Source organism: Macaca mulatta, chromosome 6, assembly GCF_049350105.2.
Source record: "Macaca mulatta isolate MMU2019108-1 chromosome 6, T2T-MMU8v2.0, whole genome shotgun sequence".
Lineage (NCBI taxonomy): Eukaryota > Metazoa > Chordata > Mammalia > Primates > Cercopithecidae > Macaca > Macaca mulatta.
Window position 1 is genome coordinate 155,334,244 of NC_133411.1, and position 1,145,266 is coordinate 156,479,509.

At 39.6% G+C, this 1,145,266-nt stretch overlaps 6 protein-coding genes, 4 long non-coding RNA genes and 1 pseudogene across 24 annotated transcripts; 4 read left to right on the forward strand and 7 right to left on the reverse strand.

Moving 5' to 3' along the window:
- Window positions 1-233: 233 nt before the first annotated feature.
- TCERG1 (transcription elongation regulator 1) lies at window positions 234-63,018 on the forward strand. 9 transcript variants are annotated; one of them, XR_001445592.3, is made up of 24 exons: window positions 234-309; window positions 7,788-8,013; window positions 8,970-9,122; window positions 10,694-11,141; window positions 15,318-15,560; window positions 20,102-20,164; window positions 21,296-21,496; window positions 22,376-22,488; window positions 23,229-23,317; window positions 29,889-30,049; window positions 31,229-31,285; window positions 31,402-31,468; window positions 32,526-32,576; window positions 33,973-34,108; window positions 34,921-35,010; window positions 44,102-44,220; window positions 50,088-50,238; window positions 54,886-55,050; window positions 55,343-55,525; window positions 58,566-58,745; window positions 59,415-59,498; window positions 60,672-60,772; window positions 61,585-61,678; window positions 61,950-63,018. XR_001445592.3 is itself a non-coding variant. In XM_015141130.3 (23 exons), exons 1-23 carry the CDS (start codon window positions 251-253, stop codon window positions 62,149-62,151), a joined length of 3,342 nt encoding a protein of 1,113 aa, XP_014996616.3. In that variant the 5' UTR covers window positions 234-250; the 3' UTR covers window positions 62,152-63,018. The 9 variants fall into 9 exon arrangements, 5 of the variants coding, with proteins under 5 accessions (XP_014996616.3, XP_077793442.1, XP_001101428.3 ...); XR_013394936.1 differs by lacking the exon at window positions 32,526-32,576; XR_013394937.1 differs by lacking the exon at window positions 20,102-20,164.
- Window positions 63,019-64,638: 1,620 nt separating this feature from the next.
- Window positions 64,639-67,697, reverse strand: GPR151 (G protein-coupled receptor 151). Its single transcript, XM_001101607.5, has one exon. It carries the CDS (start codon window positions 67,618-67,620, stop codon window positions 66,361-66,363), a length of 1,260 nt encoding a protein of 419 aa, XP_001101607.1. The 5' UTR covers window positions 67,621-67,697; the 3' UTR covers window positions 64,639-66,360.
- Window positions 67,698-125,561: 57,864 nt separating this feature from the next.
- On the forward strand, window positions 125,562-186,546 carry LOC144329574 (uncharacterized). Its single transcript, XR_013394940.1, has 6 exons — window positions 125,562-125,804; window positions 176,730-176,981; window positions 177,456-177,579; window positions 184,117-184,304; window positions 184,589-184,843; window positions 185,032-186,546. It is a non-coding gene; the product is annotated as an uncharacterized LOC144329574 (long non-coding RNA).
- Window positions 159,287-623,457, reverse strand: PPP2R2B (protein phosphatase 2 regulatory subunit Bbeta). 4 transcript variants are annotated; one of them, XM_015141148.3, is made up of 11 exons: window positions 623,161-623,457; window positions 440,359-440,552; window positions 418,638-418,722; window positions 265,553-265,650; window positions 262,568-262,733; window positions 255,615-255,727; window positions 216,783-216,960; window positions 204,381-204,545; window positions 169,970-170,139; window positions 162,739-162,830; window positions 159,287-160,004 (listed from the first exon to the last, which is right to left on the reverse strand). In XM_015141148.3, exons 3-11 carry the CDS (start codon window positions 418,672-418,674, stop codon window positions 159,725-159,727), a joined length of 1,299 nt encoding a protein of 432 aa, XP_014996634.1. In that variant the 5' UTR covers window positions 418,675-418,722; window positions 440,359-440,552; window positions 623,161-623,457; the 3' UTR covers window positions 159,287-159,724. The 4 variants fall into 4 exon arrangements, with proteins under 4 accessions (XP_014996634.1, XP_077793443.1, XP_014996620.2 ...); XM_077937317.1 differs by lacking the exon at window positions 623,161-623,457 and adding an exon at window positions 440,949-441,064; XM_015141134.3 differs by lacking the exon at window positions 418,638-418,722.
- Window positions 271,162-272,267, reverse strand: LOC144341356 (keratin, type II cytoskeletal 8 pseudogene; annotated as a pseudogene).
- On the reverse strand, window positions 477,087-482,436 carry LOC144329575 (uncharacterized). The gene is made up of 4 exons (XR_013394941.1): window positions 482,322-482,436; window positions 481,275-481,289; window positions 480,725-480,813; window positions 477,087-477,314 (listed from the first exon to the last, which is right to left on the reverse strand). It is a non-coding gene; the product is annotated as an uncharacterized LOC144329575 (long non-coding RNA).
- Window positions 623,458-638,983: 15,526 nt separating the features above from the next.
- On the reverse strand, window positions 638,984-648,296 carry LOC144329573 (uncharacterized). The gene is made up of 3 exons (XR_013394939.1): window positions 648,119-648,296; window positions 647,921-647,998; window positions 638,984-641,044 (listed from the first exon to the last, which is right to left on the reverse strand). It is a non-coding gene; the product is annotated as an uncharacterized LOC144329573 (long non-coding RNA).
- A 109,951-nt stretch (window positions 648,297-758,247) lies between these two features.
- LOC114678938 (uncharacterized) lies at window positions 758,248-794,241 on the reverse strand. Its single transcript, XR_003730582.2, has 3 exons — window positions 794,023-794,241; window positions 769,412-769,650; window positions 758,248-759,838 (listed from the first exon to the last, which is right to left on the reverse strand). It is a non-coding gene; the product is annotated as an uncharacterized LOC114678938 (long non-coding RNA).
- Window positions 794,182-945,940, forward strand: STK32A (serine/threonine kinase 32A). Of its 2 annotated transcripts, XM_015141155.3 has the most exons (14): window positions 794,182-794,504; window positions 798,510-798,657; window positions 836,679-836,734; window positions 837,802-837,953; window positions 881,216-881,389; window positions 900,373-900,410; window positions 909,614-909,703; window positions 919,671-919,768; window positions 928,792-928,908; window positions 931,293-931,418; window positions 933,209-933,337; window positions 941,561-941,625; window positions 942,004-942,077; window positions 942,485-942,684. In XM_015141155.3, exons 2-14 carry the CDS (start codon window positions 798,606-798,608, stop codon window positions 942,544-942,546), a joined length of 1,233 nt encoding a protein of 410 aa, XP_014996641.1. In that variant the 5' UTR covers window positions 794,182-794,504; window positions 798,510-798,605; the 3' UTR covers window positions 942,547-942,684. The 2 variants fall into 2 exon arrangements, with proteins under 2 accessions (XP_014996641.1, XP_014996639.1); XM_015141153.3 differs by having other exon boundaries at window positions 942,004-945,940.
- A 2,954-nt stretch (window positions 945,941-948,894) lies between these two features.
- On the reverse strand, window positions 948,895-1,063,956 carry DPYSL3 (dihydropyrimidinase like 3). 3 transcript variants are annotated; one of them, XM_001102251.4, is made up of 14 exons: window positions 1,063,088-1,063,956; window positions 983,623-983,711; window positions 977,269-977,453; window positions 974,549-974,713; window positions 972,136-972,197; window positions 971,157-971,237; window positions 967,251-967,319; window positions 964,135-964,255; window positions 960,268-960,424; window positions 959,399-959,540; window positions 957,797-957,967; window positions 955,713-955,892; window positions 953,640-953,802; window positions 948,895-952,213 (listed from the first exon to the last, which is right to left on the reverse strand). In XM_001102251.4, the coding sequence occupies exons 1-14, from the start codon at window positions 1,063,466-1,063,468 to the stop codon at window positions 952,125-952,127; spliced, it is 2,055 nt and encodes a 684-aa protein (XP_001102251.1). In that variant the 5' UTR covers window positions 1,063,469-1,063,956; the 3' UTR covers window positions 948,895-952,124. The 3 variants fall into 3 exon arrangements, with proteins under 3 accessions (XP_001102251.1, XP_077793445.1, XP_014996642.2); XM_077937319.1 differs by lacking the exon at window positions 1,063,088-1,063,956 and adding an exon at window positions 1,012,783-1,013,049; XM_015141156.3 differs by lacking the exon at window positions 1,063,088-1,063,956 and adding an exon at window positions 1,012,155-1,012,292.
- On the forward strand, window positions 957,153-957,568 carry LOC708644 (large ribosomal subunit protein eL42-like). The gene has a single exon (XM_015141157.3). It carries the CDS (start codon window positions 957,186-957,188, stop codon window positions 957,504-957,506), a length of 321 nt encoding a protein of 106 aa, XP_014996643.2. The 5' UTR covers window positions 957,153-957,185; the 3' UTR covers window positions 957,507-957,568.
- Window positions 1,063,957-1,145,266: the final 81,310 nt, after the last annotated feature.

The following is a 1,145,266-nucleotide window of genomic DNA, read 5'->3' on the forward strand; positions in this document are numbered from 1 at the left end:
TGCTAAAATCACATTTCCCATAAAGCCCCCGAGCCACCAATCAACTGGCTGTCTTCATACCGCTTTCAAAGTCGGCGGGCCCCTTGCCCAATAGCAAGGAAGGTACCGCCCCCATCTCGAAGATTGATGGAAACATTAACCAACCACATCTCAGGCCTCTGCTATCTCCTCCTCTCTTGTTGGGGATTGACGATTTTTCTAGCCAATAAGGGACGCTGGGTCGGCGGGTGGATGAACGCGGCCCTCTGTAATGGCGGAGCGTGGCGGGGACGGGGGCGACGGTGAGCGATTCAACCCGGGGGAGCTCAGGTAAGGGACGCTGTCCTCCCTCACATCTCTGCTCACGAGAGCCCCAGGGGCTAGACCTGCCATGTGGAGATCCGGGGCGGACGGTGGGTAGCGGAGCCGCGGCCGCCCTGGGCCAGGACCGCATGGGGCTTAAGAAGGGGGAAGGGGAAGGTGGCTTGAATGAGAGCCGGGCCCGGGCTGGGCCAGGGCCTCCTGCGGGTTCTTCGGCTGCTTCCTCGTGCTTTCTTGGGGCTCCGCCGCCCCTCGCGGCCTGCGGCCAGCCGGCCGGGCCCGGTGCTCCCGCCTTTGGGCCCCGCCTCAGCCGCGTGTCGCCTCCGTCTCGGCCGACCAGTCTGTCTCCCGGCCGCGTTCCGCTGCGGGCCTGGTTTTCCTCATCGACGTCCCTGCACTTCGCAGTTACTTCCCTTGTACCGCTCGCCACTTCTGGCTAAGCCTTTTCCACGCCCTCCCCGGCCATTTGGGCTCCCCACGTTTGCCCTTTCATTTCATCCCCCTCATCGCTTGCCTTTCTTAACTTCAGTGGCTTTTCTTCCTTTTTTCATCCCTTTATTCCTTATTATTCTGTAGTAGTGAGTACCAACAACAGTAGCAACCGCTTATTAGGCACTTACCGTGTGCCAGTAAACCGTTTACTTAGGTTTGTCTCATTTAATCCTCAAGACCACCTTTTGGAGTAGTTGCTGTTAACATTTTGCAGGCCACAGACCAGAGGCATCTTCAGTTGTTACTCGCCCATCTTACGGGTGAGATAACAGCCTCGTGGAGGTTGAGTCAGTAGAATAAGATTGCATAGGCGGATTTGTGGCTCCAGGAAGTGGCTTGAACTCAGGCAGTCAGGTTTCAGAGCCTGCAATCCCGATTGGCATTCTATTTGTCTACTACTCGTGCCATTTCCCTGACCAGTGCAGTGACCTTTTTTCCCCTGGAACCTCAATGCCTATGAATTTGTAATTAAAATTTGGTAAAATAAGAGTGACCTGGAGAAATCTTTTGGTCAGTGGTTTTTGAGGAAAAGAGGTGTTATGCTTTATGTGTATATGGTACTTTTTTTTTTTTTCTGTATGGGAGAAATGGCATTTCGGATGTTCACCTCCTATTCTGAATTGTGCTGTTGTCAACATTTGAAAATGAAAAAGAGCAGTGTAGATTATGAGGACTCTTGATACTGTCTAGAGCTTAAGATGAAATTGTGTAAGGAAATGGGTATTATTATTCAAGGTTTTAGAAGAGGAAAATGCCTTTCAGATTCTGCATGGCCACACACACAAATCCCTACCTTGGCAGAAATTAAATTTTGTCTTATTTCAGAGACACATCTGAAATCCTTTAAACTCCTGATGTATACAGTATTAATGAGTGATCAAGGTGAATTGTCAGGATCTTCCAGTATTAGCTATGCCAAGCTTATTCTTGATTTCGGTCTTAAAGGGAGGTTACTTAGCTAGTTTCAGATGGATTTATTAGGGAACATTCTTTTGCATTTTAGAAAGTATCTTTCTAAAGCTTTTAAAAACATCCTTATTAATAAAGCCGTTTAGACTTTATTAATGTTGCACAACTGATTTGAATAGGGCTTTAATTTGCAAATGAATGTGCCCTGTTGCAAATATTTTATACCGTAGCCTCTTGGATTGGAACTTGCTTGCAGAGCATACTGTACAGATCTTTATTTTAGCATTTGTCATGAAATTAGGTGTGTATGTGGCCTCTCTGATGGCAGAAGTTGGGGCTTAATTTTTGCATTGTATTTGTATCCTGAATGTACTTCATGGTGTGTCTGTTATAACCTCCTGACAAATGAGATATTCTGTAGTTATGTTGTAAATAAATGAAGATAGGAGATTTAAAGATACTTCACTTACTGGGCCAACATTTATTGTGTACTACGTGACAGTTGCTGGCAGTAGTTCCCTGAACCAGACCAAAAAAAGACGTTTGTCCTGCAGGAGCTTCCAGCTTAAGTAAGAGCCATCTAAATTGTAAATGAAATCAACCACATCAGATGATTAAATCTGCCTGTAAGTGTGAAGTGACTTACACAAGGTCGCTGGTAGTTGGCAGGGTCTGGACTAAACCTCAGGTCTCCTCAATCACAGTTTATAGAATTCGCCCCTCATATGTCAGTAGCATCTTTTTATTTCTTGCCCCTCCAATTAAAATATTGTCTTTAGCATTGGGGAGATTGCATATCTGGATAGAGTACTTCTGTTATAGAAAAATACCTTATGTTTGTATTTCCGTGATCTTGTGAAATATTTTTGTTATTTTTATTCATGCAAGTAGGCTTTTGTTATTCAGAAAGGTTGTAAGTGGTAGGAATATAAACCACAATAGATGGAAAATTTATAGACATTCCAAATGCCATTAAAGTAACTTCCAGAGTCATTTGTGTAGATCCTTTCCCTAGGGCCTTTGTTTACCTATCAATACTTAAGATACTTGCAATCTAAATTTTCTTATCTATAAAATGAGAATAAGAATATTCTGGTGTTATCACTCACTAGCTGCCTTAAGAAAATTATTTTTCTGTGCTGTCATTTCCTCTGTAAAAATGGTGCCAAACTTACCTTATTGGGCTGTAGTGAGGATTAAGAGTTAATATGGGTAATGTCTGTGTAACCATACTGGTATATAGGAACTTTACTATCATTATTAAAACAATAATGTGTTTTAATGTGTTGCAACAGTGTACTAAAGGGAACTATATACTAGTGGCTAAAGATAATTCAGAAGTAAATGGGAGATTTCTTCATAGCATTTATCATAATTGAAAACTCAAATTGAGAATAATGAGCTTGAGAGGGCCTGGAGAGGCTAGAAGTGGGAAAGCAGTTTGAGCTGACATTTAAACTTGAGGCTGAATAATGAGACGGAGCTAGTTATGTGAAAATCTGGGGAAGAACATGCCAGGCAAAGAGAACAGGTGCAGAGGCTTCAAAGTAATAAACTTGAAATATTTAAAGGAAAAGACTAGAATTTGTGGAAAGGTTAATGTGGGCCAGGTAATACAGAGCCTGATAATAATTATAGTAATAATAGCTAACATTACTAATATTAATACTATTTAACACTTCCCAGTACTATTACTGTACTAATGTTACAGAAACAGTAATAATAGCTAATAACTTAGATAACACTAAGTGCTAAGCACTATTCCAAGTACTTTATTAGCTCATTTAATCCTCACTGCAGGTTCTGGTGAGGTGGTTGTGATGAAGCAGTATGACATGAAGAGCCCAGCCCATGTTCTGTGCGTAATTAACATCAGAAAATGGCAACTTTAGGCCATTCAAAAAAGGAAATTATGTGAATTTTGTCACCATTTTAGTGGCAGACTTTTGAAAACCATCCCAAATTAATAGTGAAATGCCTTTTACAGATAAACACTGCTAGGTTTTGTGGGGGAATGAAAGTAATGATAGTTGAAGTAGTTTACTATGTACCAGGTACCACTCTAAATGTTTCACTGGGATTATCTCATTGAACAGAGATATCAGATACCTTTTCTGTTCCTCACTCATTCACATCTGAGGAAGCTCAAGACTCAGAAATTATGTAACTAGCCTGACAACAAAAGACAGAGTCCTAACAGAGCTTTTTTATGGTTCTGGATCTTAAATACTTAACTTCAAGCTGTAACCAGGAAGTATGAAATTGTAGAGAAATGAATACTGTAGACTTTTTGAAAAAAAGGAGAGGCAGATGGAAAGAAAATCTAAGAGTAGGGTACGTTATTAACTCTCAAGCCTGAAACAGAGTGTCTTTCCTTGGTGGTCAACTTTTTTTTTTGCCCTGAAAGATTGGACGTTCCTTCAGTAACAGTGGCCTCTGTCTTTTGGGGATGCATATAATTTGAAAAAGACCTTTTGACTATTTTGATGCAATCCATATTCTTTCTTTTTTTTTAGACAATGTCTTGCTCTGTCTCCCAGGCTGCAGTGCAGTAGTGTGATCTTGCCTTAGTGCAACCACCACCTCTCAGGTTCCTGCTGTTCTCCTGTCTCAGCGTCCCGAGTAGCTGGGATTACAGGCAGGTGCCACCACATCCGGCTAATGTTTGTATTTTCAGTAGAGAGGGTTTCACCATGTTGGCCAGGATGGTCTCAAACTCCTAACCTCAGGTGATCCACCCACCTTGGCCTCCCAAAGTGCTAGGCGTGAGCCACCGGGTGGCATCCAGCCCACATTCCTTTTTAACTCATATTTTCTAACCTTTGGATTGTAGGATCATTTGCAAATTTGATTAAATATACTTGGTATAGTAGTTCTGGACTTGTTTACAATCCTGGTGTAATCCTTGTTATGCCAGGATTGTAAACAAGTCCAGAAGGCAAATTAGTTTTTTTTTTTTTTAATTTTTAAATTTTTTTTGAGACTTGATTCTTGCTCTGTTGCCCACGCTGAAATGCGGTGGTGCAATCTTGACTCACTGCAACCTCTGCCTCCCGAGTTTGAGTGATTTTCATGCCTCAACCTCTCAAGTAGCTGGGGCTGCAGGCGTGCACCACCATGCTTGGTGAATTTTTGTATTTTTAATAGAGGCAGGGTTTTGCCATGTTGGCCCGGCTGGTCTCGAACTCCTGGCTTCAAGTGATCTACCCACCTCTGCCTCCCAAAGTGCTGAGATTACAGGCATGAGCCGCTGCTCCTGGCCTAAATTGGTTCTTTATTAGGTTTTTTTTGATGTGTTTCAGAATTGAACTATGATGTGGTAAATTTAGAGAAAGTTCAAAGGGTAATCTATAAGCAGAGGGTTGAAAAATGTCAGAAAGTTGAAAGAGCCTGGTAAGGAGAGACTATAAGAATGATTTTTTTCAAATATGTAAAGAATATAAATGTTAATTCCTCTCTTGAGGACAGAAATGTAGATTTTTTATGTATAATGTAGATGTATAATAGCTACTGGGAATACCATGATAGGTAGTCAGTTTGGGTACAGTATCACCTAGGTATTCAGTGGTTCATGCAGCAAATACTGATATTAATATTTATTGAGCCCTGTTATGTACAAATCTCTGTGCTAGGGATACAAGAGTGAACAGAATTCCTACTCTGAAAGGGGCATTTGCCTGTGTTTGAATCCTCTATTTTGTTTATTTATTTATTTTTGAGACAGACCCTTGCTCTGTTGCCCAGACTGGAGTGCATTGGCACAATCTCAGCTCACTGTGACCTCCACCTCCCGGGCTCAAGCGATTCTCCTGCCTCAACCTCCCAAGTAGCTGAGATTACAGGCGTGCAATACCAGCTATTTTTTTTGTATTTTTAGTAGAGATGGGTTTTCACCATGTTGGCCAGGTTGATCTCGAATTCCTGACTTTGAATGATCTGCCTGCCTTGGCCACCAAAGTGCTGGGTTTACAGGCACAAGCCACCATGGGCCACCTGAATCCTGGCTTTAATACTGAACCAATTGTTTGGCCTTGGACAAGTGACTTCTTTGCTTTAGTTCTTTATCTGTAAACTGAGATTAATAGTATCCATCGGGTTGTTTTGATGATTAAAAGACTTAATATTTGAAAAGAGCTTAGAGTAAGCACTGCCTTGCTCATAGTAAGCACTTTTAAGAGTTAATAATTCTTTTACAAAAGCACTTGGGGGAAGAGATAGATAATACTATCTCATGTGACATTACTTATTTGCTTAAATGCTGTGGAGAAAATACATAGGGTGTTGAGAGTGAGAGGTGGTGAGGTAGTGTGCCCTACAGGGAAAGGCTTTCCCTTTAGATAGTGACTACTGATCATGTCCTAAGTTACCCCCTGCCCCCTTTAAAAAGTTTGGAAGTAATTTCAAACTTACAAAATGTCGCAAAAATAAAGCTAGAGTGTATTCAATGTTAATATTTTACCTTTTCTGCTTTACTATTTGCGTGTACACATGCCTCCTCTTTGTTATTCTGAACTGCGAGGGTAAGGTGTACCTATGGCTTTTTACCCCTCAATACTTCAGTATTTTCTAAGAATAGAGATACTATTTTACTTAACTACAGCCTAATTATCAGCTTCATAAATTTGTAATAATACTTTAATATGTTGTGCATATTCCAGTGTTGTCAGTTGATCTGGTAATGCCCTGTATGGCGTTTCCTCCTGTTATTACAGAATTCAATCTAGAGTTAAAATTGTGTTGTTATTGGCCGAGTGTGGTGGATCATGCATGCAATCTCAGTACTTTGGGAGGCCGAGATGTGCAGATCGCCTGAGGTCGGGAGTTCGAGACCAGCCTTGCCAACATGGTGAAACTCTGTCTCTTATAAAAAAAAAAAATTGTGTTATTGTGTCTCTTTAAACTTCTTTAATCTGGAGCATTTCCACGCATTTCTTTGTCTTTTATGGATAACACTGACATTTCTGAAGAATACACATCCCCCTTTTAATAGAAAGAACATTCCTTCTGGCCGGGCGCTGTGGCTCATGCCTGTAATCCCAGCACTTTGGGAGGCGAAGGAGGGCAGATCAGGAGATCAAGACCATTGCCAACATGGTGAAACCCTGTCTCTACTAAAATGCAAAAAAAAAAAAAAAATTAGGCAGGCCAGGTGGCGCACGCCTGTAGTCCCATCTAGTTGGAAGAAGAATAGCTTGAACCCGGGAGGCGGAGGTTGCAGCGAGCCCAGATTGCACCACTGCACTCTAGCCTGGCAACAGAGTGAGACTTGGTCTCGAAAAAAAAAAAAAAGAAAAGAAAGAACATTCCTTATTCTTATTCTGAGTTTGTCTGATATTTTCCTCATTATTAGATTGAGGTTATACATTTTTGGCTGGAATAGGTGATGTTGTATCCCTCTCAGTCACACATTATTTGTCCTTCTTAGATGATAATTAGTTTTGATCACAGGGTCCAGGTATTACCCAATTTCCTTATTACCTAGAGTGTTTTGTTTTGTTCATCCTTTCTTGCAACTTTAAGCAGCATGTGGGTAAAAACTTTAAGATCATCCAGATAACCCCCTTGTCTAAATTTTTGCCTAGACTCGGCATCCCTTGATCATTCATCCAGACTAGATCATCCATTGACGTAAGTTTTTTTTTTTTTTTTTTTCTGAAATGGGGCCTTGCTCTGTGACCCAGGCTGGAATGCAGTGGCATGATCTTGGCTCATCGCAACCTCCATCTCATGGGTTCAAGTGATTCTCCTGCCTCAGCCTCCCCAGTAGCAGGAAGTACAGGCGTGCGCCTCCATACCTGGCTAATTTTTGTGTTTTTAGTAGAGATGGGGATTCACCATGTTGGCCAGGTTGGTCTTGAACTCCTGACCTCAGGTGATCCTCCCTCGGCCTCCCAAAGTGCTGGATTACAGGTATGAGCCACCGCACCCGGCCCATTGATGTAGTTTTTATCATGATGGTTGCAAAATGATGACTTTCCAACTCCAGTTAGACTTAAGAACCTTTTAAATTTGATGTAATTAGAGATCAGTAGCTACATTTTTGTAATTTTAAGAAAGAAAAATTTATTCCTTGCTCTCCCATGTAGGATGGCCCAACAGCAGGCCTTGAGGTTCCGAGGTCCGGCTCCCCCACCAAATGCAGTGATGCGAGGCCCACCACCTCTGATGCGACCTCCTCCACCTTTTGGTATGATGCGAGGCCCTCCACCACCACCACGGCCCCCCTTTGGACGTCCTCCTTTTGATCCTAATATGCCGCCAATGCCTCCTCCAGGAGGGATACCTCCACCTATGGGCCCTCCACACCTCCAGGTAAAGAATGTAGAGGTTGCCATTTCTTTGTTAGCATCATTATCAATATTATATATGGGTTTTGACTTAAAAACTTATATTCTTAAATAGTTTCAGTTTGTAGGAAAATGGGAGCTAAAGAGAAGATCCATATATTAATATGTTTCTTCTAAATTAGTGGTAGCAGTAATTACTAAGGAAATTCACAATAGAACTTTAAATGGTGATAGAGAAGTATATGTATAAAACCAGGAGTCAATAGTTTTTACTTACCTTTAGCTCTGTGAATTGGCTTTAGTAATACATCTTCTTTGTGGGAAATGAAGTTTGAAATCTTAAGATATTTTTGAGTGGAGAAAATTTGTTTTCAATGATATATGTTGCCAGCAAGTCTAAAAATATATGTATATATATTCCTGAGTAGTTATTGTCCCCAGGAAAGTGACAGCAAACACATCTTATAAGCGCAGTAGAATTTTTTTTCTCCCCTGCGGGGAAAAGTAGGGTTATCTTACTATTTTTGAGAAAGATTTATTAGGGGATTTCTTTAAATAAAAACACTTGTGGTATTTTAACCTGTGGCATATATCCCTCTCCATTGTATCCAGACTTGCTGTCTGAAGTGAGGTCATGAAGGTATCAACTCTCGAATGTCTCATTTTGGGATTGTATTTTTTTTATTTTTTTTAAAAAAGTAATCCAGCGCTGTGTGTGTGAAAAGCAGAACATATAGAAAGGAGAGAGCAAAATTCAGTGACGGTGTTATAACCCACAGTTGACCACTATTAGTAGTTTGATGTGTTTCTTTCTAGTTCGGTAATTTTTGTTGCAGACATTTTGCTTCTACGACAGGTGAATGTATTTGAATAGACTATAAAACTAGTTTCTCTTACAGTGTTTTACTTTTGAGTAGAATTCAGTAATAATTTGGAGGAAAAGTAATTAAAGTGACTGTTACTGTCCTTGTGAATTAACAGAGACCACCTTTCATGCCTCCACCCATGAGTTCCATGCCTCCTCCTCCGGGTATGATGTTTCCACCAGGAATGCCTCCTGTGACTGCTCCTGGTACTCCAGCACTACCTCCTACGGAGGAGATATGGGTTGAAAATAAAACTCCAGATGGAAAGGTAAATTATAAAATATAATTTAAGTTGTCATTTTTTTGACAGAGGAGTAAAAAAGAGTTCTGGCAGATTGAGATCAGTGATATTGTCAATTAAGAATGAACCTTGGGTAAGCAGGGAAATGGGGTAAGACTCCAGGAGAAGCTGACTGGATTCGATTTTTGTGCAGCAGATATAAGGTTGCCTGGAGTGCTAACACACATTTACCTGTGATTCTGGAAGCTTCTGGTCACTTTGGTACCATCTGCCTAGCACATACTAAATTTCAGGCTCCTAGAAGGAAAGCAGGTGTTCAGCATATACTGCATTGTTTGCATAACTGGTTTAGGCACATCGAGCCATTCTTATCAGTAAGGGAATGTCAACCCTCCTGAAATCCAAGTTCTCAGACTACAGATAAGGGCCAGCAGGGCTTTCTATGGATAGCTGTCTCAGGTCTGTTATGTTAAATTTCTGCATATAACATGGGTTTTCCTTTGGGTGTTAAAAATACAATGTGCTCATTGTAGAAAATTGGGCTGTGGGGAGGAATTACTTATTTTTTGTTTTGTTTTGTTTTGTTTTTGTTTTTTGAGATGAAATTTTACTCTGTTGCCCAGGCTAGAGTGCAGTAGTGCGATGTTGGTTCACTGCAGCCTCTACCTCCAGGGTTCAAGCAATTCTCCTGCCTCAGCCTGCTGAGTACCTGGGGTTACAGGCACCTGCCATCATGCCTGGCTAATTTTTGTAATTTTAATAGAGACAGGGTTTCACCATGTTGGCCAGGCTGGTCTCAAACTCTTAACCTCAGGTGATCCCACCCACTTCGGCCTCCCAGAGTACTGCTGGGATTACAGGCGTGAGCAACTGTGCCTGGCCCTAAGTTATTTTATTTTTTATTTTTTTATTTTTGAGATGGCTTCTTGTGCTGTCACCCAGCCTGGAGTGCAGTGGTGCGATCTTGGCTCACTGCAACCTCTGCCTCTTGGGTTCAAGCAATTCTCCTTCCTCAGTCTCCCGAGTAGCTGGGATTATAGGCGCCCACCATCACGTCTAGCTAAATTTTTGTATTTTTAGTAGAGACGAGGTTTTACCATGTTGGCTAGGTTGGTCTCGATCTCCTGACCTCAGGTAATCTGCTTGCTTCAGCCTCCCAAAGTGCTGGGATTACAGACGTGAGCCACTGCACCTGGCTATTTTTTATTTTTGAGATGGAGTCTCTGTTGCCTAGCCTGGAGTGCAGTGGTGCGATCTCGGCTCACGGCAACCTCCACCTCCTGGGTTCAAGTGATTCTTTTGCCTCAGCTTCCCGAGTAGCTGGGATTACAGGTGCCTGCCACCATACCTGGCTAATTTTTAAATATTTTTAGTAGAGACAGGGTTTCAACATGTTGGCCAGGCTGGTCTCAAACTCCTGACCTCAAGTGCTCCACCTGCCTCTGCCTCCTAAAGTGCTGGGATTACAGGCATGAGCCACCATGCCTGGCCCTATGTTATTTTTAAATAGCTTTAAAGATAAAATATGGTTCCATTATTGTTTTTAATAATAATTGACAGATTTTATGATAACCATTGATTTTTTGCTTCCACTGCAGGTTTATTATTATAATGCTCGGACACGTGAATCTGCATGGACCAAGCCAGATGGAGTTAAGGTTATTCAGCAATCAGAACTGACACCTATGCTTGCAGCCCAGGCCCAGGTTCAGGCTCAGGCCCAGGCTCAGGCCCAGGCGCAGGCCCAGGCCCAGGCCCAGGCCCAGGCCCAGGCGCAGGCGCAGGCGCAGGCCCAGGCGCAGGCCCAGGCCCAGGCACAGGCCCAGGCCCAGGCACAAGCTCAGGCTCAGGCACAAGCTCAGGCCCAGGCCCAGGCTCAGGTCCAGGCCCAGGTCCAGGCACAAGTACAAGCACAAGCAGTTGGAGCTTCCACTCCTACGACCAGTAGCCCAGCACCTGCAGTATCCACTTCAACGTCGTCATCCACCCCTTCCTCTACCACTTCTACCACAACAACTGCTACTTCAGTTGCGCAGACAGTATCAAGTGAGTACCACCCAGCATGTGTTTTTATATAGGGGCTAGAGAGGTGAACCAGTAGGGGACTACATTTCATATTGATCCCAGTGTTTCTGGTATTATCCTTTAATACCAGAATTATTTAAAGTACATTTTTGGCACTAAAACTTTTGGGTTAGAGGAAAACAGGAATTTATATTAATAGGAGGAAGTATTTGCCCAGTTGCAATTCATGAAGCTAAGTTGAGAAAGTGCAGAGTTAGCTGTTCCGCTTGGCCAATAGTAATGCCGGGCATTGTGGGCTTGCAAAATAAGTGTACGTCTTGGTCCCTACCTTACAGAGTTTCCAGTGTTCCTAATCGAGGAGGCAAGAGTAACACATGTGAAACAATTAGATATTGGTGTGCAAAACTATACAGTGAAAAAGATGTAAGAATTTGGGAAGTGGAGAAACGAGTGGGTGGACTATATGGGTATTTATCATGAAGGAAACAGAGTAGGGTTTAAGTAGGTTCACAGGTAAGGAAAGGATTTTCAGATAGGAGAAGCAACATGAATAAAGGTTAGGAAAATGATAAGTGTAGTTTATGGGGTTTTTAGGAAACTTCTGAGGTGAGAGGGTTTTATTTTGAAGGGTCTTAAGAACTAGGCAAATAGGTAAGACAGGTACCGGGGGTCTGTATAAATGCAGTATTTTGCAAGTTTTTTTGGTGTTGGTTTTTTGGGTGGTGATGAAATCAGGGAGGTTTATTAGGAACTTCTCAGTAATCTCTTTTAGAGTAGTTTCTAGACTGGGATGCGAGTAGGTAAATTGAGGAGTTGCCATAGAAGGCAGCAGTCAGAAAGGCAGGAGAATTTTCAGGTATAAACTCACAGAGGCTCAAAGAATAGATCTTTTCTGAAAAGGTGAGAGTTGATTAATAGCAGATTTCAGGGATGAAGAGAGGGACACAGCTGTTAATTGGCTTAAAAGATTGTCATTAATATGAAAATATTGCTTTCTTTTTGGGAGGTTTATTTCTTTTTTTCTTTTTGTATTAATATATGGATATTACTCCTTACTCTGCAGGTTGAGACTAAGTCCAAAAGTACTTAAATAATGATTTTTAAAAATTCGATTATTTGTTATGACACTTGTCTGAAGATACACAGCTGTTCCTACAGTTTGATTATAATTTGTATTATTTTACTACCAGGATAATTGATAAGAATCAAGAAAAAAATGTGGGTTTTTTTGTGATTACTTCAGGGACTTGGGAATTATTAGTGTGTAAGAAATACGTATAAGAGAGAAATTAATTCACATTGGCTTCAAATTTGAATTTATTTTATTGATAAAAAGCAACTGAAGAAGTTAAGTAAGGTACATATAATACGGGGATAGCCTTTAAAGATCCTGTCAATGGTTTTTAGATAGTTTGTGGGGGAAATGTACTGAACAGGAAAATGTGAATAGTGTTTTACAAGTCTTTGCTTTTGTAGCTAAGGTGAATTTTGATATGAAAGTATAACAGTCATACTAGCTAGTTTGTTAAGGGTCTTTACCTTTTTACAGGCTTAGTGCCTCCCAAACCTCTGGCAACGCAGGAGACTACCAGTTTTTATGGGGGACCTGTGGCAGTAATGGGAGAAGGGGATTAATAAAAGCAATGTAGTTTTATGTGGAGGGTCTGTGTTGCTTAAATTGTCTTTCCTGCGTTCTTAGAAAGGAGAAATAGTAGTACTTCATTTTGTTTTAAGAAAAGTGATTAGCTAGATAACTTAACCATACTATATGTAGTCCATTTCTGTTTTCAGAGTGGTGTGTCAGTAAGCTCATAGCTGTCTTCTGTCCTGTTTGTCAGTTTTGCTTTATTCTTCAGTGATTGGAGGACTTTATTCCCAGAAATATAAAATAGCAAAATCATATTCTTTTTACTGCTTTTAAACATCAATTTTGATGTTGTCTACATATTCCAGTGTCTGTTTTTATTTTACTTGATTCAGTATCATAAAGCGTTGTCATACTGCAGTCTTAATATTTCTCCGTTTATTATATATAGTCACTTGTCTTTTTTAGTTAAGATCTGAGACTGGGTTAGTGTATTTTGAGGCCTAGTGCTTCACTAGTCGCTTTAGCAAATGAAGTTAGTAGGAATTTACCCACTGAAGTCTTAGATACCATTCTCCCAGTTTCCCATTATTTTATTGCTTTTGTTCTTTTCCTGTCATGACTCATGGCTACTAATCAAATTCAGAAAATGCTGTGCTGGAAAGTAAGAGAAATGGGTTGAAGAAATATTTTTTTGTCATCTCCATTTGTGTTCTTTTCCACTTGAAATTTGATGCCCTTATTTATTTTCCTGACTATAGTAGTTTGGATCACAATTTTAGCAATTATCTGAATACTATAATAATATTTAAGTTTTAATTTTCTGAACTACAATATAGGTCTATGGGGTAAATGGGACTAAAAATTAAGAATATATTTTAATCCCAGTTGAGCATAAACTCAGTTTGTGCAAATTCGTGAAAAATGACGAAGAAATCCTACTTCTCAGGGAAGTTGGGAACAATGACTAGATACGTTTTCAGCCATTATAGTGGATTACAAATGCTAAATGGTATATGTATGGGACTGGGCAAATGTTGCATGTACTTTGTATTTTTCACACTGTTATAAAATTATATTAATATGATACTGTACCCTAAGGCTAGGTCTATGCTAGACCAACAATTCATTCCTGGGCCCCTGAAGATACTTGTTTGGCCCTGCTGTCTATTTAGCCAAGGTGAGTCCCTCATTAACAAGTATGAAATTGCTCACATCTTCCCAGCCTAAGTGAGTTTTTCATTATTAGAAGCTAGAAAAAAATACTGACAGATTTTGTTGTCAGTTGGATTATTGGGTGGTTTGTATTAAACAGTGTGCTTTTGTTTAGAACAAAATTGGTATAAAGATTGGGAAAGCACTGTTTTCATTTTATTTCATTTGACAAATTCATTCTTAGTCCAATACAGGTAGACATTTTTTTCTTTACATCAAAAAAAGATGAAGTATTTGTTACCAATGAATTACCAAAATGAATTTTATTTTGGAACTAGACGGGTTATGAATAAATTACAAAATTGTTTTGTAACATGTGAGAATTGAAACTTTTTGAAAAGTATAAAATAAGGATTTTAGTTTTTAGTTTGATTTTAAATGCAATTGCTAGGGATAGAATGTTTTATTTTCGATATTTAAAAATAATGTGTTAGCAGACCCCAAATGATCCGGAATTTCACATTTTCCTGGTCTCTCACAATGGAAACCTCAGTTTTTTTCATTTTTTAAAAATAATGAGAGAAACCTGAGTTGTTTTTGATTCCATTCATTCATATCCAGTTAGTCATTAGTTATTTGCTTATCTTTTTCTATTCTTTTCTTCCTATGCATCTGTGAGGTTAATTCATCAAATGAAACCTGTTTATTACTCTTCCATATAGGAACCTTTAGTTTTCTATATACCCCATTTACCTTCACGAAGTCACACAAATAATGCGAATGCATTCTTATAAAAAGTTCAAAGTCTAACAAAACATATATATTAATAGTAAAATGTGAAAGAGGCATACACAGAGGGTAACTACTGTTAATGTATTTTAGCTTGTATTCTCCTAGATCATTTTCTCTATATTACTTCAGTTCTGCCCTTTTCCTACCCAGTTAAGGGCATACACCTTAGCCTTTTGTTCAAGGCTTTCTAATTTCTGCTTCTGGCCCACCTTTCCAGCCACACATGGTTTTGTTGGTATGCCTACTGTTTCACTCATTAACTGCTTGCCTTCAGTTTTCTAAACAATTCCTTTTTGTTCTTTACCCTTTGCCTTCATTCATACTTTTCTCACTAGTTTATTTTTTTCTTCTTCCTCCCTCCTGCTATTTTCCTTGTTGAAATCTTAATTTTTCAAGGCTCAGCATCCCAATATAATTTCTATACCCTCTCACAGTTAGAAATGTTCTTTGGGTCTTGATTTATACCGCTATGTGTTTATCACATTTTACTTTGTAAATTTCATTTAACTATTTTCAAGCTTCTCGAAGATGAGACCTTTTGACAGATTTCTTGCAGTGCATAGAATGGTCCCTTAAATAGTTAAATTACTGAATGCGTGAATGAATGAATATAGTAAAATGATTTATGAAGGAGTGATACATGTTTTTGTTTTATCTTTTATCAGCACCCACAACACAAGATCAGACCCCAAGTTCTGCTGTTTCAGTTGCCACGCCTACAGTTAGTGTTTCAACTCCTGCTCCTACAGCTACACCTGTGCAAACTGTTCCCCAGCCGCACCCTCAGACGTTACCTCCTGCTGTTCCTCATTCAGTACCTCAGCCAACAACAGCAATACCTGCTTTTCCACCAGTAATGGTACCTCCGTTTCGTGTTCCCCTTCCTGGCATGCCAATTCCACTTCCAGGTAAACCAACAGATTATAATAGTCTTTCCAGCTATGTTTTCATATTGTCAGTTAGTTTGTTCTCATGTGTCTGTTGCGTTTGAAATTTGCCTTGAATCTCACCTGTTTGAAACGTTTTTGAAAGATTCATGGCTAACTGCAATATTTTCTCTTAAGTTTTGGTAAATGTCCTTTTTTTGTTGTTGTTTACATGTCCTAAAATTAGAGCCACATTTAAAGCTACACTTATTTTGAATAATGCCCTCAACGAGTTAAAAATGATCATCTTTTCATGTAAATAATGTTCTAAATGCAATATTTTTGAAGGGTTAAGTCTATGAAGTTGAGAAATCACGTCACAGTAGCTTACACAAGTTGGGTGATTTATGTACAGTGCACTGTTGTAAGCACGTTACATGCATTAACTGCTTTAATTTTCACAACCATCTTATGAGATAGGTACACAGACAGGTTAAATTACTTGCCCAGCATCACATAGCTAATAAGTGATGATGCTGAGATTTGAGCCTGTGCCCTCCACATCCAGAGAGTAAGCTCTTAATAACTATGCTTAGTTATTAAGAAAAAGCTGAGAAATTTTAAGAATTTAAGAAAATATGAGTGACTTAACTATAAAACAATTCATGTAAAACAGGAACTAGAAGGTTCCCTTGTAACAGTTATGAAGTAAAGCATAATGTGCATAATTTAAAAGTTTAAATTGTTATGGTGAATTAATGTGTTATATTGTCTTAAGAGACGTCATTAAAACTTCTGAGAAAGAATTAAGAAATATTGTGGAGTGGAACTCTTACCACAGGGTTTAAAAATGATAGTGTTGGGCATTCCAAATTTGAATGCATTAGTTTTTGTCAAACACATTTAATCCTTGATCCATGGTTCATTCTCCTTGTGTTATAGTTGAAAGTTTTGGTACCTTAGAGAGGTCAGGTTCACAGGGCTAGTTTGTGGCAAAGGCGAATAGAACTTAGGTGCCTTATCTCTCAAGTTCACATTCCACCCACTTATTGCTACTTTTTTATACTTGTTTCTGTGTAAGAATAGAGTTGTGATACATCTGTTTCTTAGATTTGCATACATCTTAATTATCACTATTGCACTGGTTGTCTTTTTCTTTGTGACCATTCTGAAAAGGACACCTTCAGATATACCTTGTCAAGAAAGAAACTAAACATTTCAGGTATTTTTTTGATTTGGAAAACCTTTTATACATTGTTGATGTAGTGTTAGATAATTAAATGCCCATTATGTGGTGTTTAAGAAATTCAAATCGTTTACAAAGAAGAAAACAAAAGATGTTTTTTCTACTGTTAGGGATTATCCCTTTTCTAGATTAAATTTAAGACAAGCAGCTGGATACTTTTCTCTATATGTAATTTTTCTGGGAAAACTAAATGATAGATGGAGAATAGCTTGATATTTGTCACAACCTCTTTTTGTAATTTTGGTCTGCTTTAGGGTTAAGGACAGTATTAAGACCAGATCGTGGATTCTGAGTGATCCGAAGGAGCTGGGGTTGCTAATTTTGTAGAGAGAAGATTGAGAGGTAGCATGGTAATGTTTAAGTATTTTGAAAGGCTGTCATTTGAACAACTTTTGCTTTTCTTTAGAGGTTCTTAATTAGGACTAATGGATGAAAGGTACACAACAGCAAAATTTATTACTATAGAAAGTAGAAGTTTCTCACAATAAAATCCCTCTGGCTCTAGCTTCATTTTGATGTCATATTTTCCCCTGTTGCTTGCTCCATCATTAAAAAAATTTGGACAGGTGGTGGTGACCATTTGAGTCACCTAATGAAGCAATACCTGTGAAGTTTGGCAGTAGAAAGCATTCAATAAACAGCAGCCATTAGGGAATTTTGGGGGTCGGTTGGAAGAGAACTTGAATTGGATAGTCTTAATATTTCTTTGGAGAGAGTGAGTGTCATAAAGTGATATATTAGGCCAGGCACAGTGGCTCATGCTTGTAATCCCAGCACTTTGGGAGGCCGAGGCAGGCAGATCACCTGAGGTCAGGAGTTCAAGACCAGCCTCAACATGGAGAAACCCCGTCTCTACTAAAAATACAAAATTAGCTGGGCGTGGTGGTGCATGCCTGTAATCCCAGCTACTTGGGAGGCCGAGGCAGGAGAATTGGTTGAACCTGGGAGGCGGAGGTTGCTGTGAACCGAGATCACACCATTGCACTCCAGCCTGGGCAACAAAAGTGAAACTCCATCGCAAAAAAAAAAGTGATATATTAGTATCAAATATTAGTTTGTTTATTAAGACTTTTTGGTATTAATATTTGTTCTCTTTTCTCATTTTCCCTTTTAATTCAGTCCTACAAGGTGTTTAGTAAAAAACAAGGACAAAGGAGACTTGTTTTTCTCTTCCCCAAATCTTTGGTTATACAAACAATGAGATCTGTGTCTCCTGGTTTTTCCCTTTTAATTCAGTTCAGCAATAAAGTGAACGGGAAGGATTTGTATGTAATTTGTGTTGGAGGCTTAATTTCTTTTTGAAATAGCCTTGTCTGGGTTCAATGAGGATGATTGAGGAAGGGATAGTCAAACAAGATGAAGGGAAGGAGTGGAAGAATTAGGTAAAATACAAAAGTAGGGAGTGGAGTTTGGACATAAATAGGTCTAGGATTATAGGATTTCTACTTCTAAAACTATAAAATTTTATCTGGAATTTTGAGAAACTTAACTGTCAGTGACATTGGAATCATCCAGAATCCTGAAGGGAATTTTCTCATTTCTTAGATGATAATTTGAGGACAGAGTTGTAGGAAAATTGAACAAATGCTCCCTTTAAGAAAAAAGGTTAAAAATTTAGATTTTTATTTTGTGAGTATTCACAATCTGCATGTAATCACCTTGAGAGAAACTTCAGTGTATCTTTTTAGCATGGGAAGAAACCCAGGACCTTTCTATATGGTCTGTATGTTGATAGTCAAATAGAAGAGTTCTGCTAGCCCAACTGGTTTTCAATAATGGTGGTTAAGCCTACGTATGAATAGATTTGATTTTCTTCTGCATAAGTTGTATAGTTAAAATTATTTATTGGAAGGCGGTTTTGGAGAACAGTCTTTAAGAGTAAAGTTCATATGTTCATAAGAATTGAATTTCCTGTGCTGAGTTTAGTAGGTTCAGTGCTTCTGCAGATGGCAATATTTATACTAATTAAACTTAATACATGCTGTAACTTCGTTAACCAAATGAATTTTTCCATTGCGTTCTTTCAAGATTAGGGAAAATAAAATTATACATATAACTTTATTCAGCATGCTTTCCTCATCCAGTGTTTTTATTTTAGTTTAAAAGTTAATAGAAAGTTTACTTTAAATATTCTTTATATAAAATAGTAATTAAGAAATAAAGGTACTTTTCAATAATTGACACTATTTTTGTTTGCGTGTGTGAACATAGTTAAATTTTATACAAACCCAGGAGTTTAATTTTACTTTTAGTCTCAGAGGTAGGAAAAATTTTTTTCCTGTCCTTTAGTGGGGAAAATAGTTTATTGTTACTATTTTTAATTTTTACAGGGTACCAAACTAAGCTTAGTTTTTTCAGCAGAAAAAAATAAAAAAGTAAAAATTATTGACCCTATACTTTTCTTCAGACTTTGGCCTTTTCCTCTAAAAGTTTTTAATTTCCTCAGTTAATCAGTCTTAGTTTTCCAGCTTTTCATTCTCTTTTTAAAAAGTCACCATTGTAATGCATCATGATGAGTCTTCATTCTTCTAAGAACTGTACATAATTTTCATTATTTAATACAATTACTACTTCTTTAGTCAGCTTAAATGATAGAAGTTTTTGCAGCTATCAGCCCATACAGTCATTAGTGGTATTAAAGGGGCTGAATGTTTCTTAATGTTTAATCCTGCTTCCACAGTGTTCCAAGCCCATGGGGTTCCATAGAGCAGGCACTAAACATGGATATTTTGGCATTAGTGAAATGCTATCTTCCTCTTCATCTTTGCCTTTCTTTTATTTAAAGTATTGTTTGCAGTGGAATATTTGGATCCATCTCATACCTTACTTTCTTCCTCTCCTCACCAACCCTAGCTTATTCCTTTTCTACTTCTGCATGGTTGTACTCCATGCCTCAGCTCCTGCATGTAGTTTCAACTTAGCAGCAGCATAGAGAAAGTGTCTTGTCGGTGTCATGCTGCATCTGCCTTTTACTGGTGTCTGAGCAATGGCAGCATGGGTTTGATGTCCTGTGGGAAAATGACCCACCTGAGAATTTGTTATGTATGTGTAATGAAGGGGCTTTCTTTTGTTGAATTTAAACTCTTGAGACTCCTTCAATATATTCAGAGCTGGTTTGATAAAAAAGGTAATTGATGCTATCATTTAGAATTAGTGTCATTGGATTTGGCAGCACTTCCCACAAAATGTCAAACAAAAAGAAATTTTACTCCATTCTTGGTCTTTTTCATTGGAAATAGCATTCTAAATTGTAGTGGTAAATTATTTCCCTGAATCCCAGTGGTAGCCGACATACAATGGCAGCTTTCCAACGTATGCTTGCTTATCCATTTTACAGGTGTAGCAATGATGCAAATAGTCAGCTGCCCGTATGTAAAGACAGTCGCTACCACCAAGACCGGTAATTTTTAAAACCATCTTAGTTTGTTTTGTCTGTAAGTTGGCATGGTAGTGAATGTTGTTGTTTATCCTTTTATTTATTTTTTGCCCAAGTAAGTGGATTTTTTTATATTTTTCTTTTTAATGAGCAGTATAAATGCAGTTGTCATATTTGGCCAACACTTAATTTTCCCAATTGCCTGTAGTATTAGCTTCTTTGGTTCACAAAAACAAATAAGGTCAGATCACTTTGTATCTTAATTTATGTAATAAGTGTAAACAACTTCATTCTCATATTCATAACATTTAATTTTATTTTTGATGTGTGTTTTTAAGTTAAATATAAAAAAATCATTTCCATGTGTAAAGTGATGTGATTATGCTTGCATGCTAGTGAGTATATGTGTGTGAATACATGTGTATAGTATACATTTTAAAGTTATTGAAGTAAGATAACTACCTGAAACTTAAATTTTAGTATAGGATTTGAGGACTTTTTTTTTTTCCAGTTTTGATTCACATATCCTTATTTTAATAGTATTTTACTTATATATTACCAACTTATTTAGCTGTCTTGTAAAAAATGTAAATCTTGGTTTGTCTTCTAAAAAGTAGACGAGCTTTGCTTTCTCTTAGGAAAAGAGTAAACAAAGGGTATAAGGATATTTGAGTTAATCATTCAGAGTTGATAAACTCAGTCATTTGCTATAAAACTGAGAATATTCATACCCTTTTAGTTACCTTAAAATTAAAAATAATTTTGCCTCAGGAAATATCTGTAGTAAATATGTTTGTTGTCTTCATTAGAATTTGATGTTATCTTTATAAAAATATATTTCTATTCATAAGTAGAGAATATACCATGTTTTTAAATATTTATTATGTTAAGATTTTTTCATAAGTGAGACCCAAATTTCTGACTGTTTTTAAGGGTTGAATTTCTGTGTCTAATTGAATTTAGGCATTAGAACTAAAAATCCAGGGAAATAGAATTAAGTGGTATTTATGTCACCTTTTTATATGATTTTTGTTTTGTTCCAACTGGTCCATTCATTTATTAATATTTAATAGAAAGATTTAGCTCATATTTTAGAGGTTTATTTTGTATTGCAGTTTGATGCTTGGATCTAATTTTTTATTATTCTTTTTTTAGGTGTATTGCCAGGAATGGCCCCTCCTATCGTACCCATGATACATCCCCAGGTTGCTATTGCAGCTTCACCTGCAACCTTAGCTGGAGCAACAGCAGTTTCTGAATGGACTGAATATAAAACAGCAGATGGGAAGACATATTATTATAATAATAGAACATTAGAATCTACCTGGGAAAAACCCCAAGAACTAAAGGAAAAAGGTATATAGTGGTTGTAATGACTTGGGAAATAGTATAAACTGTAATAAGTAGAATGGTATTTAAAGTTCTGAGTTAATTTCTTTTTAACATATTTGAGGGATTTGCTAATTACACAGTCGTTGGATTATTTTTACTGAATTGATAAATATTTATTTTAAAAACTAGTTCTACTTACATGTTATCATTTTTTCCATCTGGAGAAATTGTTATACATATGTACATATGTATGTACATATTTTTACTGTTAGGAATTTTCTAATTATATTGCATAATTATTGTAATCATTATTGAGATTGATAATACAGATCGGGAAGGAATGTGTTTTTTTATGTGTTCTGAAGAAAAAAATTTAGGCCCTTAGAATCTTAGATGTAGAAGATTCATAATTTTTTATATCACAAGCTCCTGTTATTACTGTTGTTTTTAAAATTTGGGACAGAGCCTCACTGTGTTGCCCAGGCTGGTCTTGAACTCCTGGGCGTAAGCATTCCTTCTGCCTCAGCTTCCCAGGTAGCTGAGATTATAGCTACATGTCAGTGTGCCCACCTCATCAAACCCCTTTTTCTGTTCCTAAGTATCTTAGTATCTTATCCCTTTTAGCAAAATAAATGATTGCTACAAATGATATATGAATGACCTGAAAGATTTAATGTCCCTTCAAAATCAGTAGGTTGTCTTCAAATCAGAGAGTTAACCTGATTGGTGTAGCAAGGTATTTGAAGTTGAGCATTACATAAGATTCAAATCAAAGATATTATAAAGAAGGACATTTTATGTTTATGGTTAATACTTGGGAATGGAATATTTTAATTGCTTATTCTCTGAAAGTTCTTAGAAAATTACATCAAAACCTTTGACATTATCTTAATTTTTTAATAGAAAAGTTAGAAGAGAAGATTAAAGAGCCAATTAAAGAACCCTCTGAAGAGCCTCTGCCAATGGAGACGGAGGAGGAGGATCCTAAAGAAGAGCCTATAAAGGAGATAAAGGAGGTAAAGGGCCATGACCCATTAACCTGGGAGCCACATTAATTGTTTCCTACAGCTTACTTGTATGTGAGTATCTATTTGATAGATTTAAAAATAATTGTTATATATTTGATCTCTGAAATTTTAGGTTTCTTGCAAGTTCTTTATTCAGTTTTTTCTTTGAAAGTGTCATTAAATTACTTCTTGTACTGAACTGAGACCCATAGAAAGACAGGGCCTTGGACCAGAGCTTGGACCTGATCTCTAACCTTCTGACTTATAAACTGACTGGTATTTGTTAAAATTATAAGTGTAACTTCTTATTTGGAGAATGTTAGATGTATTTTATCTGTCCTTTCTGCTCTTGTGTTCTTGCATAGCCAGATCCATGTATAGCACTAAAGGAGTTTTTTATTCAGTGAAGGACCGTGGTAGTCAGGTTTTGGTAGTAGGAAAGTTAGCAGAAATAAGAAACAACCTTAAATGAAGAGGTCTGTACTCCATATCTGCTCCTAAGCACATGGTTAGTGAGTCTATAAGATAGGACCAGCTGCTGCTGCTGGGTTCTGCTATTGTGAAATTCAGCTCTTTCTGTGGGGTGAAGATTTAGAACTTTCTTAGAAATTCCTACTCAGAGTCTCCTTTCCTCATTCTAGCAGCAGATTTTGTGTTGATTGCACTTTGAGCTGTTTGCCTTCATACTTTTGTGGAACATTCAGGTATAGTTAATGTGATACTAATTAGAATAATCTCATTTCTTGTAGGAGCCCAAAGAAGAGGAGATGACTGAAGAAGAAAAGGCTGCCCAGAAGGCAAAGCCAGTTGCTACTGCTCCTATTCCTGGTACTCCGTGGTATGTATTTGGCTCAAGTAGTAATTTTTAAAAATCATACTTGATTGTTACATGGTTTCTTTTGTAGAAAGGAAAAGTACTTTAAAAAGTGTATGTCAAATATGTTTTTATCTACTGAATATTTCGGCCTTTGTTTGTTGTATTTGAGTTATTCAAAACTGAAGTGCAATTACTACAAGTGTCTTCCTAGTACTCTCCATTAATGTGTATTCTTCATAATTATAGACATGACCACTGTGAGATCCTGAATCTACTTTTTGTTTAAAATATTTTAAATTTGTTTTTGCATGTTTACTCACTATGTAATTACATTTATAGAACTGTGTAAAATTATGTCTTTCAATCTAAGTATGGCATCCCTCATTTTATAGTACTCCAGTATCTTGTGCTTCATAGATACTGTGTTTTTAAAAATCTAAAGTTTTGCGGCAACCCCATCATTTTTTCAACAGCACATGCTTATTTTGTGTCTCAGTGTTACATTTTGGTAATTCTTGGGATATTTCAAACTTTTTCATTATTATTATATCTGTTACAGTGATCTGTGATCAGTGATCTTTTATGTTACTGTTGTAATTGTTTTGGGGTGCCACAAACCACACCCATGTAAGATGGTGAACCTAGTTGATAAATGTGTGTGATCTAACTGTTCCAGCGATCAGTTCCCCATCTCTCTTCCTCTCCTCAGGTGTCCATTTTCCCCAAGACACAACAATATTGAAATAAGGCCAATTAGTAGCCCTATAATGCCCTCAAAGTGTTCAAGTGAAAGGAAGAGTCAACATACCTCTCACTTTGTGTGTGTGTGTGTGTGTCTTTTTTTTTTTTTTTTTTTTTTTAAAGACAGAGTGTTGCTCTGTTGCCCAGGCTGGAGTGCAGTGGTGCGATCTTGGCTCACTGCAACTTCTGCCTCCTGGGTTCAAGCAATTCTCCTGTCTCAGCTTCCCAAGTAACTGGAATTTTAGTTATGTGCCACCACGCCTGGCTAATTTTTTGTATTTTTAGTAGAGATGGGATTTCACCGTGTTAGACAGGATGGTCTAGATCTCCTGACCTCGTGATCCGCCCGCCTCGGCCTCCCAAAGTGCTGGGATTACAGGCATGAGCCACCACGCCCAGCCACATACCTCTCACTTTAAATCAAAAACTAAACATGATTAAGCTTAGTGAGGAAGGCATGTCAAAAGCCAAGATAGCCTGAAAGCTAGGCCTCTTGGGCTAAATAGCCAAGTTGTGAATGCAAAAGAAGGAAATGAAAAATGCTGTTCCAGTGAACATAAGAATGATAAGAAAGCCTTATTCCTGATAATGGAGAAAGTTTGAGTGGTCTGGATAGATTATCAAACCAGCTACAACATTTCATTAAGCCAAAGCCTAATCCACAAGAGATGCCCTACCTGTCATCAGTTCTGTGAAGGCTGAGAGTGAGAAAGCTGCAGAAGAGTTGGAAGCTAGCAGAGGTTGGTTCATGTGATTTAAGTAAGAAACCATCTCCATAACATGAAAGTGCAAGAGGAAGCAGCACGTGCTGGTGTAGAAGCTGTAGCAAGTTATCCAGAAGATCAAGTTAAGGTTATTGATGACGGCAGTTGCACTAAACAACAGGTTTTCAGTGTAGATGAGAAACAGCCTTCTATTGGGAGAACATGCCATCCTAGGACTTTGATAGCTAGAGAGAAGTCACCCCCTGGCTTCAAAGGATGGACTGACTCTCACCATCTCTCTGGTGACTTTAAGTCGAAGCCACTGCTCGTTTACCATTTTGAAAATCCTAGGGCCCTTGAGAATGATGCTAAATCTATTCTGCTTGTGCTTTATAAATGGAACAGCAAAGCCTGGATAACAGCATATCTGTTTATAGTGTGGTTTACTGAGTTAAGCCCACTGTTGAGACTTAATGCTCAGAAAGAAGTTTGTTTTTTTTGTTTTTTTTTCTCAAAATATTACTGTTCATTGACAAAGCACCTCTTCATCCAAGAGCTGTGATGGAAATGTACAAGGAGATGAATGGTGTTTTCATGCCTGCTGACAACATCCAATCTGCAGCCCATGGATCAAGGAGTCATTTTGACTTTCAAGTCTTATTACTGAAGAAATACATTTCATCAGGCTATAGCTGCCACAGATTGTGATTCCTGTGGTGGATCTCGCAAAGTCAATAGAACACCTTCTGGAAACAATTTACCATTGTAGATGCCATTAATAACACTGGTGATTCATGGGACGAGGTCCAGATATTAACATTGACAGGAGTTTGAAGGAAGTTGATTCCAACTCTCATGGATGATTTTGAGGAAGTGAAGACTTCAGTGAAGGAAGTCACTGCAGATGTGGTAGAAATAGCAAGAGAACTAGTATTAGAAATGAGCCTGAAGATGAGCCAGAATTGCTGCAATTTTATGAGAGAACTGTAATGGGTCAGGAGTTGCTTCTTATGTATGAGCAAAGAAAGTGGATTCTTGAGATAGAATCTACTGGTGAAGATGCCATGAACATTGTCGAAATAATAAGGGATTTAGAATATTACATAAACTTGGTGGATAAAGCAGCAACAGGGGGCTTCCGTTCTGATTAATGCCAAACTTTAAGAAAGCTCTACTGTGGGTAAAATGCTGTCAAACAGCATTGCATGCTACAGAGAAATCTTTTGTGAAAGGGGGAGTCAATTGATGTAGAAAACTTCATATTTGTCTTATTTTAAGAAATTGCCACAGCTACCCCAGTTACCAGCAACCACCAGCCTCATGAGTCATTAGCCATCAAGAGATTGAGGCAAGACCCTCCACCAGCAAAAACATTATGATGCGCTGAAAGCTTAGATGATTGTTAGCATTTTTTAAGCAATAAAGTATTTTTAAATTATGGTATGTACATTGGTTCTTTTGGACATAATGTTATTGCACACTAAGTAGACTACAGCATGATGTAAATATAACTTTTGTATATGGTGGAATACAAAAATTTTGAGATTTACTTTATTGCAATATTTGCTGTATTTTGGTGGTCTGGAGCCGAACCCACAATATCTAAGGTATGCCTGTCTACTTCTTATTTTCCTCTTATCTTGTTTTTCCCTTTTCTTTCTTTTGCCACATCAGTGCTTCCTTTCCTGTTCCTGCTCCAACTTATTTAATCTATATGCAATCCACACTTTGCAATGATTTGGCTTGTTTCAGAAGTCTTGTAATGTATAGGTTCCCTTCTAACTTCTTTTCCTTGTTTTTGTTATTGAAGAAATAAATGTTTTTCCTATAGTGTTCCCAAATCTAGATTTGTCCCCATGGTACTGTCTAATAGGGTCCTCCATGGTACTGTTTAATACAGGGTCCTCCATTCCTGAATTTCCTACAGACAGGCAAGCAGGTCTAGAAGTGTGATCAGATTCGAATTTAATCTTTTTGGCAAGCCTAGTTCATAAGTGATGATGATTATTGCATAGATCAGAGGTTTTCAACTAGGAGTAATTTTGCCCCTAGTGGATATTTGGCAATGCCTGGAGACATTTTTGGTTGTCAAGCCTTGGAGGGTGTTAATAACATCTAGCAGATAGATGCCAGGGATGCTCTAAATATGCTGTATGCACAGGACTGCTCCCAACAAGAATTGCTTCTCTAGCCCAATATGTCAGCAGTGTGAGATTGAAAACTCTGGCCAAGATCAGTTAAATCAGTAACCCATTTATGCTGAAGGTTGTGCAAATTTTTTGTATGAAAAAGCAATAGGATATAAATCCCACAAGCTTAGCATTCCAATAATGGAACACTAGGCATAACCGCATGAAGGGTTGAAAGTAATGGTAATGTATTTCTTTTATTCCCTTTTCATTTATTAACTGGGATGCTTATAGAGAGATACTTCCCCTTATCGCTGTTGGTCACTTAGAGGTACAAATTGTATAGGAAGGGAAGGGCTTAGCAGTTTTCAGAATAATGAGTTGGTTTGAGTGTTATTAATTCATAGATTTAAATATATTTTCTATGTTTTTAATCTATTACAGTTTTTATCCTTATTGATGTTTAAAATTGTCTCCTCTTTGGTCAGGAGAAGGCTCTTGCAGCTGACTCTTTAGGTTTTTTTTGTTACAATCCTCTATAGCTTCCCTGCTTTCCTCTATGACAAGACATTCTAGGCTTATCTTGTATATTTCCTATCTCAGACCTAGATTCAGCCGTTTCTCTAGGGGGCCCTTGCCATTTTTGTGGGAATTGGATAGTTTGCAACTGTATTAGTCATTATTTTTAGACTTCTTTGGTAGACACCGCTGGAAGGTACCCACATTCAAAGATACAGCATGAGTTCATAGCATTACTTCCCATTTAGATCTACCTCAAGATTTTTATTGAACCTCATCATCTATCTTCGGTATCTCATTTCTTGCTGAAAATACTGTTTCTCAATGATAGTGACCTAATCGTTTGCTTTTCTCACACATGTCACTGAGTAACAATACCAAAACTATCACTAACAATATGATTACTGAAGATAGTTTTTGTTGTTGTTATGTTTAGGGCATATCACTGTAGGAATGCATAATCAAATTACTGTGTTTTAAAGGCACTTGGAATAATTGTTTTCTGTATAATTTCTATATAATTATTCCACTGACTGTTACACAGGCTCATTAAAAAAAATAATTATGGAAAATATTACCTGGTTTCAAAGTTATGAAAACAGTCTGTATTCCAAGAATATATTCCTGGGTTGTGGTTTCTCTGTTTGAGTATTGTACGTGAAAAGCTGGTAACCAACTCCAAACCCCCTCAATTTGGAGCTTCATGGTCCTCACTAATTTTCAGACTTGGGGTCTGTTCCCACTTCCTCTGTTCTTCAGATGAGATAGTTAATTATTGATTTTTTATTTTTATTTTTTAAGTGACAGGGTCTTGCTCTGTCACCCAGGCTGGAGTACAGTGGCATGATCATAGCTCACTGCCTCAGCCTTCTGCCTCCTGAATAGGTGGGACTATAGGTGCACACCATCACACCTGGATAATTTAAAATTTTTTATTTTTTGTAGAGATGGAGGGTCTCACTTTGTTGCTCAGGCAGGTTTCAAACTGCTGGCCTCAAGTGATCCTCCCACTTCAGCATCTCAAAGTGCAGGTGCAAGGAGTATGGGTGTGAGCTGCCTTGCCCAACTGATCCATCTTCTAATTCACTGATTGTTTCCTGATGTCTCCATTCTGCTCTTGAGCCAATCCAGTGAAATTTAATTTCAGTTATTTTTAATTTCTAAATTTTCCTTTTGGTTGTTTTTTTGTAGTTTATGTTTCATTACTGAACTCTTTTCATTTATTTTAAGTGTGTTTTTCTTTATCTCAGGGAGGTCTGGTTATTGTTGCTTTAGAGTTTTTGACTATCAACATAGGAGGCTTAGTCTGATCATTTCAACTTGTAAGTTACCTTGGACTTGACAACTGTTGAATAACTTGATAATCAGGTCATATAGACTTAGTTTCTATTGGAGTTTTAGCTGCCATGCTATTGCAACCATGCCACTCTGCAACCAGGGATTATGCTCAGGGCAGAGCTACGAGGTGGGTGAAATGGGAGATTTACTCCCTTGCAGTTGTTTCTCTAAATTTTGACTGTCCTCCCTATTGCTTTATGTTTGTCCATCAAGACTGTACAGAGTCTGAATGTAGTTGTGTTTTGTTTTTTTTCCTTTTTTTTCTTTGAGTTTTCTAATTGTAATTAACAGGACCAGTGGGTTGTAGTAGGTAGTGTACGATGCCCTAGTGCAATTGATACTTTACTACCTTTTTTTTTTTTTTTTTTTTTGGTGAAACTGGGTCTCACTTTGTTGCTCAGGCTGGAGTACAGTGGTGTGATCACAGCTTACTGCAGCCTTGACCTCCCGGGCTCAGGTGATCCTCCCTCCTCAGCCCTAAGTAGCTGGTGCAACCACATCCAAGCTCGTGCAACCACATCCAGCTAATTTTTTTAATTAATATTTTTTGTAGAGATGTGGTTTCACCATGTTGCCCAGGCTGGTCTCAAACTCCTGAGCTCAAGTGATCCTCCTGCTTTGGTCTCCCAAAGTGTTAGAATTATAGGCCTGAGCCACCGTGCTGGGCCTTCCCTTTACTTTTTATTTTAGATATAATTAGATCTTAAAGTCTTCATAGAATGTTGCATTTGAGTTTGTAGTTTTGGTTTGTTAAGAAATATTAGGAACTATAGTAGGTAGGATGCTATATCTGTTCTTTAGCTTTAGAACTGCTTAATAGCATTATTGTTGCCATTAAACTCCTTCTTTTTGATAGTTTAAAATTTAGTACTCTCAAATTGAGTGTGCAAAACCAAATTCCTAAGCATTCTAATCCCTGATCACAAATTGCTTTGCATTTCTTGGTTTTCTCAATTAATATGTTGATCAGTTATTTTTACTTGAGTCATTCAGTTATCTTGTAAAAACCACATTTGGTTCTCTGTAAATAACTATTGGTAATAAGAACATGTCGTTCTTCAGTACCCTCATCTCCCCACTTGTAACAGGCTGAAAGTAGAAGTCCTAGCTATAAAATATGTTCCGTAACATAAGAGAATGATATTTTGAATCAATTCTTAGGTGTGTTGTTTGGACCGGTGATGAGCGGGTCTTCTTTTATAATCCCACCACTCGTCTTTCTATGTGGGACCGGCCTGATGATCTGATTGGCAGAGCAGATGTTGACAAAATTATTCAGGAGCCCCCTCATAAAAAAGGAATGGAAGAATTGAAGAAACTAAGTAAGTTTTAAATTAGGAACTTATCCACTGATTTTAACGTTCTTTTATATTTTGATAGAAAATGTGGAGGTCACTTAGCAACCCTTTATTTTTCAAAGAATATAAGCAGTGTTAGAAAAAAGAGACTGCTATCCTAGTTTGAGTGAAATAATAGAGATTAAAAATATGGAGAGAATTTGGATAAGACTGTGCTTTGTAAAATATGTGTGTCTTTGATTTATTGTCCTACTCAAGATTTTCAGTTAGTCCAAGATATGGTTGGTAGTGTTGCTACTTGCTTAGTGCTTATCAGTACTACTAAAATGCTCCTCAGTGGGCCTTTTAGCACCTTTTGTGACTAGTAATATATTTCTTGAAATAATACAGTACAAATTTTTAAAAAATAAAAAATCTCAGTCTTTTGAATTAGATGGTAAGCCCCTTATATTCCTGAGACTAGACACCTAAACCTTACTAAGATATTATCTTTTAATCTACCTCATATTCAGAGGGCATTCCAATATATCGAGTACAATTATTTGTACGTAATTTTTGTTGTATATTTCTTATTGGTAATTTGCCATTGTATTGATATGATTGTGTTTTTATAGAACTGTGGCCCCCAAGTGGTATAGAAGCAAGATAAATGAATTATTACTACTTCTAATGAAATAAATCCTAATGTGTATCATTTATAGTCATTGAGACATTTTCATGCATTGTATGTATGCTGAATTATAAGTGATTTCTGAATCAGTGCAACTTTGCCTGTCTGGTGCTGAAGGTACTTCAGCAATACTTGTTTTATAGGTATGATAATAATACTTTATGGTATTGAATGATGTTGGAACAATATATGATTTGCTTTTGTTTTTCATGAATTTGTTTTTAAATATTTGATTCATTCATTTGATAAATACATTAACATGCATCGTTAAAAGGTACTATAAATACTGAATCAAGAAAGCTTTATTTTATATATTTGTAAATTTAAGGTTTAGGCAAGAAGCATTTCAAAATGAATTGAATTTAATGTAAAGGGAGGATAGGGGAAGTATAGAATTATGCTTTAATGGTTTATAAAGGGATGAATATTAAGAGGTGATTAAGAGGTGTTATATAAATAGTAATTTTTAAAAAGAAATGTTTGTGGAATATATGCATATGACTTTGTAACAATATTTGAAATGTTTCTGCCAGGGCACCCAACTCCGACAATGCTGTCGATCCAAAAGTGGCAATTCTCTATGAGTGCAAGTGAGTGAACTGACTATAAATTGCAGCTTCTTTTTAATACTATTAAAGCAAGTGTTCTGGTAGTGATTAGCAGAAGGATTCATGCCTAAATATTTTAATTAAATTTTGTCTTATAGTTAAAGAGGAACAAGAATTAATGGAAGAAATTAATGAAGATGAGCCTGTTAAAGCAAAAAAACGGAAGTAAGTAATACATACAATTTGATTGAGGTAGATTATATCTTTTAAAAGTTGATTTGGTAATAATTTGTGATTGGAAGGGACAGGTAATGTGAATGTTGTTAGGAGGCATGATTGCTCTCTCAGGCCTGATAGTAAATAGCTTTGTTTTTCATTGTAGAAAGAAAATGTGTCCCTTTTTTTGCTAGATTTGTAAAAGATTTGGGTATTCATATATGTATTATGAAGTCAAATGATAGTTTTGGAATTAATTCTTTTTGGAAATTTATTAGTTCTCAATTTTATAAAAAGTTCGTTTCCTCCCTTATTTAGACCCCAGTAGATACCATTCCAGAGATCTCATAAAAACAGACACAGAATTCTCCCTCTGTATATGGTTATCTTGTAACTTTACCTAGTCCTTGAGTCTGGTCATTACTACTTGGTGAGGAGTGAACCCATAAGCTTAGGAAGTGCTCTGCGAGAAAGAGACTGCTAAGAAGTAGTGGCATTGGCTTGGCCAGTGCTCTAGAGTTGGGTAAAATGTAAATGTTATGGTGGGGGGAAGGATGGGGTAGAGGGTATGCATGTATGGGGAATGGGACCATTATTTAGCAGCAAAAAGGAAAGTTTGAAGACATTAACAGGAACTGGTTAATCGTAGTCCTTATCTGAAAAGGACAGATTGAATGCAGCCAAATTATGGCAAATAAATCAGTAAGACAACCCCTATAAAGGGTAGTTCTTTTTAAAAAAATTTCTTTATTGGAAACAACATAAAAGATATGAAAGAATCACTCATAATTTATCAGCGTAACGTAGCTATTCTGATTTTTGCAATTGACTTTTTAGTTCTTGACCAAATGTAATTTTTATTAGTTGTAATTAACTGATTTTGTGCTTTTTTAAAACAAAAAATACCTAGAATAAGACATTTGTTTTGTTAATTATTATAAATGACTGTATTCATTCTGTTTATGTACCATTATTTTGGATGTTCCTACGATGTTAAACTTTTAGGTTGTTTTTAATTGTTTGTTCTTATAGACAACTCTGTAAGGTTTTTAACTGCTTTTATCAGGAGAATGTCAAAGAAGTCCTTTATGTGGATTGCCCGAGCTTCTCTATTTAGGTACAAAGCTAAAAGCCTATTTTTCCTGGCTTAGTTTTTCTTTTATTTCCTTTATTGAGATAGATAGTGATAGTTTGTATTGTGACATTTTCATTTAGTATAGTTCTATAAAGGTTATTTGTTTTCATTAGTTATTATATTTCTTGGATGTCTTAACTCTTAACTATTTAAATAGTTTTAAAATTATTATTATAAGAGGGTATATTGTTTGGCAAATTGCTTTTACCTGTTTGTTTTGTGCATATCTTAGGTCACAGACTATCTCGCTAAGTTCCTGCAGGTCACGGACTATGTCTTCTATTTCTTTTGATTCATTCCCTAAGTTGCTAAGTACCTCTCACTTGCATTTGTGGGTTAGCCTTAGTTCCATTTAAATTTCTGGGGCTACCTACAGTTCCCTGTATAGCATGCGTTTGAATTTCCACATGTTCTGTTGTCCTGATTCCATTAAGTTTGCATAGGGAGTAAGAGCCAATTTTAAAAATATGCTTAGCAGATCATATTTAAGAAGGAAGATCTGCTGAAATATACACCCAGATATTATTGAATTACATACTTTTTTGGATTATTTACATGAATGGGCCTTTTTCGTAGTGCATATGTTTGAGAGGTGCCATGATTCCATGTTTACAATTTCACTTGAGTACCACACAGAAACAGGGTTGCCCTTACCCCTGAGGTGCATTTTTGGAGGAACAAGAAGTAGTTTAGTCATTGATGAACAGTTCTAATTCCACCTAACTACTCCTGGGCCCATGTTGCTCTCTGGGACCTGTCCTTCAACTTAAATCTCAACTTATCACCCAGAAAGTGAGTAATAAAAAGTCAGGTAGGTAAGGTATATATCTTACATATTCACTTGGCCAAGATTGCAGATATTTTAGTTTTATTTTTAAAATAAATGTTTGAGATTACTAAAACATAATACCAGTTAATACCAATTTTTATTAGATTTTACAAAATATGTATTTATAATGTAAAACATTTTGGAAAATACTGTTTTTTCTATATTTCAAGAACTAAAAAAATTATATTCTGTGCTGTTTGATTCTGACACATAGAGGTTTGCTGCAGTGTTAAACTTTTTTTTTTTTTTTAAGTAAGATTGTTCCCTTTTTATGTTATTAACCAGTGTCAGGGAGAGACAGCACATTAAAGGTGTATTTTTTTTCCTAATAATGTAGCCATTGTAAATCATTAGAAGCCCATTTTAATTTTGTTATTATGAAAGTTGTTTATTCCTTAGAGTTCATTTGAAATCCTCAATATAATTTGTTTTTGCCAAAAATATGCTGCTCAGTAGTGAGTCTTGAAAATTCCTTTGATTTTAAGATTTCTAATAAGATCTGAGAATTAATATTTTGTCAGTTGATGTCTTATATTTTATTTTTTATAGGAGAGATGATAATAAAGACATTGACTCAGAGAAAGAAGCTGCCATGGAAGCTGAAATTAAAGCTGCCCGAGAAAGGGCCATTGTCCCTCTGGAGGCTCGAATGAAGCAGTTCAAGGACATGCTGCTAGAGAGAGGGGTCAGAAAACAATCTTTGGGGGAGATATTTCTGTTTTGTATAAGTAATATAAATATGTCTTGCTAAAAGGTCAAATCTAAGGTTAGTGCTCATGTTATGGGGGGGGATAAGGGGATTTTTAAAATTACTGTACATTTTTTGCAACAGCCTTTTTCTTGGCTAATCTTATCATATTTAACTAAATGCCATTTTACTGTCCTTTTAAGTACAAATAACACTTAACATTTATTGGGTCATTAAATTGTGGTGAGTAATATAAGACGAGTATTAACATTACAGAATGGCGGACTGCTTGGGATAGGTAAGGTATACATGATTATTCTTCCTTTAATATCTTCAGAATGGCTTTTGTTAAAGGAGAACTGATACTTTGTGATATTATTATCTGCAATTTAATTGAGAAGGGATTTCAACTATTTGATTATATTCACAGATTGATTTGAATAAGTAAAATTGTTCAATTTTAAATCAGAACATTGTTCACAAGATTGGAGCAAGCATGAGAAATCAAAATACAAATCTTCAAGGCTTTTTCTGATGTACTGATTTTTAAAATGTCACACAGTAGTGGTTATTTTAATGAGCAATTAAGTGTGTGTTACTTCTATATAATATAGGAATGTTCAGAGCCAATTAGTGTAGAAATTTGCTGTTGCTAGCCTCCCACTGCTTGTCATTTATTAGTGATGGAAACTTCAGTATGGTTTTATGTCTCCTTTATAAACAGATATCCTGTAGATTTCAAGCAAAATTATGACCTTTATATTTATAGAGCAAACTTAATTATGAGGCAATACATTTTTATTTTAAAGGTGTCTGCTTTTTCAACATGGGAGAAGGAGTTGCACAAGATAGTTTTTGATCCCCGGTACTTACTTCTCAATCCTAAAGAGAGAAAACAGGTAAAAGGAAAATGGCATTAACTAAGAATGTATATCTCTTGCCAACATAGTTTTTAAATTATGAAGAATAAAGTACCATCCCTTTTTTTTCTGATACAGCATTCAAAAACATAGTCTTGCATCTTAGAACATACTGTGTGTCTATGTGTGGACATTTCTACCTCAAAATTCTTGGATATTTTTGTCCTTATGCCTCAAACACCTAGGTTATGTGTAGTATGGTTTTAAAATTGATTTCAAATGCTTTTACTAATTTGCTTTTTTGGGCCAATGATGCAAATTTAGAGTAGAAAAATAGCAAAATACAGATGAGTATAAAGGAGAAAAAAAGGCCACTGTAATCCCATCCAGTAGATATGACTACCATTGAACATTGGTTTATTGAATACCGAACAGCCTTCTTGATCATTATGTGTTAGTATTTACATATATATGTGTGTGTGTGTGTCCTGTAGATTGTACTGGAACATAAGTTTATGTCTCATACACAACTACACATACAAAGTTCACATCTAAGTAGCATCTGTTAAAATATCTGTTTTCATCATAAACTCAGAAAAACAGGGTCCCTGTTGAATTAGTGCTGCTTTTTATTCCCATAATGATTCAGTGACATACCATTTCATGGTTGCCTCTTCTAAAGCATTGCACACTTCCAACTTACTTAATTTCTGAATTACCTGAACTATCCTGACACTGATCTCCATAAAATGGTGAGTATATGGAACCATTTGCTATAGTGCTGTTAAGCTGTAAGATTTCATTTGGTAACAGTAGTGCCCATCTTTGATATTTTTACTATAACAATTAGAATAATTCTTCACACGGTGTGTGCCATTATGCATGTAGGTCTAATCATGGACTTGATTGAAGGGAGAAAATTTACAGTGTGCCAGATAAGTATTTTAGTACTTGGAATAGAAAGACATAACTTCCTTAATGTATTTGCATCTGCATTTTAAGCTTTGTGTCTTTTTTAAAAAACAAAAAAACTCTGTGTGCATTTTTTATTCTCATTTCAGTTTATGGCCCTATCAAAATTTATAAATTAGCCTTGATTCCTTACTTTTCCCACTGCTCCTTTACAGTCTTATCAGCAAATCTATAATCTACCTTCAAAAAATTTTCAAAATCTCACCTTTTATTAATAATCATTTCCCCCATTAACACCCTAATCCAAGCCACCATAAGCAACCCTTATCTGTGTAGCCTGTTGTTGATCTCCTTCATTCCATCTGTTGTTGTTCCTCTTTAGTCAAGTTCTTTTTCCACACGGCAGCCAGACTAATTTTAAAGTTTAAGTGATATTAAATTAAGTCACTGCTCCCTTGCTTAAAACTGTCTAGTGCTTTCCATTTCATTGAGGATAAAATTGAAGTTATTTTCATGGTCTCTAATATTCTACATATACTTATCCCTGTATACCTCTTGAAGGTCTTTTTTAGTGTTTGTTGATTATAGCCACACTGGCCCTGATATTACTTGAACAAGCCAGTCATTCTGGTATTTTGCTATTCCTTCTGCCTGAAATGTTTTTCCTCTAGGTGTTAGCATAGCCAGCTTCATTTCATTAAGGTACTTGTCCAGGTGCCTTCTAATCAATCTAAGTATTATCTCTTTGCCTTTTCTAATTTCTTTATAGTGCTCATGGCTCTAATTATATAAAATTGTGTTTTTATTATCTGTCTCTTCCTCCTGCAAAATATAAATTGTATGAGGATAAAAACTTTGTCTTCGTTGCTTTATTTGTGGTGCCTGGAACAATGCCTAATCTAAATATCTCTGAAGTCTTTAAAACTTTTATGACATATTCCTCCTGGTACTGAGTGTTATAGTGAAATTATAAGTAACATATTGAGAACTGTAGTTCTTTCCCAATTTTTGAAGCATTCTATGAGCTGATGGTGCTATCTCCTTAATAGAAGTACATTTGAAAAGAGAAAATATTCTTCTAGTGTTCTGTTTTCAATAAAATCTGTAGTTAAAAGTTCTCATGCCATTTATTTATTTATTTATTTTATGTATTTATTTATTTAGAGATGGAATCTTGCTCTGTTGCCCAGACTGGAGTGCAGTGGCGCCATCTCATCTTACTGCAACCTCTGCCTCTTGGGGTTCAAGTGATCCTCCCACCTTAGCCTCCCAAGTAGCTGGGATTACAAGCGTGCACCACCATGGCCGGCTAATTTTTGTATCTTTAGTAGAGACAGAGTTTCACCATGTTGGCCAGGCTAGTCTCGAACACCTGACCTCAAGTAATCCACCTGCCTTGGCCTCACATGCCTTTTAAATAGAATTCTTCTCTCAACAATCAGAATGTAAGAACTGAGAAGAAGTAGTAGTTAACATTTGGTGTTTAAAAATAAACACGTTTTTTGAATACTTGGTTTTATTATTTGCATAAGAGTATAAAGTGAACAACCAGAAAGGTGCTAGGTTACACATTACACATTTGCACTTTGTAATTTCATGTTTGCAGTTTGTGCTTTGATTTAGAAAACACTAGTAACTTCACTGGAAATGCCTCGTAATATAAAATTATATTTCAGTTTTCCTTTTCTAGTTATTTGTAGATTTATGCACATGCTATATCATTATAAAAGATATATTTTATATAATTGTAACCATAAATTTTAACTTAGAATTTTCCTTTGATAAAGGTCACTTAAGGGGTCTGAAATGTTTTTGTTTGTTATGACAAATTTTAATTGAAAACCATTTTTCACAAAAACTAGACCATTGCCATATAGGATGCTACTAGGTTCTGACATAGATAGTAGTTATGCTAATAACACTTTAAAATAAGTTCTCTCTTATTTCAAAATAAACATTTTAAAAGCTTTTCCTCTAAGAACTGGAACGAGACAAGACAGGATACCCACTCTCACCACTCTTACTCAACATAGTACTGGAAGTCTTAGCCAGAGCAATTAGGCAAGATAAAGAAATAGAGGGTATCCAAATTGGAAAGGAAGAAGTCAACTTGTTTCTTTTTGCAGATGACAGGATCTTACCTATAGAAAAACCTAAAGATGCTACCAAAAATCTCTTAGAACTGATAAATTCAGTCTGGGCGTGGAGGCTCATGCCTGTAATCCCAGCACTTTAGGAGGCCAAGGCAGGTGGATCACATGAGGTCAGGAGTTCAAGACCAGCCTGGCCAACATGGCGAAACCTCATCTCTACTAAAAATATCTCTACTAAAAATGGAAAAATTAGCCAGGCATGATGGCGCATGCCTTTCATCCCAGCTACTTAGGTGGCTGAGGCACGAGAATTGCTTGAGTCAGGAAATGGAGGTTGCAGTGAACCGAGATTGTGCCATTGCACTCCACCCTGGGTGACAGCAAGACTCTCTCGAAAAAAAAAAAAAACCTGCTAAACTGATTCAATAAAATTACAGGATACTAAATATCCAATACAATAGTGTTTCTGTACACAGTGAACTAGCTGAAAAATCAAGAAAGCAATCCCATTTACAGTAGTACCAAATAAATAAGATAACTAAGAATAAATTTAACCAAACAGGTGAAAGACCCCCATAAGGAAAACTTTAAGACCCTGATGAAAGAAACTGAACAGGATACAAAGGGAAAGACATCCCAAGCTCATGGATCAGAGTAATTAATATTGTTAAAGTGGCAGTACTCCCCAAAGCAATCTACAGATTCAGTGCAGTCTCTATCAAAGTACGAGTGACATTCTAAACAATGTCACTGGAAGAAAAAATCTGGCTAGGCAAGGTGGCTCACGCTTGTAATCCCACCACTTTAGAAAACCAAGGCAGGAGATCACTTGAGGCCAGGAGTTTGAGACTGTCATAGCGAGATTTCTCTACAAAAAAATACAAGCACTAGCCGGGTGTGGTATCGTGCACCTGTAGTCCAAGCTGCTTGGGAGACTAAGGCGTGAGGATCACTTGATCCAGGAATTTGAGGTTACAGGGAGCTATGACTGCTACTGCACTCCAGCCAGGGCAACAGAATGAGACCCTGTTTCAAAAAAAAAAAAAATTCCTAAAATTTTTGTGAAACCAAAAAAGACAAAATAGCCAAAGCAATCCCAAGCAAAAAGAACAAAGCTGGAGGTATTGTAGTACCAGACTTCAGAATGTGCTAGAAAGCTGTAGTAACTAAAACAGTATGGTACTGTCATAAAAACACACAGACCAAAGGAACAGAATAGGGAACTCAGAAATCAATCCATGTATTTATAACCAACTTATTTTGACAAAGGTGCCAAGAACACTCACTGTGGAAAGAACAGTCTCTTCATTAAGTGATACTGGGAAAACTGGAAATCTATATGCAGAAGAAATGAAATTAGAACCCCACCTCTTACCGTATTTGAAAATCAACTCAAAATAGATCAAAGACCTAATTGTATGAACTGAAATGAGAAAACTACTAGAAAAAACCATCGAGGAAATGATTCCAGACATTGGTTGGGAAAAGGTTTTACAAATAAGACCTTAAAAGCACAAGCAAGAATAAACAAATGGGGTTATATCAAAACAATTCTCCATAGCAAGGGAAACAACAGTGAAGACATCCTACAGAATGGGAGAAAATATTTGCTAACTACTTATTTGACAGGGAATTGAATGTCCAAAATGTACGAGGAACTCAGTCATCTCAACAGAAAAAAAAAATCTTAACAAATGGGCAGATGATCTGAACAGACATTTCTCAAAACATACAAATGGCCACTAAATATATGAAAAAATACTCAACATCACTAATCATTGGGGAAATGCAAATCAAAACAGCAGTGAGGTGTCTCACTCCAGTTAGGAAGGCTTATATAAAAGAGGAAAAAATAACAAATACTGGCAAGGATACTCAGAAAAGGGAACTCTTTATATACTGTTGGTTAGAACTTAAACTAGTATATCCATTATGGAAAACAGTATGGAGGTTCCTCGAAAAACTACAAACAGAGCAATGATATGATCCAGCAATCCCCCTACCAGGTATGTATTGAAAGGAAAAGAAATCATTGTATTGAAGAGATACCAGTACCCACATGTTTATTGTAGCACTGTTCACAGTAGCCAAGATACAGAATCAACCTGGGTGTCCAATAACAGATGACTGGAAAGAGAAAATGGGGTTTCAGCCACAAAAAAGAATGAAATCCTGTCATTTGCAGCAACATAGATGGAACTGGAAGTCATGTTAAATGAAATAAGCCAAGAACAGGAAGATAAACATCCTATGTTTTCACTCGTGGAAACAAAACAAAGTTGATGTAGTAGAAGTAAAAAGAAGAACAGAGGCTACTGGAGGCTGAGAAGGGTAGGGAGAACTCGGAGGATAGGAAGAGATTTGTTAAAGCATATATAATTAAAACTAGATAGGAAGAATAAGTCCTGGGGTTCTGTAGCACTGTAGGATGACTGATTAACAGTAATAAGTAGTTTTGAAGAGCCAGAAGGAGGATATTGAACGTTTTTCCAACACAAATGATAAATGTTTGAGATGGATATGCTAATTATCTTGATCTCATCACTCTACATGATATGTATTTAAACACGTTTCGATTGTACATATATTGAAACACAGTAACCCCATGCATATGTACAATTATTATTTGTCAGTTAAAAAAAATAAAGCCCTGCCCTTGAACTCCAAGAGAAAACACCAAAATAAACTTTTTGATACCTCGTTTGTTATTCAGAGCTTTTTAATATTGACAGTATTACAGTATGGTACTGTGTTACCAACACGATTACTCGGAATTGTCAACCATCTAGGCCACTGTTACTGAATAATTTGTCATTGAATCATTGTGAAATTAAAAATATGAGAATCAAATAATGGAGACATTTTTAGTAAACGTATTTGGAAACATATAGAAAAGATAAAACCATAAGTGAAATTTCACAAAATGAATATATCATGTTCAAAAAAATGGAACATTGCAAGCACTCCAGAGCTCCAGAGCTGCCTTGAAGGCTTAAAGGGCATAGCCCTTTAATATACATTTTTGTTCATGCCTATAAAAGTGAACTTAACAATTATTTTTAAAATTTACTCATTTTCATTGTATTTATTATGAAATCTTGCTCATGAGTTGAGGTTATGAAAATAATCACTTAACATAGGGAACATAAGGCCAAGTGTATTGGGAAGCATGACACAAATAATTAGGAGCAACTTGGAAGCATAACACAACCCCTAATTTTTTATGAGATTTTTATCTTAGAGAGTGATTTCTAACCTTGGTCTAGGGTAGCACAGCAGAGGGAATATGAAGTTCTTTCTAGATTCTCAAAGGAAAGTGAATATAAATTCCCTTGAATTTTATGTGTCATTTAATACTTTTATTTAAAAGTAAGTATATACTGAGAAAAGAGTTGGAAACAACTTTCTCCCTCTCTTCAGCATGCAAGTACTTTCAAAAGGTTTTCTGCAGTGCTATACTTAGAGGAAATTGAAGATGACTTATATGTCTAGCAGGGGACTGGTCAGGTAATCATAGATACAGTAATCTGTGGAGGATATGTTCCAAGTCCCCCCTCATCTGTGGAGGATATGTTCCAAGACCCCCAGTAGATGAAGATTGGTAGACATACATGGATTGACTTGGGAAGATGTCGAAGGTATTTTGGAACATTTTGTTGTACTTGTTACAAAGATGTTTGTAGACCTGTTCCCTACATAGTAAGTCTTTTCCTTTTTGTAGCTTCTTGAGAGAATGTGCAGGGAAAATTCATTTGAGGCCTAACATACTTGGAAAAACCTTCGTTGTACCCTTATTTGGAATTGTTTGGCCAGCTAAAGGCATTGCTCTGCTTCTAGTGTTCGTTGTTTTTGAAGCCATTCGTGTTCCTTTATATGAGAATCTGTTTTTTTTTTCCCTCTAAGTATGTAGCTCTCTTAGTCCTTAGTATTCTGAAATGCCATAGTGGTGTTTTTCCTAGAGGAAGGGTCTGTTGTGCTGGGCACTTGGTTGACCTTTTCAATGGGAAACACAGCTCTTTTAGTTATGGGAAATTCTCTTGTGTTAATTTTTCTCTGTTTTTTCATTCTGGGACAGAATTTGAATTTGCTTTTGTGGATTGGTCCTTAAGTTTTTTCGCTTTCCTGTTAATTACCGTTATCTTTTTATTTAACTTTTTAAATAATTTCCTTGCCTTTATCAACCAAGTATTTAGATTTTTAAAATTTATTGTGTCTTTTAATTTCTCGGAGTTCTTTTATGTTTTTTGAGGTTTTTCTTATGGGTGCATTATCTTAGCTCTGTGAGGTTGTTTAGGAACATTTTTTTCTTTTAAGTTTTTATTTTTCTGTATAGTTTCTGATTCCACTAAGTTTGTTCTCTTTAGATGGGATTTTGCCATGTTGCCCAGGCTGGTCTTGAACTCCTGAGCGAGAACGATCCTCCTGCCTTGCCCTCCCAGAGTGCTGGGACTTACAGGTGTGAGCCACCGCCCGGCCTGTTTGGGTGTTCTTAGTGTCTAGGTGGGCCCTCGTGCTTTGGGGCTATGCTGCAGAGTGGTGGTTCTCAACCACAAGCAGTTTTGCCCCCAGGAGACATTTTTGTCACAATTGAAGGGAGTGCTGCTGGGATCTAGTGGCTAGTGGCCAGGGATGCTGGTATACATCTTGCTGAAAACATCAGTGTGCCAAGGTTGAGAAACATGCTGTAGGGTGAGTTAGGCTGGTTTGTTGAGAACCCCTGGAGTCCATTGTTTTAGGCTGGTCAGATTCCCAATAAAGACCTACTCTCCTGGCTGGAGGGCACAGATCTCTCTGCTTTGGATCTGAGAAAACTGTTTCTTAGTATTTGGTATGTGTTTGGTTGATCTCCATGTTTTTAGTTTGGTTTGCCTTATTCGCTCCCAATTCAGGTTCCCCCAGTTCAAAGACACTCTCTTTTATTTTCTAGAGCAGGTGGTCAGCAAATTTTTAAGTCAGATAATTTGTATTTTAGGCTTTGTGGGCCATATGGTCTCTATTGTAACTGTGTAACTGCTGTTTAAGTGTCAGGTACCTATAGACATACGTAAGGGTCTAAGCATTGCTGTTCAGTTAAAGCTTTATTTATGGATACTGTCATTTGAATTTTATTTAGTTTTCATGTGTCATGAAATTTTCTATTTTTCCCCTCAACCCTTTAAAAAATGTAAAAACTATTCTTGCGCTGTATAAAAACAACCCGTAGGCCATAGTTTGCTAATTGTTTGCTTTAGAATAGTCACTTGCCTTTTACATTCAGAAGTGGTAGTGCCCAGAAACATTAAGTTGGTGAGGGAATCTAGCAATTTAACAACTTACTAAATAGCTTTTCATCCTTAAAATACTCCTTATTTTAGCTATACCCCATCCTCACCTCCATAGATATTTGATGCTATGTATTCTTGAGTTGTTTGAGGAGATTCTGGTTTCAGAAAAAAAAACTTGAGTTGCCTTTTTGTTTTTCTTGACTGCTAGGTTATGTTGAGTGCTCTCATATCTGTCACGTGTCGTTTTCCGCTTGTCCCATCAGCTTTGCAAGTTGCTGGGGTTTTTTTCCTCAATTCCTTATTATTGTTGGTTTGTTACTTAAAAAAGAAGTTCTTCTGTCATTTTATAGGGTGTGAAGTAGGCGGTAAATAGATGATCAGTTCATTATCTTGACTATATTAAGTGGGGGAAATATAGAATAAATGAAAAGCATGATTACATTGTAGTGAAAATACTTAGGTCTTAAGAGAAGCACAGAAATAAAATATACTACAGATTCCATACCATTGATATTTCTTTCTAAAAGGGATTTGGGAAGACTGTGATTTCTCTTACGCATTTCTGAATTTCTTGAAATGTTTATAATAATCATGTATTTAATTTATAATCTGGAAAAAAATTAAAGAGGGTTTTTGCTGTTTTCTTTCGTTCTTGAAGCCCTTTAAGTAGAGAGCTGTATGCTTGTGTAATATTTCAATGAAGCTTTACAGTGAAACTTGGTATAGATTATCTGTGTATAATTATCTACAGTTAATATATTTTTCCTGGTATAGTTTGGACAAAGACATTGTCCAATAATTTGGTAGTTAAATTACCTATATGAAAGATTGACTTGTCAAATTTGTTGATTTTTGTAATAGGTGTTTGATCAGTATGTAAAGACCAGGGCAGAGGAAGAACGCAGGGAAAAGAAAAATAAAATAATGCAAGCCAAGGAAGATTTCAAAAAAATGATGGAAGAAGCAAAATTTAATCCAAGGTATGTGGTTTGTTTCCCTTAAATATCAAAGTGTATTTATTTTCTCCTAAGATCAGTTTTTAAAAATTAAAAAATACATATTTTTTGGCTATTTGGGCACTAAAAGCTCCTTATTTGATTATCGGTTTTTGCTAAAATTTCTAATCTTTATTTCTTACTTGTTTCCTTTAGAGGAATCCTAAATGCTCTAAGAAAGATACCTTTGATTTAAGTGCTTCCCTGGGGGAATAAGTTCTTTAGAAACTAGTATATGATAGAAAATCTGTGCCCCATCTTTGTAAAGATTTATACATACTAAGTTGCAGAGGAAGAACATTATTTTGATTAAATTGAAGTGGTAAAGGACCTTTTACCACTTCAGTTTCAAAATTTTCTAAGTGTCTAGAAATGGTTGTGTCTGACATTTTCAGTTGATTGATAATATGTATTAAATACATATAATGGGCTAAAGACAGTGAGACATTTTAAATTTATTTGCCTAACTTTATAATAATAGTTACTGGATATCTTATGTGCTTATTTGCACTTTAAAACATGTATGTCTGCATTTATACATACATGTAAACATGACTGAAAGCATACAGTTTTTTATATATGCATACAGATATTCAGTCTTCAGCACAGGTAGTTTGATTTAGGTATTTATGTGATACCTGTTTTACATGAGATAAGCAAATTAGGTAGCTCACCCAAGTGAAGCTGGGATTTCAACTAGATTTCAGTGTTGCACAGAATTGTATAGGCAGGGGGAATTGCTCTTATTTATGACTTAGACGTAAGAGTAATGGTGTTAGGTTACTGTGAATACTTCAGTATTCTAAAACTGTCGAGTAGAATCATGGAGTCTCTGGTTAAATGGCACTTACTATAAAGGTTCATCTTATATAAATAGTTAATTTTGTCTGTGGAGGTAGGAGTGATGTTGTTTAAGAAGGTATGTTTAGTATTACAGTTTTGTATTTGAAATATGGTATTTAAGTTTTAGAAATAAAAGCTAATAGAGTGTTTGTGATATTAAGAATGTAATATTCTTCAGGGGTAATAGAGGTTCAGACTTTCCAGGGAGTCCCTGAGTTATTTCTGAGTCAAAAGAATGAGTGAAATCATGGGTCAAAATAGTTGAGTCTGTGTTATAAAAGACTTTTGGTGGGGTGTGGGGGGCAATTGAGGACACTTGGTAAGAATTGGATATTTGATGTTATTAGAGAAATAGTAATGTTCTTGGGTATTGTGATTATGGAGGAAAAAGACTTTACTCTCAGGAGTTGCATGTTGAAATATTTCTAAGTGAAGTCTTAAGATGTCTGCAGCTTATTTCCAAATCATTCAGCAGAATATATTTATTAAAACTCCATATGGGTCTATGAATAATTGAAACTCCAAAGAGGTTTCCCTTTAGTAGATCTGACTAAGTCTTACCATATCATAGTACTCTACTGGTGTTCTTTTCAGGCAGGTAGAATTGTTGAAGTGATCTGTACTACGCAGGTTACTTCATAAAATGAAACGATCAGGCACTAAGGGCATTGTCCTGTATTGTTATATTGATATATCCAACTCTGGCATATAAATTAAGACCATTTTTAGTCCTAGAAGAATGCAAGGAGGAAAAACTTTAATATGAGAAAATATTGTCTGTTGGCCTAATTTTTTTTTTTTAAGTGGGAGAAATATTGCAGAACCTTTTAGTAGAGCTAGTAAATATAGAGCACCAGAGTTTGTTCCTACGGGCAAGAAAGGGGGAAATTACTGAACTGTGCGTGTGTCTTGTATGTCTTTTTTCTTTTTAATGAAAATGTAAGTCATACCTCCCGTGGTCGGTTTCTTGTCACTACTATCTCCCTGTCACCCACCACTAACCGTTACCCACTTCCCTCCAAAATATTTTTTATCCTGTTTGTTTTAAAGTAGTTTTTCACAATTAAGAAACAAGTCATAAGAAAACATCTCCATGGGAATCTAATGCTAAAGGTTCACTTTAGTCTTTTCTCATAAAAAGTGTCAGGTATTTTACCTGTTACCTATAAGTGATAGAAGTAAGTCTAAAATAATTCAGTTATCACTTTACATATTGATTTTCCACTTTTTGAAAGGTTTTTTCTTTAATCATAGTTTATTCTTTAATCATAGCAATGCAGGTTGATTATCCCTTATCCCAAATGCTTTAGACCAGAAGTCTTTTGGATTTCAGATTTTTTTTTTTTTTTTAACTTTGGAATATTTGTATTATACTTACTGGCTGAGCATCCCAAATTCAAAAATCAGAATTGAATGTCTTGTTGGCACTAAGTAAGTTTCAGATTTTGGAGCATTTGGATTTCAAATTTGGGATGCCCAACCTATACTTGCTTTTTCTATCTTAAAATTATAAAGCGAAGTGCTTAATTTATCATGAAAATAAAACATTTAATGGACTACATATGATCCGTTTTCTGGAATATACATTTTTATTTTACCATGCCATTTTATTATTGTTATGTATCTATTGTTCAAACCAGATTTGCAATATATTCTTTGTTAAAAATGTTGAATTAACGTTAGATATTATGATTAGTATTGGTTGCATACAAAAGATTGTTAGAATCTAGCCTTGGTCAGCAAAGCTTAAAAATAATAAATGCTGGTTGGGTGTGGTGACTCACACCTGTAATCCCAGCACTTTGGGAGGCCGAGGCGGGTGGATCATGGGGTCAGGAGATCGAGACCACCCTGACTAAGATGGTGAAACCCAATCTCTACAAAAAATACAAAAAAATTAGCCGGGCATGGTGGCACCTGTAGTCCCAGCTACTCAGGAGGCTGAGGCAGGAGAATGACGTGAACCTGGGAGGCGGAGCTTGCAGTGAACCAAGATCACGCCACTGCACTCCAGCCTGAGGGACAGAGCTAGACTCCGTCTCAAACTCAAAATATATGTACATATATGTATATATATAAAATAAATAATAAATGTTAGCTGTGAGGGATACTTTTAACCTTCAGTTGATGTTTTAAATTCAAAATTGAGATTAACTGGCCAGTTTTTTGTTTATAATTAAAAATATAATCTTTGTTGTAACACATAAGAGAATGGTTTATTTTTGCATTTAAATAGCTAACTAGTTTTTGAATGGGCTAATCTTTATTTTTTTCTTCTAAAACCATGCTAAGTATAGGCTTGTTAATTATAAGAGTAAATTCTTGACTGGGCACAGTGGCTCACACCTGTAATCCCAGCACTTTGGGAGTCTGAGGTGGGTGGATCACAAGGTCAGGGGTTTGAGACCAGCCTGGCCAGTATGGTGAAACCCCATCTCTACTAAAAACACAAAAATTAGCCGGGCGTGGTGGTGGGCACCTGTAGTCCCAGCTACTTGGGAGGCTGAGGCAGAAGAATTGCTTGAACCTGGAGGCAGAGGTTGCAGTGAGCCAAGATCGTGCCACTTGTGAAAGCCTCAAATATTTAAAATATATACCAAATATATGAAAGCTTTATAATGCCTTTTATTTATGGAGAAACTTCTTTTTTAAAACGTAAAAAAGGCTTTATTAGCCTTTTATTAGCCCTCATAAGCCTCATCCTTTTATTTAACCTGTTTGGAGTTTGCTGAGCTTTTTGAATTTATAAATTGATGTTTTCCATCAAATTTGGGAAGTTTTTGGCTAGTACTTTTTCTGCCCTCCTTCATTCTTTCCTCTTTTGGGATTCTAATCACACATATATTAGTGTTTGATATTATCTCACATGTCCCTGAGACTGTTTCCCCTACCTCAGTCTTTTTTCTGTTTCCTCTTTGGATTAGATAATTGTTAGTGATCTAACTTCATATAATTGACTCTTTATTCTATTGTCAACTCTGATGTTAATCCTATCCAGTTAATTTTTTTCATTAGTTTTAGGTTCTTTTTATTATTTTCTGCATCTGTGCTGAAACTCCTTATTCATTCATTTTTAGATCATGTTTTCAGTTCTTTGAACCTGTTTTTCTTTGATTCTTTCAGGGTAATAATAACAGTTTTGTTTATTTAGTTATTTTTTTTTAAGAGGCAGAGTCTTGATCTGTTGTTCAGGCTAGTATGCAGTGGCTCAGTCACAGCTCACTGTAGCCTCGGACTCCTGGGCTTAAGCAGTCCTCCTGAGTAGCTGAGACTATATGCGTGTGCCACCATGCCCAACCAATTTTTAAATTTTTTGTAGGGACAGAGCCTCACTGTGGTGTTTTTTTGTTTTGTTTTGTTTTGTTTGAGACAGAGTCTTGCTCTGTCACCCAGGCTGGAGTGCAGTGGCGTGATCTCAGCTCACTGCAGTCTCTGCCTCCTAGGTTTTTCTCCTGCTTCAGCCTCCTGAGTAGCTGAGATTACAGGCGCCCACCATTACTCCCAGCTAATTTTTTTTGTATTTTTAGTAGAGACAGGGTTTCACCTTGTTGGCCATGCTGGTATTGGGACTCCTGACCTCAAGTGATCCACCTGCCTTGGCCTCCCAAAGTGGTGAGATTACAGCCATGAGCCACCATGCCTGGCCACGCTATGTTTTTTTGTTTTTGTTTTCTTGATAAAAGGCCTTGCTCTGTCATCCGGGCTGGAGTGCAGTGGCACGATCTCGGCTCACTGCAGCCTTTGACTCCCAGGTTCAAAAGATTATTTTGCCTCAGCTTCTCACGTAGCTGGGATTACAGGCATGAGCCACCATGCCCGGCCGGAGTCTCACTCTGTTGCCTAGGCTAGTCTGAAACTCCTGGCCTCAAATGATCCTCCTACCTTGCCCCCGCTGAAGTGCTGGGATTGCAAGCATGAGCCACTGCACCTGGCCAGTAATAGTTATTTTAAAGTTATTGTCTACTTATAGCAACATCTGGACATCTTGGGTTCAGTTTCTATTGACTTCAAAAAAATTTTTCTGTGGATCACATTTCTTTGTATATTTAGTGATTTTTGATTGAATATTGGACTTTGTGGCTAATTAATGTAGAGACCGTGGAGTCTGTTACCTTTCATTGAAAAGTGGATGTTTTTGTTTCAGTAGGCAGTTCATTTACTGGTTGCCACCTTTAGGCTTGACTTTATGTTAGTGTGAATCTCTGAAAGTGTAATATGTTTCTTTTAGCCTTCCAGCTCTGTTTTCCTTGTGGATCTTTTGTGGACTTTGTTGGCCTGTTCCTATTCTCCCTTTAATACTACTGACTCTGTCTATTATCTCTTCTATTTTCTTAATCCTGTAGTAGCCTGATGTAGAGAGTGATCTTTCCCTGCTGTTACACAGCGTGGCCTTAGCTGTGGACTCATGGGTAATCGCTAAGGCGGATTTTTCTTGGGTACCTTCTCTTTACAGATTCCTCTTCACCCAAGCTCTAATCTTTGCTTCCTCCAGTTCATTAAGCCTACGGTACTCTATTTGGACTTGAGCTCTCTCTGCACCTCATAAATTTCCCTTTCAGGCATTTCAGTCTTACTCTTTCTGTTGTCTACTCCTTGAAGTCAGTTGTCTCATATGCTTCTGTCCAGTTTTATAGTCGTGTATGGAAAGACAGCTAATCCAATAAAAATTTTTCTCTTATGGCTGGAGGCAGGACTCAGCTTCATCTTAGAGTAGAAATTGATGAGCTCTTGTCTCTTGAGGCATGCAAATTCTTTACTCTGTGATCTCTCTTTTTTTTTTTATAATAAATATTCTAATTCTATGCTGATAGCATACAAATCCCTTAACCACATTTTTGCTCTTTACCTCTTTTTACTCCTTTCTGAAACCTAGTGTTCACTGTTAGGTAGATGTTGAGTCCCAGTGTCTCTTTGTCATATACTCTTGTTGGAAAAATGGTATCTTCTGCTATGCCTTTATACAAGCAGAAGTAACTGCCAAAGTTAGCACACTTGTAATTTTGTTACAGAGCAACTTTTAGTGAATTTGCAGCCAAGCATGCTAAAGATTCAAGATTCAAAGCAATTGAAAAGATGAAAGACCGAGAAGCCTTGTTTAATGAGTTTGTGGCCGCTGCTAGGAAGAAAGAGAAAGAAGATTCGAAGACCAGAGGTGAGAAGGTAAGATGGTTTTAGTTCCAGTGGTGTGATTGATGGGAGTGTGAATGGGAAAGGACTGTGCTGGTGTTAATGTGTCTAACCTTATCCATCAGCATAAATAATAGGACCTACATGGACTGTTCTTTTAGCTTTTATAATTATTTATGTATGTATGTATTCTATCACTTTACTTACGTAATGCTTATTTTAGTAGCTTCACTAAACTATATACTTTTGCTTTAAATTATATTAATATTAAGATGCCTGGTAAACTCAGAACGGGTTGTTAGGACTGCCTGCTTGGTGGTGCCTTCTAAGATTTCAGGATTCTTTATAGGTGGTAATATTTGAATTTCAAAGAGCTTCTTTATCTTTTTTGCCCTCTAAAAGACAGCATTTTAGTGACTTTCTAATCTTTCAGTAAACATATCTTACATATAAATTACTGCTTATCAGAATTAAAGGTCAGCTATTAAAGATGAATGAATTCCAAATGTCATTTGATAGCAGCGTCAGGAGTGGAGAGGAGCTTACCACTGGGGAGGCAAAGTAGTAGGGAGATGACCCCAGTGGTGTGTGAACCATCAAAACATGCAGCCACTTTCCTTAGTGTCCCGGTATGCTTTGTGAATGTAGAAAAATAACCTCTGGAGCCTAATCATTCTTGACATTTACAATTACCTCTTATTCTAGAAAGTTATAATATTACAAGTTCTATTAAGGAATGTTGTTTGAAAGTAATGCTACTCCTGGGAAGAAGTCTCTTTGATTCAAAATAGTAACAGTATTAGCTAAAACAGCTTTTATCAGAAATATCTGAAACTTCCTAATTATCCAACTTATTTGGCTTCCAAGTGAGTTTTCCAGAATTGTTTCACTGTTTACTTAAAAAATGATTATGCTTCTCAGAGGAAATGTGTAAAATCAAATTCTACTACATAATTTTATATGTTGAATTAGAGTCATGTTAATGAATTATTTGCTACTTTTGACTTTTAGAATAACCTATTTAAGAAAACCAAGTAAATAAGTGATTGTTTGATTTTGTATGATTGCTTTTATACAAATTAAATGTATTTATCTTTGCATTTGTAACTGATTTTCTTTTTCTAAACACTTTTTTTTATAACTATTTTATGTATTCTGTTTTATAACAAGTGGATAGACTTTACAGTTTTGTGCTGTGCGGCCTGTCAATCAGTTCAGTGACAGCTGTCAATCACTGACACGCAAAGTGTTATGGGATTCCCTAGTGAGGAAAGAATTGGTATCTCTGTGTGGTGACTTTAGCCTCCCGCAGTTCCGGTACTTTGCATTTTTTTAGTCTTTTTTCCTTATGAAGTGATGAGAATTGTGCCCAGAATGTGTTAATTTAAAAAAAGAAATTAAATAGATATGGCATCTAAATTAAATAAATCTAATATTTAATATATTCAGCTTTATTTTATTTTGACTATAAAAATCTTAATTCTCTAAATTACAGGTTTGGCTTTATACCATTACTAGATTAAAGAAAAAAAGGCAGGAAATTGCTAAAGTGAAGCTTTCTCAGCCAATTTAAAGAATGCAAAATCAATGACTAACTAGGCCATCAAAGCAGAAATCTTTAAAGTAAGGGTTTAAATATAGTGGATTTTATATTCACATTTTGAGCACATTTGGTTTATGGGGTTTTATCATTTTTCTTTCATGACTTCCACTGTATTGTTTATACTGTTCTTAAATATATTGTGTATACTTAAAAAAAACATCACATTGGAACTTTGTAATTAGATAGCAAGAGCAGTACCAGTAGCATGGTATTAGAATTTATTTCCTTGTTCTTGTAATTCTCCAGCTGGTCTTTGTAGCATTATGATAGTTAGAATACTGAAGGTTTAAAACTAATTTTAAAACCAGTTTTGAAAACCTGTGAAGAACATTGACTTCTGGTGAAATTCTTGTTTTTCTTAAGTAACGTTTTCAAGGTAAAGTCATTCTCACAGTAAGAGCATCATTTTCATGTAGTTTTAACTACTAGATTTCCATTTTATTAAAAAATGCCTTTAAAAGTCTAATTATCAGCCAGGCGTGGTGATTCATGCCTGTAATCCCAGCACTCTGGGAGGCCGAGGCAGGAGGATTGCTTGAGACCACCCTAGACAATATAGCAAGACCCCCATCTCTACAACAAAACAAAAAAATAGCTGGTAGTAGTGATGTGCTTCTGTAGTTCCAGTTACTCTGGAATCTAAAGTGGGGGAATCGCTTGAAGCCAAACGGTCAAGGCTGCAGTGAGTTTTGATGGTTCCACTGCACTCCAGCCTGGACAACAGAGTGGGATTTAAAAAAAAAATTATTTTGTTTGCCAAAGTAGCTATTCTTAAGCTATTTTATTGTAATATTATAACCAATTTTTATAGAATTGTGGTTCAAATACTTTACCTTTTATATAGCACATTTGAGGTTGTACGTAATTGGAGTTAACACACTGTTACGAAATTGACATATTTTTCTCTTCCCTCTCTTTTAAATTTCCTGTGAATAAATTATTTTCATTATAGTAAGGAATGGGGAGAATAATAAGGCCTTGAATTGCAGCTAATGGTAAATGACATTTTTTGACATTTATGCAGCTGTCAGGCAATTGTTCTCATACTGATAGCCTTAGTAAGCCATTTATAACCTGTCATGGTAATGTCCACAATGAAAGGAAGTTAAAGTTTAATTTTATTTAAAGTTCACTTGTTTATACATCACACATTTAAAAACCTATATGATAATCCTTACTTTATAGGTTTCATGTCTAACATATGAAAATTGTTTTAAGCTAATACAAATTCCTGTGGCTTAGAAAGATTCCTATTTGATATAACTTGCATGTTTTATTTAACATAAATTTTGTAAATTTTGCCTTCCAGTTGTCAAATGCATCTAGGAATTTGGTATTCATCATGTCAGATAAAAAATAGACAAGATGAACAGAAAAATTTAAGTTACATCACTACATCAGGTGGTTTCTTAATCACTGTCTGGAAATACTGGGTTTATGAGTATTTCTTACTAGTTCAAAGTGAAAGGCCAAGTTTAGTAGTGGAGAAATCCACAGCTGATTAGCTCTTGTCTTTAGAAACATTTCAGATGCAGATATTCTCTTTCTTAAAACCTTAAAAGTATTTTCCAGAAAGGACATCAAAGTCACTTTTTTTTTTTTTTTTTTTTTTTTTTTTTTTGAGATGGAGTTTCACTCTTGTTGCCCAGGCTGGAATGCAGTGGTGTAGTCTCGGCTTACTGCAACCTCTGCCTCCCGGGTTCAGGCGATTCTCCTGCCTCAGCCTCCCGAGTAGCTGGGATTACAGGCACCTGCCACCACACCCAGCTAACTTGTAATTTTAGTAGAGACGGGGTTTCACCATGTTTTTCAGGCTGGTTTCCAACTCGTGACCTCAGGTGATCCACCCACCTCACCCTCCCAAAGTGCTGGGATTACAGGCATGAGCCACCGTGCCTGGCCTCAGTCTCACTTTTAATCCTCCAGTAGGAGAAATGAAGTTGTAAGGGGAAATGATAGTGTTAGACTAGGCAGAAGGAATGATTCATATATTTTTGTGCACACACATTTTAAATCCTGATTCCCCTGATCAGGTGGGAAGGTCCATATTCAATTCCTACTGGAAGGGAGGGGTTCTTAATATGGTCAGAATCCTTTGTTGAAATGACCTTGGTTATCTTGGGTATCTTCTGTGGTAGAAGTACAAAGTAGTATACGTGGGATTAAATTTTAAAACAATTAGGCCCTCAGACGTACATAAAAATATCTCATTTACTCCTTTCCTCACCTATTTAAATAAATAAGAAATACAGTTTTGGAGAGGGGTTTTAAGTAGTTGTATATGTTGATACTGAAGGATTAATGTTTAATACCTTTGATATAATGTTATTAACTTGGTATTTCAGTTGAGTATAATACTGGATAAACACTTACATTCTGAGTTTATAATGGTATAGGCATACATGTTTAATGCTAAAAAGTATAGATCTGAATGCAATTTTTTAGTAATGGTTAATTATGAACATAGAAATTCTATAACTTTCTCACATATCAAGGTGTACAACTGCCTTTTTTCACCAAAATACAAATTTTTACCCCATTTTGATTTTAGACATTTGACAGTGTAAGTTTGTAATGACTTGCAGTGATTTTTAAATGTCTTATTAATTTCAATGGCCAAAATTTTTATCCATATAATTTTTTAAATAAATCATTTTTACCATGTTGATATCAAAGTATTATCAGCTCATAAGCCTGACTCTTAGCTAAAAATAAATGCAGCTCGATGTAAATTTATATTCCCTATGAATACATGGCAGTTCTGAGATCTGAAGTTATCAACAATCTGAAAAAGCCTTTTTCTATATTTGAATAATTTCTTTATAAAGTATTATTTATCTTGAATTTGGCAAATTTTAGATGAAAGCTTATATGCTTGTTGATGTTTACATTTCTAGTAAAAGAACACTTCTGATCTTTTACTGTAATTCATTCTACTCTAAATGCCTGTATTTTAAAAGCTATTCTCATATTTAAGGTAAGTGAATTTTTTTTCTAGTTGTAAATATTTAAGATATGATGAATTTCTCATGGTACATTATTTTCCCTCCCATCCCACTACCTGTTTCAAAATACAGATTAAATCGGATTTCTTTGAACTATTATCTAATCATCACTTGGACAGTCAGTCTCGATGGAGCAAAGTAAAAGACAAAGTAGAAAGTGATCCACGTTACAAAGCAGTAGATAGTTCATCAATGAGAGAAGATCTTTTCAAACAGTACATTGAAAAAATAGCCAAGGTAACTGTTGTGTTTACTTGTATTGCTTTCATTGAATAATACAATTCTAACTTGTGTTTAAGGGTATATGTTGTTGGGGATTTTTCTATTGGGGGTTTGGAATTTTTCTTGTTAGTATTCTTAACATGAGAGTCTACTCGATTTGGAGACGAGAGTGTTTAAACACACAGTGTTTAGGTATATTCTGGGCAAAAACTAGATTTGGAATTTTTTATTTGGCAAGCTGGTTATTCTGTAAAAACATACTTTGATGGAGTTGGTAAGAAGGATAATGTAATTTTTGCTTTTACAGAATTTAGACTCAGAAAAAGAAAAGGAGCTTGAAAGGCAAGCCCGCATTGAGGCAAGCCTTCGAGAACGAGAAAGGGAGGTTCAAAAGGCTCGTTCAGAACAAACAAAAGAAATAGATCGAGAGAGAGAGCAGCACAAACGAGAAGAAGCTATCCAGAATTTCAAAGCTCTTCTGTCTGATATGGTATATGTTAATATTTTACTTTTTTTCTCTAACATACTGGATATTGGAAATTTATTATATTACTGTTATGAATATTTTAATGTTACTCAATTCTGAGGGAGATAATTTGCTAAATTATAAAGCATTTAAAAATTGAATACTTGGTATTAGTACTGTTACTATAGGAAAAAACCCTAGTTATTTAACAAATTCAGAAGTTAGGCATTTTGCACATATGGAAAGTCATAATCATTTAGTCTCACAACTTTATTATTTATCATTCTTGATGAAAGTCGACATACCACACACTTACCTGCCATAGTGAGAAACAAAATGTGCTGAACACAATTTAACCTTCTTGTTGATGATTTAGGGCCATCATTGTGATGATCAGTTATACTTGTAGATGGTATGACATTGAGGACTGGGGGTGTAACTGACCCCAGGAGATACCCTGAAACTTTGTTGTAAATCTTTCTCCCTTACCCCTCCGGGTTGTTGAGGTATGTAGGGTTTTTTGTCCCTACAGTGAATGCCCCCAGACTACTGTCCTACTTGCTAATATTTTTTGGAGTTGGGGGTGGCTTCTCTTTGTCACATCTCTCCTATGCTATTTCTTTTCTCTTTTTCAGTGGAACTTTTTACTCTTGTCACTTCTGATTTCTTCCCTTGCATCTGTTTCTTACTCTACCCAGAGGTATCCAATCTTTTGGCTTCCCTGGGCCACATTGGAAGAAGGAGAATTGTCTTGGGCCACACATAAAGTTCACTAACATGGCTGAGCACGGTGACTCACGCCTGTAATCCCAGCACTTTGAGAGGCTAAGGCGGGCAGATCACTTGGGGTCAGGAGTTCAAGACTAGGCTGGCCAACATGGCAAAACCCCGTCTCTAGTAAAAATACAAAAATTAGCCGGGTGTGGTGGCGCGTGCCTGTAGTCCCAGCTACGTGGGAGGCTGAGGCAGGGGCATCACTTGAACCTGGGAGACGGAGGCTGCAGTGAGCCGAGATTGTGCCACTGCACTCCAGCCTGGTGACAGAGTGAGACTCCGTCTCAAAAAGAAAAATGTACGTTAACACTAATGATAGCTGATGAGCTAAAAAAAAAAAAAAGACAAAAAAAAAAAGACAAAAACATCTCATAATGTTTTAAGAAAGTTTATGAATTTGTGTTGGGGCACATTCAGAGCCATCCTGGGCTGCATGTAGCCTGTGGGCCACGGGTTGGACAACCTTGTCCTACACCCTAGACAATTATAGTAGTTTCCTAATTTCTGTCCCTACCTCTAACATTCCCTCAAATTTATCTGTTCTATTGCAGTCACAGAAATCTTCATAAAAAACGAATCTAATTTTGTCACTCTCCTGGTTACTTGCAGGGGATGAAGGTTCTCTGTACTCCCAGCAGTTTCCTGCAGGTCACATTCAGCCTCCTTAGCATAATATAAAAGATGGTTCATTTCTTACCTCCCACCTTCATATTTCCTAAACACCTTTGCTTTCTTCACTTGCTCCTTGAACTGTAGCCTTGCTGAACATGCTTAATGAACCATACCATCCTTCCATTGCTCATGGCAGTCCCTCTACCTGAAATGATTTGGAAGTGTTCCTGTTGCAGTGACACACTTTCTCGTTCTTCAAGGGTACGCTCAAATATCTCTCCTGTGAGGCTACTCCTGACCCATCTAGGCAGATTCGATCTCACTGTTCCTTAGACCACCCTTCTGCTCAGCATATGACTCTGCAGCACTTATTACCTGTACTTGCAGTTATTTGTTTACATGTTTATCCTTTTTGGTTTTTTTGTTTGTTTTGTTTGTTTTGAGATGGAGTCTCTGTCACCCACCTGGAGTGCAGTGGCATGATCTTGGCTCACTGCAACGTCTGCCTCCTGGGTTCAAGTGATTCTCTTGCCGCAGTCTCCTGAGTAGGTGGGACTACAGGCACGCGCCACCACACCCAGCTAATTTTTGTATTTTTAGTAGAAATGGGGTTTAGCCATGTTGGCCAGGCTGGTCTCAAACTCCTGACCTCAGGTGATCCACCCGCCTCCCAAAGTGCTGGGATTACAGGCGTGAGCCACCGCGCCTGGCCTTTTTATCCTTGTTTTTCTTCAAGTGAGCTCTTTGAAAGAAGGGATAGCGTCTTACTTATTTTGTAATCTTACTGTGAAGCATGGTATTTATCTGACTTGTATTTAGATGCTTGGTAAGTGTTGGTTAAATAAATGTTTTTATCTTTTTCTTTTCTTACCTTTCTGTCATTTTAGTCTGTGTTTCTTCACATTGGCAGTAGTGTGGCTTAACTTTTAATGCCATTACCACCAATGAAGCATATCTTTTTGCTGGTTGGTGAGCCAGCGTGACCTGTTATGCCTTCTATTATGCTGTCTTCTTTTTAAAAATTGTTTTGAGAAATCATAATTGTATATACTTACGGGGTACAGTTGCTGTTTCCATATAGGTAGATAATGTGGAATGATTAAACCAAAGCTGTTTAACATATTCATCACTTTGTTTGCTTGTAATTTTTTGTGGTGAGACATTTGGAATTTGCTGTCAGTTATTTTGAATATAGAATACATTATTGACTTTAGTTAACCCTGGTGTACAGTAGATCTCAAAACTTATTCCTGCTGTCTCTCTGAAACTTCCTTATCTTTGACAAGTAACTCCTCATTCTCTCCCTCGTCCTGTCTCCTACCCCCTAGACTTTGGTGACCGTCTATCTACTCTCTATTTCTATGAGTTCAACTTTTTCGGATTCCACAAATGTGAGACTATGCAGTATTTGTGTTTCTGTGCTTGGCTTATTTCACTTATATTCTCCTCTAGGTTTGTCCATGCCACAGATGAATAGAATTTTCCTCTTTTTTTTAAGGCTGAGTAGTACTCCATTGTGTATATTTATTACATTTTCTTTATCCATTTATCTGTTGATAGACACTTAGGTTGATTCCGTATCTTGGCTATTGTGAATAACGCTGCAGTGGACATGGAAGTGCAAATAGACATTCAGATAAGTCTCTTTGGTGATATATATATAATTTTTTCTCTTCAGGTACGTTCTTCAGATGTGTCATGGTCTGATACTCGTAGGACCCTCCGAAAAGATCACCGCTGGGAATCTGGATCCTTATTGGAAAGAGAGGAGAAAGAGAAACTTTTTAATGAACACATTGAAGCACTTACCAAAAAAAAGAGGGAGCACTTTAGGCAACTTCTGGATGAAACTTCTGCGGTAAGAGTCTCTTATTTTTCTCATTTTAATCTGGATGAATCTTTGTTAGTAATTTCTTAAAGCAAAGCATTGATATGATTTTTAGTGTCATGGTCTTTAGATTCATTACTGGAATTCGTTATATGACAATTCTCTGATTTAAAAAAATTATGGTATTCTTAATTATTTAGAAATTCCTATTCTTTCTAGTTTTCACATTCATAACTGCTCCTATAGTAATTCAAAATGTCCTTAGCTGTGTGGTCAGTGATCCCTCCTGATAATAGATTTAGCAAATTTCTTCTTTTGATCCATTTTCAATTTGGTACTGTGGCCTCTTGTTCGGCAGTTTGTACGCTTTGTTATCCAGGTTTTGTTCCTTTTTATCTGCTCTCTTTTTGGTGATGGTTTCTTCAGAAGTTACGATGTTTGCCCATGTAAATACAGGGTTTGCAGGTGATTGTCTTAGGCCACCTTGAAAGTATGGCCATGAAAATAACTCTTGTGGCAAGCCAACAAAAAGAAATTGCATTAACGCTGCTTCCCTGTCCCTAACTAGTCCAGTTACGCTTGGGCATTACAAGAGATCGCAGGTCAGTGTGTAATATTATGTACCATATGTGCTGCAGTTTGACCCCCTAAGTAAAAGTGAGTTGTATTTATGTTTTTTATTCACATGTCTTTTCAAAGATTACCTTAACATCCACGTGGAAAGAAGTAAAAAAAATCATTAAGGAAGATCCTCGGTGTATTAAGTTCTCCTCCAGTGACAGGGTAAGAGGATTTTGTGTCAAGATTTACTGTCAATTTATAAATACTTAAATATGAAGTTGATTGTTTTAAGTGAATTACTTTTAAGTGTATGAGAAATGAATCTGATTTTTAAGTTCATGTTTTGTTTCTTGCATGATAAATTAGCAAGAGAGTACAATAGAAAGTTTAACATTTTAATGCTTGGGGTGAAGCTTGTATTTTAGGATCTTAGAGGTTTAATGAAGCTGTAGTTTTATTTTAGTCAGGTACCACTAGACAGACATATTTAGATTTAGGCTGGCAATTGGTACCAAACTATGAAAGCACTTGACTCTTAAGCCTGACTAACAGAACCCTGTAACGAGATCGCTAGTTCTCATATGCTTCAAGGTCTGAAACAGTGAATGATGTTAAGAAAAGTGTTGTTTACTATAGTTCATTTTATCCCTAGGCCTTTTATTTGTTTTCTTTTACGTCATTCCTCTTTCCTGGTTGGTTTCTCTAGGTCTGGGCATCTTTTATAAAAACTCATAAATCTAATCTTCTTCCCCCTCAAAGTCTATTGGATTGTAGATGTTTGGACCATAAAATATGCATGACTGGGAAAGAGGGGTAGACCCAGTCTCAGTTTCCAACTTTTCTGACTGTTTAGAATTGATAATAAAGTATTTTTTAAGTCCAAAGAGTTTATTCATCTTATGACTTTTGGCTTGCCAGAAAGCTAAATGCTCAGTACTGTGTAAGTTAAGTTTTGAGTGTTAACCTACAGTTGCTGTATCCACAAATTACTGTTTTTGTTCTTGAAGTTAAAAATACAGTGTGCAGGAAGTGAACACTTAATCCTTAATATCCTTATTTTTAAGTGTCCACTTCATGAGGTTATTATGAAGATTGAAGTAGATGATCCTCATAAAATGCTCAGCAGTGTAGCGCATAGGAAGTTCTCAAGTTTCAGCCACTACTAATTTATGATTCCTCATTCTTTCTATATGCCACAAAAATGAGCATTGCAGATTATGTGATTTAATGAATTTTATATATGAACAAAATGTACCCTGTTGCCTTTTTCTTTTGAAATTTGAATTTTATTATGTGACCTAAACATTACTGTTTAATAAATAATTGATGTTTATTTTGGAATTAGTGGGCTTTATTTCCATAATCTTAACTTTTTTTTTTTTTTTTTTTTAACAGAAAAAACAAAGAGAATTTGAAGAATATATCAGAGACAAATATATCACAGCCAAAGCTGACTTCAGGACGCTTTTGAAAGAGACCAAATTTATAACATATAGGTGTGTGCAATGAAATGTTTCATATTGGCAGTCATTCTCTTTACTAGTCTTTACTCTAATGGTCAGAGCATTCTTTGCATTCACACACATTATTAATTTTTAGGGATAAGAAGATGCCAACTTCTGTCCAAAGTCAAATACAGCCCATATCTACCATACTTTTTTTTTTTTTTAAAGAAAGGGCCCAGATGTCAATTCTTATTTTGTGTTACCCACCCATCCAGTTTTTAATACATACCTTTTTTTTTTTTTTTTTTTTTTTTACTTCACTGCTTTTTTTAGGAATACCCTCAACTACATAAGAATTGTATTTCATGAAAAGTCTTTTAAAATAATCTTTCACTATCAGTTCTTTGCCTCCTCTGAAGACTATTCAGTGTGGTTAGATCATTCTAAAGCATGAAATCATCTATGTAAGCTCAGCATAAACATTTTTTTTTCCCCTCAAAGGAAAGCATTTTGCTGGGTACATTTAAATGCAAATTGTAAATTATGAAATTAGAGCCTATAAAAAAGATTTCTCTGTAGCAAACCCACCCCTAACAATTTATCATCAGGAAAACAATTTTGCATTGCTTAACCAGTCAGTATGCAGGAAACCATTTTTGTTTCATGCTCCAGCTTTTCTTCTTTAAGAGAGAAATTTGAAACATCTTAATAAAGGGTATGTGCACGGGAGGCTAGATAGTGCTGAGGGTGTGGTTTTTAGATATTTTGTCATTTGGATTTTTTGGTCAGGATCCTTAATGTTTTGCATCAGCTTGGGCTTTTAAATTAGATGTGAAGTAAGACTTCTTTCTACATTTTTATAGTTAATTTAGTGAAAGATGTGAAAGTGAAAGCTTGTGAAAGATGCTGGGATTGGCAGCCCCGCAGACTGAAGTCCTCTGTTCATCCACAGAACAGGTACAGCACGGGCAAGATTTACCCACCCACCCTCAGCCCTGATCTGGAGGGACCACCACTAGGGGTGGGAGGGTAATTCAGCTTCTGAGGCCCTTTCACTCCTTGGAGTCTTTGCTGAGGCGACTTACAAAGGTGACCACTGCAGTGAAATTTTTCTTAAAAAAAAAAAAAGTGGAAACACAATTAGGAACTAGATGGACATTTCCAGCTCATTTCTGAAAGACCTGTGAACAGCCGTCAGTAATTCTTGGACTTCTTTTTCTTATTTCAGATCCAAAAAATTAATCCAAGAATCTGATCAGCACCTGAAAGATGTAGAAAAAATTTTACAGAATGACAAACGGTATTTAGTACTGGACTGTGTGCCAGAGGAGAGGCGTAAACTGATTGTGGCATATGTTGATGACCTGGATCGCCGGGGTCCACCCCCACCACCTACAGCATCAGAGCCCACGAGACGATCAACAAAATAATTCTAAATACTCTTCCACAGGGGTATCTATTCAAAATGCTTGCATGAGCCAATTTTCAGGTTTTTACATATATGTGCATTAGTCAACCTATTGCAAAACCATCTGACAAACAGAAGGAGAAGCATTTGTGAACAGTTTCTGAACAGAACACTTTGGAAATATTTATGCTTTTCTTTGTGTGGCATGACTGACATACATACTCAAATATAGGCTGTCTCTAGTAAATCTTAAAATCTTGAAGCTAAAATTCATCCTTTTATGAGGTGTGGAAGTCAGTGACTTGGTGACGTTCTTCCTAGCAGTGTTAATACATGCAAGAAGTAAGAGCATTTGTGGCTTGAACTTGCCAGATGCAAATACTACAGACTCCAAGAAAACCTGAGTTGGGGTTTGTTTTGTTTTGATTTTTTTTTTTTTAAAGCGGGTAAAAGAGAAGACACTGAAAATTGAATTCTTATCTTCCAGAGGCTACGATTATTATAATGGACAATACTTTTACCTTTGTCTCTAAAGATCAGATTAGTTTTATTTGTTCACTTACGTGCTTTGATTATCCCCTCTGAATTATAGACCAAGTCTTGTTGTTTAGCCTAAGAGAAGATTTATGTAGTAATTTCTTCTCAGGTATGGAACCACGGTCATAACTAACATGTTGGCCAGAATAGAACCACTGGTTAAACATATTTTATTCACCATTAAGTGATCTTTATCAATATTCTGGATTAGACAACAAATTACCTTTCTGGGTGTTTCTTGTAAACTATACTCCTGTTTGAATGTTAAACTTTGTTGCTAAAGTTTAATTTTAAGATGTTTGAATGTTCAGTTTATGTATTTGAACTACAATAAACCAACCCTTTTTATATATCTGTATTGTATATGATTATTGTTACTTAATTTTTAAGAGCTTATTTTAACCTGATTTTTAAAAAAGCAGCAAATAGAATTTCGCACAAAGTAAGTTGACTCTAAATCTTAAGTATTACCTAGTTTTTAAAGGTTTGAATATAATTAGTATTTGCAGTATAAAAAGGAAAGAATTTGTAGAGAATCATTTTGGTGCTCAAGTCTTTTTAGCAGTGCCTTATTGCCTCAAAGCAAGAAGATGCTGGGATTTTTTTTGTTTTTGTCCTTTGTACTGTATGATGGTTTGCACCTTTTTGGCATTCTTTCAACATGTGTGCATCACACCATGAATCGGTTCCAAATTGATATATCTAGCTTTACCTCCCGAGTTGAAAACAAATCTTTTTATTTTATCCCCTCATAAATTGCTCGCTTCAGAGTGCCACATAAATAAATGTTTAAGAAAATATATATATTAATAGAATAATTTATTTTCCATTATCTTTTACCCACTATGATTGTAACAAATCCTAGAAAGAAGGAATACCAACAGATCTGTGTTTGTATGTTGTGTGTATAGTCACAGACACACGCATTCACATTCATGTTATATAGTTCTTAGCTTAAATCTATTAAGTATCATAGAAATTTTGTGAACTCTGTATGTAGGAACCTGGCATTGATCAGACTAAGGTCTTCAGCTATAAAGTTGATAAACAGGATATGTTTTTTCTTTTAATTCGTACGAAGGATCTCACTGTCTCCTAGGCTGGAGTGTAGTGGTGCCATCATAGCTCACTGTAATGTTGAACTCCTGGTTTCAGTGATCCTTCTGAGTAGCTGAGACTGCAGGAATGCATTACCGCATTACCATGTCTGGCTTTTTTTTTTTTTTTTTAGAAATGGTTTCACTCTGTTGCCCAGGCTGGTCTCAAACTCCCGGCCTCAAGCCATTCTCCCACCTCAGCCACCCAAAGTGCTAGGATTACAGGTGTCAACCACCACACCTGGCCTTGTTTTGTTTCCTTTTTTCTCTTTCTTTGAAGTTCATTTTATAAGTTCATTGAGTGATTTTTAAGTACTCTGAGGAATGAAACTGAAGTGCTTGCCAAGAGGAGCACAACTATAATGTAGTATGTAGAAATATGACTGTCTCACAAGGGTAAAGTTTCCAGAATGCCTTATTTTGTTATTCTGAATTCCACATAGTATTGTTTGTCCACTTACTACATTGTTTCTCATAGTAGAGAAGTGAGAAGAAAACAGTTTGGTGATATCTGTTCTAATTTCCTACTTTTATCTTAAAAGTATCTGCTCGGGATTGAGCAGATAAGACACAAATCAAACTTCTCTAAGCAGATTTTTTAAGGGATCAAGTCAGGACTTACTTTGTGTATCAGGTTCTTAATGAAAGGTTCATTGTGATTACTCTTTGTTCCAGTGTCTGCATCTTGATTTGGTGCTTGTTAGCAAACTCTGAAAATAAGTTCACTCTGAGACATGTTCCAGTGTTAAGGTCAAATGGCCCCATAAAGCTCCATTGTTCCTAATAATGATTTTGGAATGATAATTCAAGACAAAGACAGCTTTAAATCTCCAGAAACAATCTGAAGTAAAACGTAATTTTATTTCTTTACAAGTTTAAAGTGTCAAACCCTGGAAGCTTACATCCTAAGTTTACTACATATAATGAACATAAAAACTATTAATTCAAATAATCACAGACAATGATAATCCTTTCTGTAACTACCATATCACAAAACAATATTTTGGATTCTTGGGTTAAATTTTACTGTATTTGAATACATGAGCTTTACATAAAATCTGTAATGAAGGAAGTAAAAAGAATATAGCCCTACCTCCTGTGTTAAAAAGCAAACTATGACCACTTATGAAAAAGCAAAGAATCCGGAAACCCATACACAACATAAAAAACAACATCTTTTTTTTTTCCATAACATAATTCTTTATATTTCAGATTCTGCATTGCTTCGTTTGCCCTAAAGGCATTTTTCTGTTCTGAGGGAACCTTTCAGTGAAAATACCCGAGTTCTATAACAAAGTAATCAAGCATCATGGACGAATATCATTATACTTAAAAGGGGAAGAAATGTATCATAATCATGTTTTACTGGGTGTGTTTTACCTTGCCATAAAATGAATGGTTATTGCCTATTACTCAAATTTTACCATATGTCTGGGTACACAGTTTTACTGCTTTTCTTTCTGCATTGCCCTTATGCTTTTTATTTTGTATTCTTAACCAAATTCTGTCTTGTGTTTGTTGGATTTTCTCTTTTTAACATCAATCTCTTTCTCAGGTTGCTCGATTATTTTTATAACTTAGAAATCCTATAGTATTTTAAAAGTTGAGTAGGGTTCAAGTTCAGCGTTATGGGTGAGGGTAAGTTTAGTACCATTAACAAGAAAGATCACCATCTCCATCTTCTATTTATATTTGAGGAGTAATCTATACCTATATCATTAACCATGGTTTATCTTGGGAGAAAGGAGATATTAAGAGGAACACATTTCTGCTTATAGAAAAATAACTGTCCCACATTCTGGAAGTGAAGAGAGGGCATTTTTAAAGTACTTTTTCCCCCCATATCAGACTATTGAAAGTCATTGGAAAGCTGCTAAAATTCTCAGAAACTGAAGACTCATTCAGGTAGCTTTAAAAAGTTCACTGAAGCAGGCTTTAGTATAAGTTGGAGTTTATTTAAACTTAGCCAGAACCAGCCATGGGTTGAAATTAGTCCAGAATTGGAATCAGGTGCTGTTTCTTTTTCTTTGACCTTCAGTCATGAACATGATGATACGGACTTTTCATCAAGTAAATTAACATTTATTAAGTAAATGAAGATAACTAAAATTTATCATTAATGTGTTAAAAATCTCAAGTGAAAGTAGATTTTGAGCTTTGGTTATGTGAAATACAATTTGGTAGGTAAAATTAGGACTAGCAGGTCCAGGATGAAACTGAAGGTAGAGGGGCTCAGCTTTGACAGAACCTCTACTCCAGGCTCCTGCCGGTCCACTACAGGGCTGGTCCTAGGGGGTACCCAGTGAAACCATTGTGAACAAATGACAGAATAGCCGGGCTATCTAATCACTTTGACAGCAACATCTTTAAACAATTAAATTGTTTGGGAAGCCAGGTTCTAATTCTGAAACATAATTATCTATTCTAACATGGTTCTCTACTTACCACATTGCACATTTGGAAAGTGTAGATTGTGGAATATTTTTGTAATTCCTAATGGTAATAATTGTATTACAGTTTGTAAAGTCAGCAATATTGATAAGCAGCAGTACAAGTAAATACAATAATCACAATTTGTTTTGCTTTGAAACTGAAATCTATTTAACACCTTCCCCTGTCTCTTGATCTTCATGTTCCCAGGGGATAGGGTCATTGTCCTGTACAGAAGGGACTGTGTCCCTCTCATGCCAAAACTGCTCTACATCAGGAAGGACGGGAATCTCTGCCTTCTCAGTTTTCCCTTTGCCAGAGGAAGGAGAGCTGGGTTTCTCTTTTTCTGGTATGGATGCTGGGGATTCTGGAGATGGAACCTTGTCAGGAAGACCCTCTGAGTTGCCAGCTGGTATGTCCTGCGACTCTGAGATAGCTGGAGGTTTTTTGGTTATCATCCATTTCCATACACCTTTCAAGCCTTCCCTGAACTCCTCTGACATCACAAGAAAAATAAGAGGATTTGCTGAAGAGATGGAAAACATCAGGACTTGAGACAGGGCTATGAACCCTTGTGGTGGGGCCGGGCCTGCAGCCTTCAGATGCCATACCCACAGCCAAGCTACCCACTCGGGGAGCCACAGGAGAGCAGAGGTGATGGCGATGCTCAGCAGCATCACTGTGACTTGCTTTGAGCGTATCTGGTTTCTAAGATTTTGAGTCTTAGTTCCTCGTTTTTTACATTGGTCATAAGCTCTCCAGAAATAAAAGCTTGCAAAAAGTAATGGAAGGCCAAATGCCAGGAGTGGGTAGAGCTTACCAAACATTGACATAAACTCTTCAGCCACAGCTGGTACATCCACGAGGCACATTTCCACACCTTCATGATGCCTGATGGTGCTAAAGAACCATTCTGGCAGGGGTAACAGGCTGGCCACAGTCCAGATGGCCACCAGCACGGACCAGATGGTGTAGTTATGGATACTCACTTGCTTGGCCGGGTCACTTGCATACATGAAGCATATTTTGGCCACCACAACGATTGTCAGGCTCTTGGCTGCCATGCATGTGTGGATAAACCAGTCAGAGGACTTGCAGACAAACCAGCCTAGATCCCAAACACTTCTGGAGTATGCTGTAGCTCGGACAGGTGCAGAAAACAGCAGGAGAGAGAGATCAGCCAGGCTGAGATTCAGAATCAGGGAGTGGATCATGGATGGCTTTCCTTTCCAAGCATTGTGAAGGAGGATGCCAATCACACACAGGTTTCCCACGAAGCCCACCAGGCAGACAGCCACCAAGAGAGCCGGGATGATGGTTCTCCAGTCCTGGGAATCAGAGGGCATGTACCCTCCGGCAAAGTGGAGATGAGCAAAGGACACATTCATGCTGCTGGAGTTAGAGTCTGCAAAGGCAGCTGCCAGCATCACTCTTCACAGCTTCTTACAGAAGTTAGCTTCTTATTTAGGTTTGTCTTCCTGCCTGGGCTCTTTTGCATAGGAAATAAGTACTGCGTCGTCAGTGTCAAATGACACCTCTGGATCCTCCCCTTGCTTATTTCCTGAGAGCAGAATGTGGAAGGAGGCTGGCTGTTAAGCTCTTCTCTGCTGCATACAATATACTTGTGACTGTACTGACTGTCAGATAGCAGGACCACATGGCTGCTGCTCATTAGCAAGTCTAATACCAAATCGTCAGCCCTGTGGAGTAATACAAATATACCCATAAATGATGAATGAAGAGAACATACATGTAAGTGGCGTATGTTCCTTGGGGGTCACTAGAGCCAGTGAAGGCAATTATTTTCAACCAGCTGTTCCTAAAATCTTGACTGCAGTCTGTAATTTAGTGAACACTACATCTGAACCAAGTTCTTTGAACTTCACCTGATGGCCTGATCCAGTGGGTCTGGAGTAGGACCCACGAAATCATTTCTAACAAGTTCCCATGAGACTCTGATGCTGCAGGGTGGGAGACCACACTTTGAGAACCAGTGTTTTAAACAGAACTAAAGCTTCCCCCACCCACTCTGCAGAGATGAGCTTCCTCTTCTTTTCCCCAACCCTTACAACCACCTCAGTCCCATCAACAGCTGGCTGAGATCAAACACAGCTGGATAATGAAAACAAGTTAGAAGTCCTATTAAAAAAAATCTAATTATGGATGACTCTCAGTTTATTATGAGTTTTTAGAGGTAATTTTAGAGCTCCAAATTAGAACTGCTTTACATACTAATAAGACTTTTCAACAAGTGATGGTGATGAAGGCAACTGCATGATGAATTAAAGCTGCTTTTCAGAGAGCATTCCTAGAGGATTTACCATGACAAGAGAAATGAAAGAAAAATCAACAATATCTATGTGGAAGGCATTTAAGATTTTTTAAAAAATTATATTTTAAAGTTGGTAAAAATAATTTTGGGCTGGGCACACTGGCTCATGCCTGTAATCCCAGAATTTGGGGAGGTGGAGGCGGGAGGATTGCTTAAGGCCAGAAGTTCAAGACCAGACTGAGCAACAAAGTGAGACCCCTGCCCCCACCTCTAAGAAACAAACCAGGCATGATGGCGTACACACTCTATCTAGAGACAGAGTGATCCTCTGTCTCTAGAAATAAAAAATTCTCAGATAAGATGATTTGGTAGAACTAGCCTTGAAATTTTAAAATAAGCAATGGATACTCTGGGGGGATTAGAGGAGCTCGAAATGTTCAGAGAACGGTGTTTGGGGGTTGATATGAAGATACATGCTACACTGAGTGTGGCTAGTCAGAAAAGCTAAACATGATATACAGGAGAGTATGCTGCTGCACTCAGACCTCTGGATTCTGGTACTGTGCTTTCATCAATTTTTCCCAACTAAGGAAGGGTCTAACGTTTTAAAATTCTTCAGTGTCCTAGAACTCAATAAATAAGTGCTGATCAGTATAGCTATTGGGACAGTGGTCAGTGGTGCTGGATTTCTTTGTTCAAATTTCTATTTCCGTTTGCTTTCCTTCCTTTTACCTCTGGGAAGTAGTTGTTCCTATAGAACAGTAAATTGGGGCAACACTTTATTCCAGCAAGGCACAGTAACTCCCAGTAACTATTTAAGGATGAAATATCCTTAAGTCTCAACAAGCATCACTTTCGGATGTGAAGAGGCCCACACTGTCTTACAGGGAAGAAAATGGGGGAGGGAGCAGAGTAACGTTTTGCAGATTAAAGACTATGAGGAAGGTAGTTCCACTTGATGTATGTGGAAGAGATTCATTCAGAACCAAGAAACAAATATACTACTTCACATTGTGGCTTATATATTCAAGATGATGATATTCAAGGCTCCCGAAGCTATATAAGACAAAAAGCTAAATGGGTTCAAGCCACCTTTAATACCATGGAAATTTGATTCTTAATAGACAATTGAGGGAAACTAAAGACTGTCATGTGGCACTTCCCAAATCTATTGGTACTGACTCAGGGAAGCATCTCCTGGTGCTCCAGCTAGAGACAAACTGGACTGAATGAGAATGAACTTTCTCCACTCTTTTGGGGGAAATTTATTTTAACTTTTTATTTAAAAATAATTGCTGCTGGGCACGGTGGCTCACACGTGTAATCCCAGCACTTTGGAAAGCCAAGGCGGGTGGATCACCTGAGGTCAGGAGTTCGAGACCAGCCTGGCCAACATAGTGAAACCCCGTCTCTACTAAAAAATACAAAAATTAGCCAGGTGCGGTGGTGCACATGTCTGTAGTCTCAGCTACTTGGGAGGCTGAGGCGGGAGAATCACTTGAACCTGGGAGGCGGAGGTTGCAGTGAGCCAAGATGGTCCCACTGCATTCCAGCCTGGGTGACAGACAGAGACTCTGTCTCAAAAAATAGAAAAATAATAATTCCAAATGTATAGAAAAAAATGCAAGAAGAGCACAAAGAATTGCCCTATATACTTCATCTGAGTTCACCGATTAATTATTTATTGAGACAGAGTCTTACTTTGTTGCCCAGGCTGGAGTGCAGTAGCGCAATCTTGGCTCACTGCAGCCTTTGCCTCATGGATTCAAGCGATCCTCCTGCCTCAGCCCCCTTAGTAGCTGGGACTAGAAGTGTGCAACACACCATGCCTGGCTATTTTTTTTTTTTTTTTTTTTGTATTTTTAGTAGAGACAGGGTTTCATCATGTTGGCCAGGCTGGTCTCAAATTCCTGACCTCAAGTGATCTGCCTGCCTCAGACTACCAAAGTGCTGGGATTACAGGCATGAGCCACTGCACCGGCCCAGGTTCACCAATTATTAATATTTTGCCACATTTGCTTTTTTTCCCCTCTCTCTTTGTATATACACATATAAATGTACATACACACATATATAAATATGTATTATAATTTTCTGAATGATTTGAGAATTACAAATAAGTTTTCTTCCTAGATTATCATTAACCACAATAATCAAAGTGAGATTATGTGCTTGTAGCAAAAAGGAATTCTCGCCCTCGGCAATCCTCATTACTCCATTTGTCTTAGTCCACCAGGATGCTGTAACAAAATCCTATAAACTGGTGGCTTAAACAACAGAAGCTTATTTCTCACGGTTCTGGAGCCTGGGAAGTCCAAGATCAAGGCATTGGCAGATTTGTTGTCTGCTACTTCCTGGTTCATAGATGGCCATGTTTTCCTTGTGTCTTTACAGGGTAGAAGGGGTGGAGGGGTGTTCTCTTGCGTTTCTTTTATAAGAGCACTAGTCCTAATTAATGAGCGCTCTGTCCTTATGACCTAATTACCTGCCAAGGGTCCCACCTCCTGATACCATCACCCTTGGGCTGAAAATTTCAACATGTGATTTTGGAGGGCATATAAAGATTCAGAGCATACTATTCAAGTTTCACATTTTACTTTGAATATTAGCACTTGTACATCTGAGTATCTGATGGATGTTATATGTAGCTTGTATCTACATTTTCCGCATTTTAAAATTATTTCTATATAAAGGATAAATGTAACTAGCAAACGTAAAAGAAGTCTTTATTTGCATTATAAGTGGAAGTTATTTGAATCTTTGTTTATAGCATATCCACTTAAAATATAGAATTCAGTTGTAGGTGTGGTGAACATTTGTCAGGTTTTCTTATTTTTATTTATTTTGGGGAAGTGCCTAGTATCTGAACCTCTCCTGTTGGATAGAAGGGATTCTAAGGAGAAATGATATGGACGGGGTGGATAGAGCAGAACAATTAAAAACAATTGAGAGTATTTGAAATGGAAACTGGAAACAACCTCATCCCCCCAAAATGCTGGAAACAACCCAAATGTTTATCAGCTGGTGAATGGATAAACAAGTGGCTACCTTCATACCATGGAATGTTATTCAGCAATAAAAAGGAATGATAAATTCTACAATATGGATTAACAAAGGCACTATGCTAAATAAAAACACCCAGACAAAAACAACAACAACAACAAAATACGGTAAGATTCCATTAACAGGAAATGTCCAGAAAAGGCAAATCTATAAAAACAGGAAGTAGAATAGTGGTTCCCTGGGTCCCGAGGTTGGAAAGGGGAGTGACTGCAAATTGGAACAGAGGATATGTTTGGGGTGATGAAAATGTATGATTGCATTTTATGGTATGCAAATTATACCTCAATAAAGCTGTTTCCAAGAAAGGAGTTATTTGGGATGGAGAAAAGGTAAAGAGCAGATTTCCCTGCTCTTGAAATGCTGAGTAGCCTCCAGCCGAATGGATATTCTATTCTGAGACTTTTTAATTTATTTTTATTTTTTCTGAGGGCTTTGTTGCCCAGGCTGGAGGGCAGTGGCACGATCTCAGCTCACTGCAACCTCAGCCTCTTGAGTAGCTGGGTCTACAGGTGCCCGCCACTATGCCTGGGTATTTTTTTTTTTTTTGTATTTTTAATAGAGATGGGGTTTCACCATGTTAACCAGGCTGGTCTCAAACTCTGGCCAAAAGCAATCTGCCCACCTCGGCTTCCCAAAGTGCTGGGATTACAGGTATGAGCTACAGCAGCCTATTCTGACTGATTAAAAAAAATAGTTTATGAAGAAAGAGACTGTGGTCTAGAGGGACCAAGTGAAAGGACAGTGCTGGGTGAGAAAGGGTACGAGGGGAGCAGGAGAAAGGGAGACTCAGAATGTTGAGACAAAAAATTTGCTGGGTCCCTCTGATGCCTAGTGTCCCTGGCTTGAAATGGTCTTTCAGACGAGACTTCTCTAATTCCACACTTAAGCTAAGGCTGTAGCCACAAAGCAGCTGCCAACCCTAAATGTCCCAGCTGTGTCCCTTTCCTGACACACATACCACTCATAGTGATGTTGCCAGGAGGTAGGCTTTGGATATTGAGAAGTAGTCATCAAACAACTGAACATCTGAGCTGTAGGCATACACACACACACACACACACACACACACACACACACACACACAATTCTGCTTTATACGCAAGTTACAGGGCACCTCAGCCAGCTTGATCTTCAAAAGAACCCAGAAAAAGCAAGTTTGTGACCAGACTTTTAAGTGGCTTCTGGTCAAAGCAGGGCTAAGACTGACCTCTTACTAGGGCTGGGCAAAGTTTACCCTGTAGCTTATTTCCAGAGAAGGGGTAATAACAATGGCAGTCATTTACTGAGTGAGTCATAAGCTCCACCTTCTGAGCTGAGCATTCCAGGCACTTGGACCTTCATGACAACTCCTGGAGATGCGTACGATGACCCTTATTTACAGATGATGACATGGAAGCATAGAGAAATGCAGTATCTTGCCTGTGGGTCTGTAGATCACACAGGTAGTAGATGATAGAGTTGGGATGGAAACTTCCGGAAGTCTCACCCCAGAGCTGTTCTCCCAGGGGTTTCCATCCCAACTCTGTCATTTACTACCTGTGTGATCTCTTCCATGATCCTGCCGCACCAAAGCAGCTGTGGGCAGTACTGTTCTTTAAGAAGTGCAGTTCTCACGTTAGTATAGTTTAGTTCAACAAGCATTTATTGAGCCTTTGACACTGAGAATATAAAGTGTATGTACCTCCTTTCTTAACGTGAATGCTTTCTGAGCTATTTTCTCTGTGCCAGGCACGATGCTAGACTCTGGGAGCCCAGGATCATAAAGGGTCCCTTTATTTGAGGAGCTACAATCTAGTAGGAGAGATGAATAAACAAATAAGACATTTCAATGACAGTTAAATTTTCATTGAAGAGTACTGGCTGCTGTGGATGCCTGGAAGAGGGATGCCTGGTCTAAACCAGGAGCTGGGTCTGGTGGGAGGGTCAGGCAAGGGCTCCCTGTTAGAAAAGATACCTAAGCTGAGACCTTAGTCATGCACCCACTTACTCATCTCTGCGAGAGCCTTTTGAAGCTTATTGTTGTGTACTCAGTACCCCTGTATTAGACGCACCAGAAAACAGCTATTGCTTATCAGAGAAGTTAGCGTTGTTTATTTCAGGGCTTTGAGAGTTAACATCTTTTTCTACCCATAAGTTTTCAGGCTCTGAACATGGCAGGTGAAGCGCCTGGTGAAATAGAGTGGATTCAGCTGAGCTTCACCAACCAGCTGCAGTTGGCTAGCAGGCCTAAGTGTTTGAAGAGCGTACCTCAGTTCCCTCTGTGGACGCTGCACGAGTGAGCCCTCAACTTTGCAGTTCTGCACCAGTTTTACTCCTACATGCAATGTTGAAAAGGCCATAATATACAGTTAGTGTTTCTTTCTTTTCAGACTGCTTTGCTTTGCTGAGCCTTCCTTTCTCTAGTCCCCAGGTTGTGCTCCTTTTCGGACTACAGTTATTTTGTTTTTGTGGAGTATCTTTGGCTGAGGGACCTTCCTGAGTGACATGTCCAGGATTTAGTGTCTGGTGTCCTGGAGTGCCGTTCCAGAATACAGGTGCAAGCCAAGTGATATTCATCTCTAAGGTAAGTGTCTGCATAGGTATGGCTGGGTCTGAGTGGCTACTGCTACAAGAGACCCCCTTCCTACTTTTGCTTTTGGTTATGTAGCCCTGAAGTCCTGCTGTAGGAAAGATGACGGAAGAAGATTGATTGTGCTGTTAGTTACACGGTGGTCAAGTCTGGAGATGTAGATTATAATTTTATCATGTTATTTAATTGATAAGCCATTTATTATTGATTTGCTTATGTTTTCAGACTTGATGGTTACCCTGTAAATTCTAAATTCCACAGAACTGGGTTTGTGAGAGCCAGGTACTTGGAGTTGGGAGATCTGAACGCTATTTCCAAGCAATGAGACTGTTAAATCAGAAAGAGTCTCTTTTGAATGATCTGGGTCAAACTTTTATATTCCACACGTGGAGACAGATGCTCTGAATGTGAGAGTGACTTGTCCTATGTCAGCAAGGCCCAAGCTGGCGTCCAGGAATCTCAGCTGCCAGGTGGATGCATCTTCCTCTCCACCCTGTCTTGCACTTTTTTCTGCCAGGTATTTTTTTGTTTTTTTTTGTTTTGTTTTTGGAGGGAGGGAGTCTATGTTAATAACTGCTCATTTAAACTTTATGGAGAACAAAATTTGGACATAGATGCGATGGCTCTTTGGAAAGCAAAAGGTTAGTAAGAACATAAGGAGATGACTGTATTGCGATAGCTTAGGTAGAACTTTATTTTCTTGAAAAAATCCTTCATAGTCATATCCGAACACAACTGTGGTTGATATTTTGATGCACTGCATTCTTTTAGCTGCCCCTTTTCATCCCAAGAGTTTTTAAAGTTGTTGTAATAAAATAATAATTGCAGTTATGATTTTTGTTACAATACAATGAGGGGCCCTCATTGGCTCTAGGGTCAGCCAAAAAGACCCTAGAGAGCTGGTGGGGATTGATTTTCTCCACCATGAAGATGACATGGTTCCCTAAAAAGGAGTACATTGTTTTAAAAGAACAGATATTTCAGCAAGTAAAGCGCTAAGATAGGGGCCCAGGTTGGCTAAAATCTAGTTTAGACATAATAAGCCCATCCCCGGCTACAGGTGTTTTGTTTTTGTAGAGTATTGCCTGCTTTAAGTTCTTACTAAATGATGGGTTCTATTATTTAGGGAAAAACCTAGTTGTTTAAAAAAAAAATCAAAATTCCATTGTCATGACAACCTTGTACATTGAATTTTGTCATGTTCTTTTGTTTGAGAAAACAGCTTTATTGTGATATAATTCATATACCACACAATTTACCCATTTAAAGTGTACAATGGAAGGTTTTTGGTATATTACTCTTTTCGTACCTTGCCCACCTTGAGGAGCCAGTGTGCTTGTGATGCTCTCTTCAGCACCAACGAGAGCGGTTTCCATGACTACAGAATCCAGCAGGTGGAATGGCATCTTCATACATGTTGCAGACATCCTAGGGCCAGATGAGTTGGGGAAGGAATGCGCAGTATTCCAGTTCCAACTCTAACTTCATAGCTTGGCGGCATGTTAAGAAAGGAGCTCCATTGCCTTCCTTGGGCCCCCAAATTTGCCTGCCTTAAGTGCAAAAATGCTTCTGAAAAGAGAGCATCTCTGTGAAGGGGAGTAATAGTAAAACAGGATTTTAGGTGTCATGTGAGGAGCCGATGAGAATTGGTAGACCAGTGAGTCTTAGTCTTTGGTAGAAATATCTGGAGTGTTGGTTAGTCTGACAGTCTCCTCTAAAGATAAATGTCCAAACTGAAGAACTCTTCAATCATTCAACAAGAATCTATGAAGCCATTCTAGAAGTTATGGGAAAATCAAAGATGTGGGACTAAGGTCCTGTCAAGTCTTCAAAGCCACTCTGGGGAGAGAGGATGGGCTTTGGTGAAATTGTCATCTGTCATGTTGCATAGGAGGATATGATTAGAAATGTAGTAAAGCAAGTACCAAATTCATGTCATGGGCCAGAGGTGTTCTTTCTTTAATTGTGAAAAAAATATTTTCAGATCACATCTCAGGCAAAAGTCCAGTGTCTGCAATATATAAAAGGAGAGCTATATAGTTTGAAGCAAGCGTTGGAGTGGAATCATGATCCCATTTTCCAAAGCTTCCTCACTTACTGTTGTGGCCCTTGAGGAACCTCCCTGAAATGAATTAATATTAACATATATGAATCACGGATAGACTCTAGAAAGAGGTTTAAAAGCTCAGAAGCAGGAGTTTATCAATTGGTCAGGGAAGGCTACGTGGGAAAGGTGAGATGTGATACCTCCCAGATATCTCTCTGCATATTTTCAAATACATTTTATATACATAATGTAATTTTGAAAAGATCCTATTAGATGCCATTGAAAATTTGATTTTCTTCTTATTATGTCATAATTAACTTTCTGTGTTATCAATACAGATCTACATCTTTCTTTCTTTTTTTTTTTTTTTTTTTTTGAGACGGAGTCTCGCTGTGTCACCCAGGCTGGAGTGCAGTGGCGCGATCTCAGCTCACTGCAAGCTCCGCCTCCCGGGTTCACGCCATTCTCCCGCCTCAGCCTCCGAGTAGCTGGGACTACAGGCGCCTGCCACAACGCCCAGCTAGTTTTTTGTATTTTTAGTAGAGACGGGGTTTCATCATGTTAGCCAGGATGGTCTCGATCTCCTGACCTCGTGATCCACCCACCTCGGCCTCCCAAAGTGCTGGGATTACAGGCTTGAGCCACCGCGCCCGGCCCAGATCTACATCTTTCAAATGGCTGTTGAGAATTCTTTTTTATGAGAGACAGAGTATAGGCTGGGGAAGAAGGGGCATGCTTTAGGATCTCATGTCTGCTCAGAACCAGCCTCAGCAATTATTTTTTCAAAAGAACTATCCTTGCACGTAAACACCAAATGACACTGGAGATCATTCAACTTGCTTTAAAACTTGCTGTAGCTTTTGCATTTTCTACGTATGTGGACACAGGAGCTACATGGAGAGTTGAAACATGTTCAGGCTTTATTTGCATAATCTAGTTCAAGCTCTTTTCTTACCCAGTCTTGAGCAAGTGATAAATATGACAGCATCTACTTTTGGGCAAGGAACTGTCAGTAGGTCTTCAGCAGTCTCTTAGAATTATTGTTCCTGGCTTTTTTTTTCTTTGTGTTGAGAATACCAAAAAAAAAAAAAAAGTATGTGAATGGATATGTTAATTAGTTTGATAGTGGTAACCATCTCACAATGTATAATATATGTATAGTCTGGTTTCTGTATCCATGGGTTCCTTGTATGTAGATTCAACTAACCACGGGTTGAAAATATAAAAAAGAAAACTTGTCTGTACTGAACATGTACAGACTTTTTGTCAGTATTCCCTAAATAATACAGCATAACAACTATTTACATAGTATTTACATTGCATTGGTTATTACAAGTAATCTATAGATGCTTTAAAGTATATGGGAGGATGTGCATAAGTTGTATATAAATACTATTAGGTTGGCACTTTTGCAGCAACCTAATATATACCATTTTATATCAGGGACTTGAGCATCCTCGGATTTTGGTATCTGAGGGAGGTCCTGGAACCAATCCCCAGCAGACACTTAGGGATGGATGTATATTAAAACATTATTTTGTACACTTTGAATAGATATAATTTTTGTCAATTACACCTTCATAGAACTAAAAGCAAAGGTTTAAAAATTATTATTAATGTAGTTCAAATAGTGATCATAAATATCCTGCCCTTAAGGAGGGCTTACTAAGTACCAGGTCCTTTGTATACCATTCACACAAACTCTAGGATTTAAACACTTTCACTGTGTCCATCTTCCAGATGAAAAGAAGTAAATGCAGTAACTGATTCTAAGTCATGAGGCCTGCAAGTGATAGGCCTGGAATTTAATCCCAGGCAGTCTAGTTTTGGCATTTAAAGCACTAACTTGTCTCTAAAATAGGATTTCTTTCTGATATGTGCAATACTACCAAATGAATTATCCAAGGGAGGTATGAGATCAGCTGCTGCTGAGTGGTAGAAATGTATATAAGAGGATGCTGAGTGGTTATTTCACTGGTTGTACCGAATAAAACCCAGACAACTCATTTGAGTCTTCTCTCATCCGCAGCCTTATTTACTGTAAAAATAGTAGTTTGGGGCCAGGTGCTGTGGCTCACGCCTATAATCCCAGCACTTTGGGAGGCCAAGGCAGGTGGATCATGAGATCAGGAGATCAAGACCATCCTGGCCAACATGGTGAAACCCCGTCTCTAATAAAAATACAAAAATTAGTCGGGCATGGTGGCATGTGCCTGTAATCCCAGCTACTCGGGAGCCTGAGGCAGGAGAATCACTTGAACCTGGGAGTCGGAGGTTGCACTAAGCCAAGATTGCACCACTGCACTCCAGCCTGGCGACAGAGCAAGACTCTGTCTCAAAAACCAAAAACAAAACAAAAATAGTAGTTTGGTAAATAATCTTCCATAGATGTCTTTCTAAGAAAACTTTTTTTTGAGATGGAATCTCACTCTGTTGCCTAGGCTGGAGTGCAGTGGCATGATCTCGGCTCACTGCAATCTCCACCTTCTGGGTTCAAGTGATTCTCATGCCTCAGCCTCCAAGTAGCAGGGATAACAGGCATGTGCCACCACACAGCTAATTTTTGTATTTTTGGTAGAGGCAGGGTTTTGGCATGTTAGCCAGGCTGGTCTGGAACTCCTGGGCTCAACTGTCCTCTTTGGCTTCCCTAAGTGCTGGGATTACAAGGGTGAGCTACCACACCTGGCCTAGATACCTTTCGGCATGCTTATAAATACATTATTATATACACGTATATAATTTTGGAATGAGAGTCTACTAAATTTCATTGTAAATTTGCTTTTACAAGCAGCCTTGCTTCTTTTCATTAAGTTCCACCCTTCCTTGCTTGGGATAAATGGACCAAGGAAGCTATTTTAATCAACTTTTAAGCGATTCAGTGAAAAAATTTCGTGTTCAAGCTTGTTGTAAAATTTTTATATATTTAGTTCTTCAACTGTTTATAGTGGAATTACAGCAAAATCTGAATTTAATTAAGATGTAAAGAGATAGGGCAGTGTGAAAAGCATTTTGCTTCTTCTTTTGATCTAAAAAAATATTTTCAAAATGCCCTAGTTCACTTTACTTAGTTATCTTTCTTTAAACTATTGAATACCCCCTGCTATAGGGTCATCATTCTGAAGATGATGGTCACCTTACGGGTTATGCAGGGGAGCTTCGATGCCAGTTCATGCCTGTAACTTGTGTGTAGTAGTTGTGTAAGTTGCGTACAGTAGCTATGGCTACCATAACAAAGTGACACAAATTGGGTGGCTTAGGAAACAAACACATCGTCTCACAGTTCTGGAGGCTAAAGTTCAAGATGAAGGTGTCACAAGTTCGGTTCTCTCGGAGAGCTGTGGGGGTATGCCTGCTCCATGCCTCCCGTCTAGCTTCTGGGTGTTGCTGGCAATCTTTGGTGCTCCCTGGCTTGTAGATGCATCACCCCAATCTCCACTTTCATCTTTACATGAAAGCAAGATTTTACTTTACACGGCATTCTCGCTGTTTCCAAATTTCCCATTTTTATAAGAATACCAATTATATGGGACTAGGATCCACCTAGTGACCTCATTTTAACTTGATCACCTCTGTAAACACCGTATCTTCAAATAAGGTCACATTCTGAGATATTGGGAGTTAGGACTTCAACATAGGAATTTTTAGGGGAATGTAATTTGATCTATAACATTGTGTTTTAGAATGAAGCTGAGTCACTTAGTGATGTCCCTGCTTCTCGTAAAAGGCAAGTCAAGGCAGGGAGAGAGGGAAGATATTTGATAAATCAGATAAATCAAGGTTTTAGATTTTTCTATTATTAACATAGTGGAAGCAATGGAAGTCTGAGGTATGGCTCACAAAGAGTACATAATCTATACAGGTAAAAGGAAGCCATTGATTGTATGAGGTAGTGTAGTTGAAGATGTCTGCAAACTTTCAAGTGTCAGACACATGCATGATTAATGACTGCCAATGTGTTTGTGCATTTGCAAGGAATATGACAAAAATATGAATGAAACCAGGGGTCCATTCAGCCCGAAATCCTCGTCAGTGCTCATACAGTATGTATAACTTTGCATTCTTATTTTTATTTTCCTCGTTTCTATTCATTTAAAAGAATATGTTTATGTAATTGTACAATTCCACAACTCTACTTGAGATACTGCTGCCGAGTCTGAACTGTTGTAGTGGGCACTGCCCCCTTGTGGTAACTGAAAATGCTGATCGTTCAGCGATGGAGAAAACCTGAATTTGGTGTTCAGAGGGCAGTTTGTGGTCTCAGTGAGTAGCATATAAAAGTAGAGGTTGAAAGAAAGCTAGGGACTATTGTTGAATGGGACATAGATGGAGCTATTGAAAAATATTTTTAATTAGCATAAGCATATTTGAGTGTTATAGGCAGAGGAAAATGAACACATAGATAAAAAATGGTTCAGGATGCCTGTGAGAGAGGAGGTGTACAACCCTCTACTAAATTGTGGTTTCAGTACCAGTGGCGTCGGCACAGCTTGGGCACTTGTTAGAAATGCAGAATCCCAGGCCCCACCCGAGACCTCCTGAATCAGAATCTGAATTAAATTTCAGATGAGTCATCTCCATGGTGACGTGTGAGATTCCCTGGTGTACAGCATAGCAGAAGTGTTTGGCACATGGACCTTAGACTTACTGGGTTGGAATCCCAGCTCTGCCACTAACTAGAGTGTGAATTTGGGAAGTTATATTTTTGGGCCTCAGTTTCCTCAACTACAAGTGAGGAATGATATTAATACATTTCTCATGGGATTCTTGTAAGGTCACCACCACCACTACCGTCACCATCATCGCTAATGTTTAATGAGGGTTTACCACATTTCAGGCAATGTTGAAGCACCTTTCATGAATTCATTAGTGAGATTGTGAAGGATAAACACCTGTCAGATGGTACGTGCTCATCAAATGTTAAAAACGGATGTTTTTGAAACAGACAGGAGACAGGGAAATACTGGGTAGAAGAGGGCGGTTCTCTGGAAAATGCCCCACTCTCAAGCCTAGAAACCTGCAGCCTTAGTGGGAACAGGCATTCCTGCTTTTTGTGCCCAAAAGTTGCCTTTTGGCCTGCCAAGACCCACCGCATCCTGTACCCATATAAACCCCAAACCCCAGGCTCCACAAGCAGCTGAGGAGAGGAACAGGAGAATGGCAGAACACCATGGCAGAGAGAAGAGAAGGAATGTCTGAACACCGAGAGGAGTTTGGCTGGGGATGGTCAGAAAGGAGATCAGCCGCTGGATGGCCAAACTCCAGGGGAAGATCATCTTCCCACCCCATACCCCTTCTAGTTCCCCATCCATCCCACTGAGAGCCACCTCTACCATTCAGTAAAACCCCCACATTCATCCTGCAAGTCCCTGTGTGACTTGATCCTTCCTGGGTGCCGGACAAAGACCTGGGTACCGAGAGAGCACTGAGTGGTTTAACACTTAAGCTGTCCATGGATGGTGAGGCTAAACTTGAACAAATGCCAGGCCCACTTGGGCTTTGGGAGTTGCAGTCACCCACCCTTAGATGCTACCAAGGGGCCAGAGCCCAGGGGCACTCACTCTGGCTCCTGCACCTGCATATCTGTGTGCTTCCCCTCCTGTAAGGGGTTTGAGCCCACAAGCCACACCCCTGTCCCATGTCCTGTGAGAGGGGTCGGGGAGCTCTCCTGTTTCACTTTTGGTTATTATAATCGCTATAAAGCATGGTCTTTGAACAAGTAAATTGGAATGGACTATCTCAACTGAGGAACTAAAGACTGTGGCTTTGGCAAGCGGAGGTGGGATGTTGAGGCCTGTTGGGAGTAGTAGTTTTGAGGGCTGAATTCTGAACCCTGGACCCACTCTTTGGATTACTGATTATTGCAGAAAGGATGCTTTCTAATGAAATCAGTTTTCAGCTTGCTTAATCTAGTAAAGAATAAGAAAACTGCTTAAAGTTGTGGTTCTCACATATTTTGGCCTTAGGACCCCTTTAGACTCTTTTTTTTTTTTTTGAGACGGAGTCTCGCTCTGTCGCCCAGGCTGGAGTGCAGTGGCCGGATCTCAGCTCACTGTAAGCTCCGCCTCCCGGGTTCACGCCATTCTCCTGCCTCAGCCTCCCGAGTAACTGGGACTACAGGCACCCGCCACTTCGCCTGGCTAGTTTTTTGTATTTTTTAGTAGAGATGGGGTTTCACCGGGTTAGCCAGGATGGTCTCGATCTTCTGACCTTGTGATCCGCCCATCTTGGCCTCCCAAAGTGCTGGGATTACAGGCTTGAGCCACCGCGCCCGGCCCCCCTTTACACTCTTAAAAATTATTGAGGATCCCAAAGAACTTTTGTTGATGTGGGTTGTATCTATTAATATTTACCTTATTAGAACCTAAAGTTGAGAAAAATTTAAAATATTAATTGATTTTAAAACAATAGTAATGAATCCATTATGTGTTAATATAGGTAATATTTTCATTAAAAACAACCACACTTCCTAAAACAAAAACATTTAGTAAGAAGAGTGATATTGTTTTATGTTTTTGCAGATCTCGTTAACATCTGGCTTGATAGAATGGAGCTGGATTCTCTTATCTGCTTTTGCATTCAATCTGTTGCAATATCACATATCCTGTAGCCTCTAGAAAACTCTACTGTACTCTCATGAGAATGAAAAAGGCAAATAACATTTTAGTATTATTAGAAAATGGTTTTGGCCAGGAGCAGTGGCTCATGCCTGTAATCCCAGCACTTTGGGAGGCTGAGGCGGGCAGATCACCTGAGGTCAGGAGTTTGAGATAAGCCTGGCCAACATGGTGAAACCTCATCTCTACTAAAAAATATAAAAATTAGCCGGGCATGGTGGCGTGTGTCTGTAATCCCAGCTACTCAGGAGGCTGAGGCAGGAGAATCGCTTGAGCCCGGGAGGCGGAGGTTGCAGTGAGCTGAGATTGGGCCACTGCACTACAGGCTGGAGACAGAGCGAGACTCTGCCTCAAAAAAAAAAAAAAAAAAAAAAAAAAAAAAAAGAAAAGAAAATGGTTTTGATTTTGTGGTCTCCTGAAATGGTCTCAGGGACTCCCAGAAAACTAGGAGTTTAAAAGATTAAAGCACCCTCATTGTAAGCAAACATATGTGTATTCTCAGTTTTCGTGAATTCAGATTGTTCTTATCCACTGTGGGGTTTACCGTGCCACCACAGGAGTCTTTGATTAGGGAGCACTTGACAATTGCCTTTCGATTTCCAGTTCAGCTGCAGAAAATTTGCTTGGCGGCCGGGTGCGGTGGCTCAAGCCTGTAATCCCAGCACTTTGGGAGGCCGAGACGGGCGGATCACGAGGTCAGGAGATCGAGACCATCCTGGCTAACACGGTGAAACCCTGTCTCTACTAAAAAATACAAAAAACTAGCCGGGCAAGGTGGCGGGCGCCTGTAGTCCCAGCTACTCGGGAGGCTGAGGCAGGAGAATGGCGTAAACCCGGGGGGTGGAGCTTGCAGTGAGCTGAGATCCGGCCACTGCACTCCAGCCTGGGCGACACAGCGAGACTCCGTCTCAAAAAAAAAAAAAAAAAAGAAAAAAGAAAATTTGCTTGGCTCTTTGGTTTCTTTGGCTGTTCCTGCTGCTGGTTGGGAATGTGGTGATTAGCTTGCAGGGTGAGATCAAAGCATTGATTAACTTTCATGTCATGTTTTATCTTCTAGACAGAAGACAATGGTAGTGAAAAATAGACCAGAAATCTCTCTAATTGAGTATTTGTCTCTCAAAATACAGCTTTCAAAGAGTATTAAGGTGGAGTGGGCTGTAAAATATTTGCATGCAGATTGGGAATGCCCTCTGAGGTGGTGATTTCTCCCTGCTTGGAGAGTTGTACTTCGCAGTAACTCAGTGACAAAGGGCCTCCTGTTTTGTTTTGGCTCCTGCGATGACTATTGTGAGCACCGCGCTGCAACAAGAAGTTTAAAGCCACAATCTTTGGGACAGCTAAATGCAGCGCAGCTCATGAAAACTCTGGGACCAAATTAATATGCTTTAATTTGGAAAATATGTATTGGGAAATTATTTAATACATAAAATATTTTTGGGAAAGATTAAAGCGTTGTTACGTAAATAAAGCCATCCTGAATTCTCCTCAGAAATTTAAAGTATAACCTGGGGGTGGTGGTTTGTGCCTGTAATCTCAGCTACTCTGGAGGCCAAAGCAGGAAAATTATTTAAAGCTAGGAGTTTGAGACTAGCCTGGGCAATATAGTGAGACCCCACCTTAAAAAATTATTTAGATATATAGAGATATATATAAATAAATTTATGTCTATTATATATAGATAGATATAAATTAGCTTGATGTGATGGCGCACACTTGTAGTCCCAGCTACTTGGGAGGCCTAGATGGAAGGATTGCTCGAGCCCAGAAGTTTCAGGCTGCAGTGAACTATGATCATGCCACTGAATTCCAGCCTGGGCAACAGAGATTGAGACCCCCTCTGCCCCAGCCCCCTCAGAAAATCCAAAGTGTAATAAGAGAGAAATTTTTAATTGATGTTTAGTGTCCCCATTAACTTTTTTTTTTTTTGAGACAGAGTCTCACATTGTTGCCTGGGCTGGAGTGCAGTGGTGTGCTCTTGGCTCACTGCAACCGCCACCTCCCAGGTTCAAGTGATTCTCCTTGCCTCAGCCTCCCAAGTATCTGGGATTACAGGCACTTACCACCACACCCAGCTAATTTTTTTTTTTTTTTGTATTTTTAGTAGAGACGGGGTTTCACTATGTTGGCCCCACTGGTCTTGAACTCCTAACCTCGTGATCTGCCCGCCTTGGCCTCCCAAAGTGCTGGAATTACATGCATGAGCCACTGTACCCGACCTCCCCATTCACTTTTAAGTGGTATCCTGTTAAGGTCAAATTTTGTCTTGTCTTGTCTTCTTTCTTTTTTCTTCTCTTCTCCCTTCCCTTCCCTTCCCTTCCCTTCCCTTCCCTTCCCTTCCCTTCCCTTCCCTTCCCTTCCCTTCCCTTCCCTTCCCTTCCCTTCCCTGCCCTGCCCTGCCCTGCCCTGCCCTGCCCTGCCCTGCCCTGCCCTGCCCTGCCCTGCCCTGCCCTCCCCTTCCCTCCCCTCCCCGCCCTCTTTTTTTCTCTCTCTGTCTCCCTTTCTCTCTCTCTTTCACTTTCTCTTTCTCTCTCTCTCTCCCCCTTTCTCTCCCTTTCTCTCCCTTTCTCTCTCTCTCTCTCTCTCTCTCTCTCTTTCTTGCTTTCTGACAGTCTCGCTCTGTCACCCAGGCTAGAGTACAGTGGCATGATCTCAGCTCACTGCATCCTCTGCCTCCCGGGTTCACGTGATTCCTGCCTCAGCCTCCTGATGACCTAGAATTACAGGCATCCACCACTATGCCTGACTAATTTTTGTATTTTTAGTAGAGACGGGGTTTTGCCATGTTGGCCAGGCTGGTCTCCAACTCCTGACCTCAAGTGATCCGCCTGCCTCCGCCTCCCAAAGTGCTGGGATTACAGGCGTGAACCACCGTACCCAGCCTAGTTTACGTTTCTTGAATACATATCATCTGATGCTGGAAGGTCAGGAATATGGATAAAGAGAACTTTGGTTTTTAGTGGCTGATCTATTTGCAAGTGGTAACAGGCCTGAATAACTTGGTAGTTTTCTACAGTTGCACAGATTTGGCCAAGAGAGGGCGGCAGAGTCCAGTAACTTGAGAGCACAAATGCTGTGTAACCTGCGTGACTTCGTGCTTAGCTGGTGTGGGTGGTGGAGACCTTAGTGAACTGGAGAGGGGATCCAGGTCTTGAAAGGACTGGCTTGCACTTGGTTCTAGCTGATAGTTGCCTGTGGAGAGAAAACCCTAGTGTTGCAGGGTCGGAGCTTATGATTTTTCAAGAGATGAAAATATTCCAGAGTTCTTAGTGAAATTTTCTGATTTAAAAATGTTACTCAGGGAGAGAGAACATTAGGACAAATACCTAATGCATGCAGGGACTAAAATGTAGATGACGGGTTGATAGGTACAACAACCAACCATGGCACATGTATACCTATGTAACAAACCTGCACGTTCTGCACATGTGTCCCAGAACTTAAAATGAAAAAAAATATATATATATATGCATTAAAGAAGATAGATTATTTAAAAGCTTGGGGAAAAGAAAAACAGAAGCTGTTAGTGGGCTGAATTTGACCTATGGTCTGCCAAGCCCTACAGTATCCTAGGAATATTATCGTTGGCCCAGACTTATTTGTCTCTTTGTATAAAAGGACATTTCCATAGCATTTCTTTAAAAGGGAGGAGAGGGGAATACTATAGAAAACAGAGGTAGAGCTGCTTTAACATTTCAGGGGAAATTCATGCAGTCTCCATTGGGAGGAAAATTTCAAGGTGTTAAGAAATTTGCAGTTTGGGCCAGGCGCGGTGGCTCAAGCCTGTAATCCCAGCACTTTGGGAGGCCGAGACGGGCGGATCACGAGGTCAGGAGATCGAGACCATCCTGGCTAACACGGTGAAACCCCGTCTCTACTAAAAAATACAAAAAAACTAGCCGGGTGAGGTGGCGGGCGCCTGTAGTCCCAGCGACTCGGGAGGCTGAGGCAGGAGAATGGTGTAAACCCGGGAGGCAGAGCTTGCAGTGAGCTGAGATCCGGCCACTGCACTCCAGCCTGGGTGACAGAGCGAGACTCCGTCTCAAAACAAAAAAAAAAAAGAAATTTGCAGTTTGGAATCCTGAAGTATAATAGAGGTTGACCTGTTAGACAAGAATTTTCCTCCATGCAATAAATTACTTTTTGAGCATTTATTACAAATCCATCACTTTGCCTACTGCTGTGGGCAGGATCACACACTGCAGGTTTTGGGGGATTGGTTGACTTTTAAATATTCTGTCATGTTTCCCTGTAACCACTTCCACACTTGTCAGTATGGTTTCTTGACTTTTGATTTGGGTACTGTAGTGACCCTCTGGCTATACCCAGGATTTGCTTTCAATTCCTGCTGCAGCTGCCTCTTAATAGGCCTATCTGCCTGGATGCTGGTCTCCCTCAGGATTGTCCTTTCTCAGCACATAGAATCCACAGTCATCTTTTCAAAACTCAGATCGGATCAAGTCTTTCCTACTTCGGTGTTCCTCTCTTTTACTCTTAAATCCTTCAGTGGCTTCTTATCACACATTAGGTTAAAGATACATAGCTTGGGCTGGGCGTGGTGGCTCACGCCTGTAATCCCAGCACTTTGGGAGGTTTAGGTGGGTGGATCACGAGGTCAAGAGATCAAGACCAGCCTGGCTTTCATAGTGAAACCCCATCTCTACTAAAAATACAAAAATTAGCTGGGCGTGGTGGTGTGCCTGTAGTCCCAGCTACTTGGGAGGCTGAGGCAGGAGAATTGCTTGAACCCGGGAGGCGGAGGTTGCAGTGAGTTGAGATTGTGCCACTGCACTCCAGCCTGGTACCAGAGTGAGACTCTGTCTCAAAAAAAAAAAAAAAAAAAAAAAAAAAAAGAAGGTACCTGGGAGGCTGTGTGAATGGATCACGAGGTCGGTAGATTGAGACAAGCCTGGCCAACACAATGAAACCCCGTCTCTACTAAAAATACAAAAATTAGTTGGGTGCAGTGGCGAGTGCCTATAATCCCAGCTACTTGGGAGGCTGAGGCAGGAGGATCATTTGAACCCAGGAGGCAGAGGTTGCAGCAAGCCGAGATCGCGCCACTGCACCCCAGCTTGGGCAACAGAGCTGGACTCTGTCTCAAAAAAAAAAAGATACAGAGGTTGGCCCATGCCTTTTCCTCCTGATTTTTTCATCTTTCACTCCAGCCACCTTGACCTTGTGTTTACCATGTTTTCTTCCACCTGGGAGCTTTGGAGCAAAACTATTTTAGGTACCGTCCTCCTCCCAATAGTGCTTTGATTAGTGTTATACAGGCAAAAAGTTTTGAAGGTACATGACAAGAAAATTGAGTGAAGATGATGTTGACAAAGGTGTTTCTGAGTTAGGATTATTCTTTATCATTTATTTAGAGCCATGAGGGAAAAGGTAGAGAATATTGACAAACCAGGCACTATAAAATTGGAGTTAAATCTGTACTGATTATCTTATCAACATAAAGTTGACTTTTTTTTTTTTTTTTTTTTTTGAGACAGGCTCTCGCTCTGTTGCCCAAGCTGCAGTGCAGTGGTGCAATCATGGCTCACAGCAGCCTCGACTTCCTGGGCTCAAGTGAACCTCCCACTTCAGCCTTCTGAGTAGCTGGTAGTACAGGCATGCACCACCAGGCCTGACTAATTTTTTAATATTTTGTAGAGATGGAGGTCTCCCTATGTTGCCCAGGCTGGTCTCAAACACTTGGGCTCAAGTAGTCATCATGCCTTGGCCTCTCAAATTGTTGGGATTACAAAGATGAGCCACCATGCCCAACCTAAAGTCAAAAATCTAAGTGCTCTCTTAAAAAGAGCAAAAAAACTTTCCTGTATCTTCAGTGGTTGGTTTTGATAGTTACCTTCCAAGGATTGTGGGCCTACAACTTTGAAACTACTAATATACAAGGAAAACATCATTTGTTAACATGTTTGTTGAAGGAAATTGCTAAAGTTGTGATATTAATCACAGATCTAACATATTAGCTTACTGATTCTTTCTGTAATAACCCAAATAATAAATTTAAAAATAAATTGGAACAAAACCCCAACTTCTCATGAATCTCATATGCACCTTCCTGCTCCTAGTGGTTTAGGTGAACACTGTCCTAGATTACTTTCTGTGATGACGGAAGTGTCCTATATTTCCACTGTCTGATTTGAAGTGTGGCTAGTGCAACTGAGGAACTGAATATTTAATTTTATTTAGTTTTGTTTTAAAGCTATTGGCTACCCTATGGAATAGTACAGGTACAGATTGCCTGGTTGTTAAGAAAGTATCTGAGGCCAGGCATGGTGGCTCACACCTAATCCCCAGCACTTTCAGAGGCCAAGGAGGGCAAATCACCTGAGGTCAGGAGTTTGAGACCAGCCTGGCTAGTGAAAACCCATCTCTACTAAAAATAAAAAAATTAGCCGGGTATGGCCGTGCACGCCTGTAGTCCCAGCTACTCCGGGAGGCTGAGGCATGAGAATCACTTGAACCTGGGAGGTGAAGGATTGCAGTGAGCCAAGATCATGCCACTGCACTCCAGCCTGGGCAACAGAGCAAGATTCCATCTCAAAAAAAAAAAGTATCTGAAAGACTTTCCTTCTTTGGAATTTATGTTTGCAAGTCAAAATACAGGGGAGACTGTAACAGATTAGTTTCAAAGCACCTTATTTCATCACAGGGTGCGTTTACATGCAGGCCTCACAGCCTGGAATATGATTCTTTCCATTCTTCCTCAGAGTAACTCCTCCTCATCCTGCAGATCTTTGTTCAGGCACTGATGCCTCTGGAAAACTTTCCCTGATATTTCACATAAGATCAAATCTCCTATTAACAGCACCATGCCTATCTCCTTCACTAGAGCAAATTCATATGTTGGAGGGAATGACGCAATGGAGAAGGAAAGGCGGATATGTATGCTGGGGTCTTGGCCCCCTAGTGGAGTGGGGAAGTACAGAGGGCAGGGGATCCAGATCGCGTGGGTGGGAAAAAGACTTCAATGGGGAGGGTGGTCCTCTCTTGTCATGAGAAAGCAGAGGCAGCAGAAGGTGTAGGTGTAGGGGAGGGTTTTGCATTTGGAGGTGGTGACGGTGGGAGTTGCTGTCTGGCTCCCATTTTCTTGATTGAGTTGGGGAATAGGGGTGTAGGGGGATGGTGGCAGTGAGGCCCTCAATTAAAACGGGGGTTGAGGGTGGAAGATTTGAGGAATTGGGACAGATTAAGACCTGGTTGCTCTGAAATAGCAGAACGGCATTTGAGAGTGGGGATGCTGACTTAAAATGACACTAGCCTGCCTGCTCATGTAGCACGTCTGGCAAGGTGTGGCTTTGTAGGTGTGGGCATAAAGCAAGGTGACAATTGGGCTATTTAGGGTTGCGGTTTTGCCAAATTTGGGAATGAATGAGGACAGACACGTTGAGAGCGGGAAAATTTCCTCGTCATTTTTATCCCACTGTCGATATAGCCAAGGCTTCTTCCTGATCTGAAGTTGGTGAACATGAGTTGAATGTGGAGTTAAAATTTTAGTGACACACCCCACATCCTTCTACCACTGCTCCATTCACTTCCCATGTCACTGTTATTTGAGGAAATACCCCGAGCAGCGGAATGTGAAGTGTGCTTTCTTCCTGGGCTCGTGGATGCCATAAGATGGAATTGTACCACATCCCTTGTGACACACAGGGCTACCGAGCATCCTGCTCACCTCTGTCACTTCCGTACCTCTCCCTCCCAACTTAGAAATACTGATCATGAAAGAGAGAATAGTTCTTTGACGGGAAGGTGATTGAACCTCACCTTTGCCTTCTGGGGCCTCATGATTCGATGACTACAAAGCCCTGCACATAGCTCCGCTGAGGTTCTTTTTTATCAGGAAGGAACCAAGTTTATTGCTTGTGGGATGGTTTTGGTGGTCAGTCCACAGGTGAAGCGTCTCTGATGCGAGTACCCAGCTGACAGTCGGGGTAAGAGTCCCCTGGGGAGGTGGTGGCTAAAATGGCCCATCCAGTCGTTTGTGGCTTCTACAAGGTGCAGTGAGGAGCGGCACTGGAGTCCCTGAGGTCCTGAGCCCCTTCAGTGGCTGCTTTGCCAGCTGTCTCTTTAATTTAAATGGATATTTCTTTTATTTTAAAATCAGTTTTTAGTTGTGCAAATGAATTCTCCTAAAAATTTAAACATGAAGATGGAGCTAGAGCTCGATTTTCCTTGGACTGCTCCGTATAATTGCAGTCCTATCCTCTTGTCCCGAAAGGTAACAACTGATGTTAGTTTAGTGCGCGTATTTGCAAACTGTTGGATTTGCCTACTGTATGATTTAGGATTACCTTCAGCTGCATATGATAGGAAAATCTCTAATAACACTAGCTGAAGCCAGTTAGAAGTTTTTTTCTCAGATAAAGTCTGGAGACAGGCAGTCCAGGGCTGATATGGTGACTCCACGATATTACCAGCGATCTGGGCATCACTCTGCTACCCTTTGTTCACGATCTCCACCCTCAAGGTTGCCTCCTGGTTCAAAATGGTGATGAAAGCTCCAGTCATTCTATCTGCATCCCAGGCCAGATGTAGAAAGAAGGGAGGGAGCCTTGTTTGCATTCACTTCTAATTACATCTCACTGACCAGGGTTCAGTCATACAGCTGCAGTGGCTGCAAGAGATGCTGGGAGCTGTTGTCTTTCAGCTGAATTCATTGCTACAACAAATAAAATTGTAATTCTATTATTAAATAGCAGAGAGAAGGCAACTAGCAATCTCTGCCATGTAAACGTGTGCACAAAAGTAATAGCATTAATTTTACACCACACATATAATTTGGTAGCTTGTTCTTTCCAGCACAATGTGTTTTAGAGATCTCGGACTATTAATACACATAGTTCTACATTTCCTTCAGTGCTGCATAGTATTTTGATTATGAAAATATAATTTGTTTAGCTATTTCCTCATGAGCTAATCATTTATTTCCAACTTTTCCCTGTTAGAAAATGGTACTGTAGTGAACACCCTTAAATATTATTTCTTGTGCACACATGGGTGTCATATTCCAGAACAGATATTAAGTGAAATTGGGCTGGGCACGGTGACTCACGCCTGTAATCCCAGCACTTTGGGAGGCCAAGGTGGGCGGATCATGAGGTCAGGAGATCGAGACCATCCTGGCCAACATGATGAAACCCCATCTCTACCAAAAATACAAAAAATTAGCTGTGTATGGTGGCGGGCACCTGTAGTCCCAGCTACTCAGGAGGCTGAGGCAGGAGAATCGTTTGAATCTGGAGGTGGAGGTTGCAGTGAGCCGAGATTGTGCCACTGTACTCCAGACTGGGTGACAGTGAGGCTCCGTCTCAAAATAAATAAATAAATAAATAAATAAAATTAAAAAAAAAAAAGAAAGAAGTGAAATTGGTAGATTGAAGTTCATGCACATTTAAAAGATGTATTAAAAATGCCTCTTGGCTGGGTGAGGTGACTCACACCTGTAATTCCAGCACTTTAGGAGATTGAGGCAGGTAGATCACCTGAAGTCAGGAGTTCGAGACCAGCCTGACCAATATGGTGAAATCCCATCTTTACTAAAAATACAAAAATTAGTCGGGCATGGTGGCGTGCCTTCTGTAATCCCAGCTACTTGGGAGGCTGAGACAGGAGATTTGCTTGAACCCAGGTGGCGGAGGTTGCAGTGAGCCAAGATTGCACCACTGCACTCCAGCCTGGGCGACAGAGACTCCTTCTCAAAAAAAACAAAAACAAAAACAAGCCGGGCGCGGTGGCTCACGCCTGTAATCCCAGCACTTTGGGAGGCCGAGGCGGGCGGATCACAAGGTCAGGAGATCGAGACCACGGTGAAACCCCGTCTCTACTAAAAATACAAAAAATTAGCCGGGCGCGGTTGTGGGCGCCTGTAGTCCCAGCTACTCGGGAGGCTGAGGCAGGAGAATGGCGTGAACCCGGGAGGCGGAGCTTGCAGTGAGCCGAGATCGCGCCACTGCACTCCAGCCTGGGCGACAGAGCGAGACTCTGTCTCAAAAAAAAAAAAAAAACAAAAAAACAAAAACAAAAACAAAGAAAAAACCCCTCTCAACTGGCTATAGTATTTTACACCCTCTCTCTCCCCATCAGCTTGACAGCTCTGTCTTACTAACTTTGCCTATATTTAATTACATTAGTATGAAGTTTTATTTATTTATTTAATTATACTTTAAGTTCTAGGGTACATGTGCACAACGTGCAGGTTTGTTACATATGTATACTTGTGCCATGTTGGTGTGCTGCACCCATCAACTCATCAGCACCCATCAACTCATCATTTACATCAGGTATAACTCCCAATGCCATCCCTCCCCCCTCCCCCGTCCCCATAATAGGCCCCAGTGTGTGATGTTCCCCTTTCAGAGTCCAAGTGATCTCATTGTTCAATTCCCACCTATGAGTGAGAACATGCGGTGTTTGGTTTTCTGTTCTTGTGATAGTTTGCTGAGAATGATGGTTTCCAGCTGCATCCACGTCCCTACAAAGGACACGAACTCATCCTTTTTTATGGCTGCATAGTATTCCATGGTATATATGTGCCACATTTTCTTAATCCAGTCTGTCACTGATGGACATTTGGGTTGATTCCAAGTCTTTGCTATTGTGAATAGTGCCGCAATAAACATATGTGTGCATGTGTCTTTATAGCAGCATGACTCATAATCCTTTAGGTATATACCCAGTAATGGGATGGCTGGGTCATATGGTATTTCTAGTTCTAGATCCTTGAGGAATCGCCATACTGTTTTCCACAATGGTTGAACCAGTTTACAATCCCACCAATGGTGTAAAAGTGTTCATATTTCTCCACATCCTCTTCAGCACCTGTTGTTTCCTGACTTTTTAATGATTGCCATTCTAACTGGTGTGAGATGGTATCTCATTGTGGTTTTGATTTGCATTTCTCTGATGGCCAGTGATGACGAGCATTTTTTCATGTGTCTGTTGGCTGTATGCATGTCTTCTTTTGAGAATGTCTGTTCATATCCTTTGCCCACTTTTTGATGGGGTTGTTTGTTTTTTTCTTGTAAATTTGATTGAGTTCTTTGTAGGTTCTGGATATTAGCCCTTTGTCAGATGAGTAGATTGCAAAAAATTTTCTCCCATTCTGTAGGTTGCCTGTTCACTCTGCTGGTAGTTTCTTTTGCTGTGCAGAAGCTCTTTAATTTAATTAGCTCCCATTTGTCAGTTTTGGCTTTTGTTGCCGTTGCTTTTGGTGTTTTAGACATGAAGTCCTTGCCCATGCCTATGTCCGGAATGATATTAGCTAGGTTTTCTTCTAGGGTTTTTATGGTTTTAGGTCTAACATTTAAGTCTCTAATCCATCTTAAATTAATTTTCGTATAAGGAGTAAGGAAAGCATCCAGTTTCAGCTTTCTACTTATGGCTAGCCAATTTTCCCAGCACCATTTATTAAATAGGGAATCCTTTCCCCATTTCTTGTTTTTGTCAGGTTTGTCAAAGATCAGATGGCTGTAGATGTGTGGTATTATTTCTGAGGGCTCTGTTCTGTTCCATTGGTCTATATCTCTGTTTTGGTACCAGTACCATGCTGTTTTGGTTACTGTAGCCTTGTAGTATAGTTTGAAGTCAGGTAGCGTGATGCCTCCAGCTTTGTTCTTTTGACTTAAGATTGTCTTGGCAATGCGGGCTCTTTTTTGGTTCCATATGAACTTTAAAGCAGTTTTTTCCAATTCTGTGAAGAAACTCATTGGTAGCTTGATGGGAATGGCATTGAATCTATAAATTACCTTGGGCAGTATGGCCGTTTTCACAATATTGATTCTTCCTATCCATGAGCATGGTATGTTCTTCCATTTGTTGGTGTCCTCTTTTATTTCACTGAGCAGTGGTTTGTAGTTCTCCTTGAAGAGGTCCTTTACATCCCTTGTAAGTTGGATTCCTAGATATTTTATTCTCTTTGAAGCAATTGTGAATGGAAGTTCATTCCTGATTTGGCTCTCTGTTTGTCTGTTACTGGTGTATAAGAATTTTTGTGATTTTTGCACATTAATTTTGTATCCTGAGACTTTGCTGAAGTTGCTTATCAGCTTAAGGAGATTTTGGGCTGAGACAATGGGGTTTTCTAAATATACAATCATGTCATCTGCAAACAGGGACAATTTGACTTCTTCTTTTCCTAACTGAATATCCTTTATTTCTTTCTCTTGCCTGATTGCCCTAGCCAGAACTTCCAACACTATGTTGAATAGGAGTGGTGGAGAGGGCATCCCTGTCTTGTGCCAGTTTTCAAAGGGAATTTTTCCAGTTTTTGCCCATTCAGTATGATATTGGCTGTGGGTTTGTCATAAATAGCACTTATTATTTTGAGATATTTTCCATCAATACCGAATTTATTGAGAGTTTTTAGCATGAAGGGCTGTTGAATTTTGTCAAAGGCCTTTTCTGCATCTATTGAGATAATCATGTGGTTTTTGTCTTTGGTTCTGTTTATATGCTGGATTACGTTTATTGATTTGCCTATGTTGAACCAGCCTTGCATCCCAGGGATGAAGCCCACTTGATCATGGTGGATAAGCTTTTTGATGTGCTGCTGGATTTGGTTTGCCAGTATTTTATTGAGGATTTTTGCATCAATGTTCATCAGGGATATTGGTCTAAAATTCTCTTTTTTTGTTGTATCTCTGCCAGGCTTTGGTATCAGGATGATGTTGGCCTCATAAAATGAGTTAGGGAGGATTCCCTCTTTTTCTGTTGATTGGAATAGTTTCAGAAGGAATGGTACCAGCTCCTCCTTGTACCTCCGGTAGAATTCGGCTGTGAATCCGTCTGGTCCTGGACTTTTTTTGGATGGTAGGCTGTTAATTATTGTCTCAATTTCAGAGCCTGCTATTGATCTATTCAGGGATTCAACTTCTTCCTGGTTTAGTCTTGGGAGAGTGTATGTGTCCAGGAAATTATCCATTTCTTCTAGGTTTTCTAGTTTATTTGCATAGAGGTGTTTATAGTATTCTCTGATGGTAGTTTGTATTTCTGTGGGGTCGGTGGTGATATACCCTTTATCATTTTTTATTGCGTGTATTTGATTCTTCTCTCTTTTCTTCTTTATTAGTCTTGCTAGTGGTCTACCAATTTTGTTGATCTTTTCAAAAAACCAGCTCCTGGATTCATTGATTTTTTGGAGGGTTTTTTTGTGTCTCTATCTCCTTCAGTTCTGCTCTGATCTTAGTTATTTCTTGCCTTCTGCTAGCTTTTGAATGTGTTTGCTCTTGCTTCTCTAGTTCTTTTAATTGTGATGTTAGGGTGTCAATTTTAGATCTTTCCAGCTTTCTCTTGTGGGCATTTAGTGTTATAAATTTCCCTCTACACACTGCTTTAAATGTGTCCCCGAGATTCTGGTATGTTGTATCTTTGTTCTCATTGGTTTCAAAGAACATCTTTATTTCTGCCTTCATTTCATTATGTACCCAGTAGTCATTCAGGTTGTTCAGTTTCCATGTAGTTGAGCAGTTTTGGTGGATTTTCTTAGTCCTGAGTTCTAGTTTGATTGCACTGCACTGTGGTCTGAGAGACAGTTTGTTATAATTTCTGTTCTTGTACATTTGCTGAGGAGTGCTTTACTTCCAACAATGTAGTCAATTTTGGAATAAGTGCGATGTGGTGCTGAGAAGAATGTATATTCTGTTGATTTGGGGTGGAGAGTTCTGTAGATGTCTATTAGGTCTGCTTGGTGCAGAGTTGAGTTCAATTCCTGGATATCCTTGTTAACTTTCTGTCTCGATCTGTCTAATGTTGATAGTCGGGTGTTGAAGTCTCCCATTATTATTGTATGGGAGTCTATGCCTCTTTGTAAGTCTCTAAGGACTTGCTTTATGAATCTGGGTGCTCCTGTATTGGGTGCATATATATTTAGGATAGTTAGCTCTTCCTGTTGAATTGATCCCTTTACCATTATGTAATGGCCTTCTTTGTCTCTTTTGATCTTTGATGGTTTAAAGTCTGTTTTATCAGAGACTAGGATTGCAACCCCTGCTTTTTTTTGTTCTCCATTTGCTTGGTAGATCTTCCTCCACCCCTTTATTTTGAGCCTATGTATGTCTCTGCATGTGAGATGGGTCTCCTAAATACAGCAAACTGATTGGTCTTGACTCTTTATCCAATTTGCCAATCTGTGTCTTTTAATTGGACCATTTAGTGCATTTACATTTAACGTTAATATTATTATGTGTGAACTTGATCCTGTCATTGTGATATTAGCTGGTTATTTTGCTTGTTAGTTGATGCAGTTTCTTCCTAGCATCAATGCTGTTTACATTTTGGCATGGTTTTGCAATGGCTGGTACCAGTTGTTCCTTTCCATGTTTAGTGCTTCCTTCAGGATCTCTTGTAGGGCAGGCCTGGTGGTGACAAAATCTCTCAGCATTTGCTTGTCTGTAAAAGATTTTATTTCTCCTTCACTTATGAAACTTAGTTTGGCTGGATATGAAATTCTGGGTTGAAATTTCTTTTCTTTAAGAATGTTGAATATTGGCCCCCACTCTCTTCTGCCTTGTAGCATTTCTGCTGAGAGATCTGCTGTTAGTCTGATGGGCTTCCCTTTGTGGGTAACCCGACCTTTCTCTCTGGCTGCCCTTAACATTTTTTCCTTCATTTCAACTTTAGTGACTCTGACAATTATGTGTCTTGGAGTTGCTCTTCTCGAGGAGTATCTTTGTGGCGTTCTTTGTATTTCCTGAATTTGAATGTTGGCCTGCCTTACTAGGTTGGGGAAGTTCTCCTGGATGATATCCTGAACAGTGTTTTCCAACTTGGTTCCATTCTCCCCCTTACTTTCAGGCACCCCAATCAGACGTAGATTTGGTCTTTTCACATAATCCCATATTTCTTGGAGGCTTTGTTCATTTCTTTTTCCTTTTTTTTCTCTAGACTTCTCTTCTCACTTCATTTCATTCATCTGATCTTCAATCGTTGATACTCTTTCTTCCAGTTGATCAAGTTGGTTACTGAAGCTTGTGCATTTCTCATGTATTTCTCATGTCATAGTTTTTATCTCTGTCAGTTCGTTTATGGCCTTCTCTGCATTGATTATTCTAGTTATCCATTCTTCCATTCTTTTTTCAAGATCTTTAGATTATTTGCGCTGGGTATGTAATTCCTCCTTTAGCTCTGAGAAGTTTGATCGACTGAAGCCTTCTCCTCTCAACTCGTGAAAGTCATTGTCCATCCAGCTTTGATCTGTTGCTGGCGATGAGCTGCATTCCTTTGGAGGGGGAGATGCGCTCTGAGTTTTGGAATTTCCAGCTTTTCTGCCCTGCTTTTTCCCCATCTTTGTGATTTTATCTGCCTTTGGTCTTTGATGCTGGTGATGTAACAATGGGGTTTTTGGTTTGGGTGTCCTTTCTGTTTGTTAGTTTTCCTTCTAACAGTCAGGACCCTCAGCTGCAGGTCTGTTGGAGATTGCTTGAGGTCCACTCCAGACCCTGTTTGCCTGGGTATCAGGAGCAGAGGCTGCAGAAGATAGAATATTGCTGAACAGTGAGTGCTGCTGTCTGATTCTTGCTCTGGAAGCTTTGTCTCAGGGATGTACCCCACCGTGTGAGGTGTGAGGTGTCGGTCTGCACCTAGTGGGGGATGTCTCCCAGTTAGGCTACTCAGGGGTCAGGGATCCACTTCAGCAGGCAGTCTATCTGTTCTCAGATCTCAACCTCCATGCTGGGAGATCCACTGCTCTCTTCAAAGCTGTCAGACAGCTGTCAGACTCCACCCAGAGGTGGAGTCTACAGAGATAGGCAGGCCTCCTTGAGCTGCAGTGGGCTCCACTCAGTTCGAGCTTCCCAAGGGTTTGTTTACCTACTTAAGCCTCAGCAATGGTGGGCACCCCTCCCCCAGCCTCGCTGCTGCCTTGCAGTTAGATCTCAGACTGCTGTGCTAGCAATGAGGGAGGCTCTGTGCGCACAGGACCCTCCCGGCCAGGTATGGGATATAATCTCCTGGTGTGCCGTTTGCTAAGACCCTTGGTAAAGCACAGTATTAGGGTGGGAGTTACCCAATTTTCCAGGTGTTGTGTGTCTCAGTTTCCCTTGGCTAGGAAAAGGGATTCCCTTCCCCCTTGCGCTTCCCAGGTGAGGCGATGCCTCGCCCTGCTTCAGCTCTCGCTGGTCAGGCTGCACCAGCTGACCAGCACCAATTGTCTGGCACTCCCCAGTGAGATGAACCTGGTACCTCAGTTGAAAATGCAGAAATCACCCGTCTTCTGTGTCACTTGCGCTGGGAGCTGGAGGCTGGAGCTGTTCCTATTCGGCCATCTTGCCGAATAGGAAAACTATGAAGTTTCAAACACTTCATACTGGCTCCAAAGAAATGCCTGCTGAGACGTAAGAGTTTGCCACCAGACCCATAAGTTCATTTTTAACATAAAACTTCAAACATCCTGTCTATGAATTAATTTTATCATTAACTTTGCTTCTAATTTGATGTAACAGTCTATTTTACAGCCACAGCTTGATCATCATTGGAACAGGATTTGTGTCCGTCAGAGAGAACTGTGTGCTGCAGGCCTATGACTGAGCACTGATATTTACTGAAGGCTTACTGTAGGCCGACACCCTTACATGCTATGTGCTTTCCATTGTTATTGTTGATCTCCTCCTCAATAACTGTGTGCTATTTTCCCCATTCCCAGAGACAGAAACTGACACATGAGGGAGGTTAAGTAAATTGTCCAGGTTGCACAGGCAGAAAACAGTAGGGCTTGGACTCAGACCCAGCTAACCAAGGTCTCTTTACCACTCTGAAATACTGTATCTGCCTATGGTATTTCAATGTGAGATGCATAAACCATTATTGAGTCTTTCCACCTGCAAAGCATGCTAATAACTTGCTGTGCGTATGCCGAGAGTAGGGAGGGGGACAAAGGAACCAACAAAGCAGGTGAAGAAGATCTTAGTGTGGCCCAGTGATTGCCTTCCAGATCTAACTTCTAGCTGGTGAGAGAGTGTGCACAACTCACTCTGTACTTGCTATAATGCTGTCTACCAATAATGACCTTCCATGTTGTAATGAAAACTATGTGTAATTGGAATTTCTGGGGTGAAAGGGTCCTCTTGCATGGAATGAGGTAGGTTGGGTCAATTTATGGAGAAGCCACCATCTGCAAGAGCCTTCTAACTCAGCTCCCTCCTTTCACTTTTGTCCTACTTAACAGTCAGAGTGATCTTCAGAAACTAATATCCCTAAGTTCTTTTTTTTTTTTTTTTTTTAAAGATGGTCTCACTCTTGTTGCTTATGCTGGAGTGCAATGATGCGATCTCAGCTCACTGCAACTTGGGTTCAAGTAATTCTCCTGCCTCAGCCTCCGAGTAGCTGGGATTCCAGGCACCCGCCACCATACCTGGCTAATTTTCGTATTTTTGGTAGAGATGGGGTTTCACCATTTTGACCAGGCTGGTCTTGAACTCCTGACCTCAGGTGATCCATTTGCCTTGGCCTCCCAAAGTGCTGGGATTATAGGCATGAGCCATGGAACCTGGCTATACCCCTAAGTTCTAATGACACTCACCCTCTCGCTGGAATATGCTGGTACTTGTTACCACTTCAGAGTCTTTGCATTTGCTCTTTCTCCAGAATGTTCTTCGTGGAGACTTCATGGCAGGCTTCCAGTCACATGCAGGTGTTGGCTTAACTTTTCCTTCGAGTGGTGGTCCCTCACATGTTCCTGTTATTGCAGCTAAAGTCCCCCAGCCACTCTTCTTTTGTCCCTTTTTAGTCTCTTAACAGCATGCGCCTAAATGTTCTTGCTTGTTATGTCTATGTTTCACGTGCCTGCTACACCAGGACACGAGAGCATGGGCTCCTCTAGGCAGACCCCTTGTCTTGTTCACGTTGGTGTTCCTGCCCAGGACAGAGCCTGGCACCATCAACCCGTGGGGCTCCGGCAGATCAAGGCTTAGTTTACTTGTAAGTTTGTTCCTTAGACTCTGCTTGTCATTTACAACGTAGAGGAAAAGTAATAATATGTATTACAATAAAGAACTATTAGGTGCTAAACATTGTGCTAGCTACTTGACCTATATGATCTCACTCAAAGCTCACAGTTCCCATTGTGCAGATGAGGAAACTGAGGTAATTAGTGTAGTCAGAACTTGAGCCTAGATTGTCCCTCTAAAGCTCTTGCCCTTCTCACTGCTCTATAATTCAGTGTTGCTAGCAATTTTCTACTCCTGGGATGCTACAGAGTCGGGTTCTTTAAAGATCCACAGGCAAATAGTTCCTTACATAAAAAATATAGGGGTGGAGTGAGGTGGGGGGTGGTGTTATCAAGGCAAATGCCTTCAAGAAACCCTGGACGCAGTCTTACCCCACCCTTGGTAAAATGCAATGACTCCCTTCTTCTTGGTGTTTGGGTTGTAGTTAATCTGATATTTATTTCAACCTTTTACAGGAATAAAAATAAGAAAGCAATCACACATTTTGTTGGTATCTTTAGAGTGGGCGGCACGGCATCTGCCCTGCTTGGCTCCCGGGTTACCCTGTTTTGCCACTAAGTACATTTTCCTAGACCGGCCCCTCTTGGCAGGAGATCACACATGTGTTATGTTGGTGTATTTAAAAAGTGGGTAATTCATTTGTTAAATGAATACGGCAATTATTAATTTCAATTTATCCTGTTTATTGGGAACAGCTGTTCATTAACATTTATTTAACTGCTAATTTTAGAGCCAAACTAATTACCTCAAACAGCGCAGTGGTGTCCTGTATGGAGGAGTGCTGGCTCTAACTGCCCTGTGTGACAGAATAAGAGCTAGCTGGCCCTCCTGGGTGCTGTTCTGCAGGTGACCAGATGGGGGCTCACCTCAACTAGAGATCGGACTGCAGGCTGCAAACAGGTCCGTGGGGCAGAAATCTATCTACAAAGTATCTTAAGGCCAGAGTGCCAAATCGTCCCCAGGGGCCAGGCAAGTCGTAAAAGTGAATGAAATGGGAAGATGTAAGAACTTACACCGCCTCACGGGTCTTTGTTCTATTACTTTTTTGATCAGCATAAAGGTATAAGAATCTTTACAGCAAGAAAGACTATTTCAAGCATGATGATAAATATCAGTGTCCCTCACTCTGAGTTTCCAGAAGACATTGTTGGGTTCTTTAAAGATCCATGAGCAAATAGTTCTCTAAATAAAAAATATAGGGGTGGAGTGTGGTGGAGGGTGGCGTCATCAAGCCAAATACTTTCAATAAACGCTTGGCACAACCTTATCGCACCCTTCTTCCTGGCGTTTGGATTGTAGTCAGTTAGCTGTTTATTTCTACCTTTTACAGGAGTAAAAATCTACCTTTTACAGGAAAATAGGTGGGCACAGTAGCAAACTGGAGAGCACACAGTTGGAAGGGAGTCTGGGGGGTCAGTTGGGGTCAGGATGGGGGGTAAGGACGTGAGGATTGGCAGCTGCTTCTTAGAGGAGTCAGTTGTTGTCAGCTGGGAAAGTGGGACCGTTTAATTTTTCAGGGGAAACCAAATACATGGATTTTTATGTGGAATTTCTTAAATTTTAGATATTAGCTCAAATTTTATTTATTTATTTATTTTTACATAGGGCCTTGCTCTGGCACCCAGGTTGGAGTGTAGTGGCATGATCATGGCTTACCTTGACCTCCTGGGCTCATGGGATCCTCCTGCCTCAGCCTCCTGAGTAGCTGGGATTACGGTTGTGGACCACCATGCCTGGCTAATTTATTTATTTAGTTAGTTATTTTGTAAGTACAGGATCTTGCTTTGTTGCCCAGGCTGGTCTCTAACTCCTGGGCTCAAGCGGTCATCCTGCCTCAATCTCCCAAAGTGCCTGATAATGAGCATGAACCACCATGCCTGGCTTAGCTCAAATTGTAAAAGTATACTGTGTAGAATAGCAAAGTACATCTGTGCTTGAGGCCTGCCCATTTGCAGCTGCTAAATGAAAAGTTTTCTCTGTGGGTAATACTCAGGTGGCTGGTGAATAGACATGTCTTCTGAGGCCAAATCTAATTTATTTGGCTTTCAATCATTTTTTTTTTTTTTTTTTTTGGTCTAGACAATTGTCTCTCTTACTAAAAAAATTAATGTTAAGCAAAATTCTTAACATTTCCATGCTTCATTTTCCTTATTTTTAAAATGAAAGAGTTGGATTTTGTTTGCTTACTATTAATCTACAACTTTAATAGGACTTGAAACTATGCAAGAAACACAAAACTTACAGGGGACATTAAAGTGATAAAGCAATTTTTATGTAGGAGTCATTTTATTAAATACTTTGGATCTTTTATTTTTTTTTTCCTTTCTTAAGGGCAAATCCCTTCTTCCATAGACTAGACCATTGTCAAAATGCAGATCCCCAGGTCTCCACAAGTCTGACTCTGTATGGTTGGCATCTGGTGGTAGGCACCCCAGTGACCCTGATGCAGAGGGGTCTGGAGCACACTTTGAGGATTTGTGCTAGATTTTGTTTGTTGGCACTCAACATCTGTTTCTATCGCTGTGTGTGTCCCCAGACTCCTCCATCACAGGGACCAGAAGGCCGAAAACGCACACTCCCCTGACCCTTTGGCCACTAGGATTCTAGATGCAATGTAGATTCTGGCAAGGAGAAGCCCTTGAGATTTTGAAGGTAGAAGGAAGACAAAGGTCATTTTTTTTTTTTTCCGGAGATTTTGTGCTGCTGATGTGTGTGAGTGCTGGCAGCAGCTGGGCTCCAGGTTCACTCTGTGTTCTTTAGCTTCACGGTGTGGGGAAGCTGTGGCTTCAGCAGTAGCGGTAGCCACAGAAGCCTCAATGGCCTGGCCTCCTAGTGACAGTCACTGCTCCTGTTGTCTGGGTGGTGGCTGTGGTAGTTTATAATCTGGAGGTCAAACCCTGTTTCAGTCAGCATAGGTAAAGTTCTGCTGTGGTAATAAACAACCTCCTAATTTTAGGTGGCTTATTTCTCATTTGTGCTGTGTGCCTACTGTGGATTGCCTTGGGGCTGTGCTTTGTGTCGCCTCACTGTAGGATCTAGACTCATGGAGCAGCCATCAACTAGGTCTATCAGGCTAGAGGGGTGCAGAGGCCTACAAAGACTGTGCTGGCAACTAAATGGTGTGACCTAAAAGCAAAACATGTCATCTACTCTCAAAAATCAATGTTCCCGGCCGAGCGTGGTGGCTCACACCTGTACTCCCAGCACTGTGGGAGGCCAAGGTTGGTGGATGACTTAAGGTCAGGAGTTTGAGACCAGCCTGGCCAACATAGTTAAACCCTATCTCTGCCAAAAAATACAAAAATTAGCTAGGTGTGGTGGTGCACACCTGTAGTCTCAGCCACTCGGGAGGCTGAGGTGGGAGAATCACTTGAACCCAGGAGATGGAGGTTGCAGTGAGCTGCGATTGCGTCACTGCACTCCAGCCTGGATGACAGAGTGAGACCCTGTCTCAAAAATCAATGTTCCCAGCAGCACCCAGCACCCAGCACCATAGCATGAACTCAGGAGGGTACTATAAATGCCCATGAATAAGGACGATGGTTTGGAGATCTTATTGCTAGGAAAAGGAAGCTCTGCAGTACTTTATACATACAGAGGGAAATAAACAGAAGAAATGTATAACCCTACGAGGCAAGAAAAGTCACATGTCTCATTCAACCACAAAGGGGCTAGGAAGTGTTCTCAGAAGGCGGAGAGCTGGAAATACTTAGTGACGACTACTTATGACTCCTACGAAAGCCTAGAAGCAGCCTTTTATATTCCATTCACTAACTCTTCCAGTGATTTTGCAAATACCTAATCTCCGAATCAAACCCCATTCTACTCAAGATATCTAGAGTGGTTTTGTTTCTTGCCTAAACTCTAACCAGTAAATAGACATTACCTTATACTTACACTATATATACTATCTTGAATTTGTGTTAGCTAACACACTATTTTAGATTATGTTAGTTGTAGTATCTTTTAACACCTCTTTTATGCCAACAGGAGTTAAATCAATGACTAAAGTTTGAAATACCCTTATCCCCGTCCATTAGCAGGCTTCTGCATCCATTCAATTTGCTACCTGCTCTCTGCAATTATATAGTCTCTTCAATGAAAAGCTTATTTATATTTGTTCAAAGTAGCCTGGGTTTGTGGTTTTCTCTACCAAAGAGGGCTCAGTTGTGTGAATGCTGATCTAGAAGTACCTTTTGGGGTTGATTCCCAGGTTAATAGGTCTGCTGAATTTTACTAGCTTGCTCCTAAATACACATCCTTACCAGTAAATCAAATTAACCTCTTCCTTTTCTCTTAGTTCTCCCCCCTCTACTCTTACTCTCAGTGGTGCCACCATTTTGCTAGACAGGCTTCATATATCAGTTTATTGGGAATGACTGCTAGGAGAACTGTGAGAAAGATTTCTGGGACCTGAGAAGAGGAATGTGGAGATCAGTCATTGTTGTCCATGAGTACAGGTGGATGGAAGTTGGCCAACTTCATCAAGTCTTCAGCTGCAACCAAACTGGATTCCTTGCTGTTCTTAAAGACGTCTTTCTCCTTTCTCTGACTTTATTTCCATCATTACATCTCCCTGGGCTATATTTCTTCACTTTCTTACCAATCCAATTTCTATTCCCCCTTAAGACCCATTGAAAACTTTATTGATTTATCATGGATCTTAGCCATTTTTATTCCCCACACAATGTTGAGTTCATAGTTGCTAAATAAATATTTGTTCACAGTTGCTAAATAAATATTTGTTTAATGAATAAAAAATGACTTCTTTTGTTGCCTTAAACAGCCTAGATATTTTTTTCTTAACTATTTATGGATTGTTTTGTCTTTAAAGTTAGATTGGGTACCATTGAGGGGAGGGATGAACCAGACCTTAAACTCATTTGTATAATCTTCATTGTCTTGCCTATAGAGACTTAAACAATACCATTTCCATTTGAGAATTTTTGCCCTGAAGATTGTTGGCACACCAGGGGTGGGTCTAGAAATATATATACTTATCAGACTATTACTGATGATAATGTTTGGAGACTTTGAATTTCCTAGGAAGGAGGGAGGGTAAGGAAAGTTAGATCACTGCCTGATAAAATATCCTTTTTCCCACCTAACCCCATCCACTCTTCATCTAGATACCAACTCTCATTCTTCAGTCCCCAGCCTGTTTGTCATACCTACTTAGAGAAGCAGCTCTAGCTCCCCTGTAATAGCAATGATAACTTTTACTACTTTGAATTTCTTTGGACTATCTTTTTCTTTTTCTAGCCTGGAAACTCCCTGAGGTACCTGGCTGCCTTTGTTCTTTATTGCATCCCCAGAACTCAATGCAATTCCTGGCAGATAGCAGACATCGAATAGTTATTGTTTGGATGAAGGAATGACTATCTAGTACATTAACTCTGAACTAAATTAATTTTTTTTTTGGCTGGGAGTGGTAGCTCGTGCTTGTAATCCCTGCACTTTGGGAGGCAGAGGTGGGAGGATCACTTGAGCCCAAAAGTTTGAGACCAGCCTGGGCACCATAGTGAGACCCATCTCTACAAATAACTTAAAAATTAGCCAGGCATGGTGATGCGCACCTGCGGTCCCAGCTGCTTGGGAGGCTGAGGCAGGAAGATTGCCTGAGCCCAGGAGGTCAAGGCTGCAGTAAGCCGTGATCACACCACTGCACTCCAGCTTAGGTGACAGGGTGAAACCGTGTTTCAAAAAAATTATTTTATTTTATTTTTATTTTTTTTTAGAGACAAGGTCTTGCTATGTTGCCCAGGATGAGCTCAAACTCTTGGGCTCCTGCCTTAGCCTCTTGAGTACCTGTGATTATAGGCATGCATCACTGTGCCTAGCTTTAAATAAATTTTGATTAATTCCATAATTTAGCATTATTACTATTACAATTTGGATTACAATTTGAATATATTAGGACAGATCAAATATTTAGCGTGATGGGGAGTGTGGAATAGGATATCTCTAAATAATTATATATTCTACATTATAATAACCTTTAACTTGACACTAAATTTTTCTTAATTTCACCCAATACTAAATATGACTTCATTTTCGGGGATTGGGGGAAGCCTGAAGGCCCTTCTGACCCTTCCAAGAGCCCAGGTTCATCATTTACACACCATCCTATACTTTGACTATGAGGAAGGACCATGCAACACAAAGACAGTTTAGAACTGCCAGAGGCAGCTCACATCACATGCTTTAAAGAGAACCATTCACCAGCCAGGAGAATCTCTTGAACCTAAGAGACAGAGGTTGCAGTGAGCCAAGACTGCGCCACTGCACTCCAGCCTGGATCATAGAGCAAGACCTTGTCAAAAAACAAACAAATAAAACAAAAACAAAAACAAAAAAGAAACAGTTCTCTTCCTCTGTGATATCAGTGACTTCAGGACTACAGTTTTCCAAGGTACTATATTTCACTTTTAATTTCAGCTATAAGTCATTGACTAATATGACTTGAACCTATGGTGAGATTTCTACTCTTTAAAAAAAAAAAAATCCCCCTTGTACATAGCAGAGAGATGCAAAGAATTAATTGACATGTCAGGCTTCATTTTCTGCATAGTTACACTGAGCTAATATTTAGACTTCAGCTATATTTTTGATGCAAACAATGTGCAGCCATACTCATGTCCTTTTTAAATTACAAGGTTTGAGCCTGCATATTAGCCCCGGGAGGACCTCCGATCCATCTTTCTTATACATGAGACTTGAGGCAAGTCATTAAAACAGAAGAACCCTCACATGCAGAGCTGAGGAGCCTGCTCGTGGTGGAGTAGAATCTGGAAAATGAGAGGGAGGAGCTGGCATAAGAGCACCAGTTTTGTTCTAGAGCAGGGGTTCCCCCTTCTCTGCCCAAGTATCCAGGCTGACACTGGTTTTAAGGGTAGTTCATGAGTGGCCTTGATATTCTTGGGTGTCATTCTTCAGAGACACTGGGGCTGTATGTTGAATGTCTATAGTTCTACCCTCTCCCACGACCCCCATCATGAATTCAGCTAAAATGAGTCTATTTTTATCATCTGCCTGTATCATCCCTGGTGGCCAGAATGGTAGTTGTTAAAAATAATGCTAATTATAGCAATAATAATAGCTGTCATTTACTGGCCATCTGCTACATTCTAGTAAGTTGCCAAGGGCTTTCTGTGCATTATCTCATTTATCCTTCACCACAATCCTGTTGTCACAGACATTTTTCTTTGTGGGGAGAGTTGCCTTTGTGTGCATCTTCATGAGCATCTCCCTTTGAAAAGGAATCTAGGTGGTGCCCTACCTCCAGGGGTGCCCCGCCTTTCCTCTCCTACCTCTAGCAGACAGGTTAGCCTCCCAGACACCTGTGTTGGATTCTTTGAGCAGGAGCCAAGACATAAAGGGCAGAGGCAAGGGGCGGTAGAGTCCATCTGTGCTGCCGGCAGCAGCATCTGGACAAATATTCTTAATGCCTAGCCTTCAAGGCACTCGTGGCTCCTGCTGGCTTTCCATGCATGTACACCTGTGGTTCTATAGATTCTAGGAAGTTCCTTTTTTTTTTTTAACCTGAACGCTGTTGTTTGCAATCAAGTACCTTACCACATGTGTGAATCAGGTACATTATTATCTCTGTTTTACAAGAGAGAAGACTGAAACTCAGACAAATTAAGTAACTTGACCAAGGTCACATATGAGTATGTTGCAGGGCTAGGACTCAACCCACAGACGTCAGATACCAGAATCTGATTCTTCCACTGGCCTCTGCCAAGTTAATGGACTCTTTGCTCTGTGTACCTGGTCCATCAGACATGGTTACACATCTGAGAAGGACAACAGGATAGCCTAGTCTTCAGAAAAGACACATGACTAGGTTTTGTTTTCTTCATTTAACAAGATAAGAGCTGCCTTGATTTTTCTTTACCCAGGTGGATCTATTAGATTTCCTTTCTTGAGACCCTTTTCCACCCTTTTAATGAACCAAAGGATTGTAAACCCATGAGTGATTGTTTTAAATTTTATTTTTACACCCCAGCAAGCTAAGAACCATGAGTGATTTTTAATTAAACACCATTTTTTTTTTTGGTTCTTGAAATCTAAAGCTCCAATTAAAAATAAGAAACCACAACTGCATTAAACTTCATCACTTGAGCCCCAAGTCAGCAAGCAGCTATAAAACAGTGACACGCTGGAGATGAATTGCATGCATTTATCAGTAAATGGAGCTATGTATGCTAATGGGCTTCAGCTTGGGAACTGCAGGCCTGGCTGCATCAGACTGGTTAAAAGCTCAATTCATTAATAGGAGCCCATGAAGGATTGACTTGTAGTGTCTAATGCCTGCTCCAGGTCCCACAAAAGCAGCTGATTGTGTGCCTTTGCCTTTGGAAGGAATTTTGCAGAATTGTGGTTGTGAGGAGCTAGGGTTGAGTGGAGACTTCCGAGAAAACAGGATCACACTGACCTAACCAAGGCATGGGAGCAAAAAACTAGCACATATCAAGTTCCTGCGTTGTGTCAATTACTGTACTAAGAATTTTATATTTGTTAGTCATTTAATTCTCAAGGAAATTTTTTGATATAGGCAGATACAGCCCATTTCTTTCTTTTCCTGTTTTTGAGATGGGGTTTTGCTCTTGTCTCCAGGCTGGAGTGCAATGGCGCGATCTCAGCTCACTGCAACCTCCGCCTCCCAGGTTCAAGTGATTCTCCTGCCTCAGCCTCCCAAGTAGCGAAGATTACAGGTGCCTGCCACCATGCCTGGCTAATTTTTTTTTTTTGTATTTTTAGTAGAGATGGGGTTTCGCCGTGTTGGCCAGGAGATCACTCCTGACCTCAGGTGATCCACCCGCCTCAGCCTCCCAAAGTGCTGGGATTACAGGCATGAGCCACTGTGCCCATTCCAACCCCATTACTTATAGGTAAGGAAATTGGAATTCAGAAGGGTCAGTTGCTGAAGATTACAGAGGGAGGAATAACTAGGGCATGAACCCAGTTTTGACTCCAGAGTTATCTCCCATGACCTTGGCAGGGTGCATTATCTCACTGGACCTATTTTGGGGTAGGGAATCTCTAATAGTCAAAAGATTCATTAGCATGGGCTTTGAAGTTAGACAGACCTTGTACCAAATCTCTTCCTGTCTGTATGCCGTCTGACAAATAACCTCTTTGAGCATCAGTTTCTGTTCATTTCAGGGGATTTTAGCAAGTTTTCATAAGACATAAGATTGCAACAACATATGGCACAGTGTGGGACACGTGTTGACAATCATTGGTTGTTGATACTCAATGATTGTTGATATTGCTGTTTTTTCTTACTCATCTTGCCTTTCAGGGTTTCTAAAGTACTTCAGGGTTTCTCCTCCTAGCTCAAAGTTCTCCAGGCTCTCATCCTCTTTCGTGGGCATTTATAGTATCCTCCTGTGTTCATGCTGTGGGGCTGGGTGCAGCCAGAAATGCAGTGGGAAGGGGACTGCGTCGGTTAGGACTTTATTTTTTTCTTTCAATTGCACATGATAGAAAATATAATTCAGACAAATTTGAGCAAAAATGATCCTGAGTTTAGGCTAGAGAATACGTAATAAAAAGTTCAAGAGTGGATTTGGCTTCAGACTCTGCATGATCCAGGCTCAAACGGTGTAGTCAGCACCTGACTTCTCTCTCTCCTGTGGCTGCTTTTGCTCTGTGTTACTTCAGTTCTTCAATAAGCTCTCTCTCAGGGCAGCAAGATGGCAGCAGTTCCCATTCTACCTGTTCAGCTTCATGTTCTGGGAAAACGTGAGCTAACTCTCAAAGGTCCTAGGATTTGCTCTGGATGGCTGAATCAAGTGTCCCCACCCCCATTGCCAAGCCCAGGATAGCTGGTGCATCCACTGGCTTTACAGAGGTGGGCTCCACCCAAAGAACTGGATAGAGAGGGAGGGAGGGGCTTTTCCTGAAAGGAATCATGGTGGGTCTTCTCAAAGAAGGTGATAGACGCTGGACAGCAAATATAACAAAAAGTTGACCACAGGAGCATGGTCTCTGTCCTTTGGATACTTACAGTCTAGAGCAGGGGCCGGTGGACTCTTTCTATAAAGGACCAGATGGTAAATGTTTTAGGCTTTGTGGGTCATGTGGTCTCTGTCAACTACATCATTGTGGTGCAAAACAGCCGTAGACAATGTGTAGACTAATGAGCAGGACTGTGTTCCAATGAAACTTTATTTATGGACATTGATATGAATTTCATATCATTTTCATGTGTCATGAGACATTCTTCTTTTCATTTTCTTTAATGAAAAACATAAAAGCCATTCTTAGTTTGCAGGCTATACAAAAACAGGCAGCAGGCTGGATTTGGCCAATGCCCGGTCTAAAGGTAAAAACAAACACTTTTCTTCTGAGTCCCATCTCCTCCCATCGCCACATCTATTTATCTCATGTATTACTTGTGAAAGGGGGAATTAGCACGGGCTGTTGGAGCATTTGGTGAGGATCAATTGCTCAAGGTTTGGTGGATAGTGAAACGTACAGGGTTCCAAGTCACTGAGCAGTTTTGTGTAGATTCAGTTTTGTGGCCATCCGAGATTATTATGTTGGATACATTTATGAATTCCTTTGCTTTGTAAGTCCTGAGAGATTTGTTAGTCAATCAGCAAGCTTTTTTTTTTTTCTTTTTTCTTTTTTTTTTGCCTGCCAGTGGGTCTTCTATATAGCCAGAGGGGGCAGACAGAAAGTGAAAACTCTGATCTACTCAGTCTAACTTTTAAATGTAACCAAAGTAAAATTCTTACTCTGAAAAGGGGCATGGGTATTTGATAGTAAAAAAATTCCTGAGCTCTTTCTTTTTCATGTGTTTGAGCTTGGTGGCGGCAAAATAAAATAGGGTTGAAATTCAATGAGATTGGCATTTAAGGCTGTGCCCTAGAGATGCTTTGCAGTGAAGTTTTCCCTTCCACAGTAAAATTTGAAAAATCAAGATAATATATTATGTATAATTTATTGTTTTAAAGATTTTTTTAAATCCCGAGACTATATCTTTCCTACCTTATTATTTTTCTTTTCTAAAATTATAATAAAGGTAGGGGGTCATTTTTTAAAGGTAAAAATAAAAATAATTCCCAACATTGGGAATTCCATGAAATTTCCATGTAAATTCCATGAAATTCAAAGGTCTAAAATACAAGAGCAAGGTCAACATTTTTAGGTCATATATCTTTGTATATATAATTTTTGAGCAGGAATCCCTAGCTTATATATATTTATTTATAAGTCATTTATTACTAACTTCATATGGGTTAGATATTACTAAAGCATAATATGTATGTTTTAATTAAAATAATAAATACTTCCATATTCCAATGAACTAATTTGCATTTTAGAGGCCATTGGTTTGATTTAGACAACAAGAACTTATAATTTAACAAGGAACCTCTGAGCTTTGAAGAGTCTGAGAAAACATCTCTCCAGGGCCACCTATCCTGGCATCTTTGATGGGCTTCAGATCATTTATGACCCTCTGGGATCCTATGCAAAATGGTTTATGTATTTTCATTTTTCTGGAGTTGAGTCCACTGCTTAAATAGATTCTCAAAGAGTAAGATGTGCTGACTAAAAGACAAAATCACAGATCTAGTGGAGCTGCTCTATAAAGACAGAAAAGAGGTAAATTGCCAGGATCAAGGCAGTAAAGTCAGAACTGAGGTGGATTTTTGCATTTGATAGAGTTCCTATTTCATTGCTTTTAGAACCGCTTAGATCTCTCAGTTTCTATCTCATTCTTTCGGTATTAGAGATTCACAAACAACTATGTAATACCTTGCCTTATTGTAATGTGGATTTTTCAAATGCTAAGCATATTTTATTGATAGACAATTTACATAGAGTAAAATGCATGAATCTTAAATGTACAGCTTGAGAAATTTCAACAAATATAAACATCTATGTAAGATCACCCAAGTTGTAAAACAGAGCTTTCCTATCACCCAGAATCTGCCCTCATTTCCCTTTGCTGTCAACCCCTTCCTCATGCCAGAGGCAATCATAATATGCTTTCTGTCAGTGGAGATTATTTCGTCTGGTTTTGAATTTTATGTAAATGGAATCATAAGGTATGCATTCCTTTTTTTCGTGACTAACTTCTTTCAACATAATGCATTTGATAGTTATCCAAGTTGTTGCATGTAGTATTTTTTTTAATTGCTGAGAGGTATTATATTATTTGGATATACCACAGTTCATTCGTTTTCTTGCTAATAGATATTTGGATTATTTCCATCTTTGGCTATTGTGAGCAATGATACTATAGACATTCATGTATGTCCTCTTGGGAACATACTCAGGAGTGAAATTTCTGAGTCATAGGATAGGTGCTATTTAACTTCGTTAGAAACTGACACATTGTTTTTGAATGTGGTTGTACCATTTGATATTCCCACTAGAAATATGTGAGTTCAAATTACTCTGTATCCTTGCCCACATTTGGTATTGTCTCTCTTTTCAAATTTGGCTGCTCTGGTGGGTGTGTTGTGTTCTTTTCCTCCCCAGTCCCCATTTTAACACTTCTGAGGTTGAGATGTTTTTTAGAGTTAATATCAAAAGAAACTTCCTAGCTGGAGTTAATACCAAAAGAAACTTACTAGGCAAGGAAATGAGTAGTGACAGATAAGAGGCTGTCTTTGTTCATATTCAAGCTTGGAGTTCATAGAAGGAATCTGTTCATTGATTGTCACCTTGGCTGAGAGATTTGTTTGGCAGCATGATTTAAGATAAATGTAAATTAAACATGATATCTTAGTTCATTTGTGCTGCTATAACAAAATGCCACAGACTGGGTAATTTATAAAGAATGGAAATTTATTTCTCAGAGTTCTGGAGGCTGGGAGTCCAAGATCAAGGTGCCAGCAGGTTTAGGTTTGATGCGAGCCTTGTCTCTGCTTCCAAGTTGGCGCTTTGTTGTTGTATCTTCCAGAAGGGACAAACACTGTCCTCACATGCTGGTAGGGATAGAAGGGCAAAAGGGTCTAAGCTAGTTTATATTGCCTCTTTTATAAGACAGTAATCCTTATAATTAATTGCTTCTCAAAAGGTCCCTCCTCTTAGGCATTAAGTTTCAACACATGAATTTTGGGGGAACCTTCATACCATAGCATGTGGATATCTCATTGTTGGTTTAAATGTCTTCAGAAATTCATATTATTGTGCAATATTGAATCAAAAGTTATCGTATATATAAATTGCTATACATTGCAACTAAACGCAGCAGAATTTTCAAAATGTTTTAGAATAGTTGATAGGGTTTTCTCAATTCTGAGAGGCTGGTTTGATAATTCATGTGCTTGAACTTCTGGTTGACTTTAGAAAGAAGCTAGTAAACTTCTAGTGGCATATATGTAAGTTAAGAAAAATAGAAATAATGAGTTTAACCAAATAGGAAATGAAAATGCAATCTTACTATTCTTTGATTTTCTTGAAAGCATTTCTAAAAATTGTACATTTGAATGACTTCAAAAGTAATTCAAAAGTAATGAAAGTAAACAGTTATCTCTTGCCTACCCTGTCTCCTCCCTGGAAGCATCCAGTGTTAGCAGTTTCTTGTGTAAGCTTTAGGAGATGTTCTATATAAATACAAGCAAATATGTATATTTTCTCTCACCTCTTCTTTTTCATTTCTTTTTTAAAAATACAAATGAAAACAGGTATACTGTTCAATACTCTACTTTTTTCATTAAAAATATATTTTCATTTACTATAACATTTTGCTACTATTCTTAAAGTAGTGTCAAAGAGTGAAGATTACAAGTGTGAATCTGGGAAAGCTACGTGTTATCACAACGCCCACAAAATTGCCCAAGGCCAAAAGTAATTCAGAAGAATCTTTAATCTCTGAAACAGGCTAAGTACCAAACCTTGCTTGGTTGGCTCAAGAAGAAAGAGTTATATTGTTATATGAGTAAAGGTAGACAGCTGTAAGTTAAAAATCACGTACCTTTAATGTAATCTTACTTTTTTCCCATTGAAATGTTGCTACTTTGTTGATACGCACCTCTATTACCTTGGGGAAGATGAAATTTCTAGGAGTCCTTTTCTAGGTTCACTATCCAAATATTGTCTATTTCTGGTGTAGTGGTCCTGGAACCCTTTGAAAAACTGGTAAAAGCTGTGGACTTTCATTCCAGAGAAATCCATGTAGGTAGAGATACATTTGACTTTGACTTTAGGGGGTTTATAGACTACCCAACGCTCATTGGTGGCAAATTTCCCTGAAGTAAACACTTGGTTCTGATCTGACTGAAGAATAAAAATAGTTTGTGTTCTGTTGGAAGTTTTAGTAATAAGCCTATTGTTTTCAGAAATTTTAGTAAATAAAAAGTTGATTGCATGGGGAACCTGGCACTAAACCATTTGTAGATGACCTACTTCTGGGTTGGGGTTTTGTATGTGGCAGAACAGCTTCCTTGCTGTGTCCTATTGAAAGTCAGCCCTCAACACAAGGGTTTGTAATTTTTTTTTTAAAAAAAGTCTTTCTAAATTAAAAAAAGTAAATTGCAAGTTTTTTGAGGGCACATGTTAGACTTAATCAGCTTACGAATGATTTCCTTCTGCCATTTCCTCCCAAAATAATGTATTTGAGTTCGATCACTGTATTAGTCTGTTTTCATGCTGCTGATAAACCCATACCCAAGACTGGGCAACTTACAAAAGAAAGAGGTTTAATGGACTTACAGTTCCAAATGGCCTCACAATCATGGCGGAAGGCAAAGAAGGGCAAGTCACATCTTACTTGGATGGCAGCAGGCAAAGAGAGAGCTTGTGCAGGGAAACTCCTACTTTTAAAACCATCAGGTCTCATGAGACTCATTCACTATCATGAGAACAGCACAGGAAAGACCTGCCCCATAATTCAATAATCTCCTACTAGGTTCCTCCCATGACACATGGGAACTGTGGCAGTTACAATTCAAGATGAGATTTGTATGGGGACACAGTCAAACCGTATCATTCTGTCCCTGGCCCCTCCAAAATCTCATGTCCTCACATTTCAAATCCAATCATGCCTTCCCAACAGTCCCCCAAAGTCTTAACTCGTGTCAACATTAACTCAAAAGTTCACAGTCCAATGTCTCATCTGAGATAAGGCAAGCCCCTTCCACATAATTATGAGCCCGTAAAATCAAAAGCAAGTTAGTTACTTCCTAGATACAGTGGGGTCCAGGCATTAGGTAAATACAGCCCTTCCAAATGGGAGAAATTGGCTAAAATTAAAGGGCTACAGGCCCCATGCAAGTCTGAAATCTAGTAGAGCAGTCGAATCTTAAAACTCCTAAATGTTCCCCTTTGACTCCAGGTCTCACATCCAGGTCATGCTGATGCAAGAGGTACGTTCCCACAGTCTTGGGCAGCTCTGCCCCTGTGGCTTCGCAGGGTACAGCCTCCCTCCCAGCTGCTTTCGTGGGCTGGCGTTGAGTGTCTGCGGCTTTTCCAGGTGCTCAGTGCAGGTTGTCAGTGGATCTACCATTCTGGGGTCTGGAGGACAGTGGCCCTGTTCTCACAGCTCCACTAGGTGGTGCCCCAGTAGGTACTCTGTGTGGAGGTTCTGATCTCACATTTCTCTTCCACATTGCCCTAGCAGAGATTCTCCACGAGGGCCCTGCCCCTGCAGCAAACTTCTGCCTGGGCATGCAGGCATGTCCATACATCTTCTGAAATCTAGGCGGAGGTTCCCAAACCTCAATTCTTAACTTCTCTGCACTTGCAGGCTCAACACCATATGGAAGCTGCCAAGGCTTGAGGCTTGCACCACTTGAAGCCATGGTCTGAGTGCTACATTGGCCCCTTGCAGCCACAGCTGGAGCAGCTGGGATGCAGGGCACCAAGTCCCTAGGCTGCACACAGCACAGGGACTCTGGGCCCAGCCCATGAAACCATTTTTTTTCTCCTAGGTCTCCGGGCCTGTGATGGGAGGGGCTGCTGTGAAGACCTCTGACATGGCCTGGAGAAATTTTCCCCATTGTCTTGGGTATTAATATTTGACTCCTCATTACTTATCCAAATTTCTACAGCAGGCTTGAATTTCTCCTCAGAAAATGGAACTTTCTTTTCCATTGCATTGTTAGGCTGCAAATTTTCAGAACTTTTATATTCTACTTCCTGTATAAAACTGAATGCCTTTAACAGCATCCCAGTAATATCTTGAATGCTTTGACACTTAGAAATTTCTTCCGCCGGATACCCTAAATCATCTTCTCAAGTTCAAAGTTCCACAAATCTCTAGGGCAGGGGCAAAATGCCATCAGTCTCTTTGTTAAAACATAACAAGAGTCACCTTTGCTCTAGTTCCCAACAAGTTACTCATATCCATCTGAGACCACCTCAGGCTGGATTTCATTGTCTATATTATTATAAGTATTTTGGTCAAAGTCATTCAACAAGTCTCTAGGGAATTCCAAACTTTCCTACCTTTTCCTAGCTTCTTCTGAGCCCTCCAAACTGTTCCAACCTCTGCCTGTTACCCAGTTTCAAAGTCACTTCCACATTTTCAGGTGTCTTTTAGCAGCGCTCCTCTCTACTGGTACCAATTTACTGTATTAGTCCAGTTTCACACTGCTGATAAAGACATACCGGAGACTGGGCAATTTACAAAAGAAAGAGATTTATTGGACTTATAGTTCTGCTTGGCTGGGGAGGCCTCACAATTATGGCAGAAGGTGAAAGCCATGTCTCACATGGCAGCAGACAAGAGAAGAGAGAGCTTATGCAGGGAAATTCCCGTTTTTAAAACCATCAGATCTCGTGAGACTCATTCACTATCATGAGAATGGTGCAAGAAAGTCCTGCTCCATAATTTAATCACATCCCACCAGGTTCCTCCCATGATACTTGGGGACTATGGGAGTTACAATTCAAGATGAGATTTGTGTGGGGACATGGTCAAACCATATCAATCACTTAGAAATTTTATACACAATCATGTAATTGTTAAGAGCATTTACTGTCAGAATGTCAGTGGGTAGGGGAGTTCTATGATTTGAATGAGTCCCCCAAATTTTATGTATTGGAAACTTAATCCCCAGATTCTTATGCTGATTGAAGGTAGGGCCTTTGGGAGGTAATTAGGATTAAATAAGTTCATCAGGGTGGAACTCCCCATTATGGACCTAGTGGCTTTATAAGACAGGAAGAGGGACCTGAGTTGACACACACACACTCTTGCCCTCTTGTTCTGTGATGTCCTCTGCCATGTTATGATGCAACTAGAAGGTCCTCACCAGATGCCAGCATGGTGTACTTGGACTTCCCAGCCTCCAGAACTGTAAAAACTAAATTTCTTTTCTGTATAAATTTATAAATTACTCAGTCTTGAGTATTCAATTACAGCACAGAAAATAGAATAAGATGGGGAGCAAGATCAAACTCTGTTCTGCCACTTACTTAGTACAGGACAATTTAATATTTCTTAACTTCACTTTTTTCATTTGTAAAGTAAGGTTAATAGTACCCTTCATGGGGTGGTGTAAGGGTTATATGGGACAATGAAGGTAAATCTGTGAGCACAGTGTCTGGCACAAATAAGAGTTCAGTTAATGTTATCTGTCAATTCTGTCCTAATGACTAAGATTCTTAATGTTTTGGAATTATTTTAGATGACTCTATATCACATTCATCATTATTTTAAAAGATAGGCAATTTGATCACCTTGAGACTAATTGAGAAGTTCAAGATCCTAGAATGCCAAGTGACAAAATTATATAATAGTTAGAAACATGAAATTGGAATTCTATTGGCCACTTGGGGGAATGGATTTTATAGGTATACTAGAAATTTTAAAGTTTATAGAACAGAATAATTATTGTAACAGTAACCTCAACATCTTGTATTCATATGTATTAGTGTTCTCACTGCTAACTTCTTACCTCCCATTACTGTTAACCGAATGGGTTAAAAGGGATTCTATTTATAAAAGCAAGCTGAGAAATTTCTAACATTATAATACATGCTTGTCTTTGGGTTGGTCTTATAATGTCTGATAATTCTTTTCTTTTTCTTTTTTTTTGAGATGAAGTCTTGCTCTGTCACCCAGGCTGGAGTGTAGTGGCACAATCTCAGCTCACTGCAACCTCTGCCTCCCAGGTTCAAGCAATTCTCCTGCCTTAGGTTCCTGAAGCTGGGACTACAGGCATGCGCTGCCATGCCTGGCCAATTTTTTGTATTTTAGTAGAGATCAGGTTTCACCATGTTGCCCAGGCTGGTCTTAAACTCCTGAGCTCAGGCAATCCGCCCTCCTTGGCTTTCCAAAGTGCTAGGATTATAGGTGTGAGCCACCGTGCCCGGCCAATGTCTGAGAATTAAAAGAGGTCTTACCAGTATTCATCAAAACTTAGTTTTGGGAAATTTATTCACATTTACCCAAGATTCACTGAAAATACCATGTCCCCCTAATTTAGTAGATTCTCCCTATCTTTCTTATTCTAAAGACAAAACTTGTCCTGCAGGTCATTTTACTTTTTTTTTTTTAACCTAAACAGGGAGCAAGCAGTCTTTAAAATTAGCAGACCTTCTAAAAATTAAGCAGGCTTTTGCCAGGCTCAGATTGTTTGTGTATGTGTGTGTGTGTATGTGTGTGTGTGTGTGTGTGTGTATCTCTGTATGTGTGCATGTATTCATATATGAATGTATACATCTCCGTGTGTATCTTTTTGTCTGTTCCTAAATCTATTTTTTTTCAGTCATTTTATGGTTGAGAAAAGGTACTAAGAAAAAAAGGTCTGAGAAGTCCATTCATCACTGGGATCTGCCTCTCTGCCTGGCTAGTGACTCCCCAGAGAGTCTTAACAAGGTGCCACTGAACAAAAGTTCTTCTCCCCCACCCCAAAACAATCCTGAAAACACTATAATTTGAGGCTATTCTATCGTCTTCATTCCCAGGCTCTGCAGGACCTCCCCTCCCCCATTCATCTCTAGGCCCATCAGGTTTGTGGGCAAAGGAAGCATTAAAATGGATAGATTGATAGCCTTGTGAACACATCTATCTTTATACGTGTTGAATATTATGTCAATTATTCATCATTCAGAGATATCATTGCAGGGAAAAATCACATTAAGAGGAGTCAGGAAAACTAAAGGTTATAAATTCCAATCCAGCATACTCCCTAGTGGCTCTGGAATTCGGTGCTGGCTCCTCTGTGGTGGTCTCATTGGAATGCACGAGTGCCAGACCTTCTCTTAGGGATGTTTTATCCCCAGCCTCAGCCCCCATCAAGCATAGAGGTGGAAAAGGGTGAAATGAATCTGTAAACACAGTACTTCTACGTTTCTTCTTAATTCTGCTATCACCTTGAGTTTGATATGTGTGAAAAATATATTTTTCTCTCAGTTGACTCCTCAATGAACTATTTTCTACAGCCCTAGATTATACCAAAAGTGGGCAATTGACATGGCAAGTGGTACAAGGTAAATATTAGAATGGTTGGCAGACAGATTCTAATATTCTATATCTGGTGGGAGGGCGCAGATTCTACCCTAGGCAGTGACTCAACCTCTCCAAGCCTGACCTTCCTCATTTTGTGATTTAGGGATTATACTGACCTCAGTGGCAGGTAGTGAAGAGTGAATTTGAAAATCTAGATTGCTGTAGCCTTGTAGTATAGTTTGAAGTCAGGTAGCGTGATGCCTCCAGCTTTGTTCTTTTGACTTAGGATTGCCTTGGCAATGCGGGCTCTTTTTTGGTTCCATATGAACTTTAAAGCAGTTTTTTCCAATTCTGTGAAGAAACTCATTGGTAGCTTGATGGGGATGGCATTGAATCTATAAATTACCTTGGGCAGTATGGCCATTTTCACAATATTGATTCTTCCTATCCATGAGCATGGTATGTTCTTCCATTTGTTTGTGTCCTCTTTTATTTCACTGAGCAGTGGTTTGTAGTTGTCCTTGAAGAGGTCCTTTACATCCCTTGTAAGTTGGATTCCTAGGTATTTTATTCTCTTTGAAGCAATTGTGAATGGAAGTTCATTCCTGATTTGGCTCTCTGTTTGTCTGTTACTGGTGTATAAGAATGCTTGTGATTTTTGCACATTAATTTTGTATCCTGAGACTTTGCTGAAGTTGCTTATCAGCTTAAGGAGATTTTGGGCTGAGACAATGGGGTTTTCTAAATATACAATCATGTCATCTGCAAACAGGGACAATTTGACTTCTTCTTTTCCTAACTGAATACCCTTGATTTCTTTCTCTTGCCTAATTGCCCTAGCCAGAACTTCCAACACTATGTTGAATAGGAGTGGTGAGAGAGGGCATCCCAGTCTTGTGCCAGTTTTCAAAGGGAATTTTTCCAGTTTTTGCCCATTCAGTATGATATTGGCTGTGGGTTTGTCATAAATAGCTCTTATTATTTTGAGGTACGTTCCATCAATACCGAATTTATTGAGCGTTTTTAGCATGAAGGGCTGTTGAATTTTGTCAAAAGCCTTTTCTGCATCTATTGAGATAATCATGTGGTTCTTGTCTTTGGTTCTGTTTATATGCTGGATTATGTTTATTGATTTGCGAATGTTGAACCAGCCTTGCATCCCAGGGATGAAGCCCACTTGATCATGGTGGATAAGCTTTTTGATGTGTTGCTGAATCCGGTTTGCCAGTATTTTATTGAGGATTTTTGCATCGATGTGCATCAGGGATATTGGTCTAAAATTCTCTTTTTTTGTTGTGTCTCTGCCAGGCTTTGGTATCAGGATGATGTTGGCCTCATAAAATGAGTTAGGGAGGATTCCCTCTTTTTCTATTGATTGGAATAGTTTCAGAAGGAATGGTACCAACTCCTCCTTGTACCTCTGGTAGAATTCAGCTGTGAATCCATCTGGTCCTGGACTTTTTTTGGTTGGTAGGCTATTAATTATTGCCTCAATTTCAGAGCCTGCTATTGGTCTATTCAGGGATTCAACTTCTTCCTGGTTTAGTCTTGGAAGAGTGTAAGTGTCCAGGAAATTATCCATTTCTTCTAGATTTTCCAGTTTATTTGCGTAGAGGTGTTTATAGTATTCTCTGATGGTAGTTTGTATTTCTGTGGGGTCGGTGGTGATATCCCCTTTATCATTTTTAATTGCGTCAATTTGATTCTTCTCTCTTTTCTTCTTTATTAGTCTTGCTAGTGGTCTGTCAATTTTGTTGATCTTTTCAAAAAACCAACTCCTGGATTCATTGATTTTTTGGAGAGTTTTTTGTGTCTCTATCTCCTTCAGTTCTGCTCTGATCTTAGTTATTTCTTGCCTTCTGCTAGCTTTTGAATGTGTTTGCTCTTGCTTCTCTAGTTCTTTTAATTGCGATTAGATCTTAGAGTGTCAATTTTAGATCTTTCCTGCTTTCTCTTGTGGGCATTTAGTGCTATACATTTCCCTCTACACACTGCTTTAAATGTGTCCCAGAGATTCTGGTATGTTGTAACCAAAACAGCATGGTACTTGTACCAAAACAGAGATATAGACCAATGGAACAGAACAGAGTCCTCAGAAATAATACCACACATCTACAGCCATCTGATCTTTGACAAACCTGAGAGAAACAAGAAATGGGGAAAGGATTCCCTATTTAATAAATGGTGCTGGGAAAATTGGCTAGCCATAAGTAGAAAGCTGAAACTGGATCCTTTCCTTACTCCTTATACGAAAATTAATTCAAGATGGATTAGAGACTTAAATGTTAGACCTAATACCATAAAAATCCTAGAGGAAAACCTAGGTAGTACCATTCAGGACATAGGCATGGGCAAAGACTTCATGTCTAAAACACCAAAAGCAACGGCAGCAAAAGCCAAAATTGACAAATGGGATCTCATTAAACTAAAGAGCTTCTGCACAGCAAAAGAAACTACCATCAGAGTGAACAGGCAACCTACAGAATGGGAGAAAATTTTTGCAATCTACTCATCTGACAAAGGGCTAATATCCAGAACCTACAAAGAACTCAAACAAATTTACAAGAAAAAAACAAACAACCCCATCAAAAAGTGGGCAAAGGATATGAACAGACATTTCTCAAAAGAAGACATTCATACAGCCAACAGACACATGAAAAAATGCTCATCATCACTGGCCATCAGAGAAATGCAAATCAAAACCACAATGAGATACCATCTCACACCAGTTAGAATGGCAATCATTAAAAAGTCAGGAAACAACAGGTGCTGGAGAGGATGTGGAGAAATAGGAATACTTTTACACTGTTGGTGGGATTGTAAACTAGTTCAACCATTATGGAAAACAGTATGGCGATTCCTCAAGGATCTAGAACTTGATGTACCATATGACCCAGCCATCCCATTACTGGGTATATACCCAAAGGATTATAAATTATGCTGCTAGAAAGACACATGCACACGTATGTTTATTGCAGCACTATTCACAATAGCAAAGACTTGGAATCAACCCAAATGTCCATCAGTGACAGATTGGATTAAGAAAATGTGGCACATATACACCATGGAATACTATGCAGCCATCAAAAAGGATGAGTTCGTGTCCTTTGTAGGGACATGGATGCAGCTGGAAACCATCATTCTTAGCAAACTATCACAAGAACAGAAAACCAAACACCGCATGTTCTCACTCATAGGTGGGAACTGAACAATGAGATCACTTGGACTCGGGAAGGGGAACATCACACACCGGGGCCTATCATGGGGAGGGGGGCGGGGGGAGGGATTGCATTGGGAGTTATACCTGATGTAAATGACGAGTTGATGGGTGCAGCACACCAACATGGCACAAGTATACATATGTAACAAACCTGCACGTTATGCACATGGACCCTACAACTTAAAGTATAATAATAATAAATAAATTAAAAAAAAAAAAAAAGAAAATCTAGATTGCATAACTCTGAGTCCCCTCACCTCATAAAGCTGCCTATTTTTTAATGCCACAGTTTGTGGGAGGGACACCGAACTCTTCTTCAGAGTTTCTGAGGGTTCGTGGGTGAGGTATGTGTGTCTCTGGAGGGCTCTGTGCTGTGGATGGTTCTTCTGGAGGCCTGGTCTGGCAGGTGCTGCTCTGCCTCCCTGTCTTCCTTCCTACCACTAGATGTGACCCCTTTACTCCATTTGCTCAAAGAAGCACCAACACAGGAACCATCTAACCATCTGTTCACTCAATAAATACTCCTTGCTCCTTGCATGCCTACTACATGCTACGGAGGAGCAGCTGTGAACCAGAAGGAAGCCTCTGCTCTTGTTGAAGCCTGCATTTCAGTGGGAACGATGGAAGGCAGGCACATGGGACATTTCAGGTACCAGTGGGTGCTGTGAGGGTGATGATGCCACGGAAGATGGGTGGGATGGGAGGTCAAGGAGGGCCCTTCTGAGGATATGACAGTGGAGGTAAAGAAAGAGCCAGTTATGTGAAGATCTGGGGAAAGAGTGTTCCAGGCAAGGGAGCTGTGAGTTCAAGCCTGTTATGATAAAGAGACGGGGTCGTTCAACAAACAGGAAAGGAGAGAGTGTGGCAGGAAAGTGTGGTGTGAGATGATTAGAGAGGTGTGCAGTCTAGAACTAAGAGTTCATAAGAAATTTGAATTGTATTCTAAGTACAGCTGGAGGATTTTATGTAGATGCTTGACATATTTTGATTTATGGTGGTGGTGGGAAGGTCACTCTAGCTGCTGTGTGTGGACTAGGTTGTAGTTGTGGGGAGGAATGGGAGCGGGAAGGGCAGTTGGAGGCTCCTGCAGTGGTTAAAGTGAGAGATGATGGTGGCTTGGACCAGGATAGTTATCAGTGGTATGATGGCAATAAATAGATGGCGTTGTGAGTTTTTCTGGAGGCTCTGGAATTTGGTGCCAGGTCCTATGTGTACTGAGAGAATCCACCCATGGATTCAGTGTGGGCAAGAATGGAGTGAGGGAAACTGAGGATGGCTCCTAGGTGTTTTACAGGTTTTAGGTTTTGGCTACCCTCAAATCTAGAAAAATCTGGCAATTTTGGCTCACATAATATATCAGCCTTTTTCTGCCTTGAGGATTTTCTCATTAGCTATGTCTCTCCATGAGCCTCTCATCTCTTCTATGCTCTAGGCTTTCTCTTCTTAGGTTCTCTGTTTTGTGGGCTGAATATTTTTGAGCAGGGATGGCATTATTTAGAGCCTTTTATTGGTAGCCTACTGAGTGCTCAAACCTGTGCTAGTCCCTATAGGGAATATGGAAAGACTTCTTGGAGAATTATTATGCTAGTGTCCATTGTGGTGTTCCTGGCAAGGGCATTCTCATATTCCTATGACCACAGAGCCTCCCCTTCCCCTTTGCCCTGAAGATTCTCTCATGGGACTAGTGTTTCATTGAATAATATGTTGGTTATGTGTAGCATGCTGGTTATGTGTAGCATGCTGGCTATGTGTGGCATGCTGGTTAGGAGCTCTAGGCTTAGGATCTTGGTTCTGTCCTCTTTGGTTGCATGAGCTGTGCAAGCTGCTTAACATCTTTTAGGCTAACTTTCCCTATTTGTAAAATGGGAAACTGACTTCCTAGGGCACTTAGGAATATTTTAAGAGATGTCATATAGGAACTGGCAGATACATGCTCAATAAAAAGTAAAGTAGCTGGTGTTGCTGCTGTTGCTTTTACTGTTGTTTTTATTGACTTGAATAAAGAAATCTTGCACCTGTTAAAATGAAACACTACATGGTAGCTCCTGATATTTTGCCATACTCAGCTGGTGATAAGAATCAGATAAGCCAGTCATTTGAATAACTATGATTTATTGAATTCTTACCATGTTCTAAGTTCTTTATGTATACTGTTTCACTTAATCTTCATGACCATTCTAGGAATCAGGTTCAATTGTTATTGCCCTTTGATAGATGATTAGGGCAATGAGACTCAGAGGGGTTAAATAATTTGCTAAAGGCCACACAACCTGTAAAATGGCAGAAACTGGGACTATCCAACTCCAAAGCCCACGTTCTTAGACATTAGGGGCTATTGAATGAAGTGTGTTTGTGTATGGGGGAATTTAAGAGAATATCAAACCATTTCTAGAGTTCTACCCAATATTGAGACCTTGTTTAATGTAAGGGAACTCTGACATTCTCTTGATTGAATGCTCTCCCCTTCATAGCAACTTCTTCTGCAGCTTCCTTGCCCAGTGCTCCAGTATTTGAGGTATGCTTGATGGTTCTGAATTCAGATTTGAATCATGTGTCTGCCTGGTTTTTGTGCCCTTGGACAGCAAACTTAATTGCCAAGCCTCAGTTTTCTTCCCTTTTTTTTTTTTTTAAAGTGGGTACAATGGTATCTATGCCACAGGCTTGTGGTAAAACTTAATCTGATGAGATCTGATACATGCTGATGTTTATTGGGTACTTAATATTATTATTAGTGAAACCTGGCCAAATATGACTCTTTGATGAATGTATATAATTTCAGGGAGTTAATTTTACTAAAGTACTTGAAAATGTTGATTGATCTAGTATACTTTTATTTCATAGACAAAGTATAGGTAAAGTCAATAACAGTTATTTTAGATTGTGTGAATTCTAGGGTAGTGGCATTAGAATGGAAGTTTTATTTCTTTTAATTGGACTAGAGCCGCCATTCCATAAATCTATTGCACATCTTAAGTCACCCAGTGCTCTTGCATTCATCTTTGTTCTTTGCTTGGACGTCAAGCAGTCTGCCTGGAGCTGGTTAGAGAGGCCTAAATTTAGAATCTGCCTACCTATAAATAAGGTCCAGAAAGATAGATGACTTTGGTCACCTGAAACGGATATTAGAAAACACATACCCTAAGCTATCAAGGGAATGAGAGGGAGGGTGAGAGAGGCATGCCTAGGGAGAGGAAGGACGGGGCTTAAAAGGAGGGGTTGTGATGGATTGTTCAGCACCTGTAAACAAAGAACTGTGCCTGGGGCTCTCCTGGCGGTTGGAAATCCAGCCCAAACATTCAATGACTCAATCGTTGTTCAGCTTGTTTAAGTCCATGCCATTTGTATATATGATGGGATTTTATGAGACATTTTACAACAATTCCCCACCACTGTTTGGGGAAATAATGTCATAAGATTCAACCTTCTTTCTTTTTCCGTTCTGAGATGGTTTCTCAAAAAATAGCTTTTATGTGCCCTTAGCAGTTGGCTACTCTCAGTTTCTACTAAGAAATACAGGCCGACCTCACTGAGCAGGGGGCCCTTGTATTTGATTTTCAGAAGAGCACATGTATTTGTTGCCAGGAAGCAACAATGTCTGAACCAGACGCTTCTGGGTGACCAAAAGAAAGACTCACCTTATTGGTTTGTTATTCTTTACAGGTGGTTAAGGGGATGAGCTTTGTAGTAAGATGCATTTGGATTCATGCTCTTCCTTCATGTCTTCCCAGCTCTTATCTTGGGCAAGTTAGAAACCTCTTGGAACTTATTTGTCCGTCTATAAAATGGGGATAATAACATTATCTCATAGGTTTGTTGTGAGGGTATTTAAAATACTTAGCAGTGCCAGGCACAGAGTTAACCCCTTAATAAATGGCATTGATTATAATTATGAGGCTGTCTTCTCTGCCTCGCCTTTCTTCTTGTCTTATCTAGTAGTTTTGAGTGGCTGGTCTGTGTTTCCTTGTCATATATGATTTCCTTCCTTGCATGTATCACTCTCTGAAACTATCTTATTTAAAAATTTGTTTGTGGTTTCTCCCCTCCCACTATGATGCAAGCATCATATGGCAAGCCTTTGTGCATCTGCTCATACTTGTCCACTCAGGGAGAGCACTGAGTAGTCTCTCCATACACAATTACTGACTAACTCCCCTAACTGTTTCAGTAATTTTTCTTTCTTCTCCATGATTCCTGTATTAAAAAACCATTTTATTTTAGAATTGAGGGTCTAGGCAAGGATGAGAATCAAAAGGTGATCATTGTTTTGGATTGGTTTGAGGTGGAATCTCAGGTTAGAAGAACTTCTTGGGAAAACTAGGATGAAGACGACTGGGGCTTTCCCCTCCGCCCCTGCCAGAGATTGGTGTAAGTATATTCATTAGGATTCTAGTTTCAAGGCCCATAAAATTCACTGAGCAAGCTTAAGCAATAAAAGAGGTGTTCATTGTAAGGACTCAGGAATGTTTTTTTGGAACTGAAGGGAATGGATGTCATCAGGCCCCAGGAATGGGCTGGAAATAAGAATTTTTTCACAAACATCTGCTTCTGCCTTTTCTCTCTGCAGATCTACTTTTGCATCTCTAAAACCCAGCGTTTTGCAAACTATTTGTGCTAAAACACAGTAAAAATGAGTTATACTAAAATGAAATAAAACAAGCCCTGGTTTTTTATTATTAGATTCCGTAGACATAAAATTATTCTGTCGAAGTGCTATAAAGGTTCTTAAGTGCTTCCTTACTCTCAGTTTCTGTCCTTAATTCCTCGTGGACTGGTAACAGATGGCTTGTAAGCAGGCATGACTGCAGTTTACGCAGCAAGTGTGGATTGCTACCCCTCATGCTCAGATCCACACCCCTCCACAAGAAACCAGACCAAACGGAATGGTAATCTTTTAGCCTGCAAGTGTGATTCAGGCTTTGCTCAATGGTCTTTTATAATACTCTGGTCTATGCAGCTATGGCCACTAGGTGGGGGCAAAGAATAAAAACATGGCAGCTAGGGGTGTGTCCTTGTGGGGGCGGGGGAAACACGGTTAAGGGCTGAGCCAAGTGGACACCTGAAAATGGGTCTACATAGGGAGATTTCCAGCACTACTGATTCTATTTCTTCTGAAAACACGTCATGAAAAGACTTCTGATGCCAGGTGCAGGGACTCTGGGAGGTGACCGAATGTGTGGCTGTGAACATGGAGGGGAGAAGTCATACGCTAGTTTCACAATTCTCACTAGTGTATTTTGAGAGAGTTCCCATCACATTTACACTCTCTGCCAGCCTACTCCTATTTCTATATGCAAATATTTTTCGAGCACACAACTTCCCAGATCTCTGGCACAAACTGTCTAATGCTTCCCTTGCAGATGTTTTATGGATTTATTTTTTATCTTATGCCAAGGAATTGAAATGTCCAGTTGAGATTTGGTCAAGTGAAGGCCCAGATCTTTTCAGAATGGTGGTGACAATTTCAAGAACCATTTGGCATCTAGGGGAGATTCCTCGAGTGAGTCCTAAGTGAATTTGTCAATGCTCTTCCTTCCTTTACCTAAGAGAAGGGTACAGAGGGGTAGCTGACATAAATATAGGCCTTGGTTATCATCGATACTCCTCTTTCCCAGCTTTCTTGGAACAAGCTCGTTTAGCAAGCAGATACCTGTAAGACCTGGAATTGGTACACTAATGGAAAGGCTTTGGTTTAAGAGACTTGGGCCCATTCAAGTCCAGTTTAAAAATGCAGAAAGTTACTGTGATATGGTAATTGCATGGATGAACTGTAAGCCTTTATAGATGAGTGATCAAGAGTGTGGAATTCAAACTGGGCATGGTGGCTCACACCTGTAATCCCAGCACTTTGGGAGACTGAGGCAGGCAGATCACCTGAGGTCAGGAGTTTGGGACTAGCCTGGCCAACAAGGCAAAACCCTGTCTCTATTAAAAATACAAAAATTAGCTGGGTGTGGTGGCACACACCTGTAATCCCAGCTACTCAGGAGGTTGAGGCAGGAGAATCCCTTGTGGAGATTGCAGTTAGCTGAGTGGAGGTTAGCAGGTGGAAGTTAGTGCAGTTAGCAAGTGGAGGTTAGTGAGTGGAGGTTAGTTCAGTTAGCAGTTGGAGGTTGCAGTTAGCTGAGACTGTGCTAATGTACTCCACTCTGGGCCACAGAATGAGACTGCATCTAAGAAAAAAAAAGTATGGACTTCAGGTTGAAATCTTGTCTCTCTATTTGTGTGTCCTTAGGCAAGACACTGGCTTCTCTGAGCATCAGTTCCCTTAGCTTCAAAATGGGCATAATCATTTCGTAGAGTTTTTGGTAACTCACTCAGCAACTATTTTGTTGAGCACTCACTAGCATCCAGATACTGGGCTAACACTGAGGGTGCAGTAGGGAACAAGAGAGAAATAGTTTTGCCTCGCATAGGACCACAGGACATTATAGCAGAGTAAGCTTTGAATAATAATAATAATGAAGTAATAAATTAAAGTACTGTGATCAAACGTAAGATATGGTCAAGCACAAGTGTCAAAGCCCATGTGTCAAATCTTTTAGCAATCCTGATTCTGATTTGACTAACATCTGAATAATATTTACTATTTAGAGTTCATAATCCTCTGAAGCCAGCGTTGTCCACATGTCAATAGAATTTTGCTTATGGATTTGTTTCCTTACTCAGTTTTCCTATGTATTCTTTATGTGTAATCAAACGCATCATTTACTTTTTCTTTTTTGAGACAGAACCTTACTCTGTCGCCCAGGCTGGAGTGCAGTGGCACAATCTCAGCTCACTGCAGCCTCCACCTCCTGGGTTCAAGCGATTCTCCTGCCTCAGCCTCCCGAGTAGCTGGGATTACAGGTGTGAGCCACCACGTCCAGCTAATTTTTGTGTTTTTAGTAGAGATGGGATTTCACCATGTTGCCCAGGCTGGTCTCCAACTCCTGACCTCAAGTGATCTGCCTGCCTCGGCTTCCCAAAGTGCTAGGATTACAGGTATGAGCCACCGTGCCTGGCCCATTTACTTTTTCCAGAAGCTTTTAAATCAAGAATGTGAAGGAAAAGCCTCTACTGAGAGATAATAAGGCCAAATTCATCCATTTGCTTGTTTGTCCATTTGGTGTTTATGGAGTATCTTTTGGTTGTTTGGTACTGAGGACATAGAGGAAAAATGACCACTTTTCAGTAGGGGGACAAATAGTTAAATATGTAGGTGTCAATATTGTGGGGTTAGGCATCGTAATAGAAATTATGAGAGGTAGAATTCTTTTGTGTGTGTGTGTGTGTGTGTGTGTTTTTTTTTTTTTTCTTTTTCTTTTTGGTAGAGAAAGGTCTTTCTCTCTTGCCCAGGCTGGTTTCCTGGCCTCAAGTGATCCCCCTGCTTTGGCCTCCCGAAGTGCTGGAGTTACAGGTGTGAGCCTCTGCACCTGGCTGTGGGAGGCAAAATTCTGAGATGGCTCCCAAATTTCCTGATGCCTTGGTGTGTGCCCTCCCCCTTGCATCTGCATTCCCTTCCTCTTGAGCATGGGCGGGACTTGTGAACATGATGGGATATTACTCCTGTGTTTAGCGTACTAACCAGTTGACTTTGAGTTAACAAAAAATGGCGTTATTCTGGATGAACCAGACCTAATCAAGTGAGCCCTTAAAAGGGACTGAGCCCCTCCTGAAGTCAAAAGAGAGTCAAAGTGTGAGAGAGAAACTTTCCTGCTGACCTGGAAGACACAGCCTTCGTGAGCTCTATAGCTGCAAGAAAATGGTTTATCAAGTTCCATGTTAGCTTGAAAGAAGACCCCAGATCTAGCAACCTTGTGAGCAGAGGATTTAGCTAACCTTTACTCAGACTCCTGACCCAGGGAAACTGTGAGATAATAAGTCTGTGTTGTTTAAAGCCACTAAATTTGCAGTAATTTGTTACACAGCATAGAAAAATGAATACAGAGGTATGTATAGATTGCCATGACAGAATGACCTTTCTTAATTGTACAAACAGATCTCTGCTGGACTATGTGGGACTGTGAGTCAAACTGAAACTTCTGGATGCAGGTAGATGGTGCAATTTGTGACATATGAACTGTTGGTAGATTAAGGTCAATGGCAAAGAAACCAAGCATTTGAAGACTATTTCATGGATTATATATTTGTATGGTTTTAATTACATTAATATTTAATAATTGTATGTGTTCCATATAGTGCTGGGTGGGGGTAAAGGCAAGAAATACACAGATGTGTAACACAGACCTTGCCCTGAAGATGCTTGTTCTTTATTCAAGGAGACAATTGTGTCAGTTGGCTACATTACAATAACTCCAAATGGATATCTAAGCAATTTACTGGGAGAGTTTAATTCAGTCTGAAATGAGTTAGAGAAGCCTTTGTTTGTTGCATTTGAGCTAGGGCTTGAAGGATGTCCCCACTGATGCTGCTGGTTGCCTTTGGAAAAGCCATTTCCTCCTTCTTTCCTGGAAGATCTCTGATGTTTCTTGGGGGGATCTATGTTTCTCCAGCATGACTCACAGATTGATCTTGTTTGGCCTAAACCATGGGGTGGCTGACTGGGCCAAGCAGTTTGCCACGTGTTTTTGTAAATGAAGTTTATTGGAACAAGTCACTTAATGGTTTATGCATTATTGATGACTATTTTTGTGCTACATGGGGAGAGCTGAGCAGTTGTGGCAAAGCCCATATGGCCCACACAAGCTAAAATATTTACTATCTAGCCTTTTACAGGAAAAGTTTGTTGACCTCTGGTGATATGGTTAGGCTTTGTGTCCCCACCCAAATCTCATCTTGAGTTGTAATCCCCAGGTGTTGAGGGAGAGACCTTGTGGGAGATGATTGGATCATGGGGGTGGTTCCCCTCATGCTGTTCTCGTGATAGTGAATGAGTTCTCATGAGATCTGATAGTTTTATAAGGCAGTTTTCCCTGATGTTTCCTGTGTGCTCACATTCTCTCTCACCTGCTGTCATGTGAGATGTGCTTGTTTCCCCTTCACCATGATTGTAAGTTTCCTGAGGCCTCCCTCACCATGCAGAACTGTGAGTCAGCCAAACCTCTTTTCTTTATACATTACTCAGTCTTGGGCAGTTCTTTATAGCAGTGTGAGAACAGACTAATACACCTGGTCTAAGACATCATGGTAATTTCAAACCTCTTTTCAGTGCCTGATTTAGGAGTGGGAATGCAACACAATTTGGCCAAGGAAATAGGATGGGATCATTGCTGGGGTTTTTTTAATTGACAAAAAGAGGCTTTCAAGAAGTTCCTGCTTCTCCTGCTAGATGTGTTTTTGACTGGATGTGATATTTCAAACTGCTAAAGATTTTGTGACCTTAATGAGAATTAGCCTGAGAATAAGAGCATGTACTGAGGATGTCAGATTGATACATTGAAAATAACTTTTGTCTCTGATGGTGTCTTTGAGCTGCCAAATTAACCATCTCTGGAGCCATCTTATCTCCAGACGTTTTGTTCTGTGATGTAATAATTTTCAGTACTGTGCAAGCCAGTGGAGCCAGGGTCTTCTTACTTGCAGTCGGCATCAGTCATAGTGATTCTGATTTCATTGATTTCAGTAAATGGGGAAGGAGAAAAGGATGTTACAGGTTTAAGAAACAGCATGAGCAAAGTCCTAAGGCATATATAAATATGGCTTGGCTGGGTATAGCAAGTATTTGCAGGACAGGTAACAGGGTGTATGGGGGGAAACACTGGGAAGCTTGGAATCAGATTATAAAAGAGCTAGAATGTGAGACTAAAGATTTTAAGATTTTGGAAATTTATGAGCAATAAAGTGTCATTGGAGCTTTTTGAGGAAGAAAGTCCCTTTTTCAACTCATATTTTAGGAAAGTAACTGTAGATGCAGTGTAAAGGAGTGGTCCCCAACCTTTTTGGTACTAGGGTTAAGTTTTGTGGAAGATTATTTTTCCATGTGAATTGGGTGGGGGAATGGTTTCAGGATGAAACTGTTCCAACTCAGATAATCAGGCACTAGATTCTCATAAGGAACATGCAACCTAGATCCCTTGCATGCACAGTTCACAATAGGGTTCTTACTTCTTTGAGAATCTGATGCCTCAGCTGATCTGACAGGAGGTGGAGCACAGGAGGTAATGCTTGCTTTGCCCACTGCTCACCTCCTGCTGTGTGGCCTGATTCCTAACTGATCCCAGTACTGATCTGTGGCCCAGGGGCTTGGGGACCCATGGTGTAAAGAATGGATCAGAGTGGTGTAAAGTATAGGTTAGTGAAGATAGGCTTCCTTTTACTTCACTGAATACCAGTAGCCTAGAGCAAGACCTCTAGCTAGAGCAAGTCATTAGCCACAGCGTGGTCCCTAAAACAACAGTACCAGAATCACCCGGGAACTAGTTAGAAATCCAAATTATCAAGTTCCACACCAGAACAAGTGAATCAGAAACTCTGGAAGTGGGACCAAGCAATCTTTTATCTAGCCTTCCAGGTGATTCCAACACACACTCAAGTTAGAAAACCACTGCTCCAGACAGTTCATAGACAGCTGTACAATTACTAGGGAGGCTTTCCTAACAAAGTGATGACATCTATATTTATCTGAGAGGAAGGTACACACCAGAGTAGTTTTTCCGGGAAATTGTAAAGTATTTTTACCATGTGGGTTAAGAATTGGGGTTTTGGAATATTGCTAGCAATACACTAATTTGTATTTTTGAAGAAAAGAGAAAGTATTCCTGTCTTGTGCTGACTTTCGAAGGGAAAGGCTTCCAGCTTTTGCCCATTCATTACGATATTGGCTGTGAATTTGTCATATGGCTCTTATTATTTTGAGGTATGTTGCTTCAATACCTAATGTATTGAGAGTTTTAAACATGAAGGGAATTTTATTGAAGGCCTTTTCTGCGTTTATTGAGATAAGCATGTGGTTTTTGTCTTTAGTTCTGTTTATGTGACGAATTATGTTTATTGACTTGCATATATTGAATCAGCCTTGCATCCCAAGGATAAAGCCAACTTGATCATGGTGGATAAGCTTTTTTATATGCTGCTGGATTTGGTTTGCCAGTATTTTATTTAGTACTTTTGCATCGATGTTCATTAGGGATATTGGTCTGACGTTCTCTTTTTCTGTTGTTGTATCTCTGCCAGGTTTGGGTATTAGGATGATGCAGGCCTCGTAAAATGAGTTAGGGAGGAGTCCCTCCTTTTCAATTTTTTGGCATAGTTTCAGAAGAAATGGTACCAGCTCCTCTTTGTAACTTTGGTAAAATTCAGCTGTAAATCCATTTGGTCCTGGGCTTTCTTTGGTTGGTAGGCTATTTATTACTGCCTCAACTTCAGAACTTGTTATTGGTCTATTTAGGGATTTGACTTCTTCCTGGTTCAGCCTTGGGAGGGTGTATGTGTCCAGTAATGTATCCATTTCTTATAGATTTTTTTAGTTTGTTTGCACAGGGGTGTTTATAGAATTCTCTGAGAGTTGTTTATATTTCTGTGGGTTCAGTGGTGATATCCTCTTTATCATTTTTTTATTGAGTCTGTTTGATTCTTCTCTATTTTCTTCTTTATTAATCTAGCCAGAAGTCTATCTATTTTATTGTTTTTTTAAAAAAACTGACTTCTGGATTTGTTGAGTTTTTGAAGTTTTTTTTTAATGTCTCTATCTCCTTCAGTTCTGCTCTGATCTTGGTTATTTCTTGTCTTCTGCTAGCTTTGAAATTTGTTTGCTCTTGGTTCTCTAGTTCTTTGAGTTGTGAAGTTAGCATGTCGATTTGAGATCTTTCTAGCTTTTTAATGTGGGCATTTAGTGCTAGAAATTTCCCTCTTAACACTGCTTTGGCTGTGTCCCAGAGATTCTGGAATGCTTTCACGCCATTGTTGGGAATGTAAATTAGCTCAACTACTGTAGAAGACAATGTGGTTCCTCAAAGACCTGGCACCAGAAATACCATTTGACCCAGCAATCCCATTACTGGGTATATGCCCAAAGGAATATAAATAATTCTGTTATAAAGATATGTGCATGTGTATGTTCATTGCAGCACTATTCACAATAGTGAGGACATGGAATCAACCCAAATGCCCATTAATGATAGACTGGTTAAAGAATATATGGTACATATACACCATGAAATACTATGCAGCTATAAAAACGAATGAGATCATGTCCTTTGCAGGGACATGGATAAAGCTGGAAGCCATTATTCTTGGTAAACTAATGTAGGAACAGAGAACAAACATCGTTTTTCTCGTTCATAAGTGGGAGCTGAACAATACAAACACATGGATACAGGGAGGGGAACAACATACACTGGGACCTGTTGAGGGTGGGTGAGGAAGAGCATCAGGAAAAATAGCTAATGCATGCTGGGCTTGATAATTAGATGATGGGTTGATAGGTGCAGCAAACCACCATGGCACATGTTTACCTATGTAACAAACCTGCACAACCTGCGCATGTACCCCAGAGCTTAAAATAAAATAAACAAAAAACCTTCACATTAACACCTGTGGAGTACTACCTGATGGCTTGGTTTTAAGTCTATTAATAGCTGGCCTTGTCATCTAAGTTGAAAGGGCTTACAAAAATCTAAACCACTTTGAAATAAATAAGGTGAATGAGGGTCAAAAAGAAACAAAAACAACAACAACAACAACAAAAAGAAAAAGCAAAGTATTAAGGTTCTTGGCTCATTTGTATTCTGAATTTAAAAGCCCCTTACTTCATGAATGTAAAACACATCAAGTTAATTATTCCATTGTTTTTCCACCATAGATTAATGACATTACATACATCAGTGACACTGTACATTTTAAAGTCTATTAATTTTATCACTTCCTGGGTCAGAGGAGAAACTTGTTCTTTAGCAGCCTCTGCTGACCTCTTTCAGGAAAACATTTATTAAGCACCTTCTTGAAGAAAGTCAGTTTGTAAAGATAAAAGAGCTGTAGAGTGCTCCTGATATGGTTTGGCTGTGTCCTCACCCACATCTCATCTTGAACTGCAATTCTCATAATCCTTACATGTCCTGGGAGGGACCCAGTAGGAGATAATTGAATCATGGGGGCAGTTTCCCCGCATGCTGTTCTCATGATAGATAGTGAGTTAACATGAGAGCTGATGGTTTTATAGGGGCCTTCCCTCTTTGTTAGGTACTCATTCTCTCTCCTGTCACCCTCTAGAGAGGTGCCTTCCACCATGATTATAAGTTTCCTGAGACCTCTCCAGCCATGCAGAACCATGAGTCAGTTAAACCTCTCTACTTTCTAAACTACCCAGTCTCGGTTATTTCTTCATAGCAGCATGAGAAAGAACTAATACAGCTCCCAAGTTTGTCTGCAAAGTATATGGGTTTGAAATAGTATGGGGACTCACAAGTGAGGAGTTAGAAAAAGAGACCACGCACCTAAGAATGTCTAGTATTTTTGGAAAATTTTTATCTATTACAAAAATATACTAGGAGGATGTTTACAAAGCTCATTAATATTACTGGGGATCAACTCTTAGAATTCTTGACCTAAAGCAGGGATAGAGACATTTCATTTTGCATGCTGACTTTGATGGAATAATAAAGATTGCTTAGAGTCCTGTTTTTGGGGAAAAACATGTCTGAGGCCCTCTCTGGGCCCAATGAGCGAGAATGCTGTGATTGATTGATTTCTGTGATGGGTGCTGAAATGAGAGAAGTTACATTATAAGCGTTAGGGGAATTGTCATCCCTGCCTTAATTTCCCTCATTTAGTCAGATGGGATGACTTCAGTTATAAGACAGAAAATCAACTCAAAATAAGCATAAAAGGGAATTTATTATCTCAGGTAACTAAACAGGCTGGACTAACGGCTTTTAGTTCATTTTGATCTGGGACTCAAATAACATGGGACTGGGCTTCTGTCTCTTGGCACCTTCGATAACTATCATGATAATAATGGTAATAACAGCTAACACATATAGCATTTCAATGTTTCAGATGTTTTTTATAAGCACATTACATTTACTAATTCACTTAACCCTCAAAATGAGTCTATGAGGTAGGCAGTAGTATTATCACTTCCATTTACAGATAGGGAAAGTGAAGCATAGAGAGATTAAGTAACTTGTTCAGGAATGTGCAAATGATGGACTGAGCATTACAATCCATGTAGTCTGTTTCTAGGCTCGGTGCGGTGGCGGCTCACGCCTGTAATCTCAGCACTTTGGGAGGCCGAGACGGGTGGATCACGAGGTCAGGAGATTGAGACCATCCTGGCTAACATGGTGAAACCCCGTCTCTACTAAAAATAGAAAAAAACTAGCCAGACGTAGTGGCGGGTGCCTGTAGTCCCAGCTACTTGGGAGGCTGAGGCAGGAGAATGGCGTGAACCCGGGAGGTGGAGCTTGCAGTGAGCCCAGATCGCGCCACCGCACTCCAGCCTGGGCGACTGAGCAAGACTTGTCTCAAAAAAAAAAAAAAAAAAAAAAAAAGAAAAGAAAAGAAAAGAAAAAAAGAATCCATATAGTCTGTTTCTAGAGGCCATATTCTAAACCAGGCTTGGGCAAACTATGTCCTGTGTGCCAAATCCTACCTGTGCTCATTCTTGTAAAAAATTATTTTAAGTAACTTTAAAATAAATGTATTTGTTTGGAACACAGTCACACTCATGTATATATTGTCAATAGGTGATTTCGTACTGCAGTGACAGAGTTGAGCTGTTATAACAGAGACTGTATGGCCTGCTATATTAGTTCATTCTCGGACTGTAATAAAGAACTACCAGAGACTGGGTAATTTATGAAGAAAGAGGTTTAATTGACTCAGAGTTCTTCAGGCTGTACAGCAAGCTTTAATTGACTCACAGTTCTGCAGGCTGTACAGGAAGCATGGCTGGAGGCCTCAGGTAACTTACAATTATGGTGTCAGGTAAAGGGAAAGTAAGCACAACTTACTGTGGTGAAGCAGGAGAGAAAGCAAGCAAAGAGGGAAGTGCTACACACTTTCAAACAGCCAGATCTTATAAGAACTCGCTATCATGAGATCAGGAAGGGGGAAATCTACCACCATGATCCAGTCACCTCCCACCAAGTCCCTCCCCCAACATTGGGAATTACAATTCAACATTGAATCTGGGTGGGGACATACAGCCAAACCATATCATACCACCCCCTGACCCTTCCCAAATCTCATGTTCTTCTCATGTTTCATAATACAATCATGCCTTCCCAACAGTCCCCCAAAGTCTTAACTTATTCCAGCATTAACTCGAAAGTCCAAGTCCTAAGTCTCATCTGAGACAAGACAAGCCCCTTTTGCCTATGAGCCTGTAAAATAAAAAACAAGTTAGTTACATCCAAGATACAATGGGGTTGCAGGCATTGGGTAAATGCTCCCATTCAAAAAGGGAGAAATTGGCCAAAATGAAGGGGCTAAGGCCCCATGCAAGTCCAAAATCCTGCAGGGCAGACATTAAATCTTAAAGCTTCAAAATAATCTCCTTTGACTCCATGTCTCACATCCAGGCCACACTGATGCAAGGGATGGGCTCCCAAGGCCTTGGGAAGCTCTGCCTCTGTTGCTTCACAGGGGACAGCCCCCACTGCTGCTTTCTTGGGCTAGAGTTAAGTGCCTGCAGCTTTTGCAGGCACACAGTGCAAGCTGTTGGTGGATTTACCATTCTGGGGTCTAAAGGACCATGGCCCTCTTCTCACAGCTCCCCTAGGCAGTGTCCCAGTGGGGACTCTGTGTGGGGGCTCTGACCCCACATTTTCCTTCTTTATTTCCCTTCTCCATGAGTGCTTTGCCCCTGCAGCAGACTTCTGCCTGGACATCCAGGCATTTCCATACATCCCCCCTGAAATATAGGTGGAAGCTCCCAAACCTCAACTCTTGCCTTCTGCACACCTTCTGCACAGGTCCAACACATAGAACCCACCAAGGCTTGGGTCTTGCACCCTCTGAAGCAATGGTTAGAGCTGTACTTTGGCTCCTTTTAGCCATGGCTGGAGCTGGAGTGATGGGATGTAGTGTACCACATCCCAAGGCTGCACAGAACATCAGGGCCCTGGGTCTGGCCCAGAAAACCATTTTTCCCTCCTAGGCCTCCAGGCCTGTGGTGGGAGGGGCTGCCGTGAAGGTCTCTGAAATGCCTTGGAAGCATTTTCCCCATTGTCTTGGATATTAACATTTGGCTCTTCTTTGTACAAATTTATGCAGCCTTAAATTCCTCCCCAGAAAATATTCTCTTTTCTGTTGCACGGTCAGGCTGCAAAATTTCCAAACTTTTATACCCTGCTTTCCTTTTAAATATAAGTTCTAGTTTCAGGTCATTTCTTTGTTTATGCAAATGGAATAGGCTTTTAGAAGCATCCAGGCCACATCCTGAACACTTTGCTGTTTATAAATTTCTTCTGTCAGATACCCTAAATAATCTCTCTCAAGTTCAAAATTCCACAGATCTCTACAGCAGGGGCACAATGCCACCAGTCTTTTTGCTAAAGCGTAGTAAGAGTGACCCTTCCTTCAGTTACCAATAAGTTCCTCATCTCCATCTGAGACGACCTCAGCCTGGGCTTCACTGTCTGTGTCACAATCAGCATTTTGGTCACAGCTATTCAACAAGTCTCTAGGAAGTTCCAAACTCTTCCTCAACTTCCTATTGTCTTCTGAGCCCTCCAAACTCTACTAACTCCTGCCCATTACCCAGTTCCAAAGTTGGTTCCACATTTTCAGGTATCTGTATAGCAGTACCCCACTTCTCTGGTACCAATATTCTGTATTAGTCTGTTATCTCACTGCTACAAAAGAACTACCTGAAACTGGTTAATTTACGAAGAAAAGAGGTTTAATTGACCCACAGTTCTGCAGGCTGTATAGAAAGCATGGCTGGGAGGTGAAGGGGAAGCAGGCATGTCTTACATGACCAGAGAATAAGGAAGAGAGAACGAAGGGGGAGGTGTACCAACTTTCAGATAATCAGATCTCATGAGAACTCACTATCACAGGAAGAGCAAGGGGGAAATTAGCTCCCATGATCCAATCACCTCCCACCAGGTCCCTCCCCCAACATTGGAAATTACAATTTGACATGAGATTTGGGTGGGGACACACAGCAAACCATATCACCTGCAAAACTTAAAATACTTACTATCTGCCCCTTCATAAGAAGAATTTACCAACCTTTGCTCTAAACCATTGTGCTATGTTGAATTCTACCATTCCTAGGCTCCACATGGTGGCAAGATGGCTGCAGCTGCTCCCACTCCTAATCCTTTTCTTTTCACATTCATAAAGAACATACCTAGTTCCCTGATTCCTCAAATGAAGCCCTGGAATTGAGTCTTGCTTGCCCTGATTGGCCTGATTTAGGTCATCACTACACTGCCCAGCCCTGCTGCTCCATCCCTGAAACTAGGAAGGAAGTCAGCTTCATTCATGGTTTGTGGCTGGAAGTCAAGAAAGAGTGTTCCATCCTAAGATGACATCTAGAGAGTTCACTGTGGGAAAAACATCAGAATTCTGGGTAGTAAAAACAAATACTGATTGTATTAATAATGGCCTATTTAGTGCATTTGTTTATTTAATTACATGAATGTAAATATTTGATGTAAATGGAAAAATTGGATGGAAATATTTCAGTAATGTACCCAGATGGCTATGCAGGAAGGCAACATTTCTACCCCCATCTCATGAGAGGCCGCTTGCTAATTAGTGGCTATTCTTTCTAAGGATTGTCAATAAAAAGATCATTGAAAGTGGAAGAGTGAGAAAGAATTCTGAAAGGAGAGAAGTTAAACCTTTCCCCAACTGCTAACTTTAGCACTGCTTCCCTTTCAGTCAAAGCTGCTGCAACCTTTGTAACTTTCCTTTATTCTGTTACGTATGCATTTCTTGTTTCCTCATCTTGTCTAGCTGCAAATGTGGCACTAACTTAGTATGTTTTTCATGACTCACAGTGGTCATAAATACACTGTCCTAGGTTGTGATGCAGTGAGGCGTTTCAGGGCTCATGACATGCATTTGGGGCTGTTTTCCCCGAAAACCCTAACTCATGTTGTTAGGGTGTTTGGTCCCTGTGTTAACCTTTTAGCTATCTTTTTATGAAGTATAATACACAAACAGAAAATCACAAAGAACAAATCTAGAACTTAATGAATTATCATAAGGGGAAAATCCTTTAAAATGGTAAATTTGTAGCATGTCAGCCTCCCTGAAGCCCCTCTAAATCCCTCCACCTGGTCATAGTCCCTTCTTTCCCTTAGAGACAACCACTGTCATTAATTCTAAAGTAACCACTTTCTTACTTTTCTTTACAGTTTTACCACCTAAGGACAACCCTAAACACTATCCTCCTGTTTTGCATGTTTGTGAATTTTATGTAATTGTAGTTGGAAAGCATATATTCTTTTGTCTGATTTCTTTTTCTCAACCTCATATTTGTAAGATTCATCAGGTTGCTGTGCAAAATTATCATTCATTCCTTTTCATTGATAGCATTCCATTTTGTGGGAAGAACATATTGTTTTGTTCTACTATTGATGGTCATTTGTATTTTCTAATTTTAGGGTTTGCGAATAGTGTTTCTATGAATTTGTCTCCTGGGGTACATATATGTGCATTTATTGGATACATACTTAAAAGTGGGTCATAAGGTATAACATATGGTATTATATGTATTGTCATATATTATTATTGATTGATTTGATTGATTTATATATTACTGGATTATAGAGTCTGAGTATCTAATATTACTAGGTAATACCAAAGAGTTTTCCAAAGTGTGCTGGGTTATAATCTTGCCAGCAGTGTATGAGAGTTCCAGATATAACGTGTCTTTGCCAACATTTGTTAGTGTCAGTCCTTCTCATTTTTTATGTTCATTGATTCTTTTGAATATTGTCTTTTGTGAATTGCCTTCAAGTCCCATACCCACTTTTCTACCAGGTTTTTTTTTTTTTTAAATATGATTTGGAGAAACTATTTTTCAAAGAGGGAGCTCTATTTTCTTATCTCCCATCTCCATGATATCTGTTGCTAATGGTCCTTGTACCTGTGATGCCTCCATCTCTTTTGCTTTGGGTGGTCTCCTTCCCCTGTATCCTGGGGTCCTCTCCTCATTAACATATTCTGATTCTGCATTTTCCCTGTGTCATCCCCTCCGTGAAGGCCACCACACACTGGTGACTAACTCTCCATCATATTCAGTAACATCCCAGCGAAGGATCTTTTTATCTTGATGCCTACTGGGGGATCTCTCTTCACTTCTCTGCTCCACTGGCTTCTCAAATCCAGTATGTCCACAATTAGACTCTTTGTCTGTGTTTTCCTCCCCCTTGAACCTACCACTGTTTCTTTATTCTCCATCTCTGTTCATGCATTTTTAAAATTATCTTAGCTACCAATCCAGGCATCTTAATCAACTTCTCTTTCTTAGCACTCATCAAATCACTCTCTAAGTTTTATTGATTTTACTTCTTCAGTTTTTCCCTCATCCCTGGTTCTGGCTCTTAAAATCTCTCTCCTGGACCACTTCAACAGCTTCCTAAGTAGGCTCCCTGCCTTCAATCTTGTCCACTACAAATGTATCATTTACACAGTTGCCAGAGTGATCTTCAAAAATGTGATCCCAACAACGACAATTCTCTTATAATCTTCCAGCAGCACTCCACAGCTTGAGTGAAGTCTAAGCTCTCTAAATGGCCCTCTGCAATCTGGGCCCTGCTACTTCACCAGCACTCGAGAGGGTCTTAGCCAAAAGTCTTTCCTTTCAGCAAAATCAAACTGCTTGTGCTACTCAGAAAGAGATAGTGCTTCTTAACCATTGCTCATGTTTGCACTCCCCTGATTGGCCCTGGTCATCTTTGAAGGTGGAATTCACTTTCGTCTCCAGGGGATTGGATGTTCTAACTCTGTGTACCCATAATAACCTATGTATATTTCTGCTGTTGCATGCACCATGTTGTATTTAAGTCATCCGGTTGAGATGGCATTCCTATTAGATGGTATTCCTTAAGGACAGGGATTGTACCTTGTTTGTAGCTTACTCTTGTACCTGTGACATATGAGCAGGTATGGAATACTTGGTTGCTCAGGTGATCTGTAGGAAGGCAAAATTATATCATTTAATCTTGTGGGTAAATGATATTTAATGTGGTAGATAAATGCAGTGAGCCCATTTGTGTGAACACGGATGTCAGTGAGGCTTGGTGTGAGGCATTTCCCCCAGGGCCACTTGCAGACCTGTCTTTGAATGGTACACCAGGCAAAAATGCTGAATGTTCCTAGGTCGGAATTAAAACTTCTTATCAAGGATGTCGACTCATTGGTTTTAGGCACATGGAAAAATAAAGACAACAATAACAATGAAATAAAACTTATTTTAGAAATTCAAAAGACCTGGTTTCTATCCTGGCCTTGGAGTAATTCTTCATGTAACCTTGTGAAGTTGTCACCATCCTTCTGGGTTACAAAAGTGCCTGAGTAAGTTGAAATGTCTCCAAAAGCAATAATGTTTAATTACTGCTCACCACCTGGACAGTTATGTAATAATGAGCCTGTAAAAAAGGAAGTCATTACAATCTTATGTGGAGTCATATAACCTTATTATCAACCAGGCCAGTGGAGCCTTAATTTGTAAATAGATCCCCAGTCCTGATGTAAAATGCAATAAAAAATTTTACAATCTTTGCTTCCAGGTTGGGTCCTTATGCAGCTGGGAAGCATCCTCCATTTCTACAAGAAGGATAATGAATTCCGAGCTGGTTCCCTGAGAGGAAAGAAGCCTGTTAGTGGGACATTGAGGCTGTGTGTGCGTGTGTGTGTGTGTGTGTGTGAGAGAGAGAGAGGGGTCACACTAGGAAGAATTTATTGAATGCTAGAGAACATGGAAAAGCTATAATTACTGTTCTTGGTGAAGCCTCCCCAGAGTCTCTCTTGGGACACAGTGGGATTCATTCGAGAACAATGGAGTTAGTGAATCATCCCTGTGCTGGTCAAAGTAAAGAGCTTCTTTGAGTGAATGGTCCATTCCTGAAATGGTACTTCATTTTGTACTTTGAAAAAATCAGCTTTTTGAGCTGAACTTTCTTGTTCCATGATGGACACTCTCTCAATTTCTGTGATATTTGATCTTCAATGAGTATATTAATTCTCGAGTTTCAGCTGATTCTTTCATCAAGAAACATCACAAATTAGCTCTATTAGTCTGTTCTTGCATTGCTATAAAGAAAAATCCGAGACTGGGTAATTTATAAAGGAATGAGGTTTAATTGGCTCACAGTTCCACAGGCTGCACAGGAAGCATGGTGCTGGCATCCGCTCAGCTTCCGAGGAGGCCTCAGGATACTTATAATCATGGCAGAAGGCAAAGGGGAAGCCAGCGTGTCTTACGTGGCAGGAACAGGAGCCAGAGAGACAGAGGGGAGGTTCTGTATACCTTTAAATAACCAGATCTCGTGAGAACTTGCTCACTATCACGAGAATATCACCAAGAAGATGGTGCTAAACCATGCATGAGAAATCCACCTCCATGATCAAATCACCTCCCACCTGGCCGCACCTCCAACACTGGGGATTACAATTTGACATGAAATTATGGCGGGGACGCAGATGCAAACCATGTCAATACGTAATTAACCTTTCTGCCTTTTCAAAAATAATATGAATAATAAGAACTATTGTCCTTCTTGTCAGGGAGGAAATGAGGGGTTTAATAAATGGATCCCACCATTAAATAAATGCACCATTGACCACCTTCTGCCTTTTTCCTGTTAGAGTCCAGCGTAGACTGAAAGGCCATCCCACAATATATTTCAGATCAGTTCTGTGTTGTGGCTAGTATGTAATATGACTGACTTGACTTTCCTTTACTGAGAAATAGATTGTCTTTAATATGCAACCATAATTGTTTGCTGTTCTCTTTATATATTCAGGCTGAGTCTTCATAAGCTACCTGCATTTGGAGTTGAAAACCAATGGTCTATATGAAATATGACTTTCAATTATGCCACAGTCAGAAGGCCACACGGGGGGAAGTCAGGTTTATCTCATTGGAGTGAATTGGGCATGTAGAATAAAATCCAGCATTCACTCAGCACACAGCCCCACTGACCCTTTTGTTCGTCCCCCTCCAATTTATTGTTGTGTTTCCCAGCTGCCCACAGAGCTTCCCCTGCAACATTGTGGACACCCAGGCAAATGAAAATGCCAGTCTTCTCCCATCCCTGTCTTGCTGTATTAGGCATGTGCTCAGCTCTGAAAGATTTCTTTGGGGAACTGTCTTGCCTTCCCCTAAGAACATCTAGGGGAAGGTTTCTCTCACCTCTTATTTCCAAGTGGGAGGGTTGAGAATAATAGCTCTTGTCACTTCCCTTTGCCTTGTTATGGGGAATATTTAGTGCTGCAGCCTGGGTGTGGGGGCAATATCTTGGATGTGATAATGTTGCTCCCTGCATCAGTGAACATGGTATTGATTGTAAGCTGTCAACCTTTCTGCATGCTTGGCAGGGTCCCAGAAGGCTAACTACTGCAGGGAGGGTAATGCATCAGGCAGGGACACATACGCTCTATTAACTAACACTGCAATCTAAGTTTGATCGCTTGCTCTTAACACATCTTGGCTCACTGGCTCTCAGTTTTTTCTTAATTCCCTGACTCCTCTGAGCAGTCCTGTGATGCTGCTTGTATCTCCATATATCATTCAAACTCCCAGGGGCATGCTGCTCATCTTGTAAGCTTCCTGTGGGCAAGTGCTGTGCCTGACTTCCTTACACGTTTATTTGTTCATTCAACAAAAGTTTTGAGCACCTACTATGAGCCAGACAATGTTCTGTGCTCTGGGGATACAGGAGTGGCCTAAACAATGATGCAGTCCTCATGGAACTAAGGGTGGTTGAGAAAGCGTCTCTGAGGAGGTGACATTTGAGCTGAGTTTATCACTATCTCCCCTGTGGCTGGACTATAAGTATTTGCTAAGTTATGGAAACCATAGCTCCTCATCTGAGTGCCTCATAGCCTGGCTGTTAAAGAAGCTCCTGATGTGTGAACCTCACTAAGTCCACGCATTATTATTATTTTTCAGATCATGCATTACTGCCCACTCACCTTACCATGTCTCCTTATTTCTCTTGATCTGCCTTCCTGCTTTTTACTAATCAGTCACACCAGAGTGTTGTGAATTCCATATATATATATGGAATATACATATGGCATATGCTGTTTTGCCTCCACTGTCCTATCCTAATATCTGGAATATGCTTTTCCTTTCTCTTCCCCTGGATAACTCACTCCCTTTATCTTTCAGATTTCACCTTGCAAATCACCTCCTCTGGGAAGCTTCTGGTCTGGATGAGGTGGTGCTCCTTTGTGTTCTCCTGGCACCCAGACACACCCGTCATAGTGCATATGTTTTATAGGATTAGCAGAACTGTAGCAAGAAATGTGCACTGAATGCATATTTGTGGGCCAGGCACCCTTCTAAGAGCTTTGTGTATATTAAATCATTTAATCTTCACAGCAATTTTATGAGATAGATGTCATTTTTATCCTCATTTCATCAATAAGAAAATCGAGGCACAGAGAAAGGTTGTCATTTTTCTAGGTTGCTCAGCTTTTAAGTGGTGGAGCTCAGATTTTAACCCAGGCAGGCAGGCTGGCAGGCTTGGTATCCTGGGCTCTTGATAGTCCACTGCCACCATTGCCTGTGAGTTTGTCTGCACCTCCCGCTGTCTGTGACCTGTGTGAAGATGGAGCTGTCATTGCTGCTTCCACAGACCACCCTGGCATGGGCTTGGCAGGCAGTACATGAACAATCATTAACCATTTAGTAAATGAATGAATGGATGAATGAATGCATGAAATTCACCCAACTGAGCAGCCGTTTAGAGTTCCAAAATGTTGCTTTTCCTTTTACCAGTGAGGCAGCACCCCCTCCCTTCTACTCCAGCTTCCTGAGTCTTCCATGACTCCCACAAAAATGTATTACCCTGGCTGGAAGGGAGTGCATCCCTAGTCAACCAGAGCAAGAATCACGGCAATCATGGCTTGTTCCTACATTTCTGGGTTTCTGTCAAAGATGAGTTCTGAAGAAGTGTCCTCTTCACTCTCTCAAACCAAATGCAGCAGCCAAAATGATTGGAGTGACAGCTGAGAGGGCTTGAGATGGGCAAGCAGGAGCTGTTCAGTGGGAGCTGTTCACCCAGGAAAACCCAGGTTGACTTTTTGGGGAATGAGCAGCAGGGGTGGGAAGGCTGGGAGTGGACTGGGATCTGTCTTAGCAGTGGCTAAGCCCCTGCTTCTGGCCTGACAGTGATCATTGCTTTGATTGTAGCTGAGGCAGGAATCAGCAGAGATGGCAGATCACGATGGTTCTGCCACTGGCAGTTTAACCAATGGGGCATGGAATAACTAAATTGGGGGACAGTTAATCGGTCATAATAAGGTCAAAGTCAGGAATTGGAGACCTGTGAGCCACTTGACTTTACTCTCTGCTTTGATGACAGACCAAATTTGTATTCTTGGTCAGCTGTCAGGCAATGTTTAGTCACAGAGAAATGGTGTGTTTGTGAGTATCCACGCTAGGGAAAATAATCAAGCCAAGGTATCTCTGCATTACCAATCACTGTGATAGAAGAGGTATAGGATCTGCAACAGGATAGATCTAGATAAAACTTCCCGCTAGGTCATTTAATGCTTTGAGTCTGTTTCTCACTATAAAAATGGAATAATACATCTACCTATCAGGTGATTACAATGATTTAAAACAGTGCCTCTCCCAATGCCTGTCATTACAATAACTGCTCAGGAAATATTGGTTTCCTTTTATTCTTTCCATCTACTATTTACATTTAAATACAGTGCTAAAAATAAGGTTTAATAAATATTTGTTATTGGATGAGCAAAAGGAAAAAGGGGTAGGCTAGTTCTACTATGTCGAAAATGTGTTTCTAATGGAAGGAGAGAAACGTTGGCTTTCTGTTCCCATGCCGTATGGATTTTGCTTCATATTCTGGTATATGTTGGTCTACCTATTGGAAATGCTGTATCGGGGGCGGAGCAAGATGGCCGAATAGGAAGAGCTCCAGTCTCCAACTCCCAGCGCCAGTGACAGAGAAGACGGGTGATTTCTCCATTTTCAACTGAGGTACTGGGTTCATCTCACTGGGGAATGCCGGGCGATCTGTGCTGGTCAGCTGCTGCAGCCCGACCAGCGAGAGCTGAAGCAGGGCGAGGCATTGCCTCACCTGGGAAGCGCAAGGGGGAAGGGAATCCCTTTTCCTAGCCAGGGGAACTGGGACACACAACACCTGGAAAATCGGGTAACTCCCACCCCAATACTGCGCTTTAAGCAAACAGGCACACCAGGAGATCATATCCCACACCTGGCCGGGAGGGTTCCACACCCACGGAGCCTCCCTCATTGCTAGCACAGCAATCTGTGATCTACCGGCAAGGCAGCAGCGAGGCTGGGGGAGGGGCGCCCGCCATTGCTGAGGCTTAAGTAGGTAAACAAAGCTGCTGGGAAGCTCGAACTGGGTGGAGCTCACAGCAGCTCAAGGAAACCTGCCTGTCTCTGTAGACTCCACCTCTGGGGACAGAGCTATAACAAACGCAGCCGAAACCTCTGCAGACGCAAACGACTCTGTCTGACAGCTTCGAAGAGAGCAGTGGATCTCCCAACACGGAGGTTGAGATCTGAGAAGGGACAGACTCCCTGCTCAAGTGGGTCCCTGACCCCTGAGTAGCCTAACTGGGAGATATCCCCCACTAGGGGCAGTCTGACACCCCACACCTCACAGGGTGGAGTACACCCCTGAGAGGAAGCTTCCAAAGCAAGAATCAGACAGGTACACTCGCAGTTCAGAAATATTCTATCTTCTGCAGCCTCTGCTGCTGATACCCAGGCAAACAGGGTCTGGAGTGGACCTTAAGCAATCTCCAACAGACCTACAGCTGAGGGTCCTGACTGTTAGAAGGAAAACTATCAAACAGGAAGGACACCTACACCAAAACCCCATCAATACATCACCATCATCAAAGACCAGAGGCAGATAAAACCACAAAGATGGGGAAAAAGCAGGGCAGAAAAGCTGGAAATTCAAAAAATAAGAGCGCATCTCCCCCGGCAAAGGAGCGCAGCTCATCGCCAGCAACGGATCAAAGCTGGACGGAGAATGACTTTGACGAGATGAGAGAAGAAGGCTTCAGTCCATCAAATTTCTCAGAGCTAAAGGAGGAATTACGTACCCAGTGCAAAGAAACTAAAAATCTTGAAAAAAAAGTGGAAGAATTGATGGCTAGAGTAATTAATGCAGAGAAGGTCATAAACGAAATGAAAGAGATGAAAACCATGACACGAGAAATACATGACAAATGCACAAGCTTCAGTAACTGACTCGATCAACTGGAAGAAAGAGTATCTGCGATTGAGGATCAAATGAATGAAATGAAGCGAGAAGAGAAACCAAAAGAAAAAAGAAGAAAAAGAAATGAACAAAGCCTGCAAGAAGTATGGGATTATGTAAAAAGACCAAATCTACGTCTGATTGGGGTGCCTGAAAGTGAGGGGGAAAATGGAACCAAGTTAGAAAACACTCTTCAGGATATCATCCAGGAGAACTTCCCCAACCTAGTAGGGCAGGCCAACATTCAAATCCAGGAAATACAGAGAATGCCACAAAGATACTCCTCAAGAAGAGCAACTCCAAGACACATAATTGCCAGATTCACCAAAGTTGAAATGAAGGAAAAAATGTTAAGGGCAGCCAGAGAGAAAGGTCGGGTTACCCACAAAGGGAAGCCCATCAGACTAACAGCAGATCTCTCGGCAGAAACTCTACAAGCCAGAAGAGAGTGGGGGCCAATATTCAACATTCTTAAAGAAAAGAATTTTAAACCCAGAATTTCATATCCAGCCAAACTGAGTTTCATAAGTGAAGGAGAAATAAAATCCTTTACAGATAAGCAAATGCTTAGAGATTTTGTCACCACTAGGCCTGCCTTACAAGAGACCCTGAAGGAAGCACTAAACATGGAAAGGAACAACCGGTACCAGCCATTGCAAAAACATGCCAAAATGTAAAGACCATCGAGGCTAGGAAGAAACTGCATCAACTAACGAGCAAAATAACCACTTAATATCATAATGGCAGGATCAAGTTCACACATAACAATCTTAACCTTAAATGTAAATGGACTAAATGCTCCAATTAAAAGACACAGACTGGCAAACTGGATAAAGAGTCAAGACCCATCAGTCTGCTGTATTCAGGAGACCCATCTCACATGCAGAGACATACATAGGCTCAAAATAAAGGGATGGAGGAAGATTTACCAAGCAAATGGAGAACAAAAAAAAGCGGGGGTTGCAATACTAGTCTCTGATAAAACAGACTTTAAACCATCAAAGATCAAAAGAGACAAGGCCATTACATAATGGTAAAGGGATCAATTCAACAGGAAGAGCTAACTATCCTAAATATATATGCACCCAATACAGGAGCACCCAGATTCATAAAGCAAGTCCTTAGAGACTTACAAAGAGACTTAGACTCCCATACAATAATAATGGGAGACTTCAACACTCCACTGTCAACATTAGACAGATCAACGAGACAGAAAGTTAACAAGGATATCCAGGAATGGAACTCATCTCTGCAGCAAGCAGACCTAATAGACATCTATAGAACTCTCCACCCCAAATCAACAGAATATACATTCTTCTCAGCACCACATCGTACTTACTCCAAAATCGACCATGTAATTGGAAGTAAAGCACTCCTCAGCAAATGTACAAGAACAGAAATTATAACAAACTGTCTCTCAGACCACAGTGCAATCAAACTAGAACTCAGGACTAAGAAACTCAATCAAAACCGCTCAACTACATGGAAACTGAACAACCTGCTCCTGAATGACTACTGGGTACATAACGAAATGAAGGCAGAAATAAAGATGTTCTTTGAAACCAATGAGAACAAAGATACAACATACCAGAATCTCTGGGACACATTTAAAGCAGTGTGTAGAGGGAAATTTATAGCACTAAATGCCCACAAGAGAAAGCAGGAAAGATCTAAAATTGACACTCTAACATCGCAATTAAAAGAACTAGAGAAGCAAGAGCAAACACATTCGAAAGCTAGCAGAAGGCAAGAAATAACTAAGATCAGAGCAGAACTGAAGGAGATAGAGACACAAAAAACTCTCCAAAAAATCAATGAATCCAGGAGTTGGTTTTTTGAAAAGATCAACAAAATTGACAGACCACTAACAAGACTAATAAAGAAGAAAAGAGAGAAGAATCAAATCGACGCAATTAAAAATGATAAAGGGGATATCACCACCGACCCCACAGAAATACAAACTACCATCAGAGAATACTATAAACACCTCTACGCAAATAAACTGGAAAATCTAGAAGAAATGGATAATTTCCTGGACACTTACACTCTTCCAAGACTAAACCAGGAAGAAGTTGAATCCCTGAATAGACCAATAGCAGGCTCTGAAATTGAGGCAATAATTAATAGCCTACCAACCAAAAAAAGTCCAGGACCAGATGGATTCACAGCTGAATTCTACCAGAGGTACAAGGAGGAGTTGGTACCATTCCTTCTGAAACTATTCCAATCAATAGAAAAAGAGGGAATCCTCCCTAACTCATTTTATGAGGCCAACATCATCCTGATACCAAAGCCTGGCAGAGACACAACAAAAAAAGAGAATTTTAGACCAATATCCCTGATGCACATCGATGCAAAAATCCTCAATAAAATACTGGCAAACCGGATTCAGCAACACATCAAAAAGCTTATCCACCATGATCAAGTGGGCTTCATCCCTGGGATGCAAGGCTGGTTCAACATTCGCAAATCAATAAACATAATCCAGCATATAAACAGAACCAAAGACAAGAACCACATGATTATCTCAATAGATGCAGAAAAGGCTTTTGACAAAATTCAACAGCCCTTCATGCTAAAAACGCTCAATAAATTCGGTATTGATGGAACGTACCTCAAAATAATAAGAGCTATTTATGACAAACCCACAGCCAATATCATACTGAATGGGCAAAAACTGGAAAAATTCCCTTTGAAAACTGGCACAAGACTGGGATGCCCTCTCTCACCACTCCTATTCAACATAGTGTTGGAAGTTCTGGCTAGGGCAATTAGGCAAGGAAAGAAATCAAGGGTATTCAGTTAGGAAAAGAAGAAGTCAAATTGTCCCTGTTTGCAGATGACATGATTGTATATTTAGAAAACCCCATTGTCTCAGCCCAAAATCTCCTTAAGCTGATAAGCAACTTCAGCAAAGTCTCAGGATACAAAATTAATGTGCAAAAATCACAAGCATTCTTATACACCAGTAACAGACAAACAGAGAGCCAAATCAGGAATGAACTTCCATTCACAATTGCTTCAAAGAGAATAAAATACCTAGGAATCCAACTTACAAGGGATGTAAAGGACCTCTTCAAGGACAACTACAAACCACTGCTCAGTGAAATAAAAGAGGACACAAACGAATGGAAGAACATACCATGCTCACGGATAGGAAGAATCAATATCGTGAAAATGGCCATACTGCCCAAGGTAATTTATAGATTCAATGCCATCCCCATCAAGCTACCAATGAGTTTCTTCACAGAATTGGAAAAAACTGCTTTAAAGTTCATATGGAACCAAAAAAGAGCCCGCATTGCCAAGACAATCCTAAGTCAAAAGAACAAAGCTGGAGGCATCACGCTACCTGACTTCAAATTATACTACAAGGCTACAGTAACCAAAACAGCATGGTACTGGTACCAAAACAGAGATATAGACCAATGGAACAGAACAGAGTCCTCAGAAATAATACCACACATCTACAGCCTTCTGATCTTTGACAAACCTGAGAGAAACAAGAAATGGGGAAAGGATTCCCTATTTAATAAATGGTGCTGGGAAAATTGGCTAGCCATAAGTAGAAAGCTGAAACTGGATCCTTTCCTTACTCCTTATACGAAAATTAATTCAAGATGGATTAGAGACTTAAATGTTAGACCTAATACCATAAAAATCCTAGAGGAAAACCTAGGTAGTACCATTCAGGACATAGGCATGGGCAAAGACTTCATGTCTAAAACACCAAAAGCAACGGCAGCAAAAGCCAAAATTGACAAATGGGATCTCATTAAACTAAAGAGCTTCTGCACAGCAAAAGAAACTACCATCAGAGTGAACAGGCAACCTACAGAATGGGAGAAAATTTTTGCAATCTACTCATCTGACAAAGGGCTAATATCCAGAACCTACAAAGAACTCAAACAAATTTACAAGAAAAAAACAAACAACCCCATCAAAAAGTGGGCAAAGGATATGAACAGACATTTCTCAAAAGAAGACATTCATACAGCCAACAGACACATGAAAAAATGCTCATCATCACTGGCCATCAGAGAAATGCAAATCAAAACCACAATGAGATGCCATCTCACACCAGTTAGAATGGCGATCATTAAAAAGTCAGGAAACAACAGGTGCTGGAGAGGATGTGGAGAAATAGGAACACTTTTACACTGTTGGTGGGATTGTAAACTAGTTCAACCATTATGGAAAACAGTATGGCGATTCCTCAAGGATCTAGAACTAGATGTACCATATGACCCAGCCATCCCATTACTGGGTATATACCCAAAGGATTATAAATTATGCTGCTATAAAGACACATGCACACGTATGTTTATTGCAGCACTATTCACAATAGCAAAGACTTGGAATCAACCCAAATGTCCATCAGTGACAGATTGGATTAAGAAAATGTGGCACATATACACCATGGAATACTATGCAGCCATCAAAAAGGATGAGTTTGTGTCCTTTGTAGGGACATGGATGCAGCTGGAAACCATCATTCTTAGCAAACTATCACAAGAACAGAAAACCAAACACTGCATGTTCTCACTCATAGGTGGGAACTGAACAATGAGATCACTTGGACTCAGGAAGGGGAACATCACACACCGGGGCCTATCATGGGGAGGGGGGCGGGGGGAGGGATTGCATTGGGAGTTATACCTGATGTAAATGACGAGTTGATGGGTGCAGCACACCAACATGGCACAAGTATACATATGTAACAAACCTGCACGTTATGCACATGGACCCTACAACTTAAAGTATAATAATAAAAAAAAAAAAAAAAGAAATGCTGTACCATGCTTTGTTGAGCAAATTGAGTTAAAATTCTGCTTAGATGACACATTCTGAGAACCTTTTCTTATCACACATTGATTAACCATTTCTTCCTCTGCATGATTTCTGCCCTTCGTAGATACCTCATTGTAAATATGTTTACAATATGCAAGTATGCACTTTCTCCTATGTGAGTGTTATCTCTTGGAGGGCAGGGGCCAGTGGTTTAAACATCTCAGTAACTCCAGCCCCTTGTCTAGAGCCTGGCTGCCTGACACATCCCAGGCAATCAATGAATCTTTAATTCATTGAGCTTATGGGTCATTACTGGGACTTGTTTTCTGATCAGTAACTTCCATCTACATGCATACACACACACACACACACACACACACACACACACACATAATGTATGATGGGGATAGTGGATGAGAACTTTGACTAAAACTGCCTGGCTTTGTCACTTGTGAACTGTGTAAATTTGGTTGTCATTCGTCTTTGTTTCTGTATTTATCAGAACAACAATAGTATCTGCATCTGGAGTTTTAGGGGTAAATAAGTCAATACATGTGAAAAATGTAGAACAAAGCCTGGCTTATAATAAGTGCTCAATAAATGTTAGCAACTATTGTATGTTACAGCTGTATTTTAACAGCTCTGGCTTTACAGTCAGATACCTTGAGTTGGAGTCCTGGTTCCATCTCTCTCTGGCTTTGTGCCCTTGGCTGGGTTGACAACTTTAGTCTATTGAGTCTATTTTCTTATTTGCAAAATGGAAATACTAATGCCATCATGGGGTCTGGGGGAGGAGATAATGAGATGAGGCATGGAAAGCAATAGTATATTACCCATCAGTGTTGTTGCTATTATTATTTTATGGTGCTTTAAACTTATCAAAACAGTTATAAGTAAATGGATTTCTTGTTCTCCTAATAACAATTCTCTGAGCTAGGATAGATGTCTTTCTGGCCATTTTACAGGTGATGATGCTGCCATAGGGACTGTGAGTGGGTAGCTTAACTTCCTTGGTTACCAGGAGCAGGACCCACGTTTCCTGTCTCCCAGTCCCTTCTTTTTTCCACTGACCAGGTTGGTTGCTCCCTTGGAAACCAGTCCCTGAGAACTGACTTAGAAATACAGGGGAAGAGGTGGATGAAGGCATGTTGGATGCACAGTGGATCAGGTTGCAGTGTGAATGTTTCTCAGTGGCATGTCTAGATTTCCCCTATCCAAAGACTAACCAGGCCCGACTCCATTTCACTTCCAAGATCAGACGAGATCGGGTGCGTTCAGGGTGGTATGTCCAACGACTGTCAGGGGATTTGTTCTGGAAGGGGGGTGGCATTATTGAAAACACAGCAGCTTCATCCACACATTCATCACGAAAGAGGGGAAATTAGTAAGGGTTCCACCATTCAGGCTGTGGACTGTAGTGTCATCCCTAAATCCTCATTATGAGACCTACCAGGGCTTTCTTGATCCCTGCAGGGCAGCTAGCAAAGGGACTGAAAAAGAAATGAGGTCCGGGGTGGGGAGGGGAGGGAAGATTTAGGCAGTTGCTCTGTAGGCTTGAAGGAAGGGAAATTATGGCTTTTTAAGTCCTTAGAAATTGGGCATTTGAGGGTATACCTTTTATTATAATGGACCCTAGAATGTTCAAAGGAAGCTTAGTGGAGATAGCTGACTTATTTCATTGGGCCACTGAGCTAGCAGAATTTTAGCTTCATCTTTGTTCCATCTTACAATTGTTCCATCTTATATATGCTGGTTGCCTAATAGATGTTGATTTGGTTGAATTAATTACAAGACCAATGAGAAGTTTAAAGGTGCTTTTTTTTTTTTCAATGGAAGAATAAAGGCAGGAGCCAATCTTTAAGGAGTTAAGAAGCAACTTGATTCCCACTGCCCATCCGCCTATGTATATCCCACTACTTGATGCTGGCTAATGTCTTCCTTTTTTGTTTTTTCTAACTAATTTTCCTCCTCCTGACAGAAGAGCATGAATGTCTACCAAAGTTTAGCTTTTTGCATTACTTGTTTTTAATGTCACGAACTGAATGTTGCACGAGGATGGTTTTGGTAAAAGCCAAGGATGGCGTGGCTTCCATTTTCCTTAATTCAATGGACACCCTCCAGTTGTAATCTAATGGCTCTTACCAAGCAGCAGGCCTTGCAGGGTAAAGTAGTACAGGGCCCTTAGAATCGAACCAACTGTTGCAAGGTAGCAAATCAGGCTTCAAGTAGTTTTCAGTGTCAGCTGGAAAACAGACTGACTTCTATGTGCCACTAAGAAGTATTGCCAGTACTGGGGCTGAAAGATCACACATATAAAATACCTAGTTTAGTACCTGGTAAAGAACAGGTAATTTGTGAAACATCGTGGTGGCTATTGCCCCCTGAGGCCTAATCTCTAGGGCTTTCCCCTCCTGTTCCTGTCCAGGAGTCTTGGGTGTTTGCTCTAATGCATCCTTTGCAGGGGATGGAAGAGAGGATGGCTGCCCTCTGCTCTTTTTTCCCTGGAAACTCATCCTACTCTGGGTCTCAGTTTGTACATCTATGTGCTAAAAGTGTTGGACTGGTGTAGGGGCTTTTATTTGGAATTCACAGATAAACTGCCAAGGGGCCTATGAACTCCTTAAAGCATGACAAAAAATTATTCCTGTGTGTGTTCTGGGCGGCCCTGGTGACTCTATCATCTTTGATGCACCTGAAGGCGTAAATATTCCGTCATATCGGTTACTCGGGGGCCCAAAATTTGATACACATGCTCCTGGTGGTTCACAAAATGATTTCAGGTGGTATGTGGGTGCATGTTTGTTATATTGATAATTATGTGATTCATGTTATGGAAAAAAACCTAGCATATCACAGTTGAAATTTCATGCATATTATTTCTTTGGAAGAGGCTAAGTCTTGCTTTTAAGAAAAGGTGACTTAAAAAAAGTTACATGAATAATAGTACAAATGTGGGTTGATTCTTAAGTTTGAGATACAATGATTGGTCCCCACTCCCGACCCGGTACAGACAGAGGAGCTGAGTCTGGAGAAGTGGAGAAAAGGCCATAAAGAAAGTTGGTGGTAAAAGGCCAATAACCCAGTGGCCTTCTGCAGTATCATCATTCTCTATGACTGGCAGAAGTTTCTGACTCTCTCATGTCTCTTCCAAGAACAATGTCCCAGTCAGGCCAGAAACCTTAGGCACTTTACTTGAGATGCCTAAGGAGAGGCTTTCCTTGCAGGAAAAACGAGTAATACTGAGAAAGTCTCGTCTTTTTTCCCATGCTCCCTCAATTCTGAGATGTACTTTTTCACTTTTTTTTTTTTTTTTTTTTTTTTGAGACGGAGTCTCGCTCTGTCGCCCAGGCTGGAGTGCAGTGGCGCGATCTCGGCTCACTGCAAGCTCCGCCTCCTGGGTTCACGCCATTCTCCTGCCTCAGCCTCCCGAGTAGCTGGGACTACAGGCGCCCACAACCGCGCCCGGCTAATTTTTTGTATTTTTAGTAGAGACGGGGTTTCACCGTGGTCTCGATCTCCTGACCTTGTGATCTGCCCGCCTCGGCCTCCCAAAGTGCTGGGATTACAGGCGTGAGCCACCGCGCCCGGCCCTTTTTCACATTTTAATGTTCCTGAAATTGGGCTGCATCTTACAAAACTGTTTTTACCTAAGGTGACAGTTATTTCCTTGCCAAAAAGCTATTAGTAAATGGATAGTAGCTTAGAATTGAGACAATATGATTCTTTCACTTTTTTTTTTCTCCTCCAAAGCAAATTACACTTGAAAGTCAGGACTTCTAATACATCTGTAAACTGAAAGAAAATTTCCCTTTCCATGAAAAACTCTCATCTCAAACCATTTACCCTGCACTGAATGGAAGTGAGGAGAAATGAGTCATCAATGCAGATGTAGCGATATTAACCCAGACCCAGCTTTCTGGACTCCACCCATCTACACTCCTCTCTAAGTTTATAAATCCTTTGCATATATTTAGTGCCTTTCCCAGGGGTATGCCACATAGAACCTTCTGGAAATGGCTTTCTAGAAGTTATAAATCTGGATCCTCAACAGGGGTAAAGGATGAACCATCTTCCACAGCTTCAAGTGGACTTCATTCACTTCATGTCACAGCTGCTTGATTTCTCCACAGTTCATTTCTGTAGAAGACAGCCTTCTGGTCTGTTTTTCCAGATGGCGAGCTTGGGGTGAGTTAGAAGTGCCTGACTGGACTTTACAAATCAGCATTTTTATTGGCTATTTTTGTTCTAGGTACAATGGAGGTTGATGGATTGTTACTTTTGGTTACCAAAACCAGGAGGAGGGGAGGGAGCTGCTTAGGAGAAACACCCAAAAAGAACAGACCAGCCTTTCTCAGGGACTCAGGGGTGGTGGCACTGCTTCCAACTGCTTCATTTAGAATACCAGATAATAAGCAACCAGGACTCGGCCTTTAGAAGTCAATGGAATAAATAAGCTGGAAAAGGTTGAAGAGAAAAAAGCCAAGGAACATGTAAGTAGAGGATTATATGGAGCCATTTAAGAGCACAAAAAGCAAGGGTAACAAGGCAGCAGATGGAATTTGGCCTCGCCTGGCCCTGCCAAGCTCACTCTGGGAAGCACTGTGTCGAAAGTGCTCTCTTTCTGTCCCCTGAAGCATTCAAGTTTCCTAGCCAAATTCTCAGGCTGTTTCTATGGAGTTTACAAAAAAAGAGCATAGCAGGGTTGATGTGCCCTTTCCTCGTCATTCTGCATCCTCTTCTCAGCTTCATGCAATAAATCTCTGGCTTAAATGAAATTGTTCAAAGGAAAATGGAAAATAGAAAAAAAAATGGTGGAGGGGCAGGAGATACTGACTAGTTCTGGTTTTTCACAAAACAAGAAGAATTTGTCTAAGAGTAAACGGTGTTTATTTTTTGTTGTTTTTTTTTCAATCAAATGGAATTGCTTAATTAAAAAAAACTTATTTCTTTTCTCCTTAAATACTACAGACAACCTCATTTTATCGCAGCAGACACCTAGGAACAAAACACTGGACCCACCAGAGAAAACTGGGCAATAAAAGCATCAGAAGTTCAAGTCAACTATGGAAGAATTACTGTTAGCTGGCAGCTTTCAATTCTAAACAGAAGTGTCCCAAACCTATTGGGTTTGACAAAAGTTTCTTAGAACTGGGGAGCTGGGAATGTTGGACTCCTTTTAATTCTATTCCAATCATTTCCTGCATAGGGAAATTAAAGTCAATGCATCAAATGAAGACCCAAAGAAACATTTAAAAACTTGTTTGACTAGTATTCAGTATGTGAGATTATTAAGTAATAACTTGTCCACCTAGTTAACCTTGTCCTGGAATATATATAGGTTATTTGTAGCCGCCACTGCTATAATATTTTCTGAAGGATGCCAAGCTGTATGCAAGATCTTTTTGCTAAAGTCCAGACTGTCGACACTGATCTCGTCTTTTCTCCGCTTGCCCCCCACACACACTTTTCTGGGTTTGAGGATAGCCCGGGGCTTGCTGTTTTCCCTCGAAGCCTCAAGGGTCACATCACGCTTGGTGTTTCTGTCGAACATCCTAAAGAAGTTGTTGTAGGAGCCCGTCATGATGACACTGCAAGATAGAGGGGAAAGGGAGTGACCGAGTGTTATGGAGAAAGGCAATGACGTATCTTCATTGTGTCGTCTTTCTAGAGCAAATGATACCATGTTATGGGCAGCTTATGACACCATAGGTTTTACTAAAAACAAAAACCAAAAAGTGAGAACAGGCTCTGCAGTGTGATTGTTGGCTTTTTTTTTTTTTTTTTGAATCACTGAACGCAGTGAGCTTTTTGGCTGGGTTTGGAAATGAGGGATGGTGAGAACTGTCCCTGTAATTTGCTTTTGCTCGGTAGATTCCTTTTGGTTCTTTGGCTCAGTAAAGGTGTCCAGTGGTTTTAATGATCCCAGTCCTACCTACCTCCCATCAGGAATGTGAGACTAGAATGAGGTTTGTTGAAGTAGACACATTTTTGAAAACAATAAGCAGTTGTACGTGTTTAAGGCTTGGCCACTGTCAAGGGGGCTCCTGGACGTCTGACCTCTAAGGCTTTATGGCATCGGTGCGGTTGGGGGAGAGATGCTGGTGGCATCGTGCATGAACCTGGGGCGTATCGTTTCCCTTGCCGAGAACTAGCTCTGAATTCAGCCTTTTTAGAAAACTCATCTACAAAATGGATGTCATCATGGTCTTATCTGGGAAACAAATAAGAAAATTCAAATTTTAAAAGAATCTGGGATGGAGAAATAAAAAGATTTTATATGGTTTTTATTTCCACATTTAATGGACAGATGGGTTCCACATTTTTACAAGAGTTATCCCCTCTTAGGCATAGCTGCATTTGATCAGGAGAGTGGCGAACACCCAATGTCTTCCAGAGGCAAGGTACTCAATATTTAATGGTGACATTTCAGACATGGTGACAAGCTGAGGTGGGGAGAGAAAGATTCCTTGGGCCAGGGCATCTGCAAGTACCCCAAGTGCCATCACACAGCAGTTCCCCTGGAGGGGCTGGCTCCCGCTCACTTCTGGGTGGAGCTCTGACTGGCTCCTTAAGATGGGAGAGCAGGAACTCTCATCCGTTTCTCAAATTATTTGGGATGTATAGAGAGGTGAAGGAAAAAGCTGACAAGATTGGGCCACAGCAAGGAGGATGTGTTTTTGGGCATGTTGTCAGCTGTACCAGGTAAATTAAGCAAAGGTTAGATTTTGTTACTCTGGCCCATCAAACTGATGCTGTGAACTGTGTCTGTGTCCTTGAGTGGACTGTTATTACCTTGTCAGGCAGGGCACTGAGGGCTTTGCCTCCATGATCTCGTTTCAACTTCTATTATCCCATAAAAGGGTTTTACAGAGAGGTAAGTAATTTGCTCAGTGTCACATTGCTAGTAGGTAGTAAAGTCCACCCTTAAACCCACATATGGTTGACTCTGGGGCATAAATATTCAGCCGGTTGGCCTCACTGCTTCCTGTGCTTTGACGTTCGCTTCCCTCCCATGACCCAACTCATTTTTAAACAAGTAAGAGATATTATTTTCAAAAAAAAAAAAAAAAGACTATCAACCTTATTTGAAAGAGAAATTAAATTTCCCAGTTGTAATGTTATAGAAAGTGTTGATCTTAGGATTCAAACTCTACACTTGTTACTTTTGCTTCTACTACTTACTACTTTATGAGGTTGGGCAGATTAATTTATCTTGCTAAGCCTCAGTTTCCTGAACTGTAAAATGAGAATGATGAAAACAATCTTGTTAGACTGTGGTTGGGATTAAATAAAATGATGTGTATGAATGTGTTTGGTGTATAGTAGGTGCCTAATAAGTGTGGTTTTTGAATCAAGGCTAAGATAGAGGAAAAATCTGAGCAATAATAACAGATATGTAAATAATAATATATGAATAAATCAATACCTATAAATAAAGAATAAAATGAGAGGGCTGGCTTCTTTTCCCTGTGGGGGATTTTGTTCATATGTCACAGTTGCTTTGCTCTCTGTCCTATACCAACTGGTCAGTGTGACTTGGGTCCTTTGCCATGTGGGGACTCCTTCCAAGCCTGCTAAGGAGGGGATTCATTTTGATCAGTGGCAAAGAAAGCCAAGAAACAGGTTGAGTGTGAGAGAGATGGTTTGTATTCACTGAAATCTTGAATGTCTGAATGTCCTGCCATAATAGAATTTCTATGCTTTCAAACACTATAATTGGTGCCACCTTCATCAAGGAACGAAATCAACCCCTGGTAGCTTGCACTTAGTTCTCATGGAAGTCAAAGAATCATTTGTATCTGTCAAACTAAAAATGAACTATTGGGAGGTATTATGAAGTACTGTTCAAATCAAAGGCCTTAAAATAGTAATAAATCACTTTGAGGGAATGTGATAAATGAGGTCGACTAGAATTCAGTTAATGAACCACCAGGACCATTGGCCAGGTCTCCACTAGCAGCTTCAAGGGATAATTTTTGATCTGGAAAGCCCACTTGGCAGTAATCTGAACTGTTCAGGCTGGAATTTGCTGGTGGATAAGTGATCTTCATTTAGGCATGTTGACCTAGTGCTGGAGGTGTCTTGTGTGAAAAAGATAGGACTTTCTTATTACCATTAAAGTGTTATCTGTGCCAGTTCAGAAACAGGATTCAAAGGCCTTACTATATCCTTCTCTTCTTTCCAGGCCTGACATTATGCATTTCAGCCAGGTTTTGGAGCCCAATTTTGACCTCCCTTTGGCTGTACTCTACTTAGGATAAATTGCCCGAGCCTCTTCAAGACAACCTTTGGAAGGTTCTTCAGCTACAGAGCCTTTCTTACCTGTCTGACCCATTCCACACACACTCAAATTTATCAAAAATGCAGTCATTTTCATAGAGGGAACACAGCTTGCTGCGGAGGTAGTCATGAACCTGGAAAGGAAACATATCGAGAAGGTCAGTTCTTATTTTAAACAGTAATTATTTCTGCAAACACCTCCTCTTCTGATGTGAGCTGTTAAATCTTTCATTTGTACATGCTCCTTGAATCAGACGGCCCTGGATCTGAACCTAGGCTTGGCCCTTTCTAGCTGTGGGACATTAGGATGGGTTGATGAGTTTCTCATGTAGCTGATATGGATTAATTAAGCTTGCTTGTATAGACAGTGGCATCCAGTAAGACTAAAGAAGTAGATTCTCATTTTCTAAGCTGATTTGCTCACAGGCATTAGAGGTCACCATTCATCCAGTCTTTTATTCAACAAATATTTACTGAATACCTGCTATGCATTTGAGATGCAGCAGTGAGCCAAATATCCTTGTGGTGCTTTCCACCCAGTGTTACGTGAGAGACTATATAACCAATTAAATAAATAAGACATTTAGATGGTGATAAAATCATAGAACAAAAGTGTATGGAAAAAGAGCCTGGGAGATCTTGTCGGGGGTGTATTATTTTATACAGGGCAAGTAGTCAGGGCTTCACTGGAGGAGGCAGCATTGGAGCAGAAGCCTGCAGGAGATGAATGAGCCACAGTGATGTCTGGGTTTGGGGTGAGGGGAAGGCTCTCCAAGCATAGGAAACAGCAGACACAAAGGCCTAGAGGCAGGAATCCTGGAGGGAGTGTGGTTGGGGAGTGGTGAGTAAGCAGCTGGGGGAGAGGATGATCAGTTTACATAGGCTCTTTATTCTGAGGAAGAAGAGACTTCACAGAAAGGATTGCTGAATCTGCTGTGTTGCAATGGATCCTAAAGGTACAAAGACAAAGGCAGGGAGACCAGTTATAACCTGAGTGATAGATGTTGGCTTGGACCAGGGCATGAGCAGTGATGGGGACTGGTCAGATTCTCCTTTTGTTTAGAGAAAGAGCAGATAGGACTTGGGTCAACTCTGAGGTGTGGAGAGAAAAACAGGAGTCAAAGATGACTACCTGACCTTTCTCCTGAGCAAGTGGAAGGAAGCGGGTACCATGTTCACTTTTGGGTACAATGGTTTAGAGATGTCTACATGTGGAGCTGTCAAGTAGACTCTGAGGTAAAAGGTGCCGTCCTGGAGTATGTGGAGATTCTTTCCTGGTTTTTCTTAACCATGCTGCTGCTTTCACTGGAAATCAACTGAGAGTGAGCAGGAAGAGAGGAATGGTTGGCAAACAATGTCAGATTTCTGGAAGGCACCAGGGGACACTTGACATTGTTGAACATGTATGTCAAATAAGGCTGATCAAGCATAGTTGAATATTTTTCTCCAGCTACACTCAGCAACTCAGATGTAGATGCCAAATAGATGAATAAAGTTCAGAGAGTAGTAGCCTGGGTTCAATGTTTCGAAGGTAATCCTTCCTGAACCCACTAGCACAGAGTGGCAATAATAACGGGCATACCCAAAATGCTGGCTTGTCATTATTAGCCAGGTGCTTTATCTATCAAAACCTCATTTCATCTCTAAAGCCATCTTATGATGCAGGTCCTTTCATTCTCTTTACTCTAATGGAGCATGAAGCACAGAGATATGACATCATTTGTCCAAGATCACACAGAAAAGAAAGTGACAGAAGGGGAGGGAACTGAGCCCCGGTATCAGGCTCTGGAGTGCACACTCTGAGCTGCACTAGCAACCTGCCTCCAGCTTGCTCTGGTGGGTCCTCAGTCCTTGACAGGAGCTGTGATAACGAACTCAAGTGAGGTTGAGAGAGAAGGAGATAGAACTAGGTGAAAGCAGAGGGAGGCTACCAAGGGTATTGGTGTTTAACTTTAAGTTAAGAGTGATGATTCAATCTCTTTTCTCCTGCAACTGTGGCTCTTTCTCTTCCTTTGACTCCAACAGTTCTGCTGGACGCTGAGCTTCAGGCTCAGTTGTGTGCTTAGTCTTGGGTAAAGGAACGAGGTCAGGCTCATCCTATGTTCCATTAGGTGTTTTGGGTATTTGAAAAGCTCTGAGTTATTTGGACAGAGGAAGTTATTTCTAATTCTGCAAATTAATTTTCCCCCACCTTTACTCTCTCACTCCCAAACAGTTCCAGGCCTTGTCAGGGTAACAGCTTCAGTGCTTTGGTGACAAGGGAATACCCCTCTGGCAGTGCTGTTGGCATTGTTAGGTGCATTTGGGGGCTGCAAGGGTGAGGCTGTGTCCTGCCCTAACGGAGGCATCTCTGCTATAAACTACTCACTCACCTTCCCTAGGGAGCACAGCAGTAAAGGTTTATAAACCTGGCAGTGGTAAGATTTTTAAGGTCTAGTTCCATCTGCCCACTTTGTGATGAACCTTTCCTCATCTGTCACCATTCACTTTTGGCATTTTGTCTTATTACTCACCTGCGGTGTTTCTGTAAGTGTCAAAATGTGTGCTTTGGAAGTCACGCCCATTAGCAGGAATGACATTGCTGAGCACTCTGTAAATAATTCTTGAAAGATAGAAGTTGGGATAGACTCAAGGGAAAATCTAGTCTGAACCATTATTTCTCCTCCACCACACCTAAGGTCTGGGTAGCTCCTACCTGCCTCCAATTGACAACATTGAAAGAAAAAGAATGTCTACTGTGAAGTATGCTGTATGTATGTTTTGTTGCATAGAAAGAAGTCTTCTTAGGCAAACCAGAGGGACCTTTTTCTACCAGAGGAAAGAATAAGGTAAGATGTACACATGAGCAACCTCTAGAGCATGGAGCAAGAGAGACTTTAAAACTCATCCTGTTTAATGTTCTTTCTTCATGTTCCTAATATGACTTTTCTATGATCCTATTAATTTGTGCATGGGATTTTTGACACTAGACTGAGTGTCCCAATACAGTGTTTCTCATTATTTGTGGGAGTCCAGTGTCATACAGTTAGTGGACTGCTATGAGGCAAACAAAGAGCCAACTCTGTCGGTCCATTCTTGTATTTCAAGTGTTGACAAACTTTTTCTCCAAAGGGCTGGATAGTAAATAGTTTAAGCTCTGTGGGCCGTATGGTCTCTGTGACAGCTACTCAACCCTGCCATTGCACATGGAAGCAGCCGTAGAACATATGTAAGTGACTGTACATGGCTGTGTCTTAATAAAATTTACCTGCAAAGACAAATAGGGGGCTGGTTAGGAACACAAGTTGCAGTCTGCCAGCCCTTGTTCTATGGGAAAACTTGAAAATAGCTAATCATACTTAAGTCTGCAGCCTTTTATTCATGGAAACATGATTGAGATCTGTGAATGCATGTATGAAAACGTATAATAGTAGCATTACCTGTCTCCTTGCTCAGGGCAGGCATTATTGACTGATCACTAAATTCTTTCCCACTGGACCTCACAACCTATCATGGTGTTCTGGAGGCTCACTGAATCAGAGCTTGTTTACCATCTTTAAATTACTTCATGTAAAAGTTAGATGGCTGTGCTCTAAAACTAGCTTTGTCCTAAATCTCCTCTTCCTAGTTAAGGCTCCCCAGCAGCCACACTCAGGTCCTAGTTCCCACTGCTCTTTCTTTTGCATTAAGGATGCGAATACTATCAGGTTTGTCTTATGCAGCTGGAAGAGGACACTGTGGTGACTCTAGTCCTGGGCTAAAGATGAAGGCTGCAAATGAAAGCTTGGGGGTAAGTGATGTGGAGCCAAGCCCTGAAGTCAAGGTAGGATTCAGGAGACAGGAACACTAAATAATAGGGAATATGATGGACCACAGGGGAAACAAAGCTATCTCCACTACATATATGGCTGTGAATTCTGGCTCCCAAACCTTTCTCTAGCACCTGCTGGAACAGAGTCATCAAAGTCTTCAACCTCCTCTCTGAACCTTTCCTTCTTCTTCCTCTGACTGGAATTTGGATCTCCTCTGAAGACACTCAAGTGGTAGCTAGAGTTTTGCTCTCACTCCACATGCCAATGTTGGGTAGGTAGGCTCCTTGTTGCTCCAGACAACTATTCCTATTTAAAGTCCTCAACTCCTTTGAAGTCATGCCATCAAACTAAGCTTCCTGCTACCTGTCCTTCTTTTAGCCATCAAAAGTTCTGAGTCCCTAATCCTTATTCCTTGAAGCAAGTTTGCATCTCTGTCTCTCTTCCATTACTATTCCTGTCACTATTTTTAGTTATTCGAGCACTCTAGTCTCTCTCTTACTCAGTCTCATCATATTCAATGTGTTTTGTCCTTTGCTTCCTTGGTCATATTATGAACCTTGTCATTGCTATCCCTGTACCTGTCATTGCTATCCCTGCTGCTGCTGTTAACTCCTGTCTTTTTAGTTCACTCCTTCTAGTATCTTGATTCTATCAATCCTTAAAATTCATTATTTCCCCTTTGCCCACCTTCGACTCAGCAGTACATCATTACAATCATTCCTTTAGCATATATATTCAACAAACTTGCCTTTCTTGCTCTCTCTTTCCATTGTACTCATTTGGCACAACTCTATCACTGGTTAAATCTTACTTTCTACCCTTTCTTTACCTGTATCAAGCAGGTGAATGTGGCTGAGAAGAAACATAATCATACAGGTTAATCTCCCTTTAAATCAATTATGTAAATTTCAAGTGGATCCCTGAGCAACCCTACCACCCTACAACATTTCTCTTTCTTAGATGAGTACTTTACCCCTTTTCTTTCTTCCCATTCAGCTAATGACCTTACTACTTATTTTACTAAAGAAAACACCTACATGTTCTCATCACAAAATTCACAAACCTACTTCATCTATATATGAAAACTGCTGTCATTCCTTTGACAGATGAATTATCTATGCACCTTACCGTCTACAGCCAATTCTGCAATGGACTGCATCCCCCACTGGCTTGCCTCAAGGGCTTTGTTCTTTCAGTGGTCTCTCTCTCTAGTGGCTTATTCCTATCAGCAGAAAACATGCTGTAATAACTTCATTCAGCCAGAATCCCTTTTCAGCTACACTTCCATTTCTCTGTTCTCCTTCAGAGTAAACTTACTGAAACAGTTGTCTGTCCTCATTATGTTATCATCTTCAGTTTCTTAAACTCACTCCAATTGGACATTTATTCACACTGCTCTACTACTGTTCCTCTGTCATTCAGGTTACTGGTAATCTCCACTTACTAAATCCAAGTTCGTAGTCTTCTGTACTTGATTCAGCAAAGCATTTGGCAGTCGATGACTTCCTTTTCCTTAAGACATTTTCTCCACTTGGCTTCCTAGTCACTCCTCTCATCTCACTGGCTAGTTTCCCCAAATCTCTCTTGCCAAATCCTCTTCCTATTCTCAACTAGGTCTTATTTTCCGACCTCTTCTTTAATTATACTAATTGCCTAGAAGGTCTCATTCAGTCCTATGGCTTTAAATACCCTCTATATACTTGTGAGTGTCAGGTTTATATCTTGAAGCTAAATATATCCAGACTCACATTGAGCTGTCTACTTGCTGTGTCTGTTTGGATGTTAAACTGGTTTAACAGAGCCAAAACCAAACTCTCGATTTTCTCATCTAAATAAATTGGCAACTCTACTTTTCTAATTGTTCAGGACAAAAATTTTGGAGTAATCCTTGGTGCTTCTTTCTTTTCCTGTTACATCCCACATCAAATTCGTCCTCAAACCCTATTGCTTTTACCTTGGAAATATATGAAGAATCTGGCTATCTTCATTGCTAATACACTCATCTAAGCTACTATTTCCCCTTGCCAGAATGTTATAACTATTCTCCTGTCTCTTCCAATGTCCCTCCCACAGTTTCTTCTCCCCAGCGCAACCAGAATATTAATTTAAAAATGTCAATGATGAAAATGATCTGGAATTAGATAGTGGTGGTTTCATTAAATTGTGTGCTTTGAAAGGCCGATTATTATGATATGTACATGATATCTCAAGGAAAAAATGTAAGTCAAATCCTTCTGTATAGAATCCCCCCACTTCTTTTTATCTAACCCCAAATAGCTTAAAATAGGGTTAGTTTATCCCCACCCCACTTGATCTTTGCTTTCATTATACTCTTGCCTGGATTTTGCTTCTTTAAGTCCTCTCTACTTCAAAGTCTGGTCTTCCTCTTTCAACAACACCACCCTAAAAAATGCCTTTCCCTTTGTTTCCTTGCATTTACACCATCTACCTAACACTTAAGTTCAAAACTTCCAGTCTTTTTGATTCCTCTCCCTGTACATTTGATCAGTAAGCAAACCTCACTGACTCTTCATCTTACCCATCCTTCCATCTGCACTCTACCATTACCAGACCAAATTGCCATCATCTCCTCTTATCTAAATTGTCTGTTTGGCAAACTGCAAAGTGAAACACACTGTAAAAACTAAAACTCACAATGTCATTTCCTGGTGTAAAACTTTAATGGTCCTCCATTGTACCCAGTCCACAGGCAAAACAGCCTACTGTACATTACCAGGGCCTAGTGATTGGCCCCTTACCTCTATCTCCAGGCTCATCTTTCTGCCTTTGTGATTCATATTCAAGGTATAAGCACCCTGAACACACCTCATTTCTCTTGACACCAGGCCTTTGAACATACTATGTTTTTAATTATTATACTTTAAGTTCTGAGATACATGTGCAGAACATGCAGGTTTGTTATACGTGTGCCATGGTGGTTTGCTGCACCCATCAACCCGTCATCTACATTAGGTATTTCTCCTAATGCTATCCCTCCCCTAGCTCCCCACCCCCTGACAGGCCCCGGTGTATGATGTTCCCCTCCCTGCGTCCATGTGAACACATTATTTTAAGAGTATGCATTTCCTGACTAGTTCATGGCAGTTAAGACTCAGTTTAAGGGTCACTTCTTTGGGAAAATCTTTCTCACCTGGCTGGACCATCTCTTGCAGAGATGCACACTCAATTCCTTGCTCATCATCTGCCTTTTCCGTCAGATGGTAAGCTGCATGAGAGCAGGACCATTTGTTTACCTCTATAGTATCCATTCCACATGAAGTGCTCAGTCCATATCAATTACATTGAATTCTAGCCTCTCCACATGCACCTTTATCTTAATTATAGCCTGTACCATTTTACTGAATGTATCACCATGCACTGCCTTCCATTTTTCTGCATTGTAAACCTTTGGAAGAAGGGGTTGGCTTAAAAGCTCATGAAGGCAATGTTCCATATACCTATGGGTGCCTGGGGTTCTATACCTGGTAAGTCTCGATGGGGCGGTTTTCCATGTTGAGATCCCAGACTTTAACGGTCAAATAGTCCCTGGTCATGATATACCTCCCACTGTGGCTGAACTTCACATCCGAAATTGAAGAGATAATTTCAGAGAAAAATGATCTGTTGCTTGGATCTTCCGGCTCTTCAAAAACTGCAGAACAAAAGCAAAACAAGACAAATTTAGCAATCCTTATCAACTGACTCTAACATGTTTGGACTGGCTAGGAAGCTAACAGTGTAACTGAGAGTCTTCCTTAAGTAGGGCTGGTGTCTGCAGAATGTAAGTTGCTAATAGAGAACTGTCATCTCTCTGGTAGCGGAAAAGCTGTCATTAGTTTCTGGATTTTAATTCTCATGGAAGGACTGGCATGGGACCTGTCCCGTTCATAGATCTGGCACTGACAGATCTATGCATCTAACTCTTTTTCTGTTTCCCTTGGTATCTGGGTGTCACTGCATAAAACCTGGAGTCATCTTAGATACTTAAAAAAATTTTTTTTACAGCTTTTAGTGAGATAAAATCCACATACCACAAACTGTAAAGTGTAGAGTTCAGTGGTTTTCAGTATAATCACAAAATCATTGCTATAATCTAAATTTAGACTATGTTCTTTACCTCCCCGCAAAAACCCCATATGCATTAGCAGTTACTTTCCATTGCCTGCTCCTACAGTCCTAGGTAAACACCAATCTGCTTTCTGATTCTCATTCTGGAAATTTCACACAAATGGATTCATAGAATATATGGTCATTTGGGACTGACTGGCTCATTTTACTTGGCATAAAATTTTTAAGGTTCATCCATGTCGTAGCATGTATCAGTTCTTCGTTCTTCCTATGGCCGAATAGTATTCCATTGTATGAATATACCACATTTTGTTTATCCATTTATCAGTTGATGAGCATTTGAGTTGTTTCCACTTTTTAGCTGCTAGGAATAACAGTGCTATGATTATTCATATACAAGTTTTTGTCTGGCCTTATGTTTTCATCTCTCTGGTTGGCTCATGGTGTTTAACGGTGGGACTTTGGCCAGGTGTGGTAGCTCATGCCTGTATTCAGCACTTTGGGAGGCCTAGGCAGGAAGATCACTTAAACCCAAGATTTCAAGACCAGCCTGGAAAATATAGGAAGACCCCATTGCTATAAACAGTGAGCCAGGCATGGTGGGGCATGCCTGTGGTCCCAGCTACTTGGGTGGATGAGGCAAGAAGGATTGCTTGAACCAAGGAAGCTGCAGTGAGCTACTATTGGGCCACTGCACTCTAGCCTGGGTAACAGATCGAGATCCTGTCTTCACAAAAGAAAGAAAGAAAAAAGGTGGTGCTTTCTTGCTGGACTGCCTTGGGTCTAAGGTCAGCCTGTCATTTACTTGTTGTGTGACCTTAGGCAAGATACTTCTCTGTGCCTTAGGTCTCCTTGTATGTAAACTGTAGCTATGATGTCTTTTTAAAATTAACAATATTTCCAAATTTGTATAAATCTAATGGGTACAAATGTGGTTTCATTACATGGATATATTGCATAGTGGTGAAGTCTTGGCTTCTAGTGTAACCATTAGCCAAATAGTGTACATTGAACCCACAATGTCTTCTGTGTGAATTGTCTATTTGCTCTGATATCCAGCCTCTTATTATCTCTCTCAATAGCTTCAGCTAATTTCCACTTACAGGAAGAAGGCATGGCTTCTCAGTATGTTATCAGAGCCCATCATAAACTGTCTCTAATTCTTCTTTCTACCTCGATTTTAAGTTGGATGTATAGAGTATATCTCCATGTTTCCCACTTCTATTCATTGCCTGATTCCTTCTTCATGGATCCAGATACTCTTTGATTCATATACCTCATCTGCTACATATTATTTCACCCCAAATGATCTTTTCTTTTCTCTGAAGCCCTATCATACTTGGTCTGCCCATTTATTTAGTATTTGCTCAGGTACTCTCTTACAATGAAACTATCATTTTTCACATTATTATTTTAACAATTCATGAGTTTGTTTTATCTCTTCAACTAGGACATAAGCTTCTTGAGAACAGGATTTTGGTCTTATCTTCATACTCAGAGTCTTGCTCACAAATGTTCAGTGAATATTTGTTGCTTCACTGGAGCCAAAGCCAGATAAATTAACAGATTCTTTGCCTTCTGGGTGCTTAGCATGTATAGTATTAAGTTGAAACATATGCAGTTGCTGACATTCAATTGTTTTTGACCTACAAAGATGGCAATTGTGTATGGTTAAACCCAACAAGAGTTTATATCACAATTTCAGGCTGAAACAAACACTGGCCTGCAGGTTGCTGAGTTAACTCATCCTCCAAGACTACTTCTTTCCTGCCTGGTCAATGCACTGACATAGTCAGTAATGAATTCTGTATAAAGAGCCCAAGCATATAATAAGTTACATTTCAAACCTTGCTGAATTAAACTGTGAACTAAGCCAAAATGTTAATTTTCACAGGACGATTGAAGAGAATAGCAACAAAAACCCTGATCAATCGAATTGAAATTGCAAATTAAGAAAAGAATCATTGAAACAGAAAAACATGGCTCATTACAGCCTCTGACCCAATGTCTTAGTCTGTGCCCTCATCTTTTGGGCTTCAGCTGAGTATTAGTGAAGGCCCCAGGATTCTGATTGGTATCTTCGTAGTTGAGAACTAGATGGGAAGAAAATTTTCACATTAGTTTCAACTAACAGCCATCTCAGTACTGGGGGCTTGGAAATTCCAAGTAAAACACCTGACCCAGAGGCAGTAAAGTGGATGAGCATAGCAAATTGTGCTCTGGAATCATCAATTCCTGCCTCTGTCAGTTACTAGCTGTGATCATTTTATTTAGTACTCCAGCTTTAGTTTTCCCAGCTGCAAAATGAGGAGCCACATTGCTTGGCATATAAGCTTGGTACATAGTACGTCCTCAATACATGCCATCACTATTTTCATTTTCAGTATGCACTGCTTCTGTGCTGGCCAGTCATATCTTATTCATGAAGACTCTTGAGAGTTTGGGACCGAGGAGTACAGAACTTGTGGACTATTTAAAAGACATAAAGAATGTTTACATTTTCTCTTCTTTAAACTCAAATCTATTTTAAAATGTTAAAATCGACAACAAAATTGTATATATTTATGGTGCCTTTTAATGTTATACATAGGAATCTGTTTCCCAAATACTTGGCATGTTGGGAGGCCAGTGTAGCAACGCTGTAAAGCCTCAAAATGACACCTTCACAAGATGGATGTGAAATGAAAGATGACAATTCTTCAATCAACCCACCACTATTTATTTGTGGAGTGCTGGCTTTAGGTAGCACACAGAGGGCAAGGTACAGATAATATACTGGCATAGCACTTTGCAGTTCATGACACATCTATGTATATTCAAGTTTTAATAGCAACTCCAGGAATTATTTTCATTCCATGGGTAATAGCATTTAATAGTATTAATAATTACTGTTGATGGGAAGCTTATAATACTGCAGACCCTGTGCTTTACATGTTTTACTTCATTTAGTTGTTAAAACAGCCTATAAAGTAGGAATTATGATTCCTCATTTTATATATGTGGATAACTAAGGCACAGAGAGGTTTTGTAACTAGTCCAGGGACACACAGAGGTAGAGCTGCATTTTGAACTCAGATCTGTCTGACTTCAAAATCTTTGTTCTTAATCATGATGCCATGTACGAGACCTTGCTGAGCATTCGTTTATAAGTTAAGTGTCTTGTATGCACAGGCACACATACATGCACAATACAGTATATTAGCTAGAGTCCACAAATAAAATACTTTTTATGTGTGGGATGGATATGTGCCAGGCCCTGTACCAAATGCTAAAGACACAATAATGAACAAGACAGATCCAGCACTACTCTCAGTGAGCTCACAGGATAGAGGAGGGGATACATGTTTAGCAATCACACAAATGTGGTTACAGTTGTGAATAAGTGAGATTTTACTGTGTTATCAGAGGGAAATCATGGTGCTATGGAACTGACTAGTGGAAGGTAAATGGAACACCAGTGTGCATTCCATAAAATTTACTTCTCGTGCTCCCTCCAATATCAGACATTTGTTGACCATGTAGTACAACAGTATCTGGTGCCTGAGTGATAGAACTCGAGACAAATCAACACTAGCATTTCTCCCGGAGACCCTTGGCTTGGCATGGCACTAGAGAATCTGCTGACCTGCAAGGTTTCCAATTAGCTATCAGAAAATAGAGACATTGAGAGGAGAGGGAAGAGAACTAAGGGGAAGACAAGAAGAGCTTTGCTCCCTTTGTGAGGAAACAGTCTTGGTGAGAATCCTGATAGCCCAGTCCTAGCCACTGGGGGTATGTCAGGTTCACCAACAGAAGCGTATGTCTTGGAGACCCCAATAGTAACAGTAACAACAATAATGACATTTGCTACCACTTCTTGGTCCTCAAGCTTTGTATACATTATTGCATTTAATGCTCACACTTCTAAGGAAGGTACTATCCTCTTCTCATTTGTAGATAAGGAGACAGACCAGGAGGAAAGGTTCAGTAAGTCACCCAGGATCACGCGGCTAGGCAGTGGCAGAGATGGGCTCTTGACTCTGCCCATCTGTCACACCACCTCCACAACTGGGCCTTGCCTTGCTTTGTCAATATTGTTTCCCTGTTCAAACAAGTCAAACTAGGATTCCTCACATTCTAGATATACCTTGTATATTCCCACTTTTGTGCCTCTGCTGCTCCTCACCTCTTCCTGTGCCCATCCAGGTACACTGGAAAGAACATCAGACTCAGGGATGCTGGGCTGGAATCCAGGCTGGGCACAAGTCCAGGCTGGCTTTTGATAATACCTATTATCTATTGAGCTTTTGTGCTGTGTGCTCTACATGTATTAACTCATTCACTATTCATAGGTATTAGTACTTTCTCTTTTCCACAAATTAGCCTAATCAGTCAACTCAGGCACAACTCACAGCTAGTAGGAACAGAGCCAGAATTTGAACTCAGTATACTTCCAGCTTATGTTCTTAACCTCTGTCCTACTCTCTCATCTGCGTGGCTTTCAGCACTGTCAGCTCTCTGGGCGTTTCCTTCTCCGTAATAGGAAGGAGTTAGGGTTGCCTACTAGGTCCCTCCCAGCTCTTAGATTCTAAAATCTATGAAATTTCACTGGCTTTTCAATTTCCCTTTCCTAATCCCCACTACTCTAGGTAGCCTTTCCAAAGTGACTTCAGAAAAATGTTCAAGCTGTGATATGTCAGGCATTCCAGATTCCAAGGTCAAATAAGCTTGGGAAACCTTGACAATTTTGGGAGTTGACAATGCAATTACCCTGTTGTTGGGGCATTATAGAATGTTCAGCAACTTGTCTGGCCTCTACTCACTAGATATGCCCTGCTGACTCCATCTGCCCACATGTGGCAACCAAAAATGTCTCTAGATATTGCCAAATGTCCCCCGGGGGCGTGACTATACCTGGTTGAGAATCACTGCTTTAATCCTACTTCAGAGTATTATTTGATCATACCTTTCTCCCCACTCCATTTTATTTTTATTTGGCAAATCATTTGCAGCTCAGTGTTTAGTACAGGCTTCCTCAGAATACACTTTGGGTTATATTGCTATAGTCAAAAGCAACTGAATACTGCCTTTAAAATTCCATAGGCTATCTTATGTGCCTTGTGCAGATGTGTTTTCTGTTATAACGTGTACAGATATGAATACATCTCCATGGAGCTATAAGTATCTTGTGTGAGCCCTGAAAGGGCTCAGATGACTGGATAAATAAGGTTCTAGGGAAAATCTTGAATTCAATAATTCATGAATTCAAAAATAAGAGAAGGAGTTAAGAAGAAAACTGCCAACTTTAGAGAAAGCTAAAGTGAAACAGCATTCATTACAACTGGAGCAAGGGCAGAAAGGAGGCATGCAGAGAGCTGGTTGTGGACTCTGGGGATAGGAGAAGAGAGAGATTAGGTAACCATAGGTGCAGGCTGTTCCTGGGCACGGCTCCTTTCTCTTGACCTTACACTGGACCTTGATTAATTGCACAGGAACTCATGCCCATGTAGAGGGGTTAGGAGGGGTCCAAGGCCACTAACAACTGATCCTGAAGGCCAGGACATCTAAGACATGCTGGCTCTGTCTTAGATGGTGTGGTGACTAGCAGTACACGTGGTTCCAAACTCAGTGGCCTGGGTTGAAACCCCAGCTTTGCTGCTTATAAATTATGGAGCTTTGAACAAGCAGCTGGACTCCTTCCAAGCTTCATTTAATGGAGATAATAGTAGTACCTATATTCTAGGGCGGTTGTAAGGATGGATGAGATCTTGCTTGTGAAGTACTTAGCAAAGTGTCTGTACCCAAAACAACAGGGACGGCAGCCATAATGCAGAAGTAGGCATTGCTTAAGGCAAGCTTGGTGTGCAATGAGTCCAAAAGCCTAAAGTGTTTTTCTGTTTGAGGCAGATCTTAAGAAACAGTTGTGATACTGATGTCTAAGTCTTCTGTCTGGGCTGTGACACAGACATGTACTAGTTTGTTTCTGAACTATCCCTTGAAAGACACCGTCCTTGGTCCAAGTGTCTCATTTCAATGTCACCCCCACCCTGGCTGTGATGACGCGGGCAGATGAGAGTGAGAGTCCAGGAAACAAGCCAGGGGGACATGAGGGTCCACTCATGATGAAAAAGGAACTGCCTCGGAATCATGCACGGGGCTTTAAATTGCTCACTTCTGCTGACATTTCTTCTACAGGGAAGCGCAGCTGGCACGTTTTTCCGTTTGGAGACATGGTTGACAATTTCTCCATAATGGGGACACAACTGGCAATTTTCCTACAGAGTGAGGCAGATGGCAATTTTCCTTCAGAGATATGCAGGCAACAGTTTTGCCCCTGGAGAGAAAAGCCTCGCCGATTGAGATGCAGCCAGTAATTTTTACTATACAGAAGACACATCCAATAATTTTGCCCAATGAGAGAAACGGCCAACAATTTTCCCACAGAGGGTAAGAACTCGCTCGGACTGACAATGCTGGCCTTTATCCAGCTGAGGACAGTGAGAGAAGAGGTTTAAGATTTAATTAGTGGCTACTGTGCTACCAGGGGCCTAATGACATAGTCTCCAGACACGGATTGGAGACTGCAAATTTAGATCGTATTAAGACTCAGATGAAGGATTCTGAATTGGCAAATAATGAAACCAAGTTGCTTAACCCTTGCAGTTTGCTTTTCATATAGTCCTCAATTAATTCAACAAACAATTGTTTGACAGTGACACTTTAACAAGACAAGGCATACAATGCACAGTGTGATGAAGCATGAGAAGTTAATCTAGAAGAAATTATATTGGCCCCTAAGTTCTACATAACTTTTCAAAATAATTCTGCATCTACTATACTTCTTTTACAACATGTCTTTTAACAAACTAATTATTCAAAGTTAAGAAATAATGAATCAAAACCTTTTTTTTTTTTCCCCAGACAAGAAAAACTGACCAAAAATTCACAGTGGGGAGAAGTGAGGAACAAATGGGCTGGTGTGACAAGAAAAGACTTAATAAGAAGCTGAGCCTTAAATGATCAATAAGCACTGGATAGATAAGAGGTTAGTACATATTTTAGGCTTTGAGGGCCATTTGGTCTCCATTGCAACTGTTTAACTCTGCCTTTGTAGTGTGAAAGCAGCATAGACAATATGTAAACAGATAAGCATATATTCCGCACGAAGGCTTTGCATATGGACACTGAAATTTCAATTTTGTATAATTTTTATGTGCCATAAAATACTATTCCTTTTTGATTTCTTCAACTATTTGAAAATGTAAAAATATTATTCTTTGCTAGAGTTGTAAAAAAGAAAAGTTTTGAGCCAGACTTGGCTGTATGCCATAGTTTGCTGAGCCCTGATAATGGTGTTTGAGGGGTAGGAGGGGGCATCCTATCTAGACAGGTGAATCAGCATGAATAAATGCCTGGGGTGATCAATGCATTTTTGTGGGACAATGGGCCCCTAGGACTGATAGCACCATGAGATCACGTAGAAAGGCTGGAAGATGAGATTACTTCTTAAACTGCAAGTTGCTTTCCTAAGTTACGTCTCTCAGGCTGATACATGAGAATGGACTTAGGAGTCAGACATATTGGGGCTAGAACCTGGGCTTCGTCATCTCCAGGTTGGATTGTCTTTGTCAGTTTTCCTTATCTTGTTAAGATACAGCATATCTGTAAAATGTAGACATCAATATCTTATTTGCATGGTTATGAAAATTAAAAGAGATAAAAGCAAATAAGACACGTAGCACAGGCCAGCTGTGGTGGCTCACACCTGTAATCCCAGCACTTTGGGACGCCGAGGCAGGTGGATCACGAAGTCAGGAGCTCGAGACCAACCTGGCCAATATGGTGAAACCCCGTCTCTACTAAAAATACAAAAATTAGCTGGGTGTGGTGGCACGTGCCTGCAGTCCCAGCTACTTGGGAGAAGAATCGCTTGAACCCAGGAGGCGTAGGTTGAAATGAGCCAAGATCATGCCACTGCACTCCAGCCTGGGCCACAGAGTGAGAATCCATCTCAAAAACAAAAACAAACAAGACATGTAGCACAGTGCCTGGTACACTGTCAGAAGTCAACAAGCCCATATCAAACATTTAAAGAAGAACTAATGTCAATTCTACTCCAACTGTTTACAAAAAATAGAGGAGGGAATACTTCCAAACTCCTTCTATGAGGCCAGTGTTACCCTGAAACCAAAACCGGACAAAGACACACCAAGAGAACTATAAGCCAATATCCCTGATGAATATTGATACAAAACCCCTCAACAAAATACTAGCAAACCAAATTCATCAATACATTAAAAAGATCATTCATCATGACCAAGTGGAATTTATCCCAGGGTTGCAAGACAGTTCAGCATATAAAAATCAATCAATGTGATACGTCATATCAATGGAATGAAGGAGAAAAACCCTCAAAAAACTGGATATAGAAGAAATGTAACTTAAAATAATAAAAGTCATATATGACAGAGCCACAGCTAGTAGCACGCTGAATGGGGAAAAACTGAAAGCCTTTCCTTTAAGATTTGGAATACAACAAGAATGCCCACTGTCACCACTGTTGCTCAACGTAGTACTGAAAGTCCTAGATAGAGCAATCAGACAAAAGAAAGAAAGAAAGAAAAGGCATCCAAATTGGAAAAGAAGTAGTAAAATTATCCTTGTTTGCCAATGATATGATCTTGTATTTGAAAAAACTTAAAATATGCCACCAAAAAACCATTAGAACTGAAAACAAATTCAATAAAACTGCAGGATACAAAATCAAGATACAAAAATGAGTAGAATTTCTATATGCCAAACAGCAAAGAATCTCAAGAAATTAAACCCATTTACAACAGCTACAAATTAAAAACCCAGGAATTACCCAAAGAAGTAAAATGTCTCTACGATGAAAATTAAAAAACATTGATGAAAGAAATGGAAGGGGACACAAAAAAATGAAACGATATTCCATGTTCATGAATTGGAAGAATCAATACTGTTAAAATGTCCATGCCACCCAAAGCAGTCTACAGATTTAATGGAATCCCTATCAAAATACCAGTGACTTTCTTCACAGAAATAGAAAAAACAATCCTAAAATTTATATGAAACCACAAAAGACCCAGAATAGCCAAGGCTATCTTAAGCAAAAAACAAAACTGGAGGAATCACATTAACTGACTTCAAATTATACTACAGAGTTATAGTAACCAAAACAGCATGGTACTGGCATAAAAATAGACACATACACCAATGGAACACAATTGAGAACCCAGAAACAAATCTATACATCAACAGTGAACTCATTTTCAACAAAGGTGCTAAGAACATACACTGGGGGAAAAGACAATCTCTTCAACAATTGGTGCTAGGAAAACTGGATATCCATATGCAAAAGAATGAAACTAGATCCCTATCACTCAACATATACAAAAGTCAAAACCAAATGGATTGACGACTTAAATCTAAGACCTTAAAGCATGAAACTACTACAAGAAAACATTGGGGAAAGTCTCCAGGACATTGCACTGGGCAAATATTTCTTGAGTAATACCCCACAAGCACAAGCAACCAAAGCAAAAATGAGCACATGGGATCAAGTTAAAACATTGCTGCACAGCAAAGGAAACAATCAACAAAATGAAAAGAGAACCCATAGGATAAGGAAAAATATTTGCAAACTACCCATCTGACAAGGGATTAATCACCAGAATATAGAAGGAGCTCAAACAATTCTATAGGAAAAAAAATCTAATCCATTAAAAAAATGAACAAGTGATCTGAATAGATATTTATCAAAAGAAGACATACACATGGCAGATAGGCATACAAAAAGGTGCTCAACATCATTGATCATTAGAGAACTGCAAATCAAAACTACAATTTGATGTCATCTGACCCTAGTTAAAACGGCTTTCATCTAAAAGGCAATAATGCTGATGAGGATGTGGAGAAAAGGGAACACTTGTACATTGTTGGTGGGAATGAAAATTCGAACAACCACTATGAATAACAGTTTGGAGATTCCTCAAAACACTAAAAATTGAGCTACTATATGATCCAGCAATCCCACTCCTTAGGTATATACCCCAAACGAAGAAAATCAGTATATTGGAGAAGTATTTGCACTCCCATGTTTGTTGCAGCACTGTGCACAATAGCCAAGATTTGGAAGCAACCTAAGTGTCCATCAACAGATGAATGGATAAAGAAAATGTGGTACTTATATACAATGAAGTACTATCCAGCCATAAAAAAGAATGAGATCCTGTCATTTGCAACAACATGGATGGAACTGCAGGTCTTTATGTTAAGTGAAATGAGCCAGGGACAGAAAGACAAACCTCACATATTCTCACTTATTTATGAGAGCTAAAAATCAAAACGATTGAGTTCATGGAGATAGAGAGTAGAAGGATGGTTACCAGAGGTTGGGGGGCAGGGGGGAAGTGGGTTAATGGTTAATGGGTACAAAAAAATAGAAAGGATGAATAAGAACTAGTATGTGATAGCACAACAGGGTGATTATAGTCAATATTAATTTAATTGCACATTTAAAAATAAAGGATTATAACCAGATTGTTTGTAACATAAAGAATACATGCTTGAGGTGATGAATATACCGTTTACCCCAATGCGATTATTACTCATTGCATGTGTGAATCAAAATATCTCATATACCTCATAAATATATACACCTCTGTACCCATAAAAAGATGTCAACAAGTTCCAGTGTCACATACCATTCAAACAACAGGTATTGAGTACCCAGTGTGTGTAAAGCACTATGATAGGTGCTAGGGTTACAAGAGTGAGCAAGAGAGATACTGTGCCTGTGCTTCCTCAACAAAGAGTGGGCCTTCTTATCTACCACGGCTGGGGCTTCCTCTCATCTTTCTCTCTTTTTTTTTTTTTTTGTTTTGAAGTGGAGTCTCACTCTGTCGCCCACGCTGGAGTGCGGTGGTATGATCTCGGCTCACTGCAACCTCCGCCTCCTGGGTTTAAGCAATTCTGGTGCCTCAGCCTCCCAAGTAGCTGGGATTACAGACGTGAGCCCCCACACCCAGCTAATTTTTGTAGTTTTAGTAGAGATGGAGTTTCAACATGTTGGCCAGGCTGTCTCCAACTCCCGACCTCAGGTGATCCACCTACCTTGGCCTCCCAAAGTGCTGGGATTACAGGAGTGAACCACCGTGCCCAGCCATCTCTTGAAGGAAGAAAAGTTGCTCAATGAATTCCCCTGTAGTAGGTAGAATAATGCCACTACCCCCATCCCCAAATAAGTCTACACCCTAATCCCTAGAACCTGTGGCTATGTTATGTTACATGACAAGAGGGAATTAATGTTGCTAATCAGGTAACCTTAAGACAGAGATACTACGTTAGATTATCTGGGTGGGCTCAGTGTAATGACCAGGGTCCTTATAAGTGAAATAGGAAGGCAACAGGGTCAAAGGCTGAATAACCCCATTGAGAAAGACAAGACTGGTCACTGCTGGCTTTGAAGATGGAAAGGGGCCATGAGCCAAGGGAGGCAGGCAGCCTCTTGAAGCTGGAAAAGGCAAGAAGCCATTCTCCCCTAGAGCCTCTAAAAAGGAGCACAGCCCTGCTGACACCTTGACTTCAGCCCAGTGAGAACCATTTCTGACTTTTGACCTCCAGAACTGTAAGGAAGATAGTCAATATGTGTTATTTTAAGCCACTAAGTTCATTAAGTATGTGATAATTTGTTACAGCAGTGTTAGAAAACTATCCTCCGTCAGTCAACAAAGGGAGGGCTCAAAGTCCATGAGTTCCCCCTTCAACTCTGCAAAGCCGCTGTTATTTCCCTGGCCCCAGGGCCAGCTCCCTTTCAGCACCTGCCCGTATCGAGTTGGACAGGGAAGGCAGGCCAGAGTGGGCTGCTTCTGGGCACAAGCCATGAGAGTTTCACCATTTCCAAGGGAGCTGGTGAACCCCAGCTCAGCAACCCTTTCCTCCCAACATTCCTGCTTCTGCCACTGCTGTACCCATAAGCTGACACAGTTCAGAAAAACCAGAGCCCAGCAGCTGCAAAGGCAGAGCAAGCCAAACTCCTCAGAGACATCAGGGCTTAGCAGCAGAACATGAAACAACCTGCAATCCTACCATGTGCTAAATATTTGAATCTTTCCAAAGCAGTGCCACTTTGCGTTCAGACATCTACAGTGACTCTGTATGACTGACCGCCAACAGTTCTATTCCCTTGTCCTGGTTCAGGGGCTCCATATCAAGCCCTAGGTCAACATTCCAATATTACTCTCTACTTCATTCTTCTCAAATGCTCCACTGAGGTCTGACCCGTCTAGTCATCATTTGCACCAGAGTTGAAGAACTCCTACCTCCAGGGGCCAGGCAGGTAGTGAAATAGGTGACACATTCATGGGTAGCAATAGGGAACAGCAGGGACTGTGGCAAACTAGAGTGTCCACACCCCATAAAAGGGGCAGTTTCCACCTGAGGTCAGGAGTTCAAAATCACCCTGGCCAACATGGCAAAACCCCATCTCTACTAAAAAAAAAATTTACAAACATTAGCTGGGTGCGGTGGTAGACGCCTGTAATCCCAGCTACTCCAGAGGCTGAGGCAGGAGAATCGCTTGAACCTGGGAGGCGGAGGTTGCAGTGAGCTGAGATCACACCATTGCATTCCAGCCTGGGCAGCAGAGCAAGACTCTGTCTCAAAAACAAAACAAAAACAAATTAAAAAAACAAACAAACAAACAAACAAAACAACAAAGGGGCAGTTTCCACTCTGCTCCGGCTGAATGCGGCCATGCAGAAATGGGGCGCCAGCATATCCAGATTGTCTCATTTATAAAGTCTAAATTTTTTTTTGAGGAACTCTGATTTTTTTTATGTTAGCAACTAACTAAAGAAATTTGAGTGTGTGATCAAACCTACGTCCTCTGTAAGCTATGCAGGCCGCAGCCTGTGACCTGATTGACTCCCTGCAATGATGATGGTGATGTCTGTGGTGCACTGGCATGTGCTGGGCCTGGATCCATGCTCCTTCCCTACCCTCTCCCTGCTCCCCTGTTTCTCTGGCTCCTATTCAACCTTCAGGACTCACTGTCTTTTCTAGAAAGCCTTCCTGGACAACCTCAGCCCATTGCATCTTTTCCTCTTTACTGGTTAATTTGGCTACCCTCTAATCTTCCTAATATTTTTAAATATTATTTGTTCAGGATTCACAATGACACAATGAGTTAAGAAATTTTAGTTCAGGGAATTGGCCCCACAGAAAGGCAACACCAGTGATAACAAGAGCACCTGTTACCTGCCAGGCACCATCTAGGGTAAGAATTATCTCTATTTTATGGCTGAGGAAACAGAAGCTTGGAGAGACGGGGACCCAAAGGACCATATGGTCCCTGAGTGAGCACAGCATTGGAAGGCTCATTATCTGTGGGGTTAGAACTTTCTTACGAAGGAGCCTCAGCTGGAATCTGATCTAAAGAAGGGGGGAGCAAAAACCTGTGTTTGGCTTAGGGTTCGCCTGTCAATCTAAAGACTGAATTTGGGCTAATATCTACAGACAAGTTCATTAATTGTAGGTCTGTTTGTCCTTCTTTTGTGAGGAATAATCATTTATTAGCCAAGCGGGACTGGTGCCTTTTTGAGAACTGTCATTCTGGAAAGATATTGATTGAAGGAGGCCTCTGAGCACATTCTCTCCAGCAGGCAGCCGAAAGGGAGGTGGCTGCAGTCCAGACAAGATGATGAGTTGGCAGTGAGCATCTCGACAGGAGCCTAATGAAGAAATCTGGTAACAGCGACGGCTGGCTTTATGAGCACTCACATTTGGTCTTTCAATCTCTGCAAGGTTGGTGAGTGGCAAAGGTATCTGTGGGCCTCTACCTCCCATTGTGGAATTACACATTCCTACAGTCAGTGGGCTCTGGGAACCCAATGGCAGCATCCCCAGGCCCCTGGGCCCACTCCACACATCACAGGCTAGAGACTTCTTGTCTGCCTCCTTTCTCATGTCTCTCCCCAAGAGATAGCATGCTCTCCCCTCCCTCCTTCCCTCTCATAATTTGTTCCCAACAGGTAGCTTTGTGCAGCTACTCCAAGAGAAGCCTGAACTCCCTGGGGAGCCTCTGCCCAGGTGGAAGAGACCTCGAGTGGCCATTATTAGGGGTGATTGCTGGGAAGCTGGTTGCCATGGCACCGCAGAGGCCAGTGCTGAACTCCCAAGCTGTCCCCGTTTCCCAGGCTGTCTACATAATCACTGCAATGAGAGGCACAGGCACAGAAAGGGAGAGAGGAGCAGCTTCCCGCTGAGTGATCTCCCTGCAGAGCAAGGTGAGTAGTTCATGGCTGAGTACGACAGTCCATCTTGGCATGGGCCAAGCACTGCCTGGAGGGACCCTGGTGTGGGCTGGTCACTGCTTCACTGTCTTCTCATGGATCCGGCACTATGCCTCTGTGTTCCCAGGACTGGTTTTCTACAGGAAAACACTGCTCCTAATCCACTGACCTGTTTCTTAAAGGTTCTTGGAGTTTGCAAACATCGAATAGTGACAGTCTTCCATCTGCCAGGCGCTGCACTAAACTCTTTATGGAGACAAAGAAATGATGCTCAGAGAGTCATTTGCCCTTGGTCACAGGCTAAGAAGAGGCAGAGCTAGGATGTAAACCCAAGTCTGGCTCTACGGCATCTCATATAGCATCATTTTTCCTCCAGTCCCCTGACTAGAAAGGGTGGCCCCTTCAACCTGGTGCTAAGAACAGACACTGGCAGCCCCACACCTCTGAGGGCATGGTTCCAGCAAATAGAAATTGGACTGGCAAGGATTAAACCGCGGGTTTGGGCTTCATTAGCTATGTGATCTCACCAACCACAGAGAATTAACCAGAGTGGAGCCATCTCTTTACCGACTTAACACAATGTAACAGGGGCAATGTGGAGAACAGTCAGTGAATTTATTGAGCACCTACTACCTGCTAGGCCCTCCCACTGGCTCCAGACATACCATCAACATGTGGGCTATCCTTCTCTTCAGCAGTCACTCTAGAACTTGAGGCCACTGTCCTCTGATGCAGAGAGAAGATACATTTTATAATCACTGTAGACAATAAAGGCTTTATCTGTTAGCAAGCCCTTTTGCTTAATGACTTGCTTATGGGAAAGGAGATACAGGTTGTACTTAGTTCTCATTTTGCACTTGGTTAGAGAGTAAGAGGCCTTTCCATCTCCACTGCTGCTCAGGTACTTCCTCCCAGTGTACTCTAGCACTCCCCCAGCAGGTTCTGCAGAAACACAGACCCCAAGGCCTGGACAGACTCTAGCAGAAAAATATTTGTGTTCCTCTGTGCTCTGCCTAGTACGTGGCTTCCCTGGCTACCTCTCCAACAGGCCTGCGGAGGCAAAGATCGGAAGTGTTTGTAGGTATTATCTATTAACAACATTCAACTTTAGACCTGGGTTCAATCTCCCTCTACCTTTGCCTAGATCTTTGACTTTGTGTAAACAACATGCTTTTTCTGGGCCCAATTTTCTCATCTATAACCCCAAGTTTCTGAATTGTTTTGATAATAAAATACTAAAAAATATTGAGTGTTTACTGTGGACCAGACATTTCACTGAATCTGCACAACAATCCAGTAATGCATGTTCCATTATTGTCCCCATTTTATAGAGGTAGACACTTAGGTGTACAGTGGGTAAATCCAAGGAGTTAAGTCCAAGTTACACACACCTGGGCTTGTCTGATCCCAGAACCAGCACTATTGACCACTATGATATACGACCTCTTTCTATCTTCATTAAAGCCAAGTTTCCAAGTCACAGGAATCTCACGAATACCTATAACTGGCCTTTATAACAGTTTGCAGGGGAAATTTACAAATTCTGTGGACTCTCAGATTCATGTTTTTAAAAAGGCATTTATGAACTTCAACAGAGCATCTGAAAGCCACCTAGTGGCTGGAAGTTGTTCAGTAGGATTTGAAATTCTATAAAAGGCAAAATCGTTCCCATATTCCAGGCTCTGCTTCATTGCTCCCTCTCCACCTTCCACCACCCCTTGATATTCTTTCTGAAAAGTTCAGTTGGAAACAATCACTTTCTCCTTTGAACTTCTATAGAGCAAGGTTCTCAAGTTGTGATCAAGACACAAAAGTCAAGGGGCAGAGCACCACAAAATATTGTGACATTATCTGTAAACTAGTTTATATGTAACTCAATATACCATTTTGTACTGGGGTCTGTTATATAGATCATACAAATTTCAGGAAAACTTCCAGGAGAAAAGTTTAACATTGAGACAATTCTGAGTTTTAGCTTATAATTCATAGCCTTAGTGTATTCTGAGATACGTATCACCTTTTATCTGATGTTAGATTTCATCTCATTCACTCATACATTCAGTGACTACAATTTAGTATCCATGAAATGTCAGGGATGGCCTTTGGAATCTTCCAGTACTTAATAACCTCCCTAGGGGCAAGCAACAGTACATTGGATTAACACACATTTGTAGTTTTGTGGCTCCACAATGACACGAACACAAAAGATTCTCAATAAACAGAAACTGAAAAATGCTACGCATCAGAACTTTTGGGTACACATAGGATATGCTGAGGACAAGAACATTTGAAATCACTATTTCAACAGTCTAAAACAATATTCAGCATAAACACTTTTTAGTCAGCATTTTCTCTTTCTGATGATGGGAATCTAAATTTCACATTCAATTGAAAATGAACTTTATATTAGAAACATTTCATAATTTTATATTCTCTTGTCCCACCACGGTAAGTGTACAAAGGCAGTAATTGCATAAGTCTGTCTATCTATTGTGCTTAGCACAATACTTTGTTAACATTTATTGACCAATTCATTGCTTTGATTTCACAGTCTTTTTCCTAAGCTTGATGATTCTATTTTTCTCATATGTAACTCTTCAATGACAATTTCACTGCATTACAGACATTTTCAAATGGCACAAAAATGTCAGAATATGCTATTTGACCCTGGGCTTAAGGATGCCCATACATGAGATCAATCCTATTTAAATCTTTATGTTCAGGTTAAAAATAGAACATAAAGGCAAGTATCATTATGAGCTTCATGGGGCTAGCATTCCCCTGCCCTCTGCTGTCTCTGGTCTGTGCTTGATAACGATGGAAGGCCAGCAGGTGCTTTGAGTAATTCAGCAGATAAAGAGACTTGCACTGATGGGGCTGGAAGCTGCTTGAGTGGACAGCAGATCTCACAATTCAGTTATTGATGCTACCTACTGAGCTGTCAAAATAGGATTATGAGAACTGCATGGGGGGCTCAAATTAACCGATATACTTAAACATGAGTCAATTACACACACAAGAGATCCCCCCTTCTCCATCTTACAGGGCCATGCAAGTCGTGAGGGTCATTGTATGCATTATCTGATATAAGAAAAAAAAACAATCATTGTCAGTGTTTCAGACTCAATGTTTTCTAAACCCTGATTTCCTCAGCTGCAGAAAGGAAGAGATACTGCAAACTTACTGGGTTTTCAGGAGGATCAATGAAGATAAATCAATGAGAAGGGGCTCTATAAATAGCAAAGGGCTAAACAGCAAAAGATATCAATTTTTACCATTTTATGCCTTTTTAAAAACATGAATCTGAGAGTGCACAGAATTTGTAAATTTCCCCTGCAAACTGTTATTGTTAACTCACTCTGTGGCGCCTTAATCTAGATGTGTGCTCAGACCAAAAAGCTGGGAGCTGTCCTTGGTGCTGTCCTTTACTTCACCCTCTACATCTTTTTTTTTTTTTTTTTTTTTTTTTTAACAGTTCTATTAACTTTACACTCAAAGCATGGCCCAATCAATTCAATCTCACCATTTCCGCTGTCACCATCTTAGTCTAAGCCATGCTCATCTCTTGCCTGGAACATTTTGATAGCTTTCTGACTCTTCTTCCAGTATCTACTCTTCCTCCTGATGCCTCATTCTTAAATAGCCATAGAGTGATATATTAAAAGTATAATAAATCATCTTCTTTAAACCAATCCTGGATTTTCTCTTAATACAGTAATATCCAAACTCCTTACCATTGCCTACAGGTCTACCCCCTCAAGTCCTTTGCATGGAATACAATGTGAATGGGGGCTATGTGTTGTGCAAGGGGACTGCCTGCATGTAGCTCTTCCTGCCTCCTCTCATGCTGTTCCTCCTTACGGTACTCTACACGGCCCAGCTGGTGATCCTTCTGCCCTGTGACCTGCCAAGCATAGTCCAGATTCAGAGCTGCTGCATTTGCTGTTGCTTCTTCCCCTGAAATATTTTCACTAAATCTCAATCTTATTTATGTGTGTGTTGTTAGATTCCTTCTCCTTGAATAAAGTGCTGCAAGGGCAGGCGTCACTATTTTCCTAGTGCCTGGAACAGTGCCTGGGACATGTGAAGCAACAATAAACATGTGTTGAATAAGTAAGTAGCCGTTGATTACCATTACTTCATGGCCTCCTCTTTCTTTTACTTTGCCTGCAAACAACAAAACTTATGTTCTAGTTCTCCAATTTGTAAAAATATTGCAACTTTTAAAATCTTAGTCCATATTTGTTTAATTGCCATTTTCCCACTTGTGGTGCCTAGGAATGTAATTTAATTTTAACATTAATGGAACAGAACAGAGCCCTCAGAAATAATACCACACATCTACAGCCATCTGATCTTTGACAAACCTGAGAAAAGCAAGAAATGGGGAAAGGATTCCCTATTTAATAAATGGTGCTGGGAAAATTGGCTAGCCATAAGTAGAAAGCTGAAACTAGATCCTTTCCTTACTCTTTATACAAAAATTAATTCAAGATGGATTAGAGACTTAAATATTAGACCTAAAACCACAAAAACCCTAGAAGAAAACCTAGGTAATACCATTCAGGACATAGGCATGGGCAAAGACTTTATGTCTAAAACACCAAAAGCAATGGCAACAAAAGCCAAAGTTGACAAATGGGATCTAATTAAACTAAAGAGCTTCTGCACAGCAAAAGAAACTACCAGCAGAGTGAAAAGGCAACCTACAGAATGGGAGAAAATTTTTGCAATCTACTCATCTGACAGAGGGCTAATATCCAGAACCTATAAAAAACTCAATCAAATTTACAAGAAAAAAACAAACAACCCCATCAAAAAGTGGGCAAAGGATATGAACAGACACTTCTCAAAAGAAGACATTCATACGGCCAATAGACACATGAAAAAATGCTCATCATCACTCACCATCAGAGAAATGCAAATCAAAACCACAATGAGATACCATCTCACACCAGTTAGAATGGCAATCATTAAAAAATCAGGAAACAACAGGTGCTGGAGAGGATGTGGAGAAATAGGAACACTTTTACACTGTTGGTGGGACTGTAAACTAGTTCAATTGTGGAAAACAGTGTGGCGATCCCTCAAGGATCTAGAACTAGAAATACCATTTGACTCAGCCATCCCATTACTGGGGATATACCCAAAGGATTATGAGTCATGCTGCTATGAAGACACATGCACACGCATGTTTACTGCGGCACTATTCACAATAGCAAAGACTTGGAATCAACCCAAATGTCCATCAGTGACAGACTGGATTAAGAACATGTGGCACATATACACCATGGAATACTATGCAGCCATAAAAAAGGATGAGTTCATGTCCTTTGTAGGGACATGGATGCAGCTGGAAACCATCATCCTCAGCAAACTATCACAAGAACAGAAAACCACACACCGCATGTTCTCACTCATAGGTGGGAATTGAACAATGAGATCACTTGGACACAGGAAGGGGAGCATCACACACTGGGTCCTATTGTGGGAAGGGGGTAGGGGGGAGGGATAGCATTAGGAGATATACCTAATGTAAATGACGAGTTAACGGGTGCAGCACACCAACATGGCACATGTATACATATGTAACAAACCTGCACGTTGTGCACATATACCCTAGAACTTAAAGATAATAATAAAAATTTAAACATAAGTTAAATATAACAAGGTAGGTATTTTATTATTACATGTGTGTGTGTGTGTGTGTGTGTGTGTGTGTGTGTGTAATCTTAATGCTAGAAATGAGCAGTGAGTCAACTACTCTTTAGTGTTAGCTTTTACATCTGTGTAAAGAGAATTATCAGATGCAAATTTATCAGATTGAATGACTATGGTTGTTTTACCTCTAAAAGCATTTCTTTAGCACTTTCACTGTCCTAAATGGTAAGGAGGTTTGAGAAAAGAGTCTAGCCATAATAATGGTCCCATCTGTGAGAGAGACCAAAATAGAAAGAGGTAATTAAATGTATGGTTTTAAGTGCTCTGAGAGAGGGCATTTAATCCTATTTGGGTCCAGGAAGTCTTCCTGGAGGAATATGCCTTAACTGAAACTTGAAGAATGATGGCTCCCCAAGGATGTCAAAATCCTAATGCCTGGAACCTGGGAATATCTTAGCTTCCATGGCAAAATGGAATAAAGATTGTGGATAGAATTATGGCACTAATCAGCTGACCTTAAGGTGGGGAGAGTATCTTGGATTACCCAGGTGGGCCCACTGTAATCACAAAGGTCCTTGAGAGAGACAGGAGAGAGAGAGAGAGAGAGAGATGTGATGTAAGAAGGATTCATCTCCCTGCTGCTGGCTTTGACAATGGAGGAAGGGGCCATTAGCCATGGAACGTGGGCAACCTCTGAAAGCTGAAGAAAGTGAGGAAACAGTCCCACCCAGAGCCTCTAGCAGGGAACACAACTTGATCAAAACCTTGATTTTAGACAGTGAGACGAATGTCAGACTTCTAACCTGCAGAACTGCATGATAAGTTAGTGTTGTTTTAAGCCACTACATTTGTGAGAATTTGTTACAACAGCCATAGGAAGCTAATACAAAGAGAAAGAGGTACACTTTGATTTCTCTGTGGAGGGAAAAAATGGCTGTTACAAGATTATACATAACAATTGTATAATAAAATTCCCACCTTGTTATGATACTTGTGTGAATGTTAAAAGATTAATTCCTTGGCACTACAAATGGAAAAATGGTCATAAAACACAGACTTAGATTTTAAAAGTTGCAACATATTTACAAATTGAAAAAATGGAAGATAATTTTTGGTTTTTATAGGCAAAATACAGAGAAGAGGAGGCCAGCACCCTCCCTAGACTCTAACAGGCCAGTGTCTCTTTCTGGGGAAAATATTTCTGGGCATTTCCTTGACTGGGTTCTCCTGAACCTAGAATTCAGGATGCTGCCAGGTGCCTGTGGCTGCTTTGCTAGTTACAGCTTGTTACAGGGCACGATGACAGGTAAGCTGGCCTAGGATGTCCGAGGCCAGAGCCATCTATAACCCCAATCTTTCCCATTCTGCATGTCTTAGGGGCTGCAGCCATGTATGTGAGACAATTTTGGCCTTCACTGCTTTCTCATTCAAGACCCCAAGTGAGGGAGAGGGCAAGACTTGGGAAGGTGTTAACTACTAATGAATGACACTCACTTCCAAAATTAATAAGCCTTCTGGTTCTTAGCAAAATCCACTCAACTGTATTCTCCAGGATGACTAATTGACAGAACTGGTTAAATTAATCAAAAATGGAAATGAGGATGGAAGAAGGGGGAAGGGATTCTATTTTTACTTGATGGCTTGGGCACTGCCTGCTCTGTTAATTGCTGCTAAGCTTGAATGGGATAGAGCAGCTTCAGACATGGGGGTGAGGCGGGGGTGGTGGTGGTATCAGTGGATTCTGCTCCATGCAGCAAGGCTTTTGGCTTTTCTCCAGAGTGGGGAGTGTGTGTCTGTGTGTGTTTGCAATCCTGTCATCAGGCAAAAGCATTTTAATAAAGGACCTTGTCTTTTTAACCTAACCAAGCTCCTCTGAAATAAATACTGTTAATTATGCCCCAGATCAATACTGAACCCCTTTTGGAAGATGTGCCAAATCTCAGGGGCTTTAAGATTCATTGCAGTTGCTGTCTTAGCTGATGTCTTTGGACACATTCCATCAGAGACCTGGGGAATGAGCCACAGGTTTATTAGGGAGCTCTAGCGGCTTACTTACCAGGGCTTGGCAATTAAGTTTGCAGATGAGGGTGAAGAATGAGAGTGGATTTTATGTTCTGTGTAATGGCAGAATTAATTCTGTAGTTGAAAATTGTCAGGCTGGGGAATCCAGCCAAATGGGGATTGTATAAAATGGACTCTTGTGAAAATTATCCTTCTGGATTTTAGAAAAACATCATGCTCTTTATCCTGTCAGATGCCCAGGAAAGGAATAAATCTTCTGGAAGCAGACCGACATGGGTTCAAATCTTAGGTCCTCCACTGTGATCTGGGGCAAGTTTCCTCACCTCTCTGTGCCGCCTCTGTAAATTAGAGGTACTAATACCAATCTTCATGGGTTGTTGTGAGAATTAAATGAGATACAGAAATGTTCAAAAATAGCACCCTCCCCCTCTACTACACCCACCTGGAAGACAATGAAATTTCTGATTTGGATAGTTGGACTGGACATCAAACTTTGCCCTCTTCTTGTTGGAACTCGGGCTTTTTCTCCAATGACTACACTGTTCACAGAAATATCTCAGATTTTTTTTTTTTGAGATGGAGTCTCGTTCTGTTGCCCAGGCTGGAGTGCAGTGGCACAATCTCAGCTCACTGCAACCTCCACCTCCTGAGCTCAAGTGATTCTCCTGCCTCAGCCTCCTGAGTAGCGGGGATGACAGGTGTGCACTACCATGCCCAGCTAATTTTTATATTTTTAGTAGAGACAGGGTTAAGGTATTAAAATACCTTATTGGTCAGGCTGGTCTCGAACTCCTGACTTAAAGTGATCTGCCCCCCCTCGGCCTCCTAAAGTGCTGGGATTATAGGCATAAGCCACTGCGTCTGGCCTAACATCTCAGATTTTAAGGTCTAAAGTGCTTATGCCATTTGCCCCTCAGCATGAAAAAGTCAGACTGCCCCTGGACAGGAAGGCTGCTTTGGTGTCATCTGAAGGAGGGGATTTCTGTGGCCAATCCTTGGGTTGCAGACTTGCCAGTGCAGAAGGGCCTTGCTGCTAGAAGAGAGTGTCTACAGGCAGCGAACTTGCTGGTAGAGCCAGTGCAAAGGATTGGTGCTGCAGGGCAGCTCCATCGCTACTGCTGAGGGGAACCCTGGCTCCTTGCCTTGGCCCTCAAGACCTTCCCTGGCCAGATTCAGCTTCTGCAATTCCCCAGCACTAGACATTCCCTCTCAACAAGATGGAAGCTCGAGGGGCAGGTGAGGAAGAAGGAAGGTCTGCCCAAACCACAATGGAATTAAGATGCTACTGCAGAACCTACCCTGTGCCATTACACACACACGATTGATTGCATTCAGCAAACGTGTACTGGGAACCTACTATGTGTCAGGCAGTGTGCTAACTGCTTTTACTTTAACTAATTAATGGACAAAGACTTCCATGAGCCCACATCCTATGATCACTTCCCCCGTCTCATCCTTCTTGCCCTCTCAGAAGCATTTGACATAGTTGATCCTAATGTATTTCTAAATCACTGTCTTCTCTCAGCTTACATGTGTTGGTTTTCTGCTCACTTCCCTGGCAGCTCATACTTGATCATCCATAAAAACCACCTCTTTCTTTCCCCTACCCCATTGGTAAATGTCGGTGTGGCCTTTGCCTCATTCCTGGGCCCTCAGTTATTCTCTAACCATACCTTCTGCCCTAATTGACATTATCCCATCCCATGGCTTAAAATAGCCATGACATGCTCATGATTCCTAAATTTATAGCTCCAGCTCAGACCTCTCCCCAGACTTCCAGACTCATGTTATCTAATTGTCTGCCAGACTTCTCTAATTGGATGAATCACAGACATCTCCAATCTGGACACATCCAAAAGAGAATGCTTGGTCTTTCCATGCCAAAACTGTTCCTTCCCCAGTCTCCTCATTTCAGTATATGGTACCATACAGTCACTCAAGCACCAAACCTATCAGTTATCTTAGATTTTCCCTTTTCCATCACCTCTTCACTGCCAATCTCTCAGCAAGTCCTCTTAGCCTCACCTCCTAAGGGGATCCTGAATCTGCCCACTTACCACCACTTCACTGTGCCCACCCTGGTCAGAACCATTATCATGTCTCCTCCAGACTGTGGCAACAACCTCTAAATGGTCTCTCTGCTTTCCAGGCCTGGCACCCCTTGTCTGAGAACTCTTTTAAGGTCATAAACAGTATTCACTTCCTTCTTAGCACGATCTCATGGCTTCCCATCTCACTTACAGTGAAATCCAAGTGCTCTGCTCTGGCCCATAAAGCTCTCCATGATCTGGCCCCAGCCTACCTCTCTGGCCTCACTTTCCTTTTCCCCTCCCTCCCTTTCTCCCTCCCTGTCTTCCTCCCTCCCTCTCTTCCTCCTTCCCTCCCCTTTTCCTTTCTTTTCCTTTCCTTCCTTTCTTTTCTCTCTCTTTCCTCTGTCTCTCTCTTCTCTCTGTCTCTCTCTCCTCTGTCTCTCTCTCCTCTCTGTCTCTCTCTGTCGCCCAGGCTGGAGTGCAGTGGCACAATCTTGGCTCACTGCAACCTATGCCTCCCAGGTTCAAGTGATTCTCCTACCTCAGCTTCCTGAGTAGCTGGGATTACAGGTGTGCGCCACCACACCCAGATAATTTTTGTATTTTCAGTAGAGATGGGGTTTCACTATGTTGGCCAGGCTGGTCTGGAACTCCTGGCCTCAAGCAATCCGCCTGCCTCAGCCTCCCAAAGTGCTGGGATCACAGGCATGAGCCACCATGCCTGGCCGTGGCCTCACTTTCTGCACTGTCCCTAGCCTACTTGTATTCATCCACTGATCTTTTTTTCTATTCTTTGAACACACAAGGTTGCTCCTCTGTTAGGGCCTTCACACTTAGATGTTGGCTTTCTCTTTGGATCCCTCTGATAACAGGTCTCAATTTAAAGGCTTTGCCACATACCACTACTTCCTGACCCTGCTAATTTTCTTACAGCCTTTTTTTTTTTTTTTATCATGTCTGAAATGACCTTGTTTATTTGTACATTTGTATGTTCTCTCTCATCCTGCCCCACAAGAAGGTATGCTCCCTAAAGGCAGAAACCAGCAGGTGTTTAACCAATCTTAGTTGAATAAGTGGTTTTTGGTGTTTTCTTGAAGAGCTACAGGTGGTCTGGCTCAAACCTTAACTTCACCACTTGCTCCTTGGTGGCCATAAGTGTATCTTTCCCCCTTTTAGCTAGTTGCCTCATCTCTAGGATGTGAATAATGGCAGTATGTACTTCATAGGGTTGTTATGAAGATTAAATGAGCTCATGCATGTATACTTGGCTTACTTCCTGGACACAGTAAAATGTCATGGAAGTTAGCTGTGAATCAGGCTGTTGACATTACTAGTTTTATGATTGCTGCTGCTCTTCCTGCTCCCACTCTTAAAAGACACTTGTGGTAGGGAAGCAAGATAATATCTTCACTCCAACCATAACATGATGCTTATACTATGCACCAGGCATCATTTTAAGGCTCCATGGGTGTTATTTAATCCTCACAAGCACCCTACAAGGTAAGCACTTCCACTACCCATATTTTATAGGTGAGTAAGTTGAAGCACAGAGGTTAGGTAACCTGTTCAAGATCGCCAGTTAGGCCATGGATACAAGCTGATAGTGGCTGCTCAACTATGTTGATTTTCCTCCTCTGTTTTGACCCAGTCCCTGAATTAACTCACTACTGTCAGCTTGGTTTGACAGAGGGAAGAAACAAAACAAAAATATCCTGGGCTGTGCTTACAGGGAACATCAACATGCTGGGCTCCTCACTGCCTTGCCTCATCCCAGTACCTATGACAGGGGCTGCTGGGATGTGCAGGGAGTTTTGATGTTTTCTGCTATCTCTACCCTGGAGGTAAGGTGCCCAGTGGGGCTCTTCGGTCATTCATCAACTTTCTTCAAGTTATAGAAGTAAAACAACAACCTTGGAGGGAATCTAGAAAATAAGAAAAATGCCCACATTTCATGGCCCCTGACCTCATCCCTTTCATACAGCCTCTGCTTGTCTTTGCCCACATATACTTATCCTGACCTTGCTGCATTCATGGCGAGATTGTCATTTCGTATGCAGCTTTAACATTCATAAGCATTTCTCCACTTGCTACACCTTTGTGTCCCCAGGTCTTTGTCAAGTCAAGTCTCTGAGACCTTTCAAGGTATCCCTTTTTCCATTCCCAGTCCCACTTGAGGATTTCACCTGCTTTTATGCTGCTAAATCACACCCTACTTATTGGGGAACCTCTCCCTTCAAGATTGGCTTTTTATTTTTTTTATTTTTTATTTTATTTTTTTTCTTGTATCTTTATTTTATTTTATTTTATTTTATTTTTTAATTTATTTATTATTATTATACTTTAAGTTGTAGGGTACAAGTGCATAACGTGCAGGTTTGTTACATATGTATACTTGTGCCATGTTGCTGTGCTGCACCCATCAACTCGTCATTTACATCAGGTATAACTCCCAATGCAATCCCTCCCCCCTCCCCCCTCCCCATGATAGGCCCCGGTGTGTGATGTTCCCCTTCCTGAGTCCGAGTGATCTCGTTGTTCCTAGAGAAGCAAGAGATTGGCTTTTTAATAGAAATCAGGTACCTCAATGCCTCTAAAATCAATTAAAGTCCCCTTTGTTCAGAAAGAAAGTGTTCTAGCACCACATGAAAGCCTCCAGGCATCACTGTCCTAACACACATGGACAATCCCGCCTGGTGAAACTGTCGAGACCCAATGCACAGGTTTCTATCATCCTGAACCTTTGGTCCTTTATCTAGTTTCTCTCCTACCTTTAATAAAAGTTATGCTTATTGTGTGCTTCAAATGTGTCAGGGGCTGTGCAAGAGCCCTGTGTCCATGACCTCTTTGCCCTCTTACCTCCTGCAGGAAGGTGTCAACATCAGCACCTGCCCAGGCATCTGGCAGCAATGAGGCCCAGAAACAATGTCTGGAACTGCTGGCTCCAGGGCTTGTGTTCTTGATGACTTTTATCTCTTTCCTGGCTGAGTTGTGTCGCCCCGCCTCGCCACCCCATTCATATATTGAAGTCCTAACTCCCAGTACTGCAAAATACAACTGTATTTGGAGATAGAGCCTTTCAACAGGTACTTAAAATAAGGTCAACAGGGCCGGGCGCGGTGGCTCACACCTGTAATCCCAGCGCTTTGGGAGGCCGAGGCGGGCGGATCACAAGGTCAGGAGATCGAGACCACGGTGAAACCCCGTCTCTACTAAAAATACAAAAAATTAGCCGGGCGCGGTTGTGGGCGCCTGTAGTCCCAGCTACTCGGGAGGCTGAGGCAGGAGAATGGCGTGAACCCGCGAGGCGGAGCTTGCAGTGAGCCGAGATCGCGCCACTGCACTCCAGCCTGGGCGACAGAGCGAGACTCCGTCTCAAAAAAAAAAAAAAAAAAAAAAAAAAAAAAAGGTCAACAGAGTGGGCCTTGATCTAATAGGACTGGCGTCCTCATAAGAAGAGGAATTTTGGACACAGACACAGATGGAAGGTGATGTAAAGACAAAGGGAGAAGACAGCCATCTTCAAGCCAAGGAGAGCAGTGTGGAATTTATCCTTCTTTCACAGACCTCAGAAGAAACCAACCCTGCCAACACTTCATCTTGGGCTTCCAGCCTCCAGAACTTTGAAAAAATAGTTGAATTGTTTAAGCAGTGCAGTCCATGGTACTTTGTTGCAGCAGCCCTGGTAAACTAATGTGCCTTTTTTCACTTGTCTTTTCCTATCTGCCTGCCTTTCCACCACAGATGTTCTATGAAGTCCCACCAGGTGCTATATAAATGTTGTACAAATTCAGTAATTACTGAGATAAAGTCCCTGTCTTCATAAAGATTGTATTCCAGTCAGCAAGACAGAGGCTAAGTAAAGCAAACAACTATAATGGAGGCTATGAAAGAAATAAAGAAATAAAATAGAGTGATGAGATCGAGAGATGGTAGGTACAGATGGGGTGGACAGAGAAGTTAACTCTTAGGTAGTGACATTTTCTCAGAAACTTAAAAAGTCAGTACAGGCCAGACAGGTAGGGTGCGTGGTGGGAGAGCATTCCAGGCAGAAGAGCATGTGCAAAGGCCCAGAGGTGGGAAGGGACTGGATGTATGGAGGTGCAGGAAGCAAGCCAGTGTGGCCAGGCTACAGGGAGCTGAGCCTGGAGAGGTTAGCAGAGACCAGATTTATGGGGAATATTGGAAAGGAGTTCAGGCTTAATTCCTTTCATTCCCCAGGTTGGTGTCCATTACACCTGGCCAGTTTCTTCACCCAGACCCTGATACTCATGCATGGAAAGGGAAAAGCATAATCCACTCTACCTAAGTGCTGCCACCATCAGCACCCTATTGTTTCAGGCATCTAAACTGCAAACACAACCCTTGTCACTACCGCCAGAAGTGGTAGAAAAAAATAGGCGAGGGAGAAAAAGAATCATCCCTTCCAACCCCCGCTGAGTATGCAGAGTGAGGGACATATGGAAATTAATAAATGCAGCTCTGATAACGTGGTTCTCCTCGGCAGTTTGATTAAATGCTGATGGTTATTAAATACCCTCCTTCTCAGTGCTCATCTCCGAAAGCCAATGTTGCTTTTCATTTTGAACTCTGATGAACTGTCTCAATTCCGATCGCACACCTCAGCTGAACTGCGGTCGACTGCAGGCTGCCATTTGAGGAGGATGGAAAAAATCAATATGAAATGTCAGGCTAGGGGTCAGATTGAACTTGTTCTCCCAGCTGGCAGGAGCTGGGGCCCGTAGCCACAGCAGCTGAACAAAGGGAGATGTGCGCTGAAGAAGGTTGGTACTTTGGAGGAGTCGGGAAAATGAATTTCTTTTGCGTCTTAATTAGATTAGTAGGCTGGCAGCTTGCAATTCAGAACTCTGTTGGTGTTGGAATAGGGAGTGGGAGGACAGGGCTGGGCAGAGGCCTGAAGGCCAGTAGTTGGCTCCTCAACCTCCTTCAGGACGGTCACCAGGGCTTTGCTTCTCTGGGGCTGTGTGGGGCTGAGGCTGGAGGGAGAAGCAGTTCTGGGGCTCCCTGGGTGTGTGGCTTGACCGGCTTCCTGCTTCTGTATGACTGCATGATTCTTCCCTGGGCTCTCCCCATCCAATTCTCCATCCTTAAGTCTCAGCTCAGCAGCCACTGCCTTGTTGAGTCCTCATCACCCCTACTTGTACCAGCACATGCCTCTCTCTTATACATGTATTGCAGTTGTGATACTATATTTGTTTCTATTCTCTAACTAATACATCTTCTCTCCTTAGACAGTGTGGTTAGTGTTATACATCAGATTGACTGGGCCATGAGGTGCCCAGATATTTGGCTAGAAATTCTGGGTGTTTCTGTAAAGGTGTTTTTGGAATAGTTTAACACTTACATTAATAAACTGAGTAAAGGAGATTGTACTGTCTACTGTTGATGGGCCTTATCTCATCAGCAGAAGGCCTGAAGAGAATAAAAACGCTGACCCTCCTGCAAGGGACAGAGAACTCCTCTGCCTGACTGCCTTCGAGCTGGAACATTGTTTTTTTCTCCCCTTGTTTCTGGACCTGAACTGAAACACTGATTTTTCCTGGGTCTTCAGCCTGAGGGCTTTATTTATTTTTTTGAGATACAGTCTTGCTCTGTCGCTGAGACTGGGGTGCAGTGGGGCGATCTCAGCTCACTGCAACCTATGCCTCCCAGGTTCAAGTGATGCTTCTGCCTCAGCCTCCCCAGTAACTGGGATTACAGGTGTGTGCCACCACACCTGGCTAATATTTGTATTTTTAGTAGAGACGGGGTTTCACCACATTGCCCAGGCTGCTCTCAAACTCCTGACCTCAGGTGATCCACCCGCCTCAGCCTCCCAAAGTGCTGGGATTACCGGTGTGAGCCACCGCGCCCGGTATCTGATGGCTTTTAGACTAGAACACCACCAGCAGCTCTCGTGGGTCTTCAGCTTCATGGCTGTAGAGCTTGGGACTTGTCAGCCTTCATAACCATGTGATCTAATTCTTTATGATAAATCTTTTTACTTACACACACATGCCCTACTGGTTCTGTTTGTCTGGAGAACCCTAATACAGACAGTGAGCTCTAAGAGGGAGGAAACCAGGTCTGTTTTTGCTCACCCTTGTGTCTCCAGAGTCTGATACAGTACCTGACATAAAATATGTGATTAACAAATATTGATTAAATAAATAAATGAATGAGGCCTCCTATATCTGGCAAGAGGGTTGGGGTTTCGAACATTTTGCGTATGCAGGCCTGGAACCGGGAGAATCCTGGGTGAATAATTGTGATAACTGCTGCTGTCATTTATTGACTCCTTTGTGCCTGGCAGAGGGAGGGCTAGGATCTCACACACATGAAATTTAGTTCTTGCGAACAACCTGCCCTATGACGCTGTCCTTAATATTTCTACTTTCAGATGAGGAATCTGGGGCTCAAAAGAATTAAATAACTTGCTTGAGGTCTTGCAGGTACTGAGTGTCAGAGCCGAATTCTGATTCCAAAGCATCTACTCTAAATCACTCAAGTTTTTTTTTTTTTTTTTTTTTTTTAACTTTCAAGTTCAGAGGTTCATGTGCAGGTTTATTACATAGGTAAATGTGTGTCATGGGTTTTTATTGTGTGCAGTTTATTTCATCATCCAGGTATTAAGCCTAGTATCACTTAGTTATTTACCATTCTAGTTTTGAAAGCTTCTAAGGCCCTGCCCTTTTTCTATCTTGTGTTCAGGGTTCATCAAGCTTCCCAGTCAGTTGATTCCCCAACATCCAGAACGCACATGGATCTGTCTGACTCCAAAGCCGAGGCTAGTGTCAGTCACACCGGGCTATGGGGATGCCAGGGCTTCCTGTGCCATCCCTGGCCTCCTTCCTGGGTTGGTGGCCCAGAAAGCCCAGTTCTGCCTTCACTCACCAGAGAGGCCCTGCTTCCTTAGACAGTTCATGTCACCTCACCCACAGCATGTCCCTCACTGAATCCCAACCCTTCACTGTCTCTGGGAGGGAGTTAGAGACTTTCCATCCATCCCCATTCCCACTTGTTATTTATGTCTACCCTTAGGCACACATTTATTAAATATTTCCTGACCCCTGCTTATATGTCAGGGGGTCATATAATGTGACCAAATCAGATTCAGTTCTCATCCTCAAGGAGTTTACTATCTAGAGGGGAATGACATTGAACAATTCATATCACATACATGTATGATGAATGCCAACCTTTAATGTCACTAACATCATTTATGACACCCATAGTTATTTTAAAAGAAAATGTTCATTTTCCCCCTTCTCTTTCTTTGGATTTCTATAGCCACCATTCTTTATCTAGGTTCCAAACTATCCTCGCATTGAGACTAAAGCAAAACCTTCTAACTTTCATACCTTTCTTCACATGACCACTGTGTTAATCTTCCATAAAACACAATTATTATTAAATCTGCTGTCTAGCTAAATGATCTCAAATTACTTCCCACATACTAGAAACTGTGCTTCTCCAAGTAGGGTACCTGTGTATATCCTTGCGGGTTATGAAGAGCGGAGGATGTGGGGTATACTAGAAAGTATAGGAAACCATATGATAAATGTTACATCTTTTAGAAATATCAACTTTGTTTAAAATTTGAGAGTGGGGGATAGAAATGTAATTATTAAAGTGAAAATAGATATTATATGGGGGTGAAATGTAAAACTCACATGAAATTTTAGAAAGAAAAGTAAGGCTTCAAAGAAAATCTGTTGTGGTCAGCACCTCCCCCAGGGTCGCCGGTCTCTGCCAGGCATGTGCTGTTTTACCTTTGCTGGTAGGTTGGGCCAACCCAGAGCACACAGGGGGAACAGGATTCCTCTCTGTGCCCTCCTTCCATGGCAGCAGGGCTCATGGCTTGGCCCCACCACAACTGTGTTTGGTAGAACAGCTTAAGAAGGTCTGGATACTATGGGAACCAGACTCTGGGTATAAAATAAGTACTCACTGAATGCATGAATACATGACAGCATAAACTTTGGAATCTGATCTTCAAGGATCAACCTGATATAAACCATCATCCCTATTTAACCTCATTAACCCAAGATTCCCCTTTCCCCCAAGCCTGACACTTTTTATTTAACACTCTTCAAAAGTTCCATTATTTTAGTAACTTCAGAATTTTGCCCATTCTGTGCTTGCTGCCAACAATACTCTTCTTTCTGTTTCCCACCTAACCAAATCCTACTTGTACTTCAACAGTCATCTACTCAGCCTCTGCCTTCCCTGTGAGGTCTGTTTCGAACATCTAAACCCCCTCTGAATGACCTAACCCATAATTATCTCCACCATTCACTTGAGTATTAAAACTGAACTGCCTTATACATTGTTCCTGAAATGCTTCTTGGGTGCATCTTGCCTCATTAGCCAAATTTTAAATTCCTTGAGCATAGGAAATAAGTCTTACCTTTCCACTGTACCACTCAGAGTTCTTTATTGTAACAAATACATTGTAGATACAAGAATATCATGCTGTATCTGTGACTGAATGAATTGTAGTTTAGATCAGTGGTTCTCAACCGGGAGTAATGTTTTCGCCAAGAGGATATTTCACAATGTCTGGAGATATTTTTGGTTATCATAACTGGGCTTGTGTTATTGGCATCTAGTGGGTAAGGCCACAGATGCTGCTAAACATCCTACAATGTACAGGACAGCCCCTTCCCCGAAACAAAAAACTAGGTAGCACAAGATTCAATGGTGTACTGTTAAGAAGTGCTTATCTATATTATAGTGGCTTCCTAACCTGTCTCCTTGTTTCTTTGTTCTCTTAGCCAGAATTTAACCTTTATCCTTCTGCCTTCTGTCTGAACAATTTCCCTAACAACTAATTCTGATCATATTACTCCTCTGGTTACTATTATGGCCGTTCACTGACTTTGATGAAAAAAATTCGGGTTTTAAAAACCATGGTCGTTACGATGTGGCTCTGGCATCCTATAGTCACAATCTCTCCAAGAAGCCACCAGTTCCTTCCCCCAGCTGCTGTTCTAGATGCCTTTTATGTTCTCAGCCTCCCACACAGTTCAGCAAGTACTGTTAACTTTATTGCCAAGATTGTGCAGTACTGTGCAGGTTACATGGATTAAAAAAAAAAAAAAAGATGTGTCCAGAACCCATCTACCCTCTCAATTTCCACTCACTTCTTTGTCTAGGCCACCCTTCAGTGGTCTCCTAACTGGTCTCCCTGCTATTCCTCAAAGTCATTCTCCCCATGGCAGCAAGCATGATTTCCTTAACACATAATTTAGATCACATCACACTGTTATTTAAACCCTTTTCTGATGAAGGTCATGTCTTATTTATTTTCATCTCTGGATGTTTTGGAATCGAACGTGAATGTTCATCTTTACTGAAATATAAAATACGGAGCTGACTCCCACTTGTAGTTTCTTTTTTTTTTTTTTTTTTTTTGAGACGGAGTCTTGCTCTGTCACCCAGTCTGGACTGCAGTGGCCGGATCTCAGCTCACTGCAAGCTCCGCCTCCCGGGTTTACGCCGTTCTCCTGCCTCAGCCTCCCGAGTAGCTGGGACTACAGGCACCTGCCACCTCGCCCGGCTAGTTTTTTGTATTTTTAGTAGAGATGGGGTTTCACTGTGTTAGCCAGGATGGTCTCGATCTCCTGACCTCGTGATCCGCCCATCTCGGCCTCCCAAAGTGCTGGGATTACAGGCTTGAGCCACCGCGCCCGGCACTTGTAGTTTCTTTACTCCTAGTGTGTCTGGTGTAGAAAGGGAGATCATAAGCTTCCAGGCCCTCCCCCTGCATGTTGGAGCCAGTGGCCATGTCCCCCCACCTCCCTTCAGCGGCTACTCACACTTGGTGTGCCTGTCACACAGGGCAGATGCCCGCATGTCACACAGCCGGATTGTCCCTTTGCTGCTGCTGTACACGAAGGTGTTGCAATGATGGGGATGGAACTCGGCTGCTGTGATCACCTCCGTGAGCTCCTCCATGTTGGCTGGCTTAATGTCCACGATATCTGGCACAGACGAGTCAAGGAAGAAACCAGGAGAAGGAGGCAGGAACTTGGGGAAGGGTAGAATTAGCAATGGCACCATCTTACATTAGTGTAATATGTCAAGATTTGCTATGCACATGCTGGATCCTCATCATAAACTTGTCCCAGAGAGATGAGCCTCAGGAACTTTAACAGCCCAGGGTTACCCAGTAGTCAGAGGCAGCATTAGAACTCAGGTCTCTTGACTCCTCATTTGTGTTTTATCCTCTAAAAACATGTAAAAGACATCCACTCATGACTAAAGTTAACTGCTTGTGCAATCAGGCTAAAATGTACCAAGTTGCAAAGATTTTGCTTCTCATTTTATAATAATGATTAAGGTACTAGTCCTATTATAACCAAATAATTCATTTTGTCTGATTCCTTAACTGGATTCTTGGGCTGGTAAGTGATATCTATAATAATAGAGTGCACACTCTCTTTCATGAAATCCCTAAGCCCTTCTTTATAATATGTTGATGATAATAATAATAGCTGCCACCAATAATTTAGCACTAGCTATAGGCCATTCACTGTGCAAAGCATATCATGTACTTTATCTCATTTAATCCTTACAAGAACTCTACATATCAGCATTTTCCTTATCCTCATTTTTTCAGGGGTGGAAACGGATGCTCCAAGTGCATAAAGTAACTTGCCTCAAGTCACATGGCTAAATGACAACACTAGGATTTCATCCCAGGTGCAAAGTCTGTGCTCTTTCATAATTGTGCAACATTTCTTTCATGTATGATATATAAGACTTCTAGTCTCTGTAAGTTGTGATCTGCTTTTCAGCTTGTGAGGGAGTTTTTAAGTATCAGAAAGAAGCCATCTAGTTGGAAATTTTTAGGGTCCCATGGAAAATATCCTTAGTTTTATCATCTGGGTTTTTTCTTCTCAGTATTTCCCTTTCTGATCAAGATTTATACCTCTGTTTTTTAAAGACTATATCCTTGTATATTGGAATGAAACATTTACTCTTTTATTTATGAAGGTGACTCAATGAAAACAACCCCCTTCTGTAGGATGTCTGGCATGAGTGAAGGAGTGGGTTTGTACAGATCTCTTCACACCTCCACTCAGAGCTTGGGGGATCAGGACACAGAGGGGCCGAGGCACTGTCTGAGGACCCAACAACATCCTGCAAAGAACGAGCCTTGTGATGTGGATGCTGCTACACAGTAAAGCTGACAAACAGGACTCCCACTTTTCCTAGATTTTTCCCACTTGTGAGCCACCTTTGTGATTTTTGCCCTATCTGTGCATCATCAGGTAGTACGTTTTACTTGACATTTTTCTTTCAGATCAACTTTAAATTGATTCACTGTTTTCTTTACTTAGCTTTATCTAAACAGTAACCCAATATTCATAAAATCATGGGTTTAATAAGGTAGCTATACTTTAAGTAACATGCATAAAGATCAATATATTATATATTGCATTTGTGTGTATATATATTATATATAAATTATATATATTATATATATTATATTTTATATAATATATAAAATAGTTGCAAATGAGTGTACCAGGAGTTTATGCACCATATTTTGGACAACAATGTATTGAATCAACAAGCAATAACTTGATATAACTGCCCCATTAGACTGAGATGGATGAAAGTCTTGCATGTTTTTCATTAACCTAGTAGCATAGTCCCCTCCTTAGAGTTTAGATGTGGTACAAGAAAATGCACTGATATTTTTAGTCCCGCTAGCACTAACAAAGTAATATCTATGATCAAACATCACCTATGCTCCTGCTACAACATTTCAACATGCAATTTGTTGCAACAATGGCTTTGTATTTGGTTGTGCCTCTTTCCCATTTATTATCTCTTATAAACCCTGTTGGGTTCTTTCTAAAATTGGCTTGAGACTGAGCTAACATGTTACTACAATTTCTCCCACCAAACACAGATGCAAATATTACTTGGGTCTCCAGGGCATGTGGGTCTCCTGGCTTCACAAAATACTACCTTTCAACTCAACTTCTGCCAGAGTTATAAATATGATTGCAGTTAGCACCACATGCTTTGGAGCAGGAGCCTGTGCCCCTCAGAAGGAGGCTCTAGGCTGCAGCTCTGGTGCTCTCTCAGCCACTGACCCATGCCCTGGGCTCTATGGCCATGACATGGCGTTGGGTAAACAGAGGTTAGCGTTCAGCTGCTGTTAGATTTCTTCATCCTCCAGAGCAAGCCTTGATACCCCACAGTGCCAGTGAACATGTTTCTCTTTTCTCAAAATAGGGAAAGAAAATCTGGTGTCAGCTTTCTCAACCTCTACCAGTATAGCTCTAAAAACAAGCTGAACTGGAAGGGATCTTCGCTGTGTGGGAGGGGGAGGTGCTACAGCTACAGTTATTTTTTCCCACCTAAAAATAAAGCCCCAAAGTCAGAATGTGCAAAAACAAAGTGCCTAAACATGTCTATGAAACCAGGAACATCCTCCGCCATCAAGGACGCCAGTGGGGCTGTGCCCACAATATCTGCCTAGAGCTGCCATCTCTGGATCTTTCCTTCTCTCACTGGACCTTCCAAGCCTACCCACCTCCCAGCCCTCATCCCCAAGCCTTTGGCTTCCTACCCCCGGCAGGTCTCAGTCTTCCTTTTTGAGTAGAGGGTTTGTTTAGTTTGACTCAAAGGGGTTCCAGGAAGAAACCACGATTATCCCTCTTTTTAATCACTCTGAATTTAAGAGAAAGATATGGCCAGTAGCTAATGCTGATCAGAGGCCAGGTCTGCCCTGTGCTAACACTTTCCATGTGTTGTCCCCCTTGCCCCTCGTCTCAGCCTTATGAGGGCAGAACTATTAACAGCTCCATTTTACAGCCGAGGGAACTCAGATACATTGCTTGAGGTTATGTGACACAGTGGGCAGAGCTGGGATTTGAACCCAAGCTTGTCTGACTCTGGAGCCTGGGTTCTTTCTCACCATGCCCCTCTGCCTCCTTTGAGGAATGGCCTCACAAAGCTGGCCAAAATGTGACAATTTTGGTTCTCTTGAAAAGACCCCCAGCTAATCTGAGAGGGCAGCCCCATCTCTTCTGGCTTTAGGCTTGTGCTCTCTTAATTTACCTACCACTTTGGTGACTGAATTTTCCAGAACCAGAATTTTTATGTGCTTTAAGATTTTGTTTTTTTTGAAGCAGAATTTGGGACAAAATCCTGACAAGGGATTGTTTGGATTTTTACCTGTTGGAGGATTTGGTGAGTTCTAGAAACATTTGAGAGAAGTCTAGTTGCTAAAAATTAAATGACTTATGGTGATGATGGGAGAGGATATTCGACATCTGTATCCTCTAGAAACCCGGGCATTTTCCCCTGCACGGCTCTAAAGGGCAATCCATGTTTTCAGCATATGTAATTTTGCCCTTCATGTTGGGAGGGAAGGAGAAAGAAGATGAGCAACGCGTGGCTCCATGTGTAATCTTGAAAATGGAATGATGCATTTTGACAGTCAATTTTCTTTTTTTTTTTAATCCTTTAGAGTTCTCTATCCAAATTATGTCCCTGTTGTCCCAAATAACTAGATGGCAAAAGCAAAACAGAGCATTGAATTCATGGCTAATATACAACCCCGACAGCCAACAGATTGCTATTAAATTAACCCTGGGGCTTGACAGATCTGTTCTTCTTGACCTGACCGCTTACGGCATTTCTTATTAATGCTGAGCCCAGGCAAATTACATCTGCTAACAAAAGGGGTTAATCTGGCTCTCTGCTGGGACTCTGGAGGTAGCTCTGAGGACAGGAGGGGGCACAGCCAGCTTGGCAGCTGAGCTCCATGCTTGGAAGGCAGAAGAGGGGAAGGTGAGGGCACCGCTGTGCCAGGCAGTAGCCTGAGGCATCATTTAAAATAATAATTGAAGACACCAGGAGGTCACTCCTTAAGGGATCCACTTCAAACAAATGAGAAGCCAGAGCCATAAATGGTTCATCAGCGGTGGGATGAGGGAATGGAGAGGGTCATGGCAGGATGGTAAGAGGTAGCATGGGGGCCATTCAAATATCATTTCCTAATCCCAAGTTTAGAGAAAGCTTTTTATGAAAACAAAAGTCCAGTGTTATATTAGAAGAATATTGACAACTGAAATAAATATACAGAATAAGGAAGTGATTAGATGAATTTTTATATATCTCCTTACATTGTTTTTGCAGTGAAATTTCCAAGTCTGTAAAAAACCATAGTGCACAAAATTCTAACGATAGTATGATGATGTCATTTAAAACTTATACTCTGAAAATGATGAGCTAAATGGGAAGACACCAAAACATTAGTGATAGTTCTATCAGGGTGGGTTTATGAATGGTTTTTATTTTGATTTCAATGATCAGTACTATTTCCACATTTTCTTTTAATGAAGTTGTATTTCAGGCAGGAAAAAATCTTAGGGCCAGGCATGGTGGCTCATGCCTGTAATCCCAACAAGTTGGGAGGCCAAGGGGGGTGGATCATTTGAGCCCGGGAATTTCAGACCAGCCTGGGCAACATGGTGAAACCCTATCTCTACCAAACATACCAAAAATTAGCCAGGTGTGGTGGCATGCACCTGTAGTCCCAGCTACTGGGGAGGCTGAGGCAGGAGGATTGATTGAGCCTGGGAGGTTGAAGCTGCAGTGAGTGGTAATCGTGCCACTGCACTCCAGCCTGGGTAACAGAGCGAGACCCTATATTGAAAAATAAAACAAAAACTTAGGATACGTTCCATACTTAACATGTGTATTATTTTGGGTAAGGAAACTTAGGTACAAAGTATATACAGTCTGACTATGACCACATAAATTACACACACACACACACACACACACACACACACACACACAGACAGAGAGACAGAGAGACAGAGAGAAAGAGAGAGAAGGGCCCATTTTCACTCATTTATTTCTTCATTTATTCTACAAGTGTTTCCAAAGAATCTACACCCTGACAGTACTCTTCTGGGTGCAGGAGATACAGTAGCGACCAAAGCAGACCCCAAACCCCCTGATCCATGGAGCCTATATTCTAGTAGGGAACAGTCAATAAACAAGGTAAATGAGTGTAATACACAGTATATTAGGCAGTGATAACTACTAAGCAGTAAAAGCAGGACAGGGAGCAGGAAATTATGTTTCTATATGTCCTAGATTGAATAGAAGGAAGGTTCTTGGCGTTGTATGTTCCCACTCATAAGTGGAAGCTAAGCTATGAGGATGCAAAGGCATAAGAATGACACAATGGACTCTGGGGACTCAGGGGGAAAGGGTGGGAAGGAGGTGAGGGATAAAAGACGACAAATTGGGTTCAGTGTATACCGCTCAGGAGATGGGTGCACCAAAATGTCATAAATCACCACTAAAGACCTTACTCATGTAACCAAATATCAGCTGTTCCCCAAAGCCTGTGGAAATAAAAGATTGTTTTAAAAAGAAAAATGCATATGGTATAATCCCAACTATATACAAAATAAAATAATCTGTGAATATGCCTGATGTATAAATGAATAGAAAAGTGTGAGAGTCCATATCCTAACCTAGGCGAGCTTCCATAAGGATCACGTAGCAAATATTTTCAGCCTTTTGGGCCTTTGTCACAACTATTCAACTTTGCAGTTGCAGCAGGAAAGCAGCCACAGATAATATGTAACTGAAAGGATGTGGCTGTGTTCCAGTAAAACTTTACTTACAAAAACACTTCGGGATAAATTTGGTCTGGGAGCATAGTTTGCCAACCCCTGTTCTAACCTTTTAGCAGAGTAAGAGGTGAATTGTTTATTGCTAAAGTAATTTACCAAAAAATAACTTGTATTAATGTATGATTTGTATTAAATATAATATCAATAAAGGGAATGTCCTAATGCAAAAAAAAGTGGATTAGGAACCTGAACTTCTTTCCTTAGGAAAGTTGCAAAAAAAAAAAAAAAAAAAAAGAAGAAAGATTCTTGGGTAAATCAGGAGTTTTAAATTGTTTTTGGCTCTTTAAATTTCTTTTATTTTCCCCTGAACCCACATTGTTGAATTAGCTAGCATTAAGTTAAAACTGTGATGCAAATCCAATGTATAGACAGCAAAATTGGTAGTGAGATTATTGGTCATTTCATTTTCCCCAAATCTCTACAATGAATACATATTATTAAACAAAGAAAGCAAAAAGCATTAAAAATGAGCAGTTTTCCTGGCTTAAAATCATCTTTGAGAGAGTTGGGAGACCAGGAACCTCATCTCGATGGGTAAAGTTCGAGATAATATTGTGAAAAAGATTGTGATGGTAACAAAATGGGGCCCAGAGATTGGGATTCAGTTTTGATTCTATTCCCATTTTGCTAAGAGAATTTGGGAAAGTCATTTTCTCTCTCTGGGTTCCTATTTCTTTGCCTATAAATGGGTATAACCCTATCAGCCTCTAAGAATTTTGATTATCAAACAAGATAATGGGAAAGATAATTTATTAAGTAGTTTTACACTGGTGTGAATATTCCTCCTTCTGAAGGAAACACATATTTCTCCAAGGATAGGGTTTATATGCATTGCCTTTATGAGGTGACTTTCATATGCCTCTGTCCCATTGCTGCTGATTTTGCTAATACTGACATGCATATTTCCCCAATTCCTGTCTAAGCCAATTGAGGATAGGAGAGCCAAGTAGGACGCTTTTCTGCAGGGCTGAGTATTATAAACATTGGCCAAGTTGAAGAGTGGAATCTATGTTTACCAGGGTAACGTGCCCACATTCAAAAGCAGCTGAGGCTTTTCATATCCCACTTAAAGTCTGCCGATACAGAAGGTAGAAAATAGTAATATCTTTGTGTGAACACAGCATATTTGTTTGATGAGTTTGATTTCCTTTTAGGGACATGAGTTGCTTTGAGGTCTTTTTTTCTTTCCATGGTCTAAATTTAATCTTTGGATATTAAGCAATGATTATGAAGCATAAAGATCTTATTAGCTGAAAGGACATGTTGCTTGATGATGAGACACTGGAAATCTCCAAAGAGGACTCCAAGGGATATTCCTCTCTTAAGAGCTTAAAAAAAAGCCAATGTGTAAATATTCATGGAGTGTTTGCCAATTCCTAGGCTCAGTATGAGGAGACTGACAAAGAGACACATGGTGTCATATTAAATATGTATTGGGCAGGGTGAAAGCCACTGAAGCAACAAGAGGGGAGAAACTTGTACTAGACCCCACAGCTCCCCTGGAAGCCTGCCTGGCAGAATCCCACTGAATTAAAAGGAAGCTGCTGTCCATGTTAGTAATGAGTGCTAGAACCTGGAAGCCAAGAGTTGAGGCTATGTGGTCCCTTAATTAGGGAATTGACTCTAACAGGGCCTCAGCGTGGTTGACAAATAAAATGAGGCTGCTATACAGGGTTGTTAGGACCAAGGTCAAAGTTGAAATATCCCTAGAGTCCAGTTGGCTTCTCCCAGATAATTCCTCTGTCTCATGTTCAGAGACTGGACTTCTGAAAGGTGAAGCTTCTGCTACCATTCCCAGCCTTGCTTACGCCATTCTCCACTTCACTCTCTGGGCTTCAAAAATAGTGGCCTTCTTAGAGTTCCTCCAACACGTCATACTCTCTCCTGCCACAGGACCTCTGTACACACTGAACACCTCTCTCCACACCTCTTTGCCAAGTTAGCTCATACTCTTCCTCTTTCAGATCTTAATCAATTCTTCAGCAAAGCCTTCCCTGGTCTATAGCAGGATTTTAAAAAATGCATTCATAGAACCATATTCCCTATCTTCACAGAAATTATCTCAGTTTGTAATTATATACTCAGTATATTTGATGAACATTACTCTGAAAGTGGCAAATTTGTTTTTTCTCATTTTCTTGCCTGGCACAAACTAGGTGCTCAATTTATCGTTGTTGAGGGCTAGTCTTTATTTTTACTTGTTATGGGTCTATTTAATAGATCCCATGTTGGACAAGGTAAGAACTCAGGTCAATTCATTCTTAGTCCTAAGAAAAGAGTTCAAAGGATTCTAGGTATACCATAGTTTTCATAAAGAAGCAACACCTTTAATATAAATTTTCATTTATTGCTATTGTCTCTTGTCCTAGAAAACTACTAATCTATTAATGACTTATTATGGTCCTGATGTAGTTAGCCTATTAAGACCAAAGTTTGATTGTTTATGTGAGAACCTGTTACACAAGACAAGGACAGACTGGCTACAGATGGAAGGGAGAGAATTCATGACCAGGTATCATGAGGTTTAGCAATGCCTTGCTCTGATCTGGTGCTAAACACAAGGCCCTAGACCTCAGAGTTCCTGCAAACATCTAGTAAGTAGAGGGCGACATCTTGCAAAGGACACCCAACTGCAGAGCCAAAGGAAGTGTCTAGAATTGAAAAGATGATCCAGATAATAAATTTAGCAGAATAAAAGCTACCATTCTAATGTTCAACTTTTCTAGTTTCCTTGTTTCTCTCCGTAATTATCATGATTGTGGTAGTCCTGTTTACTGAGCATTGGCTTAGCAAGGTGCTGCCCTAAATGTGTGCGTGTGTGTGTGTGTGTGTGTGTGTGTGTGTGTGTGTGCGCGCGCGCATTTCATTCTCATAATCCTCTTTGATAGAGCTGCTTTCTACAGATGACAAAATAGAGAAATGGAGGCTTGGATAAATTAAGAAACATGTTAAAGCTTATACAGCCAGAAAGTGGTAGGGCTGGGTGAGAACTCTGTCACTTGTTGGATTCTAAAGACTGAGTTCTCAACCATAATGCCAAAGTCACACCAAACGCCAGTCGCAGGAAGTCATGACTTTTTTCTAACCATATCTCCAGATCACTTGTCTCACTATTTACTCAATACTTTCCATATACTTACTTTGTAATCTAAATAGATATTGAATATCTGTGAAATTGTAGGATATGATGGTTATGTTTTTTGACATTCATTAAATAAATACATCAATATAAAAACCAAAAAAGTCTATGTATTGCTTAGAAGCACGTTGCTTATCACTCCCAGTAGTAGCCACACTATGCTTTGGGAATCCCACATTATGCTATCCTGAACCATATTTCTTCTGTCTCCTTTGTGAATAAGGGGTGTTGTGGAAATGAGACTTGCCTGGTGGCTGGTATTTTTCTGAAGCTGTTTTGAAAGATGGCCGCTTCCTACCCTAGAGGTGGCTATACTTCAGTGATGAGAGGCTCAGTGCTTAGGGCGGTCTGGTTGAAAAGAACTATATAGATATCACTTATCATCATTCTCATGATGACAATGATTATTTTACATATGGCTGCTTTAAGGGTGAATGGCACGGTCTCATTTGTATGCCAGCATCTGGCAGTCTGTCACACATCTGCAGAATATAACCTAAACTGCACTATTAATATTTCCCCTTTGCATTCTCCCCAAGGCATCTGTCTCCCAAAATGCCTAAAGAAACTCCCCTCCCCCCTGAAGGCCTAGAGGCAAAATTCAGAAAACATGTCACCTAGACTGGGGAAGCAGAAGCTCAGAGTGACAGCCAGCTGAGCCTGAGCAGATTTCTGGCTCTTGGAATAGATAGAGAGAAAGGGAACCACCACCCACACTCATTCTATTAGCAGCTGCACTGCCAGGCAAAATCTGTAGGCAGGCCCAGACAGCATGTGGAGTCTGTTCCGTGATCAACAAAAGATGCCAGGCATGATCCTGATGGTCAGTTCTCATTGCCTCCAAATATATCTCATAATTGCCACTACCTGATTAAAGCTGCCTTCCCTGAAAGCCCTTGGAGACTGTTGAGTGCTCTCTGTGGTGGAGACTAGCTAGCTGTGTACCAAAACCGGGTCTTTTTTTTCCTGGGCACACAGCCAGACTACATTTTCCAGGCTGCCTTGCAGTAAGAGGTGGCCACGTGGCTGAATTCTAGCCAGTGGAATGTATGCTTTTTTAGAGCCTGGCTCAGAGGAATCTCCCACTTGTGATCTTCCATGACCTTCCCTTTTACAGTCATGCTATAAACATGGTAACATTGGGGAGCTGCAGATGAAAGAGACCCGAGTTTCCAAATTACTGATTGGAGGAGGCTGCCTGCTGATGGGGATCATCAATATTAGACTTTACAGGAAAATAATCTTTTATTTGTTTGAGCCATTATGGGGTCTATTCTATATACAAACTTTTGGAGCTTTACTATAACTCTTAAAATTAAATTTCCAGGTTAGATTTTATGATCAACTGTCTACTGGATAGCTCTACTTCGATGCCCTACTATTATTTCGAACTTGACAGGTCCAATAATTTTCTATGTGTCAGAGTGTTCCACATACTGGAAAACAGCAATAGTTCATACAAAACCCTTGCTCTTGTAGAATTTACATCCTAATATGAGGAAACCAAAAATACATAAATAAAAAAATTTTAAATCATGGTAAGTACCATGATGATAACAGGGATAAAGAGTTATTGGTAGATACTAAGAGTTAATGGGAAAAAGTACCTCTGGGGCCTGAATAGTGACATGCAGCTAGCCATGTGAATGCTAGGGGCAAAATTTTCTAGAAAGATGAAACAGCAAATGCAAAGACTGGAAGAATAAGGTTTACTTAGGAACAGAAAAGTGATTAGTTGGCTGAAACAAAGTGAATTAGGGAAGAGTGACATGACTGGATATCAAAGATGGAGACAGGTTCCAGATCATGTAGAATCTTATAGGCCGAGTTAAATAACTTGGATTTTATTCTGAGTTCAGTGGGAAGCTACTGGAATTTATTTATTTATTTTTTATTTTTTATCAGGGAAGGAATGATATTTGAATTACATGTTGAAGGGTCTGTACTGTATAAAAGAGCAAGAGTGAATGGAGACCAGATGAGATTGCTGCAGTCACAGAGGTGAGAGACAACAGTGGCTTATGCTAGTGTAGGTAGGTAGGAGTGGAGATAGGGATATATGAGTTGATTTGACATATATTTTAGAGGCAGGGCTCATGGATAGATGGAGTTAGAGTAGGGGAGGCTGGTAAGTGGAAAAGAAAACTCCATATTGATACCTAGGTCAATTGTTCAGTTGCCTGAGTTGTTCAGTACCATTCCTCATAAATCTCATGCCTCAGGTTTGTGAGGAATGGAGCACATGATAGGTATTCAATAAATGACCAATTTTTACTATGAAATAGAGGGTCAACATAGTGGGGGTGAAAATACCGGCCCAGCTATTTGGCATTTTTTTTTGACTTTTCTATATATTTTTTATTTTTATTTATTTATTTTTGAGATGGAGTCTGGCTCTGTCACCCAGACTGGAGTGCAGTGGTACAATCTCGGCTTACTGCAACCTCTGCCTCCTGAGTTCAAGCGATTCTCCTGCCTCAGCCTCCCAAGTAGCTGGGACTACAGGTGCATGCCACCATGCCTGGCTAATTTCTTTTTTGTATTTTTAGTAAAGTTGGGGTTTTGCCATGTTGGTCAGGCTGGTCTTAAGAAATCCTCAAGAAATCCACCTACCTAGGCCTCCCAAAGTGCTGGGATTACAGGCATGAGCCACTGCTCCCAGCCGACTTTTCTATATTTTAATTAAACAGGAGATAATGATACTTACATTACAGGGTTGTTTTATCAAATATGTCCTTGGGGGTAGAAGTTACTAATATAAAGAGGCATGATAGGGGATTGAGAATTGTTAGTACAGTTCTGTTTCTGGATGTCCATGCTGGTTATAGGTGAGTTCAAGCTGTGAAATTTCATCAAACTGTACAATTATAATATGTGTACTTTTCTATAAGCATAATATACTTCAATGAGGTAAAAAATGTGATACTATACTTAAAGTTCCCAGTGCAAGTGCTTGGAACTCAATAAATATCAGCCACTATTATTTTCACTCTTATGATATAATGGAAACCAGTATGTCTGTGGTCCATGCAGTCCATACAGATTTGTGAATCCTTTAATAGAGAAAGGAACAGAGAAAGAATCTGAACTCTAGGGTCTTATCCTATTGTTGATAAAATCACCTCTAATTTTAATTCATGGCACATAAATGCCTCCCTATGAAGGAATTGATTCAGAGTCCCAATCCAGAGCCAGCCCTGGCTCGCCACTTGTAATAACAATATTTCCCTAATTTTATTGTTATGATTAAAGAGTCTCATAGGTGCCAGCACATTTTCAAAGGGGCAAGTTCTCCACAAATGCTAGATGTTGCATTTCTATTCCATATTTTCCCCAAGCCCACTCGTACCTGAATACTCTTGATTCAGGCCAGTTGATTCTTGGTCACAAAGAAAGGATACTAAAACTTTGATTGGTTATTTCAAAGTTCCATAGGTTAATCCTCAGGTCATCAGCGGACATGTAGGTTTCATAGTCGCTGTTGACGGATATGGAGTTGATGTGATATGTGTGTGCGTTGGCAAATACTCTTCGCGGGGTGGCTTCCACCATCAGGTCCATGGGTCTCAGGACAGGCACCTGGGATGCAAGAGAAACAAATCACTTCAGAACCAAAGATCTTCCATAGGAAAAGAGTTTGCATGCTAATGTCATTTATTATCACACACAAAATAATAGCCGCATTGAAGAAACTCCAAGTTAAAGAAGAGGCTAATAACAAATCACACACTGTTCCTGTTCCTTTCTGTTCCTCCTCTTTCAAAAGATATCAGCATCACTTAGCCCTGATGGAAAATTTCATTCTTTATAAATTCTAAACATTTTTCTAAGCCCCTCCAGGTAGCCTCATCTCAGGGGAACTTGGCTTCCATTGTGGAGTCATTACCTTCCAGAGACATGGTTCCATTTTTTTTAAAACATGAAATTTATTTTAAAAAGGAAGTTGTGGGAAAATTTTAGAAATGTCTAGTTCAACTTTAATCTAAATTTATCTTTTATGTCTTTTCATCTCATGCCTTTGGAAGCCTACACCCATTCCTGGCTTTGTCCTTAATCCTTAAGGGGATTTTGAGAAACTTTAGCATCACCCAAGACTCTAATAGTCCAGATTCAGCCACTAATACATAGGGAACCCAATGACATCTGATTGACCTGAGAAAACCTTGGTTTATATTTGCCTTAGAGTGCGAATCAGGTAGTGTCCACTTTTACATGCAAAACTGTTCCAGCTTGGACATTAATGATATGGTCACCTTACTGAAAAATAAAAACTTCTCAGTAAGTATTTCTTGAATGAGTGAGTGAGAACACATGATTAAATGATTTCTGTCTGGTGGGTCAGAGAATCGACAGCTAAATAGTCCCCCATACATGACTGTCTTTCTGGCAAACGTGAACAAAGACCTATCACTCTTCCTCCTTTGAGTTCTGGGTGAACTGGCTCCAAAGAAAGAGAGTAAGAGCACAAATGCCTGAGAGGGAACAGACTTAAAAAAAAAACACCAAAGACAAAGAAAACCCCACAACACAGGTGTGGTCCCTTAATAGAAACAAGATAATAAAATACCCAAAGCTATTTTCTTTTCAAGCAAATCATTTTCTTGCAACTGAGCCCCGACTGATTTGATACCAGGTGGCAGATTAAGACTTTGACTTCTGGATTGGCTTCAACCCAGGTGGCGAGGAGAAGAAAAACAAAAGTTAACTTTTCTGAAGTGCAGTCACCTCACCAACATAACATAACCTTTTAGAAAAAAGAATTCTCCCAGTGCAGACTTGAGGGACTTTAACTCACCTATGAGGGAGTTTTTAAATCAAATCAATGATTCAGAGGAAACACAGAATTCTAGACAGATGTGGTACTTGATAATCCAGAAACCAGAGGTGACTTGAGGTGTGGCTGGAGAAGGGTCAGAGGTCCTCCGAATACTAGGAAATGGAGGGAAAGTCTTTGTGGTCCCCCATCCCAATTATGGATAATGGCCCTATAGCTTAAGTGTGTGTGGCAGGGACTGGGAAACCAGGGTTCTGATCAGATTCACCACTAACCAACAGGCTATGAGGTCTGGGCAACGAACCTATTCCTCCTGAGCTTGAGCTCAGTCGCACTGTCTGCAAAACAGTGACTGTGCTCCCTGTGCCCTCACTATCACAAAGGGTGGTTTGGGGTTTTGTTGAGATGATCTGACCTCCAATGTATCCTCCTACCCACTCTTTCAACAATATTTACTGAGTGCCACACAAAGTCCTGGGGGGTTCAACTGGTGAGCAGAACCAGACACAGGTCCTGGCATCATATACCTGTTCTTGTCAGGGGAGATAGACATAATTAAAAGGGCTAGGTGTGCAAAAGAGAGGATATACTGCCAAGAGGGATTTAACCTGCTCAGGGAGGACTGAAGAGGCTTTCCTGAGAATGTATGAGTGTGTTGGAATGGGAAAGATGGGTAGGGATTTAACCAGGCCAGGAGGGGAGTGGAAGGGAGAATGTGTCTGAGGGATGTGCAAAGGTCCCATGGTAGAGGTGAACAAAGCAAGAGTGAAAAACTGATAGGTCACTGTAGTTGAGATAGAAGTAGTGATGGGAGCTATTGTGCGAGATGAGGTGACAGGGTAGGTAGGAAGCAACACCCCCCAAAAAGTTTTGCCATTATTCCAAGTGAATAGGGTAAAAAAAGGAAAGGATTTGCAATGATTGTGGTATAATTAAATCCAGGTTTTGATTAGATCAGTCTGGATGTACAATGGAAAACAAGTTAAAGGACGAATGAAGTAGAATTTTTAAAGGGAAGATCATATACTCTTGGACATCAATTAAGGGCGTGCCTGAGTTAAGGCATTGTGATGGATAAAAATGTGACTTTGTCCTCAGAAACTCTACACCGAAATATTTACTGGGCATTTTCTCTGTGTCAAGCATTCTTCATACATAATCTCAGGTAATTCTTTCAAGAGCTCTGTGAAATAGGTACTCATACAAAGAGAAAACTCAGGCACAGAGAGGCTACACCACTGGCCCAGGGTTGCCCAGCTATAGGAAGCATAGCTAGGTTTAATTCGGGGACTGGAAAGTGCATGTTCTTTCCACTGCACCACACCACATTGAAATATCATACAGGGTAGGAAGTGATAAATGCTCTGAAAGTGACATAAATTGCCAGGAGAATTTATGGAATAACTAGTTACTGGTAGTTATAATGGTAGCGGTATTCATAGTAGTGCAGTGGTTAAGAAACCTCAATTAGGTGTTGTAGGTGTTCACGGTATTTGAACAGGGCATCTGTTCTTTCAGAAATGTGTGCCATGCTTTTATAGTTTGTCACAAAGGAGCTCCCCACCTGAAGCTTTTGGTTGCTACATGGTTCCTCTGCCGTCAGGAGGTACCAGAGCTCAAAGCAGAACCCCAAAAGTCACAAAAGAAATAGAATCCGCAGGACTTCCTGTGGCTCCTCCTAAACTCTTCCCTGGGCCTTCTCGGTTAGTGTACATTGTCTGTAGAGATTTCTTGTGGCTGTGGCGACATGGAAGGGAGCATGCAGCCAGGAATAAGAGGTATTACAGAGTGGGAGCTGCCAGCCCACAGCTTCAGCTTAATGTGATGGGCCTGCCTGCTAATTCAGGCTGACATATTCCATGATGTACCACTTAATGGGGAAAGGCTCCATGTAGGTATCTGGGGATGGAGCCTCTAATGCTTTGCCCAGATAAGACAGGGGGAATGGAGAGCTGAATGCCGCTCGTGGTATTCCAACATCAGTACCAGGCCTACGTAAAGGCTTGTCTGCTGCCCAGTGACTCTCCTCACAAGGACAAAGAGGAAGTTTGGTGGCTCAAACAGGACAGGATGGACTGATTAGGAAACCACGTTGACTGTGTTTTTCTTCTGCTCTGGCCACATATTCCTTTTGAGGCCAGGCAGGAAGAAGATCTGGACACTATTCTCTGAGTCAGGCCCACAGGCAATTGTTAGGGCTGTTTCTGGAAACATACATGGAGAGCTTTCTGTGCCAGTCGCTGCGTTTAGAATCCCTGACTCCCTGCCCCACCCAACTCCAAGGTGTTATCTCCTCCAGCGCCCTCAGTAACTAACCTTTCAAGCTAGATTCCTCTGTTTGCCCCATTTTACAGGGGAGGTGAGGGGAGGTGGAGGGAGGTGGAAGGAGGTAGAGTATCCAGTCCAATGTCACACAAAGTATAAGCTGGGGGTTGGGATCTGAAGCCAGTTAATTTGGTTCCTGAATGAGCACACCTAGCCACTACTGTGAATGAAACTATTAGGTTGAAATACAAAACTGCCATTTTTGCAAGTCAAAAATTGTCAAATATCAGCAATCTCATGTGGTTTAACCTAACACTTTGGAAAGGTTCTGTGGTGTATGGATGTGACATCAAATCAGGGAACATTTTGGCTTGGAGGGACCCTTAGAGCCTCTTCGTAGGACATCATCTGTGTGTGTGGTGGGAGTCTTATAGCGGGAGGCCATAGTGTCTAAGCCTCTCCTCCTTCATATTCTTGGTATTATATGCTTGCATCCTCAATAATATGCTGAAAGAACTATTTCTGTAGATAAGCAAAGTGTGAAAGCGAGTAGCCAGGGCAGTTCTTGAAATCTACAGATGAGAACATTGAGGTCCAAGAGGTGAAGCACCATGGTCACCCTTCCAGTGTTGCTTGCACAGCCTAGGTCTCTGCTTCCTGTCCCAGACTTCTGCTCCCACACACCATCTGCCTGAACCATCCTCCACAGGACCAGAACCTCTTTTTGTCAAATGACAGAAGCAGAGCCAGACAAAATTCAGATCAGGCCAGGACGTCTTAATTCAGTTCAAACTTTGTCTGAGCCACCTCGGCAGAGTCGTTGATGGGGCTAGGACAAACACAGAGACAAGGGACATGCCGCATGAACAGCGCTCAGTCCTTGGCCCTCTGAGCGGCCAGTCCTCGGCCTACCTGCAGGTGGTTCTGTGTTGAGCAGCTGGAATTCAGTGATGTCCCCTGACTCAGGTGCTTCACCCTCCTCTCTGGTCCTGGTTGAGTTTCAGCTCATTCTCCTAGGCTGCTTTCAAAGGACATGCATCCCAGTCCTGTGTCTTGCCTGGACACCCAGTATTACATTAGAATATCAACCAAATAATGTACCAGCCCCAAAAGAGCAGCCGGAATCTAATCTGCAATAAAGCTTACAGAGATGTATTTCAGTTGTAATATTCCTGGGGAGCTCTTCCCCCCAGAGAGTGGCACGGCTTCCCCCGTCACTTCAATCAGCCCCTGCTCAAATGTCACACCCTCAGGGAGGCCTTCCATGACCATCCCACCTCAAATCGCACAGCCTCCAGTCTATCCCCTTCCCAACTGACTGCTTAGAGTGTTTTAAACACTTCAGCAGTTCCTCAGTGAATTTTTGTTGCTATCCTATGGTTAACTTGGTAGATGTTACAATCGCTATTGCACAGATGAGGAAGCTGAGGCAGAAAGGTGAAGGTGTCTGAAGGCTTGCAGTGAGTCTGAGGCAGGGCGAGTGCTCAGGCCTGGTACTCCTTCCACCCCTTGACTCAGCAGTCTATGCCCTTAGTCGCTTAAAGCACACTCAGATGCTTGGGAGGGAGACAGCGAGGGCGATCACGCTGCCATGGAGGTCATCAGGCACTGCCCAGGCAGTATCAGCCAAAGGGGTCCTGCCTGGGGATCCCAAGGTAGACCTCAGAAAGGAGAAGACTATGAAGCTAGGCAGGGCTTGAAGGGTGAGTGGGAGGTCCCCAAAGAGAGGTGGGGATGGGGAGGGGAGGGAACTGGGCTTCAGTCAGAGGGACCAGCATTGTGCAAACTCAGAGGAGAGACAGCAAGGTATACACATACAGATGGGTGACTGTGCTTCTGTGGTGAGGTCAGTGATTAGTTATTCATTCAACAAATACTTATTAAATCCCTCCTCAATAGCAGATATGTTATAGGGGCTGGGGCCACAACAGTGAACACTCTGTGGGGTATAAGTTCTTGTGTGTATGTGTACATGAGGAAAACCTGAGTTGGGTAAGGGACTAGCAAGCAGCGGGTGTGCTCTTTGAGGTAGGGTGGTCATAGAAGGCCTCTCTGAGGGAGTGGTGTATGAACAGAGACCTGAATGAAGTGAGAGAGGGAGTCATGCAGCTCTGTGGGGAAGAGCACTCCAGCCGGGGGGAACAGGAAATGCAAAGGCACTGAGGTTGGAGTGTGCTTAGAGTACAGGAGGAACAATAGCAAAGAGCTTTTTTTCTCTTTTTTTTCTTTTTTAAGAAATGGGGTCTTGCTATGTTGCCCAGGCTGGAGTGCAGTGGTGATTCACAGGCATGATCCCACTACTGATCAATATGGGAGTTTTCACTTGTTCTGCTTCTGACCTGGGCAGGTTAACCCCTCCTTAGGCAGCCTGGTGATCCCTCACTCCCGGGAGGTCACCATATTAATGTGAACTCAGTGTGAACACCCTATCAGCATAGGGTACTACAGCCAAGGACTCCTGGGCTCAAGTGATCCTCCTGCCTCAGCCTCCTGAGTAGCTGACTACAGGCACGCGCCATTGTACCTGTCAGCAAAGAGCTTTTATGGCTGGAGAGGAGTGAGTAAGGAAGCATGGCAGTTGGAGAAGATGTTGGATCAGTAGTCAGGGCCGGACCAGCGTCTTTGCTGTGAGGGTGAGGAAAGCTCAGGGAGGCGTGAGTGGCTACCTGTGAGTAGCTGCCTGATACGGGACTCTATCCTCCCTCACCATTCCTTCTGTCTCTGCCCATCTGCTCTGTCTTCCTCCCCCAGGTTCTTATTATCTTTCCTGCCTCTTCTCTTGTGAAATACCAGATCATCTTTCACTTCCCAGAACCCATTTACTAACAAAATGAATGTTGCTGTCATTTGGCTTATTTGGTGACCACACCAGTCATTCTTCACAATCTTCCATGACACCTAAGTGGGGGTTGGCGGGTCACGGTGCCTTGCTTCAGAGACATGCAATTAAAGCAGAGTAGAGCCCTAGAAAACAGGAAGCCCCCGAAGCCTCCAGTTTAAAAAACATCTGTGAAAAGGCACAGCAAGGGGAGGCCATCGGAGGACTCCCCTCAATGCGCCTTCATGAGAGGAGTTTTTCACAGAGAAAAAACAACAGCTGTGTTTACCATGGCAACTTCCAGCAGCCCAGTCAATTGACAGATTCAAGGCAAGACTCGGAGAAGAGAGAAGAGATGGCCATTCAGGAGATAAAGAACAGGAAAGATGACGTCATGGAGAAGGAAGAAAAGAGAGATGTCTGTCTGTAAGATGTGGATGGATTGTAGCTGTTCAGTAACTCTAGGTCAAATCTCATTGACCTCAACAGACAAACCTTTGAATACCATTGCTTGGTACGTATAAGCATAATCAATTTTGTTATGGAAGGAGCATCCACGTTCTCCTTCCTAAAATCAGATCTTCTCAGGAGTACCCACAGCGTAGGTTCTCCTTCCTTTTGCAAAAGAAAGATGTAGAAAATGTTCCTTAACTTGTCCTGAATCTTACTAAGGTGTACTATGCAATTCATAAACACTTCTGAGAGGGACAGTTGCATGACACTTTTAATCAAGGCCCCATAGACGTCCCTGTCCCCAGCTCATTGTGATATATACAACATAATCAACATTATAGGGTCTTTTGAAAAAATTGGTATCAATTTAAATCCACACTTGCTCCATATCTCTTGTTAGTGTTCAATAGATACTCCCCATTCCCCTCCCCAAATAATTGAGATTACTCTACATTTAGACTGACTGTATATATCAAGGTCATGGGGTTTGGTGGGTTCTGTCTCATCAATTAGGAACTGCACATAGGAAGGTTATAACCACACACTGGCCCCAGATAAAGCCATTGACAAACATTTATTGAGCATCTACTACATGATGATAAGTTGCCACACAGAGTATCCTTGAGAAGCTTAGGGGAGGTAGGCAATATGTAACCCCCTCCCTCTTGTTACTCAAACCATCCCTTTTGGGAAGGCTGTTTGATCTAGAAAAGACAAAGATGACAACAGAAGTCCTGGGTGTCCACCTCATCCTAGGTATAAGGAAACCCTGACCCTGGTGCTCTGGGACCACAGGTTTGAGGTCCAGTGGAGAACCTGAGGGTGAATATGTTATCCCATCTTGAGGCACTAGATGGTAAATCTCTCAGAGGGGCTTGGAAATTCCAGATTCCAGCCTCACTTCAAACTTATCACCTTGCCTTTTCACTGGGCTTCCTTCAAGAAACAGCCTTCGTGACTTTTTAGTAACAACTGCCATAGGTTTGGGATAAAGCCAATAGCTAAGGGGCACCCAGACTTCATTTTCAAGGAAGAGGGAGTGAGTTGTCATAAAAATGGGAGATCATTGGGTCCTCCTGTAAATATCCTAATTCCAAAGAATACAGCTTGGTGGTACAGAGCAGCTGTCCTCAGTGAGAATACTGTTCCCTCAGGAACACTAGTGGTGGATGACTTCCTAAGAACTATGTGAAAAAGTTTTAAGGAAATTCATTTCTTCATTCCTAACTTCCATGTTCTCCTTCCCAAAATCAGATCTTCTCAGGAGTACCCACAGCCTAGGTTCTCCTTCTTCCTTTTGCAAAAGAAAGATATAGAAGATGTACCTTAAATTATCCTGAATCTTATCAAGGTGTACTATGCAATTCATAAACATTTCTGAGAAGGTCATCTGCATGATACTTTTAATCAAGGTCCCATAGATGCCCCCATCCCCAGCTCATTACGATATGCATTTCTAATACAATTTTACTTTTTATATTTAGTCATCATTTGTCAGAATTATATGTTTATGTTGTTTTGATGTATTATGTTCTATTAATAGTCAAAGCAGCAACTAAACCCAGAAGATAATTTTAAAGTCTTACAGTCACATATTCATAAAAGAAAAAATCTATTTACATCTATATTTGTTATAGAAATGATCAAAAAAGCTTTTAACATGATTTAGGGGAAATGCAGTAAAAATAGATGTTTGAAGAAGAAAAAATAATAATATAAAGCTTCTGACTTAAAAACATTTGTTCACATATTCTTTTAGTGGGTTTTGGTGAGTATTCAGTAATGAGGTATTTAAATCCCACTGGCTGCAATAAAAAGGTGATATAAAAGTTTTAAACTGCTAACGGTTAAAATACTCTGAAATCACATTTTCTGCAATTATTTAACATTACAATGGAAATGCTTAGTTGCCTACTTTAAAATGCTCAGGAAAGTACATAGTTATTCAAAATTCTAGAGGCACACAAGCACACAATTTGAATGGTATAAGAGGATTTTTGGAGTTATGTGGACTTGGGCTTGGATCCTGGCTGTGCTAATTACTAACCATGTGGCCTTGGGCTTGTTGCTTAGTCTTTCTTGATATCAGTATTCCCTTCCTTAATGTTGGGGATATGTAACACCTTCAGTAGCACTGTTAAGAGAACTTCGCACAAGGATTGACACATACTGTCTAACGAAGAAACATTCATGGAGACATGATTTGTGCCAGGATTGTCCTAAGCACTTATGCACATCATGTTATTGAATCTTCACAATGGCCTTATGAAGTAGGTACTAAGATCATTGTCATTTTATGGATGTAACTCCTGAAGCAACACAGGTCATGAAGTTTGCCCACAGTCATATGGTTGCCAAGTGGTAGAATTGTCCCTGGATGTCGGCTGTCTGGCTCCAGCCCCTATGGTAGCTATTAGCATTCTTACCATTAACTTCCAATTGTAGAAAAAAATGGTTCATTCTGAAAGATTGCCTGGGGAAGATTTTCTGACTTTTCTATATTGACTATGAGGTTTTAGCATCTCTTCCATCCACCGAGGGAGTTCAGTCATGATTATACAACGTAAGGTTGCTTAGGAAAAGTAGCTAGGGGAATGATTGGTCATTGGATACCAATTAACTTTATTGAGAACTTAAAAAGCTGAAAGCTCTCTTGGTTAGGAGTTTTGCAAATAGCTCCATCCTCATTGTCATGAAAATCTTGAACAATATGGACGCTCATCCAATTATCAAAGCAACCTGGGGGGCAGAGTCTGGCATTGTGTGTACCCATTATTGAAGGGTAATGCGGTGTAACAAACCAAATCGAGTATGTACGACGACTGTCAAATAAAATAAACCACTAACAAATTAAATTACTTTTCATTTTCAGTAGGAAGAATGCCAGTCATTTTTCATTTTAAAAAATATGCATCTTAATTCCATTTTTTAAAAATGTGAAGAGAAGCATTTAAAGGCCTCTTGTGCTATCTATACTGATGTTTATTTTCTATAGATATCTTTCTCCTGGTTCCGGGGCATTTTCCCTCAAAGAATTAGTGGAGCGTTAAACCTCGCTTTGGTCAAAAAACCTGTTTCTTCCATGGATCAATGGTGGATGGAGTTCAGAAAGCAGGAGTGATAGGCTGGCTCTGGCTTACAGTGACATATCAGAGCTGTTGTTTCCAGAATGAAACTGCCACTCACCAGCACCCCGCCAAAACCCCCTGGGAATCCTATCCAAATAATATAATTTTGAGATTTCCCTGCTCACACCCTTCAACAGCCTCAATATGTCCCTAATTTCTTCTTTTACTGGCTTTGTCATATAGATTGAAATAAGCCTGAGAAGAAAAACCTCTTTGAACCAAGTCAGGCTTTGTGTTTCAAGTCATTAAAGATCTTAGAATTATATTCTTTCACTTGACAAACATTTATTAAGTGCCAATCACTGTACTAGGTAGTATGTGTACAGAGTGAACAAAACAGATTAAGGGGTAGAATTTCAAGTCTAACACGGAAGAAAGACACTAATGTCTCTAAGTAAATGCATTGTTATAAACTGTCACTGATGCTACAAAGAGATGTATATTGTTTCATGAGAGAAAGAAATAGGGGCTCTAATTTAGATTGAGGAATCAGATAAGTTGTTTGTAAAGAAATGACAATTCACCCCACAAAAGCAGGGCCATAAGCATTCAATCCTCTAAATCAGTGTTTCTCAATTAGGAGCTATTTTGCTATTGGGCAGTGTCTGGAGATATTTTTGGTTGCCACAATAGAGCGGATGTTACTGGCATCTGTGTGCAGGAGCTAGGGATGTTGCTAAACTCATTTTGATGAACAGGGCAGCTTTCCCTGAAACAAAAAATTATCTAGCATAAAATGTCAACAGTTCCAAGGTTGAAAAACCCAAGTCTTAAGGACACTCTCCTGGAACACAGTCCAAATCTAGAGTGGATAGAAGAAACCAAGTACTAACTTCCACAATAGGCCAGCAATAAGTTTCAGTTCATGAAGGTATTTTGGATTAAAAAGTACTTCATATACATAGATATATTATATACATATATACATAAATATATGCAAATATCTGTGTTTAATATCTATATTTCAAAGACATATAAAATATATATTTGAAAGACTTATCCCCTATGGCCAGCTATAAGAATAATATATAATGCATAAAAGCTGCCTGGGAAATTAATGTGTATATTTTCAATTCAATGCATCAAAAATGGTTTGCATGGCAAAAAATGTTCATGCTCTTTGTGTCTTTGACTTCTTTTGGCCTGACTATGAAAAGGAGAGGAAAGATACCTTTTTCTCAGAAGATAAACTCACTATCTAATTACCAACTCATGCAGAAACCTGTAATTCTGCCAGTTTTATCTTATTTTTTTCCCCAGACACTTACTTTTTATGCCAATATCACTATTTTTTAAAGTGTGTTTCCCTGTTCACTGCCTTTCCTGTTATCTCCTTTGATGTTTTACATTGTGTAATGCCACAAGAAAAAAAAGAGACATTTTAAAATACCCCGGTAGAGGAAAATTTCATTTAACATTTATAGCTGGGGAGAGTGGGTTTGGGAGAGGCAGTGGTTTAATTTTTGGTTAGTTTGGTTAGGATTAATCACAAAAATTGTTTTTGCTGTTTTTTAACTGGTATTGATGAAGTATTACTTTTTCCTATCATTAGGATACTTATCACTGAATCTTTGATCACCGAAGATTGACCAAGCCTCAGAAGTATCACACTGCATTCTGTCATTTATTACTGTGGAATCTATAGAACTAAGAAGATAAATACAAATTTGATACTAACTTCAAGAATCTTACAGCTGGAAGTTACTTGAGAAGTCATTTACATTAAAAAGTTCTGGATAAACACAAAGATGCATTTCTAAGAATTTAAAAAACATGGCCTTTCGTAGATATCCATAGCATGTCAGTTCTGCCTCCCACCAACAGATGGCAGTAGTAATTACTAGCAGCACTTTGATTTAGAAACAAATTGACTTAAGATTGACATTTCAGGGTTGCACTGTCTGATTCCCAATCTTGGCCGAGTATCAGAATCAAATAAGACCTCTTGTTAAAAACTGATGTCTGCCCCCCACTGGCGTGCTCTTTTGCCCTTCTGCTTCTGCCATGGGGTTATGTGGCATGAAGACTCTCACAAGAAGTTGGCGCCCTGATATTGAACTTTCCAGCCTCTGATACTGTGAGAAATAAATTTCTTTTCCTTATAAATTACCCAGTCTGTGGTATTCTGTTATACAAACACAAAATAGACTAAGACCATGGGTTTAAAATGATTTTTATAGTTCTATACTGATTGAAGGTTTTTTATGTTAATTTAAAACATTCTGATTATGTTTATAATCATTAAAAGGAAATCACTTATGGAAGATAAAAATGACAGGAAAAGGGTTACTATTTATAATATACAAAGAGTTCATGAAAATTAGTAAAAAGACAAACAGCTCAATAAAAATACGGGCAAAAATATGAATGAAAAATTCAGAAAAAGGGAAAAGAAAATGACCAAGACATAAATAGAAACATGTCCAACTCATTAGTAAAGAGATACAAATTAAAATTTTTAAAATCTTTAATCTTATAGAAGATTAATCTGATGAATCTTTTAATTTTTAAACTTTGCTCATAAAGAATTTACTATATGCCAGTCACTGTTATAAGTCTTAAAACTATTAATTCATTTACACTCATAACAATTTTATGAGGTAGGTATTCATATCATCCTCTTTTTACAGATCAGCGTATCTGAGCCACAAAGCAGTAATGTGTCCTAGCTAAAAGCACACAGCTAGTACTTGCTGGAGCTGAGACAGGTACTCAGTATTTCCAGCCAAGGGAGTCCTAACTCTAAACCACTACACTATGCTGCCTCTCAGTTGGATGTATAAAAAGAAAAATATAACATCCTATCCTGGAGATGGAATAAACAATGAACATTTACTCATGGAAGCATAAACTGCAACAAGATTTTCAGAAGGGAATCTTGAAGTAGCTGTTAAAATAATCTACACGTCTTTTGACTTAGTAAACCCTACTTTAATGAAAACTATCCTATAAAAACATCCCTATATAACAATATACAGGCATGTCCCAGAAATACTGCAAGTTCAGTTCCAGAACAACACAATACAGTGAATATTGCAATAAAGTTAGACAAATTTTTGTTTTCCCAGTATATATAAAGTTATGCTTACACTATACTGTAGTCTGTTAAGTGTACAACAGCATTATGTCTAAAAAAACAAGGTACATATCTAAAGGAAAAATTACTTTTTGCTAAATAATATTAATGATCGTCTGAGCCTTCTGTGAGTCATAATCTTTTTGCAGGTAGATGGTCTTGACTCAATGTTGATGGATGCTGATTGATCAGGGTGGTAGTTGCTGAAGGTTGAGGTGGCTGTTGCAATTTATTTTACTTTTATTTTTAATTTTATCTTGTTGTTTTGAGATAGAATCTTGCTCTGTTGTCCAGGTTGGAGTGCAGTGGCACAATCTTGACTCACTGCAACCTCTGCCCCCGGGTTTAAGCAATTTTCTGCCTCAGCCTCCCAAGTAGCTGGGATTACAGGCACTTGCCACCACACCTGGCTAATTTTTGTATTTTTAGTAGAGAGACGGGGTTTCACCATTTTGTCCAGGCTGGTCTTGAACTCCTGAACTTGTGATCCACCCGCCTTGGCCTCCCAAAGTGCTGGGATTACAGGTGTGAGCCACTGTGCCCAGCTGGTTGTTGCAATTTTGAAAAAACAACAATTAAGTTTGCCATATCGATTGACTCTTCCTTTCATGAAAGATTTCTCTATAGCATATGATGGTGTTTCACAGCACTTTATCCACAGAACTTCTTTCAAAATTAGAGACAATCCGTTCAAGCACTGTCGCTGCTTTATTAACTTTATTAACACTGCTTTATTAATATTGACGTGATATTCTAAATCCTTTGTTATTTCAACAAGGTTCACAGCATCTTCACCACAGTACATTCCACCTCAATAAACCACTTTCTTTGCTTATCCATAAGAAGCAACTCCTCATCTGTTAAAGTTTTACCATGAGGCTGCAGCAATTAAGACCCATCTTCAGGCTCCATTTTTAATTCTAGTTTTTTTCTATTTTTTTTTCTATTTCCACCACAACTGCGGTGACTTCCTCCACTGAAGTCTTGAGCCCCTCAAAGTCATCTACGAGAGTTGGAATCAAATGTTTCCAAACTCCTATTAATGTTGATATTTTGACCTCCTTCCTTAAATCATGAATGTTCTTAATGGCACCTAGAATGGTGAGTGCATCCCAGAAGATGTTCAATTTACTTTGTTCAGATCCATCAGAGGAACTATTTTTGGTAGCGATAGTCTTTCAAAATGTATTTCTCAAATAATAAGACTAGAAAGTCAAAAATGACCCCTTAATCTATGGGCTGCAGGATGGATGTCATTAGTAGGCCTGAAAACATTAATCTCCTTGCACTTTTCCATCAGAGCTCTTGGGTGAGTAGGTGCATTGTCAATGACCAGTAATATTTTGAAATAAATCTGGTTTTCTAGTCAGTAGGTCTCAACAGTGGGCTTAAAATATTTAAGTAAACCATGCTGTAAACAGATGTGCTTTCATTCAGGCTTTGCTGTTCCATTTTGAGCACAAGCAGAATAGATTTAGTGTAATTCTTAAGGGCCCTAGGACTTTCAGAATGGTAAATGAGCATTAGCTTCAACTTAAAGTCACCAGCTGCATTAGCCCCTACTGAAAGGGTCAGCTTGTCCTTTGAAGCTTTGAAGCCAGCCATTGACTTGAAAGTCCTAGATGGGATCTTCTTCCAACATAAGGCTCTCTTGTCTACACTGAAGCTCTGTTGTTTAGGGTAGCCACCACCACCCATGATCTTAACTAGATCTTCTGGATAGCTTTCTGCAGCTTCTACATCAGCACCTGCTGCTTCACCTTGTACTTTTATTTTATGGAGATGGCTTCTTATACCTCATGAACCAACCACTGCTAGCTTCCAAATTTTTTACTCTGCAGCTTCCTCCCCTCTCTCAGCCTTCATAGAGCAAAAGAGAGGGATTTACTCTAGGTTAGGCTTTGGCTTAAGGAAATGTTGTGGCTGGTTTGATCTTCTATCCACCCCACTCAAACCTTCTCCATGTCAGCAAGAAGGTTATTTTGCATTCTTATCATTTGTGTGCTCACTGGAGTAGCATTTTTAATTTCCTCCAAGAACTTTGCCCTTGCATTCACAACTTGGTTAACTCTTTGGCACAAGAGGCCTAGTGGTGGGCCTATGTTGGCTTTTGACATGTCTTCCTCACTAAGCTTAATCGTTTCTAGTTTTTGATTTAAAATGAGAGACCCAAAACACTCCATAAGAATTCCAACATTAACATCAGAGATTAATGATCACAGATCTCTACAACAAGAATAATAATGAAAACATTTGAAATATTACCAGAATTATGAAAATGTGGCACAGAGACATGAAATGAGCACACGCTGCTAGAAAAATGGTGCTAATAGATTTGCTTGTTGCAGGGTTGCTACAAACCTTTAACTTATAAAAAAAACATACTGTCTGTGAAGCACAATAAAGCGAAATGCAATAAAACAAGGTATGGCTGTATGTCTAAGAATATGTATTGTAGCACTGTTAGTTATAGCAAAATCTAGAAACAATGTGAATATCTATTAACGGAGGAATGATTTAATGTCATAGCTTACCTATGCTTTAGAATATCTGCAGCTCTTTCAAGGAAGGTAAATTGGCCTGGAGGGATGTTTATATTACTGAGTAATGTGTCTAGTGTGATCTCAGTTTTGTAAACAAAACAAAGTCATATCTATCCATTCATTAATATTAAAATACGTATTCATAGATACAGAGAAAGGTATGGAAAGACACACACCAAACTAGCAACCTTAGTTACCCTGAGATATGGAACCGTAAGTATAGTATTATTTGACTGGATTCTATAAACATGCATTGCTTTTGTAAGAAAAGGAAGGGAAGACGTCATGTTTAATGTTTTGTCAGGGCAGGATTCTTAAGATTCTTCAGTCTCCACTGGACTCTTCTTGGGAAAACTTAAGAATCTCTAATGAGCACAACTTCCTAATTCCTGTGAGCTTATATCTGTTTTCCTGAACTGTCCACCTGTTCCCAGAGTGGACAGGGAGTCAGCCCACTCCCTTTCTCTGCACAATGGCACTTCAGATACTTGAGGACAGCTCTCAACCCATCTCCTCTCCAGTTTGATAGATTATACCAAGACTCAGCCTCCAATCTTCACACTTCAATAATGGTTAGGGTCACTTGGCCTCCACAGATGCTTTGCTCCACTGAACACAATCTACCAGTTCAGAACACAGGCATTTATTATTCCAAAGAAGACATGTGCTTTCTGTTTCTGTACGTTAAAACAGACTTCCCTTTGTAATCATCCATATCATATCATCAAGTAAAATTCCCAGGTCTTTTTTCAAATGAAGTAATATACCAAGTTGAATCTATTCTATACTATTGACTGTTTTGAACTTGAGTGTGATTTCCTAACCTCTCCTCCTAGATCTGTCACTTTCTCTTAAAATACGGAAGTAGAAAATGGTATGTGTGTGAATGTGGGAGATGGTGGTAGGAATCTACTGAACAGTAGGTTCTGAATAATTGGATTTTTCTGTCTAATAAAGGCTATTGATCAGAAGATGAACAAATGAGTTAGGGAGGTGGAGAAGACAATGGCAATGTTCTGAATTCAGGCTTGAGGGTGGGAGAGACCTTAAATCTTCTCTTCCCCAATGGCTGAGCTGAATTTGAATGTAATGATTCTAGAAAATAAATTGTTATATGAAGTGGATGAAGAAGAAATAACTCCAGAGAGGAAGGTTTGCTGGTTCCAAAGAGAGAGAGCAGGAATAGGCGCACACACACACACACACAAAGGAGATAAACAGTAAACAGGATGGGATGAGCAAGAGAAGAGAGTATCTGAGAAAAGAAGCAGAAATAAGACTCTATAGAGTAAAAAGATGCCAAGCTTTCAGAAATAAAAATGGAAAAAGAGAAGAAAGCAGAGAGGTGAAGTAGTAGTCTAGTCTGGGCTCTTTAGATTTTAAGAAAAGAAACCTTCCTAAACTTACTTAAAAAAACCCAAAAGGATTATTGAAGGATAGAAAAATATTACAGATCGAGACAGAAATGGAGCATATGAAATAGAACAGGGACTTGGCAAGCTGTTAGGAACCTCGAAAAATATGCTTTGTTTTTCTGTTTCTCTCTTTGTCTGTCTCGCCTAGGGGCCACCTGGTCTCTTAAACGCCTTCTCTCTGCATGTCTGGCCCTTTCTCCTCTTTTTACCAATGACTTCATCTGTTTACCAGTCTGAATATGGCCTCCAATGAGTCACTCCAGCCCAGATTTTATAACACTTTCAGCCCAATTGCTCAGTGCTATCAGAAAGGAGAGAAGGAAACAAGCAGGCAGAGAAACAAAGTGGGAAGAAGAAAGCGTCAGAGCCCTCTAATTGGGTCTCATCATTGTCCCTTGGACATCCCATATTCATAATCACATCCACACCTTTTCCTAGGATATTCCTTTGTTCACTTCACTTCTATCCACCCATCCATATCCCTAAATCATCCCAGAACCCGACTGCTGCAGTTAACAGAGCTCTTTTCATTCCTCCTTTCTTGTATGTACCCACTATGATGAAGAATAATTGTATACTTTTAAGAGTCCTAAAGAAAATGATTAATTCTCTAGCTTCCTTCTTCAACCTGTCACTATTTTGACAACCTTCCTGGAATCATTTTGTAACTTGAGCTCCTAGTGTTTTAATCTAGATTTCTAACAGTGTCTTGTACAAGGAAGGCAAAGCACAAGTGGTCACTATTCCCTAGCTAGAAATTTTACTTGGTTTAGAATGTTATAATTGCCTTTCAATCTTCTTTAGGCAATGAACCCATTTATGTAATGCTCCCTTATAATTTCCCCCAACTTTCCTACCAATCTTAGAAGTGCTATGAGGCCTTTTCATGGCAATCACATTCTTTTTAAAAACTAGATCCTCAAACCATATTAGAGTAAGAATCTATCCTGAACTGAAGAAAATTAGGTAATTACTTCCTCTGGAACAACGCACTGTTTGGGGTGACTTACACCTGGTCTACTTTTAAGTAACACTTTTATGTTATTCACTAAAACCCTGAGATCTTTTTCTGCAACTTTACTTTGGCTGTGTTTCCACTTTCTACAAATGAATGGTTGAGTTTTCTCTCCACATGTCCCAGCACTATGCTCTATCCTTTTAGAACTCTGAATCCTATCTATTCCCTTCAAGTTTTCAAGGTTGCCATCCATTTCTGTACTGCTTTCTGACCTCTTTGCCCCCAAATGTTGTGAACTGCATTGCCATAGAATGGAAGGAAGCAGGGCATGGGTGGAATGGATGGAGGTTATTGCCTTTGAGGACTGTAGACTCCATTAATTCATTTTCTTCCTGAAGGAAGGAATATAAATTATTTTCTCCAATAGCCAAAGCAGAGGACCTCCTTTAAAAACCATCAAGCTCTGAGGCTAACAGAAAGGAAAGGAAAACCTAAAAAGAAGGGAAAACTAATCATAGAGAGGGGAAAGAGAACAAATGTGCAGTTCATTTAAAATCACTGTAGTTGAACATCAAATTATGGTACCTGACTTCCTATTTTATATTCTATTGAGTATTTATTTTGCCTCTAATCTAGGAATATAATTATGTACTGAATTGCATCACATATGCATTTAATATGTGAATTCAACTATATATGCTTAGAATAAAATGAACAAAGGAAGGAAACAAATTTAAATAATGGGTCAGAGGTCCCAGTGAGTATGAGATGGGGGAGGGGAGTTAATCTGCTTTTTCTTCAGACCGACGGTGATGGGTGGATCTCATCTCTGAGCATCGTGGGATGTTGAATAAGTTACTAAGGTTTAAGGAAGTGTATTTTTCACAAATGGCCCTTCATATTGTTTGCATAGCTTATATTCTACATTATTCTTTATATCCTATATATTTATATGTATATATTATTCTATATAGAGTTTATAAATACAAACAAATCTTATGGGTGATTTATGGGATTTTTCAAGAGTATTTTTACCAAACCTGGTACTTGCTTTATGGGATGACTTTGGAACCTAACCTCTGTAAAACTGCCACTTTAATGACCTTTTTAAAAGCGCTTACTGTCCCCTGTATGCTTTACATACGTTACCTCCTTTAAGCTTCACAAAGTCCTGCATGATTGATACTATAAATATTTTACAGACTTTAAAGAGCTGAGGCTCAGTGAGGTTAAATGACATAGTAAGTCATGAGGTCCTCAGGATCAGCAGAACTAGGATTCAAATACCATCTGAACCTTACAGAGAATGCTCAATACCATGGCATTTTTTTTCTGGTGATGTTATTATATTTTGAGTATAAGAAGATTTATGGATTATCTAGATCTTTAAAAATGAATTCCTCTTGTATTAGAGGGAAAATAAGGCTGGCTTCAGGCTTCTCTCTGCAGTAAACTCAATGTCAGAATCATAACCAAAAAATGTTCACAAAATTATGACACTTTTATATCTTTCAGGTTGTAATTTAGCATAGAAGCAAAGCTCATAAGCAGGCAAAAACTCAGTGAACACAGTATCTATAAACACAGTATCTGTATTATTTTCCATCATATCCTTGGCATCCAGGACACAGGACATTATGCAGAATAGATACTCAACAAATGTTTGTTGAGTGAATTTAAAAGAATTTAAAAACAAAATCTGATTTTTCTCATTCAGAGATTCCTAAACCAGTTTTTTTAAAAAATAGGAATCACCTGAGAGTTCTTAAAGAGAAGTAGAAAATACAGACTTTGAGATGAACTCAGTTGGTCTGAGGTAAGGTTTAGGTATACTGATTTTTTTTAAAAAGCTCTCCAAATAATTGAGGGAAAATTAGAATAGTGCTTTCTAAAACTCAGTCCTAAAAACCCTTCAGATTTTCTTGTCTTATCTGTTTTACCTGTACTATTATTTATTTAGTAATTTATTTATTTATTTATTTACTTGAGACAGAATCTTGCTCTGTGACCCAGGTTGCAGTGCAGTGGCGCAATGTCAGCTCACTGCAACCTCCGCCTTCCGGGTTCAAACAATTCTCTTGTTTTAGCCTTCTGAGTAGCTGGCACTATATGCATGTGACACCAGGCCTAGCTAATTTTTATATTTTTAGTAGAGACGGGGTTTCATCATGTCAGCCAGGCTGGTCTCGAACTCCTGACTTCAAGTGATCCGCCTGCCTCAGTCTCCTAAAGTACTGGGATTATAGGCATAAGCCACTGCGCCCGGGGCCCACTTAGTATTTTCTTTAAACTGATTTGCTTTTAGTTAACTAACTTTACTTTCATAGGGAACTTTACATTACTGTAATACATGGAAAACCAGTTTTCTATGAATTGTCATAAAAGAAGAAAATTATAAAAATAAATACAATAAAAATTGTTTTTAAATTCTAGCCAGATATAGTCACCTGAAAAGACAGAGTGTAAGGTCAGTTCTCAGTTTAAAAAAATCAAGATTTGTAAGTGTTATGAGAGGTTAAAAAATATTAACATCAAAGTGAGACTTTGGGCTTGATGTAATCATAATAATTTATAAAGCAGGACAGAAAGGAGTAACTTCCTCAATTATGTGATTCAATATTACGTAGAGTTGTGTCTTGTATCAACAGAAACACATATCCCAGACTTTGGGAATCACAATGATGCACACAAAGGTGGTATGTTAGGTGATTCATGTACGTTGATTTTAAATATTTATAGAAAATGTACTGTGTCAGGCAAAATATTGGGTCTTGAGAATAGAAAAACATGTCTCTTTCCTCAGGTTGTTCAATGTTATTTCACATACCTTCTCTCAGTTAAGAACTGCTAAATGGTGGGTTTGATGAGTTATTTGCATAAACAAATAGAGCTGGGATTCCTGGCTGGACATTGAATGCCTCTGTCTCTCACCCATGTATAACTGCAGCTTTCAAACCTAGTAAAGGGCAGGATTGTCTTTTATGTTTGCTTCCTATAATCATGACACAGTAGTGTCTAATACTTACTGTGGGCTTCCTGTGTGCCACTTCATCAAACACATTATGTAATTTATCTCATCTAATCCTCACAAGTACTGCATGAAGCAGATACTATAAGTGACGGCTGACTTCACTTCTCAGATGAGAAAACTGAGGCACTGCTATAAAAGGAGACATTATCCATCCCAGAGAGCACGAAACTACATCCTCTGTTTTACCTGACTGGCTTTTCTTCTATTGTATTACCTGCTACTGCTATTTAAATCCCATTTCCTTATCCTGGTGTGATCAGAAAAGGAGCATGTGACTCCAAGGGTGGTCTCATTAACTTCTGGTTATTAAAGAGGAAAATGCGGAGGACTTGGAGGCAGGTACAGATGGGGACTGTTGGACTAAGCATTATGTTAAACGATAAGCAAAACAAAGGGAGAGAATAAAGGGAATATTTCACTAGAGGTTAAGAGAAAAATAATGAGCTCTTTTTTAAACACAAAAGGAAAATGTAAGTGGTGAAGACGGAAGCCAGGCTGCTGGAGCTTGGCAGGGGGTAATTTATTGATCGACAAGTAAGAATGTGCCAAAAAGAAAGACATAGGGAAGCAAAATTATTTGCTGCCGCTTTCACAATGGGAGACATCCAAGGAGGCAAGAGGAGATGTAAATTTCCCAGGGGAAGATTATGAAGCAACATTCTTGTTTTCCAGTCCTCAAAAGGCAAAGCATTGGTTTTTGATGTTGAACAAGGATCAAACCACACAACTGCCCCTGGGTACTGACGGACATCTGAAGCTGTTTGGGGTACAGGAAACAGAGACTAAATATTCCTGAGTCTTGAGTAGTCAGAGAAGTCCTGAATTTGCTCAGGGAAGGGGCTCAAAAGGTTTTTGTGGATTCTCCTAGAGAAAGGGGTAGAATCTGGACTTAGAGGCAAAAAAAAAAGCTCTCGAGGATACTGCTGGAGACACGGGGGTGGGGGGAATGCTTGAAAGACACAAAAAGGATAAGCAGACTTTGTTCGCATGTTCCAGATTAAAGTTACATTATCTATCCCAACAGAGAAAACTGCTTGCAGAAACTGAGATGGATAAAGACAGCTAGGGAAAACGGACACCATAGTTTGGTTCAGCATGCAAACAAATAAAGATGGCAGACCAACCTCCCTCCCTCTATAAGTAGTACATGCAGCTGTTCTATTTGAGTATTCATTTAACACTTTCTTGTTAATTTCCAAGTTCTATAAAGACTCTGACTCACAACTCTCTCCAGCGATTTATTTTTTCCTTCACGAGAACTCTCTAGTTTAAAATGACATTCTATTCTAGATATATTTATAGGCATGTAAATTTTTTTGTCTTGAAATATAGAAAATGGGATAAACCCAAATCTTGAGTTATGACACCAAATATAGGGAGGCATTTTTATTTTTTAAGGTTGCAGGGAAGCTAAGTTTACAGACTGTTTGGAATTTCATTCTCTCAACATATATGACACTTGCAAATGCTTCTGTTCATACATTTTTCTTTCTTTCCTAGAAGGGACCAATGCCAATAAAGCTCATCTGTCTGAGTTATGGTTTTTTCCTTCTGATAATCAGCAAGAATTATGCAAAGGCACAGTGTTGTTATCAAACAGAAATATAGCGCAATCTAATTCTACCTGATAATTTGGCATGGCACATTGTTTTTCCAGAATCTATCTTACCACAGATGCTGGCAGGATGATTTTTATAGGAAAGCAGTCCAATTAAGAGGGAGATTTCTGGAAAGTCAGAACTAATGTCTATGTTGTATCTGAATTTGCAAATGTTAAATGGGTTAATAATGAACTTGTGCTGGAAGAAAAGATATTTTTTTCCCTTTTTCCCTGGTCAAGACAGAGGAGAAAATATCAACAGAACTTTTTGGGGGGTTGTTTTTATTTAAGGAAAAGTAACCTATTTAGAAGATTTTTTTTTTATTGTTACTAGAAAATAAAGACAGAAAATCTAATATTTGATAGTGGATCCCTTAACCTGAGGGGAAATCCATGGCCTAGGCTGAGAATTCTGCATTTTTGGTGACTAATGATTGAAGCAGAGAATCTAAAGGAAGATTCGAAACTAGACTCTTGACTTTAACAGCTTTCCAGACAACCGTAGCTGCCATCAGCCCAGAGGCCACTCACATAACTGCAGCTTCTTCCCTAGAAAGGAATGACTCTTGAGCATATAACCTTTCTTAGCTCAGCGAGAACTTGAAAGTTTACTGATTTTTCAAAAACAGGCATTAGAGGGTGAACTCACTTACCTCCTTTTATCCCCAGAATCTCAAATGACGATTTATTTTTCATCACCATCTGATCCGCACTTGCAGAGTTTCCCATTCTCTGGGGAACTTCCTTCCAGTAAGGGATGGAAATAATCACTAAGAAGTCTTACATGTTGAGATCAGTATGTCTTAGGCAAATAAACTCTGACCATACAACCAAGTTAGAAGTCTCTTCCCTCTTATGTGTTCTTTTGTAAATGTATTCTTCTGTCCAAAAGTAGCAACTGGAGTCTCCCAGTTATCTCTCTGTTCTGAGCATTCCTGATTTCCATCTTGGAGCTAGCTACCTATTATTGAATGGTTAGTGCTAAAAGCCAGATACTGTGCTAATATTTTTTTCTGATAACAAGTCCTATGAGATACTTTAAATAATATTATCCCTCCTTTTTGATGATAAAACTGATATGTTGAGAGCTTAAGTAAAAGATTCAGAGTCATACAAAGACAGAGCTAGGATTTGAACCTGGAGTTGTCACTCTAAAGCCCTAGACTCTCTCCCATAATGATTCCAACTATGGGATTTCTGCCCCTATTAGACAATAAGTAGAAATAAGTCTGCCCAACATTTCTCCTGGCAGTAAGAACGTTTTGCTCACAATTTTGAACAAACAAATAATTATTTTGTTTTATTTTAAGGTATCCATGTGACTCATTCCCTCAGCTTCTACATCCCTTTGTGTACTGTCTTGATGCACTTTTAGGGTCTGTTTGTATGTTTCCCTTCTGATCCTAAGGAATGTAATTGACAGCTCATACATCTTGGGTTGTGTTGTAATTTTGAGAATATGCTTCCCTTTAAAATATACCAATGTGGAATAAAAGGTCTCTTCTATCATTGGCAGCAGGAATATCTGGGCTGGACAAACACGTGGCTCCCTTTCAATGTAGGTGCCACTCACCAAACTCTCTCTCAAAAGTTCTGGGAACTGAGCTTACATCTATTCTGAAGAATGAACCAGTCTCCCCCAGAGTGTTATCTACTCTGTCTAGTGTAGCCCAGAAGAAGCACAAGACTTAGTATTTCTTGAGTTTTGCTGTACAAGTTAGTAGTTACTCAGTGTTGGCGCTTCTCCAACTAGGATATTTCAGGTTCTCACATTCTGCTAGATAATTGGTAATATTATTATTATTAGAGACAGAGTCTTGCTCTGTTGCCAGGCTGGAGTGCAGTGGCGTGATCTCAGCTCACTGCAACCTCTGCCTCCTGAGTTCAAGTAAGTCTCGTGCCTCAGTCTCCAAGTAGCTGGGATTACAGGCATACGCCATCACACCCAGCTAATTTTTGTATTTTTAGTAGAGACAGGATTTCACTATGTTGGCCAGGATGGTCTCAGTCTCCTGACCTTGTGATCCAACCGCCTCAGCCTCCCAAAGTGCTGTGATTACAGGTGTGAGCCACTGCGCCCAGCTGATACTTGGTATTTTAAACAACATAAATTGTGATGAAAATCTGGGTACTGCCCAATCAACTTAAGCTTTTGAATCTTTATTGAGCATCTTTGGACTTGCTATCTTTCATTTAATCTTATTTTGTTTTTATGTTCCCGCCACTTCACTATAAATACCCTGGTATCCTGGACTGTGGGATAGCAGGTTAGTTGCAATTGGTCTGTCTCAGAGATTTTTGCCCAGTGAATGAAAGGAAAATGGCAACAATAACAACCATTATGACAGTTACAAAGTAGAGAAATCTAGGATCAAACATATAGCAAGTACAATACTAAGCATGCTCCCTGTTAAAGTCTGGGAAAGCCTTAGTGGCTGTTAATGTTAGATTAGCAGTAAACGCTGTTAGCAAATGCCATAGAAACAAATTGCCCCTTGCTGGAGCCAGTGGGCATTTGTCTCTGTCATTCCTCTGGGCATGGGGCTCAGTTTTCTTTGCAGGGACAGCAGAGGAAATCCTGCTTCGGAGGAAAGCAGGAGCTCTTTTTTATGGTTCTGCACTGTTAACCAACCTCAGTCACTTTTCTCTCTCTCTCTCTGGCCCACTGCTTGCACGGAAAATTGAGGTAATGATTTATATGTCGTAAGCAGTTCTGACAGGTGCACTCTATCTTGGCTTCCTCCTGCCCCAGGACTAATCGGAAGCTTATCTTTTCCTTTGTGTAATAGGGAGCTGTCAGGTTCTATGACCCTCCAAACAATTCAATCACTCATGGGCAGATTCACCTTGGAGGGAGGACGCCTTAATATTGGAGAAATCCGGTGGAGGCCATGCCCTGACATGTATCGAAACAATGGCAGCCGGGGGCTAGAGGGCAACATGGCCAAACTTACAAAATGTCATTTGCTTCCTAAATTTAAACTCTTCTTCCAGGAACTATCTAGGTGGCTTTTCCACCTTGGCGAACATCCTGTCTTCGGTACAGAACATGTAACTATCTGGGCAAAGTAGGGCTGTTCCAAAAAATGACCTGTACTGAGAAGTGAGGGCTTGCATTGCTCATGGAGAAAAAAGCGAGTTCCTTAACAAGACCTGTGGTGCCCAGCATGATCTGGCCATAAGCTGCCTCACCACCTGCATCTTACTGGTACCACACATCCCCTGCACTCAGCATTCAGCCACCTGGGCAACTCCTTCCACACTGTGTTTTCCTGTGTGACTTCCTACCTGATGGCCTTTGTGCATGCCACCTCCTCTGCCTGGAACATTCTTCCTGCTCCTCTTCTTACCTTCCTCCTGCTGTGGTTTAAATATTAATTGCTCAGGAAATTATTCTCTGCTCTCCCTGAAAAGATCAAATTCTTCTTATAATCTGCTCTCCTGTACACCATGCACCTTTCCTCTAGAGGCCCCATTACATTGTCAGCTTTACATTAGCAGCATTTTATGCATGTTTTTCCAACCCAAAGAGACGGCTAGCTCCATGAAGGCAGGAACCATATCTTTCATGTTCACTTCTATAACTCCAGGGCTAATCATACTACCTGGCTTACAGTAGGGACTTAATAAGTGCTTGTGGAATTAATTTTTTAAAATGCATAGCAAGAAACCGACGTGGTGCTTATGTTCTTAATTGGTTTGACCGCCAAGTAGTGCAAGGGCATATCTAGTTGGGACTGGTGTGGTGGTCACCTCTGAGTCCATCTGCATAGAGGATTTTACTATGGGAAGGAATAATGATAACCAAGTGTGGCTTTGTTTTGTCACTTCTATCTTAATCTCTAACCTTATAACTCCTGAACTCCTGCCCTGTTGTCTGCTTTGACAATCTTATGTTTCCCTCATAGGATGCTTTTCTTAGATGCTCTTTGAATCTGGAGAGCCTATGATTTAAAAATTCAAGCTTTCAGAAGTTTCTAAACATCTGTATATTTGATATTGAACTGGGAAGATAATTGGACAGAGTTTTCACCTTGTGTCTGGATGTTTTCGCATTAAATAGTCAGTGTCCTTATTTAATTGAATGTTGCAGAACTCTCACTCCCTGAAAATAATGAGACGATGTGAGATCACAGAGTACAGAATAAAATGTTGAGAAAGAACTCAGGCAGTTTCTAAATACACAATGGGATTGACTGTAATGTTAGGCAGGGCAAATGAAGTTGATGTCGTCACTATTTTTTTTTTTTTTTGCGGTACAGGATTGCTTTATTTTTTACATTAATGGTATCATGCTATAATCTTATACTTTAAAAAAAATTTCCTGTCTCTCTCCCTCCTTTCCTTCCTTCCTCTTTCTGAGACAGGGTCTCACTCTGTCACTTAGGCTGGAGTTCGGTGTCCTGATCTCGGCTCACTACACCAGGCTCAAGCAATTCTAACCACCGTAGCCTCCCAAGTAGTGGGGACTACAGGCATGTACCACCATACCTGGCTAATTATTGTATTTTTTATAGAGATAGGGTTTCACCATATTGCCCAGGCTAGTCTTGAACTCCTGTACTCAAGTGATCCACCCACCCAAGCCTCCCAAAGGGCTGGGATTACAGGCGTGCACCACCACTCCTGGCCCGTTATGACTATTTTCAAACCAAAGATTCCTAGCCACTGGATTACAAATCCCTTGAGGGCAGAGACCACACATGTCCGTCATGACTATATGTATGGAATCCTTTTTAAATAAGTAGCAGGTAAGATTAATGTTAGGTTAGACAGAAGGAAACATTTGTGAACAGTGATTGGTTTTAGATTGGCTGATGGTTCTTTTCTGCTTCAAGAACTCTCTAAAGTAGGATAAAGCCTCCATGGCTCAGATGGTTAAAAGCCATTGCTGTTGGGAGGCCAGGTAACACGGTGGTGAAGAATGAGGCATCTGCAGTTAGAGAGGCAGCAGTGAACTGTGCTTCTGCCACTTGCTAGAGGACGGACTGCCTCCTCCACATGCTGGAGTTTCCTCATTGTGAAACGGTGATCATAGCTCATGGGGTTAGCAATTACACTAGCAAACGAGCAAAGTTCCTGATACAATATCAGGCACTAGTATGTTTTCAGTTGATATTAATGAACTTGAATGTCAAGAGGGAAGTGCTAGTAAGAATCTTATACCATCAGGTGATTCCGTGACTGGAAGGCAGTAAGGGCAGAATGAAAATCTTGCCAGAGGGTAACTCCTGTTCACTGATCCAATTCCTTCAGCCAGCATTTCCCAAAGTGAGGTCTACTGCTGTGCTACTCAAAATAGACTGATGAACTGTTTATTACTGGTCCATAACAAGGTATAGGAGCTCAAGCCAAAATCAGTGCATTGCTTCATCCATTGAGAAAGTCTTACTATGGAAAAGTAAAGTGTCAGCTGAAGTATGTAGTGGCTTAGTGGCACACATGACTCATATTCTGGTGCAAGCTCCTTAGCTCATTGTGTACTGGCACGGGCCAAGGACTGCATTTGGAGTAGAATGTTCTAGAGAACAGTAATCCTCTGAATTGAGAAAAGAGTTCTTCATGGTCAAATAAGTTTGGGGGAAACCGCTTCGTGCCACATATCTTTCTTGGATTTGATACTGCATATTATCATATTAAAAGTTCTCAGAAACCCTGAAGTAAATAAATTTGCTTAAATGTGTTTAGCTAGAGTTTCCCATATTACTTGAGCCAGAGACATTTGTGAGACAGAGTATGCGTATGCATGTGTGTACCACTGCTTTTAACAGTTTTCTGGTAAAGAAAATAAACTCATCTGATCACAGCAACAAACTACAAGAGCGTGACCCACCTTTCTCCATCCAAACAAACACAAACCTAACACCTTTCAGGTAGAAAATTCCTTTCCTCGTTGCTAAACCATTCTAAGGAAACCAGAGAATAAAATATATTTTTCTGTTGAAAACAATCTTCTCTAACATGAAACCACCCTTGTAAGTAGTTTTCTGCAACCAAGATCTTGTTTTTATGCATCAAAGACAAGATAGTATCTTGCTATGCACACTACCCCTAGGGAAATATTTAAAATATTTTTCTCTGGTAAGGACTGGTATTTAAAATGCTTACATCAATGCATCAGTCGAAGCCCGGCTTGCAACATACTAGGATCAAAGTGATCATGTCCTCTATTGAGTTGGATTCCAAATCCATTTGCACTAATTATTTTCTACAAAAATCCTAATGCATAATGAGGAGAGGCCCTAGAAGTCCTCTACTGATTTCAAATTAGTTCTTTGCATAACCTAGTAGTAAAAAGGGATCTAGGCATGTATTTTTGATATCCTATTAGTAAAGTCTAGTTGAAAAATAAATAAAAGTCAGCTCTTTACTTTGTTAACATTTTTAGGCTTCTTGAGCAATGCCCTGCTTGGGTACTGTGTGCCATGTCCATGCCTGCACACGCCCACACATGCACGTGTAGTTTCGGGTACCAGAGACACACCCATTGCTCCAGCAACAGTGAGCTCACACCTCAGAAATGGGACCTGGTGTGGGGCGAATATCTTTCCCATTATGCTCATAATTCAGATAATTTCATCTGAAAAATTCAGAAAATAAAAGTATTCTCTCCTTCAATCATCCAATTACCTTGATTTTTCACTTCCTTTGAAAAGTATACAGAGAGCCCTTTAAATGAAAAGGTGGGAGAATCACTCTAATAACTTCTCATTTGAGAAAATCCTATCTGGGTCAGTGTGAATCAGGTTGGAATAGTGACAAGATCCTTACTTGCAAAGCCCTAAAAAGGCCAGAACTCTGCCCTGTCAACCTTCCCACATCTCTGAAATTCAGACCATTTAACAACCAAGTTTAGGGGAAGACAATGTGTCAGAGCCTAGAACACTACCAGGCTTTATGGCCAGGGAATCTCAAGGTAAATGGCACCAGAGGCCATGGAAACATCCAGATTTGCTTCTGTAATGTGATTCTTTTCTTTTTCTGACACGAGTGGACTTCTCAGCTTGCCACTGCCATTGAGTGTACATATGGGAGGTGTCTTTTATTGGTTCCTATCACATTCAAGAAGCCATGGACACCTTCCAAAGGGTTTGGGAGCAAAAGACAAAGAGAACTCGATCCTAAGCCAGGTATAGGGTTCTGCTTATATTTACATCTATGTTGGATCTAATTACTACACGGTAAGTGCAGCATAACAAAGGTACCTTTGGGAAGAAAGAAAATATTTTATTGTCAGTGAATACACTCTGAATGCAAGGCAGCTTAGGAGAGTCAGTACAAAGGCAGATTCAAAGCATAATGAATTGCTTGTCTCTAGATGTAATACTACTTTGAACTTTTCAATATACTCATCATGCTTTCCTGAAACTCCTAGTCTCTAGGTAAAAGACACGATGGGAAAAAAGAGGAGAAAGGGATTAACATAAACTAAGCATAGGTACAAGATATTATGCTAGATACTTCAACAAGTGACTTTATCAGCCCAACCTCTGTAAGAAAGTATAGTTATTACTTTGGAGTCAGCTTTCACCTGGTTTAAAAATATGGCTGTGCCACTGAGTAGCTATAGGCATGAGCATATTGCTATAGCTCTCTAGATCAAATGTCCTCATCTGCAAAATGGGGATAACAATAGTACCCACTCCACAGATGGCCGTCTGGGCATAGTGAGATGGTACCTGCCTAGCAGAAGGCCTGGCACAAAATACATACTTAATAAATGTTTGCAATAGTGTTACTCTTATAGCACACTGGCAACTAAGTGGGCTGCCCCCATGACTTGACCAGGAGTAAGAAGGGGAAAGAAGTTGAGTTATAAAAGGCACTAACAGCTCACAATCAATCACAGAGTCATCATGGATGCTCATTCTAAATCAAATCACTTGCTTAGTGTAAAGGCAGTCACGTTTTGATAATAATGTTGTCCTCAGTCTAATCTATATAGAACCTTGAGGTAGGAGGAGACAAGAGGAAAAAGGAAGGAATTTTAAAAATCAAATCTGAGAATCTCTACTTTTGAGTAGAGAGATCGTTATGCCAAAGGGTCTCAAATCCAGCTGATCTTCAGGATGGTCAGGAATATGGCCGAGTGATACAGGTGGGTGCCTTGGCCCTACTCCTGGAGATTCTGAGTCAGTTGGTTGGGGATGACTTAGATGTTCCCAGAGTCTGATGATCATCCAGCTTTGGTAAGCCATGACCTAGTTTCATGTACCCTTCCTACCCCGCCTTCTCCCAAAATAAAATAGAAAGCCCACCTATGCCCAAGGCACCAGTAACTTTTACAATCTCCTTGCAAAGTTGTTTTCCAGCCCCTGCTTACTCATATGTGTTTTGGCTTACACTGAATATTCAGATGCATATACTAAGCATTCTATTTTAATATAAGAGGCAGGACAGCAGCATTTAGAGTCATAAAGACATGCACTCAAGTCGAAGCATTACCACTTACTAGCCGTCTAACCTAAGGCAAGTTCTTTAACTTCTCTGGCTTCAGCTAACACATCTCTACAATAAGGATAGTATCAGTGACTATGTTACAGGTTAATCTTGAAGAGTAAATTAACCAATGCATGCAAAGTGTTCTTGGAACATTAGCATAAATGTTAGCTGCTCTTTTAATTCCAACTGAAGCTGTTCCTTTGGCTAACATGGAACTCAATTACCATCATGTCTCTGAACATTAGCCAAAAATATTAGCCAATGAGCAGAAGAGAAACATCCCCAACCCTCATCCCCCAAAGGCGAAACATGTCAAAACACAAAGGCTTGTCAGTGAGGGTAGTGGCTGAATTCTCGTAGAGGGCTTTCTGATCCCGTAACTGAAACCCCATGACACAGACAGATACAATCAGATAATGATGGCAATCAATAATGATAACAGAAATTATTATTTATTTTCATAAACACAGAGTATGTGCGTCCCACTGAGTTACACACATCACATGCCAGTCTTCACTTTCGGGGCAGTCAATCAATGAGAGATCTTAATATCCACCCACTGAGGCAGGAGGGGGAGGATGGAGCGAAGGTTGAGAAATTACCCGCACCAGAATGACACATTCACAAAGTTAATCTAATCCAGGAGCTGTTGGTGCCATTGCAAGCCTGTGAATATGGAATAGGCTTGATTGATTTTTCACTGCAGTAGCTAAACACGCCATTGTTATTTGCAACAAATGTAAGGAAATAAAAGATGAAACCATAAAAGGATTGGATATGAAGCTCCCAGAGCAGCAATAAATCACAAAATGAAGTCTAAAAAAATTAAAAATGGTAGAGGAAGGCTGTATCTATGTCCTAAGAGGCCTCAGTTATCAAAGCATATACCGAAAATTAAAACCTAGGGCAGTAAAGGCTGATCCTGACTCAACCAATAATTTGCACTAAATCTGGCCTGGGGTTCCCCCTTCTCACAGAATGAGTATCATGACATAGGTACCTCTGAAGGAGCAAGAAAGCCTAAAGGCTGTGGACAGACAGAACATGCTTCATTCCTAGTTCTGCCTCTTTCTAGCTGTGTGACCCTGATGAGATACCTGGCCCCTTAGAGCCAGTTACCCTCTTTTATAAATGGGATAATCACATCCACACTACTAGAAAGAAAGAAATGGCAATGCACATCCTGCATGCCTCAAAGGATCCTTGGGAGCCTCAAATGAGATGTCCAGCGTGAAAGCCCATCTACCTTCCAGATGCATCATGGAAACTCCTTCCTAATCCTCTGTCTCCTACCTTTGTGCTTCTTCTGAACTGCCATGGTTATCATCTGGCTTTTCTCAGGACAGTTATCCTTCTCCATGATTTCTCAAAGTGTGGTCCAGAGACCACCTGCACCAGAATCACCTGGGCATTTTCTGGGAGGGGCCCTGTCAAAGATGTCATTTTTTTGAGTCCAACTCAAACTTTCTAAACCAGCATCCCTAGTGATGAGGTCAGAAATTATATTCTAGGCAGAGTCCCCGGTGACCATGAGGCACATGATCATTTAAGAACCACTGATTGAATTCATTTTATGTTTCAGCCACTCGTAACTTGTCTCCTGCATTCCCCTTAAGGACAGAGAGTGTGTTTCATTCATCTTTGTAAGAACCACACTTTCTGGTGCATGCTTAGTACAGTGTGTAGCCTCATAGGCACTAACTAAGATACAAAATACATGGAAAAGTCCTGCACATCAGATGTTGTCATCCTCACTGTTGTTTAAATCAAGGGCCATGCCATTAAATAGTCCTAATAATAGTGAGGAACAGGAGCTCTGGGGTCAGACAGACCTGGACTCCATTCTTGGCTTTGCTGTTTACTATCTGCAAGGCCTTAAGCCAGTACTTACCTCTCTGAGCCTCTGTTTATACATCTCTAAAATGGGCAGGATGCCTAAGTCACAGAATGATGATAAAGAATGGATATCAAACAGCTGCGCCCCAAGCCTGTCACTAAGAAGGGTTGAACATGCATAGTTGCTATTATTAGTAAACCTAAACCAATAGTCTGTTTAATCAGTTCTCTAGGAAACAAATCAAGTAGTTAATTAAGCTGTTTCACTCAGAGGATCTCTCTTTGGGAAAACTAGCTGGTCTTTTCAGTCAACCTGCCTAATCTCATGACCTTTTAGCAATGGTCCTCAAGAAGTCCTCATTCAGGAGTCAGAGCTGGTAAAACTGAATGCCAGTTGGCCAAGTGTCTTAGACGGTGCCTATGGTTGTGTCCAAATCACCACCAATGGGATTGGCTAACATCAGGGTCATTTTAAGTGGAAAAAGTTTAGTTCTGGAGAGTCATGAGACTATGTGTGTCCTGTGCCGAGAGGAAGACAGAAGCAGTTATTGTGTAAAACATGATGTCATTTGACCTTTCCTCTAAAAATCAGGGCTTCCCTTGTGTACCCACCCTGTGGCAGAAGAGCCTCTGCAGCCCTCAACCCCCGCCTACCGTTCCACCAAAATCAAGCTCATATGTTAAGAAAGCTTTGATAAAAAGCTCTGAGAGACATCAATCAATAATAAAACATTCCTGCCCCATGTTCAGCAATTAATATTTTCTTAAAAAGCAGAACTGTAGAGAATAAGAATGAAAAACATCAGATATGGAGTCATGTGGACGAGGTTTGAATTCCAGCTCTTCCATTTTCTAGCCATGAGATTTTGGGCAAACTTCTTGGCTACTCTAAAACTTGGTTTCCATTTCTGTGTAATCTGTTCACTTGACAGATATTTACTGAATGCCTACCATGTGCCATGGATTGTTCCAGGTGCTGGAGCTGCAGGAGAGAACAAAACAGAGTCCCTGCTTTCATGGAGCTTACATTTTACTGGGGGTGGAGAAGAGGCAGACAGCGAAGAAAATGCTAGACAGTGACAAAAGCTAAGCAAAAAAGGGCAGAGAGAATGAATGGAAAATGTGTACGTGCTCTTTTCCATAGGGATACCCTAGGAGGGCCTGTTAGGTAGTACTTGAGCAGATACTGAAACGCAGAGTAGGCTATGGCTTCAGATGATCTGGGGAGAATAATAGAACCTACCCAAGAGAGGTATAATGAGGACTATGTGATATTAAGGATATAAAATCTAGCACCTGGCACATAGGAAGCACTCAACAGATGGTGGCTATAATTATTTTTATTTGACGTAAGTCATGTTTGAATAAAATTCATTAGAAAAATTGAATTCATCACATCACCTTCATTTTGGGAAGGTTATGACAAGTCACAGCTTGGGAGCTCATAACTTCTAGACTCTATATTTATAATAGGTAAAAATGACTATTTCAACCTGGCCTAGGTTCCCAGGGCACTGGCAGCTGATAATAATGAGAAAAATAATACCTGCAGTCTCATCCTACAGGGAGAAGTATGCTAAGTGTGATTTCTCACCACCCAACTTCCATTTCAGGCTGATTAAGTCACTTTAATGGTGAGTTCCCATTACCTAGAAAGAGCTCTGAGGGTCTGTTACTCCTGGGCAGTGGGAGATTGGGGAAGAATGGCATGGAGGGTCTTGTGAAGTAAAACTGCATAGAGACCTCAAGCCCTTTGTTTCTCCACTGCTGAGGTCAGAGATCTGGAAAGCCAATGTGTAAGTGTGTGTATGTGTGTGTGGTGGGGGGAGGGGACAGTGGTAGGGGGGAGTCATGGTGGGAGGGAGGGAGAGGAAGAGAAGGAGAGGAAGGGAGGGAGGGAGGGAGGGAGAGAGAGATAGATAGATAGATATCAATCGATTGATCCCCTGACCTGGAATAATAATGGCACTAATTATTAAGACAAACATTTCAAATGCCCAATTGTATATGTCTAAGAGCCCTAACTCTTGATTTTTAGTCCCAGTCCTGGAATAACCAGTTGAGGGATACTGGGTAAGTCATTTTCCCTCTCTGAGGCTGCATCGGACTGAAGGGCTCAGATCCCAGACCAAAGTAGATTAAGGCTTGGTTCTCAGCCCTGCATGATCTTGGGTATGCTACTTAACTGTTTGGAGCCTCATCTGTTAAATGAGCTTTTTAACACCCTTTGAGATAGCTAATGCAGATATAGAGTGCAGCATGGTGCATGGGATATGACAAATGATCAATAAATGCTGCAGACCAGCATTTCACCTGCTAAATACCTATCCTGCCCTCCTCACTGGCTATTCTGAAGATGAATCAAGGGACTAGGTAAGAAAATGCTTTGCAATATAAATGGTACTTTACAACTGTAAGGTGTTATTATTAAATTATCACCATGATTATTGCTTTATGTTATGATATTGAGCAGGGGATATAGTTTTCATAGACATGCTTCTCATAGGCTCTTTTGGTAACGAGATTGATTTTGAAAGGCTGTCTTACATGAAAGATACAGTCACATTCTTGCTTTGAAAAGCTGAGTCTCTCAGCACTGAAACAGAACAGGCACATTACACAGTGAGGATTAATTAGCTGTCGGGCATTATTAAATGTTCTCACTCTCAATACCCACATAGAACTGGAAACTATGAAAGTGAGCAAGAAGTAATCATAGTACAGGGAAGGGAAAAAAAGACACAATTGCTGGCAATGCATATTTCAAGAGGTAAATTATAGTCTGATTAATATCACGTCAGCTCATTCTCTGTTTGGAGTCATTGTTCTGAATCTAGTCTTCAGGGTTGCCTGCTTTTTTTTTTCTTCTACCACTGGGATCAAAAATAAAAGGAAGCTGGACTTTTCAGTGTTTAAAGAGTGCTGTGGTGTGGATGTTTACACTGAAATGCAGGATATTTGAGAACCTAGGAAAGGAGAGGAGGTAAATACAGATACTGATATTTATAATCATATAGCAAATATAACATGTCTCTCTAGATTATTTGAGAATTTTCAATTCTCAAATAATTGAAAAATAACAAAGGTTCATAAAAATGATAGCTCGAATGTGTCTTAGGGATGCTGGAGTCCAGTGACAGCAGACCCCCCTTGTCTCAGCCACCAGGGGCAAGTGTTGAAAATGCAGATTCCTTTGGACCTCCTCTCTGGAATGGGTCTCGGGAATCTGCATTTCCCGGTCCTCTGCTTGGCAGCTTAGAAACTAAGCTTAGAGGGAAGAAGGATGATTCATCAGTTAGTTTACACAGCTGGTTAGTAAGAAAGCAAGAACCAGAGCTGGAATTTTCCAACTCCCAGCCACACCTCAGGGCCTCTTTCTCTGTTTCATCTGAAGTCCACTTCATTGGCATCACTGGCTTGGCATGGGGAGGATCTCTGCTCTCGTGGAAACTGAATAGGCCTTCTCTGCTTTTTATCATAGGGATGGAATTCTCCCAGGGTTAAGCACAGATATATGAAATCCCATAGGATGCCATGGACAGTAGGATTCCACAGTGGGGTTTACAGATGGCATCTGAGAAATTCCATCCACATAGCAAATAAGGGCAAGGTAAAGTCTGGGCGTTAAGTTCTTGGTATAAGCTCTAAGTGGCACTTAATCCAGTTGTTTTCCCCATAAGATTACCATGTCTCAAGGGGCAAAAGACAGTCTTATTCCTGCTATATTGCCAGTACGGTGTTTGCCACTTAGTAAATATTGGTGAGTAGTTTGTAGAATAAATACAGCAGTATAAAAAGTATAAAAAGAAAAACAACTGAATTGTCTCATATTAATAAGCCCACTATCAGTAGGGGGTAGTAATAGCCATAGTGATGATGATGTTATTAATACTAAAATAACAGCAGGAAACTAACATTATTGAGTGCTTTTTGTGAGCCAGCACTACACAGGTTAAGCTCTTTCTTACACAAAATAACTTACTGAATCCTCACAACAATTCCAGGAAGCAGTGACTATCATCATCCCTGTTATACAGATGAGACTTTGGAGGCACAAGGTGTTCAAATATAGCCACGTGCCACATGATGTTTTGGTCAATAACATTGGTTCCATAAGATTATAATACCGTATTTGTATTGTGCCTTTTCCATGTTTAGATATGTTTATATACACAAATACCATTGTGTTATAATTGCTTGCAGTATTCAACACAGGAACATGTGTACAGGTTTGTAGCTGAGGAGCAACAGGCTATACAATGTAGTCTAGGTCTGTAGTAAGCTATACCATCTAGGTTTGCATAAGCATACTCTGTGATGTTTTCACAACAATGAAGTCACCCAACAATGCATTTCTCAGAATATATTCCCATCATTAAATGATACATGACTGTAATATGCCCAAGGTCACTATTGGAAAGTAATGGAGCCAGAATTCTAAACCAGACTGGACTGACTCAACAATAATACTCTTCACTACTCTACTTTCCAGCCTCCAAAACCCCTGCACATTCAGAGCATCAAGGTTGGGTTTATGCCAAGTCCACCCAGTCTGATAAAGTGGACTTGAATGGAGGTTCTTCAGAGTTGAAGGCATAGGCTGATGAGAGGAAAGAGAGTCACCAATGCTTGTGAGCTCAGAAGCAGCTCAACTGAAGACCATGTACCTATTAGTACAGGGTAAACACCTAATAGCCTAGCACGGTGGTCAGCAGAGAGTCTATATTCAAAAAGTAACTGCTGAATAAGCAGATGTATGAATAAATGAATTATTAAACAAAAAAACAAGTGAGCTAATCAAGCATACAATGACCATCTCATTTTGACTTTCAAACATAGGACAAGAACCTCTTTTCCTCACATCTGCTTCACTGTCTCCCTTCTTGCTTTTGGTCTTTAGCAGAGTTGCTGGTGTCTGAAATCACATATTTTACACAGTTTTACAAGTCCATTGGGGCTAGGGCTATCCTAACATGTGCCTGCTTTACTGCTCACATTGAACGTGTTCATAACTGAGCTCATCATCCAGTCCTAACCCACTTTACCTTACATCTAGAGACCCTTCCCTTAAAAATTCCCTTTGAGAAATCTGTTTTTAATGCCACTTTCCTATTTGAACTTTTCTGGTCTCCAACAACCACAGATAATTTCTTCCTCCTTTGATCAAACTACAACTCTCCAACACTCTCTCAATGAATTTATCTTACTATACTTAGTGCCATAATCATTTGTATATTAGTCTTACAACTCCTCTTTATCAGACTATGTATTTCTGAAGAACAGGAAGGAAGCCTCTCAGACTAAGAGTAGAGATCATATATTGAGGACCAGCCATAGAGGAAGGGTTTTCCATCCTTCTTGCATTTCTTCCTCATAAGTCCACGAGCAGTAAGTACTGTGCTCACCATTTTGCAGATGGAGAAACTAAAATTAACTTGCATGGTGAAAGCTCAAAAAGGTTAAGTGACTATTGAGAAATTTGGGTAAGTGGCAGAATTTGAAGCCAGGTCTGTTAGATTATTAAGTTTGTGTTCTGAATCGCAAGACTGCAACTCGCCATCTGGGTTCTCATCCCTGTACCTTGAGTACAGAAGGTGCTCAAGACATTTTAGATAATGTGAACAACAGAGGCTAAGATTATAGTAACGTCTGGCAGTGGCCATGTGGGCAAGTCTTCTGGGACAAAAGGAAAAGCATGGATCTGTAGTCATTAGAAGGCTTGGCACCTTTCCTGCTTCTCCATCTGCCACCAGAGAGACTGGGGTAGGCTGAGTCTCTGCCTACGTTCCCTCACTGGCCCATTATAGTTGCAACCCACAGTAACAACCAGCATGTGGCCAACCTTAGGAGACCTGCCCCTGACCGTGGTGGCCAGGGCAACCGTGTGCACTCACCCTCAGGGTTGTGATGGTGGCAGGATCTCGGAGCCGACCCTCCTCATCTTTCAGATTGTAGCCTTCTGGCCTCTTATCACGCTCGCTGACTTTCCACAGCTTCACAGTTTTATCTGCAGTGGGCAACCAGATTAAGTCAGAATTATAGTGAAAAGCAAGCTCATAAGGGAGTTTTCCTGGGGGTAGTGGGGAGAGGAAGAGGTAAGGTTGGAGAGAATTGCTACAGAAGCTGGCTCACGTAAAGGGTTGCCGTGCATAAATCCCTTGTCATTTGAAGGCAGAGCTCATATTTCAAAACAAAAACATACATTATGCTGGGACAAATGGATTTCCCTGACAATGGGCTCTTAAATCTATAGCGTATACCTTAATTTAGCTCATTCCATAAAAGCATTTATTGAACATTGAATAACAAGAGTAGCGACATACACAGAGCTTACGATGTAACTAAGAATTTTACATGAAAAAGTTGTTTAACAGTCATAACTCTGGAAGTAGGTGCCATTATCTCTATTTTAGCATCTCACCTCACTGACACATCGTCCTTACCATGTCCTAAAAGGCCCTTCATGACCTGCCCTCTCCACTTTCTCCACCTTTCTGACCTCCCTGTCCACCCTCTCCCTGCTCACTCACTGGGCTCCTGCCACGTGGCTTCCCTACAGCTCCAGGTACACGCTCAGGTTACTAAGCCTTGGGGCCTTTGCACTTGCTGTGTCTTCTGCCAGGAAAGCCCTTTACCCTCTTTTTCATGTAATTCGCTTCTTTACTTTTCTCTTGCATTTGCATCCCAACCTTAGAGAGGCTTATGTAAAACCTACCTAAAAATGCTGTCCTCAGAACCAGTCTCTATCTCCTCTCTGCTGCTTTATTTTTCTTCATAATACTTTTTACTACCTGACAATCTGTTGATTATTTATCAAATAACTATCTGTCTTGTCTCACTAGAGTGTAAAATTGTTGAAGGTAGGGATTCTATCTCCCTTGTTCATCACTGTACCACCAGCACCCAGAACAGTGCCTGGCACATAGTAGCTGCTCAACAAACATTAGTAGGGCAAATGAACAAATCTTATCTACCTACATAGTGCATATTTCTATCAATATTCAGGAAAATAAAATGGTAAGGAGATACATTGAAATGCTCCTTTCCTTTTGCTGCCTCTATGGAGTCTCCAGCTGGAAACTACCTTTCTCAGCTTTGTACTGCCCCAGCACTTTACACAACTTGATGACACCTGTCATTCTCCATAGCATTGAAACAGAGAACTCCTATCCCTACAGAACTTCCATGAGAACTCCCTTCCCTACGCGTGTCATGCAGGCCAAGGAAATGAGTAAAAAGGGCTAAAGGATCTGTGGAGCTGGAATGGCATGCCCTACATGCAGGCTTTTAATTAATTAATTAATTAATTAATTATTTTTTAGACGGAGTCTCTCATTTTCACCTAGGCTGGAGTGCAGTGGTGCGATCTCAGCTCACTGCAAGCTCCGCCTCCCGGGTTCATGACATTCTCCTGCCTTAGCCTCCCAAGTAGCTGGGACTACAGTTGCCCGCCACCATGCCCGGCTAATTGTTTTGTATTTTCAGTAGAAACGGGGCTTCACCATGTTAGTCAGGATGGTCTTGATCTCCTGACATCGTGATCCACCTGCCTTGGCCTCCCAAAGTGCTGGGATTACAGGCGTGAGCCACCGCGCCTGGCCTAATTCAATTATTTAAGGAGACAAGATCAGGCAAACAAATCATGTCTGCTGGCCACATGCCTTAGTGGGCTTTCCTTATCAGATCCAGTGTACATTTTTTTATACTTGTTATAACATATCTTTTTGAAGGCAGAAACTTGGTTGCCTTATTTGTATCTTCCTCTGTCCTGCACAAGGTAGGGTTTGGAATTAGACAACCTTGGGCCCAATCCCCATTCTGATGCCAGTCACATGACCAAGGACGGGGATTCCCAGGCAGTGGGTACATAACCCTTCCTCCCTTCCTCCCTTCCCTCCCTCCTTCCTTCCTTCCCTTCCTCCCTTTTTTCCTTCCTTCTTTCTTTCCTTCCTTCCTTCCTTCTTTCATTCCTTCCTTCCCTTCTTCCTTCCCTTCCTCCCTCCCTTCCTCTCCCTTTTCTTCCCTTCCTCTCTTCTTCTTTTATTTTTAATTGAGATAGGGTCTCTGTCGCCTAGGCTGGAGTGCAGTGGTGTGATCATGGCTCACTGCAGTGTCGACTTCCTGGGCTCAGGTGATTCTCTCATCTCAGCCTCCAGAGTAGCTAGGACCACAGTCGCATGTCAATACGCCCAGCGAATTTTTGTATTTTTTATAGAGACGTCATTTTGTCGTGTTGCCTAGGCTGATCTCAAACTCCCAGGCTCAAGCAATCTGCCCACCTTTGCCTCCCAAAGTGCTAGGATTACAGGCATGAGCCACCACACCCAACCATAACTAGTATTTCTTAAGCAACAAATAGGATTGCCAGATTTAGCAAGTAAAAAAGTACAGAACACCCAGTTAAGTTTGAATTTCAGATAAGCAAAAAAAAAAAAAAAAAAAATTAGTATGAGTATATCCCTCAGAGTTCAATCTTACAAAGAAAGATGGTGCCTCAGTTTCTTTATTTGTAAATTGGGGAAACAGTATCTTCCTGATGGGGCTCTGATGAGGATTAAATAAATCACAGCATGGAGAGTGTTTAACACAGTATTAGGCTTCTAATAATGGTCCACAAATGACAGCTTTTATTAGAATTAGCAAATTGGGCAACTATTCTGCCATAATAACATGTTGCTCTGACAGCTTTAGCTTCATCCCTCGACGATGTCAGCACATCCTATTTCTTCTCTGTAACACTGTCGGGGAAGAAAAGCCGTCCCTCTGGGAATTCCTTCCTCTTTTGCCCCTTGCTTCATTCCTCCACTTCTCCTCACCTGACTTTTCACCACCACCTCCCAATTCTCATGCCTTTGGGAGGACAGATCTTCTAAGTAGGAGATGTGGATCACAGTACCATTCGCCTTGAAGCTGCCAGAAACAAATGCCTTGTTCTTGGAGGTCTTAATGCACCACATTGTGAAGTGGGCTTTCAGCAGCAAATAAGTGCCCCATTTTCTTGTATCTGGGCATCACTTGGGCTGCTCATGTCTGACACACTGGCAAGGCTGCTAAGTGTATGATTTGTGCGCTCTGAATTGTGCAGTCACCCTGGCTTGTGCAGGAGCAAAAGGAGATCCTGCTGCATACCGAACTGCTTTTTAGGGTGAGAAAATGAACATGGGCCATATTTATACAGTCACGTGACTAGCTCTTGATCAGCTATGGCTTAGAACATCCCCACAATTTTAATAGCAAATTTTTTTTGTTGCGTGGATTTGGAATGTATCCTATCCCCTTTGCAAAGTTAACATTGTATATTTTTCTTATCATGAATGATAAATTGCTATACAGAGAAACAGAGAAATCATGCGTATAACGTAAAGAATAAAAATCACCAACAACTTCTCAGTCAGGGACGATCATCATTAACATTTTTCATAAATCCTTATAGTACTTTTTCTATGTACTTTGGGGGTAGAATCCAAATCTATAATATTGCCATACAGATTTTGTATTTTCTCATTTTATTTCCTTCTTTTTGTTATACAAGTGGTACATGGAATGGTTATTCAAGTAATCATATTGGAGGAGGGGTGGGGGAAAAATAAAATAAAATAATAATAAAGGTAAAAAAAAACTCCCTTAATTCCACTAGAGATATCTATTACACAAATTTTGTGTTTTTTTATATTTATGTATACAATTATGTAACTGTTTTTAGTAAACTTAATATGACATACTTAGTTTATAGTATGCATTTGCCTAATCATATTTATCTATACCAACATCTATCCCTGCAAATATACTTATAGGGATAGAATGTATTATGTATACTATAACATAGTATATATGATTTATAATAGTGAGAATTTGTTAACAGCTAAAGGACTAATAGTAGGAGGCTTACTAGTAAACTACAAAAGAATCATGTAAGGAAATACTATGTGGTCATTATGGTATTTTAGACTAACAATTGGGAAGATATTCCTGTTATTAAGTGTTATATTAATAAAAACCTGGTTACAAAAGAGTTTGCAGAATATATCATATTTCTGTTAAGAAACAAACAGATTTATTCATGTCTTTTTGCTTTTTTCTTTAAAAGACTTAACAGTTGTTCTCTCTGGATGGGAACACTTTTATTATTTTTGTTTTTCTGTATTTTTTTTTTTTTTTACAATGAACATGTACTAGTGTCATAGTGAGAAAAACAAATTCAGTGTATCCCCCCTCTCATTATAGGTATTAAAGTAGAAAATGAGATAAAACAATGTGTTTTTATGTGGTAAATAATTTGAGGGTCTAGATTCACAATTGAATTGGTTTTATTTTTTATTGAAATTGTAAGGTTGAAAATATATTCTAGCAGAAAGTAAAATTGTTCCTAACTATAATAAGATAAGCAGTATATTTTCTTAGAGATAATTGAAGGTGAATTCAATGCAATTCCCCATGGTTGGGTTGCCTGGAGTCATTCTTGACTTTATTATCACACTATTTTTCTTGACTCAGTGTCTTGAAGCTTTGTGAATAAAAAAGTCTAAGGAACATGTGACTGTTAATATGAGTAATGACTTTTTCTTTCTTCTTGCGGGTTCTCTGGGTAGTTTATCATCACTTGTGGCAGCTTTTAAACACAATCTTATCATCTATCTTCATTTTCTCTTTTATACAGTAATTCCAATTGTCTTCCATTAATTTTTGCATGTTAACCTATTTGGCCTAAGGGGGATTCTCAACCTCAATATTAGTATAAAAAAGAAAATTACATAAGAACATGGGAATTTTTCCTAGAAGAATCATTTTGAGATGCTGTTGGCATATGAAACAGTATCCCAAATGGGAAGATAATATCCTTGTTAATCAAAAAACTATTTAAAAACTCAATTAACAGAATATTATGCTATATAATTAATCTTCATTGCATTTCACTGATTTTTTTCCCATCCTCCCCAACAAAGTAGTTAATAAGTCCTTGAGGTTTTTTTTTTTTTGAGATGGAGTCTTGCTCTGTCGCCCAGGCTGGAGGGCAGTGGAGTGATCTTGGCTGACTTCAAGCCCTGCCTCCTGGATTCACGCCATTCTCCTGCCTCAGCTTCCCGAGTAGCTGGTACTACAGGTGCCCGCCACCACACCAGGCTAATTTTTTTTGTTTGTTTGTTTTTTTAGTAGGGATGGGGTTTCACCGTGTTAGCCAGGATGGCCTCGATCTCCTGATCTCGTGATCCGCCCACCTCGGCCTCCCAAAGTGCTGGGATTACAGGCATGAGCCACCGCGCCTGGCCAAGTCCTTGAGTTTTAAATGCAATAATCAATAGGCTAAATTTGATCATATAAAGTAAGTTAGCTATAGAAGACAATCAGACATTTTTCCTCTGCTTGAAGTAAGTCAAAATCATCATAAGTCTCTTTTATTCCGAGTAGTGTTGAATCTGCAAAGCCTGTTAGTGAAACTTAAATAGCAAAAGTAAAAGGAAAGAAATTGAAACAAATTTATGTGGTTTGGCTTCCAAGAAATCAGGATTGCAAAACGTAAACAGAACAATAAATACAGTTATGAGAAAGAATCAAACTACCTGGAGTCTGGAAAAACAGATGAGTAGAGATCTGGTCATGAGGAGATGAGATATGCTTGGATAACCCTAAACCGGTTGCATCCGAATTGTAATTTTTTAGACTTCTATGCTGGCTTTATATTTGAGAGATTTGGCGTTCAATGCATTAAATAACTTCCCCCTTTTTTCCATGACATTAATATGAGACTCATTGTAAAAACTTTACAAATTAAAATGACAAAAGGAACAAATTGGCAAGTTACCCATACTGCACAAAAATTAATCATGATGAACCTTATGTCGTATTTCCTTCCAGTCTTTAAAAATATTCATGTATGTTTGACCACATTATTGACATTTTATTTTTTCACTTGAAATATGAACATTTCCCTTTCTTTTTAAATCCCTTGCTTCTTGCTTCTCGATTTAAATTAAAATGTATATTCCTCATAGATTCACATGTGAGATAAAATGAATCATTCTCCAACTCATGTTCTTGGGAGAGGGTGTTTAATTTTTAAATATGAATCCTTTTAATTGTTATGCTATTCAGTTAGCACCCTTTAACATGTGACTTTATGCCAAGTTGTTTTGAGCTTAGGTGGTTTCTTTTAGCAAGGATTTAAGAACCTGGAGGTTAGGTAATTCCACTGTATGAAGACTTACCCAGTGATTATGTAATTTGTCTCTCTATTCAATACCCAACATCCTCTCTCTCTGACCTATTTATGTCAACTCCTCTTCATCCAACAAATGGTGTTAAGTATGGAGGGAGATAGGGAAAGAAACCCTTTCTTGATTTTTTTTTTTTGATAAAGTCCCTATCTCTTCTTGCCTTGTGCTCCTATCTTAGAACTTAATTTTTGTCAGAGAGACACACAGCCATCTGCTTTGCAGACCCTAAAATATATTCAGGGATTAATAACTTCTATTCAATATGCCAACCTCACAGAGACAACATGTTGAGTTTCCTGAAATGTATTCCCAGAATAACATTCAGTGAATCTTAAGACAGGAAGTCACCTTCCAAAAACACCTGCAAATCATCTGCAATAGTTGCAAACTGCAGATAATGGGTCTCACATAATTGGGTCATAAATTTAATATTTTAAAAAACAATAGTTACTATTTAGTGAGGGCCTAATCTGGGTGTGCCAGGCACTGTGCTAAGCATCTTGCAAATGTTATTTCTAAGTTTTTCAACAGCCCACACGGTTCAAAGGAAAATTGAGGTTAAGAGAGATTGAAATATATAGTTTGGCCGACTGTATCACTGAAAATACCAAACAGGAAAAATCACTTCCACCTACCATTAGTAGACAGAAGAAAGTAAGCTGCATTCTGCTGGGGGAGCCATCTTATTTTATTGATTTTTTCTTCTATTTCTAAACTCTTCAGGTAATCGAACTCGGGTTCATGGCTCTGGAATGTGCTGTAAACATTGTATTCACCCCTACGATGAACCTGATTTTTACTCTGTAGGAAAGGAAAAAAATACACAAACGATTAAATCATAGTAGCCAACTGTAAAACTCGCCAAGCCTCTCTTTTTTCTAGCAGTCATTGGGGGTGGGATGAGGGCAGGGCCACTAGCACCTCTGAAAAAAAAATATAATTATACACATGAACTTCTGTACTATCATATAGTATATATAAATGCATACATAGAAATATATTAAAATAGAACAAAATTTTAAAATCAATATAAATAGAAGTTCTAATATTTTCTTTTTGCATCCTAACAGATGGTGCACTCACCCATCAGAGTGAGCCATCCCACAGTGGCATTCGTAAATACTTACATCGAGCCCTTAAAGAGACTACAAAGTTGTAGCATCTGTGACTTTCATTGGCCTTGTAAGATCTCATCTGATTCTCATGAAATCTCTGAGGTAGGTGGGGCAAGGAAATGGACAAAAGAGGCTCAGATATTAAATGACTTCCCCTGGGTCTCACAGCTCATAAGGAGCAGATTTGGGCATCAGATATGCCCCTGCTACTTTTTTCTGTTTTTCTTTCCAACATGAGTGACAAAGCAGACAGGAGCTCAGGGATGCTACCTGCATCATTAAGGAATGATGAGATTTTACCTCTTGGCTTTCCTCTAGCACTGATTATGCAATGAGCAAACAGCAGGGACTACATACATGAGAGAATTAAACACAAGGGCAAGGGTCTGCAGAAACGGGAAGAAAAAGAAAAAAAAGGAAGAGAAGAGAAAAAACAGAATGTGAAAGAAAGAAGGAGAAGAAGAGGAAAGCGGAAAGGGAAGTTTTATTTCAGGTATTTTAGGTCCTTATTACCAAGAGCTTCGAGATGCAGGCTTTGAAAAACTCAAAAATTCAAATATGAGTCTTATTAAACGTTTGTTATAGAAGTTTGACTCTTAATAAAAGGGTTAATTTCCAACTGTGTATTTCTAGGTGGATATAAAATATCCAAACCCAAATCTCAACTTACTGACCAGCGAGAGTGCTGAACCCTGGGTGTGAAATGTATTTGTGCGGACTCTCTGGTTGTGTGCCTCCTAAGAATTCACTCCTGGAGTTCACCCACTGAAGTCAAAAGCAGGTCTGTCCTAGATGACGTCACATGGGTTTGTTTCTCAGATTTAGTGCTCATTTTAATCCCAAGACTGGCCACAAAGCTTAATGCTTAATTGCAGGTTCTTTATCCTCATTGACATTTATTTTTTTATTGAACAAAACTACCCTGCTTTAGAAAATGTGTCCCCCATCATTCCACTAATGAATCAGGCTTCCCAAATATTTCACTAAATTAAAATAGGTGAAACCTATAAATAGCTAACAGAAAATGTAGAGCAGAATATTACTGGCAACATGCTGCCTTGGGTAATTTATGCTAAATAGCTCCTCCGGTTCCTCTTTATCATCACTGCGAACCTAATTGGGTTTTTTTTTTTTTTTTTAAAGAAAAAGCTGGAAAAGGAGGTTTGAAAATCAGTGTTCAAAAGACTTTAAATGCTGACATACTTGGTACTATCCTGCTCATTTGCAGAGAGAGCCAGTCCACCTTAACAATACATTTATAAGAGTGTTGATTTGCTACCATCCAAATCAGACTGTCAAGTGTGTGTAGTATGTGCCAGACCAATTAGCACTAGGCAGCTCTGGAAAAGCAGGAAAAATTCCAGGTCACGAAGAGCTATTAGTTTCTACTTGCCAACCACATTTTCGTGTTTCCAGGGCCAATGGAATAGGCTGGTTGCCTGATTTAATGCTGAACACTTGAATTTATACGGAACCCCGAGGGATTACGATGCCCTTATAGAAATTAATTGCAAATAATGTGCAATTACCAAATATATCACCTCTAAATGAGGCTTTCCTTTTTTGAGGGGAGGTGTAACGCAAATGGCTTTGAGGCACAAAGCAGGCTTTAAATTGCTAGGGAAGTCTCTTGTGAAACCTTCCTCTCACACTGGGCCTCCCTCACGCTTCCTGAGTGCCCAGTGAATCTCAGAGGCAGGCAGTGGCAGATGGGAGAGTTACTAGAACACAGACTGGCCTGCTGGAAGCTCCAAGACCATGCCAGGGGAGGCCAAGGAAATCAAATTGGGCCATAATTCCATTCTGACAAACAGAAGCAGACACCAAAAAACTCAATTTATATGAAAAAGAGAAACAATTCCTAGTGGAACCCGTGTCTCAGGAAGAAATGGGTTTATGAGAGTCACTGGAAGTTAGAACTCCTGCTCAGAAATGGTCGTATATGTAGCACTGAGCTTCAGGAGCCTCTGTGTCACCTACAGTGATACTGTGATGTGTGTCATATGCTTTACTCAGATGCCAGTTTGTGGCCTTTAATCCCTTTGGTGAGGCGAGCTATCATTTTCTTCTCTCCTGTCCCAAGTTGTCCTCTTCACATCTGTTGGCAAATAAACCATGGTTTTTTTTTTTTCCTCCTACATATTCTGGCAGCACCTGAAATCAAGGGAGACTGAATTTCAATGGCTCTATGACAGATCCCACTGAAAATGGAGGAGTTATGCTCAACAAGCACCCATGGAATGTTGCAGGTCAGGCTAGCAGTGAAGTTGTTTTGAAGGTGTAACATCCAGACTTAGAAAGATAAGGCCATGCCCAGAAAAGGCTCTCTTTTACAGGGCTTTTATGAGTCTGAATGTAGAATTCTTGATGTTAATGACTTTTTGGCAGTTTTTAGTTTTCGAGCAAAGCAGCAAGGTTAAGGGCGACACATAAGGATTAAAGAACAGTAGGAGGCCTCCTTTAAAAAGAGAAGAAAATGGGCATTTTGCATTCACCACCACTTACCTCCTGCTCTCGTTGAAATATTACAACCCGACCCCCCTTGTCCCCTGTCGCTAGTAATTCTCCCGTGTGGTTGAATTCTACCGTAGAGATAATGTCAGCTGCAAAGAAGAAGACAAAGGCAATTTAAGTAACTGCACACTTACTTTGAAAGGATAGATAATAGACATACTTTTCTGTGCATTTAAGGGCTTAGGGCTTCGTCTCTGCAGTGGAATTTACAAGGATATTATGTTCTGGGTTTTTAAATGCCACCAGAAGTGGCACTTGGGAAGTAAATTTCCTAGATGCCCACACTGACCTGTGGTCTCCTGGAACATCTGGAGAGAATAAAAGGGAAAAGCACATTTAGACCCTTTTTTAAGTAAGAGAAAATTAACTTCATGATGGCTGAAGGAAATGGTGATTTTCTTTGATGATTTCTACCAACCACACACCCTTCATGCACCCATGGCCTTTACACCAAGAATCTTCCCCACACAGGCTTCAGTTGTGGCTATTCAAATCAGTCCTGGGGGCTCTGATGAAGCAGGGTTAGGACGCTTGAAGCTCAGTCATGGAAAATGGAGGAACAGAGCACAAAGAAATAATTGGGAAAACTCTGCCAGTCAATAATTCAAGGAAGGAACTGACGAATGCTCCAGCTTGGCCCGTGCCCCTTCTTTTTTTATGAGCCCAATGCATCCTTTGGAAGAGCATGCCTTATTTCAACCCCAGGAGAAGGGTGCTGAGAAAACAAGGTCACAGGGGCAGATAAGTGAGGGCAATTTGTACTCTGTACTTCTAATCAGAGAAAATGCACAGGCACCAGGAACTCAGATCACAGATAATTGCTGATGGAATGCCAGCCTGCCAAGTCTTTCTTCCATGCTGGTTACCCCTGGAGGAACATGGACAGGTAAATTACCTATGATTGGATTTATTAGGGCTATTTTTAGAAAAATGTCAGAGGTTAATTCCCCCACAATTATTCCCCTGCAGGGCTCCAACAATTGCTACCAAGAGTGCAAATGAGTTATACAAAAAAAAAAAAAAAAAAAAAGAGGAGGGGGAATTATGACTATGGCCTTTGACAGGAACATTCTGAAGGTAATGTCTATGTAAGGAAAGCAAAGGGGAAACAGTGAGGTGGAAAACTAAGGCAATTACCCCTGAGTAATTCTGATCTCAAATCTTACTCTTATATCATCATTTCAGGATTTTCTTTGTATGCCTGATTTGTTCAGGTAAGTAGTGTAAAATTCTCCACTTCCCATATAACTGTTCTTTTCCATGTATGAAAAGGCTCCTTATGGTTATTCATTGTGCAGAAGTTAACAAAAATAAGGTATAAACCTTGGTCACTTTCAAGCTAGACACATTTAAAAGAACAATTCTTGATTTCTTGTTTTGACTTCTTAGATGATTGATCTCATAGATAGGAAATTCAAAGCCCTACAGGGCCACAAAGTAACACAAGTGAACTAGAAAGACCACGTATGTCTCCTTTAAAGGGACAAGTGGCTATTTAGCTTAAGCTGATTGGGGCCATGATTGCCTGTATTGCCATGTATTGCCTGATGTTTTGATTTTTTAAGTATATATAGGAAGCTGGAAATGAAGACTTTTATGCAAAAATCTCTTAAAGTTTATACATTGGCAAGTATTTTTTTCAATGCCATGAGAATGAAAAAATAATCATATCTGTGGGCTGCATATGATTTGTGGGTTATCAGTTTATGACTTCTAGTGTACAGAGTCTTCATTTGGAATAGGCTATCTCATTCCAATACTGATGCTCTTAACTAGAAATCTAGTTCATTTTCTCAAGAAGGCTCCTCCAGTGAATGCTACCCTTAAGGAAACACAAAATAAGCAATATGGTTACTAAGTTCCAGATGTAAGTTTAGAAGGTCCATTTATGTAACCAATGCCCATGAATTGAGAAGAAAGAAAGTCCAGCCAGTGAGAAAGTCAGACACCTCAAGTGAGTTATTTGACCACTTTCCTTTGTTATAGTTTGCCCATCTTAGCAAACCACTCCCATGTTTAGAGGAGAGAAGGCATCTACTTAACATTTGCAGTTGCCTCAGATTGCCCTGCTTGAAAGCACCAGTGCTAAGTTATGCTTCTAACACTAACCACTGCTTCTGACTTTTCAATGAGTGAAAAGTCAAAGGGTTATTCATGGGGCTTCCCAATTTGGGTAGAGCCTAAAGCAGGCATGGCTATTGCTTTTCACCTTGGTCTTTGGTCCGGTACAAAGGCTGGTCCAGTTCAAGGCTCTTGAACTGCTCAAATACTCACATTTCTCAGAAAGAAAGAGTAGCAGGAAATAATGAGAGGGTGGTGGGAACCAGGCCTGAGGTTTACAATGCTCAGCTCTTGTCTTAGAGCTATGTTCTAAGGTTCTGCTTACATGCAGTCTATGCCCTTTCAATGGACAGTGACTAATGCAGAACACTAGAGTTCTGGGTGGGCTGCAAGGGCCTTACAATGAGAACTAAAGATGGGCCTTTCCTTTTGGACAAGTTGGGTATCAGAAAAGAATTAAGTAGCTTTTTCCAACGTGAGCTCTTGGCTCAGTTGCCAAGAAGATGCTACTCCAAGGACAACAACACTTGCTTTCCCAGGGGATGACACATACATTTTCCTTCTTCCTAGACTCTGAAAATGTCTCTACTCTCACTTTAAGGTCCATGCAAGTCAAAACAAGGTGGGATTCAAGTGCAAGTCAAAGTCACATGATTTAAGCCAGTATTATTAGAATTCTGCATTGTGGAATATTAGGCATTGTCCCAGGTAATAAAAATATTTCCTTTGTTTTCCAAGTGTTATTATTCTTCAATGCTATGTCTCCCTCAAGAACCTTGTAAGAGAAAGGGTGATTTGCATGGCAGGATTCTGAAATCCCTTAGTCCTCTTGCAGAGACCTTACCTTTATTTTAATTCTACTAGCCAGCTGCTCTGTAAATGAACCTGTTTATATCATGCTATTGTCTACTTCCCTTCAGAGAATATGCCATGGCAGCTCAGGTTAATACTTGTTTTGAACTTTCATGTTTCCTGACTCATTTGTCATTGTTAAGCCAGTAGGTATAACTGGAATACTTTACTGCCCCATCCATCTCTGCATATCTTCATCTATGACTGTTTAATAATTGATGCAAAACTCATGAATCACTCTACATTCCAATTTCAAGATACGGAAACTTCTGATACAAATACTCTTCTGTTTGCAGCATGCTCTTTGGTAAGGCATTTTAAACTGGAAAATATACTGCTCAAGACACAATAATTTTGAGATATGGAAATAGGATGTAGTAATAGTAAGGTAGCAAGTTTAGAGATAATAACGTCATTTGAAATCATGATCAACAGAAATCAATTCATCGAGTTCAACACGGCTTTCACCTTTAAATTATAAGTTTATATGACAATTCCACATTTCATTAAATGTTCAGCCTAATCATGCTGTTGATCAAGAAACTATATGAGCATTTTTCCTCTGTTCTATATAGATGTGGATAAAGTACACATTGACTAAAAACAAAAGCCAGAAACAGCTAGAAAGGTCAAATGTAGTTAAGACAATTTTTAAAGGAAACCCTGGGTAGTGTGAAATTTGCCCGGCTCCACATCTATTTGTGCTGATTTAATTTCCACAAGATGGTGGCCTGGTAACCCCATTTCTAGCTCAATAGGCACTATTAAGGCTTTTTTAAAATCAATCTCAGCATCCTACAAAAGTTCTAGACTGGTAATTTCATACATAAAGTATTATTTACCTGAATAATAGATATTGATTTAACAGTGATACTCATGTGAGGCTAATGATTGTGAGGCTTACAGAAACAGAGGAATCTCCTAGTTCATCCCTAGTCTCTTGCAGTATCATGCTAGGCTGAAGTCTATGCAATGCCAGAGAATTGAGTTGAGGCAGGCACCTGGATTATTAGGTAATATACAGCTCACGTAGCAGGGTGATATTATTAGGTGATATACAGCTCACAGACTGTTTTGAGAAAATGGAGACTCAGTTTAGACTTAGGATCTAAACTCAAAGTCTACAGATGGAATATCTTACTGACCAGGTCACTAGCATTGACCTCTCAACATCAATCATAGAGATGGAAATGAAAGGGTAATGCAATTTAGCTTTCGGAGCCCATTAAATGTTTTATCTTTCATCTAAGAAACATTTGGTAGATAATATCATAAAGTCATTTACCCTACTTGCATCAGCTGACTAGTTCTGCCCACTCAATACTTGGCTTTATTTCTGATGATTGGATGGGGTTTTGGTAGTTTTCTCCTTCAGCTAAGACAAGAATGGAAAATATAATTCATAGTGAATGACGATGGTGAAATGATCATAGTTACCAGGTTTGTGTTGAGAAGGTTTTGCGGGGTCACTTCTAGGCTGGGGTGCCAAGATTAATGGGTAATGAATCTGGGTGGGTGGTGGGGGAGGTAGGATGTGTATCATTTGTCATACCAGCACAGAGGCTTCTAGCTAGACCGGCAATGACTACTTTGTGGATCATTAAACAAACGGGATTCTCAGGCGTCCTGATGGGAATTACACTTGTTCCTCCCCTCCATATAAAACTGTAGTCTGCTTCTTGGGTCCTGGTTCACGGTCCAAAGTCAGCATCCATTTTCTCTGATAAGGTTTATTTTGCTAAGTTTTGGTAACGGAAATAGTGCATTTGAGTATATTTTCCACAAATAGGGGGTTGGGGAGGGGACAGGAAAGAAGTCTGGTTATGGCCAAACCCAAATACTCCTACTGGGATTATGCCAAGATGACCTTGTTGAAAGATGTTAATATGTCATAAAATTTATAAAATAATCAGTCAATAAAACAGTTTATGTCAAATGATTGCAATTTTGTCAATGTGTTTTCATTTCAGAATATATCTTTTCTTTCTTTCTTTCTTTTTTTTTTTTTTTGTTTTTTTGGCAGAGCTAGCTGAGGTTTTAATTTTGGACAGAAAAAACAAAACAAAAAACAATTGAATTGTTTTGTAGCTGGAGGCATGGACAAGGGGCGGGGGTCTCCAGGCAGTGAACTCCCCCGCGGGTAGGCTGAGGGCTAGGGCTGAGCCTCAGGTGAGTCTCCTGTTCCCTGTGCTTCCTTGTACAGCGGCCTCCTCAGGTGAATCTCCTGTTCCCTGTGCTTCCTTGCACAGCGGCCTCCCTCCTGGGCTCTGGGGCAGCCGCAGGAGCGGCAGGTGGGAGGGGCTGCCGCAGCTGTTCACTTGGGCAGGAAGTCAGAGGACGCCAGCTTCCCATCGCGGGTCTCAATCTTCTTCACAACCACAGACCTGGTGGAGCTAGTGCGGCTGAAGGAGCTGGAGGCTGCGCCAGAGTCAGAGCTGGAGCCCAGGCCGTAGCTGAGGCCAGAGCTTGCGAGGCCCCCATAGGCGGAGCTCACACTACCTGCATAGCCGCTGGTGGTCTTCGTACGGATACTCATGTTGTGCATCTTCCAGCAGCTTCCTGTAGGTGGCGATCTCGATGTCCACGGCCAGCTTGAGGTTCATCAGCTCCTAGTACGCACGCAGCTACTGTCCTGCTTGGCCCGCTGAAGGGCGGCCTCCAACTCGGACAGCTTGGCGTTAGCATCCTTAACGGGCCAGCTCCCTGTGCTGCTCGGCATCTGCGATGGCGACCTCCAGGGAAGTCCTCTGGCCTTTGAGGCCCTCAATCTCAGCCTGGAGCTGGCTGATGTTCCGGTTCATCTCAGAGATCTCAGCCTTTGTAAGACGCAGGTCCATCCCAGCCAGCGTCTGCAGCTCCTCATACTTGATCTGATATACGCTCTCGGCTTCAGCGCGGCTGTTGTTGGCCATCTCCTGGTATTGTACCTTGACCTCAGTGATGATGCTGTCCGTGTCCGGTGAACAGCTGTTGTCGGTGGACAGTACCACAGACGTGTCCGAGATCTGGGACTGCAGCTCCTGGATCTCCTCTTCATACAGCTGCCTGAGGAAGTTGATCTCGTCAGCCCTTCCAGGCAAGACTCCAGCTCTACCTCGTTAACGTAAGCTTCATCCACATCCTTCTTGATGAGGACAAATTCATTCTCCATCTCTGTACGCTCATTGATCTCATCCTCATACTTCTTGAAGTCCTCCACCAGCCCCTGCATGTTGCCAAGCTCCGCCTCCAGCTTCAGCTTCTCCTGGCTCAGAGTCTCCAGCTGCTGCCTAAGGCTGTTGATATAGCTCTCCAACATGTTGTCCATGTTGCTCCCAGCCTTCTTCTGCTGCTGCAGGAGGCTCCACTTGGTCTTCAGCATCTTGTTCTGCTGCTCCAGGAACCGTACCTTGTTGACAAAGGAGGCAAACTTACTGTTGAGAGTCTTGATCTGCTCCTTCTCCTGGGTGCTCACAGCCTGGATGCTGAGGTTCACCTCCAGGTTAAGGGGGCTCAACAGGCTCTGGTTGACCAGGCCGGCAGTGATGCCTCCCATGCCACTGGCCCCACCATAGGCCACCCTGGAAGCTGCTGCTGCCCACGCGGGAGAAGCTCAAGGAGATGATGCCGACACCAGGCCCACTTGTTTAGGAGCAGCTGCAGAAGGACCGGGTGCCAGAGGTAGACACCTTGTAGGACTTCTGCACCCTGATGGACATGGTGGAGGCAGGAGTGGAGGCAGGTGGGCTGAACTAGGCGGAGATTCCAGAAGAAGTGGAGAAGATGCTTCTTGGTAGAATATATCTTGTCTAACAGGTAAAGCAATATGTACACTTACAGAAACTTCTGTTAATGACAAGGTGGCACTTAACATATAAAACTAAGTTTCCTTTACAACCGGACTCTCCTACAAGTAATTGTTAATGACTATACATACATACACACACTCTCTCTATAGACAAAAGTTTATCAAGGAGAATCCAAAATAGTACTGTTTTGGTGTAGGACGTACATAATTTATTTACTTATGGTCTTTTTCTAAATCTTCAGTATTTTCTATTTTTTGCCATAACCATAAATACTTGAACAATTTAAAACTTGTAAACAATTTTAATTGGTTTTCAAACTGAATGAAAGATTTTAGCACTTAGCAGCTTTAAAACTTTTTAAAAATTTAAAATTTATATATAGGCTGGGCACAGTGGCTCATGCCTGTAATCTCAGCACTTTGGGAGGCTGAGGTAGGTGGATTGCTTGAGCTTAGGAGTTTGAGACCAGGCTGGGTAGCATGGTGAAACCCCATTTCTACCAAAAAAAAAAAAAATAGCTTGGCATGGTGGTGTGTGTCTGTGGTCCCAGCTACTCGGGAGGCTGAGGTGGGAGGATCGCTTGAGCCTGGGAGGCGGAGGTTGCAGTGAGCCAAGATCATGCCACTGCATTCACACCTGGGCGACAGAGCCAGACTTGGTCTCAAAAAAAAAAAATCTATATATCTGTATATCTATGTATATATGTGTGTGTGTGTGTGTGTATCTATGTGTGTGTGTGTGTAAAATTCACTTTATGTGGCATCCGGTTCTACAGGTTTTGACAAATGCATAGAGATATATATCCATAACCACTATCATGATATAGAACGATTCCATTTACTCCAGAAAGTTCCTTCATACTGTTCTTTTTAGTGGACAATTCTTCCAAAGGAAGTAAAATTATGGGAATAAAATGAACTGATAGATATAAGAGCTTCTAAGAGTTAAAAATGCTGTGTAGATACACAGGTTTAACACTACTGATCTCTATTGATATGACTCAACTTGATTTGGCACCAATAATTATTTTCTTAGTACACAGAGGCAAAGATTTTTTTAAATCTTTCTGTCTAGATGTTATTACTATTTGGGATTCTGTTTGAGTGGTATGGAGTTAAAAAAAATCCATCAATACACTTTTGCCAACCTGCACCCAAACTAGGTTATCCATTAAGTATTCTACCTTTTCACCTATGCCCTTGTCTTTAAATGGAACTATGTTTGAGTTCCTGATTCAGTAGCATTACTTTCTTAACTTGACACTGCTTCTCACACTCATTTAGTTTGGTCCTAAAGACAGAAGTAGTGAATACACAGTTCTGATTACACGTACCATATGCTTGCTATCCTTGACCTACTGTGCATAATACATACTTTCTGTTTGATCCAGAATTGTTTCCTCTGTCATCCAACCAGTGTCTGGTATTTGGATACTGAATCCTTTTCCTTTCACTTAACTAATTCTGTGCATACTGGTTTTATCTTCAACCTGGTGCTGGTATACTTCTTATATGAAATAATACAGATAGAAGGGTCCAATAGCTCCAAGTCCCAAGCTCTTATCACAATGGCTGTTTCCTACTTAACCATAAGTGCAGTATTAAAAAATAGGCACTGCTTAAATGTCAGTCTGACCCTGTAGATCAAGCCCATTAATGGCAGGTGATGTGTCATGGCAGATACTCTTCCTTGGCTACTCCTGTTCAGTGTCTTTCTTCCTTGCCTGCCTCCTACTGTTCCACTGTAGAGGTTGGGAAACCCACATACTTGCTTTTTAGCCTCCCTTGTGGCTAGGGGTAATTGTGTGACCCAGATCTGGCCATTGAGGCATATAGGAAAGTCTACTGGGGAAACAGGAGGGGACAGAGATTCTGGGAAAGAGTTTTCTTCCCTGAATAAAAGTAAGTAAGTGAGGGGAGGCCTTCTGACCATACTCTTCCTTGCTTCTTGCCTTTGTTTGTAATTAAATGTGTTCATAATATGTGGGGCTGTGGCAGCCATCATCTGACCATGAGGTAATAAGCCCATGGACTTTAAAAGGCTAAGAAGCTGAGTATGACAGATGGGAGAATGCGACAATATCTTTGATGACACTGTTGAACAACTAAAACCTACCTTAAGACCGCCTATGTCTGAAATTGTTGGTTTAAGCTACTGTTAGTAAGTTTTCTGTTATAGTCAACTAAATTCATGCTACTATACCTGTCTTTCCATCTTTTGTTTTCCTTATAGCACTTTGCACAGGGCCAGGTTATTAATGCATGTTGAGTTGGAAACTCCCTTGCCTTACAGTATCTCTGCACAAACTCTCACATGCACATTTCCATTTCACTCCACCACACAACCAATTTTCCTTCCCACTTACTTGATTCCCAGTATTAAGACGATTTGTGCTTTTCCTCCTTCCTCTGCTGGTGTATTATTTTTCAACCATTCAAATATGAAAGCAGCTTACTGGGATAGAATGCCAACCCCAATTTATTCATGGTGCTCATTGTAAAATTATGACTTCACAGGGACCTAGCCACACCCTTTTTAGGAGCCAAGCTTTCCCTGCTAATATGCAGGAAGCCCACCATGCTTGCTGAGCTGTGAAAATCCAGATGGTAGGAAGCAGGTGAGTAATGAATGCCATGCTGTTCCCATTAAAATGCACACAGCTTCCCCAGGCTGACCAAATCTCCAACACCAAACAGGTTTGAATCAACCCAAGGACATGTGGGTTGATAAAGATTGCCTTTTATTCAAAACAAGTTCTTGCAACATAGAAGCCTAGAAGATAAAATTTTCCCATAGTTGAAACAAAACTTGCCTAAAGGGCAAATGAGTCTTAAAAATTATACGTCTCTGAGTACAGAAAAATCCAGTGGGAAATTGATAGCAGTCCAGACTTGCCTACACGCCTGTGTGGTTTACAGTGGAATCTGCTGTCAAGGTGTTTACCATCTGTCACCCAATCTTTCAAAAAGCAGAGGAGTAATTAACTGCTCAGGCAATACAAACTCTGTCAATCATTCGGTTCTATTATCCGCACAACATGGGACATCTATGACTGACCCCAAAGTCGGCAGGACTCCAGGTCCACAATGAGAAAGCTCTCACATCTGTGGGGAAATGGGAGTTCTTGGGCAGGCCCTGTGTTACCCGCTACCCAAACACATATATTATGGCATCTGGCACATGTTTGGTCAGAAATTTTGCTTGCCAGATGCTTTGAAGTCAGTAAGACATGGTATTGACTTTGTGGAAGCTAAAATTCCCCATATTTGGGGACTGGCTCAGGTATCACTTCCTTAGGAAGCCCTGTGTGACTTCTTTTAAGCCCAAGACAGCTCCCTTTATTATGCAGCCTCATTGCTCCCCATACTTTGCCTTTGTAAGTTATCACCACTAATCGTTAGCATTTATCACAATGATATTAGAATCATTTAAATGCCTGTTTCAGCCTCTTCATCATAAACTTTACAAGGAACTTGTTCACCACTAAACCCTCAGTGCCTAGCTGAGTCTCTTAGTATATAACAGATGCTTCTCAATCTTTTTTTTTTTTTTTCTATATTCACAAGTCATCAAGCAATCAATCTTTTTTCTTTAGTGGATCACTGAATGAGAGCTGAAGAGAGCCAGTACCAAAGTGGACAAACATATAGAGAATGGATAACCCTAAACAAAGTACCAATAATCAAAATATGTATGCTGGATAGATGTAAACATTTACTTAAGATGTGAAGGAAGAAAAAGTTTTCATTTGAAATAGTGAGTGTTTGATGATTTTAGAATGAGATACATTGCTCAATAAAGAATAGATCTTGTCCTAAAAAGCCTCTGCAGCATTGGCAGGGATTCAGAGTCCTATGAATAACAGGAAGAGAAAGCAGATGGGTTGGGGGAAAGAGGATATCCAGATAGGGTGCTACTTGGGAGAGGGCATGGAGGTGGTAATAAGAAAGCCAGAGTGGATGAGCAAATACATCTGAGATGAAAGGATTCAATTTAATGAACACCTATTATGTGCATGTCACTGGGCTGGGTACCAGGGATATAGTAATAAATAAACACAACTGGTACTTGCCTTTGTGAAACTCTCAGTTTAGAGGACTGGGAGGTAATGGGATATTGGGATACAATTACAATGTTGGAGGAAGGTTGTTCAAAGATTCTGATCATAGAGATTTTTAAGTGAAAGATTTTTTTTTTTTCCTAGAGGGAAGCAGGAAGTCCTTACCAGAACTCAAGGAAACACATCTCAGCCATATCCTTGCATGCAATAAATCTCTTTTATTTCTCTAAAGGACAAATTGAACACTAAATACAATGCATTTTTTTTGTTAAACTGTAGATGGGCCTATAGAAATGAATGAAGAATATGATAGGCAAGGATTTGATTTTCTTCCTTCTAAAACATGAGGTCCTGATGTGAAACAAAATAAATATGTTGCTAATAGTTCACAAGGTATTATTATGTTATGATGGTTTCTCAATGGTCTTAGCAAATAAAATGGAAAGTATTAGAAACAAGTGTGCCAATTATAATACCATGAATCATTTAGTATTTTTTTCTCTCTCCCTCCCTCCTTCTAGTTTCTGGCTAGGAGTTGTGGTATTCTGAAGAATATTATAAAGTATACTCTCTTTTGGATAATATGCATATTTTAAAGCACTGAATGCAATACTGTACACACAGTAGGTAAAGAGTAAAATGCAGAATGAATAACCTAGCATTGATTTTCATCAGCAGCAGGACCCAATCTTTAATAAATATTCTTCAGGATAAAGGCAGTATAGTAAATACTTGCTGCTTTTATCTATCCACTGAAAATTGGATATTTGGAAAATCTATTATATTTGACTTCATGGTCATGTAGCAGTTTAGATAACAATGAATAATATTAAAACTAGAAAAGTCAGGAAATACTTAATGTTAATAGGACATGAGGGCGATCTGGTTGCAACATCTGTCACCCCATTGATTGCCAGGGTTGATTTGGATGATCTGGATGGCTAGGCAGGTGTCTCCTTCCTCCCTCACCACTCCGTGTGCCTCCCTTCCAGAGCTGCATGATGGGTTGAACAGCACAACCATCCCCAGTAGAGGAGGACTGGTCTTTGGTCAAGGGTATACGAGTAGCTGCGTTCCCCTGCTAGAATCTCCAAACAAAGTCTCAAGATTTAGGGTTAATCAATTCATTCATTGACCCGTTTATTCACTCAACAAATGTACATTGAACATACCAATTATGTGTCAAGTACTGTTCCAGATATTAAAGAAATATCAATTAAAAGATGATAAGAGATTTGTCCTCATGGATCTTACATTCTAGTTGTGGAGAAAATACAATCATCAATGAGCATACTAAATTACATTTTATGTTGTGTACTATGGAAAACAAATAGAGTTGAGTAAGATGAACAGGACTGGTATTTGAAGGGAGGCTGCAATTTCAATAGGGTGGTTGTGACAGACTTCATGGGGGAGAATTGAAGGAGTGGAAGAGTTCACGATGCAGGTATCCTTAGGAAGAGTGTTCCAAAGAGATGAAACTGACAGTGGAAAGACCTTAAGAGGGTAATGAACATGTGTTAAGGGATCAGTGTGGCTAGAGCAGAACAAACAAGGGGTAAATAGGTAGGAGACATGAGAGGTTCAGATGATATAGAGTCTTGTACAACACAGCAAGGACTCTGTTACTAAAAGTCAAATGAGCACAACAATGTGAATGTATTTGATGCCACCAAACTGTATACTGAAAAACAGTTAAAATGGTAAAGTTTATGTTATGTACATTTTACCACAATGAAAGAGTGAAAGGGATAACTGTTGGAAGGATACTAAATAGATAAGTGATGTGCTTTTACAAGACTCAATTTGGCTACAGTGTTGAGAATAGACCGTAGAGGCTGAGGTAGAATTGGGGAGCGTATTGAGATAATCAAGGGGAGATAAATCATGGTGTAGGCTGTGGAGTTGAAGAGAACTGGTCATTTTCTGGATGATATTGCAAGTTGACCTGTGAGGATTTGCTGATGGATTGATTATAGGGTTTGAAAAAATAGAATCAAGGATGATCCCAACGTTTTTGCCCTCAGCAACTGGCATGTTAGAGTTGCCATCACTGAGAATTTTGTGAGTAAATCAGGCTTTTTGGGGACCAGATGTTCAGTTTTATGCATGTAAAATGCTAGAGGTTTGTAAGTACAGATGTTGAGGAGATAACTGGAAATAAGAAATTGGAGTTCAGGAGAGGGGATTGAGCTGGTGATATAAATTTGGGAGTTATTAGCATTCAGATAGTGTTTAAAGCAACAAGACCAGACGAGGTCTTGGGGAATGAGTACATTAAAATAAATGAAGGACCAAGAGCCGAACAGTAGGGCACCCCAGCACTGAAAAAGCTGGGGGGAGAAGAAGAAAATCCCAGGAAGAAAACAAAGGGAATGACCAGTGAGATAACAGGAAAATCAAAGACATGTAATGTCCTGGAAACCAAGTTAAGTTCAGACAGGTGACCAACCATGTCAAATACTGCTCATAGGCAAGCTAAAAGTTTAGAGTAAAACTTTGAGTTTAGTACTGTGGAGCTCACTTTTAACTTTGAGTAAACTATAGTTTCTATGGGATGGTGGCCATAAAACTTAATTGGAGTAGGTTTCAGAGAGAATGAGAGGAGAGGAATTGAAGATGGTGACTATGTACAACTCCTTCAAGGAGTTTTGCTGCAAAGAGTTGCAAAGAAATGAGGTGAAAGATGGTAAGGAAAGTGGGATCAAGAGAGTACTTTTACAATATCATAGAAATAACCGCATGTTTATATGCTGATGGGAAAGTTCCAAAAGCCAGGAAAAAAATAACAATGAAGAAGAAAGAAGGTGGAATTGCTGAATGAATAAAAAAATAAATGTATGGATGAACAGGCCAGGAATGAGGACTGGTCACCACCAACATTTGAAATAAAATCTGTACAGGTTCAAATCCTACCCACAGCCAAAATCTGAATAGTAAGAAAAATGCTATTGAAATCTTCTCTCCATATAAGGTTTAACAGGATTCTTAAAACATTTAGTATTGCAAGAATTTATCTCATATATCAGCATTTCAGAGATCCATGTGATTGTTATGAATAAAAGACTACTTGATTTTTTTTTGTTTTTTCCTCCTTACCTTCTCTCTCTCTCCCTTGACCTCACACCTCTTCTCTCTTTTCTGCTTTCCACTTATCTCTCCCTCTCTTACCTTCTCCTTTTGAAGCTGAGAGCAGAAAGGACTCTGTTCTTTTAGCTACCTACTATCTGCGTACCAGGCAGAGGGCTGCTAACTCATATACACTTTAAAATGATGAGAAATCTACTACAAGATCACTTCCACATGGGTAGGCTGACCTCCTTTTGGCCTTCCTTAACTTTCACCAGTATCCTTAACATCTTATAGAAACAAGTCTGTCAGAGTGGGGGAAAAAAATGCTACACTCTCATCCTTTCCCTGTGCAAGATTTACAGACACGTTGTAAATGGTCAGACCCAGGTGATGGTGCCAGGAACTTTCCAAGTGATTTGTAGATCTCCCTTCCAGGACGTCAGTCTTTAATAGAAAACTCTTTTAGCTGCACATTCCTTTACTGCAGTATGACTACAGGAAGAGAATTGCAACTGTCATAAAGAAGACTCACTGAAATTAACTAGCTATTGACTTGGCCTCAAGACATTTCAGTGTAAGAGAAACACCAGCACTGCACAGTTTAGAAAAGCATAGTTTTTCTTTGAAACTACCATTTATTGAGTTGGTCTACTGCAAGCCAGGCATAGCATTCGAGCCTCTATATACATACACTCTCTTTCTAAATCTATAGATCCATCGTTATACGTTGGATAACGACTTTGGTTATGATCTGTGCTTTGTGTTTTACGTTATATCATTTAATTGTCACTCAAACTCCATGAGTTTTAGTATCTTCTCCATTTTTCAGATGGGAAAATAGTGACTCAGACAGGATAAATAACTTGCCCATGTTTGGAAGACCAGTCATGGAGCTGGGATTTAAACCCAACTATAGTTCCAAACTTGCTTTGCATTCAGAAACTGCGTTTTATGTGCTGCTTCTTTTCCCTCCACCTTCTATTATTTCTTGTTCCTATTCTCTTCATCTACTATCTCTTCTTTTTTCTATATAAATTCTTTTTTCATCTTTCACTCACAGTTACAGGTTTTACTTCTTAAAACGCCAGTGTATCTTCTGGGCTCAACCTTCACTTTTCCATCCTTGTCACGCACTTCATCAAAGTTTAACTCCTCAGACTCTCAAAGCAAATACAATCTTTGCTGACCAACTGTTCACGCCATTTCATTTATCTAATATATTATTGTCATTAATTGTGCCTGCTGACATCTCATTCTTTGAGACAGCGTGTCCCTCGTGGGCAAGATCTTCTGCATTATTATAGTGGGAGGACCTAGCATAGGGATTGGCATCTAGTAGGTTTGCAAAAAACACTTGTTTACTGACTGAATAAAAAAGTAAATACACAAATCCTTCAAGGCCAGCTCAAATGTCAACTATTCCATGAAGCTTTTCTAAGCTTCATTGATTGGAAAAAAAATTCCTTCTTCCTCACAACAACTGTAACTCTTTGTACTTTTACGTGTGATCCATGACATTGTCATTTACATGTGTACTTGTTCTATTTTCCTAACTGAAATGTATTTCATTAAGGACAGAATTCCTATTTTACTCAATTTTGACTCTACTAAGCACAATTGATGTTTGATGAATAAAAGAATGTAAAATCTGAACCTTTCTCTAGTAATACAATTTAGCTCTTAACCTTTTTTAGGAGATCTCGGACCTCTTTGAGGATCTAATAAAAACTGTAAATCCTTTCCCCATAAACATGCATGTACTTATATTTGTGAAATTCTGCATCTTATTTTCACAGTACTTCTGAACCTCTGGATCCCTAGTGGGATCTGAGACCATCACTCAGTACTACCCTGCATTCAGACCTTTGCTTAAACAATTCTTCAATCTGGAATTTATCCTCTTAGAACTTATCCTGTTTCCCTTCCCTTCTAACATGCAGTTGAAAATTAGTCTTTTCTAGAAACCAAGTAAAGATAGTTTACATTTAAAACTTCACTAACTTAGCTGGCATCTTCTTATCAGGCATGACTCATTTCTATTGGATTATGCTATAAATGTTAATAGATGGCTCGAATATACTTTGTGCATGTGTTATCTGTTTAACTAGATTATAAGTTCCCTGAAAACAGAATAATATTTATTTCTTTAGTAGATAGCATCTTTTTCAGTACCTAGGATCGTATTCTGTGCATAGCAAACATGACATAAATGGTTCACAACTGAAGATTTAGGATTCTCATGGGGACAACTGACTGTGGGATTGTGTAATGCACATGACAGCTCTCTGCTTAGCTTAAAGTCACACATGTTCCATTTTTTGCCTACAACTTATTATTATTTTTAATGGTTCATTGCTATAGGCTTATAGCCTGGGACACCTCTGAAACAAAACCAGTATTTGAGAAATCTAGCACCAAGGCCATTTTCAGAAATGCTTTCTCTAGGAATAGCAGATAGGAAAGGAGTAAAAATCAGATCACATTTCCATACCTCCAAGGACTCTATTTTTGGGTAACATTTCAAGTACTGAGTCCAACAACCTAAGTTATTGCCTTTGGAGAATATGAAAAAGCTTCAAGCTTGAAAAAGTCTGTAACTATTAAATGCATTGGCAAAATTCCTTTCTCTCCAACACACACCGTAGCAGGTTTCTAGCACTGATTGTGATGCATTGTTTTCTGCAAAGTTCTTGGGGAATAAAAAAATGACATGTCAATATTTTATCAGGTAACAGAAGGAATCAAACCATTAAGCACTGAAGATATAGACTCAACACTGGCCACAACCTCAAATATACCTCCTGCTTCTTCAATTGAACTTGAATCAACAGTAAAATGTACTAGACACCATTTTGGGGAAGCTTTGGGGTAATACAACCTTTGGTAAGTTATCACTAAGAAAACTTTGCAAACGAGTCCTTTCCTCCCTCTCAAACTATCCCCCGACCTCCTTCCTTACCATTTTCTAGCCCCACTTTTGCTTTCAGGATCTCATAAATTTCCTGCTTTCCCCCTTACTTTGGGGAGACATGCTGTGCCTAAACTACTCCCCATCCTCCCTTTTCCTTAGCCAACATCTCTTCATTTAAAAAAATGTCAGCTTGAACAGCAGCACTTCTTGAGAGTGGACTTTTCTGACAGCCTATTTTAAAGTCTTCACATTGTTCTTTATAGTACTCGATCCTTTTCCTTTAATGCGTCTACCAGAATTCATCATTATGTATATTATGTATGTGTTTTGAGTGTTTATTGTTAATGTCTGTCTCCCTTGTAAGACTACATAATTCACAAGAATTCATAATTCACAGGAATCACAGCTGATTTTTTTTTTTAACCAATGGTATTCTTGGCCCCTAGCCCAATGTTTGACACACAGTAGACATGCAAGCAATGTTCAGTAAAAGTATGGTTTTCTAATCCTCTCTCTGCAAAAAACACAAAGATTACCCTGGCATGGTGGCACACGCCTGTAGTCTCAGCGATTCAGGAGGCTGAGGTAGGAAGATAGATTGAGCCCAGCAGGTTGAGGCTGTAGTGAGCTGTAATCACACCACTGCACTCCAGCCTGGGTGACAGAGTGAGACCCCGTCTAAAAGAAAAAAAAAGTATGGTTTTCTAGAATATTTATTAATTAATATTTGTAGCCTGATCATTTGGATTATATCCTTTGATGTTGTTCTTACGCACACACATACATTCAGTTTTCAGTTGAATTGAGTATAGCTGAACTATGAGATCATGAAAATTTGAAAACCAATAAAGTCCACATTTGCTTCATTCTAGTTAATAAGGTCTATGCTGAGCTAATCATATACATGATAACACAAGCATTATAAAATGTGCACACACCCTTCTGCTACTTAAATTCTAGCCCTTGTCTAAACCAGTCTCCACCCTTTCAGTTTGCAGGAAGAAAGGCAACTGAACACCAGAGACTGGGTGGGAAGATCTTGATATGCCAAGAAGTCTGACCCAGTGAACTATTTCAGTCACATACGCAGTTTGAATTGGATTGCCCGATCCCTGAGAAGGGATTTCTGGATTAGACAGTTCATTAGAGGCTGAGCCAGCTTCTAGGGCTTGTCGGTCTTTGCTCTGCATGCCTGGAATTAGCAAAGTGACACAGTGAAGGCTGCTTGAGTGACAGCTGCCAGTGAGTCACATAAAATAATGGCTGAAACAGCAGCTACTCAGAGGCAACAACCACACCTGCAGCACAGAATCCCAAGACGAAAATGAGATTTGGTGTCTGTTGAAAACTATTTACTGAGCACCTTCTATGTGCCTGACCTAGGACTTTGTCTTGGGAAGTAATTCTAAGAGTTGATCAATAGCAGTCTTGTAATCCCGGGTTAAATTATAGCTTCCACATTTACTAGCTGGCAAATCTTGGGTTTATTATTTAACCTCTCTCTCTGCCCCCTACTTATTTAATCTGCAAAATGGAGACGATATTATGTTGAGGATTATGTGCATAAATTTATGCAAAGCACTTAGAATGGTACCTGACACGCAGAAGCACTAAATGTTAGGATAGTATTTTACCTAGAAGTAACATAATGAATGGTTAACTTCAGGTGTCAGAAATATACCATTCATCTCTGTCATTTACAAGTGATGTGCCTTTGGGCAAGTTACTTAGTTCTCTGAATCTCAGTTTCTTTATCTGTAAAATAAGAATAATATTGGTGCCATTTTGGAGGGAAATTATGAGGATTAAATGAGATAAGGATGGGGAGGAGCTTAGCATGATGCCTGGCACATTGTAGCTACTCAATATATATAATTTGTTGTTATTGTTCCCAGTGGATCACTCATCTGGATCCCAGATAAGGCAGAGCAAGTCTCCACAGCTCCACGTCATAGGACCAAATAGCCCAGAGGATACCAGTTGCAGTGGATAAGTCATATCTGACAAGCAGATTTATTTTATTTGGACTAGTTTATTAACATTGCAATATTAGCCCACACAAAGGTTTCCAATATTTTGAACAAGTTTCTACCATCTAAAAAGTATAAAGTTTCATTTTAAACAATTGAGATTTTTCAGTTTCTTTAGGAAAATAAAGATTGGCAACATGGAGCTGGCATTCCCATATGGCCATTACTAGCTTGAGTGGGGAAGCAGCTGCTCCCTTTAGAGGGGCATAGGTCTTGAAGTTACTCACCTCCTAACATTTCCTAGTGTACCCCCAGCCTTAGTGTCAAATGCCATCTCCCATTTACCCTCCTGAGGTTTCCCTCTACCTCTCTGCTTTCATCTTTTATGCTACTTTGCATCTGTAGGCAGCTGCTGGTCTTTACTATTGAGTGGTATCCTCTGCAAACTGGTACTTCTCTACAGGGCTGCCATGCAAGGCAGCAACACCTTTATCCCCACAGTCTTAGGTCATTTATCAGCACTGCAAGTGCACATGTGGAATGAAAAAACAGTCAAATCACAGCTAAGGGCTGGCCTAACCAGTAAGCTGAGCACATTCTTGGAGGACAGCCTCTTATCCAGAAGTTGACTGCATGAATTCACTATTCACTCACCCTGAATCTTCTCCAGTTTCATTTAGACTGAAGGTAGAGGATATGGGACAAAGGATAGGGGTACTATACAACAATGCTTTAAAGCTTAGTTACCTAAAATATATCTTATGGACCATTAGTTCCTTAAGATGCTGTTTACTGGGGGGAAAATGTTGAACACTGTTGGGAAATAGCTCATACATTGTCCCTCATCTTGGGGATTTATCTGGGTAAATATTGAGTCGTCCTGTCAGAAAGAAGTTCACCCACAATTCATACATTAACAGATATTTGCTAAGGACTTATAGATATTCATTAAGATTTTATTAAGGACTTGCCTGGCACTGTTCGTTTTGGTGCTGGAGATTCAGTATTGACAGTCAATATTAAATCTGAATATTGACAGATTCAGTTCAGACAATCCTGAACTCAGGTAACTTATTCTAGTGTGGAGTAAAGAAGACTTCACTCTCTTTCCAAATTTATCTGACTATAGAATGCTACTGAAAAATATTGCTTTATACATAGTGCATAGCCCCTTGCAAATCTTATCTCTAGAGACCTTTCATGATAAAGGAATGATAGAGATTTTCACTACGGTGAATACATAAGAGAATAAGACCACTCCAGAATGTTTTAGAAATAGATAATTTATTTATTATTTCTTGAAAAGTCAACCCACCAGGGCAGTCTTAATTTGGAAAGAACCACAGCCTCACCTGGGGACTCAGGCCTGGCAAAGTTTTCCAAGAATATCACATGAAGGGTTAACTTGACATTTTCCTCCAAACTGGAGCTGTTTTTCTCTGCCTCTAATCTGACCCAGTTGGAAATGTATTTGTTTTTCACTATTTAATCTTCTGCATCACCCACTGTTGATTAGATTTAATTAATTTATGTTTCTAATGAATTTAGAAACTTGCAGTGCTGTAGCAGGAAAATTTTCAGACAGCATCTGGCCACCAAATGGATTGATTACCTTGTCTGCAAAAGTCTTTCAAACATCTGGGGCCTGATTTTGTGAAACATCCAGAGGCTCTTTCAAAGGTAAGAAAACCCACACAGAAGAATCTTGAGGGGAGAAAGAGAGAAGGTGCTAGAAATAGGTAGGATTCTCTTTGATTTGCAAACCAGGATGCTGGCACTCTCCCAACATGAAATCACATTTTGCTGCTCGTTGGCACAGTTTCAATGGCACGAAATAGACTGATCTGAATCTATTTTGTTCAACATCATCGGATTCCACCAGGCCCAAGCCTGGCTGCCGCCCTGTGAACTTCTTTGGCACTTCCTCCTGTGCGGAAGCTCCCAGTGATCATTAAGGCGAAACATTTACAGAAATCATTTAGAGAGAAGCACTTTGCTCTCGTTCACTCAACAAACATTTATCAGGAGCCCACTGTGTGCCTGGCACTGAGCCATGCATACCTGTTTAGTAGCTCTTGCAACAACCTTGTAGGATAGGTAGGTACTGCTCTCCCATTCTCATAGATGGGGCCAAGTAATATGTAAAAATAACAATAATTATTAAGGTTAACAGGAACACTACTAATATAGGATGTAGAGATATGCATACTCACACAGCAGGCTCTGTGTGAAGAACTTTACATGCATTCACTCATTTAACCCTCACAATAAAACCATAAGGTGGATGTCATTATTACCACCCCCATTTTACAGATGAGGAAACTGAGCCACTGGAAGCTTATGTTAACCCAGTTAGCCTTTGGCAGAACCAGCCTTCTAACATGGACAGTCTCACTTGAGAGCTTTTTGCTATAAACCACTCGACTTTACTACCTCTAAATACTATTTACTGAAGACCTGCTATATGTTAGGTACTATCTTAGGGCTTTTACAACATTAGATTTTAATGACATTTACACCATATGCAGTGGGTGCTATTATTGCCAGACAAGAAAACCAAAGCCTAGAAACATTAAGTAACTTGTTGAAGTCACAAAGAGAGTCAGTAAGACTTAGGCTAGGGCTTACTTAACTCAGGTCTGCGGGGCTACAAAGGCCACTTTCTGCTTACTGAGTTATCTGCTGATGAATGAGAGAAAAAATGAGTGTTGGAAACTCAATAGCTTCTCAAAGCTGCCCCAGGAAACAAACTAAAAGTCAGAAGAGGGGGTAGCCTGGCTGCTTTGCACAGCACAGTTCAGCCCAGTCCAGAAAAGGGGAAGCTAAAAAATATGCTACAAAGAATGAGAAAACAGCTTCATCTAACAGAAGTAGGTGAAAGATGTTAGAAATCTTACTGCCTGACTGGTTTTTCTGGCTCAAGTTCAAAGAGAAATGACTGACAAGCAGGTGGGTTGCCCACAGTATAAACAATAATAAAAAAGCCCACAACGCTGAACATCTGAAATTTTTTGCAATGTTGCACAATCAGGTTAGTGCCTGATACATAGTGTGAAACACAATTATATACAGTACCAGTGTTGAAGAAACCCAGTTTGACATGGTTCTTGTGATAGAATATAATTACTAAGTTTGGCCATTTCTTTTGATTAAAAAACATATTTTCTTTGACTTCTTTCTTGTCTGCTGCCACTAACTAAACATGAACAGGTCCTTGCTCCTCTTTGTGCTTCTCTGCCTGGGACCATCCTCATCTCAGTCTCCCCTTTCATCTGGCTAATCTCTATTCATCCTCGATCCTCAGATTTGTCATCTCTTCCTCGACTTTCCTATTCTGGGTTAGATGCCCATTTTAAGAACAATGTATATTTCCTCCTACTATAGCATTTACTACACCATAAGATAACTGTTTATTTGTTGGTCTCCTCATTGAGAGAGCATATGTTGGTTACCACTGTATTACCAGTGTATGAGTATGGTACATAATAAGTGTTCAAAAATATTTAATTGACTGGATGAATGGGAGTGAACCTCATAACATCCTCTTGTTGGTCTCCCTGTTTGAAACCTCTCACCTCCACACTTTGTGCTACATCCCATCAGTCATTCATCTTTCCTTTAAACTTTCATAGTGTCATTTAAAAAAAATCACTTCCCTTTGAATACTCACATAAAAGTTGGAATACTGATAACCTCTGGGCAAGAGAGAATTAAGTAAGGGTGGGCAAAAGAAAATCTTACGGAGTCCTAAAAGTATCCTATACCTTTATGTGGGTATGGGTGACATGGTTGTATACATGTATAAAAGCTGAATACAAAAGAATAATGCTCCTTACTGTAAGTAGTTAACATCTCAGAATAAACACACGAATCCTTTGAAAGGTCACTTGCGTTGATAGGATAAAATCCAACCTCCTTGCCCCAGTTTTCATGGTTCTTTACTGATTGGACCAATGGTCAATGTACTTGTTCAAACTCACTTTTCTGACAAAGGGCTAATATCCAGAACCTACAAAGAACTCAAACAAATTTACAAGAAAAAAACAAACAACCCCATCAAAAAGTGGGCAAAGGATATGAACAGACATTTCTCAAAAGAAGACATTCATACAGCCAACAGACACATGAAAAAATGCTCAACATCACTGGCCATCAGAGAAATGCAAATCAAAACCACAATGAGATACCATCTCACACCAGTTAGAATGGCGATCATTAAAAAGTCAGGAAACAACAGGTGCTGGAGAGGATGTGGAGAAATAGGAACACTTTTACACTGTTGGTGGGATTGTAAACTAGTTCAACCATTATGGAAAACAGTATGGCGATTCCTCAAGGATCTAGAACTAGATGTACCATATGACCCAGCCATCCCATTACTGGGTATATACCCAAAGGATTATAAATTATGCTGCTATAAAGACACATGCACACGTATGTTTATTGCGGCACTATTCACAATAGCAAAGACTTGGAATCAACCCAAATGTCCATCAGTGACAGATTGGATTAAGGAAATGTGGCACATATACACCATGGAATACTATGCAGCCATCAAAAAGGATGAGTTTGTGTCCTTTGTAGGGACATGGATGCAGCTGGAAACCATCATTCTTAGCAAACTATCACAAGAACAGAAAACCAAACATCGCATGTTCTCACTCATAGGTGGGAACTGAACAATGAGATCACTTGGACTCAGGAAGGGGAACATCACACACCGGGGCCTATCATGGGGAGGGGGGAGGGGGGAGGGATTGCATTGGGAGTTATACCTGATGTAAATGACGAGTTGATGGGTGCTGACGAGTTGATGGGTGCAGCACACCAACATGGCACAAGTATACATATGTAACAAACCTGCACGTTATGCACATGTACCCTACAACTTAAAGTATAATAATAATAAATAAATTTAAAACAAAACAAAACAAAACAAAAAAAACACATGCCTTGATCTTCTAACAGGTCCTGAAACCCCTCTCACTCATTCGCATCTCTGTGTTTAAAATCATGTTTTCTTTCCCTAAATGTTCATTTCTCTTCCTCCCACCTTCCAGAAGCTCCTCCCCGTCCTGGAGGGCCAGGACAAATTCATCCACACAAACTCAACAGATCCACAAATCTCATTAATCCCTTTTTTCTTTGAACCTTTGACTATTTTGTCTGTTTCATTCATTCATGCCAACATTTCCTGAGGACTGTAAGTTCCTTGAAAGCAGGGATGTTATCTTATTTTCAATTTTTATATTTAGGACAGTGCCTGGTACAATGGTAGATTCTCAATTCATATCTGTTGTGAAGATACCAAGGTCCTACTTACGTGTCCAGATCCCAGGCAGTTATAAGCCTGTACAGAGATTAAAAAGGCAGGTTGTCTATGTCCTTGATAATGAAAACATAGTGGTGTTGTTAAGCCCATGGACTGAGGATTCCCACATGATTTCAATTCCAGGTTTTGCAACTCACTGGCTCTGCGATCCAGTGTATTCGATGGCCATCCCCAAAACTCAATTTCTTCATTTGTAAAATGGGGACTCTCATAGAGTTTTTTTGAGGGTTACATGAGAATATAAACATTTATTTTATTAGTGAGCTTTTATTGTTGCTTTGCTAAATAATACACAATAGCACCCAAATAAAAGCTTATGCTCTTGATGTTATAATGCAAAGAATTCAGCATAGTGATCGACTCACAGGGAAAACTGAACACATGGTAGCTATTCTTGTCAGAGCTATTATAATACAATGTATAGTTGCAGTGAGAAAAATCTATAAATTAGGAGGTAAAAATGTAGAAAGCAAGAAGAGTGGGCTCATTGTTAGATATATACATGTGCACACAAACACAGAGTGAATCTAATCTACCAGAAGTTCCTTAGGGAAATTCCATCACATCCCATTAACACGGTCCCAAAGGCAGGAGCTGCGCTGATCTTGACATATTTAATATCTTTGAAAAAATTCTGAAACCATAATCATCTCAAAATGGTATACAAACGCAAGTCTATCTGGGAGTTACATGCAAACGCCTTGTACCTTAGTTCTAGCTCACATAATTCTTTAATCATCACAATTCCTAGTGCTTCTCTTCAAACTTTTGACCTTAATAGGATTATTGACAGTTAGGAAAGGGAGAACACTGCTCAATAGGGGTTTGACAGTCAGGAAGGGAGAACACTGAGGAACAAGTTCTCAGTGTGCTTTTACACACTCATTTAAAAGACAACAGTTTCATAATTCTAATTCATATATACTTCTATTCATGTAATCAATAATTCATAGAAATTCTTCAGCAACATTTTTAGTGACAACAGAAAGGGTAAAATATTTCTTCTCTTCCCTTTGCCTTCCTTTCTTCACTTAGTCATGCCTGGAGCCTGGAGAGCACAGAATTTCAAGAAAACAGTTTCCATGGTGATTCTTCCTTTGAGTACCCGACTGTATTTTGCTCTTTCTGGAGTGAATTAATGCTTCTTACTGCTTTCATGCTAAATATATTGCAGATTAGATTTGATTTCCTCTGCAGTGATGTAGTTTTATTGCGAAAATGGAAAGTAAAAACACAGCATGAAGAAACTATGTATTTCTGCCACTACGCTATCAGAAGGCAGGAAAAAAACCCATTTTAGAAAAAAATAACCAGCCATAGGGAAATGGATGCAAGTATCTGGAAGCTAGGATATGCATGCATGCATCTAAATGTTGGAAAGCCTGCCTTAGGAGATAATGATCTTAATTCTTCTATATGTTGAAGGTGTTATAAGTTGACCATAAAACACTGAGTTACAAGACATGCTGATTTTTAGTGTACTATCCTCTTCTCAGCACAGAAAATATAGATTATATAGAACAAAGAAATCTTCAAACCTACAATATGGCACTTACTTTATATTTTATTAAGGAGAGCTTTGTTTCCTACTAAAGCTAAATAACTGGCCTTCTTTGACTTGTTAAAATAGTTACATGACCTTCCTAAGATTCCCATAGCAACGTGCATTTCCTGACAGAACTTATCACATGTACTTACTATCCATTATGCCCATCTTCCTCACTAGACTCTAGAAGGGCAGGGCCCATGTCTGTCCTGTTCACTGTTGTACCCTTGTGCCTAGCATGGCACATGGGAAGCTGAAAATTATAAGAAAACTATGAAAGCTAACTCTAAGGCGCTGAGGACTTTCTTGTAAAGCATCAGTGGGCTGGTGTGTTGGATAGAGATGGAATCTCATGTACATTATAAATACTGAAATCTTAGCAGCAGCTATTGGTTTTGCTAGTCCTACCTGGAGCCTTGATCATTACTTGTCTTCAAGGCATTAAAGGGTTAAAGGGAAGAATCCATCATGCCAGAGGAGGAGGAACAAAAAGCAGGCACCATCCTGTGAAGTCTCCTTTTCCACCACTGCATTCCCATCCCCAGAGCCTGGAGCCAAGCACTTACTAGGTGCCAAACAAGCAGGAAGAAAACCAGGATTTTGGCCAATTTAAGCCAACTAGGGAGTATTCAGCATCTATGACAAACTAGATATGACTGTCCTAGGTGCTGCTGAGGATGAAGAGTGGAACACAGGACTTTTTGGCCCTAGTGAGTTTATAGTCTCTTTTGGGATAGTGCAGAAGGGGAGTATGGCCAAGTATAAACATGCACACATACCCTGATTATTAACAATAGTGACAATTAATATTTGTTGAACAACCCATTAGGCATTCTTCTAAGCACCATGTATGCACGAACTCACTTGATCCTCATAGCAAATTCCTATTATTTTCATTTGACATACAAAGAAATTGAGACTTTGAAAGGCTAGGTAACTTGCCTAACACTCTAAAACCAGTTAGTAGTGGAGCTAAGATTCAAACCCACACAGTCTAGTCCTTGAGTCAATATCTTAACAACAAAACCATTCTGAATCTCAGGCTCGTGGGATCTGATCTGAGAAATCTACTTTACAAAGGATTTCCTATAGTCTCTTTTGCTGTATAAATTATCAAAAGTTGGTTATGTTTATAAATGCTTCTGGGGAATCATCAGGATGCATAGAGGGCCATATACAGTTCTAGATTTCAAGAGGAAACCCAGTTCTGTGGCTATGTAAATGTTAGATTTGAATGGCTCTGTAACTAGGATACACACCATGATGAGATTTCTCGTGGTTCAAGGAGGCGTTCCCATAAGAAGGGACAACTGAAGGATTGCTGAATGCTAGGTTTCATCCTATAGAACAGACACACTCTAGTGTTTTGACGCCCTCTACAAAGGGGTTCTTTTGGAACTTCATTTTCTAAACTACCCTTCAGGAAATTCAAAATTGCTCAGCGGTATGCTGAATTTGATTCCATAGAAAACAGTGACAAGAACAAGGTCTCATTGTATTAGCTCATAGATATTTCCATTCATTCCAGAGTGTGGATTCCTACAGCTATGTTAAACATTTATTTGAAAAAAAAAAAGGACAGGAAGGATGTGGATGAAGTCTTAAAGGGTAGGATTATGAGAGGTTTTTTTTATTTAAAAATTTTATTTTTAATTGATGAATAATAATTGTACATATTTATGGGGTACAATGTGATATTTCAATATATATTTACATTGCAGATAGATTAAATAAAACTAATTGGCATAACTATTACCTCATATTTATCACTTTTTGTGGTGAGAATATTTTAAAATCTACTCTTTTAAGTGAAATAATAAACACTGGAGACTCTAGAAGGTAGGAAGGTAAAATGGGATGAGGGATGGACTATTACCTATCAGGTACAATGTACTCTATTTAGATGAGTGCACTAACAGCCCGGACTTCACCACTAGGCAATATATCCATGGAACACAACTGCACTTGTACCCCTAAGTCCAAAAATAAAAAGTTTTTAAAAATTATAAAAAATAAAATACCCAAAATCTACTCTTTCAGCAATTTTGAAATATATAATACATTATTATTAACTATAGTCACCAAGTTGTGCAGATCTCTAAAACTTATTCTTCTTGTCTAATTGAAATGTTATATGCTTTGAATAACATCTTCCCATACCCAGTTGCTCCCCATTCACCTATCTCAACCCCCAACTCTGACAACCAGCCCCTGGTAACCACCATTTTACTTTATACTTCTATGAGTTTGACTTTTTTTAGATTCACATATAAGTGAGATCATGCAGTATTTGTGTGCTTGGATGGAGTTTAAAATTTTACTTTTGCTCTTTTGAGATAATTCTATTTCTCAGTTTTCTGTAATAAGCATGTATAAATTTAAATACCACAAAGTAACTCACTTTAAAAAAACTGTTTTATTTTCTCTGAATATGATTGCCAGGGAAACACTTACTCTTTTTTTTTTTTTTTTTTTTTTTTTTTTTTAGATGCAATGATTCCCCAACCAAAGGAAAGCAAGGACAGAGAATGGAGAGATACCAATGTAGCAAATGTTACCTATGAGAGCTCAGAATCATGAAGGGGGAAAATATTTTCTTCTCAGTATTATCCATTCCACTGTGTGACTCCTATAAACAGAATATTTTTAAATAAGACCTTTCCCCCATGTTTAGTAATAAGAGGGATTATCGCTTATTAAGCAGCAAAAACATTGAATAGGTGTGTTTATTTTTTCTCCCAGAAGAGAGAATGGGCTCAGAGATTATGTTCTTTACACGCTCAGAGTCACAGAGTTAACAGATCTCCATGGGTCTGCTGTACTCCACATCCTGTAGGTTAATACTTTGCTCTCCTGTCTTCATGTGGAGCAAAGTAATACTCCAACAGTTGGGAAGTGATATGGTTTGGCTGTGTCCCCACTGAAATCTCAACTTGAATTGTATGTCCTAGAATTCCCACATGTTGTATGAGGGACCCGGGGCGGGGGGTTAATTGAATCATGGGGACCAGTCTTTCCCATACTATTCTTGTGATAGTGAATAAGTCTCATGAGATCTGATGCATTTATCAGGGGTTTCCACTTTTGCTTCTTCCTCATTTTCTTTTGCCACTACCATGTAAGAAGTGCCTTTGCCTACTACCATGATTCTGAGGCCTCCCCAGCCATGTGGAACTATATAAGTCCAATGAAACCTCTTTTTCTTTCCAGTCTCGGGTGTGTCCTTATCAGCAGCATGAAAACAGACTAATACAGTAAACTGGTACCAGGAGTGGGGTGTTGCTGATGAGATACCCAAAAATGTGGAAGCAACTTTGGAACTGGGTAACAGACAGAGATTGGAACAGTTTGAAGGGCTCAGAAGAAAACAGGAAAATGGGAAAGTTTAGAACTTCCTAGAGACTTGTTGAATGGCTGTGCCCAAAATGCTGACAGTGATATGGACAATAAAATCCAGGCTGAGGTGGTCTCAGATGGAAATGAGGAACCTGTTGGGAACTGGAGCAAAGGTAACTCTTGTTAAGTTTTAGCAAAGAGACTGGTGGCATTTTGCCTCTGACCTAGAGATTTGTGAAACTTTGAACTTGAGAGAGATAATTTAGGGTATCTGGCAAAAGAAATATCTAAGCAGCAAAGCATTCAAGAGGTGATGTCTGTACTGTTAAAGGCATTTAGTTTTAAGAGGGAAACAGAACATAAAAGTTCAGAAAATCTACAGCCTGACTATGCAAAAACCCATTTTCTGGGGGAAAAATTCAAGCTGGCTGCAGAAATTTGCATAAGTAGCAGGAGCCTAATGTTAATCCCCAAGACCATGGGGAAAATGTCTCTAGGCCATGTTAGAGACTTCGTGGCAGCCCCTCCCATCACGGGCCCAGAGGCCCAGGAAGAAAAAGTGGTTTAAAGGACTGGGCCCAGGTCCTCATGCTATGTGCAGTTTAGGGACTTGGTGCCCTTGTATCCCAGCTGCTCCAGCTGTGGCTGAAAGGGGCCAATATACAGCTCAGGCTGTGGTTTCAGAGGGTGAAAGCCTCAAACCTTGGCAGCTTCCATGTGGTATTGAGCCTGTGGGTACACATAAGTGAAGATCTGAGGTTTGGGAATCTCCACCTAGATTTCAGAAGATGTATGCAAATGCCTGCATGCCCAGGCAAAAGTTTGCTGCAGGGGCAGGGCCCTCATGGAAAACCTCTGCTAGGGCAGTGTGGGAGGGAAATGTGGGGTTGGAGCCCCCACACAGAGTCCCTACTGGGGTACTGCCTAGTGAAGCTGTGAGAAGAGGGCCACCGTCCTCTAGACCACAGAATGGTAGATCCACTGACAGCTTGCACTGTGTGCCTGGAAAAGCTGCAGGCATTCAATGCCAGCCCATGAAAGCAGCCAGGAGGGAGGCTATATCCTGCAAAGCCACAGGGGCGGAGCTGCCTAAGACTCTTACATCAGTGTAACCTGGATGTGAGACCTGGAGTCAAAGAAGATCATTTTGGAGCCTTAACATTTGACTGCCCCTCTGGATTTCAGACTTGCATAGGCCCTGTTACTCCTTTGTTTTGGCCAGTTTCTTACATTTTGAATGGCTGTATTTACCCAATACCTGTACCCCCATTGTATCTAGGAAATAACTAGCTTGCTTTTGATTTTAAAGGCTCATAGGCAGAAGGGACTTACATTGTCTGAGATGAGATTTTGGACTGTGGACTTTTGGGTTAATGCTGAAATGAATTAAGACTTTGGGGGACTATTGGGGAGGCATGATTGGTTTTGAAATGTGAAGACATGAAATTTGGAGGGTTCATGGGCAGAATGATATGGTTTGGCTGTGTCCCCACCAAATCTCAACTTGAACTGTATCTCCCAGAATTCCCACATGTTGTGGGAGGGACCCAGGGGGAGGTAATTGAATCATGAGGGCTAGTCTTTCCGTGCTATTCTCATGATAGTGAATAAGTCTCATGAGAGCTGATGGGTTTTTCAGAGGTTTTCACTTTTGCTTCTTCCTCATTTTCTCTTGCTGCCACCATGTAAGAAGTGCCTTTCACCTCCCAACATGATTCTGAGGCCTCCCTGGACATGTGGAACTATAAGTCCAATTAAACCTTTTTCTTCCCAGTCTTGAGTATGTCTTTATCATCAGCATAAAAATGGACTGATACAGGGAGATTATACTTATGTCATTAAAAAGACAGGTGGTCAGGGAAGCCTGAATGGGCATGAGGAGTCTGACCAGGAAATGTAGCCAAAAGATATTCTCTGCATTCCAAGAAGAAACTGATGAGGCCTTTGAGGCTCACAGTAGAAAGGGTTAGAGAGGAAGATTCAGCTATGTACGAGGTGTGAGTTTGGAAAGAAAAGCACAGATTAGATGTATCTTCCTGCTGAAGCTACATACAACACACCAGGTGACTCCTTTTCCAATCTATGCTCTATCAGCTAATCCAACAATCATATTTTGATATTCTTCTCATAAATAAAATATTGCATGTGTCACAAAGACATGCCTGACAGGAGACTGTACTCCAAGTAAGTTAGAATGAATGGAGACAAAAATGGGATGTTTTCAGGTATATACAATTATTGCCAGTTAGGCACTTAAAATGGCTGCAAAATCTGTGGTACTGCTGGGTACCTGATGCTTGCTGCAGCCTCAGGACTCTGATGCCTGGACTTTTTCAGGGTCTTATAGTATCCATTGGCTTTCTGCTTATAGTGCTAATGAAAAATTAAAATTATTTTTCAAGAGACCTTAACTATACTGTACTATGAGTACTTTATGTGGCAGAGAGAAGGCCAACTTGCATTTCTGTATATGTTTCTCCTCTCCCTCTTCATTTTCCATGGCTTCCTGTAGAGTTTAACTGAGTAATTAAGAGCTTGGGCTTTGAAGTCAGATGGATCTGAGAGTCAAAGCACATTTCTGCCATCTATTAGCTTCAAAACCTTGGGAGAGTCAGTCACCCTCATTCTCAATTTCCTCCTCTGTACAACAGTGAAGAAAATCTTTCCGCTTTTCATGAAGGAGGTGTGCAGATGAAATGAGATAATGCAAATAAAGGAGTTAGCACACTGCCTGGCATCTGATAAATCCTCAATAAGTTTTAGGAAAACAACATGACACAACTGACAAGAATTTGGACAGAATAGGTATGTTCATTGAATTTTTTTTGTGTGTCTTTCCTCTATGAGAAGTTTGCCATCTCATCATGAGGTCATATTAATTTCTCTATCTATATTGTTGGCTATAGCCTTTCTTTTTGACCCGAAAGTTAGAAGCATAAATATCTCCCACTAACTTGATGATTAAGATAGGGTCCAGGAACTCCTTCTCCGTTTATGGTTTAAAAACAACCTTCTGAAGAGATTTTTGATGGATTGCAGGGATATTTATGGCTCAGGCCTCCTGGCAGAGTCCTTGATGCTGACTCATTCATTACCCCAAGAAAGGAGGAGGCAGTTGAAATCATCACTCATTTATTCTGCTTCTCACTTATGGTGAAAGGTCAAAGGTAAGTCACTCCGCATAGGGCTGAGTATGAGAATCAGAATTTCAATAACTTCTTTTGACCACAAGAGAAAACAGTATTTGTAATACACATACATTCATAAAAATGTTTGCAAGGACCTCTTTAATACAAGTGCTACAGCACTGAAAAATGATAATATTTAGTCTGAAGCCTCAGGCTTCCAGCTGCTAATACACAGAAACTATGGTTTTTCCACAGAGCAAGTGAAAACCAAGTGACAGCTGATGGAAAGGGAGGATGGACAAAAATAGAAAGAAGGCATGATGTGGAATTTCCACAGTGACTATGGCCTTGAAATCAGGAACAAAGGGCAATCTTGCAGAGGTATAAGAGGAAATATAAAGGTTTTGTAAAACAAACCTGGAAGTGAATTCCCGTTGAAACCATGCTCATGGTAAAACATATTTTTACCACAAACAATAACAGCATTAATAGCACTGTGGCCATCAGACTATATTAGGCAACAAATACAACATCAATAAAATTTTACTGTATGTAAAAAGCCTAGGAATATGCAAATCAATAGAAGAGGAAATACTAATAAGGAACAAGTATTTGAGTACTTTGTGTCAGGTGCTCAGTTACAAACTCTAAAAGCATTCTTTCATTTACCCCTCAAACAGCACTATGAGATTGATTCTACTTCCATATAGACTCTGTAGCTGGGGCACTCCAGGTTTACAGATGTTATACAACTTGTTCAAGACCACACAGTTAGTGAAGGAGACCAATTCTAAAGCCCATCTTCTGCTATTGCTGCTTCAGCAAAGTTGTGTTGGAAACAACGCTATCTATATGCTATAAATTACTGATACACACTCACTGTGAAAATTATTTTTACATACTCAACATTACTCTTGGATCTAGCTACAGGATATAAGAGAGAATACGGGCCAAATTTGGACTTCTAGGTTACCATGAACTCTCAGCATCACTTCCTTTACAAATGTAAATCAGTGGGAGGTGCTGTTCCCACAATCTGGTTACTCATTCTACCCTAAATATGCAGTAACCCACTCAGTGCAAGTTATGTGGGAACATGGGATAAAACTTCCAGTATTTCCAAAGTACAGGGCTGGGTGGTCAAAAAGCAATGGCAGTATGGGATTGCTAAAGGTTAGTTGGGGCAATGCCAACATAAATAGTTTTGCAAGATATAAAATTAATTGGGGGTGAGGGGCTTCTTCCAGTTTCAACATAGCAGATACTCCAACAGAGCTACCCTTGGCCCATATTTTAAATAAATGAATAAACTTTCTAATTGTAAATATTCTAAGTAAGTGAATAGAAGGCTACCCATAAACATCTGGCTTTCAGTAAGAAGCATGTGAACTAATACAAGTAGATTTGCTAAAGCTTGAGACCAGAGAGATAAGATGACAGGACACTGAATTCCCATGTTAAAGTTGTTCTAAGCTTGGGCCAGAGCTTTATACAAAACTTCCCTCAAAGTCTAGAATTAGCAACCAGTTTGAGAAGGCCATAAGTAGATCTGGGGCAAGGAAAACAAAACCACACACAGACACACACACACACAGAGACACATACACACACGTCATTTATATGGTAGCATAGGCTGTAATTACTATCATGGGTGAATTCAGCTTACCAGGACCCTACTCAAGGTCTTTGCAATATACAAGCTGGAAAGTACTGATTTTGTATTGAATTTGATTCATGACAGTAATAGCAGCAGTAGTAGTAGTGGTGGTGGTAGTAATAGTAAACAATAATAACAGCAGTAGTAGTAGCAGTGGTGGTAGTAATAGTAGTGGTAGTAATAACAGCTAACATTTATTGAGCATTTCCAGGAATTGTTTTAAGTGATTTACATATATTACCTCATAGGGTTGTTGTGAAGATAAAATGAGTTAGGCTTTTTTTTTTTTTTTGAGACAAGGTCTCACTCTGTTGCTCCGGCCAGAGCACAGTGGCATGATCACAGCTCACTGCAGCCTTAACCTCCCTGGCTCAAGCAGATCCTCCCACCTTAGCCTCCCAAGTAGCTGGGACTACAGATGCATGCCACCATACCTGGCTAATATTTTTATTTTCCTGTAGAGATGGGGCCTCCCTACGTTGGCTAGGCTAGTCTTGAACTCCTGGGCTCAAGAATTCCTCCTGCCTTGGCCTCCCAATGTGCTGGGATTACAGGTATGCGCCTGGCCATTAGCCATTTTTAACAGATGGAGAAACTGTGTTAAATGCCCTATATACAAGATCTCATTCAGTTCTCACAATTACCTATCTACTTTATTATTCCCACTTTGCAGGTGAGGAAACTGAGGCACAGACTGGTTACTTATGGTCCTACCACTCAATAGGTTAAAGAACTGGAATTCACTTCCAGGTCTGCTTGATTTCAAAGCTCATGTTACATTACAGTTTTGGTATCAGTATTACCCCTCATCCTGGCCATGTTCCAGACACCCCACCCCCTGGCCATGCTTCTCTCTCCCACTCTGCCTGTCCTCGTGAGATTGAGATGCAGCATATTTCAAACTGAGACCCTCTGCTGTCAAATGGGATAAAATCAATGTCTACCTCAAAGTGCTGGTGTGGCAACCAAATCCTATAATGTATAGAGAGGATTTGCATGGTACTTTCCATATAAAGACCTGATGATATTTATGTTTTGGAATTCTATTAGACTGGTGCAAAAGTAATCGCAGTTTTTGCAATTACTTTTAATGGCAAAAGCTACAATTACTTTTGCACCAACCTAAATCGCCACTTTCATTACCTTCCCCTCTCCCTGCCAATAGCATTCCTTCCAGGGATCAGAAGGAAGCTGAGGATGAATTTCTCTAGGAGAAGAAGTAAGAAGGCCAAGGGTTAATGTGTAAGAGATGAACTGAGCTAGATGAGAGGAAAAGGAGAGGTGGAATTGCTTTGAATTTCATTGGTAGGAACCCCGATCTTTTTTATTATTTGTATAAATCACTTGGCTGTGAAGACACCACAGGCCAAGCCTCCGAGTGTGCCGATGATAATAAATTGGGTAGCACAATAAATAATGGGTAAAACCAGGCTGCCAAATGAAGAAGGATTTAGATCATTTAAATCCCAGGCTATGAGTTGTCAAATCCAGTTTAATACTGATAAGTGTGGGATAATAACTCTTAGCAAACAGTCCCCTCCCACCAAAACCCCCCACTACAATCCTTCCACTCTCTTCTCCCACCCCTTGCAAACAGAGAGAGAACCCTGAGGGGATTTGCAGAATGAAAAGGGATGGTATATACTGACCAGATATGAGCCCAGGTTATTACATAATAATCCCAGATGCCTCAGCTTGGGCTGAGAGCAAACAGGAAGAGCTAATAGAATGCTGCAAAGTTCGATTAGCTGCAAAGGAGATTCTAAATCAGAGCAGGTTTTATACGATTAAATTGGATGGGGGAAAAAAGAGTCTCACACTCGGGTATAATGGAAAAGTGGAAAGCATAAGGGAAATATAAAACCATGGACATTGCTGGAATGGCTATGGAGTGGCCTGAGGGTAGAGTCAACGCTGAGGGACACTTGTCAAAACAAGAGACAACTTAGTCAGCAGTTCTCAGTAGCTGTGACTGTTCTTACAAGACACACACCCACATTTAGAGGTATAGCAGCAGGATCCTACCTGATGACACTGAAATTTCAGGAATAAAGAGTCATCCATTGCTTCATTTGATGATGATGATCTATTTCATTCACTCAACAAGCATTTATTGAATACCAAATATGTGGTGGGCATTATTATTTATGATTACATAAAACAGGCTGTGATGGTGACTGATATACTTTGGCTGTGCCCCCACCCAAATCTCATCTTGAATTGTAGTTCCCATAATCCCCACGTGTTATGGGAGGGACCAGGTGGAGATAATTGAATCATGGGGGCAGTTTCCCCCATCCTGTTCTTGTGATAGTGAGTTAGTTCTCATGAGATCTGATGGTTTCATAAGCAGCTTTTCCCTTCACTGTGCACTCATTATTCTCCTTCCTGCCTCCATGTGAAGAAGGATGTGTTTGTTTCCCCTTTTGGCATGATTTTAAGTTTCCTGAGGCCTCCCCAGCCATGCTGAACTGTGAGTCAATTAAACCTCTTTCCTTATAAGTTACCCAGTCTTGGGTATGTCTTTATTAGCAGTATGAGAACAGACTAATAGAGTGACAATAACTAACAACTGGGTGTTATGCCCTGCCACATGTTTTACATGCATTTGCTTCTTCAGTCATCACAGAAATCTTCTGATCTAGTTATTATTATGAGTAAACTGAGGCCTGGAGAGATAACTAACTTGCCCAAGATCACATAGGAAGGAATGATGCTGACATCCAAACCTCACGTGTCTAAAGCCCATCTGCTTTAACATGCTTCCAAATGAAGAAGTGAATCATAGCAGCCATCGTAAGGCTTGAGGACATCTCTGCCAGCTTCCTCCCAGCCCCCAGTACCACCCCCTTTCCTAGGTGTGTACATGGGTACATTCCACAATTGGTATTTGAACTAAAGTGAATGAGAATGTTCTGACTCTGGTGTAATCTGGTAATTACTGTTAATACCACCATGAGGGCATGAAAGCAGCTTTGCTTTCATGCAGCTTTGTGTTTTCATCCCTGCTCAGTCATTACCTAGTGGTATACATTTCTGGATCACCTTTGGCATCTCCAGTTTGTTCTTTTTAGAACCTATAACGTACATTTCCTCTCTAACCCAGGACTGTTGAATAGAAATAATGTGAGCCATATATAATTTTTAATTTTCCAATGATAACATTTAAAACATAAAACAGGTAAAATTAATCATATACAGCATTTTATTTAACTCAATTTATTGAAATATTATCCTTTTAACATGTAATGAATATAAAATATTACTGAGTTATTTTACTGTCTTTTTTTTCATGGTAAGTCTTCAAATCCTGGTGTGTATTTTATACTTACATCACATCTCAACTTGGACTAGCCACATTTCAAGGGCTCAATAGCTACTGTGGACTTCATATTGGCAGAGAGCTTTGGCTGCACTGTGAATGTTCATTGACCTGTCCTGATTAAATTATAGGAGCTGTGCCTTCCGGTAGCATTTATTGAGTGTCTACTTCATGCAAAGACCTAGAGTGGGCATTTTGATACATATTATGCTTCATCTTGCCAGTAGCTTTCCAAGAAAACATTGTTGGCCCCAAATTACAGATAAAGAGCCTGAAGAAAGTGATTGGAAGCTCCAAGATTGTAGAGAATATTTACTTTTACCTCTTTAACACTTAGCACATTGCCTTGCACAGAGCATGATTCAACAAATATCTATGAAATAAACGGAAGGTTACTTGTCAAGCCTGCAAAAGAGGTGGAATTTGAATCAGGTATGCCTGATTTTAAAGCTTGTACTTTTTGATCCATTCCACTTTTTTTTGCCACATTATTTCTTGTCAGTGTGTCATAATCCCTAAGTAATATACAGTGATTACACAATGCTTATTTAGTATATAAGCCTTTTATCCCAGTGAAAACATTTATAAATGGGAAACTCTTCAGTCAGGTGTTATATTTATGGGTATCACCATCTTCTTTCAGTGTATTTGGTTTAACAAATAGTTGTTGGAGGCCAGGTGTGGTGGCTCACACCTGTAGTCCCAGCTACTTGGGATGCTGAGGTGGGAGGATCATTTGAGCCCAGGCACCACTGTACCCAAATAGTTTTTATTTATGTAAAGACAGGGTCTCAACTATGTTGCCCAAGCTGGTCTTGAACACCTGGGTTCAAACAATCCTCTTGCCTTAGCCTCCCAAAGTGTTGGGATTACAAGTGTGAGCCACTGTATTTGGCAAGAAGTGCATCTAAATAGAATTTAGAGAAATCAGGGGAAGCATACTGGAGAAAGCATTCCAGACCTAGTGTTAAAGGACAAATGAGAGTTGGCCTGGCAAAAGGGAAAAGGATGGGGAGGAAAGAATGCCAGGGATGGGGGACAACTCATATAAAGACTCATAAAGCATGGTACATTTGGGGACCAACAGAGATTTCAATGAGATGGAAGCATGGAGTGCCAGGACTGGGCAAAGGAAGGACACATGTTCAGAATATACTAGAGAAGTAAGCTTGAGGTTCATGAGGAAGGTCTTTGTGCATGATAGGAAGAGGATGCATCAAAGATTTTAAGGAAAGATGTCACAATTATAATTTAAGAACATTTTACTGTAGCCCTGCTGTGTTTCAGGTACTTCTCATATTCCATGATCACTATTTATCCATCTACTTCCATTTCTATCCTGAGATCCTTAAAACAAGGGTTCCTATGTTTCTCTTTGTATCCCCAGTACCCCAATGCAGTGTCTGCTACATAATTGATGCTCAATACTTTTTTTAATGAATAATGTCTGTGGGAATCCTTTCTAGACCTGAGGGAATTCAGTCTGCTGAGGACATATTATCAGGGAGTATCCTTAACCTAGATTCCTTGGGCCTCTTGAAAATACTTGGAAAAATGTGGGTGCAAATACATGCATTCATTTTAGGAATGAGAGATTATCATTTTCATCAGATTCTCAAAGGAACCTAAGACCTCACAATGATTACAAAGCACTGAATAAATGGGGATCCTTGGGAAATGTTGGGAGCCCTCTCTAGCTAGAAAAGACTTCTCAGAGGTGAAATGCTAAATGATGGTTCTCACCAAAGGTAGAAAAATGAATAGGTGAAATGTTGATGTGACCTAACTTTTTCCAAGTGAAGGAGGTGTACAAGTGATAAAAGAGAACAGCTCTGTGGTGACAAGATAATGTTTGCAAGAAAAAAGAATCTTGGAGATGGCAATTTCCCTTATGTCTCCTAAGTTATTAAGAGCACCTGGTAGCTACCCAGACTTTAAAGAAGAGTGCTCCAGGTAGAGGTGTAAATAAGGAGCTTTGAAACCACCGTGGGAAGAGGCTGTTGTAAATGAAGAACTCTTGGAGTCACAGAACTCAAAGAAAAAGTTGTTATCGCTGGAAGAAAAAGGTCTTGTGGAAGCTACCGCCCTCTTTCTTTTCCATAAATTTGGGTCTGCCAAATTAATATTTTTAAATGAGATACACACACACACACACACACACACACACACACACACACACACACAAAGTTCTTGACAGATGCCATTAAAACATAAAACATTTAGGGCAATTCCATCTCAATGCTGAAAAAACTGATGATTTTTACTCACACTGTCTGATTATTTTTTCACAATGAGCATATTTTTTCACAGATGAACATGAAGAAATTTCACTTTGAAAAAATGATGGTAGGATAATAATGCAAAAATTAGTGTTCTAAAAGAAAGGAGATCACAGGAGGGCAGAGTGCTGCTCAAATTATGTCTCATAGGCCACGAAGCTCACAGTCACCAAAGGAACACATTAAAAATGCAGATTCCATCCCAGCTACTCAGGAGGCTGAGGCAGGAGAATCGCTTGAACCCAGAAGGCGGAGGTGGCAGTGAGCTGAGATCGCGCCACTGTACTCCAGCCAAGCGACAGAGCAAGACTCCATCTCAAAAAAAAAAAATGCAGATTCCTGGGTCCCACCCCAGTTCTACTGAATCAGATTCTTTAGGAATGGGGATCTAGGCATCTGCAATTTGAAAAATTCCCCAGGTAATTCCTATGCTTATCAGAGAGATTTTGAAAAAACCTAGTTGATAAGGACAGAGCACATGCAGTAAGGAAGATTCTCATCTAGCAGGCAACCCCCCTTTCTCCATGTACATATGTGCCTTGGACACTAACAGAGTACAGGACAGAGATGAGCTTAATACAGCGTCTTAACCTAATGAAAATGATTTTTTCCACCTTCTAAAACATTTTCTTATACATTAAAAAATGTACTTATAATCTGAAGTTGGACATGTTGGTGTCAGGGGAAGGTATAAATTATGAGCTGACAGTGCTGCATATTCATACAAATCCTGCCTTTCTAGGAATGGAGGGTGAAACACTCATGGTGTCCTTGTAGGTGTCATACTTCTTGGACACCCAAGGATTTTTCCACTCTCTCACCCCTCTACAGGGCAAATGGGAATTAATAGCTAGGGGTATAATGCGAGGGGCGACTGCCTCTCAGGAGGTGGGGACAGAACTCAGAGCTCTGAGAATCATGCCATCTCAAGAAGGACTGGCTCACCACCTGTTAGGTTTGTGAGAGCTGTCACTCCTGCCTGTGCTGGGAGGCCGGATTCTGATACTGAGAGTACACAATTTTAGGCCACCCAACTTTTAACGTAGTCTATCATGTCATATTTGATAGATCCTTGAATGTCATCCTAAATTATTTTTGAAGCAGAGTAGAATAAAAATATTCTGGTTCAACAGAATATTTTTGGTTTTGACAGATCGATATTAGCCTAGTTTCCAAATATAAACAGGTGAACTGAATGGTGTTTCTATGCTTTTAGGTAAGAAATTATATTTGTGTGTGTAGGAAGACTCATCTGGGTCTGTACCTCACTGGTGATTCTTCATGGAGGTAATGGGATTTCCTTAATCGAACCCATTAGACTATCTTCTTGTAATTATCTCAGGGGCCAATCTGTCTATGTAATGGGCTCTGGAGGAATCAAACCTTCACGTTCTTACAAAGGAAAATGTTGTCTATGTGTCAGAAAAAAAATGTTTTGAAGAATTACTGGCTAACCATCTCAACAGCTGCCCGGGGGGGAACTTTGCTGTGATACTGCAGGAAATTGTTGGATTTGAGACTATATTGCTCCAAAGGGTATTTCTTTTTTTGTGGGCTTTTTAATAAATCTAAAATGCGTATGACGCCAGTGACGCGGGGGACTCCACACCATCTGGTGAGGTTGGGCAGGCCGCTGCCTGCCTGCTCACTGTATGAAAGGATACCAAAATCTTACCATTGGAGAGACTGCCAACACTCTGGATGGCTGGGGTGTAACTAATGACTAGCTCTGCTGCCTCACTGGATTGGGCTGGCCAGTTGTTCTGGATCCTCTTACCTGAAACATTAATGCCTGAATATGGTGGCTATGCCCAACAGTTCATCATTACTTGAAGATATTCACACTGTGCATTGATATTCTGATTTCTTCACTTCCCTACTTTTTCCTATTTTTGCAAATTTTTAATTCTCTGCAGGGTAGAGAATAGATTTATAGTAAAAAGGAAATTATGAAAAGCTAACAAATAATGAAGATACAATAGTAAATGATAATAATTATTATGGGTTGCATTGTGTCCTCCCAAAATTTGTATGTTGAAGTTTTAACCCCCAATATCTCGGCATGTGAACTTATTTGGAAATAAGAGTCATTGCAGAAGTAGTTGCAATGAGGTCATTAGGGTAGGTCCTAATTCAATATGACTAGTGTCCTTATAAGAAGGGGAAACTGAAACACAGAGTTGGGTATGCACAGAGGGAGAACAGCACATGAAGGCGATGAAAGCGAAGGCAGAGGTGGGATGAGGCATCTGCGAGCCAAGGACTGCCAAAAATTGCCTGAAGACCAAAGGAGGCTAGGAGAGGGGCCTGGAACAGTTTTTCTGTGATAGCCTTAGAAGGGAGCAACCCTGCCAACACCTTGATCTTGAACTTTCAGCCTCCAGAACCGTGAGACAATACAGTTCTGTTATTTAAGCCACCCACTTTGTGGTACTTTGCTATGGCAGCCCTAGCAAACTAATATAGTAATACACAAACCAGGTCCTATGCTAAGCACTTTGCTTATATCATTTTACTCTCTTTAACGACAGTCTTTTGGTCTGAAGATTGTCATGAATTATTGATGGATGGAATGGCTAGGTGGGTGGAAGAAGAATTATTTTCCTTCTCTTTTCACCATTCAAATAGGGTTTTTCAACATATGCTGGACTGAAAGGACTTGGGCAGTGATGCTGGATTTATAAATTCCCTTCATGTGTGACTTCACTAGAAATTTATAAAACTATCATGTGAGGCTAAAGGAAGGCATCATGTTCAGCACTCCCCTCACTTGTGATACATAAAAGATATTCTTTACAAAAGAAGGAAAAGGTGAGGTAGCTCCTACTCACCTAATGAGAAGGAATTGGGATTAAATGTAGCTTAGTGACTTTGATGGCAATTTTTGCTTCTGGACTAAATGTTATGACCTTCTCCATCCCCATGTCTAATCCAATTCAAATTCCTCAAGCACTAAGACTCTATAGTGCTTTAATTTTATTATTATTATTTCCTTTTAAAACTTATTTCATTTCCCTCCCTGTTAAGTTGATTTTCCCCAAGCTTCCTTTCAATAGGCCCTTTGTAGTATAAGAAAGAAAACAGGCACTAAACGCTAATGCAGAAACAGTTACACCAAGTCATAAGCTAAAATGTGCCTCAAATATGGCCACAGAATCATTGAGCAAATATTGCTGCCAATCAATCCGCCTCCATAGTGAGTGGTTTACAGCCAGGGTTACCAAGATTAAAACTAGAACCAATGACGTGCAAAAGTAGGCCCAACTGACCTTATTGATTATTTCCCACTGAGAGAGAATCACAGATTAGCAGGCAGAAATCAATTCAACTGCATTAAGTTAAGCCAAGTGTAGATTTATTCATACCATGCCTGGAAATTATAAAGTGGCAAAAAATTATTTAACTATATCTAGTATACATAGTAACTTACAAATATATATTTACATGCATAGATGCTTTCTCCTTCTTCCTTTTCATAATATTTAAAAATCTGAAATAAAATATAGAACATAAGGCTGTTCCTACATTTTCCTCCCACACCACCCCCCACCCCCACCTTTTAAATAAAAGAGGTTATTTGTGAATGCTCTTACATGGCTACTTCAGCCACACCCCAGATTTCAGGATGGAGTGACAGAGCAGATACAGATATGTCTCTGCAGCCAAAGACGCAATGAGAGCCATTTGCTCTTGAGGAAATCATCATTTTTGGCTTTTTAGATGAAAAGAGCTTGGCCCTTAGGCTTCAGTGCACCGTGGGGAACACAGAATTCATTCTCTTTCCTCCTCCAGTGACAACACACAGGCTAGGACTGAAGAGAGCTTTCAGAATGAACAATGGGTGGAAAACACTGCCGTTCCAGCAGTGAGAAATGTGAAATTCCACTCCTACCCTCACATGTGTCACCAGGGAGCCATCCTGTGTGCTCCATCAGCACTGGGATATAAGCCAGGCAATCATTTGTACTCAGGGGCTCAGCCTTAACCTAAAAAATCATCAGAAGAGCCTAAGAGGGGTTCCTCCTCATTCCTCATCTGAGAAACAAAGAACAACACATTTTACTGCAAGAAATTGTTTGTGGATCTGATTGAGAATAGCTTAGAGCTTGCTTTTCCTTTAAGCAGGCTATCTACTTCTTAGTCTGCCTAGCCAGCTAAGATATTTATCTCCTACTTTCATGGTCATTCACAGCCACCCAGAACTTTTAAATGTATCGCTCAGGGTCTCTGGGGGTGGCCTGTAAAACAACAAAAATACCTTTATCAAACACACCATAGAGATCAGGCAGTTAAGAGACCAAGGGTCAAATTTATATTCAGTTTAGAATATAAATTGTCCATTCCCAGTTCAATAGGAAAATACACAATTGACCAAAACCCTTTAGTTGCTCAAAGCTGGGCACTGTGGCAATAGAAGAAACCTGTGTCTTTGCAGCTCAGTGTCAATCGTCCTGACTCGTTTCCCCCCAACTCTAAAATGTGCAGAGAGAGAGACTGTAAACATGGAATGATGTGAAGAACACTGGGTCAGCCAGCAGGCCTGAGTTCTTATCCTAGTTCTACCACTTGGTAACCCTGTGCCCTTGAACAAGGTCTCACTCTAAAATGACACAGTATTTCAATCAATATTCCAAGATTTTGAGCTTTTTTGTCCATAAAAATGGGATCTAAAAAAGATCTGATTTGCACGGTTGTTATAGGAGATCTAAAAAGAAAATAAATATAACAGCATTTTGTCAGCTGTTAAGTGAAAGATCAAGGCTAGTTATTGTCATAGGGATAAGAGAAAATTCTTTAAGAACTTACTATGAGCAGCCTGGCACAATTATTAGGGTGCTCTAGATTGGTAAGTCACTGAATCTCTTTGAACTTCAGTTTCCCCACCTAAACTGCTTGCCTTCTGGTATGAGGAGAAAATGAGGTAAAGAAAGTATGCTTTAAAACGATAAATTTTCGGTCAGGTGTGGTGACTCACGCCTGTAATCTCAGCACTTTGGGAGGCCGAGGTGGGTAGATCACGAGGTCAGGAGATCAAGAGCAACCTGGCCAACATGGTGATATCCTGTCTCTACTAAAAAGACAAAAATTAGCCAGGCATGGCGGTGCACGCCTATAGTCCCAGCTACTTGGGAGGCTGAGGCAGGAGAATTGCTTGAACCCAGGAGGTGGAGGCTGCAGTGAGCTGAGATTGTGCCACTGCACTCCAGCCTGGGTGACAGAGCGAGACTTCATCTCAAAGAAAAAAAAAAAGATAAATTGTCCTAGAAATGCAAGCAATTATTATTTAGAGAACTCATTTTGACTTTTGGCATTATGATGCACACACTGTTAGTTCTTGGCTCAATGACAGATTTTAATTGGCCTGGCTATGAAAACCTTATAGTGCTATTATGTGCTACACCTGTGATGGCCATGCAGCGTGTTAATCAAGACAATTAGGTTGGGGACGCAGAGAACGGTTTTCCACCACTGTGCATAATCCCCCTCACTTTGAGAGGGAAATTAACAGCTGCTTTATGGTCTCTCATATTATCTCACTTTCTTGGAGAGAGATCCCAGTCAGATCCACCTTGACTAAACAACACCTATCACTGATGCCTGGGATGACACAACATCTGTATTAACTTTGACTTTGAAACAGCTTTTGGACTGGGAGTTTAAAAAAAAAAAGTCATATGTAGCAATCATTAGACAAAGCAGCCACTGGGTGATAGCCAAAATCAGAGGCCAGAAAGTTGTTCTCTTTCAAGTGACATATTCCAGAGGAGAAAGGAACAGGAGGATGAGCAGATCAATTTAGCTCTCAAAGTATTTATTCTCTAGCCTGCAAAAGGAGAACAGGGCTTCTAGGACAACTCTGCTCCTCAATTTCTCACTGCAGTCATAACATCTTTTGGAATTTTCTTCCTTGCCCTACCCCTGCTATCCCCAATTCTTCTAAGAAGCATGAGAAATATATTTCGTTGTTTGGATTTCTTTTCACTCTTGGGCAAAGCAGCTTGAACTGATAATCAGTGATTTTAAAAAGCAGCGCATCTAAATGGTGGCTGTTTGCTAATCATAACATTCTGAGTTTACATGCATTTATCTCATTAAATGCTATGAGATAAAGGTGCTGTAGGGATACTTAAACTCCCATTATGCAGTTACCAAAACTGAGGCTCAGGAAGGCCAACCTAACAAGTTCATATGGTAAGTTCAAATTTTTGTTCGGGTCTCTTGGCTCCAGGGCTTTTCTATAACATCATGCTGCATATCATCTGTGGAGGAAGAATTATTCAAGGGCTAGGGACTAGGCTCAATTTATTTCTGTGCCTCCAGTACCTACAACAGTGCTTGTCACCTTCTAGGTGCTTAATGCGGAATTCAATTTTAAGAGGAGCTTCCCAAATTGCTTAATATCTTTAGAATACCAGGAAAAAAAAAAAAAAAGGTATCCCATTCCTAATCATCTCTGCCATTGCTGAGTCAGAAAAAATGGCTCGTGTCTCCCAATGGTAGGCAGTTTAGCTGTGAGACCATCCTGGACACATAGGTGTGGATAGCAGCAGATGGATCATTCCAACTGGAAAGGTCCCAGTAGAGCAGCTTTGGGCCTGAGTCTACTTTGCTTTGCTCTGGAAGAGGCCAAAATGAACTGTTCAACCTGTAATTCCCAATTTATGTACCAAAGCACTCCAGGGCATCATGACAGACTCACAGGGATGCTGCAGGATATTTTAAATTTTGAGTGAACAATAGTGATATTAAATCTCTGTCAGACAGTGTGAGAATGGATAGCATGAGGGAACTTACCACTTCAACATTAGTGCATGGTATATTCCCCTTAATTACAAAGTATTTTTGCAAAGCTGGATTTTTGGTAGTTAATATAATTAAAAACAAGCACTGCATCAAAATCAATATGGAGGAGACAATGAAGGTGACAGTATTCAATCTGATTCCAAGGTTTGGGAAGCGGTACAGACAGGGACACATAATTCATTGTAAGCAATTGTAGTTAAGAATGAAATAGGCCGGGCACGGTGGCTCACGCCTGTAATCCTAGCACTTTGGGAGGCCGAGACGGGCGGATCACGAGGTCAGGAGATCGAGACCATCCTGGCTAACACGGTGAAACCCCGTCTCTACTAAAAAATACAAAAAAAAAAAAAAAACTAGCCAGGCGAGGTGGCGGGCGCCCGTAGTCCCAGCTACTCGGGAGGCTGAGGCAGGAGAATGGCGTGAACCCGGGAGGCAGAGCTTGCAGTGAGCTGAGATCCGGCCACTGCACTCCAGCCTGGGTGACAGAGCAAGACTCCATCTCAAAAAAAAAAAAAGAATGAAATAAAATTATTTCTTCAATTTACGTTACTATGTTTTCAAACAGTTACTAAATTGTTAGTGCAAACATACTTATTAAGTAGTCTGAACCTAACTACTTAGTAAACAGAACTGTTGTGAATTTTTTTTTTGGCCCAAGAACAACATGAAAAAAGTTAGGAGGATACTAAGGGTGATATGAACTGAGGTACTTGGGGAATCTCTGCTCTACACAAAGCATGGTTTAACCTGAGATGTTCCAGGGCTGAACCTGCCTCTGGATTCTCTACGTGATACAGTGACAGCAACAAAAGCAGCTCCCATCTACTGAGCTCTTCGCCAAACACAGGCGAGCTCTTAAGCATTGTAACTGCACTACCTCATTTAATCTCCAGAGCACTGTGAGCATGGGTCTTTTATGATCCCCATTTAACAGATGAGGAAACTGAGGCCCCAAGAGGCTGCCCAGGGTCATTTAGCTAGTAAGTGGCACAGCAGGAATTTAAAACCAAGGCTGGTTGGTTTCCAAGGCGTGTACATTTTTTTTTAAAGAAAAATTAAGCTTTTAATTTTGAGATACACATGCAATTGTAAGAAATAATAGAGAGTTACTATGTAACATTCACCCAGCTGCCCCCCACCACAATGGTAACATTTTGCAAAACTATAGGACTATATCACAGCCAGGATCTGACGCTGATACAGTAGAGATACAGACAATTTCCATCACTATAAAAATCTCTCCTGTTGCCCTTTCATAGCCACATCAATTTCCCTCCAGTCCCCACCCTTTCCCTCAACCCTGGCAACCATTCATCTGTTCTCCATTTCTACAACATTCTTGAAATGATGAAATCATAAAAACGGAGAATAGATTAGTGGTTACCTGGGGTTAAGAAGAGGTACACCCAATAGTACATAAGCTTTTGGAATTGGCTTTTTTTCCACTCAATATTTTCTAGAGATTCATTCAGATTGTGGATTGTATCAATAGTTCATTCCAATTGCTGAATGGTATTCCATGGTATGGACGTGCCACAGTTTCATGTGCTATTTACCCAGCTAAGGACATCTGGGTTGTTTCCAGTTTTTTGGTAATTATGAATAATGCTGCTATAAACATTGTGTACAGGTTTGTATACAGGTTTTTGCGTACACATACTTTTTTTATTGTTTCAAGACAAATACCCAGAGGTGCAATTCTTGGGTCATATGGTATTATAGTTTCATGTTTTAGGTTTTTAAGAAATTGCCAAGTTGTTTTCCAGAACTTTTTCCCCAGAATATTCAGAAGGTACCTTTTACATTCCTACCAAAAATATACGAATGATGGACTTTCTCTGCATTCCAGCACTTGTACTGTTACCATTTCATTTTTAGCCACTGTGATAGATATGTAGTGATATCTCATTGTGCTTTAATTTGTATTTCCTTAATGACTGATAGTGTTAAACATCATTTGCTGTGCTTATTGGTCATCTGTCTATCATCTTTGGTGAAATGTCTCATTTCTTTTGCCCATTTTCTAATTGCATTATTTCTTTTAATGCTGTTTTGAGAGTTCTTTATATATTTCGGGAACTAGTCTTTGTCTGACATGTGGTTTTCAAGTATTTTCTCCCAGCCTGTAGCTTGTCATTTAATTCTCTAAACAGAACCTTTTGCTGAGCAAATGGTTTAACTGTTATGAGATTCAATTTATGGACAGTGCATTTAGCATAAGAACTCTTTGCCAGCCTAGATCCTGAAGCTTTTTTTTTTTTTTTTTTGAGACGGAGTCTCGCTCTGTCACCCAGGTGGAGTGCAGTGGCACAATCTTGGTTCACTGCAAGCTCTGCCTCCCGGGTTCACGCCATTCTCCTGCCTCAATCTCCCAAGTAGCTGGGACTACAGGAGCCTGCCACCAAGCCCAGCTAACTTTTTGTATTTTTAGTAGGGACGGGATTTCACTGTGTTAGCCAGGACGGTCTTCATCTCCTGACCTCGTAATCTGCCCGCCTTGGCCTCCCAAAGTGCTGGCATTACAGGCATGAGCCACCGCACCTGGCCAATTTCCTTTTTTTTTCTAAGAACAAAGCTTCACATTTTACATCTAAGTCTGTGATCCATTTTGAGTTCATTGAGATTAGGTTGAGATTAATTTTGTGCCTATGGGAGTTAAATTGCACCAGTGCCATTTATTGAAAGGCTATCTTTCTTCTATTGAATTGCTTTTGCAAGTTTGTAAAAAAAAAAAAAAAAAAAAAAAAAAAAAACCCAAAAAACTGAGTTGAACATATTTGTGTTGGTTTGTTTTGGGATTCTTTACGCTGTTCATTGATCTATGCCTCTATCTCTCTGTTAGTATTACAGTCTTTCATACTATCGCCATATAATAAATCTTAAAATCAAGGAGACTGATTCTTCCCACTTTATTATTCTTTCAAAAACGATTTTTAGCTATTTTGGTTCCTTTGGCTTTCCATACACATTTTAGAGTAGTCAGATCTGTATTTATAAAAATCTTGGTGGGATTTTAATAGCGATCACATTAAACCTATATATCAATTTGGGAAGAATTAACATCTTTGCCTCGTTGGGTAGTCAAGTCCTATGCCTTTATAAACACTTGTTTATTTTAGGAGAAACGATGGTCACAAATTCAGTTGCTCAAAAGAGGCCCCATGTACCAGGTTTAAGAACATGCAGCCTTCTTGTGATAGTAGACTGGATACAGAATATTTCTACTGTAAGAAAACAATAACTTAGTCAGATGTTAAATGACAAAGAACCCTTGACCTCAGCATTAGAAACATAATAAGGAGCAGTGGGGATTGTGGCTTGCTGGAGGAAAGCCAGGTCCCCTATGAATGGAGCAGTTGCTACTCAAGTCTTCTCATTGTTAAGAACATGGGCACAGCATTGCTATGGCTTATATATTTTCAACATAAGCCAAAAATCTATTTTTTAAAAAACCTAAAATGTTGGCACCTAGTTTGAATTAACATAAAATAAAACAGTTCAAAAACACACGTTGGTACACTGGATCCAGCAGCCTCTCTGTGGTCTCAGAATTAGAAACAATAAAGGAGGTCCCCACCCTCAGGGAACATACACTCCAGCTGGCGCAGCAGAGAGACACCACAAAGCAGCACTGCCTGCTCTCAACAGTGGGAGCTGAAGAGCATGCAGGAGGATCCTAAACTCTGCCCTGGGAGGTCAGGGATGGCTCCCCAAGGAAGTGGATTTACACAGCAACTCCAAGGAGAGACATTTGGAACCAAGGTGTAAGCACATTAGGAAAGAGTAAGAGATACTTTCCAGAGAATCCAAATCGTGGCATGAGGTAGTCTTGGGAAGGTTAATTCAGTTGATTATTCAACATGTGCTATTTAATCCATTGCCTCCAGAGCAAACATTGATAGGATTAAAGAACAGTACGGAGCTTTACTTCTGGGCATCACAGAACATAGTGGGGAAGAGGTCATAAAGTTCAGTGTTTCTCCAAGTGTTATGTCACCTGTTGGGAATTACAAAGCAAAAGCTTCCCAGAGGTGAACAGTTTTCTGATGCTCTTGGAAGAAAATCAGAACTCCTTCTAATTACTCACAAGGTCCTGTGTAGTCTGGCCCCTGCCTGCATCTTTAGCCTCCTCTTCTCTCCCTATTCCTGTCTTCTTTCTGTCTTTCCAGCATACTATGACTCAAGGCCTTTGCGTTTTGTCATTCTTTCATTTGTTCTTCTCTTTATTCAAGAACTATTGATTGAATAGAAATAGGTATTCTAGGTATTGGGAATACAACAGCAAACAAAGTCGACTCAGTTCTTACCCTCATGGGGTTTACATTCTAATAGGAGAGAAAGACGCACATAGATAATATCCTGCCTTGTGTGATGAGTTCTATGAAGAAATATTAAACAGTGTTAAGTCATAGGGAATAATGGTGATTGCCCCTAGAGGGTGGGGGCAGGTCTTCTGGTGAACATATAAGCAGAATTTGAATGAAGTATGGAGCACAACACAAAAGCACATGGGCTTTTCCAGAAAGAGGAAACGACAAGTGCAAAGAGCCTGATGCAGGAGCACATTTGGCCTATTTGTGGGTAGCAAGAAGGGGAGTGTGGTAGGGCAGAGGAGCAGCAGGAAATGGGGGTAGAGAGGAGGCCAGATCATGTGAAACTGCAGGCCTTGGTTAGCACTGTGGCTTTTACCCTCAGCGTAGGGAGGAGCCACGGAGACATGAGTTGACTTACAGAGAACAGATGGTGGATAGAAACCTGTTACAAGTTTATTAGAAAAGTCCAAGTGAGAGATGGCAGCAGCTTGGACTAGTGTGGTAGCAGTGAGGGTGGGGAACGGCTGATCAGCTTGAGATACTGTCAAGGTAGAGATACAGGGTTGCCTTGCACTTGCCTTGGAGTATGAGAGGAAGGAGTCAAGAACGACTCCGGGACTTTTGCTCTGAGTAAGTGATGCATTTATTGAGATGAAAAAATCGGTGCCTGTAACATCACAATGTTGGCTCCTGATCATGATTCAGGTCTCAATTCAATGTCTTCTCTTTGGAGACATCTTCCCTGACCACCCCTCATCCTATCAGCACTGCTCATTTTAATTTTATTTCTCAGGACTTAACACATATCTGAAATTATCTTATTCATTTTATTTGACTCATTTATCATCTGGATTCCCTACTGAAATTCAAGCCCTAAGAGAATAAGGGCCATGACTGCTTAGTTTATTGCAATATCTTTAGAACCTAATTCAGTGCCTGGATCTTGAATAAGATCAGTAAAAGTTTGTTGAATGAGGTTTGCAATGTGTGAGATAAGTTAAGTCTCCAGGTTTTTTTTTTTGGGGGGGGGGGTGTGTGTTTGTAGTTCTTTTCAGAGCAATTAGTTAATGGATTAAATAGTATTGATTATCTGTGGCAGGCACTGTGCCAGACTCTAGGAAAACAAAAGTGAGCAGAAAAAAAGCATCGTCTGCAGCCTCATGGAGCTTCCAGCAGCCTGGCAGAGCCATAGTAAATAATCTCACAAACAGACTTTCACTGTGCTAATAACTCTGAAGGAAAGATACGTGGAGGTATGAAAGTGTGTAATCTGGGGATCCAATCACTTTGGGGAGCACAGGTGAAGCTTCTCTGAGCTGAGATCCACAGGAGAAGCCACTGTGGGCCTCAGGGACCTCTGAGAATCATAGATGCTGTGGCTATGAATTCAAATTTTTCATGGAGCTTCTTGTGGGAAGAAACACATTTTGGCAAAAGCAGAACTAGTACAGCCTTCTCACGCACTGGTGCTCAGCTGGGTTCAGAACCTGGATAAGACAAGCAGCTGCTCCATGAGAGAACTAGGGTTTTGCATTTATCACGACACATGTGGGTAAAAAGGGAATGCTACCTACTTAACAGGGCTGCTATGAGAAGGAAAAGTTATTGTTCATGAATACTTAGCACAGTGTCTGGTATACAAGAAGTGCAAAATGCCTGGTAATAATTATCATCAGACTTCAAATTTGTGAGGGTATAATCATGTGACTACTCTCTCACACAGAGAATAGACAGCATAGAACCTTACACAGAGTAGGACCTCAATAAATGTGTATTGAATAAATAAGTACTGGTTGCCTTGATGACACACCATTTTGAATCTGACCAAACATTTTGACCAAAGACGGACACAGTAAATAAGTAGAAATGAACCAGGCCAGTTCCTTTTGTGTGGTTCAGCTGTCTCAGCATTGGTAGCTGACATTAATTATTGATATTACAAGGAGGGAGATTCTTGCCAGCCAAGGACACTTGGCAGCTTGAATGTAAGGAAGTCGGTCTGATGCTCGGTTTTAAACTAAAAATAAGTGAGAAGTGGGAGGACCCAGAGGATTCGATGATTTTATGCATCAATAGTACTTGCCATAGGAAGGCTCAGTCAGAGTCTGGGAATAGCTGCTACTGAAATGGCATTTTCCTTTGCATCGAAATCCACATGCTTCATTTGTGCATGTGACTTCTCAGCTGCTACCATAATAGAGGAAGTGGCTTTGAATTAACACTAATCAACCTGAATCTCCAGGGGCACCTTGTACCTGAAAACCTCCAAGTCCTTTGTAAACAGCAGTTAAGCTTTCCTGTCTCCCGAGGGATGAGCTTCTGGATTTTTGCTTAAATCAAGCAGAATTGTATGAAAGAGGTTGCAATTATGAGCAAAGTGGGTGTCAGACAGGATAATTTCTCATCAGAAACCCAGGCTTGAAAAGGGCCAAAAATAATCTGAAAGTCCCCAAGATATTTTGCCCACCAAAGTTCTGCCACAACCCCCCCAGGTGTCAGGTGAAGGATGATTGGAAATTAGAACAGCCATTCTGGAGGGCAATTTAGCCATAATTGTTATGACAAGCAGACCCTTCAACTCAGCAATTCCGCATCAATGCATTTTTACTAGAGAAATCCTGGCACAGGTGCTGAGGAGTAGGCAAGTACCCCCACTGTTATGTCTTCTGCAGAAGTGAAAGTCTGAGAGTGATCTCAAGGTGTACCTATCAGGAAGAGAATGATTAAATAGGTAGTGGAATAGTATGCAGCAACTAAAGAGAATGAAGTTGACCCCCATGTATTGTCGTGGAAAACTAAGATTGTTAAGTGAAAAAAGCAAATTTGCAGAAGCATATGTGCACTATGCCATATGTAGTGGTTTTAAAATACATACAGAAGTTCTTTGATACTCTTTCCCTTATGAGATGCAGCTTAATTCGCCTCCACTTGAGTTTGGGCCAGACTTAGTAACTCATTTCTAGTGGATAGAATATGGCATAAATGACAAGGTGCCACTTCCAAGACTAGGCAATAAAAAGGTATTGTGGCTTCCTTCTTGATCTCTCTCTTTCATTCTTTTACTCTCCCATCACTCACTCTAGAGGATGCCAACTACTGTGTTTTAAGAACACTCCAGGAACCCCGTGGAGAAGCCCATGTGGCAGCCTCCTGTCGATAGCCAGTGATGGACAGAAGACTCCAGCAACAGCTGTGTTGGTGAGCCATGATGGAAGCACATCCTCCAGTCCCAGTCAAACTTCCAAATGACTGTAGTCCTGGCTTAGACCCTGACTACAACTTCATGAGAGACCATGAACTAGAACCTCTCAGAGCTTAGTGCCCTTGGATTGCTCACTCTCAGAAAGTGTGAGAGATAGTAAATATTTGTTATTTCAAGACACTGTTCGTGGCAGCAATTGATAACTAATATATCATTTATATAAACATAAATTTTTAAATAAGTTAACAATACACACCCAGAGACAAATGTTTAGAGAAAGGTCTAGCAGGAGATGTGCCATAGTGATGAAGGGGTTACCTCTGAGAAGTGGAGAGGAGAGCAATGGAGGGTGGGGATAAGATTAGCTTCACCTGTTCTGTCTCTATTTTTGTTATACAAGCATTCATACATGCATAACTGACTAACTGACATAATTTTAAAAAGCACTAAAAGGGAAGAAATAAAATGTAAAATTCCACTACTTTGGAATTTCATGGCAAGTAAGATAAAGCTGAGGCTTACCTTTGATCATCTCCAAGTAAAAGGGTTGCTTAGCAAACTCATTTAATAATAAACAAGGTTATCGGTGGAGCTCTCCAACCTACTTAAGAAAGCCAACTGTCAGTTACTCTTAAAAATCACCTTAGCATAAGTCATATATAATAAATGATCATTTTTACTCATGTTTCTTATCTATTATTAAAGCAGGTCAAAGAGACCTTTCTTTGGACAACACCAATTGGCAATATTTGTATTCCCAAAGACCATCAAAATTCTTTTGAAAATGACCAAGATAAGCTCTACTGAAAAAGCCAAGTTACATATTAATGCACTGTGGTTTTATCAAATGGTTTAAAAATCAAAGAGGTTTTGTTGTCAGGTAAGGTTATGCAAAAGGTATTTTAAAAGTAACTTTGTATTGGATTTCTTTTAGGCTTGTGCTAATTTGTTTTTCAACTTCGAGCCTGGAGGTCTGCATCATTTAATAGCAGTTCCGAGGCAAGGACCCTCATCCTCGTCTGTGGCTAGACTGGCTGCAGGCACCAAAGCTTATGCATTTTCAGTGGAATTGGGTCCAGAGCTTAGCTGCAAAATGCCTTCTGGGTGACTGACCAGAAATTCAATCACAGCACATTCATTTCAAAAATCCCTTTCATGTATCATTTAAAAGCAGCCTGCATACTTATATTTGCATATCTGACCCTGGATTTTGGAAACGCAGGAGAAGAATGGATTGCTGTTTATTTTTCAGGATGATAGGAAGGAACAAACCAGAGGCATTTCCTTCTCTTGACTACTGAGTAGATTTAGTACTTGTGAAAGATTCTGAACCAGTAGTTTCGTAACATAAGCTGCTGTTCCATAGAGCTTGGGAATAAGAATAACATTTATAGGGGATTTTATACCCTACAAAGTGGGTTACCATTCATTGCCTCATTTAATGGGCAGAGGGGCTCTTAATTATCCTTTCTGATGAGTGGACAATGATTCTTTCAATCCCAGCATCTGCAGAGATTACTCTGGTTTCCTTTCATATGGACATACTAAAGAAATAATGATACTGCATGCTAGCTTCCCCAGCCTGGGAAAGAATACACTACAGCATATGTGAGGTTTATTATTTTCCCCATGCTGCAGTGTGTATTCCAATTTTCTTTCGATTAACTGAAAAGTATATGTGAATCTTCTCTGCAGGAAGACAGGAAAGTTAAAAGGTAGCCTCTGGGATGCCTGGATTTGAATCCTAGCTCTGTCATTTTCTAGCTGCAAAGTCTTGAGCAAATTATTTGTCTGTTAGATATTTAAAAGCATTTAACTTGTCAGTTTTCTCGTCTGAAAAATGGGGTTGATAATAATAGTACCAGCATCACATGGTTTCCATGAGAATTAAGTGAGTGAATTCATGTCGTGTACTTAAAAGAATGCCTGATGCATAGTCAACGTGCAGTGACTGTTGTTAGTATGTGCAGTGAGGTGCATTTTAGCCTGGATGGGTAACAAGACACATCCACCATTTATTCAATTACTGCACAGCTCTCTGCCAGGTAGGCTCAAGCTCCAAGGATATGTCAAATGTGGTTCCTCTCCTTGCAATACTTACATGCTGGTGGAGGAGGCAGACAAAATCAAGATTAAGGAGGGTAGACAATAGAGAGTGGAGCTAGAGAATGAAGCTCTGAGTGAGATGGGGTTTTCTTTTATTTTAGTATGTGAAAGGCCAGCCTTTCAAAATACGTGGGGAAGAACAGTCCTAGTCAGGGGAAGATCAGGAGTGAGGGCCTGACAGAGGAGAGAGCATGGCAAGTGTGAGGAACTGACAGGCAATGGAATTGGAGGCTGAGTGGAGAGGGAGGTAGGCAGGTTGCCCAGGCCATGGTGGAGCATGACAGTTTTGTGCTGTGTACAAAGGGAAGCCACAGAAGGTTTAGAAGCAGAGGGGGGACATGGTTTTATATAAATTTATGACATTTAGTACAAACTTAACATATATATAATTGTATCACATATAAATATCTATTGCATACACATATTTAAAGATAGTACCGGCTGCCGTGTAGGTTGAGGATTATGGAATGGAGGGACCAGAGTAGGAACACAAAAATAGAAGAAAGAGACACATACCAGCAGAGAACTACAACTGCTTTGGAGTTTAAAGGAAAATGGGTGGAAGGCGAGAAATGAAAGCCCCATTTGAGGTGACTTTGAAGAGGACATTGTTTTGGACATGCAGGGGTGTCTGGAAAACATAGATGGCCTCACTAATTGCTATGTATCTTGCACAGAGGACATAGGGGTCTTCCCCGGAGTGACCGAAATTTTATGTATGGATCTCTGAAATCTGTACATGTGTGTGATATGGAAGAAGGAAGGAATACAAGAATATGGCTTGTTTCGCAAATCACACTGGTACTTAGACTATCCTGTGGAACCAAACTGCAAGAAAGTTCCAGAAATAACCAGTGACTTGATCTGCACCCAAGTGGAACCCTTTGCCCTGACATCACCTTGGCTTTTGAAGGCCAAGAAAACCTACAGGGTTTAAACTTACATTTTCCATAAAGCTTTGAGGCCAAGCGGAACTCTTCCATGCACTCTGATGACTTGGTCGCCTGAAATGAAGCTGAGTAGACATAAGGAGATGTCCAAAGGAAAACAACCAAGGAAGGACATGAAACCTCTCAGCTACTCAGACCTGTCCAGATATAGAGCTTGGCATTGCAACGCTATTCCTCAGCTGATTTTGCTCACATCATGGTTCTGTTTATGTGATATTCTTCCTGACAGGCCACCCTTTCCTCTCAACATTAACATCAGTGATGTCTGCTTTCTCTGGAGTTACTCATACAAGCATTCTCCTTGGCTTAGAGATTTACAAATGATAGATAACCAAAATTTCAATGACTGCCCAAAGCCTCAATCTGTAGCAGCAAAAGCAACAGGTGAACTAGCACCAGAGGAGCTAGGTTTCAGTTTCGGCTCTACCATGAAACAGCTTTGCGATTTGGGGCAAGAACCCTCATTCTTTGAATTTCAATTTCCTCTTCGCTAAAAGTTACCAACATTTTACCTCAAAGGCTTGTTCTGAGGATTAATTATGACATCTGTCCAAGTATTTTATCAAATTAATAAAATACAAATACGACACTATCATGATGAAATAACAGCAAATGTTTACATGACATTTAAAAATATTTAAATATTTTCACTTGCTTTATTAGTGAATTGCTAAGAAATATAGCAATTCACTAATATATGAAATATAGCCAGTTCACTAATGAATGAATTCCCCCATTAAGTTGGCTCCATGAGGGGCCGCAAACTTTGTCTGATTTTTCCTTATCCTGAATCCTTAGCATCTAAAGAAGTACCAGTACCTACTAGGAGCTTAATACCTATGTGTCAAATGAAAGAAAGGAAGAATGAACAGAAACCTCTCTGGGGGAATCGAGGGACACTGGTTTGCAGAAGACAGAGAATATCTTCTGTAAGTCATAGGAATAATCCTGAGCCACAGAAAAATTTAGTTATCCCACAAACTAAAATTTCACAGCTACATTTATGATAGCACAGGCCTTAATCCTGTCTCTACACACCCCTAGGTTTTTCTACTTCCTATCCCTGCCCTCTCTTACCTGGAATTTTCTTTTCCAAATGGAATTAAAACCTAATGCTTTCCTAATGCAGTCTTTCAGTTCTCTTCTTAAGCCATCTGCTCTTTTATCTACAAAAACTTATTTATTTTATTTGAAAACTTTTAATTAGATGCTTCCAGGCAGTGGCTGAGTTAAGTTTAGAAGCTTCAAGCTTGTCTCATACTCAGCAGCTGCAGTAAGGAAATAAGGCTTATGATTTAAATTCATTATTATCTCCATGTTGATGTCATTTTCTTTTCCTTTGCTATTGCATTGTTCCAGGAAGTTACATAAGGCTTAAGAACCACCAGACTAATAATATTGCTTCTTAGAAATGACCTTTCAGGGAATTTTCCTTATGTGATCAGATGCTGGTAAAGCTATGATAATAAGTAATATACTTCCCCTCTACCTCACCTTTTATCTGAAGATTACTGAAAGCTTTACAAACATTAATTAAGCCAACCTCATAACACTCCGGGAAAAAGGAATTATCCATCGCAGAAAACTAAAACTGAGTTTAAAGGCACATTACTGACATATTTAGAGTCAGCCAATCAGCAATAAAATTCTGATTGTTCTGTCCCCCACCTTCACCCCCACCTCCCCTGTGGGGTTAAGAAACTCTTACTTATCCTCCAAGACTCTGCTCAGGTATCACCTCTAGAAAGTTCTCCTTGCCTCCACCTTCCAAGTTGAATTAGGTGCATCCCTTCCTGTTGTACTCTCAACATCTTCTGCAGGTATCTTCATCTAACTCATTACAATTTTTACAGTTTGTATTCTTGCTTATCTTCCTCCCTAGACTTCAGTTCAATAAGGATATGCATTTATTTTTCTCACCAAGGACCTACTCACCGGGGACATGCACAAATTGATTATTTTAGTTTTTCCCAAATCATCCCATAGTCTGGCATGTAGACAATGTTCAATATATGTTTGTTTAGCTGGACAGGATTCCTGTTTTAGGCATAAAGCACACTTTCAAGAATATGGCCCAAAATCCCTTAGCTTACAATTTAGTACCAAATTTTTTTTTTTTAACGAAATATTGTAGGGTGAGGTTTTCTCACCCCAATCTGCTCTAATTTCTTTGTAAAGCATACAAACTGGTACGCCGAATAACTCATGGTTAACACTGGCGCGGATCACATTGAATAAAACAGCTTCTGCTGTGTTTGCCTTACAGGTGTTTTCAGGACCTACAAGATTTAACGCTACACATAGTGCCTGGGACAGTGACTCACACACCCTATTTTTTATAGTAACATATATTAATGAAGTGTCCATATAGGTGGCTCTGATTGGCAAATTCATTTCTTCCCTTTGTTTTTTTTTTTCATTTGTGATGAAGGGTATAAGGACAGGAAGTGATGGCATCATAATTATTTTGAATCTACATTAATTTATATAAAAGAGCAAAACATTTGTCAACTCCAGTGCTTTAGTTGTTGTTAGTAGTTATTGTGATAAGTCTTACAGTTACATGATGTGCCAATAGTGTAATACAATATCATATTTGTGCCTTCCCATCCTATGACACAACTCCAAAGACAGAGCATCTGACAATCTTAAATAACTCTTGGGTAACAAGAAAGGTGTGTTTGAAGCTAAATGTGCTTTTTATATTATGTAAAAATTAAATGATACTTGCATACAAAGCATTTAGTACAGCATGTAACACATAGTAAACACTGAATAAATTCAGCTGTGTAATCACATCAATAATTACTATTTATTAAGTGCATGTTATATGTTAGGAACTATGCCAAGTGCTTTATACGTACCCTCTTATACTCCCGGCAACCCTATAAGGTATTGTTTTAATCTCTATTTTGCAGATGAAGGAACTGAAGTATATGGAATTTTTATAATTTTCACTGCATGGCTAGTAAGTCGAAAATTAAGCTTGTCTGCCTCCAGAGTTCAGCAAACTATACCGCCTCTATTTAAGCAAACGAGCGGCATTTATGAAGTGTCTTTGTGGCCACCATGTGCTATTATGGGATGAAATGAACTCTCTGCTCTCCGGCAACTCATAGCCTTGCTGGAAAAGACAGGCAAGATACACCCAGGTGGAAGATGTGAGGTGATAAGACAGTATGTGATGAATTATCAAAATAAACAATTTAAAGCAAATATGTTCTAGATTTAAAGGAGGAAGAGACTGAGGAGCTGCAAGTCAGAAGAGACCTTAGAAGTAAAGGTGTACCTGGAATTATTAGTACGGTCTGCATACTCTGCTGTGATTTTGTGGGTGAGGGATGCATTGGAAATACCTGGCTCAGGGGCAGGGTGCTTTCTCAGACTTCACTCTCACCCACCCTTGACTCACATGGTTGAAAAATTGCTGTTGAAGTTTACCAGGGGTATGAAGAAAATATTTGAGGGTTGTAACTGTCTGGATTTTGTAGTCAGATTGCCTGCGCTCAAATTTTGGCCATGTCTCATTTCTTTTTTAACCTCAGTTTTCTGATCAATAAGATGGAAAATAATAATTACAGTATGAGAAGATGTTTGTAAAACACCTAGCATGGTGCCTGGTGTGTAACATGTTTAATGTGTGACAGTTAATTTAGTAGTGTTTTCCTGGCTTGACGAGGGATAAAAAAAGATGGGACTCGCTAATCTAGGATGTTTGTCAGATAGCAAACTGCACTGAGCTCTCTACAGAGTGTATGCGGGAATGATGGCAGAGAAGGGCTGGAGAAGGAGCTGACAAGCACTACATTTCCAATCTGTCTGGGGACCTAAACCTTCCAGCCTGAAGACATCTTAGCATCTTAGCCTGACAGTATTTCTTAAACAGCTCTGACTCCAAATGGCCACCCAAACATAATGGAATGATATGATTTCATACAACATGCTCTTGGGACTGGTAGAATTCCTTTAATGAACAAAACGTTAAAGAAAAAAGTTACTGATATTGGCTAAAACAGAAGAACAGCTTACTGCAGAATATAGAATAATCTTTCATAGATTTTAGGAAGCGACAATAAGCAATTATGAACAACATGGGTTCAATGGGAAGACTACGCTTGAATTCACTCAATTCAACATTCTCTGAAGGCATCAGTTTCCCCATCTATTAAATGGGGATGAAAATAGTATCGAAAGCTGCACAGAGGCAGTTATGAGGATTAAAAGAGATAGTGAATATAAAGCACATAACACAGTGCCAGGCATACAGTCAGCACTCAGTTCTGTCCGCTACTCTTACTATTCAAGGTGCTGTGCTAAGATTTTGGGTAACAGAGGTGAAAAATATCTAAGCATTCTCACAACAGTTTTTAGTAGTTATTTCTTACATATCTACGTACTCTTTGGAAACAGAATTCTGGTCTAATCCATTCTATTCATCTCCATATATCCAGAGTCAGGCACAGAACTTGAAGCACAGCATGTGCTTAATAATTGTGACTTGAATAAATAAATATGGATGCACAGCACCCAACCATCATGTTTAAGAAATTCACAGGAGTGAAGAGAGGCACCCAGACAAGTAATTATAATGCAGTGTAATTGTTGTGGTCAAGAGGCTGTGGATTCACAGAAGGCCTGGGTGACTAGCATCATTGTCCTGGAAGCAAACCAGACCAAGTCCAGGTCTGCCCTGCTTCAGGCTAGTAGGTAATAAGGAACATGTGTGGAATATCACCAACATCTGACTATAGTCACTTAGAGTTTTCTAGTTGAGCCTCTGTCATTTGGCTAATGTGCCCCGCACATCAGTGGAGTGACCTGTGACCTGCCTGGCTCCAAGAGCAGCTCTGTGAGCCTGTTTTGCTAGATTTCTGCCTGGAGCACTTGGCCATAACAAAGTGGAGAGGAGAGAAATCAATAACAACCTGAACTGAACGTACACTTAAAACATCAGCCTTCAACTCTGGAATCACATCCTTGTCACTGACATCCAAAGTGCTTTGGCTCCATGACCTGCTCAGGGTCTAGTAAGCAAACATGAAGAAGGAAATGGAAATAGCTCCAGGGCACAGACAGGGAAATGTGCTATTTGATAAACGGGAACCCACTGAGGGGCAGTTTCCTAGTGTACAGGACAGAAATAATGCAGTTGGTTCAGAGGCTGGTTGGGGATCTTCCGGTATGTTTCTCAACCTCTCTGAGCCTCTGGCTTCCTGTTTGGAAAGGATGATGATGATAATAATCTTACCCAAGAGTGGTATGACTGTTTTGGCAATTCAGCGAGCATTAATGCATGTAACATACCCAACACATGAACTGACTCTTGGCTGGTGCTCAATAAATGTTAGCTTATTACAACTGCTTTTCTACTGCTCATAAGGAGATAAGCAAGACCAAATGCAGTGAAAATAGTTTATTAGCCACACAAATAAAAGCTACAGCAATTTAGGTTTCCCACAGTTTGGTTAAAAGAATGCTTGCCAAGCACCTGTCATGTGCCACCTGCTGTGTTAAGGACTGGGGCCCCAAAATGAGTAAGACAAGGACCCTTCTTTCCAAAAGGTCTTGCTCTGTCTCTCAGGCTGGAATGCACTGGTGCTATCATGGCTCACTGCAACTTTGACTTTATGGGCTCAAGTGATCCTCCTGTCTCAGCCTCCCAAGTAGGTGGGACTACAGGCATGTCCATGCCTGGCTAATTTTTATATTTTATTTTTTGTAGAGGTGGGGTCTCATTATGTTGCACAGGCTAGTCGTGAACTTCTGGTCTCAAATTATCTTCTTGCCTTGGACTCCCAAAGTGCTGGGATTACAGGTGTGAGCCACTGATCCTGGCAACAATTTTAATATAATTATTAAAAGAGACTTCACAGAAAAGATAAATGGACAGGTGGCAGAACACACAGAGAGAGGAAACCAGCTCAGCACAGAGAAGATGGAAGCTGGTTTGAGTCTGAAGGACTTCATGGAGCCGGCCCCATGAAGGAAAGTGGAAGGGGCACTCCAGGTGTGGGCTGTAGGGACCTGAGTCTGGAGTGGGGGTGGGCAGGCACCAGATGACAAAAGCCCTGTGGGCCCACTTTTGAAGGAATTTCCCTGAGAAGCCAGGAGCCACTGAAGGTTTTTAAGTAGGAACAGATTTACATTTGGATACATCACTTTGGCTTTAGGGTGGAATGAAAATTATTATTTCATAATAAGAGTATTTAGGGTGCTACTTCTTCATTTCTTTCCAACTCAAGCAAATACACAAGTCTATAGCCTCTTCTGGATGACTCAAGTCAGTAATTATACAATCAAACATAACTTCTGGACCCTAAATCATTCCCCTAACGGATAAAATGTTTTAAGCAGGCATCTCTCAGCTCTCATGCTCCTTGTCTCCCTAGAGTCCTTATCCCCTGATCACATACTTGTCTACTTCTGCTGTACCTGCAAGAGTGAGTTCATTACTCTCCATTATACCTCTCCATTCAGTCATAGGCAACCTCAGTGAGAATGTCACAGGTCCCAGCCCTTTTGGTGTCTGCTACAGTTAAGATAATTTAAGTTCTTCTAATCTCAAGAGGTGATCTTGCTAGCCAAGAGATGTTTCTTTGTGGATCATCTCTATCCCTCTAGAGAGAGAGAGAGAGAGAGAGAGAGAGAGAGAGAGAGAGAGAGAGAGAGAGAAAGACACACACACACACACACACACACACAGAGAGACATACTCTGCCTTATCTAAACCATCCTAGCGGATCTTCCTAGTTATTACTAAAATATTAAGCTACTTGAATTGTATGTCATTGCAGTACGATTAAGAATTTAATTATTCTCAGGTATAAAAAGAGTTAATAAGGCCAATAATTAAACTCTTGGTAGAAAACACATAGTTGTAAATAGAGGTTTCAGAAGAATACGTAGATTTTGTTGAAAGTGTGTCATACATATTATTTTATGACAAATGTATCTTTTTTTAAGTTCCAAATCAATGAAGATTTCTTATATGCTGCAGAAAATTTAACATCAAAATGTAAAAGGTTGCTTGGAAACACAGCTGTAAATAATAACTGTATTTCACATTCATAAATTATAAGATATCGTTTTCATATGATATCTGAATGCTTTCAGATCCCTTAGCTAGACTGAGCACAGGAAATCCACGTCTAGGCAGTGTGTGTTTTCACACCTTGTACTAGGGTAATTTTCAGAGTCACTACCATTCTGGTAAGAAAGTTTCATAAGGGTTTTAAACAACATATGAGAAATAAGGAAAATCTATCTCTTTCTCCTTATTCCTCTGAGCCTCGAAGTTAAGCCTGCATTGGAAGAACAGTACACAGAACATGGAAGGAAAAACATCAACCATATACTACGAGAAGTGGCCAAAACCGTTTATGTTAGCATCTGACTTATTATTGATAACATCTAAATTGACATGCTAAATTATAAATAAACTGTGCCCAGCATGAAATAATTAAGACCATGCTTTCTTTCTTAACACCTACTACACTGGCTCAAATACTTCTATACAGATTCCTCCAACACGGCACACATTATATTTAGAACTTGGTTTTCTCATCAGATTTGTAGAGAAGACAGTTAATGCATATTTTGCACCACAGGAAGTGATTGGGGTAAGCTTAATATCATAGGAGATTTTGAATTTAGACAAAGAAACCCATTAGTTCTCTCAAACAGCCATCAGAGAGACTTTAATTAAGTCACCCTGACACACGTATGCCTTCCATTGGATCACGATTTCTCATGCTGGTAACTTTCAAGCCCAGAAGAGAGTCACTTTGGGAAAGTGTTTAAACTGGTTGTTTTGGACCGACCTTTTTAGACTCTCCATTTATTATCATTTGGTGATTAAAGAATTAAGATGGTGATACCTAAACATGTTCTTTTAAAGGAAAATAAGTATCCTTAAATCATTAATAGTTGAGGAAAAAAGAGCCAATGGCATCTCTCGAAAAGCCCTCCTTATACTTTCTGTAATGTGCTCCCAGCTTAAATGCATAAAGATGTCTTTGCTAACTTGAACTGCTCAGGAAAAGTTACTGTACCACATACTTAGTAGTCTTTGATGTATTTTGCTGATGATAAAGAATCAAATTCCATTCTTCCCACAAAAATGAATTCCAGTATTTTTAGGTTTAAAAAAGATGTCTGGGAAAAAAAAGAGAAAATGTCTCTAAATTAGCATTCGAGATGAATTACCATTTTCCAGAGATATCACTCCCTACAATATTCCACCCCAAATAAACAGGAGGAAGAACTAAATCCCTAAGCAAGGAGCGAGTGGGGAGTGGGAAAAGGCTCCACGCAGGTGAAAAGAACCAAGTTAATGTCTGACCAAGACGGAGGTAAAAAAACACATAATTCCTTCTGATAACATAGCAGCTATTATTATAGCTAATGTTGTGCTCAGGACTTTCCCTGAGTAATTTCACTAATTCTTGTAAGTACTTCATGAGGTGATTTCGATTATTTATACTTTCAAATGAGAAAACAGGCTCAGAGAGGTTAAGTTCTCAAAGTCACACAGATAGCAAGTTCTTGTCTTAGCTTCTGGAACAGTGAATGCTACCACACCTCCCTGGGCCCTATGGCACCATAAAAAAGCTTGGCAGAAGGCCGGGCATGGTGGCTTATGTCTGTAATCCCAGCATTTTGGGAGGCTGAGGTGGGAGAATCACTTGGGGTCAGGAGTTCAATACCAGCCTGGCCAATATGGTGAAACCCCATCTCTACTAAAAATACAAAAATTAGCCGGGTGAGGTGGCGCATGTCTGTAGTCCCAGCTACTTGGGAGGCTGAGGCAGGAGAATCACTTGAACCCGGAAGGCAGAGATTGCAGTGAGCCAAGACCACACCATTGCACTCCAGCCTGGGCATAGAAGTGTCTCAAAAAAAAAAAAAAAAAAAGTGCTCAGCAGAGACAGTACCAGCACAGATGATCTTAGGTAGCATTAGTTTCTCCTTGCATATGTCCAGACTTCACTAAATGTTTAGGTCAAGAAGAAAATCACAAAACAGGAATATTTGAGTGTGTAAAAGTGGCTCATGTCCTTCAAAATTTGAACCCTGAGGCCCACCCCTTGTCTCCTGTTTGGGGAGTCCAAAGAATTCACAGACACATCAGTCATTAATCTGTAAGCAAATTTCATTTAATTCATACTTTGCCTGGGGTTAGCAGTCCACGGTCAGAAATGCTCCTAGTACCATGTTCCTAAGACTGTCTGGCTCTGCAGCTGGTTCTTCCTTGGTACAGAGTGAATCTTTCAGTAGGAAGTGTTTCTAACAAGTTCCCATGCTGCTGAAGCCAACACAAAGCCAGAAGCTTTGAAATGGCTGATGTTTAAATTATGACTCCAATACATACATACATACATACATACATACATGTATGTATTTTTAGTAGACTTTTTTTAGAGCAGTTTTAAGTTCACAGAAAAATTGAGTACAAGCTATAAAGATTTCCCATACACTCCCTGCTTCCACACATGCACAACCTCCCCATTATCAACAACCTCCACCAGAGTGGTTCATTTGTTGCAATCGATGAACCTCTATTGACACATTATTATCACCCAGAGTCCATGGTTTACATTAGGGTTCACTCTTGGCATTGCACATTCCAGGATTTGGGCAAATGTAGAATGACATGTATCTACCACTACAGTATCATATATAGTAGTTCCACTGCCCTAAAAATGATCTGTGCTTTACCTATTCATTCCTCCCTCTCCCCAAACTCTGGCAACTGCTGATCTTTTGACTGTCTCTATAGCTTTTTCCAGAGCCATATATTTTTTGAAACAATTACCTGTGGTCCTCTGGGGAAAAAGAGCTTCTCAGAGATTCACAGTGAGCACTGTCATTTTAAAGGCTCTGAAAACTCTAGCGGTTAACAATTGGTTTTCTTGACATTTTTTGAAACAGGGTCTCACTCTGTCACCCAGGTTGGAGTGCAGTGGCACGCTCACAGCTCACTACAGTCTCTACCTTCCAGGCTCAAACAATCCTCCCACCCCAGCCTCCCAAGTAGCTGGGACTACAGGTGAGTGCCACCATGCCCAGCTAATTTTTTTATTTTTTGTAGAGATGGGGTTTTGCTATGTTGCCCAGGCTGGTCTTGAACTCCTGAACTCAAACAATCCATCTGCCCTGGCCTCCCAAAGTGCTGGGATTACAGGTGTGAGCCACCATGCAAGTCCTAAGAACTGGTTGTAATTTTGTTGTAGCCAATGCTTCTCAAGAACTTCCTGGGGGTGAAACAGTTAACAGTTTTATTCCCTCCTCTTCTCACCATCTCCACTCTCACTCCCCAGCTCAGACCAACCTCATCTCTCACTGTCCACTGTCATGGCCTCCAAATCTGGTCTCTCCATCCAGCTCCTGCTTATTTTCCATCCTTTTTCCTCTCAACACAGAGTGATCGCTTTAGAATATAAACTGGCTTTCCACTGCATTAAGGTAAAATCCAAACTCCTTCCCATGATCAATAAGGTCCCATACCATCGGATGTCGGACCTACATCTCCAGCTTTGACTTTTATTATTTTCTTCCTCATTATCTGCAAGTCTCACTGGCCTCCTCCCAGCTCTTTCCTGTTCCTGGAGATTTGTTGTTGTGTCTGCCTAGTGTTTCTGAGACTTTTTACGGCTCCTCATCCTTCAGGTGTCAGCTTAGCTATCTTACTATCTTATCTTCAGGCAAAGATTTGTTACTGTTTTTTTTTTTTTTCTTTTGAGACAGAGTCTCACTCTGCCTCTCACTGAGACTGGATTGCTCACTTTAACCTCTGCCTCTCAGGTTCAAGTGATTCTCCTGCCTCAGACTACCAAGTAGGTGGGAAAACAGGTACGCGCCACCACGCCTGGCTAATTTTTGGATTTTTAGTAGAGGCAGGGTTTTGCCACGTTGGCCAGGCTGGTCTTGAACTCTGGGCCTCAAGCAATCTGCCTGCCACAACCTCCCAAAGTGCTGGGATTACAGACCAGGGAAAGCTTTTGTAACCACCTAAATAAAGCACAACCTTCTCCCTTGCCCTTCTTGATGTTACTCCCTATCACAGTTTTCAAAATGTGGTCCCAAAACCAACAGCATCAGGAACATCTGGGAATTTGTTAGGAATGCAAGTTCTCAGGCCCCACCCCAGACCTGCTGAATCAGAAATTCTGGGGTGTGGCAAATCCATGTGTATTAGTAAGCCCTGCGGGTGATTCTGATACATGCTAAAGTTTGTGCAGTTCTATGGCAGTATACTGTTTATTTCCTACATGTTTATCATAAACTATAATCGTTTCTTCTTTTTATTTAATGCATTTGGCTTTTCTCACTAGATTTGCAAGCACTGTAAGGATCAGCAATCATTGTTGAGGTACAAGACAATATCTGAGGCTAATTAATATTTGCTGAATGAAGGAATGACATGGAACATACCTTGGAAAATACTGCTTTACATAGGATCTATATTAGCTTATGACTAAACTTCAATTGCTGTGAACCACCTTACCAATATTTCTCTCCATTCATTTATTCAATATTTATTGACATATGTAATATGCTAGGCACTATCCCAAATGCTATAAATACAAACATGAGCAAGTCTTTGTTCTGAAAGAAATTATAGACAAGTGAGATTTAAAAACAGGTAAATACACAATTATTTTATTCTGATAAGTGTTATTATAAGGCCTAGAAAAACCTATCAAAAGCATTAAAAATACACACATACTTGTCTTTGACTAGTTATTCTAGTTCTAAAAATTAATTCTAAAAAAAACCCAGGGACGCATACACAGATTTATCAAAAGGATGTTTGTCAGCATTATTTATACTAGCAAAAAAAAAATCAGAAATAACCTAAATGTAAAAGAATGGAGAATTCGGCCAGGTGTAGTGGCTCATGCCTATAATCCTAGCACTTTGGGAGGCCGAGGTGGGCAGATCACTTGAGGTCAGGTGTTCGAGACCAGCCAACATGGTGAAACGCTGTCTCTACTAAAAATACAAAAATTAGCCAGACGTGGTAGTGCACACCTGTAATCCTAGATACTCGGGAGAGGCTGAGGCAGGAGAATCATTTGAACCTGGGAGGCAGAGGTTGCAGTAAGCCAAGATTGCACCACTGCACTCCAGCCTGGGTGACAGAGTGAGATTCCATCTTAAAAGAAAAAAAAAAATGAAGAATTCAAAAATTGTCCTAGACATAGGTCAGAACACTAAAATATTATTGCAATTAAAAAGAATCCTTAATGATATGAAATTGTTCACAATATACTACTAAGTAAGAAACTAATATATTTAATTCTATATAAAAATAAATATATTGGGAAAACGTATTAACAATGTTAACAGAAATTATTAGGTGGTATGACAACAGGTAATTTAAGGCTTCTACTCTTATGCTTCTCTTTATGTCCAAATGTTCTGCAATGCACTATGCTACTAAGAGAAAAATGTTAAGGGCAACAAGTCAGAGTTGAGGGAGCAAGTAAATCTGCTATGTGGGTTGGGAGGTATCATCACGCAGGAGGTGTCATCTGAGTTGGGACTTGAGAATGCATAGGAGCTGTTATCAGGAAGAGTTGTCAGTAAAGCAGGATTCAGGGAAGTGCTGAGTGCCTTTGGGGGCCAAAAAATAGCTCAATGAGGCTGAAACAGTTGCAGAGGGGATTTGCAACTCTACACCAAATTTAGTCTACAGTGAACAACCTATTTACTTTCTCAAAAGAAAACAAAGTTCCATATGGACAGTGGCTTTCTTTTTTAATCAAAATCAGAATTTACTTATGCATGATGGGCCGTCCATGCTCCACCAGGCTTTCTTCTTAGCATTTTGAAAAGCCACAGACAGCTTTCCTGCTGCATAAAGAATGATACAAATAAATAGAAATTATAACAAGGTTTCACTTTGGCTGGCTGATTATGAGATAAAATCAGATGGAAGAAGGAGGAGGAGGATATATCTTTATATCTTAGACCCAAAGCTGCCAGTGCCAGAATTCTAGAAGCAGGCCTAATCCCATGGTCTGGCTCTCATCAGTGGCCAAGAAGACTGAATGAGCAGTGAAATACCTCTTTGATGCTTGTTCATCACTCAGCACCAGCACAGAAATTTCAAAGGCCATGTTAAGTGACTTGACAATCTGGAGACAGATGATAAAGTCTCAGCTTGTGATCACTGAACACAATAAATCCCTTATGAACAGGTGCTACTAATTTTTTAAAAAAGATGCATCTTGTGCTGTCAGTCATTTTTAGATCAGCTACAAGTGAGCCTGTTGACCTGAGGCATACTCAGATTGGGCTAAAATTCAGTAAAATATGACTCTTGAGAAGGATACATGTGATTTAAATAGATGATATTGCCCCAGAGATGCCTTCCATAAGTGTTACAAACTCAAGTGTCAATAGAGTAGTGGCAGATGATGAGCTGTCTTCCAATATCAGTCCTTCCCTTCTTGAACAATAAGAAAGTTTTAGCTGGGCACATGATTAGGTAGAACATTTGCTACATTCTTTTGCTATGACAGACATGTGAGAAACTCTCCAAATGATTTTTCTATTTTTCTTGGATATATAGTTAATCCATGTTTCCCAGTCCCCCACTGCAGTTAAAAGAGGGCATGTGACTAATTTCTAGCCAATGAAATGTGGGTGGGGATGAGATACCCAATATCTTGGCCCATAAAAACTATTCCAAGCTCTTTTCACTTGCAGTAGAAAGGAATCCACAAATCTACAGGAGGTCACAATGTGTGTAACTTCAGAGGCACAAATATTACTTCAAAAAAGTCATCTTACTGAAGCACTTGCACATGTACACAGAGAGTCATTTTCATGGGTCTTCACTGCAGCATTGCTTATACTAGCAGAAAATTGGAAACAACCTGAATTACATCTATAGAAAAATGGTAAAGCAAATTCTGGAATATCCATACTAAAAAATACATGCAACTTTTAAAAAGTTTCTATATGGGCTATCATGGAAAGATCTCCAAGACCTATTGCTGATCACAAAAGCAAGCTGCAGGATAATTTATTTCTCCCCTAACACAACAAACATTTATTGATGATTTATATGTTGGGTACTGTTTAGGGAGTGGGGATAAAGTAGTGAACCACACAGACAAATATCCCTGCCTATATAAAACTTACAACACATAGAATGTATATTTTAATATCCTAAAACTATATATTAGTTAATAACACATATATACTTCTTTCTAAATACAGAGAGAAGATCCAGAATGATACCCACCAAATTGTTCATGGTGGTAATCTCTAGAGAGCAGAGTGGGGTCAAAGAGGAGATAACAACTTTTTTGTCTACATTCTTCTGTGTTGTTTGCATGTTTATAGGAATGCATTTGTGAATTTAAATCCTTTCTAGTGGAATGCATTCCACTAATGCAGCCAAAAAACTGCTCTTCAGGGGCCTAGCCATGGAACTCCTCAAGGGCCACCACCATTGAAGGATGAATCATGTCTCCACTTTCCTCAACTAGTGTGTCTTCATCTGCTTTATTTATTTATGCCCGTGAGGTTTCTTTTGATCAAATGTTTCTGTGGCCACAAACATTTAAGAACAACCAACATTGCTCATAATCAGAAAATTAAAATACACAAAGGAATACGGATAGAGATCTCACTTGGGCATAACACTAGACTAATCCCGTATCATTTAAGGGTTTTGATTGTCTTACTCTTTTGTTACTAAGGCTCCTCTGCCTGTAAAGGACAAGATTTAAGCTTTTCAGATATCAAATAGCACACAATAAACATCACAAATGAGTTCTGATGCGGAAAATGCATTTTCAAATAGAAGAGTTTTTGTTTTATTTTATTTTAAAATTGTGTTAGCACCTAAAAGACCCCTGTAATAGTGAAGATAAAGTTAATCCAGTAATGCATTTACCATAGTAAACCTCCAGAACAGAAACACATTACTTCCCTCTGATGGAATTTTAAATCAGCGTAAGGGATTAAACAGTATTATCCAGCTGATGGAGAGCGACTTGGAAATTATGGGAAATGGCCATATTGCATAGCCGTTTGCGTTCCAGGAATTCCGTTTGGACCTTCCATGATTAATGTCTGATATAATTCTGGGGAGCTGGTGTCTTTTCTCCTTTAACTTTTTCATTTCATCTTTTCAAAAGGCTTGCACAAAGCAGAGCCAGGCTTCATGCTCTTCTTTCAGACTGTGGTTTATTATGATCTAGATTTGAATTAAAGCAGTGGAAATGGCCTCACAATTCTACAACTCCACTTTTAGTATTTGGTTGAAACAGAATTCATTCTCCATTGTATTAGCACATGCACAAAATAATGAATTATGGCCTATCTACAAAAATAAACATTGTCTGACAGATTATAGGGTGAGTGGATTGGATGATACAGAGCCTGAAGGTAATCAAAGTTCATTCCTTCTTTTGCCACCTTCCCTTTCAGCTTGCTTTCCTGAGCAGCAGTGTTTGAGAATTGTCTCTTTTTTTTTTTCTGTACTTTTAAATTAAGGCATAACTCAACAGCTATTTCAGATAAAATGGTCTCCCCATTGATCCATCTTTTCCTGAAATATTTTTACCATAGGGGCCAATTTTAATTGCCGTGAGTTTTTTGTTTAATTTGAATTATTTATACAATTAATCTGTTTTTCTTAGCACTTATTGACAGCCTACCTTCACAGACCACCTCTTCTCCCAAATACCTCATCCTTTTTTCTTCCACCTGTAAACATTCCAACTGTAACCCATCATAATAGGTAATGTCAGCCACAGAAGGAAATAAGGTATCTTAGTATCCATAAGCAAAACAAGAGAGAAAACTGTATATTTTGTAGGCTTGGTGAATTCTGTGGACTTATAAGCCTTGGACTAATCCTAAGCAAAATTAAATCTTTCTTTGATTTTCCTGGACACTCTAACTTGATGAATGACTTAACTACTTTGTGTTTCAGTTTTCTGAAAATTGATAGGATAAGATGATAATACCTATCTCATGGGGTTGAGAGTTGAGTGAGATGATATAGGAATCTATTTCACATATAATACCTGGCATGTGGAAAGCATTTAGTAAATGGGAGTTATTATTGCTGTCATTATTATCACTATCAGCAACGTGTTTTTATCTTAAACTGACCAAAAAATAATAAAGTCTGAGAACCAGGACCAAATGTCAGAAAGGTTCTTGGATCCAGATGTTAGTAAAAATCAAGGAAAACCTCCCTAATGATGAGAGAGACAAAAAAACTGGGGGATTGTATACTAACATTACTACTGAGTTTACAGAAAAATAAAATGGATGTAAGAGAATATTATAAAGCTGGGTATGGTGGCTCACGCCTATAATCCCAGCACTTTGGGAGGCTAAGGTGGGCAAATCACCTGAGGTCCGGAGTTTGAGACCAGCCTGGCCAACATGGCAAAACCCCATCTCTACTAAAAGTACAAAAATTAGCTGGGCGTGGTGGTGCATGCCAGTAGTCCCAGCTACTTGGGAGGCTGAGGCAGGATAATTGCTTGAGCCCGGGAGATGGAGGCCACAGTGAGCTGAGATCATGCCACTGCACTCTAGCCTGGGTGAGAGAGCGAGACTCTGTTTCAAAAGAGAGAGAGAGAGAGAGAATATTATGAATAACTGTATGCCAACAAATTGGGTAACCTAGATGAATTGGACAAATTCCTAGAAACACAGACATCACCAAAATTGACTTAAGGAGAAATAGAAAATCCAAGAAGACCTGTATCAAGCAAGGAAATGAAATCAGTAATCAGAATTCTTCCAGAGAAAAGCCCAAGACTAGATGTCTTCACAGATGAATTCTACTAAATATTTAAAGAAGAATTAATACTGATCCTTCTCAAACTCTTCCAAACAAAAACAAAAACAAAACACTTTCTTAATTACTTTATAGGGCCAGCATTACTTTGATACTAAAGTCAGACAAAGACAACATAAGCAAAGAAAACTACAAACCAACATACTTTATGAATACTGATGTAAAAATTATCAGCAAAATACTAGGAAACCAAGTTCAACAGCATATTGAAAGGATTATACACCCTGAGCAAGTGAAATTTATCCCAGGATTGCAAAGGTGATGAAATGTATGAAAATCAATGAGTGTAATATACTACATTAATAGAATAAAGGAAAAAAAAAACTATGTGATTATCTCAATTGATAAAGAAAAAGCATTTGACAAGATCTAACAAATATCCTTTCATGATAAAATCCTCAACACATTAGAAGTAGAAGGGAACATCCTCACATTAGGAACAAGACAAAGATGCCTGCTTTTATCACTTATATTCAACATAATAATGAAAGACCCAGTCAGTGCAATTAGGCAGGAAAAATTTTTTAAAAAGCATCTAAATTGGAAAGGAAGAAGTAAAACTATCTTTGCCTACAGATGATATGATTTTACATTTAAAAACCTTAAGAACACACACACACACAAATCTGTCATAGCTAATAAAATGAATTCAGCAAAGTTGCAGAATACAAATAAACAACAAAAAAGTTGTATTTTTATGTACTGGCAATGAACACTCTGAGAGGGAAGTTTATAAAAACTCTGTTTACAATAGCATAAGAAAGAATAAAATTCTTAGGAATAAATTTAACTAAGGAGGTGCAAGACTTGTACATTGAAAACTACAAAACATTGCTTAAAGAAATGAAAGACAAAAATAAATGGAAACACATTCAGTGTTCATGGATGGGAAGACTTAATACTGTTAAGATGATAATGCTGCCCCAATGTGGTATGTCTATTCAAAGCGACACACAGATTCAATGCAATCCCTATCAAAATCCTAATGGTGTTTCTTGAAGAAATGTGAAAACTGATTCTAAAATTCATACGGAATTTCAGAGGACCAAGAATATAAGAATAGTCAATACATCTTGAAAAAGAACAAAGTTGGAGAACTCACATTTCCTAATTTCAAAACGTACTTACTACAAAGCTGTATTATTAATCAAAATGATGTGGTACTGGAATAACAATGGTTTTATATAACAATATAGAATTGAGAGCCCAGAAATAAACCATCATCTCTATGGTCAAATGATGTTCTACAAGGGTGTCAAGACCACTCATTGAGGAAAGAACAGTCTCCTCAACAAATGGTGCTAGGAAAAAACTGGACATTCATATTCAAAAGAATGAAATTGGGCCCTACCCAAATATAAACAAGAAATTAACTCAAAATAAACTACACACTTCAATTTAAGAGCTTGAACTACAAAACTGTTACAAGAAAATGTAGTGGCAAATGTGTATGATGTCAGATTTGGCAATAGATTTAATATGACACCAAAAGCACAGGTAACAATAATAAAAATAGATAAAATTGGACTTCACCGAAATGAAAACTTTGTATATCAAAAGACACTATCAAGAGAGTGAAAATACAACCCACAGAATAGGAAAAAAAATTTTGCAAATCATACATTTGGTAAGTGTTTAATATCCAGAGTATAAAAATAACTCTTATAACTCAACAGCAAAAAGACAAACAACCCAAATAAAAAATGGGCGAAGGACTTGAATAGATGTTTCTCTATAAGAGATATACAAATGACCAATATATACATGAAAAGATGCTCAACATTATTAATTATTAGGAAAATGCAAAAAATACCACAGTAAGACACTGTTTCACATCTACTAGGATGGCTATAATTTTTAAAAAGGAAAATAAGTATTGTCAAGGATGTGGAAAAATTGGAATCCCCACACATTGCTGGAGGGAATGTAAAATAGTGCAGCTTCCTTCCTCAAAAAGTTAAACACAGAGTTAGGATATGGCCCAGCAATTCCACTCCTAGGCATACATCCCAAATAATTGAAAACAGTGACTCGAATAGATACTTATATACCAATGTTCATGCAGCATTATTCACAATAATCAAAAGGTAGAAACACCTAAGTCTTCATCAACAGAAGAACGAATAAATAAAATGTGGTGCATATGTAAATGAAATATTATCCACGCATAAAAAAGAATGAAGTTCTAATACATGGTAAACATGGACGAACCTCAAAAATATTCTAAGTGAATAAAGTTACACACAAAAGGACATATATGATTCTACTTGAATGAAATATCTAGAACAGGCAAACTCATAGAGATAGAATATATAGTAGAGGTTACCAGAGACTAGGGAAAGGGAGAAATGAGAAATTATCATGTAATGGGTGCAGTTTCTGTTTGGGGTAATGAATATTTTCGGAAATAATGGTGATAATTGCACAACACTGTGAATGTAATTAATGCCACTAAATATGCAGTTGAAAGTGGTTAAAATGGTAAATTTTATGTTATGTATATTTTACCACAATAAAAAGGTAAATTAAGAAGTCCATTATAAACATAATTGTTGGCATTTGTAATAGCACCGTAGAAGGGAACATCCTCACATTAGGAACAAGACAAAGATGCCTGCTTTTTCTATGCACAATTGAGAAAAGGAAAAGTGGCCCTTATAAACTGGAACTTAAACATATTTTTGGCCAGATAGCTAGGACAGGCAAAATGCAATTGGTTAGATTGTTTGTATCAGTTCTACCTAAACATATTAATCCATGTCTATAAATGTTTAAAAAAGTGAATGCACTGTTACAAGGGAGTAAAATTCCCAGCACTGAATATACTAATAAAAAATTGTATGGTAGCCCAGCAGGGAAATTGTAGAAGGAATTTATACACATGGCAGGATGTTAGACAAGATGAGGGTCTCAAAGGCCTTCACTTTTTAAGAGTTTAAACTTCTATGAGAATTGTGTACAACTAGAAACTTTCCCAAGGTTAAACAATTTTCCTTTTTCCAGAGGCAATGGAAAATGGCAATTTGGGTTCTTGCATTCCTGATAAAAATTTACCGTTCTAGTCTGGTGATGTCTCTACTGAAAATATTCTTTCCTATAAATCTCCTGCCTGAAATTTCCATAGAGCTTATCAGGTTTCATAAAGCATATCACCTTAAAATGGATTTTAAAAATTCAGAGTGGAACAGATTCCTCTATGAAATTGTAATATGGAAAATAAAGTTCTCCTAACCCTAATTGTCTTCACAGAAGTGTTTCCAAGGAGAACACCCAGGGATATGACATGAGTAGGAAGACCATAATAAAGATGTGAATGTAATTTTCACACATGCTGTCAACCTCAAATATACAGCCTACTCAGAGGCAATTTGGGTAAAAATTGTCATGGCTATTGCCAGTGTTGTCACTTCTTGATTTTTTCCTCCTAGGGACTGTGTCTTATTCATTCTTGGTCTCACTGATGGTGCCATAGCACCATGTTTCAGGCATTCAGTCAAAGTCTCTTGAGTTGAATTTTCAGTCCTCCTAGATTTCCTGTATCAAGAGTTTTTGATAACAAAGGGGATTGTGAAGAGAGGAGATGGGTCAGTGACTCAAACTTGTAAAGCAGAGGTAAATGGCACAGTCATCAGAATACATAACTGGGCCACAGAAGGCACATTTAAGTAACAATTTGGAAAACTCAGAATCTAATCAAACACATCTGTGCTTTATATTCTCTACCTGCTGTCTTGCCTAAAATGAAGATGCTTAAATCCCCATTAGTGGGGCAGGGCTGCCCATCTATGGAAAAACAGAACCGGACTCCAATCTGCTTTGTGTGTCTTCAGAACAGCTGCCAGCTGATCAGAAAACATTTAATGTGGGGGATCCAGTGTGGGGCAGGATGAACACAGCTGGTTGACACAGCAAGCAGTTAGAAACAACAACAACAACAAAAATGCCATTTGATTCGTGGGCTGAGCCAATCCATCTGGGAAATCTCTCAAAGAAAGTAGCTGGAAATGACATTTCAGCTCTGATTTTCCTAGTCAAGTCTGCACCTTAAGCCAAAGACTCAAAAATAGCACTCCATCTAGATGGTGTAAACACAGTGACACTTGAGTCTCTTCACTTTGGTCTTTCGAGAGTGATTTTAACTCTTTCAGAGATAACATGGGAGACTGAAGGGGCTGGGTGCTGGAAACAAGACTGTCCACATCTTGTTTCCAGAAAATGGATTACTCTGCTGGCGGCTGATTCTTGGATTTCCTATCATGAGATCTGAACCCTGGGCCTGATGTACAGTGAGGCGTGCGATTGGCATTTGCAGAAGCCTTGACATCCACACTGCAGTTCATGATTGGTGTCAGACAAAGAAGCATATTAAATGACTGCCGGCCCGGTGATAAGGCCGGTTATTACCGAGGTGTAGTTTCCCCAGGTCTAAAGACTCATAGTGGTGCCACTGAAGCATGCTGGGGAGAAGATAAAATTTAATTAATAATTTCCTTAGAGGCCAACAGTCTATTACAACTATGTTCCTTGCTGTTCTCTGCAATGACCTTATAGCTCATAAACATTATAGATGCATGCTTGGTCATAGTCTCATCCCCAGGTTTAATTTATGGCTCAGGTTGCATTGTATAATTAGCTAGTCCAAAATGAAGGTTTTCAGATGCTGAAAACATTTGAAATAGACTCTGCATAAGGTCGGTGTGTGCCTCCCTCCCTTCTGTTCAGTCCAATGCCTGGCATACATAGTGTAAATTCCTAGATTAATAATACACATATGATGAAGCTGGGGATGAAGGTGAAGTCTGCTTTTGAGTTACATATAGGGGACAAATTTTGGTTTATGTTAGATTTGGAGATTCTGGACACTAAATTAGGTAGCTTTTTTGTATTCCATAGAGTACCTCAAACTAAGTATTTTTAGAAACACAAAATTGCAAAACGATGATGTAACATGGGGTTAGATTTTTCTCTACTAGAGTAAAACACTTGTTTCTTTGTATGTGACTACAATTTACTTTTGAGCTATTATGTGGCCAACACTTTGTAGAGCTGTGGTAGAAACAAACAAACAAAAAGCCTCAATTGTCTCTGGGATTAGTGCCTCAAAATCAGAGAAGTAGTACATGTTTAATAAATAACTGTTGAATGCATGAGTCAATGAATTGACTGTGGGATATTTTATACATTAAATTATTTTTTAAAATGGGCAATGTTTATATGGTCAGTAAGGTAATAATAAAGTAGATTAAAAATGATAGTTGCTATCTTCCTAAAACTGAGAACCAATGTTTGCTGAAGGCCTCCATCCAGGCCCTGTGGTACGAAGAATACAGAGAATACAGCAGTGAATACTGATTCAGGCTTTAAAGGCTGACTGTCCAACAGCAAAAGTGACTCCCTCAACTTGCCAGAATCAAGCCCAAACTCTAAGTATTACATTTTCTACAATTATGTTTGGCATATTCCCCTTTCCATCCTATGCTATATCCAAATTAGATGGGCTTTGTTCTAGTGCCTGGCCAGAATACAGTCTGAAATGCCTGTTGAATATATAACATAAAAAGAAAACTAATCACTAGGAATCCTGTGCTGTTTGCTGTTGGTGACCCCTCTGGTTAGATATTCTTCCTCAATTGCTAGTCCATGACAACTCTCTCTGCCTGTTCTTCAAGATCTACTTCAAATACCAGAACATAGAAGTGCATTGTTGGTATTCATTTCTTTCGATCACTCAGTCACTCATTTGTATATAAATCACCTCTTTCTAAAATGGCTAAGGCATCACATGTTAGAATTGCACGGAAGGAGAGGAGTATCTATGCTTTGTGAAGATATAGTTTTCAGTGCCAAAGCAAATCACTTTATTCCAATTCTCATCCACATTCCAGACAATGATGAGATCAGTTAATACAGTTAACACTATTGACAGAGCATTTATTATTTGCTCTGGACTATGTAAACTTCTTCATATATAATTATTTCACTTACATACACAATGCCACTATGATTGATATATATATATATATATATATATATATATATATATATGTATTATTATTCTCATGTTATAAGTGAAGAAACTAAAACAGACAGACTAAGTAAACCTGCCCCAAATCACATCATAACAGTAGTGTGAGTATATCAACCCAGGTCTAAGTCTAAATCTTTGCTCTTAGCCACTACATTATCCTGCCTCTCTCATAATTCTCAACTAATGACAAACAGATGTGAAAGTATGTCTATTGAACTGTATCCTTGAAGAAGGCAACTTGAATATTCCATTTGCCTATCTGATGCCAACGATCCAAATTTGTGTAGTCACTCAACCACCTGGATATTTAGTTTACGTTAACACAGAAATCTGGATATTTGAAAAACTGTGATGCTCAAGCAAGCATTTCAAATCTCATCTAAATTCCTAGCTTCATATAATACCCAGGCAAGGCATTTTTCATGAAAACAGAACGTAAGAGATCTGAGCTAAGAAAAAAAAAAAAGACAAAATTTTAGACAAGAAGTATGTATTGCTTAATCAATACCAGTGGGAAAAAATGAATTTTCCTGTAGCCTACCACAACATTTCACAGAGTCACAGTTGTCCCAATGTGATACTTTATGAAAACAGAATATTTCAGGATATTACAACCAGATTAAATCCAACTGAAAGTCAAATAAAGGAAGAAAGATGCTAGGAATGAAATACATTTTGGATCCATCCAGATTCATCACCAACTGATATGATTTGGATCTGTGTCACCACCAAATCTCATGTTGAATTGCAATCCCTAAAGTTGGAGGTGGGGCCTGGTGAGAGGATCATGGGGGCAGTTTCTGTTGAATGGTTTAACACCATTCCCCTTGGTACTGTTGTTGGGATAGTAAGCTCTTTGGAGATCTGGTTGTTTGAAAGTGTGTGGCACCTCCCCGACCCATGCTCCATCGATTTGAATAGTGGCTCCCCCTTTGCCCTCCACCATGATTGCAAGTTTCCTGAGGCCTCCCCAGGAGCTGAGAAGATACTAGCATCGCACTTCCTGTACAGCCTGCAGAACTGTGAGCCAGTTAAACCTCTTTTCTTTATAAATTACCCAGTTTCAGATACTTCTTTATAGCAATGCAAGAACAAACTAATACATTATCCATTGTCATAATTGAACCAGAACTCTCCTATGGCTATTGAGGATCTTAACATGTTGTTTCAAATAAAAATAAAGACACCATTCTGAATCCTCTTTACATTTAGAATATGCCAGTTTCTATATTCATCCAGGAAACTCAGGATCTAAGTTTCCCCTAAAGCAGCTGTTCCTGGAGTGTACCCACCAATTTATAAAGTTATAAAGTCCAAAGAGATGGCCCACAGAAATTCACTTCAGCCTGACTGATGACTACCTGATTCCTCCAGTTACTAGCAAATTTTCCTGTTTGCTCTCTCTTGATTTTTAATTCTTGCACAAGTCACATCATACATAGCAAAGGATATAATATTCTTCAAACCTAATACATCAGTACTCAATAGTTGTTTTTATCCTTGCCCATGTTTTTTTTTTTTTTTTAAAGAGTTGATCCATAGTTTTTCAAGGTATGCTTCATGTATGGTGACTACCTTGGTGTCTGAACTTTTCTTGGTTATTTCAATATATAAAAATGCCTGAACTTAATTGAAGGGTGAGAGAGAGAAGAAGGGAGAGGAAACAGGAGAAGAAAGAAGGAAAAAGAAAGAAGAGAGGAGAGACAGAGAGAAACAGAGTGGGAAGGAAGGAAGGTAGAAAAGGAGAGAGAGAAAGAAGGGGGAATGTGGCTAAAAATGTAGATACTAGATTGTCGTAGATTGGATATGGAAAAAAATATTTTAACTTGCTATCACATACACTGACTCAAATTCTGCTTTTAGTGAATTTCCCCAAAATATGAAAAGATAAGTAGGTATAGGAAGAGTTTTTAAGAACATTGAAAAAACTAAAAACCATAAAATATCTGAGAATAGAGGATAGGTTAAATGAATTAAGGTTAATGTGATGGGCTTTATAAACTACTGAAAGTCACATGACATAAGAGTATTTGATGACATACGTGTGATCTATTCCTAATACAGAAGCATGCATGGTCATAGTCTCATCCCCAGGTTTAATTTACGGCCCAGGTTACACTGCATAATCAGCTGGAATAAAATGAAGATTTTCAGATGCTGCAAACATTACAAATTCTGCATAAGTTATAGTGTGGTATAGCATAAGCCCTGATTTCATTGAAAAGATATATGCACTGAATAAAGAGATAAGAATTTCCACAAAAATCTTCATATAACATACCTTTGGGTGCTTTAAGCATCCCTTGTTCTGGACCTGTCATTTTCTCTTCAGTTGATAAAATAGCATAAGTAATTTACACTTTTTCTACTTACGCTTTTTGCATCTTCCCCATTTTCCAAAGTCCATACAACTTTTATAATCAGGCAAACATCATGCTATTTAAAAAAACAATTAATATCAGAGGCTGTAAATTTTTTTGACATTCCTCTAACAGAAAGCACCCAAAAGGAACTTCTTGGAGGTGGATGCTTATCTTTGCAATAGTCAACAGATACAAGATTGCAGACGACGCATTTGCAAGTCTCCAACAGATGTTATGAGAATTTCCCACGAACTGGAAATGAAGCCTCTGAGGAACAAGGACTTGAATCACTAAATATCAATTCCACCCCAGAGCACTGCAGAAATTTTGCTACTGTCTGATGAGGAGGATAGGAGGAGCAAGAAGGCTGTGCTTCTGCCTCGGAGAATGACATTATTAACTTATCACATTAGAATATCAAGGAAGATAGGAGCATGCATATATCTTTCTGTGTGTACCTGTCTATATTAGCTTAGCAGGTAATTCCCAGACCTATAAAACTTGGCACACAAAGGAAGCAGCAGCACCGAAATGGTGAAGGATTGATCGGAGTACCCCAAAATCTTATGCAATAAAAAGAACCTCAGCTGATTAACATTTTACCCTTTCCTTCTTTAATTGTAAATAATAACATTGAATGTTTCGGCCTATTTTTCCCCAAAATTGTCTCCAACTTCTAGTTTTTTTCTGTAAATAGCATGCATGATGTGCAAAGGTTTTCTTGGTAAACAGCTATAGAAACAAAACAAAACAAAAATTTAGTCACAACTAAAAGTGCGAGAAGAGGACAGCCTCAGTCCTCTAAATGACTGGATTGGATTCTGACATATTTAAAAAATAAATGTAGTTATTATTTTAAAGTCAAGGATGTTTCCATATCACCTAAAAATTGCTGTGAATGAAAATTCTTCTGGATTTATTTTGATTAAGAAATATATTGGCTCTTATAACACTGATGGGAAAATTTATTCAACATAATATTCCTTGGGATGATTAGATATTTTTACCCCACTACAATCTTATTTATTCTATTCACACCTTTAGTAAGTATCACACCTTCTCATAATAGTAAATCAGAATGAATATCAATTAGCACTGGAATTCTAAATATATACAATCTATAATGTATATAATATTAATATATACACTCTATAGGTTGGTCTTAAATGTACTATTAAAAGTGCTAGTTCAAGTTCGCAAACATACCAATACAATTTCTTTTTGTCTGGATCTCAGCTCTTCAGAAGAATGACTGCCCTGTTGATTTTAAAACATTGTTCATTTTTCTAGTTAAATAAATATTTCCACATCAGAAAAGAAGGTTCTATGATGTTAACTTTACAGAATATCAGTTTCCTGGTGAGTTCAGAATCAGACATGCTTGACTTGTCAGAATCATGAAATTGTAGGATTAGACATACATAAGTTAGATACAAATTTACAAAGGAATAAAAGAGATGAAGAATCAACTTTTGGACTGTATGATTGCAAACAAAAAAAGCAAACAGAGGCCGGGCGCGGTGGCTCAAGCCTGTAATCCCAGCACTGTGGGAGGCCGAGACGGGCGGATCACAAGGTCAGGAGATCGAGACCATCCTGGCTAACCCGGTGAAACCCCGTCTCTACTAAAAAATACAAAAAGCTAGCCGGGCGAGGTGGCGGGCGCCTGTAGTCCCAGCTACTCGGGAGGCTGAGGCAGGAGAATGGCGTAAACCTGGGAGGCCGAGCTTGCAGTGAGCTGAGATCCGGCCACTGCACACCAGCCTGGGCGACAGAGCAAGACTCCATTTAAAAAAAAAAAAAGCAAATAGAAAATAAGAATCACCCAAGAGTGCATCACACCCATGGAGAATAAAGTGCAATCATAGCACTCTATTTTACTTAGCAATAAATAAAAAGTAAATTGTTTAACTATTATTTACTGCTTTTGAACTTTAAGAGATAACTCATTGAATAAACCCTCAACCTTAATAGTGGTTACAAAACAGAATATAAACACAATCAACCCTGACAATAATAAAAGGAGAAGAGTATAGAAAAGGAGGAAGGAGATGGGAGCTAACATTCCCCTCTAACACAGTGAGAAGTCAAGATAAAATAGTTGACCTGACACGGTGTCTCATGCCTGTAACCTGAGCACTCTAGGAGGCCTAGGAGGGCAGATTGCTTGAGCCCAGGAGTTCAAGATCAGCTTGGGCAACATAGTGAAACCCTGTCTCTACAAAAAATACGAAAATTAGCTGGGCATGGTGGTGCACACCTGTAGTCCCTGGTACTTGGGAGGCTGAGGTAGGAGGATCACTTGAGCCCAGGAGGTGGAGGCTGCAGTGAGCTTTGAATGTACCACTGCACTCCAGCCTGGGCAACAGAGTGAGACCCTGTCTCAAAAACAAAGAAACAAAAAACAAAAACAACTTAATAGCTTAAGTTGGTGAAACAAGAAATAGAAGTTTCACAGTGACATTTAAAGCTACAAAGGCAAGCAACAGAACTAAAATAATAACTAGTAAAAATCCGAATGGAGTAATTTTTAAAAAGTCGGATAAGTTATGGAAGTAAATCCTTATTTTTCACAGTGAGGAGTTAATAGAAATATATTAAATGTATATATCAAGAAATAGCGATATATGCATGTTCTTACTGATATGTGGGAGCTAAAAATGTTGATCTCATGGAGGTAGATAGTAAAGTGGCAGGTACCAGTGGTTGGGAAGGGCATAGGGAAGGGGAGAATAAAGAGAGGTGGATTAATGGGTACAAAAATATAGTCAGATAGAAGAAATAAGTTCTAGTGTTCAACAGCATGGTAGGGTGAGTATAGTTATCAATAATTTATTGTATATTTAAAAATAGCTAAAAGAGAAGATTTGGAATCTTCTCAACATGAAGGAATAATAAATCTTTGAGGTAATGGATATCCCAAGTTACCCTGATATCATGATTACACATTGTATGCATGTATCAAAATATCACATGTACCCCATAAATATGAACAATTACTATATATCAGTACAACTATAATAAACCAAAGGAAAAAAAGAATCACTCAAGATATGTAGGATACTATTGAGAAGGACTCATTTCAAGGGTCATTTCTGAGCTTTAGGATAACTCTAGACCCTGTCCCCCACCCCACTTTTCTGTGATACACACATCAGGAAACACTACTTTAAATGCATTATCGTGGTTCACCCAGGCTGCCAAGTGAAGTGCTCCTGGAGACAGTCAGCCAGGTGCCAGTTATGAAGTTGGCACCTTCCTGATTATCCCACATCCTGATAAGGAAGACAGATGCTGCCACTTCCTGAAACCCCTGGCTGTACCCACCTGGGCCTCCTGACAACCACCAACTATCACTGAAGTGCTGTTCATGGGGGCCAGGTTACTTCCAGACAATTTAAGACATTTACATTGCCCTCTGCTTTCTCTGAGCTCTTAATTTATAGCTTTTTTAGTCCTTTGACCATATTAATCCTTCCTGGTATCATTTGGAAAGAGATGATATTGGTTTGATTCTCTCTGGCTCTCCCCACAACCTCCCAAACTGGTAAGGAAAAAAATGAAGACACATTTGGTTATGATGTGATCTAGCAAGTTCCTTTTTATTACAGATCAATCTTTAGAGAAAGACAAAGTCTCCTGAAAGCAATAAAAAGGTGAGGCCTCTAAAATTTTCTTTAATTCAATCATCTCAGGAAGCTTTTCTTTATAATAAAGCTAACAACAACTCTTGTTACCTATGCTTATAATAATTCCAGTCAAATGCATAAGGCTTTAGGGTTTATCTTGTTCATTTTTCATAATAAATCCCTATTTTACAGATAAAAAACTGAAGCATAGATTTTCTTACGGCCATGTGGATCTTTAGTAGAAGATGTGGGATTTTAACTTTAGATTTGTCAAAAATCAAGCACACACAAAAATAGTGCTTACAACTGCCTTTTATTTTCCTTGCCATGGCCTTTATTGATGGTTGCAAATTCAGATGCCAGGCAGATAATCTCCATGAGGGGAGCAGGCTGGAAGGGAAATATGGCAGCCTGGAATACTCCTACAGGATCTACAGGGCGATCACTATTGGCCAACCCCAGCTAACTGTGGCCATGAAGGCTGTATGTATACACTGTGGCCACAGGATCAGATTTGTCAAGGGAAGATAGATATATAGATTTTTTTAACATTTAAAAATTATATGTTTTTCAAATATTGGCAACTCATTTAAAATATTTTAACTGGCTGAACAAAAGCCGTCTGTAGGGAGAGTTCATATCTTAGGCCACCAGAGCTCTTCTCTCGTCTCCTCTCTTTTCTCTTCTCCTCTCCTCTTTTTTCTCCTCCCCTCTCACCTCTCCCCTCTCCCTTCTCTCTTGTCTTCTCTTCTCTTTCTTCTTGAGATGGAGTCTCACTGTGTCACCCAGGCTGAAGTGCAATGGGGTGATCTCAGCTCACTGCAACCTTTGCTTCCCACATTCTTGCCTCGGCCTCCTGAGTATCTGGGACTACAGGTGCACACCACTATGCCTGGCTAAGTTTTGTATTTTTAGTGAAGATGGGGTTTCACCATGTTGGTCAGGCTAGTCTCGAACTCCTGACCTGAGGTGATCCACCCACCTCAGACTCCCAAAATGCTGGGATTACAGGCATGAGCCACCATGTCTGGCCTATTCTTTCTTTCTTTAGGCTCAAATCTTAATAGGTGTGATAATAACATGCTGCTTCAATGAAACACTGCATCTTTGGCTTTTAAATTTCTCTCTCTCTCTACTTATAGTTAAGGAGTTGAGTGACAAATATCTTTCTTGTGTCTGCTTTCAGAGGCAAAGTCAAAACTGAGCAGGCTTAGTGGAAGCCTGATTTTCCAGCTGGAAATGAGAATCCCTCTCTCTATCTCCTCCAGGCTATTGTGTGAGTGTTTGTGCAAGTTGCCTCTACTTTTCTCATGTGGTTCGGCTACATAGTGTCTTCTGAGTCTAGCTATATTTTGTCTTGGAGGAGGAAGAAAAAAAATTCCCTGTTAGACTCCAAAAAATATAGCTCAGCTTCAATCTTCTCTGCCCAAATTTTGGAGATAATGGTAAATTCCACACTCAATAACTACATTTTTTTTTCTTTAGCACACCCTGCTTTAAAGAAGAAAAAGTGGGGGGACAGTAACTTCCAAAGTAGGGAGGTTTAGGTTGGACAGAGCAACCTACAATCTTAACATTAAGCAATTTGGAAAATTACTTTAAAAATCTACGGTGAGGCTGGGCACGGTGGCTCATGCCTCCCAGTACTTTTGGGAGGTCGAGGTGGGCAGATCACCTGAGGCCAGGAGTTCAAGACCAGCCTGGCCAACATGACAAAACCCCATTGCTACTAAAAATACAAATATTAGCTGGGCGTGGTGGCGCATGCCTGTAATCCCAGCTACTTGGGAGGCTGAGGCAGGAGAATCACTTGAACCCAGGAAGCAGATGTTGCAGTGAGCCGAGATGGTACATCATTGCATTCCAGCCTGGGCGACAGAGCAAGGCTCTATCTCAACAACAACCACACACACACACACGTGTGTGTGTGTGTGTGTGTCTGTGTGTGTATATATATATATATGGTGAAGGGTACTCTTTAAATATAATTCTTTGGGTTATAATTAAACACCCTGCAACAACAGAAACAAAACTCTCTGCTTTGGGGTTTTGACTCACATAGGCCTCTAAATTCATCCCTCTTAGTTTCTTCCAGAGGCCTTAGCATCAGTAAATCAATCTTGCTCACTGTTGTACCCCAGCACCTGGCACAAACATTGGCAAATATTTGTTGAATAAATGAATAAAATGAAAGAAAGGCTCAGATCAGTTGGGACCAAGATAACATCTATGCAGTGATTTATTCATTCAAATATGTTGGAATGAACTCAGGTCCCTAAGGAGCGTGCTCCAGGAACAAAAGGTGGCCACTGTTGAGATCACTGTGAGGTTTTTGTTTTGCTCTGTAAGGTGGAATCTGAGGGCAACAGCTGATTGTGTCTTGATAAAAGAGTAGGAAGGAGGATTTCTGAGTGAATATGTGGGTGAAAAGGAAAGAGAAAATAACCAAAACTTGGGGGGCAAATGAGTAAGACTTGGAAAAGAAAAAAGATGTTGGGTATGTGACATAACCCCTTCAGTCTCTCCATAAAACTTTCAGTAACATGTTCACTATCATCAATGATTATAGAATTGAGTAACATGGTCAGTATTATTAATATAGCTATCACACATGCTTAACATAGAAAAGCAAATACAAATACAAAAATACAACAAAATCTTTAGAGCAAACAGTCTCAGGTGAAACAGCCAAATAAATAAAACCTTATACTGCAACATGAAAATCACTCAAAGGTACTCAGAAAACACTGTTGATTTACACAAAGACATTTACTGAACATTTACTATGTGCCTGGTGATGTTGTGGTAAACGACACAGTCACGGGCATGGTCCCTGCCCTCAAGGAGAGACAGGCAATACATCTAAGAAATAGGACTGTATCAGTGATGGGGGCTTTGAAGGGAATAAAGAGGAGGTGGTATAAGATAATGATAATGGATTGGATTTAATATTAAATAGGTGGTCAGGGCTGGCCTCTCTGAGGAGTGACAACTGAGCCTAAATGTGAAGGATAAAAAGAGGCCAGACATAAGAATGTCTGTGGATGAAGCTTTCCAAGAAGAGAAAAGAGATACGTGCAAATGGCCGGATGTAGCAGATGGTCAGGCAGGCAGGGGCCAGATCAGGGAGACAGAGAATATTACTAGGTCTGCAAGGATAATGGGTAGAGAGGCAAAGTCTCAGGGAAGTTGACTGAAATGCAGAGGTAAAATGTAATCACAACACAAGGGCCTTGACATGCCCCATCTCTGGGGGAAATGTTCTCAAACACTAGCCCTCCAGGGGGCAGGAAATAATGTAGTCTAGTTAATTGCCCTTCGGGACTGCTCTGTGTATGAATGTAAAACTAGGGATTATCCAGCCCCAGATGCAAATGAAAAGGGCACAGTGGGTCACTGGTTTTCCTGAAGACTCTTCTCACTTGAGGTAGAAGTGAAAATGCCAATTACCCTCATTTCTGTGGAAGGGAACTGGGAGAGGAGAAACACCAGAGAATTGTGCTTCCGATTGGCTTGAAAATCATAACAACCACCCCAAAATTAAGAGAACAGGAGAAAAAAAAAAAAGCCCTTTGCTCTTGGGACCTTAAGTGATTAGAAAGAGTTGTTATTTGGCTGATTTTCACACTTCATTAGCATATGCATGATTTAATGAGGGAACATGCTGGGGGGCTGGCACTGGTGAGGGCAGCTCTTTCTACCCACAGACTAGAAACTGGGGCAGTAGCATTGGGAGTGCTTAATTATGCCAGCAAGGCAACAGAGATCAGTGCACAAAGGGGGATGAGCATATGATGGGGCCTTGGAACAAGTACAGAAAGATACCCCAATGTCTGTCTTCACCTATAAGCACACCTGCACTGAGCCATAAGGCAGCACTGCCTAATATCCCTCCCAAGGATAAATCCGCCTGTGATAAACCTCACACTTTCTTTTTCTTGCCTCAGACACCTACATTTTCTTCTCTGAAAATCCTACAATGGCAAGAAGAGTGAAGCATTGTATTATGATTGTCCACATTCATTTAGCATTGAAGAGAGGAGGAAGCAAGTGGGATAGTGTTTTGGGGGCAGAATAAAATGAACTCTTGAGGAAGAGTCAGACCTTCACATTTTAATTCTGAACTCTAGTAGAGTAGATACACGAGTGGAGCAGAAAGGACAAAAGTCACAACCAATGCTGCAAATTCGTCAAGGTTTAGGCTTTCTTTTCCTCCATTCAAAACACCCCAAAGGAAGATGAAAAAGAAGAAAAGGCAAAGAGAGGCTACCTGCAAAGGAAGGACTCAACTATGCCCAGTCACCTGTCTTTTAGGAACTGTTTCTCTACTTGTGTCCTTTGGAAGGACATATATATATAACACAAAAAGTAAGGAGTAGAATGGTGCGGGTCTTTTTGAAAAGTGGCAGGGAATTTTATGACTATCACACCATATCTTACCTTAGTACCACGTGCAATGTCATATAACTATCATGCTGTTATATCTTAGTCCATTGGTCTATTCTGAGATATTTTGCCAATCTTTTTCAGCTTCTTATACCTCCTCAGTGTCAATTTCCCCTTTTTCTATTAAGAAAATATTATTTTTTATTTTTCAGTCCAATCTGCTGTCTGTCTGTGTGTGTGGTGTGTACACGTGTGCGTGTGTGTCTGTACAGCTTAAAGGCCTGAGCTAATTGGCATATTCCCTGCCCCTGGCAACAGTGATTGGTTCAGGCATTAAAAAAAAAATCCAACTTGGACCAATGAGAGTTGGGTCCAGATTTTCACTGCTACATTGAGAAGATTCCAACATATTACTTTTACTCTCTTCACACTCACTCCTCAAAGCTCTCCAAACATGTCAAACATTTTCATACCTCTGTGCTTTTGCAGATGCTATTCCACTTCTTGAATGAATGAAGAAATCCATCAGTTCTTCCATATGTTATTTTGGCTTGAATCCCCAAACCTTACGCTACCATATTTAATTTAATAAGCGTACACTCACTACTATTTATTATACCAGACCACTGGCTGTCTCCCAGCAACCCATTCTTTTCTTCTTTTGCCAATAATCCCCTGACTTTCCCTTTTCTTATCCTCAAGTAAAATTTGAGAGGTGCTGATTCCTCCCTCCACATGACAGTGAGGTCTTAATTGGCCTAATTCATCAGGTATTCCATCTTACTGAACATAGGGAATAGATTTAGGAATAAGAACAGAATCCAAACACAGCTAATGAGATGTTAGGAGATGTTTCCTAAGGATTTAAGGAGATGTGGAGCCCTGCACTATGGCAGACAATTTTCCACCACAGAGAGGCTAGAACAGCTGCTGGGTCTACATAGAAATCAGAGGACAGAGACTATTGAACCCGGGTGACATAGCTAGGCTCTAGATCAAGCCTTACCCAAGACTAGTGCTCTTTAGAACTTTTAAGGTGTGTGTGCCTAATTTTTGATTAAGCAAATTTTTAGTAGAATTTTTTAGCCTGTTTAACCAAAAAATTCCTGGCTAATACAGTGACAAAATGTTTAATAGTTCAAGAGCCCAGCCCAAAACCTGTGGGAAATTATAAACTATCTTCTAAGTCAATGCCACATTGTTCATGCATTCATCCATTCAACATGTAGTTGACCACCACTTACTATATGCCAAGTACTATTCTAGGATGTTGGGAGTATAACAATGAACAAAACAAACAAGTGTCCTTTTGAAACACAGATTCTGGTGGAGGGAGATATGTAACAAACAATAAATAAGTAAAGTATGTAGTATGTTAGAAGGTGACTATGGGGAAGCAGTAGAATAGGTTAAGGCAGATCAGAAAGGCTAAAGGTGCAAGGGGACTGCAATTTCAAATAGGTACTCGAGAAAGGCTTCATTGAAAAGACAACACTTAAAGATTTGAAGAAGCAAGGAAATTGGCTATGCAGATGTCTGGAAGAAGAGCAGCCTAGGTAGAAGAAACTGCCAGTCCTAAGGCCTTCTGGGCTGAGGAGTTCAAGCAGCAGCAAAAAGACTATAGGACAGGCAGAAAGCAGTAGGAAGTGAGGTTAGAGAATAAACCAAAGGACAGATCATGTAGGGTCTTGCAGGCCATCATAAGGGCCCTTTTTTTACACTGGGTGAGGTGGGGAGTCATTGAAAGATTTTGAACAGAAGAGTGACATGATCTGACCTAATTTTTTATAGGAATCAATATGACTACTGTGTGGAGAAGAGACTTGGGGGTCAGTGGTAAAAGTGGAAGCAGGGAACTGCTACAACAATGTATGTTAGATACTTGTTTGCATCAGCATGGTAGCAGTGGAAGTGATCTAAAAAGATTAGATTCAGGGTAGATTTTAAAAATAGAGCCAATATGATTTTCTGATGCATTACATGTGGAGTGTGAATAAAGAATGACTGCAAAGTTTTTGGCCTGAAGAACTAGAAGGATGAAGTTGTTATCAACTGAGGAAGGGACAGTTGTAGGTGAAAAAGGTTTATTCAGGAGATGAATAGGAGTTCAGTTGGAAATATTAAGTCTGTGATATTTTATTAGACATCCAAATAGAAATTTTGAAGCAGCAGTAGCATAAGTAAATCTGGAATTCAGGACTGGACTAAAAACATGAATTTTGGAGTTGTTGACATATAGATACTATTTCAAGTCACAAGAGTAGATTAAATAATAAAGGGAGTAATTGTAAATAAGAGTGGATCCAAGTACTAATTCATTTAAGTCACTTATTTAATCCCTATAACTGTGTTAAGTCAGTTGTTATTGTTATCCTAATTTTACAATTAAGGAAATTGAAGCTTATGGATGTTAAGATCACACAACAGCTTGGCCAAGAGCATATATGCTCAACTGCGTATAAAGATATAAATAGCTGAGCTGGGACTGAAACCCAGGCAGTCTGACTCTAGAGACTGTGTTCCTATCACCCAATATTGCTGCCTATTCCCAAGTGGAATTTATAAATCAGCTGATACATGTTTAGGGTTAGAAATAAGGAGAGTATAAAGGACCTAAGAGTGGGCAACAGAGCTAAAAGAATTCAGTTCCCTGTCTCTAGGGTTATAGTGAGTTGCAACTACAATGCTGAGACAAAGGTAAGGGCTGAGGTGTCTAAACACAGGGAGACCAGTTTGCTCAGTGGTCCCCACACTTAGTCACATTCACTAGATGCAGCTTTCTAGGTGATCATGCCTAGACATTGATTCAGTAGATACTGAGTAGAGCTCAGAAATTTCATTTTGACACATGTCTCAGGAAATTCTGAACACTTTTTGAGAAATGCTACAATAGAAAATAGACTTAGTTTGACTCTGTCCAATAACTCTCCATCCCCAAAGACCAATAAAAACTGGCCTTTATCTTAACTTCACAAATAGGATTGTGACCGAAGAAAGATATCTGCAAATGGCTAATGACTATAGCTTAGCTTGGAAAAATAGTTTGATACTCTTTATGAAGGTCTTCAGTCTTCTTTTGTCAACCATAATCAATTTCCTACTTGAATTGAAATTGATCTTCTTTTATTTAGTCATGTTAGTAAACAAAATAATCTTGAACTTTGCAGAGCAAATGGTAGGTCTGCACTAATCACTCATTGAAAGTGTGTGAGAAATTTACATCTTTCATTTGTCAGTGGAGACCCAAGCTTATTCAGATAACTTTACCTAACGATTGTTGTAATCAAAGTGTAATAGCTTTTAACTTATGCTAACAAGTGACTATATGTACAATAAACTGCCAAAGCAGAGCTATAAATAAAATGGGTTGCTATGAATGCCCATTTCCTTTTTAGTTCTGACTAAATAGACAAGTACAGAGCTTCTCAGAAATGCGCATATAACTCCAATAATTGTACAGTTGAGTAAGCTCAGAAAAACATGGAAAAAAGAGCTGATATTTGCTTCTAATTTGGTTTGAATCAAAGGTAACTGCACAAATGATTTCCTTCAATACCAAATGCCATTACCAACTGTTTGCACATCCTATTGGTTTATGTTTTTACTTAGGGTTTTGAAAACAGTCCTTATGAATTGTCTCTATTTTAGTGATATGACTAATCATATTAATATGGTGCAGTTTTATTTTAAGAATTTTTTCCAGAACCACTGACTCATCCAATTTATTGGTTCCACTGGGAGGCAATCAAATGGGACTGGACTAATTTCTAAAACAGGAAAACCAAGACAACAAATAGTGGTTTCTTCCTCCTACACCCTACTTTTTTGAGCAAAATGAAAATATGGGGGCAAAGAAGAAATAATTTCTTAGTCACATTATGTTAAATGTTTACACAGCAATTTAGTGTAGTGATTAAGAAAATGGGTTCTTAGTTGCATGGTCATAAGCAGGTTATCAGTTTCTTTATCTCTAAAATAGTGTTGCTGAAAGTACCCACCTCATAAGGACTGTTAAGGAGATTAGATAGGCTCCCACTTCTGGGTATATATCCAAAGGAAATAAAATCACTATCTTGAAGAGATATGTAAACTTCCATATTAATTGCAGCATTATTCACAATAGCCAAGATATAGAAACAACTTAAGTGTCTATCAACAGATTAATAAAGAAAATGTAGTATGCATGCAAAATGAAATATTATTCAGCCTTAAAAAAGGAAATCTTCCCATTTGCGACCACATGGAAGAACCTAATACATTATGCTAAATGAAATGAACCACACACAGAAAGACAAACACTGCATGATCTCACTTATATGGGAAATCTAAAAAAGTTGAATAGAAACAGAGTAGAAGGGTGGCTACCAGTGGTTGAGGAGTGAGGTATTCAGGAGCTGTTGGCCTAATAAATTCCAGAGACCTAATATACAGTATGGTGACTATAGTTAGCAATGTGTTATATACTTGAAATTTGCTAAGAGTAGATGTTATTCTCATCACATATGCACAAAACAAGAAAAAAACACAAAACATAACCATGTGAGGTGATAGATATGTTAATTAGCTTGATTGTGGACTCATTTTACTAGGTATAGTATATCAAAACATCAGGTTGTGCAACTTAAATACAAACTGTTTTGTCTCAAAGCTGAAAAAGTCAATTTACATGACTAAAAAATGGAAGATTAGATGGAATAACGCACATAAAATGACCAGCACAGTATCTGGCACATGATAAATTCTTTGTTATCATTAGTGACTATCATTTTTATCTATGCACATTTTTAATCTATGCTCAACTGGGTATAAACATGCCTGCAAATAGACTATCCCCACTTTTTGTCACTTTGCATTCCACTATTGAACTCAGCTGCCTAGTTACTGCCTAATAAGCATCTCTGTTTCACCTTTTCCACTGTAGGCATTCAGTGTGTTGCTGCTGACTCAAACAATGGTACACCAACAGATAACACCCATATAAAAATGCCATTGCAATGATCTGACATTTGAGGAGGATTTTTAAATTCTGTGGCGTCTTCTTCTTATCCAATTGGGCAATGAAAAAAAAACAAAGGGTATCTTAATGATGGGTCCGTGTGTGCTCCCATATGTCCAAGTGTATAAATATCTGTTCCTCGAGTCATCACAAACAGAAGTCATCACAAAGGATAGAGTGAGCAGAACTTAAAACCACCCACCTGGCCTGACTATGTGCAATGCAATTTTTACCAAGTGATAAGTTTAAGTTATTATGAGATAGAACACCACTTCCTTGGCATCTGACTGCTCTAGTAGCTACAAATGGCAAAACATTCTTCTTCTTTTAATTTACACTCACAGAGTGCCTACAATGTGCCATATACTGTGCCAAGGGCCCTGGGGAAAGGAAAGGCAAATAAGACAAGATCTTTGAGCTAAAGATAAGCAACAGAATATACTATTTCTCCAATACAAATACCTAGCAGAGGACCTGGCTCATAATTGATGATTAATAAGGATTTGCTGAATGAACAAATGTACAATTTGGGAAGTCCTATTTACAAACCTAGGGTAGAAAAGGAAACTAATCAAGCCAAATTTAGGAAGCCTCTGTTCCCAGTTACCACTGCCAAAAATCTTTATTTGTTTTGTAGCTTCTAAGTCTGGCCAGGAAGCACACGTTTTTTTCTTAGTTAGGCCATTGATTCCTAGTGAGTACCATCACCTTGTGATTACTGCTACTAATTAAAGTACACTCTGAATTTTATAGTAGTGAGAGTGACTTAATATACCACCATTGGCAATGGGAAGAATCAGTTTGATTTCACCAGCCTGTGACCCCATCCCATAAGTTCTCCACCTTTTAAGGTGGAAGTAGCAAATCAGCTAAACTCTTCCAAAAGTTTGGGGAGTTGACCGTTTGTTAGCTCTCAACGTTCCCACTGTGTCCTCACAGCATGAAAGTGCTCCACCATGATCCATACAATAACAAGCCCTGTTCCACTGTAATCAGCAGAATAAAGGGCTCTCACATACCCCCTTTCAGCTATTATTTGTAGTGTGACTACAATCCTGCTTTAGCTTTCAAGACACTCAAGAACTTAAGGATGCACCATCTGTGGATTCTTGTCATCACATAAAGCAAATAATTGCTTTTTAAAAAATCCATGCCACTATTGCTAATTTTTTCATTTCCACAAGCTATCCCACTAAACAACCTCTGGGTATTTACATAGTGTATTTGATTATGCAGTGGTTTTGTGTGTATTGAACATTATACAGTGAGTCCATGTATCCTGAACTCACCATCTGGATTTTTCAAACCAACTTGCCTGCTTTCTTTTATTTTTAGCAGGAGGATGATAACACCCATCTTTCTGGCCTCTGGAGGGATTAATACTCACAAAAGCTGTAAAGCTGAAAGACACTGGATCTGTGCTGAGTACGATATAACAAGGTATATTTGTAACCTCACGCTTAAAGAGACCTATCAACCAGGCATCTCCGACTACCAGCAGCTAAGCACATTATTGTCATCAAATGGTATTTATTGAACATGCAGTAACTGTCTGGTGAGCTCCAAATTAATGGGGGACTCCTGAGACCTAATTTTAAAACATTATCTCCCTCTTTGTTATCTGTATTTGTTTGTTTCAGAGCCTGACATGTTAATTGGGGCTCAGGACTCCAACGCACAACTGCAATTTTCCTTTTGAAAGCAAGAAAGCGGCTGCCTAAAGACGGCTGGCTTAGCTCCTGGAGTTCAGAGGTTGGCAGGGTGCTGTGCAGCCACAAGTGCCAGTAAGTGCCATGAATATGGCAGAAAACTGGAGCTTGTCTCAGGTACAGGCTGAGAAATAGACAGACAAGCCGTCAATCTCCTTTCAGAGTCTCCCTTCCCGTAACTACTCCATCCGAGACAGGCATTTGTCTTATTTTTAGTCTCCTTCTCAGGAGCTTTCCATTTTTATCCCTAGTATCTTCAGGGACTTGGTGAGTCTGGTTTTGAGCCTCTAATTGGCTTTTACCCTCTAATTCTTTTTCATTCCCCCAGAAGGCAAATTGGCCCTCTCCTTGTCTACTTTATCCCATTTTTTTTCACTTGGTTGCCTCATTTTGTTTTTCATCTTCTAAGGAGACTTACCCTCTTCTCTCCCTTCACATATCACTGGAGATCTGTCAAGCCTGCTGTAACCCTGACTTCCCCAACCTTCCCCTGATGAAGCCTTCCCCAGCTGGTAATTTATTTATCTAATCCACAGCTTCCACAGTTGGTTTGGATCTTCTCTGTAATACATTCTAAGATGATTGGTACCCATTGATAGGCGTATTCAGAAGATAAATCTTCACACACCATACAACACTCACCAGCATACTGAGCCTAGAGCAGGAGCTTAGATTATTCTTAGACAAATGAATGCTATCATTTAAATCATATAAGTACTTTATAAAAAAAATGTTTTACTGATGATAAAAATCAACACCTAACATAATCTAACTGTGCTTTAATACTGAGAACAAACAAAATTATCAACAGTAGCAACTAATATTGACTCAGCACTTAACAATGCTCCAGGCATAGTGAGGTGCTTTGCTTGGATTATCTCTTTGAATCCTATCAATAAGTTGATGAGGTAGGCACTAATATTATAGAAGGGAATTGTAGCTTCAGGAATTAACTTTCTCCAGGGTATACAGCTAACAAATAGTAGATCTGGGAATCAGGTCCATGTCTGTCTGACCTCAGAGCTTGCTATCTTAGTCACTTCACTTCTGTCTTCTTTTTCCTTGTGAGCCAGTTTAAAAGGATCTAGTCAGGCTCAACCAGAGTGACTCTGGGAATTTATAAAACATGTATATAAAAATAGGTGACAGATACACTGAGTACTCTGAGGTGACTTTTTTATTTCTGTAGAAAATGTCCTCTGATTCCCATTCCAGGGCAGCCAGAGCAAAGCAATGGCCAAAGAAAGTTTACTTACTCCCCAGTTCTTACATGGAGTAATGATTTCTTCACTAAACAATGAAGAGGCCAATCTAGGTTCTCAGAGCAAATCTTGTTTTCTAGCAATCAACATATTTCTCCTTGTCTTTGACTTAGATGTTATTTGCACTAGCCTAATTTAAATTGTTAACACAGTACAGTTTTTAACAGAAAGACAGAATGAATATGAAAGATTTGGGCTGCTGCTGGTGGTAGTGGGGAGCTCTATTTACTTTTGGTTAAATGCCAGTACTGTAAGAGTCCAAGGTCAGTAAAAGAGGTGTGAAACCAATTAGGGTTTCTCAGCTTCTGGCTGCTGGAAGATATGCATATTGCACACCCAAAATATACAGTTTTGTAAGGAGGTATCGACAGGCTACAGTCACTCTGCCATGCTGCACAATGGCATGGTGCCAATCCAGCCTGAGACAACACATGTCCACTCATGAGCCTTGGGTTAAAAGTGCTGCAACCCAAAAGAACAGAGGTGAACAAAAGAGATTCAGCAAGACTGGGAATGAAGCACAAATCACAGATAGAGGAGATCACCATCAAAAGCTTAGGAAAAATCTGCCAAAGCTATATAGCTCTCTGCTAATGACTATGATTGTAATTTCTGCATATTTTAACAGATGTTCTGTTTATAAAACTGCAAATGAATTTAGGGGTTATGAATAAAGCCAGGAGGCCCTGGAGATGTTTCTTTGTATGATTAACTGACCACAGGCCATTTGTTTTACAACAAAGATGCTCAATGATCCATAGTCCATGATTTATACCAGCCTATGTATACTAATGGCTGATGTCTCCATGGTACTTCTCATTAGCATCAGAAGGGGGATTGGAGGGAAACAGATTATGGGAATAGCTCTCCCATTGCTCAACACGATAGTTCATTAGTGGGTGTGGAATCGATCCGAAAAAAAACCTAAGAAGATAATCATAAGCTGAAATTTGAATTATTATAACAATTAAGGAAGCCAATTCAATGATGAAAGGAAGAATATGGCTTTTTATAGCTCTAGCTCCGTGCATCTTGACAAACTGGAAATGAGAGGATATTCTGTAATTTCCAAATGGAAGATGAATTATAGTAAAATTTTGAATAATAATAAACATAATGTTACTGACTTGTACTGAGTACCTATCTATGGATCAAGCATTCTACTGGGTAATTTATATAAATTATCTCACTTCATCCTCACAACTGTGTATTATAAGGATGCCTGTGTACTGGTACCAGAATAGCATCAAGGTTAGGGGCATCCCAGGCTGCTGGCTATTTCTTTTCTTCCTCAAGACCCTTCTTCTTGGTGGGCACTCTCTAATGCCCTCTCTACCAAATGAATTTTCTCTGCTTTCTAATAGTCACTGCGCCTCATTACTTCACAGCTCAGACTTGATCTCATAGTCTCATTTCATCTTAAGTTCTCAGAGCTAAATACCCTGATGGTATTTTCTTCTAGTCTCAACTCCCAAGAGAAGAAATCTGATAGACTCAGCTAATGCTTTTTTGGGGGGCTGGGGGGGACTAGTTCACATAAAAAGTCATAAGCCCATCTATCGATTGGCTACCTTTCTGTACTCCTGCCCTTCAGTCTAATTAACTGCTTGGATGTGGTAGGAATGACTCAGGGTTCAAGATAGGGGGCCTCTCTAAGGAAGTGAAATTAGGATCTCCAAGAGAGATCCACATTCTCATGTTCATTGCAACACCATTCCCAATAGCCAGATATGGAAGCAACCTAAATGTCTGTCAACAGATGAATGAAGAAAATATGGTATATGTGTACATACACACACACATATATATACACACATGTATTATATATAAATACACGCATATATACATACATGTACATATACACACATGATATCTTAGTGTATACACACATATATATACATGTGTGTATATATACATGTATCCCATACGTGTGTACACACGTATGTATATATGTGTGTATTCACTGGGATATCATTCAGTCTTTAAAAGGAAGGAAATCCTGCCATTTGCAACAACATGGATGAACCTGGAGGACATTATGCAAAGTGAAATAAGTCAGATGCAGAATGACAAATATTGCATGATCCCACTTATATGTGGAATCTAAAATAGTTAAACATAAAAACAGAGTAGGATAGTGGTTACCAGGGGTTGAGGGGGTGGGGAATGAGAATATGTTGGTTAAGGGGTACAAAGCTTCAGTTAGACAAAATGAATAAGTTCTGAAGATCTGATGTACAGCAATGTGACTATAGTTACCGTTATTGTATTGTAGACTTGAAATTTGCTGAGAGGGCAGATATTAAGTGTTCTTGCCATATATACACAGAAAAAAAGGTAACTATGTGAGGTGACATATATGTTAATTTTACTGTGGCTAATATTTTATAACACATACATCAAATCAAGTTGTATATTTTAAATATACACAATTTTAACTGTCAAATATACAATAAAACTAGAAAAAAAATAGGGCCTCTCTATAACCTTTTGAGTGGAGACTGGAGCACAGCAGATGCCCTTGAATGGGGAAATCACCATCAGTAAATCCAGTTCATGCTGAGGGTGATGGGAGGATACAGGCTGTGGGGTCAGGCCGTCTGCCTCTGCCTCTTATTGGCTGTAGGACCTTAGGCATTTATGTTAAAAGACTGAGCTTTATTCACTCACCCATAAAATGGGAATATTACAATTACCTACTTAATAAGGGTGCTATGAGAGTGAAAGGGATGTACAAGTGCTCAGCACAGTGCCTGGTGCAGAATCCACACTTAACACTGGCTATTATCATAATCCTATTAATACATTTTATTAATAACAAATTATAACTGCAATATAACAACTTCTCCAGAGCTAAGCCCAAATTCGAAGATGAACTAGTGCTCCAAGTGGCCCCACTTAACCATGCTGGAATGAAAGGGAGGAGCAGCTGCATGTGTCTGTCATTCAAATCAACGGGGTAATTCTGTTTTTATTGTGAACAGACAAAAGCTGTGTCCTCGGCTGGGTCCAAATGATGAGATTCTTTATGACTAACTGAGGTGGAGGTGATATTCTCAGACCTTCCTGAATGACCCTCACAAATACCCAGTGGTTCTTGGAGCTTAAGGAGTAACATCTGACTCTGAGGAAGTCACCACAAATTTCAAGCTCTAGTCCCAGTTTCACCCCCTCTTTTCTCACATCCAGAGTCTTATTTCCCAAATTTGCTTTCCCTGCTCTCTCTAGAATGCATCGGATCCTTCCATTGGAAATGTCTGGGTCAGTACCCAACATCTGGCATAGCTATCTCCAAATTTGTTGGATAATTAAATTCTATCCAAGAACTCAACAGGGGGGTGGCAAATGAATACCTGAGGGCACTGCCTGGCTTTGGAATTTTGAGTGCATATTATCACTATTTGTGTGTATTTGTGAACACAAAAGAATTAGTAAGTGCTCCTGAAACATCATCTCATTCCATCTGTTGTCAAAGTTCACATTAAGCACCAAATCCAAGGGAGCATAATGAGTTATGTGAAAATGAACTTGTGCTTGGAATTTCAATATCCCCAGGTGATGCAAATAGGCACATTTCAGCTTGTTCTGAAAAATCCCAAGCTCTGGGACCTGAACATATGGTCCAAGTTATTTAGCCAGATAAGACATGGGATTTCCTACAAGTAGGGTTTTGTCAGCAGGTTGGTAAACAGTTTTTCCTCAGCTTGGACACTCCAAATCATGGTGGGGGTGGGATAAGGATATAGCAAGGTCTTTCCACAAAGGACATGTTTATAAAAAAAGGAGATCAAGCCTTTAACTTGTGCCCCAAGGCTCAGAAGCCAGCACTAGTTAGTTATGCAAGTATTTTGAACCCACAGGACTTCTGGGGTATTGGAAGGAGTCCAACCTGGCTATTAGAACTAAGCTTCAGATAAATTTTACTCCCGTCCTCACTATCAACATTAATAAAATGTTCAAGGAGCTGGAACCAGAGCCATAAGGAATGTTCACGTCAGAGAAAGCAGGATACACAGGGAGAGGAGGAGTGAAATTCAGCTTATGAATTGTTCCCTTCATATGCTCCAAATGCTACTTCTCTCTCCAAAACATATTTATTCCATAGAGCACATGCCTAACGCCATCCACATCTAAATGCTTTACAACTACTATTATCTCGCTGAAATTAGAACACTTTTTAAGTATTAGGAGATCAAATCCCCAGGCAATTATAATGTAAAATTTCCCTGCATCGTGTATTTCTCAGTGCTGTCTGAAACCCGACATTAGAACTACGTAAGCCCTAGCAAATGCCTCGTGTCGGGGAATGTTCTAAGACAGTGCTGGGGATTATCAGCCACATTTGTTAACTTTAGTACAATTTAGACACTTTTAAAGATAAAGGTCATTAATATTTTAACATATCATTAAATTTAAATTCAGAACTGAGAACTGTTATAAGTGAGAATCTAACCAGTTTTAATTAGGCATTTAATAAAATTTATTTATGTTAAGAGAAATACTTGGTATCGGGAGAAAAAACACAATAGAATGAATATTTGAAAATATTATATTCTAGCTAAGTCATGTGGCTTTAAGTCATCATTAGCAGACCTAGCAAATTAAATTTTCAAAGCCCTGTGACATGTGCAGCTCCTAAAAATGAAAGGAAACTTAAGCCAGTCACCTGGGGTAATGGTAAGGAATACGAGCCCACGTTAGGCATCCCTGTGTTTAAGCCTGCCATTTACAAACTATGTGGTTTTTGGCAAATTATTTTGCCTCTCTAGGCCTTGGTTTTTCCATCTGCAAAGTAGGGGGAAATAACAGTGCCTGCTTCATGCAGTTATTGTGAGGAAATCAGGTGATAATTATATAATTAACCGGTCGGCGGCAGTGGCTCATGCCTGTAATCCCAGCATTTTGGGAGGCCGAGGCAGGCGGATCACAAGGTCAGGAGATCGAGACCATCCTGGCTAACATGGTGAAACCCCGTCTCTACTAGAAATAAAAAAAAAATTAGCCGGCCATGGTGGCTGACTCCTATAGTTCCAGCTACTTGGGAGGCTGAGGCAGGAGAATCACTTGAACCTGGGAGGCGGAGGTTGCAGTGAGCCGAGATTGCACCACTGCACTCCAGCCTGGGTGACAGAGTGAGACTCTGTCTCAAAAAAAAAAAAAAAATTATTATAATTATAGCTAACATTTATCGAGCCCTACTTCCTATGCACTGGGCATTGCTACAGGCATTTTAATATACATTATTTAATCCTCACAATAACCCAATGAAGTAGGCACTTTCATCTCTGTTTTTAAAGATGAGAGGAATCCAATGCTTAGAGAAGACCCATGACTTGCTCCAGGTATCACTACTAGCATCTGGCAGACCCGGGACTGGAACCCAAGGCCATCTGTGTACAAAGTTCATAGTTCTGTTGCCTGCCCTCTCCCCTCCATCCCCTCTACACCTGCTCTGATCCATTGCCTTTTAAATTGACTATATTATCAATAACAACATAAACACCTTGAGAGCCAGGGTTGTGACTTGCTACTCAACAAATATTTGCCAAATGAATTACTGACTCTTCTGATGTTGTTTAGAAAGACAAAATCAGAATCTGTTTAGAAGCAATGAGGAGTCCCTTAGAAAGCTTAAACGGAAGGTAGGATGGAGACTGTGGATTTTCTGATATTATTATATATTAGACATGAATGTCTTCAAACTGGAACAAAAACTGATAAACAGAATAATTGCAAAATATGTGCCAATGGCCTTGAAATCAAAAAGGAACAGGTCACCTGAGGAAAAGCATGTTTAACGCTTCACACTCCATGATGAGTCCTCGAGAAGAAACGAGGCTAGGCAGAAACAAGCCAGCCTAGGTGGGGCTTCACATCCAGAAGTGAAGAAAAGCATTCTAATCTTTGAGGGGAATATAACTTCTCAAACTCCAAGAGTTGCTTTTCCAAATAAAGCTGTTGGGTCCCAAGATGGCAGCATAAACAACAGCAATTCTCCTCCTCAAGCTGTGAGGTCAGATTTTATGTGCTGGGAAGAGATTAACTTTATTGCAAGGAGAAGGATTTAATTGCAGAGAGTGATTAGCCGAATGCTCAGATCAATAGAATGCAGGTCAAACTGTGCTCAGAAATATCCATGGGTCTTATTACATAGAAAGTTGAGGACCCAGAAACCATTTGGGGACCCTGAGCCATTTGCACATGAGGTCATCTGCAAACCTTTCCCTAGACTGCAGAAGCATTCTTTTCTTTACCCAGCAATGATGGCATGCTGACTCAAGGAACATTCGCCCCTCCCCCCAACTCTTGGAATTAGAGAAAGTCAATAAAACAGCTGGGATCCTTGAATGCTGTTTTCAAAAGTAGAGAAAGGATCCTGCCTGGTCTAGCTCTTTGTTGCCTAATTGCAACAAAAATCAATGGTTTTGAAAACTGAAAGCAGATAGATCATTCCTCATTTATCCAAGATATTTGAGCAGAAGATGGAGTGACATTGTCTAACATACTTTAATTTTCACTCCAGCCAAAGCCCTCTTTATTCAATGAGTTCTGTGTTTGCGTTGTTCTTATGAAGAAATTCATAGATAGCAATGGAATATGGTAAAGCAGATGAGCCTGTAGTACAAATTGCACCTTAGGAAAAAAAATGGAGTGGTTTAAAAGTGGTATTTTACATAAGTGATACCTTACTGGCTAACCAGGCATCCCAACAAGTTGAGACTGTGCAGAGGGGATGTGGCTTAAGGGGAAGGCTGTGTTTGCCAACTGGGAGCTCTAAATATGTTGCTCCACTTGTGATCTACACCTGACAAGCAGAGGCCCCAAATTCCCTTAATCGTTGGCAGCTCAGTGAGTCTGACTTCCTAGTTCTTATCAGTGAGTCTGACTTCCTAGTTCTTATCATTTATTTCCTAGAATCCAAGTCATATGATGGAAAAGACCTAGAAAAGTGTCAAATCCCTACCTTGGCGACTAAAGCCGATAAAGAAGTAACATCAAGAAAAAGGCCAACTCTTTCAGAATTTTCTGGGAGGCTTGCAGGTAACATTTTACTCATCCTGAAAATACATTTGTGAGATTTGGTGGATGACAAAATGAACTGAGTGTGCCACTGAACAAATGGAGAAGCTAGAGAGACAGTGTGTGTGATGCGCACATACATACATGTGCACAAGCAGAAACACGCCTCTATCCAAGGTCACCTAGAGTCAGTGATGAGGCTACGACTTGGGCTAAGTTTCAATCTCTCCCACCAAGTTGTTTTAAGAAACTGTGCAGCTCAGCCCTACCAAGGAAACATTTTCTTTTCCCTGACAGTTTGATACTTCATTTCCACCTTTCCTACTAAGAGCTGTCATTAATTTTAGGCTCCCTAGGAATAAAACATACCTCCAGGAAACAGATTGTGTATAACCTTTAAGGTATTGCTCGGCTTGTAAAATGGCTCTAGAATCTTTCTTGCAATATAGAAAAAAGAAAAAAAAAAGAGGTACCTGACTCTTTCTATTCCTTCATGTTTTTTGCTGTGTGGTCTCCTATGCAGATTGACCCCGAAGTCCTTATAAAGGCTTATGTTGTTGGCCATCATCATATCCAGCCTGGAGCTTTCCCAACATTAAAAATGAAGCAACAGAGGTGCTGTGATATAATGGAAGGTACTCTGGGAGAAGAGTCAGCATATTTGAATTTTTGCTCCAGTTTAACTAGCAGTCACCAACCAGGATAGTATGAACAAGTGGAGTAATCTCTGCCTTTTGTTATCCTTGGCTGACAAATGGAAAAAGGACATGACAGAATGTCGTTTTGCCAACTGCTGAGTGTCACGTGATGCAAGAGACTGCCGCCACCTGGGGAAGTACAAAAGTGCCCCCGACAGGGGAGCAGGCAATAGGGGACCTTAGTTTTAGCTTTGGCTCTACTTCTCATTGTCCCATTCATTACCTTAGGTCTACCCCTGTGGGTCTCCATTTCCCCATCTGAAAAAGAGGGTATTGGTCTTATGACCTAGGTGCTCTGCAACCTTGTTACTCTAAGTATGGACCCTAGACTAGGAGCATGTGGGAGACCTGGGGGCCTGGCAGAAATGCAGAATCTTGACGTCCACCCAGACCAACTGAAGCAGAACCTGCATTTTTTCAAGCTTCTCAGGTGATTTGTTTGTACATGAAAGCTTCAGAATCACTGGTCTTCAAGATCTCTTCCAGATTTTTCATTCTATAATTATACTGTAAGTGGTCCAGTGTAGTGCACTGTCACAGAACATCTATTTCATGAGAGTGGCATAACTTGCTATTCATGGCTAAGGAGGCATGGTAGTATTTTTTTGCTTATAGGTGCACTTCAGCATAGTCACATGAGACCAGTCAGTTCTTGCAGAGGAAAAGTTTGTCTTCGTTCTTCCATATCTTTTCCTCTCTGATCACAAAGCTCACCAACACTGATATCCAGACGTGGGTTTTGATATACAAGATGATCATATTTCATATTAAAAGATAATGTCAAAGTTGCTAAGATTAATAACTTATGCCAGGCACAGTATTAAGTACTTTCATACAGACCTCATTTCATACTTAAAACAGCCCTCGGAGTAGGTTCTATTGTTATCTTCATTTCACAGATGAGAAATGTGGATCTTGGAGATGTAATTTGCCCAAATTCCAAGCTGGAACGTGACAGAGCTGGGATTTGAATATAGATCTGACTCACACCAGAGTACGTGCTTAACTACCAGGGATATGCCCTCTCCAACTTCTTGGTTAAATCTCCTGGGGTACTTTCTTTTCCTTTCCTTTTCTCTTTCTTTTCTCTTCTCTTTTTTTCTCTCTTCTATTCTCTTCTCTTTTTTCTTTTCTTTTCTTTTTTCTTTTTTTGAGATGGAGTTTTGCTCTTGTCGCCCAGGCTGGAGTGCAATGGCACAATCTCAGCTCACTACAAACTCCGCCTCCGGGGTTCAAGCGATTCTCCCACCTTAGCCTCCCAAGTAGCTGAGATTACAGGTGCCCACCACCACACCCAGCTAATTTTTTGTATTTTTAGTAGAGATGGGGTTTCACCATGTTGCCCCGGCTGGTCTTGAACTCCTGACCTCAGGTGATCCGCCTGCCTCGGCCTCCCAAAGTGCTGGGATTGCAGGTGTGAGCTACTGCACCCAGCTATCTTCTCTTAAATATTCTCACTCCACCTTTGTGTCCTCACATCATTCTTGCTATTGCAAACCCAGTCATACAATATTTTAGGTTGGTGCTGTCCAATAGGTTAATCAGTAGCCACATATAGTGATTCAAATTTAAATTAAAAACTCAGTTTCTTATATGCACTAGATGACATTTCAAGGGCTCAACAGTCATATGTGCCTAGTGGCTACCATGTTGAATAGCACAGATATAGAACATTTCCATCATCAGAGCAAGTTCTATTGCCTAGTGTTGTTTTAGAGAATCCAGTTGCTGAAAACTATCACTCTATCACTGGCCTTGTTCTGTCTCACGGCTTCTCAGTATTGAAAGCTCTACTGTTAAATGCACACACTTAGAAAAGATACCTCAGAGCCCCATTCACTAAGACGTAAGAGGCTGTCTGGAGAGGAAGAACTGACCAATCCTGAATAGCCAACAAACTGGGAGTCCTAAAGCTTGACCCTGACTTCAAGTTCAAAGACAGCATCCCAGAAGCTGGGGCTCTGGCGTGTGTTGCCAGCCTTGCCAGCCTTGGCTCTTATGATTCACTGTGACAACTCTTCATTTCTGTCAGGGGAAAGAAAGTCCAACTGGGCAAGTTTTATTTCCTCTCTGAAATAAAACAGAATTGACTTGCCAAGGTATGTGCAGGGACATCCACTGTGGGACCTTAAATTACCTGGTAACACTTCTAGTCAATCCCACTTTCATGTTGGAGTTTGCAATCAACATTTATCTCTATAAGACAGACCATCTGCAGGTTTCTAATACCATTTTTATTATTACCTTGTAAATGTAAAATCCTCGAGGCAGAAATGCCAGCTGCTAACACTGGTGTGTGTGTGTGTGTGTGTGTGTGTGTGTGTGTGTGTGTGTGAGCACCCACTTCTCCAGTGATGAATGTCCTTGGGTCCTCGAGTTTCCAACAGCAACAAAAAGACATACCAAGGACTTGCCTAGAAATGGTGTATTGTATGGATCCAATGTCAGAGGCTTTGGGGGTAGCTTTCTGTAGTAGATCCACTGACACAGAATGACCTTCCCTTTCTCCGCCAGGGTAAAGCCTTCTATGTGGCTGTCAGCCTTTCTGCTTTGGAAATTAAGGCAAATAATGGAGACAGAAATTCTTGCCAAATGCTCACAAGCAGACACTTCACAGCCGTCTCTCTGACAGGTATTAATAAACAATAGTTATCATTTATTGAAGACCCAACTTTAATTTCTCTGCTAATTTAGAAATTCATCAAGCCTCTACTAGAATAGTTCTGGGTCTCAAAGAGCAGCCAAACCAGTGAGGAAGGCAAGTATTTAATCTAGTAGGCACACAAATAAATGTATATTAATTGTAATAATGGCTGGGAATGAAAAAAATAAGGTGCTATGGTAGCAATGAACAAAGGAGGCCTTATTTAGAAGCAGTGGTCAGAGAAGACCCTCTCTGAGGAAATGACCTATCAGTTAAAACTGGAAGGATGGAGCAGCTAGCCTGCAGCCAGAGCTTCGTAAGCAAGGAGTGGGCCACGAGGCTGTGGGCACACAGAGACCAGATCTTGCAAGGTGAGCCTTGGTAAGGAGTTTGCTACTAAGAACAATGGGAAATGATTGAAGGGTTTGAGGCAGCAGGCTGACAAGTGCTTCATGTTTTTAGAAGATCACTCTAGCTAAAGTGTGAAGAACGGATTGGAGGTTACATGGAGCAGAGAGTGGAAGCAGGGAGACGGGGTAGGGGCTCTGTAGTGCAGGTGGGAAATAGCAGTGACTTAGACTCACATCATAGTACTGTGGATAGAGATAAGTGAAGAAATCTGTGAGATGTTTTGGGGGAGTACAAAAAGGACTTGCTAGCCAATCTGTTGTGTGGGGGTAGAGTAAGGAAAAATCAGGAATCAAGGATGACTCTCAAGTTTCAGGCTTGAGAAACTGGTGGGTAGTGGTACTGTGTGCCAGAACTGGTTTTGCATTCATAATTTGCAAGCCTGATAATTAGCCTTGTTAAAGTCAGGTATTGTTACTAACATCTCCCTTTACAGACGGTGTATTAGTTCGTTTTCATACTGCCGATAAAGATATACCTGAGATTGGGCAATTTACAAAACAAAGAGGTTTAATGGACTCACAGTTCCACGTGACTGGGGATGCCTCACAATCACGGTGGAACGTGAAAGGCACAACTCATATGGTAGGGGCAAGAGAAGACAATGAGAGCCAAGTGAAAGCGGTTTCCCATTATAAAACCATCAGATTGTGTGAGATTTACTCACTAGCATGAGAACAATATGGGGAAAACCATTCTCATGATTCAGTTATATCCCGCTGGGACCCTCTCACAACTGGAGGGAATTATGGGAGCTACAATTCAAGATGAGATTTGGGTGGGGACACAGCCAAACATCAGATGGGGAAACTCAGAGCAAGTAATTTGCCCAAAGTCACACAGCTGGTGAATCATCCAGCCAGGATTTGAACGCTTGTCTATGAGCAAAGTTCGTGTATGCTCTTTCCTTCACCTTCACTACCTCATGACTGCGTTTTCTCATTCACTGACTTCCAGTCTCTATGGCTCTTATCTTTTTTTTTTTGTTTTGAGATGGAGTCTCGCCCTGTCGCCCAGGCTGGAGTGCAGTGGTGCAATCTCAGTGCAAGCTCCACCTCCCAGGTTCAAGCAATTCTCCTGCCTCAGCCTCCCAAGTAGCTGGGATTACAGGCATGCGCCACCATGCCTAATTTTTGTATTTTTAGCAGAGACGAGGTTTCACCATGTTGGCCAGGATTGTCTTAATCTCTTGACCTGGTGATCCGTCTACCTTGGCTTCCCAAAGTGCTGGGATTACAGGCATGAGCCATGGCACCTGGCCATATTGCTCCTATCTTTATTAGTCTATCTGTGTGTGTGTGTGTATATATATCTACATATATATACTATGAATGAAGCTATATATATAATGTGTGTGTATATATGTATATATGCTATATGTAGAGTATGAAGCAGCGCCTAGAGCATAGGAAGCACCTAATAAACCTTAGCCTTTTAATATACACACATATGTGTATGTGTATATATATCTACATATATATATACACTATGAATGAAGCTATATATAGTGTGTGTGTATATATGCTATATGTAGAGTATGAAGCAGTGCCTAACGCATAGGAAGCACCTAATAAATCTTAGTCTTTTAATAATCATTTAAAAAACACTCTCTTGACACACAAACACACGCACCTCACATACCAATTCAACTTCTACACCAACAATTTTGGAGTTACATTATTTGGACGCATGTTTTTGAAAATGTCACTAAGAATGAATATTACCTTATGCCCAACCTGAGGAGCAGCTTCTTCAAGCACAGTTTCCTATAAACTTTGTACCAAATAGTATGCCCCTCCAAAACCAACAGGCTCTTATTTGTAGAAGTCAAGTGAAAGCAACGCTTAGAGGTATGAATCGCTTGGTTCCATGGAGACAAATCCAAGTGGGCACTGGCAGCTGCCCAAGTCCTCAGTGAGCTGAAGCAGGCCACATGGGAAGATAATTTTAAAAATTTCTTAGCATCAATAAAACACCTCCTTTTTAAGAGCTCCATCTCCTAATTCAAAGTTGAAACCTTCTATTTTCCACTGCTCTGCTCCGCTGCTATTTCAGTTATTAGAACACCTGCCGTCTGAACGAGTTTGCCTCCCAAATAGCTGAATAATCAAAAGATGAGGAGACTTGCTTAAGCAGCAGGAAGGAAAACTGGTGAAAGAAAGAAAGGGTTGACGGGCAGCAAGAGGAGGAGAATCCAGGAACACATGGGACAGAAATGGAGAGAGCAAGCAGGAGGGGTCCTGGCAAGGTGGCAACAGTTTAGACCAGGACAGGAAGTGGTAAGAACAGAGAGGAGACAACACCACACTCAGGAGAAGGCAGAAAAAAAGGGAAGTAAAATTGCTAAACCCTCTCACTTGAAGAATATCTATAAGGCAGTTATCATTATTGTGGCAGTTAAAGCCATGACTTGGGACACATAGAACAGGGACTGAAACTGTGCATACAAAATATGCACTCAGTAAATGCTTTATAATAGATTATGAACATCAGAATGGGAGTAAAACACTCCCTCCCTCAATAAATACTGAAGGAAAAAAAATGCTAAAAACAAACAAACAAACAAAAGCCCTCCATATCCTACGGTCTTTTTTTTTCTCTTTTTGGGGGAGACAATGTTAGTTTTCTAATTTGTCAACTTCTTCAAATGCTGCTGTCTTCCCTAGTAGCTCTTCTACATGAAATCCAAAGATGACAAGTCCTTATGTTACAGTAGGTAACTAGTCAAAAATGAACAGAGTAGGAGAGGGCTCCCCTGCAACACACACCAGGAATGTCAGGAGACCATCAGGTGATGGTCAGGCAGTTGTTAACTCTCTCTAAAATAATAATTGGTTACAGTCAGTGCCAGGGAAAGGCACCCAATAGATGGGAAAGTCTCCCAATAGACAGAAACATCTGAAACTGGTGATCAGCAGCTTCCTGGTAAGATCTCAGGAGTTGCGTGAGTGAGCTCAAGCATGCGCACTAAGGCAAAATGGCAGATGACCTCCCTCTAGGAACACTGGACTGGTAAGGGGAAAACCATCTCAAGTGAGCATGTACCCAAATTTAGTAAACACACTGTGCATGTGGTCCCCCCCAAGTGCTGGCAGGCCACTGCTCATGCAGACAGCCCACCCCAAGGGAAGAATCAGGAAAGAAGTAACGCAAGACCCCAGAGGTATGACAACACGGAAAACCCCAAGTCAAAAGCCAAACTGCGCACTTGATCTCTCAAGTTGTCTGCTTGGCCCTCTTCCAAGTGCACTTTACTTCCTTTCATCCCTGCCTTGGTCTCTCCTTCTGTCTTATGCCCCTCAGTTGAATTCTTTCTTCTGAGGAGGCAAGAATTGAGGTTGCTGCAGACCTGTACAGATTTGCCTCTGGTAACATACTTTGGTGCCACATGACTCAGATGCATTCCACTGCTAACACTTACAGTAGAAGGAGACACAGAAGCCATCTATCCTACTTCTGCAGAGCTGGAATCTCCTCCATAGAACCCCTGATGGATATGCATGTTGGCGCTGCCTACACTAGTCTGCTGGGGGAAACCCAGTGCTTCCAGCAAGGTCCATTCTCTTCCTTGTGAACTGGATTATGAAAGTTCCTCCTCTTAACGAGCCAAAACACTCTCTGCTGTTAACATCATCACTGGTCTTAAGACCTTTTGGAGTTAATTACAGAAGCTGTATTTCCTCTTCCAATGTATGTTCATTCAACACTCCTGCACACACTTTCACTGTATGCTTATTGAGAGCAGAGAGGCCATCTGTTAGGTTAATTTTTATCTTAGCAGGCTGCACAATACTTGACACACAGTAGGTGCTCACTAAGCATCTGAATGAATAAATGATTCACATAATCAAAGGATTTAGAGTACCTACTAGGGGTGGTAAACTAAATGCCTTCAGGAGTGAACGCAAGTGAAATACATAGGAGGAGCAGCGTGGCTTGTAGCTAATTGAGGAGTGAATGTTCTGCCTAAAGGCATTTGAATTCGAATTGTTTAGAAGAGTTGATTAGCTGGACAAATCCTTTTACTGTTGGGTTGCAGCCTGCAGGCTCCTGGTTTGTGACTCCATTTTAACCTACCCCCACCTTTCTACACACACACTTTAGGAATCTGAATAGTCTCAATTATATTCTTTACAAATGCTAACTCATGCTTAGAACATCCCTAAGGATAGGGATAGCAAGATCATCAAAACTCTTCATTATTTAAAAATCCATTACTTTGAGCTGAAAGCTGCTTTTTTGAAAATTTTCCCAATTGCTCCTAGTGGTGCCCTTTGAGGGTGGCAAAATAAATTGACTTCTTTTCTGTTTGATTTCCCTGCAAATATTTGAAGATATTCACCACTCCTCCAACCTCACTAAATCTGCTCCAGATAAAAGTTCTTTCAGCTATTCCTAATACCAAGATTATGAAACCTCCACCATCCTGACCACTCCACTATATCAATATTCCCCTCCAAAGTGTAGTGGCACACACATACAGTATTATTAATAATAGTGGGCTCATGCCTGTAATTCTAGCACTTTTGGAGGCTGAGGCAGGAGGATCACTTGAGACCAGGAGTTTGAGACCAGCCGGGGCAACAAAGCGAGACTCCAGCTCTACAAAAAAATTTAAAAATTGGCTGGACATGGCAGCACAAGTCTGTAATTTTAGCTACCAGGGAGGCTGAGGTGGGAGGATGACTTGAGCCCAGGAGGCTGAGGCGGCAATGAGCCACAGTTGCACTACTGCACTCCACTCTGAACAACGGAGTGAGACTATCTCCAAAAACAACAATACTGCAACATTTTGGAAAAGATCTAAACATATGACAATAAAAATTTAGTAAATTTTGGTCATCTTCTATAATAGAGTTTATGCACCTATTAAAAATTATGCTAAAGAGCATAGAAAAATGTCCATATCAGAATATTAAAAAAAGATATCACATTACAAAATGATGCATTCAACATGATTTCAATTTTATTTAAAACTAATTTGAGTAGAAAACTCAGAATGAAGACTGCATGGTCCAAAAATTACTTCTATAATCAAATAAAAACACAGGTTATTTTATTAAATATGATTTCAGAAATTAAAAATTTAAGATTGTAGCTCCTTTAACACTGAAGAGTCTTATGTCAGTTTTTAAAATCAGAGACCCATATGGGGGAGCTGATTCCAAAATCCATGTTCTAATTCCTTATCCCTTCTCCCCGAGATTTGAATACAGTCAGTTTGGGTGGGGCCTGAGCATATTTTTAAAAAGCCTGTCAGGTGATTTTGATGAATACCAGTGGTTAAGAATTAAACTAGACAGATTTCTATCAATGCTGCCAAACAACGTACACCTCTTCTTGGCAGCTGCACGACTTTTTGACTTCCTCTTGGAGTTAACCAAGACCCTGGAGGCTTGTTGTGATGAGCATTGCTCTCAAGGGCTACTCCCCTCCCTGTATGCATGCAGGTGGCTTTGTAAGACCTCAGGAAAGATACTGGCATTGATCCCCACACAATCCATGTTATTACATTTGGCCCATCACCTACAGTGTCAAGATCTTTCTTTTCTGCCTTCTCCTTCCAGCTGTGAGTCATCCTAAAACTCAGCCAGAATGACATTTCAGGTACTTATGCAAATCTCCTCTTTCCCAAGGTAAACATTCCCAATGTCATTAACCAGAAAGCCTAAGACATTTTTCTCTTCCCCACAGATTTGGACATCTGGCCTAGGTGCTCACCACTTACGACAGAGATGCTACCTCCATCCCACCACCACCATTTTAAGAAACTTTGATGATAAATTTATGTATATGCAAATAAAAATTGCATATATTTATAGTGTACAGTGTGATTTTTTAATATATATGTGCACTGTGAAATAAATCAAGCAAATTGGTATTTCCATCATCTCACACGATTTTTTTTTTTTTTTTTTTTATTGTGAGCCTTTTCCCTTTTAATGTAGATCCTGGAACAGGATTTGAAAAGGCTTCTTTTGTTGCATAAAAGTCTCTAGTGTTTTTAATGACTAAAGTAACATAGGCTTGTTGTAAAATATTTTTCAAAAATGTATGGAAACATGTAAAATAAAAGTCTCCCCCATTTCCAAGCTCATTTTCCCAAGGCAATCACTATTCACAACTTAGTGGTATGCTCTACTTTACATCTCTCATCTAGGCTCAGTTTCATTTCTTTGACCAACAGTCAAATGTTTCTGCCACCCATTTCATAACAATAATTTTTTGATGCCAATTTAAAATTATCAAATCAGTTCATGACTCTGGCTCCCATAAAACACCATCCTCCCATTTGCTCACACTGCTCCACCCTACTTCCTTTTCTCCAAAGTCATGGATCCCTTTCCACCTCGTGGCCTTACCTATGCTGTTTTGTCTGCCTGGCAGGGCTGCCCTATGCCCAAACCTTACCTTTAAGATCACTTCTTCAGGGCAGCCTTCCCTGATCTTGTCAGACTAGATCAGGTTATCCCAGCACGGCCTATGATGGCTCCATCACAGAGGAGCCATCCTACTTGGAGTTTATATGCTCCTTTTGTGACTATTTGATCAAAGTATTTGATCTTCACCACTAAATTTTAAACTCCACGAGGGCATGGAAAGCTGTTTTGATAGATGCTGTGTCTGTAGCTCTTAGTACTGTGTCTGGCACATCAGACAGCCAAATGATATTTGTTGAATAATTAATGAAATAAACTACAGAGACATTCATCTATGCTAAAAAAAAAAATCAGTGAAAAAAAAAAATCACAAGGATTTTTATAATGCCTCCAACTCAATCTCTGCTCCCTCTACTTGGTGGTTGATGGGCATTTTCTCCTCACTCTCATTCCATATAATGAGATGTCCCCATCCCTGCCCCAAGATTTATAAGTCACTGAGCTCTTCTTGAAAACATCTTGAAGGAACATCACCAATATTCACCCCATTGTTCCAAGGGAACTCACATATTTTGAGCACTTTACCATGTGCAGGTTCTATTCCCCTGCATCTTAGGTTATGTAATTTTCTCAGTGACCCATGAAATAGTTTCATTATTTCCATTTTACAGATAAGAAAACTGAGACTCAGAGAGACTAAGTAACTTGGCTAAGATAATAGAGCAAGTAACGGTAGGGATTTGACATTAACAGGTTAATAGAAAGGATGCTGGCCTGGACATGAGGAGATGTGAGTTTTAGTCCATCTTCTTCCATGAATTCCTTGGGTGACCTTGAGCCAATACTTTAATCTCCAAGTTTTGACTCCCCGATATAAAGATAGTGTCTGAAGAATTGGCGCAAGGCCTGCAAAAGTTTCTGACCAAGGATAAAGTACAGCATGCTGTAAAGGAGATCATCCTGCCTCTTTCCCCTACCCTCAAGAACCAACAGATGGCCTTCTCTGCATTTGAAAATCGAACACTCCTACCAAGGTCAGTTATGCCTACAAATCAGTGCAGGCTTTCTTCTCCAGCACAAAATCTCCAGCTGAAAATCAGCTCTAATTCTTTCTCTTGCTCAGGCCTTGCTCTGAATAATATATTTTGAAAATGAACTATTTTGGGGCCAAGAATCTGTAAATCTGAGCTGATTCATCACTTTCACCACCAGGCTGCTGCTCTCCTGCATCTTCTGTGTTGTGAGATAAAGATGTTTTTCTTCATTAACAGTTTATCAGTGGGCTATGTGGAGAGTTCTCCTTTTGTCATGATAAGATTCTCTAATACTACAAACCCTAAGGATGAGCACATTCTCAAGAAATCAATCTGGAGTAAATAGAACACTGGGGTGGCATGGGGGTATGCAGAGAGAGACACAATCACAGGACAGAATCACTGAAATGGAATACAACATGGCACCTCTCTTTGAATGTGGAGATTGCAAAGTGTCAACTCCTGACCTTCCTAACAAAAAAGACAGGGAGGTGAAAAAGGTAATTCCAGAAAATGTACTATTTAAAAACTAGCTCCAGCTAGCTTTGGAATACTTATTGTTTCCTCCATAAGATTTAGCTTTCTAACTATGTTTTTTTTGTATGAATGTATATTAAAATGAATTTGATTTTTTAAAAGAAATTACAGAGATACCCTTAAAAACATACTAGGCAGGTTTGTCAAAAATTAAAAATAGAACTACCACACGGTCCAGCAATGCCACCACTGGGTGTATATCCCAAGGAAAAGAAATCAGTACGCCAAAGAGACATCTGCACTCCCATGTTTACCGCAGCTCTGTTCACAATAGGCAAGGTAAGAACTGACCTAAGGGTTTATCAACAGATAAATGGAGAAAGAAAATGTGGTATGTACGTATAATACAATGGAGTACTATTCAGCCATAAAAAATGAAATTCTGTCATTTGCAGCAACATGGATGAGCCCAGAAAACATTATGGTAAGCCAAAGCCAGGTACGGAAAGACAAATAGGCACATAATCTCACTCATATGTGGAATCTAAAAATGTTGATCTCAGAGAAGTAGACAGTAGAATTGTGGTTACCAGAAATAGGGGATTGGGAGAGGTTGGTCAATGGGTACAAAGCTACAGTTAGATGGGAGGAATAAGTTCTGGTGTTCTGTTGCATAGAAGGGTGACTATAGTTAACAATAATATATTGTAATTTCAAAACATCTAGAAGCGGGAATTTTGAGTGTTCTTACCACAAAGAAATGATAAATGTCTGAGGTGATAAATATGTTAATTACTCTAATTTGATTATTATACATTGTATACATGTATGGAAACATCACATTGTACCCATATAGGTACAATAATTATGTGTCAATTAAACATTAAAAAATTTTAAACACAAAACAAAACAAAAACCATGCTAGGTAGAATGGAGCAGCCAGTTAAAGAATAAAAGCAATTGGCATGGATTCTCATTTGTGGATAATTGAGAATTGGCCAGTAGTTTCCTAGGGGCAGAAAACACTCCTTCAGAAAACCTCCTGTGTTCAGTGGAATTTTAAAATGCAATATAAATGAACAATGTAATCACAAAAGCACACCACTGCAATATTATACATAAAAAACGCTATGTTGTTTGGGGATGTTTTCTTCCCATTACTCTTCCTCTAGGCTATACCTCTACTGAGCTCTAGACCATATTTCCAAATCCACCTGCAACACTGACATCTCCATGTGGACGTCAGGCTGCTCAAACTTACTGAGTCCTAAATTGACCTTCGCCTCCTCCTCTCTCCAAATCTTCCTCTGCTGCTACTTTCTTCATTTAAGTTCCTAGGACTCCATCCATCAGATTGCCAACCTAGAGACCCAGGATTCATTCTGAACACCTCTCAGCTGCACCATTGACCTAGATAGAAGCCCTACTAATTCTATCTCAAAATATCCCTCTCATAAATCTCCTTTTCCACTCCATGCCCTCTGTACTGCGCTAGTCCTGTTCCACACCATCTCTCACCAAGATTAGTGCATCGCCTTCTAATAGGCCTCCCTCCTTCCATCATTCCACCTCCTTGACAGTGGCACATTCAGCCACACCCTGGCTTCTCACCAGGTCACTCACCACACATCACACACAACACAACCTTCTCACATACTAAAAAATATCCACAGAGAAACACACACAAATATACAATCTCCAACACCAAAACATATATATATATCCCCACAGACAACATGTGCTTACACACATGTACATGTACTATAGCACAAATCCTCAAATACATCAACTTACCTGCCATCCCTGAATTCCATACTCTTCTCTCCCATTTTTAGATGTGTGTTTAGGCTATTTTTATCTTCTGAGACGTCCTTTCTTCACTGTCATACCACCTATTAATGTCCCCTTGAAGCTATGATTTACCCTTGTAGATCAAGCTCAAAGCATGAGCCCACCCTCCCATGAAACCAGCGAAGCATGGCTCTCCCTTCTCTGGCTGTCACAGCACTTTGTGAATGTATATCACAATGTACTAAGAAGGTTTGCTACCCCTGCCTCTAGGCTTAGCCCTGGAGTCCTAAAAAGCAGCAGAACTTAACAGCACAGGCTTTGGGGGCAAACAGAGTCAGGGTGAAACCTCAGTTATCTCTTACTAGCTTGGGAAATAAACTCCCTAAGCCCCCGTTTTCTCACTTCAAAAAAAGATAATATCACTTATTTAATATAGTTGAAATCAGAAATAAGTGAAAAAATTCTAACACCCAGTTAAGACTCAATAAAATGGCAACTATTATTAAAACTATTTAGACCTCATGTGCCTAGTACTCTGCCAAAAAAAAAAAAAAAAAAAAGCTTAATTACATGAATGGATTTAGCTTTCAGCTGGTTCAGTGTCATAAAAAGCATATTCAAGTATGATGCCACATTGTAAATTCCCATTTATGTAAAGTAAGCAAAGGAGCCACTAATATTCATATTCACATTTTACCAATGGCAAAATACACATTGAGAACATAAGTAACTGTGCTGAATCCACACTGAATCCATAGCCCAAGTAAGACTAGAACTCAGCCTTTGAGTGTTATTTCCATGTAAAACATTGTCTCACATTTCAAAAATGAGTCCATCTAAAAATGATATAGCTATCCAATCATTTGTACTATGCTGTGTACTTTTCCTAAATATGCTTATTTTACAAGAAAAGAAAGTTGGTAAAATAACAAATTGGTAAGATGCCAGAACAAGGACTGGCTCCCCAATTTAGAGCAGAGCCTTGCAAATGAGGATGAACATTTGAAAGAGCGATCTTCTGGAAAGTATAACTCAGATTATATAATTCTCTTGTTTCTAAGCCCTCCAGTGATTTCTCCTTGCTCTCCAAATAAAATCAGCCGTGTTTTCATGGCCTCCAAGCCTCCATATGGTCTGGATCCTGCCTAATTCTCATATCACTGTGTCTTTTTCAGTCATTATACTCAAGTTGCACTGGTCTTCTGTTTCTCATGTTCTCCACATTCATTACTGCCTCAGGACCTTTGCATTTACTATTTTCTCTCCAGGAAGTACTCATTCCCTAAATTTTCTTCATTTTTGGTATTTTTTTGTTATTTAGGTTGTCCCGTCAAGAATACTTCTCCATCTATTTGTTTACCACCCACTCTATGTATTTAACTTGTCCTAATCGCTCCATACCATTTATCAACATATAAAATTCTCATTTGCTTTGTGGGTTCTTCCTCCCATAGCATATTACTAGAAAAGAGAGAAATCTTGATCTTGCTCACTTCTCTATGACCAATACATGAAACAGTGATACATAGTAGATATTCAGTAAACATTTGCTAAATGAAGAAATAAGCTTCTCTTATCACCACTAAAGCACCAAGATGAGTCTTTCCATGCCTTTGTCATCTAGATTTATATAACCTCCTTAAAACTAAAAGCAATGCAGTTCCCAAATTTAGAACTTGTAGGAAGAAGTGAGCAAATTGTAAACATCATTCTTACATCCTTGAGAACAAAAGACTTTTGTTTTTATTCATATTTAAGGAAAGCTGAGTTTTTTGGCAAAAAGGACTGTCTGGAGACACTCCCTCCATGTGAACCAAGAGGTTACACATGCTTCTTCTCCAATTTAGAGTTCAGCCCCCTGTTCTGGTTTCAATCTGGAGATTTTATCTGACAGCCTGCATATCACTGCCTATGGTGGACTTGCTCTGTGGCCACAGTTTACTTAGACGGCACACCGCATAATGAGCAGAATGTGCACTGAGAGGGGAAGAACAGATTTTCCAAGTAGTCTAATTTCGAGAATTAACTTCAAAATTATCTGGTAACCTCATTCCTAATGTCATAGTACCTCGTCCACTTTAAAGTTTAAAATCTTGGAAATGGATTCAATCATCCATGACAAACATATGTTGTTCTTTTCAAGCAAAAGTATGAAATAGTTCTTCTAACTTTCTGAATTTTCCTTCTAATAACTTAAAAAAAAACAGCCCCCAGTAGCCCACCTGTGTGTTAACAGTGATTTTTACAAAACCTAGCAAAACAGAAGTTCCTTTTTGCCTCATTTCAAGTTAATTTGAAAAAGAAAAGTTGGCTCAACCAAACCTATGCTGTAATGGTCCTTGCTTACAAGTCAGCAAGTATCATCTGAACGCTTAGGGGTAGCACTGCATTTCCCTCCTGGATCCCTGGTGGTAGACGTGCATGCAAAGTGAATGCAGGTACAAACTCAAGTGCTCTCCCAACAAGTTTCCACTGTCCTCTTCATTTATAAGCAGCGAAGCCACAAATTCCCCTCTATCAGATGCCACAGGAAGCTACACAAAGTAGGATTGGAAATGTATATATGTAATTCTGTCAAATCTGATAGCAGCATAATTTACTGAAAAGCAGAAAGCTTATTGAACATGAGGCTATTTCTATTCCAAAAGCCTAGAACATAGAGTCAGTCTTATCCTCCCAACCCAGCCTTAAAAATCAGATGGAGATTCATGACATGGAAAGAATCATGGGGAAGATGTTCACATTCATAGTGAGGTTGCCTCAATTTGTGTTCCTCATGACCATCTCTAGTTTTCAGGCCAATAAGGGGAGATACTGCTGGTATAGCAGCCATGTTATATGATTTTCAATTAATTTGTGAGTTAGTTCTTTGACTCTCTAGGGCACCCTCAATAGCTACAGAATTAGCATCTATGGCTTTTCATTTGGTTCTTATCATCACAGAAGAGGGTTGGCCATACACAGAATAGTTGAGTTTTGGGGGAAAGCGTTGGGTAAGAGGAAGGGAGTGTGCACTAAGAAAAAGTAGACTCATGACACACAACTGTGGTAGAGTGGTAATTTTTGAAATGGGCTTTGACAGAGATAGAAAGAAAACTGTATGAAAACACTTCACAATAATTAATTGAGCCTCTCCTAGTCCTAAATTAAGAAAAATGTAAGAATCAATAAGTTGGGTTTTTTGTTTGTTTTTGTTTTTGTTTTGAGTTGGGACTGGAGTGCAGTGGTGTGATCTCGGCTCACTGCAACCTCTGTCTCCTGGGTTCAAGCGATTCTTCCACCTCAGTCTCCTGAGTAGCTGGGATTACAGGTGCCCACCACAACACCTGGCTAATTTTAAAAATATTTTTAGAAGAGATGGGTTTTCACCATGTTGGCCAGGCTGGGCTTGAACTCCTGGCCTCAAGTGATCCACCTGCCTCAGCCTCCCAAAGTTCTGGGATTAGAGGCATGAGTCACTGCACCCAGTCAAAAATCAATAATTTTAAATGTTTCATACTTATTGACATTAATGAAACCTCCTGAATAAGCATTTAATGCAACTCCGCTGATATTTTAAATTTACGTTCCTCACATTACAAGGTCAGGTCAGTTCCGCTGGGTTTCACAGACCTGATGTTATCACACAGACAAGACTTTGTTCATGCTGTGTATGGAACAACCCTTCAGAGGGTTGCTGAGCTGTCCATGGTGCTGGGAAAGCAGCTGTTTCTCCTCTTTGGTTCAGCAGGAGACACACATTCAGAAACGATGTGTTATTTCACAGTGCAGTGACCCACACTTCCACGTTTATTTGGAAAAAGAAAACACATAGTATCTCCTAATATTCTGCTTTCCTAACAAGCTTTGATTTGTTTAGGCTACCTCAATAAAGTATCTCCTTTTACTCTTTTACCCTTCAGATGTTAATAACCACATTGAGGTACATCAATTTGCACTTGCTTGCATTTCTATTTGTATCATTGCACTTGCTTACATTTCTATTTGTATCATAAGTGTTTTTTCTTTCCAAACAGACTATAAGTTTAAGGGTTAAAGAAATACTTATGGACTGATTGAAGTAACTGAATTCAAATTTAGGCTCCTCTACCTATTAGCTGATAACCTGGTTGAGTCAAGTTACTTTTTCTGCCTCAGTTTCTTTAACTGTAAAAAGAGGTGATTGAAAGTCACTAACTTTTTGGAAGCGTTAAATGCAGTGGTATATTTTAAGGTATTTTGCAAACTGTGACATGCTAAGACAGTGTGCTATGACATGCTATTAAAGCAAGCATTTATCATGCCACATTTTTGTTGTTGGTATCACATGTAGTAAGATATTCTTGAAAGAGCATGAATAGCATTAATAATTGAAGTTTTTGTTGTCTCCTCCAATTCAGAACAGGCCTACGGGAATTAAGGACCCATCTCATGCCAGGAGAATCTTAGGAGTTATAGACATAAGGAGAATAGAATTTCACTTGAAAGAAAGTAGAGAAATGTAGAAGCTGTAAAATTTATATCCCATAAATAATTCAAAGATTAATACCCAAAGTCTCAGTCATCTCTAAGCTCATCGTCATTGCCACCTCCTCAGTACTTGGCATTTCTTTTTTAAAAATGCCCCAGTCATGGTTTAATCTGAACACATTCTCTTTAAAGTAAATGATCTAGGAATAATTAAATAACCTGCCTAACATAATAAAGGGTGGCAGAGACAAAACTTGACATCGAATTATTCTGAATTCAAAGCTCATTCTCAACCATCATGTCTACAGTCCTCTAAATCTAAATGAGTCTTTTATGTATAGGTTAATTTAGGAGCTGGCCAAAACTTCTTGGATCCCTTATTCTAAAGTAGAACTTTTGAGAGCCCAAGTCTAGCATTTTAGAGACCACCCTGAAAATAAGGTTTTTCAGGAGGAAGGGGATAAAAGAAAATTTGCTTTGTGAATCTAACCCAAGATAATTTCCAGTTTCCATGATGCAACAAACCAGAGGTTGGACAAGCCCCTGGAATCACAAGAACACTGACTTACCACTTACCAATTTACCGAGTCAGTATCCATGAACCAACTAAAACTTACTTTTTGTGCAGCATAAAGAAATTCAATTAAAATGTATTCTGGTGGAAGTGTTTTTCAAACCTCAGCAACTTTAATAATTACACCATTTAAAAATTGCATTTAGTGCCATTACATCTCATCTATTTAAATCCTTCCCATTCTTAAAGATCCAGTTGATATTCCCCTTCCTCCGAGAACACTCACAGATGGCTCCAACTTACAGTAATTTAATCTTTCTCTGCATACATATCACTTCTGCCTACACCATACATCTGTCAACAAATCACCTATTGCCCTGGAATATCTGGTTTTTTTTTTTTTTTACATTGCTATCTAACAGATTTTTAATTGGCTTTTCAAACCTATACCTTATGTCTTCAACCTTACTGGAACACTGGCTCATCACAGGTGCTTAATAAATATTTGAACTAAAGTTAGCACTTACATTTTATTGAAACTGCTTCAGTTTCTGCTTCCTCCCCATTCTTTTCCCCCATTTTAAGTCCACAAGGGTATAGCTACTTTTTCTGTCATACTCACTACTGTATCCTTGGGACCAAGCATATCATAGGGGCTTATGTGCATGATTGGAATAACTACAGTAATAAAAATATGAGCTAGCTGAATTGTCAGGGATTACTGCACCAGCTTGTAAACCCCCTACTCCCAACCCTCACTCTGTGGCTATTAGGAGAAATTTTCAAATCTCTAGTTCAAGGAGATCAACTATGCTCCTAGGTGAATTTATATTTCAGATGAGAATCACTTTCAAAGTACTATTGGGAGATTTTGTTTGGAAATTCTGTTCTCAGCTATAACAAAAAAATGTAGCACAGACCATAGATCAAGGCATAGAGTAAGGTAAACTAAAATATGAATAAAAGGGAAAGAGCACCCAGAGCACATGAGTTAATTATTTTAGAAATGTCTTATGTAAAGGCTGAGGCATTGTGCTTCAGCACAGAGCTGAGAAGAAATTTGCATGAACCCTTTCAAGAGCTTGCAAGCTGTCCTAACTCCATCTATTTATGTGTTTTTCAGGAATGTTTACTGTGGTAGATGTTAGGGATAGAGAAGTGAACAAAACCAATATAGTATTGCCCTCATAGAATCCACATTCTAACAAAATGAGAAAATAAAGGAAATTTCTCCAATTCATTTATACAATAAGTATTGACTCCATGCACAGCGTTGGGTTTCACTTTCCTGGCTTTGCTGCTCTGATATTACTGAGGGTAGAACAGATGACACAAGTAGTTAATCTGATTTAATAAATCCTTTAATTCTCTTGGTAAATACTGGGAAGGAAAGGGGATAATGGAGAAAGAGGGCCCAGAAATAGACTTTAAGCCCTTTTTCCGTCGTCTTCCTACACTTTAGTAATATTAAGACAGTTCCTTGAGAAAGACAGCAATCTCTGCCTTGCTCAGGGGAAAAAGAATTGGGAGTCTCCATGGCCTAGTTGGGGAGAGAGAGAGAGACAGAGAGAGAGAGAGAGAGAGAGAGAGCGCAAGTGTGTGTGAGAGAGTATCATATATGCTTTCTTTCATGGTGGTGTCCTGGCTGCTGTAATAGTTGCAGCTCAAGGAAGTTAGGAGCAACCCCCTCCTGCATGATCATGCATTATCTCCATGAATTCTACCATCCATAATGCACATTCTCTAGTTCAAGGTTTTATTTTCCCTTTTCTTTGTTGTAATGGAATTTTCTATTATACCCTAAAATATTACTTTTACTTAAAAAAAAAAAAAGACATTCTCTTGCTGTTTCAGATGCAGTTCTTAGATTAATACTCAGATCCATTTAACATCATAAAAGAGAAACTTCTGTATCAATGACCAAATCAGTGGGTGAGATCTACAAACTAGAATAAGGGCTGGTGCATTGCTTTCAGAATGTTCCTTATTTATAGATAGCTTAATTGCATTAAGTGCCAAAGAATGTACTGCTTTCTTTGTAATGAGTTTTTATGGTCTTAGTGTTCAGAAGCTCAGATTCCATCTGTGACAGCAGAATGTTGTAGAATTCAGCTATTAATAGCTGCTGGTACACACTTACTCAGAGCTAAGAGGCCCAAGGCTGTAGAGACAGCCAGATGGAGATACCAGAGAGTGACTGTATGGACAAAAAGGATGATCTTTTTCCCCTCAACACAAAACAGACAACACTAAAAACACGGCAATCCTGTTTTATTGTAAGCCAGACTCTCTGAAGAATTTCCCTCTCTTTGGAATTCTCAGGTCTGGTCCTAAATCACATGTGATTTATCACTGTTTCTGATGTTCAAATAACTCCTTACACAGGTTATAAAATCAAAGACATCCAGATGAGTTAACAACCATGATTTAGTAAAATGATGCCAAGTAATCACACAGAAAATCAGGAATAATACAATTTGGCTATTATTCAAGGAAAAATAAACTTTGACAAAGGACAGTCTTTTGAATCAGGAATATTTTCCTTAACATAGAGAAGAACGGGCAAGTGAGCTGAATAATACAGACCTTTTTATGGAAAGAAAAGATTTTTTTAAAAAACCTGCTTAATGTGATTTAGAGTGATTATAGCTTTAGTTCATCTTCATTCTAGTAAAAGAAAATTATACTGCAAGACAAGGGTGACATGGCCACCATATTTAATGCCATTACATTAATGAATGATTCTTATGGGCCAAAGAACACCAACTCTTTTTTTTTTAATATAATATCCTGCTAAGTAAATAAGAAAAAAACCTATTTTTAAATCTGTGACTCATTGGTAAATTGAATGGCTAAGTTATATTTTGGTGGGAGTACAACTGTAAGTTGCCAAAGAAATGTGGGTTATATGCTTAAGCATAGAAATATTAATGGGCATGCTTGTGTGCAATGAAAAATCATATTAAAAAATGGGTAAGTGTTCAGCACATTTTGTTTCATTTGCAACATGAGTAAAATCACATTGTTCTTGTGAAGTCAAGCACAGCTAAAGGCAAGAGGTACAGATAAGGTGGGGCTGGAATGGGGAACCCTCTGCTCTCATGCTTTAAGGAAGTTTCTGGCAAACAGAGAATGGTATGTTAAGTACTTGCTGTGGCCATTTCATAGAGACACCATATAAAGAATCCTGCAAAGCAAAACTGACTTATGTAAAAGAGGCACAGGGTTACAGTTTTATACAGGTGGGTAAGAAAACCAGGATGTCTCAAACTATCCAAAGAATCTGAAGTCCATCCCTACAGACTTCCATTTTTTCATGTAACTACCCCTACTTTGTAGGAAGGACGTTTTTCTTTTTAAGTCAAAAACAGGCCTAAAATTTTGGTAATCTATTTTCATTGCAGGCAAATTGGCAAGTAGTTTAGGTTCTAGAGTCACACTCATTGTGTTTCATGTTTGCCTCTTACTAGTTGTGTAAACCTGGGCAAGTTTTTTTTAACTTGGTAAGCCTGTATTTTCTCAGAGATAAAATAGGTAGCGTGAGAGTATCTACATCATAGGATTGTGAGGATTATGTAAGATATTCTATGGAAAACATGTAGTACAACGGCTAGTATACAGTCAATGTTCAATAGATGTTTCTTTTTTATTCTTATTTTTGTTATTTATTTACATTTTACTTTATTACTGCTATATGTAAAGTGCTTCTAATATTAGAGAGATCTGAGTTTGACTTCTGGCTGAGAAACCATGATGAATCTCCTTCAGTTTACTCATTTGTAAAATAGGGCTAATCATAGGTGTGCCATAGGAATGTAATAAGTAAACTAAATAATTTAAGCCACACGTTTAACACAGTATCTGCCACAAGCTAAAGCCTATAAAAAATTAGCTATTAGGACTTCAATCGTAGTCATATCCACTCAATGAGGTTAATATGACACTTACATGTGATCATGTATATACAGCCCAACCAACAGTATCCGAAACTTAACAAATATTACCTCACTCTTCCTCCATCTTGGTTAGCGACCTGCATGTATCACATAGTATTTTTAACCAATAGTATCTTCTGTGTATTGGCTTTTTTTTTTTTTTTTTTGAGATGGAGTCTCACTCTGTCACCCAGGCTGGAGTGTAGTGGCACGATCTTGGCTCACTGAAACCCCCGACTCCTGGGTTCAAACAATTCCTGGCTAATTTTTGTATTTTTAGTAGAGATGATATTTCACCATGTTGGCCAGGCTGGTCTTGAACTCCTGATCTCAAGTGATCCACCCACCTCGGCCTCCCAAAGTGCTAGGATTACAGGTGTGAGCCATTGCATCCGACTTGTATGTCAGCTTTAATATTTATTGGTCTCCAAGTTCATTAGGTGACTTGCTACCATACTATCATTTCACAAAACAATTGTGGTACAATCGTGTATTGCATAACGACGTTTCAGTTCATGATGAACCAATGTGTGATGGTGGTCCCATAAGATTTTAACAGGGCTAAAAATATTCCTATTGCCTAGTGATGTTGCAGACATCATAATGCCAGAGTGCAGCACATTACTCAGGCGTTTGTGGTGATGGCGCTGTAAACAAACCTACTCTGCTGTCAGTTGTATAAAAGTAGAGCACATACCGTTATGTACAGTATGTGATACTCGATCGTGATAATAAATGACTATGTTACTGGTTATATATACTATGCTTTTTATCATTATTTTAGAGTGTACTCCTTCTGCTTATAAAAAAAAGTTAACTTTTATTAAAAAGCCTCTGGGTTGCCAGGCACAGTGGCTCACGCCTGTAATCCCAGCACTTTGGGAGGCTGAGGCAGGTAGATTACCCGAGGTAAGAAGTTTGAGACCAGCTTGGGCAACATGGCGAAACCCTGTCTCTACTAAAAATACAAAAATTAGCCGGGTGTGGTGGTGGGTGCCTGTAGTCCCAGCTACTCGGGAGGCTGACGCAGGAGAATCACTTGAACCCGGAAGGCTGAGGTTGCAGTGAGCCGAGATTGCGGCACTACACTCCAGCCTGGGGGATAGAATGAGACTCCATTTCAAAAAAAAAAAAAAAAAAGCCTCTGGGTTGATAGGTACAGCGAACCTCTATGGCACACATTTACCTATGTAACAAACCTGCACATCCTGCACATGTACCCCAGAACTTAAAATAAAAAATGTTAAAAAGCATCAGGTTAGCCAGGCATGGTGGCACGTGCCTGTAATCCCAGCTACTCGGGAGACTGAGGCAGGAGAATCCTTGAATCTGGGACGCAGAGGCTGCAGTGAGCAGAGATTGCGCCAGCTTGGGTGACACTCCAGCTTGGGTAATAGAGTGAGACTTCGTCTTTTTTTTTTTTTTTTTTTTAAAGCCTCAGGCTGGTCTTTTAGGAGGTATTCCAGAGGAAGGCATTGTTATCTTAGGAGATGACAGTTCCATGCATGTTATTGCCCTTGAAGGCCTTCCAGTGGGACAACGTGTGGAGGTGGAAGACAGTGACACTGATAATCCTGACCCTGTGTAGGCCTAAGGTAACATGTGGTTTTTGTTTCTTAAGGTTTAACAAACAAGTTTAAAAAGTAAAAAATTAATGGGAAAAAGCTTATAGAACAAGGATATACAGAAAGATAAAAATTTTGCATAGTTGTGTGTGTTTTAAGCTAAATGTTATTACGAAACAGTCAAAAAGTTAAAAAAATTAAAAAGTTTATAAAGTAAAAAAGTTACAGTCAGCTAAGCTTAATTTACTATTGAAGAAAGACTTTAAAAAATAAATTTAGTGTAGCCTAGGTTTACAGTGTTTATAGCAGTGTACAATAATGTCCTTGGCCTTCACATTCACTCACTAGTCACTGACTCACCCAGAGCAACTTTCAGTCCTGAAAGCTCCATTCATGGTAAGTGCCCTATACAAGTAAGTGTGGTATTTTTACTCTTTTTTTTTTTTTTTTTTTTTGAGACAGAGTTTCACTCTTATTGCCTGGGAGTGCAATGGCGTGATGTCGGCTCACCACAACCTCCGCCTCCCGGGTTCAAGTGATTCTCCTGCCTCAGTCTCCCAAATAGGTGGGATTACAGGTGCCTGCCACCACACCCAGCTAGATTTTTGCATTTTTAGTGGAGATGGAGTTTCATATTGGCCAGGCTGGTCTCGAACTCCTGACCTCAGGAGATCCACCTGTCTTGGCCTCCCAAACTGCTGGGATTACAGGCATGAGCCACTGTGCCCGGCCATTTTAAATCTTTTATGTCATATTTTTACTATGCTTTTTCTATGTTTAGATACACAAATACTTACCATTGTGCTATGATTGCCTACACTATTCAGAAGAGTAATATTCTCTACAGGTTCATAGTCCAGGAGCAATAGCCTATACCATATAGCCTAGGTGTGCAGTAGGCTATACCACCCTAGGTTTGTGTAAGTACACTGGTGTTCACACAAGGATGAAATTGCCTAATGGCACACTTCTCAGAACATATCCCTATCATTAACTGATACATGACTGTATGTATTAATATTACAAGCCCTTTGCAAACTAGATAGGGAAGGTATTTCATTCTCATTTTCATGCTTTAGTTAATATCAGAGAGCCACCAACTTAAAATATTTCCACATACTTCCAGCTGAAACTGCACAGGCTGCTTTCATTTTCTACTTAGTTTCTAACATTATCATTTCTGAAATTTCCACATTAGCTCATCACTTCAAAATGCCTTTAATACCAATATATCAAGTCCATCATCAAACAGATCATCTTATATATTTGTGCAATGTGTGAGGCTCTAAGTGAACACTTTCTACAAAGGGAATTTTTATCTACATCCCCAAGTAGAAGAGAGATTTTGCTGTGCAACTTTCCCTCTCATGGAAGGTTTACTAATAATTTCATTGTCATCTTTAAGTCTTTCACTAGTCACAGCAAGAGTACATGCAAGGATCTAAGCAAACCAAGTTCTTAGGCTGCCTTGAAACAAAACCTGTCTGTACCATCATACTAAATTCCCCCAGCCTGTTTCAACACTGGCAATGAAAACACGGCATTTTTCACCTTGACTTTGCTTTCAATGTGACAAGGCAGTGTCTAACTTCAGGGCATTTGGTGGTTATGAAACCTTGACACCTCACCTACTGTGGGAATGACATGTTGAAACCGTTTCTCCATTCTCCGAGGCATTTTTATATTAAGCTCTGGTGAATGAGTAGTAATGAGATGGTCCTTAGAGCATCAGGTGGGCCGTGTCTCTTCTTTTTCTGTCTCTCTCCCCCTGCCCTTCCCCGTCCCATCCTCCTCCCCCACCCCCAGCTGCACAGCTGACATTTATTAATATTGATCCCCTCGTCCCCTAACAATCAATAGCTGGCATCCCCCAAAATCAAATAATATTCAATGTGCAGAGCTGTATTTGTTTTCACATAACACTGCAGGGAAATTAAAGATAACTCATCATGTGAATCAGGTTATCTCTTTATGATTAAGAAGTGACTGCCACTTCCATGCTCATCCTAGGGGTTAGCTAACGTTGTTCTAAAATGTCCTGCGCAAACGCTCTTACTACTTATCCAATTACATTAAACTATGGATTGTCTAATGATTCTTTGGAAAAATATAATTTTATGATACCTTGAATGCTAAGAAGGATACTTGTTATCCATGATAAATTACTTATCTTCTAACAATAGAAATAGTAACATGTATTAAGGGCATACACTGTACTAGACAAGGTCCTAGGTGCTTTACGTACATAATCCATTTCATTCTCATAGTAAGTCCAGGGAGGTAAGTACCATTATTATTACTCATGTTTTATGTAGAGGAGAACAATGACAGTCTGATAGAACGGGTGACTTGACTAAGGTTACAACTAGTTAGTGGCAGAACTGGAATTTAGAATTGTCCTGTCTGAAACAAGAATCAAAAGTCTTAAACACTGCCTTTCTTGGTGAGTTGAATTATATCAAATGACTTTTTTTTTGTTTAGTTATAAATATTTCACTTGTCTCACCTCATCTAGCATCTTTGTTATTCAGGTTATCAAGGATCACAACGCTAATTGGTGCTCTGAATGATAATGACTGCATTTCCCATATGAAAAGTTATACATGTTTATTATTTTTCCAAAAGTTCAGAGTCTTTGGATTGTGTTTTGTTGTTGTTTTTCTCTTTAATTTTAGGTTCTGGGAGTACACATGCAGGTTTGTTACATGAGTAAATTGTGTGTTGCTGAGACTTGATATACGATCCCGTCACCCAAGTAGTGAGGATAGTACCCACTATGTAGCTTTCCAATCCATGCCCTCTTTCCATCCTTTCCTTTCAAGCAGTCCTCAGTGTCTATTTTTCCCCTCTTTTGTGTCCATGTGTATTCAATATTTAGCTCCACTTATATATAAGAACATACAGTATTTGGTTTTCTATTCCTGCATTAGTTGACTTAGGATAATGGCCTCTAGCTGCATCCACATTGCCGCAAAAGACATGATTTCATTCTTTTTATGACTGTATTATTTTCCAGAGTGTAAATGTATCACATTCTTTTAGTCCAGTCCATCACTGATGGACACCTAGGTTGATTCTGGGTCTTTGCTATTGTGAATAGTTCTGTGATGAACAAACAGGTGCATGGATTGTGTTTTAAAAGTGGATTTCAGAAATCATAATGAAAGATAAGCTCAAAGATTTATAAGGATCTATTTTCTCACTTGTAGTTACACTCTAGCAGAAAAATTTTGATGACTTAATAATTCAATTTAATAATAAACAATGTATATTATTTTTTCACTTATATTTTGAGGGAAATATTAAAATATTTCCTCAAAAATACATCAAGAAACATACTGAAATTATGAAATATGGCCAAGTTAAATCAGAAATGTCAGTGAATGTTTTGATTTCTCAATCTACCACTTTATGAGGAAGCACAGAGCCCACTTCAGCAGGTCAGTTGGCCTGGGCCCCACCCTCACAAAGCGTGTTGAATTCTAGCAAACATGTACATCTTTGGTTTGCCACCTGTCCATACTGAACTTGGAGCGGAAAGATCACTGCTTCACACCCCTCCTTTTCCTCAAGTTTCCAAGTCTCAGAGAATTAGAACACTGTATAAAACCTTAGAACTCAGTGTATTCCAGCTCTCGGTCTACTGATAAAGAAACAGAAGCTCAGAAAGGTAGTCACAGGACCTGGGCCATCCAGACCCAGGTTCCAGAGCCAGCCCAACCATCTCCTACTATCCCATGCTTCCTCTCCAGCTTATGCTGTACAGTACAGACATTAGTAAAGGATTCATCATTTGTAAATAAGGCTGACGATGTTCCCTCCTCTCAATGTCGTTAACTAGAAACTACTTTATTGTAAAGAAAACAGATGCTACTAATTCTGCATCAACGACATCTTGGACATTATGCTAATGAGAGCCTAATGATCTGGGTTGGCATCCCAGTTCCACCAGTTTAAGCTGTGGGACCAATTATGAAACTTTCTGAAGCCTGAGTTCCATTATTTGCAAGAAGGAGATGATAACACCACCAACCGCATCGGGTTGTTGGTGATACATATATATATGTAATAATTCATACAATATACCTGACACATAATAAATATTCAATAACTATTACTTTATCTTATCATTTGCTCAATTGTAACAGAAAATTCCCTATAAGGTCTTCAGAGTAATTCTGCCTACTATCCCCTCCTCATTCAGCTGCCAACAAACTTACTGTAGTTGATATGTCACTGGTTACATTTTCCAATGTTTGAAAAAAAATTCTACCTCACTTCTCATCCTGACCACACACATACCCCCCATCTACTTGGAGTATAAACTCCTGGGAAACCACTTACAGTGGACACTTTGGCTGTGGCTCCCCACACTCTTCTCAAGGCTCTTCAATATTGGGATGCATGGCAAGAATTACATTTATTTTCTTACCTCTTTTGTTTAAGGTGCTGAGTCAGATTGAGAGATGGCACTGTCCCACATTGCAACGAACTGGACTCCACTTGTATTTTGTAAAGTTGAGCTGGCCCGGCTCAGCTCCTAGAAGAGTGCTGTTTGCCTGCTTTTTCAGGATGAATACTTTAGCAACTGCTGCTCCTCCTGTGTCTGGACTCAGCTTTCAGGGAGGCAGAGACTTTGAGGTTCTGTGGCTTTGCCTAATGAACGATAACCTGGTCTCTGTCATTTTCAAAATGCAAACATTTGTGGGACTCTGAGACCTGTTCTTTGTAGAAACAAGTCATTGCCAAAGTTCAGAGAGATAGCTACAGTCACAGATGTAGTTTTAGGATATATTGATTAGCTTTCTGGCTAGATCCTTTTAATGTAATGGGCATACTATCTTGATGAAAGAAGTTGACTTTTTGACAATTTGCAGCCATGGAACTTGCCTTCTGCATCAAAATCATTGGAAGATTATGTTCCTCTGAAGTTCCTAATACCTCAGAAAACAGCTCCTGTCCATCTATTCATCTGTTCATTCAACAAATATGTATTGAAGACTTGGTTTAAGGTGTTATGGCAACAACTAGCAGCATCAATAATAATGAGGAATAGTATCCTGGAAGAGTTTAAAATTTAGAAGCAAAAATAATCCACATGACAACTACAGACAGTTCTGACTTAGGGTGATTTGATTTAGGATTTTTCAACTTTACAATGATGCAAAAGTGATACACATTCAGTAGAAAATGTACTTCGAGTATCCATACAATCATTGTTTTCACTTTCAGCACAGTATTCAATAAATTACATGAGCTATTCGAACTTTAAAAGTAGGCTTTGCATGAGATGATTTTGTAGTAGATGAGTTGTAGTCTAATGTAAGTTGTTCTGAGCCCATTTAAAGTAGGCTAGGCTTAGTTATGATTTTCAGTAGATTACGTGTATTAAATGCATTTTTTGACTTAAGATATTTTCAACTTAATGATGGGTTTATTAGGATACAAACCTGTGGTAAGCTGAAGAGCATCTGTATAGTATGTTAGAAAGTTGCATAGGGATGGGAGAAGAAAGATGTGGTTATAAGGTGGCACAGGGAAGTACTAAGACAGCACTGTTCAATAGAAATAAAATGTGAGACATGTATGTGGTTTAAAATGTTCTAGCAGCACATTAAAAAGTAAAAGAAAATTAAGGTAAAATTAATTTTAATAATACATTTTCTCAAACTCAATGTATCCAAAATATCATTTCCACATGTAATCAATATTAAAACATCATTGATGAGATATTTTATATATTTTTTGTACTAAGTCTTCTAAATCTGGTGTGTCTTTTACACTTGCAACACATCTCAAATGAAATAGCAACATTTCACATGCACAAGACTCACATATCTTCTGATGGCTATCTTATCAAATAGCACAGTTCTAAGAAGTTCAAAATGGGAACAATTGCCTCTAAAATTGATGAAGGTAGAGAAGATTGGTATCAGAGAAACTGATTTAGGAGGGACCTGGGGATCTGAGCTGAGTTCTGGGGCATGTTTGTTCCGTAGCATCATGACCTACACGGCAATGTCTTTCTTCTAATACTATTTTATGAGCCCCTGGTAAGTAGGCTCTGTGTTCATACTCCTAACAGTGAGCCCCATATGCCCCTGTCTTATGGTGTTAAAGAAATCTTTATATGTTGAATGAATAAATGAAAGAAGAATTTAAAAAATAGTTACCTACAGCTCGGCAGACCCTGTGTTGGTATTTGCATATAGTCTCTAATACTTATATTGTGATAAACTTTCAAGGAGCTACTAACATCACCATTTTATAAGAGAGAAATGTAAAGTACAGTGTGGTTAGGGGATTTCCCAAGGTTACAGAGTTGGAGGGAAGGAGGGAGGCCAGGCTCATGCCTGTAATGCCAGCACTTTGGGAGGCCAAGGCGGGTGGATCACTTGAGGTCAGGAGTTCAAGACCAGCCTGGCCAATATGGTGGAACCCTGTCTCTACTAAAAATACAAAATTAATTGGGCATGGTGGTGGGTGCCTGTAATCCCAGGTACTTGGGAGGCTGAGGCAGGAGAATCGCTTGAACCTGGGAGTTGGAGATTGCACTAAGCCAAGATTGTGCCACTGCACTCCTGCCTGAGCAACAGAGTGAGCCTCCATCTCAAAAGAAAAAAAAAAAAGAAAAAGAAAGAAAGAAAGAAGGAATGAAGGGAGAAGGAAGGGAGAGAGGAATGGGACAGAGTTACATAATGGGAAGGAGAGCATACAAAAACAAGAATGAGTATAGACTAGACAGAAGGGTGAGCTACAAAGAGAGTTAAGAAGATGATATACTAACGCATTTATGATTAATAAGTACTAATTTGTCCCTCAAATCTTAAATAGTTCCTCATATATTATACCTTGGGCCTCTCTTCCGTTTCTCCTGACAAGGTTTTCTTGAAATAAGAAACAAAAACAAATGACTACCTTCCCAAGGCAAAGGGTATTTTGGGAAGTCAGAAGCAGCATTAGAAGTTTAGCCCAATCTTCCTCACTACAGACTCTTTAACATTTCTGAAAAGTGAATGTCCATCCTCCCTGTGCGAAAATCATCTCCCAAGACAGTCCCTGCCACTCTTTCATAGGCTGAACACTAGAAAATTCATCCACATACTGATTTCCAACCTTCCTTCCTATAACTTCCAGTTAGAAGCTTGTTCTAATTGTGCCTTCCTAAATACTCTTCTTCATTCAGATATCATGTGCCTACTTAGTCTATTTGATCTCGTGGGGGTGGCAGGAAGGCAAACATTACTTATGCAATACTCAAGTCAAATAAATATGGACTCAAACTGAGTCCTAAAATGTATATGCAGCTGGGTGCAGTGACTTACACCTGTAATCCCAGCACTTTGGGAGGCTGAAGCAGGCAAATCACCTGAGATCAGGAGTTCGAGACCAGCCTGGGCAACATGGTGAAACCCTGTCTTCACTAAAAATACAAAATTAGCCGGGCATGGTGGTGTGTGCCTGCAATCCCAGCTACTCGGGAGGCTGGGGCGGGAGAATTGCTTGAGCCTGGGAGACGGAGGTTGCAGTGAGCTGAGATTGCGCCATTGCACTCCAGTCTGGTTGATGAGCAAAACCCCATCTCAAAAAAAAAAAAATAAATAAAAGAAATAAAATGTATATGCAATTTCTAAAAAAATTAAATATCATGTCTTTGTGTCATCTGGGAGGTAAGTGTAAGAAACAGGGCTTGGCCCTATAAAATTTAATATTAATTTAATATTATCTCATTTTTACTTAAGAAATGGACTTGCTAAACCTGCTGACCATCCCAAAAAATCATCAGCAACTTGGAGAGTCAGCTTTACATTACAAACAAGTCTGAAAACTGGAATGATAAAAACATGATGAAGTTCTAACCTGCTGACTTCTTGGCTGTGTTTGGACAGCCGCGACTCCCCTGCCGTCCTAAAGGGGCAGAGAATATAATACAAATAGTGCCACTATTTCTACATTATTCATCCTTCTTTCCAAACATTTATTTTTACTTCCTTAGGGTATGGGGAAGAGCATGTTCTAACACAGTTGTTCTGAGTTGTTGCCAGGAAGTCAAGTGTATCTTTAGCATCATCTCTGGGCAAATAGTACAAACAGAGGAAAATGATGTTTGAGGTCAAATGTTGAAAATTTGAGTCTTGTGTAGCCTGAGCTAAAAGAGCAAAGAGCTAAAATGAAAAGTTAATTATGTTGATTCTGTTTTTTCCTATGAGAATTTCTATTTAGAGGAACAGTGGCAGTGAAAAGAGGATGGGCTTTAAGTACCAACAGCTTTGGGTTCAAATGCAGGCTTATCAATTGCTGCCTGATTGAGTACCCTTGAATATACATAACAAACGTTTAATTAAGTGACTTCTCTGTGCCAGGCACTTTGTTCTTACAGAACTTAAAGTCCAAGTAAGTTACCCCTTGGAATCTTTTTTTTTTTTAAACATCAAAAAGAAAATATAATACTATATGTGGGGCTCTTATAATTAAATGAAATAACATATCTAAAATTATAAAGTCCAGTGCCTAGCATACAGTAGTTGCTTAATAAATCTTAGTTTCTTTTCCTTGTCTTCCAAATAACCAAATTAATCTCTCCTTTGAGTCAAATTGTGATTTAAAAGCACAGCTCTAGTACATAACTAAAAATAAAATCAACAGACAGTTCCATAAATCTAGACACTCCTAAAATACCCAAAGGGGTTTGGAGGTCCATCAGCTGTGACAGGCAGACTTCAAAAAATCAGACTCAGATACTGCCCCATTCAAATAGTTCTCTTTTGACTCCAATTTGTTTTTATACAAAACAAAAATAAACTACTTTTCATTTTAATTATCAGCCAGCAAGTATAGTATATGTAGCACAGAAATCAAAGCTATAAATGATGCTGAAGTATCAGAACTGCTCATTCAAAAACAATCTATTCATTTTCTGTAATGTGTGAGACATTGTGATGGTATTAGAGTAATAAAAGAAAGAAACATGTCCTTAATCTGATGGAGATTACTCTGCAGTAAGGGAGATATAACATATAACTTTAGGGAGGCTAAACAAAGAGATGAAACAAGACAAACATGTATTGAACGTTAGTGGCCAATATGCTGTATTACAACCATTAAATTTTGAACTAGAGTCTCTAATGTAGGGATTCAGGAGAGGTGACAAAGTCAAGGAGGCTTTTTGGGGAAAAAAGTGAAATTTGAGCTGAGACACTTGAAGCTTATGGAGGATTATTCAATGTCTTCTATTATTCCTGTGCACAAAAATCAGATGCACCAAAACTCAAAGCAGAAGCCAGCTATAATAATGCCTTCTCTTTCTGAATGCATGTAGTTCTGCATGAACTACTTCATTATTCACTAGTACAAATTTTACTTGGGTCCCATTTCATCCAAAAGGCAGCATTAACTACTCTTGGTAAAAGGTAACAGGTTTTTATATCTTTGTAGAGATTTTAAAGAAGCTGTTCAGTCCAACTAGCTTCCACTGTCTCACATACACACAAAAGAAATAAAAGAGAAATAAAGGAAGTGAGGGAGAAAATGCACTATTTGCACTTTCTGGTTGTGAAAATTCCTCATTCCAACCTCCCAAACTTCCTTATGGGCAGGACATAATCACAACCCAGACAGTGGATGCTTCCCCTCTTACTACCCAGAAATGGGAGATAAAGAAAATGTGGCACATATACACCATGGAATACTATGCAGCCGTTAGAAAGGATGAGTTCATGTCCTTTGCAGGGACATAGATGAAGCTGGAAACCATCATTCTCAGCAAACTAACACAAGAACAGAAAACCAAACACCGCATGTTCTCACTCATAAGTAGGAGTTGAACAATGAGAACACATGAACACAGCAGGGGAACATCACACACCAGGGCCTGTTGTGAGGTGGGGAGCTAGGGGAGAGATAGCATTAGGAGAAATACCTAATATAGATGATGGGTTGATGGGTGCAGCAAACCACCATGGCACATGTATACCTATGTAACAAACCTGCATGTTCTGCACATGTATTCCAGAATTTAAAGTATAATGAAAAAATTTTTAAAAAGAGAGAGATTTGGTATCAGAAAGCTTTTAAAATTTTAAATTGTACTTGGACTGGGCAAACTTCAGAGGTGAGTCCTCTGAGACAGGGATTCGTCTATATTCCCTAGCCACATCATTGTGAAGCCAAAACAAGCACATTCCATTCTTGGCATGGAATACAACACCCTCCCCTTAAAGTACTGCATATTTATCTTCAGTTAAATTGTGCACATTTGTTCACTCCAACCTTCACCTTCTTCAATCTGAAGTCCTTGATCAGCCACTGAGGAATCAACTTCATGGGAATTCATAATCTAAAATTATATGCCTGTTGTACATTTACAGCTTTCTTCAAATTCTCCCCGGTGGAGAGAAGCCAGAGCTTTAATCAAATTTTCAAGGGGTTCCATGATTCCTTCCCACCCCCACACATCCCCCAAAGTATAAGAGCCTATATTCTAAATCTGCCAGGGTCAACTTGCCATTTATTTCATTTCCAAATAACCATACTCTAACCATAATTCAAGAAAAAGGAAAAAAAATAAGACACACTTGAAAAAAATATCTCTATGCTTTTTTTTCTTCAAGTTCGGGGTACATGTGCAGGATATGCAAGTTTTTTACATAGAAAAACGTGTGCCATGGAGGTTTGTTATACAGATTATTTCATAACCCAGGTATTAAGCTTGGTATCCACTCATTATTTTTCCTGGTCCTCTCTCTAATTTTACCTCTCCTCCTCTGGTAGGCCACAGTGTGTGTTGTTCCTCTCTATGCGTACATGTGTTCTCATCATTTAGCTCTCACTTATAAGTGATAACATGCTGTATTTGGTTTTCTGTTCCTGCATTAGTTTGCTAAGGATAACGGCCTTGTGATCTGGTAATAACAACTAAATACTGTTAGAAGGTTTGTCTCAGAGACAGTCTCAGTAAATTATATTAAAATAATTTTTAAATGAAGATTTTTTTTTTCTGTTCTAATATTTTAAAATTGGCCGAGCGTGGTGGCTTAAGCCTATAATCCCAGCACTTTGGGAGGCCAAGGCGGGTGGGTCACCTGAGGTCGGGAGTTTGAGACTAGCCTGACCAATATGGAGAAACCCCCTCTCTACTAAAAATACAAAATTAGCCAGGTGTGATGGCACATGCCTGTAATCCCAGCTCCTCAGGAGGCTGAGGCAGGAGAATCTCTTGAACCTGGGAGGCAGAGGCTGTGGTGAGCTGAGATAGTGCCATTGCACTCCAGCCTGGGCGACAAGAATGAAACTCCATCTCAAAAAAAACTTTAAAATTATCCAGGTTCCAGGATCAGTGAATAATGATCAATTTGGGTCTTGATTACATCATTTTTTCTTCAATATCTAATGACACGTTGTGAGATTCATTGTATGCCTATTGAACACTATACAAGCTGAAGTACATAAACCCAGTTACTTTGAAGCTTACAATCAAATTGCTTTACCAATAATGTATAATATACAACAACTCCACCCTCTCTTTACCCTGTAGTGATAGAGTAGATAAGGTTTCAAATAGCCCCAAAGGAAACTTATTCCCAATGAGCTTAGACCTTATTTTATACATTGCTAAAAGAGGGGTTTGTAACAGATTGGTGTAGGATTAGAATAGTCACAGGTGTTCTCTCGCACAAGAGAAAAAAGTACAAATTAGATGATATCATCTCAAGGTCTATTTTGGCCACAAACTAACCCTTCACTTCTCAAACCCTCTGTTTATTCTTCTATAACTTGGGAATGGTTCTACTTGCTTCTTTTATCTTACAGAGTTATCATGAGCCTGAGATAATGATTTCAAAAATATACTGAAACATCCAAAATGCCAGACAAATAAAAGGCTGTCTTCTCTCCTAGCTTCCTAGGATTCTTGCTCTTTCTCCACATACACAAACTGTTGGCAGGACCCTCAGCAAGACGTCATCATGCACCTGTGAGCATTCATGTCAGGAACAGCCAACCATTTATCTGGAAAACCAGAAACCACAGAGAGGGCAGAAGACCTGCATGCCCAGCTCCATTCTGTGCAACTTAGTTTTTTGAAAACAAATTTAAGATTCCATTCAGAAAGCACCCTGAACACTGAAAGTATGCAATTCCTTTACAAGGAGCAGCTCAACAAAACCAGCTGGGTTTAACAACCCCCTTTCTTCTTTTCTTCCCAGCACTTTGCATCTATAAATCAGTATGTTGTCATTCCAGAACTTTTACTACCTTATTCTATCTTTCTCTCAATAACCTTGTGAGATTGCAGAACTTTCTTCCAACTTTCGCTTATTGCATTTTTACCTTTAGCCTACACAGTGACCTGAGGTTAAGGCAGTCTTCTTAATCAAGAAGCCCCTTCCCTGAAAGCTCTGTAGATTTCACAGCCCTTAGAATAACATTCCAACTCCATTCCACAGCTTACAAAGTCCATGAGATCCGGCTTTTGTCCATTTCTTTATCTCACACCACTCTCTCCTTCCCTTGCCAGCCTTCAGCCACGCTCACTTTTTGATTCTTTGCATACACAAGTCTCAGGGCTCTTGGACATGCTATTTCTTCTACTTGATCAGCTTTCCCACCAATTCTTGTATGGCTGACTCATTTTCATCCTTTATCTCCCAGCTTATGTCATCTGAACTGAAATCATCTAAAGCCATCTCATCATTGTTATCCAGCATCTCAACCCCTCTTTTGTTTTCATCATAGCATAATTTATGACTATTTCTTTTTTCTTTTTGTTTCTTTTTTTTTTGGAAACGGAGTCTCACTCTGTTGCCCAGGCTGGAGTGCAGTGGCACAATCTTGGCTCACTGCAAGCTCCACTTCCCGGGTTCATGCCATTCTCCTGCCTCAGCCTCCTGAGTAGCTGGGACTACAGGCACCCGCCACCACGCCCCGTTAATTTTTTGTATTTTTAGTAGAGACAGCGTTTCACCGTGTTAGCTAAGACGGTCTCAATCTCCTGACCTCGTGATCCACCTGCCTCGGCCTCCTAAAGTGCTGGAATTACAGGCATGAGCCACCGCGCCTGGCAAATTTATGACTATTTCATTTTCTGTTTCATTCGGGTCTCCTCCATAAATGTGTAAGCTGAAGGACAGACACCGTGTGTGGTCAGCTCATGATTGGAGCTCCAATGTGTGAACCATCACTCGTGCTAACATAGTTGATGCTCCATGACCATACAGTGAGTGCTCGAAAAGTATACATGGAGTAAAATAGGCAATTTGAGTATGTACACTAAATTCTGTTTCCCATGTGCACATACTGGAATAGGAATGTTGATTACCTTGTTTTAAAAAAGAATTCCTCCAGCAAGTATAAATCTAAACTACTTTTGACTAACTTTGGGAACTCCAGACCTGCACTGTGCAACACAGTAGCCACTAACCACGGGCCATTATTGCTCACTTGAAATGACACCAGTCTGAATTCAATGTGCCGTAAGTGTAAAATATACACTGAGTTCTGAAGACAATATGAGAAAAAGAATATAACATCTCATAATTGTCATTTTGATTAGATATTAAAATAATATGTTTGATACATTGGATTAAAACATTAAAATTAATTTTATCTGGCCAAGTGCAGTGACTTGCGACTGTAATCCCAGCACTTTGGGAGGCAGAGGTGGGTGGATTGCTTGAACCCAAGAGTTTGTAACCAGCCTGGGCAACAAGGCAAAACCCATCTCTACAAGAAATACAAAAATTAGCTGGGCATGGTGGCATGTACCTGTAATCCTAGCTACTCAGGAGACTGAGGCAGGAGAGTCACTTAAACCTGGGAGGCGGAGGTTGCAGGGAGCCAAGATCGCGCCACCACACTCCAGCCTGGGCGACAGAGTGAGACTCCATTAAAAAAAAAAAAAAGTTGGGCATGGTGGCTCACGCCTATAATCCCAGCACTCTGGGAGACTAAGACAGATGGGTCATGAAGTCAGGAGTTTGAGACCAGCCTGACCAAGGATGGTGAAACCCCATCTCTACTAAAAATACGAAAATTAGCTAGGCATGGTGGCACATGCCTGTAATCCCAGCTACCCAGGAGGCTGAGGCAGGAGAATCGCTGGAACCAGGGAGGTGGAGGTTGCAGTGAGCCGAGATCATGGCACTGCACTCGAGCCTGGGTGACAGAGAGAGACTCTGTCTCAAAAAAAATTAATTTTATCTGTATTCTTTTTTTTTTTAAAAGTAGCTACTAAAAAATTAAAATTACATATGTGGCTTGTGTTAGATTTCTATTGGAGTGATGCTAGTCTAGAATACTCCTCTATTCCCTCATCATTTCAGAGTTAATCTGATTTTAATGCTTATTAATTTTTCTTAAACTTGCCTATAATGGTATATATTGAGGGTGAAAAATATTTAGAAGTCTCAAAGCCACTGCCTTAAATTCTTATGTTATTCTACAGTATTCTTATCTCACGTAGATCTTAGAACATTGTCCAAGTATCATCAACTATAATACATCAGACTATTGGGTGGGAAAATATCTTCATACAATTTTAGAATCATTATTTACCCTACTGTTCAAATCCTTTAATTCTAATTCCATCTATTAACCATCATTTAGGCCACCGTAATCTCTCAACTGATCTGTACAACTGAAGTAGCTTCCTAACTGGTCTTCCACCTCTATCCCATTGTTTTCCAACAATAGACAGTGTAAAAGTCTTACATGTTGCCTTCTTGCTTGACCTGCCTGTAGTTGTCCACTAACCCCAGAATAAAGTTCAAATCTTCAATTCAGCCTTTAATTCCTGACATAATACAGACTTACTTCCTCCTCTTGCCTACTTCCTCCTCCTCTTAGGCTCCTCACTCCAGTCATTCTGAACTCCACTGTTCTGTAAAGGTGCCATGCTTCTTTTGGTTTTTGGATTTTTTTCCTTTTACAGAACCCATATCCATTACTCTCCTTTTATCTGGTCAACTTCCACTCTATTCTCAGCTTAAGGTTAGAAGTAGCAGGAATGTTTGGTACATAGGTGTCTGCCTTGCAAGGGAAAGCATCTCCTGGCCTCCGGGAACCTACCACGGGGCTTGTGCTCTGTAGGTGGTGGATGTAGAACACAAGCCACATGCCCAAACCTAGTCATGCACTAAGTAGTCTCCACGATTCTCCCACTGAATCCTCACCACAAACCTGTGAGCAGACAGCAGCAGCAGCAGCATTTAAGTACTGTGTGCCAAGACTTGTTCCAAGCACTTCAAATATATTTTCTCAGGCTTCAAGAAAACTCCTTAAGGTAGGTACTTATTATTTTCCTATTATATTATTCTCTTATTATCCCATTCACTGATGGGGAACTAAAGCCCAGATGGATTTAGTAAATCACCCAGCCCCATAGCAGGGGATACGAGCTCCTGTGGCTTGGCTTGGAAGCCTATGTTGACTTGTGCAGGTGTTATCACCATTTTAGAGATGAGGAAATGAAAGCTCAGCAAGTTTAAGGAATTTTCCCAAAGTTGTCAAATCAGGATTTAAAAGACAAGTTAGATGCCACATCATGTTTTTCCCAATAGCTGTCCATACTCCTGTCATTTTACCCGTGTTATAATTGTCTACCAACTTACTGGCTCCCCCCACTAGACTGTATTTTCTTATTCTTTAGGGTTTGTTTTTTTAAAAATCTTAATAGATTTTATTTTTTAAAATAGATTTAGATTGACAGAAAAATGCAACAGATAGTACAGAGAGCTCTTCTATACCTCTTGCAGTTTCTCCTATTGTGAACATCTTATGTTAGTGTGGTACATTTGTATAATTAATGAAGCAATATTGATATGTTATCATTAACCAAAGTCCATAGTTCATTCAGACTTCCTTAGTTTTCTAATGTCCTTTTTCTATTCTAGGATCCTACCCAGGATGGTACATTACACTTAGTTGTCATGGCTCCTCAGGCTCCTTGAGGCTGTGGCAATTTCTCAGACTTACCTTACCTTTGATGATCTTGACAGTTTTGAGGAATAGTAGTGAGGTATACTGTAGGATGCCCCTCCAGTGGAATTTGTTTGACGTTTTTCTCATTATTGAAGAACACAGAGATAAAGTGCCATTTCCATCCTATCACATCAATCAAGGGTATCTACTATCAACATGCATTATGTTCATGTTGGTCTTGATCACCTGGTTGAAGAAATGTTTGTCAGGTTTCTCCATTGTAAAGTTACTCCCCTCTCCTCCAAACTGTACTCTGTACTCTTAGAAAGAAGTCATGATGTACAGCCCCATCCTTAAGGCATAGGGAGCTATGCCAACTTGCTGTCTTCCTCAAAGGTATGTTATTGGAACAATTTATTTGGAGTTCTGCATGGGAGATTTTCTTCTTCTCTCCTATTTATTCAATCATTTACTTATACCAGTATGAATTCATGGATATTGATTTTATACTTTGAGATAGAATTCAATGCTATATTTTATTGTTCAGATTGTTCCACTTTGGCCATTAGGAGCTCTTCCAGTTGATTTCTGTGTCCTTTTGACATAGCTCCATCAACGCAGGCTTTTTTCCTTTTTTTTTTTTTTAAGTGCTTCTTTATTTTCTGGTTCTATAAGAGGCTCCAGACTCATATATTTCCTTTGCTAGTAGTAGCATCAGACATTTCTCCAAGAATTCCTGGTTCCTTTTATTAAATAATGGTTTTAGAAATCAAGATCTGGGTGCTAGTTGCTACTGGGATGCCATCTCTTTTAGGCCCTCTCAGCTGACACAGAAAGAAATATATGTGTGCATACAACCCTATGTATGTCTACATAAATATTTCTGTATGTAGTCACTTGTGTATATATAAAGTTAAGCAGGGGTTCTTGTTGATGTCTCTAACTTTAATTCATTACCACATGTAGCATTCTAACATCCTCCTCTTGCTTATGTGTCAATTCCCACTCCACTAGTGAGAAACGACTGTAAGCTTCTTAAAGGCAGAATTAGTGCTTTAGTCATTGCTGTATCCCAAGTATAGTGCTTGGCACATATAATGTACATGTTGACTTACTATTGAATTTACCCCATAATCTCAATTCTGGAAGGGACTACAGATAAATTTGCAAATGTTACAAAATATGGATTTCAAAGACTAAAATCACAACAATTTATTAGGGCAAACACTACAAGAGGGTGCACTAACAAAGGTCTGATTTAAGTGCTTTTATCCAATCCAGTGAAGGGAAAATGACAGTAATACATCTAAGTCATGCAAAAAAGGATTCAGGCTTCCCTGAAAAGGATTCAAGTGGCATAAAATGGTTTGTTTCTCCACAGCAATTTACATTTATTAAAATAGATAATAGGCATAATCATTGTCAAAACAGAGCTTCTACCCTGTATAATGTCTTAATACATCCTCGAAGTTCCTGACAAACAGGCACAAAGCCATGGCAGATTAGACTCTAAGTGGAGGATCACTCCAATAGCACAGCAGAAAAACCAATCTCACACTTCTAGGAAGGAAAATAAGACCTGAGAACAGCCTTTGAAAGTGGAGGGTAAAGCACAAAGAGAAAGGTGCTAAAGTGATACATCAGCTGGAAGTATAACTGGGCTCTAACGTGACACTCTGCATTAATGATGCTAATTTATGTCTGGGTAAGGTATGTGCATGACATAGAGGAATTTGAAGAGGTCTGTATTATACCACGGAGGAGCTCATCTTGAATCTTTTTCCAGGGTACATGCTTTATGCAGGGACTGCTTCACATGGGCATATATTATGTACATTTTGTGTCAGCTTCATGTGAATAAGGCACGTGTCTCTTTAAATCTATTCTAGACCCTTTCCAATCTATTCTTTGTACTGCAGCCAGAATAGTATTTTTGAAAAGCAAACTTGGTCACTTTCCCCAATCTTCCCCACATTTAAACATTTTAATGGTTTCCTATTACTCTTAAGATAAAAAGTAAAAACGGCTCATATATTTTTGCAAGACTCCGCAAGATGTGACTTCTGCCTAATGTCCACCCTGTGGGAACTGAATCCACACTGGCCACCTTTCACTTCTTTGAACACACACAGTCTCTACTGCTACTACCATAAAGCCCTTGTACATGCAGTTCTCCCTGCCTGGTCATCTTCCCATCCCCTCTTCAACATAGCTAACTCCTATGATGACTTTAGGATTTAGCAATTATTCTTTCACCAGGGAAGCCTTCTCTGTCTGGGTCCAATAATCCTCTTACTACACATTCTCAGAGTACCACTAACTCTTCCTTAAGAGTGCTTGTCACAGATGCAATTGTACATTTATGTTTATTATTCTTTATCAATATATTTCCCCAGAGGGCCTTGTCACTCCATATTCCTGGTACCTAACCCCATACCTGGCACACAATAAGTGCCCGATAAACATCTATCAGGTAAATGACTGAAACATGACCACACAATCTATCCATACCACTGTAAAGACTTTCCAGAATATTAAAATTATCTTTGGATTCAGAAGAATATGTCATTTCACATAATAAATTTGATTGGTCACCCCAAGGATGAGTATAATAAATATCACTGCCAGGCTTTGGTAGTTTCCAAATAAACAGGAGGTCCTTTTTATCATATCGAAATATTACTCAGTATTACATACAAGTGGACATAAGAGGACACGAAGAAACAATCTCATGCAATAAAGGTTCACAATGGTGCCGATCATCTCCTAATTCTGTCCCTAGAGATCTGTTTATCAAGTAATTTTGCTTTATTTCACAATATCCCAAATGCTACTATTGGCTTTCAAGCTCCCACCATTGGGCCTGGATTTCATTCAACATTCAACAAATATATACTGAGCATATTTACCAGATTCCAAGCACTGTGTTAGAACCTGGGATACACACTAGCCAAGAGACAGGTGCTCACCTTCAAGAAGAGAGGATAACCAACATACAAATGAGTAAATAAAATGACTGCTGATTGCTATTAGTGCTAACAAGGAAAGAGATCATGTTCCACATGAGTTCCGTGTTCCATTGCTGTCCCCCTAGTGCTTGGCACATATAATGTACATGTTGACTTACTATTGAATTTACCCCATAATCTCAATTCTGGAAGGGACTACAGATAAATTTGCAAATGTTACAAAATATGGATTTCAAAGACTAAAATCACAACAATTTATTAGGGCAAACAGTACAAGAGGGTACACTAACAAAGTTCTGATTTAAGTGCTTTTATTCAATCTAGTGAAGGGAAAATGACAGTAATACATCTAAGCCATGCAAAAAGGATTCAGGCTTCCTTGAAAAGGATTCAAGTGGCATAAAATGGTTTGTTTCTCCACAGCAATTTACATTTATTAAAATAGATAATAGGCATAATCATTGCTTCATCATGATTTTAAGTGATCCAAATGCCTCACTGGGATAACCTGCATCATTATTGCTTTGTGGTACGAGGTGGATCACAGTCTTTTCTTTTTACTTGATGAAGGATTAAATAATTTTCTGTTTTAATGCCATGGTTTCCTTTAAGAATTGAAATATACTCACTTTCTCAAATTAAATAAGTGTAGGCAAAACACAAGGTATACCCTTTCTAAGGAGTCACTATAATCCCTCAAAATCTCTATTGTCAGCTTTGATGCACCCCAAAAGATCAAAGTGCCTTGCTCTCTAAGATGCATATCTCAACAGAGCAGCTGTTACATTTCAAGAGATTCTTCATTTTTTTTTTTAGTGATAAGCTTACAAGTAGTAGTTAGTGGTACAGGAAATCTTACGACACCTATGGAGAAGTTGTAAATTTTGCAGATGGGGTCAGTACTCTCTGGATAATCATTAAAAGTCTTGAGGTCTAGGAGAGCATTTGGAGCATAATTTGACCTCAATTATGTGTTACATGTTTGCTGAAGAAATGGTGATGCTTTGAGAAAATTAGCTATTTGAAGCATGAGACCAGAGTGGAACTGAAAGAAAAAAATTAAAATTAAAGTGGTTCACTTATCAAAAAGCAAAGCCACAGAGAAAGGGGACCAATAACAGCATCCTCTTCATTCCCTTTTGATTAAGGCTGCAGGCTTATGAGGGGACAGGAAGCTGGGAGAATCTCAAGATAGGAAAATGCAGTCCTCAAATGCCACAGCTTAAGTGGAATGCTCCAGCCTACTGTCTCCAATGGAGAAGAACAATCTACAGATTGACAAAGCCCTCTGTTTACACTCCTGAACAAATAAACTAATTGTGCCTTTGTTTTTAACCTAACAAATCATAGCCTGACTACAGGTCATTAGTTACCATTAATATGTGAAACTGTTTGCATTTCACTAGTATATCTGAATAACAGTCTTGCCTTTCACACTAGCTCAGTCAAGTTTCCAAAAGGAAAGCCCTGTTATCAGGCCATGAGCAGGACTTAAATTAACAATTAGCCTCTGGAATTGAACTATGATGCAGAAGAATTCATTATTTTGATTCATTGTGGTTCCACCTACTGTAGAACCAGTCTTTGCCTTTGTAGTGGAGACATGCTCTTTGTGCCAAAAGATTGTGTGACCACCTCTCTCCAAACATTCTCAACAATTCCCAATGACTGCTAATGTGTTGGCCAGCAACATGGACCTGCTTACAGGACAATTGTACAGACTGTCCTAAGTTCACAATACGATGGCTGATTAGAGTTGAGATAAATGCAGGGAGCACACTGGGAATTATCAGAAACATAGAAGTGACAGGAAAAAGGTCTATTTGGCAAAAAAAAGTGGAGGCAGAGTAGAGAGTATGTATACCTGAGTGAACCTGGTAATCTAGAATTTTTTAAAGTGCAATTGGAGCTTTGGATTATCCGCATTAAGAGGCAAGAGTCTTCAAAGGAATTGGATAATTGCCAAGCCTCCATTTCATTTTGTGCTGAGCAGTCACAGAGGGGCATGGAGTGATTAACAGAGATTAAAGATCTTAGGAATGTTTGAGAACTTTCTAACATAGCAGTTGCCATTTAGGAGCAAACCCATGGTCCATCTTATCTAATGTTCTGTTGCTTCAAAAAATGTCCCCTAGGAAATGCCACTTTTGACTACTAATGTGTTGAGGTCATAGAATTAGAGGCATTGCTAACAAATCAAGAAATGGCAGCCCATATATTGCTGCAATCATTTTTACTTTTTATTCTGGACTAGCTACCAACCACATGATTCATGCCCCAGTTTAAAATGCAGAATGATAGTATAGAGTTCCATGTAGTTTAAAAAGTCCTTTCAATCCATTATCCTGCTCATCTTTTATCAGCTTATGAAAGCTAGATTATGAATAGTATAGTAATAGTGCGAAACACAGGTTCTAAGTTAAACTTGTCTGTTTTCAAATCCTGGCTTTTCTACTGCTAATAAGGTGACTTTGAGCAAGTTTCTTAACCTTTCTGAATTTCTCTTTGCTTATCTGTGAAACAGATAATAATGGTGCCTACCTCAAAAGGTGATTTCAAAACCCTAATTAGGTAACTAATGCATGGAAAAGGCTTAGTACACTACATGGCACATAATAGTGCTCAATACATATTAACTGCTATCATTTTTTTCCCACCAGCGGCAGTATCCACTATGGCCACCATCTCCATCTCCCACAGAATGATAAGGAAAATAAAATATCTAAGATAGACTTTTTCCTAAAGTCACCCAATTACTAAATAACTGAGGTGGGACTAACCGTCGTCTTGACTACCATTCTCCCTGCTTGGAATACTTTTCATTCTTCTTCCCTCCTCCTCAGCCTTCAGGTCTCAGTTTAGCCATCTGCTTCCTCATGAGCCCTTCTTATGTCATTTCACAGTCCCTTGTACTTCCTTCATCAGAGAACCTCTCATTCTGCATTATAATTGCCTGTTGTCCTGCATGTGTCCCCTACTAAACCACAAGTTCTTTAACGGTAGAGACCAGGTCTATATATTAAACTTTTGCATCCCCAGCGCCGAGTACAGCATCAGACACATAGTAAGTGCACAATAAATACTTAATAAGTAAAAGGATGGATGCCAGACTCTTTATTACCAATCTGCTGACACACATTAAATTATTATTTTGCACTGGAACGGATTTTAGAAAAGCAGAGAGAGCCCTACATGGCTTCATGTCTTATACTGCTCTTAAATGATCATAATCTCATGTCAAAATTCAAGGCAATTTTAAAAATACATAATATGTTACATATTTATGGGGTACATGTGATATTTTATTACATGCACAGAATGTATAATGATCAAGTAACAGTACTTGGGTTATCGATCACCTTGAGAATTTATTATTTCTATGTGTTGGGAACATTTCAAATTCTCTCTTCTAGCTTCTTTGAAATATGCAATACATTGTTGCTAACTACAGTCATGTACTCTATCAAACATTAGAATTTATACCTTTTATCTAACCGTATATTTGTATATATTGACCAACCTCTTTTCACCAAGGCTGTCTCAAATTCTAATAGATTCAATTTCTGAAGAAAGTAACTAAACCTGTGAAAATGACACCTTGAAGTGACTCTTAACATTCTATTAAAACACAGTCGTGTGTATACACACACACTCACCTTGTACCTCACACTTATCACTAAGCTGTGCATAATGCTTATATAGTCACCAACCCTCAAAATTTGGAGAAGGGCACTGTCTTTGTACTTTGAAGGGATTTTTTAGAAACATTTGGACTTGATGAGGCACGGTGAAAAGCAGATATTTATCCTGGCTATTCTTCACAAGAAACTCCTGAAATTTGGAATCTGAACTGTCTCTCACAGTTTTTATGTTTTTAGAAAGTTTGAGTCTGATATAACACAAGTCATAAAATTTGACCAAATAACAAAATACTTTTTTCTCCCTCCATCTTGGAGGAGGAATAAGGGGCATAAAAGTTGGAAGCTCCAGGGAAATCTACTCAAAGCTATTCAGTTTCATCTCATTAAAGCAACATCATCAAGGGCAAACCAAAAAAAAACTCAAACCCCAATCAGTATTATATTAAAATGCACTGAAAGTGTTACTTAGTTGGTAGGAATGAAAAAAAAAATCGTACATTGAAATTACAACAGATATAATTCAATTGGACCAGACAGCAAAAGGTAATTTTTCAATAGCAAGGGAAGAGCTGAACTCTACCTCACATCACCAACATTATTTAAAAACAAACCCTGCTCTTTTATTATTTTATATAAAAACATTAAGAAACGTCACCTGCATGGAGTCTATATAAATGTATAATGCTAACATTGCATAGTTCCCTTAGGACACAAATGCCTCACACATCTTTATCCATAGTCTGGTGGAGAATATTCACAAACATATATGCATACACATATGCATACACATACACAATATACATACACATACACACATACCTGCTTTTTGTTTTCTTCCCTTTTTGATCTGTGACCACCTTTTACATTTCATTAGCTCTATGATAAAATATTTATCTAGAGCCTTTTTCCCCCTTCGTTCCTTTTATTAAAGGGAGCTCTTCTCTTCTGAATGTTGTACTCTTTGATCTGTCTCAGGGTTCATACAAACTCTGTTACAAACTCCACCTCTAAAGAGAATCTCTGATGATTCTTTTTCTTAAATCAAAATACAGTTCTTTTGGATTAAATTTTATTTTCCATTACCACAAAACATAGCCAAATGTGGAGGCTGTAAAGCTAAAGCCTCACCACACACTGTATTGAGAAATGAATAAAAAAGCCTAGCAGAAGCCTCCATGCTGCTTCATCCAAATCAAGTGTAACTACTTAGGAGTTAATAATGAAAGGACTTTAGAATATTTGATACAGATGAGAAGTTGTTTTTTCCTACACAGTGATTTCTAGATCTATTTTCTCATTGGAAATTACCCGTTCAGTGATACTTTTATTTTTCGTTATATTCAAAGTAAGGTGCCCATATTGTCTTTCTTTGCCTCTTGACCCCAAAAGCTCTTTTTCTTTGTTTGAGCAGTTAATACATTTACCTTGTTCTCTAGTTTATTCGACAAACCTAATATCAATAAAGCAGGCTCTATTCTTGTTTAGCCAACACTTTCTCTCCTGGTAATTTTATAACCAATGATAATGTATCATCCCCATGTACATTTGGTCAAAATATGCTCTTGTTCTTAAAACAATAAATCAAATTATGCTTCCTATGTACAATAATTATTTTAAAAATGTAAATTAACTTATTTGTGTCCCACGGAACAACTTTTAAGCAATTGGAACTATTTAACACTTCTATACTGCTACTTTATCAAGAAGAGTAGGTATAAATAATAATACGAATACCTTTATTTCCATAGGTGTTTTCATCTGGATAATTCATGCTTCATTATTGTGCCACTATTCTCTGTCTTGGGTTCTCCCTTGGCTCCTGTGACAAACATGGGGTTCAGATCCAGACTCCAGGAGGTAGCGATGCTTCAACTTTTGGTAACATACAGGTGCATTTACACACTCTCTACATACCCCCTACCATCTCTTTGGGAGAGTTTGCTCCTGGCCCGTCAAAATCCAGGCTAACAAGGTAACACAATCAACACTGTAAAAGCTCCCTTGCCTCAGCCCCATCGACCTGAAATGAACTGTTTTCTCGCTTGAGAAGACAGACGTAGAGCCGTGGGTCTCAAAGTGTTGCTCGTGATCATCATCAGCAACAGTAGGATTACCTGGGAAACTGAAAAAATCAAACTCACAGGCCTACAGACCTATTCTAAGCTTGACGGGGTGGAGCCTGGAAGTTTGTCTTTAACAAACACGTCAGGTGGTTCTAATAATGCACGTTAAAGTTTGAAAACAGCTGCTGTATGGCATCTAGGGAGTTTTGAAGAGGCTGTAGTGATTAGGAGGGCTGGCTTCATATAGCCAAAGCGGGGTCCTGTGGACAGGATACTCAGTGTTTAGGGTAAGGTTTTATGGTGCAGGGCTAGGAGCAGTGGGTGAAAGAGAGGATGCTCTGGTGCAGAACAACTTTTATGCAATAGGAACTATTCAGGAGCAGAAGCAAGTCACCTCACTCATTAGAAATAGCCCCCTTTCTCTGAAAGAGTTCAGAAGTTAAGAGGTTATACCCTATGAGAAGCTATGAACAAGGTAATATAAGAAGAAATATTCAAAATAAACATGTAAGATTAAAAAAAAAGGCCTTAATGGAAAGCTTCAACATACCACTAATATAGAAAAAAAGGTTCATAATTAATCCATTATTGTTAATTTTTTAGTATCTTAAAGTTATTATCCTTAAATATCCTGATGGTGCATGGAGCAGATAATGAATTTTATTTTCCTCAATGCTTTATTTCATATTCAGAAAAAGGCAGCAGTTTGTTTAGATTGACACAAGAATCCAACCTAACAGATTATGTTTGTTATTTAAAGGAGATCAAATCACCACCAGCCAGTACTGATACTGGATCAAAGATTAAGGTTAGTGTATTAACTTATTTGTCCTCTGTTTTGTGAACAACTGTCTTTCAACAGTAATATCTTAAGGCATATACATAAGTGTACTAATATTAATGAAAATACAGCCTAATATCATTTAGCAATTACTACCTACTATGTTCCTGGGACTGTCCTGAGCACATTACAGGCACTGTTACTTTTAATACTTACAATAGCCTTATGAGGTTAAGCACTGTTATCTTCATTTCACAGATGAGGCACCTGAGCTTAGCGAGGTTAAATAACTTGCCCAAGAACTAGTAAGTGATGGGGCCAGGATACAAACCCAGTCATCTCCGGAGTCTGTTTTCTTGACTACTTTTTTTCACATTATTCTAAACTCTAGGGTTGGGAGCGTAAAAGTGCACATAGTCCATTGCAAATAATGCTTATGACCACTTAATTCATCTAAAACTACTAAAAACAACCAACTACTCATTGAATGCTTAATCTGTGTCAGGGACTGAACTAGCCATATACAAGTATTATATCACTTAATCCTCACAACAACCATGGAAGGTAGTTACTACTATTGTCTTAGGTTTACATAGGGTTAACTGCAGTAAGAGGATTTAAGTAATGAGCTCATCTTTTTATCAAAGATTTCACTGCTTACATAATAAAATGGAAATGAGGCAAAAAATACACATAATACTCAGTAAATGTTGCTTTTCTGTCCTTATGTTAGTTTCTGGGGATCAGAATCGTGTTGGTGATGATCAATCCATTGTTTTTACCTATTTTCTTGCTGATTCCAAATGGTAGATATCTGTGAGTTAGATATTTGGGCGCAATATACAGCCATGACATAGAACTAAATCCATTGGCTTTTTCTTTATTATCACCAAAACCCTAGCGCTTTAAGGCTTGCACCACTGTCCAGGAATGTGGTTCCAGAGACTCTTCCACTTGGCAAGAGTAACAATGAGTGACTTTAGGAATGAGACACAACCCTGCCTAAGCCCCAAAATCAAAGGTGTAAGGCACACCAAGTTGTTCCACCCAAAGAAACTTGTGCTAAAAATGTTAGTGGTCAATGCCTTACAGAGAGTCAGCAAGCAGATGCACTTTTTTCCAAGACTGTAAGATTTCATCTAGTTAGGAGTTTATTGATTTATCTCATATTCTGATATCACAGAAAGAGCTTGGTTTTATGAATCAGTCTCTAAACCTCAGTCTTCTCTCCACCATAAACTGGCATGTGATCATAGGCAAGTTGATTAACTCCACTGGATCTCAGTTTTCTAACTGAGAAAATGAGAAGAAAGGCAATTTACTCTTTATGTTTGTTGTGCAGAGTAAACAAGAGCTGTGAAAATACTTTGCAGAAATACAAACCCCTCCACAAGTACAAGATGGCATTACCACTTTATATAACTCCTTCCTTGCCTAATATTTAGCTGCTAATGTATCAACCTGTTTGGTGAAGTTGGTTTACTGATGAACTAATTTAAAAGCCAGAGGAAGGGGGAATTCTTTAGAGTTGAAAACTATCAGCAGTGCCAAAGACAAGTGAACTATTTGATCAGTTGTTTTGATGGTTAAGAGAGTAAAATATGACCTGGGTAACCAAATAATCTGCATGTTGCAAACCCCTGTGACATGCAACTTAGAGATCTAACAATCCTGCACATGTACTTCTAAACCCAAAACAAAAATCTTATAAAAAGAAGGAGTCAAGAGCCAGTAAACTTGGCAAACCCCCAGATAAGTTCATGTAGGTATGAAATAGCCTGAGAAACCTTTCTGTGAAAGCAACGAGGAATATCACTAAACTACCATGAAAATGAACAGTACATAAATAGCAGCTCAACAACATGGGCTCAATGTAGCAAAGATGCCTTTGGGTTTCTATTCAAATTTCAAGGTGCCAAGTCTCTTGCTTGTCTACATTAGAGAGTAGAACATGGCCTATCTGTAGATTAAAACATCAGGGAAAGGAGGTAGTATGAAAGACAGTTTTGTGTAAGGAAAAAAGAGAAATTCTATCTGAAGTTTACCTTGGAGAGATGAAGAAAATATGGTATTTAGCACTATTAAGTATTTTTACATCTTATTGGAGAGATTCAACCAAAAGATATAAGAGCAAAGACACAAAAATCAGGAAAACAATTTTTTTTCTGGTGATTTTACCTTTATCTTGGGCTATGGTTTCCTTTCAAGGTATCTAGCAGATTAAAATTGCTTTGTGATGTGACACCACCATTCTGCTTTTCCTTTTATAGCTCTCATCTTGAAATGTTTTATAGGTCCACACAAATAGGTAAAACAAAAGCAATCATGCTATTTTAAGTATACATTCTCCCTGGGCCTATGAAATTTAGAAAAACATATTCACTCTTTCAAGTTGCTAGTTGTGGCTTGAACTGATTGCTTGATTAATCACTCAAACTCTGGCTCTAGACCATCTTAACCATGTTCCCTTTTCAGTATACCAAAAACAGAGGTCATGAGGTTGCTTAGCTCATGAAACCAAGGAAGGAAATCAAGCCTTTGACACAGAAAACACACCACACTTTCTAAAGCCAAGATCGTCTCATGAGTGGATGGTAGTATTCTCCCATGTTTCTCTGACAAAATGTACCTATACTCTGTCACTAACAGCCTCATTGCAATACACTACACTTGCCCAGCTGCCCCATGCGCAGACCTCTCCAGTAGGTCTGATAGTCACTAATCCACTGATTAAACATTTTAAAACTGGCTTTGGCAAAACATGCCAGAAATTCCTTCAGGGTCTGTGTCAATAAACACAGACTGAAATCTTTCATGTGCAGAGGGGCTGGCTCTGACTCACTGGCTCTAGGACATTTTTTCTTAGATGGGTTTTCCATCATTGCAATTGATTTTCACTGACTCATCCAGACCATTGCTTAGTCCCCCTTATAAAATGATTGACTGAAGTAAGAGATACCGTCTTACCTTTCTTGTTGCAGCCAAGAGGTAAGGACCAAAGGGGCTATAAACCTGAGGGTCAGGCTCATTGCCAAAGCCCTTTCACCTAGATCTTCAGGTGAGAGACCTTAAAAAGGATTCTTACTATAGAATCTGACAGTCAGTGTTCACTTATCACTCCTCTTCCAGCATTCAAACTGATTTTTTTTTTTTTTTTTTTTTTTTTTTGAGACCGAGTCTCTGTCTCCCAGGCTGGAGGGCAGTGGCGCGATCTCAGCTCACTGCTACCTCCACTTCCCGGGTTCACGCCATTCTCTTGCCTCAGCCTCCCGAGTAGCTGGGACTACAGGCGCCCGCCACCACGCCTGGCTAATTTTTTGTATTTTTAGTAGAGACGGGGTTTCACCGTGTTAGCCAGGATGGTCTCATTCTCCTGACCTCGTGATTCACCCACCTTGGCCTCCCAAAGTGCCGGGATTACAGGCGTGAGCCACCGCACCCGGCCGTCAAACTGATTTTTATTTGAAGAATTATTAATGTGTCTTCAAAGTAAAAGGAAGAACTCAGGTGAATATTCACTACATTGAATCCCAGAGACGAGTCACATTAGTAGACACTCCATGAATTGCTTCTCACAACAATGGCAGCCTTATTGTTTTTATTACATAAACAATGTATATATTTATTTAAAACTGTCATACATTATAGAAAATGTAAAAACAGTAGAAGTTACTTAAAATTTCATCAGCCTGAGCTATCAATACATTTTTGTAGCCATTTTTCCATGGAATTCTTTATCTATGCAAATAAAATTTTATATAACATAAATCATACTTTACATACCCTTTTTATCGTAGATGAAGCTACCTTTCACTTTCTTTAAAATACAGCATTTTTTCTTTCTTTTGGCTTGCTGCTTTCATCCCCCTTATAGCCAATATTAATAAACTTTCACATAATTTTTCTTATTGATATTTTCATGTAATAACTCATGTAATATGAATGAAGCTTCATTTGCTCAGTAAATACCTGCTGAATGGTTAAATAATGAAAGAACACACACGTAAACACATAAGTGAATGAAAGAACAAATAATCAATTATGATCTTAATTAGCCAGTACAGTTTCTAAGTGATTGCAGAAATCCAAGATCACATCTCTCCTGCATCTTTTTTTTTTTTTTTTTTTTTTTTTTTTGAGGCGGAGTCTCGCTCTGTCGCCCAGGCTGGAGTACAGTGGCCGGATCTCAGCTCACTGCAAGCTCCGCCTCCCAGGTTCACGCCATTCTCCTGCCTCAGCCTCCCGAGTAGCTGGGACTACAGGCGCCCGCCACCTCGCCTGGCTAGTTTTTTTGTATTTTTTAGTAGAGACGGGGTTTCACTGTGTTAGCCAGGATGGTCTCGATCTCCTGACCTCGTGATCCGCCCATCTCGGTCTCCCAAAGTGCTGGGATTACAGGCTTGAGCCACCGCGCCCAGCCTCTCCTGCATCTTTAAACTTTAGCTGGGGTAGGAGGACCTGGCTTTACGTGGTTCAGAGAGATCTGCAAGTCTAAACTCCCAAGAAAAGAATATGTAACTGGCTGCTGTCCTAACTAGAGAAATGCTATTAATCTACTCTCAAACTGAAATCAAATTAAAAAACCATTTACTAAGCACCTGTGTGCCAAGAACCGCACTGTCCTTTGTACGGTAAACTAGAGGGAAAGATGTGGTCACTGTCTTCCTGGAGTGTATGTCTTGTTGGGGAGATGATGTGCAGGATCTATGTCTTTAGGTCTAGGTATCTGAACTTGGACCTCAGTTGCCACATTCGTGAAATGGGGAAAATATCTATATGCTCATAGGATTGCTGTGGCGATCAAAGAACTTGAAGAATTCAGGAAAAACTTCACAGGAAAATGTGGACTGGAGGCAGGCCTTGTAAGTACCAGGGAAGGGGAAACAGCACACAGAGAGGCAGGGAAGCAGAAATGACCTGGAGTAGTCAGGGCCCAGCACAAGCCAGTCTTAATGCTTTGAAGATCAGTTAGGAGAGACTTAGAAGATGCGAGGAGGACAGGCAGGAAACATGAAAGTTTATAAGCACAGGAGAAAACTGTGAACAGACTAATCTTCTTAAAGGGTCAAAGAAAGGAAATTTTTTATATTTTTATTTTTTTTGCCTTTTCAGCATTTGCCAACGTCTGCATCAAGGCCATTCATGTGAGTGACTCAAAGGCGACCTGCTTGTCAAGTAATTGGAAAAATTTAAAAAAAAAAATTAAAAAAAAAAAAAAACCCTGGCTTGCATAGTGGGCTCAAATCCAAGTTTCTAAGACTTATAGGAAAAATTCTGATCGGAAAATTTCCATCTCAAATTGTGCTGAGGAAGCTTAAGGACTGAGTAAGCATGTTGGCAGCCGAAGTACAATACGATAATCAGACTGCTTTTGCTTTTTTTTTTTTTTCCTTTTTTCCACAGTGCACAGAGATTTTCAGGTCCGGGTGGGTGCTTAGCAACCTATAGAAAAATATATCTTGTTCACAAATGGAGCTGCACCCAAAACTTCCCTCTGTATCTGTGACCCTCTGTGACCAGAGGGTCCTGACTTCTAAAACAGTATGTCAGTTTCACCCAGGCTAATCCTACAGAATGGGAAAAGGGATTAGAAGTTAGTCATTGCAGGAGATGTCAGCTGGAAGCACTAAACTGTCCTAATCTCTTCTGATAGTTCAGGGTTCTAGGGAAGCTCTTCTCTGCTTGTCATATCTTCTCCTTTTAAACTAGCACCATTAATGAATTCCAGGAATCATGTCCCTACGGATCTGTGCTACTCTAATTAATCCCACCTACATTTGGCTCCAAGACAGAAGAAGAAGAGGATGAAAAGTAGATTTTAATATTGCACCCCCAAATCTCCACTGAAACTTGGAGTTTCTAGAAGATGCTTTAACACTTTTAGTCCTCTGAGAAGGCAACTGGGTCACCTACTAACCACCACAAATATTTATCCATTAAACTGCCCATCCATCCATCCATCCATCCGTCTATCCTTGTAAATTTTATGTGCTACCCTGTGTATAATTTTTAAAATATTGTATAAACTTTTTTAAATTAAAAAATGCCTCAAAGAGCTTAATTTTTTTTTTCAATACCCCAAGACACTTCAGAGAGGAACAATGTTCTAAATAAATACTCAGGCCAACTGAATTGAGATTTCAAACTGACTCCCAACTGTAATCCCCAAAGACTGCTGAAATGCAGACAGCCAATATACTTTGACAGTGGACTAAAAGTCACTCACTGAAAATATGGATAGAACAAAAGGGAAAAGGATCATAGCAATTACAAAGGTATTCCTTGGGACAGAGATTTCAGAAGGGCATTTATTCTTATCATCTAGAAATATAATCGTTCATACCATTTAATCCAGTAATCCTGCCTTTAGAAACTTGTTCTAAAAAATAACCAAAGACATGACTTAGAGTCATGGTATTATTTATCTATTTCACAATTATTACAGCAATATTGGAAATAATCTAAACTTCCATCATTAGGTGGCTGGTAAAATTATGGTTCAACTATAGAATGTTAACTACAGTGGTAATTTATAAGATCTGCACTTTTCATTTAGATTAAACAATAGTGCCAGTTTTGGGAGAAGACTAGAGATGTCTGGAAGTCACAAGTCAATGATAGCTAAAGTCTAATTTTTTTCAGATTTGCCTGGGTTCAAATTGCGTTCAACCACACATAGTATTAACCAAAAAAAAAAAAAAAAAGTTAGCACAGTTTTCAGAAATGTCAAATTTGTACCCCATGAGAGACTAGCTCATTAAACAACCATCCTGGTTGTCATACTGGGGCAATCATTCTTTGAAGTTACCTACTCACCAGTTTGAAGAAAATTAACATTTCTGGGTCACCAGGTTCCATATACTCATCTACAAATGATGCCCTGGAACCATGAAAGTAATTTTATTTAACATAGGTGGGCAACTGAATCCCAGGGAACAAACTACTCACCCATGTGCTTAATGGCAGAGGCTGAGAACTGAGCCTGCCACTCCTCTCAGAAAGGGTCCAAGTACCTGGAGCTTTGGGGGGTAGAAGGGCAATGGCATCAAATTAAGATTCAATGGCTGTATCTTTATGAATTTTTTTCTGATCTTCACCCCACGTAAGTTCCCTAGGATAAACTTAAGCACCTTGAAAATTTGTGACAATGTGAGGTGGAGCAAAATATGCATAGAACAAATGTAGAAAACACCTACAGTAATTACAAAGGTATTCCTTGGGATAGCCATTTTAGAAGGTAATTTATTCCTATCATCTAGAAACATAATTGTTTATACCATTTAACCCAGTAAACTACTTTTAGAAACTTGTTCTACAACATAACCAAAGACATGATTTTGACTCTATAACATAATCAGATATATTATTTACATATTTCAGAATTATTATAGCAAATACTGAAAACAACCTAAACTTTCATTATTAGGTGACTGGCAAAATTGTGGTTCAACTATAGAATATTATAGAAAATGCTAACAGTTTGCGTTTGGGGCAAAAGCAAACAAATAAACCCTATATAGGATGCTGTTTTGCATATAATTCTAGCATTCTCCATTCATCTCTTTCTCACACACACACACACACACACACACACACACACTGAGTGAGCCTGGAAGGAAATATAGCACATCAAAAATGTTTATAATGATTGTCTCTGGCATAGCTAGAAGGAAATTTGATTTTCTCTTTTAGACTTTTCTGTACAGTCAAAATTTTCATCAATGAACATGTACTTTATTCTCTTAGAGGATCTCTTCCTTCTCCTTTAACAGGTTTCATATTCATATTCACATGTGTTCTTTTAATGTATCTATTCCCAATAGAATGCAAGGTCTGTGAGAGCAGGGTCTACATTTAATTTTTTAAAATTTTATACCTAGGTTTTTTAGCATAGTGCCTAATATATAATTAATATTTTTAAAATAACTGCTGAGTGAACTATTGGACAGACACTGATTAGAAGGGATATGACTATGTGTGAGGACTCTAATGAGCTGTCAAACATTCTGTTACATCTCTAATCTCCAGCTCACTTGTTAAAACAACATGCCATCTTCCTTGCATACTTTTGCCTCCTAGCATCACACAAGACTCTGCCTCCAATGAGGAAAGCCATTGCCACCCCTCTCTACCTGCCAGCATCCCACTAAGGCCCCACCTTCCCACTTAACCACTTCTGGTGAGGTGAGCTTCCCTCTAGCACTTACTGCAGCGACTCACTTGCAAGATTAACATTGTTTGGACCTCTACTAGGTTCCCAGTACTTTTCTAGAATGGGGGTCAGCAAATGATGGTCTACAGGCTACTCCTTGATTTTGTAAATAGAGTTTCACTAGAATACAACCATGCCCACATACTACAATGGAAGAATTGAGTAGCTGGGACAAAGGCTGTATGCTCAGCAAAGCCTAAAATATTTATTATCTGACCCTCTACAGGAAAAGTTTACTGATCTCTGTTCTAGAATATCGACACATTTTTATAAAATGGAGATAATACCAAAGTTTCATTCTATTAGGATATTCGTAGGCAATATGAGATCCAAAGTATATGTCCAAAAACTTTGTACAGAAAAATTACTGTATTGTACCTCAGTTTGCTCTTAAGAACATATATTTTTATATCAGACATACCTGCATTCAAGTCCTGGATCTGCTGATTGATGCTGGGAAAAATGACACAAATTCTCTAAGCCTCAGTTTTATCATCAGTAAAGTAGAAATCTATTTTCTCTTTCACTCCATAAGTGTGTAATGAGTGCTTTTTCACCAGATACTATACTAGGAGATGGATAAACAATGGTGAATAAGATCTAAAGTCTCACCTACTTCAGCTCTAATTGTACATACTTTTGACAGTTGTTGTGAAGTTGAAATTTTATATATATATATATACACACACACACAGATACATACATATACACACACACACATATATATGCACACACAGGCATCTATATAATATATACATCATATGTAGTATACCATAGATACATAATACGTAGTATATAACATAGAGTACATCCGGAATACTTAACCTGATTCCTGCTACATTGCAAGCACTCAGTATATAGTGGCTCTTCCTCATCATCATAATTACAGCAGAAGTCCTTTTAACAGACCTCCAAGTAGCTGACTCTCCAAGAAGAAAAAGTGCCTTCCATTCTTTCTGTAAAACAGGCCTACAACATCCTTTATAAGTACTCACAGCTAATTCAGTAGGCTAATCTCTGGTACATAGGCACACTTCTGCTCCTTCAGGTTGAGTTGCATATTTACTGAGAGTCATTTGTGTTTGTTTCCAAGTCTCCTGATGCCAGTTATACTTGTTATTTAATTAAATATCATGGAAGGTGATGAGAGGAATAGTGTAAAAAAAAGGATGGTTGTTTCATATGAAAAGTCAGTCGAAGAATTTCAAAAGACTTGACAAAGAATCATCAAATTAAAAGTAGGAGATATAAAAATTGGGGAACAATCATAAGAATCTAGAAGGATTCTGTAGTAAGATTGCTTCTGTGATATCTATGGTCTTGTTCAACCTTAAGGAAATCAAAATTGGACATGGTCTTTGTCATTTGGGGTATGGTTCATGCAAGAAAAATATTACAACCCCCAATCACCAATCCATACTCAAAGGTAAGGCCTTGATTCTTCATCTGGCCTTTCATTGAAATTAATAAATTTAAATGGCATGTTATTTTTTGTGACTCCTTGCCTTAACTTTTCAAGTTTACTGTCAACTATTGGTCCCAGAGAGGGATTCTTTTGTATTTATTTATTTATCACATATAAATAATAACATGTTGCCTCATCCCCTGCCATATTTTTGTAGGCAAGAAAACATTCAGCAAAATGAAGTGATCTGCCCAAGGCCACAGAACTAGCATAGCCAGAGGTGTGTCTAGAGCCAGGTGGGCTCTGATTCCACCACCTTGGCTGCCTCATAATAATAGAGAGATAAACAGGACACAGTTTCACACACCCTGGCTTCTGTGGTTAATTATGTTTTGAGAAGAACTGAGTGTCACCTGCCCAAATAGATGGAGAGATGTTTGAGAACAAGACAATAGTCATACTTTACCATATGCCCCAGCACATCCTACATAGCACTTCGCAATAAATAATTTTTGTTTGAATTGTTAAATTTTCTTTCCTATTTTATAATAGTGGAAGAAATTGGGGCCTTCCTGGTTTCAGAAAAAGTTACGTTCCCTTGGAGTTTATAACCCGCTCCATGGAGTATAAAATAGCAGGAGAGAAATTCTATTGTGCCTGTCAGATCATGTCATTGAGAGCTTAACCTCATCGATTGGCACTTGCTCTTCCCCATCAGTGTGGCAAGATGAGCAGCACCCTGCTCACCAGATGGTTATTTGTTCCACCAGCCACCTTTGCTGCATCCCTGATTCACTCCAGCCCAGGACTGTCTCCAGCATTCATGCTGCAAGGCAGCTCCTGCCAACAACTTTGCCAAATGGCTCCTCTCAAAGTCATGGCTGCCCAGACAGACTGGCTCCTCCATCTGCAGCAGATTTTGGCAAAGAGAAGTTTCTCTTTCTGGCTCTGCCTCTTGGCTGCACCAGAGCCTTCTTGCCAGAAGGATGATTTGACCCTGGAATTTCTGGGGTCATTTAAAGCCTATGGCTGTGTTTTCCCAGTCTCACCCCTGAGTTGAACATAGAACATACCAAAGAGACCTAGATGATCACAAATACAGAAATGATGCCTCATAGAAACTTAGAGTCAGAAAAGCCTACTGTAGAGAGCATGCCTTCCCTCCCCCATCTTCAACCTCATTATAGTAGATTAGGAAACTGAAGCCCAGAGAGTAAAAGTGACAAATTATGGTAGCAGGACTGGAATCCTACCCAGGTCTTCTGACGTGCATTCCACATTACTGTTTACGATAGTGTATTTTGCCTTTCCATTTTCCCCCAGTTCATTTTCAAATCCTTGGTAGAAATTGGACTCTTGTATTGATTGATTCAGAAGAATATTTTTTAGAAAAATGAATCATCTTTTCTCTATCAACATCATAACTGTTCTTTTAAACAGGTGTTCATTTACTACATTGTGATGAATTTTTGCCAAGTTTAAGAATACAGGGTTTGGAATCAGACAGACCTGGATGTGACTTCTGTTTTACTCACCCTTGTGTCACAATGGACTAGTAATAATATTATTTTGCTTTAACTTTTCATTTAAAGGGGGATAAGAACAGTATCAGCCTATACAATTAAATTGGACTACATGAGAAAAATATTTTAAGGCTCAAAACCTGTACTAAGGCCGGGCGCGGTGGCTCAAGCCTGTAATCCTAGCACTTTGGGAGGCCGAGACGGGCGGATCACAAGGTCAGGAGATAGAGACCATCCTGGCTAACACGGCGAAACCCCGTCTCTACTAAAAACACAAAAAAATTAGCCGGGCGAGGTGGCGGCACCTGTGGTCCCAGCTACTCGGGAGGCTGAGGCAGGAGAATGGCGGGAACCCGGGAGGCGGAGCTTGCAGTGAGCTGAGATCTGGCCACTGCACTCCAGCCTGGGCGACAGAGCGAGACTCCGTCTCAAAAAAAAAATAAAAATAAAAAATAAAAAATAAACCTGTACTGGCACACAGAAAACCCTCCATAACTACCAGCAGTCATTATTAATTATTAACATTCAAATCCACAATGGTTTTGGGAGACACAGTACTGGGCACATATAAATAGGTAGGTCAGGTATTCTCATTCTCTGCATTAGCAAATTCAGGTTCTTTAGTTTACATTACTGATCCACAGTTACACAGAAAACAAATCGAATACCAGAGATTTCTAATTTTTTCTTGCCGTTTTGCTAAGAAATGGGAACTGTCATCTCAGCTTTAAAGATAATAAAATCAGGAAGGAGAACATTTAAACAAAAACACATATACACATAATCACTGCAGCATCTTATGTAATATAAAAGCTGGAAACAATTTTCTATCCACAGGGAACTACTAAATAAACTGTGGTACTGTCATACTATAGAGCACTGTGCAACCATTAAAAGGCATGAGACAGATGTAGGTGTTCTGATACGGAAAAATCTTGAAGGCATATTACTAGTAGAAGAACAAACAAATTGCAGATAAAACAGGCAGTGTGTACTCATTTATGCAAACATCCTCCCCAACTATATATCTATACCTGTATATTTAAATGCATGAATACAAAGATGGCTCTGAGAAAGTCTACCAACTACTGATAATGGCAACCTTTGGATAGGAAAGTGGGATGGGCATGGGATGGAGGGTGACTCATGCTTTATCTACTTATCATGCTTGAATCCTTTTAAGTAAGAAAGAATGTAGTATTATTTGACTTATAAATAAAAACATAAAGGCAGAGGGAAATGTGAATTGCAATAATGCAGTTGGAATGAACCAACAGACCTCCCAACTTGAGTGTCTCTAGCCTTAACCTGACTTCTACAAAGCTACATGAACAATGTTAGTCTCACTGAGTTTCCTGTGTGGCTCTCCCACTGTGGTAAGGTCCTTCCTGGTGGTATTTTGTACTTAGGGACCCAAGTTCTATCTTTTAGACCACCTGGGAACTCTCAGCAGCATCTTGCTGCAATATTCTGTATTAGAGACATTTACAGCTTTGCCAGCCTCTACACCCTTGTGTGTCTGTAGAAGGACACCAAGTTGATGCGTCTACATTAAGTGGAGGAGGCGGCCTGTCATTCTGTGACCACTTCAGGTTCATTACTTAACAAGGATCCATACCAGTGTGATAAGCAATGCTTGATGGAGGAGGTTTTCAGTTCCCCAATATTATGGATCAAATTGTACCCCCCCTTCACCCTAATCTAAATGTTGAAGCCCTACCTCCTAGTGTGACTGTATTTGGAGATAGGTCCTTTAAGGAGATAATTAAGATTAAATGAGGTCATAAGGATAAGGTCTTATGGGGCTAGTGCCCTTACAAGAAGAAAAAAAAAATGCCAGGGATTGCTCTCTTTTCATACTTGCACACAGGAGAAAGGCCACATGAGGACCCAGCAAGAAGTTTGCTATACATGGGAGGACAGAACTTACCAGAAACCAACCCTGCTGGCACCTTGATCTTGGAATTCCCAACTCCAGAAATGTGAGAAAACAAAATTTCTTTTGTTTAGGCAACTCAGTATGTGACGTTCTTTTAAATGCAGTCTGAGCTGACTAATACACCAAGCACAAAGGCCAATACACCTGAAACACATCCTCCCGCAGGTAAGGTACTCTTCAGCACACTCTGTCCGACAGACCCCATCCTTCTCAGGTTAAATCCTGTTCATAGAGGCCCCACTAGATTCCTAAACTCCACACATCTTTTTTTCCCCTTACACACAGACCCCTCCTTCATTTAACATTTGTTGTAAGCAATCAAGTCTTTTAACTCTAAAGCACAGAAGTGAAAGTCTGACTTCCCCCTATACATGCACACACCCCTTCCCACTACCCAGGATGACCCTTTCTCCAAAGAAAACTATGAACATTAAATATTAATATTTCCCACTATTAACTCTTTCCACAGTGAACTTGGAGAAGAACTCAAAGGTTCCTGGGTTATTTCTGACAAAGTCCCTAGTGAACTTATAAAAATAATCTGTGTTTTCTGTGATATAGTTGTATTGGAGCTGACGTTCAGCCTGATTCTAGACTTCTATTGGAGAGGCAAAAGAAGGAAATTTGGTGGTAAAGATGACAAGTTGGGTGAAAGCAAAATCATCTTCTTATTAATGGAAGATGAGGAGAACCAGCTGGATAGCCACTCTGGCCAAAGTGAGGCCTCAGACATCCACATATTTGTGTGCAAAAGGACATCTGCCATCCCACAGCTGCCTCTGTCATACTCCTCTTGCTGTGGCCCAGGCAACTATATGAGTTGTCATGAGCTGGGGAGAGTGGGTGCCTAGATGGCCCAGTGGGATCATCTCAGCTCAGCCCGGGAGCTGCATGCTTACTATTCTACATCAGGGATGAGTGACATGGAGAAGGCTATTCAAAAAACTTCCAGCTAGTTCTCACATCTTCATTGCTCAATTCCAGAAACGCTTTTTTTCTTTTCTTATTATAGAACAGAAGAAATCTACAGGAGTAAGTCAGCTAAGGATTCTGTTACTGGGTCGGATAATTCAGCTCCCTCCCAGTGGGATAATGGAAAAGGCCCAGAGATGTGCACTGCTGTGCTAGGAGAAGAAGATGGATCAAGTAAATCCAGCAGCACTGAGTAGGCACCAACGGGATATATGTGGAGGGTGGAGCAAAACTTGCATTTCCCCAAAAGATCCTGAGCAGCATGGGTGGGCAAAGAACATGTGCCTAGAATCCACAGAGTCATGGGCTCTAATCTGGTTATGCCACTTACAAGTGAGTATGTTTGTAATACATGTGTGTTTGTTATGCAAGTTCCTTTGGTTCTCTGTACCTCGAAATTTCTTATTTTAAAAATGGGGTTAATGCAACCATTCTCTCTGGGTTGTTGAAAGAGATTAAATGAGTAAACATAAGAAATACCTAGGAAAATGCCTGGGATAGACTGTACTCATGATACCTTAGTTTCTTTCCCTCAGCTAAGTGTCTAAATTGGACCCTTATTTCTTCTTAAATGCAAATGCCAAAGTCTAGGAATGTCAGTCTACAGCTGTGCTATTTTCATTGGGCATTATCAATATTTTGACAGGACTGGCCTAATATTATTCACCCCAGGATCATTGGTACATTTCTGACCAGCACTCATAAATGGCTTGGGATTGCCCCTGGGGACCTGGATGCTAATAATGAATACTTTCTAGTGATTTTCAATGCATTCTGGTTATTATGTTTAGTAGCAGAACATTTCCCATCCCCAGAAAGGTCATTTACAGTAGTGTAAGGCAGCTACTTCTCACCTCGCATTTCAGGTTTCTCTGAGAACAGTGGAGAGCTCAAACATTCATCCATATGCATTGGAAATAGCATTCTGATCTGGCATTTGCATACAAATACCAAAGCAACTTAAGGAACTATGAGGCAGCTCTCCATCATATGACACTACCCCCTTTTATTTTTTCAATGCCTTCCCAGCATCTTCACATCAAAAGCCATTCTCATGTACTTTCCCAGCTTTATTCATCATACGTTCCCTTTTTCTTGAATTTGTGTGGAATGGAGGATGGAGGAGGAACCTTTACTTCCTCACTTTTATTCTCTGTGGCCCTAAAAACCTAATGCATTTCCCAAATCACTCAGATCTTAGGTTTGGAGACGCTCTAAACTGAACTCATCCAAGACTGGACTCTTCTTATCCTACCACATTGCTGAGAAATGGCCATATATTATAGTATTACTTGAATAATATCAGTGTGTAGTTAGTTATGCTTACCAAGGCCCTATTCTATTGTGAGGTACTTTTTTGCTACAATTTCTTCATACCAAGCCAAGATCCGCTTCCTTGTACTTTCTCACTCATTGGTTCAAGTTTTGCCCTGAAATGCTCTTATCTGAGGCATCTCATCTATTCATACAGTTTTAAGTACCTTTAATATGCTGGTGATGTTTAATCTAAAATTTATTATCTAGTCCAGGTCTTTCTTTTGAGCTTCAGACCCAGAAATACAATTGCCTACTTGCAAGTCTCACTGTGAAACTAGATGTCTCACTGTCTTCTCAAACTAATCAGTTTTCAAAGTCTGTTTCCGCTTTCAGTGATGAGCCCCATTACGCATCCGTTTTCATGGCAAAATTCTGGGAGTCATCCTTGACATAACCTTCTCCATCTGCACCCAATCATATCAAGTAAGTGCAATGCATTCTTTCTCTATTATGTATCTTAAATCCATCTAATTCTCTCCATCTCTACTGCTGCCACCATCCTGGAGCACACCATGACCTCCTAATTATCTCCCACCTTTCATTCTTTTTCATTACATGCCTGGCTCTCTAACTCCTACATAGCAGCCAGACTAAGCTTCTAGAAGAACAAATCTGATCATGTTTCCTTCTCCCTTAATGACTTTCCATTCATCTTTGGATAGAGTCCAAACTCCTTGTGGTCAACAAGGCTTGATGTGATCTGGTCCCTGAATACTTCTCCAGTCTTTGTTTCCCCAACATTTTATTATGAAAATTCAAACGGACTGCAAAGTGGAAAAAAATTACAGTGATTATCCATAGACCTACCACCTTGATTTAGTCATTAACTTTTTTTTTTTTTTTTTTTTTTTGAGACAGAGTCTCGTTCTGTCACCCAGACTGGAGTGTAGTGGCGTGATCTCGGCTCACTGCAACCTCTGCCTCCTGGGTTCAAATGATTCTCCTGCCTCAGCCTCCTGAGTAGCTGGGATTACAGGCATGCACCACCACAGCCTGCCAGTGATTAACATTTTATACTTGATTTATCATATGTCTATCCATTTACCCATCCCTGTATCTTAGCATTAATCTTTCTTGCTTTTGGTACATTCCAAAATGAACTGCAGACTCCAGTCTCATTTTTATCACTCTTTTCTCTGCTCCTAGCCATGGTCATCTTTCCATTCCTTGGATCAGTTAGGCTATTGTATCGCTCTGGGCTATTGTACCTATTGTCTCTTCTACCTAAAATGTTTTCAGGTCTTGTTAATTGCAGATTCATCCTTTGGTTCACAGCTTCAGCTGTCTGAGAGACTGTCCTTGAACTCCCGATCTAAATTAGATTCACCTTTCCACCTTATGACCCCAAGCATCTTCTGCCTTTCCTAAATATCACTTGTCACAATTGGTAACTATACATTTATTTGCAAAATTATTTGTCTAATACTGTCTCCTCTGCTAGATTGAAAGATCCATGAAGACAGAGACCTTGTCTGTATTGGAACATCCTGTATCACCTCTGCAATATTTGTTGAAAGAATTAAAGGCAGAATGAATCAATAATTGAAAGGAGCTACTTGTAATAGTAAACTTGTTCTTCCTTTAATATGTATAAACAAGACAGTTTTTTTAAAAAGGCTTCTGAGGGAAGATGGAACCCACTTGTTGCCAGAATATAACCAGCAAGTATATTAAGTAATAATAACAACTATAATGAATTAAGGGTAGGCTTTGTACTAGGCATATCCCAAGTGCTTGAGTGCTTTCTCTGCATCAAATAATTTTTCTTTGGCATAGGTTCTATTGTTATTCCCACTTTCCAGCTAAGGAAACCAAGAACAGGGCAGTTATTTTAAAATACCCCATCTATGTAGAATATTCATTCTATCTGTGGCCCCATTTGAAAGTAGAAGATTAATCTAGAAAACTCACAGGCTGCTATAATGGAGACAGGGTTTTACTTGGCTCTAACTGAAGCCTAAAAATATAGCAGGAAACCCATATATAGAGAGATTTGAGAGATGAATCCCTGGTTAGGAATCCTGGATTTCCATATCTTAAAAATAAATAAATAAATAATCAAATCATTGTGTTGACTTTATTTTTGTGGGAAATTTCAACCCCACCCAAGGCCCTTCCTCTATATAACCCCATACACACACTTCATATTCTCCCTGCAAAGGATTTTATGCCTGATGGCAACACAGCTTACACACCAAGATAAAATCATTGCAATCTTTCCCATAATAAGACCTGATTGGAAGCTAAACGAAAATGAAGCAGTGCAGAATTTCCTAGTGGGAGAACCTAGCCTTCAGACACTGGCTTGAGTTTGAAGACAAGGTTTTCCATTCAATGTGTGACTTTTGGCAAATTGGTAACATCTCCAGTCCTCAGTTGCATCAGTTACCTTCTTTGAAAATGGAAATGATAACATCCATTTAACAGAGTTTAGATATATTGAAATGCTATACATGAAGAGCTCAGCACAGTGCTTGGAACATAGAAGATGCTCAAAGATGTTAACTTTAAAAGAGGAGGAAAGATAGGGAAAGGTAGGGGAGGGCAGTAACTTTCATGCTCAGAATTTTTAAAAAAAAGTCCTAGGAAATTTATTTATTAAATGCACATCATGCATTCTTCTGAGAGAGACAGAGAGAGAGAAAGAGACTGAGAGAGGGGAGCTTGGGTGAAAGTGTCCTTTAGCATTTGCATTGCTCTTAGCTGGATGAACTCGCCTGCAGCCACCACTTACAATGCAAATTGAGTTTAGAGTCCTTCACACTAACTACACAGCAAAAACCTTTCAGCTTTAAATAGAACACTGCAATGTGGAATGATCTGAGCAAACGGAAGAAAAATTCAGAAATACATGTGAAGGAGATATTTTGGAGGAAAAAAAGAACAATCTGACATAACTGAGCAGATAGGAGGAAAATGTAGAAATATTAAAGGAAACAGAAAAGCAAGATCTATAGAAGGAGCTAGAAGCTAATTCCCCACCCAGTAAGTGGGTATAAGTTAATAAGGGGGAAGAAAACTTGTGGGGCAAGTCCCCAGTGAGGATAATTTTAACAGAGTCTTTTGATCTGGTGCTCTTTCGAGGTATACTAACACTTCTTAAGGTATTCATTGGAAGAACCGGGACTCTTCCCCCTCTGGCAATAAAATTGCATGAATCTTCCCTGAAACGAATAGGTCAAAACCATAGGGAACTTCTTGCTCTATCTAACTTCTGGTATTTACATCGTTTAAGTTCTCTTTTCCTTTTCTTTCCATACCTTCTCTAAGATCAGATTTTAAAACCTGGAAGCTTCTGTGAAATAAAGGTTTGTTAGTTTTAAGTGTGTTTATTATGTGTATATGTTTGAGAAAGAGAAAGAAATCTGAGAGGTTGATTCTCACATACCAGAAAGCTCATTGCTATAAACTCATATCTAATTGTTGACTACATGAACCTAGATATTCTATCCAGAATCAGAGTTTTCAAAAATGGAATAAAAATAAGAACAAAGGTAATATCCAGGGCCCTGAAAACAATAAAAGAATGCCATTTTAAACTGATTTCTTCACTTCACAGTTGACACTCCTATACACATAGCTCCACTCTGGTCATTTTCTCAGCTTGCTAAGTTTCTCTTGCCTGCATAATGTAATATACAAGAAAACACGAAGGCAGCTGTCTTTCTTTGTGGTTACAAACAGAAAGAAATTTACCCCCCAAAGCCAACAGATCCAAGGCCAGCTTCTCTCTTGGATGACATGCTTAGCTACAGAGTTAGTCATATGCTATCAAGTCACTGAGTCAGTGACAAAGCACTAAGATTGAGGGAGAACATCTTGCAATCAGGTTGCCATCATGCACAGAAAAAGAATCGGTAACTATGGTGCTCTGGATAGGGGAGAGATGGACTGCACATCTTAAAAGCCATCTCTAAGCTCCTGGAGGCCAGAGCTTACAACTCTGCTTTATCTGTCTAGCACCATGGGCATACTGGGCTTGATGCTCTCCAAAAATGATGGCAAATTGAGAATATACTTTCAATAGCACTGGGCATTCCTTCTATCTAGAACTTCCAGGGATGTTTATAGAAGATGCCACCTTTACCCCCAGATGTGTGTGTGTCTTTTTATTTCTTTCAGAGTTTGAACTATTTTACTCCCCCATCACATTTCTCTAGTAGTCTTTTGATTTGATTAAATATTACAGAAATGTTAGCATCCAAGAATAATAATTTTAAATGAATACAACTTGCAACATTGTCCTAAAGAACTTCCACATACATTTTCTCGCATGGATATTACAATGTGATAATGCAACACTTTGTAGGAGTGGCTAAGGATAAAAGGCCTACAGGTAGAAAATGAAAGCAAAAATGCAAAAGTTTTGGCATTGGGGGGAAAAATGCCTCTACTCTCTATTCACACACAAAAGGAAGAATGAGATTCCACCTGCTGACTTGCCCTCCCTGCCCGCACAGCACTAAGGCTTATGTCAGAACAAGCTGGGAGAGAGGGAGAGACGACAATTTTACCTCTTGGCAAAGCTCAGCTTGCTGAACCCTCTTGCTTTCTGCTGGCTGTTGATTCAGCAGAAACTACTGCTGCAGAATTCATAATGGTGATTTTTAAAGGCCCCACCGATCGCGTTGCTCGCCCCACGTGTCAGCCTCATTCGCTGGCCGCTAGAGCACTATTTCCCCAGCCACCTTTTTATTTTTGCTAATGCACTTCCAAAAGGAAAGAGACGTTCGGCCGTTTGCAAAGGGCCTTTGGGGTTTTGATTGTCTGAGCAGGTAACCTGGCCGGCCGGGGAGATGAATGGGCAGGAAATGAAACCATGCCCTCCCTGCAGCCACTGAGAGACATAACATCGTTTCGCTCAGGGAGGGGGTACCAAGGTCCTACTGGGCCCCTCCCTTCTTATCTCCCCCCAAAACCCCCGCAAACATCTCGGGCAAGGGATCATCTGCCTTCCTGGGGTCATCTTTCTGGGCGAGAGCCCCACCCTGAAAAGCCTAATCCCTGAGGGCCATTTTAACTCCCGTGGGCGCCGGGTCCACCTGCTGCTGAACGCCGGGCTCGCCTCGCGGAGCCCGGATGGATGCGGGGTGCACTGGCGGCTGCCGGGGCCAGCCGAGCCCCCGCCCCAGCCCCAGGGCGCGGAGGAGTCTCCGCCACTACGCGCCCAGCTGCCCACGAAGCACAGTGATCCGCAACTTGCGCCCGGCCCCAACGGCGGAATGCGGCGGGGCTGGCGTTACCTTCGGTCGCATAGCTGTGGTCGCGCAGGAAACTGTTGTTGATTTTGCGGGTATCAATGTCCTCCTCCATTGACAGCAGGCTTACTTGCGTGGGAACCAGAAGCCGGCAGACAAGTATCCATGATCCCTCCCCGCAGCCAGTCTCACAGGAGAGGGGGGCAGGGGAGCCAGTGGGACTGCACCATGGTCCGAGCCTGAGGAGGAGACGGGGAGGCGGAGAGAAAAAAAATAAAAACCCGGCAATGGAGCTGTCACCTCCTCCACTCGGGTTCTGCGAGGCTGCGGCGGCTCCTCCCGCGCGGTGCGCTCACTCCAGCTCCAATTCCCAGCGAGGATGCTGCGCCTGCCTCCGCTGCCTCCGGGTGCCAAGATGCGCCGTGCCCCGAGGGGTCTGGTCCCGCCCGCCCGCCCCGGAGGCTCTCACAAGCGGGTCTGGGGAGATGCCCAACAGGTTCCCCTCGTTGGCAGCCGCTCCAAAATGCAAAAAAAGATCCCTCCTCCCCCTGGGAGAGCGGGCAGCCGCGACAAAATGGTGCCTTTCTGGACCCGAGCTGCAGTGGCGAGATGGCAGGGACAGGATTCAGGCTTGCCTGGCCGGAATGAGGGTGCTGGTCCCACGGGAGGGCGGCTCCGGCAGGCGGGGGTAGGGAAGCTGGCGGGGAGCTGGGCAGGGCGCTGCGGCCGGCGCCAGCGCACTCACCCTCACACCCACACGCGCGCACTCGCAGCTGCTGCTGCTGCTGCTGCTGCTGCTGCTGCTGCTGCAGGAGGCTGGAGGCGGCTGGTGCATTAAAGGCGAGGCTCCTCCCAACCGCGTCAGCAGCCCCAGGACTCTTTCCCAGCAGTGGTGGTGGCCGAGGCAGAGGCTGCGGTTGCTCTTTACTGCAGTGGGGCGCATGCAGCCGCGAATCGGCACCTGGGCAGCAAGCGACTAGCTTGCAGGTTCAGGTGGAATGCATAGACGTGCTCTTCCAACCTCCTCCCCTCTCGCGCCACTCAGCTAAGGGCTGCATTTACGCTAGCACCCAGAGCCCCTGGCTCACTGCCCTTCTCCGAACACTTGCACTTGAGGACAGAAAAGAGAAGTAGGTTCCTTTGGATAGTCAGGAAGTCTACATCCAGGTCCCTTTTCCTCACCCTTATATGATGCATGTGGTCCCTTGGTGAATTTAAAGGGCGAGGTTTGGAGCTGGAAGCTTCAGAAAGAGAGGAGAGAGTGGAAAGCGCCGCTCAGAGCCTATCTTAAGCCCTCCACTAGGAATAGGAGGGAGAGCAGGGGCCAGAACTTCGTAATTGCTTCCCCCATTCCTAAGAGTCAAAATATCTTCTAACTATAGGAGGCTGGTGTTCAATAAAGCATCTGTGTCTACACAGGTGAAGGAAAGCACGAGACTAGTAAACAGGGTCAGTCTGAAAAAGTCCACTCTCCCTTGCCCTTTGCACTTCGTTTTGGACAAACTATTGCAGCCCCTCCATTAGGTTTTGCTTGTGCAGGAACACCTTCTATTTGCTCTCAGCGTGGAAGGTACACTGAAGCACAGGAACATAAGCATAAGAGCCCTGTGCCCACAGAGAGCCACTGCTACCCTGGGGGAATTTCGGGAATCCAAATAATACAGAAAAGAGACCTGTCTTGCTACTTCAACTAGGAAGAAATTATAGAATTCCCTCCCCACCCATGTTTTCCCAAATTTCAAACTCTACTTTTGCAAGAAAAGGAGAACATTATTGTTATGAAACAACCAAAAACACTTAATGAAGCAACTCAAATCATTAGAAAGCTAATTTGGAAAAGACATCAACCCCAACCACTAGAAAGCCAATTTGGAAAGGACATTTCCTAGGTTTCATCTTGTAGAAGGTATTCATTTCAATGGGTATCACTGTAGGGAGAGACATCAGCAAATGTCTTGCTCAGTTAAGCTCTACAAGTTTAGCTAGATGGGCCCAGAGAGACCTATGAGTTAATTATATACATACAATGCTTCAGCTAACACAATTTAGAAAGTATTTGAAGTTCAAAAAAATGGAAAAACAAGTCCTTAACTGAGGTTGGGAATTGTCATTAGATTTCCATGCAGTATGGATACTTCTGGTAGATAGAAAATTACTTTGTCCTCATCTCCAGAAAGTGACTGCATATCCGTAGGAGAAAAGAGCAGAAATGTTCCTTGACATAGTGTGTGTGTGTGTGTGTGTGTGTGTGTGTGTGTGTGTGTGTGTGTGTGTTTTGGGGGAGGGGGTGGGGGGAGTTCAGTTCAACTTTCAATAGATTCCATTTTATTTTCATCTGGTGGTTAAGGCTTATGCACTTGTTTGTTCAAAATCCACATTTAAAATTTTAGTAACAGGTGAAGACGGGTACAAGTTGATTTAATCCACTTTAGTGCCAGTTGTCCTGGCTTGTTCTTCCATGGGATGAGCTGTATCTATCACCAAGGTTCCAACATCCAGTCCTTTTGTAGTTACACATTGCAGCTTCTCTTGGATATTGGCACTATTTGGAGTAGGAGCAGAGTGAGGAAAAGCTACGTTCATCTCTTAGTGAATCAAAATGATGAGAAGACATTATGCCTTCAGTTGGAACAATCTTAAATTGTTTCAGGAGGCCTTGGAATAGTATTTGGGAAAATTTCCCCCTTGTCTTTCTGAATCATGGGCTAGATTGGGACAGAGCTGTGCGATGAATCAGGTAGGCCCAGGCTCATTGGCCAGGCTGTGCTTGAGAAATTTTCCACTGTAACCAATGGGGAAAATGTCCCTTCCACAGATCAAGCCTCTGGATTTATTCATTTTTTTTTCACATATCCTGCAAAATTTCTCCTGCGTTTATTCAACAGTCCAGGCATTTTTCCTAAGACACAAGTTCTGAGAAGGCAAATTGGATAGGTCTCTATTGTTTAAGTAGATTTCAAGGTTTCCGTTTGGCCAACTACTCTTTTCTAATATGAGAGAACTAGCTCATCCACCCAAAACCAAGGGGGGAAAAGCTGTTGGCTCTGTGCTTTAACACAATGACATGTGGTGAAGGAGGTAAGGGAGTGAAAAGAGCCCTGTGCACCACTGTGGAGATGGGGGGTGTGGGGGAGAGTAGGGGAGATGGGAGTAGGCTGCAGAGATCAGTCTTCAAAAGACTCACTGGCCACTTCTCTATTCCTCTAAAATGTCAAGTTCTTTCCAATAGTGGTGAGCACTTCCGCATGCTATGTTCTATGCCACTTCCTCACATCTTGGCATTCAGCCTCTCAACTGTCCCTGCTTCACTGAGGCCTTCCCTGACCACACCATAGTCCCGACCTCTGGTGTTTTCTGTGTTCACATTTTTTCTTGGCCTTTTTCATGACCCACAGCATTTTATAATATTTGTTTACTTATTATTGGTGGCTATTTTCACTAGATCTTTTACTTTTGTTTTCTTATTTTATTTTATTTGTTTTTTTGAGACAGAGTCTCGCTCTGTCGCCCAGGCTGGAGTGCAGTGATACGATCTCGGCTCACTGCAACCTCTGCCTCCCGGGTTCAAGCGAGTCTTGTGCCTCAGACTCCCGAGTAGCTGGGACTACAGGCATGCACCACCAGGCCCAGCTAATTTTTGTACTTTCAGTAGAGCTGGGGTTTCACCATGTTGGCCAGGCTGGTCTCAAACTCCTGACCTCAGTGATCCACCTGATTCAGCCTTCCAAAGTGCTGAGATTACTGGCGTGAGCCACCATGCCTGACCTCACTAGATCTTTTCTGTTGACTAACTGGCACTTAGTAGATGCTTAATTATTTTTGTTGGAGACAAACATTTCTTAAACAAATGAATAAATTGCTGAATATCCTACTTAAATATTTAGGTTTCATACCTCTAACCCCCATATTAAAATTATCTGTTGTGAGCTGGAAATTTTCTAGCTCATAAGCTGTATTCCTATTGAAATAATTGTTTTGATTTATTCCTGTATGCATATACACGATCAAAATTTACCAAGCACTTATGTAAAGAATTATTCTGGCCAGGGGCGGAGGCTCACACCTGTAATCTCAGCACTTTGGGAGGCCGAGTCGGGTGGATTATGAGGTCAGGAGATCGAGGCCATCCTGGCTAACACGGTGAAACCCTGTCTATACTAAAAATACAAAAATATAGCCGGCATGGTGTCATGTACCTGTAGTCCCAGCTATTTGGGAGGCTGAGGCAGGAGAATTGCTTGAACCTGGGAGGCAGAGGTTGCAGTGAGCCGACATTGCACCACTGCACTCCAGCCTGGGAGACAGAGCAAGACTCCTTCTCGAGAAAAAAAAGAAAAAAAAAAGAATTGTTCTAGGTGCCAAGGATATAGATTTATATAAAACAGAGTTTCTTTCTTCTTAGAACTTAAATTCTATCATCTAATTTTAATAACATGAGCTTTCTTAGAAATACAGCAAATGCATTCTATATCAACAGACTATAGTGCAATGTTAAGTGCCAAAGCTTCAATATCATTCTCTGTCACTTATTTGTGTGTTTTCAAGCAAGTTACAAGATCTCCCTAAACTGTAGTTTTCTTATCTATAAATTAGGAAAATGAATAGTATTTATTTCATAGAGTTATTACAAGGATTAAATGAGATAATATGTGGAAAAAATACATTGCTATTACTTTGAGTATTTACTTTCGTCATCATCACCACCACCAATGCTCAGCAAATGTGCAAGTACTTAACTATGTCAGACACTGGGATAGGATCAGAGATTCAGCAACATCAGTGTATAAGATGTAGTCGGTCTCTGATGTCATGGAACTTAGTGTCTAATTTACAGTTCATGTAAAAGGAGCCATAGTCTTCAAAGGAAGCAGCAGAGGGAACTCTGAAAGACTGACATATTTCAGGCTTATGCTTTACATAGAAAAGGCCAATTACAATTACACAGCCTTCTTAAGTTACCCAGCTCAATATGACAGCATGTGGACACATTTTTTTTTAACCACCCTTGTCATGGTCCCCTCCCCCAACACTCAACATACCCACTTATCCTTCCTTAGGCTAATGCTTCCTACACGGGAACCTTTTAGGTCATTCTGTCCAATTAGCACATTAAATATCTACAATTTTATTAAAACCTTTGACCTAAGCCAGTCTGGAGATTCTTAATAGAGGCTTTAGATGTCAGACAGTCCTGGTTTGTGTCCCAGCTCAGGCATTTATAAATTTCATGACCTTTGGTGAGTAATTTAACATCTCTGAACCTCTATATTTGCAAAATGGAGGAAAACAATAGTTGCTACTTCACAGGGTTGTTGGGTAGCTTCAGAGGTAACCAAAGTGCTTACTCCAGGTTTGGCTCAGAGCCAGGCTTCACTAAAATGACCCTTCTTCCTCCTGCAGTACTTCATGAGATCTCCCATTTGCAGAGAATTGGAGAGATGCACTCCAAGTCAATTGTTCATGTAAACAGAAATGACCTAGAAACCTCAGTTTTACAGCCTATCAATCTGTCTTAATGAACAACTAGAAACTGGATACATGAAATTTTATCATCTTGCAAAAAGTCCTTTATAAACCATGAAGTCTTATGCAAATGAAAGGAATCGGGATTATCTTCTCTTGACTTTGACATTATGTATGTGCAGACCTAGTCACATTTCTCTGTTGTGGAATCATATGGACTTTCTCTCTATGATCACTAAGCACCAATTGCACAACTCTCTAAGGTGGTTTACGTGCTGACTGTCCAGAGAATGACCTCTTGAATTTCTAACAAGTTTGCAATTCCTGTTTGTGCATGCTACAACATGTAATACCACATAAGTGATCCTTTAATGTGGCATTTAACCTGAGAAAAGAAAACAAAACCTCTTGTCCTCAAAGTGTCGTATTTATTCTAGACTCTGGACTCTTAATGGATTTTACCATGTAAATGTTTCTGCAACTGAAATTCAAGTACAAAAACTTATGAAAATACACAGTGGTACACTGAAGCTGGTAGGTACTGGCTATTGAGAGCTGATTTTGCTGATCACGCACATCTCTTTCTAGTTCTGCTTTGAGAGACATCATGTTGGTAGTTTAACATCAGAAATCTGCCATAGTTATATAATGGAAAAATTTTTTAAAAATACTATGTAAATTCAGGGTTTTTTTTGAGAGCCAGTTGTTAAACATTTACCAGTCTAGCAGTAGAAACACATTACTTGCTGATATATCTTTCCCCTTATCTCTGTTATCCGTGCAAAGTCCTCTTCAATTTCTGTATAATAAATCTCCCAAGTTGTGTCAGTTCCAGAGCATTCCACCATTCAACCAAACTTCTGCCATAATGTTAAATAACTCTTGAAATCCTACCTATCCCTGAAGGTTTCCCATATCCATCAGAGGAAATTTGATGCCTTTGCCTGATCCTTTCCAGGCTGGTTATGAAATTACCATGGTAGACTTGTGAGTGATTGCTTTTATAAGGGTCCTAGACCTAACAATGTAGGACTGTTTGGCCACGCCCACTCTCAAGGAATCATTCCTTTTGACTATTCAGGTTCTATTGTGACCCTACTCTTGTCCTTGATTTGCCTCAATACTAAGCAAAAATATCCACTGTGCATTATTTCATTGACAGCTGTTTTACTTGTCTAGTGAGGATATTGATGTAATGGGGAAAATGTTACAAAACTCAAGAGTCTAGATCTGAGAGCATGAGATAGAATATCTTCTTGTACCTCTTATCAATCATTGGTTTTAGAGTTAAATTTAGTCTGTCCTGTGCAAGAAAGTTTTAGTTTACAGTGTATTTGTTAGGTATAGGGTGAGGATTTCCAAAACCAGTTTAGCAACACTCCAGGGACATACTTAGTACCTGATTACACTGCTCAAAGTAAAATTGTAGTATGATTTAAACAAGAATAAATATTGGGAAATGTCTTTCAAACCTTTAAAAAATATTCCAAGAAATAACACTTTACAGAATTTATTCTAAGAAAATAGCCATGGATGGGGGCAAAAATTTAGCCATAAAATTATTTCTAAAGAACATTGCTTACAATCATGAAAAACTGGAAACAACTCAAATGCCCAACAAAATAATTTGTTAGGCAAATTATAATGAGTTCATATAATCAAAAATTATTGATTCATTCATATAATAATAATAGCTAACATTGAGCATTTCTTATGTACTAGGCACTGTGGTAAGGGCTTTACTTGCACTGTCTCATTTTATTCTAACAACAGCCTCTATACAGTAAGTATCATCTCCATTTCACTGAGGCTAATAGAGGTAAATAATATACCCGAAGTCAGACAATTGAGAGCCTGGCTCTGCCCCATGATCTGTCTCTACACTCCATGCTCTTAACCACTGCGATTTGAGCTATTGTGAGTGTGTGTGTGTACGTGTATGTGTGCACGCGCGCGTATGCACGTTGTGCATGTGTGTCTATTGCAGGGAGTTTAGGTCACAACAGAATCACCTGGAGGTCTCTTTCCAAAGCACTCACCACTAGACTCTTACTTGTCTCTGTTAGGGATGAATATTCTCTCAGTTGAAAATCACCACAATTGTGTTGGTGAGGATGTGGCAAAAATCAGAACCCTCAAATCTTACATTGCTTGTGGGATTGTATAACAGTGCAGCCACAAATAGTTTGCCAGTTCTTCAAAATAATAAGCACAGTTACCATATGACCCAGCAATTTCACATCTACGCATATATTGAAGAGGATTGAAAGCATGTGTTCACACCAAAACTTGAACACAAATGTTCATGTAGTAGTATTATTTATAATAGCCAAAAAGTGGAAACAACCCAAAATGTCCATCAACTGATAAATGGATAAACAAAATCTTATATGTCCATATAATAGAATATTAGTCAGCTATAAAAAGGAACGAACTATTGAAACATGCCCCAACACAGATGAAACTTGAAAACATTATGCTAAGTGAAAGACACCAGACACAGAAGATCACATATTGTATGATTCCATTTCTGTGAAACATTCAGAATAGACAACTGCTTAGATAGAGAAAGTAGATTGATTAGTGGTCGCCAGGGACTGAGGGTAAAAAAGAAAGGATGTGAATGACTGCTAAAGGGTTCAGGATTTCTTTTGGGGGTGTTGAAAATGTTCTAAAATTAGGTAGGGGCGGCCAGGAGAGGTGGCTCACGCCTGTAATCCCAACACTTTGGGAGGCCGAGGCGGGCGGATCACGAGGTCAGGAGATTGAGACAACCCTGGCTAACACGGTGAAACCCCATCTCTGCTAAAACTACAAAAGCATCAGCGGGGCGTGGTGGCGGGCGCCTGTAGTCCCAGGTACTCAGGAGGCTGAGGCAGAAGAATGGCGTGAGCCCAAGAGGCGGAGCTTGCAGTGAGCCCAGATTGCACCACTGCACTCCAGCCTGGGCAACAGAAAGAGACTCTGTCTCAAATAAACAAACAAACAAACAAATAAATAAAAATAAAAATAAAATAAAATAAATTTGGGGCAATAGCTACACAACTCTGAATATAATTGAAAATCACTGAATTGTATAGTTTAAAAGTTTGAATCTTATGGCATGTGAGTTAGATATCGATAAAGCTGTTATTAAAGATTAAAAATTATCACTATCATAAACCACTGTTACTTATAGGGAGTATGGAGTATGCTATATCCTTAAGGTATGGTAGTGTAGAAATGCTTAAAAGTAGTGACAAAGATAGATGTTCATGATGTTTAAAAAATGATAAACCAAAATAAGCCAACTGCTACAATTTTTTGGTTAAAAAATGTGCATATGCTAAAAGGAATGTATCAAAATATTAGCAATGGTTATGTGTAGTTTTCTTTTGTGTTCATATTTTTGTTAAAAACATTTTTAGAACATGCATCATTTTAGTTTTTTTTTTTTTTTTTTTTTTTTTTTGGAGATGGAGTCTCGCTCTATTGCCCTGGGTGGAGTGCAGTGGCGCGATCTCGGCTCACTGCAAGCTCCGCCTCCCGGGTTCACGCCATTCTCCTGCCTCAGCCTCCCAACTAGCTGGGACTACAGGCGACTGCCACCAGGCCCAGCTAATTTTTTTTTTTTACTTTTAGTAGAGACGGGGTTTCACCGTGTTAGACAGGATGGTCTGGATCTCCTGACCTCGTGATCTGCCTGCCTTGGCCTCCCAAAGTGCTGGGATTACAGGCGTGAGCCACCGACTCCGGCATCATTTTAGATTTTTTAGATTATCATTTTAAACTTAGTAAAAAAAAAATAATAAGTATTTTTTAATTCCATGAAATACTTTTTAGGATGAAACTTGTATAGAAAAGATTAAACCATTTTCTTCACACCAGGAAGTCAAGAGACACATGAAACAATTCTGGTCACATATAAAAACATATATGTGACCAGAATGTATAGAACAGCTCTGTGCAATAGAAATATAATGCAAACCACATTTGTAATTGTAAATTTTCTAGTTTCCACATTAAAAAGTGAGGAACAAACTGATGAAATTCATTTTAATATATTTATATTTGAATTTTTTGAAGATAAAATTATGTTATTTAATCTGTCAAAATATATTTTCAATATATTATCAATACAGAATTACTAATGACATATCTAAATTCTTTTCTTATGCCATATCTTTGAAATCTGGTGTTTTACACTAAAAGACCTCTCAAAACTAGCTACATTTCTAGGGGTTGGTAACCACAGTTACCATATTGGACAGCAGAGGTACAATGGAACTATTTCAAAATTTTTATTCCATTTGCAAAAAGAATTTTAATGTGTTCTTTAAAAAATAAATTTTTATCTACTAGGACCTTGAATGTAATGCTAAAACTGAACTAAATAACATTAATCTGATGAGCCTCAGAGCTATTTAAAGTTATACAAACTGAAGATGAAAATATATATAGACATACCTGTATATATATTATACAGAATAGTAATTTTTGAATCCAATCTGCATTTTCCCCTAAAACTAGTAAGCTGAATAAATAAAATACAAAAAGACCAGGATTCTAATAGTAAGATGATACCACATAACAAACTCAGACAAGAAAGATGTAATATATTCTTCCATCACTGTAATAGTTACCATCCTAATAGGTCAACTATTTAGTTCAACACCTGTGTCTTCAATTCCAGCTAAGAGAAGAAGCCAAATAGCCAGATGTCACTGCCAAAAAGGGAACTTTCATATCTGGGCATCTGGACACTATTATAACCAATGAAGGTGGAGAAATTTAAAGGTATAGTTGGTAGGCATCTAGTAGAGAACCATTAGTAGTCTTTTAGATTGTACTGGAGAGTAGAATGTTGTGGTCACATGATCAGTGGATTAATATCTGAGGACTTATTGAATTAGATATTCCATTGTCTTTAACTCATACATGCAAACAGTTCGTTTTGTATGCAATTGAGCACTCTCTCCTTCCTAATACAGTTTCTTCACTGATTCCTGGGCACTGCTCTCTCTTTATTCTCCTACTGCCTCAGTGTACACTCCTCAGGCTCATTTGGTAGCTCCTCACTGCTGTGACCTCTAAACGTGTAACTACCCTAGAGTTCATAGTTCAAAGTCCACAGTCCCACAGCTTACCACTCACATAACAACAAAAACCTAAATCTGAACTTTAAGCATAAACCTCTCCCCAGACCTCCAGAACAATATCACCAGCAGCCAAGCTGATATTTCACGGGGCATCTACAGGGCATCTCAATCCCTAATTCTGCCCCACAATACCCTGTCCTACCCTCCTGTTCCAGTCTCTCATTCCCATCTTTTCAATCCTGCCTGCTCTAACTTTGAAATATGTCCAGAATCAACCACTTCTCACCATCTCCACTGCTGCTACCATGCTCCAACTATCATCCTATCTCACCAAGATTATTTCAATAGACTCGAACCAGTCTCTGATCCTCCTTCACCCCCAACCCCTACAGAGTAGTTTCCAAGCAGCAGGCAGAATGGTCCTTTTAAATGCAAATCACTTCATGTCACTTCTGCTCAAAGCCTTTTATTGGCTTCCTACACATGCAGACTAAAACTTTCTTAAAATGCTGGAAAGATTTAGCTCCAGCTATAGCTCTGTCTTTTTTTTTTTTTTCACTTATCACCTGCCGCACCACCAAATTTCACCTCCCCTCCCACCACCACCACTCGCTATAGACATGGAAGGAAGACAGGACAGGAAGACAGGAGAACATTCCCATTCCAAGACCTTTGCATCTTATGTTCCCTCTCTTTCAGACACAAGCATAGCTCAGTGCTTTACTTCTTCAGGTGTCTGTTCCAGTATCAACTTCACTGGGATACCTTTCTCGACTACTCTGTATAAAATAAATTAGCACCTCCATCTCTGTCCATCACTCTCTATCCCCATATTGCAACTAGACTGTATATATTTATTTGGTTTTGGTTATTATACCAGTAGAACATAATTTCCAGGGAGACAGGAACTATTTTGTTCCCTGCTTTATATGCAGTACCTGGAACAGTGCCTGGCACTACTAGTTATGCTAATATATCTTTTGAAAGAATAAAAGAGTGTATATGTGTTTGTTTAATAATAAGGATGAATCATGAAGGAAAATTAATGAACAACAAACCTAGAATGCTTATGTAGTAAAGGATTTACTCTTGCCCAAAGAGAGGCCCTAGGCTTCTTGGAGGTAATCTGTATCATATATGACAGCAATGTCTTTGTTTAGGGTAAGGACTGACTCCAGTGGAACTTAGGGTGGGGGTGGCAATACCAGAATGACCATGTGACTTAGGGTGGAAGCTTTGGGTCACATGGTTATCAGGGGACCTGAACACTAAGTTCAATCATATATATAATCAATGAGTCCATCATGTCTACCTAATCAAGCTCCAATAAAAACTCTAAATACAAGGCTCAGGTAAGTTTCTTTGGTTGACAATACTTTATGCATATTGTCACATGGCAGGAGGATAATGGCAGGGAGGTAATGCATGAGGTCAATGGCAAGAGGGTAATGCCCCCTGAAGACAATTGAAACTTTGTAAGAGCCTCTCCCAGGCTCTGCCCTATGCATCTCTTTCTTTGGTTGATTTTAATCTGTATCGTTTCCCTATAAGTCATAACCGTGAGTATAATCACTTTCAGTGAGTTCTGTGAACTCTTCTAGTGAATTATCAAAACGAGAATAGTTGTAGAAACCCTCTGAATTTGTAATTGGTGTCAGAAGTTAGCGCAGTTTTGAGGATTCTACCCTCAAACTTAGCAGTTGTCTAACTCCAGGCAGTGCTAATCATACATCTGGCAAAGTTGAAGCTAAAAAGTGGGCTTAGAGAGCATTAGGTCTAGCCCATCGTTTTATTGATGAGGAAAGCCTAGAGAAAAGATGCGACTTGCCCAGATTACCTGGTAATTTGGTGACAGACAAGCATGAGACTTGGTGTCCTGAATCCCATGATCACATCCGCACACACACAATGGTTCTTCTTAACTTTTGTTTTGTGGCATATGCACCACTTTTTCTTAAGAAGGTTAATACAAACTTATTGGATAATTAAGTTGGCTTAACTCTCCAGTATTCTAAGGTCAGTGTCAAGGGGAGAAATTACCACTGTCTTTCAAATTACCAGTGTCTTTCAAAAGACACTAGGGCCAGCCCTGGACAAAATTGTAAAGTAACACAGTTCCTCTTTTCTCCCTTGCCTCTGCTTTTAAGCCCTGTGATGGGCCAGGGAAATGCTGCAGGAGGAGCTGTATCAGTCCTCCTGAGCCACAGCCGTAGAGGTCCGGGTGGAAAGCCTTTATGCTCAGTTCTATTACCTTTAACTGGTTCTATTATCCTTCACCTACACCATCATGGTCTGCCACACTCTCCTTCTTTGGAGGAAATCTGAAAAGTATAGGCAGCTTTAGAAGCTTTAGGACACAGCACATGGTAAACTTAGCTCATCATGTGGGAAACATGTTGACAAATTCAAGGCATTATGCAAAGAAGGTTGTCATTCTGGCCATTACTGTACTAGTGTGATAAGTTACAGAAGCCAGAATTCAAGAGTTAGATGGACCTTGAACTTGTAAGCAAGGTTGTATATATTTTAAAACTCAATAAATATTTATGGAATAAATATAGAGTGAAAATAATGATATTAAACATCCCGCAAATAGAGACCTTTGCAATTTACATTTGGCATCTGACAGCCCTACAAGGACTGAACAAAGGATGAAAACCCAAGTTCATAAATTTACATTTGAAAAGTACCATAGGCCCTGAGCCGTGACTTCAACATTTTAGGATCATAGATCCTTTTGAGAATTTAATGATGGTTTTCGACTCTCTCCCCAGGAAAACAACAACAGCAACACAGTTTAGAGCACTTCCTGCTTCCAAATGCTGACTCATTATGTCTATTTCACAGATAGGAAGAAGAAAAGAGAGAGAGAGAGAAATAAATAAGGCCTGGGTCCAAAGAAAGGTTCAAAGTTGAGTGCAAGTTTAGAATTACAGTGCTCTCATGTCCCCAGCATATTTTTTCGTACAGAATACAAGTGGCTCTTACAGATACAGCACTTAACTGGTAATGATATAAGTCCAGATGTGAGTCTCCTTTCTATGATGGGTCAGTAAAGTGTAATAGGCAAATGGCTAAAGGCATGACTTTTGAGAACCAAGTTGCCTGAGGTCGAATCTTTACTGTGGGCAAGTTTCTTAATCATGTTCTGGTTTTATCTCATTTGTGAAACAAAGATAGTAATAGGATCCACTCATAGGGTAGTTGTAAAAATGGAATGAAATGCCTAAAGCAATGCATGGCACATAATGCACACCCAATAAATGTTCACTCTTGGTATTAGGCGTTGGATACTGTCATTTTTATGAACACTCTCATTGTCTACATGGATGCTGGATTTTATTCACTTGTGTAGTCTTCATCCTTGAATTATGTTAACAGATTTGCTCTTTTTTTTTAAGTTAACTAAAATTAATGGTTTCATTATAAAGGAGTATGAAACTTATGTCAGTGGGCTTCTAATGGAGGCATATTCATTCAACATCAAATTTTTATTACCTGCCTACTATGTGCTTAGCACTAGGCTTTCTAGTTGCTTGTAAGGAGCTCATGACTTGATTGCAAAGATAACTGTTACAATTTATGTGCAAATAAGAGACCAACCAAGTGTGAACTAACCACAATGTAAACATGTAGAGGCATCTAGTGGAGTGAGAATAGCTTTGAAAGTTAAAATAGATGAGTAGAATACCTGACCTAGGCCTTGAAGCAAGACTCACTACATAATTTGTACATAAATCAAAAAAGGGGGAGTCTTTTGTTCTTAAAGTATTTGGAATTTTAAGACAGCAACAACAGAGCATTAAACCAAGCACAGGACCCTTCTAAGAGTGGGTCTTAAGCCACTACACATGTCATATGCTCTGCCTTGAAGGATGGGAAGACTCATGGAGAGATTACCGACATTAGCAGAGTGACACTTTCCAGACTGTCAGTCATGCCATTCACATGCCTCTGTGTTCTTTCTTGTACTTTTTCTCTGAAGCAAAATGTTTTTACTTACTTTTTCAACCCATGCAAACCCCACCTATCCTTCAAATCCCAGCTTGAGTCTGAGTTCAGAGGGAACACAATGGAATAAAAAGAGCCCCAGACTTAGAAGAGCAAAGGTCAGTTCTGCATTCCATCAGCTCTGGAACTATGAGCAAATTCTCTTCTCTCATAGTGGGTTTGCACACATGCCACATAGGGGCATCAAAAGGCATCAGAAATGCAAAAGAGGTTTGAAATAATAATTCCTCATATTGACAAAGAGCTTTATAATTTTCCTGTAAACCCTTCCCTAGCTTCTACAGACTACAAATAGCACTTGCTGAGTGTCCAGTGCCTGATTAAAACATACATGCACACACGGACGTGAGCACCTGTCTGTCCCTCCCACCACCTCTCTCTACTTAGCATATATGATTTTTCTGTCTTATTATCTCATTTAACTTCTTAAGATCTTCAGGCCTTCAGTCTTTACCCCTTCCAAGTCACCCTCCTCACTAAGTCAGTATGATCTTTGTAACTTATGGCTCCTCACTGCCTAGTGTAAAGTTTCCTAAATCCAATGGCACAGAATCAGTGTCTTTTGAGGTGTTTGTTAATCAGTGTTCTGGGAAAAGAAGTGCAGTTTGAAAAAAAGCCTCATGCTATAGTAGCCCTCTGCTGTAGGTTTCCAATGCACATGTAAAACCTCTGAGAAATCCTGCCTTAAAAAAGTTAATTTAACTTTGTTAAAATCAGAATTTTCCATGTTAATTTGTCTATATTTACATTTTATACAATACCCGTGTTCTGCAGAAATGTTTTGTCAAATGCTGGCCTGCACTCAGACATTCTGCTTGTTTTATAGAACCTCTAGAATCTATTCCTAACCTAGGTTTCTAGTTCGTTTTCTGTTAACCCCTTCACAAACCCTGTGCTGCAGAAACAGTGGGCCATTTTCAGTTTCTTGAAGAACTCTGAGCTCTGCACCTGTTGTGCTCTCCGCCAAGAATGTCTTTCCTGTCACTCGTCCATCCATTTATCCCCCAGTGATGTGTTTCTCTTCACTTAAGACCCAGCTCACTTGCTCTGTAAAGGCGTCTCTGACATTTTCAGTAACTACTGTCTCCTACTTCCAGTGGTTAACTCTTCTAAAGAACTTCATATATGAAAATGATTCCTGAGCTTTATTGAATGCCTTCTTTGTGTCAATTGTTTAGCTTTTATTGTGATGTAGGCAAACATCTAAGATGATTAAAATAAGGTCTACTTTACAGATTAATAAATGCATGGATTAAGAAACCCACTTCTTTTTCTGCCTTTTGAGTGGTGCCCACCATCCACCTAGTAGACCCATTCCAGAAACACAGAAGACATTTTGAAAATCTTCCTCTACCCTACATCCAGTCAGGTGTCATGTCCTATATATCCCAGATTCCTAAACAACCTTAAAACCTGTCCATAGGCCAGGCGCTGTAGCTCACACCTGTAATCCCAGCACTTTAGGAGGCTGAGGCGGGTGAATCATTTGAGGTCAGGAGACCAGCCTGGCCAACATGGTGAAAACCCATCTCTACTAAAAATACAAAATGAGAACACATGGACACAGGGAGGGCAACATCACATACTGGAGGCTGTCGGTGGGTGGGAGGAAAGATTGGAGAGAGCATTAGGACAAATACCTAATGCATGTGGGGCTTAAAACCTAGAAGACAGGTTGATAGGTGCAGCAAACCACCAAGGCACATGTATACTTATCTAACAAACCTGCACATTCAGCACATGTATCTCAGAACTTAAAGTAAAATTAAAAGAAAAAAAAAAATTTAGCCGAGCATGGTGATGGGTGCCTCTAATTCCAGCTACTTGGGAGGCTGAGGCATGAGAATTGCTTGAACCCAGGAGGCGGAGATTGCAGTGAGCCAAGATTGCACTGCTGCATTCCAGCCTGGGCAATAGAGTGAGACTCAGTCTCAAAAGAGCAACAACAACGGCAACAACAATCTGTCCATATCTATCCATGTACACTGCTACTAAGTTAGCCTGGACAAGTATCATCTCCTGGCTGTGTTCCTGCAGTAGCTTCTGAGCAAATATTCCATCTCCATGTTGCCACAAGTGTGATCATTTCCTAAAGCGCAGATCTGATCATGCCAATTGCCCTGCTTAAAGTTCTTGAGTGCCTTCCCATAACTCTGAGGAAAACAATCCAAGGCCCTTAATACTACGTAATGGATCTTTAAGGATTGGCTACTGTCTGCCTTCCTACCTATATTTTGTTATTAATTAGGACCTCACAGTCTACACAAGAAACTTTGCAGAGCCTATTGTGATTTATAGGCCTTGCCAAACATTCTTTCACCTCTGGACTTTATTTTTATGCTTCATTTTGAGACAAGATCTTGCTCTGTCACCCAGGCTGGAGTGCAGTGGCACGATTATGGCTCACTGCAGCCTCAACCTCACAGGTTCAAGCAATCCTCGCACCTCAGCCTCCTGAGCAGCTGGGACCACAGGTGTGCACCACCACACCCAGCTAATTTTTGTATTTTCAGTAGAAATGGGGTCTTCTCATGCTGCCCAGGCTGGTCTTAAACTCCGGGGCTCAAGTGATCCACCTGCCTCAATCTCCTGAAGTGCTGGTATTACAGGCATGAGCCACCACACCTGGCCTGCCTCTAGACCTTTGTACACACTTTTTCTACTTCTTGAAATTATCTTCCTTCTCCTCCTAACTCTGCTAATTCATGAGCTTCTTAAATGTAGGCCAAGGATAGTGCTCTTCCTCTAGGGCCCATAGCATCTTGACATTTTTTTCTCTCCTGTAAGATCTTTGGGGCTGGGGCTATATCTTAATCACTCTCTTATCTGTACCTAATATAGTGCCGGCCCTAGAACTGGCATGGAATAGTCATTTATTGAATGCCTGAATGAATCAAAGAATGAATAAATGAGTAAATGAAAGCAAAACTAAAAGGACAGCTTGGGGTACTACAAGAGAAGGAATTTAGAGCTTTCTTTCACACATCCTCCTGCCTTTGTCCTTTATGTCAAAATATGTTGTCCTCCTTTCACTTCCCCAAAAGCTCCATGTATGCTCCACTTGAAGAGCCTTTGCATCTTCCGGAGTGTTTCTTCTTCATTCACCCACAGTTAATATCTCTTTATCCTTCACATTTCAGATTAGTCATCTTTTCAGGAGGAAAGAATTCTTGCTGATGCAGATGAGTTGGCCCCCTGCAATACTGCTCTCAGCACCGAGTGTCTCCTTCATTACTTTCACCACAGTGTAGCTCTATATCTATGCCTATGGATGTTCATTTAGCAAAAGTTTCCTCCAATAGACAGTAAGCTCATGAAAGAATCATGCCTGTTTTTTATTCACTATTGGATTCCCAGTGCTGAAGTACAGACACACAAAAGTTTGTTAAATGGATGCATGAATTAAAAACAGTAGTTTTTAATCTCATCAGCGGTTTTTTGTTTGTTTCATCACCGTGTACGTGCATAGTAGGGTTCAGTATATAAGGGCTGTTTGTTAAATGAAAGACTATAACTGATTTCTTGCCCCAGTTTATAAGCAGTTGTTAACTAGTATGGTTGAGATAAAAAATTTTGTTTCTATAAATTTAGTAATATTTGCATATTTTCATACTATTTTGTAATATGTTTATGGCTTCTCTCGAAATAAATGTCAAAAGAATTCCATCTGCCCAGCTCCTGGACTCCAACTCATTAGGCAAATAAAGAGCCACAAAGTCCATCTCCACCACAGGAAAGGACAATAGCTGTAATTCATAGATTCCATAATGTGTACATAATTGGAAGACATCAAAATCTGTCATGTCACAGACTAGTCAGTGATTCTTCAGTAAGAAATTATGAAAATCGCAAAACAAACGTTCCAAAGGGGTCATTACTGTTTGACAATTCATCGGGCTAGATAATATTGTCTAAGTGATCGCCTGGCTCTGTTTGACCTTAAATGAAAGCAGAGGAACTGAGAAACACATTAAAGAAAGGCTATGCTTAGGCTTTTGGAGTTACACAAACTTTGATATGTCTGAGAAGAAGTGCTTTTTTCCCCCATAATTTTAAGAAGAGGGTAGGCAATGACATTTTAAAGCCTGTTTACCTCATAATCAAATCATCCGCAATTTGATAGGTGCTTATCGAGTGCCGGGTATTATGCATGTCTTTATGCACACATTAACTCTGTCTCTCGCGATCACCCCGAAGGAGGTATTATTAACTATCACTGAGGCAACTGAGACGCAGAGACCTGAACTATCTTAGAGAAAGTAGAACGTGACTGATGTGGGGCTCAAACCCACTGTTACTTGACTCTACTCAATAATGATTCCACTTACATTTCTCTATGCAAATTTCTGTTCCAGCCTTCTACTCAGTAAGTACACACTAGGTATTTGTCAAAAAGAATCAAAGTGCCATAATTCCCATAATTATTTGAAAAGAACACCTAAACAGTCACCAGGACGACTTTTTCTCTCAAAGAATCTATTCAGTTTGAGATGCCCTGTCGTGGTGAGATCTTACAAAACGATAAATAAACCCTTAGACATTTTGTTGTTGAATTTTTAAAGCCCATTTCTTTCTTTCTTTCTTTCTTTTTTTTTTTTTTCGGTGATTCACTTTCCTGTTACTCAGAACATTATACACCTACACACATCAAATAAAACGGAATATTCCAAGATTTAAAGGCGTTAGTGGGGGTTGTCAATACATGAAAGCAGAGAAGCTGTTTAGTGTAATTGGGGAAAAGTGGAGGCTCAGACTGTCAAAAAAAAAGATAGCTTTTCTACTTTAAAACTACAGTTTCAGGATATAGAAGTGGACCATCTAAGAAATGCTGGCTTAGCCTCTTAAGAAGGTAATGATCCTCCTTGATTTAGAACAAGCAGAAAAAGAAAATTAAGGTCAATGATGAACTGAGCATATATTTGTTATCTCCTTTTCCCAAGATCTCTTTAAAATGATAGTAAAGAAGCAAAGCAGATACAGCCCCAGAACAATGAAAAGAATATAAAGAGGGTCATTAAGTGAATGATGCATATTATGTGTTTCTGGGAGAAGACAGGTAAGTGGAGGAATGATGACAGATTGAGGGCACAGCTAAGGAGGGCCCCCATCTATCTTGCAAAAACCTAGGGAGAGTTAGGATTTAGAAATGCCAAAGATGATGTGGGATGAAGGGTGAAAAATGGAGCGGGTGTGAAGAGGGATTTACCTGCCCCCCCATTCCCACTGTTCAACTCTTCTCATCACACCCTGGGAGGATACAATAAAAAGTTCTTCATTTTGAAAGAAAACTAAAAGGGTCTGGGGTGGACTAAGGTCACGAGTGTGGGAGTTGGGTCTTCAGAGCAAAGCGTTCTGCATTTTGGCATTAGGGACTACAACATACAAGGTAATCTCTGTGCCTACTCACTGTATAATGAAACTCACTAGTTGGTAAGTCCTATTCATATTCATTTGACAGTTCTACTGATTCATTCTCACATATGACCGGGCAAAGGAAGATTATCTAGTCAATTGAGTAAAATCTACAATGTGAGGGGGAAAAAGACCAAGATAAACAAATATAAAAACACATACTGAATCCCAGCACTTTGGGAGGCCGAGACGGGCGGACCACGAGGTCAGGAGATCGAGACCATCCTGGCTAACATGGCGAAACCCCATCTCTACTTAAAAAAATACAGAAAAACTAGCCGGGCGAGGTGGCGGGCACCTGTAGTCCCAGCTACTCAGGAGGCTGAGGCAGGAGAATGGCGTAAACCCGGGAGGTGGAACTTGCAGTGAGCCGAGATGCGGCCACTGCACTCCAGCCTGGGCGACAGAGCAAGACTCCATCTCAAAAAAAAAAAAAAAAATACTGGAGAAAACAGATACTTTTAGGGCCAGAAATAAATAAATAAATCCTAATTTGTATGTGCAGAAACATTTAAAAGGAGAATAAATCTACAATTCAAGAACCGAATGCTATACAAAGAAGGAAAACAGAGAATAAGAAAAAAACCATGCAATTAAAAAATATGGCAAATTTGTTTTTAAATTATTAGAAGGTTAAAATATACAGGTCAAGGAAATCTCTTAAAAAGTAGGAGAGGCTGGGCACAGTGGCTCACGCCTGTAATCCCAGCCTTTGGGAGGCCGAGGCAGGTGGATCACCTGAGGTCAGAGGTTTGAGACCAGCCTGGCCAACCTGGCAAAATCCCTTGTCTACAAAAAGTACAAAAATTAGCCGGGTGTGGTGGCGGGTGCCTGTAATCCCAGCTACTCAGGAGGTTGAGGCAGGAAAGTCTTTTGAACCAGGGAGGCAGAGGTTGCAGTGAGCTGAGATTGTATCACTCACTCCATTCCAGCCTGGGTGACAAGAGTGAGACGCTATCTCAAAAAAAAAAAAAAAAAAAAAAAAAGGAGAAAAAGATAAAGCCAAAATCAGAGATATTAAAATTAGGAAATTATGCTGTGAAGCCTCATATCCAATTAATAGAAGTATCGGGTAGAATTAGGAAATCAAAAATAAGGAAATTATTAAAGAAATACTCAAAAAGCTATTTCCCAATTGAATAAAATGAGCGTTTGAGATTAAAAGGAGCCCTTTGTGTGTCCATATTGGTCATTTTAAAAGACCTACAACTACATAATCATTGTGAACACTAAGGATACAAAGAATACCCTAAAAGTTTCCTGGGGAAAACACAGGCCACGTCTATGTTAGTAACTATCAGATTGTCACTGGAAAATTTCTTCAACATTGGTCCCTAAAAAACAATGAAACGACAACTTCAAAGTCCCATGAAATAATGACTCAAACAAGATTTCTATACTCAACCTACCAACTGACTGAATGGCTGGGGCTGGGGAACTTGAAATTTATTGAGCCATGCACTTCCTTTGCTAGATGCTTTATTGTGATTGTCAACACTCCTTTAAAGGAAACATTATTTTTGCCATCCACAGACAAGATCCACTAATAGGTCGACCCAAGGAATAAGTGTCAAAAATAAGTGTCACAGTCAGAAAACACACCTGAGCCAATCTGCTATTTTTCTTCCAGAGTATATCACTAGGTCTTTGAACACACAAAGGCAGGCCAGCTCATAGGGCATAGAAGATACAATATAGAAATAGGGAGAACCATTCACTCCTGGGACTTTGAGGCAAGGTTAGACTGTTGCCATATGCAAAGGAGCATTAGGTCATTGTTGCTACCTTGGCAACTTTCAAAGGTTAGTGTTCCAGCTATATTTTCTTTCTTTTCTTCTTCCCTTCCCTTCCTTTCCCTTCCCTTCGTTCCCTTCCCTTCCCTTCCTTTCCTTTTTCTTTTTTTTTTAAATTTTATTTTATTTAATTAATTTATTTATTTTTTTAATTTATTTATTATTATTATACTTTAAGTTGTAGGGTACATGTGCATAACATGCAGGTTTGTTACATATGTATACTTCTAAAACACCTGTACACATCTTGTAGCCTGGAGCTTAAAATAAAATTTAAGAAAAAGGAAAGGTTTGTTACAAGTATACATACGTATGTACATACATATGTATACTTGTACATATGTATGTACATATGTATGTATACTTGTACATATGTATGTACATATGTATGTATACTTGTACATATGTATGTACATATGTATGTATACTTGTACATATGTATGTACATACGTATGTATACTTGTAACAAACCTTTCCTTTTTCTTAAATTTTATTTTAAGCTCCAGGCTACAAGATGTGTACAGGTGTTTTAGACATGAAGTCTTTGCCCATGCCTATGTCCTGAATGGTACTACCTAGGTTTTCCTCTAGGATTTTTATGGTATTAGGTCTAACATTTAAGTCTCTAATCCATCTTGAATTAATTTTCGTATAAGGAGTAAGGAAAGGATCCAGTTTCAGCTTTCTACTTATGGCTAGCCAATTTTCCCAGCACCATTTATTAAATAGGGAATCCTTTCCCCATTTCTTGTTTCTCTCAGGTTTGTCAAAGATCAGATGGCTGTAGATGTGTGGTATTATTTCTGAGGACTCTGTTCTCTTCCATTGGTCTATATCTCTGTTTTGGTACCAGTACCATGCTGTTTTGGTTACTGTAGCCTTGTAAATTATGCTGCTATAAAGACACATGCACACGTATGTTTATTGCAGCACTATTCACAATAGCAAAGACTTGGAATCAACCCAAATGTCCATCAGTGACAGATTGGATTAAGAAAATGTGGCACATATACACCATGGAATACTATGCAACCATCAAAAAGGATGAGTTTGCGTCCTTTGTAGGGACATGGATGCAGCTGGAAACCATCATTCTTAGCAAACTATCACAAGAACAGAAAACCAAACACCGCATGTTCTCACTCATAGGTGGGAACTGAACAATAAGATCACTTGGACTCAGGAAGGGGAACATCACACACAGGGGCCTATCATGGGGAGGGGGGAGGGGGGAGGGATTGCATTGGGAGTTATACCTGATGTAAATGATGAGTTGATGGGTGCAGCACACCAACATGGCACAAGTATACATATGTAACAAACCTGCACGTTATGCACATGTACCCTACAACTTAAAGTATAATAATAATAAATAATTATTGACAGTAAAAAAAAAAAAAAAAAAAAAGATGTGTACAGGAAGTGAAGTTTGTTACATAGGTAAATGTGTGCCATGGTGATTTGCTGCACCTATCAACCCAACACCTAGGTATTAAGCCCGGCATGCATTAGCTATTTTTCCTAATGCCCCCCATCTCCCTGCTCCACCCCCACACAATGGACAGTCCCTAGTTGTGTGCTGTTCCCCCCTCCCTGTGTTTATGTGTTCATGTCATTCAGCTCCCACTTATAAGTGAGAACATTCAGTGTTTAGCTGTCTGTTCCTGCATTAGTTTGCTGAGGATAATGGCTTCCAGCTCCACACATCCCCCTGCAAATGACATGATCTTGTTCCTTTTTATGGCTGCATAGTATTCCATGATATATATGTACCACATTTTCTTTATCCAGTCTATCATTGATGGGTATTTGGGTTCATTCCATATCTTTGCTATTGCGAATAGCAGCTATATTTTCTTATGTAAATATAGCTGAAGATATTTTACAAATTGAGGCGCACCCAATTTTGAAGTTGAATATGACCAAGAAGCTTCCATTACAAATATTTAACTCATTGGTGCTAACATAAAATATCTGTACAAATAAATTCAGCCAGTGGCTTACTCCTGTAATCCCAGCACTTTGGGAGGCTGAGGTGGGAGGATCACTTGAGCCCAGGAGTTCAAGACCAGCTTGGGTAACATAGTGAGACCCAGACTCTACAAAAAATTAAAAAGAAAAATTAGCCAGGTGTTGTGACATGCACCTATTATCCCAGTTACTTGGGGGACTGAGGTGGAAGGATTGCTTTATCCCAAGGAGGTCGAGGCTTCAGTAAGCTGTGTGATCATGCCACTGCACTCCAGCCTGGGTGGCAGAGTGAGACCCTCCCTCAAACAAACAAACAAAAACCAAAATACAAACTCCCCTACATTTCCTGTGCTCTCTATTTCAACCTATCTGTTGAATCTCATTTACAAACTCATGAAACAAATATTCATTGTACCTGAGGTCCTAGATGCTATGTCAACAACACAAATTCCCTGTCCTCATGAAACTTTCAGTCTAGGAAGATAATGAAGAGAATTTGGTGAAAGAGAAGAATGCAAGCAGGAAGAGGGAGATTTACTTGGTTAGAGTGGTCAGGAAAATACTTTCCATTGAGGTAACAATTCAGTCGATTCAAATAATCCAGTTATGTAATGGTTGGTGTGATGGGTGGTTGCATTAGAAGGAAATGGAATAGTAGTGCAAACACCTCAAGATGGGAAAATGCTTGGAAGGTTCAGGAACTGAAACTGTGCCAAAGTAAGTGAGAAAAAGGATGGCCAAAGATGAAATTGGAAAGGTAATTAGAGCCATAACTCACAGGGCCTGTAGGCTATTGTAAGAAATTAGAAGACAACTCAAAATGTGATGAAAACTGAAGAGCTGAAAACAGGAAGGACATGAACTGATGTATGGTTGTTTGTTTGACTTACCCGAAGACCTGACGATGTGCACACTCCACTGGCGTCTCAGAATCAACAAACACAGACATCATCTTCCTTGCCCCCAATGTCTCCATTTCTTTCTATTCCTCTCCTCTCCCCATGCCTTTCTTTCAAATATTTATTAAAAATCAACTCTGTCAAAATACTTCCTGAGTCCCTATAGTAGTCAAACAGCAAAATACTGTCATCTCAGCATTGTTTTATTTCCTCACCCACACATTCAATTAACAACTACATCCTATGAACTGTTTTGCAAAATGTCTCTCAAACTCTGCCTAGTTCAAGCTTTTATTACAACTCATATAATATAAATAATAATAGCAATAATAATGTTGCTACTACCCACAATAATTATTACAACTACTTCTAATACAAACAATGCTTACTATGGATCAGGCTTTGTTATATGCATTTTACATAGATTAACACACTTAATTGTCACAAAAATCCTGAGGTCTGGCTCTAGATACACAACCACACATGGCCTTGTTAAAGTGCTCTTAACTGGTGGTCTTTTCTCTGTCCTTTTTCTAATTCATCCTACTCATTTTATTGACAGACTAATTGTCCCCATACAAAGATCTGATCAAACCAAAAGCCATCTGTGGTTCCCCAGTGCATTGAGAACAGCATTCAAACTCCTTAAGCTGATAATCATCCTCCCAAGATCTGGTCCTAATCTATACTTCCCAATTCAGAGCGTACCTCTTCTCTACACATAACAAAGTTTTGCTACACTGGAATCAGTTTATTTATAATTATCTTCAATGCACCAATTCTCAAATTGTGGTATGAGCACCTCTAGGGATCCCTAAAATTGCTTTAGGAGGTCCATAGATCAAAACTATTTTCATAATGCTAAGATGTTATTTGTTTTTGTAACTCTTTATCTCACGAGTGTACAGCAGGGTTTCCCAGGCACTCTATGATATGATATTACAACAGACTGCAGAAGCACATATGAGAATCTGTCTTCTATTAAGCAAGATGTTAAAGAGATTTATAAAAAACATAAAGTAATGCTACTCTTCTATTTTGGGGGATATATATATCAATTTTCATAAAAGTATATCATTAATGTTAATATGTAATGAGTTTATTCTTATTTTTAACTGAATTAATAAATAATTTAAGTGTCAACAGAAATTAACCACATTAATTAAATAAATTTGAGGATCTCAATCACTTTTAAGGTTATAAGGTGGTCCTCAGAACAAATGGTTTAAGAAACACTGTTTTTTGGTTGTCTTTTTTGCTTTTGTTCTGTTCTGTTCTTTCTTTCTTTCTCTCTCTCTCTCTCTCTCTTTTTTTTTTTTTTTTTTTTTTGACAGGATTTCACTCTGTTGCCCAGGCTAGAGTGCAGTGGTGCAATCTTGACTCACTGCAGCCTCCACCTACCAGGTTCAAGCAATCCTTTCACCTCGGCCTCCCGAGTAGCTGGGACTATAGGTACATGCCACCACAGCCACACCCACACCTGTCTAACTTTTTAAATATGTTTTGTTGAGATGGGGTTTTGCCGTGTTGCTGGGCTGGTCTCAAACTCCTGGGTTTAAGTAATCCGCCACCTTTGGACTCCCAAAGTGCTGGAATTACAGGTGTGAGCCACCACGCCCAGTCAAAAGAACCACTGTTCTAATGCTTAAGAGTACATGCTTTAAAATCAGATTAACCTGGAGTTCAACTCCTTGCGATACCAGTGATTTTTTGACCCCAGCAAAGTTAAAGTTGTATCAGAATACTCAGTTTTCTCTACAGCAAAATGGGGATAATAATTACTGACCTTATAGGGTAATATGAACAAAATGCTTAAGCCAGAGTTGGCACACAGTACCACATGGTGCCAAATGATAGATTCTTCCCATTTCATGACTAACATAATGATCATTATATTGTCATCTTCTAAATATGCTCTGGGGTCTCCTGGCTCAGAGTAATTAGTGATATTCTTGTCTCTGCAGGGATTGTCTTCTCAGAGACTTGTCTAACTACAGAGAGCCAACTGTAGTAGGCTAGTATTTGTAGAATAAAGACATCACTCTCTCTCTCACTCCTATAGAACAAGAAAGACCAAAGTATTATACTTGTTCATGAGTTTCTAACTCATGAACTGTAAGAGTCTGGTGCCTAAGAGGGAGAAAAAAATTTTTGAAGGTCAAAAGCTTGCTTTTAAATACTGATCCCCAGTTCCTAAAAGATTGAAAGGTTAGTAATTATTCTGAGGAAGAAAAAGAAAAGAATGCAAGTTTATTATATAAGAACATTATTATGAAAGGAAACCAAAGTTTGACCAAATGACAGAAAGTAGGACAATCAGTAGGCTTAGTCTAGAGATTAAACATTCACTCAGCCTCTCATGAGTCTTATCAAGCCCATTCCTGAGGTAGGAGATAACTGATGGAAACTACAGGAAAGTTGTGGAAAATTCCACAGACAGTATTGGGAGCTTGTTCCCCAAGTCCTGAAGTATAGCTCAGAGAGGTTGTAAGCTTCTTGGACAAACCTCATGTCTAACCAATATGGTGCTTGAGTAATGGTTGTAACCACTGATCATACAGACTGGCTGAAGACATCTGCTTGAAGTCTTGTAGCCTCAGTATAGAACGAAAGAGACTGCTAAAAGTAGCTTCAGCTCCCTGAGAGAAAAGCAGAAGCAGTTAAGAACACAGTGGTGAACCCAAAGGTGCCAGGAGTCAAAATGAGAACATGGACATGGTACTGGAGGTCATGGTAACACATTTAACAGCAGCAGGTTAACATTAATATCAGGAACCAGATACAAAAAAGTCACAGAAAACATACACAAAACATGTTTGCTAAGTAACTTATATTCAGCCTATTTAAAACAACTTTTACAAATCAATAATTAAAAGACAACCTGATAAAAATGGAGGCAAAATATCTGAACAGAAACTTTTTCAAAGGATATATATGAGTGGCAAATAAGCACCTGAAAATAAGCTCAATATTATTAGTCATTAAGGAAATGAAAGTAAAAACCACAGTGAAATACTATTGCATCTCTACTAGAATTGCTAAGACTAACTATATCAAGTGTTGGTGAGGACATGGAGCAACTGGGACTCTCACACATTGCTGGTGGGAGTGGAAAAGGGCACATTGGAAAATATTTGTTATTCCCCTATAAAATTAAACACACACCATTCAATCCACTCCTGTGTATTTATTAGGAAGAAATAAAAACCTATCTCAATCTACTCCTGCATATTTATTAGAGAGAAATAAAAACATGTCCACACAAACATTTGTACTTGAATGTTCTTTTTTTAAGTTTTAAATTTTTTTATTTCTATAATAGAGATGGGATCTCACTATGTTGACCAGGCTGGTGGTCTTGAACTCCTGGCCTCCAATGATCCTCCAGCCATGGTCCCACCTTGACCTCCCAAAATGTTGGGATTAAAGGTATGAAGCACTGTCCCTGGCCTGAATGTTCTTAATTTATAAGAACATTTATAAGCTTTATTTATAAGCCAAAAACTGGAACAGCCCAACTGCCTACCAACTAGTGAATGGTATAGTACATAAATACAATGTAATAGTACTTAGCAATTAAAAGAAACTCACTCCTATTAAATAACCTATACATAAATCTCAAAATCAATGTGGTAAGTGAAAGAAATCAAACAAAAGGCTAAGTGCAATCTGATTTTATTCATGTAACTTTGTAGCAAAGTCAAAACTATAGAGTCAAATGGCAGATCATTGGTTGCTAGTGCCCAGTGGTGGTAGGTTGGGATTGATTTCAAAATAGCAGGAGACAACTTTTGGGGATGACGGAAATGTTCTCTGGGCTATCCAGTATGGAAGCTCCCAAATCACATGTAGCTACTGAACTTTTAATTACATATAATTTAAATTAAATCAAATTTAAATGGAAATAAAATTTATAATGGAAAGCTTGTAAGTAGGCTTGAAACAACTTGGACATTTTAACCTATTTTTTCAACTGTGAATTTTATATGTTTTAAATAAAAATTAAATATTTCTAGTGAAGATATATTGTCTGAGTTGAGATATGTTGGAAGTGTAAAATACACAATAGACTTCAAAGAATTGATGCGAAAAAGAGATAAAATAGTTCATTATTCTTATATTGATTCTATAACAAAGTGATAATATTTGAATATATTCAGTTAAAGAAAATATATTATTAAAATTAATTTCATCTGCTTCTTGTACCTTTCCCCATTTATTTATTTATTTATTAAAGACATAGTTTTGCTCTTGTTGCCCAGGCTGGAGTGCAATGGCATGATCTCGGCTCACCACAACCTCTGCCTCCTGGGTTCAAGTGATTCTCCTGCCTCAGCCTCCCAAGTAGCTGGGATTACAGGCATGTGCCACCATGCCCAGCTAATTTTGTATTTTTAGTAGAGACAGGGTTTCTCCATATTGGTCAGGCTGGTCTCGAACTCCCGACCTCAGGTGATCTGCCCACCTTGGCATCCCAAAGTACTGGGATTACAGGCATGAGCCACCACGCCTGGCCTTTTCCTTTTATTTTTAATTGACACATAATAATTGTGCATCATCACATTTATGGGGCACGCAGTGATATTTCAATATATGTATCTTTCTTCTATTTTTTGAAAATGTGGCCACTGGAAACCTTTTAAATTATGTAGGTGGCTCACATTATATGTCTTTTGGGCAGTACTGTTCTACCTCATGACTGTGGCAGTGGTTACAACACTGTATGCCCTTGTCAAAACATATTGAATTGTACATTTAAAACTAGAACATTTTTTGAAATGTCAATTGCACTTTATGCAGCTGATTAAATTTAATGAGACAATCTACATCTAGGAAGACCAGATGAGTTACACTGTAGCAGGAGATAGGACGAGTAACACAGGAAGGGGGTGCCGTAGGGACAGAGGCCTATAGGGAAGACCAGGAAAGGCAAGAGGCTCCTTGGCTGACTGTGGTGACGACAGAAGATAGGGCAGGATGCCATTCCAACAGGGAAGAAGGAAAGTACAGGAGGCTTTTGTGGGTATAAAATGGAATGTTTAGAGCCTAAATTATCAGCTTAAGTCTGAAGACGATTGGATAGGCATGAATTGGCTAAATTACATTTTTTTTCCATCAGCAGACGTAGAAGTTAAAATCTAGAAATAAAGCTGCATTTTTGCACAAGTGAGCTGGTGGACTATTACGACTACATATTTTAAGCCATCTATGTGCATTTTCCTGAAGCTCAGCTCAAGCAGCTCCTCTCCCAGAGCTTCTCCAGGACATTGGTTAAAATGAATGTGTTCCCATATGAGTGTTCCCAAAGTTCAGCTTATATTCCTATTATGGAAAATTTCATCTACCCAGGAGCCAAAGAATGTGGATTAATGTCCTTACAGAAGGGCAAAGTCTACAACAGCATCTCTGTGTTGCCTGGTCATCATCAAGTTGGAGAAGGGGCAAAGTACTAGGTGTACCTGAACATCCCTGCAAGAGGCCAGCCCATCAGCTGTAGTGTGGGATGCACTATGCCTCACACTGTTTAAGTTCTCTACTTGGGAGAAACCCCCTTTTCCATTATCCTGTATAAATGTTGTTGATTTGTCAAGGCCCAGCTAAGTTTTTGTCTTTTCCCATACCACTTTCATTTTCTACTACTTTGAAATCCTACACTACTTTATTATTTAGCAATTGTGAGTTGTTCACTGTTGGGTCCTATGTGTTTATTCTGTCTCCTCAACCAAATGGTGAGGTTCTTGGGGGCATGCCTTTCATTTCCGTAGTATGCAGTGCTTTCTTAGCCTTTCAAACTGGCTGATCGAATGTTGGCAGCATTGAATTCCCTAGAAGGAAAAATCATGTTGTTCTTCCTTATTAACAAATATGATCATAGAGAAAAACTGCTGAGCAGAACAGCAGCAGCAACAATTTTATAAGCTTACCCACAGCCACGTTCTTTATATTCATGCTCACATTTTGTCTTCTAAATCAAACGACCTGATACCTATAACCATGCTTCCCCAAGTGACTGGAGGCACCCCAGGGCACCACAGCGAACTTACAGGAAAGCCAAGACAGATTTTAAATTTTTGAGGGAAACGCTTCTGTGATACACCATATAAACTATTAGCTTGAAGTAGATCACAGTTGCAACATTAGAGTGTACTATATGTCAGATCTTTGTAAAGGTTGGCTGTGATGACAACTAAGTATGGTGCAAAATTCAATATGGAAGAGAAAAGTCTGATTCCAAGTTTCAAGGAACTATGTAGCAATCAACAGCCACACACATTCCACTAGTAAGTACTTGGTGTTTACTTAAAAATTAAATTATTGTTTTTTTCTCTCAATATATATATTTCAAAAGACTTCTAAATTTTTTGAACATATATTTGTATACAGCTGTTTGGGCCTAACTACTTAATAAAGAAATTGTTAGATTTTTTGTTTTTGGCATAAGGGTGTGTTAAACAATTACTGAGACACTAAGGGCTCCATGGACAGAAAAAAGTTTAGCAATCTGCACCCTGTAAGGCTCATATCATTGTTTTCAGGTAGTAGTTGAAGAAGCTGATGACCTAGAGTGTCGAGAAACTTCCCAAGGGCCTACACTAGTCAGTGTCAGACCTGGGATTCAATTCCAGCTTCCCCTCAATATAAAACTTATGCTTTCTTTCTTCTTTTCTTTCCCTCCCTCCCTCCCTCCCTCCCTCCCTCCCTCCCTCCCCAGGGTTTTGCTCTGTTGCCCAGGCTGGAGTGCAGTGCCCTGATCACAGCTCACTGCAGCCTCGAACTCTTGGGCTCAAGCAATCCTCCTGAGTTGCCTCCCGAGTAGCTGGGATTACAGGGGTGGGCTCAACTCATGTTTTTAATCCTGGGTTTACTTTAAGATCCTTCAGATCAGCTTCTGGAGGCAGTCACCAAAGGGAAAGCAGATGGTCCATGGAGAAGTAATAGTGGGAGAAGATTTCCCCTGCGGCTAAGAGAGGGCAGTGGGAGGTCACAGAAAGTAGCAGGGTGAGTGACCCTGGCTGTTTCTGACCACCAGCTATTACCACAACATAAATTTACACTGAGGAATTAAGAGACTAACTAGGGGTCCCATGGGGAGCTCATCCATCCTCCTGGACCATGACATTCCGCCACACTAAAATCAGAGGGAAGAGTGGTTAACTTATCAGTAAGTGGAGCAGTTCTTGAATTCAGTTCATTTGCTTCTGGGATATTCTTGGATTTTTATTCCAACCCCAATACACTTCAAGGAATGACAATGTGACCCTTTTCTTGTCCTGATGATCTGGAAGCATTTTCCTCACCATTATGCACATATTACTACCCTCTTAAGAGGTCAGTAAAGCTCTTCATTTCAAAACCTGATTTATTTGCATTCATAATCTCCCTGTTAGCTAGGCAATCTGCATAATAACCTGGCATGAAATATTTTTAACCAGGATTTCCAAAATGTAGAAAGAAGCCCTCATAATAATGGAAGGCATTAACTATCTTAAACAGGAATCCATTTACAGATTAAATTTGCCAAGAGGTCAGCTTGCAGCTGCCACTGTGTTGCAAGCCCACGTGTCCTCTGTGTCACATCCTGTGACATATCTTGAGAAGAGTCAGGGTCTTTTCCAGTCTGCTGGTTCTCTGTTTCAATTAGAATAGATTTAAGAGTCCCCAAGCTCTGGTTTCTAGGTGGCCTTGCACAATATTATTAATAATTCAATCATACCTACGCTGATAACAGATTACATTTCTACCATCCCACAAAAAAGCCCAAACAGATTAAGGACTACCCCTATGGCTAATTTCTTTAGCAGTTTCATATCTGATTGACATCCATTTATCTAATTGCAGCTAGAAGATTTAATTTCCATTTCATTGGCTTAAAATTAATGGGAAAACCCTGTTTATTTTTTAAATATTTGACTCATCCTTTCTCATCTCCTGAATAATGCTGAGATAGTCCATTCTATGGGATGGATTCTACAATATATCAGTTTTCAGCTTGGCTGAAATGAATTCTCTGAATTCTCTGAATTCATTTCAGCCAAGCCTAGCTATTTACAACTTGAAGTCTAACATAAAATTTAATCTTTCATTGCAACTAATTTCATTTTCTCACGAGCCTAATAACAAGAAGGGTAGCAGGGTGTTCATTTAGAATTTCAAAAAATTTTACTGATAGAAAAAAATTTGAAGGCTATACAGCTATGGATGCAAAAGCTAGTTTGATCATTTATGAGCTACAATGCCCAGAATAGGTTACTTAACCCAGATTTGAGGCAAGGGTGAGACAAGTGTAGTGCCTCAAGTGCAAGATTTAAAGGAAGTACTCACTCTTGGGGTTATGCAAGGTTAGGATAGCACATGTACAAACATGCAGTGAATACCTTTATCCTTAAATTTTGTGCCATATGGCTGTCGCTTCCTTCACTCTAGTCCTGGGAAGATCTCTGACCATTAGTTGCCTCGTCTGCAAAAGGGTGATGGTAATAGCAATCTTCTTCATGGTGGTATAGTGAGGATAAAATGATACAATACACTTAAGCACTTAGAATATTGCCTGACACATAGTAAGCACTTAATAAATGCTCCATGTTACTATTAATAATATATTACACTGTATTATACAATTTGATCGTGTTACTATATTCTTTCAGCAGTTTCTTATTTTTTTAAGAAAATAGTATAAAATCATATTTTTAAAAGAATATAGTATAAAATCATCAGCATGTCCCCCAAACCTAGCATAATCTGGCTCCATGTACTTCTCTGTCAATATCTTCTAAAGCTCTCCCTGAAAATCTCACTGGTCTTCCTTTGGGTTCTTAAATAATTTATGTTCCATATTCATCTACCTGTCACAGGGCCTCTGCATAGGCTGTTCCCAGTCTAAAATTATTTTCCATCCCTTTTCATATAGTTAACTCTTCCTCATCTTTTATATCATAGTTCAATCATCATTTCCTTAGGGTCCAGATCAGTTCTGTCGGACACTTTTTTTTTTTTTTTTTTTTTTTTTAGATGGAGTCTGGCTTTGTTCCCCAAGCTGGAGTGCAGTAGCATGATCTCAGCTCACTGCAACCTCTGCCTCCTGGGTTCAAGCAATGCTCCTGCCTCAGCCTCCTGAGTAGCTGAGACTACAGGTGCACACCACCACGTCTGGCTAATTTTTGTAGTTTTAGTAGAATCAGGGTTTCACCATTTCGGCCAGGCTGGCCTTGAACTCCTGACGTTGTGATCTGCCCACTTCGCCCTCCCAAATTGCTGGGATTACAGGGGTAAGCCACGGTGCCCAGCCTCTTGACTTTTAAAATAAATCACAGTTGGTACTTACGGATTTATTTTTCTGATTATTGGATTACTGTCTCCCTGTGTCACTAGATGCTAAGTTAGTTCCAAGAGAGCAGAGACCTTTCTGGTTTGGTTGGCAATTTATCCTCACCAGAGCAACATGCAATCAGTAGGTGCATAACAAGTAATTGTTTAAAGAAGGATATAAAAATAATATTGCCACTGGTTATCCTGGCCAGGGACAAGGAAGACACTACATCATGTGGGAGACTATTGCCTTTTGTATTAAGAGTTCTTACTGCTTGTTTTTTCTCATAGTGAACCCAAATACCTCTTCCCTCTATATGGCCACACCTAGGTCCAATTTTATTTCATAAGCAACCACTTTCTTTGAATATTTTATGAGTTCACAAATACTTGTCAAGTGCCTAGAATGTGTAGCACACTAGGTTTAGTTGGGCATATACAATGAATAAAGGTACACTTCCTATACTTAAGGTTTTTTCAGCACAGTGGAGGGTGAATCACATGCACAAAGCTCTGATTTAAGAAAGTGTAGAGTGTATATTAAGTTCCCTAAGAGGCCAGATGCAGTGGCTCATGCCTGTAATCCCAGCACTTTGGGAGGCCGAGGTAGGCGAATTGCCTGAGCTCAGGAGTTCGCGACCAGCCTGGGCAACGAGGTGAAACTCCGTCTCTACTAAAATACGAAAAAATTAGCCAGGCGTGGCGGCATGTGCCTGTAGTCCCAGCTACTTGGGAGGCTGATGCAGGAGAACTGCTTGAACCTGGAAGGCGGAGGTTGCAGTGAGCCCAGATGGCACCACAGCACTCCAGCCTGGGTGACAGAGTGAGGCTCCATCTCAAAAAAAAAAAAAAAAAAAAGAGAAAGAGAAAATTCCGTAAGAGAGGTACAGCATACCCTAAAGAGAGTAATCTTATCATCTGAGGAATCAGTGGCCACTTCCTGAATGAGGAGATTTTTCTGAGGTAACATCTGAATAATGAGTGGGAGGTATACACATGAAGAGTGGTGGGGAGACAGTGAGCATTCTGAAAGAAAGAATAGAGCAGGGATACTTAGGCATTATGCATACTCGCAGAGTTGACATATCCATGATCTCTTGTTCTTTCAACTTTCCTTTTCTTTCTTTCTTTCTTTTTTTTTTTTTTTTTTTTTTTTTTTTTTTGAGACAGAGTCTCCCTCTGTCGCCCAGGCTGGAGTGCAGTGGCGCGACCTCCGCTCACCGCAACCTCTGCCTCCCAGGTTCAAGCAATTCTCCTGCCTCAACCTCCTGAGTAGCTGAGATTACAGGCATGTGCCACCACACTCGGCTAATTTTTTTTGTATTTTGAGTGGAGACAGGGTTTTACAATATTGGCCAGGCTGGTCTTGAAATTCTGACCTTGTAATCTGCCCGCCTCTGCCTCCCAAAGTGCTGGGATTACAGGTGTGAGCCACTGCACCAGGCCTCTTTCAACTTTTGATTCATTCATTCATCTGCTTATTAATTCATACCAAACACTAAGTAAGTCTCTTCAATGTGTCAAGTACTACCTTCATATGGGAAAAAAACAAGTCCAAGCTCTTCTGGGGATTATATGCTGGTAAGATCAAATCCTATCGATAGCCAAGAAACTCTCACCTAACTTGCAGGAAATGTTGTTAAAAACACCATGTGTTCAGCCCTGTAGGCAGATACTTGCCTAATGCTTTATTTCAGGCTTTTTTTGGAATGCAGTTGTCCTGAGGAGGCCCTGTCTGCCCATGCAGGTAAGATGTTCTGAAGACAAGAATGAGTTTATATTTGGCGGAAAAGGTCTATTTGCTATGATTTTAGAAGCATAGAGTCAAGTGCTTAAAACACAAAGAGTGCCAAATAAATGTTTGTCCTTGTTATCATTATTATTACCTATTCAGGATGTAGGAGAAGGCAGAGGAAAAGGACTGATGCTTTGGAAGAGGTAGTCTTCACGTGCAGCCACCTCATGTTTAAGAAAGGCAGGGAGGATACTCTCTCCCATTACAGTGCCTGGCCATCTTAACCCACAGTTTCAAAATAGCCCTACATCCAAGGCAGAAACATGCAAGGAAGTTCTATGCTTAGTAAAAATGGAAAGAAATAGAGGCCAACATATAGTTCCAGTAATGACTGATATTCTATTTATATTCTAGGCTTCTTTACTTTTTGATTTTCTCATTTTCAAGGTTTTTTTTTTTTTAAACATCACATTAAAACAGCTCACTCAGTCTCCTGATCTCCAGTTTGCCTTGAGCTGAGGACTCCACAAGGCATGGTTCTTGGTTTGTGTGTTCATCTTTATTTTGAAAAACATAAACTGAATTAAGAGATGGAAAATTTGAGGAATGCTCTCTAATACCATAAATATACATTGACTACTGCCCAGTCATTCAACTTTAAGGACTAAAAGCTAAACTCTTAAATCCTTTAGTGAATTAAACTGTAAGAAGGGATACTTAAAGGTGATGGGACTATTTACTTCCCATTTACCTCCTACGTTCTACTAAAATGAACCTAGCTCAGTGCTTTTCACTTTTTACTTATGTAGCCTTTGGTAGGATTTTTGTTCTGGTCAATCCAACTTCAAATCTATGAGGTTATAAGGAATCAGCAAAGAAAATGACATATGGTGGAGAGCAGGTGGCTTTGAGAGGCAATATTAACTATGTATATATGAAATCACAACAACTATAAATATTTAATTTCCAAGGTTTGAAAGAGAAAAGAGGGTTTCTTTGAAAGTGGACTTTAATGCATATGTAAATTAATTACAACTCATGACATTCATTATTTCAGAAAATGATGCAATAATTTAAAACCAATATTGACAGTTTGAATGTTACAATACTTTTAAAGATTTATTGCTGTATATTTTTGCTTCCTATTAAAGAAGACCTTCTATTATGAGCAGGATGAAATGCAAAATAGAGGCCACATGGTTTCTGTTTGTCAAGCTTGTGTAACTTGGACTCAGAGGAGTTCATCCATGGCGTCCTTTGGGAAGCAGTGGTTAGGGTGGTGGCAGTTTACACAGTTATCCCACTGCACTGCATCCTGGTATGTCATTACAGCCTATGTAAAGATCACCTCCAAAAGTTAATGACTTGTATGATTTCCTGGACACCATACTAATCTCTGGTGATTTTCAACCTTAGTATGTATCTATATTAACAAATTTGATCTCCTGACATAATCAGCTTTTAAAAGTACTTAAAATCTGGGAACCAATTAGGCATTCACATGGTATAAAGGAGCTATTGCTGCAAAAAGTGTTGTTGTCCTGGTTAGCCCTAATTTAAGGATGAGACATGAGTAGATGGGAACACGGGCAAAGAATAAAGGTCATGTGTTGATGAATAAAAATAGCGTTGGGTTTTATGAACAAAGCCATTTCTTTGGCTACATGATGTAGACAGCAGATTTGGTAGCCCAATGGAAGATCCAAGACCTAGTGGGAGTTGGCATATCTTTTGTGGTACAATTTAGGGCCAAGATACTCTAAGTCTCTCTCCAGCTCAAATGGATCTCCCCGACCAGTCTTCCACTTTCAGCATTAGAATCAACAGTGGCTTCCAAAAAGGTCATTTTCATAAAGATGTTCTGGTTAAAATGCACACATTAGAGAGCTAAAAAATCAAGATGTCGTTTTTTTCTCTTTTCTTTTATTCTCCATATCAATTTTAACAGAAGATTCAAGGTTTTATGTACTACATTGCTCTCAGATATATCCTTATCTATCTTCAGTACGACCAGTCTGGTCCAAGCCACCATCATCTTTCATCTGGGCTTGGTAACACCCTCCTCACTGGTTTTCTTACATCCCAATTTTGCCCCTTGAAATTTGCTGTACTCTGCCAAATAGCCAGAAAAAAATTTTTAAAAATGTGAATCAGATCATGTCATTCTTCTACTTAAAATTCTCCAATGTCTACCCCCTGGACTCAGAGTAAAATTCAAATTGTTCACCCTGGCTTCAATGCAAAACATTCTTCTTATAGCCCTTTGCATGCCCACCTCTCTCTCATTCATACATCATCTGCCCCTCCTACTCAATAAATCCAAAGAAGTCATTCTACCTATTTACACACACACACACATACACACAAACACGTACACATGTGTGCAATTTACATACCCCTCCCCCATTGCTATTCCTTCATAACAATTGCCACTTGTGAAATTTCAGCACTCCAGGCATTCATCCCTCTGTCCTGAAGATGTTGTCCCTTTATCCTAAGTTTAGTTGTCATACTCAGGTGCAGATTTAGAGAAAGAATCATTATATTTCCTTAATGACTGACTCATAGATTCACTGGCCTTTGTTCCTTTCCAGGATACCATTCTATTTGGTTTATATATTATGCTACATTCTGAGTCACTGCAGCAAAAATCACTGTTGTTGGGTCCTTCTTCTCTGCCCAAATTCTTGTGCTTGCTTCCTCCTTGCTAATATTTAAAAATCATTAACCAAGACAAAAAAAAAATCAAAAACCAAAAAACTTCTCCATTTCAACACTGTTACTACATCTTTCTCTTCTCATCCTTTTTTGCAATGAAACTCTTTTAAGAAAACTTACTGCCTCATTACTCTGAATTCTCACCCTCCAGGGCTGATGGAAAAGTCATGTTTTTAGAAACTGGACTTGTAAGATGCATGACTTTCACTTTGGGGCGAGCTATGTTTCCCGTTAAACTAAAAGCTCCTTGAAGACAATGCATTAGTATAGCATCTCTAAAGAAAATAAAAAATTGTATCACTTTGAAGAGGTTTGCACAGCATCTGACCCATGGTTTGTACTTAAATATTGGTTTTGAAACACCACAGTAACCACAACAAAAAGGTGCAAAGGGTTAATACTTTTAAAAGGCATTTCAATTTTTGAGTTATTCAAGTTCTTTTCAACCCAGAAGAGTGAAAACAAGGAAAATCCTAACCACACGTTACTACCTTTTTTTTTTTTTTTTTGACTGCTCAGAGAAAGTTCTATCTCTTTGAGTATATAGTAGGTCTCATTATATATTTAATCAAATGATTTCAAGTATGCATGCTGGGCAGAGAATGAGAGAGAGAAATAAAGCAAGTGATTTTCCTTCATTCTTCTTTATCTGTCTTGGTTGCTGTCATACTCCTACAGCCAAACCCAATATCTGACACATGACTGGTACCTGAGACATGTGAAATAAATGAATGAATGTATGCAGCTAATACATGACAGAGTATTCCAAGCCAGGTTTTTTCTGATTAAAAGCCCGTGTCCCACAACCAAACTGTATTGACTTCCCTCATCCATCTGAGTGAGTTCATACTCACTCAACTCCAAACAACAGCTCCAGATCCTTGCTATGTAGTTGAGGGTTTAACGTTTGATCTGTAGACTATGCCAGAATAGCAACTCTACAGGCTAAAAGCTCAGTAGTTTCAATTTTGTGACTTGTAATATGAAAAAATGTTGGGCACTGAATTAAACATTTATTTAGAAAATTAAATTAAACCAGTTTGCATATCATGGCAGCCACTGATATAGCTCTGCCTTTTAATAGCTGTGTAACTTTTGATAAGTTACTTAACATCTTAATCATGAATTTGCCCATCTAAGAAATGGGCTTACAAATATAAGTAATTACCAAAGATATCTTTGTGAGAAGTGAAAAAACAAAGGTAAACTGCATAATATGTGGCACATAATCAGGCCTTAAGTGAAGGTTATAGTAATTATTACAAATAATCCCTACATTATAGGAATTATTTGGGTTTCTGAAAAGGTGGCTTGGCAGAAAAGATGAAAATCTCTTCCTTTGAGTCTATTTGCTCATTTAAATTTAGTGGCAAAAGCAAGCTGCATCATAGTTACTCCTGTAATAACCAGCGACATGGGCTCTACACCCTGCCTGGCACAGGCTGCCTTTGCTGTGCACTGTAAAGCCTTTACCAGGCCCAATGCAGTGGGAAGCACAGAGTGGGTGCTCAAGAAATGCTTGTGTCTTCTGGTGCCACTTTTTGATCCTTGCTGTATACCCTCCTCAACTGCCATTATCTGTGTTTGTGCTTTTGTCACCAAGTGCCTGCCTCAGTAAAAGGTCATTCCTTGTATAGCATTATATATGAGCCTCAGAGCCAAAAAAAATGTTTATTCTGCTCATTGGTGTCTATCAGTTTAAGAAATCCATTTTATAAGTAAAGATCTTCATTGATAGAGAGGTGCAAAGTTACGCCCAAGGGCACACAATTAATGGTAGAGTTGGTTCTAGAACCTAATTGACCTGGTCCCTTCACATTTTTTATGAATAAGATGGGTTACACATAAATAAACAATGTATCTTCTGCCTCATAGTCAATATTCTAATACCACAGTGGCTGACAAAATCAAGCATTTCAATTCTTTAGTCCAATCTTATTTCATAATCTATCTGTAGCAAGTTCTGAGGTGAAGGAATGTGAGCAGGCTAATGAACTTAGAAATGATAAGTTTTGCTTTCCTCACCTTTTACTGAGTCCTGTTGTTTTATTTGCTACCCAAGGAGGCAAGGTATTTATTTCACAGTAAAATGCCAAGCAATCTGACATCTCCTCCTGGTTAAAACAAAGTCATCTCAATGCAGATGGATACATGTCATTATGCAAGCTATCTGCTTTTCAGAGCTGCTGCCTCAAACTTCCTGCAGTAAGATGTCCCCTCATACTCCCTGCAGTTCCCCACCCCTGGCCCTGGCTTTCCTTGAAAACATATAATCTTGTCTACCTGCATTTTTGTATGTTTAGGCTCTAGCGAAGAATCCATTATGAAAATGACAGAACTGCCCGAAAGAATTATGACTTCACTGCTTAACAAGCTGTGAATTCACTGTGGAGGTAGCAAGGCAGAGAAGCAAAGAAACAGGAGGAAGAATATACCTGAAGGAAAACTCGCCTTGGGCTTCGCATTACTGCAAGTAGAGAACGGTTTTCCCAGCCTTTCAGGATTTACATGTTTCCTCCACCACAAACTACTTAAGTTTCTATCCATAGTGCGGGGCAGGATTTTTACCTTTTACCTAAAGTTGGTAATACTAAGAATGATGAAGTTGATGATAATGACAGTTTGAATTTATTGAGAGGTTAATAGGTATTAATAGTAGGCTAAGCATATGTGCATATTATTTTATTCAATACTCACAACTTCTCTATATAGCACTCCCATTTAAATCCTTTAAGGACTTCCCATTGCCTTTAGGATAAAGTCCAAATGTTTTAACACAGTTTATGAGACTCTCTAAGATTCCATGAACTTTCGCCTCTCTCTCAACTTCATCTAACACCACTCTGCACCTTTCTGGAATGGTCTGGTCTCATCTATACTTTTGGTTCTTCCAGTGTTTATACTTTGTCTTGCTTATAGGCCTTTAAATACATTCCCTTGTAACCACATTACTCCTACTAGTCACCAGATTATCTCATACCTCCCTTTAAGACCTTACTATTTTTTTCCTAGAGAGGCTAGCTCCAACCCCTAAGCTAGTTAAGTTTTCCCTGTTGTTTGCTTCCAAGGTTCATTCATGGTTAAAAAAGAGGAAAAACTCTTTTGTAACTCTATACTTGAAATGACTATTTAAATATGCACCTTTTCTGTGAGATTTAACCTCTATGAAGGCTGACACCATGTCTTCTAATTCACAGTTGTTTCACTAGCCTCTAGCTGAATGCCTGACACAGAGTAGACTTTGAATAAATAATTAGAAATCAATCATATGCAAAATCTATATATGAATGTTCCCATTTATTAGATGAGGAAACAGGTTAAGAGGAGTTAAATAACTTGCCCAAAGACATAGTTAGCATACGGTGAAGCCAAGCTTTGAATCAAGAACTGATGTCAAAACTCATGTTCACAATTACTCTCTAACACTGTCTTCTCCAAATTCCCTCCAGTTATCACAGGAAAAATAAAGTATATTTCTATAGGATATGTGTCTTACAGAAAAATTTGGTAGAAAAAGCTCCCAGGATTCAGGGACGTGATCTTTTTCCCATCTGATTTCAGAACTACATAAAATAAGCTGGATGATTTAATATCTTTCTGCACCCTGGGCATGATGGTATACCTCTCCAAAATCTGGTTTCTGCTTCTCAACTATAGGTGGTAGTGGATAATAGGCAACCTATAGCTACAGCTGTTAGTCCTTCCCACCGATCAACATGCAAAAAGGAAAGTGAGTTTCTCACATTCTAGAGAGATGTTGCCCAGGCAACAAAGACAAAGCCAGAGCAACAGACCACCCAGCTGAGAGAGGCTCTGTCTTCCGCACATCCTCCCATACCAGTGCCTACTTTTGTGGGGCAGCAGATGACTATGTTCATACACCCTTTTAATGGGGTGCCCCTGAAGGACTCACCTGCCCCAACTGGACACAGTTGGCAAAGACATCTCCATGAATAGCCCAAACAACAGCTCCAGATTCTTGCTATGTAGCTGAGGGTTTAACGTTTAATCTGTAGATTATGCCAGAATAGCAACTCTACAGGTGAAAAGCTCAGTAGTTTCATTTTGTGACTTGTAATAAGAAAAAAATTTGGGCACTGAATTCCGTCTCTACTAAAAATACAAAAAACTAGCCGGGCGAGGTGGTGGGCGCCTGTAGTCCCAGCTACTCGGGAGGCTGAGGCAGGAGAATGGCGTAAACCCGGGAGGCGGAGCTTGCAGTGAGCTGAGATCCGGCCACTGCACTCCAGCCTGGGCAACAAAGCGAGACTCCGTCTCAAACAAACAAACAAACAAACAAACAAAAAACAAAAACCATTTATTTAGAAAATTAAACTAAACCTGTTTGCATATCATGGCAGCCACTGATATAGCTCTGCCTTTTAATAGCTGTGTAACTTGACAAGTTACTTAACATCTTAGTCATGAATTTGCCCATCTAAAAAATGGGCTTACAAATATAAGTAATTACCAAAGATATCTTTGTGAGAAGTGAAAAAACAAAGGTAAACTGCATAATATGTGGCACATAATCAGGCCTTAAGTGAAGGTTATAGTAATTATTACAAATAATCCCTACATTATAGGAATTATTTGGGTTTCTGAAAAGGTGGCTGAACAGAAAAGATGAAAATCTCTTCCTTTGAGTCTATTTGCTCATTTAAATTTAGTGGCAAAAGCAAGCTGCATCATAGTTACTCCTGTAATAACCAGCGACATGGGCTCTACACCCTGCCTGGCACAGGCTGTCTTTGCTGTGCACTATAAAGCCTTTACCAGGACCAATACAGTGTGAGGCACACAGTGAGTGCTCAAGAAATGCTTGTTGAAGCTGTCAACCATGGGCCGTGCAGGCAGTTTAAGGCACAGTAGGCATCTGGATCTTTAAAGGAAATGGTACTGTTCTAAGAGTCATTAAATGAGTTCTTCAGGGAGGGCAGTAACAATGTGCCATCTGATTGCTTTGTTCAGAAGTACTTTCCAACTGAGTTAACCTACTAAAGACGCTGTTCTTTGCTGCATAACCTCATGACTGCCAGTCCCTGCTAGGAAGTGGCTTTTCATGATGGCTTGCTGGTACATGTGTACATGGAAGGAAGAGGCTGGCTACAGGGGAGAGAGCCCCAGAGCAGAATGAAGCTCCTGCCAACCTGCTCCAGCACGCTGCTCCAGCACACTGTTGTGTCCTTTTATGCTGTGTGTGTGTGTGTGTGTGTGTGTGTGTGTTTGTTTGTTTTGTAGGGGAGTGTGTGGGTACATCTGCAGTACCCCCTACGTTTGAAAAACAGGTCTGAATCTCATAGAATTCTATTAGAAAATCATTCCTCAAGCATAACTTAATTTTCTGAAAGTATTTTATCCTTTCACAACCAAAACCTCTTTGGAGAGAATTAAAATGGAAAAATGTGTAAATAAGTACATCTCTAAATTAAACCATTTCTGCCTGAGCAGACCTAATTAGCCTTTTCTAGGGTGCAGAGTACAGTATGTTGTCTCTGGTCTTTGTTCTTCAGTAAAAGACTTTCTGAAGTCTTCAGTAAAAGACTTTCTGAACTCTAGAAAACTATTCTAGAGTGAGTAGCCTCCAAATGTTAATTTTGCAAAACTAACACTAGTGACTCATTAATATTTGTAAATCATCTAGATTTTGCTATTTTGAAAAAGAAACCCCAAGTACTAATTAATAAAAGATATCATGTCTTATTAACGTTCACATAGTAATTACCAAAATCACAAATTCATCTGCTAAGTAGTCAGCAAACAAGACAAATGACTGTGCTCAGTTGAACAGATTATCAAATACCTTTGGGAGTACAACCTAATAGCCCCAACTAAACCATGAATCAAGCAGCTACTCCTTTTGCTACATGGACAGGCATAACAATTTCATCTCTCATGTGAGGCGGGTCAGAGCAGTGGAGACATCCAGCAACTCGCCTTCTCTAGAGCACACGTGCTTATGCAAGTGTCAGTGTTGCTCATGTATCTTTCTCTTACAACCTTTTACTGACACTTAAGATTTCATTTCTTAGCAAGACATGAGAAAAGACTCGAAAGATGTCACCTAAAGTTAGACATCATCCTGCTAGCTTCTGCATGTAAAATACATATTGGTGAGCCTTCTCAGCTCTCAACATGGAGAAGAAATTTCATCTTCCTGTGAACTTCTATATCAGTTCATCTCTGCTTCTCTTCTGACACTCATTACCTGTACACATTCCACACCTCCTCCCCTAGAAAGGCATCTCAAGAACACAGACCATGTCTCACTAGCCATTCAAGTATAACAACAAGTACTACTACTATTAATTAAGATACCTACCATTTCTTATGACTATAAGTGTGCAAGTAACTTGGATGAATGCTTTAATTTATTTAACTTTTATTTCTTCTTGTCATTTAATATTTACAACAGCCACTTAAGGTAGGTTTATCCTCACTTTACCACGAGGCAACTGAGGCTAAAAGAGGCTGAGTGACAGAACTGGGATTCATCCCTAGGTCTGAAAGATTCTAAAGCCTTTGCTAACCTGTATGCTAAACTGTACCTATGCTAAACTGTACCTATCTAATATGGTGCCTAGTTGAGGGTTAAGTACACAGCAGACATTGATAAATGTTGGTAGAATGAATGAATATCTTAATATCAATTAGCTTCTGCATCCCCTTGGTAGTTAAGATTAAACCTTTGCAGTTTCTGCTTTTCTGTTTTCTTCCAGGTGTGCATGATATCAAGGATTATTGTTAGTACTGGGTATCAAAATGAAAGCTCTCCTTACCTTTTTTATATCAGAAAATAAACACCTCTCCAGGACTCTCCCTCCTAGTTCAGAGTCTGCCAGGATGATATTCACTATTGGACACATTTGATGGCTTTTCATTTGTATTGGTGTTACTCACATGTTGGAGTAAGCTAGATGGTAGGAAGCAGCCTAATGTTCTTGGCACCTCCTCCCAGCTCTCTTCAACATCCTAGACTCTATAGCACATGGGGCGGGGAGCTCAGGGTCTGGTGGCCACTGACTTCACAATAGTCAATGTTTCCTATTGGTGGGGTAATGGGCTTTTGCTAGTTTAACCCTCTCAGTACATAGCATTCTCCCACTATCCTGGTAACAGTACCTTTACCATACAGCCCATGGGCTTGGAGGAAGTACACCCTACTCTCAGTTCTAGAGTAGAACTCTGGGTGGTTTAAGCCCATCAGCACATCCGATTGGCTTTGCTGCAGTGATTAGTTCAAATAAGAAGACTCAGTTCAGGCCAGTGAGAAATAAGGAGGTGTTTGCTGGGGCTTCTGGGAAAAAATGCTTCCTGCCTCAGAGAACTACGAGGGAAGAAGTTCTCTCTCCCTGTGGGAGATTCATGTAGAATAATAAAGATCCAGAAGGTACTGGAAATAATTTTGGAAGTATAATGGAATCCAGCTTTAGGAGTAAGCGAAATGTCATAGAAAGCCAAGAAGAAAAATGTAAAAAAAAAGCATTTGATGACATAGGTGAGCCATGTAATCAAGCCTTGCTCCAAGGCTTTGACAGCTCCAGGTGTTTCAGCTACATGAGAGTCTACATTTCTTCTTTTCTTTTTTTGTTTAGCCAGTTTTGAGCCAGATTTTCTCTGACTTGACACTAAAAGATTCACAATATACCTAGGTGACAACTTTGATTGTTTCATGCTCATCCTCATATTTACTTTCCTTTTTTCCAGAAAAACAAGTATGACAGAGGTCTGAAGGACCAGGGGGGATCACTTACTAGCACATCACAAACTTGAAGCAGGCAAAATGTACCTGTCAGAGCCTAAGTAGAACCGGATTGCATGATGTATGGCAATGATCTTCCAGAGTGCTATCAAGAGTATTTGACACTAGTGAACTGTGTTTGAGTCGATTCTCTCTATGGCAGTCACAAAGCCTAATTGTGAAAACATGATGAGATCATTGCGCAGTTAGATCATTGCACCATTGGCATTCCTAATAAACAGATCAGCTTAGCCCAGCACAATCCCTAGTGGGTTTGTGGGAAACCCTTCTTGGGTTTCACATATATTAAACATTTTCAAATGAATTAATGAATGGTAGGAGTGCAAATTAATTCAGCCATTATTGAAGACAGTGTGGCAATTCCTCAAAGACCTAAAAGCAGAAATACTATTTGACCCAGCAATCCCATTACTGAGTATATACCCAAAAGAATATACATCATTCTATTATAAAAGACACATGTGCACATATGTTTATTGCAGCACTATTCACAATAGTAAACACATGAAATCCACCCAAAGACCCATCAATGATGGACTGGATAAAGAAAGTGTGGTACATATACACCGTGGAATACTATGCAGCCACAGAAAAGAAGAAATGGTAGTTCGTTCCTTTGCAGGGACATAGGTGGAGCTGGAGGCCATTATCCTTAGCAAACTAACACAGGAACAGAAAACCAAATACAGCATGTTCTCATAAGTGGGAGCTAAATGATGAAAACACATGGACACATAGAGGGGAAAAACACACACTGGGGCCTTTTGGAGGATGGAGGGTAGAAGGAGGGAGAGGATCAGGAAAAATAACTAATGGGTACTAGGCTTAATGCCTGGGTGATGCAATAATCTGTACAACAAATCCCCATGACACAAGTTTACCTATGTAACAAACCTGCACTTGTACCCGTGAACTTAAAATAAAAGTTAAAGAAAATATCAGGTACTTAGATAATGATGTTCTTCTCTGACACCCCCGTGCTGTCTTTGCTTACAAGAACAATTGCAACTGAAAAGCACAAAGTCAGCACAGATAAGGGAATTACAGGTTTCAACGCAAAACCATCTGCACCAAAGTATAATGGTAGCTGCCTGAAGTTGAAGTAACACCTTGGATCTGGTCTCTTGGACTTCTGGTTGTGAAGGATGGGCCCTTCCCAAGTACTGGAGATTTTGGGTACAAGAATAAGAAAGGACAGGACAACAGGGAGGCACCAAAGGGGGTTTATCCAGAGAGTGAGGAAATGGTATACCTCTTGCTTTTTATTAGGGCCAGCTTCAAGGATGAACAACTTGCCTAGTCACACAGGACCCTGTGGTCAGAAGGGCCTCCTTTTTTAGCCTTATGATCTGCTTTCACCATCCTGAAATTTGAAATACTTTTTGAATAACGGCCCATACATTTTCATTTTGCTTTGTGTCCAGAATTATGTAGGCCATCCTGCTTGTTATAGATTTTTAGTTCCCTCTTTACTAAAAATCACAAGGAGCAAAAAGAATAACAGTTCTACCAAAGACCTGCCTTAGATTTTCTGTCTTTTGTCTTTCTACTTGATTGCTTTCTTTGTTTTGAATAAATATTTTTAATGTGCCATTTAAATTGTCCCCTTAATTTACTATATTTTCATGTTATTTTCTTAATAATTGCTCTAGGATTACAATATACATTTTATTACTTTTTAAAAAATGTTTAATTACACTTTAAGTTCTGGGATACATGTACAGAACATGCAGGTTTGTTACATAGGTATACACATGCCATGGTGGTTTGCTACACCTATCAACCTGTCATCTACATTACACATTTCTCCTAATACTATCCCTCCCCTAACACCCCATGCCCTGACAGGCTCCAGTATGTGATGTTCTTCTCCCTGTGTCCATGTGTTCACATTGTTCAACTCCCACTTATGAGTGAGAATATGCGGTGTTTGGTTTTCTGTTCTTGTGTTAGTTTGCTGAGAATGATGGTTTCCAGCTTCATCCATGTCCCTGCAAAGGACATGAACTCATCGTTTTTTTATGGCTGCATAGTATTCCATGGTGTATATGTGCCACGTTTTCTTTATCCAGTCTATCATTGATGGGCATTTGGGTTGGTTCACAATATGCATTTTAATGTATCATGATCTTCTTTTGGTTAACAGTAATTTAACTCCAGAAAATATAAGAACTTTGCTCCAATATAGTGCCATTCCCACCTCCCTCCTTTGTGCTATTACTATCCTATACACTAAATCTATACATGTTACAAACCCAATACTACAATGTTAAAATTATTGTTTCACACAATCCTATGTCTTTTAAAGAAATTGAGAAAAAATATATTTTATGGAATCTTTTATACTAACTCACATATTTATCATTTACAGTGCTCTTCATTTTTTTCCTGGGGATTTGTGTTACCTTAGAGTACCATTTCCTGAAGGTCTTCCTTCCTTCGGTACATCTTGTAAAACAGGGCTGCTAACAATACATTTGCTCAGTCTCTGTTTATCTGAAAATGTCCTTATTTTGCCCTCATATTTGAAGGATAGTTTTGTTAGATACAGAATTCTTGTTTGACATTGTTTTCTTTTTGCATTACAGATTTGCCATTCTTCTTCCTTCTGGCATCCTTGGTTTTAGATGAAAAGCCAGCTTAATTGCATGGGTGCTCGCCTTTCTATGGTGTGTTCTATTCTTCTTGCTGCTTTCAAGATTTTCTCTTTGGATTTGGTGTACAACAGTTTGACAATGATGTGTTCAAGTGTGGATCTATTTGTTTATCCTGTTTGGGTTTATTTGAGCTACTTGGGTATATAGATTAATTTTCTAAAAAGCCAAATTTTGGAAGTTTTGGCCATTATTTTTTCAAATAGGGTTTTTGTCCCTTTTTCTTCCCTCCTTCTGACAGTCCCCTGATGTGGTTGTTTTTGTGCTTGATCTTGTCCCACAGGTTTTTGAGGGTCTGTTAATTTTACTGCAGTCTGTTTTCTCACCATTCTCTAGATTGAGTAATTTCTATTGATTTATAGTTCACTGATTCCTTCTTCTCTCTCAAAGCTGTTGTTGAACTCTCTAGTGAAATTTTTTTTTATTACCGTTATTGTACTCTTCAGTTATAGAATTTTCACTTGGTATTTTTAAAATAAATTCAACATCCTTATTAAGAATCTATTTGTTGATCTCTTGTTACCCCACTTTTCTTTCATTCTTTAAGCATAGTTTGCTTTAGTTCTTTGGAAATATTTATAACAGCTGCCTTGAAATTTTTGCCCATGAATATTTGGTAACACAGAGTTTCTATTAACTGTTTTTCTTTTCTTGAGTATGGGCCACACTTTCTTTTCTTAAAAATGCAACATTTAAGATAACACATTGCAACTACCCTGAATTCTGATATTTTTTTCCCTTGATGGTGGCTGTTGCTGGTATTTTGTTTGTAACTTGCCTGGACTAAATCCGTGAAATCTGTTTCCCTAGGCTACTAATGCCTATGCTAGTTTAAAATATATATACATTCCTGATTTTATTTTTTATTTATCTACTTTTTTTTTTTTTTTTTTTGAGACGGAGTCTCGCTCTGTCGCCCAGGCTGGAGTGCAGTGGCATGATCTCAGCTCACTGCAAGCTCCGCCTCCCAGGTTCACTGCATTCTCTTGCCTCAGTCTCCCGCGTAGCTGGGACTACAGGCCCTGATTTTATTTTTAACCTTGGCTTGCTAGAGTTTGCTCCTGTGTCTGTACAGCCTTAGTGGTCAGTTCATGATTGAACATCATTTATGTTCAAACACCTTAAACCACTAAGGTTTCCATCCTTTGCCCTTTTTTACCTATTTTCAGGTAGAGGAACATATACAAAGTTCAGGCTCTTTTCAAGCTCCCCTGAGTCTGGTATCTGCTGGACTTTTTTGAGTCTCCTATGCACATACATTGAGACTTTGTATTAACCAGAAGCATATAAAGGGCTTCTGTCCCTTCAGTCTCCACTGCCCATATGCACAGCCTCAGCCAGCAATATGCTGTCTCTGACCACAACCGCAACTTCAGGCTGCTGGAGCCGATGGCCCTTCCAACTCACTCCCGTCCAAGATGATCATTTCTATTGACAACTTTGCTTGGTGTCTGCACTGCCCAGCTCTTCAAACTGGTTGAGTCTCCTTCAACATCTACAGAGAAGCTACTGGTCATCATGGCTTGCTGTACGTTGGCAGAACCTATAGGCTGGGTTGAGGTGGATGAGAGGAGGCCTAGGTCAGAACATCTCAGATTCCCAGTGTTTCTGAGTGATGTCCCATGCTTTTAAAAAAATAAACACTTCTCAGATTGTCACAGGACTTTGGTTGATTTCCAGAGCACAAATAGTTGAAGTTTCCAACTTTCCATAGCTCTATCACTGCATTTTGGGAAGAGGATTTACCCAACCTCCTCCTAGAGTCATGGCTAAAAGTCCACTCTTTGCCTTGGGTTTTGACTTGTCTCTCTCTTCTTCCTTCATTGTTCCCCTTTCACACACTTAAGTCCAACACATGCTAGTGGCTCTAGAGCAATAAAATCTTTCTTGTGTGTGTAAGATAACTTCAGCAACAGATTATTTAGTACGATTGATATAAACCACACAGATTAACTTGCAGCAAGTCAAAAGCATTCAGTGAACTCTCTAAACACTGCTTGCCATCTATCCTCAGGCTTGTGGCCTTTCCTGCAGGCAAGGAGTGGCGGATATCTGATGCTGCCTGCATGCTGTTACACCTGTCGCAACTCTAGCACACATCACTAAACGACTGTGACTTTCTTCCCCACTAACCCTAGACATGGTCTCAGAATCTTCCTCAGACAGAACTCCAGGCAGCCATTATGTGGTTCAGAAGATGAGACCTCATAGTCATACCTTCTTCTTTTTTTTTTTTTTTTTTTTTTTTTTTTGAGATGGAGTCTTGCTCTGTCACCCAGGCTGGAGGGCAGTGGTGCGATCTCGGCTCACCACAACCTCTGCCTCCCAGATTCAAGCGATTCTCCTGCCTCAGCCTCCTGAGTAGCCAGGATTACAGGTGCCTGCCACCATGCCTGGCTAATTTTTGAATTTTTAGTAGAGATGGGGTTTCACCATGTTGGCCAGGCTGGTCTTCAACTCCTGACCTTGTGATCCACCTGCCTCGGCCTCCCAAAGTGCTGGGATTACAGGTGTGAGCCACCATACCTGGCCACCTTCAAGTCCCCAAAGCTGAAATGTATAATTCATCACACTATCTGCTGTGCTTCCACATATCAGTCAAGGCTTGGGGTTGGTTTCCTGAGGAACATGTCTTTTTTTACTTGTGCCTCAAGCTCAGCTCCTGTGACAGTTTTTCTTCTGAACATTTGCACTTACTCCTTTGGTGATTTCATCGATTTTCATGATTTTAAATCCCATCCATTTATTGGCCCTTTTCAGGTTTATGTATTTTTTAGATCAGATCTCTCCCCCAAACTCCAACTCTCTACATGCCATCTCCACTTAGAAATCTAATGGACACCTCTAAGTCACCATACCCAAAACTGAACTGTTCCTACCTGGGGCGTCTTCAACCTATAGGCTTTCTCCATCTTGACTGATATTCATTCATCTGCTCAGATGCTCAGAGCAAAAAAAAAAAAAATCGATTTATTCTTAATTCTCTTCATTCTCTCTCATACCATCAGGAAATTCTGCTGGTTTTACTCTAAAAATAAATCAGAACCCTGTGCCTTCTTACCACTGTCACTGCTACCATCCTAGTCTGAGAAATACCATCTTTCACAGGACTATTGCAACTGATTTTACTACTTCTAACTTTGATCTCTCATATTCCATACTCAACATGGCACCTAGAGTGATCCCTAAACCTTGGTATACTATACTCAACATCGTAGCCAGAAAAATCCTTTCGAAAAATGAGGCTGATAGTGTTAGTTTTGTACTCAAAACATTCCGGTGGCTTCCCATTTCGCTTAGGGAAAAAGCCAAAGGTTTTCCAGTGACTTACAATACTCTACATTGTCTGTCTTGCCACCCTCTTCAATTCACTTGTCTTTCACTACACTGCCTCTTACTCCTTTCCAGCCTTGCTGGCATCCTTAATGCTTCTGGAAAACATGATACTGGCTTTTTGGAGCCTTTGCATTGGCCATTTTCTTTTCCTGAAATCCTTTTCCTTCAAATATCCAAGTGACTAATTCTCTCACTTCCTTCAGGTCTTTGCTCAGATGTTACCTTCTCAATGAAGCCCACCTTGTATTTATAATTGCAAACCCTATCCTTCCCATCTGTGTGTCCCCACTGCCCCCCTACCTCTCTCCTTCCACATCCCTCTCACTCATTCCCACATTTCTATTCTTTTCATAGCATATTACTTTCTACTATATGATTTACTTATTTTCTATCCTTAATGTTTGTCATCTGTCTCCTCCTTCTCTAGAATGTAACTCAAAAAGGGTGGGGACTTTTGTTCAGTGACATATCATTTCACAGTTTCTAGAAATGTGCCTGGCACATAACAGACATTCAAAAAACATTTGTTGAATGAACAAGTCAGCGGCAGATCTATGGTTCTGATATAGTTTTAGAAAACATGCACTGAATGTGAGAACACTTTCCAAAGAAATGTCAGGAGAAGCATAGTTAAAAGAAATGTCAAGAGACTCCATGAAAAAGAAGAGTCCATGACAAAAAGAAGAAAAGAAAAAAAATGATTGGGAAATGATGGATATAATATAGTTATCTTGGTGAGTCATGCGGTACATTAGCATATTAAAAGTTATGAGAAGTCCTACAGGAAAAAATGGGCTTAATTTTATTATTTTAAAAAAATTCAACACAAGCTCAAACTTCAAAAAAAAAAGATTTCTATATCATATTGTATAAATAAAATAAGGAGCAATTTTGCATGTGGGCTCTGGAGATAGACTACTAGGGTTTATATCTTGGCTTGCCATTTACAAGAGTTATTTGATGTCTCTAAGCCTCAGCTCTTTTATCTGTAAAATAAGGTAGTATGTATATTACAGGTTTGGGGTTAGAATTAAGATAATATAAGTAAACAGTGCCTAATACATGGTAAGAACTTCCACAATGTAAAAAATTAAACAATGATCTAAATGCCTGTGATCTGCCAGTTATTATCCCTGACTCTGGGGATACAGATTAGAAATTGGTCCCTGGTCTCATGGAATTTATGTTCTGCAGGCAGAAGACAGATTAGAAACACATAAACCAATAGATGAACATTTTCTGACAGTGGCACTATTATGAAGAAAATAAATCAGGGTTATGTGATGGAAAGAGTGGAATGGAGGGCTGCTTCAGATTGAATAGTCCAGAAGGATTTTCAGAGAAGAGGATGCTTATACTGAGAGCTGGTCAGTGAGGAGCCAGTCAAGCAAGGGTCTCTCTGGAGGAACAGCAGCACAGGCAGAAGGAACAACAAGGACAGATGTGTAAAGGGAGAAATAAGCTTGGCTTGCTCAGGATTAGATAAAAAGTCCATGTGGCTGGTCAAGTACTGGAGAAAAATAGCATTTTTTTTTTTTTGTAGCTCTAAATAACACTAACCCCTCTGGGTCTTTATTTGTGGGATGACTTTTCAATTTATAATTCTTTCTTGGGGGAAAGAAAAGAGGCTCTGGAGGGATTGTGGCAACCCCTGTGGTCTGGAGGGAAAGAGAGAGGCAATGATCACAGTTCTATGATTCAGGGGGAATTGACCAGCCTGTTTTGAATAGGCTTCCCGGGTTAAAGTGGTAATCTTTTCTCTCCACCATTCACAAAAAGGACAGTGGGGTTAGGTGGACATGAAGTGTCAACTCAGAGGATAGGGGAATATGAATTAAAAATGCAGAAGAAAAGGCTTGTACCTGGGACTCACTGACGTTGTGGTTTCTCTTGAACCCCATGTTCTCATTCTCGTTGAAGCCTAAGTTCATTTATCTTTGTCGATATTAGAATTTTATGTCTAAAATTTGTTTTTTATGTATTCTCACCCCACCTTTCTCTTTTTTGGAATGCAGAGACTAGTCTCTTGGTGTGGCTAAACATCCAGGAGAATGCTCAGCAAATACCACATGGTATTACTTTTAACTTGCAAAAGCTTAATTGCTCACCATATTATAATTAAGTCCTTTTCCATACGTAAAGTCCCCCTCACATGTCCAGAGAATGTAAATTCTCACTGGTGTTCATTTGACCTTGCCAACTAGCCTGAATATTTTGTTCTCTATTGTGCTAAAGATAATTTTTTTTAGTGCTCTTCTCAATGACTATAGTTGAAAGGAGGAGAAAGTGATATCTCTGTAATGCAAGCCAGAGCCTTCCGCAATAATACATTGGCAAGTGGCAATGTGATGAAAATGTTTTATGTGGGCATGCTTTTGTTTCCCATCTTAGTGTTTCTGAGTGCAGATCCAATCTGCTCGTTATTCTTCTGCTACACAATGGGAAATGGAGGTAAGAAGATTGCTGACCTCCCTGCAGCTTTGAGACAAAATTTCTTGACTGCTAGTTCACAATAGGCCTTCTTGGAACCATCCAGAAATAGCACCCTCTCTCAATAATCTCTTCTTTCTAGATGGGCAGTGCTGTTTTGATCAACTTAACCGCAGTCAAGGGTACCCTACAGCACCAATTCAAAGATTCGGGGGTTGACTGTTTGCCTATCGAGATTTACTCAGATGTCATCTTCCTTCTTTCTTGGCTTTTGAGGCATTTCATTATTCCTAGCAACTCCAGTCGAGGGTAAACATGAGACACTGGGAATAAAATTCAAGCCACTTTTAGCTTCTTATTAGCAGGTATGGGAAAAACCTGGGAGTAACTTGGGTGGATGGTAGAAAGGACTGAAATTGTCCAAAGTGAGGTTTGAGAAATATCTATGGGTTCTAATTAGCCCCACCTTAGCTTATTCTTTCCATACCATAGTTCACAGTGAGTTGACTATAAATGGAAAACACCTAATAATTCTCTTAACTAATAAAGAAGTTCCTTTCCTATATAATGTAGAAGACTAATTTAGAAGAGAATTGTGTGTGAGTGCACACATGGCATATGTGTGGATGCATGCATATGTGTGAGTGAATGGATGAATCCAGACATTTTCCCCCCAGCCTCCAGCAGCAAATCCATGTCTGGTCATCAGCAATAATCTGGACTATTTCTCATCATTCTTCCTGAAGCACCAGGAGAATTTCAAACTCTTTGACCCTTCCTTAGCATGCTTGAACTGAATTGTTTAGATTGGCCCACCCATTTATTCAGTAACTATTCACAACACATCACTCCCTTTTGTTTGTTTTCCTTAAAGTAGAACAAAATAATCTCCAGGGAACTGGGATTCTCGAATTCAAGGCCTATTGTATTCTAGGGTTTATCAAGTTATCAGCCTATCCCTCAGCTTTCTATCCTGGTTTGAAAGGATAATTTGAATTACCTCATAAATTGATATGGTTTGGCTGTATCCCCACCTAAATCTCATCTCAAATGGTAGTTCCCATGATCCCCACATGTTGTGGGAGGGGCTCAGTGGGAGGTATTAAATCATGGGTGTGGTTACCCCTATACTACTGTTCTTGTGATAGCAAGTGAGTTCTCAGGAGGTCTCATGGTTTTAAAATGAGCTTTTCCCCCTTTAGCTTGGCACTTTTTCTTGTCTGCCACCATGTAAGATGTACCTGTGCTTCTCCTTTGCCTTCTGTCATGACTGTGAGGCCTCCCGAGCCATGTGGAACTGTGAGTCCATTAAACTTCTTTCCTTTATAAATTACCCAGTCTTGGGTATGTCTTTATTAGCAGCATGAGAACAGACTAACAGACAGATCTTCGGACAATAGATTCCATGAAGAGACTGAAGACTCTAGTGGCCCAGGTAGCTGAATCTTCTCCCAGCTTTCTTCTTCTTTATATACATTCCATTTGTGATCATGATAAACAAAGTCACAGAGTAGTGAGAAAAGGAAAACTAACTACCTAGTATATGCAGAGAAATACCAAATGCTGAAGTAGATCAAGAAGACTTCCTTGAGTAAGGGGGCAGGAGGAGAAAACTATATCCAGCAGAGATATTACAGCTGTGGAGGTATCAAAGAAGCCTTGAGAATCTGGAAGGGCAGCCTAGGAAACAGTGTTTCTTTACCTGTACCAGCACTAAGCATGCTAAAATATCCACGTGGGAATTATATTGTATGCTGTTTTAATTAAAGCTGTTTGTATTCTACCTTGGAATTGTTACTAATTCTGTTTGCTCTTTGAGAAATTCTTATTTCTTTTTAACATCCTTTGCTTTGGCAGCTGAGATTTCAAGTAACAGGGATTGGAAAATAATCCCATGTGTTTCCAATTGGATGAATTTTTTGGTTGTAAAGTTATTTCCTAAGACTTTTTTTTTTCCAATTAACATATTAGATCCTTGAGGAGTATCCTGGATAAATGCCCAAGTTGCTCTTTGGTTAAGTAGAATAACACAAAGGCTGTATCCAGGGAACCCAATCCTCTGATTACAGAGCAGGTCAAAGCTGCACCTTAATTATTTCTTTAAAAAATCAAAAATTTTAAAAATGATTATTAGGGAGTTTTTATTCCCATTCTCTCTCAGATAAGTATTTTGGCTAATGCGCCTGATTCTTGAGAAAAAAACAAGAGAAAAAAATAAAACCTATTATCAACCACACTTGGGATACCATTAAGGGCCACCTCACTTTATTCTGAAATTTCTGCTTCAGGGAGATTACCAAGCATCCAGAGAGAAGCAGAATGATACCCATTTAAGAATGTGTGACCTATTGTGACAAACGGAGGTTCTGAGGTGTCCTGGAATTAGAAGAGGTAGTTTTTCATAAGTGGAAAAAAAAAAAAAAAAAAAAAAAAAAAAAAAAAAAAAGCACATGTTGGGTGCCTGGGGAGGCTTTGGCCTCAACAAACAAACCTGTAACTTTTCTAGGTTTAGCTGTAGCTTAACATTTAAAACTAAATATTTGAAAGTTGTATCCAATTTCCTCAAAGCTAAAAGAGAAATCAGAGAGCAAACTTTTTTTTTTTTAATTGAAAGGTGTTGCTTAGGTGAACAAGGACTATTATTCTAACAGCATAAAGCACTTTCTTCCAGATCACCAACTGATAATGTTTGTAAATAGGTAGGGGTAATCTGAATGTAGAATAATGGAGAAGATAGAATTTGCCTTTGGTATGGAAAAATAGATGGGAAATTATCACTCTTCTACTGCAAAGCATTCATACTCCATCAGTTACCACTGATTAATTTATGCATTTATTTATTCTCCCTACTACTATTTATTGAACTTATGTTAGTTTCTAGGCATTGAAGTTTCAACAGTAAATCAGACAGACTTAGATTCAGTCCTCAAAGTTCTTTTTTTTTTTTTTTTTTTTTTTTTGACGGAGTCTCGCTCTGTAGCCCAGGCTGGAGTGCAGTGGCCGGATCTCAGCTCACTGCAAGCTCCGCCTCCCGGGTTCACGCCATTCTCCGGCCTCAGCCTCCCGAGTAGCTGGGACTACAGGCGCCTGCCACCTCGCCCGGCTAGTTTTTTGTATTTCTTAGTAGAGACGGGGTTTCACCGTGTTATCCAGGATGGTCTCGATCTCCTGACCTCGTGATCCACCCGTCTCGGCCTCCCAAAGTGCTGGGATTACAGGCTTGAGCCACCGCGCCCGTCCTCAAAGTTCTTAAAGTCTATCTGTGCCTCTCAAAATTCATGCGTTGAAATCCTAATCCCCAAGGTGATGGTTTTAGGAGCTGGGGCCTTTGGGAAGTGACTAGATCATGAGGGCAGAGCTCTCATGAATGGAATTAGTGCCATTATATAGTAGGCTCCAGACAGACCCTCATCCCTTCCATCATGTGAGGTACAGCTAGAAGGCACTGTCTATGAGCCCGAACACAGGCCCTCACCAGACTCCAAGTTTACCAGCACCTTAACTTTGGACTTTCCAGCTTCCAGAACTAGGGGAAATAAATTTATGGTGTTTATAAGCTACTCGGCTTATGATATTTTATTATAGCCATCTGAATGGACTATGACACTATCTAATGAAGGACACAGACAATGATCTAAGATGTAATTATGCCATGTAATCCATGCCAATATGGGGGAATGCCAAGTAGCTCTGGGAGCACTTAGCAATGCCACCTAGCAATATGTGGGGATGGTGGTAGGCTGTCAGGAAATACATTTCCTGAAGTGGCATTTTAGCTGAGGTCTGAAAGTGTGAGCCAGGTAAGAGAGGATTGAAAGTAAAGAGGGCAAGAAAAGAGAAAAAAAGAAGTTCTCATAGTCTGTTGGAGATTCTAAAAGAAGTTTGGTATGTCTTCAGTGTAAAGTTTGGAAAAGGGTGGTAGAAAACATGGCTAGAGCGGGGAGCAAGCCTTAAAGCTGTGCCTATTTAAGACCTAACTTCTGAGGTCCGCATATGCTTGGACTCAGATAGAGCTGGGTTTGATTTCCAGTTCTGATCTTTCCCAGCAACTTAGGCAAGTTATGCCACTTCTAAGCCTCATTTTCCTTATCTATGTAATGGGGAATATACCTACTTCATAGGATTGCTCAGAAAATTAAATGATGAAGCATATCTGTACCTGGCAGATGGAGCATATCTGTGCCTCCCATATCTCAATACATGGGAGCTACAGCTGTTGCTGTTACTACAGTCAAACACAATGGCATTCCAACAAGGAATAATGTATCAGGAAAGTAAGCCCTGCTACCATCAGTTTAGCCATCAGCAGAGCTACATATATTGACATTTTGGGGTGGGGTAACTTCCTGATGGGTCTCAGTATCTTATTCTTGTCAGAGTTTAGCCCCGTCCTTTGTTTCAAGAAAGCAAAGATTTCCCTCTGTAAGCAGTGGAGTCATTTGATACAATGGTTCTAGGCATTGTGCCCATCCATTATTATACTTTGTCCTGGTCATTCATGCTACCTAAGAAGATGCCTAAATTATCATCCCATTCCCCCTCTGAGTGGGCATAAGAAGTAAATGAAATAAACTAATGCAGTGGTTGCTAATATCCATGTTACCTTCTTTTTATTATCAGCCTTAAGACTCCTTGTAAGCAGGAAAAGAAAAGGAAAAAAAAAACCCTAGACAGTTATGAAGGATGGTTTCTCAAAAAAAAAAAAAAAGATATGTCTATTGAGATTTTTACAGTCCTTTGGATTGCTTTTCACATCACTAGACTCAAACAAACAGAACCTCTCTGTACACAGAGCTAGTAGGAGGACATGCACAAAGCACTAAAGCTCTCTCTGAGCCAAAAAGAGATGCCTGTCATCTCATTTCTTTTAGCCCCTACGGCTGTGGGCTTGGTTTTTCTATGTGAACACTCTAACACACCTGTACTGAGAATGTATTCCTTGCCAGGTAACTGGGGATCATAGAAATAAAGGACATATTCTATGCCCTCCCGGGGTCCTTGGTCTGTTATGGGAGACACACCAGTGAGCCAGTATTATTTGTTTTCAATGCTGTCTAATGGACAGTCTCTGTGCTAAATGCTTCATATGCTTTATTAGAGTCCTCCAAACCATTCTTCGAACTGGACAGTATAAACTTCCATTTGTGGATAAAACAATTGAGATTTAAAAGTGGTTACTAGGCTGGGCGCGGTGGCTCACGTCTGTAATCCCAGCACTTTGGGAAGCCAAGGCAGGCGGATCACCTGAGGTCGGGAGTTCGAGATCAACCTGGGTAACATGGTGAAACCTCTACTGAAAATACAAAATTAGCCAGGTACAGTGGCACCTGCCTATAATCCTAGCTACTTAGGAGGCTGAGGCAGGAAAATCGCTTGAACCAGGGTGGCAGAGCTTGCAGTGAGCCGAGATTGCACCATTGCACTACAGCCTGGGTGACAGAGTGAGACTCTGTCTCAAAAGAAAAAAAAAAAAAAAGGTTACTAGTAACTTCCCCAAAGATAGGTAGTGAGTGGCAGAGCTGGGATGGGGCTGGGGCAGTCTTGCTTTCGCACTTTATGTCATGCCACCTCCTCACTCCTCACAGTCTGTCAGTGGGTTACTCTGATATGTGTTATTAAGGGGTTACTTAAGTACTAAGTACTGTGGAAGAACTGTGGGTCCACAGAGAGGAGGGACTTTTGACAGAAGGCAGAGAAAGAGAAAGATGGAGTCAGAACAACTTGCCAGGGGAGGTGGCCTCTGCTCTGAGGTTTGAAGGCTGATCAGGGGTTGGCCATGTAAAAGCGTGAGGAAAGGAGACATCCTTTGAGCTAGAGTGAGCCGCAGTTACACCTTCACGAGGCTTAGAGAACAGTATGTCTTCAAGGAGCTGCAGGTCGCTCGGTACAGCTCTTGGTTATCTGCAACAATAGAGGGAATGTGCGGGACAGATGATCCGAAATGTATGTCTGTTTGCCTTCTGTATGTAGAATGTTTTTATTTATTTATATTCTGCTTTGTTCCACAAAGGTTTTGAGAGAAAATTCATTATGTGGTTTTTATGCAGTGACCTTCCTAATTAAGTTTTTCTCAGCACTGTCATGTTCGTCTTTGTATTCCCTGAGCCATATGCAGAGAGACTTGAATAAAAGTTGAATTGAATTTACATACTTTGAGCATTCTGTAAGCAGTTAGCAAGGGCAACTGGTCCCAGAAGCTTGTGGGTGGGAAGGAAAAATTTTACTGGGCCAAAACGTAAAATTGCTTAGATTGAGGTACCGTATTTCATGGAATCCAACACACTATTGATTATAGGGTATGCTGTTATTAAACTCGAAGTGCTATTAAAAAAGAAAAAAATCCTGTTCATTAAATTACAGCACAATATAAACTCACTATCTATTGCAAGATGTACTCTGATTTCAGATATATTAAATGCGAAAAAAATGTGTCTTTAAAGAGAAAATGCATGGTGATGATATTAACCCTCACCCAAAATAGTCAGAAATTCTAAAACGTACTGATTCCCTGGTTGACATGAGAGAAAATGAGAAGTCTTACATATTTCTGGATGGCAATTTGCCCAACAACCTAAGCCCAAAAGATTCTGCAAACTCTTTGACCTAGCAATTATATCTCTAAGGCTGTGGGTTTGGTTTTTCTATGTAAAATATAATTAAAGTTAAAAAAATACTAATTTAAATTTTAGAAGTTATATTGCATTTTAAAAATCAGGTAATAAAGTATTTGTTATACAACTACTCCTGTGAAAAAATATATTTACATTCCATGTTTACATAGGAATTAAAATCTTGAATGACATATACCAAAATGTTGACAGAGATTGTCTGGATGAAGCAATTTTGATTGATCATTTTATGTTCTAATTGAAAAACTACTAGCTAGATATAAGCTTTTTTCTTTTTTTTTCTTTTGGAAATGAAGTCTCCCTCTGTTGTCCAGAATGGAGTGCATGGAGTGCAGTGCCATGATGTCGGCTCACTGCACCCTTCGCCTGCTGAGTTCAAGTGATTCTCCTGCCTCAGCCTCCTGAGTAGCTGGGACTACAGGCACATGCTGCCATGCCTGGCTAATTTTTTGTATTTTAGTAGAGACCGGGTTTCACTATTGCCCAGGCTGGTCTGGAACTCCTGAGCTCAGGCAATCAGATATGGGCCTTTAAGTGGACAATACACTTGTGAATACTGGAAAATTAATTCCCTTGTCTTAGAAACTTTATTTTTTTATGAAGAAGTCTCCTGAATCTTTCCTGTCTCATAAATGAGTCTGTCCAGGCTCCAGGTGGTTCCAACTGAGGCCCTGGTTAAAAGGGTGTGAAAAGATTATTTGATTCCCAATAGGAAATACAGCTTTATCACCTGGAATTTTCCCTTAAAAGCTGATACCTAAAAGGAGAAAATAAATATTTCTACCTCAGGGTGCCAGAGGGTCTGGGGGATGAGATCTTTATGATGTAATCTTGGTCTGGGGCAAAGCGTGAGACCCTGAGCACATGCAAGTCATGTTCTAGGTCCTGTGAGTGGGAAAGAGGGTGATGGGCAGAAGTCAAGCTTAGGCTTCAACTTTTGCTATGCCTTAAATGGTAAATCCTCCATCTCTAAGAACCACACTGCTACAAATTCACAACTTTTGTTTTGTAAGTCATTCAAAATTCTTCATAAATGTTTTTTCTAAAAGACAGACTTTTTGGTGGCTTAGACTCCACTTTAAGGGGAAAATGCAACCCTGACTATATCTATTTATGAGGTGAACTGGACCTCCTGCTTCATAGAGGAAACATTTTTGAATGGTCAAACATAGTATTCCTGCTTGAATAGGAAAAATTGTAACTATGCATTTGGTATTTGTATTTTATCCCCAAATTAGCGAGTTGCCTTTTTGACTTTTTTTCTATGTAGCTTTGTATTTATGTATAGCTTGCTTTTAAAAAATAAGCTATTCTTATACTTCCCAACATTATATACCTAACTGTTCCTTAAAGTTCAGCTCATGTATGAATTTTATTTTGCAATCAAGTTTTATTTACTTGCTTATAGAGTTTGGTTTGTCATTGCTTTTTGTCAGCTCTGCAAGGTTTGAACCATTTGTAACCTTTGAATATTTATATAGTATCCATCTATCTACATCTATTTTTATATAATGTATGATAGTTGTAACCTAAAGAGTAAAACAAAGATTTCAAGCTCCATGGAAGTCTAGGTCAAGAAGAGATGAGTTAGCATTTGGCAAATGAAAGTATTCTAGTGGGCATCTACTGTCTGTCTTTCCTACATCACTTTCCTCTTTCTCTGGATAGCAGAACTCCATGTTGACCTTTCCACTCCACTTTGTCTTCATAGAGTTACAAGTCTCAGTGCCCTGCCCTCCTGGCTGCAGATTCAGGCCTGGATGATCAGAGCGCCACATCTACTTGGCCAGGATAGTTGACTCAAGTGTGAACACCTATTCCAAATCCAACAGAGGACTCCTCTGGAATATTTATATATGGACACAGAGAAAGGAGAATTTTTCTCCTCTTTTTTGCTTTCATTCTGGATTGCGAGCCATAAGAACACCAGTCAGGAGTTATACCTACTTGTTCTGGCCAGATGGAAGACATCCAGATGGAAGAACATTTGCTAGGAAAAAAAAAATCATAAGGCTACTGCCCAAGGAGAACATATCTAAAAAGGGAGCACAGTGACAGACACATATTTAATAAGCCCTTAGAGACTGGATGCCACCTCTACCCTTTGATTTCCCAACAAAATCCCTTTTCTTTTTCTTGGTATAAACTTGATAGAATTGGGTTTCTGTCATGTGAAACTGCACAAGTGCTTGACTAATCCTTGATCCCTTAGTTATCTTCCAAATCACACTAGGTGCATACATATCCTCCCCATGCATCCACAGTTGGCTGTGTTCCACTGAATTCCTTATCATATGAGCATCCAAACAGGTATGATTTTATTAAATTAGTATTACTGTAGTTACTCTAAAGAGAATATGAGCGACTTCAGCCTAGTATTATACTTTCCTTAAGCTGTAGCCTTCTCCTAGAAGTATTCCTTGTTGAGTAGTTCTTTGCCCTAGTGTTCAGACTTTAGTACTGGACTAGGATGTTTGTCCACCCCTGGTGCAATTAAAGCCTCAATTTTACATTGCTGAAGACCTAGCACAATCAGAAGGAATGTTTCCTGGAGACTTGTCTTCTTGGTTCTCAAGATTACCAAAGGGCATTTTAGAAAGAAAATGATTATGAGGCTACATGAAATGCAACAAGATTTTATGGCAATCAAGACTGACTTTAGAAGGCAGCTGGAAAACAGGACACTCCTCCTCCCACCCTTTCTCCTCCCCAACAAATGCCATATGTCTGTTCACAATGCATTCTGGCTCACTGCTATGTGGTTGACCTTCGATACTGAAAAAATGCCAAAACACTTGGGACCTAATTTTCCTTTCAGCTCATTGTTATAGTCACATTTAATATGGTTGAGGGAAAAAATGAAAATTATGACAAGCCAACCTGAAATTCTTTAAAGTAGTCCATCAATAAGACAGATCTCTGGATACTTCATAATATTTGTGATGGTTCAGAGAAGGAGGAGTCTTTGGGGCCCTTGAAAAATGATGCTTCTGTTGCCTAGGGATGTATTCAGAACCACTTCAGCATTTATGTCATCTGTAGAAAAACTAAAAAACACTAGGTTGGTGCAATTACTTTTGCACCTGCCTGATAGAACCTTTTCACTTCCTTTTTCTATGAGCATTTAATTCAATTTCAGGTTACTATATTGGATGCAGAACAGTTGATAGAGGAGTTTGCTATTCCATGTATGGCATAGTAGACTGAGGAGACTTTTTATTGCATCTGTATAGTAAGTGAAATTTCCTCCCCAAATTAAAATGGCTTTTGTGTTGGTTTCTTAGGGCTGCTGTAACAAAGTACCACAAACTAGGTGTCCTAAAATGACAGGCATTTATTCTTTCGTGGTTCTGGGGACTAGAAGTCTGAAATCAAGGTATTGGCAAGGCCAGCCACCCTCTGAAACTGGTAGAGGAGAACCTTTTATTGCTTCTTCCAGCTTTTGGTGTTTGCTGCCAATCTTGGCATTCTTTGGCTTGTAGATGCCTCACTCCAGTCTCTGCCTCCCTGGTTGCATGGCCATCTTCTTCCTGCGTGTCTGTCTTATGAGTACAACATTATGTTGGATCAGGACCCACTCTAATTCAGAATGATCTCATTTTAACTTGATTTTTCAGATTACATGTGCAAAGACTCTTTTCAAATAAGATGACATTCCGAGGTACTATGAGTGAGGACTTTAACATATTTTGGGGAGAACATGTTCAACCCTTAACAGCTAAATTGTTGCCTGACTGTAAAACTAATACATGCTTGTTGTAAAAAAGAGAGGTATAAAGAAGAAATTAAAAATCATCCAGATTCCTCCCACCAAAAATAACCATGTTAACAATTTGGTGAAAGTCTTTTCAAATATATCTCAAAACAAATGTTGTTTTTCTTACATCGGCAGGAATAAGTCAAGTTCAAGGACAGAAGCAGTTAAAGATGTCTACAGTTTTGTGTAGATTATAACAAATGATGCTGTGATGTGTTTTTTTTGTTTCTCTTTTTAGTTGCACTTGTGCAATTACTTCTTTAGGATACATGCTTAGAAATACAATGTCTGTGTAGAAGAAAAATATGCATTTTTATACATATTATCAAGTTATCCTCTAGGAAGAATGGAGTAACTCCATTCCCACCAATAATGCATAAGAACTCTTGTTTCTCCTGCCTTCTTTGTCCTGTAGATTACAAGTATTAGTATGATATATGTTAAAAACTTTAAATTTATGAATATTTCTATGTTCTCCTATATGAAATTTTAAACCATGGTATTTCTTTATTCTTAGGTAATAAACATGAATGCATTTTTCCCCCCCTTGAGATAGAGTCTGACTCTGTCGCCCAGGCTGGAGTGCAGTGGCGCGATCTCGGCTCACTGCAAGCTCCGCCCCCTGGGTTCAGGCCATTCTCCTGCTTCAGCCTCCTGAGTAGCTGGGACTACAGGCGCCCGCCACCACGCCCGGCTAATTTTTTTTTTTTTTTTTTTTTTTGTATTTTTAATAGAGATGGGGTTTCACCGTGTTAGCCAGGATGGTCTCGATCTCCTGAACTCGTGATCCACGCCTGGGCCTTCCAAAGTGCTGGGATTACAGGCGTGAGCCACCGCGCCCGTCGCAAATCCATAATTTTAATCTAGTATTTTCACACTTTGATAAATGTCTAATTCTGACCCATCCACAACATGTTTTTAATACAGGGTATGGAATTGCAATCCAGAGTTTCAGAATGAACTGAGTTTTATTTCTTTATTAAGTCACTCTAAAAATTATATTGTTTGGGAATGTGAATGAGAAATTTAGTGTGTTTCCTGTTTGCCTTTCCAAGAGATCAGGTTTGTTTAATAAAAGGCTTTGTACTAATTCACAGAAAAATGCATACTCTTCAAAAAGTAATCAGGGACATAATGTTGAGCCATGGTAATAAGCAGTACTTTTAGCTTCCGTACTCATAATTGAATTTATCAGCATTCTTGCTGTAACTAAACCCTTTTCTCTACCATTCAGCCTATGAGGTTGTAAGAAAGCAAATGACATTATAGGGTTAATCTTGACTCCATTTTAATGTGTTTTCTTTAAATTGCAATCTTGGCACACTTGGGCCTTTTGATTATCAGTAGTTCAAATTATTTGCCAACCATCTTTCAACTCTTTAGAATGGGCTTGATGTTAAGACCCCTGGTTTAGAGAGGCACTAATATTTTTTTTTATAGCAGAAAAGCATAAGCTCAGAGAGAAATATTCTTTCCCCAGAGAAAATCTGTAACGAGTTATATGAGAGGCTCCAAATCCAGCTTACTGAAACAAGCACTGTTTCCAGATAAAATGAAGACAATATCCCTGCATATCTCTTTCCCTGATCCTTCACGTGGATTCACTATTGAAGAACACTTGCTCCCAAAATACACTCTTCTTCACACTGGCCTTTTACTGCTAACTTTGTATTGGATTGGTGGGTGATTCTGTCTATTATTTCGACCTCACTGACATGTGTTCAAGGAGAGGTAGCCCCAACACCTTGTCTCAAGTGGATGACATTTCCTGTCAGTAACTTGCTATTTAGCTACAGAGACCAGCCTCCTCATCCTTATCTCTTTAAAGGAGTAAATGAATACAAATTAAAGTTTTAATCTCAGACTGTAACATCAATGGTGTTTTCACTACAAGTAGTTCCATAATGGTCTCATTACTGCTCCTAAGTGCAATACGCTGAGACATCTAAATTGCCGAATTGCCACTACATATATTCTTTGAGAAAAGGTATCCAGGTAACCATGGCAATTGTGTCTCCAGGCAGGATGGGAGTGGGGTGGGAAACTATTTCATTAATTGAAGGGAAGAGACTGAAAAGAGATTTTCAAGCTTTAGATCAGAGAGAGAAAAAAGAAAAGGTAGATCTCACAACCTTATTTTGTTTTCATTATTAGATTACGCAACCCAGGGAAACTCCAAATGATTTGAAAGGTGCAGAGAAATCATAAGATTAAATAACAGCAGCATTCTTAGCCTTTCCACATTATTACAGTGGTTGACCTGTACCAGATTTTATTTGGTTGGGTTTTATATAGTTTGATTGAAACTCGATATATCTCCTGAGAAAGCAGAATTGTGTCCCACGATTTAAAGAGAGAGAGAGAGAGAGAAAAAAAAAGGAAGAATACTCACAGGAGTGTGAAGACTGTGTAGGTGGTATAAGAGCTCTATTTATTTCAAGTTGATAACACCTGAAAGGCTGATTTTATCAGTAAAATTCATTTGCAACCTTTCTTCCCTGCCCTCCCTCCACCCTTGGTAGTCCTCAATCTTTAAAACAATTTATTAAAGGTAAAGAAATACTGTGATGAAAAGAGGGCATCTGGATAATAGAGAAGAAGAAAACAAATGTCTGATCTGGTCTCTCAGAGGTGTCTAATAGTTTGTTTTCATTGAAAAGGTATTGCAAATTAGTGATTAGATCAGCTTCTGTTATTTAACCAAAGATGCCCTCTTGTAATTTACTGTGTTGACTCTTTGACAAATATGTTCTAACTTAAGATTTGCAAAAACTTCATTTACACAGATAGACAAACTGACTTCTAGTATACGTTGGCCATAGTTGTGGAATTATTTTTCAAATTAGGCCAACATACAGCACTTCAGTGACCCATGTTAAATCTCTGTAACTCCTGATGAATACCTGCTTTGTACTCCCCACACACTATATTACCTAGTTAATTCAGGAAGAAAAATAGAAGACATTAAGTGCAACTATTACCAAACAGGGAAGTGAAGACTTGGGTATGTTCTTCAGGTTCCTTCCTCAACGTTTAAATCCTCTTTTCATCAATCACTGGGAGAGGTAATGGAGGAAATTTTATTTACAGAAATGAGGAAAGCAACCTAAAACTGGGTGGATAATTATTAACCAAATGGATTTTATTTTATAACAAACATTTCTTTTCTGCCAAACAGATTTTTATCTTGGAAAGCAAATACTTTTCCAGAATTGGGCCAGAAATCATGGTCTGAATTGTAATAGTCATTTGGTCACTGTCCAAGTCCAATATATTGACTACCTTGCTCCCCACTGCAACCCAGAGGCTTTTTGTAACAAGGAGCTAGAGTTATGCTGCTGTAGCAGCTGCTGATGATGTTTTTTAAGGGCTGTGTGCCCAGGGTGCACCCACTGGAGAGGCAATGGTAAACAAAAATAGCAATTTGTTTTCCTAAAGTTTAGAGGACAGTGGGGGAAAGCATTTTCAACCTTGTCATCAGGGATAACATGGTTTTATATTGTGCGCACATGAGTCTAATTTTTGAAGACAGACAATCATTGTGTAAGGCAATTCGATTTGAGAAAGAATGTTACTGATGGTATGCAAGAAGAGCCATTGTTTTCAAGAATGAGCTGTGTGTCAGATCTGTCTAATAGCCAGGTGTTACTATGGACCCCTGCCTAATGGTCAGTGTGTCATCAGCTGCTGGCAACTCTTACCTTATAAAGACAAATACTGGGATTGTGCAGAGCCTGAAGGGTGACCAGAGGCTGAGTGAGATTTCTTACATTTGGGCTGTTGATTCTAATTCACAATTTAGTTTCTGAGCCAAGCCAGCCATTAGTCACGTGAATTCTATAAAGTGATTTATCTAAAATCTCTTTATCCCTGCATTCCCTTTTAGACACTGTACCGCTTAAGCAACAGCCTTACACAAAAGGACATACAATTAGCTAGTAGCACATGTAGCCCAACTACCCCTGTGCACACTGAAGCAATCAACTTGTAACAGTACCAGATGCAGAGAGACAAGTCTTCTTTTCCCATCTTTCAAAGGTGGCTCTGATATCTGTCTTCCCCCGGTCCCCCCACCACTGCTTGGAGTATGATAGGACACCAACAAGAGCTCACTTGCCAAGTGATGCTTGAATTCATGGTAATTGCTCCTCCTTCCCAGTTCTGGGGTGTAAGTGAGAGTCTCTCGTTGCAAGTTTCATTTTCAAAAGGCAGTGCAATCAATAGTGTTACTTTTCTGAGCCCCAAGTCTGTTGCTTAGTCTCAGCATCTCTAATGACTATGGGTCTATTAGCATAAGCTAGAACTGTAAGTGGTGAATATTTTTATTATCTAAAATTACACTAGAACTGTTAGGCCAAAAGATTACAATTTGTCACTGAATGTGGATGTATGGAGAATTGTATGTAGAGTATATAAAATCTTTTCTATGTCTAATTTCCATTGCAAATTGAGAAGCTAACCAGAGGTCTTGAGGAAATAACATAAATAAAACATGGCTTCACTACTGTAAATGCTCAATTCATGTCAGAGGAGGCCAAAGCCATTACAGAAGGATTGTTTCCATCTAAACAATTCCCATCTCACACACTTCCCCTCTAAAGTGGCTGCCAATAGGACGGGAATTGGGTGGATGGGGTGGGGGTGGGGGTACCTGTTTAGACAGCTTTAAAAAATACTCAACAGAGAAAGCCTGAGTGTTCCTCAAGAAAGTCAAAGTCAAGGCTCAGTCCTGCATCTTGTTTTATGTTGAACATCCTCACAACTGAAGGAAAGACAGCAACCTGCTCTTCAGTTTTAGCCCCAAAGAATCAGAGATCCACACAAAGTTGGTAACCAGACAAAGCTCATTACTAAAGGTTTAGGAAAAAATTCCATAATATGAGGCAGATGCCTGGATTAGTTTACAGACAATATTCAAGATCTCTCAAAATATGAACTTCAACTTCAGTGGATATTTGTCATATTTCTGCACAGCATTTATGCTCTCTTCTTGTGACAACAGCACCCTAATTCTACTTTGGGGTCTAACTCTTCTTTATTCTGCCTGCATGTGCTTTGCGCCTACTTCATAATTTCCAAAGGCAGAACGTGTGGTTTAGACATCTGTGCATTCTGTCCTCTAGTGATTGGATTGGGATCAACAGGGACCACCATGTGACTCAAATTTGGTCAATCAGTGTCAATGAAATTCATTTCCTGTTTTCTCTGGAACTGTTGGAGAAGTGGACTGTCTCAGTGGCTGAGCTTGGTGCTTTGTGTAATGAGATGATTGAGGCTTGCAGCTGCAGTCAGAGAACAGAGCCAATGGGACAGAAGCCAAGTTGAGAGGCCAGAAGAAAGACACAAGGTGCCTAACTAAACACATGGTTCAAAGCCTTATATACCTGGGGCCAGCCCTATTTTGTGACTTCGTTTGATGAGGCAATACATTCTCTTGTGGCTCAAATCACTTTGGATCAGACTTTCTGTGAGAGATCTAATGGCTATATGCACCTTCCTCACCACTGTCCTTTCACATCTGACCATCTACCACTTCCTTCTTTGGAGCCGCTGTAAGTGAACTTGGCTTAGCCACGCAACCCTGTGTTCTCATGAGTCCATGCCTTTGCTTATGCTATCACTTCACAAGGAATGCCCTTGCATTCTCTTCTTTTCCTCAAGGCCAAATCCCACTAATCACCTTTCATGTTCAACCCAATCACCTTCTCTGTAAAGGCATTCCTAATGAAGTGGTGGCATAAGCAAAGGCATGCACTCATGAGAACACAGGGTTGTGTGCCTAAGCCAAGTTCTCTTCCTTCATATTTTTCCCCTACTCCCCTCAAGGCAAAATTTAAAACTTCCCATGCTGTGTTAATATAACCATTTCCCTTACCCCATATAAAGCCTTAACACTTTACGCAAATGCTTTTTGAGACTGTCCATCTCTCCCATGAGGCTTTAAGATTGGGGACTATTTTGTTTATTCAACATTCAGAGGCAGGAAACATTGTTAAGGGCATGAGTTGTCTTTGGATGCAGACTGTCTAGGTTTAAACACTGGCTCTGCTACTTCCTAGGGTGTTTGGCTTAAATATATTACCTATTCTGTCTGTGCCTTGGTTTCCTCATTTATACAATGAGGGATAATGTTAATACCTATTTGTCTTATAGGTTAGTTGGGAGGATAAAATGACTTAATGCATGTGAAGTCCTTGGTACTGTTTCTGGAAGATGGTAAAATTTCAATAAATATTAGCTATTATTATTATATTTCTAGTTTCTAATAATGCCTGATGTACATACACAAAAATATAAATGCAACAATGAAAAGAAGGCTTAAATTCTTTAAGTCTTATATATGAAGTAGAGAACAAAGGGAAAAAAAGAAATAACTTAATCTTTATAATTTTGTTTTCTTAAATTCATGTGTTCCTATGAGAAATCATGAATCATTAAAGATAATTTGGCTAATTTGGGGAGATTTGTTCATATTCATTCATTTGGTGCAAAAACTTCTATTAAGAGGGCATTATGATTGGATGTGAGAGTTAAAATTAAGATAATATCCTTCCTTTCAAGAGGCTCATGGTTTAGTAGATACATTTGACAGGTAAGTAAGTATAATTGGGCGAATGTGTAACAACAGAAGTATGCACACATACCATGAGGGCATAGAGTGATGTTTCCCGAAACTGCTGTACATAAGACTCACCTAAGGACTTTGCTAAAAATCACAGAATCTCAGAAGAGGCACCCATGGAGCTTCTGAAACACTGGGTTTGGGGTCATGTATCTGTACTTGTAACAGAGCTTCATGGGTAATTCCTGGCCTAAAAGACAGGATAATAACTTTTTGCCTGAATAGGTCAAGGAATGCTACATGGTGAAGGTGATACATGTACTAGGTACTTACAGATAATTAGGAGTTTGCTAACATTTGACATGAGTGGTACTATTAAGCTTCAATAATAGTTTTTTTTTCTTTTTTTTACAATCAACAAAGTGAAGAGACAACCAACAGAATGGGAGAAAATATTTGCAAACTATCTATCCAACAAGAGATTAATAACCAGAACTTATAAGGAGCTCAAACAACTCAACGGGAAAAAAATCTTAATAATTTGATTTTAAAAATTGGCAAGAGCTCTGAATAGATATTTCTCCAAAGAAGACATACAAATGGCAAACAGGCAAATGTAGAAGCGCTCAATGTCATTGATCATCTGAGAAATGCGAATCCAAACTACAATGAGATATCATCTCACACCAGTTAAAATAAAAACCAGTTAAAATGGTTTCCATCCAGACAGGCAATAACAAATGCCACTGAGGAAGTAGAGAAAAGGCAAGCCTCTTACACTCTTGGTGGGGATGTAAATTAGTACAACCACTATGTAGAACAGTATGTAGATTCCTAAAAAAAAACTAAAAATAGAGCTACCATGTCACCTGGCAATCCCACTGCTAGGTATATTCCCAAGGAAAGGAAATTAGTATATCAAAGAGCTATCTGGACTCCCATGTTTATTTCAGCACTATTCACAATATCCAAGATTTGGAAGCAACCTAAGTGTCCATCAACAGATGAATAAAGAAAACATGGTACCTATACACAATAAAATACTATTCAGCCATAAAAAAGAATGAGATTCTGTCATTTGCAACAACACGGATGGAACTGGAGTATATTATGTTAAGTAAAATAAGCCAGACACGGAAAGACAAGCAATTGAACTCATGGAGACAGAGAGTAGAATGATGGTCACCAGAGACTGGGAAGGGTAGTGGGGGTAGGAAGAGTGGGGATTAATGGGTCCAAAAATATAATTAGATAAAATAAGTAAGAGCTAGTATTTAATAGCACAACAGAATGATTACTGTCCACAATAATTTATTGTACTTTAAAAAATAGCTAAAAGTCTATAATTGGAAGGTTTGTAACACAAATAAATGATGAATGCTTGAGGTGATGGATGCTCCATTTATCCCGATGTGATTATTGTGTATTGTATGCCTGTATTAAAATATCTCATGTACCTCATAAATATATATACCTATAATGCACCCGTAAAAATTAAAAATAAAACATTTTAAAATCAGGCAATCAGGGAACTTTGAACATGATAGATAATTTATAATATTAAAGAAGTACTGTTAGCTTTTTAAAGCACCATTAAAAGTTGAATATCTTTGCTGATATCACTGCCAAAGACAGAGCACAGAGCCTGACAGTTGTTCCACTTATCCCAAAGAATGTCACATTTTAAAAAAAATTTTAAGTTTCAAGTTGGCAGCACAGTGAATCACCTGGAAAGCCCTTGAAATATGGTGACATTTGGGGCCCATCCCCTGAAGTTCAGGTTCAACTGCTCTGAGACAGGGCCAAACATCAGTACTTTTCCAAGTACTGACAGTTCTTTTTAATGCTTTTAAAAAGTAGTGACAATAAATATTCAGCCAAAGAATCACTGTTTAGGCTGTACATAGTATCCCTAGAAAGACTCTAAGTGCTGGACCTAACATCACAAGTTGTATGCTCCCAGACGCCAAGACAGACCAAGTCTCTTGCTTGAATAAATGTCAAAAGAGGGTGACTAAAGTCATGGTATAATTTCCAAGGTTTACATTGACAAATTAATGCTGTTAGCACAAAATATGATACAATAACATAGGTATGCCACTTACCAGGTAATTAACAGATATATAAGACATATTTAATTCTTAGTGCCAAAAAATTTTAGACAATATGGATAAAACATTAAAGGGTGTAAATGCAGTCATCTTTCAATCCTGGTAGTGCAGTACTATGATGGTATACAACCTCAGGTAGAGATAAGGTCAAGCATCTAAATTAGAGATTTTTCATGATTGAAAGGCCCAGGCAAATGGCCCTTTGATATAAGTCCTCTACCTACCACTTGGCAGTTCTTCAAATTCACTCCTGGAGATGAACTCCAGATTTAAATAAAGCATTATTTCTGAGAACGGGACTCTGGAATCTCTTTTTTGTTTGTTTGTTTGTTTTTAATCTCAGCTTTATTGAGGTGTAATGTATAATAGAATGTACAGAATGTATGCATTTTAAGTGTACAAATGATGAGTTTGATGAGTTTTGATAATTATTATACCCAGGTAACCAGTAACCACCAACACGATTAAGATATAGAACATTTCCATTCCCTGTTGAAAGTTCCTTATGCCTTTTTTATTTTTTAAATTAAGTTCCAGTGTGTATGTGCAGGATGTGCAGGTTTGTTACATAGGTAAATGTGTGCCATGGTGATTTGCTGCACCTATCAACCCATCACCTAGGTATTAAGCCCAGTATGCATTAGTTATTTTTCCTGATGCTCTCCCCCATCTCCCAACAGATCCCTCCCAATAGGCCCCAGTGTGTGTTTTTCTTCTCCTCGAGTTCATGTGTTCTCATTGTTCAGCTCTCACTTATAAGTTAGAACACGAGGTGTTTGGTTTTCCGTTCCCATGTTAGTTTGCTGAGGATAATGACTTCAAGCTTCATCCATGTCCCTGCAAAGGACATGATCTCATTCCTTTTCATGGCTGCATAATATTGCATGGTATATATGTACCACATTTTAAAAATCCAGTCTATCATTGATGGCCATTTGGGTTGATTCCACGTCTTTGCTATTGTGAATAGTGCTGCAATGAACCTATGCATACATGTATCTTTATAATAGAATGTTTTATATACCTTTGGGTATATACCCAGTAATGGGATTGCTGGGTCAAATGGTATTTCTGGTTCTAAATCTTTAAGGAATCGCCACAGTGTCTTCTATAATGGTTGAACTAATTTACATAGAATCTCTGTTTTTTTTGTTTTGTTTTGTTTTGTTTTGTTTTGTTTTTTTTTAATATCCTCAGTGACTTAACAGAGCTGATCCACCCTGGCATTTGAGGATCAAGGAAATTTATAATCTTTAGCACTTTTGTAATGCTGAGATTCTACAAATAAAATTCTACCTATCTGAGTAAACTGAAAATACTATTATCATGATCTTCAATACCTTCCCATGGGAGTAAGGGAATAATTCTCCCTTTCTTTCTTGCACTATTGATTTTCCAAATTCTTTCTTTGGGGTGACCAAGTCTTGCATAATGATCACTTACTATTACAAACCAAGATACCACCATAAAGTACCCCTGGTGATTTTTTTCTCCATTCATTCACTCTTTTTGACAGACAACAGCATCCTGATGGGGCACCTCTTTTCCATCACTGTGTGTGATCTTAGTGAGGCTGTCAGTCAAGATGCCTTGCATGTGATCCAGGCTAAAATGATCACTTTGTCTCTCTCAAGACTTTGAACGCTGAGCTGAGCTACACAAGGATGGGGAAAAATGTTGGGGTCGATTAATTCCTGGAATAGCCTTCAGATGAGACTATCAATTAGAGACATAGACACTCTAGCTGCCCAGTTCCAACCCTTTCTCAGCTAGATTTTCAATGTGCTGAACTACCTATGTTCTGCCAACAATGTCCTGTTTTGCTAACTTTAGCCAGGATCAGTTTCTGTTGCTTGCAACTGAAGAACTCTATAAGATACAATGTTATAAGCAAGGCAGTAATACCATCTGTATAGTCTGGAACTGCCGGATCTGGTCTGGTGATAAATTATTGCTAAGGTGGGTGGAAAGCATGAAGGAGTGAGATTATGTGACTAACCTTGGCTGCTAGGTATGTGAGAGTTGTAAGCTTAAGGAAATGGATGACCTGGATGGTTATCCACTTCAGACAAAATGTTAGAAAATGAATAGAAATAGCAGATAATAAGTGAGAGGGATAGGGGACTAAAATCATAGTAAGTTTAGTCAGATAGTTGCAAAGTTTCAAAATAAAACCTATCTCTGAAGTTAATGGATAAAATATGTCAAAAATGATAAACAATATTTAGAATCCCTGGCTTCACAAGCCAAAAGCCAAATGGCTGATACTCAGTTACATGCCCTCCTGCTAATCAGAACAGAGCACTGAGTTATAAACTAGAAAATGTAGTAAGAAATGCACATGAATCTGCATCTGAACAAAACTACTGATTGTGAATAAATCAGCAATATGGCTTCTGATAAAGCATTTACTCTTCTCATTTGCTTGACCTGTAGCTGTAGCATTCAGAATACATACACATATACTTACACAGACATACCTATATTTGCAATTTATAATATGTTTGAAATGTAATACTACAGTTCATTTGCAAGGCTGCTACCAAGGCATATGGAGTATAATTTTATCATCCAGGGCACAATGGATACACCAGCTCCAAACATAGAACTCACTGAGTTGCCATATATTACTATAGTACAAGCATTTTATTTCAAACTGATGGGAACCTCACATAAGTTAGGGGAGGAAAGGCAAAAATGAATTCAGAGGTGTTAGTGGAGTTGGTCCAATACTTGTTATTTAAGTGACAAAAATATATAAATGATACAAAATTGAATTTTCTAAATTGCCAGAAGAAAATGAATCCCACCAAGTGAAGAAGTGAATATAGCATAATGGCCAATGTTTATGGAATACTTAGCCTGTGTTAAACATTGTACTGAGCCTGTCAATAAACACAATCCCCATTAATTTTATAACAATCCCATGAAGTAGTTATTATTCCTATTTAACTGTTAAAAATAGGTTTCAGTGACTATCGGCTACTGAGGATGTGTCCAATGCCAAACTCCTAGGTAAGAATGCATACCTGTAAACACAAATGTGGATATTTTAATAAGACATTCAAAGTCAGAAAATAGGTAGAGATGTATGAAAAGAGAATTAGTAGCATCAACTAGTTTGGTTGTTCACTAAGAAAGAACTAATGTCTCCAGTATTTCTAAATTGGGATATGAATATCTACTAATTGGTATCTGTGAGGTAGACTTGGGGGGCAGGTGTGCTTGCAATTTGATTTTCCCTATAAATACCACATTGTGCCAGCATTTCCCTGTAGAAGACAGGATCACATAGTTTGGTTTTACCAAGAAAGATCTTTTTTTTTTTTTCAATTTGGGGAGCCATCAGAGCCAGTCTCTCTCCCTCCTCCAAACCTCACTCCTGGAAGGTGTTTTCTTGGTATTAGTTCTCCAGGACCTCAAAGTATATAAGGATACTTTAGTAAAACTACTGCCCTGCTAAAATGGAATGACTAACATTGAAATGATTCCCATGTCAGTTTTAAAATAGATCAGTTGGACCTCCAGAAAATGTATGAATTGAAAAGACATGCTTCACTTAGAATAATAGTCTCCAATCTCATCCAGGTCAGGAATGGAAAACCATTCCTGGGAGCTAATCTATGAGGATATAAAGGCATAAGAATGACACAGTGGACTTTGGGAACCCAGGGAGAAAAGGCGGGAAGGGGGTGAGGGATAAAAGACTACAAACAGGGTGTAGTATATACTGCTTGGGTGATGGGTGCACCAAATCTCACAAATCTCCACCAAAACACTTACTCATATAACCAAACACCACCGTTCCTCAATAACCTATGAAAATAAAAAATTAAAAGAAAGGAAAGAGAGCCCAGATCTTTAGAGAAACACACACACCAGTACGTATGTGTGTGTATGTATATATATGTATGTGTATGTGTATATATATATGTGTGTGTGTGTGTGTATATGTTGAGTTGAGGGTATAGTGGCAATGATGCTATTGAGTGTTTCCTTCACTTAGTTCTTACCCCCAAAATACCTATTTTCTAATCAGTAAAATAAACCAGGTACAATCCCATAGTGTAGGCATTTCCAAACTTCACTGATCATTAGAATAAAAATAGCCAGAGTTTCTTTGAATGCTTACTGTATAGGAAGAACCATGATGAATAACTTATCTGCCCAATGGTCCTCCCAAGTAGGTATAATTTCCCTCTTTCATAGATGAGGTAATAGACCCAGTCAGATTGAATTATTTGGCCATTAACTCATCTAGTGAGAGTGAAAACCATAATTTAAACCTAAGCAGTCTTTACCAAGAACTCATATTCTACCAATTGTGCTAAAATATAGTATACTATTGTTGGAGCCTAGGGATCTGAATAATTAAAAGCCCCCAGATGATTCTTATGCATCCAGCTCAATACTGGTCCAAGAATCCACTGGTAAGTATTTGATGTGCATATCAATCACCTACAGATTTTGTTAAATTATAAATATTGATTCATTAGGTCTAGGTGTGGGCCTGAGAATCTGGATTTCTGACAAGCTCCAGGTAATGTCAATGCTGTTGGTTCCTAAACTACATTTTGAATAGCAAGTCAATAGGGCACAGCACTCAGTTATACAATGTTTTAAATTGTTCTGTAATGAAAACCATAAGTTATGTCCCCAGATAAATTGGAAGCACTGAAGTATCAATTGTACAGTGTCTCCATACCCTAGTAGTACTAGACCCATAAAAATTAAGCCATTCAAATAATGCTTGGTAAGTAATTCTCAAGAGAAGTGCTATTCTGACTCTTTTTAACATCCAACACAAGAAGAACTGGAACAAAGGGGCTTGCTTACTTTCAGAGTACAGGTGTCCTGATTTACTTCTGCATGGAAGAGGTTACAGATTCTGTCCCTCCGTCTGGTCACTTGATAGGTTGTCATTAACAATAGTCTTTCTATTACATTTTTTTTTCCCTGAGACAGAGTCTTGCTCTGTCACCCAGGGAGGAGTGCAGTGGCATGATCTCATCTCATTGCAATCTCTACCTCCCAGGTTCAAGCAATTCTCCTGCCTCAGCCTCCCAAGTAACTGGGATTACAGATGCCCATCACTGTGCTGGCTAATTTTTGTAATTTTAGCAGAGACATGTTGGCCAGGCTGGTCTCGAACTCCTGACCTAGTGATCTACCTACCTCAGCCTCCCAAAGTGCTGGGATTACAGGTGTGAGCCACTGAGCCTGGCCCAATAGTCTTTTTTCTAAGAAGTCTAAGAAAATATCTATGAAGGGATATTAACAAAGTCATTAGAAAGCAGAACAAAGGTAAAAGACACATGTTCTTTGGGATTAAAAAAATTAAGTGCAAAAAACCCCACAATTTTCTCCCATCAAAGTTCCATTTAATTTTTTTCATATTAGTTATTACAAGGTTTTTGCACAATTTATTCTCCTTTACACTTTAATCTCATGAATGGAAAAAACTTTGCCTGCATTCTTGACTCCCATGCTCTTTGTTCTCCTATCTGATTCCCAACTATGTGGAACTGTCATCACAGAAAAATAATTGCCCTCGTCACTCCCCAAAAAGCTTGCACAAGATTTTATCCACTTCTGTTTGACCAAAGATTAGTCTTTTGATCTTGGGGAAAAATATATCCAACTCAGTCAGCCAGCTTTTGAAATAACTCAGGATATTGTCATCATGCATAGCTTAGAACCACTTCAAACTCAGAGTGCGCTCCATCTGTTTCCCTAGGTCCCCCCATGCCAAATACACAGACCAGTCCATAGACTTGAGATTCTACCTCTTTCCAGAAGACAATATGCATATGTATGTGTATATCTGTCTTAGCCCATCTGGTCTACTATAACAAAGTACCATAGACTGAGTGCCTTAAACAACAAACATTTACTTCTCACCGTTCTGAAGGCTGGGATGTCCAAGATCAAGGGGCCAGCAGATTTGGTGTCTGATGCGGGGCCTCTTCCTGGTTTTCAGATGGCCATCTTTCACGTGTCCTTACATCTTTACATGGTGGAAAGAGCAAGGGAACTCTCTGGAGTCTCTCTTTTGAGGGCATTAATCCCATTTATTAGGGTTCTATCTTCATGGCCTCATCCCCTCCCAAAGGTCCATCTTTTAATACCATCACATTGGGGGTTAAGATTTCAGCATATGAATTTTGGAATACGGAAACATTCAGTCTATAGCCATATCCTAGAGTTTCTAATACATTTTGGAACTCAAATATTTTATTATTGGGAAGACATAAATCACCAAGTCTTTCTCCAAGTAAAACATATTGCCCAATATTTTACCACTTGCAGTAAATATGTGCCTTGCCCTCTAGAGCTGTGAGCTTCAAAATGGAGTGGACATACGCTACCCAGGTGAGTCTTATTTAAAAATGCAGATTTCTAGATTCTATGCCCAGCAATTCTGATTTAGGAGATCAACAGTCAGACTTAGAAATCTACATTTGCATAAGCATCCCATGTGGTCTTGCTTTAGAAGCTCATAGTTCAGAATGAGAGACAGCCATGTAAACAAATGACTGCAATCCGACATGATAAATTGAATGACAGAAGTGTGTACCATGCATAGTGCTAGCTGTAAGCGGTGGGGGCACAGTAGGAATTCTACTTAGTTTAGAGAATGATGTTAGAGGGTTCCTCAAATAGTGTATTTAAGTTGAGCCTTGAGAGAGCAGGGAAAATTCAGCAGGCACCAGTTGATGCGATATAAGCAAATAAATACATCTTTATTTGCATGATTGTTGGAGATAAAGTTAGGGGGCAGCGGGAGCAGGTATAGGCACCTGACACAAATGATTATGTAGGTTGTACTCTACTCAGCTTTAGGGCACCAGTCACACCATAGTCATCACAGTTTTGTACATTTATTGCAATTACTTTCTGACCTATGGTAACACTGTATCTTGAAGAAATGGTCTCAGTTTCTAAGTTGTGTGAAGACCAGTGGGCTAGTGGTAGGTCTAGAGGAGTGGAAGTGGGAAGATCATATCCCTTGTTCACAGTTTACAGTCTCACACATATCACTTCACAAGGAACACAGGGAATCCTGCAGGAAGAAAATACTATAATTACAGCCTAGGTGTTGACTGCATGTCAAAAAGATGTATCTGCTCAAAATATAAAGTGAACCTAGGACTGAGAGAAAAGGGTCAGATAATGAGGGAAGTAGGAAAATCTGAGTTGGAGGAGGATCATCAAACACCTATTTTTTTTTCCTTCTCCAAATGCTGGTGCCAAGACATTAATCAAACAACCCATATCCAGTGTTCTTCAGATACAACAGCAAGCAGCCATTAATTGCAGATCTCCCGAAGGCCCCACCCTTTCAAATTCCAGGCACCATCTATGAAGAGAAGTAACTTTTATTTTCCCTTGAGGATATTCAGCTGCCACTGTCTCTAGCCCTTATCTGGGTCCTTGGAGCCCTTTACTCTGAATTGTCTTGATATTCATTCCAAAGGCTTCAATCCCAGAGAGATCTTTCCATTCCATTTTAGAAGGAAATATCACTAGTTGATCTGCCTCCATGAGCACTTTCTGGGTATGGCATATTTTCCTTCTAAGGAGAGATGAGGAATCCATAAAATTAGTGTTGGCCATCTTACCTCTGTAACCACTTATTACTTTATTACCATAACTACACCAAATAATATTTATTCATTACTCTTCATGTGCCAATTACACTAAATCTGTATTTTCATGATTTTCATTTCATCCTCACAAGATTTCCATAATGTAGCCATTATTAAACCTCATTTAGAGAGAACATCAAGATCCAGAGAGGTTATGTAACTTATCCTGAATCATGTAGTTAATAAACACTAGAGCCAGCATATAAACTCAAGACTGTCCAACTTGAAAGGCCATAGTATTAGTCAGTATATGATACTGCCTCCGATCTCTTTCCTTCAGATCATGAACTATATCATTACAATCTTCCGAGTGCCTTTGTGTGAACTTAGCTCTTTGTGTGTATTAACCAATTTAAACCTCACAACAACCTTATGCAATGGGTTCTATTGTTTCCATTTCAGAGACGAGAAAACTATGGCACAGAGAAATTAAATCATATTCCCAAGATCATCCAGTTAGTAAGTAGTTGGAGGTGGGATCCAAACAATTCAAAAAAGCTATTGAGATCTTATTTCACATGTTGTTCTTACATAGTAGCCTTAATCCAATCAAAGCCAACATTTTTGAGGTGTTTTAATAAATATCTAGGAAAATATACTGATATCCAGATTTACAATTTAGTTCAGAGGGAGAGTATAGTAGAAACCCAGAAATTTTAAGTCTAAAGTCTTTGCCTTCAAATATGATAGTCCTTGGAAACTAAATAAAATTTTATGGTAAATAATCAAAACTTCCCTACCTAACATGCCTTCTTGGCATTAATGTTTTCATTCAATTGTTCAATGATGGATGTGTGTTTACTGAGTGCCTGCACCTTCAGGGACTGGGGAATCCAAGGGGATTGACACATAATCCCTGCCTTCAAAAAGCTTACAGTCTGGTGGAGACTCAGAAGAAAACAGTGATTGTAGTATAGGTATCAAGTGCATGATTAATTGGGAGCTCCATGAAGAGAGAGCCGCTGCCTTACTCTGCTTTATCTCCACCCAGCACCTCATCCATTGCCTGGCAGAGTGAGAATACAAATATTTATAAATGCATACTTGAATAAATGCATGCACTGTGGTGGTGCTGAGGAACTGCAGGGAGGGTTGGGGGGCAGGAGCTAAGTCAGCTGGGGATGAGACAGAGAGGACAACGGAAAGGCTTCTGGGTCCTTGAAGAGAGGCTTGAACTGTGTGCAGAAACTGAAGAATTTAGCAGCAGTAAGCCAGGTGAGGGAAGAGGAGAATGGGAGAGACAGACAAATAGACAAGAACACTGTAAGTGAGCTGTGAGGCTGATGATGGGTCTGTCTATGCAAGGCTTTCCAGGTTTGGCTGGGGGAACATACAGAAAGGAGAACCAGCTGACATACTGAGGAAGAACAAGGGAGACTAGAAGCCCAGTAGGAGACGACAATGAGAGACTCAAGAGGTCAGCAGGAGACAGATCATATTTCCCAAGCTAAGCATTTTGAACCTGACTCTGAAAGTCATGGAGGAGCCATTGATAAGTTTTAAGCAGTGAAATGTCATGATCACTTTTAGCTGATTGCAAAGTTGTAAACCCTTCTTTCCTAACCCTCTGTAGGGATGGCTGTGTTAGATAATACTACATTGTTCCAGGACTTAATGAGTAGAGGTCATCTACCTCCAGCTGTGTTTTAGCCCTACCTGGCTATAATTCTCCCTCCTAGGTTTTTACTCAGATTCCCTTGGCTCTATTGAGAGTATCTAGGATAGTCCCTAGTCCTTTTTTCTGCTACAAAAGGCATTTCATCACTCAGATACTATCTGGTTACATGCGTAAAGAAAAGACAAACACACACTCTTTTTCTTTTTCTTTTTCTTTTTTTTTTTGATGGAGTCTCGCTCTGTCACCCATGCTGGAGTGCAGTGGCACAATCTCAGTTCACTGCAACCTCTGCCTCCTGGGTTCAAGCGATTCTCCTGCCTCAGCCTCCCGAGTAGCTGGGGTTACAGGTACGGGCCACCGTGCCCAGCTAATTTTTGTATTTTTAGTAGAGATGGGGTTTCGCCATGTTTGTCAAGCTAGTCTCAAACTCCTGACCTCGTGATCCGCCCACCTCGGCCTCCCAAAGTGCACGCTCTTTCTTTTTTTTTTGAGGGGGAGTCTTGCTCTGTCGCCCAGGCTGGAGTGCAGTGGCGCGATCTCGGCTCACTGCAACCTCCGCTTCCTGGGTTCATGCCATTCTTCTACCTCAGCCTCCTGAGTAATTGGACTATAGGCGCCTGCCACCAAGCCCGGCTAATTTGTTGTATTCTTTAGTAGAGACGAGGTTTCACTGTGTTAGCCAGTATGGTCTCGATCTCCTAACCTCGTAATCCGCCCGCCTCGGCCTCCTAAAGTGCTGGGATTACAGGCGTGAGCCACCGAGCCCGGCTATGCACGATCTTTTAAATAAAAGTCACTCAGAGTTTGAGCAGGACAGAAGACAGAAGTACAGTAATTAGAATGGAAAATCATTAGACCTACATGAAAATGGACCAAGCAATGTAGGCAAACCTAAACAAATTAGACTCTGAGCTCTGGCCAATGTGTCTTTCAGGCAGGAGATCAGCCCTAGATCCTAGATGACAGATTTTTACATATTTGAGGAAAAGTAGTAACTTTCCAAATCAAATAAAAAGACAGGCATGATTTCTAGCATGCTGAAGCTGCAAGCCCTTTTTTGTTGTATAAGGTACACCTCACAGCTCCTCCCTGATGCTTTAATTTATATGATTTATAAAACCAATGTATGCTTATTGTAAAATTCCAGGAATAGAGAAAAAATAATTTTTAAGTAAAAATTATTATTCTTCATCCCACTGGAGTCAACCAAGCTTAACATTTTTATACAACTCTTGCCTCAGCTTTTATCCTTTTGTGAAAACAATATTATTGTTATTACTGTTGTTGTTTAAAGAAATATTACCTTAGTTGTGTGATTTGCTTTTTTCCAGTTACACTGTGAATATGTATTTACATTATCATTTTTAAAGCACACAGAGTATTACATTACGCAGTTGTACCATAATTGTATCAATATCGTCTTCATAAACACTTAAATTGTACAAATAACAACAACAAAAAAAGCTTAGGAAGGGTGAAGGCTATGATGAACACCAGTGTAGCTAAATCTCATGTTTCTATGACTATTTACTTAGAATAAAATTCAAGAAGTGGAATAGCTGAGAGTCAAATGGCATGCATGTTTAATGCCTGGGCTACACAGTGATGAATTGTCCAGAGAGCTTGTATCCATGTACTGTTTCACCAAAAAAGTGTCTGTTTTGCTCTGTCTGTAGCAACTGTAAATATTATTTTTGATTCTAACTTTTGCCTACCTGATGGGTAAAAAATAGCACCACATTGTTATTTTAATATTTTATTTCTTTAATTACTAGTAAGCTTGAACACCTTTCTATATGATTATTAGGCATTTATTCTTTTTCATAAATCACACTTTCTTATCCTTTCCTCATACTTGTTTGGTGAAGCTTTTTATATATTAAGAGTATTAACCCATTGAAAACCCATTTTATAGCCTGAATATTATAATTTGGTCCAGTCATCTACAGAGAGCATTCAGCCCAAAGTCTGCCCAATATCAGTACTAGATATTTAAGCTTAAGGAATCCATAGTTAGGAAGACATTGGTCCCCCACGGAGGAGCTTTTTTCAAAGGAATGGATCATAAACCAAAAGGGATTTTCTATGGTGTCCCTATTAGTCAAACAAAGTGGTCTGACCCACTTTAGCTTTGGCAATTCCTGGTGCTTGCTTGTGTGTGTTCCCAGAGAACAGAATGAATTAAGGAGTCACTATCTAAGGTGTTTTCAAGAGAAAACACTTTGGCAAAAGCTTATTTAGCTAGTCTGGGATTAATTTTCTTAAACGACAAGTTACAGCTTCAAAAAGAAGGGAATGAGTTAATAAACTCTTTGCGACATCCCTGCCCCCATACTCCCATTTAGTATGGTCTTCTGAGTCTGCACATGGTGGGGACTCTTCTTTCCACATGTGTATTCTGAGCCCTGGAAACACTCAGGCTGTGAAGCGCAATACACTTGTTTTTTCCCTTTGGGTCAGTTCAGATTGATCATGTCAGCTCTTTTCCATTCCCTCCTCTTTGCTTCCAATGTTTCCCTTCTCCTTTGTTCTTCAGGAGAAGGGAGAAGAATTTGGTAGACAGAGAGAGAGAGAGAGAGAGAGAGAGAGAGAGAAAGAGAATGTGTGTGTATTAAAAACAGATAAGGAAGCAACCGGGTATGGTGGCTCATGCCTGTAATCCCAGCACTTTGGGAGACCAAGGTGGGTGGATCACGAGGTCAGGAGTTCGAGACTAGCCTGACCAACATGGTGAAACCCTGTCTCTACTAAAAATACAAAAAGTAGCTGGCTGGGTGTGGTGGCACGCACCTGTAACCCTAGCTACTCAGGAGGCTGAGGCAGGAGAATCGCTTGAACCTGGGAGATGGAGGTTGCAGTGAGCCAAGATCAGGCCATTGCACTCCAGCCTGGGGGAAAAAAAACAAAAAACAAACAAACAAAAAATAACAAACAAACAAACAAACAAAAAACCTTAAAGCAAAAGTCCTTGGAGCCAATACCAATTGATGACCAATCAGAGATACCATTTCAGAATTACAAGTATAACCTTATTTGATTCTTATCACCCTCAAGTTCGCTTTGGAACTTGCCAAAGGCCCAAAGCTAGACAGTGGCAGAGCTGGGACTCTAACTCAGGTCTCAATGACTTCAAACTCATTTTTACGAGATTATGTGTCTCGTAAGTCACCATGCCTGCTACCTCTTGCTTTACAGGTGAGTGAACCAAGGCCCAGTGGACTGACCAACTGGCTAAGGCACTCAGACTTTCTTAGAGGAGCTGAGTAGACAACACAGGCCCCTTTACTGTGCCGACTCATCTTTGAGATGATGATGCAATTCAACAAGAAAATATTCAATGTGTACAAATTCGATTGGGGCAATTATTCAAGAACAAATAGTAGAAAGTTACACCTCAAGCTCTTTGCTTAGCTTCTCATTTAGGGGCATTTCCTATGAGTCCTTATACAACCCTCTCTGGTGGTTATAACCTGGTATCAAATCAAATCAAATCAAAATCATCAATGCAGGCAATCATTGCATGAGATTTGCTGTCTTCATGGAGGTTTTGTGTAGTTAAACACTGGGCTGACATCGCCTAGGGAATTTCATGTGAAAATTCCTCCCAAACATTTTTCTTCTCGGAGTTCCTATTCTTAGTACCACCAGGGAGTAGGGATCTGGAGGGTGAAGTGAGGTTTATCCCTCTTTCCCCTTCTCCCGTCTTGCTCTCCGCCTCACCACTCACTGGTTCCTGCCTGAACTTCTAGGTTAGTCCTCCACTCAACACTTGGAATTTCTTATCCTTTTGCCCTACAGAGAACTTAACTGTGTTACTCGAGCATTTCCTTGGGGTCCCAGGTTTTTCCCCAAGGGGTTTATCAGCAATTATTCTGAACATATATGGCACCTTCAATTTCCTTTCTTCATCTTTTCCCATAGAGAAAACTATCCCAATTTTTACATAATGTTATTATCTCCATTTTAAGAAGTCTGAAGTTCAATTAGAGTAACTTGTCCACACACTGCTAACACCTTGCACAGCCGAAATTCAAATCCACATTGGTCTGACTCCTAAAATTCTGGCTTTGTTTAAAGACATTAATTCTCTAACTCATTGCATTAAACTCTTACTATCTCTGCTAATTTCTCAAATATTGTATAAAAGGAGTTGTCCTCCAAAAAGAACAATTGTAACAGCTTGACCTTTCAGATCTCATTCAGAAGGCTCTTACAAAGGCAGCTCTCTAGTATGAATAATTTACCCTTCTCAAGGCTGAATTTCCTCGGATGATACTTGACCTTCTCCAGGCATGCAGGCCCTCCAAACGTAACCCTTAAGTCGGTAGGACACTGGGGTTCAAAGATAGTTTTGCCTTGTCCATTGCTCAGTGAAGCCATTCCGAAGTATGCTCCCCAAAACATTTATCCTATTATCCTATTAAACATGAGATTCCATGACCAAATATGTTGGAAAACTGAGAAAACAAAAATTAAGTTGGTGTTTCCCAGTTGCATTCCATTAAACACTGTTGTGTGAGCTGTTCATAGATCTGACGGTCAAAGAAAAAAAAAAGAAACAAAAATCAAAAAAACAGTTTCAGGTTAAATAATCTTGGCAAAATCTAAATACTCTAATTCCCTTTTGGGAGATTTATGATAAACATTAGCATATTAAAGCTTCCAGCAAGTCCTGCTAAATAGTTTGACTTGGAACTTCGCAGATTTTTTTAACTTCAGGATTTTATTTTCTTTTTTATCTTGCAAGACCAGCCCACAAGAGCCCACTCTGGAAAGGCTTCTGGTTTAAGTTCTCAGCTCCTGTATTTTTCTTTTCTTTGTTTGTTTGTTTGAGACGGAGTCTTGCTCTGTCACCAAGGCTGGAGTGCACTTGTGCGAACTCGGCTCACTGCAAGCTCGACCTCCCGGGTTCACGCCATTCTCCTGCTTCAGCTTCCCAAGTAGCTGGGACTACAGGTGCCCACAACCATGCCCAGCTAATTTTTTGTAATTTTTTTTTTTTTTTTTTTTTTTTTTTTTTTTTTTTTGAGACGGAGTCTCGCTGTGTCTCCCAGGCTGGAGTGCAGTGGCGTGATCTCGGCTCACTGCAAGCTCCGCCTCCCGGGTTCACGCCATTCTCCCGCCTCAGCCTCCCAAGTAGCTGAGACTACAGGCGCCCGCCACCACGCCCGGCTAGTTTTTTGTATTTTTAGTAGAGACGGGGTTTCACCATGTTAGCCAGGATAGTCTCGATCTCCTGACCTCGTGATCCACCCGCCTCGGCCTCCCAAAGTGCTGGGATTACAGGCTTGAGCCACCGCGCCCGGCCATTTTTTGTAATTTTAATAGAGACCGGGTTTCACTGTGTTAGCCAGGATGCTCTCGATCTCCTGACCTCGTGATCCGCCAGCCTCGGCCTCCCAAAGTGCTGGGATTACAGGTGTGAGACACCGCACCAGGCCAGCATATCCTGTATTTTTAAGGGAGTTGACAAAGGGTCCTCTTTTGGGAATCTGGGCCTGGTCCTGCCATCAATTATTTGGGTGACTGTGAACAAGTCACTTCTCTCTGGGGCTCAGTTTTCCCATCTGTTAAATGAAGACAATATACAATTTTGTCTCTAACTTCCCTTCCAGTTCTAGCACACCATCACCTAAACATATAGGAATTGATGGGGACACACACCAGAGTATCATGACAAACTGTGCGTTTATATTTTCTTAATCTCATCCTCTTAATTGAGGCCCAGAGAGGAATAACTTATTCACAGTCACTCAATTAGTTTGATGGCAGAATCAGGCTTAGATTCCCAAAAGAAAATCATCCACTAGCTCCCTTCAAAATACATATGATGAAAATTTAAGCCATGTGTTTGTTTTACCCAGAAACCAAATAATAATCTTTTTCAAGCTATAGAATTCTTAAACATATAAATAATTTGTCTCTATCTGCCAGTATATCATAGAAGGTCTTCCCCGGAATCACACTATCATTTACTTGTTCAGAACGCTGAGGTTCTCTCTGATTAGCCAATTTTCAGGATAATGGGAAAGCGCAGAGAGTGGTTCAGGTGAACTGCAGTGGGACCTCAGGCAAGCAACTTTCCCTTTCTGTGACTTGTTTTTTTCATCCGTAAAGAAGAAAATAATGACAGTGTGCCCTCCATTCCTCTAAGACACCTTGTCAGAACTGTCAGTCATAGTCAGAAGACTCTGCTGCTATGTGCCTGCCCTGTCCTGAGGTGTCAGCAGAAGTGTCATTGGCCCCGCTTGCTTTGCATCAGTTTCCAGGTGGGTGCTGCATAAATCCTCCACTTGGTAGTATGAATACTAGTATTATATGGATACAAATATAATGCCCTAATATCAGAGATAATTTACTTTGCACTAATGACACTTATCTTGATAATAATTCTTCTTAAAATCCATAGCAGGACAGCATGATGGTTAATAGCTAGGCTCTGACATCCGATAAACCCAGGTTTGAACCCAGCACTGTTACTTACCAGCTGTGCATCCAGGCAAGGTGTTACTCGCCGATCCTCAGATCCTTCATCTATACACTGCAAAGCTGGTACAACAATGCAATGCAATAATGTTTGCAAAGCTCTTTGTACATTCCCCGGGCATATAATATGTGGTCGGTTATGGCAATTAAAAACATTATCTATTTCAGCCATAAAATGCAAGAAGATTGAGAAGAAAATTGCCACCATACCAAAGCCAGGAATTGGAATCCTGTACAGCCATTAGAAAGGAAAACTGTAGTTGGTGCTCTTAGCAAATGGTCCTTAGGCTGCCTGCGGTATTAGCGCTGGCCAGAGGCTCGTTAATGTTGTCATTGTTTATTATTGAACACTGCCACCTAGTGGATATATTGGACACATGCAGGTAAGGAAATCGCGGAGGTTGTGTCAGGTCAGCTGATCACACATGGTAGAGGCTGTTGTGTCCATCTTGTCCACATTGATTTCAGCTTGTTGACTTGCAGCCATGCCCAGGGAGATATTGGGGTGTTCCTGTTTATGCCTGCTTAGTGGGAGTAATGTCACCACCCACATAGGATCAGAAATTTCTAGGGCCTAGAATTGATCTTTCAATTTCAACAAGCATGGTTCCCCTTTGCTCAGCATTATAATGCCATATCTTATTTAATCCTCTCTTTTGAAATCCTTATTGCAGTTTCACCCATTTTACAGATTTGAAAGCTGAGTCTCATAGAAGTGAAGCAATTTGCTGAAAGTCACTCAGTTCAGGTTTAAAACCCAGGTCTTGTATAAGTTTAAAGGTCTGGCTCTTTTCACTGCAACATACTGCCTTCTATTAGATGTATGGATAAAAAAGAGCTTTCTTGATTCAGTCCTGGAAACCCAGGCCTGAGTTTTGGTTAAGCCTTTGTAAGAAGCCTTTCTCCCAAGCTAAATCTCAAGTTGGTCTTTCTTGTAGCCAGGTCTTCATTGGTTTCTAGACGTCTCCTGCATCTCCACTTCAAAGACAAAAACTAGCTGCAATTTATTGAAGATTTTATTATGTGCAAGTGATCTCATTTAATCCTTATAACAGCCCTGTAAAATAGGTTCTGTTGATATTATTCCTATTTTATCAATGAGGAAACTGAGGCACAGAGAAGTTAAGTAATTCCCCCATGGTTACCCGGATTCTAAGCCAGAGCCCTGGTTTGAACCTAGGCAGGCAGTTTCCTTCCAGGATACACTCCTAAGCACCAGTGGCCACCCTAGGGGGCTATATCTGGGACATTCCCTTAGCTGCCATCAGGTAAGGGAAGGTTCTCAGAAAACCTCAGGGGCAGCCCCACTCAGTAAAGCACTTCCCAGAATGTTTAAGCTCAGAAACTGCACTGAAGTCGGAATAAATAGGGATGCCAGGCATCCTGCAGCTAGCCCTCCTCCCTCCCGGTTTGCAGTCCCAGCCTACGGTTACTCTTCAATTAGTTTCCATCTGTAGGAGCAGCTATTCCCTAGGGGTACATGGGCCAAAAAGAGAGACCAACTCAGCCAAGAACCAAAAATATCCTCACCGCAGCAAACAAGCTAGTGATGAAGAAGACGAAAATTTTCCCTTCAAGGTCTGGACATTTCTCAAAGACATCCCACTCAGCTTATATAAGCCGCATGCACCACTAAAGGAAGGCAACAAAGGCCCCATGAATCTAGAACAATCCTGCCAATTATGTGTTAACTGAAAGTCATGTAGGGGCTATCCACATGCCCTTTGGGAAACCTGACACTGTACTTATTGAATTGTCTTTTCTGGATCGCTGACCTGGGCAAAGGGGCTCAGGCAACACTCAAAGGACAGTGGCAAAGTCATTCCACATTCCATGGGTATCAATTCAGAGTTTCCACCCTTTTTTGAACCTTTCCTCCAAAGAAATAGTCAGTGATGGTGTTTAGGGACATTCTGGGCTTCCTTGTATTCATTAATTCATGTTTTCATATGTTTATGTATTGTAAATTGACAAATCTTATCTTGAATATATATTTGCTAAGCATCACCTCTGTTTCAGGTTAATGCCAGGTGCTGGGAACACCGAAGTGGGTTAGACACAGTGGGGTGCTGGTAAGTGATGGCCAGCTGGCTCGCTATGTGTCGGGCTGACATGAATGAATGTTGGTTGCATTTTCCTTTACATTAATGAATAAGATAAGATTGAAATTACGAAGATCTACATCAGTGTCACCTGTTAATGACATGAGCTACTGGAGCTACTTCTTTGCTGAATTGAAGAGAAGAATTATTTAACTTTTTGTGTTGTTCACAGATACTATGACACACTTTAAAGTTTAATCTGCATTATTAACATTTATTTCTCCATCAGTTTCTTGAGTCTAGACAATTAACTAACAATAAATCAAGCCTTGGTTTATAGCATTTGCCAATCTTCATGTGCAAATATGACCATCATGGCCAATTTCAAGCTACCAATATTTTGCCGCTAAGCATGGAGTTAAGGAGAGATGTAAAACATGAACGTATATTATCTCAAAAGTATAGATTATAGTACAATCTTGTAATTAGGAAGAAATGAGTCTTAGGCTTTTATTATTTTCATTTTAAATATACTATATTTACTTCTATAATTTGCTATTTTATAATGGCTGTGCTTAACAACCAGTTCAAAACAATCCAGGACATTTAACAACTGGCTCCAGCCAGCTGGTATTTCTCAACTCCAGCACACTACTGGTTAGACATAGTCTCCTACTTGAGGAAGTTTACAGTTGAGTTGGGGAAAAGCTCTCATAGTGTGAACTGCTTTGTAAGAAGTAAGATCAAGATGCCATGGGAGCACTTGAAAGGCAGATCCAACCAAGAGCTGGGCTTGAGGAAAGCTTTCTGAGACAAAATTATCTAATCTGAGACCTGAAGAAAAATAAGTATTAACTATATGAAGGGTGGAAAGTGGGTTCCAGATGGAGGAAGGCCCTGTGCAAAGGACTGGAGTGAAACCAGACCACAGAAACTTTTAGAAATACACAGTATTTCATTATGGCTTGAATAAAGTGCTGAAGGTAAGGTGGTCACATCAGATAAGATTAGGGGGAGGAGAGTACAGAGCCAGCACATATAAACCATATTAAAAATAGTTTGTCTTAAGGATGGTGAGTACTCACTGACAGCTTACATAAGTGAGGGCAGCCTGATTGGATTTCTCATCAGATCATTCTGCCCGTGGTATAGGAAAGAGAGAGACTAGACAAGGCTATAGGGTACTGCAGCCATCCAGGAGCGAGATGCAGGTTGCCTGCCTGGTGGTAGTGGCCACAGGGACGGCAAAGAACAGAAGAATCAGGAGTCATTTAGGAGGTTGTGCCTGCTGGACAAAGTGATCTATTATTTGTGTGTATTTTGGGGTAGAAGGAGTGCTGAGGGAAACAAAGTCAAGAATGATACTCAGATTCCTGACAAAAGCAACAAAGTAAATGAATGGGTGGAAATGGTGGTAGGGAAACAGGTAATTAACCTGAAGGATGATGAGTTCTCTTTTAGACAGATTACATTTATCTAAGTGAATGTTCAAGTGGAGATATGCAGAAAGCAGTTGAATCTATGTCTGAAGCTCAGGGCACCTATCTGGGCTGGAAAATGAATTTCGGAGTCTTGAACACATAGATGCTAACTGAAACCACGTGTGTGGATGCAATCATCCAGGATGCATCAGAATCACTGAAGTTTCTGGGTCATTTACTCCACCAGCACCGTCCACCCTCTTTACATCCTCCCACTGTTTTAATCATTACTGACACTCTATAATGTAGGTATACTTATCATTCCCATTTTGCAGATGAGGAAACTGAGGCATAGAGAGAACGACTATTTCCTCAAGACTCCTCAGTAAGTGGCAGTGCCCAGATTTGAAACCAGTGAGTCTGGCACCAGAACCTACACCCTGAACTATAATATTAGTCTGCTTCTGTGTCAAAATACACAGACTAACGAGGGAAGACCACCAGCTGGGTGCGGTGGCTCATGCCTGTAATCCCAGCATTTTGGGAGACCGAGGCAGGCGGATCATTTGAGGTCAGGAGTTCCAGAATAACCAGGCCAGCACGGTGAAACTCCATCTCTACTAAAAAAATATAGCTGGTAGTGGTGGCGGGCTCCTGCAATCCCAGCTACTTGGGAGACTGAGGCATGGGAATTGCTTAAACCTGGGAGGCTGGAGGTTACAGTGAACCAAGATCATGTCACTGCACTCCAGCATGGGGGACAGAGGAGACTCAGTCTCAAAAAAAAAGGAAGAAGAAGGAAGAAGAAAAAGGAAGAAGGAAGAAGAAGACCAGAAGGTTAGACCCTTCAGAAATGAATATTTAAGTCACAGGAAGAGGAATTTCCAAAGGAGATGGTAAAGGGAGGTGTGGTGGTGGGGAACTTGTGGCTTGTAAGATCACCTTCTTAAAAACTCCCTCACCACAAACTAGGCAACTTAGGAGTTGCCCCGTAAAACTTACAGTCACATTGAATTTACTAACAATCTTTTCTAATCATAAAAAAAATGTGTTTTTTTTCTCTGTAGGAAAATTAGAAAATACAGAGAAGAAAATAAAAATCACAGTATTCAACTATTTAGAAATAATGGTGGTAACTATTTGTTGTATCTCCCCCTTCAGACTTTTTTTCTATGCATATCAAAACAGAGATCCCTTCAAAACATTTTTCAAAGTGTTATTTTAAAATTATATTTTATCATTTCCAAAGCTGCACAATTTAAAATCAGGATTTATCTTATAATCAGTGGTATTCTACAGGTTAATGACAACTTTTTATTCTTAGTTGTACAAAGAATGCTGCATCTTTTCATTAATAGCATCAGAGATTTGGTGCAATGTGGTAGGTCATATATTTATATCTTTAAAAATTGAAAATGTGCTAAAAGGCACACTGGAAAGAGAAAGATCTCTTTCCCCCTCGGCATATTCCAGTGTTTCTCCCTGGAAACAGATATTTTCCAGCTGCTTGTCTACCCTTCCAGATGTGTTTAATGCACACACAAGAAAATATAACATGTGTCCCCTTCTCTTTAAATACATGGTAACATACTCTCCACTCTAGGGCATCCTGGCCTTTTTAAAAACTTAACACTCTATGTTGGAAGTTTATTTTCCAATTGCAAATTTTACCCTGAAAGAATGCGCCACAATTCATTAAGTCCCTAGTGATGTGAAAGTTATTTCCAATCTTTTTCTATAATAATGCTATGATGAATAGTCTTTTTATTTTGCACATACAGCAGTATATCTATTAAATTTCTTGAAATGTAACTGCCGAGTCAAAGGATAATTCAGTTGTTATTTTGAAGATATTGCCAAATTGATCTTCTTAAATGTTCCAATTTATACTTCTTCCAAAAATGTATGAAAGACTATTTTCCTACAACATTTCCAACATATTAGGTTATCAAACTTTTTATCTTTGCTGTACCTATAGGCAAAAATTACATCTTTAATATACTTTTTTATTTTGGAATAATTCTAGATTTTATAGAAAAGTTGCAAAGATAGTACAGAAAATCCTTGTATATTCCTCACTCAGTTTCCCCTCATGGTAACATCTCATATCTCCATGGTACACTCATCAAAACTAAGAAACTAACATTGATATATTACTATTACCTAAACTTCTTTTTTTTTTAAGTAAAAATAATAGAAATTACTTTAATTACTATTAATAGCAGTCTTCTAACACTTGAAAGACACATTATCATTTCAGTTATTCTTCCTGGGAAATTTATTTTTTTATTATTTTTTTATTTGGATTTTAACAGTTTTTCTGCTAATATTCCTGGATCCCATCTAGGAGGCAATATTGTGTTTAGTCATCATGTCTCCTTAGTCTCACCTGGTTTCTGACAGTCTCTCAGTCTTCCTTTGCTCTTCCTGACCTCAAGTGTTTTGAAAAGTCCTGGTCAGTGGTTTGTAGAATGTCTCTCAATTTGGGTTTTTCAAACATGTGTCTTATGATTAGAATGGTGTTACAGTTTTTGCAAGGAACACTTCACAGGTGAAGTTCCCTCCTCATGTCATATCAGATGGTAGGTGATATCAACATGACTTATCACTGGTGACGGTCACCTTGTGGATTTGGTTAAGGTAGTATTTGCCAGATGCATTCGTGGTAAACTTACTCTTTTTCCCCTTTGCACACACGTATCTCTGGATATGAGTCACTAAGTCAAACCCAAACTCAAGAGGGAAATGTTGGCTGGGCACGGTGGCTCATGCCTCTAATCTCAGCACTTTGGGAAGCTGAGGCGGGTGGATCACCAGAGGTCAGGAGTTTGAGACCAGCCTGACCAACATGTTAAAACCCTGTCTCTACTAAAAATACAAAAATTAGCTGGGTGTGGTGGCGGGTGCCTATATTCCCAGCTATTCAAGAGGCTGAGGCAGGAGAATCACTTGAACACGGGAGGCGGAGGTTGCAGTGAGCTGAGATCCTGCCATTGTACTCCAGCCTAGGCAACAGAGTAAGACTCCATCTCAACAAAACAAAACAAAACAAAAAATAGGGAAATCTTAGTGTAATTATAATTAGCATTTATCTTTTTTTTTTTTTTTTTTTTTTGAGACGGAGTCTCGCTCTGTCAGCCAGACTGGAGTACAGTGGCCGGATCTCAGCTCACTGCAAGCTCCGCCTCCCAGGTTCACGCCATTCTCCTGCCTCAGCCTCCCGAGTAGCTGGGACTACAGGCACCCGCCACCTCGCCCGGCTAGTTTTTTTTTTTTTTTTTTTTTGTATTTTTTAGTAGAGACGGGGTTTCACCGTGTTAGCCAGGATGGTCTAGATCTCCTGACCTCGTGATCCGCCCATCTTGGCCTTCCAAAGTGCTGGAATTACAGGCTTGAGCCACCGCGCCCGGCCCATAATTAGCATTTATCTTATAGGTAAGGATATCTTTTCATAAGCTTAAGGACCATCTATACTTTCTGAACTCTCTTGATATTTTTCTGGTGAACTTTTAATCAATTTTATTTTTGTCAATTGTTATGAGAAATAAGCCTTTTCTCTGTAATGCAAAATAAGAACTTTCACCCAGTTTATCGTTTCTTATTTTTTCTGTTCTGTTTTTGCCATATGGATTTTAAAAAATTTATGTAATAAAATTTATTAGTTTCTTTTATGATTTGTAATTTATTTGTCACAGATATATTACCTATTTCTTGATGATTTTAAAAAAATGTTCTGTGGTATCCTTTTTTGAGGATATGTTATGTCTTTGATCCACCTGGAGTTTATTTAGGTATAAAAATGAGTAGGATTTGATTCTATTTCTTTTTCATGTGGTTACTTGGTTGCCCTAGTAGCAATTTATGGACTATTTTCCATTATTTTATTGATGAGCAATAGATCATTTTGCCAGAAAAATGTGTAGGGGCTTCAGCCCTGGACAATTTAAATTCCCATGTTCTTTCCATAGAGACAGATAAAGCAAAGCAACACAAACTCTCATATTTTACGTTATTGTTCACATAAATTGACCTCAATATCTCCAGGCACAATTTCCATTTTGAGCCACTGTTGGCACGTTGGGCTACCCTTTCTTTGACCTTACTTCAACAGCAGCTGAAGGGCAGCACGGCCCCCGGCCATAGCTAAGTGTCAGATAAGGGTGCTGATCCTCAGAGTCACACTGGGTTAGTGGCATTACTTTATACTTAGAGCTACAAAATTGGGGTTATGAGAAGAATTCCATTGCTTGTAATTCCTCACAAATAACTCAACCCCAGTTTGGAGATAAATGGCCACTTGATTATATGAGGGGAGATAGTATTTGAGGCTAGGATTCTTTAAGGTGGTACATAGGCACACTGATGACAGAGGTAAGTGGTACAACCTACTTATATTTTTAAAACATCTTTGACAAGGTTCTACATCAAAACTAAATGAGAAATACAAGCGTCCATGTTCTTGGAGAGGACAGTTCTGTCAGGGTCAGTCACTACATTAGCGAAGGGAACAATGCGCATAGATAATAGGCACTCATCTGAGAGGACAAGATTTGCAAAACCCATAGGGTAAGGAATCCTTGTTCCCTAGAGTTCCATCCTAGGCCCATCCTTCTTTAAAATCTGAAGAAATAATCTGGGGGCAGATGAACAAAATGATAATTTTAAGGTTTTCAGTGTTATTGATTTGTTTTCTCCAGAGAGTAAAGAACTAAGTAGATTAAGTTAGAAAATAGTAAACTTTTGTAGATCTATTTGGAATCTGGACAAGAAAGTATCATTTGAATTTAAAGGTGAATAACAGTACTAATGCATATTTTAAAAGAACAAAAAAGTCAAAATAGACAGAAAATAAAGGACTCTGTTCTACAGTAGGTGTAGTTCACACTACTACTAATGCACTAATAGTACTTTCTGTGTGCTATATACTGTTCTAAGTCCTTTAACATACATTGATTTATATAGCCTTTAAAACCAGCCATGAGGTAGGGTTCATTATTCCTCCCATTTCACACATTAGAAAATGGAGGTCCAAAGAGTATGAATAACCAGTTGATGGTCACACAGGTAGTAAGCGGCAGAGGTGGGTTTGGATAGGGCAGAGGTGGGTTTGGATAGGGCTGGGGTTGGTGGCCTGAATCACTGGGCTTGCTATCTTCCTAGGAGGGCTCTGTACAACTCAGGCAACTGTCACATTGATTCATTTCTTCACTGGAAGAGCTGGGGGTAAGTCACATTCATCTTTGTGTTTTCAAGTTTAGCATAATCCTAGGCACAAACTACATGCTTAATAAATTAACAAATTTTGGCCGGGCGCGGTGGCTCAAGCCTGTAATCCCAGCACTTTGGGAGGCCGAGACGGGCGGATCACAAGGTCAGGAGATCGAGACCATCCTGGCTAACACGGCGAAACCCCGTCTCTACTAAAAACACAAAAAATTAGCCGGGCGAGGTGGCGGCGCCTGTGGTCCCAGCTACTCGGGAGGCTGAGGCGGGAGAATGGCGTGAACCCGGGAGGCGGAGCTTGCAGTGAGCTGAGATCTGGCCACTGCACTCCAGCCTGGGCGACAGAGCAAGACTCCGTCTCAAAAAAAAAAAAAAAATTAATTAATTAATTAACAAATTTTGACCACTTAAAGTATAATTTTAAAAATGTGTATGGTGAAATAAAATTTTTTTTTTCTTTTTTGAGACAGAGTCTAGCTCTGTCACCCAGGCTGGAGTGCAGAGGCGCGATCTCGGCTCACTGCAAGCTCCCTCTCCCGGGTTCACGCCATTCTCCTGCCTCAGCCTCCCAACTAGCTGGGACTACAGGCGCTCCCCACCACGCCTGGCTAATTTTTTTGTGTTTTTAGTAGAGACGGGGTCTCACCGTGTTAGCCAGGATGATCTTGATCTCCTGACCTCGTGATCTGCCTGCCTCCGCCTCCCAAAATGCTGGGATTGCAGGCGTAAGCCACCGTACCCAGCCTATTTTTTTAAATTTTAGAAGTTTAAAAACTTTTGCAATTGTGATACAACACATAGAATGTACCATTTAAGTACAAAGTTCAGTAGTGTTACATAAACTCACATTGTTGTTCAACCAATCACCAGGACTTTCTCCTCTTGCAAACTGAAACTTTATATTCACTAAACATCTCTCCATTGCACCCACCCCCAATCCCTGGTGAGCACTACTCTAGCTTTATTTCTATGAGCGTGACTACTCCCTATACCTCATATAAGTAAAATCATATAGCATTTTTCTTTTTGTCATTGGTTTATTTTGCTTTGCATATTTTTAAGGTCCATCCATGTTATAGTATGAATAAGAATGTCCTTTCTTTTTAAGAATGAGTAATATTCCACTGTGTGTATATTCCACATTTTGTTTATCTATTCATCAGTCCATGGACATTTGGGTTGCTTTCAACTTTTGGCTATTTTGAGTAATGCTGCTGTAAACATGGGTATACAAATATGCTTTTAATTTTTTTGGCTATATATCCAAAGTGGAATGGCTGGATGATATGGTAACTCAATTTTTAATATTTTGAGAAACTGTCACTGTTTTCCATAGCGGTTGCACCACTACAGTGCAGAAGAGTTCCAATTTTCCCACATACTTACCAATAATGATTTTCTTATATTTAAATGACAGCCATCCTAATGGGTGTGAGGTAATACTGTGATTTTGATTTGCATTTCTCTGATCATTAGTGATGTTGAACCTCTTTTCCTATGCTTGTTGATTATTTGTATGTTTTATTTGGCAAAATATCTATTCAGGTCCTTTGTTAATTTTTTAAATTGTTTGTTATTGTTCAGTTGTAGGAGTTCTTTACATATTCTGCATATTGATCCCTTATCAGATATATAATTTGCAAATATTTTCTCCCATCCTATAGGTTACATTTTCACTGTATTGTGTCCTTTGATGCACGGAAGTTTTTAATTTTGAAGTCATCCAATTTGTCTATTTTTATTTTTGTTTTCTGTGCCTGGTATCATATCCAAGAAATCATTGCCAAATTCAATGTCATAAAGCTTCTCTCCTAGGGTTTTTCCTAAGAGTTTTATTTTTAAAAAATTATTATTATTATTATTATTATTTCTGAGACAGAGTTGTGCTCTGTCTCCCAGGCTGCAGGGAAGTGGCATGATCTCGGCTCACTGCAACTTCTGCTTCCCGGGTTCAAGCTGTTCTTCTGTGTCAGCCTTCTGAGTAGCTGGGACTACAGGCATGCACCACTATGCCCAACTAATTTTTGCATTTTTAGTAGAGATAGGTTTTGCCATGCTGGCCAGGCTGGTCTTGAACTCCTGGTCTCAAGTGATTCACTCACCTTGGCCTTTCAAAGTGCTGGGATTGCAGGCATTAGCCACCATGCCCGGTCAAGAGTTTTATAGTTTTATGTTTTCCATTTAGGTCTTTGATTCATTTTGAGTTAATTTTTATACATGGTACAAAGGTAAGGGGGCAACTTGTAATTTTTTTCCCCAGCTAATTAGCCAATTGGCACAACACAATTTACTGAAAAAGAAGGTTTCTTTCTATCAATCTGTAACATTATTTTGTTCATATATCAAATTCTAATGTATATGCATATATTTCTAGACGTTCTATTCTGTTCCATTGAGCTATTTGTCTATTCTGGTGCCAGTGCCATATGGATTTATTTAACGTAGGTTAATTTTATGTTCTGAGTAAGCAGGCAAATGCCCCCTCACTATTATTCTTATTTAAAATTTTCTTGGTGACTTTCACATATTCATTCTTCCTGAAAATTTTACTATGAATTTTTAGACTACTCTTCAGCCACCCCATCAACACCTTCCTACCCATCACTCCCATAAAACTAACTAACAAGCATAGAGATTAAAAGAACAGGATTGACATTTTATAGTATTTGGATATTTCTCTCTATATATGTTTCTCCAGTAGTATATCCCATTTCATCTTTGTCTTTGCTACAGGTCAAAAAATCCTGAACAAAACAAAAAACAAATCTGGAGTCATTCTTGAGTGCCTTCATTCTTTCATACCCAATGTCTAACACATCAGAAAATTTTATTAGATTTAGCCTTAAAAACAGTCATCATGTTTCACTCCCCAACAAGGTCCAAGCTCCCATTATATTATCCCTGGATTATTGTAGTAGCCTTTACTTTAATAACCTCTTTTTCTTTTTTAGAATTGGGGTCTTGTTCTGGCACCCCAGGCTGGAATGCAGTGGGGCAAGCATAGCTCACTGCAGCCTCGAACTCCTGGGCTTAAACAATCTTCCTGCCTCAGCCTTCTGTGTAATAGTCTCTATTATTATTATTGTTATTATTATTATTATTATACTTTAAGTTCTGGGATACATGTGCAGAACATGCAGGTTTATTACATAGGTATACATGTGCCATTGTGGTTTGCTGCACCCATCAACCCGTCATCTACATTAGGTATTTCTCCTAATGCTATCCCTCCCCTAGCTCCCCACCCCCCAACAGACTCTGGTGTGTGATGTTCCCCTCCCTGTGTCCATGTGTTCTCACTGTTCAACTCTCACTTATGAGTGAGAACATGTGGTGTTTGGTTTTCTGTTCCTGTGTTAGTTTGTTGAGAATGATGGTTTCCAGCTTCATCCATGTCCTAGCAAAGACATGAACTCATCCTTTTTTATGACTGTGTAGTATTCCATGGTGTATATATGCCACATTTTCTTTATCCGGTCTATCATTAATGGACATTTGGGTTGGTTCTAAGTCTTTGCTATTGTAATAGTGCTGTATAAAACATACATGTATGTGTGTCTTTAGAGTAGAATGATTTAAAATCCTTTGGCTATATACCCAGCATACCATTGTCAAATGGTATGTCTGGTTCTAGATCCTTGAGGAATTGCCACACTGTCTTCCACAATGGTTGAACTAATTTACACTCCCACCAACAGTGTGAAAGCATTCCTATTTCTCCACATTCTCTCCAGCATCTGTTGTTTCTTGACTTTTTAATAATCGCCATTCTAACTGGCATGAGATCATATCCAATTTTGGTTTTGACATGCATTCCTCTAATGACCAGTGATGATAAGCTTTTTTTCATGTTTGTTGTCCACATAAATGTCTTCTTTTAAGAAGTGTCCATTCATATCCTTTGCCCACCTTTTGATGGTTTTTTTTTTATTGTAAATTTGTTTAAGTTCCTTGTAGATTCTGGATATTAGCTCTTTGTCAGATGGATAGATTGCAAAACTTTTCTCTCATTCTGTAGGTTGTCTGTTAACTCTCATGTTAGTTTTTTTTGCTGTGCAGAAGCTCTTTAGGTTAATTAGATCCCATTTGTCAATTTTGGCTTTTTGTTGCCATTGGTTTTGGTGTTTTAGTCATGAAGTCTTTGCCCATGCCTATGTCCTGAATGGTATTACCTAGGTTTTCTTCTAGGGTTTTTATGATTTTAGGTACGACATTTAAGTCTTTAATACATCCTGAGTTAATTTTTGTACAAGGTGTAAGGAAGGGGTCCAGTTTCAGTTTTCTGCATATGGCTAGCCAGTTTTCCTAACACCATTTATTAAATCGGGAATCCTTTCGTCATTACTTGTTTTTGTCAGGTTTGTCAAAAATCAGAGAGTTGTAGATGTGTGGTGTTATTCCTGAGGACTTTGTTCTGTTCTATTGGTCAATATATCTGTTTCAGTACCAGTACCATGCTGTTTTGGTTACTGTAGGCTTGTAGTATAGTTTGAAATCAGGCAGCGTGATATCTCCAGCTTTGTTCTTTTTGTTTAGGATTGTCTTGGCTATATGGACTCTTTTTAAGTTCCTGTGTAATAGCCTCTGAAGTGATAATCTTGCATTAACTTCATCCCTGTAAAGTCTATTCTCATTACAGCAGACAGGAAAAATCTTATTAAATGTTAGTTCATGCATATCACTCTTCTACTCCAAACCTTCCAGTAGTTCTCCATTTCACCTGGAGGAAAAGCTGATGTATTTAAGAATGGCTTCATTTCTCTCTTTTCCCATTTCTACTTACTCTACTTCAGTAACGTTGGTCTCCTTGCTATTTCTCCAATGCTTCTACCTGAGTGCCTTTCCATTTGCTGTTCCCTTGGCTGGAAACACATTTCCCTCAGTTAACTGCTTGGCTTGCTTTTTTACCTTCTTAATGTTTTTGCTCATATACATTTCCAAGAACATCTCTGGCCCATCTATCTAATATTGCTTCTCTGTCTCAATATTTCCTTATTCATCCTTTTCTGTTTTCTTTTTCTCCATAGAATTCATCATTTTATAAAATTCCACACAATTTTCTTATTTACTTTCTGTTTCCTTCCACTAGAATATAAACTCTGTAAAAGCAAAGAAATTTACTTATTTCATTCGCTGCTATATCCTCAGTGCCTACAGTAGTAACTGTCACGTAGTAGATGTTCAATAAACAAAACTTAAATGAACCAACGAACTAATATTGAATCTTCCCACCTTGAAACACACACATACACACACACACACACACAAAATAGTCCCCCTTTATCAACAGGGGATATGTTCCATGACCTCCAGGAGATGCCTGAAACCACAGATAGTACTGAACTATATGTGCAAATAACATATGTAATGTTTTTCCTCTTACATACACACCAATGATAAAGTTTAATTTACAAATTAGGCATAGTCAGATATTAACAACAATAATTCATAAAACAGAACAATTATAGCAATATACTGTAACAAAAGTTATGTGAATGTGATCTCTCTCAAAATATCTTATTGTACCCTACTTACCTATTTCTCAATGCGATTGACCACAGGTAACTGAAACTCCAGAGAGCAAAACCATGGCAGATAAAAGGAGAAAATGGTACGTGTGTGTGTATATATACAAACACAAATGCAAACTTGTTTTATTTTTTAATATGGCTTGGTGGTTTCAACTTTGAGATATCCACAAAATTGAATTTAATTTTTAAATTTAATTCCATAATTTATAGGTGAGATAGATATATATTTATTGCTATGGAGAGATGCCAATGATATATTTTTATGAAAAAAGAAATTCAGAACAGTTTGTAGAGCATGACTTCATTGTGATAAAAATAAAAGTGTGTGCATATATCTACGTTTCAGAGTAGACTTTCCACATCTCCAACTCCTTTCCTAGAGTTGGGCATATACTGAAGATAGGGTAACAGAAGGAAATCTTATAATTCAGGGAAGGAGCCAGAAGTTCTCTGAGCACAATGAAGCAGAGATGGTATTCAAAGAGAAAATCAATTAGCAGGATAAATGCTTCAGGTTTTTTTTTTTTAATACGTGAACCTCTGTCTCCTTTATACCATCCCTCTCCTCCCTGCTAGTCTCATCCAGAAGGGAAATCTGATGACTGACAACCCAGCCCAGAGATTAAGATTAGGAACAGAGCTGGAAGAAACAGCAACAAGGAAAAAGAAGAGAGAGGAAGGAAGGCTCAAGGGAGAGAATGGAGGCTCCCTTGCCTGAACTAAATGTGAGTTGAATCCCTGTTCACTGTGGAACTAGATGGGCTGGGAAAGATTTGAACATTAAATAGATTAATCTCTCTTGTTTTGTTATGTATTCTAATTTTATGGTATTGTGGTCTCTGTTAAGTTGATTTACAGTATCTTTTGCATCTAATTTGAGGCTTTATGTTGTCAATTTTTGGAATGTTTTATACATACATGAAATAATTGCTTTCTCTAATGTATAGATACAAGATTCCATATACATACATGTTTGTTACATGACACTAGTTAATTGCATTATTTAAAAACTCTATATCCTTACTAGTTTTCCGTGTTGTAACCTATCAGTTTCTGAAAGGGGGGGAGGACCTTTAAACATTTTTTTTTTTTTTTACACAGATACTCAAATTCAAGAAACGATGAATCCCAAAACGAGTAAATAAAAAGATATCTACATCTAGAAAGGACTCAGTGAAACTTCAGAACATTTAAAATACTGTATTTCTTAATCATTTTTTTGTTTGTTTATTGTATGTCTCCCACTAGAATTTTAAGCCCCATAAGGGCAGGCAGGAAATTCTGCCTATTTTGTTCATAGTACCTGGCACATAGCAGGCACTCTACAAATATTTGCTAAAGTAATGGATTCAGTTCTTCCCCTGCTTCATTCAGGGTTCAATTTTCTTCTTACTAAAGTTCATACTTCAATCCCTCTTTTAGGGAGAGTCTTGGGTGGTACATTTTCTTAGTCCTCACAACTAGAAGTTTCTATTTTGTTTTTACTCTTCAATGAGAGTTTAGCTGGGTAAAGTCCTATATAATGAGTTAGTTTTTTTTTTCTTCTTCAGCAGTTTGAATCTATCACTTAATGAAATTTTTTCTGCCTTTAATGTTTTTGAGAATTCAGTTGTCAGTCTGATATTCTTTGGAAGATAACCAGTCTCTTCTCTCTTGGAAATTTTGTTTAATTAAATATCTTTTCTTTTGAGATAATTGTCGATTCATAAGCACTTGAAAGCAATAATACACAGAGAATAATTGTATCATTTTCCCAACTTATCTCAATAGTAACTTCTTGCAAAACTATAATATACTATCACAACCAAGATATTGACACTGATACAATAAAGACATAGAACATTTCCATCCCCACAAGGATCCCTATGCTGCCCTTTTACATCTACTTTCCTCCCACTTGAACCCCCTCCTTAAGTCCTGGCAACCACTCATCTGTTCTCCAATCCTATAATTTTGTCTTTGCAAGAATGTTATAGAAATGGAATTGAGAGATACAATATACAAACTGAGACAATGAATATGCAATAATAATAGAACTCTGACTCACAACCTCTGTGGCAACTAGTCCAGAGGTCAAACCCCAACCTGTGCAGCAGTCGGCCCAGATGGTCAGCATTAGGTCAGTGATGGAGTTTCCTTATTTTTTGTTCCTACTTCCAATTTAGGACAAACCAGGGAAAACCAAATTCTTCCCAAAGTAACCATATAAAATACTTCACTTCTAACCAGTTCTTACCTTTATGATTTTTTTCTTCTTCCTTGCTTTGGGCTTATTTGCTCTTCTTTTGCTAGGTTCTTGAGGTAGGAACTTAAATTACTGATTTGAGGTATTTTCTTCTTTCTAATCTATAAATTTGGTGCTATAAATTTGCCTTTCATTTGTTGCCAGGTCCCACAATTTTTGATATGTTGTAATTTTATTTTCATTCCATTTGATATATTTATTTTCCTCGAGACTTCCTTTTTGACCCATTGATGAAGTGTGTGATTTTCTTCCCAAGTATTTGGAGATTTTTCTGTTATTTTTCTGTTATTGATTTCTAATGTAAACTCCATTTTGGCCAGAGAACACCCTCCATACGATTTTAATTCTTTAAAATTAGATGACGTTTGATTTATAGTCCAGGTTATGGTCTAGGTCCCACAGGTACTTGAAAAGAATGTGCATTCTGCTGTGCTTGGGTGTAAGGTTCTACAAATGTCAATCAGATCCTGTTGGTTGACAGTATTACTGCATTCTTCCACATCCTTGATGTTTTCTGTCTAGTTGTCCTATCAATTGTTAAAAAGGGGTTGTCGACGTCTCCAACTATAATTAGAGACTTGTCTATTTCTCCTTTCAATTATATGAGTTTTGCCTAACATATTTTGCAGCTCTGTTGTGTGGTACATATGCACTTAGGATTGTTACGTCCTTTTGATGAGTTGATTCTTTTATCATTATATAATGTCCCTCTTTGTCTCTTTAAATTTATTTGCTCTAAAGTCTATTTTATCTCATGTTAATGTAGCCACTTCTGCTTTCTTCTGATTAGTGTTCATATATCTTTTTCCATCCTTTTACTTTTAACTTGTCTATATTCTTATATTTGAAGTTAGTTTCTTATAGACAGCCTACTATTAGCTTACGTTTTCTCAATTAACCCTGCTGATTTCTGTCCTTTAATTGGTGTATTTAGATTATTTAGATTCAATTAAATTTTTATATATTAAGTTTTAAATCTCTCATTTTATTTTTATTTTTGTCTTTTTTGGTTCATTTTCTTTTTCTTAATTTCTAATGGGCTACTTGAACATTTTTTAGAATTCCATTTTGGTTTATCTATCATGTTTTCCAGAGCATTTTTTGGGGGGGGCGGTGGGGGGAGACGAGGTCTCACTCTGTCCCCCAGGCTGGAATGCAGTGGCGCCATCTCGGCTCACTGCAAGCTCCGCCTCCCGGGTTCACGCCATTCTCCTACCTCAGCCTCCTGAGTAGCTGGGACTACAGGCGCCCGCCACCACGCCCGGCTAACTTTTTTGTATTTTTTAGTAGAGACGGGTTTCACCGTGTTAGCCAGGATGGTCTCGATCTCCTGACCTCGTGATCCGCCCACCTCGGCCTCCCAAAGTGCTGGGATTACAGGCGTGAGCCACTGCGCCTGGCCCAGAGCATTTCTTTGTATACCTTTTTAAACATTGATTTCTCTAGATATTACATTATATGAACACAACTTATCATACTCTCCCGGGGGCGTCATTTTCCCAGTTCTAGTAAACTACAGAAATCTTACCTCCCTTTACATTACTTTATTCTCCCCCATTTATAACTGTTTTAAACATTTCCTCTACATAAATTTAGAACCCCATCAAACATTGTCATAATTTTTGCTTCAACCATTAAATATAATTTAGAGAACACAAGAAAAAAAAGAAAATCAATTGTATTTACCCACATTTTTGTATATTGTCTTTTTTCTTCCTTTTTCATAAGGTAAGATTTATTCTTTTATCATGTTTTTTCTCTTTAGAGGATTTCTTTTAATCATTCCTTTAGGGTTGATTGGCTGGTAACAAATTGTCTTGTTTTCCAAGATCCGAAAATGTCTTAATTTTCCCTTTATTCTTTCTAAACATTTTTATTATAAATTAATAATTTATAATTAAATATATTTATGTGGTACAAAGTGATATTATGATTTATGAACACAATATAGAATAATTAAATCAAATTAGTTAATGTATCCATCACCTCAAATACTTATCATTTTCATAGTGAGAACATTCGAAATTTACTCTCTTAGCAATTTTGAAATTTACAATATATTATTAACTATATTGAACATGCAGTGCAATAATTATCCAAAAAAGACCAGCACCCAACTAATTTCTCTTGTCTAACTGAGACTTTGTACGCTCTATCATCTCCTCATTCCTCCAATCCCCTACGGTCTGGTAACCATCATTCTACTCTCTGCTTCTATGGGTTTGATAATCTTAGATTCCACATGTAAGTGAGAACATGTATTTTTCTGCACCTGCCTTATTTCACTTAGCATAATGTTCTCCAGTTCCATCCATGTTGTCACAAATGACACTTTTCTTCTTTTTAAAGACTAAATAGTATTCCATGATGTATATATGCCATATTTTCTTTATCCATTCATCTATTGATGGACACTTAGACTGATTCCATAACTTGGCTACTGTGAATAGTGTGGTAATAAACATGGGGCTGCAGACATCTTTCTGACAAACTGACTTTAATGTTTTTGTGAATATCCAGAAGTGGGATTGCTGAATCATATGGTAGTTCTGTTTTTAAATTTTTGAGGAAGCTTCATACTGTTTTCCATAAATTTAAATTTCCACTAGCAGTGTATAAGGGTTCCTGTTTCTCCACATTCTCATCAACACTTATCTTTGGCTTTTTTTTTTTTTTTTTTTTTTTTTTAACAAAAGTCATTCTGACAGGTGTGAGGGGATATTTCTTGTGGCTTTAATTTGCATTTTCCCAGTGATTACAAATGTTGAGCATTTTTCATGTATCTGCTGACTATTTGCATTACATGCCTTCTTTTGAGAAATGTCTATTCAAGTCCCTTGCTCATTGTAAAATTCTGTTCTTTGTTTTCTTTCTATTGAGTTGTTTCAATTTCTTACATATTTGGGATATTAACCCTTTATCAGATGTATAGTTTACAATTTTTTTTTTTTGAGATGGAGTTTCACTCTGTCACCCAAGCTGGAGTGCAGTGGCGTGATCTTGGCTCATTGCAACCTCTGTCTCCCAGGTTCAAGCAATTCTTCTGCCTCAGCCTCCTGAGTAGCTGGGATTACAGGCATGCACCACCACACCCAGCTAGTTTTTGTATTTTTAGTAGAGACGGGGTTTCGTCATATTGGCCAGGCTGGTCTTGAACTCCTGATTGTATGATCCGACTGCCTTGGCCTCCCTCCCAAAGTGCTGGGATTACAGGTGTGGGCCACTGCACCCAGCCTTAGTTTGCAAATGTTTACTTCTCATCCATATATTGTTTCTTTACATGGTTAGTTGTTTTCTTTGCTGTGCAGAAGCTTTTTAAGTCTAATATAATCCTATCTGTTTATTTTTGCTTTTGTTATATGTGCTTTTGGGGTCAAATTCAAAAAATTATTGCCTAGACCAGTGTCATGTAGTTTTGCTTCTATAATTTCCTCTAGTAGCTTTACAGTTTCACATCTTACGTTTAAGTCTTTAAATCATTTTCAGCCAACACCATAAAGCCCATATAGGATAAGCCCACAGCTAACATTATACTCAAAAATAAAAGATTAAAAGTCTTCCCGCTAAGATCTTGAATAAGACAAACATGTCCACTATCATCACTTATTATTCAATATAGTATTGAAAGTCCTTTGTCAGAGCAATTAGGCAAGAGAAACAAAAAAAGGCATTTATATAGAAAAAGAAGAAGTAAAATTGTCACTGTTTGCTGACATAATTTTATATTAAAAAATCCTAAGACTCCTTCAAAAAACTGCTAAACTAATAAACAAATACACTAAAGCTGTAGGATACAAAATCACAAAAATTGGTAGCATTTCTATACAAAAACAATAAACTACACAAAAAAGAAATCAAGAGAACAGGAAAAGGTAGAGCAAGATGGCATAATAGAACCTTCTGACAAGTGTCCCCCAACAAAAACATCAAATTGAATAATAATTCATGTAGGACAACAGCTTCACAAGAACTAAAGAAATCAGGTGAGATAGCATACTACCTGGTTTTACCATATAAACAAGAAGAGGCACGTTGGAGAGTGGAGGAAGGACAGTCCCACATTGCCTGCACACTGCTCCCCCAACCTTGGGCAGTACAGCACAGTGCAGAGAAAGAATCTGTCAGCTTAGAAGAGAGAGAGAAAAGTGTGTGTCAGGCTTTGCATTGGAACTTAGTACCAACTTGCGGCAGAAAAATATAACATAAAATAGAAACCTGCAGCTCTTGATTCCAGGCCAATATCCACAGAGGGTGTATTTAGATCTATCCCTGGGTAGAAGGGAATCTCCTGCTCCAGCTGGAAGAAATTGAGCCCTGGAACACTTCACCACTGGCTGACTAAAATGGCCCCAGGTCCTGAATAAATTGCAGTGGAAGGCAAGCTGTAGTGACCATGGTTCTTAGGCGAGTCATGGTGCTGCACTTGTCTGGAAGGCCATCGCTTGGGGTGCAACTCAGTGTGACATCAGCTGTAATAGCCATAGGAGTACCTGCATCTCCTCTTTCCAAACTACAGACAGTGAAACACAGACAGAGAGGTACTAATTCTACGTGGGGGAAGGAGATGGAGGAGTATAAGGACTTTGTCTAGGCACCCAGTATCAACCCCACCACACTAAAACACAGGGATGAGAACACCACAGCCTATGATGCCAGGATGGTACTCCTGGATGGTGCTTCCAGACCTACCTCAGGCCAGATGGGAATTCACTACTGTGGAGGGATAAAACTGAATCCTTGCCAGCTTTACCACTGGCTGACTAAAGTGACTTTAGGCACTGAATAAATATCAGTGTCAGTTATCGAGCTTTGGGGTTTGGGCAAGCCACAGTGCTGCACTTGTCTGGAAGGCCATGAGCTTAGGATGTGACCTAGAGTGGTGCCAGCTGCAGCAGCCATGGGAGTGCCCACAATACCTCTCCCTAAACTCTAGGCTTTGCAGCATAGAAAGTCCAGTTGGGAGAAAGACAGAAAAGTGAGGAACTTTACCTGGGAACTCATGGAGCTCTCCCTGATCTTCCCCAAGTTCACCAGGGCTGGGGACCTTGTAGTATGCAAGAGAGTTACAACACACCTGAGTTTAGGGTACCATGTAGTGCCAAAATGGCTGCAGTGAACAGAGGCCTAGGGAACTCAACAGTCAGTGCCCTTTGAATTCCTGGAAGGCCCACTGAAAAAGGATAGGTACAAACAAGGACAGATTGAAAAGACTAAAGCAAATAACTAATTCTTCAATGCCCAAACAGCAACAAACATCCACAAGCATCAAGAACAATTAGGGAAATCTGACCTCACCAAATGGACTAAATAAGATACCAGTGACTGTCCCTGGGGAGACAAAGATGTGTGACCTCTCAAACTGGAAATTCAAAATAGCTATTGTGAATATGCTCAACAAATTTCAGTAAAACACAGAGAAGGAATTCAGAAATTTATCAGAGAAATTTAGCAAAGATATTGAAGTATTAATTTTTAAAAACCCAGAAATCCTGGAGTTAAAAAATATGGATCAATTGAAAAGTACAGTAGATAGTCTCAATAGCAGAACTGATTAAGCAGAAGAAATAATCAGTGAGCTTGAAGACAGGCTATTTGAAAATACACAGAGAGGGAAAGAATGCAAAAGAACAAAGAACACTCATGAGCTATATAAGATAGTATCGAAATAGCAAATATAATAGTCATTGCCCTTAAAGTGGGAGTAGAAAAAGAGAAATGAGTGGAAAGCCTATTTAAAGAAATAATAACAGAAAACTTTTCAAAAGAGAAAGATATAAATAGGTGGGGGAAGCTCAAAGACCACCAAGTAGATTCAACTCAAACAAGACTATCTTAAGGCATATAATAAACTCTCAAATGTCAAAAATAAGGGGAGGATCGTGAAAGCAAGAGAAAAGAAGAAAACAACATATAAAGGAGCTCCAATATGTCTGGCAGCAGATTACTCAGAAAAACAACTTATAGTCCAGAAGGGAGTGAAATGATATATTCAAAATTATTTTAAAAACCTGACAACTGAGAATACTGTATCTGGCAAAGCTATCCTTAAAACATGAGCGAGATATAGACTTTCTCAGACCATCAAAAGTTTAAAGACTTCATTACTAACAGACCTGTCTTACAATAAATACTAAGGAGAGTTCTTCAATCTGAAGGAAAAAGACACATGTGTAACATGTGCAACAAGAAAACATCTGAAGAAATGAAATTCATTGACAAAAGTGTATACTGTAACCACTCATATCTTTAGTATAAGTACTAAAAGATAAAACTACTAAAAATAATAACTATAATGATTTGTTAAAAGATAAGCAATATAAAAAGATGTAAACTGAAATATCCAGAAGACAGAATGCAGGGATGAGATGAGTTAAAGTAAAGAGTTTTATTTTTTGTTTCTTTTATTGTCTTTGCCATTCAAGTCAGGTTATCATCAGTTTAAAATAACTATACATTGTTTTTTGTAAGCCTCATGGTGACTACAAAGCAAAACCTATAATAGATAAGCTAAAAATAAAAAGCAAGAATTTAAAACATACTGCCAGAGAAAATAAACCTAAACGAAGACACTAAGAGAGGAATAAAGGAATAGAGGAGTTATAAAACAATCAGAAATCAACAAAATGGCAGTAGAAAGTTCTTTCCTACTTATAATAACCTTGAATATATATGGACTACATTCTCTACCTAAAAGACACAGAGTCACTGAATAGATAAAGAAACAAAACCCAACTATATGTTGCCTACAAGAAACTCGCTTCACCTATAAAGACATGCATAGACTAAAACTGAAAGGATGGACAAAGATACACCAAGCAAGTGGAAACCAAAAGAGGGCAGGAGTAACTCTACTTATATCAGATAAAATAGACTTTAAGTAAAAAATAATTTTAAGAGACAAAAATACTACCATATAATGATGAAAGTTTCAATACAGCAGGAGGATATAACAGTTGTAAATATATATGCACCTAACACTAGAGCACCTAATTATATACAGCAAATATTAACAGACCTAAAGGAAGGGATTGACTGCAATATAATAACAGTAGGAGACTTCACCCAATTTCAGCAATGAGCAAATCATCTAGACTAAAAATCAACAAAGAAACATTGGAATTAAACTACACTGTAGACCAAATAGACCTAACAGATATTATAGAACATTCCACTAAACAGCTGTAGAATACACATTTTTTTCAACTGCACATGGAACATTCTCTAAGATAGAATGCATTTTAGGCCACAACACAAGTCTTAACAAATGTTACAAAATTGAAACCCTATCAAGTATCTTTTCTGATAACAATGTGATAAAACTAGAACAATAACAAGAAGAAATTTGGAAACTGTTCAAATATATAGAAATTAAATGACATGCTCATGAACAACTAATGGGTCAATGAAGGAAACCCAGAGCTAACATTACACTGAATGGGCAAAAGTTGAAAGATTTTTCTCTAAGATGTAGAACAACACAAGAATACCCACGTTTACCACTTTATTTGGCATAGTACTAGAAATTCTAGCCAAAGCAAGCAGTCAAGAGAAGGAAATAAAGAAATAAAGGGCATCCAAAATTTAAAAAGAGGAAGTGCTATTGTCCCTGTTTGCAGATGACATGACCATATACGTAGAAAATCCTAAAGACTCCACTAAAAAACTATTAGAATTAATAACTGAACTTAGTAAAGTTGCAAAATAAAAAAATCAACACAAAAATCAGTAGCATTTCTATATGCTAATAATGAACTATCTGTAAAAGAAATCAAGAAAGCGATTCTATTACAATAGCTACAAAAATGCTAGACATAATAACCAAGGAGGTGAAATATCTCTATAATTAAAACCATAAAACGTTAATGAAAGAAATTGAAAAAGACACAAATAAATGAAAAGATATCCTGTGTTCATGGATTGGAAATATTAATATTATGAAAATGTCCATATTACCCAAAATAATCTTCAGATTCAGTACAATTTCTGTCAAAATACCAATGATATTCTTTCCAGAAATAGAAAAACAATCTTAAAATTTATGTGGAAATGCAAAAGATCCTGAATTACCAAATAAATTTTGAGCAAAAAGAACAAAGCTGCAAGCATCACACTACCTGACTTCAAAATATACTACAAAAGTATAGTAACCAAAACAGCATGGTACTTATAGAAAAACAGACCAATGGAACAAAATAGAAAGCCCAGAAAGAAATCCATGCACTTTTAGCCAACTTTTTTTTTTTTGCCAAAGGTGGCAAGAATGCACATTGAGAAAAAACAGTCTCAATAAATGGTGGTGGAAAAACTAGATAGTCACATGAAGAAGAATGAAACTAGACACTTATCTTTCACTATGAACAAAATGAACTCTAAATAAATTAAGACAAATACAAGGCTCAAAACTATGAAACTATTAGTAGAAAATATAGGGGAAATGCTTCATGAAATTGGAGTAGGCAAGGATTTTTTGAATACTGCAAAAGCACAGACAACAAAATAGACAAATGGGATTATATCAAGCTAAGAAACTTCTTCACAGCTAAGGAAACAATCAAGAGACTGAAGAGTCAACTTATGGAGGGGTAGCTGCAAACTGTGCATCCAACAATGGATTATTATTCAGAATATACATGAAACTCAATAATTCGATAGCAAAAAAAGAAAGAACAAAAAATAAATAATAGGATTAAAAATAGGCAAAAGATCTGAACAGACATTTCTCAAAAGAAGACATACAAATTGCCAACAGATATATGAAAAAATCTTGAACATCATTAATCATCAAGAGAATGCAAATCAAAGCCACAGTGAGATGTCACCTCGACCCAGTTAGAATGAATATCATTAAAAACACAAAAAATAACAAATGCTGGTGAAGATACAGACAAAAGGGAATGCTTGTACACTCTTGGTAGGAATGTAAATTAGTACAGCCATTATAGAAAGCAGTAGGGAAGTTTCTGAAAAAATTAAAAATAGAGCTACCATATGATCCAGTAATGCTATTACTGTATATATATACAAAGGAAATGAAATCAGTATGTTGAAGAGACATCTGCTCTTCCGTGTTTATTGCAGCACTATTCATAATAGCCAAGATAGGAAATCAACCTACATGCCCATCTACAGACAAATGTATAAATCTATGTGGAATCTAAAAAAGTTGATTTCACAGAAGTAGAGAGTAGAATAGTGATTACCAGAGGCTAGGGATGGGAGGTGGGAGAGAAGAACCAGGAATGGTTGGCCAAAATGTACAACATTACAGTTAGGCAGAAATAATAAGTTATGGTCATATATTACATAGTAGGGTGACTTTAGCAAATAACAGTGTAGTGTATATTTCAAGATAGCTAAAAGAGAACATTTTGAATGTTGTCACCATAAACAAATGAAAAATGTTTAAAGTAATAGATATAATGCTTTACACCAACTCAATTATTATACAGTATATACAAGCAGTGAAACATCAACTTGCACTCCCTAAATATGTACAATTATTATGTGTCAATTATAAATTCTAAAACTAATTAATCAAAGAAGAAATCAAGAGAACAATCTCATTTTACAACAGGTACAAAATAAAATAAAATACTTAGGGATAAATTTATCTAAGGTGGTAAAAGACCTGCAAACTGAAAACTACAAAATATTTATAAAATAAACTGTAGAAGACACAAATAAATGAAAATATTTTCCATATTCATGGATTAGAAATATGAATATTGTTAAAATATTTTTTCTTGACAAAGCAATCTACAGAATCCATGGAATCCATATCAAAATTCCAATGTTAAAATTTTTCACAGAAATAGAAGAAACAATTCTAAAATTTATATGGAACTAAAAAAAATCCCAAATAGCCAAGACAATCATGAGCAAAAAGAGCAAAGTTGGAGTTATTACACCACCTGATTTCAAACTATTGCTTAAAGTTATTTTAATCAAAACAGCATGGTACTGGCATAAAACACACATGCAGACTAACAGGATAGCCCAGAAATAAAATATTCATGTATAGTCAATTGATTTTTGACAAAGGTGCAAAGAATACCCAATGGGAAAAGGAGAGTTTCTTAAATAAATGGTGTTGGGAAAACTGGATAGCTACTTTATTTCTAAAAGATATTTTCATTGGATATCATAGTGTAGTTCTCTTTCAGCACTTGAAAAAATGTTGAGCTACTTCCTTCTGGCTTCTGTAATATCTGATGCAAAATCCATTGTCATATATACCTCCTTGTGTGGAAGGAGTATGAGTTCCTTGATACTGCTTCCCACATGGCCTTCAGCGCTACTCTATGTTGGGGGGAGGCCTTGTTTCTGCTGGGTGGTAGTGAAAGTTCTGACTCTCCATTAGGCCTCTTATAACATACCCCTAACAGAGAGGACAAGGGGCACCTAATCACCGCAGCGGGGTTGGGGGAGTGGAAACCCAGCATCATCCTCATATGGTTTGCACAGACACTTCAGGGCAGGGGGCTGTCATTACAACATAGTTGGGATAAAGTCCTGGCTTCCCACATGGAATTCTCTGATCTCACCCCAGTGGGATGTTGAGATATTTCATTACAGATTTTTATAGGTGAAAGCATAGGCTCTCCACTCAGCCTTTGCTGGCACAGGTACTATTGTAGATGATATTATATGTGAGATCAAGAAAAGCTGTGGCAGCTCTGTCTTCAGGGAACATCTGAATTCTTTATTCCGGTGATGAAAAATCTTTTTTTTTTTTTTTTTTTTTTTTTTTTTTGAGATGGAGTCTTGCTCTGTCACCCAGGTTGGAGTGCTGGAGTGCAGTGACATGGTCTCGGCTCACTGCAGCCTCCACCTCCCAGGTTCAAGTGATTCTTGCGCCTCAGTCTCCTGAGTAGCTGGGACCACAGGTGTGCACCACCATGCCCAGCTAATTTTTGCATTTTTAGTAGAGACAGGGTTTCACCATGTTGGCCAGACTGGTCTCAAACTCCTAACCTCAGGTGATTTACCTGCCTCAGCCTCCCAAAGTGCTGGGGTTACAGGTGTAAGTCAATGGTCTCAGCCTTAAAAACAAATTATTTTTGAGACACGGTCTCGCACTGTCACCCAGGCTAGAGTGAGGTGGCGCCATGTTAGCTCACTGCAGCCTCCACCTTCTGGGTTCAAGCAATCCTCCCACCTCAGCCTCCCTAGTAGCTGGGACTACAGGCTGCTCCACTACACCCGGCTAAGTTTTGTATTTTTAATAAAGATGGGGTTTCGCCATGTTGGCCAGGCTGGTCTCAAACTCCTGACCTCATGATCCACCTGCCTCAGCCTCCCCAAGTGCATGGATTACAGCCGCTGCACCCAGCTGATGATGGAAAATCTAATAAGGAATATACAGTATAAGCGTCAGGATACGAGTTTGACTCTATAAATTGCTACTGTGTGATACTGAGCAGAATTTGACTGTTTCCAAGCCTCAGCTTTCTTATTTGTAAAAATGATGGCTATAGTAATTACCTTACAGGACTGCCTCCTAGCTCACAACAGGGGCTCAATAAATGACACTTGCTATCATCATCATAACTGTCATCATTGTCATTGTTACATTAACTAGAAATATCCAGCGCAGTTTTTTTTTTAAATAAGTGTAAATCACATATAAACTAGATTATGGCTCCCTATGTTAGGATACTAGCATAGTTAGTAGCTGTTCTCTAAGGATCCAGAACTGCTATTCAAGCCAGGAGGCAGAAACAGGCCCCAGAGCTATGTGTGACCTGCAGAAAACTACTTCTCATTAAAACCACTGTGTTTTCCCTCGGGGTCTGGACTCACTTCAGGAATAGCTAAGCAAGTTGTGGCTTCTTAAGGTCCAGGCAGACAGTCAAAAAACCTCTTCTAGCCATTTGGCTCTTACTTGGCTGTGTCCCAGCTGGGCCAGATGGGCATGTGACAGGGCAATGGTCCATTTCAACAACTCAGTGCAGCTCCAGCAGGCTTTTCTTACACCATATGTTGCTGGAGCCAGGCAGCAACCTGGTGAGATAGTGGGGACAAGGGTGAAGGCTCAGAGAGGTAATAACTTGCATAACCCAGCAAATAAGTGGGTGGCTGAGTCAGGAGGCGACTCAGTCATTCAATCTATATTTGGTGAGTAACATTTTAGTTTGGCTTCCCCCAGAAGCCAGCTCTGAGTCAAGGATCTGGTTGAGAGTGGTGTTTGTTTGTTTGTTTGTTTGTTTGTTTTGTTTTGTTTTTAATGGGAGGTGATCCCAGGAAATATTGGTAGGGGAGTGGGGAAGTCAGAAAGGAACAGAAGGCCCCCAGTGAATAATGAAATCTTAAGAAGTTTAGTACAGGGGGCCACTGGAGTTTAAGCCTCCATGTAGAGCATATAACTCAGGCTTATCCCACTTTAGGGTGAAGAAAGCTACTGTAGTATTTTCCACCAACCCTGACAGTCCTTGGTTGAGGCTGCTCCCAGGAGTGTTAATTCCCTGGGGCCTGTGACTCTTTGCCTCCAAGACCCGCTCTGCCCAACACTTCAGATGCTGATGTTTGGCAGCCAGGCAGGCATGCGTGTGAATGGTAAGGAGTGAGGCTGTGCGCAGGGCATTTACTTTAATGTGTCACATACTCAGCACTGTGCCAACTGCAAGAGATGCAGTGGTAGTCAAGACAGACATAGTTCTTGCTCTTATGGATTTTATTATTGAATGGGAAAGACCAAAAAGTAAATAGGCAATTACAATGCAGGGTGATAAGAGCTGCAATGATGGAAGTATAGAATTCTTGGGAACATATATAGGAGGAGTCCTTGTCCCAAGACTGAGGTGGGTGCAGAAGAGAGTCCCCAGAGGCAATGGTATATTAATGATTTAAGTCACCACTGTCTTACCTTTGAGTTTCCACAATTTTATTCCCTTTGTACAAAATACTTTAATCTCCATCTTGAACTGGGTGTCTAATACATATTATTCAAGCCTTACATTACATGTCACTTCTTCACAGAGATTTTTCTGAATCTTCCCAGTGGGTTTTACTTTCAAACTATATGTTTCCATAGTAATCAGTATTCATATTAAGATTAAATAGGAGCAGTGCCTGCCTTTTTAATTGTTGTATCCCCAGTACTTGCCCAGTTTCTTACACATAGTCAGTTATTATTTGTTGAAAGAAGGAATAAATGACCTGTCTATAGAAAAAGCTACACTCTGTGTTGAGGCTGGGGCCACAAGGAAGTGTGCATTTTAATTGGGGGTGTAACCACTGACAGGCTCTGCCTTTTGAGAACTGATTCTCTGTGGCTGAATGTGCAGGTTTGAATTCAGGAATGATATGGGCATTTCTGAGTTCTCTAAAGCAAACAGTAATACTCTGCCAAAAAGTGGAAAAGAAATAAAGGTTATTTTTAGTATCCACCTCCTACCTTCCCACAGGTTCAACTCTATATTTCCTGCATTGCTACTACATGCCAGGATTGTGTTTTGATTACTCAGAAGAAAGTTCTATGCAACTTCCATTCTAGTGAGCAAGACGGTGAACCTCAGAATACATAAGAGATAAAACATTCCCAAGATGATAGGAGTAAGACCAGAACAGGGGAAATATCAGGAGTCACGAGCAAAACACAAGGTGGGCAGGCACACAGGAGAGCAAGATTTCCCCTTCTTGACTTCTTAGAGGTAGCAGGAATAATTTGTTACTGTTGGATGTGTCAGAAGTTCCCTAAGGTTTTAAAACCAGCAATATAAAACCAGCAATTATATAGGCCAGGCTTCAATCTGTTCTGAGGCAGAGTTCAAATTTCAATGCGCTAGTCATGATAAAAAATGAAAACACTCAATGACAATTTTTGTGAGTGGTTGGGCAGGAATAATTGGAATCCTGGAATAAGGATAAACAGTCACTCAGTTATTTTTCAGGACCAAGGACAGTAGGATGTGTGTACAGGTGGGCTCAGAAGCATACGCTCATGCAGATATTAATTAAGCCAGGCCTATGACAGATTCACAGATAAAATGCTCTCAGGTCATCAGAGAGGAAAAAAATTATTTCTAATTGGCAGAGGAGGAAGCCTTCACAGAGGACAAATGGGGCTTGGCCTTAAATAACTGGAAAAAAAAATTTGATTTTAAGAAGAAGTTATTATGGGGTGTAACTTAGACAAAATCAGAGTGTGAAAGTGTAGGGTATAATTAGATAATTAGGGACTTACTTCTAAGTTGTGCAGTGTGGGTGGGCTATATTTGCATGGAAGAAAGTGTAAGGAAATAAAAGTGAAAGAGCAAGGTGGATTTAAGGAAATGGAGCAAACTCAGCACCACACTGAGAAGATGGGATTGTTATCCTGTTGGCACTAGGTAGCTCCTGAAGATCCCTAAATAGGAGTATGGCTTGCCCATAGAGAATTCTTGTGGCTGTATGGAAGTCTGACTTCAGTAGGGCCAGAAAAATGAGTTAGGAGGCTAGAAGAACAGTGACAAACAGGGCCTGGACTTCAGCAGTGGCAGGGGTAATGGAAAGGAGGAAACTACTGATAAGTCACTATGGTGCCTGGGTGAGGACAGAGAGAAACAAGTGAAAGGCAATCCTGAGGTTTCCAATCTGGGGCCCAATGGATGGTGTCATTAACAGCAAGGAATTCAGGAGGGATCCATTCTCCCTCCCACTGTCTCCTCTCCTCACTCCATGTCCCACCAGGCCTCACACTCCTTGACCTTTCCAGATCCCCAGATTCTGTCTCCCTCCAGGCCTGCCCTACTTGGTCAATGCCAACCCCTCTGCCCCACTGTCTTTAGGCAGACTGGCTTTATGTCTTTGGGAAGAATCACTTAACCTCTTTGACCTTCCATTTCTACCTTTTAAAATTAGAAGACTCAAACATGGGATTGCACCCACTCTAAAGTTCTATATTTTTTTCCAGTTTACTTCTGCCAGTATGAAATGTACTCAGTTGTTAAACATTCAGAGTATCCCCATCTTCTCACCAGGTACTGGCATTTTAAAAAGGCATAGTGCCTCACCAAGAAACCCAGGAACAATGGTGGGGTTTCACGGAGCAGCCATGGAGATAGGTCTGAAGAAGAAGGGGATAACTTGGATTCAGAGGGGCCCTTCTGATTCTCAAATCCTTTTCCAGAGCCACTCTCTACTCTGATCCCTGGTAAAAACACTTGTGTCTATCAACAGCAGCAATGGTATGAATGAGGGAATCCAGCTGGGCTGCCTGCACAAGGCAGTAAGCCCTCCAGATAGACATTCTGTATAAGACTGACTGAGCAAGCACAGCACCCATGGACATGGCCTTTCAGCTGTGCCTTACACATCCCTGACAACTTCATTTCAAGTACCAAACCTGAATCTGCTGAATCAGAAACTGGCGATGGGGCCCAGCACTCTGCTTTTTAACAAACCCTGCAGGTGATCTTGATGCCTGCTAACATTTGAGACCAATAAATTAAAAGATGGAGTAATAAAAGGAAAAACACTACTCCTAAATAATGCATGAATATGTTCATTATTTTAAGCTAACAGCAGACTCAGTAATATAATGTGGTAAAATTTTTAGAATGGATAGAATTTAATTTTTGTGAATAAAGTAGATATTTCCACAAAACCTAGCAACATCTCTATAGACAAAGGAGGAAAGAAATTACGCAGAAACCTTAGGTAAAAAAAATTCAGCTACTTAAGCAAATATAAGTGCTGGGTTTTTATTTACATCCTCTAAATGCGTAGGTTCCAAGACCTACTCTTTCTCTTTTTGAAAGCAATGTGAACTTTGATTTAAATGAAATCTAAACTGAAACCCCAAAGGTACAACAGATAATTGAGTTATACTCTAGTGAAACAAGTCGGGGTCAGATCTCTGCCTCCCACTCCTTCTCACAAGGGTGCAGAGAGCTCCAGGCAAGGCTCATTATAGCAGAAAATAACTTTAAGTCCCTCTTCACTTTACATACCCCATACAAAGGCCACAGGGAAAGTATCATATTCCTGGGACAGGCGCTTTAATTAATATGAAAATAAAATGTGTTTTTGTTGAGATTGTGTTTTTCCCCAAAAACTGAGAGTTAAGAGAAGTGAGGTGAACCTTTCAGGGAGCACAATTCAGGTGTGCACAATGAAAATGCAGGTGCTTCAATCATCTTTGCAGCTGGGAGACTGAACCACCTGCCCAGGAATGTGCTCTTAGTAAATATCCTTAATTGAGTCAGACAATCTGGGAAGCCTGTGAAACTGCCAGCCCAGGAAGTGGGAGTGACTCAGTCTGCGTGTCTGTTCTGTTTGGGCAGATGCAACTAAATAAGTGGGCTTTATTGCTTCAGAGCTTTTCCTGAAAAGAAAAGCCCACCTGTATTTGCACGCACATTTGCAGCCTTCTAGAAAAACAGAAACCTGACTTGCCAGCTGTTCAATCTTCTCAGAACTCTGTGAGTCAAGTCTCCTTTGGAAAACATCCAGTTTTACAGAAGTGTTCAGCCAGAAGGGAGTTTAGGTAACTTCTAGTCCAGTGGTTTTTCGAACTATTTTTGTTTTAGTAACTAAACTCTTCTTTCAAAAGAAATTACCCAGAAATAGATTAAAATGACTTTATTCCACTTGCCCCTTCAGCCTTCTCTTTTTTCCCCCTTATCACTCACTGATCCTGAGGGATTTAGCAAAACCTAGTTTAAAAACCACTGATTCAGTGTTTAAAAAAACTGAAGCCCAAGAAGCAAAAGGCCTTTACAAAGGTAACAGGGGTAGAAAGTTTCAGAGCCTGGATTAAAAAGTCAGTCTCTGGTTTTGAGATCTTTCCTGTGCAATTCTTCAGGCCCATATAATTGTCTATTTGGCTGTTCATTCATTGTTTAGGCAAATGTTTATGAAACACCTTTTATGTCCAAGCACTAGCTAATTGCTATGGACTCAGTGATAAACAAAAGAAGATAAGGCTCCTGCCATCACAAATTCTACTGTAGAATAAAGATATTGATTAAATGGTCACAGAAATAAATGTAAAATAAAGAGGATGATAACAAGGAAGGTGGTAAGAATGACGTCTAGCTTATGATTTGTGGACAGTGTCAGTGAATATTACATTAGACCAGATCTGAATCCTCCCACGTTTGCCAGCCCCCTCATTCTCAGCCCTGAATGCATATTACACTCTACTTTGGATTTAAAAAAACAAAATACCAATACTCAAGGCCTATCCCCAGAGATTCTGATGAGGTCTGGGTATTGGTCCTTTCCCAAGCTCCTCAGGTGATTCTCACAAGCCACTAAGGTTGGAAATTACTGCTGTTAGCAGTCCCTCTCAGGGGACCTTATGTGACTTCTCTATTTGATTGTATGACACCAGGAATAAACAGAAGCAAAATGATTCGTCTCCCAGAAAGGAACAGATTCCCAGGAAATCCTGGTAAATATGGCATAGAACATATTACTGACCACACTTCGTCAGTTGAATGGGTGGGGAGAGGTGCAATAGAATAGAAAGGGCCCCAAACTCACAGAGAAATCCTCAGATGTGCTGCTAACATGTCCTCTTCCCATGTGTCATATGAAGGCATTGGGCCAGACCAATGGTTTACATACCACATGTAAAGGCCACAGGGAAAGTCTTGAAACTTGAACTTACATCAGCATCACCTAGAAGCTTTGTTCAAATACAGATTGCTGGTCCCCACCCTCAGCCTCTGATGGATGAGGACTCAGATGGGACCTGAACACCTGCATTCCAAAAAAAAATTGCCAGGTGCTGCTAGTGCTGCTGATTTAGACACCAAGGCTGTGATGACAGTGCCTTTAACAGACAGAGGGAATCCAAGAAGAATCTATTCTTTAAGATAACTATCCTGTTTTATTTACATTTGATATTTTATTTATCACAAACCTTTGTATTACTTTTGATTCTTCTAAATATGGCATTAGGATATCGTTTATCATAACTACTGAGCTTTTTGGCACCCCTTTACATTTTGCACCTAGGATGAGTGCCTCATTCATTTGATTCTAATCCCTGTTGTCGGGGGACCACACTCAATCATTGAACTAAATGACCCTCTAAGGGCTCTTCAAGTTTGAACTTCTTTAAACAGAGGGGCAGTAGGGATGGCGATAAAGAGAAAAAGCTCTGGAGCCAAGCTCCTTGTTCATGCTCCTGTAAATGTGTTCTGCCATTTACAAGCTATGTAGCCTTGTGGAAGTTGCTAGCCTCTCTGGGCCTTTGTTTTTCCATATCCATGAAGTCAAGATAATATTAGGTTGGTGTCCGGAGTTTCTTCCTTCTGGTGGGTTTGTGGTCTTGTGACTTCAGGAGTGAAGCCGCAGACCTTTGCAGTGAGTGTTACAGCTCTTAAAGATGGTGCATCCAGAGTCGTTTCTTCCTCCTGGTGGGTCTGTCATCTCACTGACTTCAGGAATGAAGCTGCAGACTTTCAATAATATTAGGTTGGATCTAGGTGTTTTTGCCTAGATCCCTCGCATGCACAGTTCACAATAGAGTTCATGCCCGTATTGTGAACTCTATTGTGATCAGTAAGTATTAGGTTGGTGCAAAAGTAATTGTGGATTTGCCAATTTTAATGGTGAAAACTGCAATTACTTGTGCACAAACCTAATACTTACTGATCACATAGGTTTATAGTAATTGAGATAACACCCATAGAGTACACAATGTGTGGCTTTAGCAGTGAGCACCATCAGCAAGTGTTGCTTGGTTGAATCATCTCCTGAGGGGTTTCCCTTCTGATTAAGTTCACACTGATTTCTTCAAAGCCTAAGGGGAATCTTTATGTTTCTTCAAGGCAGCATATTATGAATCAAGTTACACAGCCTCTTGGTTTTCCTGATTTTCCAATTTGTCCATTGTGGGTTTGCATTTTCTTTATTCCAAAGAGGTAGTGAGAGGTAAAGCCAGCTGGGCTTCTGGGTCAGGTGGGGACTTGGAGAACTTTTCTGTCTAGCTAAAGGTTTGTAAATGCACCAATTAGCACTCTGTAAAAACACAACAATCAGCGCTCTATGTCTAGCTAAAGGTTTGTAAACACACCAATCAGCACTCTGTAAAAACGGACCAATCAGCACTCTGTAAAAGGGACCAATCAGCTCTCTGTAAAATGGACCAATTAGCAGGATGTGGGTGGGGCCAAATAAGGGAATAAAAGCTGGCCACCTGAGCCAGCAGTGGCAACCCGCTGGGGTTTCCTTCCACGCTGTGGAAGCTTTGTTCTTTTGCTCTTCACAATAAATCTTACTGCTGCTCACTCTTTGAGTTGGCACTATCTTTATGAGCTGTAACACTCACTGCGACGGTCTGCGGCTTCACTCCTGAAGTCAGCGAGACGATAAACCCACTAGGAGGAAGAAACAACTCCGGACGTGCCATCTTTAAGAGCTGTAACACTCACTGCGAAGGTCTGCGGCTTCACTCCTGAAGTCAGCAAGACCATGAACCCACCAGAAGGAAGAAACTCTGGATGCATCTGAACATCAGAGGAACAAACTCTCGACACACCATCTTTAAGAACTGTAACACTCACTGTGTGGGTCCGCGGCTTCATTCTTGAAGTCAGTGAGACCAAGAAGCCACCGGAAGGAACCAATTCCACACACATTTTGGTGACCATGAAGGGACCATTGCCTATTGCCAAGTAGTGAGTACCATCAGACCCCTTTGGCTTGCTATTCTGTCCTATTTTTCCTTAGAATTTTGGGGCTAAATACCAGGCACCTGTCAGCCAGTTAAAAGCAACTAGCATGATTAAATGACATGGGTGACAGGCTTTCTGGGGAATGGCTCTCTAACAACCCCCGACTCTTCAGATTTGGGAGCGTTGGTTTGCTTGGAACCAGCTTCCGCTTTTCCTGTACTTCTGGGCTGAGCCAAGGGTCAACAGAGAGGAAAGCCATTCAGCTCTGAGGTCCCGACAACAAGTTGGTTGACCCTGTGGCCATGAGCGGAACTCTCAAAGTCATGTCACCCAAGCAACACTCACCCACCTATCCTATCTATCCTGACCCTTGCCTCCTGGGTCCTAATGCCTGTCAGACAAACTTCCTCTCACCTCTCTTCTCTGAGGCTAGTCCTGCTTCTAAAAATCACTCCCTGCCTCTGGCGCTTTTCTAGTTTCTCCTATAAGAATGATTTCTAATATAAATTCCAGGACTCTGTTGCCTTCTTTAGGCATCTAAGGCTCACAAATCAGAAAGACATAATTTTTGCTAAAAGCCCTATCATAGGGGGGACTATCTGGAATTTTAGGATCCTTCCTCAGACAAGCAGCCCTAAAAAAAATTATTCCTGAATCTAGGATATGGGGAGCCTCAGAAATTGTATCCTTCCTGTTCATATAAGTGAGGACAAAAGGCATCACTCTTCCAACTCTGGAGATCCCTTCCCTCCCTCAGGGTATGGCCCTCCACTTCATTTTTGGGGCATAACATCTTTACAGGACATGGGTAAAGTCCCAATACTAGCAGGAGAATGCTTAGGACTCTAACAACTTTTTGAGAATGCATCAGTAAGGGCCACTAAATCTGACTTTTCTCAGTCCTCTTTGTGGTCTAGGAGGAAAACTAGTGTTTCTGCTGCTGCATCGGTGAGTGCAACTATTCCAATCACCAGGGTCCAGGGACCATTGCAGGTTCTTGGGCAAGAGGTGTTTCTGCTGATGCATTGGTGAGCACAACTATTCTGATCAGCAGGGTCCAGGGACTGTTGTGGGTTCTTGGGCAGGGTGGGAAACAAACCAAAACAGTAGGTGGTTTTGTCTTTCAGATGGGAAACACTCAGGCATCAAGAGGCTCACCCTTGAAATGCATCCTAAGCCACTGGGACCAATTTGACCTGCAAACCCTGAAAAAGAGGTAGCTCATTTTTTTCTGCACTATGGCCTGGCCCCAATATTCTCTCTCTGATGGGGAAAAATGGCCACCTGAGGGAAGTATAAATTACAATACTATCCTGCAGCTTGACCTTTTCTGTAAGAGGGAAAGCAGATGGAGTGAAATACCTTATGTCCAAGCTTTCTTTTCATTGAAGGAGAATCCACAACTATGCAAAGCTTGCAATTTGCATCCCACAGGAGGACCTCTCAGCTTACTTCTATATCATAGCCTCACTATAGCTCCCTTTCCTATTAATGATAAGCCTCCTCTAATCTCCCCCACCCAGAAGGAAATAAGCAAAGAAACATCCAAAGGACCACAAAAACCCCCAGGCTATCGGTTATGGCCCCTTCAAGCTGTTGGGGGGAGTGGAATTTGGCCCAACCAGGGTACATGTCCCCTTCTCCCTCTTTGATTTAAAGCAGATCAAGGCAGACCTGGGGAAGTTTTCAGATGATCCTGACAGGTACATAGATGTCCTACAGGGTCTAGGGCAAACCTTCGATCTCACTTGAAGAGATATCATGGTATTGTTAGATCAAACCCTGGCCTTTAATGAAAAGAATGTGGCTTTAGCTGCAGCCCAAGAGTTTTGGAGATACCTGGTATCTTAGTCAAGTAAATTACAGAATGACAGCTGAAGAAAAGGACAAATTCCCTACCAGTCAGCAAGCCGTTCCCCGTATGGATCCCCACCGGGACCTCGACTCAGATCATGGGGACTGGAGTTGCAAACATCTGTTGACCTGTGTTCTAGAAAGACTAAGGAGAATTATGAAAAAGCCCATGAATTATTCAGTGATGTCCATCATAGCTCAGGGAAAGGAAGAAACTCCTTCTGCCTTCCTCAAGCAGCTACAGGAAGCCTTAAGAAAATATACTCCCCTGTCACCCGACTCACTAGAGGGTCAACTGATTCTAAAAGATAAGTTTATTACCCAATCAGCTGTAGATATCAGGAGAAAGCTCCAAAAGCAAACCCTGGGCCCTGAACAAAATCTGGAGGCATTATTAATCCTGGCAACCTCAGTATTCTGTAATAGGGACCAAGAGGAACAGACCCAAAAGGAAAAGCAAGATCAGAGAAAGGCTGCAGCCTTAGTCATGGCCCTCAGACAAACAAACCTTGGTGGTTCAGAGAGGACAGAAAACAGCAGGCCAATCACCCAGTGGGGCTTGTTACCAGTGTGGTTTGCAAGGACACCTTAAAAAAGACTATCCAGTGAGAAACAATCCACTCCCTCTTCCATGTCACTATGCTGAGGCAATCACTGGAAGGCACACTGCCCCAGAGGGCAAAGGTTATCTGGGCCAGAATCCCCCAACCAGATGATCCAACAACAGGACTGAGGATGCCCTGGGCAAGCACCAGCTCATGTCATCACCCTTGCTGAGCCCTGGGTACGTTTAACCATTGAGGACCAGGAAATTGACTTCCTCCTGGACACTGGCGTGGCCTTCTCAGTGTTAATCTCCTGTCCTAGATGACTGTCCTCAAGGTCCGTTACCATCCAAGGAATCCCGGGACAGCCTGTAACCAAGTATTTCTCCCACTTGATCAGTTGTAATTGGGAGACTTTGCTCTTTTCACATGCCTTTCTTGTTATGCCTGAAAATCCCATGCCCTTATTAGAGAGGGATGTATCAGACAAAGCTGGAGCTATTATCTACATGAATATGGGGAACAAATTACCCGTTTGTTGTCCCCTGCTTGAGGAGGGAATCAACCCTGAAGTGTAGGCACTGGAAGGAACAAACTCAAGCTCTAGTCTTAAGCCTTACCACAGGATGAAACTTTTCTTTGTATGTTACAGAGAGAGCAGGAATAACTCTTGGGGTCCTTACTCAGACTCATGAGACAACCCCACAACCAGTGGCATACCTAAGTAAGCAAATTGATGTAGTAGCAAAAGGCTGGCCTCACTGTTTACGAGTAGTTGCAGCGGTGGCCGTCTAAGTGTCAGAGGCTGTCAAAATAATACAAGGAAAGGATCTCACTGTTTGGACTACTCATGATGTAAATGGCATACTAGGTGCCAAAGGAAGTTTATGGCTATCAGACAACCACCTACTTAGATATCAGGCAATACTCCTTGAAGGACCAGTGCTTCAAATATGTATGTGTGTGGCCCTCAACCCTGCCACTTTTCTCCCAGAGGATGGGGAACCAATCAAGCATGACTGTCAACAAATTATAGTCCAGATTTATGCCACCCGCGATGATCTCTTAGAAGTCCCCTTGGCTAATCCTGACCTTAACTATATACCGATGGAAGTTCATTTGTGGAGAGTGGGATACGAAGGGCAGGTTATGCCATAGTTAGTGATGTAACTGTACTTGAAAGTAAGCCTCTTCTCCCAGGGACCAGCACCCAGTTAGCAGAACTAGTGGCACTTAGTTCCCAAGGCTTAGAACTGGGAAAGGGAAAAAGAATAAATGTGCATACAGATAGTAAGTACGCTTATCTAATCCTACATGCCCATGCTGCAATATGGAAAGAAAGGGAGTTCCTAACCTCTAGGGGAACCCCCATTAAATACCACAAGGAAATCATGGAGTTATTGCACTCAGTGCAAAAACCCAAGGAGGTGGCAGTCTTACACTGCTGAAGCCATCAAAAGGGGAAGGAGAGGGGAGAACAGCAGCATGAGCTGCTGGCAGAGGCAGCAGAAAAGAAAGAGAGAAAGAGACAGAAAGTCAAAGAAAGAGAGAGAGAGGAAGAAACAGACAAAGAGAAGGAGACATAGAGAGGAAGAGACAGAGAGACAGAAAGTCAAAGAAGGAAAGAGAGGAAGAGACAAAGAGGGAGTCAGAGAAAGAGAGAGACAGACAAATAAGAAGTCAAAGAGAGAGAACGAGATAGAAGTAGTAAATAAAAAACAGTGTACCCTATTCCTTTAAAAGCCAGGGTAAATTTAAAACCTATAATTGATAATTGAAGGTCTTCTCTATAACCCTGTAACACTCCAATACCACCTTGTTGTCAGCGTAAACAAGGGCATAGCCTGAAATCACTGAGGCCACTGACAACCCATAGCCTTCCTATCAAAAATCCTCAACCCAGGAGGTTTCCTAACAGGGGATCTAAATCTTAATTACCATACAAAGGTCCAACCGCATCTAGGAGGAACTCCCTTCAGGACAGGATGGTTCCTCCCTGGCAATTAAGGGAAAAAGATACAATGGGTATTCAGTAAGTGATAAGGAAACTCTTGTAGAAGCAGAGTTAGGAAAATTACCTAATAATTGGTCTGCTCAAACATGCGAGTTGTTTGCACTCAGCCAAATATTAAATTACTTACAGAATCAGGAAGGAGCCATCTATACCAATTCTAAGTTAATATGGACTGAACGAGGTCTTATTGATAGCAAAGGATAGTTGAAATCTAAAACTTACAAGATTTTCAACAAAAGTAAAGTTTGCTTAAAAAGTTAACAGTGTAACATGTATTATCCTAACTTCTAATCTTATGGAAATCAGACCCTATCTGTGCCCCTCTAAGCTCAAGTCCGTGAGCACAGGGCCATACAACTAATACTGGTAGTAGGAATATCTACTGCTACAGAAACTGGAATAGCAGGTTTATCTATTTCATTATCCTACTACCACACTCTCAGAGGATTTCTCAGACAGTCTGCAAGAAATAACAAAATCTATCCAGGAAGGATAGTAACTACAATTCCAAATAGACTCTGGCAGCAGTGACTCTCCAAAACCATCGAGGCCTAGACCTCCTCACTGCTGAGAAAGGAGGACTCTGCACCTTCTTAAAGGAAGAATGTCGTTTTTACACTAACCAGTCAGGGATAGTACATGATGCCACCTGGCATTTACAGGAAAAGGCTTCTGAAATCAGACAACTCCTTTCAAACTCATACCAACCTCTGGAGTTGGGCAACATGGCTTCTCCCCTTTCTAGGTCCTGTGGTAGCCATCTTGTTACTTGCCTTCAGGCCCTGTTTTTTTAACCTCCTTGTCAAATTTGTTCCCTCTAGAATTGAGGCCATCAAGCTACAGATGGTCTTACAAATGGAACCCCAAATGAGCTCAACTAATAACTGCCGAGGACCCCTGGACTGACCTGCTGGCCCTTCCACTGACCTAAAGAGTTCCCCTCTGGAGGACACTACAACTGCAGGGCCCCTTCTTCTCCCTTATCCAGCAGGAAGTAGCTGGAGTGGTCATCGCCCAATTCTCAACAGCAGTTGGGGTGTCCTGTTTAGAGGGGGAATTGAGAGGTGAAGCTGGCTGGGCTTCTCAGTCAGGCAGGGACTTGGAGAACTTTTCTGTCTAGCTAAAGGTTTTAAACGCACCAATCGGCACTCTGTGTCTAACTAAAGGTTTGTAAACGCACCAATCAGCACTCTGTAACAACGCACCAATCAGCACTCCGTGTCTAGCTAAAGGTTTCTAAATGCACCAATCAGCACTCTGTAAAAATGGACCAATCAGCTCCCTGTAAAATGGACCAATCAGCTCTCTGTAAAATGGACCAATCAGCAGGATGTGAGCAGGGCCAAATAAGGGTATAAAAACTGGCCACCTAAGCCAGCAGCGGCAACCCGTTCGGGTCCCTTTCCACATTGTGGAAGGTTTGTTCTTTCGCTCTTTGCAATAAATCTTGCTGCTGCCCACTCTTTGGGTTCGCACAACCTTTATGAGCTGTAACACTCACTGCGACAGTCTGCGGCTTCACTCCTGAAGTCAGAGAGATGACGAACCCACCAGGAGAGAGAAACAACTCCAGATGTGCCAACTCACTGCGAAGGTCTGCGGCTTAACTCCTGAAGTCAGCAAGACCATGAACCCACCAGAAGGAAGAAACTCCGGACACATCTGAACATTAGAGGAACAAACTCCAGACATACCATCTTTAAGAACTGTAACACTCACCGTGAGCGTCTGTGGCTTCATTCTTGAAGTCAGTGAGACAAAGAACCCACTGGAAGGAACTAATTCCAGACACATTAGACCATAAGGTTAATATAATGAAATGCTGAATCTTAAACTAAACTCTTTAGAAAAACAAGAAAAACCTTTGGATCAATTCTTATTTATTGAACATCAATGAAATAAATGTACCTCCCAAAGAGGCCAAGAATCACTCCCATTTATGTTGAGGGACAAAAATATTTGTATAAAGAGGAAGCAGAGAATGACATTCATTGGATCTTGAGAGGGAAGCCATGATTTGTGTAAATGTAGTGACTAGTTGTCAAATTTTTAAATAAATTAGTGCTCCCAACTTACAGACTTTTTGTCAGGGCTCTAATTTCTTTAGAAAGCCATGTGAGATGAAGGGAGGGGTTTTCAGGGGGGAGGAAACATAGGCACCCCAATGTCTATTCATAAATCTTCACCCTGGTGTCTATGCTGTCTTTCCTTATGCCTGCCACTGATCACCATTTGTCCTAATTAAATAGGACTTTCCACTGTTTGCCAACATACTCTGTAAACCTACTCTCTTCTGCATAGGTCGAGATGTTTATCCATATAAAATGGGCTTCCATGCTTCTTCATATCAAAATCTTATTCATGCTTTGAGATCTAGCTCAAGAATCACTTCTTCTAAGTAGCCTTTCTCAACCCCACCCCCCACTCCCATGTCCCTGTGGTTGTTACAGGGGAGTCAGCCTCCTTTGGAGCATACCTCAGATGTTTGAGGGTTTCTATTTCCACACATCATCTTTCATAAGTTCTTTATATCCCACTGAAGGAGCTCAACTCTAGTTTCTGTATTGTTGATTGTGAAACTTTAATCACACAAAATAACAGAAATTTAGGTTCTGGCCAGAGAACCTGATCATTCTGCTACTCAATTCTTATTAAAAGCAACAGTGTGGGAAGTGATATTCACATCATTCTTAGATTGCACCATTTGGGCCTCTTTACTGATCTGTGCTTGAATGGTGTGTAATCTGTCTGAACTAAGAAATATTATTAAAATGATCCCCATAAAACCCATTGCTGCATTACTTTTAGAAAGCGCTTAGAAAAAAACCAGTCATGTGCTTTTATTACCCGCTGGAGAAACTGTTCTCTTGATTGAAGATCAAGAAAAACTGCACTATTTCTAAGCAACTGGTGAGATTTCATCATGTTGATAGCAGTGAATCCGGTTCTGTTTTCCTCTTTGCCCTGGCTTGGAAACAGCTTGGAGTGAACATTGAATAGAATGTTTTGACGTGCATTTTTATACTAATCCCATTCCTGGCTTCACATTATTTTTCTAACTTTGTTTACTTTTTAGTCTCACGCCTATTTATTTTTTTCCCTTTTGCCTATATACTTCTGTAAGACACTTTAAATCCTTGTGTGAGTGAAGTAGGGGATACGTACTTAGATAATTCATATTTCTTTGAAGGCAGATAATCTACCCTCTTTGTTTTGAAAGCCTAATACTTAATCTAGAACTTGACATATTGTATACAGTTTTAAAAAGAATAAGATGAAGGATGAGGTGGAAGGAAAGATTAAGTTTATTGGCAGAGGTATCCACATCCTACTTTTACATCTAGACAAATGATGGGAAAACTCAAAAGATTTTTTTCTTTAACAAGAGATTTTTTTAGGACATGCAAGCTACACCCAAAATTTTAGAATATCTGCAAACCTAAAGATACCACTTCACATGTTTTCAATTCATTTTAATATTGCACAGATTTTAAGGTTACATATAGATATTTTGCATATGTAGACATGACCACCAATTTAACAACTACCCAAGTGTAAAATTATTGTTAAAGTGGTTATTTCCTAACTTTCTGAGGCACATTTATATATATATATATATATATGTATATATACACACACATATATATACACACACACATACACACACACACACACACACATACAAACACATACATATATACACACATACACAAATATATATATTTGGTTCAAGATATAGGACCTGGAGATAATTTAAGCATTTTTTATACTCACTAGAACCATTCTAACACAGAGATGTTTTGACCATTAAACGAGATGAGAACGCACTTTGTAAAGTTAAGAACCTTAATCAAGAGCAATGTGATGTGTGCGTACTCATAAACACACACTTTACAAGGGCATTCATTTATCTGTCAGAAGGAAATTCCAATTTCTGTAGTTGACATAAAAGGGCTATAAATGTGGTGCATAAAAAGCACACATACACAAACACAAACCCAGCAATACATAAAAACAAATTAACAGTTGTTATTGCGAACATGAACTACTTAGAGTCAGTTAGACTAGTGATCCCCAACCTTTTTAGCACCAGGGGCCGGTTTTGTGAAAGACAATTTTTCCACAGACTGGGGCAGGGTGGAAGGGGGAATGGTTTGGGGATGGTTCAAGTGTATCACATTTATTGTGCACTTTATTTCTATTTTTATTGTATTGTAACATATAGTGAAATAATTATACAACTCACCATCATGTAGAATCTGTGGGAGCCCTGAGCTTGTTTTCCTTCAACTACATGGTCCCATGTAGGGGATGATCAGAGACAGTGACAGATTATCAGGCATTACATTCTCATAAGGAGTGTGCAACCTAGATCCCTCTCATGCACAGTTCTCAATAGAGCTTACACTTGTATAAGAATCTAATGTCTCTGCTGATCTGACAGGAGGTGGAGCTCAGGCAGTAATGCAAGTGATGGGGAATAGCTGTAAATACAGATGAAGATTCACTTTGCTTGCCCGCTGCTCACCTACTGCCCTCCTGCTGTGTGGCTCGGTCCCTAACAGGCCATGGATCGGTAGTAGTCTGTGGCCTGGGAGTTGGGAACCCTGATCTAGACTCCTCTATGTCTCTAACACTTACTCCACAGCCAGTTGGTCCACACATCTGGCCACTCCCAACCTATTCTACAGCTGCCACCCTGGACTGAGCTGCCTCATGGCCAGACTCCCTGACATTGCTCTCATCGCTACTCAGACATTCTTCACACAGAAGCCAGGGTTATCCTTCAGAAACCTGACTCAGGCCTTGGCACTTCTCTACTCAAAGCCCTCCAGTGGCTGCCCATGTAACTGAGAGAAAAAGCCAAAGTCCTTGCCATGCTCCCTTCCTGTGACCTTTCTGGATGCCTCTCTGACTACTGCCCCTTCTTCAGCCCACTCCAACCACTTGGCCTCTTTACTGTATTTTATATGTGACAGGCACACTCATGGCCTTTGATTTTGTTCTTTGTGCCTGGAATGCTCTTATCCCAAGTTTTCACATCATTTATTTTCTCATCTACTCTATGTCTTTGTTTATATGTCATGTTCTCAGTAGGACCTTCCCTTACAGCCTTATTTAAAATTATAAATTCCACCCCCATCCCTACGTAGGAGTTTTCCATTTTCTTCCATTGCTTAACTTTCATCTGTAAAAATTATCACCCTTTAACATGTCATATATATCACAATATATGTCACAAATAAACTATATGTAACTATATAACTAACTATATAACTTACTCTCTATGCACAAAATTATTGAAAGTATTATATAAAAGTACCTCAGGCTATGTGTATAAGGAATATACAAAACAAAATGAATTTCATAGACTAGGTCCTATCACCAAGATATTTCATGATATATTTGCAAATATTCCCAAATTAAAAAAAACAAAATCCAAAATCCCAAACACTTCTTCCAAGGATTTTGATAAGGGATATTTAACCTATATATAGCAGCTGATTGGTTAATTGTCTGTCTTCCAACTAGAAGAACTCCAAGAGGGCAAGGATTTTTGTTGTTTTTGTTTACCGAGGTTTCCTAGTACAGAAAACAGTGCCTGACACAGAGAAGGTGCTTAATAAATGTTTGTCAAATGAATGACTGAACCACCTCCAGACTCTCCTTTCCCTGATTTTATAGACCACGGTGTATTATTCATCGCATATCATTGCCCTGTTCTAAAATTCTCATTGAATTTATATGACTCTAAAAGGAAGTTCACCTTGCTTAGTTGGAACAATGTGAACCTCCTACATGAACCTTCTACTGACATTTTAATTTTCTTCATCGCTATTCTTTTGCTCCATTCAAACTGATCTCCCTTGCTTTGCTTTGTGTGTGCTATACAGTTTCCCACCTCCATATCTTTATTTGCCTATCTGAAGGTCCAAGTTTTACTCATATTTCAATGCCTAAATCAAAAGCCATCTCCTTCATGGAGCCTTCTCTGATTCCTCCGGCAGGAAACCATCTGTCTCTGCCTTCTCTGAGTCTTATGGTTGGCTGACTCTCATAGCACAACACAGTATTGCAGAGAGCATAGCTACGGTTAAGCATAAATTTGCATGCCTTCACAATGTGACCTTGAGCATGTTTCTTAACTCTTGAGTCTTCATTCTCTTAACATAAAATAAGAATGCTAATATAGTTAATATATTCTTTTTTAAAAAATTTATTTATTATTATTATACTTTAAGTTCTAGGGTACATGTGCATAACGTGCAGGTTTGTTACATATGTATACTTGTGCCATGTTGGTGTGCTGCACCCATCAACTCGTCAGCACCCATCAACTCGTCATTTACATCAGGTATAACTCCCAATGCAATCCCTCCCCCCTAATATATTCTTAATATAATATAAAATAATATAATATACATTCTTAATATAAAATAAGAATGCTAATAGTTTACTTGCAGTATGATTTATGAGATTATTTGAGATACTGGAAATGCCTTATTTTTTCAATAAATAGTATCTATTATCAGTATCATCACCATCATCTCTTCCTCGAAATACGAGTATATTATTTCCTGTTAAATTGTAAGTTTCTTAAAAACAGAATAAATGTCTAAGTTGTCTCTACACATACATAGATACTCAGTAAATATGTGTTAAGATAATTTGAGAACCAAGACCATGACTTTGTCCCCTAAGTTAAAACAAAAATACTTGCTAAAAAGTTAGCCCAGCACAGAGGCCAAGGCAGGTATATTGCTTTGTCCCAGGAGTTCAAGACCAGCCGGGGAAATATGGCAAGATCCGTCTCTACAAAATTTTTTTATAAGTTAGTTGGGCAGGCGTGATGGTATGCATCTGTAGTCCTAGCTACTCAGAAGGTAGGAGAATTGTGTGAACCCAGGACTTCACGGTTATAGTAAGCTATGATTGCACCACTGTACTCCTGCCTAGGTGACAGAGCAAGACTCTCTCAAAAAAAAAAAAGATGATAGCAGTTTTTGTGGGGACAATCATCTTCTAACAAGTAACTCTATTCCTCTATGACTTTGTTTTACTTCTAAGATGTTGTTAGCATAGAATTTGAAGCTTACTAACATTAGGTTTTCTTATTTTATTTCCTTGTATATAAAAAGGACTTGTAGTTAAAAAATATCAACCCAAGCTTTTCTAAAATAAGTCTGAGAAAACATAAGGGCAAGGAAGAAAATAAAAGAGTAAAAATAAAATAAAAAAGATATGGGCCTTGCCATTGAGGAGACAGTCACATATACAGATACATTGTGAAATCAATATATGTAGTAAGGAAAATAGAAGCAAGCCTAGGGTACTTTGGGAAACACAAAGGCAGTATATTCAATCCTTCTGCATTGGGAAAATATTTTCTAGAGAAGATGGAAGCTGAGCTAAACTACTAGAGATGAGTGAAAACTAGTCAAAAGAAGGTAAGAGAATGAGAATTCTATCCAGGTGAAAAATATGTCATAATCAAAGGCAAGAATACTTGAAATCCGAAATAGCATGATATATGCCAGATTTCATAAGCATTTAGGCATGATTACAGCTTCTATTCCAGAGCAAGGAGTGGGAAAATGCAAAGTTGGAGAGAGAGTTGTTGGCCAAGTTACAGAATATCCTAAATGTCATACTCTAGAGCTCTATTTTGCAGGTAAAGGGGAAACTTGAAGGATTTTAAGTGGGAAAGAACATGGTCAGATTTAAGTTTTGGATAGATTACTCTGGCTGCAGGGTAGAGGTTAGATCTGAGGAATACAAAAATAAAGGCAAACAAACAAAAATGCACGTCAGGGTTACTGAAAAACTCCAAGCTAAAGAAATGGAATGCCCAAGCCAGAGAAGTAGGATAATACAAGAGGCAATGGAGTCAAAAACCATGGGCAATAGAATCAGCAGGATTTGGTGATTGGTGTATGAACGGGCTTGGAGGAAGGAGGAACCTGGGTTTCTATTTGGATGACAGTGCAGACAGTGATGCTAATCATAGGACATCTTTGAAGAGAAAGAGCAAAACACAGGCTGGGCATGTGGGAGGGAGATGACAGTTCAGTTTCAGTCACACTGGAACGTCTGTACTTAGCATTTTAACCTTAGGGGAGGGAGAGAGTTGAGCTGGAGATAACATTTGTTTTCATTATAATATAGAGTGGTTCAAACCATGGGAATGTGTAAACTACCTCAAAGATGAAGTTTACGTAGAGACCAGAATTCTGGTGAACACAGCATTTAAAGCAGAGGAGGAGGAGCCTACAGAGGAAGCATATTAGGAATGCAAAGAGAAAGAAAAGAGGAAAATCAAATGAAAATTTGTTGAAGCTAAGTGGGTAGAGAATTTCTGGAAAGAGGGATTGATCAATGGTATCAAATGCAGGTGCAACATAAAGTACGATACAAGCAAAAAAGCATTTATTAGCTTTGGCAAAAGGCACTGTAAATTAGGTTTAGAGTGAGAAGGAAAACAAGACAGGGGTAAGCCTGCCGCTTGAAAAGATGATGTCATGTAAACAGATGACAGTGAAAGAGAAGCTTCCAACATTCCTGTTGCTTATCTATCCTGACAAAGATACAGATCTTCAAGCTGGAAAGGTAAAGCAATTAAGGCTCAAGATAAGTTAGAAGATAATAAAGACTGGACCATGTAGTTTTGCATGTAGGAAATCTTCCAGGCCCAGATGAATTATAGTCTGGGACACACACACACACACACATGCATGCACACGTGCACACGCACACACACACATACACACATACACACACACACTTAGAAAGCTTTAAGCATCATAGATAGAAATGTCAAAAATGCTAAGAGGCTATAAGCTAACAAAAAGAAAAGGGACCTCAGAAAACTTGTCAAATATATAAAGTACTATTATACGGAATAGAAAGAGTAAATTTATTTTGTATGACTTCAAAACGCAGAACCTAAATAAAAGTGTAGAAATTTCAGAAACACAGATTTCCACTGGAAACAACTTTCTACCATCCAATCATGACATAGCCACTATGAAAGGCAGTGTTTTCCTGTCTTGGAAGTATTCAAGATAAGGTTGATGGCCATCTGTTAGAACGGACAGTTGGACTTGATTTGGAAGTGTCAATGTCCAGTATTCATGCCTTCATCTCTCTTTAAAAGATCCCATTTTAATTTTTTTTTTAAACAACACCTTTCCTTATTGAGCTTAGAAAATCGAATATATTTGTCATCACTGGATTCTATTATTTCTAAGGTCCTTTCTGAATAGGAAATGTTATGTATCTAGATTCTAGAAAATACAGTAAATGTTGGTATAATGATCAGAAAACCAGCTTAGTTAACTAAATTATTTGGGACCTGGAGAGGACTGGAACAGAGTATGAGTTGGTGTTGTGTTAGTTTCATTTGTCATGGGACCCCTTGCAGGAGAACAAGGGTTATGGATTGAATTAGGCAGTGCTCCATGCTGGCTTTGGACTACCAACTTTTTAAACAAATATTTAGTGATGTCCTCATGGTGCCAGACCCAATGCTAGGTAAACTACTGTGGTAAAAACATGTAAAGACAGACATCAGGCAAACTCAGAACAGAATATGATGGTGGTTATTATTTTAAAAAACTCCCTCTTGGCAAGTTAAAATGAATTAGAATGATCAAAAGCATTAGCACTGAGTTCTTGCTTTGTATAGTTCAGCCTACAAATCAAATACTGTTCTCTGTTTATTACTGCAAGATCATAATTCACAAAGGAATGTTCAGAGAGGTCAGTATTTATGACTACCCGAAGTGTTTCATTTGCAAAAATTATAAATGGAAAACCTGGCACTTAGTTAGAAATGTAGATCTTCTGGTACATAAATTTGCCCCATTGATTTTTATGTATTTCTTAAACTGCGCACTGTTGATTTCAGTATTGTTTTGGAACAGATTGACCATAAATATTTAAATAACTGCTGTTCAACAATCAAAGCTACTCAAAACAGTAGCTGTTTGAAGGTACAACTGTGATCTACTGAGGTCAAGAAAAGCAAGTTAAAATAGAAAAGATTCAGAATAAATTGTTACTTGCAACTGTTCTATCAACCAAAACAGAAGAAAGTTAATCAGATCATCCTTGCAATTTGTTAATACCAAAAGTATGTTTAGAGTGGAATATATGTATAAAGTATCCACCACCAACATGAAAGTGGGAGAGAAGGAAGATTTTAGATTTTTCACAATGACCTGAATGAAAGGATGGAACCACGAAACCTGGCGAAGTGAGATCTAATGCTGGCCAAATAGTTTAACTTTGCTTTTTTGTTTTGCTTTTTTTTTTAAAAAAAACCTATCTATTACTTTGAAAGAAGATATTTTAAAAGCATAGTGTGCTTTACATCCAGGGTCTATACCAAAAATATAGCAAAGTGGCTCTTGTCTTAACAACTAGTCTAAGAAATATTGTCCTATGTGATCTGAATACCTACTCTTTCCATTATAGCATGTTAAGAGATGTTAAAGCCATCACTTAAACATGATTTAAAATATTTCCCAGGAAGCCTTTTTCAGTCTCCCAGGCTAGATCTGATTCTCCTGTATGGGAGCTACAGGAATACACTGCTCATATCTTCTTTCAAGGAAAACATGCTGTGAGGGATGACTGAGCACAGCATGGGTACTAGATCTGGCCATTCCTTATCAACAGAGGATTTATCTAGAAGGCAGTCTTTCCTCTGGGGCTTCCCATTAACCTAGCCTAGAGGTTCTCAGAGCCACATTGAACTCTGATGCTCTTTCTACTCAATCTTCCTTCATTCACCCTCTCCTCATAAAGATGTTAGATTTGCATCACTTTCTATAGCTCTCCTGACTCAGATTTTCTCTCTTTTTTCCTCTATAGTCATTTATTCTAATAAATCCTGTAACACATTCAATTCCATCTTGGTATTTGATCCTGGAGAATCAAAACTGACACCCCATTGATGTATCCTCAGAGTTGCTTGTACCATTTATTTAAAGCACACATATTTTGTAATGATATATTTATATGATTATTTAATAAATAATTTTTGTCCTATCAGACCATTGACTTTCATTGGGGTAGGAAGCATGTTGACTTCATCCCTAGGTCTACAAAACTACTTAGAAATTCATATGTGATAGTTATCGAAGATGGCCGAATAGGAACAGCTCCAGTCTCCAACTCCCAGCGCGAGCGACACAGAAGACCAGTGATTTCTGCATTTTCAACTGAGGTACTGGGTTCATCTCACTGGGGAGGGCTGGACGATCGGGGCTGGTCAGCTGCTGCAGCCCGACCAGTGAAAGCTGAAGCAGGGCGAGGCATCGCCTCACCTGGGAAGCGCAAGGGGGAAGGGAATCCCTTTTCCTAGCCAGGGGAACTGAGACACACAACACCTGGAAAATCGGGTAACTCCCACCCCAATACTGTGCTTTAAGCAAACAGGCACACCAGGAGATCATATCCCACACCTGGCCGGGAGGGTCCCACACCCATGGAACCTCCCTCATTGCTAGCACAGCAGTCTGTGATCTACCGGCAAGGCAGCAGCGAGGCTAGGGGAGGGGCGCCCGCCATTGCTGAGGCATAAGTAGGTAAACAAAGCTGCTGGGAAGCTCGAACTGGGTGGAGCTCACAGCAGCTCAAGGAAACCTGCCTGTCTCTGTAGACTCCACCTCTGGGGACAGGGCACAGTAAACAATAACAAATGCAGCAGAAACCTCTGCAGACACAAACGACTCTGTCTGACAGCTTTGAAGAGAGCAGTGGATCTCCCAGCACAGAGGTTGAGATCTGAGAAGGGACAGACTCCCTGCTCAAGTGGGTCCCTGACCCCTGAGTAGCCTAACTGGGAGACATCCTCCACTAGGGGCAGTCTGACACCTCACACCTCACAGGGTGGAGTACACCCCTGAGAGGAAGCTTCCAAAGCAAGAATCAGACAGGTACACTCGCTGTTCAGAAATATTCTATCTTCTGCAGCCTCTGCTGCTGATACCCAGGCAAACAGGGTCTGGAGTGGACCTCAAGCAATCTTCAACAGACCTACAGCTGAGGGTCCTGACTGTTAGAAGGAAAACTATCAAACAGGAAGGACACCTACACCAAAACCCCATCAGTACATCACCATCATCAAAGACCAGAGGCAGATAAAACCACAAAGATGGGGAAAAAGCAGGGTAGAAAAGCTGGAAATTCAAAAAATAAGAGTGCATCTCCCCTGGCAAAGGAGCGCAGCTCATCGCCAGCAACGGATCAAAGCTGGACGGAGAATGACTTTGACGAGATGAGAGAAGAAGGCTTCAGTCCATCAAATTTCTCAGAGCTAAAGGAGGAATTACGTACCCAGCGCAAAGAAACTAAAAATCTGGAAAAAAAAGTGGAAGAATTGATGGCTAGAGTAATTAATGCAGAGAAGGTCATAAACGAAATGAAAGAGATGGAAACCATGACACGAGAAATACGTGACAAATGCACAAGCTTCAGTAACCGACTCGATCAACTGGAAGAAAGAGTATTAGCGATTGAGGATCAAATGAATGAAATGAAGTGAGAAGAGAAACCAAAAGAAAAAAGAAGAAAAAGAAATGAACAAAGCCTGCAAGAAGTATGGGATTATGTAAAAAGACCAAATCTACGTCTGATTGGGGTGCCTGAAAGTGAGGGGGAAAATGGAACCAAGTTGGAAAACACTCTTCAGGATATCATCCAGGAGAACTTCCCCAACCTAGTAGGGCAGGCCAACATTCAAATCCAGGAAATACAGAGAATGCCACAAAGATACTCCTTGAGAAGAGTAACTCCAAGACACATAATTGCCAGATTCACCAAAGTTGAAATGAAGGAAAAAATCTTAAGGGTAGCCAGAGAGAATGGTCGGGTTACCCACAAAGGGAAGCCCATCAGACTAACAGCAGATCTCTCGGCAGAAACTCTAAAAGCCAGAAGAGAGTGGGGGCCAATATTCAACATTCTTAAAGAAAAGAATTTTAAACCCAGAATTTCATATCCAGCCAAACTAAGTTTCATAAGTGAAGGAGAAATAAAATCCTTTACAGATAAGCAAATGCTTAGAGATTCTGTCACCACTAGGCCTGCCTTACAAGAGACCCTGAAGGAAGCACTAAACCTGGAAAGGAACAACCGGTACCAGCCATTGCAAAAACATGCCAAAATGTAAAGACCATCGAGGCTAGGAAGAAACTGCATCAACTAACGAACAAAATAACCAGTTAATATCATAATGGCAGGATCAAGTTCACACATAACAATCTTAACCTTAAATGTAAATGCACTAAATGGTCCAATTAAAAGACACAGACTGGCAAACTGGATAAAGAGTCAAGACCCATCAGTCTGCTGTATTCAGGAGACCCATCTCACACGCAGAGACATACATAGGCTCAAAATAAAGGGATGGAGGAAGATTTACCAAGCAAATGGAGAACAAAAAAAAGCGGGGGTTGCAATACTAGTCTCTGATAAAACAGACTTTAAACCATCAAAGATCAAAAGAGACAAAGAAGGCCATTACATAATGGTAAAGGGATCAATTCAACAGGAAGAGCTAACTATCCTAAATATATATGCACCCAATACAGGAGCACCCAGATTCATAAAGCAAGTCCTTAGAGACTTACAAAGAGACTTAGACTCCCATACAATAATAATGGGAGACTTCAACACTCCACTGTCAACATTAGACAGATCAACGAGACAGAAAGTTAACAAGGATATCCAGGAATTGAACTCATCTCTGCAGCAAGCAGACCTAATAGACATCTATAGAACTCTCTACCCCAAATCAACAGAATATACATTCTTCTCAGCACCACATCGTACTTACTCCAAAATTGACCACGTAATTGGAAGTAAAGCACTCCTCAGCAAATGTACAAGAACAGAAATTATAACAAACTGTCTCTCAGACCACAGTGCAATCAAACTAGAACTCAGGACTAAGAAACTCAATCAAAACCGCTCAACTACATGGAAACTGAACAACCTGCTCCTGAATGACTACTGGGTACATGACGAAATGAAGGCAGAAATAAAGATGTTCTTTGAAACCAATGAGAACAAAGATACAACATACCAGAATCTCTGGGACACATTTAAAGCAGTGTGTAGAGGGAAATTTATAGCACTAAATGCCCACAAGAGAAAGCAGGAAAGATCTAAAATTGACACTCTAACATCACAATTAAAAGAACTAGAGAAGCAAGAGCAAACACATTCGAAAGCTAGCAGAAGGCAAGAAATAACTAAGATCAGAGCAGAACTGAAGGAGATAGAGACACAAAAAACCCTCCAAAAAATCAATGAATCCAGGAGTTGGTTTTTTGAAAAGATCAACAAAATTGGTAGACCACTAGCAAGACTAATAAAGAAGAAAAGAGAGAAGAATCAAATCGATGCAATTAAAAATGATAAAGGGGATATCACCACCGACCCCACAGAAATACAAACTACCATCAGAGAATACTATAAACACCTCTACGCAAATAAACTAGAAAATCTAGAAGAAATGGATAATTTCCTGGACACTTACACTCTTCCAAGACTAAACCAGGAAGAAGTTGAATCCCTGAATAGACCAATAGCAGGCTCTGACATTGAGGCAATAATTAATAGCCTACCAACCAAAAAAAGTCCAGGACCAGATGGATTCACAGCTGAATTCTACCAGAGGTACAAGGAGGAGTTGGTACCATTCCTTCTGAAACTATTCCAATCAATAGAAAAAGAGGGAATCCTCCCTAACTCATTTTATGAGGCCAACATCATCCTGATACCAAAGCCTGGCAGAGACACAACAAAAAAAGAGAATTTTAGACCAATATCCCTGATGAACATCGATGCAAAAATCCTCAATAAAATACTGGCAAACCGGATTCAGCAACACATCAAAAAGCTTATCCACCATGATCAAGTGGGCTTCATCCCTGGGATGCAAGGCTGGTTCAACATTCACAAATCAATAAACATAATCCAGCATATAAACAGAACCAAAGACAAGAACCACATGATTATCTCAATAGATGCAGAAAAGGCTTTTGACAAAATTCAACAGCCCTTCATGCTAAAAACGCTCAATAAATTCGGTATTGATGGAACGTACCTCAAAATAATAACAGCTATTTATGACAAACCCACAGCCAATATCATACTGAATGGGCAAAAACTGGAAAAATTCCCTTTGAAAACTGGCACAAGACAGGGATGCCCTCTCTCACCACTCCTATTCAACATAGTGTTGGAAGTTCTGGCTAGGGCAATTAGGCAAGAGAAAGAAATCAAGGGTATTCAGTTAGGAAAAGAAGAAGTCAAATTGTCCCTGTTTGCAGATGACATGATTGTATATTTAGAAAACCCCATTGTCTCAGCCCAAAATCTCCTTAAGCTGATAAGCAACTTCAGCAAAGTCTCAGGATACAAAATTAATGTGCAAAAATCACAAGCATTCTTATACACCAGTAACAGACAAACAGAGAGCCAAATCAGGAATGAACTTCCATTCACAATTGCTCCAAAGAGAATAAAATACATAGGAATCCAACTTACAAGGGATGTAAAGGACCTCTTCAAGGAGAACTACAAACCACTGCTCAGTGAAATCAAAGAGGACACAAACAAATGGAAGAACATACCATGCTCATGGATAGGAAGAATCAATATCGTGAAAATGGCCATACTGCCCAAGGTAATTTATAGATTCAATGCCATCCCCATCAAGCTACCAATGAGTTTCTTCACAGAATTGGAAAAAACTGCTTTAAAGTTCATATGGAACCAAAAAAGAGCCCACATCTCCAAGACAATCCTAAGTCAAAAGAACAAAGCTGGAGGCATCACGCTACCTGACTTCAAACTATACTACAAGGCCACAGTAACCAAAACAGCATGGTACTGGTACCAAAACAGAGATATAGACCAATGGAACAGAACAGAGTCCTCAGAAATAATACCACACATCTACAGTCATCTGATCTTTGACAAACCTGAGAGAAACAAGAAATGGGGAAAGGATTCCCTATTTAATAAATGGTGCTGGGAAAATTGGCTAGCCATAAGTAGAAAGCTGAAACTGGATCCTTTCCTTACTCCTTATACGAAAATTAATTCAAGATGGATTAGAGACTTAAATGTTAGACCTAATACCATAAAAATCCTAGAGGAAAACCTAGGTAGTACCATTCAGGACATAGGCATGGGCAAAGACTTCATGTCTAAAACACCAAAAGCAACGGCAGCAAAAGCCAAAATTGACAAATGGGATCTCATTAAACTAAAGAGCTTCTGCACAGCAAAAGAAACTACCATCAGAGTGAACAGGCAACCTACAGAATGGGAGAAGATTTTTGCAATCTACTCATCTGACAAAGGGCTAATATCCAGAACCTACAAAGAACTCAAACAAATTTACAAGAAAAAAACAAACAACCCCATCAAAAAGTGGGCAAAGGATATGAACAGACATTTCTCAAAAAAAGACATTCATACAGCCAACAGACACATGAAAAAATGCTCATCATCACTGGCCATCAGAGAAATGCAAATCAAAACCACAATGAGATACCATCTCACACCAGTTAGAATGGCGATCATTAAAAAGTCAGGAAACAACAGGTGCTGGAGAGGATGTGGAGAAATAGGAACACTTTTACACTGTTGGTGGGATTGTAAACTAGTTCAACCATTATGGAAAACAGTATGGCGATTCCTCAAGGATCTAGAACTAGATGTACCATATGACCCAGCCATCCCATTACTGGGTATATACCCAAAGGATTATAAATTATGCTGCTATAAAGACACATGCACACGTATGTTTATTGCAGCACTATTCACAATAGCAAAGACTTGGAATCAACCCAAATGTCCATCAGTGACAGATTGGATTAAGAAAATGTGGCACATATACACCATGGAATACTATGCAGCCATCAAAAAGGATGAGTTTGTGTCCTTTGTAGGGACATGGATGCAGCTGGAAACCATCATGCTTAGCAAACTATCACAAGAACAGAAAACCAAACACCGCATGTTCTCGCTCATAGGTGAGAACTGAACAATGAGATCACTTGGACTCAGGAAGGGGAACATCACACACTGCGGCCTATCATGCGGAGGGGGGAGGGGGGAGGGATTGCATTGGGAGTTATACCTGATGTAAATGACGAGTTGATGGTTGCAGCACAGCAACATGGCACAAGTATACATATGTAACAAACCTGCACGTTATGCACATGTACCCTACAACTTAAAGTATAATAATAATAAATTAATTAAAAAAAAAAGAAATTCATATGTGATTTATAAATATGTATTGAGTGACTATATGAATTAAAATATAGTGATATTACTATACTATCATCAAAGATTTGGGGGTTGCATTAAAGAAGATGAAAAAAAAAAGTGGTCACAATAGACTTTAGCAAGAGAAGGAGACCAGGAGGGTTGGAGAAAGAAAACAAAAGCTGAAAATAAATCAACAGTGCTTGAAAAATTGCTTGACTATATCTTTCTGCTTATAAGGTTTTGATAGGAATTGACAGAGAAGGTATATTCAATACCGCAAGGATCTCAGAGCTCAGATTATAAGAATCTGGTATAATATACTTGTTTTAACTTCTAATGAGAACAGTACTGATGAGCCCAGTCAATATTAATCATATTCTTGAAGTTCATGCATTTATATTCTTAACTGAAAAATGAAAACATTTTCCAAATCAAACCAAGCAAATTCCATGAATACCAAGGGCTTAGGAAAGTATTTTAGTTGGAGAGCTGTATAACTAAAGTTTCCAGGTGTATTATGATATTCTATATGCTATATTGTCATTAATTCTTATAGTCATGAAAAATTTGCAAACTTCTTTGACATACAGAATTGGTAGTGTAAGTTAACAGAAGTGGAGTTGAAACAGTATGTTTCTGACTTTTGTTTCTGATCATGGTGGGGTAACTGGTACCAGACTAGCTCTTCCACTGTAAACAACAAGAAAACCATTGCTGTACAAAATGCAGGAAAGACATTCCTATTTTTGAATATCAAACAATGAACAACAAGGAACTGTAACCACCTCGAAAAGGAAAACAAAAAGACTTAATTGCTCTTTCAGTTTGAGGGCATTTGATGAACCCTGGGGTACGAAAGGGGCACCCAAGGAAAACATGACAGTCTTGCTTAGCTGAGGAGACAGAGACAATTTCAGGTAGTTTCATGCAACCATAATTGGAGGCAGATACTAGAGAGGAGAGAGTAGAGAAAGAGTTTGAGAAATCTGCAATAGAAGTCTTATTGAATCTTTGGTTGAATATTAAGATGCACATGTGCAGTGTGAGACTCCACAGGCTTGGCAAAGAGTGACTATCAGTGAGCCTAAAATACTGGGGAGGTATAAATTAAACAACTATGAGAACCACCCCAAATTGAGAGAGTTTCCACCTGAGATGTTGAGGGGAGACCCAAGAAAGGCTATACCTTAGCAGCAGGGCTAAAATAGCCACAGGGTGATAGCTAATCTAGATTCATTCAAGCAAAGTTTGCAAACAGGCCTTAAAAGGAGCATGATTATTAATGAATAAATTAACTGCTATCAGAATGAAGTCCAATTTTTTTAATGGGAGACATCTAGATAACAACATAACATTAAAAATATTCAGCATCAAATAAAAATTTCTAGATATGCAAAGATATGATTAAGATTAAAACCAGTCAATAGAAACAAATTCTAAAAATGGTAAGGATGATGATATCATTAGTCAAGCACTTAAAAAATCTATTAAGATTATGTTCAATGACATCAAATAGAACATGAAAATATTGAGGGGAGAAATGAAATCTATGAAAAAATACCTAAAGGAACTTCAGTAGTTAAAAATTACAGTGTTTGAGATGAAATTTACTGGATGAGCTTCAAAAAAGAAAAACAATAAAATTGAAGATGGGGTATAAAGTATTCAAACTAAAACATAAAAAAGTGGCTAAAAGATAAATGAACAGACCATTAGTGTTATGTAGGAAAATATCAAGTCATTGAACATACTGCAATTGGAGTTCTAGAAACAGAATAAAGGGTGGGCAGAAAAAATATTTACAGAAATTACAGCTAAAATCTTCTGGCCAAGCGGGGTGGCTCTCTCCTGTAATCCCAGCACTTGTGGGAGGCTGAGGTGGGTGGATCACGAGGTCAGGAGATTGAGACCATCCTGGCCAACACAATGAAACCCTATCTCTACTAAAATTAAAAAAAAAAAAAATTAGCTGGGCAGGGTAGCACGCACCTTAGTCCCAGCTACTTGGGAGGCTGAGGCAGGGGAATCACTTGAACCTGGAAGGTGGAGGTTGCAATGAGCCGAGATCACGCCACTGCACTCCAGCCTGGTGACAGAGCAAGACTCCATAAAAAAAAATAATAATAATTTAAAAAAAATCCAAATTTAATAAGAAAATAAAGCCATAGAACTAAGAAATTCAATAAAATTTGCTTAGGATTAAATACAAAGATAATTTTTCTAAGGAGCATCATAATAAAATTGCTGAAAGCCAAATACAAAGATAAAAATCTTAAAAATAGGGGAAAAAAGTCCCTTATGTACAGGAATACACATAAGAATTACCATCGACGTCTCATCATAAACAGAGCAAACCATAAGATAATGGTAGAATATCTAGAGTGTTGAAATAAGGAAAAACAAAACTCAGTCTAGAGTACTAGAACCAGGGAAAATATTCTCAGATCCCTCAAAAATGAAGGCAACATAAAGAACTTTTCAAATAAGAAAAAAGTTCAGTGAATTCATTGTCATGCATAAGATTTTAGATGTGAATTCATATCTAAAGAATGAGGAATAAAGGAATGACAAAAATTAGAAATGATAAGATGTCAGTAAATATAAAAGATAATTTTCTCGTTTTTAATTTTTCTAAAAAAGCTAATTAAAGCAAAAAAGAATAACAATGAATTGTTATGCCATATGTACATATATTATATTTATACACATGTGAATACATATATTTATACACATATGTATACATATATCATGCGTAGAAATAATAATCAGAAAGGGAAAGATGTGTTGTAAGATTCTTACATTACACTTAAGTGGAATAATACGCTGCGATAAGCATATTATAAACCCTAGAGCAACCACTAAAACGAAAACCAAAACAAAGAGGTATAGCAAGGAATTCAATAGAGGACATAGTATGCTAAAAATAATTACTATGAATGAAGTCAGAAAAAGAAGAAGCAAGGAACAAAGAACAGATGGATAAATAGAGAAAATAGCAAGATGGTAAATTTAAAAATGGAATGAGCTCACCAATTAAAAAGTGTAGATTGACAGATTGTATAAAAATGTTAGACCTAACTAAATATTGCCTAAAAATATATACTCCAAATATAAAAACATAGGTAAAAAGTAAAAGGACAGAAAAAGACATATGATGTAAACAATAACCATAAGAGGGATATCTTAGTATTATATCAAGCAGATGGCAGGCTAAGCTATATTGCCAGGGCCAAAATGGGGCATTTCATAATAACTGATAGGTAATTTTATGTGTCAATTTGAGTGGGTTAAGGGATACACAGATAGCTGGTGAAACATTATCTCTGAGTGTGTCTGCGAGGGTGTTTCTAGAAGAGATTAGCATTGGAATCAGTAGACTGAGTAAAGAAGATTACCCTTACCAATGTGGGCTGGCATCTTCCAATCCACTGAGGGCCCAGACAGAAAAAAAAGTAGAGGAAGGACAAATATGCTCTCTTTCCTGCAGATGGGACATCCATCTTTTGCCCCCAGATATCAGGGGGCAAAAAAGTCCAGGTTCTTGGGTCTTCATCTCCAGAACTTACACCAATACACCACAGGCCCCTCCAGTTCTCAGGCCCTGGACCTTGGACTTGGAGTTCCACCACTGGCTCCCGTGGTTCTTGGCCTTTGGGCTCAGACTGAGTCACACTACTGGCTTTCTTTATTCTCCAAATTGCAGATAGCATATCATGGGACTTCTCAGCCTCCATAATAAATCCCCTCCTATATCTATCCATCTATCTATCTATCTATCTATCTATCTATCTATCTATCTATCTATTTATCTATCTATCTATCTATCTCCTACTGGTTCTGTTTCTCTGGAGAACCCTAATACGCTGATAAAAAGGGTCAGTGCATCAGAAAGACATTAATATATGAAATGCATATTGGCCCTATAAAACAGCTTCCAAAATGTAAATAAAAAACTAACAGAAGCAAAAGGAGAAATAGACAAATCCACAATAATAGCTGGAAATTTCAACATTCCTCTCTCAGTAATTCATAGAACAAGTAGAATGAATATCAGTAATTATGCAGAAGACGTAAACACTTTATTATCCAATTTCACTTAATTGACATTGAAAAACACGACACACAACACCTAAAACAGTACACATTTAGAAAAAGTGTATGTGGAATATTCACCAAGAGATCATATACTGAGCTACAAAGTAAGGCTCAGAGAATTTAAAAGGACTAAAATCATACAGAGAACACTCTCTGGTCACAAAAGATTAAATTAGAAATTAATAAAAAAAATAGAGCCGAATGTCCTTCAACATTAAAAATTAAACAGCAGATTTCTTTTTTTTTCTTTTTTTTATTATTATTATACTTTAAGTTCTAGGGTACATGTGCATAACGTGCAGGTTTGTTACATATGTATACTTGTGCCATGTTGCTGTGCTGCACCCATCAACTCATCAGCACCCATCAACTTGTCATTTACATCAGGTATAACTCCCAATGCAATCCTTCCCCGCTCCCCCCTCCCCGTGATAGGCCCCGGTGTGTGATGTTCCCCTTCCCGAGTCCAAGTGATCTCATTGTTCAGTTCCCACCTATGAGTGAGAACATGCGGTGTTTGGTTTTCTAAACAGCAGATTTCTAAATAACGCAATGGCTCAAAAATGTCAGAAAAGAAATTCAACAATATTTTAACTAAGCAATGATGACAAAACAATACATCAAAATTTATTACTTGCAGATAAAGGCACACTTAGAAGAAAACTTATAGCTTTAAATGCTTATGTTAGAAAATATAAAAGTTTTAAAATCAATGATCTAAGCTTCTACCACCATAAGAATCTGGAAAAAGAAGAGCTGAGCAAACCAAAGTGAAGAAAAGGAAGGAAATAAAGATAAGAGCCAGAATCAAAAATGGAAGCACGAATAGGCCCTTTGAAAAAAAAAAACAATAAAATTGATTAACCTCTAGTTGGACTAATGAAGGAAAAAGAGAAAGAGAAAAAAAACAAATTGACAATATCAGAAATGAAAGAAGGGATCTCATTATAGGTCTTACAGAGTTTAAGACAAAAATAAGTTTAAGAAGAAAATAACCATTTTATGCTAATGAATTTTCCAGTTCAGAGGAATAGACAATTTCTAAGATACAATTTAACAAAACTGATATATAAAGAATCTGAAAATTCCTATGATCTACTAGAGAAATCACATTTTTAATAAATAAAAAATCATCCCCCAAATGTGGATCCAAATGGTTGCAATGATAGATTCCTTCAAATATTTAAGAAAGAAATACCAATCTTACATAAACTCTTTCAAAAAATGGAGAAGGAAGAAACAATCCCCAACATGTTACAGGAGGCAGCCATTACCCCAATGCTAAAGTCACGCAAAGACTTTACAAAAAACAAACAAACAAAACAAAACAATACAAAACAAAACAAAAACCCAAACTAGGAGAAAATCTTTATAACCTTAAGTTAAGCAAAGATTTCTTAGATATGACACCAAAATATGATCTATAAAAAAGACATTAATAAATTGAACTTCATCAAAATTAAAAACTTCTGCTATGTAAAAGATACCACGAAGAGAATGAAAAGATAAACCATAGGCCATGAGAAAATATTTGTAAATCACATACCTGATAAAAGGACTTGGATCTAGGATATATAAAGGACTCTCAAAACTCAATTACAAGAAAGCAAACAATCCAACTGAAAGATGGGCAAAATATTTGAACAGACATTTCACCAAAGAAGACACAGAGGAAACTAAAACTGGAAACAGATATGGTAATCCATAACAAAATGTTAGCATTTAGAAGTAAGCAAATAACAACATAAAAAGATGCCCTGCTTCCTTAGTCATTAGGGAAATATAAATTCAAACTGCAGTGAAATACCACTATACTCTTAGTAGAATGAGTAAAAATAAAAAGACTTTCTCTCCCAAGTGGTAGTGAGAATGCTGAGGAACTGGAACTCTCATACATTGCTGGTGAGAATGTAAAATGGCACAATCACTTTAGAAAACAATTTGACAGTTTCTTAAAATGTTCCCCTATCATATGATCAAACCATTTTCCACCTAAGTACCTACTCCAGAGGGAAAAAGGATAGATCTCCATATAAAGAATTGTCCATGAATGTTCATAGCAAGTGTATTTATATAATAATAGCCCCAAACTGGAAACAATCCAAATATCCATCAACAGATAGACAAAGTATGGTATATCCATACAATGGGACACTTCTCAGCAACAAAAATATTGAACTATTGCTACACATGGTAACATTGATGAATCTCAAAACAATGATGCTGAGTTAAAGAAGCCAGGAAAAATACATACTCTATATATTTATGTGTATAAAATTCTAGAAATTGCAAACTAATCTATAATGGCAGAAAGAGGGCTAGGGAAAGGGATGGATTACAAAGAGGCACAAGAAACTTTCTGAGGGTAATAGATATTTTCATTCTCTTTATTAGTGATAGTTTCATGTGTATATATCTCTCTATGTATGTCAAAACTTATGTACTTGTGCATTTTATTATGTACAATTTACTGTATGTCAATTATACCTCAACAAAGCTGTTTTAAATAGACACCTATTTAAATAAATATTTCTCAAAAATATACAAATGACCAATAAGCACATGAATAAATGTTCAATATCTTTAGCTACCAGGGAAACAAAAATTAAAACCATGAAAAGATACTACTACACACTCACTAGAATTCTTAAAAACAGTGGCAATTGCAAATGTTGGCCATTACGTGGAGCAACTGGAACTCTCATACACTGCTGATGAGCGTGTAACTACTTCGGAAAATAGTTTGGAAATTTCTTATAGTACTAAATATCCACTAACCACATGACCCAGCAATTCTACTCCAATTTAGTCAGAGGCAATCAAAGCATGTGTTCTCAAAAAGCTTTGTAAAACACAGTTCCCAGTAGCTTTTTTCATAATAGAAACTGGAAACCACACAAATATCTATCATCAAGTAAAAGAATAAACAGATTTTTGTATATTCACACAATAGAATACTATGCAGTGATAAAATGAAGGAACTACTGACATGCAATAGCATGGATGAATCACAAGAACATTTTGCTGGAAGAAGTCAGACAAAAAGGAACGCATACAATACAAATCCATTTATATCAAGTTCTATAAGGATAAGCCAACATATAATGATCAAGTCACTGTGGTTACACAAAATTGTAAATGTACTAAATATCACTGCATTGTTCATCTGAAAATGGTTAATTTTATGTTGTATGGATTTCACCTCAATTAAAAATTAGTGGGTCGGGCGCAGTGGTTCACGCCTCTAATCCAGCACTTTGTGAGGCAGAGGCTGGCAGATCATGAGGTCAGGAGATCGAGACCATCCTGGCCAAAGTGGTGAAGCCTCGTCTCTACTAAAAATACAAAAATTAGCTGGGCATGGTGGCATGTGCCTGTAATCCCAGCCACTCGGGAGGCTGAGGCAGGAGAATCACTTGAACCAGGAGTCAGAGGTTGCAGTGAGCCAAGATTGCGCCACTGCACTCCAGCCTGGCAACAAAACGAGACTCGGTCTCAAAAAAAAAAAAAAAAAAAAAAAAAAATTGGTGTGGTTGCCTAAGGAGATTCACTGTAAATGGTCACTAAGTAATCTTTTTGGAATGATTGAAATGTTCTGTATCTTCACTGTGGTGATGATCAATGGGAGTATACATGCGTTAAAATTCCTTGAATTACACTCTTTAAAATGGGTGCATTTTATTGCATGCAAATTATGTCCCAACAAAGTTCATTAAAAAATACATTTTCTCAACTTCACTTTCAATTATGGGTGCTTAAGTGTCTCATTTGGGCAATGAGAGATAAGAGAAGTCAGTGGCTGGGGCTTCCAGGACATCTTTTTAACAAGAGGCAACTCTGCTGGCATGGATTTTGTGGCTTTTGTCTGTACTTCAGGCAGACGAGAGCCTTGAAATTGACTTTATCAACAGTTTTCCATGCTCTCTGACTGCTGGTCAGGTTTAAACTATAGGAATTTCCAAGAGGAGATAAGAGGGAAGGTGGAAGATATTTACACACACATATTCTTTTCGGCAAGGTCTTCAGTTGGCTTTGCCTCTTAACAGAAGACCTTGGCTCCTTTAGAAGCAAAGAACTCAATTAAGACTTCTCATTTTTAGGATTCAGTAACCTCTTCTCCCTTCTTGATCCTGCAGGACCAAGGCTAATAATGATTTAGCTCCTGGTTACTGTACTATGCTTTTTAAATTGAAGAGTAACATGTATACAGAAAAGGCATTAAATGATTTTTTTTTCACCCATGTAACCACCACCTAGATCAAGAACTAGAACCAATACTCAAAAACACCTTTGGATTCCTACCTCAGTCATTCCCCATTTTATCCCAAAGCAAACACTATCGTGACTTCCGATATTTTGTTTTTGAAATGTATATCAATGAAGCAATACAGTATATTTTCATTCCTGTAAGCAATCCCTTATATAAATATCTCACAATTTACTTGGTCATTCTATTTTTTATGGATATTGAGTTGTTTTCATTTAGCGTTATTATCTACAGTACTGCTATGAACATTCTTATACATGTCTTTTGGTGAATATATGTATGTGTTTCTCTTGGATATATACTTAGTAGAATAGTTGGATTAACTGTATGTGTATAAGCAGTTTTAGTGGATTTGCCCATTTTCCAAAGTGGTTGTGATAATTTATACTCTCACTGGTCACATATGAGATTTTTAGTATCACAATATCCTTAACCACCATTGGTATTTTTAGTCCTTTTAATTCTAGCCATTCTGATCAGTATGTAGTGGTATTCCATTGTGGGTTTAATGTGCATTTTCCTGATAATAGAATTGACTACATTTTCAAGCACTTATTCTCTTTTTTGAAATGCCTGTCAAGTCTCTTGCCTATTGTTCTATTGAGCTGTCAGAGTCTTTCTTATTTGTAGTTCTTTATAATCTGATGTCAAGTCTGTTGGTAGTCACCTGCTTTGCTAACTTATTTTTCTACACTGTGGCTTGCCTTTCCAGTCTCTTAACTCTTTTTTTTTTTTTTTTTTTTGATGAATAGGAAAATTTAACTTTAATGTAGTCTAATTTATCAATATTTCCGTTAATGATTATTATCACTTTTTATGTCATTTTAAACATTTTAACCTACCTAAGGTTTTCAATATTTTATGTTATCTTCTAGAAAATTTAGTATTTTATTTTACACATTTTAAACATTTCATTTGAAATTGCTTTATGTGCCTGTGGTAGGGACCAAGATTATTTTTCCCCAAATAATTTCAAAATTTCTCCACACCGTTTATTGAAAAGACCACATTTTCTCCATTGCTCTGTAGTGTCATCTTTTCAAAGATTGGAAATCCACATAAATGTGTGTTTCTGGACTTTATTATATTCCATTGATTTATTTGTTTGTCCTATATCTGATACCCAGTATTTTAATTATTGAAGCTTTATAAGGTATCTTAATAGGTGGTGTTCCAGATTGAACTGTGTCCCCCTGCAAATTCATATATTAAAACCCTAACCTCCTAATGTGACAGTATTTGGAGAAAGGGTCTTTAAGGAGATAGATAAGGTTAAGTAAGGTTATAAAAGTGAGGTCCTAATGCAATAGGACTGGTATGCTTATAAGAAAAAGAAAAGATGCCAAAAGTGGGCACACATAAGGGAAAGGCCATGTGAGGTAACAGCAAGAAGGAAGCTGTCTGCAAGCCAAGAAGAGAGGCTTCACCAGAAACCCACTCTGCCAGCACCTTAATCCAGCCTCTGGAACTGTGAGAAAATCAATCAATATTGTTTAAGCCACACAATCTCTGATATTCTCTTATGGCAGCCCCAGCTGACTAATATAAGTGGTTAATTCCTGTACTCTTCTTCCAATTGTGTTGGCTGGCTTCTTGCCCTTTACATTTCTATATAAATTAAGAATTAGCTTTTCATTTTCCACAAAAACCATCCTGACATTTTTATGAGAATTGCATGTTGCTGTAGATCACCTAGGAAAGAATAAACAACTTTACAATGTTGAGTCTTTCCATCTGTGAACATGATATATTCCTCTAGTCACTTGTCTTCCTTACTTTCTGCTAATAAAGTTTTTTGGTATTGATGTTTTGAGCCTCTTTGCTTAGATTTATTCCTAAGTATTTGATATTTTGTTGCTCTTAGAAATGATATAACCCCCCAAAATCATTTTAAATGTTTGTTGTTATCATGTGAAGATACAAGTTCAATTTACATGTTAATTAGGTATCTGAACACCTTGCAAAATTACCTATTTATTCTAAATAGTTTGCCTATAAGTACTTTCATATTCTCTATGAAAATATCCCATTAAAATGTTCCCTTCTACCTGTAGCTTGCTGAGAGATTTTATCATGCATATTGATAATACAATTTTTAAAAATTCAGTTCTAGAACTAGCCTTTTAGTCCATTTACAATTAATGTAACTACCATAGGTTTATTTGTTTTATTTTGGCCTAGGAATGTATTTTTAACTTCTGAAATTTCCCTCTATTAGCTTGTAACTCATGAATTACTTTACCATTTTAAAAATATTGGTTGCACTAGAAATTACAGCATATATCTATTAATTATTAAAGTCTAATTTATATTAGCTATCTTACTACTTTCCCCAAAGTGTAAGAGAGCTTAAAAACTTTAACTCCCTTAATCCCTTCCTTCTGTTATTTGTTATTTTTGTCCCCTGTTTTAAACTTTACATGTTATTATTTCTGTCATTTTTTCCATCAACTTACAACACTTTTCATTATTGTTCACTCACTTCTGTATTTTAAATGCATGTTTCTCCTTGCAATAAATTATCTCATATTTTACTCATTTAAAAACATCTTTATTTTGCTTTTATCTTAAAGGTTATTTTATTAGATAGAACATTCTAGAGTGGCAGTTAGCGCCTTTCAGCATTTTAAAGCTGTGACTCTACTGTCTTTGGGGTTCCATAATTTCATTAAAAATTCAGCTGTCCAACTGTTTTTGTTTTAATGGTAGTATGTGTTTGTCTCGAGTTTTAAGATGTTGTTTCATTTCTTAGCAGTTCTACTATGATGTGCCTAGGCATAGTTATTTTTTAAAAAATTTATCTTGACTGGAGTTATAACAGTTCTTAAATCTGTAGTTCAATGGTTTTCATCAATTTTAGAAAAATCGCAGTCTGTATCTCCTCAAATATTGATATGGCTCATTACCTCTCTGTCATACTTCTTGGACCTCAATTAAAAATATGTTAACCTTTTTACTATATCCCATGTATCTTTTGGCTTTTTTCTCATTTTCTACGCTTTGTATTTAGGCACACAGACCAATGGAAAAGAATAGAGAACCCAGAAATAAACCCAAATACTTACAGTCAACTGATCTTCGACAAAGCAAACAAAAACATAAAGTGGAGAAAGGACACTCTTTTCAACAAATGGTGCTGGGATAATTGGCTAACCACATGTAGGATAATGAAACTGGATCCTCGTCTCTCATCTTATACAAAAATCAACTCAAGATGGATTAACGACTTAAACTTAAGACCTGAAACTATAAAAATTCTAGAAGATAGCATTGGAAGAAACCTTCTAGACATTGACTTAGGCAAAGATTTAATGACCAATAACCCAAAGCAAATGCAAGAAAAACAAAGATAAATAGCTAGGACCTAATTAAACTACAGAGCTTTTGCACAGCAAAAGGAACAGTCAGCAGAGTAAACAGACAACCCATAGAGTAGGAGAAAATCTTCACAATCTATACATCTGACAAAGGACTAACATCCTACAACAACTCAAACAAATCAGTAAGAAAAAAACAAACAATCCCATCAAAAAGTGGGCTAAGGACATGAATAGACAATTATCAAAAGAAGATACATAAATGGCCAATAAACATATGAAAAAATGCTCAACATCACTAATGATTAGGGAAATGCAAATGAAAACCACAATGTGATACCGCCTTACTCCTGTAAGAATGGCACTGGAACAGAGGTGTGTCTATTTTGTTTGGTTACACGAGTAAGTTCTTTAGTGGTGATTTGTGAGATTTTGGTGCACCTATCACCCAAGCAGTACGCACTGCACCATATTTATAGTCTTTTAGCTCTCGCCCCTCTCTCTCTCTTCCCCTTAAGTCCTCAAAGTCCACTGTAGCATTCTTATGCCTTTGCATCCTCATAGTTTAGCTCTCACATATCAGTGAAAACACAGATGTTTGGTGTTCCATTTTTGAGTTACTTCACTTAGAATATAGTCTCCATTCTCATCCAGGTCACTGCAAATGCCGTTAATTCATTCTTTTTTATGGCTGTGTAGTATTCAATCATATGTATATATACCACAGTTTCTTCATCCACTTGTTTATTGATGGACATTTGGGTTGGTCCCACAATTTTGCTATTGTAAGTTGTGCTGCTATAAACATGCTTGTGCAAGTATCTTTTTCGAATAATGAGTTCTTTTCCTCTGGGTAGATACCCAGGTGTGGGATTTCTGGATCAAATGGTAGTTCTACTTTTAGTTTTTTAAAGAATATCTACACTCTCCATATTGTTTTTCATAGTGGCTGTGCTAGTTTACATTCCCACCAGCAGTGTAGAAGTGTTCACTGTTCACTGCATCCATGCCAACATCTACTTTTTTAATTTTTTGAAAATTATGAGACCATGCCATAGTGACAAATGAAAACCTTAGGTTAAGAAAACAAATATTAAATACTCAAATTAAGAATGCAATCAATGGATTTAAAAGCTGCTGTACTATAGAAGTAGAGAAGATTACTGATCAGGAAGTCAGGCCAATAAGTATTTGGTCCTGGGCCTCCTTCTATTTTCAATTTCTACTTTTTCTCTTAATAACCACCCAGGCGCATGGCTTTAACTACCATCTACACCTCTCATTCTGTTCTCTTCCCAAAACTCATGGCCTATTTGATGTCACTCCATGGATGGATGATACATAGCTAAAGTTAATTTTACTCAAACAGAACTCTGATACCCTTGAATAGAGGCCCTTGAATATCTATTCTAATGTAGCAATCCAACAGTTACTAACATATTCTCCTATCCCTATTTTGTCATAGTAGTTTTAGGTGCCTGATATTTTGTTGTATTTCCTTTTTACAGTACAACTTCCCCCATTAGAACATAAGTTGCAGGCCAGGCACGGTGGCTTATGCCTGTAATCCCAGCACTTTGGGAAGCCGAGGCAGGTGGATCACAAGTTCAGGAGTTCAAGACCAGCCTGGCCAATATGGTGAAACCCCGTCTCTACTAAAAATACAAAAATTAGCCGGGTGTGGTGGTGGGCGCCTGTAGTCCCAGCTACTTGGGAGGCTGAGACAGGAGAATTGCCTGAACCCGGGAGGCAGAGGTTGCAGTGAGCCAAGATCGTGCCACTACACTCCAGTCTGGGCAACAGAGCGAGACTGTGTCTCAAAAAAACAAAACAAAACAAGCAAACAAACAAACAAAAAACATAAGTTGCACTGGAACAGAGGTGTGTCTATCTTGCTTGCTACTGTATGACCAGTACTCATAACTTAGTCTAGAACATAGTAACAAATATGAATGACAATTTGTGGAATGAACCTGAGAAGATACTCATAGCTAGACTGTACTTCCTTTTGCTTAGATGACTTCTGACTGGAATGGGGTTGGGAAGGTTGTAGGTGGTTTGGGATACAGACAGATGGTGGATTGGGAGGTGATGCATCCTCATTCTTTGCTATCTATAAGCCTACATAGCAAGTCAAGCCTTCATCACAGGGATGCCACTCATATTTCCCGATTGACACCATACTTAAACTTATCCAATTTACTAGCAATCCTATCAACTCTGCCTCCAAAACAATTGATCCAATATCTATTCATTTCTTTACAGCTTCTCTGCTGTTGCATTAATCCAAGCCTCTGTCCTTTCTTGTCCACCAACTGTGATAGCCTCTTATTGGTATTCCTGCCTCCTACTCTTGTTTCCCTATCATTTATCTCTACACAGCAACCAAATAGCTTAAAAATAAAAAAATTAAGTCCTTGACCTACTTTAAACTGCAAAGGTTTCCTATTACACTGAAAATAAAGCCAAGTTTCTTATCATGGTGTTTAAGGCCATATATGGCCTGGCCCCTACCTTCTATACTGACTCTGGCTTCATCATTCTTCCTCTTGCAAACTAAGCTCTAGCTACACTGCTCTGCTTTCTTTTATGCTAACAGAGTAAGCTCATTACTGCTTAAGGTCCCTTTTACTTGCTCTTCACTCTGTCTAGAAGATCCTCTCCCCTGATTTTTATATGGTTGATGACCTCATGTCCTTCAAATCTTCAGCTTCCTGGACCACCATATTTAACGGCCACTCAGTATTTCATTATCACACTATCCTGTATTATCTTCTTCACAATTTTTGTAGCTAACCCAAGTTATTTATTTAGAATATTTTTCCTATTATTGTTTGTTTTATTCATTACCATTTTCCCAGCATCTAAAATAATAGTGACCCATAATAAAATAATGACCCATAGTAGGTCCTTATTACTTATCTGTGGAATATTGCAGTGAATGACAATGAAAGGAATATACTCTCAAGCTCTCACACCACTGCTCTTCTAAATGTCACTTCTTTGGAATGAGTCCATGTTTATTTTTTCTTTACTTAAAAGGAAATAAGTAAAGTTTAAAATCCATGTTTTTTTTCCTTTGCCTATACCCTCTCTCTTCTTATAGAACTATTACATATTTCTTGTAATAATAATGATTGTATATGTTCAATTGACCTTTTATTCCTGTCAAGGTGCTAAATTATCTCATTTATTTATTACATCAACCCTCTGAATTAGATCCTATTATAATGTGCACTTTATAGATAAGATGTATGAGTTTTGGAATGTTTCCATTAGTTTCTCAAGACCACAAAACCAGGTAATGATAAGAAAGACTTTGAATGACTGATGACTGAAACTTTTTTAAACAACCCATTTGGTAATCAGTGATGGTGGTAGAAGGGGGAGATGTGGGGCAGGGAGGAAGAGGAAGGGAGAGAGAACACTTTATATCATGACAGCCAGATGAAACTTTGGTAGCAAACTCTTAACTCGGCTCATTTAACATCATTCCCAGAAGGAAGGTGCATTAGTTCGTTCTCACACTGCTATTGTATAAAGAACTGCCTGAGACTGGGTAATTTATAAAGAAAAGAAGTTTAATTGACTCACAGTTCTGCATGGCTGGGGAGGCCTCAGGAAACTTACAATCATGGCAGAAGGCGAAGGGGAAGCAAGGCACATCTTACATGGTAGCAGGAGAGAAAGAGAGAGAGTGAGGGGAGAAGGTGCCACATGTTTCAACCATTAGATCTCATGAGAACTCTATCACGAGAATAGCAAGGGGGATTGTGTCCCCCATGATCCAATCACCTCCCCCTAGGCCCCTTCTTCAACATGTGGGGATTACAATTTAACATGAGATTTGGGTGGGGACACAGAGCCAAACCATATCAGAAGGACAAACCAAAGTCAGGTCATTCACTCTGAATCCCTTTGTCTTCTGTTAGAATAACCCTCTAATAAGTAGACTCTAAAGACTTTGAGTTCAGGAAAATCAGAAAGACTGACTTTGCTAGACCATTTAATCTTGGGGCTTAGCTTGACCCATTTATTCTGTTATCTAAGAAACAAAATTACATGCAAAGTAGAAAGTCATTTACATCTGCCAAGAAGTTTAGTTTGAAATAGGAGAGAATGGAAAGAGAAAAATAGTTAAGAAAAGTCTTAGGAAGATAAAAACCTCAAAGACCAAGAGTCTGTCTTTATATAACTGCAAATGTTTTGATGAAAACTAAAGGAAAAAAAAAAGGTTGTGTCTAGATAATTGATTAAAATTTTAATTTTCTACCTGGTTATTTGGTACTATAAAAATATAATCATACTAAATCACTTCACAAAGTGTTGTAATATTTGTTGCTTTTTCTCAATGAATTTTCTTAGAATTTTCGTGTTCTATATTAATATTTTGTGGTATAAAGTACAGTGATTATTTTTTTAAATTTCCAACTTTCATTTTAAGTTCAGGGATACATGTGCAGGATGTGCAGGTTTGTTACACAGGTAAAAGTGTGCCATGATGGTTTGCTGCACAGATCATCCCATCACCCAGGAACTAAGCTCAGCATCTATTAGCTATTTTCTTCTTGATGCTCTCCCTCCTCCCACCCTCCACCTTCCAACAGACCCCAGTGTGTGTTGTTTCCCCCCATGTGTCCATGTGTTCTCATCATTGAGTTCCCACTTATAAGAGATAACATGCAGTATTTGGTTTTCTGTTCCTATGTTAGTTTGCTAAGGATAATGGCCTCCAGCTCCATCCATGTCTCTGAAAAGGACATGATCTCATTCCTTTTTTTGGCTGCATAGTATTCCATGGTGTCCATGTACCACATTTTCTTTATCCAGTCTATCATTGATGGGCACTTAGGTTGATTCCATGTCTTTGCTATTGTGAATAGTTCTGTAATGAACATGTACATGCATGTGTCTTTGTAACAGAACAATTTATATTCATTTGGGTATACACCTAATAATGGGATTGCTGAGTCAAATGGTATTTCTGCTTCTAAGTCTTTGAGGAATTGCCACACTGTCTTCCACAATGGTTGAAATAGTTTACCTTCCGACCAACAGGGTAAAAGCATTCCTTTTTCTCTGCAACCTCACCAGCATCTGTTGTTTTTTTGACTTTTTAATAGTAGCAATTCTGGCTGGTGTGAGATAGTATTTCATTGTGGTTTTGATTAAATGCAATTATTTTTATGCATTTGGAGAATTAACCCTGCCCTTAAAATCCATTGAAACATAGCATTAGAAAGACATTTTGTGAAATTTAGTAATGGCTTAATTTGTGTCTAGATTAGCAAGTGATGGAAACAGCAGAGAGGAAGTATGAAAAAGAAAATCAACAAATTCTATTAAGCTATTGAAATGTGTCAGAAATTTTGCTAACCACTACATGAATTAGCTCATTTAATTCCACATTAAACCTATACAGTCTTATCATGACTCAAGTTTTTAGATGAGCAAACTGTATGCCAGAGAGGCTAAGTAACTTTGCCCAAGTTAGCATGCAGTAGAGCCCAGGGAACCTGGGCAGTCTAATGACAGCTTAACCACTCCAGCATACAACTCTTGAAGGAACCCACAGTAGCTTCAGGAAAAAAAAAATATTAATATGTGCCTAAGATAGGCAAGTCACAGCAACAGGGGCAGTGGAATCAATTGTCTGAAAGAGTCTATACCACAGGCTTATTTAGGTAACCAGTATTCAAATCAGAAAGAGCTAAAGACAGAGTGACTTCTGGCATTATGATCCAAGAAAAACTTAGCTACATGTGAGTAAATTGTTAGGCAAAAAAAAGGTAGGATGGGAACTTATCCTTGAATCTCTGAGAGAGAGAAAGGGGTGTATGTGTGTGTGTACATATATGTATATGTATATATAGGTATGTAATTGTAAATATACATATGTACAAATATATACATAAATACATTTGTGTACTCAGGTTCTTTGTTTCCTAACATTCATTTTGGTGCCGAATGAGAATTTTACATTGGGATGTATGTGTGTGTACAAGTATGTGTTGAGTGAGCGAGAAACTTTTGTGTATCATGGGATATGTATCTATGCCATCTGTAGAATGGCATAGAATAGTACTGAAAACCACCAATACCCTAAGAGTGGTGTGAGGAGGGATGAGTCAGACCGGGAACAGCATTTCCTGACTGCCCACTCACAGGCACATTGCCAGAAGGTTTTATTTATTCTCCAGGTTCTAGTCTTCAGATTCATAAGAACAGATAATATTGATTTTTATGAGAATTAGAGTGATTAACCACAAGACTGTACTCTCCAGGGACTCTCTTTTATTTACCCTTGTTTACCAGCATCTAATACTCTGCCTGGTATAAAGTCAAGACCTAATAAATGTTTGTTGAGGGAAAGAGTAATAAATTTATGTAATGTTTTGTATTTATTAGATCAGTTCCTGTTGTAGAGTCATTGCCCTCCTGGGTTACGGAGAAACTGGCACTCAGATTGTGTTATGGGATACTTTTAGAACCAAGGTTCTTTGACCCATTAACAGACCCACTTCCTGGTATATTTTTTAGGGGTATATAGAGACATAAATTCAATAAACAAGAATTTATTGAGCTCTATTATTTGAACACTATCAGAGGGAACTGGGGATGGCTCATTGAACGAGCAGGCCAAATCCTTGTTCCCATAGAGCTTACATTCTTATAAGTTAAGCAACAAAATAAGTAAATGCATAACATGAATGGGTGATAAAAGCTATGAAAAATCAGGGAAAGGAGAATGAGTTTGATGGAGGAATACTATATAGTGTCCCCTGGGGACAGAATTCTCCAGGGCCTAGAATCAATTTAATGAGAATTTTAAGTGACATTATTAAATTACACTAAATACTTCCTTTATTAAATTACATTGATAACTTTTCAAAGATTTCAACTGCACCCAAATTATAAAGTTCTTGGGAAACTATTTTCTACTTTATGTTTAGATTTCTGTTCAATGAGTAGCTGGTGGGACAAAAGGATGGCAACAATGATCAAGAAAATAAACTTCTAGAGGAAACAAGGAAGGAATTATAATAGCCAACATATTTTGGGTACTTTCCCTATGCTGGTAAACACTTTATGTTCATTATCCTAGTTTATCACCAAATGATTTCTGTGCAATAGGATTATTCTTATCTCCCTTTTATGGCAAACAAGGCACAGTAAGATTCCGTAAGTTGCTCAACATCACTTAGCTAGTAGGTAGAAAATCCAGGATTGAACCCAGGTGGTCTGATCTAGGGCCAAATTATTCCCTTGTAGGATTAAGTAAACTGCCCCAGAATCCAAGTTTTCTAACTACTAAGATACACTGCTTCTTTTAAAAGTATAATGAAGTAGGAGGGCTTAAGTATTTGAGATTATTATTTTTTTTAAACAAAACTGCAATCCCCACCATGAAAAGATACAGTATTCCACGATGACCTTTCTATTCTTTGAATACTATATTGAATTTATTCTAGCCTTTGTCCAGTCCTCTGTGCTTGCAGTTCCCTCTGCCTGGAATGCTCGCCACTGGGCTCTTCGCGTTGCTGACCCTTTCCCATCAGTCAAGCCTCAGTTCAAATGCATCTCTTCAGAGATGCCTTCCCTGTCTGCCCAATTGCTGGTAGCCCATCACCCCTCAGTCACTACCATGATTTATCCTGTTGTTATGTTCTTCCCAGCCCTTATCACTATCTTAAAAGTTACTGATGTTCCCCATGGCTATTTTCCCCTACTAATATGCAAATGCCATGTTGTGGGTGGCGGTATTCATTGTAATTGGTCCAGAACCTGACCTCTGCCTGTACATCACAGAGGCTTCAAAAACACTGAAGAAATGAATGCTGTCCCTTGGGTCTGAAGACCCAGATAGATCCCAGCGGGCTCTACTTCTGTGCAGGATCATGCATCTGCCCACTATCCTGTGCAAAATTAGAGTACAAGATGGGAAAAGAGATATCTGCAACTGGGGCCTGAAAAATACTTACCAATAAGCACCCAAATGAGCCACAACTGCTCAGAAACCTACCATGGAGACCATCTATGAAGCCTACTTGCAGGAGGACCAATTTGGAGTCAATTTCTGCAGTTAAATGTATGTAAGTTCATCGTTTCAATTTTATCTGAATCTCCTTGTTCACGTCTTGTTTTTAGTTCCTACCTTAATTTGGACCTAATGCTTGTCATGATTAATCAGCCATTTCCTCCCACCAGAATGTAAGATGAGAGCAGAGATCCATCTGTGTTCTACAGCACTGTATACTCAGTGTCTAGAAGCATGCTCAACACATAGTAGGTGCTCAAGTAATACTTAATAAAGGGATGAACAAATGGCCCAACACTAAATTTCCTCTGTAGACAAAGGCAGGTGGAAGAGCAGAATGAAACATTTATTGAGTCCCTTCCAAGCCCCAGGCACTGTTTCAGATGCTTTTATGTATCTTATTTCATTTGTTTACCCTGTTAAGTGGCAAGCTTTGAGAGTCTCACTTATAAAAAGCTAGAATTCACAGAGTGAAGATGCCTTTCTTCTTCCTTGCCATAAAATTGGGTCTTGCTGGGCAAGTGGGTTTTTAAATGAACACTGGGTATCACTGGAAGCCTCAAACTTTAATCAGTTTGGTGAGGTCTGTGCCATGACCTGATAATGCTGTTTCCAATAAATAATTATTCAAATAAATAATTTTGTATGATACCCTAGCATATCTGAGGATCAACAGAGAATTGTAATGAGAGCCTTGGCCACCACCTCACCTATAGGATCACTTCCATTTATCATCTCAGCTCTAATTTATCTGAATCAAAGTTTAAAACACAATTTCCAAACAGAAGACTAGAAATAACTGCAAATAAAGTGAATTTGAAGGAGGCTGTTCCCAGGAGGTACAGAAAGCTTAGCGTAGGTCAGTCAGACAGGGACAAATGCAAGCTGGCACAGGGTCATGCTTGAGATTGGGCTGGAGAAATTGTAGGAGAACCAGTTCATAAAAAATGACTGTCCCAAATCCCCAGCCCTGAGCTCAAAACACTCAGACTTGGCCCATTACTTAGTGATGCTTCAGGGGCTCAGTGTGTGCAAACATGTAACATGTGCCCTGGCCCTGAATTACCCTGTTAGGTGCTCGGTGTGAGGAAGGTAGCACTTATGAGAACATTCTTGAAGGCTTAATAACAGCGGAGAGTCTTTTCAGCTCATTCTGTGTGTAAATAGGGCCACTTTCAAAGAAAGATGAGTTTCCTTTAAAAAAAAAAAAACTGTAAAATAATAGTGCCATTACACATGCCTCCCTCAGCCATTTAAAAATACCTTGAGGCTGGTTCTCTCCTGAGGGCTTAACAAGACACATGCTTGCCATGTAGTCGGTTCTTTATAGTGTATCCTTAAGGTGTTTTTCCCTCTTCACAGAGCTGCTACTCAGGTCAGCACATTGTTCTAAGGTATTCCCAGGAACGTCAGAAACAGTCAAACCACTTTGCTTGTAAGTACAGAGGCCAAAACACCACTGTAGAGTCCACAGGCTGGTTCAGTCCTCGTAGTTTACACTAATTCTCTGTGTGGTTTTGGGTAGCTCACCCGTGGTTTTGGGTTAACCTCTCCGCAAGATGGTGGGCAGGATCTAAAAAGGGCTTCCATGTCACTTCCAACTCTGGCTGTCTGACTTGATGAGGACTGTCAAGGGCCAGTGGGTGCCCTCCTTTCCTCACAGGCTACAGCAGCCATCTAGAAAATAGCTCTGTATACAGGCAAGGGAGAAAACTGACATCGTTCCTTTGCTTCTGAGTTCACCTGTAACATCCTTCCTTTAGCAGGTCTGCAGCTATGCTCTCTCCAACTGAGACTTAGAGAACTGGGCATTATAAACAGCACATATAATCCCCTTTTCTCTACCATCGTTGTTCCCTGGTGCTAAGTCCAGAGTTTCCATACCCTGAACTAGACATGGAAGAAGAAAGGAGACTACGCAAAGTTCAGCGGTGCCATTTTTTTTTTTTTAAACTTTGTCATCCTAGGACAAAGTTTCTTGAAATATTATGCTTCGGGTTTTTTCCTCAAAAGGCACTGGGGTACTTCTTGAAGATGGTGATTCTTGGGCTCAGCTCAGGATCTACTGATTCAGATCTTTAGGGGGCTGTAAGTCCCCAGATCTTCATTTTCTTTATTTTTATTATTTGCTTTTCATTCATTTGTTTAACTCTTTTCTAGCATATCTTCATGGTGTCTAACACCTCAGTGACAAAGCTTTGTTGATGACAGTGTGGGGGATTGCTTTGAGATCTTCTAATTAAAAGTGCTCTGGGACTACCCAGATTTTCGGTTACTGAGTACAAATCTGCATTTTAAGCCAAATACTGTAGATAATTCTTATTTATGGTAGCTAACATTTGGAAACTACTGTCCTAGAAAAAGGGAGACCAACTTTTAGCCTTTTGCTGCTACTAACCATGATGATTATTCATTCATCCAACAAAGATTTATCATTCACTACTATATGCCAGGTATAACAATGAGCGAAAACACAAAGAACCAGTTCTCACGGAGCTAGCAGTCTAGCAAGAGAAAGAAATGATAAACAAATACATAATATGTCAAGTAGTAAGAAAATATAGGGAGTGAGATGAAGGGTAAGTGGTGGGAGGTACGCTTTTCAGACAAAGTAGGCAGGAAGGCCTGTATGTAGGATGATTGTGCAAAGACAAAAGAAGTGAGGAAAAGAACCATGCGGCTGAGGGAAGAGCGTTCCAGGCAGAGGGAGCCACAAGTAGAAAATCCCTTTCCTTTGCTATGACCTGGTGGTGTTTTGGCCTCTGTACTTACCTGCAAAGTGGTTTGACTGTTTCTGACATTCCTGGGAATACCTTAGAACAATGTGCTGACCTGAGTAGTAACTCTGTGAAGAGGGGAAAACACCTCAAGGATACACTATAAAGAATGGACTGCATGGCAGGCATGTGTCTTGATAAGCCCTCAGGAGGAAACAGAGGTGTACATCCCCCAGGAGAGGGGATGTACGTGGTCTGTTTGAAGAACAGCAAGGAGGCCAGTGTGGCTGAAGTGAGGTGAGTGAAGAGGAGAGTTAGAGGAGATCAGGGGCTAATATCTTGTAGCTTGTTTGCATTATTTCTAGGCTGCAGAATAATACTATACAGTCTGGATTGTGGAACAATGATTTGCGGTGATAATATGTTATACACCTGTTTATTAGTCTTTTGTCCTTATTTATGCTGTAACTCCCTGTTCCTGGCTGAACTCCTAAGACAACCTAAAATAGGTCTTTTGCTTGAGAATTGGGGCAAAGAGTAAGAAAGCTTTGGGAGGGAGGTGCTGTGGACTAAACTGTGTCTCCCTGCAAAGTCATAGTTTGAAGCCCCAACCCCCAACATTATTAAATGTGGCTGCATTTAATAATAGGGCCATTAAGGAGATAATTATGGTTAAATGAGGTTATTAGGGGTGGGACCTTAATTTAACAGGACTGGTGGTGTTTTTGCAAGAAGAGAAATGCAGAAAAAAGACCGCACGAGGACTCAGTTTAGAAGGCGGTCATCAGCAAGCCAAGGAGAGAGGCCCTAGGAGAAACCAGCTTGCTGGCAACTGGATCTGAGACTTCAGCCTCCAGAACTGTGAGAAAATAAACTACTGTTGTTTAAGCCACCCAGACTCTGGCATTTTGTTATGGCAGCCTTAGTGAACCAATACAGGATGGTAGGGCCAGGAGGTCTTCATTTAATTATTCACCCATTTACTTCCTCAGTCTTTGCTGCATGCCCAGTATGTGCAAGGCACTGTGCTACTTCTTTGCATGCATTATTTTATTTAATCTCACAGCAATACTGAGGTAAATTTTATGACCATCACCTTACAGATAAAGAAACAGAGGCTTAGCTAGGGGCAGTCAGTTGGCCAGGGGACATGTTGGAGCTTTTATTCAAATGCAGGACTGTAACAGTAAAGCCTGTGTTTTCCTTCCATCTCAGAAGTGGGAGAACAGAGGTGTGGAGTCAGCCTACCTGGGTCTAAATCCCACCTCTCCTGCTTGCTAACTATGTGACTTTGGGCAACTTAATTATCTTTCTGGGCCTTGATGTCTGCATCTGTAAAATGAGCACAATAAATGCTTTCCATTAACTAGGCTGTAATTAGCACTAAGTGAGCTAATACATTAAAACACTCACAACAGGGCTAGCCACCTAAATGCTTATTATCACCCTGAAGTCATAGGGCCCTGCTTGAAGGAATTTGAAATCTTTCGGCTGTACAGAATATGAAAACTCTCCTCATTCTCATGTAGAGTTTTCATGTGGAAAGGGCCTCAGGTTTCTTATTTGGTAGTTCCAAGAACTAGATTTCAGTGCAATGTAAAGACTTAGGCATACTTGGCATTGTCCAGAAGTAGAATGGCCAGGTTTGAGAGGGGGTGATCTGTCTGTTGCTATCTGGTCAGGAGTGTTGCGAGGAGGTTCAGGGCTCCTGTGAAGGACTGGCATAGAAGAATTCAGAAGTCTTCTCTTGCATAGGAATTTTATAATTCTTTCTAATGGGATGGGAATAGGTGTGCTACAGGACTGGCGCAGCTCTGCTTTCCTTGCACAATATCTTTTCTTTCTTTCTTTCTTTTTGTTTTTGTTTTTTAAACTGAATTGTGTTGCCTTTAGACAGGGCTTGAACTCACAAATTCACAACAGATAGTATCATGCTTTTTTTTTTTTTTTTTTTTTTTTTTGGTTCATGCTACGTGCTTAGCTTCTGCAGGAGTTTACATTTGGGGTTCCGACTCCCATGCTTAAACATCCTGTCATCTGGGTTATAGGACAATGAAAAGATTATTAATTAAGGTAGATGTGGCATCCTAACCTTGGCTTGTAAGAGTGACTGTTGGTCAACTCCCCTGAGAGGGCTGCCTTGCTGTTTCTATAGGAATATATGCAACTGAGCATATGCACAATTCTTTCTGGAGGCTTTGACGCAGCAGCTATATCTTGCTGAATAAACATGATATGAAAACATTCTTAGTGGTTCTGTCCTAAGACTGCCTTTCCTTTTCTTCCAAACATCATGCTCTTGTAAGTGGTCTGCCTGGAAGAGCACACTCACCCCTATGCCTGGAATGTTTACTGCTACTTCCAAACAGAACAGAATGTGTTTCTGCCACTGCTCATTGAGAATAAAAAATTCTTTGTCTGGATGTCAAGACAATAAACAGGTTTCCATGTTTATAAAGCAGTTCTATTCAGATACAGTCACAGATAGACATTCAGGAATTTGAGGGCACACCTACAGCCATTTACAACTCTACATAATGTAACAGTAAGGAGTGTTTCTAGTGACCACTTATCTCTGTTTTGTGTGTTCTACCCCTTAAAATATATTCATGTACTGCATAATGACATTTTGGTCAATAACCAACCACATATACGATGGCGATTCCATAAGATTTTCAAATTGTATTTTTAGTGAAGCTTTTCTACGTTTAGATATGTTTAAATATGGAAATACTTACCATTGTGTTACAATTGCCCACAGAATTCAGGACTGTAACATGCTGTACAGGTTTGTAACCTAGGAGCAATAGGCTATACCATATAGCCTGGGTGTGTAGTCAGCCCTATGATCTAGATTTATGTAAGCACAGCCTATATTTCCCCAATGATGAAACTGCCTAACATGCATTTCTCAGAACATATTCCCATCATTAAGCGATGCATGACTGCGTGCTAATCCGCTCTTAGCTCTTCTAATGTATTTTCCTCACAGCAGTCACACAAATCTTTTCATGCAGCAAATATGATATTTTCTTTTTTTAAAAATGCACACCCCTTGATAATTTACAGTTGTTCTCTGGCTTAAGATGAAACTCTGTAATTTACGTTACAGAGGCACACAGGGTCACATCACTTGATAGGCTCATTTCCACTGTACCCCATGTTGGTCTCTGTGCTCCAGCTACAATGACTTTCCCTCAGAATCTTGCTTTCACCATGACCCTCTGGGGACTGGAACTTGCAAATGTACTCTCCTTTGCCTAAAATATCCTCTCTCTCATTCTTCCTAGTTAAGTTTGACTCATCCTTCAGATCTCAGCTCAAGTGACACTTCTTTAGGGAAGCTCTCCTGATCTTCCTGTGCATAACAAAGCCTCATTAGATCTTGTCCTAATGTCATATCCTCTCCATTGCTGCATTTGTCACAGTTTACATTAATTTATTAGGTTAATTTATTTGCCTACCATAATAGCAGGAGCCATACCTATTTTTACTACCTGTGAACCCATCGCCCAGCTAATATCTGACACATAATAGAGATGTTCTTTATGTGTGTGTTTGTATTTTTTGAATAAATGAATAAATAAATGAATAACTGCTCTTGCAAGGCAGTTCACAGAATACTGAATTTGCTCCCAAAATTTCCCAAAAAGTGACATTCTCATGTATCAACAATAAGATCCAGAGCAGGCTTTCATACATATCTTCAAAGTCATACATTTATTTGCCTCCTGTTTGCTTTTTCTACTAACTGTGCTTTTGCAGACACTTTTGAAGATAAAGGCCTTGGCCCTCTCAGCCCATCTTTTCTCTCAGTTCAGTCTGCCAGTGAAGAAACAATGACTCAGAAAACTAATGAGCCAGTCTCTCTAACGATGGCAGTGATTTCACTGCCGGTGATTTTTCTATTAGATTTATAAAATTGAGTCAAAATGAAGGAATTGCCTTGGGGCACAAAAACCAAAGACAAAAAATAGATCCCGAAACACAAATCAAAACAGCACTGATCAGTGTGTGTTACAGGCAAACACCAGTCAAGGTGATGCAGGTTGAAAGAGTCAAAGAATGAAAACAGGAGCCTCTTTTGCTGGGAACAAGCAAAGTGGGAGGAACCCCAGATTTGCAATTGAAGAAGCTTGATGTCATGCTGGTAAGACCCAGACCTGTCAGTGTAAGTACAGGTGCCATCTATTAGGTGGCTACCAGGCACATTGCATTCAATGTCTTGATTCTTACAATTAAACATGAAAAGGAAGCATTATTACTTCTATAAAGTTGAAAAAAAAACACTCAGAGGATAAATCACTATAAGTCATAATTAAAACTCTAGTTTATCTGATTCCAAAGTGAAAGGCATTTGCAACCAAATATTTCATCTCACAAGTCCTCCCTCACTCTTTTCACCTGTATAATGTGGATAATACTATGCAGACTTGGGATAATCATCCTCCTGTGATGACACAGGGAGAATGCCTGGTGCTCAGTTAGTTTTTATTAAACTTGAGTATCTGTCCTCCCTCTGCTGAGTTCCTTATGGATTATATTAGAAACTCCTGAAAATGGGTTACCACTTCTAATTTAATATGGGAAGATTTAAGAGGGGGATATACTTCCCAAAGCACATACCCTTAATCTGATGCCAACATCACCAAGTTTCATTATATTGTCGTTTGACTCTGAGGCATAGCAGGATTAGTCAATTTCTCAAGGGGATATCACGTGTGAAGAGGACTGGAATCTAGATGACTCTGAACTGCAGGCCCAGAATTCTTCCTATCACCACGTTGTATCAAAACACACAAATGTAGAGAGGGATAGGGAGAGATTTGTTAAAGGACACACATTTATAGCTGGATAGGAAGGATAAGTTCCAGTGTTCTATACCACTGTATGATGACTATAGTTAACAGTACTATATTAGCTTCAAATATCTGGGAGGAGTATATTAAACATTTCTAACACAAAGAAAGGATAAGTGTTTGAGATGATGAATATGCTAATTACCCTAATCTGATCACTGTACATGGTAGGTGTCAAAACATCACAACATATGCCATGAATATGTACAATTATTTGTCAATTTTTAAAAAGTTTCTTAAACTCCACCCCCCAAAATGTACAAAGGCCAAGAACTGATTTCTGGGGCCTCTACTAATATAAAGAGTATTAATAATAGCTAATTTTTATTAAGCTCTTAATTTGCACTGGGTAATGCACATCTACTTGGTATGAATGATCACATTTACTCACCAAAGCACTTGTCTGATATATACAACATTTCCCTCCCTTTTTATAGATGATAAAATTAAAGGCCAGGAAATAAAATGACTTTCTGTATATTAGGTAGATGTTTTCGCCAATACCTGAATATAAACTCTTGAAGCAAATTCACAGCTACCTTGAAGCAAATAAGTGCTCAACATAGTTTCACTGAACTCTTAGGTAGATGACAGTGCCTTGATTCTTCCCACGGCAGGTACTTTTCTGCCAGATATCAGAAGCCTTCACCAAAAGTAACCTCTTTTCAGCTGCAGATTTACTGTCATTTTAGAGAGATTTTCTCCCAGAGCCCTTCCCTTGAGCTTTTAGTATATTTCTCTAGGCTGGCCATTGCTGAGTTCTTACCTCTGACTGTAGAGAAGATTCACTTGGGGAAGCTTAAAAACTGAGATTCCGGGGGCCCAGTTCCAGGGGATGTAATTCAATAGGGCTGTGGTAGAGATAGCTCTGTGTATTTGCCGAGGTGATTCCCATGCATAGCCAGGGTTAAAACCTGTTAGAGTTGTGTGCGTACGCCTTTTTCCCTCTTGCTAGTCACTGTACCTTAAAGTACAGATGAGTGTTTTTTTTCTTTTAATTATCCATGTGCTAAGAACAATGCCTGAAATGTTGTAGGCAGTCTTGTAGGGCAGCAGAGAGCCTGGACTCCGGACTCAGGCAGTGTGGGTACACACCCTGATCTATCACATTTTGGCTGGGTGGTTTTTGATAGGTTACTCAGTCTTTTTGTGCCTTATCTGCTCATCTGTAAAATAGGGAAAATGAATAGTACTTATCTCATAATATTTTTGAGAGATAGTAACTGTAAAGTACTTAGCACAAGGCCTGGCAAGTAATGAGCCTACAATAAATGCTAGCTTTGTAGGTAAGCAAAACATTTAATGGACTATCCTTTGTTATTGCTGTGGTGAATGCAGTGGGAAATACGAAAGAAGAATGTGACGCCCCATTCGTTGACTATTCACAGCCATTATGCTAGGTGTTTTACAACACTTTTTTTCACTCTCATAACAATACTTCGATATATTATCATTAGAGAAGGAAATACACCAGTTGAGTAATGGAAGGTCATCCAGCAGGTAATTAAGAGTGCTGAGATTGGAATTCAGGTTTGTCTAGTTTTGAAACCCATTTCCCCCACTTTATTCCTAAGACTTAATGTAAACATTCCCTCATATATTCGTGCTTTCAATCCACAAATATTTATTATATGTTTGATATGTGGGAGAAACTGTTCTGCCTACTGGAGATATAGAAATGTACAAAACAGAGAAAGCCTCCGCATTCATGTCACGTACATTCTATAGTGGGAAAGACAGGCAACAAACAAGTTAAGAGATGTATAACAGGTCAGGTAAAGATAAGTGCTATGAAGGAAAAATAAACAGGGTAAAAGTAACCGGGGGTGGGAAAGGAGGCAGAGAGAGAGAGAGAGAGAGAGAGAGAGAGAGAGAATCTTGAGAGAAAGGGAGTGAGCATGTGTGTGTGTGATATTTTACATAGGAAGGCCAGGAAAGGATGCTCTGGTGAAGAAACATTTGAGTGATGGATGTGATAAGATGCAATTGGATTCCTGATATTTTTAAGAGGTGAAGCCCAAAGGATTTACCACAGAATAGGAAGAATGATATGAGAGAAAGAAGGAAATTGAGGCCGGCTCCAAGGTTTTTGGCTTGAGTCTCCAGGAGAACAGAGTTCCCTCTTACTTCCTAGGCTGGAGAAGAATTCTGCACAAACAGGGTTTTTTTTTCAGGAGGGAAATCAACAGGTCTGTTTTGAGGTCTCTACTATGCATCTGATTGGAAATGTTGGCTAGGAAGCTGGACGTACAAGTCTGCAGTTTAGGGGAGAGATTGGAGCTGGATATAGAAATTAAATCAATGATATATAAGCCCATAGGAGTGGATGAGATCACTTATGAGCAAGTATACGTTAAGGAGAGGACTGATTCCTGGGCTTCAATGTTTACAGGTTAGGAAGATGATAAGGAACTGGCAGGGAGTCTGAGACTACAAGGGAGAGAGAAACAGAGAGAAAGAGTGCGTCTTGAGGCCAAGACAAGAAACCCCTTCAGGAAGGACAGAGCAATCATCTGTCGGTGTTGCTGAGGGCTGCAGTGGGAAGAGGACTGGAAAAGCATGACTGAACTCTGCAGTGTGGTGGTCATTGGTGACTCTCACAAGTGCAATTTTGGTGGCATGATAGAAAGCGCAAATCAGAGGAGCAGTGGCAACAGTGAGTGTGGATGACACTTTCAAGACATTTTTCTGAAAAGAGGAGCAGGTGATGGGGCAGCAGGTGAAGGAAGATACAGGCTCGTGAGATCAGTGTTTAAAATGAGATGATTTATAGCATGTGTGTGGACTGTAAAACATGACCCTGTAGAGAGAAAAACCTTGGTGCTGGCAGAGTGGGAACAAGTGCAGGAGTGATGTGCTTGGGTAAGACAGAGGGGAGGTGACCCGGCTTAAAGTGGAGACTTGGCCTTAGATAAGAGCAGGGATAATTTATGCATTGTATATACAATTCAAAAAATATGTTTCAGACGTAAAGCGATATCAAACAATGTAAGGTTTTTGCCTTACTTAATTCTTACAATAACTCCTTGAGTTGAACATTACTATTTCTATGTTACAGAGAAATGCTGTGCGCACTTGGAAAAGACTTTAAATGTAGGTGTGCATTTATAAGATGAGAGAGATGGATGAGAAAATGAGTAGTCAGGGAAAGCTGTGGGTGGATGTGCGTTTGACGTGGGCTATGAAGAGTGGGTTGGTTCTAAATATGTGAAGGGGACTGAGAAGAGAATTTCAAACACTTGAAAAATAAGAATCCATAAATATGAAAAAGGCACAAAATATAGTAGTAATGAATCCATTCTTAGCATGTACCCTGGAACCAGACTGCATGGGTTCTAATCCTAGCCCTTGCATTTAACAGCTGTGTCAACTTAGACTAGTTATTTAACTTGTCTGTGACTTGGTTTTCTCATGGATAAAATGAGGATAACAGTGTTGACCTTATAGAATTGTTAGGGACACACACACACACACACACACACAAACACATCCATACCTACATTGATATACACATGGTAAAATTGTGCCTAGCAAATAGTATGCGTTCTATGTTTTACTTATTCTCGTATTATTATTATTTATAATATAACAAAGAATTAGAAAAATATGATGCTATTTTTCCCTCTGTGTGTGTGTGTGTGGACTTCCAGCAAACACGCTTCCAGTGTCACTAAGATACTTGCTTTAAGATATGTCCTCCTCTTGAAGGAGCATTGTTGATAGAATATGGGTCAGTTTGTTTATTCACTCTCCCATTGAGTCCTTCATTTAAGAAGGATTTCTTGAGCATCTACTCAGAGTCAAGCTCTGTACTAAACCAGGATGCCAAGACTGAAGATGAGTAGGGCAGAATTCCTGTGCACAAGTTGCTGCTGGCCACTCAGGAGACAGACATGTAAACAGACTGTTTCAATGTAATCTGAAGGCTGTTCTCATACTCAGAAGGAAATGTGCAGTGTGATATAAAGATTAAGAGTACCGATTTGGGATTCAGAGAATTTGGACTTGAGTCTTGGCTCTACCACTTCACTAGCTGTGGTCCTGAGTAGGTTGCATCCGAGTCAGTTTCCTCATCTATATACATGGAGATAATGGCGTTTAATAAGAGAGACTGTTGTGAGGAGCAAATGAGATGGCACAGGCACAGCCCTTAGCACACAGCCAGTGGTCCACAGGGTCCCTGGTGCGGAAGCTGCTGCTTCTTATTTCTTCTTTCCACTCTCCTTGTGGTTTGTGTGACTCATAATAACAACTTCATTTTTGGAGTTGTTGAAGACATCTTCCTAGAAAGACTTGACTCAAGCTGAGTTTTCAAGCATGGGGAGAGATTTGCAGAATGGAAATGAGAGAAAGACAATTTTGGGAAAGGAAGAAGCACATGGCAAGTCATACTACCCTTGTCCCTTTAGGAAAAGAAAGTGTCCCTACTGATTTGTTAGATAACAATAACAGGCCCTCCATTGCCTGGTGCCAAATTAGATCCACCAGAAAGTATCAGGCAAGGTTCCTTGTACTTCACTGACTCTCTCTTTTCTGTTTTGTTTCTTTTTTTTTTTCAGATGGAGTCTCACTCTATTGCCCAGGCTGGCGTGCGTTGGTGTGATCTCGGCTCACTGCAACATCTGCCTCCCAGGTTCAAGTAATTCTCCTGCCTCAGCCTCCTGAGTAGCTGGGACTACAGGTGCCCACCACACCCAGCTTAAATGGCTTCTTTATAGCTATGATTGGAATTTTGTTTCTGCAATTCTGATACCACTTCTGTGGATGAATCCTCCCCTACCAAGGGGAAGGTGTTATGTGCTTCGTTAATGAGGTCCACAGAGAAGGAAGTCAGTCCAATCCTCTTCGCAAAACCCTGATTATGGATCTGCACTATTTGGTTGCCCTGGCTTCTGTTTGTATCTTCTTATTTCAAGTTAAAGAACACTATAATAAAACTAGTTCCTTAAAGTATGGTTACAGAAGGCTCCCCAAGCCACAATGATAAAAACAATTTTTGTGCATGTAGGTGTGAATGCTTTTCAGAATATTTTTCACATATGGTTTTGGAAATTTATCCATACAACAGCCTTGGTATTTGTCATCTTTCATTCAACAAAAATTTACTAAGCACCTATAATGTGCCTGGTATTGTTCTGGTTCTGGAGGTGTGACAGTTACACATGGGTCCTGCTTCCAGTGCAGCAGGGAGGCAGACACTAACAAAACAGTCACATTGGTTTCCCCATAATGACAAATTAGCGTAAGTGCTTTGAAGTAAGAAATCCAGTTCTTTAAGAACTGTGATCAGCTGAGGGTCAGGATTGCTTCTGAGCTTGAGCTGAGAGTTGAAGGTTGGAATTTACAAGGCAAGGGGGCAGAAGGAAAAGAGAAGCAGCCCAAAAGTCTATGGTGGGAGGGAGAATGTTGAGGAACCGAAGAAGGCCTGTGTATCTGGGGGTCAGGCAAGATAGAGTGTATTTGACACCAGTCAGGAAAGTCAGGCAGGGTCAGAATATGCAGATCTCGCAGGCCACAAAACCACAGAGAGGTTTCAAATGTGAGTTTTTGTGTTTTAGAGTGTGTGGTGGTAAGATAATCATATTTTTAAAAAATTGTTCTGACAACTACATGCAGAACCAAATCTCCATCTAATGGATGAAAAAGCAGGCTTGAGGGCTCAGAGTGAGGGAGGAAAGGGAAAAGGAACCAATAGTTGTGAACCATATATTGTTGATTTACCTTATATACAAATCTGTTTCTATATATGATGTGCTTAGATAATGCCTTTGATACACTAAATACAAGTGAACGCTGGTTATTACTATTATTATTATCACCCTGGTATTTCATTCTGAATGTATTTTTTTGCAACTATCCTGTGGAGTATTGTTATATATATTTTAAAATGAGGAAACTAAGAGACGTTAAATAACTTCTCAGTATCTCTCAGTTAACATGTAACAGAGCTAAGATTCAAAGCCTATGGCCTTCCTGAATTAAAAAAAAAAATGATAAAGAGAAGTTGGGAAGACAAGCCAAGTTTTCTAATTAGGATGGTTCTATCCCCTAAGAAGCCCAGAAATTGTTGAAACTCTTAAATTTGTTCTAGAGTTTCTCTTAAGGAGATTGTTTGGGTTATTTGTATTTATTTGACTTTCACAGAGATATTCACACATTATTCATTCTGCACCTTTTCAAATTAATAAAATGTGAAGTTCACAGCCATATTTTTTTCTAGTATAGACTACAGGGTGACACGATTGCCAATGATATAAACACACACACACACACACACACACACACACACAAACACAACCTCAGGCGTATTCTGATATTTTTTTCCCCAGACAAACTTTAAGTAAGTATAACTAGTTTCTGGTGACACAGTGATGTGTCTGAGGAAACCACTCATTGCTTAAGGTAATGTGAAAAATAAAGCAAACTTCAATATCTAAGAAAACACATGGGCATGGGACTCAAAAACAGACGGCACCTATCATGTGCAGAGCATTACAAAGAACTTTATTCAATGGTCACATTTCATCTCAGCATCCTTGTTATAGCTAAAACTGGGCATAGAGCAATTAAGTGACCTGGCACTGCTTCCTTGGCACCTTGGCACATAACTCATGTCTTTTCCACTGTGTCCCAGAGCCTCCTCCATGATGTTAATGTTTGACAAATGCTATTTTCCTTACCCATTGTCTTTATCAGGTTTACAACAAATTTAAATACATGCCATTCTACCCTCCCATCCTGAAATCTGGTGATCGTGGGTGAAGCAGAAATTGTTTTGACATAAGCAAAATGGGGTTTCCATTTTAATGAAATAAATCAGTGAAATTCAATTTTCACAAACAACTTTAAAAGTTCTTGTTGCAGTGGTTTTTTTCTGTATGATATAGGATGTTTCGTCTGATTAATACACAAGACAGCAACTGAGTAGACCAAGAGTTTAAATTTTCAAAGTCTAAGCAGGCAGGAGAGGACAAGAGAACCAATCAGAAATACAAAAGTCATCTAGGCAGTTTCTCTATGGCTTTAGATCTTTAGTATTGGAAAAGTTCTCCTGGAGATTTTGGTCCCTGCCATTCTTCCATTCCTCTCCTCCCCTCAATATGGATAAGGACTTACTAAGTTTCTCTCCACGGGGAAGAAAAGATTTCTCAGTGAACCATTTCCTTTTGCCATCAATACATTTTTAAAGGGAAATATCCAACTGTAAAAAAAAAAAATCTACGAGATATCAATGTCTAGGAAAAATACCACCCTCAGTCTCAATTCAAGGGTGATCCCAAATGTTAACTCCCTTTCCTGAAGGTACTAATAAAAAATTACCTTATGGTATAATGCATGCTTCCTTCATTTTAAACACACAGCGCCCAATCTCAGGATTCTACTTGGAGGATGAAGACAAGAGTGAGTTTTCGGAAGAGGCTTGTCGCCAGCTCAGTTCCAAGACAGTGTGGCTAGACATGAGTTGGAGTCACAGCACCTCACCATCCTCAACCCTTTTCAATCAAATACCACTAGCAGGACAATCCTTAAGCCTTAAAAATGCCCAGCCAGTTGCTTTTCTTGAAATTGTTCTTTTTCTAGGATATGTCAGATCTAAAACACAGGCAAATCACATATAGAAGGCATATAACCAGCTTCTGACTATAGAAATGTTGAATTCTGCAGTGCTTAGTTGAAGGGGAATTGCCAGAATGTTTGCAAGGCACACATACACGTATGCATAGCATGCTAGGTTAGAAGGCAGCAGAGAAGGTCCCCAGAAAAAAACAGGAACTGGGGAAGGTGTAGAAGGCTCAGCCTACCCTCTCTTTAAAGTATTAACTTAGGACCCCCAGAAACCACATTTCCTGTAGGTGCCGAAAGTCAGCTGTGTTCTTACTGCTCTGTAACCCAAGTACAGACTCCAAGTGAACCAGTCCAACAATCAACAGTCCCTAGTGATGTACTAAGCTAATTCTATTTTGCTAATTGCTTTCTTGGGCATGGACCAAGTTATCAAACAGACAGTGACAAAACAGAGAGCTCGGAAAGATGTATGTGGCAGCACCTACTGATTTTTTTTTCCTTGACACGAGTTCCAATGACTTGTTTGCATGGTAAATGAAACAAGGAAAATTGGCAAAATATTTCTGAGTTATTTTCCAATTAGCTGTGTCAGCTTTGAGATTACCTTTGCAACATTATTCTGCTTTTCAGAAAACACTTCCCTTTCCTTGTACAAGACAGACTGATTTTAGAAGCAGATCTAAGTCTGTCGGATATAAGCTTTTGCCAGGAATGACAGTCACCTAGTAGCTACAGAAAGCAGCATCAGCAGAACCTGTGGGAAGTCAGACATCAGCCCACTTTTCCCACCCACCCACCAAGATACTCTCCCTCTCTGGTCTGTACCTTCCGTGTGGCAGCTGGAAGAAAGGATGGTGTTCGGAGGTCTGAAGATGTAAGGCAGGTAACGAGAGAAGCATTTCATCTTCCAAATAAAAAATAAAAATCTACATAAAAAAACAGTCTCCTGAATCCATAAGGATTCTCTCGGCCTTTTAAGCTGGCTACATCACCAATATGTTTATGTAGGTTCTTTCCCAGATTTGCAAAGCTGGGGTGCCCGAGGAATAACTGGCGATGGGTCCCATTTTGCCATCAGCGCCAGGAAGCACTGCCTTACATTTCTGCATGCAGCTCAAACTCAGAAGCCCCCAAGCAAGCCGGGATATAGCCTCTTCATTGGCTGAAGCTCCTCCGAGCAGGATTTGCTGAGTAAGTCAGTCCTGCCTGTAAACACACGCTGAAATGCTCTGCCTGAAACCTCTACCTTTTCCCATGTGGTGAGTTTCTCTTTTCGCAAGAGAAATCCAGCAGGATATGGGAGTAGTGAGGATAAGTGACCATCTCTTATTTAGCTGAAAGATCAGATGAAACAAAGACAGCATAGTGTTCCGCCCTGGAGAGAGATGGCTGTTAAAAGGAGCTACCCGTAATGCCATGGATCTCAGGAATATTAAAGTACAGTGCAATGAAATGGGTCTCTGTCCTTGCTTAATCTAGATTTAGTTCTATGTTTTAAAATACTAAAGCCCAAACAATAGGACCATTTATCATTTAGGTGAAGCCCAAAGCTGGGTTGAGTAGTCGGTGACAGAGGGCTAACACAGACAGATTCTGTGCTCCACTGCTGCCTCTTTCTTCCCCTGCCAGCCTTAACCGCGAAGCAATAACTTAGTTCTGAGTTATTCACTCTCCAAATAGAAAGCCACAACACAGGAAGAGAGACTAAACCCAAAGGAACTGACCCTTCATCAATCCATGTACCCTGATGGCATTAAAAAACATGGAAAAACTAAGTTGATCCAAGGATTACACAACTTTACCAAAACTCTGAGATTTCAAATGAGAGAGAGAGAGACACACAGAGACAGACAGAGACAGACAGACTGATATTATTTAAGGACATGACCAACCACAAGGTATAAGTAATTTGGGATGGGGAATTGGTTTGGTTTTGGCCCATGAAATAATAATGACTTTGGAAACCCTATCACTGGAAGGCAAGAAAGCACAGGGCTTCAGTTTGGGGTTTATAAAATCTGTCAAAGACACTATTGTATATAATGAAGAGGAAGAGACAAATGTCCTTCATGCTGCATTCAGAGGCACAAGGAAATGATTTAAATGTCCATAAAAGAAAACCAACATTTTCCTGAGTAAGATTTTTAAAAATAAAATAAATGTGTTCCTTGAAAATCTGATGGAAAAATATTTAAGCCTTTATGGGCTCTCTTCCTTACAAAAATACTTAACTCAGCATTGGAGAAATGTGCTGGTCTCCCCAGGAGGGAAAAAACAAAGTCATTAGAGTGCCAGAACAGCCCATGGTCATGTCAATCCATTCCCCCACCAGTATGCCACTTCTCTGGCTCTCGGACTGTTATGACATGATGACAAACTGCTGGCGGAGTCGGGCCAGTTAGTTCTGCAATAATCATATAACCTCCTTAGACCCAGGACTTCGCAAGGTAGGGCCATCCTAAGTAAGGTGCTGTTTAAACATTGCCTAAGTGGTCTGGTTTGTTTGCGTGAGTAATTTCAAACTCGCAACACAAGAGTATATGCAGGAGTGTCTTCTGAAGAGATACTTCATATCTAACCTCTGGCCCGCAGGGTGAGAGTGGAAGGAGTGTGGGCTTTGGGTTCAATTTGACCCTGACAGTTTACATTCCAGTGCATTCACTTGGTGGCCAGGTAGAAATGAACAAACTTTAACACTGCAAACCTCAGTTTCTCCATCTATAAAATGGGAACAATAGCAAGGTTTTCCTCATGTATTCTTGAAAGAAGTGAGACAATAAGCATAGAGATCTGGCACATTGCAGGCACGTGATAAGCTACCAGTGTTGCTGCTATTAGCCTTCTCTGAGCTTCTGTGCCATGCACCAACCTAAGAGTAGTGGAAGAGGGGATGTGCTTAAGAGGAGTGATGCTGCAGTTAGACAGCCAGGGTTTAATCCTGCCTTAGACATTGACTTACTGTGTGATCTTGGGCAACTTACTTAACATATGTCAGCCTCATTACAGGCCTAACAAGGACAATAATAGAATCTTAAATGATATTGTTGAGGACACAATAGGATAGTTCATATAAATGGCTTAGCTCAGCGTCTAGCACATTGTAAGTGCTTCCTAAGTTTAATTACTATTGTCTATAAGAGTAGTACCAGCCCTTAATTACGGCATATTACTTTATTTACTTACCTATCTTATCTAAATAATGAAAGTTCAAACTCTTGAGGGGAAGATCAATGTCTAATTCATCTTTATATTCCTTCTTCCTCACCCAGTGCCCGCACAAAGTAGATAGTAAATATTAGGTGAGTAAGTGAATGGATGAATGGATAAATCAATATATATAGGTAAAGCTTCTGGAAGATATTTTGTACTTTTTATGTGTGTGTGAAGGTCCTTTACAGCACAAATGAAGTGGATTTGAGCCTATCATAAAACTGGAATAGATCATTCAAACAAAGGCATTATGGAATTTTTAGATAGACATGCTTCAACTTTAATTGTGTATTTCAGTCTTAAATAAATGGTAGGCACTTAGTGAATACTTTCTAAGTCAATAGTAGGCACTCAGTAATTACTTCCTGAGTGAAAAAAAGACTCACTGAGGATTATAGCCATGGCTATCCGCAAAGAACTCAATAAAAACAAAACAGAACAGACAAAATACTGTCTTCTCAATTAGAAGCAAAAAAAAAAAAAAAAATGAGACTAGAACTCATGTCCCAAATAGGCCTCTCCAAACCAGCCAATACCTCTTGACCTCAACTGAAAATATGTTTTCAATTCAAATCTTAAATGATTGATCTAGTGTAAGGCCTAGGCACCTATCTACTCACATGCAGAATGGGCAAGAGGCAGAAAAAACAAATTTGAAATTTCTTTGGACAGGTGAATCTGCTGCAGGTAGTTTGCACTGCACCATTTGAACTGCTTCAGTGTGCTTCTTGTCTATTTGATTCTCTCAACAATCCCATTTTACAGAAGAGAAAACAGGCTGAGGGGATATAATAATTCATCCACAAGAGATCCCCTATTTCCGCACTGGAATCACCTGATGAGCTAGTGAAGAATGCAGATTTCACAGTCCTCAAGCCAGTGGATCCAGATTCCCTGGGGATAAGAAGTGATTCTTCCTTGAAAGTTTGAGAACCTCTGGAGTAAGATGTTTAATTTCACACTCTGGCTTGACAAGTTTGGGTAACGGAAAGTTTTCCAAATACCTTTGTCCTAAATCACGTATCCAACAATTTGTTGCCACCCTGATGATGTGTCAGGCTGAGTGATGGGGACATAGGATATGAGATACCACTGCTGCTCTAAAGAAGTGCATATTCCAGAAAAAACAGATGAATGAACTGTTTTAATACAGCCACATATGGGCTATGACAGCAGGAAGAGGATATGAAAAGATTCTTTGGGATTATAAAGCCCCAAAAGGTCAATGTTAGAGATCCATGTTTTTGCATTAGGCATTATTTATAAAAAAATAAACAAAAAACACCTCCTGTTAAAAGGCAATTATCTTACTGGGAGGCATAGCAAATGAAGAGTTAGCAGTCATTAACTCTGTAAGTGGCATTAGTCTCTGATACATCTAATGTCGTCACAGATAAGAGCAGGGTCACCAGGAGAGGAGAGGAATGGTGTCATTATAAGGAGAAGGGAGGATCTAAAGCAATGGCAGAGGTTTCTGGAGGGAGAGCCGAAGGGCAGAAAGAGGTCTCTGAAAGGGAAACCAGGAGCCTCAGAGGAAGGAAAGATAAAGGTGACCCATTTAGGTGCCATGTGAGAAGGTCCCTTGAGTGTGGCAGAGCAGAGTCCAGAGACAAGAAATTTCTCCAGATGATTTCTGCATGTCAGGTTCTGACAGTGGCAAACAAGCAATTAATTGGGAGTTTCTTGAATGCTGTGCTCTGGACTAGGCTGCTCTAAGCTTTTCTTTAGACTGACCTCCTGGGAGAGCAGAAGCAATCATTTCTGCCCGCCAAGTCCAGCTGGAGCCCCTGCCTTTGGGCCAATGGACTTGGAGTCTCCTAACTGCCTGTTCTCACTGGTTCCAGTCTTGTTGCCTACCTCATTGAAGCCCAAGTTTTACAGAAAAGTTACCCTGATAATTCTCTTTGTATGTTTTTATAACCTCCTTTGGGGGAAGGTTCATCATTACAGTTTTACATTTTGCTATGAAGGAAACTAAATCCCAGGGAAAAAAATTAGCTTATTTAATATTAATCAGGATGAGTCTGCCCAGGTTTTTACTCTTAAGTCAAAGCAAAGCAAATTCCTACTCCTTCTTCAAATCTTAAATGAAGTGCTACATCTCCAAGGAGAGGTTTCTTGACGCCTCAGACTGGATCAAATCCCCCTCTTACAGACTCGCACACACCATGTTCCTCTTTTAAAATACTCGTTCCTTATTGAGCATATTTACTGAGCACCTGCTTAGGCCAGGCACTGCGCATAGTGCTAAGGAATCCATAGTAAACATGACGATAAAACACCTACTCTCAGCCAGGTGTGGTGGCTCACCCCTCTAATCCCAGCATTCTGGGAGGCCGAGGTGGCTGGATCACTTGAACTCAGGAGTTTGGGAGCAGCCTGGACAACAGGGTGAATACCCATCTCTAAAAAATATACAGAAAATTATCTGGGTGTGGTGGTACCCACCTATAGTCCCTGCCACTTGGGGGGCTGAAGCAGGAGGATCACTTGAGCCTGGGAGTTTGAGGCTGCTGTGAGCCATGTTCACACCACAGCACTCCAGCCTTGGTGACAAAGTAAGTGAGACTCTCTCTCAAAAAAAAAAAAAGAAAAGAAAAAGAAAAAAAAAACTACTCCTCTTCTTTGGGTATAATAACCATTCCCAACATATACAACTCATGAGCTGCTGTGAGGATTAAATGAGGTAATCCAGTAAAGTGCTTAGAATTCTTTAATAATTGCTGTTTAGTATCTGACACCCTGGCCAGACTCTAAGTTACAAGAGGGTAAAAATTTGATTTTTTTTTCTGCTGAATTCTGAGATCAAAGTTTGCCGCCTGGAGCATAACAGGAGTTTGATAAGTACATGCTGGATTGAACTGAGCTGAATTGAGTTGAACTGAAGAAAGAAAATTCTGACAATTTCCATCACACTTCCTACACCCACTAGCCAGTGTGTGAAATTCACAACTTGTTAGATTCTGGCCTGAAAGAAAGAGGATCCTCTTTGTGGTTAATTCATTTATCCATTCATTCATACAATATAATATTTTTAGCAGCTATTAAATGCCAGGCACTCTTCTAGGTGTTGGGGATACAGCAGTAAATAACATATTGAGGTTTAGCTCTTTGAGCTTATATTCTCAAAGAAAGAGGTAGGCAATAAACAAACATTACATCAACAAGGTTATTTTAGGTGGTGAAAAGTAGAATGAAGGAAATAAAGTGGACCACGGATTAGAGAGTGACTGCTTTGCTTGATGGTCAGGGAAGGCTTCTTGGAGGAGGTGACATTTGAGCTGAGGCTGAAAGACAAATTAATGGCCAAGGAATGGGTTTGGCCCTCTCATTTACCCCACTATAGCCTGCAATTTATCCTCACAGAGATTTCCTCTTCTAATTTAACTAACTACCTACATATTTTTTAAATAGTTTATTTAACATTTGTTTCACTGCTTTAATATAAGCTCTAGGGGAACACGTAGTGTGTTGTCTTTCTCACTCGTTGCATCCCCTAGACCTTGCAGAGCAGTCAAGAGTGAGTTGATTCATATTTCTGATTGGCAGTCTGCACTGATGATTCAGCCAGTTCTCTTGGCATGTGACTAAAGCAAGAGAGAGGTGGGCAGCTACAGATAAGACTGAAGAGGACTTTGAAGATGGGGGTCGGCTCCATTTAGAGCAGCTGCTACCAGGCAGCAGGGGGAGAAATAAAGCCCAGTGCCTCACAACAGAAGATTTTGGCTCTCATTAAAAAGAACGAAAGAAGGAAAAGCACAATAAAGCCAATTACGTTTTCCACCAAATTTTCTATAGTAACACTCATAGTACCTAGAAAGAGTAGACAAATAATATCTCCTAATTTATAAAGGGAAGTCAGAGCAGGTAGGCAACAGGGTTTTGTTTGTCTATTTGTTTTGCTTCTGAGCCATGGAAACATGATTTGATTTTAACAGATGATGATAATGCAGTCATGTGCTTAATGACATTTCGGTCAAATGTGGACTGCAAATATGAAGGTGTCCCCATAAGATTATAATACTGTATTTTTCCTGGACCTTTTATATATTTCGATATGTTTGGATACACAAATCCTTATCCATTGCATTACAACTGCCCACAGTATTCAGGACCGTGACATTCAGGACTGTACGGTGTTGTAACCTAGGAGCAATAGGCTGTACCATCTAGGTTTGTGTAAGTGCACTCTAGGATGTTTGCACAATGACAAAAATTGCCTAATGATGCTCTTCTCACAATGTTTCCCCATCATCAAGTGATGTGTGATGGTAGTAGTAATAAGAGGAAACCCAAATCTATATTCATCTGAGTTCTTCATTCATCTGAGTGACTAGGTTCCAGTTACTCTGCTAAGTGCTATACCTAGAATATCATGGAATCCTCCTGAAAAACCTATATTAAAGTAAATATCATTATTTTATCTGTTTATAGATGAGGAAGTTTACACAGGGACATTAAATAAAGTCAACTGCAAACAAGTGGAGGAGGTAAGATTCCAGTAAAGGCTTTCCGCTCACCCCTCCCCTCAGGCTGTCCCATGCCACTGTGTTCTCTGAGTTGCCTGATCTGAACATTATCTCCCCTACAGTCTCGTATAGGACATGGCACCAAGACTGAGACCAAGATTTTGTATCTACTTATTTGGAACTTGTGGGTATTTCATTAGGGTTGGGCAAATTTACCTCTGACCTATTTGAAAGAAAGGGTTTGCTAATGACTACCATAATCACGTAGAAGAAATCTAGCCAAATCCGCACACGTACCTATCAATGCCTCCAGAGATCCAACGTGTGTTGAAAGTTTGCTATTCCTAGGACATGGTGCCAAGGACTGTGAGATTAGATGCATGTATAGGCATATGATGTAAAAGGGAGGGAGGGAGGGAGAAAGTGGGGAAGAAGAGAAGGGGGAAGAGAGGAAGGAGAGAAGGAAGGAAGGAAAGGGAAGGGAGATAGGAAAGAAATATAAAATTAAGTAATAAATATATGAATATTACAGAAGGGCCAAAAGAGAGTAACAGATAAAGTGCATAGTAGAAAACTCTCGCACCTAAATGGAACATTGGGACAGAATCCAAGAAGGCTTCCTGGAGGTAGTGGCATCTAAGATAGGCTATGAAGGAGAAGAAGAATTTGCACGTAAGAAGATATAAGTGGGAAGAGTCTTCTGGTAAGAGGTAACAGTATCAGTTTTATTAAAACAGCTCAAATTCGCTCTTTCTCCTATTTACCACAAATTAATAGAATTATAAAAACATATTTTAAATATATAAAGCAGATTTCAGCTGCTGTGTTTGGGCTATGCACTTATTAGCTCTCGTTTGGAAATAGTGGGCTTTAACATTTCTTGTCCAAGCGAGATAAAAAATGTTCCAATTATTCAGTCTACATAATGCCTCACAGCCTTCATAAAAAGAAAGCATTCCAAAGCAAATCCCGAATGTGTTTCCTGTTCTGCAGAAGAAAAAAAAATTGTCCTATCTGCTTCCTTCCCAGACATCTCTGCATTTTAATTAAATCATGAATATTATGAAAAGGAACCAATATTCTGATATGAAACAATATTTTAAAAGGATAACTGTGACTCTGATATCTATTTTGACCTTAGAGCCTTCCCCAGGATTAGGCAGCGTATTTCTTTTTGGACAGATGAGAACTTCAGAGGATTTGAAAGGAACCCAGGACACGAATCCAGGTGGCAATATCTTAGTTTTCTGACCCGTAGGCTACCCCTTAGAGATACAGAGTAGGCACTTGAGTAATTGGGTTTAATGTCTTTTCAAGAAAACACTTTTAACCCAGCTTTCCTCTTGATTCTGAGAGGCCGTAATAGTAAATCTTTTAGGAGGTAGCAGGGGAGAAAATGCTGTACCTGTTGTTCTTACAGTAAGGGACCAGATCTGCTCATTCAGGGAGGACCTTCCCCTGGGAGTGTCACACGGCTCACAGCAGCTTGCACGAGGGTTCTGTTTGGCCTGCAGAGTATTATATTTTCTAATTCAAACTTCATGCCTTTAAACAGGGTATGTACTCACCAGTTCCTCTACATCTTGATTACGTTTGGAGAGATTTACACAATTACCTTTTCCTTTGCTGTTTCAGTCTATGAGCTTTGCTTTATGGCAGGGTTTCTCAACCTAAGCACTATTGATATTTTGGATAAGGTAATTGTTGTGTGGTTATGTGGGGGAGATGGGGCTGTTTTAGGATGTTTAGTAGTGTCACTGTGCTCTGCCCAATAGATGCCAGTAGCACACCTCCCATCCCCCAGTCAGGACAATCCAAAATGCTTCCTGACATCAGTGAACATCCCCGGAGGTGCAAAATTACCCTCCCACACCCTAGATTGAGAATTACTGCTTTACAGCAATACGGCCTCAGAAACCTGGGCTGTGATAATGGACACATTAACTGCACATTAGGCAGCATAATGAGGGTAAATAATATTTTGATTAGAAGAAAGGTGAACCAAGATCTGTGCGTAATTCTTCATACCTTAGTTTCCTCACCTCATTCTCCCACAGGTCTGGTATATAAATCAAAACAATCTAGTATATGAAATAATATTTGTAAATGTGTTTTGAAAACGTAACCATATAAGGTTGTTACCATTTGGTCTTACCTAGATCTTTAGGCATCCACTGATACCGGCACATTGAAAAATGGCAGCTCTATTTAAGGATAAATCATTTAAACTAGAAGGCATTCCATAAACCAAGTGCAGTGACAAGGAGTTGAACTTAGCAGTAAGAAATGTCACCTTGGTCACGAGAATGAATTTTCTTGGAGTCTCCTGTCTTCTTGGTATTTCTTGCTGATTGGAAAGCTAGTATTCTTTCATTTATTTAATCATGCATTTATTCAATATGTATTTGTTAAACATTAGTGTATGCCAGGCATGGTGCTGGGCACTAGGAATGCTTACACAACTTGTAGTTGTATATGAGGAAGTAGCTGTAGCAGACTTGTCTTCATGCAGAGTATGGACTAATAGAGAAAACATACAAGGAGCAAGAAAATGATAATGCATTTGGCAAGTGTATGATGGAGAACATTCAGCATCTTCTACGAGGGCCACCGAGCTCAGAGTTCAGGGTTAAGAAAGGCTTACTTGGGAAAATGAAACCAAAACTGAGATTTGAATGATGAACCGGGGTTGCCAGAAAAAGAGAGTGTGAAAATATTTCTGGCAAAGGGGATAGTATGTGTGTAGTGCTGGAGGAGGGGATATGGCATTAGAGGACACATGGAACAGAGAGTACATGAGGAGAATGGTGAGTGAGGCTGGGGATATCCCAAGAGCAATGAAACCTAATGAAGCTTTTTGGGAGGCAAGTGACATATGTACACACTGGAGATACTACTCTGGATACAGTGTGAAGAACAGACTGGAGGTAGTCAAGACAATAAGGAGAGTGGGAGTAACCCAAAGAGGCTGCTCCAATATCCAGAGAAGAGAAGATTGTGTCCAAAGTAACATAGTGGCAATGGGGTTGGAGCAAGGTCGAGGGATTGGAGATACTGACCTATTTAGAGAAAAGAGGGAAAATGGCATATGACTTAGTGATAGAGTGCATGAGTATGGGTGTTCAAGGAAGTTAGGAAGGCAGAGCCAAGAACGATTCTTGGGTGTTTGGGAGGGCTTTTGGAGGAAGCAACTGGAGTTAACTACAGCCATTGCTACTATTGACAAAAATGAAAGAGTTTATGGGGCGCCTGGTGAGTGTGGGTCCATGAGCTCAATGCCAACAAGCATTATCTCCTTTAAATCTTGTTATACCCCTGTGAGATAGGATGTATTATTCTCAGGACTCCAAGGCTCAGAATAACCTGTTCCAGGACCCACACCTGGTAATAACAGGGTCCTGATTTGGGCTGGAATCAAACCCGACAGACTGACTCCAGAGTCAGGTGGTTAAGCCTGCTCTCTTACCCACCACACAGAATATTATTGATTCCCTTGAATGTTTACCTTCTAGGTTTAAATCATAGGTTTTCTGGTGACTAAAGATAGTTTTGGAGGAACCATTCAATCATTTAAGCTCTTCAAATCTCAGTTTCCTCTGCCAAAATCTAGGTATTGGGATATCTCCTTTACAGGGCCTATGGAGTGAGTAAGTTAGTGCTAACACTAATAATGACAGAGCAAGCATTTATTGAATGCTGACTGTATTCCATGCTGCATTGTAAATACTTTACATGTATTAGCTAATTTAATCCTCACAAGAGCCCTGGATGTAGCTTCAATTATTATCCCCATGTCATAGATGAAGAAACTGAGGCACAGATACATTAAATACCATACTCATATAGCAGATTTGTTGGAATGCAAACCTGGGTGAGCCTTTTTGGAGCCTGTGTTCTTCACTACGGTGTCATGCAGCCTCTGCTAAAAAGTGAGACCTTAAAAAGTGCTTGACACACCAAGAGCCTAGCACCTGGCATGTTAGATGTGCTCGGTGCTGACTATCATTTTTCTTCAATGTTAAGTTTATCGAGTTTTCAATAAGTGCCAGGCACTGTAATAGACAAATAAGATAGACATAGCTCCTGTCTTAATGCCTTTCTTAGACTACTAGAAAGCCATTTCTAATCATGATTTTTTTTTTTTTTTTTTTTAAATATCATCAAGCCTCCTTTGCCCACGAGAAACTGGGAAATGTCAGCAGTTTCTGAGGAAGGCTTTAAAGAAGGCCAGGGAAGCCAGGGTTCATCAACAGCCAAATACACAGCCTGAACCACTCTGCTGTTGTGATTAGCCTGGGTGTTGGCCAAAAGACCACACCAAGGCCCTTGGAGGGCTACTGTCTTTCCTCCTTTCGTATTTGTGCATTTGATCACCACCTAGGTTAAAGAAAACATCTGGCTGATACAATAGAGGTAGAAAATGCTAACATCTGCTTGGTGGTCAGGAGGTTTTTATTTTTAATTGACAAAAGTTGTCTAAATTTATAGTATACAACATGGTGTTTAAACATATGTATACATTTTAGAATGGCTAAGTTAATTAACATATGCATTACCTCCCATACTTATTATTTACTTCTGAGAACACTAAAAATCTACTCAGCAATTTTCAAGTATACAATACTTTCTTATTGACTACAGTTACCAAGTTGTACAGTATATCTCTTGAATTTATTCCTCCTGTCTACCTGAAATTTTGTATCCTTTGTATCCCCAACCTCCTCTTACCCCAACCCCTAGTAATTACCACTCTGCTCTCTGATCTATGAGCTTGACTTTTTTAGATTCCACAGATGTGAGATCATCTGGCATTTGCCTTTCTGCGCCTGGCTTATTTCACTTAACATAATGTCCTCTAGATTCATCTGTGTTGTCACAAATGACAGGCTTGCTTTCTTTTTCCAGGCTGAATAATATTTTGTCTTTCCACCGGAAGGGATATCAAAGAGACTCTTATCCCATAATGCCACAGGGGAATCTGAGTGGTGGAAACATTAAGTGGTAATGTGGAAGAGGAAACTCATAACTTCATTGTGTCTGTTTCACTTTCTGTACTCCACCTTCTCCGTCTATAAGTGGGCAGATCTTCCAGAAAAGATCTCCCAGTTTCCTTCAAAGGAAATTCCTTCAAATTCCAACATGCTATGAATCTAAGTGTTTAATCGCACAGTTTCCTATTTGCTCATTAACATCATGTGGGTAAATAATACTTGGATTAGGTGTAAGAAGTGGTAATTAATTGTTCATGTTTGTTGATAATGTGGAGACAACTTGCTGTCTGTAATTTCCTTCCACTTGCTCGTAGAACCCTCTACAGGTGTTTATTGCTCTTCCCAAAGATGAAGTGTAATCGTTGTGTGGACCCAGGTGTAAATAATCTTTTCAGTAAACACATGGATCTGATGGCCATTTTAAGTTCATTTAGAGAGCGTTTACTAAACTTAGCAAATATTAAACATTAAAAAAATAATGATCTGGGTGGTAGAATGACGAGTCATTTTTATTTTCTTGTTATCTGTGTTTTCATTAGCATCACAGCTAACATTTACTTAGCATTCACTCTGTGTCAAGTGCTGTGCTTTGTTTAGATTATTTTATTTCATCCTCATGACAAGCCTATGAAGGAGAAACTACTATTTTCCCATTTTACAGAGGAGTAAAGTGAGTTTAAATCAAAATAAAGTTATGCAATCTATTCAAGGTGACACAGAAAGTCGTTTCATTGGGATTCAAACCCAGGCCATCTGTTCATAGTTCATTCTCTTAACTATGGTAAAGTCTTTCCAATGCTCTCAAGTTTCTGTTAGAAACACAAAGAGTATTACTTTATGTGAAAAAAATGCAAGTTTTTAAACAGTAATATCAGAGTTGTTTTTAAAATAAAGCTTGTTATTTATTTTTTTCTGTTTTAGTTTCCTGAATTTGGTTTAATCTGCTATTAAAGAGCAATCTTTTTAAAAGACATCTTCAGCATGCTGTAAAATACTTTTTAGAAAAATATTCTCTCTCAGGTATGTCTGATGAGAAGCTGTGCTTTACATGAATCATTGACTGAAAAAAGAAGAGGCACATAAATTCTGAAGCATGTGTGAATGGTAAGCTGTAAAAAATTGCCATCAGTTTTCCTTGGAAAATAGGGACTTAATATCAATATTTGGAAATCATTAGTGCTTGAATATCATTGGTATAGACCTGTCAACATAAAATTACCTGGTATATTTGATTAATGGTGTAGAGTGAGACGTGCACATGGACAAATGACTGTGCCATAATTTTGGGAAAGGTTGCTTTAAATCGTAATCAGAAAAATCACTCATGAAACAATAGATAATAATGGCCCTTAAGAAACAGCTAATAAAATTATGGAAATATCATCCACAGTAAAAACTAAAATGAGAAAACAACAGATCTTATGTTCCCTAAACTGTAAGCTGAAAGGACATGGTCAGGTCTCAAGGCTGCCAAATTTAAGTGATCTCAACAATGCCTTGAAAATTGCTTTTAGGCACTGAACAAAACTGTAACATTTACAAATTCCAGTGGTGATCCTGGGCAAAGATAGCACAGTGAGCTTCAGACCACAGACAGGATTTTACTACGAGAGGGGAGGTATGAAGACCTCTACGTTGGAAGCAAAAACAAAACAAACAAAAATAGTTGAGTTTAGAGGTGAGGTTGAATTTTCACAATACAACTATAAGGAAGATTATGTTACTGAAAATTCTCCATTGAGGTGAAATGCCCTAGGATTTAGGTCCTAAAACATCAGAGTACTTCCATGCTTAGAATCCTGAAAGCTTCCCATTGTACCCAGAATAAAACACAATTATTTACCATGGCTTTACACACCTGAACTTGCCTCTGCTTCCCTCCACGACTTCAACATAGACACTTCCCCTACTGACCAATCCAGGCATCCTGGCCTTCCTTCTGGCCATGCCTGGATTGCTTCTGTCCAGGGTCTTTGCGCTTGTTGTTTCCTGTGTCTAAACACTGTTCCCATGGGTTTTTTGAACATGGTTTCTACTCATTATTTGGGTCTTAGCTTAAACGTCACCTCTTCAGAAAACCCTTCACAGAAAAGCCCTCTAATAATGTAGCATTCCCCATTCCCTCATTTAGCCACTCCCACATGAGACGGAGTCTTGCTCTGTCACCCAGGCTGGAGTGCAGTGGCATGATCTTGGCTCACTGCAACCTCCACCTACAGGATTCAAACGATTCTCCTGCCTCAGCCTCCTGAGTAGCTGGGATTACAGGCGCCTGCCACCACACCCAACTAATTTTTGTATTTTTAGTAGAGACGGGGTTTCACCATGTTGGTCAGGCTGGTCTTGAACTCCTGACCTCATGATCTGCCTGCCTTGGCCTCCCAAAGTGCTGGGATTACAGGTGTGAGCCACCGCACCAGGCCCATTTTATATTCTTTATAGCATATGTCATCATTGGAAAATATCTTGTGTCTTTGTAAGCTTGCATTTTCCAGTGTCCACCTCTGCACTAGAATGTGAGCTCCATTAATATCACAGACTGTGGCTATTTCGAGGGCTGCTGTGTTTCCAATACCTACTGCCCAATATATATTTACTGAATAAATGGATGAATAAAATTCAACATCCTTAACTCCAACCAAATTGGTATAAAGTTAGTTATACTCTCTTTTTTAAAGCTCTATATGATAGACTAAAAATAAATATACTAAGAAAAAGGCATAATGCTTACTGAAACCTTGAGCAAATAAACAGGAACCACCCACAATGTCCATGTGCTTAATTATTTATTCTTGGCTTTTAAATTCCATTAACTAACAACATAGGCAGTAAGTAGGATGATGCTGAGCCTGCTTAATGAGCAACATTTACAAAAAGGCAAGTGCTCTTCTCACACACCTCAGGCCCCAGCTTCAAGACAAGTCAGTCTAGAGAAGCTTGGTGTCTGGATTTGCCTGAGCCAAATGTTTAACCAAGAACAAGCCAATAACTCACCACCCTTTGCACAGCGGTAGCAATAGAACTGGTTAAGCCTTATCTGTCTCTTTTTCCTGTAGCTGATACTATTGTTGGACTACTTTGAATCGCATCCTCATTCCTTGCTGCAAAGCCTAGATTTTGTTGTGGCATCCTCCACTCAGGGATGATGATCCCATTCCAAACTCGGATGCAAGCCTATTTGTATAAAGCTAGTTAGGCTAATCCCATTCTCCTTGCCAATGGATGGCTTAGAAGTGGGCATCTGCTGGGAGGTGGAGATTGCAGTGAGCCGAGATCGCGCCAGTGCACTCCAGCCTGGTGACAGAGCGAGACACTGTCTCAAAAGAAAAAACAACAACAACAACAACAAAAAACAGAAGTGGGCATCTGACTTAGACTGTGGCAAAGGGGACATCAAAAGAAATTTTCTAGGGATATTGGAGGGAAAAGGTTTCTTTATTTTAAAAAAAATCAGAATGTCCTTTCACTTGATGTTGTTGGTTTATCTGAGTGTGACGCCCAGAATTGCATGCAGCAGTTGTCTTGGGACAAAGCTGACATTCCAAAGACAGCAAGGCAGGGAGATGGAGAGGATCTGAGTCCTCTATGCTGCGCTTCACCTAGGGAATTCATCAGCTCGGGGGCTCCCCGCCTTGTGACTTATGTGAAACGCTGGATTATTGCAATAACCTTTCAACCGATTCCTGCTTCTGACAGTGGTCCCTTAATCGAGCTGCTGCTAGAAAGAGCGTTTTTCAACTAGTGGCTCTCTATTTCATTCAGGCAGGAGTCCAACTATTTTTAATGGGTTATAAGGTCCCCGTCTTGCATCTGTCTGCCATGATCTGTCTCCATCTTTCACAACTTCTTCCTTTGCCTACTCAACTTCAGATACACTGGCCACAAGTCCAGTCCTTAAACATACCGGATGAGCTCTTGCCTCAGGGCATTTGTACTAGCTATTCCCTCTATCTGGAACTCTACTCCCCAGATATTCACATGACTTTTTTTTTTTTTTTTTTTTTGCCTTCTTCAAATTGTTGCTCAAATGTCATCTTTTGCATGAAATCTTGACCATCATATTTAAAAGAGAACACCATATCCCTGCACCCCTGTTGGTTTATTTTCTTGCATTTATAGCCTCATATTTTATATTCCACTTGTTTATTACATCTATTATTTAGCCCCTCCACTATTGAATCTCCAGTGCCTAGAATGCCAAGCACATAGTAGGTGCTCAGTAGATATTTGCAGAAGAGGTCATTCTTTTACTGTTCCAGATATTTTGATAGGAGTTTTCTGTTGCAAGTGAAAGCATCTTGAAAGCATGATGGATTTCCCTTGAGTTGCCTTGATGTCCTGTGCCCTGCATTTTCAAGACAGTCAACCGTATCTTAAACTTACAGTCAGTGCGTCTAGCGGAAGATGAGCAGTAAAAAAATTGCTGGTGTAGGATTCAAAAATTTGCCTTCTGGACTCTATAAGACCTTGGGCAATTTAAGACTTATTTCTAGCTGCCTTCACCTCCTCATATTTATGAAGAAAATTAGGTCTACTATCTATAATATCTATACTATCTTTTTGTCTGCAATGCGGGATTATAAGACCGATTCTAGTTATCTCCTATGGATTATAGGATATATATGATCCATATATGTTAAAGTTAGAAAAGTTCTGTGTATCTATAATGGATTGTTTTGAATGAGCTATTTTATTCTTTAAAAATATCCGTTATTGTTGTATTAACAGTAATATTGATGTTTTTTGGTTGGTTGACATTTATTAGTTACTGAAGGCTATATTCATTCAATAAATATTTATTAAGCCCCTGCTTGGTGTCAGGTTACTTGCCAGGAGTGCTCTATCACAGTAGTTGAGAATACCAACTCTGAGGTCAGACTGGTGTGCAAATGGATATGTTGTTAAACTTTCTGAGTCTCAATTTCCTCCACCGTAAAATGGGCTTAAGCTGGCACCTGCCTCATATCTTAGTGTTGCAGCAAAGGTGGAATGAGATAACATGTTGAAAGCAATTATTAAGGAGTCTGATCTCATGAAGCCTGATTAAACAGAATTATCATTATCATTACTTTACCCTGGCCAGGTATTGTGCAGCACTTTCAAAGATCTTATTAACATATCCTTTCATCCTCCCAAGTTGGCGATCACCCAGGGAACCTGAGCAAATAGCACAGGAGAATAATTGAACCATGAATAAAATGTGGGTCTATGTACCCAGAAGTCCTAGCGAATTCCTGTTTCTACTTTAGGTCTCAGATTGGCTTCCAGTCTAGCCAATCTTACTCTAGCAAGCCTTCCCTGCTCTGTTCCCAGTGTGGGTTGGGTGACTTACTCTTTTTCTAGTACTCTCCACAATCACATTGGATTGTCATTAAAAACCATGTGGTGATGCCCTCAGGAAAGTGTACAGTGCTTAATGGAGGGGAGCAACAGTGTTTTGTCCATGACTGACCTCATCGTCCAGCCCAGTGCCTAGCACATACTAGGTGCTCCATAAATATTTGTTAATTAAACACATTTCAAGTGATTGGCATTAGGGAAGAGGAGAAATAAATAGTCACAGTTCTTTTCTCTTTCTTGGCTAGGAAATATTTAATTACCTAATGCTTACAAAGAGAACAGGATGTTTGCCTTCAGTGTTATGCAAAGAACCTGCTTCCCTTCCTCCAGCTTTCACTTCTCACCAGCCCACCTGCAGAGTACAGCAAGCCTTCTCACATCAAAACATTCTGCATCACAGCTGAGAAAAAATGCTTTCATCTTGCACAACTTGTTCCTAATCAGTCCAATTTTTCTTCTGGCAGATTGGAGCGCCATGCAAAGTGAAGTTGCATAGGAAATTCCCTTGTAGCCTACTGGGTGCAGAGAAGAGATCTCCACTTCTTTTTCACACACAGAGGAAAGGTTTTCACTCCCTTCCGTGCCCGAGGCAGAGAACTCGGCTGCACAGTATCTCACATTTATTGGCATTCTTGTTTCCTTTAAATGCACTCAAAACACCTGCAGATTTTCTGTCTTCTCTGCTCTTAGAATAGCCCTCTGATGTAAGGAAAGAAAGAACAGAATTTCTCAAAGTGCCTCTTGGATCAAACTATTAGAATTGTTTGGGATGGGTCGGGTGCAGTGGCTCCTGCCTGTAATCCTAGCACTTTGGGAGGCTGAGGAAGGTGGATCACGGGTCAGGAGTTCGAGAGCAGCTGGGTCAATATGGTGAAACCCCGTCTCTGCTAAAAATACAAAAAACAGCTGGGCGTAGTGGCGGGCGCCTGTAATCCCAGCTACTCAGGAGGCTGAGGCAGGAGAACTGTTTGAACCCAGGAGGTGGAGGTTGCAGTGAGCTGAGATCACGCCACTGCATTCCAGCCTAGGTGATAGAGCAAGGCTCCATCTCAAAAAAACAAAACAAAAATAAATAAATAAAAATAAATAAAAATAATTATTTGGGATGCTTGTGAAATATGCAGGTTCTTTGACTCTGTCCCAGACCTAGTGAATCAGAATCTCTAGAGGCAGAATCTAGTAATATGCATTTTAACATCCTTCTCAGGGTATTCATATGCACAATAATGTTGGAAAATCATTTAGTATCCTGTCTAAGATCACTAACTGGGTAGCTGAACCAAGTTTAAAGTGAGGGATTATCTGATTTCAAATTGGTGCCTAATTAAAAATCCCCTTGAGTTGTTGATTTAGAAAGCTTCTGTCCAAAAAGACAGGATTCCTTCTTCCCGAAATGGGAATTCTTCTCAGTGCCAGCCCTTCACCCTGTATTCAGGAGTGGGAAGAGCAAGGCAAGTAAGATTCCGTTTTCTATCATTTAGGCTAAGATCTATGGGGTGAAGTTACAATTATTGTAACTAAACATCTAAACATCTAAGAAAGGTTATTTGTCAATCACGGACTTCTTTCTATAAAATGAGGTGAAGGTCACAAGTCTTTATACTGTTTTGAGACAACCCAATTGTTTTTTTTTTTTTTTTCTGTTGACAGCAAAGAGTCACAATCACTGAAAGAAAGCTGAAAAACCATTCCTATAATCCTCGGATTACTTAAACATCCATGCAAAATGAAACATTATTGCAAATGTTATAGAGGATTCCTCTTTGCAAGGAAGTCACAGGTGTTGGCTTTTACTTTAGGGTATATGAAATACACCTCACATCGACAGTCACATTGATATTTTTCTCTCATTAGAAAGCACAATCGATAGAATGCCTCATCCTTCCCTCTACATGAGTGATCTTTTCAGAGGGAGGGAAGGAAAAAAATGTTATGCCCATGTAGCAAAACAGAATAAATATCACAATTATTTCCCATGAATAAGATGAAGTGACCTGTGTTGACAGACATCAAAGAACTGCAGAATGAGGAACAAACAAAGCACCCTAGAATTGCAGTATCGGAAAGAAAATGGTTATATGCTGTAGTTGGAATAAAAACAGAAACCGCACCAGATAATTCTTTTTCCCATGTACAAAATCAGACACCAACTCTCAAGAAGTTGTCTGATATCGAGTGGGCAATTTCTCCATATAAAGTACTTCTAATGATGAAATAATGTAAAATTTCATGCAATGAAATCATATGTTATATGAAATACGCCTGCTAAGCAAATCAAATACAAGCATTGCACATGGTAAATCAGAACCTTTAAATGTGTAAGTGTCTTCCAATAACTCAACTAAGTCAACAATGTTTTTATGGTATCCTAACCACCAGCATATCAGTGAAAGTTTAGGTCATCAAAATTGTTTGTTGACTGCATGTCCACATGATCTGCATAAGTTATGTGATCTCATTCAGTTCAATGGTTCCAAACACCATCTGCATGCTGAGGCCTCCCCAGGTTCTATCTCCATCTCTGAGACTGTCTCTCTAAGACATATATGTGACTCATAAATATACATACAACTTCCTTCTTGATGTTTATACTTTGTGCCTCATAGCTACTTCATATTAATTATGTTCAAAACAAAGCTCATGATTTTTCTCCCCAAATATCTTTCTTTTTCAGGTTTCCTGGTGTTAGTAACTGGAGCCCACCAACCACCCAGTTGTTCAAAGCTAAAGCCTGAAAACTATCTTAATTCCTTAATTTACTTCTCCCCTAAAATGCAGCCTATTGCCTCCAAAACAAGCCTGGAACCTGTTTTCTCTTCATCTGCACCTTCTCCGCTCTAATAAAGCCACATTGTCTCTCATAAGACTTCCTATAAAGCCCAAGGAATGCTATTTTTGAGAATGTGTCCCAGTGACATAATCACAGTAGCTAATTATGATTACTAAATCATGTCTATGTGCTATGTTGTTTAAAATATATGTCTAATTATATTATCATAAGAGTTCTTCAAGATAGCTCTTATTATCCCAATTTTACATATCAGGAAATAGAATCATGAAAAGTTTGAGGCAACTTACTCCATGCCCATAAGTAGTGAAGCTAAATTTGAACCAGGTATTTTTAACTGTGAAACATATGCTCTTAATCACTATATCACACTGCTTTTCCTGGATAAATGTAAAGATTTTACTATTAGGTGTTCATAACAATGTTATAAATATTGAAAATCTAGGTAAATAAAACTAGGGTATATGTACCTCTTATTATACGAAAGATGATCCTATACATTCTTAAGTAAAAACATCAATTTACAAAATAGTATTTCCATTATGACTCCATTTTGGTAAAAAAAATAATATGGATATTGTTTGATGTAAATTAAGCAATTCCTTGCACAGTATTTGATACACAGTACTTGTTTCTTGACTGAATCAATTAATGACCATATATGCATAATCAAGAGGTTAGAAAAATATACCATAAATTTTTAACAATGCTAATCTGTGGGTTGTAGGTTTCTGAATGACATTTATTTTCTGATTTTTATTGGTTAAATTTAAACTTTTCTACACTGAGAATATATTGTTTTAGTAATCAGAAAAATAAAAGAATAAATGTTATGGTTTTTAAAATTATTTAAGGTTTGTCTTGAATGTTTTCTTCCCACAAGTCTATTTTTCTCCACCAAATGTGTGAGATTCCTACCTCTCTGGTAGTCAAAGCATTGTAGTCTTTAGCCTAAGTACTTTTATCTGCAGCTCATTTTACCTTGTGTTTATTTGATGTGATGCTTTACTCTTCCAGGCCATACTCTGTCTCCTCTTCAATGGTGCATTTCTTGAGAACTTGGACTATATTTTATTTATCTTTACAACCTTCTTACTTTCTGAGACAGTACCCTGGATATAGTAAGCACTCACCAAATGCTTATTGTCGAACTCATAGTATAATTCACTTAAAGCCCTATAGAATAATTTGACATGTGAAAAAATTCTAGTCTACTACTTGATACCCAAGATGTACATAAGTATCTTGCACCAAGATGCAAATTGAACATTTTATAACAAGCTATTGGTAATGGTCTGATATATATTATATATAACATATATTATTATATATGTATTATATGTGTTACATATATTAATACATGTGTGTTATATATAATATGTAATATATATTTTATATGTATTATATATATAATATTGTATATTATATATGTATCACATATGTATATTATACACATATATGTATGCATATATAATATATACACATATATGTATATGTGTATACACACACACACACACCCCCTCCTAGCCCTTATAGCCATAATGGGTAACTATACTATTATCCCCATTCTGCACATGAGGAAAACTGAAGCATGGAGACATTAGCTTGCCAAGGTAACTAGCTAGAAAGTGATAGAACTGAAATAGAAAAAGCTATTAATAGGAATAAGTAACATGGAAGGGAAAGCTGAATAATTTTTATTGACTTTGATTGTATAGAAAATTAACTTGGGTAGATTATGCCAATTAAACCAAAGGAAACCTGATTTTTAACGAGTAGCAAGTGAAAGTCTTTTATTAATTCACTCAACAAATATTCAACTTCCATTGAGGCAGTGTTAGTGCAGGTTAAATGACATCTAAGATATGTTGGCTAGGGAACCTCCATGCCAGTGGCTGTGTGTTTGTGACTAACCTAATTCTTCTTTTAAAAAAGTTTCTCCCTTTATTCACTATTTTAAAGTGCATTTTCCAAACAAAATAGGGATCGATTGTCATTTTGATCCTGACTCTGACCCAACTAACAGTCAGTTCAAGCAGGCTACTTTTGTATTATGCACAGTAAACATTTCAACCTATCTTCAGTTCACGTGTATTCATAATGATCATCTAAGGGCATGTGTGTAAAATGCACGTTCCAGGCCTTCATTCCAGACTACTAAGTCAGAGTCTCTATTTTCAAAACAATGTTTAAAAAGCAGGGGCTTTGGAGTCCCAAAACTAGGTTTGAAAACTGCATCACCCATTTATAAGCTATAGTGCCTTTGGCAATGTACTTAATATTTTTTGTTTGTTTGCTTGACTTCAATATCCTCATAGGTAATGTGGGATTAAAAATTCTTACCTGTCATAAGGTTTTGGTGAAGATTAATTTAGAATGAAGGTCTAATTATAATAATATTTATAATAATAGCTTACAAATATCGAGTACTTACAAAGTATTGAGCACTATGGCCAATGCTGTATCTGTATTATCTTAATAATTTGTCTTAAGCAAATAATAAGTCTGCAATTGGTAAGACCTATAGTTACAGCAAACACTCAGAATTCTCATAATTGATGGGAAGCCAGTCACAAGGACAAGATTTAAGATTTAAGTGCAGAGTGAGAGAATAATGGATTACTTGGAACAAGTCCTCTAGCTTTGTGATGCCCAATGCTAGTCCACTACATTAGAATTAACTGGGTAAACTAACACACATTGTATCACCCTGACCATTGAAACTCTAACTTAGTAGCTCTTGGAGACCTGGGAGTCTCTATTATTTAAAAAGTTCAAATGATTTTGAATCATGGCCAAGATTTGAAACAATGTATTCACTTGAGCTTCCTTTTCTTAAGATCCATGAGGTTAGAGAGTAGGTCATTTTTTTTCTTTCCTTTTTAAAAAAATTTCTAATGTCTAGCACAGTGCTGTCATATAGAAGACACTCAAAATTCTTTTTTTTAGGTGACATAAAATGGGATTGATAGTTTCTATCTGTCTTCATAGGGGCTTTAGAAGGATCTTTTGTAAGGCTCTATTTGACAATTCATCTCAAAAATAGAGGATGCTATATACAAATATAATATTAGATCCAGTAATCCCACTACTTGGTCTATATTTACAAAATAAAATCAGTACATAGAAAAGAAATCTGCTCTCCCATGTTTATTGCAGCTCTAGTAGCAATAGCCAAATTATGGACACAAGCTAAGTGTCCATAAACAGATGAATAGATACATACAGTTTTATATATATATATAAATATATAAAATATTTGTGGCAACATGGATAAACATGAAAGGCATTATATTAAGTGAAATAAGCCAGGCACAGACAAATACCACATTTTCTCACTCATATGAGGAACCTAAAAAAGTCGATCTCATAGAAGTAGAGAATAGTAAATAGTGGTTACCAGAGGCCTGGGGGGTGGTAGGAAGATGGAAAGAGATTGGTCAATAAATATAAAGTAATAGATCTGAGGAATAAGTTTTGTTCTTTAGCACGGTAGGGTGAGTAGGTTAACAATATCATATGGTATATCTCAAAAGAGAGAGAGGATTTAGAATCTTCTTACCACAAAGAAATAATAAATGTATGAGGTAATGGATATGCTAATCATCTTGGTTTGATATCATTACACAATATACACATATTGAAACATCACACTCTACCTTATAAATATGTGCAAACATTGTGTCAATTTATTTTAAATATAATTTTATATAGATTTATTTATTAATTTATTTTAGTGTGCTTTCTCCTACTTTGTAAACAGAGTATTTGGTTTTTGGTCACCCACTATTAGATTCTCTACAAAAGAATTATAGCAAGATTGTAAATAAACTACCTTTTCCAAATTACTCAGATTAATTTTTGCTCAAATCATTTTTTACTCAGAATTGAAGTGCTACAGAATGACCTGAAGTTCACATGCATTTATGCATGTTAGTTTGAGTATAGTGTTCAATCCTGTCAACTGTTCACTTCATCATTCTTTAAAACTAGTTTTACACCTGTGTTATACCACATCTAAAATCTAAACCTACCATCAAAGCAGCAAAATCTGTTTCAGGCAAGCCCTACTGCATTCTGCTAGAAGAGCTAAACCATGATTTAAAACACCCAGAAGTACTATTCTAGTTCCTTCCAATTGCCTGTCATCCAGTGTTTTGTAATGCAGACACCCTTAGGGAGAGTCATGGGGGTCTCCAAGCCCAGGCTTATGAAAGAAGAAAATAAAGAAAAATAAACAGTTCTTCAGGAGGAGGAAAACTAATGCATTATCCCAGGTAAAGGGCCCTGGAATAGGAAAGTCTCCTGAGAACCAGAAAGGCAATTATATGCTAAGATTGGGATTCAATGTTCCCATAAGTCATATGACCAGACTTGAATTCTTCAGTCTCCCTCCGCACTTCATGTATTGCCAATGGTCCTCCACATAGAATGGAAGGGAGAGAATTATGGCTGACAGTCTTAAAGTGTTTGGACTCAGAATTCTACAGCGCTGATGACCATCCTGAAACAAGGCTTGCCTACTTTAGCCTCTGTCTCTGCAAACCTATTTTACTGAAAGTTCATTTCAGTGCTGCCTCATTGGTAGGAACAAAATAAATATCAACAGAAAAAAAAAACCAGGAGATAAAGAGAGAAAGAAATTATTAAATCTATTTCTAGCTTAGAATGCAATTCTAGGGTGTGTGGGGACTTAGATTCGTGAAAGCAAAGATGAAAGTGTTTAATTTTGAAACCAGCACAAACTCCCAAGGAGGCAAGGAAAAGGGTATGGGGATTTCTCCTACCTTCTGTGGTCCCAATCTCGATAGTGCCTTTCACTTGACTGAAGCACCATAGTGTGTCCTGGGTGAGTGTCCCAATTCCTGAAAGCAACACAAGGAGATACTTCAGGTTAGGTAAGAGCTTCCAGTTGTTCTTAGGAGACCAACAAGAAAAGAAATATATAGCAGAATCTATGCATTTCTAAAAGGAGACTTGCACACCAGGTATCATCTCGTCAGAGAAGAGACCCTAGTGAGTCCTGAGAGAATGGTCAGTCTGCAAGTACCACGTCCTGCTGTGAATCACTGCTCTGTCTCCTCCGTCTGACCAGGCCAGGACCAGTTTGAACTGGAGCAATTGGAGTTTGTTCCTTCTCAGGCCCTGGCAGCGTCTTGGAGTGGTTACGAAGGGCTTGCAGTCATCCCCTGTGTGACTGGCCCTTTTCACGGGAATACTAATGCTTTTGATTGTTTTCCTTCTGTGATGGTGGGGAAGAGAAAGAGGCAGTTCGTTAGGGGGTGAGAGGAAAAGAAAGGCAACATTTTTTTTTTTTAACTGGGCTTCACAGCTTGCATGGTTGAGTGGCCAGTAAGGGGTCAGATACCCAGAGCACTTCCATCTCTCTTGTTCACTTCTTGACTGCTTGCCAAAGTCAGGCTGACTGCAGAGTAGGGAAAAACAAAACAAACAAACAAAAAAAAAACAAAGCTGGGGATGAGGCGGGGTGGCTCACACAGAGTTGGGGCGTCAGTTTCTGACAAATGTGGCCTATTTTGTTCCAAGAGGATTTTTGTTTCAGATCCAATTGGACACTTGATGGGGCTAAACCAGTGACTCCTGGTTTCTACAAATATATGTAGCCAATACGTATGGTAATACATATACTAAGAGATATTCTAATTCCTTTACATATTCAAAAGAGTCCTTTACAGACACTTCTGGATAGCAGGGGTGCTAGTTTTCTTCTCAACAGCATGAACTTCCCCCTTCAATTCAACTGGGTTTTAAAATTCAAGAGAATATTGTAGAATCAAATTTTGGAAGATGGTATGAATTTAAGAATGATTAAATCCAGTGGGAAAAAACTCACAAAATTTCAAAAACGAATTGACCTTTAAAATGCACAGGGAACTGAGTAGTCATTTTCATTGTCAGCCACAGATTTGTATTGAATTCCTAGATGGAAACCTTCATTCGCTCAGCCACATGAGAGGAGAATTGCCTCTCATATGCTCTTCTCAGTGTTGTTGACAGGTTATTTGATGGAAGTATTATAGAGTCATCATTAAAAGTAGAGACTTTGCACTTAGGCAGGGTTTCTAATTGGGCTCTGACTTGGGATAAGTTTCTAAGCATAATGAGACAGTTTCCTCATCTTAAATGGCAATAAAAATAGTACCCATCTCTCAGAGTTGTGGATATTGAATGTGATTAGCACAGTCAAGAAACTTAAAAATGGATATTATTATTAGTAGTAAAGATTGATTCGAAAGGGTTTCATAGTAAAAAAAAAAGACGAAGAATATTGGCTGAGAAAATTTCAGACACTGTGCTAAGCACCTGACTTAGAGCAGCTTTATTCTTACATAAATCATGGGGAGGGCATTATTATCATCCCCATTTTACAGGGGAGGAAACTGAGGCTCAGGAAGTTTTGGTAACTCCCTCAAGGTCACACCTAGTGCATGGCAGAGTTGGAATTTCAATCAAGCCTGTCTGAGTTGCAGTATTCCCAGTGTGTAGAGGTTGGATACCCATTTGACAGTTTGGGCCCTTTAGCCCAGAGAGGCTTCACAGCAAGAATCTCATTTGGAAGGCTGAGCTGGAATACAGTTTCTGATATCAAGTAGTAAAGTATCAATGTCTTCTTTAAGATGACACAGGGCTAAAAATTCCTAATAATATTAGCACCTAGAAGGGGAGAAGGAAGACCTTTGGCAGCATTTATTCGTGTATAGACAGACACAGCCACAGTGCTGATCCTTGCTTGTACTTTCTGCTCTGGCCTTGGATTCCAGCATCAGATATTCTTTGACAGGTTCTTACCCTTCCTTGTGAGTTGTCAGTGACCCTCTCTACACTGAGTCAATTCTGCTGTTGAGATCTGAGACCACATCTGTCTTAGGGAACATTAGCTATAGATGAGATTTCCTGCTGATTTTTGTCCTGGCACAGTTCCTGTATCACTAGTTAATGATTCTGGATGTAGATGCTGTTTCTATTTTCACAAAACATGTACTTTAAAGCAAGAAACTCTGAAACACACACTTGCATACATACAAACCTAGGCATATTTAAATATGAGCCTATGTCTAGATATTTGTACTACTTTAGAGAATTTTAGCTCTAGGAGGAACCTTGCTTATATGTGAAATTAATTTATTTCACATCTGAAAAACCCAAATCATGGAAGTTACTGACTTGGTGAATTCACAAGGAATAATGTGACCAATTTACATACCAATGCCAGTTCCTGATGCTTACTCCTAGACAGGGTTGCCCAGAGGCATAAGCTCGGTTGATGAGAGTTGGTTGATTACTGTGAGGGTTCCAGGCAGCCAAGATATCGTCAGTGATTTTGTCCAAGGCAGGCTTCCATTGGACCCAATTTCTGTCTCCCACCAATATTATTGCCAAATGAGGGAATTAGTGATGCAAAGAAAGTTTGGAACATGCCATTTCTTTCCTAAAAGTGCTAAGCAGCAGCTGAAAACACAAATGCCTGGATGGATTAGGATGTAAATGAGACAAGCTGTCCAGGTGTCAGATATTCAGTGATTTGACACTTGATCTCAGTCTGTGATCATCTCAAAAGCAGTAGGAATGAAGGAACTGGAGGATTCAGGCTTTGCCTGAAGGTCAGCAGCTATTCAACTCCAGCTAAAAGTTGCCATGAAAATTTTCAGCCCAGTGTGACCAGATTGGCTAATGTTTTTCAGAAGAAGCCAGAAATCTGGATTATTATGAGAAAAATCCAAATGTTCAAATAACTCCACATTTTTAAATGTTGTCAATAAGTTCAAATTAGAACACTCACACAGCACAGCTCACACAGCCTAGGGCAAACATCATATCTGCGGGCTGAATGTTGTCTTGGTGCCACCAATTTGTAAATCTCTGGTTAGAATATTTGTGCTGAAAGACACTTTAATACCTAGCTCATGCTTACCATTTCACAGATTAGGAAGTGGGACCCTAGGAAGGAAAAGAACTCACAACACCATAATTACTTCAGTTGCAGACCTAGGACACCAAGGGGTCAAATCCCATTCTTATATCAGATTCTCTTTTACCACCAGGCTACCTGTCATGGTGATGTTTTGGCAAGATATCTATCTATATTTAATGAATTCTCTTTGGGGAAGTGTATTTCATTGCTAAAGTCGGATGATTGGGAGAATTACACTAACATAGAAAGGAAAACTTGTTTCTCTTAAATGGCAGACCTTGACAGCTTCCCTAAACCCCAGTGTTAAATGACACATCAGTGGCTATGGCAATGGTGTCCACAAGCAACATTCCCTACCAGGAGGCTGATGCAGATCCAGTGGCTAAACATCCTGGAAGGTGCTCATGCTTTTCTCCTTCTCCACAGCTCAAAAGGGGGCCGAGTCTCACCTACTGAATCGTTGGAAGCACAGCCCACAGATAGCATGTACCTATCTCATGTCTAGGATCATGGAATAGAAAATTTCTGAATCTGGTCACTCCTTTGAGATCACTTGGTCCAACTGCTTCATTTAAAAGCAGAGGACACAGAAGCCCAAAAGGAGCATGGCCACACAGTGAGTTAACAGCAGAGTTGGAGCCAGCCCAGGGCTCTGATGTCCTGCACAGAGCCCTTCAGAGTTGAGGCAGCCTTTGTCCTGCCTCTTTTGTGCCAACTCAGCTTTGTGAATACAATGAACAGAGAGTGTGACATGCAGCAAATAAAGCTCCTTATTGATTGGGAGGTGACTGTAAAGAGTTATTTTCAGGGGCTTTGTGCTAGCAGTGTGCTTCTCTCCGCAGAGAGAGGGAGAGGGAGAATGAGAGAGAGAGAGAGAGAGAGAGAGAGAGAGAGATCCTTGCCCAGAAAAATTTTCTCTGAGAGAAGTCTAATTTGAAATTGATTATGTTATAGTCTATAAATGTATATTCACTACATAGAAAGAGCCTTAATGGTGCAATCCTCTCTGTTGTTACGAGGATACCACAATAACTTACGGCAGGCACTTAGTGTGAAATATGAATGAATGTCTTGCTGACACATCAGTCCCAATTTGGTGTAGAAATTTTTCTATCTAGGAAGCCGAATTTCTAAAAGGAGAGACGTAGGTACTCCAGAGACAGTTAAAAATAAGGACTTCAGACTTCAGTGAGAAAGAGAGGCTTTTAGTTTTCACTTTCCACCTCTATACCCTGTATATTGCTTGATATTTGACAATTGCCACTGTGTTTAGTAAAGACAGGCCACTTGTGTGTCCCCAATTTGCCAGAGAGCTCATATAGAACAGAAACAAGCAGAGATAGTAAGCACATCAGGTTTTAAAGTCAAACATTTCCTTTGCACAGGATCCACCATTAGAAACATTATGCAAAAACCATCACTGGATCATTTTGCTGGGTGTAGTTCACTGGAGGATTTCAATTGGCAATCAGAAAAATTGTTAATTGGCTAAACTGACCATCACGACAGTGCATTTATTGGAAGAAAGAGAAGGGAGGTGGAAGGAAGTGGCTACATTTGGCAGATTATTAAGAGGGTAGTATTAGGGATTTGTGGTGATTTGCAATAGGAATGAGGAAGGAAAGAAGACGTGAAGGAATCTTGGACTATTGGTGAAACAGTGGAGCTACTCTATTGAGCTCTTGATCCTATATCCTAATAATTTACTGAATAAAGGAAAGTTTTTATACTCTCAAAAAAATAATGATGCTGCAAAGTTTCTCATTAGAAATCTCACCCTATTTTACCAATCAAAGGAAATGAAGGTGCCTAATATCCTCAAATAGATCCGTGTAAATATCTGTATAGTAAATACAGAGAAAATGAGAAGACACATTATTTCTTGCCTAATGCATCCTAGCACACCATTCTGGAGTGTAATTCAAAAGTATCCAAGATTGAAAGATTGTATTTTACTCTTCTCCATATATACAATAATTATTTTGTGATAGTGTTCTACTATTTCTAGTAAGGTTTTAATAAATAGTTAATACGGTCCTTTCCACCCTCTCTTTTTAAAAAGCTTTCGAAGGTATAATTGACATTTAATAAATGGGAGATACTTAAGGTGTGTAATTTGACAAGTTATGACATATATACTGTCACCTTGAAACCATCATTGCAATCAATATAATAAACATAATCAATTACCAAAAGATTCCTCATGCCTTTTTTTGTTTTTTGAGACGGAGCCTTACTCTGTCACCCAGGCAGGGTGCAGTGGCTTGATCTCGGGTCACTGCCATATCTGCTTTCTGGGTTCAAGCGAAGGGGCCTCAGCCCTACGAGTAGCTAGGATTATAGCCACACGCCACCACATCCGGTTAATTTTTGCATTTTTAGGAGAGACGAGGTTTCACCATGTTGGCTAGAGTGCTTTCAAACTCCTGACTTTAAGTGATCCACCCATCTCGGCCTCCCAAACTGCTGGGATTACAGGCATGAGCCCCCACGCCAAGCCCTTTTCATAATCTTTTTTAGCCCTTTGTTTTGCCTATACTTCTCCTTCCTCCTAATCTCAGGCACCTCTGATTTGCTCTGTATCTATATATTAGTTTGTATTTTTTGTAATTTTATACAAATGCAATCCTATGGTATGTACTCTTTTTTTTTTTGCTTCCTTTGATGAGCATTGAGATCATTTCCTGTTTTTGCATGTATCAATTATCAATTGTTCATTTCTTCTTATTGTTGATTTACATTCCTTTTTTTTTCTTTTTTTCTTTTTTTTTTTTTTTGAGACAGAGTCTTGTTCTGTTGCCCAGGCTGGAGTGCAGTGGCGTTATCTCAGCTCACTGCAACCTCCACCTCCCAGGTTCAAGTGATTCTCCTGCCTCAGCCTCCTGAGTAGCTGGGATAACAGGTGCATGCCACTGCGCCTGGCTAATTTTTGTATTTTTAGTAGGGATGGGGTTTCACCATGTTGTTCAGGCTGATTTCGAACTCCTGACCTCATGATCTGCCCGCCTTGGCCTCCCAAAGTGCTGGGATTACAGGCATGAGCCACCACACCAGGCCCGATTTGCATTCCATTATATGGATATATTATAGTTTGTTTATTCATTTACCTTAATTTAGGTTGTTTTCAATTTTTGGCTATTACAAACAAAACTACTAGAAACATTTGTGTATGCTTTTACTTTTCTTGGGAAAATACCTAATAGTAGGATAGCCAGGTCATATGATAAGCATATATTTAACAATTTTAAGAAATGCCAAAGTGCTTTGTTTTTTCCAACTTATTTTAGGTTCATGGGGTATATGTGTAGGTTTGTTACATGGGTAAATTGCGTATCACTGGGGTTTGGTGTACAAATGATGTCATTACCCACGTAGTGAGCATAGTATCCAGTAGGTAGTTTTTGAAACTTCACGTTTCTCCCAGCCTCTACCTCCAAGTAGACCCCAGTGTCTTCTGTGCCCACCATTGTGTCCATGTGTACTCAGAGTTTAGCTCTCACTTGTGAGAATATGTGGTATTTGGTTTTTTCTTCCTGTGTTAATTCACATAGGATAATGGTCTCTAGCTCCATGTTGCTGCAAAGGACCTAATTTTTTTATGGCTGCATAGTATTCCATAGCATATATATACCATATTTTCTTTATTCAGTCCACTGTTGATTGACGTCTTGGTTGATTACATGTCTTTGCTATTGTGAATAGTGCTACAATGAACAGGTGCACATGTCTTTTTGGTAGAACAATTTATATTCCTTTGGGTATTTACCCAGTAATGGGACTTCTAGGTCAAATAGTAATTTTGTTTTAAGTTCTTTGAGACATCTCCAAACTGCTTTCTTTCCACAGTGGCTGAAGTAATTGACATTCCCACCAGCGGCTTATAAGCATTCCTTTTTCTCTGCAACCTTGGCAGCATCTGTTATTTTTGACTTTTTAATAATAGCTATTCTAACTGGTGTGAGATGATATCTCATTGTGGTTTTGATTTGCATTCTCTAATGATTAGTGATGTTGAACGTTTTTTCATATGCTTTTTGGCCACATGTATGTCTTCTTTTGAGAAGTGTCTGTTCACGTACTTTGACCATTTTTTAATGGGGTTGTTTTTTGCTTGTTAATTTAAGTTCTTTATAGATTCTGGATATTAGACCTTTGTTGGATGCATAGTTTTTGCATATTTACTCCCTTTCTGTAGATTGTCTGTTTACTCAATGGTGTCTTTTGCTGTGCAGAAGCTCTTTAATTAGGTTCCACTTAGTCTATTTTTGTTTTTGTTGCAATTGCTTTTGGTGACTTCATCATGAAATCTTTACCAAGGCTTATGTACAAATGGTATTTCCTAGGTTTTCTTCTAGTGTTTTTATAGTTTTAGGTTTTATATTTTAATCTTTAACCCATTTTGAGTTGATTTTTGTATATGTGAAAAAGAAGGGGTCTAGTTTCATTCTTCTGCATACGGCTAGCCAGCTATCCCGCAACCATTTATTAAATAGAGAATCCTTTCCCCACTGCTTGTTTTTATTGACTTTGTCAAAGATCAGATGGTTGTAGGTGTGCAGCTTTATTTGAGTTCTCTAATCTGTTCCATTGTTCTACATGTCTGTTTTTATACCAGCAGCGTGCTATTTTGGTTACTATATCCTTGTAGTTACAGTTTGAAGTTGAGTAGTGTGATGCCTCCAGGTTTGTTCTTTTTGCTTAGGATTGCTTTGGCTATTTGGGCTTTTTTTTTTGTTCCATATGAATTTTATAATTTTTTTTTCTAATTTTGTGAAAAAATGTTGTTGGTAGTTTGATGGGAATAGCACTGAATCTGTAAATTGCTTTGGGTAGAATGACCATTTTAACAATACTGAGACTTCCTATCCATGAGCATGGAATGTTTTTCATCTGCGTGTATTGTCTCTGACTTCTTTCAGCAGTATCTTGTAATTCTCATTGTAGAGCTCTTTCACCAACCTGGTTAGCTGTATTCCTAGCTATTTTTTTCTTTATGTGGCTATTGTAAATGGAAATGTGTTCATTATTTGCTTCTCAGCTTGAATGTTATTGGTCTATAGAAATGCGACCAATTTTTGTACACTGATTTTGTATCCCAAAACTTTACTGAAATAAAACTTTTTCAAAGTGATTGTGTCACTAGTATGTATGAGAGTTCTAGTTTCTCAACATCCTCACTAATACTGTATGGTCAAAATTTTTAAGATTAGCCACTCTACTAGAAATGCGTGGTTTGCTACTGTGTTTTCAATATTCATTCCCCTAACTATCATTTTTGTACTTATTTGCCATCTATATTTCTTCTCCTTCTTGCCTTGTTTTATTGTCTAAAACCTCTTGTAAAAATTTTAATAGAAGCAGTGCAGTTAGGTATCCTTAATTTGTTCCTGATTTGAGGGTAAAAGCATTCAGTTTTTTAACATTCAGTGTGATGTTAATTGTAGATTCTTCACATATGGGTTTATCTGTTTACCTACTTAAGAAGTCCCATTCTATTTCTAATCTATTAAGAGTTTTTCTCAGGAATACTTGTTTGATTTTGTCAAATCTTTTTCCTGCATCTAGTAAGGTGCTCATATTTTTTCCTTTAAAAATGTGTTTATGTAGTGAATTACATGAATTGAACTTTGAATGTTAGAGCAATCTTGCATTGGGCTATGGTGTATTATCATTTTCTATATTGTTGGATTCTATTTGTTAAAATTTTATTTAGAATTGTTACATTTATAAATAAATATATATGTATATTTATGATACCTATAAAGTAATAGGTATTAAGGAATGCTTACCCCATAGAATAAACTGGGAATTATTTGCCCCTCTTCAATGTTCTGTAAAGTTGGTGTATAATTGGTGCTCTTTCTTTCTTAAATATATGAGAGAATTCACCAGTGAGTCATCTACGCTTGATGTTTCTTTGCATGTGCTTTTTAATTATAAATTCAATTTTCTTAATAGACATAATATTTTCAGGTTATCTGTTTTTTCTTGAGTGGCTTTGGTAATTTGTGTCTTTTCAAGGAACTTCTGCATTTCATCTAAGTTTTCTAACTTACTGTTATAATGTTGTTCATAATATTTTATTATTATGCTTTTAGTATCTGAAGAATCTATAAAGATGTACCTCTTTCATTCCCAACATTGGTATTTTGTGTCTTTTATCTTTTCTTCCTGATCAATCTGGCTACATCTTCCCAAAAAACAAGACTTTAGTTTTATCGATATTCTCTATTGTTTTTCTATTTTCTATCTCACTGATTTTCTCTCAGATCATTATTATTTCATTTCTTCTGCTTATTTTGGGTTTCATTTTGTTTTCATTTGGTTTCTTAAAGTAAAAACTGAAGTCATTGATTTGAGACACTTCTTTCCTAATGTAGGCATTTAGTGGTATACATTTCTTGTAAAGTAGTGGCATGCCATAAATTTGGATATACTGGGTTTTTATTTTTATTTATTCAAAATAATTTCTAACTTTCCTTTTGAGTTTTTCTTTGACCCTTGATTTATTTAGAAATATGTTATTTACTTTTGAAATCTTTGGGAGACTCTCCAGACATCTTTCTCATTTTAATTTCTAATTTAATTCCAATATTGTCAGAGAACATGATTCGATTTACTTTTTAAAAATTTTACTGAGACATTTTATGGCCCAAAATATGGCTTATCTTGGTAAATACTCTGGATGCGTCCAAAAAGAATGTATATTCTGCTGTTGTTGAATGTTCTGTAAAGGCCAATTAGGTCAAGTCAGCTAATTGTTTGCTTAAGTCTTCTGTATCCTCACTGGTTTTCTGTTCCATCAATTGTTGCAAGAGGAATATTGAAGTCTTATATAATTTGGTTTTATTTTTTCTTTTCACTTCAGTTAGTTTTTTCTTTATATTTTTGAAGTTCTGTTGTTATATGTATTAACATATTTAGCATTGTTATTTTCTCCTGATAACCTGCTCCCTTTATCATTATGAAATGACTTTCTTTATCCTTGATAATATTCTTTGCTTTGAAATTCACTTTTATATTAATATAGCCATTGCAATTCTGTTTTGATTAGCATTAGCATGGTGTACCTTTTCCCAATCTTTAGCTTTTAACCTATTTGTACCTTTTGAAGTTTGTTTCCTGTAGGTAGCATAGAGTTGAATTTAAAAAAAAAAAAAAACCCAGTAAATATCTTTGCCTTTTAATTGAAGAGTTTATACTATTCACATTTATTGTGCTTATTGATATAGTTAGATTTAAATTCATCTTATTGTTTTTTACTGTGGCACCTTTTATTGTTCCCTTTTACTGAATTCTTTTGGTATATTAGGTTTTTTTTTTGACTTCATTTTACCCACTTTTCTCAGTATTGAGCTACAATTCTTAGTGTTATTGTTTTAATGGTTGCTATAGGTTTTATAGTATTTATCTTTAAATTACCAGTCTGTTTTGTAGTGATTTTATATTACTTCATATATAGTACAAAAACTTTACAATAGTATATTTATTTTTTCCCCTTCCCATCTTTGTGATGCTGTGCAGTCTTCTGGCAACCCAAAGAGAAAGGATTACAGAGACCTCAGCCCTGGTGTCTTTAAGCCTCGGAGCAAATATGGCAATTGCCTCCCTCTAGCTTTTCATGTGACGAAGAAACAACAACAACAACAACACTTCATTTGTTGAAGCCACTGCTTAGTCAGCTACAGCTGAATCCAATACCCCATATGCAAATGGAGAAAGGGGATATTATCTGTGTATAATTAAACATCATTTTTATTTCTTTCACAATATAAACCAAACAGTCATTTTTAGGTTTTGAAAAGGTAAATCAGTTCAGTACAATCCATTTTCCTCATCCTCTGTCTCACCACTTTCAACCTTCAACCAAAATTTCAAGTATCAAAACACAAATAGCACTATGCTAGAATTTATGTACAATATAGTTACATCTCTGTTTATGGACTCTGAAATCCTTGAGGGCAAGATCTGTGTTTTATTTATCTTCATGCCTTTAGAACTGAAAATATATCCTGGCATCTATTAGATCAGGAAGTTATTATTTGAATTACAATAGGAGGAGAAGCAGCTCTTCAAACCCGTAGTACAGGCTGTGTCCACAGGATACAAAACCAGTGGTCACATATGTGATATGACAGGCAAGCAGAAGGGAACCAGAAGAGAGGACCAGCACTTTGTCATTGTACCAGTGTCTTGCTCCCTATAGTCCAGGAAACATCATGTGGCTCTACAGGGACAAAAGTGTGTCTTCTGGGTGCCTGAAGAAAACTACCTTACAAAAGGAAGCCTTGATAGATGCTTTAGCAAATGCTCCTCCACTTACAGCATTTTCTGCCTCTTAGCTACATTTCACCAAAGACAGCAATCATGTGAAAATATAGTTATCATACTTAATATGGATACTTTAAAATGTTTCACTTAAAAATGTCTCACTTAAAATGGATACTTAAAAATGAATACTTAAAATGGATACTGAATCATAAAATACAAGCCAAACAATGGCATGCCCATTTAATTTTGTTTTCTACTGTAATGATGATTCACTCATCAATTGCCTCAGATCTGGGGATATGGTATTTTCTGGCCCATGGAGTCAAAACTCAACAGGAACCAGCAACAGCTCAAATCAGATTTCTTCTTTTGCCTGTACATAAAGGTTAGACAAGTTATTGAGGCATGAAACTCCCAAGTACTGCGCCATTGACAACTGAAATGGTCTAAGTGTGAGATCATACTTCTGCCTGAAAACTTGCAAGAATATCTTTGGCATGGGTGTCAGTGAGATGATCAGATAAAATGGGGTCAATGAGATCAGGAGATTTTGACATTGTAAATTATTTTGTGTTTTGTGATTTTGTATATTGGCAGCCATTCTCTTCAAATTACAGACACATACTCTTAAGAAAAGTTGCTCACAGTGTGCAGTCTAGAGTATTTTAAGTAAATCGGAAAACACTAGGGTTGAAAAACCCAGTTTTCCTGCAAGTTAGAGGGATGGATTTACAATGAGGATTTTAAAATGAAGGTTGAATTTGCAACCATTCATTTTCCACAAGCATGCCTAGACCACCTGATAAATAATACATTTTTGTATTATGCTTATAAAATATGCAAATGGGTAGAATTTGCAAATAAGTGCCTTGAAGAATTTTTAAAACTTCAGAAGTAGCCTAATCCTAGGATTTGCAGCCTTCTTATTTGTGAGGTTTTTATTTTATTTTGTGACAGCAGCCATCAATTCAATTAAACTATATGGAAAATAAAATTTGGTTGTTTGTGTTTCTTTTCCTTTCTGAAAGAAGAAAATGATAAAAAAATTTGGCAAGATGGGAAGTAAGAAGCAATTTGCAAACAGGGAAATCAAACAGTGCCACATCAAAATAAGAGGGAAGGAAATCCAGCAGCTAAGCAGGTATAGCCTTACGTGTTATCTCTGTCCTTCACTCTCATTCTCTTTCCTCGTGGTGGAAAAATGTAGATATGATTAGAAACTGCAAAGTTAGAAGCTAAAATAATGCTCTGACAGCAAACGGAAGTGCAAGGTGAAAACTCAGAATCTGTAGGCATGGAAAATACTGCAAGAGATGGCCATTTCAAATATACTTCAAAGCAGCCTCTGGCAGGCACCCAAGAATAATAGGTAAGCATGATCAATATTAGCTTCTTATAAAATAAAGCTACAAATCCCCATGATATATATGCCCACAGAGGTAACACAGATTAGAAACTTGCATACAAAAATGCATGAACAAGACTGCTGAATTGCCTTTACACGACAGACACGTTTCCCAACCCTGCAGCTACTATCTGTTGAGGACACGCTCTGTGCTGGGCACTGAGATAAGCACAACTCAAATAGTCCTCACAACAGCCCCACGGCTTAGGTGTTTATAAGCAAAGAAACTAAAGCACAGAGAGGTTCAGGGGCTTGCCTGTGGCTAAGTGTGGCCAAGCTGGAATCAGAAATCAGATCTGACTGAGGCCTACTTGAGGGTGGAGGATGGGAAAAGGGAGAGGAGCAGAAAAAATAAGTATTGGGTACTAGGCTTAGTACCTCGGTGATGAAATAATCTGTACAACAAACCCCCATAACATGAGTCTAATTACATAACAAGCCTGCACATATACTCCTGAACCTAAAATAAAAGTTAAAAAAAAAATAAAGAACCCAAGAAAGAAAAAAAAAAAAAATCAGGTGTAGCGATCCTAAAGCCAGCCCTTATTCCTCATGACATCTTCATCAGGTGCCTCTGTGGCCAAACAGCAGGCGGAACATCTGTGACCCCAATTCTGTCCTACAGGTACAACGGAAAGTTGCTGGTTAAAAGAAATCTCAGGGATCCTTTAGCAAATGAAGCATTCATTAATAATGGTAAGTAAGTAAATTCAGATTTTTCTGAACTCTAAATATAGGCCAAGTACAAGAGGTGGCAGTCGAGAGGGGCATTATGGAGAAAATGCTCGTAGCCCATTTTTCAATGACCTGAATTTCTCCCCTCACATGTTCGTTCTTTCAGGCCACACAGTTCCCAAATAGAGGTAAACCTCTTTTCTGGCTGAAGCCCTGGTTACTGGAAAGAGTGTCTTCTGAAATGACCAGGTGTGGGGAAAGTGTCAACGTGACTAGACACCTGGCTCACCTGTTGAACACGCCCCAGTGAACCAGATTCAGGAGAATCAGCAGGGAGAGGGGCTTCTGGGGGAAGTCCCAATATGCAGGACATGAGCTGCTTTCTGTCTCCTACAGTTTTGTGCAAAGGAAGATGCGCGAATAACAGACAGTAGGAAGGACAATGAAAACAGCATGAGAGATGAAGTGGCTGAACGTCATCGGAATTGTGCCCATTTCTCCAAGCTTTTGGGCGAATGTGGTACTGTTTCTTAATGCATCATTTATTTGTCTAATACATCATTCAAATATTTATTAAGGGCCAACTATGTTCAAGGCTGCGGGGATATGACAAACAAGGATGCTGTTTTTATGAAACTTACATTCTAGGATAGACAGATAGACAGTGATGAGATAGACAATGGCAGATAGACGATGACGAGATAAACATATATATGAGTTGTTAAGTAGTGGTAAGACCTATGAAGACAAAAGAAACTAGTTGAGAGGAATAAAGTGCTACAGGGATACAAGTTTTCAAAAGAAAGTCAGGTAAGTCTCCTCTGAACAAGCAACATTTGGATAGAGGCCTAAAAGAAGGGAGTAAGTGAGCCAGACAGCTAGGAGAAGACATCCCAGAGAGAAGGAACCATCAGTGTGAAATCCCTAAGGCTGGTATGTGCTTGTGTCCCAGGAACAATAAGGAGGCTGGAGTGGCTGCAAAGAGGCAGGAGGGCAGCAGTAGGAGACAAAGACAGAGAGGCTACGGTGGCAAGCAAAGCATGTCAGATAGGGCTTAAACACTCAGGACATTATCATTATAAGAATTTCTACCTTATTCTCTGAATAAGATGAGAAGCCATTGGGGACTTTTAAGAAAGAAATCACTCTGGCTTCTGTGCAGAAAAGAAACAAGAGTGAAAATAGGGGGGGGGGGGAAAGGTCACTAGGAGGCTAGTGCAATAATTCAAGTGAGAAATGGACCACAATGGTAGCAGTGAAGATGGTGAGGAGTGTTGGACATTGGGTACACAACAAAGGCAGTAGTGAAGAATGATGCCAAGATGTGTCAGCTTATATGACTGCAAGAATGGAGTTATTTACTGAGGTGGGGACAGGCAGGTTAGAAGATATTTCATTTGTGTTACGTTTTAGGTGTCCGCTGGATATGAACTAGGCGTTACATAGCATCACCCTGACACGCTGTGACCCCTTACTCTGTGTAAGGTTTCTATGCAAAAGCTTTCTGACTTAATAGGATGTCTGAATTTGATTAACATTTATCTTCCATACCGGAGTGCAGTTTCATGAGAGCAGTGGCTGTTTCGATTTCTCTCTGTGTATTCCTGGCACCAAGCACAGTGCCTGATGAAGTAGACACTCAGTGACTAGCAAATGGATGACCGAATGAATGAGTGAAGAAGTGAGCCTTCCCGAATGAGTGAAGAAGTGAGCCTTCCAACTCCATACAGAACTGGACCAACTGCTTCCACATTCATCTTGGTCAAGTCTGATTCCCATTGGTGGCATGACCGATGGAGATGCCCCTGGCATCAATGCCTCCTCTTTCCCTTTGGTCCAGGTCAGACCTTCAATTCAAGGTTCCTAAATGCTGATATTATTTTATTGTTACAAAGTTTAGTAGAATATGAAAAAAATACACTTTCTTCATAATATTATAGATTAATTTCCTCAATGTTATGCCACTATGGCTGCCTAATCTTAAATTTTCCATACAGGTCTACTTGAAAATTTACTCTAGGGTTCCTTTGTGAACTCATTCAACCTGCCAGACCATCCCAGCTCTACAATGTGCACCCCCAGCATCATACTCTGAAACTCCCTCACCCTTGTGCCAGCTTTATTTGTAGTCAGAGTAGTTTGTGGTCTATACTTTAGCGCAAGGAAAATGCTACTATCCATTTCCCAAGGCACAAGTTGATATTATGCTTAAGAGTCCAGCACAAAGACGCATTTCTCTGCATTGACTTTCCCTTTTCATGAGCTCTTCAATAAAATGGTTTAACAAACGGAGCCATTACTTTCAATTAATATTTATTCAAAACAGAATGATCTCTATGTGACTAGGTGTACCTGGGAAGGATGGTTCACATAAAGGCATTTAGAATAAAAGTCAGGAGTGGAGTCCTGAAGGGGCAGTTTGAGAGCAATAAGGTAGACCTCATCATTTCCCCAGTTGGTAGCCCAGCCTACATAAGATATAGGTATTAGGCAATAAACAGTGTGATTCCTGGTGTTTTTAAAATACCCTCCATCTTGCTATTTAGAGGCAAAGACATGGGAGTCAAGTCATCATCCATGGTTGACACACTGGCCAGCCTTTATCTAAAGAATGAAAAGGGTTACATGGTCAACTAAGTTGGGAACATTCTGCTTATCTTTCTCTTGGATATTTACAATGGACATTAGCAGCTTAGACGCAGGGAGACGTCTTAGATTTTAGAACTCTGCTTAACCTTGTTTAATGTAACATTTTGACAAATCTATCTTTGTCACTAAATGTCTTTAGAAACATGGCATTCTGTAGAAGATAATTTATAAGAGGCGGAACTAACTCGCTCTTCTTGGAAGTTAATAGTATGAAAGGAAGGAAGCTGCCTCATATACCGAAGAGTGTAGTCTTTGACCAGGTTCAAAGACATGGGTTCAATTCAACACTAACCTACTTACTGGCTTTGTGGCCTCAGGTGAGTTACTAAACCTTTCTGTGCATCTATAAATTGAAATTCTATATTGGTATTTAAATCTAAGCATTTTACCTCTAATGCATGTAAAATATCTTTATATGTATTACATATTATCCATGTTTTTATAATCTGGGCTCACCTTTGCATCTTTGTCCTTTCTAGGACTCTGTTTCTCCCTTGATCATCATCCCTGGTTTAGAGTAGACAGATGTAGTAGATAAGAGCAGGAGCATTGGATTAAGATACACTTGAATTCAGTTTTTCGTTCTGCCATTTACTAGCTGTGTGGTCCTGGGCAAGTTACTTGAACTCTATGGGCCTTAGTTTCTTTATCTGTGAAACAGAACTGCAGGGAGGATCAAAATAGTTAAAGCACATACAGTGACCAGCAGGGGGCCTACTTCAGAGTAAATGGCACAGAAAAAAGCTGTCCCAGGATTCTGGTTTTCATTTCCTGTCTCCACACTTTTAATCTCTGGCTTGGCTGTGATCTCTTGACTTAATCCCATTGCTAAGCACATTTGATCCTGGGAGCTAACGTTCCTGACAGTGGAGTCCAACAAATCCCTCTTCCATTTCCATTCCCAAACAGTAGCTTCCTCCCTGGGGCAACTGGTGCTTATAATTTACTTCCAGATCCCTGGCCCAGCTGCAGAGAAAAAGAACAGACAATGATTTCTCTTCCCACAGCCTCCCACACGTTAGTTTTCCCTGCATGTCTGACGTTTGACTTCTAAGTGCCCTCTGGCTGTGATTACTCAGGCAAACTGAAGTGGACAGATGGAACAATTATTTGGAAAGCCCAACCAATGGAAAGCAAAACAAAAAGACAGAAAAAGAAAACCCTACACCCAACTCTGCAGTTGAGAGGAAAGAGTTTATTGGTTTAAATTATTCTTATTGCCTGCTGGCATCGATTGTATTTTCCAGGTAATTGGTCAGCTCTCCCCATTCGTCTGTCTCTGTAGAGAAATGATCTTTTCTTAGATATTGGCACTCCAGGTAGCCCTTTCTTGTAGGAATGGATGTGTTTGGGCAAAGCTTGTCTAAAAGCAAAATTTTAAAGTGACTCTGATCAATTCATTGGCTTTCATGATAAACACAAAAGATGTTATATTAATGGGAATAAATGGATCTCTGAAAATGACAAGAAATCAAACTTTAGAAGAAAGCATACTTACAAAATCAAGTACTTGAAAAATTTCTGAGAAAACTATAATTAATGTTTCATAGTTCTGGAATCAAGCTGACTGATTCCATTTCTGGCTCCATCACATTTTTTTCTGTGCAAACTAGTATTAATATAAATTATTTAGCCTCTGAGTTTGTTTCCTGGTCCCTTCAGTAGAGATAATAGCAGTACTTACTCATAGAGTAATGATTAAATGAAATAGCTGTGTAACTGCCTGCTACATAGTAAATTCCCAGTAAATGGTGGCAGTTATTAATAAGTTATTTATCAATAGCCTTATGTTTCAGGCTATAAAAGTTAAAGATGGAAAAACCTGGAACCCCAGATGAATGGCAGCTCAGGGTCTTTGTGGGGTTTCAGCTCTTATTTTTCTGGTTCAATTCACAGACTGCTGAAGCTTCAAATTCTCTGGAGCACATTTCTGTTCAGTGAGAGGTGCCTATGTATAGGAGACCATCACGTAGTAGTTGAAATTTGTTCATTTTTCACAAATATGGCGAGAATCTGATTCAACGCCAGCTGAACAATGAGTGTAGATTTGCTGTGGCAATGACAGGCCCTAATTGGATCTTCAATGCTGAAACAGCTATCTGGGTAGGGGAGCTGGGTAAAGGGCACATGCTTTGGCCTTCCCTTGGTGCCGTCCTGCCTGAGTTTAGGAGGCTATGCTGCATAACTTAAGGTCGTGTGAATTGTGTTTCAGACTTTCTTCCATTCTGGAATAGAAATCAAAGGCAGACTTTGATGGCTTATAGCCTAAATTGTTCTCGCCCATGCAACAGGGTCAGCCACTGTGTAACAGAGGTCAAAGACTTTTCCTGAAAGATAATAAAAAATATTAATAGTAACTACCACATATTGAGTATTTATCAGGCACCCATCTAGATGTTTTACCAGAATTACTTAATTCCTAAAACCACTTTCTGAGGGACGAATTCTTATTAAGTCTACTTTTCAGAAGAAAAAACAGGCACAGAGGAGTTAAGCAATTTGACCAGATCACATAGCTAGTGGCTGGTAGTCTGGATTTGAATGCAGGCCTTTGGATTCCAAAATCAGAAGGCTTAATTAACCACTCTGTTATCTTTTATGAGATCTAGTTTCCATCTGGGGACAAGTTGAAACACCTGTTTTTCTGGAAAGCCCTTTGCCGTGGTGTAGGGCCACACAACCAATCCACGAGAGCCTGCAATGAAATCCAGACTAACCCCAGGTCTGTCCTAAATAACAATGAGGAAGATGATTGATATTTAACAGAGGTAACAACTACGACAATTTAGTGAACAAGTTCCGCACACCAGCTACCATACTCAGCACTTGAAAATTCACACAAGTAACCCTCACAGAAACTGCCGCTCTGGCGACTGATAAGCCTGCATTTGCATCTAACTCTGCCATTTAGCAGCTGTGGAACTTTCAGTAAGCATTTAGATTCTCTCTCTCTCATTTTCCTCATTTTCAAAAAAACAAAATTTGGTGTGAGAATTAAATGAGATAATGTGTGATAGACACATGGTGCCTAGAAGATGCCAGGCCTCAATAAATGTTAGCATCACTCTTACTATCTCTTTTCTACAATATGAAGAAATACAGTCTCTTGGAGAAAGTGGATGAACTGAGCCTTCATGCCTAACAACGTCTGTTTGTAAAATCTGGGTCAGTTTCAATCCAAAGCTGAATGACTCTTTCCACTTGACCCATGGCTCTCACACAAGGCCACCTGTCAGAAACAACTGGAAGACATGTTTAAAATCTAGAGTATTTGCTCCCATCCCAGGTGATTCTGATGCAGCGGGAGTGGACTTTTCAGCTGCGCTGTTGCAGGGCCCAATTGGGGTCCACTGCTCCGGCTCTGGCCACCACCTTGGTCTCAGGGTCCCATCTGCCCTGTTCCACCTAAGGGAGTGTGTCTATTATCAGTGACTGCAGAGAACCCTCTGACTTAGCCTGGGCTGCCATTACAAAATATCATAGACTGGGTGGCTGAAACAACAGAAATGTATTTTATCACAGTTCTAGAAGCTAGCTGGAGTCCAGGTTCAAGGTGCCAGAATGGTCAGTTTCTGGTGAGGTCACCTTCTTGCTCTATGCTCACTTGACAGGTCAGGGGTGGGGAAGCCAGCTCTCTGCTCTCTCTTTTTATAAGGGCATTAATTCCATCTCGAAGGTCCTATCTTCATGAACCAATTATCTCCCAAAAGTCATATTGCTAAACATCATTTTTGGAGGAAAACCATTCAGTCAAAAGCATCTTCCTAATTAATTTAAGATGTTCTCCTTTTCCATTCTACTTCAGCAGCAATAGTCTTTAAAAAAATTAAAAGATATTGGCATAGCACTTGTTTGCTGGGCACTGTACCCAAAAGACTATTTATTTATTTATTCACTACTTACCCTTGGTCTGCCTTCAAAAAAGTATATAGGATGTCTTCTGGGAATTTAAAATCCTCCCAGGAAACACTGAACAAGAACTCCTGAGATCGTACCCTACAGAAAAGCAGGGTCATTTTCCTGTCTATTGTTTTCATTGCCCTGTTGCTATTGTTATTCACAGAAATGTGGACATCTGCCCCTATAGCTAATACTCTTCATTTCTCCAGTCACCCTCTCTTCTCTGCTTGCTCAGGCTTTTGTTGCAGGGCACAGTGACTGAGTCATCAGCTGGCTCTGGTCTTCATGTGCCTCAGCAGACGCAAAGGGCAGCATCTTTGTCTTAGCTGGTGATCTGAATAATTCCCATCTCTACGTTCCTGAAATTAAAATGATGATGATGATGATGATGATAGCAAGTAGCCTTCACTAGTCACTTAAGGTGTGCCAAGTACAATTTTATTTAATCCTCACAGCAACCCTAAGAGCTCCACTTCTCATCCTGCAGAAGTGAAAGCTGAGGCTTAGAGAGGCTAGGTATGTTACTCAAAGTCATACACAGTGAATAAATCAGGGAACCATGGAGACAGGCACTTTCTTGTTTCTGCCTCTGATCAGATTGTTTTCATCCCTTCAATGTTCTCTCCTATTGTATTTCTCTGATATATTGGCTTAGAAATAGGGTGTCTCATTGGCCAGGTTTTCTACATCATGGAGGTGATGTCAATATACAGGGGGGCTGATAGGGAATGTCAGTCAACATGAAAAATTCAACCATCACCAGTCTAGGGAGACAATAGAGTAAAACAGATTCCTAGACCCAAGTCTCATTACTACATTTAATATTAAAACTGATTTCAGGAGACAACCACTGGGATAGTTGAAAAATTACAAATACAGTTTAATAAATGCTCTCTAATTTTATTTGTCACATATTAGAATTGGATTCAGAATCTAAAAATCACTGTTAAACTGAAGAATCTGAAAAAGCAGAAGGTCCAAAACAAAGTCAAATAGACTCAATTTGATTATATTTGATAAACATGGTTTGGTAAGAGGTGTTTTCAAAACATCATTGTCCTATCCAATGTGTATTTACCAAGTAAAACACATAAACTGCACTCCAGAAAGCATTCAAATTTAAAGACACTAATGCATCATTTCTCCAGCATTTGTTACCCAAAATTCTTTTGCAGAAACAATTCTTATGGAGTATTATTGAAAACCCATTCTCCAGAGGAGACTGACCCATTTCTCACTGGCATGATAGCCTCCCCGCTACAGGGACACTCGCAGTGACTGTAGGGCCCTAAATGATAGCTGGTCCAGTGTTGCCTCTGATGCAGCCTTTAGAAGCCATATCCAAGTTGAAGTCTGAAATATTCTTGTACCTTTATAGATATCTATACATACACTGAGTGGTAACTTTTTAGAGGTAGAAATGGAACAGAATAGCATAGTGGTGAAATACACAAGTTTTGAGATTTGACCCCATCATCTCAGTCTTGGGCCTTGTATCTAGAGTGAGGATATTAGTGATATTCACTTCCTAGGGCTGTTGTGAGGGTTATATAAGAAAATGCCTATATATCTCTTAGCAAAGCCACCAGATAGTGAGAACTAAATAGTAAGAACCATGTTTTTATTACTACTGTAACCACTATCAATACCACCATTTTACTGCCACTATTGTTACTATACCATCATCCTATTACCATTACTCCTCCTCCTCCTCCTCTTCCAACTACCACCACTACCCCCATGGCAACTACAACTACACTATTACTATCCACCTTAATACACTTTTAAAATGTCTTTTCTACATCCTCATTTTCTTATGTGTTCTTTTACTCCTTCTATTTATAACAAGAAATGAAATTGTTTTTCCTTTCAAAGGAGTCACTTGAGACTGGAACATCGATTTATTTGAGCAGGTGTGTGTCAGTGTTGCTGTGAATAAAAGGCTCCAATATGCTCTGCTGACATATTTCATGAAAAAAATGAAGTGTGGGTTGTACATAAATTCATATTTTCAGCTCAAGTCCCACTTCCTTTCAAAAGCCTTTGGCCCACATTGATGTCTGCCTTCTCTGAAACAGCAATCATTATATTCTCTAATTCTTCCATGTTTGTGAAACTTATTTCCCCGATCAATAAGCCACCTGTAGGCAGACTTTAATACCATAAACATAATAGGCGTTCCACAAATATTGATATGTGAAGATGGTATTGAATAAGTCAAGACTCTGAGCCCTATAAAGATATTTATTTGCTCATGTAACCTAAAGTCCAGGGATAGGTCAGGGACAGCAAGGTCTGGGGGCTCACAAGTTGCCATCAGGGTTCAGTCTCCCTCTCTCAGATCTGCTTCCCTCTCTCAGATCTACTTCCCTCTGCTATTTCCAGGTATGCTCATACCTTGTGTTAGAGGGCTGTGCTCATATTCTCACAGCAACAAACGCAGTAGAAAATACACTTTCCCTAGCTGCTCTGCCCCCCGGGTTCATGCCATTCACCTGCCTCAGCCTCCTGAGTAGCTGGGACTACAGGCGCTTGCCACCACGCCTGGCCAATTTTTTGTATTTTTAGTAGAGACAGGGTTTCACCGTGTTAGCCAGGATGGTCTCGATCTCCTGACCTTGTGATCCACCTGCCTCCGCCTCTCAAAGTGCTAGGATTACAGGCGTGAGCCACCGCACCTGGCCTGTCTCATGTTCACTTCTAATGCAAAGAGAAAAATATCTTTCTCAAGATCCCATGAGAATTTCCTGACTTCTCACGGGCTCAAATTGAGGTTTGTATCTATTACTGAATCAATCACTGCCCAAAGTAATGGCATACACTGATTGGTTTAGGTCTCGGGCACATGCTCCATCCCAGGGTGGATATGGAGTAAAACAAAGCACAGGTCCAAAAATAGAGAAGGGGTCATTCCCAGAGGAATATCCGATCTGGAGTCAGGAAGGGAACTATATACTGGGTTCATGGAAGCAGCAAATGTGAAACATGCCTCTCCCTTTAGATAATGTGTTTACCTATCATCTTGGCCACAATGCCTAGTATAGTGCATCACATATGCTGACAAGATGCTTAATAAATGTTTGCTAGAGGGAGGGAGGGAGGAAGAAAAGTATTCACTATGCTAGATGAACCATTGATTTGAAACTTGTAACAGTTTTGCATGCATAAGTCAACCCCATCTAATACATATTTGAAACGGGATTTGGAATTTCAGAATATAAAGTTACTCATTAGTGTGATTAGCTTCAGCCTGTGCCAACTAGAAGTTTTCCATAAGCATTAGCTCTTTGCTTTCTTACTTGAAAGGTTTCTTGGTAAAAACACCAGGAAAGAAATAATTCATGTCTGAATATGGCAAAAATTCTTAGCTCTTGGCTCCTGGAATTATACATTGAGCCCTGGAGCCATACGATGGAAGAAATACAGCCTTTCTTTTCTTCTTCTTTTTTTTTTTTTTTTTCCTTGAGATGGAGTATCGCACTGTCCTCCAGGCTGGAGTGCAGTGGCGCAATCTCGGCTCACTGCAACCTCCACCTCCCAGCTTCAAGTGATTCTCCTGCTTCAGCCTCCCAAGTAGCTGGGATTACAGGTGCCTGCCACCACGCCCAGCTAATTTTTTTTGTATTTTTAGTAGAGACGGGGTTCCACTATGTTGGCCAGGCTGGTCTCAAACTCCTGCCCGCCTCGGCCTCCCCAAGTGCTGGGATTACAGGCATGAGCCACAGCACCCGGCCCCATTTTTTAAAGAATTTTAAATTGCCCCTTACAGAATCCGCTGGAGAACTGATTTAGCAGGGCCCTGTCGAGGTAATTTACCTTCCATTTTCAGCTCTACTACACTTTTGGCCCAATGGGTTTTTAATGGTAATAATGGTCTCTTTGCATAGGGGGTTAATGACAGAGTAAAAATAGAAACTAACCCCACTCCAGTGTTGTTTCTTCTAATAAGGTGCCATAAATATGATATGAGGTTCATTCTTGTCTCACTTTTATCTGAACATGAACATGTGCTATGGTTTGAATGCCCCCTCCAAAACTCCTGTTGAAATTTAATTGCCATTTTGACAGCATCAAGATATGGGAATTTTCAGAGGTGATTAAGTCATGAGGGCCCTCATGAATAGATTAATGCCATTATTGAGGGGAGTGGGTTACTGTGGGTGTGGGTTCCTGATAAAAGGATGAGTTTGGCCACCTTCCCCTCTCTCTCATACATACTTTCTTACCCTTCTGCTTTCTGCCATGGGAGGATGCAGCAAGAAGGCCCTCACCAGACGGAGCCCCTTGATCTTGGACTTCAGAACTGTGAACCAAATAAACCGCTGTTCTTTATAAATTTCCCAGTGGTGTTCTGTTATAGTAATAGCACAAAATGGAATAAGACAACATGGGAATTAGATATTATAAATTCAGAACCATTGATTTTCTTATGCCCTGTCAAAGCCACTTAACTCTCCTTGGCCCTTCACTGTACTGCTCATCTCTTCCATTAGCTACGAACGAGAGGTGAACTTAGGTCCCTCTGACAAGGATTAATGAATCAATACCAGTAAATTCCTTCCAAGACTGAATTCTTATAAGTTCAACTTTTTTTCTTCTAGAAGGAAAATTGCCCACGTTCAATATACTTTTTATTCAAAATTAACTTGAATTAATTCTGTCTACTCATGAAGTTGGAAGCTAAGAAAAGCCACACTGTTGAAGAGTCAGCAAAGATGTGTTTTAGAATTTAACATCACTGGTAGGTAATATCCTATTTGTATGATAAAAACTGAATTTTGGGCTGGTAGCAGTGGCTTCTGCCTGTAATCCCAGCATTTTGGGAGGCCGAGGCAGGTGGATCACCTGAAGTCAGGAGTTCGAGACCCGCCTGGCCAACATGGTGAAACCCCGTCTCTACTAAAAATACAAAAATTAGCCAGGTATGTCGGTGGGTGCCTGTAGTCCCAGCTACTCAGGAGGCTGAGGCAGGAGAATCGCTTTAACCTGGGAGGCAGAGTTTGCAGTGAGCAGAGATCGTGCCATTGCTTTCTAGCTTGGGCAACAGAGCGAGACTCCTTCTCAAAAAACAAACCAAACAAATTCTCACCTATAGAAACTTAGCTAGGGAAACATCAAAACTCTATAAATTTTTATTTTTAAGGTAACTATAACATCAGTATTAGTTGCTAGATGGTTTGGTGATAGGCTACTGAGTGAGGTGGCTGACCCATTTATATAGTAACAAAAAGAAACAGATGAGAAGTGGGAATTACACTGAAAAAGGCTCGAAATGATGTTACTGGCTGCTAATTTATTTTTTAGCTTAATATACTCCACTAGACACAGGACATCACTCTGCTGAATTATTGTTTGCCACTGTCGTTTTTGGAAAGATTCAAAATTGTTAATCAATGTTAAGTGTGAATGCTTTGACCAAACAACTTTAATTAATTTTCAAGGGCTCCAAAGACTACTTCTGGCTTGATGTAGAAAATTTAGGAAAAGAATAATGGATGCCACTAGATGTCTACTGAAACAGAAATATATGGTAGTAGATTTTGTACAGAAATGGGCTTCAGGATACAATAGGAAATAAAATAAGCATTTGTCAGTGTATGAGATTCTGAAACTTGCTGCAAACAGAAATGATATAGAAAAAATGAAGACTAAAATAAATATGTTATACAAGAACAATTTCAACATTTAAAACAGATAACAGATTTTCCTAATTTTCAGAGTAATAAATTTTCATCAAATACATTTTGGAAAATTCTTAAACATTTCAAAAAGATTAAGGCCGGGCGTGGTGGCTTATGCTTATAATCCCAGCACTTTGGGAGGCTGAGGAGGGAGGATCATCTGAGGTCAGGAGTTCAAGACCAGCCTAGCTAACATGGGGAAACCCCATCTCTACTAAAAATACAAATATTAGCCATGCATGGTGGCAGGCACCTGTAATCCAAGCTACTCAGAAGGCTGATGCAGGAGAATTGCTTGAACCCCGGAGGTGGAGGTTGCAGTGAGCCGACATCGTAGCATGGCGCTCCAGCCTGGGTGACAGAGTGACAGTCTCAAAAAAAAAAAAAAAAAAAATTAAAATTATCTAATTCCATTACTCAGAAATAGTCACTTTATTTCAGTATTTTTTTCTTTCATTCTTACATGCATTTATTTCTTTTTTGAAAACTCTTATTAAGCCTTTAGGAAAAATTTGGAAATTCAAGGGAATATAAAGAGATTTAAAAATCATTCATAATTCTATCAGCAAGCAGTAACCACTGCTAATATTCAGAATATATTTGCTTCTAGTATTTTATTATGTATTTTTGCATAGCTTTCATATAAAATTCTGTCATTTTGTTTCCCTTAAAATTGCAGCCATGCAAACCAGCAATTCCAGTTATGGGTATTTATCTCAGAGAAATGAAAACTTGTATTTAAATAAAAGCCTTTACATGAATGTTCATAGCAGCTTTATTTGTAGTAGCCCAAAGGTTTAAACAATCCTAATGTCTTTCAATTCTGAAAGGTCAAACTGTGGTATATCCATGCCATAGAACACCATTCAACAATAAAAAGGAAGAAGTATTATACATGCAAAAACTTGGATTAATCTGGAGTGTTATGCTGAGTCAAAAAAGCCAATCTTAAAAGATTAGCTACTGAATGTTTTTATATAAGATTCATGAAATAAATTACAGAAATGTAAAGTACATCACTGGCTTCCAGCAGAAGTGGGACAAGGAGGTGCTGTTTCTATAAAAGGGTAGCAGGAGGGATACTTATGATGGAACTGTTCTACTGTTCTGTACCTTGACTGTGTTGGTCTTTACATGAATATAGATACATGTTATAAAATTACACAGAAATAAGCACACACACACACACACAGTAAGTACATGTAAAACTGGGAAAACCTGAATGTCAGTGGATTGCATCAATGTCAATTTCTTGGTTATAATATTACAGTACAGTTCTACAGGTTGTTGCCATGGAGGGAACTGGGCAAAGCATGTATAGAAACTCTTTGTAGTATTTCTTACAACTGCATGTGAACCTACATCTATTTCAAAATAAAAAGTTAAGACAAATCAAAATGAAATCAAAATACAGCATAAGCATTTTACCATATAAATACAATTTTAGCTGGGAACATTCTCAGTAAACATAATTTTAATGCCTATATAATATCCTATTATTGAAACATTATTTACCTAATAATTTCCCTAATATTGGATATTCAACATTGAGATGTGTGCTACATTACCATATCACAAATATCAGTGCAAAGAAGACCTCTGTGCATAAAACTGTATCTCATTTCTAAGGAAATATTTTTCCTTAGAAAATGAAAAAATATTTTTCTCAGAAAATATTTCATAAAGTCAGTGCTGGGAGACATTAATAGTTGTAATGCAAAAATCAGATCATATGGTTAAATATATTTGGAAAACAGCTTTGTTCATTCCGGGAATTAGTCTTTAATAGACAAGTATATATTGTGAATCATCTAGCGGCAATAATCTAATCAATGTTTCCAAAACTACTGGCTCTGGAAAACCTTATTGCAGAATAAAGATGATTGCTAATTCTTCAACTCTACTCCCCATACTCCCTGATTCTAAGTGGGCTCTGTGACTGCTTTGATCAGCAGACTACTGGGGAAGTAATGCTGTACCAGTTTCTGGGCACAAACTTTAAAAACATGGCAGACTCCATATACTGTCACTTGAAACACCCCTTCGGGGGAACCCAGAAGCCATGTAAGAAACCTGAATACCTTGCAACTGCCACATTAGCCCAAGATGACTATGTGGAGAGACTGTGTGGAAAGAGGAAGATGCTCAGCTAGCACCAGTTGGCCCAGAAACCACAGCTCAGGTATTAGACAAGTGAATGATGCCATCTTGGACACTTTAGCCTCAACAGGAACAAATGGATGAAAACCAAAGAACCAAGCCAACAACCAGAATGAAGACTCCAGACATACTTTGTCAATGAAGCTTTTCCAGACATCTCCAGCTATTTGAGGCAACTCAACAACGCCCGAGTCTTTGTGGAGCATAGATGAACCATTTCCACTATGCTCTGCCCAAATCCCTAAACTATAAAATCATCAACAAAATAAAATGATTGTTTAAGCCATTAAATTTAGGGTTATTTGTTACACAGCTACAGATAACCATTACACTTCGTCTTTATTGTCATGGACAGTACAACACAGTGTTTCAGATCATTTGGCTTTACAATCAGGGTATCAAAATTGTGTATAATTTACTAGTGGTGTGATTTTGGGAAATTAAATTCCTTAAAAGAGTTTCTGCTTTGGTAATATGGAAATAATAATCATACTTATTTTACAGAGTTGTAATAATATGATGAGACATCTGTAAAGTGTTCAGTACCACATCTTGTATGTAGTAAGAGCTCAGCAATAATTTAATCCACTCCATCACTGGTCAACTAACACCATGTTGTACAGAAGAGGAATTACTATATTAAGGAATATGAGCACATTTTTGTTAAACTTCCTTAATACAGATGTTCACTTTTCTATCTCAAATGTATGCAACAGTTTGTACTCATTTGTGTAGTATGAAAGGTTGAGAAAAAGTTTTTATTTTAGAACGAGGCTTGACAAAGATTTTCTGTAATGGACCAGACAGTAAATATTTTAGGTTCTGCAGGCCAGTTTCTATTATAACTAGTCAACTCTGTTGTTGTAGTGTGAAAGCAGCCACAGGCAATTTGTAAAAGAATGGTCATGGTCTATAAATAGACCTTATTTATAAAAGTTGAGGTAGGCTGAATTTGCACTGAAGGATTTAGCTTGTCAATCTTTGTTCTAGAGGTTGGACCAAGAGCGTTTTCAGCCTATTGAGAATATGAGAAATTCTGTCTAAAATTTAATACTCTACATGCCCTTGTGGGATCTGCTCCTTCGAGACAAACTGGCTACTTTGTTAGGCATGTACATGAGCATCCAGAGCAGCTTAGCTTCAATTTTACCATATTACTTTCTACAAGATTAGCTACATCAGCTTCTTCTACAAACTTTAATTGGTAATGATCTATGTACAAGGCATAGATACTCTAGTACTTGGTTAAACTTGCAATTACGAAAGTCAGCTTTTTTCTTGAAGCAAAAGTGATTTGGATTCTTTTTTTAAGCACAAAGTAGATATTCAAAGCTAACTAAAGCAGTAGGCATAATCACTAAATATAGACAGTGGGCTTCGACAGAAAAAGGCGTGGGTTAGAAAAGAAAAGACCCGAGTTCTACTGCCAGTTTTAGCTTGTAACTAGCTGTGTGACTTTGGGGAAGTCACACCCCTGGGCCTCAGTGTGCTATAAATTTATAAAATGAGACTAATAATTCCTTCCTTAGCTGCTGCATAACATTTAGAAAAAATAAACAATGCCACATGAAATTTATAAATCTCATATTGTAATGTAATGAACTATTTATTTGTCATCTTCCTAGTTAGAATATGAGCTTCTTGGGGACAGGGGTTATACCTTATGGATTTTTAAATACCCGTTTCTTGATATAGTACATTAGCATACTCAGCACTTATTAAATGTTGGCAAAATGAATAGTTCAGTGGATAGATGAATGAAACAGTTTGTAAACTTAATACTTAAGAGCAGAAATTAAAATGAGGTTTATTATCATGAAGCAAATCAACACATTTTGGAAAAAAAATCTGAAAAAGGATCAGCACCATTTATACTAGTAATTTCCCTGTGCCATCTTCTTTGAATCCCTGACATATGAAAAGGCTTCACACAACAAATGAATCACTGAAACTTGCTGTCAGTCCGCTTTTGTTCTGAGAGTGAATAGGGGCAATAGGGGCATAGATGTTGGCCCCATCTTTAAACCAAAAATGACTAATTTTTTCAAAAGTCATATGTGCGACTGTCATCTTCAGCCCTTGAAACAGCAATGGCAGAAAAAATATGACTGTTGGGTGTTATGATCAAAAGTAATATTACTTTGAGAAACTTAACTTAAAACAAAGAAATATATTAAACAAGCACCTGTAAAGTTAACTCAGTACAATTTTACGCTTCAAGACAATATCATGTAGAGGAGCAGACTTTTTAGCCTTTTGAACAGTGATACATCTCTTCATTGGTCAGATAGGCCTCCCTTGAATAAAACAGCCTTAGAAAGCTTTGGAATTCTCCACTTGTTGGCAAATCCACGGGGCTGAAGTATCTGTTGCCATGAAATTTTATATCCAATGTAATGAACTGATCAACAACTTGCAAATAAGTGTTTTTCAGAAAAGATCTTCTACATGAAAAAATCTGCATGGGTGTGACTGTTGAGTAATGGATGTGCTTAATAGAATGGACACTAATTTTAATGCAAATGGTTTCTTTGGCAATAGTGTGGATTTTAATGTCTTCAAATAAGAAGGAGGTTGCATTAGCCTTCCTTTTCAGGGCTGTCTGTGGCTGCACTGATATTACTGTGGAAAGAGTAAATAGTCAGGTAAAGATTGGCAAAGATTGTTGTTAATCAGAATGACTATTTCTCCCCTGAAAATGCAGGAGGGAAACATTATTCCCTTCTCAACTCCTTTCTACATAGTAGAGTTGCTGGCTACCTAAAGGAAAGAGGATTTGTATAGAAACTGATTTTCTTGACCAGCATAATTTTGCAAAATTCTGGCTCTAGATATTTAAACTTTAATTCTCCTCTGGAAGAAGCAAGCCATAGGATAGACTCAGTAGTGCCTTTTATTTGTTTGTTTATTTTGAGACAGAGTTTTACTCTGTCACCTAGGCTGGAATAAGTGGTGTGATCTTGGCTCACTACAACCACAGCCTCCCGGTTCAAGCAATTCTCCTGCCTCAGCCTCCTGAGTATTTGGGATTACAGGCATGTGCCACCACACTCAGCTAATTTTTGTAATTTTCGTATTTTTAGTAGAGATGAGGTTTCCTCATGTTGGCCACGCTGGTCTTGAACTCCTGACCTCAAGTGATCTGCCCACCTCGGCCTCCCAAAGTGCTGGGATTACAGGCGTGAGCCATCATGCTTGGCCGGTAGTGCCCTTTTGTTGTGCACATACACATCAGTCTCCGGGACAGAAAATTAAGCATACTTGGTCTTGCCCATCCTTGTTCATCCAAATGTACATGATTCTAATAACAGGCTGTATTTTACAATTTCTTTTTACCCAGACACATTTGACTTTTACAAAAATTCCATAATGTAGATAGAATATATGTTGTTATCTTTGACTGAGAGAAAAGTAATCAAAGGAGGGGAAGTGTCTTAGAGGAGCTATGGTAATTATCTCACCACAACCTATAATTCTCTGATTTAAGTGAAAATTTACTGAATGGCTTTAAGGAGTGAAGCACAGGACTCATTTATTGTGTCTACAGCAGATTCTTGGGTGTCACACTTAGTCACTTCTTTCCACTCCTTGCTCAGGTACAATTTACTCTTCTCAATTTCACATTGCAAAACCTGAGGCACAGAATAGTGAGTTGCTCAAGGTCACACAACACAATAATGACAGACAGGTAATGCTATTAATATATTTAAACCTACTAGTAGAAATCTCAAGCTTTGCTTCTTAATATTATAACATTTTCACACACACAGCGAAATTGAAAGAATTTTACACTAAACACCTTGTATTATGGGTCTCCAATGAAATAGAATCCGTATGATATATAGATACACAGAAAAGGAGAGAATATACAAAGATATCTACATACAGATTTATTATGAGGGGTCGACTCAGATGATTATAGAGGCTGAGATGTCCCAGGATCTACCATCTGCAAGATGGAGTCCCAGGAAGTTGGTGATGTAGTTCCAAACCAAACCCGAAGGCCTAAGAATCAGGACCACTAATGCCTAAGGGCAGGAGAAGATGAACGTTCCAGCTCAAGCAGAGAGCAAATTCACCCTTTCTCTGCTTTTTCATTCTGTACAGTTCCTCAACCTGATTCCCACCTGCATTAATGGGGGCAGTCTTCTTTACTCAGTCTAAAAACTTAAATATTAATTGTATTGGTTCTTTCTCACACTGTTATAAAGAACTACCTGAGACTGGGTAATTTATGAAGAAAAGAGGTTTAATTGACTCACAGCTCTACGGGCTTTATAGGAGACATGCTGGGGAGGCCTTAGGAAACACAATCATGTCAGAGGTTGAAGGGGAAGCAGGCACAATCTTTACATGGCAGAGCAGGAGAGAGAGAGAGAGTGAAGGGGGAAGTGCCACACACTTTTAAACCATCAGTTCTCAGGAGAACTCACTCACTGTGATGAGAACAGCAAGGGGAAATCTGACCCCATGATCTAATTATCTCCTACCAGGCCCCTCCCCTGACACATGGGAGTTACAATTTGACATGAGATTTGGGTAGGGACAGAGAGCCAAACCGTATCACTAATCTCTTCTGGAAACACCCTGACAGACATACCCAGAAAAAAAATGTTTTACCAGTTATCTGGGCATTCCTTAGTACTTTTAAGTCAACAAATATAACTAACCATCACATACCCACATACTAACCCATATACCATTAGTGTTTTGCTAAATTTGTTTTAACTTATATCTATTCAGTTATCTATTCCTCTATGTATTCACCAAATCATTTTATTTCCTGACACATTTTAAAGTGAATTGCAAATATTGGAATGCTTCTTCCTAAATATTCACTATGCATATCATGCACTTCAGCTTAATATTTTTATTTAAAATTACATACAATAAAGTCCACAAATCTAAAACTATACAGTAAGCCCTCACCTCATGTTGTTGATAGGTTCTTACAAATTGACTTTCAGTGAACCAACATACAGCAAGTCTTCAAATAACATCGGTTTGTTCAACATGGTTTTGTTATAATGATGATGAGGGGAAAAACTGGTTTTGTTACTTGTTTCACTTAAAGTCACAGTTTCCAAGAATTGATGACATTAAGTGAGGCCTTACTATTCATTCACAAAGTTTTGATAAAACTAAATACCTGTGTAATACAAACCCCTGTCAAGATACAGAACATTACCTTTATCCCAGAACATTTCTTTACACACCTTCTTAGTCAATAGCCTCTTCCACCTTCCCATTACCAGAGGCAACCACTACTTCAAGTTTTTTCACCTTACAGTAATATTACTTGGACTAGAATTTCATATAAACGTAGTCGTATAGTATGTACTCTTTTCTGCAAGCTTTATTTCACTCAGCATAATGTTTCTGACAGTCATCCATTCTGTTGTAGATGTTAGTAATTTTTCTGTCAATTGCTGAGTAGTATTTTATTGTTTGAGTATACCAAAGTCTGTGTATTTGTTCTTGTATTGATTAACCCCAGAGCTACTTCCAGTTTGGGCTATTAAGTATATAGTTGCTAAGGCTTCTTGTACGTGTCTTTTGCGAACTCCTATTTTTCTTTCTTTTGGGTATGTATTTAGTTATATAAGAGGTAGTGTGAACATTTCCAAAATAATTGTATCATTTATATTTCTAGCAGCAACGTATGACAGGTCCAGTTCCTCCACAACTGCATCAACATTTAGTGTCAGTCATCTTCATTTTAGCCATTCCAAATGGTATATATTCATTTCCTATAGTTGTAATTCTCATTTCCCTCATGATTAATGAAGCTGAGCACTTTCCCATGTGTTTATTGGCCATTAATATATTTTTGTCAAGTGTTCAGATCTTTCAATTAATTTTGGTGGGGGTGGTATTAATAGGGCCTAGATATCAGCCTTTTGCCACATACATGTTTTGACAATATTTTATCCTAGTTGGTGGCTTTTCTATTCATTTCCTAAATGGTATCTTTTGATAGGCAGTTTTTCATGTAGAAGAATTATAATTTATCTTTTTTGTTCTTTCATGATTGTTCCTTTCTGTAGTTTTCCCAAGAAGTATTTTGCTACTCCTGAGTTAAGAAGATACACCGCTATGTTTTACTCTAAACTTTTATATGGTTTATACAGGAGTTGAATTTTATTTTTTAAAATGGATATTGTTATTTCTACTTGGTTGGTGAAAAGACTTTTCTTTCTCCTTTACTTATTTATTTATTTTTACTGTTTACATTTGAAAAAGTAAGCATCCATGAGGATTTCATTCTAGGGCCTGCATTCTGTTCTACTGATCTATTTGTCAATTCTTCCATTAATATTACAGTCTCTATTATTATATAAGTCATGAAGTCCAGTAATGCAAGTATTCTAACATTGTTCTTTTTCAATATTGATTTGAATTAAGTCCTTTGCTTCTCTATATGTTTTAGAATAGCTTACCAATTTTCTAAAAAATATATGCTATGATTATAACTGGGATTACATTTTATCTGTTGGTCAATTTGGAGATAAATAACATTTTAACAATATGGAATCTTCAAATCTAATCTATGAATATTTAAGCCTTAAATAATTTCTCTCAGCAGTGTTCTGTAGTTTAATTTTCTACTACAGTAATTTGTTTTTTATTTGTACAAATTTATAGGGCACATATTAAATGCAAGTGTATATAATGCATTGTGATCAAGTTAGAGTATTAAAGGTGTCCATCATCTGAATACATTTTTGTTAACTATATTTATCCTACTCTGCTGTCAAATATTGAATTTATTCATTCTACCTAACTGTATGTTTGTACTCTCTAACCCACTTAGCTTCATCTTCCCACCTCTCCACAACCCACCATTCCCAGTCTCTGTTATCAATCTTTCCACTGTCTACTTCCACGTATTCAAATTTTTTAGGGCCCACATATAAGTGAGAATATGCAATATTTGTCTTTTGGGGCCTGGCTTATTTCACTTAAAACAATGACCTCCAGTTCCACACAAGTTACTGCAAATGACATGATTTTAAACTTTGTTATAGACCAAATAGTATTCTATTTTGTATATATGCCACGTTTTCTTTATCCCCCATTCATTCATTGATGGAAATAGGTTGATTCCATATCTTTGCTATTGTGAATAGTGCTGCAATAAATATGCAAGTGCAGAAATCTCTTTGATACATTAATTTGGGTAGATATCCAGTAGTGGAATGACTGGTTCCACTGGTAATTCCATCTGTAGTTTCTTGAAAAACTTCCATACTATTTTCTGTAGAGGCTGTACTTGCTTACATTCCCACCAACAGTGCATAAGAATTCCCTTTTCTTTGCACTTTCACCAGTATTTTTTATTTTGTTTCTTTTTAATAATTGCCATTCTGACTGGGGTAAGATGGTTTCTCATTGTGGTTTTGATTCACACTTCTCTGATGATTAGTGATGTTGAGCATTTTTATATACCTATTGACTATATGTTTTATTTCAAGAAATGTCTATTCATACATTTTGCTCACTTTTTAATAGGATTATTTGTTATCCTGTTATCTGAGATCCTTGTGTATTATAAATATTAGTCCTCTGTTGGATGAAGGGTTTGCAAAGAGTTTCTCCCATAAAACAGGTTGTCTCTTCATCTGTTGAGTATTTCTTTTGCTGTGCAGAATGTTTTCAGTGTAATTAAGTCCCATTTGTCTATTTTTCTCTTGGTTCCCTGTGCTTTTGAGGTCTTAATCACAAATTTGTCTAGACTCATATCCTGGAGAGTTTTCCCTAGATTTTCTTCTAGTATTTTTACAGTTTCAGGACTTGTGTTTAAGCCTTTAATCCATTTTGAGTAAATTTTTGTATATGATGAGAGATAGGGACACAGTTTCATTCTTCTGAATGTGGTGATCCTATTTTCTCAGCACCGTTTGTGAAGAAGGTATCCTTTCCCCAGTGTAAATTCTTGTAGGTTTTGCTGAAGATGAATTGGCTGTAAATATGTGGCTTTATTTCTTGGTGTTCTATGCTATTCCATTGATCTCTGTGTCTATATTTTTGCCAATGCCACGCTGCTTTGGTTACTATAGCCTTCTAATATGTTTCATATATCTATATATGTGTGCATATGTGTGTGTATATATGTGTTCATGTATGTGTATATATATGTAAATATGGTTTTATATATATATATATATATATATATAGAGAGAGAGAGAGAGAGAGAGAGAGAAATAATATATATTCCTCACGAAAGCGATCCTCCCACTTCAGTCTCCCTAGTAGCTGGAACTACAGGTGTGCACCCGATGTCTGGCTAATTTTTTTTTTTTTTTTTTTTTTTTTTTTTGTAGAGATGGGGTTTTGCCATGTTTCCCAGGCTGGTCTCAAACTCCTGAGCTCAAGCAATCTGCTCACCTCAGCCTTCCAAAATGCTGGGATTACAGGCATGAACCAAAATGCTGGGATTACAGGCATGAACCACTGTTCCTGGCCTACTATCTATATTTTTAAGTAAATAATTTAATTTTCTTGCATTCAAGGTTATCATTGATACGTGAGATTTTGTTTCTATCCTATTGTTGTTTTATATATTGTACCTTTTTCATTGTTTGTGCAGTTTGGTAGATTTCTTTAGTGGTATCCATTTGAATCCTTTCTCTCCTCCTTTGCGTGATTGCTTTACCAGTGAGTTATGTATTTCGATGTGTTTTCATGATGGTAAATTTTGTTCTTTTGCTTCCAGGTTTAGGACTCCTTTGAGCCTTTCTTGTAGGGTCAATCTAGTGGTGGTAATGAATTCCTTCAGCATTTGCTTGTCTGGGAAAGTCTTAATTTCTTTTTCTTTTATGATGGATAAATTTGCTGGATATACTACTCTTTCCTTTCAACACTTTTTAAATAAATTTTATTTTATATTCAGGGGTACATGTCAGGTTTGTTATATAGGCAAACTTGTGTCATGGGGGTTTGCTGTGCAGATTATTTCATCACCCAGGTATTAAGCGTAGTACCCATTAGTTATTTTTCCCTATCCTTTCTCTCCCCCTACCCTTCACCCTCCAATAGACCCCAGTGTGTTTTGTTCCCCTCTATGTGTCCATGTGTTCTCATCATTTGGCTCCCAATTATAAGTGAGAACATGTGGTATTTGGTTTTCTGTTCCTGCATTAGTTTTTCTGAGAATAATGACCTCCAGCTCCATCCAGGTTCCTGCAAAGGACGTGATCTTGTTTTTTGTGGCTGCATAGTATTCCATGGTGTATATGTACCATATTTTCTTTATCCAGTCTATCATTGGTGGGCATTTAGGTTGATTCTATGTCTTTGCTATTGTGAACAGTGCTGCAGTAAACATATGCATGCATGTGTCTTTATAATAGAAAGATTTGCATTCCTCTGGGTATAAAACCAGTAACTGGATTGCTGGGTTGAATGGTATTTCTGTTTTTAGGTCTTTGAAGAATCACCACAATGTCTTCCACAATCGTTGAACTTATTTACACTCCCACCAACAGTGTATAAGCATTCCTTTTTCTCCACCACCTCACCAGCATCTGTTATTTTTTGACTTTTTAATAATAGCTCTTCTGTCTTTTGTGAGATAATATCTCATTTTGGTTTTGATTTGCACTTCTCTAATGATCAGTGATGCTGAGCTTTTTTTACATGCTTGTTGGCTTCATGTATGTCTTCTTTTGAAAAGCGTTTTGTCATTTGCCCACTTTTTAATGAGGTTGTTTTTTTTCTTGTAAATTTGTTTAAGTTCCTTATAGATGCTAAGTATTAGACCTTTGTCAGGTGCATAGTTTGCAAAAATTTCCTCCCATTTTTGTGAAGGTTGTCTGCTCACTCTGTTGATAGTTTTCTTTGTTTTGCAGAAGCTCCTTAGTTTAATTAAATCCCATTTGTCAATTTTTGATTTTGTTACCATTACTTTCGTCATGAAATCTTTGCCCATGCCTACATCCCGAAAGGTGTTGCATAGGTTGTCTTCCAGGGTTTTTATAGTTTTGGGTTTTACATTAAAGTCTTAATCCATCTTGAGTTAATTCTTTTATATGATTTAAGGAAGGGATCCAGTTTCAATGTTCTGCATATGGCTAGCCAGTTATGCAGCACCATTTACTGAATAGGAAATTCTTTTCTCATTGCTGGTTTTTCTCAGGTTTGTCACAGATCAGATATTTGTAGGTGTGTAGGTTAATTTCTGGGTTCCATATTCTATTCCATTGGTCTACATATCTGTTTCTGTACCAGTACCATCCTGTTTTGGTTACTGTCACCCTATAGTGTAGTTTGAAGTCAGGTACTATGATGCCTTCAACTTTATTCTTTTTGCTTAGGATTGCCTTGGCTATTTGGGCTCTTTTTTAGTTTCATATTAATTTTAAAGTAGTTTTTTTCTAGTTCCATGAAGCATCTTAATGGTAGTTTAACAGAAATAGCATTGAATCTATACATTGCTTGGGCAGTATGGCCATTTTTACGATATTGATTCTTCCTTTCTATGAGCAAGGAATATTTTCCCACTTGTTTATGTCATCTCTGATTTTTTGAACAGTGTTTTGTAGTTCTCCTTGTAGAGAACTTTTACCTCGCCTGTTAGATGTATTCCTAGTTATTTCATTATTTTTGTGGCAATTGTGAATGCGTTCCTAATTTAGCTCTCAGGTTGACTGTTGATGTGTAGTAATGCTAGTGATTTTGGCACATTGACTTTGTATCCTGAGACAATGCTGAAGTTGTTTATCAGCTTAAGAAGTTTTTGCGCTAAGACTATGGGGTTTTCTAGATATAGAATAATGTCATCTGAAAACAAGGATAGTTTGACTTCCTCTCTTCCTACTTGGATGCTCTTTCTTTCTTTATGTTGCCTGATTGTACAAGACTGGGCAATCCTTACCCAGGATTGGCCAGGACTTCCAGTACTATGTTGAATAAGAGTGGTGAGAAAGGACATCCTTGTTTTGTCCCAGTTTTCAACAGAAATGGTTCCAACTTTTGCACATTTAGTATGATATTGGGTATGGGTTTTTCATCCTTTTTTATGGCTGCATAGTATTCCATGGTGTATATGTGCCACATTTTCTTAATCCAGTCTGTCACTGATGGACATTTGGGTTGATTCCAAGTCTTTGCTATTGTGAATAGTGCCACAATAAACATACGTGTGCATGTGTCTTTATAGCAGCATGATTTATAATCCTTTGGGTATATACCCAGTAATGGGATGGCTAGGTCAAAAGGTATTCCTAGTTCTAGATCCTTGAGGAATCGCCACACTGTTTTCCAAAATGGTCGAACTAATTTACAGTCCCACCAATGGTGTAAAAGTGTTCCTATTTCTCCACATCCTCTCCAGCACCTGTTGTTTCCTGACTTTTTAATGATCGTCATTCCAACTGGTGTGAGATGGTATCTCATTGTGGTTTTGATTTTCATTTCCCTGATGGCCACTGCCCATCATCTAGGTTTTAAGCCCCACATGCATTAGGTATTTGTCCTAATGCTCTCCCTCACCTTGTCCCCCATTCCCTGACAAGACATGGTGTATGATGTTCCCCTACCTGTGGCCATGTGTTCTCCTTGTTCAACTCTCACTCATGAGTGAGAACATGTGGTGTTTGGTTTTCTGTTCCTGTGCTAGTTTGCTGAGAATGATGGTTTCCAGCTGCATCCATGTCCCTGCAAAGGACATGAACTCATCCTTTTTATGGTTGCATAGTATTCCATGGTGTATATGTGCCATATTTTCTTAACCCAGTCTATCACTGATGGGCATTTGGGTTGGTTCCAAGTCTTTGCTATTGTGAATAGTGCCACAAAAAAACATACGTGTGCCTGTGTCTTTATAGTAGAATAATTTATAATCCTTTGGGTATATACCTAGTAATGGGATGGCTGGGTCAAATGGTATTTCTGGTTCTAGATCCTTGAGGAATCGCCACACTGTCTTCCACAATTATTGAACTAATTTACACTCCCACCAACAGTGTAAAGGCATTCCTATTTCTCCACATCCTTGCAGGCATCTGTTGTGTCATGACTTTTTAATGATTGCCATTGTAACTGGCATGAGATGGTATCTCATTGTGGTTTTTATTTGCATTTCTCTAATGACCAGTGATGATGAATCAACTTTTTATCATATGTTTGTTGGCAACATAAATGTCTTCTTTTGAGAAGTGTCTGTTCATATCCTTTGCCCACTTTTTGATGGAGTTTTTTTCTTCTTGTAAATTTGTTTAAGTTCCTTGTAGATTCTGGATATTGACCTTTGCAAAAATTTTTCCCATTCTGTAGGTTGCCTGTTCACTCTAATGATAGTTTCTTTTGCGTGCAGAAGCTCTTTAGTTTAATTAGATCCCATTTGTCAATTTTGGCTTTTGTTGCCATTGCTTTTGGTGTTTTAGTCATGAAGTCTTTAACCATGCCTATGTACTGAAGGGTATTGCCTAGGTTTTCTTCTAGGGCTTTTATGGTTTTAGGTCTTATGTTTAGGTCTTTAATTTTTCCATCTTGAGTTAATTTTTGTATAACGTGTAAGGAAGGGGTCCAGTTTCAGTTTTCTGCAAATGGCTAGCCAGTTTTCTCAACATTTTTTTTTTTTTTTTTTTGAGAAGGAGTTTCGCTGTTGTTGCCCAGGCTGGAGTGCAATGGTGTGATCTTGCCTCACCACAACCTCTGCTTCCTGGGTTCAAGGGATTCTCCTGCCTCAGCCTCCCAAGTAGCTTGGATTACAGGCATGCACCTGGCTAATTTTGTAGTTTTAGTAGGACAGGGTTTCTCCATGTTCGTCAGGCTGGTCTTGAACTCCCAACCTCAGGTGATCCACCTGCCTCAGCCTCCTAAAGTGCTGGGATTACAAGCATGAGCCACCATGCCCTGCTAACAACACCATTTATTAAGGGAATCCTTTCCCCATTGCTTGTTTTCATTAGGTTTGTCAAAGAACAGATGGTTGTAGATGTATGGCATTATTTCTGAGGCCTCTATTTTGTTCCATTGGTCTATGCATCTGTTTTTGTATCATTGCCATGCTGTTTTTGTAACTGTAGCCTTGTAGTATAGTTTGAAGTCAGGTGGCATGTCTCCAGCTTTGTTCTTTTTGCTTAGGATTGTCTTGGCTATACTGGCTCTTTTTTGGTTCCATTTAAAGATGCTTTTTCTAATTCTGTGAAGAAAGTCAGTGGTGGCTTGATGGGGATAGCATTGAATCTACAAATTACTTTGGACAGAATGGCCATTTTCACGATATTGAATCTTTCTATCCATGAGCATGGAATGTTTTTCCATTTGTTTGTGTCCTCTCTTATTTTCTTGATCAGAGGTTTGTAGTTCTCCTTGAAGAAGTACCTCACATCCCTTGTAAGTTTTATTCTTAAATATTTTATTCCCTTTGTAGCAATTGTGAATGGAAGTTCACTCAGGATTTGGCTCTATGATTGTCTATTATTTGTGTATAGGAATGGTTGTGATTTTTTCACACTGATTTGTATCCTGAGATTTGCTGAAGTTGCTTATCAGCTTAAGGAGTTTTGGGACTGAGATGATGGGGTTTTCTAAATATACAATCATGTCATCTGCAAACAGAGACAATTTGACTTCCTTTCTTCCTATTTGAATACTTTTTATTTCTTTCTTTTGCCTGATTCCCCTGGCCAGAACTTCCAATACTATATTGAATAGGAGTGGTGAGAGAAGGCATCCTTGTCTTGGGCTGGTTTTCAAAAGGAATGCTTCCATCTTTTGCCCATTCAGTATGATATTGGCTATAGGTTTGCCATAAATAGGTCTTACTATTTTGAGCTATGTTCTATCAATAACTAGTTTATTGAGAATTTTTAGCAAGAAGGGGTGTTGAATTTTATTGAGGGCCTTTTCTGCATCTATTGAGATAATCATGTGGTTTTTGTCATTGGTTCTCTTTATGTGTTGGATTACATTTATTGATTTGCATATGTTGAACTAGCCTTACATTCCAGAGATGAAACTGACTTGATTGTAGCAGATAAGCTTTTTCATGTGCAGCTGGATTCAGTTTGCTGGTATTTTAATGAGGATTTTCCTATCTATGTTCATCAGGGATACTGGCCTGAAATTTTATTTTTTTTCTTGTGTCTCTGCCAAGTTTTGGTATCAGGATGACGCTGGCCTCATAAAATAAGTTAAGGTGGAGTCCCCCTCTTTTCCTATCGTTTGAAATAGTTTCAGAAGAAATGGTTCCAGGTCCTCTTTGTGCCTCTGGTAGTATTTGGCTGTCAATCTGTCTGGTCCTGGACTTTTTTTGGTTGGGAGGCTATTAATTACTGCCTCAGTTTCAGAACTTGTTATTGGTCTATTCAGGGATTTGACTTCTTTCTGATGTAGTCTTGGGAGGGTGTATGTGTCCAGGAATTTATCCATTTCTTCTAGATTTTCTAGTTTATTTGTATAGAGATGTTTATAGTATTCTCCGATGGTAGTTTGCATTTCTGTGGGACCAATGGTGATATACCCTTTATCATTTTTTATTGTGTCTATTTGATTCTTCTTTCTTTTCTTCTTAATTAGTCTGGCTAGCAGTCTATGTATTTTGTTAATCTTTTCACAAAACCAGCTTCTGGATTCATTGTTTTTTTGTTTGTTTGTTTGTTTGTTTGTTTGTTTTTGAAGGGTTTTTTCTGTTTCTATCTCTTTCAGTTTTGCTCTGGTCTTAGTTATTTCTTATCTTCGGCTAGCTTTTGAACATGTTTGCTCTTGCTTCTCTAGTTCTTATAGTTATGATGTTAGGGTGTTGATTTCAGATCTTTCTCGCTTTCTGATAATTTATAGCAGCTGCTATAAATTTATTGCTATAAATTTCCCTTTTAACACTGCTTTAGCTGTGTCCCAGAGATTCTTGTAATATTGTCTCTTTGTTCTTATTGGTTTCAAAGAACTTCTTTATTTCTGCCTTCATTTCCTTATTTATCCAGTAGTCATTTAGGAACAGGTTGTTCAGTTTCCATGTAGTTGTGTGGTTCTGAGTGAGTTTCTTAATCCTGAGTTCTAATTTGATTGTGCTGTGGTCTGAAAGACTGCTTTTTATAATTTCCATTCTTTTGCATTTGCTAAGAGTGTTTTACATCCAATTATGCTGTTGATTTTAGAATAAGTGCTATATGGTACTGAGAAGAATGTATATTCTGTTGATTTAGGCTAGAGAGTTGTATAGATGTCTATTAGGTACACTTGGTCCAGAGCTGAGTTCCAGTTGAATATCCTTGTTAATTTTCTGTCTCATTGATCTGTCTAATATTGACAGTGGAGTGTTAAAGACTCCTGCCATTATTGTGTGGCAATCTAAGTCTCTTTGTAGGTCTCTAGGAACTTATTTTATGAAACAGGGTGCCCCTGTGTTGGGTACATATATATTTAGGATAGTTAGCTCTTCTTGTTACATTGATCTCTTTACCATTATGTAATGCCCTTGTGTGTTTTTTTGTTTTGTTTTGTTTTGTTTTGTTTTTGGTTTGAAGTCTGTTTTATCAGAGACTAGGATTGCAATCCCTGCTTTTTTTGAGCCTATGTGTGTCTTTGCATGTGAGATGGGTCTCCTGAACACAGTACACCCATGGGTCTTGAATCTTTATCCGATTTGCCAGTCTGTGTCTTTTAATTGGGGCATTTAGCCCAGGTTGCATTTAAATGTAATATTGTTATGTGCAAATTTGATCCTGTTATCCTGATGCTAGCTGGTTATTTTTCACATTAGTTGAAGCAGTTTCTTTATAGTGTCGTTGGTCTTTCTATTTTGGTGTGTTTTCCAGTGGCTGGTACCAGTTTTTCCTTTCCATATTTAGTGGTTTTCTTCAGGAGCTCTTGTAAGGCAGGCCTGGTGGTGACAAAATCTCTCACATTTGCTTATCTGTCAAGGATTTTATTTCTCCTTCACTTATGAAGCTTTGTTTAGTTGGATATGAAATTCTGGGTTGAAAATTATTTTCTTTAAGAATGTTGAATATTGGCCCCCACTCACTTCTGGCTTGTAGGGTTTCTGCAGAGAGATCCACTGTCTCTCTGAAAGAAGTCTTCTCTCAGAGAAGTCTGGTCGGCTTCCCTTTGTAGGTGACCTGACCTTTCTCTCTGACTGCTCTTAACATTTTTTCCTTGGTTTCAACTTTGGAGAATCTGATGATTATGTGTCTTGGGGTTGCTCTTTTTGAGGAGTATCTTTGTGGTGTTCTCTGTATTTCCTGAATTTGAATGTTAGCCTGTCTTGCTAGGTTGGGGAAGTTCTCCTGGATTGTTGGGATTCACTCAGGATGTTGGCAGAAATATTAAAGAAAAATATTAGGGAAAGTTATAAGGAATAGTCACAAACTTTTTTGGAAGGCTTAAAGGTTATATAGCTTGTAATATTTGAACAGGCTGAAGGTGGCTGGTTCTTACCTTAGAGCATTAGGTTATAGGGTAAATGCTAGGAACAACAGAGGCTTCCCCAGTTAAGTCTGTTTACCCTACCTTCATTAACTAACCTTTGAGACAGATGGCCCTCTGGATGTGTGTGTTTGTGTGGGGGGGGTTATCATTCTTAGAACTATTCTCTTAACTATGTTAATTATCCACAAATGTGTTTACTCAAGCTTCTGTTGTTAATTGTATACTAAATAAATGCCTGGAGTGGGAGCCACTCAGGGCCGCAGCTGCCATTCTTTACAGGACTCTCCTTGGAGTCTCTGAGTGGCCTTGACCCTCAGCTGGACTGGCGAAGTGGAATATCTGTATGTTAGTATACATTTTATTCATCTGTCATTTGGATCAGGGTCTGCGGGCAGACCCTCACAGCTAATGTCCTCTTGTGAGGAGCAATACCTTACTGGATAATATCCTGAAGTGTGTTTTCCAACTTGTTTCCATTCTCCCTGTCACTTTCAGATACACCAATCAATTGTAGATTTGGTCTTTTCACATCGTCCCATATTTCTTGGAGGTGTTCTTTATTCCTTTTCATTCTTTTTTCTCTAATCTTGTCTTCACGCCTTATTTCACTAAGTTGATCATCAATCTCTGATATCCTTTCTTCCACTTGATTGATTCGGCTATTGACACTTGTGTATGTTTCACAAAGTTTTTGTGCTATGTTTTTCAGCTCCATCAGGTCATTTTTGTTCCTCTCTAAACTAATTATTCTAGCTATCAGTTCCTGTAACCTTTTGTCAAGGTTCTTAGCTTCCTTGCATTGGGTTAGAACACGCTCATTTATCTTAGAGAACTTTGTTATTACCCACCTTCTGAAGCCTACTTCTGTCAATTCATCAATCTCATTCTCCATCCAGTTTTGTGCCCTTGCTGGAGAAGAGTTGTGATCATTTGGAGAAGAGGCACTCTAGTTTTTGGAATTTTCAGCATTTTAGTACTGTTTTTTCCTCATCTTTGTGGATTTAGCTACCTTTGATCTTTGAGGCTGATGACCTTTGGATAGGGTTTTTGTGTGAGGGTCCTTTTTGTTGATGTTGATGTTGTTGCTTTCTGTTTGTTTGTTTTCCTTCTAACAGTTAGGCCTCTCTTCTGCAGGTCTGCTGCAGTTTGCTGGACGTCCACTCCAGACCCTGTTCACCAGGGTGTCACCAGTGGAGGCTGCAGAACAGCAAAGCTTGCTGCCTGCTCCTTCCGCTGGAAGCTTTGTCCCAGAAGAGCACCAGCCTGATGCCAGCTGGAGTTCTCCTGTATGAGTTGTCGACCCCTGTTGGGAGGTCTCTCCCAGTTAGGAGGCACAGGGGTGAGCAACCAACTTGACGAGGCAGTCTGTCCATTAGCAGAGCTGGTGTGCTGTGCTGGGAGAATCCCTCTTGTCAGGATCAGCTGCTCTCTTCAGAGCTGGCAGGCAGGAGAGACTGCATCTGCTGAAGCTGCGCCCACAGTCACTGCATCCCCCAGGTGCTCTGTCCCAGGGAGATGCAAGTTTATCTGTAAGCCCTTGACTGGGGCTGTTGCCTTTCCTTCAAGAGATGCCCTGCCCATTGAGGAGGAATCTAGAAAAGCAGTCTGCTTCTCCAGAGAAGCACTTTGCTGTGCTGTGGTGAATTCTGCCCAGTCCACACCTCCCAGCCTCCGTAACACTGCCAGGGGAAAACCTGCCTACTAAAGCCTCAGTAATGGCAGATGCCCCTCCCCCAACCAAGCTCAATTGTCCCAGGTCAACTTCAGACTGCTATGCTGGCAGCAAGAATTTCAAGCCAGTAGTTCTTAGCTTGCTGGGCTCCATAGGAGTAGGACCCACTGAACAAGACCACTGGGCTCCCTGGCTTCAGCTCCCTTTCCAGGGGAGTAAACAGTCCTGTCTTGCTGAGGTTCCAGGCACCACTGGGATATGAAAAAAACTTCCATAGCTAGCTCAGTGTCTACCCAAACAGCCACCTAGTTTTGTGCTTGAAACCTAGGGCCCTAGTGGTGTAGGCACATCAGGGAATCTCTTAATCTGCAGATTGCAAAAATCATGGGAAAAGTAGTATCCAGGCTGGACAGCACAGTCCCTCACAGTTTCCCTTGGCTGGGGGAGGGAGGTCCTTCCAGGTCCTTGAACTTCCTGGGTGAAGTGATGCCCCACCCTGCTTCTGCTTCCTCTCTGTGGGTTGCACCCACTGACTAACCATTTCCAGTGAGATGAACTGGGTACCTCAGTTGGAAATACAGAAATTACCCACCTTCTACATTGGTCTCGCTGGGGGCTGCAGACCAGAGTTGTTTCTATTTGGCCATCTTGGCCCCAATCCCAGCTTTTTAAACTTGGAACCACATTCAACATATACATTTATTTGAAAAGACTGACTGACATATTACAGGATTCAGTCTTCCATAGTACATGGTATATTATTCTACTTAGTCATTCTTTATGTCTTTAAACAGGTAATAGTGCTTTGTTCACACATAGTCTATACTATTTCTAGAGTTATCTCTCATTTTTTGTTGCTCTAACAATTTTAATTGGGATTTTTAAAGTATTTTTTTGGTTCATTTCTAACATGAAACATTTTGGGTGTTATATATTTATTTGAATAGTTACTATTTTATGACAACAATCCTGTCCTGTGCCAAGAGATTTTTCCAACATTTATAACCATAATTCCTGTGTCATACCTAACTGCACTGACAAACACATTGAGAACGGTGTTAAATAATCACTATCGTAAGCATTTTTATTTTGCTCCTAATTTTATCCAAAATGATGAAGCCTAGCCATTTAAATTTTTCTTCACTGTATTAACTTTAGACATTTATCTACTGAGGCATGACTTTGAAAGATGAGGACACTGATTGATTTGCATTTCCATTTATCTCTTTCATGCCAATTTATTTTCTTATTAATTTTATATTATTGATATTTTAAATCATTGCTTTCTATTCTGTAGGATAAAAACCTTAGCCTTCACAGTTGTTTAGCCATAGGATTTAGTATTTGCTGTCTTTACAGATCTGTATTTTAAATTCATCTCTCTACTGGCTGGATTCTATAGTGAAGTTTTTGCAAGACAGGCTCATGAAAGTTTGTATTAGTTTGCTAAGGCTGCCATAAAAAGAACAGTCATGCACTTGCATAATGATATTCTGGCCAACGATGAACTACATTTATGACAGTGGTCCCATAAGGTTACAATGGAACTGAAAAATTCCTATCACCTAGTGACATCATAGCCATCAAATGTCATGCATTACTCACATGCTTGTGGTGATGATGGTATAAACAAACGTACTGCACTTCCAGTCTATAAAAATATAGCACAGGAAATTGTATACGGTACATAATACTTGATGATGACAACCAACAAAGTGTTACTGGTTTACATATTCACTCTACTATTCTTTTTATTATTATTTTAGAGTGTACTCCTTGAACTTATTTTTTTTTTAAGTTAACTGTAAAACAGCCTTAGGCAGGTCCTTCAGGAGGTATTCCTGAAGAAAGCGTTATTGTAGGAGATGACAGCTCCATATGGCTACTGGCCCTGAAGACCTCCTAGTGGGACAAGATGCAGAGGAGGAAGACAAGTGATATTGATAATCCTGATCTTCTGTAGGCCTACACTAATGGGTGTTTGTATGCTAGTTTTTAACAAAGAAGTTTAAAAAGTGAAAAATAGTGAATAAAACATTTTAGAAATAGGAAAAAGCTTATAGAATAGGGATATAAAGAAAAGATTTTTGTACAGCTGTAAATGAGCTTGTGCTCTAAGATGTGTTACTACAAAATACACAAAACGTTTTTTAAAAATTCAAAAGTTTATAAAATAAAAAGTGAAACTAAGCCAAGAATAATGTATTACTAAAGAAAAATATGTTTACAAATTTCGTGTAGCCTAAGTACACAGTATTTATAAAGTCTACAGTAGTGTACAGTCATGTCCCAGGCCTTCACATTCACTCACTGACTTCTAGCCCTGAAGTTCCATTCATGGTAAGTGCCTCTACAGGTGTACTGTTTTTCATCTATTATACCATATTTTGGCTGTCTTTTTTATATTTAGGTATGTTTAGATGCACAAATACTTACCATTGTGTTACTATTGTCTATAGTACTCAGTACAGTAATGCCCTGCATAGGTATGTGGCCTAGGAGCAATAGGCTTTACCATATAGCCTAGGTGTGTAGTGGATTGTTCTATCCGGGGTTGTGTAAGCACACTCTCACGTTTGCACAACAATGAAATCACCGAACACATTTCTCAGAATGTATTCCTGTCATTAAGTGATACGTGACTATACCACAAACTGGGTGGCTTAAAGAACAAAAATTTACAGTTTTTGAGGCTAGAAGTCTGAAATCAAGGTGCCAGCAGGGTCAGTTCCTTCGGAGGAAAGTGGAGGAATGATCTGCTACAGGCATCTCTCTTCATCTTGTAGATGCCCATCATCTCCTTGGGTCTCTTCATATCATCTTTCCTTTATGCATGTCTGTCTCTATGTCCAAATTTTTCCTTGCTATGAAGACACCAGTCTTACTGGATTAGGGTCTCACCCTACCCCAGTATAACATTATCTCAATTAATTGTATCTTCAGTGGCTCTATTTCCCATAAGGTCACATTCTGGGATATGGGGGTTAGGATTTGAAGGTATGAATTTGGTGGGGGTTGGGGGACACAACCCACCTAATAACAGAGCTGCATTGCCCATGGCCATGCATGTTTACAAATATTTTCCTGTTGGGCAATATATAAGTGGTAATTTGGGATCCTTTTAAATTCTTGGATAGCTCTTTTCTATTCCTCTTCCCAGGACTTTGCCCACATTATTCAACTGTCATCTGGAACTGATCATTGCTCTGAATAAGACTGACTTGAGATGTGCAAAGGACTCCTTCTTTAACATTCAGCTTCTTTTCTAGTTCATCTCCTAGGTACTAGTCATTTTCTATCCATTTTTTTTTCCAGGAGTATGATGTACCTTCTTAATATACAAAGTTATATCTTCCTCTTTTCCAGAGAGAATGTATTTTACTTTCTTTCCCATCACACCTTTGAATACCTGTTGTACTCTGTACTTCTGCAGTAACTACTGACCATGTATTTGTTCCCCTTGCTCATTTTCTAAACATGGCATCTTTTCTCAACACACTTTTATTTTTACCTTTTACTCTTTGTATTATTGGTTGTTTTAAATAGCTTGTCCTTCAGGTGACTATTTTTTCAGCAGCATCTATACAATTTCATGCTATTGCCAATAGGGGTCTCAATTTTGGAATAATTTTGTCTTCAACTTCTTTTCTCAGCTGTGCTAGCTCACTTTTATCTCTTTCTCTTGTCTCTTCTACAGATCTCTTTTCTCTCTATTTATTTTGAATTTTGTATTTTTAAGTACACAGAGAAGGTTATTTCTAAAACTTTCTTGTGTTAGAGGCCAAATGGCTAAAGCAATCCTAAGCCAAACGAAACAAAAACAGAGCTGGAAACATCACACTACCCAACGTCAAACTTTACTACAAGGCTACAGTAGCCAAAACAGCATGATACTGGTACAAAAACAAACACATAGATGAATGGAACAGGTTAGAGAACCAAGAAATAAAGCTGCACACCTGCAACCATCCAATTTTTGACAAAGCGACAAAAACAAGCAATGGGTAAAGGACTTTCTATTCAATAAAGGGTGATGGGATAACTGGCTAGCCATATGCAGAAGATTGAAACTGGACCCATTCCTTTTACCATATACAAAAATCAACTCAAAAGGGATTGAAGACTTAAATATGAAATCTAAAACTTTTTTAAAACCTAGAAGAACACCTAGGCAATACCATTCTAGACATAGACTTTGGTGAAGATTTCATAATGAAGTCTCCAAAAGTAATTGCAACAACAACAACAACAAAAATTGACAAGTGGAACTTAATTAAACTAAAGAACTTCTGTATAGCAAAAGAAACCATCAACGGATTAAACAAATGACCTACAGAATGGGAGAAAATATTCACAAACTATGTTTCCAACAAAGGTCTAATGTACAAATCTATAAGCAACTTAAACAAATCAACAAGCAAAAACCAAACAACCGCATTGAAAACTGGGCAAAGGACATAAACAGACACTTCTAAAAAGAAGATATACTCACAGACAACCAGCATGTAAAAAAATGCTCAGCATCACTGATCATTAGAGAAATGCAAATCAAAACCACAATGAAATGCCATCTCACATTGGTAAGAATGCCTATTATTAAAAAGTTCAAAAAACAAAGCAAAACAAAACAAAACAGATGCTGGCAAGTTTGCAGAGAAAAGATAATGCTTATGCACTCCCAGTGGGAAGGTAAATTAGTTCAGCCACTGTGGACAGCAGTTTGGATATTTCTAAAAGAAATTAAAACGGAACTATAATTTAACCCAGCAATCCCATTACTTGGTATGTAACCAAAGGATTATAGATGACTCTACAAAAAGACGCATGAAATAATATGTTCAATTGCAGCACTATTCACAATAGTAAAGACATGGAATCAACCTAGACACCCACAAATGATGGATTGGATAAAGAAAATGTGGTACATATATGCCATTGAACACCATGCAGCCATAAAAAGAAGAGTGAAATCATGTTTTTGCAGCAACATGGATATAGCTGAAGGCCATTATCCTAAGTGAATTAATGCAAGAACAGAAAACCAAATGTGGCATGTTTTCACTTACAAGTGGAAGCTAAACAATGAGTACTCAAGGACACAACGGTGGGAATAATAGACATTGGGGCCTACTTGATAGTAGAGGGTGAGGGTCAAAAAACTACCTATTGGGTACTATGCGTATAAACTGTATGACAAAGTAATCTGTACAGTAAACAACAGTGACATGTAATTTACCCATGTAACAAGGGAATGCCTGCACATGTACCTCCAGAACCTAAAAGTTGAAAAAGAAAAATTAAAAAATTTTTATTTTGTTTACTGAGCTAATTCTTCTTCTAAATGTGGTCTTCAATGACTGTTTATGTGTGCTCTTTTCTTTTTTTTTTTTTTTCTTTTTAGTGGTTGTACAGGGTCTTACATTGGTTTTTAATTATTACACATTGGTAGGCCAGACCACCAGACTTCCTTTTTATTTTTTTCTCTAATTCCGCCCCCCTGTTATAGGCTGAATTACAGGTCCCTCTTCTGTGATCCCAACATGCTCTATGTACTTCCCTATCATTGCACTTTTTACATTTCTGCAATCATTGCCTTGTGTTGTCTGCCTTTTCCACTGTTAGTTCCTTGATGTGGAAACCACCATTTATTTACACCTCTCAGAAACTATCCAGAGCTGTGCTTTCTAATATGGTAGCTACCAGCTACATATGTCTACTGATTACTTGAAATGTGGATAGTCAAAATTAAAATGTGCTGCAAAATACACATTGGATTTTGAAGACAATATGACAAAATGATATAAAATATGTCATTAATAATTTGTCATATTGAATATATACCAAAATTTTGAACCTATTGGTTTAAATAAAATATATTAAAACTAATTAGGCCTGTTTGTTTTTAATGAGGCTACTATGTAATTTATTAAATGACACATATTTACTTCTTTTGAACAGCAATGCACTAGTGTTCTGACACATAGAAGGTGCTCATTAAGTCTTTGCTAATAATTAAGTGATTTCAAGGTATACTGCAAAAGCATCCTTTTTGGTTTGCTTTCTTTGGATTTCTCTCTTAATTTTGGATAGGCCACTAGTGGAGGAAGAGGAGATAACCTAGTGTGCTTGTACTGTAGTTCAGAATGCTGATGGCCAGCTAGTTGGGCCAATGGACACATATCTTACTAGCTATGTAACTATGGTCAAGCTACTAACCTCTCTGTGCTTTATTTTCTCAAGTATAAAATGGGGATGGGGATGACAACAGAGTGTTGAAAGAATATAATGAGATAATTTTATGAGCCATTTCACAGATCAAACTCTGCTTGGCATGGAATAAACGCTCAGCACATGTTAGCTTTATTACTTGTGCCATAGCTATTATAGCTCCCTGGTAAAATGTAGAGAGAACACCTCATTCATTGTTCTGTCAAATTCTGTAGAAGGCCAGAGTAGAGAATTACTGTCTCTGCATCCTGAGCAGTTAGAGGTTCCTTGGCAGCAAGATGTGGGGACAGTGTCAAGGTCTTAGGAGGCCAGGCATCCTGCAGATAGACGGCAATCTGATGACTCTTCCTGCCAGTTCTGGGACCTTCATACACAGACAGCTTCCCTGCCTTGGGCCACTGGGAGCTGAGCATCTGGAGAATAGCAAACTTGATTAGCTTTAAGCAAGAAGAGCACAGCAGAAGAAATAACGGTTGTAAGCTCTAAACTTACAAATTAAAATATGGAAGGCACTGTGGGTCACACACACAACTTATTTATAAATTACGCTTTCCAATTGAGTTTCCAAAATATGTCTGTGCAAAACTGATTTTTGACCCAAAAAAGCAAAATGGAGGGAAGGGAGGTAGACTTGGCTCCATGTACATTTAATGCATCTTGAAATTCACCGGCAGACTCTCTTTTTCTTTCATCTCTTGTAAGTTGGCCTGGGCTTGCAAATTAAATGCCTTTCCATTCAGATCTGTTCAACAATCAAATATGCCTGCACACTTGATTGTTCCAGGGGACTGATGGAGTTTTAATGATATTTTCTGGCACTGACTGCTAGCAGAGATTCTTGAAGGCAGCCCTCATGCAGGTCAAACAGTAGAAAAGGTTGGGTATTTCTTGGCCTTTGTGCATTTCTAGAGATGTTTTAGTTCTGAATATAACCCTGGTGCAGAATAGACCCAACCAGCATAAACAGAAGAGCTGTGGCATTCCTGAAAAGAATGTGGATTTCAAAGCCAAGGAAACTCAGTTTAGAATCCCAGTCCTAGCACGTCCTAGCTAGTAATCACAGAGGCCACTTCTCTTTCAGTCTTAGTTTTATAAGCTGTAAAATGGCTACAATAATAACAATCTCACCTTCTGGAAGAAGACTAAATGAAATAACATATATAACACTTCTACCATAAGACCTGATACGCAGTAGGGTCTCCAATATGGTAGCAATTGTGTTTTGTTTGTGACTAACAAGAACTTTAAGAAATAAATATGCTCCTATACTGTCTACCCCTTACAATGAATCATACATAGTAAGCAGGAAATGTTTTAGCTCTACCTATTAGGCACTAATATCTCATTATTCAGTATTGAAATGGATCATTTATTCCATATTCAGCTAAAAAAAATCTGTATTTATACAATTATCAAGCCTCTTTTGAAAGCAGAAAACTGACAGCTTCTTGATAAAAGGAAGAGAGACCGTCTCACATCTTTCTTTGTGAAACTTAAAATCCTGTTGAGGAGCAAATAACATGCTCCCAATATTTCTTACATATTCTGAGCAATTTAAGCTTTTATCATTGAGGTATAAATTTCCATTCTGCTTAATTTTGAGATTCACAGAATGAATTTTTTTGAAATCCCAGCCCTCGGTCTTTAAAAATGTCACATTATATAACTAATAAGGAAAAATAGGGATGAGAGAATTTTCACATGTCATTTTTATTCTATTCACAGTGGAAACAAATTTAGTCTGAGTGAGCCTAAACATGAATACAGAAGTGCTTCAGCAAAGAAGAATTTAACTGCTGTAAAGGGGTAGTAACATGCTATATTTCAGAAGTTCAAAGCTACCCAAACAATGGCATTTTTCTAGTTCTAATGGTTTTTATTTTCCTTCTTTCTTAGATTATAACAAAAAATGAAGTGAGGACATGTATAATTCAATAATTTGATCTGCTGCTTCACATAATTTGTTATAATCCTAATAACAATAATCCAATAGCAATGATGATAATAACATTTAAAACACTGAGTATGCCTATGATTCAAGCACTTTCTATACATTCTCTTTTTAAATACCCACAGCAACCTTAATGGCTAAAACTATTAAAACTGAATGATTAGGAAGTGATGGAGGCAAGATATGCTAGGATTTTATCCTGTTGCAGAGAATGCATTGCTTTGCTTCTAGAAAGTACCTATATGGGTATCAAAAAGAGAAAAATTAGAAACAGAATTGTTTTGATAGATTCTTAATTATGTAGATGATTTGTGTGTTGATATGTTGGGTCTTCTTTGATAAGCAAAATGGACCTGAGTCAGCCATTAGTGCTATTTCTTTGCCTCTCTGTGCTTTAGGGTTGGATGGCAATTGCTAATACTTCAGCAGTTTGTGGGTTCTTCTCCCCATCTTTATAAATCTTGTCCCTGCTTCTATGAAGAATACAAGCGTAGCACCCACACACTGAGAATCAGAGCTGAGATTAGCTCTGAAATGCCACCTCCAACAGTTTGTTTCTTCCTTTGGAGAAAATTGAGATACGAAGGCGTAATGGGTGCAGTTGTCAATGTTCCAGACAGTTAAAGACAAGCAAAAATGTTTCTGATACTTTGGAGATGGTAGGAATATTCCACTATTGATTACTTATTTAATAATAGATAAAAGAAAAACTGTATCATAAAATTGTCTTAATCTACTACAAAACAGGGATTAATTGGAACGGTACTGAAAGGTAAATGAATTGTGTATAGAAAAACAGACTAAAAATGCTTTTTAAAATAAGGAGAGGATTAACCAAATGAAAAGGCAGCCTGAGTATTGGGAGAAAATATTTGCAAAATCCATAATATATGAATAACTCACACAACACAATAGAAAAAAAAACAAATAACCTGATTTAAAAGTGGACAAAGGACCTAAATAGACATTTTTTTGCAAAAAAAATATGCAAATAGCCAATGGGTATATGAAAAGGTGCTTAATAACATCATTAATTATTAGAGAAATGTAAATCAAAACTACAATGAAGGGTGATTATGAAAAAGACAAGAGATAATAATAAGTGCTGGCAAGGATGTGGAGAAAATGGAACCTTTGTACACTATTGATGGGAATATAAATTAGTGTAGCCATTATGAAAAACAATATGGAATCTCCTTAAAACATTGAAAATAGAACTACCATATGAACCAGCATTCCCACTACTGGGTATATACCAAGAGGAAGTGAAATCAATATTTCGTAGGGATATGTGAACTCCCATGCTCATGGCAGCATTATTCACAATAGCCAAGATATGGAAGCAACCTAAGCATCCATTGACAGATAATTAGATAAATAAATTATGTTGTGTGTGTGTGTGTGTGTGTGTGTGTGTGTGAGCGTGTGTGTGTGTGTGACGGCATCTTCAAAAAGTTCATGGAAATGCATCCTAGGAAAAAAACTATGAGTGGATTTCAATTTTTTTTGCACCAAAATTAACTGATACTAACTCGTTATAAGATGCTTCAACAGGATGTAGTTTGAGGCACTCATAGAGATATTAGTTTGAAAACAGGCCCTAGAGGACAAGATGAATTCTGCTAAAGTTGAAGCAAGAATAAACATCAAATTGTTGGTGAAGCTTGGGTGGAAGAATGGTGAAATTATTGATGGCTTATGAAAAGTTTATGGAGACAATGCCCCATGGAAATCAGCAGTTTACAAATGGATAACTAGTTTTAACAAGGGATGACATGATGTTAAAGACAAAGCCCACAGCAGCAGACTGTCCACATCAATTTGCAAAAAATAATTCTGTTCATTCTAATTGGAGAGGACTGACAACAGCAGAAATAGCAGCCAACACCAGAGACATCTCAATTGATTCAGCTTACACAATTGAAGTGAAGCAATTCCACTTGATGGGTGCCAAAACGATTGCATCCAGTCTAGCTTCAGATAAAAAGCAGATTTTGCTTGCTTTCTTTTTTTCAAGACGGGGTCTTGCTCTGTCACCCAGGCTGAAGTAAGGTGGTGTGATCACAGCTCACTGCAGCTTTGACCTCCCAGGCTCAAGTGATCCTCTTACCTCAGCTTCTCAAGTAGCTGGACCACAAGTACATGCGGCTGGTCCACTGGCTGGCTTGCTTATTTATTCATGTATTTATGTATTTATTTATTTATTTGAGATGGGGTCTCACTACGATGCCCAGGCTGTGCTCAAACTCCTGGGCTCAAGCAATCCTCCTATCTTGGCTTCCTAGAGTGCTGGGATTACAGGCATATGCCACTGTACCCAGTCAAGAACAGAGTTTTCAATAGAAATTTTAAACAAGTGGGATCAAGATCTTGAAGCATTTCCCCAGATAACTGTACCAGGAGATGAAACATGGCTTTGTCAGTATGATCCTGAAGACAAAGCACAAATCACACCAATGTCTACTAGGAAGCAGAAATGTCTACTCAAAGCAAAAGCAGATTGGTCAAGAGCAGAGGTCATAGCACAGTGTTTTGAGATGCTCAAGGCATTTTGCTTGTTGACTTTCTGGATGGCAAAGAAATCATAACATTTGCTTATTATTAGGGTGTTTTGAGAAAATCAGAAGCTGTAGCAGAGAAATGCCTGGGAAACCTTCATCAGAGATTCCTTCTCCACAACAATGCTCCTGCTCATTCCTCTTATCAAACCACAATTTTGCAAGAGTTTTGATGGGGATTCATTAGGCATCCTCTTTACACTCTTGATTTGTTTCCCTCTGACTTCTTTTTGTTTTTCTAATCTTAATCTTTAGAGGGCACCCATTTTTCTTCAGTTAATCATGTAAAAGAGATTGCATTGACATGATTAAATTCCCAGGACCCTCAGTTCTTTAGGGATGGACTAAGTAACTGGTATCGTTGCTTACAAGTGTCTTGAACTTGATGTAGCTTATGTTGAGAAGTTTATATACATTTTTATTTTTAATTCCATTCCATATACTTTTTGAAATCTGTTCATACATAAAATGGAATACTATTCAGCCTTAAAAAGGAGATCCTGCCATTGCCACACATCGATGAACCTGGAAGACATTATGCTACACGACATAAGCCAGACACAAAAAGAGAAATACTGCATGATCTCAATTGTATGTGAAATCTTAAAAAAAAAAATGTCAAATGCATAGAAACAAAATAAAAAACTGGTTACCAGGGGTGGAAGGTTGGGAGGAAATGAAAAGAGTTAGCTCAAAGGATACAACGTTGGAGATACGTAGGTTGAATGAGTCTAGAGATCTAATGTACAACATGAGGACTATTATTAGTAATATTGCATTATATTCAGAATTCTTGCTAACAGAGTAGATTTTGGGTGTTCTGGCCATACATCCAAAATGGTAACCATGTGAGATAATATGTTAATTTACTTGACTATAGTAACCATTTTATTATGCATAAATATACCAAAACATCATGTTGTATATCTTAAATATATACAAACATAAATAAAAATAAGAAGACTGTAGTCAAATTCCTTCTTGCCTTTAGAGACTAACACACCACTTATTCTATCTAGTAACTTATTCATCCCTTCTTTAACTTAGTATTTAAGGCCACCTCCCCTTGGTAATAAGGAATTAGTCCCCCAAGGAGATTGCAAGAGCCACAGAAGGGCAATTGGTAGCACAGCAGCGTTAACACCTGACAGGTTTGGTTAGGCAACTCACTGGTTGTACAACCTTAAGCAAGTTACATGACCTTTTGAGTTTCAGGTTTTTTTTCTCATCAGTGGGAAAATAATGGCTAGTTGGTAGGTTTATCATGAGGACTGATGAGCTATGATGTTTGTAAGTCCTAAGAAAGTGCCTCATACAAAACAGAGGCTCAGTAAATGTTAGTTGTTATGATGATTATTCATAATATCTTAAACCTCAGAGTCTACAATTTGTCTTCTGAAATTACAGATTTAGCTCAGGTATTGGATCTTAGCAAATGTTCAATGTATAACCCATTACTGTTATTATTGTCGTTATTCTAAAACCTAGACTTAGTGAATTTACATTATAAAATAATTACTATTAAGTATATATGATTATACTAAATATGAGGGATGACATACGGCACTATAGAATTCAGTAGTTGGTATTAATTGAATATTGACATGGGCATGTGATATGGATGGTATCGGGTGAGTAGTAGCTCAACAGCCAAGGCTTAATGAGTGTTTATTCTTTGCAAGTGTAATACTAAGAATTCTAAAATGTCACTACATTATTTATTGATCCTTCAAATAATCCTTGAAAGGGATCGTTATGCACATTTCATATATGAAGAAATCTGAAGCTTAGAAAAGCTAAGTAGCTTGCTGGAGGTTCACACTTGGATATGGGCAAGCCGCAGCTCAAATTCACTTTCATCTGACTGCAAAACACTTGTCCTCAACCCCTAAGCCAGTGACTCAGAGTGAAGTCACTTGGAGCTCTACCCTGTCAACAGCTGTGTGTTCTTTGAAGGATATAGGAAAATTACATATGTATGCAGTGACCCTCTGGAAACTGGAAGGAATGGAGAAGTCTGAGACATTGTCTTAATTCTTTTTATGATAGTCTTATATTTAGACTCTATTTCACTAATACAGCCTGGGCTTTCCACAAAATAATTTAAGATAATGAAGTTTCCCTGCAGTAAATATTCATCCCATTAAAAATAACTGAACACCAGAAACAGAACAGAATAGGAACTCAGTGAATGCACTGGCATAATGACAGACACTGGGAGGGACCTGGCCTTCACCAGTGTGCCATGCTGCTTCCTTTTGTTGAATGCCTCCAATGAGAAGTCCGTGGAGTGGCAGCCCCAGTAACTGGTTAAGAATTCAGATTTGGGGGCCAGATGCAGTGGCTCATGCACATAATCCCAGCACTTTGGGAGGCCAAGGTGGGTGGATCACTTGCGGTCAGGAGTTCAAGACCAGCCTGGCCAACATGGTGAAACTCCATCTCTACCAAAACTAAAAAAAATTAGCCAGGCGTGGTGGTGGGCGCCTGTAATCCCAGCTCCTCAGGAGGCTGAGGTAGGAGAATTGCCTGAACCCTGGAGGCGGAGGTTGCAGTGAGCCCAGATTGTGCCACTGCACTCCAGCTTGGGCGACAAGAGCGAGACTCCGTCTCAAAAAAAAAAGAATTCAGACTTGGGAGTCAGGCAGAGTTGAGTACCAGTCCCAGGCCGGACACTTATTGAATGTACAGTCTTGAACAAGGATTTAACTTCTCTGGGGTTCCATTTCCTTATCTGCAAAATGTTTATCTTTATCTATTACCCTTATCTGTCTCTTTGGGGTTTGTGAGCATTAAGTGAGCTAATGCAGGTAAACCACTGGGCACCATACCAGATGGCAGAAAACACTCAATGGTGGTAGCTGGTCGTGTGGTAAATGGTTTTCACACAGGGCTGGTTCCAGCACAGATATCCAAATACAAACAAGTGCTGCGTAAATGAACATTTAAAGGTTAAGTACTTAAACTGAAGGTGTAAAATGTTCAATGTGAGCTTATGTTTTCCTGTTAGTTCTATTCTTTGCTGAAGCTAAGGAGGGATGGCAAGGAGCCACTGGTGTTTGTATAGGGGAATCTCATTTCCTTTAGTGCAGGAGCGTGTTCATATCCAGAACCACCCCTCGCTATGGAAGCCAGCACAGCCAGACCCACAAAGCCCCTGAATGTTTAGCAACTTTCCAAATCTTGGCAACAAGCCAGAGAAAAGGATACAGCTGAAAATAGCAAAGGTGGAGACCCAAGAGGCAGTGGGGTCACTCCTAATGCTGAGCAAGTTTTTAGCAATCTTATCTGCTGTGCCCCCAGCATCTTTTCTTTTGTTAAAAAGCTGTGTGGCAAAAATAATGCTGTCAGCAGAATGCAGAGTGCAGTGAGTCCGACGTAAAATAATGATTCCATTCTCTAAAGGCTCATGGTTCTTTACAGTCATTGTATGCCACATTCTTTTGAGGCTGGAAGTTGACAGGTAACATTAGAGGGAGGAAAGGGAGAATTAATTTGCTTAGTCTGGACTGCTATTGAGAACCTGGGCTGTGGATTCGGCTCAGCTACAAAATCAAGACATAATGTGCATGAGCCCCTTTGTGAAGCCCTGGCCTCAGTTTCTTCATCTTTGAGATGAACAGTTTCTAAAAAGGAGTTGAGCTCCATGAAGGCAGGGCTTAATGAATCCTTGTTACCTACAGTAGGGCCTGACACACAGCAGGTGTTGAATAAATCAGATATTATTGTTGTCAAACTAGCAAAGTTAAGAGGACCCGTCACTTTGCTAATGAGACTCCCTTCTATGAGCATATCTAAGAAGCTAGGAGTCAAAAACTAGCCAAGTAACCCTTTAAAAGAAGTGGCGCTGCCTTGCCAAAGCCAGGCTAATACTGCACGCAGACTACACAAGGGCCAAGATACCCAGCCCAAAGCTGAATGAATCCTTCTTAGGATCACAGGGTCATGAGGAGCACTTGAGGTCCTCCTTCTCTGCATCACCATCAGAGCATCTCCACTGAACAAGAAGGCCGGAGTACTTGGAGGAGGCCCAACTGTTAGCAAAATCCTTCACAGCTTAGAAACAACTTATCATACACTGTCTTATTTGGTACTCATAGAAGTCTTGTGAGGAAGGGAAGTGGGTGGTTTATCCAATGTAGGATGATGAAACTGAAACTCAGACAAGGTATCCTCTTGATCAAAGTTAATTCATTGGTAAGTAGAACAGCCAGGAATTGAGCCTGCGACTTTAAACTCCAAGGTCCCAGCATTCCATAGTAAGAAACTGTGGATTCCCATCTGTTCCCACACTATGCTCAAAGATTCTGTGTCCTGAGCAGAACAGTAATTCGTAATAACCAGCATTCATTGCTCCTAGCATTACCAGATACTGTATCTCAGGCACTATTCTCAGCACATTACATGTGTTAACACATTTCATCACAGCAATGCTATGAGGCAGGCACTATGTTTACTCCCAATTCAGAGATGAGTGAAGCACACAGATAATGAAGCAGCCTGCCAGAATTTACCCAGCTACCAAGGGAGGCTGTAGGTAATCAGGGAATCGTTAAGTCCCTTTCTCCCACTCATGAGAGAGTGTCTGGGAGGTTGGGGTTTAGGAAGAGCCCCTCCATCTTTAGTTCACCAAAATGTGCCTAGGGAGTCCAAAGAGGTCTGACTATGCTTGAGGATGGAAATTGGCCAGCGTCTGTCATCTCAGGTTTGCGGCTGCCAACACCAAGGGGATATATTCCCTTTCCTTTGCGGAGTCATGCATTGTGTCCTCCTCTATTTCCAGCAGCTGTATCCTTTCATTTTGCCAAAACTTTTCTCACTGATTAAGGCAGAACCAAGAGAAGAGTTGGTCTGGGATTTCCAGGAGCCTCTACTGTCACTGGCTCCTCTGAGTGAGGATTAGATAGCAAAGATAGGGCAAGGAGAAGGTAGGGCCATTAGAAAACCCACCTATGGTTTTCAACCACCTACCATGTGACAAACACTGAATTAGTTCATTCACTCATTCAAAATGAGTTTACTGAGCACCTATTATGTGCCAATCTGACTGTTCAATATTAATTAATTTTAAAATAGCATTGGTCATCTATAAATACCAAGCCTGAAAATAGGCATTATGCATGAGTGATGATGGTCATGACAAAAATAATATTAAAAAGTTACCAGTGTTCTAAGGATATGCTATTTAATGATTTCATCATCATGACTCTGTAAGACTACTACTATTACTATTTCTATTTTATATACCATAAGAGATACGGCTAGAAAAGTTTAATAAATTAGCAAATATCACACAAGGGGTAATTTGTAGAGCCTGGATATCTATATATCCAATATATCTATATATCTAAGATAACTAGAACTCAGTCCCAACCTTAGGGAAGGCTCAGTCATTGTAACCTATTCACTCCTCACAACAACCCAGTGAGATAAGCAGTACCATTACTTGCATTGTGGATTATGCCTGTTTGATTTTTACAATTTCAATTTTAAGTGCTTAGTGGGAAAACCATACATGAAACACGCATTTTTCATAGAGCATGACCTCTACTGGCCAAGCAATTTTTCAGCAGATATTCAATGAAATAACAGCCTTTTCCAATGCTTAGGTTTACATAAAATCATACCGAATATACTTTAAATGTGATTCAATTTCATTTAACAAATGAGAAACTGAGGCTCGGGGAGCTTAAGTGACGTTCTCAGGCCCCATTGCTAGTAAGTGGCAAACCCAGTTTGTGGTCTTTATACCAAACCACACTTGCAAATAGACCTGTGGAAAACTTAGTTTGTAAGGTATCTGTAATGCTATTTGATTATATCTTTCTGGGGAAGACAACTCTTTATTCTCATCAGGCTCATTACAAGTTTTAGAGATTTCTGATCAACTCTGAAAAACTGTCAAAGCCAAACCCTGGTTTTGGTTTTCTGTGCAAGCATTGACAAAAATGTACGTATTTGCTGGGCAATAGACATTTAGGATCTGTCCCAGGTGCTGGTTTGGATGCCTGAAGTAGAACACTACAAGCATAATGGAGAAATCCTGCATTTGTACATTAGCGTCCTTGCAAAGTATAAGGAAATTAATGTGTTCTTTACAAATACATTTTAAAATGACAAATTATTGAGGAAGTTGGCAAGCTTCAGAGATGTTCTCAACAGAGCTGTCATAGCAGGAAATACTCATAACCCACTCTTTGGTGCCTTAACTGAAGAAAAAATTTTTGCACAGATAAACTTTTCTCCTGGGGCATGACTGGCATTCTGAGCACAGACATGCATGTGTGAACTTGAGATATCGGGCAAATCTTTTTAGCTCTCTGGCCCTCAGTTTCCCTGTTTATTAAAGGGGAAAATATAGAAAGAAATCTTTCTATAACATTTTCTGGGATCATGGACTCAGGAACCTCTGCAAATCTAAACAAAATTCAGAGTCTTCTCTCCCAAAATGTGTAAATTTTTATGTTTCATAAGTACACAGGCCCCTGAAGCCCAGTAATGGTTCCCCTAGATGTCTATGAATCCCAAGTTTAGTCTATTTCTAAATTCAGTTTTAGGGGAAATATGTATTATTTCTAACAATCAAAGTTTTGGATTTATTTTATGCCTGGGCAGCCATCCATTCTTGCTCCTCCACTACCAAGTGACTTAGCAGCTTATGTCAAAGTTCTAAGGGAAGTCTTTCAGATAAATAGATGTGTGCCCAGGACTAACAAAGAAACCAGCTCCTTCAGTACTTCCTTCCAATATTTAACTTTGTGAAAAAATAATCCTTTTAGTGGGAAGAGCTGCTCTACCAGGCTCGAAGAGGGTATAAGATTACTAGCCTAATAACTTTCAGGAGTAATATGCTCCTTGATGCCAACTGATTGTTGCTGGGAGAACTTAAGTAACTATTTTGATGCTCTTCATTAAAGAAGCAGTTATCTGGCTTTTTATTTGGTCAACTAATATGGCTTGAGTAATCATTATATGCAAGTATTTGGGAAATACAAAGATGATTCATTAAATGACCTTTTCCTTAAACACATTACAAAATTTTTTTTACTGGCCTTACTAATAATTCCAAAATCATATGTTTTGCAAGTATTATTTTGCTGCCTATTGTTTTTCACATTGCCCTATTTCCATGTACATTTCATGTATGTAGAGGTATGTGTGCATTGGAATATTTATGTGTTTGTGAGTTCATGTTCCTTGCAAATTTATCTGTAGGAATTTGGGGAGGGTTTGACTTGAGGTTGCATTCTTTTAGAGAAAAACTGCATTTCCTCTCTGGGTATATTACCTGTATAGTACTATAGTATCGTACTGATTTAGAAGAACTCTTTTATCAAATTTTTCTTTGGAGATGTTTTATACACTACAAGCAATATACATTTGGCCACAAACCCACATAAGGACTAACTTGGAGTTATGAAAATCTCAAGAAAATGTTTATATATTCTATTTTTCCCCTTCATTCAGTACTGTTTCATCTGAACACTGGGTTGATTTCTCATTTCCCCTTAGTTTGAAGATACAGCCCTTTGGGGATCCCTGGAGTTGGGATCTCCTATTTGATTCCCAACCTTTTAAGGGTTGTAGACTTTATCACCTGTTCATTGTGCAAGTTTAAAAATGGAAGCTCAATGTCACCATTTTTTCTGGAGATCCCTGCTGGGATTATTTCTGTTTGCCTTCATTTTTCCTCTCTGCAGTTTCCTGCTATCATATGACTTGTAGTTTATCTAAATTATTCCAGCATATAAAGTGATACATTGCAAATTTGGATGTGTGCATACATTTCATTCATACCTTCAGGATAGTTACATCTCATTTAAAAACCCTCATCATAAAGCCATAACCCAGAATTGATTCCTACTAGCAATTCTTCTTGTCATAATATATGTAAGAGCCATATTCAAATTATGATCTAGGACCAGCAGCATTAGCATCACCTGACAGCTTATTAGAAATGCAAATTTTTGAGCCCTTCCATGAACCTACTGAATCAGAATTATTCTGGGCTGGGGCCCAGGAATCTGTGTTTTAATCAGCTCTCCAGAAACAAAGGGGAAGGCATGTTTTGTGACAGGCAGAGAAAAATTTTGATCAAAGACCAAGGCTAGAAAGAGGTACATGGGAATAGTAAGACATTCAGTTTGGCAAGAGCTTCTGTTTAGCTGGGACAGATCATTGAGCCCATATCACTGATGAGTTTAAAATTTAATTATATTCTGTTTTAGTCTCTCAATATTCTACAGGAAAATGGAAAGTAATGGAGACAGGACAGTCTTGGGATAAAGCAACGAGTTCTTTCCTAAGGCCTATAGAAATAACTCAGAACACTACCATTGTGATCTGTGAAAGGCGTAAGGAAAATCCAGAGGCTGATGCTAATATTAGCCCAAGGCTTGGAATCCTACCGATGCATTTTACAGCCCTGTGTTGGCAAAGAGCACGTGGAAATGTATTTTCACAATTCAAATCAGAAGGCTTTGGGAGAAGATTGCCAAGTGCACAGATGCAGGGGATGTTAATTATTCTCATGGACAAAGCACCTAAGGACTTTGTGTGAATTATTAAAATGCTGTGCTAACTTATTGCGTTTGAATGTCAATTGACTGGATATCAGTGTTAAGAGATCTTTACTCCAGGACAAAATAATAAAATTTCTAGTTATTCCCCCCCGACAGAGCTGCTATGATTGTTGCCTTTATTGAATTACATGGTATAGAAATTGGAATGGCAATATGTCTGTACAAATACGGACACAGAGGGGTTTTTTTTTTTTTTAAGGAAAAGGTGGGAGAACAAAGAGACATTAGAATTTGTATTAGACTCTATTCCTTTGAGGAAATAATGTCATCAGTTTTCCCAAGAAATGCCATCTTGACATTCTAATTGTACAACACCAAAGGAAAGCACTTCCACAGTTAAAGGGAAGGCTTTATTAGAAGACGACAGAGGACATGGGGGGCAGTGGAGTGTTCAGAGCTGCCAATAAATGACTTGCTGATTGATTCCTCATAGATGTCTGCATATAAATCAACCTCATTAGCGCCTCCAAAAATGTAGATGGCAAACACCTAACTTGTGAAGATTAAAGAAAAATAGATTTAGTGTATTCTGCAACATTTCTGGCATATAGGAGGTGCTCAATAAATGAAAGTTTTTGTTTTTATTAATGAGGCAAAGATGACCAGCCAGAACCAGACTCAGACCACATGGCTGATTGTCCATTGTGTTTATCTGCCCGACACTTATTCCTTCTTCTGCTGCTAATTATGTGCTAGTTCTATTTTGGAGAATGACTCCTTCCCAATTGTACAATTTTGGAGGGGAATTTTGTCATTCCCCTGCAGAGAGGGCTTGAAGTCCTTGGCAAGGTCAATCGGATGCTTCCCTTCTAGATGGTGACCAACAGCCTGAAAGCAAGCCTGCTGAACAAAATGGACATTCATTACTGCTCCCAGATCCCCAAAGCTCTGTGACTCTTGTCCTTTCCAAGGACTGGTTCTTCAGCTTTCTCTTCAATTCTTTGAGATTTCTGTTGCCTGAAAACAAATCCCAGCTGATATAGAATATGAGTACTAAAATCATCTTCAATATAACCTAAATCCACTATTTTATGGAGGAGAAAACTGGGGCCCAGAGGAAAAAAGAGGTTTTTGTTGTGTTTTTAGTCACAGTGACAGAGCTGGGACTGAAGCTGTTTGGATCTTGCACCAGTGTTCTTTTCATGCTTCATTATGATTTCTAACCCTGGTTAAGGTGCTACCTTTCAGACAATCTGTGGACAGTGGAGAAAGTTCCTCTGAAACAGTCTCAAGTTTTGCAGCAAACTTCAGCAACTTGTGCTGTTCTAGCCACAGATGTAACTGAGCTGTGAGATGAGATGCCCTGCCTGCTTAGCCACTGCCTCATGGCAGTCTCTGGGGAGAAAAAAAAAGACCGTGAAGCAGCAGGGATGGTACTCGCTAATTTTTTTTTTTAAAGGAGAATCTAAAGTTCTTGGCATTTTGCTTTCAAATTATCCTGGACAAGCAGAGATTTCATTCAACTAGTAAGTGCCCATAGGACTTGCTTTCCTGCCTTCCCTTCCCACTTCTTCTCATCCTTCCTTTTCATTTTTCCTTCCTCCTATTCTTCCCTCCCTCCAAATATGATTACAGTTTGGCTTCTCTATATACCTTTGAATATGTCACTACTTTTAAGCTCATTAATGAATGATAGGAGAGGGGAAAACTCAATCAGCAAAGAGGTAATTTTTCCTTAACTATCTACATTTAAGATAGAAATAACTACATAACTTATATTAAGGTTTTATGACTTAAAATTTTATATAAATGGTAATAATTGATCAAAATTATCCAGTATAACACAGTAATTGACAGCTCAGGCTATGGAGGCAAAATGAACCTGGTTCAAATGCTGGCCCTGCTGCACACCAGACTGCAGACAACACATTCTAAGGGTTCCCTTCCTTCATCTGCAAAATGGAGGTTATGAAAATAGTATTTACCAGTAATCCCAGCACTTTGGGAGGCCGAGGTGGGCGGATCATGAGGTCAGGAGATCAAGACCATCCTGGCTAACACAGTGAAACCCCGTCTCTACTAAAAATACAAAAAATTAGCCGGGCGTGGTGGCGGGCGCCTGTAGTCCCAGCTACTCAGGAGGCTGAGGCAGGAGAATGGCGTGAACCTGGGAGGCAGAGCTTGCAGTGAGCCGAGATCGCACCACCAGACTCCAGCCTGGGGGACAGAGCGAGACTCCGTCTCAAGGAAAAAAAAAAAAAAAGGTTAAATAGTTTCTTTCCCAACTTTTCTTGCAGCTAGGTTTAGCCATGGGAAATGAAGTTACATTTCTGGATAGTGGGGTAAAAGCAGAAATCTGTTGGGGGATTCTCGGTAAACTCTCCCTTCCAAAAAAAAAGAAAAAGAAAATATGTGACTGCCCTCTTCCTTCTTTCTTCTTGAATTAAATGAAGATGTGACGCCAGGAGCTACAGCTACCATCTTGTAACTATGAGGAAATTAGCATGAGAGTGAGACCAAGATACTCATTAAGATGCTAATCTTGATAGCCAACTATCGGTGGCCATTTCTCTCTTAATGTCTTTTTTTGTGAGAAAAATAAACTACCTTTAGAATGCCAAAGTCAAGTGTTCTTTTATCAGGTGGAACCATATGAAGTTGTCAATAATTAAGAATTTTGACTTATAAAACCAACTTCATACAGTTTTGTAAAGTTAAAAATGCTTAATTATTGACAACTATCAATGGCCATTTATCTCTTAATTTCTTTTTGTGAGAAAAATTAACTATATTTAGAATACTAAGGTCAAGTGCTCTTTTATTAGGTTAGAACCATATGAAGTTGTCAATAATTAATATTTTTAACTTACAAAAATAGTAGTTTTATATGGCTAAACTTAATGTTTGTAGCTAGAGTATTCCTAATCAGTTATTTGTCTCATATTATAAAGGGATTAATACATATAAAGCATTTCTCATATTGCCTGGCACCTGCTCAATAAATGTTAATTATCATATTTCCTCCATATTAGGGTACTTAAATATATCTGAAAGTTGAATAAATCTTATGTGTAAATAATTAATGTGCTATTGTTTCTTTCCTTTTTCTCCTGAGGATGTTATTAGTTTTTCTTATAATAGAGAATAGTTAAAAATTGATTTGACATGGTACCATGATTAAGTTACAGAATTAGCAAGCACTCAATCCACATTAATCACTTTAGTAAACTAAGCTTATAATAAACGTCTTCCTCAAAAAAAAAAATTCTTTTTTTTTTTTGGTTTTTCAGTATTTGGAACAAAAACAGCATTATTTTAGTAAAGGGCTATTTTGTGAAGATTTCTACCATTATTTTGGACCGAGTAATAAAGGTATAAGAAAAAATAAAGAGCTTAAATTTTTTTGCAAGATCTTCAAAAGATTTTTGAATTTAAGTCATTTATGCAGAAACCAGCTAATGCTAATTTGGCAATTAATAAAAGAACTCTTAATATATCTGGCATTCAACAATCTGTTTTCAAGTTACTCTTTTAATATATCTGGGGCTTCCTCTAAAACAGCAGTCCCCAACACTTTTGGCAACAGGCACTGGTTTTGTGGAAGACAATTTTTCCATGCACTTGGGAGGGGGTGGCTTCAGGATGATTCAAGTGTATTACATTTATCGTATACTTTATTTCTGTTAATACATTGTAATATATAATTAAATAATTATTCAACTCACTCTAATGCAGAATCAGTGGGAGCCCTGAGTTTGTTTTCCTGCAACTAGGCAGTTCCATCTGGGGGTAATGGGAGACAGTGACAGATCATCAAGCATTAGATTCTTATAAGGCATTCGAAACCTAGATCCTCACATGCACAGTTCACAATAGGGTCCCTGCTCCTGTGAGAATCTAATGCTGCTGATCTGGCAGGAGGTAGAGCTCAGGTGATAATGGGAGCAATGGGGAGTGGCTGTAAATACAAATGAAACTTCACTTACCTACCTCCTGTTGTGCGGCCTGATTCCTAACAGGCCATGACCCGTCATCAGTCAGTGGTCCGGGGGTTAGGGACCCCTGCTCTAAAAGACTCCTCTGCAACAATGAGATTTGGGGTACCTACTGTCCTCACACCTTGTCATCCATCAACCACACTTCTTTTCATTGAAGAATGGCTTCTTTACTCAGTTCATGGTGTATAACCAATTTTACAGAACTGCAGCATCTAGTATTGAGTGCCTAATATCTTCCAGGAATGGTTCTAAGTCTGCGGTTTGTAACCCATTAGTGGGTCATGGCCAACACTTTTTAAAAAGACATAGAATAAAACAGAATAGAAAATATCACAGTATATCATAGGTAATAAGAGTATTATTTCATGAAACATTTTAAACATAAATAACATTTTAATGAAAATAGCTATACTTTTCAAAAAAAAAGTGAGAAGAGTGTTATTGCTTTATATTTTAGTGAATCTTTTGAATGTCTGTCTTAAGAGAAGACAGCTGGATTCTCATGTCAACTTCTGCATTTCATTTGCTGCAATTTATTGTTTTGGTCGAAGTATATGAAGAAAACCCAGCTTCATTCAGACATATAGCTGGAATAGGGAGAAATGTCTTAACCTTTTTAGAGAGTTGTAGATATTCTTTGACACTACACCAAAACGATATAAGACGTTTCTTAAAGGTTCATCCTAATGGGTAATCTAAAACATTTCAATAAACTTAATGTATTCTGTTACATTACAATCCATTGCACTTAAAAAATCTTTATTTCAATAGCTTTTGGGGTACAAGTGGTTTTTGGTTACATGGATGAATTGTGTAGGGATGAAGTCTGATATTTTAGTGCACCTGTCACCCAAGTAGTATACATTGTACCCAATATGTATGTTTCCTGAAGCTTTAAAATATTTTACATAATTCTTGATTGTAGGTTCAAGATATTGTTATGGGATGTAATCAAACATTTAAATGGCACTGTCCTAGGAGCTGGGGTTTCGGAACTAATGAAAGATGGCCTTTTCCACAGTGGTTTTATCCTGAAGGGGGAGGCAGACAGCAGCCAATCAAACAAACGAACACACATACATCAGGGAGGGATACAAATAGTGAAGAATTATAGGATAAGGTGTAGATGGATGGGGGTCAGGGTTGCTGTTTTAGATAGTGGTCAAGGAAGCACTCTGGGATAAGATGACATTTGAGCAGATTCCTCAAAGAAGTCAGAGAATGCATTGTCAAGATGTGTTCCAGGCAAAGGAACAGCAAGTGCAAAGGTCCTGAGGCAAAAGTCAACTGAGATAAACTGGATTTCTGTTTCTGTTCTGAAAACACAAACAGGTGTTTGTGATAGGTTGGGAGATAAAGTCGTAAGGGTAACCAAGGACCTGGTAGTTTAGACTTTGTGTTCCACACAAGAACTTTGGCTTTACTGGGCAAGATGGGGAGCCTTCAGAAGACTACCTGATGTGACCGAGGATAACAGCCAATAGAGTCCTCTCTGAGTCACCGTAGATCTAAACATTCCTTCTTTGATCCTCATTGCAGTCTCTTTTTTGTTTGTCTCTCTACAGCTAGGCCATTAGTACCTTCAAGGCAATTCTCATATGTGTATGAGAATGTGGCTATAGAGATGCAGAAGTAGATGTTTATCTCTACTATTGTACCTAACACAGTATCAAGCACATGCTCAACTCAGTAAATAGTTGATTGATTGTTGCATAAATCTGTTAAAAAGATAACCACGAAATGGCTGCTATCACTGCATAGTTCTTAGTTCAGGAACATATATTGTTCTTTCTGAGTAGTACCACGAAGTTCAAGGGGTTTTGAATATAATGGTAATATAAGCTAACACTTACTGAATGCTGGCTATATGCAGGGATTTTGCATATATTACATACATTGTGAACAGACTTTGTGTCCTGACTCTCTTCCCGATCATGCTTGCTTGGAGCCCGGTCATGTCTCAGAACATCATTGTTTCTCTTTCATTACACTCAGTTACACTCATCATGCACAATTTCAAGAGTATTAGTAATTCAGGGGGTGTTTACTGAAGAACAGAGGAGAGTGCTGCTCTATTCCAAACAACACAATTTAAAGTCATTCCATCATTAAACATTTCAGTCCTCTCTCAAAATTTTCTCTATGTGACTGCCCTGTTGCTGGGTCTCTCCTCTCGTGTTCTCCCTATAACCTCTAAAATATCCATTGTGCTTGCCCAAGCAATCCAGGTCTTCCACCACAGATCACATACTCCATTCACCAAAGCAGAAAGCCAATAGTTAATCTATGTGATTTCCTTTGTAAATCACAATTGATTGTGGCCCACATACAGTGTCCCTGCAAGGTTGGCCTTATTATCCACCAAAGGTTCTGAGAACTTAGGCAACACGTCAGGGTTGCTGCTAGGAAGTAGCGCAGCTAGGATCTGAATGCCCATTGTTTTCACTCTTACACCTGTGATCCTTGCAATGGACATGCTTGTCTAGGGGCATTCCTGTCACAGTATGGACAAGGACATAGTTTCATTACTAGGCTTGCAATACAGCTTCAGGGAAGAGGTGGCTCACTCAGCACTGTTCATTCTGGAAACCATGGTTTCCTGTTTCAGGATCTGATGACTCGCTATCAGACCTTGGACATGTTATTTTTCTCTGAAGTTTCCATTTATAACAATTAGACTTTGCATAAGCATATGAGATTGCTACATGGTTAAAAAGTAGACTGTGTAAAACAACAAAATTACAAGATGTGATTTAAAGCACTCAGGGGGATGTGATTGAACATGGAGTCCCTGTATTGCAAAGCAGTTTCTCCTCTTCCTTTTCTTTCTAACTCCACAGCTCTGCTCCTCACTCTGTAGATTTTATTTCAAGACTATTGGGACGCAGTTAACATTGAGGCATGTGAAGCATGTGCATTGTTCAGGTGTGAAGCCACCAGTGTTTGGCACAGCTGTTATAATAGTATGAATAGTCAATGACAGCGTATTCACACACAAATACATACTCTGGCCCAAACTGAAATCATAGTAGAATAACCAACCAAGGATACCTAAGTCAGAATCCTCTCTATTCCACCAATGATTGCAAAGTTGGGAAATGAAAGAAGCCTCAGGGAGAAACACACACACACACAAACACACACACACACACACACAACACATTTCATCTAGCTTCAGTGGATCTCTCTGAAATAGAAGCAAAAACTAAGTGAGTAAAAAACTTGCTTCAGTGGAGTATTTATTCCATCCTTAACTACTCTTTCAAGTACTCGGCTTATCATTAAACATTAATTTCCCTAGAAACTGGAGCTTTCACTTCTTGTAGCTGTAGCAATTAAGGATAGTTTTGGCTGGGCAGCTCTGACTTCCCAGCATGACTAAGAGTTCTGTGGCCTTTCCTCAACTATGGCACAGAGACCTTTGCTCATTTATAAGTCTTGTCATTTTTCTGGGAAATACAAGATACATTCTGCCCGAATGCAATGACCCAGGTCAGACCTGTAAACCTAATTCTAGTAATAATCAAACTAATTGTCAAGAGGAAGCTATAGTTATTGATCGAGCCCACCCTTTTGACCTCAACCAAAGCATCTTATCATCTCCAGGAGTGTGCTTTTTGTTTTTCATCTTTCTGTAATGTACTATCATCACAATTTTATAAAAGATAATGTTGCACTATAATCAAAAGCGTGGAGCCCAGCAGAGTCTGATATTCCCATGTCCGTAGTGTTTATATGCAAAAAGGCCACATCATGGCTTAGAAATGTGGTTTCATTCATAGTAGTTGTCTCTGTCTCAGGAAGGGACAAGGTGTCACACCTGACGGGTGCAGGGACAGAGAGGTGACTTCACTAAAGTCATAAACTGAGCCAAGGGTTGCACCGATAATAGGCATCTAGTTCCAAGCCCAGGCTATGTTCTTTATTTACTTTGTACCTGGTTCTCTATTATCATCACAAGTTCATATTTTGTAATAAAAACACACCAAGAAATTTTGACCTTATGTATCATGTGAGACTCGGAAAGATTACGAACCTGCCATAGGCACCTGCCACAGGCTGAATTATTATTGTACAATGAGAGATTTTCTTTACCTCTGTTGAAGGTGCTGCTGATTCTCAGTTACCCATGTAAATACAGGGGAACAGACACGAAAAGCACAAGATAATCAGAGAGTCATTAATAGCATATAAAGATTTGTCTCCAAAGAATGTTCATGGGAACATTTTCATACGGAAAGCTTCTTTTTTCTCAAGGGATTTCAGAACAAAATAGAATAAAGCATTCTTGATGAAAGTCAACTAGCCTTTTTTTTAAAAAAAAAAAAAGAAGAAGAAGAAAGAAAGAAAAAAGCTGCCACATATTCCTTACTGCAAATGAACACCAGAGATATAAGAAAGATAAAAGCTGACACTGTTGCAAATCATGTATTTAGGGGAGGAACAGTCTGGCTTGGAGGCAAGGCCATGCTGACCTCTGAGACATATTCAGGGGCCCAGCGTGTGGCAGGAGCAAAGTTCAACCTGGCATGTCTGAGAGGCCACATCACAGGTGCCACAGGCCAGGCAGGGGAGCGGATGATGGCATTCACATTGAGCTCACACAGGAACCTAGCAAGAATATCCAGTTTTGAGAAAACATGAGAGTCTGATTTATCAAGTAGAAAAGAAACACCAGACTGTATAGATCAAAGCACAGCATTTAGAAACCCCACTGATGGAGAAATGCAAATCAAAACCTCAATGAGATACCATCTCATACCAGTTAGAATTAAAAAGTAATTCTACCAATTAAAAAGTCTCATACCAATTAAAAAGTCAGGAAACAACAGGTGCTGGAGAGGATGTGGAGAAATAGGAACACTTTTACACTGTTGGTGGGATTGTAAACTAGTTCGAACACTGTGGAAGACAGTGTGGTGATTCCTCAAGGATCTAGAACTAGAAATACCATTTGATCCAGCCATCCCATTACTGGGTATATACCCAAAGGATTATAAATCATGTTGCTATAAAGACACAAGTACACGTATGTTTATTGCGGCACTATTCACAATAGCAAAGACTTGGAACCAACCCAAATGTCTATAAATGACAGACTGGATTAAGAAAATGTGGCACATATACACTACGGAATACTATGCAGCTATAAAAAAGGATGAGTTCATGTCCTTTATAGGGACATGGTTGAAGCTGGAAACCATCATTCTGAGCAAACTATCACAAGGACAGAAAACCAAACACCGCAAGTTCTCACTCATGGGTGGGAATTGAACAATGAGAACACTTGGACACAGGGTATGGAATATCATACACAGTACCTGTCATGCAGTGGGGGGAGAGGGGAGGGATAACATTAGGAGAAATACCTAATGTAAATGACGAGTTAATGGGTGCAGCACACCAACATGGCACATGTATACATATGTAACAAACCTGCACATTGTGCACATGTACCCTAGAACCTAAAGTACAATTAAAAAAAAAAGGAACCCCACTGATGGGAGAGAGGTATACAAGCAAAGAGCCTTGCATTTAAAACTAAGCCTTCACAGGCACTAGTGGGGTGACATTGAGCAGGTCACTTCTCTGAGCCTGGGTTTCTCCTTAGGGCTGCCCTGAGGAAGAAATGAGTTAATGTATAGGAAGAGTCAAGTAGACTTTCACATAGAATAAGCCCATAACACGTGTTCGTGAATATTGTTGATCTTCTTACCATCTATAGCAAAACGTATTTACCCAGTCCCTTAAGCATGGGCTACACTTAGTGAGTGACTCCTTCCAAAGAGTACAGTGTGGAGAAGCAGAAAAAAGAGTAACTTTACAAAGAGGAAGCCTAACGTCACTTCACCTAGGTGATCCAGTTCCACAGCAGGGATGAGTCATGCCAACAGTTCACACCCTCACCGTGATGTGATGCGAAGGGCACTTGACCTCAGTGGTCATCCTCCCCCAAACCCCTAATTCCAGTCTAACTATGAGCAAAGCATCAGGCAAATCCCAGAAGAAGGACATTCTACAAAATACCTGGCCAGTATTTCTCAAAACTTTCAAGGTCACTGAAAACAAGGAAAGCCTGAGAAAGCAGTCACAGCCCAGAGGAACGTAAGGACTCGTATTGACTTGGTGTAATGCAGTATCCTGAATGAGATCCCAGAATAGAAACAGGATATTAAAGAAAAACTAATGAAATCCAAATGAATTATGAAGTTTAGTTAATGATAACATATCAGTATTGGTCCATTAGTTGTGATAGAGCTACATGCTGAAAAGTAAAATGTTAATAGTAGCGGAAACTGAGAGCAAGGTATACAGGAATTTCTGTACCATCTTTGCAACTTTTCTGTCAATCGAACACTATTCTAAAATAAAAATTTATTTAAATAAACAAGAGGCTGAACTCCCACTTGCCAGGAATGTTTCAAGTGGTCTTCACACATTAGAAGGGGAAGATATTAACTTGACACATTCTGTGAGATCCAAGTCTAAACTTGTATGAAATCACTTTTCACTTTCAAGAGTCCCCGGGCCCATCTCTTTGGCCTAGGTCTATTTTCTCAATGTGGTTGCCGTCCCACTCCTCATGCTATGAGGTCTTAGTTTCTAAAGCCCGTGTGCTACTAGCAGCTTCCCCCCAACTCGTTGCTGACTTAAAAACAAGATGTTTTCACAATTCACACCTTTTCGTTGTAAAATCTTTCAGCGAAGCAGAAAGCAGATGAGCACAACTATCAACAGGGAGTTTTACAAGGCTTAAGCTAAATCTCAGTCCTCTTTCCGAGATGGTAACTTTTAAAAGTGACTAATATTTCCTGAGCATATATTCAATGCCAAACACCAGTCTAAGCACTTTACAAAGTAATCTTATTTAATCATCACCAAAGGCTACAAACAAGTTACTATTAGTATCTCCATTTTACAGATGAATACATTGGGTCACAAATTATTTAAGTGACTCATGCAAGCTTGTACAATAATAATGGTTAACCGGAATCCAAGCTGTTCTGTGTGCAGAACCCATTATGAGTGAAATTTGGCAAATGTTTCCCTCTACATAGCAAGTTGGTCATAAAATTCATTCAGAACAGAATGATGAGTCTTCAATCACTTGTCCCGTGATATGGTTTGGATTTGTGACCCTACTCAAATCTCATGTCAAATTGTAATCCCCAGAGTTGGAAGAGGGGCCTGGTGGGAGGTGATTGGATCTTGGGGGTGAATTGCTCCCTTGCTGTTCTCATAATAGTGAGTTCTCACGAGGTCCAGTTGCTTAAAAGTGTGTAGCACCTCCGCCTTCGCTCTCTTCCTCCTATTCCAGCCATGTAATGTGTTCCTGCATGATTGCAAGTTTCCTGAAGCCTCCCCAGCCATGCTTCCTAGACAGCCTGTGGAACCATGAACCAATTAAACCTCTTTTCTTTACAAATCACCCAGTCTCAGGTAGTTCTTTACAGCAGTGCAAGAACGGACTAATGTATTCCCTTACCTCCAAAGTGTGATTCTTAATCTCAGGCTTGCCAGACAAGTCAGGAAGTAGTGGCTTCAAAATGTAAAAACGCATCTTCACTAATTGACTTTTTAAAATTAATTAATTTACAACAGACATTTCTGGCTCTGCCCCATTTCTGAAGCTCAGTCATCGATTGCCCTATTTCTCTCTCTCACATTAAGCCCACGCCTGGCTTCAGGACTGAAACAAGAATGGGGATGGGCTGCAAGTGTCTGTTACCTGCACTACGTCCTCAGTCAAAACAGCTGAACATTGAATGCATTGATTTTCAGTTTTGGCAAATTATCCCTCGTTTTGTAAGTCTTTTTGAAATGTTATACATCCCTCCAGATTGGTTAATGCCCATTCAAACAGTCTTATTTCACAGGGAAAATGTTTAGCTAAGGCTTGCTCCAAAATAAAAACAATAATTAGGCTCTTAATTATTATTACTTATTGAGCATTTCCTAAGAAATTGGACTGGATGGTTACTTTACAAGATAGGTCAATGTACGCTAACAGTGATAATTAAATAAGACATTATTATATCCATTTTAGAATTGAAGAAACAAGGCTGGGTACGGTCACTCATGCCTGTAATCCCAGCAATTTGGGAGGTTGAGGTGGGTGGATCACGAGGTCAGGAGTTCCAGACCACCCTGGTCAACATGGTGAAACCCCGTCTCTACTAAAAATACAAAAGTTAGCTGAGCGTGGTGGTGCTCGCCTGTAATCCTAGCTATTCTGGAGGCTGAGGCAGGAGAATTGCTTGAACCTGGGAGGCAGAGGTTGCAGTGAGCCGAGATTGCACCACTGCACTCTAGCCTGGGCAACAGATTTCATCTAAAAAAAAAAAAAAAAAGGATTGAAGAAACGGGCTTAGAAAGGTTACACAACCTTGTTCAAAGTCACACAGATAATACATGGAGGAGTGATTATTTGAGCACAGATTCACCTGATCCGAAGCTTGAGAACGTCCCACTAGCCTACAACACTCCTCCCATTTCTGATCTTTTCCTGGCAAGCCATGGGCTCACTGCTGTGCTGTCTTCCTAGCCTCACACAGGGCCTCTTCTTTCCTCCTTGCAATGGCCTCCTCTTGTACCGCACTTTCTCAATTCCAGGGTGTCTTCTTTCTCATCTGATAAAAATCACCATGTTAAGTGAAGGCGACCAAAATTCTGCACTGGGTAACACCTGTGCATCTCACCTGGGACCCTCTGGAGAAAACCACCTCCTATTCATTGACAGCTAAGCACCTTGCCACAAGCTACTTAACCTCTGAAAACCTCAGTTTTTTCTCCTTCAAATGAACCTAGTGCTGGCTGTCCTATCTAACATCTATCCAACTCACACTGATCATTCTTGCAGGAGTTTCCCATTCATAACTGCATCATTAAATAAAAGCTTGCTGAAGAAGATGGGAAGATTTACAGGCTACAAGCATTAACTGTGCAGGTTCCATGTGACAAGCAACAGGCTAAGCACATTCATGCCGTTATTTCACGCAACAATCTTATGGTGCAATCTGTTACTGGTCCCATTTCACAGTTGAGATCATTGTGGCTCAAAGATGGTAAAAGACTTAAAATACATAACTAGAGAGGAACAGATATTGTATATAAAATACGTTAAAGTATTTTAACGATGGTGAAGAATGAGATCAAGAAATTTTAACTGGATATACGATAAGCAGCATTCACCACTCAGCTTGCCACTTCCCCTTCTCTGGTCCTCTTTTTCATAAAGTTCAAAACCTTCTCTTCATACCTGCCTTGGTTTAAAACCAAGTTTTCCGGTTAACTTTTCTTCCTAATGAGCACTTTACCACCCTTACTACTTGCCTTTCTCTTCCACTGTGCAAAAACTCCCAGACTTCGTTGTCTGTATTGAAAAGCCACACCCTTCTGATCTTTAGAACCAATCAATAGGCCATCTTGGGAAATAGATTTCACCTCCCTTCAGGTGTCTGCATCTGTAATCAGCTTCTGAAGTCAGAATGCAGAAAGGCTGGAACAGAATCATCTGTACTTTTCACAAACGCTGATAAGTCAGCCAAGAAAACCTGAATCGTACAAATGCCCTGCGGCAGAGGTTTTGTTTGGTAGCAAGTCAGACACAGCAAGGGGACCAAAAGAAATCGTTAATAATTTTGCCTTCCTCATGATGTGCTGAAAAGCAGGCAGCCCCATGTGCTTTGATTTCTTGGGAGTGCAGTGCACACGGTGGCCTGAACATAGTAAATGGCCTGATACAACTCAAAGAACAAAAGTCTTGGAGCCTAAAGACCTGGTCGGTTCTGCTCTTACTAGATACACAACCTTGGGCAGGTTGTTTAACTTCTGAGTCATCAGACACAAACTGGACTTAATGTTCTCGTTAGTGATACATAGTCCAGCTTGTATATAAGCCATCCATCTAAAAGTCATCCTTGCTTCTTCTCTTCCTTATCCCAACAAACAACCTGTCTCTGGATTCTGTTGATTCCATGGCTTAAATATTTCTCAAATCGCATTTCCAATCCCACAAGCTATATTAGTTGGCATCATAATGTCCTAAACTAACACTATATACTCCTAGTCCATTTCCCTCTTCCTAACACCAAAATATCCCTTCTCAGTGCATTCAGGTGTCTTGCTAAAGTGTACGTCTCATCATCCTGCTCCTGATTAAAATATAGTTCTCATTCTTTACAGAATAAAGTAAAACTTTACCATCATAGGGCACAAAGCCCTCCATGACCTGATCTTACCTATCTGTATTAGGAATCTTCCAGATGCAAGTGACACCTCTGAAATAGGCTTAATCAAAAAGAGTATGTATTAACTTATGAAACTAAAACAGCCTGCTGAAGCTCCAGGCAAAACTGGGTCCAAAGCTCAGCCTCATCACAAAGCTGTCTCTCTCCATCCTCTGCTTGGCTTTCCTCCAGAGTAACTTTATTCCTTATTAGGTTCTTCCTGCTTCATACTAAATTGACCCCCAGCAGTTTCAGGCTTACCTAGCACCTGTTTAGCAATCCCTCTTTACCCCAGCCTGCCCAGAGACTGACTTTTTCTCACTAATTTTAACAGAAGTCACAAGGCAGAATCTCAGTGGTCCGTCCTAGATTATTTGCTCAATTCTTTACAAACACTGTACTGTAGGGGGGATATGATGGTTACGTAGGCACATCCAGGAGGCACCTGAACTACATGGCTTAAGAACAGGGTTACCCCCGACCCACCCACACACACACAAAACACACACAACACACACAAATCAGACTGCTATCACTAAAATAAGAGAAAATGGATGGTAGCCTAGGAAAATGACACCTACCCAAAGGAACTTCTCCCCTACTCGAGGCTCCAAAGTTTAGTGGCTCAAAATAACCATTTTATTTTGTGCATGGCTTTTTGGAGGTTAAGAATTTAGAACGGGTTCAGCTGTGCAGTTCTTGATTGGAGGCTCTTCTGTGGTTGCAGTGAGATGTCAGATGGGGCTGGCGACATGTGGAGGCTCCATGGAGCTGGATGTCCAAGACGGCTTCCTCATGAGAACAATTGTTGTTGCAGCCAGGGTGAAGCTCCGCTGGGCTGGGAACTGAATGCCTGCACGTGGCTTCCCCAGCATGAGAAGCTCAGAGTGCATGGACTTCTTAGTCAGTAGCTCTGAGGTCCAAGCGCTGCATTTCAGCACAAAGTGGGAAGCTGCATCACCTTTTCTGGACCTAGCCTCAGAAGCCATGCAGTGTCACTTTTCTGCATTCTGTTGATCACAAAGATTCTCAGAGTCAAGGAGGGGGACACAGACTGCACTTTTGAACAAGAGAAATGTCAAGTAATTTGCAGCCACAATCATTTTCTGTTGTTCTTCGAATACGTTCCCATCACTTCAACATTTTTTTTTCTTTTTGCCTTTAGGAATGTGCTTCTCCGTCTGGAATGTCCTTTTCCTCTTCTTTGTCTATCTCCCAAGCACTATTCACCCTATGAGACATGCACACCCTGCAAAGCTTCCCTTTCCCCACCACATAGTAGCATTGGTCACTTTCTCTGCAACACCACATTCCAAAAGTACCTTTTTAATTATAAAATTCTGTGCCTCTGTCTCCATCAGTAGGCTATGAGCTCCTTGAAGGCAAGAATCAAGTCTTACTTACCTCCCTACTTCACATATTAACTGTCTTTTATAGGGTTGATTGTGTCGTTTGCCTCATGGCAGAATTAGATTATACCAAGAGTTTTCCAAATGTTGAGGTGTTATTCAAACAAAGATCGTCATTATCCATTAGTAAGGCTTTTACTGAAAAAAATGTAATAACTTCTCATGATAGCTTTCCACCAGACAAATTCTAAATGGATATTCCATTTAACTGTTAAAAAAAAGTTTTAGACGCCGTCTAAAGGCTCAAGCCTGTAATCCCAGCACTTTGGGAGGCCGAGACAGGCGGATCACGAGGTCAGGAGATCGAGACCATCCTGGCTAACACGGTGAAACCTCGTCTCTACTAAAAAATACAAAAAACTAGCCGGGCGAGGTGGCGGGCGCCTGTAGTCCCAGCTACTCGGGAGGCTGAGGCAGGAGAATGGCGTGAACCCGGGAGGCGAGCTTGCAGTGAGCTGAGATCCAGCCACTGCACTCCAGCCTGGGCGACAGAGCGAGACTCCGTCTCAAAAAAAAAAAAAAAAAAAAAAAGTTTTAGAATTTTTTTCTTCCTCTGGCTTAAATAAGAGTGATATCTAGTTGTTTGTTCTTTGTCCGTTATTTAGATCACTGTTCCCCAGGTTTTATCAACCAGTCACAAGTCTATTAGACTCTCCACAAGTCTATTGTATCAGGTCAATCCCTCTCTACTTTCTTTATAATTTGGTACCTAACTCTTTGTAGCACCTGATCTTCGTGGATCTAATTCTCCTATATACATGTGTGTGTATCCTACATGCACATATATTTTCTAAATGTCAATAAAATAAGTAGTAATACATTTGAAACATTGTTATATGGAACACATAGAAGAAACTCAAACAGATAAAGCACAAAAGAAATGTGTTCAATCTCACCAGTAGTCATAAAAGTGATCACGAACACTGCAACCAAATACATTTCACACTTGTATGATAGGCAGAAATATTTAAAAGACTTAGTATTTGAAGAAATAAGGTATTTTACATGTTAATGGTATGAACTGATACAATTCTTCGGGGAAGACTTGATACAGTTCTTTGGGGAACTACTTGCCAACATATAAAGTTAATGAAGCTGAGGCTATTTATACCCTACAACCCTGCAATTGCATTTCTTGGAATATAGAGTTACTTCCATATGTTCATCCTCTGATGGGTGGACAAATAATTTGTGACAAATATTTATAAAACGGAATGTTTTACTGCATTAAAAATAACCAAAACTATAGGGATCAATATAAATGAATCTGGAAAAAATCACACTGAGGGGGGAAAAAGCAAGTTACAGGAAAACTACTATATGACAATATTTATATAAAATTTCAAAACAAGTGAGGAAATCCTAAAAATACTTAAACTAACATAAATTTGTAGTAAAATCATATACACCTGACAAAAATGATTAATGCCAAAATTAGACCTGTAATTACGTTTGCAAGTCAGAGAAGAGATTCAACAGGATTGGTCATGACATTTGTTCTTAAATGGTGGTGGATACCTCATATTTGTTATAGAGTTCTCGGCCTCTTTTTATATGTCCAGAATAATTGTATTTGTAATAATAAATTTTAAAGAGAAAAAGTTTATACTATCATTGAAAGATGTTTAAAATATAAACATACTTACAAACTTATATACTTATATATGTAAAATATATACCAACACACCCATGCACCACCCATTAAAACAACTCAATGATCATGAAAACATACATGCAAAGTAAAAGAGTGGAAAGATATACAAGAAAATGTTACGGTAGTTAGCAGCTGGTTTGGAATTATGATTGCTTTTAGTTTTTTGTTTGTGTTTTCTGCTCCATTTTCCGTAGTGAACATAATTAGCTCTTAATGAATCTGAATAAATATTTTTGAATGTCATGGTTGTAATAAATACTGACAATCAGTACACCTGTCCTGACGTGTCTTTAAGAAGCAAATAGACTCAGAAAAATGCTCAGAGCTGCATCTCTGTACACAATACCATTTGACCTAATTGAGAAAACAATTTTAAAGCAGGACATATCCCTATCTTTTGTGAGCTTACCAATTAAAAACAGAAGACAAAAAACGTGAAATGGGCCTATAAATTGAGCATAAAAAATTGTATTTGAATTTCAGTGCTCTTTGACATTTAGACATAAGGCTGGTCTCCACTCTGTCTTTTGATTCTGGAGAAAAGCTAATGCCTTTAACAAGAGTGTGAAATAGCTGTCCAAACATGTCATTCTTGCCACAGCCTTTATTCACACCAAATGTTCTACTTTCTTTTTCAAATGAGGAAAAGATAGCACTGCAGCCTTCCCCCAACTATAGGAAATGGATATAAATTGAAGCATGATTTGTGTTGGGTTTTGTTTTTCACTCACCTCCTTAGTGAAGATGCCTCCTCGCCTGAGAGCAGCCAGCTCTGTGTGGGTGTTCAGCGCTTCCAAAACTTGCTATCCAGCCCACCTTGTGATAGAACAGAAATAACCAAAATGGAGCACGTTTTCCTGCAGGATTTCACTTCTACCAAAAATAAAAAATAATGGCTCTCCCAGGTTACGTAAAAGAGATCCAAAGGGTTCTGGAAATATAAGAATAGTTCGTAATCTGGTGGGTCATTTTACAAATACCTTAGGAGGAATTGATCATTGCAGAATCCTCACCACCTGAATTGGGAGCCTTGGTGAACACGTGCTTAAAATGTAACACCTGAATTTTATTTGCTGCTCACCCGTACTCTATATTGAGTTAAATACGTTACATTCAATGTCTCAATGAATCCTCCTGGCAACTTTATTAGGAAGGTTTCATTTTATTAGTTCCCATGTTACAGATGGGAAAATTGAAGCTCAGAGAGAAGTTTAGTGGTTTGTAAAGGCCATGAAAGTAGTAAATGATGGGGCTGGGATTTGGACCCAGGTAGCCTGTCTGATGCCTGAACCTCTCTGCACCTGTCTTTGGAATCATTCAGTGATCAGTGCTTTTCCTATATCATCCCTATTACTACTCCCATAGCCATTACTGGTGGATGTGGTAATTAATCTCTGTTTACTGATGAAGTAACTGAGTCTCTGAGATATCAAATAACTTGCTCCCCAAAACCAGAGCTATCTAGCTTCAAACTCAATGTATTTAGCACTAGACCACATTCTTTCATAGACCCACAGCCAGGACGGAGTGATTCCAAGTCTCTTCTTCCCTCTGTCTCTCCATCTGCAAAAAAAAAAAAAAAAAAAAAAAAAAAAGAGAGAGAATCATATTTTCTGTGTTGAAAACTGCAACAGGTTGTGTGAAGAACCAATGAGATTCAATGTCAAAGAACTCTGAGAAGTATAAAGACATAAGGGATTCATATTTACACCCATATTTCAGCTAAGTTTCCTTACCTGGCATCAACAATTAGAAAACGCCAAGTCTCTCCCACTCATGCTGATAAGGCTGTGACTGATAATGTATTCCCTACTTTCCTTCATAGCAGGACTCAGATCACTGTTCCAGTATCCAGCCTTTTCCCAGACAGCCCTATACTTTAAGATTGATACACCTGTAACCCTACCAGCTTGGGAGGCCAAGGCGAGCAGATCACCTGAGGTCAGGAGTTTGAGACCAGCCCAACATGGAGAAACCCCATTTCCTCTAAAAATACAAAATTTACTGGGTGTGGTGTCGCATACCTGTAATCCCAGCTACTCGGGAGGCTGAGGCAGGAGAATCGCTTGAACCCAGGAGGTGGAGGTTGTGGTGAGCCGAGATTGCATCACTGAATTCCAGTCAGGGGAACAAGAGCGAAACTCCGTCTGGAAAAAAAAAAAAAAAAAGCAAAAATTGATATGATTTTGCTGTGTCCCCACCCAAATCTCCTCTTGAATTCTAGCTCCCATAGTCCCCATGTGTCCTGGGAGGAACACGGTGAGAGGTAATTGAATCATGGGGGTGGGTTTTCCCATACTGTTCCCATGATAGTGAATAAGTCTCATGAGATCTGATGGTTTTATAAAGGGAAGTTCCCCTACACATGCCCTCTTGCCTGCTGCCATGTAAGATGGGTCTTGCTTCCCCTTTGCCTTCTGCTATGATTATGAGGTCTCCCCAGCCAGGTGGAACTGTGAGTCCATTAAACCTCTTTTTCTTTATAAATTACCCAGTCTTGGGTATGTCTTTATTAGCAGCATGAAAACTAATACAAGAATAAGCTGCCTTCATCCCCAGGTTCAAGGGTGGACACTGACAGATCTAAGTTAATCAAAGTAATTTCAGTCCCCTGAACATAGCGATTCTTTCAGTTAACTTTGACTTAGGACAAGCAGCCCATGTATTACCCTAACTAGGAGATTTCACTGAATTTGGACCAATTAGGTGTGTATTGATGATATGCTATGTAGTTGAGAAGCCTGAAACCATGATAGCCATTGTCCACTGCAAGGGAGGGTGGTCATAGGAAAACACTGATGACCTCAAAAGTAATAAAAACTTTAAAAATGGGCTGGGCACAGTGGCTTATACCTGTAATCCCAGTACTTTGGGAGGCTAAGGCAGGCAGATAACTTGAGGTCAGGCGTTCAAGACCAGCCTGACCAACATGCTGAAACCCTATCTCTAATAAAATTAGACACTACAAAAATTAGTCAGACGTGGTGGTGTGTGCCTATATTCCCAGCTACTTGGGAGGTTGAGCCAGGAGAATCGCTTGAACCGGGAGGAGGAGGTTGCAGTGAGCCTAGATCAAGCCATTGCACTCCAGCCTGGACAACAGAGCAAGACTCCGTCTCAAAAAAAAAAAAATGTTATTTACATTATTATGCTCAAGTTTTTGACAGTTTCTGTCCAAAATTTGATGGTCCTCCACCCTTCTTGAAGGTGATTATTTTTAGGACATCCTCATTTAAACTTGCATATTTAATCTCTGTCTCATCCGTAAATCACGAATATTATTGCATCCAACTACTTTTTATGAAAAGGCAATCTAATCTTCGCCTCGTTGTCTCATTTCCTAAAGCACTACACCTTTATGTTGACTTTTGGGACATCTGGGGAGAGACGTTTCCTAGTACTGCATTTTACAAATTAACGTTTGTTAAGCGTAATTCCTTGAAATGGACTTGTGCTCTCTGGGATTCATCTTACTCTGTAAGTCAGAAGCACCTTTTCCTTCACTGAGAAGTGCCACTGACTGTTTAAGCCTCTACTTTTTACATGTAAAGCAAGAAATATTAGCAAAATAAGGTAAATAACTTACTTTTTAGTATTAAAATGCTGCTGTCAAAGAATCATACACCAACACTCAAAAAATAGACGTTTCTTATGTCTCCTTAAAAGAGGAGTTTTGAAATAGGAAACAGATAAATGGAAATGATTTATTCCACCCCAGAACTGACCTCGTATAAGGACTTCAGGTTTCTGCATCTGTGTCTCCCATCCCCAAATTTTATATTTTTGGTGGCCAATTTCTTGTGGTCAGGAAGAAGCTGATTTACATTCACTAGCTCCCAGCCATTGTCTATCCTTAAAAGTTCTCAGATTCACCTCTTCTTTTGCCCATCACAACAGACACTGCCCAGACTCGAGGCCCCATTGCTTCCACCTTGCTGACCACAATGGCCTTCTCATCATTGTTCTTCACTCCTGTTTCTCCTCCTCCAGTGTCTGCACCTTGTTGCTGCTGGAGCGGTCTTATAAGCGAATCTGATAATCACATCACTCTGCTATGTAAAGTCTCTCTGGCTGTCTATTATCCTTGACAACATTCCAACACCACAGCCCTTTGTGATCTGGCCCTGACCTGTGGACAGACACATGTGCGGCCACTTCTGTCACCATCTCTGCTTTGTTACACTTACTCATTGCAGCTACAATATCGGATCATACCTTCTGACTAACAGGAGGGGGACAAATTTTTTTTGTTGTTATTGTTTTTTGTTTTATGTTTTGGTTTTTTTGATGGAGTCTCACTCTGTTGCCAGGCTGGAGTGCAGTGGTGTGATCTCGGCTCACTGCAACCTCTGACTCCCGGGTTCAAGTAATTATTCTGCCTCAGCCTCCCGAGTAGCTGGGATTACAGGCACGTGCCACCACACCCAGTTAATTTTTTGTATTTTTCATACAGATGGGGTTTCACCATGTTGGCCAGGATGGTCTCAATCTCTTGACCTTGTGATCCACCCACCTTGGCCTCCCAAAGTGCTGGGATTACAGGCGTGAGCCACCGCAACCCCGTTCCGCCAACAACTTCTTTTTTTAATTTTTAAGTTTAAAGAAAAACTTTTAGAAAAATGAGAGGTTTTCTTCTATATATTTTACTGAGTTTTGTTTCCCTCACATATAGCACTTTGAAGTCCCTGGCATTGTTTAAGTATAGTGCAAAGTAGGAATCTAACTTTATTGTCTTTATTGTGAATAACTAGTTGACTTAGCACTTACACAACAAATATTCTTAAGATGGTCATTGTCAATTTTTGGAGTATTAGCTAAAACATCTTTGACATGTCTTTTCAGTGGAGGCAAAGCTCTTTAAAATTTGATCCCACCCAGTTTTTCAGTGCAGAAAAAATTTTCTAAACACGATACAAAGAACACAATTCAAAAAAAAGAGAGAGAGAGAGAGAATTAGAACATTACACTTCATCAACAGGTTCAATTAGCAAAATGAAAAGAGCTATAGACTAGAAGTATACATTTGTCATTCATTTATTAGACAAAGGACTAGTATCTAGGACATGTAAGGAATTTTTATAAATAAATAAAAAGAGTAAACAAAAAAAACCCAAAACAACAGAAACATGGGAAATTGTTTTTGAACAAGTCAACTGCAGAAGAGAAAACCAGATAAACTTGTTTAAAAAATGCTAAATTTCTTAGCAATCAGGATACACAGGTTAAAAAACATGATCAAAATGCAGTATGCACATAAGAGGGTTAAAAGGGTACACATCTCATATAATGCCTTTTTTTTTTTTTTTTACCACAATGATAAAACACACACATGCTGAAACGCAGCAGAATGTCAAAGACTAGAAGTCTGTGGGTACCAAATATTTTCAAGGACAAGAGCAGGTCCTTCATGTACCCACCATGCACTGCTAATAGGAATGTGCGTTAGTACAGCTGCCTTGGTACAGCCCACATTTGTTATGTTTAATGGACAATTTTGGGAGCCTTGGGGCTTCGAATGCGGGTTATGGTTTTTTAATCTTGAGCAAGATCTCAGATTACAGAGTGAGTAACACATGGGATTCAAATGGATGTACTCAGAGATAAAGCAGAGGGCCAGAAAAGCATCAATCCCCCAGGACCAAGGATAGGTCAGGAGGTCTGGATATGTGGACAGAGGGACAGAGCAGAAAGGATCACAACAAAGGAGTTGCCAGGGCTCTTTTTAGCCTGACTGTAGCACTCCATGAAACTGTCTGCAGCCTCACCTGCGGGTGGGAAGGAATAAGGATACTGAGTCAATTTCAAGCAATCAGCAAATTCCTTTAAACTAGATCCGGATTTTGTATACCTCCATGTTGAAGAAGGAAGAGTCAGTATCCTCCACGGTCTCACAGCCAGAAAGCTGTGGTGCCAGGATTCACAGCTAGGCTTCACTTTCAGCTTCAATACTGGTCATTTTGTTTCAAAAACTAATCCTGTCCATTATTCGTCTTCTCTTTCAGATTGCAAAAGAAAATCCACCATCCAATAGGCAATGAGTGGCATCTTGGTTATAAGACTGTGCAAGTTAAATATAGTTCAAGACACTGTCTGTTTTAGTCTCAAGACTCTTGACCTATGAAGTGGCCGGGCACTATTTATTTAAACATTAATATGTTTTGTTTCATGGTTTCTCTCCCCCTTCCATGAAGATAGCCAGGCCCTTTGTATCTCCTTTTCCTAGGAATTTTTGCAAAGGTAAAGTAGAGGTCGCTGAGGACAGCTCTCCTCTATTCCCTTCCTCTCCATTCTCTTTTCTTCCTTCTTTCTCCTTTGAGTGAAAATTTGGGCTTTTACCATATTAGTCTGTTCTCATGCTGCTAATAAAGACGTACCCCAAACTGGGTTATTATTTTATTTTATTTTATTTTATTTTATTTTATTTTATTTTATTTTTGAGACAGAGTCTTGCTCTGTCACCGAGGCTGGAGTGCAGTGGCACGATCTTGGCTCACGGTAACTTCTGCCTCCTGGTTCAAGTGATTCTCCCATCTCAACCTCCCAACTAGCTGGGGCTACTACAGCCAGAGAAAGGCTTTCATCTCTAACACGTCTTTGCTGCTGTTGATCAAAGTCTTCCTGACTCGGCGACATACCTGGAGAAACAGGGGCCTAGACTCCCAACACAGGCAAGGGTCCTTCAGGCAAGAAACAGCAGCAGGTGCTTGATCTCAGGAGAGCAGACAGGCTTGGACAATGGACATCCTTCGGTACCCAGTGTGGACAGAGGCTCCCGGAACAGGCACCTCCTGGACTCTTTGGCACCTTTGTAATCGAGGTGGGGAAAGTTGGGGGTGGGGGGCTTCGATAATGACAGATTACACTTCTCATCAATCTGGCAGGATGCGGACTTAATAGTTTGATTTATGAACAACAAATGTGACATTTCTTGCACCCAAGCCTTGTTCGTACCGTGTTAAGACTCGTGCCTCCTTCTACACTAGGAGTGGTCGAATGTGAGAGTCGAAGTAATCCGTAAAAGTTGCCCAGCCTCTTCAGTTCATTGTTAAAATCATTCTGATCCCGCAAGCGGAGTGATTTCCGAAGGTCGACGAGTCATTCACTAATGCAGGACCACAAAGTAAGCAAGCATCCTGGCATTTTATCCAGCAATGTTTTCACGGCTCACGTTGCTGATTGAAAAAGAATAGTGTCCTGAAAGGCTGGGGAATCTCAAGGCATTTAAAAATGAAAAACAAGATAAAACAAAATAACGGTAGCAATGAAGCTGTGAAGGCGCGGCCAAGTAATGCTCAGAAGACTTGATTTCAGAATCAAACTCTGACTTAGACTGCCCCCTGGTGGATATGAATCAAAGTGTCTCTGCTCTGCAAAGGAGCCCGTAACAGATGAAAGAAATTAGAAAATCCTTCTGTTCAAATTCAGGTCATCCTTTAGAGGCTTTAAGCCCTTTAATTACAATGACCCTATGACTACTATCACAAGGAAATGGTAAAATGCAGATGCTAACAACACAGGCTTTTAACAAAACTGCAGGTTAGGTCCCAGCTCTGGAACTCTGAAGTTACCCCATCTCTCTGAGACTCATTTTCCCCCTCTGTAAAATGGGCACAATAATAAAACGTTCCTTATAGGGTTGTTTTGAAGATTAAAGAAACAAAATCTGTAAGAGTCCTTAGAAAAGTGCTGGGTGTATAAGAGTTCAATAGAGAAACTCTTCTTCTCATCATTGCATTTATTGCCATCGTGATAACTTCATGAAAAATATATGCACATGAAGTCTTCATAATTGGGAAAATTATCAAGGAACATGATTATGTGCGTTTTTCATATATTCTATTACTTCTGTAAGAAGTTTCTGTATATTTACCTTAATGTTTTCTGCATATTTATAGAAAGTTTACAGTCATGTGTCACCTAACAACAGGGATATGTTTTAAGAAATGTGTCTTAAGGAGATTTCAACACTGTATGAATATCCTAGAATGTGCTTACACAAACCTAGATGACGGCATAGCTTACCACACACCCAGGCTATCTGATATTGCCTATTGCTCCTGGGCTTCAAACCTATAGCAGCGGTATCCAACCATTTGACTTACCTGGGTCGCACTGGAAAAAGAATTGTCTTGGGCCACACATAAAATACACTAACAAGAGACAAAGAGCTTTTAAAAATCGCAAACAAAACAAAACAAAAAAAAAAACCCTCATAATGTTTTAAGACACTTTGTGAATTTGTGTTGGGCCACATTCAAAACTGTTCTGGGCTGCATGCGGCCCATGGGCCACGGGTTGGACAAGCTTGTTAAACAGCATGTTACTGTATTGAATACTGTGGGCGACTGTAACACGATGATAAGGATTTGTGTGGCTAAACATACCTAAACATAGAAAAGGAGCGGCAAAAATACAGTATTATAATCTTATGGGAACACTTTTGTATATGGGTTATATATTTTTGTCATTGACTGAACTGTCATTATGCAGTGCATGGCTGTGTACCATTTCTGTATATTTAACTTGGCTTTCTGTATATTTACCTAAATGTTCATTCTCCACCTATAAAAACACCTTAAAAATTCTCTTACTATTGATTTTTACTTCTGTCCTTTTTTCATTCAGTAAGAGTGGAATAAAAACTGAAACAGAAGAGTCAACCTGTTTTAGGCCTTATTTGTAAGGAGAGAATGCCTAATTTAAAGACTGTCTAGAAAACACCACTTGTGCTGCAGGATCTGATGTGTAGAGGCATTAATAAGCCTTTGCCTCCATGTCAGGTAGCTATTATTGTGTAAAAGCCAACTCATAAGTTAGTGGCTTAAAACAATAATGACTTCTTACTTGTCCTGATTCCAGGGGTGGCTGATTAATTCCTCTGGTCCATCGGTCTCAGATGGCCATGCTCACATAGCTGGGCCCTCCCTCCACATGGTCACTCATCCCCCAATAGACTACTTTGGGTTTATCATGTGGTGGCCAAGAGTTTCCGCCAGCAAGACAGGGCAGCAGGCCCCAACACCCAAGCACTTGCTTACCACATATTTGCCAATAACCCATTAGCCAAAGTAGGTTACATGGGCAAACCCAGGTTCACAGGATGGAGAGATGGGCCCCCATCTTGTTTGGAGGAGCAGCAAAATCATATTGCAAAGGAACGTGCATGCAAGCAGAGGGGAAATTAGTGACAATTTTTATTTTTACAAACTACCACACTTCCTGAGTTTCAGGCTCTGAAAAAACACGGGGGATATGAGCCAGACAACAACAACAAAAGCCTAAATAATAGCAGCTGACATCCATGGAGTGCTTTCCATGAGTCTCATGCTTCATGCCTATGTGAACCAGGCCAGAGGAGATTTTTAAGAAAGAGCCTATGGCAACACGTAGCTCACATGCTCATTTTCCTGCTCAGCTCCATTCAGTTGTTGTCGTGTGGGTATGAGGCTCAAGGTTAGTAGATACTCTGATTTTTCAGGAGATGATGAAACCTGGATCATTATATAAAACCTGCTGATATTTAAATGCTGACAGCTCATTCCATTTTGTAACTTTGTGCTGGAACTAATCATCTCTTCTGAGGTGGCAGAGGAAGACCAGTTTAGATCCTTTTGCTTGCTCATGCTGGGACGAAGTGATTTGCATCAGCATGAACACAGGAGTACTATTTTCCTTTGCAAATGTGTGATGTGTGAAGTGGGAGGAACCCCAGAGCAACAGCAGCACTCGCCAGGAAAAGATGCCCCAAGACTGAATGGGGCTTTTACAGTTGAGGCTTGTGGGGCATTACCTAGAGGAGACAACACAGCACAGTGCCTAAGTGTGTGGGTTTTAGTCAGATGGACCAACTCTGCTGATGATATTCCTCTCTTCTACTTAACTTTTAAATCTCTTTCTAGAACTCAAAAGCACAACATATGGAGCCAGACTGCCCAGGTTTGAATCCCAGCTTTGCCACTTACCAGCTATTTAAATTTGCTATTATCAAGGTCTTGTCTATGTTCAAAGAGTACTTTGTATATAAAGATACAAAGTACTTTTCCCTGGGTAATATTAGTTGCCTGCATCTCTGCTTTCCTCACTCAGCATACCATAATCACCTAATAATCATATGAATAATGCAGAAAATATTCATAGAGCTTTTCACTTAAACTTTACCTTATGGGTTGAGCAATTTACATACATTTTCATTCAATCCTCACAACTCTAGGAGAGCAGCATTCTTTTTATTCCCATTTTATAGATGGAGAAACAGAGAATTAAGTAACTGGTACCCAATTTACACAGTTAATGAATCGGCAATGTTGTCATTTCAGTTCAAACAGATCAGTGGAAGATGTTACCCAAATTGGAATCTGCAGGTTCTTGAGGTGTCCAGGGACATACTTTTGAGGTCTGCAAGTTCTCTAAACATTTAAAAAATATTTAAATTTATTTCAATATCCTAAAACACTATCAGCACTTGTTGAATATTTGAATGGCCACTTCAGTCCCCAAGTTCATATGAGCTGTAAATATAAGAAACATATACTAGATTTATGTTTTTGCCTATAATAAGCAACATTGCCAGAAAAATGAACTAGCTGTAAGATTTTTTTTTGCATTTAAAAGATTCAGCACATTCCTCAACTGTGAGAACATGGCATTATATACTACAGTCCTCAAAGGTAGGGAGTGTAATGGAACCACTTAAAGTTTGGTTTCTAAAATTTGATTTTTATTAACTATGTGACCTTGGGCAAGTCAATTCACTTCTCTGAGATGCAGTTTCATAGTAGATTAAATAGGAGAATAGGGTTGCCATGAGAACAAAATGAGATAATATCAGAAGCACTTGGCAAAATACTTGGCACAATAGAACTGACTAGAGCTGATACTACGAACAATAGGACACATAAAGACAATTCTTGCCCAGTGAGTACTTGGATTCGTTTGTAGACTTTGACACTACTTGCTTGGCTGTGATTCTGAATTGAGAACTTAACAGTTAAAGGGAGAGTATTTACCTCTTACACAACAGTGGCTGTCCTTCCTGAGATGAGAGGTGAAATCATCCATGGTTTATATGCAGCCATCTAATTTCTTAGAGCATCCTTTTATTTCAAAGAGTAACTTTTAAAAATCTGGGATAGCTTCCAATCAGGCAATTAAATTTGTTTCCCAGAATTAGTTTCTTATTTCCAACCAAATGCATTTTTTTGTACCCATCTTCTCCTCACATGTCTTTGTGGTCCAGAATATGGGAAATTTACTACAGATATAGCCTTATTTCATCAGGGTATAAGCATACCACTGACCCATGGTTTGGCAAAATCACTTGAAATAATTTCACAGGAAGAAAAGTGTAATATTTATTCAAAAATAATATGGTTCTCAAACACCATGAATGATCCATTGAGAGTGGATGACATTTTACGTAATTGTGGACTAATATAGATCACTATGCTATTAGACAATGCCTTAAGTGAAAGAAACCTGCCGCTTCCAGTCAGTGCTGTACAACAAAAAGACCATGCATTTCAAAGCCTCGGATTTGAAAACCAGCTTGACTGTTAGTAGAGTGAGCATTAAAAAAGCTTCTTTACCTCCTTTTCTCTTGACAGGCTCTACTTCCCACTGGTGAAGAGTCACCGTTTGACAGTCTTAACCAGGAAGTGACTGAGACTGATGTCTCGATGGATAGAGATTACCGTAATCAAAGTTGGAGGGAAAAACACAGGCCACAGGAGCGTCTGTGACTTGTGCTTGTCTGAATAGGGTTTCAGGAGCTTCAGTATTTCAAGGAGAAAGAGCAAGCAGAAGGGAATAAAAGAGAGGGAAGAGAAGGGAAGCAGTGAGGCAAATCCTTACATTCTTGTGAGGCTCTGATTAGCCTCAGTAATTCTGCACTTACAGGTGAAAGGGGGAGTAGAGGAAAAAGTCAATTATGCGTCTGTCTCAGGGTAGGCAAAAGGATGATTTCTCTTCTCATTCTTGTCCTGTACCTGTGAAGATAAGCTGGTAATGGACAATTTCAGGGTGAGATTCAACAGAACTTGGTTTTAGGGATAGTTTATAGATAGAATATATATCCTGAAAGATTTAGGGACCATAAGGAATTTCCTTGTGAGTAATTTGTGAGGAAGGCCATCTGGGGAGATATGTGGCCTTCCCTAGTTGTGGTTACCTGGCTTACGGATGAGGTTATGACACAGGGTTGTGAAATTACAGCTCTTTTTTGGGGAAGGAAAGAAACAAGGGCAGCGTTGTGTGACTCAGTCGCCAGTTTAACATTCCCTTTGGCATAGTGATTTGGGGGTTTTAAAAATTCTATTTTCTTTCATAATAGCATGCATTTCAGCAATTTCTACTTGTTTTCTTTCCGTCTCTCCAGCAGGGGAAACTGACCCAATAAGCTGTTATAACCATTACAGAGTGCGTGGCATTGTACCCTTCCTTCATTCATTCCTTCCTCCATTCAGCAAATAATTATTGCATGAGTACTATTGGTCGTGTACTTTCACAGCTGCTGGGGACTCAGTGGTGAGAAAGGAGGACAAGTTTCCTGCTCTCGAGGAGTTTATCTTTCATTGGAGAAGTTAGACAATAAATTCAGAAACAAATAGTTAAACAAGATAGTTTGGACTGAGTGCTAAAAATGGTGCTAGGATGGCAATAAAGCAGTTTTATAGTGAAAGGCGCCTGTGCTGGAGGGCTGCTCTAATCAGGATGGCCGTGGAAATTCTTTGTACTAGGAGAGTTGGCTGCTGAGGAAGAAGCTGTGTGAGGGTCAGAAGGAGATGCTAGGCAGAGGGAACTGCAAGTGCACACGCTGTGAAGTATGAAGGCTCCGGGCAGACAAGAGTCAGTAATCAGCTCAGCGTGGCTGAAGCACATTAAGCATAGAGCAGCAGGCGGGGGGGCAACCTCGCTGAGCCAGATCCCATCCAACCTAGTAAACCACGGTCAACACCTTGGATTGCTTTCCAAGCAAGGTGGGAAATCACTGAAGGATTCTAATCAGGGGACTGATAATCTGGTTTATATTTTTAAGAGTGATCTGGTTATTATGTGAGGAATACATTGTAAACAATCGAGAGAGGGTGTTTCAGTCCATGCCCACTGCTATAAATGACCATAGACTGGGTGATTTATACATAGTAGAAGTTTACTTTTCACAGTTCTGCAGGTTTGGAAGTCCGAGATCAAAGTGCCAGCAGGTTTGGGGTCTGGAAAGGGCCTGGTGTCTACTTTCAAGATAGTTCCTTGAACCCTGCTTCCTCCAGACAAGATGAACACTGTGTCCTCACATGGCAGAAAGGATAGAAGGGCAAAAAGAGAGCAAATAGTTCCCTTGCACCTCTTTTATAAAAGCATTAATCTTATTCATAAAGGTAGAGCTCTCATGGCCTGATCACCTCCCGAAGAGCCTCACCTCTGAACACCACCAGCCATGAGAATTAAGTTTCAATATGGATTTTGGCAGGGACACAAATATGGAAGCCACAGCAGAGAGATCAGTTAGGAGACAACTGTACTTCGGGTAACGGATGATGATGGCTTAGACTGAGGTTACATCAGAGAAGAGAGAAGGAAAGGAATTTTAAAAAAGCAGGTGGATTCGGTGCACATTTTACATACTGAATGGACACAGCCAGTATGCTATACTGTCTCTTCAATGTCTTTAGTGTCCCTGTGTTTTAAATGGAAATTGTGATTATAATGTCCTGCTTCCCTCACCTACTTTGTAGAGAGCCAGAAAAGTAGCAGTAAATTATTTGATTCTCTTGGGACAGGAGGATAAAATCTACATTATCCAACTGATAAATACTTTTTCCCAGAGTTCTCAAACTTGCTCCTGATCTGTAGAAGCTTAAACAAAATACATCCTTAAGAAGATAAAACTGGATGGACATATTGACCTCAAAGGTTTTCTCTATGAAGAAAAAAAAAAGAGGGGGAGAGGAGGGTATAAACTAAAGAAGCAGTTGTATGTGTCCAGGTTTTGGCCTGCGGAATTGTTCAGACCATGTCTTTTGGAGCAATCATATTGGTAGGAATTGCCTTCTGTCTACTGAACCCAGAAAGATTCCAGCTTCCACGATATTATGAATAAACGTGCATGCCCCTGTCTGCTTCTATGTGCCACTGTGTGTGTGTGTGTGTGTGTGTGTGTGTGTGTGTGTGAACAAGGCAGATATTGATGAAGTATTTGGAGCCTCAGCTGGGCTGTTGAGGAGGGAAGAAATTGTGTTGAGGGTGGCTAATAAGTGTTATATAAAAGTTGCTACTTACATAGAATGTTCTTATAAATTTTCTCAGTAGAGCCTCAAAACTATCCTATAAGGCAATCCTCCACACTGCTTCCCATTAAGGAATAAATAAAAATCAAAACATTTCTGCAGAACACTTAAGTAAACTGAGAGAGATTTGAGAGTATCTAAATGGGCTTGGGAAAATTTTATTACATTTTATTGTAGCATTAGGAGAATAAAATACAAAGTATTAGTGATTGCTCTAAATCTTTAATTTGTGTAACCTCTACATAGTAACTTGACACAACTTATATTAAAGAGTTTTTGACTGAAGAGCTCTTCAAATCAGATTAGACAACTTCCCTGTAACACCTGTTTGCTCAAGTATGTGATAAAAAATGTTGAAACAAAATTTTTTACCAGTCAAATATTTGTAAAAATCGCTTATCTGCAAAGCTCTAATAGCTCCTCTCGGACTCCTCCCTAACTCATTTTATGAGGCCAGCATCATCCTGTTAATGAAACCTGGCAGAGACACAAGAAAAGAAAGAAAATTTCAGGCCAATATTCCTGATGAATATTGATGGGAAAATCCTCAATAAAATACTGGCAAACTGAATCCAGCAGCACATCAAAAACGATATCCACTACGATCAAGTTAGCTTCATCCCTGGGATGCAAGGCTGGTTCAACATACGCAAATCAAAAAATATAATCCATCACATAAACAGAAGCAATGACAAAACCACATGATTATCTCAATAGATGCAGAAAAGGCCTTCAGTAAAATTCAACACCCCTTTAGGCCAAAAACTCTCAATAAACTAGGTATTGATGGAACATATCTCAAAAATAATAAGAGCTATTTATGACAAACCCACAACCAATGTCATACTGAATGGGCTAAAGCTGGAAGCATTCCTCTGAAAATCAGAACAAAACAAGGATTCCCTCTCTCACCACTCCTATTCAACATGGTATTGGAAGTTCTGGCCAGGGCAATCAGGCAAGAGAAAGAAATAAAGCGTGTTCGAATAGAAAGACAGGAAGTCAAATTGTCTCTGTTTGCAGATGAAATGCTTGTATATTTAGAAAATCCCATTGTTTCAGCCCCAAATCTCCTTAAGCTGATAAGCAACTTCAGCAAAGTCTCAGGATACAAAAACAATGTGCAAAAATCACAAGCATTCCTATACACTAATAATAGACTCACAGAGAGTCAAATCATGAGTGAACTCCCATTTACAATTGCTACAAAGAGGATAAAATACCTAGGAATCCAACTTACAAGGGATGTGAAGGACCTCTTCAAGGAGAACTACAAACCACTGCTCAAGGAAATAAGAGAGGACACAAACAAATGAAAAAACATTCCATGATCATGGATAGGAAGAATGAATATCATGAAAATGGCCATACTGCCCAAAGTAATTTATAGATTCTATGCTATCCCCATGAAACTATCACTGACTTTCTTCACAGAATTAGAACAAACTACTCTACATTTCACATGGAACTAAAAAAGAGCTTATGTAGCCAAGACAATCCTAAGCAAAAAGAACATAGCTGGAAGCATCATGCTACCTGACTTGAAACTATATTACAAGGGCTATAGTAACCAAAACAGCATGATACTGGTACCAAAACAGATCTATAGACCAATGAAACAGAATAGAGGCCTCAGAAATAATGCCACACATCTAGATCTTTGACAAACCTGAAAAAAAAACAAGCAATGGGGAAAGGATTCACCATTTATTAAATGGTTCCAGGAAAACTGGCTAGCCATATGCAGAAAACTGAAACTGGACCCTTCCCTTACACCTTATACAAAAATTAACTCAAGTGCATTAAAGACTTAAACATGAGACCTAAAACCATAAAAACTCTGGAAGAAAACCTAGGCAATACCATTCAGGACATAGGCATGGGCAAAGACTTCATGACTAAAACACCAAAAGCAATGGCAACAAAAGCCAAAATTGACAAATGGGATCTCATTAAACTAAAGAACTTCTGCACAGCAAAAGAAACTATCATCGGAGTAAACAGGCAACCTACAGAATGGGAGAAATTTTTTGCAATCTATCTATCTAACAAAGGATTAATATCCAGAATCTACAAAGAACTTAAACAAATTTACAAGAAAAAAACCAACAACTCCATCAAAAAGTGGGCGAAGGATATGAACAGACACTTCTCAAATGAAGACACTTATATAGCCAACAAACATATGAAAAAAAGCTCATCATCACTGGTCAGTAGAGAAATGCAAAACAAAACCACAAAGTGATACCATCTCATGCCAGTTAGGATGGCGATCATTAAAAAGTCAGGAAACAACAGATGCTGGAGAGGATGTGGAGAAATAGGAATTCTTTTACACATAGTTTTGAGGCTTTCTTGAGAAAATTTATGGTGGGAGTGTAAATTATTTCAACCATTGTGGGAGACAGTATGACAATTCCTCAAGGATCTAGAACCAGAAATACCATTTGACCCAGCAATCCCATTACTGGGTATACACCCAAAGGATTGTAAATCATTCTACTATAAAGACACACACACACATCTGTTTTCTGCAGCACTGTTCACTATGGCAAAGATTTGGAACCAACCCAAATGCCCCTCAATGATAGACTGATTAAAGAAAATGTGGCACATATACACTATGGAATGCTATGCAACCATAAAAAAGGATGAGTTCACGTCCTTTGCAGGGACATGGATGAAGCTAGAAACCATCATTCTCAGCAAACTAACAGAGGAATAGAAAATCAAACACCTCATGTTCTCACTCATTAGTGGGAGCTGAACAATGAGAACACATGGACACAGGGAGGGGAACATCACACACTGAGGCCTGTCAGGGGGTGGGGGCCTAGGGGAGGGATAGCATTAGGAGAAATACTTAATGTAGATGATGGGTTGATGGGTGCAGCAAACTACCATGGCATGTGTATACCTGTGTTACAAACCTGCATGTTCTGCATATGTATCTTAGAACTTAGAGTATAATTTTTTAAAAAGCTCCTCTCTCTTGTTGACAAATATTTTGATGATGAAAGTAGATCATAAATCTTATCAGGCTCTTCCTGTGAAATGTTTTTAAGGAGTGATGGAATTTCTACTTCTAGTACACATGTGCTTGGTTAAAGAAATTCTGCAGACAGTTTGGATAATGCTAAAGGGGCACCATCCACTGCAAAAGGATAGGTATAGACCCCATGTGGGAAGACAGAGATTTGGGTCTCCAATTGCAGCTGCATCTCTCAGGACTCTCATCTAGCTTCCCAGTCCTCCATCCCTATTGGCCATACTTTGAGCATCATGACATGCTCCTTGGACACCTGAAACACAGATTCCTCTGGCAGCTCTGTTTGTTCTTTGTCCACAATGAGAAGCTGTACATTCTGCAGCTGGCTGATAAGGCAGGTCTCCTTGGCCACTCTCAGCTTGCTGTAGTAAAGCCATGAGTGCCAATGCTGCATACGCTACTTTTCATCTTGGGGTACTCTGAGATGTTACATTAGACATCATTTCTCCAAACATGCCCTCAAATAATTCCTAAAGAGGGCAGACAGAAGCATTAAATCCTGAAGTTATGAATACCACAGAGCCAGAGCTAACTGAGCTGCTTTGAGGACTGGGCGTGGGTATGGGAATACATCTTGATGCACCGGAAAATCCTTCATGCTAAGTACAAGAGTACCGTGGTGCACCAGTTGGTACCACTAGGCTACAAAGTATATAAGGAAGATCTTGGTACAGAAGAAGAGTAGAAGCTTTCAGAATTGTAGAATGCCTTGCTGAGTTTCTCACAGTTGGAAAATAGCAGACCAGAGATAAAATCAGCTCTTATAATTGTACATTCTTTCCATTACATCTCAGAATCTTTTTTGATGTGATAAGCTTCACGGGAGGAGAATTAGAAAATCCAGCAGCACAGATCTTGAATGGTCTTTGGAGATTCAAATTTATAAGGTCATGCTTTCAGCTTTGAAGATTGAGAACTTAGAAAGGCAAAAAGATTATGCAAAAGAGTTTCCTCATTCCCTTTTCAAATGCACCCACTAATCCTGCAATCATGGAGTAGGAATTTGTTATAGTTTAGCTATTGGTTTCATCAACTGAGGCAGTGCATAAAAGTGTGCCCCTATTCTGAAATCAGATGTCTGTAAGCTTTCTATGATAGTCACTGTTGTGCCTCCTGTCTTGGTTCAAACCTCCATAGCAAATTACCATAGACTGAGTGGCTTCTAAACAACAGAAATTTATTTCTTACAGTTCTGGAGGGTAGGAATCTGAGATCTGGGTACCAGCATGGTCAGGTTCTTGTAGGGCTCTCTTTCAGGTTGCAGACAGCTGCCTTCCAGATGTATCCTCATAGGGTGCAAAGACAGCTGAGAGGAAATGCTGACTTGCATCCTCTTCTTATAAGGACACTAAGCCCATCAGGGGCTCTAGCCTCATGACCTAATTACTTCCCAAAGACCTCACCTTCCAATTCCATCATATTAGGGGTTAGGATTTCAACATATGAATTTGTGTGGGGGACACACACATTCAGTCCACAACAGTTATTATGTTGGTGCAAAAGTAATTGTGGTTTTTGCCATTGAAAGTAAACTGCAATTACTTGTGCACCAACCTAATAATAAAAAGAAACTTTTCCTCTTCAGATGATAGCCATGCAGTCAGACTGTCATGGCAGTAGCCTGAGAGCTGCCCTGACATTTGGCTTTTATATAAGGGGAGGTAGAAGTCCCTCAAAGCTGAGGGAGCAGAACTGAGGTGTGGACTCCAGGTGGGTCTGATGTCCTCTCAATAGTAGCACACCTGATACCCTGAAATTGTAAGGAGAATGCCTAAGAGTGGCCTCTGTGGGCTTCCCCTGACCATAATCAATGCTATTGCTCAGAAGCAACTATCCTTTCTCTGTTATCAACCATTCAGGAGCCTGTCTCCTTCTGAATCTGCCTTCATAGAGTTATGTACGATCCTGAACCACCCCATGATGTGGTAAACCTGCAGATAGGGAGTGGGATTAGGAGGGAACCAGAGGAATCCTGTGTTTTGGGAATGTTCTGAAGGAGTTGCATGCTTATATTCAGCCTGCACACACCAGTATGGCTATAATGATGGTTAATAACTACTGACTGCTCTGTTTAATCAATGTCCAGGTCAGAGACTTGTTAAATATTTTCAGCATTGCCTCTGATAATATGTACTCAGAATGATGTGGGAGCTGTGAGATACTCACAAGTATTTCCCCTGCCCAAACGGTGCTTCTGTTACTATATATTATGAACAAAGTGCCTCATTTTGAGAACATGTACCTATTTGCAAAGTATATTCTGTGGCTTGTTATTTATCATTCTCATGCTAGTCATGCAGGGCAGGTGCTAGAACTATCAGCATTTTATAGGCATTGAAACAGAGAAACAGAGAAATTAAACAACTTGACCAAATGCATAGAGAGAATAAGGACGGAAGACACTGAAGTGCCCACTTCATCAGTGTAGCTGTGGTCGAGAGGTAGAAAATAAATTTGACACTTTTTAGTTAAAAGGGGAAAAGACATAAGTTAATATTTGTAGTTTACCCAATAGAAAGACAAAGTACACTGTGCATTTCAGTAACTCCATTCTCTGCCCAGAATAACTGTAGAGCAGAGCACATTCATGGATTCATTCTTTCAATAACTATTTATTATTAAGTACCTTCTGTGTTCAAAGTTTTGTGCCAGACACTGGTGATAGAAGATTTACACTATGCTGTTCAGGAATGGTCTAGAGGGAGAATTAAATTACTAGGGATTCTAATAGCCTGAAGCAACATGTAGTGGTAATTGACCCCCTTGTCTGTCCTCAGGTGGACCACACTGAAGACTATTCTGCAGGCTCCACAGAGGAATGGGGCTCCACTGGGTGACCAGGTCAATAATCCACTCTCCTGTTACCTTTCCCCCTTTCCCTGTTCCAGTCTTCTCAGTCTTCCACTCCCCATTCCTAATCCCTGGGATCACTTTTCAAAATAGGTTCCCTGCAAAAGGGCCCTTGTTTTATGTTCTGTTCTTAAGAGGAACACAGCCTAGACAGCCGGTATAAGAAATGGATGTAAATATCATATTCTCAGGGTGGGATTCTAGAACTGGATCACTCACTGGTCAGACAGCAATCAGGATCCCTTGGCCAGTGGTCAGTGGATGAAGATCATCCCTGATAGTGGATGCTTCCCAATCATCAAGATGCTCAGCAATGGTGGACTGGGATAACATGGAAGTGGAAGGCAAAGCATTGGCTCATGTGGTAGTAGCTTAGGTAAATGATACAGGGACAATGGTAGTTATAAGAATTGTGAAGTTAACTACTTTTTACCAAAGGCTTTAGAAGCTTTGGGAAAAAAGTTTAACAGTCTCAGACTAATTAACTATCAACTCAAGATGCACTGTGAAAGTCATTTCGGCTCCATGGAACCATTTCATGGTCTTAATCTCCTATAGCCATGGGGAAACTATTCTGAAAACCAGCCCTGAGATTTAATAACAAGAGCAGCAGAGCAACAAAGGAGCATGTATGAATGACACCCTGTATGGTTTGATGGCTGTCTTACAAAACGCCACATGTTCATTGAATAAAGGCCACCATACACTGCTGTGTCCCCAAGCAACTAGAATACATGAGTTGAGAACCAAGGATGAAAATAGGATTAACTATTCTTACCAAAACTGCTAGAGACCTACTTGAATAATTTGCTTTCTGTCCCTACGAATTTAGAAATTTTTGGATTAGAAGTTCAGGTTCCTGTTATTGGAACTTTAACACTATTCAGTAAAGTTTACTTTGAACTTTAAACTATGACCACCATCTGGTTATTTAGGACTTCTCACATCAGTGGGCAAGCAAGGAGTAAAGTTACTATATTTGTGAGAGTTACTGATCCTGATTACCTTGAGGAGCTGGGAGTTCGAAATCATAATCTTTGGTTCAGGAATCTCTTGGTACTCGCAGGTGCAGTGGTAATTGTAAATGAGAAACTGCAGTAAGCACAGTCCAACAAGTTCTCAGATACTCTGGTTATGAAGGCTTGGGTAATTCAACCACCTGACTGAGAATGAGGGAAATCTAGAACAGGTGGTGAAGGGAGGAGATGATAAATGTCAGCTATAGCCTAAGGATAAAATGAAACATGTTCTACATGCCAGTTACATAGAGGATGTATATACATATAACATAGAAACATATCCATGTACACATGTACATGTACCTATGTATCAGAATGTTGATAGTGACTAATACTCAATGTTATGATTATAGGCGATTTTAGTTTTTTAAGTATTTTGGTTTTTGTTTTGTTTTTAATTGACACATAATAATTATACATATTTATAGGGTACAGTGTGATGTTTTGATACATATATGCATTGTGTAATAATCAAATCAGAGCATTTAGAATATTCATCACTAATATGGTCATCATTTTTTGTGGTGAAAAAATTTGAAATCTTTCTCCTAGCTATTTTGAAATATACAATATTGTTAACCATAGTGACCCTGCAATAGAATACCAGAACTTATTTCTCTGATCAATAGGTAACTTTGTACCTGTTAACCAGTCTCTCCTTATCCCTCCCCTCATCCTTCTCAGCCTCTGATAACTAATATTCTACTCTATACTTCTAGGAGATTCTTTAGATTCCACATACGAATGAGATCAGACATTTTTTTTTCTATCTCTGACTTATTTCACTTAACATAATGTCCTTTAGTTTCATTCGTATTGTTGTAAATGACAGCATTTCATTCTTTGTATTGGCTGAATAGTATTCCATTGTGTAAATGTCTTTGGTCTGGGCAAGGATTTTTTGGATAAGATCCCAAAAGCACAGGCAGCAAAAGCAAAAATAGACAAGTGGAATTACATCAAACTAAAAAGCTGTACAGCAAAGGAAACAATCAACAGAGTGAAGAGACAATCTACAGAGTAGGAAAAATATTAATATTTTCAAATTATGCATCTAACAAGAACTTAGTAGTTAATATCCAGAATCTATAAGGAACACAACTCAACAGCAAAATACATCATTCAATTTAATAAATGGGCAAAAGACCTGAGCAAACATTTCTCAAAAGAAGACACACAAATTACAAACAAGTATACAAAATAAAAAATGCTCAACATCAGTAATCATCAAGGAAATGCAAATGAAAACCATAGTAAGATATCACCTCACCCTAGTGAGAATGACTATCATCAATAAGACAAAAAGTAACAAATGGATGTGGAGAAAAGGGAAGTATTATACACTGTTGGTGGGAAATATAAATTAGTACAGCCATTCTTGAAAACAGTATGGAGTTTCCTCAAAAAATGAAAAACAGAACTATCATATGATCTAGCGGTTTCACTACTGGGTATATAACCAAAGGAAATAAGATCAGTATGTTGAAGAGACAGCCGCATCCCCGTGTATATTGCAGCACTATTCGTGATAGCCAAAATATGAAATCAACTTATGTCCATCTCAGGATGAATGGATTAAAAAATGTGACATATATTTTGGTTTTGCTTTTATTTTTCAATGTCAATTTTGCAATAAGAAAGAGAGATAGATAAATCAGAGAGCTGGGCATCCTTTGAAATCTAGATGGAGAAAGTCATGCCTCCCCAGCTCTTGTGCTCTGCATGCCTTCAGAATTAGCACCAGTTAGATATTACCAAGGCTTACTGCCCAAGCCATACCTGGACCCTGAGCCACAACTAGTGTGACTGAGGAGCATTGTGCTGAAATGTGGGGAACAGGGACTTAGAGCAGCCTTGGGCAGTGAGCCTTGTGGTCCAATGTATCCCCTAGGTCCCTTCCTCCTAACCATTCTGTCCCCAAAGCTCTGGCACTCTGGGCCTGTGATGGGAGGGGCAGCCTCAAGATCTATAAAATGCCTTTTGGGGTCATCCTCCCATTGTCTTATAAATAGCACCCACCTTCCTTCTATTCTTCTCATCAAATGGTAGCTTAGCTACATCCTTGGTTTTCTCTCCCATTTATTTTTTATTTTTTATTTTTTACATGGCCAGATTGAGTTTTCCAACTCTCTATGTTTTGTTTCCCTTTTGATTATAAATTCATCTTTAAATCATTTTTCCTTTTCACATTTTACTACGAGCAGTTAAGAGAAGTCACATAGCACTCTGAATGCTTTGCTTCTTAGAGATTTCATCTATCAAATATCCTAATTCATGCTGTTAAGCTCTGCCTTCCACAAAGTTCTAGAACAGGAACATAGTTTAGCCAATTTATTTTTTTTAATCTTTTCTTTTTTGTTTTTTGAGACAGGGTCTGGCTTTGTTGACCAGGCTGGGTGCAGTGGCACAATCTCAGCTCACTGCAACCTCCAGCCCCTGGGCTCAAGCGATCCTCCTTCCTCAGCCTTCCAAGTAGCTGGAACTTCAAGTGTGCACAACCATGCCTGGTTAATTTTTGTATTTTTTGTATATATGAGGTCTCACTTCATTGCCCAGGCTGGTCTCAAACTCCTGGCCTCAAGCTATCCACCCACTTTGGCCTTCCAAATTGCTGGGGCTACAGGTATGCTCCACTGTGACTGGCTAGCTAATTTCTTCACCACTTTGTAACAAGAATGGCCTTTCCTCCAGTTTCCAATAAGATATTCCTCATTCCATCTAAGACCTCATCTGAATGACCTTTACTGTCTATATTTCTATGAGCCTTCTTGTCATGACCTCTTAAATAATATCCAAGAAGATTCAGATTTTCCCTACAGCTCTTCTTTTCTTCTGAGCCCTCACCAGAATTACCCTCAATGCTCCATTCATGGCAATAAAGGCTTTTTTCAGCATTCACTTCAAAACTATTCCAGCCTTTCTCCATTACCCAGTTTCAAAGTTGCTTCCACATTTTTAGATATTTGTTGTAGTAACACCCCTCTCCTGGTACAAATTTCTGTTAGTCTGTTTTATGCAGAGACTGACTAATTTCAAAAGCAGAGGAATGAGTTCTTTCACAGTTCTGGAGACTGGGAAGTTTAATTTCAAGGTGCTAGCATCTAGTGAAGGCCTTCTTGCTGTTCCTCATGTGACGCAGGGAGGAAGGGCAAAAGAGAGTGAACCCACTATGACAGGTCCTTTTTACAGTGGCATTAGCCTATTTATGAGGGCAGAACCCTTATGACCTAAGCATCTCCCGTTAGACCCCACCTCCCAACACTGTAGCTTTGGCGGTGAAGTTTCTCACCAATAAATTTTGGAGACACATTCAAGCCATAACATAGAGGAAGTTACCATTTAAAATATAGTCTATTTAGAATTTGAGATTCTGAGTGACTTTTACATTTTTTATTGTGTATTTCTATAAGTAAAGGCCAAAGCAATGTTTTTCTTTTAGAATAAAGAGTGATTCATTGGCATTTTATTTTATTTTTTCCAAATTATCTCTAATTTGGATAGAAATTGCTTTAGACTAATGGATTTATCTTATTTTTTCCTGAGAATGTTTTTGGATCAGCAAAACGACTATCGATACAGTTAATCTGAAGATCTCTGATATGATAGATGTCTAAGAGTAACCACTCTGTGCACACTAAAATGCTAGAAAGGAAACAAACCAAATAAGTAAAGAAGGCTATTTCCTGAGAGAAGGATTCAAAGGGAAGGATTTTACTTTTCTCTGTACCTTTCTCTATGGTTTAAATTTAAAAATAATAAGTGAATATCATTTTGCTACTAAAATTGAAACCAATATTTTAACAGAACATAATCTGCACTCCAAAAGTACTAACTTCTATATGATGAAAACCGAAGATCACAGCCAAGTCTCAAGTGTTGTAGACACTGAATTTCAACATTGGTTTTGTGACACCACAACAGAATTTCAACTTCATGATGCTCTGTGTTTAGAAAGAAGGAATATTAGAGACTATCTAATCAAACCTCATCTGACAAATGAGCAACGTAAAAATTAAATATCATGGTCAGAAAAATGATAAAAATGTGGGTTCAATTATTATATATTGTATTCTTCTATTCATTCACCAAATAGAGACTGAGAATCTGCTGTGTGCCTGGCACTGTTCTATGCATGAGGGAGTCAATGACAAAACAGAAGCAATTCCAGCCATTATGAAGGTTAGACTCTAATGGGCTCCATTGCTTAGGTCAGGGACTCTGGATCTCTGAATTCTTGAAGACGCTGAATTATCAGTGGCTCCCAAACTGTGGTGTTTCAGGGGTGCTATGGCTTAAGTATGTTCCCTCCAAAATTCAAGTGTTAGAAATTTAATCCCCAATGTAACAATGTTAGGAGGTGGGGCCTAATGGAATGTGTTTAGGTGATGAAGGCTCTGCCCTCACGAATGGTTAAATGTTTTTTGTAAGAAAAACTGCAGAAGTGGGTTTGCCCTCTCTGTTCTTCTGTCCTGTGAGGATACAGCATCCCTCCCCTCCAGAATACTCACTATTCAAGGCGTCATCTTGGAAGCAGAGAGACTGGGCCCCAACCTCCACTGTCTTGATATTGGACTTCCAACCTCCAAAACTGTGAGAAAATAAATGTCTTTTTCTTTCACAAATTACCCAGTATCAGGTATTCTATTGCAGCAGCACACAACAGATGAAGACAAGGGATTACCTTGTATAGCAGAGGTCAGGGGAAGAAGGGTTAATAGGTAAAGCTTTTAAAACTCTCTTAAGCCAGAGTGACTTCTTTTTAGTTATTTTATATGTTATAATTCTACCTAAACTTTTAATTGCAGAATGGGGTCCAGCTCTTGAAAGAAAAGTTGAGACTGTCTGAACTGAAAGGTATGCATGAGAATCAATCACTTGAAGAGCACAACCCATTTTCCATTCATTCTGACTAAAAGACTGGATTGAAACCTAAGTATCTGCATTTTAACCAGTCCACAAATGAATCTGTTGAGGCTAATAAAAAGTTCACATTTTGAAAACTACTAGGATGTCTGACAGTGAATTAGCATATGATTCTCTAATGAGCACAGCAGATAGTTGGAAATAACGACTTAATTTCCAGAAACACATTAATTTGGTTCATACCAATAAGTCATGGGGCCTTTTTAGAAGGAGAAATGGACTAATATTGTGCTATGAGAGAGAATAATAACTTTTAGAACGCAGGGAAACACTGCCCCAGTTCATCCCTATGTAAACAGAGATATTTCTACAAAACTAAGTCAAATGAATAAATGTCCATGTGTGCCCAAATCTGGATTTGGCTCTAGCAAAACCTAGGCTGGATGTAGTAATAACTATGAAACCATAGAGAAGTAATTTCAATATGCCAAGAGAAATGAATTTGATTTGTAAAAATTCAATTGTACCCAAAGGAGACAAATATTGCAATTTGGGGGACTGGAATTCTCTGTAATTTTTATGGCTTTCCTCTTGATTATAAAAGTTATGTGTATTAGCTGAAGATAACTTAGAAATTACAAAAAAGATTTTCTTTTTAAAAAAGCAAATTACCTTGGTCTCACAAAACAGCAGTGACTTCTACTGCTATAAACATGTTGCTATATAGTCTTCCCAAATTAAATGCATATATTTAAAAATAAAATTCAAGATACTTGTTAGTTTTTTATTTAATTTTTCAGTGTCAAGTTACAAAACAATTTTGTTAAAATATATATTTTTGGAAAAAATAGAAAAATAGCATAATATATATGGAAAATAAAAGACCACACCAAATAATTATATAATTATGATAAGTGCAGGTTTTACAGGGATATTATATTTCAATAATACTTTATTTTACAAATCCTACCTTATAGTAATATAATTTTAAAAAGTACTTAAGATTTTATTTTTTTAATAGAAAATAGTTTACTTTAAGTTCTGGGATACATATGCATAATGTGTGGGTTTGTTACATAGGTATACACGTGCCATGGTGGTTTGCTGCACCTATTCACTTGTCATCTAGGTTTTAAGCCCCGCATGCATTAGGTATTTGTCCTAATGCTCTCCTTCCCCTTGTCCCCCATCCCCCAAAAAACCAAAGTTAAAATTTTAGAAAGACATTCACTTTGGCCTATAGCATTAATTTTCTGAAAAACAAATTTAGAAATTATTGAATTTTCAGGTTGTAAAAAAGAGCCATCATTTCTCTTTGCTCCCAGAAAAAATATGGTCCTTCAATTGTTGGCAAGCCTCTTATGGAAAATCACCAGGGCTGCACAATGAGTCAGTGTCAGTGGAAGTCATGAAATGGGAAAAAAATGTTGAACACTGGCAGCACTGTGCTCACTCCAGAAAATAGAAATAATGCCTCTCTTCATCTACAACATTATTTTCTTTGACTTTCTAGTTGCATCTGGTATGAAAGGGAACTATTTATAACACAAAGATTATTTGTGCCATATTATCAAGTTAATATACAGGAAGGGCACTGAATTTTCTTTCTTACCCAACCAATAATTTGAAAGGGTGTACTTAGCAGATAGTTATAGGCTGTAAGAAGAAAGGGGTGTCTGCTGTTAAATTAAAACTAATTGAGGAAAATAAGCTTATCTGTCACATCTTATTACCATAGATAATAATTATGGTAGAGCAAAATGTTTATTATCATGATGTTTATGTAATATTGTAATTAACAAAGGAATTATACTGAAGCACAGTATATCATTTATCTTCATCGCTTTTGTGCCAAAAGAGACAGACACAGTAGTCTCTTCATGCCACAGATAAAGAAGATGTTGAATATGACCAGCAATCCAAGGCAGAATCTGAAATACCAGCCAGGTATCTTTAATTCCTGATTAATATTCCAGTTTTTACTTCAAATAAGCCACTTTTGCATTTTTCAAAGGCTTTACAGAGATTTCTGAAGGCAAGAAGGGGATTATATTTAGAATTCTTATCTGCCTGTGTACATGTTCCATCTCTGATAACAAAATCCCCTAAGATAGAAGCAAAAACATGCAGGTATAACACATGAACGCATAAGTTGTGACTAGTACAGTTATGAGCTGACAACCAGACCTAGACTGAGAATGACCCTAGTTTAGGGCCTGAGCTTCTAATGCTAGAGTTATAGGTCATTGTTTGAACTCCTGTTGGCCTGATCGCTTTCTTTCTGTAGGGTGGCTAGCAGAGTGAGCACTTGGTACAGATATTCAAATGACCAAGGTAAACCAGTGATTTGATCATCCAATAAAGTTATCAGAAAGGTAAAACATACTCTCTGGGCCTGCTGATTGCTCCTGTACTCCAGTTAGCAAAGCCTGAGAAGAATAAGGAATGAGTCTAGAGTCATTCTGGGGACTTAAAGGAACGGGATAAGCATTTGCTGTAATCTTCAATCACTTGCACTCTTGCAGGTGAGGGTACTAATTAAAGTTAACATTGAGTTTTTAATGCCTGATGTTACCTTGGGCTTGTTAGAGGACATAACATTTATGATGTACAGTAGAGATACATCTTTCAAGGGGGTGATTTGTAAGTACATAATATAGATGACAATGTATCAAGTCAAAATTGCCTTGTGGAAAACTGCATATGAAAACCTAATAAACATGTTTCAAAACATTCAATATTGCCAAATTTGCCTCCCCTATTGAAACACACTGTGTTTCCCCCACCGCAAATGAACACTGCAAACTACTGTAGGTAGCTTGCATCTGAGACATGTTGCATTGGGGGGAAAAAAAAAGAATAGAAAAGTAGCTTTAAAGCCCAGAATCATACTCTGTATCGAGATATGTTCCTGACTGAGAGAACGGGAAATTCTATCAAGGTTCCTACACTCACTTAGAGGCATATATTCATTGCATGAAATGGCAATTGGAAGAGTCTGCAATATTTTAATTGCTCATTCATTTGTTCTCTTTTTCATTTCCAAGCTGCCATTCACACAATCTTGATTTCTGTTTCTCTGATCCTTCCTATCCTCCAATCTGTTCCTTAGCAGAGCACAAAAATGTGAATTTGCAAACATTAAATACTCCCTTGGTATGATTCCATTGTAGCATACTAAGCAGACATCTTCAATCAATCACAACATGACTTTCCTCCCATGAGACTCAGATTGGACTTCATAGTCCTATCCCAACACAATCCTCCAGGCAACCGCTACCAGTTGACCAGGACAGATCCTCTGACATGCCATATGACATTTTTTAAACCACTTAGGTCCCTTATTTTTGAGCTTTAGTTGCCTTTGTGACTAAAAAAAAAAAAACACATTAGATGAGATACTCTCTAGACCTTTTCCTGAAATTCTGTGATTTTATTATCTTTTAGATTATAGCAGAGATCAACGAACCACGGCCCGCTGATCAAATCTATGCTGCCAACAGTTTTTGTACAGCCTTGGAGCTAAAAATGAATTTTACATTTTTAAAGCATTGGAAAAATCCAAAGCATACTATTTCATGACATGTAAATATAAAATTAAAATTTGAGTGTCCATAAATAATACTTTATTGGAAAACAGTCATGCTCATTTACTTTCATATTCTCTATGGCTACTTTCCCACTATAACGGCAGAGTTAAGTAGTTGTTTCAGACACCATATGTCCCAGAAACCTAAAATAGTTACTAATTGATTCTTTACAGAAAAAGTTGAAACCAGAGTATGGTGAGAAAATTGTGGATTGAATGCCAGGTCAAAAGAAATGTTGTTTAACACAGAGGTGTAAAGGATTATGAGGCAAAAGCAAGTGAAATAACATGAATGTTTGTCAAAAAGTCATCCAATGGCACACTTCTAAAATGTGAATTTCATTATAACATTTTTATTATTTTGTTATAAAATGTTTTATAAGAGAGAAGTTCCAAACATTAAAAATAAGGAACCAGGCCTTTACGGGGGACCATAAAGAGAATCTGACATAAATGTTACAGGTTTCATGTTAGAGGTTACTGTGAAATGTAAATTCAACGTGAAATTTGTCACTATTTTGCAACCCAGTCAAGATGTAAATTCAACAAATACTCTGCTTGGGAAAGATGTATTGTGTTCTATTTTTCAAATTGTTCAGTTTACTGATTAAAATATTTTTACATTTACAAAAAGCAACTGACATAACTTTCATACTCTTCTATTTCATAAGCTGAAATAAGTCTCTTCTTCCCTCACAGGGATGGTGGAAAGAATCTTTAAGAAAAATACTCTAAGTCAAAGCATAATTTTTGATATTTATGTTTAATATTAGGATAATGATTCTTTTTAAAATTGCTTAATCATATGCTTACTCATGCTTTTTACAAGTCTGTTGATTCAATAAATGGTGCAAACTTAATCATTGTGCTTCTGATTAAGTCTGATGTATGCAAAATGAAAATTGCTTATTTAATATCAACTGTCAATATCAGTTCACATTTAACTAGGTTGGAACCTATTTACATTCTAAAACCATTTCAAACTAATCTTTTCTTGTGTTAAAAAGTTTTGGAGCTGTTAATACTCCATATATACAAAGAAACATAGTTATCATTAGTTGATACATAATTTGCAATTTCTCTATCTCTCATTAATATTTGGGTAACTTTCAGTTCCTGTTACTGGAAAAAAACAACTGAGAGAGAAGAAAACAACAATTGAGCAGGAGAATAAACATATTGAGTGTCTAGAAAGAAGAGATATTAAAATCACATAATTAATTAAGATAAACAATGTCTTCTGCAGAAAATTTCATCTAACTTTCTATGGTTGGAAGAAAGATGGCTTTCAATAATGATAGACCACATTTACGAAATGCCTAAAACACAAATAACAATAGGAAAATTGAGTTAATAATTCAGACATTTTTCAAACTCCTAATTAGTTGCATATGGGTAGCTTGGGTGGTGAAAGTCACATAAAAACGTCCATTATAGAATCTAGATTACCAATGTGTTGCATAATTTAAATAAGGCCCTAAGTGGTAAACTTGCCCGAGTTAATTAAATCTACCCTAATATACAATATAGCACCCAAAACAATTCAAAAATAGAGAAATTTCTGGAATAATTCTAATATAACATGCCCTAATGGTGTCAGATTAACCCGGATTTCAGTATGGTCCTCAATATCATCTCCTACATTTCTTAATTGTATAATTTAACCCCAGTGAACTCTACATTCTGCGTTAGTACATGGGAGAAATTATTTACTTCGTAGGTTTCCGTGCAGATTAAATTCACATAGTAGACAAGCAATAAATGTTTGTAATATTCCCATAATTGTGTAGTTTTGTTTAGAGACTGCAAAAGAGTGTCAATGCTAATTAATCATGAAAAAATAAGATCTGCATACTTTTTATACTTAAAAAGAAGTTATAGGGGGTGGAGCAAGATGGCCGAATAGGAACAGCTCCAGTCTCCAACTCCCAGCGCGAGCGACACAGAAGACCAGTGATTTCTGCATTTTCAACTGAGGTACTGGGTTCATCTCACTGGGGAGTGCCGGACGATCGGTGCTGGTCAGCTGCTGCAGCCCGACCAGTGAGAGCTGAAGCAGGGCGAGGCATCGCCTCACCTGGGAAGCGCAAGGGGGAAGGGAATCCCTTTTCCTAGCCAGGGGAACTGAGACACACAACACCTGGAAAATCGGGTAACTCCCACCCCAATACTGCGCTTTAAGCAAACAGGCACACCAGGAGATCATATCCCACACCTGGCCGGGAGGGTCCCACACCCACGGAGCCTCCCTCATTGCTAGCACAGCAGTCTGTGATCTACCAGCAAGGCAGCAGCGAGGCTGGGGGAGGGGCGCCCGCCATTGCTGAGGCTTAAGTAGGTAAACAAAGCTGCTGGGAAGCTCGAACTGGGTGGAGCTCACAGCAGCTCAAGGAAACCTGCCTGTCTCTGTAGACTCCACCTCTGGGGACAGGGCAATAACAAACACAGCCGAAACCTCTGCAGACGCAAACGACTCTGTCTGACAGCTTTGAAGAGAGCAGTGGATCTCCCAACACGGAGGTTGAGATCTGAGAAGGGACAGACTCCCTGCTCAAGTGGGTCCCTGACCCCTGAGTAGCCTAACTGGGAGACATCCCCCACTAGGGGCAGTCTGACACCCCACACCTCACAGGGTGGAGTACACCCCTGAGAGGAAGCTTCCAAAGCAAGAATCAGACAGGTACACTTGCTGTTCAGCAATATTCTATCTTCTGCAGCCTCTGCTGCTGATACCCAGGCAAACAGGGTCTGGAGTGGACCTCAAGCAATCTCCAACAGACCTACAGCTGAGGGTCCTGACTGTTAGAAGGAAAACTATCAAACAAGAAGGACACCTACACCAAAACCCCATCAGTACATCACCATCATCAAGACCAGAGGCAGATAAAACCACAAAGATGGGGAAAAAGCAGGGCAGAAAAGCTGGAAATTCAAAAAATAAGAGCGCATCTCCCCCGGCAAAGGAGCACAGCTCATCGCCAGCAACGGATCAAAGCTGGACAGAGAATGACTTTGACGAGATGAGAGAGGAAGGCTTGAGTCCATCAAATTTCTCAGAGCTAAAGGAGGAATTACGTACCCAGCGCAAAGAAACTAAAAATCTTGAAAAAAAAGTGGAAGAATTGATGGCTAGAGTAATTAATGCAGAGAAGGTCATAAACGAAATGAAAGAGATGAAAACCATGACACGACAAATATGTGACAAATGCACAAGCTTCAGTAACCGACTCGATCAACTGGAAGAAAGAGTATCTGCGATTGAGGATCAAATGAATGAAATGAAGCGAGAAGAGAAACCAAACGAAAAAAGAAGAAAAAGAAATGAACAAAGCCTGCAAGAAGTATGGGATTATGTAAAAAGACCAAATCTACGTCTGATTGGGGTGCCTGAAAGTGAGGGGGAGAATGGAACCAAGTTGGAAAACACTCTTCAGGATATCATCCAGGAGAACTTCCCTAACCTAGTAGGGCAGGCCAACATTCAAATCCAGGAAATACAGAGAACGCCACAAAGATAATCCTCGAGAAGAGCAACTCCAAGACACATAATTGCCAGATTCACCAAAGTTGAAATGAAGGAAAAAATCTTAAGGGCAGCCAGAGAGAAAGGTCGGGTTACCCACAAAGGGAAGCCCATCAGACTAACAGCAGATCTCTCGGCAGAAACTCTACAAGCCAGAAGAGAGTGGGGGCCAATATTCAACATTCTTAAAGAAAAGAATTTTAAACCCAGAATTTCATATCCAGCCAAACTAAGTTTCATAAGTGAAGGAGAAATAAAATCCTTTACAGATAAGCAAATGCTTAGAGATTTTGTCACCACTAGGCCTGCCTTACAAGAGACCCTGAAGGAAGCACTAAACATGGAAAGGAACAACCGGTACCAGCCATTGCAAAAACATGCCAAAATGTAAAGACCATCGAGGCTAGGAAGAAACTGCATCAACTAACGAGCAAAATAATCAGTTAATATCATAATGGCAGGATCAAGTTCACACATAACAATCTTAACCTTAAATGTAAATGGACTAAATGCTCCAATTAAAAGACACAGACTGGCAAACTGGATAAAGAGTCAAGACCCATCAGTCTGCTGTATTCAGGAGACCCATCTCACACGCAGAGACACACATAGGCTCAAAATAAAGGGATGGAGGAAGATTTACCAAGCAAATGGAGAACAAAAAAAAGCGGGGGTTGCAATACTAGTCTCTGATAAAACAGACTTTAAACCATCAAAGATCAAAAGAGACAAAGAAGGCCATTACATAATGGTAAAGGGATCAATTCAACAGGAAGAGCTAACTATCCTAAATATATATGCACCCAATGCAGGAGCACCCAGATTCATAAAGCAAGTCCTTAGAGACTTACAAAGAGACTTAGACTCCCATACAATAATAATGGGAGACTTCAACACTCCACTGTCAACATTAGACAGATCAACGAGACAGAAAGTTAACAAGGATATCCAGGAATTGAACTCATCTCTGCAGCAAGCAGACCTAATAGACATCTATAGAACTCTCCACCCCAAATCAACAGAATATACATTCTTCTCAGCACCTCATCGTACTTACTCCAAAATCGACCACGTAATTGGAAGTAAAGCACTCCTCAGCAAATGTACAAGAACAGAAATTATAACAAACTGTCTCTCAGACCACAGTGCAATCAAACTAGAACTCAGGACTAAGAAACTCAATCAAAACCTCTCAACTACATGGAAACTGAACAACCTGCTCCTGAATGACTACTGGGTACATAACGAAATGAAGGCAGAAATAAAGATGTTCTTTGAAACCAATGAGAACAAAGATACAACATACCAGAATCTCTGGGACACATTTAAAGCAGTGTGTAGAGGGAAATTGATAGCACTAAATGCCCACAAGAGAAAGCAGGAAAGATCTAAAATTGACACTCTAACATCGCAATTAAAAGAACTAGAGAAGCAAGAGCAAACACATTCGAAAGCTAGCAGAAGGCAAGAAATAACTAAGATCAGAGCAGAACTGAAGGAGATAGAGACACAAAAAACTCTCCAAAAAATCAATGAATCCAGGAGTTGGTTTTTTGAAAAGATCAACAAAATTGACAGACCACTAGCAAGACTAATAAAGAAGAAAAGAGAGAAGAATCAAATCGACGCAATTAAAAATGATAAAGGGGATATCACCACCGACCCCACAGAAATACAAACTACCATCAGAGAATACTATAAACACCTCTACGCAAATAAACTGGAAAATCTAGAAGAAATGGATAATTTCCTGGACACTTACACTCTTCCAAGACTAAACCAGGAAGAAGTTGAATCCCTGAATAGACCAATAGTAGGCTCTGAAATTGAGGCAATAATTAATAGCCTACCAACCAAAAAAAGTCCAGGACCAGATGGATTCACAGCTGAATTCTACCAGAGGTACAAGAAGGAGTTGGTACCATTCCTTCTGAAACTATTCCAATCAATAGAAAAAGAGGGAATCCTCCCTAACTCATTTTATGAGGCCAACATCATCCTGATACCAAAGCCTGGCAGAGACACAACAAAAAAAGAGAATTTTAGACCAATATCCCTGATGAACATCGATGCAAAAATCCTCAATAAAATACTGGCAAACCGGATTCAGCAACACATCAAAAAGCTTATCCACCATGATCAAGTGGGCTTCATCCCTGGGATGCAAGGCTGGTTCAACATTCGCAAATCAATAAACATAATCCAGCATATAAACAGAACCAAAGACAAGAACCACATGATTATCTCAATAGATGCAGAAAAGGCTTTTGACAAAATTCAACAGCCCTTCATGCTAAAAACGCTCAATAAATTCGGTATTGATGGAACGTACCTCAAAATAATAAGAGCTATTTATGACAAAGCCACAGCCAATATCATACTGAATGGGCAAAAACTGGAAAAATTCCCTTTGAAAACTGGCACAAGACAGGGATGCCCTCTCTCACCACTCCTATTCAACATAGTGCTGGAAGTTCTGGCTAGGGCAATTAGGCAAGAGAAAGAAATCAAGGGTATTCAGTTAGGAAAAGAAGAAGTCAAACTGTCCCTGTTTGCAGATGACATGATTGTATATTTAGAAAACCCCATTGTCTCAGCCCAGAATCTCCTTAAGCTGATAAGCAACTTCAGCAAAGTCTCAGGATACAAAATTAATGTGCAAAAATCACAAGCATTCTTATACACCAGTAACAGACAAACAGAGAGCCAAATCAGGAATGAACTTCCATTCACAATTGCTTCAAAGAGAATAAAATACCTAGGAATCCAACTTACAAGGGATGTAAAGGACCTCTTCAAGGAGAACTACAAACCACTGCTCAGTGAAATAAAAGAGGACACAAACAAATGGAAGAACATACCATGCTCATGGATAGGAAGAATCAATATCGTGAAAATGGCCATACTGCCCAAGGTAATTTATAGATTCAATGCCATCCCCATCAAGCTACCAATGAGTTTCTTCACAGAATTGGAAAAAACTGCTTTAAAGTTCATATGGAACCAAAAAAGAGCCCGCATCTCCAAGACAATCCTAAGTCAAAAGAACAAAGTTGGAGGCATCACGCTACCTGACTTCAAACTATACTACAAGGCTACAGTAACCAAAACAGTATGGTACTGGTACCAAAACAGAGATATAGACCAATGGAACAGAACAGAGTCCTCAGAAATAATACCACACATCTACAGCCATCTGATCTTTGACAAACCTGAGAGAAACAAGAAATGGGGAAAGGATTCCCTATTTAATAAATGGTGCTGGGAAAATTGGCTAGCCATAAGTAGAAAGCTGAAACTGGATCCTTTCCTTACTCCCTATACGAAAATTAATTCAAGATGGATTAGAGACTTAAATGTTAGACCTAATACCATAAAAATCCTAGAGGAAAACCTAGGTAGTACCATTCAGGACATAGGCATGGGCAAAGACTTCATGTCTAAAACACCAAAAGCAACGGCAGCAAAAGCCAAAATTGACAAATGGGATCTCATTAAACTAAAGAGCTTCTGCACAGCAAAAGAAACTACCATCAGAGTGAACAGGCAACCTACAGAATGGGAGAAAATTTTTGCAATCTACTCATCTGACAAAGGGCTAATATCCAGAACCTACAAAGAACTCAAACAAATTTACAAGAAAAAAACAAACAACCCCATCAAAAAGTGGGCAAAGGATATGAACAGACATTTCTCAAAAGAAGACATTCATACGGCCAACAGACACATGAAAAAATGCTCATCATCACTGGCCATCAGAGAAATGCAAATCAAAACCACAATGAGATACCATCTCACACCAGTTAGAATGGCGATCATTAAAAAGTCAGGAAACAACAGGTGCTGGAGAGGATGTGGAGAAATAGGAACACTTTTACACTGTTGGTGGGATTGTAAACTAGTTCAACCATTATGGAAAACAGTATGGCGATTCCTCAAGGATCTAGAACTAGATGTACCATATGACCCAGCCATCCCATTACTGGGTATATACCCAAAGGATTATAAATTATGCTGCTATAAAGACACATGCACACGTATGTTTATTGCAGCACTATTCACAATAGCAAAGACTTGGAATCAACCCAAATGTCCATCAGTGACAGATTGGATTAAGAAAATGTGGCACATATACACCATGGAATACTATGCAGCCATCAAAAAGGATGAGTTTGTGTCCTTTGTAGGGACATGGATGCAGCTGGAAACCATCATTCTTAGCAAACTATCACAAGAACAGAAAACCAAACACTGCATGTTCTCACTCATAGGTGGGAACTGAACAATGAGATCACTTGGACTCAGGAAGGGGAACATCACACACAGGGGCCTATCATGGGGAGGGGGGAGGGGGGAGGGATTGCATTGGGAGTTATACCTGATTTAATGACGAGTTGATGGGTGCAGCACACCAACATGGCACAAGTATACATATGTAACAAACCTGCACGTTATGCACATGTACCCTACAACTTAAAGTATAATAATAATAAATAAATTTTAAAAAAAAGAAGTTATAAATTTTCTAATATTATATACTGATGTAAATAGACACATATTGTAGTTCATACTATTTAAAATTGTAGTTTCATGAGTACATTCTGTTAAATGCCATGCCTTCATTGAAATGTTCTTTCTTGCTGCCTGGACTATCCAGAACCATGGAAATTTTATAAATGTCATTGTGTTTTTATTTTAGCGATAAAGATGCATCTTTGTTTCACAAGAACTGGAAATAAAACATTGTCCCAATAAACAGGAACTTTTAAAGTTGGGGAAAAATACAGCAGTAAGTAAAGTACTTGTTTCATATCTGTTGAAGAAATGATCCAATTATTCTGTATGGGAAGAAAGTCAGGAATTGAAAGCAAAAACCCAGACATCTAAGTGTATTTTCACTTGAAATCTTTAGGACTATAAGCAGTACTCATATTCAAATAAACTAGAAATGTTAGCTGTTTGAACCACAGAAGTCACCATTTGCATGGGAAACACAGGGACTCTGATTTAGGGGCACCACACTTCAAATGCCAGTTTAGATTTGCTAACTTCAGTAAATTACAACTTACCTGAGTCTCAGTTTTCTTACCTTTGAAGTGTGGACAATAATAGGTACTTGGAATCACAGCTGTTTCGGGATTCAGTCAGTTCATGTAAGGTGTTTTTTAAAGAGTAAGTGCTCACCAAAATGAAGCTATTATTACTACACAACCATTCCCTTTCACCAGTGGAGAAAGTTTCAAATGGATTACAAATGCTATATTCTTGTCACTAAGCATTCCTCAACTATCAGTGCAAAGGCAAATTTAACAAAACAAACCAGCCAACTGTTTTCAAGTAAAAGGAAAGGAAGGGGGAAACCATCCCGATAACTTGAGCATAACATGTCCAGGTAGGAAAATGCAGATCCCTTCAAAATAATCTCCCCTATGTTCCAGGTATTCAACAGTTGATCTAAGAAACATAAAGTCTTACTATTCTGTGTCCCAGTTCTTTAAGACTTTGAGAAACAAAAGAACCCCAAAGAAGTCTGAGAAATCAATAAATGGTTGTGTCCAAAATATAGATACTATATCAGATATTGTCATAGGTCACTAGCAACCCAGGTTTTCCTAGACTGAAAAGTGCACATCTTGATAACTCTCTCAATCTCTCAATGTTAGGCAAACCAAGAGAGTCACCTTGAGCATAAGTCATAAGATATGTTCCATGGTCATAGAATAGCAGCACTAGTAGGGTCTGGGGAAACTACAGAGTCTAGCTTTATTTTACAGATGGAAAGTCAGATTCTAGGTATGAGCTAATGACATTCCCACAGGTGCAGCGCTAACCCTAAGGAGCATTTCAGGTGACACGTGAACTCCACTCTTCTAATTCCAGATTTCCAAGGTCATACAGGATGAAGAATGTTGTAGTAGAAGAAAAGCCTGGCTCTTATACCAGATTACCTGGGCTTCTATCCTGTGATTCTGGACAAGTCATCTGACTTTTAAGCCTCAGTACTTTTCATTGAATATTGGTATTGTTAGCATCGAATGACAGGGAGCACATAAAGTGTTGAGTTCCGTGCCTAGCACATAAAAAACATGAAATAAATGTTTGTTATTATTATTGATAGTTATCATCTATTTCTCCTCTTTATTCTCCTGATTATTAATATAATCATTATTATTATTTGCTACTTACAGCAAGAAGGCACAACCTAGCATAATAAGACCCTTCCTCGGATTTTCATTAAAATCATGTGGACTTAAAATAAGTCATTGAAATTGTGTCACTCTGAGCTGAACAATTTACAGACCCCTTTTGAAAAGATGTCTCTTTGACTATGACAAATGCATGCAAATTGCTTTAGTAATTCAGCTTCAGGGTACTCCACTAGGTTCTTCTAAAAGGCTCCTTTCAAAATGCTCGATCTTTACTACCATTCTCTACATCTTGAGCCATTTTCTATAGAGGCCTAACTATTAAGAACACTCACAAAAGGATAGCCATCCTGAAATAAAAAGGAAGTATATTTGAAATGATTACATATTCAAATGATACAGCAACAGGGTGTGCAGAACAAAATTTAGATTGAGAAGTAATACTTCGTAAACATACCCAGTATTCAGAAGATTCGGCCTTTCTCTTTCTTTCTTTCTTTTTTTCTTTCTCTTTCTTTCTTTCTTTCTTTCTTTCTTTCTTTCTTTCTTTCTTTCTTTCTTTCTTTCTTTCTTTCTTTCTTTCTTTCCTTCTTTCTTTCTTTTCTTTTTTCTTTCTTTCCTTCCTTCCCTCCTTCCTTCCTTCCTTCTTTCTCTTTCTTTCTTTCTCTTTCTTTCTCCTTCCTTCCTTTCTTCTTCTTCTTGTTCTTCTTCTTCTTGTTCTTCTTCTTCTTCTTCTTCTTCTTCTTCTTCTTCTTCTTCTTCTTCTTCTTGTTCTTCTTCTTCTTCTTCTTCTTCTTTTCTTCCTCTTGTTTTTTTTTCTTTTTTTTTGACAGGGTCTTGCTCTGTCATCCAGCACCCACGCTGCAGTGCAGTGGTATAATAGAAGCTCACTGCACCCTCGAACTTCTGGACTCAAGTAATCCTCCTACCTCAGCCTCCTGAGTAGCTGGGAGTACAGGTATGTTCAGCTACACCTGGCTAATTTATTTATCTATTTTGTAAAGGTAGGCTATTCCTATGTTGTCCAAACTGTTGTCCCAGGTCTTGAACTCCTGGGCTCAAGCAATCCTCCTGCCTCAGCCTCCCAAAGTGTTGGGATTATAGGCATGAGCCACCATGCCTGGCCTAGCCCTGCTTTGGAATCCAAAAAAGCAAAATCCAGAATTTCTCTTTCTTTCATTCCACTTTTATAGTTCAATATTTTCATTTGTTAAAAATGTAAGTCACTTTCATACTCAGGAATGTACAAAATGATAAGTTCAACAGAATTTTAGAAAACTAAAATAGTACAGGTGCCTCTGAAGACTAACAGCACTCTTTCTTGGATGTGCATCAAATAGAGATGTGATTTGTGGAGCAAAGTACAGCATTTTACCCTTAATTTCATGGATATTTTCCTGGTTTTACTTGTACCCTAGATTGTTTCATATTTGCCTTTTCTAAGCTTCTCAATGAAACGACCTTCAAAAATAGAAAAACTCACAACTCTGGAGAAAATATCTACTTACAGCATGGATAGACCAGACTGAGAAACAGTTTGTGTGTAAGCAGGGTAATTTTTAAAGGGAAAAAACACTATTCCTAGAATTTCCTAACTTTAGAAACAAGATTTCAGAATAATACACATCAAAATATTGGTATTTAAGAAACTTAATCTTCACACTCCACCTGAAAAATGTATATTTATACATTTATGGATTTTAAAATATGTCTCTAGGTAATTTTTAAAAAGAAACGTAATGTAATCAGATACATTCTCCATTATCAGAGCACAACTCTTTGTCATTCTGTTAATTTCTGGGTCATGCGTGAGGTCAGCACATTGCAAAGACATCCTTATTACAAAAAAAAGGAAAAGACAAAAGAAGAAAGGTGAAAATGGTAGACTGAGTGCTTATTAGTTTGTTATCTAGGTAAATATCAAGTTCACTGCCTATTCCCCTTCATGCTGCTGAGTCTCAATATAGATATATATGTATATGCTGGGGTATGACTCTGTAGGGCGTGTGTGTGTGCATGTGTGTTGGGAGAGAAGTGCTAGGAAGCGAACCAGAGACCTAAGCAGTCAAACTAATTTGTTTATAGGTGAATAAGATCACTTCCCCTTCGCTTTCTATATCACAAGACTATCTGATCTCTCATAAGAATGAGGTAAATTGGATTGTTGGCAAGATGGCCAAATAGGAACAGCTCCGGCATGCAGCTCCCAGTGAGACGGATGCAGAAGGTGGGTGATTGCTGCATTTCCAACTGAGGTACCCAGTTCATCTCACTGGGACTGGTTGGACAGTGAGTGCAGCCCATGGAGGGCAAGCCAAAGCAGGGTGAGGCGTCATCTCACCTGGGAAGCACAAGGGGTCAGGGAATTTTCTCCCCTACCCAAGGGAAGTCATAAGGGACTGAGCCTGAGAAATCGTGCACTCCAGCCCAGATACTGTGCCTTTCTCACGGTCTTTGCAACCTGCAGACCAGGAAATTCCCTCCAGTGCCTACCCCACCAGGGCCCTGGGTTTCGAGCACAAAACTCAGTGGCCGTTTGGGCAGACACCAAACTAGCTGCAGGAGTTTTTTTTGTTTTTTGTTTTCCATACCCCACTGGTGCCTGGAACGCCAGGGAGACAGAACGGTTCACTCCCCTGGAAAGGGGGCTGAAGCCAGGGAGCCAAGTGGTCTGGCTGGGCGGGTCCCACCCCCACTGAGCCCAGCAAACTGAGATCCACTGGCTTGAAATTCTCGCTGCCAGCACAGCAGCAGTCTGAGATCTACCTGGGACACCGGAGCTTGGTGAGGGAGAGGCGTCCGCCTTTGCTGAGGCTTGAGTAGGCGGTTTTACCCTCACAGTGTAAACAAAGCCACCAAGAAGTTCAAACTGCGTGGAGCCCACCGCAACTCAGCAAGGCTACTGTGACCAGACTGCCAGATTTCTCCTCTCTGGGCAGGGCATCTCTGAAAAAAAGGCAGCAGCCCCAGTCAGGGACTTACAGATAAAACCCCCATCTCCCTGGGACAGAGCACCAGGGGGAAGGGGCAGCTGTGGGAGCAGCTTCAGCAGACTTAAACGTCCCTTCCTGACAGCTCTGAAGAGAGCAGCTGACCTCCCAAAACAGCTTTCGAGCTCTGCTAAGGGTCAGACTGCCTCCTTAAGTGGGTCCCTGACCCCCTTGTATCCTGACTGGGAGACACCTCCCACTAGGGGCAGACAGACACCTCATACAGGAGAGCTCTGGCTGGCGCCTGGCTAGTGCCCCTCTGAGATGAAGCTTCCAGAGGGAAGAACAGGCAGCAGTCTTTGTTGTTCTGCAGCTTCTGTTGGTGATATGCAGGCAAACAGGGTCTGGAGCGGACCTCCAGCAAACTCCAGCAGACCTGCAGCAGAGGGTCCTGACTGTTAGAAGGAAAACTAACAAACAGGAATAGCATGTCCACTCAGAGACCCCATCTGAAGGTCACAAACGTCAAAGACCAAAGGTAGATAAATCCACAAAGATGGGGAGAAGCCAGTGAAAAATGCGGAAAATCCCAAAAACCAGAACATCTCTTCTTCTCCAAAGGATCACAACTCCTCACCAACAAGGAAACAAAACTGGACAGAGGGTGAGTTTGATGAACTGACAGAAGTAGGCTTCAGAAGGTGGGTAATAACAAACTCTTCTGAGCTAAAAAAAAAAAAAAAAAAAAAAAAAAAAAAAAAAAAAAAAAAAAAAAAAAAAAAAAAAAAAAAGCATGTTCTAAACCAATGCAAGGAAGCTAAAAACCTTGAAAAAAGGTTAGACAAATTGCTAACTAGGATAACCAGTTTAGAGAAGAACATAAATGACCTGATGGAGCTGAAAAACACAGCACGAGAACTTTGTGAAGCATACACAAATATCAATAGCAAAATTGATCAAGTGGAAGAAAGGATATGAGAGACAGAAGATCAACTTAATGAAATAAACCAAGAAGACAAGATAAGAAAAAATAATAATAAAAAGGAACAAACAAAGCCTCTAAGAAATATGGGACTATGTGAAAAGACCAAATCTACATTTGATTGGTGTACTGAAAGTGACAGGGACAATGGAAACAAGTTGGAAAACACTCTTCAGGATAATATCCAGGAGAACTTCCCCAACCTAGGAAGACAGGCCAATATTCAAATTCAGGAAATACAGAGAACACCACAAAGATACACTTCAAGAAGAGCAATCCCAACATACATAATCATCGGATTCACCAAGGTTGAAATGAAGGAAAAAATGTTAAGGGCAGCCAGAAAAAAGGCCGGATTACCCACAAAGGGAAGCCCATCAGAATAACAGCAGATTTCTCTGCAGAAACCCTGCAAGCCAGAAGAGAGTCGGGGCCAATATTCAACATTCTTAAAGAAAAGAATTTTAAACCCAGAATTTCATATCCAGCCAAACTAAGCTTTGTGAGTGAAGAAGAAATAAAATCCTTGATAGACAAGCAAATGCTAAGAGATTTTGCCACCACCAGGCCTGTCTTACAAGAGTTCCTGAAGGAAGCACTAGACATGGAAAGCAACAACCAATACTAGCCACTGCAAAAACATGCCAAATTGTAAAGACCATCGAAACTATGAAGAAACTGCATTAACTAACAGGCAAAATAACCACCTAGCATCATAATGACAGGATCAAATTCACACCTAAAAGTATTAAACTTAAATATAAATGGGCTAAATGCCCCAATTAAAAGACACAGACTAGCAAATTGGATAAAGGCTCAAGATGCATCAGTGTGCTGTATTCAGCAGACCCATTTCATATGCAGACACAATAGGCTCAAAATAAAGGGATGGAGGAATATTTACCAGCAATTGGAAAGCAAAAACAAAAGCAGAAATTACAATCCTAATGTCTGATTAAACAGAGTTTAAACAAACAAAGATCAAAAGAGACAAAGAAGGGCATTACATAATGGTAAAGGGATCAATGAAACAAGAAGAGCTAACTATCCTAAATGTATATGCACCCAATACAGGAGCACCCAGATTCATAAAGCAAGTTCTTAGAGACCTAAAAAGAGACTTAGACTCCCACACAATAATAGTGGGAAACTTTAACACTCCACTGTCAATATTAGACAGATCAACGAGACAGAAAATTAACAAGGATACTCAGGACTCGAACTCAGCTCTGGACCAAGCGGACCTAATAGACATCTACGGAAATCTCCACCCCATATCAACAGAATATACATTCTTCTCAGCACCTCATTGTACTCATTCTAAACTTGACCATATAATTGGAAGTAAAACACTCCTCAGCAAATGCAAAAGAACAGAAATCATAACAAACAGTCTCTCAGACCACAGTGCAATCAAATTAGAACTAGGGATTAAGAAACTCACTCAAAACCACACAACTACATGGAAACTGAACAACCTGTTCCTGAATGACTACTGGGTAAATAACGAAATGAAGGCAGAAACAAAGATGTTCTTTGAAACCAATGAGAACAAAGACACAACATACCAGAATCTCTGCGACACATTTAAAGCACTGTGTAGAGGGAAATTTATAGCACTAAATGCCCACAAGAGAAAGCAGAAAAGATCTAAAATTGATCCCCTAACATCACAATTAAAAGAACTAGAGAAGCAAGCGCAAACAAATTCAAAAGCTAGCAGAAGGCAAGAAATAACTAAGATCAGAGCCGAACTGAAGGATATAGAGACATGAAAAACCCTTCAAAAAAGTCAATGAATCCAGGACTGGTTTTTTGAAAAAATTAACAAAATAGATAGACCACTAGCCAGAATAATAAAGAAGAAAAGAGAGAAGAATCAAATAGATACAATAAAAAATGATAAAGGGGAGATCACCACTGATCCCACAGAAATACAAACTACCATCAGAGAATGCTATAAACACCTCTATGCAAATAAACTAGAAAATCTAGAAGAAATTGATAAATTCCTAGACACATACACCCTCCCAAGTCTAAACCAGGAAGAAGTCAAATCCCTGAATAGACCAATAACAAGTTCTGAAATTGAGGCAGTAATCAATAGCCTACCAACCAGAAGAGGTCCAGGACCAGAGAGATTCATAGCCAAATTCTACCAGAGGTACAAAGAGGAGCTGGTACCATTCCTGCTGAAACTATTCCAAACCATAGAAAAAGAGGGAATCCTCCCTAACTCATTTTATGAGGCCAACATCATCCTGATACTGAAACGTGGCAGAGGCACAACAATAAAAGAAAATTTCAGGCCAATATCCCTGATGAACGTCAATGCGAAAATCCTCAATAAAATACTGGCAAACTGAATCCAGCAGCCCATCAGAAAGCTTATCCACCATAACCAAAACAGATATATAGACCAATGGAAGAGAACAGAGGCCTCAGAAATAACACCACACGTCTACAACCATCGGTTCTTTGACAAACCTGACAAAAACAAGAAATGGGGAAAGGATTCCCTATTTAATAAATGGTGCTGGGAAAACTAGCTAGGCACGTGTAGGAAGCCGAAACTGGATCCTTTCATTACACCTTATACAAAAATTAACTTGAGGTGGATTAAAGACTTAAGTGTGTAACCTAAAACCATAAAACCCTAGAAGAATACCGAAGCAATATCATTCAGGACATAGGCATGGGCAAAGACTTCATGACTAAAACACCAAAAGCAATGGCAACAAAATCCAAAATTGAGAAAAGGGATCTCATTAAACTAAAGAGCTTCTGCACACCAAAAGAAACTATCATCAGAGTGAACAGGCAACCTACAGAATGGGAGAGAATTTTTGCAATCTACCCATCTATCAAAGGGCTAATATCCAGAATCTACAAAGGACTTAAACAAATTTACAAGAAAAAAACAAACAATCCCATCAAAAATTGGGCAAAGCATTTGAACAGGGACTCCTCAAAAGATGACATTTATGCAACCAACAGATACATTAAAAAATGCTCATCATCCTGGTCATCAGAGAAATGCAAATCAAAACCACAATGAGATACCATCTCATGCCAGTTAGGATGGCAATCATTAAAATGTCAGGAAACAACAGATACAGGAGAGGATGTGGAGAAATAGGAATGCTTTTACACTGTTGGTGGGAGTGTAAATTAGTTCAACCATTGTGGAAGACAGTGTGGTGATTCCTCGAGGATCTAGAACTAGAAATACCATTTAACCCAGTCATCTCATTACTGGGTATATACCCTAAGGATTATAAGTCATGCTACTCTAAAGACACATGCACATGTATGTTTTTTGTGGCCCTATTCACAATAGCAAATACTTGGAACCAACCCAAATGTTCATCAATGATAGACTGGATTAAGAAAATGTGGCACATATACACCATGGAATACTATGCAGCAATAAAAGAGGATGGGGTCACGTCCTTTGCAGGGACATGGATGAAGCTGGAAACCATCATTCTCAGCAAACTATCACAAGGACAGAAAACCAAGCTCCACATGTTCTTACTTATAGGTGGGAATTGAACAATGAGAACCCATGGACACAGGGCAGGAAACATCACACACTGGGTCCTATCAGGGGGTAGCGGTGCTGGGGGAAGGATACCATTAGGAGAAATACCTAATGTAAATGACGAGGTGATGTGTGCAGCAAATCAATATGGCACATGTATACGTATGTAACAAACCTGCACATTGTGCACATGTACCCTAGAACTTAAAGTACAATTAAAAAAAAAAAAAAGCTTATCCACCACAATCAAGTTGGCTTCATACCTGGGCTGCCAGGCTGGTTCAACATACACAAATCAATAAATGTAATCCATCACATAAACAGAACCAATGACAAAAACCACATGATTATCTCAACAGATGCAGAAAAGGCCTTTGACAAAATTCAACACCCATTCTTGCTAAAACTCTCAATAAACTAGGTATGGATGGAACATATCTCAAAATAATAAGAGTTATTTATGACAACCCCACAGCCAATATTATACTGAATGGGCAGCAACTGGAAGCATTCCCTTTGAAAACCGGCACAAGACAAGGATGCCCTCTCTCACCACTCCTATTCAACATAGTACTGGAAGTTCTGGCCAGGGCAATCAGGCGACAGAAAGAAATAAAATGTATTTAGGAAAAGAAGAAGTTGAATTGTCTCTGTTTGCAGAAGACATGATTGTATATTTAGAAAATTTCATTGTTTCAGCCCAAATCTCCTGGCTGATAAGCAACTTCAGCAAAATCTCAGGATACAAAATCAATGTACAAAAATCTCAAGCATTCCTATACACCAATAACAGACAAACAGAGAGCCAATGAGTGAACTCCCATTCACAATTGCTACTAAGAGATTAAAATACCTAGGAATACAACTTACAAGGGATGTGAAGGACCTCTTCAAGGAGAACTACAAACCACTGCTCAAGGAAATAAGAGAGGACACAAACAAATGGAAAAACATTCCATGTTCATGGGTAGGAAGAATCAGTACCATAAAAATGGCCATACTCCCCAAAGTAATTTACAGATTCAATGCTACCCTCATCAAGCTACCATTGACTTTCTTCACAGAATTGGAAAACACTACTTTAAATTTCATATGGAACAAAAAAGAGCCCACATAGCCAAGACAATCCTAAGCAAAAAGAACAAAGCTGGAGGAATCATGCTACCTGACTTCAAACTATACTACAAGGCTACAGTAACCAAAACAGCATGGTACCGGTACTAAAACAGATATATAGACAAATGGAACAGAACAGAGGCCTCAGAAATAACACCACACATCTACAACCATCTGATTTTTGACAAACCTGACAAAAACAAGAAATGGGGAAAGGATTCCCTGTTTAATATATCCTGTTGGGAAAACTGGCTAGCCATATGCAGAAAACTGAAACTGTACCCCTTTCTCACACCCTACACAAAAATTAATGCAAGATGGATTAAAGACTTAAACATAAGACCTAAAACCATAAAAACCCTAGAAGAAAACCTAGGCAATACCATTCAGGACATAGGCATGGGCGAAGACTTCATGACTAAAACACCAAAAGCAATGGCAATAAAAACCAAAATTGACAAATGGGATCTTATTAAACTAAAGTGCTTCTGCTCAGCAAAAGAAACTATCATTAGAGTGAGCAAGCAACCTACAGAATGGCAGAAAGCTTCTGCAATCTATCATCCATCTGACAGAGGACTAATATCCAGAATCTACAAAGAAGTTAAACAAATTTACAAGAAAAAACAAACAACTTCATCAAAAAGTGGGCAAAGACTATGAACAAATACCTCTCAAAAGAAGACATTTATGCAGCCAACAAACATATGAAAAAATGCTCATCATCACTGGTCATTAGAGAAATGCAAATCAAAACCACCATGAAATACCATATTATGGCCAGTTAGAATGGTGATCATTAAAAAGTCAGGAAACAACAGATGCTGGAGGGGATGTGGAGAAATAGGAATGCCTTTACACTGTTGGAGTGTAAATTAGTTCAACCATTGTGGAAGACAGTGTGGTGATTCCCCAATAATCTAGAACTATAAATACCATTTGACCCAGCAATCCCATTACTGGGTATATACCCAAAGGATGATAAATTATTCTACTACAAAGACACATGTACACGTATGTTTATTGCAGTGCTATTCACGGTAGCAAAGACTTGGAAGCTGCCAAATGTCCATCAGTGATAGATTGGATAAAGAAAATGTGGCACATATACACCATGGAATTCTATGCAGCCATAAAAATGAATGAGTTCATGTCCTTTGCAGGGACATGGATGAAGCTGGGAACCATCATTCTCAGCAAACTAGCTCAGGAACAGAAAACCTAACACCACATGTTCTCACTCATAAGTGGGAGTTGAACAATGAGAACACATGGACACAGGGAGGGAAACATCACACACCGGGACCTGTCAGGGGGTGGGGGGCTAGGGGAGGGACAGCATTAGCAGAAATACCTAATGTAGATGATGGGTTGATGGGTGCTGCAAACCAACATGGCACCTGTATACCTATATAACAAAACTGCACGTTCTGCACATGTATCCCAGAACTTAAAGTATAAGTAAAGAAAGAAAAGGAAATAAAAAATAGATAAATAAACAAAATAAAATTACCATATAATCCAGCAATTCCACTTTGGGTATATATACCCAAAAAAACTGAAAGCAGGAACCTGAAGAGATATTTGTATGTAATGCTCATAGAAGCATCCTTCTCAATAGCCAAAAGTTAGAAGTAATCCAACTGTCTATTAACGAATAAACAAAATATGATGTATACATGCAATGAAATAGTACTCAGTCTTTAAAAAGGAAGGAAATTCTGGCACATGCAACACCATGAGTGAACTGTGAAGACACTATAATAAATGAAATCAGTAAGTCACAAAGTACAAATACTGTATGATTCCACTTATATGAGGTACCTAGAGTAGTCAAATTCATAGGGATAGCAAGTGAAATAGAGGTTTCCAGGGGTTGGAAGGAGGAGGGAATGGAAAATTATCTTTTAGTAGGTACAGAGTTTCAGTTTTGCAAGATGAAGAGGTCTGTGAATGGATGGTCATGGTCGTAACACAAGGATATGAACGTACCTAGTGCCACCAAACTGTATGCTAAAAAATGGTTAAGATAATAAATGTTATGTTATATGTAAAAAAGAAAAAGAATGAGGTAAACTAAAAATGTAGAAAACAAAGTCAAGATTTGAGTGTCTGATTTCTTTCTTTATAATATAGAATTTGTTTAAGAATTAAACCATTTATATATTTTGAGCTGTCATTTATAGAACATTTGGTGGAATACTCTGAATAACTGACATAAGATAGACAAGGTTCATATGCCCTGTTTTAAAACAACTTTATGGAAATGCTATCTTTTTAAGACTATTTTTAATCATTATATTTGTGATATAGAAAAGGGATTAAAATTGTATTACACACACACATACACATGCACACACCACACACATGTCATACAGAGTGGAAGCTTATAATATAGTAACTAACTGATATTGGCTTTGCAGCAAACCAGACCTGGAAGTTTGGGAAACTTCCCTAAAGCATTTGTTTCTATTTTCTGTCCTGAAAACAGAAGATAGCAGCACATGATTTATGGGTTTCCCCTGCATATTATATAAAGAGACATCTAGGATACTGCACTGGCTGTTTTCTGTGCATAAAGTGCCTGCCTCCTCCATAACCTGTCTACGCTAAAACTCCTTGGTTTTCTTGAACATACCTAACTTTCTCTTGCCTACAAGCTTTGTTCATGCTGTTCCCTCTGGCTGGAAGACTCTCATCCCCTTCTCTTTGCACAACTAACTTGTACGCTATTTTTAAGACCAAGTTGGAATACTTTTTTTGGTGACACCTTTGCTGACATCTCTACACTAGAGTGGCTACTTCATTCATGTGCTCACACAGCACCCTCACTTCTGCTATCATGACCTTGTTACCCTGTATTAAAATTGTCAGGTTTTTAGTTGATGATAATGTCCTTAAAATAAGAATCCATATCGTTTAACGTCATAGGTATGACTCAGCAGTGATCTTTCAAAATAGTTAGTGCTGATGAGGGTGCAGTGAGATAAACACTTCCACACTTTTTGTACAAAAGATAGGCATCTGGTAATAACATTAATAAACTTATTGGGTACCCGCACTGCTCAAGGCATTACACTACGTGCTTTCATGCATTATCTCATTTAATCATCCCAATGCTTTTCAGGAGTATGTACTCTACTAGTATCCATATATTATTATGCAGTTTAAGAAACAAAAACTCTCAGGGTCTAAATGACTTGCACAAGTGTATGAAGCTTTAGGTGGTGAATGAGGAAATAAACTTGGGTCTATTTGATGCTAACACTATTTTTGCTCAACAGCAATGCTCTACTATGCAAGTTTTATGGGGAGCAATTAAATTATTCACACCTCAATGCAGTTGAATAAATGAGGACACACACACACACATATTAGAAACCATAACTCATATCCACTTTCCTTCTCTTTCTCAAGTAATAATATTTTTCTAATAATCATGTAATAGGGAATATTTTAATACTATCTCTGGTTTTTCTTTGCAGCCCTAGAAATAAAATGTCCCCATGACTGCCTAGGGTTGTTTCCCTCTCTATCAATTAAATCATGTCAGACTCACAGGGGTGAGTAGTAGGGAAGGCAGCATGATGTGTACTGTGAGCTCACTAGAATGCTTGCTCCTCAAGAGCAAAGATTGGTTTATTTATCTTTGTACCTCCAGTTCCAAGCATGGTGCCATCCCCACTGTAGACTAATGATCAAAACTGTGGGAATGGGTTATTAAACAGATAATGAACTTGAGGTTACAGAATTTGTAAAGGCTGTTTAGAAACCGTAAATTCCAATCATTCAATGAAATTGGAAAATAAAATGGATGATCTCTGTCAAGATAATATCTAAAGACAAACATTCTATGGGAGGTTATTACATGTACTCTCTCAACATGATGGTATTTGTAGAAGTGAACAAAGCGGGTAAAACTGAACATTGAGTTGGATTCAGCAATTACCAGATAACTTCCTAAATATGAGACATTGTGCTAGGACCTGATTCTTTTATTATAATTAAGGAGAATTATCTTTTTGTTATGATAATTCATCTTTTTAGTAACAGTAATTTGCATATCCAGTCAGCAGAAAATAAGGCTTTGTCATATGTAAAGAGGGCAGAGTAATCTTACTAAAACTCAACTCTAATGAGGTCTATTTTCCTGCTAACACATCTAAAAGGCTTCCTGTTGCTGCTGTGATTTGAACTGTAAACTTTTTCACAGAAAACTTGGTTTTTCAACATCTTTCCGTCATCACTACACTCCCTACACTACAATCCAACTAAACTTCTAATAATTCTCCCCAAATATTATGCTTTTTATGCCTCCATTCTCCAAAACTAAAATGCCCTCCTCTCTGTCTAGTGACACTCCATTCATCTTTCAAGACTCAGATCAAATGTTACTGAGGCTTCTGGCTCTTTGAGGCAGAGATAGCCGATCTGGTCAGTGCTTTGTGAGGGCTCCCAGCCAGGCATCAGTCAAACTCAGGCTGTAGTTTCTGCCTCTATCTAAACCACAAAACCCTCAGGTCCAGTAACAGTTTCCAATTTTTTTTTTGTTCCCTTTAAACATAGCTCTGTAAATGGTCTGTTTACTTCACCAGTGAATGGTTACTGCTTTGCAGTATAAGGTGTCTTCTTTGTATTTTCTTCCTAAACTACTCAATGAAGAGAATGATGGAAATAATAAACATGTAATTCTGTTAGCAATTTATTTAATGTGCCAAATACTGGATTCAGTGCTGTATATATAACGCTGGACAAGAGAGATGTTCTTATTCTCATGGCAGCTGTACTCAATGAGGAGAAACACAGCAAAATTGTTACACAAGCAAAATAATGATAGCTCATGATGAGTGATATGATGGAAGAAATTAGGGTGTACAGTGGAGAATGGAGGAAGTGGTGAGGAAACAACATCAGAAGAGTTGAGGGGAGGTCTTCCTGAGCAGGAGAAATATGAGCAGACAGCTGAATGAGGAAGAGTCCAGAACTGCGTTCGTGCGTAAGTAAGAGCCACTCAAACATCCTGGACAAGCTCAGTGTGATCTGCAAAGAGCAGAAGGCTGGTGGGCTGGAGTGGAGAGAACAGATGAATACTGATCATAGATAAAGGTGGACAGAGTGACAAGGACTGGACAGTATCAGGCCCTATCTAATTGCAGTGGAACCCAGCATACAGTTTTAAGCCACCAATAATATAGTTGAAACTGCATGGCATTCAAATTTGTGTTGTAAGTCATTATTTACTTTTTTAATTGTAAAAAAATTTGTGTATCTATCTGGACAAGACTTTCTCACTGGCTTAGTCTTTACTTCATTCTCCTCTCCACTGGGGGGCTCCAGAGATTATTGCAAGAATGCAGTCTAGTCTCCCAAGCACCCTTCTTGTGGCAGTCTGCATTTCCTCAAGAGCTAGCGATGTTTAAGATGGGAAAACCAACGAGAGAGCATGAACAACTGAATAAATAAAAGATAAAAACACAGTCAGCTCTGTCAAACAGTTCTGCATTTGGCAGCATGAATATGAGGCAAAATAAGAATCACTATTTTTCTTTAGAACCTGTGGTATGTCATGCCTTTACATGAACAAATACATTATGACTGACTAGTTTTATTTTAAGCCAAAGTGACTATTCCAACAGAAGAAAGATATAGAAAACAGGCATGAGAGGTATTTGGGCATAACCTAGTGGCCTGCTTATTAAAATGACCATAACAGTTGTCAGTTTCTGAGTGTTTGCTCTGTTGCCTAGCACTGTGTTAAGTGCAATATATGTATACATATAATCTCATTTAATCCTTGATTAATCCTAGCTGATAGACATGACCATTGTTTCCTTTACTGAAAATGGAAAACTGAGGTTTAGGACCTTTAAGTGACTTGTCCAACGTCTCAGATATATTATTGGTGGAGCTGGCATTTGGATGAAAGAATGCTTGACTCCAAAGCCCTCCACATGCCAACCAGAACACCAAATTAAAGAGTTTTCCATAGACTTCAGTTCAAGTCTCATATCACTTTCTTGCAGTTTCAATTTCCTTGACTGTTATTTCCCCAGGAGAAGAAAAGAGACTACAGACCCAACAAATTTGTAGTGCATCTCCAATGCCATGAAGATAATCAAAATGTTTTCTCAAGTCCCAAGTTTTATACAAAGGCGTGTATTTTTTTTTTGCCAGGTACCTGATTTTTGCCTAAAAAGAAAACCCTCTCCCAAAAAATGAATTCCTTAAAAATTCAATTTTTTTCCTAAACCTGGTTGTGTTTAGCCCTCTTTTGCCACTTGCCCCTAATTGCACACCAAATGTTCATTCATAGTATCTAATCCTCTCTCAGCTTTTTCGTAAGGCTTTGGCAACAACAGAAGGTGGTAGGGCAATACCACGGGGGGTATGTTTTTACCCAGCTCTGCCACCATCACATTGTGCAGCTTAGGGCCAATCTCTTCATCCAGACCCCAAATTTAAAGTAAACAAGTGAGTTAGTGAGAGTTAACGATTATTCCAATTTTTAAAGCACGAGGGTAGTGTGTAGCCCGTGACTGGGACGAGAGAAAGAAGAGAAAAAGGGCTAGATGACAATCATGTTATCTTGTAGTATTCATTTAATTGAATCCATTATGGGGCTCTTGACCATAAGATGACCACTAGCTCTCCAACAAGTTCAGCAGATATTTCAGGTGCAGCAGGCACTATCCTAGGATCTAGTCCCAAAAATGTTAAACAAAACCAATATGATTCCTTCACTCTGTGGAAATTTACATCTCCATAGATCAAACAATGGAAATCTGAAATAGACATGTCAGCCACAGACCCATTTTGTTTGACCCTTTGTTTCACATTTTAAAATTTTGTCCATGTTTAAAAATAAGTAAGATTTATTCCAAAAGTTCTTGTTTCCAGCTTCTCTTGAAAAATCTAAATATTTGGCAATGCTGAGCTGGCATTCCCACATGTCAAGGAATGGTGGAGCTGAATAGAAGCTGTCCTCACCTCACCCCCAGAAAAGACTCACACTCTCCATCGACCCCACCCACCGTCACCATGTCATAGGCAACCTATGTGCCCATTCTGCCTAGGCTTAGGTGTGTGTGACTCTTGGATTAGAGACGGAAACAATAAATTATTTCAATCCTGTTGATTATTACAAAGAGCTGTATGGGGAACTGCCATGGACAAGAACAGAGAAACTTCCAGTACTACGGTCTTCATCTCTGCCCCGTCCGGATCCCACTTCCACCTGCAGAGAGCAAGGGCAACAAAGGTGCCTGGGAAATTTAGGGGCTGGGAGACAGGTGACATGGGCCTACCAAAGGTTCTCTCCACTAACTGTTACACTACACTGGGCAAGTATTTTCTGTCTTTGTGCCTCAATTCCCTCTGCAATAAAACGGAAAAAAAAAAAAAAATCTACCAGACCACAGTGCTTTAAGGATCTTTCCTGTTGGGATCCTGTAAAATTCTCACCACTGTCTTGGTGTCCCGTCATAACCCCAAGGGAAGTCTTAATGGCAATCCTGCCTCTCCCCTTCTAAGATCAGCAGGCTCTGACCCGCCACCCCCACGTCCACCACCATGGCGACGCAGGCCGCGACTGTTCAGGGGAACCCGAGCCCGGCCCAGGAGTTGGGGAGGCACCCTCCTGCAATGTGGAAAGTAATAGCACCCTCACTTCCCCCCTGGATATTACGATACACATCACAGGGGTGCGAGGCACCCCCCTGAGTAATAGGGAGTAATAGCATCCCCCTCTCCACGCCTGGCTATTAGGATCCACATGGCACGGGGGTGAACCACCTCCCGACATACGGGGGGATAATAGCCCCGCCCTCTCCACCCCTGGCTATTAGGATCCACATCGCAGAAGTTTGAGGCACCAACCCCCCACCCGCGATATGGGGAATAATAGCACCCCCCTCTCCCAACCCTGGCTGTTACGATCCACATCGCAGGTCAGTGACGCACACCCCTGCGATACGGGGAGTAATAGCACCACCTCGCCCGGGGCTGTCACGATCCACTATGCAGTGGGGTGAGGCACCCCCTTGCGATATGGGGAGTAATAGGACGCCCTCTCCTCCACTGGCTATTACGATCCACATCGCAGGGGGCTGAGGCAACCCCCGGCGATATGGGGAGTTATAGCACCCCCTCTACCCCCCTAGCTATTACGACCCACATGGCAAGGGGGTGAGCTATCCCCTTGCCTTACGGGGAGTAATAGCCCCCCCTACCCCCTGGCTATTAGGGTCCACATCACAGGGGGTGAGCCACCCCCGCCATATGGGGAGTAATAACCCCTTCCTCTCCCCTCCCGGCTATTACAATCCACGGTGGACTCAGCCTGTTTACGATGTTGTGAGTAATATCATCTCCCCCTCTGGAAATTACCAACTATTTCACACACCTGTGTACACCCTCTGCAGTACTGGGAGTAATATCATCCTCTTCCCCTCTGAATATTGTAAACAATATCACAGAAGTGTTTATACTCCCTGTGATGTTGGGTGTCATACCATTCTCTTCCACGTTAAAATTAGAAAAAATATCCTTGGACGCGTGTACCACTTCTGTGTTATTTAAAGAAATATTACCCTCTTCTCTCCTGGATCATGGGAACAATATCTCTGGGGGGTGTACACTTTCTGTGATTGGTAGGTAATAGTATCCCCTCTGCCTTTGAATATTAAAGACAATCTCATGTGGGGTGTACAACCCCTGAGGGCTCGGCCATATTATTATCCTCTCTCCCTGCATATTAGGAAAAATATCAGCGTCAGTGTATACCTCCTGCGATATGTGGATTAATATCCTCTTCTCCACTTCTGGTTATTAGGAACAATATCACAGGGGTTTTACACTTTCTTCGGTATCTGGAGTAATGTGATCCTCTCCTTGTTTGAATGGTAAGAACAATATTACAGGGGAGATGTACACCTCCTGCGATATTGGGAGTAATATTACGCTCTCCCCCCTTCCCTTGACATTAGGAACAAAATCCCAGCGTGGGTGTACTCCTCCTGCTGTATGGAAGGTAATATCCTCTCCCTGCCTGGATTTTAGGAACAATATCACAGGTGGGTGTACACCCCCTGCAGTATAAAGAATCATATCATCTTCTCTTCCTTTAGCTTTTAAGAACAATATCACATGAGGGGTGTACACGCCCTGCTCTATTGGGAGTAATATCATTCTCTCTTATTCTGGATAGTAGGAATCATATCACTCCTGTGGTGTGCAACCCCTGTGATATTGAGAGTAATATCCTCTCCCAACGTGGATATTAGAAACAATATCACAGGGGGCGTGTACACTTCTTCGATATTGGTAATAATACCATCTTCTCACCCCTGGATACGAGGAACAATATGACAGGCGGGGTGGAAAGCCCCCGCGATATGGGCAGTCATGTCCCGCCCTGGATATTACGATCCACGGTGGACACACCGCGTGTTTGCGATATTGTGAGGAATATCATCTCCCCCTCTAGAAATTACAAAGAATATCAAAGGCGGGTGTACACCCTCTGCAATATTGGGAGTCATATCATCCTTTCCACCGCCTGGATATTAGGAACAGTGTCAAAGGAGTGTTTATAACCCCTGCGATATTGGGAGGAATATCATCCTCTCCCACGTTGAAATTAGGAAGAGCATCCCTGAAGGTGTGTACACCTCTGCGATATTGAAAGGAATATCATCCTCTTCCCTCCTGGATCATGGGAACATTATTACTGGGGGGTGTACACTCTCTGCGATATTAGGAGTAATATCATCCTCTGCGCTTTGGAAAATTAAGGACAATGTCACCCGGACGGGGGAGTGTACACTTTCTGCGATATTGGGAATAATATTATCCTCTCCCCACCTGCATATTAGGAAAGATATCACAGAGTGGGTGTACACCTCCTTCGATATGGGGAGTAATATCGTCTTCTCCCCTTCTGGATATCAGGAACAATATCACACGGGGGTGTAGACTTTCTGCGATATTGGGAGTAATATCAACCTGTGGGCCTTTGAATATTAAGAACAATATCACAGGGTCGATGTATATCTCCTGTGATACTGAGAGTAATATCAGCCTCTGCCCTCCATGGCTATTAGGAACAATATCCCAGGGTGGGTGTACACCTCCTGCTATATGGGGAGCAAAGTCATCCTCTCCCTGCCAGGATATTAACAACAATATCACAGGGTGGGTGAACACAGCCTATGATACTGGAATTATTCTTATCCTCTACCCCTCCGGATACTAGGAACAATATCAGAAGAGGTGTTCACTCCCTGCGATATTGGGAGTCATATCATACTCTTCTTCCGTGAATATTAGGAGCAATATCACCGGGCAGATGTTCACTCACAGCTATGTTGGGAGTCATGTCATACTCTACCCCCTTGATATTAGGATCAATGTCACAGGGTGAGTGTACGACTACTGAGATATTAAAACTATCCATCCCTGGATGTTAAGAACAATATCACAGGTAGGTGTACACCCCCTGACGTGTTAGGTGCAATATTATTATTTATTAATCATCAATCATTAATATTAACTATAAGTATCAATGTTAATATCAATTACTGGTATATAATTATAATAATTATTTTGATCGTATGATTATAACTATTGATATTAATGTTGTTTCGAAATATTAATTATTAATCAGCTTTTTTTTTTTCTTTTTTGAGACGAGTCTCGTTCTGTCACCCAGGCTGGAGAGTAGTAGCGCGATCTCGGCTCACTGCAAGCTACGTCTCCTGGGTTCACACCATTCTCCTCCCTCAGCCTCCCGAGTAGTTGGGACTACAGGCGCCCGCCACCGCGCCTGGCTAATTTTTTGTAATTTTAGTAGAGACGGGGTTTCACCGTGGTCTCGATCTCCTGACCTGGTGATCTGCCTGCCTTGGCCTCCCAAAGTGCTGGGATTACAGGCGTGAGCCACTGCACCCAACCGGAGTTATTAATCATCATTTTATTATCAACATTATTTATGATTGATTTAACTAAGTAACAGCAATTCCAGATATGATTATTTGATTATTAATAATGATATTACTATCATATTGAATATGGTTAATAATATTTTATCATCGTTATTATCAATATCAATGATTAGTATTATCCATTATTATATTTATTAATATTAATAATCAATAGTATTTTTCCTGATATACGGGGGGGAGAGAATAATATTACTCCCAATATCAGAGAAGATATACACCCCTGTATGATGTTATTTCTAACAGCCAGGGGCTAGAGGATGACATTACACAAAATATCGCAGTGGGTGTACATCCCTTCTGTGATCTTGTTTCTAATATCCTGGGTGTGAGAGGATGATATTACTCCCAATATCGCAAGGGGCATAGGACTCCCCTCCGCTGTGATATTGTTCCTAATATCCAAAGGTGGAGAGGATGATATTTCTTCTAATTTCGCAGATGGTCTACACCACCCCTGTTCCTAATATCCAGAAGGCAAGAGGATGATATTAGTCTCTCCATCTCAGGAGGTGTATACTCTCTAGTGATGTTGTTCCTAATATCCAGGGATGGAGAGGATGCTATCACTCCCAAAATAACAGGGGGTGTACACCCCTTCGGTGACATTGTTCCTAATAGCCAGCTGGGGAGAAGAAGATATTACTCCCAATATCGCAGGGGGTATACACCCCCTTGTGATATTGTTTCTTAGATCCCAGGAGGGAGACGATGATACTAATGGCAATATCGCAGGGGCTTTATACACCTCCTGCGATATTGTTCTTATCCTGAAGGGGAGAGCATAATATTACTGTCAATATCGCAGGGGGTGTACACCTCCTTTGTAATATTGTTCTTAATATCCATGATGGGAGAAGGTGATATTACCCCCGGTATCACAGGAAGTGCACAGCCTTCTGTGATATAGTTCCTAATATCTAGGTGTTGAGAGGATGATATTACTCCCAATATCGAAGAAGGTGTACACTCCCCTGTGACGACATTATTCCCAATAACCAGGTGTTGGGAGTCGATGATATTACGCCCAATATCACAGAGAATGAACACCCACGCTGGGCTATATGCTCCTTGTATCGAGAAGAGGAGAGGATGATATTACTCCCAACATCGCAGGGGCTGCACATCCCTCCTGTGATATTGTTTGTAATATTCCAGGGAAGAGAGGATGATATTACAGCCAATATCGCAGGCGGTGTACACCCACCCAGTGATATTGTTCTTAATGTCCAGGAAGGGAAAGGATGTTATTACTCCCGATATCGAAGAGGCTGTATTCCCTCCTCACTCCGGGTTATTGCTCCTAATATCCAGGGGAAGAGATGATAACATTATGCCCGATATCGCAGGGGGTGGTACACCGCCCCCCACCCCCCGTGATATGGTTCCTAATATCCAAAGGCACAGACGATGAAATTACTCCCAATATTGCAGGGGGTGTACACCCCTCTTGTGATACTGTTCTTAATATTTAGGCCGGGAGACAATGATATTACTGTCCATATCACAGGGGTGGACAAAATCCCTGTGATATGGTTTTTCATATTCAGTGCGGGAGAGGATGCTATTAATTCCAATATCACAGGGGACACACCTCCTGTGATATTGTTCCTAATATCCAGGGGAAGAGAAATGATATGATTCACAATATGGCAAGGGATGTACAACCTCTCCATGATATTGTGCATAATATCCAATGGGGAGTAGAATGATATTACTCCCCCATCACAGGGGGTGTACAGTACCCCACTGATATTGTTCCTTATATCCAGGGAGACAGAGGATAATACTACCCTCAATATCATAAGGGGTGTACACACCCCTTGTGATATTGTTCCTAATATTTAGGTGGGGAGAGGATGATATTTCTTTCAATATCTCAGAGGGTGTACACCCTTCCTGGGATATTGTTTCTAATATCAAGTGGAGGAGAGGATGATATTACTCCCAATATCGCAGGGGGTGTAAAACCCCCTGTTATTTTGTTGCTAATATCTAGGTTGGGAGAGGATGATATTACTGCCAATATCGCAGGCATTGTACACCCCACCTGTGATATTATTCCTAATATCCAGGGGAAGAGAGAATGATATTACTTTCAATAGCGCTGGAGGTGTACACACCCATGTGATATTGTTCCTAATATCCAGTGGGGGAGACGATGATATTACTGACCATATCGCGGGGGTTGTGCACCCCCTCTGTGATAATGTTTTTAGTATCCAGGGGGTAGAGGATGACATGACTCTCAATATCACAGTGGATGTACACCAACTCTTAGTATTGCTCTTAATATCCAGGGAGGGAGAGGATATTACTGTCAATATGGCAAGGGGTGAACACCCCTTCTTTGATATTGTTCCTAGTATCCAGGGGGGAAGAGTATGATATTAATCTCAATATCGCTGGGAGTATGCACCCCTTTTTGATACTGTTCCTAATATCCCGGGGAGAGTCTAGGTTATTACTGGCCATACCACAGCGTGTGTACACCACCACTGTTATATTGTTTTTTATTTCCAGCAATGAAGAAATTGATGTTACTCCCAAAATGGAATGAGTTGTACACCCCCCATGAGATATGGTTCCTAATATTCAGAAGAGAAAGGATGATATTACTCCCATTGGTGCGGCAGGTGTATAATCCTCCTGTAATATTGTTCCTAATATCTAGGGGGGTGAGAATGATATTACTGGCAATAACACAGAGGATGTACACTGCCTCTGTGATATTGTTCTCAATATCCATGGGGATAGAACATTGTATGACTCCCAGTATAGCAGGTGGTGTACAATTTTTTTTGTACACCAGGTGAGGGGAGGATGATATTACTCCCAATATCGCAAGTGGTGTACAAACATTCTTTGATGCTTTTCCTACTCTTTACGGGTTGAGAGGATGATATTACTCCCAGTATCGAAGAAAGTGTACATGCCCCCTGTGATTTTGTTCCTAATATCCACGTTAAAAAAGAATGATATTGCCTTCAATACCGCAGGGGGTGGGGTGTACACTCCGCCTGTGATATTATTTCTAATATCAAGGGGAAGAGAGAATAATACTACTCCCAATAGTGCAAGGGGTGTACACACCTGGTAATATTGTTCCTAATATCCAGGGAAGGAGACGATGATATTTCTGGCCATATCGCAGGAAGTGTACACCCTCTTGTAATATTGTTTCTGATATTCAGTGGGGGAGAGGACAACATTGATCCCAATATCGCAGAAGGTATATAGACCCCTTGATATGGTTTTTAATGTACAGGGAAAAGATAATAATATTACGCCCAATATCCAGGGGCTGTAACCGCCCCCCCAACCGCTGTATATTGTTCCTAATAGGCAGCGTGGTAGAGGCTTATAATACTATCAATATCGCAGAAGGTGCACACACACCTGTGATATACTTCCTAATATCCAGGGGGAACGACGCTGCTATTACTTTCAATATCGCAGTGGGTGTACATCCCCCAGTGTGGTTTCGCTCCTAATATCCAGGGGAAAAAAGGATGATATTACTCACAATATCGCAGGGGGTGTACACTGCTTCTGTGATATGGTTCCTGATATCCAGGGGGTGAGTGGATGATTTTACTCTCAATAACGTGCGAACTGTACACCCACCCTGTGATTTTGTCCCTGATAACCACATGGGGAGAGGTGATATTACTCCCAATATTACAGGGGGTGGACACCCGGCCAGTCATATTTTTTCTTATATCCAGGAAGGGAACAGATGGTATTACTACTAATATTGAAAGGATGTACAGAACGCATTTCATATTGCTCTTAATATCCAGGTTGAAAGAAGATAACATTACTTTTAATATAACAAGGGGGGTACACCCCACCTGTGATATGATTCTGAAATCTAGACGAAGAGAGAATGATATTACTTCCAATAATACACGGGGTGTACAATCACCTTTGATATTGTTCCTAATATCTAAAGGAAGAGATGATGATATTACTCCCAATACCGTAGAAGGTATACACCCTCCTGTGATATTGTTCCTAATAACTAGTGGGGGAGGGCAATGATATTACTTCAAATATCGCAGTGGCTTTACACCCCTTCCGTGATATTTCTCCTAATTTCCAAGGGGTGGAGTACGAAATTACTCTCAATATAGTATAGGGTGTACACCCAGGCTGTGATATTTCTACGAATATTCAGGGAAACACAGCATGATAGGACTCCAAATCTCGCAGAGTGTACAATATTTTGTAATATTGTTCCTAATATCTGGAGGTGGAGAGGATGATGTTAGTTTCAATATCGCAGGCTGTGTACACACACCCTGTGAAATTGTTTCTAATATCCAAGAGGGGAGCAATGCTATTAATCCACATACAGCAAGACAGTGAGGCACACCCCGCCCTATGGGGAGTAATAGCACCTCCCTCTCTCTCCCTGGCTATTAGGATCCACATCGCAGGGGTGTGAGGCACCCCCCCCCGCCATATGGGGAGTAATAGCATCTCCCTCGCGCCCCGCTCCCCGACTACTACGATCCACTTCGCTGGGGAGTGAGGCACCCCCGGCGATACGGAGAGTAAGAGCACATCCCTCTCCCTCCCTGGCTGTTACGATCCACATCACAGGGGAGTGAGGCACCCTCCGCGATATAGGGAGTAATAGCACCCCTTTCTCCCCAGCTGGCTGTTACGATCCACATCGCAGGGGTGTGAGGCGGCTCCCGTGATATGGGGAGTAATAGTACCCGCTGTGCGTCCTGGCGGCTCCGGACCCAGCCCAAGCGCGGCGGGATCTCCATCCGTAGCCCTCTCCCCCAACCTCGCCCTCCCGAGGTCCTTGTCTAGTCTCAGCAGGCGACAAACGGACCCCAGGCGTCTGGCCCTCACCCAGGCAACTGCCCCGCGGTTTCTGGAGAGAGCGCTAAGCGGGGACGCCCGCTGGCAAGCAGATCCCGCCTCCTTCCCTGGCCGAGGAGCCGCCCCTCCGGGGTAGCTGCGCGCTGGGCGGCGCTCGGATCCCTTGGCAGCCGCAGGTGCCTTCCCAGCCCAGCCCAGCTCAGTCTAGCGCAGCCCAGCCCAGGCTGGCGCTCGCAGCCGCCGCCGCTTCCAGGCAGATAGGTGCCTTTCCTTGCTCCTTGCTCTTGGAGCTCTTCTCTTAGCCCCTGCTCCCTGGATGAAAGCATCGCTCCGAGCCTCATGCGAGGAATGAAGGAAGAATCGAGACTAGGTGAGTGGTGGTCTAGATTTAACAAATAATAACAATAAACCTACAAACTAAGGGTACTGATGGGAAGCTAGGAAGTGCAAGGAGAAGAGAAGACAAAGGCTGCTGATCAAGGTAACTCACAAAACTAAATGCAGGCTGGGACCAATTCTAGCTATTTTGTACTCCACCCAGGTTCCCCTGCCTGGCACTGACTCATGTGCAGAGCCAGACAGACTTCAATAAATATTTGCTGGGTTGAGACAAGTGAGTGGAGGTGTTTCTGCTTGTCCTCCAGCATCTAAACAAGCAAAACCTAGCTGCCTTTGACGATGGCTTCATCTCCACAAGGACTTTTTCCCCCGGGACTTAAAAAATGTAATGTGTATTCACACAACGGACTGCTATGCAGCACTTAAAAAGCTAAAATCAGAACTGTAGGGATCAGCATGCCTATACCTAGATTTCAGAAGTATGATGGTAGATAGACACAGCAAGATGCAAAATATATCCACTCTATCGCGCCATTTAGGTGACTTATTTTAAGACACTTGCCATGTTTGTAAAATCGTAGAACGGAGACTGTGAAATGTATCCGTGATTGTGGCTGTCTTTGGAAAGTGTGAAAGGGAAATCAATTGGTCTTTAGGGTTAAAGTGGAAATAATATTTCCCTAAAATGTTTTAAAAATAAAAATGATGATATAAAGATGACCAAATATAAACAATTGTTAATTGAGTGCTATTGGGCATTTTTCATGTTTTTTTCCTGTATGAAATATTTCTTAAACTCTAAGACGTTCTGTTTTTCAAATGCAAACAAATAAGTTGTTTCTATCCACATTCGTGACGATGAAATCTAAAATGTTCAATCAAAAGTTGCAACTTTCTTGCATCGCCCCCTTTGTTTTCCAATCCTAGAAGACCACACCTCCTTATCTAGGGAGGCTTGGTGGTTAGAGAAGTTTACCTGTTGACAACCCCCAAATTACAGGCCAAAGATGAAAGGTTGGTATTAGGGAACTAGTTCCCAGTTAATCTGAAAATCAGCCAGGTCAAGGTAGACTCTGAAAACTCCCTGTGTTCCTGCAAGACAAATTTCTCTTCCTTTAACATTTCATATGCTTTGGATTTTCATTTTCATGGATGGTAGCTGTCCTCTTCACATCTCAAAATGATGCTTAGGTAACACTGCAGACTTAGTGCCAGCAGATCAGGAAGGGCTGGGGGTTTGGTAAAAGAGTCCTATAGCTCTATTGGGCTCTTCAGCAAAGTGGAAAGTATGTGTCTCTATTTTCCTGCCAGAGAGTGGTAGATTTCTTTCTGAATATGAAAAAAAAAAATCGAATTTGGTTATCCACATGGGACAGAAAATGAAAAATAATTTTAAACTGGATTGTGTATGTTAGGTGCAATGAACAAGATACTAAACGATCACTCAGTAGTTCCATCTGCTTCCATCTTCCCCAGACACACGCAAACATGGTTCCCTGTTTGCATATTATCTTCCCACTAAAAAATCACTGGGACCGTGGTGAACAAAATTGTCTGCACATCAGGATGATATTCTGAAACATGGAAAATTGCGATAATATTCCTTCCTCTTTCTCTTTCTGATTCGACAACTTGCAAGGTCAGTGCTTGGTATATCTTATGTTGCAGGATGATGGGCTACTTGAGAAAAACCTGAGGTGTGAAGATGTAAGAATGACAGGACTGGGGTGTGGTGTGAAAACTACATGTACTCAGGTTTTAAGCACAAAACAAAAGAGAATGTAGCCTCTGCCTGCAGTTAACAACTGCAATTCCTTAAAATTAATGTTCTCTTTAGGACCATTCATCTCTTTCTAGTGCCATCAGTGGTTCAGTCCTTACACTAACCCTCATTTGGATTATAAATGCAATAATAAAGCACAAGGCCGCCCCATTTGCTTTTCCCTAACTCACAATAAAACACTCACAATAAAAAGTGCATCCCACTTACTTCTTAACTCCCTTGTCCGCTGGAGTTAAACTCCTTTTGATTTTTTATCCTGGAGAAATGGTTGAGTTCTATCTTCCTGGGTCTCAATAATTCCTCTGAGCTTCCTTCAGCCACCTGTGACCACCTGCCCCTACCCACTCCCTCTCCCATACCATTTAATTGATTGCTTCCTAATTGCTGACTCTCTTTGCTCTCTATTAAATGATTCCTGTTAAAGTCCATAAGGCATTTTGCCAGCAGTTGGCTTTTAGTATGAAAACTAGCATTTCCTTAATGAGTCTGCCTTCCAAATGAAGCGTTTACTTACATTTTCCTAGTGGGAAAATGAGCTTTTCTTCTACACTTGCTTAGGGGTTTCGTAAGTTCTTTTTCAATAACTCATCCTTAACACTTTCTCCAATTCTGCCTGTAATCGATATTCCCTTCACATGTAAAGAGCTCAGGAGGAAATCAGCTATTTAAAAAAATACGCAATAGGGAAATTCTGCTACCCTGAGAAATAGCAACAGCTAGCATTCATTCGTTGCATATGATGTGCTAGGCATTGTGCCAATTACCTTATATACATTGTCTCATTATCTGTAACCATGACCATATTTGTGCTAAGCATGAAATTTCCTTAAGCCAGATATCTGAGTAGAATTTTAAAATGTTATTTTGTACAAAATCTAGACCTTTACCCCATTTTGGGGGCAGATCTGAAGATCTGGGCTTATGTTTCCATGTGGTGACAATCTATTTGATCTGAGTGCAATTACTTTATTTGGATGGAGCCAAAGTCACCATTGTCTACCCAGTGCACTAATGTTAAATGCCCAGTCCGGCTCACTCATTCGCGTCATCTGCCTGGCTCCTATAGGGATCCCAGCTTGTCACTCCTGAGGTAGACACTGTTATTTCCCCCACTCTAGAGGTGAGAGGTTAGGTAACTGGGCCAAAGGCATTATCAGTGTCAGTTTTGGGACAGGAACACAGGATGCTGCCTCTCTTTACCATTATGTTTTAAAGTGCAGCAAAGCCATAAATATTTTTTTCAGGATTTTTTCTTGTTCACACATATCATTTAATTTGAGCCTCAGAGTGGCTAACAGTTTTGAGCACTTATGCTATGAAAATGTTTTGTGTACTGAGTCAAATGTATGCATATCGTACATTTATGTAACTCAATACATAGTTATATATAAATGTGATATAACATAACATACATATGATATAACAGAGTTATACATATATGTGTATTATTTAACTTAATATATAATGAGTTAAGTGTATGCTTATCACACATTTATGTAACTCAATACATTAAGAATTATATAATACAACACAGAGTTGATATATATAAATGTTATATATAAACATAATATATGTTGATATATATTAACAGTTATATAATACAACACAAAGAGTTAATAATATATAAATACAACACAAAGAGTTATACATGTGTGTATTATACATTTAACTTAATATATAATGAGTTAAATGTATGTCTATCACATTCAACTCTCCATTGAGGAAAGGACCATTATCTTCTCTAAGTTCAGAAGAAGGAAAAAGAGAAATATATTGAAATTCAGCAATTTGCTGGTGTGGTCAAGTCCAACCCAGAACTTGCTTCTTTTACATTGTAGTACCCTCCAGGGTATGCAGAAACAGATAGCTAGTGCATCTTTATGACTAAAAAAGAAAGTTTTTGTTGTTGATCACCCAGTAACAAGAAAGTATAAAATCAGCATATTTTCTTAACAATATTTTTATTTTATAGTTGTTGAATAAAGTATCACTGACTTCATTTTACACTTTCTACATACTTTGAAAAATATGTTGTTTTCCTCCCATTTTGTAAGTCTAGGTCAGCTGTTGATGAGCCATGCAGTGTGTTCTCCTGTCGCTTGATGTTTTCATTCTGAAATCATGGTTGGTTTTCAAACACAAAAGTTTTCACTACAGTGATACAGATGAGGTTTATGTTTCGGCCACAGTCTTATACTCAGGGTGCCTAGAGTATAGGATATTATTAGGATACTATTTCTTTTCCTGTCCTAGATATCCAACTAAGGCTTCAGGACATGTTTTGAGTGAAGATGGGTGTTTCTGCCAGGATAGTATAACTCAAGGATCCAGGTCTGGGCAGATTCAACCATGGGAGCCAACACTTCAAGCAAACCACCAGTGTTTGATGAAAATGAAGATGGTAAGAAATATGGGATAGTGGCATATAAAAAAAATAGAATTTTGCAAAATTCAAGTATATGCTTCTAGTTTCATAAGTTAAGTATAAGCATTGTCTGTAGGGCCTTGAAGGAAAAAGGCAAAGCTGCGTGAGTAAGCCTGAGGACTTTGTAGGCTCATAGCTAGGTTTTACCTTCCACTTCCCATGGGACCTTTGGCAGCTTTCCTCATCTCCACTATACCAATGTCCTTTCTCCAAAATGAGCTGCAGTTTGGCATGTAGTGGATAATTAAATGATTTGTTTGTCCTCTGTGCTGTTCCTTGGCAGTTGAAGTTACCCCCATTGCTCATTGTTATAGAAAATATATTATCAACATGTACATAAATGATAACCGGTGCTCATAATATTATAGAATGAAGCTGTGCCTTCTGAATTTCCAACTACCAAGCTTTTGTGTACTAGACAAATCCCATAATACTACATCACAGAAAAAAGAATCAGTTTTATTGGAGAAAAGGGAAACTTTCCAGGCCAGACTCAGCAAGACAAGAGTAAAGGCATGAGTCCTCCTGATTCTCCCATCAGTAAGGCATGCTGGAATGGAGCAATGCCTCCTCATGTCCCCTTCTTCCCTATATGTTAAGTGTGAACAGTGTTGGCATATGCAGGTGGAAGCTGTTTACAGGTTGTCTGAGGGGAAAAAATGTCCCAAGCCCCAGGTAGTAAGTTGTCCAGACCTCTGAGAGGGAGCCCTTCTGAGTAATTCCCAGAGAGCTCTGCCAATTGGAACAGGGAGGAAAAGAATGGACTGAAATTCAGGAAATCTGACACCGGTCCTACTACCAGTTACTTGTTAGGCCCAAGCAGCTTATTTACTGACTCTATGTTCAATTTTGTTATAAATAAAGTGAGGAGATAAGTTCCTTCCAACTCAAGAAGTTTATCATTTTGAGATCCTAGGGTAACGTTGTGAATTCTGAAGAAGCTTCTAAATCATCAAGGGAAGTTTATCGGGTTAGAATGCAAGTTTGATTGCTGAAATGAAAACTACAAACAACAGCGGCTTAAGCCAAATGGACATGCTTATCTTTCTCATGAGACAATCTAGGCATAAGTAATCCAGGTGATGTGTGGTTCCAGCAGCTTAGGGACTCTGATGCCAACTACTTGCCTTTTTCCCTCTCTTCCCATTTCCAGAGTGGTCCCCTCAGGGTGGCTAACCAACCACACCAAATTCCAGCCAGTGAGAAAGGTGGAAAGTAGGGGAGGTTATGCCCACCGATTTATAGGATTTGCTCTGACTTGTCACTTTTGTTCACTTGCACTTACCTAGATACAAGCAAGACTGGGAAATTTAGTTTGTTATCTTGGGTGGCCATGAACCTTCTAAAAATAAGGAGTTCTGTTTTATTACAAAAGAAAAGGAGAATGAGGAGTTTGTCATGATTGGGGACAACTATATCTGCTGTAGTTGGGGCAAACAATCTTAGTTCTGAATCATTGGATGGAAATACTTTTAAAAACAAAACATACGACTGATCAGGATGCCTTGTTTCCAGCTATTCACTCAGTTTGGAGGTCCATTCTTACTATTTCTACAGAATAGTTCATAGGAACTTTGAAATTATATAGTTGGAAAGGGGTCTTAAGAAATCTTTTTTTTTTTCATGGCCATTTTTGTTGCCTTGCTTTAATTTATCAAATAGTAAAAGCAAAGATCTAGAGACTAATGATATTACTTAATTTTTCTGTCTCTAAAATGGAAAGACAAATAGGCTTGCTTTTCACTTAGTTGGTTTCCTCTGCTTCCTCTGGACTCAGAGCTAATATTGTACATGAGTCTGGTCGTCAGAGAATAGGGTGGAAAAGAGAGACCAGCTGCATGCTTTTAACTTGCTGGGCTACATTTGAAGGTATTAGGATAGCATTATGATGAGAAAACAAAGAAATGCCTAACTCTTCCTTGATTCAGTCAGGTTTTCCTCTTGTGGGATGCCCAAGAAAGCTACATACCTAAAGAATTGTGACAACTGGGAAATAAGTTATCCCTTTTTAGTTACTTTAAAGGACTCTAGAAAAACTCGGTTGGAGGAGAGTTAGGAGACCAGACAGGTTTTTCTTAACACCCTCTAAGTCACCACCTTTTTGTTGCCTGGCTTCTCAGCCCAATGAGATGAACCCACTGCAGCACCCATAAAGGGAAGATATGAGCATGGCAACAAGTCTGTGCTTCCCAGAGGTGCTAGGCTCTCTGTTTACACAGACAGTTGCAAGGCAAAGGAAGTAGGAGGGCAAGTCCACCTACTATAAACCTGTCACTCTCTAGACATGAGGAATACAGGAGGAAACAAGTTGGTCCTTGCTCTATCATTGTGAACCCCATGTTCAGATGGTGAAAAGATGACAATAAACAGGTAAATAATACATAAACCAGATAACTTCACAGTGTGTTAAAGTGCCATGAAGAAAATGACTTCTAGTGATCTTACAGACAGTGACAGTGATGGTGAGGAGGCCACTTCAGATAGAGTGGTTGCGGTTGTCTTTCTAAAGAGGTGGCATTTGGGCCGAAGCCTGAAAGATGAGAAGAAGCCAGCTATGAAATGACATGAAAAGAATAGTTCAAGAACAGGAAAAACAAGTCCAAAATCCAAACAATGACAAAATTAGGATTGAATAGTTGCCTATATCTTAACATTCTCTCATGAGCACGAGTTCGCCAAAGAGACTGCATTTCTTGCCATGTTAACTGATTTCTTTAAAAGAGCATTGATTTTGGGAGAAAAAGTATGCCATTCTAGGGAATTTACTTTTCTTTAAAATTCAGTACATTTCTTAAAGTTCATTTGACTCTTCGCATAAATCTGGATTCAGCACGAGGTAAAATTGTATCTGATTGTCGTGAAGCTCCTGACCAAGAAAAAACAACCAAAAAGCACCGATGAACCAAACAACGTTAATGCCTATCTCATTTTTGATATCCATATTTTTATATATATAATGAAACTGGGCCAGTATGAAGGGCACTAAAATGAGCCAACTTAATTATTTAAAAAAAATATTGCTGAAAAGAATCCCAATATGTGATTTTTAAAAAGTGTTTAATATTTTCTTCGAACTATTTAATATTCCCAATATATAGATATGAGAAGAAAATTTAACCAATTTTCCCAAGTAATATTTCAAGAATTCTCTCTCATGGAAAAAGTGTTTTTGTTCACTTTGAAGGTAATTAAGGAGCAAGATAAGAGGTTATTGGATGTCCTTTGAGATAAGCTATTCTTGCCAGAATTCATCCTGATACTTGTATTTCATGTTGTTCCATCTGGTATCTTATCTTGAACACATCATTTTATTAGTTACTTATGTTGATCTTTATTCGGTGAAAACAAAGTAGAACATTTTCAGGCCGGGTGCGGTTGCTCACGCCCGTATTCCCAGCACTTCAGGAGGCCAAGGTGGGTGGATCACGAGGTCAAGAGATTGAAACCATCCTGGCCAACATGGTGAAACCCCGTCACTACTAAAAATACAAAAGAATTAGCTGGACATGTCAGTGCACGCCTGTAGTCCCAGCTACTCGGGAGGCTGAGGCAGGAGAATCACTTGAACCTGGGAGGTGGAGTTTGCAGTGAGCTGAGATTGCGCCACTGCACTCCAGCCTGGCGACAGAGCAAGACTCCGTCAAAAAAGAAAAAGGCTTGCTAATTTGATTATATAAGATATCTTTCATAAATCTCAAATTATACTATTTGAGTATAGTATAATTATATAGATCTCAAATTATACTATTGTTTGGTTTTGCAGTTTTGACTTTTATGTTTTAGGGCAAATCTAAGTCCTAATTACTTTTTTTTATTATTGTGGTAAAATACATGTAACAAAACGTACCATTTAATCATCTTAGAATATACAGTTTATGACATTAGCACATTCACATTATCATGCAACCATCACCACTATCCATCTTCAGAACATTTCTCTTCTCAAACTGAAACTTGGTACCTCTGAAACAATAACAACCACATTCCATCCCCTCCCCAGTCCCTGTTAACAACCATTTGACTTTATGTTTCTATGAATTTAACTGCTCTATGTACCTCATATAAATGGAACATATAAGATTTGTTCTTTTGGTTCTGGCTTATTTCATTTAGCATATATTTTCAAGGTTCATCCATGTTGTAGCATGTGTCAAGATTCTCTTTCTTTTTAAGTCTGAGTCATATTCCATTGTATGGATATACAATATTTTGTTTATCTTTTCATCAGTTGACAATGATTGTCCTCACCTTTTGATTTTTGTGAATAAGGCTGCTATAAACATTGGTGTGCAAATATCTGTTCAAGTCCCTGTTTTCAATTCTTTTGGGTATATACCTAGAAGTGGAATCACTGGATCATATAATTCCTTGTTTGACTGCCTGAGGAACCATCATTCTCTCTTCTACCTAATTTTGCTCTGTGTTTTAGTAATGGGACACAGCCTGGCATGATGGGCTAGAGTATTGGAAAGGCATACACAGGTTCAAATCTCAGCTGTGCCACATGCCAGTAATCTACATGTTTCTATGACAAGAGTCAAAGGGGATATAGCCTGGTCAGCCATTATCAGACACTAGAGTCAATTTGACTAATTATATGGTGTTCTAAGGAAACTTGAGATACCACAAGAAAAGTCTGCAAACCTAAATAATTACTAATGAATTAATTGAGCAGGAACTTCTATTGTGAAACTTATGTAAACTTTGTAAGCCTCAGTTTCTTTATATGTAAAATGCAGGGAATAATTGGGCATACTTCATTAGGTCTTTGTGAGGATTTAATAAATAATGCAAATAAAACACTAAGCAAGGTATTTCATATAAAGTAACTACCCAATTAATGCTAATTAAGTGTTATTTACTAACATCAGAGTTTCCTAGTATGAACTCTTCCAAGTACTTTAAGTTCTAAGAGAAACAAAATTGATTAAATACAACTCTGTCGATGCCATGGTTGATTAGACCTATTCATGTTTCTATTGATTGGATTAACAGAATGGCAGATTTTATGGATTCTGTTAAAACCTATATAAAAACACTTTAAAAGAAGCCAAGTTATTGACTGCACAAAAACATAATCTCATCTGATATCTTTTTTATCCCCCCTGTTTAAGGCAAAATCAAGAACTAATTGGGATGAAAATAACTAAAGTTTACTTTGTCTGATTTAAGTCCCAAACTGACTAATAAGTAATCCCATTTGATCAACAGATCCAGTGAAAACTGTCCCCCATTCTCAACTACTATATGGATATTCTGAGAAATAATTCATGATCCAGAAAAACATTTTTTGTTTTCTGAAATAAAAGAATAGGTGTGCAAGTGATATTTGTTTTTAATGCTTACAACCCTTTTTTAAAAAATCTACTTTATTTTCTCTATCTGAATGCAGTAGAGTTTTTTTTGTTTGGTTGGTTGGTATGGTTTTGCTTGTTTGTTTTATTTTAAACAATGAACATTTTAAAAGTCCAATTATTAAGGTTTTCAGGCTGATTTAGAAAAAAGAAATCTTTACAGGAGAGAGTGGACTTGTTTACAATTCAGAGTCTAGGCAACAAGAAAAAAATCTTGCAGTCATTATGAGTAATATATGTATCCAAGTTTATACAAAGAATGTAAAGTTGATAAAGTTGGCTTAGTTAAATCAAGAGACAACTTCTTCTAGAGTATTATAGCTAAGAAAATTTGGTCTTAAGTTTAAAAAGCTGCTCTAAAGAGTTCATCAATGCCCTGAGTTTGCAGAGAGTTCAATTATTGCATTACTCTTTGGACTTGCTGAAAGCTCAGTGTTCTACTTTTATTTGGCAACACTCATCTCCTAGGATATGTGGCTGTTTCCAGTTTTCCAGCATCTTCAGTGACAGAGGCAATGAGATCCTTTAAAATGTTGGGCCAAGAAATTTGGCCACAGATTTGCAATCCAAAAGAAATAGGAGGTTACTAAATTGATTCCAGCTATGAAGGACATTGAAAATTTCTTTTGTTATTTGAATGTCTGCATGGCCTATTTGCACTCATTTTAATAGGCAAATGAATTTCCAACTTTCCCTTACCAGTCTTGAGTAATGTTATCTTGTATTTATTATTTTGCAGTAGAATGGTTGGAAAAGTTAAAGGAAAATTTCTCTAGCAAGAATTGGCTTCTTAAAAAAATAAGTCATCTTGGACAACCTAACATTTAGTAAAGGCATTTGTCATAAATAACCTCAAGTCCAATTTATGGCAAGGGTTTTAATTTGTAAGGGCTTTATTTCTCCATACAAAGGGATTGGAGAAACAAACTAGAAAGCCAGAAAACAGACCACAAACACTGAGCTAGTGGTTCCAACTGAAGTGTTCCCTGAGCAGTGAGTTATGAATACTTGTTTAGGAGAATCAACTCAAACAAATTTAGGAAAGTCATATCCTGCCTTTAGAGCTTCCAGTGTTTGTTAGCATATTAAAGTCTCTGAAATGACCTACAATATTGAAATCTCAGTCTTCTGATATGTGTAATATTTATTTCAAAATGAAATAATTTTTGTGAAAAATATTTTAATGTCTATAGCTCATAATATTCTGTGGATCTCAGTTTGGGAAATGAAAGGTTATAATCATATCTACTCTTTCTGTTGGAAACATCTCTCCATTGATTTTTCCTGCTGGTTTAATGGCAACAAATTTTTACATGTAAAATATTTGTAATCTGATTTATATGAAAAAATGTAATGTTCCTATTACATGATCAAAAGTGGTTATGCTCCTCTGTAAGTTTTCCTTACAAGTTTTTATGTTGCATAATTTATATCTATTTGGTTTAATGAGTAAAACACAAGATAGCTCCGTTTAATTCTGGGATGTTGGATGTTTCTAGTTAAAACACAAGTTGGATCTGATGAAAATTCACTGCTTCTTTATTATTTTTTAAAACTCCAGAACACGTTAGTTAAAGAGGGTCTTCTGAACAAATTCTTGTGAAGTAGTTGCTGATTATTAAGTAACACTCATGCTACCCTAACTTTTTATACTATCCAAAGCTATAGACATTTTTAATTTTCAACTTGCAACTACCTAGGTTGAAAAATTAAATCTGCAAGCCAGTTTCATTGTTCAGACAATTTGGTTATCACTTCAAGCCTACTGTCTTCAAAGAAAATGGGAGTGAAGGTCTTCAGGGGAGCTGACTTCTGCTGTATGGCCTTGCAAATGTCAACTCAACTAGAGTGACCAGTGTTGGCCCTCAATTCACTAACTCAGGTCCCATGAAATATACAGGGATTTCTACTATGCATTAGTATGTGACCATTCATGGAAGTTTCATTTGGAAACACAGACATTAAAAAGCCAGTCATGGAATAATATTCTTGCTAAAACAGGACATTGGCAAAAAGGACTTGAAAACTTATGGCTATAGATTTTGAATCCAATAGCCTTGCATAGACTTTTCTGTTTCCTCCTAAACTATGTTTTCTGTCCTTTCTGGAGGTATATTTATAGTAAAATAAGTAAGATTAACCTTGTTTTACACTTGAGTAACCTATACCTTTGATTATTGATGAGAATGACTTAAAGCAGAGTTGGCAACTTTTTCTGTGATGGGCCAGATACTAAATATTTTACACTTTCCAAGTAATACAGTCTCTGTCACAACTACTCAACTCTGCCATTGTAGCATAAAAGCAGCCTTAGACAATGCAGAAACAAACGAATATGGCTTTGTTCCAATAAAACTTTATTTATGGACACCAAAATGTGAATTTCAAAAATATTTTTCACATGTGATCAAATATTATTCTTTTGAATTTTTTCCAATCAATAAAAAGTGTAAAAATCGGCCGGTCATGGTGGCTCATGCCTGTAATCCCAGCACTTTGGGAGGCCAAGGTGCGCGGCTCACCTGAGGTCAGGAGCTCGAGACCAGCCTGACCAACATGGAGAAAACCTGTCTGTATTAAAAATACAAAATTAGCTGGGCCTGGTGGCACATGCCTGTAATCCCAGCTACTTGGGAGGCTGAGGCAGGAGAATCACTTGAACCTGGGAGGCAGAGGTTGCGGTGAGCCCAAATCATGCCTTTGCACTCCAGCCTGGGCAACAAGAGCAAAATTCCACCCCCCCCCCCCCCCCCGCAAAAAAAGGTGTAAAAACCATTCTTAGTTCATGAGCTATACAAAAAGAGATAGAGAATTAGATTTGGCCTGTGGGCCATATTGTGCTGACTCCTGCTCTAAGCATCTTGCGACATTTCTTCATATGCCCTAGGAGATTTCTGATATCCCCTTATAATACCCTGGCCTTACACTGAGACTACAATCTGTTCTTTGCAGATGCTTAATAAATTCATTCTTCCCTGTCATTCAGTTGATCTGTGTGAACCAGTGGAAATACTTGGGCCAATAAATCTAGTGTGTTTGAGGGCAAAATACGCTATTTTTGTAGGATATACTATTTAATGGCCACAAAACCTAAATTCAATTACATGGTTATAACCTGTAATGCATTTGAAATATGACTAGGCAGAATTTGCTTCCTACTAAAGATATTTATTCAATTGAAGAGCATCCAACAGTTGATGCTGATCCCCCATCCTGCCCCACTGTTCTACTTTGCAATTTGTTTGAATGAAATTGTCAATGTATTTCTGACTTCTGAGCAAATCCATGAATTGGGGTCCAGCAACAGGAAAAGAAGCTCTTGCTGCCCATTGCTTGGTTTGGCACCAGGAATGGATACATCCCTTACTTCCTGGGGCACCGTGTTTTATAAAAGGGAAGTGCTGACAGTGCAAACAGCTGCCATCAATTGGCCTTGGAGGCTGCTTCCCTGGAGAAGCTCCAATTATATTCTTAAAGGACCCCATCAAGCTCTTCAAGTGTTAGTGGCAACCATTTGCTGCCAACCATTTGAAATGATGAAGGGCTGGTGAGCCGGTTAAGTGACTTTTTTTTTTTTTTTTATTAGTGGATCCTAAGTGATAGGCTCTAGAGCTGATGTTCGACCTTAACTAATGTCATGGCATCAGAGGGCTACAGATTAAATCAGTGGTTCCCGGTCACTCTCTGTAGACAAGTAGCAACTAAGACAAAGCTTTTCTTAGTCTATGGTGGAAGAGAAAAATTAGGGCAATGTAATAAGCATCCCACAAACTTATTAAAACTATTAAAAATTTAATTTTAAGATTATGTCGCTTTTTGTATGTGTGTGTGCTTAGTATTTATGGATTGTGGAAATAGAATTTTTTTTTCATAGTGAGAACCTAGGTAAGTGACTTACCTCTCTGATCCCCCATTTTCTCATATGTAGAAGGGGGCTAATAATAGTATGTCTCATATAGTTTTTGTGAGAATAAAAAACTTTGCCAGGTAAAATGCTTAGCTACTGACTGGCACACAGTAATTGCTCAATAAATGTTAGCTGTTACTGCTATCATTATATAATCATCATGGTTTCCAATGCCTTTACTTGGCAAATAAAAAACAAAAGTCACCTGATATTGATTTCCCTTTTCTTCCCTATTTTTTTTGGGGGGGCAGGAGGCAGAGACTGAATTTTCTGATCTGTGAAATCCAAATTTGTAATTGTAATTTTCCATAAGTGCTATGTAGAGAACTCACTTAAGTTGCTGGGATGAAAAAAAATCACAAGTGGCCTACTGTGCTGGGTGCAATGGTTCATGCCTGCAATCCCAGCACTTTGGGAGGCCGAGGTGGGCAGATCGCCTGAGGTCAGGAATTCAAGACCAGCATGGCCAACATGGTGAAGCCTTGTCTCTACTAAAAATACAAAAATTAGCCTGGCATGGTGGTGGGCGCCTGTAATCCCAGCTACTCAGAAGGCTGAGGTAGGAGAATCCCTTGAACCCAGGAGGTGGAGGATTCAGTGAGCCGAGATCTACTGCACTCCAACCTGGGCGACAGAGTAAGACTCCATCTCGAAAAAAAAGTGGCCTCATCTTCATTTCAGTGAAAGATGATAGTGTCCGGACTCACAGTGTGGCAGTGCAGATGGAAAGCTGAGAGTTTATTCAACATTTATTTTAAATATAAAATAATTAGGTGTTACTGATGGCTTGAATGTGGGGTGAGATGGAAAGAACAAAATCAAGGATAAATCCTAGGTTTTTGCTTGAGTAGTTATGTGGATGACTGTGACATTTTACTAAGATGGAGACGCGTGGAGGGGAGGGGTTTGGGACCTGCTCACAGGCAGTCTAGAGTTCACTTTTGGATGCATACAGTGATTATGGGACAGCTAAATGATGGTACCAAGTAGGAGCTGGAATGGAGTATCCAGCAATGAGTGGAAACATCTGGGATGGAGACAGAAAGACATGGGTATTAATTCTACGGGGATGGCAAAGCCTGCTCTGAGAGACAGTGTGGAGACAAAGGAGAAGAGGAATCCTAATATTTAGAAAGCACAAAGAGGAAAGCAATCTAGCTATGGAAAGTGGAAGGAAAGAGATAGTTGATCATCCAGTTCAACACTACTCTTGTTGTAGTTCGCTTATGTTGAATGCTCCTGTGTGACTAAGTAAGTGAGAAAAATCTATGGGAGTATGCAACAGGGAGGATGTTGGTATTCACAAAAGCAGTTTAGTGGAGTGTGGAGGCCTGAGCCAGACTATAATGAGTTAGGAGTAGATGGAAGGTAAGAATGCAGATACAGCAAGTATAGACAAGCTTCAAGAAGTTTGGTCTAAAAGGAAGCAGAGAAATAAACAAACAGATGATGCCTAATATAATTCAGCTAAATATAATATAATGGATTTTTTAAAGATGAGGTACTAGAGCATGTAATATACATCTATTAAATTGGGTGGCCAGGAACCAGGACTGGCTTCATCAGTACGGACCAGGCTAGACACACAGGGCCTTATACCCAGAAGGACATCACGTTTGGGTTTTAATGCTCTGCAGTTGCTGTCTCCAAATTTTGACTGTCTCTTAGGCTCTCACCAACCCCTACCTCCATATCCAGATATTGAGTACCTCAGAGAGTTTGATTTGGAAGCAAATGATGTGAAAATGTACTTTACTATCCAGTAACATTCTTGTTAGGGAATGTTGGCAGAGACTGTCAAACAACTATAATGCATTTTATTATTTGATCAGTCTACAATTTAAACACAGCAGGACTGGACAGAGGCACAGGAAGATTAAGCCACTGACCTTAAGTCAGAGAGTCATATGGGTAGATCTGGAATCTTGATCTAAAATGAATCCCATTTATTTCAGTTATAGCTATGTTCCCAGGATGGCCAACCAGAATGCATATATAAAATTTCAAAAACAAACATTGGGAATTGCTCTTCAGCAAGAATACATCAAACATCCATTATGTGCCTAACTCTAAATCTTACTTTCAGAGAGCTAAAAATAATTTCATTTCACAGTGACGTTCATCTTCGCTTCTGCTGTAACTCACATGCATACGCCTTAGACCACATTATTTAGTATCAGGGGTTCCATCCAGGGCACCTTTTCTTCCCTGGAGTTAATCATCCAGTTCAGCACCACTCTAGAGCTTTTCTTAGCTTCTTCTACCCATTTGGAGTCTAAGGACAACAATTTTAATGTCCTTTATCCATGTATTTAACAATCCATTATAAGCCAGGTGAAGTGGATCACACCTTTAATCCCAGCACTTTGGGAGGCTGAGGCTGGTGGATCGCTGGAGCCCAGGAGTTCATGACCAGCCTGGGCAATATGGTGAGACTTCATCTCTACCAAAAAAATTTTTTTTAATTAGTTGGGTATGGTGGCGGGAGATAAAGGTTACAGTGAGCTGTAATTGCACCACTGCATACTAGCCTGGGCAACAGAGTGAGACTCTATCTCACCAAAAACAAAAACAATTTATTTCATCATCATTGTCATTGCTCACTCTTCAACCTTTTTTAGGTCAGCTTAATTAATATGATACCTTGTGGGATAATTTTTATGTATTTTTATAAAATATTGAAGTTTTTGCCACTTTGATAACTTCTTCATTTTCTGTCCAGAGTATAACATACCAGGGAAAAGGCTCTAAAATAAGGCTTGCGGTATTAAAAAGATCTTCTGTTTAAGTCTTATGTTCCTAATCAATAACTAGAATTGGCCTGATTGCTTTCCTCAGTGGGTTTTCTGGTAGTCCCGATATGATATCGAGACTGTCATATAGTCCTGATATGATATCGAGACTGTCATATAGTCCTGAAATATCCTATCATTAACATTTGTGGTGGTATCTGATATAAAGGTAGATGAACTTCATTGCAGCTATTCTTAGGAAATACGTATTTAAATGCATAGTTAAAAGCAAGATTTACAATTATAGAAGAAATGCATGTGAGTTGTAGAAAACTCATAAAATAAAAATCTAGAAGAATTACTCATCATGCCTCAGCCCAGCGATAACCATTGCTAATATTTTTTACTGTTTTCATTTGCAACCCCTATCTGCATTCTAGTAGCCCTCATCCCTCCTACCCACTATGGTTTTTTTTTTTTTGTTTTTTTTTTTTGCCATATTTCTTGTTTAAATTTACTTAATTATTTGTTAATTGTGTTTTTCCTCTCAGTAGAAAGTAAACTCCATGAGGGCCAGGGATTTTTGCTATTTTGTTCACTTTTGTATCCTTAGCACCTACTTTGTTGATTAAGTGAATGCATTAATGATCTATTTTTGATCTGTGTATGTGTATAAAAGACATTTGATGTATCTGGGATGATATTCAATATACTTTTGTATCCTCGTTTTCACTCATACCATAGGTAGTTTATGTCAATTCCTTGAAATTTGTTGATTTTGTTGACTAATTTAGCAGTTGTACAATTCTAAAACATAAATATACTATAATTTACTTAAATATACACACCGTTTTAAACATACTTAAATGTAAAAATACAGTTGAATTCTCTTAGATTGCAATTTTGTAAGTTTTGATAATCCTTTGATCCTGAAAAAAAATTTGTGGCATGAAGGAAGAGATGAGTATTTCTTTTGGAGGGTTTAAACCATCTCTACAATTAATAACATCTAAAGCAGCTTGGTTGGTTTATTCAGGTAGGATTAATTTTTGGTATGAATATTATTTAAAAAACAAATATAGTCACTTGAATTGCTGTGGAGGTTTCTGTACTATTTACTCAAAGCTGGCTCTTCTTTTCTTCATTTTTTATTGTGGAAATATATATATATAACAGAAAATTTACCATTTTAACTATTTTTAAGTGTTTAATTCATTAAGTACATTCATAATGTTGTACAACTATCACCACCATCCCTCTCTAGAACTTTTTCTTCTTCCCATACAGAGACACTGTACTTATTAACAAGATCTCTTCAATTCCCCCTACCCTCTGCCTCTAATAACTCTATTCTTCTTTCTGTCTCTACGAATTTGACTCCTCTAGGTACCTCATGTAAGAGGAATCCTATTCTATCTGGTGTATTTCACTTAGCATAATATTTTCAAGGTTCATTCATGTTGTAGCGTATATCAGAACTTCCTTTTATTACTTACCTATTCCATATACCACTTTTTGTTTCTCCATTTATCTGCTGTTGGACACTTCAGTTGTTTCTACCTTTAGACTATTGTGAATACTGCTGCTGTGAATATTGGTGTACAAGAATTTAAGTTCCTGCTTTTAATATTTTGGGTGTGAATTTAGGAGTGGAATTGCTCAAAACTCTTAACATTTAACTCTTAAAGGCATTTATGATTTATGTGGGACTGCATTTAGCTTTTTTTTTGGAGATAGGGTCTCACTCTGTCACCTAGGCTGGAGTGCAGTGGCGTGATCTCAGCTCACCGCAACCTCCACCTCCCGGGTTCAAGTGATTCTCTCACCTCAGCCTCCTGAGTAGCTGGGATTATAGGTACGCACTACCACGCCTGGCTAATTTTTGCATTTTTTTGGTAGAGATTGGGGGTTCACCATGTTGACCAGGCTGGTCTTGAACTCCTGACCTCAAGTGATCCACCCACCTCAACTTCTCAAGGTGCTAGGATTACAGGCATGAGCCACCACATCCGGCCTGCATTTATCCTTTCATGATGGTGAAAAATAATGTTTGTACTCCCTTCAGAATAATTTCAGGAAGGATCCCTGGAGTCAGCTAACGATTAGAGTCAGGACTGTGCCTTAGTTGATGGCCTATAGCACTACTGAACATGGCAGAGCTTTTGCTTACCCATACTGGAGGAGTGAGTGCTCAGAAGACAAATGTATATCATTTTATTTTCATTCAAAATGTACTGATAGCAAAGAATTTCAATGGCTGGCAGATTCAGTTAAGGACAGAAATAATTCACACTAGAAATACTTTTGCTTGGTCTCCCTCCTCCAAGTGCTAAGCACGGCACAAGTAGATACCATGGAATTCTAGAACCCTCTCTTCATAGATCTTAAAAACTACTCTCTTTCCCTGCTTGATCACTTTCTCAAATCTGTGTCTGTGTACAAATTTTCCTTCTCTTATAAGGACACCAGTCATACCGAATTCAGGGCCCACTCTACTCCATTTTGATACTGTACCATCTTAACTGAACATGTTATATCTGCAACAACCCCATTCCCAAATAAATTTCACATTCTGACATACCAGGGGTTAGGACTTAAACCTATGTTTTTGGGAGACACCTTTGGTTTGACTGTTGCTTCAGCTCTTAGCAGCTCTATGAGCTGGTACATATTCTCTTCAAGTCTTAGTGTTTCACTTGTATTTTGGGGCTAATAAGGATTATACGAAATAATACAGGTTAAATGGCTAGCACTTTGCTTCACATACTAATGGCTCCAAAGAGCTTTATTATTAGGTTTCTGAATGTTATATGTACAGTTTCAGTGCTGCAAAAGGAATAGCACTCGAATATAAAATTTACTTTTTAATTCTCAGCAAGGCAAGGTATTTCTATATAGAAGGGTGCACCCTTACAGATGGAACAATGGTGAGCGCACACTTGGACAAGGGAGGGGGAGGGGTTCTTACCCCTGACGCACGTGGCCCCTGCTGCTGTGTGGTTCCCCTGTTGGCTAGGGTTAGACTGCACAGGCTAAACTAATTCTGATTGGCTAATTTAAAGAGAATGACAGGGTGAGTGCTTTGGCGGAGTCGGGGCAAAGCAGGTAGCAGGTAAGGGGACCGAGTTAGGGTGGAGCAGGTGATCAGAATGAGTCAGGGTGGAGTAGGTAATCGAAAAGGTTGCTTTACTGAGGAAGTTTAAAAGTAGAAGGCAGGCCAGGCGCGGTGGCTCACGCCTGTAATCCCGGCACTTTGGGAGGCCAAGGTGGGCAGATCACGAGGTCAGGAGATCCAGACCATCCTGGCTAACACAGTGAAACCCCCGTCTCTACTAAACATACAAAAAAATTAGCTGAGTGTGGTGGCGGGCACCTGTAGTCCCAGCTACTTGGGAGGCTGAGGCAGGACAATAACGTGAACCCTGGACACGGAGCTTGCAGTGAGCTGAGATCATGCCATTGCACTCCAGCCTGGGCGACGGAGCGAGATTCCCCCTCAAAAAAAAAAGTGGAAGGCAAAGAATTGAACATACTGACATATTAATTATTTGAAAAGAAATTTAGAACCCCTATCTAACAAACTCTCCTTACAGCTCTTTTCAAACTTTTTTTTAGCATGTCATGGCTTAGTTGTTTTGCTTCATTTTCCAAAAGAAGCTTTTCTGGAGAAGGTGGAGGTTAGTCAAGGGAGGTTTCAGTAAGTGCCATTTTTATGAGCCTCTGCATCTACTTATGAATGCACGGTATGACACAGCACCTGACAAGAATAAGTACACCTATTACCACTGCAAGGGAAGTAAGAATTGAGGCTATTATTCCTCTTCATTTACCGAACTACTTTTCTAGCTGTCTTATAAAGGAGTCATTTACCCCTGAGTTGCTGGCTAACTTATTGGATACAGCACTCAGACCATGCAATGCCTTTCGAATAATTCCATTAGGGGCAGTGTTGTTTGGGATGAAGGTGCAACAATGAATTTTTATTATGATGCAAACTCCCCCTCTTTCTGCTAATATCATGTCTAAGGCTATTTTATTTTCCCAAGCCATCTGGATAGCAGCCCCTAATTGTTCAGCTATTCCTTTAACAGCATCTCTAGTGTAGTTAATAAATTACTGTTGGTTGTAGATGTAGTTTATTCAATCTACATTTTTATTAATTGTCACCCACCAAAATATTGACTCAAACCCTGCAGCTATTTGATTTCGGGCTTTAAATTGATCTGGTATTCCCCATGGGACTCTAATTGTGTCTAAATAGACGTGAGAGTCGAAAGACCCATAAGGGGCTTCTCTTGCTTTATGATGTCTTATTTTTCCTTCCTTTGGTTGATGAAATGCCAGGGTGAAAGGGATAGCCAATTGGACAAAAGCACAAGTGCCACTCCAGTTATTTGGCAGAGTGTCCAGTAAAGGTCCACCACAATACCACCACACATCCGCTCGGGGATGAACAAGGGCTGACTGATTGATAAGCTCTTGAAAATTCTTAAGCTCACTGCATCCCTTCAGGTCTCGAAGGAACGCTGAGTTTCCTCCCTGTTGTGAGAGAGACGAAGTGAACTTAGTGTTGGGAGATGGAAGCTGGATGGCCCTTGGGGGCTGACCTGCAGGGCACCAGACTTTGGGATACAGCAGAGAGAGAGCTTGGAATGACTTATTACTCCAGGCTGTAGAATCCTGGAAAAGAGCTACCAAGCAGCCCATGCCCGGTACCACCCTAGTGGAAAGGGGACAATCTGGAATATTTGATCCATTTTAACTTTAGTAGAGACAGTGGTTTCTCCATGTTGGTCAGGCTGGTCTCGAACTCCCAACTTCAGGTGATCTGCCTGCCTCGGCCTCCCAAAGTGCTGGGATTACAGGTGCGAGCCACCGAGCCCGGCCTGTTTTAAGTCTTTAATTTTTATGAAAGCTATCTTGGTCTTGTTGTTAGATGGAGGAGGAGCAATTGTTCCGCTGTGAGAGGTTTTGGAAGAAGGCTCAGAGGAAGGTGCAGGTGGTAGGGATCAAAGAAACACATTTTAAATAATCTAATAGGGTTTGTTCCTGAAACCTCAGCCCTTATAACATAAAACTGGCTTCAAGAAGGGGACCGGCTTAGAAAAGGGGAAGAATTTTGAGGATTTGAGATAATAACCTGCATAGAATTACACTGGTTTAGCTGACAGTTGGGGGGAGGGCTGGCTCTTTAGTAAAATGAATGTATGGTTTTAGGAAATTACAAAAACTGGTTGGGGCAATCCATTCTTGCTCTTTAGTGGTCCACAGAACATTGGACCAACTACTGCATAGAAGCTCTATGTCGGGGGTGGGGCAGGGGGTAAGACTCTGGGTTGACACTGGGGTCTTTATCGAAATCTCCCTGGATTAAATGGTCCCAATTCACTAATGCCCAGTCTGAGGCGAGTCAGGAGGCACAGAGGTAATTTTTTCTGAAGTACAGAGCTGTCTTTGACTTGGCAAGTCCCCACAGGGTATAACAAGGCAAGCATTAAATGCAATAGTTTGAGGAAAATTGACTTGGTTATGTTAATAACTAGATGGTCAGCAATAGAGAGAGTAAAGAGTAATAGAATAGATGAAAGGAGTTAAATTTTTCTTAGCCTTAGATAATAGGGTTTTCCCCTGGGACTGTGGCCCACGACTCTGGAGGGGGCGGCGCTTTCTTGATTCAGGTGTGATGAGTCCATCCCCTTTCTGCTGTGTGAACAGCAGTCTTGGTGGTTAGCAGCACAAGGTAGGGTCCTTCCCAGGCTGGCTCGAGTTTTCCTTCTTTCCACCCTTTGATGAGAACGTGATCTCAGGCTGGTGCTGGTTTACCGGAAATTCTAGGGTTGGTTCCTGTGCTAAAAGACTTTTAGTTTTGAGGCAAAGGAAAGTGGAAGATAAACCAAGTATATAATTTCTTTTCTTTTTTTTTTTTTTGAGACAGAGTCTCGCTCTGTGGCCCAGGCTGGAGTGCAGTGGCTGGATCTCAGCTCACTGCAAGCTCCGCCTCCCGGGTTTACGCCATTCTCCTGCCTCAGCCTCCCGAGTAGCTGGGACTACAGGTACCCACCACCTCGCCCAGCTAGTTTTTTGTATTTTTTAGTAGAGACGGGGTTTCACCACATTAGCCAGGATGTTCTCGATCTCCTGGCCTCGTGATCCACCCGTCTCGGCCTCCCAAAGTGCTGGGATTACAGGCTTGAGCCACCGCGCCTGGCCTAAGTATATAATTTCTAAGAAATTGACCTTTTGTTTTAAATGTGGGGACGTCAGCATTGGACTTTATAGTCCTTGGTGCCTTTTTACTGAGAAATTTCCTTCAGCACCTATTTTTATTAGTTTTTAGACCAAAGAAGGCCAAACACCATTTTATATTTAACAATGCTTCCTGTATGATTTTTATACCACATAAGCTAAATTTCACCTTTATATTAGCATGTTATTAATGTTAAACTGAATTTTAATAAAACCTTCTAGACATATTTATCCAATTTTTAATGTCTGACCATAAGGTAAGGTTTTTATAGACTCTTTTTAACCTTTTATAATTTTTGATAAAGAGCAGGTTAGTATTTTAAGAAAAACCTGTTGTGCTTTCATTTTAATGTCCAGTTCACAGAAAAACTGGATGATACCCCTTAAACTTTAGCCAGTATGTTTACACACAGAATTTCCTTTACAATGAACATTTCAAAACTTGCTTAAACTTTTAAAACAAAATACTTATTTATTTTTAACGTTTTAATGTAGGTAAAAATCCACATTCTCATGCCTTCTTATAATCCTTTTACAAAAGGTATATTTTACTTTCCTATACACCTTGCACATAAACTATTTCTTCAATAGCTTTACATTCAGGAGGCTTAATTACTTTTAAATTATGCAACATTTCTTGCGTAAATTCCCTTTTATAATTTTTTTTTTCCTTCACAACTTTCACAGACAATTCTTCGACATGCCTCAACTTTCTGACTTGTTGCAAACATCCGTTTCTTTAAACAACTAATTTATTTTAGGACAAGAATTTACTGTATAACATTCTTTTTACATAAAATCTTTTTTTTTCTTTTTTTTTTTTTTTGGATAACCATTCTTCTCCAAAGAGAACTTCCTTCATGTCTGTGGACTAGACTGCCTAAGGTCACAAGATTAGAAGTTAGGATAATACATGTTATACTGTTAACTTTTAGCAAACTTTACTTTTGTTGAAAACCTTCTAAGTTTAGGATTTCAATTATTCTTTGCTATTAATAATTCCTTGTTTAGTCAAAATGAACTTAGAATTGGTATAGATGGATTTTTTTTTTAATTCCATAAGTACTTTAAGGCTTGGCTGAGTGCAAACAGCTCTCACATTTGAGCAAACCAATTATTAGGCAGTTTTCCTAACTCTGCTTCTATAAGTGTTTCCTTATCAATTCCTGAATACCCATTGTCTTTTTCCCTCAATCACGTGGGAGGAACCATCTATCATCCTGTCCTGAAGGGAGTTCCTCCTAGGTCTGGTCGGACCTTTGTATGGTAATTAAGATTTAGATCCCCTGTTAGGAGACCTGCTGGGTTAAGGGAATTTTCAGTGGTTAATGTTAAATCATCTTTTTCTAACAGAATAGCCCCATACTTTAAGAATTTTGAGTTAGTAAGCTACCTTTTCACTTTTTTTTTTTTTTTTTTTTTTTGGACTTAGGATAGTTCTGAACTGGTGTGGTGTGCTGACAATGAGGTTTCCTCTACAAGTTACTTTTCTACTTCCTTCTGTTAGCAAAGCAGTTGCCGCTACAGATTGAATGTATTTGGGCCATCTGCGGGTTACTGGGTTACGGTTTGTTCATAGGAAGGCTACTGGTGGTCAGTGGCCTCAGTGCTTTCGGGCTATTCCCTTGTTTACACTTACAACAAGGTGGTATTGGAGTGTTACAAGGTCACCAAGAAGACCTTCAATTATCAATTATAGGTTTTAAATTTACCCTGGTTTTAAAGGAATAGGGTGCACTGTTTTTTCTTTACTACTTCTCTCTCTTTCCCTCTCTTTCTGTCTCTCTCTTCCTGACTCCCTCTTTGTAGCTCTGCCTCTCTCTCTCTGCCTCCCTTTCTCTCTCTGCCTCTCTCCTCTCTGTCTCTCTCTCTTCTCTGTCTCTCTCCTGTTTCTCTCTCTCTCTCCTGTTTCTCTCTCCTGTCTTTCTCCTCTGTCTCTCTCTTTCTCTCTCTCCCCTCTCTGTCTCTCTCCTCTGTCTCTATCTCCCTCCTCGCTGTCTCTCTCTCCTGTCTCTCCTCTCTATATCTCTGTCCCCTCTCTCCTCTCTCTCTCCTGTGTCTCTCGTCTTTCTCTCTCTCTCCCTGTCTTTCTCCTGTCTCTCTCTCCTGTGTGAGTCTGTCTCTCTCTCTCTATCTCTCTCTCTCCTTTCTCTGTCTCTCTCTCTCTCTCTCTGCTGGTCTTTCCTTGCCTCTGCAAGCTGCTTGTGCTGCTGTTCTCCCCTCTCCTTCCGCTTTCCCTAGGGGAGGAGCTACTCTTTCTTCCCTCAAGAAGAAAGGTGGGGGTGGTTGTGAGAGGTTCAACCCTTGAAATTAGTTGAAGGCTCAACTCCTCAAACCAGGGATGTCTCGCCTTGCCTGACCTGAAAGGCTCAACCCGTCAAACCAAGGGGTGTCTTGCCTGTTCTGGAAGGCTCAACCCCTCAAACCAGGGGATGTCTTGCCTTGCTTGTCCTGGGAGGTTGATCTGTTTCCCCCCTTTCCCCCTCTGAAGGTCCTTTGCACACTTCCCACTCGTGCTGTCCTCTCTGGCCGCTCCCCCAAAGCAGAATCAGGCCCCTCTTAGTGTTGGGGGGCCCACGGCAGGATACACCCTAAGCCACATGAGGCAGCTACCAACCACAGAGAGGACCCACTCACTCCGTCCAGCAGTAGGACTTCTCACCATCCACACAAACACCAGCACAAGCAGGATCGTTTGTGATCCATGCACACACACACATTTAGCCCTCCAGAACTTGACCACCAAGGAAATACTTTACTTGCTCCTGTGGCTTCTCCTTCCTTGGTCTGTGCATAGAGTCATTGCCGCAGTATATGAGGATCCTTTAAGCTAGGTTGCTGGCCAGTTTCTTTTTTTTCTGCCTTGCTGAGAGCTCGGGTTATTCCTCGCACTGGGTGGGTCTTGATTTCTCACCCCTGAGGCCACCACAAGGGAACTGGGTGCACCTCCTCAGGAGAGAGAACCAGAGACCATCCCCGGAGGGGAATGTAATCCCCAAAGAGCCCCTAATTGTTATATATAAAGTTTTAGTGCCATAAAAGGAATAGCACTCGAATATAAAATTTTCTTTTTAATCTCAGCAAGACAAGATACTTCTATATAGAAGAGTGCACCCTTAGAGATGGAACAATGGTGAGCACACACTTGGACAAGGGTGGGGAAGGGATTCTTATATCTGAGGCATGTGGCCCCTGCTGCTGTGTCTTCCCCTATTGGCTAGGGTTAGACCGCACAGGCTAAACTAATTCTGATTGGCTAATTTAAAGAGAATGACGGGGGTGAGTGGTTTGGGGGCAGTCAGGGCAGAGCAGGTAGCTGGTAAGCGGAATGACTTATGGTGGAGTAGGTGATCAGAATGAGTCAGGGTGGAGTAGGTAATTGAAAAAGGTTGCTTTACAAGGAAGTTAAGTTTAAAAGTAGAAGGCAAAGAATTGAACATACTGACATATTAATTCTTCGAAAAGAAATTTAGAACTGATATCTAACACTGAAGGAGGCTTAGCTTAGGGTTTTATGTTAGGGTTTTGGATTAGAGCATAGCATCTTTTATTTAAGATAAATCTAATTCTTAATATGGAATTCAAAAGTAGGCTTATGAGGAACCCTGAAAATTATATACAAAGTTTATTTTGTGTATTTGAATTCTTTTTTCTCTTTGGAAAAAGCATGTATTCCCCAAAGGAGTCCATGCTGTCCCCCCAGGCTTAGGAATGTGCTTGTGCTCATCTTCAGCAATTCATAGTTGTCTTGGGATACATTTATAGGGGACCCTCAATTTTAAAAACCACTTCTTTGAATCAGAGAGAAAACTCGAGAGGCATTTGCGAGGTTAAATGAGAGTGACCAATGCTTTACAAGAGTAGGTCTCGAAATGTGGTACTTTTCTTAGGTTATCTCATTTTATTTTCATCACAAACGGTGAAGAAATGGTCAGCCACATTAAAGAGCAGATATTGAGACTCAGCAAGTGAGAAAACCTGTCCTGGTTTACACAACCAGGAAGAGGAATCCTCACCCCACTTCTGTCTGCCTCCAAAGCTCAAGGAGAGTGAGCTTCACTTCACCATATTTGCTCATCCTCTTACTAGTTTAACTCTTAAGATAATCCTGAGATATAAACAAGAAAACTATTATGAACCCCTTATTTGAGTGAGAATATATGTCTAAAAATGATTTTTTTAAAACACTAGTAAAGGTCACAAAGCCAGTGAATGATAAGGGATGGGCACCTCTGGCTCCTATAGTTAGTTCATCCTTCAAAGAACAAAAATAACCCCCATTGATTGAGTGCCTACTATCTCTAGATATGTTTTTAATATATGTTATCTCATTTAATACCTACCACATTCCTGTAAGGTAGGTATCATTATACCTATTTTACAGATCAGAAAAACAAACAAACAAACAAAAAACATGACTTCTAGGGAAAGATGCTGAATAGGACACATTCTTCTACGTCCATTCCTTTCTGAAGATCTTCCTAATATGACAGGTAGAGATTTGTCTTAAGATTTAAAACCACAAGGATGAAGAGACAGGCAGAAGAGCTTCACCATCAACATTGCAGAAACTGGAAAGGAGACAGAGAACTAGAAGCAACATAACTGAGTCCTAAGCTTCCAGAAAGGAAAGCTGAGAAACAACCAGACCCACACCATAGAACCCTCCAAAGACTCAGGAATTGGCACTGTCATGTCCCTCTAGAGCTAGAGGTGAAGGGGAAGAGCTAAAATAAGTGAGATTGTTTGGATATCTATTTAAAAACTAGTCATGTCCCTTCTACCAATTTGGAAAAAGAAAAAAAAATTCTCCACTCCATACTATGGTTTATCCTTTGAAGAAGTTTTACTAGTGGGGAAGTTGAGTGCAGAAGATGCCTTGCTGAAAATGGAGGGATCGGGTAGATAAATGCATACTGGATACTGGGGCACCCAGTCTTCTCTTTCCACTTGGCTCTGATAATACTGGCAGCCAGGGACTCACCCTCCGGTAAAGAGAACAATAGAATATTTTCTGGAGATTTTGACCAATCCAAGAAGAAAGATTTAAAGTTATCAACATTAGAGATTTTCTGATTCAACGTCCAGGCCATAGCTAGGAGCAACGCTATAGAAGCATATTGCTGGCAAGAGCCACATACTCAGAATGTCCAAACAGGGGTTTGGTCTCCACACTTACATATGAGCAGACAACTAAGGATTCTCAGGCTTTTGGGAAAACCCTCTAATATGACTGATAAAGACTAAAACAAATGAACAGGGAAAACATTAGCAAAAAGTATAAGAGAGGTAAGAGAAAGCTATGACAACCAAAAAACAGACAACCAGACAAAAACAAAAAAACAAACAAACAAAATAGATACCAAGAAAATAGCTTTCAGAGAGCAAAAATTTGCTTTGGGAAAAAAATTACAGCATGAATGGAAAAATCCGAAGAAGATTTAGAAGATACATTTAAAGAAAATTTCCAGAATAATGAGCAAACAAAGATATAAAATAAGGGTAAATATAAGAACATTTAATGGCCACGTGAGGAGTACTAGTTTCTAAATAATAGGTATAGAAAAAGAGAAAGAGAAAATGGAAGGGGGCAATAATTATTACATACTTTAAGAAAAAGAGTACAGAACCGAAGAACGTAAGTTTTCAGATTAAATGAGCCTGTTAAATGCCCAGCACAATGAATAAATCATAAAATTTCAAAACATCCAACACAAGTACATAAGACTAGAAGTTTCTAGAGAAGAAAACTGTTACATCCAAAGGATCAGGCATCAAAATAACTCCAGCCTTCTCAACAGCAATGTGTGAAAAGGTAGAAAATGAGAACAATGCCTTCAAATTCTGAAGGAAACAATTTCCAACCTAGAATTCAATAGTCAACCAAACTATTAGTCAAGTATGAATACAATAAAAATATTTTCATGGATATATGATTATTTCAAAAAAAATGTATCTCCCGTGCAATCCTTCTTACAAAGCTGTTGTAAAATGTGCTTCACTAAAACAAGAAAGAAGCGGGCACTGCATGCAAGAGCCAGGAATCTATCCTTAAAGAGGCATGAAGGAAATCCCCAGGGTGATGGTGAAGGGAATCCCAGGAAGACAGCTGTGCAGGAATAGAGATAAACAGTCTAGACTGGATTATGTCTGAGGAGAGACATTTTCAGGAAGATGAAAATGTGACTAATGCACCTGAGCATGATGAAAGGGAACTAGATAACTGGAGAAGAGTTTGGGATTGGATTAGGAAGGAGATGTAGAAAAGTCAACATGTGTAAACAAGACTATTACTAATTCCAGGGAAAGCCAAAAATTGTGCAAGTAAAGAAAACTAATCATAGTTTACTACAACTCAGTTGAGCCTACCATTTATGTATTCATAATAATGGAAATACTGAATATTGATCTAATTAAAATTATTATGCCAGACACAACTGCATTGGAAAGATGGAGGCATGTTGGGATAAAACCAAAGGAGCAAGAATGTGAGCTAAATCTTCATCTACCAACTTGAATATTCAATAACTAATGCCTAAAATGAAAAAGAAAGAACAATAAAATTACACTCTTTAGGGACATGGTGGAGATCACCCAACAATGCATAGCTAAAGAGAGGTAAAAGTGGTTGCTTCTTGGCTGGGAGAGATTAGAAGTGGGGTAAGTAGATCATAGGACTGCCATTTTCTCCTTTTTAAAAAATAACAAATCTTTTAGAACTATTAATTCTTTAAGCGATATAAAGATATAGATAGTTGTAGATACAAACCTTGAAAAAATAAGAACATTAAAAAGACTGAAATAGAGCAAAATATGAATCGTGGTTATCTTTAGATGGTTTTGGTTTTCTTCTTTCTACTTTGCTGTATTTTTTATCCTGATAGCATTATATATATATATATATACACACACCTCATTGTAAACAAGAAATTGAAACTCAGAAAAGTCAGATAAATTTCCTAATTTCAAATATCTTATAAGTGTTAGAGCTAGGATTCCACTGCAAGTCTGTCTCATTTGAATCATTTTTATCTTTCATCAAAGCATTCAATCTTTGTTAAAATCTGAGAGGCAAAATTGGCATGCCTCACCATTCTCTCCCATCTCTGAAGGTCCATAGTGCCTCTTTTGTACATCATACAAAGTGTAACACTTGATTGGTTTCATTATTTGTCTACTTGTCTATCTATATACTTATTCATATTCATCTAATTTCAGAAAGATGAGAGAATGGATTCCAAAGGTACATAGACTATTACAAACTAAAATAAAATAACAAAAATGAAACAAAGGACATTTGATTATTCAGGTTTTGTTTTGTCAGACTGCTAAATGAGTCACACTCAGTTTTCCTTCTCTGCTTGTGGAGGGTAAGTGTCCTGGGACTGAGTCCCAAGCTTCTTATGTTTTTCCATCAGTGCCTAGGAAAGTCCTGGGTACACAAATACTCAATGAATGTTTGTTGGTTTGACTTGCCAGCAAAGCTGTGGCTCCTAGGGAAGTGACTTCAGCTTCTTTATTTTCTTGGTGTGACTGTCTTAAAAGGGGAGTAAGTGAGCCTTTCTTTGTAACTGACTGTATTTGAGAATGCAGCATGACAGACAAAACATTCATCTCATTCATGGAGAATTGTAAAATCCAGCAGAAGAGCTCTCTTTTTAACCAGTGCTCACAATTTGTCCTTTTTCACCCTTCCTTGGCAAATCATGCAGTGTTCCTTCTTAAAAATGGGTAAAGTGCCAGCAGAACTTAGAAGAGGGACTGATTCTATCTCTATTCTGACCAGGTATATAGCAGACTGTAATTTAATGTCAGCACCTTTCTGTTGCCATAGTGAGATACATTTACTTCTGTTCAAAGATCATGCAGCCCTGACAAAGCAAATACCCTCTGACTCCCACTATTAATTATCCTTCAGTTGCTACAGAGTTTTCACCCATGCCCTCACTTAGGAGAGTTGGTGGTTGTGAAGCAGATGGAGTCCACAATCTCAAGAGCAGTTCTTAATGCTTTGAGCTCAAAGAGTAAGTCAATGCGTGAGGCTTTTAAGATGTAAATCCAATGTCTGCAGAGAAATCTGAAGCTGTAATATTAGAACAACGTTCAAATGAGGACTTCATTGACTAGTTCATTAAGAAGTCCTTTGATAATAGCATGTTGGTGAGACTTTTCTTAGAAGGCACATATTACAAATGATGACGTGCTAAGAAATCAACATAAAGGAAAACATAAAAATTTTCCTCCAGAGCCATCTTTTTTCTGTAGAACTTTAATGATGATACCTAATTCCTTTGTATCTTAATTTAAAAGGTTGATTATGCACCCACTATGATATGTCCAAAATGGTTTTAGGTGATGTGGATATAGTGATGAGCAAGACACGCCTAGTGTCTGCCTTCATGGAGTCTATATTCTTGGCACTGTTGGTCCTGTGTGAAGTCCTAACATTATTTTGCTTAATATTTCAGCAAGAGAGGCAACGTTGGCTGGGCGTGGTGGCTCACACCTGTAATCCCAGAACTTTGGGGGCCAAGGTGGGCAGATCACCTGAGGTCAGGAGTTCAAGACCAGCCTGACCAACATGAAGAAACCCTGTCTCTCCTAAAAATACAAAATTAGCCAGGCATGGTGGTGCATGCCTGTAATCCCAGCTACTCGGGAGGCTGAGGCAGGAGAATCACTTGAACCCGGGAGACAGTGGTTGTGGTGAACTGAGATCACGCCATGCTCTTCTTGCACGCCAGTCTGGGCAACAAGAGCAAAACTCCATTTCAAAAAAAAAAAATTCTGCATTCTGGGCTGATACAAAGGCAATTCATCTGGTAATAATAGCAATAACATAAATAGCAGTAATAATAATACATTATTGAGTTCCTATTCTCTGCCAAAAATGGTTGATAAGCACCTTTGATATGGCTTATTTTACCTACTCCTCCTTATAACCTTAGAAGGTTTATTGTATCTGGTCAAAATTGAAAGAAGAAATGGAAACTCACAGAGGGTAAATAATTAAAGTTCATAACCAGTAAGTAGTACAGACACACCCAAACCCAGAGTTTCATGCTCATAGTCACCAAGTATTCAGAAACTTTTAGGACTCATCACAATATTAAAATCATGGAACTCGGAGCCACACAAAGTCAGATTACCCTGACCCTGGGTAATTTAACTTTTCTGGGTTTATGTAACGTATCTATAAAGTAGCAATAATAATATTACCACCTCATGCTGTTTTGGTAAAAAGTAAATAAGATAATGTATATTAAGGTATTTGGATAGTGCCTATACACATATATATGCTACTTAATAGACAGTAATTATTAACTCTGACCTAAGATGTGGCACAGTGCAGGTAGCAGAAGTTCTATCATTAATCATTTACAGACCCTTAGTATATTGCTTCAAACACATAAGGATAGAGGCAAGGTGGAGGGGAGATCTAAGAAATGGATTGAGTCAACATTTATGTAAATACTTATCTACTGAGAGCTTCTTCACCTCAGGATTTGGGTCACTTTAAATGCATCCTCCCTGCCCTCCTCTGCCTGGCTACCTTTGGAACTCCAACCCATTCTGCAAGGCACAGTTAAAATGCTGCCCATCCCTGAAGCTTTTTTATTTTCTAAAGTAGGAAGAGATTTCTCCCACCTTAGAACTCCTATAAACACCTGCACATTAGTTCTAGGCAGGCTTTAACAAAATCCTCAAGGGATCTTTGAAAATAGATTCCCAGGTCCAGCCTCCAGAGAATCTGATTCAGATAAGGCCAATGAATCTGAATTTAAAAACATTTATTTGTGTGATTTTGATGGGTGGACACATTTGAGAATCACGGCAGGACCATTTATGTGGCTCTCAATACATATACACTACTTTATATTGCAGTTATTTATTTATGTTTCATCTCTTTTCCTGAGAAGTTACCTTCCTGATAATCCAATGCAGAGATAAATTAAGAAAATCTGTAGGAAAGAATAGAACATCAAGTCCTTGCAACATTCTTCTGAGGTTATAATAATCTCCTCTAGGATGCTTTGCTGGATTTCCCTGGACTAGGTTCTTTTCCTGCTACATTCTCCTATTACAGATCTCCCTACAGCAGCACTGCTTATATTACTCGGAACTTGAATCTATTTTGCTAAAAAAAAAATGTTAAAAATTAAATTATCAGAAGGATATTGGGGATACCTGCAGAGTAATCAAAATAGGATCTATATGGATATAGAGCCAGGCACATTAATGCCATCAGCATTAGCCTTTTATGTTGTGATTCTACTTTATGCCAAATGTCAGCTTTATCCTGTTGGATATGCTGATCTTTTTTCTCTACATTCAGCCAGTTCTGTTCTCATGTTCTGGAAGCTTGTGACAGAGGGGGAGTATGCATTTCCAGATCAGAAGATCCAGAGTAAAAACTATTGGAATGGCCTAAGTCACAGTTCCAATCCTAGTCCAAGGCATCTGGCTAGGGATGTGAGAGATGATGAGTGACAGATACAGTGACAGCAAGTGGTTGATGGGATCTGAGTTGTGAGAGAGGGTCTGTGAAAAATGAAAGACCCTGCATAAGAAGAGGAGAAGCAGAAATATGGACATTGTTGTGAGTCAGGTCTTGACCCAACTCTGTGCTGCTTATTCTACTTTCTTGTGCACGATTGACTATGTGCGTTTAATAGAATGCAGTAAAGAATAGTGTTGGAGGGCAGCTGTGGAGTCCACTTGAGTGGGACTCTACCACTCTGCCACTTATCTACTTTATGGTCTTGAGAAAGGTACTTAATTTCTCTGGGTTGCAGTTTGTTCACCTAAAAACATGGCAATAAAAGTAATACTGTTTCAGAATTGGAGCAAAATTAGGATAATATACATAACATATTTAGAATAATGATGGGTATTCCTTACATAAATGTTAGATATTAGCTACTATGAATTTTTCTGTTGTTCCACTGGATTGTAGGCCCCCTGAAGGCAGGCAACCTAGGGCTTCTTTCTCCCAGCACCTAGCACAATGGCTGTTACTTAGTAAGCAGTCAGCAATTATGTGTTGTTGTCAGTGAACACAGACTGAGTTCAGTGAGTAATGTCTTGGAAAGCCTCTACTGCACCTAGGACTTTCATCTATACTGAGACAGAAAAATGAAATCCTCTCTAGACTGGAGAGCAGAAGCCAGACATGTGGGCAACGAAACTGTAACTGTTTCCATGTCAAATTGACTTTGATTTTAGAGAATCACAGCACTGAGGAGTGTCATGTTTAAGCAGCAAATTCGTATAGCAAATTAACATGCCAAAAAAGGCATGCAAGACTCTTACTTTTTTTCCTCCTCTCTGGGGAATTTATCTTATTTTGGTTTTATCTTGGAATTTATCTTATCTTGAACTTATTCAGACTGCATTGGCTTAATTTGCTGTCAACTGGGGCTGTATAGTGCACTGGAATTTAATGTGTTGTATATGTGAAATATTTACCAAATAACCGCATAACCAAGATATGGAGGACCTACTGTAAGAGGAGATTCTTGCAAAGCACCTTAAAAGCATACACTCAATAATCACATTGGCATGACTGCGTACAGGGAGATACTCAGTTGATTTAACATTTAAGTAGTAGCAGAATGACTTTTTGGGAACTTTGGAATTTGGAAACCTTTTAATTCTATGTATTGAATATCAATTATGTAATGTAGTCTAAGGTTGTATGCTTGAAACAGATTTCAAAAACAAAAGCAGCAGCAATGACAGCAAAAATGCGTGTCAAAAGCAATTGGTTTTAAATATAAATACATAATTTTAACAATCTTGAAGTTTAAAAAAGCCTATGAAAAACACAAACCCAGAGAGACAAACAAGAAAAGATTAATACATTTAACTACATAAAATTTAAAACTACATTACTGAAAAAAAATTTGAGACAGGGTCTCTGTTGCCCAGGCTGGGGTGCAGTGGTGTGATCACAGCTTACTGTAGCCTTGACTTCCCAGGCTTAAGGGCTCCTGTGATCCTCCTATCTCAGCCTCCCAAGTAGCTGGGACCACAGTCATGCATCACTACACTTGGCTAATGTTTAATTTTTTTGTTGTTGAAACGGAGTCTCCCTATGTTGCTCAGGCTGGTCTCGTACTCCTGGGCTCAAGTGATTCTCCTGCCTCAGCCACTCAAAGTGCTAGAATTACAGGTATGAACCACTGAGCCTGGCTTTAAAAGGTTTTAAAATCAAAAGCCAAATGGACAACCTAGAAAAAATACTCCTGAGATATGTTAAACAGAGTTAATTGACTCACCATTTTTAAGTGTGCTTACATATCAAAAAATCTAATAACTCATTAAAGATATGCAAAGCATATAAAAAGGCAGTTTGCTGAAAAAATACACATATAAATATATGCAGCTTCACTCAGCATTAAAGAAATAAAGTAAATCAATAATTCAATCTTTTTCACTTGTCAGATGAAGAACAGTTAATGTAGTAGTGTTGGCAAGGTGGTGGACAAAAAGTTATTCTTATATGTTTTTGACATCAAGGAGATTTGATGCAACATCTTTGAGGAGTCAGTTGATAATGTCTATAAAATTAGAAAATTAACATATTCTTTGCCCAGCATTTCCACTTTTATCAACTTTGCTTATAAACATAGACACAGAAGCCCATCAAGAATGCTCAAGGTAGTTTTGGTAATCATAGATAATTTTTTTTTTTTTCGATGGTGTCTTGCTCTGTCACCCAGGGTGGAGTGCAATGGCATGATCTCGGCTCACTGCAATGTCCGCCTCCTGGGTTCAAGGGATTCTCCTGCCTCAGCCTCCTGAGTAGCTGGGATTATAGGCGCACGCCACCACACCCATCTAATTTTTGTATTTTTAGTAGAGACTGGGTTTCATCATGTTAGACAGGGTGGTCTTGAACTCCTGACCTCAGGTCATCCACCCGCCTCAGCCTCCCAAAGTTCTGAGATTACAGACATGAGCCATCACACCCAACAATCGAAGATAATTAAACCATTTTTCAAAATCCATCAATAAGTCAAATATTTTATGGTACATTTACACAATAAAATACAAATTAGCTACTTAAAAATAATTAGATCTATATGTGATGGTATGAATGGACATAGGCAATGTGTTATATAGAAAGGGTTTAACAATGTATGCTCCCATAGGAATGATAGTATGTTGCTATTGCCTTTAGGAAGGAGTACATATATGCAGAGAGAATCTCTTAAAGGATACACAAGGAGTTGTTAATAATGGTTGCTTCATGGAACTGGAACTGAAAACTTGGAAGGGGAAGATAGCTTAGTTTTCATTGAATAATTGTTGTACTTAAAAAAAATTTGTAATTTTTAGTTTTCAGTGGACCAGACATTTTGCTTCTGGTTTATAATGTCTCATCTTCAAAGTCACCTGAGTTAGATTTAATTAGCTCCATTTTACAGACAGGGACATTGCGATTTGAAAGACTGAGTAACTAGTCTAAGGTTCACAGCTGGTGTCCTTGTTTCTTCATCAGTAGAAAGATTTACATAAACAGCAAGGTGTGCTGTTCTCAGTAGACTCACTTATGTTCATGATTTGGTACTTGCTCAAGCTGAAATCAATTTTTAGAAAAAATAAAATCTTTTACAAAGATTTTTACCTCAAAAATAGAAAAAACAAAGGGTTTCCTGCCTTACCTTCTACAAGGGTCTTCTCTGAAATTCCAAGCATCAGGGTGTTATAACAGACTCTAAAAAGGGTTTCCTTTTTTATTTCCTTTAACATTGCTTGAGACTGAGAAGACGGTAAGTGAAATAAAACAAAGGAAATAAAAAGTATCATCACTGGGTTTCAGAATCAGCATGGTTTATGCTAAGGGAAAGACTTGGAAACCTTGATTCAACATATAATTCTAAAAGGAGACAGGAAGAAATCCCATCTTGTTTCCTCTGATTCTACCTTTGGGATGGGTAGGTATGTTACACAATAAGAATAACATTAAAATGACTGCTATAAAAATAGTGGTTAAAAGCCTGGGTCCGGAATGAGAAAGGTAGATATTGAATTTACCTGAGTACAACTAGGCAGACTCAAGTGAGTTGATTTTACCCACTCCTCCACTCAAATATTGGGTATGGCTTTGCAAAAACATTCAACCAGTTATCTGCATAATTGGTCGTAACTTTCCATGTGACTATAATAAATATAAACTTGCTAATGAGAAAAGTGTAATTTTAGTGTTTAAACTATTTTTTCCCAAATAATAGTTCCTAGATGGGGTTTTATGAGCCTTATTGGGTACCCACACAAAGGAGATAGAATTGTCTGTTGGACTTTTGGAAAACTTTCTTGGTTTTCAAAAAGGTACGTTTCTAAAGGATTTTTATGTGTAGTTTTGACTAAAAAAGGCTTTGCCTTACTTTTTGTTTTTAAAATCTAACCTCAACATTAATATGTCACTATACTAGTTATAACGATAACAAATTATTTCACCTCTATGAGCCTGAGTACCTTTAACTGTATACACTATACGGATGTGAAGATAGAAAGTGACACAAAAATGAAACATGTACTGACCACCCTCATAAACAGATCCCTTAGGCATATAGAATGTCTGTGCCCGGTTGATTAGTGAAGGAATGTGTACCCACCCAAAAGAAAAACTCTGACATAAGTACTTTTAGATATTTAGTTTTTTAATATTCCAAGTAATTATCACAACATTAAGGTGCATTCAAGTTTGTCTGTTAACGTGATATACCTCCAGGCAACCTTTAGGGTACTGTACAGATACAATGGCTGAGAAGGCTGGGATGAAAAGACCTGTGCAAAGCGGGACTCTGAGGCACATAAGGAAGGCCTCAAAGTTACATTTCCTTGACTTCATGTTTAAAACACCAAAAGCAATGGCAACAAAAGCCAAAATTGACAAATGGGATCTAATTAAACTAAAGAGCTTCTGCACAGCAAAAGAAACTACCAGCAGAGTGAATAGGCAACCTACAGAATGGGAGAACATTTTTGCAATCTACTCATCTGACAAAGGGCTAATATCCAGAACCTACAAAGAACTCAAACAAATTTACAAGAAAAAAACAACTCCACCAAAAAGTGGGCAAAGGATATGAACAGACACTTCTAAAAAGAAGACATTCATGCAGCCAACAGACACATGAAAAAATGCTCATCATCACTAGCCATCAGAGAAATGCAAATCAAAACCACAATGAGATACCATCTCACACCAGTTAGAATGGCAATCATTAAAAAGTCAGGAAACAACAGGTGCTGGAGAGGATATGGAGAAATAGGAACACTTTTACACTGTTGGTGGGATTGTAAACTAGATCAACCTTTGTGGAAGTCAGTGTGGTGATTCCTCAAGGATCTAGAACTAGAAATACCATTTGACCCAGCCATCCCATTACTGGGTATATACCCAAAGGATTATAAATCATGCTGCTATAAAGACACATGCACACATATGTTTATTGTGGCACTATTCACAATAGCAAAGACTTGGAACGAACCGAAATGTCCATCAGTGACAGACTGGATTAAGAAAATGTGGCACATATACATCATGGAATACTATGCAGCCATAAAAAAGGATGAGTTCGTGTCCTTTGTAGGGACATGGATGCAGTTGGAAACTATCATTCTCAGCAAACTATCGCAAGAACAGAAAACCAAACACCGCATGTTCTCACTCACAGGTGAGTTTGAACAGTGAGAACACTTGGACACAGGAAGGGGAACATCACACACCAGGGCCTGTTGTGGGGAAGGGGGAGGGGGGAAGGATAGCATTAGGAGATATACCTAATGTAAATGACGAGTTAATGGGTGCAGCACACCAACATGGCACATGTATACATATGTAACAAACCTGCATGTTGTGCACATGTACCCTAGAACTTAAAGTATAATAAAAAAGAAAAAAAAGTTACATCTCCTTTGCCTGTTTTCTTGCAGGCCACATACCCTAGCCCAGCCCTGTCAGAATGAGTGAGAACCAGGTTCTGCCTTTGCCCACACTAAACCACTGCCTTCAAGGCCCCATAAAGACCCAGTGTCTCCAGACAGCCTTTCTGTCTTCTTAACATTCAGAGCTCCATGAACCAGAATGAAAGTTTTGGAACATGATACAAGGACAAGACCCAAGAAGTAAACACCACTAAGGTTAACCTTGCTTTAGAGGTTAGAGGAAACACTGCAAGGACACCACACCATAGACTACGAAACCCCCAAATGTGTTGAAATGATGCTGATTCCATTTACCTCCATATTGCCTGATAATACCCAGGTGCTACCATGGCAGCTTAAGGTGGTGTTTGCTGGGAGCTATGATACTCTTTCAGAAGTAATAGCGCTGCTAGTAAAAGTAGTTGGTTCCAGGCAATGTTCTATGCACATGACCCATTTCATCTTCTTATAAACCTTGTGAAGTATATATTATTTTCATCCTCATTTTATAGATGCAGAAAAGGAAGCATAGATGTAAATTTCAAAGATTACACGGCTATTTATTGTTGGAGCTGAGATTTGAATTCAGGTTGTCTGTCTTCAGGGACTGTGCTCTTAATCTCAGTGGTCGTCAAACTTTTCTGTAAAGAGCCAAGTAGTAAATATTGTGGGTTTATATACATTCTCTATTGCATATCCACTGGTTTTCAAACGTAATCCTATACAAATTCAAAAACCATTCTTAGCTCATAAGAACTACACAAAAACAGACTGCAAGTCCAATTTGGCATTTACTGTTCATATTGAGCAAGGGTTTAAGAACATAGTGAGTACACTATTCCACAGTCCCCTTAGGCAAATCCTATATGTTTATAGTACTATTAGATTTCTGTTGACAAAATAATTCACAATTCTGACTTCATCTCTCTCTCTCTCTCTCTGATTTTGTCCAAATTTATGAGGTTTAGTTGCATTTTCAAGTTAGTCTTCCTGCTAACTAGTGATTCTGTTGTTGAACATTTAAGAAGGGACTGTCAGGATTGAATAAGAGAGTCTCTTCCATTCACTTTTTTTTTTTTTTTTTTGAGAAAGGATCTCACTCTGTTGCCCAGGCTGGTGTGCAGTGGTGCAATCACAGATAACTGCAGCCTCAGCCTCTTAGATTCAAGTTCCTCCCGCCTCAATTTCTGAGTAGCTGGGACTACAGATGTGCACCACCATGCCTAGCAAATTTTTTATTTTTTGTAGAGACAGGACCTCACTATGTTGCCCAAGCTAGTCTCAAACTCCTGGACTCAAACAATGCTCCTGCCTTGGCCTCCCAAAGTGCTGTGACTACAGGTGCGAGTTACTGCATCCAGCTCTTATAGTCACTTTTAATCTATCATTGGCTTTCTCATTAGGTTGTATTTTTATAGAAGGAAGTGACTTTAGACAGTATGGCACTAGACTAGAGGCTGTGTTTTTCTTTGATAAAGGCATAAATGAGATAAATGACTCTAAGACTTTAGGCTTGTCCCTTTTCTGAGAAGTGACATTTGGGAGGTCACATTTAGTCAAAGCAGTTTTGCTAGTATAAATTTACCAGGATCCTGACACGTAATCCTGTATCATTTGCAGTAAGGTTAAAATGGTTCATGAAAGAAGGTGGTTCATGAAATGGATTAATATCAAGCTGGAACTTCATGCTTTCTAGGTACCTGCTGTAATCTTGGAGATTCAAAATGTCATCATGGCATTCTAGGCTAGACTGGTAGTGGAGAAATCACTGTGAGTTATTGGATTTGCTCAAGATAAAATCTTGAACTTGCAAATAAATCTTCAGCTTTTTTAAAACACTCTTGTGGTAAATAACATACAACTCAGATTCATGTAATGGATGTAAGAAAATCATTGCTTTGGTTATTTCAGTATGAAACTCAAGAGAAAACCTACAGAAGTGTTTTTAAAATTATTCTGACCACAACCCAAGGTAAAACATATGCCAAAAAATATATCATGACATAATAAATGAAGCTGGGATTGTATATATATGTCTACTTCCAAGTATATGAAACGGAAGCAACAGTTTCAGAAGCAGTACTATGCTTACTACATTTGAGGCATTTCTGGTATTTTCTATTCTATTTAATTAAATTTTTAGTACCTCTTATTATTGCTACATTTATTTCATAACTCATTAATGGGTTTTGACTCACAGTTCAAAAACACTGCTTTAGAGAATCCAAATGTTCACACTATCCATATTTATAAGAACTAATTGTTTTGGGGTTCTTATGTATTCTTATAGCTTAGTTTGATCTATTTGCTAAGACCTGGCTATGTGAGAACTGCAAAGAGTTATGCCTTCAACTACCTAAGCCAAGAATTTTCTGAGGTGGCAGGGGAACCAGGGTGAGCAAAAGGACATATCATCTCCACCCTCATTGAGCTTATGCTATAGTGGATGAAATAAACTCAGAATTCAAGGCGTTTGAGAAGAAAAGTCATTCCCTTGAGTAACTATGTTAAGTACATAAACAGGTTTAGTGGTGCTTTCTTAGTACAAGTTGTCTTCTTTTGATCTAGGAGAGTAAGTCCAATTTTTTTCTCATGAGAAAATGGAGCCTCGAAGAGTCTGTCATTTATCTCTGGTCTCTTCATTATTTTGAGTCCAAGTACGGGATTATTTGTAATATACATGCTGCCTCACATGATCGAGTGGGTTTTATGATAGAAAGGGAGTTTGGAGTTGAGAAGAGGAAGTGATGATTAAGTCATATTAAAATGTTTGACTCTCAGATATCTTGGAAAGACTTTGAGAGGCACTGTAGCCAAACTTTTTCCTTCAGAAGGAGCTTATCTAGTTATTCTGGGTAATAGAGACAAACTAGGTCTTTTAAAGAGACAAATTATACCATTTAATGTTTCACAATATTTTCTGAAAAAACTCTTAAAATCCCTTATTTGGAATTAAATTCATCTAAATCCTTTTTTCACAAACCAGGAAACAGAGTCAAACATTTTCTCAGTGATCAAGGCAAGAAACCAAAGATTGTCACCTGCACAGGAGAATCTATGATTTGTTCTTCTCATCATTATACATTTCACAAGCAGTGACTCAAAAAACCTATAAACTAATCAACTATTGCTTCTTCTAGGGACTGAAATTTTAAGATTTCAGACGTGGAGGATCGACTCTACTTCAAAGCAAAATTCAGTGGACTTCTGCAAACATATCCATTCTAATCTGTTACAAGTCTGCACTTTGGAGAGTAGTTCATGCTACACACTTAGAGGTGTAATAGTTTCCTACTTGGGAAAATTGAAATTACTTGGATACAAAAGAGTGGTTGTAGTAAGAAAAGAGGCAAGGAGAACATTTTAAAGTGCTGATCCTCAGTAAAGTCATACATATGATGCACCTGGGAGCAGATCTTTCTGAAGTCATTCTGCGCTCAGAGATGTTTCTCCTTACCTTGCTGCCTATGTCAAATTCTCTGTGATATGTTCTTAGAGTCCCATGACCTCTCTTCTTAACTTGCAGCGGGAGCTTGAATTTCCCATTAATTTTTGTGACTATTTAGTCTATAAGAGTCTCTGTCTTTATAGGGCCCTTACTTGACTACAGACTCCATAAAGGCAGAGATTCTATTTTTACTCTATTATTATTGTATTCCCAGCACTAAGCACTATGATTAATACATAATAAGTGTTCAATAGATGTTTATTGGCTGATTAGATTGGCATTTTAAGGTAGCCTGAGATCATGTTATTTATTAGCTACTAAAGAGAAATTGGTAATTACTCATGATATTCTTCTTTTTTGTTGTTTTACAGTCAACTTTGACCACTTTGAAATTTTGCGAGCCATTGGGAAAGGCAGTTTTGGGAAGGTGAGAACAAATTGAAATGATTAAGCACCAGCAGGGTTATGTAGCCCAGGGAACAGAGGGTCCAGAAATGTTCATATTATTGAGTTGCTGGGACCACAAGGAAAGATAATTAAGTGAAAATGTTTTTATAATGGATTTTTATAAAATTATCACCACTGTTTAAGAAAAGCGCATGACAGGCAGCTACATAATGAACATACACTGTTCTCTAGAATAATCTCATTAAACTCAAATCTGTTTAGTCTCAGTAAACTTTAACACTTTTCTTTCTACCCTAAAGGAGATGAAGATTTCAGAATCATTTTCAGATTTTACCAGCTGTACACCCAGTAATAGTTATCTCGTTTATGGAAGAGTTAATTATTTTCATGTGGGAAAGAAGCCACCTGATTTCTATTTGTTTCCTCATTTGTATAATGTTTTTATCTTAAGAAATATACATATTCAGTCTAATTTTTTTTGCAAGAAACTTCTGTATTCAAACCCTGATTACTAGTTTCTCAATGGAGACATACTTTAAGAGAATAATATTTCATATTAAACTTGCATTTTAAAATCATTTTCTGTTTACTTTATCAGGTATTATATAGACCTCTAAAGAAATTTCAGAAACATGGACATTATATTTAGTGTTTTTCCAGTCCTTAAAGTCCTTTTTGGTTATATCATCTATGGTTGTAAACAGAAATTCTTTGCACAGTATTATTCAGCTTGACAGTTTAGTCATGTCTATTTCAGTCACTCAAAGCAGGATTAAGGATGTACTTGTTATTGGAATATTCCTGACATGGAGGCAGCTATTTTCACCAAAATGCTGTCTTAAGAACCCAAAAAGCAAAACCAGGCAAAATTGTTTGAGAAAAAAGAGATCCAAGAATTGAACTGGTGCATAGAAAAGAAAATGAAATTTTTAATCTAAAATCAGAGCTAAGTGGGAACTTTTAGCATTGTGTAATTTGCAAATGTTAAGGATCCAAGCCACAGCAAAGAACATGTCTTGTTCTGTCTCTCATCACCATGATCCACTATTTCCCTAATCACTCTCTCACTCGGGTTTTCACCATTAGGTCTGCATTGTACAGAAGAATGATACCAAGAAGATGTACGCAATGAAGTACATGAATAAACAAAAGTGTGTGGAGCGCAATGAAGTGAGAAATGTCTTCAAGGAACTCCAGATCATGCAGGGTCTGGAGCACCCTTTCCTGGTTAATTTGTGGTGAGTAATTTTACTGGACCTCTGAATAGAGACATTCCTGATATTGGTGTGCTAGGGGAGGTCCCCAAATGCCTCTGGGACCTCAGCCCTGGCTGGTATCCAGGCTCTTGACATAACTGCAAGAAAGAGTTCAAGGATGAGTTGGAAAACAGTGAAAGTGCAGAGATTTATTGCAAAGTGAAAAGTACACACTCAAGAGAGGGGAGCGTGGGTGGACTCCGGTGAGTGTCATGTAAGGGGGTTTGAGGCTGCTGCCATATGGGTTTCTTTAACCAAGGGGTGAAACATTCATGAAGATCCCTGAAAAAAGATGGAGATTTCTTGGAACTGTGGTGCCACCTATTTTTACGCCAAATATGAATGTTCCTGGAACTGTCATGGTGCTGGTGGGTGTATGATTTAGTATGTTACTGAGTGTACGATGAGGTTCTAGGCGAAATCTAGGTCAAATCCCGCACGATGGAGAGGACCCACAGACTCTCCGAAGGAAACAGACTGCTCCTGCAGGACCCAGGAGACTCCCCCAAAACTGTGAGTGCCCCACCTGTGGAAGTGGGGAAGGGAGACCCTCCTTTCCCAAACACACACCCCCACTGGAGAAGCTGAAGGTCTGTTTGCTGGAGAAGTTTCTGACTTTACCTGGAGCTGAGTCAATCTGAAGAGCCTAGTGAAATACACCAGGAGAGGAAGCCGCAGAAAGGCCCTGGGAGATTGCTGGGTCCCCAAGCATGCCATTCCTGCCTGGCACCACAGGGATCCAATGGGAGAGGAGACGGGGATAAAATTCCATAGGGAGAAGCAAATCTCTAGCGAACTTTGTAACAGTTTGAACAGGGTGAGAAAGCGCCTGGCCAGGACTCCGGGGAGGGCACAAATCCAGTGTGCAGACTCCACAGGCAGGGGATAAACCAAGCCCTTTTCTTTTGCAGCTGGGAGGTCGGTAGCCTGGGGCAGGTTGCCGGTATTGCTTCTCTGCTTGGAAACAACCTGGCAGCTGTGTGTGTGTGTGGTGGTGGGGTGGGGGGTAGGGGCGGTGGGGGGAACACGGTGGGAGTGAGACTGGCCCTGACAATCCGCAGAGACAGCCATAATCCTCCTAGGCACACAACTCCAGTGACCTGGGAATCCCAGCCCCATCCCCCACAGCAGCAACAGCAAGGCCCATCCAAGGGAGTCTGAGTTCAGAGACACCTAGCCCTGCCCCCACCTGATGGTCCTTCCCTACTCACTCTGGTATCAGAAGACAAAAGGCATATATCTTGGGAGTTCTAGGGCCCTGCCCACTGCCAGTTTCTCCCCATACCACCACAGCTGATGCTCTCTGGAAAAGCGCCACCCCCTGGCAGGAGGACAACCAGCACAAACATAGAATATTAACCAAAGCTAAGAACCCTTACAGAGTCCATTGCACTCCCTGCCACCTCCAACAGAATAGGCACTGGTATCCACAGCTGAGAGACTCACAGACGGTTCACATCACAGGACTCTGTGCACACAACTTCCAGTACCAGAGACAACGATCACTGCAGTTCAGCTCACAGGAAACCATATCCATAGAAAAAGGAGGAGAGTACTATATCAAAGGAACACCCCGTGGGACAAAAGAATCTGAACAAGACCTTCCCTTTGAAAGAGCCTACCCAAGTGAGAAGGAACCAGAAAACCAACCCTGGTAATATGACACAACAAGGCACTCGATGGCCCAAAAAAATCACACTAGTTCACCAGCAATGGATCCAAACCAAGAAGAAATCCCTGATTTACCTGAAAAAGAATTCAGGAGGTTAGTTATTAAACTAATCAGGGAAGGGCCAGAGAAAGGCAAAGCTCAATGCAAGGGAATCCAAAATACAAGATGTGAAGGGAGAAATACTCAAGGAAATAGATAGCTTAAAGAAAAAACAATAAAAAATTCAGGAAACTTTAGACACACTTTTAGAAATGCAAAATGCTCTGGAACGTCTCAGCAATAGAATTGGACAAGTAGAAGAAAGAAATTCAGAGCTCGAAAACAATGTCTTCAAATTAACACAATCGAACAAAGACAAAGAAAAAAGAATAAGAAAATACAAACAAAACCCCCAAGAAGCCTGAGATTATGTTAAATGACCAAACCTGAGAATAATCGGTGTCCCTGAGAAAGAAGAGAATTTTAAAAGCTTGGAAGATATATTTGAGGGAATAATTGAGGAAAACTTCCCCGGTCTTGCTAGAAATCTAGACATCCAAATACAAGAAGCACAAAGAACATCTGGGTAATTCATTGCAAAAAGATCTTTGCTTAGGCACACTGTCTTCCTTTTGGTGGGTTAATGGTCTCGCTGACTTCAGGAGTGAAGCTGCAGACCTTCGCAGTGAGTGTTACAGCTCTTAAAGGCAGCGCGTCTGGAGTTGTTCATTCTTCCAGGTGGGTTCGTGGTCTCGCTGGCCTCAGGAGTGAAGCTGCAGACCTTCGCGGTGAGTGTTACAGCTCGAAAAGGCGGCGTAGACTCAAAGAGTGAACAGCAGCAAGATTGTGAAGAGTGAAAGAACAAAGCTTTCACAGTGTGGAAGGGGACCCAACCAGGTTGCCACTGTTGGTTCAGGCAGCCTTCTTTTATTCCCTTATCTGATCCCACCCACATGCTGCTGATTGGTCCATTTTACAGAGAGCTGATTGGCCCATTTCATAAAGAGCTGATTGGTCCATTTTGACAGGGTGCTGATTGGTGCATTTACAATCCTTTAGCTAGACACAGAGCGCAAGACAGAAAAGTTCTCCAAATTCCCACTAGATTAGCTAGATACAGAGTACTGACTGGTGCTTTTACAAACCTTGAGCTAGACAAAGAGTGCTGATTGGTGCATTTACAATCCTCCAGCTAGACATAAAGGTTCTCCAAGTCCCCACTAGACTCAGGAGCCCAACTGGCTTCACCTAGTGGATCCCGCACCGGGGCCACAGGCGGAGCTGCCCGCCAGTCCCGCTCCATGCGCCCGCACTCCTCAGCCCTTGGGCGGTTGATGGGACCAGGCACCATGTAGCAGAGGGCTGCGCTCGTTGGGGAGACTCAGGTCATGCAGGAGCCCATGGCAGGGTGGAGGCTTGGGCATGGTGGGCTGCAGGTCCTGAGCCCTGCCTTGTGGGGAGACGGCTGAGGCCCCATGAGAATTTGAGCGCAGCGCCTGCAGGCCAGCAGTCCTGGGAAACCTGCCACACCCTCCACTGCTGCTGGCCCGGGTGCTAAGCCCCTCACTGCCCGGGGCTGGCAGCGCCAGCCGGCTGCTCCAAGTGTGGGGCCCACTAAGCCTGTGCCCACCCGGAACTCACACTGTCTCACGAGTGCCATGCACAGCCCCAGTTCTTGCCCACGCCTCTCCCTCCACACCTCCCCGCGAGCAGAGGGAGCCAGCTCTGGCCTCGGCCAGCCCAGAGAGGGGCTCCCACAGTGCAGTGACTGACTGAAGGGCTCCTCAAGCACCACCAGAGTGGATGCGGAGGTCGAGAGCGAGGGCTGCTAGCACGTGGTCACCTCTAAAAAGTACACAGGCAACAAAGACCATGATAAATGCAATGGTACCTCACATTTCAATACTAACATTGAATGTAAATGGCCTAAATGCTCCACTTAAAAGATACAGAATCACAGAATGGATAAGAACTCACCAACCTACTATGTGCTGGCTGCAGGAGACTCACCTAGTATGCACGTACTCACATAAACATAAAGTAAAGGGGTGGGGAAAGGCATTTCATGCAAATGGATGCCAAAAGCGAGGAGGGGTAGCTATTCTTACATCAGACAAAACAAACTTTAAAGCAACAGCAGTTAAAAGAGAGACAAAGAGGGACATTATATAGTGGTAAAAGGCCTTGTTCAACAGGAAAATATCACAATCCTAAACATATAAGCACCTGACACTGGAGCTCCCAAATTTAGAAAACAATTACTAATAGACCTAAGAAATAAGATAGATAGCAACACAATAATAGTAAGGGATTTCAATAATCCACTGGCAGCAGTAGACAGGTCATCAAGACAGAAAGTCAACAAAGATACAATGAATTTAAACTATACCTTGGAACAAATGGACTTAACAAATATATACAGAACATTTCATCTAACAACTGCAGAATACACATTCTATTCAACGGAGCATGGAAGTTTCTCCAAGAGAGACCATATGATAGGCCATAAAATGAGCCTCAATAAATTTAAGAAAATTGAAATTATATCAAGCATTCTGTCAGACCACAATGGAATAAAACTGGAAATCAACTCCAAAAGGAAACTTCAAAACCATGCGAATACATGGAAATAAATAACCTGCTCCTGAATGGCATTGGGTCAAAAACAAAATCAAGATGAAAATTTTAAAATTCTTTGAACTGAATGACAATAATGACACAACCTATCAAAACCTCTGGGATACAGTAAAGGCAGTGCTAAGAGCAAAGTTTATAGCCCTAAATGCCCACATTGAAAAGACTGAAAGAGCACAAACTGACACTCAAAGGTCACACCTCAAGGAACTAAAGAAACAAGAATAAACCAAACCCAAACCCAGCAGAAGAAAGGAAATAACCCAGATCAGAGCAGAACTAAATGAAATTGACACACAAAAAAATACAAAAGATAAATAAAACAAAAAGATGGTTCTTTAAAAAGATAAATAAAATTGATAGACCATTGGCAAGATTCACCAAGAAAACAAGAGAGAAAATTCAAATAACCTCACTAAGAAATGAAACAGGAGATACTACAACTGTCACCACTGAAATACAAAAGATCATTCAAGGCTACTATGAACACCTTTATGCACATAAACTAGAAAACCTAGAAGATATGGATAAATTCTTAGAAAAATACAACTCTCCTAGCTTAAATCAGGAAGAATTAGATACCCTGAACAGATCAGTAACAAGCAGCAAGTTTGAAATGGTAGTTTAAAAATTACCAGCAAAAATGCCCAGGACCAGATGGATTCACAGCAGAATTCTATCAGACATTCAAAGAAGAATTGGTACCAATTCTTTTGATACTAAGGAAACCTCTGTAATTCATCCTATGAAGCCAGCATCACCCTAATACCAAAACCAGGAAAGAACATAACCTGAAAAGAAAACTACAGACCGATATCCCTGATGAACATAGATGCTGAAATCCTTAACAAAATGCTAGTTAACGGAATCCAACAGCATATAAAAAAGATAATCCACCATGATCAAGTGGGTTTTGTACCAGGGATGAAGGAAAGGCTTAACATACACAAGTCAATAAATGTGATATACCACATAAACAGAATTTTATGATCACATGATCATCTCTATAGATGCAGCAAAAAGCATTCAAGAAAATCCAGCATCCTTTTATGATTAAAACCTTCAGCAAAATTGACATACAAGGGACATAGGCCTTAATGTAATAAAAGCCATCTATGACAAACCCACAGCCAACATAATACTGAATGGGGAAAAGTTGAAAGCATTCCCTCTGAGAAGTGGAATGAGACAAGTATGCCCACTCTCACTACTCCTCTTCAATGTAGTACTGGAAGTCCTAGCCAGAGCAATCAGACAACAGAAAGAAATAAAGGGCATCTAAATCAGTAAAGAGGAAGCCAAATTGTCACTGCTTGTTGGCGATATGATCGTTTACCTTGAAAACCCTAAGGACTCCTCTAGAAAGCTCCTAGAACTGATAAAAGAAGTCAGCAAAGTTTCTGGATACAAGATTAATGTACACAAATAGGTAGCTCTTCTATACACCAACCAAGTGGAGAATCAAATCAAGAACTCAATCACTTTTACAATAGCAAAAACAAAACAAAACAAAACACTTAGGAATATACCCAACCAAGGAGTAGAAAGACCTCTACGAGGGAAACTACAAAACACTGCTGAAAGAAATAATAGATGATACAAACACATGGAAACACATCCCATGCTCATGGATGATTAAAATCAATATTGTGAAAATGATCATACTGCCAAAAGCAATCTATAAATTCAATGCAATTTCCATCAAAATACCATCGTTCTTCACAGAATTGGAAAAAACAATTATAAAATTCATATGGAACCAAAAAAGAACCTGCATAGCCAAAGAGACTAAGCAAAAAGATCAAATCTGGAGGAATCACACTACCTGATTTCAAACTATACTATAAGCCCATAGTCACCAAAACAGCATGGTACTGGTACAAAAATAGGCACATAGACCAATGGAACCGAATAGAGAACTCAGAAGTAAACCCAAATACTTATAGCCAACTGATCTTTGATAAAGCAAATGAAAACATAAAGTAGGAAAAGGACACCCTTTTCAACAAATGGTGCTGGGATAATTGAATAGCCACAAGTAGGAGAATGAAACTGGATCATCATCTCTCACCTTATATAAAAATCAACTCAAGATGGATTAAGGACTTAAACCTAAGACCTGAAACTATAAAAATTCTAGAAGGTAACTTGGAAAAACCCTTCTAGACATTGGCTTAAGCAAGGGTTTCATGACTAAGAACCCCAAAGCAAATGCAATAAAAACAAAGATAAATTGCTGGGACCTAATTAAACTAAAGAGCTTTTGCATGGCAAAAGGAAGTCAGCAGAGTAAACAGACAGCCCACAGAGTAGAAGAAAATCTTCACCATCTATACTTCTGACAAAGGACTAATATCCAGAATCTACAATGAACTCAAGTAAATCAGTAAGAAAAAAAACAAATCATCCCATCGAAAAGTGGGCTAAGGACATGAATAGACAGTTCTCAAAAGAAGATATACAAATGGCCAACAAACATAGGAAAACATGCCCAACATCACGAATGATCAGGGAAATGCAAATCAAAACCACAATGTGATTCCACCTTACTCCTGTAAGAATGGTTATAATAAAAAAATAAAAAAACAGCAGATGTTGGCATGGAAGCAGTGAACAGGGAACACTTCTACACTGCTGGTGGGAATGTAAACTAGTACAGCCACTGTTGAAAACAGTGTGGAGATTCCTTAAAGAACTAAAAGTAGAACTATCATTTGATCCAGCAATCCCACTACTGGGTATCTACTCAGAGGAAAAGAAGCCATTATTCAAGAAAGATACTTGCACATGCATGTTTACATGCACAATTCACAGTTGCAACCCAAATGCCCATCAGTCAACGAGTGGATAAAGAACCTGTGGTATATGTATATATGATGAAATACTATGCAGCCATAAAAAGGAATGAATTAACAGCATTTGCAGTGACCTGGATGAGATTGGAGACTATTATTCTAAGTGAAGTAATTCAGGAAGGCAAAAACCAAATATCATATGTTCTCACTGATATGTGGGAGCTAAACTATGAGGACACAAAGGAATGAGAATGATACAATGGACTTTGGGGATTTAGGGGGAAGAGTGGGGCAGGGGGTAGAGGGATAAAAGACTACAAATATGGTGCAGTGTATACTGCTCAGATGATGAGTGCAACAAAATCTGACAAATCACCACTAAAGAACTTACTCATGTAACCAAAACCACCTTTACCGCAATAACTTACAGAAAAATAGTCAAGTACGACATTGGATTTAGTTGGTCTTAGCCAGCTTGGCCTACACCCTGGTTTTTCAGGTTCTTATCAGTCCCTAGTTTATACAGCTATTTCAACATTTTCCTTTTGCTAGTCATGTGAAACTGCTGCCTGGAATTTTCTATTCTCTTGCTACCACCCTTTATTATTCCTGTCTCACTTTCATCTTCATCCCTACTGTTACATAAATGCATCTTGATTTCGAAGCATGCATTCATAAAATTCTCATTAGGATCTTCCTCAGGGTCTTTTGTTCTCCTTAGTTTCTTTGGCTTTATAGTGAAAGAACATTTTTCTTTTATTGTCACTAATAAATACTTCTTGGTTCAGTTGTCACAGTTCCCCTTGTCCTTGAGGTCTATATATATATATATATATATATATTTATATATATATAAAATATATATATATTTTATTTATATATATATTTATATATATATATTTATAATATTTATATATATTATAAAATATATATATATATATTTTAAGCATTGTAATTAAATGTGCTGACTGGGAATGAGTTCAGATGTCTTATTAGTTATTAGATACTTCCCCCACCCCCCCACCCCCAGTAAACTGCACAGGAGGAACTTTCATTACAAAGCATGGCCTCATTGGCAGACTTGAGGTTGATATTTAGAATTTATACAAAGCACTTTCTCCCTTAAACTAACTAGCAATAAAACTGATTGCTTTGTAGCGTTATTTCTTAGATAGCCACATATAAACCTGTCAGTTAGACAAGGATAGGTTCTTCCTTTGTCAACAAGTAACTTTTGGCAGAGATGAAGCTGACTTGTATCAGTGACTAGACATTAAGTGACTGTGATTGCGCTCAAAGCTATTTCCCTAATCCAAGGCACAGAAAATGGCGGAGAAGCTTGCAGTATCTATTACCTCCTATTCTTTTCTTGTGTGTCGAGGTCTTTTTGTGTCACCTTAATTTTATTTTACATTTTGATGCATCCATTATGTTAAGAGGTAGTTCTTAAAGCTAATTCAGGATGACTGTTATTTAAATATGCATACCAAGCAGTTCTGACTTACCAGCAAAGAAAAAAAAACAGTCTTTATTCAGAGAACGCTAATGGAAAAATAATTGAGGTTTTACTCTGTGTTTAGGGACATCCTTCTGGAGAAATCAGTGCATAAAACCTGCCTCCATCCATCTTTAATTATTACAGTTCACTTAAAATACAATTTGCTCAAAGCCTCTATGCCACAGTTGAAAAGAAGATGGTTTTATGTGACTTGGAAATAGGTCTATTACAGTTTATGCACTATTCAGACAGGGTAGAGTCTAATTTCAGCTCAAGCTCAGTGTATGTAATCAGTATGTTAGAGTGGCCTATTCAAAATGCTGCCATGTAAAAAGCTAAAATGGATGCAGCTCTTTCTTCCCCACCCTTAGCAATCATCAAATTGCCTTTCTTGTCGTCTCTCTGCGTCCTGAGAATGACAAGGTATGGTCACTTCACAATCTCCCTTTGTTCAAAGTCACATTTTTCTTCTTCAAAAGTTTAACCAACTAATTTTTTTTTTTTTTTTTAAGCCCGGGGACCCATTATAAGGCCTCAGCATTTTACTTTCTCATATTTGTCTTTCATCACTGTGTGGGCAAAGTTGATTTCATTCTGTTCCTTTTTTTAAGAAAATGGGTATTGTGAGGCTTTAAGCTGGCCAAAGATGATAGATTTTGCTGTTTGCTAACTTGGTGTCATTCCAGACAACATTCTGTTCTCCATGCATACTGACCTGGTGGTAACATGTCATATAACCTATTCTTTCTGTCTCACTTCTCACATTGAACCTCACAGTGGAACACTGGGCATATCATTAACAACAATAGAAGAGAGAGAAGAGACTTACCTCCCCCCAATAATTCTGGTACTACATTCAAGACTAGAAACTAACTGGGAGGAGGAACTCTTAAAGTACAACAGCAACCCGCTTTGTCTTCCAAACCATGAGATAAAAATCTTCACAAATCTGTATCATTCTTCCTAATAAATGCTTTCTGTTTCAGTAAGCACAATATATTCAGTGTAAGTTTCTTTCCACAGCTATAAAGCATCTTGCAGTGCTTCTGAAGGTGTGATTGTGAGTGTATTAGTCAGTTCTCACATTGCTATAAAGAAATACCTGAGACTGGGTAATTTTAAAGAAAAGAAGTTTACATAGTTCATGGTTCTATAGGCTGTACAGGAAGCATAGTGGCTTCTGCTTTGGGGAGGACTCAGGAAGCTTCCAATCATTGTGGAAGGCAAAAAGGGGAGCAAGGCATCTCACATGGTGGGAGCAAGAGAGAGGAAGAGAGAGTTACTACACACTTAAATGACCAGCTCTCTTAAGACCTCTATCATGAGAATAGCACCAAGAGGATGGTGTGAAACCATTCATGAGGATCCACCCCCACGATCCAATCACCTCCCTCCAGGCCCCACCTCCAGCATTGGGGATTACAATGCAATATGAGATTTGGGTGGGGATACAGATGCAAACCATATCAGTGAGTAATTTAGTTCATCATTTCTAAGTCACATGGTTATATGATAGCTTTGATTGTGTGTAACCTTAGATTTATAAATGAAATGAACAAAGTGCTATGGCCAGTACCCAGCACATAGTAACATTTTGTCTTATAAATATTCGTTCTTTTCCTTCCTTACTTCATGAAGTTATGACATTCTGAACTTGCCCATCTCTGATGGTTCATTGTGGACATCTAAACGACAAATCTGAATGGTGCTTGGCCCCAGGACATCATGGAAAGCTGTATGTGCAGGGTCAAGGGGGTTATCTTCAACTCATTCTCTATAAGATCATATGTTGTTTGTTTTGTTTTGTTTTCTATCCTAATTCTGCAAATTAAACAAACGTCAAGACTCCCCAATATATTGTGTGCAATTTAATCAAGACTTTATGTCCTGAGATTAACTTTTAGATTTATCTTTACCTCCTGAAAGCATCAAAAGCTTAAGAAGCGTTGTATTATTTATAAAGTAACAGCAATACTTTTAAAATTTCTGTCTTCTTTGTGTACTCTATTTTACTGATATGCTGTGTAGGCCTCTCAATAATACTTTCAATAATCTCATTCACGCTAAAATGCCCCTAGCTTCTGGAGATTTAGTTATAAAATTCTAGTTTTTCAGGCTGAGAGAAAACAAATTCTTCCTTTTTTAAGCGAGTTAATGTTAAGAAGTTTGTGTGTGTGTGTATAGGTATAAATGTATACATATATATGCATATATGTATACATTTATACCTATATACAAACGTATATGTTTTCAAAATCATATATGTATATACATATCACATATATATGTGTGTGTATATATATATATGTGATATTTGAAAACTCTTCCACTCATTGCAGTCAACTTGAAAAACAGAAAATTACCTAGAAAAATGAAAATTCTTTGATAATTCTTATCACCTTGTAACAATCACTTCTGACATGTTGGAGTATTCTTTCCAGTAAAATGTCTGCATATGATTTTCTGTTTTTGATCATGCGTTAGCCGCAATCATTCCTTCATTCACATATATATTTACTGAGCATCAAAAACAAGTTATAATTTGATTGTCAGGTAAAATACAAGATGCACTGTTATACTGTTATATTTGAATTTCAGATAAACAACCAATAATTTTTAGTATATGGCCTCAGTATCACGAGATATATTTCTACTAAAAATATTATTTATCTGAATTTGAAGTATAATTACTCATGTTGTACTTTTATTGGTTAAATCTGGCAATCTTAACTGTATTAGAAACCCATGCTATGGGGATATCTTGGTGAGCAGAAATAGACAGAGCCCTGATATTAATCAAATGACACATGAATATATAAACTGTGAGAAGTATATAAAGAGAGTAAGTATGAAGAACTGTGTGTGTAGTGTGTGGGTATGTATGTTATGGGGTTTCAGAGAAAGAAGTTAAGTAGTCTGGGGGCAGGGATGTTAAAGAAGAAAGAACATTTGGAAATAAAATTCAACCTGACTTGCCTCCAGGGACCTGGTTCCACTCAGAAACAGTCTTCAAATGTAGGCCATGTTATCAAGTGAATGCTGCCAGACAGGGCTGGCATCCAGGAAAAGTAAATAAAATCTGCTTGTGAGTCTGTCTCTGAGGGCTCTTCACAAAGCCCTGGCAACCCACGGCCTGAAAACAAATAGGCCCCAGTCTTTCCCAGCATAGTTGGTTCCCCAGGTGGCTTTTGTTAATTGAGATTAAACCTGTAGCTGCACACAACTCCTCAGGGCCTCTATCTCTTTACTCATGTCCCTTGTCCCTGTGGATAGAAAAGGTCCATATGTGGTTTCAGGAAATTAGGACACCAGATCATCTGTTTTAACTGGAAAGGATTACCTGTACTGAGAGTGTGACAAGAGTCCTTTCCGATTCTGAACATAGCCCAATAAATGGTATCAACTTTAAATAATGAGATTCTGAAAATATGATTAAGTATCGAGTTTGCTGGAGCCCAGAGCTTAAGGATGGCTACCTGGGAGCACAGATTCACTTTGCCCAGAATATACACTCCAATTAGCAGCAGTTATAAGTGGGGTTTTAAGAAAAAGAGATGAGGCAGTTCCTAAATTGTTCACCAAAAATTTACATTAAAATAACCTAAGCTATTGATGGACTATACATTATTCTTTGTATCACAAATTACAGGAACACAAAGATAATGGGTGCGGCAGCTAGTCAGGAACAAAATGGCTTTAAAATATTGTCCTCGAGCGTGGGTTTGAGGGTGCGACTGACATCCCATACTCATGTTTCTCTAAACCTAATAAATTGTGCATATCTCATATAGCTCAGACTGCTCTGAGCTATTTTTGTTTTCTCATTTCCCCCCTTTTCATCAAGATTTTGCAAAGAAAGCATTGTGGATGAACTTAAGCAGTTTTGGCTCCTTTTATGTTCAGGAACTTAGTCCTGCATTGCTAGGAAGTCTTATTCCCAGATGGTCCTGTCCCACATTTGGGGGAAGGGGAGAAGTTGAGTCTTAGTGGGGATTTTAACAGCATTAGAAGCGAAATTGGGATGGCATCACAGGGTGCCACAAATGAGACCTCAGCCAAGTCACTAATTTATGTAGCTACTGTTGCTTATGGAATCATCTCTAGTCTTCAGAATACCATGCAGTTAGTTTTCTCGGAATAAGTAAAACAGTGAGCTATACATAGTAGAAATATAATACACATAAGGATTATAATTTTAAAAAAGAATTTCTATGCCTGAATGAAAAAAAATCTATTCCATTGGAAAGTCAACTGAAAACAACATGAAGAAAATTAAAATCCAGTCCTTTCTTAGAGACTTGTTGTAGCAGGAAATAATTCAAGATTTAGATCAAATTGTAGGAAAATAATAAAAACTAAAAAACAATCTCAGGGCTGAATTTAAAAACAGGTGTGCTATAATTTTCTTCTGAACCATAATTTCTCTGTCTTCAGTTTACCATTTCTACCCAAGATAAATTTTATCAGGACCAACATACTCACAAAATAAGCTTTAGTATTATATTTGACTTAATTATTTGCATTAAGTGCAACAAAAATAATGAATGGCCATGTATGCATTTTTAAGTTGGCTTTGCTGGAACTTTTTCATAAGGAATCTCAGATTAGACTTCTAAAAGACTGTCTAAACTAGATATTCAAGCCAGTAATTCACCATCAAACTGCCTGTAGCTTCTACATAAATTGGGTGAATTTCTCTCTTCTTGAGGTTCCAAAATATCTTGAGGTTTCTGGGCCTGTCAAATGGTGACATTCTTTACTTACTGCAAGATCAAAAAACTTGTGAGGGTACCATGTAGACAAGGTATCAGGTCAGTTTTCCCAAAGGACTTTTGATTTGACTCTATAAAGTCAACTTCAATTCAGCAAAGCAGTTTGGTCATATCTGAAAGTATGTCATTTCACCCAAAGCCTTGGTAAAATGACCAGTGTCTCCAACTGTGTATTGTTACAGAAGAAAACAGGTTCTTACTGAACTTACACAAATAACAATATTGCCATAAATAAAGAGTATTCACAAATAGTTTCCAAATTCTGGAGGAATCAGGTAGAGAATAAGATGTTTCAATTTTGCTCATAAAAGTATACTTGACTTAATTGTTGTAAGCTCTAAATAGCTCAAAAAAAATTCTTGACTTTGGAAAACAAAACAAAAAGAATCAGCAATGTTTCAAACAAAAAAAAGTCATGAAAAAAACTTCAGTTCCGGCCAGGTGCAGTGGCTCATGCCTATAATCACAGCATTTTGGGAGGCAAAGGCAGGTGGATCACCTGAGGTCAGGAGTTCAAGACCAGCCTGACCAACATGAAAAAACCCCATCTCTACTAAAAATACAAAATTAGTTGGACGTAGTGGCACATGCCTGTAATCTCAGCTACTTGGGAGGCTGAGGCAGAAGAATTGCTTGAACCTGGGAGGTGGAGGTTGCGTTGAGCTGAGATCACATCATTGCACTCCAGCCTGGGCAACAGGAGCAAAACTTCGTCTCAAAAAAAAAAAAAAAGAAAAATTTAGTTCTCTATCAGTTCAGTTCCATTTGATATTGGGTTCTGTTTTATCTTAATTTCTTTATATACCCTGTTCTGTTTGATATTGGGTTAACAATCTTCATGAACTGATAAACTTTTTTATTAGAATTCTGAAAGTTTTTACATAGTCCAATGATATGATTTCCAAAGCCTTCAGAAACTTGTATTCAAAAGTACTTCTCAAAGTCCTTTCCATGAAATTCCTTGAAGGATAAGCAAATTTTGAACTGTAGCTTATTATAAACCACTTTTTATGAAGAATCTAAGTAAAATAATAATTGTCTGTGGATGACAAAAGACTTAAAGCAGCCTTGGTTAAAGACAAAATTGACAAGGAAATTTGGTTATGCCTGCAGCATACAACAACTTGACATAACAATCATAATTATTAATGATCATATATACCAAAACATATTGGAACTTTTGGAATCTCATTCAATTTTGGAACAGATATTAATAATATTAATACATTTATACAAATATATTCAAAGAAAGTTAAACATCATTTCTTATTTGACAATGCTTTCTGTATGATTTAAACATATCAAATAAGCCTGATCTGCCTCTCTGGAACTTCTAGGGGCCCTCACATCTGAAAAGTTAGTTTGAGGAAAAAAGAAAACAAAGACTAAATTTTAATTTGAAATATGATTTTGGAAAGTTTGTCAAATATCAAATATTTTAAAAACTTATGCAAAATATTCTTGCAGGTCACTGTGTAATAATAGTCGTTTATTTAGCCAAAGCGATAATTCCAAGATTTCAAAAGCAAAAACTTTTACTCTTTGGTAGAAAGGAGACTCAGTTCCCAATCAAGAGACCTAATAGGGACAGCATGAGGCAAACTCTTCCCTCCTTTTCATAAGGAATCTCAGATTGTACTTTTAAAAGCCTCTCAAGACTAGATATCCCTGAGAGGTTACTTTTTTCCTGTTTTTCTTTTTTCTTTTTGAAGTTTAATCAAAAGGCAAACAAATCTTTTACTGTCTCTTATTAATACTATATCAAATTCTTGTTCAAAGGAGAATACCAAATTTTACTTTTATATGTGTTGTCAATACTAAAGTTTATTTTAATTAAACATTATAAACAAATCCATACAATCTCAGTGAGCTTTCACCGCAGAAGATTTTCATAAATCTTTTATAAACTATTACAATTTTCTATTAAAGAGAAGATCAACGTTTCGAGAAAACCCTGTGGTTCCAAAAGAGGGGCCCAGACTCTGGCCTTGCATCGGTGACCTTTTGAGATTAATGTTCACTTTTTAGAAAAACTTATAAACAATTCTCTTCTAATTTTAGCCAACTTGATCACACACGAAATTCCTTTCACAAGATTAATCTTCCATAAACCTACAACTTGCTTAAACCGTCAGTTTTGTCCTATACTTCTTTTGTTTTGAGACAGAGGCTCTCTCTGCCCAGCCTGGATTATAGTGGCATGATCTTGGCTCACTGCAACCTCCGCCTCCTGGGTTCAAGCAATTCTTCTGCCTCAGCCTCCCAAGTAGCTGAGACTACAGGTACGTGCCGCCATGCTGGGCTAATTTTTGTATTTTTAGTACAGACGGGGTTTCACCATATTGGCCAGGCTGGTATTCTTCTTTTTCAGATTGGCATTCTATCTTAGGACAAAATCTACTTTCCTTTCTCCCTTATCATTTTGACCACACAATGCTCTCTTTATTGCAAATGAATAATTACTGTCTTTTCAACTCCCTTTACCAAAAGCACATCTTAATTTCTTTATATACTCTGTGTATAGAATTGTCTCTCTTACATCTAGTCATTTTTTTTCTTTTCTTTTCTTTTTTTTTTTTTTTTTGAGATGGAGTCTTACTCTGTCGCCCAGGCTGGAGTGCAATGGCGTGATCTTGGCTCACTGCAACCTCTACCTCCTGGGTTCAAGCAATTCTCTTGCCTCAGCCTCCCAAGTAGCTGGGACTACAGGCGCCTGCCACCAGGCCTGGCTAATTTTTTTGTATTTTTAGGAGAGATGGGGTTTCACCATGTTAGGCAGGATGGTCTCCATCTCCTGACCACATGATCCACCTGCCTCGGCCTCCCAAAGTGCTGGGATTACAGGCGTGAGCCACCACGTCCGGCCATATCTAGTCATTTAAATTACATATGACAATTACAATTTTAACTCTTAGTAATGCTAATTTACAGTGAACTCTGAGGAAGTAAGTAATTTTGAGCTGTTTTATGCCAGTATTTGTAGATGAAAACCATTTCATAATTTTTAGAAAGTTGTTTCCTCAATTATTTTGTTTGTTAAAAGATCTAAATATATTTAGCTTTTCTACACCATATAACTCAGACATTTTATGATTACCTAATACTTAATTTAACATGACTTTACAATTTAGTTACTGAAAAAGATTCTCGAAACTGAAAATTTCATTTATACACTTCTGACCCGTTTACATTCATTTAATTTAATTTATTCATTCTTAACAATTATGCTTGAATAGTTCATTAAACAAAGGTAGCCATCATCAAGTTATTTCTTTGTTAATCATTTTCATAGCCTGCAAATGTCAGGCAGTTGCCACCTAAGCAAGAACCCGAAAGTTAAAACAGAGATATTTTGCTGATCAGAAGGCACGGCGGCTTTCATTAAACCAACAGTATTCACTGGTCTTATCTACCAAAGATTCACCCAAGTTATGTGAACTAAAAGGGATCTGAGTTACTTTCTATTTTTCTGATAAAATATTTAAGTGTTTCCTTTTTCTTTCGGCCAATTAATTAGAGCTCTTTCATATATTTTTGTAGTAAATTTTACATACACATGACACATATAAACATGCAGACACACAGAAGCAGATTTTATAGCTTTATAAGTTTCTTCATTTGCCAGTTTTCAATAGTTTCTCTCCCACCTTTAGACTGTCAAGCCCTAAACAATTGTTAGCTAGGCAACCTTAAATTTGTACTTCTAAAGGGATGACTCTTAGATGAAACAAAGTAAAAAAAAAAATACATTTCAAAAACCCAGAGCTGAGCTCAAACCAAGGGAGCAGGTGCATATAGGTAAAGGTCCAGTTAAGACAAGATGACCAAGGAAAGCACCTTAAATAAGGATAAGACTTGTATAAATTTAAACCAATGTCAAATTTCTCATGACTCAGCTCTCCCTCTCCTCCAGGTGCACAGAGGCAGACACCCTTACAAATGGAGATTTCCTTTATAAATGTAAATTTCAATACAGCCAGCTAAATGCCAGAAAGGTGTATTTTGGAGACCTGTTAGAGGCAGAGAATCTGTATCTGTCTGCAGTAACTTCAACTCTTGCCTACTCAGAATAAAAAATTCAACTGAGGGGCATAAGGCAGAATGAGAGACAAAGGCAATTTTTAGAGCAAAAGTGAAAGTTTATTTTAAAAGTTTTAGAGCAGGAATTAAAGGAAGTAAAGTACACTTGGAAGAGGACCAGACGGGCAGCTTGAGAGAGTCAAGCACACGGTTTGACCTTTGACTTGGAGTTTTATATGTTTGCAGGTTTCTGGGAGGTTGTTGCTTCTCCCCTGATTCTTCCCTTGCGGTGGGCTGTGCGCATGTGCAGTAGCCTGCCAGCTTGGGAGAGGCTGCATGTGCAGTGTGTTTACTGAAGTTATGTGCATGCTTACTTGAGGCATTTTTTTTTTTCCCTTACCAGTTGACTGTTCCTAGAGGAAGGTCATACACCAGTTAAACTCTACCATTTTTGCCTGTTAATGTGCTTGCTTGAGCCTACTTGCCCAACTCCTGAGATCTTATCGGGAAGCTACTGATCATCAGTTTCAGGTTTTTTCTGTCTACTGGGAGATTGCCTTTTCCTGGCACCAGCTGCAACCAAATATTATTTTAGAGATACAGTTTAACAACCACCTGACCATCACCTAATGGTTGTCTGACATTCCTGGTAGAGGTTGGGGGTGATCTCCTGCCTTCCCCATGTCTGCCTGCCTACTGAAACAGACCAACTTAGTTAAATAGGTGGGCTTTTCAACTTAGTTTGTTTCTTGGTTAGATGACTGACATCATTGGGAAGCTCTTTAATGAACAGGGCAAAGAAAGCCTTCTCTATGCCTGGATTCAGCATGGATAGTTCTGGGAAAGAAGCAAGCCTATTTTACCTGAGGGTCTATCTTTTATAAATATTTCATTCAACTTCTTTCTTTTAAAACAAAGGTACCTTTTCAATGACTTACCAAAACCAATACACCTTAACCAAGGTTATGTCTAAACCAAGGACCAACTAGGCATTTCCAAAGAGGTGCAAAGTAGTCCTCACAAGATCCAGAACCAAAGACATCTCAAAGAAACAAATGTCTTGCTTGCTGCAAATGTAATACAACCCGTATTTCTGTCCAGCCATATTTTCAAGGATCTCAGCTTCTCAGTTGAGCACCTACTCATGGAGGCCCCAAAGCCCTATATGCCCCACAGATAGAGACAGGAAATCAAAAACTGTCTCTGGAAGGGAAAAGGATCAACAACAAATGGGTACCTCAGAAGGTCAAGAGTTATACAAATAATTTAAACAAATAGGAGTGCTTTCCTGACTGGGAATCAAACCTGGGTTGCAGTCATGAAAGCAGAATCTTAGCTGCTAGACCACAGAATGAAGTGCTTTTTTTGTAAATCCTTCGGGAGATCCAAGCAGGCAGTTTGAGCATATAAATGATTTCAACTCATTTCAGATCTGATCACAGCTGGAATGCTGTTTAGCTAATTTCCTACATGTTAATATTTCAACATAAGATTTGTATCTCCAAGGGACTGTGAAGTCCAGCAGGGCATTTGAAGGATATTGTCTGGGCCGGGCATGGTGACTCAGGCTTAAAATCCCAACACTTTGGGAGGCCAAAGTGGGTGAATCATTTGAGGTCAGGAGTTTGAGACCAGCCTGGTCAACATGGTGAAATCCCATCTCTACTAAAAAGTACAAAAAAGTAGCAGAATGTGGTGGCACATGCCTGTAATCTCGGCTACTCAGGAGGCTCAGGCAGAAGAATCGCTTGAACCCAGGAGGCGGAGGCTGTAGTGAGTTGAGATCGCACCACTGCACTCCATCCTGGTGACAGAGTGAGACTCTGTCTCAAAAAAAAAAGATATGGTCTGATATTGGGTCAAGAAATCATCAGTGTCATTCATTAGACCTGGTGTAGACAAAAGTTTGTTGGATCTGTATTTTTAAAATCTCTGTAGTTTCATTCTTGTTCTGTAGTTGTTCCATTTGTTCTCTCTGTTTAAAAATTCTCTTCCTAAGAGATGGATGGGAGCTGAGGGAATGAGCAGAAAAGGGATGAGTTTAGATCATAGGAGTAGAAGGAGATGGAGCAGTTAGAGGTGAAAGAGAAAACTTCCAAAATCTTTTTAAATTTAGAAATAGTTTCAAATATACTTTTGTTGACCTCTTGAAAAGGAGGCAATTTTTTCTTTTAGGATTTCTTTTAGAAACTTGTAGGTACTATTAGAAGTAAGTCTCTCACTCAGTTTGGTTCTAAAACTAGCTTTTTCTAATTGTGTGTGCAAATAAACTAATTTAGGTATTTTAAAAGGTACCACATTTTTGGCCATTGTAAGTTGGAATAATTCTGAGTTATTCTCTACCAGTTTTCTAAATATTTGCATGAAGAGGTATGGTAAGTATTCAATATGAATCGAGCTGGCATTTTATCAGGAAGGTCTTTATGACCCGTATCTTATGCTGACCTCCTATCTCATCCCGTGACTTAGAATGCCTTAACCGTCTGGAAATGCAGCCCAGTAGGGTTCAGCCTCATTTTACCCAGCTCCTATTTAAGATAGAGTTGTTGTGGTTCACACACCTCTGACAGTACCACGATTCCAATTGTCACGAACTTGAGGGATCACTGAAGCTCCACTTTGGATCCCATCTGGGGTGATAAAATGTCAACATGAAGCAACAAGATTCAGAAAATATGATTAAGTATAGCATTTACTGGGGCTCAAAGCTTGAAAATTGTTACCCAGGATCATCGCTTCCAGTTGCCCTGAGTATACTCCAATTAGCAGCAGCGACAAGTGGGTTTCTAAGGAAAAAAGAAGAGGCAGTTTCTAAGTTGTTCACCAAAGAGTTACATGAAAGTAGCATAAGCTATTGATAGGCTACATGCTATTCTTTGTATCACAGATTCCAGGATCATGATGATAATGAACCAGGCAGCTAGTCAGAAACAAAATCCCAGGCATCAGTGTGGGGATATGACTGAAGTCCCATCCTCCTGTCTCTCTGGGCCTGATACATTTTGCATAGTTCATATAGCTCAGCCTTGTCTGAGCTATTTCTCTCTTCTCAGTGGCTTGCCTGGAAGCAGCCTCCACACATGTGACTCAGAGTGCTAGCATTTTTTCATGGGATTATAAACCATAAGAACTCAAGGTAGCCTTCAGGGCCACAGCATCAACAATACTAACTTCTCTATTAGTAGTGTTCTTTTTTTGGGGGGGTTTACATATATTATCTCATTTATTCATTATAACAACCTGGTTGATAGAGATTATTATTCTCATTGTATCCCTGAAGAAACTGAGGCTCAAAGGAGCTAAAATATTTTCTCAGAGTCACACAGCCAGGAAGTAGCAGAGCAAGGACTCAAACCCAAGAATCCTGACTTCAAAGCCTCTGCTCTTCCTCCTACACTATACCATCCCTATACACATCTGTAAGACTCCCGTAAAAATATGTAAGGAACAGGATTTATTTTGTTTATTGTCTTTCATACCCCAGAAAAATACAACCTGTGCGAGGCAGGTATGATTGTATGTTTTTGATCATTGCCTCATTCCCCATCTTCTACAACAGTGCCTAGCACACAGTAAGTGCTCCGTAAATATCTGTTAAATGAGCATGTGAATGAATGTGTGTTAGTGTTAGGGCTAAGGACTTTGGCTTCTGGTTAATTGCCCTTTTTGCCATTATACCAATGTCATTTGTTTGTACACTCACAAACATACCCTCATATAATCATATGCACTTCAGTTTCTTTGCAGGTCCTGGGGTCAGACAAATCTAAGTTTGAATCTCTGTTCCACCACTGGGTAACTGAGTGAATTTGGCCAGTTATGTTTGGTATTGTGCTTGGTTTCCTCACCCGTAATTAAGAATAACAGGAATACTCATGTCAGTACTACTTTGAACGACAGTGATAAGAATGTGTATTTCAAGCACCTCACATAGTAGGTGATTGATAAATGGTGACTTTAAACAAACAACTGAGTGACACTTCTTCCAGCATAAGGGCCAAGGGAAAATTTCCCCTTCACCCTCTGAAGGTTCCCTGAGAATCAACTGATAAAAGGCAGATTAATAGGAGAAAAAGCACACAAAATTTCTTTGCAATATAGAAATTCACAGAAAGGGTTAGATGGTTGACACTTTTATGCCATCTTGAGGTTACAGAAAGAGCTTGGCAAAATGGGTTATGGGTGAAGGGAGAGAAAGAAAGGCATGGGGCAAAGGTGGTCCTTGTTATATAGATGAAATCTCACAAGTAGCAACTCTCAGAAAGAATAGATGATAGGCTGTCGTTGGAAGATCTGATCACGGGGAGGTCCTCAGAGAATGCCTGGTTGTTTATTTCACTAATGTAGTTTTTGTGCTTTTTTAATTTTAATTTTTTTTCCTGTAGATACAAATCATCTCCATAAAAGGTAATTTTTCAGGGTTACTCCTGTGTGTATGACTTCTTCTGAAGCACCATCTCCAGATATGTCAAAGAAGTGTATTTGGGGTGAAATATTTTTGGTTTCCTTTGCTAGAAATAGAATGTCCCTGCTTCCCCCACAGCCAGAAAAGATTCTCGAGTTGACAACTGCACCTAAATTTGAGCCTGAGCACTAGAAAGTCTTTTGTTTTACTCTAAATTTTTATAAATTTAAATCTAATTTTTTGAATATAAAATATTATGTATTTTGTATAAAATGTGGAAACACAAAATTCTAATGAAAAAAGAAAAACCTGTGTTTAATCATGCAGAAATGTCTGCTGTATCAGTTTTCCATTGATGTGGTAACAAATTACCACAAACTTGGTGGCTTAAGACATCACAGATTTATTATCCTACAATTCTGGAGGTCAAAAGTCCAAAATCAGTCTCACTGGGCTAAAATCAAGGTGTCACCAGGGCTGTGTTTCTTCCAGAGACTCCAGGTGAGAATCTGTTTCATTACCTTTTCTAGCTTCTTGAGGCTGCCTGCATTCTTGGCTTGTGGCCCCTTCCTTTATCTTCAAAGCCAGCAGCATTCTATTTTCAAACCTCTCTCTGACTCTGACTTCATGTTCTCCTTATTCGTCTTTTAAGGACCCTTGTGATTACATTGGGCCTACCCGGATAATGCAGGATCGCCTCTCTATCTGGTGATGGGCCTTAAAGTCCCTTTCGCCACAAAAGAAAACATATTAGCAGGTTCTGGAGATTATAATGTGGACATCTTTGGGGAGCCTTTATTCTGCTTATTACAAACACTATTAGTATTTAATGCAATTCCTTCCCATTTTTTTCCCTATGCTTTTCAACATACCTGACTTTTTACTACCTATACCATTCACAAGATTGCATATTTCAAGCAACATTTTATTGTAATTGTTTTCCGTTGTCAACCTAAAGTAATCAAAAGGGTCAGAATCTAGTTTAAAGCAAGTTTATTGGAGTACAAAGTTTGAGGACAGGCCCCCCAGGAAGCACAGAATTCAAGGAATGGAAATCAGAGTTCTGAGGCGTAGACATTGGGGATCATTTATAGACAAAGTTCAGGGAAGTTTAACAGAATTTCACCATCTTTCTATGTAAGGTTTAACGCATAGTTACAACAATCTGATTAGTCAAAGTGGTCTTTTTCTTTTGAGAAATGTATATGTAAACATTCTACTCTGTAGATGTAATTGTCATGGGGCCTTGGGCACCATCATGTCTGAGTTAGGTACAGGACTATAGGGAGGCAGTTAATCTATAACAAAGATCAGTGATTGGAAAGGGGAGGTCTGGTCTCTCCTAGTTGTTTAAAGAATAAGAACAATGAGGAAGAGAGGTAAGCTATAATCTAAGATGCAGAATTGCAGACACGCCATGCAACTCACTCAGTATCCAGGGCTTAACTTCCGCCTTGTCAAAATCAATTTAGAAGGTCCTGAAATTTTATTTTATTTTATACTTATATTATTAAACATGTTTTATTAGAATATTTTATTGTTGTGGGGGGAATTCCTAAATTTCCTAAGCATAAACATTCTTTGTTTGTTTTCAGTATATATTTCTTCCCAGTACATGTTGTTTGGACCTCAGTCTTCTGGGATGGCAACAGAGATGCAATGGAGGTCAAATTCCATCATTTTTAGAGGAATCTATACAAATTAGAGCTAGTAAGGATATAAAAGATCATTTTATCAGGTGCATCATCCCTAAACATACGTACACATTTACACACATAATGTAAAATCCTGTAAAAAGAAGATGCTTCCCAATATTCAAGTGCTGTATAGACTTGCTTTTAGGTTAAGAATTAGATGCATTATGAAAGATTTTGCTATGTAACAAACTGCCCCAAAACTTACTATCTCAAAACAGCGAGTATTGATGTCTCATGATTCTGTAGATTGGGCAGGCAGTTCTAGTTTGGGCTGTTATATAAGTCAGTGATTCAAAATTATCCATCTAGACCTTGAAGGTGGAGGCTAGCCTAATCTTTTTCTTCTGCCATGAGACTAACCCTGGCTTCTTCACATGGGAGTGGAAGGGTTCCTAACAGCAACAGGAGACAAACTTAATGAGCAAGCACTTTTTCAGCCTCTGCCGAAGTCACATTTTCTACCCTATTGGCCCAAGTAAATCATAAGGTCAGGCTCAGATTCAAGGAGGGGAGAAATAGGCTCCACTTCTCATGAGTGGCATGGCAAAGTCAACATTGAAAAAGCCAGGCAGAGAAATCACTGTGGCCAGTTTTGCAAACAATCCACCACAATACATGAAGTATGTTTAAGAAGTCCACAAAATGATCAAGGAAATGGTAGAAACTATAAATACTGCAAGAACTCACAGCCACATGAGGTTATTGAGTCCTTGTAGTGCTGTGAAAGGGTTCAAGGAAGAAATTGTTTTGGCGTATGACCCTGATGAACTTGCAAAAGTAGAGAAGGGACGGCAGTGCCTGAAGAAGAGCTTAGTAGAGAAGTGTTATTCCGTGGCCGATAGGCAGTAACTGTTTCACCTAGAGATGTTTGCTGATGACTAATGAACAGGAAGCTGTGTCTTTATAATGCAGATATTCACATATTCATTCATCATCTTTTATTGAAAACAACACAAGGAGCCATTAGAAAATTTAAGCTAAAAAGAAACTCACTGGAAGGATATGGGGTAAAGACTCAGAAGCACAGCTGAAGTAGCAGGTTTCACAAAGATTAGGGACAAAGGCCATTCTGGAAATCTAGGTAGCAGGAACTATTGAATAGGCTCTTAAGCTGTCTGGGCGGACATGAATCAGCTCCAACCAATTTTCTAACCTTGCGTCACCCACTCAAGATTGAAAGTCCTGGGAGAGAATCCAACTGGCCTTGCTCAGAAAACATTCCTGCCCCTTGGCTTAAAGCAAGAGTAAAATAAATGACTCCTGGATTGTTGGCCTAAGCAACTTAGATGATCGTGTCATTCATTTAGATGGGGAGATTAGAGGGAGGAGCAGATTCATTGTGAAAATCAAGAAAACTCTTTCAGCTGTGTTAATTTTGAACTGCCCCTTAGTAATTCAGATAGAGCTCTTGAATAGGGAGTAAATGAATCTGGAGTTCAAAGAGAAATTCAGAGTGTATGAAGTCCAACAAAACAAAAATATGGGAATCATTGGCTGTTAGACGCCATATAAACCAGGGACTTGAAGGGAGCACCTTGGGAGAGAGATTAGATGGAACAGAAGGTCTGAGGACTGAAGACATTTCTCTCTAGTAGTTCTGGTAGAGAAGGAAGATTCAGGAAACTAGACAGAAAGAGAACAGTCATGAAGCTAATCAACAAGCTATGGGTAAGTCAGGGGAGTCTGCCATCCTGGAATCTTCCAGAGAGAAAAGTTATTCAGAAAGGAAGGAGGGAAAACCATTTTGGATGCTGCTGCAAGGTCAAGAAGAAGGAGCCAAAAAGAACAGACCCCTTACTTGAGAAGATAAATATTGTGACCTTGTCCCAGTGTTTTGGGAGGCTGAGGCGGGAGGATCACTTGAGGCCAGGAGTGTGAGACCAACCTAGGCAACATAATGAGAACCCACCTCTACAAAAAATAAAAATAAAATAATTAGCTGAGTAATCTCAGCTTCTTTGGAGGCTGAGGTGGGAGGATCCCTTGGGCCAGGAGTTTGAAGTGATTATACCACTGCACTCCAGCCTGGGTGACAGAGCAAGACTCTGCCTCTAAAAAACTATAAGTAAAAATAAAAAATATATTGAGATTGTTGCAGAACTTTCTCCTTAGTTCAGCTAAAATTGGGCTCTTGTCACACGACCAGGAAAGATTAGGCTTGCAACACGTAGAAGGGTGAGGAAAATTTAATTTATTGCGCGAAAAGGAAAAAGAAAGAAAAACTCTCATCAAAGCGAGAGGGAGTCTTGCCAGCAACCTCCTGCCTCACAGATTGAATCCGGGTTACCACACAGAAACTGAAGAGGCCAGGCTCCTCCCACTGCAAACAGCTCGAACTTCCCCTGGCTCCACCCCGTTCCCTCAGGACAGGGGTGGGCATTATTTAGAGAGAATGAGTCGGGAAAGCGCAGGCTTCATCTAGGACCAGCAGTCCGGTTTTTCAGCCTTCAGGCTGTTTTAGACTTGGAGGCAGGGTTTCTCAGGGGACCCTTGGCTGTCTCCTGACTCTATCAAGATGTTAATAAAAGCCAACTCCACATGGTGGGACAAAAGACCAAAGGGAGCAAAGGGAGAGGCTCAATGAGAAAATGAGAAATAAAATCACTTACTGAGTGATTTTATTTTCCAAGTAGAGGAGGAGAGGTACAAAGTGAGTTTTGAGATTCATGTTGTGACAGGCAGCAATGGTGTGTTGCCATTTCTCTATTGTATTCCATTGTATAAATACTCTGTGGTTCATTTGCATTTTTTACTGTTGATAGGCATTTGGATCGTTTCCAATTTGAGACTTTTGCAGAGTGCTGCTATTAACATTCTTACGTGTATCTTTTGGCAAACTCCAAAATATGTGTACTTTTGTACACATGTAAACCCTAGGACCCAGGGATTTAATTCTTAAGTTTATATTCCAAAATATGTGTAATTTTTATTTTTCTACACGTATTTTGGAATATAAACTTAAGAATTAAATCCCTGGGTCCTAGGGTTTACATAGGTTTAGCTGGCAAACAATTTTCCAAAGAGCTTGTGCCAGTTTATACTCACATTCATAATGTGTGAAAAGTCAAGTTGCTCCAAAGCCTCACCAACACTGGATATTATCAGTTTATTTAACTCTGGGTGTTCCAGCAAATGTGTAATGGTATCTCCTTGTGGTTTTAATTTGCGTTTTTCTAGTGACTTACGAGTTTGGGCATATTTTTGCTCATTGACCACTTAGAATCCCTTTTTTGGGAAGTGCTTGTTTGACTCTTTTGACCACCTTTCTATTGGTTGCCTCTTTTTCTTATTGATCCATAAAAGCTCTTTATATATTCTATATGCAAGTCTTTATCAAACTTTTTTAAAAACGTTTATTTAGCACATACCAAGTTCAGGTGTTGTTCCAGGTGCTGAAATGGAGGATAAGGAAATTTTCAGAATATATGTGGCAAAGAGAAAAAGGTGTTAACCTTTGTGATTTATGTTGTTACTATCAAGTAGGCAACAGTAAATATTTATTATAATTTGTAACATGTATTTAAAATGTATTATATCACACAGATTTTAAATAATTCAAAAATCAACATCTTCACTGACATGTGTTAGCTTCCTAGCACTGGAATGTCATTTGCTTGCTGACATATAAAGGTATATTAAATTTTAAATCTTCTGCTCAGATAAAGAAGTAGTGAATTATCTAAGATGTTTGAAAGACTTAACATAAACATTTTGAAGGAAAAGGATGAATCACAGAATTGTTCTGCATGGAAACCAAATAAAACAAATAAAAAGAAAGATGCATTTATCAGTAGGGAAAATGTCTAGAAAAACTACATATAACTATGCCTGACAATAGGCATACAGCCTACATGTAATTGATACATTTTAGAAGAAAGTGTGGAATCATTTTCAATATTATGTATGTAGAACTCTACCGTGAATCAGGAGTTTCTTATCATATGTTGAGGATGATAGAACAAAGTTACTAACGCAAAATGAGACATTGAATAACCTATCTTTTGTTTTTATGGGTAAAAAATACAGGGAACATAATATACAAGAAGTAAAAGAAATACAAATTAGTATCTAATTTATTATATATATGGAATGAGTTGTGAAACTTCACCAAGAAGTCTTTCTTTGGGGGGATATAAACTATTTGCCCAATCTTTGACTTTCTGTTTCATGGCAGTAACGGTGTTTTTTTTTTTTAACAATAAAAAATGTTTGGGCTTAATGTAGTACAATTTATCAGTCTTTTTCTTTATGTGTAGTGATTGCTGTGTCCTCTTTAAGACATTTTTTTCTGGCTGGGGACAGTGACTCACGCTTGTAATCCCAGCACTGTGGGAAGCTGAGGCAGGCAGATCACTTGAGGCCAGGAGCTTGAGACAAGCCCGGCCAACATGGTGAAACACTGTCTCCATTAAAAATACAAATATTAGCTGGGTGTAATGGCACATGCCTGTAAATCCCAGCTCCTTGGGAGGCTGAGGCATGAGAATCCCATGAATCCGAGAGGCGGAGGTTGCAGCGTGCAGAGATCATGGCGCCACCGCACTCCAGGATGGGCGACAGATCCAGACGTTGTCTTAAAAAAAATAAAAAATAAAAAATCTTTGTCTATGCCAAGGTGGAGCTATTCTATCCTGTTTCCTAGAAGCTTTGCTGTTTTAGCTTTAACATTTAGATCTACAGTCTAGGATCAAGTTTTATTTTGTCTTCACATAAATAAGTAATTAACCCATAACCATTTGTTGATGAGCTTATACATTCCTTACTGCACCACAGAACCACATTTGTTATTAATGAAGTCACCATCTATGTGTGGGTTTCTTGACTCTGTTCCATTGATTTATTTGTATACGCTTGCATATTTATCACTCTGTTTTAATTACTGTAGTTTTATACTGAATTTTCAGTAATTCATCTTTGGATTATGTTGGCTACAGCTGACTCTTTAAAATTTCACATAAATTTCATGAGTAGCTTTTCAATTTGTATTTTAAAGCTGCTGGTACGTATATTTGGTACATGGAGTCTATAGATTAATTCAGCGATAATTAACATTTTTAAAAATACCAAATTTCCAATTCATACATTTATATATATGTGTACATGCATATACATATATATGCATATACATTTCCTTATTTATGTAGGTATCCCTTAATTTCTCTCTTTGGTTTTAGTTTTGTTGCGTAGAGGTCTAGCGTATTTGTCTTTAGACTGATGACTAGGTATTCGATAAGATTACAAGTGATATTATTTATCAAAATTGTATTTCTTGCTAGTTTGATGCTTATATACTAAAATACAATTGATTATTAGCATTGACTTTGTGTTCAGTGACCTGGCTAAATTCTCTTATTAATCATACTAGTTGTCCCATAGGTTTTCTTGGATTTTCAATATTTACATTCATGTAATGTAGTAATAGTGGCAGGTTTATTTCTTCCCTTTCAATCTTCTTACCTTTTCTTTCCATGCATATTGCACATGCATTGAGAACAATGTTGAATAAAAGTAGGATAATGGACATCTTTGTCTCTTTTTCCCGACTTCACAGGGAAGATTTTCAATATATCAAGATTTTATAAAATATTTGCTGTAGGCTATTTGTAGATATCCTTTATCACAATAAGAAAGTTTCTTTTCTGTCCTAAGTCACTAGAAGTTTTTTTTAAAACATGAATGAGTATAATATTTTATCAGATACTTTTGTTTTACTGAGATCATTTCTACTATGAGTGAAGTAAGTTGATTTGCAAATATTAAAGCAACCTTGATTTCCAAAAGTAAATGCTAGTTGGTCATGCTCTATTATCCTCTTATGTATATTACTGGCTATAATAAAATATTTATTTTATATTATTATTCATATATTATTATGTATGTTATTTATTATTTATAAATATGTATTCTATTTATATATATTCCTACATATATTTTAAGAGGTGCATAGACAAGTTTGAATTGTAACAAGAATGAGCCAATAGAGAGGAAGAAATTAGTAATATAGTAAAGAGTAGGAATGATTGCCAAGTCAGGTCCTGTAGGTGGTGAGATGAATGTGACTCAGGACACAGGTGAGTGAGCTGACCTTAGGTGGAAGTGGGGAACCTTATTTCATGTACTAGGAGAGAAAGCAGAGTTTGGAAGTCTGTATGTGTGTGAGCTGCTGGGCTTGTCAGAGGGCAGATGAAGTAGTTCTCATGCCATTGCCTGTGTTTTCCCTGTGGTATATGAGGCCATCAACTGAGAATGAAGGTGGTCAGAGTACAGGAAATGTTGAGATGCTGTGAAGATCTGTGAAATTAATAGAGAATTAGAATAGGATTTTCTAAGTATCCATTTGAGACTTGTAGTTATAATTAAACATGAATCTATCCTGCAGATTTGTATTTTTCTCCTTAGATTGCACTTAATAGATTACTAGTTCATTTTTGTGGCTGTTTAAAAGCATATTGAATTTAAGCAGGATTGGAGTTTAATTGGGTGAGATATTCTCACTGTGACTAAGTTGGATGAATTGAAAAGTGTAGTTTTAGAAAGAAAACTCAAGAAGGAAATTCTTGGGGAAACTTAAAGAATTGTATATATGCAATGCCATTCTTTAAGACAGCTAATATTTTTAAGAATTTACTATTTTTGAGGTACTGTACTAATATACTCCATGTATACTTTCATATATCTTCAAATACTAGTTCCTGTAAATAAGTATGCTGATGATGACATGTTCCATTTCTTTCAATAGCTGCGAAACCAGAAAGTGATGACAAAGCTGGATTCTAACTCCTGACCCCCAAATTCTCTAAGACCCTCAGTGTTAACATGTGTTTTATTTTAATGTTATTATATATGTATCATTACTTTTACAAATCTAAAACCAAACATTTTAACATTAGCTACAACTGCAAAATCAACTTAAAAATGTCAAAGAGCCATTTAACATGATAAATTAAAATATTTTAGTAAAACAAAATCACCACTGATACTTTAATATTCTCAGGTCTAAGAAAAACCAATATGTCATATTATTCCTACTTTCCTGGTAGTGTTTCTACTGCTGGACATCGGAAATAGAGATGAATAGTAGAGCCACTGAGATAAGAGCAGAGACAGGAGAAAAGCAAAACATTTCTGAAGAGGCAATTGGTCTAGTTTGGCTATAAGCACTAAACGGGTAAAGGAACATTGGGTGCATTAAAAGTAGAGAACCTGGGATGAAGGTGCGAAGGCTGAGTAAGAATATCTTCACTTGGTAGTAAAGTGTAGAGGGTACATCTCCCTCTGACCTGCAATTCTGAATGTGGGTAGCTTGGTCAATAAAGAAATAAATTGCCTTTCTGTCTGGAGAGGCAGAAGGGTGGACAATACATTGTGCCAGCTGAACTTCCTGTCTCTCTGCTCTGGAGAAGGGCCAGTCACAATGTATGACTCAGCACGCCGGGCACCTCTCCCACGCCAGCCAGGCCTGCCCAGCCACTTGCTGAATCACAAGTGGCCATTTCCAATCCCATCAATGACCCAAGCTCTCCAACTTAGACTAGTTTCTCCGCAATCGGTCTATGATTGTCACGGAGCACAAAAAGTATTAACTTCTAACATTTATTTTTTCTTTCCTGGACACTTGATGAACTTTGTAAGCAAGAGTCTGATTTAATTGTTCCTCATTATCATCTGAGTGTGCTGTCTTGGCTTGCCCTTTTATATGGAGAGCGAAATGTTGTTATTCCCCTTTGCCTGTCCTGGCTGTATGATGCTCTGAGGTGGCCATCTCAAGAGATTCTGTAGAAAATAATAATAGCAAAATTTCTCCGTGGAGAAGCTTCATAAATTAAATCTCCAAGCGCCAGTATACGTAAGCCAACAGATTATGAAATATGATTTAAAACTCTGTCCAGAGAAAGGTCAGGGCTTCAGAAAAATCATCATAATAATCAGGAAAAACTAACATGCAACCTGTTATATGATTTTTTAAAATTGCCCCCCATCTTTTTTACTGTGCAAACTGTGGATATTTGTTTATGTTAATTGAGGCTATAGTTTATGTCTTGAATCACACGCATGTGAGTATTACTTTCTGTGAGGTTTTCATGACCCCTGCAATCAAACTTGGGTCCTTCTGTTAGTTTCTATCACAGTATCCTTCACTTTTCTTTCACAATTCTTGCCATATTTTATAACTACATATTTGTTTGTTAAATATTTGCTTATCTTTTATAGATGATTGGCTTCAGGAAGAAGGAAACCACGTCCTTTGTTTACTCCTTTATTCTCAGCACCTTGCACAACATGAATATACAATAAATATTTGGAAAATGACCATCGGAGGAACAAGTGCTCATTATACACCACGCTATATGGCAGGGGTTGCTGATGGATAGAAATCAACAAGGCACAAAATTCTTTGTTCAATTAGTGAGCAATTCAGGCAAAAAGAAAATATTAATGGTGATTATACAATGTAATCCTATGCAGCCATCTACAACTAGATTTCTGAAGTGTTTTGTTTCATTTTTAAGAGACAGAGTCTTGCTCTGTCACCCAGACTGGAGTGCGGTGGTAAAATCATAGCTCACTTCAGTCTTGATCTCCTGAGCTCAAGGAATCCTCTCACCTCAGCCTCCTAAGTAGCTGGGACTACAGGTGCATGCCACTATACTGGCTAATTTAAAAACAAAAACAAACACATCTTTTTAAGACTGTGTCTCACTATGTTGCCCAGGCTGGCCTTGAACTCCTGGCTTCAAGCGATCCTCCTGCCTTCCAAAGTGCTACCTTCCAGAGTACTGGGATTACAAGCGTGAGTCACCTGCACTAGGCCTGAAGCATTCTGTAATAGAGAAATACCTGGGTGCCATGGAAGGTCACAGGGGGAAAAACACAGAGGAGTAACATCTAATTTACATTTGTCAAGGAGAGACCAGGAAAGACTAACTACAGGGGAGATAAACTCCGACCAAGAGTCTTTACGTCTTCTGAGACTTATGTACAAGTTTCTTATTGCTAAAAAGGAAGTTTTAATGAACATTTATTTATTTGTTCTTTTGAGATGGAGTTTCACTCTTGTTGCCCAGGCTGGTGTGCAGTGGCACAATCTTGGGTCACTGCAACCTGTGCCTCCCAGGTTCAGGTGATTATCCTGCCTCAGCTTCCCAAGTAGCTGGGATACAGGAGCCTGCCACCACGCCCAGCTAATTTTTTTGCATTTTTAGTAGAGATGGGATTTTGCCATGTTGGCCATGCTTGTCTCAAACTCCTGATCTCAGGTGATCCGTCCACCTCTGCCTCCCGAGGTGCCAGGATTACAGGTGTGAGTCACCGATTCTGGCCTGAACACTTATTGTAAAAATTATATGGTAGTTCTCTCAAAATCATTCCGTTTACTGCCCAAAAAATCTACATAAATTCTAAGTTGTCCACGTTTATGAATTTTAGATATATGGCTGTTTATTCTGGATAACCACAGAAAATACACAAGAGTGGGTGCAGCCACATATATGTGTTAAAGAAGGCATTCAAGGTGCTTTTTTTCTTTGGAAAAGCTTTGTAAGGCTGCTTATGAGACAGGAAGTAAGTATTTTATAAGTTCCAAAGCTTCTTGGTCTATTGATGAGTTTTTCTACTGTTAAAAACCTCTGAAAATTTGACAACATACTCTAGAGAGAGAAAGTGGTGAAATAGGCACTGTCACATACTGCTGGTGGCAATTCAAAATGATATGCACCCTATGGAGATAAATTTGGCAATATCAAGCAAAAATTACATATACCTTTGCCCTTTGTTTTGACAAATCTTTGTTTTAGCAAACCCTCTTCGATACATCTATAACGAAGTTAGACTGCCCAGAATATAAGAAGGCAACCACACTGGGCCAGTACTACTACTGGGCTATGTGTGGTGGCTCACACCTGTAACCACAACATTTTGGGAGGCTAAGGTGGGAGGGCTGCTTGAGACCAGCCTGGGCAACATAGTGAGACCTCGTCTCTACAAAAAAATTTTAAAAATTAGCTAGGCCTGGTGGTACGTGTCTGTAGTCCCAGCTACTCGGAAGGCTGAGATGGAATGACAGGTTGAGCCTTGGAAGTGGAGGCTGCAGGGAACTATGAACATGCCTCTGCGCTCCAGCCTGTGCAACACAGAGAGACTCTGTCTTAAAAAACAAAACAAAACAACAACAACAAACAAAGATATACGCATAGAGTTTTTCACTGTTGCACTATTTATATTAGCCAAAAATCTGGAAACAACCTGAATATTCATTAAGCAGGGACAGGTTGAGTAATCATGTGACATACATAAATTGCAGCACTGCACACCTGAGAAAAGAAGTGAGAAATATCTCTATCTCCTAGTGTGGTTTGCTCTGCAGAGTATATTGTTAAGTGAAAAAAGCACTATGGCTTTTATTAGGATATATTAGGAATATATCCTAATAACAAATTTATCTATAGATTCTATACAATCCACATCAAAATCTCAGCTGGCTTCTTTGCAGAAATTCACAAGTTGATCTTAAAATGTGTATAGAAGTCCAAGGGACTCAAAATTCAATAAATTCAAAGACTAGCCAAAACAATCTTGAAAAAGAAGGGCAAAGTTGGAGGGCTCATACTTCCCAGTTTCAAAAGTTGTTACAAAGCTACAATAATCAAAACAGGGTAGTCCTGGCATAAGGATAAACATGGAACAGAATTGAGCATCTAAAAATAAAGTCTCACATTTCCAGTAAATTGACGTTTAACCAGGGTGCCAAGAAAATTCAATGGGGGAAGAATTTGTCTTTTCAACAACTGGTGCTGGGACAACTGTATATCTAAATGTAAAAGAATGAAATTGGAACCCTACCTCACACCATATACAAAATTAACTCAAAATGCAAAATAGAGGTAAATATAAGAACTTAATGTATAAAACTCTTCAAAGAAAATATAGAAGTAGATGATCAAGACCTTGTAATCATTAATTGTTCCTTAGATATGACCCCAAAAGAACAAGTACTTTAAAAAGTAGATAAATTGGACACAATAAAAACTTAAAACTTTTATGCTTTTTATGCTTCAAAGTCACTATCAAAAGAGTGAAAAGTCACCCCAGAGAATGGGGAGAAAATATTTACAAATCATATATCTATTAAAGGATGTGCATTTAGAATATACAAAGGGGCCAGGCACTGTGGCTCATGCCTGTAATCCCAGCAAATTGGGAGGCCAAGGTGGGTGGATAACCTGAGATCAGGAGCTCAGGACCAGCCTGATCAATATGGTGAAACCCTGTCTCTACTAAAAATACAAAAATTAGCTGGGTGTGGTGTCAAGTGCCTGTATCCCCAGCTACTTGAGAGGCTGAGGCAGGAGAATCACTGGAACCTGGGAGGTGGAGGTTGCAGTGCATGGAGATTGTGCCATTGCACTTCAGCCTGGGCAACAAGAGCGAAACTCCATATCCAAAAAAAAAAAAAAAAAAAGTATACAAGGATTTCTTCCAAGTCAATAATAAAAAGGGAAAATGCAATTTAAAAATGGATAAAGAATCTGAGTAGTTTTACATTAAAAGATAAATAAATGGTCAGTGAGCACTTGAAAAGATGCTCAGCATTACAAAACATTAGAGAAATGCAAATCAAAATCACAATGAGATGCCATTTCACACCTATTTTTTTTGTTTTTTTTTTTTGTTTTTTTTTTTTTTGTGAGACAGAATCTTGTTCTATCTCCCAGGCTAAAGTGCAGTGGTGTGTGATCATGAAAATGGCTCACTGCAGCCTCAACATCCTGGGCTCAGGTGAAAGTGCTGTGAGTACAGGTGTGAGCCACCACACTGGGCCAGTACTACTCTTTAAAAAATGGGAAATAACAAGTATTGGAGAGGATATAGAGAAATTGGAGCCTTTGTACACTGATAGTGGGAATGTAATGTGGTGCAGCCACTGAAGAAAACAGTCGGACAGTTCTTCAAAAAGTTAAACATAGAGTTTCCATTTGATCCAGCAATTCCATTACTCAATATTTACTCAAAATAATTGAAAGCAGGGACTCAAATAGATACTTGCACACCAGTGTTCACGGCAGCATTATTCATAATAGTCAAAAGGTAGAAATAACCCGAATGTCCATCAACAGATGAATGGATAAACACCACATAGTATATGTCTATGGTGGAATATTACTCAGCCTTATAAAGAAGTAAAATTCTGATATATACTACAACATGGATGAACCTTGAAATCTTATAACAAATGAAATAATCCAGACATGAAAAGACCAATATTTTATGATTCCACTTAGATGAGATGCTTAGAACAGACAAATTCATAGAAACGGAAAATAAAATAGAGGTTACCAGCAGTTGGAGAGGCGGAATAGGGAGTTATTATTAAATGGGTACAGAGTTTCTGTTAGCAATGATGAAAATGTTCTAAAAATGGACAGTGGTGATGGTTGTAGAACATTCTAATGTACATAGTGCCACTGAATTGTACTTAAAGTATAATATATTTTTAACAACAATAGGAATAATGACATCAAACCCAGGAGTTCATTATAATATATTTTTAAGTATATTGATTGTTTTTGGAGGACTCTAGGAAACAAACAAATCATTTTGAAAAGTGGTAAATAAAGGAAAGACAAGTTCAAGACCAGTCTGAGCAACATAGTAAGACTCCGTCTCTACAAAAAATTAAAATATCAGCTGAGCATTGTGGTGTACATCTTTAGTCCTAGCTACTCGAAGGCTGAGGCGGGAGGACTGCCTGAGCCCTGAAGTTCGAGGCTGCAGTGAACTATGATGGCACCAGTGTGGTCCAGCCAGGGTTAAAGAGCAAGACCCTGTCTCTGAGGCGGCGGAGGGGGAAGGAAGACTTAAGCACACCTTTCCTATATGAATTGAACCTCGGAGTAACTAAATAATTGATTAAAGCAAGTTTCTCTGTATAAAAATACTCCAGCTAAAACATTAAGGAGAAATGATAGAATTAAAATATCACAACCCCTAAGGAATTTTTGGATCAAGATGACAATAATTAATGGCTGATAACACTACACACAAAATATAGACTTATTAATTGTATAACTCCTAATCAAGGGCATACCACTATCTGTGAAATAGTTTTGCCAAAAAAAAAATATATAGATTTTTTTTTAACCTAAACTTGAACAAGCCTCTAGATCTAACCACCAATTTTTACAAACTACAAAGAATTGTGGAATGTGTAGATAGACATGACATTGAATGCAATCATCAAAGTCCAGGCTAGATTGCAATGGTGTGATCTCTCACTGCAACCTCAGCCTCCCAGGTTCAAGTGATTCTCCTACCTCAGTCTCCTGAGTAGCTGAGATTATAGGCACGTGCCACCATGCCCCACTAATTTTTGTATTTTTAGTAGAGACGGGGTTTCACCATACTGGTAAGGCTGGTCTCGAACTCCTGACCTCATGATCCACCCGCTTCAGCCTCCCAAAGTGCTAGGATTACAGATGTGAGCCACCGCACCTGGCCCACATTTGGGTTTTTTTCAACGAAAAATTACTAGAAATAAAAGAATAACAGTTGGTCAGGGAAGCTGTAGAATAAAAAAGACTGCCACATATGTCAATGGCAGTGGGCGGGCCTTGTTTGAATCCAACTATAGGATGCAAACATTTGATAAAAATTTCTTTATTTAAAAAGAAAAGTTTATAAAACAGTCAGGAAAAATAAAAAAGATTGAGGATCTCAGGACAACTACTAGCCCAGATAATTTATAAAGATTAGATAACTGACTCATTTTTGTTTGTTTCTTTCCTGATAAGGCAATATGTATTAGATATATCAGAGTAGAAGGAAATATTTTTCTTACATCTATTTGGCTTTTTAAATATAAACATATAAAAACCAAAATGATTTATAATCCCACCATTTATATAACTATCTTATTTTCAAAAAAAGTTATGCATATACTAGTGTATGTGCATTTTTATTCCTTTTGTGGTTGTGTGTTTATATCCTTTTTAAATATATCCTTTTTATGTACCTAAGTAGCTATATACTATACTGCATACTATACTGTAAACATTGTTCTTTTCCTTCGTCTTTACAATATATTTTGGAAATAGTTCCATATCAGAATATAGAGCTGCGTTTTTGTAGCCATTGAAATGCAAAGAAAAAAAAAGAATATGGATCTGTCTCAGTTTTTTAAAAATGTTGTATAATCTATAGCATGAATTTGCTATAATTTATTCACATGCTCCCTTAACGACGGGCATGTAAATTATGTTAATTTTATATGGTATAATGAGTATCCTTATATGTACATCTTGGCACAGTTTTTCTAGTGTATCCATAAAGTTCCTTGCAATGAAATTATAGGACAACACAGGGTGTGGTGGCTCACGTCTGTAATTTCAGCACTTTGAGAGGCTACGGCAGGAGGATTCCTTAAGGCCAGGAGTTTGAGACCAGCCTGGACAACATAGTGAGCCCTCACCTCTAATAAAAATTATAAAAAAAATTAAAAAAAGTTTGGTATGGTAGTGTGTACCTGTAGTCCCAGCTACCCAGGAGGCTGAGGTGGGAGGGTCATTTGAACTTGAGATGTCAAGGCTACAGTGAGCTATGACTGCCTGGATGAGATGACACAGTGAGACCCTGTCTCAAAAAAAAAAAAAAAAAAAAAAAGAAATTACAGGCCAAATCTATGTGCTTTTTAAAGGATATTTTTGAATTGTCCTCAAAAAGAGGCTTCACCAAATTACCATCCAGGGTATACAAGATACCCATTTCTCCATGTCCTTACCAACAGTGGCTCTCATCAAGCTTTGGTGGAAATGCTCACATAATGATCCATTAATGACTAAAAGTCATGACATACTTGCTTAGGTTGTAAATTGCCTCCCTCTAAACTTATACAGAGAGAATTTAGGGTGTTGTCTCAGCTTGGTTCCAGTGTTATCCAAGCCATTAACCTTTCTTTTGCCTTAGATTGTCACATTGCGGTATTCAGTTAAAAAACAAAAACACAACTGGGTATTTTTTTTTTTCTTTTTTGAGATGGAGTCTCGCTCTATCGTCCAGGCTGGATGCAACGGCGCGATCTTGGCTCACGGCAAACTCCACCTCCCGGGTGATTCTCCTGCCTCAGCCTCTTTAGTAGCTGGGACTACAGGCGCCCGCCACCACCCTGGCTAATTTTTTGTATTTTTAGTAGAGATGGGGTTTCACAACGTTAGCCAGGATGGTCTCGATCTCCTGACCTCGTGATCTGCCCGCCTTGGCCTCCCAAAGTACTGGGATTACAGGCATGAGCCACCGCGCCCGGCCACAACTGAGTACTGCTTTTATAGACTGTTGAAATCTGCCTTTGGAAACCGTGGGTTTGCTGTATTGTTATGGTGAATGAATTAGGTGCATAATACTCGTTGTTAAAAAATGAACTTCACACTAGGTACACCTTGAAAAATTATTCCAGAGCTATAAGAAGAAAAATATGATGGGTCATTGCTCTAAAGAAAGGTTTTAAAATGTAAATTTGTACTTAATGAATAGGACAGTGTACCCTAACCTCCTCCTTGCTATTCCTGAGGGATCTCTTCTAACAAGGGCTAATGCTTTGCGTAAGCCGTGAAAAGCCTGCTGTGAGCACTCCCTGTTCAGAGTCAGAAAAACACAATGAAGTGTTCTATCATTTTAGGTTCTAGGACAATGTTCTCTTGCTTTTCCTTGCTCAGAATGGACCCTTGCTGGGGTAGCATCAGAATGAGGATTTGGTGCAACAGTTCCGCAATAGGAAGTAGGTTCCCCTACTATCATGGTTTTCAAGCTTTTTTGACTGCAGCCCATAACAAGAAATAATGTTTTTCATCATAACCCAGTAGGTCTACTCACAGAGATACATTATATTCATAAAAAATCTCATAATGTTTAACTTTATGTTAATAGCATTTATCCTATGTTATTCGATCTATTTTACTTCTTTTTAAAAAATGCTCATCACATTCAACCAAACTGATTTCACAACTCCTTCAAGGAATTTGACTCACAATTTGAAAAACACTGCATTGTAGAATATTTTAGATCTCTTCCCAACCCTCAGAGTCAGATTTATTTCAAGATGGCCCCTGTAAGGCAGCTTCAAGCATGTGAGTGACTTTCTTTTTTCTTTTTACTTCTTTACCATTTACCTTGACTCCCAACTAAGTGACTCTTTTGGCTTATTTGGTAACCATGCTAATTTCTAAACATAGAATCTAGAGCATTTACATCAGAGCCCACCCAAAGCTTGTGTTTTAACCTCGCTTTTTTCCTTTCTCTTTTGATTCATTGATTATGTTTTCTATTGCTATTTGTTCGATCTGTATTCCAGGCAGTGTACAAGTATTGAGGCACCAATGGTGAGTAAAAGCAAGCATGCATCCTGAGATATATTGGGAATGAAAGAAGTTAATCCAAAAGCACACAGGAAAATATTTTCAAACTTTGATAAATTCTGTGTAAGCATATGGCATTGCGTGTAACAGGGGAACCACATTTAATATGGAGTGTTGGAAAAGGTTTCTGTGAGAAGTGACACTTGAGCTGAGACTTGAAAGGTGAAAAGAATATAACCAGGTACTGGACAGCATCATGAGTGCAGGCACAGGTCACACCATATCACAAGTTTCTAAGGCTGAAGGGGGCCTGAATTGCTAGTTGGAGAATGGAAGGAAAAGATCTTCAAGATAAAGGTGGAAAAATAAACAGGGCCAGACCTCATAGGTTTCTGTAGACCATGGAAAGAGGTGAAGGTTATCTTGAGCCTGGATGACATGATAAAACTCACATTGTAAAAATATAACTGCAAAGTAGAGAATGGATTGAAGAGGTCCAAGATTACGCAGACAGAGCTATGAATAGCCTATTGCAATGGTCTGGGTCAAGCATAATGGAGTAGGGTTGGAATAGGGTGGTGATCTTTTATTAGTTTTCTTCCTTACTGAGCACACTTTGCAATGAATTTCAAATGCACTGGGACCAGACTTGTTAATTTTGGAGCTGTCAACTAAGAAATAAATAAGCCATGATATCCCACCAAAGAAAGTTGTAGAAATGCTATAGTGAGGCTGTGATGAATGGTTGAGGTCCAAGGAAGCTCTTACTCATTTTCAAAAATCAGATGATACGACATTGAATATTCTAGATATTGCCCAATTGTTTTATGTTCACATATTTTACTGGGCATAGTTCTGGATAATAAAATATTTATCTTCTCTCCCTCTGAGAATTAAGAATCTGAGATGGAGAGTTTTAGCTCTGATGTGCCAAAGGAGAAAGATGATTTTTAAGAGCCAAACGTGCCTCTATGATTAAATAAACTTATATTTCTACTGGCCAAGGGAAACATGTTGCCTCTTGCCTGGGCCTCTTCTGTCTTTGATTGATAATCCCCTGCACATTCGAACACTGTTATTAACTTGCCACAACCGGCACCTTTATCACTTTGTTCTTTGAATAAAAACAGCTTAATGAATAAAGACAGCTTAACCCAAGTCCCAGTAAAAATATTCATTCAGGCTGATTTTAAGAAATATATTCTGCTCCCTTGGAGTTAAATGGAATAGTAGGAGAAGAGTCCACTGGTCTGTTACCAGGTTTCTGAACTACACCTGGCAGCCTAACGTAGTCAACAGCAGGGAGTGAATCACGTCTGCTCTGTATGCTAACCAGGTCTGAGTAGGTGGTTTGCACTGGCATCTAATTATGTTTATGATTAGTACTCTCTTCTCCTGACTTTTGGTACCAAACCCTCATACACCTCATTATCCCTATCCCATCTGCCACTCATCCCAAAAGGCCTTGCTTACATCCCACAGTCAATCATTCTTTCTATTACCTTAGCAGAGAACAGCCTGAGGTACAGCAGGTCTCAGCCATGATTACAGTTTCACCAGTTCAATATTGTTTACTGAATGGCCTGTAAAACACGGTGAATATAATGTGTGTTGCTGCAGTTGGAAGGCTTATGTACCACATTGCCTAGAACCAAGGAACTTTCCTCGTGCCCAATACACCAGTGGCAGAGATGACCAGCCAGTCATTGCATTGAGATGAAGAATAGTATCTCCCAAAAGGCAATACCAAACATACATTTCTCAGGCTTTTACAAAGCATTTTTTGAGTTTCTGTTAGACAGAGCTTAATTTTTCCAAGACATATTCTGTGTAAATCAGTCTTCGGTGATAAACAGAATTTATTGAACTATCAGGTGCTATTAATGCTCATTAGAATGTTACCACCTCAGATTAATGCTTCATTGAATTTCTTTTTTTCTGGTGTAAGTATCCCTTTTCTCCTTTAGCACAATGATAATTATAAAGAAGAAAATGTACTAAGTGCATTTCTCCCATCATTGATATTTTACATCTATTTCCTCAGCAAATAATTTGTCACAAGGAAGTAATGTGCATCCCTGGGCACTGCTTGCAGGCAGTTAATTCTTTGATTCAAATGAAACCTTAAAATGTGATCTCCGTGACGTTATGTCTAAAGAAACGTGTCAAAGCAGTGTTCACACAGAAAACTTGTCTGTGTCTAGAAATCATGGCTGTGCTTTGAGGGAAACAAAATACATCACAGAGGTAGGAATGCATTTTTACAAGCTACTGTTTGTACACACCAGAGGCCAGTTCTACTCTGTCTCATTTCCTCTTTACACAGCTGAGGACAATTCTACTCTCTGTGTCTCATTTCCTCTTCTAATTCCTCATCCCTGCACTCCCCAATGTCTGATCCTGCCTACTTCAGTGACTGGGGGTCACTGCAGATGCATGCACAGGGTTCTGTTATGGGATCTGGCCTCTGCCACCTTCTCCAGACGCAAGCTTCCCCCTCATACCTGTTACTCCAGCAAATCCAAGCTATTCTTCTTTCCCCACTTGCACTAGGTCCTTTCCCAAGTCTGTGCTTGCATGCATCCTATTTTTCTCTGGTATTTTTCAAATTTTACTTTGGCACCTGGAGAACGTTTGGCACTACCATTTGTCAGGTGTTTAACTTTGTGCATTTCCTCATGTGAATGGGAACGTGGGACCAGCATCATGAGGAAAGACTGGGGTTGCACTTGCAGAGTGTGTCAGAGCCCACAAAGTCACTCAGTATAAACATCAGGAGATGTTAGCGTTATTTTTTAGTTATTACTGTGATCATCATTCCTCAAAATTGAGCTCTGGTTTTACCTCTACTGAGAAGCTTTCCATTACTTCCCCATCCCAAAGACAGAGTGAATTACTTCCTTGTACTGTATGCTTACTTCTTCATTGCCCTTCTTATATGTTTTCTTTGTCATTAATGTGGGACATGATTTGTTATAATGTTGCTGGGCAATGATGTTGTTAGTATAGAAAAATGGGCATGAGAATGGTTCAAGTTCCCATAACCCATATTTTATGGGCCTTCTGCAATATACGGTTAGGACACAACCATTAGCAATAAATGGATAACTTGGGTTCGTTTCATTTTCTGTGTTTTATCACCATATGAACAAATAGTTATTGAGTGCTTACTATAAGTCAAGCATGACAATAAGTATTATAATTACCCCGTTTGTTCATCAGGGTGATCAAATGTGCTTATTATTATCATGTGACACATGAGGAAACTAAAAGCCTAAGGTGATAGAGCTAGGGATAGACCACCTACTCCCAAAGTCTGAGCTCTTAGCTCAGGAACACTCTGCTCTGTTCTGTCGGGTCTCATTTGCCTCTGAGACTCTTTAATGTGTAAATATATTTGATAAGTTTTCTCTGCTAATGCAATTCCAGGTATTCCTTCCAAGATGAGGAAGACATGTTCATGGTGGTGGACCTCCTGCTGGGTGGAGACCTGCGTTATCACCTGCAGCAGAACGTCCGCTTCAAGGAAGAAACAGTGAAGCTCTTCATTTGCGAGCTGGTCATGGCCCTGGACTACCTGCAGAGCCAGCGCATCATTCACAGGTCAGTCAAGTCCAAGGTGACCGCCATGAACGTAATGCAAGGAGAGAATCCACAACTGGCTAATTCAGTAAATTCTTGTGGAACATGACATTTAATCCTCATTAATTCTTGCAACAGTACCCTGAGGTAGGTTGATTGTCCTCATTTTGTAGATTTTTTAAAAGACTGAACACCTAGAGCTTAATTTGCCCAAGGTCACAGTAAACAGCAAGATCACAATCAATGAATTTTGGTACTATTTTATAACTAAGCTTAGACAAAGAGGAGAAAAGGTGGCATATAGAAACCTAATAAATATTAAACAAATAATTAAATGGAGGTTGCACATGTAGGGAAAGAAATAGAATGAAAAGAAAGAAACTTCTTAGGAAAAAAATTTGAGTCTTTCTAATATTCGTTGTCCTGCAGTCTATATTAAATTAATCCCTAATGTATGTACCGCAAATGGAGGTAGAGAAAGCAATAGCAATGTCTTCTGCATTTAGAGTATTTGTAGTAAATAAAGACATACAAATAACATAAGAATCCATAAAACTATAGAGATAATAGACAGAAAAGGATAATACTTTATAGTAAAGAAATTTGTAGTTTTAATGATGATTTTATATATAGTATCTAATTTGATCTCTGAAATAACCTGAGATAAATGATCAGAGCAGATATAATTAGACTAGAATTACATATGAAAAAATCATGGCTTGTCTACATTAAATTATCACCCAGATTTACTTATAAGAATTGTAAGCATATCAAACATCAAAACATCTACTAATCAACTTTAAAACAACTACTGCTTACTGGTTGATGACTTACTATGTGCCAGGCACTCCTAGGTACTTTATGTACGTTAGTTTATTAAATCCTGAAAACTCAGCAAAGATTCCACATTTCATTATAATATTCCCATTACACAGATAAACAAACTGTGTCAAAGATTTGCCAAGGACAAACAGCTAACAAATAGTGTAGCCAGGATTTAAACCTAGATCTCTCTGACCTCAAAGTCAGAATTCTATGATACCAATTCACATTACTTACACATGTGAAATATATGCATTGATTATACATCATTAAATGAAAAATCAGTACATATGACTCTGCTGCTGTCATCTCTAATCCTTGAAGAATTTGCTGAGATTTTAAGTACAATTATGTCTCAATTAGTAAAATGTTGGCTAGATAAAATATTTGACCACCATCAGTTGCCATTGACCTCTAATTTATTTTTTTAAACCTTTATTTATATTCTATTTTTTTATATATAGAGATGAGGTTTCACCATGTTGTACAGTCTGGTCTCCAACTTTTGACCTCAAGTGGTCCTCCTGTTTCAGCCTCCCAAAATGCTGGGATTACAGGAGTGAGCCACTGTACTCAGCCTATAATTTATCTTGATGAGTACAGAGCCTATAGGTGAAGATGAAGCATCAGAATTTATAGATTCTCTGTGCCAGGTACCACAGGCCAGTTCTTTTATTTATTTTTATTTTTATTTTGTTCGGCCTTGGCCCTCTACATTTAGTTTTTATTTAACGTTCCTTCTTTGGGAGGGCCTGTTTGTATTGGAAGTGTGCTCTTCAGGCACCAGATAAATGAAAGCAGACCGGTTAATCACATAGGATCTCAGAAGTGAATTTGCACACCTGGTGTTTTTTCAATAACTAGAAATCCTGTTCTCAAGAACTCATCTTCCTATACTGGTTTACTGCTCCCTCATAACTCTTTCTGAGGAGAAACTCTTCATACTTGTTAGTCTATGGAGTCCCTCTCAAAACTTTCATGCTCATTCATTCTCCCAAAAATTGCCAACCACAGCCTATCTTGGTTGTGACATCACAGATATCAGAAAGAAGGCAGTGACCTTGAGAAACCAGCATGGCCTGAGAGCCTTTTCACTCTGTCTCCTTTTCCTGTTTGAAATTGGGTTCTGTCCCTTCTGTCTTTAGGCTTCATGTTCTTGGTCATCAAAAGACCAGTTCTCTGAGCATTTTCGCCATGTGTTTAGAACTGTGTTCCAAGAGGAATTCAGGAGGGAAAAGCTACAAAAAATCTTGATACAATTTTTCCCCAAGGAGCTTACTAACACCAAATACTGTTTTTCTGTTCTTTCCCTCTCTTTTTCTCTCATCATCGTCATCATTTTGCCACTTAAATCATAAACCAAGGATTAACTTTCTGGATTTTTGCCCTTCAATCACGCCCAGTTATTACTTAGTTCTCGTCCTCAGAAGGGCCTTCTTGTACTGAAATGTCTCCTCACCATGGTAAATGTATGGAAGGCAAACAGGATGACATTTTGAGTGCAGTGTTAAGTTGAGATGACATTCTTCTGGCATCAAAAACTATTCAGGTGCATTTCTGTAGCCTCTATGCACCTCTCCCCCCACCTCCCAGATGTTATATTTTACAGGCTCTCATACCCTTTTGTACCTCTTCTGAGGAGTTGTGACATTTTGGTGTGTAATTAATTCATTTGTCTTCTTTACAAAATTGTGAACTCTGCATGTTTTGCTTTTCATTGTATAATCAGTATGTGAAAAAAAAATATGAGCCACATGAATGACTGATTGACCAGAAGTTCAGGCTTACAATCAGGAAAGATTAAAATATAAGATATTAAATCCAAAGGTCTCAGACCTACTTGTACCTTGGTCTTTACATTAATCATGTAATTTATCATCCAAACCAAGATACTCTGAGAGATAAAGGGGATGCTATTAATATTAATAATGGCACTGGGAAGAGTCAAAAGCCATCAATAATCTAGGCAATTCAGGACCTATGTCAACATCATTAAGGCTTTTCAAGGCAGTGTTTTTTGGTTTTTTGTTTTTTTTTTTTTTTTTTGTAGAGAAAGGGTCTCCCTATATTACCTAGGCTGGCCTTGAACTCCTGGGCTCAAGCAATCCTCCCGCCTCAGCCTCCCAAAACTCTGGGATTACAGATGTGAGCCACCATGCCCAGCTTCAAATAGATGTTTTAATTCTGACAGTGTTCTGATTAACCAGGATTTTCTGCTCTCAGAATACCAGATATCAATTTGAAATGGTGTCAAATAGCTTTTTAAAAAATGTACATGGTAAAAAAAAAAGCAGTGATCCCCTTGTCTAAGACATTTAAATGATAATAATTCTAGCATTCTGAGACTAGGGTTCCTGGGCCAGAGAATGCAAAAAGCAATACAGAAGAGATGTAGGCTTCTGAATACTGTGATTCTTTTTAAAATCTCCTTCTTCAAAAGAATCAGCATGATTCATGTTGTATTTGACTTCAAGATAACAAAACACCTTTTAGTTACTTAGAAAGATTAGATTGTAAAATACATGCTGAGTTCCTACAAATTAAAAGTGAGAATGAAAAAAAGCATCAGTGAAAGTACAGTAGATCTCCCGGACAAGAAGAGGCCATCTGCATAAAACTGAAGATATAAAACACGTGACTTCCTACTTTTAGATTAAAATCTCCATTTTGCCTTTGGACATGGTAGAAGATTCAAAATTACCCATAAACAGTCAGCAATACATGGAAGTAGGAGCAGCAGTAGGCTGCTGTTTGCTTAGGGCTTCCTGGGTACCAGGCTGCCTGCTAAGCACTTGTTATGAGTTATTTCAGTCTTCCCATAGCTCCAGGAGGTTGATGGTGCTTTGTCCCCATTTCACCGTCAATGAAACTCTGGTTCTGAAAAATTACTTGCCTGTGGTTGCATGGCTAGTAAGTGGGGAAAGCATCATGTTTAGGAAATGCAGAGCTCTTCACCACTCTCCAGCCTGCAGATGTTCAGTGTGGCTGCAGCTCTGAGGAGAGCACAGGACACGTATGCATGGCCACCTGCCTCAGGCACCTACAGACGGAAGTGGCACATGTGGAACAGACAGACAGAGAACAGCCTAAAACTGGAAGCTAAATTGTGTGAGAAAGACAAGTACTTCAGAGAAGATGGTGTGGAGTCACAAAACAAGCTTCATGAGAGCTCATACAGAGAACAGCCTAAAACTGGAAGCTAAATTGTGTGAGAAAGACAAGTACTTCAGAGAAGGTGGTTTGGAGTAAGAAAACAAGTTTCATGAGAGCTCTGAGGATGTAAAGGGGACTTTTAACAGCCAAAGCACACAGGAAGTCTAGCCTAGCAAGAGGAGTTCAATGGATGGAAGTCTCCACTTTTTTCCCCGAGTTAACATAGAAGGGGTTCTTTGTAAAATTCTGTTTTCACTTCAGCTTTTCTGCCAGAAATGTCTAGTGTAGTGATGTTTTTTAAAAAAACTGTAAGATCTGTTTCTGCCATACATCCCCATTAAGACATAAATGGAGTTTTATTTTGTGGATGTTTAAAAATCCATGGACTTGCACTTTTGGTCGTTTCTCAAATACGTAGAATATTCAGCTAGTTCTCTTCAATTTCAGAATCTTTCTTTTCTATAGTTGTTAAAGACACAGGGTTGCATAATAACCATTAGGTTTAAATTGTGCAATTAGACAACTTTCTTATTAGTCAAGAAGTCAAACTTTTTGTGTGAGTACAGCTTTAGTTTCCAAAGAATGGCCAATTTGAAGTATAATACTCTCTTTTGCTTACTTGAAATCTGCAAATAAATGCTTTAAATTATGGACAAAGTGATTATTTGCTTGTATTTAAAAAATAAGGAAAACAAAACTCATTACAATCTCTTCTACAGGGTTAGTACTATTTTATGTGTTGATTGCCACAGCCTCTCCAATGAACAATCTGGTGGAAAGCAATTATTTAATATTATATTCCAAAGACAAATTTCTGTTTACTCCCTTGTCAGATCTTAAAGAAGACTCAATTATGAATTTAAACTAATGAGATGGATTGTATGGGACAATTAAATAGTAAGTCATCTTGGGTCAAAATGCCATTTGAGTGGATGGTTGATTGTTTTCCCCTCTGGGAATTACCCCCCACTATAATGAGGTTATAACTCACTGTTTTCTAAATTTTTATAGGAATGAGATAAAAATCTAATTAGAGCAATTGGTGCCAGTAATTGCAGTACTACAGAGAGAGCTGCAAACATTTCATTTCCTATTGAGTACCGAAATGTTGAAGAGAAATAAAATGTATGACTGTCTAGAAAAACACAGGATGGTAGTATTTTTATTTATCACCTTTGCTTTCTTTGTGTATTCATTGGAACCAATAACTGATTCCAGATTCATTTTAGGGACTGTATAAGATGTAGATAGAAATTATTTCTCACACATGACCTCTTGGGCTGGAGTAGCTGCTTATGGGAAGTTCCTATCATTCTTCTAGAAATCAGTAACTTGACAGTGAAGAAAAAAATCTTAGGAATAATGCTTCTAGTCCAAGTATTTATTCAAAAATTATTTCTTGAGTACCTATTTGCCAGTGTTCTGAATGCCAGGCTCCCATGGGGAACAAGACAATCCCCCTGTCATGTGAAGTTGTTAATATCATAGTGTGAAAAATAGTCAAGTAAACACTTCAACATTAACATCAAATGTTGTGGCATGTGCCATAAAGAATGAAAGCTGTTATGTGCATATCCCGAGCTATGCATGTGTGCTTGCATGCATGTGCACGTGCGTGTGTGCACACACACACACACGCCCGCACACACACACAGAGTATGCTTAGCTGCATCTTCCCAATGCTCATGGTTATATCTCTAATTGTAGCCTCTGGACCATGATATTCTATATAAAAAGCTGTTTTATGCCATTGGGTATATATATACTTAAGCCTATACTTAAGCCTCTCCTATACTTAAGCCCTCATGGGTGGATACTACACCTCACTTATGTTTTAATCTCCAGCAACTTGCACTGGGTCTAAACTAGAGTGCTTGCTGGATAATTCAATGACTGAACAAATGAATGAGGACAGTATGTACATGTAACCACTGGGAGAGTGCAGAAGGTAAAGGTTGCTGTGGAGGATGTCACCTTCAGCAAGTTCTCAATTTATTCCACACATTCCTCTGTGCGTCCACAGCTTGTGGGGTTCTGAGCTACCTTTCCACTATGCTGGATTAGTTTTGTATGCTGTGTAACCAATTCCCACAGACCCAGTGACCAGAAAGAACATACCTTTATCAGCTCACAGTTTCTTTGGGTTAGGGGTCTGGGCACAGTCTAGTTGGATTCTCGGCACAGCTGCCATTAAGGTGCCAGCCAGAACTGGGTTCTCTTCTGGAGGCTGAACTGGGCAAGCATCCACTTCCAAGCTCAGTCAGGATGCTGGCAGAAGGTATTTCCTTGTGGCTGTAGGACTCGTGGTGGCTACTTTCTTCAAATTTAACAAGGAGAAGAATACTGTAGAGTGAGTTGGCTAGCAAGACAACAGAGTACATATACTTGAATAATGATGTATAACATCGTAACATAACTCAGTCACAGAAGTGAGACCATCACATCTGCCATGTAATGTCAGGTGGAAACAAACCATAGAACCAGCCCATGCTGAGGGGCTGGAAATTATGCAAGGGTGTGAACACCAAAAGCTGGGAATCCTGGGGTCACCGTACAGTCTGTTCACCACATTTCCTCTAAAGAAGTTGCACTGCATCACAGTTCGATACCAATTTCTTCTATGACCTTAAATATAGCCCTGAACTTCTCTGTCAAGGAAGAAGTGAGGAGGTTTCAACAAGTGATCAGAAATGATTCTTTTATATCTAAGACTCTAGGATGATTTCCTCTCTACCCTGATAGGCTGCTCTTCCAAGTATGACCTCCTCATTGTTCCTCTGCTCTACCACACACTCGTTCCCCTCCCAGAAGGCTGCCCAACTGTAGTGACCTGTCTAGAGAGGCTGTGATAGTGACTTGTAATAAACGGCTATTAGCACATTTACCAGTCAATGTCTTGTTTGCAATTCGGTTGTGGGCCAAAATTATGTTTGTTTTAACTGAGGTCTTTAGTTTATTTCAGGCAGAGATCTGGGCTGGGATGTCACCTTTGTGTCTCATTCTCACACACTGTACTATCTTAGCAGTCACATTTTATTTTCTTGAGATGATAATTTATAGGAAAAAATAAGAACTTTCTGCAGCTAGTCATTGTAGTCAATGATCGCTGAGTGACAGGTAAGCTCCTAACAAATAAATTCGCCAACACAGTGACACCTCAGGTTTCTGAAGCATGTGGGAATGAGTCATCTGGAGAGATGCTTTTCTAATTCCTGGAAGTATTTATTTCTTTCAGCTCATCAGAGTTTTTTAACTATTTAATTTATACTACAAAGTACCTATGTCACTTTTTTAATGACTTAACAGGAGCTATCACTCATTGCTTATACCAAGAACTGGGTACTGTGCTAATTGGCAGGTTCCACACACCACCTAACTTCATAATCAACAATGCTGTGAGGGGAATAAGCAACATGCCAATATACAGTCAGTATATGGGGACCAGATTCAAATGTAGAATTACTGTCTTCAAAGGCCCTGTTCTAAATATAGATGCCCTTACTTTCACTCTTATAATAATAAGATATCCTCAAGATCAGATGAGCTGTTCAGTGCTGTTTACCCAATGGCATAAAACTTCACCTTAGATATATATTTTAGTGGGTAGGTACTATATGTTAAATTGTGCTCCCTCAAAAAGATTTGTTGAATTCCTAACCTCCAGTGCCTCAGACTGTGATCTTTTTTGGAAAGAGGGTTTTTACCCAGATAGTCAAGTTAGAATGAGGCCACTAGTGTAGGCCCTAATCCAGTATGACTGGTGTCCTTATGAAAAGAGGAACTTTGGACACAGAGGAACATACATAGAGTGAAGATGATGGGATATAGAGAGGCACAGGGAGGATGACAGGTGAAGATGGGGGATTGATGTGATGGGTCCATCAGCCAAGGAATGCCAGAGATTGACAGCAAACCCATAGAAGCTGCAAGATACCTGGGAGGAGTTTCCTTGTGAGGTTTCAGAAGAAGCATGGGCCCTGCTGGCATCTTGATTTTTGACTTTCTACCTCCAGAACTGTGAGAAAATAAGTTTCTGTGTTCTTCAAGCCACTGTTTGTCATACTTTGTGACAGCAGCTCTAACAAATGAATGTAGTAAATACATTTTTATTGTTTTCTTTGCTGCTAATATTTTCATCTTTGCTTCTCTAGTAGGTGCTACTCAGAGCACCTTCTGTCCTCACTCCTAACATGCTGCTTACAATACATTATGGGATAGAAGACCAAGTGGCAAAACTTGTTAGTATTGTTTGTTAAATTAAAGTAATCCAAGAGAATATTCAGTAAGTCAAGTCCAATGGCTTTAGTATATGGTAACCTATTTTAATGTTGCCAGAGACTATCTTTGCTTACTTTTGTATTTCAGGTTTGGGAAGATATTTTCAGTATCTGTGGCTTTTTTATACCATTTCTCTTGCTCAAGGTGTTTTGTTTTGCTTTTATATATCTATTAGGAAAGTTAAATCTTTTCCATTTTACCAAAGCTACATGTCCAGTATGAGAAAACTTAAAGTCTAAAAATTATGTGATTACTTACATTGTGTGTGTTCTGTTTGATGCTGGCTTTCTTTCAGTGTGTTGATAATAGTTTCTGTTTGTTGCAGTGGAATAATAGACTTTGGTTTTAGGCTATCATCTGTGGGCATTAAGAAAATGCCCTTTCTTTTTGTTTTGGTAAATCTTCTTTTCAGTAGACCACAAGCCCTTGCAAATGTTCTCTTTTTCTAACTCTCATAGCAGAAGGGCCACTTGAGCCTCAAAACAAAACGGCAGTGCAGTAATGAGGGTATTAGGTTGATGTGTTCTATTCAGCACCTGCTCCCGAGCTACCGAATAATGAATGAGCATGAATTACACATTGTGAAAACAGGAGAATCTGCCTTCTTTGTGTTGTAGGCATCAAGCAGTTTCAAAAGGGCTTTGCAATTGTGTTTCTCACACAAAGCCACCCATTTGTGAAAACCCATGTGAAAAGGCAAAGAGAACTGCTTGTGTACAGGTTAACATTTAACTAGACAGGCAGAGCTTTTAATAATTTCTATAAGGTTAAGGGTTTCGTTAATATGCAACCTGTGATTTGGTCCAAGTTCAATTTTACTTTGCCCAGAATACATTATAATATAAAGCTTAAGCTTTATTCTTTCAGGTTTAGTTATTTAACATGTAACATTGATCAATTATGCATGTTGGACACAGAGCTCTGAAAAGAGCTTTGACGTATAAAACTATGGTTTTAGTCCTCTTAGAGCTATGATGTTTGGTAGGTTAGGTGAAATAGACACATTTTTGACTTACAATATTTTCAGCTTACAATGGGTTTATCAGGGCGTAACCCATTGTAAGTTGCGGAGCATCTGTACAATGGTACAGATATATATATAATGCATATAGTTTTATATCCTTTTAAGACATAATATGAAGATATTTTATTTGCTCAAACCTTGTTATGCAGTTTTCCACTGTAATATTCACATGTTGACAGTGAGGCTATTTGCATAGTGTTTATCACCAGCAATGGACAGCAGCATTTGAGTTACATAGTGGCTCTGCCAGTTACAAGACGGGCAACTTGGGTAAGACACTCAGCATCTCTCAACCTCATTTGTTTTATCCGTAAAATGAAGATAGCTATACATACTTCACAGGCTGTGGTGAAGATATATTCTAATGAATATACAGTCTTACATAAAAACATTCAATACATTCTAGCTACTCATGTATATTAATTTATGATACCCATTTGCTTTGAGTTATCTTCTTTGCAATAAGCTGTGGGAAAAACTTACTGTTCCTTCTCATACTCCAGGATACATCATCACCCAAATCATTATACATTCTTATATAATGCAAACATTAAGAAAGAATAATCATCTCACTAAAAAGCAGAGTGTGGTATGTTAGCGAGATTAAGAGGCTTTGGAATAGTTACATCAGGGATCAATTTGTGAGCTGTATGACTTTAGGCAAATTAATAAACTGAATTTCTTTAAATTTTGTTAAATAGGTATAATAGCATTATATATAAGAAAGCAGGAAAAATATGAGCAGCTCCTGTGATAATGCCTGCAAAATCAGGAGTGCTTAATAAATGGAAGCCACACTGCGATTTTCCAGATAATTGTGAAATAACTATGGGCCATTACAAAGCCATAGGAAATTAGAAGTGAGGAGTAATTTGGAGGTTGGCAAGCCCTACCTTCATCTAAAGGCAGAATTTCTTCTGCAGTCTCCCTAACAAGGAATCATCATACCTCAGGGATGGGATAGTCACTACCACATAAAGTAGTTCATTTTCAGACATGCGTAATCATTAGAACGTTCTTCTGTTGGTTCACAAATAGCCTTATGTCTCTGTTGCTGCCTGTTGGAGTTTTACTAAGTGTGCAGTCAGGCAGAGCTTCCACTCAGTAACCACCCACTAGTACTGTTGTACTGGTAATTTATGGACGGCGGCCATTCTTACTGGTCCATGTCCCATTCTGATTTGTGTTTCTGCCATTTTTAAGTGTTTTGAATATTAACCCTGATATCAGATAAACATGGAGTCTTGACTTTTTCCATAGTAGTGAATAACAGTGGAATAGTAACATCAGATTTGTGTGCCACTGTGGTCCCATCTATGAAATAGGGATAATAATTGTATGTGGTTCATAAAGTTGTTTGAGGATAGTGTGGAATAAAGTATAAAAAGGGCTTAGCTTGGTTTCTCAAATACTGCAATAAATGAAATCTGTCATCATGATGCTGTCACAATGGTTCAATAATTGAAAACATTGATTCATCATTTAACATCCTCAGCTTATCAGTTTCTCACTATCTAGCTCTTCTTACACTGGACCCTTCCTAAGTATTCGTTCGATGTTTTCTGGAAGTTAGTTGAACAATTACTGTGTGCCAGATACTACACAGTAGTCCCCCTTGATGCATGAGGGATACATTCAAGACCCCCAGTGGATGCCTGAAACTGCAGATATTTCCAAACCCATATATACTATGTTTTTTCCCTTTTGTACATACCTGTGATAAAATGTGATTCATAGAGTAAGAGATGAACAATAACTAATAATACAACGATTATAACAATACGCTGGAGTAAAAGCGTGTGAATGCAGTCCCTCTCTCAAAGCATCTGATTGTACCATACTTACCTGTTTTTGGACCACAGTTGACTGTGGGTAACAAAGCAAAACTGCAGATAAGGGGGGAATACTATACTACGAGTTTTACATGTGCCATTTAACTAAATCATTACAACTCTATAAAGTAAATATGATTATTGTCCTCAGTTACAGATGCAGAAGGCTGAGTCTCAGAAAGTTTTATTACTGACATGGTTTTGTTCTCAACAGAAAACCTCATAATGGTTTAAACAATAAAGAGATTTATTATCTTATAAAATCAGAACACCCAGATGTGTGCTGGACTTAGAGGGTATCTTGATTGAACAACTCAAGAGTATCACCAATTAACTGGTTTTTTTTCATTCTCTTCTCTCCTTTCCATGTGGTCACTTCATCCTCAGCTTTTTCCTCCCTGTGATTGCAAGAAAGCTGCCTGCTGCCCAGGGCTGCATGCTAAATTCTTTAAATCTAAAGAATCACACTCCTTCTCAAAACTTTCCCCAGGACAGCAAGGAAGCTTTTTCCTCAGAAGCCCACAGAGTAACTCTTTCTGATACTCAGTGGCTTAAATTGGGTCATCAGCCCATCCCTGAACCAATAACAGGGCCTGTGGGATGGGATAACTCTAACTTAGACCTGACTCACATAATCCTTCCCTACAATCAGGGTGGAGCAGGTTTCCCAAAGCACATAAAATACAGTGTGTGTGTGTGTGGGCACGCGCACGCACGCACATGCACGTGTGTGCACGTGTGCATGAATGTGTGTGTTGCAGGGAAGTGAAAATACCCAATTGAAAATTGAAATGATTAAGGGAATGAAGAATGCATATTAGAAAGGCCATTAGTAAGCTGCACAGTCAAGATTTGAATCTCAGCCATTTGACTACAGAATTCATACTCTTAAACCTCTACTATCTACTGCTTCCCAAATCAACCTAGAAATCCTTGGGGTTGGATAGGATCATTTGTGTTTGACACTATTACCAACATTACTAAGTACTATACTAATATACTCATGCAACCTAAAGCATATATATATATGTGAAGAGTGTATATGTACACACATATATACATACACATTCATACACTACACACAGTATAGCCTATACAGGGCTCATGTTTAATCCACATACACTGGTCTGGTCATATCAGTTGTATTTCAGTGTATGGGCTGATGAAGAGCTCATGCCTGAACTTTCCTGCTACTCCAGCCCCTTTTCCAATCTCCCCCTCATTCCCCACCTGCTCCCTCCCTTGACCCAGAAACTGAAGTGCTAACTCCTGGCCCAGGAGAGGTCCTTCAGGGCACTGCCCCGGGCTTCCATCACCATCCCTTCTGATGACTGATGACTGTGTTGTTCTAGTTGTTAAATATTTTGTCTATCACCTCTGGTTATTTGTAAGTATATATACTTACATGGAATACTATATATGCCCACTATACTTCAGTAAACTTTAGTATGCTAAGCTCTAAAGAGTTTAGATCATTTGTCCAAGATTACATAATGAGTGACTGGGATTACAACCAAAGATTGTCAGGTACAATCTTAGGAGGATGATACCTAGTAGTCTTTAATCGTCTAACCCTGACAGCTTTTCACTTCTGCCCCTGTTCCAAACTGTTTTTCCTTATAATTTTCCCTCACTCCCTCTTAACATAGGTCTGTTTTTTGAGACCAATAGCCCATGTGTGACACCCTAAATAATATGTTACAGAATTATATGTATAGTATTTTTCCCCTCTCCAGAACTTGGCGATGGCCCAATCTAAGAGACTGTTATGTGGCAAAGAATTAAATACAAACTATGGACCATCAGAAGGCCATGGGACACTGAAGGAGTTGATTTTGGCTTGGATATGCCAATTTCCTTGTTTGCTATTTTCATGTACATGTATCTGGTATAGGATTGCAGGGTGAGCAACTTGACTCCAGGGGAGACTCAATGAAGGGATGTAATTAGCCTGTTAACTCCACTAATGTCTTGTAAAGTCATTCAAGTGAGAACAGCAGATATATCAATTCCTTCTTGGATCCTGCCACAAGGAACACTGTATTTCCACTCTGCTATTTATAGTTCTCACAGCCGGAATCAGCTGGTTCAGCAGGACATGGCTCTTTTTGTTCTATCAAACCAAGATGCAATGAAAAATTTCCAAAGTGTGTGTCTTAGAATTTCCCTTTATCACTCCCAAAATTCCATAGTCCCTCTGAAATCATAGGCTCATAACAGGCATAAATCACTTCTTATTCATTACTCTTACTCTAATACATACACATACACTTACTAGAAAGTCAAGTTTCTTGGTTGACCAATGATAAATACAGTACATCTGGCACACAGGGTTTGTTTGAGTTGTTTTGGGGGTGGGGATTGGTTGTTTTGTGTTTTGTTTTGTTTTCTCTTCTCTTCTTAGGGGAAAAAAGACATGCAGGGCTTACTATTCCAAGAATTTGAGAAACCAGGGAGCCAGGATTCATTCATTTTTATGACAAATAGTTACTCGAGCACCTACTTTATTCTTGGGTACCTTTATGAGTCCAGGAGCTGCTGCATTGAACAATACAGAAAAGAAGTCATGTAAGTTCACTTAGAATTTACATGCTAGTGGGGACTGGGGGTTGAGAGAATGAAGCATTTTTACAAAGAATGCTAAAAGTGAACTATGGGCAGGAATTGAGGATATGAGAGTTTTGATGTATAAAGAAAAAGTGACAAGGTCAATAAGTGGTGGTCTTAGTGTGACAGATATGCCAGTTTGGAAATTGTATTGGATAAATGCTAGTCAGGGGCTAGGCTGTAGTTATGACAAGGGAATGATTAAGGAAGTGAGAATAAGGAAACTATTGGTGTAGGGTGGATGAAAAGATTCTTGGAGGCAAGTCAAGGAACTGAGAGGCCAGGGTGTTGGATGGAGCATTCGTGTAGACACTGAAGTCACCAAGAATGATAAATAACTAGACGGAATTCATCATTAGCTATCTGCTTATGATATTGATGTGTTTTGGCTGTGTCCCCATCCAAATCTCATCTAGAATTGTAGCTCCCATCATCTCCATTTGTCATAGGAAGAATGCAGTGGGAGTTAATTGAGTAATGTGGGTGGGTTCTTCCAATGCTGTTCTTGTGATAGTGGGTGAGTGTCATGAGATATGATGGTTTTATAAAGGGCAATTCCCCTGCACATGGTCTCTTGCCTGTCACCACGTAAGAGGTGCCTTTGCTCCTCCGTCACCTTCTGCCATGATTGTGAGGGCTCCCCAGTCATGTGGAACTGTGAGTCCATTAAACCTCTTTTTCATTATAAATTACCCAGTCTTGAGTATGTCTTTAGTAGCAGTGTGAGAATAGACTAATAAAGTCAGTTGGTATGAGGAGTGGGCACTGCTGTAAAGATACCCAAAAATGTGGAAGCGACTTTGGAACTGGGTAACAGGCAGGGGTTGGAACAGTTTGGAGGGCTCAGAAGATAGGAAAATGTGGGAAAGTGTGGAACTTCATAGAGACTTGTTGAATGGCTTTGACCAAAATGCTGATAGTGATATGAATGAAAAAGTCCAGGCTGAGGTGGCCTCGTGTGGAGATGAGGAACTTACTGGGAACTAGAGCAAAAGTGATTCTTGCTATGCTTTAGCAAAGAGACTGGTGACATTTTTTCCCTGACATAGAGATCTGTGTAACTTTGAACTTGAGAGATTATTTAGGGTATCTGGTGGAAGAAATTTCTAAACAGCAAAACTTTCAAGAGGTGACTTGGTTCTCTTAAAAGCATTTAGTTTTATTCATTCATAAAGATATGGTTTGGAATTAGAACTTAGGTTTAAAAGAAAAGCAGAGAATAAAAGTTCAGAAAATTTGTAGCCTGATGATGGAAAAGAGAAACCTATTTTCTGAGAAGAAATTCAAACTGGCTGCAGAAATTTGCATCAGTAATGAGGAGCAAAATGTTAATTGCCAAAACAATGGGGAAAATGGCTCCAGGGCATGTCAGAGGTAGCCCCTCCTATCACAAAGCCCTGAGTCCTGGGAGGAAAACTGGTTTCATGGGCTGGGCCCAGGGCCTTGCTACTTTATGTAGTCTCAGGACTTGCTGCCCTGCATCCCAGCTGTTTCTAAAGGGGCCAACATACAGTTCAGACCATTGCTTCAGAGAGTGCAAGCCCCAAGCCTTGGTGGCTTACACATGGTGTTGGGCCTGTGGATGCACAGAAGTTAAGAACTGAGGTTTAGGAACCTCTGCCTGGATTTCAGAGGATGTATGAAAATGCCTGGATGTCCAGGCAGAGGTGTGCTACATGGGCAGAGCCCTTATGGAGAACCTCTGCTAGGGCAGTGTGGAAGGGAAATGTAGGTTGGGAATCCACACACAGAGTCCCCACTGGGACACTGCCTAGTGGAGCTGTGAGAAGAAGACCACCATCCTCCAGACCCCAGAATGGTAGATCCACCAACAGTTTGCACCATGTGCCTGGAAAAACTGTAGACATCCAGTGCCAGCCAGTGAAAGCAGCCAGAAAGGGGGCTGTACCCTGGAATGCCACAGAGGTGGAGCTTCCCAAGGTTGTGGGAGCCCACATCTTACATCAGTGTGACCTAGATGTAAGACATGGAGTCAAGATTATTTTGGAGCCTTAAGATTATACAGCCTTGCTGGATTTCAGACTTGCATGAGATCTGTAGCCCCTTTGATTTGGCCAATTCCTCTTATTTGGAATGAGTGTATTTACCCAATTCCTGTAACCCCATTGTATCTAAGAAGTAACTAACTTGTTTTTGATTTTACAGGCTCATAGGCAGAAGGGACTTGCCTTGTCTTAGATGAGACATTTTACTGCGGACTTTTGAGTTAATGCTGAAATGAGTTAAGACTTTGGGGAATTCCCAGAACTGAGGGTTCCTACCCATTTTAGGCCATATAGGTAGCCTCCAGACATTGCTAAGGCATTTGTAAACTGTCATGGTGCTGGTGAGATTGTCTTTTAGCATGTTCATGTATTATAATTAGTGTATAATGAGTAGTGAGGATGACCAGAGATCACTTTTGTCACCATCTTGGTTTTGGCCAGCTTCTTTACTGCATCTTATTTCTATCAGCAGGGTCTTTGTGACCTGTACCTTGCAAAACCAGTCCTGCTAATCACTAAATTCCTATCTCACATATTCAAGATGGAGTTACTCTGGTCTGAATGCCCCTGACAAGAGAATCCACACTGTTCAAATCCCCCCAGTTGATTCTGAAGCATATCCAGGCTTATCCAGGCTTATCAAGCATATCTACTAAGTTAAAATATATTATAGACTACTTTCAATGAAAGAAACATATTGTAAGTTATTTCATATTTATTTTTACTTGAGAAGACTGAAAAGGTAAAGAAGTGGTGCTAAAATTTAAAACTAGAAAATCTCAACTTGCTCTAGTAGGAATTTTAATAGAGCACACTAAGTTTCTTTTCATTTTCTCTCTCCTGGTATATGAATAAACAACCTTCCATACTGCAATTTACCCTGTAGTGAATCAGATGTTACCCTGTTATGTTTTGGAGAAACTATATAGTTAGAATCTAAGCTTAGGTAATTATGTTTACAAATCCACTTTCTCTTATACATTTTTCTTAAATTTTTCTTATATTCTTTCTCTGAATTTGCAGTAAAAATACCCCTTTCCCATTCTATGTCATTGTTCTTTATGAAGCTTTCTCATCCTCTCCATCCCAAGGGAACTATGTCTGATTTATCTTTAGGTTTTCTGTATCTTACTACAGTGACTTACCAAAGTAGGTAAATATCTGATGAATAAATGAATACAAGATTTAATTAAGAAGTATCACGTTAAACTAATTGTTCCCTCTCTGATCTCCGTGTTATTAAGTTTCAAAGTAGTTTCTGGGAAAAGTAGTTAACACAATGATGTATGGATTCAATAAATAAGAAAAATGGTGCTCAGGGATTTAACAGAAAGCTCATAAAATGTCAAATCCACAGCAATTAATTTCTCCCAGTAAGTCCTCATAAATTCAGGCCAAGAAATTTTATACTGATCTTGCCTCACTCAACTCTCATCCATCCTTGGTAGGGCTCCTCTGGGCCTCTTTCTCACCTGGCAAACAGTACCTGATGCTCACTGGATGTAGATCTGAAGAGGTGGAAAGAGCCAAACACCTGGTTTATCTCTAGCTTTATGCTGCAGAGAGTATCTGATGGTGTGCCACAGTGCTCTGTATATACTGTTAGGATCAGCCTTCTTGAGTGCACTGGAATTTCTCTGGGTGTCATTAAGTTCTTCATTTACTGACCATGAGGCACTGGGATAGAATATGATATTAATCAAGAAACCATCCCTGACATCATGGTCCACTTGGAAAACTTGCAGAGATTAGAAAAATTTTTTGAGTCGGGATTTTGCTTTGTTGCCCAGGCTGGAGTGCAGTGTCTATTCAAGGCACAATCATAGTGCAATGCGCCTCAAACTCCTGGGCTGAGGTGATACTCCCTCCTCCACCTCCTGAGTGGCTGGGACTATAGGTACACACCACCGTGCCTGGTCAGAATATTTCTTTTAGGATGTTATAAGACCTATAGTTATTTAATTATTATTCCTCGGGTAGTTAGTGAAAAGATTTGGACCAGTCTTTTACACACTGATATACAGCAAGATAACTATAGTTAGTGACATTGTATTATATACTGGAAATTCGCTGCATCAAAGTATCATGTTGGCCACTTTAAACACACAATTTTTATATTAAAATGACTGAAAAAATAGCAAAGTAAAAAAAAAAAAAATCCATAGGAGAGCACAAAACCCACCTTCTTCCAATGAAGGGAGTAGTCTGATGGTTAATACTTGGAGGATAGAATGATAGAGTTTGCAAAGCCTTGGTGAATATTATAGTAAGGAGCACTCCTGAATCAAAGAATCACATTGTACTTTATAATAGCCCTCACTTTTCCACTCTCAGATTTTTACTGCCTTTCCCTAATGTACCATTAAAGCCCTTCAGCCTAAATTCATAGAATCCATTAGGGAAGAAATTCTGAAGCTGGTTTTGGGAACACATTTTCAGCCTTGTCAAATGGCTTTCATGCTGCTAGAATAATAATACCTTAATCTTTGACAGACCAAGTCTGTCAGCTTACTCTTTACTTAAAAATATTAATGAGTAACAAGTCCCATTATCAATAAACAGAACCAAGTGTGTGATAAAGTGTGATAAATGTTACAGTGGAAGAAGTATCCCGTGTGGTCAGAATATATGGGGTTAGGGGGAATTTGACCCAGAATTGAAAAATCAGGAAGGTTTCCTGCAGGAAGTGGCATCTGAGCTGTGAGGTTAAGGGTGAAGCTGTGTTGTCTGAGTGCACTCAGTGAGAGGACTCTAATTCAGGCAAAGCAACAGCAGGTGTGGATGTGAGGAGGCAAAGGGAGACAGGGGGTGGTTGTATAACTACATTATCAATCATGTTTTTCCCATTTATAGTCTTTAAGTTCACATCATCTGTGTAATTCTAGAGTTACATAAGAAAATGATGCTTAATACTACTAATGTTACTTTATGGCACTGTAAATGCTTTATATGATCCAATGGACCAATATCTACATGCTTAGATACAATATGCTATAGGAAGTTTAGAGTCTGAGTTTTTGAATGAGAGAGGCCTTGGTTCAGAGCCCAGTTCTTCCATTTACTAGCTCCGTGACCTTGGGTTAAGCTTCAGTTTTCTGATTTAGAAATTGGGTATTTTCTGTTTCATAAATTTACTGTGAGAATTGAATGAGAAGATGAGTATTGAGAAGCTAGTACATTGTTTCAACTCTAGTTGGCTTTCTTGAGCATTTTCTTGCCCCTACCCCTTAGTTCTGTTTGTTTTATTATAAGCAACTTTCTTTTTTCTTTTTACTCCTCTAGGGATATGAAGCCTGACAATATTTTACTTGATGAACATGGTAAGTGAGTGATTTCTTTCTAATCAAGTACATGACATGCATGTAGAAAAGTTGATTATTCCCAGCAGAGGGGTATTACACATGAAAAACGTATTTTGCTCTATTCAGTTGAGCTGTATGTACAAACTCCTCATAGACAATATGGGGGAACTTTATTACTTATGGTAGGTTATAGTACAACAATACGCCCTTAAATCACATTGAATTTACCTAATGAGAAAATCCTATTCTACTCCATTTTCTCCCACTACTATATTTCTTCAAGAAAACCATCACAATTTTTTAGTGTTTTTTGACCTTAATATAACACACAATCACCTATTTTTTTATAATGATACAGAAGGCCTCAAGCTGAGAGCATCTGGCCAGCAATAGCATCTACCTAGACATTCATGACATTATTTTGTTCTCATTGCATCCACTATTTTTTTTATTATTATTATACTTTAAGTTCTAGGGTACATGTGCACAACACGCAGGTTTGTTACATATGTATACATGTACCATGTTGGTGTGCTGCACCCATTAACTCATCATTTACATAACGTATATCTCCTAATGCTATCCCTCTCTGCTCCCCCACCCCATGACAGGCCCAGGTGTAAGATGTTCCCCTTCCTGTGTCCAAGTGTTCTCAACGTTCAGTTCCCACCTATGAGTGAGAACAACTGCATCTACTTTTCTGCATTCCTTCTTATAAAAGGCAAATTGGTTTTACATTTGTAAATTGATTTTTACATTTACTTTGATATCACAGAAGAATACTTACATCTTAGGGTCATTGTAAAGACTGACCTAATACATGTAAAGTACTTGATGCAGTGACTGTCACGAAGAAATCACTCAATAAAAGTCTAATATTGGTACAATTTTTGTGAGGTGGTCGTGGCTTTCTCCCCTTGGAAAGGAAGCTGGAACTGCTTCATCTTGTTTTATATGGTTTTGTCTATGCCAGCACATGACTAATATGTACCAATGTATATCAGAAGAGATAGCAAGTTTTCTCGTTAAAAATTTTAGTTTGCGAAAAACCAGTTAAAGAAAAACATAAAAACGATAAAAGTATATGTGTTATCCAGATTTGTGATATAGGGATATGGCAATAATCAAGATGGTGATAAGTGAATGCTGAATTTCAAGAACTACTGATTATACCCTCTAGAATAACCTTTTGCCCGCAGTGATTAAATGTGTATAATTCCTTCCTAATATTGATTTTTGTGTATATTTAGATTTATTAGAACATCAGGGAAGATCTGTAGGGCACACAGACTGTATGTTATAAATGTTAACAGTGTCAATAAGCTCTTTGTTATGTCTTTAGAAGGCTGCTAGATGAGGAGAGTCCTAAATCTTAAAAGCTCCTTACTCAATTTTTACAAAAAGGATTTGCAAGTGGAACTGAAACTCCAAATACCATCTATTTCTCATTATTTATTTACCTAGTTTTGAGCCTGATTTGCCTGATCCCACCTGTGCTCAGGGGGCTAAGAAACACTGGTATATGACCTCTAATTTCAAAGCTCAGTGTCATTACTTATTTATGGACTGTCCAAAAAGATTTTTTCCACTTTCTTCCGATGCCTTATTTCTCCCTTACCTTTACTGCTTCTGACATTTGAAAACAGAGTCTCTGATTCTCAGAAATGTAAGCAACGGTGAGATTTAGCATGAAGGTGACTTTCTTTAAAATACCAGCTATTCAGAGCTAGGTATAGTGGCAGGCACCTGTAGTACCAGTCACTTGGGAGGCTGAGGCAGGAGGATCCCTTGAGCCCAGGAGTTTGAATCCAGCCTGGGCAGCACAGAGAGACTCTGTCTCTTGCTGGGGGGAAAAAACCATTACCACTAGCTTCTTTTCTAGCCTAGAGAGGCCACCTTTGTGGAACTTAGGGAAAAGTGCTCCCTCTGCCCGCCACAGCTTCCTGACAGCACATGGCCTACCAAGGAGAACCCAAGTTAGGATTTAGTCCTCACTTGCTCCCTCAGCTGGGTGCCTTTGTGCATGATTTCTGCTGTTCTGCCATTTATAGAGGCCCTGAATGGAGGCATGTAGGTCCTATCAATCCAACACTTTCCAAGCTTTATCCTCCATTCAGAGAACAGTGTTTTCACCCCAGGTCTCATCCATGGCTTCATCTTATTTCTATCATTAAGACATCCTGTTCTCCTTCAGTCAACTTCTTCCTCCTCATTTTCTTGGCAACTTGGTCATTGCAGATGAAGAAAAACCTGAAGAAATCAATTAATCTTCAAGTTTAACCACCCTTAGAGACTACCCTTGTGAAAGATTAATTGTGTAACAGTGTGGCTAAGAATGTGAATTCTGGAGTCAGATTGCCTTCATTCAAAACACACTTCACTCATCTACTTTTTTTTTTTTTTTTTTTTTTTTTGAGATGGAAGCTCGCTCTGTCACCCAGGCTGGAGAGCAGTGGTGTGATCTGTGCTCATTGCAAGCTCCACCTCCCGGGTTGATGCCATTCTCCTGCCTCAGCCTCCCGAGTAGCTGGGACTACAGGTGCCCGCCACCACACCCGGCCAATTTATTGTATTTTTATTAGAGACGGGGTTTCACCGTGTTAGCCAGGATGGTCTTGATCTCTTCACCTCGTGATCTGCCCGCCTCAGCCTCCCAAAGGGCTGGGATTACAGATGTGAGCCACCGCACCCGGCCATCTCACTCATTGACTAGTCCTGAGAGGTTTGACAAGTTGCCTAAACTTTGTCTTAGTTTTTTCAGGGATCAAAAGAACACTTACATCTTGGGGTCATTGTAAAGACTGACCTAATACGTGTAAAGTACTTGATGTGATGACTGTCACAAAGAAATCACTCAATAAAAGTCAAATATTAGTACAACTCATATGAGGTAGTCATGGCTTTCTTTTCTTGGAAAGGAAGCTGGGAATGCTTCATCTTGTTTTATGTGACTTTGTCTATGCTGATACATACCTAATATGTACCAAATCTCTACCAGATAGAATCTGTAAAAGCTGTCTTTCCCAAATAATTATTTTGATTTCAGAAGTGATATACCAAATATTCTGCTTGTCTACTTGTTAGATCTTGTGTTTAAACCATTTTGTTTATCCCTTCATCCTCAGGTAACTACACTTTCTGTGTCCATTTGCTGTCTTTCATGTGTGCAGGGGGCAAGGGCGCAGTCATGACATTTTATTCTTTGTGGAGCTGGGGCTCTGTTGCTTACAGGATACAAGCCATCATTCCAGTGTGCCGGAGAGAGAGTCTCAGGCTGCCCCTGTTATCTGGTGTCTTATTTACAAGGGCTGCTTTCATTCTCAACGTTTCTTAAAATTTGGTCCATGAATTAAGAAGAGGCTTTTCTGTATTATATTCCTACCCTAACTCAATTTGAAAATCAATTGCTTTGGGAAAGATTGTGTATGAATGGTACAGAAGTGAGCAAACAAAAAAGACCGAGAGCCCTTTTGTAAACATTGTCTTAGGGATCTCTTTCCGGAGATAATAATTTTTCTGGAGTTATTTACTTTCTGTTTGTTCAGATTCTGAAAAAGTAGGACTCTCAGACATTACTCAAGGAATGTAACTAACCACTATTCAATGAATAAATTCCTGTTTTTCACCTCCTGCCAGCTCATTATGTACAGCTGATCTTGTGAGAATCAGCTGAACCACAAATCAATGCCTGCTTTTTAGAGTGTCTGCTGGTGTGACTTTCCATGTGGAGCTCATATTTCAAGACTTCATTTGCCTTCTCTATCTCCATTTACAATATTTCCTCCCTGATGGGCTGTCGCATGGGCCTCTTGTGTGGAAATTTCAGCCACTGTGAAGGGTAACCTCCTGTCTCTCTGGTGCCTCCTATGGCCATCCCTACAAGTGAGCTGTGTATCACACCATGTTGCTTACATTTTAATGCAACACGATTCAGTAACAGGCAGAAACTTGTATTCTTACTGATTCATATTCTTTATATTCATCTGAAAAGATTGACATTTAAAGAAGCCAGTTGTAAAATGGGAAATCCTCTGTGTGAATAAATATTTCTTGTACATCAGAATTTGCCTTAAAAAATGTTTTTTAACTTAGAGCACATCTGTACTGTTCTCCCCAAATGTCCCATTTACTAGTTCAGAGCAAGATGGCATTAGGTCTTGTGTGACTCCCGACCCACTATCCTAATGTATATTTTCATTTCCTACCAATTTAAGTACCCCATCCAATTCTATCAATTCCATAGTGTCTAAAATTCTTGTATTTTTCTTATTCAGGAAATGCTACAATTAGAGGAACAGTAATATATGCTTGACATGTCAGAGAAAATGACAATTATGTCATCATTTGTCACTTAGGTTTCTTAATACCATCCTGTTACAAGGAATAGAGGCAAAAACTTAGTGTAGGAGGTGAGAAAAAAACCGAGGCTGCCATCTTAACAGCCTTTTCATTGCAGAGTCTCAACATGTGCCAAAAGATAAAGTGGACAGTTTCCTTTTAAAACAACATACAGTATAGAATACAGTAATTTATCCCCAGATAATCACTCCCTAGGTAGTACCTAGGGCTATGCATTTTCAGCAAGCAGCTCAGAAAAATGTGGGGCACATATTCTAAACACCTGCAAGTAGGAGAGACTTAAAAGTTGGGAGCAGTGCCAACCAAGTGGTTATGGTGCCCTAGAGTACTGTGTTGATGACAGAGATCCTCAGGCTCTGCACAGGAGCAGTAAGAGTGTAAATGATGACAACAATGATGACTGGATTCAATGGCATCATAAGATGAATTCAGATTTTTTTATATAATCCTCTGTCCCAAGCAATAGAGGCAAAAAGAAAAGGCAGAAACTCTCCCCTAGGATGGTAAATTAGGAAGTTCTGAGGCGTGCACCTGAAAAACTTTTCACTAAGGTAGTGATTCTCAACAGGCCATGATTTTGCTCTACTGCTTCTCCCTGCATGGGACATTTGGTAATTTCTGGAGACATTTTTGATTATCAGGATTCCAGCCAGGGTTGGGAGGTGATATCAGCAGCTAGTGGGTAGAGGCCAGGATGCTAGCAGGCATCCCGCAAAGCACAGGACAGTTTGCACTACAAAAAATTACCAGCACCAATATTTCAATGGTGCTGAGGTTGAGAAACTCTGCTCTAAGGTTCACCCAAGGCCTGGGCTTATGAAAAAAGCCAGAGGAGTCCTTCATTCCCAAGGCAATTCCTGTGTCCTTCAATCAGTAGGAGAGTGAACCCTTTCCTGTGATCCAGCAGTCAAATTTCATTTTCAAAACACAGAAGGCTTTGGGAGGCCGAGGCAGGTGGATCACGAGGTCAGGAGATCGAGACCGTCCTGGCTAACATGGTGAAACCCCGTCTCTACTAAAAATACAAAAAAAAAAAAAAAAAACAAAAACTAGCCGGGCGTGGTGGCGGGCACCTGTAGTCCCAGCTACTCGGAGGCTGAGGCAGGAGAATGGCGTGAACCCGGGAGGCGGAGCTTGCAGTGAGCTGAGATCCGGCCACTGCACTCCAGCCTGGGCGACACAGCGAGACTCCGTCTCAAAAACAAAAACAAAAACAAAAACAAAAAAAAAAAAAAAACACAGAAGGGAACCTGGCAGATAGGTCACCATGGTAAGTAGAAGCGAGGCATGGCTGTAGCCGGACCTGGGACTGAGTCTTAGGACCAGCATTCTGTAAAGTTCTGCTTTCATTGTTTAGCTGAGGAGCACCAGGCTAGAAGATCCAGTGGAAACTGACCCTCAAATAATTTCTCCCTGTCCTTAAATAGGCATCCTGGAAGTGGACAAGAACTCTGAGCCAATCAGAAATTGTTTTAGGTTTTCAGTTCTTTGGTCTTGTGATACAGCACACAAAGTTTTTGGTAGATTCACAGCCTGACAAAGGGATCCTAGACAAAATTCCAGGTCTAAACTCCAGCTCTGTAACTTTTGAGTTTTTTGAACTTAGCCATAAATGACTCATACATAAAATAGGGCCTACCTCACTAGGCTAAAGGAGAAACTTTGTGCAACAACATTTTGAAAACTGAATTAATCATGTAAGTGTAAACAATACTTAAAAGGAAAACATTCAACATTCTTTCAATTGACGTGTAATGAGTACTCACCAGAGTTGAGATGTTCTGCTAAGCCAGGCCCTCTTTTAAAACTGTAATATCAAACTTTATTAGGTCTCATAATCACCTGGAGGGCTTATTTAAACATTGGTGCCCAACCCACAGAGTTTCTGATTTAGTATAATAGAGCTCAGGGAGGAGCGGGGTGTAAGAATTTGCATATCTAACAAGTTCCCAGGTGATGCTGATACTCCTGGTCTGGGCACTACATTGTAGGAACCAATTGGCTCTAAAACCTTCTCTACCTTCCACTTCTACATGAGCATAGATAATCTTGTAGCTGAGTCAGCTTGGAAAATCTGTGCAGACTAAAGTAGATAGCTGCATGTCTGGCTGCTCATCTGAATCACCTGTGGAATTTATTGTTTTTACTACAGATACCTGGATCCCCTATAAGTCCCATTGAATTGGAGTTTCAGGAGACCAAAGCCCAGGCACATGTATTTTGCAAAATTACACTGACGTTTCTGATAATGACACATATCAACAATTAAACGCTTACTTCTTGCCAAATGCTGTGCTAAGTCTCCCGTAATCATTATTTCATTTAATATTTCCAATAACCTCTTGAGAAGACTATGATTAGCTTTCCAACTTTACAGAGAGGATAAGTGATGTTTTCAAGGTAACACAGCTAGTTAGTGGTAGAACCTAGACTTGAAGTCAAGCAGGCTGATTCCAAGAAATGGGTGCTTCACAACCGTCTCCAGACTCACCTGATTTGTATTAAGCTTTGTGACTCACTGGTCCAACCCTATGAGCAGAACCTATGGGGAGAAAGAGAAAAAGAAAAAACAGAGACAACCTATGCTATGATAGGGTAAGTTATTGAAATCAGGCATTGGTGCCACTCCAGCAAGAATACCTTTTAACTGGATGAGTGCTACCTTTACTGCAATATCATCACATAAACAAAGCCAAAACACTTTCTGCACAAAATAAAATCCTGGTGATAAAGGCAGTGAGATTTATGTTTAGCAGCAGGCTGGATACTATCAGGGAGCAGACAATGAAGTTTAATATGGGGAGTGTGGACTGTAGGCCCTGGAAGAATCTGATGACATGCCCTCCAGTTACAGCTGTATCTCATCAAAACCACAGACACATGGAAATGGAAATGCCAACACTTCAAGATTCTCTGAAGCAGATGACTGTCATGCCAACAGCTAACATAATAGGCTTGTCTGCCTGAGTTTTTGGCACTGCCCTTTCGTTCCCTCTAGCTGTAAATGCAGGGACCCTAGAGCACCTCAGAGAGTGTGCTCCCTGCCAAATACAAGTATTAGACCCACACTATATTGCTTTGGGTGTTAAAGCTGAGAGAGAGCCTAGACATCATTTAGTCTACCACTTCTTTTTTTATATAAAGGAACATTTAGATCCACCTTGGAAAAGGACTTAAAGTCTACTATGTGTTAGAGGCAGAGTTCAAGGCAGAACCCAGGCCTCCTGGCTCCCGGTCTAGTGCTCTTTATAGAATCCCTTTAAAAATGAAACCCATTGGCCGGGCGCAGCGGCTCACGCCTGTAATCTCAACACTTTCGGAGGCCGAGGCAAGCAGATCACGAGGTCAGGAAATCGTAGAACACCCTGGCCAACATGGTGAAATCCCATCTCCACTAAAAATAAAAAAAATTAGCTGGGCGTGGTTGTGCACGCCCTGTAATCCCAGCTACTCGAGAGGCTGAGGCAGAAGAATCACTTGAACCCAGGAGGCGGAGCTTGCAGTGAGCCGAGATCACACCATGACACTCCAGCCTGGCAACAGAGTGAGACTCCATCTCAAAAAAAAAAAAAAAAAGTAAATTAAATTATTTTTATTTATTTATTTATTTTGTTTTGTTTTATTTTTTGAGACAGAGTCTCGCTCTGTCGCCCAGGCTGGAGTGCAGTGGCGCGATCTCGGCTCACTGCAAGCTCCGCCTCCCGGGTTCATGCCATTCTCCAGCCTTAGCCTCCCAAGTAGCTGGGACTACAGGCACCTGCCACCACGCCCGGCTAATTTTTTGTATTTTTAGTAGAGACGGGGTTTCACCGTGTTAGCCAGGATGGTCTCGATCTCCTGACCTCATGATCCGCCCGCCTCGGCCTCCCAAAGTGCTGGGATTACAGGCGTGAGCCACCGCGCCCAGCCAAAAATTACATTAAATTAAAAAAAAAAAAAAAAAACTAAAGTTGATCTCCCACCCGCCCCCCCCCCCACACACACTATCCCTTGATAACAGTTATTTTGTTGGGGACTGATGAGGCCAACCTGAACTATCAGACAAAAAATGTATACAAAAATATTTTAGAAAAACTTGGAGAAAACGGATGCTTTCTTGGCTAGGGAATAAATATTCGTATCCATACTCATGCCACTTTTGTAGTAATAATATTTGCCTCTCACTTTTCTTTTTTTTTTTTTTTTTGAGATGGAGTCTCATTCTGTCACCCAGGCAGGAGTGCAGTGGTGTGATCTCAGCTCACTGCAACCTCTGCCTCCCAGGTTCAAGTGATTCTCCTGCCTCAGCCTCTCAAGTAGCTGGGATTACAGGCACCCATCACCACACCGGGCTAATTTTTTATTTTTTATTTTTAGTAGAGACGGGGCTTCACCATTTTGGCCAGGCTGGTCTCGAACTCCTGACCTCAAGTGATCCACCTGCTCAGCCTTCCAAAGTGCTAGGATAACAGGGGTGAGCCACCGTGCCCAGCCTGTTTGCCTCTTTAAAAAATATAATCCCGTAAGAGATGTTTGGAAACGTGATACTTTGAGTATCTTTTGGCTGGCTCCATAATATTCATAGGCTAAACCAACTTAAAATGTCACCAACAGACAAAATATGCCTAACTAGAATTACTTAACCACAAATTCTTAACTACTAAGGGTAAAACTTTCTGAGGCTGCACTCCAGACTTACAGAGACTAATCATTGCATATCATGAAATGGAGAATTGCTGGTTTAAGACCATATTGGCCTTGAGATGGACTGCAACTAGCCTACAAAAATTAACAGATTAATTGGGTGCTTTCAGTTAGAAGCATGGTTGTGCCACTGGGTTGAATGGAACTTAACTTTCTGTGTGGTTCTTCTCTCTCTGCAGGGCACGTGCACATCACAGATTTCAACATTGCTGCGATGCTGCCCAGGGAGACACAGATTACCACCATGGCTGGCACCAAGCCTTACATGGGTATGGGTTTCATGAGTGGCTTTTGTTTTTCATTCCTGTAAACACCATCTATTATAGGTGGAATCATCTGGGACTTGCAGCTAGAACTGATAAGTTCCTGTCTGACTTTACCTGTGGAGCTTCTGATTTAATGGGTCTTCTCCACTAGCAAGCACCCAAGATGATGTTGATAGGAAAGGACCATTGATTACATTTTGAAAACTTATTTCATGAGTCAAGGAAGACCATTTGTACCCACTTCCTAACAAAAATATTAACTAATTCTATAAATACCTAACTGTCTCTGTGTGCTTAGCACTGTTTCAGATGCTGGTGACCCTGTAGAAAGCAACACAGACAAGGTCTTCAGCTCCTAGAGCTTACATTCTAGTGGGAGCAGATTTACTAAAAAAAAAAAAAAAAAAAAAAAAAGAACCAAACAAGGCCGGGCGCGGTGGCTCACGCCTGTAATCCCAGCACTTTGGGAGACCAATGCGGGCGGATCATGAGGTCAAGAGATTGAGACCATCCTGGCCAACATGGTGAAACCCTGTCTCTATTAAAAATACAAAAATTGGCTGGGCATGGTAGCACACGCCTATGGTCCCAGCTACTTGGGAGGCTGAGGCAGGAGAAGTGCTTGAACCTGGGAGGCGGAGGTTGCAGTGAGCTGAGATTGTGTCATTGCACTCCAGCCTGGCGACAGAGCGAGACTTTGTCTCAAACAAAACAAAACAAAACAAAGACAAAGAAGTAGGAAACAGTAATAAGCAGAATGGCAATAAGTGGCAAAGTATTATTTTAACCATTATTTACATAATACTGCATTACATGCATAGAGCTATAAACTTTACAAAATGCATTTCCAGCTATAATTTTAGATTTACTCATAGTGCCATAACAATCCCATGAATTCTTCTTTTTAAAGATAAGGAAATTCTGGAGCTGGATGCTGGCATCCATCCGTGGTCCCAGCAACTTTAGAAGCCAAGGCAGGAGGATTGCTTGAGTCTAGGAGTTGAAGGCTGCAGTGAGCTATGATCATGCCACTGTACTCCAGCCTGGGTGATAGAGTGAGACTCTGTCTCTAAAAACAAATAAATTATTTAAAAAAATAAATAAAGGTGAGGAAATTCTGCCTCAGAAAGTTTAAATGTCTTTGTAGTATCTTGTGTGTAGCGAGGTGAGGAACTTGTTTTTGCCTTGACGATTCAGCATTTACTAAGGGGTGACCAAAAAGATAGTGTTAGATGCAAAATTGTCAGTCGGTTTCACGTTTAGTTGTGGTAACAAATCAACTACAAACTCTAAGTTCACCTGTTGGGAGCAGCCATCTCTACATAGACACCAGAACTAGTTTTTAGCAGAACTAGCTTTACCTCCTGTCCAGCCCCAACAATGTAAGGAGAGAGCTAGTGCCCTTGAGGGGCACACAGTATTCAGAAAGAGGGAGTTCTCCCTCCCTTCTCCCTGTGGTTGCTCCTAAGGCAAGTGAGTCAGATCTCAAAAGAATTATCTGTAAATTGTTAGAGTGACTGCAAGAAGAGGTACCTGGAATTTCATTCTTGGTTAGATATTTGTGTAGTTACCGGACTTGCTGACTGGTCCTGGAGTTAACACAGCCTGGTTGGCCATGGAAGGTTGATGAGTTTGGGGGCTAGTCTTTCTGGGGATCATAGCAGCAGGAGACAGGTATGCAGTGAATGTGACTGTGCTGGGGAGAAGAGAGGTGGATTAGCTATAGGCTGTGATCCCGCTTCACATGGGACCCTCCAATGCCCAGGAGTATAGCCTGGAAGGGAGGGAGGCTCCTGTCAGTGTGACTTCCTGAAAACACCACAAGTCCCAGTAGAGCTCAACATATCAGAATTACTGAGAGTGGAGCCTAGGCATAAGGTGGTTTAAAGCTCTTAGTGTAATTCCTCTGTGTAGCTAGGATTCACAACTTCTGCCACAGACCCCTAAAGGGAGATTACTCTGCAGGGGTAGCACATGTGTGAGGACCCCTCTGCCTCTACTACCCTTCTTTCATGTCCTAAAACAAATAGTGCTTTCTAGGAAAAGGTAGAAGGACATGTGTGAGAGCCAGATCAGTCCTCCACCTCCATTCCGGGGTGGCTGAAACCAGTCCAGCGGAGTGGGTGAAGGAGCTTTGAATCAGATATGAGAATAGTTTTAAAATTCACAGAACTGAATTGTAAAGCATCTAAAGTAAATGTAGTAAGCAAATAGGACTAAAACTTACTAGGCAACAGACTGAGCTATCATTAGGCGAGCTCCTTATCCAGCAAAAACAAGGAGTTAGACACTGCACAGTTGCTGTCAGATGATAGACTAAAAACTACTCATGCTTGGCGGGGCACGGTGGCTCACGCCTGTAATCCCAGCACTTTGGGAGACCGACGCGGGCGGATCATGAGGTCAAGAGATTGAGACCATCCTGGCCAACATGGTGAAACCCCATCTCTACTAAAAATACATAAATTAGCTGGGCATGGTGGCATGCATCTGTAGTCACAGCTACTCGGGAGGCTGAGGCAGGAGAATCACTTGAACCCTGGAGGCGGAGGTTGCAGTGAGCCGAGATTGAGTCACTGCAGCCTGGCAACAGAGCGAGACTCCATCTCAAAAGAAAAAACAAACAACAATAACAACAACAACTACTCATGCTTTACCCTAATTAGTTAAGATGCTTAAAGCAGGTGATGTTGCTGTTTCAACTGGTGGGATTATGTCAGGGGTGGAATGAATTGTATGGTCAGAGTAATTCAAAGGCAAAATATTTCAGCTTGAAATCAAGGACAAGAGTAATGCCATTTTATTTTAATATTTCGTTCTCTTCCCCCATGTAACTAAAGAGAGAGAGAGAAAGGAAAAGAGACCCGCTACATGCAGAGCCACCTCACTTTCCAACAGAAATCTTCTATAAGAAAAAAAAAAAAAAAAAGAGCCTTATTTTCTATAATATTTGAACAACTGCAAATTTCATGGCTTCCAATTAGCAGTGGGGGGAATAAATCTCTTTTGTCACTTCTAAAATAATGGACACATATAATTCAGCCTATTTTCTGCCTAAAACCGATGGTACTCAGATGATAAAAAAGCATATCCAAGCCTGCTGCTCTGATGAGTTTATTCTCCAGGTTTCCTGGGTTTCCATATTAAGGGCTATTTTCTTGGAGCCAAATCAGAAAATGTGCATCTGGGTTTCCAGGGTTGGTTTCCATGGTGAGAGAAGTACGAGGAGGCCACCTTTCTTTCCTCTCCCCAGTGGTTTTGAGTATAATATCTGTATAATGTAATTTTTTCAAAGTTGGCATTTCTAGTCTTCTCACAAGATAGAACTGGGGAATTGGAATTTAGGAAAAATTGTATGCACCTTCCACTTTTACCCTTGTAATTAACAATGACTAATATTTCTTGAAATCTTTCCCCGGACCAGACAAGGTGTTAAATGTTTTACATTCATTTATTCGTTTATTTTTCTCAGCAGCCCTATGGGGTAGACTATACTTATCACTATTTTATAATGAGAAAAATCAGAAGCTAAATAATCTGGCCAAGATCACATGGTTAATAATTGAAAAGTCTAGATTTAAATCAAGCTCTGTATGATTTGAGAAATCAAGCTTTTTCTTAAAAGGAAGATTAGCAAGAAATAAAAATATATATTTGTAAATATTTTTATCTGTGGTTTTTAAATGGTTCTGAGTCAACTTAGTTAGGCTAACATATTGCAAATGTTTCTTGCCTTATTCCAAAATGATTATGTGATTGCCACACTCCACCTTTTCAATAGGAGTCTTTTGCAGAGGTATTGTAGGTAGAAGTCTGCTGTCTCTTTTTAAAAATTATGCTCCCAATGATTTGGTAGAATCTACCAAATCTATCAGCACCCATTTTATGTTGCTTCCATAGGATACTAAGTAGCAATTCACCAGAAAGAACAAAAAGAATTCTAAAAAGAAAGATAACTAACACAAATACTGAATGAAGATTGGAGAAATATTCGTCTACTAACACAAGATGTTGAGCATATTTTAAATCAGTTCCATAGCTCTGTAAATAATAAGACAGTATGCCAGTTCTTCACCACCTTCGATCCAGCAAGGAAGTTTTGCTTTTTACAATTTATTGTCTTCTACCTCTATGCTCCCTCTGGTCCCTCCATTATTCCTTCTCTCTTCTTCTTTGTCTGTGTGAATATAATCCAGATTACTTAGAGTTAACCAATTAAAACACTCTCCTCCAAATTATATATATATGTATGTGCATGTGTGTGTGTGTGTGTGTATATATATATAAAATAAGTTCACTATGGACTAGTAAGCAAAAGGAAATTAATCCCTTTGCCAATAGATATTTATGGTTTATTTCCAGACCTTTTTTCCTAAGCACAAACACACACTGTTTACGTTTTTAAAATATTTGAACATGCTAAATGTAACCTAAATCTTCATTTTATAATATAATAATAATGATAGCGTCATATATTGAACATTTATTGTTCCAAGCACTTTGCTAAGTTTTTAACATTTATTATTAAACTCTCAACCCCATAAAATAGGTTTTACTATTGTTTTGATTTTATACGTTAAAAAAAAATCAGGCCCAGAGAGAGAGTAAGTCATGTGATCATAATCACACAGCAAGTGATTGGCAGAGCATGAAATTAAACCCAAGTCTAGAAGCATGCAGTGCCTGAGACATGGATGATGATGTGACAAATGATGAAGGTAGAATGGCTGACATTGCTGAGCTCTTCCTAAATGTTAAGCACCGTTCTAACTCCAAGCATTATGTCATTTAAACTAAAAACAATTCTGTGGGACCAGTACTATCGTTACAGTTTTGTTACAGTATAATATATTAACATATAATTACTGTAGTATATTGTATATACAGTACTATTGTTATAGTATATATTGTTCTCACTTCAGAAATTAGCAGACTGAAAGGTTAAGAAACTTGTTGAATGTGAAGCTGGAGACAGTCACAGGGCTCTGATGCCAGAGCCCTAACTCTTTACATGCTGCAATACTGTCCCTTTGTTCATGTCAATAAACATGTCTCTGTTAAAAATGGAAACCCACTTCTCTTAATCAGTTTTTTATTGTTGAATATTAGGTTGTTTCTCATTTTGAAATACAGGTAGAGCATCCCAAATCCAAAAATCCCAAATCCAAAATGCTCCGAAATCCAAAACATTTTGAACGCCAACATGACGCTCAAAGGAAATGCTCACTGGAGCATTTTAGATTGATTTGGGGATTTGGGATGGTCAACTAGTATAGTGCAAATATTTCAAAATCTGAAAAAATAAATTGAAATGCGGAACACATCTAGTCCCAAGTATTTCAGATAGGGGATACTCAACCTGTACATTTAAATTTGTAGTAAAAATCCTGTTAGCAGAATTATGTCCTGGAACTTAGTTATTTCTTTGTGATAAATTTTCATTCAAAAATGATAATGTGTTCTCTTACTGAAGTTTACTCAAAGAAAATGTGTTCTCACCCCAGAAAATGGTAATGTGTGTAATGTGAGGTAATGCACATGTTAGTTAGCTCTATTCAGCCATTCTACAATGTATTTATTTCAAAACATAGTGTTGTATGCAATATATGCAATTTTTATTTCTTAACTAATTTGATTAGTTAAAGGAGCAAAATAATTTCTGGTCAAAGGCTTTACATGGTAATACATTTCTGTTCTGAAAATTCATATCGATTTGTACTTGCTCTGGAAGTGTCTGAAGATATTCATTTCCCTGCATTCTCATCAGTGCTACACTATCAATATCTTTAATTGTCCCAAAAAAGATAAGTAATAATGATATGCATTATAATATCACCACAGTATTTATTTGACTTCTTTTGTCAATTGCCTGTTCAAATTATTTGCTCCTTTTCTATTAAGGTGTTAATACTTTTATCCTATTCCAATAGTTCTTATTAATTATGTAAATAATTCTTACCTTTTGTGTATTTGGAATATGAAATCCTAGTGTATCATATTTGTTGTACATTTCATTACAAATAGAATTTCTCATTTTTAATTTGTTGTTTTATGGCCTATTTTTGACATGAAAAGCTTGCTAAAAATATTATCAAGCCAGTTGTCTTTTTACTTTATGTTTTCTAACTTTGATGCTATTCTTAGCAAGGCCTTCTTACCAGATTTTAGATGTGTTTTCTTAATATTTTTATTCTGATTATGCTTTCATTTTTTAAGTTAACTCAGTTGTATATTATTTTGACTGAACATATGTGGGAAGGATCTGACTTTATTTTTGTATGATTATTAAATAATTGTTTTGAGACTATGTATTAAATAAGTCCCTTTCCATGCTGATTTGAAATATGTTCATCATAAACTAAATACATTTTTGTACTAACATCTATATTCTGTAGATTTCAAATCTTGTAGCTTTATAGATTAATACATGGGATGCAGGACTCTCTCTTCATTCTTTCCCAAAAATATTACTTCCACAATTTTTTTTCTTGTAGATGAAATTTAGGATCATTTTTGTAAAGTTCCATGAATTTAATTCCATTAAATGTATAGATTAGTGTTGGGTCCCTTTCTTTATGTCCTGACCAAAATTTAATATCCATGTTTTTAAAAAATCTGAAAACCAAATGATGGAAATCCAAATATCTAATAAACATATTAAAATGTGGTCAAGCTTATTAGTAAACAAGACAATGCCAATTTAAACCACAGTGAAATACTATTACACACTCCCCAGATTGGCAATAAAGGGTCAGTTATTCCCAAGTGTGGGTAAGGATGTTCAACAAAAGGAACCCTGATCTAATACTGGTCATAGTGTGAATTTATACGTCACTTTGGTAAACAGTTTGGTGTTCTCTAGTACACAGAAAAGATACACATTCCTATCACCAACAGTTCCCCTGCCAGGAATGCACTCTAAAGAGATATGCACTTATAGGAGTCTTACATGTATAGGAATGTGCATTGTTCACAATAGTCCCAAACTGAAAATAACGCAAATGGCTATCAACAATGGAATAAATAGGTAAATTACAGTATATTCATATAGCACTAAAAGTGAACAAACTCAACTACATGGAGCAAGTTGTATAAATCTTATACACATACCATTGAGTAAGAAAAGTAAGACAACAAAGAATACAAGGAATACGATTTGATTTAATAGGATTTAATTTAATGGAATTTTATAGAATACAAGGAACAGATTTTTTTTGTTTTGTTGATGTTTCCTTTATTATAAAGCACTGAAACAAATAAATAGGTAGCTAGGCAATTTATCCACAGTTTCTGGGAGCTATTTAAAATAGGCAAAGCTAAACTATTGTCTAAAAATATGTACATAGAGATTGATCTATATAGAAAAACAAGAAAATTATTAACATAAAATTTAGCACAGTGACCTCTAGGTTTATAAACAGAATGGGACACAGTGATGGGGACAAGATTCTATTTCTTGATCTGTATTATGACTATATGGACATTTGCTTATAACTCTTTGTTAAATTCTGCAGTGTTTTATTTACTTTTCTGAATATATGTATAGAAATACTTAAGGAACAATACCAAACAAAATACTCAGTGGCTTTTTTGAAGGACACCTAGCCCTTCTCCAACTCTCTTAGTACTCTCTTAGGTGCAGGAAATCTTCTTGAAGGGTTGGTGAAAGCCCTTCAATATCTTCCTGCTCTGGTTTCTCAGCTATTTGAGGGCTCAAAAGAATTACTCACCTGTTATGTTTTTGTATGTTGTCATAAAGTTTCTTCTTAATGTTCCACCAAAATGCTTCAATGCCTTGCATACCATGAATATTTTCTGAATGAATAAATGTGTATTAAAATGTTTTCATGCCTGAAAATAGACCAGGTAGAAGAGGATAAAAAGGAATACTGGATAAATAAAGCTGGAGGAAAGAAAGAAAGTGAAAAGAATATTCATGTAAACCCCAAGGATAATCCAATATGACAGATACATACCTTTTTAGAGTAATGTTTATTCTATAGGCATTTTCTTAGCACAGTGGCTCTGATTATCCCTCAAAGTTCTTTGTAGCTTCTCTAAGTGACGTGTCTGTCACCCGTCACCTGGGGGACTATCTGATATGACTTGTTGTGAGATACTGAGAAGGGAAAGCAGAAATATAGTCCATCCTATCTGTGGGAGTAGTGTGGGGTCAGGGCCATTATCTCCCAAATTGCATTGGGAGCTGTAACTTGCAGAAAGGATGCAGTGATGCATGAGAGGTGAATGCACTAGGGAAATAGCCCTACTTATTCCTGCTGCATCAAGCTCTTATAGTCAGGGCCAGTCTTGGGCATTGGGATGTAAACACTCTACCTCTCTACTTGGATGTCATCCACAGGATTTTACTTAAAAAGAACATGAGTGCACTGGGTAGGGCAAACCTGTGTGTGCAGGACCCATGTCATACCAGTTTCCTTTGCCCAGAACCAGCACTTTATACAGGAGGCTTGGGATGAGTCATATGTATCTTTCAACTAGGTCAATTATTATGAATGTTTGCCTCTCTAGAAGCATATCCAATGTTTCTGAGCACTTTATAAGTGCTAGGCATCATACTGGGACTTTGACATGGATTATCACTGTTAATTTCTAACTCTATAAAGATTGCCTTATTGGCTGGGTGCAGTGGCTTACACCTGTAATCCCAGTACTTGGGGAGGCCAAAGCAGGTGGATCACCTGAGCCCAGGAGTTCAAGACCAGCTTGGGCAACATGGCAAGACCCTGTCTCTACAAAAAACACAAAAATTTTACCGGATGTGGTGGTACCCACCTGTAGTCCCAGCTACTCGAGAGGCTGAGGTTGGAGGATCACTTGAGTCTGGGAGGTCGAGGCTACAGTGAGCCATGATTGTATCACTGCAATCCAGCCTGGACAATGGAGTGAGACCCTGTCTCAAAAAAAAAAAAAAAAAAAAAAAAAAAAAGAAAGAAAGAAAGAAAAGAGGAAGATTGCCTTATTGTTCTGATTTTGCTGTCTCTCAGACTCTGCCAACTTTCTCAAGGTCACAGTAAGTGGTGAAGGTAGAATTTGAACGCAGACAGCACAGCTGCAGAGCTAATGATCACAACTATTGCTTGAGCAGTTGATTTGTTCATTCATTCAACAAATTTCTCTCCAGTGACTCTGAATGCAAGATTCTGTACTAGACAGTAAGAATATAGTGGTAAGCATGCAGAAGCATTCCCTGCCTTTGCTTTGTGCTTCATTCTCCCTATTACATCCCTCAGGAATTAGGTTTATTCTCAGAAGGGTAAGTAAAAGGTTCATGGTGTGTCAAAGTGCTTAGAGAATGCATAACTTGGGGGTCCTCTCTGGGGGTAAAATTGACTGTAGCTCTGCCTTCCATTGGAATCAATTGAAAGAATTATAGTCACAAAGTGTAAAGAACCCACAGCTATTGTAAAACCTTACACGCTCCAGAATGCTCGCTCCCTCTTTTCTCCCTCCCTCATCCCCAATAGATGGCTGCAAGTGTTTCCCTTGCTGCTTCCAGGTGACTCTGAGACAGAGAGATTATCCAATGTATGCTCTACCAAATTCTGAGCATTGTCTGCAAATGTTATAGAAATTTACATACTTTAGTTCAAACCTTCCCAATCAAAACAAATAACATCTTCTTAGCCTTCTTGATTTCAGGGCAAGCCACATATTTGAGGCCCAATAGGACCCACATTTTAATCGGTGCATGATCTAAATAAGAGAAGAGTTTACCCATGAAGGCCTATGCGTGCCTGTGTGTGTTGGCTGATGAATGAGGCTACTGAGAGAGATTAGAAAATCAGAAATGTTTGCCTGCTGAGAGCAATCTAGCAATGGATGATAAACATCCATCAAAGTGTTTATATTTTTTATCCTGGTAATTCTCCTTTGGAGGAACATGTTGAGAAAATATAATATTAACGTCTCAGGGAATGAAACTGGTCTAATTTTTCGTGTTTTTCAGCACCCGAGATGTTCAGCTCCAGAAAAGGAGCAGGCTATTCCTTTGCTGTTGACTGGTGGTCCCTGGGAGTGACGGCATATGAACTGCTGAGAGGCCGGGTACTGTAGTATTGCATTTCCTCTTTGGTTATTTTTCCAGCAAGTTCTATTTTAGAATGAAAGAATGTGTTGTTTGCTAAGAACCAATCGGTTCACTTGAAAGCTGAAATCGACTATGCCATGTGATGTTGATAACACCCCTTGAGATTTCTGCACAAGTTAATTCATTTGTCCCGCATATGGGACCAACCAAGTCAATTAACATTAAATTACACAGTTAAAAGTAAAGGAATAATATGGATATTATAAACTCCCAAAGAGGAGAAATCAATACACCTCACTAAATATCTTGTGTAAATATCTGTGTTTGTTTAAAGAAAGTTCATTTTGCAGTCACAGTACAGGACTCTAATTCAGACATACCTCACCAAGGCTAGTGTGAATTATTAATACAACACAATTCATGCTCTGTCGTATTGGATTTCTATCACTTGGCTCCTGGGTTCTGGGTTCAGTGACAAATTAGAGTCATTTCCTTTTAAAGGAACATTTCTTAAACTAAGAAACTCATTTCTAGAAAAAAGAGATGAAAAGAAAGCAAATATGCTGAAACATATTTTAGACAATTTGTGCAAACTATTACATAATGGAAATACGCTCCTAAGGTTATATCTTAGTCATCTCTGCTTACCATAATCAAATACTACAGACAGGACGGCTTAAATAACAGACATTTATTTTCTCGGTTATGGAGGTTGGAAGTACGAGATTAAGATGCCAGAATGGTCGGGTTATGGTGAAGTCTCTTTTTGGCTTGCAGACAGCAGCCTTTTTTCTGTGTCCTCACATGGCAGAGAGAGATCTTTGTCTTCTTGTAAGTCCACTAATCCCATCATGAGGGACTTACCCCATAAACTAACCTAACCCTTATTCCCTCTCAGAGGCTCTGTTTCCAAATACCATCACATTGAGGGTTAAGGCTTCAACTGAATTTTGAGTGGGACACAAACATTCAGTCCATGATGTTCTACCATTGACCCCTCCAATATTCATGTCCTTCTCATATGCAAAATACATACATTCAACAGTCCCAAAAGTCTTAACTTATTCCCATATCAACTCTAAAGTCTAAAGTCCAAAATCTCATCTAAACATCATAGAAATTGTCTAGGGGTGAGACTCAAGGTATGATTCATCCTAAGGCAACATTTCTCCTCAGCTGTGAACCGATAACAGCAGACAAGTGGCGAGGCACTGGCTCATGCCTGTAATCCCAACACTTTAAGAGGCAGGAGGCAGGAGGATTCCTTGAGCCTAGGAGCTCAAGGAATATAATATCCAGCCTGGGCAACATGGGAGACCCTGTGTGTAAAAAAACTTTTTTTTTCTAATTAGCCAGGCATGGTGGGGCATGCCTGTGGTCCCAGCTACTCAGGTGGTTGAGGTGGGAGGATCACTTGAGCCCAGGAGGTAGAGGCTGCAGTGAGCCATGATCCTGCCACTGCACTACAGCCTGAGCTATAGATGAGACCCCATCACTAAAAAAACAAAAAACAAAAACAAGCAAGTTATGTGCTTCCAAAATACAATGGTACCATAGCTGTGGGATAGACAATCCCATTCCAACATTTCAAAAGAGAAATGGGAAAGAAGGAAGGGGCATCAGCTCCTAAACAAGTCCAGAACATATCAAAGAAAATTCTATTATGGCTTAAAACTTGAGAATAATCTTTTTGGTTTGTTGGTTTGCCCTCTAGATCTACATGGGCATGGGAGCATCACTCTCATGGCTGGCGATGGGGAGAGGGAACTTGCTTAAGTGGCTCTACACAAAGGCACTACCCACATGGCTCTCTGTGAAGGCTCTGTCTACACAGCTCTGTTGGGTGGTAGTCCTGCCCTTTGAAACTGAGGTGGAGGCAACCCTGCTCCCCAAGCCAGTGCACTCTGGACGTGTAATGGGAATGGCAGCCCTGATGATATCTGAATCACCTTCATGATCCTTCTTCCTTTTACTTGAAGGATATCACGTGTTCACAGCTGGATAGCATTACGGTCCCAGCCTGTAAAGTCCAAGAAGTCTGACAGCCTTTCTTCATTCCGTGCCACCTTGTCTATCTCCTTAAATTCAAACTGGCAGCATCTGCTAGTATAATCCCTTCTTTCTTTCTGGCTTCTGTTGAGATAACTAATTAAGTTCATGAGCTATGCCCTCTATGTCTATCAACTGGTTGTTCAGCTACACTCTAGTGTTCTCTTCCGAACAGTCTTGCTCATTTTCTGCAATATGGATAGAAATCTTCAATTTCTGGTTGCTTTTTGCTTAACTATTTTTTCTCCAATTCAAACATTCCCTTTCACATTTTACTATAAGCAGACAGGAGGTAGCAAGTTACTCCTTCAAAGTTTTGCTTAGAAATCTCCTCAGCTGGCCTGGTGCAGTGGCTCATGCCTGTAATCCCAGCATTTTAGAAGGCTGAGGCTGGCGGATCACCTGAGATCAGGAATTCGAGTCCAACCTGACCAACATGGAGAAACCCCATCTCTACTAAAAATACAAAATTAGCTAGCTGTGGTGGTGAATGCCTGTAATTCCAGCTGCTTGGGAGGCTGAGGCAGGAGAATCACTTGAACCTGGGAGGCAGATGTTGCAGTGAGCAACCATTGTCTCCAGCCTGGGCAACGAGAGCGAAACTCCATCTTAAAGAAAGGAAGGAAGGAAGGAAGGAAGGAAGGAAGGAAGGAAGGAAGGAAGGAAGGAAAGAAAGAAGGAAGGAAGGAAGGAAGGAAGGAAGGAAGGAAGGAAGGAATTTCCTCAGCTAAATATCTCATTTCATCACTCACAATTTCTACCTTCTGCAAAATAGTAGAACACAGTTCAGACAAGCTCCTTGCCACTTTATAACAAGAATCACCTTTCCTCCAGTTTCCAATAACATGTTCCTCATTTCTGTCAGACCTCACCAGAATCACCCTTAATATCCATATTTCTAGTGCATACATCCAAAGTCTTCCAGCTCAATAACTAGTTCCAAAGTCACTTCCACATTTTAAGGCATTTGTTCCAGCAGCACCCCAATTCTCAATACCAAAATTTTAGTCTGCAATATCTGCCTTAACAAAATGCCACAGAATGGGTGGCTTAGCCAACAGAAATTTATTTTCTCAGTTATGGAGGCTAGAAGTCAGATTAACGTGCCATCATGGTTGGGTTCTGGTGAGGGCTTTCTTCCTGATTTGCAGACAGTTTCTTTCTTGCCCTCACATGACAGGGAGAAAGATAATCTCTTTCTCTTCTTTTTATAATAAGGCCACTAATCCTATCCTAAGGGCTCCACCCTTATGACCTAATCTAACCTCAATTACCTCCCAAGGGCTTTATCTCCAAATACTATCATATTGAAGGTTAGGGATTCAATTTAGGAATTTTGGGGGGATACATTCAGTCCATAACAGGTTGTATACTCTGAGGTCCCAGTGATGGATACAATCAGTGATTCCTCTAACACCAAAGAGTTGAAGACCTGACTTTAGGAGCTTGTCTATCCCACAGAACTAAGGAATTGGGTATCTCAAGTCATCATCCAGATGCTGCAGCTCTCCTCTCTTAACTTTTTGGAGTCATTCTTTCAGCTGCTATCAATAGTCCTCTTCTTTGGTTCCACAACACACCATCATGATTTCTGCATTAAAAATGCCATCTCCCAAGTAACTGACCTATTCACATTAAGAACAGTTGTTAGAAGTTGGGGTTATTTCATCATGGTCCAATGGCTTTATCTTGCTCAGGAAATCAAAGATGAGTGTTTCTAAAGCAAAAAAAAGAGGAGGATCTCACAATTTTATCTGTTTCATTCACTCTACAGGGTCCATTTTACACCCAAACATTCGTTAGTTCTTTGTTCGTACTCCTGCCTTTCCTGAGGGAATCATTGTAGCACTATTTCTTAAGCATATTCAAATTTGGATGAATTCGTTAAATTAATGTGAAAGGACCACCCTTGTAAGCCAAATGTGTAAGTCCTACATAGGAAGCCTCAGATCCTACCTGTTTTTATCTCCTAATGGGCTTCTTTTTCAAGTTTCTAAACAAATCCAGTGAAGAAGTAGATAACGCTACTCTTGATTTTATAGGAAAACAGAGAAGAGAATCATACACTTACCTAAAAGTAGAAACATATCTGCTCTTTCCCACTTCACCCTTAATTTTTTCTCCCCCGCCAATTTACTCACCTTCTGTGGTTGTGCTTCTGTGTTAGCCCCTTGCTAGCTCCTTCTGGGGTTCCGAGCAACTGTGCTCTGCCCTCATCTTTTATGACACACCTAGCAAAACAAAAGCTGAGGAGTGAGTTGAAACAAACAACTACCTGTCATTCTTCAAACATGCCTAGAATTGTATTTAACTATCACCTATCTAAAAGAGGTATTCTTGCCTGCCTGGAAAGAATTTTGCTAAGAAAATTGTTTCTCTTCTTCCCATATTATTTTACCTCTATGGTAGCTCCCTGTGATCTGATATGTCAACATTGACAAATTCATTTTTCTAAAGCACAGATATGACCTTTTCTGTTAAGAAAAAGAAAGTACTGTTGCTCCCCAGTGCTATACACACACACACACATACACGTACACACACCCTTCACAAGCCTTATCTGCACCCCAGCCTTCACTCCTCGCAACAAACTTCAGATGTCTTAGGTGGGTATTCTTCGGAATTAGGTCAGCATTTCAGATTTTGCTTCCATTTGTATATTTCTGACCCCTCATGAACTCATTTTGGCGTCTTAGAACTTCTTCCTCTTCTCAAAGCATCTCTTGGGTTTTTTAACCTCTTGTTCCTTTGCTTATAAAGATAGTTTCCAAGGCAAACCTTGGTCTTCTTTAGAAATCACTCTGTTTAAGGTTAGAAATCACTAAATGAAGTTTTAATACAGGATATGTCTTGATTGCAGGACTTTCCAAAATCTTTATAGCCAATATATTTTGGTCATTTCTAAGAAAGGACACACTGTTAAACTATTCCAGTTTGTGTTGGGGAGGATTTTCTAGATCTCTTCATATTCAAATTCTATTCATACCTATGACAAAATAGCACTTTCTCTAAGGAAACATCCTCTGACCTCCCTAGCTAAAGCGATCCGAATCTCTTCCAAACATTTATTTACTTTATGTATCCTGTGAATCTTCAGAATCTAAGATTAGAAAATATAGAAAACCATGAAAATGAAAGCGAAAATCAGCTATAGTCTCTAAGACAAAGAACATTTCCAATTAAAAAATTAAACTCCCTTCAACCTTCAACCCCCACCTTAGCAGTTTGTCGCATTCACTTCCAACTTGTTGTGTTCTCATAGGGATACTCTATCTTCAGACAGATAGATATAGACAGATTTGTTGTTTTAGCAAAAATAGAATTGTTTTACCTTGTTGAGCTTTTTTTTCATTTCATAGGATAAAATGTACAGCTTTCTAGATCAGAACACCTAAATATTTTCTTTTTAAGGATTAAATCTATAGGTATATCAATTTTTTTTTTTTTTTTTTTGGAGACAGAGTCTCACTCTGTCGCCCAGGCTGAAGTGCAGTGGCCGGATCTCAGCTCACTGCAAGCTCCGCCTCCCAGGTTCACGCCATTCTCCTGCCTCAGCCTCCCAAGTAGCTGGGACTACAGGCGCCCGCCACTTCGCCTGGCTAGTTTTTTGTACTTTTTAGTAGAGACGGGGTTTCACCGTGTTAGCCAGGATGGTCTCGATCTCCTGACTTCATGATCAGCCCGTCTCAGCCTCCCAAAGTGCTGGGATTACAGGCTTGAGCCACCGCGCCCGGCCAGGTATATCAATTTTTATTTTCTATCTCTTGTATATTATTAGGTTGTTAATTCATTAAAGGTAAAGTATGTATCTTATATAGGTTAGTATTATTCACAGTATTTAACTTCCTTTTTTTTTTTTTGAGAGAGAGAGAGAGTCTTGCTCTGTCCCCCAGGCTGGAGTGCAATGGCGCAATCTCGGCCCACTCCAACCTTCCCTTCCTCTACCCGATCAACCCTCCCGCCTGAGCCTCCCAAGTAGCTGGGACTACAGGCACATGCCACCATGCCTGGAAAATGTTTATATTTTTTGTAGAGGTGGGGTCTCACCATGTTGCCCAGGCTGGTCTTGAACTCCTGGGCTCAAGCAATCCACCTGCCTTGGCCCTGCGAAGTGGTGGGATTACAGGCGTGAGCCACCGCACCTGGTCACAATATTTAACTTTTAATAGGTATATAATACATGTTTATTGAATGAATGGAGGAACAAATCACTACAAATCACTTAAACACCTTCTAGGAAAAAATCACCAACTAGGCTACCTGCAATTATGTTTCAAAATATAGCTTATCTGAAGAAAAGGAAATAACATTTAATTATAAGTATCAATACAACTAAACCACAGAGGAAGGGTGCTAAACAAAATTTTTATTTACAGAAAAGTATATGTCTTAATGAGAAAATGTGCTTGAAAACATTCTCATCATTTCTGAGTTTGGTTTCAGTCTTAATGAATGTGTTCCTTAACTATTAATCTGCTTTGTCATCTCTCTGACTTCCTACTATCTCATTGCCATTGCAAAGGCAAAGGTCCACATCTTTCATACTTTCATAGTATCCAAAAGTATTAATTTAGGATAGGTGTGTACATAGTTTTGTACTCGTTGTACATGCTTAGCTGCAATTCTGAAATACAACTGTATTCACAACACATCATTTGTTCCCATATAACATTTCATCTTTTCCACTTTGTTTGTTCTCTGTATGCTCACTGTTAGTTTAGATGCCTTAGGCTTGTTTGATATATACTGTGATTGCATACTGTAATTTTTCTCTGTAGCATGTATCCCATTTATTTAAGTGTGTGTGTGTATACAGTCTATATAATAAATTTACATGCTTCCTTAAGTAGACTCTAGGCCCCACCAACATAGAAACCGTATGTGTCTTGTTCTTCATTGTACCCTCAATGCCTATGAAAGGTGCTGGAACATGGTAGGCATTCAATATATAATTGGTAAATAAATAAATGTACAATTCTGGTAGTTGATTAATTCAAGTTAATTTTAAAATTTAGAACTGTAAACGTAAATTAATGAATAAGATAAAGACAATGTGGTTATTTTTAAATAAACCAACAGGTCATGGAGATTTTAAAAATTAAATTCAGTCATATGGCCTTGTAAAGTAACTAGAGAAAAACGTACACGCTTAAACCAGCTGTTTGTGGCATTCATCAGTTAATTCATTTGTTTATAAAATCATTTTATTTTCTCAACAGTGGGTTGAGAAGCAGCAATGAATTAAAATCAAGAAGAAACATAGAAAGAAGGAAAAACACATGTGCATACACATATAAGCCTAGAAACTTGAGTATACTAAGCCTAATCTGATTCTTACTGATAAACATAGTCTGAATCATATGGAGTAACCTAACCCTTTGGCTACTAAATTATCAATAAACATTGATAATGGTGATAAAGCATCTAGCACTCCTTTATTGATACTGAGTTACTGAGTTATTTCTACTATATAATTACTAAGACATATGATTTAGCTATGGTCCTTTATTTAGTGTTGAGGAGGAGAATATGGCAGTTGTTTTTAGACCTTACTTAAAAAGAAAAAAAAGTTTGAATTAATTTCTCTTTCAAGGGTCACCTCCTGGCACTTCATGGTTCCATGAATAGCTCACATTGACTTGCCATGTGTAAAATTAAGCCTTTCTTCCCATCACTTTTCTTCAGGACTCATTTTGCTGTTCACTATTCATTCACATTTACATATGCCCATTTTAACCTTTGTGTCAATAACGATAAAAATCTCTCTCCTGTATTGTGTCTAATACTATTAGCCACTCACTCTGTTGAGAAATTTACACATATTATCTCCTTTAATTTTTCCAGGAATCTCATGAGATAGTTCATTTTACAGATGAAGTAACAAGCTCAGAAATTGAGTGGAGAGGTTTAACACCAAATCCTTTTAAAGTCAAACACTTGATTATTTTATATTACCTCTTAACACTGATTTACTATAGGGAAAAACTTAATACCCTTTCACTTCCACCAATTTAGGTCATCCATCAACAGTCATTTATTAAACATCTTAAAAGGGCCAAGCATGTGATCAATATGTATTTCCACATTAACTGTGCTGTGGCTAGTTAATCAAATATGCAAATTTTGTTCATTAAATAAACATTTATTATATACCTACTGAATGCGTGGTCTCATGAACAAGAATGGTATAACCTCTGGTTTTGAGTAGCTTACAGTTCACATAAAAGACATGAAATTTCAGTGTTGGCAAGTCCCCTACAAAATAATATAGATAAAGGCTGACCTCTAGTGTAAAGCTGTGAAAACTACAACTAACCCACAGTTTTCTGTTAATTTCTTTTCTTTTTAAATTACTTTTCTTCAAAGTTCAAACTATAGAAGAACCTGGTTCTTCCCCGCCAAATTTTTTTTTTTTAAAAGCTTCTGCCTCATCACAAAATTCTCCACCATGCCATACTCTGTGGAACCAGGGACTCATAGCATTTGTGGGACTGGAGTTGATGTTTTCTGAGCAGCTTTCTGTCCTGAGCTTCCTCATTATGTTGCGGTGAAAGGGATGGTATGGTAAAATCCTGAATTTCCTTGCAATCAACCCTTACATAATAATTTTTTAGACTTCCGTGTATTGAGAACTTGTCCAGTATTTCATGTTAATACTTATATAAGTTACCTTATAAAACAATTTCAAATCAGCATCTCAGAGGCTGATTCAGCCCACTTGAATGTTTTGTTTGGCTCAGTGGAGTGTTCAACTTTAAAAATTATGATATTTTACAAGCAATCATAAGTTTCTAACAACTATTTAAGAAAAAGTAGGGGGTCTGGCAACACAGGACCACCTACACATATGGCAACACAACAGTCAGCTGGACAGGGTTAGAAATTGATATAGGTATTTTATTGGTTGAAAGTTTAGCTTGGAAACATTTGGAAAAATTTTTTTTCTTTTGCCCTATACAAATGAAGACTTTTACTTCTTTTCTCCCTTAAGAGACCATATCATATTCGCTCCAGTACTTCCAGCAAGGAAATTGTACGCATGTTTGAGACGACTGTTGTAACTTATCCTTCTGCCTGGTCACAGGAAATGGCGTCACTTCTTAAAAAGGTAAGAGGGAAGACTGCATGTCAAAAGGAAGTAACAAAAGGAAGCAGGCCCTCTGGTTTAAGTTTAGAAGTTAGTATACAATATCGGGGACAGTCATGATAATGTACATTTCTAGAGTGTATTTTCTACCTATTAGCTTTCAAATACATGGCTTCATTAAGTCAACTCAGAGTCCCCTTGGATGTCCCAAAGCCATCTTAAACTCAAAAGACTTCTTTATCTTTGTCTTTCCTGAATTTCTTCCCAGGAAATTCTCTCAGTGACTGGCTTCTCTATCCAAATCCACTTATGCCAGTCAGAAACCAGGACTCATTTGTCATCTGCATATTCAATTCATCACCAGGTTCTGAAATTTTATATTTTAAGTATTAAAATATTTCACTTCTCTCTGTCCTCACTATTTCCCTGATCCAACTGCCATTAGTCTAGCTTTATAATGGGTTTGCCCCCATACACTTTTACCACTCCATTCTATTCCCCACTCAGCCCCATAGCGGTCTGTTAAAGGACAGTCCAGGATATTTTCCTTGTTCTTAGAATAAAGATTAAAATAATTTTATGGTACAAAATACCTCTCAAGCCTTGTTTTGGACTTTTGGACTTTTGTCCCCTCTTTGACTACATATAAACCGCTTTGGCCTTTTTCTTCCTCTTTTCTTTCTTTTCCTCTTCTTCACTTTTACGTACCAGTCTTCGTCTCACCACAGGACCTTTGCACATGCCAGTACCTATTCCTGGAACAGTGCCTCCAATCCTAGTTCCTCTAGTTCCTCCTTGAGAGCAGTACTACTCAATATGGTTCACTGGTTCTATTCCATGAATTTTTTCTGCAGGTCTATTATAAGAAAAGAACCTGAGAGAAGCATTTAGAAACTTTTATAACAATTGGACACTGCTGCAGCATCTAAACACATGATCAGTGGACTTGTCTTATTGAAGAGGGTCCAAGCTTGTTTGAGGGTTGTCAAACTCAAGTCACAAGGTGTCTATGTGGGGTGCTGCATACTGGCAATGCACAATAAGACCACATACTGATTTCAGTGGATTGGAAATTGAAAGACAAAAACAAACAAAATAACTGACACTTCTACATAGTTTGGGAAGCACAGCTTTAGCTCTTAGCTCAAATATCACCTTTATGGTGTAAGTTCATGTAACACTGTCTTTCCTTCATAGCATTTTTCAGTTTAAAATTATACCCAGCATTTGTGCGATCCTTCGTTACTTACCATTTTCCTCGTAGCTTCATGAGGGTAGGGACCGTGTCTGACATGTGTACCAAGGTATTCTCAGCATCTAACACAGAGCCTGAGGAGAGACATTTGACAAGTATTTGAATAAATGAGGTCCACAGCTTTCATCAGATTTCAAGGTACCCATGTTCATCAAACAGATGAAGAACAGTTATAGCAGGAGGTCAGCAGTGTATATTGAGTGATGATACAAAACAAGAATGAGGAGCTGAAGAAGAATAGGCTTGGCTTTTTTTTTTTTTTTTTTTTTTTTTTTTGGAGAACATTGCACCAGTTGTCACTGGTAATGGAAAATAGCTTTAGTGGCTAAGGAGTCATCATTTGTGTCTCTTGTTTTTGGAGTCCAGTTCCCTATTTTGGAATAGGGACATTGCGTCAGTAATGTCAAAGACATAGAATGGGGGATCATTTTCCATGAGCAAATTCGACTTAGTTCCAAGACAGCCCTGCTTCACTCCACAAATTACACCCTGAGGGTGCGTGGTTGTCATCTTCAGAGGCATTCGCAAGTGGGACTGACATTGCCTATTTGAGTCACACAGTTGGTTCGATGTTGGCTCAGGAATGGTTAAGGGGGCAAAAATCTTTTATCTCAGTTAGTAACATCTAGAGCTATAACAGGTACTTTAGTTACACCTTAGCTATGCCACCCCGAATGTATTTTAATTAGTTGTAAAAAACAGCTAAAATTCTTAGTAGGAAATGAGTTTCACTTGTGAAAATGTATCAACATTTGTCACCATAGGTTTTCTACTAGGAGCTTTGTATAAATAGCCTCCCATTAAGCCTGATTGCAATCGTATGAAATAGATTATTACCCTTGCTTTTTTTTTTAACACATGGGTAAACTAAGATTTAGAGAACAAATTTGTCCTTAGTAAGTAGAGGAGTCAAGAATCAAAGATACATTTGACTTAGTAGGACAAGCCATTTTTACTCATCACATTGCAGAATCCTACATACTGTTCATTCTAATAATGTGTATTTTCTACCTTGTTTATGGGATTAGGGATGGCGGACACTGTCTTTTTTCCTTCAGTCCTACACTTGAAAACATTTAGAGAGAATTTGTATGATTTCTTTGTCCTCCTATCCTTTCTTATGGCCTTGACGTTTGTATTTTATTGGCAGCTACTTGAACTTAATCCAGACCAACGATTTTCTCAGTTGTCTGATGTCCAGAACTTCCCATACATGAATGATATAAACTGGGATGCAGTTTTTCAGAAGAGGCTCATTCCAGGTTTCATTCCTAATGTGAGTCAATCCTAACAAACCCATAAGAACCCCCATTCAGTGCACATTACCCTGTGTGCCAGATTCACACATTGTCTCATTAGATAATCACACCGGTGTTGTAAGAGAGCCCCAATTCCCATTTTACAGATGAGAGAATTGAGACACACGTAGGGTAAGTTTGTCACCAAAGGTCACAAAGCTACCAAGGAGTCAAGCTGGGATTTTAAGCCAGGTATATTTGCCACTGAAGTTCTAGCTTTTAACCACTTTTTATGGTATGTTTTTGTTGAAAGGAAGTCCTAGTTCTCCAAATAGTCATTCTCATGAATCTGCTGATTTTTTTAAAGTTTTCTTTGATTCTAAAGATGCAGAAGTTCTTGTCCCTAGAGATCTGAGTCAAAGAATTGTAAATTGTTGGAGGTGAGGTGAGGAATTTATTTTACCATTTGCCCTTCCTCCTTTGTTTGTTCTATCTCAGGGATTTTTATTTGTAAGGACTGATAACCAAAGACACGTAATTCCCATTGGATGGATACCCAAACCAATGGACTTCTGTGGTCTACTGCATTATGCTGGTAAGAGCCAAAGTCCAGAAGCTTAGGCCAAAGGTCCCAAGTGAGGCCTCTAGTTCCTTCTCTCTGCCTAGAACTGAAATTATATGTTCAATTGTAGGTATACTGGGCAGAATAAGAGGCTTCTAAAGGGGCCTGTAGAACCAATTCAGTTTTCTGTTTTGGCTGTTCATGGCAGCTCAGACCTGCAATCTCAGCACTTTAGGAGGCCAAGGAAGGAGGACTGGGGTTCAAGATCAGCTTTGGCAAATGGCAAGACCGTGTCTCTACAAAAAAAGAAAAAAAAAAACATTAACCAGGCATGGTGGTACTTGGGTGTAGTCTCAGCTAGCTAGTAGGAGGCTGAGGTAGAAAGATCGCTTAAGCCCCGGAGTTTGAGGCTGCGTGAGCAGTGATCATGCCACTGCACTCTAGCCTGGGTAACAGAGTAAGACCTTGTCTCAAAAAAAACAATTATTCTTAAACACAAGTGAGGCATTTGCTGTGGGAATGTGAGAGTGTGATCCTTCATGTACACACAGCAGGAGGCATGCTCCAATGCGAGGGTAAGGAAAAAGTGCAAAGTGAGAGGAAGGAGAAAGCAGTATAGTAGAATTGTACCTTATGGAGCAACAGGAGGGTAGGTCTGAGTTCTTACCTCTCTACTTTGCAGGGTCCAGCAGGGGCAACTTGTACCATAATTGACACATGACGCAATGAAGGTCTAGGCACCCCCCACTCTTGCTTCCCCCTCCTTCTATGTGTGTGTCCCTGCAATTAGCCATCAATGCTGGCTCAAAAGAAGTTCTACGTTATCCTTCTCTGACTTTAGTGTGAATTGGAATCATCTGGGGAGCTTATTAAAGTGCAAGTTCTTGGACCTCCCATTCTGAAATCCTGATTTGGGAAGTCTGGTTGGAGAACTGGGAAGCTGAGCAAGCAAGTTAGGTGATTCTGAGCTACATGATTATTAGAATGCACTTTGGAGAACATAACCCAAAAGCTTCCACTTTAGAAAAATAATTGTAAGTTGGCTTTTGTTTTTACTCACTGAGGGCTAATTGAGAGTTTAGAAAAATAAACGAAGAATATGAAAAACGATGCTGGCAATAAATAATGTAAAACGTAGAGTGGGAATCCCAGCATGTTATTCATGGACTGCTCCGTCAAGACTAAGTATTATTTTCCATATTAGGTCTGGGTGTTTTTCAGAATGATACAGTAATCTGAGGATTGAGCCAATTGTCTTCCTTGCAGAAAGGCAGGCTGAATTGTGATCCTACCTTTGAACTCGAGGAAATGATTTTGGAGTCCAAACCTCTTCACAAGAAAAAAAAGCGTCTGGCAAAGAAGGAGAAGGATATGAGGAAATGTGATTCTTCTCAGGTAAACAGGTCCCCACCAAACTCAGGGTCACGAGTTTCCCCATGATGGCTGCAATATCTTCGAGAGCTTCTACCGGAAGGTCATTTCAGCACCCTGCTTTTGCTGCTTAGTGAAATAGGAGAAGTAGATTAGCCAGGCTTCTAAAAGGGCAGACCATAGCTGCTCTGAGGATCCTAGCAGCAATGTTTTACTTGTAGGCTTTCCCTCTGGAGCTCTGCCATGAACTTGATTCAGTTATTGCTCTCTTCCAGTTCTCAATTCAAAATTGACAAATTTCCTGGGAGAGGAACTGTCATTCGCCAAGCTTAGGTTAGGGGATGATTCATAAAATTATGGTAAAGGGGAAGGTTTCATAGTACACACATGGTTGTTTTGGACCTCATTCCTGCTTTGAGGAGTTTCTGGGAGCAGCCAACCCTAGAGATGATGTCTGTTCTTTGCCACAAGCAGAATTTTATGATATCAAGCCTCACAGAAGAGTGTCTGTTCACAGGAACAATGGAATTCTAACATGGTGGAGCCCTATTGCTGGATTTCAGGTTGAGTTAAGTTAATTTTGTAACTAAGTATATTATTCTCTGTCATAGTCAGAGCTCAGATTTCAGTGCAGTGACTTGCAAACACTCAGTGGGATTTTATACTCACATGTGGCTCTATGAATTACAATGATGATGAAGTAATAAACATTCACTTTTCCTCTAAAGGTCATCTATCTATCCCCATGACCATTCATCCATTCCTCCATCTATCCCTCCCTCTCTCATTTAGATGACTTTTATTGAGTACCTATGATCTGCCAGGTCCTGTGCTAAACACTGGAGTGAGAAATGATGGAGATATAATTTCTGTCCTCGCTGCTGTCCCTTTTCTCAAAGATTGTATAGTCTTGTGGTAAAGATGGCTCTGCAAACAAATAAGTATCCTCCATCTCCTTAATTTCTCTAGTTGTCAGGGGCCACTATATATTTCAATGGACAATTAATTCATCAAACGTTCACATCTCGGCCCTGTTTGATCACAGAACTGGCCTCTCATCAGATTCCCTTCAGGAAATGTTTTCTAGGACCCTCCAAGGAATGGTTAGCTGTGCTGCTAACCCATCTTGCATGTTGCTTGTCTCTAAACTGTCTTCTTCCCAATGGTCTGTTCTTCATGATCATGTCATAACCAACCCACTTCTCCAGACTTGCTCCTTCTCATGACCTAGCAGAACTCGGCTCAAGGTGGATACAGGCCTCTCTGATAACAAGAGCTAACATGTAATAAAAACCAAGAGATCCTTTTTATTACAAGTTTTTAAAGTTTTAGAAATAACTGAGCAATTTGGGAATAACTTTCGACCATACCTACCATGCTCAACATGATCTGCCCATCTTTCCTGCCATGTCCTTGTACTATCCCACTCTGACCCTCACTTAAAACCCTCCAACCTCACAGGCCCTGCAAGTGTCTCACTCTCAAGCATTGACCCTTTTGTTCTTCTTCAGGGCCTTTGCCCTTGCTCTTCCCTGTTGCTAGAATGCTCTTCCCTTGCATCTTCACATAGCTGGCTTCCTCTTGTTCTTTATAACTTAAATGTACCTTGTCATTTCTGTTGTTGAATTACAGGATGTTTTTTACATATTCTGGATATTGGACCCTTATCAGATATGTGAATTGCAAATAGTTTCTCCCTTACTCATTCTACGAAGCTAGCATTACCCTGATACCAAACTGGACAAAGACATCACAAAAAATGATAATTACAAACTGATATCTCTTATGAATATAGATGCAAAAATCCTTAACATACTAACACGGTGTTCAGTTAGGCTTTTGACTTAAGATGTTTCTTCTTTTTTAATGTTGGTACTTATAGCTATAAAGTTCCTTCTGAGCACTGTGTTCACCCATCCCATAAGTTTTGGGATGTTGTGTTTTGTTTTTAATTAATCTCTAAGTATATTCTGATTTCTCATGTGATCTCTTTTTCTGACTCATTTTTTAAGAGTTTGTTGTTTAATTTCCACATTTTTGTGAATTTTCCAGTTTTCTTTCTGTTATTGATTCCTACCTTCATTCCATTGATTTCAATCTTTTTAAAGTTTTTGAGACCTATTTTGTGGTTTCCTTCCATGGTTTCCTTTAACTCTGAGCATATTCAAGAAAATTGTTTTAAAATCTTACTCCAGAAAGCTCAATGTTTGGGCTTCCTCAGGACAATTTCTATCCACTTATGTTAAGTCTTTGAATGGCAATACTTTCCCGTTTCTTTGTGTATCTTGTGATTTTTTTCTGTTGCTGTTGAAAATGTGACATTTAAATACTGTAATGCGGTAACTCTGGAAATCAGCTTCCTCCTTTCTTCATGGTTTGCTATTTTTTGATTGTTGAAGGCTGTTGTTATCCATTTTTTAGCAACTTCTCCAAACAATGTTTGTAGAGATTGTCTTCCTTGTTGTGTCATCACTGAAATCTCTGTGACTTTAACTGTGCTCAGCTAATGTTTTGACTGAGGTTTGACACCAGAAGCATTTTTAAGTTGTTTTTCTTTTCTTAATTTAGTGTTCACTTGGTTCCAGTAAACCTTTGCTTTCTGGAGTTTAGACAAAGTAGGTTTTGACCGTATCTGCTTGTTTTTTTGATGTTTCTGTTAAGAGATGGGGCTTGGAACTGCTTACATCAGCATTTTTCTTTAGATTCTTCTAATCTTGTACCCCAGGTTCAAAAATAAAAGGTATTTTGCTTCAAAACAAAGAATAGTCTTTCTTCCAAGAAGAATCAGAAAGATTATGAACTATTTTTCCAATTCTTCACTCTATCGTCACTCTTTTACTTTAAGGCTTTTAAAACATGAGGGTCAATCTTATCTTATTATATTATTAACATGTTTGTTCCTTCCTTCATTCACTTATTCAAATGACTGTAAAGTTCCTGCTATGTTAGGAAATGTTTCTGAGTAGGTGGTTAATGCTATGGTTAGATACACAAAGTGCTCTGAGAATTGCTTACTGGACCTGAGTGAAGGGTTAGGATAGGCTTTCCAGAGGAGGCAACATTTGATGTAGTTCCTCTAGACTGAGCAGAGGTAGGTGAGCATACAGGAAAGGAAAAGAGCATTTCAAGACTGGCACTTCTTAGGGCACAGGTAGATCTTAATGTTTCAGAGGAAATAAAATGGCAGGTGTTTTCTGATCATAAGAATTATCCACGCTGTGTTCAAAAGGTTTGTGACATTACTCATCCTCTGTGCCTTTAATCTTATCTACAGTCATTCACTGAAGGCATTCCTTCAGCCAAATCTAACAAGAATGTCCACCATATCAATATCATGTTAGCTATAGCTTAGCCACATTTCTGCCCCACTGTGTGTAGCTCAAAGTCACCTTGTTACTCTAGAGTCAAATTCATCACTGTTTAGGTACCACATTAGAAAAGAGTCAAGTGTTGGCAAGGGAATTCCAATCAAGCCATAAGCCTGGAAAAGGAGCTCTCTATTCTGAGCTCTCTGAGTTCTCTATTCTGTTTCATTGGTCTATGTGTCTGTTGTTGTACCAGTACCATGCTGTTTTGGTTACTGTAGCTTTGTGGTATAGTTTGAAGTCAGGTAGTGTAATGCCTCCAGTCCTTTCTTTTTTTTTTTTTTTTTTTTTTTTTTTTTTTTTTTTTTTTTTTTTGCTTAGCATTGTCTTGGCTATTTGGGCTCTTTTTTAGTACCATATACATTTTAAAATAGTTTTTTCTAATTCTTGAAGAATGCCAATGGTCATTTAATGGGAATAGCATTGAATCTATAAATTACTTTGGGCAGTATGGCCATTTTCATGATATTGATTCTTTCTATCTGGGAACCTGGAATGTTTTTCCATTTGTTTGTGTCCTCTCTGATTTCCTTGAGCAGTGGTTTGTAGTTCTACTTGAAGAGGTCCTTCATTTCCCTTGTTAGCTATATTTCTAGGTGTTTTACTGTTTTTGTAGCAATTGTGAATGGGAGTTCATTCATGATTTGTTTCTCTGCTTGCCTGTTGTTGGTGTATAAGAATGCTAGCAATCTTTGCACATTGATTTTATATCCTGTGTCTCAGTATTTTAAAAAATTACTTCAGGTGATTCTATGTGTGCAGCCAAGGTTGAAATGCACTGTTATGGAATCTAGGATGTGATAAACTAGAGGAACATAACTAAAGTTCTGCATTTTTCCCATGTCTCAGTTTCCTCATTTATAGATGGAGTTGGTATGTCTACTAACTTCATAGGCTCGTTCTGAGTAAATTAGTGCATGTAAACTGCTCCACAGAATGTTAGCTGTTGTGATGCTTTACTTTCCACTGCACTTCCTGACTCCTAGCCTTTCTTTTCCTTGGCTCTTTTAATGCTCATGTCAGATGCCTTTGTTGTTTTTTCCCCCCAGAATATTCTCCACTTTATCTTGCTCTGCTCAACATCTTTAAAATATAGAATCAACAGACTGCCATGCCACCCAGTCTGTCTGACTGTTGAGGCAAATTCCCTAAGTCCTCGTTCTCCTCCTGGGATTTCTACCTGCTCTTAACCCTTCCAATATTTTGGATGCCATGTCCAGCTATGATAGTTTAATCACTCTTTGCTCTGCTTATCCTTGATAGGTGAGTTCTAACATTTTTAGTGAACATTTCTCTTCTGAGTCGTGTATGACCCATTAGTCCCTCCATTATTTTTTCTTCCACCTCATTTCGTATTCTTTTTATGGCTACTCTTGTTGATGTATCCATTTGGCTACACTTCTTAAACTTCTCCACCTAAAGCAGAGGAAAGAGAACATGTTGAACATGAACGCTTTAAGGGTAATGGGGTCTGAAGTATCACACTAGAAGGTCATCTGCAAGTGTGTATTTCATATATTTGTTTAAACAAAATAATTACATTGTAGAGGGGGAAAAAAGTCCATGTGGATTTTTGCATTTCACTTGATTATAACCTTGATTTTTAATGCTAAAAATTATTTTTTCTAAAATCGTGGGCTAAAAGTGTCATTCCAAAGAGCTTTTTTCAGATTATGTTTATCCTGTAGCTGTCTGTCCCCTGTGATTGATTCTGGAAACCCTCAGGATTACAAATGCCTCCGTTTGCAAATAAGAGTGAAATACAACAGAGCTGTGTCTTCTCCTTTGTTTAGTTCCCCATCCCTCTTCTGTGCTTTGTATTGTTTCCTCTCCTGTCAGCTAAACAAGCACTATGAAAGAAAACTCTCCAGTACTGGAGAACTTAGCATATTCTAATTCCTGGGTTAAAAAAAAATAAATGACTGATTTTTTTTAAAGAAGAATATTTTTCATCAGAAGAAATTTGGAAGTATTTTGTTGCAGACTTTTGAAACACTTGATCCAGGTCTAATTCTGTCCTGGGATTGGTAATCATCTTTTTTTGAGGCTAAATTTTCTCTTTTTGATGAAAAAGTCATCAATAGATGTTGAAAGCTGGACTGTGCAGTGTCAAAGCAAATGCTTTGCATGTCTGCAAGAAAGTCACAAATAAAGAAGACTCTGCTGACTAGAAGAGAAGGATATTTAATCAACTCCAGTACCATTGTTGAGTGGAACATTCTATCAGAATTAAGCATGGAGAGATGTTTTTAGGCTATTCACAAAATCCAGGTAGAACCTCCAAGCCAAATTTACAATAATACTAGCTTTTAGATTAATTGTTGCTTTTTGAATATGTATTAGTATCTTATGTAGACAACAAAAAGAAGTTGCAAACTATCGTTACAATAATCTTGGCTTTTGTAATTGTCTAATGTATTTAGACTTACTGAGAGCTTTATTTCTCTGTATAGTTTCAAGTTACTGTCCCTTGTCCTTTCATTTCACCTTGCAGGGCTCCCTTGAGCATTTCTTACAGGGAAGTTCTAGTGGTAATAAACTCCCTCCACTTTTATCTGGAAACATCTTAGTTTCTCTCTCACTTTTTAAGAACAGTTCTGCCAGATATAGGATCCTTGGTTGATAGGTTTTTTCTTTTAGCACTTTGAACATATCAGCCCACTGCCTTCTGGCCTCCAAAGCTTCTGATGAGAAATCTGCCCATCATCTTATGATGTGTGTGACAAGTAGCTTCTCTCTTGCTGCTTTCAAGATTCTCTCCTTGTCTTTGGTTTTAGAAAGTTTGATTATATTGGCTGGGCATGGTGGCTCACACCTGTAATCCCAGCACTTTGGAAGGCTGAGGCAGGCAGATCACTTGAGGTCAGGAGTTCAAGATCAGCCTGGCCAACATGATGAAACCCTGTTTATACTAAAAACACAAAAATTAGCTGGGTGTGATGGTGCATACCTGTAATCCCAGCTACTTGGGTGGCTGAGGCAAGAGAATCTCTTGAACCCAAGAGGAGGAGGTTGCAGTGAGCTGAGATTGTGCCACTTCACTCCAGTCTGGGCAACAGAGCAAAAATCTGTCTCAAAAAAAAAAAAAAAAAGGAAAGTTTGATTATATTGTGTCTCAATATGGGTCTTTTTGAATTCGTCTTACTTGGGATGCACTGTACTTTTTTGGATTTGGGGGCTCATGCCTTTCAGCTATGATTTCTTTAAATATTCTGTTTTCCTTTTTCTCTCTCTTCTCCTTCTGGGACTTCCACAGTACATACACTGGTTTGCTTTGATGGTGTTCCATACATTCTGTAGGCCAGGGATGTCCAATCTTTTGGCTTCCCTGGGCCACATTGGAAGAAGAGGAATTGTCTTAGGCCACACATAAAATACACTAACACTAATGATAGCTGATGAGCTAAAGAAAAATCACCCCCCAAAAAATCTCATAATGTTTTAAGAAAGTTTATGAATTTGTGTTGAGCCACTTTCAAAGCCATCCTGAGGCACATTTGGCCCATGGGCTGTGGGTTGGACAAGCTTGCTGTAGGCTCTGTTTGTTATTCTTCAATCTTTTTTCTTTCCATTCCTCAGACCCAGTAATTTCCACTGTCCTGTCTTCAAGTTTGATGTTGATTCTTTCGTTTGCCTGCTCAATTTTGCCTTTGAAACCCTATAGCAAATTTTTAAATTTTAGTTATTGCACTTTTCAGCTCAAGAATTTCCTTTTAGTTTCTTTTTAGGTTTTCTATATTTTTATTAATATTTTAGTTTTGTTTGCCCATCATTTTCTTGATTTTCTCTATATCTTCCTTTAGTTCTTTGAGCATCTTTAAGATAGTCATTTTGAAGTCTTCATCTAGTAGATCTGCTATTAGGTCTCTTTAAGGGATAGCTTTTTTGATTTATGATTTTTTTACTGTGAATGAGCCATACTTCTCTATTTCCTGGCATGGCTTGTTATTTTTTGTATTGGACACTTGAATCTAATAATGTGATACATCTAGGAAAATCAGATTTCCCCTATCCCCAGGGTTTGCTGTTTTTTGTTATTGTTTTTATTTTTATTTTTTATTATTGTTGTAAGCTGTCTCCATGCCAAAGATCAGCTGAGGTGTAAATGTAAGACCTTCTTAGGTCTTTTCTGAGCCTGCACCTTTCCCTGGGCATGTGCAGTCACTTTCTGATTTTCCCTACAGATGCAGTTGTTTTTGAATGTCCCAGCCTTTCATGCGTGGCTCCCAAAAGGAGGAAAGGAGAAAAATGAAGGGAGGAAAAGGTGCTGGCCCTTTAATTCTCCCAGAAGTCACTTCAGCCTGAGGGAGAGTGGCTTGCAACAGTGTGGGGGAGGTGCAACAACAATGGCCATCAAGCATTTTGTTTGCACCTCTGTGATCAGAAGCAGCAGTGATTGGAGCACGGATCCTCAGTATTTGGAGAACATGGTTCTTGTTTTCCACCCTGGCTCCCACAGGCTGTGTGCAAACTGCTCCAGAACATGTGTGTGCTCAGCTCCCTCCCATTGGACTGGAGGATGAGGGATGGGTAGCTGCTGCTGTGCTAAGAGCTTAAGTTGGTCATAATTAACTGCACTTTGCCACCCAAGCCTTCCCTGAAAGTTGCAATTTTTCAATAGACTCCAGAGTTCTAAAATAGTGACATTAGATAGATTCTGCCAGTGCAATCGCCGTCTTGGAGGGGAGACAGATTCCTGGTGCTTCCTGTTTTGTCACCTTCCCGGAATCTTCACATAGCATCCATTTTGAAAATACTACTTACTTCTCAATTTGGGGCTATTCATTGAATAGACTGTCAACAGGTTATTGGCTGCTCGAAGATCCTCATTTGTTTGCTAACTGTACCTCTATTTTCTTTTTTTTCTACGTTCACGGGGAAGACATGTCTTTTTCAAGAGCACCTTGACTCTGTCCAGAAGGAGTTCATAATTTTCAACAGAGAAAAGTAAGTAACTCCTGGGAGAACAACAGCCCCGGAAATGATGGCATGTTTCAGCCAGACTTTACTTGCAGAGAAAATATATTTTTAACGTTTTAAAAATTATTTTCTAATTGGGAAAATGATGCAATCTATTGTAGAAAATGTAGAAACCATTTTGTAAGGTATTAAAAAATTTTTAATTGATAAATTAACTTATCATCAAGTTTTTGTTTATGAGAAGGGATGAGGAATTAGGATTTGAACACTTAAAAATCAAAGGCTTTCAAAAGATTTTCTTGGCTCATGCTTATTTATAAATTATGGGGCTTAATGTTATTTCAAAAGCTTAAACCTTTCATTTTCTTTTTCAAAGAATAAAACATCTTTTTTTTTTCTTTTAAGAGTAAAAAGGGACTTTAACAAAAGACAACCAAATCTAACCTTGGAACAAACCAAAGACCCACAAAATGAGGATGGTCAGAATAACAACCTGTAAAGGCCTCGTGTCTTCTTGGGACAATCTCATGCCGGAAACTTCTAATTACATACGTCAAGAAAAGCTGACAGTAGTTCTTGCCACTCCACACGTCCTGACTTAGAAAATGTGAATGCTTATCTTTCAAAAAAGGCAGCATGACACAGTGAAGGTTCCTGGGCCTGAGCTCCTGGGACGTCATTTCACATCAATCAGCTGTGTGATCTAGAGCAAGTTAGCACTTAGCCACTTTCTGTGCTTTACTTTATCTAAAATGAGAGGGTTATATTAGATGAGCCATACCCTGCCTTTTTAGTGCTGTAATTGTTATTCTAAACAGCCTTTATTTTTATTTTAAAATTAATATGTGAATATAGATTTATTTTTCCTCTCCTTCTTATTACACAGTGACAAATGGACAGACAGACACAGGACTCAGTGAGAGTTTTCAGACCTCAAAAGTTTCATAAAGTGGTCAGAAATCCCCAGCCTACTTGGATAAGGATAAGGAATTCTATCAGGAAGGCATGAATGGAATCAGATTAAAAGTAACAGAGATGGATGAGGGCCTTCCAGTGATGTGCTAGAATCAGCATTAGATCCGCTTATCTCAGCCAGCATGAGCCTGCCGTGCACACCACTTCCCAGCTCCCTCTTCAACAATGTGAAGGTGGTGACTTGAAATTGGTAATAATGGGAGCATTTACACCATGGAAACTGGTAAATGCTAGTTTTTTCCCTCCTAACAAGAGAATTGCTAAATATTAGCACACCACTCTCCTTCCAAAAAGCATGTTCCTTAAGGGTTAATTGTCCTCTGAAGATTAGCAGAGACCTGGATCTGGAGAGGATCAGAAAACAATGTTGTCACACTGAAAGTATGTCCACCTTGCATTTCAGCAAAGTTGCATCTTATACAGGGTTTATTGTCTAAGTTAGAAGTGAATTTAGAAGATAGTAAAATTTACCATTGAAAAACCCCTTAAATTACCCATAACATATGGGAAGTATCTTTTCTCAGTGAAGCTCAATACAGTGTCACCCTTCACTAATGAAACAAGTCATTGCTTTTGTTTTGTTTTGATTTAGTTATTTTTATTTTTGGTCTCCTTTTGGCTAATACCAGATGAGTTAAAATGTTGAACAAATTACACTTGTCTTTATAGACTAGACTTACTCTTTTTTTTTTTCTTTTCAGGCAGAGTCTCGCTCTGTCACCCAGGCTGGAGTGTGGTGGCATGATCTCTGCTCACTACAGCCTCTGCCTCCTGGGTTCAAGGGATTCTTGTGTCTCAGCTTCCTGAGTAGCTGGGATTGCATGTGTGTGCCACCATGTGTAGCGAATTTTTTGTATTTTTAGTAGAGACAGGGTTTTGCTATGCTAGCCAGGTTGGTTTCAAACTCCTGGCCTCAAATGATCCGCCCACCATGGCCTCCCAAACTGCTGGGATTACAGGTGTGAGCCACCGCACCTGGCCTTAGAATTACTCTTGGAATTCTCACACATCCAAGGGAGGCAAGTTCATGGAGACTAAGGCAACAGTAGTATCATGTCTCCCTTCTCGCTTGTGCTTACTACAAGAATGGCAGGCAGAATTGCCTACTTATTTAAAATATCATTAATATCTCACTCCTTTTCTTTATATTTTATTTATTGATTTGCCACAAAGTTTAATTCACCTAAGTGAGATGTGCATATGATGTAACTCCACCGTACAGATATACAGATCTTTGCAGAAGAACTATTTTGGCAACTCATATGCCTCTGGGTAGGGCCAAGAAGTGAACAGGCTCGGTGGGGGATTGTTTTCACCTCTTGGCTACTCAGAGTACCTAACCTGTCCTTACTTACGGAGACCATGTGTCTCACCAAGATGGCGGTAAGCTGGCAACTGGGAAGACCTGAGTGATGCCCGTTTGGGAAGCCAGGCAAGTGGAAATGGACTGAAGAAACAGAGATGGCTGCCTTTTATGCAAGGCTTTTCGTTAAGGAGGTTACATTGGGGCAACCAAGTATGTGTAGAAAGCCAGAGCTAAACTTTAGCTTGGCATTCACAGTTTCCTCCTCACTGAGCTAACAGGCCCAGAGTTTCGTGCAGAGCTGTGAAATAGTGCTTCTCTAAGAGCAACCATATTTTTGTTACATAATTAAAAACCAGTTCTTTTGTTGTTTGATTCCTTTTCCCTACAGTTCCCACATCATTTGTCTATGCTATTCTGTTTTTCTCCAAACACTACAAACTTGAAGCAATTGCCCTGACTCGATTTCAGAGAGGGGAATGTGCTGGAAAGAGCAAGGATAAGAAAGTGACCAGATGCTGCTGCAGTCTGGTAACCCCACGAGTGTCAGGGACTACTTGCACGTTTACTTTTATCCTTCATTTGTTTTGATTCAAGCCTTGATGTGCTGTGGACTCACCTCCCTAAGTAACCAGGTTCCTCCTCTCACTGTGACCTTGTTTGCATCCTTCCCAAGAAGAGGCTTTGGGAAATTTTTCTGCACTTACACTTACCAAAGAGCCGTGGAACCATTAGGATCTCCACCGTGATGAGAGTTAAGCCATAGTACCATTTCACATGTATACATTTATGATGGGATGGGAACCCAATACAATCTCTGTAGGCTGAATCCCTAGTTTTATTTCCAGTGAGCTGCTTCTGTGACTGAAGCACCTCTGTGGGCTTTTAGGAGCCATGGATGCACAGACGAGAGAGCACAGGCTCAGAGAGTAAGATGGATTTCTAGTGCTAGCCAGGTGAATGACACACAGTGTATTTCACGTTTGAAAAGCAAAACCATGGTATCTGACAGTGCAGAACAACTGATTGTAATCACCTCCTACCACTGTGCATTTTACACATGAGAACAAAAGCCTTTTCCAAAATTTAAACTTTGTCTAAATCTTTATGGTCATTGCTAGTTGTTGACATCAGATCCTTTGGTTTTATTCTATAACTTGGGCTAAACGTTAATATCCCACTAGGTGGAATATGTCTCTTCCAGAGTCGTGACAACTGAGGTTCAGAGCTGTGATTTTTGGAAAACAAGATGACTATTAAATCCTTTGGCCTGGTACTCTTAAATATTTTTCTCCCAGCAGCTTCCCTTGCCAGTATGGAGCATCTGAAAAGTCTGAGCAGGTTTTGATGTCCAGGAGCATCCCAGCTGTGACAGAGCCCACCTCCAGTGCACCCTCAGTGACCTCTAGTACATGGGTAGGGCAGTCAAGTCGGCAACTTATGCCACAACCCTAATTCCAGGAAGTCCTCTGCTAATGGCTAACCCACTGCCATGGTGGCACTGGTTTTGCCTGAGGTCATTGCTAGGGCAGGAATGAACAACAACCAGCACAGAGCATTGCTAAATTAATTACGGTAACCTAATTAATCAGTGGCTAGGCTTCTTCTGATAGGAAAGTTTTAATCAGAAACCACTAGACGTTCTATTATCATAGCTTTTGTAGACTGGATGGAGGAATATGTAGGAAGAAAAAGTATTACTGTAGCTAGGAGGGACCAGTGTTGCTGCTTGTGGCTGATGCAGTAATGCTGAGGCTTTAGCTCTTCAAAAGCTGAACGAAAAGGCACGAAAAGCATTGCAAGCTTGTTTCAGTACCCAGTTGTCCTTGTATTGTCCACACAAAATCCTGTTTACGGCTATCTGTCTGTGATTCCTGTTTATTACAAATTCAGGGTGTCTGACTGATATTAAACACTGATATTAAAATTCTTAACTTCACTTATCTGTACTGTTGTGAACAGGCAGCTGATCTGGCAGCCCTCGAATGGGAAACAAGCGCTTCTGTTGAGCTGCAGCATATATAATATAAATGTGCCTATGTGTATTAAAATGTCTCCGGTAAACAATGAGCCACTGACCCTTCTTTGTCAGCTGTGTGAGTGTATGTGTGAAATTGTTTTCTCGAGAGAGAGCATTGGGGGTGCCCGAAGTAACCCGTTCTTATGTCTATTTCCTATTGTGAGGAATGTCCCTTACCAGGAATAATATTCTGTAACAGAGATGATGTTCTGCAACTATGGAATGCAGTATAGCTTACCTGACCCACATGTATAAAAACTAAAAATCCTGACCTCTCTAGTAGTCACATCTCAGGGAACATAGCCCAGAATTCCAGTCTCTGCCTTTCACTATGCCCCTAAGTCCATGGGCAGCCTATGCACTCTTTCTTTAGCACTCTACCTTCCTACACCTCAACATCCGGGCCCCATTCCATATACCGAAGCAGCAGGCGGAAGTTCTAAGGTCCATAACCTGGGACAGAAAGTTAATGGGCAGCTCTGAACTCTTGCAGCTAAAAGCAACCTCTGCCTTAGGAGAGAACAAAGGGAACTGTCACCACCTCTCAGACCCACTGTGGGTGGGCAGCCAGCAAGCTGCTGGCTCCCTGGGCTTGTCCTGAAATAGTAGGCTGTTGTAAGTTTTGTGGCCTCCGAAGTTCTGCATGCGAAGTACCCTATTGTCCAGGTCATGTTAATTGTCCTGCTGTGTGCCTAGCAGCCATCTGAGCAAAGGGCAGGATCTAGAACTCCTCAGATTCTGAAGAGTACCAGCCTTAAGCATGTGATCTCATTTTCGCAGGTTACTTTGGCCTTTTTATCCCAAAGATAAAATGGGTTGATGGGTTGGTGGTAGAAGAGCTGATTCCAGAAAGTCGTTTGGAACCAGAGGGCCCTTGTTAGTCTCCTACTCAGTATTCTCATTCCCCGCCTGGTCACCGTGACTCAGCCACTGAATAGCTCCACCCTGAAGGCAGAGATGTGAAAGTCAATGTGTATCCTTCACCATTTAAGAAGAAAACCACTTCATGCCTTTCAGAGTCCTGCATCCTGAGTTTGTTAAGTGCTGACTATTGCCTTTAAACCCACTCAAATCCTAAACAGAGCTCAGCTGCTGCCTTGGTCATGAGCAGGAAGAAGTGCTTCACCAATCCTGAGTTAGAGCCATAAAATGGGGCTATCAACCAAAGCTTATTAAACATCAAAACCTGAACTTCAACTGTAAAATAATTCTCTATGCACTTAGAGTAGCTTTTGATTGGGATTCTGAGCTTCTGTGTTAAAAGGTATAATCACTCTATGCTCCTATATCAAGGGTATTGTTCTATCAAACCAACAGGGGTTCATCATATATAAAAGCAATTAATCAGAAATGGTCATCCCCTGGTATCCCATCTCCTCCCCACCTGTCCCAACCTCCACATCACCAGGCAAAACATTCATGCCCTGCAAGCTTGCGAATGGTGCCACGGCCACGGCTCTTTTTGCCTTCCTTGCATCCACCCCTCTTCAGTTAACACAAATTGATTTTCTTTGTGGAGTTATTGGGAGTCCATGTGGTTCAGGTGGCTCAGGGGCTAGTTATGTTATCCAGTATGGCCAATTAGTCCCATGTGCTCTTCTGGCCACAGTGACTAGGTCAATGGTGAGACATGCCCCAAGCCAGACTGAATCGGTCTTTTTAGCTGGAACTACTGAGGGACTCTCTCCCTCTCTTGAGGTTACTAAGCAGGTGAAATGAAAATCTGGAGATGCTGACAACCAATTCTGTCCCACATTTAAAGAGCTTTCCTGGTCAGGCGTGGTGGCTCATGCCTGTAATCCCAGCACTTTCAGAGGCCGAGGCAGGTGGATTACTTGAGGTCAGGAGTCAAGACCAGCCTGGCCAACATGGTGAAACCCTGTCTCTACTGAAAAGAAAAAAAATTAGCCGAGTTGTGGTGGCTCGCGCCTATAGTCCCAGTTAGGCTGAGGCAGGAGAATCGCTTGAAGCCAGGAAGTGGAGGTTGTAGTGAGCTGAGATGGCGCCACTGCACTCCAGCACTCCAGCCTGGGCAACAGACACTTGTCTCAAATAAAAAAAAAAAAAAAAAAAAAAAAAAAAAGAAAAGAAAAAAGAGCTTTCCTAAGAAGGAAGCATTTACTGAAGGCACACAGGGCCGAAGTGGGAAGAACCAATGCTCTGATGTCAGGGTCTAGCACTTAGACCCAACTACACTTGAGTCTGCCTGACTGAACTTTACAGTTGCACTAGACTTTAAAATTCCGCTTTCCAATTTCCCCCCAGTAAACTAGTTTAACTTTTGCAATGAAAATATGATCTGCACAACAAATTAGAACTGGATTCAGCAGTGTTTCCCTCAAAAGGGTGTAGTAAAATAGGTTTGGTGGCGTGCTAGAAGATGGTATGGGTTCAGTAGTCAAAAGCTCGAGAACCCTGAATTGGGCAAAGTTTTGAAAGATTCTTTATCACAGGATTTCTCAGAGTCTTCAAGTTGCCGATATGCACCTGAAAGCTCTAAGAGTAGATATAGTAAATAATGCTTCCGTACACTGATTTGACTTCTTGGGATCCGTTTGCTAAAAAATATACTTTGGTTTGGGCGTAGTTTGAGTTTTTCTTCAAGTCTAGGCTATTAAAAAGAAGCAGAAAATGCTTGCAAAACAATCAAATAGCAAGGCATTAGGGGAAAGACCAAGAAAACAAAACCCCAAAACAAAAAGCTTTAGGGCTCTGTTCTGGACTCAGCTAGATTTATCCCAAATGGCGTATAATACTAATTTGATGATCCACAGAAAAAAAATTAACTCATTCTCCAAAGTTTCAAAATGGCCATCAAGCTGGGTGGCCAAAACTAACAACTCAGTTTCAAAAATAGAAGCCCCCAAGTTTTCTCCAGATAACTCTGTTATCACCAGATCTGCCTGCCCCTCTTACTAACCCTTTCGGTTCTACTGTGCAATTTTAATATTATAGGTGAAAATGCACATCACACAAAGAAGAAGCCTGGAGAACAATGTTGGTAATTTCATAGTTATTTTAATAACCAGGTTTACATTAACAGTCACTTGATGAATTTTTTTTCTTTAATCTCAGCTAAACTCAAAACACAGTTTTGTTCACGGTTCAAACCAAACAGCTCTTCACGTTCCAGAGCTGCTTCACAGCTAGCACAGATCACGGGAGATTACTGTCTGTCCATACCCACCAGACACAGAACTGAACACCCACACACCAGTTTTCAAAGAGGGAACTTACAATGAATGCTGGCTGCCCAGTGCAGCCCATGAGTGTATCTGGGACTCAAGCTGGAGTTTTCCAGGGGAGAAAGCCTGGGAAGCTTGTGGCAAGGAAGTTGGGAATTGCCCACCCTACTGGAAAGGGCTTCTCAGGGATGAGTGAAAATCACGGCTCAGGTGTCAGCCCTTTGTGGAAACATGACATTCTCAGTACAGATAGTTGTGAAGAACAAGGCTGAGGGATTTTGAAGGAAACCCATTTTCAGGATGACTACAATCCTGCCACTTCTAGAAAACTTAGAAGTAAAAGAAATATCTCTACAACAGGTAACTGATTCAACAATTTCATAAACACCCTCTCCACTGCCCAAGCCCGTGGCCCTCAGAGAGAACCAGGATGGATTGCCATCTGGGTTCAGAGGCAACATGAGGAGGCTGGGGGGATGGCGGGGGCATCCTCAGGGTTGGGGGCAGGCCAAGGAATGAGATGGCAAAGGACAGCTTGGGAATGGGATAGAAGATCCAGCGTGCCTTCCTACACTTGCATGAGGTGCCAGTGAATTCAAAGAGGACCAGGACTCACCATCGTTTTCTTTTCCTAAACCTTTTTTATAGGGCTGTTTGATGTGTCTTATGAAATGAAACAAATCTGAATATAAATTTTAAAATAGTGGGAGTTATTCTCGCAATTCCCAGGGATTTCTATGCTTGGAGAGTTAGCAATGGTAAGAGAAGAAAGAGAGGCTTCCTGAGCTCATGTTGTTCCTCCCGAGGGCATTGGGGGTTGTTCCCACAGCAAGGAAAGCTTGGGCAGAATCAAAGGTTCTGCTGGAATGGTTCACTCCGGAAGTCCCAAGAGCAGTGCGAATGACCAATTTGGCCATGGAAGACTTATCTTCATGGCACAGAGAGGTCGTGCAGGGATGAGTTGGACTCAGGGGCTGAGTAACAGCAGAGCAGATAGTGCAGAAGTGAATGCTCAGAAGTGAGTTTATGTGTGTCTTTTCCTCTATCTGGTGGCTGTGGCTAGTACTGCAACCTATCCCAAAGTACAGCCTAGTCAATGAGGTATATGCTTCAGACCTGGCAAACTCTCTCTGCACATAAAACTGCTATTCTGAGTTCTCTGAGAGACCCCCACATCTTTGAATTGTAAATTAAGAGCTACATTTTCCCTTTTACTACATCTCCCTTAAAAGAAAAGCACCACGTGAGCTTTAAAATAGCAAGACTCCCTATTCTAAGGGGAAATAATCTTTTTTTCATGATTTGAATAGAAGGTAGCTTGCTAGGGGAAATCCTGTTCCTTGGCTATCTCCAAATTCCTTTGTAGCCCAGTGTGTACTTTTCTCTGGTCTTCAACTTATTCAAACCTGCAGTCAGAGATAATGGTCTCTCCTAAGCACTTAAAAGGTGTCTGAGGCCTGCTCTTCTCTTCAAAGTACTTAGCACACAGGGTTACAGGTGCGACCACCTGGATTCCCCAGAGCATAGAAGTCTGATCCTAGGTTAAATATATTTCTTCTGAAAATGAGCATCTTGGTTCTATAGATTCTTACCTTGCTCACAGGACTTGCTCCAAAACTGAATTTTCAGAAGCGGCATGATAGGGAAAGAGATATTCAACTCTGACAGACAAGGTAGATCCAAGCACCCACACTAATTTCTTTTAGGTGCCCCATGGGGAAGGCTGCATCATGTCACTTCCACTCACTTGGGGGAGATTCTAGGACTGAGACACAAAGTTCCCCCAGAGTTGCTGCTAATGGAAGGGGAAACAGATGGTTTGGAACGGAAAGGTGGAACCAGGGCCACAAAATGTGCTTGCTCTGCTCAAGACTGACTTTGGCTTTCCCAAATTCCCGCTTGACTTCCCTTAAGCTGACATGTCCCCTGATGGTAAAAACTAGGGAACACCTAATAAAACCAACCTTCAAAACAAATTCTATTTATCATGGATGTGCCAGGATCTCAGATCAAGAGAACCAAACACAAACTGCTTGTAAGAGAGGCCCTTCATTCTCCCTCACCTGAGCTAAAATCCTAACTTGGGATGCCAGAAGAGTGCCACTCTTCTCAGTTTGCAAAGACAGAAGAGTGAGAGGTGATCTCGCCGTGTTTAGAAGGAGGCGTCTTTAAGCTGTGGGCGCACTCACCATGTGGGCCTGTGCTATGTTCTCAGCTGCTGGCTTTTAAGAGCACCAAAGAGGCAGGGAGGGCAAGAGGAAGAGAAGTGTTGTTTGCTCTGTCCCTGCCTGGCCTTCCCAACCCAGGAAAGAGAAGGATTTGAAAGCAACACTGAGAAAGAGTCCTGAGCAAACACTGGCACAATCAAGCAGGTGGAAGAAATGGTTGTGTTTTGGTGTTTTAATGAATGTTCAAAGAAACAAAATTTACTCGTAGGGGACGTGACAAAGAACAGAACCCAAAGATTGCCTGCCTTCTCGGCAGACCCTGGGGGCTGTGGGGATGTGACAGCTGCCACAGTGGCTATCTTCCATGGAAATAACGTACGTCATCAACACAATATACAACACCCCTTCCGCTCACCTGACCCACCCACCTCCCTCCTACATGACCTACCCCAGCCCCTCTGCACCCTCCACCTTGTTCTGGGCTCCCACCACCCACTCACCCCAAATAATCTGCGTCCCTTTTGTTCATTTCCCTGACGTCCCAGCTTGTCTGTCCCCTTGTCATAAGATGCAGCACTACACACGCTCTCAACACTATGATAGAGCAGACTCTTTTACCTTAGTGGCCTGTCTGATTGCATGCATGTAAATGGGGGGAGGGGAGTCAAACAAATCAAGGCTATGCATAAACAGAAAACAAAGCAATATTCGTAAAGCTAGGCAAGCGAGCGTAACATTGGAGAAACATAAGGCTTGAGGCTTATTGATTCTTTAGATCACAACCGTTTGGATTCGCTTTCCTTCTTAAACATCAGTGTACCATTTTGGCTTCAAAACAATCTCTTCTTGCTTCTGCCCCTCTGAGGAAGGTTTGCTTAACTCAGAGAAGTGATATTAGAACGGCCACCTGGGGGCGCCACGATGCGCTTGCTGGCTGAGCGAACCCCCTCATCCACTTGGGTGCCTACAGTTGGAAATAAATTTCCAAGGGGGAAAAAAACGGGGTAGGGGGTAGGGGGATGTGGGCAAGAGAGAAACTGGGTTAATTTTAAGAGTGCAAGATAGGAAGTGCCTTGCTGGCCTCACCTCCCAAGAAACTTCCAATCCAGTCTATCAGGTCTTTTAGACTTTTCTTATGGCCCCGGAAACTAGCCTCTGGTAAGAAAAGCCAAGTTCTTACCTAGATTTCATCTGACCCAGAGCATGATAATAATACTGGGAAGAAGAACAATGATAAGGACATGACACTCATTGTGGCAGGCAATGTTTTAGGTGTTTAACCAATTGTCTCCTTTAATTCTCACCACCATGGTTTGAGAGAGGCACCCTTATCTGTTTTACAGAGGAGATAACTGAGGTTCTGAAAGGTTAGGTCACTTGCCCGAGATCTCACAGTGCAAAGTGGTGATGGTCAGGTGTTCGTGACAACAGCAAAAAAAGAAATTTCAATGTGTGATTGGATCTATTCAGAAAGGAGCCTCTAAAAGCTTAAGAATTACGGTAGCCAGAGAACAACAAGAAAAAAATGGCAAAAACTTTGAAAAAAATTGCTTATGCCTAGCAGAATGTGACCTCTGGCAAAGTTACCTCCAAACTTTAAACTCTTTTCCTTTGTCTTTCTTCCACTAGGTCTCCCTTACCTCTTTCTCCCGTGTTTCTGCTTCTCTCATTCCTTACCCTTTCCTCATATGCTGATTTTACCTTTAAATGTCTTTCTTTTCTTGTTATCTTACTTCCTTCACATTTAAATTATTCATTATAGGAATGCAAATCTACATTTATTTTTCTCCATTTTAAGACTACTGGTTATGGAGCAACTGAATGATTATTTTCTAATTATATCAGAAAGTTCTTAAAGAATTGTAAGACTAATCATATGGCTAACACATAGTAGATGTTCAATCAGTGGTAGCTAGTGTTAGCATTATTATAATTACTAGGAATGGGAGAACATAATAAAAATCCTAGGTTAGAAGACACTACTGCAATTTGAGCATAAAAATAATTTAAGCTATCTTTTAATCTGGACAAATAAAGAAAACATACTATGTTGCATAGCACTCATAGGCTAATGCTAGAAATCACTATCAATTCTTAGAGGGGATCAGCTCCCCACCTCTGCCCCCAACCAGGGCTGATTTCTAGGCAGAATGAGTCACCACTTAACCCTGGTCTTCAGCCTGACTGCCTTGTCTTACTTTCTTACCAGGACCCCTTGTTGACCCAGGCAACCTTCCTGCTTGCCCCAGTAACCCTCTCCCTAAAGTTGACACCAGCACTGGGCTGGAAAATGCCTTCGAGTTGAATTCTCAGGAACACCCTCTGGCCTCAGAACATTGATCTTCCCCTTCCCTGCTCTCTTTATTTTTTGATGAGTCCGTCCCACTCACCGGACAGGCTAAATCCCGACTGATGAAGATTCCTCACAGGTGGGTTCGGCCGAGTAGGAGAGCCCCGAGCAGAGCCTGCGGGGGTGCCACCTTTGGGGGTGGTGGTCAGGTCAAACACAGGCCCATCGTACATGCCCCTCGGGACGGCATGCAGGTCTGCCATCTGCAGCCAGAGAACAGCATGTCACCATTCATTCATTCTGTCATTCAGCATTTTAGGACCTGTTCTAGGCAGCATAATTGGTGAATACAGTGTGTGTAATAGGAGCCAGGAATTAGTAAAAATAAAGATAATTTGAGGAAAGGAGAAGTAGTATAAAATAAATAAAGGAGGATGTGATGATAGAGTGACAATGGAGGTGGTCAGTGAAGGCCCTTCTAAATAGATGAGCTTCGATCTGAAGGATCAAAGGACCTTGTTATGGGGTTGCGGTTGCCCGAGGGAGGAGGCTGGGGGGATACGGGGAGTGGTGTGGATGACAGTGAAGCCAGCAGAGAGAAGAGCAAGGACAGAGAGCTGAAGTGGGAATGATTATGAAACAGAAGAACAGCAGTACAGCTGGAGCAGAGGGATCGGAAGGGTAGGTCACGACATGAGGTCACAGGTCCTGGCCGGGATGGATCACATGGGAGCTCCACCCTCACACTCTTCAGCACACACCAGGGTGGGCAGGCCTTGAAGTGAGTGTCTGTGGTCTGACCCACTGACCTCTGGCTGTGGCTGTGAACTTGCCCTGGGACTGTGGAGCCAGCCAGCAACTTCCACCCAGCACATGCTCTGCTAGGCCTTGTGCCAGGCACTAGGGCCTTTGGTCATGGGAAACACGGTGCCTCCCGCAAAGGGGCTTACAGTCTATTAGACAAATACTGTAAGAACACCCAAGGCAGCGGCACACAACCTCCGCCCATTTCTTAACTTTGGCCAGAGGGGAGGCAATGAGGACGCGCTGCCAGACGAGCCTGACCATGCAGGATGGATCATCACAAGAGTCCTGTCAGAGCCTCCTTCCCTGTTAGTGACTCAAGTGCTGGCACAGAAGTCAAGCCCATCGAATGTGCAGATGCTAATGATTCTGGTGATGTGATGACTGTATCTGTACTCCCCAAAACCAGGAACTCTACATCATCAACACTTCTCTGGTTTAGAATCTAAATCACACTCATAGAAATAAAGGGTCAATACTGGGGAAGTCTCCTTCTTCTCTATTAGGTCCAAACTGGAGTGTGGAGCTCAAATTCCACAATCCTAGGCTAGGGTTAATACACATATATATATACACACACACATATATATACATATATATGTATATATATAGTGTGTGTATAAAAAAGTACAATACAATAAATACAATATAAATATGTGAATATATTTATTTATATGCACTTTTATATTTTTAATTATATTTATTTATATTTATTGTATTGTTACAATGAATACAATACACAATACAATATAAACTGTATAAATGTTTACTTATATATTATTCTATATTTATATATTAAGTAGATATAAATATAATACATATAGTGTATATATATTTCTCTGCACCTCCATTTATACATAGGCACACATTTGCACACGTGTATGTATCTATAGACCTATACATATACACATATATCTCTGCATGTGTTTATATATAAAATCAGAGAAATAAAATTTTAATGAAAATACAGTAACTAAAATGTTATAAGTGTTTGCCCCTGTGGAGCAACACTGGACAGAATGAGACAGGGATGTGTGGGTGTGGATTCTTGGTTCTTACCTTCAGATTTTAAGAGTAATTTATTTTTAAAAAAAAATACACCAGCCTTATTTTGAATTATTGAAATTTAAATTATTTTCAATAAAGTACTATAAAAATGTGGGAAAAGTCATTTGGGAAAAAAAGCTCTCTTTGGCCAAAAGTTTTCAACACCCTCTTAAGTACATTAAGTCTGTGTGGGGATAAGACTGTCACTGAATTTCTCTGTGAGAGTCTAGAGATCACAGTGCCCTGTGTTCATGGTTACTATCTCTGAGTGTGAATGGGACACAAAGCCCCTGCACCACCTTGGAGCTCCCCTGCTTTTTACCTTCCTCCGTGCTTTAATGCGCTTGTAGACATAGTCGGAGAACGGGCTGCAGGGGATGAAGCGGCCTGCCCCCTGGGTCACGTGCAGGTTGCCATCTTCCAGCATGATCTTGCCCTGGCAGATGACCACCAGAGGAGCCCCACGCAGCTCCATCCCTTCAAAGATGTTGTACTCTGCAGCCTAGAGACAGGGGTGAGGAGCAAAGCCACAGTAAGGGTGTCGAAAGAGGAGAAAGAGGAACGTACCTTCTCTGCTCGAGACCTTCAGTGTCATTTGCTGCTGATTCACCAGGCAAGCCGGGAAAAGCTCACCATGCATCTGCAAGCTTCCAGTGGGTAGAAGGCACTGGAGACAGATTTGCTAAGAAAAGACTAAACTTCCTAGTAAAAAGAAGTGTCCAATCTTTATTAAGGTCCTCAAGTGGAAGTCAACTTTTGTCATGGGTAGTGTTCAAAGAGAAGCTGGATAACTATCCAGGATGCTGTACATCACTGTCTTGTACTGAGTGGGTGCGCAGAGAGGCTATGTGGCCTTTAGGTCCCTCTAGCTCCAAATTAAATAACATGAGATGACACAATATTTAAGCAAAGGCCATTACCACCAAAAATGGGATTTCTCCCTACCTCCTTCATTTACTCAACCAGCAAAATGCATTAGTGTATTGCCAGGTAATTAAGAACATCAGTTTAGAGTCAGCTTGTCTGGGTTTCAATGCTACCTTCACTATTTGCTTGCTGCACAAATTATTTAATTTTTCTGTACCTCCAATTTTTAATCTATAAAACAGAGGATAATAATAGTCCCTACCTGTAGAAGACAAGTATGGAAACCCAATGAATTGAAAACACAGTGCCTGAAACATAAGTGCTTAAAAAAAATTAACTATTTTTAATAAGTGTGTCGAGCCTGTTTCTGTTAGATACCGCACTTTAATTATCATCCTCCGTATGAAACTCATCATAAGGAAGTCATCAGTGCTGTTTACCAGTTATTTCCCATTCTTTCTCTTTCCAGACACAAAGGATCATTGCATGTCCTGACTTGCGGAAGTTAGGTATGGCCACAGGACTGGCTAAGACCAGTGCCATGTAAGAGGCAGTAAGGTACACCACGTCTAGGGGAAACTTTCAGAGCCAGTAGACCATTCACTAGGTCATGTTCCCCTGTCTCAGCAATCATGAAAACATATGTAGAGAGGGAGCCTCTATCAGTCTCTGTCCCTGAGTGACTGGGATGGGCAGAGACCATCTGGTGACCTCCCTGCTTTGGAAAGCAGGAGTGTGGGGAATAGAAAGAGAGATCAGACTGCTACTGTGTCTATATAGAAAGAAGTAGACATAAGAGACTCTATTTTGTTGTTGGTTTTTTTTTTTTTTTTTTGAACATAAACTCAAGACTTTATTGTCTTCATAATAAAAGATGACACTTAGAACTGGATCACTTTCTTCCCGTGCCGATATCACTCTCGCAAGCATGGTTAAAGTCCCTAAAACCTGTTGGACTTTCTGTAAGAAGTGTGGCAAGCACCAACCCCACAAAGTGACACAGTACAAGAAGGGCAAGGATTCTCTGTATGCCCAGGGAAAGCGGCGTTATGACAAGAAGCAGAGTGGCTATGGTGGGCAAACTAAGCCGATTGTCCGGAAAAAGGCTAAAACTACAAAGAAGATTGTGCTAAGACTTGAGTGCGTTGAGCCCAACTGCAAATCTAAGAGAATGCTGGCTATTAAAAGATGCAAGCATTTTGAACTGGGAGGAGATAAGAAAAGAAAGGACCAAGTGATCCAGTTCTAAGTGTTATCTTTTATTATGAAGACAATAAAATCTTGAGTTTATGTTAAAAAAAAATGGAGTCTCTTATGTCTACTTCTTTTTATATAGACACAGTAACAGTCTGATCTCTCTTTTCCCCACACAGGAGAAACACAGTTGAGGTTTTGAGTCACTGAGATTTAGGGGATGGATTGTTATTGCAACCCGTCCTAGTCTAACTACCCTGGCACACCACATAAACACATTTCTCCTGACCAAGTTCTTTGCACGCATTCTCCATTCTACTCCACTCCCACCAGAGCAAGCCTTACAGACTGGTGGTTCTTGGCAGAGATTATCTTCACAGCATCTGGATCCCAGATGACTAGGTCGCTGTCAGAACCCACAGATATTCTTCCCTTGCGGGGATACAGGTTGAAGATCTTGGCAGCGTTTGTGCTTGTCACAGCCACGAACTGGTTTTCATCCATTTTCCCTGTGGCCTATTGAAATATAAGAAATTACTTCTATATCTATAGCTATAGCTACATACATATCAATTGAGGGCTTCTGAACTCAGAGAAAGATGACCAACAAAGGCACAGAAATACAAAGAGGAGCCACCTGAAAAGGTGGTGAGCTACAGAACCTCACTCAGCAAGCTCGAATTAGTTGGGCTGTCATGACTACCCAGGCAAAATGGTCAAACACATGGTTAAAGATTGAAGTTACTGCTCCTGAAGTAAGCACGTTTCTCTGTATGTTCTTACATTTACTTACTAATTTACTTCTAATTTCAAAAAGAATTATAGAGGGTTCACAGTAAAAACAAATGTGATTATAATCCCATCCTTTAGATATGTATTTGTGTTTGTATATGTCGTGTGCATAGAATAAATATGAAAGAACCTCACCCAAATGATAACAATGGGTTCTCTGGGTTGTGGAATCGAGATATTTTTGTTTTCTTTCCAGTGTGTGCTTGTCTGTAGTTTACAAATATTCTTTACTGAGCATGTGTCACGTTGGTAATTTAAAAATATACATTATCTTGGAACTATTCCAAATAGTGCCAGGATAAATATATACGTATTGCTCTGCAGTATATGAAAAAAGAAACACTATGTGAGAGAACAGACAACAATATTTATATTTTCCCTCTTTTCAAACCAAAAAGCCTCTTTACAGAAAGAATTGAGTTTAAAACCTAGCTTTGAGCTTCCTGGGAGCAAAGAGGAAAAAGAAAACTCAGTGAAATTACACTGTGTAGATTAATGAGGCATTAGTATACATAACCCTGATAAGAATGTTTTTAGGATTTTTAAAATGAAACATAGAGGAGTAATCAACTTAATAATGAGATAATTATTTATTTTACTAAAATCTTTAAGAGAGTCTTAATTTGAATGGTTCTTTCTTTTGTCAGTCCTTGTGATATGAACAAGGAAAATGAAACAGGCCACTTGCCAGAAGACATTTAGAGATAATCACTTGTATCGCCTGAATGACCATATGCCCTCAGTACAGGGCATCCTTGATAAGCAAGATGACTTTGGTCTAGACACAGACTCATTGCTTATCATTTCAAAGGATTATATCCAGTTCTTTCATAAAACTATCCAAACAAAAAGAATTAACTCACTATTATTTTAAGTACAGGCTATTGTTCACTCAGATGAAGGAGTTGCATGTCTGGTTCCTAGTCCTAACAGTCTAGATGAGGAAGCCTCCTTCACAATGCGAGACCTTAGGATTCATCATACTAGAAGGAAATTTTCCACAATGCCTGAGCCACATGGTTCCAGAGACATCTCAGCAGGTACGAGATCCCATCTGCACTTGCAGTGTAACCAGCCCAACTGGTGACAGGAGGTTCTGATCTGGCCCATGGATGTTTCGGCCCTGGCCACCCTCCCATGACCTCCATGCCTTACCACAGCCTTGTCCCAGATGACAGACATCCGCTCCTCCACACCATTGGTGCCCTCAGGAATGGCTGTGAAGTTGTCCTTTCCAATTGCTTTCTGGGCAGTGCTGAAGGTGCAGTGGGCACTCCCAGACAGTTGCAGATCCCCACTGGCAAAGGAGAAAAGCCCCACATGAACAGGAGAGATGGCTGGAGGCACACACACTGGGAGCTTAGAATCTTGTGTCTACTGTGAGGGTTTGGACTCTGACTACTTGGGTTTGGAATCTGACTACTTGGGTTTGGAATCTCTCCTCTACCTCTTACTAGAAATACGAGCTTGGATGAGTTTCTTCCCCTCCCTGGGCTCAGTTACCCCATCTAGAAAGTGAGGGGGTGGGGTCAGATAATCTCTTTTGTAGCAAAATAAAATGGACTCAAATGAGCAATGTCACGATCCTACATGTCTGCAGAGGGCAGCAACAAAGGAGTCTCCCTATAATTTTGATTGTCATCATGACCAGCTATTTGAACTTAGGCCAATGATTTAGCTTCTCTGACCTTTAGTTACTTAATATGTAAATGATAAGAGTGCCTCACTCATAAAGTTGTTAGGAGAAATAAATGAAACTGTTGAGTGTAGTCTTACCATAGAGCTTGGCACATAATAGGTTTTAACTGCTATTACCGTTATTAATATTATGATTCTATTAATGTTTAAAATAGGATGGGGAAGAGCCTCTTTTCTACTCTCAAGACTGCAAAATAATTCCCAATACATTGTTCACACTGCAGACTCTGGTATAGTTGATAGATGGGACTGCTCCAGTCCTCAACCCAGCTGGCCCCAAGAGATGCTTTCACAAAACGCCTGCTGCTGGGCATTCCTGCACCAACCTGGCCAGCAAGGAGTTGATGTAGTCTGGAGTAGTTGGGTCAGGGCTCAGGGGTGGGGATGTTACAAATGCAGCCGCCTTGGCCCAGTTCTTGCTCCAGTAATGAGTTCCATCTATGCCAAGGCTGGCAGTGATGGGCTCGCCAAACACCACGTTTCCTAGCAGGGACAGGAAATAGACAAGGGGTTAGCATAAAGTATGTGCTGCACTGGGCCCAGCCTATTTAATTTAACTCCTAAGCCTACCCAGGACTGTGTCTCACAGTCAGACAGACCTGGGTTCAAGTCCATGTTCCCACCTTTTCTAAGCCCCTGCTTTCCCATCTGCTAAATGTGACCAAGTTTGTATTCCCTAGATTAAAAGAAGCAATTGGTTGTTAGATGCAGTGTTAATTCTCAAATTTTGAGGCAAATTAAAATTTGAGGAAAAATAAAATAAAATATACATATTGATTTTAAGATTCATCCTCATTTCAGAGACACTAAAATGCTCCAGTTCTTGCTCTAGTAATGGGTTACATGTATACCAAGGCTGAAATAGATATATTCTGAAATTGATGAAACGAGATGATGGCTACTTCTTAGGCTTGTGAAAATGAAAGGCATATGTGAAGCATCTGGCACCTAGAGGATGCTTGGTAAATATCGCTTTCTTTAGCTGTTACTCCTTCCCACAGTAGGGGCCCAAAGTCCCAAATGTGCCCCCACCACTGGAAATTGCTAGATCCTCCCATTATAATGATATGCTTTGGTTCCATAAAGTAAAATCCATTCCTGTGGATTAGAGACTCTCATGATTTTTTTTTTTTATCATGTTTGTTACTCCTAACATGATGACTTGCTAAAAGTCACCCAATAACCTAGGGCACATCAAACATGAGACTAGCTTCTTGGATTCTGCCTCAAAAATTAGGGGCTTAACTACCCAAACCATGGAGAGGGGATAAAGGCTATTGGAATATACACTGATCTAAGCTGTTCAGCTTCTTTAAGAAGAAGGAATATAGAAAGCATAGAAAATATAGAATATAGAAATATATAAAATAAATATATAAAAATTTAAAATAAAAATTAAATTTAAAATACATAAAACTTTAAAATAAATATATAAAAATATATACATATAGAAATATATAGAAAGCAAATGCTAGCTCATAGCTAGGTGGTTGGTACCAAGTTTCTCTATGCCAAAATCTGGGGCCAAAGCTACCCTATACAGCCCTGCACTTCTTTAACTTTGGTCCTCCATCTTCCACAGTGAAATTCTCCATAAGTTTGCACTCTATGGCCAGGATTACAAATAGGTTTTGCCTTGTTTCAGCTCTGTTCAATTGGTAATGGTTGCCTAGAATTCCATGAAGGGAAGAATTCTAATAATGTTTCTGGTCTCAGTAGAAAAGACTCATGATTAATTAGTAATGTCTGCCATGGGCAAAAGAAGGAAGCGATGGCAATGATTCACATAGGACAGCCCTGCTTTTTGGGGTAAGAGTAAAAAAAATCCATGTGATGAGAATTCAAGGGCTCTCCAAAAATACTTACACACTAAAGGATACAGGACCATAAAGATATGAAGAAATGAAAGTCACAGCAAGCACTCAACTACTATTGAAAGAAACAGAATTTTAAAAGTGGAAGAAATCTCCCTCTGGACTATGTTTAGCATGGAAGAGTAAAAGAAGCTAAGACAGTAATTACAACTAGTTTGAATACCAGTTCTCCCATCTGGTAGATTCTGGACAAGTTGTGCTGCAATTTCATCTGAAAAAGGGCATTTCTGAGAAATGCCTATTTCTCAGAGTTCTTTGAGAATTCTACATAATAAAAAAAAATTAAACTGTTTATCTCAGTACAGGGCACATAGTTGTTCCTCATTAAATTGTAGCTTTCTAATATTAATTCTGAGCAGCCATACAGTTAAAGAGCCCTGATGATTGATGACTAAACACACTGAGACTTCAACCATATCCTGCTCAGGAGGGAAGCGCAAACCCTGCTACACTTTGTCCTCCTCAGAATGCTCTTGAGTGTTTCCCTGAGAATGATGGTCCATGAGATGTTTACTGACTTCAATCTCAGCAGCCAGTTTTTCATCCCTGAACTAACACCCCCATTCCACCCTGGAGACACAGCTGTACTAGTTCTGCTCGCCAAAGAATTATGAGCCAAAAGGCTCAGGGTTAGGATTTTTCTCCATGAAGTTTGAAATGAGACCAGCATATAACTAAAACACCCTATCCTGAGCGGCCCCCAGGTCACCTGGAGAATGGTCCCGGTCAGAATGCAGCCTCAGCAGAGGGCATGAGGGTGGTGGGGGGTCACGGTTGGCAGGGGTGTGTGTGTGGCACTGGGTGAGGGCAGAAGGGAGTTCCTACACATGTCTTCTTTTTCTTTTTTTGCTTTTCTCCAAGAATGAGTGAGGAGCACTGGGCAGCTTTCCTGGTTCTCGCTCAGTGACTCATAGCCAGTGGAGCAACCACGCCATGTCAGTTGAGACTTCTAAAAGCTAAGGAGAAAACAGCAGGCCTACGGAGAACAGAGGAAGGAAGGAGGTGCCCCAGAATCTGTCAACTAGGAAGGGTGTCTAGACAATGTGAAAGCCTCCCCTCTCGCAAGAAAAACAGGGTCACCCTGTGCCAGAAGGCCAGGCAGCTGAACACTCAGCCATCAGCGGCAGCTGAGACTATTTTTAGCTACCACAGTCACTCACACGTGGAGTTTCACAGGCCAGTTTTGTAGATGAATCACGCATCTTGGGCCTCTCCACTACCAGAATGGCCACTGGCACGCAGTGGTAGCAACCGCATCACCGGGCCTGGTAAATCCTCTCACAACGCAACACAGAGCTGCACATCTGAAGCTTCTCACCTGCACTCATCACTTACTCAGCCTCACAACGGACCCCACGAGTCTGACACTGAGGATGAGAACCGAAACAGAAAAGAAAGCTCTGAAAACTTTAGCTAAGCACAAGACAAGCAGGGGAATCCCAAGTTAACACCAGTGGAGCAAAGAAGCAGAAGTCAACAGGCAACAGGGACAGAGCCAGGGTCGTGAAGGCTGTGATGGCCCACATGCTTTGGAGATCCACTCAACCCCTTCTCTAAAATAACCTGTGCTAGTCTCAGTGGCTCAGGATGTGTGACCTGCATCTGCACTGTGGCCTCAATCCTGGCCAGATACCATCCCCGGGGTGTTTACTGGTCCAGGGATGAACACATGACCTAAGCCAGGCCAGTCACAGTGCTCCTGGGGACTTTTGCTTGACCTGCTAGAAAAGGTGTATTTTACTTTCCCATCATGCTCTCCACCAAAAATTGAGGACAACAGGTGCCTCTCAGCATCTATTCTGTGACTGTTCATACTGAACATAAACCAGAGGAAAGACAGCCAAGAAAGGAGTGCACGTGACAAACCCCTAATACCATTGTTGAGGCCCCTCGATCTAGCCATACCTGAAACACCTATAATCGGTTATTTACTTGTGCTTGTTTAAGCCAGTTTGAGCAGGATCTTTGAATTTTGCACCCAATTTAATCCTGACTGATATGTCCATTTATAAAACTCAGACAAGGTGAACTGAAAATCAAAGGTCAAGGGGAGAAGGAAGATGTACAAAGTCTCAGAAAAACTGATTCAAGCTGTGCCATCTTGGACAACTCACCTAACCTTCCTGAGCCTCAGTTTACTTACATGCCAAGTGGGAGAAATCCCAGGATCCTCCCATCCACACCGGATGTGGAGAGGGGTTTCCTAGGGAGCAAGGCAATGAGCAAAGTAGGCACCATTTATATTACACAGGACAACCAGAGAGGGAAGGAACCACGCAGTGCCATCAGGGGCTCCGAGATCTTGGAAACACAAATCACCTTTTTTCCTGGCTTGTGAGATGAGGTCAGCTGCACTCTTGCTCATGACCTTTGTGACGTAGAGAGGGCAATTGGTTTGGCTGGCAATGGTGATGGCACGGAACACAGCCTCAGCTTCCAGCTGCAAGAAAAAGTCTCCAGGAGTCAATAGAAACAGGAACCTCTCAAACTGGTGGCTCCCACCTCCACGAACTGTGAGGATGCAGTGCTGCACAGAGGTTATGGATAATTTTGGCAGGATCTGGAACTAGAGAGCCTATATCCACATCTCAGATCTACCACTTCCTAACTGTGTCACTTTACTCAGCTTCCCAGTGCCTCTGTCCTTCACTAGTAAAACAGTATAGCACAGCATTGTCATCTGAGAGCAATGCCCGGCAGAGGGTAAGTACTTTTTCCTTAGCCTCTGTGGTTATCACAAAGGTGACATCTGAATGAAAGCCTTTGCTCCTCAATCTTCTCAGGACAGAATCTCTGGGAAGACAGAACAGCAAACCATTATGTCTAAAATAACAGCCAAGACAGTTAGGCATCCTGGCTCCTCAAATCCTTTCCTGCAGCAGTAAGTGGTCAGCAAAGGGTTAATTCTAGGAGGCATTTCTTACAAAAATAATCCCCAGGTTTCTCAACACAAAGACTTCTTTTATTATTGATCTCTCCCATCTTATCCTAATGTAGAATTCATGTTTTCAAATAAGCTAACCAACCCAGTGGCATTTATTAAGTAAGAAATAAGAAGTTTTCCCATACTTTATTAACAAAGCAAGATCTGAGAGCTGAGACTCTTTCAGATGGCCCGGTTCTGAGTCCTGGTTCTGGCACTTATAAGCAAGGTGACCTCAGGTACATTACACAACCTCCCAAAGCCTTAGTTTCCTTGTCTGTGAATTGAGGATAATAGGGTTTGACATGTTGGGCTGTGATGAGAATTAAATGAGTTAATCCTTGTAAAGCAGTTAGCCCATTCCTAATGGGAGAACAAGGTAAGTGCCTCTTGAGGGTTTGGTACTGACATTATTATTGATAATATTTTCTAACCAGTTGAGGGTCTGTGTTACTCTCAAGTGGTCTGCTCTCAATTGGTGTGAGTTAGTCCAATTCAGCACACAGCAAAGACTTTGACATTTTTCCATTCAATTGGCAACAGTTCCTTTTTTTTATGGATATGACATTCTGGTTAGCCTGTGGAGCCCAAAACTTAAAAAAAAATACCAAAAATAGCTTGCAGATGCCCAATGGTTGTATAATGCAAACCAGTCACTGCCCATAGTGGGTGTAGCTCAGCAGACAGACTCTAAGAACTTGGCTGGCTGAGCTGGCCTCCCCCAAGCTGCACTTTATTCCATGTGGATGGGACCTTGCAGGCCCCTGGCCATAGGCAAATGTGGACACCTTCCTGAAGCACCCAGAATTTTGTATTCTGGAGCAGCTGTCTCTGTGCCTGAGGTCCCAGCTCTCTGAACAGCATCACTTGAGATGGTGTCTGGGTGTGCTTGAATTGAAGAGGGTCTGGCTCCTCCTATGCTCACTCCTCCCCCTTCACACCCATGCTGACCACTTCAGCTCCCCCAGGACCTCTGTCCCGGTCCCTTTGATCTTATTCCTCCCAAACACTACAGGTTTCTCAGCACTTTGACAACATGACTATCTTTGGAAGGTTACATCACCCTCCAACTTCACCAAAAGGCCTTCCACGGCTGTAGAGATTTGTGGCCGAGAGGCTTTTTTACTAAAAAGGAGACAGGAATAAGGAGGAGGGTGGGGTGGTAGGGCTAAGGGGAGGTTGAAAAAACAAACCAAGGAACAAAAATAGACTTTGCTCTGAAATCCCCTGGCTGCTGCTGGAAATCCATCTTGCCAGCACATCTCCACAGTGACCAGCATTTAAGAAAAGCTTCAGAAACAATGCTGATCACTCTGGTCTCTTCATGATGAGTAAACCATTTTCCAGTCCTTCAAGTGTGATCAGCCAGGGGCTTAACCTCTCTGAGCTTCAGCTTCTTTACTTGTGCATCAATGGCAACCACACAGGGCAGCAGTAGCGAGAAATGAGATAACGTAAGCTATCAGCACATACTAGATGTATGCATTCCATAGAAGTGACCTACACCAGGTGTTATTAAGGAGACAGACTTCAGGGATGCTGTATGTGACTGGAACCCTAATAACAAAATTATAAATTATTTAAATGGCAATAAAAGTATCACTAGACACAAAGGAATTTCTGAGGTGCTGATAATCTGTTTCCTTCTTTGGGTGCTAGTTACACAAGTGTATCCGGTTTGTGAAAATTCATTGCCTCCTTAGCATAGAAACATTTTTGTCTATGTGTGTTCTATTTATCTTTTAAATAAGACTCTAAAAGAGATGGGATATGGGAATGCAGTCATTTCTGGTTATGATTCCTTCTTCTCCCTGTTGTAGGGTTTGGAATGACAGAACAGAAACAGGGCTTGCTTCACTGATATGGAGGGCCTTGACTTTGCTCCAGGTGCTAGACCCAGGCTGCCCTTCCAAAGCCAATGTGCTTTCAGGTACATGGGCAGCCAATTCCCAGCTCTGTGCTCCATGCCAGCAGGTGAGGCTGCTGACATCTCGGAGACATGGAACCAGCCTCTAGTCACCTTTGTTTTGTTATTTGGCTGCTAAGCACAGACATAAATAATCATTCATTTTATATATGAGAAACTTCCATACCTGGACATAATCATCACATTATACAAATTGATGAGTATAATGTATATAAAAAAGTCCATTCAACCTCTTATTTATATGGCCAATATTTTGCAGGACTCAAAATGAAATAAGGGAGTAAGTGAAAACGTCTATGAGATTCACACTGAGATTTCCTTAAGAAAGGGATCAGAAATTTAACACTCCTGAATAGCTCTGAAGGACACTCCAACTTGTGATATCTTTAGAGAGATTAGGGGTCAGAAATAAGCACGTCTCTTACATTCCTTTCTAATTTTCTCACGGGCTCTTGAGCTGGGGTCAATCAGAAGTGGTCTTTGGAAGAAATGTTCCAATACTGCAACCTGGTACTCAGATTCTCATCGCCTTTTAACAATGTTTATTCATGCATTGTGTGTGCACCTTCATCCCCTGTAACTTACCTCCTCTGGCCTGCTCAGTACATGGCCTTCTGGGCCAGTTATCCCCATTTCCAACATGCGGGTTTGCTCCTGAAATGAAAAAAGGAAATAGTTATTCAATAAGCTCAAGTGAGATTTGGAAAAATTACACTGGTATGTTCTGATCTAAAGATCTAAAGAAGAAATATGTGTATGTTGAACAGATGTATTAATCCTATATTTGGAGTTGCAATAGATGGTAGACTCAACTAAAAGGAGGAAAAAAACATTCAAGGGTGATTTGTTTTTACTGAAAGAAAGAGAGTTGTCTGTTAAGACTATTTTTTGTCTATTCTGCCCATCAAGAATCATACCAGGTCACTTATTCTTCATCTCTCTCAGTCTCAGCTGCCTCTGAAACTACACTTGCTTATCTCATTTGTTTATTCACTCACGCTCTTTAAACCATTTCACTCAACAAAATGTACTGGGCATCTGCTTCCTGCTAGGTTCTGGGTAAGTACCTGCATTAAAGCAATGCAGCCCCTGACCTCACAGGGCTTACAGTTTAGTGCTATGTTTCCCAAAGTGTGAGCCACTCATCACTTACATCAGAATCGCCTGAATTGTTTTTGTAGAAATGCAGATTTCTCGCTCATCCTAGCCTACCACATCAGAAGATGTGAGGTTGAATCCTAGTAATGCATGTTTTAATAAACCACTCAGGAATTTTGATGTTTTAAATCTATGGCTTAAATGAATGGATTCAAAATTTAACCAAACAAAATAGTGCCTCCAAACAGCATTTTCTGAGTTAGTGTCTTGGTGAAATTCTGTTTAACCAAGTTGTGGACATGGCAGAAGAAGTGCATGTCCCTTGTGGCTGATGGCTACGTTCCTCAGACTTCTAGCCTCTTTCTGGAAGAAGCAGGTAGCTGGACAGTGAGCACACACATGCATGGACTGACTGGAACTGGCAGAAATCCCAAGCCACCACTCCTTCAGCGTTACTGGCATTCACTCTGAAATTATTAAGACTGGTTCCTATGAACCTCTGCACCAGCAGGCCTGGCCTAGTGACCTGGGAGTACTCTGGTAATGTGTAAGACACATAGGAAAGATGGTCAAAGCAACAAGCCTTGTCTCACTTTGAAACTATGAGGCATTTAAAAAGGTTAAGGATTCTTACCACCTGGAAAAGAACCTTCTGTTTTTTGTTTTTAGTAATAGAAATTTCTAAAAGAGGAGTAGAAAGGAAAATGCACATACTATAAGCAACCATGAGAAGTGAAATGGTCACTATCTCTAGCTCTACAGAATACAAAGAAAGGTTAGAGGCTTATTTTTCTAGAAAAGCACTTCCACTTTTCATTCTTACCATTTTCACTTATTGAAACTTGAACTGAATTAAATTTCTTCCAAAGTCTAGTGAGTTTCTACTCTAAATTGCCTCCAGTCACACAAGGGTTAAGGTCTCCAACTAAAGAATCTCTGTCTTAGGTGACATTTATGCTTCTGTCTTGTTTGAGTGCACCAGGATAATGCACAGGACAAAGCTAAGCTCAAGTGGCGGCTTCCAAGCACATTTAAATCACCAGGGGATTATTTTCAAAATACACTTGCCTGAACTCTGCTACTGACTTTTCCTAATTCCCGAATACCTGGAATTAGAAAAATTTAGTGATTCTAATGCACTGTTCAGGCTAGGAAGTCCTATTCTGAAGCCATGATGTCCCTATAGGTGGGAGATTAAGAATGGCAGTAAAGCCCCATCGATGCTACCTTACATGGGGATAGCAGTAAGCTTGTTGTGGCATTCATCACAGCTACAGTTACATCACAGTTTGGGTCATGACACAACTGTAGCTTAGTCCATAAGGAAAGGAACCCTGTCTTTTTCATCTTCCCTCTCCAAGGCTTGGCGCATAGTAGGCGCTCAGCGAATATTTGTTAAATGAATGGCTAAAGATGCTGTCCTCTCAGACTGTTTTGCCAACTTGAAATTCTTGAAAATCATCCTTGTTTGTATCCAAAGGCAAAGATTTCTCTCTCAGATATTCACTTTTGAATAAGTGCAGCAAGAAATTCTGAGTATAGCAGCTGCCTTCATTTAAACAATGTGATAAAGATCTTTCAGCTCAAGCTGAATTTAATAAACACACACAAGAAACTCATCCAAATGGAAAAATGCTCCTACTCTTTTCCCGACGGATCTTCCCAAGGTAGGGAAATAGTAGTGGGAGGGGAAACTAGAGAAAGTTCCATGCTAAGGATTCACAAGAGGAAAGAAACTGACAACAGAGACTTTGGGTTGAAGTCCATCTGCCTCCACAGGGGCTGGAATTAAATGCCAGAGAGTTTGGTTTCCAGGGCAGCTGAGAGAAGGGCTGGGACCTCTGGCTGCTGCTCTGAAGACTTGGATAAAGGGAGGAGTACAGTTCTCATACCACTGGGTTGCCTCCCACAGGACCAAGGCATTTGGACTCTCTACAGAAAATGATTTCATTATCTCTGGGTGTGTGGTGGACGTGGGCGAAAGTGCTATCAGGGTCCTGACTAATTAGCCTCCTTGGTCTCAGTGAGAGGAAACTGTACACTTACCTCACCTCCCCCACCAGCGAGACAACATGGAGCGTCTGAAATCACAACAGATGGAGCCCTGCATGGCTGGGGTGCTGCCTCCCCACAAGCCTGCAGCTGGGCTTGAGACGCAAGGGATCCCAGATATGCCATCTCTGGGTGAAGATACCCACTGAGGCACATCCTCTTAGGGGCAAAGATTTGGTTTTCCTAGTTATTTGCTCTAATCCTTGGGCCAGTGATCTAATCCTTCTGAGCCTGGATGGTCTCATGTATAAAACAGGGAGGAAGATAGCATCTTTAAAGGATTGGGAGAAAATCAAATGAGAATATACCAGAAAATTTACCAGTTCCTGGCACACAGTAGTCAGTGCTCACCAACTGGCACCTGCTATCAGGAAACTAATGGTCCGAGATGAGGGGAGGCCTAGACATTGTTCCCACACCCCTGCCGACCACAGTTACCAAGTTCTGGACAACTTCTAAAATAAAAGCACAGCCCAAGTATTAGTGAGCTACGGAATGCATCTGTTTTGGCTCACGTCAATAGCTACTGCCTGGCCCAAAGTGCTCAGGAAATACTCTTTGAGGGAATGAATAATGGTTTCTTGTTGCCAACATTATCAAATGGATGAAGAAAGCTCACTCTTTTTTTTTTCTGGCTGTCTCCTCCTAGCAAAGGCCAATCTTGAGATGTTTTCTGAGATAAACAAAACCCTTCCTAAGACACATCTGTCCATCTATTCCATTAAGCAGCCCAGGAGATGGAGAGATAACTGCTTCCTGCTTCCTTACAAATGATCAATTTGGGCGTTGGGGCCCTCACTTTCATCACTCGTTCCTCAAGTTTCTCAATATGATTTATAGGAATCCAGTGAGATGTTTGCTCCTCACGAGACCTAAATTTGCTCCTCGTGAGACCTAAATTCTCTATTATCTAAGGCTGTGAGTTCCACAGACTTGGATCCAATCTCTGGCTCCTGAGAAATGCTGCCTTACAGTCTTTCTTTATGACAGAGAATGTCTTGTAGCTTTGAGACATTTTCAGAAGAGAATCAGCAAATGCTCTCCCACTAAATGGTCCAATTTGAAATCCTCCTCCTCTTCCAGGATGCCTTTTCTGATTCTCCAAGAATGGCCAGCCCTCTTTCTGTTTTAACGCATCTTCTAGTTTCATTACTTGTCTACATTCCCCTCTCTTTTATTTCCTCCACCTAGATTCTGAGGTACTTTGGAGCAGGTTCTGTCTTTAGCAAGGTACTTATGATGGTGTCGTGCACATATTGAGAGCTGAAGCAGCACGGAAGAAATGAAGAAACAAATGGGATGCAGACCCAAAGCACGCTCCAGGGAGCTGCACGGTGTTACCTGGGCAATGATATCCCCATTCTCAGCATGAACTTGAGCAATGGCCCCCAGCTCTCCCAGGCAGGTGAAGATCTCATAGAGCTGAAATAGAAACGAGTCTTTGTCACTCTTGCAGGCACTTTTAGCAACCCCACAGAAGGGCCAATTACCAGAGCCCACGCTAAAACAAATGGGATAAAGCAGAGGAAATAAGTCACTAGGGCAGAAATATAGATTATATAGGCATGACCAAAGAGGAGGGCTAGTCCAAAGAAATCCTAGGAAACTGTGACTATATAAAGAACCTACCATGTTCCCTAGACAGGTAGAGCAAATACATAACAAAGTACTACCAACTCCTCTCCTCTGCCTCTAGCACACAATTTTAATGGAATTGTTTTCCCACTGAGCTGAGAGACAGCCTCAGAATTCTTCTCAACAAATGCTCCAGAAAACCTCTACAGCCCGGCCAGAAACAAACACAAAAAACTGAAACCCTTATCTCTTAACCTGTGAAGGTAGACATACCTTCACCTCTAAGCAGGAGGCATGGGAATTCATTTCTTGTATTTCCTCTGAAAACTTAGCCTCTATCTAAAGCAAACGCATGTCATGAATTTCTTAGTGGGAGAGTCAGAGGCAAGGCAATAGGATTATTCCAATCAGCCCTCCTGGTCCTGCAGGTGAAGAGCCTCACGCTTTCACTGGGCTTATGAGGGATTTGGAGCTTGTTTGGTAGATGGAAATTTAGGCATGTTCCTCCTCTTCCGTTTAAGAAAGCTGCTGCCAGTGGAAACTCTAGCTCCCTGTCTGTCTTGCCATGAACCCTGCCCGTTACCTTATTTAAAATGTAATGTGGACTGCAAAGGCTTCAAGAAGCATTCTGGCCCAGTGGTCTCCCACAGTGACCACAGTGATTCATGTTACAAGGGCCAAGGTCATCAGCAACAATAGGAAACCCATCCAGATACCCCAAACCACATAGCAAATGGGTTGTTACCTCTGTGTTAGATACTTGATACAAATCCTTATAAGCCATATAAACCATGAAGGAGTTAACCCCTGCAAAAGAGGGACGAGAGGAAAAACAAGAGAAAGACAACGTTATCATGACTGTCCTCCGTCCTTTGCTCCCACTTCCATTGACCATGAGACCCAGCTGCATTACCCGGGCTCCTGTCCAACATAAAGCAGATATTTGTATTCTTCAAAAGCATTCTGCCCTGCCCACCCCTGCCCCATAAAATCAACAATTCCTAGCAGATGTCATAGCACAATGGTCTCTTCTTCTGTGCCTCTTTCTAACCTCCCCTGTCCAGCATCCCCTATCCCAGAAGGTCAATAAACTTTGGTATTGCTCAAGGCAGTAGTAGGGTGGCATTAAGAATCACTCTAGCACACCAGTTGTGTTCATACCCTGGGAGCTGCACCATTGAAATCCACCACATACTAGTTCGGTGACCTTAGGATACTTAACCTCTCTGGACCTTGGTTTTCTCACCTGTTAAATGGAAAAATAACAATACCCTACTTCATAAAGTGGTTGTGAATATTAAAGGAGAGAATACATAAAGAGCTCTTAGCACCAGGCTTGGCACATATTTGGTTTCCAATTAATGGATCTCCTGGGATCAGTTCATTTTACTGTGCAGGGTGTTGGATCAGAAAGGAGAACTAAGATACAGACCCTACCCTTAGGGAACTAATGGGCAGGTTTTACCTTGTGCTTAAATATCTTAAGTTGTGGCTGGGCGTGGTGGTTCATGCCCGTAATCCCAGCACTTTGGGAGGCCGAGGCAGGTGGATCACAAGGTCAAGAGCTCGAGACCATCCTGGCTAACATGGTGAAGCCCCGTCTCTACTAAAAATACAAAAAATTAGCCGGGCGCGGTGGCAAGTGCTTGTAGTCCCAGCTATTCGGGAGGCTGAGGCAGGAGAATGGCGTGAACCCAGGAGGTGGAGCTTGCAGTGAGCGGAGATCGTGCCACTGCACTCCAGCCTGGGTGACAGAGCCAGACTCCGTCTCAAAAAAAAAAAAAAAAAAAAATTAAATGGTAAGGTTTATGTGTAAAGATCTATTTAGATCTCACCCCAAATAAACTACTAATACAGTGATTTACAGAAATAGGTGGGACTGGGGAACTGAGAATCATTTTGAGGAAAGGGGGATAATTTTGGTCTCTAACCATTAGGGCCCTCTCAGCCCACAATGTTCTGGGCCAAAAGTGGGTTGTAATTTGAGAACTTCCCTACTCAGAGTGGTTCAACTCAGGGCAGTCTTCCCAAACACTACCCTTCCCAAAAGCCTCTACATTATCCATGGAAGATGCAGGCTCTTTGATAAAGAAGTGAGTGTTAAAGTGATTCAATTTTCTACCCCAGTTGAGATGCCCGATGTAAACGCAAATATAGAAAGAAGGAGTTAATCTCACATTCTGTGTCACCAACAATTTTGCAGGGCTTGTGGGGTAAGGAGGGGGAATATCATCCTCTGATGGGTCATCCTTTCCCTGCCATCCCAGGGCGCACTCTTCCACTGGACTCCTAGCATTTGTGTCTAGACTACTCCTTTGGTAACGGTTCTTGCACGCCATGACATTTATTCTGTTGTTCTTCATGAGCCTGTTTTCTTTTGCCTTGCGTGTTCAGCAGAGGCCTTTACTTACACTTCTCTAAGACTCCCAGGCCGCCTTACAATGCTGAGCACATGGTGCCTATGTGTGCCTGTATGTGGCGGGGAGGGGTTTGCAATATCTGATGATCAAAAAGAAGCAGAGAATAGAGGAATCTAAGAAGACAGCAGAACCTAAATCATGTACTCACTGAGAGGACACACCCTGGCGCACACACAGAAACACATATACATATGCATGAACATGTTTTCACACCCTAAGCTCCCAGCCAGAGTACCAGCACATCCTTGCTCCTGGAAATGCCTTAGCCTTTTCTAAGGATGCCATTGTTATATGATAGTAAGGGTTTGATCTCTACAGTAAAAATGATACAGGTTAAAAATCCCTAATCTCATAGGTCATACTAGCCATAAAACCTTATGTAAGATCAGTTAACCTCTCCCAACCTCAGTTTCTTCCTCTGCAGAATGGGCAATATTGCATGGAGGTGAAGAGCATAGAATTTGAATACATCTACTGCTAACTAATGCTATGATCTTGGGCTGCTTATTCTAAGCCTCAGTTTCTCCGTCTGCAAAGTGGGGAGAAGAATCACTATCTCACGGGGATCCTGTAAGAAGTAAATAAAGTGCCTGGAACATTGTACTATCCCTACATCCAGTGCTCATGCTCAAGGTTCCAGGCTCCAAGTAAAAGACAGTGACTGAGCGAGTAGATAGTGTTGGAAGGACCGGCAAGAAGAAGCTAAGAGAGGAGGGAGGACAGCATGTTTGGGCTCACCTTTGTCCTTGATGAGGTTCTGCACTTCCTGCTTGACGCTGTCATTCCAGTGGGTTATGTCCACATGCAGGGCATAGTCACAGCAGCTCTTCCCATCAGCCCACTCTCTCCATTTCTCATAGGCCTCAGTCAGGCTGGACTCAGGCTCAGGCACCACATGGTCAACTGAATGACAGAGACCCCAAATGAGTCACTCTGAGACACAGCCTTTACTCCCCTCTGCCCAGGCCTGCTCCTGCTTGCTTAGCTGTGACTGCAGAATCTCTATTTCCTGAGCATGGAATTAACTTTTGAAGGGGCTCCCTGGTAGTTTCAAGAATGCTGATCACTTAAATGTCACAAAGCTATGTGATTTGGAACAAATTACTAGCTTTCCTAAACCTCAGTTTTCTTTCCTTTCAGTTGGTGCCAAGTGGGGTGGGAGACAGGGTGTTACTAGTGCCTTTCTTCTGAATTTATAAGATTAAATGGGAAAAATGCACGTAACGTCCTTCACCTAACGCCTGGCTCATGGTAAGTGCTTGATAAATGTTAGCCATCAATGAGGGCCTACTATGTGTCATTCTTACTAGTACTGTGGGGGGGTCACTGCTAGTGAAAAAAAGTCAGACTCTCTTCCAAGGGCGAATGCGAGGTTTAAAGCTAAGTCAGGGCACAAGACATTGAGGCTCTCTGCTATAGGACAAAGCTGGTGTCAGTTACATAAACCTGATACTGGGCCCGCAGATCTTATTTCCATGGAAACTTCTTGTCTAGAATCTGGTTTCTTTGAGGCCCAAATCTACTCTGCAACCATGGATACATTTTTTTTTAAACAATGGCATCTATAGTTGATGCAGAAAAGGCAAAAGTGTAACTTTCATATTCCCCTGAACGGCTGAGGCAAAGTACAAGTAAGGACAAAGTACAGCTAAGGACAACTTTCCACAGAGCAATTTTGAAATATACATAAAAAACCTGGACATTTTTCAAACCTTAACCCAATATTTATTCCTACACCTACGAATTATTCCTAGGGAAATAAATGAGGCTGTATACAAAATTTTGGTTCCACGGATGTTTACTACTTATTTATCTAAGTGAAAAATTGGAAACAATTGAAATTGTTAACAATAGAGAAGTTAGGTTAAATACATAAATCCTTTATAAAATGGATGAGTAGGAATCCACTTTAACTGTTGGGGTAGAATAGAAATGAATGCAAAGATATCCATGACATATTATTTAGCAAAAATGAAAGGTTAAAATATAGTACATATACTGTGATCCTAGTTTTGCCAAAAAGGATTTTAAAAATGTGTACAATATACAGCCAAACTCTAACATTGATGTGGGATTATGAGGTTTATTTTCTTTTTGCATCTCTAGGTTTCCTAATTTATTTATGAAGGACACAATTGCTTTTGCGGTTCACTCTCATCACTGGGAATCTGACTTCCCTAATGCAGATGGCCAAGCATAATACAAATCTCAAGGATGCCAAACAGGTCCAACTCCTTGCCCAGATGGCAGAAAGCCAAGCCAAGATCACTCATTCCCGTAGTCTTCTATCAAAAGCAGCCTGAGTGCACTTATCGGAAAGCAAATGCATGGAGCTACATCACTAATGTCTGGGGCAACCCCAGGGCTTTCGTTTGCAGGCAGCTGCTGAGAAGTTAGCAGGCTTCCACCCTTCAGCTGGAGAACTGAACCCTGAATTGCACCTTTTATGGCTTTGGTGCAATTTTTCTGGGCTTCCACACCCAACTAGCCAAAGCTGAACCCTGCTCATTGTCCTGTCAAAAGGAAGTAAAAGACAGTGGATAATTCTACTGCTCAGGCTGTCCTGCACTCTCAGGGGATGTATATGGTGTTAAAATAAACAGTGCTCTCTGCCTGACCAAGTTTGGGGCCAGCACTGGGATGGGACCCAATTCATCAGGATTCCTTTGGGACAGGAAGGACTGCCCTGGAATGCTATTGGTTCAGTAATCCAATGGCATGCAACTCCCTAGATTTTTTTTTGGAATTGCAATAGAAAAACAAAACAAAACAAAACAAAAATTAAAAACAAGAGAAACCACTCCCACAGCTTGTCAAATTTTAAAGATATGAATTGGTCAAAATAGAGCACAGACCAGATAGCACTAAATGCGACTGGAAGTCAAAGATGCAGATGCCTCCAGCACCAGTTGCTTTTATGACATGACCAGCATCCCAAGAGAAGCTTTAAACCAAGCTCAGTGATTTTGAAAACCTCCACCAGACACAGCTTCACCCACTGAAGTTCACAAAATTTCCAAGAAATGTAATTCTCCATAATCCCTCTCTCCATGATACTCCTTAGCTCCATTCATGCTGCTCTGCCCTCCTTTCTCAGACCCAAGTGGGCAGTTTTGAAATTACATTTCATCTTCTATCCACAACTTTTTAAGTCTACTTTCACCTCTTACTAGCCCGGAGATGCTATTTCCTGATTCTACCCTCATTGCAGGAGCCAGCACCCGCTGCTAAGGTAGACAAGAGGGCAGCTGTTGCCATGACCAAGAGCCTCATGAATCTCCTCTCTGTAGTTACAGGGAGCTGCCCATTTCCTCAGCTGAATCTGCTTTTCTCAGGCAGAACATCTATAAACTGAACTGGGGCAAGTATACAAGTGATAGTAAGAGAGTTCTGGAGGTAACACGTTCATTAAACACACAGCTCTGAGAAACAGGAGTGTGTAAAATACGAAGACTTACTGATCATGGTGGTGCCACCTGCTAAGGCTGCCTTTGTCCCTTGGAAGAAGTCATCTACTGTGGTCATTCCCTTATATGGCATCTGGAAGTGAGTATGGACATCGATGCCTCCAGGGATCACCATCTTCCCATTGGCTTCGATGGTCTTCACTCCTCCAGGAACAATCAGATTGTCTCCAATTTGTCTGGTGAAACAATCAAACACCTGGTCACTTAAAAGTGCAATTTCCAAGACAAATATAATGGTATAAGGATTTTAAACAGTGTTACTTGTATTTATCAAATTAATCTTTGCAAGTGACTCACAAGCTTAGCAATCTATAAACAAAGATAGATATATACAGAAAACAATGTTTATAGTCACAGAATGAGCTGATATGCTGTTCGGTGGGACCAAGTGTCTTGGTTTAGTACTATAACCCCAGGGGTTTGACAGTGTCTAGAATATAGTGTGTGTAATAATTTTTAATACAAATATTTTTATTATTCTTTTCATTTTGTTCAAGTTAAGGTGAGAAATAACATTTGGAGAAGGATCTAAAGAGTATAAAATAGTGCACTGTTAGAAGAGACTGAAGAAGATAACAGTGAATCATTTAAAGAACAGGTATGGGATCTCCGCTATCTTTTAAGTGGGGTCATCTTTGCTCCTAATGAAAGATTCTGTCTGGGTTATTTCCCACCTAAGTCTTCACTCCCAATTCTACCCTTTTCTGATCATTTATCAGCCAATCACAGCTGATGGCAGATTCACCAGGAGGAAGTCAAAGATGCAGATGCCTCCAGCACCAGCTGCCTTTGTGACATGGTCAGTGTCCCAGTAGAAGCTTTTAGCCGAGCTTAGTGATTATGAAAACCTCCACTAGACACAGCTTCACCCAGGAAGCTTCAGAGCATCTTAGGGAGGAATAGGGGGTAGACTCAGGCAGAAGTAAGCCAATGAATATCTCAAAGGCAAGCCTCCAAGGAAAGTGACAATTACAACTAGTCCCCACACAATGCTGCTCATAGATCAGCCAGTATTGCTTGGCTCATATGTGGTATCACATCTTCGATTTAAATAGCTGGTTAAACATGTCCACTATGGATACCAGGGAGACCTATGATTCAGAAGCCTCTACATGACCATGAAAAATCTCCTACCTTGGGATATCTGTACCTCACTGTTCATGGCATCAACATTTTCCCCTTTTGTCCACAGGCAGCCAAGAAAGACACTCTCTTGGGGCAGTGAGAAGTCTACCACTAGCCTGCCAAACTCCAAGTTCTGCAACTAAAATAAAGTATTCCTGACATCTCTAAGAGTTCAACTTTACCACATCACCACTGGGCCATTCCACAGCCACCATAATTCAAAATATACTGGTGAAATGCAGCCTCTGATCATTAGTCCATTCTAGTTCAGATACTGGCCAATTCCATTCTTATTTTTCTTTTTCACAGGTTCCCCTTTAAGGAAAATTGAGAACCAAAGGCATGAAGAATTGCCTGGTTTGTGTGTGTGTTTTCATCCATTTTGACAACTAGTTTAAAAGCAAGCCTGAAATGGAAATGGCTTCCCCCTTCTTCACTGCTCCAGCAATGAAGGCCGCATTAATCCTTCAAGGCTCAGCTTCCATCTGCCTTCCTTCATCAAGTTTCTAGCAAAATCCAAGTCTAATAATGAGTGAGGCTGGATGTGGGCTATCTGGATTCACAATCCTGGCTCTGCTAGCTACTAGCTGTATAACCTTGGCCAAATTACCTTACCATGCCTCAATTCTTTCCTCTGTAAAATGTAATAAAGACGCCTCCTCCATAGGGTTGTGCTGCACATTAAACGTGAATATGTGTTAAGCCCATAAACACTGTTAAGTACCTAAGAATTCAGTAAATGTCAACTATTATAATTAATAACCAGTCCACTCCCTTCTCTGCATCTCACCTGTTCTATGAATATAATACTTGATATGCCACTCCTTGGTAATGCTAGGTCCTTTGCATATATACAGATATCTCAGTTCCCCTAAAAGACTAAAAGGTCCCAGAGGGAAGACAGCATGATGATTTGGGCCTTGATAATGAGTACCACACCATGTGACACAGCATGAGTTCAATATCTCAAAAAACTGCCTGGCACATAACAAATATTCCACAAGTATTCACAGACAGACAAATAACTATGTGATAGTTAGAAGAGGTCATTTCTGTTCTTATGCTCTGTGAGTTAAGAATGTTGTTGCACACATACAAAATTTCAGGATTGAATTATGATCATTTAACTCAACCTTCTCTCCACCACCAACACACACATCTGATGGTTAAATTCCTTCTACAACATCCTTGACAAGTGGCCTTTCAGTCTTTCTAATAGAGATGGCAAAAAGGATTTGTCTTACACCTTCAACCCTGGTTGTAGATCCCTGAAGCACTGTGTGAAGATGGATTCTAAACCTGTATTTAAGGCTCAATTGTGAAAAGTTCTGAGATCAGATGAGATCAGGCACATTCAGGGTAGTATGGCCGTAGCACCACTCCTATTCAACATAGTATTGGAAGTTCTGGCCAGGGAAATCAGACAGGAGAAAGAAATAAGGGGTATTCAAATAGGAAGAGAGGACGTCAAATTGTCTCTGTTTGCAGATGATATAATTATATATTTAGAAAACCCCACCATCTCAGCCCAAAAACTCCTTAAGCTGATAAGCAACTTCAGCAAAGTCTCAGGATAAAAATCAATGTGCAAAAATCACAAGCATTCCTATACACCAGTAACGGACAAATAGAGAGCCAAATCATGAGCAAACTCCCATTCACAATTACTACAGAGAGAGTAAAATACCTAGGAATACAACTTACAAGGGATGTGAAGAACCTCTTCAAGGAGAACCATAATCCACTACTCAAGGAAATGGAAGACACAAACAAATGGAAAAAAATTCCATGCTCACGGATAGGAAGAATCGATACAGTGAAAATGGCCATATTGCCCCAAGTAATTTATAAATTCAATGCTATTCCCCTCAAGCTACCATTGATTTTCTTCACAGAATTAGAAAAAACTACTTTAAATTTCATATGGAACTAAAAAAGAGCTTGTATGGCCAAGACAATCCTAAGGAAAAAGAACAAAGCTGGAGGCATCATACTACCTGACTTCAAACTATAATTTTACAGTAACCAAAACAGCATAGTACTGGTAGCAAAACAGATACATAGACCAATGGAACAGAACAGAGGCCACAGAAATAACACCACACATCTAAAACCATTTGATCCTTGACAAACCTGACAAAAATAAGCAATGGGGAAAGGATTCCCTATTTAATAAATGGTGCTGGGAAAACTGGCTAGCCATATGCAGAAAACAGGAACTGGACCCCTTCCTTACACCTTATATAAAATTAACTCAAGATGGATTAAAGACTTAAATGTAAGACCTAAAACCGTAAAAACCCTAGAAGAAAACCTAGGCAATACCACTCAGGACATAGGCATGGGCAAAGACTTCTTGACTAAAACACAAAAAGCAATGGCAACAAAAGCCAAAACTGACAAATAGGATCTCATTAAACTAAAGAGCTTCTGCACAGCAAAAGAAACTATCGTCAGAGTGAACAGGCATGGGAGAAAATTTTTGCAATCTATCCACCTGACAAGGGGGTAATATCCAGAATCTACAAGGAACTTAAACAAATTTACAAGAAAAAAACAAACAACCCCATCAAAAAGTGGGCAAAGGATATGAACAGAGTCTTGTTAAAAGAAGACATTTATGTGGCCAACAAACATATGAAAAAAAAAGTCATCATCACTGGTCACTAGAGAAATGCAAATCAAAACCACAATGAGATACCATCTCACGCCAGTTAGAATGGCGATCATTAAGAAGTCAGGAAACAACAGATGCTGGAGAGGATGTGGAGAAATAGGAACGCTTTTACAGTGTTGAGAGTGTAAACTAGTTCCACCATTGTGGAAGACAGTGTGGCAATTCCTCAAGGATCTAGAACCAGAAATAGCATTTGACCCAGCAATCCCATTACTGGGTATATACCCAGAGAAATATAAATCATTCTACTATGAAGACACATGCACACGTATTGTTTATTGCAGCACTATTCACAATAGCAAAGACTTAGAACCAACCCAAGTGCCCATCGATGAGAGACTGGATAAAGAAAACGTGGCACATATACATCATGAAATAGTACGCAGCCATAAAAAAGAGTGAGTTCATGTCCTTTGCAGGGACATGGATGCAGCTGGAAACCATCATTCTTAGTAAACTAACACAGGAACAGGAAACCAAACACCACGTGTTCTCACTTATAAGTGGGACTTGAACAATGAGAAAATATGGGCACAGGGAGGAGAACATCAAACATCAGGGCCTGTCAGGGATGGGGGAAAGGGGAGGGATAGCATTAGGAGAAATACCTAATGTAGATGACAGGCTGATGGGTGCAGCAAACCGCCATGGCACATGTATACCTATGTAACAAACCTGCACGTTCTGCACATGTATCCCAGAACTTAAAGTATAATAATAATAATAAAGTTCTGTGAACAATTAGTGCTGCCTATGATGAGCTCTGAAATGAGGAAGCATTTGATAACAAATTTTTCTCATTCTCTCCAAATGAGAGAGCTTGCTACCTCCGAATAGAGCCAACTATACATAATAATTTTTTAGTTAATAGAAAAACATAAAATCAAGTGTGGCCCATTGTTTCCATTTTTCTTACTTCCAGTATGAAAACGTAATAATGTAAATTGGCAAAGTAACTATGAACAAGTATTTTTCGTTCTTGCATTTGTTCATTCATTCATTCATTCATTCACTCGCTCATTCATTCAATGTATTTGACTAATACATTGACCTTTATCAAGTTATTTACTCTCTGTGTGCTGCTTTCTCCTCATCTCAGGAAAGAGGATAATAATAGTATAGTACTTACTTCGGAGGGCTGCTGGCTGATTGACAGAAAGCATGCAAAACGTTTAACATTGTGCCTGGCACATACTACACACTCAAAAAGTAGCTCTTACCAAATTTTTATGTGCTAAGTCCTGAGTTAAGTATTGGGGATATAGAATAAACAAGATACGCAAGTAAGATACGAGAGCAAGTAAGTCTCCTTACCCTCAAAGGAGACTAACAGTGTCAGAATTGCCATGATTGATGAAAGCACAAGCTGGTTTTGTTTGGTTATTTTTTTTTTTTTTTGAGACAGAGACTAACTCTGTCACCCAGGGTGGAGTGCTGGAGTGCAGTGGCACAATCTTGGCTCACTGCAACCTCTACCTCCTGGGTTCAAGTGATTCTCTTGCCTCAGGTTCCTGAGTATCTGGCATTGCAGGCATACACCACCATACCTGGCTAATTTTTGTATTTTTAGTAGAGACAGGGGTTCACCATGTTGCCCAGGCTGGTCTCATACTCCTGAGCTCAAGTGATCTGCACGCCTCGGCCTCCCAAAGTGCTGGGATTACAGGCACTTAATGATAGCCGCCATGCCCAGCCGAGCGCAACTGTTTTGAAAGCACACAGAAGGGAAAGCTAGCCTAGACTTTGGGGCTGGTAAAAAACATTTGTCTGCAGAAAACTATATCTAAGCCAACTTTTCAAAGATAAGCAAGAGATCTCTTATAACCAAAATCTTTAACTAGTCAATGAAGTTAAGTCATATAAAAATAAAACTAAAAGAGACCATAGGGGACTAATAGAATGGGTTTGATACACCCAGTCTTATACAACACCTTAGCAGGGTAGTGTACTTTGTTTTCTGTGATGAAACACTATGTAAATCAAATCTTCTTTTAAAGTTTACTATGTAGGGAATCTACACATAAAACTTACCTGGCTGTGCCACTTACAGGCATCCAATAGTATACATTTTGGAATGTAATTATACATGCCTAATGAATTTATTTGCAAATCTTGCATGAAATATATGTCCTGTCTGTGCTCTGCCCGCCTAAGTTCTATCCTTATGTCAAGGTTCAGATTAAATACTCTCTCTACCCCAAAGCGTTACTTCTAAATGAATTTCTTCTTCTTTGTACTTCTAAATCACTTATCCTGACTTCAACTCGTTTGATACCTATTGCACAAAGCCTTATATTTTTAGGGTGCTGTAATTTGTGCACATCTTCCAGTATCCTTAAGGATGATGGCCACATCTTGCACTTTTCCATGACCCATAGAATGCACATCAATACTTTCTGCACAAAGTTGCCCTCAGTATCGTTTCATTCTGTTGATTAAATTAAGATTTTTTCCACTACATTCATGTAATCCAAGCTTCTTTATGAGCCATTAATGAAGAGAGGAAGTGCAAAACAATAAAGAGAAGAATTCCATATACATACTTTATTAAGCCATCTTCCATGTAAATATCAGCATAAAAGGACTGATCATCGTTGACGATTCTGCCTCCCTTGATAAGGAGACGGTCACTCTAGAAAAGAAGGAAAACATGAGTCATTATCACAGGTATGATTTCAGAGAAGAGTGGTCTGCCAAGGTTTTCCCAATTCATTGTTCTAGATGTCTAGTAGAAACACATTTACCAAAGACATATGTGTGCTCAATGCACTCAACATTTAGTGTAGGTGTATTTGTTGGGGAGCCAGTCTTTCTTGGTTGTCCTTAACTCAAATTATTCTAGAGTTTCACCTCTTGCTTCTGCAATCTATTAATATTATAGCCACCTGGAAACATATATACTCAAGTAAGTGAGACATTCTTTATATTATTATATTTTCTGATTCAGTAGGCACTAAATATTTAAAGTGGGATAACCTATGCCTCAGTGCCTAGTGCACTCTCTGGTACTCTGTTGACACTCAATGGTGATTCTCAAAAATAGAACATATGGCTAGGCATACAAGGAAAGAGGCTTTTAAAAGTATTTGTAATGACACGAGGGCATGCTCAGATCATGGTTAGGTCTAAAATTCAGCACACTTACAAATGTATGCACAAGTATACACAATATTGCAAAATGTGTAAGAAAACCACTAGAAGGGAAAAAGGCAAAGTATCTATAGTATTTAACTCTCAGTGGAGAAATTGTGCAGGATTTATATTTACTTCATTATACTCAATATTTCTCACATTTTCTGAGTGCATTTCTTTATTGTTTCAATTATGAGACAAATAAAGCCTTTTTAAAAATTATAACTTACCCTATAACTTAAAGTATAATAAAAATAAAAAAATTATAACTTAGATGAAATTTGAGTCACCCAACTGGAAACAATGCAAGTTATTAACAAAGTAAACATATACTTTACATATAAGTCAGGAGAGGGACAAATCAGTGTCAACTCGACAGATCACAGGTTTCATCAAATGAATGGAGCTTAGACTGGAGTATGAGGGATGGATGCAGCTTTGTTGGGTTCATGGAGGAGAAGACAACTCCCAGGAGTCTGGCTGAGTGTAGCTATAGCATGAATAAAGAATGAGAGGCTGGACTTTGTGAAGAATTCAACTTCACAAAGAGATTTCAACTCCATCCATCCATCCATCCATCCATCCATCCATCCACCCATCCATTCCCAGGTCATTGCTTTTATGGAGCTTAAAGGGAAAGTCTGGTAATAGAGAAATAAACTCAAAAAAAAAAAAATCAAGCAATCTAAAATTATATTAAGCGTCACAAAATAAAGGGGAGTGGGCTTAAGAGGCTGGAAAACGTCTTTTCAGGGAAGAGCAATGTAGATGGGGATGGGGGTGAAGAACTTCTGTAGGTAGAAGGAATAGCATGTGCACAAGCCCAGAGGTAGGACTAAGTTTTGTTGCTCTGAAAACCTGAAAAAGCTCAATGTGGGAGGAGTTTAGGGTTCAAGAAAGAAAGTAGCATTAAATCAGATTGGGGAGGTAGGCAGGCTATTCATGCTGGGTTTGGTAAGAGTGAGTTAGAATGAAAATACACTGAGACATATGTCAGGATTGTAAGAGGAGTGAAGATCTGTGTTGAGAAGTCAGCCTTAGAATGCATTGCTCAGGGCAAATGTTCTCCATGGCTATTTGACTATGGGGATTAAGAATCATTGATCAAGTGGTCAGGGGCAGGGAGACGTCATATGCAGGGCCAACCATGGTCATCATTCCCTTGATGCTGATTCTATAGCCCCTGATTGAGAACACCAGCTTTCAAAGAGGATATAAATTTTATGGAGGATGGAGCCCCAAAACCAGGTTGACTTTTGGCTTCAGAAATGAAAGGGCCAGAAAATGAGATTTGAAGGTAGGCCCCATCTGGGATATAGAAAACTACCACTTAGCTTCTCCTGCTCTTCTAAGGTATTGCATAAGAAGAAATTTCATCGTGTCATATTGTGAGGGGAATTATTTTTTTAAAGATACAGATCAGTGAGGTGTTTCAAAACAAACTACATGTGTGGCAAGGAAGACATGCCTAGGAGGTCAAACACAAACGTCCACCACACATGATAAACAAGCTCCTCATGATCTGGTCTGTCAATATATCCACCCTCATTTCTATTATGTATGGCCTGTATTTTAAAATGACAAAACATGCAGTTCTTGTCACATTATCAGGCTCTCTGTCCACTGGGCATTTACAAAAATGTTCTCTCTGCCTTCTCATATAATCACCTGGCATCTAGCAGTCATCTCCTTTGTCAAGGCTTCAAAGGGCTTTTCCTCCATGATGTGTGACCTGACCTTCCAGCAAATTTCACCTGCTCCCACTGCAGTTTAGTTGGAAAAATAACAATGTTCTACTGTAGCTAATTTATTTATTATTCAAGTATCTCTTGACTAAACCAAAGACTCCTTTAGTCCTGGAACAATGTATCTTTTGGTATTTTACCTTAGTTCCTGGAGCTCATCCTAGACAGCTATTCCATACTGGTTGAATGAATAGGTGAAGGGTGGGACACAGGAGGTTGTATTATATCCACATGATGGAAAGGCGTCTGGGTCAGAATATTGTGGGAAGTGGCCAAAAATTAAATTTTGAGAAAATAAATGATGGCTTCGTGATATACTATCTTAATAGTACTGCAAAATTACATGAGGCAGTCCTAGGTCTGTGCTTCCAAACTAGTGTGTACATTAGAAAAATACATATTCCCAGGCTGTGCTCTACATCACCAAATCTGCATTTTATAAGCTCCTTATGCAGCCATCAGCCAGCCCAGTACCAAGTCACAGACTAGCACAAGGAACCACTGCCCACCTCCCTACCCCCAACCCCACCCCACAGTTCTATGTGTGTCCAGGAAGGTGACAGAGCATCTTCAAAAGGAACTTCATAATAATAACAATCTTGGTAACTGTAAGAGTACCCTCCCTCTCATAATTCAACGCTTTCCTGATTTTCTTTATCTTCCTAGCAAAGAGCTGAACTAAACTGGTTTTTGGAAAGGGGCCAGTTTCTGTCTGAACTGAGACTAGTTATGAAATATGACCAGCCTAAGGACTCCCAGCCCCGAGCCACTGGTGTGATCATCACTCCCTTCAACAAGCATGAAATGTCAGCAAAGCAGCAAATGCTATCTCCAGCCCTATGTACATCAGGGGGATAGTAAGCACTGATCCAAGTGGAATTAACACCATTGAGATGGTATCATTGGAAACTTTTCAAATAGTAATTAAATAAAATCTTTCTGGCTCAATAATCAGCAATCTAAACAGAGCCCAAAGATGAATGATAGGCCTGGTGTAGGTTTCAGAGAAGAGATTAAGAAGACTTTGCTTCATGGGCTACAAATATTAATGTTATTATTATTTGTTTTCACCATGCGGAGCAAAAATATCAAAATCTGAACTTAAAGAGCTCAAATAAATGCCTCCTCTAGGGGTCCTCAGCTTGCCCTGCTACCCTCCCCAATTTTAACTCTTTGCATGGAAGGGGGATCCACTACAAAAGGCAGCCTAGGCAAATCAGTCATCAACAAAGAGGATTCTGAAAGGCAATTCTTGGGCTTGGCACTGGGGAATGTGAGTGTGGGGTATGACACAACCACTGACCACCCCCAGGTCACATAAAATCAAACCTCACTGGACACAAAAAAGTGTTTGTCTATGAATTCATGGATAAGCCTGATAGATTAACACATGCTAGGATCAAAAGCCAACAAGATGAACAAACCCAACATCTCTGATTAAAAGTTGTTCTCTGCTTTGCAGGGACATGGATGGAGCTAGAAGCCATAATCCTTAGCAAACTAACACAGGAATAGCAAATCAAACCCTACATGTTCTCACTCATAAGTGGGAGCTGAACAATGAGAACACATGGACACAGGGAGGAAAACAACACACACTGGGGCCTGTCATGGTGGTTGTGGTGCGAGGAGGAGGGAGATCATCAGGATAAACAGCTAATGCATGCTGGGTTTAATACCTAGGTGATGGATGGACAGATGCAGCAAACCACCATGGCACATGTTTACCTATGTAACAAACCTGCGCGTCTCGTACATGTATCCCAGAACTTAAAATAAAATAAAATAAAATAAAATAAAAGTTGCCCTCAGTGATGAATATGGCTCAGTGGGCCTCTTCACCTTCTGTTCCTGGCAGCCAATACTGCCAAGCGTCCATGAGCTGATGCCTGAGGAGGTCAAATGGTCTTGTCTACAAGTTAGCAATCTTTCTAATGTAAATATATATATATAGAGAGAGAGAGAGAATGATGGTATCTCTAGGGCACACTATGGTAACCTGAAGGGTATCCAGAACCCAAAATGAACCTACTCAGAGCCTGAAGCAACCAGCCACTGACCTGTCTTAGGCCCTGCACAGCTACCAAGAGCTGAGTGTGTCACTGTCTTGCAGCCCAGAGGGGTTCCAGGCACACCAGCTGGCAAGTTTGGGTCCAGCTGAGTTTTCCCACTGCTGTGAGAATCAGACCACTTAACTAGGTGTGTGATCTTGAGTTGGGACTTAACGTCTCAGAGCATCGTTTTTTTTCATCAGCCCAGAGTGGATAATAATACTTAGCTCGCCTCACAGGGTGGCTGCCAGTGTGTGTGTGTGTGTGTGTGTGTGTGTTTGTGTGTATTATCTAGCACACAAGTAAAAAGCTAATAAATATATTTATTCCATTAATATTATTTATAATACTTTGAATGTTTTTAAGTCTTATGAAGTACGCTGGTGACAGACTATTTTTATTTTCCAAATGGGGAGATACACACAGAGAGGTGAGTGACCTTCTCCAAGTGACAGAGTAGATTAGTTCCAATTTGAAGTAAATCCATGTCTCCCATCTCCTGGCACTTCACTGATTTCTCCTAGGCCACTGTACCAAGTGTCTTTCAACCTTATAGCAAGCAGCTCTTTCTGACAGAGCTCTCTTCTCTGATACTGAATTTGTTCCAGTGTCCAAACTGCTGACCAGTTCTCTGAGGCAGGTAGCTTTAGGAATCCAGTAACTTTTAAGCCACTGCTTATAAAATCAGTGCAATACACCTGCCCCTTATGGCCTGAATGTGTTAACGTAGTTTACAAAGGGATCTACTTTGCAATCCAGCTTGGCACAGGACTTTAAAGTGTGATATAAGTGTAACATCTTTTCCTTCACTAGGGTATGATACTGATTAGGAAAACTAACCATAAAAAATTGAGTGTGGGAGAAGAAGAATGAAAGAGAGAGGAACAAAGAAATGAATAAAGGAAGTAAAAAGAGAGAGAAAGCAAAAGAGAGGGAGGGAAAAAGGTAAGGAGGAAGGGAGGAAGGAAAGGAGGGAAGAAAAAAGAAAGGATGGGGGCCAGGTGCGGTGGCTCATGCCTGTAATCCCAGCACTTTGGGAGGCTGAGGTGGGTGGGTCACCTGAGGTCAGGAGTTCGAGAGCAGCCTGGTCAACATGGTGAAACCCTGTCTCTACTAAAAATGCAAAAAAAAAAAAAAAAAAAAATTAGCCAAGCATCATGGCAGTCATCTGTAATCCCAGCTACTTGGGAGGCTGAGGCAGGAGAATCACTTGAACCTGGGAGGCAGAGATTGCAGTGAGCCGAGATCGCACCATTGCACTCCAGCCTGGGTGACAGAGAGTCAGTCTCAAACAAAAAAAAAGGAAAAAGAAAAAAGAAAAAAGAAAGGAAGGAAAGGAGGGGGAAGAAGAGAAGAAAGAGAGGAAAGGGTGGGGAGAGAGAAATGGAAGATGTAATAAATGCTATAAGGAATGTTATTAAGAATGACAGATGCAAAGTAAAATAGGCAATGAAAAGACAGAATCTTCAGGTAAAAGCCTACTAGAGATGTTGGGCTCCATTTTAGTTTTCCTGCCCTAGTCTTCAACTTAGAGAACATAAATTACCACCTTGGTCTATCTGAGGTGATGAGAACACGCCTCCTGGAGAAACCAAAGCCCTCCATGGACTTCTTCCCAGTCAATAAAATCAGCCTGAGAACAGTGCTTAAGACACATCTGTTCCACACTCTGCAGACATTCCAGCAGCTCAGAGTAAAAACTATAATCCTATAAAGAGGATTTAAAATGAAGAATGAGACTCCCAAAATCAAATATTTTGTTACCTGCATTAACAAAATGCAGACTCTGGCCTTCTCAGTGTGGATTCAAGATCCTTTTAAAATCCAGATGAACGTGCAGGTGGTTATTTAAAATAAATTCCCATTTGGGCAATTAGATTTGATTTCCTAAAACACTTTCACTCTTAAGAAAACATCAGGACGGATAGACTGCATGGATGAAATCTTGTTTTTCTTCCCCAAAGCAGCATCACTTCAAGAAGAGAGAAAAAACCAGACATTCTAAGATAGTCCAGTTGACTTAAGGTGATATTTAGGAAAAGGTACTAAATAGGCTCTCAGGAGACTCGAGTTCTTATCCTGGCTCTGCTATTAAATAGGTTGCCTTGGGTGAGACATGCAGACATGAGCTTGACTTCTAGCACCAACACTGCCCGTGTTTGGATAAATGACTTCATCTCTCTGGGTGGGCTTCAGTTACCTCATCAGTGAACAATGGGGACAATGATACCTTTTTCTGAGGGTGCAGACAGGGATTATGGAGTATACTATATATAAAGGGTTGAACTCTGCTTGGCACACTATAAATGCTCAATACATGTGAGCTATCATCATCATTATTTCTTACAATTATAACCAGCCATTGTAAAACTCCTCTCTCACAAATACTCAAGAAGGACTGAACTAACACTTTGTTAATCAAAATATAACAGACCTTGCCATAAAGGGAATTCCAGAGACGCCAGTCCCCAGCCAAGCCTCAGCAACTGTTCTCAGCTCCTGCCACCAGCAGCCAAGGTCAGCCAAGACTTCCCCTTTTAAACCCAACCCCACAGGGCAAGTTCCCATGGCCCCTCCAGGTCATTTTTCCTCTGGAAATAAGCCCTTGTGAGGAGATAACAATCTACTCTCTTCCAGCAGGACTGTAGAGTGGGCAGTAAGGTCTTAGAGCTGCCTCCCACCCACGCTCCCTCCAGTATATGGGTGTGTTTCTAGGACCCTTGATGACAAGCATGCCATTGAGACAAAGAGAAAGGCCTGGGAGAAGATAGACATCTTGAGGAGCAATGCAGTTTCTTGGCTGAGTCTATTGAAACTGGGCATAGTTTACCAGGGCTGGCTATTCCAAACCTCTGAACTGCTACAGATGAGAGTCTCAAACACTCCTTCTTTTCCTTAGCGTCTAAATGTACTTAGTGACCACTGAGGTGTACTTCCAGTAGGTCAACTTGGGGCACTCCCTTCAAAATGCAACCCGCAAAGCAGAATACATAACACATGGAAAGCACTGTCTTCACTTTCTTTATTCTCTTTGGTTTAGCCCTAGAGGGACAGATACAAGGTAGGAAAAACAGCAATGTGAAGTCAGCAGTAGCCCAGGGCAGCATTAACCAGGGCAGAGTGGCTGCTCTGTTGTCTGAACTGGAGAATCAAAGCCAGCTATGCGCATTCTTCCCTCCCCAGAACTTCACGTTAACCATTTTAAAGATGTCATTATCAAAGGGCCTGACAAGTGATGTGGCCTGCCCTGGGTCAGAGCGGATGGGGGAATGGACTGTGGGGGGCACCCTAATCCTAGCCCCCTGATAATATGGTCTCTTAATCTTCAACAGCGTTCCAGACACAGATAAGTACAAATAGATAACAAGCCAGGAGCAAGAGAATGGGGAGGGGAGGGACAGCATCGGACAAGAGGAGCCCTAGAGCATTTCCATTCTCAATGAGAAAGGTCAGCTGGGTCTGTGTAGCTCAGACCTCAGTCATCTGTGCACTACCTGCATGATATCTGACACAGCCCGCTATAAACTGTGCTGTTATTTGCTTAATATTATCCTTATATAAATGTATTTTAAAAGAAAACACTATCTTAGTCTCATAAATTCTAGGCTAGTATTACTTGCCAAAAATAAACAGTGAACCTAGGAATGAATACAATAAAAACATCACTAAATTTTGTCTACATTCTGCTGCCTTCGAGAGGGTTCTGAAGGATGATCTCGTTATTTTGTTAAACAGGAAGATTATCACGGATCAGGGAGATGTTAATAAAAAACTAGTAGTAAACAGAGACTTTTTCCTTGATCTACTCAGAAGATTTGAAAAAGAACTAGAAAGGGGACAAAATGTGTCATTACATGATTCCATGTTATTTAATGCCTTCTTCCAGAACCCCCTAAAACGTCTCATGAAACAGCTGGAACCATCTCTGCTATTGAAGTATAGGCCCACATGTGTCCACATGGGCCTCTCAGAAGCAAGAACAAGACCCAAAGTTGAGTGACGGGGACCATCCACATGAGGCAGTACAGCAGAAGGATGAGATTACTGGGGACCATGCTCTGGGTCCAAAGCTTGGGGGAATGGGGAAAGAGGCAGGGTGGAGTAAGGTCAGGTGTAGGAAAAAAGACGCCTTATCAGAAAATAAGATACCAGATCTGGGTAAGTGAAGACATGTGGCAAATCTTTAAATGGGCTTTTGGTTGGAAAAAATAGAAAGATTCCTGCCTGGGAAGAAAACCAGCACTAATAGCAGTTTTTGAAGCTACCCAGAACTGCAGGTAGCAACTGAGGGAGTCCAGAAGCCAGGGCTGCATTAGCATCTCTGCCATTAAGTTATTCTGTGATTTTAGGCAACTAACTTGATCCTTCTTTGTGCCTCAGCTTCTTTAGCTGAGTGAAGGTAAATCTTTCTAAAAAGGCCCATTTATATATCTGTAAAGTATAGATAATAATGCCTACCTCACAGGGCTACTGTGAGAGTTAAAGACATGATGCAGGGTTAGGTACTCAAAAAAGACTTCTGGCTGGGCGCAGGTCACTGGGATTACTCATGCCTGTAATCCCAGCACTTTGGGTGGCCGAGGCAGGCAGATCACGAGGTCAGGAGATTGATAGCATCCTGGTCAACATGGTGAAACTCCGTCTCCTCTAAAAATACAAAAATTAACTGGGTGTGGTGGTGTCCCTATAATCCCAGCTACTCAGGAGTCTGAGGCAGGAGAATCGCTTGAACCAGGGAGTCAGAGGTTGCAGTGAGCTGAGATTGCACCACTGCACTCCAGCCTGGTGACAGAGCAAAACTCCTTCTCAAAAAAAAAAAAAAAAAAAAAGACTCCTAAGTGGTAGGCATTACACATATTACTACTGTTCCTACTACTGTGCTACAATATCAATGTACTGTTAAAATCAAATCCAAATTGCAGTACAAATATAAGGCAGCTATTACCATTTTATATAAACTGCTTGAGAAATCTGTTGCTCAGGACCAGAGTATAAAGTCCAGTATGGATTAAAGCCAAGTCAGTGCTTTAGAGAGCTAATTCATGCCCCTCTTTGGTCTGGATTTATATGATAGTTTTGTGTTTTATTACTTGTTTGTTTTGCTTTGCATTGTTCCTTTTTAGGCCTTAAATACATGTGCCATGGGTGGAAGCTCTCTTATATATGCAGACTATAGAAGTGACATCCAGCTTCAATCAAACAGGATCTCTTGTCCCATGAGCCCCTGGGCCTGTGCAAAAGTCAAATGCCTATTCCATCAGGAAGAAGTGCCTAAAATTCAACCTAAGTCTTTATTCTAAGGGTAAACGAGTTTAATAATTCATTCCTGAAACATTTGCTTGTGTAACTACTAGCCATGAAGTTGAATAGAGAAGGTGAAGAGAGAAGTAAAGATAAAACAGTAAGAAAAGTAAGCCAGGATCGCAAACAGTAATGTGACCTAGAAAGACAAAGGGTAAAACTATAGAAAGACAGTAAAATGATCAGTGGTTACCAGTTGGGGTGCGGGGTAGGGCAATAGGGAAGGGATGAACTGGTGAGTAAGTGGAGCACTGAAGTGGCTCAGGGCAGTGAAACTGTCCTAGATGATACTGTAATGATGGACACGTGACATTTTGCATTTGTTAAGACCCATAGAACTACTCAACAATGAGCGAGTTCTCATGTAAACTGGACTTTCTTCAATGTATCAATACTGGTTCATCTATTGTAACAAGCATACCACACCAATGTAAGGTGTTAATAAGAGAGGAAGCTTGGGGGTGAGGAGGGAGTGAGAAAGAGTCTATGGAAGTTCTTTGTACTTTGTACACAATTTTTCTGTAAACCTAAAATTTCTCTAAAACACAAAGTCTATTAATTAAGAAAGGTGCAGGGAAAGAAGAGATGGTGGGGGAGAGGCAGGCAGAAAAATCTTTTGTCTGGCAGAGACATAGGATACACAGAGGACTTGCCTGAGTGAATCTAGGGTAAATAGCTGATTTGTACACATGGGTATGGCCAATGGCAATTATGATCACAGTGTGTTACAATAATCCGTAACTCTTATTTACTGAAAACTTCTTATTTGCTGAAAACAGGTAGAAGCTTTAAGTACATCTTGTTCAATTAATTAATCTTCGAGTGCTATGAATTATATGCGGCTATCATCCCCATTGCACTGATGAAGACGTGGAAGCTTACGGACATTAGCTCATGGTCCAACATCACACAATCACTGGGAGAACAAATGGTACTGATGCAAGAAATGCATTTCCATAAGAAATTGTGAAGTTAGGCACCCTCCTTCCTCCAATGCTTAACATACTGGAATAAGGGATGCAAAAGGCTGCCAACTAGGAAGTTTCACCTTTACTATGTAGGAGCCCTAGAAGGATCTTCAAAAAAATAAGTAAAATAGTCAATCTTAGGGTCAAAAAATCAAGCTGAAAGAGGCCCATGCTGGAGATAAAGGAAGGAAAAACTTAGAAACAGCAAGTGGCAGGGGGAAAAAAAAAAAAAAAAAGAAAAGATCTTTAGCTCTCAGGGTGCCAGCAGGAAACAGATAAAATTATTAAGAAGTTATTAAGAAGCCTTTAACAAAGAAATTACTTAACAAAGTGTGGGCAGTGTTTAGGGCAAATAAATGGATATGCAGCATCCAGGGCCTACCAGCAGCAGCAAGCCATTTCCAGGGCCAGAAGAGGGAAAGGGGAGGGAGTAGTTACTGGAGGTGGAGACTGTAGCTGTATGGAGGGGGCTGCCTGGCAGGAGCTGTAACCTTCAGCAGAGACATGCAGCTGCCCCACAATGACCTAGTGACAGGAAGGAATCAGGGGAAAATACCCTGACTTCAGTGTTCACTCTTCCTCTAATCTGTTTTTGGCGCCCTAAGAGCTAAAGGCAACCAGAAGCCCAAGGGCAAAGAAACCACCTAATGCACACCACACATGGAGTATGGAGCAGGGCAGACAAAGGTGGAGAGGGCATCTGGGGATGCAAGCAGGAAATACCCAGCCCAGGCCCTGAATAGCCAACAATGGGATATGATTTAATAAACTATGATATCACCACAAATATGGATTACGATTATTATGGCCTTCTCTAAATCTACATCATGAACTGAAGAAATATCTAAAATAAGTAAGTTGTAGAGCAATATGCAAAATATGATCCAGTTCTTGTCAAAGCAAACAAAAAATGCTGTATGTAAATATGTTTATTGTATTTTTGTGTGAGCTGATCTGGAAGAAAGTTCTGGAAGGATGCACATCATATTATTAACATTGGATGTTGTAGAAAGAAAGGATGCAGAGAGAGGTTGTAGGGGTCCTTTTAAACTTTTTCTTCTCTCACCTCTATTTATTTACATTATTTCTCTAGTTGCGTATGTGTAATGTACTTTGAAACTTTTAAAAGGAACTTAATAAAGAAAATTATAAAAAGGTAAAAGAATGTGGTAATTGCTGTGGTCCAGTGTGACAGGAAGAATATGGATTAGAAAATGCAATGGCACATTGCAGAAGAAAGTGTCAATCAACTAAGTAACTGAAGAGGAAGGGAAAGTGACGCAGATGCAGACGTGCCAAACCAGACTGAATTTCAAAGCAGCATGGCTAGGGAGGGCCCATTAATAGACACAGGAAACAGAAAAAGGACTAACAAAATAGAAGTGTAAGACTAAGAATAATTTTGAGGTACTGGTCAACCATAGAGCCATGTAGCAGGTCACTGAAATGGTGGCCTGGGATTTAAGAGAATGGTCACGTGTTAGTGGACGGGCTTGAGTTAATGCCACACTGAAAACGGCTGTGCCAACTGAAAGGCAGAAAAGAAGGGTGGAAAGATCCCTAGAATGGGAGTCGGGAGCCACGGACTCTGGTCAAAGTTCTGTGATCCCCTTCGCCTTTCCAAGCGGCTGTGCTGTTAATGGTACCCAGCTCCCTCTTTAAGAAGCAGCTCTCTCCTTTCATCTTTTCTGACTGACAGCTGGCTTTGACAGGGCCTTTACAATGACAGAGACGTCCAGTGAATTCCCACCCTATTGCTTCTCAGAAACAAGAAACCTTTTCACTAAATCTGAAAGCCTGCCAAAATGCAATTCCCAGAGGAGGAATGTGGGCTCAGGCCTTGGAATGTGTGAGAAGCACCTTCAAATGACAGGCAATAGCTCCCCATCTATTTGTGGAGGCCACAGGGATTCTTCTTCAAGTCTGACATTGTACTTTTAAAGCTGGTGGGAGCTTCTTGGGGATTGTGGTCATAAGCACACAACCACTGGCTTATGCAACTTCCTAAAACTGTCCGTGGTGGGCAAGTCTAACAGAACACTTTGCTGCGGTGCTCGTCACACCAGGCGGCCATGAAAAGGGCCCCGTGGAGAGTGTGGAAGGAAGAAATTGTCTCAAAGACCACAGATGTCTTCCAGTTTGCTCTGCCTTGCAGTCCAGACCTCAAAGATTAGGTCTGTCACACAGGAGTGCAAAGAGAGTCCTCATCGTTAAAGCAGCCCAAGAACCCAAGCGACCAATCAGTGCCAGTTAGCCTGAAGGAATGGTGGGAAAGGGAAGGGCTTTGGAGTCCTGACTGTAAAACGAGAAAAATAATATCTTTTTCAAAGGAATGCTGTAAGCATTAAGCCCAGATTTTGGTGCGTAGTAGGTACTCAATAAATGTGAGTTCCTTTAGAAGCTAGAATCTCCCTAAATCTCCTCAGGTCAAAGCCTTCCACCTGGTGCCTACCTCCCCTCTCCTTTATCCCTGAAAAGTAACTTGACTTTTCATTTCTTTTTAGTTTGGTTTGATTCATACCATATATCTTAACTACCTGTCTACAACAACCCAAACACACTTCCTATACAAGAATATAGGTAAGGAAAGAAAGGGACGAGTTCGCCCTTTTTTTCTGGTTCCTTCTTGACAAAGCAGACAATGGTCATGACTGATTTTCTTGGTTACAGGCTTCCATCTGTCTGTCTAAAAACCTATACACCGCAGTTCTGCTTTCATTGGATAGAGAGGTGGTTATTAAAGTAGAGGCTATTTTTTACTCTTTGGCCCTGAACTTCTTCAAGTTGTTCTGATAGATAAAACTGCAGATGCTCTGAGAACAAGGCCTTCAAGAGGTCAGGCAGACCTTGAATGAAACAAACACTTGAACTAAATACAAATGAGACACCACTTAAAAATTATCAGAACTCAAAAATCAGAGACAAGTGGGTAGTTAATCCTAGAACAAAAGGTTTCTTCACCTTCAATAAAGATCTAAGGCTTTACTCATGATAGGCACCTCCTGGAATGTATTCGAGACTGCTTACTATTGGCAAAGACCATGTTAACATTATGGGAATACATTCTCTGTGCTTAAAACCTCCAAGACTTCATCCCTTACCTGCAAAGGCATAAAGTTGCCCACTTCTCTTCCCAGTGATCACTCTTCAACATTCTATGAATCTAACAACAGGCGAATAATCTTCTTTTGGAATAGTCTACTCTTTTACGATGTGTCTCTGCTCAGAAATGTTTCAGACTGAAGTATACAGTTACATGTTTTATGTCTATCAAAGCAAGATGTATGTTGTAACATGTATTAAATTTTGTCCAAAAAATAGCAAACAAGTTATCATCTTTGCCAGTCATCTCAGACGCAGCCAGTTTTCACCTATGTGTTATCACTCTTCCCCTGTTGCCCCAAGTCTTCACCTTTCATTTATCATTCCATTCATTCAGGGGTAGACTGAGCTAGGTTTTGGTGATACAGTGGCGTATGACACAGAGTCCCTAGGATCATGGAGCAGATAGACTAACAGCCTTTTGATAACCCTGTTTCCTTGACACCTGTTCTCTCCAAACCACTTAACCCAGGGAGAGAAACATTTGTCTAAATTAATTCATTCATTCCTTCATCTAATATTTGTAAACGCCTCCTGTTCACAGTACTAGTGATACAATAGTGAACAAAATAAAATAAGGCACTGCAGGGGCTGAAAGTGCAAAGAATAAGTAAGTTACTAAATAAGTAGAATAATTTCAACAGTGATAAGTGAAATTTAGAAAAAGGATAAGGGGATGGTGGAGGCTGGGAAGACAGTCCGGGATATTTGATTACATTTTCAAAGAAGGCATGTCTAAGGAGCTGTCTCCTGAATAGATGTGAATAATCTGAGTCCCAGGGAGGAAAAAAAAAAAAAAACAGCAAGTACAGAAGTTTTGAGCTGGACATGAATGTGTCATAATGGGAGGATGGCTGATGCTGAGTCACTGACAGTCAGTGGCAGGACTGGGGACCAGAGAAGTAGGCATTGCCACCCCACATGGGACCTCAAGAGCCATGGTCTGGGTTTTAGTTGAAGTGTAATGGGAGATATTTGAGCAGGGGAGTGACTTGGTTTGATTTACCTTTTTAAAGGACCACCTGGTTATCACGAATAGAGAATGAATTTCGGGCTAGGCAAAGTGGAACCACAGAGAAAAGTCAGAGAGTTCTTGGAGTAAGATGACAGAGGCTTGAATGAGGGCGATGACAGTGATGAAAAATGGTGAGAAGTGGTTGGCTTAATATTCTACTCTAAAGGTAGAACCAACAAATATGCACAGCTAATATACAGTTAGCTGGGACTTGATCCCAGCATCTGTTGAAAACAATGCCTGTCCACCTCTTACCTTGACTGTGTCTTCTTTCTAAATATCCAAGTAAATTTAACCTATATATTTCAGGATTGATAGACTTCACAACTTTAAAACAGGGAGGAGGCAGCTTCAATAGAGCCATCTACATTCAATATTTAAAGCACTTCATAGTTCCCATACCATAACATCTGGGTTAACCAGCAGCTCAGGTTATTTTGATTATTTTTTTGGATTGATTGCCTATTTATCTATCTAATCACTGAAAATATGTCTTTGTAAAACTCCAACATAGACAGCTTCCAAGTCTGCTCCTGTTACAGATTTATGGATCTGGTTTCCCTCTTTAGCAAATGCAACATAGTGACAGTTGTTGATTCTGTCTGATGGATCAGATTTCTTCACGGCCCACGGCATATCACTATGAACTTTAATTCTTCATTATATGTAGCTGTTCATTTAGACATGTCAAAGTGTAAGCCACGGGGAAGACTGTACTGAAATCTAATTACACTATCTTTTTAAATTCCCCAATCTCTCTTTTTATCCTAAAATCAAGGGCCAAATATTTCCTGTCTAATCAATTAAGTGGATTCCAGGTCACAGACTTTGGAGTACATTTTTTTTTTTATTTCTCCTAACATTAAATAACTTGATAAGTAACATTTCCTAAGCAGCTTACATTAACCTTCTTAACAGGAGATAGAACAGTACAGTAAGTGAGGGTTTTCAAGGCTGACAAGAAGGTGAATTTGGACTTACTTCTGCCAGTTAGTTAATAATGATGGAACTTGAGACAAATTAACTTTCTGAGCTCCAATTTCCTCATTTGTAAAGTGGGTTAATAATAACTATGACATGGGCATGGTAATATAATTGAATGAAATGCCATATACACAATTATGATTGAAAATCAGTTAGCATGGGCTCTGGCCTGCCATAATTTCTTATAAATTTTATTTGAGGCTCCCTTTTCTGCTCTCTGAGAATTTCTCAAGTTTTAATTTCATTCTTCATTCTTCACTTTCTCCCTTTATGACTCTGCTAGGGCTGCCATAACAAAGTACTACAGGCTGAGGGTTTTAACAACAGAAACTATTTTCCCAAAGTTATGAACGCTAGAAGTCTGAGACCAGGGTGTCAGCAGGCCTGGTTTCTTCTGAGTCCTCTCTCCTTAGTATGCAGATCAAACTTCTCTAATCCTTGTGTCCTCACATAGTCTTCCCTCTGTGTGTGTCTGTGTCTGTGTCCTAATCTGTTCTTCTTATAAAACTCCCCAGTCAGAGTGGATTAGGGCCCATCCTAATGACCTCGTTTAACTTAATTACCTCTCCGAAGACCCTGCCTCCAATACAGTCACGTACTGTACTGAGGGTTAAGACTTCAATTACTGGGTAGGGGACATAATTCACTCTCCCCCTCACTCTCTGCCTTCCTCAACAAAAGTTAAGAGAAAAGCACTAAGCTAGAGCAAGGAAAAATGAGTCCTATGCCTCATAATTTTAAAAACCTATTTTACTATATGACCTTGGCAAACTATTTTCCCTTTTTGATCCACATATTCTCAATCATTCAAATGAAGAGCTTGGAATAACAGGTTCCTTTTCTCTTCCTGCCCCTAGCCAAGCAAAGCTAAGTTTTTCCCATGATTTCTCATAGCAAAAAAAGCGTTCTGAGATAGAGCGTGCAATGAAGTAAGTGAAATGAAAAGGAAACAAACAAAACATACCTTCTTGGTGGAATAAACCCAGGATGAAGTCCCTAGAAGCAGAAGATTATATTCAACTTCCTTAAAACCTTCTAAGTTGTCGAAGGCCCTTTCTCTCTATAAGGCCATAATTTAAACCAATTTAATTGGATAAACCAAGAACCCCACTATGAATTTATCAATATCCCCAAACAAAGTAATCTCATCAAGATTTGAGGCACCAATTCACTTTGAGGGAAAAAGTGCATGATTTCAAATAAAGGTCTCCTTGAAAGAATTAAGTGGAAAAAAGTTTTAAAAACAAACACACATACACACAGAAAATGTAAAATTAAAACCAGCTTCCAAGCTTATAGGTTGAGCCAGTAAGGAGTGGGGAAGAACTGGCCATGTTTCCTCTCCAGCTGTGTAGCTTCAGGTCCCAAGACACAGTGTACCTCTACAAATGTCAACAGCCTCAGCAAGACAGGGAGGAAGGCAAAGGTGATGGTGAAAAAACAAATGTGCTCATTCAAGGGCTGGAGGAAATGAGAGAAAGTAGAGTTTTCCATGTAAAATGGCATAACTAATGAAGGAATGAGTGGTGACAAGAATATAAGGCTAAGAGTAAAGACACTGGGATTTCAATCTGTAGTCTGATACTCATGAGCTGAGTGACTTCAGGCAGGTTACTCAACCTCTCATTCTGGCGTAGCTTTTAGTTTGGCTTCAACTAAAAAACAACCAACAATAAATCTGTCATTTCATTTTTGTTGTTAATGCAAAGATCTTGGAAAATATCAAAACAATGCAAACAAAATGAGATTCATTTAACTAGATTTTCCAAGGAATGTAATAATATATAGCTATTAAAAATTAAGTTATGGAAGGATATTTAAAACATGGAAAGATGTAATATATTGTGCAATGAAAAGTAAGGCATAAAACAGCATAAACAATATGTGGAATCATTTTAATAAATGGCACATATAGTCAAAAGAAAAAATCTAGATGGGTATACTGAAAGTTTACAGTGGTTCTCTCTGAGTAATTTCATTGTAGCTTATTTTTATTGTCCTTACTGTTTGTGCTTTTGGTAAATTTTTCTACAACCAACATCCTTATTTTGTAATTAAAAAAAAAAGCCTTAGTTAATTTTAAAATCCTTGTGCCCCACAGTAAAACAGATAGTAGCAAAAATGCATATTAGGTGGGTACCACTTGGTCTTGGTTTTATTATCCATAAGATGGGGCATTAGACTTAAAAAAAAAATCTTGACCCAACAATCCCATTACTGGGTAAATACCCAAAGAAATATAAATCATCCTACTATAAAGACACATGCACATGTATGTTTATTGCAGCACTATTTACAATAGCAAAGATATAGAACCAACCCAAACGACCACCAATGATAGACTGGATGGATAAAGAAAATGTGGTACATATACACCATGGAATACCATGCAGCCATAAAAAGGAATGAGATCATGTCCTTTGCAGGGACATGGATGAAGCTAGAAGGCATCATTCTCAGCAAACAAACACAGCAACAGAAAACCAAATATCACATGTTCTCACTTGTAAGTGAGAGGTGAACACTGAGAACACATGGACACAGAGAGGGGAACAACGCACACCAGGGCCTGTTGGGAGGTTGGGGAGTGATGGAGGGAAGTTAGAGGATGGGTCAATAGGTGCAGCCAACCACCATGGCACATATATACCTATGTAACAAACCTGCATGTTCTGCACATGTATACCGTTTTTTTAAAGGAGAGATAAAGAAAAAAGTAATCTCCATGGAGACTCTGAAAGTACGAATTTTACAGAGTCATAGTAAGTTAAACCTCAAAAGAATCTTACCTAAGATTTAAGAGAATGGGGCATGCAGTGTGGAGTATGAAATGAGAAGGTGGCATTTAAATTCACGTTAGGAAGAATCCCTAATTGGTAGTTTCGCTAATTCAATGTAAAGATGCTGAAAGTGGTGGGAATCTCCCTGGCAAGTTGTTTGTGTACGTACAACAGTGTGGAGTAGCTTTGGACCTGCCAGAAACAAAACTGCTCTTAACAGGAAGGCTGGAGGGCTTCCTGATGCCAAGCAGTGCTAAGGAGTCCATCCCCTTTGCAGAGGAGGGGCACCAACTGTTCTCCATGTCCCCCATAACCTACATCACTTATACCTTACAGGAAACAGGCGCAGAGAAGGACTTACCCCTGGACTTGAAGTAAGTGAACTCCAGTTGGAATCAATGTCTTGTGACTCCAGAGGTGGGAGAGGGATAACTTAAGGTAGCACCATACTGTGGGGTTAACTTAAGGTAGCACCATACTGTGGGGTTAAGAATGGGGGCTCTAAGTCACATAAACTTAAGTTTGAACTTTGGTTCCATCATTTAAGCCTTGTGTGATATTAGGCAAATTACTTAATCTCTCTAAATTTCCTCATCAATAAAATGGAAAGAAAGACCTGGTTAAAAATCTATCTACCTAATTAAGTTGTTTTGAGAATTAAGTGAGATGATGAATAAAAAGCACTTTACACAGGGTACAATAAATGTGAATTATTCTTATTATTAAACTAACTTTTCCCAGAATGTACGGTCAATAAATATCTTTTATGCAATAAAAAATAGCAAAATGCTTTTATCATACCTGATTATATTATATATGACACTCTTATAACACAGAGTTCTTCAAACACTTTCTAATCAAAGGTTTTTGGTTCCATGAATATACTTTGATTCTCCCATTTTGTACTCCCTTTAAAAGGCTTTATTGATTACCATTACACATAAACCTATTGAAATCATGAACTCTCTGATTTGTACCCAGAGATAAGCTTAGTAAAATCTGTGTTAACTGGCCCTACCCCTCAAACTAAAGAATTACATTTAGAATAAAAACTAGTAATAAGAATAGCTCCAAACGTAGCTCAGAGAAAGCTGACAGGTGCAGTGGGGTAAGAGACTAAAAATCTTTTGAAAGAACACACAGAAACAAAACCATTCCATGTAAATGTCCAGCCCTAACAGGGAAACAAAAAGAACTATGAGCTGCTCCTTAACCAGTGCTTCTAAAATACCAAGTTTGCTTTACAAATGCAGATTGGTCTATCTAGTTGCTGCTAATAACTCTAATGACTTTATAGTTTATGTGCAAAGGCACAAAGAGACCTCAATTAAGATCTATATTGTATCCTGGTTCGAAGAGTCATGGTGACAGTTTCCTCTATATGAAAGAGGACATAAAGGTCTGTATTAATTCTTTTAAATCATTTGCAGTAAGAGAAATGGTGTCTTTGTTGCAGGCAACAAGTATCCAGGTAGGCTCCTGAAACAAGCTCAGAATGAGCCCAGATGCAGAATCTGGAAGAGAGGATTGGAGGCCAGACAAGAAAGAAGTCGAAGTGATGGATGGACTTTCTGGCACATGTGCCCAGGTCAGGCCCTGGATTACAATGACTTGCTTGTTCTGCTAAAGAGCTATCATGTTTCTCTTGGCCCAGTGATCCTATGCTTTAGAGTGTGGCCTTATTTAGAAGTTAATATTCTAGAAAATTGTCAAACGGAAGATTATGTACAAGAACAAATTGGTATACTTTCAGGTGATCTTCTCTCTTGAAATCATTCCTGCAGGTAAGTGTTAAATACACCCAGTCATTCAGCAAATACAGAGGGCCTAATATGTGACAACCAAAGATTAAGTGCTGGAGATTCAGTGGTAACAAAACAAAAACCATCCCTATCCTCATGGCATGTACATGGCATGATTGGGCCTTTGAGGGTAGATTATTTCCATTGGATGGCAGTCATCATATTTAAAATATTAGCAAGAGCAGCTGAAAAAAGAGCTTGGTGAGCAGATACAGACGCCGAGTTGTTTTCGATTTGTTTTCTTGTTTGTTTGGCCAGTCTAGATTTTGGGCACTTATCGCTTTCATGCCCTTATCAATAGTAGCCTTATCCTAAAGAAAGACTGTATGTGACAGCAAATGAATCATGATACCACTTTAATAATGCTCATCTGAATTAATACTAACGCTCTGCCAGGCAGAAGATCTATCAGTCATTATTAGTCCATCTCTCCTCTGCACAAAATCTATTAATTAAGTATACTCCCTGAATGAGAAAAAGGCTGGGACTTTAAGTGTAAAAAGCAACCAAAGCCCCTTATATACAATACAGATGTTGGCTGGTCCCTCTGAGTTTCAGCCAACAATGGCTGCTCTCATCCACTTTCTCCCTACTCTATATTCCCTCACAGGAAGGGCTTAGAACTCCTCTCTGTGAATTTGGAACAAAGTGAGGAGGGGCTGGCTCACAGGGTCATTTGCACTGGCAGGGACCTCAAGGAGCATCTGGTTCAATGCCCTCATTTTACTGATACAGAATCTGAGAAGGATAATAAGGGTTTGCCCAAAGTGACAAGTAAATTAAAGGCAAAGGCAGGCCTGAACCACAGTGTGCTGATATTCCCTCCAGCGTTCGCTTCCTTATTCCGCATCCAAGAACAAGAGGGTTCCTTTGCTCCACTAGTCCAAGGAACTCTTCTCTTAAAAAATAAAATCTCATTTTACCCTTAAAATCTCATTGTCCAGCACTTCCAGAGAAAAGAAGTAGTAATTAGGCCATGAGAAATGTTGTCCTTGAATTCCAGATGTTCCAAATAGGTTCCTGGACCATTCTACTGTGGAGCTTCCCCATCTAGCTTAAAGTGCTGGGTGTGTCCTGCAAATGTTTCTCCGCGTGACTGAAAGGAAACAGACAGCCTGGCTATGTCTGGAGAGAAGACAGGGATAGAGAGTGAGAAAGGGCCTTAGACCCAGCTCTGCTCTGAAGCAAGGCAGAAAAATAGCATCTGCTTTTCCACCCTGTACTCATACACGCTCCTGGGCAAAAGCCAGAAGCTCACTCAGACAGCTGGCAGAAGCAACGCATGAACCACTGTCAAGAGGACACACAACTCACTTGTTGTTCCAATAGTGATGTGATAGGGTTGGCCAGACCATCTCCAATCCTTCTTCCACTCTGTGAACACTGACCCACATTTAGGAGCTAACAGGTGTGGACAGCTGGAGATAATGGCGGGAGGAGGTAGTCACCTGTGCCTATGGAACTACTGCTTTCTTGCCTATGAAACTAATTTACCTCTGCAGGGATCAATCCCAGGATCTTACTTTTTCAGCTGTGTGACTTTAGCCAAATTACTTAGTTTCTCTGAGCCTCCCTCCAGAACGCAAAATGATGGTTAATAACTGTAGCTATAAGAGTTGCCGTGAGTTAAATGAGATAATCCATGTAGCTTTCACTAAGACAGTTAACAATAATAACTCCACCATGCTTAGTCCCATATTTCTTACCACTGAGTTCCCTACAATCTAATTAACAGAAGAAAGTTCCTCAAGAAAAGTAGTTTTTATACTGGGCTTCATGTAGGGACTGGAACCAAAAGAAGAGGCCAAGTTGAGAGGCTCATTCTATTCCACCAAACTAGCTTTGGCCTTTTTTGAGGGGTGGGAGGATACCTGTGTTTCATATATTGAAATAAGCATATGTTGATGAAAGAGGGACTTCACAGCAAAAGGAGTCTATTTCTCTGGGTTTTCCAAGGTCTTTCTTATTTGTTTCTCATTTGCCTAGAGAAAGTGGGAGAAAAGGCAAAGTTGAGCATTGATTTGAGGAGGGAGAAACCAGGGAACAGTTCACCTCTCCGATTAACATCCATCACGGGCCGGGCGCGGTGGCTCACGCCTGTAATCCCAGCACTTTGGGAGGCCGAGGAGGGTGGATCACCTGAGGTCGGGAGTTCGAGACCAGCCTGACCAACATGGAGACAAGATCAGCCTGACCAACATGGAGAAAGCCCATCTCTACTAAAAATACAAAATTAGCTAGGCATGGTGATCCAATCCCAGCTACTCAGGAGGCTGAGGCAGGAGAATTGCTTGAACCTGGGAGGCGGAGGTTGCTGTGAGCTGAGATCGAGCCACTGCACTCCAGCCTGGGCAACAAGAGCAAACCTGTGTCTCAAAAAACAACAAACAAACAAACAAAAAAACCATCCATCACAAGAGGTAATGACATATTCAAATCTTCTGTCTTGTTCTGATTAGATGCACTGATTTCATCAAAGGATGAAAACATTTACACCCCAGAGACCCATTCCTACTATTGTAAACATTTTGCAGTTTTTCAAATGTAATAAGCAAAAACAAATGGCCCTATAAAATACGTCAATAGGTAAAGAACAGAGGACCAATTAGGACAGAAGGTTTTTTTTTTTTCTTTTGGTTGTTGTTCTTTTCAAATTTAGTTTTTTTTTTCCCCCAGCTGAAGAAAAAAGAGCAGACAAGCCACTAAAACACGAGTTATGAAGAAACAGCTGAAAGGATCTTCATAACCTGTGTCACTCTAGGCTAGAAGCTGATCAGCACTAAAAAATGACACAGAGTTCAACTAATTTAGGAAAATTCCCTCTATTCAGGGTAATGGAGAGTCTCTGTATCAAAAGTTCAAAGGCAGCCTAATGGCCTGTATCGGACTGTCAGAGATGACAAGCATAAAATTCTTAGGAACACTGTAACGTAACTAAACAACAACAAAAAAAGTTTTTATATAACACTGTTTATTTTTGTTTTCGAAAACTCTTATTTTAAAAAAATCATTTCCTAAGTAGTCTCTTTCTAACCAGACCATTGTCAAATCTTCTTTTATTAATTTCCACATTCCAAAGTAGTTGAGATTTTATAAATATAAATCAGCGTCTGCTCTCTTGAACACATCCAGAGTTCACAGACCACTTTCATGGCCACTGTTTGAGCCTCTTAGTAGTTCAGTGCAATAAGCAGAAACGCTTTTTATTTATAAACTGAGGGTCTTGCCACATAGACTTGAATTCTCTCAGGAAATCTATTTCTTCAGAATTCCTCCCAGGGCCCAGCTGGCCTGGTCACAGCTAGTAATGTTCGAGGCTCTTTGTATACCTGAGGCCTTCTCCTAGTATTTGAGGAAAAGGAATAACCTGGCTAAGAATCAGCACATACCTGCTCAAAATTTAAAGTAACAAATGAACACTTTAGGCAGGGCCTGGGCTAAGACTTCCATGATCAGATATCTAAGATGCTTTCCATTCCTAAGCATTCGCTATTTTTCTTCTGTCTTTTACCCTGGAATTTCCCTTTCAAGATGCCTTACACGGAGAGAGCTGGTTTTCCGTGACTCCTCTTCTTTTGGTTTCCTCAACTCTAGTTCTCCATCTCCTAATATTTTCCTCTCATTCTTAAATGACAACCATTGAAGCAAGAGGAATGCGTAGATCCAAAGGTGGGATTGCATTTGTCCCTTCCTCTAGTTCTAGGCTCCCAGCTTAACTGCTGCAGAGATCTGGGTGTTACTCCAGTTCATAAGGTCCCTTCACTTCTCCAAAAAAGAAAATAAATTCCAGTGGCACCTATGACATTCACAATTACCCCTTTCAAGGGAGATGACAGAGCTCTGACTACATACCTTAGACTGAACTTTGCAAGTTGTATTCCTAACTGGGGATTTGTCTTCCAGCAATTCCCAAATATCACACACACAACCAAACTTTCAATGCAACAGAAATGCATTATCTGCAAGACAATGTTTACAGAAATCCAAGTAGAGTTGCAAAAGACCAGTTCTCTGTCATTTGTCTCCTAGAGGGAATTCTGGAGCTGTTTCCACAACTTTCAACATCTCAGCTGCACATGCCTCCAGGAGGCAGCTGCTGCACCACAGCAGCCTCAGCTTTGAAGCCAGACAAGGCCTAGGTTTGATTGCCAGCTTTGCCCCAATATTCTCACCAGGCAACTCTAAATAACTGACTTCACCTAACCATATTTCAGTTTCCTTCCTTAACTGGGAAATGATTATCTGTGGAGGTTCTAATACGAAAATACATATAAAATACTGGAACCTAAGTGCCTAAGTATCAGGGCCTGGCCCAGTCCTGTGGTCAGCTTCAAGTTGTAACGTATGTCAGAGGAAAACAATAACTGTAACTTATCAAAAGTTTCTACCTGTAGAATTGATGGTGACTACTATTTCAAAAATGTGTTCTTATATGTACTTAATATAAAAGGTAAGAAAGACCGTGTTATGGGATTTGTGGACAGTGACAAGAAAAATATGCCTCCCAGCAGTGGAGATGGTCTGGAAACCATTTGCCCTACCAATGCTGAGTAACAGTGATGGTAGAGGCAGAGGCAGAGACACCAAAAAGAGTGTGATGGTGAAGGACATGCATTTTTATTTCAGTCGGGTGTGTAGGTTTAAGTCCGGCCTCTAACCCTTACTAAATCTCTGACCATGAGCAAATTATTTTTTTATTTTCTAAGATTTTGCTTAACTTATAAAATAGGGGTAACTATAGTCCCTCTCAGACAGTATTGATTGAGTCCAGGATTCAACGAAACAAGGCATGCAAGGCATAAAAAAACATAATACCTGACACAAAATAAACACTCAACATGTGTGGCCTATTATTAGGAATAATTTTTAATCAATTCATCCATTTAAGTGTCAAATAAATGATTTGACAATAAAATGTACTAGAGGCAACGGAGGCTTCTTCCTGCCTGCAGAGGGGAAGATTCTGCATCTCAATAGCAAATGCACAGGACGTTCCAAGCCTAATCATTATGTATCCGTATACCAGGTCCATCGCGAGACAGTGAAGATATAAGGTCCCTTGCTGTGATCTGTCAAATCCCCAAAACTGCCAGTCTCTGATCATTAGAAGCAAGGCTTGTGTTGAGGTAGAACAGATAATCCACATAGCTGACCTGAGAAGGGACAATGAAGATCTGAAGTCCCGGGAGCTACTCGGGAGAAAGGTAGCTACTCCCAGCCAACTCCAACAGGGACACAGAAATCTCCCCCTCATATCCAGCCCTCCCACAGGAAACCAATAAAACAAGGATAGTAAGAATGCCTTAATCTCAGGAAGGCAATAAAAATAGGTAGAAGGAGGAGAAAACAAAACAAAATAAAAACAACCAATCCTATTCTGGACCCAAAACACTGGTAGAAAGTAGTTCCTAGGAAGGCATAGGGTACCAGGCCAAGAAAGACTGCCCCCGCCAGTCCTCAGATTGCAGTGACACCTCAGCTACCGGGTGGGGCTGCCTTCACAGAAAGGAATAGAGAGGGCATAGAAAATTCAATTCAAACTCCATAACATTACCATTTCTCAAATATACTAGAATTGATGGTAGGGAGTATACGTTATACTTAGATCTTTAATCATATTTTCTGCACATGAATATGTATGTCTACATTGTTATATTTATAACTATATCTAGAAAAGGTACCTCAACCTTCATAGTATATAGACAACTATAATCTTCTATAGACACACAAACATACATAAATATTTTATTCTAAAATAGAGTCCTTGTTCACGGAAATGCAAACACGAAGCATGAGAAAATTTACAAATGGATTCCTTATCCCCAAAGACCAACATCCGCCTCCTGCCATGCCCTTCCTTTTCATCCCCTTGGTTTTAACAATGAATTCAAGGCAGTCTGGTTTGAAGAAATTCACAACCACTGTCTACTCCTATTACAGCTGCTGGAGATACAGCCCCAGCTTCAAGGCAGAGGCTGCTATGCAGCACCACGCCCCACACACAGAGAGAAAGGATGGAAGCCGCACTGAAAATGAAGGATGTACCCCAGGGATGATCATTCAAACAGAAACAAAAGGGAATCCACTGCAAATCTGACCCTGGGATTAGGGCGCAACCACATTTACTGGAGCTCCTAAGGCAAGTTATCAAGGCTGAATTTCTTTATCTTTCCTTAAAGGTGGCTTAAATGATACCTAGAAGAATGGGTGTGGCTCTCAGTGTCATGTCACAGGCTGAGTCCAGAAGAAGAACCACTGCAGTCTAGGGGAAAAAAAAAAAAAAAAAGGTTCTCTGCCCATCCCTAACAGGAAAACTAGCAAATATACACTGGATGTTAAAGCAAGTGGCAGAAACATGTGGCATACCTCCAGCATAGAACAGCATGAGAGCTGTGGTTCAATCTCCTGAGTTGGGGAAATAAGTAAAAATTGAGCTTTTGTCCCAATCAGTTTTTTCTTTCTGTCTTTTTTCTTTCTTTCCTTCTTTCTTTCTTTCTTTTTTTAGATGATAACTTCCACAGTTCTTTGGAAAGACAAGACAGTCGGCACTAGGTAATACTGTGCATTGTAAAAGATCCATGGTATCTCTTCAATAATGGAAAGTGAATGCCATCAGGTAGTGGTAAGGATCCATTAAAACCCAAAGCCTCTACCAGGCAAAAGGATCCCTGCGGGCCTCAACTCTTCTCCCTGGGGAGTGTTTCTTCCCTAACACCAGCTGGGAAGCTGGTAGGGGTGGGGTGCATTTGTGTGAAGTGAAGCTCAGTTGCATGAAAAAGGTATGGTGAGGCAAAAAAATAAATAAATAATTAAACGATTTGACAATAAAATGTACTAGGGGCAACGGAGGCTTCTTCCTGCCTGCAGAGGGGAAGATTCTGCATCTCAATAGCAAACGCACAGGATGTTCCAAGCCTAAGGGAACAAGTGCAAACAGACTCGTGCCCGCAACAAAACCTGGCGGACCCTGCAAATCAACTACTGTGGCAGGTAAAGCTCTGCCCTAGGGCGGCAGCAGAGCCTTCCAGGGGCCAGCTGATCACTTCCTTTGTTCAGCTTGCAAAGATGGAGTAGCCACCCATTCCCCCACTGACACACACACACACACACACACACACACACACACACACCATCTAATTCACTATAGACAAAGCACAACCGCACTGCTCTGTGCTAAACTAAAAAACGTTAGTTTTTATTTATTCTATTTTTGTAAATGCCCATCCCAGCCTGCCATATGTGCCTACTATTTGGGGGCATCGTTGCAGCGCATCACCACGGAATCCCAGCCTTGCTGGACGCCGGTGAAGACGCGGTTTCTGTACCTGATAATGGCACGTCCCCTCTCCACCCCGCCCTAGGCGCACCCTAGCGCATTTGACACCCGCCGGTCGCGGCGTCTCGGTCTTGCACACAATGGGTTGAACACTGCATGCACACAGCGTGCGCCCGCGACAGCAAACTAAAATCTGCTCTAAAAACTCGGCCTTTTCTTTGATGTGAGGGAGAAAAGAAATGAAAAATGTAAAGTGCATCGAAGGCACACACACACACACAAACACACACACACACACACACACAAAGTTGATCATTCCCACTGCAGCCACGTTAGCTGTCCAGTCCCATAAATGATACATTGAAATATGAATCGGAGTGAACGCAGGCATGAAGGGGACACGGCGAGGACAGGTGGTCCAGACACCCTGCCACCCTCGCGGCGCAGGGGTCAGAGCCGTGGGGCTGGAGCTGGGAGAGGGGCGCGGTCGGGCTACGAAGTACCCCTGGGGAAAGGTGTCATCTCTCCAAACCCAGTCCGGCCGAAAGGATCCTTAGACAAAAAGCACACCTCAACCTGGGGTGGCACAAACCGACACCCCGGGCGGAGCAGGGGTCCTGGGAGAGCCGCGAGCCCCGCGCTCCTGCCTGCGATGGGAAGGGAGAATAAATAATCCAAACTTCTCCGCGCCACTGTTTGGGTTTCCTCTTTGTTTTGTTTTCCCCAAACCCCAGGGTCGCTCAGTCTGTGTGGCGCCGGCTGGACTGACCGCCGCTCTCCACCACCCGGACCCCGGGTCTCCGTCCCTCCCCGGGGACCGGGCCAGTGAAGCCGGCGGGATCCGAGCCGACCCCGCCCGCAGAGCAGCCGGCAAGGGGAGCGAGCGAGGAGGGAGGGAGCGGCGGCCGCCCGGACTCACCGTGATCCGCGGGATGTTCTTCTTGCCTTGGTAGGACATGGTGGCGGCAGTGGCTGCAGCGGCTGGCTCCCTCCCTCCTTCTGCTCCGGCTCGCCCGCGCCTATCCTCAGCGCACAGCGCCCCGAGATCAGGTGGAGTGAATGGTGCGCTGGCCGCGCCGCCGCCTCCGCCCGCCTCCGCCCCCCTCCCGGGCTCCCGCGGCGGCTGCCAGAGACAATAGTAAATCTCCCCGGTCCCCCTTTCACCCCCGCCCCCCCCCACGCACACCCTCCTCCACCCGCGTTCACGCCCGGGTTTTGTTTTTTTTTTTTTTTTCTTTTGCTGTGCCAGCTGGGACCCCGTAAGACAAGAATGGCTGATCTGCGACTCCTCCCTCTTCTCTCTTATCCCTATTGATTTTCCTCTTTGCATCTGCCTCACCCACTTTTTCTTTTTCTTCCTTTTTTTTTTTTCCCTGATTTGCGAGTGCGGCGGAGCCAGGCTGCTCCACAGCCACCAGGGGGCGCGAGGGGCTTTTCAGGAGCGGAGGCTGAGGCCCGGGGGTGGGAGCATCAGCTACGCCCTCCCGGCCGCGGAGCCGAGCCCCGGGCACCGCCGCCCCCAGCCAGCCCCTTGTCGGATCTCCCACCTTCCCTGCCCTGGTTTCAGAATGGAGACGGTTCCTGGCTTCCCTCCCGGCACTCGCTCTCCTCCGCCATCGCGCGGGTCGAATGCGGCGACCGCGCCTTTGTTCGAGAGGAGGGCTGGGCGCCGCCTCTGCTGCTCGCCGGGTGGTAAACAGCGGCGCAGCCCCTTCAGACGCCGGGGACTGGTCCGACTCTGCAACCTGGCGGGCCTGCTGGGTTCCCCAGGCCCGGAACACACACACACATTAGAAAATGGAAAGCCGTGACTCGCTCTCAGAGGCTGCAAGAGGCACGGTAGCAGTGGACTCAACCATTCCCTATATTTAAAAAATATCCAAGTAGCATCTTGTTAAAGAAACTCCACTGCCTGAGTCTCAGAATCAAAGAAAGAACATGAATGCTGCTCTGTGAGTAAAAAGTAGAAAACACCTGTGGAGTGGGAAGGCAGAAGCCCAGACACGTTCCTTGTGTGCAGCCATGGATTTGGAGTAGAACTCTATTGCTCCCCGTCAGTAATGAACCACGTGCACTACTCACAATCCAGAGTTTACTTTAGACAGGGCTGATAGACGAAGGTTTTTTATATGTTACAAGCAAAACCATGGCCCTTCGGCGATGGAATATGTTGTCCTTTAGCTAAGGTTTTTTATATGTTATTACAAGCAAAACCATGGCCCTTCGGCGATGGAATATATTGTCCTTTAGCTAAGGTTTTTTATATGTTATTACAAGCAAAACCATGGCCCTTCGGCGATGGAATATATTGTCCTTTAGCTACCTGCTAAAATCAAACGGTCAAAGGGAGACATATTTGGAGAGGCCACTGTGGGTGGGGTCTGAGTGGTGGCTGGGGGTGAGGGAGCTCCTTAACTCCAAGAAAAATAATTCCAAACATAAAATTTAAGGAACAAAAACAAGACTTGCTATGCAAAAAAAAAAAAAAAAAAAAATTATAAAACCCTTTTAAGACAAGTTTCCACCACTCCCCAATTGTCAATCTTAATGTCCTATTAAATAGAAATCCTGTATGTCACTAAGCATGACTAAAGCTGTGTTGAGGATCTTGAATTCACGTTTCCATAAGGCAGCCGACTGATGACAATTCTAGACATCTTGTCATTAAAGTGAAGGCGTGCTTGCAATAAAGAAACTACACAAGGCATCCACAGAAAGAGGACACAGAATACTCCAGCTTGGGCTTTCCATAAACCCGAAACGAACCAGACTGGTCACATAATCCAAGGACACACAAAACCCCCCTTAAACATTCTCTCTCAAGTGAGTTAATCCAAGCTTCTGGTTATTTATGGTTAATTGGACTGAATGCAGTCTTCACAAGAAAAGTCCACAGCAGTCTCCACTTTATTTCTGTGATACTCTGGAAAGGAGGATGAATGCCAAGCAAAGAACACCTCCCTATACTCTTGCAAAACACAAGGGGGAAAAAAAAAGACTGGGCCAAAGGCACGCCCTAAACATTTTGTTTTGTTCTTAAAGCATAAGTGCTGAGACCACTAGCCAAGAGTTGTGAAATTACAAAGCATTCTGGGGATTGGCATGCAAATGAGCAGGATTATATTTAGAACAGAGTAAAAGGAGAATTAACTACATACTATGGAAACCAGCAGAGCTCTCTCTCTGCATCTTTCCCATAGATTTTACTGTCCCAAACTTACTGGAAAGGATCATGCACATTTTTCTCAAGAAAAGCAAAAATATGTAGGGGACATTTACAATCCTTAAAACAAACAAACAAACAAAAAAAACCACTCCTGCTTTTTTTTAAATTTTACAAGTTTCTTTGCCTTTCTTACATCTGAGTTATCTCCTCTGTTACCATCATTATAATCCAGAACACTCTTTACTAACTACATTTATACCTTATTTTTGATCACTTGATTGTGTGTGTGTGTGTGTGCGTGTGTGTGTGTGTGTTTCAAATAACAAGACTTGGTTAAGTTTTTTTGAGGTCAGGTTTGCATGCGAGAGGCCATGTTGAATGGCAATTGCAGTATGTTCTTCTGGATCTGACTGCTGTGACCAGCCAGACACAGGAACACAGCAAATTGATTCAAGCTGTTGCCATCATCAGAAATGTACAACAAACACTATTTTCCTTGTTTCATCCCCTTCAATTATCTTTCACTTTCTTGAACCAAAATAAAGCCTCTAAGATGAATTTGAAGGAAAAAGCCTTCCTTGGCTATAAGAAAGGCAGCCATCAACACAGGATGCCTCTGTGTCTGGCCAAGAGAGAGAAGAATGGAACCAGTATGGATGCTTTCCACAGTAGAATGACTCTGAATGGTTTTCCTTGGATACAAAGCAGTGCTTGGCTTTAGGTATCTCAGGAAACTGTGAAAGAAGGAGGTGAAGACATAGAAATAGAGACTTGATTTACAGTCCCAAAGAAACTTAACTTTGGCTACCACACCTGCCACACCCCAGATTTCCACACCTAAATCAATGCGTACTCCATTCCAGTTGCTCAGGCCAAAGGTTTGGCACCATCCTTGATTTCTCTCCTTCAGTCACGCCCCTATTCTCCATATAAAATCTTTCGGCAAATGCTATTGATTCTACTTTTTTTTTTTTTTTTTTTTTTTTTTTGAGACAGAGTCTCGCTCTTGTCGCCCAGGCTGGAGTGCAATGGGGTGATCTCGGCTCACTGCAACCTCTGCCTCCCAGGTTCAAGCAATTCTCCTGCCTCAACCTCCTGAGTAGCTGGGATTACAGGTGCCCACAACCATGCCCGGCTAATTTTTTTACTTTTAGTAGAGACAAGGGTTTCGCCGTGTTGGCCATGCTGGTCTCGAACTCCTGACCTCAGGTGATCTGCTAGCCTCAGCCTCCCAAAGTGCTGGGATTACAGGCATGAACCACCACACCCAGCCGGTTCTATCTTTTAAATGTATCCACACTATGGTCTCCTCTTATGATTTGCAAAGTTTCTTCCTGTGTTTAGCCACCATTAGCTATCACCTGAATTATTATAACCTCCTAACTGGGTTCTCTTCTTCACCGTCATTCATTCATTCATTAATTCTCAAAATATTCACACAATACTTATCTTGTGCTTACTATGTGCCATTATTTTTCTAGGTGTTAGTGCAACAGAGGTGAATAATAAGTCCCAAATATCATGGAGTTTACTTTATATTCTTATTATCATATAATAACACATATCCTTATTACACCACCTGTCACTTGCTAGCCCCCTTTCCTGCTTTATCTTCATAATACTTTTTACCACGACATATTAATTTTATTATTGGGTATTCTCCCCATCACCAGAATGTAAGCTATTCGAGGCCATTGGGATGTGTCTGTTTATTCACTGAGTGCCTGAAATAGAGCCCTGTCCATAGAAATTGCTCAATAATTATTAGGTGAGTGAATGTAAGAATTTTTAAAAATTGCATCTGGAGAAAGACTGAATAGGTGAAGAAGAACTTTTCTGGAACTAAAGGGCATGCAGTTAGAATGTAGATTTTACAGTGTCTATTTTTGCTTCTCTATGCATTTTTAGAGTTTCCTGATTCTGGATTTCAGAGCAGATGAATTAAGATGGCGAAGAATCACTTTGCTAATATGATACAGTCCAAAAATTTCAAAGCAACATATGGGCCAAAGAAAGGCTCAATAGAGTAGAATTGGTACGTGGGCACTGATTAGTTTTATGCCAATGAGGCTGATTCAGTCAGGAGAGGAAACTTTATGAGGCAGGAGAGAAGTAGGTCAATGACTCTATGAAAATTCTAGAATAGGCAACTCAGGTGACATTTATTGTTTGAGTGGAGGTCTTGCCCTTAGCTAGAAACAAGACTGGTTCTTCCACAGTCACTGAAGAGGAGAATATCTTCTCACAGAGTCCAGTAGCTGGGTATATTTCCTGGAAGGACTTCACAGAATTTGTCTTTTGACTCCATCTACTTTTTCTGCCATCAGCTAAGACCATCTAGGAAAGAAGGTATTGGGAGAGGGAGGAGGAGTTCATATGAAAATCATTTTCCAGGACAGTAAAAGAACTAGGAAAATATGGTATGATTATCTGGCAGTGTCAGAGGCGTGTTAACCAGAGCAACTCCATCTTGAAAAGGAGCTGTGTAAAATGAGGCCGAGACCTGAGACCTACTGGGCTGCATTCCCAGATGGTTAAGGCATTCTAAGTCACAGGATGAGACAGAAGGCCGGCACAAGATACAGGTCATAAAGACCTTCCTGACAGAACAGGTTGCAGTAAAGATGCTTGCTAAATCCCACCAAAACCAAGATGGCGACGAGAGTGACCTATGGTCGTCCTCACTGCTACACTCCCACCAGCACCATGACAGTTTACAAATGCCATGGCAACGTTGGAAGTTACCCTATATGGTCTAAAAAGGGGAGGCATGAATAATCCACCCCTTGTTTAGCATATCATCACGAAAGAATCATAGAAACAGGCAACCAGCAGCCCTCAGGGCTGCTCTGTCTATGGAGTAGCCATTCTTTTGTTCCTTTGCTTTCTTAATACATTTGCTTTCATTACTCTATGGACTCACCCTGAATTCCTTCTTGTATGAGATCCAAGAACCCTCTCCAGACCTCTTAGGGTCTGGATTGAGACCCCTTTCCTGTAATAGCAGCTGTAAGGATTCCCTTCAAATGGTGGCCATAAATTTAAAGAGAGACCAGTAAGCCTGGTTGTGGATGTTCCTCCAGCCACTTACAGTAGCATATGTGCAGGCAAGGAGCAGGTAGGGTGTGGAATTGAATGTGGGCTCTTTTAGATGAGTGCTAAGAAGGGAGAGAAAAACTCAAAGGAATTGAGGATGAAGCAAGGGATCTAAGCTGCTTAAGAGAGCAGGGAGAACATAGCGTACAGGGGAATAAAGGACAGTGAACACACTGAAGACTAAGTAAGATTATTCTCATAAAGCTCTTTGCACAAAGTAAGTCAAGTTAATTAAATGGCAGCTACCCCACTACTATTTTTAATGTATATATTTTTTTGAGCTAAACTTGTTTATACCAGGAACTATGTCTTATTTATCTTTGTACCCCCAGCTCTTTTACAGTGCTTGGAGTAGAGTAGAATCAATTGGAAAAGGGGGAGATTGACTGAGCAGGCAGGGGAGAAAGTCCAGAATATTCTGTCCTTTAATCTCCAAAACATTTAAAATAAGGACCTAGACATTTACATAGTTTTGACCATTAAAAATATTTTTTAATTTCTAAAAATACATTTATGTGTTGCTATCTTAATATGAGAAAACATTTCCCCCTTGGTCCTGATTTGAAAAATTCAAAAAAAAAAAGTTCTAAAATAAATATAGAAGAGTTTTGAAGGGGAAAATGTATATACTAAGCCTATGTAAAATATATAGGCTATTCTTATATTACATAAATAAACATTTAATCTTAGAGCTGCCAGTTAAGCATTTGGGTCCATTAATTTTACCTACAATCTAAACAAAGGAAATCTCAGTCATGTAATTCCAGTGTTACAGAATGAAAACCAAAGAGGTGATTCACCTGCTATTATTAGATGTCTACATATTGAATACAGAAATAAACTGGTAAACAAACTAACCTTGGATACACATAAGCCAAAAAAAAAAAAAAAAAAATTACAGCCACAGAAAAGTATTCCCATTGGCTGATTCTAAAATCAAGCTTACACTAGCTTAAGCAAAGGTATGCAATCCTACGTCTCCCTAGATAGAATTTCTCATTCTTTTCTTCAGTAGTCATTGAGTTTAAAGGATTCTGACCTGCTCCATCAGCTCTGATGTCCACTCATATCAAAGCCACAGGCTAGAGTTACAAGACAAGGTTGCGAGAGGCCGGGCGTGGTGGCTCACGCCTGTAATCCCAGGACGTTGGGAGGCCAAGGCGGGTGGATCACGAGGTCAGGAGATCAAGACCATCCTGGCTAACACGGTGAAACCCAGTCTCTCCTAGAAACACAAAAAATTAGCCAGGCATGGTGGTGGGTGCCTGTGGTCCCAGCTACTTGGGAAGCTGAGGCAGGAGAATGGCATGAACCCAGGAGACAGAGCTTGCAGTGAGCCGAGATCGTGGGTGACACAGTGAGACTCTGTTTCAAAAAAAAAAAAAAAAAAGGATGAGGTTGCGAGAAAAGGATAAGCTATTGTATACTGATCTTCATCTCTGGCCCTGCATGTTGGACACACAAGTGAAGTTACATTCATATTGGGGGGAAAAAAATCTTGACAGCTCTGCCTTAGGCATCATGGGGAGAGATACTATGGTCTGATGAACTTATCTGAACTTCAGAAATTTTAGAAAATAGTTTTTTCTCCAAAGTTGCTGCTGTGAATTACCTTTCAGCAACGAATCCCAGGTTTTTCAGCTATATATGTGCATGGGTTTGGGAAAGAAGAAAGTCTAATGTGTACCATTCCCCCAAAAGGTCCATGTCTTAATCCCAGAACTATGAAGATGTCACCTTACATGACAAAGGGATTTTGTGATTAAGTTAAAGATCTTGACATGGGGAGATTATCCTAGATTATCCAGGCAGTCCCAGTGTAATCACAAGCGTCCTGATAAAGGGAGGAGGGAGGCAGGAGACTCAGAAAGAGAGGGAGTTGTGTTAAAGAAAGCAAGAGTCACTGTGTCTAGACACCAGTATCTGTCTGTGTTTAGACAACCCAGGGTATTAGATGCAGTCATGAGCCAAGGAATGTAGGCAGCCCTGCTAACACTTTGAATTTAGCCCCATAGACACAACTTAAATTTTTGACTTCCAGAACAGTAAGAAAATAACTCTGTACTGTCCTAAACCTCTAAGTATGTGGTAATTTGTTACAGCAAAAATAGGAAACTAATATAGATAGTAATCAAAATAAAGACAAATGATCAGGAGACTGAGGGGAATCACTTCACTAAAAAGTAATAATCCCTTGCCCAAATTCTGGATCTGAGCTAGTTTTCAGGTTTGCAATCCATTAATTGAAGGAGAAGCCAGTTCATCAGCAGGAAGGAGGCTGCAACGCCATGCCTAAAGTTTAAGGTAATCTTGACTCCCACACAAGTACCAATAGGAGAATCATAATTTAGATGCCTAGTCCTCTTACAAGAGGTCCTATTGATACAGGAGAAAGAAAGAAATTACTTAGGCAGGTAGAGTAAAAGAGTCCTCATCAAGGCTTCCCTTCCAACAAAAAGTTGCCCAAGAAATTATTTTTTTTGACCAAAAGCAGTCTGGAAAATCAAGTTGCAAACATAGATAAGCAGCCTGGAAGCTTGCACGGGTGAATGCTGGGAGCTGTGCCAATGGAAAAGGGCTACCTGGGGGCTGGGCATGGTCAACATGGAGGCACCATTTTCCCTTTTGTTACCATGTGTAAAGGAATAAGCAACATGGCACATGGCGCTAGCAAGGCAGAGAACCATCCGCCTAAAAAATGGTTAGGGTCGGGGAGGCCAGTTTCCCGTGCCCTCTGCAATGGCATACCTAGTCCTAACCAGGTTTTCATGCCTTATGCAAATGGAACACCTGGTCCAACCAATCTTTTGTGCCCTATGTAAATCAGACACTGCCTCCGCAGGCTCACCTATAAAACCCCTTCATTTCACCATAGACCCAGAAAACCCATTTGCGACCCCTCTCTCTGCAGCAGAGAAAGCTATTCTCTTTCTTTTGCCTGTTAAACTTCCACTCTCAACCTTACTCTTGGTGTGTCCATGTCTTAGTTTTCCATGGCTGTGAGACAACGAATCTCAGGTATCACCCCAGATAATGATGCTGCTTCACTATGGCCACCTACTAATGCCGCTGTAAAGTGGGGAGACTGGCAGATACAGGTTCCCAATTGACACCGATACCCAGAGCCGAAGTATCAACATAGTTCCTCTGTTAGAGTAGAGACATGTAAAGGCCAGGTACTGAGTGGACTCTTGGTCTACGTTTGGCTTACGTTTGGCCTTTTGGGTTCACTGATCCACCTAGCGGTCATTTTCACAGACCACCACTGATTAATTGGAATAGACAATATTAGCACAACTTCCACTTTGGTTTCTTAGTCTCTGGGGTAACAGCCATCAAGTAGGGAAGACCAAGCAGAAAGCTCCAAAACTGAACCCCCACCCCACCAAAGATAAGAGAGTAAATCAAAAACTTTGTTTTATCCTAAGGGAATGACAGAGGTTAGCAGCACAGTTAAAGACCCGAAGGAAGCAGGGCTGCTAGTCTCCATCATATCACCATTTAATTCACTAGTCTGGATGCCACAAAAGCCTGACAAATACCAGAGCATGACTCAATCAAGAGCCTAGACCTAAGCTGGTGTATTTTTCTAGAGCAAATGGCTTCAAGTACATTGTACATAACCACTGACATTGCAAATGAGTGCTGTTTCATCAGAAAAGAAGATCAAAAGCAGATTGCAAACTTGGAACAGAAAAGCAGTACACATGAACAATCTTGACTTAAGGCTATGTTAATTATCCTTTCCTCCACCATAATATAATCTGAAAGATCTAGATTGTCTGGACATCTTAAAGAAGATCCCAGTAGTATACTTTATTGATAACATCATGAAAATTCACTAGATGAGCAAGAAATGACAAGTTCATTGAAGGCTTTGGTAACGCACATGAACTCTATCTAGAGAATGGAAGATAAAGATAAATCTACAAAGATTCAGGGGCCTGCTATCTCAGATTGGGCATGCCACAACTTCTTTCAGAGTAAAGGACAAATTATTGCATTAGGGAACTCCTCCTGCAATGAAGGAAGCACAAAGCCTAGTAGGTCTCTTCAGGTTTTAGAGACAACATATTCCATATTCCAAAATGTGTTACAGCCCACATACACAGAAGGCTGTCAGTTTTGAGTGGCACCTGGAGTAGGAAATTGTTCTGTAACGGATCTGGCTGCAGTGTAAATAGCCCAACCACTTTGGCCCTATGATTCAATGACTCCTGTGGTATTGGAGGTATTCGTGGGAAGAGATGCCATGTGGAGGTGCCAATAGGAGAATCATATTTAGACTCCTAGGACTCTGGAACCAGAAAAATTACACACTATCTGAAAAATAGGTCCTCTGGACCCTGGTAAAGATAGAAGCCTTTACCAGGGTCAAGTGACCATGCAGCCACAAATACCCAGCATGAGGTTCTGTCAGGTTCAACATGTTATAAGAGCAGGTGGGCCTAGCAGCAATTCATTGCAGATGGAAGTGATGTGTCCAGGATTGGCCATGAGAAATGCTGAGGGCATAGTAGGCTACCTGAGCAGGTGGTCTAGTCTCCCATGTCATCCATTACTTTTTGCTCCAGTACCTTTCTGTTAGCACACACCCATGGCCCTTATGATCAGCTGATAGAGGAGAAAAAAATCTGAGCCTGGTTTACAGGTAGGCCATCTTGGTGAGTACAGCCAGCTGAATATAGACCATGGCCACATGACAGCCCCCATTCAGGAGTGGTGCCGAAAGACAACAATGAGGAGATATTTTCCTATGGCTTCAGACAGTGTGCCTAGCCATCTACTTTATATGAAAAGAAAAAAAATATTGCTTAAGATTATATATAGACTCCTAGGCAGCATTGACTGGGGCCTGGAAGGGGAAAGATTAAAAGATCAAGGAAAAGAAGGTCGTGGGTAGAGGCAGATGGGTGGACCTACGGGAATAGGCATGAAGAGTGAAGATACATGTATTGCATTGTTAATGCCCTCAGAGGGCATCCATCACAGAAGAGGCACTAAATCGTGAGGTACATAAAGTGACCCTGTTAGTTGACATCGGCCAGCCTCTGCCATCAGCAGCCCCAGTGTGGCACAATGGGCACATGATTACAGTAGGCACAGTGACAGGGCTAGAGGCAATGCAGGGAACCAACCAATGCTGATTCAGCTACTGGTGCTGTCAAATGTCTGTCATGCCAGCAAGAGATGGCAACCCCACTTCCTAATCTGGCACCATCCTGTAAAGATACATGCAGCCCCTTGGAGACAAGTTGAATATATGGGGCCCCTTTCATACTAAAAGGCACAGGGATTCATTTTTACAGAAATGAACACATTCTAGGCATGGATTTGCCTTTGCTGCTGCTAGGGCCTCAGTCAACACCACTATTTTAGGCTTAAGGAATGTCTGATTAACTGGCATGGGATCCCGCAAAACATCACATCAGACCAACGCAACGGGCCCATTCAGTAACAAATGAGATACGAGAAAGGCCACATGACCACAGGATCCACAGTTATATCAAATACCATTTTAACCAGAAGCTACCATCCTGAGTATGAAGGAATGGCCTACTGAAGGGACAACTGAAGTGCCAGTTCAGAGAAGAGTCTGTGCAAGGATAGGGCACCATCCTCCAGGGTGCACTGGACATTTTACATCAATGCCCTTTATATGGTGCTGTGTCACAAACGGAAGAATACATGAATGTAAGAACCAAGGGGAAGAAGCAGGAGTGATCCCTTTTACCTTCACTCCCAGGGACCCAACTGGGAAATATATGCTTTCCACTTCTGCAGTTCTGGGTTATTTGGTGCCCTTTCACCAAAGGAGAAATGTTTCCACAGGGGGCATAGCAAGAATCCTACTGAACTCTAAGTTGCAGCTGCTACCTGTGTACTTTGGGCTCATGGGCCCAGAGTCTGTAAACAAGCAAGGAGAGTCAGCATCCTTGTAGGACCCTGATTATCAAGAGAAGGTAAGGCTGCTGTTACAAAATAGAAGAAAGGAAGAGTATGTATAGCACCTTTGTGAGCCACGTGGGTTCTTATAGGTACTACCTTGCCCAGCTTGTTAATGGTATAGACAGGTACATCAGCCATAAGGTACTTGAGCCTGAGAAAGGCATGGTGACCAGGGGCTCTGCCCCTTCCATGTCCCAACACCAGGCAAACCATCTGGACCAGTGAATGTACTAGCTAAGAGTGAGGAGCATCTAGAATGGTCAGTAAAAGAAAATTAAGACCACCTGTGGAAAAAGAGGCCCTGAGACCTCCCCAGAGAAGTTTTTGCTCCCTGAACCTATACAAAGAAGTAAATCTGAGGCCAGCTGTGGTGGATTATATTTGTAATCCTAGCTCTTTGGGAGGGCAAGGGGAGAGAATTGCTTGAGCCCAGGAGTTCAGGACCAGCCTAGCCAACATAGCAAGACCCTTTCTCTACAGAAAGTTTTAAAAATTAGCTGAATGTGGTGGCACATGCCTGTAATTCCAGCTACTTGGGAGGCTAAAATAGGAGGATTACTTGAGCCCAGGAGGTCAAGGCTGCAGTGAGCTGCGATCACACTACTGCACTCCAGCCTGGACACGAGAGTGAGATCCTGTCTCTCAAAAGAAATAAATAAACAACAAAACAACAACAATCAGGAAGTGAATCTGAGTTGTGTGAAGAGTGATCTGTAGTAGACACTTGGTGTTCTACCCAGATCCCTCTCTCTTTTTTTTTTTTTTTTTTTGACGGCGCCTCGCACTGTTGCCCAGGCTGGAGTGCAATGGCACAATCTTGGCTCACTGCAACCTCCATCTCCTGGTTACAAGCGATTCTCCTGCCTCAGCCTCCCAAGTAGCTGGGAATACAGATGCCTGCCACCACGCCTGGCTAATTTTTGTATTTTTAGTAGAGACTGGGTTTCACCATGTTGGCCAGGATGGTCTCAAGCTCCTGACCTCAGGTGATCCACCCGCCTTGGCCTCGCAAAGTGCTGGGATTACAGGGGTGAGCCACCACTTGCGGCCCCCGGTCCCTCTTTAAGACTAAGGGATTTATTACCCCGGGTGCTCTCAACCCTCAGCTGTCAGCCTTTTCTGAAAATTGCCCCCATCTAAAGTATACCACCAACCCCGGGCATATGACCCGATAGTTGGTTAATGTGAGCACACAGAGGCCTGGCCTCCTAGTCAAAAAAGGGGAACAATTCTAAAGGGTTATCCCAGTTTCATGCCTGCTGAAGCCTTTGTTAAGACCGCAACACGGCTTAACGTGTCCCTCTCCCTGATCCTTCTTTTTCTCTTCCCTTCTACACTGTTGATCCAGGAACACGCCCAAATAAACTTCCTTCATCCTATTCCTCTTCTCAGAACCTGCTTCCCAGGATATTCAGCCAGCAACAGTGAGACTGATATTAAATAAATATGTACATGGACAGACATATTTTATCTAGCCAGTGTTTTAAATGTTATAGATTTCACACTCACATTTATATTTCTTTGAAAATTAAGAGACCTGGCAATTCTAGGCTCACAGACACACATCAGTGCCCATTAACTACAGTAAAATATTGGCTGCCTGTTGACAGAATATGTATTCTCCAATTAACCATAATGTCTATTGCTTCCTCTTCCTTTACGTGGAGTTTGCTGCCATTTATTTATGCCCCTGCCTGGTTTATGGTAATCTGAATTTCTGACATCAGAAATTTGGAGACTGTTGAGTTATTTAGGAATTGGAGAATAGGGAGTCTGTATCTCAGATGTGAAGGTTGTTGTATTCTGAAGGAGTCTTTGATATCTGCTCAGAATTAAGATGGCAGTTAGTTATTTCCAGGGAACTACCTCCTTTCCAGCCCACCCTCACTCCACCTGCACTGAGCCCTAAACCACAAGACTGAATCCCGGAACTACCTGCACTCTCTCTGTTAAAAGCCTGTCTGAGAACATGCGCGGGAGCTGCTGAATCTTCAGCTAAGTGCAGTCAATTTCACCCTTGGGTGAATGGAAGCACATGTGATTGAGTTCAGATCCTTTCCTGAATAGCACAACAGTTTACTCCCTGAAGGATGTGAAACTCACTCCTGGATGGGGGCTCAGAACAGCAAGCCAACCCCTAAGTGCGAGGCTGTAATCCCACTTTGTATTTTGCAGGCTTCCCCTCCATCTACAGGAAGGAACTTTGGCTGTGTTGTCTGTGTTTTTCCCTCCTGTTTCCTGTACTCAGCTATAGCAAATGCGCCAGGGCCATTGGCCTCATTAGTTCTGGCTCCCTGTTTTTGGGGAGAAAGCAGGGATGGCAGAGACATATGCCTGAGGGTCTAGACACAGATTGCACTGAGCAACTTACCCAAGGAGTCCTGGGATGAGAAACAGGCACCTCTAAGCAACTGGAGTGTCAACCAATGAGTACTTTTTGTTGACTCGGCCACCTGTACACACTGATCCCAAATGAGACCCTAGATTTCTGAGCTCAGAGGGTCCAATATTAAATGCTCACCTGGCCTCAAGCAGAGTACTTAGGTAAAGGGCCAGGCACTAATTTTTCACTGGAGACATAAACATAAGAGGCAAAAAACTGAAATAGAGAAAGCTGTTAGATTTTCCAAATTTGTTTCAAATTATTTGACTTTGGAATTAACAACCTGAAAAACCTTAGCCTTACTTGCCTCACCTATGAAAGTAGTTGGTAGAATAGCTGAGTGGATATGCTGACACAAAAAAGGGAAACACGTCTTGTGAAACAGAAAGATGGGTTGATTCATTTAAAAGGAGTTGCTGGTGTATATCATTATAGTATAGGCTAATTAAAAGAATAGATTTTGATGTCCCTATAGCAGGAAGTTGATGGAAAATGAAGGAACTCTGCCCAACGTGGCCCCTAGTCAAATACTAATCTTGCCTCCCTGCTGTAATCATATACCAAATTAGATAAGGACGTTCTGGACTGGACTTTATTTAATAGAGTACATATACAGAACACCTTCCAAAAAGGTATACATAATTAATGCATATTTTAACAAGTAACCAAGTCTTGTTTTCAGTACCTCGTAACCACAAACAATTTACACGGACCTCCAAAATCCCCAGGGTATTGAGAGGTGACAATGTGCTAGCAGCCCTCACTCTCAGTGCCTCCTCAGCCTCGGTGTCCACTCTGGCGGTGCTTGAGGAGCCCTTCAGCCCACCACGGCACCGTGGGAGCCCCTCTCTGGGCTGGCTAAGGCCGGAGCCTCCTCCCTCTACTTTTGGGGAAGTGTGGAGGGAGAGGCGTGGGCGGGAACCCGGGCTGCATGCGGCGCTCGTGGGCCAGTGTGAGTTCCGGCAGGTGTGGGCACGGCTCGGCGGGCCCCACACTGGGAGTGGCCAGCCGGCGGGTGCCACAGGCCCAGAGCAGTGAGGGGCTTAGCACCCGGGTCAGCAGCTGAGGAGGTTGTGCTGGGTCCCCAGCAGTGCCGGCCCTGCAGTGCCGCACAAATTCTCCACGGGCCTTAGCTGTCTCCCTGCGGGTCAGGGCTTGGGACCTGCAGCCCGCCATGTCTGAGCTCCGCCCCCTGTGGTGGGCTCCTGCCTGGCCTGAGCCTCCACCAGGGACGCCGCCCGCTGCTCAGTTGTGCCTGGTCCCATCGGGACTGGCAGGCAGCTCCGCCTGCAGCCCCATTGCAGGATCCACTAGGTGAAACCAGCTGGGCTCCTGAGCCAGATGGGGACTTGGAGAACTTTTATGTCTAGCTAGAGGATCATAAATACACCAATCAGCACTGTGTCTAGTTCAGGGTTTGTAAATACACCAATCAGTACTCTGTGTCTAGCTCAAGGTTTGTAAATACACCGATTGGTACTCTGTATCTAGCTAACTCTGTATCTAGCTAACCTAGTGGGGACTTGGAGAACTTTTCTGTCTAGCACTCTGTGTCTAGCTCAAGGATTGTAAACGCACCAATCAGCACTCTGTCAAAATGGACCAATCAGCTCTCTGTAAAACAGAGCAATCAACTCTCTGTAAAATGGACCAATCAGCAGGATGTGGGTGGGGTCAGATAAGGGAATAAAAGCAGGCTGCCTGCGCCAACAGTGGCAACCCACTCCAGTGGCCTTCCACACTGTGGAAGCTTTATTCTTTCACTCTTTAGAGTAAATCTTGCTGCTGCTCACTCTTTGGGTCCACGCTGCCTTTAAGCGCTGTCACACTCATCGCGAAGGTCTGCAGCTTTACTTCTGACAGCAAAACCACGAACCTACCAGAAGGAAGAAGTTCCAGACACATCTGAACGTCTGAAGGAACAAACTCCAGACACACCATCTTTAAGAACTGTAACACTCACTGCGAGGGTCTGTGGCTTCATTCTTGAAGTCAGTGAGACCAAGAACCCACCAATTCCAGACATAGTATTGCTAGCAAAAGAGATGAATCATTTTGTGTTATTGACACTTAATTAGTTTATACCCTTCATGGGGATTGTCTTAGTCCATTCCTGCTGCTGTAACAAAATACCTTAGACTGGGTAATGTGTAAACAACAGAAATTTATTTCCTACAGTTCGGGAGGCTGAAAGGTCTGAGATTAAGGCATCAGCAGATTCCGTGTCTAGTGAGGGGCCTATTCCTCATGGATGGTGCCTTCTAGATCCTCACCTGGCTGAATAGGCAAGGCAGCTCACTTGAACTTCTTTGATAAGGGCACTAATTGCATTCGTGAGGGAAGAGCCTTATTGATCACTTCCCAGAAAGCCCACCTCTTAAAAATGTCATGCTGGATTTTAGGTTTCAAAAAAAATTAGGTTCCAACATATAAATTTCCGACACCAACATTTGGACCATAGCAGTGATTGTATATAATGCATAAAAAGGTGCTAGTTAATAGAACAACGGCTCTATTGTAATGAGGGTTTTAAAGCTAATGCCACTATGGAAAATTATTTTTAACACCCACATATCTTTGACTCAGCCTTAATTAAAATTAAAGTTAAAAGCAGGCACTACTTTCTTTTTTCAAGCAGGAGTCCTGGAAATCACTGTAGAGTTAGCTTTAAGAAACCACTATTACACACGATTTCACAACTACAATGCACTGGATTTGCAATTTGCCTTTGTTTAGAAAAGAGGAAAGTTCAATGGACATTTATACATTTTCTACAGAATTTAAGTTAAATCTAGAGTTATTCTTTATTTTGTCACCACAAAATTAAGCTTCTCTTTATGTCCCCTGACTAAAAACCTGCAGACAACTTCTTGTAATATTGAAAGCCTATTTTAATAGGTCCAAGGTCTCCCCACTTAACTTTCTGTGACTATAAAAGACGATCACAAGAAATTAGATTATCAGAAAGTTTGTTGTAAAAGAACCTACTCTGTAAAGGTAGAAACTATGTTTGCCATAGAAAGTTGATTTGACTCATTAACTTAATAATGATTGTTTTATTATGACCTTGCAAGTTGAGGGAGTTTTCTTTAACTAGGATAAAAAGATGATAAGAGCCAATGGACAGCAATAATGATATTACATTTCTTTCAAGTAAAATAGAAAAAAACTAACCAATTAAGTTGAGAATACAATGTACACTATTTTCCACAGCAACACCAGTAAAACAGAAGAATATCCGAGGCAGCCAATCACCCACCAACAGGGACAGAATGGCAGATTCCTCTGCCAAAATTCTTATGACCACTGGGGCACCCTCAAGCGAACACCACACATTGGTAGCCTTGGCTAGTTCCTGGCTCTGGAACTGTTTGCCTGATGTCAGTAATTTTCTCCTTCTCCAGTAATACTCTGCACCACTGATGGCAGCTGTAGGGCGGTATCAATACACCTCCTTGACTGCTCTTTAGGTCCCCTTGCTTTCCTCCCTACTTGGCAAGAGGTCACTTGTTGCCCTGATAGGGCCCAGGTGAGAAGATATATCATGGAGCTCAGAAATGGAATCCAACTCTGCTAGTCACACAAGCCAGTGTTTAAATTCTATCTCTGCTGTAGTAGCTGTGGTGCTCCACACAAGTTCCTCTAAACTCTTTTCTCCTCTATAAAATATGGATAATATGGTTAAGTTAGATAGCATGAAGATGAGGTAAAATGTTGGAGAGGTCCTGATATTCTGGGAAAGGTCCAATGAACTGGACTAATTAATCAGATTAATTAAAATATTGCATGATGTTGCCCAAGGCACAGAACGGTATTGAGTGAAGCCAATCAAAAGAGAGCCAAAGGGTGAACCTCCAAAAATTCCATGGCTATATATATTCTTTGCACCTTTTTCTGGGAAGAAGAATCTCTAGTTTTCTTCAGATTCTCAAAGGGTGCATGACCCCAAAGAGGTCACCCATTCTCACTGGTATAATATTGCTTCTCAATCCTTAGCTCTAGCCAGCCCTCTCCTCTTAGACTCAATATCATACATCAAACTGCATACCGGATGTTTCCACCTAGGTGATCCACAAGCACGTCAGTTACAATACAGATGGTGCCCCTGTGGTGCACCATCTTGATCCTTCAGGAAAAAAGGGCTTATGACTCCAGCTTCTGCAAGAGCTACTGGCAGAAGGTTCTCAGTTGTCAGCCACCTTTGGACACTGCTTCAGCTAAAGACATTTATTTTGTCTGAGACATCACTGCCTTGATGGGTGACCCACATGCAATGATACCGATGAGGAGTTGTAAAGGCCTGACTCTCTTATCCCAACTCAGGAGCAAACTGAAGGTTCATCCTCTCTTCACAACTCCCTTCAGGGTCTGCTGAGGTGTCCATTGAGGCGGACTTCTCCCTCTACCCAATTCTGCCTCCACCTCCTTCCTTCTTCCCTTCCCTGGTGTTGACCTCCAGAGCACTCCCTAATAAGCCTTCTGCATACTAACTTGGTATTATAATCTACTTTCTAGGGCACCTAGAACACTAAACAAGTCTAAAATAGATTCCAGAAACTTCTCTTTACCTTTTCCAGTGCTCTGTAGCTCAGCTGGTTACACTTCCCTTTATCTGGTCATCTTCACTGGAAACCTGGGTCTCAGTGCTTGGTCCTTTTCCACTGTCTGCTCCCTGTCTGGACCAACCTCAACCAGTTTATCTCCTTGTCTTTCAGGTCTCATCTTAAATTGTCCCTTTCCCACTTACCTGTAAGTGTATGTCCAATCATTCCTCAGTACTCTCAGGTTAAACCCAAGATTCTTAATACGATGTTTGACACGCTCCACGCTTGACCTCTGCTCATCTCTGTGGCTTCATCTCTCTTCACTCCTAACTTGCATTTTATGTTCCAGTAACCCTAGGAACTAGGCGTTCCTTTCTCACATCCTGCTGTTTCCTACCTCAAGCACTTGCCCAAATCATACCCTCTGCCTGAAATGACTGTAATCCTTTTGACTTGGGAAACTCCAAACAATCCTTTAACACTCAGCTCAGGCATTTTCTCTTCCAGGAAGCTTTTTCTGACATCTATGCAGTTTCCCCTGGGGCTTCTCAGAGCCCCTTTAACATACCTATAAAGTATGTTATAATGATCTGTTTTGCTGACCGCCTCCCTTGGACTCCTTGAGGATAGGGCTCTGTTTACTCATCACTGTACCCCCAGAGCCCAACATAGTGCCTGGAATATAGACAAAGATACTTATGGGATACACGTGGAATATAGACAAAGACACTCATGGGATACACGCTGAGCGACTGCCTTGAATAAATACATATAAATGTACATATATACTACATACAAGCATGCATGCATACACACATACATAAAGAAACTCAAACCAAATGCAAACATTGTTGAAGGCAGAATCCTAAAGTACTAATGGGGTGGAGGAAAGTTGTGGATAGACTCACTGGCATATTAACAGGATATCATCTAGATTGACCACTGTATTAGTAAAAACAACTTATTAAAAAGTGAAAAATAATCTCAGTAAAACTATTAAGAAAAAAAGAACAATGATTCAGATGTAAGCCTCCAGCTAGGCTAGAATCAAGATGTCAGTTATAGTCTTTGACTCTCTGAGGCTATCCTGTGATTCTCTCTAATCCTCTATTTACATTAGTTTTCTCTCCACATTTGTCCACTCCATGCTTCTTCATTCTAATCTCAGTAAGAGAATAAAATAAATATCTCTTGGTCCCAATTTCCAATTGGAAAGAATCCGATTGGTTCTGCTTGGGTCAGTGATTACAATCTAATCACTTATGGAGAAGGGATGGAGGAATCACATAACCTAAACATGGTGCAAGGTATCCACCCATTTGGACATAAAGGCACTTCTTAGAGAAAAAGGAGCCATTATGATGTTGGCAGAATCCAAAAAGACATCTAGTGCATTCGTTCTTACAAAAGCAGATAAGGGTACATAGAAAGTCGTACATCTGACAGTGTCAACTTTAGGATAGAAACTCTATAACAAGAGCATGAGAGAATAGATTGAGATAAATTTTGCAAAAGTTATCCTCAAAAGCCTAAATATGCTTGCCTGCCATATGCCAATACATGTTTTTAGTCCAGGCGTTTACATCTCTCCCTCTCTCTTTCTTCTCCCACTCCTCTCAGGCTTCAAGGTTTCTGTCTCGGGTTGTCTGTTTATACTAGCTTCATTCTTCTTTTAGCTCTTCAAAGAGAGCAATTCTGTGAGACCATAGCAATCAACCTCCTCCATCCTACAGCTGAAGCACATGAGACTAGAGATGGCTTGCCCACGGCCAACACCACAGTTAGTGATACTATTAATATAGGGCTCTGACTTCTAATCCAGAGATCCACCATCCATTACACACTGCCTCACTTCATCCTAGAAAATAGGCTTGGGGCAGAGGTTATGCCCTGTTCAAAGTTTCAGTAATGCTATGCTCAGTCTCAAATGGAATAAAGTTGTGCATAACATCAGAAAGAGATGGCTAAATGTTGAACCAGAAATAATTACTATTCTGAGATCCAAGACATAATGATGAGGTGTTATAGTGAAAGAAGAAAAAAAATAAAAAGTCAAGGCACCCAAGTTTTAGCCATGTCTATTTTATTAACAAATTGTTTGACCCTAAGCAATTCACTTAACCTCTCTTCATTTTGAAAGGCTATATGAACACCAGGTCTGAGTATTATTTTTCCATCATGTTACAAATTTATGCAGGCCTACTCAAAGGCCTGTTTACCATTGCTGCTTTCCAAGTATGATCCTGCCTTTAAGTACCTCTCTGTTTTTCAAATTATGTATTTCTCCAGATGCATGTTTTCACTTTTCCAGGCTGATCTCATTTGTTCATTTCCTGTCCATATTTCTAATCTCTCTAGGTTGCTCTGTACTATGTCTCTTGCTTACTGGTGTCTATAACACCATCCTATTTACCCTCATCTGCAGATATAATTACCATAATAGGTTTGTGGCCTCTTTCCAAGCCATTAATAACAACGCAAAATGAAATGCATCTGAAGCTCATCTCTGCAACATCTTCCTGGAGCTTGTACCATGCCATTTTTCATTCTTGTCGAATTTTTCAGCCAAAATTGAGGTCATTTTCATGGTTCAGAGAACCTCCTAACTCAACCAAAGACTTTTTCTTTTGTTTCCTTTTTTAAGTCATATGGGAACCAGACTTTGTTTCTCTTGCTTTTAATAAAGTAAATAAAATAAAGTCAGTTACAACATGCCAAAACATGAAGCAGGGCACTTAAAGCCCTGAGAATAAATGAGTAGGTTTCTATCCAAAGATTTTTTTTTTCACATCAATGTGAGAGTGCTTATTGTGATTCTGTCTCTGTATTTATCCAGAAAACAGGAAGACCTGAGTTTTCCAAGCAGAATTCCATATCCTTGTGTTTCTTTCCAGTGGAGACCTACAGCCAAGTTCCTCAGTAATAAACCTGAAGAATGAGATGCGTAATCTTTGAGGCTCACTACAAAGGAAAAAAACTTTGTTGGTTTTCTCAATAAGCTGACATTAAAGTCCCATCTTTGCTTCCATTACAACACTTAGCAGTTTCTAAAGAGAAGGGAGCTTGAAGAAGAAAGACAAAGAATATAAAGACGAATCCACAGGTGAATAAACTTGAGAAATGGTGAATGACATGTTATCACAAACAATTTTCTTTTCTTCTCCTTAGTTTGGAATTCGTTTGGGGGTTCTGTTCTGTTTTGTTTTGTTTCTGATTGAGCTCAGCACAGGATGCCTTGTCTTGTTCTAAACTCTAGAATGGATTTCTTCACTTCTTGCTGAGCTTTTCTGGCAATGGACTTTTCCACCAATGGGTTTGCCCTTTGCAGTTAAATGGTGATTCAACCTCTAAGCAGTTGGAAATTTAGGTGGAATTAAACTTGGGGATCTTTCTGAATTACTACATGGACTTCCAATTTTCTTTAATAAATATATTTTAAATGTGACAACCTTAGAAATGCTAAATTTTAGTTCCTGAATAAAGAGGAAAGAAAAGCTGCAAGTATCTTAATACTGTAATGTAAATGCAGTGTTTGAAGCAAAGTCTCATTTTTATCAATTATTTTCATAGGTGAAAAAGAATTATGAATTCTGGACACAGAAACACCTGGTTTTCTATCCTGGCTACATAAAATACTTGCTTTGTGAAATGGAAATACTGTCTTAATCTTTTTAAGTTTGTTTCCTTTTCTATAAAATGGGGATAAATAATACTCTCATCACACAATGTTGTTCAGATTTCATGTAAACAATGGTGGCTAGTAAGTACAGTGTCTGGTGCATCATAGGGGATCAGTAAATGTCATCTGCTTCCTTTGTCCTCCCATACACATAATGACAAAATCTGTCATCTTTTATTAATACACACGGTTCACTTTCTCATAACACTATTATCAAGCAATTATGAACTGCTAACAGGAAAATGTCTTTTCATGAATTTAATAATAATGATAATGATACTATGCAGGCAGCATCCTAAGTGCTTTTATCTGCATTTTTTCATTTATTCCTCACAAAGGGAAGTACTTTTACCACTCCCATTTACAGAAAAGGATTTGAAAGTTGACAATGGTTAAATGACAAGCTAATTAGTGAATGGGTCAGGATTTGAGCTCAAGCAGTCTTGTGCCAGAACTTCACCCTTGTTAGCCACTCTATACTATCCTCTTTTACAACAGTGTTTATTATGAATTGGAGGTAATGATTATATGGAGATTACATAGGGTAATGCATATAAAGCACTGTACATAATGCCTGCCACATGGTAGGTCCTTAATAAATTAGAAATTTGGTGAAGAAATGAGATTTTTTGTAATATAATTAGATCATCTCATATAATAGCCTTTTTTTAAATACCTTTGTTGAGATATAACAATACCATACAATTCACCAATTTAAAGTATCCAATTCAGTGATTTTTTAGGTATATTTAAAGCTGTGTAACTATCACCACAATCTAAGTGTAGAACATTTTCATCACTTAAAGCATCCTTTATTTTTTGAAATCTGGATTTTCATAGATTAGGTTTTCTTAAAGGAGGGTATGTATGAAAAATGGCACTTTTCTCACATATTACTGGTTGGAATGAAACATGGTACAACCACTCAAGAAAATAATTTGGCAGTTTCCCAAAAGACTAAACGTGCACTAACCATGCAACCTACCAGTTGCACTCCTGGGCATTTATTCCAGAGAAATGAAAACTTACATTCCCACAAAAACCTCTAGGGGAATGTTCATAGCAGGTCTATTCATAATAGCTAAAACCTGGAAACACCCCAAATATCCTTCAAAAATTGGTGATATCTGAATAAGGCCTTGCCACCTACCTAACAGTATTGTACAGATGTTAGTTTCCTGGTTTTAATATTGTACTGCTGTTATGTGAGATGTGACTATTGGCAAAAGGTGAGTGAAGTGTTCAAGGGATCTCTGAACTACTTTTGTTATTTCTTGTGAGTCTATGATCATTTCAAAATAAAACATTAAAATAATAGCACTTCAAAAGCAGAGCTAAGCCAAGTTTTGAAGAATATACCCAGAACTGAATGCTGGCATCTATATGGTTTTTGAGATGGTTCTTAGAATTGAAACAACTTCATCATAGCAAAAGATCTGATACAAAGATTAAAATCCTAAAACAAATTGCTCAAAATGGAAAATTATTCAAAGGAATAGAAAGAATACCTTGAAAGAACAGATGAAAGCAGAGCCTCAAAGTTAATGTATAAATATAAACTAAATTACGGAATAAATAAAAGATGCCCTAGGAAAGTGCAAAGATCAAAGTAATTACAAACTGTAGAAGTAATCTCATTTAAAGGATTGTCTTAACATGTTATAATGAAGAAGATGACTCAAACTCTTGAAAATATTTGTAAAGGTTTTTGAGCGGACAATTGTCCTGAAAAACACCTGAAGTTAATTTATTTGGATTAAGAGCATGATCACAAAGTAGCATCAATTAACATATCCTCAAAAATGAATGTATTATTATGATTCTGTTTCTGCAGGTAACAATAGTAATAATGATAGGAAGTAAAATTATTAATTGCTAGGTGCCCAGGAAGTTTTCTAAATATTTTACTTGTACAAACATATTTAATTCTCATAATAACCTGCTGAGGTTGATACTATCATTATGGCCATTTTCACAAATGAGAAAACTGAGGCACAACAATTATGTAACTTGATCAAACTCATATAGCAAGTAAGTGGTAGAGCTAGAGCTGGAATTGATACAGATACAAATGGTCACAAACCCAATTATGAAATTCCAAATTAAATTTTAAAATGTGGATTAACTTATAATTTTAAAACAAAAAATCAAGCGCCAATACTAATTAGTTCCATGATCATCTAGTTAAAAGAAGAAATAAACTAATTTTGTTTGAATTAACATAAAATTTCAGTTATCCAGGGTCTAATCAGAGGGTAATTTTTATGACTCTAAAATAACTGATATTCGTGATGATGAGTAGAGAAATATGGTAGATTAGATCATTTAGTCCTTCCAATGCAAAATATGCACATGCATATTCAGGAGTAAAAACAAGGGAAATTAAGACAAAAATAAGCAAGAGAGCTGACACTTTGGCTTTCTTATGGGGATTTACTCATCTTGGTAAACATGAGTTGGAGTTTTAATGCTTCAAAGAGGAAAAGAGATGAACCCCTTTGGTCCATATCAAAGGGCGAGGAATTTGGACAGAGACTTCCATGAAAATGTTGGTCTCTCAGTGAAAAATGCAAACTAGAGAAATCTTCTCATGTATGTAGAGTGATGACATGGAGCTTATTTTTCTTGGCCAACATTCTTGATGGAGTATTGTGGGAGGAGTCTCCTCAGAATTTGTAACAATAGAAGACCCTCGTGTAACTTTGGATTTTCTTTTAGGCATTTATTTTATTTTATTTTAGGAATTCATTCCTAAAGTGAAATATTAACATTAACGACGGTCATTGCAAGGATACCACTGGGGTATCTGGCAAAAAACAAAAGCATTAGAAAGAGACACCCGTTAGATGCTTTAGAATCAGGTTCATTAGATTCTTTCAGAAAAAGCACCACCTCACATGCATTCACAATTAAAAATTACAAGACACATTTAAAAAATCTACTCTGAGCAAGATTTAAGACACAATAAGTACACCCAGTTCCCTCAAAACTTCATGAAATAAAACAATTACATAGATAAAATAAAATCAGTATGTTTAATGACAGAATTCCCAATTCAAGTAATATTTAAGCACAGGAAAAGAACAAGACATGATCAAAACAGAAAATGCAGATTTAAAACAGGGTAGGGAATACATTGTCTGGAAGTGAGAAAAAAATAGCCAGTGAAATAAAACATTCAATGAGTGGTTTAACAGCAGAGTATTTACATACAAAGGGAGAATTTGTAAGCTGGAATAGAACTATGACCAGATAACCCTGGCTGAATGAAAAGAAGTGGAAAGCACAACAAAGACATTAAGAGACCAGGGCATTAGAAAGATGATCCACAAAAAAAGTTAAGAGGAGCTCCAGACAGGAAAGGAAAGAAAATGAAGAGAGGCAATACTCACAGAGATAATTTATGGCTGTGATATTTCCGGAATTGTTGAAAGATGTGAATCCTGAGATTCAGAAAGTACATTGAGTGCAGAGAAGGAAAAATAAAAACACCTAAATCTTTAGTAAAATTGCAAAACTGTGAAGATAAAGAAAAGATGTTGCAGGCAAGCAGAGAGAAAAGGAAGATTGCCTTCCTTGAAGCTTGTCCAGAATCACAATTTTACTTTTTAAAGCCAGGACCAGAATCCATGTCTCTTGTATCCCATATTTTGAGCTCTCCTTTTCATTATTGCTCTCATAAAAATGTTTTTCAGTAAAATATTTATCCTAAGTTCTGCATTGCATAAGATATCTCTCAGTCTCACAGAACTTCACACATTCCCCTTGTTTTCATTGGTCTGTTAGAGGGAGTTCATAGGTCTTCTTAATACACACTCTGACATTTTAATTTTTACTCTGTCTCCAGCTTATGCACATTAATATTAGCTAGGACTTGCATTCAGCTCTGCATAACTACATCTGTAAGGGAGGCTGCAACACGTAGTTTTTTAAGCTGGGCACATTGCCTCTGTCAACAAAAAATCAGGGTTGCCTTAGTAAGAAAGAAGACAACTGATTATTGGTTAGACAAACATCATAACATCTAAGAAGTATGGTGTAAGAAGAAGATGGTATCTTTGGAAAGAAGAAAGCAGCCAAGAGAATCCGAGATGCCTGTTAAGATTTGTGGCCCTACATGCACTCTGTATGACCCCATGTAATTTGGCTTTGACTGTCCTCTCTGCCTTTGACTTTTGCTCAACTTATGCCACTGTCTACAGTGTTTCAGGTTCCTGAGCATGCCATGCTTTCTCCTTTATAGATTCTCTGCGTGGAAATCCTCTGGCCCCCATACACACCAGCATGCATTTCCACTACCATATCATACACATATATTTTGCCAGGCTATCTCAAACGTACATTGAGGGAACCTTTCTTATCCCTCAGGGTTGGTTCTCTATCTGTCTCTGGGACCGTGGGGCCCTTTGTTTCTCTGAGAGCCCTACTGTACTGCCTATCACACTGTACTGTAAGTGTATCAGGGAATGCAGCCGGCCTCGTTCAGCCTCGCGACAGTTTCTCCCCAAACTGTCAGCATCCTGAAGACAAAAACTTTATTCCATTTCCACCAGATAAGATTTGCCTTTTGCTCATTTTTCTTCACCAAGTATTTGCACAGTGTCTGGCATCTAATAGGTGAGCAATATATTTTTGTGGAATGTATAAATTAATAAATTCTACTCTGAATACATCATGAGTTCATTAAAGGTAAAAACATGTAGACAGGCAGTAATAGTAGCTACTACTTATTGAGGGTTTGCAAACTGTGAAGCATTCTGGATTTAGAGTATTACAGGGATTATCTTACTTTTCCAACATATGATATACATACAATTACTGAAATGAGGAAAGTGAGGCTCAGAGATGTTATTTGCCCTAGGTCATAGAGCTAATAAAACACTGAGTGGGGATTTAAACCCTGGTTGTGTCTACACCACAATCAAAATCCTTAATTGCCAGGCTATGCTGCTGAAATTCAGGTCTCAGCCCCTTTAGCTGTATATTCTAAGAGATGTTGCAACATAAATCCCTGGATCACAGGACAACTATTTAGGAGCACAAATCTTGTTAACTTAGTGAAGGACATTTTATCTTGTCTGAAGAGAGAATTTAAAAAGGAGGTAAAACACAATGGGGGCTTTATTTTGGGAAAAAGAGGAAGCAGGATGACAAATGAAATAAACTGACAATCCCACATCAGAGCAACCACAGACCCAATCTGAGACAGGCATTTTATCTATCAACACCATTCTGACAACCAGCTAATTAAATATCTCTGGGGAGAAAGTTCCCATCTTGACTCACAAGGGCCAATGCTGAGACTTGAAGCCTGTTCTCCACATGGGGCTCAGTAAGGCCAGCTTCCCAGATGGCCTGATAATCCCTGAAGCAAGCATAACACCCAAGTCCCACTGGAAAACAGGCACAGGCAGCAGACTACACAGAAATCGGGCTTAGCATAATAAGAATAATAAAAAGGCTTGCATTTATTGGGCACTTGCAATCAGCAAGCAACTGAGTGGTGTTTCATTTAATCCTCCAAAAGAATCTAATGAGATAGGTATTATCCCCATTGTACGGTGATGAGACTAAGGCACAGCAATTATTCCTGTTATTTGCCTCCTGTTTGTCAGCTCTAAGCCCAACCTTCATCACTTTATACTCTTTATACTTTATATATATACACTTTATACTTGGCAAACTACATGACCCAGAATTCTTAACCAGCTAGCTTCCTATTAAGTTCTGCAAACAGAAGGCAGCACATAGAGAATAGAAGGCCAAAGAAAGGAAACCAGAATATTTTTCCCGTTTCCCTGTTCCTGCCAGCATCACTCCGGTAGTGGCAGTCATCTCCAGCGTCCAGCTTCTTTTGGCACTGTCACTCCCAGTTTTGCCACACCCTCTTAGGAGCAGTCAGGTAGAGATCCCTTCTCCAAAATCTGGGCAATGAACCTGTAGGGCACCACCCCTCCTTGTTCAGTCAGTCTTGGGTGGTTGCCACTTCCTCTAGTTATTTTCTCTGGATTAACCTCTATGTTTCTTTTGGCTCTTTCAACTTCCAACATGTGTATAATTGACTCTCTGTATTAAATCCCCTCTGTCTGAAGCACCTACTAGAGTCTCTGCTATGGTGGCTGAATCTAGACTGATATGGATATGTTAATTATCTTGTCCAATGTTGCACAGCTGGTAAGCGGCAAAACCATTAGTAAACCCAAGTTTTCCACAGAAGTTTAAATGGGCAGCTTTATCTGCTGTGGGGAGCTAGGACCACAATCAATACACATTTGTTGAACCAATTTCTTAGTGCACACATCATGAATATATATACATATATATATATAAATAATTATTATTATTTTGAGACGGAGTCTCTCTCTTGTTAGCCACACTGGAGTGCAATGGCACAATCTTGGTTCACTGCAACCTCCGCCTCCCGGGTTCAAGTGATTCTCCTGCCTCAGCCTCCTGAGTAGCTGGGACTACAGGCATGTGCCACCATGCCCAGCTCATTTTGTATTTTTAGTGGAGACAGGGTTTCGCCATGTTGGTCAGGTTGGTCTCGAATTCCCGGCCTCAGGTGATCCACCCACCTTGGCCTCCCAAAGTGCTAGAATTACATGTGTGAGCCACCACGCCCACCCATAAATATATTTTTATTAAAAATAAAACATATGTATATAACACTTTAAAGTTTAGAAAAAATTTCATACTCATTATTTCATAAAATTCAGAGAGGAAATGTAGTTAAGGGTGTAACTTTTGGGATTAGATAGTCCTTGGTTTAATCTCAGTTCTGCCACATAACAGCTGTGTGACAGTTGACAAGTTACTGAACCTTGTTGAAACTAAGTTTTGTTATCTATGAAATACGGTTACTAGAATTTACCTACTTCATAGAGCTGCTGTAATAATTTAAAATCATATGATATAATACACTACAATATAATATATTATACATAATATATCAAGAACTATGTAGGGTCTGAAGTTTTATATTACTTACAATTTAACAAATTGGCCTGTTACTATTTCATGGATGCTGGCAGAAGACAGGAGGTTCCTGGGTCAGAGACAAATGACTTTATTACTCATGAAAAAGCATTAGCCAGAGTTTTATGTTGGCTTTCTTTGGTTGCCCATACCTCCCAAGTCTCACAGGGATGATGCGAAAGCCTTGCTGTGGTTTGAATATGTTCACCAGAAAGTATATATTGCAAACGTAATCCCTAATGCAACAGTGCCTGAAGGTGGGGCCTCGTGGGAGATGTTTAGGTCATGCGGGCTCCACCCTTATGCATGGATTAATGGCAATTATAAAAGAGCTTGAGGCTGTGAGTTTGAACTCTTGCTCATTTTTGCCTCTCTTGCCCTTCTGCCTTCATCTGCCTTCTGCCACGGTATGACACAGCACAAAGGGCCTTGCTAGATGCCAGCACCATGCTCTTAGACATTCCAGGCTCCAGAACCATGAGCTAAATAAATTTATGTTCATTATAAATTACCCAGTCTCAGGTATTCTGTTATAGCAGCACAAAATGGACTAAGACATGGTTCAACATAGATGCCAGATACCCGCACACACAGTGGGTTGTGTTACAGGAGAATAATACTGATGTAGGAGAATTTGCCACTTTTTTTTTTTTTTTTTTTTGAGACAGAGTCTAGCTCTGTTGCCCAGGCTGGAGTGCAGTGACCGGATCTCAGCTCACTGCAAGCCCCGCCTCCCGGGTTCACACCATTCTCCTGCCTCAGCCTCCCGAGTAGCTGGGAGTACAGGTGCCCGCCACCTCGCCCGGCTAATTTTTTTTTTTGTATTTTAGTAGAGACGGGGTTTCACCGTGTTAGCCAGGATGGTCTCGATCTCCTGAACTCATGATCCGCCCATCTCGGCCTCCCAAAGTGCTGGGATTACAGGCTTGAGCCACCGCGCCCGGCCAGAATTTGCCACTTTTATAGTAAGAGGAAGCAAAACTACTCTTGGTCTAGGGGAAGCATTACCTCATCACTCAAGATTGCTCACTAAAAACATAACCATGAGAAATGATCCAGATAAAGAGCAGTCAGGGCCTCATATTTTTGTTATAACCAGCAACAACATGCAAGGATACCCAAAACCCATGGTTCACTGCCTCTCCCAATGTAATTTACCAAGGACTACACGATAAACAATAGCTATCAGTTTGGATCTCATTAAACCTAATCATGAAAGAACCCTTTTCACAATTTACAGATATGAGGAAATTGGCTCAGGGAAGTAAAATGACTTACTCAGGGGTAATACCCTTTGGGGAAGTGGTGGATCTGAGTGTTCAATAATCATAAATTATGACACCAAATCCCGTGGTCATTCTTCTCCATCTAGATGTATATTTGTAAGGATAGGTGGCACATACCATCAGCTCAGATTGGCCACATAATGTGTGGAGTTCAGTGCCAAAATTTCTAGAACTCTTGAACTTTAGAGCCAGAATGGCCCTACTTATGATCTATTCTAATGATTTCCAAACTGTGTTCACCAGAGATCTTTGTTCCCACTGAGCTTCCTCAGAGGCCACCAAGGGATGGAGGCTGGGCACATAAAAGGAAGGTTGAGAAAGGCTCTATCCAAGCAGTTTCACTTGTATTTAGCTTACGCATAAGATTACTTCTGATTTTTTTTTTAAAGGAAGGGGGTTGTATTAGTCTGTTTTCACATTGCTATAAAGATACTGCCTTAGACTGGGTAATTTATAAAGGAAAAGGCTTAATTGACTCACAGTTCCGCATGGCTGGGGAAGCCAAAGGAAACTTACAATTGTGGTAGAAGTTGAAGAGGAAGCAATTACCTTCTTCACAAGGAGGCAAGAAAAAGAGAATGTGAGAAGGAGGAACTGTCAAACTCTTATAAAACCATCAGATCTCGTGAGAACTCACTATCGTGAGAGCAGCATGGGGAAACTGCTCCCATGATCCAATCACCTCTCACCAGGTCTCTCCCTTGACACGTTGGGATTACAATTCAAGATGAGATCTGGGTGGGGACACAAGGCAAAACCATATGGAGTTGCTCCTAGAAAACCTCACATTTAACTCAACTATAATTATTTCAACAATGGAGAAATTAAGGCCCCGAAAGGTAAAGGGATTTGATCAACTCTACATAGTAAGTAACAGATCCAAGTCTCACCCTCACTTCCTGAGCTTTCAGAGAATGCTTTTTAGTAAGAGCTGTTATATAATAAGAGGTACTTTTAAAAACAAACAGTAACAAGACACTAACAGGAAGCCAGGTGCTTTGAATTGCCTGGCCAGACATGATAATGACTCCGGCTAATGTAACACTGTGTTTGAAATCAGAAAAGCTTGCTGTGACTTCCTGATAAACTGTGTAATCAGCTGATTGATGTCCAATCATTCACTATTTCATTCCAATGTTTATGAAGGTTCTATATATGCCAGGCACTGTTCTAACTCCCAGCTGTACAACTGTGGAAAAGATAGATTTTGAATGAGTTACTCAGACTTTCTCATTTATTTATTCAAAAATAGGTATTGAGCATTTACTATGAGTCAACCCTGTGCTAGCGGTAAGGACATTGCTTTCAAAGGAATCCCAAGTGAGTGGGAAAGAGGTTAACAAGCATTTATTATACAGAATAATGAGTATTAAATAGAGGTGCATTCTGAAGCATATAGGTGGACCTCACCCGGAGAAAGGTCTCAGAAAACTTAAGATGAAGATGAGATCTGAACAAGAGGGAGTTAGAATAGCTCAGTTATCTCATCTGTAAAATGAGAATAACTCAATTATCTCATCTGTAAAATGGGGATAATATCTCGCCCCCAGGGATACCGTGAAGGCCCAATGAGCTACATGTGTGAAAAGTCCAGCCTGGCACTGAGGAGTGAGCATTACACGTTACTTTCCATCTCTGTCTTTGAACGCACAAGAGATGACCAGGATCTTTGTCTGTCTGTCTGTGGCTAATGAACTGTGAAATCAGCAGCCCACATAGGAAGAAATCTTTGTCTCCGGCCTCATTAGCACCAGGTTCCCGGCAAGTAACCAGTTCCAGACACTGGCCTTGGAAGGGAGCCCGTGCTGCTGGCCACTTCATTTGGGAATTTCATCCTGTTGCAATGATTGCACCAAACACAATTTTTCTCCTAAAGTGGTTTCCTCCCCCATCCTCCTCCCTTTCACCAAATGATTTATGTCTCACTGAGGGCTTTTCCCCTTCATAGCCCATCTGGCCTTCCTGCCTCAGCCTGCAGGGAGGGTGTAATCCTGTGTTTGCAGCTTTACAGATGGTTTCTATGGAAATTATGACAATATTACAGCTATTGTGGAGCCACATCACTGCTAACTGAATGAGGAGACAGGACTTGAAAGGGGAAATTTGGAATTAAATATCAACAACCTACATCCTTAGAGACAATGACTGGTTTTCATGGAGTTTTTCCTATCAACAGTAACAAACAATAACAAACCAATATTGTTCTTGTATTAGCAATATAAAGAAAGGTTATTTCTTAAATTCTTTGTGCAAGCTATACAGTGTAGAGAGAATTAGCCCCTAAGCAAGTGTTCACTGGTAATATTCAGACATCAGAGCAAAGTAGAATTTTGGATAGGGGTTAAAAAATCGAGGCATATAACTCAGATAACCAAATGCTTCAAATCTCCACCATGTCACACAAGACCAGGCTACAACTGCATATGATTTGGTGTGGTTTGTTAACTGCTCCCTAACATCAACAGAAGAACTCAGCAAGGAATTGAGAAACAGAAATGCTTATTTAGAGACAAGGAGTGGTCAGCATCCATTAATAGTTTCTAAAGGTTGAGATGGTAAAGAAGTAACCACAAAACACCTCCATTTAGAGTTTCTCACCAGCATCGTTCCTTACTTTTGCTGTGGGCCATACTTTTTATATTTGTATATTTTCCTACAGCCCATGAGAGGTTTAGTCTCTCTTTTCAACTATGTTTTGAGGTTGATTTAGGCAGGATCTCTTTTTTGTAAGAGAAATTGTACTGCTTTTATTCATTGCAAAAGCAACCCACAGCATCATAGAAAATGGAACTGAAGGAACAGAAGAAAACACAAGTCACACGTTATTTATTCCTCTTACCACTGCTAAGATTTTGTAAAATTTCCATTTAATTTTTTGATTGTGGCTGAGAGAGCGAGTTTGGAGATTTAGACAAAATTCTTGCTTTGTGAGTTGTCTGAGTTGATGCAGTTTACTTAATCTCTCCAAACCTCAGATTTTTAAGCCAAAGAGCTAATCATGCCTTCCTTCAAAGGGCCAAGCGACTAAATAAACCAGGAGCACTTCCTCACAGCAATACTCTCCCATAGTATCATTTTTAATGGTTCTAGAGTACTTTCCATCATATGAATATGACATTATTTATTTACAATATTCCATTACTAAATATTTCAGTCATTTTATGTATTTTTTACTATTAAAACGCATAGAGTGACTTCTTATAAATAATCTCGAGTCTCTGCCTTTGTTTCCTATGTATTATTCATCAGAGAAATTTAATTCAACTAATTTGCATCAAATATGCTGAGCACAAGTGTTTGTGGTGAGGAGTAAGCAGCAGGCCCTGCCCTTACAGAGCCGAGCAGGAGGGTAGGGTGGAAACAACACTGATCTGGGAAATAAGAAATTTGAGTCTCAGCTCCACCTCCCCAATCCCCTTCTATTAACTGTAACTTGGGCAAAAGATCTAATTTTTCCTTTCTCATCTGTAAAAATGGTGTAATTATAGTACCTTCCTCCAAGGATTTTTGTGAACAGAACTAATTAATGTAAAGTGCTTTAAAAAGTGCCTGGCACTGCACTATTCACAATAACCAAAAATGGAAACAACCCAAGGTCTATCAGCTGATGAGAAGATAAACACAATCTGATATATACATACAATGGAATATTATGCATCCATAAAAAGGAAAGAAGTACTGACACACGCCACAACATGGATGAACCTTGAAAACTATGCTAAGTGAAAGAAGACAAACACACAAGGCTACATATAGTATAATTTCATTTATATAAAATAGCCAGAATAGGTAAACACATAGAGAGAGAAAGCAGATTAGTAAATGCCAAAGGTTGGAGGTTATAGCGTGATGAGAAAGTTCTTTAACTACATTGTTGTGATGATAGTAAAATATTGTAAAGGTACTTTATACTTCTGAATTGTACTTAAAATGGTTAAAAAGGTAAGTTTATGCTATGAATATTTTACTACAATTTTTAAAAAACAATGTCTGGCATATAGTAAGTGCTCAATAATTTTTATTTTTCATCCTTATCACCTCTCAAGTCCTCAGTTTTCCTATTTGTAAAGTAAAAAGGGTAGGACAAAATAATCTTGAAATTGCTTCTAGCTCAGAGTTTCTATCTATAGTCTAGTTGGATGAATGCCTTGCGATGAAGAAATCTTTTCATGAATATCGATTCCCTGCCTTCTCCCTCCTCTGGCCTGAAAGGGGCCAGCCAGTGCCCTTCTGAGCACTCATTTCTGTAGCTGCCATCACTACTTCAACATGATCCCTTCAAGTACCTGATAGATTTCTGACTGCTATTAACCCTGAAGAGACTCATAGTGGACACTGAGTAAACATCTGTTGGGTCCGTAAATGGTAAATGGATAAAGAATACACGAGTGAAAGAGTGAATGGAGAGCCACTGACTCTCACTGAATACTTCAAGTGGACCTAGCCCTGGCTGAATTACTGACCTCTAAGTCAGATTTCCTGAATGGTGAGCACACATCTTCCAAGAGGTAATCAATTCATTCTTCCAATTATATCCTTTCACTGCATATTCTTGATCACATTTTTATTGGGCTAGTCATTATCTCAACCCCCAAACTCTATTGAATCTGTTGACATGTTTTAAGGGTAAGTGAGCTTAGCATTCTCCCTCTTTGCTTAACAATGACACATGCTATTAACTTCCCAGAGGCCTTCTTTTCCACCATTACCTCTCTTTTCGCAGCTTCAGGCTGTTTGCTACCTTGCCCCCATTCCTTTTTTCTAGCACTCCAGTAAAGCTTTATTTTAAGCTTGACCTCCTTCTTCCTAATCACTCGGATTTCCTGTATTTGTTTCTTTCCCACTGTCATTTCCAGGTTATCCTCTTCAACCTCCCCCTTTCTCCTGTCTTTGTTTTTAACAAGCCTTGCCTCCATTTCATAAATTTGCCTTCTCTAAATATTTTGCATTGTTCTCCCTTCGATGTCAGATATGTGTTTAATTTTAATTTCCTCCTCCAATTTCAGGCATCCTGAAAGGGGAACAAGTGTTTCTGAGCCTTTCAGATTGTCTTGCTTAGTTATCATATTTACCTCAAATTTTGGAATCTTTTCATATTGAAAAGTTGCTATGACTTTGCTACTCACTCTTGCACACATACAAACACACATACACCTGTGCCACTTTTCTTTTATTCAAGACCAGGAGTTGACAAACTATTGTCCATGGGTCAAATTCAACCCATTACCTGTTTTTTGTTTGTTTGTTTTTAAATAAAGTTTTACTGGCACACAGCCACAACCATTCATTCACATGTTGTCTATGGCTGCTTTTACACTACGGAGTTGAATAATTTGAACAGGTACCTTATTGTGTACAAACCTAAAATATTTCCTATCTTGTTCTATACAGAAAAAGTTTACAGACTCCTATTCCAGATCATTGAGAGCTATCTCATCCTTCATTTGAAAACTCTTAGCTGACAACATGCATTGCCAGATACACTGCCTTCATTTCAAATCCCTCATGCCCATTTTGAACTCCTCACATCCCACCCTGGAATCTCACTAAAAAGTTCCCTTAGTGCACTACGACGGTCTGGCTTCCTGACACTCCCTGGGTGGTATATAGGATAAAATTGTGTCTCTGGATATAGTCTTGTCTCCCTATCAATTTTGTGAAAAATCATTATTCATTAACTGTTTTTTCCCTTCTCACTTAATATCCATTTATCATACAACTTTCCATTTCATTGGTTTTATTTATTTCTGTCTAAGTGGCAGGATGAGGGAATATTATCCAAAGGGAAAAAGGCCCCTCCCTAGCCCACTTCAAACCCAACATAAGCATTACATCTTTCCTCTTTAGTCCAGAAGGTGAACACAGTAGCTAAAGCAGAAAAGATCAGAACCTAGGAGGCCCTAGAAAGAAACCAGGAGGTAGATCAAGGGAAGGAAGAAGTGAAGAGGAACTCGCACAGCATGCTGACAGCACGCATTGCTGTCAAGTAATTCTGCCCTCAAAGGAGACCCTCTAAAAGAGCAATGAGTGGGCTACAGGGTCATGTGGACCTGGATGTGAGTCCTATCTCCGCCGCCATCCTCTGAATATTATCTACCCTGATTTTAGCAAGTGCCTTAAAATCAGGCTGGCCCACCAGCAAGCCACAGCAGTCAATTAAAAATTATCATTACCAGCCTGGGCAACATAGGGAAACCCCATCTCTACAAAAATTTTAAAAATTAGCCTGCATGGTGGTATGTGCCTGTGGTCCTGGTTATTTGGGAGGCGGAAGTGAGAGGATCACTTGAGCCCAGGAAGTTGAAACTGCAAGTCATGATTGTGCCACTGTACTCCAGCCTGGGTGACAGAGTGAGGCCCTTCTCAAAAGAAAAAAATATATTGGCCAGGAGTGGTGGCTCATTCCTGTAATCCCACCCCTTTGGAAGGCCAAGGTGGGTGGATCACCTGAGGTCAGGAGTTCGAGACCAGTCTGGCCAACATGGCAAAACCCTGTCTCTACTAAAAATACAAGAATTAGCCAAGCGTGGTGGTGGGCACCTGTAATCCCAGCTACTGGGGAGGCTGAGGCAGGAGAATCACTTGAACCTAGGAGGCGGAAGTTGCAGTGAGCTGAGAACGCACCACTGTACTCCAGCCTGGGCAACAAGACTGAGACTTCATCTAAAAAAATAAAGAAAAGGAAAAAAAGGAAAAAAATATATCATTAGGCACTTGGGGCACATCATGGTAACTGTCAGAGTCCCTCTCCACTTCTTCCTTCCCATGCTCTATCTCCTGGTTTCTTTCTAGGGCCTCCTGGCTTCTGATGTTTTCTGCTTTAGCTACTGTGCTCACCTTTTGGACTTGACCGGATTCTGCTTTCCTATTTTGATTCTGTGAGCCGCATGTTCTCAGTGTTCAGAAATTTCCTCTGTTAGACATTTTATTTTGGACTCCTCTTAGTATCCAAGCCAGCTCTAGGTGTGGGATCCCATTCAGCACTGATGCTTAGCTGCCACCATACCAGAAGAGAACAGCACAGTGGCATATGGAAAGCAATCAGAGAGTCCTTGGGCTTAATCCTGACTTTGTCCATTTCTAGTTGTATGATTATAGGAAACCGAGTAATCTTTCCACGACTCTGTTTCTTTTCTGGATTATGTGGATATTAATGCCTATTTTGTAGAGTTGTCATGAGGATAAGAGACATTATTTTCTCGAAAAAATAAGTACTCCATAAATGTAATATTTCATGAGAGCACACCCCTTGAACCTCACATTTGTGCCTCAAACTCAGGGAAATGTAAAATTCCAAGAGATTATTGAGGGAGCTATTAGGTATAGAACAATTCTGTCCTGTTAGTTAGCTCTTCTTTTACAAATTCAGCGTTCTTTCCTTTTATGTTTTTTTTTTTCTCTCCAACTAAGATTTAAAATTCTTTCTCTTAAATAATAGACACTGGAGACTCCAAAAGTGGAAAGGGTGAGAGGGGAGTGAGGGCTGAAAAATTACCGATGGGTACAATTTTCACTATTTGGGTAATGGGCAAACCTTACCTTTACACATAATACCACTGCACAACATAGTAGGACTGCACATGTACCTCTTGAATTTAAAATAAAATTTAAGAAAATAAAAAATGTTCTAATATGAAAAAATAAAGTAAAATAAAATTCTTCCTTTTCCCATGTCTTTTACAATATCCCACTTATATGGCTCTTATGGCCCCTGCACCTCATCTACTGAATAATGTGGCCCAAGTAATGTTACTTCTGATGCCTCAACTGCCTCCATCCCAGGTTGCACTCCTCTTTCTTAGAGAATTTACGTGAAAGGCTCCCCTGATTTTGCACACCCCAGAGTCCTGCCCCTAAAGTTTCAAGTAGAAAGCATCTATCCCATGCTCAGTATTCCTGCAGCACAAAAATGATCACATGCAGCCTTTTACAGGAATTTTCCATTGATAATGAAATGAATGTGCACAAAGATTATCTAGAAGAAGGTTTACCACCTTCTTGCTTATAACAACAAAAGAAGAGAAAGTACATATAAAACCACAACTGAAAATACAAACATATATGTCCTATTAAAGGAAATTTGTAATTAAATATATGACACATCAAAATAGAGTAACAGAGAGCCATTGTTAGTTATGCTTTAGAACATCTCTGATGCTCTGTGAAGATGCCAGGATGATTGAAATCTACGAAGTAGTTTAAGGTTTCAGGTTTAGCATGTTAAGAAGCTTAGAAGTCATCATCCATCCTAACAACTAAAACGCTAAACAAACAAAAAAATCAACAGTTCTTCTTAGACCTGGCAGAGAAGTGAGGTCACAGAACAAACCATTTCCCCCAAAACTGGGTAGACAGACAGACAGATACAGAGAATCACATATACCTACACAGAGACCCATAAGCAGAAACTTCCATAGGAAATAGCCTGGGATAGGAAAACTTGAACTGCAATTGGTTAATTGCTGGATGCTAGATACGGATAACTCAGAGAGTTAAAAAATTCAGATGCAGTCATGGCGGCAGCAGGGCGGTGTGGCGGAAGCATGTGAATTTTACCTTCAAGAACTCTGCCAGGACCTCATAGTCAATACTGGAGAAAAATTCTCTCCTGCTTCTGTCAGGGAGAGGAGAGAGGAACCACTTTGAAATACATTAAAGCATGCTGTTCATAGGAACAAGATATGCTCTCCGGAGAAACTACTTTATTAGAGCCTAAGCTGCTAGAGTTTTGTCAGAGCCTAACCTACTTGGAGAACAAAATAATACCCAACTCTGGCGAGCTCAGCCTTCAGCAGGTGAAGGAAAATATGCAACTCCAGCACCCTCCCCCTGTCCTTTCTCATATAAGGTGCCAGCGCAATACTGAGAAGCACTTGAAATGTTCACAGTCCAGGGGCACAGGCACACCAAAAAACTTAGAACTAATCATAGGACTGTAAAACCCTTTCTCTTCCCCTACATCTTGCCACTACATTACTAATGGCCTGTTTACTAGAGTTCCTTTTACTCAGTACATGGACCCACCTCTCAACAAAAAATTGAAGGGTATACTAAAAGGCAGAAAACCCAGGGTAAAGAGACTAAAACAAGCATCAAAACAAGAGTCAGCTATGGCAGCAAGGTTGGAATGATCAAAAGAAGGCATTTAGATACACTATGATTAAGATGCTAAGGGCTTTAGTAGAAAAAGTAGACAACATGGAAGAACAGATAAATAAGGTAAGAAGACAGAAATTCTAATGCTAGAGATAAAAAAAAAAAAACACTGCAACATTAATGAAGAATGCTTTTGGTAGGCTCATTTAGTAGATTAGACAGAGCTGAGAAAAGAATGTCCAAGTTTGAGGATATGACAATAAAAACTTCCAAAACTGAAATACAGGGAGAAAAAAAAGACTAAAAAAAGACCAAAACAGAATATCCAAGAACTGTGGGACAATTACCAAAGGTGTAAAATGAATAATGAAAATACCAAAAGGAAAAGACAGAGAGAAAGGAACAAAAGCAATATTTGAAGCAATAATGACTAACAATTTTCCCCAAATTAACATCAGGCACTAAACCACAGATCCAGGAAACTCAGAGAATAGCAAGCAAGATAAATGTTAAAACAAAAACAAAAACAAAAACCTTACACCTAGACATATACTCAAATTTCAGAAAATCAAACATTTTTTAAAAATCTAAAAGGAGCCACAGGGGAGAAATACCTTCCCTATAGCAAAGCAAACATGAAAATTTCATCCAACTTGTCCTCAGAAACCAGAAAAGAGTGGATACAAATATTTTAAATATTGAGAGAAATAAAAAACATCAACCTAGAATTTTGTGAGATCATCCTTCAAAAGTGAAGAAGATATAAAGACATTCTTACACAAACAGAAATTGAGGGAATTTGTTCCCAGTAAAGTGGCCTTGCAAGAATCATCAAAAGAAGTTCTTCAGAGAGAAGGAAAATGATATAGGTCAGAAACTTGAATCTACATAAAGAAAAGAAGACCACCAGAGAATAAATAAGTAAAGGTAATATAAAAACTTTGTTTTTCCTATTCTTAATGTATCTAACAGATAACAGTTTATTCAAAATAATAATAGCAATAATATATTCTACTATATATGCTTATGTACCTATATCTGCTTCTGTATAGTTGAAACAAAAGAAAGTGATGATACAAGAGATGGGAGAAAATAATTAGGAATATTTTATCATTATAAAGTACTTGCACTACTCATAAAATAATACAGCAGTATTTGAAAGTAGACTTGGATTATTTGTAAATATATGTTGCAAGCTGTAGGTTAACCATTTAAAAAGTTGAAAAAAAGAAGTATAATTGATATGCTAAGAAAGAAGAGAAAACTGAATCATATAAAATTCTCAGTTAAAACCACAAAAAACAAAAAAATTATAGAAGACAAAAATAGGAACCAAGAACAAAGACAACAAATAGAATACATTAACAAATATGGTAGATATCCATATATAATCCATCTATAACAATAATCACCTTGCATATCAATGATCCAAATATACCAGTTAAAAGACAGAGATTGTCAGAATGGATCAAGAAACAAGGCTCAACTTTATGTTAACTACAAAAACCCCACTTCAAATATAAAGACACAGAGAGATTAAAAGAAAAGGGATGGAGAAAGAAATACCATGCTAACACTAATCAAAAGAAAGTGCAGGCCGGGCGCGGTGGCTCAAGCCTGTAATCCCAGCACTTTGGGAGGCTGAGGCGGGCGGATCACGAGGTCAGGAGATCAAGACCATCCTGGCTAACACGGTGAAACCCCGTCTCTACTAAAAATACAAAAAGAAATTAGCCATTAGCCGGGCGTGGTGGCGGGCGCCTGTAGTCCCAGCTACTCCGGAGGCTGAGGCAGGAGAATGGCGTGAACCCGGGAGGCGGAGCTTGCAGTAAGCCGAGATCGCGCCACTGCACTCCAGTCTGGGCGACAGAGCGAGACTCCGTCTCAAAAAAAAAAAAAAAAAAAAAAAAAAAAAAAGAAAGTGCAAATAACTGTATTAATTTCATCCAGAATAGACCTCAGAGCAAGCAAAGTTATCAGAAATAAAGAGGGACATTACATAATGGTAAAGGGGTAATCAATTCTCCGAGAAGGCATAAAAACCCTCAAGGGTATGTGTCAAACAACAGAGGATCAAAATACATGAGGCAAACACCTAAAAGAACTTCAAGGGGAAAGAGATGAATCCATTATGATAGTTGGAAACTTGAATGCTTTTCTATCAGAAATAGACAGATCATGGGCAGGACATGGTGGCTCATGTATGTAATTCCAGCAATTTGGGAGGTGGAGGCAGGAGAATCACTTGAGTTTGAGAGTTTGAGACCAGCCTGGGAAACATAGGGAGACAGCATCTCTACAAAAAAATTTAAAAATTAGCTAGATGTGGTGGTGCACACCTGTGGTCCCAGCTACTCAGGAGGCTGTGTTGGGAGGGATGATCACCTGGGCCTAGGAAGTCACAGCTGCAAGCCATGATCATGCTACCGTACTCCAGCCTGGGTGACAGAGCAAGACCCTGTCAAGCTGAAAGAAAGAAAGAAAGAGAAAGAAAGAAAGAAAGAAAGAAAGAAAGAAAGAAAGAAAGAAAGAAAGAAAGGAAGGAAGGAAGGAAGGAAGGAAGGAAGGAAGGAAGGAAGGAAGGAAGGAAGGAAGGAAGGAAGGAAGGAAGGAAGGAAGGAAGGAAGGAAGGAAGGAAGGAAGGAAGGAAGGAAGGAAGGGAGGGAGAGAAAGAGAGAGAGAGAAAGAGAGAAGGAGAGAGGGAGAGAGGGAGAGAAAGAGAGAAAGAAAGAAAAAGAAAGAAAGAAAGGAGGGAGGGAGGGAAAAAGAAAGGAAGGAAAATGGACAGATCCAGCAGGCAGAAAATTAATAAGATTAATGAAGACATAGTTGGGCTAAACAATACTATCAATCAAGTGGATAAAATGGACATCTATAGACTACTTCATCCAACAAAAGTAGATTACACATTTTTCCGAGGCACAGATAAACTGTTCAACAAGAGAAGTGACATTCCGGGCTATAAAATACATCTTAACATATTTAAAAGAATAAAATCATGCAAGCTGCTCTTGGACCACAATGGAATTAAACTAGAAATAAATAACAGAGAGAATGCTGGAAAATCCCCAAATACGTGGATATTAAACAACATAATTGGCCGGGTGCAGTGGCTCATGCCTGTAATCCCAACACTATGGGAGGTCGAGGCGGGTGGATCACTTGAGCTCAGGAGTTCAAGACCAGCCTGGCCGACATGGTGAAACCCCATCTCTAGTAAAAATACAAAAATTAGCCGAGCTTGGTGGCAGGTGCCTGTAATCCCAGCTACTCGGGAGGCTGAGAAAGGAGAATTGCTTGAACCCAGGAGGCGGAGGTTGCAGTGAGCCAAGATGGCCCCACTGCACTCCAGCCTGGGTGACAAGAGTGAAACTCCATAGTTTCTTAGAAAACTAAATGTACTCTCACCATGTGATCTAGCAACAGTGCTCCTTGGTATTTACCTAAATGAATTGAAGACTTATGTTCACACAAAACGTATGTGCACATGAATGTTTATAGCAGCTTTATTCATAACCAACAAAACCTGGAAGCAACCACGATATCCTTCAGCAGGTCAGTGAATAAATAAACTGCTGTGCATCCAAATACTCAGCAAGAAAAAGAAATGAGCTATCAAACCATGTAAGGATGTGGGGAAAATGTATGTGCATATTACTAAGCGAAAGAAGCCAACCTGTATGATTCCCACTATACGACACTCTGGAAAAGACAAAACTATGGAGGCAGTAAAAAGATCAGTGGTTGCCAGGAGTTGGGGGCAGAAGAGAATGATGAATAGAGACAGCACAGAGGATTTTTAGGGCAGTAAAACTAATTCCTATCAGATATTACAATGGTAGATACCTGTCATTGTATGTTTGTCCAAGCCCATAAAATGTGCAACACCTAATGTAAACTATGGATTTGTGGTGATAATGATGTGTCTCTCTCTTTTTTTTTTTTTTTTCCCCAGCAGAGTCTTGCTCTGTTGCCCAGGCTAGAGTATAGTGTTGAGATCTGGACTCACTGCAACCTCCGCCTCCCAGGTTCAAGCGATTCTCTCACCTCCTGAGTAACTGGAATTACAGGAACCCGCCATCACACTTAGCTAATATTTGTATTTTTAGTAGAGACGAGGTTTTGCCATGTTGGACAGCCTGGTCTCGAACTCCTGGCCTCAGGTGACCTACCCGCCTTAGTTTCCCAAAGTGCTGGGATTCAGGCGTGAGCCACCGCATCTGGCCAATGATGTGTCGATGTAGGTTCATCAGTTGTAAAAATCTTCCACTCCTGTGGGGAATGTTGCCAGTGAAGGAGCTTGTGTGTTTATGGAGACAGGGGTATATGGGAAGTACTCTCTTAACTTCACTGTGAATCCGAAACTGCTCTAAAAATTCAAACTTATTTGTTTTTTTAAAAAGGTGATATCTGTCTGCTCAGGCTGCTATAACAAAATACCATAAACTGTGTGGCTTATAAATAATAAATGTATTTCTTACAATTCTGGACACTGGGAAGCCCAAGATAAGGCAGATTCAGTGTCTGGTGGAGGCCCGCTTTCACCTGGTGCAAGGAGCAAAGCAGCTCTCTAGGGCCACTTTCTTAAGGGCACCAACCCCATTCATGAGGGCTCCATGCTCATGACCAAATCAGTATCATCACCTTGGGGCTTAGGATTTCAACCTACGAATTTGGGGGTACACAAACCTTCAGACCATACTAAATGATAAAAAAAAAAATTAAACACAGAAATACTGCATGTCCTCACTTTTGGAAAAAAAAATGCATGTCACAGATACGCACACACACACATACACATATACATATACACACACAGATGGGAAGAAAATACACTCCTAGGTTAATGGCAGTTTTCTCCAGAAGATCATGAGAAAATGATGTTTAGGTTTTCTTACTGCTGATCTCTTTGGTATATCTTCATTTTTCCAACATTTATTTTTCATTGTGCACCTACATAGCTGGAGCTTAATAATGCTTTTTGCAAAGATGAGTAAAGACAAAAATCAGCAGGTAAAGGGAGACATGGGGACTCCCTTGCTAGCCACAAGCTATCGGTCCACCTCCACATGCATATTTGTAAAGAATGCTGAGCACTAACCAGCACTTGGTCTGTAACCTCATCACAAGCCTTCAACAGTTTTGAACTGTCTCCCAAAAATTGTTCAATAAAAGGGCATCTATCACTGAAGAACTCTTGACAATGGACTCATTAATGACTAAGTTGTTAGAACCACTGACTATTATCTATGAGGCTAGAGATCATAGACTCCCAAGCACTCACCCAATTGGTTGGACAAGACAAGCCACTGGGATAAAGGAAAACAACCATAATTTATATTTGGGTTTTTTGTATCTCTTCTTTTTTAGTTTAGATTTTTTATTTACATTTTATGATGATCATAAGATGTTTTCTTTTTAAAGACAGGGTCTCACTGTCACCTCTTCCAGTCACGGCTGGCTGCAGTCTCGACTTTTCAGGCTCAAGCAAACCTCTTACCTCAGCCTCCTGGGTAGCTGGGACCACAGTCATGCACCACCATGCCTAGTTAATTTTTAAATTATTTTTAGAGACCGAGTGTCGCTATGTTGCCCAGTCTGGTCTCAAACTCCTGGGCTGAAGCAATCCTTCTGCCTTGGCTCCCAAAGTGCTGGGATTACAGGCATGAGCCACAATGCCCAACCAGTCAAAAGATATTAGTGTGATATTTCCATATGTAATTTATGTATATGTACATATGTGTATACATATATACACACACACACAAGGAATATGGAGCACGCTCAAAAAATTTTTGTTTAAAGATGCACAATTAAGAAAGTTTACAAGAAGACCATTACTATAGGGACCATTTGGTCTAGCCCCTTTGTTTTAGAAAGAAGGAAACTATAGCTCGAAAGGAAGGGAGGTAACTTGCCCAAGTTGTACAGCAGGTTAAAGGTTAGGTCTGGAAACTGAGACTGCTAATACTTTATCCACTTTGACTTTCTGTTTATTTGTTTTTGCCTAATATGTTCTTTGATGGAGTAGAACTGTTTTTTGAATGCAGTATTATTCTTTGTCACAAACATATTTTAATGTTACATTCTCCTAGAAGCTTAATTTTAAAAGTGCTCACACACCTAAACGAACCTTCTGCATCCATTTGCAGTCACAGATTGCATCCTCCTCAGACAGATTTCCTCTTCCTTGTAAGCTTTACTCCCTGTCTCGTAGAAACATTACTTGTCGGGATAACGCCCAGTGGAAATAAATCACCAGGAGAATCAGCTGTAAGAGTCACTGACTGAAGTCATCAGAGACAGTGTTCTGGCTGCCTTAAACATTACTTACAAGAGCTGTCAGCAAAACCCTGTCTCCAGGGACCATTACTTTGAGGGAACTCTGCCAATCGCAGCATTACTGAGAAGGCATTCTTTTTTATGTTCCTCAAATGCCTACTGTCAAACTAAACCAAAGTTCTGCAAGGTCACAAACACTTCCAAGTTTGGGGAAGGAAACCTACTCCCACGTTCAAGTGTGGTCTGAAGGCCAGGTAAGCGGGAGGCCTTTTTTCCTAGCTTTGGTACAAACTTTCGTTTGTCAGAGAAGCCTTATAAAATTCATTTACATGCCAGAGTTTGGATTCTGATAGCTAGCAAGGCCTTTATATAAGCCTAGAATTCTATTTCCAGTTGTCTCCCATTGTGCAGGGTAAGGAGGAGAACATCAATCTCTCTGAGTCATTTTGAAAACTTTTAGCCCAGGAAAAACAAGACAAATGACAAATGGTAAAAAGGTAACAGCCACATCTCATTTGTTTCTAGATTGTTCCCTCTGCACCCAGAGCCCCTGCCAACTTCATGAAGGAAACATCTTGCACAAAAGAGGCCCACATGGGAAGCAGGAAACTAGAAATGACCCAAGACTCCTGATAGAAAGTTATCAATAAAAACCCCTGTAATCATAATGTCATTACTCTGTTTTTGCTGGATGACAAAGTCCTTATGATATAATTTGCTTTTGGCAGACCATATCATAATTGTCTTCCTCTTAGTAACTTTTTTACTGCTAGGAAAATTCTGTGTGCATGGAAAAGCATCTTGAGAAATGATGAAAAATACATACTTTTCACTTAGAATTGCTTTTCTATGCACTTAGTATCAAAAATTATAAATGAAAAGTTGTGTAAGCCAACCACAGAGGATTTTAGTAACATGAATGCTGAGGATTTTAGTAACACAAATGCCTATTATGAGAAAACTCTAAATACACAATTTAAGAAGGTGTTTATAGATAAGTTTAGAACCACTATATTAGCATCTATGGTATCTCAAACCTGGAATTTTGCGCTCAGAGACTTTTTTTTTTCTTTTTTCTCTTTTTTTTTTTTTTTGAGACAGACTCTCACTGTGTCGCCCAGGCTAGAGTGCAGTCGCATGATGTTGGGTGACTGCAACCTCCGCCTCCTGGTTCAAGCGATTCTCCTGCCTCAGCCTCCTGAGTAGCTGGGATTACAGGTGCCCACTACCACACCCAGCTAATTCCTGTATTTTTAGTAGAGACGGGGGTTCACCATGTTGGCTAGGCTGGTCTCAAACTCCTGACCTCAACTGATCTGCCCATCTCGGTTTCTCAAAGTGCTGAGATGACAGGCATGAGCCACTGCTCCTGGCCTACATTTTTATATATTTATTCTGCTAAACACTTTTGTTATTTAACCTCATTATAATTTGTTAAATAAACTCATTTTATTAAGATAGAAGTTAACAATTAGGTATGCTAGATACAAAGCATATTTTGATTTTACCAAGACATTAAAAATATCTTTTGATAGCTCTGCAATCAACTTGAAAGAATAAGGATTTTGCAGCAACTGGTCTCCAACGTTGAACCACTGGTCTCAAAAAGTATCCTGTGTAATGGGCTGGTGGGAAAATTGAAGAAGGGTTCTAGAAGTGTGGCAGGAACATCTGTCCTTGCTCTGAATAATATTGACATGTCAAGAGCTGACACAATGGTCAGGCTGGTCATACTAACATAAAGAAGCAGCCTCCCCACCTGGAAAGAACACAGACTCCGGAATCAGAAAAATCAGATTGTGAATACACAGACTCCGGAATCAGAAAAATCAGATTGTGAATACACAGACTCCGGAATCAGAAAAATCAGATTGTGAATTCTGGCTCCCCCCACTTATTATTTATGTGATTTGGGACTAAACAATTAGTCTCTGTGTTTCAATTTCCTTATCTGTATCATCATTTTGTGTGAGGAAACGACCTTTTGAGCACTATTTAGGATAGGCACACATAAAGTGTTCAAAAGGTGGTACTTACTGGCCAATCAACAAATGGTACAAAGCTGGCAGTAGAAGTGCTGTATTATAGAATTAAGGTTTAAGATTATTATGATATAATAGAAAAATAAGCTAAGATAGTGATAAATATTATAGAAGGAAGAAAAATTAAATTCTACAGTTAAGATTTTTTTGGGGGGTGGTTTGTTTTAAATTAAATTGTACCAGCATAGAAGGGGAACATCCTGGCCTAACAGCAGCTTACATGGAAAAAAGTTTCTGAAAGCTTGAATGACAGGGTGTTTGTCATGGAGACAATAGTAAGTCACAGATGCATATGTTCCATAAAAGTCCAAAAAATTAAGTAGCATAATGCACTTCGCCATGACCATATCCCATCTGAAGCAACGTATTCAGTTCTGGGCACTGTATTTTGAGAAAAATATTTACAAAATATGTAATATAATATAACTTGAAAAGGAAATCAGAATGGCAAAATGCTCATACAAGAGAAAACTGAAGAAGCTAGGAATAATAAGGGTAAGAAAGAAATTTAGGGAGAAGGAGATAATTGCCCTCATACATGTAACGGGCAGTAAAAATTGAAGAGTAATAGTAATAACTAATATGTACTGAATACTTATGTGCAAAGTAGTCACCATTATCCTTATTTTGTACAGGAGAAAACTGAAGTACCCAGAGGCTAAGTTACATGCTTACAGTCATATAACTAGTAAAGGATGGGACAGGTTTCACTCCATTAGTTCATCTCCAGATCTGGGAGAGATATTAGAGCTATTTGCCAAAACTTTCTGGTCTTACAGGATCATGGCAAGATTGTATTCCACCAATTCCTTTCAAGCTGAGTATAGACATGGTTTTGGGCCAATGAAATGTGAGCATACATCATGTTCATTACTTCAGCAAGGAATTAAGTGTGTATACAATTTGCCACATACTATTCACAGACATGTAGAGATGGAGCTTCCATCAAGTTAGGCACAATAATGAATGGAGCTTTCCTGTTGACTCACACTGGACAAATAGCAAGAAATATGCTGTTATGTTTTTTATTAAGCTGCTGAGAGTTGGGGGTTGTTACTGTGGCATCACCCAGCCTTTTCTGACAGATACAAGAGTGCACATACCTAAAAATCATTAAAATGTCTCAGAATAAGCAAACATATTTACCTTTACATTTCCAGAGGTCAGAACTAAGAATAATTTGTAGAAACTACAGGTAGGCAGATTTGGGCTTAATTTTTTTTTTAAGTGAAGTTGTCCAAAAAGTTGCTTCATGAGGTAGTGAGCTCCCTGACAATGGTTGTATTTAAGCAGAGGCCAGATGATCATTTTGCCAGCTATGTGGCAAAACAGATGGTTTAATTAAGGAAGTTTAGTGTATCAAACATTTATTGAGCACCTCCAATGTGCCAAGCATTGTAGCCACACAGATAAATTCAAATACACAATCTCTACCCTCAAGGGAATAAACAACAAGTTCAGAACTTGATAACCTCTGTGGTCTCTTCTAACAGTGTGATTCAACCAAATTAGAGATAATAACATGGCCTGGATGAAGCAGATGGCAAACCCAAACTTACAAATAACTATGTAGCACTAGAAATGCTGCCGATGCCTAGGTTGTATTATTATTTCTCAATTAGTAGCCAAAAGTATAGGGTTTGCAAAAGGGAGGAAAATGGGAGAATTGCTAGGTTTAAAGGAGGAATATTTTCCCTTTCTCTAGTTACCATTCTTAAATCTTGCAAACCCAGCATATTATCTGGCTTACATCAGGGGTGTTTCAGCAAAGGGAATAGCACTGACTCACACCAATTGTTACCGACCTTTTCCATCACTACTCCCGCCCCTTCCAGTCAGGAAGGGAACATTTCAATACGGATCAACTCAGACATGAAGAAAGGAATAACCTTTCTATAGGGCTCTTCTTCAGTTTAGGTACCAACCAAAACATTTGCAAAATATCAGAAGTTTTCCCTAAAGCGTTGTTCCCCTAAGCAAAGGCTTAGGGGAAACACACACTAAAAGGATGATGTGAAAATCACAAACTAAATGAATGATTCCAGAGGAAACCGACATTGTTTTCCAAGTGGTATCCTCGAACAGCACTAACTTCAGCACTTATTTTCCCTGGTGGTCTTAGCAGTTAAAGGCTGGTTGGTTGGTTTGTCTAAACTTTCAAAAATCAAACAGTGGAGAGAGATGCTGTTCTTTCACTAGCTTATTGCATTTTAATGGAAAAACAACTAAAACCTAGATAAGCATTAACTGTAATTGCTCTGAGGCAGACATTTCCATTTCAGGTTATTATTCCTAACCATATTAGTGCAGAATAATACATGCGGATGGATTTTGCGGCCATTACCTAGACAAGGGTGAGGGCATCTGATTACTATTATTCCCCAGCTGAAAGCTTCAGTTTGAACTCTGAAGGCTCCAGCCCTGCCAGGCCCTGCAATTTCTGAACTACATCTCTGATTCTCTATGAAATAGACACATAAATCAGGGCAAGCTAGATTTCAATGCCATCCCTTCAGTCAGTTCAGTGTGACATAAGTTTCTCAAAAATACACATACAGAAGAAATTGGCTTTGGCACATTTAAGAGCAGCAGGGAATTTGCATCTCATGCTAGTTTAATGTGCACTCTTAATACTCTCGTCTATTTTCTAAAATATAATGCTATTCTTGCAGAGGCAGCTGGACCCCTTGATACCCGGTCTTGTGCCAAGCTGTGTACACAAATACACTCTTGACAAACACAGATGTGAAATGCGTGCTAAGACAGAAGCGAGGCATAGAGAGAGATTCGCGTGTTTAGTCTAGAGGCTCCACACCCAAAAGTTTCAGGGACAGCTGATGTTTGAAGACTCAGAGGGGAGACCGCCCCTCCTGTACTTTCATCCGGGCACTATGGAGATGACCCCCATATTCCCAGCATCACTTTGCCCTCTGCCCTGGTGACCTGGGTTGAGATTTAATCTAGGGCCAGAGAGGGGCAAGACAATTGTGCTGTTGGCTACTCATACAGAGAGAAGAGCTGGAAATCACTAAGCCTTCCCGGGCTGACACACCCACCCAGAACGGATGGCCCAGGAGTGTGGCGAGGAGGCAGGGGTAAAGGACGCGGCTCCAGGCAGGGGAACCTGGGCATTCTTTCCGCGCTTGCACGAAGATGCTGCAAGTGGCGACACGCGCGAATCCAGGGTCTGGGCTAGGAAGTCGCGCAGAGCTCAGTGGAGGATGCCCCTTTCCTCCTCCTGGTCCCCCAACCCCGTGCAAAGTGAGCTGGAGAAAGTTGTGCCCGGGCCATGGCGGCCAGGGCTGGAGAAAGGAACGAAGGAAAGCAGGGAAGTGACGGGGGCCCCCTTACCTTGTCCTTGGGGCCGAGGTTCTGCAACACCTCTTTGCCGGTGGCGCTCCGAATCTCCACCCCGGAGGGCGCGGGGGACGCGGGCGCGGGCTCCCTGCTCTCTTCCCGGCCTTGGCCCCTGCGCGGGGTGTCCCCCTCGGTCCCGGGCCGGCTCCCTGAGCCTCGGTCGCTGCCCTGGCCGCTCCGAGGAGTCTTCGCGCCCCGCTGCCCCACGCTGAGGGCATCGAAATCCAGCGTCTTGCTCTCGAAGGCGCCCTCCACGTTGCAGAACATGCCGCCGTATTTCTGCCGCGGGACCTGGTCCGTGGTGCCCGGCCTGGCCAGGTACACGGGCAGATCGTCTTCATGGGAGCTGTCCCAGCCTCTCCGGCCCGAGGCCATGGTTCAAGCGCGAAAACGGCCCGCGGGTTTTTCTTCCCCAGAGGCGGAAAGGGCAGCTGCCGGCAGCGTGCGCCGAGCCACAGTGACTGGGGCGGGAGGAGGCGCCTGAGCCTTCGCGCCAGAGGCGGCAGTGCTGCTCCGATTCCTGCCTGTCCCTAGCGAGCCAGAGAGCCACACAGCCAGCTAGCGCGCGGCGCAGGGGCCCGGAGTAGCGGCGCGCTTGGCTCGCTCGCTGGACCTCTCGCCCGGCCGCACCTCCTCACGCACCCCCAACCCTAACGTGGCCTCCCGGGCTGACGCAGCGTCGGTGCCCATCACAATCACAAACCAAACTTGGCGCGCGCGCACACGCACACACAGGCGCACACTGCCCGCTCGCGCAACAGCCTTGCTTCACACACTTTCATGCAATTCAGACGTCTTAGAAATGTTCACACTCAAGCACTTGACTGCTTCACCCACACTAACTCCCTAGTTTGCCTCACAAATACAAAGCTTTCTGACGTCCCTCATGCACAAAAACCCAGCTGACCCAGGTGGATTCATCTCAAAGCCAAGTCCTGATTTACAATAACACATACAAACTCAAATTTACTACAAACTCACAATCCTACCCAGAACCCCGGACTTGCCTCATCCTGATCTTTAGGATGACCCTCACAATTACACCCAGTTCTAGAATCTGCCTTGCAAACCCACACTCTCACATAAAGTCCTGAATTGGCTTACACACACAACACAACACACACACACTGAAAGAGAAGTCGTCTTACTTCATTGAGAGTCACAAAAGCCCTTTGACTCACGTAAGCCCTTTCCTGGTTTCTATATAATATTCTAGAATTTGCTTTTTACCACCCCTAATTTGCCTCACTCACAATTACATTTGAGATCGCGCGCGCACACACACACACACACACACACACTCTTAGATTTTGCCTTGCAAAGCACTCTTCATTAATGCCCTGTCCCTCATACAACAAACCCCAGATTTTAATCTCACATACTAACACAAGTCCAGGTTTACCTCAGTCAGAACCGACACTTAGATTCACACCCAAGCCCAGATTTACTTCAAAATCACACAACCAAAGACTTCACTTTTCATGTTACCTCACATATATGCAGACTTTACTTACGTACGTCTATGCTTTCATAACCTCATTCTCTTCCCCACATCCACCCAGGTATACTCTGATGCAGATTTTGCCACATAAACAGAATCCACAAACTACATGCCTTACATCATGTCTGCACACACTACCTAAACCCAAAACCTGTGGTGCCAGATTTAACTGGGCTCCCTCTCAGAAAGTCACCTATTTGTTTATTTAGTCAACCAACATAAATCAGATACCCATTATGGCTTTCACAAGATACTGGAGCGACAGTGTCGAACAAGGGAGATGGGCCTGTCCTCACCAAGAATGTAGTCTCTTACCACCCATCTAGGTAGCACAGTCGTTCACTGTTCTGCTCGACATACTGAACTTTGTTTATTTTGTGAACCAAACACTCCCCCTCCCAAGCACAGACACACACACGCTAAGCTCCATGAAGGCAGAGATCTGGTCTGTTCAGCTCACCTTTGTATATCTTGTGCCCAGAACATCTACAGGCACTTGATACATTCTTTTTGAATAAATGGAGGATAACAATAACAACAGCAACACCAAGGAACATTTATGGACTTATTGCTATGTGCCAGTCATTATTATGATTGTTTCACATATATTAACGCATTTAATGCTCATAAGCATATGGCAGGCTTCTTTGTGCACATAGGCATAGTCTTTGAAGGCATCTGCATAGAATTTGATGAATTGAACCTCTGAACTCTGATTTTGGAGTAGAACAAAGGCTCTGGAAACTGGAATGTCAGTCTTAGGTCTGTGACGGCCACAAAAATTTGGGGAATGGAAATTGGCCTGAACTTAGATCAAAGACAGATATCTTGACACAAGTTAAACCTATCCCCTGGGCAGGTGCGGTGGCTCACACCTGTAATCCCAACACTTTGGGAGGCCGAGACAGGTGGATCACCTCAGGTCAGGAGTTCAAGATCAGCCTGGCCAACATGGTGAAACCCAATCTCTACTAAAAATGTAAAAAATAGCCGGGCGTGGTGGCACCCACCTGTAGTCCCACCTACTTGGGAGGAGACTGAGGCAGGAGAATTGCTTGAACCCAGGAGGTAGAGGTTGCAGTGAGCAGAGATTGCGGCACTGTGCTCAAGCCTAGGTGACAGAGCAAAATTCCATCTCAAAACAGCAACAACAACAACAACAACAAAACCCTATCCCCATTGAAGAGATAGCCACTTGCTAAACTGCCTGTGCTCCATCAGAATTATTTACAACTTCTTAAGCTGACTTCCTCTGGGCAGGTGCTCCTTCTTAAATGCTGGTTGGTGATGGACTCAGAATTTCCTGTAAGTGCTGCTTCAGAACAATTACAGTCAAGGCTTAGCCAGGTTTTATTAGTTTCGGGCTCTGCGCTAAGGACATCCAGGCAGTATCTTAATTAGTCTTAATAACCTTACCTGTCAGGTACTAGCATTTCTTTTTGTTTGAGACAGCATCTCATTCTCTCACCCAGATGGGAAAGGCGGGAGTGCAGTAGCCAGATCACAGTCCAGGGCAGCCTTGACCCCAGGGGCTCAAGCAATCCTCCTACTTCAGCCTCCTGAGTAGCTGAGACCACAGAGGTGTGCCGCCATGGCTAGCTAAACTTGTATTTTTTGCAGAAACAGAGTTTTACCATGTTGCCCAGGCTGGTCTTGAACTCCTGAATTCAAGCCATCTGCCCACTTTGGCCTCCCAAAGTACTGGGATTAGAGAAGTGAGCCACTGCACCAGGCCTATTACCTATTTTCTACTAATGAGGAAGCAGAGGCTCTGAATAAATGTCCAAGTTATAAAAGAGTCATAACTTGAAGCAGGATATGTGCAGAGTCTGTTTACTTTGAGAGAGGGCACATTCTGCATGTAGACGCACACTTTTATGTGCATATTTGCGTGGGAGCATGGGCATGCAAACAGAACTTTGTAGTTGTACGTGAGCCCCATTGTTAGAGCTGCATTGCCTCACCACTATGTCTGATGCAGTGTATAGTCACGATAATTACATTTGTTGACAAAATCTCACATTTAAAAGTAACAGTTACATGTACACATATGTGTTTAATTAAGAAAGTACAGCAGCCTATTAAAATTTTAAAAAGACTAAAATGGGAATGGCTGATCTGACTCCAGTTCTGCAACTATGTGGCTTTAGGCAAATGTCTGGCCCAACCTACTTGTGTTTTTCTCCTTCATGTTGGCCTCCCACTGAAGAGGATTATGATGGACTTCATTCCTTGAGCAAGCCATCGTGCTAAGAATTTCATAAACATTGCCTTAACCTTCCTAAGTACCCCATAAATCTGAAGTGATGATTATTTCCATTTTATCCATGGAGAAAATAAGCCTTCGTGAAGGTCAGTTCTTTCCCTGAAGTATCAGTTAGTACTTCAAACTGGAATTCAAACCTTCCACTAGCCGGTTCAGACAGAACCTGTGCTCTTAACAAAAATAATAATAGAGCTCTGTCATGAGGATCCAGAGAAATAATAAATGGGAAGGCCAAAATTAAGGTGTTATGGAATGAAATATCTCTAAGTGCCCCAGTTGTTCTTGGACAGAAGTTAACTTTGGTTAAGGCAAACACTCACATAAAAACAGTATCAGACCACTTGACTCTAAGCAAAAGCATTAGCCCCATGAACACATGGCAATTTTGTCATGTCCCTTTCTAGTAAGATAGAGGATACATTACTTGTGACAATCACAAACATAAGAGCAACAGTATGTTTATGGATACTGTAAGTCAGACCACCCAGGGAAGGGGTTACCCAAAACCAATGTACAAACAGCAAACTATTTCTGTAATGTGAGCAAGAAAATAGAGCTTTGAACTTGTCACACGCCAAATCAAATTTTCATTTCCTGTAACTGAAGTAAATCATATGCCACTTTGTATTGAGATGACTTGTGATGTGAGCACATAGCATGTCTGATTATAACTCTAGGAAAATGTATTCCACAGGCATCTTCTATTACCTCTAGATCAGCAGAAGGCAGAAACTCCTCCCCAGAAAGCAATGATATGCACTAAGCAATCCTGATATGGCAGCACACAGAATACATTTTATGCAAAAATAAATTGCATTTTTTTTTTTTTTTTTTTTTCCGAGACGGAGTCTTGCTCTGTCACCCAGGCTAGAGTGCAATGGTCTGATCTCGGCTCACTGCAACCTCCACCTCCCAAGTTCAAGCGATTCTCCTGCCTCAGCCTCCCAAGTGGCTGGAACTATAGGCGCCTACGACCATGCCCAGCTAATTTTTTAATTTTTGGTAGAGGTGGGGTTTTGCCATGTTAGCCAGACTGGTCTCGAACTCCTGACCTCAGGTGATCCGCCTGCTCGGCCTCCAAAAGTGCTGGGATTACAGGAATGAGCCACTGCGCCCAGCCACATTGCATTCTTATAAGGCAAAGTCTACCAAACAGAAGATAAAATTTTAGTTCTCACTAAAGTTATGCCTCTATTCTCAAAATAAGAAGAAAATAGAGGAGTTATACAATTAATAATACGTATATTGACTCATCAGTTAATTTAAATAATTCTAATCAAAACCTACCCTCCTTCTTTTCTTTCTTTGAGTTGCAGGAATTTGAACCTACATTATCTTGTCCTGATCTTGACGGACATAGAGATTAGAAATCCAATTTTTCATAGAGAGATGCCATATATAAATCATATATGAATAAGGCAGTATTTGCAAAATGTTCAGCATTCTGCCTGACACACAGTAGGTGCCCAATAAATATTAGTCTCTCATTTCCTAGGCGTATAGATATATTATGAATATCACAGAGACTTTGCAATGAGCTTGATGGTGTCCTGTAACTTTAACACTGCAGGATTTTATGGAACAAGTTGATACTGTAATAATGCTGGATATGTATGTTAAAAATGACATACAAATAAAAAATAAAAATTTTCCATATACCTCCATCATACCCTATGAATTTTCCGGGCAGGCCACTGTTTAATTTCAGCTCAATATTTGGTGAACAAAGTGTTAATTCCGACAAAGCCACATTTAAGCCAATAGTTACAAACTTAAAACCTAAAAACAAGTTGTTTTCAAATATATACACAATGTTAAAACAAGGTTATAAAATATTTTCAACAATCTTAATTGTACATGCAGAAAAACATCGGCTTTTATAATAATATACACATGTAGGGAAAAAACCTGCAATAATATATATCAAAATATTAGCAGTGTGTAACTCATAGGATTACAGGTAACTTTTAGTTTCTTCCTTCAGGCATTTCTATATTTTTCAAAATCTTTATAGTAAGTGTGAGTTATATTTATAATCATAAAGAATGTTATTTATTTATTTTTTTTTTTTTTGAGACGGAGTCTCGCTGTGTCGCCCAGGCTGGAGTGCAGTGGCCGGATCTCGGCTCACTTCAAGCTCCGCCTCCTGGGTTCACGCCATTCTCCTGCCTCAGCCTCCCGAGTAGCCGGGACTACAGGCGCCTGCCACCTCGCCCGGCCAGTTTTTTGTATTTTTTAGTAGAGACGGGGTTTCACCGTGTTAGCCAGGATGGTCTCGATCTCCTGACCTCGTGATCCGCCCGCCTCGGCCTCCCAAAGTGCTGGGATTACAGGCTTGAGCCACCGCGCCCGGCAAAGAATGTTATTTTTAAATATGTGTCCAGAATGTTGTTTTAGATAGAAATATATTTACTGAGCATGGTGAAAATCGCCAATGGAAAATTATTGACGCAAGCTTTTATCTCCCTACTCTATTAGGCAGATATATTATCTAAAGTGAAAAACAAAATTAAATAAAATCAGGCCTCTCATCAAAGTCAAATTGTCACCTCATGCAAAGTATTTCAGCAGTTGGACAGCTGAGTGGGAAAATGATCATTATGGTGGGAGGGTGAAATGAGGGCTTACAAATGTCCTCGAGGTAAATCCTTTCCACCAAAGGATTAGTTAATAGAACATGACATAATCACCTTCCTGGTGGGGAGTTGTTGGGGTTTCCTTCCCAATTTCATACACTGAGCATCTCTCTTTGATTTTAATATTCTCAAATGTTCAAAAGCCACTTCCAAAAACAGAATTTTCTTTGGCCCTAAGTGGGAAGAAGATAAATTTTAAAGTAATTGCTGACCAATATGATAACAGAGATATTCATTTCAAATGCTCTAATCCTCTAGTTTCCTTGATGCAGGCTCACAGGTGCAATTTAATCTCCTAAATGAAAATCTCTAAGTAAGGGCCAGACGATAAAGTGAGTTACAGGATGTAACAGGGAAAAAAAAAAAAAAAAAAAAAAGCCAAGCCTATGACTTGTCCCCACCTCTTTGCCAGTCAAACTTGCTCACAATGTTTCCAAGATTTTTTAAATGTACCATTATTTTTCCAGTTACTCTTTATGTTTTTGCCCATTTACAAAATACTCTTATTGGTTTTACATTATTTTTATAACAATCTCATCCTGATTATTTAAAATGAAATGATTCTCTCTTACCTTTTACTATTCAAAGATAAAAATAACAATAACATATTCCTTGTTTATCACTCCCTTCCTTCCTCCCTCCCTCCCTTCCTTCCTTCCTTTTCAATGAAAATTTGAAAGTCCAGAAAAGCAGAGAGTAATTTAGCAAATGCCCATGTACTCACAGTCTAGTCAACTTTTCATCATATTTTATTCATATGTTTTTAACTAATAAAATATTACAGAGTTCAGATATCCTTGGTATCCCTTTCCTTTTCTCTTTTTCTTGCTCTCTCTGAATAACAACCACTAACCTATATTAATCATTCATATTCTTCTAAAGTTTGCTTTCTATTGGAAACTGATCCTTTAATTGGGATTTTTAAGCTTGTTTTCTTACCAAATAAAATATTGTCTTAGTTTAATTATTTGCATTTGAGAATAACCCTTAGCCAATAATGATGTACAAAAGTCCTTCACTCTTGAAAAGCTGAGGCTACAACAATAACATTAGGTTTTCCCCTCCTAAAACAAAAGTAATCATAATTCATATCAGGGCAGAAATTCAATCCAAATTCTAAAACTCTGTGCTTCTTAATCAATCAATACTGTGTTTGAGACAGGCTAGAAAATCAACTATTTTTCTCTTATTGGGAATATTGTTGTTACTGTGAAGCTTAAGTGGCTCAAGAAACTTAGACTTAACATTTCAAAGGGTACCTTTGATTTTAGTATTCCCTTGAGACTAAACTAAGTAATGCACAAAGAAAGGTAGTCAAGTAAGATGACAGTCTGAAAAAAGAAGCTCCTTTCATTCCACACAGAAACTTGCTGACTCCGGAGATGAGGGCACATCCTGGCTCCAATGTAAGTGACAAACGGGCCAGGGTACAAATGACAAATACTGAAAGATACGAGAAGAAAAAATTGAAACATGGTGAATAATTCTTTCATTGAGAATTTTTTGGTTATGCATATATTCAGAAAACGTAAGTGCATTGATAATGCCTTTTTAACCTAATGCTTTTGTCTGATTTTATTTTTTGGTTAATAAATAGTTCCCTGTCCAGGCAGTTCCCTGGAATGCCTTATTCCTCCAGATCTTTCCTAATGAAGATGAAAGGATAGGAAACAGGATCCCTTCAATGTTTCCAAGCTTTTAGAATAATTTATATTGGAAAAATGAAGAAAATATGTACAGACAATTAGTCCAATCGTATAGCTCCATTGTCCATGTCTTATTAAGAGATAGCACAGTATTTACGTGGAATGAATGAGAAAAGCCTGGGATCTGAAGTCAGAAAATCTGGACCACAATTTTGGGACCACCATGAATTGAGTTAATTTGGGGGAACTACACAAACTCTTTATTTCTCTTCCCTTATCAACAAAATGAAAATAAAAAGCTGTGGTGCTGAAAAAAAAGTGAGATGTTTTATGCCAGATTGTAACTGTTCTTTATAAATACTGTTTTATTTGCTTCAGTACCTGGCCCCAATTTCTGTGAGCAATAAACAGTTAAGCAATAAACACATGTTGAATTAGTGTTATCGGGAATTTTTGTTTTTCAGTGGTGGAACTCTATGTAGTATGTAGGGAATGATTACTAATCAGTCTTAAGTGTGACCAAAGTTAAAAATGTATTTTGGGAAACCAAATCAGATTACCTTCTCTTCTAATCGTAAAACTCTTAGACATTTGTCCCCTGAAGAAACCCTTAGACAAAAGATGTAGCCAAATGCATGTATAAAACTTACATAAAATATACTAAAAATAAGATACAAATGTATTTTTTAAAAGATTATTTTTTAGCAGAACTCATATTAGAATTTACTCAGCTTTGATTATGCAGTGTCTAATAATTTATTGAATAATTCTTAATGTTGGCTGGCCACTAGGAATTGTTTTAACATTTAACATTTAAAGTACAGTGTTAACTTGCTGAAGTGTTTATTTTTTATCAAAAACATTCAATATGACCGTAGACTCAAACAATGTACTACAAAATGATTAGTTATACCAGAAGGGAATTTTTGGCTATAAATGTTACACCTGTGAAAATATACATTGCAGTCTTTTGCAATAGGTTGATTAATCAGTTGTTGGAGTAACTAGAGCATTTTAAGATCTGACTAATCTAAAATTCATAAAATCAAACATGTATTGAATATATGTTAGGAACTTTTTAATAGAAAACCTAGGGTTAAATACTATGCAAATATTATATTGGAATATTTGTCTAGTGCAGTGTTTTATCTTTAATATAATAATTTATCTTTAATTTATTTTAAAATTATAACTAAATACTAATTCTCAAACTAAAAAATTGAGTGACTTAAGAGATGGGAATAGGATTTATAAGTTATCTATGGTCTTGCAGTAAGTCTGGTGGATATAGGCCTTGCCAATTACCCTTGTACAAAATAAAATAAGAATATAATATTGTTACATGGATTATTCATTGTTAGGGATATAATTGTTGACCTTGGCTGGCAAGTTTATAATTACTTATTAAAATTCAATAATCTGTAATTGAAATATAATCATAAATCATATAATGATGATTAATTTCACCATCTGGATTTTTACAACCAGTAATTTTTACATCTGGATTCTGAGAAGTCTTTAATTCAGGAAAAAGCATACATGAAAATTTCCCACGCCGGGCGCAGTGGCTCAAGCCTGTAATCCCAGCACTTTGGGAGGCCGAGGCGGGCGGATCACGAGGTCAGGAGATCGAGACCATCCTGGCTGACACGGTGAAACCCCGTCTCTACTAAAAAATACAAAAAACTGGCCGGGCGAGGTGGCGGGCGCCTGTAGTCCCAGCTACTGGGGAGGCTGAGGCAGGAGAATTGCGTGAACCCGGGAGGCGGAGCCTGCAGTGAGCTGAGATCCGGCCACTGCACTCCAGCCTGGGCGGCAGAGCGAGACTCCGTCTCAAAAAAAAAAAAAAAAAAAGAAAATTTCCCACGAGGAAAATAGATCTAATTTTATTAAAAATGTAACTTTCCCATTGCTTCTTTCCCTTTTGGCTAAAATCTACTATAAAAATAAAACTCTCCCCAAATTTTAGTATACTTGATGATATAGCAATCAAGTTTGCTTATTTGTTTTTTTCCTTTGAAGACATTGAATAAAATCCAAGAACCACTTAGAAATTTGTTCTTGTAAAGAACTGTGTTCTTGTAAAGAACTTTTGAATTAACCTTATTCAGCCTCTCTTAAAAAAATACTCAGCTTTGACTATGTGATATCTAACAATTTACTTAGTAATTCTTAATGTTGGTTGGTTACTAGAAATTGTTTTAATACTTAAAGTACAATGTTAACTTGTTAAATCACTTATTTCTTATAAAAACTTCAATATTACCTTGCACTCAAATAATATACTACAAAATAACTCGTTGTGAAGAAGGAATTTTTTTGGCTCTAAAAATTGTGCCTACAAAAATATATATTGTAGTTTGGTGTTTGACTAATTGTGTTTTTTTTGTCCTAAAATAATGTAAATGCTAACGAGCCGAGTTCACACTCCCCAAATGCTGAGCCAAGTTCAAGCTCTCCCAGCTAAGAGAGGAGGACCCTGCCAGAATAACAAAAGGGAAACAGGCCATTTAGTCAATTCGCTACATATTTATTGAGCACTTATTTTGTGCCAGGGAATATACAAGGTGTTGTGGAAGTCTACGATACAATAGATAAGTATTCCAATACAATGCTGCTCAGACTGTAATACGTGTTGTCACAAGAGGAAAAGGGAGCTACAGATCAAAGCAAACCACATGCGATGAAGAATGAGTGGGATTTTAACAGGGGAAGATGGATGTCATCATTCCTGGCATAGTGGGAAATGCTGGGAGAACAGTGAGCAGGCCTGCTTGGCTGGAGAGCACAATGCTGTAGCTGTAGGGTAGCAATGGATAGGGCCAGGAAGATTAGATAAGAGCTCGAATGTGGGGCACCCTGAATGAAGGGCCAAAAGTTTCCAAATTTCAATGTCCCAACAGTTTTATTGGAGCACAGTCACATCTATTTGTTTACGTATTGCCCATAGCTGCTTTCAACCTGCAACAGCAGCAGAGTTGTTGAATAATATCAGCAGAGAATATATGGTTCACAAAACTGAAAATATTTGCTGTCTGATCCAGCACAGCAAAAGTTTTCCAACCCTTGATCTGCAGTGTATACAGTTTGGTGTCTGTGTAGTAAAATAGATTCTCACATCTATCACCTCTGGGCATGTTTATGGCTGCAGTCCTTTTTTTTTTTTTTTTTTTTCTTTTTCTTTTTGAGATGAAATCTTGCTCTGTTGCCCAGGCTGAAGTGCAGTGGCATGATCTCGGCTCACTGCAGCCTCTGCCTCCCGGGTTCCAGCGATTCTCCTGCCTCAGCCTCCTGGGTAGCTGAGATTACAGGTGCATGCTACCATGCCCAGCTGATTTTTGTATATTTTAGTAGAGACAGGGTTTTACCATGTTGGCCAGGCTGGTCTCGAACTCCTGACCTCAGGTGATCTGCCAGCTTTGGCCTCCCAAAGTGCTGAGATTACAGGCAGGAGCCACTGCGCCCGGCCATGGCTGCAGCACTTTTAGAGGGCAGTTTGACAATAGATATCAAAGGCCTTAACATATTCAAAAAATCTGCATGTTAATTTGCATCCTTCAGGTGATTCTGCTGCAGGTGGTTCTGAAACCACATACTGAAAAATAATGTTCTCTAGTGTCTCTACTTTGAGATTCTTTCTGTTGAAAATCATTTTACAATACGTGTTATTGGTGCTTCCTAACTTAGAGAAGATTCCTAGGTCACGCTTTCCTGCTAGTGCTGGTGTAGGTGAAGTATCTTCAGTAAGGAACTGTTCTTTCAGCACCATGACCTTCAGCTCCTTTTGAAAGCAGTTCACACACCTGAATGCAGTCTGGAATTATGGGTCCCTCTTCAAAGAGCAAATCGTTAGAACTCAGAATTCTCTATTTTAAATGGTAAATAGCCTCATATTGATTGCAAATCTTACAACTTTGGATTTGTCTTAATTTCATCAGAATATTCAGACTGGTTTTAGATTTTTAAATTTTCCTTGAAGAGTGTGTTTTGACCCTTCTTTGAGAAGCAAAAACTTACAGGTTCACAGTGAGGAAACATATTCTACACATAGTTCTTATTGTATAGTATCTTGTCTTAGTTTTATTGTTTTTTAAGTTGGAAAACTTTGCTTTAAAATTCAATGTTAATTCCAGAGAGTTTAAACTGTGTTCCTTGTGTTTAGAAGGACATACTCCAGCCTGCGCAACATAGTTAGACCCCCATCTCTACCAAAAAAAAAAAAAAAAAAAAATTTAAATTAGCTGGTCATGGTGGTGCAATACTGTAGTCCCAGCTACTCGGGAGGCTGAGGTGGGAGGATCGCTTAAGCCCAGGAGGCTGAGGCTGCAGCAATTATGCCACTGTAGTCCAGCCTGGGTGACAGAGAGAGAGAGAGACCCTGGCTCAAAAAAAGAAAAAAAAAAAAAAAGGACATACATACAATCTAGGCTGAGGTTAGCAATTTAATTTATCCAGTTGCTCCCTGTTTCCAAATCTGAAGCAAACTGATGTTTTAGCTAATATTTCTTTTTTGTCCAAAGGGAAAGTTTGAGAATGCCTAGGAAAGGCTAATAAATGACAAAGAAAAGAAAAAGTTACTTGTTAAGTAAAACAGTCTATATGTTTCTGCCATCTTGTACCAAACAACTTTTGTTCCATTTCATGGAAGCTGACAATTCAGAGGTTTGAATTCACATGAGGTGTAATCAAGGTGGTCCAGTCAGGATTATAGAAATCAGATGTACAGTATTTTAAAAGAGATTTTTTATATGGATTCACCCTATGTAGGCATGTTGTTATGCACATCTAATGCGTCAGTCATTGTAGGAGCTCTCAACATCGTGGAAGAGACAAACAAATAAATGAAATGAAAATGAAAATAGAGCCTGCTAAACAGTACCAAAAGGGTCAGCCCAGACATAAGACACATAAAGCCATCTCTAGAGGATAAGGGAAAGTGACTTCTGAAGAATGAGTAGGGAGAAGAAAAGTGGTATTGAAGGTGCACACTACAGAAAAGAAGAAAACAAGATTCTATATAGAACACCAGTGGCAAGAAATAGCTTGACTAGTTCTTAGAATTGCAAATAGTTTCCTATGAGCAGAGTGGAAGAAGCAGAGTGTGAAGAGTACAGGGAATAGACATGATATATGTAGGTGAGTATGTACACATAATTTTGAACATGCAAGAATATTGTGTGAGTTTAAAAATTTTTAAAAAAATGTGAAAAGTCTAGAAGAGGTGGTTCACAAAGGAAACAATAGGCATAAAAGTACTCAGTGCCTGGTAATTCCTCAATAAATGTCAGCTATTTTAGTAATGCAAGTGCGAAATTTAGATTTTCTGAGATAGGATACTTTATTTGCTCTCTGATTTGATCTAGAACAAAGAGCAAAATCTGGGTGGGACTTAATTTGTCTTGTGGGTCAAGAAGGAATTTGATGTAATGGTTAAGAGCCAGACTGACTTGGATTCAAATCCAGGTGTTAAATATTAGTTCTGCGCCCATGGGCAAGTTTTTAAAACCTCTCTAAGCTCATTTTCTCATCTGTAAAATGAAGATAATAATGTCTCATTTGCAGAGCTGTTGTGAGGGTTAAATGTAATAATATATGTGAAATAATTAGCACAAATTGGCTAGTGCAGAGAAAGCACGCAAAATGGTTGCTCGTGTGATTACAAAAGTAGATAGAGGACATGTGGTGGAGATTGGGGAACATTCCCAGAAGACGCATGGTGATAAGGACAATTGTCTCAGCTGGATGTGAATTCATCTTGCTGTGGCGGGTCTGTTTGTAAAGAAGAATAATCCCATGGATGAATAGGCAGCCAGCCAAGATGGCTTGATCCTCCTCATTGGGTCTAGCCAGGAAATCTGTGTGTGAGTAGAATGTGAATCACCTGCTTACTGTAAATTAATTATTATTATTCACTCAGCAAAGAGGAAAAGATGCTTGGTCAGAATTAATCATCTAAAAAACCGTTATTTTAACTTCATTACATTTGAATATGGTAATGAGACATTTGTCACTTTTATAACTCTTTGTGGGGGAGGGTGTCTGTTGTAGGACAGAAAAGGATTAACATATAATTTTTAGACTGTGCCTTTTTTTTTCTTTTCCATATTTATTAAAGCCTAATATAATATTTGGTGTATATCTCCACTTTATACACAAGAAAACAGGCTTCGAGTTTGAAGTGAATTACAAAGGAACCACATTATTCTTAAGAACATGAAATGGTGTAAAAATTCAGATCTTTCTGACTCTAACCAATGGTTCTCACGTTAGAATCGCTAGAACTTTTTACAACTATTGAAACCCAGGGGCTGATCCTAAATGTTCTGATTGAGGTTTTCAGAGGTAAACGACTCCCAAATATGACATTCCTTGGTCAAAAGCAACCTCTCTTTTAAAGGCTTGTTATGTATATGAGTTAAACATTTTCAATATGAACACATTTTCAATATGAATATGCTGAACTGGGAAACTGAATTGAACAATAAATGGATCTTTTTTCTCTCCTTTGCTTTAGTCAGTTCAGGGCATTTGAGAAACAGGTTAAAAGCAGGGAAAATGAATCCAACTATTTATGCCATATTGGGGGAGGGGGGAATAGTTTTTCTCCCCCCTGACCTTTATAATGAGTCATTGATAGCCTTACTGTGGTGACTTTTTAGCCTCATCAGAGAACAAATCCCTCCAAACATTCTTAATAATCAGAACATTATCTCACACTTGAATGTACTTGGTTCACATCACTTAACCAGTTGACCTTGGAGGCTTACTTCTCCAAATGAAAGATGAACCAATTTATCTTGATTTTTTACATCACTGAATAGACATGAATTTTGAAAAGTGGTCTCTTGTTGTCCTGTAAAATTGCAATGATCATACACTCCTGTAGCTCCTTCGAATCACCCTCTCTCTCTTTCCCTCAATTGTACTTACTTACGTCAAGTGCTAGCCTTGGAGCAGAGATAGAACAAAGGATGACTCAAAATTGGTTCTTTATTCAAGTGCCTCCATAGCTCAATGACTGGAAGGGATGAGATAATTATTCCATTTTTTAAATCTTCTAAAACAGTGAGTCTTAAAATTGGGATAATCCTAAATCTTTTTATGTAGTTATCAAAAGTAAAGTAACTAGAAGAACTTATTAAGAGATATATATATATATAAAGTTTATATATATACTGTATATATACTTTATATAAAGTATATATATATATAAAGTGTGTGTGTGTGTGTGTATATATATATATACTTTAAACATTTAGCTATCTTGACCTCTCTGGGCTCATGAAGTCATAATTAAGAAAATTGAGGGCTTGGCACAGTGGCTGACGCCTGTAATCCCAACACTTTAGGAGACCAAGGTGGGAGGATTGAGCCCAACAGTTTGAGATTAGCCTGAGCAACAGGACAAGGCCTTGTCTATACAAAAAATTAAATTAGCTGAGAGTGGTGGCACACACCTGTAGTCCTACCTACTCAGGAGGCTGGGGCAGGAGGATCACTTGAGCCCAGGAAGGTTGAGGCTGAAGTGAGCCATGTTTGTGCCACTGCACTTCAACCTGGGCAACAGAGCAAGACCATGTCTCAAAAAAAAAAAAAAAAAAAAGAAAAGAAAAGAAAAAAGAAAATTGAAACTATGTGAAAAAAATATGATTTTCATCTTTTACCTATGGATATGAGCAGATAAAACAGATCATTCAAAAGTGAAATTATGCATTAAAATCTTTTTTCATTTGTTCTGATTTAGACAAGACAAAAGCAGTCTAAAAAATCCAAAAAACAGAAACAGAGCAAAACAACCTATCACCCCTATGAATAAAGAATGCAAGCACTGTGATCGCTTCCCTGAGATATAACTTCTTTCCACTGCCCATAACCCGCAAATAGCAGTGTGAATGCAGGTAAACCTTGTTCCTCCTATTCTAGCTTCCCATGTGAATTTGATGCTTCCTTGTTCTGCCTCTATTTCCTGGGTTCTTTATTCTCTTGTTTATCTTTATCTTCCAGACAACCAATCAGAGATATCCATAAAGAAAATTACTATCATCTGGCCAAACACATAGCTGGTAAAATGTGAGGTTACAAAGGACTCCAAAATGACTCAGAAAATACACTAGCAGGAATTGGCTAGAAAGGATTTCAAATTGATACCTTGAAAATGGATCTCCCAAGACAAAAATGTCCCTGATAATTGTGCCTCAGTCCCATTCTATATTGGGTGTCAAAGAAGACATTTGTAAGAAATCCTGGGAGAGTGCAGTGGGGTGTAAGTGGAGGAGTTATGTCTAAAAATGAGATAAAGAGACGAGATGGACTTGTCTGTCAATTAAGATCCTTGGTTTGAAAATCCCAGGGTGAACATTTAAACGCCTTATTTGCAAAGTGGGGCAAAAATTGCAGAACAATATCTCAAGTAAGCTAGATTCTACTCCTTTTTATCAGCTCAACCTTTTCTCCTATAAATTAAACCATGGTTATGAATTTGATACATATGATTCGTAAAGTTTTGCTGTATTTAACCGCTAGAATTTAATGGGTTCCAGAATTTACTTACATGTCTCCTTACTGATTAATAATATACATCGATAATATTTACTGCGCTCTTACTAATGTTGTGCCAGACCCTTATTGACTCCAATAGGGATGGCACCATATCCCAGGGGCCAAAGAAACCCAGAGCCAGCGAAGAAGACATAGGATCAATTGAGGACTTTACATACAGGGAGGTCCAGGAACAGAGGACCCAGACAGGAAAACCACTACCGTTTGTAAAAAAGATGCAATTTATAAAGCATTTTCATTCAGCAACTTCCACCTAGCAATCACCATTCAGCCCAAAACAAGGAGACCCATTTCTCTCCATGGCCTGCGTTCCAAAAATATGGGCCAGGGGTTTGGATGTCCTTCACAGATTGGCAGTGAATCTCCCAGTTGGTCACTCCTGGATCCCTTAGCTCAGCACTTCAAACGCACATTCTTCTTAGATCACAGGGTTATTCTCAGTGTATGCTTAAATTATTGCTGTCAGGTGTGTCTGCTGTAAAACTGTATGTTGCATATAATTTGATGTACTCATGTAATCCTTACAACATCCCTGTAAAATAAGTAGCATTATCTCCTCTGCAGTACAAAAGGGATACATAGTATGCTTCAGGTCATAGAGCTTAGGGAGGAAAAAAGTGTTAGATCTTGAACCTGGGTGTCTGACTCCAGACTTCTATTATTAACTACTACACTATTTCCTGAACTCATATCTATGGGGATTTTCCTCTGTGTACTTTGATGAACTAAGGAACTCAAAGCAATTCAGCCTTGTTAAAATATAATTTTCAAAAACAGGTAAAATCATGATTCTCACATAGATTAAAAAAAAGATATGTCTTAAGAATTGTATTTAACAAAGTAATGAGAAAAATAGAGATGTGTTAAGATCAGTAAAATCATAAAACAGACACATTTATAGATCAGGAATATTGAAATGAATGTGCAAATATAGGCAAAAGTGGACTCTCCCACAATGAAAGATGGAAATCATTTGAAGCTCTACTGAATAGAATTTGCCTGTCTGTAGACAAGAATTATTTGACATTGCTATTATTTTTCTACAGCTTACAGAATTGTAGTTCTCATAGAATTGGAAAAGGAGAACACGAGAAAGATGTGCTATAGACAATGCACAGTTGTTCACTGAAGTGCAAATTTTTCCCTACAATACTTGTAATTCTCCCTTGCTCCTTAAACTCGGGAAGACTTCTATACCTGTTAAGTATAAAAGGTATTTGGGGAGATAGCCATGAACAAAAAATATCTTAAAAACTACCAGAACAGAAATATATAAATACTTCCAATAAGGCGGAATGTTTAAGAATATAATAAAGAAAGGAGCAATTCATTCAGCTCCGGCGACCTACTGGAATTTCTGTATAAAGGGCATTTAGGAGAGGCAGTTGAGTTGAAAGAGGGGGCTGAAAGCTATCCTGAAGTTGCTTTCAGACACCACTTGACATAAAATTAACAGAGTGTAGACTCTCTTTTTAAAAGAATGGGATTGGGTTTGGCAGAGACCATAAAACTCTCCCAAAGCTGTCTTGTGTACTGCCCTCGAAATCTAGAAAAGCTGTTTAGAGGAAATGACATTTAGGCTGACTTGGAAGGTAGCAGGAAAATGTAAAAGTGCTTTCAAGACAGAGGGGCATCTTGATCCAAGATAAAGAGACTAAGAGAAGGGAGGCAACTTTAGAATGGGAGTGATAAGAATGAGGGAGTAAGAGAAGAAGAGTCTGCCTCAAAACCAAGTGCTCCCTGAGCCTACACAGGTCAAGGTACCTACTACTTTCTGTTTCCTTTGACAAGGACTTTAAAAGCAGGACCTTCTTGTCTCTTAAAGCCAGAGCCCTGGTCCCATAAAAATAGATACTGAATATGTATTTCCTATATGAACAAAGTATGGAAAAGAGAAGGAAGGAAGAAAGAAATGAAGTATGGAACCAAATCTAGCTTTATCTAGGCCCTCTGTTTCCCTCCCCACCAAAATTTCCCAAGCTTTACTGTTTCAGGAAAGTGCTCACTACAAAGAACCATCCTTCACTTGTGATCAGTGGAGGCCCAGCTCCACTCAGCCTCATGATTCCCTTGTCTAATTTTCTCTGTAACACCATGGGCCCCTTCCTTTTCTTTGAAATATTCTTCATTAATAAACATTTTTCTTATTATAATATACTGAATAAAATCATCTTTTTAATCATCCATGCATTTTGTCTTTCACAGTTGGAAAGAAGGGAGTTCAAGACCCAATCTCTGGGCTTGAAGAACCCTTCTGTGGATTAATACAACATAAAGACAAGCAAACCCTTAATTTGTTTTAACTGCGTCCTTTTTATACACATGAAAGAGCAGGGACCATACTGATGCAAATGCTTCTGATTATAACTTGGCCAAGAAAGAACTATTGTTGGTGGCTCTGGCATGTGTGCATCTTTGTCTTTGAAACCGGGCAAGTTCAGGGATTTGTTTGAAGCTTCTCTTTTTGGGGAATAAGGCATATAATGGAGGCTGTTTTTCCTTTCTCTCTTGGATCATGGGCTAGGGAAAAAAGATTTGAGCTGATTAAATTATGGCATCAACAGAAAGGCCAGGCTGTAGTGATAAATAGGCATGTGTTTATATTTATTCAATGAAAGTGTCCAAGATGTGACTAGAAGTGGTTGTAAACAACAAAGCTACCTTTGGCCTACTTAAGGAAAAAACAAAATTAGGTAACTTATTGGAGGGATATCGTTTAACTCAATCCTTAAAGAAAAAGTTGAAGTGTAAGTGCCATTCTGGTATGTAGATAGTAGAAAATAAATGGGTGGGATGAATGAGCTCTGACTCCTTTCAGTGTAGATGTCCCTTTTCCAAAGACTCTAATTCCAGGAAGAGTGCATCTGATGGAGGCCTTGGATCACATGCTCACCCCCTAGGCAGAGAAGATCCTGATGAGTTGATTAATAGTTCTACAAGATTAGCCGAAGAGGGAGAAATTATGCAACTAAATGGGGATGGGGGAGGACTGTTACTAGATAGTGAAGGATTTGGAGCAGGTAAAATAGTAGTCTTTACATAGAATTACCGCCCATATGACCCAGCGATTCAACTCCTATGTACATATATACCCAGGAGAAGTGAAAACACACATTCACACAAAATCTTATACACAAGTGTTCAGAGTAGCATTATTCATAATAGCTATAAAGTAAACACAACTGAAATGTCCACCAACCAATGAATGGATAAACAATTCAGCTATAAAAAGGAGCAACGTATTGAGGAACTTTGAAAACATTATGTTAAATAAAAGAAGTCAGACACGAAATGCCACATATTGTCTGATTATTTATATGAAATGTCCAGGATGGGCAAATCTGTAGAGACAGAAAGTAGGTTAGTGATTGCTCAGCACTGCAGGAAGTAGGAGTAGGGACAAAGGAGGGTGAGGTGAAGATTGGCTGGTAATGGATATCAGTTTCTTTTAGGGAAAACAAAGCTGTTTTAAAATTGTATTGTTATAGTTGCACCAGCCATCGCAAGCCTGCGAGTACATGAAAAAACATTAAATTGTATACTTTAATTGTGTGAAGTATGAATTAATCTCAGTAAAGCTGTTCATAAATAAGCAGCTTTATTATGACAATTATTGGAATGAAAAATTTGGTTCTGATTAAATGTATTGTTTTTACTTGTTGGGAAAGTAGGTAGAAGCTGCTGTGGTGTGATCTTCAGAGATGAGAAATAAGGTCACTAGTTTGTTGCGGTTTCTGAAACATTAATTACTCCTTTAAATTAGGGCATCAACTTTCTGTTAGAAACAGCTGGCCAGGCGCAGTGGCTCATGCCTGTAATCCCAGCACTTTGGGAGGCTGAGGCGGGCGGATCACCTGAGGTCAGGAGTTCGAGACCAGCCTGGCCAACATGGTGAAACCACGTCTCTACTACAAATACAAAAATTAGCTGGGCTACAAATACAAAAATTAGCTGGGCATGGTGGAGTGCACATGTAATCCCAGCTACTCAGGAGGCTGAGGCAGGAGAATCACTTGAACTCGGGAGGTGGAGGTTGCAGTGAGCCGAGATCGCACCACTGCACTCCATCCTGGAACTCCATCTCAGAAAAAAAAAAAAAAAAAGAAAAAGAAAAAAAGAATCAGTTACCACCAGCGTGGTTCCTTAGTTAGCATTACAAGTCATCAAAAATAAGAGTGAATTATTCTGTCAGGCCCTTTTAAATGTGTTGACCTAACTAAAACACGCCCTGTCTGGAATAAAGCATACATGAGGCTGTGTGCAGTACTTAAAAAAAATGTCTGCTAAGAAGTGAAAAAAAGGCCGGGCACAGTAGCTTACGCCTGTAATCCCAGAACTTTAGGAGCCCGAGGTGGGTGGATCACTTGAGGTCAGACCAGCTTGACCAACATGGTGAAATCCCATCTCTACCAAAAATACAAAATTAGCCTGGTGTGGTGGTGTCTGTCTGTAATCCCAGCTACTTGGGAGGCTGAGGCAGGAGAATCATTTGAACCCGGGAGGCAGAGGTTGCAGTGAGCCAAGATCATGTCACTGCACTCCAACCTGGGCAATAAACAAGGGCAAAACTCTGTTTCAAAAAACAAAAAAACAAAAAAAACCTGAACCGCTGCCATTGATACACTATTGATATATTGATATATACTTGGTATAAAACTGAGGATCAGTTCTTTTTCTTCTGTGGTCCTTAGTTTCCTGAACTGGAAAAGGAAAGGGTAAAACTAGATCAGTGGTTCTCAGAGATTGGTTTCCCATTAATGGTTGTGATTAAACATTTTCTCAAATAAAATTAAACAAAGAAGTGAACCAATATAAGGAAAACTCTGGGAAAATAGTTGTAGGAATATTGTGTAGATAGGACAAAAACCATGAAGTTAATATGATTACTGAAATTTGGCAAATGCTACATGATACATCCTGGTTAATTGCAGTGAGAGGTGGCAAAATTCATTGGCTACAAACACCATTACTTTGTAAAGCTCTCTCTCTCTGTTCCTCATTTATTTGATTTATGACATTAGGTTTTAAAATAATAATGTTAGTAATAACAATGATCCTTTGTTAAATGCCTATTATATGCTAGTCCCCACAAATAAAGGGAAAGTTCTGGGAGGCTTTATGATCAGCCTGTGGTTTAGGTGATAAATGAAGACCTCTCTGAAGAGCAGAGACTGGAAGGATGCTGGAATTTAGTAAGATGAAGGGCTATAGGAGCACTTTCTTTAAGACAAATGGCACCTGTGAAGGCCTAAGGTTGAAATCAAACATGTGGTCCATTCTAAAAACTAATAAATCCTCTGGGATTGCAGCGCAGAGAATGAAGAAGAGAATTAAATCAATACCAAGGGCTTACTAAGCACGTACCTCACTGCTCACACCATGCTACGTGCTTTGCTTATTTCGTTCAAGCCACACAAAGGCTCTATGGGGTCAGTATCATTATTCCATTTTATAGACGGGAACTAAAGCTTAAACTTAAAATGTCTTAAGCTGAGCACAGTGGTGAATGCTAGTCATCTCAGCTACTCAGGAGGCCTAGGCAGGAGAATGCCTCGAGCCCAGTTCACGGCCAGCCTGGGTGATATAGTGAGACCCCATCTCTTAAATAAAATAAAATAAAATAAAATAAAATAAAATAAAATAAAAATGTTGCTTGTGGTTGCAGAGCTAGTAAAACATAAAGCCTGGATTTGAACACAATCAGTTTGTCTCCAGAGACAGTGTGTAAGTCACTACACAATACTGCCAGCCTACTACATGTGAGTCATCTTAGCTCCTCCAAAGTGTGGCCATCCTTTGATTTTCCTTTGCCCCAGCTAGTATGACACGTTGATTTAGCAATAGAGTACTTGTTCTCTGATCCTAGACAGGAAGCCTATTGTTAAAATAAACAGACATTGAAAGCATAACCAAAACTATTAAAATTTTATAAGCAAGCTTTACCCAAGATTCTGTACTGGGGATGAATATCAAAAGGAGTTATTATGAAATGATATCTTTGTAAACTTCCATATAATTTTCTTCTCCTTAACCTAGAGTCAAGAAAGGTAAAAACAACAGAGTTTTGTTTTCACTAGGAAAATAGTATAGCCTTATTTGGGACAAGAATTGAAAAAGGACCTTTCGTTCAATTTTTGCTCCAAAAAATGATTTGGTGCAGAAAAAGCAAGAAGTCATTCATCACTATATTTAAAGAGATTTGTCTAAAGCTATAAAACTTCTTGCAGTTCAATATGTGCTCATCATAATAGGCTAAATCTCTAATAATAACAAATATTACTCATCCCATTTCATCCCATTGTTAATGCTCAAAAGCTCCATATTTCATACCTCCAACTGTATTGCTATTGAACAAAGGATGAAGACAGTAATACAATCTGAGAATTATACCCTACCCAATTCCAACTTCAACAGATGAAGCAACTGACCCAAACGCTCTAATTCTAGTCCAAACTTGAAAGAAAGCCCTCTCATTAATGTTTGGGCTTACTCTCTTACCATTGGAAAGTCAAAAAGAAAGAAACAAAAATAAAGGCAATGTTTACCCAAGATGGCTGGGAATTGAACCTACATTTTGAATAATATTGTTATTCTTTTGGCCTTTTCCTAAGAGCATTTTGAAATAAAGTCATAACAGCTAAGAAACCCTATTATATTCTCTTAAGTTAAATGCTTGTTGGGAAAGAGAAACATTCAGGAAATTAGAAGATTAAAAATCTAAGTGGTTTTTCTGTTTTAAAATATGACCATTTTGATGATTTCAATACTCCACAAAGAAATGATTTGTATTCACTGTACTCTTTTCAGTTTTTACTTCTCTGTGTTTGTACCATGATTAATGGTGATTTAAGTGTATGTCCTTGTCAGGAACCTAGAGATGATTTAGGATTACAAACTGTCCTTGTTTGCCCAGAAGTGAAGGATTTCCTGGGATGCAGGACTTTCAGTGCTAACATGAGGACAGGCCAAGGGAAATCAGAAAGGTTGATCATCCTAAAATGGTGTTTCTTTGGCCTGGTTACAGATCTTTGCTTAAGCAAACCAGAGGAGACTTCCATCCCTTGTGTACTAAGTCATAATCTCCCGCAAGCCCAGGCAGCATTTTATTACTTTCAAAAGCTTCTCAGATTGTTCTGATAGCCAGCCAGATCTGGGAGCTTCTAAGGTGGTGCAAGGAGTTCCTAAATAGAATTGTTGGATTCATCTCAAATGGAAAATGCAACTGATATACAATTTTTCAAAAAATTGTAACATCTCCAAAGTTAAATTATATTTAAAAACAAAAATAATGGCTTCTTTAAGAAGAGAGCCTGCTATAGTCTTAACATTTTACAAGGTACACACTCTTTTGAAACTGGGCATTTGTCCAAGACACCAAAGACTAAAACATTAGCTACCTATGGAGCTTTGGGAAATTTGGGGTCTACATTTAACCTGGATGATCTTTCTCCCACTTCATCGCATTTCCCATCTCCCAGGGAGAGAGAGAGATGGGAAACAGAACTCTAAACAACTTCCTTCCCTCAGAAGCCTCAAATAAAATGCTGCCTTCTCTTGCTTTTTACTTTAGGTTCCTGACTTAAAAAAAAAAAAAAAAAGTTGAAGCTTATAACTTTCTATTATAAAATAATTCCTACTTTTCAAAACATTTGAAAAACATTTTTAAAAAGAAAGAAAAAGCTTATCCAACCACCTACCTTCCAATACAACCAGTCTTAATATTTTGGTGTATTTCTTTTCTACATTATTCCTACGTATTGCTTTTTAAAAATATATAAATATAGCTGTGATTATACTATGTATACGACATTACATTTCACCTTTTAAAAAAATTCACCATTGTAATATAAACATCACTGTGTCATGACAAACCCGTCACAAATAGCTATTTTAATGACAAAATGATATTTAAAGAGGATGCATGTAGTTCATTCGACAAGGTTCTTGACTAATTTTCAAGAACAATGCCCTTAAATAATCTACCAAATGCTGGTAGAACATTATGAGATAGATGCCTCCAAAATATAATCTAATAAAGAATCACTGTCCTCATAGTTAACCTACAACAAAAGTCTTTCCTTTAGGTTAAAGAATGAATACTTCCTTGAGACTATTTCCTTGTTTTGGTATTTTATTGGGGTTGCTTTTAATTTAGATGATAGAACAGCCTCAGGTGGAATTTTTAAAACAGAAAAAATCACCTATAACTCCACTGCTCTAAGAATGCCACTCCAAGAGGTATATGCATAAAGATTTTTACACAGGTATAATCATACAATGCATGCAGTTTTGTGTTCCTTTTTCCCCCTTAATATTACTGCTTCTTTGCCATGCTATTACATAGTCCTTATAATTGTTATTTCAATGGTTGCATAATCATCTACAAGTTATTGCTTGTGGCAATACAATTCCTTTGGGTTTGAGAATAGGCAACAATTATGTGGAATAATTGAGAAAAAATTCATTTAAACATGTGCTAAAGTGGTAATTTTCTAATTTTGATGCTTGATGTGCCCCAAAGGTTACCGTGGTAAGGGTGATGAGGAGAGGAATCCAGGACTACCCAATCATCCTGTAATTAAAGCACTTCTCCTTTCATTTTCCTTTTGAAAATAGGGCTTAAAAAACAAGTAGGAGGAGAAAAAAAGAAAAGGATAACATTAAATAATGCAACCTTTATGTAGAGTATGCCATTTATGAACTATGTGATATTGGGCAAATATCTAAGTTTGCTTATCTATAAAATGAGGATATTAATTTTACCTCATTCATTGGGTTGTGGTAAAGAGTAAATAAATATATATGTAATAAACATATGTTGTTAGAACAATGCTTGATGCACCACTGTTGTATAAGTGTTTGTTGATAAACAGAATACTGGAAAAAAAACCAACAACATCCAGCCAGCAAACCTAGAGTGCATTCAGGTTTGTGAACTTTAAGCAAGAAGCAGAACAAGAAGAGACAGTTGTAAATCTGCCAATGGCCTTAGTAGCCCCAAATCAGAATAAAGGTTAACCACAGGCTTCGGGGTAAGAATACCTAAGTTTATAATTAGACTCTGACACTTCATACTTTGTGACTTTAGACAATTGATTTAACTTCTCTAAGCGTCAGTTTTTTTATCTGTCAAAGAGTGGTAATAATATTAACTACATCATAGAGTTCTTGCGAGCAGTAAATGAAATAATTCCTAAAAAGAATTTAGCCCAAGACCTGCCCCATCTTATGTCTTCAATAGACAGTTAAAAATCATCCTAGGGACAATGCATTTTTGATCAATTACTGGGTTTTTTTGGGCCACACCCACAACTTGTTTTATCTTAAAAAGTGCCAAATATGTTCCATATGGTGTCCAGATGGCCAAGATGGAAAAAAACTTTCGTTTCACTTTTCAATTTGCAAATGGACTTATATTTGGAAATCCAGGCTGATATGTCTCCAGAAGTCAGTGTGCCAAGACATTTTCTGTAATTGCAGGCAGTAGAGTCTGGGGAATAATGAAGATCTTAAGAAAGGCACTGCCTTAGGAGTTAGGTGATTCCATTCTGATCCCAGTTTTGTCTCAAACTTGTTCTATGACCTTAAATACGTCAGTTTTCTTTTTCTTTAAATTATCTCCTCTCTGAATATAGTGGTTGAACAATAGAAAACCTCAAAGCTTTTCTTATCTTTATAATTCTTATGTAGCAAAAGGGTCTGTGCCATTTTAAGAAACCTTGAGGTGGTCATGCGTGGTGGCTCACGCCTGTAATCCCAGCACTTTGGGAGGCCGAGGTGGGTGGATCATGAGGTCAGGAGTTCAAGACCAGCCTGGCCAACATGGTGAAACCCCATCTCTACTAAAAATACCAAAAAATAAGCCAGGCGCAGTGATGGGCGCCTGTAATCTCAGCTACTCGGGAGGCTGAGGCAGAGAATTGCTTGAACCTGGGAGGCAGAGGTTGCAGTGAGCCGAGATTGGGCCACTGCACTCCAGGCTGGGCAACAGAGCAAGATTCCGTCTCAAAAAAGAATCCTTGAGGCATAAAGGTTTTGTGGACAAGGAGTTATATTTTACAGAGCTGTGTGTAACTTTGGTGAAGATCGTCATTTCTAGATCAGTCATGTTGGCTCCCTCTTTCCTCTGCATGGGAGAGGAGTTATCACAAAAAATAACTAGAATTTAACAGATAAATTCCTAAAGTACATGAATGGCAAAAGTTTCTGCCCTTAAAAAAATTTCATCCAGATATTTGCATTTGGAGTTCATGCATTTAGCTTTAATACTCCTTGTCTGTTAAACAAAATGAATTACCACACCACCTTAACTTTGCTTCTGGCCCTCAGCAGAGCGGGAGAACATTTTTGGTTTGCAATACAGTAGAATTACAGAATGTTTGCCTTATTTAGTCATGTTCTGGCTGACTCATTCCTACTAATATTGTTTAGAATGAAAACTTGACCAGATGTTCAGTTAAGTGAGCTAGAAAGATTAACTCTCTTATCTTGAAGGGTGGGTATAGTCATCTCCAAAGAATTTCCTGGAGCTGGACACAAAGGTTACTGATTATAGTTACAGCTAACACTTTGTTAAATACACCCAGTATACCAAGTGCCATTCTAAGTGCTTCAAGTGTATTAATTCGTTTAGACACACAATAATCTTTAAAGGGAGGTATTATTATCCTTTTTTCATGAGTGAAGTCACTGAGTCTCAGAGAAGTGAAACAACTTGCCGAAGGTCACTCACCTAGTACACGAGAAAGGCAGGATTTGAAACTAGGAACTTTGATGTCCATGCTTTTAAAATTTTGCTGAGTCCATTGCTTTATACAGTTTCTTGTTTTTGACCCAACATACCATTAAGACTTGAAAATACTAGACTCATTACTAATTTAGGAGTGGGCAAAGAGGAATTTGAACTAGTATGAGTAGAAAAAAGTATAGTACCTGATCCAAGGGGAAGGAAGAATGATAAATTTTGAAGAGAACACTTATATACCTGATTAGAAATCTCTTGCGTTACCAAAACAACATCTTTACTGTTTATCTATCTTTTAAAATAATGTGAGGAGTACGAGAAGAACTAAAGTTTAGACCTTTACTGCTTGTCTGCACATCTGGAATGTTTTGTTGTTATGATCAAAGCCAAATGGATAATATTTGTTGCTGCTTCTTGGTTAACCTTAAAAAGAAGCAAAAAGAAATTCTTAGATTCTCCTCATTTACAATGAAATCCAAGATATTTCTTTGTTTGTGGGTTTGTTGGAATTATGATTCTGGTTCTTCACTGACATTCTTCTGAGCTTAATTTAATGTCTGAGAGCTCCTTTATCTTTTGTTAGCACATATTCTCCAATAGTATAAAGAAAGCATAGCACGCTATCCATTTAGGTTTTAAAACAACAAAGTAGTTTGAAAAGTATGTTGATTCTGGCTGGAGAAATTTGGATAGATTCTCCTAAATCTGGGTCTGAGAACTCATAATATGTTTGAAAGGCATTAAATCTACCTCAAACTCAATTCCCCATACTTTTTATCCCTTAAATCCAAGGGATTATGTTAAAAATATTTTTAATATAGCATACTTTTTTTTTCTGTTCTTGTCTCAGTGAAGATATTCCAATTTGTTTGCATGCAATGAAAGCTTTTGTTCATATCATTAGGATCCTGTAAAGTTGTATCAATCAGCTATGACATCTGAATACATGCAGTTTTGTTGGTTTAAGCATGTGTTATGATGTGGATTAATAGCTTCAGTAATGGAACAAGAAAGATCACCAGGGTAGCAGCTTTGACACAAGTATAAAAACTCTGCTAATTACAAGCAACAATAGAAAGTAAAACTCAGATAAAGACTTTGATTAGCTAGGACATGGTTTGCCCTGAGAGTAAAATAAGCCATCTATATGGTGCCTGTTATTTAAATAAAGAATTTCTGCAATAGGGAATGATCTGTCTTTTATCACCTTAAATTTCTTCCCTTTTCAAGAGTTTGTTAATTCTACTAGGAAAAAATTATATGTGATCAATGAATAAAACATAAAAAAGTAGAAAAATTACCCAGGGTCTCACCATTCTTACACTACTTAAATTTTAGCACACTTCCACTTACTTATAATAATGTTCTGCATATCAATACTGCATCCTTCATTTAATTTATTTTTTATTAAAAAAATTTTTTTTGAAACAGAGTCTCACTCTGTTGCCCAGGCTGGAGTGCAGTGACACGATCTTGGCTCACTGCATCTTTCACATCCCGAGTTCAAGCGATTCTCCTGCCTCAGCCTCCTGAGTAGCTGGGATTACAGGCATGAACTACCACACCTGACTAATTTTTGTATTTTTAGTAGAGACAGGCGTTTCACCATGTTGGCCAGGCTGGTCTCCAACTTCTGACCTCAAGTGATCCAACCTCCTTGGCCTCACAAAGTGCTGGGATTATATGCATGAGCCACCATGCCCGGCCTACATCCTTCATTTCAAAAGCTGAACATTAAATTGTCTGAATTTTATTTGTGTGTAGAAATATAACTCTTCATGGTTTTCCTAATAGTCTTTTGAGTGGATGTTCCTCTTTTATCTATTTGGTCCTGTATTTCTAAACAGTTAAGGAGTTTCCAACTGCTCTATCCTAATGAATAATAATTCTGTATTCATCTTTATGCCCAAACATTTCCTTTTTAGAATTTTTTCTTTGGATTAGCTTTTCTCAAGTGGAATTCCTGCTCAAAAATATTGTATTCTAAAGTTTATTGCAAGTAAACATATTTTATCGGCTTATACTGACTTCTTGCAATAAACTTGCCCACAATACACTATTAATTGGTTTGTCCAATGCCCAAAATGAAGTTTGGAAAGCAGAAAGTCACTGTTCCCTATAAGCATTCAGTTTTCTGGTGCTTTAACCAGAGTTTCTGAATTTCTCTGAAATGGGTTTAACTCTCTGCTTTGGCATGTGTTTCTGTCATGTACCTAAGTCCTTGAGTTTATTCACTACAAGGATCTGACTTTGATCTCCAGCTCTTTCCACCTAACTGAATTCCCTCTTGCGACCCTAGTCTCTGCCTCTCTCCTGGTGGGAGTGGATGTTGTGGTTATTTTCCCACATTCTTCCCACATTCATTCTGTTTTCCCTGTGTCAGTCCTTTGGGCAACCGGCCCTACAGCAGCTCTAGAGGTACTTCCTAATGAATCTAATCTGTCCTTCCCTTGCTCACCACTCCATTGAAACTGCTCCAATCATGTCATCAATGACCTCCATTTTGTTAAATCCAATAATCAGTTCTGAGCTCTCATCTTAACCTCTTAATAGTATTTGCCAAGTTAATTACATGTTCTTCTTGGATATATTTCCTTCACTTGGTTTTTGGGACCTCATCAAGAAAATGGAAGGTGCTGCCCACAGTGGCTCATGCCTGTAATCCCAGCACTTTGGGAGGCAGAGGCAGGTGAATCACCTGAGGTCAGGATTTCCACACCAGCCTGGGTAACATGTTGAAACCCTCTCTCTAGGATTTCCAGACCAGCCTGGGTAACATGTTGAAACCCTCTCTCTATTAAAAATACAAAAATTAACCAGGCATGGTGGTGGGCACCTGTAGTCCTAGCTATTCGGGAGGCTGAGGCATGAGGATCGCTTGAACCTGGGAGGCAGAGGTTGCAGGGAGCTGAGATCATGTCATTGCACCACTGCACTCCAGCCTGGGTGACAAAGTGAGAGCTCATCTCAAAAACAACAACAACAACAACAACCACCCCATAAACTATTCTTAGTATTTGACCAGGGGGAATTTAATGCAGAGTCTTGAGGACACAGACGACAAAAGAGCTAAAAAGCCAAATGGGACATAGTGAGGCAGACATTGGTAACAGCAGAAACACAATACCAACTTAGGCTGGAGAACAAAGAGGAGAGGAGCTGGTAGCAGAGTCCATGGGCTGGGGTGACTCATCAGAAGCTGGAACTATGCAGGGTTTGGCTGGCAGAAGATGGAGCCGGGGAAGAGATACAACTACTATTGGAGATACTACCCCAGAGAGGGAGAGATAGAGCCCCTGGTTTATCCTTTTCTTTTTCTCTCCTATTTCTAGTCACTGCCCTCAGTAAACGAATTCTAGCTGGAAACCAGCTAACAAGAGAGTCTTGGAAAAGCAGAACAGACCACAGTGAGGAAAGGATGAGGAATAGGTTGAGGGTGGACAGGTCCAAGTCTGACACATCGAACTTCTTTTGTTTGTTTGTTTGTTTTGTTTGTTTTTTGAGACAGGGTCTTACTCTCTTGCCCGGATTGGAGTTCAGTGGCATGATCTCGGTTCACCACAACCTCCGCCTCCCAGGCTCAAGCGATTCTCCTGTCTCAGCCTCCCGAGTAATTGGGATTACAGGCACACGCCACTACTGCCCAGCTAATTTTTGTATTTTTAGTAGAGATGGGGTTTCACCATGTTGGCCAGGCTGGTCTCAAACTCCTGACCTCAAATAACCCACCTGCCTCAGCCTCCCAAAGTGCTGGGATTATAGGCATGAGCCACCACGCCCGGCCTAACTTCTTTATCCCCTACTTTACTGGTTGTTCCTTCTCAGTCTTCCCACTGCTTCCTACTCTTCTCCCTAACTTGTCAACGTCAAGGTGTCCCAAAGCTCAGTTGTTCTATCTTCTGTTCTGGTTATCCACAGATAGATGTTTAGTACCACTGCCCTCCATCTCAGCCTTAAATATAACAATTTATTGCTACTTCTCATATTTCCGTGGGTTGACTAGGCTTAGTTGAGTAGTTCTCTCTTGGGATCTGTCATGAAGTTTGTGGTAAACACTGTGATTTATCAATCAGATCCCACTTTAAAAATGAAGAACAGATCAGGCATGGTGGCAGATGCCTATAATCCCAGCATTTTGGGAAGCTGGAGCAGGAGATCAATTGAGCCAAGGAGTTTGAGACCAGCCTGGACAACAAAGCCAGATCCCATCTATACAAATTTTTGTTTTTAAATAGCTGGGTGCAATGGCATGTGTCTGTAGTCCCAGCAGCTCTGGAAGCTGTTGGGGGAGGATTCCCTTGAACCCAGGAGTTCAAGGTTGCAGTGAGCTATGACCTTGCCACTGCATGCCAGCCTGGGTGACAAAGCAAAATCCTGACTCAAAAAAAAAATATATATATATATATATGTGTATATATATATATAGCCTCAGTTGCTGGGAGTATGGCTGGCAGTTGGCCCTCAGCTGTCAGTCTCTTTCAGGAACTGCCTCGGCTTATGTAGGCCACCTCATCCAAGGTTTCCCACCCTTCTCAAGGTAGCTCACATCCAATGACTGATGATATGGGGATATAAAGCCCAGCCTTCTCATTTCCTAAGACGCTAGGTAGACAGACACAAATCACTTATTTATTGGTGGGATAGGAGAATTGTTTAGGTACAGACAAGAGATATATCTAACAAGGTAGGGCACTCCAAATACATTTGTTGAATCAGTGTGTGAACCGATGATCTTTATTCAAATCCCAATTTAGTAAATGTTTGACTTTGTCAAGTGTTTTTTTGTTTTGTTTTGGTTTGGTTTGGTTTTTATTTTTGTTTCTTTGAGATAGGGTCTCAGTCTGTCCCTTAGGCTGGAGTACAGTGGCATGATATTGGCTCACTGCAACCTCTGCCTCCCAGGTTCAAGCGATTCCACACCTCTGCCTCCCTGGTACTGGGACTACAGGCAGTACCATGCCTGGCTAATTTTTCTCTTTTTTGGTAGAGGTAGGGTTTCACCTGGCTGGTCTCAAACTCCTGGCCTCAAGTGATCTGCCCACTTCTGCCTCCCAAAGTGTTGGGATTACAGGAGTGAACCACTGTGCCCAGCCAACTTTGTCTAGTTTTTAAAATCTCTTTTAGCCTCAATTTATTTCAGCTGCAAAATAGCAATAAGCAGGATTACACAAGATAATGTACATAAGGCGCTTAGTACAGCACAAGCACAGAGTAAATGCTCAGTAAATAGGATCTGCTTTTATTATAGTACTTGACAGCTCCAGAGCTTTGAACAAATTGCTGAGAGACGTAAAGAGAGAGTCGACAGAAAATAAGAGAATTGGGTTCACTAATGAGGTTGCTGCTGATGGTTTCACAGCATTACAGCTTCTACTTCGCCTTATTGTTGTTTATTTGTAGGTCTGCTAGAGACATCCAGAAACTTTCCTGCTAGCTGAATATGTGAATAGTTCTACACAATACAAAGAAGTATATAGTTACTTATATAAGTAGTCAGATTGCTGTCATATTCTACTCTGAGGACCCTAAGGATTGCATAGAAATACCTGAAGACAATCATGCACTATAGCTCCATTTTTATATATTTGATGCATCAGGGATCTTCATAAGATTTTATTTGTTGCTGCTCCCTTCCTTCAAATATTTGAAAACATATTAGCATTGGAAAATTACAGAAATATTTAGTGATTTATTTATTCATACATTTTGTGGGTGCTGGATGTATAGAAAATGAATAAACAAAAGATGTAGTCCTTGGCCTAATTAAGCTTAAGTCTCATAAGTGAGAAGGGTATTAAAGAAGCCAATGCACAATATATATATGACTACAAGTTGTAAGCAGCAATGAAGATGAGGTCTTTTTGTTGTGAGTTCTGGTTATTAAACTAATAAATATTTTCAGGGCAAATGGCATCACCAAATACAGAAATGACTGGTGACTAAACTTGAATCCTTTTTACATAAAAGCTTACACTTTGCTTACTGTTTTGTTTGTTTGTTTTTTGAGACAGGGCCTTGCTCTTTCATTCAGGCTGGAGTGCGGTGGTGTGAACATGACCCACTGCAGCTTCAAACTCCTGAGATCATGAGATCCTCCCACCTCAACCTCAATTGCAGGCATGCCACCACGCCCAGCTAAATTTTTTATAGAGACAGAGTTCTCACTATATTCCTAGGCTTGTCTTAAACTCCTAGCCTCAAGTGATCCTCCTGCCTCAGCCTCCCAAAGTACTGGGATATAGGCATGAGCCACTGTACCTGGTGCTTACTATTTTCTTGAAATAATCTTATTCAAATACATTTCAACATTGAATCTCAAGTAGCTAATTAAAAAAAAAAAAAAAGATTAAAAATTCCTGATGTGCAAAGCAATGAAAATGGTAAGACAAATAGGCATGTTAAAATGGAAGGTCTTTTTTAGTTTTTTTAAGCCTGGGAGCAGCTCAGCTTAGCCTGTGGGGTACCTGCTGTAATATGAGATTTTGTTGCTTACTTGTTTCAAGAAATGTCTATGTTTTTAGGTCATTTTGTGGTAAGGCCAGAGTCTCTTCCATAGTTTAATCTCTGACCACTGATGGAGATTTCAAATTTGTGATCCTGGGAGCAAAGAGCAAGGACTACTTTGGATCTAGTAGAGGTTACTCTAAATCCAAACTTATCAAAAATCCTCTTTTTAAAAAATCTTCATACTGAAGTATGAGAGCACAAATCAAAAGTGTTTTGTATTCACAGAATTATGACAAAGTAAACACATCAGTGCAACAATTTACCAGGGAAAAAACAAGAATGTTACCAAAAATCCTGCTTGGATCACTACTCCTGCCTGTCAAAGGTCATTACGGCCCTGAAGTGGAACACTGTATATGCATCTCACTATTGAGTGTTCAACACTATATGTTTATAACACTATATATTCATTGCATGTAAATGAATCATACAGTAGTTAGTCCTCCATGTCTGGCTTCTTTCTCTCAACATTATTTTTGTGAGGTTTGCCCATGTTATGCATAGCAGGAGCTCATTTGACAATTATTATTGCTGACTGGGCACAGTGGCTCATGCTTGTAATCCCAGCACTTTGGGAGGCCGAGGAGGGTGGATTACCTGAGATCAGAAGTTTGAGACCAGCCTGATCAACATGGAGAAATCTCGTTTCTACTAAAAATACAAGAATTAGACAAGCATGGTGGCATGCATCTGTAGTCCCAGCTACTTGGGAGACTGAGGCAGAAGAATCACTTGAACCGGAGAGGTAGAGGTTGCAGTGAGCCAAGATTGTGCCATTGCACTCCAGCCTGGGCAACAAGAGTATAACTCTGTCTCAGTGAATAAATAAATAGTATAATAAAATAATTTTTGCTATGTAGTGTTCTATTGTACAAATATTGCACAATTTATTTATACATTCTACATTTGATAGATACTTAGGTTGTTTCTGTCTTGAGGATATTAAGATGAGAGCTGTGATAAATATCCTTGTAAAGAGTTTTTAGGCCTGGCGCGGTGGCTCAAGCCTGTAATCCCGGCACTTTGGGAAGCCGAGACGGGCGGATCACGAGGTCAGGAGATCGAGACTATCCTGGCGAACACGGTGAAACCCCATCTCTACTAAAAAAAAAAAAAAAAAAAAAATACAAAAAACTAGCCGGGCAGGGTGGCGGGCGCCTGTAGTCCCAGCTACTCAGGAGTCTGAGGCAGAATGGCGTAAACCCGGGAGGCGGAGCTTGCAGTGAGCTGAGATCCGGCCACTGCACTCCAGCCTGGGTGACAGAGTGAGACTCCGTCTCAAAAAAAAAAAAGAGTTTTTAATAACCAAATACATGTAATTCCACATATAATAGTATTAATAATGATAATTATCAATAAAAGTCTGCTGAAGGCTTACTGTATGCCAGATACCATCCATTGCTGTTAACACCTTTTAAATCATTTATTCCTCATAACATCACTAGGGGATAGGTTCTAGTATTCTTCTTTTTAGAGGGTCTAGAACTGAGGCCCAGGGAAATAAATTAACTTGCCCAAAGTCACACAGTAACTGGTGATATGTGGGTTAAGTAATAGGCAGCCCAACTTTAGAGCCAGAGTATAAGAATACTTTACTACATATCCACAGGGAGTAGAAAATTTAGCACTCTCCTATTATCTCCAGAGATGCTTATAGGCTTACATTTTTTTCTATTTATTTCTTCCTCATTTGCTGACTTCCTCATTTCCTGATAAATTTTTAACAGTCATTCTCATCCTTCTATCTGTCTTTATTCTTCTCCTGTAGGCTGGGTGTGACCCAGATGAGCCCACAGCATATTTTCCTTGATTTCCTTAGGGTATCTCAATGAAAGGAACATGTATCACATTCACTGAAGGGAGATATGTCATATCATAATAAAGCCAATGACATGAAAACTAATACAATGTTTTTATGATTTTAAATTCTACTGCCAGCCAACCATTGAACATTTGTCACTGGATGATTTATCTGTACAGCCTCTCATGTTGCTGTTTTCTTCCACTTCATCTTCAGTACTTCTATCTTATATCTCCAGTCTACATACTGAACCCCAATATGTATATTTAAGAACCTCTTCAACACTCTTGAATTACTCCAGAAAACTTTAAACACTCTTCTTGTTTTATAATGCACAACGATTTAGTTCTTTTGTTCTGATTTCTTGGCCATTCAGTTTATCTCCTAACACTTCTGTTTTCTCAACCAAAATGGGTGAAAAACCGTGTTGTCTTGACATTATAGTCTGGTATTAACCTGATGAAATTCTTAGCCATGACCTACTTCCTACTTCATATTAGTGTCTTTCCTAGTGGAAGAATACTTGTATAAATTCAGTGAAAATAGCTACAGTAACAAACACCCTACAAAACACACAGTGGCTCAAATACAAGAGAAGTTTATTTCTTGCCCATATAAAATAATAATAGTTGTTTTTGATTGATGGGCCATTCTTCTCCCAGGGCGATGTAGATGCCTGGGTTCCTTCCATTCCATGACTCTGCTGCCTTCATCAGATGGCTTCTAAGGTTGCTGTGCTTTTTTAGCATCGAGTCAGGGGAAGGAGAAAGAGCATAAAGAATGACATTTGGGAGATTTTTTTATGACCTAATGACACCTAAGCACTAGCCGGGCTGAGAAACATATTCTGACTGTAGGCTCAGGAAGAAGAAGAAATGCATCTGCCGAGCACTGTCTCTGCTCCTGAGCAGTATGAAACTCTCTTCTCTCTTGTTGTGAATTAGGGCACCTCTCGCTTCCCCTCTTAGGCCAAAATGACAGAAACAAAAGTATTTTTTGTCACTTTGATACATCAGTAAACTCTCCACTTAATCATAGAAGAGGAAATGTGCATATAAAATAGGTATTGGGTGGTTTCAGATGCAATGAAACCAGAAGATGAGGAGAAGCAAGGGGTGAAGGCTCATATGGACCAGAAGGAGGAAAAAGGGAAGAAGAAAAAAGCAGCCTACTGCATCATTGACCCCAAGGTATTATTTTGCCTTAATAATGTCTTCTATTTATAAATCCTTCATGTTCAAGTCACTCAACAAAGAATCAATACTTTGCAATTGTGTCCTGTGAGAGATGAAGTAGGAAGGATGCCATTTCACCTAATGGGAGAAATGGGAATTTCAAAGAGGTGGAAGTCATGATATAAAGGAACGTTGGACGAGAATCTGAACTTCCTTGTTTATTTTCAGTAATCACTATAATCACTAAGCACCATGGCTGTGTGAGTGCATGCACGCATACGTGCCTGCGTGTGTGTGTGTATGTATGTTTTGGGGGTGTTATGCTTAATCCCCCACTGCCCTCTTTCTCTTTTGTTGCTTAGCCCCACCTTCATGCTCTTTGCTGAGAAAGCTGCTTGGGTGTGTCAAAGAGAGGTTCATGAGATGGAGTTGACAATTTCCTATAGTACTTAAAAACTATTTTTATTTGGAGCATGCTGGATAACTGGCAAATTCTGCTCCAGTTAAACTATGTTTTCTGTCTTCAAGCAGTTGAAAATTTTGTCAGCCAGTTCATTCCCATTTTCACTTTTAGGCTTTGAGTTTCTCAGTTTATGAGTATGCTACAATTTATCTACAGACATTTACTCTTTTTTCATGTTATTAGAGAAAGGAGCAATAAGTAGATGCAAGTAAGGAGTAAAATGTTTTTGTCACTTAGCTAGTGACATTTTCCCCTCACTCAATTTATTGACTATTTATAAAGGTAGAGAAAACAAGGGATAGTTTGAACTGCAAGTTGGAAAGAACAAATATACTGCTGAATATTAATACAATATGGACTGGTGTTCCTTCACCTATATGCATTTTTATCTGAGAAATATTTCCCCATATTGAATAGAAAATGTAGAAATCTATGACTGGTATCTTTGTGATGAAGAGAGAACAATCATGTTAGGATTAGAGATTACTCTGCTGATAATTTTTTTTTTTAATTTCAAAGGCAGTTAGCTAAGAAGCTAAATATTGGTTAAAGAAAAAAATGAGATTCTGAGTAAGTTACTTAACTTCTTTGTGCCCCACTTTTCTTATTCATAAAATGGGAATAATAATAATAGCAATAACCCTTCAGGTATTTGGATGATTAAGTGAGTTACTGAATATAAAATACTTAGTACAGCAGTGTGGCCCAAAGTTGCCCATTCTATAATGGGAAAAGTGATATCCTGATTGATAAATTCTAATGTTAAATTTAATTCATTCCTTACTCCCTCACACACACATACACACACACACACACACACACACACACACACACACGCATATAACACACACTATCTTACAATCCAGGCATATGAGTGTAGTTTGTATCCTACCAAGCTTTTATCTTTGTATATATACATACGTGCATGCACATATTCATATACTAGTTATGCTTTTTTTATTTAGTAAAAATTTAAATGAGATCTAATTAATAATCCTGTTCTGCAAGTTGATTTTTCTTCTCATTTAATGTTTCCTGGCCTTTATTCTAAATCTATTATAAAAATCTATTTTTAATGTTTTTCTTAGGATTCTGTTGTGTGAACATGCCATTAACTTAACTTTTATGAAAAGATATTTGAATTCTTTAAAATTTTTCACTTTACCTCACAGAATAATAAAAATCCTATTAGGATTTTATAAACTTTTGAAATATTCAAGAAAATGCAATGAAGCAAGAGCCCACAAACTCTAGTCTTTGTCAAGGTCATTTGTTGTCATTTTAAGGATATGGAAACAGTCTCTGAGATTACCTAACTTGTCTAAGCTGACAAGTACTGAGACGATAATCAAACGCAAGTCCCTTAGCTTTTAGTACGATAAGTGTTTATGGACCAGGAGTGGTGGCTCATGTCCGTACTCCCAGCACTTTGGGAGGCCAAGGAGAGCAGATCACCTGAGGTCGGGAGTCGAGACCAGCCTGACCAACATGGAGAAACCCCGTCTCTACTAAAAATACAAAATTAGCCAGGTGTGGTGGTACATGCCTGTAATCCCAGCTACTCAGGAGGCTGAGGCAGGAGAATCGCGTGAACCCAGGAGGCGGAGGTTGCGGTGAGCCGAGATGGTGCCATTGCACTCCAGCCTGGGCAACAGGAACAAAACTCTGTCTCTAAATAAATACATAAATAGATAAATAAAGTATTTATGGTAGGGGTAGGATTTTGGAAGAGGTACTGGGTTTGGAAGAATTAGATTTCAATCCTAAAAACTGAAGGGTCAGAGATGATATGTGACTCACCCAGGATTGCACAGTTAAAAAGAGCTAGATTAAGGCTTCCCTTTCTAATCTTGAGCTCTCACAATGAGTCCCAGGACGTTATCTTGTGGGACACCAAAATCAGTCTGGAACACTACTGCTATCAAGTTGGCTGAGTCCAACGACTCAGGCTGCTGGAAAACTGCTCCATTTTCTCCACTTTTCCTTTCTGGAAAGTAAACATAGTCCTGTGACTGATGGTTTCTATTCTCGGCAGCTAAAGAGAAGAGTCGATGGACAATATTTGGTGTGTCTGCTGTGACAGTTATCTAAATATATCCTCCTTACTAGTCTGCCAGATTTTCTGAACTTCACACATTACCTTGCTTATTCAAGTAGCAGAGATTTTTTTTCCTAATATGTTTATTCATAGAGATAGTCATTAGGCCTTTAAAAAATATAGATGCATACTGTATTAGTTTCAAGACAGCAGAATGAGAAAGAAATAGGATAGGGGATAGTTGGGGAAGAAGAAAGCAATGTGAATTTTTGGACAGGATGAGAAAGAATGTTATGGATAGCCAAGATTATTGATTACATGCCTAAGTAGAGGGATTGTCAAAAGGCAAAGGAAAGGAGGTTCCTTTTTTCTTCTAATATAACAATTTTTTGAGATACAATTCAAATACCATATGTCATCCATTTAAAGTATACAATTCATTGGTTTTTAGTGTATTCAGAGTTATGCAACGTCACCATTACACGCAAGGAAAAATGCAACATCACCACTGTACAGGAGGAAAAATTAATTTTCCTCACCCACTGCTAGGTTCATGGCTGAGGTACCTGTAAGAAAAAGGCAGATCAACAAGAAAAAGGCATGCAAATTTATGTAATGTGAGCTTTATGTGATATGAGAAGCTTTGGAAATGATAATCCAAAGAAAAAGGGAATGTGTATGTTTATGCTTAGGTTTGATGAAGAGTAGACAGTTGTGGAGTGTTGCGGGAAGTCAGGGACCCCAAACGGAGGGACTGGCTGAAGCCGTGGCAGAAGAACATAAATTGTGAAGATTTCATGGACGTTTATTATTTCCCAAAATTAATACTTTTATAATTTCTTACACCTATCTGTACTGTAATCTCTGAACATAAATTGTGAAGGTTTCATGGACGCTTATCACTTCCCCAATCAATACCCTTGTGTTTTCCTATGCCTGTCTTTACTTTAATCTCTTAATCCCGGCATCTTCTTTGCAAGCTGAGGAGGATGAATGTCACCTCAGGACCCTGTGATTGTGTCAACTGCACAAATTGTTTGTAGAGCATGTGTGTTTGAACAATATGACATCTGGGCATCTTAAAAAAAGAACAGGATAGGCTGGGCGCGGTGGCTCACGCCTGTAATCCCAGCACTTTGGGAGGCCGAGGCGGGCGGATCACGAGGTCAGGAGATCGAGACCATCCTGGCTAACACGGTGAAACCCCGTCTCTACTAAAAATGCAAAAAATTAGCCGGGCGAGGCGGCGGGCGCCTGTAGTCCCAGCTACTCGGGAGGCTGAGGCAGGAGAATGGCGTGAACCCGGGAGGCGGAGCTTGCAGTGAACCGAGATAGCGCCATTGCACTCCAGCCTGGGCGACTAAGCGAGACTCTGTCTCAAAAAAAAAAAAAAAAAAAAAAAAAAAAAAGAACAGGATAACAGTGAGGTTCAGGGAACAAGAGAGGTAACTTTGAACTGGCCGCCGGTGAGCCGGACGGAACAGAGCTATATTTCTCCTCTTTCATAAGCAAATAGGAGAAATATCGCTGAATTCTTTTTCTCAGCAAGGAACATCCCTGAGAAAGAGAATGCGCCCTGAAGGTAGGCCTATAAACAGCCTCTTTAGAAGGGTGTGCCGTCTTTTATGGTCAAAGCCGAAGGGATGAAATAAGTCCCGGTCTCCTGTAGTGCTCCCAGGCTTATTAGGAGGAGGGAAGTTCCCATCTAATAAATTGTGGTCAGACAGGTTGTCTGCTCTCAAACCCAGTTTCTTGATAAGATGTTATCAACGACAATGCATGCCCAAAGCGTCATTAGCAATTTTAATTTCGCCTCATCCGGTGGTCCTGTGATCTCGCCCTGCCTCCATTTGCTTTGTGATATTTTATTACCTTGTGAAGTATGTGATCTCTGTGACCCACACCCTATTCGTGCACTCCCTCCCCTTTTGAAAATCGCTAATAAAAACTTGCTGGTTTTTCCGCTCGGGGAACATCACGGATCCTGCCCACATGTGATGTCTCCCCTGGACACCCGGCTTTAAATTTCTCTCTCGTGCTCTTTCCCTTTATTTCTCAACCCAGCCAAGAAACTTAGGAAATAGAAAAGAATCCACATTAAACATCGGGAGCGGGTTCTGCTGATAGTGGAGAAATATAATTAGACAAAGAGGGTATGATCTAATGGTAATAAACTGGAGGGAACTTAGCAGGGCAGTTTGTTCAAATTCTTCTGTGTTCGTGTCTTTCTGTGATAAGGATGTTCCTTTTCTCTACATATAGAAAGGGCACCTCTGGAATGAGGGTCTTGTGACTTGCTTCAGGGAAGAAGGGCAGGAGAAGGTGAGAGAGTGACCTTCCTGCTTCTGCTAGTTTCTCAAATGCCAAGGTGTCATATTTGAGTGGCAGTATGCCCAGAACCCCATCACCACAATCAATTTCAAAACGTTTTCATTACCCTCAAAGAAACACTATACTCATTAGAAATCACTTGCTATTTTCCTCCGCCCCTGCATACTGAAGCTACTAATCTACTTTGTTTCTACAGATTTGAAGCCAAAGAAGTTCTTTTTCCGTTTGTTGTTTTTTTGAGATGGAGTCTTGCTCTATTGTCCAGGCTGGAATGCAGTGTCATGATTTCAGCTCACTGCAACCTCTGCCTCCTGGGTTCAAGTGATTCTCCTGTCTCAGCTTCCTTAGTAGCTGGGATTACAGGCGTGTGCCATCGTGCCCAGCTAATTTTTGTATTTTTTTAGTAGAGATGGGGTTTTGCCATGTTGGTCAGGCTGGTCTGGAACTCCTGACCTCAAATGCTCTGCCTGCCTTGGCCTCCCAAAGTGCTGGGATTATGGGCGTGAGTTATCATTCCCAGCTGAGGCCCTTTTCTTCCCTTTACCTGCCTTCATCTCCCTTTTCTTCCCTTCCCTTCCTTTTTTCCTTCCCTTCCCTTCCTTTTTTCCTTCCCTTCCCTTTTTTATTCCTTCCCTTCCCTTCCTTTTTTCCTTCCCTTCCCTTTTTTATTCCTTCCCTTCCCTTCCTTTTTTCCTTCCCTTCCCTTCCTTTCCCTTTTTCCTTCCTTTCCCTTCCCTTCCTTTTTTCCTTTTCTTCTCTCTGTCTCTGCATTAACTAATTTTAACTGACTACCTCATTGTCAATAGTTGCATACACATTGCTGTAAATGTTCTGTCTCTGTGAGTTTGACAACTCAAATATCTCATGTAACTAAAATCATATAGTATTCGTCATTTTGTGACTGGCTTATTTCCCTTAGCGAAATATTTTTAAGGTTCATCCATGTAGCATATATCAGAATTTTCTTTCTTTTAAAGGCTGAATAATATTCGATTGTATGTATATACCACATTTTACAAATCTATTCATCTGTCAATAGACACTTGTTTTTGGCTAAAGAAAATAATGCTGCTATGAACAAATATTATTTGAAATCTTGCTTTCAGTTATTTGCAGTATATACCCAGAAGTGGAATTGCTGGACTATATGGTAATTCTATCTTTAATATTTTGAGGACCCATTGTACTATTTTCCATGGTTCCAATTTCTCTACATCCTTGCTGACACTTGTTATTTTCTGTTGTTGTTTTTTAATAGTCATCCTAATGGATGTGAAGTGATATCACATTGTGGTATTGATTCACATTTCCCTAATGAGTAGTAATTTTGCATCTTTCAATCTTTCATCTGCTTATTGGCCATTTTTGCAGCATCTTTAGAGAAATGCCCATTCAAGTTTTTTGCCCATTTTTAATTTGATTGTTTTTTTTTATTGTTGAGTTGTAAGAGTTCTCTATATATTCTGACTGCTAATCCCTTATTAAATATATGATTTTTGAATATTTTCTCTCATTGCACAGGTTGCCTTTTTATTCTTTTGATATCAACCTTTGACATTATAAATTTTTCTGTTTTCGAGACAGTGTCCTGCTCTGTCACCCAGGCTGGAGTGCAAATGCACAATCTTGGCTAACTGCAATCTCCACCTCCTGGGTTCAAGAGATCCTCCTGCCTCAGCCTCCTGAGTAGCTGGGATTACAAGTGCACGTCATCATGCCTGAATTTTTGTATTTTTAGTAAAGATGGGGTTTCTCCATGTTGGCCAGGCTGGTCTGAAACTCCTGACCTCAGGTGATCCTCCCACCTCTGCCTCCCAAAGTGCTGTGATTACAGGTATGACCCACCATACCTGGTCCCTGATATTTTATATTTTGACTAGTATAATTTGTCTGTTTTTCCTTTTGTTGCTGTGCTTTTGGTGTCATATCCAGGAACGCATTGCCAAATCCAATGTTATGAAGTTTTACCCTTGTGTTTTCTTCTAGGAATTTTATAGTTTGAGCTCATACTTTTAGGTTGTGGTCCATTTTGAGTTAATTATTGTATGTGGTATAAGGTAATGGTCCAATTTCAACCTTTTGAATGTGGATATCCAGTTTTTCCAACATTATTTGTTTGAAAGCAAAGGATATTCTTAAAGAAAAATTTGATGTCTTATTTGAGTTCCATTGAAGCAGAGCCTGAGACAACTTATTTACAGATAGTTTATTTGGGAGGTGATCTCAAAAATAGGATGAGAAAAGAATGAGAGAGAGAACAGCATGCAAAAGGATAAAATTTCAGGAAGGTCCACTGTGAAGGTCACTGCCACAGGTGACAGGGGCTTAGTTCTACCAGAATATTTGAAAACGCTCTAGAGTGTGTCTCAAATTGGTCCAGCTAAAGACCAGAAAAATGAGGCACTTACACCCAGTTTCTGTCTCCACTGGTTGACCATTACCCTTGTAGAGTGTTAGCTCTCTGGCACCTCCTGAAGGGTATGTGTGTGTGGCGGGAGGGATGTAGGTGGTGGAGTGGTCTGCTCTTACTCCAAAGAGGCTCTTATACCCACCTAGAGACCCTGCTGATATGGTTTGAATTTGTGTCGCTGTGCAAATCTCATATCGAATTGCAATCCTCCATATTGGAGGAGGGGCCTGGTGGGAGGTGATTGGATCATGGGGACAGATCTCCCCTTGCTGTTCTCAAGATAGTGACTGAGTTATCATGAGATCTGATTGTTTAAAAGTGTGTAGCACCTCTCCCTTCACCCTATTCCTCCTGCCTGGTCATATAAGACAAACCCGCTTCCCCTTCATGTACCACCATAATTGTAAGTTTCCTGAGGCCTCCCCAGCCATGCTTGCTGTACAGCCTGCACAACCGTGAGGCAATTAAACCTCTTTTCTTCATAAATTACCCAGTCTCAGGTAGTTCTTTATAGCAATGCAAGAACAGACTAATATACCTGGCAACAATGCTTCATCTCACAAAGAACTGTTCTCAATAGCTTACACATGAGATGCTGGCCAAGAACTGTGATGTGAGCCACTGAAAAGGTATGCTATAATTAGTAACCAAGAAATAAACTTCCTTTGCTTAAACATTAAGTAGAGGGACAGCTGTAGGGCCAGGCCTGTGCATGTGAGCTATTGCACGGGTAAGAAGCCAAACAGTGATATTCATTAGTTGAGCATCTCTGATATATAAAGATATAGGTGGTAGGTAATAAAATGGATCAGACATTGCTTAAGAAGCTATAGTTTAATAGAGAAGGTATGGCAACTGCGCACATCAGTCCTCTAAAAGAAATGATCAACTCTGTGCAGGAGATATGCATGGGAGAGGCACTTTCTAGTAATGGGCGACAAAGCCTTCACCAGAGAGGTCAAATACAAACTGGGTCTTAAAAAATGGGATCTATTTATTGATTCGTTCAAAAAATATTTTTATTGATTTCCTTTTGTGTGCCAAGCAAGTCTTTGTGTGGTAAGCCAATCACAAATGATTACTTCCCTCCTTATACTGTGATTGAGACACTCAGACAATGAAGTTATCAAATAAATAAGCAAGATAACAAGGAAACCTAATAGAACAATTTCATAGCATACCGAGGTGTGATGGGGTAAGGAAACTACAGAAGGAGGGTCAATAAATTCTCTGAAACATTTAGAGAAAACATTTGAGCTGAGGCCTGAATGGCAATGAGAAGGTATCAACCCTATAAAATCAGAGGAAACTATGCTAGGAAGGATAAGAGAAAATGCAAAGGCCAGAAGCAGGGAAGGGCTGTACACATTTAAGGAATGGAAATAAGGCCAGTGATTCTGGAGAGTAAGAGCCAGAGATGAGAGAAGAGATACAAAATCAGATAAGATAAATGAACACAGGCCAGGACACTTAGGACCCAATAGGCATTAGAAGGTCTTTGGAATTCATCTATGTGCCAGGAAAGTCGCTGAAGAGTTTTAAACAGGAGAGTGACCTAATACGATTTATGTTTTTAAAAGATCATTCTGACTGCTGTGTCAAAAAACAGACCATGCAGGACAAGAGCGTAAGCACCAAGCCCAGTTCAGAGGCTCTTGCAGATATCATCCAGATTGGCCCTGGGGATTGCTTGATCCAGGCTGGCGGCAGTAGAAGCCAGATTGGGATTCCATGTTGCAGATGGACTTGAAGTTTGCTTAGGTTATTGCTTTCCTTATAAGACTCTTTCTTGTCTGACATTAACACATCCTTTTTCTTTCTTCTTTCTTTCTTTCTTTCTCTTTCTTTTCTTTCTTTCTTTCTTTTTTTTTTTTTTTTTTTTTTTGAGACGGAGTCTCGCTCTGTCGCCCAGGCTGGAGTGCAGTGGCCGGATCTCAGCTCACTGCAAGCTCCGCCTCCCGGGTTCGGGCCATTCTCCTGTCTCAGCCTCCTGAGTAGCTGGGACTACAGGCGCCCGCCACCTCGCCCGGGTAGTTGTTTGTATTTTTTAGTAGAGACGGGGTTTCACCGTGTTAGCCAGGATGGTCTCGATCTCCTGACCTCGTGATCCGCCCGTCTCGGCCTCCCAAAGTGCTGGGATTACAGGCTTGAGCCACCGCGCCCGGCCTCTTTCTTTCTTTTTCTTTCTTTTCCTTCCTTCCTTCCTTCCTTCCTTCCTTCCTTCCTTCCTTCCTTCCTTCCTTCCTTCCTTCCTTCCTTCCTTCCTTCCTCTTTTGTGTGTGTGTGACAGAGTCTCACTCTGTCACCCAGGCTGGAGTGCAGTGGCACAATATCAGCTCACTGCAAACTCCGTTTCCTGAGCTGAAGCGATTCTCATGCCTCAGCCTCCTGAGTAGCTGGGATTACAGGCGCCCAACACCACACCCGGCCAATTTTTGTATTTTTAGTAGAGACGAGGTTTCACCATGTCGGCCAGGATGGTCCCAAACTCCTGACCTCAAATGGTCCACCTGCCTCGGCCTCCCAAAGTGCTGGGATTACAGGCATGAACCACTGTGCATGGTCTAATACCCTTTTTTAGTATCATAGCTGGGAGCGTGGACAGGGGTGTTAATGTCAGATGAGAAAGTGTCTTATAAGGAAATTAAGCTTTTTTTCCCTCGAATGAAGCTTAAGGTGTCATTGACAATGGTGGACAACTGGCTTTGAAAGAGATCAAGTGAGGCCAGGCATGGTGGCTCATGCCTGTAATCCCAGCACTTTGGGAGGCCGAAGTAGGCAGATCACTTGAGGTCAGGAGTTTAAGACCAGCCTGGCCAATATGGCAAAACCTCATCTCCACTAAAAATACAAAAGTTAGCCGGGCGTGGTGGCAGGTGCCTGCAGTCCCAGATGCTCAGGAGGTTGAAGCAGGAGAATTGTTTGAACCCAGGAGGCGGAGGGTACAGTGAGCCAAGACTGTGCCACTGCACTCCAGTCTGGGCGACAGAGCGAGACTCTGTCTCAAAAAGAAAACAAAGGAAGAAAAGAAAAACGATCAAGTGAACTTTGAATACTGTGCAAAGGAAACAGACTTAATTCTGTAGATGATAGTGAGTAGTTGAAGATTTTTTTAAACAAAGGGGTGACGGAAACCAAATTCAAAATGGATCAAAATCTAAACGTAAAAGCTCAAACTTGTCATCACTGGGCTAAAAAAGCACATAGATTTAGGAAGGAGAACAATAACAATGTGTGTGTGTATCTTTAAGCAGGGAGAGTGAGAATAATTTAGACAGCAAAGCCAACAGACTTGTTCTTCAGAAGTTCATTTATTTCTCTGTTTATTGACGTTGCTATGGGGATGCTAAAAGCTAGCCAGGAGGACAGAGAACAGTCGACTGTCTCTGCACTTAATAATCTGATTTTATGTAAGACATTGAGAAAGAATGCAATAACTCAGGCTCTTTGCTTCGAGCATTAAAAGAAACCAGATGAGGCTGAGCTCACATTCTTCTCGGCCACACCAGTCCCCTCCTTAGGTACAGGGTTTCAGGCCCAGCTGTCCTGGCACTACCCAGCCTGACATTTGGAGGAACTCACCCTGCATTATGCCTCCTCTTTCCCTTTTACTCCCTCAAGACAGAATATTGCAAACAGCCCGCAAAGTGAAATAAAACCCCAAGGAAATGGAAAAGGAATTCTGCCTATAAAAGGGGCTTTGCAAAGGGAAGCTAGTTCCATTGGTGGACGGAAACTACTCCCTCCCGGAATATTAGTTGATATGGCCCGGAGCGTGGGTCTTGGAGAAGCTGCAGATTTTTATTTAGATTTGGATTTTTCTAATTTCTATCAGGAAGTCAGTGTTTGGAAACTGGTGGTCAAGGTATTTTTCTCCCTAATGGGAAACACATTATTTGTGCTTGTTGTTTAGGATAAAACCATCGAATTTTTCACTTTTCTCAGTGTCAGAGTAAGCTTGTGAAGTCTAAGTTGATTTTTTGATGTGATGAGTGAAAAACAAAAAGACATCTTTCATTATTCTGAATTCTAAACCCTGGGCATCCTCGATTTTTAATAATATTCTTACTCATTCTTTCCATAAATTTTGAACCTCTTCTATGCACTGGACACTGTAATTGTGCTAAGAATATAGTGATGAGTAAATGACCCCTTCCCTAACTACCACAAAAGAGTGCTAGTAATGATGGCTGGTATTTAAAAATCTTTGCTACATAAATGTAATTGTGGTTAAATCTGTTACATGCATTGCCTCACTTAAAACCTCTGGCAATTGGTGAAAGTTAGTATTATCCTAATCTTATAAATGAGGAAGTTGAGGTTTCACTGTCTGGCATGGAGATTGACAGGTTGTTATGGTATTAGGTGTGGTGTGATTTGAGGAACAAGAAGAAAAGCCACTGACATATTGAAATAGCAGAGCCTGAATAGTGTGCTCTTTGGGGTTAACGATGAAATAAGAATTAAACCACCGGGCACGGTGGCTCACGCCTGTAATCCCAACACTTTGGGAGGCCGAGGTAGGCGGATCACCTGAGGTCAGGAGTTTGAGACCAGCTTGGCCAACATGGTGAAACCCCATCTCTACTAATAATACAAAAATTAGCTAGGTGTGGCGGTGCACACCTGTAATCCCAGCTACTCGGGAGGCTGAAGCAGGAGAATTGCTTAAACCCGGGAGGCAGAGGTTGTAGTGAGCCAAGATTGTGCCACTGCACTCCAGCCTGGGTGACAGAGCAACACTCCATCTCAAAACAAAAAACAAAAAGAAAACAACAACAACAACAACAAAGAATTAAACCACCATTAGTCCTTAACATCTTAGGCCAAATATCTCTCTAAAATTATTCCCAGCATAGCAGGTAGCAGAGAAGCATTCTCTTTAGGAATTAAGCAGCCCACCCTCAGTTTTCCAGTGTGACCTTTGTTTTACGTACAGCCCTCTCTCAACAATTGCCAGGAAATTTTGCAGTGGCTGAGTCTTATTTTACCACTTCTCTACTGTTTCCATGATTGCATTCCCTTAGGGTTCATTAGGGTATTGCCAAGGTCCTTGCTGATATTGATTTACTTTACTTTATTTGATATGCACAAAGTTTTCTTTTCCCCAAGCATTAGAAGTTTTCAAGGATTTTGCCAAGTATGTTTAATTGAACTTCGCAGCCTTGACAACCATAATTTTAGAGAATAAGAGCTCCCTTCCCCCAATCTGACCTCATAAAATCACCTTATCCACAGCACATGCTAAAATTGGATTCTGAATCAATACTATGTATGTGTATATATATACACACACATATATACACTTGTATGTATACAACACTATATATGTGTGTGTATATATATACACACACACACACTTAAAATCTGAAGAAAAAATTCTAAGAAGCAAAGACTAATTAATTTATTCAACTATAGTCCAAAATATTTTTAAAGGTAAACTAAGCAAATACATTCAACTTCATCCACTCTGGATTAATTTTCCAATAGTAAGGAAAAATACTACTCATCATAATAAAACTTCTACTTCACCATCTTTTGTTACAATCTAGCATGAAGGGCTTTTATTTATTTATTTATTTTATTTGTTTGTTTGTTTGTTTTATTTTTTGAGATGGAGTTTCACTCTTGTTGCCCAGGCTGGAGCGCAATGGCACAATTTCGACTCACCGCAATCTCTGCCTCCCAGGTTCAAGCGATTCTCCTGTTTCAGCCTCCCGAGTAGCTGAGATTACAGGCACCTGCCACCACACCTGGCTAATTTTGTATTTTTAGTAGAGACGAGTTTCTCCATGTTGGTCAGACTGGTCTCAAATTCCTGACCTCAGGTAATCTGCTCACCTCAGCTTCCCACAGTGCTGGGATTACAGGTGTGAGCCACTACGCCCAGCCCATGAAGGGCCTTAAGATGAGCATCTTGAAAAATACATGCATGGTAAGAAGCGAAATGCCCAGTATTAACAAGAGTTGAAAGGAATAGGGGCCGGGCGCGGTGGCTGACGCCTGTAATCCCAGCATTTTGGGAGACCGAGGCGGGCGGATCACGAGGTCAGGAGATCGAGACCATCCTGGCTAACACGGTGAAACCCTGTCTCTACTAAAAAATACAAAAAATTAGCCGGGCGTAGTGGCGGGCGCCTGTAGTCCCAGCTACTCGGGAGGCTGAGGCAGGAGAATGGCGTAAATCCGGGAGGCGGAGCTTGCAGTGAGCTGAGATCCGGCCACTGCACTCCAGCCTGGGCAACAGAGCGAGACTCTATCTCAAAAAAAAAAAAAAAAAAAAAAAGAAAAGAAAGAAAGAAAGGAATATATTGATATTTTTAAGATGCTCATTTTAGAGTTCTTTCTTGGGTAAGTTCAAGAGCAAGACGTTGGGAAGTTTCTGAGCAGTTTGCATAACACCAGCTGCAGAACACACTTGTTGAAGTCCTGGGTGGTGTCCACTGGCTTAGTGAAGAGCAAGTTATGGCAAAGTGGCTTCCTTCAGGGGTATTAGTAAGTCTCAACTTAAATATTGTATCTCTTTCTTAGGGAGTATTTCACTAATACTTTAGAATGGGCTATATCCCCTGGTATGTCTACATTCTCAGCCTATAACTTTGACTCATAGCATTTGTCACAAATTTAATTTAAGCAAATATTTGTGTAATAATTTGTCTGATGAACTCCTTTGTCACTAGAACGTAAGGTCAATGAGTTGATTTTTTTTCACTTTTGGAAGAAATACAAATGTTTTTAGCTCAATGCTAAACATATATGAGGATCTCACTTAGTTTTTGTTGAATGAATCACAGTAAGGGAAAATAATTTACCTGAAATGATGAACAAAAACAATAAAAAGTTTAATTTCATTAGAAGTGAACTTAGTTGTTTCCAAAAATTTTATATTGAAAAAATGGCCTTTTTTTTGAGACGGAGTCTCGTGCTGTGGCCCAGGCTGGAGTGCAGTGGTTCGATCTCCATTCACTGCAAGCTCCGCCTCCCAAGTTCACGTCATTCTCCTTCCTCAGCCTCCTGAGTAGCTGAGATTACGGGCACCCACCACCATGCCTGGCTAATTTTTTTTTGTTTTTTTGTATTTTTAGTAGAGACAGGGTTTCACCGTGTTAGCCAGGACGGTCTCGATCTCCTGACCTCGTGATCCACCCACCTCGGCCTCCCAAAGTGCTGGGATTACAGGCGTAAGCCACCGTGCCCGGTCAAAAAATGGCCCTTTTAATTACTGCTTATTGAAAAAATATGCAATGAGTTACAACCCCCCCCCCCATGAATTCTGTCATGCCTTTATAAGATCTTGCATTTTGTCTTAAATCCATTTACGTATCCTTGGAAAATAACAGGAAGTTTCTGTATGTGACACATGATTTATTCCATCTGCAGACAATGCCACAGACAAGCACACACACACTTGGTGTTCTGTTCCACAGTTCTTTGGATACCAGATGACTGTCACTCATAGTTTGGAAACTACTAAGCTAATACCCCAAATTGCACCCTATTCTAACATTCTGAGATTTATTCAGTATTTGGCAACAAGGTGAATAAGAAAACCTGATATTTAATAATTAGCACAAACACCTCTAAAATCTCAAGAATGTCTTTTAGCCGTCAGCATTGTATAATAAGTTGGTAGTGCTAAGCTCCTGGGGCTTCTTTAATATAACATAGGTATCTGGCAAGGAAGTTTCTACTTCTGTCTTCTCCTGTTGTCTAATCTCTTATTGTTACTTCCCAACAGATGCCAATGGGACAGAGAGCCTGTGTGACACAATCCAAAAACATCAGCATCTCAAGGCACAGACTAACTCAGAGAAGGGTTTAGAAGGGATCTAGAGGGAAAATGTTGAACAACCAGCACAACAAGGAAACTTACCTTTGCACACTTGATGGTTTTCAAAGCACTCAGAAAATCTTCAAGGCTGCAGATTGAGAAACTGACAACGGACGAAATAGAGGAGAAGAACAGTTAAGTGACTTGCCCAAGGTTTAACAGGTAGTAGGAGGTATTAATAGAAGCGGACCTTTTCTTAAGCAATCTGAACCTTGTCTAGTGTCTTTGTTGTGTGTATCCTTCTGACTTTTGCCCTCCCTCCCCAAACACAAGAATGTTCTTGTAGATAGAAATCTTTTGGTGCTATGGCTGAGCAGTGTGGGTGGTTTGTGTTCTGTTTCTTTTCTGTTTATTTGGGGATTTTGCCTCTGTTTATAAAATATTATCTCTTGGTGTCTATAGTATTTTGTTGTTGTTGTTAAAGTGCCCAGAATCTTTCAGACCTTGGTGTAGCTGAGTTGTGGCCAATACGACTCCTGATTATTCACACTGTGGGAGAAAAGAGTAGGCTTTTGTAAACTTATGGAGGACTGCCCCCTGGGGGCCAGAAGAATGAGCCCCTTCCTGGAAGTGAGTAGATTGGGTGCAGGAGGCTGATAAACACTGTGAGCCCTATGTGCCCATTAATATCCAAGAAAATCTCAGTAGTGGCATTCTATTGGGATCACTCATGCCAATTCCCAGATTTCTTATGCACTACTTTTCTCACCCCTTCACAAGCCAGATTTAGTAAAGACTATTGTAGAAAACGTAACTTTTCAAAATTAACAGGTGTGTCTAAAAGAAAACTAGAACCAAAAAAAAAAAAAAAAAAAAAAAGGAGACAAGATTGCCTATCATCACATCACCAGAGAGAACATTTTCTCCTAAATCTTTCTAGTCTTTATTTTCTGCATGGATATATAGACCTATTTTATATATATAATTTATTGGAACAATTTGGGAAGCCGAGGCTGGTGCATCGCTTGAGTCTAGGAGTTTGAGACTAACCGGGGCAACATGGCAAAACCTGGTCTCTAAAAAAATACAAAAATTAGCCGGGCGTGGTGGTGCGCATCTGTGGTCCCAGCTACCCGGGAGGCTGAGGTAGGAGGATTGATTGAGACTTTGAGGTTGTGGCTGCAGTGAGCCTTGATTGTGCCACTGCACTCTAGCCTGGGCGACAGAGTGAGATCCCGTCTCAAAAAATATATATCTTAAAATAGAATTATTCTGTACCCACTGTTCTCTGGTTTGCTTTTTATCCTCTGTAGTGTCTTAATGGCATAGATTTTTTCCAAGTTCACACAGAGCTTCTCTCAGCTATTTCATAGCCAGAGTAAAGCTGTGGCTAGAGAGGAATGCCCTCTAGCTGGAGAAGGCAGTATGGTGGAATGCCAGCTTCTCAAACCAAAACGTGCTTATGAACTACCTGGGGGCTTGCTTAAAATGCAGATTCTGATTCAAGAGGTCTAGGGTAGGACTTAAGATGCTGTATTCCTGCTGTGCTCTCTGAGGATGTGGATGCTGTTGGTCTGCGGTCCACACTTTGAGAAATACACATGTGACAGATGTGGTGGAAAGAACTCCAATCCAGGAATTAAAACATGTCTTTACATTTTGGCCTTGGAACTTGGGGTAAGTTTCTAAACCTCTTAACCTTAGTTGTCTTATATATAGAAAAAGGAATCATGAACATCTGAAAATGCTAAGCTCAAAATATGGGTTTATTAAGGTATAGTTGAACTGAAATTCAGTCATGAGAGAAAAACTAGTTGAGGAAAGAAGAATTCTATCTCATAACCCCTATTCTCCCCTGTCATTCCAGCAAAAGAATAAAATCTGCCATCAGAACAGGAAAGAAAGCTCACTAAATAGCTTATTTGCTAAAGAAATCCAAGGTACTGAATTTAGACAGGGAAATTGATCTATTTTGCCTTTTCAAAGCATTAAATAAAAAAAGAACTATAATCCTAATGGACAGGATCCCCTAGCTGTCTCTGTCCGCTCTGCAGCAGCTTGAAGGCTGATTCGTTTCTTTTACAAATACATGAACATCTCAAGTATATGTCCAAACTTTAAGAAATCTACTTTTCTTATTTCTGTTATTTTTCAATTTTTTTTTTTTTTTTTTTTTGCTGTCTAGGTGCCAGACACACACTGTCTGTCTCTCTCCCAATCCTCCTTTCCATGGCCTCCCCATCTTGCTGGCTTCAACTTCTTTTCCCTCCTAGATAACAGTATTCCCCTCTGGATCCCTCCACATTCCTTCCCTTTCTCAGTTCTTGGCTCCTCTAATTCATGTCTTTATATGCATTTCCCTGCTCAACAAAAAGGCTCCTTTCCAGGAGTCCAGTGGGACTTTGCTTTTTCCCTGACTTATTATTATTATTTGATTTTTTAAAAAACTGCGGTTCAAATGCAGAAGAGCATAAGAATTAGACTTGCGTGTTTCTCTTTTCAGCTAGGGAAGTTGCCAGCTACATCATCTTGTAATTCCCAACTTCTTTTCTCACAAACAGACTCTTAATCACTCAGCTTGATTTCTCTTTCAAAGGTAGGAACAGAGGGAACCATGAGAGAAAGGACTGATAGAAAGGACTCGCCCACTGCCTGAGGAGCCACCTGAGGCAAGGATAGTTAGTCTAGTTCTGTCAGAGGGTGTAGATGCTGGGTTGAGCCAGTATGATGCTTCCCTGTGTTCCAGGAAGTTCTTTGTATAAAAACTGAAAGAACTGATTTTTAAGGGCTGTTTGATTCTGGACTCCTGTGATTAAGTTCTGAAGGCCTCACACTGAGACCAAAATTCCCCAATTATGTTCTCTTGAAAAACCACCCTGGGTGGGCTTAGCTTGAGGGCAGAGAGTTGTGACTACGCAAAAAAAAAAAAAAAAAAAAAAAAAAAAAAAAAAAAAAAAGAAGAAGAAGAAGAAAAGAAAAAGTAAAAAGAAAAGAATATAGTTTACTTTATTGCTCAAATCAGGCCAATGTAAAATTTCTGAGATTTACATGTCCAGATATTTAATGAGCATTTGCTGGTATTCCTTTACTGGTATTTTTTGGTAGTTGTGTGTAATTCACTTTGTTGCAATTTCCTTGTTGATTCCCATGGAGCCTCCAATAGTCTACGGCTTGTTAGGGTAAGGGCAGCAAATCCTTCTCTGCATACCCACAGCAATAGAGTACGGGAGAGGAGGGAGGGTTCCTTTGTTGTGATCTAGTCACCTTTTTCTCAGATTCCTGATTTTATGTAATAATTGTGTACGCGTGTGTGTGTGTGTGTTGGAGACGTATGGTTTAGTGTTAATTTAAATTAATATGAGATTACCCAAATACTTTTTAGAATAATTTGAGTATACTTTATTTATTTTTATTTTTTAAGATGGTGTCTCGCTTTGTCACCCACGCTGGAGTGCAGTGGCACGATCTTGGCTCACTACAACCTCCACCTCCCGGGTTCAAGAGATTCTCTTGCTTCAGCCTCCCCAGTAGCTGAGATTACAGGCATGTGCCAATATACTTGGCTATTTTTTTTTTTTTTTTTTTTTGTATTTTTAGTAGAGACAGGGTTTCACCATGTTGGTCAGGCTGGTCTCGAACTCCTCACCTCAAATGATCTGCCCACCTCGGCTTCCCAAACTGCTGGGATTACAGGCGTGAGCCACTGTGCCTGGATGTTACTTTTGTTTTGAGGCAGGATCTTGCTGTGTCACCCAGGCTGAAGTGCAGTGGTATGATCATGGCTCACTGCAGCCTCAAGCTCCTAGGCTCAAGTGATCCTCTCACCTCAGCCTCCCAAGTAGATGGGATCACAGGTGGATGTCCTCATGTCTGCCTAATTTATTTTATTTTATTTTTTGTAGAGATGGGGTCTCCCGCTGTTGCCCAGCCTGGACTCAAACTCCTTGGCTAAAGTGATCCTCCCACTCGGGCCTCCCAAAGTGCTGAGATTACGGGCATGAGCCACCGTGCCTGGCCTAGTCCTGAGATTTCTCTGCCAAGTTCTTTCTGCTGGAGGCCAGGAAAGTATGTTTATGCCTCTATAAGTTAGAGTGTCAGGCATCCACGTGCAACAGGGATAGTTGTCATGTTTGATACAGGATCAGTAGCAACTACTATACTGGATCTTAAGCAATACATGCTCCTGGTTTTTTTATTTTATTTTATTTTTTTTTAATGTGGCATATGGCTAAAGCAGGGAGAAGGAGAGTTTAAGGCTCTTGGGTAAAAGCGGAGATGGGAAGAGAGTAATGCATCATCCATGGCTTGATAGTGAAGATTCTGGCTTCCAAAGATGAACAAAGTTTTTCCACTTCCACAGCCCTTAGGCACAGTAAGTCATTTAATCTTCATAAAACTTGGGGCTGTAGTTTCTTCACTTTTTCAGCTGAGAAAAACAAGTCTCAGAGAAGTAATAACAACTTGATCAAGGGCATATAATGTGAGCAAAGAAGAGCTAAGCCTCAAACCTCAATCTAATAACAGCAGAAGTCCCGTTCCTTACTGCTGCACACTTGTGCCTTTCCAAAATACATCACTCACCCCCACTCCCAACTAGGGAGAGTAACAGGATGGGAATGTTGCTAAGATCTGCAGTTCTGATCATTACTCCTACATGGTTAGCAGTCCTCTCCATCCTGCTTTTCAAAATGTATTTATTTATTGGAGATGAAGGGAAGATTCTGTTTGTCTGCCAACTTTTTTGTTCTCTAAAATTGATAGATCTTGGGATTTCAGTTCAAACTTCAGAGTGGGGAAATGTGAGCCCAATGAACCATGCCATGGCCATATCAGGGCAGGTTTTTTTTTTTCTTTCTTTTTTTTCCCCCTTAGCCAAGCAGAGGCTGAATGATCAGCCTCTTGGCAACCTCATCGTATCTATTATGTTCTGATCATTATTTAAACAAATGGTATTCACTGGGGTCCAAGTCAGAGGAACCGGACACAGAGAAGGCTTTCTATCAGTCAGCTGAACTAGTCTTCCCCTTTCACAGGTCTTTTGTGCTTCGTGAGGATCCTTCAAGTGTGGAACAGCTCACAAAGGAAAGAGATGGACACAGCCTTTGTCTGGAAAGGGACATTCAGTCAGCCCCCTTTCCCCCTGGAGATGTCTTGATCCTTTTGGGTATTTTTTTTTTTTGTCTCTATTCAAATCAAAAAGTGCTAATAAAATACCCAACACAGTGTTAAGGCACTGTGGCAGGAGGAGTAGAGTGATGTGCAGGATTTATACATGCCCAAGTATGATAAAGCATCATGAAGGGACAGCCAAGAGTAGGCTTTAGGACATACACAGCTGAGAAGGAATAGTTGTGGAAAGATGCTGGCTCTGCAGACAGTGTGCCTCGGTTCCAGTGACTATTCGAGTGATCTCGAAAAACACCTTAATCTAGCAAGACTTAGATCTTTTATCTGCAAGGGGGGATAATAATCATAGTTATTTTATAGCTTTGACTTGTGGATTAAATGAAAGATTGCATGCATTGTGCTTATTGGCACACTTTAGAACTTTTATTAAATTTTCACTTTTATAATTATAGTTGAGAGTGGATTTATAGGGGGAGGTGACTTTGGGTCTTGAAAAGGAGAAAAATGACAGAATGTGTTAGACCCAACTCCAGGGAGTCATGGCTTTGGAGAATTAAAAAAAAAAAAATCTACAATTTATCTTTTTTTCACTTTAGGGTACAAAGTTAGTAAAAAAATAAATAAATAAATAAAAAAAATTGCCAATCTGAAATGTCTCAAGTAAGCTATCCTGGTTAGCATATTGAGGCTTGAACATAATTTTCCAAACCACAGAGATCCACAGGCAATAGTCTAGGAATTTTTTATTTTAAGTTGCCTCTCTAAACCCTGTAAAAAGACTTTTTTGGTCAAATACATTTGAAAGACTCAGCATATTTGGAGATTCATAATGACCATTTGGATAAAGGTACTGAACAGGCCTCTATGAAAATAACATAATCCAGTGTTAATCAAATAAATGTGAACATAATGCATTTTCTGTCATTGTTTCTGCTGCTGCCGCTGTTTGGAGCACAGAAAGGTACACATGTCAATATCCTGAAGAACATAAGTCCACGGATAGAGTTGACTCTAAGCTGACTCACCCAGCTGTCTGCTGTCAGCTCTAGTAGTGTTTGCATGCTGGGTGTCTAGTCATCAAAGAATGTTCTTCGCGTCAATTATGGTGACATCAGGCATTGTTCTAAAATAGCAAGTCTAAAGAGAAGTAATACTGTAGACCAGGAGCTTAGTAGTTTTATCTGGCAGAACTAAGGTTGACTTATCTCGGGGGAAGCACTTTATCATGATATCGGGAACTTGCAGCAAAGTTTTGATTGGCCTTCAATTAGCTGCGTTTCCAGGATGCCTTTGTTATCAACTTGCTTCTGAAAACTTACTAAAAACTTCGTTCCATCTTTCTTTCCTCTCAAAGTGCACAGAGTATATGAAAGGCAGAGCATTGGTAGGACCAAGAGGGTAGAGGTGTATGAGATAGACATTGGAAAAGAATGTGAGGGAAGGGAGAAAGAGAGGGAAAGAGAATGGTGATGCTGTGGTCTCTCAATTTGAATCTACATAATATGCAATATATAGATTAAAACATTACCCTTACCTGTATCTATACATATAGTCTGTGTTTGTCTTTTTTTTTTTTTTTTTCTGAGACGGAGTTTCACTCTTGTTGCCCGGGGTGGAATGCAATGGCATGATCTCGGCTCACTGTAACCTCTGCCTCCTGGGTTCAAGTAATTCTCCTGCCTCAGCCTCCCGAGTAGCTGGCATTACAGGTGCCCACCACCATGCCCAGCTGATTTTTGTATTTTTAGTACAGACAGGGTTTCACCATGTTGGTCAGGTTGGTCTCAAACTACTGACCTCAGGTGATCCACCTGCCTTGGCCTCCCAAAGTGCTGGGATTACAGGCATGAGCCACTGCGCCCAGCCAATAGTCTGTTTTTTGGAGGTTGGAAAAACACTATACATAACCGATAACATTTCCAATTTTCTTTTATGTATTTGCAGCTATATATGTGTAAATTTTGCCTAAATTTGGGTATGCCTAAGCTTCTGTGAATTCCCTCATCTCTCACAGTTTATGGCACTGTGTGATAAGATCTGCCGAATGCCTAACTTTTTGGCTTGAGCCCACCCCCTCTGTCTAATGCACTGTGTCTTTGGAAAATCTCTTTACCCTTAGTATTTGTCTCTGTAAACTGAGAATAATATCTCCGTTTCTGTTTTTTCCTTTTTCTTTTCTTTCTTTTTTTTTTTTTTAAGATGGAGTTTCGTTCTTGTTGCCCAGGCTGGGGTGCAACGGCACAATCTCAGCTCACCACAACCTCCACCTCCCAGGTTCAAGCAATTCTCCTGCCTCAACCTCCTGAGTAGCTGGGATTGCAGGCATGCACCACCAGGACCGGTTAATTTTGTATTGTTAATAGAGACAGGGTTTCTCCATGTTGGTCAAGCTGCTCTCGAACTACTTACCTCAGGTTATCCGCCCACCTCAGCCTCCCAGAGTTCTAGAATAACAGGCATAAGCCACCTCGCCTGGCCCTGTTTCTGGGTTTTTATGAAGTAAATAGTATAATGAAGTCATTCTCCAATACTTATCATATATATACGTGTGCGTGTGTGTGTATGTAAGTGTGTGTGTATGTGTGTGTATCTGTATACTGGACTATGCCCATAACAAAGTTTTTATGAGCCTGTAGTAAAATAAGAAAAATAAGATCAGTGTGATGAGTGTTAAGTTTTACACAGTTAAAAAAATGGATCACAGCACTTTTGGAGGCCGAGGTGGGTGGATCACGAGGTCAAGAGATCGAGACCATCCTGTTCAACCAACATGGTGAAACTGTGTCTCTACTAAAAATCCAAAAATTAGCTGGGCAGAGTGGCGCACGCTTGTAGTCCCAGCTACTTGGGAGGCTGAGGTAGGAGAATCGCTTGAACCTGGGAGGTGGAGGTTGCAGTGAGCCAAGATTGCGCCACTGCATTCCAGCCCAGGTGACAGTGAGAGACTCTGTCTCAAAAAAAAAAAAAAAAAAAAAAAAGGGAGGGGAGTGGATTTTTTTTCTATTCTTTTTGTTAAAAAATGTGTACTTTATAAATACCTCTTTGAGTTTTTTCCCTATTTTTTTCCCGCTATTTTACTAGTAAGTGAAACCACAAAGTCCCAGAACCAGTGAGCCGATGGTACAGAAATACCGGGCCCCACACAGATGTGAGTCAGTGTTCTTGTGAATTTTGCTATCTTTTTGAAGTTATCCTTCTTTTGATGTCAGTGGCATGTTGGTTTGCAATTGTTTGTCTAGCAACAAAGATAGAGAGCCCTCTTCAGTTGTAACTATTTTTGGTGCCAGTTCCTCTTAAAAACAGTGTTTTTGAATGGCTGCCTTATAAATGCCATTGGTGCCTGTGGAACCAAGCAAGGTGAATTGCCCAAGGGTGAGGACCGCCTGGCTGGGGCCTCATCAGCACTGAGCTCCTGCAGATGGCAACAGCCAGTAGAACCGGTAGACAGCCACGGAATTTTCTTATCCAGATGTCTCTGACCACGTCACAAAGCCAAGTACTACTGCTCTCCTGTGAGTCACTGGCATTTTCTGTCTCTTCTTTCCCCTATTCATGTTAACTGTTACAGATTCATTTCTTAATTCATTTGACAGGCATTCACTGGGGTTCATTGTTTGTTAGGCATCATGCTGAGTACTTTAAATACTTTATTATCTCATTTAACTGACACAACAGTTTAGCGAAGCAGGCATTATTTTCATCCCTAATTTTCACAAACGAGGGTCTAAGACTTGAATGGCGATCTGATTTGCAAGTGCCATTTTTCAAGCGAGTCACCTAGCTAGGTTCACATCCAGGTGTCTCATTTTCCAAAGGTCACAGTATTGATTATGGAAATACAAGTCCTTTAGCAGAGCCAGGAAGCCTTATGGTGGAAACGTTAAGAACAGGGACCTTGGAACTATAAAGACCTCAGTTATTATTGCTGATGTTTTTAGTTTGTTTGGAAAATCAGGATAATCATTGTGCCTAATTTTATGGTGGTTGTCACGATTCAATTATATAATGTATACAAAGTCCCAGAAACATACTAAGTTTTTTTCTTGTGAAAGGGTGTCTGTCAGTAACAATGTTAACGATAGTAATTGGACTGTGCTGTGGGCTGTATGAGACTCTTTGCAGAAGAGGAGAAAATGAATCACAATGTGAAGTAAAGCAGGATGTTGAGGAGGAGCGTTCAGAGTTGGGTGGAAGGCTTGATGGGCTGTAATGAGAGGCATGAAGGTATCTGGGCTCCAGTGTGGGAAAGGCTTCCTTATTGAGTCCGTCTGGCCTGATGGGCCTGGGCAACCTTAGTGATGCAGGGTCCTAGCATGTGTCTGGCTGCCAAGTACATAGAGATTTGTACTTTTACACCTGCCGGGTAGGGATATGACCAAGTGAAGAATGAGGTTCATGCAGCCGAGACCCTGACAAATGAGTTGTACCAATGAGAAGCTGGGCTTGGCCTTCAAGGGGAAGCCCTCTACCCTGACCCTGCCTGTGTGGCTCTTGTTGAGTAGTGGAGTCGGTCTTTGATGACCTTGGCCTAAAACTCTTCTTCATAACAGTCCAGGAACTGAAAAATTGGGATCCTCTGGCAGCTGCTGGCATGTTCTGAACCATGAAGTTTCCATTTACTTCATGGCTGGAAACCAGCTGCCCCGTGGAGTGAAAGATGAGGGGGTTCTCTATGTGTAAGAACCTGAAAGGAGAAAATTACTGTGGAAAAAAATGAAGTGATGACATAGCCTATCTGCCAGACTGGGGGATCTTAGCCATGATTTAGATAGCTCCAGAGACTAAAATCCAGCATTATGATGAATATTTAGAAGCTGGCAAAATTTAGAGAGTGTGTCATGTTTATTTATCATTTATTTACATACGTTTTCAATGTAGACAAGATGTCTAAGGAATTACAACTTCTCCAGAAGATGATTTATTTCTCTTGTTTTTGTTTGTTTGTTTGTTTGTTTTGAGATGGAGTCTCGCTCTGTCACCCAGACTGGAGTGCAGTGGCACAATTCCTCTTGGTTTTTATCTTGGGTGCTTATGTCTGAGAAGTCTGAGCAGCAACGGGCTTAATGTGAGTGAATTTTTTTGTCGTTCTTGTTCATCTATACATATACATATCCCCACTACCCTTTATAGTTACACTCATCCCTTCCCTCCAGTCTCCATAACCCCTGGCAACCACCAATTTGCTTCCCATCTCCATAATTTTTGTCATTTTGAGAACGTTATTGTCAATGAAATCATACTGCTGGTGATTTTTTGAGATTGGAGCTTTTCACTCAGCGTAATGCCTTTGAGATCCAACCAAGCTGTATGTATCAGCAGTTAACTGTTTTTTGTTTATTTGTTTTTTGAGACTGGGTTTCATATTTGTTGCTCAGGCTGGAGTGCAATGGCGCCATCTCGATTCACTGCAAGCGCCAGCTCCTGGGTTCAAGTGATTCTCCTGCCTCAGCTTCCCAAGTAGCCGGGATTACAGGTGCACACCAACACATAGGGCTAATTTTTTTTTTGTATTTTTAGTAGAAACAGGGTTTCACCATGTTGGCCAGGTTGGTCTTGAACTCTTGACCTCATGTGATTCACCTGCCTCTGCCTCCCAAAGTGCTAGGATTACAGGCATGAGCCACCGCCCGGCCAGTTCACTGTTTTTTATTGCCAAATAATGTTCTATGGTACAGACCAGTTAGTTTAAGCATTCATCTCTTGAACAGACATTTTTGTTGTTTCCATTTTTGGAAATTACAAATAAAGCTCTTATGACCAATTATGTACAAAATTTGTTTGGATGTAAGTTTTTATTCTCTAGGATAAATGCCCAGGAGTGTGGGTGCTTGGTTGTATGGTAAGTGTATTTTCTTTTAAGAATGTAAGACCACATATTTCATGATTTCCTTTATATAAAACCTTTCCTTTTGGTCAGGCATGGTATGTTCCTGCCTGTAGTCCCAGCACTTTAGGAGGCCAAGGTGGGAGGATCACTTGAGCCCAGGAGTTTAAGACCAGCCAGGGAAATATAGTGAGACCCCGTTTCTACAAAAAATAAAGAAAAAACATTAGCTGAGTGTGGTGGCAGGAACCAGTAGTCCCCGCTACTCAGGAGGCTGCGATGGGAGGATTACTTGAGCTACACAGGTCAAGGCTGCAGTGAGCTATGTGCACACCACTGTGCTCCAGCCTGGGCAACAGGGCCAGACCATGTCTCAAAAATAAATAAATAAAAATTTCCTTCTAAGAGAGTATCATACTGTTTTCCAGGAGGCATATCATTTTGCATTGCTACCAGCAATGTATAAAAGACCCAGTTTCTCCAAATCCTCATTAGCATTTGGTATTGTCAGTATTTTTTATGTAGTGATGTCTTAATTATAGTTTTTTGTTTTTGTTTTTGTTTTGTTTGTTTGTTTTTGTTTGAAATGGAGTTTTGCTCTTGTTGCCCAGGCTGGAATGCAATGGCGTGACTTTGGTTCACTGCCGGCTCTGCCTCCCAGGTTCAAGCGATTCTCCTGCCTTAGCCTCCCCAGTACCTGATATTACAGGCACCTGCCACCCATGCCCAGTCTTTTTTTTTTTTTTTTTTGTATTTTGTGTAGAGGCGGGAGTTTCACCACGTTGGCCAGGCTGGTCTCAAACTCCTGACCTCGTGTTCCTCCCACCTTGGCCTCCTAAAGTGCTGGTATTACAGGCATGAGCCATCACACCTGGCCCAAGAGTTCTTTATGTGTTTTAGATACACGTTTCTTATCAGATATATGGTTTTCCAAATTTTCTCCTAATGTGTGGGTTGCCTTTTCACTTTCTTGGTAGTGTTCTTTGAAGCACAAAAGATCTTAATTTTAATGCTGTCTAGTTCATCTATTTTTTTCTTTTGTGGCTTTTGCTTTTGGTGTCATATGTAAGAAACTGTTGCCTTATCCACAATCATGAAGATTTAGGCCCTCTTTCTAAGAGTTTTATAGTTTTAACTTTTACATTTAGGTCTGTGATACATGGTGAGTTGATTTTTGTATAGAATGTAAAGTAGATGTCCACATTCATTCTTTTATATGTAGGTACCTGTTGTCCCAGCAGCATTTGTTGAAAAGACTCTTTTCTCCCCGTTTGATTGTCGTGGCACTTTTGTCAACAGTCAGTTGACTGTATGCTATATTTTTTATAGTTGCTTTTTCCTATCTCACATTTCTGGTTCCAGAGAACCGAATAAATGAACCTTCCAAATGATTAGCTAAAGCTTGATCTAAAGCTCCAGGGGCAATTGCTTTCAACACTGTGAAGAGTTACTTGTTCTTTACCATAAGTGAGATCCAGATACTTTTTAGAGAGCAACTTTGGATTTGGAAATACATAGAATCCACTGGCTTTTATAGTTGGAGGGGAGAAGGGGACTAGGAGGAAAAGGTAGAGAATATATGACAATCCTAAAGGTTAATTTTCCTTCTTTTCAGTTATATTTTTAATTACTCTTGGGCTTTGTTTGTTGGTTTGGCCTTCCCCTGTTCTCCAGAGAGTCTACTATAGCCTCACATTAGACAAACACAGGCTCAAATTCTAGATCTTCTAACCTGATTTTTCAATCTTCAGTTTCTTCTTTTGCAAAATCAGGATAATCATAATATATACCTCAAAGGATTATTATGAATTTTAAATAATAAAAATAAATCACTTGGCATAGTGCCATGATATATTAAAAATATTAGCTATTATTATTTTTCCTATCCAGGACCAAAAATTATATGTTGTGTGGTCCATTCCTTTAGTACTTGTTGCGTGAAATGAAATAAACTGCTAATCTGATTTTTAAAAAATCCTTACTAATCTCTTAGTAGGTTTGAAATATTTTTCTTTCGTGGGAGTAGGGAAGATTTCAATTCCTTTTAAGCTTTAATTTCCTGAGTGTGTTACAAACTGCATTGAATTACATCTGACATATGGAGCTTCTAAAGCCATGTCAGACTTCTATTAACATATGATAATAGAAATACCAAAAATCCAGCAATCTGTGAGATCCCATGGCCCTTCCACTTCCTCCCCATGGCTGTAGGCATGCCACCCACGTTCTGTGAGCTTCACTTTCACCACTCCCAAAATGGGTAAAATATCAGCCTGGACTGTTGTTCAGATTGCTATGACACTCAAAGAACATAAAAACTGTGCTGAACTTTTAAAATTATAAAGCTGGCTAGATCTGTAATGTGGTTTAGCACATTACTGAAATACTTAGCAAAGTAAACCCTATGACAAAATATCAAAATTAACATTTTAATTTTCTATTAACACTGTATCATCATATTGGTGGCCTCAAGATATAGATAAAAAGAGGACAGTGTGGTCAAAAGCTTCAGCTAATGAAACAGAGCAGGAAGTCAAATATAAAAAGCCTAGTTGTCTATCAAAGTTCTAAGGCATTTTGAAGTTAATGTTCAGTGTTTTTGCATTTTTTTTCTGAAACCTTAGTGGGCTGAATCTCTCAATGCCTCCTTTCTTAGCGCTATGGTCTCTGAGAACAGGAAATACAATAACTCAACTTATAATTTTAAAGGCCTTAATTTTAGAGCCAAAAAATGGTCCCACAGACTCTGGTCTCATCATCTAAGAAATTCGATACTCCATTCTATGGGTATAAATATATGTGTGTGTGTGTGAGTGTGTGTGATTTGAAGTTTACTGATTCTTACAGTTTAATATCAGGTTCTTTTGTTAAGTTCAAGTTCAATTAAATTATTTACATGTACTTAAAAATAGGATCCATTTTGGAACTCTATTTCTCTAAAAGTAGTGTCAACTCTTCCCTTTTCTAACTGTATATGTACACCAATAGATGTCTAGAATGATGTCCACCTGATGATAATCATGATTATTTCTGTGTGGTATGATTTTGGGGTAAACTTTGCTGTCATCTATATATTTTCCTATATTGCTTGAGGGTTTTTTAATATAGCTTTTTTATTTTAAAATAGTGATAAACTACAGTAAGTTGGAAAATTAGCACATAGTGCACCATGTGCCTTTCACTTAGCGTCTCCCTATGGTAACAACTTAAGCAACTAGGGTAAAATGGCAAAACTGGAAACCGCCATTGGTACAGTGCAAACTGCAGCCTGTATTCAGATTTCACCAGTTTTTCCATGCACTCATTTGTGCTGTTACTCCACCTTAACTCTACGTATTCCTTTGTAGCCCTGCTTGAGGGGTGGGGTTGGGTAAGGAGCATATTGAACTTGACAGGGATAAACACACACCAGCTTTGAAAAGCCACACTGTCTGTCATTGGCCGAAAGTAACCTCATCCTTCCAAAATTATTGGTAGTGATGTGCCTAAGCTGGCCATTTGTTAAGTATTTAGCAATTTTGTCATTGGTAGTTTGAAATCAGCTATGGTGAAATAATTACCTCGAAGAAATCTGTAGAGTATAAATCAAGTCCCCGCCCTCGCATCCTAGATCCTGTTTACCAACACAACACGCTTGGTACAACATTCACAGGTTGTTGTGGTTAATCCCCGTTCCCCATGTGCCTCTCATCTGGGTCTCTCAGTAAAACATAATTTCCTAGTAGGACATTCCCTTATCATACATGATGCTCTTTTTCCCCTCAGGGTTGCCAAATAGAGCAGCTAAATAATTTAATAAAAAGGCAAGGTTTTCTGTTAATGGATTCTGATATCTTATTATACGATCCTTCTGGGTAAATTACCTCCATTTTGCCCAGGGACTTCCTGGAATATAGATACATATTTAACTCCAAGAGGACATCTGAGGATGTGTGTGTGTTTGTGGGAGTAGCAACTGGGCAGAATCCTTTCAGCCCTCTCAGTTCCCACCAAGCAGGCAGCTGTTGATCTCATGCACACTCAGGGGCCTTCACTCCTCCTGGTCCTGTCACTTTCCTTCTAGAAATGCAGCGACTCACTGAGTCCCTTCTGTTGAGGCAGATCATGGGAACTGGGAAAAGAACATTGGTTTAAACTTGAAAAGGAAGTAAAAAACCACAGGGATTCTTTGCGGATAGCAGCGTGGATTCACAAGCTTCTACATAGTGAAGCGCCATATCCTTTTGTCTTTAATGAAAAATACGGAACAGTGAAAAAGAGGGAACTGAGCTATGTTCCCTCTTAATCCTTAGTACATTAATTGTAACAGAAAAAGAGGAAAACAAAAACAATACAAAACGTTCATATTCTCTATCCTCCCCTTGTCTAAAAGTGTTGCTAACATTTAATAGACATGTGTAGATTAGCTCTTGCATGTGTAGCCTGTTCCAGGTGCAGCCTATTCCAGGTGCGTGGAGGAATACTAAAGACATTTATTAAAGACATTTATGTTAAAGGCATTTATGTTTGGAGACAAAATCACACTGGCAACATAATAATGAAATGAACATAAGCTGTGGAATCAGATCTGAGTTCAGATTCTGACTTGGCCACTTATTGGCTGAATAAACCTGGGCAAGTTACTAAACTTTTATGTGTTACTTTCCTCCTTAGTAAATGCAAATTTGTTAGGAGCATGAATGATAATGATTGGGTTTCTACCCTGTACCAGGCATTTTATGTATATTTTAAATAATGTTTTAATTTAATTTAATTCAATCCTTACCATAAGCCCAGATTGTATTATTTTTATTTTATGGATGAGAAAATTGAGCCTCAGAGATGTTCATTAAGTTGATCAAGGTCACATAGCTAATGGGGAACAGAGCTGGGATTCAAACATAGTATTCTAAAGCCTATAACTTCAGACCACTCTAGAGGCCATATAGCAAATTTTAAAATGCATGAAAAAAATTTTATACATTGTAGGGGCTCAGTCATTGTTATATTGTTATTTATTTAATATATAATGAATTATATGTTAGTTATACTGATAATTAAGCTATATTGTATAGGATTATATGATAAGCATTAATTATTATTAGTATTGTTATTTTTTGAGACTGAGTCTCGCTCTGTCACCCAGGCTCAAGTGCAGTGGTGCAATCTTGGCTCACTGTAACCTCTGTCTCCCGGGTTCAACTGATCCTCGTGCCTCAGTCCCCCAAATAGCTGGGACTACAGGTGCCCGCCATCATGCCCAGTTTATTTTTGTATTTTTCGTATAGACAGGTGTTTCACCATGTTGGCCAGGCTGGTCTCGAACTCCTGACCTCAAATGATCCGCCCACCTCGGCCTCCCAAAGTGCTGGGATTACAGGTGTGAGCTACCTTGCCCGGCTGGATTGTATAACATAAATTAATTAAATGAAATAATTATATTGCTATTTTTAGGGAAAGTTCACTAAACTGGAAGTCAGATGATCTGATCCAGGTCTTGGCTCAATCATTTAGTAGCTCCGCCAACAGGCAAGTCACTTACACAGTATTCTCTCTCTTTTTTTTTGAGATGGAGTTTTCACTCTTTCACCCAGGCTGGAGTGCAATGGAGCGATCTCGGCTCACTTCAACCTCCGCCTCCCGGGTTCAAGCAATTCTCTGGCCTCAGCTTCCTGAGTAGCTGGGATTATAAGGCTGCACCACTATATTGTACTATATTGTATTTTTAGTACAGACAGGGTTTTACGACATTGGCCAGGCTGGTCTCAAACTCATGACCTTGGGTGACCCACCAGCCTCAGTCTCCCAAAGTGCTGGGATTACAGGCATGAGCCACCGTACCTGTTTTTTTGTTTGTTTTTGTTTTTGTTTTGTTGCTCAGGCTGGAGTGCAGTGGTGTGATGTCAGCTCACTGCAACCTCCCTCTCCTGGACTCAAGTAATCTTCCTGCCTCAGCCTCCAGAGTAGCTGGGATTATAGGAGCCTGCCACCATGCCTAGAGACGGGATTTTGCCATGTTGGCCAGGCTGGTCCAGGCTGGTCCGGGCTAGTCTCGAACTCCTGAGCTCAAGGGATCCTCCTGCCTCAGCCTCCCAAAGCGCTGGGTTTACAGGCTGAGCCATGGCGCCTGGCCCACTTACACAGTTTTCTCATTCATACTCAGGCATGCCTGCCACATTGTAGTTGTTCAATAAATATTTGGAAAACACACACACACACACAAAACGAATAAAAAATGAACATTCTTAAGGTCCGTTTCAGGTCTTAAAAAATGACTCTTGTGATATACACACAAGAAAAATTAAAAATTAAACAATTGATGATCAAATGAAAAGTTAATTGTCAGTGATGTCTGAGAGGCGCCCCAAACCGCAGCTGGTTTTTTCTACAGCGACCCCCTGTGGTGTCGGTGAGTACTGCGAGGGCTAACTATTGCAGTGCCTGGTTCTTGGCATTTTTGCCAGAGATTTGTTTGTTCTTCCTCTACGACCTGTTAACCCAATCCTGAACAGAAAGCCTTTTTCCTTTGGTTATTTAAATAAATCACTGCTTATTTACTTCACGTCGCAATGCTCTTGGTGAAGATGTTTTGTTAGCTGTTTTGGAGAGCACCAGGAGTCAGGGGAGAATGATGAAGGCAGGGTGACTGGGGTAAGACACATCCTTTCATGCTCTTGTTCTTTCAGGCTTTATACGCTCATATTATCCTTCTGCCCTTTATCCCTTTATACTAACAGGTGAACTGAACAACGTAATTAATAAAAATGTGATTTACTGAGCCTTTACTATATAGCACACACTGCAACTTTTTGTGTGAATCCTGTTACATATTTTATTTAATTTTCTCAACAGCCTGACAAGGTAAATGGTATTATTATCCCATTTGGGGGGAGATTTAAAATGCTCAAGTTGCTTCTTCAATGACACATACCTAGTGGCAGAGATAGAATTAGGACCCAGTTCGCATGTCTCCTATATACATATTGCCTCTTGTAACAGAGTAGAAAGAAAAATAGATCAGAAGGAGTAAAAGCCAGCATCACTGGATCTCTGCTTTATTTCCATTTGTAATTAAAATAAAATTAAAGCACCTGGCTTATTTTGAATGGTGCTTTCCCATAGCAGCCCCTAAAAACTGAAGAGGTACAGCACTAAGAAGGAGGGATACTTAGTCAATTACCGAGTGACTTATAAAATGCCATTTATGGTTAGGAATGGCAGACTAATGAAATAAAAGCTTATCTAGCTAATGTTTTGTAAGAACAACAAGAAATTATTGCTCTTTTTTTCATTCTTGGGATTCTTGGGAGGTAACTTTTTTTTAAATTGTCTTTTTTTCCCTCTAAAAATCCCTTTAAGAAACATAAAATGTTCTGGCAAAAATATTTAAAACATTAACAGTATTATTAAAAAAAAAATCAAGGTCATCCACACAATGGGAAAAACTCTAGACACAATAACATACCTTCGCTTGTCTGTTCTCTGGGGGAAACTTATTTCAGAGGTGGGGAATTAGGGAGTGGGTCTGATGAACTGCCTTGACTTCTTTTGTCTGGTGTCTGAGCAAGTCTGAAACTATTTGGAGGTCGCTAAGTTTCCCTGGGTCTTTGTGTTTGGAAATGAATTTGCTGCCTGCGGCGAAGACAGCAATCCAGCCTCCCTGAAATAAGGAGAGGCTACAAAACCCGAGATAGTGAACACTCACGCCAGAGGAATGGGCAAAGCAATGCTTATGTTTAGGTTATTACTTTCATATGGATGTGGGAAATCAAAACGCAAAACTAAGGGGCATCAAAATATCACATAAAATCAGCTTTAGTTTCCTTGAGCTCACACTTTTTTCCCTGGACTTTTGGAAAAATGCTACCCTCCTGTGGTCAGACAGTAGAGTACAGAACAACAGAGAACTTTGACCGGGAAAATAAGATGAAATTGAACAGGGAATGTGGTGATCCATTTGTAAATGTTTTCTGAAGAGCTTATGGCTTATCAAAAAAACTCATTCAGAAAAGAAAGAAAAAGAAAAGGAACAGCAGAAAGAAAGGAAAGAATAACAAAGCAAATAAAAAACTAAGAATAACAACAAAATTACTTTCCAATAAAATGGCCCAGTTAACCTATTTCCACTTTCATGGGGCCTTCTCTGAGTATTCAAACAAGAGGTGATTCCTCCCTCCGCAATTCAATACGTAAACACTAGAATTCGAATAATATATCAAGACATTGCTAGGTGCTAGGACCTGTGCTAGGTGCTGGGAATGAAAAGCTGAAAAAGGAATATCTCTTCCCTCAAATAACTTAGGTTTCATTGGGCATTAAGTGGTAAGGGACAGAACAAGTAACTTTATTTATTTATTTACTTTTGAGACAAAGTTTCCCTCTTGTTACCCAGGCTGGAGTGCAATGGCACCATCTCGGCTCACCGCAACCTCTGCCTCCCGGGTTCAAGCGATTCTCCTGCCTCAGCCTCCCGAGTAACTGGGATTACAGGCATGCACCACCATGCCCGGCTAATTTTGTGATTTTGGTAGAGATTGGTTTTCTCCATGTTGGTCAGGCCAGTCTCGAACTCCCAACTCAGGTGATCCACCTGCCTCGGCCTCCTAAAGTGTTGAGATTACAGGTGTGAGCCACTGTGCTTGGCCTGTAACTTTAATATACATGGTAAATAGCTTGATAGGTACACATAGAGTGCGTAAACAAAGGATATTCTGTCCAGCTCTTAAAGAAGATGATGGCTAAGTCTTCAAGTAGGAATAAGATTTAACCAGGTAGCTGGGCATGGTGGCTCACGCCTGTAATCCTAACACTTTGGGAGGCTGAGGAAGGCAGATCACGAGGTCGGGAGTTTGAGACCAGCCTGACCAACATGGTGAAACCCCTGTCTCTACTGAAAATACAAGAATTAGCTAAGCATGGTGGTGGCACATGCCTGTAATCCCAGCTACTCAGGAGGCTGAGGCAGGAGAATCACTTGAACCCAGGAGGTGGAGGTTGTGGTGAGCTGAGATTGTGCCACTGTACTCCGGCCTGGGCGACAGAATGAGACTCCATCTCAAAAAAAAAAAAAAAAAAAAAAAAAAGATTTATCTAGATAAAAAAATAGGAAAAACATTTCTAGACATAAACAGCAGCATATAGCAAAAAATCCACAGCATGAATTTGCCTCAAAGCCTGCATAAATACCAGCTCTTTTGACCCGCCAAGGGTCTAAGTGTATGTGTGTGTCTGTTTGTGTTGGAGAAGATGGGACAGTGTAACCTGTGTGTTGTGGGAAGTGAGGGACCCCGAATGGAGGGACTGGCTGAAGCCGTGGCAGAAGAACATAAATTGTGAAGATTTCATGGACATTTATTGGTTCCCAAAATTAATACTTTTATAATTTCTTACACCTGTCTTTACTGCAATCTCTGAACATAAATTGTGAAGATTTCATGGACATTTATCACTTCCCCAGTCAATACTCTTATAATTTCCTATGCCTGTCTTTACTTTAATCTCTTAATCCCATCATCTTCATAAGCTGAGGATGTATGCCACCTCAGGACCTTGTGATGATTGCATTAACTATACAAATTGTTTGTAAAACATGTGTGTTTGAACAGTATGAAATCAGTGCACCCTGAAAAAGGACAGAATAACAGTGATTTTCAGGGAACAAGGAAAGATGACCATAAGGTCTGACTGCCTGCAGAATCAGGCAGAATAGAGCCGTATTTTTCTTCTTGCAGAAAGCCTATAGACAGATGTGCATGTAGGAAAAATATCACTGAATTCTTTTCCCAGCAAGGAATAGCCCTGGGAAAGGAATGCATTCCTGGGGGTAGGTCTACAGACAGTCGCTCTGGGAGTGTCTGTCTTACTAGGTTGAGATAAGGACTGAAATATGCCCTGGTCTCCTGCAGTGCCCTCAGGCTTACTAGGATTGGTAAATTCCAGACTGCTAAATTCTAGTCAGACCAGTTGTCTGCTCTTGAACCCTGTTTCCTGTTAAGATGTTTATCAAGACAATGCATGCACAGTGGGACATAGAACCTCATCAGTAATTCTCATTTTGCCTTGCCTCGTGATCATATTGCCCTTTGAAACATGTCATCTTTGTGACTCACTCCCTGTTTGTAAACCCCCTACCCTTCTAAAATCCCAAATAAAAACTTGCTGGTTTTGTGATGAAGTGATGAAGAATAGAGGATAGACTGCAGAATTAAAATCAATAGGACTTTGGAAGGAATAGTTGTAGAGGGTGAGGGAAAAAAAGGAGATGAGAATTAAGTTCATGAATCCACCATATTTCCATGTAACATCTCTCAGTGAATTGGGGAAGGTAGCAGAAGGTGCCAGTCTGAAATGAAAGATTCATTCAGGATACTTAGTAGCTTGTGATATCCTTATGGCTTTCACCATCCTGTGTTGAGTTCTACTTCATTGTTACAGCGTTGTCTGTCTTACTTTACTGTAATGTCACTGAGAGCAAGGACTAAGTCTTCTCTATCTCAATATTCCTTAAAATACATTTTGAAAAATAACTCACTAAGTTATTAAAAATATCGTTCGTGAACAAACATGTATCCAAATGTTATATAGCTTGTTAATTAAAGGAACCAGTAGAATGACTGAGCTGGTTTGAGAAGGAGTGGAAGAATGGGGAAAGATCTGCTGAAATGAAAGGAAAGCAGTGTGTTAGAAACAAAAGTAGTTAATGTGCTTATAGGACAAAAACTCAATCTTTATTTGCTTGGTTTTATTTTTCTGTCAACTTGAAAAATGCATCATACTTTACCATTTTTCTATGAATTAGCCTCTACCTTTATAGAATTGTAAAACTTCTGAGCTCTCTTGAATCATCGTATTTCCCCAATTGGAATATTATAAACTATAGAGAAACTATGGAGACATATAATTCTTATTTGCCTTATGTCTAAGTTTTGAATATTTTTTTTCTACACACATTTCTGTGGTGGCTCTAAGAATATTTAATGTGCATTTTTATATTGAATTCATACCTTATGACTGTACAAAAAATATTTGAGGTAATGTAAATTAAAGGCAAAATCAAAGCAAAAGAAAGGCAAATATTGACAATAGGATCGATAAAATAAAAAAGGCTGGGTGCAGTGGCTTACACCTGTAATCCTTGCACTTCAGGAGTCTGAGGTGGGAGGATTGCTTGAGCCCAGGAGCTCAAGGCTGCAGTGAGCTATGATTGCATCACTGCACTCCAGCCTGGGCGACAGCTACCAGCACTTTGAGAGGCCGAGGTAGGCAGATCACATGAAGTTGGGAGTTCGACACCAGCCTGACCAACATGGAGAAACCCCATCTCTACTAAAAATACAAAATTAGCCAGGCATGGTGGCGCATGCCTGCAATGAGCTGAGGCAGGAGAATCACTTGAACCTGGGAGGTGGAGATTGCGGTGAGCCAAGATTGTGCCGTTGCACTCCAGCCTGGGCAACAAGAGCGAAACTCCATCTCAAAAAAAATAAATACATAAATAACAATAAAATAACAAAGAAAATAGAAAAATTGATTAGATGCCACGATTAAATATAGATATGTTTTTGCATTTGTAGGCAGTCAGGGCAAAATGGGAACACAGTAAATTTTCTCTTATTACAAGGGAAGAAAAATCTGGTTCCTGAGGTGGTTGTTACTGTTTTTGTTTTTCTTCTTCTAAATTCTAACAGAAAGTGTCATGTCGGGCTTCATATAAATGACACAGATGTCGTAGCCCTTTTTTTTCAATATTTTTATGGTAATTACAGGCACAAATTACCAATGACTATTTGTTACAGAACTTTTTTACCAAAAATTTACTTGATGTTTATAAATATGTGTATGCACAAACATGTTTTGGGTTAAAAACAGTTTTTTTTTTTTCTCTAGAGGATTTTCAATGAGGCAACAAAGGCTTCACTATTTACTTTTATATTTCATATGTAGCTACAAAGTTGCTTAAATAAAATGAGCATTCTTTATCAGCCATTTGGCACAAATCTTAACCCATGGGGTAGGTAGGAATTTGACTATATCTCTGCACTTCTGCGACTGCACCTGTAGGTCAGAAGCAGGGCTACATCATGAGCTGGTGGGAGGAATTCCTTTTTGTGGGTTTTGTGTGGGCCTAGTAAATGTTTCCTCATCTTACTAGCACTGTGGAAGGAGGTGCCCGCCGCCCATTTTAGCTTCTCCAGAAAACGCTGGGGTAATTTTCTCTGGATCTGGAAGAGGTCAGTTGAGTTGCTGACATAATACATTTGAATTATATACTAAAACTGGAGTTAATCAAAATAGACCTTTTCTTTTATAAAGTTATACAGGACCCCATAATAACTGCCTATTTTATGGCATGCTGATATGTAAATTACCTTTGTCATAGAGACTCAATTGCTGTAAACCATCATCAAAAAATGTAAATTGCAATGTCTTGAGAGGTGGGCCTATGTCTTGTTCTTCTCTGTGTTTAGAATTTGATATAGCTCCTGGCATATAGGTGCTTCCTATGAATGAGTGACAGAACATTGTAACAAACTGATGAGTGACTTTTTTTTTTCTAACAAAGATGAAGAGGTTACAATTAAAGGAGGAAACCTTCTTAACATGGATCTTATTGAGCCCATTCCAATATACTAATTTTTCTTTGTTTCTTTGAGCCAGGGCCTTCTCTGTTGCCCAGGCTGGAGTGCAGTGGCATGATCATAGTTCACTGTAACCTTACACTACTGGGCTCAAGTGATCCTCCCACCTGAGCCTCTCAAGTACCTGGGAATATCCACGCTCACCACCATGCCCAGCTAATTTTTATTTTTTTTAGTAGAGATGAGGGTCTTGCTGTGTTGCCCAGGCTGGTCTCAAACTCCTGGCCTCAAGTGATTCTCCCACCTCAGCCTTCCAAAGCACTGTACTACAAGTGTTAGCTACAGTATCCTGCTTAATATTACTTTTGACAGTTCTTTATCTTCTTTTTTGTTTGGAGAGTTGGGGGTCTTGCTCTCTTTTCCAGGCTAAAGTGCAGTGATGAGATCACTGTAGCCTTAAACTCTTGGCCTCAAGTGATCCTCCTTCCTCAGTCTCCCAGTAGCTCTGACTATAAGCAGGTGCCACCATGCCAGGTAATGGCATATAAAAAATTTTTGTAAAAAATTTTTGTAGAAATGGATTCTTGTCATGTTGCTCAGGCTGATCTTGAACTCCTGGCCTCAAGGATACTCCTGCCTTAGCTGCCCAAAGTGCTGAGATTACAGGTGTTAGCTACTGCACCTGGCCTATTTTTCACAGTTCTTCATGGTGACTTACAAAATTGTACCTCTATTGTGTCATATTGGTTTCTTATTTGATTCATGGCTACAGGGTTTGTTTCCCACATGAGACTGTAAGCTCTTTGAGGGTAGATCCACACGAACATAGGCCATAGGAATGTGCACATGATCAATGCTTGTGTAACACACACCTGTTAACTTGTTACATCTAGTGGGTCTACAACGTAGAAAAAAAAGGTAGATGGATAGAGTAGGAGAAGTAACATTAAGAATAAGGATGGAAAATAGCAGGCAAGATTCTCTCCCAAAGTATGTTCAGAACAGAGATGCTAATGATGATATTTTTTCCCCCAGGGGTGTAAATTCTGCGTTGGCTTCCTTATCATAGTGCCCATGGCACATACAGTAAAAAGTGCAGAGTGGGAAGATGAGAAGAAATCTGTTTACTGTCCTTACATTACACTGATAGCCCTGATTTGCCTCACCCTGTTTTTCAAAAGTAGATTAGAGGCCAGGCGCGGTAGCTCATGCCTGTAATCCCCAGCACTTTGGGAAGCTGAGGAGTGTGGATTGCTTGAGCCCAGGAATTCGAGACCAGCCTGACCAACATGACGAAACCCCATCTCTACTAAAAAATACAAAAAAATTAGTCGGGTGTGGTGGTGCACGCCTGTAGTCCCAGCTACTGGGGAGGCTGAGGCAGAAGAATCGCTTGAACGTGGGAGGTGGAGGTTGCAGTGAGCCAGTGAGCTGAGATCGCAGCACTGTACTCCAGCCTGTGCAGCAGAGCAAGGCTGTCTCAGAAAAAAAAAGTGGACTAGGGTTCAGTTAAACAAACAGCTATAAACAATGAAAGATAAAGTTTTAAAAAAATGCAGCTTGTTTTATTTTTATATAAACTAAAACACCAGAGTTCATTGATTCCTATATTAAATACATAAATTATAAAATAACCATTCATAAAACTTTACATACAGTAAGTTGATTCCAATCTCTACGGTAATACATACAGTACATGTACATATCCGGTGTACTTCAGAGGATCATTCTGGTGAAACTCAGTCAATTTTAATTTTTCTTTCATTAATAAACAAGCACTGAAGTGATGTATGGAGTCATGTTAATGAGATGGACAGAAAGAACCCCAATTGAGGCAGTTGATTGAATGAAAGCTCTGTGAAATTGGACCCTTGGCTACATTAACACAGTAAACACCTGGGGAATTATGTATTCAAACACATTAACTCTATACTTGAGTCCCCAAAGTATTGGATCTTGAAGGTTAAAACATGCATGAACCCTGTTGAGATGGAATTTTTAGCCAATAAAGATATAGGACTTTTGGTTAATATTAATACTGTCGATTGTGGTGAGCTTTCTGTTGCTCTTTCAAAAAAAAAAATCAACCAACTAAACAAACAAATAAAAAAACCTATTTGCTGGTTTATGGGCCTGGATAATTGAAAAACCAAGTAGTCTCTGCCTCAGTCAACAGTCAGAAACAATAGTAGTGAAGAGAAGGTGGGGTAAAGGAGAGAAGAGGTAGTCAAGGACGGGAAGAGTTCAGACACTAAATGCTCAACAAAAACATGAGTTTCCAGCAGCAGCAGCAGCAGCAGCAGCAGAAAAAACCTTTCTTGAAGTCTTGCATCCTAGAACAGAAGTACACGTTTAGTAAGCGCTCACACCATCGTACTATGTACAGAATATATTTGTGCGTATATTTACATCACGTATTTATAAAAATGTTTGGATTTTGATCTGCCTCATTGTGGGAAGTTGCTATGGTTAATGGGGGGTATAGGCACAGTCTGTGAGATGTCAGTCAAATAGAAGTGTTGCTACTAACAGATGCTGGGGATCTGCTTTTGGTTGGAAAATTGCATCATCCATTCTTTAGTAAGTTCATGGGGTCTTGATTGTAAGCAAAATTGGGCTCAAAGTTGTTTAACCTTACTGTTCTCACCCTACAGAACTTTGCATATAACAAGGATGAAAATATAAGCAGGGGTACAAAGACCTTAATGCAGAAAAAACCAAAACAAAAACAGGAACCCTCACCAAATCAACCATGTGTACCTCTGACACATTAGTTTGAATATAGCAAATTATAATCCTATTTTTGCTACATTGCCCTATAAGTATATCTTCAGTAATTTTCTTCCTCTTGCTCTTTTTTTTTTTTTTTTTTTGAGATGAGGTCTTACCGTGTTGCCCAGGCTGTTATCAAACTCCTGTGCCCAAGCTATCCTCCCACCTTAGCCTTCTGAGGAGCTATCTTTAGGAATTTTGATTACACATTGGACTTGGACTCTCAGCAACAGATTTATTTAGGAAGAACTAAACCACCAAACTAAAGACAGCAAAGGATTGTGAATCTGCCCTGCCCCATTCTGAAATGGAATCATAGAATTTGGCACTTAAAGAGGCCTTACAGAGATTAGCTCCAACCTTCCATTATGTCTGAATCCTCTTGCCAATATGCCTGAAATTAACTCTCAATATAGTACATTATATAGAAATGACAAGGCAGTAGAACATAATGACAGCTTTCCTCACTTAAGATCTAGAAGTCTGCTTAAATAGGGGCTTGGATCCATATTGGAAGCATAAACTTATGACATAAACAGTCATCTAAGATTTGCTTTGATTACTTATCATTCAAAAGTCCTATTGAACTTTTTCAACATAATAGACAAATCTAAATTAGTAAAGTGATAGAATTAAACTGCCAAAAGCTGTCATTAAATTACCAAAACACTGTTATGAAAATTTCACAAAAGGCAACAAGCAATGCAACTCCCAAACTACAGAGCAAATTTCTATGCTGTATGTGTGTATGTGTGTGTGTATGTGTGTGTTTGTGTATTCTGTGCCACCCTTTGACAGACTGAAATAATGCAATTAAATATTTTAAAAATAAAATGTCTATGCTGTCCATCTATCTTGATGTAATATAACACAGACGATCCAATTATTTAAACATCAACACAAAACCAATGAATATTCTTTTTACAGTTTCTACAAAAACCTAGGCAGGTTAAAAAGACATGCTTAATTTTAAAACTATGAACTTGTGAATAGTTTTACGTTAAAGCAAACATAAGAATTACACAATGGGTTTACAGGAAAATTGGACAATCAATGGACAAAAAGGAACAAGTTTGCCAGAGATTTGTTTAAAATTTAAAGCAAAGTTGAAATAAAATACTGTAGCAAAAAATATTTGGCAAACTTTATTTCTCCTATTACTAGTGGAGAACACGTTTCCTCTCTACCTAAGTGATAACCCAGGCGTTCTATATCAGCTCTACCTTATTGACTTGGGAAGACACACATGACCTTTATGAGCAGTTATTTGTGGGCCAAAAAAAAATTAAAGCAAGATTCCACCCCTAAAACCTAACTGTTGGCAATAATTTAATTTATATGGCATAAGTCAGAAGGGATGTCACTTTTTTTCAGCAAATTCTATTTCCTAAAAGTAGGGAGGCATTAACAAAAAGTTTGACATTCAATTTAGTGATAGATGCTTTTTAAGTATGATAGTTGAAGATAGTCTCTCCATGTTTTTCCCCTTTCATGAAATTTTTCTATCCTGAATAACTATTTAAATTGGGGCTTTTGTTTATCTCAAATTATCTTTCGTAGTCAGTTATGTTTATTTTCCAGGGTATGAATATTTTGTTAAGAAAAATTAAGTTAATGAACCCTGAAAACGCTGTTCTGATTGCTGCAAACTCATTAGCCAAATGCATCTAGGTAGTACAGATGCAGAAGTGGAGCCACAGGAAATCTCACTGTAATTGATAACTTTATTTATTTTTATTTATTATTATTTATTTTTGCTATTGCTGAACATCCTATCCAAGGGAAGTATTCATTTAAACATGGTCCATTTCCATGGACCCATGAGTGATTGGAACATACATCCACGATTTTGCTGATGCTTTTATAATTGTGAAAATGGATAATAGAGAGATGTATCTATTGAAATATTTAGACCTTATTCAAGGATATATTAATTTTGAGGCTCATGAGCAAGACTTGGTAAAACTTACAGTTCAGCCTATAGTCTAGAGAAATTTGCTAATCTCCTGGATCTTAAGCAAAGAAAAAACAAACCTTCTTTTGCGTGACCCTAAACACATCTAAAGCTGCTTGGACAGTCATCCTAGCTGTTGTTCTCATATGATTTACAGCAGATAAGCCGATTAGGCATATAAACCATACCACATTTGCAAATATTTCCAATCATTTAGAAATAGCTTGTTCATGGAAGTAAATTTTGACTTACAAATTTCTTGGTGGGTGGGAAAACAAAATTAAGAGAAGGAAGGTGTGTGTTGGAGCAGATGGAATATAGATTTACTCATATGGGCCCTGGAACAGAAAATGAAGAAAAATGGAAAAGTCTTAGATATGTGAGGGTAATTTATCCTCTTCCATATTTTCTGACTCAAGTTTGCTAGGGTTGGGTCACCAACATTGTAGAGGCATCCTCTTTCACATTTTTTGCCTAATGAGCCTATGGCTCATATTTAATCTTGAACCTACCTAGTTGAATAAAGAATCCAGCAGGAGGCCGGGCATGGTGGCTCACATCTGTAATCCTAGCACTTTGGGAGGCTGAGGCAGGCAGATCACTTGAGGTCAGGAGTTCGAGACCAGCCTGACCAGCATAGTGAAACCCCGTCTTTACTGAAAATACAAAAATTAGCCAGGCGTGGTGGTGTGCACCTGTAATTCCAGCTACTAGGGAGGTTGAGGCAGGAGAATACTTGAACCTGGGAGGCGGAGCTTGCAGTGAGCCGAGATCGTGCCAATGCACTCCAGCCTGGGCAACAGAGCAAGACTCCATCTCAAAAAACAAAACAACAACAACAACAACAACAACAAAGAATCCAGTAGGATGGTCTGTTTTGTATCTTCCCAGTAGGACATGTCATCTGACTTTCCTCCAGAATAAAAGATTATCAAGCTAATTATGTGATACTGTCAGTTTGCTCCAAGTCTTTGATGATTGGCTCTCCTGTGATAAAAGTAGAGTTCTGTATGATGGCATGCATATGCAATCAAGAGAGCTGGGAGATACTTATCATATAAATGACACACTCTTCTGTCTTGTTCAATAGCATGAGATGATCTGTTTGCTATAGATTATTAAAGATCCTGGTTTTGAATCTCTCAATTTTTATTGCTAATAATGTCCCAAGTAGCTTGATAAGCAAGCTTCAGTGCTATAGTGCTTAAATTTAACCAAACCGAAGCACTATTTTATTACATGAGGGAATCTTTTTGTCAACAACACAAGAAAGTCAAATAATACAGCACTTGTAATAATTACAAAGCACATTGTGCTACTTTAAGCACCTCTTGTTCTAAAATTGCAAATAAAACTTTATGAAAAAGCATTTTAACCCCATTTTGCAGATGAGGAAACTGAGGCACAGAGAGGTTAAGTGACTGGGCCAAAGATACCTGGGTCAGCAGTAAATGTAAGAACACAAAGTGGGACCCCAGCATTCTAATTTTTATTGTACATTCTTCAGTTATTGTTCTGGCTTTGCAAATGCCAGTGCTAAAACTGAAGGATGATACTGAACCCACATATGGAAAGATTTGTATAGCGTTTCATAGAAAGAGTTTCTGGCTCCCTACACATATTCTCTATGCATGGGAATTCTAGCCCCATAAATAAAACTTGGAAAATTTGAAAAATTGAGGTTGTTCTGTTATCTACAGTAAATGAGGTGTAAAATTAGTTTTTCAGGAACATACATTTGCTCTCAGAGATGAATCCAAGACTCAGTAATACACAACTTAGGAAAAGTACCAGTCTTCTAATTGTCTCTGGTAGAAAATGACCTTGTCAGTAACATAATGTTATTTCTATATAAAAAAGTAGAGCTATCTTGTTGCTGTCATCTGTCTGGGAAAAAATGTTATCACTCTAAACAAGAAGAGGTCAGAATGCTCTAGGCATAGAAGGATTCTTTAAAAAATAATAGTTTAGTTTAATATTCACATCTCTGTGGCAAACCCGACTCTTGGTAGAAATGTACTCATTGATTCTGTTGTGTTTTTGCCCAGATCATATATAGCATATTCATTTGCAGGCAATTTTAAGCAGCCA

What these genes read in the sequence shown, in the direction of transcription:
- PPP2R2B (XM_015141134.3), bottom strand. Translation starts at nt 623,234, where the DNA reads ATGCTTCTCTCGTTACCTGCCTTACATCTTCAGACCTCCGAACACCAT. An exon ending in CCACCATCACAACCCTGAGG is followed by an intron (nt 216,961 to 255,614) that starts GTGAGTGCACAC and finishes CTTGCATCCCAG; the next exon opens with GTGCCTGTCCTGAGACCCAT. An exon ending in AATAACCAATCAAAGTTTTA is followed by an intron (nt 204,546 to 216,782) that starts GTATCCTTTCTT and finishes CGTCTGTGCCAG; the next exon opens with ATATCGTGGACATTAAGCCA.
- STK32A (XM_015141155.3), top strand. Translation starts at nt 798,606, where the DNA reads ATGGGAGCCAACACTTCAAGCAAACCACCAGTGTTTGATGAAAATGAA. An exon ending in ATGAACTGCTGAGAGGCCGG is followed by an intron (nt 919,769 to 928,791) that starts GTACTGTAGTAT and finishes TTCTCCCTTAAG; the next exon opens with AGACCATATCATATTCGCTC. An exon ending in TTCCAGGTTTCATTCCTAAT is followed by an intron (nt 931,419 to 933,208) that starts GTGAGTCAATCC and finishes TCTTCCTTGCAG; the next exon opens with AAAGGCAGGCTGAATTGTGA.
- DPYSL3 (XM_001102251.4), bottom strand. Translation starts at nt 1,063,468, where the DNA reads ATGGCCTCGGGCCGGAGAGGCTGGGACAGCTCCCATGAAGACGATCTG. An exon ending in TCATCTGGGACAAGGCTGTG is followed by an intron (nt 957,968 to 959,398) that starts GTAAGGCATGGA and finishes ATATTTCAATAG; the next exon opens with GCCACAGGGAAAATGGATGA. An exon ending in GCATTAAAGCACGGAGGAAG is followed by an intron (nt 953,803 to 955,712) that starts GTAAAAAGCAGG and finishes CTCTGGCTGCAG; the next exon opens with ATGGCAGACCTGCATGCCGT.
- LOC708644 (XM_015141157.3), top strand. Translation starts at nt 957,186, where the DNA reads ATGGTTAAAGTCCCTAAAACCTGTTGGACTTTCTGTAAGAAGTGTGGC.
- GPR151 (XM_001101607.5), bottom strand. Translation starts at nt 67,620, where the DNA reads ATGCTGGCAGCTGCCTTTGCAGACTCTAACTCCAGCAGCATGAATGTG.
- TCERG1 (XM_015141130.3), top strand. Translation starts at nt 251, where the DNA reads ATGGCGGAGCGTGGCGGGGACGGGGGCGACGGTGAGCGATTCAACCCG. An exon ending in TTCAACCCGGGGGAGCTCAG is followed by an intron (nt 310 to 7,787) that starts GTAAGGGACGCT and finishes TCTCCCATGTAG; the next exon opens with GATGGCCCAACAGCAGGCCT. An exon ending in ACCAAATTTATAACATATAG is followed by an intron (nt 60,773 to 61,949) that starts GTGTGTGCAATG and finishes TTCTTATTTCAG; the next exon opens with ATCCAAAAAATTAATCCAAG.